The sequence below is a fragment of the Mustela erminea genome, chromosome 5 (genome assembly GCF_009829155.1).
Source record: "Mustela erminea isolate mMusErm1 chromosome 5, mMusErm1.Pri, whole genome shotgun sequence".
Taxonomy (NCBI): domain Eukaryota; kingdom Metazoa; phylum Chordata; class Mammalia; order Carnivora; family Mustelidae; genus Mustela; species Mustela erminea.
This window is the reverse complement of record NC_045618.1, coordinates 113,037,343-114,173,704: the sequence shown is the minus strand read 5'-3', so window position 1 is coordinate 114,173,704 and position 1,136,362 is coordinate 113,037,343. Positions and strand designations below refer to the sequence as shown.

Sequence of the window (1,136,362 nt, the reverse complement as noted above, 5' to 3'; positions counted from 1 at the left end):
TATTTGGAGAAGTCCCTATTTCCAACAGTCTGTCCCACTGCCGGACCAATGCACTAGTTTGTAATTTGGGGGGGAGAAAAAAGTCGCCACAAGCGACAGGGTAACTTGCTTGCTTATGTATGTATATATATGCATTATTTATGTTAAAGAAGCGGCCAAGGAGCCAGAAGGCCAGCGGGACAGCTTGGGCAGCTGCAAAGAGGTCTTCTTACCCTTGTTCTTAAACGACTTGCAGTCCCTCAGCTCACCAGTACAATCCTACGCTCATAGGGGACTGGAACACTCAATTTTGTTTTATTTTATTTTTTTAGATTTTATTTATTTATTTGACAGGGAGAAAGCATGAGCAGAGGGAGGTCTGCTGAGCGGGCAGCCTGATTTAGGGCTCCAAACCAGCACGCCTGAGCCGAAGGCGGGCGCTTACTGGACTGAGCCACCCAAGCGCCCCGGGAACACTCAACTTTTGGTAAAGAAGATTAATATATAGAGACTATTGCAGGGAAGGACTGCTTTCTTCCCTAATCCTACAGGCTTTCTGTCCAGGCCTGAACAGAGGCCAACACCAGCAGGGCCCATTTCTCCCAAAAGATTTTGGAAGACTCACTCTAGGTATTGATGAAGGATCCCCTGGCTCCACCCCAAGTCTGAATTTGAATCGCTGGAGGTGAGGCTGCCAGGTCACCCAGCGAACAAGCTCCCCAGGCAATTCTCATGCAGAAGTTTGAGACCCAGGTACTTTAGAAAGCTGGTCAGGAGGCCAAGGGCCAAAGCTCAACTGGGCTAGTGGGGGTGGGGTGGGGGGCTGAACTTGCAAATGGATTCATAGCTCCTGGGGACTGAGGTAGATCAACCCCAGATAATGGGACACAGGCCTTGGCTATCCCTTCAACACTCAGGAAGATGCCTTTGGGAGCCCAAAGCAGTCGGTTAAGGGTGACTCAATCCTTTATTCGTGTCTTCATCTACCTTGAATAGCTAATCATGTACACACATTTCAAATAATATGGAGGAGCTAATGATGAAAAATGTCTACCTTTATCCTGCCCTTGTCCCCCAGATCACTCCTCCCCAAACACAAAATTTCCTTTCAAGATATTTTATTCATAAAGTATGCATAAATACATATACAGCTGACCCTTGAATAGCATGGATTTGAACAGTGCAGTCCAATTTATACAGAGGTCTTTTTAAAAAAGATTTATTTATTTATTTTAAGTGGGGGAGGGGTAGAGAGGGAGAGTGAGAATCTCCAGCAAACACCCCAGTGAGCGCAGGGCACAACGCAGGCCTGGATCTTATGCCCCTGAGATCATAACCTGAGCCAAAATCAAGAGGCAGATGCTTAACCAACTGAGCGCCTACGTGGATCTTTTAAAATAAATATATATGAATTATTTTTTAAAAATTTTTGGAGATTTGTGATAATTTCAAAAAACCACATACCTAGAAATACAAAAAAAATCAAGAAAAATTCAGTATTATAATACATACACAAACTATGTGCACATCAGTTGTGTTATTGATAAGGTTTCTGGTCAACAGTAGGCTACTAGTTAAGTTTTTGGGGAGTCAAAATTATACTCAGAATTTTGACTACATGGAAGTTGGTGCCTCTCGCCCTGGCATTGTTCAAGGGTCAACTTTAAATATATTCATACATATCTATTTATATCCCCTTTCAACACTAAGGAAGCATCCCTTGCTTTTTTCCTCTTTTTTTTTTCTGAAGATTTTATTTATTTATTTGACAGACTGAGATCACAAGTAGGCAGAGCAGCAGGCAGAGAGAGGAGGAAGCGGGCTCCCCGCTGAGCAGAGAGCCCAATGCAGGGCTTGATCCCAGGACCCTGGGATCATGACCTGAGCTGAAGGCAGAGGCTTTAACCAACTGAGTCACCCGGGTGCCCCTCCTCTTTTTTTTTTTTTTTTGAAGATTTTATTTATTTATTTGACAGACAGAGATCACAAGTAGGCAGAAAGGGAGGCAGAGAGAGAGGAGGAAGCAGGCTCCCTGCTGAGCAGAGAGCCAGATGAAGGGAGCCCCGATGCAGGGGACGGACTCAATGCAGGGGGTCTCCATGTGGGGCTCGATGCTGGGGGACTTGATGCAGGGCTCGATGCAGGGCTCAATCCCAGGGCCCTGGGATCATGACCCGAGCCTAAGACAGAGGCTTTATTTAATCACTGAGCCACCCAGGCGCCCCAGCTTTTCTCCTCCTGAAATTACCATGTGTTGATTCTGTGTGGCATATCAGCACACTTGGAGATGCCTTACTGTTTTTAGGGGTTCCCTAGTGTTCCTCATGATAGATCTTTAGGATGTTTCCAATCTTTGGCTATTACATACCTTGCTGCAGTGACTATCTAGGCACATACTTCTTGGTCCACGTCTATGGCTATCTTTACGGTTTAATAGTTAGGAGTGGAATTGCTGGCTCTGAACACAGTATGAATTTTAAATTTCAATAGATGCAACCAAATCACCCTCAGAGGAGGCTGCACCCACCTACACTTCCATTAGTGTGTTTTGAGGGCCCTCCCACCACACCAATTAAATGATTTATCATCACAAAGTACAAAGCTTTTAGGAAGGGAGGATTAAATGAGTTCACGGGCATAGATGAGTTGAAAACAGTGCTAGCTCACAGAAGGGCTCAAGGAAGTGTTAGCCTCTCTCCCCATGGCAGGCACACCTCCCGGTGACCTCCCTTTGGGCTCAGTCTCAATCCCAGTTCTGTAAACTGGAGCAAGTTCCTTAGCCCCAGGCTCCATTTCCTTTTCTCTAATGCATGAATCACAATGTCTTTCTCTGGAGTTGGTTTGAGGATTAAATCAAATAATAGAGTTACATAAATTTGGGGATCCAGGCATTGGTCATAAAGTGATAGCTATTCTTCTTCCCTCAAACTTCCTCCTCCCCAGCTTTTATTTTGAAAATTCCAAACTGACAGAAGTTGCAAAAAATAGTGCATCGAACACCCGTATACTCTCTGCCTGAGTTTACAGTTGTTAACATGTTGTTACATTTGCTCTCTCTCTTTACACCTATGTGATATCTATTATATTACATTATGTTATATATTCATGTTAACTGTTTGTATTGTGTATTGTGTATGTTTTTATACTTTTACATCTATTTTAACATATTATATATAATATGTGATAATATATCGTTATTTTCCTCAACGGTTTGAGAGTTGGTTGTGCACTTCATGACTTTTGACCCCTGAATTCTTCAGCATGTACCTTCCTAAGAACAACGGTAGTCTCTTAATACCATCATACTTGGGAAACCTATCATTGATACAATATTATCATCTACCATACAGACCATATTAAAATTTCCCTAATTGTCCCAATAATGTCCCTTATAGCTGAGGTTTCTAGATTTTCAACTTTTTTTTTTTAAAGGTTTTATTTATTTATTTGACAGAGAGAGATCACAAGCAGAGAGAGAGGAGGAAGCAGGCTACCCGCTGAGCAGAGAGCCGGACGCAGGGCTCGATCCCAGGACCCTGAGATCATGACCCGAGCGGAAGGCAGCGGCCCAACCCACTGAGCCACCCAGGCACCCCTAGATCTTCAACTTTTATTATTAGTCTCTACCTAATACTCACCAGAGTGAATGGATGCCTAGAGGAAAATGGGCTTATCTCCTCCTCTGTTCCAAGGAGAGAGTGCCTCCTATAACTCTAGAACCTAGTATTTCTCAGGGGCTATAGGTCATCTACAACCATGCTAGTAGGGAAGGTCACAGGCTGGGCCAAGTTTTCCATCTAAAGCTAGGGACTTTCCCATCAGCCTTCTTGGCTGATGTCGCCTCCTCTGCCTGACCCCAGCCACCCCATGCTGATAGCCCAGGAAGGTTCTGCCCACCCCTCGAACAACTCTGGTTGGATTTCTGATCTCATCCACCACTCTCCTTGGTCCCAGTCAGTAGAGGCAGCTGTGTGGCCTTCAGTGAGGGAAACCTGGTTCTTCCATCACCCTAACTGTAGCCCTCCCCATGCCATCCATCCCAGGGATGACCTCGCTATGGACCTCCATCCAGGATGGCCTACCCCTAACTTAACCCTGGAATTAAGGGTTGAGATGATGAGACACTATCTGTTCCCCCACAATCTTTCTGTCTGAAGTCACCTTCTCTGTAGCCCTCCTTAGATCTGAGCCTGAGAAAAACTGGCCATGGACCACATCCAGTCAGTAACATCAGCTGATGCTGATATCCTGCTCTTTTTCCTTCCTTCTCTTTTTCCATTTCACTCATGCATTTGTTCATTCATTCATTTATGATCCCTGACTTATAAGTTGTTCCAGGTACTCTGTTAGACACCCAGCTGTAAGCTTGGAAAAAAAACATCTCCTTGCTTCTGGCCTCAGTTTGCCCTGTGGTAAAGTGTGGAAATTATTTTATCAGCACAGCTACCTTGCAGGTCAGAATATTTGAGAATTTGAGGAAAAGGCAGGATTATGAGAGAGTCACCAAAGCAGAGAGGAACTTTGTAAAACTAAAGCAAGAAAAACCGTCTTGGGCACCATCTTTGTGCTGTCGTGGGAGAGAGGAGAGAGCAGGAAAGCTGGTGGGAGCCTGCTGGGAAGGCTCTGAGCCCCCAGGCTCATTTATGGGTCCGTGCAGAAATGGTTCTCACCACACCTAACCTCATTCCTGTTTGATGTTCACTTACTATTACAGTGGCCTCACAGCAGACAGAGAGAAGAAAGCCACTGTGTGCTCAGAGTCCAAGGCTCAGTTGGGTCACTGAAGCTGAGAGTCTCCTTTTACTTTTACTTTTCGGAGAGGCCTTGGTGGCCACTCACTGTGAACAGGTCTGAACCAATTTGGTCCTTTGGCGCTTATCAGGTTCCTAAACCCACGGCCTGTAGAGATGAGAGAAGAGTATAGACCATTCATCTCCTCCTCCATAACCTCCTACAGGTGAGATAGTAAGAATGGCCAAAATTCTGCCAGCTACACATTTATTAGCAAGCAGGCACAACAATTCCTACAACATGCTTCAAGGGGAGTCAGGGTGTTGGCCTGGTCTGGTCCCTACACATTATTCATGCGAGGGCCTGGATGGTCTTTCCCGCTAACTCCTTTCGAAAACCTCTAGCACACCCCCAGCACATTGAGGCCGCTGGTGTAGGCTTTGATGCCACTTAAGTGCTTATGAAACCACCCTCTAGAGTGCGGGTTCCTGATTAGAATACTACAGATGATAACTAAACCCTTTGGGCGTTATATACACACGGCATGTGTTTGAGACTGAAATGGTTAAAAAATAAATTCCTACAGAGTCGCTATAACAGCGTCCTAGTCTGTGCTTGGTTTCCTGGGCAGTACTGTGGGGAAGAATGGGGGCCACGGAACCGGGAAACATCAGTTCCCATCCCATCTCTACCATGTCTGTGCTAATGTAACCTTGGGGCAAGGGCTTAATTAATTCCCCATCTGTCAAATGAAGATAATAACAAAACTTGCCTCTGACGGTTTTAGAAAGGATTAAATGAGAAAGTGTTGTGTCTGGCAGGTACCAAGTGCTGTATAGATAGTAGCCTTTGTTATTCATTTTTTGGACAAATATTTGCTGGAAGTCTAATGTTTATCAGATACTCTCCCAGGTCCCTAGTATCTTGCACTAGGTCAAGAGGTGGTCTCAAGGAGCTCTCTCTGTTGCAAGATTGCAATAGATAAGAAAGATGTCTTGAGAGATAGTCATGGCTCTAGGAGAACTGGTGAAACGTTGGACAATTCATCTTCCCATGTCCTGGGCATTCTAGGAAACCCAATTCCCAACACCACTTGTATTCTCTGAGTAGAATGCTCCAAAGAAAGCCCTTCTGCTTCACTGAAACCTTCCCAAATCAAGCACCCCTTCTTCTGCTCTCAGGGCCTGGTTCTCAGTTGTTGTTGGAAGGAGACTAAAGAGGAAAAGGGAGGAAGAAGAGACGAAGAAGGGGCCTCAGAATCCCAGGAGCCCAGGGGCCAGTCCTGGTGCAGCCTTCTATCTCAGGAGCCAGGGACAGAGTCTGGCAGCTCTTGGGTTACAGAGAATTCGGGAGACCATTTCTACTGCTGAATCTCTGGGAGCAGCCAGGGTAACCAAGGGTTGGGGCAGAGAAGCTCAGTCATTGTCCAGTTCAGGTGATCCTGGAAGGCAGTGATCAGACATGTAGAGAGATGCAGGGTAGGAAGGAAATGAAATGGTCCAGAGGCAGAATTCTGTGAGTGTGTGTATTGGATTGGGCGGGGAGGGGGGGGGGGGCGGTGTCTCTTGGGCATGGACTCTTCTTTCACTTATTTATTCAGTTATTTAGGAACAAATACTATGGAGTAGTTATCATTTTCTAGGCACTGTGTGAGGAAACAAAGTGTGGCAAGTGTGACCAAGGAACTCAGGACAGAGACTTCAAAACCAGACGTGCCTGCCATTGAATCCTGAGTCTTCCAGGTGGGGAGCTTGGCGAATGACCTATCCAGTCCAGCTGTGGGTCCAGCTGTCCAGCGCCAGACAGAGCCAGGCAGAGAGGGAAGGGAGAGATTTTTCATTTGTAAAATAGGAATGGACGGAAAATGTAAAGGTGGAAATAAAGGGTCTGCACCAGTGTCCGGCATATCATATGCACCTACTAAGTGTTACTAAATGGAAATATAAAGGACTAGCAAGGAGCCCAAAGACTAGAGACTTGGAAGCTAACAAAGAGCAATGGGTGGAAGGAAGGACTAGTCACAAAGGACCCCAATGAGAGGAAAAGCGGTGATTCCCCATCCAACCTTATATCATAAAACCCCGGGGCCACTGATTAAAAATATGGATTGAGATTAGCACATTGAGATCAGCAGGCCCAGGGTCTGTATTTTCATGATTCTTAGACCAACAGGGTGCCTGGTATTGACTGGTTTGTTATGTGTCATATTCCAACAGCCATCATCTTCTCAGAGAGGAACAACAGCTCCAGAGGGGAACACAGGGCAGAACTGATACAATTACAAAATGTATCAATGCAAAATGATCTGTCCAGTGCAGCTGCAAGCTCCCCAAGCAAGAGAGAGCCAGGCAGAGGAGGACTCCGTGGGTTGGGGGTTGGGAGGGGGAAGAGCGGGCTGGAGATCGGAAGAGAAACTGAGAGGGGAGCTGATAGAGCTCAGGGAATGAGAACTGGGTAAATCCAGCCATCAAAGTGGAATTTTTTTTTTTAAAATCATTGTAAAACTTAGAACATCAAGCTTTTTTTTTTTTAATTTTTAAAGATTTTATTTATTTATTTATTTGACACAGAGAGAGAGATCACAAATAGGCAGAGAGGCAAGCAGAGAGTGAGAGGGAAGCAGGCTCCGTGCTGAGCAGACAGCCTGATTCCCCAGGACCCTGAGATCATGAGCTGAGCCGAAGGCAGAGGCTTTAACCTACTGAGCCACCCAGGCGCCCCTAGAACATCAAGCTTTAAACCAACTGTCTTATTTCTCCATCTGCTTTCCTCACAGTTGAAAACAATGGTGGCTCCCATCATGGGGCAGGAGGGACCGGCTTCAGGTCAATGGCAGGTTCTCCAGCAGCATAGGGGGCCCATGAGGGAAGAGACTTTGGGGTTCTAAGAAGCGAAGGGAACTCAGGCTAGTCAGGGAGCTGGTTGTGGCACCTCAGCCCCTTTTCTACCTCTCAGTGTGTGGCAGCTTCAGATATGTGAGTTCTTAAGACTACAGTGTGTCGCTTCTGGGCTTCTACTTCCAGAGTTCAAATCCCAACTCTGCCACTTAGCTCAGTCCTGGCAGATAGCAAGTGCTGAGTAGACACTGGCCTTTATTATTACTTCTTCAGTTGACGACAGATCATGGGAGAGGTCTGGTGGGCTGGGGTTCTGCTTTCATATATTGAGGACGTGCTTGGTGAGTGTCCACTGTGGACTGGGGAGGAAGGGAGGGAGAGCAGCGAGGAACATGTGGCTCAGTCCTGGGCAAACTGGACTGTGGAGGGCCTCTTTGTGCGCCTTGGTCTCCCCTCCTCTGAGTGGCTGCTTCACCTGACCAGGCGGAGATCTACATGCAGGGCGATGGACAGGAGTCCTTTGTTTCAGGGACAGGGGAGCTCCCTTGCAGGGCATGTTCCAGGCTGAGTGGTTCCTGTCAGAGCAAGCCGACAAATGCCCCTGAATTCACAGGGATGGCAGGATGTGAAATACCTGGAAGGAATGAGAAGACCTAACCTTTGCAGCTCTTCCTCCCTCCTTCCCCCAGGGGTTTAGTTATGAAACTGATCGGTCAATTATCTGCTTTGGTCAACCAAAACTTCATATGTCATGCTTATGATCGCTGTGCTCAGATTCAGCGTCTTTACCAATGTCAGGTCTTAGATTTTACGGGAGGCCGTCTTTGCCAGCTCCTTTTTAAGAAGGGGGTTTAATCCCAGCAACATAATCTGTTTTCCTTCTCAAAATCCCCAATGCGACCAGCAGAGAGCCAAAAACAGGGGAGGCTGTCTCTCAGCGCCATCTAGTGGTCAGGACGGCTTGTTTTCGTTCTTCATCTTCTTTTTTAAAAAAATTATTTATTTGAACGAGACAGAGCCAGAGGGGGAAAGAGAATCTCATACAGACTCTGCACTGAGCACGGAACCTATTGTGGGGACAGATCCCACAACGCTGCGATCACCACCTGAGCTGACACCAAGAGTCAGTGGCTCAACCCCAGCACTACCCAGGCGCCCAAGGATGGCTTTTGTTTTCTTTTTCTTTTTCTTTCTTTTTTTTTTTTTATTAAAGAACTTTTTTTTTTTTAAGATTTTATTTATTTATCTGACAGACAGAGATCACAGGTAGGCAGAGAGGCAGGCAGAGAGAGGAAGGAAGCAGGCTCTTTGCTGAGCAGAGAGCCCGATGTGGGGCTCCATCCCAGGACTCTGGGATCATGACCCGAGCAGAAGGCAGAGGTTTTAACCCACTGAGCCACCCAAGCGCCTCTGCCTTGTGTTTTCTTAAAGAACCCAAGCTCCAGCTTTCCTACTCCCAGCTACACCTAGGGCCCCTTCTCTTTCCTTCTGATCTGACCAGTGCATGCTTTGGTCACCTTGAAAGGAGGTGGTTAATGGAGGGCTTTTACTTCTGTCTAAGGTGGAGACTTCAAACCTTAAACCACATACTTTGTTCCTGTTCAATGTTGCATGGTTTCACGGAAGGGGATTGGAAAATTTTCACGGTACTAAAGGTATGAGGTAAACTAGAGAAAGATGTAAAGAACGGTCTCCCTTTCACAGCTCTGAACCACTGGGCGTCAGCAGTTCACAGACCATAGCCTGGCACTTCTTCCAGGCATCTCTCACCTAGGTCATGGCACAAGAGCAGGAACAGAAGTCTTGCTGCTGGTTAAGGCCCATCTTCGCTCTGACACAGGTAAAGTGATGAGACATGGAGCTAGAACCAGACTGCTCACACTCAGAATACCGAAGGAATCCCACAGATTGGGAGATGCGCTCACGTAAAAGTGAGCTTTGGACAATGTCCACAATAGGCAAACTATGGAAAGAACCTAATTCATTCTAGGATAAAGAAGATGTAGTATATATATACAATGGAATACTATGCAGCCATCAAAAGAAATGAAATCTTGCCATTTGCGACGACGTGGATGGAACTAGAGGGTATTATGCTTAGCGAAATAAGTTAATCGGAGAAGGACAACTATCATATGATCTCCCTGATATGAGGAAGTGGAGATGCAACGTGGGCGGTTTGGGGAGTAGGAAAAGAATAAATGAAACAAGATGGGATCGGGAGGGAGACAAACCATAAGAGACTCTTAATCTCACAAAACAAACTGAAGGTTGCCGGGGGAAGGAGGGAGGGAAGACGGTGGTGGGGTTATGGACATTGGGGAGGGTATGTGCTATGGTGAGTGCTGTGAAGTGTGCAAACCTGGCGATTCACAGACCTGTACCCCTGGGGATAAAAATACATTATATGTTTATAAAAAATTTTTTTTAAAATTTTAAAAATGAGCTTTGGAGAGTTCAGAGAGTTGGTATGGACAATGCACCTTTCCAAAATGCAATTTCCACATTTCCAGGTTCTGAATTTCCTGATTCAGGTCCAAAAGAGGGTCTCTTGCCAATTATAGTGTGGGGGCCACCCGAAGGAATGAGGTGGAGCCAACAGGTCTCATACCTAAGAAGGGAGGTTGGTGATGGAGCAGAGCACACAGATTCCTAGGATCAGAAGCAATGGGCATTGCTCTAGGGGTAGCACATGACTGTTGTTCCTTCCAAACACTACATGTTTCTCCACTGGCCACTGGGGAGAATCTCAGATGGCTCTGGAATGGTCTGATCTTGAAAGCAGGAATTTCCCTACAGAGTATAGGGGATTATTCTTACATGGACTCAGGATCTCTCAGGAAAAAATGCTCTTGGGAAGAGCATGGCTCTTTGGGAAGCAAATTTATGTTAAAATAAATCCATTAGAATATTCAGAATAAGAAATTTCCCTAAATATCTTCACCATTCAAACCACTGGAAGATAATGTCCATATGTAGTAGTACACATAAGATTGGAAGCTATTTATAGGTAAGGAGCACTAAAATTTTTCTAGGATCTTTTCCTCTACTCCAAATCCCTGCTTTCCCTGACACAGTTTTATGATTTTTTTTTCTCTTTTTTTAGAGAAGGAGAGAGTGGGGAGGGGCAGAAGGAAAGGGAGAGAGAATCTTTTTTTTTTTTTTTTTTTTAAGGTTTTGTTTATTTATTTGACAGAGAGAGAGATGACAAGCAGGCAGAGAGGCAGGCAGAGAGAGTTGGAGAAGCCTGATGCAGGGCTCGATCCCAGAATCCTGGGATCATGACCTGAGCCGAAGGCAGAGGCTTTAACCCACTGAGCCACCCAGGATCCCCAGGAGAGAGAATCTTGAGCAGACGCCACACCTAGCACAGAGCCTGAGGCAGGCTCAATCTCACTCACAACCCTGAGATCACAACCTGAGCTGAAATCAAGAGTTGGAGGCTTAACCGACTGAGCCACTCAGGTGCCCCAAAAGGTATTCGTATCTAAATGTGAAGTGAAACAACTTCTAGAAAAGTGTATTTAATACAAATTATTTTATGTAACACTGTAGGTATGCAGAACTATGTATATATCCATGTACATAAATATGAATGGAAGATTCCCCCCCCGCAAATATTAACAGTGATTATCTTTGGGTGTAGAAATTTGGTGTAATGCTTTTAGTTCCTGCTTTGTTCTTTTCTATATGATTTTAATGTTCTAACAGAGTATGAATCATTTTTCTAATAAAGCTATTAAAATGTTTTTCAAGTATTGATCTCATCAGTAATGTAGAAAGCTGAGATTCAGGGAAGTTGACAACTAACTCAATATAGCCACAGTCTGCCAGTCAAAGAGCCAGAATTTGCCCTCCTCTCTTCCCATCCCTCAAGTTTAATGCCAACCCCTTTGAGTTGCAGCTTGAACTGATAAAGGTCCTGGGGAGCGATATTGCAAACAGACACCCGAGAGAACTGGGGGTCCGTGTTGAGATCAGAGGGGACTCACATGTTTTTGATGTTGCTCAGATCCCTGCTACCTCTTCAGAGCAATTAAGCTGTGACCACAATAGCGTTACTGGGTTCCTGTTCTGCACTGTGTTCATGTGGTCTGGCAGTTGTCCAGGTCTTGAAGACACAGACACAAGTCTGGGTTCAGAGTTAACTTGGGCCCAGTTCTAATCCAAGCCCACTTACATCTTGCAAGGGAAATGATGTATTCAGCCACGTTCTCCACTTGAGGGAAGAAGGAACATGTGGCTAGTTGGATGGAATCCAGAGGACTGACTTCATGGGGCTCTTGGCGGGAGCAGTATGGTGAATGATCTCAAGGAGGAAGTCCAGAGTCCGTGTTCCTTCCCTCCACCACTTCTCACTTCTCTGCACTCACCCATGTTCATCTACACTCCTTAACAGTAGTCCTGGAGACCCTCACACCCTTCCCTTGACGTTCTTGGATTTCTGGGACATTATCCTACTCCATTCAGCCTGCTTGTCAAGTGGCAGGACTGGGAGTGGGACCCACTGAGCCCAGTGTCTTCCTAGAACGAGAATTTGGATTTAAATAATGAAAGCTCAGAGATAGGCTACTGTAGTAATTTCCCATTATACAAACACTCCAAAGGGCACTTACTGGGTCAAGAGGAGGCCCCGAGCAACTGGTTCCCTTCTCAGCCTGTGCACTCTGAACGCAGACATGCAGTTTCTAACAAAGCACTCAGCAGTGCCGCGTTCCCTTTTGTGTCATCAGAAACCCCACTCTTCTTCCCTCCCTGTCCCCAGACCTTCTATTGTCTTCCCTGAAGGAGGTCACAGCTTTATATACTCAACATAACAACCCACAGATAGGAAAGAAAATCCATCAAAAATCACATTGCTTCCTTCCTAGGTATGTATCTTGCTGGAAGACATAAGAGAAAGCAAACCTTGACCTAAGCTGTGGGCAAAGAGGGGCAGACTCTTTTGACAGAAAATGGTGTATATATTTGCATGTATGCATTAATCTTGAGCCATGGTGGAGAGTTTTCTTCACAGAGTGTGGTAGAGAGAAAACCAGGTCATGGAAACAGCTCTGTGTCATAGAATGCAAATGATCACAGACCTTCCACAACATGGGAGGTACAGAATTTAAAGCTAGGAGCATGGGGGTAATGCTTTGTCGTTATAGACCATTGTATATGGCTCTCATATCCACGTGCGTAAGTCTCCATCTCTTTACTTGTGTGACCCTAGACCTTAGCACAGTGCAAGGTTGTTGAACTGAATAACAAGTTCTTGAAGTCAGGTCAGCCCTCACAACAGCACATTGCTTGGGGAGAGAAGACACTAAATACACACTTATTAATTAGCATCTGAGACTAATAGGATGCCTAATTGAACTAATTCCCTAGACAACTCAGAGTCCCTGGGATCGTTAACCTATCAGGCTTATGCAGCCTTTCCTGAAGATGGCAGAGTTCTCCTAGAAGGGCCAACACAAGGACGGTAAACAGAATCAAAACGGGATTTCTCCTACCCTTGATGATGCGATCTGCACACCCCACTCCCACCCCCACCCTACCTCCAATCTGGGCTGCCACAGAGCCAGCTCCTAAGGCAGAGACCTTTCGCCTCAGATCTACAAGAAGAAAGATCTTCTCACTCTCACCCATCCGAGGGCCAAGAGGGGCCCCGAACTGGGACTTGGATGAGATGCTGTGATAGAAATTCTTAGCCTATTAGTGTTGCCAAGTCCCAAGATACCCCGCTGCAATCGCCTCGTCTGGCCGAAGGTTCTCTTTGAACTGATACAGTGAAGTCGGGACAGGCACACAGTGTCCCCCCAGGCAGAATGGCTTAAATAGCAGCATAAAAGCTTTTAGTTGCAAAGCCTTCTCATAAGCAGGCTCGCCTTAACAATATCCCTTTGTCCCTCCTCAGGCGACTAAGCTCCTTGTATCCTGGCAAAGGAAGGCACGGAGGGGAGGTGACCAGCCTGGAGTTTGGTTTCTAATCTCCAGGGCAGAAATTCTTTCCAATTTGCCCAGCACCTGGGCTGACTGCTAAGTTGGAAATGAGAGCAGCTGGAGAGTGGGGGTGGCTCTCTCCATGATTCCCAAGTTTTATAATAAATTCTATCTCACCCCCCACCACCAAATTTACAACCTTCACTATTAAATCCAACACTTAGAAGTATGAGGCAGCGTCATCTCAAAGTATAATTTTCGTATTTTCACTCTCCTTTCTTTTAGCATTAGCCTCCCTCCCCCCCCAATTTACTGCTAATCTCATGAAACGGCACTCATTTCCAGGGCTGTCTTAGTGCACACACATTAATGTCTTAATGCTTTATGGATGGATTCACATTATCACAGATTGGTGAGTTCTTCATTTTCGGGCTCGAGGTGTTCATGAATACTGCGTGGTCCTTATTTGTTGCATTCTTTTTGACGGCTAAATAGAGAGGACACGACTTTTAAATATCCCCAAAGAAGCAGCACACACATTATTTTGAGACCTATGTTTAAGTTCCTACCCCTTTCCCACATAGACATAAGGCGAGCAAAACTTCTGATAAATCTGCAGTCAACAGGGGTTTAACCCTGTTCCCTGGGGTTTAACCCCTCCTCCCCACTACTGGTACCCCACTTCCCCTTTCAGAGGCATTTTATAAACATTTGAGGACATTCGTAACAACTTTTTGCAGCTCGCCTCCCCTTATCCCAATTCACCTGTTGCCGAGCATAGCTCAGAACTGGAAAAATCCATGAAACATCTGCCTGTTCCTAGCTCCATACCAACCCCAGCACTGGCAGTGATTGTATTCAGCAACCTTGGCCTTCCTGTCCTGGTACTTTTCGGAGCTTTCTGCTGCTTTTTCAGGCTTATGTCTTTCTCTCCCTTCACCTTCTTTCAGAGCTAAGCGCTCTACTAGGGCACTGAATCAGGTGTGAATTCCCCGCACTCTCTGCCCCCCCCCCCCCCCCGCGCCTAGGCATGGACATTTGCTGTATGGGGCTGCATAGCAGTCTTTGGCCTTCTTTGGGAACCACTCTTTGATTTCTCTCTCACTGCATACTTCTTGCTCGTGATGGGGGTGCTGGAAGAGCCTATGTCAGAGGATCCTGCCCACCCTTCCCTGGCCAAGAGGTGGATGCCTGATCCAACTTAGGTAAGTTTCACTCTAACAGGAGCAGAAGTGATAAAAAAAAAGACTGAGGTCCTGGGAGCCTGGGTGGCCCAGTCTCTTAAGCGTTTGCCTTTGGCTCAGGTCATAGGCCCAGCATCCTGGGACGAGTCCTGCGTCGGGCTCCTTGCTCAATGGGGAGCCTGCTTCTCCCTCTCCTTCCTGCTCATGCTCTCTCTTGCTATCTCTGTGTGCGTCTCTCTCACATAATACCTAAAATCTTAAAAAAAGGCAAAAGAGATCCAAGTCCAGTTATTCAACAGCAGAGCCCTGAGAAGACTCTCAACTATTTCCTACTACCCGGGCTCCCAAAGCTGTTCTGGTTCTAGCCTTTTTGAGTCTGTTTTGCCATCATTCCCTTCAAACATGTGAGCCATCTGATCATATCCTTCCAAGAAATTCCTTTCAGACTTAAGATAACTGAAGTCGGTTTCTGTTCCTTGCAACCAGAGAATCCTAAATAATGCCAGTTCACTCTTTAGTCTCTCTATGATCCTTTCCTTCCTATTTCCAGAAAGGACTGTTACAAAGAGACCCCCTCATTTTCAATTTCAAACTCCGGATGGTTGCCTGACCTCCCCTTATACTGCTAAAGCCATGTTCATATTTTCTGAAAGACAAGAACTCTTCTGCCTTTCCACTAAGCAAACCATCCATAAAGGGGTTGCTCTTGTCCACCACAAGCAATTTTCTTGATGATTTACAAGAGAAACAGAAAGACTTTTTTTTTTTTTTTAAGATTTTATTTATTTATTTGACAGACAGAGATCACAAGTAGGCAGAGAGGCAGGCAGAGAGAGAGGGGGGGAAGCAGGCTCCCTATCGATAGAACAGAGAGCCTGATGTGGGGCTTGATCCCAGGACCCCGGGATCATGACCTGAGCCGAAGGCAGAGGCTTTAACCCACTGAGCCACCCAGGCGCCCCAGAAAGATTTCTGTATGCTTGTCAGGATCAGTGGCCTGAGGTTTCTGCTGTTGTCCCTCACCCAGCTCGTTTTCCTGCAAAACTGGTCCATGTTATTCCAATCTCGAGATTGCCTTTGCCTTCAATGCTTCCTCTGTGCCTATCCCACTTATCGCTTTCTTGCCCCAGCATCTGGGATGAACTATGCAAATATACACACCATGCAAGAGGCAATTCTCTCTTGGCCTCCAATTTCCATGCTTTGGTCTCCCTCCCAGGTCCTTCCTGATCTGGCTGTGGGCCAGTCCCCCCACTGAAATCACTCTCTTGAGCCACATCTCTCCTGACTTGTGGTCAGAGGGCAACCCCCAGGGAACAAGTTCTCTCTAACAAGCACATAGAAGTCTTTCTGTTTCTCTTGAAAGTCATCAAGAAAATTACTTGTGGTGGACGAGAGCAACCCCTTTATGGATGGTTTGCTTAGTAGAAGGGCAGAAGAGTGCGTGTCTTTCGGAAAATATGGTTGAGAATCTAACCTATTCAAGGCACTTGAGAGACTACAGAGACACTTGAAAGACTCGCTTTTCCCCTACCTGATGGTAGAAGAGAGATGTGGTGAGAATTACTACTAACTGCCCTATTATAGCAGGGACTTGTCACTATGTATATGTGCCTGACAATATGCTAGATACCTAAAATTATCTTATTTATGCTTATGACAGCCTGGCGGGCTGGGGATTATTGCCATTCAGTTCTGTAGATGAGGATATAGCCTCAGAAAGTTTAAATAAATAGCCTTAAGACATCTGACTAGGATGTGGAGTCTGGACTCAAATCTCCCTTGCTTTGATAAGTCAGGAAGACAAATGAGGGGCTGGCGTCCTTTGGTGTGTGTTTAGTGCAGCAGAGCTTGGTCTGTCCCATGCCTTTCACCTTGAATCTGTACTTGAATCACTAGAATTACTATAACTGTGCCTTCCTTCACGTGGGGTCACCCTCCCCACCCACTCCCACAACACAATGGGTGAAAAGCCAGAGGATCCACCATTGCCATAGATGCTATTTTTAGGTCTGCTTCTGGAACTGACTGCTTTCCCCTGTACATACCTAATCTTATTGGAAATTTGTTGGGTGCAGACAGCCCTAAAGGACCAGGGATGGAGTGTGGGAAGACCTGAGTTTGGCCTGCCTTCTGTCTTTACTAGCAGTATAACCTTGAACAAACCATGCAATCTCTCTAAGACTTGATTTCTTCATTTATAACACGGCGGTTAAAATAGCTGCCTTACCCAAAGAGAAAAAGATATGTTAATTGTAAGACACTTTATGAATTTTTGTTAGGAAGCAATGATTCCTAATTTAGAAACGAGGAAAACCCAGATCGTGCAGTTAAGTCCACGGGAGAGCTGGATACCGTAGAGACCGGCTGATGCCAAGCCTTGTTCCTTGGTTCCTTACCCTTCCTTCTTCTTGATTCTGTAACTGGCGACTTGGTTTCTACACTAAAGATGAAAATATTAATATTATAGATGAAAACATTTTCTATGATCTCAAAGTTTATTTTTTTGTCTCTGGTTTTGAAGGAAATTTAAACATTTTTGTGGGCCCTAAAATATTATGGGCACTAAGCACTGCACATGCTGTCCATTAGGGTAAGTCCCCTGGAATTCAGATCTTCTGCCTCCACAGCCCATTCTGTGTTCTTCTGTGCAATGCTGCCTCCCAGAGCCAGGGACAGAGCCCAGTCAGCTCCCAGCCACAGTCTGAGAAGCCGTGTGGGAGAACTGGGCCTTGGAGACAAGAGGGCACAAGGGAGGTCCCTTTTCAGTAGGTGGGCTTTGCTGCCAGACTAACTGAAGCCCCTTTTTGCTAAGACGACTCTGGGAGGGGACTGTCTCCTCTCTCTCTGATAGTGTCCCAAGGATAGCCCACGAGCCTCACTGTAGCCCTGATCCCTTCTGCCTACTCCCTGCCTTATTTCCAGCAGAAAACATTCTCCTGTTATCGAAGGCCCACTGTGTACTGGGGACTGTACATGGAGTATATCATTGGATCATCACAACGGGCTTATTTTTAAAATTAACATATCATCAGTTGCAGAGGTAAAGATCAGTGATTCATCAGTTGCATATAACACCCAGTGGCCATTACACCATGTGCCCTTCCCAGTGTCCATCACCCATTTACCTCATCCCCTCTCCTCCTTCCCCTCCAGCAGCCCTTGGTTTGTTTCCCAAGATTAAGAATCCCTTATGGTTTTTCTGCCTCTCTGGTTTCATCTTGTTTCATTTTTTCCTCTCTTCCCCTATGATCCTCTGTCTTGTTTCTCAAATTCCTCATATGATAGTTGTCTTTCTCTGACTGACTTATTTCACTTAGCATAATACCCTCTAGTTCCATCTACACTGTTGCAAATGGCAAGATTTCATGTTTTTGATGGCTGTGTAATATTCTATTATATATATATCACATCTTTTTTTCAGATTTTATTTATTTATTTGATGGAGAGACATAGTGAGAAAGGAAACACAAGCAGGGGGAGTGGGACAAGGAGAAGCAGGTTTCCCACTGAGCAGGGAGCTTCATGAGGAACTCGATCCCAGGATGCTGGAATCATGACCTGGGCCGAAAGCAGGGGACTGAGCCACCCAGGCACCCCTATACCACATCTTCTTTATCCACTCATCTGTCGATGGACATATGGGCTCTTTCCATAGTTTGGCTATTGTGGACATTACTGCTATAAACATTGGGTGCAGGTGTCCCTTCAGATCACTACATTTGTAGGTTCTATTTATTTATTTGAGAGATTCCAGTGAGAGAGTTCCCTCTCCCACAGCAGGTGGAGTGGGAGAGGGAGAAGCAGGCTTCCTGCAGAACAGGGAGCTTGATGTGCACTGGATCCCAGGACGTTGGGATCCTGACCTGAGCTGAAGGCAGATGCTTCATGACTGAGCCACCCAGGCATCCTGCTACATTTGTATCTTTGGGGTAAATACCCAGTAGTGCAATTGCTGGGTCGTAGGGCAGCTCTATTTTCAACTTTTTGAGGAACCTCCGTACTGTTTTCCAAAATGGCTGCACCAGCTTGCATTCTCACATCACAACATTCTTATGAAAGAGGAAACTAACTAAGGGGAGCCAAGAGCTCGTGCTACTGGCACCACATGGCTGAGTACTTCCTACACTGGTTTGAGAAATCCAACCTAACTCTTTCTGCCCTCATGGAACCCCAGTGCTTTCTTTCTGGAAAGAATGGCTCAGCCAGCCTAAGAACTAGGTATGGATGGGATGGCCTTAGATCTCTGTCCACATTGCCTATCCCTAGTTGGAAACACCTTGGTTGATCTTTGAATAGCCTGGCTGGGGACAGGAGGTTGATGAAGGACCCATGGCACCATCAAGCAATCAGAAGACATAGGATCAGATTAGGTTCAGGTCGTTGGGAAGCAGCCAGCGTCTCCCCCAGACTTGGGGAGACCAGCTGGATCCTCATGTTCCTTTTCTTTGAAGGAAATTTAAACATTTGGCACTGCTCTGGACTTGTGAGAACTCTTTGTCGCTGTGGCATGTGGGAAAAACAGGTTAGAGGGCTAGGAGAGATCAGGCCTAGGCACACACCTAAGGTGTCTGTGTGTGAATTAGAAAAGGACATCTGCCCCTTCAGAATGGACTGTCTACAAAAAGACAACCCCAGGGGTCATTACCTATAAATTAAACAAACCAAAAAGTCTTTTCCTCTTGCTGTCATACCCAGTGCCAGAATAGAGGCTTGGGCTGGGGACAGGAATTGGATTACATTCCCATTCCCTGCTCAGTCACTCTACAGGATCCTAGGACCTGTCTGACCTACCTGTCTGACATCAGGGCCCTCTCACCCATTTCCCAAGATCTGTATTTCCGAATTTCCAGGTTTTTCAGATGACATTCATTATTTTTCCACCTTCTAAGAGAAGAGATCTAGACTGACCTAAGAACAACGTGTGTTTAATCTTTTCGGTATAAACCAAATGTGGGCCTTCCAGCTTCAGACCCTGCTTTAGGCCAATTCCTTAATTTCCATAGGCCTCAGTTTATCCATCTTGAAAATGGGGATAATAAAAACGACCTTGCAGGACTGATTCAATGAATAGACAGCCCGGAACACAATGCCGGCACGTAGTGGGTCTGCAACACCACGTGGTCCATGGTCCTCAGGTGGGCGAGACCTGCAGGATGCTCACAGCCGGCATTGTTCGCGCAGTCCCCCACAACTCTTACAAGCTGGGAGGTGAGGGGCTCGGGCCGGTCCTCTCCCCCGGGGCTCCTGCGGACACCTCCGTGGCAGGCAGGGAGGCCGGGGCAGGGAGGGCCGAGCAGCTCTGCACTGCAGCCACCTGCGCCACGGCCGGGGCCAAGGATGCGCTCCCAGGCGCCCTGGTGCGGCCGACTCCCGGAGGCGGAAGGCGGCGGGGTCGGCGGGGCAGCGGACGAAGCGGGCGAGCGGGCGAGCAAGGAGTTAAGCGGGCCGAAGGCAGCGCGCCTGTCAGACGCGAGCATGTGCAGTTTGCACAGCATCCGTACTATGGGTGAGTGCCGCCGCCGCCGCCGCCGCCGCCGGGGGCTCGGCTCGGCCCGGGCAGCGGCGGCTGCAGCCCCCCGGACCCCGCGCCGCCGCGGCGGGCGCCGACACACAATGCGGGACTAGGCGCGGCGCGGAAGGGCCGGCGGCGTGGGGGAGGCACGGCAGGCAACTCGACGCGGGGGGAGCCCGGAGCTCCGGGCGTGGGGGCGGGGAGCAGGCGGCGCAGGAGAGCGCCCCGAGTCCCGGCGCGGGAGGAGGAGCGGGAGCCAGCCGGGGAGACGGCGCTCCGGGCCGCACCTGCACCCGGCGGGCGGCCGGCGCGGCCCTGCCCTTGCCCGCTGCCTCGGCTCCGCACCGGTAGGTGCCCCTGATGCCGGCGGAGAGGCCTTTTCGCCGCTCGTGGAGGTGGCCGCGCGGCGCGGGCAGCGCCGAGTGCGGGGGGCCCGGGAATGGTGCGGTGATGGGGAAGACGGGGCGGCCGGGCTGGGGGCGCTGCCCGATCCTTCTTCCTCTTTGCTTTCGGTTTCGAAGCGGCTGCCCGGGTTGGAGCCCGAGCCGCAGATTAGAAGGTGCGCCCGGGCTTGGCTTCCCTGCGGGGGATGGGCGCACAAGGGGGCGTGTTGGGGAAGGGGTGCACGTTGGCAACTTTCCCCGCTTGAGACAAAGGGGTATCGGGGAGGTGCGGCGGGGTGGGAAGGGGCCAGCGGGGATCTCCGGCCGGGAAGGTTGACATGCCCCCCTTCCTCCGGGCGGAGAGCACCTCTGAGGCCGCCTTGGGAGCGCCGAGGGGGGCGCCAGTTTCAGTGGGAGCTAGGGAGCCAGGGCATGGGAGTGAGGAACACCGACCCTTCTGAGTTTGAGGCTGAGGACTTTCCTGTAGGGGATGGAACCGTGCCAAGATGACCCTGCTGCCTTCTCCCCAGGTGCATGGGAAAACTGGGTGATGGTGGACTGAACACCTGGGTGTCCTCCCTTCTCCGAGTCAGTGCCTTGGGGACCCGGCGCAGCCGCCTGGTCGTCAGCTCTCCATTTGCCCTCTCTGTTTCGAGGTTCTCGGTGGGAGAGGCAGGTTTGAGACGGGGACCGTTCGAGCCCTGTTCATGGCAAGGACAGGGAGACATTGGCCTCTTTCCCAGGTATCTTCTTTTCCCTCTTTCAGCGCCAGTCAGAAGCTGACCCCCTTTTCTTCCTTCCTGGGACTTTCTCCAGGGTTTTCTCGGGGGTATGTTTGGTTGCCTCAGGTACTGAGCTTAGGGTGCTGGGTTGTTCTGATGCCACTTCGAACCCTCCCTGGAGAAACGGATCACAACCCCAGAGAGCTGTGCCAGTGTAACCTTGGGGGCTCTGCTCACCAATTCTGTGCTCCCAGCACGGAATAACAAAGGAGCTGTGACTCTGGCCTTTACACTTCGGACCACCTGGTTGTCTCTCTTGGCTCTGACCAGCAAGAAGAGGAAAGATGAGGGATGAATGGCTTGCCTAATGGGGATGGGGTCCAGGTGGCTGGTGTCTCCCTCCCTAAGCCCACTCGCATGTGACCACTGGCTTCCATTCCGTGGCGGGACTGCCCACTGCATTTCTTCCTCTTAGAAAGGACAGCCTCTTGAGAGTTGGGTTTTCCCCTGGTTGCAGAGCAGGACTACATCTGCTCGCCTTGGGAAGACAGAAGCCACTGAGGATGGTGGAGAGCCGGACTGCTGGGTGCCTCTCTTGCCTGGTGCTGTGAATGGGCTAATGATACGAGTGGTTGGGCCAGGAGTAGGCCATGTTGCTCTGGAGACATGGTGGGGGTGAGCTGGGATGAGGTTTGGCCTTCCACTCCAAGGCTTTGTATTTGGGGACAGAGAGGGGTAGCTGGGAGACAACAGGTCCTTGGAGGCCGGATGACAAACTGATGTAAGGTTGACTTTGGCCACTCAAAGGCACTGGATTAAGGGAGGTTCCAGGACCAGTAAGGGGTGGCAGAAGAAAATGGAGTCCCCTGAGTCCTACATGTGCGGCTCTGGAACTTGTGGCTGAAGTCCGGGGCAGGTGTTGGGCTGGAGATCACCCCTACCCGCCTTGTAGGGATCTTTCCTTTCTAAATGGGTGGGGTTGATTTTCTGCTTAGCCCCCCACTGGGTTAATCACAAGCTGTTTACTCAGAACTGAGAGGATATGGAGGCCTGACCCTCCCTCCCCTGGTGGTGAGAGCCGGGCTGTTCTGGACAGTTCCTCAGATGTAGGGACAGTAAGATGGGAAAACCACACTCCCCCGACTGCCTCTCTTAAAGCAACAAGGCATAAAGTTTTACCTTTGTAAAGTGATTTAAGAGCGTTGGGTCCTTGAAAAGTGTTAAAGGAGTTAGGGAAACTTACACTGTGTTTATTTCACTTGTATCAGATTTATATATTGTTTCTAAAGGGAAAGGTGTCATTTTGCAAGAAAGGGCTAAATTACAGCTTTTGTGAGAGGGAAGGCTCAGCACTAGTTTTCAAAGTGTGGTTTTTAATTGGAAGACACTTGCTGAGGCGCACAGGCTGCAAGCGTTTTTCTGTCTGCCTCCGTATTCCCAACATCCTAGGGCTCCTTCCGAGGAAGATTTTCCCCCATAGACAGGGTCCAGCCTGGACACCAGCAACAGTCACCTTCCAAGCTCTGAGAAGGGTCTCTGTTGATGTCGGGGACTCTGATGTTACAAGTTGAGACCTGGGCGGTAAAGCGAAGCCGTTTGGTCTTATCAGAGGCCATATCAGATCTGGCTGTCCTTGAGGGAAAGGAAACCTAACTCCCCTTCCCCTGGCATAGCCTTGCCATTTTCAACTTTTTATCCCTTTACTCTCCCTTTTACCTCCTCCCCTCACCCTTAATTTGTAGACAAGGTGGTTTGGGTTTTTTTTTTTTTTCTCTTTTTTTTTTCTTTTCTTCTTTTATTGCGAGAACATTCCTCTTAAGTTGTGGATAATTTCTGACTTGGCGAACTCTCAGCTTCCTTTGTGGCAACACCCTGGCTAAGGAGGGAATGTCAGAAGGGATGTCGGGAAGAAATACAGCCCTTCTGGCCAGGTCTTCTGTTTGATCTACCAACCCACCTCAGAAGTCAGGGGCTTTGAATTTGAAAAGTGAGGTGTAAACGGATTTCTGGTGAAGGGCTAGGAGGCAGCGCTTTGGCTGTGGGTTCCTTGCAGGGAAACTGAGCCACACTGAGAGTGAGGCCAGTGGCAGTGGCATGCGTGAATGACTGTGGGAGGCAAGTATTCCTTTTCTGTGACTTCACCGTGTTTGAGACAAGTACTAGAGAAGTCCCTAATAAGGCGAGGATGCACCAAGGGAGTTTAGGAACCCGTGTGCTTGGTGTCCGTTGTCCCTGTGTCTCAGACTCTGCACTGTGGGATAGTTCACACTGCTGTGATTTTAGGAAAAGGAAGTGGTTTGCACACCTGCAACTCACATCCCTAGACAGAGCTGCAGCTGAATCAGTCAGGTCTCGTGCCCAGATAAAAAGGAGGGCCTGCTCCCTCGCCTGGGCTCACACCCATCTGGAAGGTGTGGGCCCCCACTCTCCTCCACCCAAGGCTCTCCTCAGTGTTCATTTTAACATCAATCCCCCTATATATAAATTTAGTGGGGTGGAGGTCACAGAGTGGTATTGGTCCCCTGCTCCTTCAAAGGAAGGTTCTGAAAGATAACTTTCTACCCTCCTCTGATGTTGGTGTTTCTTTCTTTGGGGTTGGTCACAGTCCTGTTGGCAATGTGAAGAGTAACCAAAGTCATTGCCAATTTCTGTTTCTGAACGTCCAGCTGCCCATTATCCTCTACTGTGCTGGCTTCCCAACAGAGAGCTTGATATCCCTTCAGGACTCTTGGCCCCAGTGTGACTGGTACTGTAGAAGTTAGGGCCAACAGTCTACACGGATAAGACTTGGGTCTCAGGTTGCTCCTTCCTGCTGCTCCATCCTTTAGAAGCATAACAGTTAAAAAAGAAAGACTTGCATTGTCAAATCCTAACCTCATGTAGGGAGATCTAATAGATGTGTGGGGGGGTGCATAATCTAAGAGCATTTTTCGGCCATTCCTTTCTGCTTCGGAAGCCCTGCCTTCAGAACACACTGGATCAGCCATTTCTGATTGCTTCCGCGGTTGAGCTTGAGTGGTGAATACTTTCTAGCCGGTTCATTCATTCATTCACTGTTTCCTTTCAGTTCTTAAGATGCACCCCATCACATGAGTTTCTGGAATGGTCCGTTTCCGTCAGAAGTGTCACTCACCCGGAGTTTTCATTAAGGCCTTGATACCAGCCCTGAGGATGTAGGGATGCCAGCCAAGAAGGAGACTGAAGAGCCACAAAGAGAGGATTCTTTTCTGGACTTGTGAAGGGTGATTCATGCTTCGAGATAAAATGTGCTTCCTGGGCTCCATGGCTTCAGTGCCTGCACGGGCGGTGGAGGGCCGGGCCCCGGGGGCAGCGAGAAGCCCACCTTAGAGACAATAATCGATGTGCTTTGGAGCGGTGGTGGGGACCTATTTTTAGCCTACTGCCAAACCCTACCTTCTTTTTTATAGCCGTCCTTGGCCACATCCAATTCCAATTTCTAGGTTCCCCCTCCCTCTCATTCCCAATCCCAAAAGCCTTTTGAAAACCGGGAGCAAGGCAGCCAGGGTACTGGTCTTACTTTCAGCTCCTTCTAAAACAAATATGGACGAGAAGTATGGTCAGCACTGGGTAACAGAAGGAGACGCTCCAGATTTTTTTTTTTTTTTTAAGATTTTAAAAGCTCCAGGTTTTTGTTTTGTAACTGTGTTTTTGCCTTCTATAAACAAGGGGATGGCTTTCTTACATGGACCTTAGGAGACTTAAAGCTTCCATAGAACCTGCAGTTTCTAGCACGTGGTGAGTGCTGGTTAAATCATCAGGTGTGGTACCTGGATGTGACCAGATATTCAGATTTTTAGGTCATTGGGCAATGACGCCATTTGTGCAGGAGCCGATAGTTGGCAAAGACTTCCAGAATCAGGAAATCTTGGATTTCCTCCCTTACCGACCTGTGTGAACTTGGACAACCGATTTCAGCCCTCGGAGCCTTAATGTCACAAATGGAGCTTTGGCTGGTTTCAGTGATCATAACAATGATAGTAGTGACAGCCACCATTTATTAAAGACTTACTGTATGCCGGGCATTGGACTAATCACTTGACATACGTTCTCTTTCTCTCACAGCAATGTTGAGGTAGCTACTATTAATTATCCCCATCTCATAGCTGGAAAAACCGAGGCCCTGAAAGATAAAATGATGGCACATGGCACATGACTAGCAAGTGTCCAAACTGGGATTTGAACTGGGATCTGATTCTTTTATGTTCTATAACCTTGGATCAGGGGATGAAACAAGTGTTGAGGAGAAGTTAAACGTGGTGATAGTGTCAGTAAGATAGAAGGAGAGCTGATGTGGACTGCTAAAAGGTGTGGAGCTAGTTAAAAGGAGATGGAAGTACAGATCCTTATTTGAAAAACAACATCCCAGTGAATGTTCGGGAAGGAGAGAGAGGTTGGTACCCTGCACTGAGGAAGGAGACCAGATGGCCTGGGAGTTACTATAAGGGGAACCAGACTCTCTGCTTGGCATAGGAATGTGTCTCATAAACCCCATTTCATTTTGATGCCAAAATTTGTCTCTCGCTGAACAGACTCTGGGCAGCATTTTTCTTTCTGTCACCTACTGCCACGAGTCATAATGGCTTATCTTTGCCGATCCTTAACGCCAGACCTCATCCTCTAACCCAGTTTTGGGACCTTCCCCTGCTCACTGTTAAGAGTCCAGCTGTGGAGACCTGATTCTGACTCTGGGGTCCCAGGTACACTCTGGAAAGGGTAGAAAGCATCGGACTGTCCTGTTCTTCTGAGAAAGTCTTTGTGGCCACAGAGTACTCCCTTCAAAGTGACCGGCTGGTTCACTAAGTTGATTCTTATCATTTTCGTCCTTATTTGTTCCAGGCAAGTTAATGCTAAGGCTTTTCTACCATTTTGAGGTGTTTGTGGAAGAGGAATGGAGGTGAAGGTGGTGGCCTGGGGAGGTAAGCGCACCCCACTCTGAGAGTTAGTGTGATGGTGTGTAATGGAGCCTCATTCTGGAGGGCAGGGGGATTTGGGTTCTCTTGGCTCAGGGACTCTGGCCACATGACATGGGTGCTTTGGCCTTTCATTTCCTTATACGTAAAATGAGAATGCTGCAAAAGAGATTCTGGAGTATTCTGGAATATTCTCCAGCAATAGTGCTGGCTGATCCAATAGAGTCTGGACAGTTTGGTCCTTTCTCAGGGAATAATTCAGCTGAGGTCTAGAATTGGAGGAAGTTAGAGCTGGGAGAACAGAGGTGGGGTTGAAGGAGAAAGAAGCCAAATTAAGGGACAAAATCAGAGGAGGAGCAAGTCCCTTCTTCTGAAGGGGACCTGGGTTAGGTCATTCCTCCTTCGACTGCTGAAGTGGGGCAGCTGGGAGGCCGCATGTTTACCCTGCATTCGCCAGCTCATAAATGGTGAGGAGCATGCCTGTCTCTTGTCTTGAAACCTCAACTTCACACCCCCCCATCTCAGACTGTCCCCAACTGAAGGCAGCAGGGGAGTTGTGTATTGGTGTATGTTTCACATTCTGCACTTGGATTCGGCAGACTCTATGGCATGGTTCAACCCAGGATACCCTCCCCCCTGCCCCACCACAAGGCTCCGGGACCTGGGTGCTTTGACTGATGCTTTCTGGGTGACTCGGTGTTAGTAAGAACATGTCTCTCTGGCTTCTCTCACTTCCCCTGGAAGCTCAGCCTAGGAACTCAGGGAGTCACAGCTCTTCCGTTCCTGGATTTGGGTCTTTTAAATTTCCCTTTGAACAAAGCCATTTGTCCAAGGACCCTTGGATTCTGCTGTCCATTGGTACATGGTCAATTTTCATTTCATCATATTCAAGGTTGAGGAGCAAGTGAATTCCCACTGAACCCACCAAACCAATCTCTTCTTTCCACACCTGCCTTCCTTTTTCTCTTAGTTCCTTATTGCCCTTAATTCCATTATTTGCAGGGGTGGTTACCGTACCACTGCGAATGTGAGAGATGATCTTTGCTGGTACAGGGACAAAACATTTCATTTAAATAGCTAGGTTTCACGAGTTAATGAGTATAAAGAAACAAGATTCATTGGGTTGTACTCAGAAAGTGACTTAATTTTGTCTTCCACTATTCCTTTGTGCTTATTTAGTGGGATTCGCTCTTTCCCTGCCCTGGGATGAAAACTCAGGCCCTATAACAGTTTGGGTCATTCTTAGGCAGTAGACGGTCCTATAGTCACTTTGAGTCACAAAACATAGCCGGAATTCAATACTTAATCTGTCCAGTCCTTTGTGACTGGGCTGGGAGGGATGGGAAATGGCTCACTCGGTCAGCACCGGTGTCTGGTGGCTCCCGGCTTCTAGCTTCCTGGGCCTAGCAGGTATTTTGATGCTGAATCTCTCTTGTGGCCTTGTTCATGGCTTCCTCAGAGACAGCTCCCCACCAGCTGCTGGGATATTCACTTCCGATTGTCTTGAAGAGAGCAAATTATCCTCTATTCTAGATCATTGTTCTTTCATCAGCCCCTAAAACCCAGTGATTTACCTCCAGTCTCTTCCAGCTAAGGTCCTGCAGTCTGTCTGGGTGGCCCTCTTGGACGAGACCTGCTTGGGTCTCAACCCAGCCTTCTGTTGCACATGGCCCCATTAGCCAGAGGACACGGTCATGCATCCTTTGTGCAGTGAACCTGGGAATACAGGAGGACCCCCCCCCCCACACACACACTCCCTGCCAGCTCAGCCGTCCACCTTAGCTCCTCTGACAGCCAATGGCCAGCCTGTGTCTCTCACCTGGAGACCTAGGGTGCCTCGGGTGGTGGTCAGATGCCAGTCCATTGTTTTCCCAGTTGCAGGGTCAGACATCAAGTTTCCCGAGCTGTCCTGTTGAAGCCCCTCTCGTGGGCCTGGGAGTGTCAGACCTGTTATCCTCAGTGCGCTAGTTAGGACTTTTGATTTAACCTCTGGCTATCTGTGTATCAAAACAATAACTCTTACAAGAAGTTCATGACGTCACAGATACGATCAGGATAAGGCTGCAGTACCTATTTAAAAATTTAACTTAAATAAAAAGGTTAACAACGGCTAACACTTAATTGAATGCTCACGATGCCAGGCACTGTCTGCAGTCCCAGAAACATGCTCTTCCACTTAACCCCCATGGGGGAGATGCTTTTGTTTTTTTCCATTCTACAAAGAGAGCAAAGAGAGGTCAAGCGGCTTGTCCAAGGTCACGTCATTGGCATCAGAGCTGGGATTCAGATGGGAAGGATCTGAGCCCTGAGTGTGCTCCTTTAGTCCACTGCACGCTGTCTCTGCCTACAAGGGCGGTGGGCAGCCGTAAGTCATGAGGTAGAAAGCAAATGGTTGGCAAATGCTACCTCAGGGACCTAAGTGTAGGTTCTTTACTCTGGTTTTCAAGCTCTCCACGCATGGCCTTTCTGGCAGCTCCTTCGGTGTCCTTTGCAGGAACCTCAGCCCCTTGCCTGCCACCTCTGCCAGGCATGTGCCCTCCCCTGCCCAGAGAGCCCTCCTCTGCTTTTCTCTCTCCCCAAATCAAAGTCCTTTAAGTCAGACCCATCTTTGCTGCAAAGGTGTATGTAACCAAAAGCACTTCAGCTGGGATCTTTTACTTCTCCTGGAATTTCATTACTATATTGGCAATGATTATGGGCTTTTCTGCAAAGCGCTGTGAAGGGCGGTTAGCAAACCCAGATTCTGATCTCTCTGTGCAGTTAACTGCCTGTTGTTAACTCATGCAAGACCCGAGACCTCGCCGAACGTCGGTTTCAACATTTTTTTCCTCCAGATTTTTATTTAAATTCCAGTTAGTGAACGCAATGTATAATAGTTGCAGGTATAGAATTTAGTGATTCATCACTTACGTAGGAACCCCGTGCTCGTAGGAGTGCCCTCCTTAATCCCCATCACCGTTTCCTCATCCCCCCATCCTCCCCTCCAGTAATGGTCTCAACATTTGTGAAGTGTGAGTGTGGATAAGCTGCCTTCAATCTTCAGTATGCCGTGATTTATGTTTACCTTCTTGTCCCCTCAAACCTCTAAGCTCTTGAGAGGTTGAACTGTGTGTCTTGACTGTCTTCTACCTCCCGTGACTCTGCACAAGGTTTTATGCACAAAATGGACTATTAGTCGGCTGACTGGTGGGAAATGCTGCTCTAGGTCTGCCCTGAGCTTGACCAACTTCTATAATTCACCTACTTCTGGGTGATTGCCAGCAAGGACTTGGCAGTTTTCTTTTCTGCATAAGGTTTGGGTCTAACCTGCTGCTTTTTCTCTTTGAGAGACCTAATGTAATGCCTTAAGGTCCACGTGCCTTGATGGGCAGCATCAAAATCCAAAACATTCTAAAACCAAAAAACTTTCTTTAATTCACGCAGTGGCCATACCTGCTGTAGCCGTGTCTGGTGTGTGGGGTGTGACTATTCACAGGTCTGACTGCAGAAATGTTAGTGTGTTGAAGTGCTTGGCTTAGACCCTGCTGGGGGGATTACATAATCCATGGGATGGATGTATTCTACATCACCTCCTAAAAAAAAAAAAAGCAATCTAAAAAATTCTGAATTCTGAACTTGGGAAAGCGATGGGAGTTCTGGGAGGTGTTTGTCCACAGAGGTGCAGGACGTGTCTAACATCTCTAACAACGTGTCTCATATTGCCCTTGCCAGCTCAACCTCGACCTAATCCCGGCCCTGATTGCAACACAACAGCTCATGCCTTAGTTTACCAATTCGATTTTTTAAAAAAGATTTTATTTATTTATTTGTCAGAGAGAGAGAGCATGCACAAGCAGGCAGAATGGCAGGCAGAGGCAGAGAGATAAGCAGGCTCCCCACCGAGCAAGGCGCCCAATGCAGGACTCGATCCCAGGACCCTAGGATTGTGACCTGAGCCGAAGGCAGCGGCTTAACTGACTGAGCCACTCAGGCGTCCCACCAATTTGATTTTTTAAAAATATTGCATTACAAGATCATATGTCTTGATTTGTGAGTGTTTTGGGGGCCTTCTTAAAGTTTGTGCCTCTCTTGCCTCACCCACTTAACCTAATCCTAGCTCTGCATGACTTCTGAACCTTAGTCTTTCCTCTTCCCACATCCCTATTTCTGGGATGAACTGGTGTGTCCTGAGAGTGGGAGCCGTGTGCTGGGTATTTGCAGTTCAGTTGGTTCTGTGGGGTCCTGTTGGCTCCTTGGATGAATCAGGTCTGCAGAGACACTTGTAAATTGGTTCCTAGAGACACTTCCTACATCTGGATGTTTCCTTGGAGCACAAGTGAGCATGGTTCCTCTACTTCCTTCTAGGATATGATGTGACCTGATGTTTAAAGAAATAAATTAATTTCAAAAATATATATATGCCCACAGATACTCCTGTGAAATAGAAAATTATACAATGTTGGAATCTAAAGTGTTCCGTTGTGTGTGTGTGTGTGTGTGTGTGTGTTTTTAAAGTAATCTCTGTACCTGATGTGGGGCTTGAACTCATGACCCGGAGAGCAGGGGTCATGTGCTCTACCAACGGAGCCAGTCAGGCACCCCTCTATTGTGTTTTATTTATCTTTTTGATGAGGAAACTGAGAGGTGGTGATAGTGTTGCAAATGTCTGTAGAAGAGCCAGGCTCAGACATCTTGTTTCTGGAACTTCCATGGGCACTCCAAGCTGAAAGTCTGTTCCCTTCTTCTCTTTCCAGGCCCTGGTATCCTCAGATGGTGAGGAAGACTCATGAATCAGTTAGCTAGTCCCTCTTGATTGAAAGACACATTTTTTTTTTTTTTTCAGTCCTTAGTCCCTATTTGGCAGTGATGGGTGTACTTACGGGAATTCAGGCTGTCTTTCTCCTACCATTAAATAACCATTCCTCTCAGAATCTGAGCCTGAAGTATTTCTGGCTTGCCTTTTAACCTAGTGGAGGTCCTCTGAGATCACTTCTCTATCCCTATTCCTGTCTGTGCTTCCTCACAATATAGCATTTTCCATAAATATCCATAAGCACCCTCTTACATACTGTTTATTCATCGTCTCATCCATTAAGAAGACATTCCCCAGACCAAGCCTGGCACCAGTTTCTTTGACTTCTTCTAAACACATCTTTGCCTCCAGACGTTGAACCATGTATCATTTCCCTGGCCCCTGTGGATGCCTTGTGGTCTTTCACCTATTGTCCTCAGGCTAGAAGATGCTGAGATATAGTATAATTTAAATTAGTCATGGAGATGAAATTTTCCAAGATGCCCAGTTGAATAATCTTTTTATGCCCCATAGGCTGACCACATCGTCTGTACCCCCATCATTCAGAAGCCTCATGACAATATCTGTTAACAGACCATTAAATTTCTTCCATTTTGAAGAAATGGAAGGAAGAAAGGGTTCCTTTTGAAGCCTCCGTAATTCTGTTCACCCCTTGATTCCTCCTGGCACTGCAGTTTCCCTTGATTCTAGGGACACATGATGTGGAATGGTGGCCCCTTTTTATCTAGCAGATGTTTGTAATAAACAAATTTCCTAAATGATAGGACCTACCTATATACATGTTTAAAAAAATCAATATAATACCCTAACTGTAACATCAAAGAGAAATAAGGGAAAAAGTTAGTTGTAATACAATATCATGTATTCTAGTAGGTAATTGCTTGGGCACGACTACATGGAAAACAGAAGGAAGAAGTCAGATGCTTGAACCTGTACATAGACTCACTGCGAACATAACAGCCACAAATACCCACAGATACAGGTGTGTTGTGTGGGCGACTCGGATACCAGGAGAGGCGCCACTGAGGTTGACGTGATTTTCCCAGATGGTCAGCCACTCTTGGTAAAGTTCCAACAAATAGGAGGTACAGTATTCCCTCAAAAGGCACTGTGATGACATTCCCAGGCAATTCAGTATCTGTTAAAACCATGCAAAAATCCTCTGTATTTATTTCAGAAAGGGAGCTTGGTTCTAGATGCAGATGATTATAAGTGGGCTTTTCACTTCTGTGAATATCCTAGTGGGATGTTCTCAAGTCCTATGGGAGAGTTTGTTTGTGGACCACTGTGGGAATTCCAGGTTCCCACTGCTAAGCACCTGTAAGCACCCCCATCCACCGTGGCCCTGACAGAGGCTCCCTCCAACCCCGGGGAAGCCCTGTGGAGAGCTACCAGTCTGGAAGTCTGGAAGAAGGACCAGGACCAGGAACTGGAGACCTGTGTTCCAGGTCCGGGCTCTAGCACCTCAGGACTTGCATGACCTTAACTCCGGCTGCCTGGCTCTTCTTTCTGTGAACGGGGTTATGATGATGCATGTGTCCTGCTGGCATTTGGGATTGGGGCTCACGGTGCTCCCCTCCACAGCCAGAACATCCCTGTGTACCCCACAATACATTTCCTGTCGACAAGCTTTCCCTTTCTGTGTTTTTTTTCCTTAACATTTCAACCTCCTGAAGTCTCTGTGATCTAGGAAAGAACACCCCCCCCCCGCCCCCCCCCGTCTCTGCTTCTCCAGCAGCTTTTCTGTCTCGGTCCCTTTACAAGCAAACTTCCCCAAAGCGTTATCCTCCAGAATCAGCGGTACTCACTGTCTCTGTCACCTGCTTGTGTGGGCGCCCTTCCTTACTGACTGGCCCCCAGGACCTCAGTGCGGCTAAATCTCTCCAGCCCCTGTCTGACATGCCTCTGCAGCTGACCATGGTCCCCGACAGTCCCCACCCCTGCCTCCCTCATGGGGTCCTTTCCTGGAAGTCGTCCTCCCTCGTTGGCCCTTGCTCAGGCCCCTTCACAGAGCCCCGTCCTTGGCCAGCCTGGATATCACTCCTCCCCAGCAGGCTCGCTCTGTGTTGCTTCAGAGACCAGACCCGCTGCAGCCAGAGTCCGTGGGCCGTTCAGACTGGAGCCTCTGAAAGGCAGTGCGTAGTGGGTTGTCTCTTCCCCTCTTCCTTCAGAGAATAACGCCGCTCTTGCCCAAGTCAAAAGTCTGAGTATCACCCTTGACCCCCGCCCCCTCCCCCCGCAGAAATCCCTGCCAAGTCCTGTCAGTCCTGGGTGCTTTATTTTATTTTTTAAGAGAGCCAGAGTGCGAGGTGGAGTGGAGGGGCAGAGGGGGAAGGAGAGAGAATCTTAAGCAGGCTTCGTGCTCAGCGAGGAGCCCGACATGGGGCTTGATCTCAGGACCCGGAGCTCAGGACCCGAGTTGAAATCTAGAGTTTCACTGACTGAGTCCCCCAGTTGCCTTCAGTTCTACTTTCTTAATAGAAGAGCTCTTCCATCTTCACTGATTTGAGTTGACTGCTTGACTCTTGTCAGCATTCAGGACTGCAGACTCTGCTTACTGTTCAGGCTAGATTAGGATCTTTCGAGGTGGTCAGCACGGATGCACTTATGGTCCCATAAATAATTAAACATAAATTAATATAATTCTAAGTTATAAGATAGAGTCATGTTTCCAGAAATGGCAATATTTATTGGCACACTGAAGCCACAACAGCTTCTTTCTGATGCTCTTTTATTTTTTCTCCTTTTAAATAATTTTTGTTGGTGTCCCATTGTGGCTGGCACCATGAGCACATGTCCAGGTCAGTCGGGCCATCCAGAGCCATAAGAAGCCATAAGAAGCCGTAAGAAGTGGCTTCCTGTGGCCCAAGTGGGGCCTTCACCTCTGTGGTCTTTATGTGTCCCTGGTGGCACAACATAGGTCCTGAGTAATTGTTCATTGAATGTGTGAATGAATGCCTGAATCATGAGATGAACTTGAAAGGGCTCATTTATTTTTTATTTTTTTAAAGATTTTATTTATTTATTTGACAGAGAGAGATCACAAGTAGGCCAGGAGACAGGCAGAGAGAGAGGGGGAAGCAGGCTCCCCGCTGAGCAGAGAGCCTGTCTCGGGCCTTGATCCCAGGATCCTGAGATCATGACCTGAGCTGAAGGCAGAGGCTCAACCACTGTGCCATCCAGGCGCCCTAAAAGGGCTCATTTAAGTGAAGAGCACTGTGAGAGTCAAAGTTACCGTTACCATTTGTTTTCTGGCGTTTGATAGTGGAATTTCCAAGATTTTATAATTGCAGTGTTTTGAAAACAATGAGCCGCACTCTTGTGCTTCGGTTTTCATATCCCAGCCTTCTTAGCCCTGAGTGGTCTGCACACGGAAGATGTGTATAAGGTCATCTGAATTGATATGTGAATTTGTACAGTGTGATAGTTTGCTTGATTCCCCTTAGCCTGCAGGAAAGCTGCTTCTAGAGACTGCGGCACCTGTACGTTGTGACCACACCCAGCTGTGGCAGACAGGACACCTGCGTGTGCGTGTGTGTGTGTGTGTGTGTGTGTGTGTGTGTGGTGGTGGTGGGGGAGGTTTACTGTAGAGTCAGGTGGTGGTGATGGCGCCTATAAAGGCCTAAAGTCAAGCCATATGAATAGGACGAGCCACAGGATTTGAGGGGTGGGGGAGAAGAAATGTCATATAATACCTAGAAGGCTGTGGCTTAACAAATATAACCAGACTCGTTATCGTGGGCTTGTGGATGAAAAAGATGCCCAAACATCTCCAGAAGATATTAGCTTCATGTGATAAGAATGGACCCAAAGGTTGAATCAGTCCTATCCTCTGGTATTAGTAGGGAGGCCTCCTGGAAGATGGGGGATCTTGGGGAGAGGAAGGAGTAAATGGATGGAGAAGTAAGACAAGGGGAGGTTGAAACTGGGAGAGGAAATATGTCCACGCGTGACATTTTGGCGGAGCTAGAGTTTTTGTGTCCTCCCTGGATTCCCCCTCTCTGTGTGTACCACCCATGCCCCACACCCTGTCTGGTGGAAGGGGCCCTTTTGTTGTGGTTTTTCTCCAAAATTTTTTATTTGGAAGTCATTTCTTTCTTTCTTTCTTTCTTTCTTTCTTTCTTTCTTTCTTTCTTTCTTTCTTTCTTTCTTTCTTTTTTTTTTTTTAAGATTTTATTTATTTGGGGGCGGCTGGGTGGCTCAGTGGGTTAAGCCGCTGCCTTCGGCTCAGGTCATGATCTCGGGGTCCCGGGATCGAGTCCCGCATCGGGCTCTCTGCTCAGCAGGGAGCCTGCTTCCTTCTCTCTCTCTCTCTCTGCCTCTCTGCCTACTTGTGATCTCTGTCTGTCAAATAAATAAATAAAATCTTTAAAAAAAATAAAAAAAAGATTTTATTTATTTGACACACAGAGAGAGAAATCACAAGTAGGCGGAGAGGCAGGCAGAGAGAGAGGGGGAAGCAGGCTCCCCGCTGAGCAGACAGCCCGATGCAGGACTCAATCCCGGGACCCCGAGATCCTGACCCGAGCCGAAGGCAGAGGCTCAACCCACTGAGCCACCCAGATGCCCTGGGAGTCACTTCAAATTTAGAGAAAAGCTGTCAGCATAGTACAAAACACCCATATACTCTAACCAGATTCAGTCTTTTTGACCTTTGACCTCCTTTGCTTTATCATTTATGTTCCTTTTCTCTCTCAAGTTTTTTCTGGACTACTTAAGAGAAGGTTGCCTACATCATGGCCCTTTCTTTGTAAACCCTTCAGTGCGAACTTTCTAAGCATAAGAATGCCATTTTATATAACCTTCAGCAAACTGAAGGGTGGGATATGATATTTTATGCGATATTGATAGGATACTTTATGTGATCTGCTGGCAGTATTCCAGTTTTGTCAACTGACTCGATATCGTCCTTTATGGCGCTTCTCCCTCTCCAGTACGAGGTCCAGTCTGCAGCCCCATACTGCATTTAGTTGTCACGTCCCCTTGCCTCTAGAACCATTCCCAAGCCTGTCTTTGTCTTTCAGGACATTGACATTTTCAAAGAATATAGCCTTGTCCTCCCCCTTAAAAAAAAAATAGAATGTTTTTCTCTTTGGATTTTTCTGGTGTTGCCTTATGTTCAGACTCAGGGCTATGTACTCCCGAGGGGGTTATAATGAGTGACACTGCATCCTTTTCAGTGTTTCACGTCCGGGGCACTGGCTGGACATCTGCCCCTTATATGTGATGTTAAGTTTGATCTCTTGGCCAAGGTGTTGTCTAATTCCTTCACTGTGTGTTTACTAATTTTCCCTCGCTACTAAGAAACAATCTGTGGGGAGACAACTGAAGACCATGTAAATATCCTGCTCATCAGCATTTGCCCCTAGATTTACCAATCATACCCTCTGGGTTTACAGGTATTTCTGGATCCTAGGCCAGGGGTAGGAGTTCAAAGCTATCTGGGACCAAAACAGGCGGTCCATTTCAGGAGCTTTACCCAGGTGCTGTGTGGGCCCAGCCCTGTTGAGTAATTTCCAGAATAATTTCCTCTTCTACTCCCACTAGGGAGAGCAGCTCATTTGTCATTTACTCAACTGACATGTAAGCATGTTCTTGCAAAATCTTCTCACCTTTACTCCGGCACAGCAGAGCATAAAAAGAAAGCTCGTGCCCTCTCATTGTCTTTAAGAAGCCTACGGTAGAGTAGGAAGACCAGACTTGGACTCACTGGAAGGTAAAGGGCAGATAACTTGTTCTCAGCACTATGACCCCAATGGGCAGCTCAACCAGACCTGTCCCATGTTCCTGGAGAATCAGGTGCCCTTAGGAGTTTGGGGAAGAGGGATGAGTGGGTTAGGGGGGATGCAGGGACTTTTCTTCAAAGAGGGTAATCTCTGAGTGGGCACTGAAGAACAGGCAAATACAGGTAAACAGAGAGGAGAGATAAGGGCACTCCAGGACGGGGGCTGTGTGCTCAGAGGCAGGGAGATGGGAGCGTGGATGGTGTGACTGGGGAGCAGTAAATTATGGGCTGGCCTGGATAGGGCCAAATGTTGGCACAGCAGGCAAGATTGACTGTGCGACCGAATCTTACTGAGCACCTATCCTGTGCCAGACATTTAAAAAATAACTTTTCCAGTTCTCAAAGTAATAGGCATTTGATAAAGGAAGTTCAGAAAATCAGACCTATATAGGGTGCCTGGGTGGCTCAGTGGGTTAAAGCCTCTGCCTTCGGCTCGGGTCATGATCCCAGGGTCCTGGAATCGAGTCCTGCATTGGGCTCTCTGCTCAGCGGGGAGCCTGCTTCCTCCTCTCTCTCTGCCTGCCTCTCTGCCTACTTGTGATCTCTGTCAAATAAGTAAACAAAAAAAAAAAAAAAGAAAGAAAGAAAAGAAAAACAGATCTATATAAAGAAAAAAATTTAATGAGATTGTTCTTTCATCCAGAGATAACTGGTCAACCATGGTGTATTTCCTTCACTTGTAAGGCCTTTAACATTCTTCTGGTATCAGACTTGTTTTGGTTCATGGATTCAGGAGCTCTTCTTATCCCTTAGGGAATACTAATTGTACCTTTAAAAATGTTTCCTTCTTTTGACTTTATTTTGTTTTCTACCTGTAACTTCTGTTCTCAAATTTGGTGCTTCTTTGGCAGTTTTGGTTTGGTCAAATGTTTAGTGAGTTATGGTTATGTGTTCCTCTCTTGGTATTGTGAGGTTTTTCAGTGCGAACCCCGCTTCTGGGCCAGTCACTGGTTGTGGGCAGGAGGGTGGGATGTGCCTGCTAGGTACTGGTGTCGAGGTGTTCCCCTTGCTTCCCTGCCCCCGTGTCCAGGACACAAATTTGGTGGGAGGGTGGGAGGGGCCCACTTGCCCGGCTACTCCAGATCCAATCACCAGCTGCTCGGGGCTTCTGGTGTTCCCCACCCCTGCTGGTGACCTGGCTCCAAACTTGAAGCCCTCACCGCCGCTCCCCCGACTGAGCACAGAACCCTCAGCCACACCTGTTGGGGTTCAAATCCTAACCCAGCACTTATCAGTACTCTGACTTTGGGAAAGCTAGGTAACTCTGGGTCTTATTTATAACGTGAGGATGATGATCTGTATATCAAAGGTTTTTGTGAGGGTTACATAAGATCATGCATGCAAAGTTCTTAGACTAGTGTCTGTCATAGATATGCCCTGGATGGGTGCCTGTTACTAGGATTATTATTGTGATTACTTGTTTTCATGGTTTTATTTTGGGGGGGGGGGTTGTGGTTTCTCCATCAGTTGATTTCCTTTTACCTTACCATCTTACCATCTTCAGGGAACCCATATCCATTCCTTCTTGTTTTCTGGTGCTGTAATGGATTTATTCTTCCTAGAGAAATGTCTCTTCAGTCATATTCTGGGGCCTTAGGGGAGGGAGGCATAGGCATTTCCTTCAAGGGCTTTTTCTCTGAGTATGTGCGAGTGTGTTATTGTTGTCTGTGATACACATCTGGGGACATCTGGGCCAGGGCAGGACTCACCACCAGGTCGGGTTACCAGATGCTGACTCTGTCCTGGACAGGACTGGGAGGGGATGGCTTCTCTTCTCAGCCTTCCTCAGGCTAGTTTGAGGCTGTCCTAATGAATGTAATGGGTCCTCTGTTTCTTTTGTCAAAAGGAATGTTAATTATTTTCAGCAGTCTAATTACGTGGCTAATGAGAGACTGACTGTGATAACATCCCTTTAATTACTCTTGCCTAAGTGCTGTTTGGAGCCCTATTTTGAACATGTTGCAAGCCTCGGTGCTTTTGCTGTAGATGGAGCTGTCCAGCGAGAGGCTGAGTCAGGGGTCCAGGCTGCTGGGCTTACGCTCATGGTGGAGGTGCCTGGCTGCTGCCACGGGTCCCCAGCCTGGTGTCTGGGGGCCTTTCCTCCGAGCCATCACTTAAATGAAAGGGATATTCGGACTGGATCACATATAGCGCAGACAGAGACCGTCACAGCTCCTTCAGAATACCTCGTTCCCATCTTTCTCCCCAGCATCTCTGCCCTATAGGCTCCTCTTGGCCAGGCCTCCTCACTCATGGAGGACCTGTGCCTTGCCTTTTCCCCTATTCAGCACTTGGATGTTGAGTACCTACTGTATGTTTTATCCAGGACATGGGGATGCAAAGATAAGAAGATCAGGGTTTGTGTAGCTTTCTATAATAACATTTTATCATGTTCCCTCTTTTGCCCAGGAGAAATGCCACATGTCTGGGTTCCTACCCCTACCCCTTTCTCAGATTTGTCCTCTGTAGTGTGGCCTTCCTGTGGTTTTGATGTGATGGCTTTTAGGAACTGGGCCTTCATGGGCAGACCCTTGGCAGCAGCTCTCCCAAGGCCCTGGGTGGACTTGAGCAGGCTGGGAGGGGCAGCTCACGTGAGACTGTCCACCATGAGGACCCACTGTGGGTGTCCCCACCCACATGAGGACAACTGTGGGTGGCCCGCTGCTATGGGTAGGTAAATGAAGTCCCCTAATTTTTTTTTTTTAAGATTTTATTTATTTATTTGACAGAGATCACAAGTAGGCAGAGAGGCAGGCAGAGAGAGAGGAGGAAGCAGGCTCCCCGCTGAGCAGAGAGCCCGTTGCGGGGCTCGATCCCAGGACCCTGGGATCATGACCTGAGCCTAAGGCAGAGGCTTTAACTCACTGAGCCACCCAGGTGCCCCAAGTCCCTTAATTCTTGTCTGCACATTCCCTTCTCTTGTGAGTGGTGTAAGAGAAAAAGTGCTAGTAAAAACCTTGGCCCTCCCATTTTCTAGCTGTTGTTTAACTTCTTTGAGTTTTCCTTGCCTCCTGAGTAAATCTGAGTTAATGTGTGCCTCACAGACTTGTGACGTGAATCGATGGGATGGTCTGTGTAGAAGCTGCCTGGCACACAGGAGGTGCCTAATAAATGGTCTGGACTTCTTTTAAAACTTCAAATAGCACCCCTAGACGGTGTTATAACCAGAGACACAGGGGCTGGCCTCATTCACCAAGAGCCCTCTCCTGGCTCTTGGATGTCAGTCATGTAAGTCGCTGTTCAGACAGCAAACAGAGACTTTCATGGAACAAGGGTTCACAGTCCCCCTGCCCCCTCCATCTCACAGTGTTAACTAGGCCTGAGCCTGAGAAAGAGGGAGGGCAGGGGTGTCCCTTCAGAAAAAACTCAAAATGTGGCTAGTGCAACCGAGGGACAGAATTTTTAATTTTATTCATTTTTCATAAATTAAAATTTATTTAAAAAAATTTTTTTTAAGTGGGCTCCACATGCAGCATGGAGCCAGACGCGGGGCCTGAACACATAACCCTGAGATCAAGACCTGAGCTTAGACCAAGAGTCGGACACTTAACCAACGGAGCTACCAGGCGCCCCTAAAATTAAAATTTAAATAGCTACATGTAGCTAGTGTCTATCAAATTGGACAGTGCTGTTCTGGGGATTGTGGAAAAACAGTCTAGTTGTGTATTACTTGTTCTTGGCTGAGGCCTCCCCTTCTGGCTTCTAGTTTTCTCAGTCCTCTTTCTAGAAGGTAGTGAGAATGTGCTAGGCGGCTGTCAAGGGTCACGTGAATCGAGGAGAAATAACGAAGTCTGGGCAGGACCCAGAAGGGAGATTTGGAGCCTCCAAAGCTATAGACATCCTGCCGAGACGGACACACCTTGCTAGGCCTCTGACCTTTCTTCTTCTGCCCCTCACTGTCTGCAAGGGCAGAGCTGCTGGTTTGCATGGTGGCAAAGGTGAGAAGGTGGTATTCATTGATGTGATTCTCATGTCAAAGAGGTAAGGTCCAGCGCGGAGGGGCGGGGGTCGGAAATCACCTGAGTTAGTTAAGATTTTCTTCATTCCAAATGACAGGATACTTAAGCTAGCTGGAGTTAAAAAGGAACACTGACTTTCTTGTTAAAGTGAGACCGCCTAGAGAAGGCCTAGTGAAGTCACTTCAGTTCTTTTGATGAGCTATGGACAGAAATTCCAAGCCACAGGTCAAAAGATTTCATTTTGCCTTTCTTTGTTCATAAGTGCAGTGCCTAACAACTGACTGGACCTGCAGTTTCCAGCTCTGCCCACAGGGGGAGCCTCCAGTTGTCGTGGCATGTTTCCTCAGCAGCTGGGACTTTGCTCTGGCCCAGCTGGCACCTTAGGGACAACCAGATGACTTTTGCAATCAGGGGCAGGGAACGTTTGACCCCTTAATTACATTAACTTTAGCTGCTCTGGCCTTGCTATTTCTCAGACTTGTTTTTTTGTTTTTTTTTTTATAAAGTAGGCTCCGTACCCAACACGGAGCCCAGTGTGGGGCTTGAACTCACGAGCCTGAGTCAACGTCTGAGCTGAGATCAAGAGTCAGACTGAGCCACCCAGGCACCCCCCAAACTTGTTTTTTGGGGTCTTTTAGGTACTGTTTCCTCTGCCTGGAATGCTTTTCCCAAAGCTCTTTGAAAGGCGTCTTTGCATCTTTCTGATCTATGCCGAAATGCTACCTCCTTAGAGAAGTGTAAGACTTGCTCTCTAGCGTTCAGTGTCTCTGTCCCCACCGGGCCTTTTCCCTTTTTTGTGGCCTGCTGTCAGACATTCCAGTATGCTTTATTGTCTGTCCACCCGAGGGCGGTGGGCTCCCGGGGGCAGGAAAGCTGTCTTGTTCACACTCAGGTCAGTGCCTGGCCTTCAGCAGGTGTTCCATCCACATTTGCTGACCACTGAAACACAACACCTTGAATAAACAAATTAGCCCTGGAGGAGGGCTCTGTTGTTTAGAAACCTCTGGGGTGGCTTGGCTGTAGAGATTTGTGAAAAGCAGGGCACTGGGTGTCGTGCTGTTCAGGGAGCCCAGGTTTATCCTCCAAAAGAGCCGCTGGGGTTTTTTCTGCCCCCGCTGGTAAGGCAACAAAGGGGCAGTGTCTGCATTGCTCCAGAGGTCACCTGTGCAACACCCCAGAGGACGTGGGTGGTAAGAGGGAGAGCCTGGATAAATAAATTCCTGGTCACTGAGTCGGTGAGGCCGTGAGGCTGCTGTCTGTGCCTTCCCAGCTGCCGGGAGGAGCCTTCCTGGTCTCATGTGACCGGGATTTCAGGGCCCCTCAGCTGCTGCCTGATGGGATCTGCCGAGGGGATTATTCAGGGGAGGGGGGCAGCTCTTTACTGTAACATGGGCCTTGCTCTGGGACGGCAGCCAGGCAGCTAATTAGAGAGCCCAGCAGCTGTCCAGCCTTCCAGGCAGCAAGCAGCAGCTACCCAGTGCTGGGGGGTAGGATGGGAGGGAAGGGAAGGGGCATGGGGCCAGAGACCACCCTCCAAGGTGAAGGAGATGGATGGTCTGGGTTTGTTCAGAAGGGGACATTGAGAAAGGTGCATAAGATTGGAGGGGCTGGATGGGAGGAGGCAGGGAGGAGAGGAGGCTACACAGGTAAGACAGAAGACAGAGGGGTGAATTGTCGGCTGGCAGAGAAACCCAGATTTCAGGAAAACAGATAAATGAAGGAGCGTGGACGGACGGGGTCACATGGAGTGTGTGGGCTGTCTGTTCTCCTGTCTCCCCCCTGACCTTCCCTCCGCCAATCAGGGCCAAGGGCCCGGGTGTCCTTGCTTCCCAAGGGGAGCTGAGCAGATGCTGCCTTTGCCCTGGGGGGATTTGGAATTCCCTTTGCATTCGTGCCTTAGCATGGTCTCTCAACTTGGCAAGTTGCCAAATCCAGTTGTGTTCAGGGCTGGTCTTACTATAGGACAAGTTAAGAGCAGTGCTTCCGGGTCTTGTGGCAAGAACCAGGGCACTTTGAATAATTAGAGAGCTCCCCAGTGGGTCCTGGGGGCATTTTCTCTTCATTTCCTGGGCACCTGGGGGTAGGGGAGATTTGGGGAAGAGGGGAGAGAGAAGGGAGAAGGGATGGTGTTTGCGGGCCACTTCCTGGCCCCAGTCTTAGGTTCCAAGCCGTGGAGATTGCACGGAGATTGGGGGTAGGTTTGGTTTATGGGTTCTGGTCAGAGAAGTAGAGCTTCAATCCCGAAAGCCCAGCTTACCCTAAATAGTTATAGGGGAGGGGAGGGAACGATGCAGAGGGAATTTCCTGCCAGCAGCTGCTGGTTAAACCTCTTTGGGAAATGAATGCTATGTGCATGAAAACTGAATGTGCCTTTTGAGAGTACCAGCATTTGTAGAAATAACAGAATAGGCATTGTTTTTCTCTGACCTGAGGTCGAGCCTGGCCGCTTGCCCACATAGGAGCCTGCACTTTCTCCGGGGACACCTGGGACGCTTCCTCGGGCGACGCGTCTTCTGTGGTGCGCAGACCTAAGGCACCCACTCATCTAGCTTCACCTTGCTGTCCAGGCGATGGCTCTTGAAGGTGGGCGAAAGAGAGCAAGTGCCCTCCTTTCTTCCCTCATTGGCAGAGATCCCCCTGTTCCTGGAAGCCAGCATTTATGGTCCTTTGTGGGAGACAGCCCTTTCATGACGGTTGCCTAAAAATTAGGGAAGAATGCGAGATATCCTTGGTTAGTTAATTACACTGGATAATGCCATCACCCAGGAATTTAGCTGGGCCCTTCTCAAGGTGATTTGTCCATCCATCCAAAAGAAATTCCCTGGTCTTGAATTCACCGTGTGGAGGGGCAAACAGACAATAATAACTTTGAGATGGGATAGGATGTTTCAGGGCAAGGATGTTCAAAGTCCTGGGGGAACATCAGTGATGGACTAGTTAGGGGCTTAGGATGGCATCACAAAGGAATGAGGAGGGAGCAGGGTTTCAGAGGACCCCCCCCACCCCGGGGAGCGTTGATGAAGCTGGATAGACAGACTCGGCTGTATGTTTACAAATAAGCAGCTTACAGAACTTTACAGAACGGACTAAGTAGATGCTGGGGAATGAAAGGTGTACACAGGCAGACACATAGTAAGCAGCTTGAAGACACATTGTGTGGGGAGAGGGGGGTCTCTGGAGCCCGAGGACCAGGGTTGAGTCAGAGGTGTAGATTTGGCCTAATCTCTTAATGTCCTGAGAGTCAGTGTTTTCATCTCTAAAGTTGGGGGTGGGGGGTGGGATGATGATTCCTGCCCTCCCTGCAGGAGCCTTGGGAGAATCCTAAGTGATGATATGCATGAAAAAGTGTAAGTTCTGCCCACGTTAATTGCTATAAGGGCTCCTCACACATTCCTGTGCTCCAGAAACTTTGAGCTCAGGCCCTGCAGTCTACAAAGGAGCCTCATGCCATCTGCACCAGGGACCGGCTCTCAGGGGCCAGGGAGCGCCAGAGGGGGCCAGGGACAGCTTGTGCACTTCTCAACAGAGGTGGGACTCCTGTTAGACCATCGTCTCCTTGTCCAGGCCCCACCGACTCTCTGGCGGAAGAACCTGCTGACCAGGAAGCAGGAGGTGTCCAGGGCCAAGGCCGGCCGAGGCAGGGAGCCTGTTCTGACCTCAGCGGCCTCACCAGCCAGCCGTGGGTTCCCAGGGCTGACTGCTGCGACCAATAGGCTCTGCTGCCAGGATGTGGGCTTTGGTTTCTCTTTCTCTTTTGTCTTGTGCTTGCTGATGTGGCCCGCTTAGGGCCCTGGGGAAAGGGAAGTGCCGGTGGGTGGGATTGAACTCCCCAGGCACAGGTCCTGGTGGTGCTGGAGGTAGAGGGGGTGTCGGACATGCCCCATTAAAGCCCCTTCCTTGAGGTAATGGGTATGTGCCAGGCAGACTGGGAGAAGCGGGGAGGATGGACAGGTGGGGCAGGTCGAGGCTCCTGTTTGGGGAGGAGCCAGGGAGGACCTGGGGAGGACTGAGCTCAGCTGCCCCGCTGCACTTCGCTCTCATCCTTCTCTGGTCTCAGTGCGGGGGCAGGGGGGGTGCTTTGGGAGTGTCCACCCTCCAGGGGATCCCTATCCCCACCCCTTCACTTTTCCTCGGCTCCCCTGCTGCTTCTGGGGAGCAGAGGCCCAGTGACCCCAGCTCACCTGGGAGGTGCGGGGAGGGAGGGGGAGGGAGGAAGCTGGCCGCATGCACCAGCTCGGGTGGTGCCCCCTCGGATAACTCTGCTTGGCTGTCCATGGGGTGGGGCGAGGGGGTGTGTTGTGGGGGTGGAGGGCGCCAGTTCCTGGCTGGGTCCTGCTTTAGGGACCTGAGCTCCGTCTTTGGGCTCGTGCACATGGTGCTGCATCCAAGGGGTTTTTCTGAGAAGCTGCAGGACCTTCACATTCAAGTCAGAATCTTGATCAAATGGTCAAATCTCAGGGATATATTAAAAATGTGTCTGTGGCCAGGGGCATCAGAAAGTCAGATTTGTATCGGTTTGTAGTCGGTTATTGATGTTAACAGGAAGGGCTTTAATAAGAATAGTGATAAAATAGAGTGAAATAAATATTGGGGTAGTGGGATTGTGGGGAGAGGGGTCTGGCACACCTTTTGTTGGTGTGCTTGTTTTTCTGTGTAGCTGTGCTCGACTCCCCAAATGCTGTGACAAATGTCCTCCGTTATCGGCCTTCTGGGAGGTTCCTGACCGCCCTTGAGAGCAGATGTGGCCACTGCAGGGCGAAGGTGAGAGTGTAATTTGAAGCTAAATGAGAAAGGCACTGGAGTCTAAAATTATACTCCCTCTCAGATTTACAAATGTGCACACATTTACTTGCAGAGTAAGAAGCCCTAAGTCCCAACCCCACGTGTGAATGGCCTGGGACGCACCCCAAGCTGTCATTGCTGGATTAACCAGACCTGAGCAAACAGGACAGTACAGAGGAGGGAGTAATTTCTAAGAGAGGGGCCCAGGGGCCCTGGTGGGATGACTGCCTGGTGCTGAGCCGGGAGCCTGGGCAATTGTCGTGTTTGCCTTGAGGCTGCCTTTCCTTCTGGCCCAGGGGGCAGTGGAAGGTAATGAACGCCTCCTCTTTTATTCCCAGGGACACATGGAAGCCTCCTGCCGACCAGCCAAGGATCAGCTGAGCCCTGGGGCTGATGCTTGCCGCCACTGCTGAGAATGGCACCAAGGCCCAGCCAGGCACCAGGACAAAGGTTAACCCGGGACACTCCTGGACAGTGACCCTGATGTCTGTTCTGAGCCGTGCACTCAGAGGTCTGATAAGTGAGTAATGTGACAGGCCCCCCAGGGATCCCGGGCCCTCCCTGCCTCAGGCGCACCGACGCAGGTCTGGAGGTTCCAGTTCGGAGCCTGTGTTGTGTCCGAGGGCCCGTCACGGGGGCCATAGTTCCAGGATAGGCGGGGAGGGCCAGGCCCCTTCAGGTCATGCCCTGTGTTGGAGCCGGCTTAGAGCCATGTGGCCTCTGAAATATGTGCCCCACCCAGATGGGCTGAATGAGTGAGGTCAGACACCCAGCGCGGGGGAGATGACATCCTCCCACACTCCCTTTCTTATCTGTAGGCTCCTGGATGCTTTGGGCCTTGGGCTTCACCTCTGTGCCATGAGAACTGTACTTCATCTGGGATTGCAGACTTTGTCCAGAGCCCATGAGCGGTTCACGCAGCCTTGGGGAGAGTATCCAGGGCCCTGGGAGGAGTGGGATTTCTGGTGCCTGAGCTGCTACGGAGGTGGCCACCAGGGGGTCAAGAGGAGCAAGCCTTCTGCTGCTTTTGGCCTGTGGAGGGTCTCCTCCTAAGGCTAGACGTGCTGCGTGTAGAGCGTGGGACCCCCTGACTGTGGAGCTTCACCTGTCCTCTTATGGCCTTTCTTTCCAGACTTGGTCTCTGGCTTTTCCTTGATGGTGCTTTAAAAAATGATGTTTGGCTGCTTTCCCAAGCCCCAGAGGTCTGTCTAGCCTGAAGGCCGTTGTCTGCGTAGGGCAGACAGTCCCCCTCTGGGTCAGCCAGCAGAGAGCTCGCCTGGAAGTCACGGCAGGGAGAGCACCCCCGACGCGACAAGCTGTTTGGGAGCTGCTGGACTGGCCCCCAGGGACCCGGAGCCTTAGATTCCACGCAGGAGCTTGCGGGGAAGGAGAAGGGCGACTAGGTAATTCTCAGCTTTAGCCAGAACTTGCCAGTCGACAGTTGAAAACTTAGGGCTGGCATCTATGTTTCCCTCAGCCTGGGCTTGCAAAACCAGTTTGTGGTTGGAGGGCTTTTCAGGAAGTGGGTCGCTGGGGTGATCTGTAGCCAGGGAGGTGTGCACCTAAACTCGGGGGTGCGGTGGGGGTGCAGAGATGGCCGTGGAGGCCACGGCGGGAACCCGGTGACTCAGATCAGAGACCTACGACCCACATCACGCAGGATTCCCCACCCAGGGCAGTCTCTACCAGTGGCCTTGGGACTGTTGTACCCTCTGGTCGGTGGTCCCACTCCCGAATTACTCATTAGGAAATCTTTTCTTAGGAAATAACCCCAGAGAAGAAAAGGGCTGAATTCTTTTTTAGAAGCATAAAAAAAATGTTTCTTATGGTGTTGTAGTAATAGTGGAAATGGGAAACAATTGTTCTCTCTTTGTTGATCATGTAGGTTAAGGAAGTTAAAGTTTTCCACCTGGTGGAATAGCATACTGCCATTGTACTAACGAGGACACAGGCAATATAACAACTTGGAAAAATTATTATGATATACTAAGTGAAAATGTCAGGTTACAGGAGAAGTACATTAAGGATTAAGGTGATTTGTGAAATAAACACATGAGAAAGATGGCCAGGGAGACATGATGGTGGCTGCTAGTTTGGTGGATTAGGAACTCCTTTTCTTTCTTTCTTTTTTTAAAGGATTTTTAAAATTTATTTGACAGAGAGAGACACAGCGAGAGAGGGAACAAAGCAAGGGGAGTGAGAGAGGGAGAAGCAGGCTTCTGGCTGAGCAGGGAGTCCGAAGCGGGACTTGAACCCAGGACCCTGGGATCATGACCTGAGCCAAAGGCAGCTGCTTAACGGCTGAGCCATCCCCTTTCTTTCCATGATGCGTGGATTTGCTTCTTGTGAAACTGAATGTATTCTGGATGAATATACGACACACATTAACAGTGACTTTCTCTAAGGTGTGGGGGGATGGGGGGCTTTTGCTCTTCAGGTCGATCCTTTCAGTGATGTTTAAATTTTAGGTGTGAGCACATGTTACTTTTATAATCAGGAAAAATAATAAAGATCTTTAAAAATGTTAGAACTGAAATTTTAAAAAGACCGTATTTCCCAAGAAAGAGAAGAGAGAAAGGCTGAGGGAAGCTAGTTGTTTATACTTGCCCTGTGTGGGCCCATTCACCCTCCCATTCATTCATTCACCATGCCCCCGGTGTTAGTAGGTCTCATTGCCAGGCACTGGTCTAGGCACTGGGCACCCAGCACTGAACAAGGCAGAGCCCCGTCCTCCTGGAGCGTTCATTCTTATTGGGGGAGATAGACAGCAAACAAGTAGCAAAATACCAGAAAGCGAAAGTGCTGTGAGGACTGAAACAGGATGATGTCAGTCACAGGGAGGCTATTTTGGACTGGAGACTTGGAGAAGGTCTCAGGGGTGACTGGTTGAGTTGAAATCTGAATAACAATAGAGAGGCAGGCCAGTGAGGTCTGGGAAGAGCCTTGTTGGAAGGGGGCGGGGGCAACACACAGGATGCTCAGCCTGAGCCCCCCCCCCCCAGTGCCCTTCCCTGCCTGAGCCCTGCTGACTCTCTGTGCCAAGCTGACTCTGTTCCCAGGGCCCACCTGCCCCCTGTGCCTGCCAGCTGGGATTTGGTTAGCATCGGAGGCCTTCTAAAATCCTCTCCAGCTTGCTGCTTTGTGTGGAGTGGTCTGCTGCTGCTCCAGGCGCCAGGCTTGGATGGAGAGTGTGATGCTGGTCACTGCTCTTGGCTGGCATTTCTGTGGCAGAGCTGGGCCATCTGAGATTCCCAGCCATGCTGGGGCAGGCTCACAGTCAAGGACACTCTGGGGAATGTGTGTCCTGGTGAAAGGTCTTTGAATGGCACCTGTCTTGAGGTCCTCTGTGGTGGTGGCCGCTGTGGTCCTCTGAGGTCAACTATGACCCTGGAGGACCATCCCCTGGGTCTTGCCGGAACTTGGGCTTAGAACAGAACTTGGCCTCTCAGAATAGGCTGAGAGCCTTCAACAGCTTGGACACCAGTCCTGAGCTTCACTGATGATCTTTCTAGAAGCTTGTGTGTCCTTCTTGCTTCCTGTTGTCTCTCCATACATCATCCTGGCTTTCCCGAAGCAGAAACTCAGAAACTGGTGGTGCCCGCAGAGGTGGCTGTAGTCAGCTTCAAGGGCAGTGTGCTGAGAAGGCTCTGGAGCCAGACTTGCTGGCTTTGGATCCCAGCTCTGCCTTTTAGAGCTGGAATTACTTAGCCTCCCTCTTCCTCAGTTGCCCTAGCTGTAAAATAAGCTTGAGTATTATCTGAGGTAGTACGTAGTAGGTGCTGGGAAGAGAGCCTGATTATTCCTGTGACTTGAGAGGTGGAGGGAGGACTAACTTCGGGGACTTTCCTGGGGGATGGCCATAGCAAGAAAGGGTGGAACTCTATGGCATCGGGGTTACCCAGTGACCCCAAGTATTTAGCTCTCCTTGCTTCCCTTCTGGCCCTGGGTTCCCCCGCCCCTACCCCACCCACAATCTGACAACCACAGAGGAAGCTCAGGACGGCTTCAGAACTTGCACCTTTCTCCCAAATATTAGGACAACTGCCCCCCCCCCCCCTTTGCACTCACTTCCAGCACAGAGCCTGCCAACGGTCTGGACTAAGGGTCTCTGCCACTGCCTTGCCCTCGGGGGCCCCTGAAGCCTCCAAAAACTGAAGCAATTTTGGTGCCTAGAAATGAGGAAGTGAATGAGGTGCAAGAAGGAGGAAGGCCTGCCTAGTCTGGCTGCGTGGAAGGGGAGTCCCAGTTTTCTAGCAAGATGATTCTCTGCACAGAAATTCCCAGAGTCATTTTGTTGTGGCACCTTAGCTTCCTGGGACAAGATGGGAGTTCGGGGTAAAACCAAGGGCGATCATCTCATTTGCTTTTGCCTGCAGCCTGTCTTGGACTTTTATGGCGCTCTCTTCATCCTTCTCCGCTTGCTCTGCTCTCTAAGGAATGGCTCAGTGGGTTCCAGGACTCGGTGAGATACTCTTAGGGAGCAAGAGTCGGTACCCCTCCCCCCCAATCACCTATCACCCGTGCCCTTGGAAGGGCAGTGCCCTGCTCTGACAACTCAACTTTGCGGGCACTCTGTGTTCACAGGCCCTTTTATCAACAAGTATGAGGCCTCTTTACTTGAGTATTGTTCCGCAGCATCCTGCTTGTGAAACCGTCCCCAGCTCTCCAAATTCCTCTCTCTCATTTTCACCCTTGCCCATGCTCTCCTGTTTTCTTCACCTTGAGTTTTCTTTCCCTGACTGTCCTCTGTGTCATGGTCCTCAGGACAGTTGTGTTTGTCACCAGGAGAAAGAGACTGACTTCCAGTGAGCCGCTGGTTCTTCCTGGTGCAGAACTTCACATGGCTTTGATCCCGGTGCGGAGCAAGGAGGTACTGGGAGAATCTGGGGGCAGAGTCCCTGTTCAGGTGTGGGGAGGCATGGCCGGGGCCAGGAGAGCGTGGGGGAGCTTGTCCCAACTCAAGAGTTTAAGCCCTCCCGTAAGTGTTAGGAATGGGTTCAGGGAGTGGAGTTTTGAAAATCCAGCCAAGCCAGTGTGGCCTCTCATGTTAGTGTCTGTGGGGCTGTCCCAGCTGATGACACTGTCTCATGTCCCTCCTTTTCTGTCTTCGCCCCCATCTCCTGGCCCCAGTCAGGACTTCCAGCTTTCCCATTTGTCTCATGCAGAGTTGGCATGTTCTTCTGGCACAACCCCTAGGACGTGGCCTGACCTTGCCTAGGTATGCTTCCCCTCTGCCTACCCCTGTTCTTCCAGTATGGAAGATTCCAGAAATGGGATCCTATCCTTGGGCTCACCTTGTTCTTTCTCCCCCATCTTCTCTTCTATTTAGCAGCTTTCCCTCCACCCTTTAACAGTGGCTCCTTCCATCCTGCTTCTGTTCATAGGGTTTGGAGGTCCAGCTCTTCCAAGTCACCTGCTCCAGGGGTGACTGGAGCCCCTGGGTTGTTGGGAACTCCAGTTTCCTGGGAAACCATCCTCAGCCATGTCTAAAGATGAGACCATGAGGCAAGGAGAGCAGGGTTTTAAAGTCAGCATTAAGGTGGGGCTGACCTGAGGGTCAGTTCTGTCAGGCCACTGTGTAAGTTGAACAGGGAGTCCCTTCCCCTGGATCCTGTGGGCCAGAGGGGCAAGAGGTACGAGTGCAGGTCAGGTGGACAGACCTAATTTCAGAGGAGCCAGAGTTGGGCGGGAGGCAGAGTGGTCTCCGGGCCACCGCAGCACCCCCCTGTCCTGCCTCTGGTCATGGGCACCTCCTCATTCTCAGCCTGGGTCTGTTCTCTCCCACTCTGGGGGGGCTAACAACCTATTGGGGTTTCAGGATAAAAAGAGGGTGTGGGAAGCTCTGCCAGGAACACTGGCCCTTTCGTTCTGCCCTTCTTGTCAAACCTGGACCTCAGAGGGCTAGTTCTGAGACCCCCTTGCCCTTCATGAAACCTCCCAAGCTACACAAAAGCTGGAAGCTCGACTTGCCTCTCCTCAGCTTTGTCTTTGTTCTCCTCTGGGCTCTACATGCGGTTATTGGTTAAGGAGGGTTGCTTGGCTGCTGGGTTGTGCTCTGGTTGGACGTGAAGACCTGACTTGCCCGGTAAGGAAGGCTGCCCAACCACTAGCGAGAGCAGGGGCAGAATGACCCTGCCTCAGGGAGGAGGGGGCGCTGGAAGCAGAAGCTGACCAGGAAGCCTGGCTCTGTGCCAGAAATGGAGCCACCCTCTCTGATCATTTGCTGTCATCTTAGTAGTGTCTGTCCCCTCAGTCACCCTTACAGTAACCCCCAGAAGTAGTTACCCTTATTATTCTCACTTCACCTGTAGGAAAACCGAGGCCCAGAAAAGTCAGGTAACATGCCCTACATCCCACAGGGGAAGGGTACCAGGAAACTGGAAAGGAAAATGCAAGGTGGGGAGACCAGGAAGTTAGGATCTGCAGCCCCTGGACTTAACCATTTCATGCTATTCAAACCCAGGAATCATGGTTTGTGGTTGGTGATGGTTCAGGAGGGTAGGACCTGTATGAACTGTATGGGACATGAGGTTTTCTTAGATTTGTCTGGCGAATTTGTTGAGCATATTTTATATACAAGGCACAAAAATGACTCATACATAGTGCTACAACAAATGTTTTTAAGATAAATTTTTTAAATAAAAGTTTAGACATACTTGTTAGAAAAACATTTTAGGTTACACAGAGAAATTTAAACAAGGAAACAAAAATCACTTGTGATGTCACCATCCAGAGATGATTATGGCTAATTTTTTTGTACATTTGTTTTTTTCCCCCAAGATTTTATTTATTTGACAGAGATCACAAGTAAGTAGAGAAGCAGGCAGAGAGAGAGAGGAGAAGCAGGCTCTCCGCAGAGAGAGAGAAAACTGGGACTCCCCTTCCATGCTCATCTACTAAGAGCATGATCCCAGGACCCTGAGATCATGACCTGAGCCGAAGGCAGAGGCTTAACCCACTGAGCCACCCAGGTGCCCCTTTTTTGTACATTTGTATGTATGTATGCTTTTGCAAAATCAAAATCATATTAATTACTCAGTTTTGAATCCTGCCTTTTTTTCTCTCTTATCATTATATTAATCAGTCACCAAGCGGCCACTAGTGCAAAGCATAGTGCAAACTGTTGTCACAGAAGTGAACTGGGTGCAGAGGTGGACAAACAGGGCAGTCGAGGAGGATTATGGGTCATGAGCCATGGGTTAGGGGTGGCGGCGGCAGTAGCAGTTGGGAAGGGCACCCCAGGTAGCAAGAGCAGTCATGAAGAGATCCAGAAGACAAGATCTGAGGCCATGGTATCTCACGAAGGGCTTTGCCAGCCGTCCCTAGGGGTTCAAACCTTCCCAAGTTGATGGTAAGGACACACTAGTGGGCCTTATGTGGGAAGAAGCATTGGATTTGTGTTTTAGAAAGACTGCTGTTTCTATACGCACTTTCCTAGCTGGGTGAGTGAATTGGAAAGGAAAAGGCAAGCGGGGAGACCAGCTGGCAGATGACTGAGGGCATCCAGGTGAATGACGGTGACAGCTTGGAACAGAGCAACAGCAATGAGAAAGGAGGGTCAAGGGGAAGAGATGATTTCAAACATAGTTAAGTGGTAGAAAGGACAGGAGGTAATGGCCGATTGGGTGGCTTTGCCATGTGAGTTGCTTTGGCCAGTAAGATGTTCCTGGGCATGACTTAAGCAGAGTCTTGAAAAGCATGGTGCAGTAGGGTCTGCTTTTCCATGTGCCTCTGCCCCTGCATGAGAAAGCGTGATGGGGATGAGAGACAGGTAGACCAGAGTCACCCAGCCAAGGATAGGACAGAGCCCCAGACAAGCAGCCATTTCATGATCGAGGCCAGCCAAGATCTGCCAACCCACACACAAGCTGTGATAATAAATGAGAGCTGATTTACAGCACTGAGTTTTAGAATGCTTTGTTATGAAGCATGAACTGATTAAGAAATGTCTTCTTAAGTTGAATGCAGTGTGCCAGGCACTGTTCTAGGCACTGGGTAATGCAGCACTGAACCGGACAGACAAGGTCCTTATTCTCAGGGAGCTCTTGTTGGGGGGTGGGATGCGGCAGAGGAAGCTAGAATGACCTCAGGGTCTCCTGCTGCCAACTGGGTGCAGGGTAAGATCACAGAAGGAAGATGAGCTTTAGGGAAAAGATACTGAGTTTGAGGTGTCTATAGGACGCTTAGGTGAAGGGGTTGAGGTAGGAGTGGGATACATAGGTATAGGACACAGGAGAGATATCTAGATGGGGACTGGAAGTCATCACCATAATAAAACAGGAAGTCATCTGGACCAAAGTGAGATAGTGGAAGTGCTCTGGCAATTCAGGCAAGGAAAAGAGGGCTGTGGGGATGAAGATGATTTTATTCTGAAGGTCATTTGGAAGCTGGATTTGTGGACGGTGAGAGGAAAGGCACAGGAAACATACAGACAGGATCTTACAGAGGCAGGAGGGAAAACCAGGAGAGCAGCCAGTGAGAAGAAGGCTGAAAAAGTGGGCTGGAGTGAGATCCTAGAGAGTCTTAAACATCAAGCCAAGGAAGCTGTGGCGTTTCATTAGGACCGGGGATGGGGCGGGGGGTGCTGGGAACTGAATGCTTTTGAGGAGGGGAGCAGCACTAGGCAGGCATGTCTAGGAGCCGGGCAGTAGTGTGCAGAGGGATGAGTGCTGAAGTAGAAATCGGGAGATGTGGATTCTGGTCTCGGCCTATCCATTCACCGGCCCTGGGGTATGGGACAAACCCACTTCTCTCTCAGCTCCAACTGTCTCTCTGAAAAAATGGGAGTGAAACTACCTGCCCTTCTTCGCATGAATCTTAATTTTGTAATTACCAATGACAAAAAATGGGAACGGAAGTGTCTGGAAGGGCCCAAAGCGATACACCAGGGCGAGTAATCTTGTGACGAGGCCTGCGTTAGCTGGAAGGCGGGGCAGCGATTCCCAGAGAGGGAGGCCGACTGCAGGTGCAGCCTGTTCACCTCTGTCCCCTCACCCACCTTGACAGAGGGGTCAAGCCTGGGGTCCACGGGCAGCTGGCAGAGCTGGGATTTGTGTTTTCATGCCCTGCCTTCCCATTCCTGATGCTGCCCTGATCTCTCCCCATAAACCTACATCATGAAGAGAGGGTCTGCCCCAGAGAGGCCTGTGAACAGAACAGAGGAGTGCAAAAGAGGCACTTCTCTTTCGGGGAGGACACGGGCTAGCAAGGTGGATCGAGAGGGTACACGCCTTCTAACAGGAAACGGGGTAGCATTGGATAAAGGACAAGGAAAAGTAGAGGGGCCTGTGGGCGAGGCCAGCCTTCAGGGACGCTGTCTGGGGCCTTAAAGCCCAGTGGGGCTAGAAGAGAGGAGGAGAAGGGAGGAAGTAGAGAGGAGGACTCTCTCCTCTGTCAGCCACCGGTTTCCTCTCCACATTGAAACTAAACACCCAAACCCACTTAATGGAGCAGTTAAAGACAAATGTGACCACAACGAGCTGCCACTTTATACCCATTAGGATGGCCATCCTCAAAAAACCAGAAAATAACAAGTGCTGGCAAGGGTGTGGGGAAATTGGAAGCCTTGTGCATTGCTGGTGGGAATGTAAAATGGTGCAGCTGCCGTGGAAAACAGCAAGGGTATTCCTCAGAAAATTAATGTGGAATCACCATGTGATCTGGCAATTCTCCTGGATATAAATCCAAAAGAATGGAAATCAGAGACTAGAACAGATATTTGCATACCTATGTTCATAGCAGCAATGTTCACAATAGCCAAAAGGTAGAAACAAACCATTAATGGACAGATGGATAAATCAAATGTGATAGATTGATTGATCGATCACAAAGAATGAATATTATTCAGCCTTGAAAAGTGAAGGATATTCTGACACAGCTACTACATCGATGAACCTTGCCGACACTATGCCCGGTGAAATAAGCCAGTCGCGAAGGGACAAGTACCATGTGATTCCCCTTAAAAGCGGTAACTGGAGTAGTCACATTCATAGAGAAAGAAGGTAGAAGGGTGGTTGCCAGGTGGGGAGTTAGTGTTCTGTGGGTACGGAATTTCAGTTTGGGATGATGAAAAAGTTTTGGAGATGGACAGTGGAGACAGTTGCACAATAGTGGGAATGTACTCAGTGCCACTGAACTATACACTTAAAAATGGCTAACATGGTAAATGTTAGTATATGTTAACACACACACTCCCACCACCCAAGGACAAATGTGAGAGGTTGCTTAGAAAGATCTCAGAAATATGAGTGAGGTGGAGTTGTTTGAGAAGTGGAGGAGGAGATGGTGACCCCAGTGGGTGGGCCTGATGAGAAATCAGCTGGTAGCCTAGAAATGGAGGTGACTGGTGGGTCCGGACAGCCAGCTCTTCCATCTGATCACAGATAATTATATATATAAAAAAAAAGTCTAGGTTGTGTAGGAGACACCTTCCTCCAAGTAGCATTTGAGTAGAGCTGGTCAGAGGAAGCCAGTGGGACTTTTAAGTTTCTTGCCTTCCTTTCTCATGCCCACCTGGCCAAGATCAGGAATAGGGCGTAAAGTAATGACCAGGAAATAGGGTCCGGAGTGGGACTGGTAACCAAAGAGAACAGTAGCAGCGGGTGTGGAACCGCCTGGAGCCTGGTCATAGCGGAGACTCGGGCTGGGCGTGGGTGGCCAGGAGCGGGGGCTCCCTCCCGCCCTCACCTGTCTCCTCTGTGTCGCAGCAGCCAGCCCCACTGGGCGCCATGGCGTCGGCCGAGCCGCTGACGGCGCTGTCCCGCTGGTACCTGTACGCCATCCACGGCTACTTCTGCGAGGTGATGTTCACGGCCGCCTGGGAATTCGTGGTGAACTTTAACTGGAAGTTCCCGGGGGTCACGAGCGTGTGGGCGCTCTTCATCTACGGCACGTCCATCCTCATCGTGGAGCGCATGTACCTGCGCCTGCGGGGCCGCTGCCCGCTGCTGCTGCGCTGCCTCATCTACACGCTCTGGACCTACCTGTGGGAGTTCACCACCGGCCTCATCCTGCGCCAGTTCAACGCCTGCCCCTGGGACTATTCCCAGTTCGACTTTGACTTCATGGGCCTCATCACCCTGGAGTACGCCGTGCCCTGGTTCTGCGGGGCCCTCATCATGGAGCAGTTCATCATCCGCAACACCCTCCGCCTCCGCTTTGACAAGGACGCCGAGCCCGGGGATCCCGGGGGTCCCCTGGCCCTGGCCAACGGCCACGTCAAGACGGACTGAATAGGGGCTGGTGGGCGGGGCCCGGGGCTCTCTCACGGACGCGGGGGACAGAGGTACCGAGCTGGTGGGGCTACATCTTCTGAACAGCACAAGCCCTGGCCCGGGGCTTGCCTCAGCGCGCTAGGGCACACATGACAGCGGCCTCCCTCCAGCACTCTCCGCGGGGGGCGGGGTGAGGTGTGGGGGGCGGGTGTGGAGGGAGCGGAGGGACTCTGGGAAGGGTCTGGGTGTCTGCGCCCAGCTCAGAGGCTGGCGGCCGGAGGCCTGTGGCTAAGCAGCGGCTGGACCCACCCCTGGGTGACTTTGGAAGCAGCAGGCCCTGTCCTGGCTAAGGGGCTCTGAGAACGGGTTAGAAGGTGGAAGGCGAGGCCTGAGGAGGGTTGGGCTACTGCGAGGCCTCCTCCCTCTTACCTGGTTCAGGTGGGCTTTGGCTGGTTCCATTGGCAATATTCAGGTGCTTGCTTGCAACCAATACCTCCCCGGGGGCCTGCTGAGCTGCGGCCTGACGGGAGACTGGGCGGCCAGGAGGCTGCTTGGCAGCAGTGCGGGTGTGCAAGGGCTGGAGGCCTTCCCTTGGCTCCTCTCCCCTCCCCCAGGGCTCCGCCCCTCTCTTGGCCTTCTGGGGGCCCCCCTGGTGCTGGATTCCCACCAACCTTGGGCTTTTGGAGGTTTCAATCCCTGTGTGTTCGGTGGTGTTTCCCCCCATTTCTCTCTTATTTTCAAGGCCTTTACCACTAGCGGCCCCTTTATCCTGTCAGTCACCACACCCACCCCCTTCCCCAACTCCCTGGCCAACACAGCAGCTGCCAGACATACAGCCCTGAGAGCGACCTTTCCTCCATTGTGTCCGCTGCCTGAAGACTGGGAAGTCATCCTTTTACACCGCCCCACCTGTCTGATGGGCTGTGGCAGCGCCCCCTCCCCACAGAGGCCCAGCTGAAATGGAATGATGCCCTCCCCAACACACAGTCAGGCCAAGATGCACCCCCCCTCAGATCCATAATGGGGACCTAGAGACAAATCAGTTTAGGGGAGTTGGGGGGTAGGGGAGAAGGCATTTCTCTTTTCAAGTCAGAGTTGATAGAGCTTTCTAGGGGATGGCAGAGCAGGCATCCAGGGTTGGAGACCCATGCAGGGTGTGTGAGAGAGAAAAAGGAAACAGCCTTTGAGCTTTGGGAGGGTCTTCAGAGCATCCTTAGTGGGAAGGGAACGGCTGGTCCTGCCATAGCCCTAGCCCTGCAGCAAAACCTCCTCAGGGCCACCCCGTCCCACCCCTCCCAGGCAAGACGGACCCTTTGAGCTTACCCCTTAAGCAGTATTGACCCTGCCATGCTCACGGGCGTTGTCATCTTGGTTGTCCCCCTTCCTCTGTGACGGGTCCATTGCTGGCAGTGGACAGGTGAAATCCTCACTCCAGCCCACTTCTGGCTCTGCCCCCCACTCCCTGAGGGGAGAGGCCCATCAGAATGCAGCCTATGCCATGGTACATGGTCTTGTCTTGACCACACGAGGACTCTTAGATAGAAATTAGCCTTTCCCTTTTAACGGATCATTAAAAAATGACAATACCACCTGTGGAGAGAATCTCCTCTTCCGTGCTCTGCTGCTCCACCAAGACTGTGCAGACAGCCCCAGCCAGGGTGTGAGCCAGGCCTGGGGGCCTGAGGGACTGGGTAGGATTGGGAGAAAGGCTGGGAGATTCTGCCTTTGATAGGGTTGTTTTGTGCGGTTGACCCTGTCCAGGACAGGATGAAGGGCATCTCTCAGACTCTGTGTCCTGGCCAGGATCCTCAAATCCAGCGGTGAACATTCTGCAGGGGCCAGACCTACCTTCAATTTTACTGTGACCCCAATTCCAGAGCTCTGGGGCACCCAGGGATTCAGGTTTCCAACTACAGGTGGAAGGGTTTCCAAAAGAAAAGCATCACCTGGATTCCCTGTCCCGTCTGCAGAATTATTTCCTTGGCCCTGTCCCCTAACTCTGTGCTATCTCAGTTTTCTGGACCCCAATACCCTTTCAGGCCCCCAGGTGGGCCCCTATACCGCACCACCCGCCTTTGACCTCCCTTCCCATGACCAAATCTGGGGTTGGCTTGTTGATGTCTGCCAGCACAGGGTCTCAGTGATTCTCAGCCACAGCAAGCCCCTGTATGGCCCATCAGGTGTGGCCACTCCAGATGCCCCATGGGCCACTCCAGATGCCCCATGGACATTTCCTGGCACCATCTTTTCTCTGGGCCCTACAGATTCCCAGGGACAGGAGGTCCTGCGATAAACCCGCCTGGTATGTGCAGAGCACTGTTTTTCTGCTTCATCCAGGTGCCCCATGGCTCTTGCTGTCCCTCATAGGGCATAGAGTCCCCAGGAAAGGGAGGCAACAATCCAGGGCTTGAGCTCAGGGTCGGTAGGCTCAGAATTCACCCGGGGTAGCCCAGACTTCAACTCTTGCTTTCTTGGGTATCTTCAGGGCCCTCATCCCTTAGTGCCCGGGCACCCCAGCTCTGCCAAACAGTGGGGGTGCTGGCAGGAAGAGTCTGCTGACTCTTTGTGACCCTCTGGTGTCCTGGGTCTCTCTCCACTGGACATGGCAGCATTTCTGAGTTACTTAGGATTGTCATATATAAGGCTATTGCCTTAGAGCTGCCCTGCATGGTTGAACTGCTTCTGAGGTCTGCTAGGCACCCTGTCCCTTGTGCCCTGTCCCCTCTGTTGCCAGTAAGTCACAATGGCCTATGCTTATCTACAGCAATAATATATAGGGAGTGCCCATGAAATCCTCTTGTCCTAGTCCCTCACTCTCTGCATGGGTCTCCTCCTTGGGGAGGCAGTACTGAGTAGGTCAGTTCCTGAGAACCTGCATTTATGAAGCTCTGGGCCATGCAGACATCATCATGGGGGGATGGAGAGAGGAGAGATGCCCAGCCCCCAAGCTATGGCTAAGGCAGTGAGGGTACCTTCCACCCTGAGACCACCCCAGACCCGGAGGAGCTACAGGTCCCAGCTCTCCCACTTCAAAGTGGGCAGGACTGTCTCCCAACTGCAGCCCCTCAGGACACTTGACTGGTTTGTGCGCCCATCGCCTGCTCTGTCTCCATCGGTCTCTCTGTCTCTTCCTTTTCACATTTGTGCACATCAAATATACTGGTGTTTGTGTTCCAGGACTGACTCTGATTCGTCTCTGTTTCTTCTATTTTGGAGCCCGTTTTCTAGGGGCAGCTGGAGGCCAAGCCCTTCACACTGTGTCATGCTGCTGTCCTAAACCAAGAGGACTGCTGGGGGGAGCCACCTCGTGGGAAGGGCAAGTGGGACTCCCTGACAGTCCTTTTCACCATCTCTGCTTTGACCCTCCTGGGTAACCAAAATTCTCCCCCTAACCCCCGACTTCTCACCAGTAACATGATCTGGTCCATAATTTTGCTTTGGTCCTAGGCTACAAAGCAGATGGGGAGGCCTGGGCAGTTATCCAAGTTGGCTGCATTGGCTCAGGAGATGAGCTCCTCTAGAAACAGACCAGCCATGACCTGGGGGGGTCTCATGAGTCAGGAGGGGCCAAGGAAGGAGGCTGAGTATACTTCAGAAAGCTGAGCCACCAGAGCCCCCTTACTTTTCATTACATCAAAAGGGATGCTTTGAAGAAACAGAGCTCTGCACTCCTCCCTGGCAACGTTCCCAGAGAGGTGCTTTTGGGGGGAATAATCTCTCTCTACTTTGTGTACCTCTGCTCTGTCTACTGTCCCTTGCCTTCCTCTCCCCCCACCATGCTCCTGCCTACTTTCCTACCTCTAGCAAGAGAACGTAGAGCTCAGAAATTGTTTGGTCAGTTCAACTCAACCCAAATGGCTTGGTCCCCACTGCCACAGCCACTGGCTTTCTGGATGGAGCAGGTAGTGTGCTTTCTGAGTCATTAGGAAGGGCCTCTTCCTTCCCCCACTCACTTGAAGGTATTCATTTCTTTCACTGAATCCTTTTCTCCTTATAAAAACAAGCAAGCATAAAGACCCAACAACCATTTACATGTTACTATAAACAAATATATAAGGCTATTGCCTTAGAGCAGGTTTTTAGAGAAAGAGGCAAGCATGATGGAACAGGGTCTACCTTATGAAGCTCCAGAGAAAAGGCAAGAGGTAGGGCTCAGAACAAGAAGTCTGAGGGAACCTTTCTTAACTGGCCAATGACTTCTGTATTCTACTCAAAGGATGCTTTCCTTTCTTGATACTTTCCTTCACCACCTCTGCTCCACCCTCATTCATTCCAAAGGGACCTTCTGAAGACAATGCCTTGAGGCAAGTGCCCCAAGAAAGCTAATGCCAAGGACCTGGGCTACATTTGCCCAGCCTTCACAAGGGCCTAATATTTAATAACAATATTTAATAACAATGAATGACCATAACCTTGCCTTTCCTTCTGGGGTGCCCATCTCAGAAGGGTAGCTTGGTCCACAGCCCTGGTGCTACTGGGGATGACTGGACAGCCTGTGTATGGTTAGCAGGGAAGTTGGTACAGGGAAAAGGAGCAACTGATTGATGACACTCCAAGTTAGAGGGACTGGTCCCAATAATTTTAACAACAGCTGTGGTACTGACTACTGGGACTGCAACTGGGCACGGCACTGCGTGTGTACGCACGATCTCAAATGTTCTCCCACTTGAGATGGGTACTGTTTTTCACCTTTTCAGCAGAGGAAATCTGGTGGCAACCAGTCCACAACATGGATTTACCACATTTCTCTCCAAATAGCTTTTTCGTTTTCATGTAAGAAGGTGACCCTTTGCGGGGGGATTTGTGAAGAGCCAGGTGTCTCTTTCTACTTTGATGGGATTCTGGACATCATTAGAGTCCAGCCCATCTGAATGCTATTCAGAAAGAAATTAATCTTCAGGAGGAAGAGAGTTGGGGGGTGGGAATTGGGGTTATAAGGAAGGAGGTATAAGGTGTCATCTTAACCAAGACCTAAGAAAAATTGGCAAGGATCCCTCTTACGGAGGGAAGGTTGTAAAATTTTGGCCTCTGGCAGCCCTGGGTTTAGGATTGACGTCTTCTTCCCCTCCCACATATGGCTTTATTTTTGCCCTTGACCTTTTCCCTTTGATTCTGTTTCTTTCTCTTAAGATGAAACCTGAACCCTGAGCTGTTGGCACTCTCAGTGGGTTTGAAATGACCAGATGAAATCTTTCTCCTTCTGAAAACTCAGGGGCCCCGAGAATTGGCCTGTTTCATTCAGATTCTTTTTTTTTTTTTTTAAAGATTTTAATTTATTTATTTGAGAGAGAGAGCATGAGAGGGGGGGAAGTTCAGAGGGAGAAGTAGACTCCCCGTTGAGCAGGGATCCCAGTGTGGGATTCAATTCAGGGACTCCAGGGTCATGACCTGAGCGAAGGCAGTTGTTTAACCAACCGAGCCAACCAGGCGCCCTTCATTCAGATTCTTACGGGACACCTACAGTAGGCCAGGGGTAGTCATGGGGGTGTTTATAGTAAGTGGGGAGAAAGACACTGAATGGGCACTCACAGAGATGGTGACGTCATTGCAGTGTTGCTTAGCCCTCCAGGAGAGAAACTTGTAACGGAGGAAGCTGGTGCTTCTACAGGGATAGGTGCGATTCCCCAGGGAGGAAGGGAGGACACACACACACACACACACACACACACAAACACACACACGTGTGCGCACAGAGCAGACCTTCAGGTCAAGTACTGGTGTTTGCAGAGGTGGGCTGGCTGCTCATGTCTGGAAATGCAGATGTTGACTGTGCCTCGATGGATACAGTGCAGAAGGCGGCCAGTACACGGCGAGTATGTTTAGGAACGCTTAACGAATGAAGCATTGGCCCCATGAAGCCTACCCTAAAGACCAGACTGACCATTCCAGAGCTCCACAGACCCCTTTGGGAAACCCTAAGCTACAAATCCTATTTGAACAATGACCCTTTCTGCCATATCTGTGCTCACCCCCATTGAGCAACTCACTGTCCCCTTTTCCCAAACCCTTAATCTCCACAGAGTGCTGCCAGCTTTTTTCTCAGGTCTTTGGCGCTTGGCAGCGCCAAGTGGAGTTGACCCAACTCCACTGACTTGTCCACTGCTTCATTCGGTTGATTCATTTCTTGGTGTGGCTAAAATGTCCATCCTTTCAGGGCCAAGCACTACAGACGAGGGTCCACTGAAAGGCTGGTCTGGCTCCATGCTTCTGTCACAATCATACCTTCCAGAACAGAAAGGAAGTCTTCTGATTTATGAGGGTCCACCCGTCGGGAAGGGTCCTGAGGCTGAATCTTCTTAGTTGGAGGATGGAGTTGTATTAATTTCCTAGGGCTGCTGTAACAGATTGCCATACAAACAACACATATGTGTTCTCTCACGGTTCAGAAGTCAGAAATCTAAAATTGAGGTGTCAACAGGGTTTTCCCTCTGGAGACTCTAGGGGAGAATCTTTCTTCTCCTCCTCCAGCTTTGGGCACTGTTGGTGCATCTTGGCTTCCCAGCTTTGTGGTGGCCTCACGCCAGCTCCCAGCCAAAGGGGCTGCTCCTCTCCTGTCTGGGTCTTCTCCTTTTCTGCCTCTTCTACAGACGCTTCTCACCAGCTTTCGTGCCCATCTCAGTAATCGAGAGTGATCTTGTCTCAAACCCCTTAGCTCAATTACATCCTCAGGATCCTTTTTCCAACTAAGGGCACGTTCACATGGTTCCAGGGGTTTGGATGTGATTCAATCTTTTTGGGGGGGGTGGGAGGGGCACCATTCAACCTACTATAGGGATTAAGGGGGGCGATGTCCACAGAAGCCCTGGCCTCCTGTACCGATTAAGAGCAAGAAGGAGGACAATGCGGGGTAATCTGGGGGAGAACGCAAGGGTTTAGGTGGAGGACGGAGCTCGTCATCCCAGAACACATCCAGCTGCTGTGGTTTTTCAGTTCCGACGCAGATCTGACCATTTCTCTCCCTACTCCAGACTCTTCAATGATCTGCCATTATCTTTAGTCTCCAGCTCTCTGCCTCCTCCAGGCTTATACAACCCTCTGTGGTTTGGCCTCATTCCTCACCTCCCCCTCAGTCCTGCGCAATCTGGAGAGAACAGCGTGTCATTTTCCCGCAGCAGCCCCTGCTCCTGCCGGGTGCCGCTCTCGCTGGAGCCCTCCCACCGCGAGAGCACGCCCTCCATCCATCCACAGCAGCTCTCTGGGCTTCAGTCCGGCCAGCTCTGGGTCGCAGCGGTCTCCCTGGAAACTCTCCGTGTGACAGCCTGCCCGCGGCCGTGGATGCGGCGGATTTCACGTGTCCATCCATCCTACTGGGCGCCAGGTCCTGCGCTAGGCCCCCCGCGCAGCAGGGAACAAGACAGACTTATTTCTGCCCTCCCTGAGTGATGCCCTCCCCTGCGTTTCGGGGCACCGAGAACCCTGATGGGCTGGCAGAGGGGAGAAGGAATGAACTGGAGTTGGGGGTCCACAGCTGTTTCTATGTCTGATGTAGCAGGAGGTGGGGTGGAGAGCAGCCTCCAGGGAGAAAGGAAGCCAGGTTGAGGCTGGGAATGCAGGGAGGGCAGGGTCCCTGAGGGGGTGTGTTAGCTCCCTGGGGTCGGGGTAGGGAGACCATGGAGTTCACAGGAAGCCAGACTGGGATCATGAAATGTCTTGTGAACCAAGGCAGGGAGAGACAGATGATGGACAAGAAAATAACTGGTTGTAATACACTGAAACAGAGGGGTAGGCAAATGAACAGGCAGCTCCTTTAGACTGGGAGGCCTGAGAGGTCTCGGGGAAGAGAGGACACCTGGCCTGAAATCTGGATGATGAGGAGGGTCAGCCTGTGGAGAACAGGAAGACGTCATGTGGAGGAGACTGCTGGTCTGAAGGGCCAAAGTGGGAATGAGTTCAGATAGTCTGAGGAACAGATAAAAGGCCACTGTGTCTGGGGCTTGGTGAGGAAGGGGTAAGGAGTATAAGACAGGGACGGGGTCAGAGCGTGGAGGCCCCTAGAGGCCTTGTCTCTGGGGAGGGGATGGGGAAGAGACATGGAGAGAGTTCTTAAGGATGGAGAATTGTAGGACATGGCCTAGTCCCCTCCTGGGAACCCCTCATGAGGGACAGGACCAGGCAGGGGAGGACTGCAGGCAGAGCCTGGAGTCCCTCATATCCTTAGCATACGTCCTGTCCTCCTAGAGGCTGGGGCATGGATTAAGTAAAAGGATTAACTGAAAGGTGGGTCTGTTTGGTTTCTGCCAACCCTTCTCGCTACCTCTTACATAAGCCTTTCCTGCCTTGGGGAACAGTGCACAAGGCCAGGTCCTGGCAGGCTCTACAAACTAAACCACGCTCTCTCTCCTCACCATACCCTCGCCTTGCCTTGCCATCTCTGACCTAGAGGCCCTTCTGGAAAATATACCTGGAAGCTCAGGCCGCCATCCTTCCTGCAGACCTTGGAGTCTCCAGGCTCTGGCAGTATCAGGACACCCCCGAATAGGGCAATGGTGGGGAACCCACACAGGTGCAGAATCAGACAGACTTAAGTCGAACTGTGGCTCTGCCACTTACGATCTGTAGGACTTCTGAGGAGAAGCTGAGCCCCTCTGGGATCCAGCTCAGTGGATGTAGTTCAAATTTAGTCAGTTTAGTTTAATTCACTGGGAGTGCATCCCAGCCTCCCCTCTAAGACTGAGTGTACAAGCAAGCATGTTGAAGGCTTGTAGTGACCAGAGAAGGCGTTAGATTCCTGCCCAGGGTGGCAAACATTTTAGATGGAATATTAGGCATCACTGTTATTAAAAGTTTTGTGGGGAGCTGTGGGTGGGCTCCTGGGTAGCTCGGTCATTGGAGCATCTGACTCTTGATTTTGGTTCAGGTCATGATCTCAGAGTAGGAGACAGAACCCCATGGCAGGCTTAGTCGGGAGTCTTCTTGGGATTCTCTCTCTCCCTCTGCCTCTTCCCAGTTTGCAGATGCTGTCTCTCCCTAAAATAAATATATAAACCTTTAAAAAAATAAATAATAATAAAAAAAGATTTCTGGGCATTGCCCCTAGGAGATTTTTCACGGGTCAACTCTGGCCCTCTACCCTGCTAGTCGTAGGGTGACCAGCCATCTTGGTTTGTCTGGGACTAAGGGGTTACCTATATGGGACTGTCTGTGCTCAAACTGGGAAAGGCTGGTGCATATTGGGGCCAGTTGGTAAGCCTAGCTGGTAGGAGTTTAAAACCTCCCACCATTTGGGTTTCTTTTGTTTTCTCAGCATGTTTTTGGCCTTCCCTTCAACCCCTTGAGATGTTTCTCCCAGTGTTCCAGTGAACTCCTTTTCCATTTATGTTAGTCAGATGATTCCATTGCTTGTAACCAACTCCTCCCCTATGCTCTGCACAGCAGTGAGAATCTTCTGCATGTGGACAATCCGATTCCTGCTACACACCTGAATTCTTTTAAACATCTGACTGTCACCTCCCCCTTCCTAAACTTCACGAGATCCTGCTCAGGCCTTGAACTAATACCCCCTGTCTTATTCCCGCCCCACCTCTAGGAGACCTTGCCTCTTATGGTCTTGGCTTGGCAGCCCTGCACCTGTTTTTGAGTCTGAGGTTGACTGCTGAGCCCTGGAGGAAGCTCTGACCTGGGAGCACCCCAACCTAAGCCCTTCTCTCATAAACTCTAAAGCACCCAGAAGTGCAGATCATGACCTCCCACATTTTGTAGATACCCCGGGATTCAGTTCTAATCCAAATGGGATTAATCTGATTTAGGAGCTGTCCTTTACTGCAGTAGGGTCCTTGGGAGTGCTTTAAAGGTAGGCAGTCTGCCAACCACCTCTGGGTGGACAGTCAAGGACATCTAGTGCCTTCTGCCTCTTCGCCTTGTCCACAGGTAGCTCCCAGAGACAGTCTCTCCCAGCCAAGGATCAAAGCAGGAGGTAGAACCTTGTCTGGACCTCTTTGACACCAAAAAAGCAAGCCTCTTCCTTGGATTGCTTTAGAAATGAAAACGCAATGACATGAGGTGTGATTTTGCTGACTTTCACCCCAGAGTCTTAGGCCTGCTGACCAGCAGGACCAGATGGTGCCTTTTGCAGGAATATCTTCTCATTTCCACCTTTGTGTAGGCCCTGGACATCCTAAGAAACAACTTATTTTCTTCCTCTGATGGACCTATCTGTGCATCAGTTATATTTTTCGTATATTCTTCCTTTCTGTGACTCTGTTAAAGGCACTTGGCATCCAATCCTAGCTTACGTTTCATGTCCTTGAGATGACAGCTGACCTTGTTGCACAGAAGGAAGAAGGCGAGGGGAAGGGAGAGGAAGGGAAGGGGGAAGACAGGAAATGGAAGGAGCTCTACGTTCATAGCTCTATTTCGCCACAGCCCCTTTGTCTTCTACATTCTGTGTTGCCCTGATAACGTCCTGATTGTCTGATGAAAGATGCAACATCCCAGGCTTTGAAATCATCAGAACTGATTTCAAATCCCAGGTCCCTGGCTTACGTGGGCATGTTATGTAACTTAAGCCTCAGTTTCTTCATCTAAAAAGGGGGTTAATACTAGTCCAAACCTCCCACGATTGTGGAGATCAGATGAGACAATGTTTGACAAGTTTTGGCATGCACTCAGTGTCCAATATTACAAGAAATATTCTCCTTTGTTATCTCACAAGTCAAAAGCAAGCAGATGTCACTCCAGCAAGCATTTCTGTTGATGTAGTCATGGTGGCCAAAATCATGGGCTTTGAATGTTTCTGATCTGAACTGGCCCACTTATTTCTAATAGGGAGGCAGATTCCTTCTCTCTAGACACACAAGTTTTCTCATCTGTAAAATAGGAATGATAAAACTTATTCTGTAGAATTGTTGTGAAGGTTAAGTTAAATAAAATAATATGTTTAACGTGCTTGGTACGTGCCATGTTTAACGTGCTTGGTACAGGTCCATGATTCCTTATTCAAAACCCATGGGATTTGGCAGAGCTTTTTGGATTTCAGAAAAATAGAAACATTTATATGCTGTATATTTTGTAGCTTCTGGGCCTTACTTCATGAGACAGGGCAAGTATAAAATTCCCAACTGAAGATCAGGATAGTGAACTGTTCAAATCACATTGTTCAGGGATGCCTGAGTGGTTTAGTTGTTAAGCGTCTGCCTTTGGCTCGGGTCATGATCCCGGGGTCCTGGAATCCAGCCCTGCATTAGGCTCCCTGCTCAGTGGGGAGCCTGCTTCTCCCTCTCCCTGCCACTCCCTCTGCTTGTGTTCTCTCTCTCTGTGTCAAATAAATAAATAAAACCTTAAAAAACAAAAAGATCATATCATCCGTAGTTGACAGCATGAGGATCCCTAGGTCGCCTGAGTCCTAGGGACTCTCCCCATTACACGACACAGTGTGACAGACCCAACCCTATTACTGTTCTCTTTCCTTAATGAACTTTAACCGCTCCCCCCAACACAAAGGGCCTACCAAGTAGTCAAGTTTTCTCATCTTTCTAAAGGTATGCATGTATATTTCTCCATTCTTTTCATATTCTGCCTTTTTTGCTTTGGTACCTGGTACACATTTCTCTGTGGGATACCATATCATCACTTTTAAAAGCTCTAGAGTCTTCCAGAATCATAATATAACCCAGGTAGCTTAGCTATTCCCCGTCACTGAGTATTTGCATGTTTCCAGTTTTACGCTGCTCTAAAATAATGCACAGTCACTCTCTTTAAACTTTGCCTTAGGGATGAGCAAGCACTAGGATCTGAAAACATCTGTCCCCTGAGCCCCTGGCTGGCTGGCAGCCTTTGGGAGATTGTATTTCCAGGCACTTTCACTATGTACTTGTTGTTCCCAATCAACTAATCAATTAGGGTTTATTGAGTGCCTGTGTGGGGAACAGGGTGCTCTTTCGTGCTTGGAGGAAGGGCAGAAGCATAAATACAGAAGCATGGGAGTCTCTGAAGTGTGTGGGTATGTGTAACTGAGCAGGTGTTTCAGCTTCAAACCAAGCTGGGTTTGCGTCCGGCCAGTGAGGTCTTCTAAGCAGAACCGGTCAAGATGGACACCAATGTGTGACATCAGTGGTAAAGAGCAAGAACTTTAAATAGATCTCTGATCTATCCTCTCGCCCGTCAAGGGTGTTGGTTCTGTTCAGGAAGAAGGTGTCAAAAATGAAATAGTGGGTAGGGAAAACAAGGTCAGGGGCTCCATGAAGCCTTCCCTAATTCATCAAGTTTTACTTTCAGACTCTTTTTTTTTTTTTTTTTTTAAAGATTTTATTTATTTATTTGAGAGAGAGACAGTGAGAGAGAGCATGAGTGAGGAGAAGGTCAGAGAGAGAAGCAGACTCCCCATGGAGCCGGGAGCCCGATGCGGGACTCGATCCCGGGACTCCAGGATCATGACCTGAGCTGAAAGCAGTCGTCCAACCAACTGAGCCACCCAGGCGCCCCTTACTTTCAGACTCTTAAGGGTGAGGGTGAACCATTAAAAATCAAAATAAAGTACCACTCCCTGACTCCCCTTGGTGGGGCTCAGCAAAGGGGTAAATAAGACCTGGTTGCTGGTTTTTACCTTGCTTCCCCTTAAGCAAATTACTGACCCTCTCTCTGCCTCTCTTGCCCATCCATCCGAAGGGAAGGACAGTGATGCTCTCATGGGACTCACAGGACTGGAACAAGGATTGCTTGAGATCCTGACAAGTGTTTTAGAAAGGACAAAACATTGTCCAAATGATCTGAGGGAGGCTGGGGGCCACATCCCATTCAAGTACCCAGCACAGTGTGGGTCTGGCACATAGTAGGAGCTCAATAAACGTCGGTGGTGTGTACAAGGGAATTGGCAAATGTTACCATGAGCCCTTAAAGGGCAGAGAACCGCACATCACTCTGTCACCTCAGGGCCCAAGGAGGCATCTCCCTCCCCTCCAGCTGCACCCCCATATCCATCCTCCCAAGAGCAGTCCCCATCCTGTCACCTCTGGATCTACCATAAGGAGTCCCACATTCAGGGAAGCCGATTCAAAGCCTCCCACTGGGGGAGCAGAGGCAAGCACTGACCTCAGCCCATCTCCTCAGGTTTCAAGGGCTGCAGGACTCACTGTCACAAGGGACTGGCCAGCTCAGCCCTCATTTCCCGCTCCTGGCTGCTGAGGCAGGGGAATGTCAGGCCATTGTGTCAGCAGCCAACAAAAACCCTCTGGCCAGTGGAGGACACATGGCACCAGACAACAGCTGTGCCCTGATCTACCTCTAGCTGGGGCCTCAGGTGCTCCATCATCTCCTAGCCCAGCCAGCCTGCCCCCTGGACATTTGGCATTGACAGCAGAGACCCTTCCCCTGGCTGGTCTGTGCTAGAGAGCCCGTACAAGGTGACTCAAGCCCAGGCCGCCAGCTGGACTTTCTCAAGGAGTTCTCCTGTATTTCTTTTCCTTTTTTTCCTTTCTAAAACATTTTATTTATTCATTTGACACAGAGAGAGACACAGCTAGAGAGGAAACACAAGCAGGGGGAGTGAGAGAGGGAGAAGCAGGCTTCCCGCCAAGCAAGGGGCCCGATGTGGGGCTCGATTCCAGGACCCGGGGCTCAAGACCTGAGTTGAAGGCAGATGCTCAATGACTGAGCCACCCAGACACCCCATTTCCTATATTTCTTGAGTCAATGCCATCCTTCTCATGGTGATATCCAAGAGGACAGGATGAGCTATGAAGGTCTGTGGCTGTGGGTTGTGACAAGGAGTCACTTTCCAAAGCCTGATTCGTTCATTCCTTCCTTCCTTCCTTCCTCCCTTCTTCCCTCCCTCTATTCCTTTCTTTCTTCCTTCTTTTTTTTTTTTTCTTTTTAAGATTTTGTTTATTTGACAGAGAGAGACACAGCAAGAGAGGGAACACAAGCAGGGGGAGTGGGAGAGGCAGAAGCAGGCTCCCCGCTGAGCAGGGAGCTTGCCACGGGCTCAAACCCCGGACCCTGGGATCACGAGCCACCAAGGGACCCCTCTTCCTTCTTTTTTAAAAGATTTATTTACTCGACAGAGAGAGAGCATAAGCAGGGGGAACAGCAGAGGGAGAGGGAGAAGGAAGCCCCCTGCTGAGCAGGCAGCCTGATGAGGGGCTTGATCCACATCAATCCCAGGTCAGGGATCATGACCTGAGCTGAAGGCAGGCACCTAATAACTGAGCCATCCAGGTATGCCCAAAGCCCGATTTCTGTCCTCATGCCTTTGTCTCTTCACTTGCTTTCCATCCAAATACAAAGTCCAGAGGCAGGGCACGTGGCGAACTCTTTGCTGCTTTCTCATCCCAGTGCTGAGAACAGTGTCTGCCCCCAAACAGGTGCTTCATTAATATTTGTGAGCGGAGGAGTAAACAAGTGAAATTTTTGCAATGTGTACTATAATAAATGAGAGTTATTATAAAGAAGGGATTATTATAACTGACTTTAAAACGAAGTCACAGGGGCGCCTGGGTGGCTCAGTGGGTTAAGCTTCTGCCTTCCGCCCAGGTCATGATCTCAGGGTCCTGGGATCAAGCCCCACATCGGGCTCTCTGCTCGGCAGGGAGCCTGCTTCCTCCTCTCTCTCTGCCTGCCTCTCTGCCTACTTGTGGTCTCTCTCTCTCTCTCTCAAATAAATAAATAAAATAAAATAAAAGAATAAAAAGTTGTAATTTCCATCATCTTTCAGAATTAATATACGTACTGCCCTGCTTTACTCATTGCTTATGTGTTCATGCAGTCATTCAGCTGTTCATTTAACCTTGTGTTTGATCTGCAGCGGCTGGGAACTGAATAGTCATATAAGGTAGTCAGGGCTATAAAATGGGGGTACGAAGTTCTAGGGGTGTCTCTTTTTTTTTTAAATATATATATTTTTTAAAGATTTTATTTTTATTTATTTGACAGAGGGAGATCACAAGTAGACAGAGAGGCAGGCAGAGAGAGAGAGAGAGGGAAGCAGGCCCTCTGCTGAGCAGAGAGCCCGATGCGGGACTCGATCCCAGGACCCCGAGATCATGACCTGAGCCGAAGGCAGCGGCTTAACCCACTGAGCCACCCAGGCGCCCCACTAGGGGTGTCTCTTATGGGGAGATTGGACCTAGCCAGGGAGGTCAGTGGAAGCGACCTGGGGAAATCCCATTTGAACCAAGAGCTAAACAAAGAAAGTCATTAACTGTGAGCCACAGACTACTGTAGGAGGAGGGATGCCGTGTGAAAGGCCCAGTGGTGGCAGGGAATGTGCTGGGAAGTAAGGAGTGAGGGAATAAACTTGGACGTGCTCAGTGGGTGTCCTGGGCCAGGGCGGGGTGTCCTGTAGGAGATGCCCCTCCTCCAGGAGACCATTGCCAACCCTCCAGTCCTAGGTCAGGGCCCACCTTTGGATTCCCATGGGATTCAGGGCTTCCCTCATTGTTGAACTTGTCGAAGTCTACTTTAACAATCTGTTTTCTTCCTTTTTGGCCTCCTCATCTCTGGCTATTCATCTGTTGCCACTAGGACCTAGCACAGTGCCTAGGATGGTGTCCCCATTAGTGTCCGATGAATGGATCATGAACCCATTGGACAGATAGTTGAATTTCTGTGCACTCAGGAAGCTGAGCCCAGTGCTGCAAACAGGAGAGAGGGGACAGTGGAGGAGAAGGGAGCCAGAAGGCTGGGAAAGAGAAAGGTCAGGGGATGTGATGCAGTTAGTGTTACATGAAGGAAAGAAGGATTTAGAACACCAGCCTTAGTAGGAGGGAGGGATGACAGTTTCAAGGAAGATTTATTTACCCAATGCTGAAAAGAAATTTCAACAGGTGAAGTTGCATGAGTTTACATGGATGCCATAGGACATCTGGTACTTAACAGATTCTCATGTATTATGTGCCAACCGCTGTTCTCAGGGTTTTGCAACTATTAAGCCATTTCGATCCTCATAATGATTGCCTGAAGCACTTAACTATGACTATGTCTATTTTATAGGTGGGAAAACTGAGGAGCGAAGAGTGCTCCTCCCCCGCCCCCCGCCCCCAGGCCAAGTAGCCAGGAAGTGACAGAGCCAAGCTCCGAACCCAGGCACTTTGACCTGGAAGCCAGGCTATTATGCCCACCTCGTTCTGCTCTGAAGCCCTTGCTCTGCTGCTGGTATATCTGATGATCTGGTATCTTTTCAAAGATCCTCCTGAGATGGAGGCATGATTCTTTCCCATTTTGCAGAGAAGCAAACTGAGGCTTAACGACACGAATTTACCAAATGTCTGCCAGCGGGTAAGTGGCAGGATCCGTAATGACAGACACCCGTATTGCCTCTTATGCCCTCACTGCTCTCGGCTGAGCTCTACACCAGGCTCATCTTCTGTGGCACTCCCTTGGCAGCTTGGGAGCCTCAGCCAAGGCCTGGCAGATGGCCGTGCCCGTGCACATGGCTGACTCAGCAGCCCCTCCTCTCCTCCCCGACTTCCCATCCTACCACTGAGCCTCTGACCCACCATTGCAGAGACAGGGACATCACCCCAACCTGGCACAGGATTAGGAACAGTTAAATCCATCAGCAACTTTTGGGCAAAAAAAATAGGTGCAGTTGAAATCTATTTATACTACCCCGATGGGCAGGATGGCGTCAGCCAGATCTAGGGAAGGTGGGTAAGGATTCAGCAAGTCAGCGTCCCAGGGCCCTGCAAAGCCAAAGTGAGATATTCCCGGCAGGGCTCGGAGCCTCCAGCAGACTTGCTGTCTCACCAGCTGGCTGCCAGGGTACTCTTCCTACTGCTGCCTACCCCTGCTCTCTTGCTTCATCTCTCAAGGGCTTGCTTTGTTCGGTGGCGGACAGGCTCATGGTGCAACTGAAACCAGGGAAAGGGCAGCTGGGCCCAATCCAGGCTCTTTGACACAGAGTCCTAGGGCCAAGCTGCTGCCCAGGCCCATTATCCTGCAACTTGGGGTTATCTTTCACCTCGGTAACTGGACTCAAAAGACATCTGATGCAGGCTTCACTACTCTATTCCTCTTCCTAAGGTGATATGTCACTGTGACAGTCTGTGCCTCAGTTTCCCCATGTGTGAGAACAGAAACTTCTCAAACTTCTAGCTCAAATGGGCTTGACCAAGTTATGTCCCTGAGATAATTGAAAAGATTTCCTTTTGTGGGCTGAGGGAGGGGCCAGGAGACACTCCATTTTCAGGATCATGCAGATCTCGGTTCAAGCCCTGAATGTGCCTCTTCCTGTCTATACGACCTGTGAGCCCTGGAAATCCAATCCTCAATACAGTCCTCTGAGGTATACGCTATCTCTAGTTACATGTGTTTGTTTGTTTGTTTTTAAGTAGGCAGTACACCCAGCACAGAGCCTAGTGTGGGGCTTGAACTCAGGACCCCGGGATCAGCACCTGAGCTGAGATCAAGAGTCAGATGCTTAACTGACTGAGCCACCCAACCGCCCCTCTAGTTACATCTTATAATTGAGAAACTGGGTGCAGAGAGGTAAGTTAACTTGCCCAAGGTCACAGAGCTGGTAGGTAGCAGAGTCAGGGGGTCTAGCTCTGGTCTGCGCTCACCGCCCTGCTTCCTGTGAGACCTGAAGAGTGCAATTCTGATCCTGGCCCTGCCAGCAGCTTAAATCATATGGTCGCTTGGGCTTCATCCATAAAACGAGGGGAGAAGACCCCTGATTCTACACAGTGTAACACTATCTTAGCTCTAAGTTGTTTCTGAGAGTGTGTCGTCTCTGCCCATCACCCCACAAGCTGCTGGGACCGTTGCGGACAGATCTCGCCTCCTTGCCCCCCTACCAACTGCCATACCCTGCCTCCTAGCCTTGGCTTCAGGATCAGCAGCTGGGGTAGTGAAAAAGCATCCCTCTAGGGTCTCCTGGGTGTCCAGTGGCCCTCTCACAGAGTTCCAGGGTGCTGCGAGAAGGAGGTGGGCTTCTGGACTGTGTGGACCACACTGATAGGTTGTGTCTTCCCCCACATCAAAGTTTGCTTGGCTTCTTAGTCACACTGGTGACCAATTTAAAGTACTTCTGAGAATCTCAGTACTGGAGGGGAATGGGCAGCAAGGACAGAATGCCGTCACGTCCTCTTCAGCAGCTCTGGGCCTGCTGGCTGGTGTGCCCTCGTAATGACCCTTCAGCCTCGCCTAAGGCTCCAGCTAGGGCTAGGAGAGTCTGAGCCCCTCCTGGCTGGCCCAAACAGAAGTTCTTCCTGAAGTTGGGCTGCAGTGTGACTTTTCTGTCATGTCCACCTTCTGGGGCTAAGGGTCCCTCTCATGGGACAGTGTTTTACCAACTTGCAGAGAGTTCTGGTGTCCCTGTTAACTCTTCTCTTTTCGAGATTAAACATCCTCATGTCCTTTCATTCTACCTCTTAGGTCAGAGTTCTTTGAGGCTTTTCCCCTCACCACTCTCCTCCCTTTTCCCAATCTGTCCTAATAGATTTTCCAGGAATCTCAGCTCGGGATCCCTTTCAAAATACTATTCTCAGAGCATAAGACTCCAGTGCCTGGTAGGCGGAGACACTATATATGGTTTATCTTTGCCATTTCTTCTCTCCACGCCCTCCAACTCCCCAGGCTTTCTTCTGGAAACAGCACCCCGGAAAACTCCATTCACAGGGTCCTCGTAGGGCCTGCCACGTTCGGCTATGACTCCGCCCCCAAGGCCAGCTGATTGGCCAAGAGGTTGACACTATATTTAAGCTGCTCCAATCAACTCATTTCTCGGGATCTGGGGATCTGAGTGCCTCTCTGGCGACTAAAACTATGAGATACAAAATTTAGCAGCTATCGGCAGCTACATTATCAGGACGGAGTAGTCTATGCTGCAGAAATGAATCAATCCCGAGATGTTAGTGGCTTAATCCAATGAAAATGTATTTCCTTTCCATGCAAAGTCTAATGGGGGCTGGGTACTTCTCCTGGGAAGCTCTTCTCCAAGTGGTGATTCAGGGATCCAAGATCCTTCTGTCCTGCAGCTCTATCCTTAAAAGTCTTTCACTTCCAGCTGCAAAGATGGGGCTGAAAGGAATAGAGGGATGGGGGACATGGAGAAGTCCTGTCTGCTCTGAATGGCTTCTGCCTGAAAGGGATGCCTATCACTACCGCACCCCTGCCTCCTTCTCCAGTCAGGTTTCAGTCTAAAGTGTCACTTAATTAACTGCAGGGGAGAGGGAGAGGTCATCTTTCTATGTGCTGGGGGAGAAGAGACAAAACCAAGATTGATGAAAACTGTCAAACTTGGGAGAGGACACTTGCTGTCACCATGTTTCTTGGCTGTGTGCAGAAAGCTGGTCTGTACTGAGAGAAGCAGTCACAGGCAGGAGAGGGGAGAGATGGGGAGAAAGTTCCTGATTAGACCGCTCTGGATGGTCATTGCTTTCTCTAAGTTCTTCTTTGCTATGCAAAACACTACCACGGCCTCCCTCTAGGACATTCCTCTTGTGCTGAGCTACTCTTAGATGACTCTTGGTCACATACATCTAAAGGAGACTAGTTATCTAATACATTTCTGTCTTCACATTATAATGCTATTGATGGAGACTAAATGATCACACACTTTCTTTTTTGAATCTTTTCACTAGAGCTGTTATAAATTCAAATCTCCCCATCTGGACTTCCTTGTCTAATTCAAGTGACTTCTGACAGCAATATTTTAGACACTGTGGACCATACAATCCCGGTGCAACTAAGCAATGTTGTAACATCATAATTGTAACGTTGAAAGCAGCCACAGGTAGTAGATAAATAAATGAACGTGGCTGTGTTCTAATAAATCTGATCTTACAAAAATGACTGCAGTTTGGATTTGACACATAGGCCATGGTTTACCAACCCCTGGTCTAGTTGGTCTTTTTAGATCTGAGTTTGGGATTCTCATTTCTCCCTGCTAAACATAATCTTGTTAACTTCAACCCATCTTGCACGTCAGCAGACGTATTTTTGGATCCTGACTCTACCATCACCCTAGCAGCTCTCCCTCCCTGCTCTGTGTCATGTGCATATCAAATGAGCTTTCAGTGTCTTAACGGTTCATCAGACTAGCAGGCCCTTGAAAATGTAATGAGTGGTGACCGTGCTGCTCCTCCTGAGAAAGGTTACACTGGGAAACTGGGACCCAAATGGTAAGATGCTTGACAGCACTCCCTTCTAATCACTCTGTTAACCACCCCTGCTGCCCTGGGGCCAGCACCCTATCTAATTCTCTGATTTCATGGAGGGCATCTGGCTCAGGGTTGGAGTCAGAGTAATTTGGGTCTATTTTCTTTTCTGAAGAATTCCTTTATTCAACACTGATTGAGATTCAATGGGATAAACCCCATGTCTTTTCTTTCCCTGTGTCCTCTTGTAATCTCTGGACATCTTCCATAGGTTAGAGCCATGGAGCCCAATCTTAATGCTAGGGGGAATTTAACAAATCATCAAGTCCAGTACCCTTTGTCTTACAGAAGAGAAAACAGATGAGAAGGCCAAGATGGGAAAACTTGCCCCAAAACAAAGAGGACATCTGTAGGAGAGGCAGTCTGGCACCTGGGGTCCTTCTTCCTCCTTCCACGTCTTTCCAGAAGGAACAGTCTCCAGTGAGCTTCCAGGCCATGAAGCTCCAGGAGCTGTCCTCTGATATCACTCCCGTGGATGGAGAGGATAGAAACTAGGGACCCTGGATACTACAATGCCTCTATCTGGGCCTCCCAGATTGCCATCAGAATAAAAAGAAGATCGAGGGCACCTGGGTGGCTCAGTGGGTTAAAGCCTCTGCCTTCTGCTCGGGTCATGATCCCAGGGTCCTGGGATGGAGCCCCACATTGGGTTCTCTGCTCAGCGGCGAGCCTGCTTCCTCCTCTCTCTCTGCCTGCCTCTCTGCCTACTTGTGGTCTCTGTCTGTCAAATAAATAAATCAAATCTTTTAAAAAAATTTTTAAAAAGAAGATTGAGTTTTTCCTGGGATGTTCTGGTTTGGGGACTGTATCTCTCATCAGCTTGGCTCTAAAAACCAAGAGGACTTTGCATTAGTTGTAAGCAAAGTCAAGTCCCTGAGCTGCTTTGTAAATTGTCTTCCTTAAACCCGGCTGATGATGTTTCCTTATGAGTTGTAATTTCTACATGCATGGCTTTTTTCTGACTCCCATGTGTGTTTTTTTCCCAACACCAAATATGTGTTGTTTTTCCACATCCATTCTCTGATTCTGTGTCACCACCTTCGTGTCTATAATTCAATTCAACTCAATTCAATTCGATTCAATTCCGACACTATCTACCTGGAGTTAGCATCAGATCCCACAAACTAAAGGACTTGGTCCTATAAACTGTCCCTACTTTAAATATCAGCTGCAAGTGGAGTCCCCAGAAGACCCTTGCTTTTGCCTGACCAATTATAAATTCAGAGGTTTCCATGACTCCCCACAAGTTCGATGATTTACTGGACTGACTCATAGAATTAAAAACAGTGCTTGACTTATGACTACCATTTCATTATAAATGATACAACTTGAGACCAGCCAAATGGGAGAGATACACAGAGCAAAGGATGAGGGTGCGGTGGGGGGTGGGGTGGGGGGTGGAGCTTTTGTGCCAATCTGGAAGTTCTCAGAATCTCATCATTCCAGAGTTTTTATAACTCAATCTCCAGTCCCCCTTCTATTCCTAAAAGTTTGGGAGGTGGGGCTGAAAATTCCCACCCTCTAGTCATGGTTTGGTCTTTCGGGCAATCAGCCCCCATCCTGAGGCAAGCTGGAGACTCTGCCCTGAGTCATGTCATCGGCATAAACTCAGGTGTGTTCAGAAGGGTCATGCTGAACAACAACAGGCGTTTCTACCAGTGAATTGCAAAGTTTTTAGGAGCTTTGTGCCAGAAACCCTGGACAAAGTCCCCCAAAATATTTTTTCATTATACCATATTATGCTATATAGTTCATAAACCAGCTGAGATGTTTATAGCTAGAGCCCTAAAAACACTCTGGACACACATTTTATCACAATCACTTAAGAGGCCACCCTCCTCCCACAAAAGACAAGGATACTCCTTGTCTTAGTACCTATTTCCTTCTTTGGGATAAGAGGCTTGATTGGGGCCATGCCATGGTTATACTCCCATTTCTGACTCAACGGGACTCCCTGCCACCCCCAGAACCTGGCCCTCTTCCCCCTTGCCTGGGCCCAGCCATCTGCTTGGACTGTTCTTCTGGCCCTTCTTTCCCTGTCAGATTGCAAGTGAGTAAAATGGTCTTAGGGCACAGAATATTTTGTGGTGGTGGTAGGTCTTCTGTGACAGGGTGTTCCGAATGTACATTTGCTTCCTCCTCTGTGAAGACTTCCCGGTTCAACCAGGCAGAATTAAAATGGACCTGTGCATAGCACTTTGGGCTCTGTGCTCTAACAGCTTGTTTATGAGGCTGTTTGCCTGCAAAGGCTGTGAGCATCCAGGTGTTTATCTCTGCCCTGAGGAGTATCTGACACATAGTGTGGGCTTACTAAATATTTTGTCCTGATCTTTTGGGGAAGAGAAGTCAGCCTAATTAGATAAGAACCAGGACAGGACACAGAGGAAAACTGATGGTGGGGGCAGGGAAGGTGCTCCTTGATAGTTATCTTCTTTTCAGAGGAGAAGCTAGTACTCTCCTCTGCCCCGTTCTGGTTTACTCAGCTTTCTATAGTGGTAGACCCATTTCACCCCTAGAAACACACATAGTTCTATTAATAAATAGAGCTCAAGGACAACAGCTCTTCTTCAAGGTGAGTACAAGGCCACAGAAACACCATCCTGGTCAACCCCCAAACCAATGGGTAGACTTTGGATCTCAGGCCAAAAGACTCCCAGTCCTCATGGGTGGGGCACCGTGGAGTGTTAGCACGGTCACATTATGGCTTTCATGGGACACAGGCACTTGAGCCTTTATGGGCTCATTCCTCCATAAAAATACACTTAAAATTATATTTTATAACTCCATTGGCATAAAGAAATACATAATTTGGCCTTGACTCATTTTGTATATATTCATCGTTATTATATTCATCTCCTGATTTTATTTTATTTTATTTTTTAATTTTATTTATTTATTTTTAAGATTTTATTTATTTATTTGAGAGAGAGACAGTGAGAGAGAGCAGGAGCAAAGAGAAAGTCAGAGGGAGAAGCAGACTCCCCGTGGAGCTGGGAGCCCGATGCAGGACTCGATCCTGGGACTCCGGGATCATAACCTGAGCTGAAGGCAGTCGTCCAACCAACTGAGCCACCCAGGGGTCCCTCATCTCCTGATTTTATTTATTTATTTATTTATTTATTTATTTATTTATTTATTTAAAAGATTTTATTTATTTATTTGTCAGAGAGAAATCACAAGTAGATAGAGAAGCAGGCAGAGAGAGAGAGAGGGAAGCAGGCTCCCTGCCGAGCAGAGAGCCCGATGCGGGACTCGATCCCAGGACCCTGAGATCATGACCTGAGCCGAAGGCAGCGGCTTAACCCACTGAGCCACCCAGGCGCCCTCATCTCCTGATTTTAAAAGAAATTAAAATTAAAACACTTTCATGGGTCCCTACAAGTGTCGTGGGACTGCATTCGTCTGGGTTCTCCAGAGAAAAAGAACCAATAGGAGATATATAGACACATAAAGAGATTTATTATCAGGAATTGGCTCATGCAGTATTGGAGGCCCAGAGGCCCTACAATCTGCAGTCAGCAAGGCAAAGACCCAGGAGAGCCGATGGTCTAAGTTCCAGTCCAAGTGTACTATCAAAGGCAGGAGAAAAATCAATGTGCCAGTTCAAAGAATCAGGCAGAGAGAGCGAATTCTCCCTTACTCTGCCTTTTTGTTCTATTCGCGCTTCCAGCAGATGGTATGTGACCTACGCACATCGGGGAGGACAACCTGCTTTACGCGGATCTATGGATTCAAAAGTTCACCTCTGGGGTGGCTCAGTGGGTTAAGCCTCTGCCTTCCCCTCGGGTCATGATCCCAGGGTCCTGAGATCAAGCCCCGATTGGGCTCTCTGCTCAGCGGGAAGCCTGCTTCCTCCTCTCTCTCTGCCTCCCTCTCGCTTACTTGCGATCTCTGTCTGTCAAATAAATAAATAAATAAAGTATTTATTTAAAAAAAGTTCATCTCATCCAGAAACATCTTCACAGACATTTCCAGGATAATGTTTAACCAAATATCTGGGCACGCAGCAGCCCAGTCATATTGACCCATAAAACTAACCATCACAAGTCCACTCCTCATCAACTTGGCATCTGTGTACATCTCCTTAAACCAAACTTATTCTCCAAATAAAGACAATAAAAAGGCCATAAGTCTGCCTAACATGATACAACAATCTTGCAAACAACCAAAAATGCACTAATTCCTTCCCCAGAAGAGGAGGTAAACTCCCTTAAAGATATTTCTTCTTCTTCCTGATATCCTATAACTTGATTACTATGATGTAAAATCAACAAATCTTAAAAACTATCATATAAAGATAATACATCTTATGTCCTCATTTCTGTAACTGGTCATGTGGTCAGAGCTGGTACTTATAATGATTTCCTTACACTAGCCCTTCTGTATTCCTTTTACTTTCAGCAATCACCTCAGTTAGTCACAGCTCTTCATCTGGTGGGGTGACCCAAACCTTCATTCCTGTAGGGTCTGGGCCTTTAGCAGTCCTGCCTGGATTGGGTTGTTGTAGTTTGTCGCTGACCTTACTCATAAGGCATGGTAATACCAAGGGACTCCCTTAGAGATCTCCTATCTTCCAGACATATTCTTCTTTACCTCCTTTGTGCATTCGCAGCCCAATTTTCCCTTGTTAGTGAAGACCAATCACCCTAGTCGGCACAGTAACTCTCTTCTCTGCCTGTTGATTCGGGGACATGAGGGGTCTGAAAGGGCTGGGCTGTAATCGTAACTTCCAGTTCAATGGAATCATTGTCGTGCCTCCTGGTGAAAACATTCCTCCCTTTGGGACCAAGACCTCTAGGCCAGCAGAGCTTAAGGTCATGGGAACAGGAAGCAAAAATCTGGCTAGTGAGCAACTAGGGGTAACGAGAGGTGCCCCTCCCATTTCCATCTCTTGATTCCTGGACCTATGAATCCTGGCTATGGGGGAAACAGTCCCATATATTAACCCTAATTCAGAGTTGATAGAGCCTTCTGGAAAACTTCACCCCAGCCCTGCAAGGTATCGCCACCTAACTGGCATTATAACTGAGTGTTCATAAGATCATTCCACTGTTCTGTCAAACCACATGCTCCAGTGTGGTGGGGACCATGGTAAGACTAGTGAATTCCAAGAGCACTGACATATTGTGGCCCTTCTTTTGCTGCTCCTTGGTCAGAAGCAACGCTGGGTGGGATACCATGGTGGTTGCGTCAGGCATTCTGTAAGTGCATGGATGGTAGTGTTAGCAGAAGCGTGGCATGACAGACAAGGCAAATCTGGGTCCAGAGTGTCTATTCTAGAAAGAACAAAATGCTTTTTTTTAAAGCCTCTTCCATGACCAAAGGGGTTCTAGGTCATCAACCTACCCCTCACCACCCTGGAGGTGTTGCCCTGTCAGGGGCTGGGGTGTGTCCCTGTTGCCAGCAGTTGAGGCACTCATCAGTGGCCATACCCAGGCTGCTGAGCCCTGGAAAGCCACCATGGCCACTTTGTTCACGAGCCTGTTGGGAGACAGTGGGGTGGCTGCAGAAAGAGGCCAGCTGGTATCCACAGGACATGTCATCCTATCCATTTGAATATTAAAATTCTCCTCCCCTGAGGTCATCCTTCGGTGAGAATTCACACGGGACACAAATATCTTCACGTTTCCCACCGTCCCTCTATTCAGAGAAGTTTATCCACATAATTCTGCCTCAAATTTCCTTGTCACCAATTTTCCAATCATGCTTGTCCCAAATCCCTGACCATCCAGCCAAACCACTGGCCACAGACCATGGATCGATATTTAATCACATGTCTGGTATTTCTCCTTCCAAACAAAGTGAAAACCCAGGGGTGCTGCCCAACTTCTGCCCGCTGGGAGGATTTCCCTTCACCACTGCTTTCAGGGTTGTCCCAGAGAGGGGCTGCAGCACCATGGCCGACCACATCCAGGTAACTGCATATCACGCAGAACCATCTGGAAACCAGGCCTGTGTCTTCTCTTCCTCTGTCCACTGATGGCAGGGAACTCCCTGTGAGGCTATGCGTGTGGACTGGGAGAGAGAGGTCAGGGAACCCGGGCTGGAGGCCATCTGGTTCTGGGTCAGTTCTCTGTGTTATAACTTGCTTCTGCCTTCAGGCCAGGGTCTGTCACCTCAAGCAGGATCCCGTCCATATTATGTCTGTTTGATGATGGAGCACACCAGCAGGGATTGGTGGGTCCTATACCATCTGAGCTCACATTGCCTGGTAACCTGGTGGCCTGTGGCTAAGTGCTTTGTCTCTGCTGAGGCCCAGGAGCAGAAAAAGGGCTGTTTCTCAAAAAGAGAACAGTTAACTTGGGAGGATGGCTCTGGGCTTTGCTGCAAAGTCCTAAAGGCCAAGCGCTGATTCATGTCTAACGGCCTGCCAAGGACTCCAAACAGCATCTTTATCTGCTGCTGACCCTTCAAGCCCCATTCACTCCACTGGCTTGTAGGGCTCTAGTGGCAGAAGAGCTTTTTTGGCGGCCCAGGCCTGTGGCAGAGCCTTCTCTTTTCTGAGCCCACTGAAAACCAGCAGCACTTTGGGTCCCTTCGTAAATGGGCTGGAGTAACACCCTCATGAGTAGCGTGTTGTCTCCAAAACCTAGAGGCCCCCAAAACATTGTGTCTCTTTCTTGGTTGCAGAAGGAGCCAGATGCAAACTATCCATCCCCTTACCAGGGATATCTTGACATGTTCACACCGTGGGACACCAAGAAATTTCACTGAGGGAAAAGGCCCTTGGATTTTTATGGGATTTATTTCCTACCCTCCGACATGCAATGTCTTACCAATAACTCTAGAGCAGTTGCTACTTCTCATTCATGAGGTCAGTCAGCTGCTGTCATTAATGTAATGGATCAGTGTGACATCTTGTGGAAGAATAAAATGACCAAGGTCCCTGTGAACTGAATTATGACATAGGGCTGGAGGACTGCTCTACCTCTGAGGGAAGAGAGTGATGATATATTGCTGACCTTGCCAGCTGAAAGAAGCTGCTCCTGGTGATGTGTACTAAAAGGTGTCAAGGAAAAAGCATTTGCCAGACCAACGGCTGCATGTAAGGTATCAGGGGTACGTTAATTTGGCACAAATTTCTGCAATCCTTCCAGGTCTGTGATAGTGCTTTTGTTTACCTTTTTTTTTTTTCTAGATGGAGGCAGTCCTAGTGGCTTCTGTTGGCCTTTCCTACCATAATAATCCTCACTTCACAGGTCAGAGAACCAATGTGGGGATTGGACCAGCTGCTGAGTATATTTGTTCCAATGATGCATTTTTGAAACTAGGGAGATAACCACAGGATGGGCTTGAGGACTGCAAAGGCCTGAATGTCTGCGTCTCTTCAAAATTCATAGTTGAAATCCTAACCCTTAAGGGTGGAAGTATGACTAGGTGGGGGCTTTGGAAGGGGCTAAGTCATGAGGGTAGAGCCCTCGTGCATAGGAAGGGACTAGGAGTAGTGCTCTTGTGAAAAAGACTCCCCGGGGCACCCTAGCTCCTTCCACCAGGTGAGGATCCAGTGAGAGGTCTGCAGCTCAGAAGAAGGCCCTCACGCAGGCATGCTGGCACCCTGGTCTTGGACTTGCAGCTTTCAGAATTGTAGGCAGCCCATTTTGGTTTACGCAGTCTGTGGCACTTTGCCCCAGCAGCCTGAATGGACTAAGACAGGGACTCACTGGTCCCACTGAGAAATGAATCTGAGTTGAAACTCCACTGTCACCAGACTTCCACAAGCCCCTGCCCTGGAAGACCACAGGCACTTTTGAGTCTCTTGGAATTAATGTCACTTTAAAGTCAATGCCCAGTAGTCCCTGAAGGGTCGAATTACTTCCTTTTTCCCAATGTACAGTTAGAAGTCAAAGTAAGAAGTTAAAGCTTTTTAAAAAGTAAAAAAAGTTTAAGTCAAGTAAAAGGCCATAGGGCCCTTGGGAATGACAAGGCGAGGAGAAGGGTTCTCGGTATAAATTCAAGCAGTGTGTTGCGCTCCTTCCTTAAGGGAACCTGGCTTCTCCTTCATTCATGAGACCCAGAAGTTTCTAAACTGGCTCACCTCTGGGAACTGACTGAGGGCGTGATTCTGCTTTTATGATTTGGGTTGGACTTTTGCTCATTTGACCTAGAATGTGTCTGTTCAAACAGATGGAGTGCGAATTTAGTAGGCTGCTTATCTGTTCCACTTCAAGGAACACCATGATCACCCAGCCAGCCCCACGGATCTGTGGGAGTCAGACTACTCTGACTGCTGATTTGGCTCTCTGCTGCCCTTTACCACAACCATGCCTGCGTGACCTCTGGCAGTTGAAGGCGGACATTTGACCTCTACCATTCCAGGATCCAATTACTCCCACTGCACCTAGTTTTCCTGATTCAGTGACTACGGTCAAGATGATGAGGTCTGGCCTACTGAGAAGAATGATTCCAGAGTTCCTCAAGGATGCCTGGGCTCCCTTCACAAATTGATTTATCACAGCCGTGGTGGAAGGTATGTCTTCTGGACTCTCCCTGTGTGGGTGAGTAAATCCTAAATAACAAATCCACTCTAAAATGCCGATCTCCCCAACCCTTTGACTTTCTTCATCTACATTAAACTCAGACTGGCAAGGCATTTCTTTTAAGTTTTTATAATTTTTTATTTTTTAATGAACATATAATGTATTATTAGCCCCAGGGGTACAGGTCTGTGAATTGCCAGATTTACACACTTCACAGCACTCACCATAGCACATACCTTCCCCAAGTCCATAACCATCCCAACTCTCCCTGCCCCCCTCCCCCCAGCAACCCTCAGTTTGTTTTGTGAGATTAAGAGTCTTTTATGGTTGGGGTGCCTGTGTGGCTCAGTGGGTTAAAGCCTCTGCCTTCGGCTCAGGTCAGAATCCCAGTGTCCTGGGATCGAGCCCCACATCGGGCTGTCTGCTCCGCAGAAAGCCTGCTTCCTCCTCTCTCTCTCTCTGCCTGCCTCTCTACCTACTTGTGATCTCTGTCTGTCAAATAAATAAATAAAATCTTTAAAAAAAAAAAAAAGAGTCTTTTATGGTTTGTCTCCCTTCTGATCCCATCTTGTTTCATTTACTCTTTTCCTACCCCCAAACCCCCTATGTTGCCTCTCAACTTCCTCATATCAGGGAGATCATAATTGTCTTTCTCCGATTGACTTATTTTGCTAAGCATAATGCCCTCTAGTTCCATCCATGTCATTTCAAATGGCAAGATTTCATTTCTTTTGATGGCTGCATAGCATTCCATTATATATATATATATATATATATATATATATATACCACATCTTCTTTATCCATTCATCTGTTGATGGACATCTAGGTTCTTTCCATAGTTTGGCTATTGTGGACATTGCTGGCAAGGCATTTCTAATTCACTTACTGTGGGTCCACCTTTTGGTTCATATTTCAGACAAACTGTTAGAGTCCTTTATGACTCCCTTAGCTGAGACATTAAATGCAGAATTTCTGCTTAGTGAACCCATGTCAATGAATTTGGCCTGATCCACCTTTACATTCTTTCCACCATTATCCTACACTCCCAGGATTCATTCACACATACCTTCCCCAGATTTCTGTCTGCATAAGTTAGAAAACTCAGATAGTTCTTTTGAAGCATAGCACACCTCCTCATGGGTCCCATTTTGTAGCTCCTCTTTAGGGGTCCACTGGGACTTGTGTCTGGCTGTAGGTCAAGAAGCAGAGAGGTGATGGGAGTGGGTCCTGAGGAGAATCAGCATTGTCTTGCATGGCAATGCCTCAGGGGAGGACATTACAGCTTCTTTAGGCCATGCAGGGCTAGTCCCCTCAGATGAGAGGGAAAGGCTACTATTGGAAGTGGGGAGGCTGCTTCCTCTGGCAAAGAAGACTCTTCAGAATGTGGGAGCTCAAGGTCCCTAGTTCATCAAGGTCCTATTACATGTCCCCATTCCAAGTTACAGGATCCTGTGCTTTCTCAATCAATGCCTTCACTTTCACAGTAGACACCTTGTGAGGGTAGGAGTTAAACTTGTGTTGTTAATTCAGCTACAGGCAGGATAACATTCTGTGCCTGATTTTCAGCAGGCTCAGCCCTGCACCTTGAGGAGATAAGGTTCTCTTCAGGGCACGTACAGAAGCTTTTAGGTCATTTGGCAGCATTTGAGCTGGGTCCAACCCCTGAACTCATCCCTTCCTTGCATTTTATCCAGAGATACTAGGAGCAAGCGGCCAACCTCATTATATTCCTTAGTTTTCCAAATGTATGAAAAGGTATGAAAGTATTCATAAACACCGTTACTTGGCTCCTTGCATCTAAGAGGTTGATTAGGAGTATCCAATGGAGCAATTTTGCATATCTCTATTGCCAGATTACTTCACGGACTATCAGTGTTCTTTCTACCAGAAATATAGTCATTAGCATTTTTAAGTCTAATCAGATTAGAAAGCAAATTCCAGACACCCAGAACCAGTTCAGAAAACTCATTCTTAAAATTCTGTCCCCCTAGAACCACCTTCAGGGTTGAAATCTGTGGTGGTTAGATTCTCTGAAGAAATAGAACCAAAAGTATGTGTATACATAGTATCACTCTAGTCCTCACCCAGTGGTCTGAGAATCAGGAGAGCTAATGGTGTAAGCTCCAAGTCCAAGTCTGAGATCAAAGGCAGGAGAAGATCAACATGCCAGCTCAAAGGCAGGCAGAGAGAGCGATTTCTCCCTATTCTGCCTTTCTTGTCCTATTCAGGCCTCCAAAGGACTGGACGAGACCCACCCACACTGGAGAAGGCAATCCGCTCTACTCCATCCACCAATTCAAATTATTATTTATTAATATTTTATTTGTATGTTATTTTATTGACAGAAAGAGCAAGAGAGCACAAGCATGGAGAACAGCAGAGGGAGAGGGAGAAGCAGGCTCTCTCTGCCAAGCAAGGAGCCCGATGTGGGACTCCATCCCAGGACCCTGAGCTGAAGGCAGATGCTTAACCATCTGAGCCCCCCAGGCACCTCTACTGATTCAAAGGTTAATCTCATCTAGAAACACCCCTACAGAGACAAACCAAAAGAGACTCTTAAGCTCTGGAAACAAACTCAGGGTTGCTGGGGGTGAGGGGTGGGGAGATGGGGTGGCTGGGTGATGGACACTGGGGAGGGTATGTACTATGGTGAGAAAAATAAAAATAAATTTAAAAAAGAAAGAAAGAAAGGAACACCCTCATGGAAACACCTAGAAGAATACTGTTTAATCACATATCTGGGCCCTGGGTGAGCTAGCCAAGCTGACACATGAAGTAAACTAAAAAAAAAAAAAAGGCACTTTGTCTCCTGAGTCTGCTGGAGAAGTCAGCCCTGAGCGTTAGGGAGTAGATTACATATGGTCCTTTCCTTGGAGGTATCACTTTATAAAGGGGACCCATAGGAAAGATGGCTCTACTCACACAGTGGTTACTTGGGCTCCTACAAGGGGTCTTGGGCATGGAGGCTGGTGCCCATGTATTTTAATCTCTAGCTGGGAGGAATGGGAAAGGAAGAAAGACTTTTTTTTTTTTTTTTTTAGATTTTATTTATTTATTTGACAGAGATCACAAGTAGGCAGAGAGGCAGGCAGAAAGAGAGATGAGGAAGCAGGCTCCCCGCTGAGCAGAGAGCCTGATGCGGGGCTCGATCCCAGGACCCTGGAATCATGACCTGAGCCAAAGGCAGAGGCTTAACCTACTGAGCCACCCAGGTGCCCCATGACTTTTTATCTATCCCCTGTCATCTTGAAAAAACCATGTCTATCCTTTGCCAAATATGTCTGGCCCGTGCTAATTTTGCTGAGCAGGACTTGGGACAGAGCTGCTTCTTTGGAGCCAGAGGGAAATATTTCAATTTAACTTTTGTTTAAAAAATTTTCACTCAAATTTTGCATTCTCCTCCTTATTATATTACTTTTCTCCTAAATATTTGAGTAGAAGATGATGCTGCATTTTTATCCCGCAGCTCTGTTATTCCTAGGAAAGTGGATTCGAGAGAAAGACCAGTTCCAAGGCTCTTTGTCAGGGACTAACTACAATAGTTAAGATCAATATTCTACTGTCTTTCCTGCCTTCTCTTCCATCTGTCCATTTGCCAATGGAGAAAGTAAGGCCTAGAGAAGGGCGCCCATTTGCTTAGTATGTCAAGGCAGGGGATGCAACAGAATCAGAGCAGCAACAGGGTAAACTGGGACATTTGCTGGGTGTGTCTGCCATGCCCTAGCCTTATCCGGAGGGAGATTTTGCAGCTAAGATGTTTAGTGTAAATCCTACCCACCTATATATTTAAATTACAGACCATAGTCTATGCACCTAAGGCCCATTGCATGTAACTTTACATCCATATCAAGGAAGTTCAGTCTTTGAGAAAATAAACATTGACCCAGCTTCAAACAAGTCAAACCTCCTGTTTATTTTTAGTCCTCTGGATATGTGCAGATCATCCCTAATGCAATGAAGAAAATGCAGATGCATCTCATAATTACTCAGCTAGTAAATCAGGGCTGAAAGGCTGCTGGGGACAGTGTGTTCTGTTGACCTTGGCCAGGGAGGTAGCTCAAAGTTGTCCTTGAAGAACAAGTGAGATGGGTGGGGTGGGGGATGGGTAAGACACTCCTGGTTGGTGTATGCTGAGAGAAGGCTTGAGCGAGGGTACAGGGTGTCAAATAATGGATCTTAAGGGGCTTATGTAGAATGAGGAGTGTGGGATGTGTGTGTGTGTGAGTGTGTTGTGTGTATGTGTGGTGCATGGTGTGCTCTGTGTATGTATATAGGCTGTGGTAAGTGTGTGTGGTATGTGTAATGTGATATGTATTGATGTGATGTATGTTTATATACGGTGTGTATGTATAGTGTGTGTATGTATGGAATGGTATGGGTGGGTATGTGGTATATGTGTGGTGTGGTATGTATGTGGTGTATGTATGTGGAGTATGTGTATGTGTGGTGGGTGTGTAGTGTGTATGTATGAATGTGGTGTTGTATGTGTGGTATATCTGCATGTAGTATGTGTTTGTGTGGTGTATGTATGTGTGTGTTATATGTGCACTGTGTGCATATTGTGCAGTATGTATGTTCTGTGGTGTGTGTATGTGTGGTGTATGTGGTGTCTTGTGTGTTGTATGTTGGTATGTGTGGTATGTGTGGTGTGGGGTGTGCATGTGTGTTGCATGCATGTAGTATGTTATGTGTGGTATATGTGATGTGTGGTATGTGTATACTGTGTGTGGTATATGTTTATGTGGTGTATACGTGGTATGTGTATGTGGTGTGTGTTGTAAGGCATGTGTGGTGTGGTATGGTGTGTGTGTATGTGCACAGTGTGCATGTGGTGTGGTGTTTGTATGTGGGTGTATCTGTGTCGTGTGTGGGTGTGGTATGGTGTGTGTCTATGTGGTGTATGCTTGCATGTGTGTTGTATGTGTGTATTGTGGTTTGGTATGAGTGTGCATGGTGCATGGGAGGTGTGTATGTGTGTGGTGTGATGTGTGTGTAGTATGTATGCGTGTGGCACGTGTGGTATGGTATGTAGGTCCATGTAGTAAGTCTGTGGTGTATGTGCTATATGTTTGTATTTGGGGTGTGTGTATGTGTATGTATGGTGTATGTGGTATGTGTATGGTGTGGTGTGTGTGTGGTGTGCATGTGTGGTTTATATGCATGTAGTATGCATATGTGCACATGTGGTGTATATGTATGTAGTATGTGTAGTGTGTCTGGTGTGTAGATCTGGTGTGTATGGCAAAGGTTTGTATGTGGAATGTGTGTATGTGTGGTGGGTTTATGTGTGTGATGTTTGGTTTTCACATTTTGAATTTCATGGACCAGTTAAAATCATCACAAATAACCATGTCACCCACAACTATCATTACTATTTTATAAAGAATATCCTAACATCGTGGCACCTGGGTGGCTCAGTGGGTTAAAGCCTCTGCCTTCAGCTCAGGTCATGATCTCAGGGTCCTGGGATCGAGCCCCGCATCGGGCTCTCTGCTCAGCAGGGAGCCTGCTTCCTCCTCTCTCTCTCTCTCTCTCTCTGCCTGCCTCTCTGCCTACTTGTGATCTCTCTCTGTCAAATAAATAAATAAATAAAATCTTAAAAAAAATATATCCTAATATCAAAAGTGTAAAAGACAAAATCTCAAAATTGAAAAACAGAATTAAGTTAGATTTAAGAAAGATCCACTGTGTCACTTATATGTTTTCCCCATATTGCCCAAGACTGAAGAAAATGTGTCTGTGGAGGAGGGCTGCTCCCGTGCCTGGAGTCTGGGGACTGTGAAAGGTCACGAAGCCTTGGGTCCATCTCCAGACTCGGATCTGGCAGGCTGGGTCTTGCAGCTCTGCACCTGCCTCCAGAAGGGCCTGTCTGTGACTGGTCAGTGTAGCAGAGACGTTTCCCCCCAAAGTACACCTGCTGAGGAAAACCTGCCACTGCTGCTAAAATAGGACCAAGAGTCTATTCCCGACGCTGTGCTAAACACATTCTTGTTTAGTGTTTACAAAGCTAACTCAAGTTTCACAACAACCTCTTGAGGTAGACAAGACTATCATCTCCCTTTTGCGGATAAGGACACCAGCGGGCGCAGAGACCTAAGGCATGGCCCCAGAAAAACTCAAGGGGAGATGAAGGATAGGACAAAAAAAATCTCTTGGGGCCAGAGCATCCTGTCCTGGGTGCTTGGCCAAGATGGCTTAAGGTGGCCTTGGTGAGATATCTGGGAGGGGGCTTCACAGCTGGGCCAGCAAAGAAGGTGCTAGACTAGAAGCAGAAGACCCCAAATGGCAAACAGACTCTTTGGTTTTCTCTCTCAGCCCTGCCCCATTGACTTCACCGGGCTCAATCTGGTTTTCTCAGCCTGGAAAACTGGGTTACCAGGGCTTACTCGGCCAGCTGGGAAGGAATAGGAGATAATAACTTCCTTAACTTTGGAGTTTGAAAACCTGGTCCTCTTCTCACTCCAAGCTCTTTGTCCCGCTGGCTCCCACGGGTCTTCCCCACATCGGTAAATGGCCCCACCCAGCACAGGCTGCTCTAGCTGGAAGTCGGACCCTCCGCCTGACTCCTCCGAGCCCCCACCCCAGCCCGTCAGCAAGTCCTCTGTCCAGCCTTCCAAACACGTCTCCAAATCCTCACCTCTCTCATTCTCTCTCTCTCTCTCCCCTTCACCATCTCTCTGTCTCTTTCATCCTCTCACTGCTCTTACTCGGGCTCCAAAAAACTGGTCCCAGACCCGCAGCCACAATGCTGCTTGAAAATGTAAGCCACAGAGTCCTCCTTGCTTAAGCCCTTTAATGATTCACCATTCTAGTCAGACAAAAATCAAAATGCCTGAACTTGGCCTGACTGGTATGGTGCCTGCCCACCCCTCCCACCGTCTCAAGTCAAAGGTCATGCCTTCGCTCACTGATCCCCAAGCCCAGTGAGCCTGTAGTTCTAGAACACACCAAGCTCTTTTCCACGGCAGGGCCTTTGCACCTGCGGGTCCCTCAGCCTCCTGCTAGTCCCTGTTTACTGCTTCTTGTCACCTGGACTCAGAGGGGTCTTCCCTGACCATCTTATCTGAAGCAGACTTCTAGCTGATTTTCTATCACAGTACCTGTTTATTTTCTTTGAGCGCTCGGTACGATATGAGTCTATCATTCCATGACTTTGCTTGTTTGTTTTTTGCCTTGGTCCCTGGACTGTAATATCCGGGAGGGCAGGGTCGTGGCCATCTGTTCATGGTTGTAGCTTCCTAGCACAGCATTGGACACACAGTAGGCGCTCAAGAAAAACTTCTGCATCATAGGCAAAAGGTATATTCCACAAGTCACGATAGGTTCCCAGTCCACTGACTCTCCTTGCCCCCACTCCCCACTCTGCCTCTGCTTCTGGTCCTCTGCTCCCTTCCTCCAGAGGGTAGTCACCACACAGGAGGCCCAGGAAGTGCTGAACCTGCTCCCGGCAGGCACTGGTTTCTGACCCTGTGGACAGGTCTCACACAAGGTCTGAAGGTGGCAATGAGATTACAGGGTGGCAGATGGAAATTGGGAGAAGTGACATGTCTGGTGTTCTGAGAGAATGCTTTCCCCAGCCTGGTCTCCCTTAAGGAAAAGGGGCCTCCTCTGCCGGACCATACAAGGCTGCTTAAGACTGGGTATCTCCGGGGACGCCTGGGTGGCTCAGTTGGTTAAGCAGCTGCCTTCGGCTCAGGTCATGATCCCAGCGTCCTGGGATCGAGTCCCATGTCGGGCTCCTTGCTCAGCAGGGAGCCTGCTTCTCCCTCTGCCTCTGCCTGCCACTCCGTCTGCCTGTGCTTACTCTCTCCCCACCTCTCTCTCTGATAAATAAATAAAATCTTAAAAAAAAAAAAAAAAAAAAAAAATACTGGGTATCTCCCAGAGGGAGAAGCTATGAGGCAGCCAGGAGGAGGTGAAATGTGGCATTTCAGGGCCAGTGAGCTGATGGGCTAATTTAAAAGGAAGAGTTTAGACCCTCCCCCAGGCCTGCAGAGCCCTGAGAAGGAAATCTTGGTTGTGTTGTTGCTTGGTGACCCCACTTGCCCCTAGCGAGTCTGTGGTACAGTGTGGACTCTCCCTTCCTGCCCAGATGCCCACTGGCCTGGCATCCTGGGCATTTGCCCAGCCTTCCTGGGGGAGGCTGGCCAGCCCTGACAGGAAGGTAGTATCTTGTGACATCCACAGATCCTGGCAAGGAGCCCCAAGGCTTCGGGCAAGAATGGATCTGTAGGTTCCAGGAAAGAGACGTCTGTGGAAAGTGGAGCGACAGTGGCATTTCTGCACCTCAGGGATCAGACCACAGGCAAGCAGGCCCTCTGGGAGCCAGAGAAGTTCAGAATCGCATTAGCAGCACGCCACAGCCTTCCGACCCACCTCCTCTCCTCCTCCTGAGAAGGAAACACTTAACACTCTCCGTCATGCCGCCGGCTAAGCTCTCCCCTGCTCTCAATTCGGTGCAACAACGTCCTGACGCGAGCACCCCACCCAGCAACCCCAACACGAGACATGACAAGGGATAGAGCGGGGTGATGCTGATGGGATGCCAGGCCTCGGATCAAATCCAAGGCAGAAAAGACCTGTTATCCCCTGGGATCTGGGGGCCCAAGGGAGGAAAAGGGCAGGGGGTGACATCCAGACAGGGACGGCTTGAGGCGGGAACCAGAAAGATCCGGTGTTCCTCTCACTCTTCAAGTGACCCTCCAGGGAGTCCGACAAGTAAATGAAAACTCCTATTGCCACGGCGGAGTTTAAAAGCAAGCTACAGAACAAAATACAACATAGTGAGTTCCGAAGGACTTCATTACTCTGTCCTGTCGTGGCCACTGCTCCGTGGGAATCTCAGACACGTTTGCTGCCCACAGAGTGGGGTCTTCTCTCTGTGGTCATTACTCCCTTTTCGTTTCTCTGTATGTGCAGGGTCTGTGGCTTCGGACTCAGTGTGGTCCTCCAAATGCCCCCTTGCTCTGTGTTTGTTCTGAGTGTGGTAGCTTGCACATACCAGTGCAACTTGGAGTCATCGGGCCTGGGGGTAAAATGCATATTCCTAGGCCCCCTTAGGAGGGGATGATTTACTAGGTCTGAGGTGGGACCCAAGAATCTGTCTTCCTACAAGCATCCCCGGGAATTCTGATGAGAGGGTCCTAGGAACCCTCTTTGAAAAGTACTGATGTCAGGGGTGCCTGGGGGGCTCAGTGGGATCTCAGGGTCCTGGGATCGAGCCCTGCATTGGGAGTCTGCTTCCCCTCTCTCTGTCTGCCTCTCTGCCTACTTGTGATCTCTGTCTGTCAAATAAATAAATAAATAATCTTAAAAATGTCAAAGTCACTGTGCAAGTGGGTTGGTTTCTAATGTTTTTCTATTTAATACTATAAGGAAGACGGTGGAAAGGATTTTCTTTTACATTATTTTCTTGAGACTTTTGCTTATGAGTAGGATTATGGAATCAAAGGACAGGAATGGTGTTGCAGTTTTTGCCAAATTAGTCTCACAGGGAATCTGAATAATTGAACATGAAGTTTTGGCCCTTAAATTGATTTTTATAACAATATCCAAGTTGCTCGAATCGCAAGTTCAAGATTGAGAGTGGGGCTGTGCATTTTTCTAGGAAAGCTTTATGTGTAAACTATCTGCTCACTTCCTTTCACTATTTACCAAAAAGGGAACAGGATACTGGTCTTTTATAGTTATATCAATTCCTTAGCTATTTTGGATAGAAAGCTTTATTTGCCACATACATTTCTCTCTCTTCTGCGGCTTTCATTTTTGTGTTTGCTTTATTACATTCGGTGGCACAAAAGGCTTTTAAAAACACATTTGGATCCATCCGTCCTGTCCCTGCTATCTCTTTCATCAATAGTCAAAATGGTTTCTCCTCCTCACCGTTGAAACACGCTTGCTTTTCCATTTCCTTCTCTGGCTTTTGAGGACCCATTTAAAATGCATTGTAGTGGACGGGGTGAAAAATCTGGATATAAGCTAATTCTGATTCATGCTGGTGTCTCGCCATGTAGAGGATGTTTGTTGAGTAGTGACTTCCTTATGGTATCATATGGATACTTATGCCTTTTACATAAAGTCCTTAAATAACTTTGACCTGTTTTTGCAGTCTATTCCCCTGGTTGGTTTTTCTTGTCTTTAACCTGATAGATTATACTGATGGCTGTCCGGTTATTTTAGCTCCCCTGAAACTTTTTTTTTTTTTTTTTTTTGTATTTTTGCCCATTCATACTCCAGATGAGTTTTACTACTTATTTGTTAAACACTGTAATGCAGCTCATTGTGTCTTTAATTTATATTCTGTTGTAGACTTCACTTAGATTTCATAATCAAGATCAAGGTATAGCTCTTCATTCATTCATATTTTCCTTTATTCTCACTTTAAAATTTTCTTTGAAAAAAAATCATTTATTCCAAGTTAAATGAATTCCCAAACTATTTTTTGTTGTTCTTTTTTTTTCAATGCAGAAAAGGCACAAACCATGTGTGTTAAGGTATGATCAGCTGGTATCTCCTCTTTGTCTACCTTAGGACTTGGTCCCAACTAATTACTTTTGGGGGGGATGGGAAGATTATTCTTGTGACTAAGCCAGTTCTCTCCTTTTTCCTTTCTTCTCTCCACACCATTCCTACTCTCATTCTCATGCTCACTTAAACAGAAGCATTTTGACCCAAGAGCCTTGCAGATGAAATGATAACTCCCTCCTCCAACACCCCCAGCCCAGCCACGCTTGTTCGTGACCTCAGCCAGCAGTGGTCTGGAAGCTGCTCCGAGGATTCGTCCACTTGTCTTTCTCCCCTTTTCCCCTCTCTGTAAGATGGGCAGAATCGCTCTGGCTCCACCTTCCCGTATTAGGACATGGCTGGTTAAGGAGGACTCAGCCTAGTCTAGATGTACTAACTCTGTTGATTGAAAACAACAGGAAGATACAGTGCACTGGGTTGAATAAGCATCCTTTCAAAACTTGTGCCCACCCAGGACCTCAGAATGAGAACTTACTTAGAAATATGGTCTTTGGGGATACAGTTAGTTAAGATGAGGTCAAACCTGGATTAGAGAGAACCCTAAATCCCATGACTGGTGTTTTTATAGAAGGGAGAACAGAGACAAAGCAAACCCACACACACGGGAGAAGGCCATGCTATGAGATAACGGATGGAAATCTGAGCAATGCATCTAGAGACCAAGGATGCCAAGGACACCTGACAACCATCAGAAGCCAGGAGAGACCTGGAACAGATTCTCCCTCAGACTCCAAAAGGAACCGACACTGCCAGCATCTGCATTTCAGACTTCTGCCCTCCAGAACGAAGAGAGTAAGTTTCTGTTGATTTAAGCCACCCAGCTGTGGTACTTTGTCATGGCAGCCCTAGGAAACCAATCCACACAGGACCCTTGCTCTCGCTGGAAAGCATCCCCAATGCTTTTAATTGTAGGATTATCTAAAACACAGAGAAGTATCTTTGTAAACCTGCCCCAAAGCAGAGAATGAACAGTCCATTTTGGAATGTAAATACTTAAATGATGAGATTTTTCCTGTTTTCTCACTGACTACGGTTTCTTTCTGTAGAAGGCAAACTATTTATGACATAGTCCAAGTTCTAAAAACTCAGGACTCCTTTGTCAAGGGAGCTGGCGCGCTGCAATTCGAAGGGTTCGGAAGGTGGGCTCAGACCACCAGGGTCTTAATCTTGGCTCTGCCATATACTAGAAGCAGGGCTCTGAGCAAGTCATAGTCTCTTCAAGCTGGACTCCCAATCTGTAGAAGGAGAAAAGAAAACCTTGTGCCTAACATATTTTAGGAAGCTGTTCCTGGGATCTGATGAGATAATTTCTGGGAAATTATTGCTTAAACAGTAAAGCATTGGGCGGATGTTGCCAATCAATAGTGGTTGCCTGTGAAGGGGGAGGAACAGGGTGGCAGGGTGGGAGGGAAATTTACTTCTCACTGTATCCCCTTTTGTTCCATGTAGTATTGCAAATAATATGTTAAAGAAAATTTCATGTGTAAGGAAGAGGAAGAAGTAAATAAATCTGTGTGTTTGGATCCCGCCTCACCCAAAGCAGACGTCTAGAGCGTGGGCACTGATGACCCATGAGGGGGAGTCTGTCTCCCCCAGGCTTCTAATGTGGGAGCTTCTGGGACACTATCCAGCTCATACCTCCTGAACTATTTTTGCCTTGTTCCTATTAACTCAGAGTTTGCAAACTAGAGTTGGGTGCTCAGGCCTGCCATACATTTCACAGTGTCTGATTTATCTTTCTGAAATCTAGAGGGAATAAGGACCCTCTTGCTATATGGTAGGGCAAGCCATACGTTTATGTGTAAAGACAAAGATGTATTTGGGAAGACATTTCCCCAGAGCATTTTGAGGTCTTCTATCAAGAGGCAGAACAAAAAGTGACAGCTTAGATTGGAGTCCTCAAGGGATCAGAATGGGAAGCTGAGCTTTGTGGGCCACTCAGTGAAGTGCTCGGCCCCAACTCCCCCAGCAGGTGACGAGCAGGCCCTCCAAGGTCTTGAGGTGGCATCTGGGTCTTTTCCCTTGCCATGTCTGACTCCGGCACCAGCCACTCACAGCCAAGACTCTTGTCACCACTGGCCTTCTCCAGCGCTCTATCCCCTCGACACCATCTACACTAACTAGTCAACCAGATACCCCACTTGTTTCTCCTCCCTGTCAACAGAGAAAGCCTTCCCTTCTTCCTTCTCTGGAGTGGAGGGCTGATAGCAAAGCTACCTGAGCCCTTCCACAGGAAGGCTCTGCCCTATAGCCCTCTCCTTCAGAGCACTAGAACATTCCCATCTGGCTATCAGCCATGAACCCGGTACAGGCTTTTGCCAGAACCAGGGCCACCAGGCCAGGAACCTTCCTCACACACAGTGGCTTTCCTCTCCCTGTGCCCTGATTTATTCCCCATAACCTGCTCCAATTCTCACGTAGATGAATCCAAATTGTACACAGGATTCGTATTCTGTTCTGAGTTGGATCCCTGTCATCCGAGGTATGTAGTTTTGTGGTGCACAGGAGGGGATGGACATGTAGGAATGATGTCTGTCCCCATGAGCTGCTGTAGCTGAGCCTTGGCTCCAACCAAGACATCATGCTTGCTCTCCCCTTGCAAGAGTTTCATGAGGATGCTTGTGATTCCTGGACAGAGAGTCATAGCCCAGAGCAGCAACTTTAGAGTCAAAGAGGCCTGAGTTCAATCCCAGACCTGTAGCTTACCAACCATGTGATTTTTTTAAGCAAGTTACTTGTCTCTCAGAATTGGTTTCTTATTCGTAAAGTACAGGACAGAGCTAGGTTACAGGAACGTTGGGTTAAGTGAAATAATGCATATATAGGTCTGCTATGGCATGCTGTAAGCGCTTAATAGACGTCAGATGTTATTGTTCTTATTAACAGAATAATCTGGTTTCTAGTCCCAGCTTCCACCAACTTGAGCTTTGTGAATTTGAGGGAGGTACTTCACCTTGTAGACATGTTTTTACATAAAACGAGAGGGTGAGTCTTGAGCCTTAATATTCCTTTTGGCTCTAGGATTCTATAATCCCTTTGACCCTCAAGGAATAATTCCACTTGCCATGAGAACCAACATTGGGATGATCAGATGAGGCGGCTGCCTATAGGGCAAGATGAGAGAGGCGGCCAAAAGTTCAGCCAGCTTCTGCAAACCAAAGCCTGGCTCTCTCTCTCTCCTCTGGCCTAGATCCCAGGGCAGCAGTGGGAAGGAGCTGTGGGGAGCTTGTCTGTGGAGCAGACTGGTAGGTAACTAATACCGAAGGAAGGAAGGTCAGGCCCTTAGGCCTACCTGAAAACCAGATTCAGAGGTCTGAAGGAAGGGGAAGCACTTAACAGGGCAAGAGTCTGTCCCAGACTGAGTCCCAGTGAGAAAGGAGGCTGTGAGAGGCTGAATATGCAGTTTCCAGAACTCTCTGAAGAGGCGATGTGCTCACTGGTTAAAAACCTAGCTTCAGGGCCAGATTACATTGGCTCTTCCACTTGCTATCTAGCTGTGTGATCTTGGTCAAAGTACTTAACCTCTCTGGGCCTCAGATTCCCCATTTGGGAAACAGGGGTAAGACTCATAGTTCTTTCTACCGGGTTCTTGTGGGGAATAAATGTATATAAGGACTTAGGAAAGTGCCAGGCATATGATAAGTGCCGCATAAGGGCTGACTGTGAATATTTTTATGATATTGGGGAACAGGCTATTTGGGGCTTGTTACACTCAGGGCACCTTTGTGTGTAGGTGGGGGAGGGGCAATCATCCCCATGCTGGTTGTGGAGGTCTGGGGCATGGGTGCAGCTCCTATAAGACACCTTCTGGAGACTCCCCGGAAATAGCGGGATCATTCAAAATGTCTCTTGCACACAACAGTGGTAGAATGTGCCAGAAAAATACAGTGCCTTATCGTTACTATAGCTCCTCCACGCAGGGGCTTAAGGAAACTAAGTTTACACCATCATTGATAGGGTTCAAATCCCCTCAAAGAGGAGTGTCCTCCTCAGCCATGAAGTGCAATTGAGTTTCTCAAATGAGCCAGCATTTTAGCATGATCTGAGGGAATAAGAACAAAAATTGGATGGGGCAGGTCAGTCCTACCACGAGCTGTGTGTGGGTAGGGCCCTGGGTAGCAGACAAGAAGTTCTCAGGGTGCTTTGGGTGTAACGTGAGGATTACAGAGAATAAGGAGGGAAGCACTGGACAAAGGTGGCCTGCTTCAGCTTTGCCTTGGAGCCCCTGGGTCCCTGGGTCTGCAGAATTTGCATGGCCACAGCAGGTGAGGGCTGCCACTCTCGCCCTCCTCCCCTGGTGGACCTTATTTGCCAGGGGTAATGCAACTGGATGGAGCTTGGCTGCCTCCTAGTGGCCATTGGGCAGAAGTTCTCTTAGCAGGGGCAGGCAGGAGGAAGATTTTACAAAAGCATTTGGATAGTGCTTTATAGTTACAAGGCACTGTCACAATCATGAGGCTGTAGCTTTTCTGCTTGAGAATGTCTCCCACATCCCCCATAGTCTTCAGCCACCTCAAGCATATGCACTCCAGCCTCTCCCCAGCCACCTCCAACACCCCACCCTTCAGTTTCCTTGACTCGTCTAATTTCTCCTTTTACGAGAGGGTCTGAGCCCGAAATAAGGGAGGACCAGTGAGCTCCGACTCCTCCAGGGCCTTGGGTCCTTTCTCTAGCCAGAGGACTAGAGCGTGTGGCTTGGAAAATGACAGCCCCTTCCACTGGGCTTGTGTACACTCTCTCATCTTCACACGCCTGGACCCGCCTCGGGCCTAGAGCCGCTCTGAGCGGCATTTGCTCCCCAGCTACAAGCCCAGGAGTCTTTAGACTTTCAGTTCCCCTTAAAACCCGACCAGCTGCCACCACTCCCTTGCCCAAACCAGCACACAAATGGCCCTTTCTCTGCTGCTACGGATACTAGTCCCACTTGGCCATTTGAGAGGCTTACCAACTGTTTCTATAGCGAAGGGGGAAGCAGGTAATGAAACCCCCAACAGGGCAAGTTACAGAGGGTCCTGCACTTCCGAAGGTTGCACAGTCATGGCCCCCCCATCTTTGGTTCCTAACTCTGCTGAGATCATGGGAAACCCCAAGGGGGAGGCTGCCATCCCTTGCCCTCCTCCATAGCTTCGCCCGGATGCTATCAGACCCGACAATAGTCTCCCTTGTGTGGAGAATATCCTAGAGGTTGTTGTTCTGATTGTCTTTCCACAGGAGAAGGTAATCTGAGAGTCATAGTGAGTATTTTGAGTGTTTGATGTGGAGTGTGTTTTGGTTTTTGATCTGTTGAGAAACCACTTAGAGACGGTTTCTTTGGGGCAGCATAAGCCAGCCATTAAAATGGTTTCATGTTTAGGATTAAACTTTGCTTCCCCAGGTAAGACAAAGCAGTTGAGCCTGTTGGGATAATGTCCTTCCTTTCCAAATGGGGCTTGGGGAGAATTAAGGCAAGGAGACGGAGGATGACGTGGAGGGCTGGCCCTTTTCTGATGGACAACAGCTGAGTCAGGACAGTGGGGGACTGACTTCCAGGCACAAAGTGGGATCACAGCAGAGGGCACCTCCTTTCTGATCCAATGGCACCCCAAAAAGCCAACCCAATTCTGTCAGCTTTACCTCTCCTGGAAGCCTCAGCAGGTGCCCTGCTCAGGCAGGTCGTGACCCAAAAAAGAGAGAAATCCTGAGGCTGAGAATAGACATGAAGGAGAAGAGGGAGTTTGGTTCCACTCCCTTCTCTCTTAGCCCAATATTTTAGCTTCTCTCCCCTGCCGGCTATTGGTATTCGATTCCATAGGACCATAATAGGTGAGACTAGAGAGGAGCTAATTAAAAGCCTTTAATTCCTCCAACGACTGCAGAAATCATCAGAAATACCCACCAAGGATTCATTTGCACTTGGATGCTTCTGAGGACAGTGACAGTCACACACTTGCCCTCTCTGGAAGGAAAGAACACCCTGAGAAGGAAACCTTGGGACCTACAAGAAGCTGTGTTGGCAAAAAACCCTGTGCCTACACCCTTCCCTTTTTTTTTTCTTTTTACAGCTCCTTAACAACTGTGCCAATATTTGCCACAACTCGCTCCTTGCTTCTCTCAGATTTACCACTTCCTGTTTCCTGGGCTATGAGCACCGTGAGGTCCACTTTCCCTCCGAGTTCCCCAGTTCTGGCAATGGACGCAGTACCCTGCCCCACCCTACCCCCCTCCCCACCTCCCACTCTTGGCCACCTTCAGGACTCCCCGCTTCTGCAAGCACCATGGCTACCCCAACTGTGTTAGGGGTTGGTGGAGGACATTCTCCAAATAGCCTCTGTTAGCAAAACGTTGGTTGGGGAAGTTACTGGGGAGGGGGACTCCTAGACGAAGAACTAACTGCAAAACCATGCTGTAACTACGACCCTAGAGGCTGCTACAGATGGCCACTTCAATTTTTTAAACTCAATCTTGCAAACAAATACCCTCACAGTCCCTTTTTGTCCCTTTCCTTCCTGCCTGTTTTGAGAGAATGTGATGTTCATTGCGGTGGCAACAGATACGTTGATGGGGACAGGGAAGAAAGATGCAGGAAGCCTGGCTTTTGATGGCAGCATTGAGCCACTGAGTGAACTCTGGGATCACCTACCTCCAGACTTCTGGTAGATAAAAGCATCTCCCTAGGGTGTAAGCCACTGTTGGTGGACTTTTGGGTTACTTCCAGCCCAAAGCATTATAACCGATTTTCTTCCATGTAGGAGTGGAGTTAAGGGTGACTTAGGAAGGGATTCATCACCTCCTGGTGGTCAGTCGGGGCAGACTCAACTTCCCTGTGGAAAGGGGCAGAAAGCTCCATGGTGGATGGACCCACTTCACCTTACTTCATCGATTGGAGTCAGCCCATACTTACGGCGTGGCACCTGTGTGTCAAGCACAATGGGCAGGCGCCATGGCTAACATCAACAAAAGTGCACACAGTCCCAGTTCTCATGAAGCTTAGAATCCAAAGAGGGAATAGGACATTAATCAAATAGTAATCCTAACAAAAACATAATCAGAAGCTGAGCTAAATACTTGGAGAAGAGAAGTGGCTGCAGTGAGAACATGCAACACAGGACATACGATATAAAAACTGGGAGACAGAAAGACAACCTTGAGAACGTGATCTTGAAACTGGGAGCTGGGGGCGCCTTCAACAGGGGGTCGAAGGCAGAAGGGGGAGAAAACATAGAGGTACAAGACCCCAGGATGCAGCCCCCAGGGCCCTGTAGCTGATTGCTACCTTGATTCAAGGACTAAGACAAGGACTTGGTGGGTAGAACAAATGGGCTCCTCAGGAAGTCCGCTTCATTACAGACCCATAAGGAGGGCACAGAGTCATTCCAGAGCCTGGCCCTGACTTGCACCGGTCACCTACACTAGGTCTGCACTCCCTGAGTGCCTCTGAGTGTCTCACTCACAAGTATGGCATTCTCTCAGGCAGCTCCTGGTCATAGAGACATATGCGCTGTTTTCCACTAGGCCTACTTCCCAGAGACCTTGGCATCCTAGGTGACAGACTTCCTAGCCAACCTCACTTCCCAGAGCCAGAAATGTCCTGACCAGGACATGGCCATGAGAAACACCCGGGGCACTGCCAAGCATTTCAGCCCTGGAAATGTGCTGCAGACATGCCCGCCCTTGTTCACTCACACACTCACTCACTCACTCATTTCATTCAGAAGTCGCCAGAGCTCCGCATCTCTAGCCTACTTCTTAGAAGATATTCTATGCTATTCAATAAACCTCTGAAGTTACGAGACCAAAATTTGGAGTCAGCCTGTACAGCTTTGGCAAGTTACTTATGTTTCCTCACCTGCAAATGCAAGGAATAACAGCTCCTACTCGGAAGGCTGCTGGGATTAATGGATGACTTAGCACAGTGCCCCCAATAGGGCAACTCTCACTCTTAGTATTTCTACTAAACTGCTGCGACACACAGGGCTGAGCCCCAACTCCAGGGGCAGCTGGAGGGAGCTACAGAGGAGAGGCCACAGAGGTGGGTCTGAGAGAGGACCAGGATCCTGCTGGAGAGGAAAGTGGGAAGGACTGTTCGGAGCGGACAGTGTTCTTGCTCAGTCCTTGGGGCTACCTGAATGGGCAGACACCCTGAGTCTTACCCATTGGTTCCTTCCTAAGCCACTTATGAGACCCTATGTTGGAGGCGGGGCTGGTAAGAGGGAGAGAGGGAAGGAAGAGGTAGCCATGATTTGCACGACTGAGGTTGCCAAATATTGAATTCTGGACAAACAAGTTATCACTGTAACAATCAGGAAATCGATAACAGAAAAATTGCAGATTTTAAGAATTATTGCCATTATTACTATTTTATTTGTCACTCTGAAGACAAGAAGATTGACAGTGGATTTCTGAGGCTGTTCTGAGAACCGGACCAGCTTCTCACTTCCTATTACAAGATGGGGTAAGCCATGCTGTGCCTTGTCTTTCGAGAGACCCTGGTCTTGTGTTATTGGTAACAAATTACATCAGTCTGTAAGCAATTTATAGAAAACTTCTGGAGATGGGCACCCTGACAGCCATAAGTGGTACTAAGGGAGAAGATGGAGAAACTCCAAGGAGCAGACCAAGAAGCAACTGAAACGGTTTCAGAGGCAATGGCTGAGGGCACCTGTGCTGTTCCCGCATAATTCTAGGCTCTTACCAGTGGGCTCAGAACGCACAGCCCAGAAACTCAACTCGAAATGGAGCCCATGGTTTGGACGGTGTTCATGCAGGGCCAGCCTGCACCCATCCAGTCTCGACACCACCCCCCAGCACTTTTCTTTTTTTAAATTCATCTAGCCAACGTATTGGACATCATTAGCTTCAGATGCAGAGTTCAGTAATTCATCAGTGGCATAGAACGCCCAGTGCTCATCATCCCCTCAGCATTTCTGAGAGTGCAATTTTACTTCCCTGCCATCTACCCCCCCCCCACACACACACACCCCACCAGACAGTTGAGTAGACAGCCCAGAAGGAAGAGCCCTGGCCTAGATGTCTGGAGGCCAGAGTGTGACCTCAACAAGTTGTCCCACGGACCCATCATTTATTCTCTGAGCTCTGTGAAGCTCAGTTTCCTCCCCTGTAAAACGAAGATTGGACTATATAAGGTCCGACAGCCCACGTGTTCAGGGAGAGGAGGTCTGAGGCTGAGCAGTAGTGATCACTAACCTTATCAAGAATTTACCACCCAAGTGATATCTTAGTGCTTTATAGGCTGACCTTTAATCCTCTCTACAGCCCTGTAAGGCTCAGACACAGGGCCCCAAGACTGTTTGAACAGTCTGCTGTTGATGCTTTGAAATTCTTCATTTTTTAAACAAAAGTCTCCCTTGTCATTTATTGGACCCTGTAAACTGTGTAGCCAGTCCTGAGCTCAAGGTCTCCCCTTTACAGAAGCTGAGTAACCCTGGCAGGGCAGAGGCAGCACCTGGGAGCTGGCGAGCAATGCAGAGTCCCAGGCCCAGCACGGCCTTCCAGAGTCAGAGTTGCACTCTAACAAGGTCAGGTGCGGAGTCTGCGGTCTCCATCACAGTCTGTTATTTTCTTCCCTGCTTGCACTTAACTGCAAACGTAGTTAAGTGAATTGAACAGGAAAGAGCTCAATTTCGGATCTTCAAGCGAGAGTTTCACCTTGCTTGTGGAAGGTGGGCTTCAGAGGGCCCCCAAATCTTTGGCCAGCGTGGGCGGGCAACCCCAAAGGCTGTCCGAAGAGCCAGCTAATTCAGAAGTTGCACCGGCTCCGGGTCGGGCCTCCCCCCGGCGCTAGCGTGCAGGCAGGACTCGCTGGAGACGGCGGCGCAAAACTTAAGGAGGCACGCACTTTCAGGCGTGGACGCAGCACCTCCACGACTCCAAGGACCTCCTTAACCGTTGCGTCCTCGGCTCCTGCTCGCCCCGCCTTAGTCTGGCCAGGTGTACTTGGGCCTCTTCCAACAGCCGGCGTCTCGGTGCTGCGCCCGCCCACACTTTCCAGCATTGGGAACGCTTAGAAGCGCCGGGCTCGTGTCCCCCCAAGCTCTGGCTAGAGTACCTCGGTACCGGCAGCTCCCGAAGGGGGAGTGCGTGATGGCTCCGACTGACGGCTCAGCCCTCGCACCATCTCTTAGCATTTTTAACCTCGGGAACCCCGCAGCAACCCCCTACTCCTCACTTGCCCCTAAGTTCACAGCTCTCCCTGTTCGGGCAGGCTTCGCCCTCTTTTAATCTCCCCAGCAGCCGGCTCCACCCAGCAACAGATAGCCTCTCCCCAGGGCGGAGCTGGGTGTGTGGGGGCTGGGGACGTTTTCACGCCCGCCCGCCTGAGTGCAGGTGGCCGACCAGGCTGGAGATTGACTTGCTCCCCGGAATTCCGCTCCAGCCACATCACCTGGGAGAGGAAAGGGATTTTCCGCTCCCCACCCCACCCCCCACTCCCCGCAGCTGGCGGGGAGAGTTCCTCCTTTCTTTCATTCCTTTCTTCTTTCTCCCTCTCTTCCCTCCCTTTCTTTTTATTTATTTGAGAGAGAATGAATGAGCAGGGGTAAGGACAGAGGGAGAAGTTAGTAGACTTCCCGCTGAGCAGGGAGCCTGAGGGACCCTGAGATCGTGACCTGAGCCCAAGTCACAAGCTTCACGGACTGAGGCACCCCAAGAGCAAAGATTTCTCAAATGAGGCTTCTCTGACCCACAAACCGGAACCTTCTGGGGATGCGCATGGTCCCTGCTACTTTTGTATGAAATAGAAGAAGGTGCCTGCTGTGGGCAAAGGCAGTCTTGCTGGGATGTGTCCTGGCAAGTGGACAGAAGCTTATAACGTGAAGAAAAATGCCCCCTCCCTTTGGGGAATGCAGCTCCGAGTTGGGGGCCTGTGTGGGGAGCATGACAGTCGCGCAGGCTCTTGGTTCCGGTGTGCCCTCTTTATGCAGTAGGCAGGCAACCTGCATTGTTAGGGGGCGCTGAGGGGGGGTGGGGCTGGTAAAATCCGTACAGGTGATTCCAATGATTGGCCAGGTGGAGCCTCTGATGCCCCCGAGCAGATACCACCAGATGTGTGTGACACAGTGGCCAGCATGTGGCACCATGGCCACCCCCTTCTTGCTGGGGTTCCTCAGACATTCCCAGGCCAAGTTTCTAGAGTACTCCCCTTTTTCTTTTTTACACAAAATAAGCAAAGAGAGGGGCACCTGGGTGGCTCAGTGGGTTAAGCCTCTGCCTTTGGCTCAGGTCTTGATCTCAGGGTCCTGGGATTGGGCTATGTGCTCAGCAGGAAGCCTGCTTCTCCCCCCCCCCCCCCACCACCAACCCGGGCCTATTTGTGATCTCTGTCAAATAAATAAATAAAATCTTAAAAAGAAAGAAAGAAAGCCTAACCTCCAGGAATAACATTTAAAGAAGGGAGGGGAAGAGGGATGGGGGAGGAGAAGGAGGGGAGGGCCCTTATCTATATCGACCAGGTCCAGTTCTCTCTGCCATAGCAGGCTGAGTCATGGGAGGCATCCTGCCGCCCCCACTCCGGTCCACAGGACAGCTGCCCCAAGCATTTCTCCTTCAAGGCTGCCTTCTAGGGGCTCGGCAGGGTTGAGGGCACTGCTGGGGAAGCAGGGGGTCTGGGCTGTCCCCAGACCAAAGGCTGGCTGAGCACCCTGGAGAGAGAGAGGGACAAGACTCTCAAGGAGTTTCAGCTTCTCCTGTGGAGCAGGGAGGTGGGTTTCTGGGTGTTCATGAGAGGGCACTCCACCCGTCCATGCCAGGGAGGGTTCCAGGCTGGCCAGTGCTGGCATTGCCCTGTATCCTCCTTGAGCTTCTGAGAGGCAGCTGAGGGGGTGAGGTAGGCGCATGAAAGAGCTTTTACTAGTCACACCTGGTAGCAAACAACCCTCCCCCAACCTCAGAGTCTACAACAACAAAGGCCTACTTGGCACTCACTTGGGCTGTAGTTCTCTTCCCAAGTTGTCTGTGTTCCTGGACTCAAGTTGAGGAAGCAGTCCCTATTTGGGCCATGCCGGGCTTGTGGAAAGAGCAAAGGTGTAACCAGGTGATGGTGCTTAAATCTTTAGCTGTTTTATGCAGCCAGTCTTCCACTGGTCAAAGCAAGTCACATGGCCCATCCTGAGTCAAAGGGTCTGGGACATATGCTTCCATCATGGGCAAAAGACAGCGAATAATTGGGAACAAAAATGCAATGTACCTCACTAGGCCCCCTGACTTAGGCCAGGGGGATTCCTTCTCAGGAAGAGAGAATATCCTTGGGTCAAAGGAAACAGTGCAAAGTAGGGAAAGAACAAGGCTTGGAGTCAGATGGGTCTAGATTTTAACCTGGACTGAGACATGTACTAGCTTTGTGATGTTGGCCAAGTTATTTAACTCCTCCGAATCTTCGTTTCCATCTACAGAGTGAGTATAATACCTAACTCACTGGGAATTGTTGAGGATTAGATGAGATGATATACACTACGTCTTTGGCACATAGTAAGAACACAGTAAATATAAACTCCACTATTCTACCCACTACCCAGCTTTGGCATTTTATCCATAACTACGGAGTACTTACTACCAATACTCCTACTGACCTCACAAGGTTGGGATCAAATGGAAACAAGGTAATTTCTTGTGTCCTACTGTGTGCCAGGCACCTTGCTAGACAATTTACTTTCATGATCTCATTTATTTTGCCCAATAACCCTGTGAGGTACGTACTTTATTACCCTGTTTTACAGATGAGGAAAATAAGGATCAGAGAGGATAAGTAACTTGCCAAATTTCCTGCAGTGGCCAAAATAAGACTCGAAGATTCCAGAGCTCACATTTAAAAGCAGTGTTTTTCAAGAGTGGTCCATCTGGTACTGCTCTATGACAAGAATGGAACAGAAATTGAGAGAGTTTGGAAACTTTTATGAGCAGAGCATTGCCACGACATTCAAGTGCACGATCAATGGTCTCATTGAATTATCATTTATCCAAAATAATAAGGGATGTGGTAGAATGTTTACCTATTGGGGTATTTATCATAGCATCATTTATATAGAGAAACAGGATATTCAGCTTAAATGGAAATGATGAAATACATTATGATACAGGTATAATGAAATGTTATCCAACCATTAAAATTGTGTTTTTGAAAAAAATAAAAAATAAAATTATGTTTTTGAATTACTTTTAATGATCTGCTAAGATACTTATTAGCTATGATAAATGACAAAAGACAAAGTTCGAGAATTTTTAAATAATAATATATGTGCATAAGTAAAAATACTTATCTGCCTGGATAATGGGATTTGGTTGGTCTTATCCTTTTTTGGTATTTTCTGAATTTTCTCTAATGAGCACAAAAATTATTTATGGTCAACAAAAAACCATAGAATACATTGTTTAAAGCTTTTTTGGCTTTGAGACAGAACTCTTTCCAGCCTGTGTAGTTACTCCCTGACGGCAGTCCTGCTCTGGGGCAGGACACTGCTGAAGGAAGTGCCCCTGCATTTGCAGAGAGCTAGCCTTGAAGTGCTTGCACTGTTAGCCTGTTTTCTGGTCTTGGTATTGCCACTAACTGGCTGTGAGACCTTGGACAAGTAATTTTATTTCTCTGGCCTTTGGGAGTTCTCATTTATAAAATGAAGTGTCTAGATTGGATGATTTAAGGGTTAGATTCTGATTCTGTGATTCTAATACACTCATTAAGTCAATGCATTCATTGTAAGACTCCATGATTATCTTTCTCCACTGTGTGTTAAACAGTGGATTTTTATTTATAGGTAAACGAATGACTCTCTAGTGGTGGAATTTCACACTGGGCTATATGAATTATCTACAAACACTGACCATATAGCTCCCTACAACTCACACATTCTAGATATTATCTGACCTTCTGAGAGAGTCAGGGATCCTTCCACATTAGTCTAAGCCTTGAGAGAGAGGGGAGTGGTGTCTGCCTGGAAGAGCAAGATAAGCTCTTGTGTTCTGAGCTTCCTTCCCCTTCCTTCTCCCTTTCCTGAGTCTCAGCTATTCACCAGTGTCTGCTTCCTCTGTCTTCATCCTCTTCCCTATGGTTATATCGAGCTTATGTCAGTGTGGTTCCCTGGTGGGCTGGTGGCTTAGCCACTACAGCTGGGTGAGGAAGGAGTATGACTCACGCCCTCCCTGAGTCTAGTGAGTCAGACTTGGGGTGGGCTGCACCAGGGGCTTCCCTAGGACAGGAAGCAGGTTATGTATGCAGGAGATGAACAGAACATACCTGGAGCCAAAGAGGATAAGAATTTCCCATTCTATCCTCTCATGTCTTAGGTTTGAGCCCAGCAAGATTTCAGAGCTCATAGGAGACTTTCCTCTTCATCCCAACTCAAGAACTGAGAAGCAAGTGCATCATGATTAATATCCTAGCTTGTGTGACCTTGGGCAAGTTGTAACTGCTTTTGAGTTTCAGTTTCCTTTGCTGGGGGGAAAAAAAAGGATAATAAACTCATTTAATGGAGCTGCTGTGCATTAAATAAAGCCTAACACCCACTACAGACCTGGCTTCAGAAGGTGAGTCTATGTTCGTTCTGAAATGGTGCGGAAGCCCATTGCTTTTGGACTCATTGGGAGACGTGAAGGCAGTCAGTGAGAAGGCTGAAGTAGGGCTATTTCCAGGGCAGGAGCGCCCGCTGTGGTTTGGGAATTGGCCCCAGGCTAGTTCTGAAATGCAGCCTGGGGTACTTCCTCTTGGCTGAAACTTTTCTTTCCTTCTAGGCTCTGAGGCCTTTCCCCTTCCCGGTGAACAGTCCTAAGAGGGCTCTTCCCACACAGTGCAAACAATGAACAGCCGAATGTGTCCTAAGGATTACTAGACAGAATCAGTATTACTATGTTTCCTCTTGTTTCAGACTCCAATCTCTTCTCATTTAAAATTTTGATATTTTGTTCATCCTGGATTTTTTTTACATTATTTTTGATTTTCAAAAATATTGAGTTAAAATATAATTTATCTAGATTACTGAGTTCCTTGCATTCCCTTAAATTCTGTCCCTAATGACGTAATATCTCCAGCGGTAGCTTTTTTAGGGGGTTGGAGGGTGGGGTGGGAGGGTGTATTTTGGAAGCAATCTGTGCCTGCTTCTTTAAACCTGTGACCTTTTTTGCGGATGGGAATTTTGCTCTATCCCCACCAGAGGCCAGGACGAAGTTCCCACCTAGCCTGGTTCCATCCCGTCTCCCACCGGCATTTCCACTCAGCTCAGGGGTGACTCCGAATTCCTGAAAATCCTCTGTTCCGTTTAATTCCGTAAATATTATTCAAGGGCCAGGCAGGCAGCTGGTTAAGGCTGGGGCCGGCGAATATGGGCGCAGACCCGACAGCGCGAGGCGCCGAGCGCGCTGGGGACACCTGGATGGGGCACCCCGCCTCCCGGAGGCGACCCATCCAGGGCAGGGCGCTAAGAGCCGGCAGACTCTGTGTCCGGAGGCCTCACCGCGGACCCTAGCGCACCTTCGCGGAGGCAACCGCGTCAGAAACCCCAACCTGGAGTGACTTCCTGCCCGGGAGGCCCCGCGGCCTCCGGCTCTGGACGCCCGCCAGGCAGGCGCCGCCCGCGCGGGTTCCGAGGCTCCTCCTGGGCGCAGCGCGCGCGGGAGGCGCGGGAGGCGCGGGAGGCGCGGGGACAGCGCACCTGGAGCGCCCGCAGGCCCGGCTGGCGCGCGCGGCGACATGGAGGACGGGGTGCTCAAGGAAGGCTTCCTCGTCAAGAGGGTGAGCGCGCGGGAGCCTCCCCGGACGCTGGCCCGGCGGTGTGCGGGCGGCTGCTCCCGGAGCCTAGTCCCCTGCCCGCGCCCGACGGCGGGCTGGGCGGGCTGGGCGGGCCGGCGGGGGCGGGGGCCGGGGGCCGTCCGGGGACCGGGGGTGAGGGGCTGGCGGGGGCCGGCTGAGAACGGGGTGGGAGGGCGGCTTCGGCTGGAACAGAGCGGCAGAGGCACAGGCAAGGGGAGAGGCCCGCTTGGCCAGCGGTGTGGGGTGGGGGGCGGCTCCTGGAGCGGACATACTAGTTCAAACAACTTGGGGAGATGGGACGAAGACCGTATTTAAATTTGCCGTATTAACGCGACGACCTAAGTGCGCTCTGGGGCTCGCAGCGCCCATCTCGGCGTCATCTCCCGTTCTCCGCACAGTGAGCCCTGGGCAAGGAGGCAGCCCAGGCTAAGCACTTAGGGTGTTCCTCAGTCCCCGAGGGGTCCACACGTGGAGCACTCCCACTCCCCAAAGGAGAGACAAAGTTCAAGGAGGTGAATTAAGCAGTTTGCTAAGGATCTGGGAGCTCGTGGGTGATGGAGCAGGTGCAAACCCACTAAGATTAGACTCCAGGCCTTGATCTGTCCCCCGCAGGTGGGGGGTGTTGACACTGAATGACAGACCGCTGGCCCCAGGCCCCAGGGCTAGTAACAACCGGGGGCTAGACACAACCTCCATCCTCAGTCCTTGCCCATGGCCCACGTGGCCTTTCCCTCAGCTAACCAGAGTCCAGACAGACACAGAACACACAGATCAAGGTGGGAAATGAACCAAAGAGCAGTAGCAAGAGGAAGTGACATATTTTAAAGTTCTTTGAACATTGATATTGACACTAAGGGTTTATACTAACATAACAGCAGAGCATAAAATCCGGGGTTGAGCCTTTGGGCTCTTCTGCTGAGACTGTAGCTTTGGGAGGGAGATGGATGAAGGGGGCTGAAGGGGCTCCCCCTTGCATGGCCTTCCCCCACCACCAGAGTAGCCCCCAAGCCTCCAGTGGCTTTCAGGTCAGTAGGTAATGTAGTCATGTTGTGTTGCACAGTATTTGATATAAGAGGGCGGGTGTGTTGTTTGCTCGAAACTGTTAGCAGGCGCTGTAACAAGAGGCTGATGTTGGATCAAGGGTCAGGCTGGACACGGTGATTAGAGCAATAGGCTGGTCCTTAGAGAAACAACCCGTGGGAGGGCTTCCACGCCTCCCACTGTCCTGCGGCTCATGATATGGGCAGGGAGGTTGGGAATCGTTATTTGTCCAGACAGCTCGGCCCTTGTTGCTGGGGTTCCCTCACAAGATTCCCACCCCACCCCCCAACTATGCAGACTCAGTGAAGGCGAGAGGGAAGGAAGGACATGAGTTCTCTTTGGTCTGGCCACCCAGTCCTGGCTGAGTGAGTCCAGCGTGCAGGGAAGTGAGGACAGTTAACAGGTCTAGCCCCAAAAGCCCACAGCAGAGCGCTGACTGGCATGGGGAAAGCGCATTCCAACCAAACCCAAAGATGGGAGTATGGAGGCTGGCCCGAGGCCAGGGGAAGCCACACCCTTTCCTGCCAGGTGAGGGACCTGGCCCCTGGCTTCTGCTCAGTTCCCTGTTCCCTCTACCCATCCATCTCAGCTTTCTCTCCCCCTTAACCCCTTTTCTCCTGGGTGGCAACAGCAGCTCTGTGTCTGCTGGAGAAGTTGCCAGGGTATGGCCGTGGGATTTGTAGATTTAGGAGGGTTTACAGTCCTGGGGGGAGGGCAGGGCCTGAGCTGGAAGCCCAGAGTACAGAATAGTCATCCACCCGCGAGGGTGAAGCAGGAGACGGGCAGGGGCAAGATGGATTTGGCTCTTGCTCCAGCCCAGACACGAAAGAAGCAATGCTCCAGGCAAAATGCAGGGTACTCACTTGGCCTGGCTTTAAAGGGGGGTGAGGGGGAAGGAAGCGGGATCAGTACAGGCAAGATTGGTCTTCCTTTAAGAAGACGTTGAAGCCCTTCAGGTGTTGCTGCCTACTCACACCTCCCATGACCCTCTTAGAAAATGACACGGCAATGTTAACACACTTCGGCCTAAAAATCTCCTTTGTTAGACTCTATGCCAAGGAAATACCATTAAAGCTTTTGAACAAAGGGTTATTTTATAGTGAAGAAACTGGAAACTATCTACTGTCCCCACCAATAAATGACTAAGTATATTATGGTTATGCAGATGTTTAAAATACCTATATCATAACCCAAAGAGTAAAAATACACAAGGTATTGGGAAAAAATAGGCACAGAAGAAAAAAATGTAGGAGTTTTGCAGGTTAGAAGTCTGAAATCAAGGTGCTGGCAGGGCCTTCCTTTCTCTGAACCTTTTAGGGGAGAGTCCTCCCTTCCCTTTTTGCTTTGGTATTTACAGGCTGTAAAAGAAAAACCCAGCTTTCCTCTTCTTCTGTAGGGAAAAACTTTGTACCTCCCTATTATTTCTTTATCCTGTGAGTCTCCTTTACTTTTACCCAATGTGTGGAGGTTTCTCCCCACAGCAAGCAATTCTCTGTGACACCAGCTGCATGTCTTACCATTTATCTCAATTCGGACACTTTCGACCTGGAGAAGGCATCACATCCCACAGGTCAAGGGATCAGTTTCCCTGACTTAGGGTCCCACCACCTCCACCCCATCATGCCCATAACTTCAGACACTAGTCACAAGCCTGGGTTATCACTTGTGCTTCTGACCAGTGGACTAGTTGTTTGGATAATTGTTTGGATGTTCCAATGACCCGCTTTTCCATTTCAGTTAATTTGGTACAGTGGCTCACAGAAGTCAGGGAAGCACTTCCATTTGCCAGTTGACTAAAGGCTTTGATAAAGGACACAGATGAGCAGCCAGCTGGGAATCTGTGCAGGGCAAAGAAAGTGGGAAGAGGCGCGGAGCTTCTGTGTCCTCTCAGGGCACGTCAGTCTCAGTACCCGTGTATTCATCAACCTAGACGTTCTCTGAACCCCATACTTTAGAAGTTTATGGAGACATCATCACAGAGGTATGATTGATCATTAACTCCATTTTCAGCCCTTCTCTTCTCTCAGGAGAATTAAGCTTCTAATTGTGGCTTGGGTTTTTTTTTGTTTTGTTTTGTTTTTTAAGATTTTATTTATTTATTTGACAGATCACAAGGCAGAGAGGCAAGCAGAGAGAGAGAGAGAGAGGAAGCAGGCTCCCCGATGAGCAGAGAGCCCTATGCAGGGCTTGATCCCAGGACCCTGAGACCACGACCCGAGCCATAAGGCAGAGGCTTAACCCACTGAGCCACCCAGGCACCCCTGTGGCTTGTTCTTTATCTGACCAGCCTTCATCCAGGAGCTTACCCTGAGTCACCTCATGAGAGCAAAAAATGCTCCCAGCACCTAGGAAATTGCAAGGGCTTCAGGAACTCTGTGCCAGGAATGGGGGGCAGATTATATATATATAATATATGAAATATATGTTAGCCCTCATCTTAAAACAGGCAGTCCATGGCTTTCCCTGGCTTGTGGAAGCACCACTCCAGTCTCTGCCTCCATCATCACATGGCCATCCTCTCCTGGTGAATCTCAGTGTCCAAATTCTCCTTTTCACATAAGGATACCAGTCAGTATTAGGGCCACCCTAAGCTGTTATGACTTCATCTTATCCTGATCACATCTGCAAAGACCGCATTTCCAAACAAGATCACATTCATGGGTACATTCAGGGGTTAAGAATTCAGTTAAACTTTCAGGGGCTCATCATTCAATCCATAACCAGTACCATCTCTGCTTCTTTGGGGTTGTAGGGTCTTGGGCAAGAACTTTCTGAGCCTTGGTTTCCTCGCCATTAAACTTAGGGAGTAGTGTGGTCTTTTTCAAAGGGTCCCTCCAGCTGTAACATTCCATGCCTCTTAAGCCCAGCTGTGCAGTTGCTGTTTCAGCTTAGGGACCCTTCTCCTTCCCTCTGAAGGGGTTCTAGGGACCCTAAACCACTCGTGGTCCAGTGGGCTGGGCCTGGGCCAGCTACTTGTGGATAAGGAGCCTGGAGAATGTGGAAACTGCCCGGGAAGAGGAAGGCCTGGCATATTTTTCAGCTAGACCACTGTGGTTTTGGCCTCTGACCCCTTTTACCTGGTGACTTTGAGCCAGTTCCTTATTTCCTCTGAGCACGGCATGTTTGTCTGTAGACTGGCGACAGTGACATTTTTCTTCCCATCTGGTGGATTGTTACCGCGGCCCCCACCTGAGCTGCCCTGTGACAGTCTGGCTGGCTTCGTTCAGCTGATCTGCCACAGTGTGGTTGGGGAGCTCTTTTAAACACGAGAACACGAGCTTTTTGTTGTCCTTCTAGTTAAAAGTCTTCAAGGATTCCCCTTGGGCCACAGTATAAAGATCCAACTTTACCACATGGAACCTGAAGCCGACGGGACCCACGTCACTTCCCTTGTCCTTTGCCCACAGGCCTCTGAGCCAAAGCCAGACAGAGCTACTTGGAGTTTCCCACAAGTGGAAGTGGCTCGAGCTCTCCCTTCCCTGCCTTCCTGACCTGGCCAACTCCACGCAGCCTTCCAGACTCAGCCCTAGCATTGGCTTCTCAGGGGGCCTGCCTCAGCCCACTCAGCCTCCTTTGAGCTTCTGCCTTCATCGGAGGTGACTCTTGGGGTTTGCATCATGACCTGTTTTACTTACTTCCCCATTGTTCCGTAATCATCACCCCGAAGCTTAACATCTTAAAACAACGAACACTTACTGTCTCACCTGGTTTCTGAGGGGTGGGTATTCAGGAACATCTTAGCTACAAGATTCAAGTCTCTCATGAGGTTCCAGCCAAAATGTTGCCCACTGTGGCAGTCTCCTGAGGGCTTGGCTGACTGGAGGATCCAACGGCACAGTCACTCACATGGCTGCTGGCTGGTGGCCTGGGTTCCTCACCTCCCTGTAGGGGCTGGTCATGAAATGGCAGCTAGCTTTCCCTGGCATACATAGTCAGGGAGAGAGAGTCCCCAAGACTGAAGCTACACGGTCTTTTATATCCTAATGTCAGAACTGACAAATCATCCCTCTGCCATATTCTCTCGGTCACACAGATCAACCCTTGTACAATGTGGGAAGGAACTACATAAGGGTGTGAATATCAGAAGGTGGGGATCCTGGGGGACCCCACCAATTGTCTGTCCTAGAACTTATCCCACTGGCTGGCATCATTGTCTGTCTCCTCCACTGTCTTAGGTCCAAATCTTGTCCATCTTTGTCTCCTTGCTGCCAGCACAGTGCTTGCTGGAGTAATTGTTACTCATTGATTGTTGAATGAAGTGATAAATGAATGAACAAGTTCCCTAGTTATCTCATTAGGACTATCGTCTATTTGAATTTCATTTTCCATTACAAAAATAATATATACTTATTATTTTAAAAAAAAACTAGGAAATTACTCAGGGTTGTAAATTGAAAAATAAGTTTTCATTCTTGTTGCCTTGTACTGAGTCTAAGTCCTTAGAGAAGATAACCATTAACTTTCCTGAGGTATCTCTTCAGAAATTTTCGAAAATAACTACTAGAGTTATTTTTAGATATCATATAAAAAAATATAGGTAAAAGTGCTTTGCCTGTGTTGAAGACCGTGGGCGCTGTGATTCTTGGTAGGCTCAGACTGCTGGGTTTGACCTTGAGGGTTCCTCCAGTGACCTTTCCTGCCATCTGTTAGGATGGAAATCCCTCCTCAACAGCCACAGTGGGCATGATATTGTTACACAGTTAGATTATTTTGCCTTATTTTATTAGAAGTGATGATCCAAAGTGTCTCAATACATAAAACCTCTTCCATATCCTAGATGATTTACTCAGCACACCTCCCCAGAAGTGGAATTATTGGGTCAAAGACTTTGAACGTTTTTTATGAGGGTCACCAGCTGCTTCAGAGTTCCTACCTACACAGTAAATCCTTTTTCATCAGCCTTACTCTGTGGACCTTTCTCCTTTGCTGTCAGGATTCATAGTGGCTCATAAGCACATTCCACTCTCATGAGTTTGAACAGAAGGGTATCTCATGGAGGAATATTAATTATTAAGTAACTCAGGAGTGTTTGGGAAGGCCAGAGAACCTGGCTGGGATGCTACATAGCCAGGGCTGATGTAGTTGGACAAAAATGCCCAACAGCACCACCAGATATTTCTAGGGGAAACGTCACTGCTGACATGATTTGCCGTTTTTCCCTGATAGCTCTGGGGACTGGGTGTCAGAAGACCTTGTTCTTCCAACACTGTTCTTGCCCCAAATTCCCATTTCCCTCTGTTTGGTTGTTGCCAGATATGCGTCAGGTCCGCATGCATGGGAGTGGAAGCTACTTGGTCACCCACCTGTTCCCTGCATGCCAGGAATTCTGGGCAATGTAGCATTTTGTCCAGGAAAGTACAGAATCTCTGTGTTGGTCTGTCCTGTTCAGTATCTGTTGGTGACACTTTTTTCTCTGGTATCTCCAGGCCCCACTTCTCCTCTCCTTGTGGGTTTAGCTTGTTAGAGCTGCTGGACAGGACAGCTTAAACAGATTTGTTTTCTCAGCGTTCTGGAGGCTGGGGTCGAGTCAGGCTGTCAGCAGGTTTGGCTTCTCCTGAGGCCTCTCTCCTCAGCTCGCAGATGGGTGACTTCTTGCTGTAGGCTCCAGTGGTCTTTTTCCTATGTGCGTATGCCTCCCGGATGTCTTTCTGTGTGTCTAACTGTCTTTTTCTTATAAGGACCCCAGTCAGCTTGGGTTAGGGCCCACTTAATGACTGCATTTTAACCTAATCTCCTCTTTTTTTTTTTTTTTTTTAAAGATTTTATTTATTTGTCAGAGAGAGCGAGCGAGAGCGAGCACAGGCAGACAGAGTGGAAGGCAGAGTCAGAGGGAGAAGCAGGCTCCCTGCGGAGCAAGGAGCCCGATGTGGGACTCGATCCCAGGACGCCGGGATCATGACCCGAGCCGAAGGCAGCTGCTTAACCAACTGAGCCACCCAGGCGTCCCCTAATCTCCTCTTTAAAGCCCCATCTCTACATGCAGTCAACACTGGGAGTTAGGGCTTTAATACACAGCATGTGTGTGTATGAGGGCAGACACAACTGAGCCCATAACTATGCCTGTGTTTTAAGGTTTAAGGTGATTTTGCCCTCTTCCCTTCTCCACTTCAACCTGCCCCCCAATCCATGCACTACGGTTGCACTATCCCCATACACAACCTTTTGAGCTAGCCATTTGCTGCTAGTGCCGCTCCGGGAGCCCCTCAGGAGGGAGTCATCGAGAAAAAGGACCCGAGTCTGGGCCACGTGGAGAGCAGTAGAGAACCCCAGCTGTTGAGGGGCCAGAGCCAAATCTTTTTTGTTTCTTTAAACATGTCTGACCATGTCGAGAGCAGCTGCCAGCCGTCATGTTACATGTCAATCCTAAGTACGGGACGGAGTGGAGAGAGCAAAATGTGAAAGGCAACTTGTCTACGAGAGTCGTCTCTTGTGAACAGCCCGATTGCCATGCAGTGTGATAGCACTTAGACCTGTTCATAAACATGTCAAATTAGCATGGCTCGAAGTTTTATTTTGCTGCCACAGTAACTTCTGTTTGGGCACTGCCCAGTGCTTACTCTGTCAACTCCTAGAGCTTTTCATTCCCTAACAAGCACTCAGTGCACACGGAGCAATCATAATACCACAGATATGCGAACTCAAGGAGCCTTTGAAATAAATAAACGCTAGGAAATGTAAGGAAAGGCATGAATTGGGGAAGGGTTCTCTGATTCCGATAAAGCACACCTCTCTTAGAATCCAGTCCTTATTAGGCTCTGCTCTGGGAAATAGTCCAGGAAAGTTGGTTTCATGAGTGTGTACTAAACCCATTCCTTTCTGATTCCTCAGTAGACATTCCCTGATCTGTTGGTCTATTTAAGAAATAAGCTCTTTAGGGGTGCCAGGGTGGCTCACTCATTAAGCATCTGCCTTTGGCTCAGGTCACGATCCCAAGGTCCTGGGATTGAGCCCCATGTTGGGCTCCCTGCTCGGTGGGAGGCCTGCTTCTCCCTCTCACATTCCCCCTGCTTGAGTTCCCTGTCTCGCTGTGTCTCTCTCTGTCAAGTAAATAAATAAAATCATTAAAAAAAAAAAAAAGCCTCTTTAGGGGTGCCCGGGTGGCTCAGGTGCCTGGGTGGCTAAGCATCTGCCTTTGGCTCAGGCATGCTCTGATCTCAGAGTCCTGGGATGGAGTCCCACATCAGGCTCCCTGCTCAGTGGGGAGCCTGCTCCTCCCTTGCATGCGTTCTATCTGTCTCAAAAAAAAAAAAAAAAAAAAAAAAGTAGAAAAATCTAAAAGAAAAAAGAAAAAGAAATAAGCTTTTTGCCTTTACCGATCCTGACTATCCTATGCATTGGCTCTATGGCTCACCTGAGGAAACTGCCCCCGCGCCCTGCCCTGCCTCAAATATCCTGCCTTTTAGGCCTGTCAGACCAGGCTTAGCAAGATTCTTAGGGTCCTTAGCGCTGGTAGACTCTTTGTGGCTTCAACTCTACAAATTGCTTACATCCTTTGACTAGTAATATTCTTTCTACGAATATATCCTAAGGGGGGGAGATCTGAGATGCAGATCAGAATATATGTGCAAGGCTATTCATTGCAGGATTGTTCATAACACTGAGAAAACACAACAACCTCAGCTGCACACAACAGGAGATTGATAAGTAAAGGTTGCATCTACCTAGTGGTTATTAAAAAACTTGTTTTAAAGAAATATATCGGTGTTGAGAAAATGCTCAGCTCGGCGAAGCTCAACAAAACAAAAGCTAGGTAACAAAACTGTATGTACCATGGTCTTGATTTTTTTTAAAACCCAGAAAGTAAAAACTAATAGGAAAAAAGACTATAAGAAAATACAAAGTGTTAGCAATGGCTGTCTTCTAGTGGTAGGACTCACTCTTCTGTGTATTTTGCAGTTTCTTTCAAGGCTTATAATCACAAAAAAGGCCAACTGGGAACTGGAAGGTCAATGCCACGGGTTTTTGTTACATACTCAAAAAAGATGACAAGGAGATCCAGACAGATAATGCTTTTTTCATGAAAATGAAAATAAAAGATATGATTTTGAACCGGATCCTTTGGCTAATAAGGACATTTTTGGGACAATTGGTGAAACTTGGTTGGGGGTTATAGAACTGATGAAAATAACATATTGATGGAAATTCAGAGAAAAGCTGAAGAATAGTATTAAAGAACTTTTTTACAGAATCATTTACGGGTAAATTTTTAACATGATGCTCCATCACTTCCGAATATTTCATTGTGTATCTCCTACAAAACAGGGAAGGGGGAATATTTCCAACATACCCACAATGCAACCATCAATGTCAAGAAATTTCCATCAAATATTTGAGAGAGAGAGAGAGGGAAATAGAGGCAGAGCATGAGTGGGGGCAAGAAGGCAGAGTGAGAGGGAGAAGCAGACTCTCTGCTGAGCAAGGAACCTGACTCAGGACTCGATTCTAGGACCCTGAGATCATGACCTGAGCCAAAGGCAGAGGCTCAACTGACTGAGCCACCCAGGTGCCTCTGAATCGAAATTATTTTAAAATTAAAAATATAAAATGAGTTTTTTGGTTTTGTTTTGTTTTAAAGAGATAATGCTGTCCCCATTTTTGAACAGTTGATTCCATGGCACAGTCGGGCTCCCTGGGTCCTGTGACACTTCTCCCTGAACTCAGCGTTGTCCTCTCAGCCACCTCACCGCAGGGCTCTCCTGTTTGTCCTCAGGGTCACATTGTCCACAACTGGAAGGCGCGGTGGTTCATCCTCCGGCAGAACACGCTGCTGTACTACAAGCTTGAGGGGGGTCGGAAGGTGACCCCTCCCAAGGGTCGGATCCTTTTGGATGGCTGCACCATCACCTGCCCCTGCCTGGAGTATGAGAACCGACCTGTAAGTGAAGCCCCTGCTTCCCGGCTCCCCCTGCCTCGGACCCTCCCACCTGTGGCGTCTTTGGTGAGGGTGGTATGGGCGAAGAGCTGAGTTATCATTGAAAAACCTAAATTCAGGGGCGCCTGGGTGGCTCAGTGGGTTAAGCCTCTGCCTTCGGCTCAGGTCATGATCTCAGGGTCCTGGGATCGAGTCCCGCATTGGGCTCTCTGCTCAGCAGGGAGCCTGCTTCCCTCTCTCTCTCTGCCTGCCTCTCTGCCTACTTGTGATCTCAAATAAATAAATAAAATCTTTAAAAAAAAAAAAAAAAAGAAAAACCTAAATTCAGGTCCGCTACACTGCGTACCAGGTGTGCAACCTTGGGTAAGTAATTGAACCTCTCAGAGCCTTTGTCCCTCATCTATGAAATGGAGTAGAATAATGATGCCTCGCTGTCTCCCATGGTTGTGTTGGGGATCATGAGAGATAGTTGTGTTGAGGATCAAGAGAGAAAGTGCTGGTCTGTCCAAGCACTTTGTTGGCTAGGAGGCACTGCACACCTACTGCTGCCTTGGAATTTAATATGGTGGCTTTCATCCCCTGAGGGGCGTGCATGTTCCAAAAGTCAGGCATAGTTTTAACCTGACCATCAAAAAGGTATCTGAATCAATTTTTTTTGAGAGCTCATTATGTGCCAGGAAATTTGCTTAGAGGAATCAAGGAAGAAAATGGTAAGAGATTTTTTTTTTCCCTTGAGTTATTTATCTTATTATGAAAGCAAGTGGCTAATTGAAAAAACATTCAGAATTCCAAATGTTGGCACAAGCATGGTGAGCTGTAGAGAACACTGTATTCCCGAAGAGGAGGAAGATGTCCTTAGAGGCTGGCTGAGTCAGGTACTGCATTGGGAGGAGTAGAGATTTGGGAAAGATCTGAAAGAGGGGAGAGGCAGACATTCTGAGCAGGTGGAAAGCCTTGAGTAAAAGTGAGGGGAGAGATAGATTTGGAGATAGCAATGGCCCATGAGGCCACAAGGGAATGTTCACCCAGGGAGCAATGGGAAATTGTCTGGGGCCAGATGGACGTGGGGAGCCATCGAAGGTCCTGAGTGAGAGAATAGATGGGTAAAAATGCTCTTAAGAGGACTAAAATGCAGAAGTACGCTCTGTTCCTAGTAAGTTACTAGATCCATAAAGAAGGGATCTTACTTTATCTTCTTCCTTTTTGGCTTTCCTATTTTTTTAAGCGTTCTCTACATGGGGTTTGAACTCACAACCCCTGAGATCAAGAGTTACAGGGGCACCTGGTGGCTCAGTGGGTTAAGCCTCTGCCTTCGGCTCGGGTCGTGGTCTCCGGGTCCTGGGATTGAGCCCCACTTTGGGCTCTCTGCTGAGCAGGGAGCCTGCTTCCCTCCTCTCTCTGCCTGCCTCTCTGCCTACTTGTGATCTCTCTCTCGCTGTCAAATAAATAAAATAAAATCGTAAAAAAAAAGGAAAAAGAGTTACACGCTCCACTGACTGGGCGGGCCAGGCACCCCACCATTTTCTTCTTTCTTGCCATGTTTTACTTCTTTGACTCTTCTAGACCAATTGACAAGCCTTCCAAGTATAAGAAAATATTCATAACAGTGCATTCCGGGTGGTGGGCTTCTTGGTAGTTGTTATGTTAACCGCTGTACTCTTTTGTAGCGTTGAATCTTTCTTAAGAAAACAAAGGGAACTATTAAATAATAAGGCAAAACCACGAGAAAACATGGTGAAGGAAATGTCTTCAGGACATGGTTGACTGGATGTTGAGGGTGAAGGAGAGGGAGGTGTGTGGAGTGTCATTCCACCCTAGGAAGCTACAAAAATGAAACATCCTTCTACAGTTTCCCTCTGCCAGCCTGCAGGGGCTGCTGCTGGAAAGGGAAGACTAGGCTGCCGGAGAAGACCCAGCCTGGGCGGACTGGGGCTGCACCTTCCTCCCTGTGGTGTCAGAAGACCAAACATGATGTCTGGACACATAGCAGGAGATCAGCAAATGTTTGCTGAATTAATGTTTAAGAACAAAGACAAATTTACAGATAAGTGAGATGATTTTAAGAGGGAAAAAAACTTTTCTAAGTCAATTTAAGACTCTAGTTCTCCATAAATTACTCTCCAGAACTTGTAGTTTAACTTGTTGACCCAATGCCCCTTAATAATCTTTAAGGATCGGTAGAGAAAGTGCAGGTTGAATGGACTGGACATAGAAAAAACTTTCAAAAGAGATATGAGTTAAATTTGCTAACTGCAGTTGTGAGCTTCATGTTGATTTCCAGACTGTCAGCTGCCTGGTTCATGGGTCTTTGAGCTGGAAGAGGTCAGGAGGAGCCTGCAGTTTCATTAAGAACAAGTTATAAAGTGTATGCATGTGTATGTCTGTATGTATGTGTATATATATTAAATTAGGGAAGCTATGAAAGAGTATGCCTGGATTTCACATGGAATTTTATAGTCTCTCCTGAAATTCTTCCATTAAAATGTTGACTGCCAGCTGAGATCGTGGAGGTCCAGGGAGCTGGTTGAATCTGTTCTCTCACGATGCCGGTGAGTGAGTCGGTGTTAACTTGGAGGAACAGATTCATGGTGTTCTCGGGGACTGTGAGCCAGCCTTGTCTTATCACCGTTTTTGCTGTTAGTTGACAGGAGGGATGTTAGGTTTGCAAAGCGAAGCAAGTTGGGAACCAGTGCACTGGAAACCAGAATGGGAATGAAAGAATGCATCTGTTTTCCAACAGAAGCCGGAGGCCCTGTCTACTTAGATGACATTTAATAGGGTCAGCATCCATTTTTTGACCACATCCAGCGGTCAGAAAAACCCCTCTGCACATTTAAGGAATGGAGGAGGTGCAGCCCACCTCAGAAGGACTCTGGGCTGACCACACGGAGTGTGAGTCTACGGTGCCGTCAGTGCAACCTCAGGCCGTCAGTCCTGTGCCGCCCTGCACCCCTCAGAACTTTCCCGCAGCAGCTGGTTCTGTTCTGTGGGTCTGTTGACCCGCAGCAGCTGGTTCTGTTCCATGGAAACTGTTGACCACCTGCAGAACATGTAGCAGAGTATGAGCTGGTTAAGAGTTTCAACATACCGTATGAGAAGTATGTGAAAGATTGGGGATGCTTAGACTAGAGAAAAGCGCATGGAAGGGAGCATGAGGAACGGTGCCTCCAAGGTAGGTGTTCATATCCCCATACGGCAGGTGAAGAAAGCAGGGCCCAGTGGGGATCCTCAATGGCCCAAGTGTCCACAGCTAAGGGCAGAGCTGGGATTTGCTATCAGATCGATCTGACGTGAAAGCCAGTGCATTTCCCATTTTGGCCCAGGGGCTGTGGTGGGACATAAGGTTAGTCTGTGTGGTTCTCGAAGGCAGTGTCAGAAGCAGGGAGGCAAAGTGCCCGGAAGTTGTCTCTATGCCAAATAGTCTGTACAGGGGGGAGAGCTTGCCTTAGGAGGCCACGGGCTCCCTGTGGCTTGAGGTGTGTAGGAGGATCTTTGAGGACCACCCCTGGGACATGCCTGGGAGACTGAGCATTCGGCAGCAGCCGGACCTACATGTCCCAGGTTGGCCATGGCCCTGTCATCTTTGCCCACCAGGCTTCTGAGCGCTCACCTGGCTGGCCGTCTCTTCCCACAGCTCCTCATTAAGCTGAAGACGCGAACGTCCACCGAGTACTTCCTGGAGGCCTGTTCCCGAGAAGAGAGGGATGCCTGGGCCTTTGAGATAACGGGGGCTATTCACGCGGGGCAGCCGGGGAAGGTCCAGCAGCTGCACATACTCAAAAACTCCTTCAAGCTGCCGCCTCACATCAGTCTGCAGTGAGTGCCCAGCCCCATGGCCCACGCCCTGCCTGGCTTTGCTGCAGCCTCTAACATCTGTGTGACACAGGGAATGGGCCCCCAACTGCCACACAGGCCTGTCCGATACCAGCTGGTGCTTCGGGGCCTTAGGCCCTAGCTACCTGCCCCGCTCCTCTGACCTGTTGGGGCCCCTGCTGCTTCTGCCCACCTCAGTGTCTTGAGTCCCTCCCTTCAGTTTCAGCCAGGGTGTCCAGGGCCATGTCACAGCCCCTCAGGGACCACCACTCGCCATGTCACCGGGCTTGTTTGCAGCTGAGCAGCAAGAGGGACATGTTCAGGTAGCAGGTGCATTCTTGCTCTCTGAGGTTCCTCATCCAGCTCCTCATTCAGGCAACAGTTATAGAGCGCCAGCTGCATGCCCTATATTGCCCTTGGTGCTCGGGAGATGCAAACGGGAATACATCAGATCTCCTTTCAGGGCTTTCCAACTCCAGGCAGGAATCGTCTCACAGAACAGAAAGCAGGTCGTTGCTGGAGGCAGCGCTCTAAAAAGTAGGGATGTATGAAAGGAGTTCCATGACAGAGACAGTTACCCCCACAGGCAGCACCCCCTAACCTCCCAGATAGCGGAATGGTTACACCTGTCAAAGACACAAGACAAGTCCTTTTCTGGACTCGCAGAGAGCTCCATGCCAGGTGCTGAAGTCTTGATTGTGCAGCAAGGGCGCTGCTAGACCATGAAGAGTGCGGGGCGGGGGTGGGGGGGAGGAGCATCGCAGGCATGAGCAGGTTCGAGTGCTGCATGGCTTTGAGAAGTAGCTGGAGGAGGTCCCACTTTATGCAGTCATAGAGAATCATCGTTGTACACTTTACTACAAAAGTGACCTGTCTCATATAGAAACATTAGAGCATGTAGACAAGCAGAACAAAAGAAACGTCTGAAAATCCTACCTCTAGTTCTGATGCATCACGCGATCCCCCCCTTGCTCTGTGATACGTAGCACGCTGGTTGCCCCTTGTTTTGCTCCCATGGCCCCTCCCCCATGGTGTTGGTGTGATGAGGGGTCCCTCTCCTTGCCTTCCTTCTGGTTAGTCGCATCGTGGACAAGATGCACGACAGCAGCAGTGGAATCCGGCCAAGCCCCAACATGGAGCAGGGAAGCACCTACAAAAAGACCTTCATAGGTGAGCCTCCCCTCTTGGGGGCTGGGCCGGGCGGTGGAAACCGGGAGCCTCGCGATCCGGGATTCAGCCGTGCTAGCTCTCCTGTGTTAAGGCCAGAGCTGCTGGCGGCTAGCTGGCTGGTCTGAGATGGCCACATGTGGTTGTGGCCTTGGGTCTGCTCTTGGGTAGAGCCCAAGGCTGCCCAGGAGGTTAAAGTCAGTGAGGTCACAGCCAAGCATCCCCAGGGAAGCCAGACTGTAGCCTGTCGTCTAACTGGTGCTGCCCTTGCCCCAATGCAGGCTCCTCCCTGGTGGACTGGCTCATTTCCAACAGCTTTTCTGCCAACCGTCTGGAAGCCGTGACCCTGGCCTCCATGCTCATGGAAGAGAACTTCCTGAGGCCGGTAGGTGTCCGAAGCATGGGAGCCATTCGCTCTGGAGACCTGGCCGAGCAGTTCCTGGATGACTCCACAGCCCTGTACACTTTCGTAAGTTAGGGAGGGAGTTCCTCTTGCCACTGGGGCAGAGGAAGGAGGAGGTAACAGAGTGAGCACCGGCGGTCCACAGTCATGGGCGAGAGCCCTAGGGTTTGGGGACCTCTTCGTCTCCGGGTGGAGTGAGGTTTCTGATCGAGGATTTTCCTTTCCCCTGTGGTAGCCCCCAGAGCCTGGAACTGGGACGTTTTTGGTCACGGAGTCCTTGTTCTTTCTTCCCGCTAGGCTGAGAGCTACAAGAAGAAGATAAGCTCCAAGGAAGAAATTAGTCTCAGCACTGTGGAGTTAAGTGGTACAGTGGTAAAACAAGGCTATCTGGCTAAGCAGGTATGCCTGCCTTGGAGAGGGAGGAGATGGGCAGGTGCCCCCCCAGGGTGGGAAGGGCTGAGCGCGCGGAGGACAGCTGCTCATTACCAGCAGAATCTGCTAAAGCGGGAGCCAAAGGCAGCTGCAGGCCGCAAGTCGAGAGGCACAAGAACATGCCCGTTCTCTCTGTCTCTCTCACAAGCGCGCACACACAGAGTCCCAAGGTTCAGGCAAAGCATGCCCAGGAGTCACGATCACAGTCCCGAGAACCAGCGTCTGCCTCCGTACCCACTGCGAGCACTCGGCCGCGGGGGCGTTGCTTGCTGGGCTGGGGTCTGCATCTGCCGGCCTTCAGCTCCCTGACGCTTCCTGGGGTGTCTGCCTCTTTCTCTGTGAGGCTGCACACCTCCCTCATGCACTTTTCCAATAAAAATTAAGTCTTGTCCACCTACTTCAGTAGGTCGAAGATGACATTCTGTCGTGTCACATCAGTGTTTAAAAACTGACCATGGCCACTACTGCCCACCATGTCTGGGGGAGCGTCCCTGTGACGGCACACCTGTGTGCTGGATGCACAGGCCAGCCTTGAACAGAATCACACGTGCCACCACGTGTGAACGGACCTTCTGCACGCTGCTCCTGTTGGTGCACAGCCCACACGCTGTGTGAAACGGCGAGTCTGTCCAATGGACACATGCTGCTCGGTGCCATTCCTGTGTTACTTGGGACACACATTGTCCTTGTCTCCTGCTTCTTGCACATCAGGATCCCCACCTGCTCTTAGATTACTTGCCACGCATGGGACAGCTTCTACCCTGAGGGCCGAGGGCCGTGCTGCCCAGGCCCCATGGGAGTCTAGTGAGGGGAGGGAGCCAGTGCCTGGCCGGCAAGGGGGAGGGGGTGGGAGGGACTCTGGGGGCTCTAGGCTTGGGGGCTGAGGACGCATGATCTTGGGGGTGACGACAAAAGAGCCCTACACATCAATATCTTGTACATTAAGATTTTTAACATACGATTGATCACTTCTTCCTTTTTCCGATGGAGAATGCTAAAGTGGATTTTAGTGTCCATGTGAGCACATATCTCCATGAAGCTGTAGGTTTGCTTCTGACACTTAAAAGCTGGGGCCCTCGGGTTCCAGTTTGCCTGGGAGCTCTTAGTCCAGTGGACACCTGCTGCCTCCCTGTCTTCTTTACACCCTGACTGGGGTCTGGATAGTGCTCCCCTGTCCCTTCAGTGTTGACCCTTTCTGGTTCTGTCCACTAACTGTGACAGTGTTCTTGCTCAAGTGTCTTGGGGCAGGGAGGTCCGGGTCACTGCAATCCTCAGGTCTCCAGCAGACTCCGTCCGGAAAGCAGTCCCTTGTGGCAAGTTGGCTTGGGCAGTAAATGCAAGGAAGTGGGAGGAAGGGTCAGGGCTGTCCCTGATGAGCCTTGAACCCTTTCTTTGCGTTAGGGGCACAAGAGGAAAAACTGGAAGGTGCGGCGCTTTGTCCTGAGGAAGGATCCGGCTTTCCTGCATTACTATGACCCTTCCAAAGTGAGTGCTGCACGTTCACTTAACTACTGTGTGTGAGGCTTCAGACGCTTCTCTTCCGAGCCCAGCGGGAGCCAGCCCACTGACTGTGCCAGTCCCACTGACTGTGCCAGTGTCCCTCCCGCACTTCTGCTGTGCGTGCCATTCCTTCCATGATCCAAGCTGTACTCAGCGGTCTGATCATTTCTTTCTTTCAGCATGCTGTTGCCTGCGCAGAGGGTTATCATTATTTTCAGAGGAAAGCATCTTTTAGTTTCTCTAAAGCTTTTTGTGGGGCTGGGGAAGGTGGGGTGGCCTGTAAAGGAGACTCCTAACTGGTGCTCCCCAGTCTCTTTGCCCCTTTCTGTGAGGAGATCCCATGAATTCTGCCCCTCAAACTTTTGTTCCCACCAATGTAGTGGAAGGTTTCTTTTATTAACATACTGTTTAAACCATACTTTACTAATTTTCTTGTTTTCTTTTTTCTAACCAATCAAAGAATTGCTACTCTTGAGTTTCAGATAATAAGTATTGTTGTATGATGAGTTGATCTAATTCCAGTTAAAAGTAAAGATAAATGGCCTTTGAGCTGGCATGTCCAGCCTTGTCTTGATAAATGTGTGATTTTCATTCAGTTTTTTGAAATACTGAAGAGTGGGCAGTTCCTCCCTCACCAAGCTTGTCAGGAATCCCCGCCCTAAGGGGAGCGCCTGAAAGAGTGAGAAGGAGCCCTCTGGGACCCGGCCAGACGTCAGGGAGGGCTGAGGGCTGGGGTGGAGCGTGACCCTGCCGCTGCTGGCAGTGATGCCAGACTTCCTTATGGTGCATGTAGGTGGCCACGTGATGTCCGTATTCGGTCTCCTCGGTTACAGATGACTCTCACTTTGTTTGCTGGCGTGAGGGTGGTTTCAGGCAAGATGGCAACTCCCTTCTTTCTCCCTTTTGTGCATTCACACTATGCCTCATCAGGAATTCTTTCTGCTGCAGGAGGAGAACCGGCCAGTAGGTGGGTTTTCTCTTCGTGGTTCACTCGTGTCTGCTCTGGAGGATAATGGCGTTCCCACGGGTAAGGCACAAGTCCCTGCAGGCCTGCAGGCCCTGGGGTGCTCCTGGCCCCGCCTAGTGGCGCTCTCCTGATGGACTGAGCGACGGGGGCTGAGTAGGTCTCAGTGAGACGATGAATAGTGTGAGTTTTAGAGCCAATTTCAGAATGAGGGAAAAGGGCATGTGGGGTCTTCTCAGTGTCTCAACAACACAACACAACATAAATAATCCTTCTCTGGTATTCTTTCCCCTCAGTTTCTGTGCTTACTGGCAAATAAGCTTCCATCTAAGAATAGTAGCCTACCCAGTGTTTAAGGGTCAGCACTATAATATCTGTTAGCACATTAACTTCACAATAGCCTGCTAAGAAAGATGGTATTATTCCCATTTTATGGATGTGGAAATTGAGGTTCAAAGAAGCTAAACAAGTTTAATTCCCAAATCTGTGCCTACTTTAAACATAAACATCCTGGATTCTTGGATGTGAATGGAACTGTAGATTGTAGGCAGCAGGTTAAGAGGATGCAGGGGAGGGATGGGGAGTAGAAAGGAGGGAAAAAGGAAAGCGGGCATCTGGTGGGGTTCCCTAACTACGTACATTGGTATTTAGTAAATACTTCATCATGTGTATTTTTGTTTGTGGCTTAGTTGACTTCTAGCTGAAAGCAGACATGGATACTCACTCACTCATTTTTCTTCTGCCTAGGGGTTAAAGGGAATGTCCAGGGGAATCTCTTCAAAGTGATTACCAAGGATGACACGCATTATTATATCCAGGCCAGCAGTAAGGCTGAGCGAGCTGAGTGGATTGAAGCTATCAAAAAGCTAACATGACGATGTGTTCCTAAAGGAACAGGACAGGATTCCTCTCTCCTATCAGATGGTACAGGCAAGATTTCTTGGAGAAGGGGAGAGTGTTAAGACTTTTAGCTTCTTTGTATATTTTGTCCGGCCTTGCAGTGAGACTGGAGTTCCTTCGATCACAATTGGCAGTGGTGCTGTTTCCTTCCCCACCTTCCTGTTAATAGCCTGGAAATGCTAGAACCGCCGTTAGCCGGCAGCATCTTAACTTTCACCCATCCTCACAACTAGCCATTCCTCCCGCACCAAACCAGCTTTCCCGGTTGTAACACTAACTAGCCATATTGTAATACTAAATTAAACACTAGTCTCATGTTGGCTGTCTCTGAAATGCTGCCCAAAACTAACTCCTTCTCTGGAATTAATAAAAACTGGCACGTTTCTAGAATTCCTGTGGAAAGTTTTATAGTTTTCAAAGGTTTTTCAGGCTTGATGCTATACCATTTATTATGCAAGATTATGAAAACATCTCAAGTGATCTTTGTCTCTAAGACTTGCTTCATCTTAAAATCAGAATTTTGAACATTGTTTTGAAGAAAAAGTCTGCCTAAGCATATACACTGCAGAAATCATGGACTCAGTTGGAGAGATTAGTCACACATACAACAAATGGTAAAATTATAGCATTTCTATGAAAAATGGCAATTCAGGAAGAGATGCAGAGCAGGAGCTGCTTAAGGACAGAGAAAGAGGTAAACGGGAAAAGAATTAAGGAACGAAATTTTGGTTTACATTAACTGAGACATATAGGTACCAAGAAGCTTCACCAGTTGGGAGGTTAATCTGAAGTAGTGAAAAGTCTGTATCATACAATATCTTTAAAAACATTTTTATTACTTTAAAGTTTATACAGTAATCTGGCACAAGCTACTGCCAGCATTCTTGCCAAGTACAAGTGCTTAGACTTTCTTTAATGAAGAGATATGTAACTTATATTTAAGGGGAGTAGATATTTCCAAAGTGCTTAAGGAAAAAAATTTTCCTTTTAGATAGCGTTAACTGTCTCCTCTTAATCTTGTCTAGAATACCTGACCCGAATGATCAGGAATTCCAAGCTAATGAGGTTTTATTTTATTCCTTACATTGTAAGAGACTACCTTTTAAAGCACCATTTTCCATTTGGCATTTCATCAAGGTCTAATATCCCTGGAATTAGCTTTTTTTTTTTTTTTTTATTGCTCTCCGAATATCAACAGGTGTTTGTCTAAATTAAACTGCATTTGATTTGATGGCTTGACTCCAAATTGGCACAACTGCACCCTGTTCTGTATAGGGGTATCAGAATCTTCGTGTTGAAAAAGTAGATGGCCATTACCTTGAGGCAACTCTTGCCGAAGTACTAGTACTTGAATTTTTAAAAATCCCCGAACCATTTTAAAGGTTCTTCATACAAAAGTAGCTGTGTCAAGAGTGTTTGAAAGGATGGCAGTTGAGTAGTAACTGTAATGCCTACCTAGCATGTCTCTATAGGTTCTCACTAAATGAGCCTTATCCAGGTACATACTGGTTGTCTTGTTTTGCTACAAAACACAGCAAAAGAAAATGTTCGTATGCTCCCATTTTTTTTTCAGCTACTTTTGACTTTCCATTACAATTAAGTGTGACCCGAACTATTGTGGATTTTCAGGTGTATGAGTTGATAGCCACTTTAACTCATAGGCAGAATGGGAGGTTGAACTTGTCAATTTTTAATGAAAAGTCTTTGAATGGTAATCCAGGATTTAGATAAACTGGTCAATTGTCTTTAATCTGTCCCTCAGGTTATTTGGAGCTGGGTGTGTAGCTTGTCCTCATATTTGAAAGTGGTATTGTCAGGTCAGCAGGTATGTGTGCTTTAAGTTTGATTAGTTCTCTCCTTCATTGGTGTCAGTGAGGTATTAATCTTTTCTCTGGGAAGGGTCATAAATTTTGCAAAACTGTTGTGGAAGTGATCAAAAGGCCTGGATGGCATAAAAATCACTCACTGTGGAGGTCACCAGTATTTCTCAAGGGTTATGCCTTAAAGTGTAAAAAATTCAGTAAACAACATGGAATTTAATTCCTTGCCTACAACAAACATTTAAGGAGCACCTGTTGTTATTTTGAGGCCATTTTTGATGCCACAAGCTTTACAGACTTGTTTTAACTCCTCAAAAAGACCAAAGTAAAAATCATGTGCCAATTTTGAGTATACCTAGATCCTCCTCTAAATATTCCCAGGATGGCATGTACTAGCAATTATGGCTACCTTGTGGCAACAGCCATATGAAGTTTTACTTTTGGATTTAAAAAGCTAAGTAGAGGCTGCTAAATTGAATAGGGACAAGCCAAAAATGGCATAACTGTCTCACCAACACACTTCTATTTTCCAGTCCCTTTAATATTCAATTAAGTCTAGTACTCAATCAATTAAGGTGGGTTAGGTTTAATCTTTTAAGTATTTAAATAGCTATTCTTAGGAATAATCAAAATAAATCTAGTACCTCAAGTTTCCTAAGAGATTAAATCTATAAAACATACCCAAAGTAACTCAAGACTTTCTACACCCTGGCTAATGTAGCTGTAACTTCAAATCGTGTGTTATTTATGAAAATTATTTACCTTATTTATTTACCTTTAGATTCATATATCTTTTAAACAATTAGCTCTTAAACATAAAAATGATGGAAATGTAGAAAAATCACTGTAATTGTGTTTAATCAGATTCCTATTCATTATAAAGAGCTGAAGCTCTAGGTGGCACTAGTGAATATGTTAATGGAAAAGAAATCAAAAGTTGGGCAATGATACTCAAAATGACTAAAGAAGCAGCATCTTTAAAAATAAAACAGAACAAAAAATTTTACCACCCTGAATTACAAACTCAGGGCAAGCAGCTTAGTAGACCAACAAGGACCAGTGTGATAAAATTCTCCCCTCATACCATATATTGTCCCCAGTCTCAAGTTGGTAAAAGGCACACATCCTATGTAATTTTAAAATTCGCATTTTAAGGCTTTTTTCCCCTAAGAGTCAACTTTAACTGTGGTTAAAATTATTTTCTCTACACCCTCCTTTTGAAAGGATCTGCTGTATAGACCCTTTGGTCACCTGCCCTTATATTTCTCATCTAGACTAAAATGAAAGTAATAGAATTAGGGTCTTCGTAATCTAACTGGTGACAAGAAGGAAGAAGCCTATAGTTAAATATCCCAGAAATTTATTTAATTTTTGCTTGATACATTTTATGTAGAAAGGTTGAGGCTATTTGCTTTGGGTGCCCCTGATAAATCTTAGGGAGGCACTGAACTACAAAGGGGTGCCAATCTGGAGACATCAGAAATGGAAACCACAAGCCCAATTTTATGACTGTTAAAGATTTGTCTCTAGTGAAGTTAGGCCCACTCGCTTAAACTGCTGAATGTTGGAGCTTCTGTGTGAAAACAGCTGACTTTTAGGAGGACATGTCATGTTTTGGTCTGTTGGAACATTTAAATACTTGGAAATAAAAAATATTCAGCTTTGAAGTTTTCAATACTGGAAAACTTTCAAGTCTAGGGTTTACAGCCAGGAAGGGCTGCTTTGTGTTCCTTAAAATGGACTGTTTCCCACAAAGTTAATCTTCGGCTTTGGCTTCCATTTCTTCTGCATCATCGTCTCCATCCACTTCTGCGTTCTCTCTTTCGAGCCTCTCAAGCTGCCTTGCAAGTTCAGTCTCATCCGTATCTGTGACCACTTTAGGCTGTGGAAGCAGAGGCATAATTTCAAAGTGAGGCAGTTCAACAGTACACAAATTCCATTTCAACACTATTACTGCCTAGTATTTTAATAACTTTTTTTTTTTAATTTAAAGATTTTATTTATCTATTTGACAGAGATCACAAGTAGGCAGAGAGGCAGGCAGAGAGAGAGGGAGAAAGCAGGCTCCCTGCTGAGCAGAGAGTCTGATGTGGGGCTCGGTCCCATTTAATAACTCTTAAACACTTGTCCTTCTAACAACTCTGCCATATCTGTTCATTTGAGTGCTACTGTTATCAATAAATTCCATTAGATAAGTAATAGGAGAAATGTATAAGAGTAACACAATATAGGAAAAAAATATGTGTGTAGTAAAACAGTAAATTTTTGTTATTTCTATAAACCAAAACTCAAAAAATATGAAAATAATCTCAGTGGCTCTATCATTCAAACCCACAAGATGTCTTGTAAAAATGCATCTTCTGGATTCAAAATAAATTACTATTTCTTTCCAAACAGGTTTCATTTTTGTTGAGATGAGGAAAATACAGACTAATGTTGTTTCTAATCCTGAGATCAAATTTTAAGCCTGCCAATTCAATTCTGACAGTAACTGATCACTCATTTTTGTTAGCTATTTTTTTTCTCTTTGGCAGGGGGATAAACCTAACACCATCAGTGCCGTTAGTCTTGAATAACCACTGCATGACAGTTCTCATTTACTTATAAAAAGCCCTTTTAGGACCCTCTGAGTCAATGATTATTTTAGGCTTAGAATTATAATCTTACACGTATCTTATATTTTGAAAGGCAGTGATTAAAGTATTTTAGAATGCAAATCATTTAGATGATTTAAATTTATCTATCTAAAATTATCTATCTATCTAAAGTAATCTCTAACTCCAACATGGGGTTTGAACTCACAACCCTGAGATCAAGAGCTGCATGCTCTACCGACAGAGCCAGGCAGGTGCCCCTAAATTTCTTATAAATATTTTAAGGAAAAGGCAGACACACTATAGATCTTACCTCCATTTGAACATTGAAGACACCCCTCTTTTCCTCAATCTTTTCTTTAATAACAGCCATAGCTTGATTGAGAACAGAGAGGCCTTCTGTTCTCTCCAGAGTTGTTGTAGTCATCACATATCGAGGAGGAGCTATTAGATTAATCTAAGGAAGAAGACAAAAATTTAATTATGGACATACCGACACAACACAAAAACTATTACGATGTTTACGAACTCTTTAGCACTCTGCTGCCTTAGCAAATCACCCCAAAACTTGATTTCCAATCCTGTAAGTCAGCAATTTGGGGGTGGTCTGTTAAGGTAGCAAAAGCTAATTGGTACAGTGATGAAATCCAGTATCAACAGTCCACTGCAATATCAAATACGTAGAATTATGACTTCCAGGTGTCTTTGGTAGCTAAAATAACTGTAGCCATCATCAGCATAATGGATAATTTGCTTCTAAAACAGACAAAAATTCTTATTTGGTTCTAAACTAAACTGATGGAACAAAATCCAAGAGATTCTGAATAACAACCATCTGGTTAATGATACAACTTAAAAGACTCAGATCAAACTCCTAAAAGATGTGTGTGAATACGAGAGAATATGTTACCCTTTTCAAGGTCCTACGAGCGTGATGGACATAGGAACTCTTTAAGTTTAGCACAGCTGGCCCTCTGGCACCAAACACCAATCAAAATCTTTAGTTACTGTGACATCAGCAGTAGCATCCCTTAGACAACATCACCAAGAACCATTTTTCGTAACACTTGTTATGAAATATGATCATAAAAAGAATCTGATTTGATTTAGGCTGATAGCAGGGAGAGAGAATATGAACTACTCACTTTGATGGGCATGGTTTCTGTAGAACAATTCAAACCTGCTCTCAAGGCTTCCTTTACGGCATCGATGCCTTCATAACCATAACAAGCCACTTCAATATCTGAAATTACAGAAATTCAAAAACTTATACCGAAAGGGCTTAAAAGAAATCCGAGATGTGGCAGACATACTGGTATTCAAATAATTATTAAAGTTTTTATCACCCTTTCACAATTAGATATCTACCCCAACTATTAACTTTCTTAACTATAAATTAGCTGAGTATGCAGTGAAATTCTATCTTCTTTTCCACATTGAGCCCCTGAATGACGGAATTACAAAAAAATAGAAATCTAATAAACATTTTGATTTCTGGCTATGTCTGGGTTAAAATTATGATTCCAACCTCTCCGTGACTCACTTCCTTATCACTGCAAATTGTTTAGAACAGTTTAGAAATTGCACACCACTCTGGCCCAGTGGTCCCACTTTTAGGAGCCTGCCCAATAGAACACTTACACAGATGGGTAAGTGTCTATGTTGTAAGTCTGCTAATTTGTAGTTTTTTTTTTTTTTTTTTTAAAATAGTGAAAAAAATAGTAGAACCGAAATGTTCACCAAGAAAGGACTGGTTTATTGCTTTATGAATATTACCCCTTGTCATTAAAAAGACTGAGAAAAAGTCCCATGTTCTGCATGGAAGAACCACCATGATAAACTTAGAAAAAACTAGCTGAGGAAAATTTTGCGTAGTATGATGTAATCACTGTAAAAGCAAAAAAATTATGTCTGAATGTAAACAGCATATAGTCCTATACAGATGTGCCTAAGAAAAATGTCTGAAAGAATATACCCGAAGCTGTATTAACAGTGGTTAATCCAGAGGCACAAAAGGACAATACCGTACTTTGCCATCTCCTTAAAAAAAAAAAAGGGCTGGGGTGCCTGGGTGGCTCAGTCAGTTAAGAGTCTGCCTTCAGCTCAGGTCATGATCTCAAGGTCCTAGGATTGAGCCTTATGTTAGGCTCTCTGCTCAGCAGAGAGTCTCCTCCCTCTCAAATAAATAAATAAAATCTTAAAAAAAAAGGGACTAACTTAAGGTTAGCTAAATGCATACATGACAGTTTTTACTTGTGTCAACATATACATTTATTTTATGATGGTTCAAAAGAAGCAAAAAAAAATTCTTAAACTTTTCTTGTTACAAGAACAGAAATACTTGCAGATACTAATGCAACAATATATTCTTTGGTAACACCCATTATTTAACAGCTTTTTGGTTCATGCAAAATATTTTAAACATCATTAAAAAAAAAATCACTTACCTGCTCGAATTTTGACAGCTTGTGGTGTCAAACGCCTATTAATATTGTTAATAAGTACTCCCCGTTCATCTTCATTCAGATCTAAACTATCCAAAATAGATGGGTCTCTAATTAAAGCAAAACAAAACACAAACAGACACAAAAACACAAAAGGCCAAGGTTACTGTACAGATAACTGTAACACCAAACACAATACCATTTAATAATGTTTAAGAGCCCAGGCTTTAGGGTCAGAATGGAGTTCAAATCTTAGCTTTACACTTCATTAACTATGTGTTTTGGGGACTTTCCAGACCTCAGTTTCCAAACTATAAAATGAGGATGAAAACTATACATTTCACTGGTTGTGGTACTAAATGAGAATGCAGGCAAAGCACTTGGCACTACTATGACAAAAAGAAAACATCCAGCTAGTATCTGAAGAAAAATTTTAGAGATCTAGTTAAAGCAAGGAATTAAAAAATGTCTCATATACTGGACATCCCACTATAATTACATTTCCACGTACTTAGTCCCTGCTTCAAAGAGCTTGAAAAGAACTAAAACATACAAGCAAATTTAAGATAAAAGTATATCCTTGGATGTCAGGACAGGAAGGTATTACTTTCAGTTAGTGGGCTCAGGAAGGGCTGCTCCGACTGAAGTGGCATTTCATCGGAGTGCCACAAGACTGGCCGGGGTCTCAGTCACCAGCAGGCTTGTGGAACATGAACAAATGAAAAAAATTGAAATAATGACTAAAAGAAGCAAAGACAGCATTGTTTTAAGAAATCTGTACAGTATTAAAACAGAAATGGCCTATCGGGCCTAAAAAGCGGGGTAAGGGAATGAAACGTGAAAAAATTTGGGTGGAGGGAACTTTCACTCAGCTAATACTGCTTACAAAATATAACAAGACAAACCACCAGAAAATAAGCAGAAGAGATGAACAGATGTTTTCACAGAAGAAACAGTAAACCTATGAAAAGCTGTTAACTCCACCACAACCAGTAAAATGCAAACCAAAAACAAGGTACTCTTCTACACCCATCAGTTTGACAAAAGGGAAATAATCTGAGATATACACCAAATGTTGGTGAGGATGAAGAGAAACAAGAATGCTTATATAACTAGTAGAGGAAATACAAATTGTAGAACACCAATCTGGAGAATATTTTGGCAAAACCGAGTAAATTTAAAGATGCATATATTCAATCCTATAACCCAGCAACTCTACTGCTATTTATATACCTTAGAAACTCCCAAATGTACATGGAGACATGTACATGGATATTCATAATAGCATGGTTGAAAAAAAGGGGAAAAAAGTGGGGGGGAGAGGAGGGGAGAATAACCTATTATCTCTTAATAGGGAAACAAATAAAGCATAGTCCTACAATGAAATACACTACATAGAAATTAGTATGAAGTAGGTCCGCATCTATCACTTCGGAGAATCCTGTTCACTAACAGCCTTACAAGTAAAACTGTAAGGTACAGAAAGCTACAACGATGGAGTAAATTCCCTTTTTTTTTAAAGTTTAAATAGAGTAATAAAAAAATGATTCTATATATACTTTGTAGGTACATATATGCAATAAATCTGCAGAAAAGTAAATAATGGTGCATACTAATTGCAGAATAGTAATTACCAATGATAACTAGTTATGATAATAGTTACCAATGATGAGTGAAGGGAATGGGTTGGGAAGGGTAAAACACTATTTCCAACTATCTCAAAAATTTTAGTTCTTAATTAAAAAAAAAAAAAAAGAAGGACATGTAGCAAAGAATTATCATTAGTTAAACGTGGACAGTCACTGCATGGCTGATGAAGCAAAAGAATGTTAAGGGAAAGGGGAAAAATGTAGGGCACTGCTGAGTGGTAATGGAAGGGGAGCTGAAGGTGGAAACGAGGGAGCTGAGCTCGGGATGGAGGAAGACAGCACGCCAACGGACGGAAGGCATGCGGGACTGAAGTCACGGAGGACAGAAATATAAAGCAGTGCTTAATGGTTAACAGCATAAACTCCAGATGGGAGCCAGTGTCTAGGTTTGATTGGGGCTTTTCCATTTGCTAATTTTGTGCATGTGGACAAAATATTTAATCTCTGGCTCAATTTCCTCATCTCTAAGACACGGGTAATAACCGCACTTATACCATGTGCTGCTGTGAGAAATCTGTAAATGTTTGTTCTTATAATTATTATTAGTCTTACATTTCTCACAATGTGGTATGAAAAAAAAGTCATATGGTGGGTGGGGGGGAACTGGAAAGGATTTGGACCCCCAAATGAGCCGGCTTGCTGGAGGCTCTATCAGTCCCAGGTCCACTCGGCCATTCTGAGAGCTGAGGGGACTAATATTCTTCGGCAGCACGAAGGCTGGAAGTAACCTCAGTGTAGTGGAGAGGCTGCGTGGGGAGCATTAACAGTTGGGAAGGAGTAGGATGAGCAGACGGAAAGACAGTTAAGTACAGAGAACTGAAGGAGTCCAGCTATTTTAAAAAGAGAAGACACAGTGCTTCCTGCAAGAGAAAGCAGAGAGAAGGTATACTCTGTTTTTAGTGTGAATGGGAGAAATTGGAGCGTATTTTTATGCTGATGGAGCAAAATCAACAAAAAGAAAGGCTGAAGACACCGAAGAGGGAATGAGGAGGCATGACGGATAAAACCCCAGAGAAGTAGCTGCGCACAGGTGGTAAGATTAGTCTGAGAGCAGTAAGGATACGAAATCAGCATGGTGGGAGGCAGGAGGTAATGACAGATGGGAGAGAAGGCCGCTGAGACAGTGGAGGGAGTCGAGATTTTGGGCAATGGCTTCTATTTTCTTTATAAAACCCGTAGACAGCGAGGGAAAGGGGAGTGGGTATCTGGTAGAGAGTGTGTAAAAGCTCTAAAACAGCCACTCTAAGAACGGGAGGAAGAACTGACAAAGAGCAGAGAGAATGTGAGGCAGCAGTGAAGGCGCAGCTGAGGTTGGAGACGATGACGAATATGCAGTGGCACCGACCTGCAAGACTCTGGTTTTTCCTAGCGGCACCCCGCATTCTACAAGTGCAGAGAAGGCAGGAACATCGATCCAAGGCTGGATGTAACAGAAGGAAAAACAGGGCAAAAGCTCATGATATTGGCAAGAAAGTTGCTGAAATGATGGACCTCGGTATGTCTATGCTGAGTCAGAAAGAGAAGGCAGGAAAGGGTGAAAAAACACGGAGGAAGAAAAAGATTGGAATCAGAGTCTGGCATAAGAATTAACACAGAGCACGACTAACTATGAGGGAGCTGGAAAGACAGGAAACTGTCTGTGGTAAAAGAACAGAATATATGAATTCAAGGTTTTAGAAGAGCACAAATTCTAAGACCCAGGGTGAGCCCATATGGAAACTGGCTAAAGTGGCATGGGCTGAAGGTCTAAGGAACTGAGGTAAAGAAAACAAGGTACAGTTGTAGATGAGACATCTACAGTGACCCTGAAGTTAGCTAGGAAAATAGCAAAACCAGGAGGGGAAAACATGAGACAAAACCATATGGTTCATGAAAACTAAGGTGTACACAATTATATATGCTTGGCTATATAGGACTGGCCCACATTACGGGTCTTTTACATGGAAATATTTTTATCTAAATTTGGAAAGGACGTAATATGTGGGTGTTGTGCTATTACATGTCAGGCTCTCAACTTGTGTGCTAGACCCAGCAGCTGTGATCTCAAGGTAGAACCAGAGCCAAGAAGGTGTTCTTACGAGACTGCATGCTTAAATGCATCATAGGCACCGTATCCAGGTCTCTTGTATTTGTCATCAAAGACCCAGGCAGTCCTCTGGAACAGGCTCTCCAGCTGCTCGTCCTTGGTGTACTCTAACACCTCAGCAACATGACGAAGAATGCTGTAAACCTGGACACAAAATGAAGAGTTCGATAATTCAAAGATAAGAGATCTTAAAAAAAAACCAAAAAAGGTATTTTTACATTTCAGTAGACAGAATATAAAACAAATCTTTGGTTACACTACAGTAATTCCTCAACAACAAAGGGATAACACGCAGTAAGTTTTTTTCATAGAGGAATATTCGCTTTCCTATAACACTTAAGTGGGTTTAACAAGTATAAAAGTAGGACACTAAGTACAAAACTTAGTGTCCTAAGACCTAGATCAAGTTGACTTAGGGACCAATCAACCTCTCTAAATTTGTTTCCTCTTCTGGAAAAGGGAAATACCAGCATCTCTCCTTTTAACTACAGAGAGATCAAACCTATCCCAATTATAACTGGAAAACATTATGCGAATGAATTAAAATGTGTTATATTATACAAAACTTTTGTTATACAAGTATAAGCTATTACTATTACTACTCCACATGAAAGCATGGAACAGGATTGAGATTTAGTACTTTTTTTGCTTTGTTATCATTTAGAAGTCATCCTTCAATGTGCCTATCTCCTACTCACTGCTGCCAAACTCTTTTTCATTTCCTAAAAATGAAAGGGCATAAGAAAGAGAAAGGGGATAAAAAAAGAGGTTTTCACATTACACATGAAAGTTGAGTGAGAAAAGGAACTAACATTGGCTATTTCATTCCATCACCTTATCATCCTGATAAGATCTACTAACATTGCTCATTTTATAATATCTTAAGGGGGCAAAACAAAGTGACAGTTTCCTAGAGCAAAGCTTCTCAAACTTGGTAGGACTTGAGGAACCTGCATTAAGCAGTCAGGAAATGTCAGTGCTACTGGCTACATTCTGAGTGGCAAGGTCCTCAGTTTACTAATAAGGGATTTCACTGATAGTGTTTTCTTTTCTTTTCTTTTCTTTTTTTTTTTTTTAAGATTTTATTTCTTTATTTGACAGACAGAGATCATAAGTAGGTAAAGAGGTAGACAGACAAAGAGGGGGAAGCAGGCTCCCTGCTGAGCAGAGAGCCTGATGCGGGGCCCGATCCCAGGACTCTGGAATCATGACCTGAGCAGAAGGCAGAGGCTTTAACCCACTGAGCCACCCAGGTGCCCCCTGATAGTGTTTTCTGATGTGTAAACCACACTGCAGTAGTAGTAAACACATCAGTAAAACAAAGGGAAAAATTTGGGTAATGATCTTTTGCCTTTTAGATTTTTATTCTTTTAACTAGGGTTAATTAAGATTTCAAAAATATTCTCTTCATTTAAACACTATTTTCCTAGCATTTAATCCTGAAGACAGAAACACACGAGAGATGAAAAAATAAAGAAAACAGACACAATGGAAATACTGCCAAAGATCTAGAGAATGAAGGATAATCTAAATAGGACCAGAGAAGAAAAACTATAGACAATATGAAGAATGAAAAAATAGCTGTTCTTGCTTCATTAATGATTACTGTACAGAAGTAGGAGATTACAGCCAAAATAAGAAAATGAAACAGAAAGAACCCTAATAAACTAGGAGTAAAAAAAAATAGTAACAGGCCCCCCTGCCTTGCTTTCCTGGATTCACATTTTATAAACCCTTGCTTATTCTTAACATACAACAGCTGGTTGTCCCTGTGACTCTTATCCCAGAATGGGGTTTAAAGTCAAGAACTACATGTTATGATTAAGTCAAATCAACTGAAATCACCCATAGTTAATTTAACCTAAAATAACTTAAAACATTATCGTCTGGTATACTCATTTTAGAGTATTAGACGATAAGCAATGCCTTAAGGTAGTACTACCATGAGGTTAAAAACACTGAAGTCATAACTCTTTTGAAACTAAGTTTTCAACTTATCCTATATAACTCCTAATTATAAATGGAATTACAGGTACAGAAAATCCAGTTTTAATTTTCTTCCAAGAATATTATATGCTGATTATTTATTAAATAGTAGACTAATTCCACACAAAAATTAAACTTACAGTTTTGGATTTGGTGAATTTATCTTCACATTTGATTGCTTCCTCTGGAGAAACTCTTCTTTTTGACAAATCAATATATCCTATACAAGAAAATTTTGGAAAAAAGAAAAATCATCTGTGCCCAAGTGCTAGCTTACCACTGTGATACATTTTTACATCAGATTGGTTGGCTGGCATACCTACACTCATTCCCCACTCAAATCAAATCAATTAAAAACTGCATGAGAAGATGAGAGATTTTTGTTTTCAGAAATGCATCTATATCATCATGTAATTGTATATTTTCTATCACTTCATTGAAGGGAACTAACAATTTCAACTACCCAAATGAAAGCTAGTCAAAGGATTCTGCACTTGTCTTTTTGGCATCCATTCATCAAAGGGTCAACTATGTTCGATATATTTTCTGTATTCTCCTTCTGATGCTCCTTCTGCCTCCTGACCAAAACTGGTGCTTCCTCCTCATGGTGGCCCTGTATGGGCATGGTGTGGCCATGGAATCTGCCTCGCCATATTGTCTGTCACCTCCATAAATTTAAATCCCACAAGTACAAAATGATACAAGCATGTAAATGTACTTTAAAGAATTTAGGAGAGAAAAATGGTCTCTTAAACTTCCTTACATATTTCCCAGGTCAGGCATCACACCTCAAGGGCCTGCATAACTTCCTTTACCACTTTTTATAATGCAGATTAAGTAATAAATCCTTTTAGATTCTATTTACCTGAAAATGTCATTTCTGATTTTCACTGTTGAAGATTTTCTTTAAATACTATAGAATTCTGGGATGAAAAATTTTCTCTTTCAGTGCTTTAAAGATGTCATTCAATGCTCAGGCAGCCATTATTTTCAGTAAGAATACCATACTAAGAGTAATTTGTACTACTCTTCCCCTGTGAATCAAGAATCATTTTCCTCTGGCTACTTTCAAGATTTTCTTGATCTCTGTTTTTCAATAATGTGCCTAAATATGGTCTTTTTCTTTTTTTAAAGAGTTTATTTGTGGGGCGCCTGGGTGGCTCAGTGGGTTAAGCCGCTGCCTTCGGCTCAGGTCATGATCTCAGGGTCCTGGGATCGAGTCCCGCATCGGGCTCTCTGCTCAGCAGGGAGCCTGCTTCCCTCTCTCTCTCTCTCTGCCTGCCTCTCCGACTACTTGTGATTTCTCTCTGTCAAATAAATAAATAAAAAATAAAATAAAATAAAAAATAAAGAGTTTATTTGTGAGAGAGAGAGAGCGAGCGAGCGTGCATGCACACAAGCAGGCAGAGTGGCAGGCAGAGAAAGAAGGGGGCTCCCGGCTGAGCAAGGAGCCTGATGTGGGACTCGATCCCAGGACCCCGGGATCATGACCTGAGCCGAGGGCAGTGGCTTAACCGACTGAGCCACCCAGGCGTCCCCTTAGATATGGTCTTATCAATATTTATCCTGCTTGAGGTTTGCTAAGCTTCTCCAGTTTGTCAAATATGGGAAACTTTGGTCAGTATTTCCTCAAATATATTTTCTCCCCTTTCTCTCTTCTCTTGGAATAGAGCTTTTAATATTTGAAAAGTTGCTTTTTTCCTGCTCTGTTCTTCAGACTCATTCTTTTAAATGAACTACCTGCAAGCCTGACTTGAGCTTTCTGTCGTCTTTCGCCTGCTGTTAGCCCATTTGGTGAGACTTTTTGATATTATACTTTTAATTTTAGAATTTATATTTAGTTTTTTTGTGAGAGTTTCTAATGTCTCTACTGAGATTTCATTTTGTTCATTCATTACAAGCTTATTTTCCTAATATCCTTGAGCAGTTGCAAAATCTGCTTTAAAATCCTTATCTGCTAACTCCAATATTAAGGTCACCTCTAGGTCAATCTCCATTGGTTGCTTTTTCTGTTCCGTGTGGGTCATACTTTCCTGTTTCCTCAAATGTTTAGCAATTTTGGACACTGAATGAATATTCACAGAACATGAACATCCTAATAATCAAAGAGACACAGAATATTGGGTTTTGGGTATATGTTTGCAATATATTCCATTTTCAAAACTTACATAAAATATTCCTAAAATCCATTTACCTTTGCCCCTTTTCCATGTTCTTCCAATAATCTGATCACAAATTTAGATTTAAATCAAGAAAAAAGTATCTTTTTTTTTTTTAAAGTAGGGCTCTACACCTAGCATGGAGCCCACGGGGCTTGAACTCACAACCCTGAGAACAAGACCTGAACTGAGATCAAGAGTCAGACTCCTAACTGAGTAACCCAAGCACCCCTCAATAAAAAAGCATCTTACAAATATAGGAACTAATACTCTGGTTTACTTATCTGTCTCTTCTGAGTTTAGCCATAATGAGTCAACTATCAATATTCAGGTAACCTCTGGGGATAAAAGTCAAGCTACCTGATGCAAACTAGCCCTAGGATGTGCTAATTAAACCACTACATACAAGAGGTCTTGCTTAGATGGGTAACTGGCATCCTTCTCTAACAACTTTGTATGTAAAAATAAGTTTAAGTATAAAGGGAGATGTTTTTGTTTTGTTTTTACAGCAGTCAGGAATTTACAAAAAAAAAAAAAAAAGTAAAACCATTTTAAATCTGAAATTTGTATTTTAGATATTTTTATCACTTACCTTTTTCTTTGTCCACTCTTATGACAACCACACATTCATTCCTGCCAATTCTGATCAGTTTGTTTATAGAACGAATACGCCTTCTGGACAACTCACTAAGAAGAATCATGCCTTCAATATTGTTGTATTCCAGCAAGCTGACATAGGCCCCCATTTCAGCAATGGACCTTACATTCACCATCACTACATCTTCCACCTCAGGAAATTTGTGTTGATAAAATCTACAACTTAGACCCGGCATTCTGCATTTTAAACAAAAGAATTAAATGAGTATTCAGTTAAGGTCAAAATAAAGAAATGTCAACCAATTTTCCTATCTTGTCACTGGAAGAAATGATTAGTCTTCTCTTTAAAGTTCTTAAATGGTACCAGAAAACAGACAGATATTCAGGAATCAAGCTTTTTTACTTTGCTCCACATTTTTTTAAGGCCTGGGTGATTCTCTGACATCAGTTTTAGAGGAATCATAAAAAATAATGACCATCTATAAAGTACTTTGAGGCCTAAGGATTAAAGGTACACCTCAAGAGTAAAATACTATTTTAATACAACCACCTTAAGAAATAACAAATGATGGTAAGCATCACTACTACTATAAACTTATCAGTAAAACTAAAGCTACTCATTCTCCGAGTCGGCTAAGACAATATACTACCACCCACTATATAAAGGGAAGAATCTTCTGACTATATGAACCATAGTACTAATCATGTATCAAGTAATATGCTCTATCATTTTAGACAAAATTACAGTATCATATGTTAAGATAAAACCTAAAAATTTACTAATCACAAAAAATATTCAATATAACTAAATGCAACTAAATAAATACTTTTCTTTTATTGAACAGGTATACCCAATCTTGAGAATATCTTTATAGAACTCCATTACAATAAAATTCGAGAGTCTCAAACTCCAAGCATTAAGTATATTTAAAACAATTCCCTTTGATCTACCCAACCTACACTTAGTGCCACTCCTTTTATGACCCACAAGACTGAAATCATACTATGCACAGAAGTATATTTGTAAAAGAAAGCTATAAAACTAATCATAGCTGATGATTTTCACATTTTCTTACTAACCTTAACTAATTTACTATTCTCAAGGTTCAGAAAATAGGTGGGAATAGGACCTAAAGGCCTATGAAAATGTGTGAAAATTTATTTTTTGAGAGAGAGAGAGAGAGAGAGAAAGAAAGACAGTGAGCAAGTACGGCAGACGGAGAATCTTAGGCAGGTTCCACACTTAGCAAGAGCCTGATGTGGGGCTCCATCTCACAATACTGAGATCATGACTGGAGCCTTAAAATCAAGAGCTGGGTGCTTAACTGAGTGAGCCACGAAGGTGCCCCAGTTTTTTTCTGATTAATTAATTGGGAATAAGGCTGCCATTACTTGATCTTAAAGACAGAACATCCACGCACCAGCTCAGAACCCCAGAGTTCTGGGGCAGTGCAGTTGAGAACTGTTAACTGAATCCACAAGTTATCTTCACAGTGGCTTCCCACTGATTTTACATCTTTCTACTACCTACATGGTCCTACATGATCTGGCACTGCCTCTCTCCCTAGTTCTCTCCATTTTATAGTTGAAGAAAGAGAAACCCAGGCCAAGTAACTTGTTCTGTCACATACTGCTAACAAGTGGTAAGTCAGAATCTGAACCTACGAAGCTTGGATCCATAGTCCATGCTCGTATTCACTAGGCTGTATTTTCATTCAATATTACCAACAAATAGATTAGTAAGAAACATCTTTTTTTTTTTTTTTTTTAGTAAGAAACATCTTTTAAAAAAAAAGCTACATTAATATATTTAGTACTAAAGCAGATACCAGAGATCAATGCAAGCTTTTAATACTAATCTATCCTGTTCAACAAAAAGAAAAAAAGCAGCATATTAATAACAGTGGCAGAAATGCATTTCTGTGTAGCTTGACAAAATAGGGATTTAGCAAATAAAGAGAAGTAGATGTTCAATGGCCAGAATTACCCGCCAAGAAACAGCTGAGCTGGTTGTTTCATTCTTCAACAAAGTTGTATTTTTTTTTTTTTTACTTTTCTTTCTTTTGGACAACTGTATGTAAAGCACTAAAGTCTGAGGGCCAGAAGTTTCAAACTGGGTATCAAAATAAATTGTGTCACAGAAATGTGTGAAAACAGTTTTAGAAGATTTAATATGGGCTAACCGTATTCACTTACTTATTCAAATAGTAAAGGTGGTTAATTCTGGAGAAGCTAGACTTAATTTGATGATTAAAGAACACAGGCAATACTGTAAAAGAATCCCAGCAGGAGATATGAATACTACCACCTTAAGAGGTACCATTCTCTTTACTTTATACAGGGTACAAAAAGGACACAGCCAAAGGTATGTTATTTAATGCAGAAAGTAACCAGTAACTACACAATAGTTCTAGACATGGATCCCAGCCCTTGCTCTACTTACTAGCTGTGATTGCTTGGGAAATGCATTCCCATTAAATTGTAGTTTCTAGCCTGTGTCATGGACCTCACAAGTTTGTGGAGTGTTATCAAATGAGACATATATGTAAAAATTTGCGAAGTGTAATTTGCTATACAAATATGACATTAAAAGGCAAAGAGATACTATTCCCATTTGGTAACTTGATTTGTTAAACAGTAATTTGTGCAATATCTATGTACTAAGCACTGCTGACAGAGAAGAGATAAAGACAGCTAGCAAGTAGGGAAGAGGGAGAATTGAATCTTAAGCAGGCTCCTTTCTTACCTAAAGAAGTTAAGTACACAGTGGGAAACAAACTAGTAAGTAAGTAATAGCAGTATAAAGTACTATGAAAGCAGTATAAAGTACTATGAAAGCATTAAAAGGGATTAAAAGGGAACCAAAGAACAGAAATATTAAATGTCTTTCTCAAGGATAAATGCTTAGTAAGTACTAGGACAGGAACTAAAACCAAGTCTTCTGATTTTAAACCCAGAATACCTTTAACCCACAGAGCCTCAGTAGGTCAGAGTACTACAATATGGTATGTGTTCTTCGGTACAAAAGAATTGTCTTTCAAAATATACTCAACTCCAAGCGAATTTCAAAAACCCTGCATTGTCAGTAATTTTGCCCAGTCAAATGGGAGACAGAACTTCTTTCTCACACCAGTGCATGGTCAAGTAACCATAATCCAGGAAGTCCCCACTCCTCTCCACAGTTAAGTGTGTTACGTGACAGAGACAACTCTTGATAATTCTAATTGGCTCTAATGCTTATCGGTAACGATCTCTGAACATTAGTTTGTAGTATAGGAGTGCTACGCAAATAAGCTTTTAAACTATTTCACTGTAGTTTAAATAGAAGCACCAATCTCTACAATTACTGTGTGTTTTTTCAAAATCCTAGGAGAATCATTAACTGGCAATCTGGCGTCAGATCAAGTCAAAATACGCAGTAAAGCTCTATATAATTCACGAACTATCGAAAGACACATAATCACAAGTTTGTTTTTTTTTTTTTCCTTGATAACCTCAACTGCGAGATTTCTCTGTACAACAATGTTTCTTGCCTAATGATAATTAAAGTAGCCAAGTTTGGGGGATAATAGGGGCTTCAGGCCGAATACCATTTTAACTCCCAAATTCCCTTATCTTTCTCTCAGTGGTGCTGAAATATGGAAAACCGATACTAATAATAGTGAACTCTTCAACACTATGTTTTAGTTTCGATGCAAGGGATGACTCATTCTATAAAGATGCACAAGTCAAGCGATACTAATATGAACGCCAACTAGAAAAAAATAAATTACCGGACAAACTACTCTTGGATCTTTTTAACCCAGCTCTTGTCAACACTGCGGCCCACCCCAATGGTCCCTTCAAGTGTCTGGTCTGGTCCCACTGAGAGAGAGTATTTGGTGGGGTGGATGGGGGTGGAGGCATGTAGTGGTAGGATTCTCGGTGGATGGCGGGGGGAAGCCATGTAGTGGTGGGATTCTCAGGCCCAGAAAAAGCAAAGTGCTCAGCGTCCTGGGGCGGGGGTGTCACAGCGTTTTCCCGAGGCCGCCCCCATCTCCAAGTGTCCTCACTTAGAGCATATCGAAAAGGCTGTACGGTCACTTGGCCCACTTTGCTTCACCAGATTCCTCCGCTCGTACAATGACACCGCGTTAACACGGAAGACCCACCCGGCGGCGCCGGGTGGTGTCGGACACTTCCCGCGCAGGAACGGGAAAGGGAGGGGTGTTAGCCCAGGGCCTATCCTCTCTCGACCACCCAAGTCTCTGGACACAACCAAAGTGAGTTCTTGAAGAAACCGATCTGGGGGACTAGTCACCTGAGGTATGTGTCTGAATCCCGCGCCGGGATCCCGTGCCGTGCTCTTTAATAGCAGAGAGCAGACAGTCCTGCCACAGCAGCGGCCGATCCTCCTCAGCGTGCGCTTGGTTCTACCCCACCGCGCATGCGGAACCACCTCGCATCACGCAAGCGCCAACAGAAGAGGTCCCTCTTCCTCACTGACCATAGAGTCTAGGTCCTCCGAAAAAAAAAAAAGAATGAAGACTAAAGGAGGGCCCGAAAAGTACGCTTTCTCGATAGCTATCGTTTTCGTTAAACAAGTTTCAAGGCGCAGGGAAGAGCTAAACTGACTCTTTGTCCTTGAAGAATTAATCCTCTCTCGAAGCTCCAGCCAACCATGAGGTGGCGCTGTGACCAAAGATGGAAAAGTGAAAGAAGAAAAGGCGTGTACTCTTCTCTCTTGTTCTTTCACCCCGCGCGTGCAAAGTCTTGCGCAGCCTCCTGGGAGCTGGAGGGGAAGGGGCTAGAAGGAGAAGCGGAAGTGAGGGGCGGTTCGTTGAGGCGGTCCGAAGCCTTAACATCCGGGCATCGCCTCTGTCTTGTTCTCCCCCACCCTCCCCACGTGCCAACAGGAAGCGGAAGTGAAGAAAGGTATATACGTATCCCAGCTGCCACTTAGCAACGCGAGGAGATCAGGTGACACAACCAGCTGACTCCGGTAGAGGAAGACCCTGTGGCTGGGCCTCTTGCAGCCACGGTTGCCCGGCCGGGGATTCGAGCCTTACTATCATCGTCAGAATGTCGGGCAAAGACCGAATTGAAATCTTTCCCTCGCGCATGTAAGTAAAAGAACGGGTCGGGCAGCGTTCATAGGTTCTTGAACGCCTGTCCCGAGCAGCAGTCCCTGCATACCCTGACCAGCAGCGAGGTTCCTTGTTTGCTGGGCGAATCTTGAGCTCTCCCCCGTTCCTTTTCGTGAGTCTGGGGCGATACTCTTTAATGGCCCCCACCCAGTCCTCTGAGGGAAGCACACTGGACAGAGCGATCCTAATCCGTAGGAACATGCTGCTCGGCCTGCTGGTTTTTTTTTTTTTTTAAAGATTTTATTATTTATTTGACAGATCACAAGTAGGCAGAGAGGCAGGCAGAGAGAGAGGAAGGGAAGCAGGCTCCCTGCTGAGCAGAGAGCCCGATGCTGGCCTCGATCCCAGCACCCCGGGATCATTACCTGAGCCGAAGGCAGAGGCTTAACCCACTGAGCCACCCAGACGCCACGGCCTGCTGGTTTTTACGGAGATCTGCTGACTTTACTCATTAATTGAGGCTTTCATCCCGTTTTCCTTTATTGAGCTGGGCAGTGGGTTTATAGAACTATGAATCATCCCGTTTTGCCTAAGAGAGGCCATGGTTTAATGGAGAGATGGGCCAACTAGCGAGGTTTGATAAATATTTCGAGAAGGGAAGTTTACTGTGGTGAGAAGCACATAGAAGAGGCTTCTAGGCCAAGTTGGGGGTTGAATCGAATTGCCCGAGTGTGGTCGTAAGGTTTGAGCTTGGATGCCCCTTTTCATTTTCTATGATCCCACGAAATGTCACCTGCAGTGGGAAGATATCCCTGAGTTTTCGAGGCACTCCGTTTGCTCCATCACCACTGTGCCTTGTTCAGACAGACCTCTGTTAATACTACCCAGACTGTAAAGTGAATATTGGTTTACATAGCTTTCCCACTGAATTGTGAGCTGTCTCCAGGAGGTGAGAGTGTCTTGAGAATTAATCCGTAGAAGGGCTATAAAAAAAAAGCATAGCGCCCTAAGTGTTGGGCAGTTTTTAATATTAAGATTTTATTAATTTATCTGACACAGAGCACAAGTAGGCCAAGTGGCACGGAGAGGGAGAAGCGGGATCCCAGCTGAGCAGGGAGCTCTATGCTGGGCTAAATCCCAGGACCCAGGGATCATGACCTGAGCTGAAGGCAGGTGCTTAATAGGTTGAGCCATCCAGGTGCCTCTGTTTGGGCCAGTTTTTAAAGAAGGTTTTATAGTTTTCTCAAATTTGCCTAAGAATGTGTCATAGTTAAGATTGTTATTTGGCCTCTCCTCCTCTTCTACTCCCCCCCCCCCCCATTGAGGATTAGAAAATCAGATTTGACTTTGACATTTAGATCTTTTGATTGTGGTCCTATTTCTTTGGAGGTGTTCTTGTTTTTTTCCTTCATCCTGATTTTTTTCTTGGAAAATCTGAGAATGCCTGAAGTAAAGAATTATATTCAAATCCAAGACTTAGCTTTCTGTCTCTTTCAGTTTGGCTATAACTCTTAATGAAATGAAAGGGTTTGGGGGCTTTTTATTTATTTATTTTTGCTTATTTTTTACTTTCACCCATTGATTTTCTAGTAGATGTTTATATTAAGTGGGAAGCAAGTCAGCTGTGGAGAAAGGCACCGTTTGTAAAATAGATAAGGATCAAGCTACCCCCGGGGTAGGGAGATCTGCAGAACTCCCAGAACTTGACCATGAGTCTCATAAATGTCTGCACTGAAAGACCACCAAACTAGAATGGCCAAGGCTGTGTTCTTTGATTGACCCCGGCACCGGTGAAAATACCTGTGGAGAAAGCCAGGTGCTCCAGGAGAATTTGTTCTATCCAATGCCTGATGATAGGCTCCTGACCTCCCTTTCTTAGGGCATTCACTAAAAATGGCTTACAATTATGCATCCTTTCTTTTCCTTTTGAAATATACATCTCTATCCTACAACTTAGAAGTGTCATTCTCAAGGATCTGAAAGCCATTTCTTTGAAATATAGTTATTGGGAAGGATGGATGTTTCCCAGTCTCTGGGAAGATGGAATCCTAACTTCCATGATTGCCAGGTAGCAAGTGTCATTTTCAGTGACCAGCCCTTTTTAATTTTTTACTTCTGTGACTCTTTTTGAGTCCGCTCTTTCTTCTCTCCCTACTGTTCCTTTAAAATGCCCAACCAGGGGCACCAGGGTTGCTCATTTGGTTAAGTGTCTGCCTTACGCTCAGGTCATGATCCCAGGGTCCTGGGATCAAGCCTTCCGTAGGCAATCTCTGCTCAGTGGGCTCTCTCTGCCTGCCACTCTGCCTTCTTGTGCTTGCGCACACATGCATTCTCTCTCCCTCTGTCAAATAAATAAAATCTTAAAAAAAAAAAAAAGTAAAATGTCCAACCACTTCTGCACAAGTCAGAATGGGGCTCAGCTCTTTTTCCTACTGTCATTGGTTACTGCACAAAATCTGTTTTCACCACCTGAATGTCTGGCTGTGTTTATTTTTAATAGTAGTCAGAATGTTAACATTTTGTTTTGTTTTGTTTTTGGTTTGAGACTAAGAAGTGAAAATGGACGTCTTTGGGCTTAGACAAGAAGACTAATAGATTTGTAAAAGTGAAAATTGTTATTTGAGAGCACTTAGCTTGCTGATTGAGAGGAAAATAAGGCACAGGAAGTTAGTGCTTGTGTAAATATTTTCCCCAAGGCTTAGCAGCAGGTATTTTGTCATGTAGTCAGATGTCTTTGATTCAGCCGAAAACAAAGTCATCCTTCTGGCTGAAGGTCGAACATTTTCCCTAATGCTTAGCAACCCTAAAACTTGAAAGGAGTTGTTTCTTTAAGAGCTAGGTTAGAGGGACGCCTGGGTGGCTCAGCTGGTTGGGCGGCTGCCTTCGGCTCAGGTCATGGTCTGGTGTCCTGGGATCGGGTCCCGCATTGGGTTCCTTGCTCAGCCGGGAGCCTGCTTCTCCCTCTGCCTCTGCCTACCACTCTGTCTGCTTGTGCTCACTCTCGCTCCTCTCTCTGACAAATAAATAAATAAAATCTTTAAAAAAAAAAAAAAAAAGAGCTAGGTTAGAAAATACTTCAGTGACTTCTGTGTCAGACAGTTCCACCTTACAGTGTTATCCTGTGAGGTGGGGCTGTCTCCCCCTTATGTAGCAGAGAGAACAAAACAAAGTTTAGACTGAAAGCAAAAGAGGCTTGAGGGATTTGCAGTCAGCAAGAGTCTGTCAAATCCAGGTTCTATGACATACTGGCTGTAAGCCTTTGGGCAAGTCATTCTTCAAGTCTCAAGATTTAAAATGTGTCTATTTCACAGAGGTGCTATTATTAGTTAGGAGGAAATTAAAATTAGCTTGGTAAATTCAATTTTATTTTTTCATTATTTTTTAATTTATTTTTAAAAGATTTTATCTTGATTTCACAGAGAGAGATTACAAGTAGGCAGAGAGGCAGGCAGAGAGAGAGGGAGAGGGGGAAGCAGGCTCCTCGTTGAGCAGGGAGCCCGATGTGGGGCTTGATCCCAGAACCCTGGGATCATGAACTGAGCCGAAGGCAGAGGCTTAACCCACTGAGCCACTCAGGTGCCCCGGTAAATTCAGTTTTATCAATAAGCTCACGTGTTTTGCTATATTGAATCTGCATTACTGGGATTTGACTTAAATTTGATTCAAGTCTTTGAGCTCCAAATTCTGGTCATTAGTGTCAACAAGATAATATGTTAAATGTACACATTGGGGTGGATAGCTCCAGCTAAGGCTGGAAACTGAACCAGCTTCACTTGGTTAGACCTCCAGTGAGGTCATTCAGTGCAAATTCAGCTACTGATAGTAGTTTTCAAACAGAACTGTTCATCTGGTGCTATGTGTAATAGGCAGTGTGACTGGTGGTTGGGATACAGTGGGCCTAGGTTTGAGCCTTAGTTTGAGTGGTGGGCAAGGAACTGGAGTCAGAAATGTGTTTCAGTTGTCGTCCCGTTCCCCACTCCCACCCAGAGTGGGAGGAAGTGTTTCTTTTTTTAAGCTCATTTTCAAGATCGTGTTTAAGGTTTCTTCCAGCTATAGAATTGTCTCAGTAACCTTTCCACTTTGGTAAAAGATTTCAGTAAAATCTAAGAATTTACCCAAAGGTCCATTAATACATGCTATTTTGCAGTTGGTTATAACACCAGTCATATGAAATTATATCCCCTTATACAAATCATCTTAAGTATCTACATTATGCAATCTATTGTTAAATCTTTTACCTACTTTTTAAAAAATTATTAAATGTTATCTGGCATATGGCAGCAAGAATAAAATTGTCAATTTCTGTAATTACTTTCTTGGCTTTGATATTGGGGTTTCTGTTGGGAAAAGACTGGAATAAGAGATAAGACTTCTGTAGTTTGTCACTTTTCAGAAATGGGTGTCATTGGTTCCTTGAGTCATTTGCAAAGTAGTAAAATTATTGGTGGTAGGATTTTGATGAAATGAAAACACTTTAATGCCACACTTTTAATAGAAAAAGTAATTATTCATTGTGGTATATGTTATAAGAGGTCCTTAAGAATATAAATATAGTGGAAAGTAAATCCATTTTTTCCCTTTAGTCCCATTTCCCAAAGGAAACTTACCAGATTCTGTGACTCTTTTCTAAAAGTATTCTCTGTGTCAATATAAGCGTATTTATCCCTTACTTTGCATGTGTAAGAGACTATAATATAGTTTATATTTTTTTAATCTTTTTCTAATGACTGTTTATCATTCCATTTTATGATGAACTGTGATTTATGGAACATTTAGTGTGTTTCCACCCTTTTGCTATTACACACAAGGCTGGAGTAGTCATCCTTAACTTTGCATATACTTTTGTGTACATGTGGGAGTAAGTCTGTAGCATAAATTCTTCACAATGGACTTGTTGGTCCTGAAGGTAAGTGCATTTCAAATTTTGATACTGATTAGTGGACAGATTTTTAAAAAATGCTTACTTAATACACCTGTAATGGAAACAGAGACGTTACTTTAATTTGCAAATCTAATATTTTAGCTATGGTGGCATCATAAAACAGGACTCCTGATAAATTTTATTATGATATAGTAAATAACTTTTCCCAGATATTTGTTAAAGAATGTTTCTGTTTTAAATAAATGAACTTAATATTTCTGGAACAAGTCAGTGATATTGAGAAAAATCATAACTTTCAGCACAGATGCTATATATTCTTAAAATCATGACATCAAAGAGGAAGGCATAATTTTAATACTATATTGGGGAAGTATTTATATGTTTTTTAAACAGTGGGAATAAATATCTTTAATTTTGTTTATATAGGGCACAGACCATCATGAAGGCTCGATTAAAAGGAGCACAGACAGGTCGAAACCTCCTGAAGAAAAAATCTGATGCCTTAACTCTTCGATTTCGACAGATCCTAAAGAAGATAATAGAGGTAGAATGAACTGTGCTTAGAACAGTTATTTATTTTAGAGATATCTAAGAAAATCCACTGTGGCTCTTGGCATTTTAATTTTTGTTTTAATTTTTTTTCTTTCAAAAGTAAAAATATCATTATGACCGTAACAAGTTTCAGATCATTTAATATAAAATATGGACTCATTAGTCTTGCCAGCAAAGCCTCTGCCTGCTCCTGGGACCTCATTTGGCGCATTCTCCCTACCATTTTCCTCCAGGACTTTTCATTAGCTGTTTCTTCTGCTTGAAATGTTCTTTCCCGGGACTTAAGATTGCTCCTCTGGTCATTCTGGTCTCTTCAGAGAGGCCATCCCTGATCACGCAATCTGAAGTGACCATGTATTTACCTCTGTTGCATTTCCTTATTATTATTATTTTTTAAAGATATATGTATTTGAGGGGCGCCTGGGTGGCTCAGTGGGTTAAGCCGCTGCCTTCGGCTCAGGTCATGATCTCAGGGTCCTGGGATCGAGTCCCACATCGGGCTCTCTGCTCGGCGGGGGGCCTGCTTCCCTTCCTCTCTCTCTGTGATCTCTTCCCTTCCTCTCTCCTACTGTGATCTCTCTCTGTCAAATAAATAAATAAAATCTTAAAAAAAAAAAAAAGATATATGTATTTGAGAGCGAGAAAGAGAGCAGGAGCACAGGGAGGGGCAGAGGAAGAGAAAAAGAGAATCTTAAGCAGATTCCATGCTTAGCAGAGCCAGACGTGGGTATCGATCTCACAAGGGCGAGATCATGACCTGAGGTGAAACCAAGAGTCAGATGCCTAACTAGTTGCACCACTCAGGCACCTCACATTTCCTTACTTTTGTCATAGCATGTACTACTGCATATTTCCTTGTTTGGTGGTTGCCCCCACTAGAGAGTGTTAGCTCCGTGAAAGCAGGGACTTAATCCTTCAGTACTTATTTCCTGTGTCTAGAACAGTGCTGGCACATAGTGTGTTTTAATTCAGTACTTTTTAGGTAATTGAAATGCAAATACGGAAATATATCTTAAAAATGAAGATTATTCTCCTCCCTCCCCAACTCCCTTCTCATTTTCCAGAGAAGTTCTCTGTGACACTTTTATTTATGTATTTTTAGTAACAAGCAGCTGTTATGCATTATATAATTCAATTCCTACCTGTTTCCCCTGGCAGAATATGGACAGCTTTTTACATCAATACATAGATCTGCCTTTTTCTTTATAACAGCTGCATGGAACTCCATCGAACAGATATGGAATTTATTTTTCTGTTGATGAATGTTTTACTGTTTAGTGGGGGAGGGTACTCTTCAATCTTTACGTGTATGTGTGAGAGTACTGATAACACGGACTCCATCATTGGCCCTCCATCTTGTTCATGACTGGACTGTGACCTTCCTTTGGGCTGAGTATTGTGGGCTCCATGAAGGTTGATGTTGGCCCTGACCAGCATGCAGGAAGGCTGACTATCCTGTGACCACCCCACTGGGCCCCTTGCTCTGGGAAAGCAGACGGTTATGGGCCCTGCTTGGCAGAGAGCAGCCACTTGGGTGATGTGTCCGCCCCATCCCTCCCTGTCCCTCCCTTTTGATTAGTTATCCTGAGTAGAAAGGTAAAAACGGTCCCACAGGAGGCTCGAAGTATTTTTTTGGTCTCAGGGTGCCTTCTGAGTCCGGAGGATACTTGACTGTCCCTCATGCACCTTCTAAGCACTGGCAAGCCAGCTGGAGATGGTGAAGTGAGTGGTGGGAGTGGGGGGGGGGGGCCTGAGCTGGCAGGGCCAGGCTTGTGAGTGCGGAAATGGGGGGGCGCCCCAGGGGCTGTTAGAAGGTCTGTCTGAGAGCAGGGGGGTAGCCACTGACCAGCAGTTGCTGCATGGCTGGGCCCATGGTCTGCATGGGGAAGCACGGTGGAGGGGAGTCAGAAGTAGGGTGGGAATCTGAGCAGCAGGGATGAGCGCTTTGGTTTAGGAAGGGGGGTGTGTGAGCCGCCTATTCCTCCCCTTGGGATGTTGTGTCTGGAGGAATCCAACAGCAGGAGGGTCCCTTGGGAATTAGGGCCTTGGGAGGCTGGAGAAGGGTGAGTGCTGAAGGGAGTACTGAAGGGAGTACTGTGGTGTCTCAGGAGAGTAGGGACCCAGAGGCGTGGGATCCCTGGGATAGTGACTGATGAGGAGGGGGTGGTGGTGGAGGAGGAGGGGGATTTAAAGGCACATCCTCTGGTTGGAACACAGCTCCAGGCCGCTTGCTTGCCTGAGGATGAGGAAGGAAAAATTCCACCAGTCAGGAAACGACAGTGAGGGAGTGAGTACTCTGCCCCAGACTTAGTAGAGCAGGCCCGCCGCTTTAGGCAGAGCGGCCGACAGGGCTGCAGGGTGGCGGTGGCAGCTTGGGTGTTGCAGTGGTGGGATACTGGGGAAGAGGGTATTTGTTGGAGGTTTGGGATGTCCAAAATGGCCCCAGTCAGCGCTCAGCCTGCCTTGCAACAAGTACATGCCACAGTCTTGGGACAGAATCTCAGGCTCTTGGTTAACTTGATCGGATAAATTTTAGAATTAAGATAACTTGGCCTAAAAGGGGCCTGTTCTTTGATCTCCACGGAAGAACCACTAGAAATTCTGTGTGAACTGGGAGTGAAACCCGACATTTACACTTAGCATTTTAGTGATCTAGACAAAGAATTGCTTTCCTCTGGTATGGAAGGCCTTATATTATTGTCAGCTCCAGGGGCATGGTGTTGGATTTAGTATCTGTCCTTGCCCCTGTGGTTAATTGGCGCATTGCTAAGGTAGCTACTATGGTGGTTGACTTAAGTGAGACCAAAAGAATCTGTCTTAGGGGAAATAGGTTGAAAAATGGGAAAAGCAGAGAATCTTCCCAATGATGAAATGGCAGAAAGGGGGCCCATCAAGGTCTCACAAACTATAATGGCAAGTCCTAATTTTATACAGGATCCTGAAAGAAAATACAGACAACCCAGTTTGGTCTTGCTAAGCATTATGGAAGGCTCGAGAAAGCGAGGTGTTTCGCCGGATCTCCTCTGCTAACAGGAATTTCAGTGGTGTATACCCTATACCTCTAGAGACTAGGGGTTAGGCAACAGTAGGGGGGAACTAGAGGCCCCATGTTGAATTAACCATTTATTGCTCTTGCATTAACACACTTTGCTAACTAATAGACACTGGAGCTGAATGCACACTTTTGGAAACCCTAGAAATTCTGGGGAGAAATAAAGGCTGTTGATGTTTATGTGGGACAAATTATCAAGGTCCTCCAAACGAGTCTGTACCTACAGATTGGCAGGCTTCTTCCCCATTGTTTTCTAGTGTGGCTTTCCCTCGCTTGAGTATCTTAGGCACAGCTCCACAGGTGGATTCAGGTTGCATATCCAAGTAGTGAAACCCGTTGTGGGTCATGCAAAATGGGAACCTGTAGGGCTACCAGTTTCTGAAGAGTCATAAACATAAAACAGTGTGAGCTACTAGGGAAGGATAACGAGGTTACTACCACCATTGAAGAATTAGAAAAGACAGAGGTCATCAGGCCTGCTCAGTGCCCATTCAGTAGTCGGTTTGGCTTATAGTGAAATCTAATGGGACCTGGCAAATAACAGTAGATTATAGGGAACTCAGTAAAATTACTCCCGTCTGTCCATGTTCTTATGGTGCCTAATATAGCCTTATTGTTAGAGGAAATCATGGCATCCATTAAGGTTTATCATCATGTACCAGATTTGTCTAATGCCTTTCCACTATTCATTAGGACATGAATTCTAAGATTAATCTCCTTTCCTGTGGAACAGGAGACAATGGACTTTCTAAGGGTACCTCAGTAGCCCCACAGTTTGTCATAGGTTGGTAGGCAGAGATTTGGAAAAATGGATATTGTCAGAGATGATGGTGCTTTATCATTATATAGGTGTAATGTTAAACTGTGATGATTTACCCTCCCTGTCTCCTTGGGTCTCAGGTCTCAAATGTACAAGACCTCATTATCTCAGGTCTCAAATTTGTAAGAACTGAAACGTTTCAGGTGTAAAGTCTCTGAGAGGTAAATACAGACAGGAATCTAAGGGCTGGGTTAATTGGTAAAGTTCCTGGGCATCATCTGGTCAAGTAAGACAAGTGATGCCAGAGACGGTCATTGTAAAATGCAAGCCTTCCCAATCCCTAAACTGTAGAGGAATTACAGGCTTTTGGTTTATTGGTTTACTGGAGATTTTCTGTTCCCTTTCTAGCAATAGAGCGGATATTAAGACCTTTTAAATGCTTTAGTTAGGAGGGTAAGCTGATGGGATTGGGGTGCAAACCAGTAAGAGGCTATCGTTTTGCAAAGATTTAATTTATTAGAGAGAGTGCACACGCCTGAATGGGGAGAAGAGGAAGAGCAGAGACTGAGAAGGAGACTCCTCACTGAGCAGCAAGCCCGAGGTCATGGCGCACCATCCCAGGACCCTGAGATCACAATCTGAGCCAAAGGCCTATGCTTAACTGACTGAGGTCTCCCAATAAGAGGCTGTCTTCAGGGCAAAAAGGGCAGTACAATGAGTACAGACCTTGGGGGTATTAATGCCAGGTGGGAGTTGTGAATTAGATGTGAATTCATATCTAGAAGGGTTTGGCTGGGGCTTGTGAGATTGACAAAATGGGAAATGGATCTCGTTAGGATTCTGGTCTCATTTATGGAGGAGAACAGAAACCAGGTGTAGTCCCATTGAAGAACAACTATTAGCTATATATCTTGCGCTTCAGCAGAGGGACTGAGTGCTGATTTGCCTATGATGGTATGAACCTTTCTGCCAGTGGGAGAATGAATTAAGGACTTGTTCAGCAAATCTAAGTGTGCCTGTGTTCAGGTAAGCACCTTACAGAAGTAACATGCTTACCTGCGGTGCAGGAGTGCTTTTAATACCAACCTGCTGTCTCATGAGCTATACTCATTTTGAGGGCTGGTCACCTAAGTCAGCCCAACCCAACAGCCCAACTTGCAGAAGTTGCTGACATTATGCACCCCTCTCTGGTGGATGCATAGTATACTGGTGGCAGTTGCAGGGGAAACCTGCCTGTATGGCATTCCTCTGCCATCTGGCTGGATTCTGATACACTTTGAAGAAAGAACTTAAACAAAGTAGTCAGTGGGCAGAATTGAGAGTGGTATGGATTGTGTTGACATATGAGCCAATGCTTATTGATTTGGCTACTGACACCTGGGCAGTGTTGTAAGGGTTGAGAGCATGGATGCTTTGATGGCACAAAGAAGGTTGGGGTATATTAAATAGACCTCTGTGAGGAGTAGAACTGTGGGGGAAGGTATTTGGGAAGTGTGCCCTAAGCCTGATGCAGCTCTCCAAGTAAGGCCTGTTTCCCTGCTTACTCCCCAGCCACACCACCAGGCACTGATGAGGCAAATGCTCTGCCCAGGCACATGTTCTGGTGGAGGAAATGCTGCCTGTCTGATATAGCAGGGTGGGTTCATTGTAGGTCAGTTGTAAATTGGGACAACAACTGATGTCCCAGAACTACTTGGCAAATAGTAAAAAGATTATGTTTGCCTTTAAAATATTTGAGTCCACAGGCTGCTGACAAGGACTGTCCCCATTGCCACCTCAGTTGACGGCCATTGTACCATACGCTGGGGTATGTTGGGCAGATTACAAGCCCTGTTTCTTGCTGGCAGATAGATTACATAGGTCCTTTGCCAGTATTGAAAGGGACAGATATGCACTGATCAGTGTGGACACTTGCACAGGACTTGTACAAACCTTTGCCTGTAAGAGAGCTAATTAGGTTGCAGGTGGAACAGATTAACAACTGGAGAGCTTGTACAAACGCCGACTCCTATAGCGATCAGGGTCATGTTTTACTGGTCATGACATCCAAGAGTGGACAGAAGCCTGGGATATATTGTTGTTTTCCTACCTGCCATATAGTCTCACTGCTGCAGGTCTAACTGGAAGGATGACTGGACTAATAGGAAACACATTAAAGATTTTGTCACCAGATGGCTCCCTCAAAGGTTGGTCTCCAAGACTAACGGGCAATTCAACTTTTTAAAGCTGTGCCCATAGGAGGACAGATTTCTGCATACGAACACCTAAGCAGCAACACCCGTGCAGCTCTGGGGTGCCGGTATTGTTGGGAGGTCTGAGACCTACTGGGGGAAGAGGGACTACTTCTGTGATTGCTATAAGACTTCCCATCTGGTAAGGCTGTAGTTCTTTGGAAATTGACTTGGAATACCTCCTCTGGGTGGCTTGGTGTCCTAATCCACTGGGGTCAAGTCCTCACATCCAGTATAATTTTTTAAAAATTACACAATGTATTATTTGCTTCAGGGATATAGATCTGTGAATCCTCAGTCTTACACAATTCGCAGCATTCACAGTAGCACATACCCTCCCTATGTCCATAACCCAGCCACCCCATCTTCTCCCCACTCCTCCTGTAACCCTCAGTTTCCTGAGATGAAGTCTCTTATGGTTTGTCTCCCTCCCTGGTCCCATCTTGTTTCATTTTTCCCCCCTCCCTTCCCCCGACAACCTTCTGCTCTGCCTCTCAAATTCCTCATATCAGGGAGATGGAATAATTGTCTTTCTCTGATTGACTTATTTTGCTCAGCATAATACCCTCTATTTCCATCCACATCATTGCAAATGGCAAGATTTTGATTTTTTTGATCCTTTGATGGCTGCATAGTATGCCATTGTGTGTGTGTGTGTGTGTGTGTGTGTGTGTACACACATATACATACACTATATCTATCTATCTGTCTATCTATCTATCTATATATCTTCTTTATCCATTCATCTGTTGATGGGCATCTAAGTTCTTTCCATAGTTTGACTGTTGTGGATAATGCTGCTATAAACATTTGTGTGCACGTGCCCCTTCGGATTACTACATTTGTATCTTTAGGATAGATACCTAGTTATGCGATTGCTGGGTCATAGGCTCTGTTTTCAACTTTTTGAGGAACCTCCATACTGTTTTCCAGAGTGGCTACACCAGTTGTATTCCCACCAACAGTGTAGGAGGGTTCCCCTTTCTCTGCATCCTCGCCAACATCTGTCATTTCCTGACTTGTTAATTTAGCCATTCTGACTGGTGTGAGGTGGTATCTCATTGTGGTTTTGATTTGTATTTCCCTGATGCCAAGTGATGTTGAGCTTTTTTTCATGTGTGTGTTGGCCGTTGGATGTCTTCGCAGAAATGTCTGTTCATGTCTTGTGCTCATTTCTTGGTTGGATTATTTGTTCTTTGGTTGTTGAGTTTGAGAAGTTCTTCATAGATTTTGGATGCTAGCACTTATTATATCATTTGCAGGTATCTTCTCCCATTATGCCAGTTGCTTTTGGTTTTGTTGACTGTTTCCTTTGCTTGCAAAAGCTTTTGATCTCGATGAAGTCCGAATAGTTCATTTTTACCCTCGCTTCACTTGCCTTTGGCGATGTTTCTAGGAAGAAGTTGCTGTGGCTGAGGTGGAAGAGGTTGCTGCTGCCTGTGTTCTCCTCAAGGATTTTGATAGATTCCTGTCTCGCTTTGAGGTCTTTTCCATTTGGAGTCTATTTTTGTGTGTGGTGTAAGGGAATGGTCCACTTTCATTCTTTTGCGTGTGGCTGTCCAATTTTCCCAGCACCATTTGTTGAAGATACTGTCTTTTTTCCATTAGACATGCTTTCCTGCTTTGTCGAATATTAGTTGACCAGGTCAACTAATCTTGTTGAGTTGAGGGTCCATTTCTGGGCTCTCTATTCTGTTGCACTGATCTGTGTGTTTCTTTTAGTGCCAGTACCATTGTTTCTTGATGATGACAGCTTTGTATTAGAGCTTGAAGTCTGAAATTGTGATGCCACCAACTTTGGCTTTCTTTTTCAACGTTCCTCTGACTATTTGGGGTCTTTTCTGGTTCTGTATAAATTTTAGGATTATTTGTTCCATTTCTTTGAAAAAAATGGATGGTATTTTGATAGGGATTGCATTAAATGTGTAGATTGCTTTAGCACAGACATTTTCACAATATTTGTTCTTCCAATCCATGAGCATGGAACGTTTTTCCATTTCTTTGTGTCTTCCTCAATTTCTTTCATGAGTACTTTATAGATTTCTGAGTACAGAGATTGCCTCTGGTTAGGTTTATTCCTAGGTATCTTACGGTTTTAGGTGCAATTGTAAATGGGATTGACTCTTTAATTTCTCTTTCTTCTGTCTTGCTATTGGTGTATAGAATACAACTGATTCCTGTGCATTGATTTTATATTCCTGAATGAGTTCTGGAAGTTTTGGAATGGAGTCTTTCGGGTTTTCCACGTAAAGTATAATATCACCTGCAAAAAGTGAGAGTTTGACTTCTTCTTTGCCGAGTTGGATGCCTTTTCTTTCTTTTTGTTGTCTGATTGCTGAGGCTAGGACTTCTAGTACTATGTTGAATAGCAGTGGTGATAGTGGACAGCCCTGCTGTGTTCCTGACCTTAGGGGAAAATCTTTCAGTTTTTCCCCATTGAGATTGATATTCACTGTGGGGTTTTCATAGATGGCTTTTATGATACTGAGGTATGTACCTTCTGTCCCTATACTGTGAAGAGTTTTGGTCGAGAAAGGATGCTGTACTTAGTCAAATGTTTTTTCAGCATCCATGAGAGGATCCTACGGTTCTTGTTCTTTCATTTATTAATGTATTGTATCACATTGATTGATTTGTGGATGTTGAACCAACCTTGCAGCCCAGGAATAAATCCCACTAGCTGAATAATATTCGTGGTGAATAATCCTTTGTACTGTTAGATCCTATTGGTTAGTATTTTGGTGAGAATTTTTGCATCCGTATTCATCAAGGATATTGGTCTGTAATTCTCCTTTTTGTTGGGGTCTTTGTCTGGTATTGGGATCAAGGTAATGCTGGCCTCATAAAATAAGTTTTGAAGTTTTCCTTCTATTTTTTGGAGCAGTTTCAGGAGAATAGATATTAATTTTTCTTTAAATGTTTGGTAGTATTCCCCAGGGAAGCTGTCTGGCCCTGGGCTCTTCTTTGTTGGGAGATTTTGATGACTGCTTCAATCTCCTTACTGGTTATGGGTCTATTCATTTCTTCTGTTTCTTCCTGGTTCAGTTTTGGTAGTTTATATGTCTCTAGGAAGGCATCCATTTCTTCCAGTTTGTCAAATTTGTTGGTGTATAGTTGTTCATAATATGTTCTTATAACTGTATTTCTTTGGTGTTAGTTGTGATCTCTCTTCTTTCATTCATGATTTTACTTATTTTGGTCCTTTCTCTTTCCTTTTGGTAAGACTGGGCAGGGGTTTATCAATCTTACTAATTCTTTCAAGGAACCAGCTCCTAGTTTTGATTTGTTCTGTTGTTCTTTGGGTCTATTTCATTGATTTCTACTCTGATCTTTATTATTTTTCTTCTGCTGGGTTTAGGCTTTCTTTGCTGTTCTTTCTCCAGCTCCTTTAGGTATAGGGTTAGGTTGTGTATTTGAGACCTTTCTTGTTTCTTGAGAAAGGCTTGTATTGCTATATATTTTCCTCTTAGGACTGCCTTTGCTTTGTCCCACAGATTTTGAACCATTGTGTTTTCATTATTTGTTTCCATGAATTTTTTTCAATTCTTCTTTAATTCCTGGTTGACCCATTCATTCTTTAGAAGGATGTTCTTTAGTCTCCATGTATTTGGGTTCTTTCCAGATTTCCTCTTGTGATTGAGTTCTAGCTTCAGAGCATTGTGGTCTGAAAATATGCAGGGAATGATCCCAATCATTTGATACCGGTTGAGACCTGATTTGTGACCCAGGATGTGATCTATTCTGGAGAATGTTCCATGTGCACTAAAGAAGAATATGTATTCTGTTGCTTTCGGATGGAATGTTCTGAATATATCTGTGATGTCCATCTGGTCCAGTGTGTCCTTTAAGGCATTTATTTCCTTGTTGATATTTTGCTTGGATGATCTGTCCATTTAACATTTTGTTAAAGTCCTCTACTATTATTGTATTCTTGTCAATGTGTTTCTTTGATTTTGTTATTAATTGGTTTATATAGTTGGCTGCTCCCATGTTAGGGGCATAGATGTTTAAAATTGTTAGATCTTCTTGTTGGACAGACCCTATGAATATGATATAGTGTCCTTCCTTATCTCTTATTAAAGTCTTTGGCTTAAAATCTAATTGATCTGATATGTAAGGATTGCCACCCCAGCTTTCTTTTGATGTCCATTAGCATGGTAAATTGTTTTCCACCCCCTCACTTTAAATCTGGAGGTGTCATTTGGGTCTAAAATGAGTTTCTTGTAGACAGCATATTGATGGGTTTTGTTTTTTTATCCATTCTGATACCCTGTGTCTTTTGATTGGGGCACTTAGCCCATTTACACTCAGGGTAACTATTGAAAGATAAGAATTTAGTGCCATTGTATTGCCTGTAAGGTGACTGTTACTGTATATTGTCTCTGCTCCTTTTTGGTCTGTTACTTTTAGACTCTGTCTTTGCTTCGAGGACCCCTTTGAGTATTTCCTGTAGGGCTGGTTTGGTGTTTGCAAATTTTTCTAGTTTTTGTTTGTCCTGGAAGCTTATATCTCTCCTATTTTCAGTGACAGTCTAGCTGGATATAGTATTCTTGGCTGCATATTTTTCTCATTTAGTGCTTTGAGTATATCATGCCAGTCCTTTTTGGCCTACCAGGTCTCTGTGAATAGGTCTGATGCCAATGTAATATTTCTACCGTTGTATGTTTATAGACCTCTTGTCCTGAACTGCTTTTAGGATTTTCTCTTTGTCACTGAACCTTGTAAATTTTACTACTAGTTGAGGGGGTGTGGACCCATTTTTATTGATTTTTGAGGGGTGTTCTCTATGCCTGCTGGATTTTGATGCTTGTTCCATTTGTCACATTAGGGAAGTTCTCTGCTATAATTTGCTCCAATACACCTTCTGCCCCCCCTCCCCCTTTCTTCTTCTGGGATCCCACTTATTCTAATATTGTTTCATCTTACGGTATCACTTATCTCTCAGATTCTCCCCTTGTGGTCCAGTAGTTGTTTGTCTCTCTTTTGCTCAACGTCATTCTCCATCATTTCTTTATCACTAATTCTCCCTTCTCCCTCATTTATCCTAGCAGTAAGATCCTCCATTTTTTATTGAACCTCATTAATACTTTTTTAATTTCAACTTGGTTAGATTTTAGTTCTCTTATTTCTCCAGGAAGTGCTTTTATTTCTCCAGAAAGGGATTCTCTAGTATCTTCCATGCTTTTTTTTGAGCCCAGCTAGCACCTTGGTAATTGTCATTCTGAACTCTAGTTCTGATATATTACTAATGTCTGTATTAATTAGGTCCCTAGCCATTGGTACTGCCTTTTGTTCTTTTTTTTCCCCTGAGGTGAGTTTTTCCACCTTGTTATTTTACCAGATAAGAATAGATGAATGAGAGAACAAAATACTAAAAGGGTTGCAATGACCTCAGAAAAATACACACTAACCAAATCAGGAAAGACCCAAAACTGGTGGGAGAAGAAAGAAGGAAAGAGAAGGGGGAAAAAAAAGAGAGAGAGACACACACACACACACATACACGTATGTGTGTATATACATATGTATATACATATACATATACATATATATACATATACATATGTGTGTGTATATATATCCCCTCCCTTTTTAAAAAATACTGGTGAATAGAACAGAGCCACACTCTTGATTTTGGATATATTTTGGTCTGTTAGAAGAAACTGCCTCCCAAAATTTTGAAAGAAAGAAAAACTTACATGTATACAAAAATAAGGGTAAACACGATGAAGAAATGGAATATGACTGTAAAGATGAAAATTTAAAAAGATTCTAAAAAAGGAATTGATAATATAAGAAGTTGGTTAAAAAAAAAAAAAAAGAAGGGGTGCCTGGGTGCCTCAGTGGGTTAAACCTCTGCCTTTGGCTCCAGTTGTAGTCTCAGGGTCCTGGGATCAAGCCCCATATTGGGCTCTCTGCTAGGCGGGGAGCCTGCTTCCCCTTCTCTCTCTGCCTGCCTCTGCCTACTTGCAATCTCTCTCTCTCTGTGTCAAATAAATAAATAAAATCTTAAAAAAAAAAAGAGAGAGAAAAGAATGTGATCAGGCTGAGACTAGAACAAAGCCATGTGCTAGATTTAGGGTATTTTGATCTATTAAAAGTACTGTATCCCAAGATTTTAAAAAAGAAAAACCTACATGTATACAAAAAATAAGGTCAAATACAATGAAGGGGTAGAATATAACAATGAAAATTTTAAAAGATTGTTTTAAAAATGTCTTGATAAGAGAAAATAGTTAAACGTTAAAATAGGAAACAGGCAAAAATTTAAAAAATAGAATAAGAAAAAATAAAATATAAAAAACTTAACTTTGAAAGACTAAAGATTAATCATGGGGAAAAAAGCCATGAATTCTGTGTGCTATATTCCCCTAGCTCTGGAGTTCCTCAGTTCTCATTGATTAGTGAACTTGGTCTTGGCTGGATGTTCTTAGTGATCTTCTGGGTGAGGGGCCTGTTGTACTAATTTTCAAATGTCTCTGCTGCAGGCAGAATCGTATTGCCCTTGCCAGGGCCCAGGCTAAGTAATCTGCTTGGTTTTGCTCTTGGGACCTTTTGTTCCCTGAACACTTTCTGTACCGCTTTGGAGGATGGGAATGAAAATGGCAGCCTCCCAGTCTCTGACCAGGAGGAGCTGAGAGCTCAGGGCCCCCACTCCTCAGTACACCCCCAGAGAAAAGCAGTCAATCCCTCCCTTATCCCTGGTCTCTGACCGCACTCTGTGCTCACCCAGCCTGTGACCCAACGTTTCCATCTCTGGCCACGGCCCCATTTGGAGTCTTTAAACACAGCAGATTCCTGCTGCATGCTCCTGTGCTGCTCCTTCTGGAGGTGTAAGGAGGGGAGTCACCCCAGATCTGCTGCTTGTGGGGTCCCTCCTTGAAGAGCAGGGGCCCGACTGTGCCTTGGATCACGGTTTAAGGTAACCCTGAGCTGAGAGCCCCTCCTTGGCTCCATCTTTGCAGCTGGCTTCCCTGCTCCAATACCTGGGAGCTCTGCCACCCTCAGGCACCCCAGGTCTTTTTGTGACCCCACAGGTCCTGAGACCACACTGTTCCCACAAGGGCTCCACCCCCCCATTTAGCCTCTGGAGTGACATCCCTCAGTGGAGCAGACTTTTGAAAGTTCTGATTATGTGCTCCACTGCTTGCGGGGATCTGCCCCTCCCCACCGCAGTCTCTCTTTCTGTGTATCGCCTTGGATTCACTTCTCTGGACATCCTACCTTCCAGAAAGTGGTTGATTTTCTGTTCCTAGAATTGCTGGTCTTCTTCTCTTTGATCTCTTGAGTTTGTAGGTGTTCAGAATGATAACTAACTAGCTGAACTCATGGGACCTGATGATATTTAAGTCTCCTGCTCTTCTGCCATCTTGCTCCTCCCCCTCACATCCAGTATTCTCAACCCTTCATTATATATTGGGTCAGGGCCCAGCACATGCAAAGAGTTGTATGTTGATTGTTGGCGTAGGATTGTTAGCGAGGTTGCATATGTACAACACGGTCATATCCTCTGATGATATGAAGGAGCAAGATAAATGGTTTCATCTCCTGGGGAAAATACCAAAGTCAGGGAGGATATTAGCTCATGGGGACTAAACCACTACCCTGTTTTTGCTAACTGAAGATTTGCCATATCTATTGCTGGTAAAACATTTCTTACTGCCCATAATCCTGCATTGTTAATGTTTCTGTTGTGTCTGGAAACATCTTGTCATACGCCACACTTAACAGTGAAGTTACAATTGCTCCAACAGGCTGAGTCTGTGCAAAGGTCCTCTTTACAGGGTTGTTAGGGAACCACAGTTCTAAGTATTTTCTCTGGTTTTATAAGTATATTAATATTGTGGTATAGGGCTGCAAGTCACCTCCCAGTACCTGGCTGTATGGTCCTTGTGAAAGAATGGCAGGTAACGATTATACCGGCCATAAAGATGTCAAGGGTAGAGTGTAGGAGTGCTGACAGTACTGACTCCCATTTTAGGTCCTCCATCTTGGTCATGCTGCAGTGACTTCCCTTGGGGTTGTGTGTTCCAGGCCCCTTGGAGGTTAATGTTATCCCTGACTGAAATATGGGGAGGGTTGTTCTCATCTTCCTAAGTGGTGCAGAAAGCATGCCACTCGAGGCAACTAGTAGAGATGGCAGGTGCACAGAGGCTACCACTTTAGGCAGTTACCTTGTGACCACCCCACCAAACCCCCTCGCTCTATAAAAGTGGTTATAGTCCATACTTGGAAGAGAGCAGGGGTGGGGGGAGGTTAGCTATGTAGCTGCCTGGATCGTTTGTTGTCTTCCTTGTCCCTCCCTGTTGGGAAGTTACCTGGAATAAAACTCTGTAAATGGTATGGAGTGTCTTGCATTGTTTTTCTGTCTCAGAGTGCCTTCTCCCTCTAGAGGATACTTTACTGTCCCTCCGCCACCTCACTATGTGTGCTAGCATTTCTGTGGGAAGTCTTAGAATCTTTAGAATCCGTCATTTGCATTTTTTAAAAAATTTATTTGAGAGAACATGAGTGGGAGTAAGGGGTTTGAGGGAGAGAAGCAGATTCCCCACTAAGCAGAGACCTGATGCTGGGCTCGATCCCAGGACCCTGAGATCATGACCTGAGCCAAAGGCAGATGCTAAACCAGCTGAGCCACCCGGGTGCCCCTATTCATTTCAATTTTTCATGGATATTGCCAAATTATTCTCCAAGTTGTTACACAAATTCACATTCCTACCAATGATTAGTGAGACCTGTTCTCTCAGATTCTTCCTAACTGGGTATTAATTTTTTTTATTTGTTGCCAATCTATTGGGCTAAAAGTGGTATCTTTTATTTTTATTCTCTCTCTTTTTTAAAGATTTTATTCATTTATTAGAGAGAGATCACAAGTAGGCAGAGAGGCAGGCAGAGAGAGAGGAGGAAGCAGGTTCCCCGCTGAGCAGAGAGCCTGATGCGGGGCTCGATTCCAGGACCCTGGGATCATGACCCGAGCCGAAGGCAGAGGCTTTAACCCACTGAGCCACCCAGGTGCCCCAATTTTTATTCTTTAAAAAATTTTTTTTATTATTTCAGAGAGTGAGCGAGTGAGCCAAGGGAGGGGTAGAGGGAGAGAGAGAATCTCAAGCAGACTCCATGCTGAGCATGGAGCTTGATGCAGGACTTGATCCCACAACCCTGAGAGCATGACCTGAGCCAAAATCAAGAGTTGTATACTTAACAGACTGAGTCACCCACGTGCCCCTAAAATTAGTATCTTTTAATTTGCACTACTTTTGATTGTAGGTTGAGCATTTTTTCATGTTTACAGATGATTTGATTTTCTTGGTGAATTTCTATTATTTATCTTTCTGTTGAAGTTCTACAAATATTCTGTGTAAAATGCTAATAATATTCTTCTCTAGCCTTTTTAAAAAAATACTTGGTCAAATCTGTTAAGTCTTTTTTTTTTTTTTTAAATACATCTTTTGCTGGGGCGCCTGGGTGGCTCAGTGGGTTAAGCCGCTGCCTTCGGCTCAGGTCATGATCTCAGAGTCCTGGGATCGAGTCCCGCATCGGGCTCTCTGCTCAGCAGGGAGCCTGCTTCCCTCTCTCTCTCTCTCTGCCTGCCTCTCCGACTACTTGTGATTTCTCTCTGTCAAATAAATAAATAAAATCTTAAAAATAAATAAATAAATAAATAAATACAGCTTTTGCATTATAAATAATTCTTAGAAAGGCCTAAAAAAGATTAAGAAAATATTCTATGTTTTATAGTTTTTTTTTTTTTTTTAAACTTTAAGAATTTCTGAAGTGTGTGATGTAAGGAGGTAGGGACAAGCTCGTTTTGTAAGTGGGCGGCCAGGTGCATGGTCTCTTCATGTTACTAAATTTCCATAGAGACCTGTGACTTTTTCTGAACTCTGTTATAGTTCATTGATTTATTTTGTCCCTGTATTGGATGTATTTTCTTATTTTAAATACTTGGCAACTCTGCCCATTTGCCCTTTTTTTCTTTCAAAAAGATTGTTGGATTTTTTTCAAACTTTAAATAGTCCAGGTTTATATTAGAATCACTATGCCATTAAGATTTTCTCTGCACAGGGGCACCTGGGTAGCTCAGCTGGTTGAGTGTCTGCCTTCGGCTCAGATCATGGTCCTGGGGTTGTGGGATTGGGCCCTGCATCGGGCTCCCTGCTTGGCGGGAAGCCTGCTTCTCCCTCTCCCACTCCCCCTGCTTGTGTTCCCTCTGTCAAATAAATAAATCTTTAAAAAAATTTTTTTTTCTGTCAGTGAATTTGAGAGATTAATTTGAGCACATTAATATAGGCCCATTCAGGAATAAGATGGGTCCTTCAGCGAAGATAGTTTTCTATTTCTTGATGTCTTTATTCTGATGTTTTAATTATAGAACACATGGTATTGTACTGTTAGTGACCATAACCAAAACTGTTCAAGCACAATTGGTTATTTTTGTTATCAAGTCAGTATTTTAGACACACACCTGGTATCAAATACTGGTTATTAAAGGAATATGATTTTATTGTTTTTTTTTTTTTAATCCTTGTAAGAAACGTGGTTGAATTATTTCTTGGTTTATGCTTTTCCAGACTAAAATGTTGATGGGTGAGGTGATGAGAGAAGCTGCCTTCTCACTTGCTGAGGCCAAGTTCACAGCAGGGGACTTCAGGTAAGAAGACTTAATGGGGTGTTTTGAAAAATCACAGTGCTTTCATGTTCATAATTTCCCTTAAAAGCTACTCTTAAAAAACATCTAAGCATTAAAGATAAATGATGGTGTTAGAAGTGTTCTTTATTATTACTCTGTGACCCTAACACCAGTGTCTTTATTATCACCCACTTCTGTCTGGTACAGAGTTGTAGGCATAGGATACTTAACATTCTGTAGGCCGTTTTCATTTAACATTGTATCATAAACATCCTTATTTTCACGTAGCTGTATAGCCTTTCTCTAGTTGTGCATAATTTATTAGCTCTTTCTCCTAATGGTGAAATTTCGGGTTGATTTTCAGATTTGGGGAATATTAAAAAAGATGCCATGAACATTTTCATGCATAGATATTTTAGTTTCTGTAGCAATATTTCCTTAGGATAAGTTTGAGAATGGAATTGGTTTAGAGGGCATGAATTCTAAGGCTTTTGTCCTGTCAGCGTATGCTTTATATACGAAGCGTGTAAAATGGTTTAGTTTTTGCTTTCCAAGGTGTGGTTCTCCCCAGATAAGCTTGTGTGATAAACCAGGCAAATGTTCTTTTTCATCCTTTAAATTCACTGCCTTCCTGAGGTCAAATGGCTATCTGGGGACAGAGGTGGAATTCGTTTTCCGGGTTTTTTTATTTTAGTTGTCTTTACCCAGTGGCGCAGTGTCTCCATTCCCGGTCTGTGTTATTCAGGAGCCTTTGCTGGCAGGTCTGACAGCCTCAGGGGCATAGGTCCTCTTGAAGAGATAGATTTTAATTTTTGTCAGTGTTGGTAGAAGAGCCGCTTGCATTGACTTTTCTGGCAGAGGGAGGGACTCAGTAGTATGTAAGTGGTGTGTGAATGCGTTCGAGGGTGGTTATGGTGAAAACAGTTTATTTTAGTAAGAACAGATTGGGGAGTCTGACAAAACCTGATGGGAGTTACGTTCTAGGGTAAGGGGATCGAAGTCCTACTAAGCCAAATCTAGAAGTTTGGATAGCAAACCTAGAAGGAAGTTGTCTCTAAATTACATTACCTGAATAAAAATCCTTAATGTCATACCTATGGCACCACATGCCTAACTGAAAACTCAAGCAATCCGTGTTCTTTCTTGTTTTCTTATGGTCATGTTTTGAGTGTTGTTCATCCTTTGCTCTCTGAGACCCTGCTCTGGTAGCAGTGATTTTTTGCTGGAAAGACAGTTACCAAACATACTTGTGCCATCTCACCCTGTTGAAACTACCTGATGGGTCCCTGTAGTTTTATTTCTTACTCTAAAATCTCAACAATCAAGGCCTTTTCTTTTTCCGCAGCACCACAGTTATCCAGAATGTTAATAAAGCCCAAGTGAAGATCCGAGCTAAGAAAGATAACGTAGCAGGTAATTTTTCAATGCTTTAGAATCCTTCGGAAGAAAAGATGACATTTAAAAAATGAACCTGTTTATACAGCAAGATCTTCATGTCCTAATTAGTCTCTTCTACTTAGAACAAGTTGAATTGCTTTACATGTCAGAATCTTTGTAACTGGCGGTTGCCGGAGGATGGGGGCGGGGGAAATGGGGATAAAGTGAGTTATACACGGTGAATCCATTCTAGAGATTGGCTGTACAATGTAGTGCCTGTAGTTAACAGTGCAGTGTTGTGTATTTAAAAACTTAGGGTAGATCTTGTGTTGAGTATTAACACACACACACATATACACACACACAAACAAACAAGAAAAGGGACACAGATCTTTTGGAAGTGTTAAGTTTATTACCTTGATTGTGGTGATGGTATCATAGGTGTATACATATATCTAATTTCATCAAAATCTGTACATTAACTATGTGCATTTTTTTCCGCATTTTACATATGCCTCAAAACTGAAAGGAAAGAAAACTGTAACAACTTGAGCTCTTATTACTCAGGATAATTTGATTATTAAATAGGAGTGAACACTTAGGGTACCAGTTTCCTAAATTCACTGAAACCAGTTAAGTTCCAGACAGTCTCTTGACTTTTGAGTATTTGCTGAGAAAGAAACACCACAAACAATGGTGATTAAGAAACAGTACTTCAAGGACATGTTTGTGAACCTACATGTTTCTGTGTTTTAACAGGTGTTACTTTGCCAGTGTTTGAACATTACCATGAAGGAACTGATAGTAAGTGTGACACTTCGGTAGTATGTCTCTGGGTTCTCCAGATTCCTCTGAAGAAATGGGTGCTGCAAAATGGGTGCTGGAATAGACTTTCTTAGAGTTTAGTGGTTCCAGTGTTAGCATCCTCATATGGTACACTTGGGGTAGGAGTTAGTTAACAAGTGTTACGGCAGAGAGTCATAAAACATTATAATGTTCTAAAATACTTTATTTCAACCTAGAAATACATAAACATACAGTCATTTGCCATTAAAAAAAATACAAGGCCGTGGCCTTTGAGTATGAATCCGCTAATTAGACTTCTGTGTTGTCTTTCTGCATAAACTACACCCATAATGCATTGTTTTATAATTTCCAGTTTGAGTTTCTTTAAAGTAAAATAAGGTCTCTCTGTAATGCAGTCTGAATGCTAAATCTCCTAGATTTTATAGCTCATTCTCAATTTTTAAAAATTGTTTTAGCATTTCCTAGTTTGGTAGCATTTTTGGGGTAGTAACACATTATTGAGTCTTTCCAGAGTAATCAAGTTCTTTTCATAGAGACAGTTTTTGGCCCTCCTCTCCCACTGGTGCACATAGAGTGTTCAGGGTAGCCCCAGTGAAGAAGTGGAGCGAGCTGGAGTCACCTGTTACCGGCGTGGCACTGTGCTGTGGGTGTGAGGCAGTGGGGCCAGTGTGATAAAGTGGAGGTCGGTTAAAAGCTTCTCCTGTAGTTATATTTAGAATAGTTTCCTTGGGAAGAAAAACCCGTTCACTGTTACTCCTAACTGGAGAGAACAAACTGATGGCTGCGGGGCAAGGGCGGGGTGACTTAGGCGGTGGAGGGTAAGGAGCGCTCTTGTGATAAGCACCAGGCACTGCGCGGAAGTGTCCAATCACTATATTGAACACCTGAAACTAATATTACACTGTATTTTAACTGTATTTTCAATAAAAACGTAAATGCTGAAAATCTCACTTCAGAAAAAACAAACATATTGACTGTTCAGCATGGCCTGGGGAGCGGGTTGGGTACGTCACGTTGCATTAAACGGGGGTCAGTGAATTTGTTTCTCCTTGTGTGGTATTAGTCTGACTTTTTTTTTTTTTAAGATTATTTATTTATTTATTTGAGAGAGAGAGAGAGAAAGAGATCACTAGTAGGCAGAGAGAGGGGAAACAAGCTCCCTGTTGAGCCGAGAGCCTGATGTGGGGCTCGATCACAGGACCCTGAGATATGACCTGAGCCAAAAGTAGAGGCTTAACCTAGTCAGCCACCCAGGCGCCCTAGTCTGACTTCTTTTGGGGAAATTTATGGGGAAGATTACTCCGTAATGACAAATGTTGTCTGACTGGTTCTTTCAGGTTACGAGCTGACTGGTTTAGCCAGAGGTGGGGAACAGTTGGCTAAATTAAAGAGGAATTACGCCAAAGCAGTGGAATTACTGGTGGAACTAGCTTCACTGCAGGTGAGTAGCAAAAGAGCCAGAGCTCTGGGTCTAGTCCGATATCTGAGAGTCCTTTGGGGAGGACTCACGGCTTGAATCAGAGCATCCTGCACTTCGTGCTTTAGGCTGTTTTCATGATTTTATGGGAGACAAGCCCAGAGATGTTTTGATTTCTGAGATGGTGGCTTCCACACCATTGTCCCTGCTGATGACGATCAAAACACATGTGCCTTGGTAGAGCTTCACTCTTTGGTGAGTGAGAACAGCAACAGTCAATACTAGATTTAAATGTAAACACAACGTGGTTGATGCTTGAAAGCTATTTTCCCCTGCTTTGTGGCCACTTAATGTGTGTGTGTGTGTGTGTGTGTGTGTGTGTATAATAGAGCCTGATTCCTTCCCGTTGCCATTTTTATAACTTTAGGCAAATCTGAAGTAAACAGATTGCCTTAAAATTGAATGTTTTAAACAGTTTTAAATGTTTAAAATTGAATGTTTAAAATTTAAAATTTAAGATTTAAATTTTAAAATTGAATGTTTAAAATTTAAATTTTTAAATTTATATTTAATTGTGTAATTGTTAAATTTAAATGTTTAAATTGAATGTTTTAAACAGTAATAGACTGGAAGTAATGTTAACTCTTTGGGAATCGTTGAAAAGTAGTCTTGGTTTCCACATGTTCTCTACAGGTGCAGTCTGCGTAAAGCTAAGTGAACAGGATATGATTAGGAAAATTCATGCTTAAATTGCTAATTTGTCCTCTTATTTTAGACTTCCTTTGTTACTTTGGATGAAGCCATTAAGATCACCAACAGGCGGGTAAATGCCATTGAACATGGTGAGTGTAAGCTGCTGTGAGGCTTTCTTTGTTCGTTTGCTTGTCTGTAGCTCCACATTTGCGTGGGAACCAGGCACTGATCACACGATGACAAGCCCATGCGGCATTCGCAGCAGGCTGGGCTGTGGGGTCAGCACAGGGAGGTGTTAGTTGTAAGTGCTTTAAGAGAGTTGTGTGACTCCTCCCAAATCCATATACATAAGGAAATGCTAAGTTAAAAATTCTGAAGTGTTCATTCATTTCTGGTTATGAATAAAGGATGAAACTATTTTTCAAAAGGCCTAGTGTGTTCTTTAGCTCTTTCCAGTGATTCAGTAATCTTTTTGAACACATTGCATGCTTAACATTAAATCCCTTTCCTGTAGGCCTTATGTCCTGCTCTTCTCCTTGATTCCTAAACATTGTCCCATTTGGTGCATTTATTTCCCACCTCTTTCATCATTCTGTCACAGTGCTTAGTGTCGGCACAATACTTCCATTCAAGAAACTCTGTTTTCATTAAAGAAACATTAAATTTTAAGGTAAGAAAGGAACAGATTTTGAACAGCAAAGAAGTTATTTTGCACTCTTTGTTAAATAAAAGGAAGTCACCTCATTTTTAAAATTTCCACGCACATTTCCTGACCAGTTGCTGGTGCCAGGCCTTGTAAATGGAACCTCAAGCAAAACAGAGCGGATGAGGTGATAGCTTCAGCTCTCAGTGAGTTCACATTTTAGAAGCAGAGGCAAATTCTGTGAAGCACCTTATGACACACCCAAAACTCAACTTAGTTCATGCTCTCTGCTTGATGATCTACTTTTTAAGAGGGATTGCAATTTATATTTAAATTAACATCTGTGGTTCAGTGTTGTATATTCATATAAATTCAGTATATTCAATGTTGTGTATATTGTGGTCCATAGAATTGTGTTGTGTGTATTGTGTATGTTATCTGTCCATAGAAAGGACACTAGCAGGGCATATACCAAAATATAGTCGTTATTTTAGGATGGTTGGATTATACTTAATTTTTTGTTTTTGTTTTCTGCATTAAATGTACATTAATTTTACAATTAGAAAAAGTAACTGTTATACAGATGAACATTGGCAACTTGAAAAAAGGTCTGAAGTTCTCACATGTATTTTTTTTTTACCCCTAGTCATCATTCCCCGGATTGAACGTACCCTTGCTTATATCATCACAGAGCTGGATGAGAGGGAGCGAGAAGAGTTCTATAGGTTTGTTGGAATTGGCAGTTACGGATAATTTCTTGTTTTTCATACTCTAAAGCCTCAAGTTGCTCAGAGACTCTTGGCTTATGTTCTTTAGAATTAACACAGCCTGTATTTCATTCTGATAAATGCGAAGCAAGAGACATAATATTGGCGAAGGTTCTGGAGACTAATCTGTGCCAAGTTTTGCACATATTTAAAATACGGCATCTCCAAGAAGTTAGGCCCTTAGGGTAAACTATTCATAGACTTGATTATTCTTTAAAATGAAATAATAATTTAGATCGGGTGTCTCCCTTATAAAAATAAACTAGAATTAATCAATCAACAAATATGTATTGCATGGTGAACATGTCCCAGGAGAAAGTATAAGGTACTTGGGGGCATGATGTAATAATATAAATCATACCTTTGGAGAATTAGCACAGTACTCAGAGAAATGAGGCATGTACATAAATTGGTTATGAACAATTAGAGTTGGAAGGGATGATGACACTAAACCGGTAGTACAGAGGTCAGTGTGCCAGGTTTAGAGATGGTGGGAGACAGGTGAAGACCTGTATTCAGGGAAGATGTGGCCATCTATGATTTAATATCGTGAGTAGCATCTGTGATTTATAATCTTAATTATGAAAGCTTATTGTGTTCTGTCCTTCAGTGACATTCAGGATTGTGGTGTTCCAAACTGATTTAAAATTTTAATAAATGCCTGAGTGCTCTAAAGGTATTCCATTATCAAGGAATGGATTTCAAGGTTTAGAGTCTGGGATAGGGACTTTAAAAAAAAAAATTTACTGTTAAGAATATCAGTCAGTCTTATGCTCAGATTGGCACATGGGATGATCTTCTAAAAAGAGCTTTCTCTGCAGACACGTAGGACATGTATAGTCTCTCTCCCCCCTCCTCAAAGTCCATTATTAGCTTAAAAATGTGTATATTCTACCTCAAATCTTTATTTTAAAAATGGGTTATACATCACTGCACTTGAAATAAAATTTTGTTCTAGTTTATAGATGTTTATGATCCTTGTTACAAAACTAGCGGAATCAAATCTACTTAGAATTGAAATAGTGTTCAGAAAATTCCCTCCTTTTGTTTTACAGGTTAAAGAAAATACAGGAGAAGAAAAAGATTCTCAAGGAAAAATCGGAGAAAGACTTGGAGCAACGGAGGGCAGCTGGCGAGGTGATGGAGCCTGCTAATCTTTTGGCTGAAGAGAAGGATGAGGATCTTCTGTTTGAATAATCTTTCCTGCTCTGGTTCTTTCATAAGCCCTAACATGGCACCATCTTAAATCACGATGTGTAGGTTTGGTATGTGTGGCTGTTTATTTTTTGGCCTAAGAATTCACTGGTGGTTAAATTTTCCTGGATGTTGGTTTTGGGACTACCTTTGCAAAATCCTAATCAGCAACCATTTATCACTTGAGATTTGTAGAATCTCAAAGGAACCTGTAGAATTTATTCGGCAGAAGCAGTACCCTGTTCCATGTACATCTGTTCAAGTGATCTGCTTACCAAGCATATTAGGAAATTCCCCTTAGGAAATAGCAGTGGCCTCGGGCCAGCTGTTGCTGTAGCAGCCTGCTTCCTTCCTGCTCCGACACTGGGGCACTGTTGTCTGAGAGTGCTGCCGCCGTCCTGTGTAACCCTGGTGCTTCCTCTCAAGCTTTATGAAACCTTCACTATTTTTCCTTGCATGACAGGTCTCTGTCCTATCTGTCATGGGAGTTCTGCCAATTTTAATGTGATTATGGCATAAACAGTAAAATGATATAAAAATGAATTGTTCTTTTTTTTTCCTTAAGGTACTAACAGTATCAGTCATGTTATTAACCTGAGATTGGCACATGGGATTGTCCCCTACCAAGAGCTTTGTCTGCGGACATGTAGGACATGGATAGTCTCTTTTTTCCCCCTTCATAGTATGGAGATGATTGTTGAATTTCGGGGTACTTAAACATGCCAGTGAGTTAAGAGGGGTTATTAATACTTCTTCCTTAACCTAAGAAAAATAATTCTCATCTGAGAGTATGTAATAAGGTAACTTTTATCTTACAAGCAGTAACACTTGCTGTCTCCCATTAAATAGGAAGATGAGGCATTTGAGTGGCCATATCAGGATCTGAGGTTTTTTTGTGCTGTTTGAGCTGGTGAGCCATCCGTGTTTACTCGGGCATTCTTGTACCCAGTGCTGGGCATTTCTGAGGTGATTGGCTATAGGACAGTTTTTGGTGAAATTGGTAACACTTGGCTTATCAGTATTGTATGTTAAGTCAATTGATATTGCAAGCCTAGGCTTTTTAAAGTCCCAAGCAATTTTGCAGACATTTAATACCTGCTACAAAATAATCTTTAGTTATGTGTCAGGCCCTCTTTTAAGTATTTTATTTATATTATCACAACAACCATAAGATGCATGTTATTTTAATCCCACATTTTACGGAAGAAATTTTTAAGGCACAGGGAGCTAGAATAATTGGTTCTAGGTCAAAAAGCTATAAGGTGGTGAATCCAGGATTTAAATCCAGGCAGTCTACCTTCAGTGTTTTTATGTTCTTCTAACCACGCCCCCCCCCTCTTTTTTTTTGCCTCCCCTGTATTTAAAACTTTGGGTAAAGGTAAGATCCCAAGGCCTGTTCTGGAGGAGCTGTGTTTTGGCAAGTCCTGTTTTGAATTGGACATTTTATTCTGTAGGTAACTTAGCAGTGATTGGAAAACCAAGTGAGTTCCTAAGCAATTCAGTGTTAACCTATTTTCAAGGCTTAACATTTAATCCTCCCAACACTGGACTGAAGTGTAAGTACTATTCTCTCCATTTTACAGAAGAGAAAACTGAGGCATTGTCAGGTCAGATAGCAGAGCTAGGATGCAGGCCTTGGTTCTTAAGCAGTATGTACTGCCTCTCTAGGAAGCAAAAAATAGCTCGAAGGGTATGAGAGCCCTGGTTACTTAATGGTTTTTCACTCAGGTAAAGTTTGTCTTCACCTTCACCTGCTGAGGCAGGAGAAGTACCTAGATTTCTCCTGTGGCTTCTTAAAGCTCTTTTGTATTGGCCTTGGCTAAACTCCCTACAAAACTGCAGATGACTTTGTGGTGTTAGCATACTGTTAACTAGAAATCAGAAGAAAACAGTGAACCAGATTTGTTGTGTGGAATGCTGTGATCCATAGGGGAAGGAAATGATCAGGAATAGCCAGAAGGGTAGCAGGTGTGTATGTGTGCCACTTTTTGCTGGTATGATCACCTCCTTTGGGCAATGTAGTGGTGCGGTAGGAAAGTGAATGTTACGTATTTGTCAACTCACATCCTAGTCTTTGTCCCCTCAGATCCTTGGCTACACAGAAGTGGAGTTTGGTCGAGTATTACATATGTTCTTTTTTTCCTTGAAAATGTTTAAGTTCATAGTGTTATCTTTAATAAAACAAGGAACCAGAACCTACATCTGTGCCAATAGGGGGCACTCCCCCACCATGAATAAATTAAAAGGTATTTTATGGTTCACTCAGAGGTTCCAAGTGGACTTATTTCTGGCAAAAACTTGCAAACCGAATGCTTAGGCAAGTTGAAACCTTGAACAGCAGAGGACATAAACACAGGACGTACTCAGTGGTTTTATTTGAAATATAATTTTACTTTGTTTTCACAATACAGTGTGCAGTATGACAACTCAAAATAAGAGTGCAGATACAAGTAAGAGTACAAAGGAGGATTAACAATAGATGTCAGAAAGGTTACCTTTTATTAAGGCTAAATCCCTGGTTTATAGTTTCCATACACATTCACAAAATTACATTCAAATTATTCCTTATCAGTACTTACTCCTTGGGCCATGAGAAAAAGAAAAAAGAAAATCCAGACATTACATTTTTCATGTAAAGCAAATCTGGATTACTCTAAATACTATTCTTTTGCATTTGTTCTGACTTATGAAAACTTAGCAAGGGAAGGTATTTCCTTATTTGAGCTAATGTGCATTTCATGAGCTACTGCGTCATTCCGATAAATGGATGACGCCTCTCCCACATTGGGGTCTCCAGTCAGAGCCACAAAGGACAGGAAATGGAACTGGCCAGAGTGGCTGGATAACTGGGTGTATTAGCAAGGCTTGTTTTCCTTAAGGAAGCCAGCCACTAAGTTTTCACTTTGTTCAGGGATTGTGTTGAATATCAACACATCCTTGTCACTGAGACTGAGAAAAGTTTGGGATATAAAAATTTCTCTGTCTCCCATTGCTGATAAGAACTCTAGGACTTCACTGACTCCCAAATTCTCTTGTCAGCTAAGAGTATTGTATGACATGGCATGTGCCTTGGTAGGGGCTTTGTTTGTGAAAGCACATGGCCCTCATGTGGCTCAACAGTCTGTAGGCTAACTCCGGAACTGGCACAACAGCTGCTTAAAAGGGTCAACCTTTTAGATCTTAGGGCTGAAAACAGTTGTCAGTTATGAAAAGCAGCTCATAAAACTCCACTGTCTACCACTTTCATTCCTTAAGAGAAAGTAAACTGGAAAACTGAAAAGATTAAGTGCTAATATTGTTGGTTTTCTCTGTCCTTAACTGGAGTGTTTCAGATCTGTAAAAAAAAGTATGGCAACTCTTCCCCTGACCCAGGAATGTTACTTTCTTTCTAAGGAACGGTTATCTTGAAAGTATTTCCATATAAAGACACATTGCAGCCAACTTCAAGGCCATGCAAATTTGAACAGAAAAGGCAACATAAACTATCTACATTTGTTCAAGTAAAATTACATAGAAATCAAATATATACACAACAATGAGACAAACTACTCATTAAAAACAATTGTTTACGTTAAATTAAGTGACAACTCCATGTTATTCCAGTGTTTCGCTTTGGGAACAGGAAATGCTGTAGCTAAAGTCATAAAAATAAAATCAAGACATTCACATTTGAGGTTGTTTGACACACATCACACCATCCCTAAAGGCTTGAAAAGACTACAAATTCACTTTCCATACCAATTACAGAAGTTGAATTTTAAAGCTACAGCTATAGAGACAGTATGAAAATCCCATTAGCTTAAACATTTATGATTTAACAAGACATTGCATTCTGGTCGTTAAGAGGCAGAACTTGATAGGATAAAAACTTGCTTCTGTATGCTTAACTCCCCGCCACCACCTATGTTCTTTTCCTATAATGTTCAAATGACTTTCAGGTCATCCTTTCCTTGTGATCTCAAAGTCAGTTGTTATAGTATCTTCCTTTGGGTATAATTTTATTCCAATGCTAAATAAGTTATCAATGACCATTTGTCAACCTATTAAATATTAGTATACAGTACAGCAGCTATATTCATCCCACATTTCATCCCACAATTCCAGTTTATTACTTATATATGGCACAGTCAAGTTATACTGTGCTCATATATAAAAAACGCAAAACTGTCAAATGTGCTATGTCCTCTCATATATGAAAAACGATTTGCATCATGAGGAAAAACTAACCATCAACAGTTTATATGACCATCTGCCATTCATAAAAGTATAACTTACACATTCTATTGTACTGTGCAGATCAGAGAAATGATGCAAGGTTATAGAACCAATCACTTGTGACTATATAAGCAAAAACTTCAGAAAATCGTTAAAAAGATATTTAATTAGATCAGAATCTGTTGAGTGTGCCATGAAATCTGATCCATAGTCTGAGCTAAAAAACTGGTCTTTCTAATGGAATGTTTCAGAATTAAAAGACACACAAATGAATTTAAGCCTAACAGAATAGTTTGAGACCAATGGCACCATTTTAGTAAAGTATTTCTGATGACAAAACAAGCCTTCTAACCAAATACTGTCCTGCCCAGTACACAGAAGCACAGTTGTCCCCCACCTCACCCCATTCCCATGAAGTCCTTTAAGTTAACTGTTAAATAGCATCAATATTTATAACTATGTGAGACATGGACCATTGTATATATACAGACAAATTTTTCATGGAAATAGGACCAGGCAGTAAAGATTTAGTTAGGTGAAAACAGAATTAAAACATTTTTACAGGGACAAAATGGAACTGGTCTATTGAAAGCTTCCATTTAGAATCCTCAAGAGGAGGCAAGAATCTCTGAAGCCATGTCCAGAGAATAAAGACTGCTATGCACAAATTGCCTAAGGGGATTTTCTCACTAGTTTGAGATCAAAGAACAGGTCTACAGCTTATTTGGCCTGCTACTTCAGGGTCTTGCTGAAGTATCAGGGCTCTCTTCCTAGTGGCAGTTTGCCAGGTAAGTCCAGTCATACCACAGAATGGATGTTTCCCTCACCTCAGCCAAGTGGACGGTACCCACTGAGGTTCAGTATCAAGTTTGTTAATTAACCTAAGCAATTCCTGATAGGCTTTATCAAGATCTGAATTCACAATTGCCGTGTCAAAGTAGTGGCCGTTGTTCTGCTCCATTTCTCTAGTCTTCTCAATGATTTCTCTCAACTCTTCAGGCTGTAAAGAGAATACAAAAACAGGTAATTCCATTCCTTAAAAAATACACAATGAGTCACAGGTGACTGAAGAACAAAACATGGCCACCTGTTGCTTACTGTCTATCAAAATATGCCACTTCAGGAGCTCCTCTTCAGCCCTCTCATGGCCTCTGATTTCCTTTGCTTTGGTGTCTTCAGGACCCATATGGAATCATTTGGGACTCAGTACAACCTGTTCATACTGCTACTCAAGTTTGTATTTGTTTTACTCACTAGAGGCTTCAAGAGCAAAGACTGTTAATAAGAATCCCCTACAAGCATTTGTTTTCTAGCATTTTAGGGCATCATCACCTTTTCTTTAAAAAAAACAAAAACAAAAACATCTTTTGTAATACAGAGCAAACCTTTCAGGTTGAAGCAAGGTTGGTAGGACCCAAAATGCCATCTACTCTTGGCTTTATAAAGATTTGCTGTCCTTTTAGATCTATTGCAGAGTTTGGCAGGGTAAATATCATGGGGAAAGAAAAGGACCAATAGAATGGGTTTCTTTCCATGAAAACACTGCCTGTCAACCCAAATTTAATGATCTAATGTTCTGGGGGAGTTACTTGGCTAGCTTCTCTGTTTGCAGTACACAAAGGAGGTCTTTAAAGATGCAAAAAAGTATCCTAAGGAGAGTTTGGGAAATGACACAGAGCAGGCTACTTTAAAACACTGGGTAAAGGAAACAGCTGTTTCACAAAGATGAGCAGGTAGTAAGTTGGGGTATGAAACTTGGGCAGAATCCCCTGATTACCAGGCACATGTGTTCAAGAAAGTAAAACTACCCCCAAAGCACTCATCAATGAAGAGAACTCACTCGTAAGTCCAAATATTTCTGATAAAAAAGACACACCAATATTATATTGGACCCACAATACAAAACAACTTATTCAACTGGTTGATCTTCTGCAACAGTAGGAAGACCTACTAAAAATACAACTAATCCGGCCTGTCCTAAAATCAGTTTCTTGTGTGGCTCTCTTAATTTTCATTCTGGAATGTTGTGCATCTGGCTGTGGTACACAGAATCCTTTGTTTCCTAGGGACTCTACTACACCATTATAAGTAACTAAACACACTGTAACATTCTTACTAAAGCTTAGGGTCTATTCAAATCTCAAGACTACTGACACAACATTCCAGAAAGTCAAAACATAATCTAAACTTTGTGGTGCTAGAGTTGAAATGTAAAGCCCTACATCTCACATAGATTCACATAAAGAAAAAAATCCACCTAGTTTTTCTTTATTAAACTTAAGGCATTTTCTCTTTTGCCAAAATGGCTTATACCATTTATTTTAATTTAGGTTTTAATTTTCTCCTGTTTTTCAAAATATAATTCATGACTAAGATGAAACAAAATGTTTTTGTGGAATAAAAAGGCTGTAAGATACATCACCCTTTATTGGTGTGCATGGAGCATACACCCAGACAGAACCGATGTTGGATCATAAAATAAGGCTGAGACATTTTTGAAAGATTCACATCTTTATATATGTTCTCTGATCACAATGGAATTATAAATCAGTAAAATATTTTTTTAATCTCCAAATATGTAGAAATTAGAAAATTACATACTTCTAAATAACCCATGTGTTCAAGAAGAAAACGACAAAGGGAACAGAAAAAATGTAAAAATTTGTAGAATGCAACTAAGGAAATGCTTAGAGGAAAACTTCTAACTTTGTATTAGAAAAGATGAGGAGTGCCTGGTGGCTCAGTCAGTGAAGAGTCTGCCTTTGGCTCAGGTCATGATCCCAGGGTCCTAGGATTGAGAACCACATCCGGCTCCCTGCTCAGTGGGGAGCCTGCTTCTCCCTCTCCCTTTGCCTGTTGCTCCTCTGCTAGTGATGTCAAATAAATAAAATCTTGGGGTGGGGGGGAAGGAAAGGAAAAAAAAAAAGACTTAAAAATCTAAGTTTTCTTCAGAAACTAGAGCAAATGCAAATTAAAGCCAAAATGTAAGAATAAAATAAGTCAATTAAATAGAAAAGAGTCAAATAGTAAAGAAAATTAAAGATAAAAGGTCTCTGGCTTAATTTTTTTTTTTTTTTAAAGATTTATCTATCTGAAAGAGGGAGAGAGTACCTGTATGATGGGGGGAAGGGCAGAGGGAGAAGGAGAGAGAATATTTCAAGCAGACTCCTGCTGAGTGTGTTGCCTGACACGGGGACTCCATTCCACGACCTGAGATCATGAACTGAGCCAAAACCAAAAGTTGGACACTTAACTGAGTCACCCAGGTACCCCTCCATCCCCAACTTAGTTCCTTTTCTAAAGTGTTTTAGTTACTCCTTTTAATTTCCATATAAATTTTAAAAAATCATCTTTTCAATTTCTATAGAAACACCAGGGATTTTTTTTTTTGGTAGGGACTTTCTTAAATTAGAATTCATTTATAATTCACCTATTTTAAAGTGAATGATTTCAAGTGTTTTTAGTATAGTTACAGAGCTGTGCAATCAATATCACAATTTCAGAATATTTTCATCACCCACACCCTCTCTGCAGCCAAAAACTCCCTATCTATAAGCAGCCACTCCCCATTTTCTCCTAACCCCCAGCCCTAGGCAACCAGTAATCTACTTAGGTCCCTATATATTTGCCTATTCTGGACATCCCATAAAATGGAATCATATGGTCTTTTGTGACTGGGTTTTTTCACTTACAATGTCTGTAACATGTATGAGTACGTCATTCCTTTTTATGATTTTTTTTAAAAAAAGATTTTATTTGACAGAGATCACAAATAGGCAGAGAGGCAGGCAGAAAGAGAGGAGGAAGCAGGATACCTGCTAAGCAGAGAGCCTGATGTGGGGCTTGATCCCAGGACCCTGAGATCATGACCTGAGCTGAAGGCAGAGGCTTAACCCACTGAACCACCCAGGCGCCCCTTTATGACTTAATTTTGAGACTTATAATAAAGCTGCAGTAATCAAGACTGTGATATTAGCATAAATATGGGATCAAGTCCAGAAATAACCCCCACCCTGCTTCCTGTTCATATTTGGGGAGGTCATTTTTTTAAAATGTGCCAATATAATTCAATGGGAAAAAGAAAAGTCTTTTTCAAGAAATGATGCTAGAGCAATGGAACATCTGTATCTGTTAAAAAACAAAACAAAAACACCAAACCAACTACCACCCTTGCTTCACTCTGAAACAAAGATTAGTTTGAGAGATTACAAACCTAAAAGTAAAAGCTAACACAAGAAAGTTTTTAAAAGAAAACATGGGATAAAATCTTTGTAATCTTGGAGCAGGCAAGTTGTTTCAGACAGTACACAAAAATCATTAACCATAAGAAAAGTAAAAAAGTGTGCTTCTTTAAGCACTTTGAGAAAATATTTATATCCAGAATATATACAAGAATTTTTACTACTCCATAAGAAAACTAAAAAAAAAAAGACATTTCACAAAAGAATATGCCTAAATGACTACATGAAAAGATATGACTATCATTTGTCATCAGGCAAATGCAAATGAAAAGCTTGATAACACTTCACACTTGAATGGCAAAAATTGTTAACCAACAAAAGCAAAATCTAATAAGGATGGGGAACAAATGGAATCAACTGATTTAAAACAGTTTGGCAGCTTTATACAGTTAAAATAGACACTTAACCATTTGATCCAGCAATTCAAGAGAAACAAAAACAGATGTCCACCACGAGACTATGGATGTTTACAGCTGCTTTAATCACACTGGCTCAAAATTGGAAGCAACCCAAATTACTTTTTTTTAAAGATTTTTATTTATTTATTTTTAAAATTTATTTATTTGACAGATCACAAGTAGGCAGAGAGGCAGGCAGAGAGAAAGAGGAGGAAGCAGACTCCCTGCTGAGCAGAAAGCCCGATGCGGGGCTCGATTCCAGGACTCTAGGATCATGACCTGAGCTGAAGGTAGAGGCTTTGTGGCTCAGTGGGTTAAAGATTTTATTTATTTATTTATTTATTTATTTGACACAGACACAGTGAGAGAGGGGAATACAAGCAGGGGGAGTGGGAGGGAGATGCAGGCTCCCCACTGATCAGGGACCCTGGATCATGACCTGAGCTGAATGCAGACACTTAACAACTGAGCCATCCAGGTGCCGCATCCCAGATAATTTTTAACTGATAAATTGTGATACATGTATAACTCATGGTCTACCACTCAGCAGTATGAAGGTATGAACTACTACTATTAGATACAACATTGATGAATCTCAAAAACATGCTGGTCAAAAGCCAGATGCAAACAAACTCTTATGGTTCCATTTATATGAACTTCTAGAAGAGACACCATAAATCTATAGTGACAGAAAGCAAATTAGTGGTAGCCTAGGGAAGAATGGAAGGGTATTAAATTCAAAGAACGAGAGAATTTTCTGTGATGAAAATGTTCTAAATCTCAACTGGCATGGCAGTGACATGGTATATGTTTTGCCAAAACTCACTGAATTATACAAATAAGACACATGCATTTTATTGTATATAAAATAATTTCAATGAAGTTAATTTTTAAAAATTAGAGAACTCTCATTAGAAAATCAAGCATACTGTAAAATGCTAAAACATTTTGGTACTGAGTAAGTTCTTCCTTTAAAAAATACGTATAGTTGGTATCTTTCTAGACCTTACTCAATTTGGGACAGCTAATTCAAAATAATGGGATAAATAATCCCGTGAGAACACTACCTGCCTGAGACCACCAACCCAAAGTTACCTAACATGTTTCTGAATGGTATATAGCCCTTGCATGATACTGAATCCTTGGAGAAGAAAAACGACAAAATAAGTGTGCCTAGTAGAAAACAGAAAAATTAGGCTGAACAAATAGGAGGAAGTACACTCCGGTCCATCCTTTTCCTTAAACAACCATGGTATCTCTGGTCTACCAAAGTTTCACAGAGCATTAGTTTCGTTTTCTTCATTGTAATCCCCCTCAAGAACAGCCAGTGATCATGCCTCTTTTTTTTTTTTTTTTTTTTGGTATCCTCCCAAGTGCCAAGAACAGCAGATGCTCTGACTCCACTAATTTATGAGCTTACGACTGTGTTGGAAACATGAAAAAGGGGTGAACACTACGTTAACCGGCGGACCTATTTAGCCTGAACAAGGCAACCAGAATTATGCTCATCACTGAGGATGGGAAAATCCTTGACTGTGAATAGCGTTAAGAAGACACTGAAATGTAAAACCTCCACATACAGATTGAGTAAGAAATATAAGTAGACCGAGAATGGAAAAAGATCTATCTTGGGAAGGAAGAAAGAAGGTTGGTGGCTATGGTGCACAGCCAAGAATCATGGGAAAGGAATGATATGCTTTTAATGACTTTTAAGGATCTTAAGAGTATTATGATGTGTGTTTATGGCTTTCAAAGAGATTTAGAGCAAATGAAATGAGAAGAACTGAGTGATTCCTCCATAAAACAAATATTTAAGAAATCAGCAAAAAACAAGGAAAAGTATTTGTTACTTTGATATAGGAAGTCACTTGACAGTTTTCATTTCACACATTTAAATAAAGTCAATACTTTCAGACTAACACATTAATTATAGTTTTATTAATAATGTTTAGTAAAATGTGAACTACACTCAACCATGTCCAGCATCTAAAATAATTTTTAAAAATTTACCATTTCAGATCATGTGAGAAGACAAAAGGGAGAAGACAAACAGAACATAAATTTCAACCACAGAAAAGCAAGAGCTCCCAACTCTGATGCCCCACATATGCAGAATATCTGCAGAGAAAAGTGGGTAATTCCTAAGAATCTGCAGAGAACTTTTTTCTGGGGTGTAGAGGGCAGGGGGTTACATAATCCCTATTGGAAATAACACAAAACCATGTGAAAAAGATTAAGGATGTTTTAAGGAATGCCAAAGGTAACCATACATTTGGGATGGCTACAGGAAATACGTGGAGAACAACAAGAGAAGGCCCCTGCTTTGGAGAGCTGCCACAGTCCAGCCAGAGGCAACAACAGCAATTTTGGGAAAAGTGATATGGCAGAAAGAATAATCAGTTTGAAAGCTCAAGCTGATGTAGCTTTTAAGCACTGTGACATGTTAGGTCATGACTGTTTCATGTTTACTTTCAATGGAACAGTACAACACTGTAATAACTTTACCTTTGGATTCTTGCCCTCCTTGGCCAATAACGCCCGAAGTCTTTCTTGTGAAGGGGGTGCAATGAAGATAATATATGGTTTCAAGTCTGAATTGCGGAGAGCCTTCAAGGACTATTAAAAAAAAAAGATATTCTGGATATTTACAATAATTTTCATTATTTAACTACTTCCCAATAATATACTTGGAAAAATAATGTCATTTAAAAAAAAAAAAGAACATCAACTATGAGTGAGTTTCCAAACATCTTTTTAACAATTCACAGTATTTCCAGATCCTACCATTCACAGTAAGAATATACTGTGTACCTGGAAAACACACACACACACACACACACACACACACACACACACACACAATCAGCTTGCCCTCTTTATATAATGAAATAAATAAAAATGAATGACACTGAAGGTCTACAACTGTAATGCTAAAATATCTTCTAATAAGATCACTTAAAGACTATAAAAGACCTATATTCAAAATCCATTTTGGAGGAAGCAGAAATAAGCAGTAATATTACCATGTGCCAGGGTCTAAATGCCCACACACATACACAAAAGAAGTTCTAGAAAAGTACACACGAGGAAAAGCAGACTGCTTAATTTAGGAGGCTGGTTTTGACCCTGCCTTTGCCATTGGGTGACTGTGTGTTTCTAAACTTAAGCACTCTACCAAAATAGGGATTACAAAAATACGCCCTTTTCTATCTAAAAACATTAACTAAGACAATGTGCTTAACGGCTCTAATTTCTTTGATAAATATGCTAGCCCAAGTAATATAAGGAATTCTGAAGGCAATTAGTAAAACTATTTATGCTTTTCTTATAGCAAATGTTTATAACTAAAATAGTAGAGACTAAGCTTCTTTGTCCATTAAAAAATGTAGAGGATCAGTGGGGGAAAAAAAATGTATGATACTTTATTTACCTGCGTACGAAGACTTAGAAGACATATTTTGCCAGAGTTGATCACTTGCCGTACTGAATCTATGCTGGTTCCATACAAATTTTTCTCAAATTCACCATGTTCAATGAACTTTCCAGCTGCAATGTCTGCTTCAAATGCTTGCCGTGAAACAAAGTGGTAATCTCTACCAGCTACTTCGTGGTCTCGCCTACTCCGAGTTGTATCTAGGCAAACAAAATCAGGTAAAAATAACAGGCATGGATCAGAGTAAGGCTGGGGGATAATTCTGCTAGTTAGGGAAAATTTCAATTTTGTAATATAGATGAAACATAAAAAGATGAATTGAGGAAATCTTAAGAGCCCATGTGTTTAACACTGATTCATTTTATTTCTAGACTGAGAAATGAATAAAAGTATGGTTTTAGTAACTTAATAATAGTCATATTTAATTGCCTAAACACATTTTATGCTTACACTTTAAATTACTTCTCACATTTAAAACACTGCCACTCATCTTATCCTGGTTTATTTCCATTAAGTTTTTTTTTTTTTTTTTTTTAACCCTCCCCACCCCCCGGGTATTATATAATCTAAACAGAAACTTCTATGTTCAGAGATTAGATCTACATTTTTCTCTTCTGCATCAGTTTAAAAAAACCAGGAACTGATTCCGTATTGAATAGGTCATTTTATAAAGCCCAAATTGAAATTCATTTAGAAAATAATTAGTACCATAGGAAAAACTGAAGTTTCTCAATAATGACTATTTTGAGTTAAAAATTCTCAAAAGAGTTTATTAAACAAAGTTCCTCTTTCCTGGGCAAAATTGTTTTGATGAATTGGATGAAAAATTTCCCTCCAGTCAGGTTCTAAGGTGGTCAACTGAAAAGCAAAGAAAAATGGGAATGCATCCAAACTTACGAGGAACTGCAGATGCAAAGCGGTCTTTTTCTTTGTTCATGAGCCTCTGACGCAATTCATTCTGGCCACAGTTCTGTGGACCAATCAAAATGATAGGTCTTTTCCTATTTGCTGGCTGATGATAAAGTGACATTTCCTCATAAGTTAAGATCTCTTCATTGTCATAATCTTTGGGAAAAAAAAAGTTAAGCCCTTCAGGTAGAATTATTGCCATGTAATAAAGACACAGATCTTCCAAAACAATTGGAAAGAAGCAAAATTTATTATTAAAAACACTTAACTTTTTTAATCAAGAGAAGTAATAACTGGGTAGGATTATATGAATACTTTCCAATGTCAATTATACTTCCCAATACTATGAAAATAAATAAGACAATATATTAATCCTTCTAGAAGCCTTTATTGCTTCTCTTTTTTCATAGTTTTAATACAATAAAACTACTTGTACTGCTGGTACTGTAAAACAGCTGGTTGGAGCCCATATTCTGACAGAGGATGGGGCACCAGGGGATGAACTAATGAGAGTATGGTCTGTCATTTTCATAAAACGGGGATACAAATACTAAGAGGGTTGGTTTAAGGATCAGACACAATATATATGCTAAGCGTAATACCTGGCATGGACAAATATTTAAAATAGTGGCTACATACAAACTAGTGTTATCAGAGAAAGTAGGAACACTCTTCTGTGATTACAACTTGAAAACAGTTTGTGCTATCCAAACTTAGAATACTAATACTAACCTGAGGTCATGATTCAAAAAGAGGTATAAATTGTGATAGGTAGGTAACATTCCTAAAGCCCATAATCCAGATGAAATCAGAACGGTCAAGTAGTAAGAAACAAAGGCAGACAACAAGCAGCCTGTCATCTTCCCACTCATATTACTTCCCCCAACCAGGGAAGAGCATCAGCTGTATAGTCACACTCAGCTGTAAGTTCCAAAGGGCCAGGCAATCATTTTAGTCTTGCCAGTGCTTAGCACAGAGTGCAAAGCAGGAACTCAAACTGTATTTGTCTAAATTCTAACTCTGTATTAGCTTTAAGAGAACTTAAGCAGATCTTTAACATCTGAACCTCAATTTATTAATCCATAATCTCAAGGAATTTATTGTGAAACCTAAACAGATGAAGTCATCTAAAGCATATAGTTCTGCCCCTGGAAAAGAATGGTTATTATAAATGATAGTTATTATTAATAAAAAATATTCATTATGATGACACCATTATGAACGAAAGTGTAATTCCTGCCCCTCCCAAAATGCTCCGTCCTCTGAAAAATCAGAGTTCTTTCTTGTAACATGTTCAATCAGATTGTGGCGGCATTTTTATTTATAAACGCTTTCGTTATACATCTGTAAGCTTCAGATTTGCAGGTTTTCTGTAGAGTAATAGCTGTTAAAGCAGAACCAATGTAGTGTGTTTCAAAGGATGAAGAAACAGATACTAATCACTTATCCAAATACAGAGAAAAGGATTAAAAATTCAATAAATCTTAGCTACACAATGTTTCAGTTAGTATTAATGATGTTTATTTGGAAAAAAAGTAAATTGAACTGCAGATTTAGTTTTAAATGGGGTTTTTCAATAATCTATAACATTTTATTTTCATGTTTAATTTATGCTGCCTGAAAAAAAAAATCTGAAGGTATTGAGAGAATAAGACTTATAAACTGTATGAATGCTGATGATAAAATGACATTTCCTCATAAGTTAAGATCCTTCGCTTATGGAAGTTAAGGAGTCCCTTTGCTTAATTTATTTGGCTTCTTTCTGACAAGAACTGAAGCAGGAGTAGACAATTCTAATGCACTAAAGGATGAACCAAGAAGGTAATGAAAAGCAGTAAAATCAGGCTGAGTTTATAAAAACTGGGTGTGGTGGAAACTGTTGAACTAAGATAGTAGGTACCTAATAGAGAGACAACGTCATCACTGAGGTCCAGCAGACAGCTGTCACTTGGGAATACATGCCTTGTGTTATTAGAGTCTTTGATATGAAGAGACATTACACTTAAACATTTTTTTAATTTTAGTAATAAAACAAAATAACTCTATGTACTTGACTCAGCCAGCAGGGAGCAGGTTCTGTGGAATGGGCTGCCTCAGTGACATGAGTTATTATACACAAAATAATCATTTTTTACTTAAAATACAATTATATTGTTAGATTTTGTTTAGAGGCATCTATTAATTTCACAAAGAATTTAAGTAGGATAAACAGAGGAAACTATTAACACTATAATGTTAAACTGTACTTTAATTATTTTTTTAAGATTTATTTATCAGAGAGAGAGCGAGCACAGGCAGACAGAATGACAGGCAGAGGCAGAGGGAGAAGCAGGTTCCCTGCCGAGCAAGGAGCCCGATGTGGGACTCGATCCCAGGACGCTGGGATCATGACCTGAGCCGAAGGCAGCTGCTTAACCAACTGAGCCACCCAGGCATCCCTAATTTTTATGTCAGTTTTTCTCTAAGTTCAAAATGCTGCATTACTCCTAGGATTCAAAAAAAAAAAAAATTTCTGTGAAATGACCTTCTCAAGCACATCTTACATTAAGAAGCAAAAGAGGATAAGAAATATAACTCTCTGAAAAACAGAAGTTTAATTTATTTCAAGTGTTAGATATGGACCTCTTTCAGATATAAATCCAGCTATATCTAGTAGAACTCACCATCATTTTTGGTGGGGGAGGAACGGGGATGTGGTGGGGGGAGAGAGGGGTAGAGGGTGAGGGAGAGAGAGAATCTTAAGCAGGCTCCACACCCAGTGTAGAACCCAACTCAGGGCTGATCTCACAACCCTGAGATCATGACCTTAGCCAAAATCAAGAGCTGGACGCCCATCTCCCTGATATGAGGAAGTTGAGAGGCAATGTGGGGGGTTTGGGGGGTAGTAAAGAATAAATGAAACAAGATGGGATCGGAAGGGAGACAAACCATAAGACTCTTAATCTCACAAAACAAACTGAGGGTTGCTGGGAGGAGGGGGGTCGGGAGAGGGTGGTGGATTTATGGACACTGGGGAAGGTATGTGCTATGAAGTGTGTAAACTCTGGTGATTCACAGACCTGTACCCCTGGGGCTAATAATACATTTTATGTTAATTAAAAAAAAAAAAGACCCCCAACTGACTGAGCCACCCAGGTGCACCCAAACTCACCATCATTTTTATTGGCATTATATAAAACCTTTTTCCTCTTCTTTTTATTCTTCTTTGCACACCATAGTTTTCCTGTTGAACAATTAAAAGCATAACTGTAAATGTGGTACTTGCTTCCTTGAACAAAGCTACATATTTGAAATCGAAAAACTCAAGTAGCTTTATTTATTTATTTTTTAAGATTTTATTTATTGATCTGACAGAGATCACAAGTAGGCAGAGAGGCAGGCAGAGAGAAAGAGGGAAGCAGGCTCTCTGCTGAGCAGAGAGCCCGATGTGGGACTCGATCCCAGGACCCTGAGACCATGACCTGAGCCAAAGGCAGAGGCTTAACCCACTGAGCCACCTAGGTGCCCCTCAAGTAGTTTTCCATTTAAATTTATAAACACACACTGTTGTACAGAATTATTTTTCAGGGAGTCTCACATTACAGATGATCTTTTTTTTTAATTTCTAAAAAATGTTATTTATTTATTTGAGAGACAGAGTGAGACAAAGAACAAGCGAGCATGAGAGTGGGGAGGGTGAGAGGGAGAAGCAGAGGGAGAAGCAGACTCCCTGCTGAGCAGGAAGCCTGATGCAGGACTTGATCCTGGAACTCCAGGATCATGACCTGAGCCGAAGGCAGTCACTTAACCAAATAAGCCACCCAGACGCCCCTACAGATGATCTTTAGTACTTAAATCCAGTCCTTTCTTTAAAGTTTTAAGATAATTAGCTTTGCCTCTCATATCACTCTTACCATGAACACATATTTTTTGACACTTCTAACTGATATGCAATCTTTAAAAAAGATTTGAGAGAGAGAGAGAAGGAGTGAGCTAGCATGAGCAGGGGGAGGGGCAGGAGAGAGAGAATCCTCAAGCAGACTCCCCAATGAGTGACGAACCCAATGTGGGGCTCCATCCCAGGATCCTGAGATCGTAATTTGAGCTGAAATCAGGAGCTGGCTGCCTAACCGACTAAGCCACCCAGACGCCCCCTGGTATGTAAATTTAAACATAGATCCAGATGGAGACCTAAGAAGCCTTTCATTAATGTCAAATATTAAGTGTCCAACCTGATTTTTCTGGCTCCTTGTCTTCTTCTATGGTTTGCTTCATGGCTTCCCTTTGCTGCTGAAAGCTTTTCCCTTAATAGCAGAAAGAAAAGAGAGTAAAATATAAGACAAAAGAATATAAGTTTTTGTTTTTTAACCCAGGGAAAATACCAGAAGCAACTCTTTGGTTACATTCCCTTTTAAATCTTTCTGCCACCATATGAAAGTATGTCAGCTATGATAATAAGCCTCCAAATGTTTAAAGTATTAGGTTTCAACCTCACTATCAACCAATCCTAGGACAGGTATTACTAGAATATAGACATATCATCTATTAGAAAAGATAAGAAACCAGTGATAGAAAATCTAATAGTTCAATTTTTACAAAGCTTTCACTGTGTACTCACTATGTGGAAAGTACTATGCTAGATCATTTAGAATCATCTCAAATCAAACAAATTAATTCTAGGAGTTAACTTCACAAAATATGTGAGCATTCATTACTTTTTTAAGATAGCACTCAATATATCCCCTTGCATTTATTATTCTCAATCCCTTCTTCTATATATACAGTGTACATGGGTATGTTTTAATGATTTTTTATTTCCACCTTTAAGCTACCACTGATAAAAATAAATAAAAAATATACAATGTTTTTCCTCTTAGAATTAAGATTTTAATATAGGAGGCTTTTGAAGTTTTTGACTTTCATCTTCTTTCAGATATCTACCTTAAAATCAAATGTATTTTTTCGGGAGGATAAAAGTGGTTTTACTTAGAAAATCTGGAATAGAGTTCTACTTCTACAATTTTTATATCCAGTTCTTTTTGTTTCAAGCCAAGGATTCTTTGAAATCAATAAGCAAATTCCATCTATGTTGGGATAATCTGTAGAATTTAGTGCACTTCCTAAGAGCACAGCAAAAACATGAACACAGAGTTTGGCACACATAAGAAGTATTCAAGATAACCAGGTTATCTTATGCTATACAGATCTGCATTCTTAGTAAAAATAAGTAACTATGATTAGAGGGGAAATTTTAAGAGCATTAAAATTTAAAAATAAGTAATAAAAAAATAAGTATCTGATTTTGACATTCAAGAAAAAAAATAAGGAACAAAATAATTTTGATAAGTTACATATCAAAATGTTTAAAAGCATTAGAGTCAGGTACTTCTTTGGAACATTTTTATAGTACATATGTATATAGACTGTTGTAATGGCAGCAGACATTAATGGGAGGTGGACAATATGACCTCTTAAATCTTCTAACACTTAAAACCATCATGAAACTCAAACTAAGGTAGATCTATTTACTTGTCCTATAAAAGACTTACAAATGATATCACCCAAATCTCCTGATGCATCTTTCAGAAATTCAATGTAATCAGTCAATATACTCTAGTTCTAAATATTTATGGGCTAAAGATGGCATGAGAAGATATCAAATTGCTATCTGGCACAAGCACCAAGTAGAACATGATGGCTACTCAATACTCCAGGGTTTCTAGAGGAATGTCCCAGGTTACTGTGAAAAACCAAAGGGTGTAGCATCATCCTTTAAAGTTAACATAAGAAGCCCATTCCTCATTCTCTGAACTGAGTATAGATAAAATTTGTTTTTAGTTTTTAGGTTTTAAAATAGAGCTTTCTGTGAACTTATTAATATATATAAAGACCCAACTGCATGAAAAAGTAATTACATCGTTTTTTAAAAGACATATAAAAGTGAGTTTTTCCCTGAGAAGGCTTGTATTTTAAATGTTCTTTTAAATATGTTCTATCATATTGTCTTTTACCTGGAACAAGCCCAGCTAGAGGCTGATTATCTTCATCCCCTTCCCTGTAGGCTTGCCACCAATTTGGATCTTCTTGACTGATGACATGAAGTATATCCCCTTTTTGAAAAGATAGACCTAATTCTCGACATGGAACATAAGGGTCATCCGAGGGGTCATAATCAAAATGAGCTTTCACATGGATCTAAAAGATAAAAAGGGTAAAATTCAAAACAACAGTAATGATGATATGATAACACAAAATATTCAGCATAAACATTAAAATGTTATAATTTTCCATTAGTGTAAAGCAATTATGAGTTGAAAGCGAGGAGGTTTAGTTAAATAACAGCCGTATTTTCTCAGGCTTCTCTGTTTTCTGCAATTAAGTTCATCTCTCTGTTGACTGAAAACATGTACAAGAGTAAAAAACACACAAACAGAACCATATGAGAGTAAGCAGAGCATCACACTGTTAGCCACTAACAAGCCTGAAGTGCTCAGGGGCCTCAAAGGCTTGAGAGAAGCAGGAGGGAATGTAACCGAAACCCTTCCACTCTTCTTCCCTGACCTTTGAAAACAATGACTCTGCAATAAGGTATGTAATTTCTAAACCACAACCACGTGGAAAGGTAGACTACACCTAACCACATCTGTCACCTTTATAGGAGAGTGTCAGTTTCCCCAGTGCTGTCTTTCCTTCTTGAATACATGGTCAGTGTAACTGTGCCTTTGACTTCTCTGTTCTTTCAAAGGGATGTGTTTAGGTTCATAAACAATCACACCCCAAACTGCAAAAATCATCTCAATCAAATTTATAATAAATTCCTTTTGTGTTCTATTTGTAGGCTTTGAGATTTAACAATGGTACTAGTTATAATTTTTGCTAACAATATATTTTTTCATATCCAAAAATGTGTGAGACTTACAGCATTAAAGGTAGGTAAGAATTCACATGCATCTTCTTGAAAGCTAAGTTACTGCCTGTCTTCCTTGCTCCAAAACACCTCCATAAGATATAACAAAGTCATCTTAATTCTAAGAAGTTATGAAGGAATTAATATTCTTTTCAACTTCTCCATCTGTAATTTTCATCTCACCTGGTTAAGTGGCTTTTCCAAAATCTATAAATAGTCCATTTTCATCTAATGAAATCTAACACCTGTGCACAATGAGTGTTTCTGCCCCATATAGGTTAAACTGCAGCTCAATGAGCCAAGCAACTGATTGACATCCTAAGAATCTTATAATCCAGAGTCCTTTTCTATCCAATTGTTATTTGTCTTTCCTTAACTAAGCCTTTTACCCTTGTCATAGTTGAGGCCACCTATCATAAAGATAATAATGGTCTGCCTCGAAAACTGTTTTATGATAAGACAGTCTATCCTTTAGAGCTCCTAAAACACAAAACTGACTGTTCTCAATCAATGATGATGGAGATGAAATCTGATCACTTTCTAAGTGATAAAGATATATATTATCTCCCTCTACAGTAAGGCATAACCAAGAATTCTCATGGAAGCAGCAGCCTCTTTCAGAAATTATGCTTGTGTGTCATTAGATATTTTTATAATTTCAGAAAAATGTATTACTAAATACTGTAAAGAGGAAATGAAGAAATCGAAGTCCTAATATATACAAATAACAACACTGAGGTAAAGCAATTAAATGATCCAGTTAGGTAGAATTTAGGGGCGCCTGGGTGGCTCAGTCATTAAGCATCTGCCTTCGGCTCTGGTCATGATCCCAGGGTCCTGGGATTGAGCCCCTCATTGGGCTCCCTACTCAGTGAGAAGCCTGCTTCTCCCTCTCCTACTTCCCCTGCTAGTGTTCCCTCTCTCGCTGTCTCTTCAAATAAATAAATAAAATCTTTTAAAAAATGTAGAATTTACACGCTAGTCTGTTTTGGGGGGTTGCTTTTCATGGATGTACTCCATAAGTTCAATAGCACACAAAGATCATTAAGTGTATGGCCAGTGAATTTTCACAAATGAAACATACCTGTTTAACTAGCACCCAAATCAAGAATCAGAATATCACCAACAACCCCAAAAGCCCTGCCTCATGCCCCTGTCAGTCACTAACCACCCTAATGTCCTCCAAGAGTAAACAGCATCCTGATTCCTGGAAGCACAGATTACTTTCCCTGGTATTTTACTTCATACAAATACAATCACACAGTATTCACTCGGGTTAATGATGAAGAGACCTCATTCATTCTGACAGTGTTCTGCTGAATTTCAACTACAGAGTATCCTAATAAGCCTTGTTCTTGATGTGAAAACAGAGTTTTGATTAAAATCTTGAAAACTTTGCCAGGTAAAACCAAAAGTGAACTTTAGAGAGTTCTATGAGGTTAGCAGAGAATCAAAACAGAGTTGAAGACTGGGTTATATATATATATATATATATATACAATTATACAATTATACAATTGTATATATATATATATATATATACAATTTTGTAATCTTGGCATAAGATGTAGTATAATCTAGAAGTACCTAATATGTAGGATTATCAAAAAAACTTCTGCTTATCATCTCTGTCAATCAATGCTTCCAAAATCTGCTTAAATTTGTTGCATTTTAGCCAAAAAGTCTTGGAAATCTAAATATGGAATTACAGGAATTATTTAAGGTAGTGAAGGTATCATTTTTGTTATCAGGCTTTTAGAGATCTGTGAAATCAGACTAACTTGGTCACCTGACTGATGATTTTATCTAGTAACTTTCTGAAAGCAATATCCAGCACATTTTCAAAGTGTTCTGCTGAGATCACCTGCCTAGAATGTTTATCAAAATACTAAATTCTTATGCCACATCTCAAACTTCAGCATTCTGTACTTTAACTAGCTTCCCTGGGTAATCGTTATATACATGCAATTTAAAATGTACCATAAGTGGTGCTTGGGTGCCTCAGTCAGTTGGGTATCTGCCTTTGGCTCGGGTCATGATCCCAAGGTCCTGGAACTGAGCTCCCGCATCAGCCTCCCTGCTCAGCGGGGAGTCTGCTTCTCCCTCTCCCTCTGTCTGCTGATCCCCCTGCTTGAGCTGTCAAATAAAATCTTAAAAAAAAAAAAAAAAGGTGTACCTTAAAACCTTAGGAACTGCTACCCTGAGGGAAACTAGACTGCTGTGGAGGCTGTATCTAGGTTTGTGACTTTTGCCAAAGGTCAACAAAATCAGCCAGAGATGAGTTTCTCTCTCCTCTTGCCTAGGTGTTGCCACCACTTGACTATTCAGATTTGGTTTGGAATGGGGCCTTTCTCTCTCTGTAGACTAAGAACAGTACAGAGGAAAAATGCTTTGCTTATATAACAAGTTTATCTAGTGCTGTTTAAAATGTACCCCCTAAAATTAAGAGCAAGATTTATTTCACATCAGATATGACCCATTTGGCTGAGTTAAAGTCTGAGCAATACCTTTAGCACAAGCACATGCTCTATGTGACTTCTATCCATATATTTTAACTGATCAATTCTAATTAGTGCTAGAAGTTATCTTCATCCATCTTTCTTCTCCAGCTCTGTTAGTGGCTAATTTAGTTTACCATACAAAAGAAAACAGAGCCCCCCTCCTCACTTTTTTAAGTGATGGAGAGAGGGGAGTAGAGAAGGGGAGAGAGAATCTTAAACAGGCTCCACACCCAGCCTGGAGCCCCATGAACCCTTAGGGTCTCCATCTCATGACCCTAAAATCATGGCCTGAGCAGAAATAAACAAATGGAGCCACTGAGGAGCCCCCAATAGAGCCCTTTTTAAAATGGAGAGATGAGGACCCTTATAGAAAACCCCAGGGGCGAACAATACTGTAGTAACAGTACAATGTATCTGACCAAAACAGTGTTTGTTTTCTACATAAAACAAAATCTTCTAAATTTTAAATGATAGGGTTATAGAATTGTTTAAAGACAATTATCTTCTAGCTTAACATTTTTGTCTTTGCCTTTTATTAGTACCCATAAGCTCGTAAGCTATTCACATCTTAAGTCCTAACGATGGGGATATGGTAAGAGATAATGACTCATCAATTTATTTACATCTTTCCTAAGGGAGTCAGTGCTCCAACATAATTTTCCTTTTCAGTTTTTATTTATTTATTTATTATTTTATTACTATCTTATTATAGATTTATTTATTTTGAATTTTAAATTATTGGTGGGGAGAAAAGAATGAGAGTATATTTTCCTTTAGCTTGGCCTAAACTTTACCCCTCATTCACAGTGTAAAATTAAGGGTTGCATCAAGAAAAGCCTTTCCGGTGTCAAGTAACAGTTTTCAAAATCCATCTCCAACCTGAGATTGCACCTCCCAATCCCCACTCAAGAAGGATTATCTTTGGGTGTCTGGGTGGCTCAGCTGGTTAAGTATCTGCCTTCAGCTCAGGTCATGATTCCAGGGTCCTGCGATGGAGCCCTGCATTGGGCTCCTTGCTCAGCAGCAGGAAGTTTGCTTCTGCCACTTGCCCCCCTCCCCTGCTCATGTGCATGCATGCTCTTTCTTTTAAACAGATAAATAAAATCTTTAAAAAAAAAAAAAAAAAAAAAAAAAAGATTGTTTGCTTCCATTTTTTTCACAAGTGAAGTTTGGAGTATCAATGGGACATCCAAAAGATACTTAGTAGAAGGCAGACAGAAATATGAACCTTAGGGTAATAGCAAACTTAATATACAGCAAATGCCCTAACTTGAAAACAGATGTCCATCTAATACACACTGAAATTTTCTGTATTTTGTGTATTTCTAGTATGTATTCATAAAGCCTTACTGTATAATAAAATTCCAGATCCTCTTCCAAATAAAAAGAAAATTAAGATGAAAATTAGATAATACATTTTATACCTTTAACAGAAAAGTGAATACATTTGACAGCAAAGGTTCTCAACTTGTCCTTCCAACCCAGTTCTCTTTACATAAACTATGAATGTGAACATCCTTAAACAATTATTTTTAAATTTTGCAAATACATCAAGTACATATAAACAGACTGCTCCTCTGACCTGCTCTTCCCACAGTAAATACAACTATAGCCCAGATCTCTCCTTAGAATTCCAGACTGACGTATTCTTTTTTTAAAGGTTTATTTATTTTAGAGTGAGAGAGAAAGAGAGTGCATAGGGACAGGCAGAAGGAAAGGGAAAGAGACTCTCAAGCAGACTCGCCACAAGCACAAAGCCCTACACGGAGCTGAGATCATGCCCTGAGCCGAAACCAAGAGCTGGATGCCCAAATGACGGAGACACCCAGGCACTCCAATACAGTCAGTTCTGTGTAGTCAGTATGTCTACCAGAATGCCCCTCAAACCTGGAAAATGGACCTCTTTATTTTTTTCCCCAAATCTGTTTTTCCTTCAGACTTCCCTTTAGTAATAATTAGCACCATTATCTGCCTAGTTAGTTACTCAAGCTTCTTACTTCCTCTTTCCTTTACCCTCCACCTTCATTACAAGGTCCTGCCATCTCTTCTTCTAGAACACAGCTTGATCCATTTTTCCACCAATACTATCATCCTAGTTTAAACCATCATCATACTTTATAATGAATTCAGTTTCCTAAATCTCCTTGCTTCCATTATTGGCTCTACGAATTCAATTTCTACACAGCCAGAAATGTTTTTTTTAAAATACAACTGGATCATGATACTATATTTAATAGCCAAATTCTTGTTCACAGGAGAGACATGGGAAAAGGCACAGAGACTGGGGCTGCCAGAATTCAGAAACAAACTATTTCCTAATTTTTCTTCTTACAAAGAACTTTAACAGGAGGAAGGTTGCAGATGCAACATCAACTTCAGTATGTTCCATAAGGAATAAAGGGAAGATGTGGAATCATGGCCAAAAGATAAAGCATAACTGTGATGAAATATTGAGGGGAAAAAAATGAAACTGTGTCCTCTTTCAAAGTGTTAAGTTTTTGTAAAAGTTAACAATAACAGACGCAATACATCAGCCTTCCATGTAACTCAGCATTTTCAAGTCTATAGTTTAACAGCTTTACTGAGAAATAATTCATACATTATAAACGTCACTATTGTATACAATTAGTTTTTAGTAAATTCGGAATTGTGCAACCATGAACAATTTTACATTTTTATCACCCCAAAAGGAAACCCCATACTCATTAGGAATCACTCCCATGCTCTCTTAACTCCCCTTCCCTCATTAGGAATCACTCCCATGCTCTCTTAACTCCCCTTCCCTACACCTAAACTCCTTTTGGTCTCTTTGGATTTACTTATTCTGGACATTTCATATAAATGAACCAATACATGGCCTTTTGTGACTGGCTTCTTTCACTTAGCCTAATTTTTTCAAGGTTCATGCATGTTGTAGATTATATCAGGACTTTATTTCTTTTGATTGCCAAATAATATTCCTTTCTATGGATATACCACATTTTACTTTCCAATTGTCAGCTAGCAGATATTTAGGCTGTTTCTATTTTCTGGTTAATAATATAATGCTGCTATGCACATTCATGTATGTTTTTTTGTGAGGATGTAAGTTTTCAATTCTCTTGGATGTAGGTTTTCAAATCTCCACCTAGGAGTGGAACTGTTAGGTCCTATAGTAATTAAGTCTGTTACTACAGCTAGTTAAAAAAAGGTTTAACATAAAAGAGCACTACATATTCCAGAGTTAAAGTTGTGCATTTTAAAAGTTTGTTTTTTAAAAAAAGATTTTATTTATTTATTTCACAAACAGAGATCATAAGTAGGCAGAGAGGCAGGCAGAGAGAGGGGGAAGCAGGCTCCCTGCCAAACAGAAAGCCTGATGCAGGGCTCGGTCCCAGGACCCCGGGATCATGACCTGAGCCGAAGGGAGAGGCCTTAACCCGCTGAGCCACCCAGGTACCCCAAAGTTGTGCATACTTTGTAAAAGCACTTTTCCTCCCTACTCTAAGTATGTTTAAGTGAAATAAACAACCTATAATGACAGAAAATTTCTGACAAGTTAGAAGTCATAAGAAATTCTGGAAGAAAAGTATACTCTACTTTTTTACTTTTCAGAGTTCAATAAATTTGAAATATTAATATTTCTTTAAATAGAAACTACTGAATTTACCCTTTAGTTGAATCAAAGAAATAATTACAGTGACATTTCTAGGGGTGCCTGCGTGACTTAGTCAGTGAAGCATCTGCCTTCAGCTCAGGTCATGGCAAGGTCCTGGGATCAAGCCCCATGTTGGGCTCCCTGCTCAGTGGGTAGTCTTTCCTCCACTCCCCCTCCCGCTGCTTGTGCTTTAATAAAAAAAAAAAAAATCTAATAAATAAATAAAAAATAAATAAAGAGACATTTCTAATACTCAAAAGTAAACACTCATGTGTAAGTTTCTGTGTGGATTTAAGTTTTTGATTCCTTGGTATTTACCCAAATCAGATGAAAATATGTCCACACAAAAATACCTGCACAAGGATGTTTATGGCAGCTTTATTGGTAACTACCAAACTTGGAAGCAACAGAGATATTCTTCGGTAGGTAAGTGGATAAATTATTGTATAACCAGATAATGGAATATTATTTGGCGCTTAAAAAGAAAAGAAAAAAAAAGCTACCAAAAGCTAAGGAAAGACATGGAGGAAACATAAATGCTTACCACTCATGAAAAAAGCCAATCTGGAAAGGTTACATACTATATGATTCCAGCTATATGACATTATGGAAAAGGCAAAATTACAGAGATCAGTGGTTGCCATGGGTTAAGGAGGGAAAGGAAGTGATAAATAGGCAGAGCACAGAGGATTTTTAGGGCAAACTATTCTGTATGATACAATGGTGGATACATATAAATTATACATTCATCAAAACCCAAAGGATGTACAATACCAAGAGTGAATCCTAATGAGAAATAATGAAAGCATCGATTCATTGATGTAGCAAATGATACAAGATGCTGATAATGGAGGCAGTTATGCATATGTGGTAACTTTCTGTTCAATTTTGCTGTGAACCTAAAACTACTCTAAAAAATAAAGTTTATTAATTAAACAGTAGACATCAGACAATAAATAATGAACATTAAAAAAAAATCACTTACTACTGTTTCCTTGGCAGGAGGAGGCTTGATCTGTTGACTAGGAATCAGAACAAATGTCAGAGTACCATGCATATCAGACTGTAATAGAAAGATGAGGTTATTTAAAAAATCTATCTTTATAAAAATGTTCTATGATGTTATGATGAATATTCCTTAAACTGAACTATTCTGGATACCCTAGAAGACTTCTTAAAAAGTTGGTAAAGATGAATGCCATTTCATCAGGGAGCATAAATTAGACTTTCCATGGATTCCATTATAGTAGAGCTACCCAGGAATGTGGCATTCTGTAGTTCTGGTCCACTGGAGAAAGCAACGTAAGCCCAGAACTCTTTGGTTTTTGTCTTCCATTTAGTGTAAACTTAGGAAGATTTCACAGTGAAGGTTTGGAAGATACCACAGTGCTGTAACAGTTCTGGGTTATCTACTCTGGCAAACATCAATTTTAATACAGTAGAATTTGAAATAATAATTGTGACCAGGATTAGAAAAGTGATGCAAATACACAAATATACTCTTACTTCCCAGATACCTGGTCTCTGTCACCCGCTGTTTTTTTGACTGAATAGTGTTACTGTCAACTATTATTTCCCACTACACCACTGACTGACTTGTTCAGATACCTCCAGCCTGAATAGTAATCACAACTTCTAGTCCTGACATTGCAGGGAGTAGTGCTCAAGAGAGACAACAGCCAATAAAACGAGGCCTAAAAACAACTACTGACACTGCTTTACCAAAGCAATGAATGAGGATAGGTGAAAGTAAGGATGTTTTCTAGATTCTTCACCAAACATCAGCAGATAGGAGAGATTCTACTGTAACACTGATGCTAAGTAAATGAGACTATGAATCTGGTGTGTGGATATATACAAAGTGATCATAAATTGCCCTCAAAGACTAACTTTAAATGGCTTTCTGATTATATTGGCACTGTCCAACAAAAACTTCTACGATGATGGAAATGTTCTGTATCTTATTATAGAGGGCCTCAGCTACGTACTGCTCCTGAATACCTGAAATGCAGCCAGTAAGAATGGGGAATAGAATGTTATTTAAATCTTAATAACTAGCACATGTAGCTAGTGGCTATTATATTGGACAGTGTACATTAATACCATGCTATTACCTAATATTGTTAAGGAAAGACCAATCAGTTGAAGAAAATGCAAAAAAAAATGAACTTAAAAAATGATGAGGGCATGGACTTTGTTTTGTCACTATTTTCCTAGTGGCTAGCACGTAACAGGTACTCAATAAATACATGTTGAAGAATTAGTTATATTACTGATTTCAGAGGCAAATAAAATATACCTAGAAGTAAGAAAGCTCAAGATAAAAAAATATCAGCGCTAACCACACCAAAATAAAACTCTACTAATAAATATTGTGGGAATAATTATATCATGTGAATTTTAGGCTAGAAATTGTCTAATGTTCTTAATATTTTTTTTAAATATTGCATTTTTAAGTAAATAACAAAAAAACCCAGCTTTTAAGAACCTATCGGTCATTCTTCTGTATCAACTTACCAACAAGTCAAAAACCTCATTGACATCTTTCCCTCGAATTTCAATGCCATTAATTTCCAGAACCTCATCTCCTTCATGTAACAGACCACTCTTCTCTGCAGCACCTCCTTTTACTATCCGACTAATGATGACAGAATCCATTTCATTACGAACTGTAGCACCCTAAAAAAAGCCAGTATCTAATTTTAAAATGTACTTTTTAATTAAACATTTCTTCATTTAAATGTTTCTATTCAACAATATTAGCCTTCATTTATCTTGAGAAAAAAATGAACTTTACACAACTAAACATGATAATTAGCTTTGAAAGTTGACCATTTTCCTCACAAGAGTTTCTGCTTCTGACATGCTGTTTTCATTTGAATTCTAAAATCAAGCAGACTTTTGAAGTATACAACAACAGAAAAATGCACTTACTTAACAATAATGTGAAGACCTAAAATCAAATTTGTTCTATATATGCTGGATGCTATTCAAATAGTTATACTAAGATATAATTAGTGTATACGACATAACTATAAAAGTCCTTTTTAAAAATTCAGAATATGATTAAGGGATGAAAAATCTCATTTATTATTAAATATTAAATATTATAGCAGCACCATTTCAAATTAAAATGTATTATTCACAACTGAAATATACGCACTTAAAAAACTGAAATATGAAACACAGAATAAAGCTTAAAAGTAGACAGAATATGTAAAATTTTTCTCCTAAACTTTTATTTTAAAATTTTGTTATGACTTTCCCAGTTCGTTTTTTTCTGGTGGGGGGAAAACCTAGTTACATAAACTGCCTATAAAATACAGTCCTTATTTTATGTACCAAACTATTCAAGACCTAATTTGAAACATGAAGATTCAAGATTATTTCTCTGAAAATAAAAGAAAGAAAATTAAGGCAACTGCAGCAGACTTGGAAAAGAGATTGAAGAAGTTTTACATATAAAACACTAAAAATGTTAGCTAGCTGAATATAAGAAAAAAATAAAAATAAAAACATTAAACAAAAACAAAAATTTTTTTTAAATTAAACAAATATTAACATTAAGGAATACATCTAAGTATATGTAAACTATATAAGTAACTGTATTTCAAAAGAATTATAGAAGTGCAAAGATCAGAATTTCTAATTACTTTTTTTTTAAAAGTTGGGAGAATAATGAAGCAGATAACTTGTCCCTTCTTTGTTCCTCAATAATTATTTTACAAGCTATTATTTTCATCAAATTATAGGTAAGAAAAGATGAACAAATTTTTCTCAACTGACAAAATAAGGACATAAAAGAACTCCAGGAAATCAACCTCAGAAAAGAAAACCTAGGGGCGCCTGGGTGGCTCAGTCGTTAAGCATCTATCTTTGGCTCAGGTCATGATTCCAGGGTCCTGGGATGGAGCCTGCACCCAGGGCTCCCTGCTCAGCGGGGAATCTGCTTCTCCCTCTCCCACTCACCCTGCTTGTGTTCCCTCTTTCGCGGTATCTCTCTGTCAAATAAATAAATAAAATCTTTTTAAAAAAGAAAAGGAAAGAAAAACTACTAGAAGTGTACAGGGGTCTTCAGCTGTCTGCCATACATGAGATCCCTGTGTAGAAAGGATCTCAGATCAGAGATGTGGAGCACTTACCAGTGGAATATCTCGAGCCTTTTCTATACGAACTATTTTTACAGTTTCTCCTCCATACTGGCCAATGCTTTCATAAACTCTCTCATCTGCAAAGGGTTCTAGCTGCATTTCCTGCTCAGCCACCTTATCATGGGCCAGTAAAAGTGCCTGTTTCAAAGAAATACACAGCATTTGAAGTAGCAGCATGATTTATTTCTGTAGAGAGAATTTAATCTAATTACGCAGACTAATATTCTAAGCTTTAGAAGATTATTTAATTACATTATATGCAATATATGTAATATATATTACATATATATGTAATATATACACATTATATATATTATTATATATACAAAAAATAATTATTTTTATATTCAGATCTGCTTCCAAATTTTCTAATTGAAGTATAGATGCAACCCTGTAGTTCTTATAGCTATTAAAAAAAATGTGTTACATATAACAAGGTAACTCTGGGATGGGTTATGAAAGCCTAAATGCTTATTAAATTTCATAATAACAAAATCAATTTAAAGGCCCAACATGGAAAATACAACCAAAAAAGGGAAGAATTTTTGTACAGAAAACAAAGTTATTTCAAAACTAATGTGATTAATTTTAAATATAAAAGTATATAATCAAAAAATAATGTGTGTGTGTGTATACACATTTATTCCAACACAGTAATTATTTTGCAGTGTGAGTTATAAACCAAACAGGCTGCAGAGGTAATGTCTGAGGTCTCTTCAAGCCCCAGGAGACTTATCAGAGACTTTGACTACTGGAAAAATCACATGTATCATTCTGTTCATGTTCTACCTGAATATGTGGCGCACTCAGCAAAGCAGTTAATTCTTGTCCTTCCTTCTGGTGTACTGCCTTCAAAACAGTTTGTACCTAAGAAACATATGATTATTTTTCCTAGATTATAGGAAGTATCACCAACATCTACACAGGTATATTAAAAAAAGGTACAATTTAAACTTGTAAGAAACTACTTGTAAGAAAGAAAGGCACTACAAAGAACTGTGAGAGAAAAAAGGAATGTATTTCTTCTCACAGTTTTCAACCTTGTTATCATTGTTAACAGGATTCTTTATTTAAAAAACACATTAGACTAGATTTTGGTATTTACAACTATGAATGACTTGCTTCTTGAAAGGTTTTCTAGCATACTACAAAATAGACTAATAATGATTACGTAAGAGAAGAAAAACTATTCTAACAGTTAATGGTTATAGTTTCAAAATCATATATTTAGGGGCACCTAGGTGGCTCAGTGGGTTAAGCTGCTGCCTTCTGCTTGGGTCATGATCTCAGGGATCTGGGATCGAGCCCCATATTGGGCTCTCTGCTCAGCAAGGAGCCTGCTTCCCTCTCTCTCTGCCTGCCTCTCTGCCTACTTGTGATCTGACAAATAAGTAAATAAAATCTTTAAAAAAATAAAATAAAATCATATGTTTATACAATTATATTTTAAAGCCTCACAGACTAACGAGATAACTTACATGAGAGTAATGGAACTACCATGTCACAGGTGCTGGTAATTACATTAAAAAATCTGAGGTTGAGCAATTCTTGTATTCCTAGGATGAATGCCACTTGATTATGATAAATTTCTTTTAGCCTTTATTCCCTTATCTGTAGAATGGCACCTACCATTCAAGGTTCTTAAAAGATTCAGATAATCCATATAAACTGCTTAGCATGGTACCTAGGCACACAATAAATTACTACCTTAATATATTTCTAGATGTGAGTTATTCATAGTTACATTCATTCTAAGATTTCTATGTTAACGTGCCTAAACTGGATCGGCCTCTACTTGTTGAGTGCAGTTATGTACACTGGTTTACAAAACTACTGGTCTGGTTTTAGGATCTAGATTGTACTATCCTAGTACATTGGGTGGGAAATAGTCTGTATTAAAATGGTTTAACACAAGAATTATATGTTCTTTAATGTTTTGATAGAGCTTGTACATAAAATCATCTAGGCATGGTAGAGTTTTTAAGGGTGGATTTCCTAATGTTACTGGAATTTATTCCTTTATAGTAACTTGTCAAAAGTTTCTCTACTTTCTTATACTTTTCAAAAACCCAGCTTCTAAGTTTAAATCTGTTGTTTAAATAATTATTTAAATAATTATTTATATAATATTATTTAAATAATTATTTAAATAATCCATTTAAATAATCCAATTCCTTTCCTCTGCTGTAATTTATTCCCTTTTTAAATTTCTAATTTAGGCTGGATATTCTGTTCACTTAAAATTTTATTTACTTAGTAATTTAGAAGAGTGCTAGCGGGGGAGGGGCCCCGGGGAAGGAGAAAAAGAATCTCAAACAGATGCCGCACTGAGCTTGCAGCCCAATGCAAGGCTCCATCCCATCCAGGTCAGATCATGACCTGAGCCAAAATCAAGAGTTGGATGCTTAACTGAGCCACCCAGGCACCCCCAGTTCATTTATTTTCAATCTTCTTTCTTTTACCACAAATATTTAAAGGTACAAATTTTGCTTTGTGGACTATTCTTCCCCAAATATGATCCTATATATGTTCTCTGTTATCAATACCACTCAATAACCCACCAAAAAGAGTGCTTTGCAATAATTCAGCTAACAAAAACAAAATTATCACCATTTGTTAAAACATATAAATTCATACATAGTGTTTTTTATGTAAATAACTCATGATTAAAACAGTAATTCTCTAATACTTCTTCTGGCTATTTTAAATCATTTTACTAGTAATTCCCCTATCAAACCTAAGAGATGATTATTTGGGGATTACCTCATTTGACCACAAGTGGATCAAAGCAATGACAGTTCCCAAACCAGCCTGTTTCTTGTTTTGGTTCCTAGACAAACATGTTTCTAATTGTAGAGTTCTGTATGTATAAACAGGATAGCTAGCATAGCAATTATTATCTTCTTCAAGAATTCTATTAAAGCTTTACTAATGGACTAGTGCAGTAACCCAAAACTGTGGGCAATTAAATGTTGCTTTTTCAGATAAGGTGTCTTTCTTTTTAAAATATATCAAATCTAGGCTAATTTAAAATGAACTTTATAGGGGTGCCTGCGTGGCTCAGTCAAGTGTCTGCCTTTGGCTCAGGTCATGATCCCAGGGTCCTGGGATCAAGCTCCACATCAGGCTCCACGCTCTGTGAGCCAGAACCTCCTCCTCTCCCTGCAGCAACCCCTGCTGTGCACACGTTCTCTTTGTCAAATTCATAAATAAAATCTTAAATAAAATAAAATAAACTTTATAGTCCCTGATCCTGAACTTTTGATAGCTGGAAAAATTAATTCTGAAAAGAAAATTCTGGATTAAAAATGTACTAAGGGTACACAGTGTGTACCAAATCAACTCGATAATAATTTTGTATATAGACTCTTTTCCTTTTACTTTTAAATCCTTTCCCAAACATCTCTGAGATCTTCCCTTCTATAGAAATGTAGAGCTCCTTTAAGTGTTTATTTCCTTTCCCTATTAGTCCAGATGCTACCTATTTTAGTGTCCTCACATATCATCAACTACTTCTACAAAGGACTAAGGAATTAAAAGGCTATTCTTATATTGTACTGCTTCCTTTCCATTGGCCTATAAAAATGCTCTAATCTCTTATCTTTAAAAAGAAAATACCCAAAACAAACAAACAAACAAAAAACACCTCTTGGGACACCCTGGGGGTTCAATCGGTTAAGTGTCTGCCTTCCGCTCAGGTCTTGATCCTGGGATCCTGGGATTGAGCCCCACATTGGGCTCCCTGCTCAGTGGGGGCCTGCTTCTCCCACTCCTCCCCGCTTGTGCTCTTTGTCACACACACACTCTCTCTCTCAAATAAATTAAATCTTTAGGAAAAAAAAAAGAAAGAAAGAAAGGAAACACTGTCCTGAGCTAATACCCTTTTCCAATTACACTATTTTTCTCTATTTTCTTTCAGACTCAAAATCTTTTTTTCTTTAAGAAAACATTTTACTTAAATTCAATTCATTAACATAGAGTGTATTATTAGTTTCTGGGGTAGAGTTCAGTGATTCATTAGTTGTATATAACACCCAGCGCTCATTACATCACATACCCTCCTTAATGCCCATCACCCAGGTACCCTATTGATAACCCCCACCCCTGTTTTTCATTTTTAAACTAATTTTTTAAATTATAGAAATGGTATATGTTAAATGTGAAAAACTGGAAAATAGTTAATCAAAAAGAAGGAAATAAAAGTCATTATAATAACCCTCAAACCCAGAGAGACTCATTTGGTATATATCCTCCTATACTATCCTTATCTTTGTTTTTACCAAAATTCACAAGATATATATCTGACAAAAGGACCTGTAACTAGAATACAGTAAGAACTCTTACAACTCCATTAAGACCAAGAATCTAACTTTTTAAATGGGAAAAAAATCTGACAAAATGTTACAAAAGAAGATAGGGCAAGAGCCTATGAAAAATGCTCAATATATGTGAGTACAAACTAAAATGATATACCATTACCCATCCACTAGAATGATAAATAGGAAATAACTCAAACATCCATTAATAGGTGAGTGGTTAAACAAACCATGGGATACTTATATAATGGAATACTATTTACTCAGCAAGAAGTTACAAAATCTGATATATGTGACACATGGATGAATTTGAAAAAGTCAGACATAAAAGACTACGTATTATCTTATTGCATTTATCTGAAATGCCCAGAAAAGGCAAATTTGTAAAAACAGAAAACAAATCAGTGAAGGCCGAGGGCCTGGGGAGTGGGAGGGAGGTGGTTATTATTTGTAAAGGGTCACAAGGGAGCTTAGTGGAATCCCGAATGTTTCTATAATCTGGTGACAGATTGATAACACAGGTGTATATGTCAAAACATACTGAACTATTCAATCAATGCACCCATTTTAAGCATATGTAAATTGTATCAATAAAGTTGGTTACCAAAAAAAATATGCCCGTAACCCCAAAACTATGGGAAAATCTGTTTATTCATTACACTTACTTTTAGTGAAAGGTGATCATGCTATTTAAACAATTCTGTAAGTCCTTTGATTTGATATTAATTTTAAAAATATTTTATTTTCCCTTGTCATTAAATACCCTGTTCAATTCTAGAACAGAAATATTAACATTTGAGTCTTGCTGGCTGTCATTTACAGGATCAAGCCCAAGTTCCTTAGCATCATCTGACTTTTGCTTCTTTTCCAGTCCTATCACCTGGCATTCCTCATGCCTTAACCTTTTTGGTCCAGCCAGCCCTAAACTGTTTGTCGTTCTCTGTATGCATCATGCTGTCTTCCTACGATGATTATGAATGCTCCCTATGATGTAGCTCTCCCAGCTGCCCGAACTGTCCTATCCTATTTGCTTAGATAACATGTATACTCAATAAGTTTGAACACATTTAAAATTATTGATGGGATTAGACTGAGCTCATTGAAGATGGAACTTACCATTTTCAGCTTTGTTACTTGGCTATTTGCAGAATGCCTGGCAAACAGCACTCAATGTTTGATGACCTCAATCAGAGAGAGGGCAGGAAGTCATCCTTGATGCCCCCTTTACGTTTATCCTCCATATAGGAACAATATGTCCAATACTATTAGTCTTCTGTATTTCTTCACTTCTTATTCAATTGCTATTCAAAATCTTACATCTGGACAATTACAACAGCCTCCATACTTTATGCCTCCGTTCTTGACCTCACACAACTTATAAATTTCTTGCTTTAGGGGCGCCTGGGTGGCTCAGTGGGTTAAGCCGCTGCCTTCGGCTCAGGTCATGATCTCAGGGTCCTGGGATCAAGTCCCGCATCGGGCTCTCTGCTCGGCAGGGAGCCTGCTTCCCTCTCTCTCTCTCTCTGCCTGCCTCTCCGTCTACTTGTGATCTCTCTCTGTCAAATAAATAAATACAATCTTTAAAAAAAAAAAAAGAGTTTAAAAAAAATTTCTTCCTTTAAACTTTTCTTTATAGTGACTTTTTCTTATTTAATTTGGGAAACACATCAAAATAGAAAATTACCTATCTATCCACCACCTGAAGATAGCTTTCTGAATAATTTATTTCTTCCAACATTTCTGACATGCATGTTTGAATAGGATATGTTTGCATGCGTACAAATTATATCCATATTTTAACAGGCTTCGTATTAAATATCAAATGAACCAAGGTTTTACTACCTCAAATTAATTCAGCCTATTCAAATTAGAAACAACTTCATAGGTTTGCTGTTCTTCCAAAACTTTGTATTTCATTACTTCTTCCTGTTTCACTGCACTAGCTAGTACCTCTAGAGAGTGTTGAATAGTAGAGGTGAGGGTCGTAGACTGTCTTATTCCAGGCTTAAAAAGCAGTAAGTTGGGTATTTCACCATTACACAGGATGCTCCCTGTTGATAACTGATATTATTTTTTTTATTAAGTCAACACAATATACCTGGCTTTCTAAGAATTTTCATCATCAAGGGAAAGGTACTAAATTTTTTTCAGGTATCTTTTCTGCATCATCAAGTTGATCATATGGTTTTCTCCTTTCATCTATTCATATAAATTAATTATTTAAAAATATTTAGCAACACAGATCCATCATAAGTTAAATTTAAACTTATTAATATGGCTTATCCAGCCTTCAGGATATGGACTCTAACTTTTAAGATTATATTCTACCCTTTACTCATTGTTGAAGAAATATGCCAGACTTCCTCAGTCACTATGGTCTTCGAATCCAATGGAATGGGTTTTCCTCTTTCCTAGACTTCCTAATTATCAATCATCCTTCAAGACTCAGCAAATTAAATTTTCTTCTACATTTCTTCCTTTTTCCCATCCTCTCCCCTTAAATCAGGTACACCTATCTCATGCTCTTGGTACCTTACGAACACTGCCATCATAGTACTTCTCATCAGACTGTAATATTTTATTCATTGTTCTTCCTCAGTAAGACTCAACTTTCACTGGTCAATGGACACCTGTGTTGGTCGATGGACACCTGTGTTGACTCCAGTTATTATGTAAATGCTATAACCAGTATTTGTACTTAGTCTTTGTATTGATATGTTTTCATTTCTCTCAGGTACATACCCAAAATGGAACTGCTGGGTCATAACATATAGGTATGTTAAGTTTTAGTTTGCCAAACACTTTCCACAGTGGCAGTACCAATTTATACTCTACCAGTAATGTGTAGGAGTTTCAACTATTCTGTAAGTTCACCAATATTTGATATTGTCAGTCCCTTTTTACAATTTTAGTCATTTCAGTGTCTATGCAGTGGTATTTCATTTTGTTTTAATTTGCATTTCTGTTAGCTAATGATCTGAACACCTTTTCATCCTTATTGGCTATCTGGATTTTCTCTTTTTGTGAGTGTCTCTTTAAGTCCCTTGCCTATTAAAAAAAAACTGAATAGTCTTTTTCTTATTAATTCATAAGAGTTCTTTAAGATTCAAGTTTTTGTTACATATATATGTATTTATATATGTATGCACATGTATATATATCTCAATATCTCAAAAATCAACTAATAAAATAAAATACTATTTTGTAGTCTGCTGGCTTACATTTTTACTGAATAAGCACAAGTTCATTAAATGAAACCCACGTTTTCAACCTTTTCTTGATAAAAGCACTTCAGTGACAAAAAAAACCTTGATTTGTGATTATTTATATTCTAGATTGTCAAAGATTAAATCTGGATCTCAATATAAGAAGTTTTCATAGGCATTATTATCTATTACATAATACCTACTGTTTAATCCCCAAACTATAAAAATACTACTTAAAAAAGCTATAAAAACAAAGAATACTTCCTAATGTTTTAGGATATTCTTTTGCTAAATTTCTAGGTTTGTATTTTTTTGGTCCTGTTTTACTTCAATTTTCATTTAAAAATGATACAACTGACGCATGAGATAATTTCTTCAGTGCATATTAAAATGGCTGGAATTATAAAAGCTAAAGTGTAAACAGTAGGCACTGGGCAGATGAGCAGCCTAGTCTTAAGCCACTCACGAAATATCACCTGACCTCACTTATCAATATTCAGAAATATAAAACGAATTAAATTAGGTGATTGCTAACATTTTTCCAGCTGTAAAATAAAGGCAACGAATCCATTCAAATTTTTAGGATTGTCATCAGATTTAACACTCTGCTAAGATGAAATGAGTTAAAAAAAAAAAAAGGTAAAAAAAAAAAAGATGAAATGAGTATATACTTTTCTTAAGTGTTATGCACTCTTAAGTTAGAGCTGTCACACAGTTGTGCAGACACAGCAACAGGGGAAGTTATTCACATAGCAGCACAATCACATACACTGTGGCCCTGTACAGGTCCGTCAGTTTGTACTCATTTGAGAGCAGTCTCAGCCCAAGGTGACTATCAGCCATATATCTAACCACCATCCAAGCAACACAATTCTTGAGTATTACTGAACATATTTTTAAGGATATGATAGCAAATGTTCAGAAAGTCTCCTCTTTATGGTACTTTTAAAATTGTGAACCTTGTAAATATGTTGGCTATCTTAAAACTAATTTTCAAATTAATTTTTTAAAGTTCTTTTGAAGAAACCTTTTCTTTCTTTCCCAAAGCATTTAACTCTTTAAGCCACTTGTAGTTCTTTGCACTCAACTCCTAAAACTTTTTAAGCTATGTTGCCTCTCTTATCCTTTTTCTTTTCACCCTTTCTGTTGTCTGTGCTACTTTCTTTAATTGGAGCAATTTTTGCCTCTCTTATCTCATTCTCCTTCCCACCCATTGCTCTATTCAACAAAACAAAGGCCCAGTTAGACAAAGACAGGGAAGAAATGATCATAATTAATATGCATCCCTCCCTATCCTACACAATAAAAGTTACCTATATTTGTGAATAAATAAATAAAAGTAATGATTATTTTTATTTCTATAAGGAAAGCCATTTTTGGAAAAAAAAATTTCAACTATGATAAGTAAAACGACAGGAATAATTTTTTGAAAAATTTTGCATATTTAATTTCAATAATGAAAGATGAGCACAAAGAATGGGTTTCAACTAGCTCTTTTAAATTCTAGTGGACAGAAAATTTCCTCTCTAGAATATGTCCTTAGGTCACACTCTCCTACCCTGGGTAACGTCAGACTTCTCTCAGCCACTCTTGCACGTAGGATTTTTGTCCATTGTATGTACCTAAATAAAGAAAATGCATTCTGTGCTCATCTGAAAAAATGCCTCCTAAGATATTTTAAAGGCCTGTAGGTCTCAAAGTCCTACCCTTCCCCAGAGCCCATTTTCTGTCTTGTGTCTGGGTTCAATGAAATAGATTTATTTGGTAGGCTTCCAGAATTTTTAGTTTTTATAATATCAAAGTAACTTAAAATCCTATATGGATAGCATTCCATCCCCAAAAAAACAGGAGATGGCTTATTTATATCTTTTTAAAATCTTCAATTTAAAAGACATTTGCAGAATACATTAGACCTAAATACCAACATCAACGAGCAGCAGAAACTAGAACTTCAAAGTCAGAATGTTAATGAGAGAAACTCTCACCATACATTAAAATTTAATTTTTTGGAATTCTATAGAGTTTGTATACAGGAAAAACTTCAAAATATTTACAAGCAACAAATTTTAGAAGTTATACATTTAGGACACCTGTTTATCATATAGAACTTAATCTCATCAGTACTCATCTCAGTTTATAATGTATAATGCTTAAAATAAAACTATACACTTATAAAAGGACTAAAAAACTTCCCTTTAGTAAGTTAGACAAATATTTACCTTACTATGCAAACATGTGATTTTATATATAGAACAAACACTTCTCATGGAACAAGGCTCTGACTTTGAAGTATATATTTTTTCAGGATAAAATTCATATAGCAATTTCCTAACAAGTTATTAAAATGAGCTCAATAGTAATTAATTCAAACAAGACTTACATTCACATCAGTATTTTCCAATAATACTCCCTTACTATCACTAACAATTAGCTTGTATACTTCCAGCAGATGTTCAGAATACATACCTCTTGTGCAAGATCTTGTGCATTGGAGATAAGAGGAAAAGGAGGACTGGCCTTGTTCATGTGTACTGTAACAGCGTTGTGTATCTTAAATGCATTCTGGAAATCTTTATTTTGTACAAGTTGTAAAAGCAGTGAGATATCCTCCTGGCTCTGAGAATCTACCAAAGTATGTTGGATATGTTTAAGTGAAGAAAACAAGTCTTCCACTTCTAGTAGGAGAAGGAAAAGGTATCCAAAAATTAATTGTTTCTGTCTTAATTCAACACGTGTTTTAAGATAAACTTTCTTGAAGCATCAAGTTTTCAAAAAAAAACCGTTGCATATATTTTTGAGAATTAAATCACTATCGTTTTATGTATTCTTAAGTAAAATTCAAAAAATTATACAAAATAGAGTAACATTTTCCCCAAGCATCTGAAGTATAAAATACATACTCACTATAAAAATGAGGAATACAGAAATAAATTTAAAACCACCAACAGTCCAATCACCTAGAAACAACTTTTTAAAAAAATATCTTTGAGTATTTGCTTTTCTCATTTAACAGTTTATTTTAATAATTTTCCCACGTTGCCAAGTACTCTTTTTAAAACATTATATATAATGTTTTATACTCCGTTGCATGGCTAAACCATATTTTAAATTACCATTACATTAAAGTTGAGCATTCAGGTTACTTCCCTCTAATTTTTTGCTACTATAAATAATAAGCATTTCAATACATAATGATCACAGTTGAATAAAAATTTGAGAGTCTGAAGTTTTCTTAAAATAGCTCCTAGAAATAGAATTTTTAAGTAAGATTCTGACATTTTAAAAACCAAACAGCTTTCCAGAGAAGTTTTACTAATTTACATCCCATTAGCAATATTTTCAACAATATTCAACATTACAGATCTATAAAACAAATTTATTTAATGGAGAGGGTAAGGTTTAGTCATATTTACCAGGCACTTCTTTGTGGTCCATAAAACTCTTGTGAAACTTGTTGAGTCTCCTAAAATTATATTGAAAGCTGTGGGCATGTGTATGTGTGGTACATGCCTGTTAGTTTGCCTATGCAGCACATGCATTTTTCCAGGACAGTGTTATCCCAAAATGCTTAAGAGCCACAAGTTGTTTCTTCTCTGCCCAACAGGTAGATGTGTGCATGTGTGTATACATTTTGTTACATTTGTCAGAAATAGTCTGTCAGTTTTTTCATGTATCTGTTAACTATACTTATGGTAGCTTTTATTATAGAAGTTTTCAACTCTTATATGTTAAGAATGATCCATCTTTCCTGTGTGATTTCTTTCACTGTTTTGGTGCTTATATACTCCTGCTAGGTCATTAAATATTTGCCTACATTTTTTTTTGGCTTCTTACAGCTTCTACTTCATAATTAACTTTAATCCATCTAGAATTTACTTTGGTACAGATTTAAGGGGAAACTTTAACTTCATTTCTTTTCTTCCAAGTGATTAACAATTATTCTAACACCAATTATTGAATAATTCTTAACTGTTCCACCGATTCATGATACCACCAAATTCTTATATATAACAGGGTCTGTTTCTAGTCCATTGGTCTATCAAAACCACAATATCTTATTATAGTAGCATTACAGTCTTTCCTCATATTGGTATGACAAGTACTTGGCTCATTACTCTTTCAAAAATGTCTTGACTATTCAAAATGAGTAACAGAATAATTTTCTCAAGGTACACCCACACTCTCCCATTCCTCCAAAAAGAAAAGTCTATTGAGATTCTGACTGAAATTAAACCTGTATGAGTCTGGGAAAAACTTAAAGTGGGCACTACTGTCTTATACACAGTCATATGGAAAAAACCCTCTCACCTTAAATCTTTTTGTTAGTTTTCTTCATACAGTTTGCAGAAAAGCTACTGATTCTTATACATGTATCTTAAATACTACTACTTTAAATTCTTTCACAGACTTGAATAGTTCTTCAGTTGATTCTTGAGGTTCCTTACCCTTTTCCTCCCAAATCAAAACAGATTTAGCCTCTATAAAATACATAGATATGCTCTTCAGTAATTTAAAAAGCAGCAAATAACTAGGGGGAAAAACTGGAAAGTCGAAACTGTCAATCATGTGACCCAGAGCTAAATAAAACTTGAAAAGTAGCTAGAATTTAACCACAAGCTAAGATAATATCTAGAACACTAGACAGAAAGAATATAGATAGGGAAAACTGGAAGATGTTTGTCAGAGTACAAACTATTGCTTTTAAGGTAGGTTCTGAGGATCTATATGATGACTATATAGTCAATAATACTGCATTGTGTGCCTGAATTTTGCTCAGAGTAGATCTTAAGCATTCCCATATTACACACAAACACAGTAACTGAAGTTATGGTTGTGTTAATTAACTTAGTTGTGCTAGATATCTCACAATGTATACATCAAATCATATTGTACACTTTAAATACATATAAATTTTATTTGTCAAATATGATGTAGTAAACCTGGGAGGAAAAAAAGAATATGGAACATCAGATTCCATCAAATTCAAAGAGGTTAGCACAGAATTACCTAAGTGTATAAAGAATTCCTAAAAGTATAAAGAATTCAATGGGCTTAGAGTATCTTTAGAGCAAAACAGGAAAACATTTAAAAATCTTAAAAGGAAAAAGAACCACAAGACCAACAAAGTAGTTAAGGCAGTAATTGTCTACAATCTTAGGACTTAGACTTCACTGGGTAGATAACGAGATTCCTGTTTAAAATTTCAGTAATCGTTTAAAAGAGCTCAGACTGGTTGTCAGGGCAATGAGAAAAACCAAGGGCTTCAGATCTCACTACTGACTGTAACCAATAAGCAACTTTAGTCAGCCCCAAATATAACTACCTCTCTATTGTCTCTTCAACCCCAAGAACATTGAAACTTTTAAAGGAAAGGAACTTCTGTGTTAATATCTCTGGTACCAAAGTCACCCATAAGGACACTGCGATACTGACATTGTTAAAAAAAAAAAAGCTGTTGTTTTATCTTCCAGCTATAATTACTGGTGTTAATTTGTTATACCATACAGCCTTTCAAGCTTTTTTTTTTTAAAAAAATGCTGATTTAACTACATAGGTTACATAGTAAATGTTTTGCAATCTGTTATTTCCATTTCTTTAGAACAAATACCCAAAATTATGGATCAGATAATAAAAACATTTAAAACTTTGGTACATATTCACAGATTGCCCTCCAGACTGCTACTAACTCATACTCCTACCAGTAATTAACTTGAGCGCCTGCTCCTACAAACAGGCCAAATTAAGGATTATTAATTTTTCCATTGTTTGTGATCTGGTTAGGAAAGAAAATGTTTCTCTGAATAATAGTGAGATTAAATATATTTCCACAAGGTTAGCAGTCATTCGTATTTCTTCTTTCATCTACTTTCTAATTATCTTTTGCCTGTTTTTCTTAGTTTTCTTTCTTTTTTTCTTAATGACTGGAATTATACTGATTATATAAATATCCCTAAAGTGTTATGCAGAACATACTGAATGTAACTACCTTTTCTTGCTTTATCAGAGCAATGATTTTTTATTTTTTAAGTATTTTATTTATTTATTTGACAGAGAAAGAGATCACAAGCAGGCAGAGAGGCAGACAGAAAGAGAGGGAAGCAGGCTCCCCGCTGAGCAGAGAGCCCAATGTGACACTTGATCCCAGGACCCCAGGATCATGACCCGAGCCAAACGAAGGCAGAGGCTTAACCCACTGAGCCACCCAGGTACCCCTGGAGCAATGATTTTTTAATCGAGGATATTTATGAGAATAAGAGAATTGGCAAAGATAAGTCTTGAGTTCTACCTCAAATACAATCAGAATCTCCTGTGTCTTCCTGAATGATATGTCATTAAATATAAATATTATGTATTGATTTTAAGTTTATTATAATGTACCCTTCTGGTTAAGAACCACTAACTTAAAGGCTTTATTACATCAGTTACTATAATATTTTAAGGCATGGTATACTTAAGACGAAGGTAATCAAACCTATTTTCTTCTATACTAAATGACTGCTATATTGAGTTTTTGTGTCTGTTTTTTATAGTTATTCTATTTCCTTGTTGACAAATAGTTTTTGTTGCCCTTTTTTGCTCTGTGGTAAGCACAGCATATAATTCTCATATTTAGAATATTTTAAGTATAAAATAAGATAGTGTAGTCATATGTCATAGAGAAAAACTAGGAAAAAGTAAGAAAGAGTAACTCAAACTAGGAACGACTTAATGAGAGATGCAACTTGAAATCAATGACTTTATTTCAGATCAATTCATAGTTCAGACACTGCTCAGATAGGAAATAGGAAATTTTGTTGTTAGTCCAAAAACGGAGAGTGTAAGGGAATGCAGGTTCCAGAGAAAGATGAAATCTGGCTATTTGTGCATAATGAATTCTAAAGCCACAAAGACCATGGAACAATTTAAAATTCAGGAGGAAAAAAACCCAAACAACTCCAGGCCAAACTGGAAATGTTTTTCACTCAGTAGGTCAGGGAATAAGATCAGATCTACAGGAACAGGAAAGCTGTAATGCATAATAATACAAAAGAGTCCCAAACAGGCTAATGACCGAGTACCTACCTACATAAGTGATGCATTGTGGGAAACCTAAGGACCTTGCCAATGCCAGAAATATAAAAACATTTAACGGGGCTCAACGTTCGAGATCATTAGGTTAACATCAAGACCAATTTAAACATTTAAACATTCTTTCCAACTTTTACATTCTTTTTCACCTCTTTAAGTCCTAGTCACATTTTTGTTGTTTAATTAGTAAAATCTTCCAATGAAATTATCTTTCTTAGGAATTGTCTTTAGACTTATTACATTAATCAATATTATCAGACTGAATTGAGATCACTTGTACTTAAGCTCAGCTTTTAAACACTACCAACCATTTTTGAAAAACTACAAATGTATATTTGGCCCAAATTACATTTTAGTCACTGCCATTACTAAGTAATAAGATATAGAATATCATATTATATGCATATGTGGGATTTTATTTAATCCTCATAACACCCCTGACAAACATTTCCCAATTTAAAAAACAATCTCAAACTCTCCAAACTAGAGACATACGTAATTCAGATCAAATCTCTAGAGAAAATAAAGCCATAAACAAAAAATGGCACCCGGAAGAAGAATCCACTTCTTCAAACTTTTAAGGCAATGATTTTCTGCCACACGAAGGGAATAAAGAAGATAAACTCCTTCCCCCGCCCCACCCCGATTCTAGGACTTGCTTATGTTATTTATCTGTTTTGGAAAAGCTGTCCCGAGATGTCTTTTGCCCAGTATAGCAGCATGTAATGTACCCAGGTCAGTATTCAGAGGAGCTTATTCCTTCTAGCTATCTTACCACATATGTTTAGAAGGAATTTTCTCTAGCTGTTTGTGCATCTTCGTACATATAATGCATATAATCCATGTGTTTTAGTCACCCTGCAAATGCTACTTTTATAATACTATGCAGGAAAGCTGCTTAAAGTACTCTCATCCTTCAGATCCAAATACTTCCATTAAAAATGTTTGGTGAACAAGTAGAAAAGATTAAGTTAGCAGACACTCAGTGAATTTTCAAAACTTCATTAAATACATGTAGATTGACTGGAAGATAAGGACTAAACTATATGTAGTTGAAACAAATGAGTATTTAAAGACAAAACACGAAATACTAAGTGATACAAACCCTCTGATGAAATCAGTGTTTTCTTAAAAGCCTTTTTAAAAAAAGGCTTATCAACTTAAAAGACATTAAAAATGATACTGCCTCTATCCAGTAAGTTTTAAAATTACAAAGAAGCAACAGATACCTACAGCATTAGTCTTAAAATACTGATCATGATAAATGAAATGAGTTCAGTCTTTACTCAGTTCTTTACTAGAAAATTCTCAATGTATTTCTGACAAAGGGTCTTTTCTTTGATATTAAAGTTGATGTCTAATAAAAATTACTGTAACACCGGGCGCCTGGGTGGCTCAGTGGGTTAAGCCGCTGCCTTCAGCTCAGGTCATGATCTCAGGGTCCTGGGATCGAGTCCCGCATCGGGCTCTCTGCTCAGCAGGGAGCCTGCTTCCCTCTCTCTCTCTCTCTGCCTGCCTCTCCATCCACTTGTGATTTCTCTCTGTCAAATAAATAAATAAAATCTTTAAAAAAAAATTTATTTAAAAATTACTGTAACACCAATGCAGGGATTTCTCACTTTGACACACATTCTCATTAACATTGCAAAAAGTTTCATATAAAATTCTTAATTTCAAAGGTCAGAATATTTAGTTGTAGGTTAAAAAACTCTTAGGTCCTATATGGTACATCTTTTTTTTTTTTTAAGATTTTATTTATTTGAAAGAGAGAGAGAGACAGAGAGAGTGAGCTCAAGTGTGAGGAGGCGCAGAGGGAAAGGGACAAGCAGACTCTGCTGAGTGGGGAGCCTGATGTGGAGCTCGAACCCAGAACCCTGAGATCATGACCTGAGCTGAAGTCAGATGCTTAGCCAATTGAGCCACCCAGGCACCCTTATATTGTACATCTTTAAAAGCACTTTACAAATAATCATTATTCAAGAACAGTTATTTTTGTAGACACTTAAAAAAATGTTCCATTGCCTGATGCAGGTTATATTTGTTCACTTAAAACAAATGAAACATTCTGTACAATTCCAGAAGGCATTTTTAAAAATCCAATCAGATACAACTACATCAGTTCTGTCAAATACACACCCTCTTCTGTAATTAACAACGAAGATACACAATAAAGAGAGGACAGAATCCAGAGAATACAGACTCCTTTCCCCACTCCCATAAGCAGAGACACAATAGGGGAAACAAAAGGATAAACATGAGATGGACAGGAAAATAAAAAGATATAAGGAGAATCACAGGGCTAGTGAGAAAGAATGACACAGTGCAGAGAGGGAAGTGGACAAAGAAGGGAGTATTGCAGCAGAGACATAACCATAGTAAGGCAGGAGAGAGGGAGGGCAGAAAAGGGGACACGGCAGAGGAGAAGGCAAAGGCAAGCAAATGTGGCTTTGATGATAAATTCTAGTCAGCTACAGCTTCCCTACAAGAAAGTTCTTTAGCTCTAGTTTAAATTCTTTGTCCCACAGTTAGATCTAGTTCCTCTTTCTTGATACTCAGTAGAAATTATTTTAAGTTCCCATCATCTTCTCTAACATTTCTTATAACACTTAAATTATTTATCTAAATGTATCATATTACCTATTATTATATTATCTGTTACATATTACCTAAAAATTGTATTTGGCATTGGAATACAATTAATCAGATAAATACAAACATGTACATAAATCTACCCCCTGAATCTTCTCCTTTCCCTTTGGTCTTCTCCTGGTAGCCTAAGATCCAAGAATGAAGATTTAAATTAGGCAACAGTAAGCAAAAACCAAGAGTTGCTCTATCTGAAATTCTATCTTTAAATACCCAAGATTCTAGACAGTCATATGGGAGAAATTTTTGGCTTTAAGGTTAAAAAATAAAATTACCAAAGAAGCTAAGGAATCTCCATCTTGAAAGTTCTAAGGAACTTTCAAAGTAGTGGTGATAACCACCTATCTGGATTAACTTTGCTTATTTTAACTTATGCTATCATTTACCCCAATGAAGACAGTTCCTAGAGATCTATTCTAGCGTAAGAATTCTCTATCTCATTGTTCAGATAATACAATTTATTTAACCTATCCTCAGAAATTTCTAGGTTTCAACTAACTTTATAACTTTTTTCCTGAAACTTTTAAATATTTCTCCTTTTCTCCTAAATTAGATAGTCAAACTGAATATTCAGATGAGGACCTTAGTATTTCTGAGTATGAAGACATTGTATCAGTTTCCAGTATATCTATCTGCTGAATCAAAATTAGAACATTCATTCAGGAAAGCTTTGCTTAAACAAAGGTAGACTTTTTCTTTTTTTTTTTTCAAATTTAAGAACAAAAAATTCAGATCTTTGAATTTTGGTCATTAGTGGGCCAAGTCAAAATGATATTTAAAAAAAATATATCAGAAGCTCATGAAAAATCCTGAAAAAACTGGTTACAAATTAAAAACAAATACCAGTTAAGTATATAGGCAAAAACAGTTAAGAGACAAAGCACAGAAAAATCTTACCCCTGAAAATGGTAAGACAATGAAAAACTGTAACTAAAGCCCCAAATCTGGGCTGAGAATACCTGGGTCCTAATTATTGCTCCATCACTTGTTAGTTGCATTATCTGTCACTGGACAACTCACTACAAGTCTCCGGGCCTTTCTATAAAATGAGGTTTGAGTAGTATAGTATTTCTCAAACTTCTGTTGGCAATTCATTAAAAAGTATATGGTGGCTCAATGGGTCAGGCCTCTGCTTTTAGCCCAGGTCATGATCTCAGGGTCCTGGGACTGACTCCTGCATCAGGCTCTCTGCTCAGCAGGGAGCCTGCTTCCACCCCGCCCTCCAACCCCACTGGCCTGCCTCTCTGCCTACTTGTGATCTCTCTGTCAAATAAATAAATAGAACCTTTAAAATAAATAAATAAAAAGTATATATATTTTATTTTAACCCAGCATATACAAACCTATTTGAAATATAAGATTTATAAATACCTATGTGCAATATATTTTAATGTTTTATATTTTATTCTAGCTCTTAACAAGTTACTGATTGGAAGGATGGCTAAAATTAAAAGACATAAAATACAAGTAGAAGCAAGGATGTACAGAAACTGGAATCCTCACACATTGCTGGTAAGAACACAAAACAATACAGATATTCTGGAATCCTCAGTAACTTAAACATAGAATTACCATATGATCAGCAATTCCATTCCTATTATATACCCAAAAGAAATAAAAAATTGGTGTTCAAACAGAAACTTGTATGTGAGTATTCATAACACTATTACAACACGCCAAAAGCTGAAAACAACCCAAATGTTCCATCAGCAGGTGAATGGATAAACAAAATATGGCATGTCCATAAAACAGAGTATTCAGCCATGGAAAGGAATGAAGTACTAGTCTACGCTATAACACAATGAACCCTGAAAATAATATGCTACATAAAAATAAGCCAGTCACAAAAGGTCATGTATTGTATGACTGACTTATAGAAAATGTCCCAAATAAACAAATCTATAAAAAGAAAGTGGACTTGGGTTGTTAGGGAGAGGAGAGACTAAGAAGTGACTGCTAATGGGTAGTTTCTTTTAATGAAAACAATCCGAAATTATACAGTGGTGATGGTTGCCAATCTTACGAATATACTAAAAACTCATGAATTACACAACTTTAAAAGAGTTAATTTTATGGTATATGAATATCTTTTTTTTTTTTTAAAGATTTATTTATTTTAGAGAGAGAGAAAGTGTGCAAGTGAGTGGGTTTAGGGGTAGAGGGAAAGGGAGGAAGGGAGAAAAGCTCAGAGACCAACACAGGGCTCAATCTCATGACCCTGAAATCATGACCTGAGCTGAAACCAAGAGTTGGATGCTTAGCAGCCACCCAGGCCACCATATGAATTATATCTTAATAAATCTGTTATTAAAAAAAAAAAAAAAAATGAGGGCGCCTGGGTGGCTCAGTGGGTTAAGCCGCTTGCCTTCGGCTCAGGTCATGATCTCAGGGTCCTGGGATCGAGTGCCGCATCAGGAATCTCTGCTCAGCAGGGAGCCTGCTTCCCTCTCTCTCTCTGCCTGTCTCTCTACTTGTGATCTCTCTCTGTCAAATAAATAAATAAAATCTTAAAAAAAAAAAAAGAAAATTTACTGGTTAAGATCCACAAATTAACTTCATGGACTAAAAGGTTAGATGATCTCTAATGGCTTCCAGTTCTTACAAAAGTTCAATTTTAGGGTGCCTGGGTAGCTCAGCTGGTTAAGTGTTGCTTGGTTTCTGCTCAGGTCATGACCTCAGGGTTGTGAGATTTGAGGCCACGTTCGGCTCTGCGCTCAGCATGGAATCTGCTTGAGATTCTTTCCCCTCTGCTCCTCCTCCTGCCCCCCATATAAATAAATAAAATAAAAAACAAACTAAATTTTAGTCAAATGTACAGTGTGCCACATACTTATTTACATTTTTTCACTTGGTTCTCAAGAAAATCCAGAAGCTGAGGCTTAGAAAAGTTAAGTAAACTGTCTAAAGTCAATAGCAACTATATGAAAATAAAAAGTATTTAAACTCTACATCTGACTCTAGATATCCCTTTCCAATACTGAATGATGTCCTGCACTTCTGAACATATCATGATATAATGATGCAAGTCTTTGCAAAAGGGCAAAAACTAAAATCAATTATTACTTAATAAGTAGAATGAAGTTTTGATGCAATGAGTCAAAGACTGGTATAGCAGTTAATTATTTCTCAGAATTGTGCACACTTAACAACCAAACATTACACGACTACATATATTATAATTAATTTTCCTAATCATTACTCTAGATTAGCTCTAATTTTAGCAATCTGAACAAATCAGAAAATTTTCAAACAGACCCAACATTTTAAACATTAAATCTAGTACTCATAAGTCTAATTATGCTACTCCCAGGAAAATAAACTTCCTCAAAGTATGACTAAAAGAGCCTGGAAACATCTATAGCAGCTGAGGAAAAATTTAATAATTACTAGCTTTTCAGAAGTAAGCTGAACTCAAGGTTTATTGGCATTGGAACTGTGTTTGTTGACTTTAAATAAATAAACTTTACTGAAAGCCAATCTTTAAAAACGTTTATCACAATTCTAGTATAACCCACGGTTAGTCAGAAGTCAGTAACAGAAAGAAATCTGGAAGATGTATTTTACTTTGTTAACATCAAATACAGGAAAACTATTACTGTCTTTACTGCTGAATATTCAGAGACATGGCAAAAATATGTAGACACTAATCAAGACTGAAACATGCTATTAATTAATATAATGAAGTATTTTACTCACCCTAGTTTTCTGCCCCTTGGGGTACCTTTTATCTTCATATTAATAGCATCCAGTATGAATTAGAAAGCCCCTAATTACAAATTTCAAGGGTCTCTTTATTAACCACAAAACAGCTCATCACTGGTGTGTGTGGGTGGGTGGATATGCCTTTTCTAAGGTCTCTTCATATGTGACAGATGACAATGTTTCCTCCTTTATTCCCTTTAAATATTCTATTCTATTTACTTGTCTGTAACCCTGGACCAAAACTACTTCTATGTGAATAAAAAACAAAAGCAGTAGCACGTGCAATCAAGAGGTATCTGAAAAATGATTCTACTTTACTTCATCCTACTCTAACCTGCTTTGTTATCTTCTCAGAATTTCCCTCACAAAGTAGTTTGTTTTGCTTATGAAAGAGAACAAAGACACTGAGATTTTATTTGAAGCAAAGCCAAGTTTTAAGAACTCATGCCAATTTTAAGGAAAGCTTCCCTAATATATCAAAATTCTTATAATTTATAATATTAATATTATTTATTTGAAATTAAATTCTCAATCACCAGTTTCTAACTTTTAATAAGATTCTAAAATTTTTTTTTTCCTTTTTTTTTTTTTTTATTTCCAGCATAACAGTATTCATTCTAAAATTTTTTTAAAAGATTTTATTACTTGCGAGAGCACGAGTAGGATGAGGGGCAGGGGCAGAAGCAGATTCCTGCTGAGCAAGGAGCCTGATTCGGGGTTTGATCCCAGGACTCTGGGATCATGACCTGAGCCGAAGGCAGATGCTTAACAGACTGAGCCACCCAGGTGCCCCTTTTAGTAAGATTCTGACTGCTTTTAAACAAGCAAGTTCAGTTCATCCTTTCTAAATATTTTCTATCAATTCCATCCCTGCATTTTTATTATTAAACAGTGCCTAGTTTATAAATCCTTTCACTAAAAACAACTACCCAAAGTATCCAACCTTCCAAACACATTTTCAATTCTTAATACAGTATTTTCTCTACTCACAGATAAATGATGATGTATCATTGGAAACTGATGGTTCTCTTTCAAAGAAAGAAATCAGTTGTTGCATCCTTTCCTCATTTAAAACAAAGGTGGCTGGCTGTTTCTGGCTGTGAAAGAGGCTGAGAAGTTGCCTCTGGCATGTGTTTATTAATCAAAATGCTGGCAGGGAGACATAACTTTAAGGGAGTACTTCTGTTGTAGTTTGATGTGTTAGCAAATTGTACAGGGAAAAAATGTTTGGTACAAAGCTATTACGCTTCATTTTAAAATCAAAACTTAAAACTCAGTACATCCAGAAGTGAAGCTTTGACTGGCAATTACTCTGTAACTTTTACTAACTTTTTGTTTCCTAAAATTAACACATTTGTGTTGAGTCTATCAACATTAAATATATAACTTATTTCTCAAAATATTAAGTATCCCCCATTCAAAAATTGAATTACAAACACCTGTTATAATAATAATAATAAAAAAAAGACTTATTTATTTAAGAGAGAGGGAAGATGAGGAGGTGGGGCAGAGTGAAAGGGAGAGAGAATCTCAAGCAGGCTCTGTGCTAGGCGTGGAGCCGGATTCGGAGGGTTGGGGGGGGGGCATTCTATCTCATGACCCTGAGATCATGACCTGAACTGAAACTGAGAGTCAGACACTTAACCAACTGTGCCACCCAGGTGCCCCTGGTACTACATTTTGAACTACTCTAAAACAAAATACGTAAAATAACCTTAAATTCAAGGTATTGCACAAAGGTATTTCTGAAAACCACAGTGGAATGCAAGCTGAAGAAAATACAGCTGTCCTTTAATCTACACTTGCAGGAAAGTTAGATAAGTAACATATAAACAGAAATCAGAAAAAGCAAAAAAATTTGAGAGAAATGTCTCCAATCTTCTGTGCTTAGGCAAGAAAAAGTTTCACTAAAGCAAATCTGGCTTAAGCTGTATTTGTTTCTTTACTGAGGGTACATGAATATTAACTATTAGATGGATTTTTCTGCCTGATCTAAATAAAGCAAATGGACAAATACATTAATCTGAAAGAAATTTAAACAAAAACCAATAAAAAGAAAAAGGAAAAATCAGTCCAGGCTTGGGGGTAAATATATTTTGAAAATATGTATTTTTTCTGTTTTCACTGTAATTATCTTTTTAAAGGAGAGAGAAGTTTATTGAATACACTGCAAGATAGCGGTGGGTAGGACAACAAGAGAGATGCTCTCTCCCTGTTTTCAGTGTAATTATAATACCTGAAGGCATTTACCAGACTTCACTATCACTGAACACATCTGATTTAAAACACAGAGAAGCATACACATTACTTTCTCTCACGAAACGTGGTTCCTTAATAAATTTTAATGAAGACGATGATGGGATGTAGTAGAAACTGCTTCAGACTTAGAACAAAGACTTTGGGAGGAAAATACCATATATACAAATCTAGTATATAAGGTTATTTTGGGAAAACTACAAAAAGGTGTTCCATTCCTACTAGCAAGAGCTCTGATCCAGTGAGTGAAGAGCACGGTGGACATCATTCTTAAACTCTCTGAAGTACACCAACTGCATATCTATATCAAGCAAATTCAAACTTGGCCCTACCACTTATTAGCTTGAAATCTTAAACACTGAGTTAACTCAATTTCAATTTATTTCCAAAATGGAGATTATAGTGTCCTGTTAATAGAATTACTATAGATACCACACAGCATGGTATGAGTACAGAGCTCAATAGACACTTAAATGAATGGCAAAACAACAATGAAAAGTCTCTCCTTCCACAGAAAAGTGGAAGTAGCTCTATTTTCACATCTATAAATAATAAATGCAAAATAGAATACTTAACTTCGGTTAGCCTGGGTTTTTTTTTTTTAAGATTTTATTTATTTATTTGATAGAGATCACAAGCAGGCAGAGAGGCAGGCAGAGAGAGAGGAGGGAACAGGCTCCTCGCTGAGCAGAGAGCCGGATGCGGGGCTCCATTTCAGGACCCTAGGATCATGACCGGAGCCGAAGGCAGAGGCTTTAACTCACTGAGCCACCCAAGGCACCCCCAGTTAGCCTGGTTTTAAGAGAACACAAATTAACATACATCCCTAACACCAGTTCACTGATCAATGTGTGTGTGTGTGTGTGTGTGTGTGTGTGTGTGTGTGTGTGTGTGTGTGTGTGTGTGTATGCACGCATGTGTGCATTTATGTGTAGGAAGGGAAGACAGTAAATTCAATGATAAAATATTCTAAGTCTGGAAACATTATATTTGAATCTCCCTTGCAGGCTCATAATGCATATTAGCACTCTAAAGGGTCTGAAGTCCTGTAGTAAGAGGTTTAACTTATTTAACCCATTGTTCTCAAAATTTATTTGGTCACAGATTTCTTTTTTGTTTATATCTACTAATAACTCATGGCGCTAGGTTTTGTTTTTTTTTTTTTCCCCTACAGAATGGAATTTGGAAGTTTTGAGCCATGTTTTATGTATATGATGCCATAGGACACTCCACTTCTTATTGGCAGTCATTAATTAAAGAAAACCAAAAAGATTATAAGTTACAGACAGTAATTTCATTACAATTTTACGAACTTCAAGGCAATCAGAAATTCAAAATCTGAAACTGCTTTTCAGTAATTTTGATATAAAAGTTTGAGTTTGAAATAAAAGGTGAATTTCAAGGTTATGTTAGCCCACATGAGGAAATTATTAATTCAAAGATTTTATCTAAAATCCATGTTGTAATGAATGAACATTTTAGCCACACGCTTTAGCTCTATGTGACTAAAAGTAAACAATGATGATGACTGGTTATACGGCCTTTGCAAGAAAAGAACTTATCTTGGTCTGAATTCAAACTGCTACTACTTACATTCTATTATACTCTTCTTCCTTCCTGTACACATTCATGTTAAGGCAAGAGAAACAAAAGTAAAGCATTTTCTATTCTACTGCTGTACTTACTTACCTAATATTTTCACAGCATAATGAGGACTTTCTAAGACAATTCCTTCCTCTGTGTCAAATATAGGGTTATCTATTCCAGTCTTTGGAGGAATCTGGGCTAGTTTCTTAAGTCTCATGGAAGAATTAAGGTCAAGTTCTTGTTTTTTCCCTTCTTCTTCACGCCTGCGCCTCATGTCTTCCTGTTGCTGCCGAATGCGCTCCAGCTGTGCACTTCGACGCACTGGCATCATCCTGGCGCCCAAATCTCCGGGGCAGTCAACAGCCATCTCTCGATGCTTCTGAGGTTCCTCTGGTGATGCAAGATCAACATTTTTTACTTCGCTGTCTGATTCCTCAGTAACATGCCCATTCATATGGGATGTTGTCATGGTTATCTACAAAAACCTGTACCACTTTTTATAAATCAATTTCTCCTATAAAGCCAATCTCTTGATTCTGTAGTATAAAATCCATGTTACTTCAAAAAAAACACAAAAAAACAAAAAACTTCTCACATCACATAATAATGCTATGAAATGTATCCATGAAGGAAATCTAAGGGGAAAGATGGGGAAAAAAAGTATAAGAATTAAAATATAAAAGTAGATTTTACATAGCCCACTTCTAATCTATACACAATATAGTATCTTATAAGTGTACAACATTATTTGGCTATATAGATTAAGTACTTTCATTTTATAGATAATGCTGAGAAAATCAAGGTATTAAAAAAAAACAACAACCCTCCCAAGAATTTGAAGCATACTGTTTAATTCTACAGCTGAGAAAAGCCATGTATTGCAAAGTTTAGCCAAGTGGGAAGTAAGAAAGTTTTAGGTACTAGTCTGGTAGAGAATAGGTTGCTTAAGGTATAAAGATGTATATAGTTGTCTCAACACAGTACTTTATACTCAATACAGGAGATATGAAATAGCTTCCTAGTTAACTGCTAAAGAAATGGGCATATAGCAAGCTATGCTGGTGGTTCACTTGAGATTAAGGCAGCATTGTCAGGGACAATTCACTTCTAGGAGTTTATGAGAAGCAGGAGATACCTAATGAAAAAGAAACTAATTAGCAGCAAAAGCATCTATAGGATAAAATCACATTAAGTGAGAAAAAGACTACGTGGGTTTTCAGTCCTTATAACCAGTCCCAATAATAAAAGAATTAAGAATTAATTCTTTACGAGGATTCATTTCAAGAAAATGGTAGTATCTATTACCACTCAAAAAATGTTGAAGTCACAGCAAATAAGAATATATTAGATTTAAAGATCAGAAACTGAATTTTAATTCTGCTGCTGCCACTTGCTCTGGTTTTATGGTTTAAGCCTAGTCAGTTTCTCTCTCTGAACCTCGGATTTCTTTGGAAAACTTATTCATAGGCTTTTTCTGAGTTTTAAGTGAGATATACCATATGCAAATTTTAAAACTAAAAAATGCACACATGCATATTAATTCTTAGCATTAATTTGATTCTATTTTAAAAATCCATTATTAACTTGATTCTCCTATTTTAAAAACCCTTCAACATATTTCATTATTTCTTAAAAGATTTATTTATTTTAGAGAGAAAGCATGCACAAGCAGGGGCAGGTGCAGAGGGAAAGGGGATTCCATGCTGACTGCACAGCCCCACTCAGGGCCATTCCCACGACCCCATACCACGACCCAAGCAGAAATCAAGAGTCGGATGCCCAACAGACTGAGCCACCCAGGCTCCCCACTTTAACATATTTTAGACAAGAAAAATATTTTACTGGATGACACCAGCTTTTCATCAAGCCATTTCTTAGGTATAAGTAGGCAGATTGTTTATATATGTGTAAACCCACACATTAAATCCAATTAGTCGTCTTTGTTCAAGACTTTAAAAATATTTACAATAATAAACCTACTACACCTCCTTGAGTTTAGCATCACTTCAGTAAACAGGTTGGCTGTTTGCATATGCCAACTCAGCATATGCCAACTCAGCAAAAGCTGAGTTTTCAGAGAATATTCCTAAATGCCAGCCAATCTTCTCTCCAACATCTTGTCTCAGACTTCTGAAATCCCACTTAGACTGAGAGGAAAACCACTAGACCAGCAGGCAAGAAAACTGGTACAAGCTACATAAGCCACCAGGCATTACATTCTCACAAGAATTTTTTTTTTTTTAAAGATTTTATTTATTTATCAGAGAGAGAGAGGGGGAGAGAGTGAGCACAGGCAGACAGAGGCAGAGGGAGAAGCAGGCTCCCTGCCAAGCAAGGAGCCCGATGTGGGACTCGATCCCAGGACGCTGGGATCATGACCTGAGCCGAAGGCAGCTGCTTAACCAACTGAGCCACCCAGGCGTCCCACATTCTCACAAGAATTTTGGTAGACTTTTCTGTCTTGTATCCAAATTTTAACCTCTCTATTCGTAACTATGTGATCTACACACAGATAACTTATTTATAACTGGATTGCCTTCTTTTTCAGTAAAATGAGAACTATTAGAATTAAATTAGGCTGTTCTTAAGTTTTATATATTGATTACATGTTATGCAAATTCAGCTTATTTAATGTTCTCATTATAAGTAACCAGAAATGTATGTGGGAGTTACTGTAATCCTATACTTAATTTTGATTTAAAAAATTATTTCCAGAAAATTATAGCTCTCAACTTTTTCCAATTATAATATTTACTGGGGATTAAAAATCATTTAATAATGGCTAATGCACTTCCTACCTTATATGCTAGCCTACAAATTATGATCTGAAATTAAAACTCTCAGCTTAATAGTCACCATAATAGATCATGGAGGGGAGGAATTACAGCTCATGCAAAAGAGGCTGGGCTTGGTGATCTGGGTCAGAGTTCTCATGCTTCTCTTTCAGGACCTAGTCTTTCACTCTCAGAAAAATTTCTGTAACTTGGTATTAAACTGCTTAAAATTCCATTTTGGTCATTGCCCTTGAAGTGTTCACAGTCTACTGGGAGAGACAGCAAAGAAAATGAATGATTATTCTTCCCCAGTTGGTTTCTCCTCGTTAGATTCTGAATTAATTAAAGATAAGAGTCTAGTCTTATTTTTATACCTCCCAGTGCTCAACACAATACGTATCATATAGAGAATGCCCAGTGAATATCTGTTGAACTAAAAATGTCAGAAATTCACAGACCATATAGACTCTGAAACTTAGTATGTGGTAAGAAGTCAGAGCAAACACTCAAAACATAAGGATACATTTCTTTGAACAATATTTCAAAGAACTAAAAATTAGCCAGATAGAAGAGTCTGTTCTAGTCAGAGGGAATCATACGACCAATAAGAATGAAGAGCATGAAAATATGGCACTTTCAGGAAACAGAACAGAATGCAATAAAGCTGAGTGGGACAATGTGAGCATACCATATATGAATAATGAAAAAACTGGAAAGGCAAGCAGGGAGGCAGACTGACAGAGTTGAAGAGCTAAGGACTTAGACTACATGTTGAAAAACATATAGGTTACAGAATTACTTGGTGTCTGCCTTTCATACACCAAAAAGAGGAGAGCTGAGAAAGAGGAAGAAGAGAAGGAAGTAGTAGTAGCAGTAGAAGGAGCAGCACTTACAACTTTAACATTTACTGAGCACTTACGTGCTGGAGAATATTGCAAACACTTCACACAATATTCATGCATTTAATCCCATTATTACTCTAAAAGTAGTTCCAAATATGCCTGTTTTGTAGACGAGGAATGGGGGCTGAAGTAGGTCTTGAAGACAGAACGGAGAAATAAGAGACCATATGAACAAAAGGCAGAAGATAAAAGGTATGGGAAATGTACAAACGAGGCTAGATGAACTAAGGCAGTCAGCTTGTCCCAGAGAATAGTAGCTAGAAAGTCTGACTGGGTCCAACTTATAAAAGGTCTTAAACATAAGTCCCTAATTCTCAAGACACTAAGTCATCAAAGATTTAGAAAAGAAGAAGAAAGAAGAATGAAGGTGTCTGCCGGTCACATGGATAAATGATCTACTTATTAAGCAAGGATCTATCTTATTCATCTCTATAGCCCTGATATCTAGCAAGGGACAAATGCATAGATTAAGTCTATGAGTAAATCGTTCCTATGTTCAATGTATGTAACTGAGCATTTACTCTTGGATAAGTACTAGGTTTTAGAGATGGGATCCCTGCCCATTAGCCTATCAACCAAAATGTCCTACAGGGATCTAGAAATTAACATGTCTAGAGTTAAACTTATTATTTCCCTTTAATCCCCTCATATTCTCCTTAATCCTCTTCCTCCACTTTCAGTTCTAATTAATGCCATTATACCTTCCCTGTTACCCAAGACAGCATAATGTTTCAAAGAACAGGCTCCAGAATCAGAATGCCTAGGACCTAATCCTTGCCTACTCCTTTTAAAAGTCTCAGCTGAAATACATCCTCCCCCAGATTTCCATGACTCCCCAGACTGGTTATGTGACTGCTCTGAAATCCCACAGTCCCTGTCAGATCTCTGATCAAACTAGACTACAGCTATTTGTATCTCTGTCTGTCTGTGCCATCAGACCAGAAGCCCTTAAAGGTCAGGAACCATACTGACTCATCTCTGGATCCATGATACTGTCCAGCAGAGGAACCAAGCAAACAGGGAGGCTTCATAATAGGAAGTGTGACTCCAGGACCACTATCTTTGGGTTACTAGATGGATGGCAAATATCCTTAAAAGATGGAAAACACAGGGGAAGAAGAATTAGATAGAAGAGGACAGAAATTAAAGGGTAATATAGGTTTTGTTTTGGATACAATCCGAAGGTGACTGCCGGTCACATGGATAAATGATCTACCTATTAAGCAAGGATCTATCTTATTCATCTCTATAGTCCTGATATCTAGCAAGGGACAAATGCATAGATTAAGTATATGAGTAAATCGTTTCTATGTTCAATACCTCTAAGGCTTTCATACTGCCTAGAGAACAGAGTTGGGACTCACAAGGTAAATCCAAACTTTCTTTTACTATTTTCCAACACAAACTTTCAAAAGTTTGCTTCCTCAATTATGCCTATTACCTTTCTTCTTCCTGCCCAAGTGCCTTATGAAATAAGAAATATGAACTGCTTCTCTTTTCATCTTCTGACTTCAAGATCTACCACAAGTTCCCATTTCCTTCAAGAAATCTTTCCAAACCACCTCGATTAAATAATGACCTCACAAAAGAACACTCCAAAAGACTTTATAATGGTCACAAGTTAATTCATGAAAGCCATCAAAGATTCAAAAGTCTTTCCAGAATCAAAGAAATATTATGCTATGTCCTACAGTTCCAGCATCCAGCTCATTATAATTCCTAAACAGGCAAACCATGAATATTCTACATCATATATGTAGTCAATACATATCAATAAAATGTGGCAGTCCAAAGGAATTATATTCTTCCTCTCCAAAACACACACACACACACACACACACACACACACACACACGCAAAAGAAAAAGAAAAAGAGAAAAGGAAAAAGAAAAAAAAAGTCTTGTTTGACAATTCAGAAGCTGGGAAATCTAGAGAATTACCTCCTTAAGTGTAAATAAAAGATCATCTTATGCAGATAATAGAGTTAACAGGTTCCTGGTCCTAAGAGTACTCTATTCCTCTCTTCTCAACCTTCTAATTATAAATTGTTTTTAAAATGCCTCAAAAGCCCACATTTCACATCTTCATCAGAGTCCCATGTCATACCCCGAACCAAGAAAAAAATAAAAATATAAAAGAAGTCAAAACTCTTTACAAAGTCGAAAAAAGAAGAAAACAAATTTTTAGGTTGGCAGGCCAAAGCTGTTTCAATGCTAACTTCAAACCAATTGGGGAGAAAGAGCCTTGGTTATGTGAGTTGGCTATAGGAGAAGGGGGTAAAAGGAAGCTAAATAAGCTTCAAATAATTAAAAAAGATTGAGACTGGGTGACCGGAAATAGCCTGAAGGATACAGGCCCACTGAAAATGCCACATGAAGAAATAGAACCATTGTGTGACAGCTGGGAAACATGAAGATGGTAGTCTACACTAGTGTCCAGAACTCGTTTGTTTTTGTTTTGTTTTGTTTTTTTTACAATTCATCTTTCCTCCCCTTCTCCCACAAGCAGTGCCTTTTGACTAGCAGCTGGGAAGTCTCATTTTAAGTGATCAGCATTCCTCTGACATTCTAAGAAGTTGGACTATTTGTTTCCATAGAAACAGCTTTGTCAGCTAACAGAAGATTCAGGCCAAGAATAGTGAAAAGAACTTACGTTATGCAAATTGGAAAGAACTGGTCTACTATCCTCTTAGTTTTTCTTCTCTGGTTTTTCACGGAACTCAGGCTAACTTTCTTACTCTGTAAAACAGAGGAGAGACAAGTATAAAGGTCTGCCGTATTTTTTAGAGGGAAAGAGTGAGAGAAAATGGGTAATTCAGTATGATACCTAACTGCAAATGGCAAGGATTTCTTGGTATGAAGTAGTAAAAATGTTAATCTCCTCCGATATTTATCTATTTATTAAAAATATTTTATTTATTTATTTGACAGAGAAAGAGACCACAAGTAGGCAGAGAGGCAGGCAGAGAGAGAGGAGGAAACAGATTCCTTGCTGAGCAGAGAGCCCAATGCGAGGCTCGATCCCAGCACCCTGAGATCATGACCTGAGCCGGAGGCAAAGGCTTTAACCCACTGAGCCACCCAGGCACCCCAATCTCCTCCAGTATTTAATGGGCTTCAATTAAATTCAGTGTAAGTTACCTGAAATCAGTGAGGAAAAAGAAGCAAGCATAACTGGTAAGAATCTTAGCAGGCTTTTTTTTTTTTTTTAAAGATTTTATTTATTTATTTGAGAGAGAGATGAAGAGAGAACACAAGTAGGGAGAGCTGCAGGCAGAGGCAGAGGTTGAAGCAGGCTGTCCATTGAGCAGGGACCCTGACAAGGGGCTCAATCCCAGGACCCTGGGATCATGACCCAAGCGGAAGGCAGCAGCTTAACCAACTGAGCCACCCAGGTGCCCCTGCAGATTATTTTTAATGATACCTTTGAACTCTAGGTTAAGGTTCAAACAAAAATGCAGTTTATGTATTTTCTTAGTTTTAACTACAACCTCTGGACCAATTTTAAATATTATGAATAGCTTACGATGCTGAGAAAATGAGAAGGATCCAAAAAGATACAAAAGAATTTGACAGGAACCACAGTTAATTCAGAGGGGGAAATTGTGATGCTACACTGGACTAAGGAGAGGATCCTGCTGTCCTAACAGAGCTTACATTCCGTCAGAGTAACATAGTAAAGAACAAACATGATGACTTCAGATAAAGAGCTAGAGAGAAAGGGAAACTATAATAAACAGTGATGTTTGGAAGGGGCAGCATTAGATAAGAAGGCCAGGAAGGCCTATTTTAGGAGGTGATATTTGCATTGAGACCTAAATGACAAAAAAAAAAAAAGAGTCAGCTGTGGGAAGATCCAGAAATTAAGGCTGATGGGACAGAAAGTACATTTCTATACAGATACCACCAGGAATCTCAATTTCAATATATCCCAAACTGACCTCAACTTTCCTACTGTTGTTAATTATACCACTATCTTCAAGATCTTGATCTTTTTTAAGCCATATTATCTAGTACGTTGTTAAAATCTGTGGACTGCACAAAGTTTTTAGAATCTACTTAAGGGTGGCAAAATATGCCACCCCAAAATATCCCACTAGAAGATCACGTTCAGAAAATGAAAACGCATGCTAAAAAAAGGGAGAAATATTTGCAAAATATTTATGACCACTATAAAGACTCTTACAATTCATTAAATCAAAAAATCTAATTTTTTATAACAGGGCAAGAGCTTTGACCAATTTATGAAAGAAGATATACAAGTGACAGAAATGAACACTTGGAAAGATACTCAAATTAATTATTTTTTTAAAAGATTTTATTTATTTGAAAGAGAGAATGAGAGTGCAAGAGCGGGGAGAATGGGCAGAAGAAGAGGGAGAAGCAGATTCCCAACTGAGCAGGGAGCCTGATGTGGGGCTCCATCCCAGGACCGTGGGACCATGACCTGAGCCAAAGGCAGATGCTTAATCAACGAGCCACACCAAGGCATCCCTCAAAAAAATTATTTTTTAAAAGACTAATGTATATTCACATACATTGTGTATTTAAAACAAATCATGTATTCATACCATATAAAAAAACTCTACAAAATGAAAGAATGGCCCATATACCATCTTCTTAAAGAAGAAACTTTAGCTATATCTAAAACTAAGTATGAATTACAACTCAAATACATTTGGGCTAGTCATGTAAAGTATTTAGCTCAAAAGTTATTGCTGACTTTTTATTTTTAAATTCAGTGAGAAAAATGTCCCATTTGCTTATATTAAACACAAAGTTGAAGGTCTTTGCAGATATTCAAGACCACAAATGCACAGCAGGAATTGGTTAAAAGCCAAACAGTATCAAAGATATCAAGTGGTTGGTTACTTGAACTCCCCTTTATCATCTCAACAACTTGGTAATAAAAGATTAAATACGTCCAAAAGGTTAGTCAAGTTTTTGTAAAGGTACCAGGACAAAAGGTAATTTATAACATTTTCAAACTGACCAGAAAAGGATATTTAAATATGTGGTATAAAGTTACTTGTAATATGGCTTTCCAGTACATTGCTACCAATCAGGAATATATATGGCCTAGTTAGAGAATAAGAACAGTCTTGATAATGAACAGAGCCAGTGTAAGAGATAGACGATAAAGTGAGAGTTGACTCTGAATGCTAAGCTAAACTGTTTGAATTTTCTCCTGTAGGCAATGGGAAATTATGGGTTTCTGGGTTTAAAAAAAAGAACCCAAAACTGGCTTTTTAGAAAGTTGTATCTATACTATAACCAGAGTTGACCAGGGGAAAAGTGAGTAGAGCAGCCAGCCAATAGAGATAATGTTTTAATACTTTATGCATTGGGAGGATAAAGGAAGTAGCAGAAAGAACGAAAAAGGGATAACTTCAAATAATGGTTATTACAAAGGATGACTTGACAGGACTAGGAGACCAGTAGCCAAAGAGAATTCTAAAATATTGAGCATGACAACTGAACCTGAGAGAAATTATGGGCCCTTAAAATAGAAGAATTCAGAGAATAAGGTTTTTCTCTTTGGGAGGGAGAAGAGGCGGATGGGGAGAAGTGGAAAGATGATAAAATCCATTTTAAAGGGTAATTTTTAGCAGGCTGTTACTGCGAGACAGGGAAACCAAAGAGAATAGGCTAGAAATAAAAATTAATAAGTAATTTACATATTCATGGCTTACATTTGTAAAGCTTTAAAGTTTCCATAATAAATTCAAGCACATTATCTCATTTGATCTCTCTCCAGATTCCCTGAAAGATAAGTAGGTTGGAAATCTCCATTTTCCAGAAAATACACAGACATTGCAAGATAAGTCACAGAGCTACAATAGAACAGAAACTAAAATCCAGATCAGTGAACCCCTATGTGGATCCACAATACAATGTCAGCTACATTCCTGTAAGCTGAAACCACCCTGACTACACACTTCTTTCAAAAAATCACATAATTACATCATTCTTTTACTTTTAAAATGATTAGAATCCCACTTTTTTCTTCAACTGCTCCATAAAATGAGACAGTAATTAATTAATTTCACTTAGATATTAACAGACTGCAAGTTTACTCTAACATCAGACTACTAGCATACCATCTATTGCTCAAAGTTTCTAAATACTCAGCAGAGGAGAGGCAGTCAAGTGGAGAAATGGCAGAAATGCATGGAAATTCTAATTTGAAAACTGACACTAAGCTACAAACATTTTAGTTTCCTAGTGACATTTAAAAAATGTTATTCTCTACTCTATTGTTCCAATTTCAGTATGTGCTGCCAAACCGAGCCACATGTCCTACCTTGACAAACTGTTTTTAATAATATTTATTTATACCTTGAAAAATGAATAGCATAAAAATAAAACAGACGAGACAGACTAATCTTGTCAGATAAATTAGCTATCCCTCAGGGTCAAATATAAGTACTGCAAATCATAACTGTAATACCCCTAAATATGTTAATAATTAATTATACCAACCCGCATCAATTCTCCCTTCATTATATCTTACATATACCCCTAGCTTCTCATACCACTATCTTAACACCATATTATCTCTCTCATGGGTTTTTCTATGAACTTCAAGTCACCCCAATCTTGGTCTAGATCTAGTTGCCACTCACTTTACACAGATGACCCTTGAAATAACATGGGGGTAAAGAGTTACTACTAACAGCCTACTGTTGACAGGAAGCCTTACTGATAATATAAACAGTTGATAAACACACATTTTGTATCATATACATGTATCATATACTCTGACCTTACAATAAAGTAAGCCAGAGAAAAGAAAATGTTACTAAGAAAATCATAAAGAGAAGAAAATACATTTATAGGACTGTACTGTATTTACTGGGGGGAAAAAATCCCACATATGAGTGGACCCAGGCAGTTCTACCTGTGTTGTCCAAGGGTCAACTGTACTGTTGAATAAATTTTCCTGAAGCACACCTATTACCATGAACGTCTCTTTTCAAACGTTTTTGTTGCCTTTCCCTTTCCTTAAGCTACTGTTTACCATGGGTTTACTATGTACCATTCATCCACTGTGCTAAGTACCTAGTGTGCATTATCTCATTTAACCCTCACAACCATCTCCTTGATGAATTTTCTAATTAGCTTAGTAAAAGACACTAACTTGCCCAATGTCAAAAGCTAAATGTACAGCTGGGCCTCAAACTGAGTTCTGATTGACTGCAGGGTCCTTTAACAACTTCTGGAAAACCCATTTCAAGTTCCATAGCCTGTCATTCAAATGGCTACCCCTGAATTAGTACTAGAATACTTTTCCCTTGTTTCTCCCTCCCTTATCTTCCGAATCAAACTTCTAGCTATTTCTAATACAAGCCCTGCACTTTCCCAAGTCCACAGCTTTGACATACTTGTTATCTTATACCCAGAAAAAAAAATCCTTCCTGTTCAATTCTTTATCTATTAAAATTTCCCTCTACCATTAAGAGTCTTACAAAATCTTCCTTACTCCTGCCGACTCCATCCACAACCTACACTTCTAGGGTACTTAATCTATGTCCCTGCTGTAGCATTTATTTATACATTTCCTTCTTCCCATAAGTTATATTTCCCTTTTTAGTTAAATCACTAATATATCCCCATACATTCTGGTAGAAAAATCAACATACTCTTTACTATACATATTCAAATAAATGAGGTAACGTATCAGTTTCTTCCTTCCTTTCTTTCTTTCTTTTTTTTTTTTTTAAGTTCCATCCTTCTGGAGTCCTCCATTCTCTAGCTCTAAGCTGGATATTTTCTTTGTGCCCAGATTCACTCGTCTTTTTTCCATTTGCTCCAGGCCTAAGAATGTTGACCTCCACAGACTGCATTATTCCTGTTTTCTTATCTTCTAACTTCCAGTGGGCTTGGCTAGGGAGAAGTGACTATTGGGAAGGCAGTGAGAGGACTGGGTTCTTCATCCCCCCAAGCTTCTTCCTGTGATTTGGCAGAGGTTAGGTTCCTCTAAGGCCACAGTTTCCACTAGGTGGCTCCCCTCCTAAGGTAGTAACTGATAAATTCCAGTAACTATCCTCTTCCTTTCCCATTCAGGCCTAGGCTTAGCGGGTATCTGGCTGTTGCTAACCCAGAGATGTTTCTCAGTTCCCTTATCTCAACTCACTCACATCTTTGCAAATAGTCCCTTCATTAAACTCTCTCCTATTGCTCAGGTTGATTTTACCATCTGTTTTCTGCATGGGATCGGTCAAAAACATGCTCCAATCTGAATTGATTCTCTAAATCATCTTCATTCACTCATCTTTACCCTAAGAAATTCTCCTCACCTCTTTCCCCTTCATCTATTCCCTTCTCCTTGAGAGACCTCCAAATGTCCTAAGAAAGTGTACATGGGGGTAAATTTTTTAAGACCTTGATTTACTTGGTACCAGAGCAGATTATTACATCTTTGAGTTCTTCTTTTGCATCCTCACCCTCAACCTTAATTCCTCACAGCTTCTCAGGACTTCTGGGTCTGGCTTTCTGTTGTTCTCCCCAAGAAAATATTTATAGTAAATAAAAGTAGCATAAACATGTAAAAATATTTATCTTGGTATAAGGTTTCTGTGTGTCTGTGTGAGTGATCAATCATGTCCCACGTTGGAGACAACAAAGGAAAACAGGCATTATGTACTGCTGCCTCTATAAACCAGTACAACAATATGAAGAACAATTCTGCAAAGTCTACCAAAAATTTAAAATAAACATTTGATCTATCAGTTTTTTTCCTAGAAATTTATCCTACAAAGTATCTTTGGAACAACGCATGTTAATCTATGTTTTCACCCGCAAATTTAACAAAATCTAAAAGCATATCAAATTTTATCACTCTAATTGAGATGTGCAAATTTATCACTCTAATTGAGATGTGCGTCAGTGTAAAATACACTCTAGATTTCAAAGACTTTATACAGAAAAAAAAGAATGTAACACTACTCATTATTTTTAATGTATGTGGAAATGGTAATATTTTATACATTATGTTAAATAAAATATACCATTAAATAAATATCAACTATTTCTTTTAAAATTTTTAATGTGGCTTGCTAGAGTTGAAGCTCTGTATGAGCTGACATGGAACAAAAGCAAGTGAATAAAGATAGCTTCAGAATGGTGTTTATATATCATATCACTTTTACAAATGCACATAAAGGGTATTTACAAAGTTATTAGCAAAAAATCTAAATATGCACAATACTGTCTTCACTTAATATCTCTGAAAAAGCAAAGATAACAGAACTCTCAGGTTTTGCACTTATGTACTATTTGAGTATTTTATAAAATGTTGACCAAAATAAATGTGTTACTTTTAAAATCTGGAGGAAAAACACAAAGATATTACCTCTTTGAAAGGAAAAAAAGACCACAGAAACTTTAAATTACAGCTACCTTCTATAAAAATTAGCAGCAGCAACAAAGGGCTTTCAAGAGTTCTAGAATCTTTTCACAAAAAGAAGTAACCAAAATATTATCCCTACAGTTCTAAACAAGTTCACAAATAATACAACAATAAAGAATTCCATAAAAAATAATTCTTAAAGCACTTTAGGAATCATTAGGAGCATGACTCTTTCATACTCAAAACTTCCTCTACCACACAACGAATATATTACATCTTTAATTTAAAAATGAGAGGAAACCAGTTTACCATAAGAATAAGAGCAATAATTATATGAAAAATTTCAAAAGGGACTACCTATACTTTAAAATTTAAAAGTCAGGTTCATAATTTTGATAGCATTAATTCTTTCATCATGTTAATAACGCACAATGACAAACTCAAAAAATCCCAATTAACTAGACTCACATGACTATTACTTTGGTTTCTTGATACCTATTTCTATGCCTCTTCCATATAGTTTCTCCATCCCTTCTAATCCTGGGTGTCAATCCTTAGTCAATTACTTTCCCTGAAACATATACCATGACTTTTAGGTCTGTAAAAACACTGTAAGAGATTCCAACTTTTGACCTCAAGTGATTTACAGCTTACTAGAAAAAAAAATATGCTCTAAAGGTCAGCAAATTAGTAGATGATTACCTCTACCTAGATGGCTTATTGGTATGCAATTCAACTGGCCATAAAAAAAAAAAATGAGAGAAGAGTTTGCCTTGTCCTTAAAAAACTGCCTAATAATCATTTCTGAGTTATCTGAACAAGAATATTAAGCAAATTTGATAATAAATATTTGTATCTACTGCTATCTACAAATTAGACTAAAGAACGAACAATGGAGAGTATTTTCAGGACCAGGAGTAGGGTTTTATCATCACAACAGGAAAGAAGAATCTAAAAAAGAAGACTTATGATACAAACGTCACCAAGTTTAGAATCCACTGAACTTTCAATAATGTGCTTTGCTATGGAGGGCATGAATAATGTTCTGACTTTGACCAGATAGTATTAGAAGGCAAGAAAACATAAAGGGAATGTTACACAACAAGAGAAACAAGAACAAAAGGTCAATTTTAAAGATTACTGTACTGCAAATCCTGGAGCTAAAAAGGGTTACTAATGTACACTTTCATTCAATAATATGAGTACCCACTTGGTAAAAAATCTTGGATAGTCACTGATAATAAAAAGATTGCTAAGGCAGAGTTTTTATCCTTAAGAACTTAAAAATCTAGAACGGAAATCAGATAAGCAAATAAACAAGACCCCTATATACTGCAATGCTATTTGATAAGTGCTGTACTCCAACTGCAGAAAATGCTACAAGAACTACCTGCAAAGTAAGTGCATCCTAAGAAAACCTGTATAAATGGGAAAGAATATAAGAGACAGATATGAAAGGCATCCATCACACAACAGGAAAAAATGTAAGCAAAATATTAAGACAAGCACATCAATACTTGCAAAATTAGACAAATGCTTTATTTAAATATAAGACTTTAAATTATGGTAATGAAACTCAATTCTATCAATGCCTATTTAAAAATGTGTAGCAGGGGCGCCTGGGTGGCTCAGTGGGTTAAGCCGCTGCCTTCGGCTCAGGTCATGATCTCAGGGTCCTGGGATCGAGCCCCACATCGGGCTCTCTGCTCAGCAGGGAGCCTGCTTCCCTTCCTCTCTCTCTGCCTGCCTCTCTGCCTACTTGTGATCTCTCGCTGTCAAATAAACAAATAAAATCTTTAAAAAATAAATAAATAAATAAATAAATAAAAATGTGTAGCAAAAATGACCTAGTGAAAAACACTTTAGAATGACTGAGTCAGTAAGAGAAACTGATAAAACCAAGAAAAACTTGGGACACCTAGGTGGTTCAGTCAGTTAAGCACCCATCTTCAGCTCAGATGACGATCCCCAAGTCCAGGATCCAGAGTCCAGCATCAGGCTCCTTGCTCAGCAGGGAGCCTGCTTCTCCCTCCGCCTGCCGCTCCCCCTGCTCGTGCTCTCTCTGACAAATAAATAAAATCATAAAAAAAAAAAAAGTGAAACCTAATCTCACTACATATGTAAGCTGCTTAAGGCAACATTATTTCCCCCACTGACTTTCACTGTTATTTCAGAGATGAAAAGAACTTTATTTCAACACACAGTAACAATTCTTCATCACTGACTCAGTCTATAACGCCTGACTGACACAATTCCTATAAAATTGCTTAATCAGATTATTGATAATCACACAATTTACCCAAAATATACTAAAATATAACTTACTAAAATGCAGTTCACTGCTATTCTATGTGAATGTCACGAACTAGGCTTATATTCCACCTACCTCTTATCTAACATTTATGGAGTGCTTAATATACACCAAGGCACTATGCTAACCTCCCTTCCTTTTTTTTTTTTTTTTTTTTAAAGTAGGCTCCCCACCCAGCATGGAGCCCAACTAGGGGCTTGAACTCAAGACCCTGAGATCGATCAAGACCTGAGCCGAGATCAAGAGTCAGATGCTTATCTAAGTCACCTGTGCTAACCATTCTTGATATGGCATCTCAGTTAATCCTCAAAATAAGGCTCTGAAGGGGATCACAATATGCCACTCCAAAATGTGACACTTTGACATAAAGATTTTCTTGAGCTAAAGGCAATTAAGAAACAGCAGACAGAGGGACGGGGCGGCGGGGGAGGGGGGCAGGAACTCTGGGCTCTCCCCTTATCCAGCTAAAAATTTTGCAGGGCATAAGTTTTCTTTTGCAAAGGTACCAGGAAGAGGACACTTAATCCTGGGAGGTTACTCTCATCAATGGAGAAGGCACCAACTTAAATCTGTACAACAAACCTTACAAAAATAAATTTTATCTTCCATTAGTTTCCCCACATACTTACCTTCCCACAATTTACATCCCCTAAAGGTCTAAATGTCTTTTCCTCTGCCTTGTCACCTCTCCACAATTTATTGCTCAGTCTCACTGCTTCTTTGGGTCAATTCTTTTCTATGAAGGTCTCCAAATGCACAGTTAGTAATAGGTCATTTTTCTTGCTAATCTGTCTTTGTCTCAGTGAACCTAGGAGGATAGAAAAAGTTTTTTTCCACCTCTATATCTTTCTGAATCAGGCACTAATACAATCCCCATTCTGCAAATACAGAGTCAGACTTTGATAAGTTAAGGTGCCCAGAGTCACATTCAAGACAAGAAGGGATTGCCCCATAAATCTGACTCTACAGCCTGAGTACTTAATCCACACAAGGACTATAATTGCACAGTAATGCCTGTCAGTAAAGACCCCAGGAAAAGCAAAAAAAAAAAAGCCATTAGCAAATTTATCCATTAGCATCTATACCTTTATAGAGAAGTCAATCAAGAACCCGTGAAAGTTAGACCCACTCAATTAAACACATTTATGGCTGACATAGGATAAAAGGAATTGTGTTTTGAATCTCAAATTCTATCACATTATAGGGGGTGACGTTTAGAGCAGTCTCTAGTATTAAGCTCACAAGCAAAGCTAAAGTTTAAACAAGTAAATGATAAAAGTGCAAATTGGGACAAGCATCTATTCTGGGTCATTTTAAGCAGTGAGATACTAAGATAAAGACAACACCTCCTATCCTTAAGGAGCGTGCAATTTACAGATTCAAGATTCTTCACTTTAATTCAAGTATGTCTTAAACACTAAATCAGAAGCAGCTTTCCTCCAAAAGTTTTCATTTTACCAAAAAGACACTGTTAAAACAAGCCTTATGATAGGCTAAAATATAGGCAAAGTAGAAAAATCCAAGGGCGCTGGAGTCATATAAACTGAATTCAAATCCTTGCTATCACTTGCAATAAGACTCTGAAACAGTTAATCTCTATGAGCCTGTTTCCTCACTTGTAAAAGGGAGAATATGGATAAAAACCTTACAGTGCTGCAGTTAATATTTAAAATATATACAAAGGACATATACTGTATAACACATTAAGAGACAGAGCAAGGAATACTGTTATAGTAACAGTTACGGGAAAGCAGAAAATACTGTGATTTAGTCAAATCACTTACTACTCTTACCATAAAGTTTAAGTGTAAAAGGAGAAGCTATAAATATGTAAATGGCTAAGATATATATAGCACACTGTCCCTTCAAGATGCCTACAAAGAATTATCAAAATTTCCTTTCATAAATTCATATATTGATTACTTTTAAAGTGAATCATTTTGAAAAACATCTGCAGGTAACTTGTATAATCCTTAGATGAATCACATGTAATCTTAGTTCAAATTCTGAAAATTAATCAGTGTAAGTATCCATATTAACATAAGAATTCCACATGATTATCTCAATACATGTAGAAAATGCATTTGGCAAAATTCAACATCTACTCATGATAAAAATCCTAGGCAATACCTTGGAGGAAACTTCCTTGACCTGATTTAGAGAATCTATGAAATTACCTACAGCTAAGATCACATTTATAATTTTTTAAAAATATATGTTTGTTTTAGAGAAAGCGAGCAAATGAGTGTGGGGGCAGCGGGGGAGAAAGAGAGAATCTCAAGTAGATTACCCACACAGCAGGGACCCCCAAGGCAGGTCTCAATCTCAGGACACTGAGATCATGACCTAAACTGAAATCAAGAGTTGGACGCTTAACTGACTGAGCCACCCAGGTGCCCCAGCTAACATATTTAAAGGTGAGAGACTAAATGTTTTCCCTTTAAGACTGCAAACAAGGCAAAGATGTATCATTTCATTACTCTATTCAAACATCTCACCAGAATGTGAGATGTGCAGTAAGTGCAATAAATCAAGAAAAGAAAAAAGCATATACATTAGAAAGAAACAATTCTTTATTCACAGAGAGGTCTACTTAGAAAATCCTAAGAAATCCACCCCCCCAAAACTCCCTAGAACTAATAAATAAGTTTGGTAAAAACTGAGGATACAAAGTCACTACAAAAGAAATCAACTGTAATTCCATAAACTAGCAGTGATCAATTATAAACTCACTTTTTTAAAAAGATTTTATTTATTTATTTGACAGAGTGCGTGTGCACAAGCAGGAGGAGCAGCAGGCAGACGGAAAGGGAGAAGCAGGCTCCCTGCTCTGTGGGGATACAGGGCTCCATCCCAGTACTTGGGGGATCATGACCTGAGCCAAAGGAAGATGCTTAACCGACTAAGACACCCAGGTGCCCCAAAACCCACTTTTTTTTTTTAAAGACTGCTTATAATAGGACCAAAAAACTGAATTACTTAGGTATAGATTCAATAAAATAGTTGCAGGATCTATATGCTGATAACTATGAAACACTCATGAAAGGAAGCAAAGACCTAAATAAGTGGAGAAAAATACTATTTCATAGACTGGGAAACTCAACTTTGTTAAAATGTCAATTACCCTCAAATTGACCTAATGATTAAACTCAATCCTAATCAAAACCCTAGCAGATTTTTTTGTGGATATCGAGCTAATCCTAACATTTATATGGAAAGGCAAAAGAACTAAAATAGCTACAGTAATTTTTTGAAAAGAATAAAGTTGGAGAAGTCACATTACCTGATTTCCAGACTCTAAAACTACAGCAGTCAAGACACTGATAATGGCAAAAGATAAGGATTTCAACTAAACACAAGAGTCTAGAAACAGACCCAGAAAAATGTAGCAAAATGGTGTTTGATGGGGACACAAAGGCAATGCCATGGAGAAAGGAGAGTCTTTTCAACAAATGGTCATGGAACAACTGGACAAATAAATGAAACTCGACCCAAAATTCTCTTTATATAAAAATTAACTTAAAATGAAACACAGATCTAAATGTAAAATATAAAACTATAATACTTGTAAAAGAAAACATAGGAGAAACCTCTGTAACTTGGATTAGACAAAAACTGCTTATATACAATGTCAAAAGATCCATAAAAAAAATACAGATACTTTGGACTTCATCAAAATCTAAAACCTCTGTACTTCAAAAACCACTGTTAGGGAGGATGTAAAAAGGCAAGCAAGAGACTGGAGAAAATCTTTGTAAATCACCTGGTGGACAAAGGACTAGGAAAAACTCTCAAAACTAGACATTTAGAAAATTCAGTTTTAAAATGGACAAAAGATTTCGCTTCACCAAAGAAGATACACAGATGGCAGATAAGCATATGAAAAGATACTCAACACCATTAGTAATGAGAAAATGCAAATAAAAACCATAGTGAGAAACTGCTACAAACCTATCAAAATGTAAAACAAAAAAAATGACCACACAAAGTGATGAGGATGTAAAGTAACTGCAACATTCTTCATACACTGCTGGTAGGAATACAACAGTTCAGCCTCTTTGGAAAACAGTTTGCTGTTTTAACAAATTACCACAAACTTAGCTATTTAAAAACAACACAAATTTATTATTTTACTCTTTGTACATTAAAAATCTGACCTACGTCTCTCTGGGCTAAAATCATGATGTTAGCAGAGCTGCATTCTCTTTTGGAGGCTCCAAATGTTAATCCACTTCCTAGCCTTTTCCAGCTTCTAGAGACCACCACATGCCTTAGCTTACAGCTCTTCTCCCCATCCTCAAAACCAGGAACTCTTCATCTCTCTGGAGTGGCTTCTGTTGTTAGATCTTTTTTCCCTACTCTACTACTTCTTCTCTCTTTCTCTTTTAAGGACATTGGATTACTACTGTGGGTAAACCAGCATACTCTCCCTATTTTAAAGTCAACTGATTAACTGCCACTTTAATTTGTCTTTGCTATACCCTAGTTTATTCGTAGGTCCAAGGGATTAGGATATTTTTATGGGCCCTTATACTGCCTATCACAGACCATTTTTTAAGTAAACCTACACTTACCATATAACCCAGAAAGGAGGACTTATGTTCACACAAAACCTGTTCCCAGAGATTTATAGCAACAGCAACTTTTTCAGAGTTAATTTTTTTTTTTAATTTAAAAACTAACTCAGCTTTCCTTCAACTGGTGAACAAACTGTGGTACATCCCTACAATGGAATACTACATTCAGCAGTAAAACAGAAGGAACTGCTGATATGCTCACAACATGAATACTCAACTGTATTATGCTAAATGAAAGAAACCAGACTCAAAAGGCTAAATACTGAATGATTCCATTTATAAGATAGTCTAGAAAAGAGAGACTACAGGGAAAGACAGTAGATCACTAATTGCCAAGGATTACAGGTGATGGAGGGAAGGGTTGATTACAGAACAAAGAGCAGCTGCTTAAGGGAATTTTATAGGTGCTGAACCTATACTTGATTTTGGTAGTTATACAGCTCTGCATTTGTCAAAACAATTGTACAACAAAAACTGTACAGAAACAAAACAAAATTTCATTTCATGTAACTTAAAAATAAAGTTAAAATCTTTTTAAAACAAGGAAAATGAAACATTTATCAGATTGGCAGAAATTTGAAAATCTGACCATACCAATCTGACAACTGTAAGTGTGGGCAAAGATGATGTACATACTGTCAGCAAGAACGTAACTTGTTAAACTTTAGAGGATAATTTGGCTGCAGCTAGTAAAGCTGAAAATGCACAACCTATGGCCCAGCAATTCCAATTAGGATAGGTAACCCTCACACATGTGCCAGAGGAGACATGCACAAAGATATTCACTAAACATTGCCTAAAATACTAAAAACCTGAAAACAGCCCTTTCATAGGGGAATGAACTAATGGTTGTCAGTGGTTATTAAAATAAGAGAGAAACAAAAAGAAAGAAAATGAAAAGAATCAATCCTGCTAGATAAATACAGGATTTTGAGAAGAATAATTTATTGGTTTATCTAATAACAGTATACAGTGAAAAGAGCACCGTACTTGGAATCTGGAGACACGTATTTTAGCATTTAGTTCCCACTCTGCCACTAAAAAGCAGTCAAACTATGGGCTACTTAACTCTACAGACCTCACTTCCTTTTCCTGGAAAATGAAGAGGTTAAGCTATACAACACTACGATTACTTCCTAACTCAGGAATCCCATGATTCAATAAATATATAGTCAAATATTATATGTAAAGAACTTATGTTGAGAAATTATTTCTCCCAGACACCCTGCAATCAGAAACTATCAGAGAAATAGAGCATCTTAGTATACCGATACATAAAATGGATCAAATTTCTTGTTATGTTTGTGTTGAACTTTTTAATCAATATCATAAGTCAGAAAGAGCATAAAAACCCCTAAACCCAGCATACCAACTCAGGTCACCTTCAAGTAAAACTCTTCCATTTCAATATTCTTTTTTTTTTTTTTTTTTTGGTCAGAGAGAGAGAACACAGGCAGACAGAGTGGCAGGCAGAGACAGAGGGAGAAGCAGGCTTCCCTCTGAGCAAGGAGCCCGACGCGGGACTCGATTCCAGGACGCCGGGACCATGACCTGAGCCAAAGGCAGCCGCTCAACCAACTGAGCCACCCAGGCGTCCCCCATTTCAATATTCTAAAGCAAGTTAATATTATAATGAGTCCATCTTTACTTGTCAAGTTCAGGTGTGTCTAGTCAAAAGTCATTTAAATACATGGTAAAATCTACCTGGTCCTTCTTAGCAAAGATAACAATGAACTGCTTCTCATATTTTTGCCTGTTTCATCTATAAAGATCTTACATTATAATTTAATAGCTTCAGCCTACTACAATTTAAAGAGCCTTTTAAGACTTCACATGCCATGTCCACAGGGAACTAGTAAAAAACCAGTAGTTCATAATCCAAAAAAGCTTACTTAACAATTTCATTACCACCAATACTTAAACTTCAAAGGCACCAATAACCACATGTCATTTGTTCCTATTGCAGAATTTAATAGGTTATTAACTTCTGGTATAATCCAGAGGCATAATTAGGATACCACCATTAAAGCATGAAATCACTTTTTAAAAAATCAGAAACATTAACACCTTTTACCTTGCCAGGAAAATAAAAATTTCCAAAGTCCCGTTTCACAGGATTTCCAAATCTAAATTCTCACAATTCTAAAGAAGTACGGGACAAAACACACACTGTATGCTACTTCTTAAAACCTCTCAGCTATCAGATTTTAATTTTAGCGCCAACTGCCAAGAAAAGCCTTCCTACCGAAACCTAAATTCGGCACACATTACTGTAAGCCAATCAACTAAACAGAAGGTGAGTTGTTATTATTATTAGGAAGTTACATAATTTGCGCCAAAGATTGTTTTTAAAGCGTCTTCCCTTAAATGAGGATTACAATAATTTACAGGCTTCAAAGTTCACCTTGCAAACTTCAAGTAAATTATCAGAAACCATTAACGAGATTAGGTTTTTCTTTAAAAGTGGACACAAGGAAGTAGGAACTGTTTATTCGTTTAAAGGACGCAATAAGCACCGAATACCAGGAGCTGAGTCAGGCAGAGGAACGCTGACTACATTCCGTCTCCCAAAGGAAAGTGTTCGTCGCACCGATTTCCCCCGCCGGGCCTTAGAGGGAGTCCCGGGAGTTGTGAACCCGGGTGCGGGGGAAGCAGAGGACAAGGAATTCCCTGGCTCGTCCCCCGTAACTCGGGCCCGGCTGGCGGCAGCCCCCGCTAAGGTGGTCCCAACGCCAAGGCAGAGGGAGCGGGCGGGGCCGGGCAGCGTCCCCCGCCGAGGGACAAAGGTTGGGCTCACGCCCTCTGCGACCGGCCGCGGCTCCCGCCGTCCGGGGCAGCCAGCGGAGCAGCCCCCAGTCCCGCTCGGGCCGAGAGAGCGGCGTGTGGGGGAGGGGACGAGCCCCGCCGCCCCTCCCCCCCACGCGCTCCCCGGGACCTGTTGATTAAGATCTCCACACAGACGACGCTGGTCCGCCTCTTACCTCTGCGCCACCGCGGGCCGCCGATCCTCCCGCCCCGGCCGCTCCCACACACTGAACAAACGACAGCTCCCCTGCGGCACTTAAAATACCGGATAAAGAATCCAGAAACTCCCGATTCCCCACCTCACAAGCCTTAGACCCCGCCTCCGCCCCACCGCCAGTCGCCGCCGTCGCCGCCGCCAGCGACTCACTCCACCTCGAGACCGCGCGAGACCGGCCCCCGCGGCCGCCGCGAGACCGCGCACGCGCCCCCGGGACGCTGGCGCAGCGGGCGCGCCTATCCCAGCTCCTTCTGGGCGCGCCCCGCCCGCTGCTAGGCCGAGAGGCTGGCGCGGCTCGCCCAATCCCGCGCCGGCGTGGAGAGAGGGCCCACTCATTGGTCTCCTCCGCAGCCCCCGCGGCGGGTCGCGCGCACTCGCGCACCTCTGAGTGAGGCTGGAACGGCTTCGTGCTCGCCGGCGCAGGGGCTGTGTGCGGACGTGAGGTCTCCCCGAGACGCAGTCGGATGCGGGCTGCTGTCGGGAAAGCCCTTGACCTTCCTCTCCCTCGAGGTCCGTCAGTTCCTGAAGAAAATCTGATTCCCCGTGAGGCAACTTCTGTGTCCTGTGAGGCACGTCACACAATCTAACATTTGTTTAAAAAAGAACCACGACACTCGCTTTCTCTGTCTCTCAAATAAATAAAATCTTTATTAAAAAAAAAAAAAAGAACCACGACGTAATAAAACACCTGGATGTGTATAAGGTCCCCGCAGGATTCTCTGCTACCGCAGAAGACGCCAAAAAGGTAGCAGCTAGGATGGAGTTCTGAAAGCCAGAAAGGAAGGATGCCAAGGGCCGCAGCAGTTTCACAAAACTTAGTGACCTGGGCCAACTGACATGCAGTGCAATGAAAGCCAGATAAAGTCTTCCAGATTTCTTAGGAACTGTTAGCCTCATCCAAAAAGAAAAAAAAAAAAAAAAAAAAAAAAAGAAAAAAAAAAGTAGTGTGTATGTGACCTATTTGCTCTTATGTGCATAAAATAAGTAATAATTCAAGAAGCTTCCTCTAGCTCCTCCACGAGTTTTTCCTTAGTACAGAGTTTCTCAATCTCAGGGCCACCGACATTTGGGCCAGATAATTTGTTGTGGGGGCTGTTCTGTACGTTGTCAGATGTTTAGCAGCATCCCTGGGCTCTACTTGTTGGATGCCAAGAGCACCACTACCCCCATTGGTGACCATCAAAATATCTCTAGACAACGGCAAAGGTCCCCTGGGTGGCAAAAATCACCTTCTATTAAGAACCACTGACCTGGAGCGCCTGGGTGGATCAGTGAGTAAAGCGTTTGCCTATGGCTCAGGTCATGATCCCAGAGTCTTAGGATGGAGTCCCTTATCTGGCTCCCTGCTCAGAGGGAGGCTGTTTCTCCCTCTCCCTCGCTTACTGCTCCCTCTGCTTGTGCTCTTGCTCGCTCACTCTCTCTCTCAAATAAATAAAATCTTGGGCCGGGGGTGGGGGGTGGGGTGAAGAACCACTGACCTACCTGTTCAAAGAAAAGGCCTCTTTAGAAAGATAGTCACTATTTACCAATAAATTCCAATTGCTTGGCCCCAAGCAGTTTTGCAAAAAGCCCCACCCAAATGAACCCTCCAGCTACCTAGACTTGCTTCCCCAGCTGCTTGGACTCCTCTGTCACAGGACCCCACCCTAATAAAATGATGATCACTATCTGTACGAAATGGCAGCTACTGATCTCAAAATATGTGGAAATGCCTTTGTAAAATGTATACAAATACTACTTTTAATTCCTAAAGCTATTTTCATTTTTTTAAGATTTTATTTATTGACAGAGAGAGGAAGATAGCAAGAGAGGGAACACAGCAGGAGGAGTGGGAGAGGGAGAAGCAGGCTCCCCTGAGCAGGGGCTCCATCCCAGGACTCTGAGATCATGACCTGAGTCCAAGGCAGCCACCGAACAACTGAGCCACCCAGGCACCCCGAGGCATTTTCATTTTAAAAGAAGATAGATCCAATGGCAGATAGAAAATCTATTCTCTGCTAAATAGAGACATTCCCCAAATCCTCAAATCATTCAATTTACTGATCTCGGATACAAAAAATGAAAGCTGGAAGAGTGGAAGATACAGAAACTGGAGGCAAGGTGATTAGATTTGAGATAGAGTTTTGAAGATTACTAGTTTTGTGATCTGATGATAACCATGGGATGCATGACAGGTTTCCTGGGCCTAAATTCTCTCATCTGTAATATAATGAGTTAACTACCTCTTGTTGTTGTTGTTATTTGCTAGTAGCCTCTGCATATGGAATCTAACACAGATCATTTAGGGGGGTTAAAAAAATACAATATTCATCCTCAAATAGAATGAAGTGGTATTCTGTGATTTAAAACCTCCAAAGAGAGTTATTCATTCTTGGCACAAGTCAGTTTACCCACTGAGTCACTCTGGCAAATTTGTAACTAAGTATTTTGGGTAAGTAGTAAAAGCCAAACTGTCATGTGTATAGTAGAAAAGTCAAGTGTATAGTAGAGAGCAACCATAGTTAAATATCCTTCTGCCTCCCTCATTTTGGCACCTGCTTAACCCACTCTTTACCAACAATCTCTATTATATGTTTATATAATATAATGTTATATCAATGTTATACCATTTTATTTTATTCAAGGCTTGGGGAAATATATTAACATTTCATTTCAGCCATTTGCAACAGGTCTGAAATCTCAGTTTTCAAGATTCTACCACTCACTATTATATGTAAAATCCTTGACTAAAACTATTGGTTCTATCCCTTTGGTTGTATCACTTCTATGTACTAGTGAAAGCTGAGTTTTCATAACTGAATTAGCAGCCTAATTTCTTATAATTTTATGAACCAGGTGATCAGAAATAATGTAAATTTAAAAAGGGAAGTCTGGTTGGATCAGTCGGAAGACCATGCAACTTTTGATCTCTGGATTGTGAGTTTTAGCTCCAAACTGAGTGTAGAGATTATTTAAAAAAAAAAAAAAGAAAGAAAAAGAAGAAGAATGTAGATTTTTTTAAATATAAGAGAGAGGGAAAGAGAGGCTTTTCTTTTTTTAAAGATTTTATATTTATTATTTGACAGAGAGATGCAGTGAGAGAGGAACACAAACAGGGGGCGTGGGAGAGGGAGAAGCAGGCTTCCCGCTGATCAGAGAGCCCAATGCAGGGCTCAATCCTAGGACCGTGGGATCATGACCGCAGCCAAAGGTAGCGCTTAAATGACTGAGCCATGCAGGCACCCCAAAAGAATGTAAATTAAAAGAATACTCACTGATTCGTATATGAGAAGTTATGAAAAAAACAATTAGGGTCACCTGGGTGGCTCAGTGGGTTAAGCCTCTGCCGTCGGCTCAGGTCATGATCTCAGGGTCCTGGGATAGAGACCTGCATCGGGCTCTCTGCTTAGCATGGAGCCTGCTTCCCCTTCTTCCTGTCTGCCTCTCTGCCTACCCGTGATCTCTCTGTCAAATAAATAAATACAATCTTTAAAAAAAAGCAATTAGGGCGCCTGGGTGGCTCAGTGGGTTAAGCCGCTGCCTTCGGCTCAGGTCATGATCTCAGGGTCCTGGGATCGAGTCCCGCATTGGGCTCTCTGCTCTGCAGGGAGCCTGCTTCCTCCTCTCCCTCTCTCTGCCTTCCTGTCTGCCTGCTTGTGATCTCTGTCTGTCAAATAAATAAATAAAATCTTTAAAAAAAAAAGGCAATTAGTAGGTATATTAATTAACTACATATCTTAAAAAGTGTTAAAAATATTTAAAAAAGAAAACCAACAAATCTTAAACTTCAAATTTCATTGGGTTTAGTTATTATTTTGATGTGTTATACTATTTCCTAACCTTTCCTAAATCTAGCAAAAAAATAATTGTCTCTAAGCTGAAGACATTATGCAGCTGTTACTATGTGGAATGGGAGGTCCCACTGTCTAAGGTTAGCAGCAGTATAATTTCGTACAGGTCAGTATCATTCAACTCAAATAACTTTAATAGTTACCGATTAATTAAAAAAAACGTATACTGAGTATTTCCTATGTGCTAAGCACTGTGCTGTAAGGAATTAAAACATGTGATAGTTCCTAACCTGGAGGAATTTATAGTAAGCTGGAGAAAGGGACAAGACAAGTCCATATAGGTAAAATACAAGGGAAAGTATGGAAAATGAAAATAAAGTACTCTGTGGATTCAAAGGTAAAGTCTTTTACTGGGAGGAGCTTTACTATTTAAAGATGGGAACAGAGAAAGGGACAGGTAATAAGCTATTATGAAAATACACAATAAAAGGAAAACCAAGATCTTGTGCATGGCTTTAAAAAGATGGGCATAAAACATTTTATCGATCTGAATGAGTGAAAGTACACAAAGAAAAGCATGGGATTATTATGGGAACATAAGTAGTCAACAATAACTTCAGGGTAGGATATTCAACATTTAGAATGTTAGTCATTTATCACACTTGCATTGGTACCTTCCTTGGCGGTCCTGGGCTACACTGGGGATGAGTAGACAAATAAAACATGGTCCTGGGGAAATCTGATTCTGAAAAGAGGAGATAGGCAAATTTGGAGCTTGGTAATTTTTAATGAAGGAAAGACCAAAACTGAATGCCAAGATAAGGGAAATCATGTTTGTTCTCCTTGAAAATGGCTGTAAAATTACCCCTATCTTTTCTTCACCAAGCTCCCAATCAAATCCCTGTTTTGTTTGTACAACAAATCTCAGCAGCTGCTTTAATTTGCATTAATATGTGAATACCTATGACTTGGTAGGGGGTGGTATCTGTGCTGAACTCCAGGGTTGAACTTCATTGCCTCTTTTATCCTCCCTTGGACCCACTCTGAGCCTTAACTCCACCACTGCTTCAAAACAGCCTTTGTCAAAGTCACTGATTAGAGCCGCTTTGTTAAATGCAAAGGTCAGTGTTGAGTTTTCTCATCTTCCTTATCTGCCAGCAGCATTTGATGGTATGGGGCATTTTCTCCACTTTGTCCTCTGCGCTCTGGAAACATCATTCAAGCTTCTCTTCCTCCCCACTGGAACCTCCTTTTCATCTCCTTGCTGGTTCTTTATCTCCCTGAATGCTAACAATTCGAGTGACCCAGGACTCTAAACAGTCAATATTTACTTATCTGCCTGGCTTTGAATCCCCTATCATTTGGGGCCATTTGATCAAAAGGAAATCACTTAATTTCTCTGAGCTTCAGTTTCTTCATTTATAAATTAAGGATAATGAAAGTTGCAACCTCCCACAATGGTTGTGAATACTAAATGAATTATATATGCGAAGTGCTTAAAACAGTCCCTTTCAATGTATGCATTAACAATTTGTCCTTATTCTTTTTTAAAGAGATTTATTTATTTGACAGACAGAGAGAGAGCACAAGCAGGGGGAGCAGCAGAGGGAGAGGGTGAAACAGGTCCCCCGCTGAGCAAGGAGCCTGATGTGGAACTTGATCCCAAAACCCTAGGATCATGACCTGAGCTGAAAGCAGAGGCTTAATCATCTGAGCCACCCAGTAGTCCCCCTTATTCATTTTTTTAAAAAAGATTTTTTTTTGTTTATTTGAAAGTGGGGGGGGGGGAAGCAGACCCCCCGCTGAGCAAAGAGCCTGATGCAGAACTTAGACCTGAGCCTAAGGCAGACACCTAACTGCCTGAGCCACCAAGGCACCTGACTTGTCCTTATTTTTATCAGGCTCTTTATCATTCACTCTCTACATGATTTTGTCTCATCTCATGGCTTTAAATCCCATCTATACACTGTCAACTTTAAACTAATCTCTAGCCTGAACTACTGTCTCAAACTCCAGAATCATACAGTTCACTGCTGACCCAACATCTCCATTAGGATTTCTAATGAACATTACAAATTTAACATGTCAGAACTTTTTATTTTTGTCCATTTTTCTTCATTTCAGTATATGGTGATGCTACCTATTTCAGTTGTTCTGGCTTTCCTTCACACAGCCCATCCAATCCACCAGGAATTCCTTTTATTTATACCTTTAAGACATACCCAGAATCTAAACACTTCTCACCAACCCCACTGCTCGCACCCTACTCAAAGACATCACCACCTTTCGTCTGGATTACTGCAATAGGCTCTTTCCCACCCATAAATTTTCTCTTAATACTATAGCCAGAGTGATTCTGCTAAACTAAAAGTGAAATCAAATCACTGTTGTGCTCAATAGTGTATAATCCAACATGATCTCCCTGACCTCACCTTTCTGCTCTTTTCCTTTCTCATTTCAGACCAGCCACCCTGGTGATTGTGCTGCTCTCTACACATTCCCACAGCTCTGCCTTGAAACCTCTGCATTCAGTATTTCTTGTCCCTGAAATATCCAATCTCCACATGCCTACTCTCTCTCACTTTCTTTAGGTCTCATTCCAAATGTTATCAGTGAGCTCCATTATCTCTCATGCCCTACCTCCCAGCACTCCTTACCCTCCTTCCCCAATTTTATTTTTCATTGTAATTATTCACCATCTGACATATATTATCTATCTCCCCAAAGTAGAATGTAAACTCCATGAGGGCAAGGACTTTGCTTATTTTATGCATCACTACTTATTTTTACAATTTCCAAGAATCTAAAACAGTATCTGACATGTAGATGGTACTTGATAAATATTTGTTGAATTAATGACTTAATGAAAGAAACAGACACAAGTAAGTGGAAGTCAAAGAAAAAACTTCAGCTTTGTCAAATGTTTGGCCTGTGACTAGCCTATCTTAGGAATAACTTCTGTCTAAACAGGACTATTTTTGTTCCTAAGAGGTGGTCTGGGTGGGGAAGGAAGAAGAGAGCATGGCAAATGCAAAGAGAAAAGGGAAAAGAAAACTACTTGCTCACTACCTCCTGCCTCCTATGCTTCATGGTTCATTCCAGCCACTGTAATAATCCCTCATTTAATTAATACAGCTGAAAATTAGAAAGCAGAAAGCTCCTTCAAAAGTCAAAATCAGTTGCACTTACATTTTATTCCTGAACTTCCACCATATCTTGTTTCTAACATCTAACAGATTACTATTATATGTGTGACCCTTTAATGGACGTGTTGGTTCAAAGCATACATACCCTTGCCATGGAAGTCAGTCAGGACCAGTTTCCAGTGGAAATTACAGATCAGGTGAAGGAAATAGTTCTAACTAGGAATTTGCAAAGCCTCAGTAGAAACGATATCTGGGACTTACAAAATTTTTCTCATGGGAAAGTCCTCACCTTTAGAAGGTGAAACCAAAATAAAATGAGAGGGTCAGAGGACCTGTTTAAGATGGTGAAACCAATTTATAAAGACCAATCAGAGCAGTGGTTGTATGGGGTGAAGGCAGGCTGGAGGGAATTAATTGCAAAGTGGTACAAGCAAAGTGATTTGCTTAAATGAAATCACATAGGATGTATTTACACCCATTGTGGGACTTGAACTCACAGCCTGGAGATCAAGCATCACATGCTCTGCTGACTGAGCCAGCGAGGTGCCCTCATGTTTTCTTTTTATATCTGACTTATTTCCCTCAGTAGGATGTTTCTAAGAGTCATTCGTGTTGTTGTTGCACTATTTGTTTTTTGTTGTTATTAGGTAGTAGGAATATACTACATGTACACTGTATGGATATACCACAGCTTGTTGAAACATTGACCTGTTGGTGAGCATTCAGGGTGTTTCCAGATGTGGGGCTATTATGAACAAAACTACGGACATTTGTGTACAAGTCTTGTTTTGAACATATGTCTTATGAACACGTTTTAGTTTTTCCTGAGTAAATATCTAAAGTAGAATTGTTTGGTCATATGATATGATGTCTTAACTTTATAAGAAACTTCCTGTTTTCCAAAGTGGTTGTTTAGGGACCATGATGTTTGAGAGATCTAATTGTTCCACATAGTCATCTACACTTGGTGTGGACTGGCACTGCTTCTTGACAGACTCCGTTACTAGGTAATAATAGTCTTAGTTGTGATTTTCTTCAGCACAGAATCAATTTGTTCCAGATAATCTCTCTCAAGGAGACATTTTCTATTATGAGACAGCCATCTCCAAATTAGAAACTGTTGGTTTATATATACCCATAGCTTAAAAATGGCCCTAATGGTGATCCCATAAAGGTTGCGTGGAAAACTCCTATTTTACTCTTGATTGTGGAAATGGGAAAAAAATCCTTTTCATCTTTGGAGCAAAGAAAGGAGGAGGAGGGGTTCCCTGGGAATGTGGGGCAAAGGTAGAGGATTTTCCTGTCCAACAGAAATATGATGTGAGTCACATAAGTAATTTTGTGAGATATTATTTCACAGCTAGCTAAGAAATTACAAGGAAACAGATGAAATTAATTTATAAATTTTAACCTGATCCATCCAAAATATTATAATTTAACACATTATCAATATAATTATTGAGTTATTTTTCTATTTTTTATACCAACTCTGCAATATCTGCTGTATATGTTATACTAAAAGTATATCTCAATTCAGATGCTAAATTTTCAACAGCTGAAGTGAAAAAAAAATGTAGCCTTACCAAAACAACACGTTGATGTTTAATGCAAAAAATATTCAACACTGCTTCAATTTTTAAAGTTAAATTTGAATTAATTAAAATTAAAAGAGATTTAAAATTCAGTTTCTCCATTGAACCAGCCACGTTTCAAGTGCTCAGTGGTGACATATACCCGGTTGCTACCATATGTTTCTAGAGGTTTGCCTGTGGGACAGGAAGGAGAAGATGGAGCTGAAACTTATTCATTGCTGTGACTCAGGTCAGAGTAGAAATACCAGTACTATTTGCTATTAGTGTGAAATTTGAAATAGATATCCATATATCTTTCTTCCCTAGCTGCATTGTTTTGAACAAGTAACTTAACCTCTGTAACTCCACTTTCACCATCTGTCCGTAAAACAGGAAAGTAATAACACCCTTCAGATTGTTGTGAAGCTTGAGAAGGCACACAAAGCACATGGTAGAACGACTGGCAGCTTTTTGAAAAGGAATAAGTGGTGGCTTTTAAAAATCCAAATTATTCTTTGGATGGGGACCATGTATAGTTCTTCTTCTATATTTAAAGGAGTAGAAGTGGGGTGCCTGGGTGGCTCAGTGAGTTAAGCCTCTGCCTTCAGCTCAGGTCATGATCTCAGCGTTCTGGGATCAAACCTTGCATGGGGCTCTCTGCTCAGAGGGGAGCCTGCTTCCCCCTCTCCCTCTGCCTGCCTCTCTGCCTACTTGTGCTCACTCGCTCTCTCTCTCTATCTCTCTCTGTCAAATAAATAAATAAATAAATAAATAAATAAATAAATAAAATCTTCTGAAAAAAAAAGTAGATGTTTTTAAAATCCTGTTTGGAAATGGCATTCACTGATTCAGCAAATTCTATCTCTCAGGTCAGGTGCTCAACACTTAAAACACAAAGAATGAACACAGTCCCGACCTTCAAGAACCTTACAGTGCTTAATGTTAGAAACAACAAGGTGTTGGGTTAAGGTCCAAGTGAGAAAAGGAAAACCAAAGAGAGTAACAAATTTATCCAACAACCCCAAAGAAAAGAAGCCCCACAGATAAAAATTGAGTTTATGAATTGAAAACCTTAATAGTTCTATTTCTCTACCTTCCTTTAAAATTGATATCCACAATTATAATAGCCAAGATTTAAGAAGTTAGATTGGCATGAACTTAAATGCTCAGTGATTGATTAGTAGTAGCCTTTATTTCTGCCACATGGAAAACACTGCTTTTTTTTTTCCTCTTGTGTTGGTTGTTATTTCTTGAGCCATGCTTGTTTTTTAGTTTAGTAGTTTGTATTTATCTAATAAAAAAAAAAATGGAAAAGTCAGTTCAATTCAAAGGTCTAAAAATACAGAATATTTTAAAAGTTATTACTGGTAAGTATAAAACATTAAAAACTACATATGAGTAAAATAAGTGATTGAAATAAGTAAAATTGCATCTTTAATATAGCTTCTCTTCTTATTCTAACAATAAAGATCCTCTGGACGGATAAGATCTCATTTTTGAAATCTAGATAGTGAAGTGATGTTAAAGGAAACTCCTTAATTTCTTAAAATTTTTGTTTTTAACAGCTATTTCTGGAGTGTCTGGGTGGCTCTAACCCCTGTGCTGATACTACCTTTTGATCCTTGGAAGATTCTAGGGCAGAAACTACAGCAGACCCTCAACATCCCATTCCACCTCTATTGTTACTACAATAGAAGTAATAAGATTCCCTGCTCAAAGATTCAATTTGTTGACAACTTTTTGTGCAAGCGTCATATCTGACCTTTATAGCTACAGTGATTTATAATTGTAAAAAACAAAATTACCTTTTTGTTGTCTTACATGTTTTTTTTCCATTGGCCTTTTCTTTTCCTGTTTTACTTTCCTTTCCTCACATCCATTCCCCTGAGAAAAGGGGACACACATAAGGCATGAGATTGAGGGAAGTAGATTGACATAAGAGGAGGGAGTCAGAGGGCAAATGAAAAATAGTGGGGAAATTGGAAAAGAGAGAGGGAAGTGAGGAAGAAAGGAAAAAGCCAGAAGCAGGAGAGAAAAAAAGCACAGAAGGAGAGACAACTTAATTTGGTCTTAAATAAAAAAAAAAATGTCTTTATTCTTTCCAATGGAGCCCATTGTTAGATTTCACAAACAGCTTCCCTTTTGGGGTCCCCCCACCCTTTCTCTTTTTAGACCGTGTTTCATAAACAGAGACTGAACCTGGCTATTTAGGATTTCAAGGAATTTGATTTGCAATAGTTCAGAGAAAAGTGGAAAAGAAAGATGGGTTTGGATGGAGAGCACATGCCCCAGATTTCATAAGCAATTTTCCCCTGTGGTCTTTCTCAGCTCTCTGTCTTTTGTTCAATTGCCTACCATCTTGGGAAAATACCATTGGACCATAGGTAAACCTAAATTTGGGCTTCCCGCAAAGAGATCAGCAGAGCTAAGGTGAGTAATACCTAGATAGGTAAGAAATTAAAAGTCAAGAAAAGGGAGCGGTGGGCCCAGATCCAGAGAGACAGTGTCAGCCTGAACTATGCCTTGTAGCCTTGTCATAAAAAGAGTATGTGCGCAATGCCCCCTGACGAAGCCTTACTCAGAAAGGAGCAAAGTGTCAAACTGCTGAGAGATTTGAGACATGAATAAGAGACCATGGTCCCCAGGCATGGGTGTAAAGGAGTTGGGTGATGGTGAACCTGAATAGGTTAATGGTACCATATTTTTGGTTTTGTTTTGTTTTGTTTAATTGCTACGGGAACTGCCTGGAATAGAAATCAGATTCACCGACTCATTTTTCATCTACATTCAGTCTAAATTCCAAGGACAAGGAAGAAAGATTCTACTAATCTTTGCTCTTCTTGGGGTAGGAAGTGTAAAATGTGAGTAAGTAAGTATGAAAGGGGAAAGAAGTGATTCAGAGGAGTGTGGCAACAGGTAAGGAAATGCTAATCAGAGGGAAAATGGAAAAACTATGTAAGCCTAAGTCAGGAAACATGGGAAGACAGAGAGAGAAGTGGGAAGAATGAGAAAGTATGTGAAAGAAAACAAACGGGGAAAATAATTAATACTTTGTGACAACTGCAAGCTAAATTTGTACATTGTACCACCCTTGTGATTTAACAAGCTGAGAGCGGAAGTTCACTGCATGTCAGCTGTATCTTTGCTTAGCTCCCGATTTCCAGAACCTGATTTCAAGCTGCCTGCTGAATTTACAAAGAGGGGTCACCAGGACCTCACACGTATCAGCTTATGACATCATAGCAGCTGAGAGGGCCTTGGGACAGCTAAACATGCGCATATAGATTCCTCATCTATGTGCATACATATTTGATAGCTGAAGAAGCTTGAGGTCCAGAGACCTCACACCCGTGGAACAGAGGAAGTGCATTTGGAACTCAAACCTGCGACTTTTCATTCTAGATGAAGTATTTAACAGCTGGTTTCTTCATAGTTTCCTTCCAGATTTCCTGGAATTTTCTCAGCATGTATCATGGACTCATCACCTCCTGCTTATGTTGCTTCCCAAACTGTCATCCTCAGGTTTGTTTTGCTTTGTTTGTTGTTTGTTTGTTTTTGTCCCCACAGGTAGTCAGTCAACAAACTTTGCTAACTACATATTCATGTCCTTGTTGCCATCCGACTCCTTTACACCTGGTTCAAGACTTTGGCACCTTTCACCCTGGACGATTCTAAGGACTTCCTATCTGTAGCCTCCTCAGGGTCTCTTAGAGATGGCGGTTAGAGTAATCATTCCAAAATACAGCACGAATTTTGTTAGTTCTGTTTTCCAGTGGCTCCTCCTTCCCTACTGAACTGTACTTTCCAAACTGCCCAGCATGGCTCAAGATTTCCGGAATCTGGCTCCTGCTTTGCTTTCCAGTGGCCTCTCTCACTATTCCTACATGGAATATGCCCAGCATGGTCCTATTCTTTGATTTTGCTCACACTAATATCCAGGATACTCTTATTTCCCTTTCCTAACTCAGAGACTGTCTCCTTCCTTCAGAAATCTTTCATGATTTTCTCTCTTGAGCTAAAACTAGGCACTCCACTTTCTTCTCTTAAAGCACCCATAAGATTCCACTTTATGTTATTTATGCTCATGTCTTGAGGCCTGGCAATGTCCTGTTACCTATTTTTAATCTCTCTACAGAGCCTCAGATATACTAGATGGGCATCAAATTCTTGTTCATTTGAACAAAATTGAGTTTGTGCCAGAAGACAGGTGAAAGAATCAGTCACATATAGAATGAAACTAAATCAGCATTCTACATTAATTTCAAATTCCCAAGGCTTGAACAACTAGTGCTTTGGGATGTATGTTATATGCTATTGTACTAATTACATGCTAACATGCTAATTAACTATTAGTGATAAGGCTGCTGCACGACTAATCCTTGCTTTTAGGAAGCAAGAAGAAAATGCTTGCCTGTTGGACATCTCTGGAATTTCTAATTCTAACAACTGCGATTTCTTTTCGAAATAAAATTTGGAGTAGGAATTGATAGGTGAAAATGCTATATACTGCAAAGGAGACTTTACGTTTTTCTTCTAAACTATTTCCTTACAGTGTTTTTAGGTTCAGTACTGTAGGTTGGACTGTAAAACCACATCTCAGTGAAGTTCACCTGGTACTTTTGGACACTAAAGCCCAGTGGGAAGGCCTACAGATAAAAATCCTACTGATAGAAACACCTATCCTCTAACTGTTTGCTTCTTTTTGGGTTGGACTCTCGCAAATGTGACTAAGAATTCCCTTCCCATGGTCTTGGGTTTTAAAGAAGAAATATTTTTTTCTTTTCATTTAAGTCCAGTGAAATGGGCCTCTCTGTTCCTTCCATGATGTTCTTTGATGCGTATGACTGGAGCTGAGGCCCGCCCCTCCCCAACCCCTGACGTAGACAGTAGTTGAGAGGTGGGTCAGCAGCAAGCAAGAGGACACAATGTCCATTGCTGCCTATGGACAACTCCTGTGTCAAAAACTTGTTAAGAAGTCAAAAGATCCTGAGTCATGAGAATAGGTAAACAAGCAGAGGCCAAAGACACAAGAAAGAAGAAAAGAGGGGCTAGATGAGTTTAGATTTACCAAGAAATTTGGTTGTAGACCACTCCCCTTCCAAATCAGCAAGGACAAAAGGCCCTGTTGTTGGGGTTCTGCCTGCAGAGCTGGTCTGGGAGTGGCTCCTACCCAGTGAGTCGGATTCAGTACTCTGCCCAGACAGACAAAAGTACTGTGATGCCTACTCCTTGAGAGATAGTATGCGGACAAGCTTTGAAGAAGGGTTCCTGCACTGTGGGACTCTCAGAGTGGAGCAAAGGGAATGCACTAAAACATCCAGCCGCATTCCTTCGCTCTTAACTACTCTGTTCCTGCACCCAGAGGTGACTCCTGGATACCAGAGGCCACAAAGAAACGTAGAGGGATTCATTCCATACCTGAGGTGACGGAGTCAGTTCTCATGCTCCTGTAAAAGCAAACAGCACATTTCAAAATTTTGCCAGTGTAACCACAAATATTTAGAAGAGAATGACTAGGTATGAGATAACTGGCCATTCTCTGAATGCTTTGTAGGTAGTAATGAAACATGTTTAGCAAGCCTAAGGTATTACCTAATAACACATTTTAGAGTAAAATATACCTACATTTCTGTTAACATGCCAGCTACCCAACCTGTAAAAGCCATAGAAGTGAATAGTATATAATAACACGATATCTATTTTATTTTCTTTATCACCTGGCACTCCGTGAGGCTGTGGGCATCACCCTCCTACTGCCTCTCCCGTGTCTAAAAACTCATTTGGGGCTGAGACTGAGTTAATTACTGCTAATCAGGGGTTTACGTAGAGTCTCTTGTGGTGGGAATATAGGTTCTCATAGAGACGTGGGCAAGATTCTGGATGCCTGGGGTTAGAAGGTGCCCACCTCTGCTGGCTTCTTCATCATAATCTCTAAGGCCCTGATGCGAGGGTGACAGCATTAGGAAATTTTGCAGGCAAATAGCATGCCCAGCTATTTACTCAAGTAACTGCATTTCTTATAGTTCACTGGATCAAATAAGAGGCTAGCTGTCAGTTTTTCAGATCATTTCACTTTCAGAAATGCCTTTGGATAAAGAAATTTTCTGCATTCCTGATTTTTATAAAGTTAATAATAATAATGAAAATACTTGTTTTCTTAACCTCATTAGCATCTGAAACACAAACTTCAGTCATTTAATTTTCACCAAATCTTTGTTTCTTGGCTACAATTTCAATACATTTTTTGGAAGCATTTCTGTTCGAGTAAAATAAAACACTTGGGAAGAATAATTACCCTCATACAATAGCTTCCCAGATTAATGTATAAAGACATAATTAGGATCCATTTTAAGGGACCTGGCAAGGGCACCTGGATGGCTCAGTGGGTTAAGCCGCTGCCTTCGGCTCAGGTCATGATCTCAGGGTCTTGGGATTGAGCCCCGCATTGGGCTCTCTGCTCAGCGGGGAGCCTGCTTCCTCCTCTCTCTCTGCCTGCCTCTCTGCCTACTTGTGATTTCTCTGTCAAGTAAATAAATAAAATCTTCAAAAAAAAAAAAAAAAAAAAAAGGGACCTGGCAAAGAAATCCAGGTTGAGGTCTACAATGGATCTTTCTGAAATAGAGGTTAAATTAGTAATTTTCTAAGGAGCTGGCAAATAAGTGTTCATGTAGCCATCACCAAATAGGTCTGGTGATTGACATGAAGGTTGAGCTTACCGATAAAAGTTTTTCAGAGACTGGGAAATATTAAGTAAATGTACTTTAAAAAAATAGGTGCAAATTAAAGTGAAGCCTGACATTATCCTCTTTAAAACAAAGGGAAGAGTCGTAGTAGCACTATTGTCAGGGTATGAGAGGGAATATAAATGCTCCATAAAGTAAATCCTTCACTTTTAAAGGACCTAAAGTGATATTATAGATGTCTCTGTAGTCTTTCACTCATCTATACTGAAACTGTTAAATTTACATTGTAAATACTAATAAATCTGAAGATAAAAATATTCAACAAGGTCATCCTTTAATCTTTCTTTTTCATTTTCCCAAAGTATACCATTATAAAACGTCACTGAAATCCATGGTCTTGGAGAAGAGAAATAGAAAGAAATTACTTATCACTTTCACAGGGTATTGTCTTAACCCTACAAACATCCAAGGAATAAACTGAATTCCATTCTGTTCTTAGATATAACATCTTTCATTAATAATAAAGACTCTCAAATTAGGCTCTAGCTAGTAATTATGTTCCAGATGCAAATATGCAATAAAAAAGAATCCATCCTTGATTAAGTTGGGCTTAAGAGGATTGCTTGGAGCCAAAATTTGTTTTTTGCTTTGTTTGTAAATCCTCTTTGTGTTTAGTTACAAATGAGGAAATTGAGGTCTGACAAAAATTAATTTAACTTGCCCCAAAATAGAGGAAGCAGGATTTGAACCCAGGGTTGTCTGAAAGCAAAGCTCATTCTCTAGCTGCTATGTCTTCCAATTAATGCTCTAATTAATGCCTCCTAGCATCAGTTTTGATTTTAAAACATTCATGTAATCATAATAATGGTTATGTACAATAAAAGTTTAATAGAAATGTCTATCAATAGCTACAACATATATTAATTAATCACCAACAATGCCCAAGCACTGTGGTTTCTTATCATCCTTTTGTAGAAATAAAATACCATTGTATATACATTTTTCAGAATTTCACTTTTCTAGCTTGCAGTTCCTTTTTAATCATATAGGTCTTTTACTGAAATTCTCTATTCTTTTCCTAATGGGGATCTGCTGTTTCACTAAATTAACATAATATTTCCTGGTTAGCTCTTCTTCCACCAGTCATGGTTTGGATTGTTTTCAGGTTTTAACTATAAAACATGTGTTCAATTACATTATTTTCCCTTTTGAATTACTTCTTTGACACATGTTCCTTTAAGTCAAGCTGAATAATCATTTGTAGTGTGAATTACCATCACTCTTGAGAAAGTTCCCACCATTTACAGTGACCCACTCAGTGTTACAGTTAACATCTAATTGAAAGCCAACTGGTAATTGCTTAACTTATATTTCTTTAATTATTAGTGAGATTGATTCCTTGTTAAGTGTTTGTCTTCTGGAGGAAATTTTCTACTCATAGCTTTAACCCCTTTGCTAATTGGATCCTTTACAAATTCCCATCAGCTATATCTAGCTCTGGAGGTAAAACCATTATAGATCATCTAGTTACTCTTTCCTTGTTCCACTGTTACGTATTCCTTTACTTAAAATGATTTTTGGGAGATAGATGTTTATAATTGTTAGATAATCAATTGGCCTGGAACTCTATTCCCCAAGAGCTCCACCCTTCTTTCAGACCTCTGCCCTTCCTCAGAGAAGCTGTCCCTGACCACTGAAAGATATCCTTCCTCCTCCTCAAATCCCTGTTTCTAGTCTGTAACTCATTTTTGTTTTTATCACAGTACATTCCAGCTGGCATAATGTATTTTGTTTGTGTGTGATCTATATTCTCCACTAGAATGAAAGAGCCTCTAACTTGTTTTCACAGCTGTACCCCTAGTGCCTAAAACACACAAAGTCCTCAGTTAATATTATTGAATGAATGGATCAAACTGTGCTATCGAAAATATCTTTTGTTACTTCAAAGGGAAAGTGATCTTTCTTCTGCTACCGAAGCAATTCAACCATTCCATTTTCTTTTAGTTTATTTTAGTTTTAAAATATCTGACTCTTTACCCATCTGAAATTATTTTTTGTAGTACAGCATAGATCTTTAACCAACATATTCTAGAGTTTTGCTTTTTCTCATGTTTCTTTCAGACCTCTATCAGTTTGAATCTATTTTACTATCATAATTTCTATATCCTAAACTTTTCACTGGTGGCCATTTAATTATAATATGGCTTAAGGTTTTATACAACCTCTAGACATTTTCCAGCCCCAGTGGTTTCCTTGAGATTCTTACCCCTATTTTTTCCACATACTTTCTATAATTGTATAATTTATCTGAGATATGCTATTTAGATCATTGGTACTGTATTAAATTTATAAATTAATTTATGCCTTGTCATCTCTGTTGTCTTAAATATAGCTGCCCAGATAGAGAGCTTTATTTTCGTTATTGAGGTCATCTTGTGCTTCTACCATTAGAGTTTTATAATTCCATATATACAGGTCTCTTATCACTCTCACTAAATATCTGAATTTTATTGCTTCTTTTGAAAAATACATTCTTTTTCAGTGCATTTTTTTGTTTGTTAATAAAAATCATGAAATGAACAATATTTTGTGAGTTTATCTTATAATCTGTGACCTTCCTAAAACTGTTTACAAACCAAGATATTTGTTGATTCTCAAATTTTCTAAATACAAATTTCCATTTGCAAAGAGTGATTTTTAAAAAAAAATCTCTTATTTATCCATCATATTTCTTTGTTCTATTGCAACTGCTAGACTCCCTTATATTATATCACATAGAAATGTTAATAAGAACATCCTTAATTTGTTCTAAGTTTTAAGTAGCACAATTCTAGAATTTCTTCTTTAAAAACAATTTTGGCTCCAGTTTGGAATAAATATTTTTCACTGTGCTGAAGGAGAACACTTCTGCATTTTGTGGATCTTTATCAAGAATATCAAAGTCTCTCAAATGTATTTAAGTATCTATGATTTTTTTCTGCTTTTCTTTCGAATAATGACTTATACTGACAGTTTCCTTAATTTTATATTAAGGAAATTATATTTCCTTAATTTTATATTAAGTTCGCTACGTTTTGCATACTAAGATTCTATGAATTTACCATATATTGTCTTAAGGAGGATTAATCGAGACTTTTCTTTCTTGTGTTGTCTTTCCGGCTTTATAATCCGGACAAATTATTTGCTTCAAAAAATTAAGAGAATATAACATAATTTTTCTATATTTAAAAGAAAACTTTACATTAAATAGAGGTAATTCTTAGAGTGTCTAAAACACTGTCCAGTAAAAGTCACAGCTGTGTTTTTTTCTTTAATGGGAGCTCTTGGATAAATTTTTTCTGTTCTCAAGTGCCAGTTTTCCTCCTTGCCTTTTTGTTGAAGTCATTTATTTAACTTGGGGTTTCAAAGTTATTGAAGAAAACTTGTATATAATCTTTCTCAGTAACATTTTACTATTGTTCTCATGATGATGACCTTTTACATTTCTAATTTTATTATTCATTTATTTATTTGAGGATTCTATTTACTTATTTGGGAGAGAGAGAAACAGAGCGAGAGAAAGCACGAGCAGGGAGGAGAGGGAGCAGCAGACCCCCGCTGAGCAGGAAGCCCGATGTGGGGCTCGATCCCAGGACCCTGGGATCATGACCTGAGCCGAAGGCAGACACTTAATGAGCCACCCAGGCGTCCCTAATTTTTAAATTTTTTTAAAAGAGTTGTCCAAGTGGTTTGCCTGTTTTGTCATTCTTTTTGAAGAATCAACCAAACTCTGTAGCACTTCAAATTACTTTTAAGCTTTCTCATTTCTTTCTTTTTAAAAAAATTTTTTTCTCCTGTTTGTTCTTTATACTTAAAATGATTTTAGACATAATTCATTACATTCCCTGTTTCATTCTTGCTCAAGTAAACATTTAAATCTCTAGGTGTTTCTGTGGTTTCTTTTCAAGTGTTACATTGAAATGACTGGATTAACTTTTATCTTTATAATATAACAGTTCTCTCACATATTCAGCTTGCACTTGAGTATTAAAATGATGAAAACAGGGGCACCTGGGTGGCTCAGTCGGTTGGGCACCCAATGCTTGATTTCAGCTCTGGTCATGATCTCAAGGTTGTGAGACGGAGGCGTGAGTCAGGCTCTGTGCTCAGCTGGGGGTGGGGGGTGGTGGGGAGGTGGAGGGTGAGGGGGTTCTGCTCCAGGATTCTCTCTTTCTCTCTCCCTCTCCTTTCACCCCTCCCCCACCTGCACTCTCTATTTAAAATATTAAATAAGTAAATCTTTAAAAAGAATAAATAAAATTATGAAAGTATTTTTTTTGATGATGAAGTTATTTGTTGGAAATGTAGAAAAGCATAAGAAATATGTAGAGAATATGGAGAGAAGTATAAAGTAAAAGCAGGAGTGCCCATAGTCACTCTGGGAGAGAGTGCCTTTACTCCAAATGTGGACACTCTGCTTCTATGCTATATTCTTCAACACATGCAGTTGACACCAGAGAGCCTAGAATGTGAACTGAAGGGTGTGAGAAGTTGACAGGAGGATAAAAATTAGGCAAGGTTAAAACCAAATGTGGAGAATGAAGAGACGACTGGGTCATCATTCGATTACATCATAGCTATAGCTGAGAATCTTCAGCAACAAATGCCAGATCGGCAGAGACGTTAGCGCATACACTTACTCATGTTACCTCACATCTTAGCACCCGGGCGTTTCCCCACCTCACATACCTGGATTCTTCAGCCTTGAGAGCTAGGCTTTTAAGTTCAGTTGTCTTTATTTCAGAGGATCTGGTGCTCAGCTGGTTGGATGAACTCGTGTCACTTTCTTCTTGAGTCAAGGTAGTATGAAAACATCGTTCACCTTGGAAAGTCAGCGTTACATTTGAGATGGTGACATGTTTTGAGGGTTCTCTGAACTCGTTCTTAATTTTTGTATCTCGTAGACACCCAGGCTTCAGAGTGTTTCCCATTTTTTCCTTTGAAAATAAATAGCAGCGAATTAGGTAACAGGAGAGCATTGCACAAAAATAGATAATTTATGGAGCAAAAACACCTAATACAGCAATCATTTCATTCTGTATCTACTGGGTGCCCTCAAGTTCACAAGTGCAAGGTTGAGGGAATGAGGCTTGGTGTTGTGTGGAAGCTGATAGTCTGGGACTTGACACCGCAAATTCAGAAGCTCATGTGTTTGGGTACAACCCTGTCAGCTTACCCCAGAGAATTAGTACTTAATTACAGCATTTCCTTTTTCTGAATTGTTGGGGCAAAGAAGGTTGTCTAGAAATACCTTGCCACCTACTCCCCAATCTGATGTTCTCTTAATTTAAGAGTACCAAATAGGTGAGGGGGCGCCTGGGTGGTTCAGTCAGTTAAGTGTCCAGCTTCTGATTTCAGCTCAGGTCAGGATCTCAGAGCCTTGGGATCAAGCCCCGTGTCAGGCTCTGCGCTCGGCTGGGAGTCTGCTTCTCTCCCTCTCCCCCGCTCGCTCTCTGCCCCTCCCCCTGCTTATGCATGCTCTCTCTCTCTTTCAAATAAATAATAAATCTTTTTTTTTTAAAGAGTATCTAATAGGTGACATGAGTCATGTTTTTTGAGGCAAAAGAGTTCATTTTTCAAAAGAGTTAGAACCCACACCTAAAACTAAAACGGTAAAATCTCTCCTGTTCTCCTAGTTTCCTGGGTTCTATCAATGGACCACCTCTCTAGCCACTCACTGCCTTCCTCAGAATCTGTCTTGGGCCTCTGAGCAACGGGTCAGCTGGTCCTAAACACTGTGTCTCTCTACTGTGCCCTCTCACCTCCTCCTTCCTCCCATGGCCACCGCCTCATTTACCACCTCTATTAACTTCCCTGGAAAATAATACAGTACTCTTCTTCCTTCAGGAAAAACTTTTTTTTCCATCAATGAAAGTAACACATATGTGTACACCTTTATTATAGATCATTTAGAAGATCCTCTAAGATATAAAGTGGAAGGGAGAAAACTATTAATTTCTTGGGGCTACTGGCCAGAAATAACTACTCTTATGGCACACTTCATTCAGGCTTTTTGTCCTTTTATTTTGTATGTGTCTGCTTTGTGATAACATTTCAGTTCTATATCCTACATTGTTCATTTGATTTATTAAAAGCATTTTCCTCATGTCATTACAAATTGTGTGAAAAACTGCTTGAATTTTTTTGGATTTAAAGTTATTTTATTGTAGGAAACAGAAAAGCATAAAAAGGAAAAACATTAATTGCCTATAATTCCATGATCTGGAAATAAGCTGCTGTTAATAATATGACTTCTCCCCCCCACATTGCTTATGAGCTTATACATGTATTTTTATGTAATAGGGATCATATTTAATTTTTCACTCAACTTTTTTCAATCATGAAAATTTCTCCAGGTTAAGAAAAATTTTCCCAACAATTTTAATAACTACAGAGTAGTCTTTCACTTAACAAATATGTTCTGACTGTCTATGATCTTGCCAGATACTATGATCGCTCCTAAAAAAGATTAATACAGCACCTGCCCTTCATGGATTTATATCAATTTATTGACTCCGTTGTGGTGGGTGTTTAGGTTCCTTTTAAATTTTCATTATTTCATTTTGACAAACGTGATATACAGTATTATTAACATCTTTATAGCTAAATCCTCACTCTTCATTCTGATTAATTCCTTAAGGAAGATTCCTAGAAATGGAATCACTGGGGCAAAGGGAATAAACTTTTTTAGGCTATTTTTTTTTTAAAGATTTTATTTATTTAGTTGCAGACAGAGATCACAAATAGGTAGAGAGGCAGTCAGAGAGAGAGGATGAAGCAGACCCCCCACCAAGCAGAGAGCCCAAGCGGGCCTCGATCCCACGACCCTGGGATCATGACGTGACCTGAAAGCAGAGGCTTCAACCTACTGAGCCACCCAGGAGCCCCTAGGCTCTTGATTATAATGATTTCAAAAAAGTTTGGGCCAATTCTTATCTCTACCATGAATCTATGTGACTTCCAAGTTGACCACACCTTTACTAACGCTGACTATCTTTATTCATTCAATTAACAGTTTTATAGGCTTTTTTTCTAAGTTTGCATTCCTTTGGTTGCTGGTGAGGTTAAACTTTCTCCAGTGTATTTATTGGCAGTTTTCTTCTTCTGTAAAATGTCTATCCTTGCCCTTTGTGATTTTTCTATGATGGGCCCCATGGAGGATTTCCAGCAGTAGGTCCTCAAACTTAAGCCTTTATCTACAATCCATGCTATCATCAGAGTAATCTTTCTAAAAGCACAGTTCCTTCGCTCCCTCACACAGAGGGTTTTTTGTGGTTAAAGTTTTCCCAGAGAGCAATGTCCATACTTCTTTTTTATTTTATTTAATTAAAAAAAAATTTTTTTTAAATGTCTATACTTCTTGATTTGGCATTCAAGGTTTGCAAACAACTTTCCAATCCTATAACCTAATATTTTCCACATAGAGTATGCTCCAGCCGAACTGAACTACCATTCTTGGATACCGCTGTGTTTTTCCACTTTCTAGCCTTTTCTAAACCCACTCACTTCTTTTGGCACTTTATTTTTCTATTTCCATCCTCACTTTTACCGATTGAAATTTCACCCCATCCTTCAATGTAGTGCATTTATACACATTTGAACCTTAAAATAGCCCTTATGTGACATTAATATCCTTGTTTTGGAGACGAGGAAACTCATGCAGCTCAAACAGCTCCAGTGGTTTGGCCAAACAGTTATGCAGCAGGGCAAGAGTCCAGCCCGGGTCTTCTGACCCTGGTCCCGAAGCTCCCTCCATCTCACCACAGCTTTCTTTCCTTTTTTTAAAGATTTTATTTATTTATTTGACAGACAGAGACCACAAGTAGGCGGAGAGGCAGGCAGAGGGAGAGGGGGAAACAGGCTTCCTGCCAAGCAGAGAGCCCAATGCGGGTCTCGATCCTGGGACCCTGAGATCATGACCAGAGCCGAAGGCAGAGGCTTTAACCCACTGAGCCACCCAGGCGCCCCTCACCATATAAATGTGATGGTAAGGATAGTCCCTGCCTCTTTCAGGATACCCCCTGTAACTCCTTTATACCAGTGCTTAAGGCTAATATCCCATTATTTAAAATTAGGTTACTCAGAGCACATTCCACAGTATTTTGATAAGCAGTATTCAGGAGTTAACCAAGAAGAGTGATGTTGGTTATCACGCTTATTCTTAATTATTAAGGAATGAATGTCTGCTATGTCCCTTACCTTTTCCTCTTGCTTGGCCCTTAGTATGTCATCATTTTCAAACACCACTGTGACCTCCGAGCAGTTTGGGTCGTCACAGAGGTCTGTGACTTCTGTGACTTCTGTGACAATATTTATATCTGGGGCCTCTGTGTCCTCATTTTCTGGAACATCTGTGACGTCGGTGACATCAGTGACGTCTGTGACATCGGTGAAATCTGAGAAATCAGTGCTTTCTACAGCATGTACAGGTTCTGAACACAAGCACAAGGGTGGGCTCTGTAGGGTTGTGCAGGCTGCAATATCCATGATGTCCCCCGAGCCCGTGATGTCGGTGCTATTCGTGATTTCTGAGAGGCTTGAGACTTCTGACAATTTGGAAACTTTGGCTTTTTCCTCATTCAAGAGGGAAATGAGTTCCACCCACTGACAAAAGAGGGTGTCTTGTTTACACGCAGGGGCGCAGAGCTGTAGGTAGTAGGCTCGACCACTCACCAGCTTTACTTTGAGGCGCATGTTCTCAGCATCGTGCACAGAAAGGGTCACAAACTGCAGAGGGAGGAACCTGAAAAGAATCACAAAGGTCATCTGGGAGCCTGACTGGAGACCTACTGAAAGGCCTTTCCTTTTGTGTTGTGTAGCAGTTTGCAGAGTGAGATGAAGGACAGCAGGCTCTTCTCCCAGACAGGCCTGGGCTGGGGCAGGCGTAGGGTTGGGCAGGACCTTCTTGTGGCCACCATGTTCCTGCATCTGGCTTTTAGTTTTGAGCCTCAAAACTTTGATTTTTTAGTACATGGAGCCAGGCTGCTGAGGGCTATCTCACTCAAATTATACTCCTAAGACTCTGACGAACTGGAAAAAAAAAAAAAATCAGAGTATCAACTGTTTATTGTGAGGGGTTTTCCCACTTTGTTAATCCTGCAAAACTGAGAGTATTTGAGTGATTTCTCTAGGTCATATGGCAAGTTAGTGGCTTGAGACAAGACCAGAGTGAATTCTGATGGAAACTGGGATGCTGGGGAAGGAAGAGCATGTTCTAGACAGCCAGTTTCTAATGACTCTTCAGTTAGTTACTTGGGTCTGATTTTAAAAAATTAGCTACCTGTTTGACTGCCAGCTTGTCTGTCCTTCCCAGACTTTAAGGACATGATTCTTTGCCATTTGTAGCAGGATGCAAATGAGATGCTCCCTTGGAGCAAATGTCATTGGTGTTTTTATTTTCAGCTTCTCAGGGGTAAAGCATCTTGTCAGAGATATCCTTAACCTCTTCCCTTTGTAACTCACCTGGTGAGCACCAGGTTCTGCGGTGAAGGAGATGTCAAGAGACTCTGAAACAGGGATTTTGTATTTTTCTGAGCTTCAGGTGTCAGATGTGCCAGAAGCATCACGTTGGGGATCTTGCGGGTTTCACTGGAAGAGCAGATGCCTACAGTCACCCAGTTGGCTCGGTTATGAAGGTAAATGGATTCACCTCTCCTGTTAACCTAGGGTAGACAACAGGAAGAGGAGTTTTCTGCTAAAGTGCATGGCCCTGACAACTGTGCTTACCTGAGCAGTGCAGGAAATAAAGGAGAAATGAACCGTGATGATGCATTTGTTCCATTACTCGCTGATGCGAATTCCAGGAGATTATCACAGTGAATGGACAGACACAGACCCTGGACCATGGGGATTCTATCAGGGAAGGTGAACATTAAACAAGTATGTCACTAATTATTATTGCAGGAGATATTACCAAGTACAAGTTCAGCATGCTGTGCTATGAGGCATATAACAAGAGACTTGATTTAAGAGGGGATACAAATAGTGATGTGCTGGTAAATGTGTAACAAATATCTGTTGGAAGATATACACGTTTATTATATATTTTAATAATAAAAAAGATGAGTAACACACAATTTACAAATAATAATATAACAAAACTTTATTTTAAATTCAGTGTAGTCAATTGATTCTCACAGCAGTCTTCAATGACATTTGTCTGTAACCTAAAGAGCATAAAAACAGTAAAAGGTAGTAATATAATAGGAAAAATAAGTTTTGAGTATATGAGCTTATGTGATTTAATTTTTTTTTAAAGATTTTTATTTATTTATTTGACAGAGATCACAAGTAGGCAGAGAGGCAGGCAGAGAGAAAGGAGGAAGCAGGCTCCCTGCTGAGCAGAGAGCCCGATGTGGGGCTCGATCCCAGGACCCTGGGATCATGACCTGAGCCAAAGGCAGAGGTTTTAACCCACTGAGCCACCCAGGTGCCCCAATGTGATTTAATTTTTAATAATATGTGGGGTGTCTGGTTGGCTCAGTTGTTAAGCGTCTGCCTTTGGCCCAGGTCATGATTCCAGAGTCCTGGATCGAGCCCCACATTGGGCTTCCTGCTTAGTAGGGAGCCTGCTTCTCCCTCTCCCACTCCTCCTGCTTGTGTTCCCTTTCTCACTGTGTCTCTCTCTGTCAAATAAATAAATAAAATCTTTAAAATTTTTTTATAAAGTCTGTGTTTAATGATGGACTCACAAATCTTCTGAACATTTATTTACTAGTCAGCCAGCTCCAGCACACCCCAGACACAGGGTCAGAGAAATCACCCCTGAGGAAGAGACCTCTGGCTGAGACCTGAACAAGGTGGGAGTTAAACTGGCTGGGTGGACAGGAGAGCTTTTCGGGCAGAAGAACAGCAGATGCAAAATCCCAAAGTCCAAGAATCTTGGCCAGTAAAGTCTCTGATAGTTGGAAGAAAAGAAGGCTGGAAAGTGCCAGACAGGGATGTGAAGGAAGCCAGAGAGGGGCAAAACTTGGTGGTTTTCTCAGTTGTACGTTAACTCAAAAACAAAAAAAAATCACTTAAAAAACAAATATATATATATATATATATATATATATATATATATATATATATATATATATATCTCCTCTGAAAGAGATTGTAGCCCACACTAAAGACCTGCTCAGAACCATGCCTGATTAACAGAATCCAGAATCCATCCAGTACTGCCCCTGAGGGATGGTGCTCTGGCCCAAGGGTTAAATACTGATGAACCTTGGTCATTGTGGTTTCATCCTCTTGCCAGTGCTTGCTTTCAACAGGGCCATGTGACCGAGGCCCAGCCAATCAGACACAGTGGGGGGCCTCCTGGTGGCTCCAGGAAAGGTTTCTCAGTCCTCACAAAAAGTTGCTATGAGGAGAGCACCTCTTCTCTTTCTGGCAGCTGTTTGCATGTAATGTCCTGAGGGGAGCTAACTTGTGGGGGGCTAGAGCACAAGAGAGGACCTGGGTCCTCCAGAACTCCCTGCAAGGGAGCCGATGCCCTGTGGCTCTTTTACTTTGAGATAACTGTTGTTCTTTTTTGTTTAAAGTTGGGTCAGGGGCAACTGTCGCAACTTGCTTCCAAAGACATACTAACCATAAAAGGTTGTGTATGTTGAAGGAAATAACTCACCCAATTATGATAAGGGGCATGTCTACCTCCCTCCCTCAGGGTTCGTTAGGACATGCAAAATGTTGTTTGAAAAGCAGGTAGGAAAGAAGTGTGAAAAATTAAGAAGATTATTAGTAGGAAAGAAACATATAGAAGGTAAAATCATCAAAACATTACTTATCACATCTATTCTGGGCATTACTTAAACATTAATGTTCTTTAAACACCTGCCTCTGGTGTTCTGGAGGGTGAAGAGGTCTCCCTAGAACCCAGGCATCAGGGCAAAGAACATGTTTATGGAAGTGTCTGTTGTCTTCCCTATCTCCCCTCTGCAGAATCAGCTGAGGGACTGCTTGAATGGGTGTTTTGTATTAGTCTCGGTCATGGCCTTTCTATGGAGTTTAAGGGTACAGCCTACAACAGTGAACTCATTTCCCCATTTCTTTGTCTGGAGATTTTAATGTTGAATGTCTACGGAAAGCAAAACTGCTCTCAACTGTGTTGAAATGCAGTTTCATTCATGATGTTGGTACATTTCTATGAGAAGAAATCTCTTCTTCCTGACAATTTGACAATTTTTACTTTCAGAGCTAGAGCCAAAATTCATTATAATACTCAGTTGTGTCATAGATGTTATTCTTTAAAATGTCTTCTAGATCTAAGAAAGGAGCTATCTGAATGCTTGCCTGTGTCAGGATGTTCTGAATTCACTGTAATCTCTTCATGACATCTTGGGAAGATTATGATAGAATGACAATTATGGTGGCATTAGAACAGAATTCCTTGGTGAGAGTTTGCTGGGAAAATTTGAAATGAATTTTCCTTTAACATCATAATTATTTTAGGTTGGTTAAAGTCCCAAAATTGTTCCCTTTAATTGTCTCATGCATTCCTTTGTCACATTTAGAATAATTCTCCTCTTAATCTTCTCAATTTCTTTGAGAAAATTAATCACTGAAGTTATTGGAACTTTATTCAGGGCTCAAATATTATTTACCTGGATAAAATTGCTCTCTAATATGGGAGGAGATACAAAAGGGGCATACTCTCCTCCATCCAACATATTTTGAAGATTTCTTGGATCCTGGGAGGTTGGGATAGAGATGGCGTCTCGCTCATTGATCCTTGTGGTGGGGTTCCTCTTGTTCTTCTTCATGGTGCTTACATACAAACGTCAGAGAGTCGAGGGAATGGGAACACAATGAACAGATACAGAGAAAATTTAATATAATAAATTTGCCTTCCTTACTCCTTGAGTCAACAAATTTTATCAACATCTATGATATGCCAGACACTGCATTGGGCATTCGGGATATATCTGAACATGATTGGTAAGATCTTTGTCCCTACACAGTCCGGGGTGTGGGGCTGGTAACCCTAATTAATGAAGGCAATTAGGAAAGGCCTCTTTAGAAGGTCATGAAACATGTGTGCCACATTCCGCAAACCATCATTTTCTGTCTTCATAATTAATGATACTACCACCCTTCCCTTATTATTATTATTATTATTGTTATTATTATTATTTTTGGTAAATAGGGTATCAAACCATACTAAACTGAGAACATGTTTTCCTGACCATTCACCCTTGACTGATGCTTAGCTCTTGGTTGAGAGGTATATAGTGGCCAGTTTCTCTGACTCTCTCCAGAAATTGCTTCAACAAAAAAATAGTGGCGTTGGCATCACTGGATTTTACCTTTTATTGACCAGAAATGACAGAATTCCAAGAAGGGAACAAGGCCTCAGAATGTAATTCTGTTCATATTTTCAAAAGAACTCCTCCTTCCCTCTTCACAAATCCCATGCCAGTTAGAGGAGGGGTCCTTAACTGGCAAGCAGCTGCTCCTGTATTCCACTGCGAATACATAGTTCCACCTCCGTCCCTTCTCAGAGGTTTTTTTCCCTTTTGTTCAAGCTACAGGGTAAGTAGTGGACACGTCTTGTTGCTGTCCCAGCCTGGGCCATAGGAAGCAGAGACCACAGCTACCTGACATCCTATGAGCAATGACTCTTGGCATGGGAATTCCCCATCAGACCTTCTGCTAGCGGCAACTCAATGCCTCCCTTCAGCACAGCTATACATGAACATAGGGAAAGTAAGAAAAATCGGGAAAAGCAAGAAAGTAAAATAGTTCAGTAAAGCTAATTATAAAAAGAATGAGACAAAAAGAAAAAGCATTCAGGAAAAGAGAGAGAGGGAGATAAAAGCACCACCACCACCACCACCTCACACATAGGGGATGGGAAATAAGAATGAAATTTATTTAGGGGCTCCTGGGTGGCTCAGCGGGTTAAAGCCTCTGCCTTCGGCTCAGGTCATGATCCCAGGGCCCTGGGATCAAGCCCCATATCAGGCTCTCTGCTCTGTAGAGAGTCTGCTTCCTCCTCTCTCTCTGCCTGCCTCTCTGCCTACTTGTGATCTCTGTCAAATAAATAAATAAAATATTTTTTTAAATAAAGAATGAAATGTATTTAGTGTTTGATATGTGGCAGGCACCAGACCTTACATGCACTATCTTGTTTAATTCTGAAAATACTATGAAGTAGCACTCTTAAGATGCTCGTTTTATGGGACGCCTGGGTGGCTCATTTGGTTGGACGACTGCCTTTGGCTCAGATCATGATCCTGGAGTCCTGGGATCGAGTCCCACATCGGGCTCCCAGCTCTGTGGGGAGTCTGCTTCTCTCTCTCCCTGTCTCTCTCTCAAATAAATAAATAAAAATCTTTTAAAAAAATGCTCATTTTATACATCACACAGCTGAAGCTTATACAGGGGAAGTAACTTACCCAAGTCCCCAAGCCAGGATTCAAACCTTCACAGTCTGATTAGTCTGACTGATTATGCCTTTGCCCATGGTTCAATATTGTCTTGTGTGCTTAGAAAGATGGATGTGAGAAGTGGCAAGAGTGAGAGGTGCCAGAACAGGTCAGGACAGATGGAAAGGAGGAAAGGGAGGGAGCACCAGAGAATCCAAAAGGTGTCCTCTTTCTTCCTATTCTCTTTTATTCCTGAACAGTTTTGTCCTAGATCTATTAGCTGGGACAAAGAGAGTGAGGAATCTGTACTGGGGAGGGTGGGGAGCCTTAGCTCAGACCCCAAAGGAGGCAAGGAGGCCTCTGTTGTTGGGCAGACGGGAGGTGCAGCATAAGAAATCAGAACCTAGCAGGGTGGGGAGAGTGTCTGACAGGAGAGAGGATGGTAGAAGAGGAGGGTAATTAGTTACATACAGGGGAATTGATCACGTAAAATAGGAAACCATGAGAATCTATACTGATATAAATAAAGGAATAAATTAAAAGCTTGGTGAAGAACGGAGAATTTACATCATTCAAAGCACCTTCCACCAGCATACTTACTAATTTCAAAGCAGGAAAAAGTATAGTGAAGAAGTCACACAGACACCCTCCTTGTGGACCGATGAGTGAACACTATTAATAATGGGACCAATCAAAATGGTGCATCACCTTGTAAGACGCAATGACAAGCACAGAGCATTCTCCTGTGATATCGCTCCCAAAGATGCATGACCTGAATCCAACCATTAGGAAATATCAGGCAGATCCAATTTGAGGGATATTTGACAAAATAACTGGCCTGTGATCTTAAAAAATGTCAATATAATGAAAGTCAAAGAAAGACTAAAAAACCGTTCTAGACTGAAGGAGACTAAAGAGAGGTAGTAATTCACTGCAACTGTGCTTCTGAACTGGATCTGTTAGCTATGCAGTCTATTATGGGGACAAATATTAAGAATCGAATGGGGGTTTCAGGGTTAAATGATGATATTATGCAATGTACATGTTCTCATTTTGATGGTTAAATTTTGGCTACGTAGGAGAATGTCCTTGATTGTAGGAAACAGAAACTCAAGTATTTGGGTGTCATAGGGCATCAAATTGGCAAATTACTCTTAAAAGATTTGGGGGGAAAGTTTTTTGTACTGTACTTGCCATATTTCTATTGTTTGTGATTATTTTAAAGAAATTAATGGAAATAATAATATAAAGAAAGAGGAAGTAAAAGATACGGAGGAGAGGATGGGGGATGTAAAAGGGGGTATGGAAGAGATAAACAAGGTCTGAGGGTAACATGTGAAAAGGCCTGTAGTCACCTCAGGTTTCCGAGAAAAGAGCTTTGCAACAGCAATGGAAGAGTCCTCGTAGGGATTGCATGATAGGAAAAAAAGACAGAAAGCCTTGTTGTCATCTATGTTTTCTCTCCTTCACGACTTACCCAATAGCACAAGGCATCTATTCTATCATCATTTTGTAGACAGACAGTGAAGGTGCCTTAGAGAACCAGAGGACATAGCAAGTGATCAAAGCATCAGATGGTCCTTTGGGGCCTAAATATATAGGGAATCTCCTGGAGCATAACAAGAGAAATCATTAGAAAAGAACATTTTTTGATGAGAGCAAGGTATGCTGGCAGAAGGAGAACAAAGGTCAGCAGCCTTTTGGGTCAGGGTGACAAGCAAAGTCACAGCAATTGTCCGCCCTTCATTTTCCAGGACAGCTGTGATTTCTTACACTTTTGTCCTTCAAAGCTCAGCCTCTCTCATATCAGTTCAAGAGCCTCCTCTGGAGATCTAGAAAACTTGATTACTGTAAGCAGCATCCTTGGTACACTGAGTTCCCAGAAGAGGGGAAGAGGCAAACAAAGCTTGAAAAGTAAGTCAAGATGGAATGGAGAGAGAATGGAGAAAGGGAAGAAGGTGTGACAAGGTAGAGTTTAATCTGGTCTTATCAGTACGCACCAACATATCTCACCTCAACTCAGGGCCAAGCCACAGTCCTCTCTTGGAGACAAAGTTCTTAACTCATTTCAGTTTGGGCTTCCTCCTTTTCATGATGAAGTCTTTTGTGAAGGGAACAAAAGTAGAAAATAAAGTGCATACAAAGGAAAAACAGTGCAAATCCTTAATTTTATTTCATACCTGAGAGGTCTGTGCCTTAGAAAGAATTTTTCTACCTAAGCAGTGTGGGTGAAATGCTCAGAGGGCTGCTGTCCATATTTGAGCTAAGCTGTTGTTAATGATTCTAATCATAGTGTTTTGATGAGTGGAGCCAGACAATCATGAGTTCATAGCTTAGGGTCGGCCTGAAACTGTCAAACAGTGAAATCCTGGGCCCTTATGGCCAAGGAAGACATTTGATAACATGACAAAGAAAGAAATACAGACTCAAATAACTATTGTAAAATGGAGGGTCATAAGAAGCCCAAGTTATCTTCTTCCTGTAAAAAGCCAGTGTAGCCTCTATTACTAACTTTCTAGCTGGTGTTCATAGTTTTATGAATGAAAATACTTACATATGCTTATACTCACTATGTTATCCCTTGTGTAGAGTCCTCCATATTGTGCTTGCTGTCACTATAGACAATACTTTTTCCTCTTCATAAAATTCTGGCTTAAATAATCCCTTCAGGATTACCTGGGCCAGGTGAACTGCAACCAAATCATGATCAGGACTAAAGTGCCATAAGGCCAGTATGGAAACTGGTATAGTGGGAATATAAAGGACTCTGGGGTCAGACACATCTAGGTTCATATTTGGGCTCTGTCACCTACTTTTGAGACCTTGGGCACGTTACTTAACATCTCTGAGCTCAACCTCCTCATCTGTAAAATGAAGATAAAATGACCCAACTCAAAGCAGTGATGTATAGGAAACAGTGAAAACCATGGCTATCCCATGGTGAGCACCTGAATATCTATACTGGTCTACCAACACCTGCCCCTCTATCAAAAAAAAAGGTATAATTTACTCAGCATTTGCTAGGCTGGGTTCCCTCTTGCTCACTTACAGTTTCATACTTCCTGAGTCATTCATTCTAAGAAACATAATTTTCCTCAGCTTAACAACTCTGAAATGGAATGTTCCTTATGATCACTCTCTGATGGTGAGAGGTGGAGGGAACTGCATGGTGGTGGTTATTTGGCTGCGCAGGCACAAACTCAATCATGGTTGTTCCTATTAAATTAAGTACATTGATTGTACTCTACAGGTTGCATTTAACTGCCATTTAAAATGTGTCCTTAAGGGCGCCTGGGTGGCTCAGTTGGTTAAGATACTGCCTTTGGTTCGGGTCATGATCCTGGAATCCCAGGATCGAGTCCCAGGTTGGGCTCCCTGCTTGGCAGGGAGTCTGCTTCTTCAGCTGACCTCTCTCCTCTCATGCTCTCTCTCTCTCTCTCAAATAAATAAAATATTTTAAAAAAATGTGTCCTTAAGTAAAAGAAACACATGGGGACAAATGAAAATGAAAACAACAGCCCAAAATCTTTGAAATGCTGCAAAAGCTGATCTAAGAGGGAAGATCATAGAAATAAAGGTCTACCTCAAGAAGCAAGAAAAATCTGTAATAAACAAACTAACCTTAAACTTACAGGAGCTGGAAAAAAAAAAACAAAACCCCAACCTAAACAAACAAAGCTCAAATCCAGTAGAAGGAAGGAATTAATAAAGATCAGAGCAGAAATAAATGAAATAGAGACTAAAAACCACAGAACAGATCAATGAAGCTGGGAGCTAGTTCTTATCAACAAAACTGATAAAACTTTAGCTAGATTTGTCAAAAAAGAGGAGAAGACTTAAATAAATAAAATCAGGGGCACCTGGGTGGCTCAGTCATTAAGCGTCTGCTTTCAGCTCAGGTCTTGATCCCAGTGTCCTGGGGTCCAGCCCCGCATTGGGCTCACTGCTTGGTGGGAAGCCTGCTTCTCCCTCTCCCACTCCTCCTGCTTATATTCCCTCTCTGACTGTCTCTCTCTCTATCAAATAAATAAATAAAATATTTTTAAAAATAAATAAATAAAGTAAGAAAAGGAGGAAAAAGAACAATGGATATCACAGAAATATGAATGATTGTAAGAGATTATCAAAAATTATATGCCAAAAAATTGGAAAACATAGAAGACACAGTTAAGTTCCTAGAAACATATCACCTTCCAGAACTGAATCAGGATAAATAGAGAATTTGAACAGACCAATTACTAGCAATGACATTGAATCTGTAAAAAAACTCCCAACAAAAAAAGTCTAGGACTAGATGGCTTTACGGGTAAGTTCTATCAAACATTTAAAGGAGAGTTAATACCTGTTCTTCTCAAACGTTTTCAAAAAATAGAAGAGGAAGGAAAACTTCCAAATTCATTTTATGAGGCTGGCATTATCCTGATACCCAAATGAAAGACACTATAAAAAGAATAAAGCTACAATGTCTTTGATGAACACAGATACAAAAATCCTCAATAAAATATAAGCAAACCAAATACAGTAACACATTAAAATTACTTACCATTCATCATGATTAAGTGGGATTTATTCCTGGAATGTAAGAGTGGTTCAATATTAGCAAAACAATCAATGTGATATATCACATTGATAACAGAAGGGATAAAAAATATGATTATTTCAAAAGAAACAGAAAAAGCATTTGACAAAGTACAATATCCATTCATGATAAAAATCCTCAACAAAGTTGATTTAGAGGGAATATGCTTCAACATAATAAAGTCCATGTATGCAAAACCCATAGCTAACATCATCCTTGATGGTGAAAAAAACTAAGAGATTTCCCCCTAAGATTAGGAACAAGACAAGGATGTTACCACATTTGTTACCACTTACCACTTTTGTTCAACATAGTACTGAATCCCTACCCATGCCAGTCAGACAAGAAAAAGAAATAAAAGGCACTCAAATTAGTAAAGAAGAAGTGAAACTTTCACTATTTGCTGATGACATGATACTATAAATAGAAAGCTCTAAAGACTTCACCAAAAAACTATTAGAACTGATCAATGAATTTAGTAAAGTTGCAGGGTAAAAAAATAATATGCAGAAATCTGTTGTATTTCAGTACACTACTAACGAAGTAGCAGAAAGAAATTAAGAAAACAAACAATTTGTAAAGCAAATTGCACCAAAAAGAATACGATATCTAGGAATAAACTTAACCAAGGCAGTGAGAGATTTGAACTCTGAAAACTATAAAACACTGGTGATGAAGCAAAGAGGACACAAACAAATGGAAAGATATTCCATGCTCATAGATTGAAAGAACGAATATTGTTAAATTGTCCACACTGTCCAAAGCAATCTACAGATGCTCAATGCAATCCCTATCAAAATACCAACAAAGTTTTTTCACAGAACTAGAATAAATAATCATAGAATTTGTATGGAACCACAAAAGACCCCAAATAGTCAAAGCAATCTTAAAAAAGAACAAAGCTGTAGGCATCACACCCCAGATGTCAAGATATACTACAAAGCTGTAATAATCAAAACAGTATGGCACAAAACTAGCCACATAGATCAATGGAACAGAATTGATCCCCACACTTTTATGGTCAGTTAATCTACAATATGAGATGGGAAAAAGATAGTCTCTTCAACAAAGGGTGTGGAGAAAACTGGACAGCTACATGCAAAAGAATGAAACTGGACCACATTCTTCTACCATACACAAAAATAAACTCAAAATAGATTAAAGACCTAAATATGAGACTTGGAACTACAAACTTACTTTGAAAATAAGCAGTAATTTCTTTGACATCAGCTGTAGAAATATTTTTTTCTTTTTTTTATTTTTTATTTTTTATTTTTTTATTTTTTAAAGATTTTATTTATTTATTTGACAGACAGAGATCACAAGTAGGCAGAGAGGCAAGCAGAGAGAGAGAGAGAGAGAGAGAGGGAAGCAGGCTTCCTGCGGAGCAGAGAGCCCAATGCAGGGCTCGATCCCAGGACCCTGAGATCATGGCCCGAGCCGAAGGCAGCAGCCCAAACCACTGAGCCACCCAGGCGCCCCGAAATATTTTTTTCTTGATAAGTCTCCTCTGACAGGAGAAACAGACACAAAATTAAACTGTCAGAACTACACTAAAATAAAAAGCTTTGCACAGCAAAGAAAACCAGTAGGAGAACAAGGCAATCTACTGAATGGGAGAATTTATTTGCAAATGGTATATCTGGGAAGAGGTTAATATCTAAGATAAATGAAGAACTTATACAATTCAACATTATACAATTCAACATCAAAAACCCTCAAATAATTGAATTTAAAAAGGTCAAAGGACCTGAATATACATTTTTCCAATGAAGACATTCACATGGCCAACAAACACATGAAAATATGCCCAACCTTACTAGTCATCAGGGAAACACAAATTACATCAGGGAAACAAAAACTACAATGAGATATCACTGTGCACCTATCAAAATGGCTAAACTCAAAGACAAGAAATAACAAATATTGGTGAGAATGTGGAGAAAAAGGAACCCACATGCACTGTTGGCGCGAAGACAAACTGGTGCAGGCACTACGCAAAACAGTATGGAGCTTTTTCAAAAAATTAAAAATATGGGGCACCTGGGTGGCTCAGTTGGTTGAGCTACTGCCTTTGGCTCAAATCATGATCCTGGAGTTCCTGAATCGAGTCCTGCATCAGACTCCCAGCTCCATGGGGAATCTGTTTCTCCCTCTGATCATCTCCCCTCTCATGCTCTCTCTCACTGTCTCTATCTCAAATAACTCAATAAAATCTTATAAAAAAATTAAAAATAGAATTACCATATGATCAGTAATTCTGCTACTGAGTATTTACCCAATGAAAACAAAAACACTAATTCAAAAGGATATATGCACCCCTCTGTTTATTGCAGCATTATTTATAAAAGCCAAGATGTGGGAGGAACCCAAGTGCCCATTGATAGATGAATGAATAAAGTTGTATATATGGGCTCCTGTGTGGTTCAGTCATTTAAGTGGCTGGCTCTTGATGTCAGCTCAGGTCACAATCCCAAGTTGTAGGATTGAGTCCCATGTTGGGCACCACACTCAGCAGGGAGTCTTTCTCCCTCTCCCTCTGGCCTTTCCCCCACTTGAGTGTGCATGCTCTCTCTCTAAAATAAATAAATAAATCTTTAAAAGAAAAGATGTGATATCTAGATATATAAAATGGAATATAACTCAGCTATAAAAAAGAAACAAGATCTTGCCATTTGTAACAACATAGATGGAACTAGAGAGTAAAATGCTAAGTGAAATAAATCACTCAGGGAAAGACAAATACCATATACTCATATGTAAAAGTAAAGAAACAAAACAAAACAAAGAAGCAGACTCTTAAATATGGAGAACAAACTGGTGGTCTCCAGGGGAGAGGTGTTTGTGGGGGATGGGTGGAATAGATAAAGGTAGTTTAGGAGTCTATTTATCTTAATGAGCATTGAGGAATGTATAGAATTGTGGAATCATTCTATTGTACATCTGAAACCAATAGAACATTGATGTTAATTCATACTTAAATAAAAATAAAATGTGTTTCTAATAGTTACCTGAAAACCTTTTGTTGACACCTTCCGGTGTGGTTAAGAAAGCTCCAGTACAAAACTTTCAAAAGGCATGTCAAAGGCTTGGAAGAAGTTCCCAGAGACTGGAGTGGAGCACTGAAATGCACAGAGGATGATAGAGTGGAATATGAGAGACATTGTGGGGAAAACGTCTAAGTAATAAGAAAACATTTAGTTATGTAATTGGCAGCATTTTTGTCCTTCTCAGTGGTCCATAACATAATGGGTATACTAATTGATGGGTCTTGGATTTGAGGAAATGCAGTGGTCAACTCTTGCTCATTCAGAAGTGAGTGATAGTGTATATTTAAAAAAAAAATCACTCTAAGAAAGTGACCACATGTGGTATGCCTGGTGTTCACAAATTCTTGCTACTCTGTGAATGTTCCAAGGACACCAGGACTAGGGAATGCCCCTTCCCAGCACAGTCCTTATGTGGACCCCTTCCATGTGAGAACAGCCTCTCCAGAGAGCAATCAGGGATGACCTCTTGAAGGAGGAAGTTTTACTGTGGGTTTAGGGTCACAGAGAAGGAACAGGAAAAAGCTTCAGTGGGTTTGCAGCCTTATCAGGCCTTGCCCTTCTCATCCCTTTGGAACTCCAGAACAAAGGGGAGGTCAGCTAAGAAGCTAAACATGTAACAGAATCTTTTGTCTTCACTGGTGTGGTGGTTCTTTGTTTCTAAACATTTGTTCTGGAATTATTTTGACACTTTTGAATTCCATGCAGAGATGGTAAGTGCGTGCTGAATTTTAACTAGTTTTATTTTTATTGTAACTGCCATTTGAGATTACTGATCTGTACACCACAAACCCTGCTCCCACCTCCCCAATTAGTCTGGTAATATCCTGAGAGTGCACTGTTCTTGAGACATATGAATTGTGCTTTGAAACCGACTTTGGCTAAACACACACACCACTACACATTTTGTCAAAAGTCCAAAAGCAAAATTATCTCCTGTTTAATTAACTGTTTACTAGGTTTGCTCTCAGTATCTGGAGATAGTATTGAAGTTTTGGTATATATGTGTCTTTCTAGTTTTATAAATTTATATATATTATATTTATATAATACATAAAATATACAGCATTGTATATTATCTATATCTTGGATGTTATATATAATTAGTGTTTTCCTACAACTTTAAATATTTTTAAAAGCAGAAATTACCAATCATGGTGTGAATCTATTTGGGACATCACTATCTCTTCTAAGAGGTACCAAAATTAATTGTGTCCAGTGGCTAAACTGATGCTTGAGAAATGATTTTCTCTTACAAAGCAGTAAGTAATTCATGGTCCTCAACTGACAAGTTCCCCGTGCTCTGCTGGGCTTTCCTGTGGGAAGACCACAGAAGAGCAGCCTGACAGCTCATAGCTCCCCAGTCCTCCTATCCAACCAATCAGCAACCCCTTCTGAGAAATTGTTATTAATTTTGATGATTCAAAAACAGTTCCAATTTGTGTGTCTGGACTTTTACAGATAGTTTTGTTTTCTTAAAAATTTAATCTATGGATCAGTTCTTAATATAACTTTAGGGAGATATAATTTATATATCATCAACCTCACTGATTTAAAGGCTATAATTGGGGGTGCTTGGATGGCTCAGTGGGTTAAGTGTCTGCCTTTGGCTCAGGTCATGATCCCATTATCCTGGGACTGAGCCCTGCCTTGGGCTCTCTGTGGGGAGTCTACTTCTACCTCTCCCTCTCCCTTTATGCTCTCTCTCTCAAATAAATAACTGAAATCTTCAACAACAACAACAAAGAATAAGGCTATATTTGAATGATTTTTAGGGTATTTATACAGTTGTGCAACCACTACCATAATCTAACTTAGAACATTTTCACCATTTCTGTGGATACCTTTTTAATAAGGATAAATGAAGACAATGCGTTAGTGCATTTGTTTCTTTTGCATGACCACTGCTGGATAGAGAATGACATGACCATAGTCATTATGATGAGAGGTCTGCAGATAAATGTTGCGTGTGAAATTTGCCACAATGTTATTCACATTAATAAGCACAACATTTGTAGACTCTACATAAATATATTTTAAAAATAAAGCAAGGCCTGTCTATGCAAATTGTTTGTGAAATTTCCATACTATCTTGCTTTATTAATATTACAAATATATATATAAAACTCATAAATGAAAAGTAATGCAATATGAAACTCATAAATGAAAAAGTAAATTTTGGTATTAAAATAGATTAATCACATTAAAGGGCCAATGAATGTATATGTTATAGAATTACAATAAATATGGTTTGAGTGACTATATGAATTAGAACAGAGGAACAAAGCAGAGTTGCTATAGGCTATCCTGGGAACTTAGCTTCATTTCACAGATACACAGAATCTTTTGTTATAACTTGTTCTACCAGAATTGTGTATTCGTTTTCACAATCACAGTTTATATTTTCCCAATAATTTTTTGCCTTTCACTAGGGCTCACTAAATGTTTTATACTTCTAATTAAGCCAGCAATGTACCAGAGAGCATGTATAAGGTTTTTAACTGTGTTACAGAGCACAGAGGAATCTAATTCTATTTGAGATGGATCCCAGCTTACTAGGTCACTGGCAGATTCTTTACATTCTTTGTTATTTCCTTTAATTAGAACACCCCTCCCCATCCTCTTCTCTCTTTAGCAGCTTTAACTGAATGGAGATTAATTCAGCAGATAGTTTAAAAAAGGTTGCATTTTTTTTCCTGCAGAATTACACTATTATTGTCATTCAAAAAAGCACTGTTAGCTACTTTCAGTAAAGGAAAAGGTAGGGAGAGCCCATATTAAATCTGATTACAGGCCAGAAACGAATGCCTGTAGTTTAATTGGGAAACCAAGCAGAGAGAAGCAATGAGCTGTCTACACTTCAGGGGTGGAACTTCTTCAGCTTTGCTCCAGACTTTCCGTGACATCACCAGACATCCCTATCTGAGTAATTGTTTCAAAATCACGAAGGCCCCATTAGGGCTAAGAATAGTGTGGATATGAAGTATATTCACCAGTGGGCGGTGGTGGGATGTCTTGATTTTCCCAGGACTAAATGTAGTCACTGGGAATTTTTTTTTTAAATTTTTTATTTTTTATAAACATATATTTTTATCCCCAGGGGTACAGGTCTGTGAATCGCCAGGTTTACACACTTCACAGCACTCACCAAAGACGGAATTTTTTTTGAACTGGTGACAGCTTGAGTTTAACGGAAATTGGGATAGGGAGGGTGAAGGAGTCTGGGAGCCAACATGGAAATGTTTTCAGGGACTTTTCTGACTGTTTAATTTGGTGGGGTGTCTATAAACACCCCTTAACTGTTGTCTATAATTATTTGCTATTTACCATTCTCATTTGGCTTTTTCCCACCGATTTTTTATTATCAAGTTTTTTTCAAACCTACAGCAACGTTGAGAGAATTCTGACCACCTACATTCTCTTGTTTTTTTCTTCTGTGTGTTATTTCTTGCCCTTAATTACATAAAAGGTCTTAAATGGCAGTATTTACCCATTACTTGTTAAAACTGTTCTCTGTGGTACTTGTGCTTTGAGATTGGTTCTGCATAGCACTATGAAACATGGCATTTCCTTAGTTTTTCATAAGATTTAAACACACCAATAAACATATTTTTAGGATTGGTCCATCGCAATTTGATGTGGCAGTTCTGGTTGCACTTTAGAGTGCAAACTTTTTGAGAAAGTTTGGCAGTTTGGGACCCATCTTTCTCCATGGGTCCCCACCCCGCTAAACTTTCAGCTTTGAACAGAAAAGCCCTATATTCTGGATCTTCTCTCTCATTTGAATAATTAAAAATGACTGTCTTTCTGTAAGTTCATTCAGTTCTCACTCTTGAGAGAAAATTGGGTTAATGGCTTGGAAAACCAAAATTTAAAAACAATTAGAAAATTTGTTTTCATTTTAACTCAAATTCTCAATGAAATCATTTTCAAGAAAGATGCAGTAACCGGATAGATATAAGTCTCTGAGCTTTTCTGCTTGTTTTGGTTGCAGTGTAAGATATGAAACTAAGAGGAAAAGAGAAAGTTGGAAAGGAAATAGACATTTTTGCCCTTGAATGATTAGAATTCATTCAACTGTTGTCCATTTCCTTCTTCTTCAGGTTCACATTAAAAATCGCAGTAATCACACAGTCACTTACATAGATGTGAGGCTGAAATAGATCTCTGGAGATCTCCTGGATGTCTACTCAGGAGAATAGTCTCCAAACAGCAGGTTTCCAACACTTCTCACATTTCTTTGGCAGAAGGTGTTTATGTCTATTGGGCAGGCAGCTAACCACTTAGTAAAAGAAGTGCAGGAGGTCTGGCTGCTCTGGGCATTGTGCTCCTGCTCCTGCATCACAATGTGCTGACATAGTCTCTGAAGTAAGAGGAGAGTGCTGGGACCCAGCAGCCCTGACCTCAGCCACTGAGATCAAGTGTTGCCCCCATTCATGTGGAGCCTAGGTGGCTCGGGAGTGGTAGTTCTGATCCGGGTCATGGTGTGAGGTTTATAGAGGCTTCTTTGGAGAGAAAAGTCAACTTAGCAGGACAAAGATCTCATACTGAGAAAGTTGAAGACACCTTATATCATTTAGTGCTCAGTTCATAATTTACCAATTTCCTTAGATCCCAATTTTCAGAGACTTAAACATATTTAAGTCACTTTGAGCTTCTATAAAGCAAAGCTTTGAGAGAATGTAGCATTCCTAGAGAGCAGAGGCATCTTCCTGTCTCCAGCATCCAGTGTATTCTGGACATGTGCTGTAGGAGGCACTCAGTCATTATATGTTGGATGAAAAAATGAATATGAAAGAATACATGGACTTCTCTCTAAACATTTCCTCTCTCTCAAGGCTACAGTCATCCCTCTTTCCCTTTCTGCAGCTTCAGTTACCAGTGGTCTGGTCTGGAAGCAGATGATTCTTCATCTGATGATTAGTGTTAGTAGCCTAACACTACGTCACAGTGCCATTACTCTCTTCCCTTCTTATCATGTAGACGTTTTATCATCTCCCATCATCCCAAGAGGGTTGAGTACAGTATAACAAGATATTTTGAGAGAGGCCACATTCATATAACTTTTATTATGTACATTGCTATAGTTCTATTTTAGTATTAGTTGTTAATCTCTTACTGTGCCTAATTGATAAACTTTATCAAAGGTATGTATATATAGGAAAAAATAGAGTTAATATAGGGTGTGGTACTGTCCCTGTTTTCAAGCACCCACTGGGAGTGGTGGGGTGCACCCCCCAAGGATAAGGAGAGACTGCTACATGTGATTAGGTTGCTTGTCTCTGCTTTTCTGCATAGTTAGAAGATTCTCCTCTTCCCTATCAGAACACCCTCTTCATCCTTGTGTTTTAGCCAAGCGTTTCAGAGTCCCACCTACCTACACACCCCCTTGCCTGCTCATGAGGATGGAGGGACACAGGAGGATACTAACTGACCACTCAGGCCTCGGAGCCCACTACCTTAGTGAATTTACTTCATTTGGGTCACCATATTCTAGACTTAAACACTTGCCTTTGACAAGGCCCAGTGAACACTCAGTTTTTCAGAATAAACATGAACCATGCTAGGTTTTGAGAGGTTGACTGTATTCCTATTTCTTCAAGAACTATAACTTAATTTGGGACCAGGTGTTGGTGTCACGGAGGCTATGGCATCCACACTCATAGGATATATAGCAGGCAGAATTGAGGGCTGGATGTATAACTTGAATGTTGAAAGGCACCAGGCTCTAGTGAGAGGTCTCTGCATATAACTGCTGCTTCAGTCTGCAGGCTCAGAGGGTTTCCTGTTATCTTTGCATTAGACACTCCTTTTCCTGTCTTCTATCCCGAATGTCCTCTGTCGCATGCAACATTCTTCCTCTCATCATATGAGCACCATTGACTAGATTTCTAATCATCCATTTCTTCATTCAGCAAATTTATTGCATGATCACCCTTTGCCATGTTTTTGTTCTTGCTTCAAGGGCAGGAAACACTTTTGCATAAATCTTCTCTTCTCTTTTCCATGTTGATATTAATTCTGATGTACCTTGATGAAACTCTTCAGTATTATCTCACTTCCATTTTTTAAGGCTATTGGCATATTAAAAAGCGAAGAAATCACAAAAGAGGGAAATAAAAATCATGGTATATTTTAAATGTAGCCATATAAGCAGACTATTCCAACGAGATGCAGTGATAAGTGGGAGCCAGATGAGGGGGCACTTAGTCCATTTTGGAGATTTGGGGATTGGAAGAGTAAAGGTCCAAGCTAAGTCTTGAAAGATTAGCCATCTTGGGCAAAAGCGTGGAGGCCTAAAATGACGTGGTTTGAAGGGGTAACTGCAAATGGTCCAGTGTTACATAAAGCGGGAGGTGAACAGTGGAGTTGGAGGAGGGAGGGGCTATCGCCGGAGGACTTTGAATGTCCTAACTGGGTGCTCGGCCCTCATCTGCTGCAGCAGTTTTCTAACAGAGTCTTAGCCTGAGAAGATTTGTTATGTGGTCTGATCCCTCTAGCAGCAGTGTGAAGGATGGATTTGGGCAGGGCGGTTCTTGGGGCAGAGGAGTGATCAAGGTAGTAGCAGTGAGAATGGAAAGGAGAGGGTTATTTAGTAACTGTTGGTAGAGTTAACAGAATTTGGTGACTAACTGGATGTGGGGAGTGAGAAGAAAAAATGACTCAGAGGTTTCTGGTTTGGGAAACTGGGTAGACTAGAAAACAAAATGCAGACAGAGGAACAGGTGTAGAAGGCAGAGAGAATGAGTTCCTTGTTCACAAGAATCCTTGTCTAGCATGGTGCCTCGTACTCAATGGGTATTTAGCAAATAGTCGACTTTTTTCTTAAACCTTTAGAGGCTTCCCAATGCTCTTAGCAGATGTGACATAAGGTGTGCCTGTATGTAGTATTACACCCAAGAACCTGCACTTCCGTGAGCATGATCTGGCTTCAGTTCTATCTCAGACTCACCCCCGTCGCTCATCATACTCTGTTTCCTTTCTGATGTTGTATGCTTTAAGCCCTTTCCTCTGTTTGAAATGCTCTTCTTTCAATTCTTAACGTGTGGGGCTTATTTTCATTCTTTAGATCTGAGCTCAGATGTCACCTGTTTAGAGACCCCCTTCCCTGTCACTTGATCAGTGATTGTCTCTCAGCTCGAAATCCACCATTGCATTCTGCATTGTGGAGCTGGGGCTGGAACCCTGCCAGCAGTGTCTTTCACCAGCTGCCTTCCTGTTACGTTCAACAATAGGTTACATTAGACTACAGGGATCTTGGAAAGCAGAGGGAGGGAAGAAGGAACTTGTGCTCCTTCCTGTTCCTTTTGCGTTTCTGTCAGTGTTGCCCTGGCAACAGCAACTGGTTCTAGCCCCCATTTCTTCCCCCTACTCAGAATTAGCAGCTGGGCAGTGCCCTTTCCTTAAAGAGTTGAATCCTAGCTCCAAAGGGTCTGACCTTTGACCTTCTAGATTCGGATTACTCCAACCTCTTCCACTTGCTGCCCAGACCCTGTTGTGATAGTTGCTTCCTGTAGTTATTCCTCTGACATTTTAATGTTTCCTTTGTGCTTTTCCATGTCTCTAACACTTATTTAATTTATTCATAAAGTCTCAGTGTGATTTCTTTTTTACTAATGGCTGCACCCTGATGCAACAACCAAATATGATTTAAGCCTCCATCCAGTTACTCTCTAACATATCATCGGATTTTCCTCATAGACTTTTCATAATCTGTATTTCAAATAATTTTTTCTCTAAATCTACGTCCTCCACTTGGATATCAGAGTCTTTGTTTCATTCCTCACTGTAACCTCAGTGCCCAGCTTGGAGCTTGAATATTGTAGGAACTTAATAAATGCTTGTTCAATAAATTGTTGAGTTATTGCAAAAATACTACTGGAGACATAATAGTAGCTGACCATATAAAATGGCCCAAATTGAGCAATTCTTTAACCTTTTTGCTCTAGGTCAAGTTATTAACATTGTAATAATGTAATTCTCTGTTGTAGAGTACAGCTTAATACTTTTTATAAGCAAGTTAGAATGCAATGCATTATTTAACTGAGATCCATCATAATTGGAATAACAAGGTACATAGTTCATTTGCTTTGAATTCTGTACTTACATAAATATCTATTTTCTATATGTGGGAATAATGAAGACTTACCTTGTTATACAGAGTTTCATGAAGATCGAGAGTTGGTTGTATGTTAGGTCCACAAAGTTTTGTTCATTAGCAAATAATTTTAAAAATGAAAGCCATCCAAAGAATCCACTTGTAACATACAACATCACTTAATAGCATTTACTTGGCACAGTCAATCTGCTTATGTTCTTTTTCTCATTGTGTGATATGGTTTGAAACAACTAAAACAGAACCAAAAATGCAGGTTAAAAAGGAACTGCTTGACTTCCATATAGTTATAAGCAAGAATCTGAAGATATCATCTATAGTCTTTTACTTAAGTATCAAATAAGACAAAGATTGTAATACATCATATATGTGTAATTCTAAAATAACTTAGGTCAAATATATGCAAATAGATTAAATGGCATTGACTTCCACTGTGCCAAGTATAACCATTTCATTGAATCTTAAATTTTAAATTAAATTTCCCTTGTATCTACTTCAAATGTATTCAAATATATATATATTTTATATATATATATATAAAATATTAATATATATAATAGGCCCCCAGCATCCTTAAATCCAGCCCTTCCTTTATCTTCTATCTGGCACCTTACTCTTGCATTTTGAATATGCCCAGTACTGTTTTCCTTCTTTCTCAAAACTCACAAACAGAAGTCTTTCTTCCACCTCATCAGTTTAAGCTACCATCTGGTATCTATATTTTCTCATGTACAACTTCCAGATAATCTATATTCACAGTGACTATTTTGCATCCTGGTTTTTGTCCTCAACCCACTATTGAAATTGCACTCTTGAAGCTCACAAATGTTTGCCTAATTAGCAAATCATTTTGAGCCTTCATGCTTGACATTTTTTTTTTTTCTTCCCAGTTGATTATCCTTCCCTCTTGAAACACTCCTTGGTTTTGGGACATTTAATTCTTGGTTTCTTCTCTTCTACAAACTTCTTTTTCTTTCATTCTATTCATGGTCTTTTTCTTCCAACACTTCAAAATATTAGGTGTTTCCCAAGGCCTTGTCCTCTTCTGTTGATCTTTCCCATCCACCCTTATATTTCAAACACCACGACCATGTAAATGATCCCCAAGGTTATATCCAGCCAGTATCTCTTTTGTGAGCTCCTAACCTATACTTTAAATGCCAACAGGATATGCCTACCCTAGTATTCCTCTGGCGTCTCAAACATAGACTCAAACCTATCATCTCCTCCACAAAATTCATTTTTTTGCTAATGGTTTAATATTTTCTCTGTCAGTTAAGACCAAAGAGTTTGATTCATCTCTTACTTCAATACCTTCCTTTCCAGAATGTGGAATCAGTCATAAAACTCTTTCCATTCTTTATGTCCAGAAGCACATTCATCTGTCATGATCGTCCCACCACCATCACTCACACCACTAATATGAAGGCTGTCCTGTGAAGGCTGTCATCACCGCGCCACCTCCCCACCCTCCAGCTGCAGCACCAGATCACTTCTTAACTCCTGTCTCACTCCAGTTCCCCCTAAGCTAATCTGTCTTCCTCAGTGCTGCCAGACCATTTTCCCTAAAAGACAGTTCTGATCCTAACATTTCCCTGATTAGGAGTCTTGAAACAGTTTGATATCTCTAGAATAAATCTATACTCCTTAACCTGGTATTTAAAACTTCTTAGTTTGGGCCTCAAACCCATAATGTACTTTTTTGTTCTTACAAATATATCAGTTTTCTGTTTCTATAGTGTGATCTGTAAGAGTATGGACTCTGATATCAGCGAACCAAATAAACAAAAATCCTTGGCAGGTGGAGCATACATTCTATGATAAAAATAATTATTATTAATTGTCCATAATCCTCTATTTTTGGAATACCCTTCTTCCTGCATCATCATCATCATCATTAAAATTCTAGCCTTCCTTCAAGATCACCAAAATCCCATCTTGCTCCTTGAAATCTTACCTCGAGGAGGCTCTCACTTGAACCCTCCTAACTCTTTAAATCTGAATTATGGTATTTATCATATTCTATATACTCTACCATGTATTACCAAATATCAAGCATATTAAATATTATGGTTACTTGTACATTTTTGTCATTTCCCTTGATGGAGTATAATGTCAGTTGTTATCCCTATACTTTTTTTAAACAGTGGCAGGTGTACCTTGTACCCAAGCATATAGTAGATGCTTAATACATGTTTCTTCACAGAATGCAAGTAAAGAACATTTTGCATGATCTTTCATTTAACTTCTATTAATTAACTTTAAGTTCTTTAAATGAAAATATAAAATATTTAAAATATAGATAGTTCTATTTTCAACTCTGGAAATTTAAAAATATCAGTATCAAATTTTTCTTGTTTACTATTTGGCTTTATTCATCACTATCATTTGACACCTTGTTTACTAGTAGCCCAATTTTTGTTGTTTGATTTGCTAAGTATACCCTACAGGATATTTATTGTCCCTTGTTACCGCCATTACAAAGTGCCTCTAAGAAATACAAATCAAAACCACAATGAGATACCACCTCACACCAATCAGAATGGCTAAAATTAACAAGTCAGGAAATGACAGATACTGAGGATGCGGAGAAAGGGGAACCCTCCTACACTGTTGGTGGGAATGCAAGCTGGTGCAGCCACTCTGGAAAACAGCATGGAGGTTCCTTAAAAAGTTGAAAATAGAGCTACCCTATGACCCAGCAATGGCACTACTGGGTATTTACCTTAAAGATACAAATGTAGTGATCTGAAGGGGCACGTGCACCCGAATGTTTATAGCAGCAATGTCCACAATAGCCAAACTATGGAAAGAACCTAGATGTCCATCAATAGAAGAATGGATAAAGAAGATGTGGTATATATACACAATGAAATACTATGCAGCCATCAAAAGAAATGAAATCCTGCCTTTTGTAATGACGTGGATGGAACTAGAGGGTATTATGCTTAGTGAAATAAGTCAATCAGAGAAAGACAACTATCATATGATCTCCCTGATATGAGGAAGTGGAGAGGCAACATCGGGGGTTTGAGGGATAGGAAAGGAATAAATGAAACAAGATGGGATTGGGAGGGGGACAAACCATAAGTGACTCTTAATCTCACAAAACAAACTGAGGGTTGCTGGGGGGAAGGGGGTCGGGAGAGGGGTGGAGTTATGGACACTGGGGAGGTTATGTGCTATGGAGTGCTATGAAGTGTGTAAACCTGATGATTCACAGACCTGTACCCCTGGGGATAAAAATACATTATATGTTTATAAAAGAATTAAAAAATTAAATAAAAAAAAAAAGAAAGTGCCTCTAAGTTTTTATTACTGGATCCATGTGGACAGTTTATTTTGTTTGTATATTTTCTATGAGTAGCACAGATTTTTCCCATTTTTCACTTCCTTCCTAACATGATAAAAAAAACTTCTAGATACTCACCAGCAATTCTCTGGTTCATTACTTATTCTTTTTCTCCATTCCAAAGAACTGTAGATGTTTGAAATTTGTTTTTATTGCATCTATGATAAGAAATTAGTTTTTTTCTCTGTATCAAGTTTCTTCCCTCTAAATTTGCTTGTTATTCTCTAGCTATGACTGAAAAGACCAGACCAACTGTAGGTTCTCTCTCATATTTTCTAATTTGTATTTTCGCAATGCTGTAGTAAAATACAGAGATAAATTATATCACATTTTCAACCACCTTTATACCACTTACCCTTGACACATCATCTTAACTATTCCTTTTGTCCAAGCAGAACTGCATTAAAACGGCATGACATCTTCTCTTTTTTTAATAACAAGACCAATACAATAGATTTTTAAATAATGATCAAGGATTTTTTTTATTCATTAAGTTTCAGTATCATTACAGAAAATGTTATGGTACAGAGTTGTTTAACATTATTTTTCTTTGCTCTTGATTTCCACATGAATGCTGGTAACACTAATATCTGTACAAGATCAGTCTTTGATTTTATTTTTTGTTCTGTACAATTTTAAATGTATTGGTTAAAAAGGCTGTCAGCACTTAAGGAAGCAAATTTCCCCCCCAGTTTGTTTATTCAAATAAAAGGTATCCAGTTACTGCCCAAGAGTACTGTGCCTTGAGGCTACTGGGGGGAGGCACCTCCCCATGCTCTGCAGGGGAGGGTTCTCCCTGAGGCAGAACAGGGCCTCCACCCAGTCACTCTTCTGTTGGCACTGTGCACATAAACACGAGATACATGATAAAGAACAAGCAAAAGCTCTCTGAAAAGCGTTATGAAGCATACTAAGAAGGGAAATCCAAGTGTTGCCTACGCTAGTATAAATAAGCAGACAGCCTTGATTAAGAGCATAATTAGTTGTATTTTAAAGATGAGAAAAACACAAGTTCTGCAGGCACCTACTGCTGTCTACTAAAAGCTATCGCTATCAGACCTAGCATTGAACACACAAAGCAATTTGCAGGAAAGGAAAAATTTGCTTTGATATTATCAGAATAGAGTTGTCTGTTAAGATTTATTTTTAGGTGTTTTTTTCTTTAAAAGGTATTTAAATTCTTCTGAAATATAGTTCAAGATGTTGACTATACAGATCAACTTTTATCCAAATCAGAAAAACTAGCTGTGCCGTTGCATATTACAGGATACAGTCAATGATATGTGGACATGCATCAAAGCTTTCTTGCTCTGGTGACCATCATAGCCGTCCAATGACCATGACATCCACCACCTCGCCCTTGTGGAGCTCCACATACTGCTCTGTCTTTGGAGGTAGCATCAACAACCCGTTGGCACTGCGCATGCTCATCAGACGGCTGCTCATCTGATTACCTAGAAAGAAAGATCTCATTACAGCAGCAACATCACAGTGCATACAGTTGGGAGTCCTTGCAGTTCTTTTCAAAATAAACACCAAGGAACAGAAACACAGGTCTTCGAGAGGAAGAGAGAAGATCAGGCTTCCCCTAGGAAGGGGAGCCTTGCTACTGTATCTTACTTCCTTGTCACAAACTTTAAAAATAAACATTAGAAATTACTGCTTCAAAGAACAAAACAGGATTTTATAGCACTATGCAAAATGCCACCGAATTTTTCAGTTCAGGCTAAAATGTTATGTGTGTCTGAAAAGAGAGGTTTTTAAAACTTATTTTTAAAAAGACAATAACCATTTCTTTAGTGTTTACTAAGTGCTGGACAGCACAGCGGGTAGTTTCCTTAACTATCCTATTTCATTTGTATAAAATTCAAAAGGGGTTAGGTAATTTGCCTATGGTCCTACTAACTAGTTGGTGGCCAATTTGAATGCAAGTCTGAAGGAAACACTGCCTATGTATTCACTGCCTATGTTAACTGATATTTGCACTTGATAGGACCTTTGTTTAAAGGGTAATACAGTTTTTCTGGAGACACATCAAAAGTTAGGTAAATATGACTAGAATACTTGAGAATAAAAGTTTAAAGTCTAGAGGAGGTAACTAAAGAACTCTTGAGTTACCAATATTGATTTCTTAGTCCTTAAACTTTACCAATATCTAAGATATAATAGAGGCTACAGAGAATCCCATTATAATTGAGCTTGAATCTCACATTACAGGGTAGCATAATCATAGTACCCTCCTTTTTCTACAACCAAACTTTTATACTCAGGACTTAGAGGTTGAACATATACATAAAAGCCTTCGATAACTCTTGGGAAGCCTGGGTGGCTCAGTCAGTTTACCAGCCGCCTTCGGCTCAGGTCATGATCCCAGGGTCCTGGGATTGAGTACCACATCGGGCTCCCTGCTCAGCGGGGAGCCTACTTCTCTCTCTGCCTCTGCTACTCCCCCTGTTTGTGTGCTCTTTTTCTCTGACAGATAAATAAATTAAATATTTAAAAAAAACTTCCATAATTTTAGAATTATATTTCAAAAGTGTATCTAGAAAATATGGTTCAATGGAATAAGTAAACCTTTATTTAAAAAATTTGTTTTTACTCTTGTTTTCTTCTTACGTTGTGCTGTTTGGGAATAATTTAACTCATCTACTCTTTCAAAAAGGACAATGTATAACAATTACAAAATTAGGTATATCCAAGGAAGAGAGGTTATACATAGTTTTGTGTTTTAACAGGATACATGCATAGAAATACCCACCGGTATGAATGACTAACCTGTACTCTGTGCCCAAGGCAGTGGTTCTTGGTGATGCCAAGTCAGTATACACCGATGGTATTCTGGGCGAGGGTCCAGTTTTACATCACATGATAACTATAGAATACACAATAAATGAAAACAAACTCGATCACCTGATCATCTCTTAAAACTACAGGGTGGTGGGAGTTGTGCAAAGAATAAAGTAGACATGAAAAATATCCTGGCATTCTGCTGTTTCCACCACTGCCACCTTATGTTCCTAATACAGGAAGTCCAGAGGCTGGGTTGCTCTGGTGAAAAAGGCTAAGAAGATGGTATTCATAGTGGGGAAAAGGGCAGATGAAAAAGATAAGGTCTATCTTTGAAGTCTAATTTTATGGGTTGATAGTACAGATTACCTCTGATTTATAAATTGAAAAATCAAAGCAAAAATTTTTTTCAAGCAGATTTTTTTTTAACATTGAAAATAAAATAAATAGAACTAAACAAACAAGTAAGCTCAATATCCATTTATATGTCTGTCAATCTGTCTATCCCTATAATAAATATTTACTGAGACACTTTTTAGCTACCCATTCTTATACCTACCTTTAAAATAAAAGGGCTAATTATCTTTTCTCTTGAATATTTCCCTAGTGTCCCAATATTGAGATACAATTTTGTTTAAAGCAAATAAAAGTAGTCTATTCTAAAAGTTATACTATTTTTGTTTAGCACATCAATGGTACTAAAAGAATTCCTATGAATGAGTCTTTGCTGGGCATCTTTCTTATCTTTCCAATAAGGACAAAATCCTCTCTAACATAGCAACTTCAGTTTATACACAATATGGAATGACTAACTAACCTTTAATCTAGAGCCATGAAAAAAATCTATTTCATTAAATTTACCCTGAAATCTGATCAATTAAATTGATAATGTGTTGGTCCCAGGTGCCTAAGAGGTATCCCCTGAATGAGCTAATACAGTGTATAATTATGGACTATAGTCCATCAAAGATTAGTTCAATGTTAGTGAATATAAGACTTGTTCATTTTCCATTAGCATAATGTTACTCTACCTTAAAATGGTCCAGAAACCCTTTATCCAACTAAAACAGGTATTACTTAGACCAGTGATAAAATATAATTGAAGATCCTAGAAATTTTGATTTAAGTAAGTCTATCTTCAATCCATTCTGTTTACGCTGTTTTTATTTATTATTTATTTATTATTAACATATAATGTATTATTAGCCCCAGGGATACAGGTCTGTGAATTGCCAGGTTTACACACTTCGCAGCACTCACCATAGCACATACCCTTCCCAATGTCCATAACCCAATCACCCTCTCTCTACCTGTTTACACTGTTTTTAAACATTCTAATTATTCACTCTGACAATCCCTGCTTTTCCTCTGAAATCCTGAATAAAATTCAATTTTAAGGTGTTTTTCCTTGATTAAATCATATGCAAAATTCATATGAATAAATCATATGTTCATATAATTTGAGTTTATATGACTAAATTATATATTCATATGAATAAATTCATATCTACTGAGGTGTAACTTGCCATTATTCCTAAATTATTGTGTGCTTATTTTGATGGCAAAAATGTCTCTTTTTCAGTTCCTCTCTGTGTGTATGGGTGTTCTCCAGAATGAAACTACAAGAGCCATTCCCATGGCTGTGTTAATTGCTAAGTGTTTAAGCAGATTTTTTCCCTCAGCAAAGGCACAGACTGGCTCTCGGTAGTTTGGTGGGACAAACACCAGGATGGGATGGTATCTGAAAGCTAGGTTTGACTCCTACTTGTACTCCTAATGGATGTGTTGTATTAGCAAATTATTTTGCTTTCCCGTACCAGTTTGTTCATCTACAAAATGGGATTGTTTGTTTTAAAGGAAGATATTTGTGGTAATTTAAGAAACAAGAATGAATTACAGCAAGAGATGAAACTGACTAGATTTTTATGGTATTTTACTAAAACACAGAATACCTTATTAGCCAATATATTTAGTTGTACTGACATTATAGTTCTGGCATATTATATCACTCAGCTTCAGAAACCATTTACTATGAGTGTCAGTGCTTATAAGAATGATGTACATGAATGAGTAAACACACACTTTTTTTTTGGTAAAAAAATTGATGTTTCACTTCAATGACTTCTTCTATTCATTCAAAATTGAAGTGGGCTGTGGACTCGGACTGTTTCCTCTGTTTCCTTTTGAATATTTTTCTGACATGCAATAGTCACTCAAGAGACAAAACTGTATTATGTGGTTTAGTATTATATGGTGTAAATATTAACATGTAAATATTTATGGGAGAAAATTAGAAAAAAAAAAGTCAACAGAATAAGAAGACAAGCCACAAACTGGGAGAAAATATTTGTAAAAAACATCTAATGGAGGCCTGTTATCCAAAATATACAAAGAATTCTTAAAACTCAATTATAAAACAACTTGATTAAAAAAATGGGCAAGGAGGGGCACCTGGGTTGCTCAGTTGGTTAAGCGACTGCCTTCAGCTCGGGTCATGATCCTGGAGTCCCAGAATCCAGTCCAGTGTCAGGCTCCCTGCTCAGCAACGAGTCTGCTTCTCCCTCTGATCCTCCCCCTTCTCATGATCTTTCTCTGTCATTTTCTCTCTCTCTCTCAAATAAATAAATATTTTCAAAAAGTGGGCATGGGGCACCCAGGTGGCTCTTGATTTCAGCTCAGGTCATGATCTCAGGGTTGTGAGATGGAGCCCTGAATTGCGTTCTATACTCAGCAGGGTGTCTGCTTGAGATTCTCTCTTCCTCTCCCCTCCCTCTGCCCCTGTGTGCACTCTTTCTCAAATAAATAAATAAACAAATACACAAATCTCTAAAAAAATATGGGTGAAAGACCTCAACATAGAGGTTAAAGAACACATACAGATGGCAAGTAAGCATATTAAAAGATATTCAACATCATATGTCATTAGGGAATTGCAAAAAATGAAAACAATGAGATATCATTATACACCTACCAAAGGCTAAAATGCAAAATTCTGGCCACATCAAATCCTGGTGAGAATGTGGAGGAATTGGAACCCTTATTCATTCCTGGTAGGAATGCAAAATGGTATAGCCACTCTGGAAGATTGTTTGGTAGTTTCTTAACAAATTAAACATACTCTTACTATTAAATTTAGCAATTGTGCTCCTTGCTATTTACCCAACTAAATCGAAAATTATGTCCACACAAAAACCTGCACATGGGTTTGTAGCAGCTTTATCCATACTTTCAAAACCTGGAAGTAATCAAGGTGTCCCTCGGCAGGTATATGGATAAATAAATGGTGGTACACCCAGACAATGAATATTATTGAGCACTAGAAAAAATGAGCTATGAATCCATTAAAAGATTTAGAGGAAACATACAGGCATATTGCTAAGTGAAAAGAGTCAGTCTAAAAAGGCCACATAATTTTGGAAAAGACAAAACTATGGAGATAGTAAAAAGATCCAAATTAACATGGAGGAAGGGATGAATAGGCAGGACCTAGAAGGTAATTTTAGGGCAGTGAATCTAATCTGTATGACAGGACAGCGGTAGATACATGTAATTATACATTTGTCAAGACCCTCAGAATACACAACACCAACAGGGAACCCTTGGTAACCTTGTGTGGTAATGATGTTATCAGTGTAGGTTTATCAGTTATAACGAATGTGCCACCTTTGGTGCAGAGGTCAACAGTGGGAGAGGTTATGCATGTGTGAGGACAGGGGATATGTGGGAACTCTCTGCACTTTCCATTTAGTTTTGCAGTGAACCTATATCTAAAAAATAAAATTTATTAACTAAAAAAAAATAATATTTTGTTCTTCCTTTTTGTCCTGCCCATCTTATAGAGAAGTGATCTTACAGAATTCACAGAGTAAATAATTAATTGCAAATACAGTGGAATAATTTTATTCCTAGCTGTTAATATGATATTAAAAGGGCACAAAGATGCTAAGTAATCAACCTTTTTTAGGGACATTGAAAAAGGCTTCACAGGGGATGCGGTATCTGAGTTTTATGACTAAGGCATCTTGATAGCTGAGAAAGGAAATGGTAGTGGTTGGGGAAGAAACTTCTAGGAAGGGGAATAATCACAGGCACAGGCAGGGGATCTCATATCCATTCTGGAAGCAGTAAATGGTTTAATATGGTGAGAGTGCAGGATGAGATGCTAATGAAGCTGGAGGGGAAAAAAGGCCTTGGGATAAAGGGCCTCCTATGTTCACGTGGGGAAGTTTGGATTTAACCCTGGGGTCATGGGAAGATGGAAGCATTTTAGTCAGAGAAGCTTACATGATTAGAGTTAGATTGGAGGTTTAAGAGGAGGCAAGATTAGAAGAAGGGAAATCGTTAAACACGTCAGGGGTTATAATCTAGTAACTGTTGGAGCCAGGTTTATTCAAAGTCAGGTTTATTTGTTTACATAAGTCAAGGGATATGGATGGTGAAGGCAGTTTTAGGAGAATGTTGAAGGTCTGAAAGGCTGTAGAAACGAATGGAAGAAGTTGATCCATAGGATATAAAGGGATCACAAGGGGAATTCGGGTCCCTGATGAGGTTTGTAAATTGGAAGTGATAGTGTGAACAGCTGTAGACTCTTCTCTAGTTGTGGCCTAGAAATAAAAGTGAAGGATAAAGAAGGGAGGATTGATCCAAGTTTGTGGATTTTTAGAGTGGGCTATTGTGGAAGGAAGAGGCAAAAATAAAAAGTTGACTGCCTGACATGCTACACTACAGGATTTAGGTTGGATGAGGAAAGTGACAAAGCCAGAGGGGCTTAAGGACTGATAGAAAAGTGTAGAATTAAAAGGAGTATTTATACCCTTTTATATCTATGGATAGGTAACTTGCTGTTTTTCCTAAATTGTACACCACTTGGTGATTTTGAGATGGAGTACTTCAGGTATTGAAAAAGGATGTATGTGTGAGTTGCTGAAGTGGAAATAAAGGTATTTAGAATTGTGGAAATAAAGCAACTGACAGTAAGAGGGGAGGTACAGAGGTAGACTATGAGACACTTGCCAAAGACCTGAATGTCACTGGAAGGTTTGATGGCAGTGAGCTCCAAAAGATTCAGGGGAATAGTTGGGACTCAGGACTGTATAGATTGGAGAAGAGAGTTTGTGAGAAAACAGATGACGAAAGAGGATTCTCTGTGGGTGGGAGCCCGAAATAACATGCTCAAGGCCCTGGTTGGTCCTGGGGGCCTGGACTTGGCACCAATCTGGTCAAAGCTTCCAAAGTATGGTTATGGCAGCTTTACACTAGCTTTTTAGATAAGTACTATGAAGTTGTGAGGCAATGATTTCATTAGTCTCCCAGAGAGATGCTTACCTATCTTTTTTTAAACCGTAAGCTGTAATATTCTCATAAAACAGGCATCCAATATATCTTTTGATGATCAATGACTGCTCTTGTCACAATAAACAAGCATATTTCTCTCTATAGTTGCAAATACCTTAGTAATTTTCTATTTCTTAAGAGATTTTATTTATTTATTTGACAGAGAAGGGGAGAGAGAGAGAGAGAGCACAAGAAGAGGGAGCAGGAAAGGGAGAAGCAGGGAGACCAATGTGAGATTGATCCCCGGACCCTAAGATCGTGATCTGATCTGAAGGCAGATGCTTAACTGACCCAGTAATTTTCAAACAAAATAAAGATTTTGTTAAAGTTTTTTTGTATTTTACTGTTTATGACAGCAGAGAGAAAGCATTCACCAAGTTCTTACAGCAGGAGGTCAGTAATGTTCAAGAGAAGAGAGTAAGATGGAAAAATTAGAATAGTCCAGTAGAGTTCAACATGCCCATACTCTCCCAGGATATGCTGACCTGGTCCCATGGGAGATGAAAATATTTTCCCTTTCCCTTCTCTTAATCACTACCTGAGGCAGGCTATCAATAGTATAGGAGTTATCTCAGGTATGTTTCTGGAGAAAAAAGTTGACAACAAGGAGAATATAGGGTACTTTGAAGGGATATTAAGGAAATACATTAAGGAAACAAAAGTATATCCTTTTGTAGAAATATTAGGTTACTAATTCAATGAATTAAGATTATGTTTCTTATTGTCTACTGAAAACCAGAAGTATTTTAACTTCAACCATAACTGACCAAGGACATAGGGAAAGTGTTTATTCTAAATTGATGTTTGTTAGAATGCATAAATATAAAAGGGTGACATTTTTTTGTGCTGATCTTTTAAAATAATGCATCATTGCTCTAACCATAGGCCAGCTGCCTCAAATACAGCACTGTGAGTTACTGACACCAGCATTTAACTATTTAACTAGTGAGGTGATTACCTCACTTCCTGAAAGCAGTAAGGATTGGGAGAGGCCGTGATTATGGCAACCATTTTGGAGAACAGTAATAAGTGGTATCTGTATGCTGCGTATTGGCTGGTCAGAATATTGAAACAACAGGTTTTACCATGTTTCAAGAAAGTGAATAAAGTTATGTTCTAAAAGTGGCAGTTCTGGGGCGCCTGGGTGGCTCAGTGGGTTAAGACTGCTTTTGGCTCAGGTCATGATCTCAGGGTCCTGGGATAGAGCCCCACATCGGGCTACCTGCTCTGCAGGGAGCCTGCTTCCCCCCGCCCCCTCTCTGCCTGCCTCTCTGTCTACTTGTGATCTTTCTCTCTCTGTTGAATAAATAAAATCTTTATATATATATATATATATATATATAGAGAGAGAGAGAGAGAGAGAGAGAGAGAGAGGCAGTTCTGTCAGGAAAAGAGTGGGGAGGATTTTCGGAGTTAAAAACAAAAGAAGTCAACAGCCAAACACACTGAGGATCCATTCTGACAGTCCCAGTGACGCTGCTCTGTGGGAGAAAGGAGTTTGACTGATTCTTAGACCAACTGTCAATTCCATGAGGTGACAGGAATGAGCAGCGGTGTGAACAATGTGCCAAGGACACTCTCTTTAGTAATCACTGTTGTCAGTAAGGATAGCTGCCACAATGTCAGTTTTAAAGAAGAGACGGTGAATGTTAAAATGAAAAATAAAGATTCATAAGAATCATAAGAATTTCTCAAAAATGGGAAAGATTCATAAGAACTCTGCAAAGTCAAAGAGAAGTCCTCATTTTCTCTCTTACAACAATGTGGATTTTTCTTATTTCATAAATAGCTAATATGAAAATAGTGAGCAAATTCATATTACTGTTAAGATGTCTAAGCTTTATAACTCTGACCTTCTGATTTGATCAGAATACTTCTTGTTCATTGATAGCTTTTTTCTTCTTTTTCCATTAAATTTAAAATAAGACAACTGCTAGGATTATTGAAACAAAACCCCCAAATAATTTGTTTTCAGAAATATCTCGTTGAACTTTTATTAAACTTTTAAGAAAAGGAGGATATCCCTTCATATACTAGTCTACAAAATCTCAGTATTTAAAAGGTCAATGTTAAGAATATCTGAAGCCTAGATTTTCTTAATGTTTTAACCTGTATATTCTCACACTAATATTTTATTAATATTTCTTCTTCCTCTTCTATGCCTTGTGTTCTTCCTGTTAACTAGTCATAGTTATTCTGTCATATCTGATAACAGTTTAGGTATTTGAAAAAATGAATGTATACATACAAAAGATTAAATTGGGACTCCTTTTTTTACACAATACACAGAAATCAACTCAAAATGGATTAAGGACTTATAGTAAAACCTGAAACTATAAAACCAGAAGAAAATATACAGGAAAAGCTTTTTGATTGATCTTAGCAATGATTTCTAAGATTTGACACCAAAAGCATAAGCAATGAAATAAAAATTAGACAAGTGGAACTACATCAAGCTAGAAAGCTTCTGCACCGCAATGGAAACAATAGTATGAAAAGAGAACCGAGGGAGTAGGAGAAAATATTTAAACCATCCATATGATAAGGTTTCTATCCTCACAATATATAAGAATCTCTTACAATGCAATAGTGAAAAGATAATCTGATTTTAAAATGGGCAAAGAGGGGGCACCTGGGTGGCTCAGTGGGTTAAGCCTCTGCCTTTGCTTGGGTCGTGATCTCAGGGTCCTGGGATCGAGCCCTACATCGGGCTCTTTGCTCAATGGGGAGCCTGCTTCCTCATCTCTCTCTCTGCCTGCCTGCCTCTCTGCCTACTTGTGATCTCTGTCAAGTGAATAAATAAAATCTTGGGGAACAAAAAATGGGCAAAGGGGTTGAATAGACATTTCTCTAAAGAAGATATACAAATGGCCACTAGGTATATGAAAGAGCGCTCAACATAACTGATCTCAGGAAAATGCAGATCAAAATCACAATGAGATACCATCTCACAACTGTTAGGATGGGTATTATAAAAACAACAACACAAAAGGTAAGTATTTCAAGGATGTAGAGAAACTGAAATACTTATATAACGGTAGGAATGTAGAACAATTCAGCCACTAGTGCTTGAGGGAGACAGTATGAGGTTTCCCCTCAAATTAAAAAGGGAACATATGACAGAGCAATTCTATTTCTGGGTATGTATCTTAAAGAACTGAAATCAGGATTTCAAAGCGATAGCGACACTCCCATGTAGCATTATTCACGACAGCCAAAATATGTAAACAACTCAAGTGTTCATTGATAGATGAATGGAGGAGAATGCTATATTAATACAATGGAATATTATTCACAGATTTAAAAAAGAAAGATATCATACCATTTGTGGCAACATGGATAAACCTAGATTACATTATGCTAAGTGAAATAAACCAGTCACAGAAGGATAAATACTGCATGGTTCCACTTACAGGAGGTGCCTATTTAAAATAGTCAGTCATGGAAGCATAGAATAGAATGGTGATTGTCAGAGGCTGAGGGGAGGGGGCAATGGGGAGTTGTTGCTCAATGGGTATAAATTTTCTCTTCTGCAAGGTGAATGAGTTCTAGAGATCCCTTATACAACATAGTACCTATAGTAGACAACATGGTATTCTGCACTTAAAATGTGTTAAAAGGGTAGTTCTCATGTTAAATGTTCATACCACAAATCAAACACATAAAAAACAAAACCACAAAAAAACAAAGGAAAATTGATGGAGGTATTGGGTATGTTTAGTAAGTTGACTGTGGTGATGATATGGACATATGCATACGTCCAATTTCATTAAAATGCTCAATTTTTTGTATATCAGTTGTATCTCAATTAAACTTTTAAAAGATAAATGGCTTGAGGTAGGTTCTATTGCCGAGAAAATTGTTCATTAGTTATACAGAAAGTGTGTTATGTAATCAGTGGATTAGTGTTGGTGGAGAAGGAGACTCTAATTTCTGGGTGACTTTTACTATAAGCATAATTCCTCAGCCTTAATTCTCCTTTTCCACACAATGTGTGTGGGATTTCCTTCCACAGAATTTCCTTCTGATTCACTAGTCTTCTAGTCCATTGATTATCTCTTTCTGGACTATTTAAAATTTATCAGTGAGGTCCCAGAAAAAGCGAGCAGATAAATTGCTGTCCTGGGTGAGTTTGCATAATGGAAAGGGAATTCTTGTCCCTTTTCGGTTTAGTTTTAAGGTAGTGCTAGTCTCATTCTAGTTACTGTTTTATCATTACCTATCCACTTTTGTATGGATTCTAGCTGGAGAAAATGATTCATTCTAGAAGTCGTGGAATAATTTGGGCTGGGAATAAAAGGGACCCTTTCCTATTTTCTATCATGAAGGGGGGAATATAACCACATTTTCCCTCAAAACTAATATAAAATTTTAGATGTTTTGGGCAGTTGGGAAATCATATCCCTAATTGTTATTAGGCTTCAGTTTTGGTTCCTGGTCATTTAGGTAACATTACCCTGGCTTTGATGATGGTGGGCCGAGGATCCAAGATGCCCTGCATCTTTCTCAGTGCAGGCACAACAAAGAGATTGCAGGTGACCACGGCTGACACAGGATTTCCTGAAAGTCAACCAAGCAGTTATTTATAGTATACATACAAATATTTGTCAAATAATTCTGTTTATACCTTCATTCATCATAGTGAGGTGACTAACCACTAGTCTTCCCTCTTCTAAATCCCAAAGGACTCTAGAATAGAGCCACAATCAACCAAATGCCACAGAATGTATAAACATGAAGTCTACCAGTGAAATGCAGAAATTTCTGATTCCCAGAAGCTGTTTACACCATTTATTTCCACTTTTCTGAGAACTACACATTAAAAGCCATTACCAATCTTGATAAATTTTAAAGCAGATTCTACTCGCTGTTTTTTAAGATGTTTTAAAATTGCCATAGTAATACATGCTCAGGACAAAAACATTTAGAAATAGGTTAAGCATAAAGAAATGTATCTATAATCCCCCTCTACCCAGAAATTTCTTTATATTAAAAAAAAAAACTAAATGATTTAAGACACAAAGGACTTGAAGATAAATACTGTTATGGAATGAATTGTGTCCCTACAAATTCGTATGTTGAAGTTTAGCACCCAATATAACTGTATTTGTAGATACTAGGGCCTTTAAAAGGTAATCAAAGTTGAATGAGGTTTAAAGGTGAGGTCCTAGTCCAATGAGACTGGTGTCTGTATAAAAAGAGGAGAAACACCTCGAGTGCACATACACAGAAGAAAAGTCACATAAGGACATGGTGAGAAGGTGTCCATCTGCAAGCCAGGAAGAAAGACTCAACAGAAACCAGCTTTGCTGGCATCTTGGTCTTAGACTTTCAGTCTCCAGAAGTGTGAAAAAATATATTATCTGTTGGTCTGTGATACTCTGTTATGGCAGCCTTAGCAGACTAATAAAAATACCAAATTCTTTTAAAGTTATAATAAAAAACTAGAGTTCCTGGGTGGTACAGTCAGTTAAGCACCTGACTCTTTGTTTTTGGCTTAGGTTGTGATTTTGGGGTTGGGAGTTCGAGCCCCACATCTGGCTGCGTGCTCAGTGTGGAGTCTGCTTGAGACTCTCTCCCTCTGGCCTTGCTGTCCCTTGCTCTTTCTCTCTCTCAAATAAATTAATCTTAAAAAAAAGTTATAAGAAAAAATTGAGGAATTCAGTTATACCTTTTCAAGAAGAAATCTGTGTGTGTCATGCACTTTCAAGGAAGGAAGAGTAGGCTATGAAAAAAATGTGCTGAGAATCACAGATTTAGTTTCTTGTGTGGTACTGTTAACTAAATAAACTGAGCAACACTTTTTTGTTCAGGGAAAGTACCAAACCTTTCAGAACCTAATTTTACTCTTCCACAAAATGAAGTAGATACATAAGTCTTTTAAACTGCTTTAAAAGTTATCAAGATTAATAATGGCTTTGAATATAATCATGGAAAGCAGAAATATAATCATGAATTTTAAAATCCTTTTAAAAGGAACCATTTTACTGGTTCCACAATCTGAACATCTGGGTTATTGCTGCCCTCTTTTGGTTCATTCAGGTTGGGCAGAGAAAATTTCAAATGAAAGTAGTTATTTAATTATCACTTCTTTGGCAAATCAAGTTTAGAAGTAACAGCAAAATAGGCTTCCACTGTAACACTGTTTCTTTGTCTATAGGTCAAATCATATCTTCTGAAGACAGAGTAAGTCTTGTGTAGGCAAAATGAAGTCAGGAAGAGGACCACATTTTTTTTTTTTCAGAGTAAATAAGTATATGTGTATCTATATCTATATCTGTATCTATCTCCTTGGGGCCTTTAATATATATAATATATATATAATATATATAAAATATATATTATATTATAATTATTATATTTTTATATATTATTATAATTATTATACTATATTGTAGATACATTTTTAAGGACTAATTTACTTACATGTCTTCTCTCTTAAAATTTCTTATGGGATAGAAATCTAATCTCTTTTATGCTTATACATAGGAACTTTAAAAATGCTTTCAAAACTCAATACTCAAAAAAAAAGCTTTTCAAATTTTTCTGCCTGCTTTCCTTTCTTTATACTCTATTTTGAATTTAGTTAATATGAAAAGCAGATAAATATCCCAAAGTCACAATATTTGTGCATTTGAAAGGAATAAGCAGGTTATTTTCTGAAGGAATCTGTTCCAAGAAACAGAGAATGGAACACTGCTACAGATCAGAAGATAATTTTACAAGCTGAAAAAATAACAAGGAGGCATACAAAACTTCTAAATTGCTTTAGAATTTATCAAGATTGGTAATGACTTAAAAAGCATGGCTTTAACTGTAAGCCAAAATCAATAAAAATTAAAATTGGAAGTCTTTATAAATGGAAACACTTTGCTTTTTCTACAATTTGAACATATGAGTTTCTGCTCACATGGGAGCAAGCCTGGGGACAGTGATGTGGTCAGACTGATGATGGCTGGGATTTGGCTGAGAAGCACCAGCACTATCAGTCCCTCCTTCCGTGTTGTCTCCTGGCCCCACTCCAAATCGGGAAAGGGCCAAAGGCAGCTTTCTATTTTTTTGCTCTAGTATTTACTTGTATGGTTGATTCAAGGATGTTTGGATCTCTGAACACAATACTGCTACTATGGGAGGTGACTAGACTGCTAACTTTGACGAATTTTCTGTAAGAAAAAGCAGGTACCCCCAGAAGGATCTAGGGACAGCTAACATTTGATTATCATCTTGGGGTTTGGAATATACATTGAGAGATACTATCTAATTTGACCTTTACACCAATCCTACAGAGCAGATTTCAGCCCTGTTTTATAGGTGAAGAAATAGCTTCAAAGAAGTTAAGTGATTTGTCCAAGGTCATACCATAAGTAAAGCTGGGTCTTGAGCCCAGGTCTTTAAGATTCAAAATCAAATGCTCTGAGAGGGATTCAAAAAGATTTTGATCATTTTTCCAGAAAAAGCAAAAGAAACTCTTTTAATTATTCTTACCTGGTAGTGCAAAGATTATTTTTCTTACACCATCAATATCCAAAGTTGCAAATGTTGTTGGCAGGCTAGAGAATAAAAGAGGTTATTTGTTAGTGACTGCTAAGTAATATGATGAGTAAATTAAATACTTTAGTTTTCTTGCTACGTGGCTCTGCATATAGGATATTTATCATATGAAAGTATTTTTTTTTTTCTGTCGACTCTACCCTAAGCCTTTATACCCTGAAGTTTCAAGAGCATTTAAATTAATTTATTTTTAGTATCTTCTGTTTTCAAGTAACCAAACTTCTTGGTTTTCTGCAGCTTACTTTCTTCCCCCTTCCTGTTAGTGCCAGAGAAGTGTATCTCAAATCCCGGAGTTTCTCCACTCCTCTGGCTAATAATGTCTATATTGTTTTTGCTGGAGAATGAAGAACATCATTCTTATTATCAGAAGACTACCTGATAATACATAATACATGTCTAACAGATAAATGCCTGCTGTTCAAGATGATTATTCCTCAACCTTTTAAAACTATACTCAGCAATAAGCATAAAAATTGGCCTCCTATGAAGGTAGTTTTTTGAAATGTCAAAATAAATAAAATATCATGACTAGAACAAAATTAAAGCAACAGTAATTAAAAGTATTTTCAAAATATACTTCCTCAAGATTCTGACACGAATCTTATCTGATATGAATCTCTATCATGGGGGTGTGTGGCAAGGGATGAGTGTGAGTGGCACAGAGTGGGCAGGCAGTCAATAATAGTGCTTTTTTTTTTCTTATTGACTATATTTTATATGATCTTCCAGCTAAAAATTTCATTATATTAATGAAACTTGAGCATTACAGAATCCTTAGGGAATGCTAAAATTTCCATGTAGTTGAAAAATTATCTTTTTAAGTACCTAAATTGTTTTTATTTTTATTATTTTATTTATTTATATATTTATTATTATTATTATATTTATCATTTTATTTTATTATTTTATTATTTTTTCAGCGTAACAGTATTCACCACACCCAGTGCTCCATGCAATCCGTGCCCTCTCCAATACCCACCACCTGGATCCCCCAACCACCCACCGCCGCCCCTTCAAAACCCTCAGATTGTTTTTCAGAGTCCATAGTCTCTCATGGTTCACCTCCCCTTCCAATTTCCCTCAACTCCCTTCTCCTCTCCATCTCCCCTTGGAGATATTTGCAGCTTGGTCTTTCAAATATGGACCACTCATACCTTTTGGAATAATCCGATAAACATTAGCATTTTTTGATGACTTGAAACCATCATTAAGTTAGTTAGTTGTTTGTTTGTTTTGAGAGAGAGAGAGAGAGAGCGTGAGCAGGGTCAGGGGCCGGGGGAGGGACAGAGCGAGAGAGAGAATCTTAAGCAGACTCCACCTTCAGCATGTAAGCCCAAGGTTGGGTACAATCTCACAACCCTCAGATCATGGCCTGGACCTAAATCAAGAGTTGGATGCTTACCTGACTGAACCTCCCAAGAGCTCCCATCATTACTAATTTATTCTTCTCTGCTACACTAAAGTGACGTTGGGTCACAAGAGTGTGTTATGTATTGTTTTTACCTATAAACCATAACTTTACATTACACACTGCACTTCTTGTTTCTTTCCCCCCCCTAGTTTTTTTCTGTGGCTCCCCTTAACGCTAGACTCTGTCATCTGAGCCCTTAAAGCTGACTTTAGGGGGCATCTCGGTGGCTCAGTCATTTAAGCAGCTGATTCTTGATTTTAGCTCAGCCCATGATCTCAGGGTTGTGAGATGGAGCCCCTTGTTGGGCTCTGTACTGGGCATGGAACCTGCTTAAGATTCTCTCTCTCCCTCTCCCTGTGCCCCTCCCCCACACTCCCTCTCTTAAAAAAGAAAAAAAAAAAAGCGGGCTTTAGGTTTGGGAACCAAGAACAGTAGTAATAATTATATTGTCAGAATAATAATAATATGTTACTATTTTTTTATATGTTACTATTTTTAAAGAAACATCTGCATTACATCCATTATTTCATTTTAACTCTCACAACAATCCCATGAGGTGACAATTATCATCCCATTTTATAGATGAGAAAACAGACTCAGAGGGATTAAGAAATTTGGTCCAAATCTCCTAGCCACTAGGTGACGAAACAGAGATTTGAACCAAGATTTCACTAACTTTATGGCTCATAATTAGATAAGGCCCTTAGGAGGTTTGCTGTGAAGTGTTAGTATGTATACTTTGTAACATCTATTTTTGGCTACTCTGAGACCTCTTTTGGTTACTTTCTGATTCTTTGCTGTGTTTCAGAAAAACTAGATTAGATTATCAAATCAATTTATGACTAGGTTATTTGGCCATGACTGTTACTATGTGATGAAAATAATTTCCAAGACACACTCTTGGTAACAGCTATGCTCACTGCAGGTGACCCACAGATATTGTGATTGGTAGTCCTGACTGATAATTCTCCAAATCCAAACTTTTTTTGAGTATCTCTCTGTCTAAAATGAAAGAGGTTAATTACACTCTTAATGCACCATATGTGAGAAGAGTAAAGCTAAATTGTTCTTGAGCTTTTTATATTTCTTCTTGTTCTACTATTAAGGAACAATTACCTTTAAATTCTTCTCATCTTTAGACAGGTATAAATTCTGGCCAAGTAAAGGAAGCCCATTTAAACTTCTAAACCATTTTATTAGAGAAAACTAATACATATAATAACAGTGAGGAGGGAATGCATTACACTTCCCTTCTGCTATATTTAAAGCCAATTTAAATCACCTTTTGCATCTTGGAGACAGGTTCTGTGATTTCTCAAAAGGTACTCATTTAAAAAGATTCTATTACAACAAAATATTTTATCATGCATTGTATCATGAGTGTCCTATTGCTAGACTGTGAAGCTTTTGTTTAAGTTCTGGAAAGCCATTTCCTTGGAACAGAGCACCTATTCAGTTTTCCTCTTGAGATCAGAATGTAATAGCATTTATACAATGACTGAAGTCAAACAGCGTAATGACTTTAAGGGGGGAAAATAAACATTAGGAACTGATGGGCCTTAAGGAGTGGTAAAAAATATACTGAAAATAAAAACAGTACCAAAATTATATATATCACAGATGCTGAGATTAATTTAAATAATAGATATTATAAATAATTCTCTTCTAATTCTCTCTGCCCCCTCGCCCTTCTTTAAAATAAATAAGTAAATAAATCTTAAAAAAAAACAAACCCACCCACAAATAATTCTCCTCTACAGATGAGGGCAACTAATATCAATTTCCTTTTCACTGTAAAAAAGAATAGCCAATTCAATTTTTGAGGTTAGTGAGAAGCACATAGACAGGCTTTTGGGATGTCTCCTCTGCATTCCAATTGAACTAGTACTGCCCATAGTGGCAGAAAATAAAGCCCGTGCACTCACAGTACAGTAATATTTGCTTAAAACAAAATATTCTTTAAGGAAAAAAAAAAAAGATTTATTTGAGAGAGAGAGAGAGAGAGAGTGAGAAGTGGTAGGAGCAGAGAGTCTCAGCAGATTCCCTGCTGAGTGTGGAGCCCAATGTGGGGCTTGATCCCAAGACCCTAAGATCATGACCTGAGCTGAAATCAGCAGTCAGATGCTTCACTGTCTGAACTGCCCAGGTGTTTCAAGACAAAATATGCTTAATGAGAATGGTCCAAATCTAACAGTTTCAATAATAAATGGGCTTTGTTAGAAGTAGTAATATTGGGGCAACTACAGAAATACAATGTCAAGAATTCTAAATTCTATCAAATTGTGCAGAAGACTTTAGGGTTAATCTTAACTTCATACTTAAATGGCAAAATCATGGTGGTAAAGCCTTATCTCTGTCCTAGACCTGATGAAGGTACCCAATAAATCTGGGAGGTTAGGAAGGCTGGCTTGACACTTAAAAAAGTTTTTTGGAATTTACTGATAAATTGCTTACATAACAAATATTAAGTCTTACATCTACTCTCTCTTCAGGTTCACATGAGCACCCATCAGAGTATAGTTCTGACTAAACCATTATTTACTGTTGTCCTTGACAGTACGGAAGTGTGTTTGAATAGTGAATGAAAGATTTATAGAGTAGTAGGGGTCTAAACAGGCAAACTATTGCTTAAAGACATGGCCATACATATTTCAACACCAATGTTTGGCATTATTTGAGGATTTACAACTGATTATAAGACCTCCATCAGTACTTTAGGAGTTGTGCCAGATCTTGGAATGTAGTTATTTTTCTTTCTCCATGGAGGTAGTAAGAAACAATATGAAACACTACTTTTGAAGTATTTTTGCAAAGGAAAAAAAAAAGAGTCTGAATGTAATCAAGCTTTTAGATCTAACTTCTACTCTGTAGAATATACTAGAAAAAGAGAGGAACAAGTTAACCATCACCACAAGGAAGTGATTAGTCAAATCCATTCATAAGGACAAATGATGCAGTTTCTTCAGCAAGTCAATGGCATGACAAAAAAAGGAGGTTGGAGGTAAATGTTACTATGTAATAAAGATTTAACAACAAATACAGTAAATGGACATGACCTAAATTATAATTCAAATAAAACATGTAAGAAGGCATTCTTTTTCTTGACATTTGGGAGAATTTTGAATATGATCAGGGTATCAGATGATAGTAAGTTATTCTTATTTATTTTGTTAGGTGAAAAATACCATTGTGATTACATAAGAGAATGCTGCTGTTATTATTGAGATGTATACCAAAATGGCATTGTAGAATTTGCTTTAAAATAATCCAAAACAAACAAACCTCCCCCCCCCAAAACAAAAACCACTAAACAATCTAGTACCTTGTCCCCTCAAAAAGGTGAGGAAGGGGATTGATAAAACAGTTATGGAAAAATGGTGATAGTTCCTCCTCCATGGAGGTTTCGTCGTACTACCTACTTTTGTGCATTTTGAGAATTTTTTCTTTTTTAAAAGATTTTATTTATCTGATCCAATTTTAGTATACGTGCTGCTAAAGCGAGCACAAGATTTTATTTATACAAGAGAGAGAAAGCACTAGAGGGGCAAGGGTCAGAAAGAAAAGCAGACTCCCTGCTGAGCAGGGAGTTGCAGGATTCTGGGATCATGATCTGAGCTGAAGGGAGACACTTAACTGACTGAGCCACCCAGATGCCACTCAAATTTTTAGAATTTTCATAGTAGAATGTTTTTAAAACGAGAGAAGGAAGCACTATGAAGATAAAGAGAAACAGAAAGAAGGAACTAGACATGGGAACTAAAGAGGTTTGGAAAGTTGCTTTGCTTCATTTATTACAAACCCATGTGATTTATAAGGAAGATGAATTCCCATTTCAGATAGGAGCTAGACTTGGCAAGGAATTCTCATAGTATAATATTTCTTTTATTAGAGCAAATAATCCATAATAGAAAATGTAAGAAGAAAAAAAAAAAAAGAAAATGTAAGAAGAAAGCATTTAAAACTTTGTTAGTTAAAGCAAGCCAAACCAACCCCATATATGAGATAGTAAGATTATTTTCATACCCTGGTTTCATAAAAACCCTGCCAAAATGGATCTGAGCATGAAGATCAATGTCCAGCACCTGCTTGAGATAGTCCTGCAAATACGAAAAACAATCACTTTATTTTCAAACATTCTAATATCAGACTTTCAAAACTTTACATGAAAATAAAATGAATTTGTAAGATTGAAATGAAAAGAAACATTTTAATGAAGCTGATTAACCTAAGGCAAATTCCTTCATTTCTTCATTCCCGTCATTCACTTATTCTTTAATAAATACTTATTGAGTACCTAGTATATGCTGAGTACTAATCTAGGTATAGGGGGAGATAGGCTTGAACAAAGAGAAAATGTCCCTGCTTTCATAAAAAATACATTCTAGTGGAAGTAGTTAGATAATAAACCAAATAACTACATTACTTGATGGGTTATTATTTCTCTTTTAATACAGAATTTTGTTTGAGAAAGGATGTTAACAAATAAGAAGATTAAGAAGTTGTGCTATGTCAAGAGAGACACATTATTCTCCTTTATGGACTTCAAGTAATGTACACATTCCTCAAGGAATCTAAATAAGTCATCTAAAATTAAAAACAAACAAACAAACAGGGAGGGAGTTCTAAACTAGAAAGTCAAGGGAGTTTAATTGTTTTTATCTGCCAACAGAAGTTACAACTAATCCACAGTGGTTTGAAAAAACCTGACCTTTGGAAATGAAAGACAACATTGCCATGCAATTGGTTTTGTAGACATAAAGAAAAAATTGCAGTCCTAAAAATTTCTCAACCCCTAGGTCTATTGCTGAGTTTCCTGTTCATTAATCTAAGAAACCCACTAAAAATTTAAATATTTCACAAGCTTGGGATACTTTATTTTAAAAATCTGTTCCCTTCTATTTCCACAACCTCAGCCAACTTGTATTATTGAATCATCTCACTTGTATTATTGAAATAGGTCTCTCTGCCAATAGTCCTGCCTTCCTCCAATTCATTCCTCCCATACCAGAAAGAGAGATCTCTTGAAAAAAGTCTGATCAAGCCACCATATAATATATCCAAACTTCCTGTTTTCCAGGAAAAAGTCCCATCTTTTGAATATCATATCTATGATTCTCATATTTTCTAGCCCCCTTTTAACAATCATTGCTCTCTCATGAGGCAATCCTCTTCCCATCCACTCCCATTCCTCTTTCTCAATCTCAATCTCTCTCTCTTTCTCCCTCCTCACCCTCCTTTCTCTCTCTCTCTCCATTCTAGCAAGACTATATCACTTTAAGTTTCTAAGACTTTCTTGCCCTCAGTCTTTGAAAATGCTTTCCTTCCTTCTGGAATACTCTTTCTTTCTATGTTCATCTCTCCAACCCTTATCTCAGTCTCAGTCTTTTCTCAGCCTCCCCTTAATTCACAAGACTGGATCATAGATTGCTTATCTTTATTTTGAGGCTATATTAACAGATGTAAATTTAGAGTTATATTTTTCTGATAAATCAATCCATTTAAACATATGAAATGTCCCTCCTAATATCCTGTAATCCTTTTCACCTTAATTTTCTCTGATATCGATAAAGCCACACCAGCTTTCATTGTAACTTTTTTTACTCTTTTATGTTCAGTTCCCCGTGTCTTTCTATTTAAGATGGGTCTTTTATTGCCATTTTTATAATCAAATTTTTACAAAGACAAATTACTGTCTTTTTACAATCCAGATGACAAGTTTTAATTGGAGGACTTAGTCCATTTACACTTAATATAATTTCTACTGTATTTGGGCTTAAAACTATCACCCTACTATTTATTTTCTATTTGTCACTTCTGTTTTTATTTCATTTTTTCTTCTTTTGTGCTTTTTGAATTCATCTTTTTTTGTTATTTTAATTTCTCTTCTATTAGCTTGTTACACATTCATTTATTACTATTTTTAGTGGTTATTTCAGAGATTATAATAGGCATTCTTGACTTATTATAGTTCACCATAATTTGATATTTTTATTACTTCCCATACAATGCATGAACCTTAAATCAGTTAACTCCATTCATTCCTCTCTGTTTTTTGTGGTATAATGTACCATATAGTCTATATACATTTAAAGTATGTGTATATATATTTAACTATTATATATATTTCTATATATGCTATACAGACAAGATACACTCTATATTTATAATTTAATATACAATGTTTATATATAAACATATTTTAACCTCATAAGACATTATTATTTTATACAATCAACACCCATTTACCTTTAACCACATATTAACACTTTCTTTTGGTTTTTAATCCTTTCTGCATTTCTGTACCTCCACAACCTTTTTTTTTTTTTAAAATTTAACTAATTTTAATTTAAAAGTTAAAAATATTATGGTAAAAATGCAAACAGATAGAATGGTATAAAATAAAATTTTAAGCTCATCCTTCTCATCACTGCTAAACTTGTCTATGCATACACAAACATTTTTTTTGAATGCACATGAGAGAATAATTTACAAGCTGTTTTGCAACTTGCTTTTCTACCCAAAGGAATATCTAGGACATTTTATTAGCGAACACCTCCAATTGGAGTCCTAGAGGTCTCCAATTTTGGATAATGTAGCCACCTCCAATGGCTACATTATAATCAAAATACAGTAACTTAACCCATTGGTAGGCTCTGATTACCTATGTTCTGTCTCTCTCTCTTTCTTGTTTAAACAGCCAATATCTTTTTATTTCCTCCACAATCTTTCTGACTAAAAAAATTCCCTTTAGTATAGCTGTGCTCAGTTTTTATTTGGCTGAAAATGTCTTTATTTTATCTTCATTTTTTAAGGTACTTAAAAAAAAAGATTTTACTTATTCATTTGACAGACAGAGATCACAAGTAGGCAGAGAGGCAGGCAGAGAGAGCAGGGGAAGCAGGTTCCCTGCTGAGCAGAAAGCCTGATGAGGGGCTCAATCCCACACCCTGGGACCACGACCTGAGCCAAAGGCATAGGCTTTAACCCACTGAGCCACCCAGGCACCACTAAGGTACTTTTTGTTGTATATACAGTTCTACACCAGCCCTTATTTTCTTTCATCACTCTACCAATGCTATGCCATTGTTTTCCGAGTTTCATCATATCTTATCATTTGTTAGTTTTATTTTTGGTCCTTTGGAGATAATGTATCCTTCTGGCAAGACTTTTTCTTTGTCTTTGGTTTTCAGTGGTTTTGCTATGATTACCTGGGTATGTGTTTATTTGTTTGTTTTTTGTATTTATCCTGCTTTACATTAGCAGACTTCCGTGAATTTCTGGCCTGATGTCTTTCATTGGTTTTGGAAAACTCTGCCAAAAGTTCTTAAATATTTCTTCTGCTCACTCTCTTTCCTATCCTTCTGGACTCTAATTACATGTATGTTAGACCTTTTACCAGAGCCCATATGTCTTTTATGCTTATTTCCATATTTTCCATCCCTTTTCTAAAATTTTGAATATACTGAATGGAGTCTAGCTTCCCAGTGAAATTCTACATTTGTCATTTCTTTTTTCTTAAAAATATTAATTACAGTTTTTAAAATTTCACAGGGGACCAAATAAACATCAGCATTATTTTTACGGCTGTTCTATCTTGTTTTTCTTTCTTAGTTTTTAGTGATTTTGACCTGTCTCTGGCATGTCTGGTGATTTTAAAAACTGAAGCCCAAACATTTAATGTGAAAAAAATTAAAGTGGTTCTAGAAGATGATATATTTTTCTAGAAAGGATTTAATTTCCATTGGCAGTTCGTTAAAGATTGCCTGACCTAATCAGAGATTGAGATAATTTGATGCTCAATTTCAGTCTGTGTGAAGGCTGGTATATTTCCAGTTTGTCCTTATTCCTAGAGCACTCCAAGGTTTAAACTGAGAGCTTGAGATATTTACCAGGTATCCACTCATGCAGGCCCTAAAATTCAAAACTGCTAAAAATTCTGTTTATTTTCTTAACCTCCTAGCTACTCTGCTACGGTTGGCTTTTTGGTCTCTTGTACCATTACACCTCCCCCATTCTCCTGGCTTAGGAATTAGTAAATGCCTTGAGGAAAAATGCGGTGAAGAATTCTAGTGCTCCTTCTCTGTGGTTCACTTCTCAGAGATGTTGGTGCCTTAAATCCTGGCTCTCTTAGTTGTTCTCTTCAGACACCAGCTTTTTATTTTTTCTTCTTTAAAATAAGGAAAAAAAATTATATAGCTTTTACAGTTGCTCTTGGTGGGAGGGTTGGTCCAAATAAATCACTGTATCACAGTAGAAGCAGAACTCTTCAGACCTTATGGGCTTTTATAATACTGTGTCCTTCCGATATCATACACCTAGGTTCTACTGCAATTGTCTGATAAAAGGTATGTATCCTTTATTGGACTACATAGTTTGAAAGAACAGGAAACTTGTATATATAAGAAATCCTTACTGAATAGCACATGCCATTCATTCATTTCTTAGTTCAACAAATATTTTTGAGTCTATCATATATCACAAATTCTATATGTGCTAGAGATTTAATGTTGAACAAGAACAGACATGGTCCCTGACACAAAGATGTTCTGTTGTATTTTAGCAATAAAGACAGCCTAAAATAAGTAAGCCAATAAATAAAATAATTTATAAAGTATGGTACATGCTATGAAGGAAATAAGCAGGTGCTGGGATAGAGAATAGTGGGCAGGGTAGAGAATAAGGAAAGGCCATTTTAAAAGAGGTGGTGAGAATGAGAAGGATTCAGCCATATGAAGTGTGAGGAGATGAGAATTCCAGGCAGAGGAACATACATACCAAAGCTTCTAAAGCAGTAAAGAATGTGTCTAGAAGTGAAAAGACAATGAAAGGTAGTGAATGAGCAGAAAGGCATAAAATGAGGTTGGAGAGACAGAGGCCATACTTGCAGGGCCTTAAAGATTATGACACAGAGTTTGGAAAGCAGATATACTCATTACATATTTGCAAAATGAATGGAAGTATTTTATTTTTCTTGGGAAAAAAACCCCTCTCATTCTTTTTGAACATGAATATTCATGTTTCTTACGACAGAGAGAAAGCCTGTACCAAACATAGCCATAAAGGCTGAGAATCACCACTGTTCTTAAGTTTCTGTTTACCTATAGAAGCAGCAAGGATCTCTGTCTGATATCCTGAAAGCTAGAGTCAGAAAGGAAAAAGAAAAATGAATGGATGAAGAAACAAGGCCTTTTCCTCAATGCAGGTAAGAACAAATAACATTAGACAAATTGTGAAAGACTTTAAAATAGGCAACAAAGATTACTGGATGTCCAGTGTAGCACAACCTTTTGGTTTGTGTATTTTATCATCTTTGAGCTATTTTCTAAAAATTAAGGTGTAGAAATGGAATATTATTCAGTGATAAAAAAGAATGAAACTTTGTTATTTGCAATGACATGGATGAAGCTAGAGAGTTTAATACTAAGCAAAATAAGGCAGTCAGAGAAAGAAAAATACCATACGATTTCATTCATATTGGAATTTAAGAAACAAAACAAATAAGCAAAGGGAAAAAATGAGAGAGAGAGAGAAATCAAGAAACAGACTCTTAACTATAGAGAGCAAATTGATGGTTACCGGAGGGGAGGTTGGTGGGAGGATGGGTGAAATAGGGGATGGAGATTGAGGAGTGTGCTTGTGGTGATGAGCACTGGGTGTTGCATGGAAGTGTTGAATCACTATACTGTACACCTGAAACTAGGATAACATTATATGTTAACTAACTGGAATTAAACTAAAAACTTAAAAAAATTTAAGCTGGGAAAACTGATGGCAAATAAGATTATTATTCAAAGAAATGCAAATTAATTCCGTGAAGATATAATTGATTATCTGTATGTGTGTGTGTTCTTTGAATTCTCCTTTGAACCAGTAGTAACATCTTACTGGTTCCTTCATTAGCTAATGAGTTAAACAAAATCTTGATCTGTGTTTATTTCGTAAGTATATGAAATTCGTTATTTTATCTATAAAACATTACACTTTAATAATTCTGGAGGCTCCACTGAGATGCCCCATGGATTTACCTGATGGAGCCAGGTAAACTTAATTGCTAGAAAAGTGCACTTCACCGGTGGCTTTCACCTGGCCACACTACTTAGGTTCGTGGAGTGAAGGCCAAGCAGCAATAAAACTTGAACTCTGCTAAATTTTGGTTTCTCTAATTTTGTTCCCTTTATTTATTTTGATTCTAGTTTTGTTTCCATGCATGGCGAATAAGGTATTCCCCCTTGTGGCAGCCATGATTGGGAATTTGGTTTTACAGTCTAATGATTCCTACAAGTGGATGATTGAAATCTCAGGTAAGAGAAGACAGAGAATCTGTCTTATCGGTCTTTCTTGTTTATTTGTCTTACTGTCATTTTGAGCCTTAACCAGTTAAGAACTTTATGATCTCTAGGAAGGGAAACAGCTCTTTATTTGTGGACTGGTAAGGTTTTTTTGTTTCTGTATTTATTTGTGACCTGTAGTTGAAGTTGTTGAGATGAAGTTGTATGTTTTTTATGCATCTGTGTCTATGATCCAGAAAGACATTTATCTCATTTTGTGAGTGTGTAATGTTTTCCTCCTTCTGGAAAATATTCATAAATCATATGCTTATGAGACCATCATGCAGAGTGGGTCTTCCTCAGGGTATGCTTTGAATTCAGGGTGCTTCCCTCCTACCATACTCCTTCTATTCCACCCCAGTTCATCTGAGTCTGAATGTGGTGGTGGTGTTGGGAGGGGCCATCCAAGAGCCCCTAATCTCCAACTCTCAGTTTCAGCAGGATCTGGAGGGAAGCACTCCCATTTTAGGGCCACAATAAAGTTTGCTTTGCCAGGGGGAAGAAGAAAACTCTATCGAAATAATTATATTGTCTGTTAAATTAAAGGTACTCTGTTCTAAAAGAGAAATAAAGAACTTCTTAAATAAATAGAATCTTTCTAAAATTATCAGATAATAAGGAAATTTAACTTATATTTTAAATGAGCTACATTAAAAGGTATTCTTATAATTTTAAGTATCAAACATCACCAAGTTAAGATAAATCTTTGATAAATAACTTTAGTCATTGTGAAAACCCAGCCATGTTCTTTTTCTTAATTATCAGTGTTAAGTATAATTAAGCAAATACTTCTTATTTTGATTGGGTTTGTTTTTCTTAAATTTATATAGGTTTATTCATCAAATAAGCTAATGCTTTTCTTACATAGTATTTTAAGAATGTGAAAAATGTAAAATTGGGTACAATATAATTGAATCATTATTCTGACAAACTTTAAATTTCAATAGTAATTATGTTTGTAGTATGTCAGCTTGAAAATAATATTCAGGATCTTTAAGTAACAAAATCTTATTGAACTGATATTAAATTAATTAACAAATAATTATCAGATACCTAGATGACTTTTAAGTAAGAATACTGGATCATTGATAACTAAGCATAATTTTAAGTTAATATACAGATCTTTCTTCACTTATGATGAGGTTACCACCTGACCCATTTTGAGTTGAAAATATCACAAGTTGAAAATGTGTTTAATAAACCGAACCCACCCAATGTCATAGTTAGCCTAGCCTACCTTAATCATGTCCAGAACACACATTACAGAACACTTCTGCAAAGCCTATTTTATAATAAAGTGCTGAATATGTGATGTAATTTGTTGAATACTGTAGTAAGAGTGAAAAAATAGAATTGCTGTATGGTACAGAATGGTTGTAAGTTTATCAGTTGTTTACCCTTATGATTGTGGCTGACTGGGAGCTGCAGCTCGCTGTGGTTGCCCAAAATAATGAGAGATTAATGCCCTGAATATTGCTAGCCTGGGAGAAGATCAAAATTAAAAATTTGAAGTATGGTTTCTACTAATGGGTGTAACTTTTACACCATTGTAAAGTTGAAAATTTGTTAAGTTGAACCACTGTAAGTTGGGGACAATTCATACTTTTATTTTAAAGATTTTTTATTTATTTATTTGACAGACAGAGATCACAAGTAGGCAGAGAGGCAGGCAGAGAGAGAGGAGGAAGCAGGTTCCCTGCTGAGCAGAGAGCCCGATGCGGGGCTCGATCCCAGGACCCTGGGATCATGACCTGAGCTGAAGGCAGAGGCTTTAACCCACTGAGCCACCCAGGCACCCCATACTTTTATTTTAAAGCTAATGTACTTTGCTTCTTATTTTTATATGCTAGAGAGAGGCTTATACCTTTAGGTCATGTTAATTAATATGTTTGTCTTTACTACAATAAGAAAGTACAAAGGGATGCATGTGGCTAGAGTAAATTATATTCTGTGTGATTATGAACTTGGCTAATCTGCTCAAATGCTTATATATGATTTCTCAATTATCTAGTTTTCACTGTGAAATAAAAATTAGTTATTTTTTTGAACATTATAATGAAATATAGGTGTTACATTTTTCTAGGAACAATAATGACAGACAGTTTTTTAAGGAAAGAGTATATATATTTTTAAAGTCCAATCCTGATATTTGTTCTCAGGACACTCCACATGCTCTTAAATTAAAATTATATGGATCCCCAGAGATTTTGTTCATGTGGGTTATATCTAATAGATATATACTGTATTAGAAATTGAAGCTAAAAATTTTTTAAAATTTGTTGTTTCATTTGGAAATAGCAATGACAAGACCATTTCATGTAAATATAAGTAACTTTTTTATGCATTGTTTTTATAATTTTGAAAATTTCTCTAATGTTAGGCTTAAGATAAGTCAGTTGGATCTTTTTATTTGTTTCTGCCTTGGGTCTGATGCGATAGAATACAATGTACAGCCACTGGAAAAACTCATGGCACATTCATGAGAGAAGGAGAATAAAAAAGTCAAATAAAGTCTTAGTTTTATTATGAAAATTGTTTTGACCTTGCAGATACACTTAAAGTGTCTTAGGGACCCTCATGGGTCTGGGGCCCACTCTTTGTTCTGAAGTAAAATGGTGGTTTGTTTCAAAATATAAAATAACATAATAAAAGACAAAACTTTGGAAGAGACTTTGATTTGCCTTGGTTTATAGTACCTGTGCCTAAAATGAAGCTGAGAACTATATTAAAATTTTAGTAAGTTCACTCAGGTTTGATGAGCTTATTTCTATGGTTTACTGATTAATGCTTTGCTCATGAAGCTCTAGATTATTTTTTTATATAATTTCCCTTTTGGGCTTTATATTTATTTTGCCTTTATTTAAAGAAAAAATAAAGAACAAAGTTTCCTCATTGACAAATGAGCTGAGATTATTTATAATTACGTTACTTTCTGTGCTTATTCCCAAATATTTTATTCTTTCTTTGAAAATTAGGTAGCCAGTACTGTTTCTCAGGTACCCATGATTCTACCTTATTCAAGTACCCAATTCTTTTTTGACAACTCTTTTGATTTTGCCTTCTAAAGATCAGACCTAAATTTAGTAAAAAGTAAAAATTTCAGACTATCTTTCACACCTAAAGCTATCTTTGAAATTTCCGAGAAGTTCTCTAGAAAATCACAAAGATTTTTTCTTTCATCTTATAAAAAGAGATGTTAGAAATAATTAGGTTTGTTTGATATATTACCATTGTAAGAGTGTCACATGAGGGCAGTTGTTGTCATATCTGAGAAGAGAGGCTTGGTGTGCCCTGGGTTAGATCCATATGTATAAAATGTTAATATAAATATTTCAGAAATTTTATGCTTTATGGGACATGCCTGGAGATTTGACAATGCTTTTGCTGTCCATAGTATGCCTGCATCCTCAGGGGAAACACATCAAAACTTTTATGACATAGTTACATACTATATCTGAATAGAGAATTCTACTTCTATTTTGATATTATTAGTTACAGTGATAAATTAAATACAGCTATTACGGAGCTGTCACCTTTGGAAATTTCTGTTTTACTCTAATGCTTGCCTGAAGGTTCTGCTAAAAGCTACAGTAAATAGTTTGTGCCTGCAACAAAAATTCAGAGCACTAGGGAAAAGGATTATCATAGGTACTTTGCACTAGTGACACTTCAAAGAACAGTCTTTTGGGTATAGGCACCTGAAATGAGATTGCTTAGATAACTTTTATGTAGTGCCAGCAGACTGTCAGGAATCCCAGGGCTCTTTAGAATAGAAGCAGATGGCTTCATGAAAGCAGACCGCTAACCCAAGATCTAGCAGAACAAGAATGCCATAGAGCCGAATGAAATGATAAGAGAAATTTTATTGTATTTATTTGTTTGGGATATTGTTGGTTAATTTAATATTCTATTGCTTTATGGCTCTAGATTTGCAAAACAAATTCATGGAGGCCTCTATGGTTAATTAATAAATCTGCTATGAAATAATAAGGGCAAGCTCTAAGATAAGCCTTTTTTTGCGATCAATAATGATCTTTGTGATTATTTTGATCATATGAGGTAGGAGAGGAACATTATCAGGAAACATTAAGAGACTTTTAAATAGGCAAAAAAAAAAAAAATTACTGGGGGTCCAATCTAGTGTGTCCTTTTTGGTAATCTCCACCTTTCATTGTCTTTGAACTATTTTACAATTCTGTAGGTTGTGGAAAATTCATAGTCATGCATATAATTCTTTAGTTTTCAGAGCAAAAAGCTGATACTGTTTACTTGAAACTGTCAGTGTTTTATAAAAAATAAGCACTTTGGGGCAGAGGTGGAGGTAGGAAAAGATTTTGAGGGAAGCAACTGTGAAAGGCTATTTCTTCTTGGCTGAGAAGAGGACTGAGGTCTGTGGTCCTATAAGCAGCTGGTGTCCCTTCCCCCTGCCCCAAGGCTCCCAGCTTCCCCATGACCCCGGTGTTGTTAGCAAGGCCTAAAGGAGCAAATACCTGAGATCATAGCACTACAGGGATATTGCAGATGTATTCAGTGCAGACTGGTGACCATCTGTGTCTCCCTGATCCACTGTTAGTCTGTTAAGCCCCTGTCAGTTTCTTGGCATAATCCTTGGAGCAGGTGAGCTCCATAATGGCTTAATAAAATTTCCTGCCAGTTCTGTAGCATAGGTGCTCATAGTAGGATTTAAGTTGAATCAAGTAAATGATATTCTTGCATACCTGAGTTTCTGCAAGTAAGATTCATGTTTGCTACATAATGCTTTTGGCTCTTTCCTTGACCTTCTTATCTTTTCAGTGACTGGTTTTCAGGCTCAGCCCTTGGGCTGGAACAGATGTTCTGTCTCTTAGGCTTTTCTTTCTGCTATTGAAGTACAACTGAATTCTTTTGGCAACTAGAATTTGCAGGTTGGCAGGAGTTTGCTGCATTTATGTTTTATCTCTTTCTTCCTGGTTCCTCTTTCATCATATTCCCACTCAAGAAGGCAAGAACGACAATTATTAGCTCTCATGGATTACTATGGGATGCCTAGTTCCTAAAATCTCCTGCTTAGTATTAAAGGTTTAGTGTAAGTATCTTACCAGACAGATAATAAATAAAACCAATATGCATTACTATATTGCCACTATTTATTTGTGAGCAAATCCCGAAGACAACTACTGACATCTTTGTTAGCATTAATAAAGAAGGTTAAGGCTGAGAAGTGTTCTATCCTGACCATACTTAAGCTACAATTGCCAAGCCTATGTATGTTATAAGCTTGTTGCCTTTTCAGAAGTATTGGAAAAGACAAACTTCAAGTTTGCCAAATAGAATGTATTGTCCCATTAAGTAAGCTCATTAGCAACCAAGATAAATTATACATTAAATACTTCCTGGAAACAACAAAATTAATGTTCCAGTACTCTTAACTTCAGGGTTTGCTCTTGTGTTATTCAGAGCACCACAGGCAGTTTGATGGTAATGAAAACAGACAGGTTGAAAATTATTTCTTATAGCTCTACTATAATGCAGACCTCAGTTCTGGCCTTTGTGATCGCAGAAGAGGTCTGCAGCAATTTGCTCGACCTGGGATTAAGGACTTCCAGGAGACTTTGAGGAAAGACTAAACCAGCAATCTGCCTGCTATAAGGAGAATACTGCCCACACTTCAATACCTTCACTCCTGGATGTAGTCTGAGATGGTAGTCTTGGATTGAGAGTCTCTATTTTTCTTCTATGGTTTTTTGCCACTCAAGGGCTATTTTTTACACACTCTAAAACTAGTTGTGAATGAAAGGTAGGCATTCTCTGTTCATACCACTAACTTCTGCCACACAGGTTATAAATTTAGGCAGTTTTATAGCTAGATAGGGCAGAGACCAAGAACAATAATTACATATAAGATCTAGCTAAAAATGGTGTTCTTGGAAAAATCTGAATTTTAGTAATAACTGCTATTATGACAGTATTTTTATAATTTTTCATTTAAGTCATTAATATGAAAAAAAGAAAAAAATGGAAAGGGATTATAGGCTAGCAAAATATTTTGAGCCAAAACATCAGGTTGGTTATTGTAGTAAAGTATATTTTGCTTTTATAATATTATTCAATGGACCCAATAACCATCATGAACCAACACATTTCATTAAGATATATAAACTCAATGATACTGAAACATTAAAATTGTGATTTTTAAAGGACTAAGCATATATTTTATGCAAATATACTTAATCTTATAAAATCCTATATATACTTATATATGTTTGTATTTTATTTTCATCATTATTATGATTATGATCATTATTATTTGTCAAAGGGGCAATGCAATGCCTAATTCTGTCTTTCTTCCCTGTGAGGAGCTAAGGGTTCTTTTTCAGGTTTGGAATATATGGCAGGGGAGGACAGGATTTTGGGTAAATATCACTTATAAAGGAAGTCCTAATGTTATAGTAAAGGTGAGTAAGCAAAGAAACAAATCTTCAAAGGAACATGAAAATAATTTTGAAAGTTATAGGATTCTTCAAGCTGTTTCTGAGGTAAGCCTTCTGATCTACTTACACTGCATCCCTTTTAGAATGCCCAGAAATTTCTGAAGCCGTATCGATTTTTCAGATTTGTACAGGTCTGGTTACAGATAGCAGATATCCACCAGACTACAGTTAATCAAGGTCATTACCTTAGATAAATTTTCATGAACCCCATATTTTCATACCTTTTCCCCCATGGATACGCCCCCTGATGTGATGATGACATCAGCACGACTGATACCCTCATTCAAGGCATTGAGTAAGTCATCTGGGCTGGAAAAAAATAAAGACAAATAAGTTAACCACAAGAAAAGATTTTAGTATTTAGATATTTAAATGCCAACTTAAAACTAAACCACTTTATTCACTGAGTAGGCATTAATATGAGTATTGCACTATATTCTGCAAGAAGTGGGAAACAAAAAGGTCTCTGCCCAATGGAAACATAACTCTTATTGCAGAGAAAGAACCTTGTAAGTGCGGAAGTAGTGGCTACTGGTACTTTCATAGGGCTTTTTGTTCTAACAAGGCAGCATAATGGGGGGAGATATTGAGGTGCTGGTAGGCTATCTAACCATCCCAGTTTACCTAGGATAATCCAAGATTTAGTACTGAAAGTCACATGTCCTAGGAAATCCCAGGCAGACCAGGATGGTTGGTGACCCTAAGTGCTGGGAGAGGTCACACAAGACTCTTTATAAAGGGAATATGACTTAAGCTAGTTAAGTCTTCAGACTTTCACAGGTGGAAGGAATGAGAAAAGGCCTTGTAAAGAGGATCAGCCTATGATGCAGCCTCAGTGGAGATTAATATGGGGAAAAAGAACTGTCTAGAGTGAAGGACTTAGAATGACTGGGATAGGACATGATTTTGGAAGGCCCTCAAGCTCAAGAATTGGGACTTCATCTAGCCAGACAAGGATGGTGATGGGAGTTCCCTAGAAATATGAAGAGGCAATAGGTGTATACTAGGAAAAAACAAGGAAAGCAGAATCTGTATGAAATATTCTGAGAAGGTAAAAGGACAAGATGAATATTAGGGATTGAAACTAGGCAGATTCCTGAGAGTCAACTGAAAAGATCAGTTTACAGGACCTTTGATTGCACAGGTCAAAGGCCTGGGAAGAAGAGATGAAGCAAAATCAAGTCTATCCTCTGGATGTTAGAAGGGTTACAAAGGCATAAGTTGAGATTGATAAATTGAGGGAAAAAAACCAAAGTGCTAGGAACAGGGCTTAGAGGGGGATAGGAAGGTAAGGGTTAGCTAAAAAGGACTATCTAGTTACTATTTGAATTCCATACAAAGGTACTGGTAATATGCACTTGAATTCCCCTTCAAATGATGGAGTACAGAAAGGGAGTCTTTTGAGGAGTATCTGTCTGGCCTATACCTTTGTTTTCTGAGAACTTTTTATACTGTGGGGAAGGGGAGTAGATCTCTTTCTCCCCCATGAACATCTAACATGCACATCTAAAAAGGGAACAATCCTAGTTTTTGTTTTTCCAGTTCTTTTTTTTTTTTTTAATATTTTATTTATTTATTTGACAGAGATCACAAGTAGACAGAGAGGCAGGCGGAGAGAGAGGAGGAAGCAGGCTCTCTGCAGAGCAAAGGGCCCCATGTAGGGCTTGATCCCAGGACTCGGATCATGCCCTGAGCCGAAGGCAGAGGCTTTAACCCACTGAGCCACCCAGGCGCCCCTATTTTTCCAGTTCTTGAGTTTAGTTCCTCTTGAGGACTATTTTGCTCTTGGGTTCCATGAGATAACCATACATCTTCCCATAAACCCTTCTTTTGCTAAAGCTAGCCTCAGTGTTTTTTTGTTAACTTGAAACCAAATGATGTCTCAAGGAAATAGCATACATTCCCCCAAATCACCCTTGGTAGTGAAGTTTTTTCACATCCCTTTACCTTAATGCACTATTTCATGGGGGAGGGAGGGAGAAAGGAGGAGGAAAAGTGCTTGAAGGAGGAGAAGATGATTAGTAACTAGGACATCATTTCCCTTCTTATCTAGGGTTGACAGAGGTAAGGAGAGGAACTTGAGATTCACCTGACAGGCGGCCTTCAACTTGCTAAGGCTCTTGAAGAGATAAGCTAGTTGGGAAGTGGTGTAGCACAGAGATCAAGAGTATAAACTCTTAAGTCAGACTGCCTGAGTTTAAATCCTGATGCTACTATTTGCTAGATGTAAAATCTTGGACAAATTGCTTAACTTCTCTTTGCCTCAGCTTTCCATCTATTAAGTAGAGATAATACAGGGTTACTATGAGGAGTAAGTGACACAATATACATAAGACAGTTTATGGAATACTACACAGTACAAACTAAGTTTTAAAGAAAGGTTAGTTGTTATTATTGCTGTACTACTGACAGAAGCTTATCATATAAACATACCTAATCTAACATACCATACAAACATATCATATAAAACATGTTATATGTTTATATGATATGTAAACATACCATATGTTTATAAACATATAAACATGTTAGATATGTTTATATGGTATAAAGTTTATATCAACTTTAGCATACTGGATAGTTTTTATTTAGGAAAATATTCATTACTAACACAGAAGAAAATCACAGATGGGGCCTTAGATACATTTAGAACTGTATGTGACAAGTCCAAATGGCTCAAAAGCGGTAGCAAGCTAGGCCTGGTCCCAACCTAAATAGTTTCATTTACTGGTTGATTCTCTTCCTGGATCTGGATAAAATTCTCCTTTCCAAGTACTGGCCTATCTACGAGTATACTGGCGTTTGTTTGGCTCTGAGGAGCAAGCTCCAAAGAAAAAGACACAAACACAGAAGTTTGGAAAATAGCTCATATGGGCTTCAAACTACCAACATAAGGACTCTAAAATCATCTAGTTAATTGCTTATGCAGCCAAAAATGTACTCAGGTATTTGGTAAAGATAGGATCTATGTGTAAAACTTAAAAAACAAACAAACAAACAAAACAAAAACCCTGAAAAAAATCCCTTTCAAAGTTAAACTGGTTGGGCAAACATCTTAGAAGACTTATACTCAATAATATTTAAAGTAGTTTTGAGTTAAGTATTTTGTACAGAATTTTCATCAGTCTTTTTCAATTTATATTAGTGAAAAAGAGCAACTTATTCTGTTGTATTAAAATACTATAAGATATATACATGCTGGGTTTCTGTACACTGCATGTCCAGAGCTTCGGGCCCCTTGCCTTGCTGGATATTATCATCAGGCTGAGGCAAATGTTTGGTCAATGGAGTAAATGGAAAAACACAAACACAGGATAATGTGGAAAGTGGTTCAGGTGAATGGACAGTAAATATTATTAACAAAATATAATTTTGTGTTAGTACAAAGAGACATCAGCTAATTTCACCAGTTTTATAATATATAATTTATAACATGTCAATCTTAGAGGATTATGGGAAAGTCCCTGGAAACAAAGTAGCAGTGACATCTACATCTTCTCAGTATTAATTTTTATAGGTGGCTAAAGGTCCTGGGATCTGCTAGTTAATGATACAAATAAACAAACATTTCAGTGATTTTTTTTTCCCCCTCATTTGTTTTTACATTACCTGGGCAAGATGTTTTTTCCTGTTTTATAAAACTGAAGTGTCATCAGCTCTCTGTATGACTTTTCTAACTTACAGAAATAAACTAAAAGGGATTTCATGCTTTTTAGTATTCAAAGAACATTCTCAGTGTTACTTTCTACTCTGTGTTTGTGTATTCACAAAACACTGATTTTCAAAGTTGGAAAGCTCATGGGGGCTCACTCTGTTCAGTATCACAGCTGAGTGCATTCTTTGGGTCTTACTCTTCTCTATCCCCCTCTGCCCCTCTCTTTGACTCTACTTTCTGTCACATATTTCTGATATCTGGAATCTAGTAAGAGATAATGTCTCAGTAGAGGGTCAGGTACAAATGCAGGCCAACAGTCAGAGGATCTATAACTTCATTTATGTTGCATTATGTTATATAAATAGAGTAATAACTCTATTTATTCCTTCTTTAATAAGTCTGTGAGGTAGATCGAACAGGTAATATCATGCTCATTTTACAGAGAAAGAAAGTAATATTCAGAGCAAAGCAGTGCTTTATTTTTTTAAGTAGGCTCCACACCCAGCAACCTGAGATCAAGACCTGAGCTGAGATCAAGAGTCGGATGTCTAACAGGCTGAGCCACCCAGGTGTTTCGAAGGTAGTGTTCTAAAGGTGAGGTAGAGTAATAAGTGGCAGAGCTAGAACTAGGGCGTCTGGATCCATATTATGTGTTTTTTCCATCCTACTGACTAATCAGAGTGAGTGTCTAGTTTTTTCAGGAATATGACATATCATATGATGAAAATTCTCATGAGAAAGGGCCCTTGTGCAAAAGAATCAAATGGTAAGGCAAAAAGTGATAATCTATCTGTGTTGACTAGGAAAGTGCATGTGTGGACATGTTAGTATAATTCTGGGGAATGAAACAAATGTGATTCTGAATCCTATAATCAGATGGAAACTGAGTAAGATTTTGATTAAACATAACTTTTAGGAGTTGTTTACAAGTCATAACTTTGCTCTCTTTTTATGATTCATATTATATTTTAAATGATAAAAATATTTCCAACATAACATATGACAGCCATGTATCTATCTTTCAGATTTGACATATGCTAATATTTTCCCATATTTACTTCATATTCCCTCTCCCCTCATTTTTTTAAGAAATAAAAAAAAAAGTTTGTTTTCTAAAACCAAGCAATTACTCTGAATAATGATAAAAGGAATAGGTAACAAGGATTATAATTGTGGGTATTATAATAGAATAAGAACTATTCAGGATTTTCTGTTTTGTTAAATAGATCATGGTATATTAATTTTCTCAAAGAAGGGAGAGTAAAACTAAAACATACTCTGATCTTTTATTATATAATATGACATTATGTATCTTACACGTCTCTTAAATGACATCACTTTGTATATATTAGATCATTTGATATATAAGAAATAAAAGTAATGACAATAATATGCACATTTTGAACGAACAATACACTTCCACAGGTATATGTTAATTTCACAACTCTATGTAGTAGGTAGGGCAGAAGAAGGCACTGAGGTTCACAGTGGCAGTGAAAAGTTCAAGATTACCCTTTGTTCACTCTATTCTTTTAAACTATAGAAATATTCACATAATGAAAGATAATTTGTTATATTAGTATGCCTCCAGATATAAGCTATTTATCATTTTTATCCAAATATATAAATCCTATTTGTGGATGCTATATAGAGATGATAAAAGCCTGACAATTTGTACTTTTAAAATTTGAACTATCTTCTCACCAATGCCATTGGAGGGGATGCTGGATTAAGTTGATTACCTTTCCTTGGTATATACCAATAGTTTCCCTTTTCTCAAAGAGTAGCATGTCTTAAAGGGATATTGTATTATCATTTAATTCTTCCTTCATTAATAACTGCAATTTATTTTTTATTTTTATTTATTTTTTTAAATTAAAAGACTTTATTTATTCATTTGGCAGGCAGAGATCACAAGTAGGCAGAAAGGCAGGCAGAGAGAGAGAGAGAGAGAGAGAGGAGAAAGCAGGCTCCCTGCCCAGCAGAGAGCCCGATGCGGGGCTCGATCCCAGGACCTTGGGATATGACCCGAGCTGAAGGCAGAGGCTTTAACCCACTGAGCCACCCAGGCGCCCCAATAACTACAATTTAAATTAGATTTGAATGGCGATTAACATTTCTTTAAAGATATATTGAATACTAGCATTAGTCTTGGTTTACTAGCATTTTCTATCCATTTTCACTTGAATTATTAAGTACCAACCCATTGTTCTCTTAGAGTTCCAATATTATATAAAAGCATTCTACAAGGGAGTTGCTAAAACTTTAAGTACTTAGTGAGAAAATAAAACTGTTAATTGAAGCCCTGAGAGTCACAAAGTCTAGAACCCAGTTTTGTCTCCTGCTGAGATGATTCTGAAAAGCAAATATTCTTTTGGAGTCTCATTATCCTTATTTATAAAATAACATTTGGACCACATTCTTTCCATCTCTAACATTCACTGATTTGAACCACCTGAAGCTGAGTGGAATCCAATTTAAGCACAAATGTATCATTCTTTCTTTCCTTTCTCTTTCTTTTCTTTTTTTTTTGTATTTCAATAGAACACTGGCAGCTTGCTGTTGGTGCCTTGCAATTCATGAGTTGTGATTTCCATGCCTTTTATCACTTGTGATTCTTTTTACTACTACAACTATGTTCACATGAGGGCCATGATACCCTAGCGGCTTCCTGAGGGCTGAGAATAAATAGCATTCTCAGTAGGCAAAGGAAAATACCAGCAATATAAGAAGGCAGCAGCTGGAGGGTAGAAGAATAAGCACCATTTAGGAAGCTTCTACTGAAATAATAAAACTGCTGGGGAAATAAATAATATCAGCAAGAATAACAACAAACAATTAAAGCACTAATGGAAATAGATTTATAATGTTAAAAGGGTGTTCTGGAATGAAAAACTTGATTTTCAAGTTTAAAAATTTAGTAGATGTAGGTGAATATAGTGCCTAATGCAAAATAAATTAGTGGCCTGAAAGGCCAAGTAGTAGAAATATCTGAAAAAAATGGGGGCGCCTGGGTGGCTCAGTCAATTTAGCATCTGACTCCTGATTTCAGCTCAGGTCATGATCTCAGGGTCATGAGATCAAGCCCCCAGTCGGGCTCTGCACTCCTCAGGGAGTCTGCTGGAGATTGTCTCTCTCTCTGCTGCCCCCCTCACCAAAATATTTCAAAGGAATGTACAAAAATGAAGTGATGGAAGTCAATGCAGGAAATAATAAGAAACTTGGGAGACAGGGCAAGAGACTGACATATTACCAATAAGAATTCCACGAAGAAAAAAAGGAACTGATGGAGGGGGAAAATAGAGCAAAATTTCACTTATTTGAAAAGGACTTGGAAAATAAAAAAAAAATTTACTGAGTTCAAGACAAGATTGCCCAAAAACATAAACCAAAGAATGTCTTGGTAAATTTTGTAATTTCAAAGATAAAAAGAAAATCTCACAAGCTGTCAGACAGAAAGACTGGGTTTGTTAACAAAGGAAAAAGAGTATTGGCTTTAGACTTCTTACCTACAATACCCAAACTATAAAATAATAGATTACCATAAAGATTCTCAGAGAAAAAAAGCCTTCACCTTCCAAATACTATATCCAGTCAGACCCATTCAACTATCAGAAGAGAAGACTCATATTTGTGAAAATGCAAAGATTCAGATAATAAGTCAACCAGTAATGTTCTAGAAAAACAACTCTAAACGAAAAAAATGGATCAGATCAGAAATCTTAAGATAGGGAAAGATGAAGAAGAGAGGAAGCACTTTTTTTTTTTTTTTAAAGATTTTATGTACTTATTTGACACACAGAAAGATACATCACAAGTGGACATGGAGGCAGGCAGAGAGGGGGAAGCAGGCTCCCTGCTGAGGCCAGAGCAGAGTTGTCATTCAAGACAATGGCTCTGTCATTCAGAGCCATTCAAGAACAGAATGAGCTGCCTTATAATGCAAGTAAGATATTTCTCATTAAAAGCATCAAACAAAACCTGATGGCTAGTTGTGAGAAATTTCTCTAATACCTGCACTGGGTGTAAGACTTGACTGGCTAACATTGGAAGTTCCTTTCAATTCTAAGAGACTGTGATTCTACAAAAACAGCTGAAATTAATATTTCCTTTCACATATGGACTAAAGCATAGAGGAAACTGACTAAGCACTGAAATATAGTACTCATCTTGCAGATCATACTTTTCTTTCTCTTACTGTCTGCACATTTGGCTATTTGACTTGAGTTAAAAAAAAAAAAAAAGCATTTTTCCCTCCAAAGTTATGATATTCACTTTCAGCTTGGGAGATGGCTACCAATAATAACAACTGTACTCTCCCTGGAATTCTAACTTAATTCTAACTTAACTGAACATCAAAGAAGCTTTGATCAAAGAAGCTTAAATTTAACAGAAAGTACATAAAAGGAAAAGGTAAAGCAAATCTCAAAATAAATCTCAGAGAATGCATGTAGCTTTCTCAATACTTGATGTACTTCAATTTCTGTGAAAGAATACTATGTCTACATTTTTCCAGATTTCAGAGGGCTTTGAGAGCCCACTTTCAGTCCAGACTTTTTGCTTTTTAAAATTTCTATCTGCCTTAAATTACTATAATCCTGACTCCGACATAATTTTTTCTCTTTATCATGAAGTCTAATATAAAATTCAAAACCAAGACAGAGCCTTTATCCAACTTTAGATTTTAAGGATTTCAGACAGAGTATTCAGAATGTAAATGCAGTTTTATTTTAAAATATTTAATATAAACACACAGATGGACAACAGCTGCTAATTAGTTTCCTGTTTCATCTGTTACACCAACTGTGAGTTGTATCATTTTAAAATGAGTGAAGATGACATTGGGAAAGTAAGAAAAACTCTAGGATTTGGATATTAAGGAATAATGCCAGCTGATCACAGCAAGATAACAATGACACCAACAAAACCCCTTCCAAAAAACCCCAGTTCTGGATGTATACTAATCATATACTAATTTCTTCAGAGGTCCAGGATAAATTTCTCAACTACAAATATTTTCTGGGTATCTATTTCATGTATTGATTAAACTCTATACTACATGTAGCCCTCATTTAGTCTTTCTTCAGTCCCACTGGGTGTTTATGCACTATAAAGTCATGTAAAGATAGAAGAGAATATGGTCTCTGCCTTTAAGTGCAGAAAACATATAACAAAAATTTAGGAAAATGAATGAAATAAGCAATGAAATTAATATCACTGATTGAATTCAAATACATTAATTAAAATGAAAATACATGCAAGGTAAAATGGTATAAATGTTGAGTGGGACAGAATGATCAGAATTGGCATGGGATAATTAGGAAAGGCTTTCTGGAAACTATTCTGGAAGAAAATGATTTCTAAAAGTACAATAATACCTGGAGGTCATTTTTAGAAGAACTAGTAATATCAACTGTAGCAGCAACTCTTAAGGATTAAGAAAGGCAATTGTAAAAGCCACCAAAAAAGTCTGTCCCCAAGAGAAGGAAGAATCTCTGGTTGTTAAACACATTTGGTAAATAGAAAGGATATTTCTGGTTAGCCAATAGAAATTGAGAGACCTCACTTAATAAATAAATCTATCTAGAAATCGATCAGAAGATAAATCTATTATGTTGACTCAAAAATCAAAATGTTACATTTTGAGCAAAAATGGTGTTTATTTCATAAGAGAAGAAAGGCAGTTTATAAAGATGACAAGAATTAATTAAATTTGGATCTAAATTCTCCCTGGTAGTTAGAAATTTCTACTTTTAGAAGAGCAGGTAAACACTAAGATGTTAGGATATGTTTGTTCCACAAACTGGAAGACAGAAAGCACTGGGCTTTGCCATTGTGAGGACCTGTGAAGTCTACCTTGATAACTGTGAGGTCTACCTTGATAACACCTTCTAAATACGCCAATTTTATAAGAACCTGGTTTGCTATCTCAGTGCTTGTTCCCTTTCTGTTTCAAGCTTTAATGTGAAGAGGCAGCTTCACAAATTGGCAGCAACAGGCACAGGCAATTCAAATCCAAAACACCAATATGTGACAGAGTCAAGCAAGCCCAGCATGATATGATTAGGGCAGGCTTCTGTGATGGCAATTTTCCAGAAGGGGGAACTCTTCTTAATTATGAGAATTTCTTAGCCCTTCAGGCCTTGCAAGGATAGAAGGTCTAAGTCAGCAGTGGGAAGCTACATTACCAAGCTATTTTAAAGCTGATGTAAAAACAACAACAACAAAACAGCTCAAAGGTTAAAATCAGTTTTAGACATGTTAGAAATTCAATTAATGCTGAACTTTAAGAGATTTTCCCCAAGTGGATTCTGTGTATTTGGATCATGATTACTGCTTATTATATTTAAGAGGTAAATGTATAACATCAGCTATTTAAGCCTGAGGGAGCAGCTCCCCAACTTTTTAAAGTTAGAGGCTTCATAAATCCATTTGGAATGCTACTCCTTTTACCACTTCATATTTCTTTTCCTTCAGAAATATAAAATGAATTATCTCAGCCATAAGACTTTATGTTGTGCCCTTTTTGGGGATGTGTCTCAGGTACTAATGCAATTCTGTTGTCAGTGTCATACTATCTGGTCTATTCCTATGGCTAGGGTTTTTGGACTCACTGTGAAGGGACCCTGTGAGATTCTTTTGGACAGTTGCATAGTTCCTAGGTTCCATGGAAAGAGAGGCTGGTGTAGGAAAAGATGGCAGGTTATCTAAATCTAGTTGAAATCTAGTACTTAGAACTATGCATATAGGGTTACCAAGGTACACCTTCATATCCTAGTCTTCATGGAGCTTATAGGCTGGTGGGAAAGAAAACCACCATGACTTAATATAAACAAATCCTTTTCCACCCTGTTTAAGCCCCCAAAGTAGCAATTTCTCTGAGAAATTTTATCAGGAGGGGCACCTGGGTGGCTCAGTCATTAAGTGTCTGCCTTTGGCTCAGTTCATGATCCCAGGGTCCTGGTATGCAGCCCCACATCAGGCTCCCTGCTCAGTGGGAAGCTTGCTTCTCCCTCTCCTACTCCTCCTGCTTGTGTTCCCTCTCTCGCTGTCTTTCTCTGTCAAATAAGTAAATAAAATCTTAAAAAAAAAAAAAAAGAAATTTTATCAGAAAGTGAGGGAAAGGGAAAAGGAAAAAAAAAAAACAAAGAAGAAAGTTTGTGCCCAAATGATGACTATCTTAACCAAGTCTGGCCACAATTATCGGGGCTGGAACATATCGTACACTCTACTCATTTACCTATCCAAACTTCTTTATTTGTTTTAGACTCTTCCCCACAGTACGAAAACAGTAGCAGCTCTTGCTGCCTAGGAAGACAAAAGGAGGCTAATAGGTTATTTAACCAGCCATGGGGAAAAGAATACCAGGACATCTACTGTCCCATATTCAAGGTAGAAATAGGAGGGAGCTTAGAAGGAGTTTATCCCTGGAAGTTCATACCAATCTGTGTCAATTAGAAATCTCTAGACTTGACTAGTTTCATATTCAGGTCATACTCAGTGTTTCTTCTTTTCCTCTTACTTCCTGGCATTTGTTGACTAGCTACTATGTGCTGACTGTTCTAATTGCTGAGGAAACAGCCATGAACAACGTGTTTTACATGCCTACCAGCAGTTGAGGACAGCAGCTGTTTTATTTATCATTTTACCCCTGCTATCAACATAGCTTTGCATATGTCAGACAATCAACAAATGGTCATAAAATGGATAAAATAAAAATTTAAAGACACTCTCAAATAATTGTGGGTATATGCCAAGATTTAGTTATACAGGTGTTCATCATTTACTTAAAATTGAGAAAGGTTAGGAACAACCTTATGTCTGACAACAAGGGATTATATAAATAAATATTACAGTTTATACTGAGAATGACATATAGGCATTTAAATGATATTGCAGAGGACTATGTGATAATACAGATGGATGTTTATGATGCACTGAGTGGAAAAAAGAGTTAAAATAAGACTATGAGATTTATTTGTTTTCTTAAACTTATACACATATGAACTGTACACACATAGAATTGAAGAATGAAAGAAGAATAATACTGGGTAATGGGATTATGTATTAATTTCCTTTCCTTGCTTTTTTTGGTGAACTGTATTCTCTAAATTTTCTTCAGTGAACATTTATTTGTTCTAAGATTAAAAAGTTACATAAAAGGGCGCCTGGGTGGCTAGTGGGTTAAGCCGGTGCCTTCGGCTCAGGTCATGATCCCAGCGTCCTGGGATCAAGTCCTGCATCGGGCTCTCTGCTCAGCAGGGAGCCTGCTTCCCCCCCCACCCTGCCTGCTTGTGATCTCTCTCTCTGTCAAATAAATAAATAAAATTTTTTAAAAAAAAGTTACATAAAAAATGTACACTAGGACATCTAGAACAACGGTCCAAGAAGTACATAATAGACCTGGATCAGGAATAGAAGATGATCATGTTATTCCCCAACCAAAATCTTTCAGTGTCTTATTACTAATTACTATTCTGTAAACAGTATTAAAAGATACCATGCAGTCAGTACAAAGCTGACAACTTCAGGTAAGTCTTTTTTGCATAGCTGATTTGTAGCCCATAGGGCAAGTTCCCAGAGTCTCTATATTAAATTGGTTGTTTGGAACTTAGAACACATTTCTAAATAAACATCTGTAAGTACAGATAGATGGTGGGTACGATTCTAGGGTCAACAAACCAACCAACCTTAATTTAGTTCATAATGTTACTAGTGTATTGCTGAATTACTCTTTAGTACTAGCCTGAATTATGGAAGCAAAATGGAAGACTGAAGAAAAAATGCTGAAATGTAAAGTATTTGCTTATGACACCTTCCCACCTACCTTTCTTTAGTCTTTTCCTGCTGCCAAATGTACTTCTTGCTAGACCCTCAGTATCTTGCTATGTTAAAGTTCTGATGTGGTCTTGCTTAGTTAGAGTTTACCCTCTGCCAAAGAAATTCAAGTTCTTCTTCTTCTTCTTTTTTTTTTTTTTTAAGATTTTTCTTTATTTCCGAGAGAGAGAGAGAGAGAGAGAGCGAGAGCGCACAAGCACAGAGGGAGAGGGAGAAGCAGACTCCTTGCTGAGCAGGGAGCCCAGCGTGGGGCTCTGTTCAGGCTCTATTCCAAGACCCTGAGATTGACCTGAGCCAAAGCCGACACTTGACTGACTGAGCCACCCAGGTGCCCCTAAAGAACTCCAAGTTCTAAGTGATTTGCTTCTATTCATTCAGGACAGAGGATTTATCCTGATGTTGGATGTCGGGTTTAAACTCATTCACATTAATATGCAAATAACCCTTTCTCAGGTAGGACACTCTTTAACACAATTGGATCTTTAAATATTAGATTATCAGAAAATATAGCAAAGTGAATAGAACACATTTAGCCAGTGTATGGGTTATTTTGGCTTAATAAAACATGTGTCCTAAATAGGCTATATCTGCAAGGTCAGGGAACAAGGAGATTAATGGCACCACTTAAGTGTTCTTGTTCTTCCTGCCTTCTCCCATTTCACTTCTCAAGATGTTTTTTCTCCCTTCTTTTCTCTTAAAGTGGTGACAAAGGAGCTTTATATGTTGAGTAGAGAAAAGGTAAGAATAGGGGTGGCCATTTGTGAATCTAGGTCATTTGTAAATGGAGTAATATAGGCCTGCCTACCAAACTGTCATATATTCACATCGTGTGCACATTCTTTTCCCCTCTTTTCTCTCTCCTTCACCCCCCCCCCACCCTCCTAGAAGATCTATGAACTTGGTATAACAAATTACCCGAAAGTAATAAATGCTGCAAAAGCAGTCCCAGCAGCTCTGGGAAGAAAGGTAAAGGAAGAGATTATAACAGGAAGACCATAATAAATCCTCCTACCATTTCCCCCATTTCTATATCATTTAAAGATTTGGACTCTGCAACTCAAGTCCTTATAATATATTTGTCAATATGTAATTCATAATTTAAATTAAAATTTCCTCTCTGGCATCTGAAATGTTCATAGCTACTGTTTACTAAGGGGTTTTATTCATTATAAATGGTGATAGCCTATTTAGTTTATTAACCTTAATATTAACAAAATGTGGATGTTAACTCCAGTTAAAAGGGTAGGATGGTAGTGCAAGAAGAAAGGATCCTGGAATTAAGATGGGCCTGGGTTGCAATGTTCATAGCAGCAATGGCCACAATCACCAAACTGTGGAAAGAACCAAGATGCCCTTCAATGGATGAATGGATAAAGAAGGTATGGTCCATATATACAATGGAGTATTATGCCTCCACCAGAAAGGATCAATACCCAACTTTTATATCAACATGGATGGGACTGAAGGAGATTATGCTGAGTGAAATAAATCAAGCAGAGAGAGTCAGTTATCATATGGTTTCACTTACTTGTGGAGCATAAGGAATAACACGGAGACACTGGGAGGTGGAGAGGAGGAGATGGGGGAAATAAGAGGGGGAGACAAACCATGAGGGACTGTGGACTCTGACAAACAAACTGAGGGTTTTGGAGGAGAGGGAGGTAGTAGGTATTAAGGAGGCCACATATTGTATGGAGCACTGGGTGTGGTGCATAAATTTTGGAACACTGAAAAAAAAAAAAAAAAAGATGGGCCCGTGTTGAACTCCTTACTCTGCCTTCTATTAGCTGCATGACCCTGAATAGGTTGATTTTCATAAGTATCATTATCTCCAAAATGGGGATTAAAAGAGAGTTATCTGGCTCTGTTGTTTCAAGATGCTTAAGTAAGATACATGTATACACATATAAATATATATGTAGCACTATACTACATTCTTTAATGTATGTATGTATGTATGTATCTATCTATCCATCTATTGATATAATGGGTATTCAATAAAGACTGACATGTTTGCAGTAAGGAGAATGGGGATTGGTGATTGGGAGGAAAGAAAGGAGTGGATCAGAATTGAAAACTTCTTTATTTTTTTTTATTTTTTATTTTTTTTAAAGATTTTATTTATTTATTTGACAGACAGAGATCACAAGTAGGCAGAGACACAGGCAGAGAGAGAGAGAGGAGGAAGCAGGCTCCCTGCTGAGCAGAGAGCCTGATGCGGGACTCGATCCCAGGACCCTGAGATCATGACCTGAGCCGAAGGCAGCGGCTTAACCCACTGAGCCACCCAGGCGCCCCATTGAAAACTTCTTTAATCTTACTAATTAGTCTTACTAATAACTGTCTTATTTATTATCTCTGTAGTACCATAGACTGGTACACTACCTGACAGAGCATAACTGTTTGTAAAAGTTTATTGAATTATTAGAGTTTGCTTATCCATATATGATAAAACCCCAATTCTGCCACAGGTATAGAATATGCATGTTAGAAATATAGCAGAATAGAGGGTGAGTTAGAGGGAATAAGACTTGAGGTATAGAGACAAGTTAAGATGCTAGTCACACATGTCTAGATAAAAAATAAATGGAGCCCTGAACTAAGCCAGGATGGCAGGAATGAAGAGATGGGAATGTAGAGAAGAAATACCAAGGAAGGAAAGTCTATAGGACTTAAATATAGAGTGAGTGGAAGACAGGAGCTGTGACAACTCTTGTTCAGGTTTCTTCTGGCTTGGGTGACTAGCTGGTGGCAGTCACTGAGAAAGCAGAACGAAAGGAGGGGGAACAGCGCAGTAGTGGGGAGGGGCAGTGAGAGAGGTGGGGGATAGTAAACTTAGTTTTGGACAGGGTGAGTCTGCAGTGCCTACTGAACTTAAAAGAAAATGCACCTAGTAAGCAGGTGGGTCTAGGAATGGAGCTCAAGACAGAGAAAAGATCTGGGAGTCATTAGCATAAGGAATTAGGAGGACAGAAAGCCAAGACTGAGCCATGGTGACCCCTAAATTTAGGGACTGAGCAAAGGAAGAGGAGCTACAAAAACCAAGAAAAGATAGACCACAAATGGAACATGAAGAAATGGAAATGGTGTATTGCTAGACAGGGATGTAAAATTGTGGTAGAGAGACCTAACAGCTAGGTTTTGTAGGTATTTTATTTGTGTTTGTAGTCACATATCATTTTGATGAAGCTTTATAATCTAGAAGAAATCAACATTGACACTCTTCTGTTCCATGTAATAGCCTTTACAATGTCTTTTGATTTAATCTTTTTTTAAAGAAAATTCTACTTCTAAATGTGCGTTTAAGCACTGGAACTTTCCAAAACATTCTTATTACTAGTCTATAGTTTCTAGTACATTTCTAGTACATGTAAGTTCAAAAGCAAGACCTGTTTCAGCTTTGTATGTTTAATAGCCTTTGTCTTAAAATCCATAGTAGATGCATGATTAAACTGACAAAATCCTTGTTATTTCCTTTGATCCATGGACCAGCTGCTTGGTATCCTTAGGAGTTTGTTAGAAATGCAGCATCTTGGCCCACCCCACATTTGCTAAATCAGAACCAGCATTTTAAATAAGATCTTCAGTTGATTCTCATAGGTACACAACACACACTTCCTGACTGAATAATTAATAAACAAATTATATTATTCTTATTTCTAGGCCATTTCCAACTTTAGCCCATGTGATACACCTTGTTCAAATTATCTTTCTAAAATAACGGTTATTAAGTCAATTCTATCTTTAAAAGTTTAAAATTAAAGTGAGTTGGGTAGTTCTGCTTGGATTGCAAAGCCTTTCAAAATTTGGCCTTAAATTTCTACCTAATTGGGATGCCTGGGTGGCTTAGTCGGTTAAATATCTGCCTTCAGCTCAGGTCACCATCGGGGGGCCTGGGATTGAGTCCTACATCTGGCTCCTTGATCAGCGGGGAGCCTGCTTTTCCCTCTGCCTGCCACTCCTGTGTTTGTGCGCTCTCTCTCTCTCTCTCTCTCTCTGGCAAATAAATAAATAAAATAAAAAAAATTTCTACCAAATTCACCTCCCTAACCCTTCTACCTGAACCTCCTGTTGTAATCAGTCTGGCCTGACTTGAGTAGCTGTTTTTTTCTACTTCTCTATTTTCTATTCCTCTATTTTTTGTTCATTCCATGTTTCCTACTTGATCAACACACTCTCTTTTTCTAACTAGACAAATTCTATTCATCCTTCATGTTTTAACTAACATTGCACCTTTATAAAACTCTGACCATTCTAGCACATAGTGATGATTCTCTTCTGACATATTTATAGTTATTATCTTGTCTTTATAATGATAGCAAAAAAATTGCAGATTGTTAATTTCAAGACTTAGCTTCCATTTTCACCTCTGCCACTAACTTGTTTAATGCTGGGCAAGTTCACTTAACATCTGTGGGTTTCAAAATTTGTCTTTTTAAAAAAAAACTACAGGAACCACAAGAATATTGTGTCCCATGTGCTGTGAGAAACTGTCTTACAGAATGTATTTTAATATACACAAAATATCTGTAAGTGAATGCTTTAGAATACTGTTGTTAACTCTCAAGTATTTGAAGCACCCTTCTGGTAATCTTCACTATACTCTGTCTTTAAATAAAATGTACATAAGCAAGGGCAAAATTTACCCCGATTTTATCCAAATAAGTTCAGAGTCTTAAATTTTATCTTTAATTTTAACATTTATCATTAATGTTAATCATGGTTGATGATAAGAGCTGAGAAGTAGAATCACAGAATTTAAAAACCAGACACCAATCTGTTTTTAAATACAAGAATAGGGCTCTTACTCCCTATTCTTATCTGTCATAGCTGAGCAGGGGTTCTGGCTTACTGACATTCTTGAGCTATTTCTCTCCCTGCTTTACACAAGGTGTAGTTTCTCCCATGACCCTCTTTCCCTGGAGAGCTTCACAGGCTTCTGTATAACATTTACTTTCATTAGCAAAAGGCTGCGTAGGAACGAGAAGAATGAAGAGGGAGGCAACCTTCACAGAGTATAAACAAGCTGCAGATTAAATGTACCTTGTTTCCTTTGCTAAACTCCCAGCATAGATTTCCATTAGAACAGTTATAAATTCTTTCCACCCACATTCCATCTCTGTATTCTAACCCTTTACTCTGGGCCTCTTCCACACAGCACTGTAAGACTGAGAAAGTCTAGATTTGCATTGTTAAAAACTGTTCTCAGTTTTATGGAAGATATTTCCATCTGAGAAAAGGATATATACTAGAGATTTGCATATTCTCAGAATTGCTTATATCTTGCTTATCATTTTATTGTTCTTTATATGCTGTTTTCAAGGTACATTCTGAAGTTATATGTAATATCAATATTAATTATTAGTAAATGTCTATCAAAAATCAACAGATATTAGCATATCAACATAAGAGGCTTTAAATGTTGTACTGGCAGCATATATAGTATATCAAGTAAGGATTTTTTTTATACAAAAGTACAAAAATAGAAGGAGTGGACTTATAGGAGGAGTGGAATTATAGTCCAGAACAGCTTAAAGTAAAAAAGAAAAACAAACAAACACAAACAACAAGCTCCTTTAACCTTTTAACATTCCTTAGAGCTCATTAATTCACTTGAAGGCAGGGCCAGAACCAGTTGTGGGTGGGAAAAAAAAGTCTACACAATCTGGTAAGTTGTTCTCTATAGAGTTTCAGGACCTGTTCTGTGCTTTTGGGACTCTTGGGTTCCTCTTATCTTCTTTGGGAAGTTAATTTTTTCCTCTTTAAGGGTGTATCTACATCAGGATAACTTTTAGGTTTATATGAAAGTACAGGTTATTGGTTAGGCCCAAATTCAAATAATTACCTCCTACCTTTTTTTCCAGTGGGTTCTTTTTAATGCCTTCCAAGGGCTAGGGAGCCTTGGTCAGGGTGATACTAAGTAGCCTGTGACACTGTCTTCACCAGCGTGGGTCCTAAGTTGGCTGGTTACTTAGCTATGGGCTTCTCTAGAACTAAGCATCCAGGTAAATACAAATGGTGAAGATTTTAAAAACAATGACATTTGAAAGTCTGTCTAACAGCTTCTATTCCAATATCCTCAGAGAAAGAAAAAAAAAAGGAAGAAAGAAGGGAACTTTAAAAAGTAAAAGGACATAAAAGCTACTCCCTTTCATGTTATTGGTAGGATGCTGTGTCCAAGGTTTGAATTATGTTGTGCCCAGGTTAAGCTTAAACTGGGATACAGGTGTAGAGCAAACCTTGTAAATTGATAAGGCAAAGCCTCTTAAATTCCTACCTTGGCCTAGAAAAGAAGGATCCAGACATAATGAGCTTTAATCAGTTATAAGGTGGTGATAAATGAAAGGGGCAATTATGGGGGACAGATACATCATGCTGTCTGTTACTCAGATTTGTCTCCCAGCTCTGTCTCCACCAGGCTGATGTCTGAGTATTAGTAAAAGCAGGCCTGTCTCTTGTGAACTGGAAATCCTAGTGAGAGAGGGCTGAGTAGCAGTCTCACATGGTAGTGGGATGCTCAGAAAGAGCAGACTTGCTCTTGATCACATGCAAAAATCTGTTGGAAGCTCACAGAAATCCTTGAGGAATTTAGCAGAGGGCTGAGTTAATTTAGAATATGGGGCAATATGCTCTTAGAGATAGGTAATTCTAGTCAATGTGCCTCCGTTTGTACTTACAAGTGGGTGAAGGCTAGAGAAACCTGGGTTACATAAGATACAAAAAAATCAATATAAAAGTCCTAGAAAACAATTGTACTTAAACTTCAGAGGAGCAGTTAGTGAGAATTTTAACATCCTTTATCTTCTTACTCATGTCTTTCCTGCTTTTCTTGAAACAAGTGAATGTGAATAGGAATAATACCATCACTATTAATTCCATCAAAATAAAGCCAATGCTATCAAAAAAGATCCTTGGAAACTTAACATACCCATAGGAGAGTAAAAATATCCTATGTAATAGACATTCCAGGATGATGAATGTCCCAAAAGGACATAAACACGGTCATAATTCCTTGGCTTTTGAAGAATGAGATTAGTGAAAATTATGGTATTAAATTTCTGTCTCTTAAGCAACAATCCCACCTAGTTAGTACTCCCAAACTTCAAATATGTACAACAGTAACTTCCAAATAAAACCCAATACTTACTTGTCTCCCACAATTCCCAAGTTGATTGTGGGGTAACCATGTTCCTGAATTGTTGCTAAGAGGGTTGAACGATTGCTGTCTCGAATCTTTCCTGGTAAAAGGTCATCTTCGGGATTTAGCAGCTACAAAGTCAAAAAAACCACCACAAATTATTCTCTTAGGATAATGTTGTCTATGGTTAAAGGAAAAGAAATAGATCTAGTAAGTAGAGTTTACCTTATCTAACACCTACTACAGTATCTGGCACATAGAAGATACATGCCCAAGGGATCTCCGAATAAATATTCAGAGTATAGGAGATTGAAAAAAAATTCTTCCAGAATTAAAAAGCATGCAGAAATTTAAATGGTGACTAAGCATCAGGCAAAATATCACACCTGCTTTGGCTACAGTTTGACAATAGTGCTCTGTAGAGACTGGCCTTCTCAGTGGTTGCTCACCAGGGTAAACCAAATAAAACAACCTCCTTTTTCCCTCCCAATATTATTTTCCAGTTTGTATTTCACTGATAACATCAGAGGTAGAGATTGTGTGACATGATATTCTCAAGTATGACGAGAATGATTGTTAATATTTTGCTTCAAGCTTTTGGATCTCTTCTGAAGTGAGATCAACACTACCAAAGAATTTAAACTTATTTGAAGGAGAGGAAGATAGGTGTCTTGTCTCTTTATTAGCAAATTTAAACAAGTAATACTTAACTAGCCATACACAACTATTCTCTGACTCTGAATTGAGTCATTCTTTAGAGATTTAATATCCAGCATTGTATGTCTATGAAAAAAAATATTAGAAGCTTACTTTATGTTAGATTATTTCAGTGAGGCAGTGTGGTACAGTAGGAAGAGCTTAGGATTCAGACAAGATTGAAATTCAAGTTATCCAAACACATTATGCCTAATGTTCTTGATTATAACATACAATAAAATAACTGCCTTGAGTTGTAGTTGTTAGGATTGATTGAGGTAATGAACACTCAATTAATATGGGTAAATATATAATAAATATGAGTCTCTTCTAAATAGCACATTTTATCCCCATCATTCTCATATATTTCTAGATGCTAGTACAGAAAGAATTAGTCTATAGTGTGAATATAGATTTAGATTAGGTTATAAAACACTGATGAGTAGGGGTCCTTAACACATGCAGACACACCAACATACAACTTTAATTTATACAACAATTTCAAGATGGACTTTGATTTCAGAAATACAAAATGAAAAAAAAGTACATCTTGGAAGTGAGGAAATCTGTACTATTATCTTAGGAGGTTGAAGACAAGCATGCACAGATATTTAGGCTGTTAATATGACCAATTCTCAGGGCTTCATATCTCAGTTTTCCCAAATAATAACCTCTAGCCCCTTCAATCTTCCTTCTGACTCAGTGGTGATACCATGTGGCGGGACCTTTAGTAGCTTTGCAACCAATTGTCCCCTTAAAATAGCTAGGGGTAAAACTCTAATCATCTTATTCAGTGTCACCTGGGAGTCTTCCCTTCAAATACTGCATTAATTTAACTTAATCAGATGCCATGTGACATTGCAACCCACTTTCATCCTTAGTCACTGACAGAGCTTAGAAAATTGCTACTGCAGTGCTAATATAGATTAATTTTCTGATCTTAATTAACACACAGTTATTGAAGTCATTATAATTTTATAAAGGTGAAGGCCTACAGCTCTTTAAATCCATTAATTAGACAAGTTGCTTCAGAAAGAAAACTGTGTGGTTATATAATTTTTTTTTTCACAGAAGGGTACTGACCACCAACAAAATAAAAGTCCTTGTTATTAGAGTGTTTTCTTTGCCATCCACATTCCTTTCTGTTTTTGCTGCAAACAGTTACAGAAATAACAGAACAATTAAAGATTATTGGAGTACTAGTTACTTAACTATAAAATTGACATAATGATATAATGCCTGGTTAAATGAGGGTGCGGGATTTACAGTGTATTTTAAGTATTTTCAAAGAAAACAACTGAATGGAAGTCAAAATCCAAATATAGAATAAATTCATAGTATTTCCTTTTAAAACTTAATCTTGTTTTCTAGTATCCTATACTTCTGGTCATCTTTGAAATGATGCCTGGAACTTGTCACAGTTAAAATACAAAAGAAAGAAAAATACAAAGTAAAAAAAAAAAAAAAAACCAAAACCAAAACACATAACCCATTATCTACATACTTTATTACTTTCTTGTCTACCATATATTAAATTTCAATTTCTTGTTTTTGTTCTTATCAATGGTACCACTGTCTTTCCAGCTTTCACACATAAACCTTTGACTCTTTTATTTCCCTTTATCCACTATCTTCCCAAAGATTACAATCCATAAGAACATCTTAATATAGCTCCTCCTTGAATCTATGTTTTTAGTCACACTCTTACCAAGCCCCCCCATTCAAACATTTGTCTGAATGTTTGCAAATCCTTGTAATTGGTGATCATGCCTATACTACAAGTCTTTCTGAGAAATAAGACAGAAACATCTATTTGCAAAACTGTACCATTATTTGCATAATAGATAAACTGTACCAAACCATGATATGTAACTTAAGTAACCATGTTAAATCGAACTGTTTTAACACAAACTTGTTTAGACTTATATGCTCCAAGACCATGCACAAACTGAGACCATTATAACTCCACATGGACTCATGTGTTCCAAGGACAAGACTGTTTCAGCAACTTACCTATTTTACAAATCTGATCAGTCTCTACCTAGACCTTACTTATTACCTACCTTAACACCCCCCACCCCCGGCCTCATTCTCATGACCAAACTCAGTTCTCAAACTCCTGTAATTGTCCTTCTGTAATTTCCTCCTTCTGGGACACTACTGGGGCTGTGCTACAGTGATAATCTCCCTTGCTCAGAAATGGTGATATACACCACTTTGTATGATCAACAGGTTTCCCTAGTGGTCATTGTATTAAGAACTGTCCCTTCCTTCCTATCTTTCTCCTTCCTTCCTTCCTTCCTTCCTCCCTCCCTTTTTTTTTCAGCAAATAAACTTGTTTAATAAAATCAACATTTTCCAGGGGTCCCTGGGTGGCTCAGCGGGTTAAGCCTCTGCCTTCACTCAGGTCATGATCTCAGGGTCCTGGGATCAAGCCCCACGTCGGGCTCTCTGCTCAGCAGGGAGCCTGCTTCCCCCCTTCTCTCTATGCCTGTCTCTCTGCCTATCTATGATATCTGTCTGTCAAATAAATACATAGAATATTTAAAAAAAAATCAACATTTTCCAAAATAATTTGAACATAGAACCCACTTTTTAAAAAAAATCACCCCTTAGCTTGAAGAATCCGTGTTCTATGGAACAATTTTGAGAAATAGGGATCTAGGGCATTGTTTATCTGATGCATGACTGTCCTATCCAACTCTCTAGCAGGAACTCACTAGTATTAAGACTTTCATAGTCATGTAGATCCTACCAAGACGTAGGCAAGACCACTTTCTACCAGTATTCCCGTATTGGTTATATTGCATTTCAGGGAGGTCTCTTGAGTCCATCAAGAACAATTTGGAATTCTAGTGGTCTTTTTGGAGTACATATGACACGACCACATTTATTCAGCCAAAGGCATGTTGAGAACAAAAGGGAATAAAATAATGAATATTCAATGCCAATTAGCATTTTTATTGTTATGCCAAGCTTCAAAATGAAATTTAAATAAAAATGTAAAAGATTAAAATTTTTTTAAAAAGATTTTATTTACTTATATGATAGACAGAGATCACAAGTGGCAGAGAGGTAGGCATCTGAGAGAGAGAGGAAGGGAAGCAGGTTCCTTCCTGAGCAGAGAGCCCAATGGGGGCTCAATCCCAGGACCCTGGGATCATGAGCCGAAGGCAGAGGCTTTAACCCACTGAGCCACCCAGGTGCCCCCAAAAATTAAAAATATTTTTGTTTGGTGTGCCTGGGTGGCTCAGTGGGTTAAGCCTCTGCCTTTGGCTCGGGTCATGATCTTAGGGTTCTGGGATTGAGCCCCGCATCGGGCTTTCTGCTTAGCAGGGAGCCTGCTTCTCCCTCTCTCTCTGCTTGCCTCTCTGCCTACTTGTGATCTCTGCCAAATTAATAAATAAAATCTTAAAAAAACTTTTTTTTCTTTGTTCAACCCTCCTGAGGAGATTTTCTATCTCCTTTCTAAAAGAGAAATCATTTAGTTTAGATTCAAAGGGGCACGTGTACCCCAATGTTTATAGCAGCAATGTCCATATTAGCCAAACTGTGGAAAGAGCCTAGATGTCCATCAACAGAAGAACGGATAAAGAAGATATGGCATATACATACAATGGAATATTATGCAGCCATCAAAAATGGAAATCTTGCCATTTGCAACAATGTGGATGGAACTAGAGGGTATCATGCTAAGCAAAATATGTCAATCAAAGAAAGACAATTACCACATGTTTTCACTGATATAAGGACTTTGAGAAACAAGACAGAGGATCATAGGGCAAGGGAAGAAAAAATGAAACAAGATGAAACTAGGGAGGGAGACAAACCATAAGAGATTTTTAATCTCAGGAAACAAACTGAGGATTTCTGGAGTGGAGGGAGATGGGAGGGATGGGATGGCTGAGTGATGGACATTGGGGAGGGTATGTGCTATGGTGAGCACTGTGAATTGTGTACGACTGATGAATCACAGACCTGTGCCCCTGAAACAAATAATACATTATATGTTAATTCAAAAAACTATTAAAAAAAAAAAAAAGGAAAGAAACATCCTTCTTTGTTTCTGTTCTTCAGGGATTTAATGCTATGGTCTTGATTGAATTACCAAAGGTTCTAAGATTGGTTATAATGGCTAACTTTCCCTTTTTTATATTAAGAAATGGGTTCGTCTGCATCTAAGACCTTTTCCCTATTTGCAAAGGGAAGAAAATTAGACTTTTATAGTGGTCGATAACTCTTTCCATATCCCTTGCAAGCAACTCCCTTATAAATTCCTACTTTTATCTCTCCCTTTTCTAGAAAACTCAATTCACTAAACTGATCAAAAACCAATTCTTAGTCATTATGGACACACCTTAGAAATACTCAGGTTAAAAAAAAAATAGTCCAGATAAACAGATCTAACACAAAGAGAGGGGAGAAATTATAAGCTCTAATGGAGCATGTTTTTACTCTAAATAGCTTTTGATTAAACTCTGGGAAAAAATTTTTTAATTCAGAGTTAAATTGCCTTGGTTGCTGAGTTGTAAGAAAGAAAAAAGAACATTTAGACCTTTCAAACATAATTTAAGAATTTGGTTTATAACTACAGAGGTTTACAAGTTGCATTTGAAAAAAGTCCACGTTCTATAATGACGACTTTTTGTACAAATTAGACTGATTTAATAATCTCGCTTTAAAAACTGTCCTGACTTTAATAGCATGTAGGAAATTATACTAGAACAATACACTAGTTTAATTTTAATCTTCAAAATTTCCTTTCCTGATTTTGTTACAAGATAGCAAAATTTATGTTCATTTAAATCTGAGAATTGTCCTGACTTTAACAGCACATAAGAATGATACAAGAATAATATTCTAGTTTAATTTTAATTTTCCTCAATTTCCTTTGCTGGTTTTGCTACAAGACAGCAAAACTTCTGTTCATCTAAATCTGAGAATGATGATATGGAATATGTCTGTGAAAAGAGGCTGATGAGGTCCAAGACATGCTACCCCAAAATATGGCAACTGTTATATTGGATGTTTAAAGCTGAAGGAATTTGAGAAATAGCCTGTGTAGGAAGGACTTTCTGGCCTTCCCTTTAAATAGGTCATAAAACCCTCATGTGAGAGGTGCTTTTCCTATGCCTGGAAGAAAGGAGCATTCTGAATGAACAAGCCTGACTATTTCCCTCAGTTTACTACACTTTCCTCATACCCTTTGTCCTATTATCTTTTTCCACAACTTTCCACTCCTCCTCAAACCCAATATAAAAAGGCTCATGTTTAACATTTCTTCAGGTCTTCACTTTCTTATGAAGGCTCTTATGTCACATAAAACTTATATTAAATAAACTTGTATGCCTTTCCTCTTGCTAATCTTGTCTTTTGTTATGGGGTAACAAAATGTAGAACTTGAGACATTAAAAGGGAGGAGGAAAAAATTTACTTTTCCTCCCCTACAAAGTGAATTCCTTTTTTTTTTTTTTTTAAAGATTTATTTATTTATTTGAGAGAGAGAGAGACACTAAGTATGTGCAGGGAAGGGGAGAAGGGGGAGGAGGGTGAGAAGGAGAGTGAGAGAGAGAACCCAAGCAGACAGACTCCCTACTAGCATGGGGGGCAAATGTGGGGTTCAATCTCACTACTCTGAGATCACGACCTGAGCCAAAATCAAGAGTCAGACACTAACTGAGCCACCAGCTGCACCAATAAATAAATCTGTAAAGAAAAATTGTTTTAATATCAGCTCATTCAGAACTGTAATTATATATTCACAGAAAATTATACAAATAGTACAGAGAGGTCCCCTGTACTCTTCACCCATTTTCCCCAATGGTTACATTTTATGTAACTATAGAATAATATTAAAGTCAGGAAAATGACATTGGTATAAGGTATATGTATACTTCTTTGCCACCTTACCACATATGTAGATTTGTGTTAACCTGCCACCTTACATCAAGACACAGAACTCTTTCATTATCTCAAAGATCTATCCCCCATGCTGTCCCATTATAGTCAGTCACATTCTCCCTCCTCTCCATCTCTAAAGGGGAAGCACTAATATATTTCCTGTCTTCATAATTTTGTCATTTCAGGAATGTTATATAAAAGGAATCATACAGTGTGTAACCTTTTAGGATATTTTTCCCCCCACTCAGCATAATACCATTAAGATCCATCCAGGTTGCTGCATATAGCAACAGTTCATGTCTTTCTAATGCTGTCTCCAGTTTTGGGTATTACAAATAAAATAGACCACTTATATTTAATATAATTATTGATATGTTAGGGCTTACAACTGCCATTTTATATATATATATATATTTTTTGTTATTTCTTATTTCTTTTTTTTTCCCCCTTCCTCTGGAGTACTTAAATATTTTTTAGAATTCCACTTTGATTCACCTGTATTATTATTATTACTGTCTTTAAAGCTAGATTTATTTATTTATTTAGTTTGGAGAGACAGAGCATGCACATGTGCAGGTGTGTGAGTGATGGGGGAGGGGCAGAGGTAGAGAGGCATCTTAAAGCAGGCTCCTCACTGACTGTGAGCTGGGCATGGTTCAATACCACGGTTCAAGCCAAAATCAAGAGCCAGCTGCTTAACTGCTGAGCCACTAAGGTGCCCCACACCTGTATTACTTTTGAGTGTATCTCTTGTAGATTTTTTTAGTAGTTGCAAATAAATATGGATGTTCATCATAGCATTGACTATTTCAATGGTGAAAAATGGTAAACAAGCTACTTACTTAATAATAGGAAATTGACTAAATTAATTATGAGACACCCACATAATAGTGTTACTGTCATTGCAAGATATTTGTGATAAGCTGTTCAAGTAAAAAAAAGAACATAATAGGGACACCTGGGTGGCTCAGTTGGTTAAGTGGCTGCCTTCGGCTCAGGTCATGATCCCAGCATCCTGGGATCGAGTCCCACATCGGACTCCTTGTTCGGCAGGGAGCCTGCTTCTCCCTCTGCCTCTAGCCTGCGACTCTGTCTGCCTGTGCTTGTGCTCTCTCCCTCTCTCTCTCTAACAAGTAAATAAAATCTTAAAAAAAAAAAAAAAGAATATAATAGCATTATAGCACTGTCCCATTTTTACAAATATATATTTACATAAGCATAGAAATAAGTCTGAATGACTATGCTCATGGATTGAAAGAATAAATATTGTTAAAATGACTATGCTACCAAGAGCAATCTACACATTCAATGCAATCCCTATCAAAATACCATGGACATTTTTCACAGAGCTGGAACAAATAATCCTAAAATTTGTATGGAGCCAGAAAAGACCCTGAATAGTCAGAGGAATGTTGAAAAAGAAAACCAAAGCTAGTGGCATCAAAATGCCAAATTTCAAACAACATAACATTAAAAAAAAAAAAAAAGAAGCTATAATCATTAAGACAGAATGACATGGGCACAAAAACAGACCCATAGATCAACAGAATAGAATAGAGAACCCAGGATTGGACCCTCAACTCTATGGTCAACTAATCTTTGATAAAACAGGAAAGAATATCCAATGCTGTTTCTTCAGTAAATGGTGTTGGGAAAATTGGATAGCCACATGCAGAAGAATGAAACTGAACCATTTTCTTATACCATACACAAAAATAGACTCAGAGTGGATAAAAGACCTAAATGTGAAACAGGAATCCATCAAATTCTAAGAGGAGAATACTGGCCTTTGACCTCGGCCACAGCAACTTTTTGCTAGACAAGTCTCCAAAGGCAAGGGAAACAAAAGCAAAAATGAACTACTGGGACTTCATCAGGATAAAAAGCTTTTGCATAGCAATGGAAATGGTCAACAAAACTAAAAGGCAACCTATGGAATGGGAGAAGATATTTGCAAATGACATATCTTGGATACAGATCCAAGATCTATAAAGAACTTATCAAACTCAACCCCTCAAAAGACAAAAAATCCAGTCAAGAAATGGGCAGAAGACATGAACAGACATTTCTGAAAGAAGACATCCAAATGGCCAACAGATACAAGAAAAAATGCTGAATATCACTCAGCATCAGGGAAATGCAAATCAAAACCACAATGAGACACCACCTCATACCAGTCAGAATGGCTAAAATTAATGAGTCAGGAGACAACAAATGTTGGCGAGAATGCAGATGAAGGGAACCCTCTTACACTGCTGATGGGAATGCAAACTGGTGCAGCCACTCTGGAAAACAGTATGGAGGTTCCTGAAAAAGTTAAAAATACTCTATGACCCAGCAATTGCACTACTAGGTATTTACCCCAAGGTGACAAATGCAGTGATCTGAAGGGGCACCTGCACCTCAGCGTTTATAGCAGCAATGTCCAATGTCCACAGTAGCCAAACTGTGGAAAAGAGCTGTGATGTCCATTGACGAATGGATAAAGAAAATATTATGTGTGTGTATGTGTATGTATGTGTGTGTGTGTGTATATAAATATATATATGTAAAATCAATATTACTCAGCCATCAGAAAGGATGAATACTTACCATTTACATTGTTGTGGATGAAAGTGGAGGGTATTATGCTGAGCAAAATAAGTCAATCAGAGAAAGACAATTATCATATGGCTTCACTCATATGTGGAGTACAAAAAAAGGTGCAGAGGGCCATACGGTAAGGGAGGGAAAACAGAATAGAAAGAAATCAGAGAGGGACACAAACTATGAGAGACTCAACGATAGGAAACAAACTGAGGGTTTTTGGAGGGAAGGTCGGTGGGGGGGATGGGCATTGTGATATGGAGGTCAGGTGATATGGTGAGTGCTGGATGCTATATACAACTCATGAATCATTGAACTCTACATCTGAATCTAATGATGTACTATATGTGGGCTAATTGAATTTAAATAAAAAAATTAAAAAATAAAAAATGAGACAAAGAAAAAATAAAGACTATATAGAATATATGAATGAACTATCTACTGAGGGAATGTGCTAGGAAACTGACAAGATAGTGACATCAGAATTATTGAGCAACTTTTAAGTACCATGTTGACATTAAATGGCAGAAATTTGTTATGGGCCAGGTAATCACAGTTCTCTGAATTTTCTCAGTAATATTTGTTTGCTTGGGAGCAAAAATGGAGAAAGCAGAAGATCAGTTTATTTATTAGCATAGGAAGCAAAGGAACAGATTAAAGGAGTGAGGCTATCTAAAGAGCAACATTAAAGTGGTAAATCATGGTCTTTAATCTGGATAGGAAGTATGGTATAGCTAGTAGAAAATAACAAAGGTAAAAACTACCTAACCTTAGAGGTTTCAGGGACTGCCACTGTAAAGTAGAGAAATAAAATGTAAGGAAACTCCTGTGGGAAGTATTGTGGCACAGTGAGAGAAAAGTTGTTACAGCCAGAAGACTTAGTAGTGAAATAAGGCTCCATCATTTACACAAAATAGATAACACTGGGAAAACTGTTGTGGTTTTGAGCTTCAATTTTCTCTTACTTGAAATGAAGGATAATTATACTATCCTCATAGTGTTGCCTTAATCATAAAGCACATAGTGGTACTGGTCATAGTAGATACTCAACCTTCTGTTCCTTCTCTTATTAGTGAGGTTAAGTATTACAGTTCTGTAATAGCAGCTGCTTGTGAAAGGCCCCAAACAGTATTATATGGAGTTTTAGAGAGATTTTATATAAATGAAGTTCAAACTTGTTTATATAGGCCTCTGTTTTTGACAGTGGCCAAGAAAATGATAGGAGATGGAAAAAATAAGCAAATACATAGTGGAGATGAATACATTTAATTCTGCATGTGTGTGTGTGCATGTGTGTATGTGATAGAAAGGGAGTATGAGGAATAGAAAGAGGATATTAAATGAATAAATATGAGTTATGGAATATGGTTGAAAGTGAGACAGTACCCCCAAAACTAGAAGACCCAATGCACACTAAAAAAATAATTATTGTTTGGACTTTGAGTAACTGGATAGCAAGCATACTATCTTGACTCCCTGAATTAATGGCAGCTGGTTGACTTATGTCCAGTTTAAAGACCTTTAGGTCACCATCTAAAGTTTCAAGGATTCGGAAAGAGAGGATGTCATCAAGAGTCAAAATAAGAAAATAAAACTGGAAAATATAAAACAAAACAAAACAAAATACCTGGGAAATATAAGTATTGGGGAAAGAAGAGGAAGATCCAGCTGCCTCCTAAGTGTAAAACTTATATACCCTATCTTCTATTTATATGCATTGCCTAGGTGACTTTATCTAGTCTCATGATTTAAAATACTATGTATATGCTAATAATTTCCACATGTATATCTTCAGCTCTAATCTTTCTCCTGTGCTCCACACAATATGTTCAATTGCCTACTCAATATTTCTACTAGGATTTTTAATTAAGTATCTCAAACTTAACATGTCCAAAACAGAAGCCTGATTTCTGCTGCCTAATCTTTCTCACCTAAGTAATAACTATCCCTAGAATTGATCAAGTCAAAATCTTGGAATTCATCTTGACTCCTCACTTTCTTTTATATTCTACTTTGAATTCACTAGCAAACCCCGTTGGCTTTAACTTCAGAATATATCCTGGATCTGATTATTTCTCATCATTTCCACTGCTACTACTCTGGTCCAAATCTCTTGCTGGACATTACATATCTTTCTAACTAGTCTCCCTGCTTTTTCCTTTTTCTCTCCATATATATATATGCCATGACATACTAAAGCCAGAGTAAACATTTAAAAATTTAAGACACGTTATGTTTCATGTTATGCTTCCCTTCCTCAAAACTGACTATTTAGAATAAAATGGTCGTGTTTCTGTTGCCTCCCTAACCTCACATCCTTTTACTTTGCTCCTTTCCCTCTATACTTCAGTTATAAACATCACAAGCATACCCCCGATCTCAGGATTTTTCTGTCTCTGTTGTTCCCTCTGCTTGGAACTCAGTTCCCCTTACATGGCACCACCCTCAATACCTTCAGATTTCCACTCTAAATTTATCTCTTCAGTGAGGCCTGATTACCCTATATAAAAAACTTTATCAGTCAGATCTGGAAAGGAAAGCCAAATCCTCTAGGTATTTCAAATGAAGGGGAGTGGAAGAAAAAAGGACTGAATACAGGGAATTGGTTTCAAATGTTTTAGGAGGGCTGGAAAAACAAAAGGAGAAAAGTGTGTCTCCAAAGATCAGTAACTACAGGAAGTCACCACTGTCCCTAAGGCTGCTGGGATGTTACTGGGGATTGAGGAGCTTATACTTCAGCTAACTTCTTCTTCTAAAATATTTAATTTATTTATTTGACAGAGGGAGAGATACAGTGAGAGAGGGAACACAAGCAGAGGGAGTGGGAGATTTAGAGGGAGAAGCAGGCTTCCTGCTGAGCAGGGACCCTGATGCAGGGCTGGACCCCAGGACCCCAGGATCATGACCTGAGCCAAAGGCAGACGCTTAACGACTGAGTCACCCAGGTGCCCCTACTTCTAATTTATTTCCAACTTTTAATATTGTGTTAATGCATCCCAATGACAAAACCTAGCAGGACCACAGGTGGAAAGAATCCAGGAAATTGGGTTTTCAGCCTTCTAGCTTTATTGTAAAGAGGAGAATATGAAAGGGGTGATGTAGGGTAGGTTTCAACAGGTAATATTTGGCATATACCTCTTCTACTACTAGTCTTTATCATCTTATCCTTAATTTTTCTTCATACCACTTACTGGCATTTTTTGTTTACTATCTCCCCTATCCTGCCTCCATTAGAATATAAATTCTGTAGGAACAGGGAATTTGTTTGTCTCGTTCGCTGCTATATTCTGAGCAGTCAGCACAGTGCCTGGCATCAGTATGGTAGCATACTAAATGGGGAAGGGTGGTGGAAATGGTTTGCCCTGCAGAGCATATTTTATCACTGACTTTTCTTAGAATAGCCAGTGCATGGTGATGATAAAAAGCAGAATGACTTATAGTAAGTTTTACTATTATTTTCTAATTTTCTACACACAGTGGATCCTCTTATGTGAGGATAAAGAGTTACAAAACCCTTTTCCATCTCTAAGGACAAATTTGAGCTTCAGTTCACTTTCTAGCTCTGTTCCCTGGAAATTTGATAAAGACGAAATGTCAGCTTGTTATTAGGCAGCATTTTCCATGGCAAAAATAATCTCTTATTGGTAACCTGCATATGGACTAGAAGGTACTATAAATGAACTATAGGGGCACCTGGGTGGCTTGGTCATTAAGCGTCTGCCTTTGGCTCAGGTCATGATCCCAGGGTTCTGGGATCCAGCCCCATATCAGGGTCCCTGTTCAGTGGGAAGCCTGCTTCTCTCTCTCCCACTCCCTCTGCTTGTGTTCCCTCTCTTGCTCTCTCTCTCTCTGTCAAATAACTAACTAACTAAATAACTAAATAAATAAATAAAATCTTAAAAATAAATACATGAACTATAAATACCTAGTGGGAAGCCATATCTTTGGGCTTTTGTCAATGTGGTGACACTTGTATCTACACATTTCCCTTATAGGGACCTTGGAAGCTGCCTAAGACTATTAGAAAAAATATTAATTCTTATGTAGGACATGCTTCTAAGTTGGTGGTTCCCCTAGTCTCCTAGTATAATTCTTGTTCCCTTGCACCTGAATGTCACTTGAAGAAAAAAGAAAATTACTCTTGGATGGCTGTGTAGACGATTAAGAGGATTAGTTCCACTGAAGATGAAAGTCCAGCCTTGCTGGACACTGAATTTCCAGTTCAAAACCCTTCTAAATAAACTGGTTCACGACAGAGTGTATTCACAACTTATAAAACTCATTTTAGTTAAGATAACCCCTCATGGACATTCCAGCATGTAATAGATGCTTAATAAATATTTATTGAACAAATGCATGAGGTTGGAAATGTATGCCACAATTATGTAATTATTGGATGGTATTACCTAAATGTTAACATACACAGTTTGTTGAAAGAAACAAATGTCTGCATTGACTATTCTGTACTAGTTATAGTTCACAACTGTACCTCCCAATTTTGAAATAATTCCCCCATCCCAAATAAACACATGTAGTCACAAAATACTGGGCAGGTTTTAAAGACAGTATACACAGATATCTTGTATGGCATTCTTTGGGTTGCCTCAGGCCACTGTTCTGCTTACTGATACACCACGCTGGATTCAAAAGTGGACATATATAAAGCCACTCATACCAGGGGAAATCAGTTAGTACTAAAGGGGAGCTTGTGCTGTGACTGACTAAATTATAGACTTGCCACATTAACAGACAAGTGTTAATTTCTTTTGGCCTCTCTGAAATGAAATAATTTTTCCCCATTATTTTCTATCAAAGATCTCAAGCCTTCAAAAGAGATACTATACTTCATTCATTTCTTTTATTCCCAGTTTCCAGTATAATTCCTGGCATAGAGATACCTAATAAACATTGGTTGAACTAAACTATACAATCACAGAGAGTCATAATAACAACTAATCTTGGATGGAACTAGGGAATGAGTGCTGAACTATATGGAACCAGAGATTATGGATTTAGAAACATTATTTTAGATTGTGGATTTAGAGATTTAGAAACATTATTCCCTTGGAAAACCATGGTAAATATAGTGGGCCACAGAAAATAGCATCTGTGAAAGCCCATCAAGGATAATCAAGCCTATGGAGGCAGGGAACTAGGACTACGAATTCTTCCTTAGATTCCATGATGTAAGTATCATCTCTATTCTTATCCCATCACTTTTCTTTACCACTAGCCAACAGTTTTAATACAGAATGTATGATAGCTTTAAAAATATTACCAATGTAGTCTGGAGGATAAGTGAGACTATGGTCCAGCCTTACAAAAACATTAGGAAGAATACAAGAAATACAGCTTAAACAAAGTTGCCTAATAACTAGTTATTCATGAATTTGCTCATTCTCTTTAGCTTTCGCAAACCCCCCATGAACTCACTTAAATGCACAAAGCATACAAATAAATCACAAATAAGAACAGTTCATTAAGTCAACCAGTTTATCAGATATTTCTTTCTGATGCCAAACATAATGTCAGTTAGTCCTAGGGATATTAAAATCTTCACTATGTAGATCAATTGAAAAGAATGTTTTGGGTCAGTCAATAGTTTTAGAGAATGACCAGTGTACCTATACTAAGTCTAGAATACTGATTGATCTCTCCATTAGCAAAACAAATATTCTATTCTTTTCTTTTGCTCTTTCTATTTTTTAAAATTTAATTTAATTTAATTTTTCCAAGAGTCATTGTTTATGCACCATACCCAGTGCTCCATGCAACACTTGCCCTCCTTAATACCCACCACCACGCTCACCCATCCCCCACCCTCTCCCCTCCAAAACTCCAAAATTTGTTTCTCAGGATCCACAGCCTCTCATGCTTCTTCTCCCCTTCCAATTTACCCCAATTTTTTTGCCCTTTCTAAAAGAGCTATAAGGATAACAGAGACCTTTGAAAATGTTCATTTCCAAGACTTGAAGAAATTAAAAATAATGATAACAAATAAATGGTTTATTTTCAGAATAAAATTAGGGATTAAAAGAGAAAAAAAAAAAAGAAATCCTGTTAATCTTTTTAAAAATAGTAAGGTCTAAAGGCCTAAAAAAAAAATCTCAATAGTTTCTGATTCTGCTCTTAGGCTTTGAATTACCAGCAGATCCATTTTTCAAGATTCCCAGTCTGATTAGAACATCTGATTTCTTGTATAAGCAAAACATGGAACAGGAATTTTTCAAATTCAAATTGAAACTCCCCATCCTAAATCAGGGTTGAAATGACATTTGACATATTGAGAAACATGCCACCAGAGATGCCATCCTTGCAGAAAAAGAGAAAAGATTATCAAATTCTTCCTGGTGACTAAGGATCACAAGGAACTTCCAGCAAGATGAAGGGCTAACCATTGTGTCCCAATTCACTGATCCACACAGAGGTGGCCCATCATCTCAGCAGCAGGGTAGGTAGAATTCATTGTCCTAATAGACTGAGCACTCAATTTGCATAGTTGAAATCTATAGTTAGCAGTCAACATTCTTTGTTTATATGTACTGAGTGTGTGGAAAGGTCATTGGTTATAACATTTTGTTCTAATAAATGGAAGGGAAGATTTCTTAATATGTAATTTCTAGTCTTCCTCCTTATCTTCTGTACTTGAACTATCCTGAGGCCAGTATATTTATTTCCCTGTTACATGTATGTGGTAAAAATCTGTAATCCACAATGTTCTATTTATGACACAGAACAGAAGTCAAAAAGACTTTTTACCTGAAAGTTGAATTAGTTACTTACTCCCCCCCAACTTTTTTTTTCTTACCTCATTCCCTGTTGACATGACTGCAACAACTGGAAACTTATTAACTTCAACCTCCGTGACACCTACAGTTGCCAGAAGCCCAATTTCTGAGGGGCCCATATGGGTTCCTTTGGCCAAAACACACTCCCCTCTTTTAATGTCATGGCCGATGGGTCTGAAAGTCAAAGCAGAACCATAAGCAGTATGATAAGAATAGTATCTTCTCAGTTGACGTTAGTGTCAAAGAAGGAGGACACTTCAGAGGAGAAAAGAGTTAAGAGATGAGGCAGGAACAGAATAATAAAATAAAAAGCTTCTAAAAACTCTTTGTTGTTTTAATAAAAAATTTAAATCACAAAATAAAAGAAATAAGATTTCCATTTTTGCTAAGGAATATGTTATTTCACATTTGAAAACTATTTTACAAATTGCTTTATACTAAATTACAGTAAAAAAATACCAACTACAAACTTTCTTTGATATAAGGCAAGAATTTATATGAATATATCTAGTGGCATTAATGATAAGATGTCCATAGCATGTTAGCTTTGGGGTGAGGAGAATAACACTAATGAGGTTACAGTCACAGGGATAATTTCTATTTGGACAATTTAGGCTGGCCCAGGTCTATGGCCACAGAAGTCTACTTGGCTTGGCTTCTTGCCATAGGGATGTGAGAATTGTAGCTTTGTTATAAGGACATTTGAGCAAATGTAGTATTGATGGGATTAGGGCAAACACATCCCAATGTAAGAAAAATAATATAAAGCTTTTGCACTACTTATGGTAAGACAGTAGTCTCATTTTTGTATATAAGGAATAGCAGGTTATTCTACTACTATTGGTAGTCAGTAGAGGAGGGGCTATCAGCTAACTGCATAAAAACTCAAATCTGGGATTATCTGTGTTGATACCAAATTCTGGATTATCTGGGGTGGGGCTAGATTTCTGGATTATCTAAAAGCAGGATTAATTGCAGATTAAGTAGGCTCATGACTTTACTCCTTCTCATGTTGCTTTTGACTATTTTATTTACCTTTACTATGTTTACAAAAAAGTAGGCAGAGTAGACACGAAATGCAGAATTAAGAAAATTCATTTTGCTACTTGTTAAAAGTCCTCAACACTAATGGCTAAATGACTGAGCTGTGGGTTTACAATAGCCATGCTCTCCTGAGTTCATGATCATGTAGAAACAAAAGTTGGCTACACGTTCTATACATTGGGGGAGGAGTCAAGACGGCGGAGAAGTAGCAGGCTGAGACTACTTCAGCTAGCCGAAGGTCAGCTAGATAGCTCATCTAAAGATTGCAAACACCTGCAAATCCATCGGCAGATTGAAGAGAAGAACAGCAATTCTGGAAACAGAAAAACAACCACTTTCTGAAAGGTAGGACTGGCGGAGATGTATATCCAAAGCGACGGGAAGATAGACCCCAGGGGGAGGGGCCGGCTCCCTGCAAGCAGCGGAGCAATGGAGCACAAAATTAGGACTTTTAAAAGTCTGTTCCACCGAGGGACATCGCGCCAGAGGCTAAACCTGGGCGAAGCCCACGCGGGGTCAGCGTGGCCTCAGGTCCCGCAGGGTCACAGAAGGATCGGGGGTGTCTGAGTGTCGCAGAGCTTGCGGGTATTGGAACGGGAAAGCCGGCTACAGAGACAGAGCCGACAGTAAGCTCACAGCTCGGGGTTACCTTGAACCGGTCGCAGGCTCTGTGAATCGGAGCCTGGCCGGAGGTCAGGCAGACGGGAGTAATTGGGCGCTGTTCTCTGAGGGCGCACTGAGGAGTGGGGCCCCCGGGCTCTCGGCTCCTCTGGGCTGGAGACCAGGAGGCCGCCATTTGTATTCCCGTCCTCCGGAACTCTACGGAAAGCGCTTAGGGAACAAAAGCTCCTGAAAGCAAACCCGAGCGGATTACTCAGCCCGGCCCCTGTTAAGGGCGGTGCAATTCCACCTGGGGCAAAGACACTTGAGAATCACTACACCAGGCCCCTCCCCCAGAAGAGCAACAAGAAACCCAGCCAAGACCAAGTTCACGTACCAAGGAGTGCGGTTTCAATACCAAGGAGAGCAGCAAAATTCCAGAGGAGGAGAAAGCAAAGCACGGAACTCACAGCTTTCTCCCTGTGAGTTTTTTTAGTCTTGCAGTTAATTTAATTTTTTTCTTTTTCATTTTTTGTTTTTTTTAATCTCGCCTTCTGGTAAAATTTTTTTTTAACTTTTACCCTTTTCATTTTTAACATTTTTTAACTAGTTTATCTAATATATATATTTTTTCTTTTTTATATTTTTCTTTATTCATTTTCTTTTTTTTTAATTCTTTTTTCTTTTTCTTTTTTTTTCTTTCTTCCTTTTTGAACCTCTTTTTATCCCCTTTCTCCCCCCTCACGATTTGGGATCTCTTCTGATTTGGTTAAAGCATATTTTCCTGGGGTTGTTGCCACCCTTTTAGTATTTTAGTTGCTCCTTCATATACTCTTATCTGGACAAAATGACAAGACGGAAAAATTCAACACAAAAAAAAGAACAAGAGGCAGTACCGAAGGCTAGGGACCTAATCAATACAGACATTGGTAATATGTCAGATCTAGAGTTCAGAATGACAATTCTCAAGGTTCTAGCCGGGCTCGAAAAAGGCATGGAAGATATTAGAGAAACCCTCTCGGGAGATATAAAAGCCCTTTCTGGAGAAATAAAAGAACTAAAATCTAACCAAGTTGAAATAAAAAAAGCTATTAATGAGGTGCAATCAAAAATGGAGGCTCTCACTGCTAGAATAAATGAGGCAGAAGAAAGAATCAGTGATATAGAAGACCAAATGACAGAGAATAAAGAAGCTGAGCAAAAGAGGGACAAACAGCTACTGGACCACGAGGGGAGAATTCAAGAGATAAGTGACACCATAAGATGAAACAACATTAGAATAATTGGGATTCCAGAAGAAGAAGAAAGAGAGAGGGGAGCAGAAGGTATACTGGAGAGAATTATTGGGGAGAATTTCCCCAATATGGCAAAGGGAACGAGCATCAAAATTCAGGAGGTTCAGAGAACGCCCCTCAAAATCAATAAGAATAGGCCCACACCCCGTCACCTAATAGTAAAATTTACAAGTCTCAGTGACAAAGAGAAAATCCTGAAAGCAGCCCGGGAAAAGAAGTCCGTAACACACAATGGTAAAAATATTAGATTGGCAGCTGACTTATCCACAGAGACCTGGCAGGCCAGAAAGAGCTGGCATGATATTTTCAGAGCACTAAACGAGAAAAACATGTAGCCAAGAATACTATATCCAGCTAGGCTATCATTGAAAATAGAAGGAGAGATTAAAAGCTTCCAGGACAAACAAAAACTGAAAGAATTTGCAAACACTAAACCAGCTCTACAGGAAATATTGAAAGGGGTCCTCTAAGCAAAGAGAGAGCCTACAAGTGGTAGATCAGAAAAGAACAGAGACCATATACAGTAACAGTCACCTTACAGGCAATACAATGGCACTAAATTCATATCTCTCAATAGTTACCCTGAATGTTAATGGGCTAAATGCCCCTGTCAAAAGACACAGGGTATCAGAATGGATAAAAAAACAAACCCATCTATATGTTGCCTCCAAGAAACTCATTTTAAGCCCGAAGACACCTCCAGATTTAAAGTGAGGGGGTGGAAAAGAATTTACCATGCTAATGGACATCTGAAGAAAGCAGGAGTGGCAATCCTTATATCAGATCAATTAGATTTTAAGCCAAAGACTATAATAAGAGATTAGAAAGGACACTATATCATACTCAAAGGGTCAGTCCAACAAGAAGATTTAACAATTTTAAATATCTATGCCCCCAACGTGGGAGCAGCCAACTATATAAACCAATTAATAACAAAATCAAAGAAACACATCAACAATAATACAATAATAGTAGGGGACTTTAACACTCCCCTCACTGAAATGGACAGATCATCCAAGCAAAAGATCAGCAAGGAAATAAAGGCCTTAAACGACACACTGGACCAGATGGACATCACGGATATATTCAGAACATTTCATCCCAAAGCAACAGAATACACATTCTTCTCTAGTGCACATGGAACATTCTCCAGAATAGATCACATCCTCGGTCCTAAATCAGGACTCAACCGGTATCAAAAGATTGGGATCATTCCCTGCATATTTTCAGACTACAATGCTCTAAAGCTGGAACTCAACCACAAAAGGAAGTTTGGAAAGAACCCAAATACATGGAGACTAAACAGCATCCTTCTAAAGAATGAATGGGTCAACCGGGAAATTAAAGAGGAATTGAAAAAAATCATGGAAACACATTCTATACATTTTGAATTTACCTGATATCTTGGCCTGGTCGAGCTTGCACCAGAATTCGTACTTCAAGTTCCTCGGTGCCCTATAATAAGAGCATGTCATGTAATTTCGAACAGAATAATCTAACAGAATTTCTGATCAGTACAATTTAGCCACTCTGATGCATTTATCATCAGATAGGTACAGAATATATACAAATACAGAGAAACAGAACCATTTGCTACACATTTTGAACATGATAAATTTCTACCACAGGTACCTGAAAAACTAGGTTTGATGCCAATACATTCATTTATAAATAAATAAAACTTTTTTCATAATTTTCGTGTTTTTAAAAATGTACCAATTCAAATACTGGATCTTACATTGTAGGATAGCACTCTCAAGGGAAAACAAAAGATCTATCTATATGGCTACCCTAATAGATACATCAAATGTGGATGGAGATAACCTGTCTCTTCTGTTCCCATGAATTATGCCAAGTTTCCCAGATATCTGCAGAAATTTCAATGAAGGACTTACAGTTTTCCTGGTAGTAGATTTCTGTAAATTAATGGTGATCATTAATTTTACATTTATGGGCTGTGAATAATATTGTGACACTGGAACTGTGTCTTGTCATCCGGCAGAGTCAGTGTATGCATGTGTTCTGGATTTCAATGCTTTGCTGGCTTCCCTGATGCCCAATAAATCTGTTGGACAGTTTTAACAGCAGGCAGTGTGATATGTGTGCCAAGATTTGAATTTTATAAGCCTTACATGTGGGAAAGTAATTAAAAAGAAAATCCCAGATCAAGAAAAGTGGCTGTCTCTCAGCATGCCAAATTTTACTATATAGCCAGCCAGCCCAGAAGAATATTAGTTATTTTAGCTTCGGCTTTTAAGATACAAAATATCTTAAACTACTTTAAAAAATGAGTTAAGATAACTAATCATTAAAATGTCAGATGAAACTATTCTTTTATTGGTGGCTGACCCTCTGTTTTCCAATAATTGCCACGAGTTTCAGTGAGATGAAGGCCCATTTAGACCAAGAAAATTCCCAGGATCCTTTATTGTAGGCTATAGAGGGGGCACCGACATAAATTTAATTTTTCCAGGGTGTTATTTGCTGGCAAAGATTTTTATGAATTATAGAAAACCAGAGTTGAAGGGCTATTTGGTTCAAATGCTTGGTCTAGTGTAATATTTAAGAACTTGCTCAAGTTTCTTTGTTAATTTATTCTCTGTTAAATTTTCTTTCACATTTTATCAGAAGCTAGTCTTGAATAAATTTCTCAGCTATAAGGTATGTCAACAGTTATTATCTCTGCTGCTCTATTTGAGGTAGTTTCCTTCCTTGTTTGCATGTGAAATTTCGTGGGCCAACTGTGGTTCAAGTTCTATTATAATTATAGTAATGATCATAAAAATATCCCCTGTAAAAAAAGATTTTAAAATATAAGGCAATTCCTATTTACTGGAGACCCATACACTACAATGTAAGATCCTAACATTACCAAACAAACGAACAAATAAAACCCAAAAGCCCAACTGGATTAATCTTATAAACACTGCAGAAAATGGGCATAGTTTATAACCCGGACATAGGAACAGAGCAGTAAAACCTGGTGATGACATACATCATCGGATTCCCTGATTAATTCAGTATCTTCTACTTGTACTACTGCATCAGCACCGCAGGGGATTGGAGCACCTGTTGTAACCCGCATGACTTGTCCTGGCATTACTGTCTGAGTTGGCTGAAAATACAAACATGTAAAAAAGAATTGATTTACTCTGCTGTAGCAAAGGAAAAGTCTGCAGGAGATTTAATATTTTTAGAAACAAACCATAAAAGGAAAATCTTATACTCTTATTCATTTTGGCCCCAAATAATAAAAACTACCCACAAACAGTTGTATTTACACCAAAGAGGCTTTAACTTATTTAAGGTAATGACCACTAGACAGATGTCTTTCTGGGTGCCCTGTTTTCCTTTTGAAGAACTGTGACAATTGTCACTATTGTGTCTCACTCAAATAATGTGAATTTTCTTAATACTTCTATGTAAAGTGATTTGAGTGTCTTTAAGAAAAAAAATGCCATGCAATGTGATTTTATGAAAGACAATTATGAAAAACTAGCACATTGGTCATTTACTTAAGTTTTGATGTTAAAGAAATGTAGTACTTTATTAAGTAAACTTTTTTATTTAATAAAGGCAAGTCAGAAAAATCATTTTAATTATTTCACTTGAAAATCTTTCCAAAACATATGAGTTCACCTTTCAATAATGAAAGTCTAGAAAATGCAATGAAGTAATTAAAAAATGATTCCAGTGTCTGTAATGATTTCTGCTAAACATTATATCCAGATTTTCATTATCTGATCTCTCATACAGATGGTACAGGAGACTGACCCCAGGCCCTGCCCTGCAAACTTCTCTCAGCATAGAGAAAAGCATATTTCTGTAAGATCCATTTGATAGGTTTGATTTGGCCTCATAGGCCAATGATTTAGGTAAGAGTTGGGAAAAGGAATGCTTCAAATTTCTCCTAAAAGTGAATTCTAAGATATCTTCTTAAGTATTTAAAAATCTTAAGTCACAACAATGTGAATCTATTAACATTACTAAACTGTACATTAAAAATGGTTATGATGGTACATTTATTTTATTTTATATATTTTCTACCACATTAAAAAAATTTAGGGAATGGTTAAGGAAAAATACCCCTCTATTAGAAGTATAAAGCAAAACAGGAAATTTGTTTATCAGAGCAGCCTTAAAAATTTTTTCAATAATATTACTGCAAACAATATTACCAATAGCTAAAATTATTAAACCCTTCAATTTATACTAGGTATAGTGTTAAGTGTATTGTTACATTCTAGAATACAAGCCCTTACAAAGATCAGGATTTGTTTTTTTGTTTGCTTCTCCAGATAACATCTTCATTTTCTATTCTGTGCTGTGACCCAGAAGGCTGCTCTCTATGGACTATTTCATCTAGGTTCCCGTTACTCTGGCTTCTGGCTTCTGATTAGGTTCAGCTAATGGGAATGGTCAACAAGAGATTAGAGGTACAAGAAAGGGAAAGGTAGGGTTTTATTCTACTTGCTCTTTCTCTGCTGGGCTGCAGTGTGGTGATGGCTATGTCATCTTTATCACTGAGGGCCACAGCTCCTATTGGGTGGTGTTGTCTCATAGCTATGAATCTCCCCAGGTCCAGGTAACACTCTTTCCCTTTGTCCCATTAGAACTAGAGATAGCTGGTAGTGGAGAGTCATTGTTAGCACCTGGGTGCTTAACATTCCTTAGCTGGTTTCCCTTAACCCTATTTCTTGGGTATAGTCCCCTTAATCACCCCTTTTCCAGAAATATTTATCACTTTATCATACCAAAGCCTAGAACGTGTCTAGCACAAAGTTGGTGATGAATAAATATTTCTAGAATGAACGCATGAACATGTATGATCTCAGAAGCTCACAACTACATGAAGTATTCCATATTTCTTGGCTTAAAACTCCAGTGTTCTCCCTGCCTTTCTCCCATAGTTACTGGCAAAAGAGATTCTTGGGATCAGCTCTCGCATTGAGCTATGGATCTTATATTTCCTTATTTTGCTATCTGAATAAAAGATATTCAGGGTTTTGGAATGGTTGCATTTTTATGTAATTTTTCTACCAAGATGCTGCATAGGATTTCATATGAGAAGTTTAGGGCCCAATGCATTAAAATAAAAAAAAAAATTTCAACTTAGATATTACTCATTGTCTGGGACATCCCTTAATCTACTGTACATGGTCATTTTGCAGTGCAGTGATTTTTGATGAAAAGTGTTCGTTTTGAAATATATATTTATTTTTATTAGAGTTATTAATGCTAAAACTATCTTCAGAGCCTATGCAACAAAGATATTTGATATAGGCCTAAACAGGTCCTCCTTTTGCTGAAAGTGCCTTTTTGGCTAAGGCAGAAAGTGAATCCTAAAGTGAGTTTCAGGGCAGCTGCTTCTTAAGCTGAAGAGTGTTAGGTTGTAGCCCTGCCTCAATTTAGTCAGGTTCAATGGATACTTTGTAAATTTACTCTCAGTTTTATTGTGGTTGTACATGTAATTTTCTCTACTTCTTGGTTTAAACTAACACTTATGAAGTGTTTTTGTATAATCATTAAATAAAAAAGGTGGCTCCTCTCTAAGATTAGTAAATCTAAGTGATAGGTGAAGACTTCCTACCAGCTCACTTATATGAGATCCAATGTAAAAGATATTATTGGATATATAAAGATATTTATAAACCTCAATTGAATGGAATCAGATGAAAAACTCTAGGAATATGTGGAGTAATTCCTTTAGATTAAGAGTAACAATTCTTTATGAGTAACTCATTTTTAAAAATTTCTATTGATATACCTTATAAGTTTTATATAAACTAAAATGGTTAAAATCTTGATTTTTCCTTAACAGAGGTGTTGAGGTTTTTTTTGAGATTTGCTCAGTGACAGCACTTTATAATCATGTAATATTTTCTTTGACAGTGTCCAGTGCTAATCAATAGGACCAAAGTATAAATGATTTAAAGTCAAGTATTTGATACACTAAGAAAGTATTTTGTATATCACTGTCTCAGTGTATGCAATGGCACCTAATTCTCAAGCATATGTACTTCCAAAAAGTGAGCAATCTGGCTAATGTAAGATCTCTGTGATTGCTACAAAGTCTGTATGATACCTTAGTTATAAAGGACATCACAGACAAATCAAGGAGAAACCCCATTTTCTTGTATAGTTTTCATCTTTTTTCCCCATAGACCTTACAAGAAATTAGCAACTTCTAAGTTTCATGACTTTTTTTGTGTTCCTAGTTCTCTAGTACATTCAGAAATCTTAACTAGTAAATAAGGTTTAAGAAGACAAGAAGGCACTTATTAATCTGTTACCTATCTATCTATTTATACTAGGCTTTGACTACCATGAACTATTGGCAGTTCCCTAAACATTCTATGCAATTTTTAAAAACACCTGTGTCTTGATTTCTACTGTTCTCTTGGCCTAGAATGTCATTTTCTCATTTCTGTTTTTGTAAAATCCTCTTAGGTCCAGCTCCAATAGTATTTTCTTAATACTCCTAAGATGAAATGCTCAACCTCCCTATTGTCTTCCACAGTAAATGACTGATAGCATTAGTTTAACATTTAATATATTATACTTAGTTGTTATATTCTGTCACCTCCACTAGATGTAAACTCCTTAAGAGTAGAAATCATATCTTATTCTACTTTATACCCCTAGAACCCAACACAGTGCTTGGTATACACAGTAGGTAAGTTTGATAAATGTTAGATAGACTCAACTGAAGATCAGAGACCTGAATAATTGGTACTTTGTAGCTTTGTAATACAAATGGATGCTTCAGACATCCAACACTGAGTGAAGTATATATTGAGAAGTTGAGTAAATTATGAGGTCATAATACAAGACATTTATAAAAAAGAGACCCAGGCCTAGCTGTTCTTTTAGTGATGAGGATTAAAACCAACCTGTGTATAACATCTAATCACTATAGTGCCAGTTTGGCTTCAGCAATCTATACACAGACCTCTTTGATGCTTGGATGTAGGGATGAGGTAGCTGGGGTCACCACCATGGGCACCATTCTTCTCCTATATACTTACTTAACTTTTCCCTATTTTCAGCACATATGGGAGTACATACTAAGCCAAGGAAGAAAAGGCATGGGACATAGCTTTTGCTCAAACCTCCACATGTATTCATTCATTCATTCATCCATGCATTCATATCCTCCTTTATTTTTATATAATACTTATGAATACTCCATAGTAGCAGAGGATAAAAAGTATCTTGGTCTTCTTCTGGTTCTATTTGATAAGGTAGGAGCTCTTTTAACCAAACTTCAAAATTCACTGGATTAACATACGTTCTCTATTTCCTCTTAAATATAATGATGCATACAGCACTGTTTTATACACACACACACACACACACACACACACACACACACACACATGCATATAGATATATGTACTTAAGTTTGAGGCTGTTGGAATCTTTTTAAAGATTATTATTATTTTTTTTGACTCAAAAGTATCAAATAAGAGACCTTCTACTGTACTTCCATCAGTGCTTCATTTCTTAATAGAAATATATGTATATTCCTGTATGCTGGCTAGCTCCCTAGTGAGAAAAGCTAATCTAAGTGATTAGCTAGAGAGGTTAAATAATTTGCTTCTAATTTTCCCTGTTTGTAATACAGGTTGGAGAAAAGTTTGAGAAGATGACCTAGAAACTATAGGTCTGCTTAGAACATTAATGTTTATATAAGAAAGAATCATCTAATCATAGGACTGGAAAATGCTTGTAGGGAATCTGTGAGACACACCAAAAATACCATGCCATATATTAATAGATGCAGATTTCTTTCAGTTAAAAAATAATTCTTTCAGCTTTCTCATGGGAACCATCCTTTAATCTCTTTGATAACTTGTTTAATCCATCTCTAAAATTTCCATTACAATGATGGTAGAAACTTAGAATTTGATGCTGAAAGTCCATGAAATTGAAATCTTAAGAGTCTTTCAAGCCTGTGAATCTTACCTGCTCACCAGCTTGGGATTCCCCAATGATGAAACGATCTCCTGGGCCATCAGCAGCTGTGAGGCGAACAGAACCAAGAACAAACATCAAAATGGACGTACGGCATGGAATAAGGATCTAGTGTTGGAATTCTAAAATTTGACTCAAATGATCAGATAAAGTTTCAGGAAAATGGAATACTTTTCTGAGCTCCTCAACCAGACAATGGTGTTGTAACTGCTGGTTTGATCTTTGTATCCACCATTCAGAAGTACCAGTAGAAGTGATTTAATCATGCTCTTTCTTGGTGTTACTGGAGATGGTCTTCCTGTTGTGCCACAATTTGATTCTTGTACTTTTAATTCTTTTAAGGATTTATTTATTTAAATAAGAGAGAAAGAGAGAGTGAGCGAGCATGTGTGAATGCAGGGAGAGGTAGAGGATGAGAATTTTCAAGCAGACTCCCTGCTGAATGGGAAGGTTGATCCCATGACCCATGAGATCATGATACATGAGATCACAATCTAAGCTGAAATCAAGGGTCAGAAGCTCAAATGACTGAGCCACCCAGGAACCCCATATATTTGTACTTTTTAAATAGAACTATTTCTTCTAGCCCATCCTCCTAAATAAATACTATCTTTTCTATGGGCGTATATGTGTGATGTATGTGTACACTCTCGTGGATATACCTATATAGATATATTACTATTTATATTCATATTTCTCCATTTTCTATAAATTTCAAACTATTTTCTTATTTATCACCCAATCTGATTTTCATAATAACCCAGTAAAGTAGAAAGAAAATATCTTTTTTTCATTTGACATTTGAAGGAAATGAATCACAGAATGGAGGAACTTAGGTTGACAAGTTCTGATTAGTGGTAGACCTAGGACTAAAATACAGTACCTTAATTCCCAATACAGTATTTTTTTTTAAATAATGGGCCAAAGTGTTATTTCTAAATCATAATATACAGGCAACTCTGCATTACAATTTCCATTGACTATTTATTTTTAAATCAGAAGAAACAGAATTGAGAGGGAAAAACTCAACCAATTTTTTTCTATATACAGTATAGCAATAGCTGCACCAAAAAATATTCCGAGAGAGAAATATATTCAAAAGGGTTTTCTTCATCTATGATGTGGATTTCAGATCCATACTACTGGCAAGGCAGTACCTATCAAATGAGTTTTATGATCATGACCATTACTTCCATGTCATCTGTCTACGGCAAGGATTTGTGGACACATATACAGAAAAGTTAACAGCCTTCTATATGAATATTTTAATTATATTTGCAACCATACTTTAAATAGTAAAAAGTATTTCTTTTAAAAAGGACATATGAAATTTATTTTTAATTTTTATTTATTTTTAAATTTTGTTGAAAGAGTGAGAGAGTGAGCGAGCATGTGCATATGCATGGTTATCAGCAGAGGGAGGAGGTAGGTGGGGAGGAGCAGAGGGAGCAGGACAAGCAGACTCTGTACTGAGCTCCAAGACCAGGGCCGGGTTCAAGTCTTGGATCCTGAGACCATGACCTGAGCCAAAATCAAGAGTTAGATGCTCAACTGACTCAGCAACCCAGGCTCCCCAAAATTCATTTTTTAAAAATGTGACCACAAAGTGGTGTTTTTTTAAAGTCTTATATATAATATTGTTTATAATGAGCCACTTTTTTTGCACAGATGGCTTTGTTTAACCTGATGTAGAAAGGAAAAAAAATTAACACTAAGTCTCTTCTATGTACTAGATGTTGTATCTTGTGCTTCATAGACATTATTTTAGTTGATAAACTCTTAGCTTTCTTGTGTTTTTTGGAATCCTGTTATATTTAAAGTGCTCACTTGAAAAACAAGAATAGTTTTCCTCCAATGTTATTCTTATTAGGATGTTTTTGTGTTTTTAAAACATAAAATTATTTTTTTAAAAGAGCAATTTAAAATAGACATAAAACAGACAGAATCATTGCTTCCACAATTATCAACATTTTATCTATCTTATTTCATCTATCCTTCTGTTTATTTTTATAGTGTCTTAAAGTGAATTTTGATGTTCTTATTGTAGAAAATTAAAAAGTCAATTATATTTCAGAATTCAAACACCAACTATATCTTGTGAATAAAGTAATTTTAAATTATTTTCTCTACTAGAGATATTACCAGCTTGCCACCTCTCATAAGCAACCTAGACATTTCTCTTTTACTTCTTGAATGAGAGGAAATTAGCTGGGTTTTAAAGTAAAACAGAGCTGAATCTGAATCCTGGTTCTGCCTATTAGTAGCCTCAGAACCTTCAGCAAATTATTTTTTTTCATTTTTAAAAAATTTAAATTCAATTTAGTTAACATACACTTATTATTCATTTCAGGGGTAGAATTTAGTGACTCATCAGTTGTATATAACACCTAGTGCTCATTACCTCAAGTACCCTTCTTAATGCCCATTACCTGATTACCTCATCCACCATCCACCATCCACCTCTCCTCCAGCATCCCTTGGTTTGTTTCCTATAGTTTAGAGTCTCTATGGTTTGCCTCCTTCTCTGTTTTCATCATATTTTATTTTCCTTTCCTTCTCCTAAGTTCATCCATTTTTTCTTAAAATCCATATATGAGTGAAATCATATGGTATTTGTCTTTTTCTGACTGATTTATTTCGCTGAGCATTATACTCTCTAGCTCCATCCATGTCCTTGAAAATGGCAAGATTTCATTGGTTTTGGTAGCTGAGTAATTTTCTACAACTTCTTTGTCCATTCATGGATGATGGACATCTGGGCTCTTTCTATATTCTGGCTATTATGGACATTGCTGCTATAAGCATTAGGTTCATGTGCCCCTTTGAATCACTATGTTTCTATCCTTTGGATAAATACCTAGTAGTGCAATTGGTGGGCCATAGGGTGGCTCTATTTTTAACCTTTGAAGAACCTCCATACTGTTTGCCAGAGTGTTTGTACCAGTTTGTATTCCCATCAACAGTGTAAGAGGGTTCCTCCTTTCTCCACATCTTTGCCACCATCTGTTGTTTCCTGACTTGTTAGTTTTAGTGATTCTGACTGGTGTAAAATGGCATCTCATTGTGCTTTTGATTTGTATTTCCCTGATGCTAAGTGATGTTGGTCATTTTTTTAATGTGTCTGTTGGCCATTTGGATGTTTTCTTTGGAGAAATGTCTGTTCATGTCTTCTGCCCATTTCTTGGTTGGATTTTTTTTTTTGGGGGGGGTGTTGAGTTTGGTAAGTTCTTTATAGATCTTGGATACTAGCCCTTTATCTGATATGTCATTTGCAACTATCTTCTCCCATTCCATAGGTTGCTTTTTAGTTTTGTTGAGTGCTTCCTTTTCTGGCAAAAGCTTTTTATCCTGATGAAGTCCCAATAATTCATTTTTGCTTTTGTTTCCCTTGCCTCAGCAAATTATTAAGACTTTCTCTAAACTTCAGTTTTCTTGTTGATAAAAATTGGGATAATACTTTAAAAACAGTATCTTTTAAAGCTTTTTATTCCTCTCATTCATTCACTAAATTTCTATATAGTGTTCTGTGTCCTAGGTGTCATTCTAGGTGCTGAGACAGAGTGCAGTAAAACCAGCAGACGTGGTTTCTATTCTAATGTAGTGCCAACTTGCTGCGATGTTTTTCAAGCTCTGGAGCAAATATGGAGGTGGGTTTTAAAGTAAACTTGTAAAAAGTTTTTGAAATGAGAATGAATAGAAATATATTTTATCACACATGGCCAGATGAATATTGTTTCATGAAACTTATTTTTGTTTATATATGTGTGCATATGCACAATTTTTATATTGTATATGTTACATATGTTATATGTGTGTATAATAGTGTATTTAATGTGTGTCTTGTGGGTGGGGTTAAAGTCACTGATGTAGTGGAAGAGATAGATATTAATCAAATAATCACATTAATGAATATATACATGCAAATAGAGAAAACCATTCTATTGGAAGGAAACATAGTTTTATGAGAGCATACAGTGAAAGTGCCTTCCATACAGTGGAAGGACCCTGTAAGGGTAAGGGAAAGCCATCTTGATAAAAGGATTTCTGGTTTGAATATGAAGGATGAATAAAAGGTAAGTAGGCAGAAGGGATGAGTGAGTGTGTGAGAGAGAAAGAGAGAGGGAGGGAAAGAGAGAGGGAGAGAGGAAGAAAGAGAAATATGAAATGGAAATGCTCCATCTAAAGGTCTTCACCTATGTGCAAAGGCCTCTGGTTCATATCCTCCTTATATCTTATGTCCCAGCCACTCTCAATTTCTAGAACTGGAGCTCTTTGAGAGTACCAAGATGACTCATAATTCAGCTCCATAATATATGCTACTTCCATTGCTTGGAGTGTCCTTTTCTTATCTGTGCCTTCTGACTAAGGTCTTCTTAGCTTTTAAGACTCCGCTCAAGTGTCACCTTTTCTTTGAAGTCTTTTCTGATTCCTTTCCTCAAGAGTTAGCTACTTGCTCTTTTGCTTCTCTGGTGTATTTCCTAAATAACTCTAATTATGGCTTTCTAATTATTTGCAATTATTTGCTTATTTGTCCCAGGAGAATCCATAGCACTTGCTGAACAACAGGTACTCAATAAAATTTCAGTATGTGAAGTATTAGAAATGTTCAATAAATGAATGAGTTCAATAAATAAATGAGGTGTCTACGAATCTATTTAGAAGGATGCATGCATAAATGAATAATTTAATATTTTTCAACACAGAATACTGTATTTTGAATACCTTCCATTTCCTGCTGGTCTATGTATATAGTTTTCAAGTGTGAGTCAGCATTGACCTTCTTTAGAATATTTAGAAAGACTACTCTGGTTAATTTTATATAACTTGGATTATGTTGCTTTCTGTCTGCATAGTACCTAGCTCATCATTGGTTTTCAGTAAATATTTGTTAAAAGAATAATGAAATGAATTTAGCATTTCCATAATACTGGGAAGGTGGGAAGTTTGATAGGTGGGAAGTTTGTAAACTGATTTGTGAGAGAGAAAGAAGAAAGAGGTTAGTATTGTGTTTTCTAAGTTTTCTTGAATAATTTTAAAAAGGTGAATGCTTTTATTTCTTCAGCTAGATTATGAGCTCCTCAGAGATAGGAATCACTCCCTTTATTTCTTTTTTGAAACCCTCTGTTCTTCAACTTTCTTCCTGTCTCCTGTTCCCCCACACATGCAAATACACCTAGACTCAAAATGCCTTATATCAATATTGCACACAAATGCTCCAAATAAATGTCACTGAATAATGAGTGGCTGTAGATCATTTGGGGGCAAGCCTGCTATAATGTCAAGAAGGCCAATATCTGGGGCACCTGGGTGGCTCAGTGGGTTAAAGCCTCTGACTTCAGCTCAGGTCATGATTCCAGGGTCCTGGGATCAAGTCCTGTATTGGGCTCTCTGCTCAGTGGGGAGCCTGCTTCCCTCCTCTCTCTCTGCCTCCCTCTCTGCCTACTTGTGATCTGTCTGTCAAATAAATAAATAAAATCTTAAAAAAAAAAAAAAGGCGGCCAATATCTGAAAAGCCCTTAAATGATTCCAAGAAGCAGGGAAGATGCATTGACTGGAAAGAGAATATGTTCTCACTTACACTATGTTCTTCACCTTGCCCTGAAAATTTCTATCTGGGAAATATGTTTCTATACTGCTAGCTAAAGAAGGCTCAGTCAAACCACATTATAGAAGGCTCCTGGTAGCAAGAGAGAAGTTGTTTTTATCATTTCCTTTATAACAGTATTTCTCAACCCTTAATGTGCATATAAATCAACTGGAGATCTTGTTAAAATACAGATTCTGATCCAGTAGGTCTGGGAGAGAGCTTGAGGTTCTACATTTCTAACAAGCTGATGTTGATGGTGCTGGTTAATGAACTACCCTTTCTAAGGAGCAGAACACTCTAAGATTGTCCATTTTCAAATAGACAAATTCAGACTTAAAGAAAAATGAGTAAAAAATTAGTGAACTACAACAGAAATCCTGATTTTACATTATCACCAAGGCTCATATTTTTTTAAAAAGACAAAAATAATGATGTATCTAACTAGCTGATATTTATTTAAAAATATCTACTAAAGAGACAAGTAAAAGAAAAGTTGCCATTTTCAAGATGAATTCTACAAACTTGGGTGGGAAGGAGCAGAAGTGGAGGTATGCTGCACATGAATCTAAAGCTTGGAAAGAAATAAACTAAGTAAGCCACGGTATATCATTAGAAAACACAGACGGATTCCAGGGATTACTGAAGAGGCTTAGAACCCCCATCCCCCACATTTAGAAATTTCTCTTAATGAGTTTTCTTATCTTCTTTGTAATTGTAGAATTTAAATTGAAGGGAGTGATAAAACCAATATAAGCCAAATTGTATAATGCAGCAAGTGTATTCTATAGCTGATTCATAATGCTTAATGCTAGACCCTGAAGTTTTTCCCACTTCTACCTTCTTCTTCTTCTTCTTCTTTTTTTCTTTTAATGTCCAGGAAACGCTTTAGTCTTCTTCACCTGTTTATTTAAAGATTATATCATTTTTGAATGGATACCATTAGATAACTATTTATTGTGGCAATGTATAGAAATGATCTTCACTGAGCCCTTTGCCATAGAACTATCCTTCATTTTCATTTTCCAGCCATATGGGAACTCCCTCTGAGCCTCTTAAAACACCTTGTAGCTATTATGATTTTCAATAATAAAGAGTTTCAACATTTCTATGGTAGGACTGAATAAACTGGGGCTATAGTGAAAGCATAGCTTTCAGAGGTCCTAGGAAATATCTGTGACAAAACAACCAGGCAAAGGAATTAAGAATTGATTATGGAACCAAACTAAGACTAGATAATAGGCTGACAGGGTAATAGTATTTGTGTGTATACTGAAATTAAGATTATAGAAAGTGTTGGGTCAGGCAAGGACAGGTTATAAGACTAGCACAGCAAGATTAATAATGGCTACAATTATATTGAGGAATTAAAACAGGTGAGTTTGGAATTTTAAATCTGTGGCTTTTTCTTATGGAAAGCAGGAAGTTAAGAGTAGGACAGGTAAGTGAGAAAGGATTTTATATTCTTTACCATCATCTTCCAGGAAAAAAATGCCCATTTATTGGTAATACTGGGGAAAGAGATACTATTTCCTTAAACACAGTTATTTTAAGTTTTTTGGAATTGACCAAAATTAATTAATTCATGTATCTCTCTGCTCACTTGAGTAATATTCCCACATCGTAAGGTCCTCTTCTTTATCCACAGTGAACTATAGTGAAAGACAATAGGTTATCAAATGCAAAACCAGCTGTGGCCTGGGATTTGTGTGGAAGAAATAGAAACCCTAGGACAAGGGTTTTGTCAAAGAACAAAAGCTCTAACTCAGAGGTAATACTGAATTTTAGTATGCAATGTAACCTACTGGAAGGAAGTACAACAAAATGTTAATAGTGGTTAGGGAGTGATATAATGGGTAAGTTTAAAATGTTCTTTTTAATTTTCTGTATTTTTCATAAGTACGTATTTCAATCAGAATGTAAAAAAGAAAAAAATTAAAATTTACTTTAACCCAGTGGCAAGGATTTGTCTTCTATCCTTCCAGAATTGTTACACATGATTCTCAAAATAATTAGTGGCATGTTTAGACTTTTCCCTCTTTCTAAATCATCTCTGTAAAACAAGTTTTGGAGGCATAAGCCTTTTGAATTAGAAAGTTTCAAGAAAGCCGAATCTGGGATGTGAGGTACTTTTGCCCTTATTAACATCTACGAAGAAATTGTGAGATAATAGGCATCCACATTTGTAGGGGAAGTTGGAAATGCATCAAGATGGTTAGCTTAATCAGTGCAAAGGGATATAACTCTTCAAAAATATTAATAAAAATATTGTATTGATCTTAATTAAGGGGTAACATGCTACTTTCATTTTCTATCTTTCAAATTCATTCCATCCTTGGGAGAGGTCAATTGTTAAGACTTGAGTCTGTCACCTTCCCCAGCTGCCAGCACCCAAAATAAATGTCTCCTTATCTCTTAAAAAAAAAAAAAAATCACTCCATCCTGAATGCAGTTTTAGTTTTATTAGGTTACAGGTCTTCCTATTATACTGTCATCACTTGATTTCTGCCTTCTTTAAACTCTATTTTTTCTTTCTTTCTTTTTAAAAAGCCATTCCTATTTCTTATTTGCTCAGTCATTTTTTACTGTCTTGATTTTTCTTCAACCCACATACCTTAAAGCAAGTGATCCTCCAACTGGTTTGGGGTTTTATGCCACATGTTTCTGAAGGATACTGGCTAATGCTTAGTGATCCAGAGCAAGTTAGGAACCTCTTTACACCTACAGGGTTAGCAATGCTCACAGATGCCACTGGTTATTACTGGAAGGCCTACGGCAAAGGCAGAGGAGAAGAAAAAAGGGAGAATAAAGGGAGTGGGGAGAAAGGAATGGGAGTAAAGGAAGGCAGGGGTGGAGAGAAGAAGGTACACGAAGTAGTGGTAGAGAGCCACAACAATAGCCTCAAGGATATTCTTTACCAAACACTGCCTGAGGGTGTTCTAACACGGAAAAGACTGGGACCATGCCTCTCTGTTCACCACTAGTTTTTGCTGACTTAATTATGATGTTGGTATGTATATACAGACACAGCAAATATTCCCACTTTTGAGATTTAATTATATCCACAATGGTTATCTGCTATGTATTATGTCTCTGTTATATATTCTGTATCTTGGAGGTAGCAACACTTCACAGGAAAGAAATACTGTGAACAAGTTACATAATAATCTGCTGAACGTTTTATATTGTGACATGTTAGATGTTTTTAATTGGTGAGTGTATGTGTGTGTGTGTGAAATAGCTGAAAACACCACTGTTTTAAAACAAAAGAATAAATAAGATACCAGATGATAATTTTATATAAAATTTCTTTGGTAGATTCCATGGAAGCAGAAAGGCTCTTTTAAGGCTCATGTAGGCTAGTCACTCTTTTTTGGTAACTAGAAAAGCTAAGACAATAGTTTCTTTTTATTGAGATGCTGCTATCTCATGCAAAAATCACAGGACAACATTCTGTTTGAGAATAATTCTGCCTCAAATAACTTATTTTCTCACTTTCTCCTTTATATTACCAAGAATGTAAAAAGTAGACTTTCTTTTCCTTTTGGTAGTTTACTTGCTAAAGTTGTCTATTTTACTCTGGAATTAAGGACGTTTTTCATTTTATAGTAATTCTATATGGCTACCAATTATAAGTTCAAAACAGAACTCACATTTTAGTTGAAGAACAAGAAACAAGAAGAGCCAATGAGGCTATTGGGAGACTGAAATAATTTTCTTTTTGGACAATATTCATTAAAATAAGTACCCTAGGTAGAATAAATTTGGAAGAAAAAAATCATAAGATCCACCAGGAATTTGTTACTCATGTTTTCAGAAATACTCTAATTTACTGAAATGAAGCTGAATGAGGTGCATCCAAGATAGTATCCCTGAGAAAGAATACACTAGTAGGAATTAATCTCTCCAACATTTTATTTACATAGAACAGGAGAATAGTAATTCAGATAAATGTTAACCTCTTTTTCAGAGATGGTCTAAGGAAATGTGTCTATAATAATCATAGTGATAGTAATAGTTACCATTATCAAACATTTTATAAAACAATTATTGAGTTCTTGTTTTTGCTGCCAGATACTTTACTAAGGCTTTCTAGGGTCTCAGTCAATCCTCACAACAAATTGTTGGGGTAAGTATTGTTGTAATTATCATCATTTTACAAATGAGACAACTGAAGCTCAAAAAGTTTAAGTAATGTATACTTAGTGCTCATAGTTATAAAGATCAAACTGGTACTGGGACCCAGATCACTCCTACTTTGTTTTCAAAGCCCATAACCATAACCATAACATAACCATAACTGTTTGCTTATAGCCTCCAACACAAAAAGATACTGCTAAGAAATAGTGATGGAATATGGAGGAGACTAATGATTATATTTAATTATAAAAATGAAATTATTTTAATGGCTATGTAGAATAAAAGCAACAAATAAGTAAGAGACTCCCTAAAGAACCATTAAAAAGGAACTGGACTTAACAGCTCTGATAAGCTGGGAAATGTTTTTAGATATTTTTTCAATGATATCAGCCCCAAGTTAATAATAATAGTTTCTAAATAATTCCATTGCATTTTCATTTGGGGTTCTTAAATTAGACTTTAAGCAGGTAATTGCTATTTAGTATCTGCTTTTAACCTTTATGCAATCTCAGGGAACTCCACAAAGGTATGAGCTGCTGGTACCATTTGAGGTTTCAGAGCTTTGAAATTCAGCTCTTCCAGGGAATTAGAGGTTTCCCTTGTGCTTGCTTTTTATGTAGCCCTTATTGATGTTGAGTTTAAAACAGAAGAAAAGCCCACCCTAAATGATCCCTCTGTTGGGAATCTGCTCTTCTGTCTTGGATCGCATAGATGTTTTCAACTAGAAAACATGGAAAACTTCCAGACCACGACTGTCTGCTACCTGGTATGTGTAGAGGTCGAAAGAATAAATTATCATACAGTGTTTCTATCAATTTCTACATATTTATTTGTTAACAAACATTTTTCAAGTAACGACAGTACTTTCACTGAAAAGGTTTAGTCCAGATTGTTATCTGTGAATAAAATTATCTTGAAAACCAAGCAGGAAAAAAAGGTATAACTCATTGGGTGCCTAGGCTGAGCCAAAAATCTGAAGGAAAACACACACACACACACACACACACACACACACACACACACACAGTATGAGTGTGATGAACCTCAAAAAATTCCCAAGATATTTACCTCGAACAGCATAGCCATCTTTTACTGATGCTGGAAAGGGGGGTAGGTTGTCTTTTGCATATACATCTTGAGCAAGGACTCGCCCCATTCCATCTGAAAAAAGAGAAAATAAGAAAAACATCGATTCTGAGAGCAATGGGTTAAACAGGCAGTCATGAACAAGGAGGGTAAATGCCTGACTGACAAGGCTAATATATGGGCTCAGTCAGACCTTCTGATTTCTATCCCAAGGAGTTGGAGACAGAAGGAAGAAATGTATCCTTATGTCTGAAATAAAAGGTTAGATTCAGTCAATTAACAGTTATGCTTACAGAGATTATTTGAATATGAGCACACAGTCATCAAAGATGTGTTTAATTTGTTGTGCCCTTAATTCTTTAATAACCCAAATATGACTTTCTTTAAAAAGCCAATTCTTGAACATCTTCATTTTGTTGATCCAGTAATTTCATTTCTAGAAAGCTATCCTAAGAAAACAGATAAAACTTTATGTACATGTTTATTTTAGTTGTTTACATTAGTGGGAAAAGTAAAGAAATAAAAAGATCAATAATACAGAAATTTAAGTAGATAATGATCTATCTTTATGATAAGATATTCTGCAGGTTAAATTAATACATATGAAGAATATTCATTGACCAGGAAAATTCTTATGACACATATTTAAAAAACATACAGAACTGCACATGTAGTATATAATTGTTACTATGTTAACATAGATGTGTACACATCAATAGAAAAAGATGAGAAGGGCATTCATGAAAATATAAAGCATTTGTTATTTTAGTGTGTTACATTTATGTATGCTTTTTATTCTCTTTGGTATACTTTTCTGAAAATTTCCAAGTTTTTATAATGATAAAATATCATTTTATATTAAAAAAGGTTTTTTTTCTTAAGAAAAGTAAAGGGATTTTAGTCTTTGATTTTGGCTTTATTAGCCTAAAAAAATTAGTGATTACAAATAAGCAGAGGGCCAGTTATCTGTCTTGTGAAATGACTATTCAAACTACTCTGGATAATAACTGTTTTCAGCTACAGCTTAGGAGTTAGAACTAGTGTCAACAAGAATAAGAGTTTCAAGAGTCATGACCAATCCCTTAAATCTTTCAGTCAGAATCTGTCTTTATTATATTATTATTATTATTTCAAAGAGGCAAAATAATAATGAATAGGAGATGGAGAAGGAAGAAGAGGGGAAGGAAAAAAAAATTGAGTTCGTCTCCAAAGACATTAAGTAATACAGGATGTGATTTACAGGAGATGTTCATATAATTAGAAAACTCCATTGTTTCCAGAGCTAGATGAGTGTCTTTTTTTGTTTGTTTGTTTTTGTTTTTGGCTTTGTCCTTCTTGCATCTTAAGGCCTCTGATTTCCAGATCCAGGACCTAGAGGTAAGTGTAGAGAGATTTAAAAAAAAAAAAAATTTTTTTTTAAAAGATTTTATTTATTTATTTGAGAGAGAGACAGTGAGAGAGAGCATGAGTGAGGAGAAGGTCAGAGAGAGAAGCAGACTCCCCGTGGAGCTGGGAGCCCGATGCAGGACTCGATCCCGGGACCCCGGGATCATGACCTGAGCTGAAGGCAGTCGTCCAACCAACTGAGCCACCCGGGCATCCCTGTAGAGAGATTTTTAATTTTATACTCTGATCCACAGTGACAGTGATACTCTTTCCTTTTAGGGAGGTGATAGCTGAACTGGAAGGGAGAACTTCTTAGCAGATTCTAGCTTCATATATTCCTAGAAGGTTATAGCTATTCTGGAGCTATCCTGGAGCTATGGACTGATATTTAGTAAGACCAAGGAAGCGGTGAAACCAGAGTCTAGTTTGGATTCCCTTATATAATATTAACTGCCAATGAACCTGAAGCTCTAAGGTAGTCCCTGATGGTGAGCCCCATGGCATTTGCCCAGGATCACAGTAAACCTCCCTAGGTGGCTCCTTGCCTGGAACCAATCTGGCCTGGGGTGGTTCATGAAAATGTAAACTCTACCCTAGCTCAGATCCTAAGAGAATGGCTTTACTGGGATTTTGAGTAGCTCATTAATAGTAATAGTTAATAATCAAAGATAGCACAAGGAAATTAAGAAGTATAAACTTCCAGGTACAAAATAACTGGTTTTCCGGGGTCTTTAGCATAATCATGGGAGCCAATTCCTCACAATAAATCTCGTCATTTTTATATACATATACATATATATATTTACATTATATATATATATATATATATATATATATATATATTCTGTTTCTTTGGAGAACCCTAACTAATACAAATGGAATAGAATAGAGGGTTCAGAAATAAACTTTTGTGTATAATATGGTCAAATGATCTTCAATAAGGGTCAAATATCTTCAGTGGGAATATGACAGTCTTTTCAACAAATGGTGTTGCTATTGGGAAAACTGGATATTCACATGCAAAAGAATGAAGTGGGACCCTTACCTTACACCTTCTGAGTTAATAAAAATTAACTCAAAATGGATTAAAGAATTAAATATAAAATCTAAAACTATAACATTCTTAGAAGAAATGATACAGGAAAACTTTATGACATTGGATGTGGCAATGATTTTTTTTTGTAACAGTGATTAATAGATGAAATATTTTCTTTATTTTTTTGAGTAATTTCTGATTTTATGATAAAATACTTCTCCCAATGATGTATGTGGGCCTCAGTTTTTTTTTTTTTAAGTTTTTATTTCAATTCCAGGTAGTTAACATATAGTGTAATACTAGTTTCAGGTATAAAATATAGTGATTCAATACTTCCATACATCAACAACGCTTATTGCATCAAGGGTACTTCTTAAACTCCCTTCGCCTATTTCACCCATCCCTCCAACCACCTCCTTCTAGTAGCCATCTAGTTTGTTCTCTATAGTCAAGAGTCTGTTTTTTGGTTTTGGTAATGATTTCCTGAGTATGACACCAAAGGCACAGGCAACTAAAGCAAACATAGACAAATAGGACCACATCATACTCAAAAACTTTTATGTATCACTACTGGGTATTTACCCTCAAAATACAAAATCACTAATTGAAAGGGATACGTAATGATACATGGCATTATTTAAAATATCCAAATTATGCAAGCAGCCTGTGTCTACTGACAGATGAATGGATAAAGAAAATATGGTATATATATATATATATATATACACACACACACACACACACACACACACACACACACACACAATGGAATATCATTCAGCCTTGAAAAGAATGAAATCTTCCCATTTTCAACAACATGGATGGAGCTAGAGAGTATAATGCTAAGCAAAATAAGTCAGTCAGAAAAAGATAAGTATCATATGATTTCACTCACATGTGGAATTTAAGAAACAAAACAAACAAAGAGGGAAATACACACCAAGAAATAGACTCTTAACTATAGAGCACAAACTGAAGATTACTAGAGGGGAGGCGGGTGGAGGGATGGGGGAAATAGGTGATGGGAATTAAAGAGTACACTTATCATGATGAGCACTGAGTCAATCAGTATGTTGTACCCTTGAAAAAATACAACACTATAAGTTGTATGTTAACTATACTGGAATTAAATAAAAGACCTAAAAAAAGATTATATAGAAAAAAACACCTGTGCATTAGACAACACAATCAAAGAGTGAAAAGGCAATCTATGGAATGGGAGAATATAGTTGCAAATCATATATCTGATGAATAGTTAATGTCCTGGATATACAAAGAGCTCCTATAGCTCAATAACAAAAAGATCAAATAATTCAATTAAAATTGGGCAAAAAATCTGAACAGATGTTTCTCCAAAAATGATATACAAATAGTCAACAACATATGAAAAGATACTCGACATCATTAATTATTAGGGAAATGCAAATCGAAACCACGAGATACCACCTCATACCTATTAGGATGGTTACTAATAGGTTACTATAAAAAAAACCCAAAAAATCACAAGTGTTGAGGAGAATGTAGAAATTGGAACCCTTGCACACTCTTGGTAGGATTCTAAGATAGTGCAACCACCATGGAAAATCATAAGAAGTTCCCTCAAAAAATTAAAAATAGAAATACCATATGTTCCATCAATTCTGCTTCTGGATTTGTATCCAAAAGAATTGAAAGCAGATCTCAAAGAGATATTTTCACATCCATGTTCATAGTAACACTATTCATAAAAGTCAAGAGGTGGAAGCAGCCCAGATGTTCATCAACAGATCAATGGATAAACAAAATGTGGTGTATGTATTTATATACTGCCACATGATACAACATGCATAGGCCTCGAAGACATTATGCTAAGGACAATGAACCAGCCACAAAAAGACAAATACTGCATAATTCCACTTATACGAGTTATCTAAAGTAGTCAAATTCTTAGCAACCGGAAGCAGAATGGTGGTCACCAGGGGCTGGGATGTCGGGGAAAAGGGGAGTTGTTTAATAGGTGTAGAGTTTCACGTATCGAGTATGAAAAAGTTATGGAGATATGTTTCATGGCAGTGTGAATGTATTTAATGTCACAGAATTATACAATTAATAATAGTTAAGACAGCAAATTTTATGTTAATGTGATTTTGACTGCAATAAAAAAAGGAATGAGGTACTGATACATGCTAAAACATGAATGGATCTTGGAAAATATTATGCTAAGTAGAAGAACCCAGTCACCAAGATCACATATATGATCCCATTATACGGAATGTTCAGAATAGGTAAATCTATAGTAGAAAGTACATTGGTAGCTACTTAGGGCCGGATGGGGGTGATTGGAGGAGATAAGAGAGGCTGACAGCTAGTGAAGATAGGGTTTCTTTTGAGTGATGAAAATGTTCTAAAATTGACTGTGGTGATGGTTGTACAAATCTGTGAATATATTGAAAACCCTTGAATATACACTTTAAGTGGGTGAATTATATAGCATATGTGGTTCTTTCATTATATCTCAAGAAAGAACAAAGACAACAGATTAAAAATGAGAATATTTATCTCATTTCGACATATAACTATATTTAGAAGAACTAAGAAAAGTCATTATTTGGAGCACATATATATCATCTGGTTTTTATTGACCTTCAAATATCATGGAAAGAAATATAAAATATAAAACATTTCATCCAGAAAGAAAGAATTATTTCACATTTAATTAAGTTTATTAATAAAAATTTATTAATATATGTAATTAGCCAGTTTGGCGGTGTACCATGAACTATGGTCCTGCTTTCAGAATCTGAGGAGGTCATGTCTCTTCTGTTCTATCCTTTCCCACACACATTATTCTCTAAGTTTTAAATAATAAAGGATGTATTAAATTTGATGAAGATGATAATAATAAATGCATATTTCTAGATTCTATGGGAAACAAAAATCTTAAATGTAGGGATGAGTATCATTGGGGACCCTTGTCCATATATACAATTATGTGATCTCACGGGGTAATAAGAGGAAAGAAATGGAAAAGACTGGTTGATAATTTATACTGTTTTGTCTCTTATGCTGCAAGAAGACAGTGGCAGAGTGCTTTGTTAAAAGGTGATAGACTTTTCATGATGTCAGCAAGATATCCATCTACAAGTCAGCTTCCACATGATGATAGTCATTAAGTTCTCTACTCTTTGGAGTGTTAGTTTTTTTTATACTGGGATGATTGCCTAAAAATATCTTCATAAGGAGTCTATAGATTCAAATGGATGACAATGGACATATACAGAAGGAAATCAAAAGAGAGAGCAATTTATTAAGTTGAATATGATTGTAAGCATTGAATCCAAATGTAGTCTCTAAATGGTAAAAGTAAAATATTTAATTTGTTTGGTTGGGCATTTATTCTGGTCCAGATAATACATTTTTCTTGTGTCTAAAGTAGGATATTAGGATACTCAAGGGGCTTTTAGATATAAGAGGGAAAAGTCACTTATCAAAATGATTTCACAGTTGTACATTTCCTTGTGTTGTTAGTTCTAAGAAGGCTTTGGAAGAAGTCAAGGGGAAACTCTGAGTTCAGTGATCCAAGAGATTGATTCCTTGTCCTTATTTTGGGTAACCAAGATACTATGAGTTTTGAATTAGGAGTATAGGAAGAATGTGGTAGATAACAGAAGGCTAAAAAGAAAAGATATTATTTAAGGCCTCCTCATATAAAACATGGATTTTAGACAGTTTGCTATTGATTATAAATTCCTCAAAAGTTTACTTAAGTTCATTGTGACAGCATTGATATTGTAACATTTAAAAACTATCATCCCTTCCAATCTATGTGAGAGGCTACTGAAGACTATTTTGATTTAACAGCTACCCACTGTATTCACTGAAACAGTTGAGAAGGCAGGTCAAATAACTATTGGTAGGAACAATAGTAGCTAGGGCCAAGGATTAAGGAAAGATGAATGAAACATATGCAGATTTGGGTTGGTCCTGCACTAAAACAAAACAAAACAAAAAATCTTAAAATGAAATATAGCATATTTACAGAAAACTTCATGATTATGTAAATACATTAAATATTTAACATGGTGGATGCCCTCAAGCCTATCCTAATACAATTTATTCTCCACATCTTAATTGTATATTTGAAAGACTAGACAACATTATGGTTCTCATTTATGCATTACAGTCTTCACTTAATGAAAGTTTCAGATGTATAAATTGAAAAAGAGTGAATGATTGAGAGGTGAGTATCTCTTTGATGAAAACAAGTACATTAATTACTCTCTAGTTACTCCAGAAATCATGGTTATGGAACAGTACAATAAAAATCCCTATGCTTTTAAAATATAGAGCTTGTTCAAAGTGGCATTATGTGGTGTATTTGTATTTTTCCATCTAGGGATGCTCATTACCTGCCAGTGTGATGAGTAAGGGCAAGCATTACATAATGGTTCCTATGTCATAAAATAAAAATAAGCTTTATGCAAAGTTATAGAATTTGGAATAAAGTCTTATAAATACCAGAAACGATTGTCATGATTTAGCAATATAAAAAAGATGGAATGCAATTGGTAATAAACTAATTCTTAAGTTGCATTGTGGTTTCATGATGTCTATTTTTTTACTGACTATCTACAACCTGCATCTGTTACATATATTCATTTCTATATATAATATAGCAAGCTTTAAAAATAATAACTGTGTAACTGTAGAAAGCATTTAACTTAACTAAAATGAAAAATTCTTTAGGGGAAGTAGTTTTAAAAATATATAATACGTTTTTAAGGTCATAGAAAACATTTCAATTAAGTGCTCACTTCTTTTAGTATTTAACGATGGAAACCTTATCTCAGGTCAAATAAATAGGGTGTCATTGATAAGCAGGTAACATTTAAGTCCAAGGGGCCAGGATTTGGTACAAAAAACATATAGACAAAATGTTCTTTCTATAGTTTGAATCATTCAAAGTTTTCTTTATTGGTAATTTCTTAATCACTGTCCTATAAATTGTCAAAAGTTTCACAGGAAAAAAAAATTTTTTAAAAATCTAATTTCCATAATTCTGAACTACATATCCTAGTATCCAAAAAATAATTCCTAACTTTTTCAACATTGGTTCTACATTAGGATATTACAATGGTTATTATGAGAAAGGGAAGAGGTAATATGCAAAAAATATTTTATAAAAAGAAAAAAAATTGGGGCATCTGGGTGGCTCAGTGGGTTAAGCCTCTGCCCAGGTCATGATCTCAGGGTCTTGGGATTGAGTCCCGCATCAGGCTCTCTGCTCAGCAGGGAGCCTGCTTCCTCCTCTCTCTGCCTGCCTCTCTGCCTGCTTATGATCTCTGTCTTTCAAATAAATAAATAAAATCTTAAAAAAAAAAAAGAAAAAAATGATAAAATCAAGCTCTTCCTTAATGCTCATCATGCATTTACTCCATTCCCCTACCCCCTCCCTTCTATAGCCCTCAATTTGTTATATACAACTAATGAATCACTGAACACTTATTCAAAAACTAATGATGTACTATATGTTGGTTAATTGAACTTAAAAAAATAGAAATAAAAAAAATAAAGCTCTACATATTTCTTGCAAGAAAAAATAACCAAAGTACCAATTATGACACTGACTTGAAAAATTACTGGTGGCTTATCTCCATATGGCTAAAATCAAAGTAATGAAATTAGCAAGGCATTATAGTTTCAAGGCTGCAATAGTATCACTGACTCACTCAATGTTGTTTCCAAATGATAACCAAAATAGATGATTTTTTTTCTTTTAGCAAGTTAACCAAGAATATTAGGATTCTGTAGAAAAGGAATTTCTAGAAACAGAAATATAAGATTTTTAACCATTTAAATAAGTTATGTTTTCAGAAAAACTGAATTAAAGTTTTAAAAATTATTACAAATCTATTCTATTCTTATACACATTCAGATATATTACAAAAAGCATGTTGATCTGACTTTTTTCCTATCCTTTGTCTCACAATTAAATGAAAGACTATTTGGTTTTCCCTGGTGCATAGCCCATACTGCTTGGGGTAAGCTAAGATCCTGGCAGGAGAAAAGTCTTTACTTGACAAAACAGTCAAAAAGGCAGCTACTGGGGCGCCTGGGTGGCTTCAGCTCGGGTCATGATCCCAGAGTTCTGGGATCAAGCCCCAGCATTGGGCTCCCTGCTAGGCAGGAAGCCTGCTTCTCCCTTCCCTCTCCTACTCTCCCTGCTTGTTGCTCTCTCTCTGTCTCACTCTCTGTCAAATAAACAAAATCTTAAAAAAAGAAAAAAAAAAAAAGATAACTAAGGCACACTGGATACTCTAATGCAGAAGTTAATCAATTCAAACTTAAAAAAAAAAAAGAAGCTATTATCATGTTTTATTCCTGACAAATCTCTTGCTGGTAATGGCAAATCTTTTATTACCACTTAAGTTTTGTTTTCATTTGTTCTAATTTTCTTCCCCATACTTTGGAAAATCTTTTATATTTACATGAATTTTCATAATTCTACTAATATAACATTAATTAAGAATAGACAGAAATGAGTTATCACTTCTAAAAACCTGACAGCTTTCTTTAAGATTCTGATCACTATAGGAATTATTTTGAGGCTTCCTTTTTAAAATTTTTCTCTTTTTGTTCCATTTTAACTGAAACATTTTCCCATTACCTATATTCTGAATCCAAACTTAATGGTATCAATATAGACTATGGCACTTCAAAACAGATACTGAAAAAAAAATTGCTAAATAAATTATGCAAATAAAGGATGTATATTTAAAATGTGAAAAGATAATGAGGTATCCAAAAAGAATGGAAAACTAAGAATCATATTTAAAGACTGTATCTTGTTTTATCCTCAGATATATTCAATAAAAGCTGTGTAAACTAATTTTAAAATCATATTAAAATTCTTTCTAAGGTTTTTTGGTTAAATATGAGTTATTTTGGGGGTGCCTGGGTCGCTCAGTAGATTGAGCGTCAAGCCCCACATCAGGCTCTCTGCTCAGCAGCAAGTGTCTTCCCCCTCTCCCTCTGTGATCTGTCTCACTCTCACTCTCTCAAATAAATAAAATCTTTCAAAAATAGACAAATAAATATGAGTTATTTTCTATCAAAATTGCTTAAAGTGAGATATAATATGCTTTATTTAAGGAAAGAGGATATATATATATGGAAATATACGATGGTATGCATAGAAGAAAGTATGAAATAGGAAGATTAGTCTACCTGCTGGCAACACAGGAATAATTAGGCCGATGTTATAAGTCTGATTCCTATGTGAGTTAATTTTACTCAATTATGTAATTATAAAAATAACTCTCCCACATAGAAGCTTTGTAAGTATTGTGATAATAGCACACATGTGGTATATCCACAATATTGGGCAAGAGGGAAACATCTAGAGCACATAAACAGAGAATAGACTGGTAATATAATCATAATCTTTGGATATGAAAAATGGCATAATTCTCTAGACATTGTGATTATACACACACACACGTACACATGTACATGCACATAAAAACACATCACAAATATATAGATAGGGATGTTTATATTTGAGGAATGCAGGGAGAAATATGAAAGGAATGATATAATCAGAAGCATAAGATGTATACATTTTAGAAGTGTAATGAAGTTTATGGACTAAATAGAGACTATCTCAAGGGAATTATGAATGAATTCAAATGGCCACACTGATAGAAAAACCTACAGCAAATGCCAGCAGAGACCAATCCCCAGGAGATATCCTAGGTGAAGACCTTACTGGACTGGAGGTAGAAACTGGTAGTAGTTGGATAATGAAAAAAACATGCTTTCACTCGAAATATTTGAATGACTATCTGAATTTTCTGCTTTAATTTTGTAAAGTGCAACCAGAGATAAGCAGAAACACAGTGAAAACTGTTGCTTAGGTAAATTTTCTAATGAGATAGGAAGCAAAGGCCTGGATGACTTGGGTGGGTGGAATGTAAATCTGTTTACAACAAAATGTATAGGGTTCCAGAGATTGTTAACATGGATCAACAAATGCACCTGAGCCAAGGAATTCTAGATTTGACTTTGTAATTTACAAGTGCTTGTCCTAAGGCTACAATCTTAGAATCTCAACATGGAGAAGGAAGGAAAACGAATCAGTTACTAAATTCTAAATATGACAGCTTTGTAAAAACTTGATGATTAATATATACTATTTCTTTTAATAGTACTTCTTAATGACCTTGCTGGGTAGACATTATTTCTATTTTTAATGTATGAGGGAAATGGTATTTGGAAATGTTATGTAGCTTCATAAAAAGTAAAGCAAGGCAAAAAGTATGTCTGATGGCAAAGCTGCTTCCAGTATATCTTACTTCCTTTTTCCTTGTTTTCTAATAGCCTCTGAATTGTCAGAGGAGTTAATGTATTCCTAACATGACTTGTGAACCACTTTGGTGAGAATCTCCTGTGGCTTAGAATCAGGAGCTTCTGCATTTATTCTAGAGGGCAGTGAAATTCTGCTTTAGATTACTGCCTGAAAATAGGGATGGTGCCAGAATATTTTAATCTGCCTTAAAGGAAGTAGCTGGTGCTGTACCAAATGTGAAGTTATAATTTATTCATGTCATGCATTTTATAAGCAAAGAGGATGAATCGCATATGGCAGTCTAACAAATACTATCACCTATTGTTACCTAGGTATGCCTCTTCCAAGAAACCAAAGGAAGGTTATTTAGAGTCAGTGGAGCACTTGCTCCTTAAAGGCCTTGCTTGCAGATCGGAGCTGAAAATAGTACATATGCTAAAGAATAGACCACAGACAAGAGAAAATTCATCTGCAGCCCAAACAGATTAAAACAAACAGTACACATACATGCACATCTAGGCACTTGTTTTAGAATAATTTTCATGCTGATTTGAGATGTAGTGTATTATTGTAGAATGAGCAGCAGACCAGGAGTCAAGAATTCTAGGTTATCTTTGGTTTTAATCATAACCATGTGTCCAGCTTTAAGAACATTATTACACTTCTCTGGTTTAAAATTCCCTCATCTTTAAAATAAGAGAGACTACTTAATTTCCCAATTACCTTCTTTCTGTAATATTCTAAGTATTTCACATATTATACTCTATAATTCCTTCATGGAAAGTTACCCTATGTCTCTGATCTTGACAGCAATCTCTTCCAGCATTTCTGTAAAAGTTTATTCTGTTTTCAGGAATTCTTATTGATTCTTGTCAGATATATATATATATATATATATATATATATATATATATATATATATATATGAGATGTTACAGTTTCAAACTGCTTGATAGATTCAGTGGTTCTAAACATTTCTTACGAAACATGGACTCTCCTTATGGGTTTCTCTAATTGTAGGTGTCCGAGAATTTGTATAGGCAAAATACTTAGGATTTTAGACTACTGTGAAGGATTTTTAGCTTCCCCTTTGCCACTCCCTAAACTCTTTTTATTCATGACTAAAGGATGAAATTCAATATTTAATGGTACATCCAGCAGAAATAAAAATGAACTGTGAACATTCTGGATAGAAGATCAAATCAGCCATAACATTCCCTTAAGGCAAAGCCTAATCCAGAGCAAGAACCTAACTCTCTTCAATTCTGTGAAGACTGAGACAGGGGAGGGAGCTGCAGAAGAAAAGTCTGAAGCTAGCAAGAGGCTGGGTCATGAAGTTTAAGGAAAGAAGCCATCTCCATAACATCAACAATGTGTAAGGTGAAGCAGCAGGTGCTGATGGAGAAACTGCAGCAAGTTATGCAGAAGATCCAGCTAAGATAATTAAGGAAGGTGGTGGCACTAAGCAAGAGGTTTTCAGTGTAGATGAAACAGCCTTTTATTGGAAGGAGATGCCATCTGGAACTTTCATAGGGGGGAGAAGTCAATGCCTGGCTTCAAAGCTTCAAAGGACAGCCTAACTCTCTTGTTAGAGGTTAACACAGGTGGTGGCTTTCAGTGGAAAGCAGTGCTCATTGACATTCTAAAAATCCTAGGTCCCTTGAGAATTATGCTAAATCTACTCTGTCTATGCTCTATAAATCGAACAATAAAGACTGGATGACAGCACATTGGTTTATAACATGGAGTAACATGAGTATTGTAAACCCACTATTATGAGCTACTGAAAAAAAAATGGTGTTTGTGTAGATGTTCTCTAATGTTCATTGAAGTTTGAATATTTTATGATCAGGAAGAAAGTCTTTTATTTGTAAAATCAATCCTTTTGTGTTTATCTGCATAACAAAAACAATTAAGAAACTATATTTTATTCAAATTGCACTAAAACTTCTATGTTGAATTTTTAGAAAAGAAAATGGTTGATTAAAAACTGAAAACACCGGAGGACACTACCTTTCCATTGTCTTTCCACAGGCTGGTCTCTACATGCTATTAACGTAAGAGCTTATGTATATATTCAGGGTACTAAATGAGAAGAACATGCACCCAAGAATACTTTATTCAGCAAAGCTATCATTCAGAATGGATGGAGAGATAAAGAGCTTCCAGGACTGGCAGCAACTAAAAGCATATGTAACCACCAGGCCAGCCCTGCAATAAATACTAAGGGGGGCTCTATAAAAGAAAGACGCCAAGAGTAATATAGCCTAGAAATTTACAGAGACAATCCATAGAAACAGGAACTTTACAGACAAGAGGATGGCAATATATACATGTCTTTGAGTAGTAACTCTCAACATGAATGACCTAAATGCTCCCATGAAATGGCACAGGGTTGCAGATTGGATACAAAGACAGGAGCCATCTACATGCTGTCTAGGAGAGATGAATTTTGAACCTAAATACACTGCTGGACTGAAAGTAAGGGGATGGAGAACCATTTATCATGCCAATGGACCTCAAAAGAAAGCTAGGGTAGCAATTCTTATATCAGAAAATTAGAATTTATATCAAAGACTGTAATAAGCAATCCAGAGGGACACCATATCATACTTAAAGTTTTAACAACAAGAAAATCTAACAATTGTAAATATCTATGTCCCCAACATGGGAGCAGCCAACTACATCAGCCAGTTGTTCACCAAAATAAAGAATCAGATCGACAATAATACTTTAGTTGTAGGAGACCTCAACACTTCACTCTAAGCAGTAGACAGATCATCTAAGCAGAAGATCAACAAGAGCTTTGAATGACACACTGGACTAGAGGGACCACATACATATATACAGAACATTCCACTCTAAAACAACGGAATACACATTCTTCTCAAACACACATGGAGCTTTCTCCAGAATAAACCACACACTGGGTCACAAATCAGGTCTCAACCTATACCAAAAGACTGAGATTATCCCCTGCATATTCTCAGACCACAATCCTTTAAACTGGAACTCAATCACAAGAAAAAATTTGGAAGGAATTCAAACACTTGGAAGCTTCTCATTGAAAATGAGATGGATGAAGCAGAAAAACTAAGGTCATATTGGTTGCTCAGGGATCAATGGGTATATTAATATGGTTTTTACATTTTACATTTAAAAAGAGGTTTTCCACAAAAGAAAACATGGTTACAAGACATATTTATTATCTCTCATTTCTGAAAAAAAGGACAGAAGGCAGACATAGAGATAACTACTTTCCTCACTCAGGACTGATAATCCTTTCTTTCATTTTTAAGATTTATTTTACTTATTTGAAGTCCTTTTTTATAAAAATGATTTATTGATTTATTTGAGAGACAGAGAAGACTGTGGGTAGGGCAGAGGGAGAGAGACTCCTCACTGACCATGGAGCCCTATGTGGGGCTTGACTCCAGGACCCTGAGATCATGACCTTAGCAGAACCAAGAGTCGGACACTTAACTGACTGAGTCACCCACGTGCCCCTATTATATTTATTTGACAGAGAGAGAGAGCATGAGCAGGAGGGGGCATGGATGAGAGAATCTCAAGCAGATTCCTTGCTGAGCATAGAGCCTGAGACAGGGCTTGATCTTATGACCCTGAGATCATGACCTGAGCTGAAACCAAGGACTGAACATCCAACGGACTGCGCCACCCAAGTGCCCCTGATAATCCTTTCTTTAATTTAGAGTATTGGTATTTTGATGGACAAGGTAAACACAGTTGTTTTCCTTCTTCTTTTTTTTTTTTTATGAAGAGGAAGCTTTATAGGTACTTTACTCTCTAATACCATTAAGATTGCTCTTACAATTGAGTAGAAATAAAGCAAAAAGAATTATATAGTAATTATGATAATGGTTAATAACCTTTCTCCTTCAGGAAAACCATGTATTCATATTATTATGAATCTTACTTGGAAAAAAAATGAAAAGAAAAGGCAACGGGCAAATATAATAGTACCTCGGTAGTTGATGATTTCTGTCCCAAGCACCGGAGTCATCTCCAGGACTGTGATGAAGGCCTTGTCCATAGACGTTAGAGGAAAAGGAGACATGCGGTGTCTTCTAGCCACCTTGGTGATGTCAACAGCACTGTGACCTAAACAGGAAGATAATTAACTAAGACTGTGATGCTGAAACAGTGATTACAGAGTGGTAATGTCTAATAAATATCATTAATTCTCATTTTCATATGTCTGTAAATGAATATTATAAGGTAAGAAATTTTCTTTTCCTTCCAAAATACAGCCTGCTTTGGTGGAACATTAAATCAAATCAGCAGTGTTACATTATATGTCAAAACTTGGTGAAATTTAATCATGTTATCAGATAATCCTTTTGGATTATCAGATAATCCATTGTGGCACTGTTCCAATTAATTTTCACAACAACCTTATGGGGAGGAATTATTATTATCCTTATTTACAGATGAGGAAAGAGGTGTTTATATATCTTGGCCTAAATCACAAAGCTAGTAACAGTAGAGACATGACTCAAACTAGGGTAGTGTGACTTCAGAGTTTATGTCCTTAACCACATACTAAACATTGAACATTTAATGAGCTAGCTGGTAAAATGAAATACTCAAACTTGAATTTATTTAGGATTTCATAGGAAATTTTCTTTTTTTTTTTTTAGAAAAGCCACAGGAAAAGATTATTTAGCTACTCACTCCTTATTCACTCTCCTTCACGGCATTAATATTACCCATACACTAAAACTCCTAATTTATATCTCCAATCCCAACCTCTATCTTCAACTCTAGATTTTTACGTCATCTAAACAGGGGCGGACAAGAATGTGCATCTCCAAACTTAGAAATCATCCAACATGCACTTGGATGTGCAATAGGTAATTGAAACTGAACATGTTCAAAATCAAACTCTTGATTCCCCCCACCCTTCTATCTTGCCCTTATGATGTTTTATTCTCTTGCAATTTCTATCTCAGAAAATAGCAACCTGATTCTGGCAGTTATTAATCCAAAATCTTGGAAACATCCTTGATTCTTTTTGTCAGAACCCTATCTAAACTACCTTTGAAATAGCTCTAGAATCTAACCATTACTTACCACCTCCACAATTACTACAGTGGTTGGATCCATGATTTATTTCCTGGGAAACTGAATAGCCTCCTCACTGATCTCCCTGCTACTGTCCTTGTTGCACTATAATTTACTCTCCACAGTAGTTACAGTGATCCTTTTAAATTTTAAACTGGATTGTGCTAATCTTTGCTCATTACTCTCCAATGACTTTCTATCTCACTCAGAATAAAATATTTGCTATGGCATGAAGTCCAACATATTATGGCCCCTACTATCCTCATGATCTATCATTTCCACTCTTGATCATTGTGCTCTAACCACACTGTTTTCTTGCTTGTCCTTGGGCATGCCAAATAATCCCTCTTCAGGGTCTTTGTACTCGGTATTTTGTCCACTTCGACATCTTTCCCCAGATACTATGGTTCCATCAATCCCTCATTTCTTTCAGGTCATTGCTAAAATATCATCTCATCAGAGAGGACTCTGTTAAACATCCTATCTAGATTATTATCCACCATTCTTCTCTATTATTTTTATCCTTTCTCCGTGGATATATAAATACATACACACACATATATGGATATTCATTTCCACATGCTTATAATTTATATTGTACATTTATATTTATAGCCTTCCCCTTTAGAATGTAAGCTCCATTGTCTTTTTTGTTCAATGTTATCTCCAGTATCTAGAACAGTATTTGGCACATAATAAGCAATAAAAATAAATATTTGTTAAATTAATGAATCATTTAATGACAGAAAGGGACTTCTTAGATCACTATATTTTCATGCATAAATAACTTGGCCTTTCTTTTCTTTATAGTCCGGGGTGAACAGAAAAGGAGTAACTGCAAACACAGTTGCTTGGCTATCCTGTCTGCTATTCACAGCTCCATTCTTTCCTAGCTACTCTGCAGTTGAGTGTGGTCATATGATACAGTTCTGGTCAGTAAGATGTTGGAGGAAATCCCTGGGGGGCAGGCCCCTATAGTGAATAAAAAGAAAAAGAGAGAAAGCTTTAAGAGGAGAAAGCTTTTGCCCTTTCTTCTTTCTGCTTGGGACATGGGTAGATACTGGGAGGTGCTGTAGCCATTTTTTAACCAGGAGGGTGGAAACCCACACAGTAAGTATGGAAATCTGAGAAGAAAAAAGAGCCTTAGTCTCTGCTGACAATATTGAGCTGTTGCACAATCCCTGGACTGCCTGTCACCAGGCTTTTGATATGCAAGACAAATAAGTTCCTATTTCTTTAATCCACTTTATCACAATTGTATATATTCCTCAGTAGTCTATAAGTTCCTAGTCATTGCAATTTATTAAGTTTAATATCTCTAACCCAACCCCAGCAGTTGCTTCAGACATATTCACTTAATTAACTTAAAGGTACCACCTCAAAGAGTTTCCATTTAAGGTGAATGATATTGTTATAAGTACTCAAAGAAAAAGACATAAAAAGATGTTATACTTAGGACATTTCCCTCCCATGGGCAATCAGAAAATCACAAAATTTTCAAAGCTTGAAGGGCCTTAGAGATTTAGTGCTAAACATGAACAGTATTTCTATTCAAAATTTAATAAGATGACACTTATAAAGGATTATGTATATCATTCACTTATAATTTGAAACATAAATTTATTTCTTGTTTTCACTGAAGTCCCAACTTTGTCATTAAATATCATGAAGACATATTGTCACAACAAGTGTAACTGGAGAAAATGATGGAGATAGGTGCTTCTGTTCTTTTTTTTTTTTTTTCAGGTTTATTGGTCTCAGATATGATATTTTCTAAAATATGTTTTACTTTCTTTATGGTGCCCAAATTGTGTATAACCTTATAAAAGCTATCCTTTTAAAGTGTTTAATTTCTGAGGAGAAAATTATACTTTTTAACTGAACAGTTTATTTGTTGAATTGCTTTGTAATAAAATTTTCTTATTAGAAAACTAGTTCATCAGTGATACATCTATTCAACAGCTATTTATTGAATGGATTTTATGAGCCAGTTATGGTTAGGGAATTGGGATACAGAGTGAGATACACCCTGCCATGAAGAACATTATAGCTCAGCAGAAAGGAAAGACGGTAAATAAAAAAATAAGAGCAGGTAGGTATTAAACCACCTGATGATAGTTCTCTAACTATAGAGACTGCTGGTTTTCTCTCTCTCTCTCTCTCTTTTTAAAAGATTTTATTTATTTGAGAGAGAGAGAGAGAGAGAGAGAGAGCATGAAAGGGGCAAGGGGCAGAGGGAGAAGCTGGCTCCCTGATGAGCAGAGAGCCTGATGTGGGACTTGATCCTGGGACTCCAGGATCATGACCTGAGCTGAAGGCAGTTGCTTAACCAACTGAGCCACCCAGGTGCCCTGCTGGTTTTCTCTCTAATTGGAAATTACTGTGTGGCTATCTACCAGCCTGGAAAAATCTTTCCCAAAAATCTTTTTTTTTTTTTTTAAAGATTTTATTTATTTATCAGAGAGAGAGAGAGAGGGAGAGAGAGAGCGAGCACAGGCAGACAGAATGGCAGGCAGAGGCAGAGGGAGAAGCAGTCTCCCTGCCGAGCAAGGAGCCCGATGTGGGACTTGATCCCAGGACGCTGGGATCATGACCTGAGCCGAAGGCAGCTGCTTAACCAACTGAGCCACCCAGGTGTCCCCCCCAAAATCTTTAAAAATAATTTTGCACCTTATTTATACATATATTTTAGGGCACCTACCACTTCTATGTTATGTTATAGACATTTAAATATTTATCTTACCTATGTTAGTCAATTGTAAACTCCTTGAAGGTAAACCCTATATCTTACTAAATTTTTGGTTTCCATTTTTTAAAGAAACATGATTTCAACTATTTTCTGATGTTGACAGTAGTTATTTGTAAGAAGCTTCAAAGTGAAAGTTTCAGAAAATTTAAGAATAGTTATCTCTGACTTTTATTTTACAGGTTATAATCCCAAAGCACTTTTATTTGACCTGGGCATTAGAGAACTCATTCAGATGGGAAAAAGAATCAAGAACTGTTTTTCTTCACACCCCAATCCTCTTGTTGATTCCGAACCCACCATAGAAATCTAATGGAGGGATGCCTGGGTGGCTCAGTGGGTTAAGCCGCTGCTTTCGGCTTGGGTCATGATCTCAGGGTCCTAGGATCGAGTCCCGCGTCGGGCTCTCTGCTCAGTGGGGAGCCTGCTTCCCTCTCTCTCTCTGCCTGCCTCTCTGTGTACTAGTGATCTCTCCCTGTCAAATAAATAATTAAAATCTTAAAAAAAAAAAAGAAATCTAATGGAAAAGGAAAAAAAGTATGTACTCTTATGTCTTGAAGGCATGACGGATTATAGCCTAGTAGCCAAATTACTCTGAATGGGCCATAAAATCCAGTTTGATAGAAGTAGAAAGGTAGGAAAGAATACTTTTTTTAAAATAAGAAGGTTGTAATAAAAGGGAGTTCGGTTTTTGGATTAAAAAAATCCAAAAATTGAGAGAAAATTTGGATAGTTTTTCCCTATAAAGCAAAGATGATTTCATGGCCACAGATATATTCTGATGGCTATCTTAAAAACAAATACGAATGGTCACAAAGAGAATCTGTGAGGGTATTAGCTCCATTCAACTCATGTTCACTACAAAACTAACATGTAAAAATATGTGTCCTATATAGAAGATTATAGTGTTCAAGGGAATTTTTACTTTAACTTATAATAGTAAAGTTAGTTGGTAATATATGGCTATCACTGATAATTCGTAGGCAGGGTAGCTACTTTGCCAAAAATAAACTACAAAGTGCTGTAGGATATGGAATTTTTATATGGAAGCAGGGTGGGGATGGTGAAAGCAAGTCTAGACATCCCCTCCACTAGTAGATATCCAAACTGAGCAAAGAAGAACAGGTTTGAATTATTATAACATCTAAATTGATAGCATTCTTCTGCAATGGGTTTAATTTTCTCAAGTAAATTTAAAGGATTAAAGCAATTCTAAATTAGCCACAGATTGGTGACCAGGAGGTTTCTCTAACAAATCCAGGTTTCTGTAAGTAAAACCTAACTTGTCACTTTTATATTTTCTGGTGCATAAGTTTAGATGTGGGGTTGACTATATATGAGCTTGGAATCTTTGCAGGTAAAATACTCAAAATGTTACTGAGGTTTTCTATCATCCATGCAGCAGTTATAATCACTAAAGACTATATAAGAAGTTAGTATAAAAACAGTATGGATTCAATCAGGACTGACATTATGAAAGATATGTTTAAATACTAATGGCAGTATCTGTGATGTATAAGGCCTTCAAAGGGGAACAGAAGGTACAAATGGATTCCTTTCTACTGAGTAGAGTAACTAAGGATCTTTGTCATATAGCAGTAACCTTTTTTAATGTAATGGTCATCGTGAAATGAGATTTATTCCAATGAAATTATTTTTTCCAGTTCAAATGCATCCTTTTCAATCTGATAATTTTTAATATACAATGTTTCATTTTAGCTTGAAAATCCACTCTTTAAATTAGAAGTTAAATAAAGAAAAGATGCTTTCAAATGATAGAATATGATGAAACAAGATCTTTGTGCAGGTTCTTCTTGATTAAATTAAAATCCTCAAGAGGAAACTTTATTCCTCAAAACAACCAAACTGCCTAAAGTGTAAATAATTATAAATTCTTTGGATATACAGAAAATCTCAAGGAAGAGGTTCCTTCTGTCATATTAATAACATTGCCTTTCTTTATCATACTATTTGCAGCTTGGATTCCTTATATTTCTACTTTCTGAATCTTTGAGAGCAGCAAACCACCTAAAATAATGAATAGCTTTCCTAGGAAACCCAGAGAGTGAAAATGATAGTTTGCTTAGGTTAAATAGCTAGGATCTTTGGTAATTCAAAGGATGTGTGGTTCAGATATATAAGTATTTCCTCTTTCATATGTATCTCTTAAACTAAGATAAATCAAGTTCAAAGCCTAAGAAAACACTGGCAATCATAGAGTTTATAGACTTGGGGATGATATGGCAGTTTGTGTATCTGAAAATACTTTCTCATATTGTTTTCAATTTAATAGTCTTAAATGTTTTTCTACTTGTTTATACTAAGATAAAAATGCTATGAGCATTTCTGACAAGACTAAGAAAACATGGCTGAAGGGACTGTGTTATTTTCTAGGGCATTATAAGAAATATTAAAGGAAAGTACTCTTGGGCTTTGTGCATCAAGATTATAATTTTATAATCAAGATTATAAAACAGGGCACTGTCACGAAACATTTGCAGTATAATTTATATTCTTGGTTGGTTCGCTACCCATGGGATAAAATCAAATTCCTTTGAATAGTATATAAAATACTTCTTTGCTTCTTTTTCAGCCTCACTCACTACTCCATTAGAAAATTGATGATACTGTAGATATTAGCATATACCAAACTATTTCATATTTCCCTGCCTTAGCATATGATGTTTGCTTTGCCTAGAGTGACTTTTCTCTTATCTTCTTAAGAAATTATTATTCTTCCTTCACAACTTTCTTTAGTAAGGAAGTAATCAAATAATGATGGAATATGTCAAAAGAATCTTGGAGTCAACTTGAAGAGACTGTTTGGCCTCGGGCAACTTAAGCATCAAAGTAAATTAGGATAGTAGCAGATAATAGAATCCATTTAATAAAAGAAAAGTAAGAATCTATGAATATACACTAATATAAATAAAGAAATAATTACATAAAATTCTTCCTTACAACAGAATGCCAACTGATATATGAAGAAATGTTGGAATTATAAAGTCACCACTTGGCAACTATCATAACAAGAACTGGTTCAGGCAAAAATCATCAATGGATTGTAAAACTAGAAGGTGAAAATCTAAAGAAAAACACATATTTATATAGTTTCACCATATAGCCCCATAAGATTCCTACTAACTACAAAGTAAAGTAGTAATTTTAGAGTGGAGAAACCTGGAAGACAGCATCTTAACCAAGTGACCAAAGTTAATATCACCAGTAATTAATATCACCAGTAATAGGATAAAATGACATCATGAATCTCTTTATACGATGTGTGAAGAATACAGCATCACATGTAAAGTATTTCTAACAAAAATACATAACCTGAATGAAACCGCCAGGAAATATCAGAGAAGTCTAAAACTGAGGAATATTCTATAAAGTAACTGACCTGTGTCTTGAAAAATGTTAAGGTCATGAAAGACCAAAAAAAAAAAAATGAGGAGTTGCTCCAGATAAAGGAGCCTAAAGGCACATGGTTGGTAAAAGTAATGCATGATTCTGGATTGGATCTCAGATCAGAAGGAGAAAATGTTTTTTTCTTTTGCTATCAAGAACATTATTAGAAAAATTGACAAAATGTAATTTGAATAAGATTGTATAACAGTATTATGGCAAGGTTCATTTCCTGATTTTGATAATTGTATCATGGTTATGTAAGAATATTTTTTTCTTTCTTTTCTCCTTTTCTAAAATAAAGGAAATCTACATTGAAGTATTTAGGGGTAAAGAGGCAACATGTCTACAATTTACCCACAAGCAATTCCAGAAAATTTGTGTATTGATATACAGAGAGAAATGATAAAGCAATTGTGGCAAAATGCTAACATTTGAGGGAATCTGATGAAAGATATACAAGAGTTCTTTGTACTATTCTTGCAACTTTTCTGAAGTTTGAAATTATTGCAATAATAATAATAATAAATAATAAAAAAACCCCAAAATTTCTTTCAATAATCTCTCCTTTATGATGCAATATATGCCCATACCTTTTCTTTCTGTTTCCTGCGCTGAGGCACTATTAACTACTCTATCCTAGGATTCTCATTACATACTACGTATCTTACAGCAATAGTACTTATTTATATATGTGTCTATCTTCTTAACTAGATTTTCAGCTCTTTGAGAAAGGAAAAAGTATCTTAACGTCAAAGCCCAAGGATGCTATGCACACAGTGGCCACATAGAAAATTTTTGTTGACTAAGGTCTTAAATACTTGATTTTAACCACTTTAGAATATGCAGCATGACAAAGATGAGCTGAGAGATAAACACTACCTAAAATTTCAAACATTGTTCTGGTCAATAACTTCAATGTTCTTTTTTACTAGAATAGTCCATATTTAAAAATAATTGCAAACATTTATTAACAATAAATTGAAACTAGGTTTTTCTTCTCTTTACCATTTTGTTTAAAAGTGGTAAGAGGGCCAATGCAGTAGGGAAATGTTTGGGAGAAGGGGGTGGGATTATGGACACTGGGGAGGGTATGTGCTTTGGTGAGTGCTGTGAAGTGTGTAAACCTGGTGATTCACAGACCTGTACCCCTGGGGATAAAAACATATGTTTATAAAAAATAAAAAATTAAAAAAAATAATAATAATTTAGCTGTGGTCAAGCAGTGAAGGAAATGAAACATTAGCTTTGGGTTCAATGTATGCACTGCCTTATTTAATAATAAATTACTTAATAATAAATAATTTTAATAAATGATTTAATAAATTATAAATTAAATATAATTATTAAGAAATAAGTTAATAAATCATAAATAATTTAATGAATAATTAACAGAATAATCATAAACAATAAAATAATTAATAAAATAATTTGATTACTATTACTATAAATTATGTAAAATATACTTATTTATTAAATATAAATAATAAATAATTTAACAAATAATTATTTATTAACACTCTAAGTAAGTAACACTGTAAGTAAATCCTTATTGGTTATCTTTAGATCAAGAGGTTTATCTATAGAAAAATTATAAGACCAAAGGAGGAAAAAGTAATTTATTTGCCATGGTCAAGTGTGAACTGTCTTTTATAGCTATCTTCCTTCCACTTTTATTTTCAATTAGTCACATACAAGTGAGCTAAATATATAATATTAAAAGTAAATAGATAAAATTAGCTGAGAGTACAAGGTAAAAAGAGATGAAGTGAAAAATGATATTAGAAGATATAATGATAAAAAAGATTGGCTAAAGCAATACTAAAAAATAAAATTATTATTTTCATTTTTAAATTAATACACAATGTATTATTTGTTTCAGGGGTACAGGTCTGTGATATTATTTCAATTTTTGAGAAAAGATTTTATTTATTTATTTGAGAGAGTGCATGCATGTGCATTGGCAAGAAGAGGGCGGGAAGAGGGAGAGGGACAAGCAGACTCCCTGCTGAGCAGGGAGCCCAATCATGACCTGAAGGCAGATGCCTAACTGATTGAGCCACCCAGGCGCCCTAAGGATAAAATTAGTTTTAAAAAACAGTAAGTAGGAGTCAAGTGCTAACACACCCAACAAAGGCAAGCAAAGTCTTTTGCGTTGAGGTGGCTGTAGATCATCTACAGTAATTTTTCATGACTGTCTTTATAGGACTGGACTTCACTATAGGTGTACCTAAGAATGAACGAAGGACTCTTGAGGAAAGCCTCAATCCTTGATCCTTGGGTTCTTGCCCTTACTAGCAGCACTAGTGCTGCATACAGATTAAAAAGTGTGGGTACTATTTATAGCCACTATGCCAAAAGACCAGCTTTCGACATAATCTTCCTCTTTCAGATACAATTTTTCCCTTTTTCCCCTTTCAACAGCTTTTTTCATCAGATCTTTCTCTTCTTTGCTTACACTATTTACACTAATTACCCTCTGCTTTGCCATCATTCTGGTTCAGGAATACAAACAAATATATTATCTATTCTGAAATCCTTTAGTTCATTCTTGTCCTGCTGTTGATTTCTGGTTTTGTGCCCTTTTTGGGTCTCTGAACTTCAGCTTGCTTTGTTAGGCTGCTAGGACCACCTTTTTAAACTTTACTAGCCAAAAAGCTGAAAATTCTCTTATTCCCCAAAGAGGTTGTCGGGATATAATTTCAGAGGCATTAATATAAATGCATGTATGTATATGTATATATATGTACATATATACATATATGTGTGTGTGTACATATAACACACACACATATAAACTTAAATATATTTTTGTTAGCTTCTATTTGGAATGTCTTCATAAGTGCCACTAGCATTAAAATGCAAAATTAGAATTGTTTTCTTTAGTAGGTCCTTGTTCTAAACATTCTTTAGACAATGGTAGAGAAAAAGTAATTCTTCTTTAGAAATAAGCTATTATATTTCTAAAAGTGGAACCTAACAATATCTTTTAAAACCCTTTCTAAGCATTAACTAACTAGTCTCTATAATATGCCGGGAAAAAGAACCCAGAGAAGTTCAAAGTCATTTTTGTAGTTAGAGGAGTTTTACCAGCTCATAAAAGCTGCATTTGCCTTACTTAATCTTCTCTAGATGGTGTTGTTTTTCATATTATTAGGTATAAGCACATAAGGCTTCAACTCCAGAATGTGTATCCTAGTTATTAGTTTTAATGATAGACTAATAAAAAAGTAAATTTGACTAATATCTTTTCTAAGATGTTAACATTGTTAAACATAATCATTAGGCATGTGGTAGATGTCAATTTGAATACTTGAGAAAGAAAATTGTAGAACAGGTGATCATACAGGCAAATATGAAGGCTGAGTCAGTGTTCTTGGTGAACAGAAATCTAGTTTTTAAGGTATTTTGCACATTAAACAGAACCTAGTTTATTCTATATTTATTGGGCAATTGGTATTCTTCTCATCTTTTTTTTTTAATATTTTATTTGTTTACTTGACAGAGAACTAGAGAGAGAGAACAAGTAAGCAGAGCGGCAGGGAGAGGGGGAGAGAGAGAAGCAGGCTCTCCGCTGAGCAGGGAGCCGGATGCGGGGCTCGATCTCAGAACCCTGGAATCATGACCCGAGCCGAAGGCAGCCGCTTAACCAACTGAGCCACAGAGGCGCCCCTCTTCTCATCTTTTGATAGGCCTAAAAAGTGAGGTTAATTCATAACTAATTCTGCTGATATGAGGGCTATAGTTTTTTAAAAATGTATAAATCACAGTATGACTATAACTGTAGAATTAATATATAATCCAATGTGTATAGTGGAAGAAAATAATTATATATGTTAGTAGCAGTTATCTTTAAGTTGTAGGATAAGACTGACTTTTTTCCTTCCTAATTTCTGTATTATTCAGATTCTTGCAATAATCATACATCACTTAAATTTAATATATTTACATATATACATACATATATACACACATACACATATATGTATATGTGTGTATATATATGCACATATATGCATATGCATATATATATATAAATAAATATAAATGTTTTAAAATTTATCCTAGGGATACAGTTCAATCTAGAGTAATGTGTTAGACTTTTCATGATCTGTCCTTTCTCTCTGACTTCATCCCTCTTTGCTCTTACATATATCCTTATTCCAGCTATAGAAAACTTAATAATTTCCAGTACACAGCATTATTTTTTTCTCACACATCTGTCTTAACTGCTTTTCTACTTCCAGTACAACTAGCAAACACCTGCTTATTTTTAAGACTATGAAGATAAAGTATGAGTCATATCTAATATAGGATCTTGTAATTCATGCTTCCAAAGTTAGAAATTGGTGGTCATTCTTGACTTCCTTACCTTCCCTATCTAGTTCCCAATCCTGCCAATTGTGATTCCTTAATATTAGAAAAAAAATACTGTATTATTTTTCTATTTCTATTGCTCCAGCTTTAATTCAAGCTCTCATCAGATACCTGCTTCTGATCTCACCTGGAATCAATTCATTCTTCACATCACAGTAAATGTTCTTTCAAAATTGTAAATTTGATCTTGTCATTCCACATTCAAATTCCTTTACCGACCTTTACAATAAAATCCAAACCCATTAGCATGGCAATTAGGAGGTTCATATTCAAAAACTATATGGCCAACTGGAGCTCAAAATTCGTTAACTTTTCCAGCCTCTTATTTCCCTTATTCCCTTCCTCCTCCTCAAACTGCACCCCCTCCTCCATCTGTGTGTTACAATGCTTGGTGTATAGTAAGCTCTTCATAAATATTAGATATTTGCATTCAGGGTGCCTGGGTGGCTCACTCAGTTAAGCATCCTATTCTTGATTTTGGCTCAGGTCATGATCTCAGGATTGTAAGAGTGAGCCCTATGTCGTTGGGTTCCATGCTGGGTGTGAAATCTGCTTAAGATTTCCCCTCTCCCTTTCCTTCTTCCTCTCCCCTAAAAAAGTTATATATTTGCATTAATATTATTTTTAATAGAGTTATCATCTGAGATAGATTTAAATCTATGTGGAAAGAACAGTTTGAATAAAGCAGCTGCTTTTTCTCTCCCATATTCCTCCCCACTTTATTCTACCCTGCTATGTGCCCCAAAGGGCTAGCATTTATGGGTAGAACCAATAGAATCCTTATACCTGTGACTTCTGCTTGAGTGCTGTTTGGCAGTGGTTATGTTCATATAATAAAAACAGTTAGCTCTGTGAGTCAGTCCTCTCTAACAGACTTATTTTAGACAATTATTCTCTTCCCTGGATCCTTGAGGCTTAAAGGCAGGAACAGTTTCCTGCTGTTGGGAGCCCCAAAAATTCTTTAACTTATCTTGCTTTTCCTTAACCCTAGCTACTCTGTTGTAACTAGTTCCTTTATTAAATTCTCCATTATCCTGTTTGAATGTGGCATTTGACTCTTGCCAGGACTAAGTGATACAGCCGCCAAGGTGAGACTCGACACAATATGATCAGGAAAGAATGTAGAGATGGATATTGGTAGAGTGCTGGGTTCCTAATTGGGATCAGAGGGAGTTGAGGTTAGAAAAGTAACTAAAACCAGACCATAAAAGCCCTTAAATGCTAGGCTTGGAGACTGCACTTTATTATGTAAGCCAACTGGAAGCCATTTACATAATTTATCATGTAAGCCAACATTTTGAAGTTTTTTAAAAAACTGTGTTATATTAGTAACCATACAGTTCATCATTAGTTTTTGCTGTAGTGTCTCATGATTCATTGTTTGCATGGAACACCCAGTGTTCCATGAAATAAGAGTGACACATACAAAGATTTCTTGCAGACAAGTTTTACCATAGAAAGGCTGAAAAATTAGCTCAACATTACATGTCTAAATAGATAGTTCAAAACAAAAAGACCAGATGTCCAGATTTTCCTGGTGTGCTTTCTCTTGTATCACCCTAGGGGGACTTTCTTTCCTTCAACTTCATTTACTAAAAATAAATTGAATACTCTCCCTATGTAAGATATTTTATTAATCACTAGGAAGTAATGCTGAGGTAGGTAAGATGAGATTCCTATTTCTCAGTCACACAGTGTTTTAAGGAAAAAGTAAAACAAACCTGTAAATGCTTATGTCTTTAAACAATAAAAACCCATTTTTTAATGTTTTAAAACAAAAAACTATGTATGTATGATAATGCAGAAAAGGAAATAACTAATTCTGATGGCACAAATGGTAAAGTTCCACAGGGAGGTGCCAACTGAGCTTTAAACAATAGAAAAAGGGAGGAACATCTGAAACAAAATGAACAAAATAATAGAGATTTGAAAGTACTTTTAGAGAATGAGGAATCACCCAATGAGGCTGGAGGTGGAGAGGATGAACTAAAAGGTATAAGGGTGGTCATTTCAGTTAAGGATAGGATTTGAAGAGGATTAATACTATAGAAAATGAAGAACTATTCAAGATTTTTTTTATACATAAGTGATACAGACTTAAAAATGCAATACTTGACTGATGGTAGGTTGCAAGGAAAATAGGCTGCAGTCTGCAAGTAAGAGAGACTGCAGTCAGGCGGAAGAGTTAGCATGCTACTACAATCTTAAAAGTTAGAGACACAGAAGGTCTTTTTTTTTTAAAAAATATTTTATTTATTTATTTGACAGAGAGAGATCACAAGTAGGCAGAGAGGCAGGCAGAGAGAGAAAGAGGAGGAAGCAGGCTCCCTACTGAGCAGAGAGCCTGATGTGGGACTCGATCCCAGGACCCTGAGATCATGACCTGAGCCGAAGGCAGCGTCTTAACCCACTGAGCCACCCAGGCGCCCGACACAGAAGGTCTTAACTAAAAATAATAGGAACTGGAAAAAGAGTAATTAGAAGAGCCATAATAAATGGTTCTATGACTGACTGTGCTTTGAGAAGGAGAGGCAAATCTGATGAGAGTCAAGTTTAGTTATGAGGGTTAGTGGGAATGACATTAACTAAGATAATAAGTGGACAATTTGGAGGGAAGGGTGGTTAATTTTGTTCTGATGAGGGAAATATCCTAGTACAACACCAGGGGGTTTCCAGTATGTAACAACAAGAGGAGTTTGAAGTTGGGGAGAAAAGAGTTTTTCACCTTGTGTAATTGAAACTCTATACCTATGGAACAGTAATGCCCCATTTCCTCCTACTTCCAGCCCCTGGCAACTACCATTCTGTTTTCTGATTCTATGAGTTTGATTATTTTAGATACCTTAGATAAGTTGAGTTATGTAGTAATTTGCCTTTCATGACAGGCTTATTTCATTTAGCATAACGTCTTAAGTTTTATTCATGTTCTAGCATATGACAGGATTTCCTTCTTTTTTAAAGGCTGAGCTGAGTTAATAGTCCATTATGTATATGTATTCATTCATCTGTTGATGGACATTTAGGCTGCAGAAGCTATTGTGAATAATGCTGCAACGGACATGGATAAGCAAATATCTCTTTGAGATCCTGTTCTTAATTCTTCTGGATATATTCTCAGAAGTAGGACTGCTGGATCATGTTGCAGTTTTATTGTTAATTTTTTGAGGAACTTCCTTAGTTTTCCATAGTAGTTAACACCGTTTTATAATCCCACTAACAGTACACAAGGGTTCCAGTTTCTCCACATCCTTACCAACTCTTTTTTTTCTTAAGTAGTGGCAGTTTTTATTTGCATTTCCCTTATAATTAGTGATATTGAGCATCCATTCACACACGCAGTGGCATTTGTGTATGTCTGGAAAATTGTATATTCAAGTCTTTTGCCCACTTTTTTTTTTTTTAAACAAACATTTTATTTATTCATTTGACAGAGAGAGATCACAAGTACGCAGAGAGGCAGGCAGAGAGAGACGAGGAAGCAGGCTCTCCACAGAGCAGAGAGCTGGATGCGGGGCTCGATCCCAGGACTCTGGGATCATGACCTGAGCCGAAGGCAGAGGTTTTAACCCACAGAGCCACCCAGGCGCCCCGCCCACTTTTAAAAAAAAAAGATTTTTATTTATTTATTTATTTGACAGAAAGAAATCACAAGTAGACAGAGAGGCAGGCAGAGAGAGAGAGAGAGAGAGAGAGAGAGAGAGAAGCAGGCTCCCTGCCGAGCAAAGAGCCCGATGCGGGACTCAATCCCAGGACCCTGAGATCATGACCTGAGCCAAAGGCAGCGGCTCAACCCATTGAGCCACCCAGGCGCCCTTTTGCCCACTTTTTAATTGCTTTTTCTTGTTGAATTGTAGGAATTCCTTCTATATCCCAGAGATTAACTCATTATTTGATATATGGTGTGCAGATACTTTGTTCTATTCTATAGGTTGCTTTTTCATTCTGTTGATTGTGTACTTTGCTATGCAGAGTTTTTAAAATTTAATGTAGTCCCATTTGTCTATATTTGTTTTAGTTGCTGTTTTTGTGTCATATCATTGTCCATTCCAATGTCATGAAGCTTTCCCCTGATGTTTTCTTCTAGTTTTATAGCTTCGGGTCTTATGTTTAGGTCTTTAATCCATTTGAGTTAATTTTGGTATATAGTATAAGATTAAGGGTCCATCTTTAATTTTTTTGCATTTGGATATCCAGTTTTCCCAACACCATTTGTTGAATAGACTATCCTTTCCATATTGTGTAGTTTTGGCAGCCTTGGTGCCAAATATGTGGCAGTTTATGTCTGGGCTTTCTATTCTGTTCCATTTGTCTATATGTTTGCTTTTATGCCAGAACAACATTGTTTTGATTAATGTATCTTTGTAGTATGTTTGAAATCAGGAAATGAGAGGCCTGCAGCTTTGTTTTTTCTCAAGATTATTTTAGCTATTTAAAGTACTTTTTTTTTCACTGAATTTTAAAATGGTTTTTCTATTTCTGAAAAAAATGTCATTGGGATTTTGATAGTGATTGCACTGAATCTTTAGACTGCTTTAGGTAATATGAATATTAACAATATTAAGTCTTCCAATTCATGAACAAGAGGATATTTCTTTCAGCAATATTTTATAGTTGTACAGGTCTTTTACCTCCTTGTTTAATTTATCCCTGAGTATTTTATTTTTTGATACTATTGAAATGGGATTGTTTTCTTAATTCCTTTTGGATTGTTCATGGTTAGTATTTGGAAACACAACTGATTTTGGATTATTGAGTTTGTATTCTGCAACTTTGTTGAATTATTTCATTCTGACAGTGTGTGTATGTGTGTATGTGTGTAATCTTTAGGGTTTTATACATATAAGATTGAGTCATGTGTGAATAAAGATCATTTTACTTCTTCCTTTCTAGTTCAGATGTCTTTTATTTGCTTTTCTTGCCTAAGAGCTCTGACTGGAACTTTCAGTATCATATTGAATAGAAGTGGTGAAAGTGGGTATTCCTGCCTTGTTTGCAAATAAAGGAAAACCTTTCAGTTTTCTACTGTTGTATATAATTTAGCTGTTTACCTTTTTATATATAACTTTTATTATGGTGAGGTAACTCCCTTCTATTCCTATTTGGTGAGTGTTTTTATCAGGAAAGGGCATTGAATTTTGTCAAATGCTTTTTCTCTATCTATTAAGATGATCATGTGGTTTTTGTTCTTTTGTTTTGTTAATGTGGTATATTCTGTTTATTGACTTTTGTATGTTGAACCACCCACCCTTGTATCCCAGGGATAAATCTCACTTGTTCATGGTATATAATCTTTTTCATGTGCTGTTGAATTTCATTTTCTAGTTTTTGCTGAGGATTTTTGCATCTACGTTCATAAGAGATACTGGTCTGTAGTTTTCTCATAATATCATTGTCTGGCTCAGGGTAATGATAGATAGCCTCAGAAAATGAGTTAATAAGTGTTCCCTCTTCTTCAATATTGGGAAGAGTCTGAGAAGAACTGGCTTTAATTCTTCTTTAATTGTTTGGTAGAATTCTACAGTGAAGTCATCTGGTTCTGGGATTCTTGGTGGAAAACTTTTGGTTACTGATTCAATCTCCTTCTAGTTGTTAGGTTTTTTTGGATTTTCTGTTTCTGTATGATTCAGTCTTGGTAGAATATATGTTTCTAGAAGTTTATCCATTTCTTCTAGGCTTTCCAACTTGCTGGAATATAATTATTCAAAGTAGTCTCATAATCTTTTTCTTATTTTTGTGGCATCAGTTGTAATGTATTTTTTTTCATTTCTTATTTTAGTAATTAAGTCTTCTCTTTTATTCTCAGACTAATTAAGGGTTTGTCAAATTATCTAATTAAAAAAATAACAACTCTTTGTTTTGTTGATTTCTATTGTATTTCTATTCTCTATTTCATTTATTTCTGCTCTAATATTTATTATTTTCTTCCTTCTTCTAACTTGAAGATTAGTTCTTTTATTTCTATTGTTCTTTAAAATGTGCAGTTAGATTGTTGATTTCAGATCTTTCTTCTCTTTTAATGTAAGCCATTTACTGTTAAAACTTCCCTGTATTATTGCTTTTGCTGCATTCCATAAGTTTTAGTGTTTTGTTTTGGTTTTCATTAGTGTCAAGATATTTTCTAATTTCCTTGTGATTTCTTCTTTGACTCACTGGTTGGTCAAGAGTGTGTAATTTCCACATACTTGTGATTTTTCTAATTTTTCTATTGTTACTGATTTCTAGTTTCATTGCCTTGTTGTTGGAAAAGATACTTGGTAGATTAAGCTTCCTTAAATTTGTTAAGGCTCTTTTTTGTGTGTGTGTGGTCTAACATTTGATCTATTTTGGAGAATGTTCTGTGAATAGGTATGGAGCAGAATATGTGTTCTGCTGCTGGTGGGTGCAGTGTTCTGTGTATGTCTGTTAGGTCCAATCATATTTATAATGTTGTTCAAGTCCTCTGTTTCCTTACTGATTTTGATTATTCTATCTGTTATTAAAAGTGGTATATTGAATTCACTATTATTGTGTTACTATCTATTTCTTCCATCAATTCTGTCCACGTTTGCTTTGTATTTTTGGGTACTCTGATGTTACGTGCTTATGTATTTATAATTTTTGTATCTTTCATTGTTATGGAATTGACTCTTTTATCATTATATAACACCCTTCTTTGTTTCTTGTAACAGCTGTTTTTAACTTTAAGTCTGTATTGTCTGAAATACATATGGCCACTCTTGTTCTCTTTTGGTTACCATTTACATGGAATAATGTTTTCCATCCTTACACTTTGAGCCTATGTGTGTCTTTTTATCTAAGCTGAATCTCTTATAGATGCATTGATTTTTAAGAAATCCATTCAGCTAGCCACTCTTACGTCTTTTGATGGGGAAATTTTACCCATTTCATTTGAAGTTAGTGCTGATAGGAAAGGACATACTATTACCATCTGAAAAATTATTTTCTGTTTGTCTTATACTTATTTTGGACCTCTTTTCTACTCTTGATGCTTTTCTTTGTGTTTCATTGATTTTGTTTTTGGTATTAACCTTTGATTTCTTTCTCATCTCTTTCCTTGTATATTCTGTAGGTATTTTGCAAGCGCGCGCACGCGCGCGCGTGTGTGTGTGTGTGGTTTCCTTGGAACTTAAACATCTTATAGTTACAACAATCTATTTCATGCTTGTAAGAACTTCAATCATATACAAAACCCTTGTCTTTTACATTTTTCCACTCCCACTTTATATTAACTGATGTCACAACCCACTCCTTACATACCATGTATACATTAACATAGTCTTAAAAGTTATTTTTTATGATTGTATCTTTTAAATTCTATACTAAAATTAAAAGTGCTTTACATGCCACTATACAATATTGTAGAATTCTGTATTTGTCTATATATTTACCTTTGTTGGTGAGTTTTATATTTTATTTTATTAATTTATTTTTTAAAGATTTTATTTTTATTTATTTGACAGAGAGAAATCACAAGTGGGCAGAGAGGCAGGCAGAGAAAGAGAGAGAGGAGGAAGCAGGCTCCCCACTGAGCAGGAAGCCCAACGTGGGGCTCGATCCCAGGACCTTGAGACCATGACCCGAGCTGAAGGCAGAGGCTTAACCCAATGAGCCACCCAGGCTCATTGGGAAAATAGAGGAGTACCTCGGTGGTACTGAGTTTTTATATTTTAAAAACTGAGTTTTATATTTTAATATACATTTGTGTTGCTGTCTGATGTCCTTTTTTTTTTTTTTTTAAAGATTTTATTTATTTGACAGACAGGTATCGCAAGTAGGCAGAGAGGCAGGCAGAAAGAGAGGAGGAAGCGGGCTTCCTACTGAGCAGAGAGCCTGATGCAGGCCCCCATCCCAGGACCCTGAGACCATGACCTGAGCTGAAGGCAGAGGCTTTAACCCACTGAACCTCCCTGGTGCCCCATGATGTCCTTTTGTTTCAATTTGCAGGAATAACTTTAGCATTTCGTGTAAGGTAGGTCTAGTGGTGATAAACTCTTCAGCTTTTGCTTATCTGTGAAAGTCCTTATATCTCTTTCATTTCTGAAGGACAGTTTTGCTAGAAATAGTATTCTTGGTTGACTATCTTTTTCTTCCAGGACTTTGAATTATCATCCTACTTCCTTCTAGTCCATAAGGTTTCTGCTAAGAAAGCCACTGATAATGTGATGAAAGCTTCTTTAAACATAAGTTGCTCTTGCTGCTTTCAAGAGATTATCTATCTTTGACTTTTGACAGTTTGTCATGTGTTTTGGTGTAGGCCTTTTTGGATTCATCCTATTTGGAATATTTTGAGCTTCCTGAATTTTGATGTCCATTTATTTCCTTAAATTTGGGTAGTTTCCAGCTACTATCTCTTTATATAAGTTCTCCCTTTCTCTCTTCTCCTCTGGAACTCTCAGGGTGCATATATTAATTTGCTTAATGCTGTCCTATAAATTCCTTAGGCTCTCTTCACTTGTCTTCATTTGTTTCACTTTGCTCCTCTGACTTGATAATTTCAAATGATCTTTCTTCAAGTTCTTTCTTCTGCTTAATTAAGTCTGCTATTGAATGCTTCTAGTGAATTTTTCAATTCAGTTATTCTCCAGTTCCATAATTTCTGCTTGGTTCTTTTTTAATAGTTTCTGTGTCTTTGTTAATATCTCATTTTGTTCATGAATTGTTCTCCTGCTTTTGCCTAGCTATCTATCTGTATTCTCCTATAGATCATTTAGCTTCAAGAAAATTACTTTGAATTCTTTGTTAGGAAATTCATAGATTTCTGTTTCTTCAGGGTTGGTTTCTAGAGATTTATTTTGTTCATTTTTAAAAAAAATATTTTGTTTATTTGAGAAAGAGAGAGAGACAGAGAGAGAATAAGCAGGGGAAGGGGCAGAAGGAGATGGAGAGGGAGAAGCGGACTTCCCACTGAATGGACAGCCTGACACAGGGCTGGATCGCAGGACCCTGAGATCATGACCTGAGCCATAGTCAGACACTTAACCAGCTGAGCCACCAAGGTACTCCTATTTTGTTCATTTGATTGAGCCATATTTCTTTGTTTCTTCTTGTACGTTGTGATTTTTTTTTTCCTTCTGAGTTTTATGCATTTGGGAAAACAGCCACATCTCCCAGTCTTTATATACTGACTTTGTACAGAGGAAGATTTTCAACAAACAGCCCAGCTAGAGATTCTGAGGGTTTTATAACTTCTCTTGGCTGTGTATGTAATTTTCTAATCAGAGTTTGTTGGGTTCTTTTTCAGGAGTCCATAGTCTCTTGTTTCCTCTTCTATCTTCCTGTAGCACTGCAATCTTTCTGGTGTTGCAGCAGCAAGCCACCTACTCTCCTTTAATATCAATGGCCTCTTGGTATCCAAAGTATGCCAATTCAAGCACCCTAAGTCAAGAGAGACAGAAACCGATCCTTTGGATAGGCTTTCCCCAATCCCTAAACTGAACTGCTGCATATACTTGCTGTGTTCTTTTCTCTTCTACCTAAGGAATAAGTTGGAATTGGTTGCCTTCTTCCCATAACAGTGAGCCATGTCAGCTTCTGTACTATTTCAGACTCTCCAGTGTCACTGCAAGCTGCCACTCCTCTCACTTGCTTTCAGTGGCCCCTAGGCATGCAAACTATGCTGGTTTCATCAGCACTCCAAGTCAGATGAAACAAATCAGTTCCTTGGGCAGCCTTCAAACAACTAAAACATTGGATGCTTATTCTACTCTGATGATCATAGTGAGCTATGCTGACTAAGAAGGTGCAGAGATCATAGGTAAAGTAAAAATATTTCCTTCCCATTTTAATTCACCTTTGCTTGGCTTGTTCTTGGCTTTATATTTGCCTGTAGTTTGCAATTTATTAACTGGTTTGTGGAGTTCTCACAAATATTTTACGCCATATACTGCTGTTAAATTGGTGTCTCTGTGGAGAAAAGAGGGGTGGGACTTCCTATTCCATGATTTATTAACTTAATATTTTTAGCTATACCAGATAAAAATATTGACAATTAAGAGCCTAAAAAGACTGACTAAAAGTAATAAATGAGTCATACTTTTTCATATAAAATAAAAAAGCAAGATCAAATTTAAATTGAAGGTAAATATTGCTTATGAAATTGCTAGGTTTCGTAAACAAAGAAAAATGTTTGAGAACTTGGTAAATAAACTACAAGAAGATATATGAAAAAATCTGATTTATTTAGGAGATTAGATAAGAAAATTCCTAAGTACAGTCCTTATAAATAGTACCTCAATAAATATTTATGGAAGTGAATTGCTAATTATCTTTAGTTATATAAAGAAAAATTGAGTAAGTGATGATAAGCAGTTGTTGTCTGATCCAGTAAGTGCCAAAAAAGAGGGTAAGGGATTAGGTCACAGCCGGAGAGAATTAGGAAAAATTTCCTAAAAATAAGGATTATAAGAAATTAACATACTTCAAGGACTACTTCACAATTCTCTTTAAAATTTCTTCTTATAAAGGAAAAAAATATTCATTTTTTTTGGTGGGGAGTGAGGGGCAGAAGGAGAGGAAGAGAGAAAATCTCAAGCAGACTCCATAGCCAGCACAGAGCCCGAGGTGGGGCTCGATCCCACAACCCTGAGCCAAATCCAGAACTGGTCACTCAACTGACCGAACCACCCAGGCACCCCCCAAACTTCAAGTTTTTGGTGCTAGAAATTTAACTAGAAGACTTATCTATCTAGGATAAATTGAAAAGCATAAGACTAGAACCAGAAATTATGATAATACTTTAGGCAAAATGTTTTGAATCTGGTGACAGTAGTAAAAATGAATGAAGGAATTATAAGGGCCAGAATGAAACATGAAATAATTTAAATAGGAAGAGTAGTTAAGAAAAAATAGTATTGGTAACAAAAAGATTAATGTTTTGCTACTGTTCATTGTTTTCCTTCTCTGTTCCCATTCTCTTTTCTTACTCTGGATGTTCTGTTGTCACTTCCTTGCTCTGCCTGCCCAAGGTTTTCCTTTGACTTATTTACTCACTCACCCATTCCATCCAATTTATTGAGAGAGCCTTGGAAAAGTATGAGTGGATAAGACAGATGAGTTACTGCAGAGAGCTTAGGGTGGAGTGGAGGGAATTAAGTGGAGAAGGCAGAAAAGCACTATACTGTAAATAAGCTAGCATTAGAGTGAGAGAACTACAGAATACTAGAGGAAAACATAAGAGGGACACTTTGCTCAGATTTGGAAGGTGACAGAAAGCCTTTTTCTTAACTGCTTCTTCTGTTTATATTTCCTTAATGTCCTTAAAATTATTAATTTTCCTTAATATGTCCCAAATATTTGTATTGGATTTGTTTACTTGTTTGTTTACTTTAGGAAGAGAGAGAATCATAAAAATCATTAAGTTCAGTTGATTAGTATAAGACTAGCAAACTTTTACACAAAAAGTAGGAAAAGCAAAGTCTTATAGAAAGTTAAGAGCTACAGATAAACTAAATACCTAAAATTTTTCACTTAACAGTTCTGGTGGGTGTCTAGGTGGCTCAGTCAGTTAAACATCTATCTTCAGCTCAGGTCATGAACCCAAGGTCCTGGGATCAAGTCCTACATCTGGCTTCTTGATCAGTGGGGAGCTTGCTTCTCCCTTTGTCTCTCATGAGTAAATAAATAGAATCTTTAAAAAAAAAACAGTTCTGATAAGAATTTTAATGAATATTTATTTCATCTACATCCCACTGAACCCTGTTCTATTACATAATGAGTGTCCCCAATAAAATAGTAATGTTTTCAAGTAAACATGTCCTTAAGATAAAATTATTTTAAAATTAAAAGTTCATTAGAGACCTAGGATAAATGTGCTATGCTTTGAGAACTGGCAAAACAATCTGGAAAAAGAGTGGTTTGAAAAGGAAAGCAATGCTGAGTCAGTTTTGAAATCCAGCCATGGGAAATCTCTTACTTGAATAGTGTCTCAGCTGAATCATTATTCTAGTTTCTTGCTGCTAAAGTAGTAAAATCTCTTAATTCATTCAAAGGAGAAAGTCAATTCTGTTTTTATATAACCCAAAACTTGAAACCTCTATTTTACTTACTATATAATTTGTTCAAATAAGAATCTCCAGAAATCGGCATACAATTTTATGCATAGTTAAATGAAGAAGGATGCCTTCTTTTAGGCACCAAGTTAGGGTGCAAATTATTTTGCATTCTAGGAATATTTCTGCCTAGATAACTACTGTCGGCTATTACACTGAAATGACTTTACTGTTCTATGTCTTTATCAACACGACTTTATTAATTCAGAAAAGTATTGCCTGGGAAGATAAAATTTGCAAAAACTTTTATTATTAATTCTAGGAACTTCCTGAAAGACCCATTAACTCTTAAATAACATAAAAGATGTTATTTTTAAACCCTCACCCTCAAATCCTTGCATTAGAGGTGGCTTGAATGCTGTGTGGTACAGAGGTCTTTCTCAGGGAGTGAGGCATGTTGTGGGCACAGGGCCTGGTATCCACACTTCTCACTGTGGCCTACTGCCGGGCTGGCAAGTGGCCTGGACTGCCTGGCCGTGGGGCCTGGCTAGAGAAGTGGGAGGAAGGGCAGCTGTGAGGTGGGGGGTACCTGGTGTCTGGCACAGCAAATCAGAGTAGTTTCAAGTTTGACACTAATATGCTCGTTTCACTTCTGAAGGAAGAAAATGCAAAAGACATCTGTGTAATAAAAATTCCTTCAGAGATGAAATATACAGATACTGTGTGATTAGTTACTTTGTAAATATCTGGAATCTCTACCAGATACATGGCATAGCCTACTTCATTGTGAAAATGTACAAATACCCAAAATATAAATGTGAGCCTCATATTAACATCTAAAGGAAGACAGACTGGAAGACTTAATATTGTTAAGATGGCAGTACTACTCAAAGCAATCTATAGATTCATGGTTATACCTATCAAAATCCTGATGGCTTTTTTCTTTTCTTTTTTTCCCTCCAGAAATGGAAAAGCCTATTCTCAAATTCATATGGAATGGCCTCTAAGAGTTAAAATAATATTGAAAAAGTACAAAGTTGGAGGACTCTCACTTCCCAATTTCAAAAGTTACTACAAAACTACAGTAATTAAAACAGTACAGTACTAGTGTGAGGACAGAAATATAGATCAATGGAATAGAATTGAGAGTCCAGAAATGAATCATTATAGCTATAGTAAATTTATTTTTGACATGGATGCCAATACCAATCAACGGGGAAGGAATAGTCATTTCAATAAATGGCCCTGGGACAACTGAATAACTACATGTGAAAGAATGAAGCTGGATCTTTACCTCACACTATATACAAAAAATTAACTCAAAATGATTCAATAACCTAAATAGAATGTTTAAAACCATATAACTCTTTTTTTTTTTTTTTTAAGATTTTATTTATTCATTTGACACAGAGAGATCACAAGTAGGCAGAGAGGCAGGCAGAGAGAGAGAGAGGAGGAAGCAGGCTCCCCGCGGAGCAGAGAACCTGATGCGGGACTCGATCCCAGGACCCTGAGATCATGACCTGAGCCGAAGGCAGCGGCTTAACCCACTGAGCCACCCAGGCGCCCTAAAACCATATAACTCTTAAAAGAAAACATAGTAGTAAAGCATCATGACCTTGGATTTGGCAATGATTTCTCAGATAGGATACAAAAAACATAAGCAACAAAAGAAAAGTTAGATAAACTGAACTTAATTAAAATTAAAAACTTTTGTACAAAGGACATTATCAAGAAAGTGAAAAGACAACCTAGACAATGGAAGAAAATATTTGCAAATAATATATCTGATGAGGGTCTAGTACCCAGAATATATGAAGAACTTTTACAATCAATAGCAAAAGACAAACCAACCAATTAGAAATTGGGCAAAGATATACAAATGGCCAAAAAGCATATGAAAAGATGCTCCACATCATTACTCATTAGGGAAATGAAAATCAAAACCACAATGAGATAACACTTCCCTTCTACTTGAATGGTTGTAAGAAAAATTTAAGAAAGTCCTCGTTTGGGCAAAGATGTGGAAAAAGGATGTTTGGATACTGCTGTTGAGAATGTAGAATGGTTTAGCCACTGTGGAAAATAGTTTGGCAGTTCTTTAGAAAGCTGAACATAGAATTACCACATGACCAGCAATTCTATCTTCTAGGTAAATACCCAACAGAACTGAAAACAGGTACTCAAACAAATACATGTAGAGGCATGTTCAAAGCAGCACTATTCACAATAGCCAAAAGGTAAAACATCCAAATGTCCATCAACTGACCAATGCATGAATAAAATGTGGTATAAATACATAATAGAATATTATGCAGCCACAAGAGGAAATTAAGTACTGATACATGTTACAACATGGAGCTAAACAAAAGCAGCAAGACAAAGTCACCACGTATTATATTTATATAGAATTGTGTGATTCCATTTATTTAAAAAATCCCAAATCTTTAGAGAAAGAAAACAGACTGGTAGTTGCTGGAAGCTGGTGGTAGTGGAGAGTGGAGAGTAAGTACTTAATGGGTATGGGATTTCCTTTTGGGGTGCTGAAAATGTTTTGGAACTCAACAGAGGTGGTGGTTGCACAACAATGTAAATGTACTAAATATCACTGAATTATTTACTTTAAAACTGCTTTATTTTGTGTGAACTTCACCTCAGTTAAAAAAGATTGAAAGAAAGGACACTGATGTCTGGCTTTGTGTTTACTGAATTACTGTGTTTACTGAATTATTGTGACTCTGACAGCCACAGTAATTCTTTTATGTTTCAGAAACCAGAGAAACCTATTAATTAGAGAAATTATATACCCTGTATTCCTAAGGACAGTTAGTTTAGATAGCATCTAAAACATTACCTGAAGACTTCATTCTTAGAATAGAAGATGATACATTATATCTGACTCCAGTGGAATTTGAGTAAGAATGAAGTGAAATGTATTGCTTTAGTCATTTTAGATTTGGAATGACTAGTTTCTTTGAAAAATATAGCTCCTTATCTCTGCCTCGTTGTTTACGTTGGTGTTAACACAATCTTTTTATACTTTCTGGGCATGCATTCTGATGCCTGAAGACTGCAGCTAAATGAGCTACCAAAAATCAATGTGTTCAAATAACAATTTGAATTGAATATGTTCAAATAACAATCTTTATTTCTGGGGATCCCTGCAGGGTAGCGCTGGCCCTTTGTTCAACTTGAGCTCTGCTTGGGTTTTAATTGATTTTGCATATATGCAAATGTTATTCTGTAAAATAAGGCCAAAATAACACACACACACACACAGACACACACACACACACCTTGCCTGGCTACGTGCACCAATCCTAAACTATTTATTCATGATTTTACCCAATTCTAATCAAACTGCCATGGTGAAAAACTCAACTTAAACCTAGCTTCCAAATATCATAAACACCTCAATGTTAAATGCACACTGAAATGCTACCAAGATTCTGTTAAGGCAGAACTCTCCCCTACTATGAAAACTTATTTGTGGAGAGTCAGCATTGAACAATCATAGAGGCCGTAGGGAGACCCAGTCAAAACTAACCTTCTCAACAAAGCCCAACCCTTGATTTGATAACAGCAAGTTTCTCTGAGGCCCCTTGAGCCTCCTACTTTGGGGAATGGGAGTGTCCCTAATTACTACAATGAAGTAAGAAAGTCTCATATTAGCTTGAACTCTTGTTTTTTTTTTTTAAGGACCTCTTTGATAATTGGATCAGACATGAAAAAGCTTTTATCCTTGGTGGAAATGTGTCTTATTCCCAACAACACTACTATCTGTCTTGTCTATACTTGTTATTTTGTTTGTTTGTTTTTGTTAAACCTCTGTAAAGGGACAATTCATGTGGAAAAGATGGACATAGACCCCAATGAATCTATTTTGCAAACTGGCCTCAGGAATTGAGAGGGTCAGCTTTCGTCTTAAAGTGGTGTCTTTCTGATAAACTTTGCCCTGGGTCCACATCTGAGAATTTTCCTTCTTCTTGTTTTGTTAGTGAGAGTCTGGCTATTGGAGAAAGCTCTCTTTCAAACCTTTCCATGTTCTGGAATGGTAAATATGTTAGTCTGTAGTGTGATCACCCAGCCATTAGGTTGGGGAGCCTGATGCATGAGGTGCCCAAGCAACACTCTTGGCTGGTCTATTCACAGGTTCTCAAGTTTGTCTTGTCTAAATCTAAATGTGTCCCTCCCAGACCATGTTCCTACTTCTTCCATGTATTTATGCTATAACCCAAATTTGTGCAGTTATACTTAATTTCACCTAGGATAATTTAGAGTTACAGTGGCACTCTGGGGAACTTTCAATCTTAAACAAAATTGTTTGAGAGGCACTATCGAACAAAAATGGAACAAAATTCTAAACATCCAATGGGCTTTATGTTTTGGTTATATGAGGAAATATCCAAAAGAAATTCAGATCCAAAACTGCTTCCAAGGAATTCCTTGGCCAAGGTAAAATAAAGGTGTGAAAAATGTGTAATGCCTCTTTAAATCCTCCCAAACCACATCTTGAATTTAGTGGGTTTTATCCTATCATTTATCTTTCTCCATCTATACTATTCCATTTCCTTCTGCTCCACCTTGCCCTCTGTTTCACTCCTTTTCCCTTTTGGCTGGCCACAAACTTCCAAAGCTCAGTTACCTCTTAAACTTCCTTCAGAACAGAAAAAAGCTCTCTATGGTTGATTTTAAGCTCTGTTCTTCCTCTAAACTGAGAGTATCAATGATTTTCCAAAGCCTAGGAAGGATAGCACTGGGTCTTACATGTAAGTGATGAATCACTAAATTCTACTCCTGAAACCAATAGTACACTTTATCTTAACTAACTAGAATTTAAATAAAAATTTGAAGAGAGAAAGAAACAAACCACTAAGCCTAAAAAGGAGAGAATGGGATTTGCAGAGAAAGAATAATTTTAAGAATATACAATCCAAGGCTTCCATATCTGAAAGTAGCTCATATGCAATAGAAGCTTGAGATGCAAAAAATTCCATGGCAAAGGCAGAAAAGGAAGAACCTGAATCGCATAAGAAATTAGAGGGGTTTTGAAAACCAAAAGAAGTTGGTCAAGGTCTTTTGGAGTTTTCCTGAGAAAACAGATTGGGCTCTGATTTAGTGTTATAGCAAAGAAAGGATGAGGACATTGGAGACTTCCGGGAGTAGCTCTTTAACACCTTTAGACAGCACTCAGGAATAGACCTTAAAGCAGATGTGACTCCTAACGTTCTCCTTGTTTTTTTCTTTTTTCTGTAAGCAGTCTTAAGACACAAATAGAGGATTTTGTATGTAAGCAAAAAACTAATATGGAAAATAATAACATTGCCAGGCTTCTAGCACTTTGCGGAATATTGAGAATTTTACAACAACAACAAGCTCAATAAATTGTTGGCCTTACAGATAAAACAACTAGATGCTCTTATCAGGCTCAGTAAATCCTGAAAGAAGGAGTCCTTTGATAGAGATACTTATAAATACTATATATAAAGACATTGAAAAAACAACTATTTTATCTTAGTCAAGAAACCAAAGGAAAAAAACAAGTGTGTTAATGAAGACGCTCTGAGGGAGAGCATCTTCCTAATTTTTTGTTCTACCCTTTAATTCCCAAAGAGAAATTTCTCTAAATTTTCAAGAACAACCTCACAAGCTTTTTGTTGTTGTTATTGATATCGGCATACAATATCAACCTTAAACTCTACCACTGTTACACAATCTCTCTCTCGCAATAAAAACTACCTATTGGTAAGTATCTCTAATAATCTTCTGATAGGTTCCATTTATAACCATGATCCTTAGGTATTAAAAGAGGAATATTCTTCCCTCCTCTGTGATAACTGCAAACTTGGTAGATGTATATTGTATAAATGAAATTGCTAGATTAAGTATTAATCTAGCAATTAATTAAATATTCTCCTAATGGTCTCTTCCTTGAAATCCCTGAGGACTGCCCTATTTGTAATGAGATTATAGCTAATTTGAATATTGATTTACCAGTACCTTTGTGTTTAGACACAAGTCCAATGGAAAGTCCCAAGGAAATGCCGGAACTTTTTCACTTTGTGGGCAAAAATTCAACTTATAATATAAGGATTACTGGGGCTGAACCCATTAAGATTCAAATCAGCCATCTAAACCTTTACCCCAAAGTACAAAATACTCTCTTAAACCAGAAGCTAAAGAAACACTAAAAGTATTAGGTGAAATGTACTTGTTTTTTTCTTTTTTAGATTTGAAAGAGAGAGAGAGCACACATGCAAGAAAGAGAGTATGAACAGGAGGGGCAGAGGGAGAGGGAGAGAGAACCCCAAGCAGATTCTGCACTAGTGCAGAGCCCAATGCGGGGCAAGATCCCACGATGCTGAGATCAGGAACTGAGCTGAAATCAAGAGTTGAATGCCCAGAAAACTGGGCCACCCAACTACTCCACATTGTACTTATTCTTGTAGCACTTCTATCCTCCCAATCAAAAAGCCTAGTGGGTGGAGATATAGATTTGTTCAGTACATCAGGCCTATAATAGAACAATCATATCCCACTTTCATATAGTACTAATCCCCAAACTTCTTTTACCTTCACTGCCTCTTGAGGCTGCATATTTGGTGGTGTGGATTTATGCTGTATTTTCTTTAATGACCCTTTGGGTGAAAATAGTCAGTATATGCCTTCTCCTAAGAAAACCAACAATATACCTGGACTGTTAAGTTCCAGGGGTTTCCTGAAACACTCTCCTACTGTTCACAAGTCCTCAATTAGGACCTAAAGGACTATATTTCCCCGGGATTCTACTCTTATTCAATATGTGGGTAACTTTTTATGTTCTAAAGACGGAGTGAGCTCTAAGCCTGATTCCATTTGTCTACTTAAACTGTTTTAACTCATAAAGAGAATAAAGTTTCTTAAGTTACACTTTTGTATAGAAGTTCATTACCAAAAATATGTTTTATCTCAAGGAAGTAAATTTCAAAATCTCATAAATATCCTGAGTTTGCCTTTCCTTTTCTGAGGAAGTTTTAGTTGAGACTATTAACTTTATCATAGTGCTATTTTCCCATACCATATGTGATATAAAAATTTATAAGAAATATATATTTGGTCATTCAGATAAAATATATTTCTGAGATATATTTGGTCTTCATCCTCAGTTCCTAAATGTATCTCAGAGCCTTAAGATGAAAAGAGTATCTTATTATTTCTTATTATTAATGATTGGTGACTTTTGGACCCCACCTAAGGGCAGGGGACTGATTTCCAAGAGGATCAACCATGTGATTAGAGGGCTGGAACTTTCAGTCCCACTCCCCAACCTCTGGGGAGGGAGAGGGATTGCAGGTTGAATTAGCCAGTTGCCAATGACTTAGTCAGTCATGACAATGTAACAAAGTCTCTACTAAAAACCCAAGAAGAACTTTTTGGCCCTTCTTTTTTTTTTTTTTTTAAAGATTTTATTTATTTATTTGACAGACAGAGATCACAAGCAGGCAGAGAGGCAGGCAGAGAGGGAGAGAGAGGAGGAAGCAGGCTCTCCGCGGAGCAGACAGCCGGATGCGGGGCTCGATCCCAGGACCCTGGGATCATGACCTGAGCCGAAAGCAGAGGCTTTAACCCACTGAGCCACCCAGGCACCCCTGGCCCTTCTTTTAAGGAGAGCTTCCACACTTGGAGAATCAGGATGCTTCCACATGCTGCTGAGCCAGGCCTCAAGCTCCAGAAGGGCAGAAGGTCCTTTGTTCCAGGGCCTGCCCTATGGTTTCTCTTCATCTGGCTGTTGATTTGTATCCTTTATCACAACTTTTAATAAACTGGCAAATGAAAGTGTTCCCTGAGTTCTGTAAGCCACCTTAGAAAATTAATAGAACCTAAGGAGGAGGTTACTGGAACTTCTAACCAGTAGCTGGTTGGTCAGAGGCACGAATAACAGCTTGGGGCTTGTGACTGGCATCTGAAGTGGACTATGGAAGGCAGTTTTGTAGGACTGAATCCTTAACCTGCGGACTCTGCTGCTATTTCTGAGTATATAGTATCAGAATTGAGTTGACTTCTTGGATATTCTGTTGGTGTCTGAGAATTACTTGGGTGTTGTGTGTGGCGGGACACCCCCATTAAGTTTGAATTGGACTGGGAACCCTAAAAGATCACAGAAAGAATAAACTCAGGTTTATTATCAACAAGTATTGATATCAACAGGTATCAACAGTTTTGATAATTTTTGGAGGAGCAAAAAGAAAGTTACCTCTTACTTAGAAAAACATTACCAAAGTTAACTCCTCCTTGGACAATTCTAGATGAATTCCAAGTTCTGAATTTTAGAAGTTAAGTGTATTCTTCTCTTTTTTTATTAACATATAATGTATTATTTGTTTCAGGGGCACAGGTCTATGATTAATCAGTCTTATACAATTCACAGCCCTCACCATAGCACACACTCTCCCCAGTGTCCATCACCCAGCCACCCCATCCCTTCCACCCCCTTCTTTTCCTTTCTCTAGGATCTACTGATGTTTTGTTTTGACAGATTTCTATATATGCTAAAAAAGAAGTTGATTACAGGTATACCTTGTATTATTGCATTTCACTTTATAAAGCTTTGCAGATATATATTTTTTCTTTTTAACAAATTAAAAGTATATAGCACCTCTGCCTCAAGTGAGTCTATTGGTACCACTTTTTCCAACAGCATTTGCTCAATTCATGTCTCTGTGTTATATTTTGGTAATTATTTCAAACTTTTTCATCATTATTTCATTTGTTATGGCAACCTGTGATCAGTGATTACAACTTGCTGAAAGCTCAGAGGATGGTTAGCAATTTAGCAATAAAGTACTTACTAGACTACAGTATAGTATAAATATAACTTTTGTATGCAATGGGAAACAAAAAATACATTTGATTCTCTTTATTGTGATATTAACTTTATTGTGGTAGTCTGGGACCACATCTACAATATCTCTGAGGCATGTTTGCACAATTTTCTTTACCTAGGCTACAAATTGGAAATGTTTTCCTTGAGAATAGAAATGAAATAGTTTATTTCATTCAGTAAATAAACTAAAAAATGATTAAAGTATAAGGGACAGGACAGGCATACAAGAAGAATTAGTTATAGTTACCTTGCCCAGAGGGAATTCAGAGAACATGTCACAGAGAAGCTTGAACTGAGTCTTAAAGGATAACTAAGAATTTTCTAGCTCAACATCACTCATCATGATGGAAATACAAATCAAAACTACTATTGAGATATCACTTCACACCTGTTGGAATGGCTAAAATGACCAACAAAAGAAACAACAGGGAGGACACGGAGAAAGGGGAACCCTCTTTGACTGTGGGTGGGAGTACAAACTGGTGCAGCCACTCCAGAAAAGAGCATGGAGTTTCCTCAAAAAGTTAAAAATAGAACCACCTTGGGACGCCTGGGTGGCTCAGTTGGTTGGATGACTGCCTTCGGCTCAGGTCATGATCCCGGAGTCCTGGGATCGAGTCCCGCATCGGGCTCCCAGCTGCATGGGGAGTCTGCTTCTCCCTCTGACCTTCTCCTCGCTCATGCTCTCTCTCACTGTCTCTCTCTCTCAAAAAAAAAAAAAAAAAAAATAGAACCACCTTATGACCCAGCAATTACCTTACTAGGTATTTAATCAAAAGATACAAAAATACTGATTCAAAGGGACACATGCTTCCCGATGTTTATAGCAACATTATCTATAATAGCCAAATTATGGAAAGAACCCAAATATCCATTGACTAATGAACGGATAAAGAAGATGTGGTGAACACACATGCACATGTGTGTGCGTACATCCACCCACCCACCCACACACACACACACAGGAATATTATTCAGCCATCAAAAAGAATGAAATCTTGCCTTTGCAATGATATGGATGTAGCTAGAGTATATTATGCTAAGTGAAACAAGTCAGTTAGAGAAAGACAATTATCATATGATCTTACACAGATGATCATAGAGGAAGGAGGGAGACAAACCATAAAAAACTCCTAAGTAGAGAAAGCAAACTGAGGGTTGATGGAGAGCAGTTTGGTGGGGGTACAGCTTAAATGTGTGATGGGTATTAAGGAGGGCACTTGTTGTGAAGAGCACTGGGTGTTATACATAAGTGATGAAGCACTAAATTCTTTTCCTGAAACCAATATGTTTAACTAACTAGAATTTAAATAACTTGAAACAAATATACAGACAAATAAAGACAGTATATGTATATATACGTGTATAAAATAGAGATGCATAGAACAAAAGGTCTGTGGCAACAAAGACCAAATTTATATTTAGTCTCTATATTTCTGTATTATTTGGCTCTTCTACAGGATTTGCTTATGCATCTTAAAACATGTTTGAAAAGAAAAATAAAAACAGTTTTCTAGGAAAACAAGGGGAATGGATGCATAGGGGAAAGGGTCCAAAAGAACAGAGGCAGAACACAGCACTGAGAGAATGAGGAACTGTTAATAGGATCTACAGGACTGCCACATTACTAGTTCATAGCAAAGGAAGAAACTAAGGGTGATTAAGCGACTAAATAAGCAATAAGATATTGAAGTTGAGAAGTTCAGAGGTAGAACAGCTCATGGTGATAAAAGAATCCTGGGTGTGCCTAGGGGCATGTGTATGAATTACTAAAGTGGTGTTGAGATGAAAGATCTTAAACTTATAGAGCGGTTATGATGTTGGATGGGCTCTCTACATGGATCTAAATGACTACATAGATCTAAATGATGAAGTGACTACTTCATCATAAGAAAACATGATCAGGAAAATCTGGACAACTGTAATGTCCATTCAAAGTGGTTAATAGTCTATAAGCCAGTAAGAACATAACTGAAATGAAAGACCATTCTAATAACACAAAGATCCACGATAAAGGTGTAAGAGCATTCAAAGAATCTGTTGTCAGTAAGAAATTATTTTTTTCCTATCATCATAATCACTATCAATGATCCACTATCATCTCAGGATCAAAAACAAATGGAAATCATACAGCAATCATCACAAAATGTCATTTTAAAAGTTCACTCAAGGGTTTCAAGCTAACATAACAGATTCACAACACAGAAATAGGAAAAATTTACAGTAAAGAAAATAAGACACAAATATTTGAAGTTCTCCAATTACTTTTGTGATTGTTAAATAATACAGATATTCTACTGGAAATATAAATCATTCTGTTTACTAGTAAATTCTCAGTGGTGTAAGTATCCAATAGACCCATTTAGTTATGGTCCACCCGTACTTCTCTTGATAAAGATCAGGGAGAAGACAGGATGATATCATTAATTTTAAGTGACAGAAAACAATACTAAATTATTAGCATTTATATATTACTTTTCTCTTAGGATCCTAAAACTTTTAAGGCACAACCTTCAACGTTTTATCATTTCAAGGATACAGGTAAGGAAAAGCTATTTACATTTCCTTTTTATAGGATAGAAAAATGAGTAATACACAAAGTTAGATGACTTCAAGTTAATGTTATCAGTGATCAATCAAAAATATTAAGGTTTCTTTATCCTTGGTTCATGGAGCTATGTTCTAAAACATGCTGCTTAAGAAGGTAGGATCTTTTAAGAATTCATTTACAAAATGATTATGACTCCTCTCAGGAGTCACTTTTTTTTAAGTTAGATTCTTATAGTAGATTTATATAATTATTTTCAGTTAAGTCTATTTTCAAATTATTTTTGGCAGTGGGGCAATTAAAGAGGGTTCCCATTGTAGAATCATTGAGGGACTCATTACTACCCTAATGAGAAGTTCTATCAAAATTCTTTTGTCAGTTTCCAGGAACAACTGGAATGAGGGAAATATTCACTAATATATTGATACTAAAACCAAAGGAGGTGAAAGCCCTAACATTTATATTCTTTTTTTTTTTTTAAGATTTTATTTATTTGACAGACAGAGATCATAAGTGGCCAGAGAGGCAGGCAAAGAGAGAGGGGAGGAAGCAGGCTCCCTACCGAGCAGAGAACCCGATGTGGGGCTTGATCCCAGGACCCTGGGATCATGACCTGAGCTGAAGGCAGAGGCTTTAGCCCACTGAGCCACCCAGGTGCCCCAACATTTATATTCTTTATATAAACTGTCCCCAATTGCTCTTTGTTCTTTCACCAAAATATTTTAGCTCTTTTTCTTGTTGAACTATACATTCTTAATTCAGTAGTCCATCTGAAATGTTGACATACTTACTGGCTCTGAGAATGTTCTCCTTGCTGCTGCACCTGGATTGGACCTGCAGAGAGAGCATAAACTCAGTAATTTAGGGCTCATAACACAGAGAGCCAGATATGTATGCATACTTAATGGGCAAGCTCCTGAGGTTTAGGAGCAAAGGCTTAATATATCTCAGATATCATAACAACTTAGTAAAAATATATTACATTTGTTCCATATTTAAAAAAGTTTTTTTTTCTTACTGTAAAGAAAGAGTAGACTTCTAGAAAAAAATTGGGGTACAACATTAAAAATGGGACAGAAGCAAAACCAAAGGCAATTTTTTACTGATGTGCATCGAAATTAGTGTATGGAAAAAATAAGTTACCACATATTCAGCTATGAATACAGACCCTTAATCTTAAGGCACTATGATAGCTCTTGACTAGACTAATAATGCAGCTCAAATAATAAAGTTATAATAAATACTCCATTGTAGTGATTTTTAATTATATATGCTGATAAGGGGAAAACAGAGAAATCCTCATATACGATATTTATGTGACTCCAATAACCTTTGCTATTTACTGATTAAAATAATAACAAATTAAAATATAACCAACTAAAATAATTGGTTATTAAAATAATTGGTTATAAATAAAATATGGGCTATGAAAGATGACTTTGTTGGAAAATAAAATTGAGTTCATTTATTTACCAGTTCTCAGGTGTTTATCCAGAGTTTATCAACCAGAAACCCTTATGCTTTGTTTATAGTTTAGGTCAAAGCAGAACATTCTTCTAAATGTTATAAGTGTTGAATTCAAGAGCCATGTTGTATGGCACTAACATTTGTTAATATCAGAGGAAATTGTACTTAAACTGCACACCTCTTCTTCCCACTCCACAGCAGCTTGCCCCAAATGGATATATATACACAACAAATTAATTTCTATTGCTTAACACAAGCTACTATTGTAATGAAACAACTTATGAAAGGAATGTTGCAACTTAGGGTGGGTTATGGTTGTCCTTCCCTGAAAAGAACAATTGTTAACGTTTAAAGAAACAAAAACAATTAAAAAATCACAAACATACACACAAGAAACACACACACACACACACACACACACACCAAAAAAAAAAGGGAAAAAAAGGGAAAAATAATTCCAGATGTTAAAGTTCTTCTCTTTTGGCCCAGATTATTTAGTTTTAAATATACTAGAATGAAGAAGCTAATCTGAAAGATAGTATTATATTCTTTCACTCAGAAGTTTTATTGAAAAACAATTCTGGGCCAAATGGGAAAGGAAATTAATGACTATTTGAAACAAAAATACAGGGAGGAAGACACGAGAGTAAGAAAAAGAAAAAGAAGAAAGAGAAGTTTGGGGAAGTAAGTCTAGACAATAGAAAAGAAAGTTTGGGCTTATAGAAGGGGACACTATGAATATACAAAATGTTCTGCTATTTCTTATTGAAAATTCATACTAAGAGGGTAAGGATCACTAATGAACTTGCTGCAAAATAAACAAGCAAGTTTTCATACTATGGAATGAAAATAGGTGTAACTAGACCACTACAGCCTTAAAGGAGAAAAGAAACAAACACTAATAGACAAATTAATAGACAAGCTTAATAAAGAGATAAACTACATTTTAAAAAGTATAAGGAACACAAGAGAAAGCTAACAGAATAAGAAAAATCTGGGAGAGAAGGAAAAAAACGGGGAAAATGCTGAAAGACAAAAACAGAGTTCAAAGAAGTCAAATGGAAGTCAAGAAAGTCTTCAACAAGATGTAGAAACAGAAGGAGCCCAAACCCATAGCGCAAAGCAATGTTTGCGAATGGAAAGCAGCTCCTTTGATCAGTAATAGTTACTCTTAAGTCGTAGCCTCTATTCCTCCAGAGTTCATCTTTAAGCCCTTCCAATCTAGAGTGGAGCTAGTGTGTGGATAGAAACAAGAGATTTATAATGAACAGAGCAGTTCAGATGAGTAGTTCAAATTGTCTCATCAAATGTTTCAACAGATTTATATAACATCTAAATGGAAATGGTGGTGAAAAACTAGCTAGCTTTACCAAAAAAAAAAAAAAGTCAAACCAAACCAAAACAGCAATTTTAAAAACCCTGTCTTAGGTGGCTTAAAAATTTAAAAAAAAAAATTGGTTCATAGCATGAATTTAATAAACCCAAAATCTTGCTTTGTGGCACTTGAGTTTAAAATTATACATTTCATGGTTTTGGAAAATAAATTTGAATGATAAAAAAAATTCAGTTTCCTGAACAAATTGCCAACAGCAGTATAACCGATATTTTCTCCTTTATATTACATTGGCTATTTATTCCAGATTTGAAGGAATCACTTAAATGATTTCATGAACTTCTTTACTTTAGTGACCTTGAGTATATATTAAAAAAACTGAGGAAAATAATTTAAAAATATAATATGCACTTTATAAATATAATATGCATTTAAAATATATATGCACAAGCAGACCCCCTCTCTTATGTACCACGAAACTGGTCTTTATAATATTTACCTAACTTTACAAAATCCCGATATGAAGATTTTACCTAACTCACAATGTAATGGGATTTACTTGAAAGAATAAAGTCAAGAAACAATTACTGTTCTTGTTCTCACACACAGGGACTAGAAAGAAGGTAACAGAGGTCTGTCCCAAGTTTTACAATTTACTGTTTTTTGTTTTTTTAATCTAACCCTCGCTTTTTAATCAATGAAAAAAAAAAAAACACAAAGGGAAGTCTGAAAAACAAAATGAAACTGAGATTTTGGCCTAATACCAAATTTGTCAGGGATTAAAATTGAAAGGTATGGTACTGGATTATCTATTAATTTATTTTATTGGATTATGTTATTTTACTATAGTTAACATCTAACTTTATGGTATTAACAATACCCCTTTCAGCTGGAATTAAACTAAAATCATGTGTAGAAACAGCATTATTATATTACAGTCAATGGAGGAAATGAAAAACACAAGAGACTTACTGAAAACATAGGTATTCATTTACTAATCAAGACTGCTTTCAGACATCAAATAATTCATTTAATTCATTTCAACATGTGTTTACATATGTAATATAATTTTTGCTGAAGATCACATTGTCCAGAAAGAAATCTTAAGCCATGAAACAGAAAACAAAAGAGGGGAAAGCATGTAATAAATGATAAGGAAAAAAGTGAAAATGCTTTAAACAAAGCTGAGAAAATTTTAACAAACAACCACAATCTTTAGATACAGTTAGAGAAGTGACTTACCTTATGCTTAGGTCATAACAAGAATAGCACAGTGTTTAAAGTCAGCTCTTCATTATGGGAGGTACAATTGAAAGCCATAGGTTATAATAACATGAACTGCTACACAGAAATGAAGACTTTTTCAGCCCAACATGAAAAGCTAACTCTTACGGGAGAACATTTCTACTGATGTTTAATGCAGCATGAACAACTGAGGGTGTAAACATCAAAACACATGAATCTCACACCAGTAAGAGAGACAGTCCAATCTCTCAGGAACACAGAATATTTAATCTGTGACTATAATCTGTGACACATAAGGGAAGGCACATCACTCTAACACTGAAAGATGCATGCATAAGGTATAACCATCCACTGACAACTCTCCCCACCCCCTCCCACTTGTACACACACAAACCCATTAAGATACAGGGAAAAAATGTAGTGCCAAGCTGTTATGAAGAAAGCAGGACACACGGAAGCACAGCAGTGGTCATGTGATTTGAGAGGTGTTCTTCCCTTAAACCATCCCATCACCATGCTTATTTTAAAGAAGCCAGGAAAAGACCCCCTTCAATGCTGCAATAGCTACGAGCCCCCAGCTTGAAGCTAATGTGTGGAATTTTGATCACCGTTCCCTGCGATGTCAGGGGCTCTCCAGTGGAAGCCAGATGTTTAACACCAGTTAGTGGGGTACAATGTGTGAATAACAAACATCCTTTCCCTTCTGCCTTTTGCAGAAGTGAGGGAGGAGAGAAACAAATAAAATAAAGCCCATGTTAAGAATAGTTTCATAACAATATAAAGATGTATAAATATTAAAATGGAGATTACATTTAATTACAGGTTAACACAACTCAGGTTTCATAAAAACTGCCTCTATTTTGCTGCTCACCAGGATAATTTGTATTCTTTCTCCTTGCAAATATTAGGAATAAATCTATACAATATGGTTCATACTGAATAATTCTCAGGAATTGGGTCAGATAGGGTCAAACTGGAAGAAAGGAAGTCATCTTTGATGGACATGAAGAAAGCCCTCTCCTATTTTTAGCATGATGGTACTTGTCAGTGTCACATTAGAAATTAAGCTTCTATATATATGCTTACTAATTTGAGAAATTCTATGGCAATAGTTTGGAAAGGAAATTTAATCTTAATGCTACATTTAAAAAAAGAAACAACAAAGAAGACTACCTATTTAGAAATTGTAACTAAGTTTCCTATATACTCTTCTCTACTGTCAATAAAACTTATTTTAACATGAGTTGTTCCAGGTCATTAGAAAAAAGTTTCAAATTTGCTTTCCTATCATTCATGATGGTAGTTGACTTCATCTATTTTATCTTTTGGTTTATGTGTAGAATACAGTTTAGCTAGATTTTTTAATTTTTTTAGAGATTTTTATATTATGATTTTCTCTCCCTCATCCTATTCTTGGTAGGCCAGAATATCTTGACATTTCCCTTAGCATGTCTTTATTATTCTAGACTCTAGGTGCTCCTTTAATCTCAGTTCCTCAAGGGGAAAATAAAGATTGTTAAAGGGCTCGAGGGAGAAAAGACGTGTATCAGAGATTTTAAGCTATAAAGGTAGAAAGAAATGTCAGTTGTGATCATGCTATCACCAGTGGAGGCACTGACAATTGTAAAATAACTGTAATCACACACTCTCATTGTGACTTCATTACTTCATTGTAACTTCCACATTAGCTCAGAATGTAAGCAAATTCTTCTTTTTGACCCGAAGAAAGAAAGAAAATCCATGCATAGTTATCTGGTTTTCAAGACAGATTGACCAAAACTTTTTAGAAATGTCATAGCCATATGGTCATATGTACCGGTAGGAATGCAGGCCACATAATCTAAGGCATGTAGGAAAGTTTGAACTAGCTCCTATGTACCGGTAGGAATGCAGGCCACGTAATCTAAGGCATGTAGGAAAGTCTGAACTAGCTCCTACAGAACTTTCCTTTTACTCTTGAGGAAGCTGTTTTAGACCTTAGACAAGCTGTTTTCATCTGGTATCCTTTGCTTATTTTCTGATTTAAATACTACTTGTCCTTTAAGATCCAGCTTACACCGTACCAGTTGCAAAAACTATTCCCAAAGTTCCTCAATCAGAAATAATTTCTTCTTTCCCTGAACTTGAAATATCTTCATTGAAATACAATTTACCTACTACAAAAGTCACCCATTTTAAGAATATAGTTTGGTGACTTTTAATAAATTCACATGGTTGTACAACCGTCATCACAATCGAGTTCTAGGTTTACTTAAACTCTTAAAACCTCTTATCTGAACTTCTATTATAAGAGTTATCACAGTTACTAATGTTCCAACTGTTGATAAGGGTCTCAAAATATATTATAGGTTCTTGGAGGGAAAGGATCTGACTTTAATTCTCTTTACATTTCCTACTATGTTAAATATAGTTCTTTGTACAGAGTAAACATTTGCTAATTCTGAATGTTTATTTTATAGTAATCATGGCTTTTTTCATCTCAGATTAAAATTTATTTTTTATAGTATAAGTATGATCATAGCCACTCCTGTACTGTCTTAAAAATGATTTTTGCTTATCTGGGTGGGCTAATATTAAGAAATGTAATATTAAAAGCATGTGGATTATAGCTAAGACATAACTGAGCTCCCCACAGAATGATCTTAAGAATATGGAAAATACCTTCCTATTTATATTACTTAAGATTAATCGAATGGTGACATTTGGAATCCAATAAATATTATCCTACAGTATAGATTTCAGGTCAGGTAAAGCAGATTCCTTATTTTCTAAGAGAACAAGATATTTTTTATCTCACATGATCATGTCACTAGGATGATACAGATGATAGAGATTTTTGATGTAGTGTGGCTCTTTTGACTTTAATTTTTCTACCCCATTAAACTTATTTAAGAGTAATTCGTCTCTGAAAGAACAAAATTCTTGGAATACCATTTACTCATCAAAATAAAACTCAAGAGGATAGAGAAAAAGGACCTCATTGGCATTTACTTAGATTACTTGCCTCTTTAGCCTACCCAGAAACAGAAGGAAAGAAAGGTTTGATTTAAACAACAGTAAGCCAACAACTCTACATCTCAGACTTTTAAATTCTATTTCTTTATCTCCTCAATTCTTATGTGAAAAATGAAGAATAGTTTAGAAAAGCTCTTTCCCATAGTTCCATTCATTCATCACCTTATCTGGATAAATTAGGGTACATGTATTTGGCTCATCTGAGCATAATAACAATTCATTTGTGTTTAATCAGATTTATGTTATCACAACACATATTAAACTGAGGAACTCAGAGTTTTGATTTATTAATGACATGAAAGGCAGCATGATAAAAAGAACGTCCTTTGGAGTCCAGTGGTATGGTTTCTGATATTGGTTTATCCTTTTCTTAGCTATGTGACCTTAGATATAACATTTAACATCTTGGAGTTTTAATTTCCTTATCCATAAAATGGGAAAAATTAAGTAGGATACTGTATGTGTAAGTGAAAACTATTAAAAAAGAGCAATACAAATCTAAGTCATTATTATTATCTTTATTTAGATTTTTAGTCACATTTACTTAGGTAGAATCTGAGGTATAATGAGAACAAAGAATTGGCTCCAGATCATGCCATGAGTCAGTGACAAATGACAGACTATAACTGCCAGTTTCTAGACTAAAACTTCAGGAAAAGGCTGAGTTAAAGTCTGAAAGTTATCTCTGTAAGGATTAATCTAACACTGTGTTGTATGATTTTAGTCAAGCTATCTCAATTCTATGGGACTTGATTCCCTCATTTGTAAAATGATACTGTTTCCACGGGCTTCAACTGGAGATGATGGAGCCCTTGAAAGAATTTGTGGATAAAAGTCAGGGGTCCATTTACTGGAATGGAGAAAAAATTAAAAATTTTATATTTGCCAATCTAAGTAATTTTTTATTAGTTTCTCTCATTATGAGCTTAGGTGACAAACCACATTAAAATGACAGAATCTATGTTTCATATTATTATGGATATCTTAAAGTACTCTTAATATTCACCAAGATTTCAAATTATAGTAGTCTAATGACTTGTTGCTAGATTTAGTTATTTAATGCATTTTAAAAGAGGCATTATTATCACACAATTTTTCATAGATACTTTGATAATGATTTGAAATTTAGTTTTCTTTGTAATCCCACATATTTTATTTTATATACTTAAAAATACTTTCCTGAAAAGAAGTCTGTAGGCTTTGCCAGATTCCCAAATGGCTCCATAGGAGAAAAGAGTTTAAAAAACTCTGAAATAGACAATTTCCAAGCTTCCTTTTGTCTCTAGGATTTTGTTGCTCTAAGAAATCTTTCCTACCTCCATCTGCTGCCTTTTATCAAACCATATATAAAAGAAGATCTTTTTTTGAGAAAATTATATAAAATTGGTCATGAAACTAACAAATTGCCCATTTAATAGACCATCTAAGAAACAAAAAAGAAACGATTATCAAAAAGTTGTAAGATCTCAGGCTTATAAAAAAAATTTCTGCTTCACTTGCTCTTTTCCCATTGGTTTAGATATTTAATTAAATGGAATAATCATTAAAATTTGTCACATTTAAAACTCTAACAAAAGTTGAACTTCCATACACACACACACACACACACACACACACACACACACACATTAGTTATATCCATAACTAATGATTTTTTGAACTCTTAGACACGTGTTGATCACAGATAAGAGCAGCAATGCTATTATCTATGCATAACATAAGCCTTTTCAGGTGCACAAACAATATTTATAAGCAGTACAATTTTACAATCTTTTCCAGATAACTATTAGTGGTTTCCCCACTAATACATGAATTATTATTGCCTTAAATTCCACTGAGCTTTCTTAATTTCTAGGCAATTGTGAAAAATTCTTCTTTTCCAGTATTGACTTTCTAACAAAGCTGGAACTATAGCAGGTTACACAGCTGATAAAGTGAATTATAATGAATACTGAAAATCAAAAGCCTATTTGTGCTGCTTTATAGGTAATTTGTTGAGCTCCTCAAAGAGAATGCTATGATATGTAGAACATAAAGAACAAAACTGGTTATCACCATGACTCAAAGGGATACAAATTTGAGTATCAATGGTGAGTATTCTTAATGTATTATCCATAAAGCTTTAATTCTAAATTGAGTCATTCATTTTTTTTTGAAGATTTTATTTATTCATTTGACAGACAGAGATCACAAGAAGGCAGAGAGGCAGGCAGAGCGAGAGGGGAAACAGGCTCCCTGCTGAGCAGAGAGCCTGATGCGGGGCTCGATCCCAGGACCCTGGGATCATGACCTGAGCCGAAGGCAGAGGCTTTAAACCACTGAGCCACCCAGGTGCCCCTACATTGAGTCATTCTTAATGGTTTCTAGAAAATGTGTAAATCCCATGCTGGTCTTCCTTTGGTACCAACATTTAGTTGATGTTTGTTCTGAGAATTTTGATGATGATCATGAATAAATATAAGAAATATATATTACCTAATTATATAAACATAACAAAGCTGAATAAATAGTTTTTGACTGGTAGGGATTTCAGATTATTCTTGACACCATTTCCCAATCTTTAGATGAATATTTAGCTACTTTACAGAGTAATTTATCTTCAGTCTAGAGAAGAGAAAGCAGGGGTTATTACTGGGTTATTCAGTAAACTTATAATGAAACAGCTCTCCTGACTTCCAAATACTTTTCTCTGTACACCAGTAAATGACCCTATCTTTCTAACTTACCAGTGGCAATCACTGCATTCCTAATCTGTCCTTGAATTTTCATTGCCTTTTTGTTCTTGACTATTTCTTTTAGTAATAAGAACCACTTCAACAGGCATATGGAGTGAAGGAAAACTGGTACGAAAGGCAGTTTGGGGAACAGCACTCCAGAGCCAGACTGCCTGGATTTGAATCTTGGCTCTACCATTATTAGCTGTGTAACATCGGGTAAGTTATAATCTCTTTAAGGTATATTTTCTTATGAATAAAATGAGAATAACAGAAATACCTATTTCATAGGGTTGTTAGGAGGAACGTGAGATAATATGTGTGAAATGTTTGATTTAGAAGAGTATCTGGCCCAGAGTGAATGGTATATGAGCATTAGCTATTACTACGTTTGTTGTTACTCTTATTTGGATGATACTCTGGATCTGTAACACAGAATGCTGACTTATTTCTTCTGTAATTTTGACAGCTCTAATAAGTAAGATCAGGTAACATTAGGTAAGCATTTGAATAGAAAGTTAAAAACCCTAAGTTTTATAAACTAGAGCCTAAAAGATGGTTAGAGTCAATAATATAAAACACTGAATTATTGAGCATTTGCAATAAGTATCATTTCCTGATACTTCTGGAAGAAAGTCACATTGGATTTCATTAAACAAGATTTTAAGATACTGAGTTTTTAACTAGATTTAATATTCTTTTTGGTTTTCATTTAAGGGTAGCAGAATATGCTATAGGCAATACAAAGTCTTCCTTTCTTCTCTTCTGGGTTCTTTGGCTGGTCTAATAATTCAACTGGCATAGGACAGATTAACAAGAGAAAAAAAAGTAATTTTGTACATACATACAGGGGCCCCAGAGATATAAGGCTCAATGACCAAAGCATTCAGCTTTTATATCTTTTAGACAAAGAAATAAGAAATAAATCAAACAGAGAAAGTTAATTATCATATGGTTTTACTTATTTGTGGAACATAAGGAATAGCACGGAGGACATTAGGAGAAGGGAAAAATGAAAGGGGAGAAATCAGAATGGGAGATGAACCAGGAGAGACAACGGACTCTGGGAAAAAAAATGAGGGTTTTAGAAGGGGGTGGGGTGGGGGGATAGATGAACCTGGTGATGGGTATTAAGGAGGGCACGGACTGCATGGAGCACTGGGTGTTATATGCAAACAGTGAATCATGGAACACTACATCAAAAACTAATGATGTTAGTATGGTAACTAACATAACACAATAAAAAAATAAATATAAATAAAACTGCCTTATTCATTAAAAAAAAAGAAACAATAAATCTGGGGGAAGAATTGGTAAGACAAAGGTGTGTTGGCTAGAGGGAGTAAATTAGTGAAGAAATAAGGTCTGTGAATGTAGTATTCTTGGAGCTAAAATCTCTGTCTCTGGTAGTATGAATGCCTTTTCCTCTTCTGGCACAGGGAGGGTAGCTTTCACATGGGACACTTATTTCCTGCTTTCTGGGGAGTGTCCTTTTTGAATTGGCTGTTTTCTTTCTCTCTTTTATTTTCTGGTTTCTTTCTTCCCTTTTTTTTAAATGTTACATTAGTCATCATATAGTACATCATTAATTTTTGATGTAGTGTTCCATGATTCACTGTTTGTGTATAATACCCACTGCTTCATGCAATCTGTGCCCTCCTTAATACCCAACACCAGGCTAATCCATCCCACCCACAGCCCTCCCCTCTCAAACTCTCAGTTTGTTTCTCTGAGTCCATAGTCTTTCATGGTTCATCTCCAGCTCTGATCCCCCCTTCATTTTTCCCTTCCTTTTCCTAATGTCCTCCATGCTATTCCTTATTTTCCACAAATAAGTGAAACCATATGATAAATGACCTTCTCTGCTTGACTTATTTCACTTAGCATAAGCTCCTCCAGTGCCATCTATGTTGTTGCAAAAGTTGGGTATTCATTCTTTCTGATGGCTGAGTAATATTCCATTGTATATATGGACTACATCTATCTGTCTGTTGAAGGGCAGCTCAGCTCTATAAAGAACTTCTCAAACTCAACACCCAAAAAACGTATAATCAAGTAAAAAAAAATGGGCAGAAGACATGAACAGACACTTCTCAAAAGACATACAAATGGCTAACAGACACATGAAGAAATGTTCATCATCATTAGCCATCAGTGAATTCAAGTCAAAACCACATTGAGATACCACCTTACACCACTTAGAATGACAAAAATTGACAAGAAATAACAAATGTTGGAGAGGTTGTGGAGAAAGGGGAACCCTCTTACACTGTTGGTAGGAATGCAAATTGGTGCAGCCACTTTGGAAAACAGTGTGGAGTTTCCTCAAAAAATTAAAAATAGAGCTACCCTATGACCCAGCAATTGCACTACTGGGTATTTACCCTAAAGATACAGATGGAGTGAAAAGAAGGAACATCTGTACCCCAATGATCATAGCAGTAATGTCCACAATAGCCAAATTGTGGAACTGTTTCTTAAGAACTTTAACTGAAAATAATCAGTATGTCATATTTTGGGGGTGGCACATAAAGGGAGTACAATAAATCACCCCAAAATATGCCTTTTTAGCATAAAGCTTATTTGAGTTAGTTTGAGAAATAGCAGACATAGAAGTTCTGAAAACAGAGTAGAAGTTACCCTTTGGTAAAGAAAAATTATATTTGTAAAAGAAATCTCCATTAAAAAAAATTATTGAGGAGGGCACGTCATGTGATGAGCACTGCGTGTTATACTTAACTAATGAATCATTGACCACTGCATCAAGGACTAATTATGTACTATACAAGGGCTAACGGAACATAATAAAAAAAAAGTTGCTAATTGCTCAAGAAAAAAAAAAATGAAATCTCCACTTATAAGGGTGTCTCCCTCTCTGTACCTAGAAAAGGATGATCTAAATCACAAGAGAATGTTATCAGTGGAAAAGGCATGGATTAAATCTGTATTACAAACCTCACTCTTCTTTACTATGGTTTTTCTGGTAACCTCCCCATAGCTGGCCTCTCTGCTTCCACTTTATTTTGTCTTTAGCTAAACATGGTATTTAAGCTTGTGGTTCAGGCTAATACATGAAGTATACATGTTAAGAAACTTCTTTTTATTAACTTTTTCTTCATTTTTCTCTTGTTAATCTATCTTTTGTTTGAGAAGTTCTCAGCCAGGAACTCAGAAAAGTAGATGGAAAATTGTTTTCCTTCCTTACACAGTTCTTCCCTATACATTCTTAAATGTCATGTCATATCAATTTTTTATTCGTTAACAAAAAAACAACAACCCCAAACTCCTGTTTCTACTGAGTATAATATACCATGTAAGAGTGTGGCTACATAGTTTTCCTTTCTAAATCAAAGGATGCTATACTGCAGTTTTTATTTTTCCAAATGCCTAGATAGCATTCATAAGGCACACGGAAAATATATAAAGGCAAAGATATTTCTACATTACATTAGTAAAGTAGCAATGATTTAGAAAATGTTTAGGGCATTCCCTCAAGGACTGGAGATAAGAGTTAAATTGTCTAAAGCCTTATATTGCAACTCTATGTGGTATATAGTATGTTAACCAAGCAAGCCTCTTATGGTCTAACCAAGTAAACAGTTTATAGATATAGTTTGATATTATTAGACTCTTCTTTACATTGCGTATGTCCTTTCCACTTTCTCTGAATTCTCAAGTTTTGCATTTCTGGGCTAAATCATATGGAAAAGCAGCAAATCCAATGCCATTAAAATTGAACTTTTAGCTTGTTAAGAAGAGATAACTGTGTTAAAATTTTTTTTTTTTAAATTTTATACACATTTGTAAGGGAGAGAGAGGGCACGAGAGCACATAAACAGGGACACTGGCAGGCAAAGGGAGGAGCAGGCTTCCTGCTGGGTAAGGAACCTGATGAGGGACTTGAGCCCAGGACCCTGGGATCACAACCCCAGCAAAGGCAGATGGTTAACTGACTGAGCCACCTAATCATCTCTAAAGTTAATTTTTTGATAAAAAAGGTAAATTCATGACCTTCGTACAAATACAAAATGAATATAGGTCAAACACGTAGGTAAACCTACGTGTTAATAAGAGGATCAGAAAAATGTTTCACTTGGTTCAAAAAAGAATTAAAAAAAAACTCCACACACAGGGACCATCAGGAATGTTGAAATGAACTTTCAGATTAATTGAACAAAAATCAGTTGCATCTCCAAATAGACACAATATGCATTTCTATGGATTGAGGTCATTTGCATTACTATTCACATACTACAATTTAGTGTTGTACAATAGCTCAGATAATGAAAAGGGAGATGACCCAGAAGGGTGATCTAGACAAGACAGCCAAAAATCATTTGTCTATTCCAAAGTTCTTTCATGATTTTACCTGAGAACTCTATGGCCTGGGAGTACCTATTAATAGAATTTGTCTGTTAATTGAATTCTCATTTATTTTTGAGAGTTTGTCCCCTAGTGCACACCTTTGGTTTCTAAGATTGTATGAAACACCAACGATAGTCACTTTTAAATGGACTGCAGTTTGTATTTTGACTAGAATATTAAAGTAGTTTACCACATTAGAAATGGAATACATTTATATGAAATATTCATTATATCTTTTAAAAATTTGACTTAAAATGTAATTTCTAAGGTTTAATACACAAAAATTTTTTGTAGTTTCTTTTACCCAAATCTAGTGAAAACTCAGTTTGAATATGAACTTTATTTTGTCATGATTCAGTCATGAAAAGTTCCTAAGGGAAAGAGAATAACTTATTAACATCAAAGAAATGCAATACAACGTAAAAATTATATAAGTATATTGACCATGTATTACTATGTAATTAAGCTAAAATACAGTATGTATATTTTCTGAGTGAAGCTCTCTTTTAGATTTTTTTTTAAATAGAAAAAGTAAAATAATTGTGTGTAAGAAAAAGCCAGAAGAAGAGGGATATTCTTTCTTAGAACATTGTTAAATTTAGGTTTACCAGTACTCTGAGTTGCTTCAGCCCACTTTACCTTGTAAAATTTATATTTTCTCTATATACATTACTGGTTCTATTCCCTTATACTAGCATAAGCTCATATTTATATAACTCATTCGCAAGATGGTGAGGATAGGTAAGATAATTTTAGATGTATGCAAATTTTTATTTCAACATAAGCTTGATAGCTGTAGGTCTAAGAACATATGCTAATTTGATATGCTAAAGCTAGAGACTTGTACATGCAATGAATCCTTCTTTAAGCAGACAAAAAACAGCTACATGATCTTGGCTAAATTATTTTAGCTTTTTAAGCATTAGTTTCCACATGTACAAGAATCAGGGTAATGATAACATACATTAACTGAAAAAATACTTCTTGAGCCTATACCCAATGCCAGCCTTAGATCTTGGTACAGGGGTTAAAAACTAAATAAGATTGACAGGGAGCTTGCTACCATGAAGTTTACATTCTAACAGGAGTAGGCAGATAATAAGCACTTAAGCTAATATGTAAATAAGATAGTTTCAGCTAGCAATAAATGTTTATAAAGAAAATACAAGATGGTAATGAGATAAAAAGTGATTAGCAATAGGGTATAATTATTTTAGACAGAGTAGACAAGGAAGACTTCTCTGAATAGGTATCATTTGAGTTAAGACCTGAGACATGTAGAGGAAGATAGATGAGAACTTTCCTGAGGTAATAGCTAGTAGTATGTAAAGGCTCATGCTTTGTTGAGTTTCCATTTTATAGGACTGTTCTGAAAATTAAATAAACTAATGTAGGTAGAACACTTGGTCTATAGCTGACATTTAATGTCTGATGACAATAATAGAGGTGAGAATGATAATAATTAAGAAGAGAATGATAATGGCTATGATGATTACAATACCAACTATCAAAAGTCAAGTATTGCAACTACTTTCCTCAATCCTTAGTTTGGAAACTGTCTGCAACCTCTTTCAGACCAAAGAAGAATGTTGTAATTTGTCAGAAGAGCCAAAAATTGATAATAAAAAGAGACATAGTAGGTGTTCAGACTGAAGTTTCCAGCTAAGTAGGACAGAAAAAATGTGTTTTGAAAATAATGTATTTCGTAAAAATCAGTGAAGGTACCTCTGATAAAAGAGAATACATTTCTGTTTATTGAAGGTTTACTGTAAATTTCTGCATAAAAGTTCTTGTGATACCGTATTGTTATTAATTTGTGATAGCTACTATACTTGCTAGTATTTTCCAGACAGTGAATCTACACTTGATTAGAAGTATTGAGGCATTTTCAAAGTTTATTTTAAAAAAATGTATCACACAGGGAAATTAGTGAAAGCTGAGTAATAAAGAATATCTATGCTGTTAATCATCAATACCCATGTCTAAATCACATTATGCTTCCTTTGGAACAGAACAATGTTATTAATAATGCCAAGGGGCGTTTTGGTTCAGTGTTAGTGCTTTTGTTACTTTTGTATTCCTGTTTTGTTCCTTTTGATTTCCTATGTATTTCTAGTATAAATTATGGTATTATGGTTTGGTTGGGGTCAGTAAGAGCAGTTTTTGAGATATATTGCTTACTTCTGGCTAGTTTATTTTATGGCTGTCTCAACACAATAAACAGGAAAATAATCACATATATTTAGTGTGTGTGTGTGTATACAGAACACACATACACAAGTATACTTAGTATATAAGTAGCTTATAGAGGAGTTCAAACAAATATCTTCAAAGTGTGCCACTTAACGCATGTAGACTATTTTGAGCTGAAGGCAGTCAAGATCCAGCGGGCTCAAGAGAAATGCCTGCTCCTTCCTTAACTACCTAGAAGAATTTAAATTGGGTGTCTTTCCCAGAATGAGAATTTTTTACCACACATAAATTTTATATAAGTGACCTATCTGTACAAGAGGGCAAACACTAAGTATTATGAAACATCTGCTCTTTTTCTTATTTCCCTGTGAATTGCCCTCCTTTCTTTTGAAGCCCAAACCCCCTCCAATTTCTTACCTCAGAATGGCATAAATACCCTAATTTTACCTGTCTTTGAACCTCTCATGTATGAGATTCTCTTATGTACAAAATTAAAATTTTCTCCTGTTAATCTGTCTCATGTCAATTTAATTCTTAGACCAGCCAAAGGAACCCTTGAAAGATAAAGGAAAAATTTCCCTCCTCAACTATATATATATATATATATACATATAGTATCTGTATGTGTGTATTTTATCTCAACTAGCACATACCAAAAATCACTGAAATCATGCCACTAAACAGTGTTACTTTAAAAATAAATATAAGCAGGAACATATCAGATTGTTACAGAAACAAAAGGGATCCTGACAAATATAGCACTATTCAAATACAGAGCTAGTATATGTCATATATAGGCAAAGAATATATTTCTAATTTTCTACCATATAATGTATTATTCTTAAATAATAAAAATTCTATGCAAAGGGAACTTGAACTCTGTCATAATTCCTTAATTATTAAAAACAAGGTCAAAGATCTAAAGAAACTACAATAAAACATGAAGATTCGTTAAATCTAGCCGGTCAGTGTATGGGTGTTTGTTATTCATTCTCTATTATATATTTCATTAAAAAATGAAAACTGTAAAAAAAAAAGATAAAAGGGAACTGATTCACCAAAGGACATTTACATGAAGCTGCCAATACCCATAAACGTTTTCACACAGATTTCTCAAATTTGGAATTTGGGATCATTTGGATAGTCTTCTGCCCTCTTGTCCAAGAATAAACATAACGCCAATGTCTACAAGCCATGTATTTTTCATTGCTTTTTTCATTCACTAAGTGTATATTAATTGAGAATGCTGACAGTTTCATCATTAAACAATTTACTTCCTCTAACTTTCTGAGGGTTGCTTCAGGTAGCTTTGCTGTGCCCTGCATTGCTCGGTTGTTAAATGAGGAATACAATGAAGTCAAAAGCTGCAGAAACTAATTCACCAGAGATTTCCAACTCTTAAATTTCTTATACACTAGCTATTCTTAAAATTTTTTCCATATAGGGAATCCTTTGGTGATAATTATTCTTTCTACGTATGCTTTATTCTTTATTCTCTAAGGAAATTCTACTTTCTTCTCTCTTTTCTTCAATTCACTTTCCTTATTATTTCTATCAAATTTTAACAATTAACATGGGGAAGTTCAAAAGTGATTTTTTTCTCTTTATCTATATTCTTCATGGAAAATGTGAAAAATAAGACAAAAGTTATTGAAAATGAAAGAAAAATAAAAGCTGCTACTGAAAATGGTAGACATTTGATTTAAAAAAGCTTTTAGTATAACACAGACTGACCATTATGTTTTTTGTTAAAATCAGTCTCATTCAATTTTTGATGAATTTATTTTGAACCATCAACACATCCTTCCTCTGGCCTTCCCCTGCATACATATCTGCAATAAGATATTTAGGATTAGTTTATAGTCTATAATGAGAGAACAGCTGTAAAGTTAACCGGCTTTACCAATCTATAACCCTGGATTCGTTAGTATTATCTTTTAACTCAAGGTGAAAAGGGCATGTACACTCTTTTTATAAATAGTCTTTTCACAGAGTCACTGTATAACTTAGAAATTTTATAGGTAGAAATATTATACTTAATTCATTTATCCTAGTTTCATCTAGATTATCTCTCTCATATTCCTGTGAGTTGGGTTGGCTTAGAATTTAGGCACAGTATATGGTTGGGTTACCATAGTCCAACACTAAAGCAGCTATGCTCATCCCATTTTGTTCCATTACAGCAAGCTGAGATACATATATTTATTCTAACAGCAATTATTAAGGATAATACTCTTTCCTCAATGGCTGAGATGGGTTGGGTTATTATTCATTGAAAAGGAAAAGGAAAATAAGAAACAACTAGAGATAAAGAAGACAGGTAGTTTCTGTTAAAATACACACGCATACACTCACATACACATACACACAAGGAAAGGGAAAAGAAGCACAGAAAAAAGTGAAGTGTAGGAAATTGCAGTAAGAAAGTAGTTAAATGTAAATGAGGTATAAATAACAAAATGTGGACTCATAGATATTCTCTTGACATTTCTTTAACTTTCAAAACACATGGCAGACCTTAAAAACACCAGTATCATTCCTGATCTGAAATTGTCTTTTAAAGTCAATAGGCCATAGTCAAAATGCATAGTTTATAAAATTCTAAAAGGTGTGTGTGTGTATGTAAGAGAAAAGACAGAATCACATCATGACTAATCTTAAGAGCAGCAGCAAAATTTCCCTTTGTGGATGGGATGTTTAAAAGGAAGCCAAAGTGTTTCCAAACATAACGTAAAGCAATGACAGCATGACTGTATCTACCAGGATAAATGACTTAGTAAAACAAAGTCCAAGAAAGTAATTCTAGCTGGGGAATGTTTCAGACCAAAGCCTTTGAAATAGAGTTCAATTATTTCTGAAAGTTAGTTAGTTAACTGCAAGTTAACGGTCAATTAATTGCAAGTGAAAGGGTAACAATATAGATGGATTGAAAGAGTGGTCCTTATATGCCCAAGAACACTTTAGAAATGCTACTGTCACTGACATATATTAAGGAGAATGGCTACAGAGACCCTTGCTTTATGGTGGCATGTGAGGTTGAATAAATGAGCCAAGATGATTTTGACTTATCCTTTATCTTTTGAACTGTGTTATATGGCTCTAAAACATATGACCTGGGGAGATTAGAGATAAATTTGCTACGTATAAAGAGAAATGGGCTAATGGAAGCCATTTAGATGCTGCTGAGCTTCCGCTCATACAACACTTTTTGTTTGTTTAAACTTTATTAACCTACATATCAAAGGTTGGAGTAATTGATAGCTGTCTGGTCTGGTTCAATTACTATATTAATTTTCATTGGGAACATCCTGATATAAATTAAGCAAAACTTAATAATTGTTGTCCACAAAAATGACTTAGGAATATAAAAATTAAATGTTCAATTTCAGGACCATTTACTTGTTTCCACCTGTTTGAGATGAAACTGTGCTGTGAAGGTAAAAAAGAAAAAAAAAAACTCCCATTTGGCAAAATAGCATCTAGTTTATCTTCCAGTAACTAAACATGCATATATGAAACAAGATAATGCTTAATGCTACTAATGAAGGATGCTGATCACTTGACCATTAAACCAATGATCCTATTTAAAATATTGAAGGTGACTGACTATAAAGTTTGTTAAAAAAAGTTTAGAATTATCATGGATATGAAGAGGTTAAGTCATGTTTGATATATTTAAGGCTGAATGATGAGGCTGTGAAATCTGAAGGCAAGACAATTAAAATCAGTCTTACTTGGACCCGAAGTACTCAGACACAGCCAAATATTTGAGATTGAAGATTGACTCAGTATTTCCTAATAACAACCTCTTGCAGATTCCAATGGCATCTTTTTTTTCCCTTCTTTCCTACTCTCCCACTCATGTGTATTCTTTGAAGGGATGCATTTCTCCATAACTGAAAAGTACCTGCGACTAATTTAGCAGCATCTGACAGCAGAAGACCATTTTCTGCCTCAGTTCCCACTTTTATTCCGGAGGAACTCCCTTCTCTGTCAAGCACTGAACAGAAGTTCACCATTAATTACTGCAGCTTCAATACTGAATTCAAAGGGCTAGATGGCTATAAGAACTTTTCTTTTAGTGCAAATATACACAGCAGCCTTCTCAAGGAGCCATGCATTAGTTCAAGCCATGCTTCTTAACAAGAACACTTAGGCATGGTAGCCCAAACAGAATTAGATTTAATTGCTGTGTGCTGGGATAATAGCAAATTGCTAAAGAGAAAAAAATAATTAAAAAAGAAGCAGCAAGCTAGTTTTTATGATTCTAGGTAATATTGAGTACAGAATGGCATTGACAAAATTTCAAAAACAGACCCTTCTTTTCTGATCCTAAGGAAGACTTAGAAAAGGAAAATTGCTAATATAGTTGAAAACTATGACTATAAAAGTCCATATGAATCTAAAACCCTTTGGGGTTTCATGGAATATGAAATCTAAAAATATCTTTAAGGTTTTTCTGAATTCACTCTTGTTCTTTAAGTTGCTGCTTGTGCACTGAACTATTTAAGATGGGAAAGTCAGAAAAAATTGCCTATTCTTTAAATACTGAAGCAGAAAAGGGAATGAAAAACCAGGGCTTGTTTCTCTCTCCATCCCTGCCTTTCTTTTTTTTCCCCTCTCCTTCCTCTCGTATTCATTCTTTTTGTTCCCTTAAATTGCAAAACATTTGAATACCAACATACCTACTTTTTCTGCCCTTTCAATTCCAAGGGATATATGCAATATTAGTTTTCCTATGTATAATACACATCCAGCTCTGTGTTATTACAAAATATTTTGTATAATAATCTTACTATTTTTCAGAATTCTTCACTTTCTGTAGTAACAAAAGTCACATGAAAATTAAGTCAAGAGCATTTTAAAAGATAGATTCATAAATGATGCAAGCACATGTATTTCAAAAGCTGTATGTGGCTTCAATTTATCACCCAATGCATTGATACTTACTCCTGGATATAAAATACGTCACTGAACCATGAGACTGGGTTCCCAAAATATTCAAGCTGAAGAGAAGTAAATAAGTATGATAAAATGAGCATACCTATCAAATACTAACGTTATATATATGTAACTATACAAGTTGAACCTTTAAAACCAATGGAAAGAATGATACCATATATTCTCCATTTTTATTTCCAGCTTAGCATTCTGATGATAATGATAGGTACATTTTGTGGAAAAGCCCTCAACACTTCTCTATAAGTCTTAATTCTATAATTTTTGTTAAAATTGAGAATAAAGAGAAAATTCTGTCTTAAAGAGATGCTGTGAAAAGATAAAAGGATATTAAAAAACCTCTTGAATAATAAGCATAGTACACATAGGATTATGAAGACTGTAAATATTTTAGATTAATATCATTTAGAAAATGATAGCTGCAATTGTAAAATTGGGTAGGAAACATTTATTAGATAAACACAAGTAAGTGGCTAAAAATACATGGTAAAGACTATTAGTATGATTAAAATGGATTCCACAGGATTCAAAATATGTCTTATATTCAACTGAATGGACTTTAAAAATATACCAAATAATTTTATATAAACTATATCTCCTTTGGTATGTGTTATTTATTCTAACCTATACTGCTTACTGGAGTCCTTTCTTTCAGGGTCTCCTATACCACTCAAACGTGTATAACATTTAAAGGGTGAATATTTGCTATTTCCTCCCATAAATAATGTTAATAAAGAGTAATGTCACGCTTTGCCTTTAGCTCTCTTTTCCAAAGAGGTCTGTACTTGGTAAATAAATTAACTAAGCCTACTACCAACTTAGAATAACTAATGTAATCTCTGTATAGATAAAAACATGAGGCCATGTTCATGTATCTATTTTTTAAGATTCTATTTATTTGAGAGAGAGGGAGAGTACAAGTAGGGGGGAAAGGCAGAGGGAGGAGAAGCAGACTCCCCACTGAGCAGGGAGCCCAATGAGGGACTTGATCTCAGGACCCTGGGATCACGATCCGAGCCAAAGGCAAACATTGACTGAGCCACCCAGGTGGCCCTCTGACTGAACATTTAAGTAGAAAGCAAAATGCACACAGCATAATCAAGACCCAATTCCTCTAAAATTATACCACTAAGTCTGCCACATTCATGATGAATTAGCTTTCTCATGAATAGACCAAGCAATAAGAATCACCTCTTTTAATTCAGTCATATATTTATTTTACTTTGCTCATCTAGCTCAAAGATCTATATCTTATTTGCAAGATAATAAGGACAAATAAGGCATTTAATAAGTCAGAAATAATAGCATTCACTAGAAAGAGGTGGTAGAAATAATAATACCACACAATAGAAAGCTTATTGAAATTTAACTAGACAGGCATAAACCTCTGATATCAACACCCAACTTATAAATTCATTCAACAAACACTGACTGATGATGCTGTGAAGAAGTCCTTGTCCCAAAATGTCAGTTTCCCTCTCCCTTTACCCTCGCCTAGTAAATGGATATTCTAAGGACGATGCTCCATTTGAGATGTTGGAGGAAAGAAACAGGATAAAGGATTTTGTTGCCATTCAGAATTTGTCAGAATAAAAATGCCTTTCAGTAGACTAGATTCTATTAGAGGCTAAAGTGCATTTTCCTAAGAAATTATATTACAAATAATACACAGATTCCTTTATTAATTCACATATGTCTATTTGGCTCTTGATTCAGTTAAACTATACTGCTATTTCAGTTTAAACACTAGTCTAGAAATCTGGTCACCATTTATACAGTTATTTTCATGGGAAACTGCTTTGCCCCATCTATAAGTTGGTGGGTGTCTGTAGAGTAAAATATAATGGAATTCAAGGACAATAGGATGATGGGATTCAGGATATGCTACCCCAAAATATGGCATCTTAGCATGCTGAATAATTTAAATTAATTCTGAGAAAATGGCAGAAGAGGGTCTCTCTGTCCTTCCCCTGCCCTTTGCCAAAACAGGTCATAAGAATTGCCCTCTCTGTACCCTTAGGAAGGGAGCATCCTTATCTCCAAGATGGAGGACCACTGAGAAAAATCAAAACAAACAGCTCTTTCAAGTTTCCCCCAGTTTACTACCCTTAGCTCATACCTTTCGCCCCATCAGAATTCTCGATGATTATCCTTCCTTCATCAAACTTAGCATAAAAACACTCTCATTTAACTATTTCTTTGTGTCTTCATTTCCTTATGAAGGCTCTATAAATCTTAAACATTATATTAAATTGGTATGCTTCTCTCCTATTAATCTGTCTTTGTCAGTTTAATTTTTAGACACAACCAGGCTCCTACGAGGATGGAGAAACACTTTTTCCTATCCTAAAATAACAATTACAATTAAAAAGTACTATTCTTATGATTCTGGAGAAAAAGACAAGAAAAAATGGAGAAGAGAGTCAACTGGCTGAATGAAAAGAAAGACATATCTCAAAAATAGATGTTCTTATATATCATATTCAATATACTTTGAGAATAGGTAGGAAAAAGAAGCAAGGCAGGAATGGTACAAATGTTGATGTAAATTTAGGTCCAGTTGATAGTGTGCTAATGCCTGATTTTTCAGTCAGGTTGTGACTAATAACCATAATGCAAAACTTATTTTACTGTGTGAAATATGTTGCAGATAACATGTTTCAGTTAGTTCAAACTAAAAATAATTTGACCTTTGGATTTTTGGTATAATAATCAGTTTTGATTATAATAATTCTCATTGCGTACTTATTCACATCTGGCACTGTAGCCATTCAATAGTTAAGGTCCCCTAAAATGGTGGTATCATTCCATTTTACAGGAACATGAAGTGTAGACAAGTTAACTTGCCTAATACTACAAAGCTAGTAAGAGGCAGGACTGGGTTTCAGAGCAAGGGCTGGGATTCAAATGTAGCCCAAACTGCAACTTTTAAGTACTATGCTGAATTGAAGTTTGCTTCAATACCATGAGAAAACCAGTAAAATATTAGTAACTGCCAAAGCATGAACATCTTTAGAATATGGCGAGAACCTGGTTAAACTTCTTAATTTTTTTGGAAAACCCAGGAGTTAAAAAACAAAAAAAACCAAAAAAACAAAAAACCTCTAAAATAAAAACATCCTTCACGTTCTCAGATAAAAAAAAAAAAATCACATGGTATGCATGAGGTTATTTAGAGATTTTAGTATCAGAGAAAAAGGCAGTAAGAATTCCCAAAAGAGGGACTCCTGGGTGGCTCAGTGGGTTAAAAATTCCCAAATGTAGTACTGAACTACATAAAAGCAAAGACAGAATTACTGTGTCTTTAACAACTCTAGGAGAGAATTAAGCCCTAATGCCCTATACATCCACTATATGTAATAAACTAACTTCTCTTCTATGAATCTAGAATGGCAGCACCTCCACAGGAGCTTGAGAAAACAGCCACACAAATCACTTCTTGTTCAGTGGTTTGGATCAGGATTCCTGGTTGAGAGAGGAAGTCTTTTTTTTTTTTTTTTTTTTGGTAGTAGAGGGAATAGAATTGAATTTTATTTATTTTTAAAGTTTTTATTTATTTAAATTTTTATATAAATTTTATTTAAATTCCATTAGTTAATATACAGTTTCAGGTATACAATATACTGATCCAAAATAGCCATACAACACCTGGTGCTCATCACAAGTGAACTCTTTAATTCCCATCACCTATTTCACCTGCCCTCCCAAGCACCTCCCCTCTGGTGACCACGAGTTTGTTCTCTATAGTTAAGAGCCTATTTCTTGGTTTGCTCATCATCCCCATCCCCTTTGTTCATACCCATCCCCTTTGTTCATTTGTTTTGTTTCTTAACTTCCATATATGAGTGAAATCATCTGGTATTTATTTTTCTCTGACTTATTTCACTTAGCATAATACTCTAGCTCTATCCATGTCATTGCACACAGCAAGATTTTTATAGCTGAGTAATATTCCATTATATATATGTATATATGTATGTATGTGTACACACACACACACACACACATCTTCCATATCCATTCATCAGTGGATGCACATCTAGGCTGTTAACATAATTTGGCTACTGTAGATAATGCTGTTATAAACACTGAGGTGCATGTATGCTTTTGAATTAGTACTTTTGTATTCTTTGGGTAAATATCTAGCAGTGTTTTTGAAAGGATGGAAAAAGGTAATCAGAGAAAACTGACAATCCATTTGCTGAAATCTAGGTTGTACAATTTATTATACCCAAATGCATATTTGTGTGAACAAGCAAGGAAAATTTACATTATTGGTAGTCAAGAAGATATTTATCTGAATGTTTAAAAATTAGAGCAGTATTGGTAGTAAACCAAACCTGTCTGAAAAATCTATGGGTATGAACCAAAGGAGGATATGACCATGAGTTATTTTGAACTCATTAAACCTATGTAATCTATTGGAAGCTGTGCAAGCATACATTGGTATTACCTCCCATATAGAAGAGCCAATTGGGTTAAGAAATTAAGAAGAGAAATGGAGACAAATGCTGGTCTGTGGTACATATGGGCACGTGAAGAAAAAGAGTGATGAGCATCAGCCCAGTGAATAGTAAAATTCACTTTTTTTAAAAAAAGATTTTATTTATTTATTTGAGAGACACATATCACAAGTAGGCAGAGAGGCAGGCAGAGAGAGAAGGAGAAGCAGGCTTCCCACTGAGCAGAGAGCCCGATGCGGGGCTCTATCCCAGGACCCTGAGGTGATGACCTGAGCCGAAGGCAGTGGCTTAACCCACTGAGCCATCCAGGTGCCCCGTAAAATTCACTTTGATGTCAATTTCCCTCACCACTGGATAAGAACAATAAAAACAAAAAAGAGCATTGGAAATTTATATATTGATCCTTCTTTTGACTTGCCTGTCAATACTCCCTTTGTGTCTTGGTAACAGATGGAGAAGCTTTAACCAAGGGCTTATGTACAACTTAAATATTACTCAGTAACACTAGATTCTGACTTCAGTTTTGTTTAAAGCTAACTAAGAAATACTTCCTATTGGCTAACAATAAACCTCAGCTTTCTATATTTGTGTACCAATTCTGATTCCCATATGAATTCCTAACTGAATTTATGAGAGCATGATTTTTTACAGACTTTATTTCCCAGTGTTTTTCAAACAGGATGTCAAGGGGACTGACTGGAGTCACAGGGAATAAAGCTGTCCTGCTCTAGGTAAACTTCAGGTTTCAACAACAGGGAGTAAAAGTCAATTCTACAGTTTGAGAACTCTCTTCTCTCCTATAATCGAAGATCAATAAGGATTTAGAGTTGTAGAGATTGGAGTAACTGATACTATTCAGCCCACATTCAAGAAAAATTAAGCTGTTTCCCCTGTTATTTATTTAAAAAATGGAATATCAGAGATACTATAGGAAAAGTCAGGCAGAGTAGAATTAAAATGTTTTAGAAAGTACTGACCTATATTACTATATACTTTCTGGAATTAGAAAAATGCATGTACATCTTATTTGAATATAATGTGATATTTGAAACTGGGTTCTAACTCATGATCTGGTCAATGTGTTTAATAAATGCTACTGTGTGCTAGATGGAGAAAAGAAATAAAACCCAAAATGAGCTAAGCCAGTATCTTTACCTAACCAAATTTCATAATCTAATTAACAGAGTGAATGCTATTATAAATATACCCATTAGGGGATAATGAAATGTCATTCCTTCAATAACTCATTCAACCCACACTTACTGAAACCTACTGTTTGCCTCAAATTGATCTAGCTTCTGACTGACAGGTTTCAAAAAAAAAAATAAAAAAAAGCAAACTCTGGTCTCCAGGAGCTCACAATATAATAGATCAAAACAGTTTAAGTAAACATATAATTACAACACATGATTATAAATGCAGTTACAGAAGTTAGTACAAACTGCTATGGGGATATGCATGAGATGCTCCCAACTCAGATGGGGGCAGGAATTGGGTGAAAATTATCAGGAAAGACTTCTTGGAACGTGGATATATAAGCTGAATTTTAAGGGACAATTATAACTTAGGTGAAGAAAAGGGGAAAAAAATCAGAGAAAAAGGCAAGTGTAATTCACAGATATGAGTGATCGCGGCAACTGGGAAATGGAAAAAAAAAAAGTGTGGGTGAAGCTCATTTTAACCATAATAGGGGGTGATAAGAGGAATAGTCAATGAGGTAACTAAGGGCCAATTCCTAAGGGTTATGGAGAGCCACTGAAAAACTTTAAATGGGGAATGGTGTGTTTGCATTAACATTTTAGCAAGTTAATTCTGGTAAGCAATGAAAAGATAGATTAGAGATAGTCATGGAATAAATGATGAGGGTAGAGAAACTAGTTTGGAGATTAATCCTGTAATTCAGATGAGAAGTCCAATTAAATCATTGAAAGTAGTTCTAGAGAGAAGGGCATAGATTCCAGAGCTACAAAAAGGCTGAATCTATAGGATTTAGGTTATGACTGTTCATAAGGGATATAAGATAACACTCAGATTTCTAGTCTGAGTCATTGCATAGTGTTATATATTGAAATAGAGCATGAAGGAACAAATTTGGGGGCTGAGTTATGTTCAAGGTGCTTATAACTTTGGAGAGAGATGTGAGCTGTAGCTGGTTGATGCCAAGGTAGATACCAAACAGTGACATTGATATGTGACAGTAATATACATGAAGTTCCTAGAGTTATCCTTAATAATTCTATATAAATCTCTCTCTATATCTATATAAATATAAGTAGTAATGATGATGAATAGTGATGATCATAATTATAACAATGGTTGATTTTTTTTTTAAAGATTTTATTTATTTATTTGACAGAGAGAAATCACAAGTAGATGGAGAGGCAGGCAGAGAGAGAGAGAGGGAAGCGGGCTCCCTGCCGAGCAGAGAGCCTGATGCGGGACTCGATCCCAGGACCCTGAGATCATGACCTGAGCCGAAGGCAGCGGCTTAACCCACTGAGCCACCCAGGCGCCCACAATGGTTGATTTTATGAAGTTTTTTTTTTTTTGTGATAAAAATGTATATCTATGCTTTCTAATACAGTAGCCACTAGCCACATTGACTACTGAGAATTTGAAGTGTGGCTTCTGCAAATAAGGAACTAAATTTTAAATTAATTTAAATTTAAAGCCACGTGTGGCTACCAGCTATTGTGCTGGACAATGCAGATACATAGTGAGAAATGAAATGAGAATCTGAGAGTGCATCAAATTGATTATCAACATGTAAGGAATGGCAGTAAAGTAGTCAAATAGGCAGGAGGAAAAGCAGTATAGCAAAATGATTAGCAGTAAGTAGGAGTTTTCTGGAGGAAGGTAGAGTGGAGCTATGAAATGTAGGAGGGCATTTCAGAATGACAAAGTAGCACAAATAATGGCCAAGAAGAAAGAAGAAATAGAGTATAACAAGAAGGGCCCCCTTGACTGGTTGGTAGGTACATTACGGGGAAAAACTCCCAACTGTCTTATATGACAGGGACTGAGGGGGTTCCTGGAGTACAGAACTTCTAATTTTAAACCAGAAGTGGTACTCTCAGTGCTAAAATCAGTAAAAGTCCTGGGCAAACTGGGAGGAGTTGGTCACTGGAAAATAATGTTAGATAATTAGCGGCTGTATAAAGTATAAAGTATAAAGGATGTTGGGAGAGAGGCAGAAAGACACTTACTCTTGATACAACAGCTCAGAGGGAGGCTATTATAGCTTTTTTGATTAGATAACTGATGGGAATTAAAGTAGTGCTTGGGAAGATTAGTTTGACTCAAGAAGAAAGAAGGACTAACAAAGAGAATCCAATTGTTTAGCTACTGTAATAATCCAAGTGTGAGGTGATTAGAGCTTAAGGAATCAAGAAGAGCAATAAATTAATGCTTACCAGGTCCCAGGGAGTCTACTAGATTTTCATAATTACAATTCTCCCTGAAACTCAGATGTAGAAATGTTACAAATTTTAGAAAAGTTGACTAATGATTTAAGTATTCACCTACCATTTCCTAAATATTTTTTGAGTGCCTACTATTGGCTTGCCAAGTTCACTGTTTTATGAAAGCTGAGATTTGAAGGTAGATCTGGCTACAAGTTCTTTATAGGTATTAGAAGAATTAAAAGGAGGGTTGATTCTCTTTTCCTATTCTTTCTTGAAGATACGCATAGCCTCCATCTTGGTCTTACGATACTTAAAAAACTTACTAACCTCGTTATTCACGCATTATTTCCTCATCTTAAACTGTAAAATTCTCATGCCTTATTTTCACTGATGACCTCTTCTATATTTCAAATGATCACTGTTAGATGAGGCAGTGTATGAGGATAAGTAGAAATTCACTAGTGTCAACTACAATAGTTGTAAAAAGTCTTTATAGCATGGAAATTTAAAAATGTATGCTCAAGTAGACAGAAGTACCTATCATTTAAAAAAAAAAAGTCAATCAATTCTTTTATTTTCTAAGAAGGTTTTGATTAGATAGATTTATCAAATATTCCCGTCAAATATGCTTTCCCATTATCTTTATGGCTGGTCACTTATTTGGATGCCAGAGGAAAGTATGTACTTATTTTCTTATTTATTTATTTATTTGTTTGTTTGTTTGTTAGGGGAGGGGCAGAGGAAGAGGGAGGATAGAGAGAATCTTAAGCAGGCTCCATGCCCAGTGCCGAACCTGACATGGGGCTTGATCTCACAACCCTGAGATTATGACCTGAGCCAAAATCAAGAGTCAGATGTTCAACCAATTGAACCACCCAGGCACACCCTGCCCCCACCAATTTTCTAATTTGGATCCAAACAATTTATATACTCTAATTACTTTTTAAAAAATTCTTAAACCATCTTTATTTTCTTTTTAAGTTTTTCAGTGTTCCAAGATTCATTGTCTATGCACCACACCCAGTGATCCATGCAATAGGTGCCCTCCTTAATACCCACTACCAGGTTCACCTAACCCCACCCCACCTACCCCCTTGCTCCAAAACCCTGTTTGTTTCTCAAAATCCACAGTCTCTCATGGTTCATCTCCCCCTCCAATTTCCCCCAATTCACTTTTCCTTTCCTTCTCCTAATGTTCTCCATGTTATTCCTTATGCTCCACAAGTAAGTGAAACCATATGATAATTGACTCTCTCTGCTTGACTTATTTTACTCAGCATAATCTTCTCCAGTCCCATCCATGTTGATACAAAAGTTGGGTATTCATCCTTTCTGATAGAAGCATAATATTCCATTGTATATAGGAACATATCTTTTATCAATTTGTCTGTTGAAGGGCATCTTGGCTCTTTCCACAAGTTTGGCGATTGTGGCCATTGCTGCTCTGAACACTGGGGTAGAGATGGCCCTTCTTTTCACTACATCTGTATCTTAGGGGTAAATACCCAGTAGTCTATCGCAGGGTCATAGGGTAGCTCTGTTTTCAATTTCTTAAGGAATCTCCACGCTGTTTTCCAAAGTGGCTGTACCAACTTGCATTCCCACCAACAGTGTAAGAGGGTTCCCCTTTCTCCACATCCTCTCCAACACTTGTTGTTTACTGTCTTGTTATATTTGGCCATTCTAACTGCTGTAAGGTGGTATCTCAAAGTGTTTTTTATTTCAATTTCACTGATGGCTAATGATGATGAACATTTTTTCATGTGTCTGTTAGCCATTTGTATGTCTTCTTTGGAGAAGTGTTTGTTCATGTCTTCTGCCCATTTTATGACATGATTATCTGTTTTTTGAGCATTGAGTTTGAGTAGTTCTTTATAGATCTTGGATATCAGCCCTTTGTCTGTAGTGTCATTTGTGAGTTCTTCTCCCATTCTTGGATTACCTTTTTGTTTTGTTGACTGTATCCTTTGCTGTGCAGAAGCGTTTTATCTTGATGAAGTCCCAAAAGTTCATTTTTGCTTTTTTTTCCTTTGCCTTTGGAGACATGTCTTGAAAGAGGTTGCTGCCTATGTTCTTCTTTAAGATTCTGATAGATTCCTGCCTCACATTGAGGTCTTTTAACCATTTTGCATTTATCTTTGTGTATGGTGTAAGAGAATGGTCAAGTTTCATTCTTCTACACATAGCTGTCCAATTTTCCCAGCACGATTTATTGAAGAGACCGTCTTTTTTCCATTGTATATTTTTCTTGCTTGTCGAGGATTATTTATCATAGAGTTGTGGGTCCATATTTTGGCTCTCTACTCTGTTCCACTGGTCTGTGTGTCTGTTTTTTTGCCAGTATCATGCGTCTTGGTATCTGATTCCACCAGTTGCACCTTAAAATCTTTTGCTCTTTTTGAGTGCTTTTAACCAGACACCAAGTTAATGCTGGTCCCCAACCACAGGGCACTTCCATATTGGGGTATTACTTTCCAATGGGTTGCTTCTGGTGGCTCCTTCCCCCTTCTGTTTATCCTCTGATATCAGTCCAAGCGTTCCCACTCTGCTTACCTTTCCACTGATGTCTTCTGCCCCTGGAGAGATCCAGAGGTATATAGTCTTATATTTCAGGCTGATTTCCTGTGTGTTCAGAGTGTTCTGGTAGATATTTAGCTTACTTTAGGGGACCAGTTGAAACAGGGTTTCCTACTTCTCTGCCATCTTGCCCCTCTCTCCACTCTGATTACTTTTTAAAAATTCAAAAGTGAGGTAGGAGTTATGAAACTTTGGTGAGCAGAAGTTGTAGTGTATTAAAAGATTTCAATTCTAACAGATTTCTTCACATTATCTCCAAATTCCCAAGTATTATATACAAACAGAATGAAAATAGTAAACATAAGAGTGACAGGAAAGAGTGGGACACCACAGAAAACTACATTGAAATAAATAATAAATTGATTATTAATAGTTTTTCTAAGTGAGATTTTATGAAGTAGAAAATCTGAGGTGATCATTTCACAGTGTAGAATCTTTATTTTATTTTATTAGTTTCTTCCAATGGAGAAGTTTATAGTCCTGTTGATGGTTCAAGAATGTCTCCCCCCCGCTTTTTAAGGAGGAAATGTTGCAGTATTTAAAATCCAGTTTTCTTCCTTCCCTTCCGGCTTTCCCTCCACCCTTGACTATGTAGATATGCTATCTGCAATTCAACTGAAGTTTACATTTGCAGAAGGCCCAAACTTTCAGTCAGCCAAGGTTTGTTTAGATCAGAAATAGTGTTTTAAAAGTGTGCTGGCTTCAAAGGGCAACTGTTTTGCATGCTACAACTTAAAAATGCCAGTGTTTCTTTAGGTACCTAAAAGTTTTAAAGCATTAAAATAAAAATAAAATTGGGGCACCTGGGTGACTCAGTAAAGCATCTGCCTTTGGCTCAGGTCATGATCCCAGGGTCTTGGGATAAAGTCCTTCAAGAGGATCTCCACTCAGTAGGGAGCCTGGTTTTCCCTCTTCCTCTGTCCCTCCCCCCTGCTTGTTCTCGCTCTCTCTCTCTCTCTCTCTCAAAATAAATAAATAAATAAAATCTTAAAAAAATTAAATCAAATCTTGGTATGTGTCCACACAATAGTAAAAATCAATTTACCTTCAAAATTTTAAATTATCTAAATCAGCCTTGCTAATGAGAAATCTAAGACATTAAAGATAGGGTTTTAAAGTCTTCAATTTTTTTTTTACTGTTACAAATCATAAAAGATTTATATCTAGTATATATTTCAGCTTTTTAAATAAGTCAAAGAGCACTATCTCTACAAGGGGATCATACTAATTCTGGCTTTTGTCTAAACTAAGTGAATTCTGAAGCAATTTTTTCAAACGATATTAAAAAATGAACACTGGTGGAACAATGCTGGAGCAAAACTGAGATTAGTTGGGAATTTGAAAGGTGATTTCTTTCTTTTTATTTGAGGGGATGAACAATCATGTAGAACCTGTGACATTGACCTCATTACATTCATGGTATTCTAAGCATTCTAAATGTGAAGCCAGGTCCAAAGGTCAAGACACAGCCAGCAGATTATAATTACATTTAAAGAAGAAATAGTAGGTATTCAATATATACTTATTGAATGACCAAATATAAGAAAAATAAGAATAATAGATTATAAGAGGAAGGTCTTTGTAGTATTTCCTGCATTAAAGCTTTGTATCTTATAGGTACATCTAAATCCTCTCATAAGATAAAACCAAAAACTATATCATCAGCCTGAACCAGGTAAATATATACTGTGAAAATACAAGGCTATTATTGCATGCCATGCAGAGCTGACGGCTTTTAATAACTCCTGAACAGCAGAAAGCATGGGTATTTAAGAAAAAAACAATTTTCTGACACTCATTTGGAAACTTTATGATGTAAGGCAAGATATCTAACCTCTCTGAGATCAGTTTCCTGGTTTATAAAATCAGGATGACCCTAATATCTTCTCTAAACAGCTTGTGTGAAGACTAACTGAAATAAGATCAATGAGATGTCAAACACAGAGCCTGTCATATAGTAAAAGAAGTAATTTTTACAAAGGGGCAATCAACTACATGGAGTAATATTTGCTGAGTAGTATCAGTCAGGTAAGGTTAGAAATTATCTTGTTCTTGAATAACTCACGGTTAGACTCATTTTTGAACATGGCTTATTTTTTGGTCTTATGAATGATACAGAAGAAAGTGACATGAAATTGATAAAGCCAGTGTGCTACATTGGATTCCGGAGAATTATTCCTTTAGTACTAAGGTCAGTGAAGATGGTATAAATGTTAGGGAAGAAGAGATTGAATCATGGAAAGTTTGGCTACCTCCACTGATGCTATAAAATAAAAAATACAGCTAACCAACAATCCCATCAAGAGGCTTCCATATGAAAAATTGAAATATCAGGACATTTATTGAAATTCTAATTATTAAGACTCATAGTCTAAAATTTTACAAAACAATTGTTCACCAATTTAAGATGAAGTAGAAAAAATTATGGAAAGTTATTCTGCCTGAAGTGTTATCATGAATATTAGATTCCCTAAGCCATTCTTCATGGTCTTATTGGTCTTTATAGCATCATAAATTAAACATAAATACCACTTATGAAGTCCACAGAGATGTGTCATTGGGAATATAAAAACCCTACCACAAATGACAAAAAGAGAAACACATTTTATGACAAATAAATAAAGCTAAAGTGTCACAATGAAAAGTAACAAATCCAGATAAAGCCAGAGTTCATTTAAGAGCTGAATGCTATGGAGCAAATGCTACAGCATACACAATCCCATCCCCCCAGAAGCCAGTTCCACATTCCAACCTGAGAACCCTCCTGCATACATGCTGTCACAGAGAAAGTAATACCCTGATGGATGCTGTAGACTGTGATTGAAGATGATGCCAATGGTAGACTTCTTATACACTCTCATGGAAAATGGAGAATTGCCTGGATGAAGTGTCAGAAAGAAATGGGTTATATATTTTTTACACTGGGAATCATAATTCTGGGGAATTAAGAAAAGACCTATGGAAAATGTGGTGATGAGATGATATTAACCTTGTCTCTTAAATGTCTGCTGATATCACAAGTCATTTATTTGCTTTTCATTACTTTCTTTTCCCTACAGATATGTATTTCAAGAAGAAATTAATTCTCTACAAAATCAAGTTTAAGAGAAAAAAATCTAAAACAGCTGTAACTTGCAAAGGAAAAAATTAAAGAAGATGGTTGTAAAACTCTTTATTCAATTCATTCAACCTTGTGAAGCCAGTGGTTTGATCAAGCTATTCCTTCTAAAGTCAAAAGATGTTGTTATCCTGTCTGTGGTTCTGCATATACTACCTGGTACTTTAGATAGTGCCATGACATTTTTGAGATATTTCTGCAATCAGAATGAAGTTAACAATACTAAATATGTGTAGAAATATATTTTGTCTGGAAAAAATTAGAATCTTAAAATTCACAGGATATTACTTTTATTTATAGCCGTATTTTGAGGCACAAATACTCTTTTCTCTTAGTTACTCAACAGTGCCCCCCTGCTTTGGAAAGTAGATTTAAAGTATATTCAAAATCTGTTAATATTTCAATGAATCTGTTTCACAAAAACAGAAACAGATATGATATGGTTTTACACAGTAAGAATAAGAAATTAGGCCCTTAAAAAGGCAAAAAACATAGTTCAAATGTCATATAAAATAGTTTGTCAAAAGAACATGAATCTCATTAGTGATTATAAAATTAATCTTCCAGACTACAAGAACCTTATACAAATACGAGTATCACTTAAGAAAACTATTTTCCCAAGTGACCTAATCAGTTTTCTAAAAAGGAATGAGTCTTCCCTTTTACATAAAAACAGGGGAATCATATTAACTTTTCATTTAATAGCCAATTTGGGATGCTGTATCTATAGTTAATGGGACAAGACTGTCATTAATTCATTGTGCATCTTCAGCTACCAGAGAGACCTATACAGGCCTCTAAACCAGAATCTTTGTCTTTAGCCAATATTTAATGACAAATTACCTGGCTCAAAGGAATTTTTATGGAATTAAAGTGGTGGTAACAATCAAGTTGGCTATTTAGACTTTAACCATTTCAACATGATACAGTGACTACCCTCTCCCTCCAAAGTTACTCAGAAAACAGTACAGTATAAAAACATAGAAAATTCCTTCCGAAACTGCTAACTTTCCCCCTTTGGTACCCTTATCCCTTTCAGCCAAGTGCAAAGTGCAAGGCAAAATAAATTAAGGCAAAAGGAAAATAAAATAAGAAAAATGGTGAGGGCGAGCATGTTGTTGACCATGTAAGATAACACGTGCAAATTATACCTCAGATACACTATAGGTAGATGAGCACGAGGGAAGCCGAGCCTGGTTTTGCAGTGGGGAAAAGAAAACACTGTTAAAGAGGAAATGATAGCATAGTAAGGGTCTCAGAAGATTAGATTGCTCCATCACCAACACATTTGCCAGATAACAAGACAGCCTTATAAGCAGACACCTGAGTTTGGAAATCTCAAGGTTCAAGATATTGGAGAACCTTGTGATTAAAAAAGAATACCGAGCTAAAAAAAAAAAAAAAAAAAATCCATGAGAGAGATGACTTCCTCTGATCAGATCTGGTATGATCTTGCTGAGGAGATGCTCATTTTTCTCCTGTAGTATTACACTGATCTTCATTGGTTTAGGACCACTAGAAAACTACATGTGAGGTTATTTATAAGATGAGAACTCTACTGTACATCTTCATCTTGCTTTTTAAAGAGGGCACCAAAGCCAGCTCAGTGTTCTGATTCTGATGTCCTGTTCCTATTACTCCATTCACAGTACTACTGAATCTTCATATGTGTGTGTGTGTGTATACACATACATATACATACTCATATATGCACATGTATGTATATATGATACATTAATGTATATATCAATAAAAACACCATAAGAGGCAAAAATTGAAACACAAAACTCTTGTCCAAGTCTATCTTCTATCAGAATGCTTTACTGATTTTTTTAAAACAGCTGTTTTATACTCAAAAAATGTTTAATCTTCATGCTTTGAATTGATAATTTTCTCTCCTATTATTACTTTATAGATTGTCACACTGCCATGTTCAATTCTCTGGCCTCTTCTTTCATTAGGTTGTTAATAATACCAGGTGAGTTAAATTTTTAAGTATGCATTCTCTACTTACAAATTCTTTATGAAGTTACAAAATGCAAAGGTAGGGTGGGGGAAATGAAGATATAGAAAATGGCACAGTGGAGGAATCAGAAATGCCCTTATTATCTGATTTGTTCAATTGTATTTCTACCACTGAGCACAGCAAACTGTTGTAGGTGCTCAGTAAGTGTTTAATGAATAAATGAATATACAAACTCTTTTTCTTCTATATTTAAAACACTGAACTGTGTGAAATAATGTTGAGAAGGTTTTATATTTACTATCACAAAGATCTGTGATAAAATGTTACCACTGCTACTTAAAAGGTTACTTTGAGGTACTTCCTAAAATATGGTAAATTCTATACATATAAGAAATTAAATTTTTTTTCCAACTATATACACATCTAATTTTCTTCAGCAAGGTGTTAATTCTAAGAAAACGTTGCTATGCACGTTTGTTCTGTCTCTGTATATCCATAAAACTGAAAAACTTTATCTTTCCAAACAGTTTGAGTCTTATCTTTTTTCCCTCATCACTTCTCCATTTCCTGTTATTAGGGAAATTTACTTGCCAAGGAGATCTTTTATTAGTACCTTATTTTGTATTAAAGTCAATTCTGACAATGGCAATTCTTCAATAAGCATTAAACATCTCACAGTGTGTGTCATTCCCACTTCTGTGATGTCTTAGCTACTAAAGGAGATTTTATAAGTATTAGATGAGATTTTTTTTCTGTTCTAAAAACAGATAGATTTTTGTTATTCGGTAGAAGTGAAATCTCAGAATTGTATTAACTTGCAAGTTAAGCAAATTCTAACAAAGTGAAAGGTAGCAAAATTGGCCTGTTTTCCAAACAGATAATACTAAAGTTGATTTACTGTCATCTTCATCATTACTGTAGTCTGGTCATATTTATGATACATCATCTACCAAGACACTCAGGATGATACATAATTATTGTAAATTGAAGAGTAAACAAATGCATATTATTAATATGGGCAAGTGCCAAAACATCACACAAGGAAGACTTATTAGGAAGCTCAAATAATCTATAAAAGACTCTAAAAATTGCCTGAGAAAGTAGAGTATATAGACAAACTGATGTTTACTCATTTAAAAACTACTGAATGCTTATTTGCTGTTCTTCCTTACTTTAGTCAGGGTTGACTGATTCAATGCAGATGCCTTCTAGATATTCAAGTGCTGTTAAGATAAGACATATTGGTTGATCCTGTCAGGGTGTCTTTGCCAGTTGTACAAAATTTCCTGTAGACAGAATGATTTCTTGGTGCAGTTACGTATGAAAAGATGGTCTTATCTTTAATAAGATATATTGAAGCAATAAACAGAAAAATGTGGTGTGCAGCAAATATACTCTTAAAATACATATTTTAAAAGTTTGAGAGAACAAGATTGGAATTTATCTTTTTACCCTAAATCTCTGTAGGGGTGCTCCTCAACAAAGAGTAATTTATAATCTATAGTTTATCTATATGACAGTTCTATATTTGAGGGGTTTAATGTTAATCCCATGGTGAGTTTACTTTGTGTGTGTGTGTGTATGATAAAACAATGGCAAACAGATGACTAAAAATGTAAAGATAGAAGATTTCAGGGTATTAACTCTTTTAGACATAAGCTTCCAGGCAGAATAATCTGAAACCATCCCCCTAAAATCAGCAGCTTTCTTTTCCTCAAGCTCTAAAATGAAGATAATTTTACAGAGTCTCTATTGTAATCACTTCTCTGTTACTGTCATTTTGACACACTAGCTTGTTACAGCAGGTCTCAGCAAACTTTTCTGTAAACAGTCAGATAGTAAACATTTCTGGCTTTGCGTGCCATATGGTCTTTACTGTGACTGCTCATCTTTACTTTCGTAGCACAAAAGCAACCATAGATTATATGCAAATGAATGAATGTGGCTGTGTTTCAATAAAACTTTATTTTTGGACACTGAAATTTGAATTTCATGTGCTTTTTACATGCTGTGAAATGACATTCTTTTGGTCACTCCCATCATTTAAAAATGCAAAAATCATTCCTAGCTTGTGGCCCACAAAAGAGAAACAGGATTTGGCCCAGGAGATTTAGTTTGCTGAACCCGGAGTTATAGCATTAATTTGATGAATATAAAAAAGCAAAAAAAAGCCCCAAAACACTTCATCAGAAATATAAGAACAGTTGTTCAGAACTAAGACTGCAATGAAAATGCTGATCTTAAAAAAATCTATAAAATCACAACTATCTAATCCATTATTTATATTGATCTTATTTCATATTAGTCTTATTTCAGCATTCAGAAAATTGTTAAACATTTAAAAATCATTCTTTAAAACACATGACTTTCTGACTTGACTCAGATATTTTTCTTAAACTTATTTAAAACATATTTTAAGTGATAACTCTTCCCTTAATTTTTTCTACTTCAAATAAACATCCTTTTATTTTATGTTATCATAGCAAGTACTTAAAACTATCACATTCCTTTTACTTCATTATCTAATTCCTAGTTTGCTTATGTGTCAATAGTCTGTTTTCATAAGTCATCTTCCCTTTTATTCTTTGTCAAAGCCTTTAAAAAATTAACATATTTGGTTACCCAAAATCTATTTGTATATGTTTACAGCTGAATAGAAATTTACTATCACACTACATAGACTAAATGAAAACATAAAATTTGTAGCTTTGTGGCATTTTTACTCCTCTCCTTTCTTTTCTTTTTACTTGTCTTTATTTCATGAGCGTTTATGTTCTTTTTCTCTGAATATTTCAACACTCAAACTTTCCAGGACCCCATCACTCTTTAATTAGCTTCAACTTTGTAAACTTACCTTGATTTATATTATCTAAATAAGGTATTACTTTGTAATATGCTTTTCAATTCAAATGTTTACGTTTTTCAATCTTAAGCCTAACTTTTAATATTCTTCTGACTAGATTCATGTATTTGAGTATTTTTTCTTTTTCTCAATTTAAATTCAATTGGCCAACATATAGTACATCATTAATTTCAGATGTAGAGTTCAGTAATTCATCAGTTGCATATAACACCCAGTGCTCATTACATCACCTGTCCTCCTTAATGGCCGTCACCCAGTTACCTCATCCCCCCACCCGCCTCTCCTCCAGCAACCCTAATTTTGTTTCCCACAATTAAGAGTCTGCCATGGTTTGTCTCCCTCTATGATTTCTTCCCATTCAGTTTTCCCTCCCTCCTCCTATGATCCTCTGCGCTATTTCTTACATTCTAAATATGAGTGAAACCATATGATAATTGTTATTCTTATTGACTTATTTCACTCAGCATAATACCTTCCAGTTCCATCCAGGTCGATGTAAAGGGTAAGATTTTATTCTATTTGATGGCTGAGTAATATTCCATTGTGGAAATGTTTTTTTTAAAAAAATCTATCTCACACCTTCTTAAATGTAAAGATATTTTTTTTCTTTATGTGGTGTTATTTTCTAGTCATTATTCTCAACACATTATCAGTCCAAGGATTTGTAGTAACTTTTGAAGTCATTAAATTAGGCAAACTCTGCTTATAAGATAATAATTTGTAAAGGCACAAGATGACAGTTTTGTTTTTAAAATTACTAAAAACTCATTTGGGGTTCAGAATACTTCTGCTTTGTACCATGTATAGAAAATGATGATATATTCTTAATTTATAATTCAAGAATCTGACATATCCTACTTTTTGCTATAAAAGTGCCAATATAGGATGAAGTCTATTTTCATATGAAAAATAGTTTATTATTATTCCAAAAGTTATATCTTAGAATATTCTACTTTATATCACTGATTATCATTAATAATTAAGGATGCAGGATTCTTTTCTCTCTAAAGAGTAATATATCATATAGATTATACCCATTGAAGTATTAATGATTTAATTAAATCCTTATCCCAGACATTTGAATGATGTCTCATTTTCTAACTATTAAATAAAACACTTAAGTGCAAACATGGTTTTTAATATTTCATCTTATTGAACTATTTAGAAATGTTTCAATGAATTAAAAGACATTCACATACTTACTCTTGTATACAGATGCCTACAATAAATTTTTCATTTATATGCCAATTCATCTCATTTTAGAAACAAAATCTGTTTATATAGCTTATGGAACTGAGAATAACTTTATTCTGCTTCTAAGCAAAAACTGTTAAAATGAAAGGGTTATTTTAAGGCATTCTGGGATAATGGGAATTAAAAGGAAAGGGAGAAACTGAACACTCAGATAAATATTTGATATGCATCTCCTTTAAGCTGAACTCTCTACCAAAGATACAATTTGCCTTTTGATAGTTTTCCTCCCCATACATTTCTAGTTAAAGGGAATCTTAGAATGATTTATCTAATATTCAATCTTTTTAGAAAAAAAGATAATCAGAACAAAGTGTGACCCAACAAATGAAACAAAAGATGAAGACATTGGGCTTACTACTTATTACATATTGTACCATGCAGTACAGGTGTTAAAAAAAGAAATTGAAAAGTGGCATGTATATAATTTAATCTTTGAAGCACAAAACTTTTAATCCTAATCTAACATAAATCCCTTCCATATAGACCATAAGAAGTCTTAACTTTCTAGTTTTGGTTTGATAGGGAAAATAAAACCACCATCACTTCTCATGGTTGGTTACAGAGAGTAGGACATGAAATACATTTACTAATATTGTCAGAATCTCTTTAGGGCTTTCTAGAATAATATTCAGGTATGTTTTAGACTGATTTAATCATAAAATTCATATAATCTTCTTTTTAAGATAGTGGAATAATTCTGGGAGTGATTATGGTTGATTTTTGAAATTCTGTAAGAATATTCAGAGAAAAGAAGGACCGGGTCACAAGAAAACAGAAAAGCAAGACACTTGCATTAACTGCAATCAGAATTTAATGATTAATACTATAAAAACAGCTTTAGACTTGAGTAATCAGAAGTTTAATATGGAGATATAAGTAACTATGTACGGTACATAATTAAAAACAAGCTGAGAAGCCAGAGAATTAATGTATTACTATTATTGTTTATTCTACTCTTTAAAACAAAACTATTATAGCAATATGAATTAAAGGTATGGCAATAATCTTGGGAGAAGTAAATCCAGGCTAGGATTGATAGAAACTTTTAAAAAGCCCCAAGAATGCGTTGTCAGAGCTAAACAGAGTGAGAAATTATTTACTGTAATAACTTTGCTTTTCTTCTGCAATATTTATACCATTTACCATTTTAGAGATTTTATTTCCATTTCTCTTGAAAAGATATATTCAGGAGAAGGACGAACTATTCTGAGTCTGAGCTCTATAGGTCACAAAAAATATAATTGTTAGTATTGCCTATCTGACACATGTACAGTATTGAGTGGCTATAAGGTATTGTTCTCCTTCAAAGTGTTGTCTTGGGTAAATTAGCCTTTATCTCAAGTATTTATACGATGTTATATGACTTTGAAGATACTTACTGCCTAATTTTTTTAAACAAAAGAATCTTATAGCTATTCCCAAAGAGTTTGATTTAAGAAAAGTCTATTAACTCAGAAAAATGTGTCTATTTGCTAGATTATCTATGATGATACTCTAACACTGATCATTTTCCTTGACAAATGCAAGTGAATCATCAAGGCTCTATCACTTGGATCCAGCCAATAATTTATAGTCTTGCTGACAAATCCAACAAGGGGTAGAAGACACGGTCAAGTGAAGTCTCATGAAAACATTCTCAGAAAATTCAACAATTGTGTAAGAAACACAGATTTTGAAAAGAAAATTTTTATTTTGTACTGGAGCCATAAAGTTATTAAATCAACTGCAATACTAGTGTGGCTTAAGTGTCCTCTTTCCTGCCAATTTAATCTTTATTTCATAAATGTAAGCATGAAGCTACAGCTAGGAAAGAAAGAGAGGGGGAAAAGAGACAGAAAGTAAAAAAGATGGAGATGAGAGGACAAACCAATCAGATTTGGAATTACCAGTCAGCAGAAGTTTAGGGAAAAAAAAAAAATCACCGAGTGAAATCGTACATTTACTCTGAGAGAGTATCCTTTCACATTGCCTTCTAGGTGATCTCTGAGCTCCTCCAGCTTTCGATGGAGCTACATGTAAACATCAGAAAATGAATTGAAAAAGCAACTTGTTCTCTTTTCCATTTTCTTTTTTCCTTTTAAAAATAAGATCATAGCATTATACATTTCTCACTGCCTTTTGCAAACATTTCAAAACATCAAAGATCTTTGTGTAACACAAGAATACATGCTCAATAAACCTGAGACTAGGAAGCCAACTTTTATTTTAATTATAGCATCTTTTCTCCCCAAGTGTTGGAGAAAATAAATACTATAACTATCTTTATAATCTCCTAGAGATTCACTTTAAAATTTTCTATTTGGTACATTATGGAGTAAAAATATTTAGAAATTATGAGATTTGCTTTACCCAAACACACTTTTTGATTTAAAGCTGAAACCATATTAAACTGATTGAACCCTAACATGTATCTTTCTTTGATCTTATACATATACGTGTGTGTGTGTGTGTGTGTGTATATATATATATATATATACATACATATATGTATATATATACTTAAAAATAATAAACATACAATTTTAAGTTAAAGCTCTATACAGCCAAAAGCTGAACTTAGAGATAATTAAACACATGCGCACTTGCATACACAATCGTTTATAGCAGATGGTGCTGTACTTATGGATGCCATTTTATCTTTATTTCACTATCAATAATTTCTAAAAAGTTATCTCACACTTCACTTTTTCATTTGAATCTGGCTCATAATCCATACTCCAAACAATAATGGACTTATGTTCCCTTAAAGACAAAGGTAAAATATGATACCTCACAAGTAGACAGTGAGGAATGCGACAGATGTCACTGGGATACATGAACTTATATTTTTCTGACTGAATCATTTTAACTTGCCTTGATTTTGAAAGAGGCATATAATCAACACTTCCCATCCCCTCTCATTATTCTTAGTGAAAAAACATTAAAAACAAAACAAAACAAAAATGCTACCCAGTATACAGCAGTGTTAGAGAACAGAGAAGATGGCTTGTCTGGAATAAAGGACACAAACATACAGACACACCTTCATCCATGTGCACTCATGTGCGTGCACACACACAAATAAATAACAACAACAAAAAAGTAAAATTAAGAAGGCAGAAGAGGCAAGGAGAGGAAGGAGTGCAAAAATTAGTGCAGCATAAATTGTTAAATGGAAATAAATAGGAGGTGTATAAAATTTTGAATTGACTTAATAATAGCCCTCAAGGTAGTTAATGAATTTTGGGATATCCCAATGCAGTAAACTGTCATTTTGATTAACAGTTACTATTGCTGTCAGGACAAATGGGATTGAGATACAAGTAGTAGTTAATCTGGGGGGAAATTCTTCAGCATATTTTTAAAATTCAGCAAATTTTTTAACTTGCATTTATGGTGGCAGCTTAAAAGTGACCAATGGTTATATCTCTGTTTCTAAAGGGTGATGACTGGCTTACCTTTTCATAGTCATTGAATGTTAAGAGTATCGAGTTCCCAAGATATATTGGCCAAATAGATATTTAACAACTAGCAAATGGGACCATCATATTAGAAATCCTTAAGTTGTGTATTAGCAGATGACATACACAAATGGGCAAACATTTTGATATATGTTGGTTTCTATTGACTGTTATATCAATTTTTTAACTTAAAAAAAAAAACAAATCAAAGGAGATTAAAAGTTCAAATACTATTAGCTATATGTGAGCCCATTATACCAGCATCATATAAAATTCTTTTTCTAATTCTTAAGATTTTATATATGTATACACACACATCTATATGTGTATATATGTATATAAAATACATGTTACTAACTCATTGTAATTATTTTTTCTGCAGTGAACTACAAATGGTAATGACACTAACATAACATTTAGTTACTTTTTATAAAAAAAGCAAAAAGGGGAGATAATATTCTGAAAATAAATATTAGTTCTCTGTGTAACGGGAACTTAACACATAGTCAGTGACATCAGTCAGAGGAACGGTTTACTCTAGAACCCCAAATTATAGGCACCTGTAGTGAGACAATTGCCCTTTCTTTTATTTGTGGTGCCATTCAAAGCTAGTTATTTGGCATCTTGCCTTCAGCTGGTTGCTCTATGTGTAGCTGAAACAAACAACAACAAAAAAATATGACCCAACAGCCAATAAAAATATTAAAATAAAAAAAATGGGATGGTGAAAAATGGAAAAAGCCCCCTTCCTCCCACCACCCTCCAAAAAGGAAGAAGTGTAGGCTATAGACGAAATCTTGCCAAAAAATGTTAGAAACATATTTACTTTGAGGGATCCAACTCTACTAGCAACTCCTTTGCTTTCATCCGGCCGTCTAATTTGCTACAATGAGGGAAGATGGGTAAAAAAGACAGAATAAAGAAAAAGTGAACTTAAAAATTTTTCTATACATTAGTAAGTAAAACATGCAAAAACATCATTTGACTCTTTGAAGAATCTCTTAGGAAGCCAAGGAGTTAACTAACCCAGAGGATATATGACATGCTCTGCAAATAGGCTGGTCACTAGAATTGTCTTTATTATAGCATTATTCCTGAGATTAGGAAATGGGGACTTACTTTTGGTTATCTTGGGAACTTCTGATGTAGCAGTATCTGGAATATTGTTACATTTGCGTTTGGTTTACAAAGAACAAAGAATTACAAATATATCTATGCAGAGAACATTGTCTCTTTAAGTGTTATAGTGTCTATTCTGTTGTAATATCAGAAAACATCAATGATATGACTAAAACATGAGTGTTCTCTTAGAGAAAAGATCAGTTTTAACAAGCATCATTCTTGAAAGGTGACAGAATGAAGCTCCTCTGCTTGTTGACCCAAGCACTGAGGTTGTTCAGCTGTCACTGAGATTCCCAATTAAACAATCGTGCTGCCCAACCAGAAAATTTTAATGCCAGACCAATGTTAAATACATTCACTCCCTCAAAACTTTCTTTTATTTCAGTTGAATTTTCCTCTTGGGTAAGATAGGAGAAAGTAATAGTGGAACTACTATTTTAAAAACTGGTTTGACATCACTATGTAAAAGAGAAACGGAAGATTCTCAACACAAAGTGTTTTTATTAGATGAGTTACAAATTAGAATATTTTTCTTTTTTTTTCTTTTTTATAGAGCTATAATAAGAACTAATACTTGGTTAGAGAGGAAGATAAACAAAAAAGTTAGGGAAGAAGAATGAGGAAGCTTCAGACCAAGCACTTTTATACCATGGGTCCTACACATGAAAAATGATGGTTTCCATTCAGACCAACATAGGTCAAGTTACCTGTGATGTTCTGGTGTTTTTTTTTTTTTTTTTTTTTTAAAGACAGTAGAGGAAGCATCAATGTGATAATGTGATGCCAGGTTCCAAGTGTTAAAATCCTCAGGGCAAATAAGAAACCTGACCATGCTACAAAATTACATTTCCTAGAGACAGGGTATAGATTGTCTTAGCCCTTTTAGGATCTCTCTGATAGCATATGGAGATTGCTTAGGAATAATACTGAGAAAACTGAATTTTTATTTTGAAAAAAAAAAAAAAAGCATCATGGTATAAAAGAATTATGTCAACTTTTGGTTTTACTTGATAAAGTTTTTATTAATTCTTCAGCACTAGCTAAATGTTATACCCAAGAGATAATCACCAATTCTTATTCTTCTTAGTCAATACTTTTTAGTCTAATACTAATTAGAATAGCAACACTATAAGAGAGGGCTTCTGAATGGGCAGTGAACTTACAATATCTACTCTTTCTCTTGTGCTATTTTCTTTGATCTTAGAGAACATCTTTATATCAAAACAATTTCCCATTTTAAGTGGAGACTCACAATATCTTGATTATAAAGATAAAGTAGGTAATTTCCTATTAAAAATATAGTCTAATGCCTCATGCTCTTTTCTGAGAACTTTTAGAAACTGAAGATTTTCAGAATTGTTAACAAGTGAACACCATTTTCTACATTGTCTTTTATTTCCAGAAGAGTTAAAATTACACGAATTCCAGCAACATGAGGTATCTTCTTCAAGGTTATTTGTTAATGACAAATCTAGGAAAAACATCCACAGTTTCTGACTTCCAGTTTATAGTTGTATTCCCTCTAGAGACCTGGAAATAAATGGGCTGGAAAAAAATTGATGCTTATAAGATGTATATGTATATGTGTCTCTGTCTTGTGTGTTTATCTGTCTCTCCATCCATGGAAGATATTTAATGTTATTTTATTTATTTATGGGAAAATTTTTTCCCTGAACCATTTCAGTTCCAAATGCAAGTGCAAATACAGAAACTTAATGAGTTGTTAGAGTCACCCATTAACTCTAAATGTGAAAAATAGACTATAATACCAATTTATTTTTATTTTTATTATTTTTTAAAATAATACCAACTTAAACAAAGATGTTGGGAACAGAAAGCTCATCTGTCCAATGCTTGACATCAATTTTCTGTATATAAATCTGACTTTGTAAATTTAAAACTGTCATAAGAAACAACTTTAGAAAACCATGTAGTTGTTATCAAAGCCAGAAGTGGCTGTATTTCAACTGTTACGTGATTTTTTTGTGGTCCCTGAACCAGGTTTAATAGCTAATACTGAAAAACTTCAGAAAGAATTCAAAAAAGATTTGTCTCATAAATTAAATATGAAAACCAGAGAAAAGTAACTTCAGTAGATTTTAGTTTAATACTCTCATTTATTCTAGTCAACCCTTAATCATCAAATATGATGAAGTAATATAAATAAAAGAAATTCATAGCTAACCCAAATGCCTGATTATTTTTCTTTGATAAGAAGTTAAAAGTAATCACAAAAGATTAGCATTTGGGTTAGATAAATTACTTTACTCTTCATGATAATTATTATATCCTACATCATTAGCTAATTTTATCCATATTTGTCTATGAGGTTAAACATTTTGCATCAGTAACTAAGAGACGCCTTTATCACATATAGGATTATTGCAATATAAATGAAGTTTGAGAATTGGATGTAAAGAATTGTAGGGGTTATGACTGGTTGAGATTATTAGTTTATGAAGTTTGAAAATTAAAACAAAACAAAAACAAAAATGTTATCATTAATGTTTTTCTACTCTGAAGAAAACATTTTATAGGTATTTCATTGTGATTTCAAAAGGCATAAGTCAGAGGGTCAAAAAAATTTCAATTTTTATTCAGCCTCTCAGCTATAATATATCTATTAAAAATAATCTGAAAATATTGCAAAGTATCACCTCTTTTGCAGCCTCCTGGAAATCTTTCGTCAGAGATTAATTACAGAGGAATCTATCCTCAAGGATTAATTACCAGGATGTAGCCTATAAAGCAGTGAAATGACTCTGCTATATTTATTTACCTTTTTCATAAGAGCTTGAATTCTAGAAATATCCTGCAACAAAAGAAACTGCCTGGATGCTAATACAATATGGGTTGGTCATTATTTTTTATTTAGAACAATTCTCCAAATCCAAACTCACTATATAATCATTTCCACTGTTAACAAGGTAGAAAATTATCCCATCTCAAAAAAAAAAAAAAAGAAAAGAAAAGAAAAAAAAAGAAAACTCTTCCATCTCACCCTCACTTCCCCTGCCAATAAATAGTTTAAATGTTTTATCTGTATTAAAGGAAATGTAGATTTTGGAGTAGAAATCCAACTTTATATTAATTTTCAAAATAAAATATAAAAGTTGAAAGAAATTTTAGGCTTGTAAAAGCGACATTAAGTTAGGTTCCTACACCACTGGGTGTATGTATTCACACTTCTCTTTAGTTATTATAGATTTATCAAAAAATCTGAGAAGAGATGGTATATTTTCTGTATTTGAACTTAGGTCTAGACAGGTTCAGGGGCTTTCTAGAGACATGTCAATAAAAAAATGCTCTGTACTATTAAATTTTCACTCAGGTCTTTTCATTAAACTTTAGGCTCTCATTTATGGAATGGCTAAGGTAGATTTCCTCTTTCTCTCATAATATATTTTATATTCATTTGAATTAAAATGGCACAGATTAAGCAAACATTTTTCCTTGCTTTTTTTTGCCTTAGTAACTGAATTACTTTATTTTTAGAATTACCTATAATTTATATTCAGAACTACCCTGGCAGACAAATATTTCTAACCCTATTTTATTATGCTACTTTTTTTTTTTTTTAAAGATTTTATTTATTTATTTGACAGACAGAGATCACAAGTAGGCAGAGAGGCAGGCAGAGAGAGAGGGGGAAGCAGGCTCCCTGCTGAGCAGAGAGCCCGATACAGGGCTCGATTACAGAACCCGGGGATCATGACCTGAGCAGAAGGCAGAGGCTTTAACCCACTGAGCCACCCAGGCACCCCTATGCTACTGTTTTCTTAAGTATGGGTATCAATGAGAGGAAATAAAACTTTTTTCTTAGAAATTGTTTATCTTTTAACCAATACCACTCAATATATATTGGTATAACTATGGATTGCTTCTTATAGTTATGATTTGGAGGAGATTTTTAAAAATCTCCTTTGAAAATTAAAATGTTGCAAAACAAAAAATTTTATCACTAGTAATTTTTCTACCCTGAAGAAAACATTTTGTAAGTATTTCATTGTGATTTCAAAAGAGGGTCAAAAACATTTCAACTTTCTATTCAGCCTGTCAGCTAGAATATATTTAACAGAATAGAATATATTTAACAAAATAATTATTAAAAACCATCTGAAAATATTGCAGTGTATCACCTCAGAGCTCAAAAATTAAACATACTCTTGAAAATAAATACTTTTGGGATCTGGTTAATATTTTAATTAACTATACTTCATCTCTTTCAATAAAACTGTTGCTTCATCATAAAACAACTGTTTCATTTGTGACTTATTAAGGCAAAGTAAAAAAGAAGGAAGAAATGAAAGGAAGGTGACAATTATATGTCAAGTAAAAATAAATAATGCATTTCTGGAGAAAAGCAATATGATTATAAACTAAACCAACAAAAGAATAGAGAAGACCAAGGAAAGAGTTGCAAAGGTTAACAAGGAAAAGAGAAGTCAAAATCAGAATCTTGTTAGCACGTCACAGATCCACCAACCTACCTCTTCCTGACAAAAAATTTTTATCCTTAGGAAATCCTTCCTATTTAAGGATCTTATTTCTCATGATATACTAACATATGAAATTATTTATTTATAGTTTATTATGGATTTAATTTTGATCTTTAAGTTTCTATAATAGCTTTGATTCCAAAACAATCTATACAAAATTAGACTTTTCAGCAAGTTATTTCCTGCCAGAGTTTACATAATGCAATCCATGTTCTTTTCTTTTCAAATTTCTTATCTCTCTGAAAGAAATTATGAAGCCCATCAATGGTGTGGTATAAAAGTTATTAAGCACTTTGAAATAACTTAAAGTAGTACAGTGTACGTTACTAAGAATTATTTATTATTTGTATGAAACAGAAAACATTTTATTTTAAAACTTCCACTGAAATGTGATATAATTTTCTACCCAGCAAGATTGAGAATTGAATGGTTTAGCCTAGATATTAAAATGCTCCTGTATAAATATAGTTATAAAAACAAATAAATAGTTGGCTTTATGAAGATCTGTTATAAATCTGAAAAGCAGGCATTATCTGTCATTATCAGACCCTATTTGAATAACAAAAATTTTTATTTTTCTGGTTTAAAAAATAATATAGATTACAAAATAATTTGCAATTCTATCTCTATGCACTATTGTTTACCTATTTTTTTCTAACCACATATTTTATTTTGAGCTTTCCCCCCATGTCATTAAGTACTCCAAAAGATATGATTTTTTTGGGGTTATATAAATAATTCAAATATGCATGTGTAAATTATTTAACCATAGACATTAAGGTTGGTTCTAATTTTTTATGAATTTGAAAAATGGTATAATAAATAATCTTATATATAAGTCTTTAATGGCTTCTTTGATAGTTTCTACTGGATATATTTATGGCAACTGTGATTGATTAAAATATAAGAAAAATTTTAAGGATATATTATATCCTTACATATATGTTCACTTGAAAGGTCACACAGACTTATATTCCTTCCTATTAGTGTCAATAGGAATAATCAGGTCACTGCTCATTATAGTATGGATGATTATAATTTAAAAATGGTTTTTATTGGGGGTGCCTGGGTGGCTCAGTGGGTTAAAGCCTCTGCTTTCGGCTCAGGTCATGATCCCAGGGTTCTGGGATCAAGCCCCGCGTCGGGCTCTCTGGTCAGGAGGGAGCCTGCTTTCCTTCCTCTCTCTCTGCCTACCTCTCTGCCTACTTGTGATCTCTGTCTGTCAAGTAAATTAAAAAAAAAAAAAAAAAAAGGTTTTTATTGGACTGCAAAATTTGTATTGTTTTAAATTTAAAATAGATTTCTAGTGACAGGATGCATGTTTTTTGATAATTTCTTTGCTGAATTTCTTTCTTTTTATAAAATGGCTGTTCTTGCTCTTTAGTTATTTTATTTCATTTTTCCCTATGAGCTTAGAAGAGCTCTTTGGATTATAACACTTTATCTGATAGATTTATTGCAATTTTTTTTTTCTCATATCAACTCCTCTCTAAGGTCTTTGAGAGCAGGGCTAAGAAGTCTATCTACTGCTGTATTCCCAATTACCCAGCATAGTACTTGAGATAATAGTCCCTAAAAAAATATTCATTGAATTATATTTCTGAATTAATGTATTGTTTTGTTTTTAATGAAAGGAAAAAGTAGGGACAGCAGGTGATGCTGAAATTTTGGGCAAGAAAATACATGACCAGTTTTAGGATATATACTATTTTACAATAAAGATCTAGAGATTATGTTAGTTTGAGATATGCTCAGTTGAACTCATGTATTGAACTACGTGAGACACAGCAGTTAATTCCATGGATTTGAATCATGGCTCTATCTAATCAACTCCAAAATTAGCTGCAAAAATAATGATGGCCCTTTGTTCAGCTGCTTTTTGCACAAAACACACCTCCCAAAGCATTAAAAATACATTTATACAAAGCAAAGCTATTAAGCGGAACTGAAAAGTGGTATTCATAATTTCACTATTCCTTGTATTTCTACAGTTCTTACTTTCCTCTCTTCCTATAACTTGAATACAACTCCAGTGGATACCTAGAGAAACCAGTATTCCATTTAAAAGAGATGAGCTTGATATGAATGAGAAAGATCTTAAATGAGGTTAGAATGTTTTCAGGTGATGATCTCTACCTCTATGTAGTAGCATGGAATGCAAAAGCTGGGATGAATGGCCTTAATTATTTTATATTAATTAGATACTAATATAATATTAGAGAGAAGGGCTAACTAGAGTGATAATATTTATTCAAGTCAGTGGAGAAACTTATTTCAAAGGAATGATATTATAGGCCTACAAGGGAATTTAGAGGCTGATTAATTTAATACCAGGGTGCTACAGAAATAGAAACTGAAGTCTATTAGCTCTCAAAATTTGTAAGTGGCTGTCTGGGGCTGATACTCAATATTTCGTATCTCATAATGCAATACTTCTACATACTCAATGTTGTTACTTTTTCAAACAACTTTGGATCCATAATTTTTAAATGTCTGCTAGTAAATCAGTCAAATACAAATGCTAAACTTGCTTCTTCCATAATATCACTAAACTGAATTAACAGATATGCAAAAATAATCTGTTTTTGGTATTCATATAAATTATAGGAATCAAGGGCCTAAAAGTACTGCATGTACTCTCAGAGGTAGAATTAATACAAGCTGTTAAGTTTAATGTAAAGAAGACTAAAACACTTAACCTCTGGAAGATTATTACACCTTTGTTTTTAAATCTGGGAAATAGGAAATGCCTGAGATATCCAAATAGGGGCTGGCAAAAATACTAGGCTACAACCAAAGAGCAGAATGCCAAACAATAAGTAATAATAACGTTGCAGAAGACAATTTTTAAAAATGTAAAGAAGTTCATGACATAGGAAGATGTTCATATCACTAAATGAATAAAGTAGATTAAAATATTATATAGTTTAAGAATAACAGCTAACATTTATTGAGCACTTCCTGTATTTCAAACACTGTGATAAGTTATTTGCTTTTTTAAAATTTAAGCTTTAAAACATTCTGTGAGGCAAACAGTATTATTTTTCATTTAGATTAGATAAATAAGATTATAGAGGTAAAGTAACTTTCTAAAAGCCACACATCTAGAAAGTGATAAAGCTGATATTCCTCACCAGGTTTGTCAGACTCTAGAACCTGAGCTCTTAATTACTGTCTTCCCATTATTATCCATTTATATAAAATATTTAAATTTATAGAAAAAAAATAACAGATTAATACAAAGCAAAATTTAGATGTTGCTATTTATTAAGGGTAGGCATACAGGAACTCTTTTTTTTCTTTTTCTTTTTTTGCTGTAAAATAAGTATATATATTACTTTTTTAAAATAAAAAAACACCATGCTACTTACAGACTATCTAAGCTATAAAACTATTAACTCTAAAGCTAATAATTTCTGGTTAGCTATATCTTTTCAGGCTAATCAAAATTCAGGCTAATCAAAATTCATTTGCAAGTTCAGATTCCAGGATAGCAATTTTCCATTTCACAGTTAAGTTATACTCAGCTTCAATGATGAACATAATTCTGTGAACATTCAATAATTAGAAAAGAATCAGGGGAATTCCATTTTCAATTTCCATAATATATAAAGGCAGAGGGGATACCTAATCAGATAAATGAAGAAACAGAAATTAATGTATAATCCTGCATATTTAGCAGAATGTTGCAGAATAACCATTTAAAATAATTTGTAAATTCAAAATTAATAGCTAAAGTATACTGTATTTATCTAATACCAGTTTTTCAAAGTATGAAATGCTTTATCATACTGGGTAATACCTTTCTCATTAGAAAAGGATATAAGAGAACCATCCTTTATTTGAAGCCTCAAAAATCTGTTTTGCTATCAAGCCAGAGTAAATAACAAAACATACATGTTACAGAGGAGAAAGTAAGCAATAATGAACGAGTGAAAATCAGTTATAACTATAGCAGCCAGGCATTTAATGAAAATAAAGAAAAGAGCTTGGTGGGTATACAGAATGCTAGGTGAGTATTTATATGTGTCAGTATTAGCCCAATAATGTCAATCTGATTATTTTAGAAAAAGCTAAAAATTTATATTTTTATTTAAATATCTCACCAAGTTTAAGTGTTTCAAGCTAATTAAAAAAAAACAATTATATCCCTAATAAAATGATCTTCCAACAACTATGCTATGACTTAAGAGAGGGCTCTCTGTAGATTTATTAGGAGACAACATCCTGGGTAAAAATCAGTTGGTACCCAAATATAGAAGTAGCATCACATTAGAAATGAGTAGAGTTTGTCAGAAACTACAAGTTCTGGCTATGTGTCTTCAAAAGACTTAAAGTCTTCTTTCATTTTGAATCAGGGAGGAGAAACTCTTCCCTGCCCTAGAACTAATATGGATCACAGAGTTGGGGTGAGTCATTTGTAATGCTTAAGCATGGTACTGGTGGTCATTTACATAAAGGATATAATCTCTGGACTGAGAATACCAACATAACACTGTCTCAGTGGAAGATAAGATTCAGCATACATATTCTGACCTAGGATATTTTCAAGAAACATAAGCCACTTATTTTGTTGAACTAGTGATAATTTAAGTATGGTCCATGGACCCACGAAGGTCCGAGACCTTTTCAGGAGCCCAGAGGCCAGATTATTTTTTTATTTTTATTTTTATCTTTTTAAGATTTTATTTATTTATTTGACAGAGAGAGACACTTCGAGAGAGGAAACATAAGCAGGGGAAGTGGAAGAGGGAGAAGCAGGCTTCCCGCTGAGCAGGGAGCCTGAGGCAGGGCTTGAACCCAGGATCCTGGGATAAGGATCTGAGCCCAAGGCAGACACCTAACGACTGAGCCACCCAGGCGCCCCAAGGCCAGATTATTTTAACAATAGTACTAAGACATTATTTTCCTTTTTCAGCATATTGACATTTGCACTGATGGCACAAAATCAAAACAGTGGATCCAAACAGTATGAATAGTCATATTATTCACTACTATGTACTAATAGTTAAAACAACAACAACAACAACCCAAAACTAACAGTTTCAAAAAAGAAAAGGTAGTTTCACTTAACATTGTCTTTAATGAAACAGTGAATACTAATTTAATTAAAACTTGTCCCTTTAGTGTGACAAAATGGGAAGTATGAATAAAATACTTCTATTGCATACCAAAGGATGATGGTTTTCTCAAGGAAAAGCACTTCTGCAGTTGAGGTATAAACAAAACTAACCAGGTTTTGCACAGCATTATTTTCACTTAAATGAATGAAGAATGACAGACAAACTATGATTATTCAGACTTAGATGTTTGGTAGATATTTTCTCAAAAGTGAATGAAATGAACCTGCCATTTTAAGGAAAACAGGATCTATCGCCTTTTTTTTTTTTGCCAAGCATAAAATTCTAGCTTTAAAGCAAAAATGAGAATTGGGGAAAACACGTATCACCATGAGTTTGAGAGCTTCCAATGCTTTTTCAATCAGCGTGGTAGTTATATCAAAGAAGATAATTTTTTGGTATAATATAATGAAATATGTCAACATTTGGAAGAACTTATACTTTCTAAGTGACAACAAATATATTCCAAAACCATGCCTGGTTATAAGATTCATTCAAAGTTCAAAATGGACCAAGAAATTTTAATATATCAGAGTGTAATATAGTCTGTGAGAGCATTTTAGATTTCATACTTCAACTAACCTTTAATAAACTATCAATTGTAAATTTTTGGTGTAGTGTCAAAAGAATATCCATGACTATATGAAAATGCTAGTCCTTTTTCTTCTAACTACATAACTGTGTGAAGCGGAATTTGTTTTTTTGTTTTTCCATATTCTTCAACCAAAACATATCACAACAGACCAAAGTACAGAAACAGATGTGAGAATCCAGTTGTATTCTATTAAACCAGACATTAAAACATATTTGGGAAATATAAAATAATGCCATCCTTTTCCAACTTTTGTTTTGGAAAATATTATTTTCATTACAGTGTTGTTTATGTTAGCATATAAAGGCTTTATTACTCTTATTCTGAAGCAAATAACATTAAAAATTTTTTCAGTTTTAATTTCTGGTACAGGAAATATTGCTAGGCGTGACCCACAGAAGTTATTAAGAGTCTTAATTTTCAAGTGGTCCTGAGACCATTAAATTTGAGAATTGCCAAATTTGACCCATAATGTTGAGACTATTATTGTTCAGTACTCCCCAGATGGGGCAACTAACTTTGCACAAAAGTAAACTTACATTTTTATGTCCAGAGAATGTACTACTGATATCACTAATTCTGTGCTTTCCAAGCATTTTGGCACTTGTGGATTCTGCATATACAACCCATAAATTTCTATGTTATTAATAGTTGAACAGATTTTGATATACCAATGTTGATATAATTTCAGACAAAAGCAAAAGAAACATATTTAAAGTAATCTTACTGATTTTGTTTAGGCTCTTCAAAATAGTAGAAAATAATCTGCAGGGTCCAGTTAGTGTTTAACTCTTTATTCAATTTAAATTCCTCTGCTCAAAGGAAAATAATAGAAACCTAGAGTGAAGTCACAATTCTGCATTTTGTTTGAATTAAGATTAGACATTAGTGTATCAACATACCCTTCATTATTAAGTTATTTCAATATATATAGTTTTTAGTAATATCATAACCTTTAGTTTTAGATAGATAGGATTTATATTTTCTTCCTAAGAAGAAAAAAAATAACTTGTTGGTTAGTTTGGGTACAAAATTCTATTTTAATCTTTAAGGTACACAGAATATGTGACTGTAGATTACATTTATTTTTAAAGCCAAACCAGATGCTTAATGAATAAAAAGATAATTAAATCGGTCTTTAAAAATTATTCCTTATTTTAACAACATCTACTGGGAATAGTGCATTGATTGAAAAGTTTGGATTTTTTTTTCCTTTTGCTCTGGTTTTTTCCTTTTGCTCTGGTCATTATTCTCTACCCCATGCCTCTTGATTTCAAATAGAGATGCTACTGCCTTTTATAACTGAAAAATCAGCATTTATTTAAGTTGTGAGTCATGTTTACTTTATAAGAGAATTTATCTGTTATAGAATTATTCTTTTAGCAAACAATTTTTGGGAGATTATCACTATGTTAGAATGTGAGTCTTCTAGATATTGCCCACTATTATTTAAAAGGAATCTACATACTCTGACTTTCTTGGATAAGCCACTTTTTACTTAGGCCAATAAAAGATTAAAATTAAAATTAAAATCTGTTCTTAAAAAATATTCACAGTTTCATAAAGCAAGTGGAGTGAAAATCATCTGTAATTTCAATCAGATTTTATTTAAAAAAACTGGTATAAAAGAGAAATGACTTTTCCCTCACATATAATAAAATAATATATCATCATTTCAGCACAACAAATAAATATTGTTGGAGATGATACCATTTAATAAAGAATTGTTTAGAAAAGTTGGTTGTCTTCATTAGATTGCATATTAAAAAGGAAATCCAAATGGTATATTTTATAGATCCTGTTCCCACCATAGCTGGTAATCTTAAACAGTAAAAGGACAATCTATGATATTATATTATAGTAAACATATAAAATGTGATGTTGAATATTATAAACAAAATAATGTTTAATATTATAGTCGTTGACTTAAAAAACCAGATGCACAAAGGTAAATGAATAAGAAATCTTTTAGCTTAAATACAGCCCAGTTGATAAAAAGCTACAGAGGGAAGGTGCTTCTGGTGATTATTTCCAGAGTATTCTGTACTCTTGGTGATAAATTATGGCATTTATACGTCATTATAATTTGTAGCTGCCTATTTTGTCTGTTTGTAATAGAAAGAACAATGTCTACTGCTCACCACTGCTTTCCCAGCACTGGCAGAGAGAGGCAAGGACTGCCTTTCTTTATAATCATGAAGTTCAGAAAATTTGAGCAACTTCCTTAAGTTAGTGTGGTTATTAAGCAGAGAAGCCAACATCTGAATCCATGTCTCCTATTATCAAGTGTTCTTTCTACTGATGATCATTCAAAACCATATTGTATTTCCGTTGTAAAGAAAATATATTTGCATATATATTTCTTCACATGATAAACTGCATGTCTAATCTGAAATGTAGAAGAGGATTTCTATGGGGTTTATTAGGTACTAAATTATAAATATCAGCACCAAGATGCAGTAACAGTAACAATGTCAAACTCGTTAGTGTTACAATTTTATGCTGGATATAATCCTGGAATGTCTCATATGTATCTCAGATTGAATACATTCAAAACCATAATGTATTAGCTCCTTTCTCTTACCCTCAAAATGAGTTTCTTCTCGTATTATTCCTTAATATAGTTAATAACATCACCCTTTACCCATATCTCAAATTAGAAGCCTGGCATTTAGACTTTCCTGCCCTAAATTTTTATGCTACAAAATAAACAATTCACCTAGAATAGATTTAAGTGCTAAAACCTATGGTCCTTGCAATCTGATGCAGTAGGCAAAGGCAAAAAAAAAAATATTAAAATAAAAGTGAAGTAATATCTGAAGTTGGATTATGAAGTCACTGGATTAGGCTTTCATGTAGTAATGAAATTTTAGTCTGAGAGTTCTTGACTGGTGATAATTGGCTGGTGACAACTGTGTTTAAAGTGGTCATTACTAAAAAAATGATACAAAAATAAAGCGGTCATTATTGCTGAATATAATTATCAAAACTTCCACCCAACACAAATCTTTTATTTTGCTTTTATTCATCCTTCATATCCCAGGTGAAGTGTTCTCTGATAATCCTATCTAAGTAATGTTTTCCTCCTATTTTCTATCAGTATAACTTTTTCATTTCTGCTTAGCATAAATTTCAATTTAAAACTGTTATGGTGAAATTATAATTATTAGAATGATTTGTTTACCTACCTATTTATTTTAATAAACCATCAACTATACTGTAAACTCCAAGGTCAGAGATTATATCTGTCACTGTTATAGAAACACATATTATAGTATCTAGTTTAGATTTAATTAAGCAGTCTTATAATTTGAGACTTTCAATAGATTAATTTGACTTTCTTCACTTCCTCTAAAAAAAAATCGATATTCAAACTAGTTTTTTATTATATTAGTATTCTGGTTCAGCCTTGGAAGTTTAATTTTAAAAGTACACTGAAGTGCTAATTTTATATTTTAGGTATATATTCTAGGTAAAAATTATCTAGAAGGAAAAGAACCTTATTCCTAGGTAAAAATACAGAAAAAAAATCCTAGAAAAAAAAAGATACCAAAATACACTGCTTTATTTGAATTCATTGTTATTTTGAACATCTAAGTGATAACTAAGGAAAAAATATTAAGACAAGCTATTTGTTCTCTTTAAGTTTTGTAATGAGCAAATTAACTTAATAGATGTTAATATTTTTATTTTTATGATTTCACTTTAGTAAATTTGGAATGCCAAGTTATTTTAGGATAGCATTTAGTATTTCTTTTATAATTGTGATATAATTACAAAGTTTTAAAAAGGCTCAAGAACTACTATGTTTAATTAAATTTAGCATAGATATTTATGTTCATGGTATATTATTAAGGAAAAGAATACTGCATCTTGAATAGTCCCATTTTCCCAACATTTAGATCTTAATATTTGGTGAATGACTAAACATTTATAGTGGACTAAACGTTTAGCTTTATTTTCCAGACTTCAGAAATGAGTATGGCTTGTTCAGTTGGGATTTAATGTAAACAATAAATTCTTTTGTTTTAAAAATTCAAAAGACATGAATAAGATTCTTCTAACCAATTCAAGTCTTAGAACTCCATGTTTTCATTCAGTTGAAGATGCACCTGAATGGCATTAACATATATTTTATGTCTAGAATGTTCTTATAGTTTTTCTTCATTGAAGACTTAGAACCATAATTCTTTAAACTATAAAATCATATTGGTTATATTTGACACAAATCTAAAAGCGATGATATACAACAGTAACACTGTGAGGACTCTGCTGAGAAGGTTGTACTATGGTATGCAAAAGCAACTGCACTACATATATGAAGAACTGCTTGAGATTACTTTTAAGTAAAGTCCATTTATAACATTCTTAAAACTCATGAAAAAGTTGGATTTAACGAAGACAGTTATGTAAGTTGTAAATCTGATGACAGAGAAGAAGCCACAGTTTGAAAAGTTACCTATAGATCCCTTGAATAAATTTAGTGTACAGCTGATATCTAATACCATATCTTGTTAAATAAGAAGGAATGTCACTGTTAATCTTTTCATGTTAATACTGGATCCATCATATAGAAAACTTGAAAGCACAAATGACTAACTTAACCAGGAAAGGGACATTACAAAAGAAAGAAGTTACAGCTACAATTATATCTGCTACTTAATTTATCATACGTCAAGATGTGAGGCAGCAAATAAATGTCTAATCCTCTTTAACTCCCACACATGATTCAGTACTTGAGAAAAATTATAAGAAATAAATACTAAAAAATTTCCTTCCTCCCCCAAAGGTTGGCATTAAAACTTTCCTTCTAATCAATTTAGATTTGTTTCCAAATATTAGGCAGCAACATTCCAAGTTGATTATGTTTGAAAAAATTTGGAATGATACTAGAGCAGGGAGCTACCCCAGCCTGGACAAGCTAAAAAAAAAAAAAAAAAAAAAAAAAAAAATTTCTTTTGGTGACATTTTTTTATTTTGTTAATCTTACTTTTTATCAGCCAGAAATGCATTCATCCTTTGCATAAACAAATAACTTCACATCTATACTGATGAGTATGCTAAAAAATAACAAGTCTAAAACAAAGAAACAGGAGCTACAGAAAATACCTGTAGCTGTGATGTAGGAGTAGACATTTTACATGAAATTTCTATTGTCTTACTGTTGGCCTAATTTGAGAATCTGTGAAACGGTAAGTGGTAATTATCTTATAGTCCGTTCATTTTCTCATTGCATTATCTTGCATGCAATCCAACCTTGACAAGTAGAGGGAAATATTGGTTAAACTTCCCAAACTCGTATAGTAGGACAAGTTTAAGGTGCCAAGGAACTGTACCTACTTTTGGTGTTGGGCAGGAAGCTGTAGAAAGGCGAGATGTAGCCTGAGCACGAGGCGATTCTGAAGGAGTAGTGCTGAGGGAAGCAGTGTCTCGTGGGAGCACCTGAACGCCACGAGATATGATGGAGTCTGGAATCTGAACAAGAAAAACAAGGACAGTTTAATGTTCTGAAAATATCAACAATATTAAAATCTTCTTTCTTTCTTTCTTTCTTTCTTTCTTTCTTTCTTTCTTTATTTTTGGGGGGCATTCTTTGCTGAGTAGCTCTCATATATTTGGTCTCACTCACTGTTAAGTATAAATGCATCCAACAATTTGGGATAGGAGAGAAAACTTCAGTTTTAAAATACTTTCTCTTGCCAAATAATATTTCATGACACTTTTTTATGAGAGGCAGTCTAGCATTGTAGTTAAGGAGTTAAGTGCTGGGGCACCTGTGTGGCTCAGTGGATTAAAGCCTCTGCCTTCCACTCAGGTCATGATCCCAGGGTCCTGGAATCGAGCCCCGCATTGGGCTCTCTGCTTAGCAGGGAGCCTGCTTCCCCCCCTCTCTCTGCCTACTTGTGATCTCTGTCTGTCAAATAAATAAATAAAATCTTAAAAAAAAAAAAAAAAAAGCGAAGTATTCAGCATTCATGTACTGGCTCTGCCATTTAATACTTATTTAAATCCAAGATTCATTGTTTATGTATAACACCCAGAGCTCCATGCAATACATGACCTCCTTAATACCCACCACCAGGCTCACCCCCCCAGCCCCCTCTAAAACCCTCAGTTTGTTTCTTGGAGTCCACAGTCTCTCATGGTTCATCTCCCCCTCTAACTCACTTTTCCTTTCCTTCAAAAACTAATGATGTATTTTAGGGTGACTAACATAACACAGTAAAAAAGAGAAAAATTTAATTTCTAGATATTTTCCATTTTCCTTTCAGATTCTCCACTCTTCATCCTCTTGACTCTAAGTTGACCTGTACAGATAGAATCAACAGGCTACTCTGTGCTCTCTAGTTTCTAGTTGGGCTCAACCAGTGCCAGGAAACTGAAAGGTTAGAAGAGAGTAGGGTCTGATCTTTATTCTCCTGGCTCCTTCTCTACCAGGTTACCACAGGTTGGCTAAGTCACAGCTCCCGGTCAGGTTGGCTCAGTCAGAGCCCCTGGTCACCTGATGGGCTTGCAGCTCTTTTCTGGATTTCAGTAGCAGTTCCCTCCCTTTGCCCCATTAGGACTAGGGATATTGATGGTTCCCAGTATTACTAGTCCCACGGCACTGCATTGTGTCTTGCTGTTTTCTCTAAAATCTGCCCAAACCTTTGTAGACACTTTAGTTCCTTATTAAAACTCTTCTTAATTATCCATTTAACTATGCTATGACTTCTTTGAGGACACTGATGGTTCTGCTTTTTAAATCACCATTTCCTTTACCTAAAAAAAAAAATTAAGATAACAATAGCATCTACCTCACTGGATTACTGTTGAGGATTAAATAAGATAATGCATATAAACTATCTAGCACTACAAAGTATTAAATACTCAATAAATATTGACTATTACTACTGATACCTATCAACATGGTAAAAATCGACATAATTGACTATCACTATTCTAAAAATATATGAACATAAGGACTAATAATGTGATTATTAATTTTAAAAATTATTATTTATGTTGATTATAAAATTATTATTTCAGGCTATGTATAATTTAGTCCTTGTTCTGGGCTAATACTAATGGGTTTAGGTTTTCTAATCTCAAAATGAGAATCTGACCACTTTTAAGTTTTGAACACAGAGGGGACACATACAGGTGGGATAAAAAGATAAACAATTAAAATTCAACTGTAAATATCACTTACTATGTGAAAACAAGGAAGCAGCAACCAGACTTTATGACTAGAATGGTGCTCTTGGTCTCAGGTATCATCTGTTTTCTCACAAATTTTCATAGAAGCTCTTTTATTTTGTTTCCATACCAATATCCTCATTATCAATGGTATTGTTACCATTTTATGGCCTAACAATTTATGTAACTTATAAATAGTATTACCATACTTAGGGTGAATAGCAGTGGGAATTCTGAGAAGAAAAACTGCTCACCCGCTAGCACATTTGAGTACTGAATTGAGATAAATCATGTAAAGAAATGGAGGTAGATAGTCTAATTTAAAAGAGCCACATGTTGCCATTAATGACTAGTTAAAAAAAAAAAAAAGGCCATGTATTGGGAAAAAAAAGTCAAAGAAAGCTCCTATTATACTTCACATGACACCATGCCCCTCTAGTTCATAGCAATTTCCACAGTTATACTACATTTATACGTGTGATAGTTTGATCAACATCTATCTCCCATACTAGAATGCTGTCATGATGAAACCATACTTTTGCTAGTATTTTATGTCCAATACCCAAGAAAGCACACGCACAAAGTAGTATGTATGTATGATATATAGATTTTCAGACTTGCAAACATGTACATATACTACCCATCTTTCTCTCTGTGTATGAATGTAAACAGGAGAGCAGGATATTTCAGGGGAAAGATAAGCTTAAATTTGAAGTACATTCTTTGAGGCTAATAGTCTGGAGATACCCAATGAGCAATTAGAAATATGAGCCTGGAGCACAGGAAAAATTTATGGATTGGATATATACTTTGGGAATTAGCAATGGAAGTGAATGTTTCAGTCATGCATGTGTCTCAGATCATTCAAGAACAGTATGTATAGGAACAAAAGATGATGGTTGATAATTCTAGGTGAGCTCCATATTACAGGCTTAAAAGAAGAAAAAATTAAGGGGAAAAACAATCTGTAAATGAAAAAACAGTACATCCTATTTTTGCTATGTTGAACAATCAGGATTTAAATCTATCACACTGGATCAATTATTAAATAGCATATCTTTTCACTTTCAAAAGTACTTCACTTTGGAAGATAAATTATTTAGTTTTCATATATTTAAGAAACTGTTAGACACAAAAGAGGAAAATCAAGACAGAGTGAACATAAGGGAAGGGAAAAGAGAAGAAACTTTCAAGGAGATGTTATAAAATATCAACTATGGAAAGAGGATAAGTAGGGTGAGACTTGAAAAAAAGGCATTGAGAACTGAAAAGACTCCACCAAAAAACCTGCTAGAATTCAGTAAAGTTGCAGGAAAAAAATGAATGTACAGAAATCTGTTGCATTTCTACACACCAAAAAGAAGCAGCAGAAAGAGAAATGAAGGACTCAATCCCATTTGTAATTGTACCCAAAACAATAAGATACCTAGTATTAAGATGAACCAAAGAAATGAAAGACATGTACTCTGAAAACTATAAAACACTGGTGAAGAAAACTGAAGATAACACAAACAAATGGAAAAACATTCCCTGCTCATGGACTGGAAGAACAAATACTACTAACATGTCTACACAATCCAAAGCAATCTACACATCCAATGCAATCCCTATCAAATTACTAACAATATTTTTCACAGAGCTACAACAATGAATCCTAAAATCTGGGGCACCTGGGTGGCTCAGAGGGTTAAGCATCTACCTTTGGCTCAGGTCATGGTCCCAGGGTCCTCAGATTGAGCCCCATATCGGGCTCTCTGCTCAGTGAGGAGCCTGTTTCTCTCTCTCTCTCTGCCTATTTGTGATTTCTTTCTGTCAAATAAATAAATAAATGAAATCTTAAAAAAATCCTAAAATTTATATGGAACCATAAAAGACCCCAAATAGCCAAAGCAACCTAGAAAAGGCAAAGCAAAGCTGGAGGCCACACAATTCAAGACTTCAAGTTATATCACAAAGTTATAGTGACCAAAACTGTATGGTATTGGCAAAGAAATAGATACATAGATAAAAGGAACAGAATAGAAAACCCAGAAATGAATTCATATCTATATGGTCAATTACTCTTCAACAAAGCAGGAAAGACTATCCAATGGGAAAAAGAGAGCCTCTTCAACAAATAGTGTTGGGAAAGCTGGAGAGCAACATGAAAAACAATGAAGCATAAACAATGAATTCTAGAACACTGAAAATAAATAAAAATAAATAAATAAACAAAAATTAAAAAAAAAAAAGAAAAACAATGAAACTGTACCACTTTCTTACTCCATACAAAAAAATAAACTTAAAATGGATTAAAGACCTAAATGTGAGACCTGAAACCATAAAAATCCTGGAAGAGAACACAGGCAGTAACCGTTTTCACATCAGCGGTAGCAACTTCTTTCTAGATATGACTCCAAAGCAAGGGAAATAAAAGCAAAAATAAACCACTGGGACCTCATTAAAAAAAAAAAAGTTTCTGAATAGTGAAGGAAACAACAAACCAAAATGGCAACCTACAGAATGCAGATGTTTGCAAATGACATATCTGACAAAGGGTTAGTATCCAAAAACTATAAAGAATGTATAAAACTCAACACCCCAAGAACAAATAATGCAATTAAAAATGGGCAAAGACATGAATAGACATTTTTCCAAAGAAGATATACAGATGGACAACAGACACATGAAAAGATACTCAACTTCTCTTCATCAGGGAAATGCAAATCAAAACCACAATGAGATATCACCTCACACCTCTCAGAAGAGCTAAAATCATCAAAAAGAAACAACAGGTGTTGGCGAGGATGTAGAGGGATGGAAATCCTCTTACACTGTCAGTGAGAATGAAAATTGGTACAGCGATTCTGGGAAATGGTATGGTGGTCCCTCAAAAAGTTAAAAATAGAACTACTCTACAATATAGCAATTGCAGTACTAGGTATTTAGCCAAAGAATACAAAAATACTAAAAGGCTTACATGCACCCTGATGTTTATAACAGCATTATCTACAACAGTCTAATTATAGAAGTAGTCCAATGTCCATCAATTGATGAACGGATAAAAAAGGTGTGGTACACACACACACAATGGAATATTACTTAGCCATAAAAAAGAATGAAATCTTGCCATTTGCAATGATGTGGATGAAGACAGATAGTATTATGCTAAGTGAAATAAGTCAGAGAAAGACAAATACCATACGACTTCACTCATATGTGAAATTTAAGAAACAAATCAAATGAGCAAAGGGGAAAAAAAAGAGATGGAGGCTAACCATGAAACAGACTCTTAATTATAGAGAACATACTGATGGTTAACAGATGGAGGTTAAGTGGGCAGACGGATGGGTAAAATATCTGATGGGGATTAAGTAGTGTACTTGCTGTGATGAGCACTGGATATTGTATGGAACTACTGAATTACTATATTGTACATCTCAAACTAATATTACACTGCATGTTAATCAACTGGAATTTAAATAAAAATCTTCAAAAAAGCCATTTGATCTGGCAATTAAAGAAGTTACTAGTAGAGTAAAAAGGGCAGAAGTGAGTTGAGGAAGTGAGTGGGATGATAAAGCAGGGTAATTAGTAAGAAAAGAAGGGAGACATTCACTATTTTTCCTTCCTTTGGCCCTTGAAGTGAAGACCTATTAATGAGAAAAATGGGGAAATATAAGTGGGAAAAAGAAGTTTAGGAGAGTTATCAATATTGGATATATGCATTGGTGAATAAACAGGGAGGATAACTAAAGATTAGGGGAAAGAATTATCAACAATGTGGATCTAGTTAATATTGGCAACCATAAATTTGCAACTTCATTAAGTAGCCTAGGAATAAAAATTTTCCACCTTTTCAAAAAATAAACTTACACAAAAGATGAAGACTTAGAAATTCTTTGCAAATATATGGTTGTGAAAGCTGCTGAAATAGAGGAGATCCTAAAGATACATATAGATAAAATTTAACAAGCCATAAAAAGGGAAAAAGAACAAGATGGAGGTAGTTAATAGTTGTCTGAGAGACAGCTATTTCATTATTTGATGAAGATAGATACCTGATGACAAAAGGTAAAAAAAGAAAAAATTGGAGGTAAGGAAATGGAGGCAGTGAAAATGGATTACTCAGCTGATGGGCATTTGTACTGTTTCTATTTTCTGGGGATACTATAAACAATGTTACTATGGACATTCTAGTATTATCATGTGTCCTACATGTATTAATTTTAGGATATATATATATTTATTTATTCAGGAACAGAATTGCAGGTTATTGTGTAGCCATACCCTTTTACAGATTTCCAAATTGGTTACGCCAATTTATATGTCTGTCAAAAGAAAATGGTGATAGTTCTTCTTACTCTAAAACACATCTCTATCTAGTATTGTCAATATAAGCAATTTTTTAAATGTCTGATAGTAGTAATTTGTTTTAATGTTCCTTTCCCCAACTGCTAAAGAGAAAAAGCATATTTTATATGTTTATCAGGCATTTAGATGTTCTTTTTTTTTTTTTTTTTAATAAAGTCCCTGTTTAAATCTTTTTGGCCAAATTTTCCCTTATTGGGTTGTCCTCTTTTTACTGAATTGTTATTTTTTAGAACATATTCTGGATATCTAGTTCTTTATCAGTTTTTTTTTTTTTTAAAGATTTTATTTATTTATTTGACAGAGAGAAATCACAAGTAGATGGAGAGGCAGGCAGAGAGAGAGAGAGGGAAGCAGGCTCTCTGCTGAGCAGTGAGCCCGATGCGGGACTCGATCCCAGGACTCTGAGATCATGACCTGAGCCGAAGGCAGCGGCTTAACCCACTGAGCCACCCAGGCGCCCATCTTTATCAGTTTTATATGGTGAAAACATCTATTCCTCTTCTGTAGCTTTTTGTCTTACTTAATCATGTCTTATGGCTAAAAGAACATTTTAATTTAGTTAAATCTATCAATATTTTCCTTTATAGTTAGTGGGTTTTGTATCTTAAGAGGAATCCAATGGAAATGGCACAGAAAGAATTGCCAAAAGTCGATCACTCCAAGAAAGAGGTAACTAAACTAGCAAAAATGGTCAGAGTCAACTTTACCAGAAATCTATAAACCAAAAATTTATAGCAACCAGGTGAATGCTTAATCAAGAACAAACAAACAAAAAACAAAAAAACAAAAACAAAAGCAAACAAAAAAACCCAACCCAAAATAACTATTCCTCCACCAAACAACTCAGTGGCACACTTGAAGACACAGCCCACATTCCTGATAAGCATTCTTAGTACTGGAGGAAGAACAAACCTTATTCTCAAGAATTGCAGTTCTTTGTTTCAATATGTTCAGTGGCTTAATGAAGGACACATAGGGTTTGCTTTTATTTCCCCTAACCTGGAACTTTCCTTGGGCTTCTGCAGCTAACCAGAAGGTGGTATTATTCTAAAATATAAAGGCAAATATATTAGCTACTGCTCTCTGGGCATGGGATGACAGTTGGGATAAAGAGTAGATTTACTTGGAAACTTGGAAGGAAAGGATATGTAATAAAATGCTTTCAGGCATAGGGACTTTGAAAAGTATATTCCTGGGAATCTAAAGGTTCATGTTTATGCTCAGGGTTAGCCACATCCTCAGAAGACTTTACCTAATCTTTCAACTCTTGCTGAACTTCAGAGTCTGCAAAAGCAGGAAGTGAAGGCTAAGAGCTGTAAACTGGCTCAGTGTCAAAGGTATGCCCTGATACATACAAAGAGTCCAAGTACAAAGAATAAGAGATGTTCTTTTTCTGTACACTTGTACAGAAAATGTACATTATTTTCCTCATTAAGGAAATCTCTGTTGAATCACTAGCTGACCACATAGCTAATGGAACAGAGACTTCAGTAACCAATAATTAATAACAGCCTTGACAACAAAAGTTAACCAACAAATCAAAAACAGTAATTATGACAAAGAGCAAAATAAATCACCCCAGGGAGGGGGAAGAATCTAAGTTCCAGAGTTTCCCCTTATAATATTCAATATGTCCAGTTTGCAACAAAAATTATAAGCTACGCAAAGAAGTAAGAAAGTGTGGCCCATATATAGAAAAAAAAAAGAGCTATAAATAGAAACTATTTCTGAGAAAGCTCAGACACTAGGCTGACTACTGAAAATCTTTAAATCAACTATTTATTTTTTCAAGATTATTTTAGCTACTTGGGGTCTTTTGTGGGTCCCTATAAATTTTAGGATTGTTTACCCAAGGATACAAAAATACTGATTTGAAGGGACAGATGCACCCCAATAGCAGCCTTATCAACAAGAGCCAAATTATGGAAAGAGTTCAAATGTCCATCAGTGGATGAAAGGATAAAGATGTGGTACATATACAATGGAATACTACTCAGAAATCTGAAAGAAAGAAATCTTGCCATTTGCAACAATGTGGATGGAGCTACAGTATACTGTGCTAAGCAAAATAGGTCAATGAGAAAAAGAGAAATACCATAGGATTTTACTCATATGTAGAATTTAAGAAACAAAACAGATGAACATAAGGGAAGGTAAAAGAAAGGGAAATAAATAAAAAGAGACTCTTAACTATAGAGATCCATCTGAGGGTTGATGGAAGGAGATGGGTAGAGGATGGGCTTAATGGGTGATGGGTATTAAGGAGGGCACTTGTTGTGATGAGCACTGGGTATTATATGTAAGTGATAAATTACCAAATTTTACTCCTGAAATCAATATTAATTTATATGTTAATTAGAATTTAAACAAAAACTTAAAATGAAAAAAAAAATCAACTATTTAAAATATTTTGAAAGAGCCAAAGAAAATGATGGACAAAGAACTAAACAAAGCACGAGAAAGATGTCTCACCAATGAGGAACAGCATAAAGAGATAGAAATAATAAAAAGGAAACAAATGGAAATTCTAAAGTTGAAAAGAATAGCTGACTCTTGAACAATGCAGGGGTTAAGGATGCCAACCCTCTGTGCAGTCAAAAAATCTGTGTATAACTTTTGACTCCCTAAAATGTAACTACTAATAACCTACTGTTGATTGGAAGCTTTACCAATAAGCAGTCGACTGACATATATTTCATATATGTATTAGATATTGTATTCTTACAATAAAGTAAGCTAAAGAGAAAATGTTATTAAGAAAATCATAGGAAAAAGAAGCTAAAAAAAGGAAATCATAAGTAAACTACATTTACAGTACTATACTATGTCTATTGAAAAAAATGCACATATAAGTGGACCCACACAGTTCAAACCTGTGTTGTTTGAGGTTAAACCATAAAACTAAAATAAAAAATTCTCTAGATGGATTCAGCAGCAGATTTGAACAAGCAGAAGAAAGGATTAGTGACTTAAAGATATATCAATTGATAATAACCAATCTGAGCAGAAAAAAAAAAAGAATGAAGAAAAATGAGAACTTCAGAAAACTATGGGAGGACACTAATATATGCACCAAATTATCCATAATGGGAGTCCCAAAAGGAGAGGAGAGACAGAGTTAGAGAAAATATTGACTGAAAATTTTCCAGATATGATGAAAGACATAAATCTACATGTCCAAGAAGTTCAACAGTTCCAAGTTAAAGATCTAAAAGATCTAAAAGATCTTTAGTTAAGTTAAAGATCTAAACCAAGACACACTATAAAAAACTGTTGAAAGACAAAGAATTCTAAAAGCAGCAAGAGAGAAGCAACCTATATGAGAGAGCCTCAATAAGATTAACAGCTGATTTTTCAGCAGAAACAATAGATGCCAATAGGTAGCAAAATAACCTGTTCAAAATGCTGGAAGAAAATGATCTGTCAACCAGAAATTTTGTATCTGGCAAAACCATGATTCAAAAATGAAAAGGAAATAAAAGTATTTTCAGATAAACAAAAGTTAAAAGTTCAATACTAACAGACCTTCCTGCCCTAGACAAAATGTTAAGAATCCTTCAGGATGAAATGAAAGGACACTACACGGTAATTTGGAATTCACATGAAGAAATAACACTGGTGCTCAAAATAGATAGATATAAAAGTCATGAGCCCAGGGTCCTGGGATCGAGTCCCGCATCGGGCTCTCTGCTCAGCAGGGAGCCTGCTTCCTTCTCTCTCTCTCTCTGCCTGCCTCTCAGTGTACTTGTAATTTCTCTCTGTCAAATAAATAAATAAAATCTTTAAAAAAAAAAAGTAATATATATTTTGGCTTGTAAATCAATACAGTTTAAAAAGAAAACTATATAAAATAATAATTATAAATCTGTATTGGTAAGCACACAAAGTATAAATATGTATTTTGTGAAAATAACAACATAGGTGAGTGATATTAGGCAAAGATTTTGCATAATATTTAAACTAATTTGGTATTAATCAAACTAGATTGTTACAAAGTAAGATGTTAATTTTAATCCCCAGAGCAACCACTAAAAAGATAACTAAAAGAAATTTGCCAAAAGAAATGAGGGAAAAATGAAAATGATACACTAGAAAACATCTATTAATAAAAATTGAAGGAAGCAATGGAGAAAATGGGATATACAGAAAATAATAAACTGGAAAAACAAAACATTACCTTTTTAGTAATTACAATAAATGTAACTGATTTAAACTACCCAATTAAAAGGTAGAGACTAGCAGAATGGATTAAAAAAAAAAAACATGATCTAAGTATACACTTTAGATCCAAAGACAAACAGGTCGAAGGTGAAAGAAGGAAAGATTTTTTTCTATGCAAAAAGTAATTAAGAGAGCTAGAATGGCTCTAATAATATAGACAAAATGGACATTAAGACCAAAACTGTTGCAAGAGACAAAGAGAAAAGGTAATGATAAAAAGGTCAATCCACCGGAAAATATAAGAATCATAAACATACACACACCTAATAAAAGCCCCAGAATATATGAAGCAAAACTAACAGTACTGGAGAAAAAGTCCAATGATAATAGTGAAGGAGACATCAATGTTCCACTTTCAATAATGGTCAGAACAACTAGTAAGATCAACAAATAAAACAAATTTGAACAACAGTATAAATCAACAATCATAGAGAAAATCTACCCAGTAACAGTAAAACACACATATTTCTCAAGTGAATAGGGAACATTTTCCAGGATAGACTAATTGTTAAGCCACAAAATATGTCTTACTAAAATACTAAAATCATACAATGTATCTTCTCTGACCATAATGAATGTGGGAAACAATATAGAGAGAAATTCACGAATTTACAAATATGTGGAAACTAAACACATTCTTAACTGATGAGTCAAGGAAGAAATTCGAAATGAAATTACAATATTTTGACATGAATGAAAATGAAAACAAAAACACAATATATCCAAACTTACAGGTCAGTAACAATAGCGTTCAAAGGGAAATTTGTAACTACAAACACGTACTTTAAAAAAGAAGATTTCAAATCAATATGTTAACCTTCTACGTTAAAGAACTAAAAAAATTAAGAACTAAATAAAGAACTAAAAAAAAAAAAAAACAACCCCAAAACCAAAAAACGAAAACAAAAACTAAACTAAACCTAAAGCAAAGAGAAGGAAAGAACTAATAAAAAGTATAACAAAGATAAAATAGAGAACAGAAAGACACTGAAAGAATCAACAAAACCAAAGTTGGTTCTCTGGAAAGAGCAATAGAATTAACAAAACTTTTACCCAGACTGACTGAGTATAAAGAAAGAAAACTCATATTTCTAAAATCAGGAATAAAAGTGGGCATATTACTATTGATGTCACAGAAATAAAAATTATAATATTATAAAAAGCTGTATGCCAAAAATTAGATAACCCAGATAAACCCAGAAATTATGAAAATTGATACAAGAAATAGAAAATCTGGAATAAACATGTAACAAATATCAATTAATAATAATAATAAAAAAACTTTCAACAAGGAAAAACTCAGGACCAGATGGTCTTACTAAAGAATTCTATCAAATGTTTCAAATAAAGAATTAACACAAATCCTTTATAAACTCCTCCACAAAACTGAAGAGGGGAACATTTCTTAACTCATTTTATGGGGTATTACTGTAATACCAAAGACAAATAAACACATCATGGGAAAAGAGTATTATAGATCAATATTCTTTATGAGTATAGATACAAAGATCTTAAATAAAATACTGGAAACTGAATCCATATTAAAATGATTACATACCATGACCAAGTGGGATTTATTCCAAGAGTAAGTATGTTTTAACATAAGAAATACAATCAGTATAATCAGAAATCAGTACATTAACAGAATGAAAAAAAAATCCCCATGATCATCTCATTTGTTGTAGAAAAAGCATTTGACAAAGTTGAACACCCTTTCATGATAAAAACACAAAGAAATCCACAAATAAATGGAAGGCAACTTCCCAATCTGATACAGGACATCTAAGAAAAATGCATAGTTAACACCCTACTTTTAATGATAAGAGACAAGAAACTCCTCCCTAAGATCAGGATCAAGGATGTCTTCTTTCACTTCTTTTCAACATTGTATTTCAAGTTCTAGCCAGGGAAATTAGAGAAGGAAAAGAAATAAAAGGCATCCAAATTGGAAAGGAAGAAATAAAACTATCTCTTCATGGATGACACGATGTTATATATATAACATCCAATAATTCACAGAAAGATTAGAACTAAATTCAGGAAATAAATTCAGGAAAGTAGTAAGATATACAAGCTCACAAAAATTAGTTGTATGTTTATACACTAACACTGAAAAATTCAAAAAGAAAATCAACAAAGCAACCTCATTTAGAATAGCATGAAAGAGAATAAAACATTAAGGAATACATTTAACCAATAATGTGAAAACTACACCGAAAATTAGAAAACTTAAGAATACACATACACAAAAAAAACCAACCCAAAAAACAAAATGGGAAAGATGTATATTGTTAAGATGGCAATATTACCCAAATAGATCCACAGATTCAAAGCAAACCCTACAAAATACCAACAGAATTTTTTGCTAAAATAGAAAAACCCATCCTAAAATTCATATGGAATCCCAAGGAGTCCCTATAGCCAAAACAATCTTGAAAAATAAGTTGGAAGATTGAAACTTTCTAATTTCAAAACTTACTTAAATGCTACAAAGGCAATCAAATCAGTGTAATACTGGCATAAGGATAAACAAAAAAATCAGTGCAATAGAAGTGAGAGTCCAGAAATAAACCCTTTACATTGATTAATTGATTTTTGACAGAGGTGCTAAGACCATTAATGGGAAAGAACAGGCTTTTCAATAAACTGTGTCAGAACAACTGGATATCCACACTCAAAAAAATGAAGTTGGATCCCTATATGACACCATATATAAGAATTATTCAAAATGAACCAAAGACCTAAATATATGAGCTAAAGTGATAAAATACTTAGAAGAAAATGGGAAAATATTCATTATTTTTGGTAATAGATTCTTAGATATGATACCAAGAGTACAAGGAACAAGAGAAAATTTATACAAATAAGATTTCATCAAAATTGAAAACTTTGGGTGACTGGGTGGCTCAGTTGGTTAAGCAACCCACTCTTGATTTCAGCTCAGGTCATGATTGCAGGGTGGTGAGATCAAGCCCCACATCAGGCTTTGCTCAGCATGGAGTCCCTTTGAGATTGTTTCTCCCTCCCTCTCTGCTCCTCCCCACTCTTGCATTGTCTCTCTCAATAAATAAGCAATAAAATCTAAAAAAAAAAATTTAAAACTTCAGTGCATCAAGGAACATTATCAAAAAAAGTAGAAAAGACAGGCTACAGAGTGGGGAAAAAATATACCCAAATCATGTATCTGATAGTGGTTTAGTACCCAGAATATATAAAGAACATTTACAACTCAACAACAAAAAACAAATAATCCATTTTAAATTGGCCTTATTCTTTAAAAGAGGCAAAGACTTGAATAGACATTTCTTTTAAAAAGATGTACAAAAGGGCAATGAGCAGCAATAAAAGATGTTCATCATAATTAGATATTAGAGAAATGTACATCAAAACCACAATGAGATACCACTTCACACCCACTCAATGACTATAGTTTCATTTTTTAAAAAAAATTATTTGTCAAAGAGAGAAGGAGAGAGAGCAAGCAGCAGGCAGAGGGAAAACCAGGCTCCCAATGAGCAAGGAGACTGACAAGGGATTCAAGATCCCAGGACCCTACGATCACTATGTGAGCTGAGGCAGACACTTAACTGACTGAGACACCGAAGCATCCCTTATTGTGTTTTGTTTTGTTTTAAGGAAAATATCAAATATTGAGTATGTAGAGAAACTGGAACCTCATATATTGCTGTTGGGTATGTAAAATGATACATTTCAGCAGAAAACAGTTTTGTTGGTTCTTCAAAAAGTTAAACAGAATTATCATATGATTCAACAATCCTATTCTTAGGTGTATATCCAAGAGAATGGAAAAATAGTATTCAATCCAAAACTTGTATACAGATGTTCATACCAGCATTATTTTAATTACCAAAGAGTGGAACCACTCCCAGTGTCTGTCAGTTGATCAATGGCTAAACAACATGTGGTGTACCTACACAATGAATATTGTGCAGGCATAAAAAGTAGTTCTGATATATGTGACAACACAGATGAACCTTGAAAGCATGATCTTAAGCAAAAGCACCTAGGCATAAAAAGCCACATATTGTATGATTCCATTTGTATGTAATATCCGGAGTAGTCAAATCCATACAGACAGAAAGCAAATTAGTGGTTGCCAGAAGGTGGGGAAAGGGATTATTGGGGCATGACTGACTCATCGGTATGGTGTTTTTTAGTGGATGGGGAAGTGATAACATATTCTGGAATCAGGTAGAGGTGATGGTTGCCCGACACTGTGAGTGTATCAAAAGCCACTGAACTGTATTCTTTAAAATGGCTATAATGGTGAATTTTATGTTATGTGAATTTTACTTCAATTAAGTTTTAAAAGGAATCCTTCCTTAACCCAACATAATGAAAATGTTCGCCTACATCATTCTATAAAAAACTTTACGGTTTTTGCTTTTCTTATTTAGGTCTCCATTAAACTTAGAATTGATTTTTGTACACTCCATGACACAGAAAAAACAGCTCTTTTTTTTTTAAAGTACAGATAGCCTACTGTCCCAAAATCATTTATTGAAAAAAAGAATTTTTCAACTAGTATGTAGTACAAACTCTCATATACCAAGTGTCCACATGTGTGTTGCTATTTTTTGGGCTTATATTCTGTTCTACTGGTGTGTTAATTATTGCACCAATAATGCAGTACCTTAATTATGTCCTTCTAAGACGTGATATTTATAGAACAGGTCTTTTCACCTTTTTTTTCCCCTTATTCAAGCACATCTTGGTTATTTTTGGGCCTTTGCATATCAATTCTATATAAATTTTATAAGCAGCTTGTCAAGTTTCTCTCTTCTTTTCTTAATTAAACACTTGTGCACACATACACCACTTACAAACTGTTAGGATTTCATTTACTGTGTTTGTATAGAAAAGTATGAAAAGTTTTGATACCCCTCTGATTAAAAAGTTATTTCTGGGGCAGTGTGAAAGCAAATGAGAAAAAATGAGAAGGTGATTCATATGGGTATTCATCTTTTCTGTTTCATTTTTTTAATTTCTTTTTTCACATTTATTTTTTAATATGGAGAATGTATCCATGTACTACTTGTAAAACCATAAGCATTTTTAAAAAGATTTATTTATTTGAAAGAGAGAGCAAGACAGAGAAAGAGAGAGCATGTGAGTGGGGGGAGGGGCAGAAACTTCCCACTGAGCATGGAGGTGGAAGGGGAGCTTAATCCTATGACCCATGAGATCATGATCTGGGATGAAATCACGAGTTGGATGCTTAACCGACAGAACCACCCAGGCACCCCAATACAATTACAAACATTGTTAGTAATAAAAACCATAAGAGGGATTGTTTCAAAATTAAGAAGTGGTCTATGCACTCAACAATTAGGGAGAAATAAAAGAATGAACACTCTGTCTTGTACACATTTGATACTGAAAAGTTATTTCCTTAATAATAAGAAGTAGAAGCAAACACTAACTTTAAAGAATTATAATTTCCCTTTGAGATAGAAGAAATGGAATAAAAAATTAACTCAGAAAAATAGTAAGAAAGGACAGATATTTACCCTTGATGTTCCTTATGCTAATAAAACAAAAAGCAAGAGAAGAGAATAAGGAAAAGGAGGAAGTAAAAAAAGGTAAAGAACTGAAAATTGCAACTTGTCAATGTTTACAAAGAAGCCAATAAAGAGATGAATCCAAGCCTTGCCAAGTAGTGATGATCCCCCTAGAATAAGCAGAATTTGTAGTGGGTTATGTCAGCACCAATGAGAAGAAATGCCAAATCACTTCCAAATAACATTCCTATTCTAGAGAACTAGTAAATTCTCTTACTGTTTTATGCAACTGATAGTATGGAGAAAACAATCTGTCCCAGTTAATATCAAACCTGCAATGCAATTTCAACTGTTAATTATTAAACAACAGAATTTTCCCCATTTAGGCAAACTGTAATGAGAATGCATACATTTTTAAGGAACTGTGCTAATTCTTTCAATCTATGTTGCTTTTCTGCCCTAAAGCTTATTTTACGGTAGAGAGAATACTTCTAAAAGAAGCAATAGATTCCTCACATCAGGGAGACCATATGATAATAGTCTTTCTCTGACCAACTTATTTCGCTCACCATAATTTGAGAGGCAAAGTGGGAGGGTATGGGGGGTAGGGAAGGAATAAATGAAATAAGATGGGATTGGGAGGGAGACAAACCATAAGACAACTCTTAATCTCACAAAACAAACTAAGGGTTGCCTAGGGGAGGTGGGGTATGGAGAGGGTGGTTGAGTTATAGGTATTGGGGAGGGTATGTGCTATGGTTGAGTGCTGTGAAGTGTGTAAGCCTGACGATTCACGGACCCGTACTCCTAGGGCAAATAATACATTATATGTTAATTAAAAAAATGAAAGAAGAAATAGAGAGTTATAAGATCAAAATTAGAATACATAACCAAACTACCTCTTCTTTTTTATTTATTTAATTTTATTTATATATATTTTTATTAACATATAATGTATTATTTGTTTCAGGGGTACAGGTCTGTGATTCATCAGTTTTACACAATTCACGGCACTCAACATAGCACATACCCTCTGCAACGTCCATCACCCGGCCACCCCACCTCTTCCACTTCCCTCCCCTCCGGCAACCCTCAGTCTGTATCCTGAGATTAAAAGTCTATTACAGTTTTTCTCCCTCTCTGGTTTCATCTTGTTTCATTTTTCCTCCCTTCCTTTACGATCTTCTGTCTTGTTTCTCAAATTCCTCATATCAGTGAGATCATATGATAATTGTCTTTCTCTGACTGACTTATTTTGCTTAGCATAATACCCTTTAGTTCCATCCACCTCATTGCAAATGGCAAGATTTCGTTTCTTTGAAGGCTGCATAATATTCCATTGGAATAATATTCCATAATTTTCCATTCTATAATATTCCATTGGAAAAAAAATATATATATACACATATGTGTGTGTATATATATATATATATATATATATACACATATATATGCCACTTCTTCTTTATCCATTTTTCTGCTGATGGACTTCTAGCCCCTTTCCATAGTTTGGCTATTATGGACATTGCTGCTATAAACATTCAGATGCATGTGCCCCATTTGTATCTTTAGGGTAAATACCCAGTAGTGTGATTGTTGGGTCAAAGGGTAGCTCTATTCTTTAACTTCTTGAGGAACCTCCATACTGTTTTCCAGAGTGGCTACATCAGTTTGCATTCCCAAAAACAATAGGAGGTTCCCCTTTCTCTGTATCCTCACCAACACCTGTCATTTCCTGACTTGTTTATTTTAACCATCCTGATTTAACCATCCAGACCATCACTCTACCTGTGAGGCAGAATCTCACTGTGGTCTTCGTTTGTATTTCCCTGATGCTGAGTGATATGGAGCACTTTTTCATGTGTCTGTTGGCCATTTGGATGTCTTCTTTGCAGAAATGTCTGTTCATGTCCTCTGCCCATTTCTTGATTGGATTATTTGTTCTTTGGGTATTGAGTTTGAGATGTTCTTTATAGATTTGGGATACTAGCCCTTTATCTGATATGTCATTTGCAAATATCTTCTCCCATTCTATCAGTTGTCTTTTGGTTTTGTTGACTGTTTCCTTTGCTGTGCAAAAGATTTTGGTCTTGACAAAGTCCCAATTGTTCATTTTTACCCTTGCTTCCCTTGCCTTTGGCGATGTTTCTAGAAAGAAGTTGCTGCAGCTGAGGTCAAAGAGGTTGCTGCCTGTGTTCTTAAGGATTTTGATGGATTCCTCTATCACATTGAGGTCTTTCATCCATTTGGAGTCTGTTTTTGTGTGTGGTGTAAGGAAATGGTCCAGTTTCATTTTTCTGCATGTGGCCGTCCAATTTTTCCCAACACCAATTGTTGAAGAGACTGTCTTTTTTCCCATTGGATATTCTTTCCTGCTTTGTTGAAGACTAACTGACCAGATCAACTAGTCTTGTTTAACTGACCAAGTCAACTAATCTTGTGGAATTGAGGGTCCATTGCTGGGCTCTCTATTCTCTTCCATTGATCTATGTGTCTGTTTTTGTGTCAGTATCATACTCTCTTGATGATTACAGGTTTGTGATAGAGCTTGAAGTCCGGAAATGTGATGTAGCCAGCTTTGGTTTTCTTGTTCAACATTCCTCTGGCTATTCGGGGTCTTTTCTGGTTTCATATAAATTGTAGGATTATTTGTTCCATTTCTTTGAAAAAGTTATGGTATTTTGATATGGAATGCATTAAATGTGTAGACTGTTCTAGATAACATAGACATTTTCACAATATTTGTTCTCCAATCCATGATCATGGAGCCTTTTTCCCATTTCTTTGTGTCTTCCTCAATTTCTTTCATGTGTATTCTATAGTTTTCTGAGAATAGATTCTTTGAGCCTTTGGTTAGATTTATTCCTAGGTATCTTATGGTTTTGAGTGCAATTGTAAATGGGGTTGACTCCTTAATTTCTCTTTCTTCTGTCTCGTTGTTGGTGTATAGAAATTCAACTGACTTCTGTGCATTAGTTTTATATCCTGAGAGTTTACTGAATTCCTATATGGGTTCTAGCAGTTTTGGAGTGGACTCTTTTGGGTTTCCACGTGAAGTATCATATCATCTGCAAAGAGTGAGAGTTTGACTTCTTCTTTGCCAGTTTGAATGATTTTCTTTTTGTTGTCTGACTCCTGAGGCATCCTAGGACATCTAGTACTATCCTGAATAGCAGTGGTGAAGGTGGACAGCCCTGCCATGTTCCTGACCTTAAGGGAAAAGCTCTAAGTTTTTCCACATTGAGAATGATATTCGCTATGGGTTTTTCATAGATGGCTTTGATGATATTGATATGTACCCTCTCCATCCCTACACTTTGAAGAGTTTTGACCAAGAAAGTATGTTGTACTTAGTCAAATGCTTCCTCTGCATCTACTGAGAGTATCATATGGTTCTTATTCTTTCTTTTATTAATGTATTGTATCACACTGACTGATTTGTGATTGTTGAACCAACCTTGCGGCCCAGGAATAAATCCCACTTGGTGAGTAATATTCGTGGTGAATAACCCTTTGAATGTACTGTTGGATCCTACTGGTTAGTATTTTGGTAAGAATTTTTCCATTAGTATTCATCAGGGATATTGGTCTGTAATTCTCCTTTTTGATGGGGTCTTTGTCTGGTTTGGGGATCAAGGCAATGCTGGCCTCATAAAATGAGTTTGGAAATTTTCCTTCCATTTCTATTTTTGGAACAGCTTCAGGAGAATGGGTATTAAATCTTCCTTGTTTAGTAGAATTTTCCTGGGAAGCTGTCTGGCCCTGGGCTCTTGTTTTTGGGAGGTTTTTGATGACTGCTTCAATCTCCTTACTGGTTATGGGTCTATTCCGGTTTTCTGTTTCTTCCTGGTTCAGTCTGGGTAGTTTATACATCTCTAGGAATGCATCCATTTCTTCCAGATTGTCAAATTTGCTGGTGTATATTTGCTCATAATATGTTCTTATAATTGTATTTCCTTGGTGTTGGTTGTGATCTCTCCTCTGTCATTTATGATTTTATTAATTTGGGTAATTTCACTTTTCTTTTTGGTAAGTCTGGCCCGGGGTTTATCAATGTTATTAATTCTTTCAAAGAACCAGCTCCTAGTTTCATTGATCTGTTCTATTGTTCTTCTGGTTTCTATTTCATTGATTTCTACTCTGACCTTTATTATTTTTCTTCTCCTGCTGGGTTTACACTTTCTTTGCTGTTCTTCAGCTCCTTTAGGTGTAGGGTTAGACTGTGTATTTGAGAACTTTCTTGCTTCTTAAGAAAGGCTTGCACCGCTATATACTTTTCTCTCAGAACTGCCTTTGCTGTGTCCCAAAGCTTTTGAACAGCTGTGTTTTCATTTTCATTTGTTTCCATGAATTTTATTAATTCTTTAATTTCCTGGTTGACCCATTTATTCTTTAGTAGGATGCTCTTTAGCCTCCATGTATTTGAGTTCTTTCCAACTTTCCTCTTATGGTTGAGTTCTAGTTTCAAAGCATTGTGGTCTGAAAATATGCAGGGAATGCTCCCAATCTTTTGGTACCATTTGAGACCTGATTTGTGATCTAGGATGTGATCTATTCTGGAGAATGTTCCATGTGCACTAGAGAAGAATGTGTATTCTCTTCCTTTGGGATGGAATGTTCTGAATGTATCTGTGATGTCCATCTGGTCCAGCATGACATTTAAAGACTTTATTTCCTTGTTGATTTTTTTGCTTAGATGATCTGTCCATTTCAGTGAGGGGGTGTTAAAGTCCCCTACTATTATTGCATTATTGTTGATATATTTGTTTGAATTTGTTATTATTTGGCTTATATAATTGGTTGATCCCATGTTAGAGACATGCATATTTAAAACTGTTATCTTCTTGGACAGATCCTTTAAGTATGATATAGTGTCCTTCATCATCTCTTATTATAGTTTTTGGCTTAAAATCTCATTTATCTGATGCAAGGATTGCTACCCCAGCTTTCTCACTTTACATCTGGAGTTGTCTGTGTGTCTAAATGTGTTTCTTGCAGACAGAATGTTCATGGGTCTTGTTTTTTCAGCCATTCTGACACCCTGTGTCTTTTGATTGGGGCATTTAGCCCATTTACATTCAGGGTAACTGATAGATATGAATTTAGAGCCATTGTATTGCCTATAAGGTGACTGTTACTGTGTATTGTCTCTGTTCCTTTCTGGTCTGTTACTTTTAGGCTCTCTCTTTGCTTAGAGGACCCCTGTAAAAATTTCCTCTGGGATTGCTTGGTGTTTGCAAATACTTTTAGTTTTATTTGAACTGGAAGTTTTTATTTCTACTTCTATTTTCAGTGACAGCCTAGCTAGATATAGTATTTCTCATTTAGTACTCTGAATATATCACGCCAGTCCTTTCTGGCCTGCCAGGTCTCTGTGCTTAGGTCTGTTGCTAATCTAATATTTCTACCATTGTATGTTACAGACCTCTTGTCCCGAGCTGCTATCCGGATTTTCTCCTTGCCTGCAAGACTTGTAAATTTTACTATTAGATGATGGGGTATTGACCTATTTTTATTGATTTTGAGGGGTGTTCTCTGTGCCTCCTAGATTTTGATGGATGTTTCCTTCCCCAAATTAGGGGAGGTCTCTGCCATAATTTGCTCCAATATACTTTCTGCCCCTCTCTCTCCTTCTTCTTCTGGCATCCCAATTAGAAACTCTAATATTGTTTCATCTTACGGTACCACTTATCTCTTGAATTCAACTCTTGTGATCCAGTAGTTACCTTTTTTTCAGCTTCCTTATTCTCTATCATTTGGTCTTCAATATCACTAGTTCTCTCTTCTGCCTCATTTATCCTAGTACAAAGAGCCTCCATTTTTTATTGCACCTCATTAACAGCTTTTTAAATTTCAACTTGGTTAGGTTTTAGTTTTTTTATTTCTCCAGAATGGGATTCTCTAGTATCTTCTATGCTTTTTTCCAAGCCCAGGTAGTATCTTTATAATTGTCATTCTGAACTCTAGTTCTGACATCTTACTAATGTCTGTATTGATTAGGGCCCTAGCAGTCAGTACTTGATTTTGGGTGTATTTTGGTCTGTTAGAAGAAACTGCCTCCCAAAATTTTAAAGAAAGAAGGAAAACACACACACACACACACACACACACACTAAGGGTAAATATGATGAAGGAATAGAGTTTGACTCTAAAAGTGAAAATTTAAAAAAATGATTTAAAAAAAGGTACTGATAAGATGTTGGTTAAAATAGGAAAGGGGAAAGATTAAAAAAATAGCAAAAGAAAAACCTAAGAAAATTTTAAACATTTTACTTTGAAAGACTGAAGAATCATAGGAAAAAAGCCATGAGCTCTATGTGCTGTATTCCCCTAGCAGTGGGATTTTGCGGTTCTGATTAGTAAATTTGGTCTTGGGTGGATGTTCTTGCTGATCCTCTGGGGGAGGGGCCTGTTGCAGTGATTCTCAAATGTCTTTGCCCAGGGTGGAATTGCACCACCCTTGCCAGGGGCCGGGCTAAGTAATCTGCTTGGGTTTGCTCTGGATGGCTTTTGTTCCCTGAAAGCTTTTCATACAGCTTTGGAGGACAAGAATAAAAATGGTGTCCTCCCAATCTCTGGCCTCAGAGTAGCTGGGAGCTCAGGGGCCCCCACCTCAGTGTGACCTCAGCAAAAAGCAGTCAATCACTCCTGTCTCCCTGGTCTCTGGCCTCACTCTGAGCTCACCCAGACTGTGACCAAGCATTTCTATCTCTGGCACATGACCCCATCTGGAGTCTCCAATCCCAGCAGATTCCTGTAGTGTGCTTCCACGCTGCTCCTCCCAGTGGAGGAAGGGGAGCATTCTCCCTGGATCTGTCACTCGTGTAGTCCCTGCTTGAAGAGTGGTGGTCCAACTGTACTTTGGATGATGGATTATGGCAACCCTGAGTTGAGAATCCACTTCTCAGCTCCATCTTTGCAGCAGCTTTCCTGCTCTGCTACATGGGAGCTCTGCCACACGCAGGCACCTCTAGTCTTTCTGTGTCCCTGAGGGTCATGAGACTGCACTGTCCCAGGGAGGAGTCCATCTGCTTAGCCACTGGAGTGATGTCCCTCCATAAAGCAGACTTCTAAATATTCTGATTTTGTGTTCTGCTGCTCTATCACTTGGCAGTAGTCGGCTGATGGAGGCTCCCTCCCCCTGTAGTCTATCTTCCTGTACATTGCCTCAGATTTACCTCTCTGCATGTCCTACTGGAAAGTGGTCACTTTTCTGTTCATAGAATTGCTGCTATTCTTTTCTTTGGTACCCTGTTGAGTTTTTAGGTGTTCAGAATTGTTTGATAACTATCTAGCTGAATTCCTGGGACCAGATGAAGTTTAGGTCTCCTAGTCCTCTGGCATCTTGCTCCTCCTATCACTTCTCTTTTAGAATTCTCTGGTCCTTTATTTATTTAGATTTTGTTTATTTATTTATTTGACAGAAAGATAGAAAGCACAAATAGGCAGAGTGGCAGGCAGAGGGAGAGGGAGAAGCAGGCTCTCCACTGAGCAGGGAGCCCAATGTGGGGGTCAACCCCAGGACCCTGGGATCATTACCTGAGCTGAAGGCAGCCACTTAACTGACTGAGCCATGCAGGCATCCTGAACTCTCTAGTCTTTTAAAACACCAGAAAGAATAGCAATAAAATAAATACATAAGTTTGTGTTTTGATGCCAAGGAAATTCGTAAGTGAGCATATACTTACCCCTTTGAATCATTTTAACCACTTAAAATTTTTGTATTGAAAAAATGTTTAAATTTATAGAAAACTTGGAAGACTAATAGACAATTTCTATGGCACTTGGATTTAATTTTGGGTAGATAGTGAGCAAATGCATGAATAACTGGAGCTAGTTTCTCAAAGCAGACATGTATGGAGGTGTATGGCTACCACAGCAACAATTTGTCAGTCTTGATGGTAATGCTTTTAGAGTCATTGTCCAGCTTGTTGGTTAGCTCCATCATAGATATAAAGACCTTTAAGATGAGTTGTATTTTCTAAAAATCTATCTAGATATCCAAGTTTGCAATATAAGTTCTGAACTGATAAAAGTAGATTAAAAATATGAATACTTAAAAGGATTTTTCAGAAAACATATATCATGTATCTTTCTAGAGTTTCTGAATACATCCTTTAGTGGCTTTGATTGTTATAAAAATTTTACTAAAGACTGTAACTGTCAAACTAATGTATCTTGAGTTCAGTAAGGTATTTGACAAGTCATTGATAAAACTCCTGTGGACAAGATAGAGTTGGTTCTGAGGGGCTAGAAGAGAAATACATGTTAGCTGGTTAAGCAATCATAACCAGTAGGATTTCTGGTATTGTGTGAAGTGTGCTATCCTAAAAAAAAGTTATATCAGTGACTTCAATTAAAGCATGATTAACATTTATTCAGGTAACTGGGCTAGAAAAGGCAAGTAATGTACTAAATGGTGGATACCAATTTAAAATAAGATCTCTTTGGCTACACTGATGAGGTAAATGTAGCAAAATGAAATTTAACAAGAATAAATGTGAACTGGGGCACCTGGGTTGCTCAGCTGGTTAAGCATCTGCTTTTGGCTCAGGTCATAATCCTGAGATCAAGCACCATGTTGGGCTTCCTGCTCAGCGGGGGGGTCTGCTTTTCCTACTTCCTCTACTCTTCTCTACTCAGGTACTCTCTCTCTGTTTTTCTCTTTCTCCCTCAAATAAATAACATCTTTAAAAAAAAAAAAAGAAAAATAAATGTGAACTGTTGGTGGTAATGCAAACTGGGTGCAGCCACTCTAGAAAACAATATGGAGTTTTCTCAAAAAGTTAAAAATAGAACTACCCTACAATCCGCAATTGCTCTACTAGGTATTTACCCAAAGGATATAAAAATACTGATTCAAAGTGACACATACACCCCAATGTTTATAGCAGCATTATCAATGACAGCCAAATTATGCAAAGAGCCCCAGTGTCTATCTGCTGATTAATGGATAAAGAAGATGTGAAATATATATACAATGGAATATTACTCAGCCATGAGAAAGAATGAAATATATCATTTGCAAAGACGGAGATGGAGCTAAAGTGAATAACGCTAAGTGAAACAAGTCAGAGACAAATACCATATGATTTCACTCATATGTGGAATATAAGAAACAAAACAGATGAACACAGAGGAAGGGGAAGCAAAAAAGAGATGAAGGCAAACCATAAGGACTTTTGACTAAGGAGAATAAACTGAGAGTTGCTGGAAGTGAAGTAGTCAGGGGATGGGCTAACTGGGTGATGGGAATTAAAGAGGGCACTTGTGATGAGCACTGGGTGTTTTATGTAAGTGATGAATCACTAAATTCTACTGAAAACAATATTACAGTATATGTTAACTAACAAGAATTTAAATAAAAACTTGAAATAAAAAATAAAAAATACACATGATAAATACCAAAAGAAGGAATGTGAAGACCTAAATCTAGATGAAAATTAATGATAAAAAATCCACAGCAATTTACGATTAATATTTATAAAGAAAAGCCATACTTTATAATTTTGTCTAGACAGTAAAGATGAGGTATAACTATAACAGATATTTTTGAAATGTAAAAATTTATTATTTTTTAGAGATTTTATTTATTCACTTGACAGTGAGAGAGATCACAAGTAGGCTAGGAGGCAGGCAGAGAGAGAGGAGGAAGCAGGCTCTCCGTGGAGCAGAGAGCCCGATGTAGGGCTCGATCCCAGGACCCTGGGATCATGACCTGAGCTGAAGGCAGAGCCTTTAGCCCACTGAGCCACCCAGGTGCCCCTCAAATGTAAAAATTTAAATATTCATGACTTTGTTTCTTTACAAGGACTATTTATACTTATTAAAATTATTCCCTTATTGTTTAAAATTATTCAGAATTTTTGTTGTCCTCAATGGTATTAATAAGAATCCTTATTAAAATTTGTTTTGCTATATATACTTGCCTTCCAGGAAAATAAAAGGTATAATCTTGCCTATACCTGCATTTTGGTATTAATTTCTAATGGTTTATATAAACCACTTAGAATAGTACCTGCTACATAGTTAGCACTCAAAAATTATCTCATCATTATTATTATAGTCACATAATCTATTGGCTTACTAGAGGGAAAGAATATGCTGATTGTGCTGGTTGTTTCATGGAAGAGACCATATACATCATAGGCATTACTAAATATATCTTTTTTTATGTCTGTCTTGTAAACTTAGTTAATGGACATCTATTCTTTATAGACAGATGATATATTATAATTTTTCATGGAACATATTTAACAAATATCTTATGAGTGTATAATATGTGCCAAGCTGTGCTAGATGTTGGGTAGATTGATATATAAACTAAGAGATCTGATCCTTGTCCTCATGGACCTTACAATCCATACATATAAATATTAAACCCATGAATAAGTATATAATTATAAATTGTGATAGGTGCTAAAAAGGAAAAGAACGAGATGCTATAAGAGAGAGCAACTGCAAACATAATTTAGGCTAAAGGAAGAAGATCAGAGGTCTTTCTATAAAAAAGAGATACACTGGGACAGAAAGCATAGATAGAAGTCAGTTAGGCAAAGAATAGGGTTAAGAATATTTCAGTGGGGACAGCACATTACCCAAGGCAAGAAAAAGCTTGATGAAGCTTGGTAAGCAATGAGGAAAGGGAGAGGAATGGTTAGACAAGGGCCTAGTAAAGTTGGGGGGAGCCACATCATGTAGAATCTAGCAGAACATGTCAAGGAGTTTTAGTTGTATTTTAAATGTAGCAAGAATCATTGAAAGTTTCAAGTAGAAAAGTGACATGATTTACTTTATGTTCTAAAAAGCTGACTCTGGCTTTGAAAAGAGTAAACTGAAGAGAGGCTAAAGTGGAACTGATGAGACTAACCACTGAAATAACGGAGATGAAAGATGATGGTGGATTAGACTAGGTTGTTTCCTGGGAATTTATCATGCCGAGTAATTTCAAAATAGCCACTGATAAATCTCACAGGACTTCTTAAAATAAAATCTGTAATAATCAGACTAGTTTTTTGGTTTTTTTTTTTAATCTCATGAGACTACCAACACTTATAAAACTAGTTCATTTAAGATTTTTTTTTTTTTTTTTGTATTACACAGTGAGTTCCTCAAAGGCAGGGCCTAAATCATGTATGATCATTTAAAAACTCATGGCATTTAGCAGAGTGACATACAAATGTATATATATATGTATATATCTATATATATCAAAACAAATATTTGGTGAATGAATGTAATACAAAATGAAAGCAAAGATAAATATAGATTGGATTTATGAAAAGCTTTAGGGAGAAGGCTGATCTTTAGCTAGCACAAGAATTTTTTTTAATTTTAAAATTTTTTATCCTTTAAAGCCTTTATTTAAATTCTAGTTAGCTAACATACAGTGTAATATTCGTCTCAGGTATACAAGACAGTGATTCAACACTTCCATACCATACCTGGTGCTCCTCTTGATAAGTGCATTCCTTAATCCCCATCACCTATTTTACCCATCCCCAACCCACCTCCCCTTTGGTAACCATTAGTTTATTCTTTATAGTTAAGAATCTGTTTCTTGATTTGCATCTCTCTCTCTCTTTTTTCTCTCCTTAGCTCATTTGTTTTGTTTCTTAAATTCCACACATGAGTGAATCATATTGTATTTGTCTTTCTCTGACTTATTGTGCTTAGCATAATACTCTCTAGCTCGATCCATATCATTGCAAGAGCAAGATTTCTTTTTTAATGGGTAAGTAATGTATTTCTTTATCCATTAATTGATGGACACTCAGGCTGTTTCCATAGTTTGGTTATTGTAGATAATGCTGCTATAAACATTGGGGTGCATGTATCATTTAAATCAATATTTTTGTATTTTTTGGATTATAGGGTAGTAAAGCAACTGCTGGATTGTAGGGTAGCTCTATTTTTTAAATTCTTGAGGAACCTCCATACTGTTTTCCAGAGTGGCTGCTCCAGTTTGCATTCCCACCAACAGTGCAAGAAGGTTCCCTTTTCTCCATGTCCTTGCCAACACTTGTTGTTTCTTGTGGCATAAGAATTAATCTAAGGAACAGGCCTTACAACTGAACTCAACAGTTGTATGTATGAGCCTTTAGAGAGGAGAACCAGCATTAATCCCATTTCCAAAGGAGGTCACCACCTACAAAATGTAATAATATAGGGTGCCTAAAAGCTGAATAAGAAGAAGAAAGGAAGAAAGAAGAAAGGAAGGATTGTTCAACTGGGCAAAGGAAAGAGGAGGTGTGAAGGAGGAATTATATTAGTAACATCTGAAAGCTGAGTTAGGATCAGTGAGGTGATCAACCACCTAAAATAACAAATATTTACTTTTTTTTTTTTTAAAGATTTTTATATATTTATTTGACACAGAGAGAGATCACAACTAGGCAGAGAGAGAGGAGGAAGCAGGCTCCCCGCTGAGCAGACAGCCCCGATGCAGCGCTCGATCCCAGAAACCTGGGATCATGACCTGAGCCGAAGTCAGAGGCTTAACCCACTGAGCCACCCAGGTGCCCCCAAATATTTACTTTTATTCAGGTACTGCATTAAGTACTTTTACATTCCTTTTTCTATTTGAATATTCATAACTTAACCATTAAGTAATAATAAGATTAATATTTGTAAATTCATTTCTATATTCTTTTTTTTTTCCATTTCTACATTCTTAATTCTTATATATTTGTATTTATATATTTGTATTTCCTGTGAAGCAGTTGTAGTATCTTTCTGGTACCCTCAATAATTCATGTAAGACATAATACCTTGGATACGTATTCATTTAGTATTTGTAATAAAGTTACGATTTTACTTACAAAAAATTATTAATGGTTTTAGAGATCATTCATCCACTGAGATGCCCAATGAATTCAATTAATAGGACCAGGAAAAAGGAGCATACTTTTAAGCACTTGCTTCAGCCCACAGTTATCTTTGTGTTGCAACCACAGGTAAATCCCAAATGCCAACAAAACTCTTTTTTTCCTTTGCTGATTTGCTTTGTTTCCAATTCCACATGTGAATAAAATAAGATGGTAATTGTCTAACTTATTTTGCTTAGCATTATGCTCTCTAGCTCCATTCATGTCATTTAAGTGGCAAGATTTCATTCTTCTTTATGGCTGAATAATACTCCATTTTACATGCATATCACATCTTTTTTTCCCGTTCATCAGTTCATGGACATCTGGGCTGCTTCCATAATTTGGCTGTTCTAAATAATGCTGCTTTAAACATAGGGGTGCATGACTCCCTTTGAATCAGTGTTTTGTATTTTGGGGGTAAATACCCAGTAGCACAATTCTTGGTTTGTAGGGTAATTCTAATTAAGTTTTTCAGAAAACTCCATACTGTTTTCCAGAGTGGCTGTACTAGTTTGCATTTCTACCAATAGTGCATGAGGGTTCCTCTTTCTCTACTTCCTTGCCAACACTTGTTTCCTGTGTTATTGATTTTAGTCATACTGATAGGTGTGAGGTGAGATCTCATTGCAGTTTTGACTTGCACTCCCTGGATGAGAAGTGATGTTGATCATCTTTTCATGTGTCTGTTGGACATCTGGATGTCTTCTTTATAGAAACGTTTGTTCAAGCCTTCTATTCCTTTTTTAATTGGATCTCCCTAAGGATTTTAAGCCAAATTTCACTTTATTACTCCCTTTTTTGCCTCTCATTTTATTTATTTATTTTTTTAAAGATTTGATTTATTAGAGAGAGAGCATTGAGAGAGAAAACGAAAAGGAGTAGGGACAGAGGGAGAGGAGAAGCAGACCTCCAGCCGAGTAGAGAGCCTGATGCGGCTTGATCCTAGGATCCTGGGATCATGATCAGAACCAAGAACAGAAGCTTAACCAACTGCCTAACTGCCTCTCACTTTATAACCATATTAGGGACTGAGATAGATTTTTGGCATCCATCATCTAAATTATTACTGTTTAGTCAGTTATGCTTATCAGTTTGATCTTTTCTAGCCTGGAACTTTTTACAAACTATCATTCAGCCAGTGACTAAAACAAGTGATATGTATTTTTACAAGTTTTTATTAGAAGATGCGTTGTATGAATCTTCTCAGAATCTCAGATTCTGTATGTATCTCAGAAGTTGTATGAAGACTCAGCTCTCTAAATGGTTTTAATGAGAACATAATGAAGGACAAGAAAGTAAGATGAAAAATCATGAGGCATAAAGCAAGGTTAACAGAAATTAAATATTAGTTTGACCAATTTGTTTGTATTTTAGGAATCTTAATGATATTAGACTATTTCAGGTATAGGAGAAACTCTATTAAATTCCTTGACAGAATAGGCTCAGTGGCACTTACTCTTTAGAAAAAAAGCATGCTGAAGATCTTTCAGAATAAAACACATCTTCCATAGTATGTTATAGCCTATCCTCCAAGGAAACGAGGTAGGCTGTATGCTTGCAAAACCATGAGTGCAAAAGCCTCTTGTCTTACCCGTTCGTCTGTACTGCCTGTTGCATGATGGGAATAAGTGATGAGACCAGGAATGGGCTGCTCACCGTGTGCCATGATAACAGCTGGACTGGTGTAGAATGGATGCTTCTAATGCACAACACATAACAACTATGAATACAGTGACAGGAAGACATGAAACTATACAAGCAAAATGACTAGAAAGGAAAAGGGTGAAAACAAACAAAACAATGAAATGCCAAAATTTTTCAAATGTAGTATGACAATATCAGCTTAGATTTCAAATATTGTAAGCTTTTTCTTAAGATTGAAATTGATGGTACTTTTTACTTTTAATTAACAGTAAAAGAGAAGATATAATGATTTAAAAATGTATGTATTTAACCAATCAGTTCCATAAAAACAAAATGAAATGAAACAAAACAAAAATCACATACAATTAAAACATTTACTTGCCTTAAGTAAACATTTAATGGACCAGCTGAGCAGATCTGGAGACGAAATCATTTGGTCTTCAGTGAAAGAATTACCTATTGGTTGTCTAAAAGGACACCTTAAAAAAATCTCTATGATCCTTTCTAATCTATGTGTTGCCAAAATTTCTCTCAAGTTATCCTCACAGCCAAAATATCTGGGTGATAACCTAAAACTTTAGGAATTCCTTCATTAGGTTTTCAATCTTGTGTTCTCAATGAATGATCATTATTCCCAGCAATGATACGTTATTTTCCGAAGATTTTTAAGTATACTGAGTAGATTATACTAGGTATGAATAATAATGTAAGTGAATAAAGTGACTAAATTTATGCAAGTACTGTATTGTACTCTATTTACTACCAAAATTGCCTAAAGAGAATTTGTAATACTTTGGTACTATTCTAATAATATTTATTACTTTACTGAATAAAAAATGTGAATACATTATATCTATTTCCTCTTTATACCACTAGGGTGATTTGGGTCAAGTAAAATTTAAAGAAATGTTAACTGCTGAAAAACCCGTCTTAAAAAAATACTACTCTTTCTCAACTAATTTTTTGAATCATCTAAGGTCTCTTACCTTCAGTTTGCAGCTCCTTTATGAATTTGTGAATATTTGATGTTTTAAATATATGAACGTTGTATATTTAATATGACCACAAAAATGACATTTCCAAAGAGTTCTTAAATGTCACATTTTACCTATTTGCCTATTACTTCCATAAGTAACAGCAATATCTATAATGTCTTATAACCGAGAACAAACTTCAATGCTTTCAAGGACTCTACATTATGGCGGGCACATAGCTATGAGTGTCATGAATATTCCTGATTCTTTTCTAAGGATGCCCTGAAGAGGAACTGAACTCAAGAAAAAAACTGGATGGAAAGAGGGATGAAATCAGTACATTTATCTGTGGTTCCTTTAGATCTTTGGGTCTCTGTCAGCAGGCTTACCTTGGCAGCAATGGCTGCTGCAGTTATATGTGATGAAGAACTATCTTCTGTTGAAGCAACACCACTGTCTTTCTTCTCTTCTTCCTCTTCCTCACATTGAACCCCTTTGTCTTCTGTCTGTTTATGTGGGCTAGTTGTGGGAGGAGGGGACAGAGGAGGTGGTGGGGAAGGTAAATCTTCAAGTTCATCATGCACTTCCTTTACTTTTACAATGGCATCACGTAAAAGGTCAATGGCATGAGGTAGAGCTGGCAGTATAAACTGAAAGCATTCCTGTATGCAAGAGGAAGAAAAAAAATGAAGATAAAGCATGTTTATAGGCAGATAAAATGGTAACAGTCAACTTACTTGTGATTTGGGATCGATATTTCTTTCCATCTATCTTAAGAATGAATAATATTGAAAATATTATCTTTACAATGTGAAATATGAAGTAAACATGGTACATAGTATTCTCTGTAAGCTGTAGAACTAGAGTACTATATAAGCATATAGTATATTTTTCTTAAAGTAAAATTTCTATACAACTTCAGGTTTTAATACATTATGGGAAAGGCGGGAAACAGTTTCACCTTTCTAGTTAGAGCAGAATACTAGAATTAACAAACCAATTGAGGATTGACTTATTTTATTCAGAGAGCTAAAGTTCTGACTATTACCATAAAATATAGCTAGGCAACATTGTGTAATATACAAAAAATGTTTGTATAGAGCACTACATAAAAATTAACATAGTTTCCTACTCAAGTGTCCACTATAACCTATAATGTATCACCAAAAGAGAATAGGTGAGAACTTTAAAATCAGAACATAGGGCCAGAGATGTTTGTGGAATGTGTTCAAGCACAGGTCTTTCTTTTTAACATTTAAAGTAACTTACCTTAAAATTCAAGATGTAAAGAAATATCTTAAAATTTACAGAGGTTTATGGAAATTCCTGTAAGGGTACCTGATCTTTTGACTTCTCTTTATATGGCTCAATCATTTTAGTAATAAAAATTATATAGCAAAGAATTTAATCTTGACCAACAAGAACTCTGGCCTTTACTTTCAGCTTTTGGGAGGTGAACTCTAGTTCCTGGTCTTGCCTAAAAGGAGTGTCTTTGTTTGCCTGAGATTTGGCCACTGGACAATCTAACAATGTGGATTATTATGAGGACTTTGGGAAACAAGATATTAGTTTTGCCTGTGGAAGAAACTGGGGACTAAAGGCCTAAGTTTCCCCTCTGGGAAGGATTAGACTAAAGGTCAACCATATGGGTAATATGTGATCAAGTCCCAATAAGAACACTGGACATCAAAGGCAAAGGTGAGTGTGTCTAGTTAGTGATATTCTGTATTATCTATTTTATGGCCAAGAAGAGGTAATGCTGTCCCTGGCTCCATGGGAGATGATGATTAGAAGTTCCTCATTTAGTACCTCTCAGGATTTGCCCTATGTGCTTCTTCTCGTGGCTGGTTTCAGTCTGTATTCTTTCCCTGCAATACACCACAACAGTAAGTACAACAGTTTTCAGTGAGTTCTGTGGGTCCTTCTTGTTAATTATTAAAATTGAGGGTGGTTTTAGAAACCCTCTAAATTGTAAGTTGGTGTCCAGAGTGAAGGAAGTCTTGTGGAGTGCTCCAACTTTATAGTTGGCTAACTTTTACAGTTGGCCCAAAATCCTTACAGTTGGTGTTAGAAGTGTGACTCACTAGAAAGATCCTGACTCATGTGATCATGAAACATCATTTGGGCAGAGAAAGGAAGACAGGAAGAGCCTGGATAAACACAGGGTCACCCACAGAATGCAACTGCAGCTGTGCTGTGATTAGTTATTGGTGATAGAAGTTAGCAATGGAATTTTGAAATGATAGATCAAATGTCAGTGGATGCATAAAGAAAAAAGGTAAATTTATAATCTCATAGTTATTGTTATTTGCACTAGCTAAAACAAAAGGAAGAATTTTGGGGTGAATCCTGATGTTGTGCCAAGCTTAGATTTTGGCTGATCTAACATATAGCTGCTGGTCCCTGAGCTGCTTCCAAAAAAAATGTTATGCGGAAATGATTAATACTGAATAAAGTTAGACCTATTCCTAAGAGAATGGAATAAAGAAATGAGAGATTCAAGAGACCTGTCCTATAAAGGTAGAAATATTTAAATAATAATTAAGAAATGAATGAATAAAGTGGGCATTGCTGGGGGCAAAAGAAAGGTGTTAAGCAGCATTATGGGTTGAGCAGACAGATGGGAGCACTGGTCTCCCAACATTGAAGGGTCCTAAACAATCTCTATTTACCCTAGTTTGAAGGAATTTTAAAAGCTGGAAGGCAAAGATGACTAAAAGAAACCTCATCTTGAATCACCTTAAGTGATGGTCCCATAATCTAATCAAGATAAGGCCTGACAAAAGAGTGTAAAACCCTTGGTACAAACCCTGCCTAGAAATCCAAGGCCATATGCACATAAATAGATAAAATGGTCAGGGAATGGAGAAGATACTTTTCTGGGATTTCTCAACATGGGATCCATCATGTAAATACCTGTTGAAGTTCTAATGGGAGGTACAGTTAGATTGAAAGGGTACAGGGATGAAACAGTTGATGTTATTATAGTGAAAATTGGGATGAAAAGTAGAATGTCTGGACAGTGAACTTCATATGAAGTGGTAAGTCTCCTTTACCTGATTGTATTATGGGGATGGATATTGTGTTTGACTAGACAATTCTTCCTTTACCTCATACTGTAAAATAGAAAGCATATAAACCCACTCTTCCACTAGTATACATAATACATGTTAAGTGGGAATAAATAATATTGCCTGAGTCTACACAGATCATTAATTTGGTGTACAAAAGACCTGTGTGGAGTGCAAACTGGGTTCATGGAAGAAATCTGTGAGTGCCACCTAGCAACAACTGCTGGGACTTTGGGCCAGAAAATTTCCATTTGAGAGAAAATTACTAGCTTGCTATTGGACTTTAATTGGGACTACCCTTATGACTGAAGAACATAAAATAATCTTGAAAACTGAAATATCCATAATGTCTTGGGAATATCAGAGAAATGCTCTAATGGGGAAGGCAATGCCCAAGAGAATTCCATAATAAAATGGAAATGGTGCATATAGGATCATGCTACCAGGAGAATACAAGGAGGTACTCACGAGCAGGTAGCCTCTTTTCACCTAGGGCCGACTTCGGAACCACCTGAGGAGCTGCTGGATCCTATGGCCACTTGGGCCACTTGGGCGGTGCCCTATAAACAGCTTTCTATTGATCAACAAAGAGCTGCTTGGTTTATGGATGGCAATTCCAAGATGAAGGGACAGCATCCTGTTTGGAAGGCCGCCACTCTGATTGAAGAAGGTAAAAACAAATCAGCTCGATAGGCTGAACTGCATGATGTTTGCCCCTATGTTTGCGTTTTTACCAACTCATAGTAAGTGTTCAGTGGCCTGGTCATATGGTCAGGCAGAAGGGCAATGGAAAATTGGTCTACCAAATGGATGCTTGTATGGGGCATAGCCTACGGAAGTCACTCTGGGAATGTAAAGGGTATGTTTAAGTAGGATACATCAAGGCCCATCAGAAGAACCCCCTTTCGGAAATGGAAGGTAATTGGAACTGGTGAGCAGATATCCCAGTATGAATGCTTGACATGGCACCTGGGCCCATGAGATGAGTGGGCAATGGGGGGCTGCAACAATGCAGATATGGGCTAAATTGATATATTCTTCTTGCACCCACTGAGGCACTAAATGCCAATAAGAACTGTTCTATCTGCTAACAAAAAAGGCAGACAGCAGAAGGTTATGCAGCATATTCCATAGGGGAAAGTCCTGCACATAGCTAGCAAGTTGGACTGATGCTGCTAGTCCCTTGAGGCTACAAATGAATCCTAACAGGAATAGACATTTACTTTGGACTGGGCTTTGCTTACTCAATGGTAGATGCAAATACTCAGTATACTATAAAAGGACTAGAACAGAAAATATCGTACCAATGACTGCAGAGTCACATTCCTTTAGACCAAAGTACACACTTTCATATTCAGAGCAATGATTTGATAGAAAATTGGAATGGACTATGGAAACGTTTGTTGTCTAAAAACAGAGGAGCATGGCTTATATGCTTTCATTAGTGACCATTAGTGTGTGGTCACATTCAACAAGAAGGAGGCTGAGGGAGGGTCCCCACTAAATATAGTCATCTACCTTTCTAGGGAAGAGGGGGCTGGGACACAATGCTGGTATGACTATACTTTTTCTTTAGGACTATACTTTTTCTTTTATCATATCACACCAACTTTCTTTTTTTTCTACCTGACGTTATAGTACCAAGGATCAAGGCTGCAACTGTGCATCCCAGAGCAGGATGATTCTTTAGCAGAAACTATTAAATATACCTTTAAACTTTACATCAGAGTTCCTAGGGCCTGATGGCGTAGATTATGCCTGATTCCATCTGGCCAAATTGGGATTGACAGTGAATGCAGTTTTATCACCTGGTGTTTGAGACTGCTCACTAGCAACCCTATCTTGTATGAATGGAAAAGGACTAAGCAGGTGGCACTTGTTAAACAAGTATTACTGGTGGCAATCCAGACCAGCACAGTGGCCAAATCAACTGTCTCATTAAAAGATTTTCAAAGGAAAAGTCTGAGTATAAATGGAAGGAAGAAGGAATGGTAACTGGAGGTAAAGGAATGAATAAATGGGTTATGTAACGAGGGAGATCAACTATATTGGTGTCTCAAAATCCTTAGAACAAGAGAGGATATTGTTTCTTAGCTCAGTTGTAACAGATGCCAGAAAGGTTAAAGTCATATGTTGGTGAGACTATTCCTACTTTGGGAACCTGACAAGCCCATAAGCCTGAATAGCATACCTCTGGGAGACATTTTGATCACATGATATAATGATAGAGTAGGCTAACTGTTAATGTCTATGTAGGACTCTAATAGTGTGCCAGTTACCTTTTCACTCATATTTCAGGTTATATCCACAATTCTACTGTGAAATGTTACAATATTGTCATTGCTAGTAAGATTATAATACTGATATTGATGATCATATATATTGGGAAATTGAGTGAAATCCTCCTCAAAATGTAATACCAATGGAAAATGGCCTAAACAAGACAGCTAATGTCTGTGGTAAATAGTTCTGTGGAATTGTATCATAGGATAAAAATAGTAGATTAAGGAAAAAATTAGTATATTAGTATAAAAATATGAAATATGTATAATGGTTTTAAAGGATAAATTACCTATTTCTCAAATTTATCCCTATCCCACACTGAATCCTCTAAATCTTAGATATATTCACGCTGATACTGGTGTTATATCTGTAATATAAATGCTGTAGTAAATATAGATGCCCAGCCAGACAAATACAATCATTTTTTCTATAAGAGATCTTTGGCCAAAGCCAGGAGATAACTTATGTAATGAAAAATTAACTTTACCCCAGAGAGTTTGGCCTTTGCTTTCATTTACTGGATGTGATAGGAATGTCTTTGTTGCCTGGCAACTTGGTCTATCAGACAGTGTAACAATGTGATTTATGATGAGGGCATTGGGCATTTTGGTGTCTGTTTTGCTTCTGGAAAGTGTTGGGGACTAGGAAAGAGCCTAACCTTTGGACAGGGTTAGAGACTAAAGGCCAGCCTTATGGGCAGCATGTGATGAGCCCCAGCAAAAACTCTAAACACTGAAGGATTGGAGCTTTACTGATTGGCAATACTCCCTGAACTGTTATACACTGATGCCAAGAGAGTAATGCATTTACCTCTCTTCCAATCTTGGTTAACTTTAATCTGTATCCATTCTGTGTCATAAAGCATAACTGTCAGCTTAATATCCTTTGGTGAGTTCCGTGAGTCTTTCCGGTGAATTACTGAAACTGAGGGTGGTTTTTGGGAATGCACTAAATTGCAACTGGTGTCAGACACTAGTGAGGGCAGTCTCATGGAGTCCTCTAATATTTTGGTTGACTAACTCTCATAGTTGGTAAAACTTTACACCAAATCATATAAATCTCAAGTTTGCTTACCTGAGATCCTTTCTTGCTACCTGGCAGGTTAATTATGAGAGTTTTCCCTCTGATTCCACATACAGGCCTGAAAGGAAAGAGAATGGATGAATACTAAATTGCAATGAATGGTTGGTTTAAATACACTCAACAACAAAGATCAATCATTGTACTTACATGCGAACAACTGTTTTAGAATAAAATTGTTACAACTAGGGGAGGGGGGCAGGGGGTTGGGTTAGCCTGGTGGCGGGTATTAAGGAGGGCAGGTATAGCATGGAGCACTGGCTGTGGTGCATAAACAATGAATCTTGGGACAGTGAAAAAATAAAATAAAATTAAAAAAAAATTGTTACAACTAGAGATTCACCAATTGCTATACAAATTGGGCATTCTGGCTGAGGTTTTTACAATAATGGTTGGTGTGTTAGATTGGAAAAATGTACTGAACATGAAATAAGAATAAATAAGCCAATTTAAAAAAATAATGGCCAAAACATCTTCTTTCTCAAATTTAGCTTCTTCATATCTCATATAGTTCTAAGATTTCAATGAGATAAATGTATTAAAAATGTCTAGCATAGTCACATTTATGTTCAAAAGTCTAACACAAAAAGCAATCAAGAGTTGAGTGAGACTTACATTTGAGCTCTTGCTTCTCAGAAAAAGATGTAAATTTAAAAGTATAATAAAGTTTCTCACAAATGAATGGCGGTGGGAAGAGTTTGGAGAGCTTAGCTGCTGAAAGAGCCATTGAAGAACATGGACAAGTAAAAGAAGAAAGGTCTTTCAGGGATCACTGAAAATTTCCAAGCTACTTTTAAACCAAGTGGTTAAATAAGAAACATAAAACAGTAGAAAAGCACTGGATGAACAGGAGTCAAGAGCTGAAGGCGTAGATTTCGTATAAGAGTTGGAATCATACTCTACCAATAATTGGCTATGTTCTTTTACCTGGTAACATCTCATTTTCATCATCTGAAAACAAAGAGATTAGTCTATTTCTAAAATTTTCAACTAAGATTTTAAAAGTCGTGTAAGAACCTTTTCCCAAAACTTTTTCCTAGGAATGATTTTATTCTTTAACTACTTTAACTTTCTGAAATAACATAAAATTGTCATATTTTATTGTTTTTTTCTTGTGTTCTATTCACAAAGAGTCAATAGCTATTTATTTTAAAATTTCCATATTCTTTTTAATAGAGAAACAATTGAAAAATAATATTGTATTAGTTTTAGTGTACAAAAATGATGTAGTATGTGAATATATTGTGAAAGGATTACCATAATAAGTTTAGTTAACATTCATCACTACACAGTGACTAATTTTTTTTCTTGTGAGAACTCCTGCAATCTACTTTCTTAGAAACTTTCAATATACAATACAGCAGTATAATACATAACCTACTTATTCATTCCTTTACCTCCTTACTATTAATTATTGTCAACATGCTGACATTATATCCCTAAGATTTATTTAACTTGTAAGTGGAAGTTTGTGTTTTTGACCACCATCTCCCATTTCACCTACTCTGCAATGCCTGCCACTAATCTATTTTCTGTATTTATGAGTTTGGTTATTTTTAGATTCCACACAGATGTGAGATAATAAAGTATTTGACCTTCTCTGTCTGCTTTATTTCATTTAACATAATATACTCAGGTCCCATATATGTTTGGTGCAAGCAGCAGGATTTCCTTCATTTTTATGGTTCAGTAATATTCCATTGCACATACATACCATAGTTTCTTTATCCATTCATAGAGAGACATACGTTGTTCCATGTGTTGGTTATTATAAATAATGCCACAATGAACACAGGGGTACTCATATACTTTCAAGACAGTGATTTCATTTCTTCTGGACAGATGCACAGATGGAAATGCTGGATCATATGGTAGTTCTATTTTTAATTTTTTGAGCAACTCCCATACTCTTTTCCATGGTGACTTAACCGATTTACATTCCCTAACAGTACACAAGGGTTCCCTTTTCTATGTATCTTCTTGTTATCTCATCTTTTTGATAATAGTCATTCTAACAGATGTAAAGTGGTACCCCATTGCAGTTTTGATTTCCATTTACCTGATGACTAGTGATATTTAGCATCTTTTCACATACCTGTTGGCCATTTTGATGCCTTACTTGGAAAAATCTCTATTCAGATATTTTGTCTATTTTTTAATTGGATTTTTTTTTTCTACTGAGTGGTAGGGGTTCTTCATGTATTTTGGATATTAACTTATCAGATATATAATTTGTGAGTATTTTCTTCCATTTCATAGGTTGCCTTTTCATTTTGTTGATGGCTTCCTTTGTTGCACAGGTTTTCAGATTGACATAGTCCCATTTATCTTTGTTTTTGGAGCCAAATGCAGAAAAGCGCTACCAGTACTGATGTCTACAAGCTTATCCACTATGTTTTATTCTAAACGCTTTATGGGTCCAGGTCTTACATTATGTTATAACGTAAGATAATTATATTACAACTCAATCTATATTGAGTTGGTTTTTATGTATGGTTTAAGGTAGTGGTCCTATTTCATACTTTTTCATGTAACTGTCTAGTTTCCCCGGCATTTATTGAAGACACTATCCTTTCCCCATTATATCTTCTTGGCTCCTTTATCATGAATTAATTGACCATGCATATACATATGCATGGGTTTACTTATGGGTACTCTATTTTGTTCCACTGATCTGTGTGTCTGTTTATATGCCAATACCATATTGCTTTGATTATTATACCCTTTTAATATAGTTTGATCAGGAAGTGTGATGCCTCTAGATTTGTTCATCCTTCTCAAAATGCTTTGAATATGTGGGGTCTTCTGTGTTTCTATTAGGAATGATTGATCTATTTCCATAAAAAAATGCCACTGGAATTTTGATAGGAATTGCACTGAATATGCAGATTGCTTTGGGAAATATGGACACTTTAATAATATTAATTATTTCAATCCATGACCATGAAATATCTTCCTATTTATTTGTGTCTTTAATTTTTTTCATCAATGTCTTGCAGTTTTCAGTGGATAGGATTTTCACTTCCTTGGTTAATTTTATTCTTTGGTATTTTTTGATGCAATTATAAATGGGATTATTTTCCTAATTTCTCTGATAGTTCATAATTGGTGTATAGAAATGCAACTAATTTTTATTTATTTATTTTTTTAAAAGATTTTATTTATTTATTTGACAGAGAGAAATCACAAGTAGATGGAGAGGCAGGCAGAGAGAGAGAGAGAGGGAAGCAGGCTCCCTGCTGAGCAGAGAGCCCGATGCGGGACTCGATCCCAAGACCCTGAGATCATGACCTGAGCCGAAGGCAGTGGCTTAACCCACTGAGCCACCCAGGCGCCCCAATGCAACTGATTTTTAAATACTGATTTGTATCCTATAACTTTACTAATTTCTTAGTTCTAACATTTCTTTTGATGAAGTCTTTAGGATTTACTATATATAATAGCATGATATCTGCAAATAGGCAGTTTTATTTCTTTTCTGATTTGGGTGACTTTTATTTATTTATTTTTTCTTACCTAATTGCTCTGGTTAGGACCTCTAGTACTATCTTGAGTAAAAGTGGTGAGAGTAGGCTTCCTTGTTTTGTTCCTGATCTTAGATGGCTTTCAGTTTTTCACCATTGAGTATGATGTTAGCTGTGGGTTTGTGATATATTATTATATTTAGGTACATTCCTTCTATATCCATGTTGTTGAGAATTTTCATAATGAATGGATGTTAAATTTTGTCAAATGCTTTTTCTGCATCTGTTGAGAGGATTATATAATAATTTTTATCATTTTGTTAATGTTTATCACATCAATTGATCTGTGAATTTTTTAAAAAGATTATTTATTTATTTAGTTATTTGACACAGAGAGAGAGAGAGATCACAAGTAGACGGGCAGGCAGAAAGAGAGGGGGAAGCAGGCCCCCTGCTGAGCCCAGAGCCTGATGTGGGGCTCTATTCCAGGACCCCGAGACCATGACCTGAGCCTAAGGCAGAGGCTTTAACTCACTGAGCCATGCAGGCACCCTGATCTGTAGTTGTTAAACCATCATTGCACCCTGGAAAAAAATCCCACTTCATCATGGTCCTTTTAATGTACTGTTGTACTCGGTTTGCTAATATTTCATTGATGGTTCTTCCATCAGTATTAGGGATACTGACTTGTATTTTTCTTTTCTTCTCTGGTTTTGGTATCAGGGTAATACTGTTCTTATAAAATGAGTTTGGAAGTGTTCCCTCCTCTTCTGTTTTTTGAAAGAGTCTGAGAAGGATTGGCATTAATTCTTCTTTAATTGTTTCATAAAATTCAATAGTGAAGTCATATGGTCATTGACTTGCTGAGAGGTTACAAATTATTGATTCAGTTTCCCTATTAGTAATTGGTTTGCTCAGATTTTCTATTTCAAGATAAAGTCATGGTAGGTTGTATGTTTCTAGAAATTTATCCATGTCTGGTAGGTTGTCCAATTTGTTGGCACACAATTGATCACAATAGTCTCTTATGACTTTTGTATTTCTGTAGCATCAGTTCTGTTTCCTCTTGTACAAATGATTTTATTTAGCCGAGTGCTCTTTTCATTTTTTTTTGGTGAATCTATTTTTTAAAATCTTCTCAAAGTATCAGTTCTTAATATCTTTGTTTTTTTCTGTTGTATTTTTAATCTCTTTTTCCTTTATTTTTTCTCTGTTCTTTACCTTCTTCCTTCTAATAACTATGGGTTTAATGTTCATTTTAGTTCCTTGAGGTATAAAGTTTAGTTACGGCCTAAAGTTGTAGGCATTTAATGCTATGAACATCCCTCTTAGATTGCTTTTGCTTCATCTCATAAGTTTTAGTATGCTATATTTCCATTTTCATTTCTCCCATGATATTTCTTGATTATGATTTTGATTTCTTCTTTTACCCAATGGTTTTTCAGCAGCATGTTGTTGACTTTCCATATATTCATAATTTTTCCAGTTTTCTTCTTATAATTGATTTCTAGTTTCATACCTTTATGGATAGAAAAGATGCTTGATAGGATTCAATCTAGTTAAATTTATTAAAATTTGTGCTGTGGGCTAATATATGATCTATCATGATAGGTCAAGATATTTATCATGGAGAATGCACTAAGTGTGTTTGAGAAGAATGTGTATTCTGCAGCTTTTGAAAGGAAGGTTCTATAAGTGTCTTCTAAGTCCATTTGGTGTAAAGTATCATTTAAGTTCAATGTTTCCTTACTGATTTTCTGTTTGGATGACCTATTCACTGATGAAAGTGGGGTAGTGAAGTGAAGTCTCCCATTATTATTTTATTTCTATCCTTCCCTTCAGATATGTTAATATTTGCTTTATATATTTATCTGCTCCTATGTTTAGTGCATAAGTATTAACAAATGTTATATCCTCTTGTTGGATTAACCCCTTTATTATGATACAATGATCTTCTTTTGTCTCTTATTACAACCCTCTTATTGAAATCTATTTTGTCTGATATAAGCATAGTTAACCCAACTTTCATTTTATGGAAAATATTTTTTCCCTTCCTTCATTTTCAATCTGTGTCCTTATATCTGAAGTGTGGGGTCTTGTTTTTATTACTCCATTCAGCCACCCTGTTTTGATTGGAAGAATTTAGTCCATTTATATTTAAAGAAATTATTAAGAAGAGTAGACTTACTATAATTTTGTAAATTTTTTTTCTGGCTGTTTTATAATACCTTTGTTTTTTCTCTTGCTCCCTTCCTTTGTGATTTGATGGCTTTCTGTAGTGGTGTGTATGCATTCCTTTCTCTTTATCTTTTGTGTGCCTTCTATAGGTTTTTGCTTTGGGGTTACCACAAGAGTTACATAAAACAAAACTATAACAGCTGATTTTAAGTTGACAACAACTTAAGTTTGAACACATTCTAAAGTTCTATATTTTTACCCCTTCCACCATCTTGTGTTTTTGGTGGTGCAATTTATATCTCTTTAAGTTGCTTATCAATTAACAAGTTACTACACTCTGTTATTTTTAATACTTTTGTCATTTAACCTGCACATTAGATATAAAAGGGATCAACCCATGATTACAACATTAGGCTTTTTAATTTCAATCATATATTCACTTTCACAAGTGAGATTCACACTTTCATTTGTTTTCCTGTTATCACCCTTTTGTTCCAGCTGAAAGAAGTCCCTTTAACATTTCTTATAAGGCCAGTCTAGTAGTGCTGAACTCTTTAGCTTTTGCTTATATAGAAAACTCTTTCTCCCTCCAATTCTGAAGAAAAACTTTCTTGGATAAAGGAGTCTTGTTTGGCAGAGTTTTTTTGTTTTGTTTTGTTTTGTTTTTCTTTTAGCACTTGGATATTTTGTGTCTCCCCTTTTAGGCCTGCAAAGTTTCTGCTGAAAAATCTACTTGTATCTTATAAGGTTCCCTGTATATACAAAGTTTTTTTTTCACTTGTTATTTTTAACTTTTGACAATTTAATTATAATGTGCCTTTGAGTAGGTCTCTAAATTCATTTAATTTGGAACTCTTGGGTCTAGATGTCTATTTCCTTCCTCAGGTTAGGGACATTTTCAGCCATTATTCTTCAAATAAGTCTTCTGCTGTTTCTTCTCCATTTTCTCCTTTTGGGATTCTTACATTATGAATATTAGTCTGATTGATACTGTCCCATAAGTCTCAAACTATCTTCAACTTTTATTTCTTTCCTGACTAAATAAATTCCAATTGTCCTGTCTTCAAGTGTGCTGGTTCTTTCTTCTGCTTCATCTAGTATTGTTAAATCCCATTACTGATTGCTTTGGTTCAGTTATGTATTCTTCAGCTATGTGATTTCTGTGTGGTAGTTTCTTATATTCTTTGTTGTTTCTTATATTCTTACTTTGTTTGGACATTGTTCTCCTGACCTTGCTGATCATCTTTATAACCATGATTTTGATCTATTTTATCAGGTAAATCAGTTTATTCTCCCTAGTTAAGAGTCCTTATGATTTGTCTCCATCTCATTAATTTCTGTTGGATGTCAATATATTTATAATTTATCAAGTTATAAATGGAACTTGGAATTTAATTTTCAAGAATGTAACTCTATTTCCCAAGAATGTTCCAAGTGCTAATACCCTCCACCACAAGAGTATTGGCAAATACAAATTCAGTTAATTTTATTCTAACTTTTTTGAAAACAAGCCCAACCTATTATGTCTTTAAAAACACTTCATCTGCTCTATGGTCACACCCTAAATAGTAGTGCTAATAAAAGTATGCATATAAACTTCAATCAGTATTGTATGTGTATACATAATAGTTATATCTAGGTTATTATTTTTCTCTCTGTGTTATGTGTGTATGTGATAGAATTAAAAGCTGTATTATACACATAAGAAATAATAACTGTTATTTTTGATTAACCTATTTGGACTTTTATTTTGCCAAAAAAATTAGATTGGGCTTTTAAATTGGCCCCATAAGTTTTTTTGAATGTTTAAAAATTAATTTTGAGATAGAGTTTTTCATCTATATATATGTCCAGTGTCATGACAAAAAGAAAATACTTTACATAACTCCTTTGTTTAATACAGTAATTTTATAAACACTATCTCATTTAATAATTTTTTTTTAGATTTTTAAATTTATTTGACACACAGAGAGAGATCACAAATAGGCAGAGAAGTAGGCAGAGAGAGAGGGGTAAGCAGGCTCCCCGCTGAGCAGAGAGCCCAATGCGGGACTTGATCCCAGGACCCTGAGATCATGACCTGAGCCAAAGGCAGAGGCTTAACCCACTGAGCCACCCAGGCGCCCCTTTAATAATTTTCAAAAATACGAGTATTACAGTCTTAGTATATTTCAGTATTCATTACACAACTAAGGACTTGCACTAAATATTCTGGGATAAATGCATCTCACTTCCTTAGGGAGATTACAAATGTAATACAAAACATTGAAGCATATAAACAAATAACCATAAGATAGTAGGTGATAGCACAAATTGGCTCAAAGTACCATAAGTATGAAAGAAAAGAAGTAGCTTTTAGGTGAGGGTATGAGGTAAGTGTTCCTGGGAGATGTAGCATTGAAGTGATTTTATAAAGGAAAATATTTGAACAAGTAGGACAAAATGGGGGTAGGGCAAGAAAAAGAGGATAGTTTAGATGGAGAAGAAATACAAGGCAAAGCACAGAGACACAAAAGAACCAAGTTCATTTTGGTTATATTAAGTCTTTCATCTAGTGAGAGCATAGTGTACTTAGAAGAGTAATGTGAGGTAAGAGATACTAGTGGAAAGATGTGGCAGTTTGATAAATTAGTAATTTCCAAAGTGTAGTCTCTGCACTAGCAATATATGCATCATTTGGTAATTTCTTAGACATGTAAATCCTCTCATACTACTCCTTCCCTCTCCTCACTATATCAGAAACTATGGGGATGAGATACAGCACTCATGAAGCTCTCTAGTTGATTCTGCTCCAATGCTTAAACACTACTGTGATAGTGTGCTTGAATTTTGGTACTACTCTTTACTATTAATGTAATACTGGCTTAGATACTGAGTCTAATTCCTAGTTTTCAAAACGTAAGTTATTTTAAGGATTAATATAATTCTTGAAATGTGTTATACAATGCCTAGAACAAACTGGATAATTAATAAACACCAGGCCTATTTTCACTTAAAAAGTAACTTGGAGTTAGATAATTAAGGTCATAAATTCACTGTAAAGCTCTAGACCTTTTTTTAAAGTTGTTAATTTCAATTCCAGTGTAGTTAACGTACAGTGTTATATTAGTTTCATGTGTACAATACAATGATTCAACAAGTCTATTCATTTCTCAGTGCTCATCATGATAAGCATAATCTTAAATCACCTTCACCTATTGCATCCATCTTCCCACCCACCTCCTGTCTGCCAACCATCAATTTATTCTCTTTATTTAAGAGTCTATTTTAATTTTTCTTTTTTGCTTGTTTTGTTTCATAAAGTCCACATACGACTGAAATCATATGGTATTTGTCTTTCTCTGAGATATTTCACTTAGGATTATACGCACTAGATCCACTCACGTTGTTTCAAATGATATGATTTCATTTTTTTTCTTTTTTTAAGATTTCTTTTTATGGCTCTAGTATTCCACTATACACACATACCATGTCTACTTTATTCATTCATCTAAGGCTGGACACTTGCATTACAGTTTTAAATTATAAATGATGCTGCAGTAAACATAGGGGTACATATATCTCTTTGAATTAGTGTTTTCATTTTCTCTGGGCAAATACCCAGTACTGAAAATTAATGGGTCATATGATAATTCTATTTTTAAGTTTTTGAGGAACTTCCATATTCTTTTCCATATTGGTTGCACCAGCTTCCATTCCTACCAACAGTGCACAAGGGTACATTTTTCTCTACATCCTCACCAACATTTGTTAATTCTTTTGTTTTTGATTTTAGCCATTCTGAGAGTAGTGAGGTGGTATCCCATTGTGGTTTTGATTTGCATTTCCCTGATCACGTTGATGAGTATCCTTTTGTGTGTCTGTTGTCAATCTGTTTGTTTTCTTTGAAAAAATGTTCACGTCCTCTGTCCATTTTTAATTGAATTAGTAGGGCTTTTTTTTTTTTTTCTTGGTGTTCAACTGTATAACTTCTTTATATATTTTGGATACTAACCTTTATCAGATATGTAATTTGCAAATATCTTCTTGCATTCAGTAGGTTGTCCTTCAGTTTTGTTAATGTTTTCCAAAAGATTTTTATTTTGGTGTAGTCCCCAACAGTTTAATTTTGCTTTTGTCTCCCTTGTCAAAAGAGACATATCTAGAAAAATGTTTCTACAGCTGATATCAAAGAGATTACTGCCTATGTTTTCATCTAGGAATGTTATGGTTTCAGGTCTGACATGAGGCCTTTAATCTATTTTGTTTATTCTTTTGGATCATGTAAGAAATTGGTCCAGTTTCATTCTCTTCCATGTAGCTATTCAGTTCCCCAAACACCATTTAGTGAAGAAAACATCCTGTACCCATTGTATATTCTTGCCTCCTTTGTCACACACTAATTGACCATAAAAGCATGGGTTTATTTCTGGGCTCTCTGTTCTGTTCCATTGATCTGTGTGTCTATTTTTGTTCCGGTACCATACTGTTTTGATTGCTAGAGTCTATAGTATATTTTGAAATCTGGGATTGTTTTGTTCTTTCTCAGGATGGCTTTGGCTATTCAGGGTCTTTTGTGATTTTATACAGATTACATGATTATTTGTTCCAGTTTTGTGAAAAAATGTTGCTAGTACTTTAATGGGATTGCATTAAATTTGAGATTGTGTTGGGTAGTATACACATTTAAATGCTATTGGTTCTTCCAACCCACAAGAGGGAAATATGTTGTCATCTTCAATTTCTTTCATCAACGTTTTACAGTTTACCAAGTACAAGGTCTTTCAACTCTTTGGTTAGGTTTATTTTTAGGTATTTTACTCTTTTTGGTGCAGTTGTAAATAGAACTGTTCTCTTAATTTCTTTCTGCTACTTCATTGTTAGTGTATAGAAATCCAACAGTGTTTTGTATATAAATGTTGCATCATGCATCTCTATTGAATTCATTCATCAGTTCCAGCAAGTTTTTGTTTTTGATGGAGTCTTTAGGATTTTCTATGTAAAATATCATGACATCTGCAAATAGTGAAAGTTTTATTTTTTTCCTTACCAGTTCGGATGTATTTCATTTTCTCTCTCTCTGTCTCTCTGTGCGCGCGCGCGCGCGTGTGTGTGTGTGTGTGTGTGTGTGTGTGTAATTGCTATGGCTAGGACTTCCAATACTAGGTTGATTAAAAGTGTTAAGAGTGGACATGCTTGTCTTGGTCCTGATCTTAGAAGAAAAGCTCTCAGTTTTTCACCATCGAGTATGATTTTATCTGTGGGTTTTCATATATCATCTTTATCATTTTGAGGTAAGTTCCCTCTAACTATACTTGAAAGTTTTTCCATGAATAGATGTTGTACTTTGTCAAACACTTTTTCTACACCTTTTGAGATGATTATATGGTTTTTATCCTTTCTACCCTAATGTGACGTATCATGTAGATTGATTTGAGAATACTGAATCACTCTTGTATACTGGAATAAATCCCACTTTATTATGGCAAATGATTTTTTAAAATTGTTGGGTTTGGTTTCCTAATATTTTGGTAAGGATTTTTGCCTCTTTGTTCACCAGAGATACTGGCCTGTAGTTTTCCTTTCCTTTTCCTTGTCTGGTTTTGGTATTAGGGTGATGCTTGCATTATAGAATAAATTTAGAAGTTTCCTTCCTCTAAGTTTTGGAATAGTTTGAGAAGAGTAGATATTAACTCTTCTTTAAGTGTTTGGAAGAATTCGCCTGGGAAGCTGTCTAGTCCTGGACTTTTGTTTGTTGGGAGTTTTTTGATTACTGATTCAATTTCACTGCTAGTACTTTGTCTGTTTAAATTTTGTACTTCCTGATTCAATTTTGGGAAATTACATGTTTCTAGGAATTTATCAGTTTCTTCAGGGTTATCCAATTTGCTGGCAAATGCTTTTTCCTTATTATCCTTTGTGTTTCTGTGGTATTGCTTTGCTATTTCTCCTCTTTCATTTCTAATTTTATTTATTTGAGTCCTCTCTCTCTTTCTCATTTGAGCAGTCTGGCTAAAGTTTATTGATTTTGTTGATTTTTTCCAAAAGAACCAGTTCCTGGTTTTATTCAACTGTTTTATTGTGTTTTTGTTGTTTGTTTGTTTTGTTTCTATTTCTTTTACTTCTGTTCTAATCTTTTAAATTTTTATTTATTTTAAAATCTCTTTTCAGTGTTCCAGAATTCACTGTTTATGCACCACACCCAGTGCTCCATGCAATATGTGACCTCCACAATATCCACCACCAGGCTCACCCAACCTCCTACCCCCCTCCAAAACCCTCAGTTAGTTCCTCAGAGTCCACAGTCTCTCATGCTCTAATCTTTATTATTTCACAGCCCTGAGAGCATAACCTGAGCCAAAACCAAGAGTTGGATGCTTAACGAACTGCTACCCAGGAGCTCCTATACTACATCTTCTTTATTCATTCATTTGATGGACATCTAGGTTCTTCTTATATTTTGCGTATTGTGGACATTGCTGCTATAAACAGTGGGGTGCATGTGCAACTTCAAATCACTATTTCACTATCCTTTGGATAAATACCTCATGGTGCAATTGTTGGGTCACAGGGTAGCTCTATTTTAAACTTTCTAAGGAACCTCCATGCTGTCTTCCAAAGTGGCTGCACCAGTTTGCATTCCATCAACAGTGTAAGAGGGTTCCTCTTTCTCCACATCCTCACCAACATCTGTTGTTTCCTGAGTTGGTAATTTTATTTTATTTTATTTTATTTTATTTTATTTATTTATTTTTTTTTTTTATTAAAGATTTTGTTTATTTATTTGACAGAGAGAAATCACAAGTAGATGGAGAGGCAGGCAGAGAGAGAGAGAGAGAGGGAAGCCGGCTCCCCGCTGAGCAGAGAGCCCGATGCGGGACTCGATCCCAGGACCCTGAGATCATGACCTGAGCCGAAGGCAGCGGCTTAACCCACTGAGCCACCCAGGCGCCCCTCCTGAGTTGGTAATTTTAGCTATTCTGATTAGTGTGAGGTGGTATCTCATTATGGTTTTGATTTGTATTTCCCTGATGATGAGTGATGTTCAGCATTTTTTCATGTGTCAGTTAGCCATTTCGATGTCTTCTTTGCAGAAATGTCTGTTCATGTCTTTGTCCATTTCTTGACTGGAGTTTTTGTTTTTTGGGTGTTGAGTTTGAGAAGTTCTTTATAGATTTTGGATACTAGCCCTTTATTGGATTTGTTATTTGCAAATATTTTCTGCCATTCTGTAAGTTGCCTTTATTGTATTGATTGTTTCCTTTTCTGTGCACAAGCTTTTTATCCTGATGAAGTCCCAATAGTTCCTTTTTGCTTTTGCTCCCCTTGCCTTTGGAGATGTACGTAGTAAGAAATGCTGTGGCCAAGTTCAAGAGCTGCCTGTGTTCTCCTCTAGGGTTTTGATAGATTCTTGTTTCATATTTAGGTCTCTCATCCATTTTGAATTTATTTTTTAATACAGTGTAAGAAAGTGGTCCAGTTTCATTCTTCTATATGTGGCTGTCTAGTTTTCCAAATACCATCTGTTGAAGAGACTGTCTTCTTTTTCCATTGGATATTCTCTCCTAATTTAAGATTAGTTGACCATAGATTTGAGCATCCATTTCTGGGTTCTCTATTCTATTCCATTGATCTATGTGTCTATGTTTGTGCAAATACCATACTGTCTTGATGATTACAGCTTTGTAATACTGCTTGAAGTCTGGAATTGAAATGCCTCCAATTTCGGTTTTCTTTTTCAACATTATTATGGCTATTTGGAATGTTTTCTGGTGCCATACAAATTTTAGAATTGTTTGTTCCAGTTCTGTGAAAAATGCTGGTGTTATTTTGATAGGGACTGCAAAGTATTGCATTCGGTATTGTTGTAATCTTACTTCTTAGAATAGCTTTTGCTGCATCCTAAAGATATTGTGTTTTCATTTTCATTTGTCTCTATATATTTTCTGATTTTGTCTGATTTCTTAGTTGATGCATTCATTGTTTAATAGCATGCTATTTGGGGCACCTAGGTGGCTCAGTGGGTTAAAGCCTCTGCCTTCAGCTCAGGTCATGATCCCAGGTCCTGGGATTGAGCCTTGCATCGGGTGCTCTGCTCAGCAGGAAGCGTGCTTACCTTCCTCTCTCTCTCTGCCTGCCTCTCTGCCAACTTGTGATCTCAATCAAATAAATAAAACCTTTAAAAAAATAGCATGCTATTTAACCTCCACGTGTTCTTTCCAATTTTTTTCTTGTGATAGATTTCTAGTTTCCTATTATTGTGGTCAGATAAGATACATGGTATTTTTTTTTTTTTTTTGAGACCTGTTCGGTGGCCTAATATGTGATCTATTCTGGACAATGTTCCATGTGCACCTGAAAAGAATGTGTATTCTTCTGTTTTCTGGATGGGAAGTTTTGAATACATCTGTTATATCCATCTGGTCTACTGTGTCATTCAAAACCACCATTTCCTTGTTGATTTTTCTGTCTAGATGATTTATTCATAAATGTAAGTAGGGTGTTAAAATCCCACAGTATTATTGTATTATCAATTTCTTATGTCTATTTATAGTTGCTTTATGTATTTAGGTGTTTCCACATTGGGTGCATAATTATTTACAATTCTTGTATCTTGTTGGATTGTTCACTTTGTGATTACGTAGTGTCCTTTGACCCCTATTACAGTCTTTGTTTTAAAGTGTATTTTGGGAGGAGTCTAGATGGCAGAGGAGTGGCAGGCTGAGATGACATCAGGTAGCAGAAGTTCAGCTAGATAGTTACCAGACCATTCTGAACACCTACAAATCCAACAGGAGATCAAAGAGAAGAAGAGCAGCAATTCTAGAAACAGAAAATTGACCACTTTCTGAAAGGTAGGGCCTGTGGAGAAGTGAATCTTAAGCAACAGGAAGATAGGCCATGGGGGGAGGGGCTGGGTCCCAATAAGCGGTGGAGCAACGGAGCACAAAATCAGAACTTTTAGAGGTCTGCTCCGCTGAGGGACATTGCTCTAGAGGCTAAGCGGGGGTGGGGCCCTTGTGGGGACAGTGTGGTCTCAGGTCCCTCAGGGTTACAGAAGGATCGGGGGTGTCTGAGTGTAACAGAGCTCACAGGTATTAGAGAGGGGAAGCTGGCTACAGAGACGGAGCAGAGGAGTGAGTTCAGCTTGGTGTTACCTTAAACTGTGATCTGTGGCACAGTCAGACCATTGCTCTTTGAGCAGGGAACCCACAAGTGTCAGATCCAGGGAGACCCCCTGGAAGAGCGGCAAGGATCTATTGGGCTTGGAGACTCCAAACAGGGCTATGTGCTAGAGACAGAAACGCTTTGTCACAGACTGGGTGAGCTTGGAGTGCAGCTGGAGACTAGGGAGACAAGAGTGACTGAGTGCTTTTCTCCAAGGGCACACTGAGGAGTGGGGCCCCAAGCTCTTGGCTCCTCTGGGCCAGAGATCGGGAGGCCGCCATTTTCATTCCTGTCCTCCAGAGCTCTATGGAAAGTGTTCAGGGAACAAAAGCTCCAGAGAGTGAACTGAGTCAGATTACCTAGCTCAATCCCTGGCAAGGGCAGTGCAAAGACACTTGAGAATCACTACAACAGGCCCCTCCCCCAGAAGATCAGCGAGAAATCCAGCTGATCAAGGAGAACAGTGAAATTCCAGAGGAGGGGAAAGAAAAGCATGGAATTCATGGCTTTCTCCCCATGATTCTTTAGTCTTGAGAAGTTAATTAAATTTTTTAAATTTTATTTTTTTCTTATTCTCATATTTTTAAACTTTTACTCTTTGCTCTTTTAACGTTTTCTAACTAGTTTATCTTAACAATACCTTTCTTTAAAAAAATCTTTTTGAACCTTTATTACTATAGTCATATTTTATCCTTCATTGTATCTAACATTATCTTTTGTGGTTTTTTCCTTCTAAAAAATTTTGGGATACAATTTCTTCTAAGAGATCAAAATATACACTAAATCTAGCACAGAGTTTGTGCTAGTCTCCAGCCTGAGCAAATTCTCCCCTTTCTTTTCCTAACCAACTTATCTTATTAACACCCTTTTCAGAATTTTAAAAAAATTTTTTATCTTTACAGTCATATTCCATCCCTTCATCATGTTTACGCTTATGTGTGTGTGTGTGTGTGTGTGCGCGCATATATGTATTTCTTTCTTTGAAATTTTGGGAAGTAGTTTCTTCTAAGAGACCAAAATACTCCCCAAATAAAGTGGTTGTCTCCCTTCTATTCACCAATCTAATATACATATTTTCTTTTTACTTTTTCTTTTTAAAAATTTTTTTGAACTTCTTTTTGCCACCTTTCTTCTCCCCACAATTTGGGGACTCTTCTGATTTGGTTACCGCACATTTTTCTGAGGTCTTTGCCACCCTTCTAGTATTTTATTTTCTTTTCATATATTCTTATCTGGATAAAATGACAAGGCAGAAAAACTCACCACAAAAAAAGAACAAGAGGCAGTACCGAAGGCTAGGGAGCTAATCAATATGGACGTTGATAATATGTCAGATCTAGAGTTCAGAATGATGATTCTCAAGGTTCTAGCTGGGCTCAAAAAAGGGATAGAAGATATTAGAGAAACGCTGTCTGGATAAATAAAAGCCCCTTCTGGAGAAATAAAAGAACTAAAATCTAATCAAGCTATTAAGGTTGATCAATCTTAATCTTAATCTTAATTTAATCAAACTATTAAGGTGCAATAAAAAATGGAGGCTCTTACTGCTAGGATAAATGAGGCAGAAGAGAGAATTAGTGATATAGAAAACCAAATGGCAGAGAATAAAGAAACTGAGCAAAAGAGAGATAAACAACTAATAGACCACGAGGGGAGAATTCAAGGGGTAAGTGATACCATAAGATGAAACAATATTAGAACTGGGATTCCAGAAGAAGAGAGAGGGGGGCAGAAGGTATGTTGAAGCAAATTATTGTACAGAATTTCCCTAAAATGGTAAAGGGAACAAGCACCAAAATCCAGGAGGCTCAGAACCACCCCCCCCCCAAAATCAATAAGAAGAGGTCCACACCCTGTCATCTAATAGGAAAACTTACAAGTCTTAGTGATAAAGAGAAAATCCCAAAAGCAGCCCGGAACAAGAAGTCTGTAACATACAATGCTAAGAATATTAGATTGGTAGCAGACTTATCCACAGAGACCTGGTAGGCCAGAAAGAACTGGCATGATATATTCAGAGCACTAAATGAGAAAAACATGCAGCCAAGAATACTATATCCAGCTAGGCTATTATTGAAAATAGAAGGAGAGACAAAGAGCTTCCAGGACAAAGAAAAACTAAAAGAGTTTATAAACACCAAACCAACTCTATAGGAAATATTGAAAAAGGTCCTCTAAGCAAAGAGAGAGACTAAAAGTAGTAGACTAGAAAGGAACAGAGACAATATACAGTAACAGTCACCTTACAGGCAATACAGTGGCACTACATTCATATATCTCAATAGTTACCCTGAATGTAAATGGGCTAAAATGCCCGAATCAAAAGACACAGGGTATCAGAATGGATTAAACAAACAAACAAACAAAGAAACAAACCCCATCAATATGCTGTCTACGAGAAACTCATTTTAGACCCAAAGATACCTCCAGATGTAAAGTGAGGGGGTGGAAAACAATTTACCATGCTAATGGACTTCAAAAGAAAGCTGGGGTGGCAATCCTTATATCAGATCAATTAGATTTTAAGCCAAAGACTATAATAAGAGAAGATGAAGGACACTATAACATACTCAGAGTGTCTGTCCAACAAGAAGATCTAACAATTTTAAATATCTACATCTCTAACATGGGAGCAGCCAATAACATAAACCAATTAATAACAAAATCAAAGAAACACATTGATAATAATAAAATAATAGCAGGGGACTTTAATACTCCTCTCACTTAAATGGACAGATCATCCAAGCAAAAGATCAAAGGAAATAAGGGCCTTAAATGACACACTGGACCAGATGGACATCACAGATATATTCAGAACATTCATTCCATCCCAAAGGAAGAGAATACATATTCTTCTCTAGTTCACATGGAATATTCTCCAGAGCACATCACATTCTGGGTCACAAATCAGGTCTCAACCAATACCAAAAGCTTGGGATCATTCCCTTCATATTTTCAGACCACAATGCTCTGAAGCCAGAACTCAATCATAAGAGGAGAGTTGGAAAGAACCCAAATACATGGAGGCTAAAGAGCATCCTACTAAAGAATGAATAGGTCAACCAGGAAATTAAAGAATTGACAAAAATTATGGAAACAAATGATAATGAAAATACAACTGTTCAAAATCTGTGGGACACAGCAAAGGCAGTCCTGAGCAGAAAATATATAGTGATACAAGCCTTTCTCAAGAAACAAGAAAGGTCTCAAATACACAACCGAATCCTACACCTAAAGGAGCTGGAGAAAGAACAGCAAAGAAAGCTTATATCCAGCAGGAGAAGAGAAATAATAAAGATCAGAGCAGAAATCAGTGAAATAGAAACAAACAAACAGACAAACAAAAAAACAATAGAACAAATCAGTGAAATTAGGAGCTGGTTCTTTGAAAGAATTAATAACATTGATAAACCCCTGGCCAGACTTATCAAAAAGAAAAGAGAAAGGACCCAAATAAATAAAATCATGAGTGACAGAGGAGAGATCACAACCAACACCAAAGAAATACAAATAATTATAAGAACATATTATTAGCAATTATATACCAGCAAATTTGATAATTTGATAATTTGAAAGAAATGGATGCATTCCTAGAGACATAAACTACCACAACTGAACCAGGAAAAAATAGAAAACCTGAACAAACACATAACCAGTAAGGAGATTCAAGCAGTCATCAAAAATCTCCTAACAAACAAGAGCCCAGGCTTCCTAGGGGAATTCTACCAAGCATTTGAAGAATAATTAATTCCTATTCTCCTGAAACTGTTCCAAAAAATAGAAATGGAAGGAAAACTTCCAAATTCATTTATGAGGCCAGCATTGCCTTGATCCCAAAACCAGACAAAGACCCCATTGAAAAAGAGAATTACAGACCAATATCTTTGATGAACACAGATGTAAAAATTCTCACTAAAATACTAACCAATAGGATCCAACAGTACATTAAAAGGATTTTCACCATGACCAAGTGGGATTTATTCCAGGGCTGCAAGGTTGGTTCAACATCCACAAATCAATCAATGTGATACAATACATTAATAAAAGAAAGAACAAGAACCATATGATACTCTCAATAGATGCTGAAAAAGCATTTGACAAAGTAGAGCATCCTTTCTTGATCAAAACTCTTTAAAGTGTAGGGATAGAGGGTACATACTCAATATCATCAAAGCCATCTATGAAAAACCCACCACGAATGTCATTTTCAATGGAGAAAAACTGAGAGCTTTTCCGCTAAGGTCAGGAACACAGCAGGGATGTCCATTATCACCACTGCTATTCATCACAGTACTAGAAGTCCTAGCCTCAGCTATCAGACAACAAAAAGAAATTAAAGGCATCCAAATTGGCAAGGAAGAAGTTAAACTATTACTCTCTGCAAATGGTATGATACTTTATGTAGAAAACCCAAAAACATGGCAGGGCTGTCCACCTTCACCACTGCTATTCAGGATAGTACTAGATGTCCTAGGATGCCTCAAAGAAGAAGTCAAACTGGCAAAGAAGAAGTCAAACTCTCACTCTTTGCAGATGATATGATACTTCACGTGGAAACCCAAAAGAGTCCACTCCTAAACTGCTAGAACCCATATAGGAATTCAGTAAACTCTCAGGATATAAAACTAATGCACAGAAGTCAGCTGAATTTTTATACACCAACAGAGACAGAAGAAAGAGAAATTAAGGAGTCAACCCCATTTACAATTGCACTCAAAACCATAAGATACCTAGGAATAAATCTAACCAAAGGCTCAAAGAATCTGTTTTCAGAAAACTATAGAATACACATGAAAGAAATTGAGGAAGACACAAAGAAATGGAAAAAGGGTTCCATGCTCATGGATTGGAGAACAAATATTGTGAAAATGTCTATGTTATCTAGAGCAGTCTACACATTTAATGCATTCCATATCAAAATACCATAACTTTTTCAAAGAAATGGAACAAATAATCCTACAATTTATATGGAACCAGAAAAGACCCCGAAGAGCCAGAGGAATGTTGAACAAGAAAACCAAAGCTGGCGGCATCACAATTCCGGACTTCAATCTCTATCACAAACCTGTAATCATCAAGAGAGTATGATCCTGACACAAAAACAGACACATAGATCAATGGAAGAGATAGAGAATCTCCACAAGATTAGTTGACTTGGTCAACTAAACAAGACTAGTTGATCTGGTCAGTTAATCTTCAACAAAGCAGGAAAGAATATCCAATGGGAAAAAAGACAGTCTCTTCAACAATTGGTGTTGGAAAAACTGGACGGCCACATGCAGAAAAATGAAACTGGACCATTTCCTTATACCACACACAAAAACAGACTCCAAATGGATGAAAGACCTCAATGTGAGACAGGAATCCATCAAAATCCTTAAGAACACAGGCAGCAACCTCTTTGACCTCAGCTGCAGCAACTTCTTTCTAGAAACATTGCCAAAGGCAAGGGAAGCAAGGGTAAAAATGAACAATTGGGACTTTGTCAAGACCAAAATCTTTTGCACAGCAAGGGAAACAGTCAACAAAACCAAAAGACAACTGATAGAATGGGAGAAGATATTTGCAAATGACATATCAGATAAAGGGCTAGTATCCCAAATCTATAAAGAACATCTCAAACTCAATACCCAAAGAACAAATAATCCAATCAAGAAATGGGCAGAGGACATGAACAGACATTTCTGCAAAGAAGACATCCAAATGGCCAACAGACACATGAAAAAGTGCTCCATATCACTTGGCATCAGGGAAATACAAATCAAAACCACAATGAGATACCACCTCACGACAGCCAGAATGGATAAAATTAACAAGTCATAAAACCACAGATGCTGGCGAGGATGCAGAGGAACAGGAATCTTCCTACGCTGTTGCAAGCTAGTGCAGCCACTTTGGAAAGCAGCATGGAGGTTCCTCAAAAAGTTGAAAATACGGGCGCCTGGGTGGCCCAGTGGGTTGGGCCTCTGCCTTCGGCTCAGGTCATGATCTCAGGGTCCTGGGATCGAGCCCCACATCGGGCTCTCTGCTCAGTAGGGAGCCTGCTTTCTCCTCTCTCTGCCTGCCTCTCCACCTACTTGTGATCTCTCTCTGTCAAATAAATGAATAAAATCTTTAAAAAAAAAAAAAGTTGAAAATACAGGCATCCTATGACCCAGCAATCACACTACTGGGTATTTACCCTTAAAATACAAATGTAGTGATCCAAAGGCATACGTGTACCCGAATGTTTATAGCAGCGGTGTCCACAATAGCCAAACTATGGAAAGAACCTAGACGTCCATCAATGGATGAATGGATAAAGAAGTTGTGATATATATATATAGATGTAGATATATATCTACATCTATATATATGGGACTTCTATGCAGCCATCAAAGCAAAGAAATCTTGCCATTTGTGATGATGTGGATGGAACTAGAGGGTATTATACTGAGTCAAATAAATCAATCAGAGAAAGACAATCATCATTATGATCTCCTTGATATGAGGATATTGAGAGGCAAAGTAGGGGGTGTGTGGGGTTTCAGGGGTAGGGAAGGAAAAAATGAAACAAGATGGGATCAGAGGGAGACAAACTGTAAGAGACTCTTAATCTCAAAAAACAAACTGAAGGTTGCCGGGGGAAAGAGGGTAGGGAGAGGGTGACTGGGTTATGGACACTGGGGAAGGTATGTGCTATGGTGAGTGCTGTGAAGTGTGTAAACCTGGTGATTCACAGACCTGTACCCCTGGGGCTAATAATACATCATATGTTAATAAAAAATAAAAAATTTTTTTAAAAGTGTATTTTATATGACATAAGTATTGCTACCTCAGCTTTCTTTTCATTTCCATTTGCATGATAAATGTTTTTCCAACGCTTCACTTTCAATCTGCATGGGCTTTAGGTCCAAAATGAGAGTCTCTTATAGGCAGTATATAAACGGGTCTACCTTTTTATCCATTCAACCACCCTGTTCTTTTGATTGAAGCATTCAGTCCATTTACACAATATAATTATTCATAGGTATGTACTTATTCCCATTTTGTCACTTGATTGTCAAGATAAACCTAAAGGGAATGATATAATATATAAAGACTAAAGAGGGGTGCCTGGGTGGCTCAGTGGGTTAAAGCCTCTGCCTTCGGCTCAGGTCATGATCCCAGGGTATTGGGATGGAGCCCTGCATCTGGCTCTCTGCTCAGCAGGGAGCTTGCTTCTCTGACTCACTCTCTCTGCCTGCCTCTGGGCCTACTTGTGATCTCTGTCTGTCAAATAAATAAATAAAAATCTTTAAAAAAAAAGAACAAAGAAAATCTGATAATAGAAAACACTAAACACAAGTTGAAGATTTTTGCGTTATGTTCTTTGATGTATCTGTTTCAGTGCCTTATATAATGCCTTGTTTTTTCTAGAGATATCCTACTTTCTTTTCTACCATTTTTTCCTCTATTTTTGCTTTGGGGGAAAACAGGGGGATGAGAACGGACTTTTTCTTTTCCCATTATTGATGTGGAAAAGAGATCAAAATGACTTGTAAGTAACTTAACATCTAATATTTAACTAGTGCTTGTTATCTGTCATATAATTTACTGGTAATTTTCTATTACACTCAGAACACCCATGAGGTAGTTATTATGTATTACCTTCCAGCTTTTTATAGGTAAACATAAATTTCTGATACCTCTGACAGATACTACTTACCCTTTCGTTCTAATTTTTAAATAATTCTACATCTGGTATAGAAGATAAAATTATTATTTTTCTCAACACTAGAGCTGGATAGCAACACATTGTTCAACCAAAGGTTGAGATACATCTGCCTGAGCTCATACTTATAAAATGAACACCGCATGAAAAAACAGAAATAAGAAAAGGGTTTTTGTTTATTTCCTTTGAAAGATTATTCTGTTTTATCTTCTTCAAGCATATCAAATAAGAAAAGGCATGAACAGCCAGATATATTCAATATTAAATGATAATACAAAAGTAATTTTTTAAAATAAGGAATATATTTAAAAATCAGGTCACCTCAGCTAGCACACTAGACTCATTAACAGACTGAGCTGTCATTAACTTCTATAAATATCATCTAGTGTAGAGCTACCAAGGAGAAAAAGAAAGACAATAAACAAGAATAAAAATCTTGAACCTATTTTCAAGTTAATTGTGGAATAATTTGTTATTTTTATTACTTAAAACACCTTCCAAAATACATAAAGTATGGGTACCAGAATGAATCCATTTATTCATTCAGCAAGTATTGTTTGAGTACTTAGCACAGGCAAGGCAGTGTTAGGCCATAGGTCACAAGACTAAGTAAATAGTCTTACCCTAGGGGAGTTTACAGATTTAAAGAAAAATATCAGTAAGTGTTAAGATTATTAAATAAGTGCTATGGGTACGTGAAATGCTATGTGAGTGACAGGAAGAGTGTTTCAGTCTTAGGTGAGGGAGGGTAATAGTGATTAGGGATGAAAGAAGGAAAAATCCAAGGTGGTACCTAAAAAACAGGTGTTACAGACGCAGACTGGGAAGAACATTTCAGGCAGAGGAAGTGGTATGTAAGAAGGACAAAAAGCTAGAAAGAGAACCTGATGTGTGTAGTAACAATGAGAATGGATGGGTGGAATGGAGTAAATAACTGGGAGTCCCCAGAAAATTCATATGTCAAAATCCTAACCCCAGTGTGATGGTATAAGGAGATGGGGCCCCTGGGATGTGCTTATTAGGTCATGAGGGTAGAGCTCTCATAAATGGAATTATTGTCTTTATAAAAGGGACTCTATAGAGCTCTTGACCCATCATCACGTAAGGCTGAAAAAAAAAGGTCAGAATTCTACATCCTAGAAGAGGCTCTCACCGTAACCTAACCATGCTGGCACTCTACTCTCAAACTTCCAGAATTTGAGAATTGTGTGAAGTAAGTTTCTGTTTGTTTAGAAGCCACCCCGCCTATGGTAATTTGTTATAGTAGCTCAAGTCAAAACAGTGGGAAATGCTGTTAAGAAGGCAGTTAGCAGAAATAATTTATATAGGTCCTGGAGAATAATCTTAAAGAATTCAGTTTGTATTCATAGGAAAATGACATTTCACTGAAGTTTTGAAAAGAGGAATAATATGCTGTTATTTTTGTTTCAAAAACATATCTCTGGACTGTGATGTGAAAAACTTTTTGGACAGATGGAAAACAGGAAGCAAAGAAACCAGTTAAGAGAATGTTGGAATAACAGATGTGAATTCAGATGGTTGCAATAGTGAAATGGACAGGTTAGAGTTCTTTGAGTATATTCTGACTTACAGAGAATGTAACAGCAACTTTTATATTCTAAAACATATTTTTCAAAATTTAAATACATAAAGAATAGTTTTTTAAATGGGATATTTCAGTGAAAACTGGTCCTAATCAAGATTTATACTAGAATTTCAATATATTGTGTTAAACTTAAAGGCAGAGATATTTAAAGAATATTTAAATATATTCTTATTTCCATTAAAAATAAATTTTTATTAAGTATTAAATAAATAAAAATTTATATTGCTGGCATAAAATGTAGACAGTAAGAACCCACCTACGTATCTATAATCCAGATAACAGATAATAGAGATGTAGATATGTATATGTAGCTATGTATCTTATATCATCAAAGACTACTTATATCTTCAAAAACTACTGTGTGCCTTGTCTTGATCTCAAGCCTCTTGTTTGCAAAAAACTCTTTTCCTGAATCTTAAAACCATTTCCTTACTTATTTTTATAATTACCTTATTGAGATAGAACCTATATACTCTACAACATATCCATTTAAACTGTAAAATTAAAAAATTTTAAAGTATATTCACAGATTTGTATGACCACCATCATGATCAACTTTAGAACATTTTTATCAGCCTGCCCAAAAAATCTTATGCCCATCAGCAGTCCACATTTTCTTTCAATCCCAGCTCGATACAACCAACAATCTACTTTTGTCTCTTTGAGTTTGCATATTCTGAAATTTCATGTGGAATCACATAACATGTGGTCCTTTGTGACTGTCTTCTTTTACTTAGCATAATGTTTATAGGATTCATCCATGTTGCAGCACACATCAGTCACTCATTTACTTAAAAAAATACTTTTGCACATATGTTTATCTAAATATATTGTTCTATCCAGTTTAGCATGTTTTTGAAATTCATACAAATGGAATCATGTATATATATTCTTATATAACTTGGTTTTCTCATTCAACATTGTGTTTGTGGCATTTATCCATGTTGATGTACATAGCTATGGTTCATTTTTACTGATGTGCCATATTTTATTGTATAATTATACCACAATTTATCTATCTATTCTGTTTATGGGCATTTTTTTTGCTTCCATTTGTTGCTATTACAAAAAATGCAGCTATTATAAAAAACATTCTTTTACATTTCTCTTTGTATGTATATGCAAGGTTTTCTATAAGCCAATGTTCTTTAACTTGCAGGTCAAAGCCAATTAAAAGGAGGGTAACTGACTTAAATAGTCATAAGTAGCATGCCAAAATACCCAAAAAGGAACAGAAACTACCAGAATGCCTTCCTTATTGCTAGGATTATTGTTTCCTAAACATTTTGTGATTTCTATAAACATATATATGCATGTCTGTGTATACATATATATGTATATATACATAACCAAATAGAGACAGACACACACACGTGTGGGATTACAATGTGAAGTATATTTCTTACTGTGGCTCATGGTCAAAAAGCATAAGATACCTTTCAAGGGTATATTACTAGATGTGGTTTATAAGTCATAGTAATAAGCAGAAGTGTATTATTACTATATAAAAACAAATCATTCTCCACACTCCCACCAGCAGGACTGCTGCCCATCCTGACAAGGCTTGATGTTGACAGGTTGTTTTGGGGTTTTTTTGGTCTTTTTTTTAATGTTGTTTGAAAGACTAGATGATAGACAAGTAATAAAGCAACTACAGTAAAATGTTAATGGCAGAATTTAGGTAGAATCTATAAAGGGTAATCACTAAAATTCTTTCAATGTGGCATGTAAAAAGGTCAAGGTAAAGTTGCCTCAACTTCTAACAGTTTTTTACAAAGCAATACCAGACTGGACTATCCTTCTATTCGAACTACAGTTTAGGCTGATCTTATCCTATAAACAGCTCTGATAAAACCACTTCCCTTAAGAAATGTCCATAGGGTTACTAGAAAATTACATACTTCACCTTGGCCAGTCTGAACAAGGATATTCTACTGATCTTCTTCAAATTTCCTAGTCACTATCTTTACCCTGTTTTCCCACTTTTACAAAATTGGGAAGCTTTTGTGGGAAACAGAAAACAAGATAGTTCTCCCACTATTACAAATGGGATAGTTTTCCCACTATTACAAATGTATAAGCACCTTACTTTTTATTTATATATTGGCCTATTATTTTTGCTCTGTAACTTATGCATCTTTATTTGTTTCTACAGGGTGTTCAAGACTTATAAACTTCGGAGGGCAGGGGTAGACCCTCCAGCCTCTAGTAGAAGGTTATGATCATTTATACACTTAATAAATCCATTTTTATGTAACAAGGGAAGTTCAGAAAATTGAGCTAAATTTATATAATCTCCACGTCAGAAAATAAAAAATAAACACAAAATAAACCTTGCAAAATTTGACTCTCTTTAAAAAAATATATTTTGGATTTATAGGATAGCAATTGATATATATAGCTCGATCTTTTATCTAACAAACTAGATGAACTCTTCCATTGGTTCTAAATGACTACTGATTTTTCTAAAGTTTCTATATAATCATGAAGCTCTGTTTTGACCTTTCAATGCCTATTCTATTTAGTTCTTCTACTTTGTACAATTTTGAACAGAAGTAGCTATAGTAGGACTCTGTCTTATTCCTAACTTCAAAGAAAAGACTAATAGCATCTATTAACTGTATTTGCTTGATAGGTAAAGGAAGTTCCCTTCTAATCCTAGCTTGCTAAGAGATATTATTCATAAATGGGTGTTGAATTTTGTTAAATGGTTTTTATAAGACTATATTATTTTTCCCCTTTAATTTGTTAATGTGATGATTCGTGTTAACCCGTTATCTAATGCTGAATCATCTTTGTATCCTTGAAATAAATCAATGTTGGTCTTGATGTATTGTTCTTTATATATTGCTGGATTTGTTGTGTTAGTATTTTATTTTTGAAGTTTTTTTAATCTATATTCACCATGATATTAGTCTGTATTTTTCATTTTTTCAACTACCGTTTTCTGGTTTTGGTAACAAGATTATTGTAGTTTCATAACATGAATTAGGAAACATTTACATTTCTACTATCCTCAGGAAGAGCTTATATAAGATTAGTTATTTGTTCTATAGAATATGGCTCTAAAATATAAAAGTTGTATAGAATATGGCTCTAAAATGAACTGTTTTTAAAAATATAATTTGTTTTTTTGAACATTACATTTACTGAGAAACTGAGAAGATTAAAAATATAGAGTTCACATATACCCTGCACCAGTTTCCCCTATATTTAGCATCTTACATTAGCATGGTATATTTTGTTAGAATTAATGCAACAATATTGATATATTATCATTAACTAAAGTCCATACATTATTTATATTTTCTAATGCCTTTTTCTGTTACAGGATCCCATCCAGATTGCCTAATTATTACACTTAGTTTTCAAGTCTTGTTACGCTCCTCTTGGCTGTGACAGTTTCCCAGACTTCCTTTGGACTTAATGAACTTGACAATTTTCAGGAGTACTGGTTAGGTATTTTGTAGGGTACCCATTACTAGAGTATGTCTGATATTTTTCTCATAAAACTAGAGTTGTGGGATTTGGGGAGGAAGACCACAGAAATAAAGCGCTATTTTCATCACATCATATCAAAGGTATAAAATCATATTATGATACATGAATGTTACTGACTTTGATCACTTTGTCAGATTTCTCTGCAGTAAAGTTACTCTTTTTCATCCCTTTCCATATATACTCTTAGTCACTGCATGCAGCCCAAACCAAGGAGTGAGGAGTAGTGTGCCCCCTCCTTGAGGGTAGAGCATCTACATAAATAATTTGGAAATCTTCTACATGAAAGATTTGTTTCTTTTCTGTCACTATTAATTTATTCAATCATTTATTTATATTAGATGGACTCATGGATATTTATATCCTGGGTTACAATAAAGTACTACTGCATTTTGTTGCTCAAACTGTTCCATCTTTTATCATTGGGAGCTTTGTCAGTTGGCTCCTGTGTTTCTTTTTTTTTTCTTTTTTTTACATTTTTTTTAAAATTAATTTTTTAATTTTTTATAAACATATATTTTTATCCCCAGGGGTACAGGTCTGTGAATCGCCAGGTTTACACACTTCACAGCACTCACCAAAGCACATACCCTCCCCAATGTCCATAACCCCACCCCCCTTCTCCCAACCCCCCTCCCCCCAGCAACCCTCAGTTTGTTTTGTGAGATTAAGAGTCACTTATGGTTCTTCTTTGACATACACCCATCAATGTAGTTTTTTGTTTGCTTTTTTGAGCATTTTCTTACTTTTGAACATTAAAGACACTCAAGACTTATATATGTCTTGCCCCACTGGAATAGCCATTTGTCTGAAGAGAATTCCTTTTACTGGTCAATGGTATTAAAAAACTAAGATCTGAGCATTAGGTGTGCTTGTTGTTACTGAGGCATTATTTCTTTTGGACCTTTCTACCAAAAGAGGAAAGAAATATATGTGTGTATGCTAACCTGTATAGATACACATATCTACAAATATTTCTATCTATAACTATTTGTATGGTTAATACTAAATTAATATTAACCTAAATATGGTTAAAATTAAATATAATCTTAAACTTAACTTGAATCCATAGTGATGTCTCCAACTCTGAACCCATGGATCATTCTAGGCTCCTCTAGAGAAATGTGTGATTTCTATACTAATGAGAAACATGACTCCCAATTTACTTAATCATTCAAACATACATAGCCAACATATAGAGAGAATTGTTAACCAGAATTGTTAACCCATATTTCCCAGGGATATAACTAACACCTAGAATAAAGTCCTTATATACAGTTCCTTTATCTTTAGTCTTACAAATACCATGTATATCCAAAGTTACAGCAGACCCCCACCCATTATCCATGTTTTCACTTTCTCCAGTTTGTTAACCATGATCAACTGCAGTCTGGAAAGAGATGATCCTTTCATATCACTGGAAAGTCAATATCACTGAAAGGTCAATAGGAGCCCAACACTATGTCACACTGCCTATGTAATTAATCTCATTTCATCACATTACATAGGCATTTTATCTTACACATCATCATCATCATCATCATCATAAAGATGAGGAGAATATAGTAAGATACCTTGAGAGTGAGACCACATTTACATAACTTTAACTACAGTGTATTGTTATAATTGTTTTACTTTATTATTAGTTATTGTTATTAATCTACTGTGCCTAATTTATAAATTAAACTTTATGATATTTATCTATGTATAGGAAAAAAACATAGCATATACAGAGTCTGGCACTATCTGTGGTTTTAGGCCTCCACTAGGGGTCATGGAATGAATGTATCCCTTGTGGATAAAGGGCGACTACTGTATTTACGTCGGTATCTTTTCCCTCGAGCCCCTTCCATGAGATTGTTTCTTATATCTGCAATACATTTAGATGCTCTTGTTGGAGTCTGCATTATTTTCTAGGATCTGCCAACTGCTTAAATGTTGTTTTAAAAAAATTTTGCATATGTTAAGCATTCTTTGTGATGTAAAGTTCTTTGAGTTTTGACAAATGCATAATGTCAGGTTTCCGTATTTCCCGCCCTACAGTATCATAGAAGATATGTTACAGCCCCCCAAATCTATTCTGATTCATCCATTCATCTATGTTCCTCTTCCCACAAATTTCTGGCAGTCACTGATCATTTTACTATCTATACTGTTTAACTTTTTTTAAAATGTCACAAAATTGGAATCATATGGTATGTACCTTTTCAAACTGGCTTTTACTTAGCAATATGCATTTAGGATCCTGTGTGTTATTTTGTGACTTGATAGCTCATTTCCTTTTATCATTGAATATATAATATATACATATTATATATATAATACAAATCCATTATGTGCATGCAACAAAATTTACTTATCCATTTACCTGCTGAAATACATCTTGGTTGATTCTAGCTTTTGGCAATGATTTTCTGAACATTCAGGTGTGGATTTTTATGTGGGCATAAGTTTTCAAATTAACTGGGTAAATATCTAGAAGTTCTTTGTTTATTTTGGATATGAGTTCTTTTTTAGATATTGTGATAGAAGAACTAGATGAAAAAAATCAATAAGGATATGGAAAAACTCAAAGACACATCAATTATCAGGATCTAATTGACACAGAATGTTGCACCTGACTGAACAATCTACATTCTTCTCCAGTGCACTCACCAAGAGAGATCATACCTGAGACCATAAAAATAAACCTCAAGAAGTTTAAAATAATTGAAATCATGCACTGCATTTGATGTCCACAATAGAAGCAAATGAAATCAATAACAGAAAGCTAACAGTAAATTCCCATACACTTTGAACTACTTATAAACTACTTCAAGTTTATAAATTTCTAGATAACCAAAGGAACAAATAAGTTTCAAAAGAAATGAAAAAAAAAATACGGCAATGATTGCAAATGAAAAGACAATATATCAGATTTTGTGCAGTGTGCCTAAGACAGTGCTTGTAATATATTACAAAGGAGGTAAATCTCAAATCAACAACATAAGCTTCTGCCTTAAGGACTGTAAAGAGCAAAATAAACTCAAAATAAAGAATGAAATCATAAGGAGCAGAGATCAATGAAATTTGCAAATGGAAAAATAATGAAAACCAATGAAACAAAATCTCATTCTTTGAAAATATCAATAATACTGAAATATCTTAAGCCAGATGGAAAAAGAAAAGAAGAGAAATTACCAATAAAGGAATGAAATAGTAATATTAATATAGACAGTTAAGACAAAAACATAATAATCAGAAGATACTAGGAAAAGTCCATACACATAAATTAGATAACTTAGATGAAATGGATGAATTCCTTAAAAAGCACAAAATGTTACAGTTAATCAAATATAAAACAGATAGTTTGTAAAGCTTTATAATTTTTATGGAAATTGAATCTACAGTGCAAAAACTCTAGAAAACAAATCTCTAGGTCATATGGTTTCACTAGTAAGTTTTACAAAATATTTAAAGAGAAATTAATATAAATCCTACATAAACTCTTCCAGAGAATAGAAAAGGCAACACTTTTTCTTGGGAGATTGTGTATCTTTTTTTAAATTAAATTAAATTTTTTTTCGGTGTTCCAAAATTCATTGTTTAAGCACCACACCTAGTGCTCCATGCAATATGTGCCCTCCTTAATACCCACCACCAGGCAAACCCAACCCCCACCCATCCAAAACCCTCAGTTTGTTTCTCAGAGTCTCTCTTGGTTTGAATACCCCTCTGATTTTCCCCAATTCACTTCTCCTCTCTATCTCCCAATGTCCTCTCTATTATTTCATATGCTCCAAAAGTAAATGAAATCATATGATAACTGACTCTATCTGCATGGCTTATTTCACTCAGTATAATCTCCTCCAGTCCCATCCATGTTGATACAAAAGTTGGGTATTCATCCTTTCTGGTGGAGGCATAATACTCCATTGTATATATATGGACCATATTGAGACACCACCTTATACCACTTAGAATGGCCAAAATCAACAAGACAGTAAACAACAAGTGTTGGAGAGGATGTGGAGAAAGGGGAACCCTCTTACACTGTTGGTGGGAAGGCAAGTTGGTATAGCCACTTTGAAAACAGTGTGGAGATTCCTTAAGAAATTAAAAATAGAGCTACCCTATGACCCTGCAATTGCACTACTGGGTATTTACCCCAAAGATAAAGATGTAGTGAAAAGAAAGGCCATCTGTACCCCAGTGTTCATAGCAGCAATAGCCACCATTGCCAAACCAAGATGCCCTTCAACAGATGAATGGATAAAGAAGAAAAGGAAAAAAAAAAAAAAAAAAAAAGAAGAAGAAAAGGAAAGGGTGGGGCTATGGACATTGGGGAGAGTATGTGCTTTGGTGAGTGCTGTGAAGTGTGTAAACCTGGCGATTCACAGACCTGTACCCCTGGGGATAAAAATATATGTTTATAAAAAATAAAAAATTAAAAAAAAAGAGGAAAAGGAAATACTTTATATTACCTTTTTTATGAAGCTAATGTTACCTTGACAGTAAAAACATATAAAAAAATCCTGTAAAACAATTTCTCTTATGAATATAGATATGAAAATTCTTACCAAAATGTTACCAAACAGATTTCAGCAATATACAAAAAGAATTAAAAGGGAAAAAAAAAAGAATGATATGACACAACCCAGAGGAGTTTATTTTAAGAATGCAAGACTGTATGTAAAAAAGTCAATCAACAAAATCAATCACACTGACAGGCTAGGAAAAAAGAAGATCACATAATTATACAAATTTATGCAAAATGTATATCAGTATCCATCCATCATAAAATGTCTCAGAAAAACTTGGAAAAGAAACAGAGCAGAAACTCTCTCAAACTTAAAAGCTTTTTCAGAAAGCCCATAAATGATACTATACTAATTGATGAAAGACTGAAAGCTTTTCCCATAAGATCAGGAAAAAGGCAGGAATGTCCATCTCATCATGGCTCCAGAACACAGTGGTGGAAGTTCTAGTTAGAACAACCGGCAAGAAAAAAAAATCAAGTCACGCCAGTTGGGAAGGAAGAAATTGCCCCTATTTGTAGATAACATAAATGTACTGAAAATACGAAAGACTCTTTTAAAAAAAAAAGGCAACAGAAAATACCCTCCTAAAACTAATCGTACTAGTCTGTAATCTATGTTGTAGTACATAAGATCAATAAACAAATTATACTACTACAAAGAACAAATTGGTGGTTGCCAGAGGGGAGAGGTGGGTGAAGTTATGGAATGAATAAGTCCTAGGGATGAAAGGTACAGCATAGGGAATACATAATATATGGTAACAGATTGTAGCTACATTTGTGGTGAGCATAGCATAATATATAAAGTTGTCAAATCATCATGTTGTATACCTAAAAGTGAGGTGCTATTATGTGTTGACTATATTTTAATTAAAAAAATTAAATACCATTTACAGACTTGTGATGTCTAGTACTGTATGTTAGAAGCTTAGGAGTTGCCACTCCATCATAAAGACAAGTAAAAGGCTGAATGGACTGAAAAATGAATCCTTTCTAGATCTGTAAGAGATGGAAGATACAGGTCAAACTACTGTCTCCAAGACTGGAGAGACCAATAGGCAAAACAGAAAGTTCTGGCTTATCAAAGCAGAGACTCACAAGGAAAAGAGCTACAGGAAACAGTGCTGAGGTGGGAAAACCTGAATTGTAATTGATGAATAGTTGGATGCTTGGTACGGACAAGTGGATGTTAAAAATTCCAGGAGGACCCAGTCATAGGGGACCCTCCAAAATACTGTGAGATTTATTTCCAAGAGTATAACCAGGTTCCTACGGAAGATAATGAAAAAAAGTCCTCGTGCTTCCAGCAAAGGGAGAGGAAAGGAACCATTTTGAAATACTGTTAGTACTGTGTTCTTCTTAATAAGGCCTGACTTCAGGGATAACTAGTTAATCAGAGCATAATCCATTGGGATATTATCAGAGCCTAATTGACCTGGAAAAAGCAACATACCCAACTTCTGCTCACTCTAGTCATGCTGTCCCACCTAAGGTTGGGGGTGTGGTGAGAAAGAAATGAGAAACATTTGCAAGGTGCAAAATCCAGAGGCACAAATTCACTAAAGGACTGATACCTAATTTGTAGGACTATAAAACACTTCCCACCCCCCAAATATCATCACCATATTACTAAAGGACATTTAAAACATTTCCTTTTTTTGTAGAGAAAGAGGAACCTCTTGCACTGTTGGTTGGAATGCAAATTGGTACAGCCACTGTGGAAAACGAGATGGAAGTTCTTCAAAAAGATGTAAATAGAGGATACATGCACCCTGATGTTTATAGCAGCATTACCTACAACATCCAAATTCTGGAAACAGTCCAAATGTCCATCAACTGATAAATGGATTAAGATGTGGTATAGACACACACACACACACACACACACACACACACACACACGTATTACCCATAAAAAAACAATGAAAACTTGCCATCTGCAATGATCTAGATGAAACTAAGGAGTATTATGCTAAGTGAAAATGAAGTAAGTCAGTCAGAGGAGGACAAATACCATTATGATTTCACTCAAATGTAGAATTTAGGAAACAAATGAGTATAGAGGGAAAAAAGAGAGGCAAACCAAGAAACAGACTCTCAACTTTAGAGAACAAACTGATGGTTACCAGAGGGGAGGTGAGAGGAGGGATGGATAAAATAGGTGATGGGGATTAAGGAGAACACCTCTGATGAGCACTGGGTGTTATACGTAACTGTTGAGTCACTAAATTGTTTACCTGAAACTAATATTACATTGTATATTAGCTATCTGGAATTTAAATAAAAATATAAAAAAATCTAAAAAGAAACCTAGTTCCTTTCATCTAATACACAATGTATGGATATCAAGAATAAAAAATTATAAGGCAAAAACACAATTTTAAAAGACAAAGCAAACATCATAACCAGACATGGCAGTGATTTTGGAATTATCAGATCAGAACTTAAAACTATGATTAATATGTTAAGGGTTGTAATGGATAAAGCAGATAGAATGCAGGAACAGTTGGGTGATGTAAGCAGAAAGAATCCAATGAAAGAACTAAAAAGAAATGCTAGGCATGAAAAAACATTGATCAGTAATGAAGAATACCCTTGGTGGGCACCATTAGTAGACTAGACACAGCTGAGCAAAGAATTTCTGAGTTAGAGGATATATCAAATAAAACCCTTTAAAACTGCAAAGAAAAGGGTGCCTGGGTGGCTCAGTGGGTTAAGCCACTGCCTTCGGCTCAGGTCATGATCTCAGGGTCCTGGGATCGAGTCCCACATCGGGCTCTCTGCTTGGCAGGGAGTCTGCTTCCTCCTCTCTCTCTCTCTGCCTGCCTCTCTGCCTACTTGTGATCTCTCTCTGTCAAATAAATAAATAAAATCTTAAAAAAAAAAACCTGCAAAGTAAAAAGAACAAAGACTGAAAACAAAATAAGATATCCAGGGACTGCGGTGCAACTACAGAAGGTATAACATATGTGTAATGGGAATAACAGAAGAGAGAAAATAACAGAAGAAATACTTGAAAAAACAGTGTTTGAGAATTTCTCCAAATTAATGTCAGACACCAAACCATAGATTCAGGAAGCTCAGAGAACCTGAAGTAGCATAAATGCAAAAATGAAAAACAAAAGAACCCTAAACTACACTTACACATATAATTTCAAACTACAGAAAATTAAAGAAAAAGAATCCTGAAAAGTGTCAGAGAAAAAAGTATAACAAAACCCTTCCCTAAGGAGAAACAATTATACCTGACTTTGTCTCAGAAGCCATGCAAGCAGGAAGAAAGTAGAAGGAAATACTTAATTGTTGCAAGAAAAGAACAACCAACTCAGAATTCTGTACTGTGAAATCATCCTTAAAAGTGCAGGAGAAATAAAGGCTTCACAAATAAAAATTGAGGTTATTTGTTGCCAGTAGATCTGCCTTGCAAAAAATGTTACAAGAAGTTCTTTAGAGAAAAGGGAAATAATGTAGGTCCTTACATAGAGCATAAAAGATGGAATAAGTGAAAGTAAAATAAAAACTTATTTTTCTTATTCATAGCTGATCTAACATATGTTTGTTCAAAATTATAATATATTCAGTTATATATAAAAATATAATATATTCAGTTATATATGCTTATGTATATATCTTATGTGTATATATATATGCTTATATATAAGTGAAATGAGTGACAGCAATAATACAAAGGCTGGGAGGAAGGAATTAGCATAATTTTATTATAAGGTATTCACACTATTTGTGAAACAGTATAATGTCATTTGAAAGTGAACTTGGGTTAATTGTGAATGTATACTGTAAACTCTAGGAAAAACACAAAAATAGTAAAATAAGAAGTATAGTCAATATGCTAAGAAAGGAGAAAAAAATTGAATCAGATATAAGGCTGAATTAAACAAAAGCAGAAAAAGCAAAAGATAAAAATAGGAATGAAGAACAGGAAAAATTGGAAAAATATTCAATATGGTAGTCATTAATCCAGCTCTATTAATAATCACTATGAATGTCAATGGTCTAAATGCACCAATTAAAAGATGGAGATTGTTGAAGATGGTGGAGAAGTAGCAGGCTGAGACTACTTCAGCTAGCAGGAGATCAGCTAGATAGCTTATGCACATCCATCGGCAGATCGAAGAGAAGAACAGCAATTCTGGAAACAGAAAAACAACCACTTTCTGAAAGGTAGGACTGGCGGAGAAGTGAACCCAAAGCGACAGGAAGATAGACCCCGGGGGGAGGGGCCGGCTCCCGGCAAGCAGCGCAGCAACGGAGCACAAAATCAGGACTTTTAAAAGTCTGTTCCACTGAGGGACATCACTCCAGAGGTTAAACCGGGCGAAGCCCACGTGGAGTCAGCGTGGCCTCAGGTCCCTCAGGGTCACAGAAGGATCGGGGGTGTCTGAGTGTCGCAGAGCTTGCGGGTATTGGAACGGGAAAACTGGCTACAGTGACAGAGCCGACAGTAAGCTCACAGCTCGGGGTTACCTTGAACTGGCCACAGGCTCGGTGAGCTTGGAGTGGGCCGGAGGTCAGGCAGACGGGAGTAACTGGGCGCTGTTCTGTGAGGACACACTGAGGAGTGGGGCCCCAGGCTCTCAGTACCTCCAGGCCGGAGACCAGGAGGCCGCCATTTGTATTCCTGTCCTCCGGAACTCGAGGGAAAGCGCTCAGGGAACAAAAGCTCCTGAAAGCAAACCCGAGCCGATTACTCAGCCCCTGGTAAGGGCGGTGCAATTCCGCCTGGGGCAAAGACACTTGAGAATCACTACACCAGGCCCCTCCACCAGAAGATCAACAAGAAATCCAGCCAAGACCAAGTTCACCTACCAAGGAGTGCGGTTTCAATACCAAGGAGAGCAGCAGAATTCCAAGTTGGAGAAAAGAAAGCACGGAACTCATGGCTTTCTCCCTGTGATTTTTTTAGTCTTGCAGTTAATTTAATTTTTTTCTTTTTCATTTCCTTTCTCTTCTTTTGCTAATTTTTTTTTTAACTTTTACCCTTTTCTTTTTTTTAAACGTTTTTTTAACTAGTTTATCTAATATATATATTTTTTCTCTTTTATATTTTTCTTTATTCATTTTCTTTTTTTTATTCTTTTCTTTTCTTTTCTTTTTTCTTTTTTTTCTTTCTTTCTTTTTGAAACTCTTTTTATCCCCTTTCTCCCCCCTCACGAGTTGGGATCTCTTCTGATTTGGTTAAAGCATATTTTCCTGGGGTTGTTGCCACCCTTTTAGTATTTTACTTGCTCCTTCATATACTCTTATCTGGACAAAATGACAAGGTGGAAAAATTCACCACAAAAAAAAGAACAAGAGGCAGTACCGAAGCCTAGAGACCTAATCAATACAGACATTGGTAATATGTCAGATCTAGAGTTCAGAATGACAATTCTCAAGGTTCTAGCCGGGCTCGAAAAAGGCATGGAAGATATTAGAGAAACCCTCTCGGGAGATATAAAAGCCCTTTCTGGAGAAATAAAAGAACTAAAATCTAACCAAGTTGAAATCAAAAAAGCTATTAATGAGGTGCAATCAAAAATGGAGGCTCTCACTGCTAGGATAAATGAGGCAGAAGAAAGAATTAGTGATATAGAAGACCAAATGACAGAGAATAAAGATGCTGAGCAAAAGAGGGACAAACAGCTACTGGACCACGAGGGGAGAATTCGAGAGATAAGTGACACCATAAGACAAAACAACATTAGAATAATTGGGATTCCAGAAGAAGAAGAAAGAGAGAGGGGAGCAGAAGGTATACTGGAGAGAATTATTAGGGAGAATTTCCCCAATATGGCAAAGGGAACGAGCATCAAAATTCAGGAGGTTCAGAGAACGCCCCTCAAAATCAATAAGAATAGGCCCACACCCCGTCACCTAATAGTAAAATTTACAAGTCTCAGTGACAAAGAGAAAATCCTGAAAGCAGCCCGGGAAAAGAAGTTGTAACATACAATGGTAAAAATATTAGATTGGCAGCTGACTTATCCACAGAGACCTGGCAGGCCAGAAAGAGCTGGCATGATATTTTCAGAGCACTAAACGAGAAAAACATGCAGCCAAGAATACTATATCCAGCTAGGCTATCGTTGAAAATAGAAGGAGAGATTAAAAGCTTCCAGGACAAACAAAAACTGAAAGAATTTGCAAACACCAAATCAGCTCTACAGGAAATATTGAAAGGGGTCCTCTAAGCAAAGAGAGAGCCTACAAGTGGTAGATCAGAAAGGAACAAAGACCATATACAGTAACAGTCACCTTACAGGCAATACAATGGCACTAAATTCATATCTCTCAATAGTTACCCTGAATGTTAATGGGCTAAATGCCCCTGTCAAAAGACACAGGGTATCAGAATGGATAAAAAAACAAAACCCATCTATATGTTGCCTCCAAGAAACTCATTTTAAGCCCGAAGACACCTCCAGATTTAAAGTGAGGGGGTGGAAAAGAATTTACCATGCTAATGGACACCAGAAGAAAGCAGGAGTGGCAATCCTTATATCAGATCAATTAGATTTTAAGCCAAAGACTATAATAAGAGATGAGGAAGGACACTATATCATACTCAAAGGGTCTGTCCAACAAGAAGATCTAACAATTTTAAATATCTATGCCCCCAAAGGGGGAGCAGCCAACTATATAAACCAATTAATAACAAAGTCAAAGAAACACATCAACAATAATACAATAATAGTAGGGGACTTTAACACTCTCCTCACTGAAATGGACAGATCATCCAAGCAAAAGATCAGCAAGGAAATAAAGGCCTTAAATGACACACGAGACCAGATGGACATCACGGATATATTCAGAACTTTTCATCCCAAAGCAACAGAATACACATTCTTCTCTAGTGCACATGGAACATTCTCCAGAATAGATCACATCCTCAGTCCTAAATCAGGACTCAACCGGTATCGAAAGATTGGGATCATTCCCTGCATATTTTTAGACCACAATGCTCTGAAGCTAGAACTCAAACACAAGAGGAAGTTTGAAAAGAACCCAAATACATGGAGACTAAACAGCATCCTTCTAAAGAATGAATGGGTCAACCGGGAAATTAAAGAAGAATTGAAAAAAATCATGGAAACAAATGATAATGAAAATACAACGGTTCAAAATCTGTGGGACACAACAAAGGCAGCCCTGAGAGGAAAATATATAGCGGTACAAGCCTTTCTCAAGAAACAAGAAAGGTCTCAGGTACACAACCTAACCCTACAAACTCTTCAAAGTGTAGGGATAGAGGGCACATACTTCAATATCATCAAAGCCATCTATGAAAAACCCACCGCAAATATCATTCTCAATGGAGAAAAACTGAAAGCTTTTCCGCTAACGTCAGGAACACGGCAGGGATGTCCATTATCACCACTGCTATTCAACATAGTACTAGAAGTCCTAGCCTCAGCAATCAGACAACAAAAGGAAATTAAAGGCATCCAAATCAGCAAAGAAGAAGTCAAATTATCACTCTTCGCAGATGATATGATATTATATGTGGAAAACCCAAAAGACTCCACTCCAAAACTGCTAGAACTTGTACAGGAATTCAGTAAAGTGTCAGGATATAAAATCAATGCACAGAAATCAGTTGCATTTCTCTATACCAACAAGACAGAAGAAAGAGAAATTAAGGAGTCAATCCCATTTAATTGCACCCCAAACCATAAGATACCTAGAAATAAACCTAACCAAAGAGGCACAGAATCTATACTCAGAAAACTATAAAGTACTCATGAAAGAAATTGAGGAAGACACAAAGAAATGGAAAAATGTTCCATGCTCCTGGATTGGAAGAATAAATATTGTGAAAATGTCTATGCTACCTAAAGCAATCTACACATTTAATGCAATTCCTATCAAAGTACCATCCATCTTTTTCAAAGAAATGGAACAAATAATTCTAAAATTTATACGGAACCAGAAAAGACCTTGAATAGCCATAGGGATATTGAAAAAGAAAGCCAAAGTTGGTGGCATCACAATTCCGGACTTCAAGCTCTATTACAAAGCTGTCGTCATCAAGACAGCATGGTACTGGCACAAAAACAGACACATAGATCAATGGAACAGAATAGAGAGCCCAGAAATAGACCCTCAACTATATGGACAACTAATCTTTGACAAAGCAGGAAAGAATGTCCAATGGAAAAAAGACAGCCTCTTCAATAAATGGTGTTGGGAAAATTGGACAGCCACATGCAGAAAAATGAAATTGGACCATTTCCTTACACCACACATGAAAATAGACTCAAAATGGATGAAGGACCTCAATGTGAGAAAGGAATCCATCAAAATCCTTGAGGAGAACACAGGCAGCAACCTCTTCGACCTTAGCTGCAGCAACATCTTCCTAGGAACATCACCAAAGGCAAGGGAAGCAAGGGCAAAAATGAACTATTGGGATTTCATCAAGATCAAAAGCTTTTGCACGGCAAAGGAAACAGTTAACAAAATCAAAAGACAACTGACAGAATGGGAGAAGATATTTGCAAACTACATATCAGATAAAGGACTAGTGTCCAAAATCTATAAAGAACTTAGCAAACTCAACACCCAAAGAACAAATAATCCAATCAAGAAATGGGCAGAGGACATGAACAGACATTTCTGCAAAGAAGACATCCAGATGGCCAACAGACACATGAAAAAGTGCTCCATATCACTCGGCATCAGGGAAATACAAATCAAAACCACAATGAGATATCACCTCACACCAGTCAGAATGGCTAAAATCAGCAAGTCAGGAAATGACAGATGCTGGCGAGGATGTGGAGAAAGGGGAACCCTCCTACACTGTTGGTGGGAATGCAAGCTGGTGCAACCACTCTGGAAAACAGCATGGAGGTTCCTCAGAATGTTGAAAATAGAACTGCCCTATGACCCAGCAACTGCACTACTGGGTATTTACCCTAAAGATACAAACGTGGTGATCCAAAGGGGCACGTGCACCTGAATGTTTATAGCAGCAATGTCCACAATAGCCAAACTATGGAAAGAACCTAGATGTCCATCAACAGATGAATGGATCAAGAAGATGTGGTATATATACACAATGGAATACTATGCAGCCATCAAAAGAAATGAAATCTTGCCATTTGCGACAAGATGGATGGAACTAGAACGTATCATGCTTAGCGAAATAAGTCAGGCAGAGAAAGACAACTAACATATGATCTCCCTGATATGAGGAAGTGGTGATGCAACATGGGGGCTTAAGTGGGTAGGAGAAGAATCAATGAAACAAGATGGGATTGGGAGGGAGACAAACCATAAGTGACTCTTAATCTCACAAAACAAACTGAGGGCTGCTGGGGGGAGGGGTTTAAGAGAAGGGGGGTGGGGTTATGGACATTGTGGAGGGTATGTGCTTTGGTGAGTGCTGTGAAGTATGTAAACCTGGCGATTCACAGACTTGTACCCCTGGGGATAAAAATATATGTTTATAAAAAATAAAAAATTAAAAATTAAAAATAAATAAAATAAAAGACAGAGATTGTTAAGATTCCCAACTATATATTGTCTAGAAGAGACCTACTGTAAAACATAAAGGTACATATAGGTTAAATGTAAATGGATATAGAAAAACATTCCATGCTAACATTCATCAAAAAAAGGAGGAGTAACTATATTAGTTTCAGGCAGTTATTTATGCTAAAGAAAGATATTTATAAGGATAAAGGGTCGATTCCCCAAGAGTACTAAATGATCTTTTTTTTTTTTTTTTTTTTTTTTTTTTAATCAGAGAGAGAGAGAGAGCAAGCACAGGCAGACAGAATGGCAGGCAGAGGCAGAGGGAGAAGCAGGCTCCCTGACGAGCAAGGAGCCCGATGTGGGACTCGATCCCAGGACGCTGGGATCATGACCTGAGCCGAAGGCAGCTGCTTAACCAACTGAGCCACCCAGGCGTCCCAGTACTAAATGATCTTAATGTGCATGCACCTAACAACACAGTGTCAAACTTTGTGAGGTAAAAACTAAAAACTGCAAAGAGAAATAAGTCCACTATCGTACTTAAAGACTACAATACCACCTTGTCAGAAATGGATAGGTACATGAGTATCTGAGCAGAAAATGAGTAAGGACAAACTTGAACTCAACAACTGCAAATTGGGTATAACTGACATCTATAAGCTACTTCATCCAATAATGATGGGGTATACCTTCTTCTAAAGCTCATGTGAAACTTTCACCAAGGTAGACTTTATGGGTCATAACACACACCTTAACAAATTTAAAAGGATAGAAATCCTACAGTGTCTACTTTCAGACCAGAATGGAATTAAACTAAAATTCAGTAACAGAGAAATGACTGGAAAATCCCAGAATATGTAGAGAATGAAAAGCATGTTTTTTAAATAACACTTGGGTCAAAGAAGAAATATCCAGAGAAATTTTGAAATATTTTGAAGTAAGTAAAAATGAAAGGGGATAGAGGAATTGTCAAACAGGTGGAGGGGATTAAGAAGTACAAATTTCTAGTTATCACACAAATAAGACAAAGGAATCAAAATTTTAAGAAATAGTAGGGAGAGGGAGTAAGGAGAAGAGGGAGAGATAGAAGGAGAGAGAGAAACTAAACTTTGAAATGTAGATAAAGCAGCGCTTACAGGGAAATTTAGACCATCTAATACAAATATTACAAAAATAAAGATCTTAAGTCAATCATCTGAATTTCTACCTTAAGAAAACAGAAAAATAAAAATAAAATAAATTCTAAATAAGCAGAATTGAAATAAGAAATAACAACGAGGGAAGAATAAATGAAATGGAAAATTGGCAATTAATAGAGAAAATCTATAAAACCAAAACAAGGTCTTTGATATTATAAATAAAACTGATAAGCCTCTAGCCAGGCTAAGTAAAAAAGAGAATATACAAATTACTAATATTAGAAATAAAAGAGGACATCACTACAGTTTCTATGCAAATTAAAAAAGACAAGAATACTTTGAACAACTCCATACCTGTAAATTGGATAACCTAGATGAAATGGATCATTATTTTAAAAATCCAATCTGCCAAAACTCACATAAGAAGAAATAGACAATCTAGATAGGCCTATTAACTTCTATTAAGGAAATTAAGCCAAAGATTAATAATCTTCCAAACAGGAAGCACCAGACTTGGATGTATCCATAGTGGATTCTACCAAACATTTAAGGAAGAAATTGCCTCAATTCTCTATAATCTCTTAAAGAAGATGCAGAGGAAATACTTCTAAACTCATTCTATTAGGCTGGTATTACCCTAAGGCCAAACAAAGCAAAGACAATGGAAGAAAAAACCACAAAACTACACACCAATGTCTGCAAAAATCCTCAACAAAATATTAGCATAATGAATCCAATAAAAAAAAATTATACCCTGTGACCAAGTAGGATTAATTCTGGATATGCATGGCAGGTTCAACATTTCAAAATCAACTAATATTTTTCATCACAGGCAAAGAAAGAAAAGTCACATGATTCATATCAATAGGTGCAGTTTTACAAAATCCTAGACCCATTTGTGGTCACTAGAAATAGTGTGGACACAAGGGAAATGTCCTTAACGTGATTAAAAAAAAAACCTATAAAAACCTACAGGTAACATATTACTTAATGGTGAGAAACTCAAAGCTTTCTTAGTAAGATTATGTATGGTATCCCCTCTCACCACTCCTTTTCAACACTGTACTGGAAATTTTAGCTAATGCAATAGGACAAGAAAAGGAAATAAAAGGTATACAAACTGGGAGGAAAAAAACAAACTGCCTTTGTTTATAGATGACATGGGTCAACTATGTAAAAAAAATCGAAATAATCATCAATAAAAAAACCTTCTGGAACTAATAAGTGATTTTAGCAGGGTTGCAGAATACAAAGTTAATATACAAAAGCCAATCATTTTCCTATACACCAGCAAGAAACAACTGAAACTTGAAATTAAAAGATGATACTAGTTACATTAGTAGTCCTCAAATGAAAAACATATAATCTAAAAGAAATCTGTATAATAGCTATATAAGGAAAACTATCACTCAGTGAATTCAACAAAGAACTAAATAAAGTTCCTATCCCATGTTCATGAATAAGAAGACTGAATATTGTCAGAATGTCAGTTCTTCTCAGCTTGATCTGTAGATTCCACGGCATTTTGAACAAAAATTCTAGCAAATTATTTAATGGATATCTATAGACTGATTCTGAAGTTTCTATGAAGAGGCAACAGATTCAAAAGAGTCAACACAACACTGAAACAGAATGAAGTTAGAGGACTTATAGTTAACAGACTCCAATTCTTAATATAAAGTTATAGTAATCAATATAGTGTAGTATTGGTGAAAAAACGGCAAATAAATGAATGGAAGAGAATAGAGAGCCCAGAAATGTAGACACACTTAAATAGAGTCAACTGATTTTTTTTTGACAAAGGAGCAGAAGCAATATAATAGCGCAAAAACAGTCTTTTCAACAAATGGTTACTGGAACAACTGGACATCTACATGCAATAAAATGAAATCTAGATACAGACTTTATATCCTTCTCAAAAGTTAACACAAAATGCATCATAGAAAAAATGAAAAACATCTGTAGTCTCTCATTTCTTATGATACCTTGAGTTTTGTCACTTTTTTGGGGGGGGGTATCTTATAACTTCCTTAGAATTTTCTCTCTGAGAAATCTGTCAGGTCTAATTTGAAGCAGAATCCCTTGAGAAATGACTTACTTCTGTCAATTGCTTAGGACATTTTCAACCCAAAGCTATTTGGGTTGAATTTTCCCTTGTTTGATACTTTTCATACTGCACAAGTAGTCACAACATGAGCCATCACAAGGTTATGATATAGAAGGGACAACAGCTGGACTTAATTCCCTTCCAAAGCTTTCAAGGCCGAGGAGACACTTGAAGGATCATTCTTAAAAAATACATGGAGTTGGTTGATCCTGTGCTCTAGATGTTATGATCTGTAAATGAATCAAAACTGCATAGAATTGCTATGCTCTGTGCAAGGATCTGAAGATATCCTAAGGAATTTGAAACATGTTATTCAGGTTGTGTATTATATGACTCATGATGAATGGGTCTCAACTATGATAAAACTCTTACGGGGCTTATAATATATAGCAAACTATACTCGCTGGGTGAGGAAAAGTGTCAGCTTCTCTGCCTGAAGGTGGTCATTCACCCCAAGTCTGTATCACTTGTCTTTTGTAACCTGGTGTACTTCCTCTGATTTTGAATCTGGATGTTGTACCTGAAGTTTTGTAGAACTGACCCAAGAAAATGTACATGCTGTGTATGTTGTATTTCCTATCCTAAAGTATTTTTTAAAAAAATTTTGATAAAATACACACACCATAAAATGTATCACTTTAGTTAATTTTAAGTGCATAGTTCATTGGCTTAATGATATTAAAGTTATTGTACAACCGTCATCACTGTCCATCTCCAGAACTTTTTTGTCATGCTATACTGATACTCTGTGCCCATTAAACAATAACTTCCTGTTCTACCCTTCCAGCCCCTGGTAACCATGTTCTACTTTCTATGTATTTGGCTATTCTAGATACCTCATGAGTGTGGTATGAGTGAAATGAGAATTTGTCCTTTTTATGTCTGGCTTATTTCACTCAGCATGTGTCCAAGATTCATCCATTTTGTGTCATATATTAGCAGCTCATTCGTTTTTAAGGCTAATATTCCATTGTATGTGTATAACACATTTTGCTTAACCATTCATCTGTCAATGGACTTTAAGTAGCTTCCACGTTTTTGCTATTGTGAATAACGCCACTATGAACACTGGTATATAAGGATCTTTTGGTTCAAGTCTCTGCTTTCAGTTGCTTTGGGTGTATATCAAGAAGTAGAATTACTTCACCATATGGTAATTCTTTTTGAAAAACTGCAATAATGCTTTGAACAATGGCTATATCATTTTACTTTCTCACCAATGGCTATATCATTTTACTTTCTTACTCAGCAATGTACAAGTGTTCCAATTTTTCCACAATCTTACCAACACTTGTTTGTTTATAATAGCTATCCTCATGGGTGTGAGATAGTATCTCATTGTGGTTTTGATTAACATATCTCCAATGATTAGTGTTGTTGAACACCTTTACATGTGCTTATTGGCCACTTGTATATCTTTTTTTGAGAAATATTTATTCATTTTTAAATAGGTTTTTTTTGTGTGTGGGAGTTCTTTATATATTTTGGATATTAAATCCTTATCAGATATATGATTTGTAAATGCTTTCTCCCATTTTGCCATTTTACTTTGTTGATAGTGTCCTCTGAGGCACAAAGGTTTTAATGCTGATAAAGTCCAATTAAAAGCCTCTTTTTTGTTGTTGCTAGTAATGCTGGTGTCATATTCTAGAAAACCAGTGCCAATTCTAATGTCATGAAGCTTTTCCTAATGTTTTTTTGTCTATGAGTTTTATAATTTTAGTTCTTACATTTAGGTCTTTGATACATTTTGAGTTGATTTTAGTATATTTTGTTAGGTAAGGGGGAAACTCCATTCTTTTGCCAATGGATATCCAGTTCTCCCAGTATCATTTGTTGAAGACTGTCTTTATCCTTACTGAGTTGTCTTGGTACCCTTCTCAAAAATCATTTGACCTTATAGGAAAAAGTTTATTTCTGGCCTCTCTATTCTATTCCATTGGCCTATAAATCTGACTTAATGCTTGTACAACTTTTTTGATTATTGTAACCTTACAGTCAGTTTGGTATCAGGGAGCAGGAGTCTTCCTGCTTTGTTGTTTTTTCCAAGGTTATTTTGTCTCTTTGGGGCCCCTAGAGAGTCCATATAAATTTTAGGATGGATTTTTCTATTTCTGCAAAAAAGTTATGTTGCTGTATTTTGATAGGGATTGAATTAAATCTGCAAATTGCTTTGGATAGTATTGACATCTTAACAATATTGTTTTCCAAACCATAAACAAGGAACTTACGTCCATTCATTTAAATCTTCCTTAATTTGTTAGCAAAATTTTAGTTTTCAGTGTACACAGCTCTCACGTCCTTGATTAAGTTAATTATTAAGTATTTTATTCTTTCTGATGCAATTTTAAGTTGAATTGCTTTCAGAATTTCCTTTTTGCATCTTTCATTGTTATAAATGGGAACAAAACTGATTTTTGTATATTGATTAAATATCTTTAACTCTGCTGAATATATGTATTGGTTCTAATTCGGTGTGTGTATATGAGAGAGAGAGAGAGAAAGAGAGAGAGAGAGTGTGTATGTGTGTGTGTAGAATTGTTAGGTTTTCTACAAATAAGATAAAGACAAACAGATAAATTTACTTCTCCCTTCCCAATTTAGACCTTTTACTTCTTTTTCCTGCCTAATGTTTTGGCTATAATTTCTAATAGTATGTTTAATGAAAGTAGCAAAAGTGTGCATCCTGCTCTTATTCTTACTTTGGAGCAAAAGTATTGTCTCTCACCATTATGATCTTAACTGTATGTTTTTAAATATAAGACTTAATTATGTTAAGGCAGTTTTCTTCTATTCCCAGTTTACTGAGTTTCATTAATATGAAAACATGCTGAATTTTTGTCAAATGCTCTTTCTGTATGTGGTATATTTCATTGATTGCTTTTCATATGTTGAAACCATCTTTGCATTCTAGTGATATATTTCACTTGCTCATGGTATATATTCCTTTTAATAAACTGCTCAATTTGTTTTGCTAGCATTTTGTTGAAGATTTTTACATCAACGTTCATAAAGGATACTTGTCTATAGTTTTCTTGTAGTTCTTTGTTGGGCGTTGGTATCAAGGCAATGCTGATCCCATAGAATTAGTTAGGAAGTATTTCCTTTTTTTTCCATTTTTTGGAAGAGTCTGAGAAGTTGACTGTTTTCCTTTAAATGTGCGGTATAGTTCTCCAGTGAAGCCATCTAGTACAGTCATTTTATTTGTAGGTTAAGTTTTTGATTACTGAATCAATCTTATTATTCATTACAGATCTATATGGATTTTCTATTTTTTTCTGATTCTATCTGAGTAGGTTTTGTGTTTGTAGGAATTTTTCCATTTTATCTAGGGTATCCAATTTATTGACATACAGTTGTTCATGGTACTCTCTTATAGTCCTTTTTATCTCTATGGAGTTGGCAGTAATGTCCTCATTTTTTATTCTGAGTTTAGTAATTTGAGTCCATCTCCTTTTTTTCTTGGTCAATATAGCTAAAAATTTCAGTTTTGTTGATCTTTTCAAAGACTCAATATTTAAACTGATTTTTCTTTATTATTTTTCCATTTCTATTTTATTTATTTCTGCCTTAATCTTTATTATTTTCTTCCATCTGCTAGCTTTGGATTTAATTTGTTTTTTGGTCAAGTTCCTTAAATTTTAATGTTATGTAGTTGTTTCCGAGATCCTTTTTTTTTTTTTTTTTAAAGCTTTCATTTATTTGTCAGAGAGAGAGCGAGCAAGTGAGCACAAGCAAGGGGGAGTGACAGGCAGAGTGAGAAGCAGGCTCCCCACTGAGCAAAGAGCCCAGTGCGGGACTCAATCCCAGGACTCTGGGATCATGACCTGCCCCAGAGGCAGATGCTTAACCAACTGAGCCACCCAAGCATCTCATGAGATTTTTTTTTTTTTTGAGATTTTTTTTTTTTTAATGTAAAAAAGAAGAGTTTTCTTTCTTAACCCATTTACAGCTATAACCTTCCCTGTTAGCATTGCTTTCTGTGAATCACTTAAATTTGGTAGGAGACACAAAGCCAGAAGACAGTGGAAAAATATTTTTTAAAGTGCTGAAAGAAAATGACAGCCAATCTAGAATTCTGTATCTAGTGAAAATATCCTTCAGAAATGAAGGTAAAATAGGTAAAGGTAAAAGATATTTCCAGAAGAAGGAAAGTTATTAGAAGGTTATGTCAGCAGACTTGCTCTCAGCCAATAACAACACAACAGTGATCAACACTTAAATAAGACTTATAAATTAGTTGTTGTTCTAAGCAATGTATATGAATTCACCTAAACAAAAAATGTTAGTACTATTAACATCCTCATATGTAGATGAGGGAAAAATCCTTCAAAAATGTTAAGTAGCCAGTAAATAGTAGAGCCAGAATGGAACCCAAGCAGTCTGGCTTCAGAGAAGATGGTCTTAACTATTACTTGATACTATCTTATAACTGACTTGCACAAAAAAACTGGAGGATATTTCATCACAAAGATGAAAACCATTTTAAACAGATTTAGTAATAAAAAAATATTTTTATTTAATGCTACTCTCTAGAGATAAAAATAGGAAGGCAAGGTAACAATTTTGATATATTGCTTTGAAAAAAATTCTATAGAATTAGGATGAAACACTGATTTATCAACAGTAATTATAACAATAAACATTTTTTGAGTTCTTACTACGTGTAAGTTGTTTTGGAATCTGAGGATATAAAAATGAATAAGAGAAAAGTTCCTGTTCTTAGGGATTTCATACAAATTAGGCGATAAAAATAAGTACATAATTACAAATACAGCATGTGCTATAATAGAAGCATGTACAAAGCCCAAAGTACATACAAGGAGAAAATGCTGTAGAAAGGAGGCATCGATATAATCATGGCTGTTTTAAAACGGTAATTTTTAAAAAGACCTAGAAAATGTTCACAAAAAAATGAACATTTGGGAAAATATTCAATTTCTTATGCATAACTCACATAGACTACTCTCTCTGTTTTAAATTTGTAAATAAACTCTGAGTTTAGTCAGCAATGAACAGAAAAAAAAAAGCCAAAAGAACCTGTTACCATGTTGTATATTTACTTTAATTTTCAAAGCCTTCAGCATAAAGATGATGGACTTATTCCAAAGTACTTAGAATCAACTCCTGCTGATTAATTTTCCATTCACTCAGCAGTCCAGTCCTCAGCCATTATGTGGATTCAGAAGGGAGAAGAGGAATTAATCCAGGAAAATCTTTCAAGAAAACAAAAAGTGCTATTTCTATACAGGATCAAGAAAGCTCTAAAGAGTTACTTTAACAGCTGCAAAGAATGATTTCTCCAGCTAAACTGTGGGATTCTTAAGGTGAGGACCATGTCTTAATTTTCTTTCTATCCTTAGTATCCCTGATGGTTAATATGGGGGCCTAGCAAACAGAGTATTATTACGTTTGCTGAATTAGATTTTTATTACAAAAAGAGATGAAGTTCAATTTTTTCTTCATTATATATCCTTGCATGCCAAGAAAGAGTTCTTTTATGTTCAAAGGCACTACTTAATTCCATAGGGAAAAGGGATCAAATGTGACCCTTGATCTCAGAAATATAGGTAATATAAGTATAGTTTTAAAAAGAGAAGCATGGGGCATCTGATAGAGCAGTCAACTCTCACTTTTGGCTCAGATGTGATCTCAGGGTCATGAGATCAAGCCCCACGTTGGGCTCTGTGCTCAGCATGGAGTCTGCTTGTGTCTCTCTCTCCTTCTTTCTGTGCCCTTCCCCACTATACTCTGAAAAAAAAAATAAAATCTTACAAAAAAAAGAAAAAAGAAAAGAAAAGAACAGCATGAAAGAATCAATGTAAGTTCCTTAAAGATCAGCATGGACTTTTAAATTTAAAATTTCTACATGCTATTGTAATTCTTTTTTGCTTTTACTTAAATTAAATGTTATAGTACCTGTAACAGCAAAAAGAATATAGTAACTAATGACCAATTCACATTTTCCTGTAGTTGTGCTTCAAGTGTCTGCTATTAATGGGATATAAACCCTGTCTAAATAACAGAAAAGGCATTTTGATTCATATATTATGTGTTATTAGATATACTTAGTTTTGTATTCATATTGCACATAGGATGAATAAATGGTTATACATAATGATTATGAAACCATGCAATTATAAAGTTGCTATGTATTTTTAGCTTGCTCTGAGATCAACTGCCTATTATTCAATGGTCATTAAATCAACAAATTCTCACTGAGTTGATAGGTCAGTCTTTAATTTAAATGATGTATGTTGTCATTATTAAAGGAGATTTTAATCTAACAGTTAGTAAAACAATAACGTCACACAGGGAATGGATGTTAATATCTATGTCAATAAAGGTATAATGTTAAATATACTAACATAATATACTACCAATATATTATTAATGCAGTTTCTTTTTATGACCATACATGAATATGCCTATTTACAAATTGCTAACATGAGAATAACTTACTGAAAAAAACCCTCTACTGTTTTATTAAATTAGTATTTGATGACAATTAATGAATGTTAACTGATGATTATAAATAATCACACACAAAAATAATTTTACATCTTAGTAAACTGAACTCTTTGGGTTAGGACTGATACCTTTTAGCAAATTATAGTATTTTCTAAAAGTTTAAGCATAATATTTAAAAAAAAAAACTTGAAGGAAAATGGTCAAGATTTACCTACATAGGATACTAGGACTCTTAACTCTGGGGAAAAAAAGGGAGCAAATTTAAGTGTTATTGACTGAAATTTCTTACATTTATCAGTCTATTGTAGTGATTAGTGGTATGGAATTAATTTTCTTTGCAACATGTTAATGACTTTCTTACCTAGAGAGCATGCCCAGAGGTGTAACATTAAGTGATCCCATCAGCATTGCCAGGGCCATCCCTGGCGCTTCCCGTTCTATTACTTCTTTTGTGGCCTGAAATTAAAGATTAAATAGCAGACTGAGTGAAAGTAGCCAAAAAGAAGGAAGGCAGAGTAGTAAAATTAACCAAAATAATTATAAATCGTGCTTCCTATAGACCATACTTTGTAGTTCTCCAAACATTGTTTTTAAGGTATCAAGACTCAGTTCTTTGGGACCAGTGAATAAAAGCTGAGAACCAGCATATCCAGGGAACTTTATATATTAGCAGACCCTTCTTATCTCTTATAACTCGGAGGTTTTGATGTAAGTCTCATCTAATAACCTAAATTTTAAGATGTAGCCTTAGATTGCTATAATAGCTCAACTGATTTTCATAGGGCAAGAAATAGGGTACTTTTTGACCATTACCTATGAAATAATTACTCCCTAAAACCTGAGATCATTTTGTGTCTCTCCCATCTCTATGATTTTATGATATAATCATTAAAGTGAACTCAGGAAGTCACCATGTCAACTTTCTCATGTATTGGGTAGAAGAAAACTCAAGTTACCATCTTCTATATTTTCAATACAAATTACATATCTTGTTATATTAAAAGAGAATCAATGAAGTGATAGGCTTTCATTATAAGTTTCATTATAAGTTTTAAGATAGGGCGTTCTCAAGACAAGTGTGGTTAAACCTGAAAGAAGAGAATCAATTTAATTTTCTAAAGGTCAATCAAAATAGGTATATATTTATATTGTGATGGTAAAGATATGCTTTAGGCTAAAAGTTATGCGTGAAAATACATGATCAAATCCATTCCTAATTCTCTATTACTATAGATGTTAACATGTTACAATAATTGGGAGCAATATAGGAAGAAAGCTCGCAAAATAAACTATTCCAGTAAGTAAGAAGAAAGACAAATGAAATAAAAGGCAAATTATGGAGGAATATAGAGAAAGGTTGATTTTTTAAGTATTTTATTAGAAGTAGTAGGACAGTATTAAATAAGATTGTAGTCTGGGCAAAATTTAGGTTAAGGACTTGGCAAAGTAAAACGCATCAAGTATGTGTTAGATCCTGGTCAATCTTATAAATTTTTAAGATGCATATAAATTAGTTATTGATACCTTATAATTATATAGAATAAAGAATTACCAGAATTAATGTGATCTATTGGTCCACTGAATCCCAGCATATTGCAGAATTTAACAATGGCAGAAATTCTAAAGAAATACTAACACAGGGCGGGGAGGAATAGGGTGGCTGGGTGATGGATCTTGGGGAGGGTATGTGCTATAGGGAGTGCTGGGAATTGTGTAAGACTGAGGATTCACAGACCTGTAACCCTGCAGCAAGTAATACATTATATGTTAATAAAAAAAATTAAAAAAAGGAAATTTTAACACTACCATTATGATTTTCAATAAAACCTGCCTTAAAAATAGAAAGTTTTTAAATTCTCTAAGAGATTCTTAAATTCCTAAGTTTGGGAGTTAATTCCTTTCATTTAAATATATAGCTAAGAAATGACAAGCTAGCATTATACAGAATCTATTGTTTTCCAAATTAAAATTATCTGGTATGATTTTGAGGTCTCCTGAAAAGAAACACTATTTCTTTATTACAAACTGCTTTATTGATGTTTATAAATTTTTTAAGAGACTGTAAAATCTTAGCATCTAAAAAAATCAAGCCTGTAATATTGCTGAGAACAATCTTAAAAGAATTCTTTCAATAGGGCTTGAAAAAGTCACATAAACAATATTCAACATTTAGTGAATTTGGGATCACGTAAAGATGATGTACTCCAACGTGTATCAGCACACTTTATTTAAGGGCAAATGAAAAAAATATAAAAATAGCTGAGAAGTTTTTCACTTAAATAGATACTTCAAATAACAACATTTAACCATCCATACAACAAATATTTATTAAGCATCTCTTATGTACTAGGTATTATTCTAGGCATTGATGTTACAGTCGTGATAAAACACTTCTAAGAGTGTGTAAATTCAGTGTCATCTACTACATGAAAAAACTGATTGACAAATTAAATATGAGAATTACCTACAAGAGATGCAATTCACTAATTTCTATAGATTCTCTAAAAGACATCATCAGATTTGGTCGGGCCACAGTGGTCTACCTAGAATGCCTTTTCTCACTTTCCAAAGAATTGTTTTATTGTATGCAAGTGGATCCAATAAAACGGTTCAGTGAAACTCGCATTTGTATCGGGAAGTGTTTGAGACCATTATATACCACATTTCTCTGTGATCCTCTTTAGGAAGAGCCATTTGAGAAACTTCTTTAAGTGTCATACCTAGGAATTGGTACTGCTCTGTGCCACCACTTTTTTTTTTTTTTTTTTTTTTTGTCTTTCTAGAAAATTGTAATGCTTGTGAATCAAGTTACCCGTGAAAACAGAGACAAATCTAAGGACACTTTCTAGTACAGAATACAGCTTAATTTCATCTTATTTTTCCTTGCCTTATTTCCCCACATTTATTTTATTAAAAGTTCTGTTGTATTTTGCATATTTGGGCAAACCATCCTAAATATTTTTCAGAGTATTAATAACTGTATGGATGATGGGAGGATGGATGAAAAAATATTCTTTACACAGAAATCTTCATCTTTTTCTAAACATAATTTAGGGATTACAATTAATAATGGTGAACCTTCTAGATAATTTGGGCCTATAGACACAAATTTTCTTTATTTGAGAACATAAAAGGAAAGTATGTACTGTGGTGATGCCATTAAAAGGCACCAGTGTCTACAGTGGTGAGTGCTGAAATTGTTAAGACTCTTTGTAGGACTAGACACAAATCAACCTCTTTGATAAGGTATTCTAAATAATGCATGAAATGATCTTTTTTTTTACATCTACATCTACATCAAAAATAGCATTTCCATAAAACATCAGAACCCTCCTATTTCCTTTTTAATTTTCTTGTCCTCTAAAGCTGTTTGGTGTAACAGAAAGATCACCATCTGTGAAGTCAGACAATGCCAGCACACAGTTAAGCTTCACGAGAACAAGAGCTGGATGGGTTGCAGCACCTAGCACAGTGACCAACATACAATATGTATACTCAATACATATTTGTTGAATAAAAGGATGAATAAATGAGCCAATATAGGTTTGAAACCCAGTTCTATTATTCAGTTTCTCTGTGAATTAGGACAAAATATTTAACCTCCTGGGGCTTCAGTGTACTTATGAATAAAATGGAGATAATAAAACCTACCTACATTTTATGAGAATTAAATCACCTAGCATAGAATAGGCATTCAATATATGTCAATTCTCTTTATGCCTCTTCTTTCCAAGTCTCCTTATATCCTTGCAGTTTTGATTATACCAGTTAGAGAACAGGAACAATACAAAAATCCAGAAACCAAACCTAGAAAACAGTGGTTGAGAAGCAAACATGAGGGGAAAGAGAACGGAGAACAAGAATCTAAATGTAAGCACACTGGCAAGGGGGAATAGGGAGTAGAATACTGAAATACTGGATCTAAGGCAATAAGCAACCAAATGAAATGCTGGAATTGGAAGATGGACAGGAGGGGAAGAGCTGGGTAAAAACGTCTATAAGCTATAAATGAAAAGGTACAACTAGAAGGCAAAAAGCAAGGGAATAAAACTCAATTTAAAATAAAATGAGGGGTGCCTGGGTGGCTCAGTGGGTTAAAGCCTCTGCCTTCGGCTCAGGTCATGGTCCCAGGGTCCTGGGATCAAGCCCCGCATTGGGCTCTCTGCTCAGCAGAGACTGCTTCCTCCTCTCTCTCTCTCTCTCTGCCTGCCTCCCTGCCTACTTGTAATCTCTGTCTGTCAAGTAAATAAATAAAATCTTAAAAAAACTAAACTAAACTAAAATAAAATGAGAAAACACTATCAAAATTCCTAGAAAATAGAAATAGTAGAATGGTTTTAATAAATGTAATTTTATCTGTACCTGTTAATGAACAGATGACATGTATTCATTATCAGTAGGGTATGTATAATCAATGGCAAAAAAGAATGCCATTAAAAGTCTGAATTTTTTTTTTGAAATTTTTTCTTAATTAGCTTAAAATTGTTTCTAACTTTCTTATACATTATTTATTTATCAAATTCTTTTTTTCCTTGAGGAATAGCAGAAGTTGATATTCCTACTTCATATATAACCTTTTCTGAACCACTGGAGTTCAAAATAATAAGGTTTAATTGGATTTAGAACATTTCATCTTTAACTTATAAATACTTTCTAAACTAGGAAAGTTATAAAATACTTTCTAAACTATGAAACCGCCTATGGAAAATCACTTAATGTGATCTTTTTCTTTTATCAATGACACTTTCCAGGTAACATTAAAGTCCAAAAGTGACTCGAAGACTGTTCAAATTGCAAAAAAAGCATGTCATAAACAATGATTTTATAGCCCAGAGAACCTGTCAATGAAATTTAGATCCATTTTAATTTCATAAGAAAAGAATCTTAAAAAATGTTATTGCTAACAGGCAATGATATTTAAATGTGTACAGGACACATATTAGCTAAATGTAAATGTGAGAAATTCCTTATACTCATGGTGACTTGAAAAACCACTTAGTATAGCACTTTTATTTATTTTTCTAGACATATTTTTGTCAACAGAGTATAATCTATATATTAATACTTAAATGCTTGTTACTTGACTATATAAATTTAATAAAATGTCCTAACAATTACTGCACTGCCTTCTACCGATTAAATAATCTTAAACTTTGAAATGCCATCTAATAATGTTACTAATAATGTTATTCATAATGTTATTCTATCAAGGTAGTATATGGTGAGAGAAGTGGTTCTCAGTGTTGAGCATGCATCAGAATCTCCTAAAAGCCTTGTTAAACACTGACTGCTGGGTCCCACCCAGAGATCAGAGATTTTGATCAGAAAGTGGTTGGGGCCTCAAAATGTACATTTCTTATTTATTTATTTATTTATTTATTTATTTATTTATTTATTTATTTTTATTTCCAGCATAACAGTATTCATTATTTTTGCATCACACCCCGTGCTCCATGCAATCCGTGCCCTCTATAATACCCACCACCTGGTACCCCAACCACCCACCCCCCGTCCCTTCAAAACCCTCAGATTGTTTTTCAGAGTCCATAGTCTCTCATGGTTCACCTCCGCTTCCAATTTCCCCCAACTCCCTTCTCCACTCTAAGTCCCCATGTCCTCCATGCTATTTGTTATGCTCCACAAATAAGTGAAACCATATGATAATTGACTCTCTCTGCTTACTTATTTCACTCAGCATAATCTCTTCCAGTCCCGTCCATGTTGCTACACAAGTTGGGTATTCATCCTTTCTGATGGAGGCATAATACTCTATCCCCAGGGGTACAGGTCTGTGAATCACCAGGTTTACACACTTCACAGCACTTACCAAAGCACATACCCTCCCCAATGTCCATAATCCCACCCACTTCTCCCAAATCCCCTCCCCCCAGCAACCCTCAGTTTGTTTTGTGAGATTGAAAGTCACTTATGGTTTGTCTCCCTCCCAATCCCATCTTGTTTAAAATGTACATTTCTAACAAGTTTCCAGGTTGTGCTTGTAATGCTGGTCAAAGGACCACACTTTGAAAAGAACATTGCAGATGGAAGGAATGCCACTTATCTAATCTTCATGATTACCTTATATTCAGCTTTGTAAAGTAGACTGAAATATCTGTGAAGAGTCTTGTGTGTGTGTGTGTGTGTGTGTGTGTGTAGTATTTAGTAGAGTAAATATAGACTTACTGAGGAGGTAAATTAGATAAAAAATAGGCAGTTTAATGACAGCCTTAAATTTTCCTTAATTTATCGATTAAAGGGCAAACACATTAATTTTATTTTACACTTTAAAGAAGAGTTATAATAAACTAACCATTCAGAGCTTGCCTCTATAATTATCCTTTGGTACAAAGAAGCTACCTTAAATAAATTTCTTTTCTCAGGACTACACATGATGGATAAAACTTGTACATGACTAACTCCTAGAGATATTCAAGGAGCATCAGCTATACATCTACTCCTTTTTTCTCTCATTTAAGAAACAGAGCAGGGGAGCCTGGGTGGTGGTTAAGCCTCTGCCTTCAGCTCAGGTCATGATCTCAGGGTCCTGGGACCCTGCATGGGGCTCTCTGCTCAGCAGAGAGCCTGTTTCCCCCTCTCTCTTTGCCTGTCTCACTGCCTACTTGTGATCTCTGTCAAATAAATAAATAAAATCTTAAAAAAAAAGAAAAAGTAACAAAGCAGAATGGAAGAGTCACATTATTCTAAGGGCAGCCTTGAATTTATTCTAATTAATTAAAATAGTCATTTACGTATTTTGTTAATTTTAAATTAGTTGGAAACACCTTTCAACCAATCATAACACATCGGTGTATCATAACATGTGACTAAGTGATTAAAGGTTACTGTTAAACAGGAGAAGTTGCAACCAGGGAATGAAGGTAGTTATCTCAGTTTTACTTGGAAGATATGATCTTATTTATTTATTTATTTACCTCAGTTTTTAGCCTTCTTAACTATTTACATCTTCTTCCACTCCTGGACATAGAAAACTTCAAAATGGAGATAATCCCATTTTGTTTTTCAGTTAAAGTTACAGAGTGTTTAAATAAAATCTTGGTATGATGACAGATCAAAAGAGACAGTTTAATTGTACAGAGGAAACATGAAAGAAAGAGTAAAAATTTAAGTACTGCATCAATGTCATCTTCCATTCTGTTCAATGAACATATACTTTGTAGTGAGCATGAGATGCCAAGATTACCACAGTTGAAAATCAGTTCCCCATTAAGTGTCATAGAGTTAGCATATCACCATACTAAGTAAGGTTCTAATGTTTAAAGATAAGCATTTCTTGTATAGTATGGCCCATAAAGCTAGCCAACCAATTTATCTAGCTCAACCAAAGGATTTATTTATCTTTTAAAATTATTTTTTAAAAAATTTTAATTATTAGAAAGAAAGAGAGTGAGAAAGAGAGAGCACATGAGAGAGAGCAAGAGTGAGAGCAAGAGGGGTAGAGAGAGCAAGGAGAGAGAGCAGGGGCAGAAGGAGAGGAAGATAATCAAATTATCAAAAAAAAATCACGGAATTCAGATGAGAAAATTATTTGTATAACAGATTTTCATGAGAAAATTATTTGTATAACATATTCATGAGAATACTTATCTTCATATTCCACGTGTATAAATAGCAGTACTTTACATCTCATTGTAGGAAAGGTGAAAGAATAGTGATATTTCTATGGATTATTAGTATTTTTTATATGTGGAATATACATTTACTCATTTTTGGCATTATGTGAAATACAATAAAGATTATCAAATTAATGTTTGATAAAGGAAGAAAAATAACTCACTGTGTAGAAAAAAAAGTTGTAAAGTTTAATGTGTTGGTTCATATATCTTTTATTTTTATTTTTTTTAAGATTTTATTTATTTATTTGAAAGAAAGAGAGAGATACCATGGGGGTGGGGGGGGGGAGGAGAAGCAGACTCCCTGCTGAGCAGGGAGCCTGATGTGGGGCTCAAATCCAGGACCCTGGGATCATGAACTGAGCCAAAGGCAGGCACTTAACCAAGCACTCCTTCATATGTCTTTTAATCTATTTAGGAAAAAATCTTACTCATTTATGCTCCTCAGAAGAGATCTATAGATACAGGAAAATACCCCATTTCTCAAATCTGAAGAAAGATGAAGTTGAAAGATGATACAATTTGAAATTATACTAAAAGGGGACTGTCTGGTTAGTCAGCTGATGAGAACATTACCCAGTCTCTATTCCCACTAATCCAGAGTTTTTAGAAATTTTTTTTCAATGTAGTTAGTAGTGTATAATATAAACAGAGAAATAACAGCTGCCTTAAAAAAAAAAATCTATACTTTGAATTTCTACTTTACTAATGATGACACATAAGTACTTGGTATACCTAAACCAATGCGAATTTTAGTATTCATATAACAACATAACTAACTGTGCTTAAACATACTAATTGAGAATAAAAGCTCCTACTTTAGGCTTATATGTAGTACTTGCAAATGGCTCACTGCCAGCTGATTTTCAAAAGCCTAAAACTTTGCTCTTTTGCCCTAAAATGTAATAATTCTCACTGTGGCCTCTTTATATAGTATCTACATTAAGCACATGTAATTATTACGTTTAAAGTTCTCATTCTGCAAAACGATTCTCACCAAAATAGGCACATGTGATAAAGTGAGGGGAATAAGAAATAGGTAAAGTAAAGGAAGTAAGATGAGTGGAAGACCTGCTGAGAGAGGAAAAAAGCAGAAATGGCTCCTTTCTATTTTAATTATCATTATAAAGTGTTGTATTTTGTCATCTTATACCACCCTCAGTTTTAAAATTAGAAGCCAACTGGGAAAGGAGAAAATGAGTAAGTCCTTCCTAAAAAGAAAGAAATCCAATATTTCTGTTGTTCTGAGATAAATTTAACTAAGTTCCATTAGTAAAGATGAGAGAAAAATGTATACACTTAAGTATTTAGAGCTTATGGCATGCTGTAGCTTGAATTAAACAAGTTGCTCTACAGTTTTGCTCATCTAAAGATTGATCATAAAGCTACTAATGATGAGGGAACAGAAGGCTGGCTGAGGACAAAGCTAAAGGTTGACACCCTGCAACTTGCCCCCACCCCCACTCCTTGGGTGGGAAGTATGTGACATTCTTTAGGGATCTCCCAACTATCTTAATGTTAATAACTTGCTAAGAAGGGGAAAGGGCCTTGACAATGGCAAGGCATCTGGTATCCAGTATGTTGTAGGTCCTCTTTAGCATATGAAAGTTCTTTTGAAATCTCCCTTTTTCCTTACCTCTCTCAACCCCATCTTACATAACCTGCGACCCCTCACAAGTTCAGGGCAGCTCTTTCTGACCATGGGTTCTGTCCCCATGCTTTCATAAACTACCACTTTGCACCAAATGTATCTCAAGAGTTCCTTCTTGGTCAAGGGCTCCGGACTCTACCCCACTGAACCTTACCTAATTCTAAAACTCAGTTTATAATCAGGCTTTTTACTTACCATCTATAACCTAAGACTCCTTCATTGCTCACATATTAAATGAATATCAGCTTGTGTTTTTCTGCCTCTGGGAATTCATCTCTCACTTTTCAGTTCATAAAAAAAGGTTAATGATATTTGTTACTCTTCTTACAAAACTAAAGTGTTAAAACTATAAAACATTTTTAGCTAATTGAAAGGATATCACAATATAACGCTGGTATGATAACTGATATACTAGATTAAGTTTAGAATGCTCTGACAAAGGCTCTTATTTCTCTTACTACACTGAAGAGCTAAACACGAGTAATATTTTTTTAACTACATAATTCAATAATTATAAGTTTTTATTTATGGTGCCTTTCTTATAAAACACCTACTGATATCTTCTATTTAAATTGTTAACATATTCCTGCATTACATAATACAGAGGAGTTTTATTACTTCTCTTTTTATAAGTTCTATGACTAATTCAATGCCACAGGGTAAATCAACAGAAAACTCCAGAAAGGATCTCAGACCTATAGACTCTGATCTGAACTTAATCCATTAATCTATTATTATATGCTTTCAGTTTATAAGCCATTGCACCCTTTGGACACAGGAATGATCTTTTTTCCTTCTGCTTAAATGCAATAAAACATATAAAATACTTAGTATTATTCCAATACATATCAAATACTTAAGAAACGTTAGGTACTATTATTTATAATAAAACATAAATCTAAAGTTACCTATGTTGTAGAAATTGTTATCACCAAAGCAATGGTGAAAACTTAATAGTTCTATAAGAAAGAGTGCAGAATAGAAGCTATCAAAGGAGTATATCTCCTCTGATTTTGAAAGTGTATGGATTACCAGAAGATGTCTGAAAAATGCAACATGCCAGCAACTATCTTAAAAACTTAGTGAAGAATTATCAATAGTAGCAGTTTTGAAGACACTGACTACCAGGAAGATAGCCTTGAACATTACCATACCTCTGAAGGAAACTGGGAAAAGAATGTGAGAAGATAGAAAATATCTTTTGAATGAAAAAGAGCTAATAGTACCTCTTGATTTATGCTTTTGTCTCAGTCCAACAGAAAAGAACAATGCAGGGGTATCTATCTGGGTGTCACAATCAGCTAAGTGTCTGGCTCTTGATTTCAGCTCAGGATACAATCTCAGGGTTGTGGGATCAAGCCCCACCTTGAACTCTGTGTTCAGCACATTGTCTGCTTGTCCCTTTCTCTCTGCTCCCCTCCCCTGACTCTCTTAAATAAATAAACAAAATCTTGAAAGAAAACAGCAATGTGATTATGTACCTAAGCAAAGATGAAAAAAATGTGTCCATAACTTTATATTAATTTTTATATTTCCCTAACATTCATACACTAAAAATTAAAGCTATAAAAACAACAGCTGTTAGGATGGGAATAAGACTCAGGTAGTGAAAAATAAGGTAACATAAAGAGGCAATGCTCCACTCAATTCAAGTTAACAGTCCTTTTTTCATATTAAACACAGGGGTCTTAACATACTCATTTTCCATCAGCTATTATTATACTTCATAGTAGAAAAATTTAGTTTTTAAGAGCCTCCACATATACAAGAATGAATTTAAAAAATTCAGTTGAGTTACAACCTGGAAGAAATAAAAAAGGAAGAAGATATTATTTATTAAATAAAATTGCCATATATTAGATGAAGGAATTCTTTACCTTTATTTTATTGAAAGAAAAATCTCTTAATAAGAAACTTAAAAATAACCAGAGGCCTAATTTTTAAACACTTTTCTAAAAAGAAGTGCAGCTATCCTTTGCCCCTGAAAAAGGTATAACCACAGAAATGTAAAAATAAAATCATAAATATAAAAAATCTTAGAAAATTAAGTAACAGTTTTCACATATACTCTAATTTGAAAAACATGTATAAAAGAACTATTTTATTCTATGAGGTTCTTCCAAGGAATCATTATTTTTATAGACTTGTGCACATACACACGTACATACACACACTTTTTTTTTTTTTTTTTTTTTGGTGTGGAATTTGGGGTTAATATCTCCAAATCAGGATCTGTAATTTAAACTTTGAGGATTGCCAACTCTTTCAGAACATTTATATTATAGTACTTAAAATAAGGTACTTAGCTATCCAAATGAAGCCTATGTTGCCTAAAGACTGAGATTTAAGAAAAGTCAAAATAGAGTTCATCACTGAAGAAAAAAAATTACACTGCATAAAATGAGGCTAATGCACACATTTCATAGGGTTGGGACTGAATTCTCCAAGTCTGGTCTATGGGAAACTGAACAGTTGACTTTATTAGGGCAGACGTTAGGAATGAGAGGAAGTTGGTTGTATCTACTGGCATTAAACAAATCCCGTCATCTAGTCAGAATGGGTAGAAATGATTATGCTTATTAAGATATATACCAACATACACACACAGCCATGAGGTTTTTCATTTATAACCTTTCCTCTTTCAATGTTACCTTGGTGCCCATTTTAGCCCAATGATATGCTCTAGAAATTGTACCCCTAAATTCACAAGAATCAACCAACAAAGGATATTAAAAAAATCAGGTTCTGTTTATTTTTTAATTTAGGTTTTTAAAACAAACCTGAAAAATTTGGTAACCAAGCAATATTATTTTATATTAAGATAATTATGAACATGTTAACTCGGGCCCTCTCTTCACATAAAAAAATTAAGTACCCAAGGGCAGAGGACACCCAATGAAGCAACATTAAGTGGGGCAGATGGAAACTCATTTTTCTCAGAACCACAATAGGAAGGATAGACTTTTATACCTATCAGAATTTGCCTCTAGGGAAAGTACAGAAAACAAAGAAATAGGTGGAGATATGGGGAATGGCAAGACTAGATTCTGTCATATCCTGGTTTCCCAGTTGGTTTGTTTTTTTTCCTTAATGCAAATTGCCCAGAAGCTATGATTTTTAAAATTAATTTAATTATTTTTAAATTAAATTTAATTAAATTTAATTAATTTTTAATTAATTTTTTAAATTTTTAAATTTTTTAATTTTCTCTGAATAATTTCCAGATACTACCACTTCATCAAATTCTCTATCTTTTTAAAGTTTTTTTATATTATAAAATGATGGGTCAATGTAAGGAATATTTTACTCCTTGACCTTCCTGAGCTGTCTCTGATCAGCAGCAATGACCAGAAGATATCAAAGGAACATTAATTGTTTAAACTTGGAAGGAATCAGAAAAAAAGAATAAAATTATGACATAGTACTCATTTCCCTCAGCTCAAAATAAATCTTGCCTAAATCAATCAGGGCAAATGTAGGTCTAAAAGTTAGTTATAAAAATGGAGATTAAATCTGAGTTGTTCTTGTGTAATTCAGAGAGGTAGGTCAGGAAACTAAGTAAAGTAGTAAAAGAAATCAAAACATTAGTCTGTGAAAAGTGGTTAAGATTATTAAAGCAGGGGACAAATGATAAGGGTCATTACCAAACTGAGAAGCAAGCTTGGAATTACTTAAGTGCTACCTCAGAGCAATATGAGCCATTATAATGTTTTGAGTCTAATATGACATATTTAGGCATAAATCTTTAAAGATAAAAGGACACTGCTTTTGTTAAACAACAGATAACTTGTAACCTAAGACTCAAAAATGAGTGAGTTTTCAATCCTGACATTTTTTTCTTTCAAGACCTTATTTAAATTTGAATTAGTTCACATACAGTGTAGTATTAGTTTTAGTGATAGAATTTAGTGATTCAGCAGTTGCATATAACATCCAGTATTCATTATATCAAGTGCCATCCTTAATGCCCACACCCAATTGCCCCATCCTACCACCCATCTCCCCTCCAGTAGCCTTCAATTTATTCCCTATATTTGAGCTCTTATGCTTTGCCTCCCACTCTATCCTTATATTATTTTTCTTTCCCTTTCCCTATTCATCGGTTTTATTTCTCTAATTCTACATATGACTGAAATCAGATGGTATTTGTCTTTCTGTCTTTTTGCTTAGTGTAATACACTCTGGTTGCTTCCACTTCATTGCAAATGGCAAAATTTCACCTTTTTTTTTTTTTAAATTTCATTGATTTTGATTGCTGAGTAATATTCCATTGTATAGATACACCACATCTTCTTTATCCACTCATCAGTTAATGGACATCTGGGCTCTTTCCATGTTTTGGCTATTGTTTTCAGTCCTAACATATTAAGATCACTGTACAGGTTGGTTTCAAGATTTTCCAGTTTTTTAATTAAATGGAATTATAAAATTATTATGCTAGAGGCAAAATTATTATGTGGGAGGAGCAAAACTTTTATTATATTATCTTATATTAAGAATACTATTTTTAGGGCGCCTGGGTGGCTCAGTGGGTTAAGCCGCTGCCTTTGGCTCAGGTCATGATCTCAGGGTCCTGGGATCGAGTCCCGCATCGGGCTCTCTGCTCAGCAGGGAGCCTGCTTCCTCCTCTCTCTCTCTCTGCCTGCCTCTCTGCCTACTTGTGATGTCTCTCTGTCAAATAAATAAATAAAATCTTAAAAAAAAAAAAAAGAATACTATTTTTATTATGTAATAAAAGATTTTTTTACTTCATTTATTTTTTATTTATTTTTTAAATTTAAGTAGGTTCCAAGCCGAGTGTGGAGCCAAACATGAGACCCAAACTCACAACTGTAAGATCAAGACCTGAGCTGAAATCAAGAGTCTGACACTTAATCAAGTGAGACACTCACTGCTCCTGTGATAAACAAGATTTTAAAAAGTTGTTCCCTAAAACATAGAAGTGAAAAGGCATGGAGTAGAAAAAAATGACAATACTGAATGCATGAGGAAGAGAAAATAAAACAATGCTTATTTAATTCAGTTTTGAAATACGCTATCTTCATCAAGAAAACACTTTAAAAAAAAAAAAAGAAAGAAAGAAAAAAAAAGAAAACACTTTAGAACTTTTAATATAAAATCACAAATTGAATAGGTACATGGCATCCTATGATTTGATATATTGTTTTCCTAGTAAATATGATCAGTTTCTATCCAAAATTTTAGAACAAATTTTTGTATTACATTACGAATCTCAAAGTAGACACTTCACATATTTACAACACGAAATGAAAACCTGTACAAAATTATTTGATATAAATTTTTCAATATTTAGAAGATATTCTTTTCCTATCTGTTTTATTCCAATGTTGTTTAAAAGTCTACTGTCATTCCTTTGTAAGTGATCTATCCTTTTTCTCTGGCTTTAAGCATCTCTTTTATTTCGGTTTTGAAGTGAAGTTTCACTTTAATGTATTCAGGCATCAATTTATTTTATTTATCCTTCTCAATTTATACTATACCTCCAGGACAGATGGTTTCCTGTTTTTTCAGCAGTCTGGTAAATTTACAGCCATCCCCTCTGTAATCATTGCCTTTCCTCTATTCTCTTCTTTTGCAGCTTTGATGTAATATAGTGTGGACCTTCTCATTTCTTTCTTTATACCTTATGTCTGTCTCTCCCGCACTTATATAAAATCATCTATCTATGTAATTATTCTAATATAAAGTGATTTTCTCAGAACTATGTTTTGGTATGCTAATTCTTCTGCTGGTCTAATCTGCTGTTTCCTCTGTTTACAGATTTAAAAATTTTAGTTTATATTTTCTCATTTCTAGGAGTCCTATTTTCTCCCAAATTGCTCATTCAAAAATAATGGTCTCTTGCAATGTTTTCACCTTTGAATGTCTTTGTTGTTTGGAAGACTGCACCACAAGTAGCTTAAGCATACATCCTGGCTTGTCAGGCACAATTTGATAAACTTCTCTTGTGCCTGCATCCTGTCTGGTTTAGCATTAGTCCTAAACGAAAGTTCCCTGGTACGAAAAATAATGATAATGGTCACCCATTTCTGGGCTTTGCTATATTTTGTATTTGACAGCCCTACTAGTTGTCATTTTTCAGTCCCCCTATTGATTAATGGTTTTGCTAATATTATTACTTGATTTTAATCTGTTGGGGTAGAGTTTACTTAAACTAGGGAAAATAATTTCATTTGGTGAAAATTTATTTCTGCTTCTACCTTTAACAAGACGGTACCTTTAAGCACTGACTGGTTCCACTTCAGCCTCCCACAGCGGTCTCACAGACTTAGAGAATCCCAGGCTGAATTTCACATATTGCTGTTTGTCCAAGCTTAAATATCTCACCAATAGTGCAGCTACAGCCATCAGGGTATCTCCTCTGTGTCCAAAGTCCTGGTTTCCTATAGTTCTGGCTCCTGTTCCCTACTACTTTGACCTCCAACTCATGGTATTTTGGGAGGGAAAGTAAATCTAAAGACAGTGTATATGTCCTTTTACATGTCCTTTTACAATGGCATGCCTCACAGGTTATTTGCTCTTAAAGTGGATCAAGTTTTTCTACAGTGGGAAGGTTTTCCAAAGTACTAGAACAATAATTATTCCAGGCTGTACCCTCTTCGTAAACGGTTTTATTCCCTATTAAATTAATGTCTTTAATAACATTACACTGAAATTTTCAATAAATTGCAGATTGCCCTACAGAAAAATGGTACCAGTTTATACTCTGAACAATGGTCTTTTCACCCAAACCTTGCCACTACCAGACAATCTCTGTTTTAAATAGCTATTTTACTGATTTGTACAAAGCAATACAATATTTCTGAATTGTACATTTCTTACCAATTATAGAGCACATAGTTAAAAGCAATTTGCTTCTTGCCCACTGCAAACTGTCTGATTATATCTTTTGCCTAGTATTCTATATTGGTGTCCATGTTCTTCCTGTTGAATTATTAAGAAATTTCTACAAATTAAAAATATTAAAACTTTGGCAGTTGAATCTCTTGCAAATATTACCTTTTAACATTTAACATTTGTAACAATTTTTGCTTAATTGGCATTTCCAGTAAGAGGTTTCCAATGCTTAATGATAGGACTATCTATCAATATTTTTATATTTTCTTTTTTATGTCTCACTTAAAAAGGTTTCTCTTACCTAAAGATCATTAAAATAACTTAATTTTAAAATCATAAACATAGTTTTTAATGTTTAAATCTATACTCATTCGTAGTTTAATTTTAAGTTGCACGATCAATCTCCACCAAAATGGATAGCCAATTTTCTCAACATCTTTTATTGACTGACCCTTCCTTCCTTTAATTTCTTAAAATGTCACATTTATAATATGTTAAATTCCAATTTTATACATAGTTATGTTAATGAAATATCATTTGGTGTCATTTATCTCTGACTTTATCTCTGACCAAGTATTTTAATTACTGTGCTTTATATTATGTTTTTACACCTGATTAAGGCCCTCTCATTGTTTTACTTAAAGAAATCACTAAATGTTTCCATAATTTGTTCTTTTAAAATTTTGTTTTATCACATTCATCAATCAAGTTAAGGTAAATTGACGGTTTCACAAAAATGTTTGCATTTAAGAATACAGCATAATTTCCTAATCATTAAAGCGGTATTTTGTGTCTTTTAATAAAGTTTTCTTTATTCAGGTCTGGCAAATTTCTTTAGTTTATTCTTGGGTATTATAAAATTTACTTTTTTCTGCTACTGCAAATGAGATATTAAAAAAAAGATTTTATTTATTTATTTTAACAGAGGGGGAGAGAGAGAGACAGAGAGAGTGCCTGCGCACAAGCAGGGGGAGGGGCAGAGGGAGAAGCAGGCTCCCCACTGAGCAGGGAGCCTCACAGTGGGGCTTGATCCCACAACTCAGGAATCACGACCTGAGCCAAAGGCAGACGGTTAATGAATGAGCCACTCAGGTGCTCCACAAATAAGATCTTTTTGTGTTACTTTTTTTAGAGAGAGAGCACAGAAGCTGGTGTTTGAGAGGGAGAGGGACAGACGAAGAGGGAGAGAGAGAATCTTAAGCAGGCTCCACACACAGCGTAGAGCCTGACACTGGACCCAATCTCATCATCCTGAGATCATGACTGGAGCTGAAATCAAGAGTCACATCCTTAAGCAACTGAGCAACCCAGGAGTGCTCCCTACTGTTACTTTTTTTTTTTTTTAAAGATTTTATTTATTTATTTGACAGAGAGAGATCACAAAGAGGCAGAGAGGCAGGCAGAGAGAGAGAGGAGGAAGCAGGCTCCCCGTTGAGCAGAGAGCCCGATGTGGGGCTCGATCCCAGGACCCTGAGATCATGACCTGAGCCGAAGGCAGCGGCTTAACCCACTGAGCCACCCAGGCGCCCCACTGTTACTTTTTCTAATGGTTGTTTCTAACTGAAGTAATATAGGTATATAGATTTTTATAAGGTAAATTATTCTTTATTTAGCCACCATGTTGAACTCTTCTTGATTCTAATACTTTTTCAATGGATTCTTTTGGGCTTTCTAGGTGAATAATCATATCTATAAAGGGTTTATAACTTAAAAAAAATCACGTTAGAGATGTTCATCTTCATAAACACTGAGTGCTCTGTTATCAAAAGCTAATTGCACTCATTTTCTGGGTCACAAAGAGCCAACTCTCTTAACCACTGTCTCAGCAATAAGTACATCTCCGAAGTGATGCTGTTGCTTGGTGACTATGGGGAACTTTCTGACTCACTGTGTTTATTCTCCTAGGGATACATGCATAAACAAAAGTAAAATGCAGTCATCTTCCGACCTAGCAATAACAATTGGGAACTCTGTTAACTCTACCTCAGACAGTTTCTTTCTTATTCATATGGATACAATATTTTAACTCCTTTCTTTCTTCCCTCTCTCAATTCCTGCTTTTCGGTGTATACACCAACACACACACTTCTTGTCTCATTTTATTTCTTGAGCCAAAAACCACTTTACTCATGACTAAATGAGTAAATGAGTTAAAAAAAAAAATAAAACCCACTGTACTCATGACTAATTTAGTGAAAGATAAAGTGAATATATGAAACAAAAAAGTCACAAATTTCAAATTAAAATGAAAACAAATAAAAAGCCAGTATCATTAGTCTAGACTTGTGCTACACTGTAGCCAATATTCTTACAGACTCTCCATGAAGATTTTCATCAGTTTATTAATTTTCAACTAATGATATATGTTTTTCTACAATTTCAAACAGTATAAATTTGGATATTATTTTGAATTCAGTTTTAATTGCTAACACTGAATTCTACTATTTTTCTTTACTGTATACATTTTGTATTTCAGTAACACACATAGGCTTTTGAAGGTTGGCTTAGAAAACTATACCATGCAAATTTCATACCCAGTTAGTCAAAAAGTGCACTTAATTTTAGCCTCAGAAAGTCATGTTTCTTTCTGCCTTTGTCTGCCAATAGGTACTCAGCATCTTTTGTTTGAATATTTCAATAGCCTCCTGATTAATGTTAAGAGCCAAGTTTATTCCCATTCAACCCATCCTCTATTTTGCTGCCAAAATGGTCTCATTACATTCGTTGCTATTTAACATCTTTCAAAAAAGTCTTTATTTTTTACTAGAAAAAACCCAAACGCCTTTTATATGACATGGAGTGTCCATCATTTGGCCTTACCTACCTCCAGGCTCTCTCTTGCCAGTTTCCCTTCAAAACCTGTTTTGCAGCCAAACTGATCTATCGGCAGACTTAGGATTTCAGCAATTGTTTCTTTAATACATATTGGCACATTCATACAATGGATTACTGTGTGCAGTGATAATGAACAAAGAACTACATGCAACAAATCAATTTTAGAAACATAATGTTGAGCAAAAGAATCCAGACACAACAGATTACACAGTGTAAGATTCATTTGTATAAAGTTTACTAAAAACAAAAGTAATCAATGATGCTGAAAGTCAAAACTGTAAGACTTTTGAGGGTTGGGCTATTACTGAAAGGGACACAAAGGGGGCATAATCTGGGATGCTGATAATCTGGTTTCTTGATCTGCATGCTGATCACACATGTATGTTCATTTTTTGAAAATCCACTAAGTTGTAACTATGCTATTTGTGTGCTTTTTGTAAACTTAAAGTAAAAGGTAAATAATAATAATAAGAACAACAATAATAACAGTTCCAATATCACTTCTTTGAAAATTTCCCTAACTCCCCAGGTGGACTTTATTCTGGTCCTAATATATTACATACACACCATTACTATACTGATGATCATGTTACAGTTTATTTACCAAATTCTTTCCATTTCCTATCCATAATGTAACTTCCCTGAGTGCTATGATCATAACTTTCTATCCATGTGTCCCCAGCCCCAAACACTGTGCCTGGCAGTAAGTAAGTACTCAATAATACTACGTAAATGAGGATTTCTCAATTTCTGCACTATTATAATTTGGGCCAGAAAATTCTCTGTTGTAAGCAATGTTTAGTGCATTGCAGGATGTTTACCAGCATCCCTGGCCTCTATTCATCTAATGTCAGTAGTATCCCTTCAGTTCTGACAACCAAAATGTCACTAGGCTTTGCCAAATGTTTCTCAGGGTCCAAAAAAATCCCCAGGTTGAGACTCACTTATATAAATAAAAGTTTCTGTGGAAAAATTCAAGCCAGGTCTTAAACAATTCACTTACTAAAAAACTTGGGGCATGAAGTGATTTGCATGTTAGCAGCAAGTTAAAAAAAAAAAAAAAGCTGTTTTGAACAATGGAGGGGAATTATGCTCTACCTACCTGAAAAAGTGTATGAAATGCCTTAAGCACGTAGGTAATCAAATGGTAATTCACATTAATTGTACGCTAGAATATTCTTTCTTTTGGAATGCCCATTAAGAAAAATGAGTTTGCCAAGGAAAAAAAATTGTATAAATAGAAGTATTTGTTCTTTTTTTTAAAGTAACTACTACAGTAGCTATGTATTTTCAAAGTCCTAATCATAAATTTTTGCAAGATTTATAGCTATGAATGGACAATTAATTCTAGAATATTAAGGTTCCATAATTTTCTGTACATAAAGTATTTAACATGAACATTCCATAAAGAAAGAGTAGTTAGAAAATAAACTATTGTGCATCGGCTACGGAAAAAAAGAAAACTTCTCAAAGGGCATAACTAGCTTGTTAGAAAATAGTATGTTTGTACTTTATTAACTGCATGCCTTTGTTTTTGGGCTTGACCTCTGCTGTAAGAGGGTAAGTAAGGAAATAATTGAGTATTATTATGTGAATGGAGTTTGAGAAAAGAGAAAAGTTTGACAATTTATATAAAAAGAATGTCTATGATAGGAAATAAGAAAAAGCCTAAATGGTTAAGATAGGGAACTTAAATTAATCATAACTTGTTTACACTCTGTAGTGATTGACAATCCTCCCCTTTTTGGTAGAAATGTTATTAATGGAAAAAAGCTTAATTTATATAAAAAGGAGAGTGGTTAAAAAGCAAGGGTTGTGCAGTCAAGACCACCTACCTAGTTGAAATCCAAATTCTGTTACCTTCTACTAGCTTTGGGATCCAGGTTATTTCATGATTTAATCTTTCTAAAACTAATTTTATTAAGTGGTACTCATGTAGCTTTGTTATGATTAAATAAGATATTATATAAAGTATATAAAGTGCTTATCACAATGTTTGGCACACAGTAACTGTAAATTTTAGTAGATATGGTAACACAGTTGGGATGATGTTATTAAGAAACCCAAGATATAAACCTGTATCTATGATGGGTACCTAGTGTGAAGACTAATCACTTTGTCCTAGGCAATAATTAGGTGCCAAGATTATTCATGATTTTTATTTACTTCATTTTGCTTCCTATGTTTCCAAATTCTTTTTTTGGAAAAAACAGGATAATCAGAAATCTATACTCAGGAAAAAACAGGTATTGTTTCTTTTAATGTTATTAATAATAGCCAAGATAAATACTTGAAAATCTCCACCTTTTCTTTTTCATAAATGACCATATACTTTTCTTATCTTTAATCTCATCTTTAATACTTTAAATATTGTGTCACAATAAAAAGGTCACCATTTAATGCTCTTATTGAATATTCACCACATGCAAAATACTATGTTATATTGTGTTCCTAATATTCTAACACTAACTGGGAGTTATGGAAATTTGAAGACAAATTTTCTCGTTAATAAAATAGGAGCTCTCTGCAGATGGTCTTAAGTTTTATTTTTTACTTTAATTTATATTTTTAATGATTTTACTTATTTATTTGACACAGAGAAATAGAGCAAGCAAGGGGAGTTGTAGGCAGAGAGGGAGAAGCAGGCTTCCCACTGAGCAAAGAACCTGATGTGAGGCTAGAGACCCTGGGATCATGACTTGAGCTGAAGGCAGACGCTAACTGACTGAGCAACCAGGGGCCCCTTAAGTTTTATTTTTAGTAGCTAACCATAATGAGAAGATATCCTAAAAGGCATTTTATCTTTACCTCCTCACAAGATCAATCTTAATTTTGGCCAGAAGGCATTGGGTTGAGAATGAGAAAAAATAAATTTAACTTCTGAGAGATTTTTTTCTTTCAGAATATTTGCTTAAGATATCTACATTGGGATTATTACCTTAAACTCCAAAGTAAATGCATATTTACTACTATAGTATGGCTAGGGACAAACCAAAGAAATATTGATTCCTGAACATCTAAGATGTTTTAATACTGCTGACATGAATAGAACATAATCTCTATTTCTTCATAAAGATGAAATATTCTAAGAAATCTAAAATGTGTTCAGAGATAAACACAACATGTTTGGGATGGCTTGTATTTTGTAAACTTTCAAATATCTAACTAGTGAACTACTCAAGTACTAATTTTGATATCCATGAAATTAAATATTATTAAATATACACAAGGGATCTTTGTATCAAATAGTTGCCATAGATGAGGCAATGAACTTCTCTCAATGATCTTTCTCACTCCACTGGATCTCTGTGCCAAAGGTGTAATGCATTAATTTTTGCTAGCAACATTGAAATATTTGAAGGTGGGACAGCAAAGAGAAGAGAAAGACATTAGGGGATGTAGAGACTATTAGTGTCTGCTGTTGTCACCATCTATATTCAAAATCAAAGGAGTAAAACTACCTCCCTAAAATGTTTATGTAAGGAAGCTATATCTTCCTCTGCAAGATCCTGAATACGTCCCCCTGTTTTCAGGAAAGAATGACAACTTGTTTGTTAGGTGTAGTTGCCTACAAAGAATTTCCTGATATTAAGGAAATTTAGGGGATTTTCTTGTTATTAAGTGTAAAAAAGATTTGAGTCCTAATAAGGGCGTGATAGGGAAACTGCCTTTTCAAGTTAACTTTCACAAAAAAACCCCCACATTATATAACTATTTTCAGTTTAGCTTTCCTTCAAATAAAAACAGGATCACAAGAAAAAGAAAAGTATATTTATTACTAATAAAAATGAGTTTAATAAAACGTTATTTACATTTTTCTTTATCCCAGATCTTACACCTTACCTTAAAATTTCTGTGTAATCTTTAGTTTGCACAAAAATGTTTTCCAGAATAAATACAAGTGAAACAACATCTTTTAAAGTTATTTACTTTCTTAAGTAAACAAGTTAAATCTAGATATAATTTCTATTTTGGTGCTTCTCTCCTGACATGAGAACTTTGATCTTCCTTCAGCTATGCTGATAAAATAAATAATTTTAGTAGGACATCAGGAGATGGGAGGAAAAAATAGGTTAGTAAAACTTAAGTATAGCACTTTAAAGAGATTCCTTTAAAGCAATCATTGTGAATTAGTGAGCAATGTGAATGAAGCCTACTGCTCTCAAGCTTGATGGTACCCATCAATAAATTCCTAACTCAGATGACTAATTAATTGACTTCCTAATAAAAACCAATGAATATGACTGAATCTTCTAACACCAGGAATTCCAGCAAGTTTTAGTTGGCAGTGAGAATAAATTAAATTCCCAAACATTTTCAATATTGGTATATAGTTACATACCCAAGAGAAGAATACCCCATTTTGTTTGCAATAACATTCAAGAACAACCTCCTGAACATTAGTTATCAATTTTTCTCTGGGCATTCTCTATTCTTTTACTATAAAATTAATAACATAGGGTTTAGATAATGCTATTTATTAACAACTACCAATGAAATCACTAATTGTTACTGAATGCTCCAGGTTTTAAAATTAGAGACTTTTACTGGCATTAGACTATTACCAGAATCCTTCAGTTGTAATGAGGCATTAATTATAGAAGACATTCTTATTTCTGAATTACTGAAGCTTAGAAGTGAAAGGATTTCCTTATATAAAATTACTCTGCCTTCAACATTTTCTCTGAAGGACCAGAAGAAAATAACAAAATTTTGAAATATAAGAAACACTTTTTTTTTTGGTTAAATGTCTTTTTCCCTCTTTTGTAATGTAAGCTCCTTGAGAATATACCCTTATCTTTGTGTTACATACTCCTAATAGATTACATAGCACAGACAAGCCTTTTTAAAATAGGTTCTGAGAGAATTATTGGAAGTAATGAATTCACTTCTCTCCTATGCATATGAAAGAGTACTAGTTTATGTATCTCTTTTGGGAGAATTGAAAGTTCCTCAAATCATTTGCTTTTAATAGCTTAGATGAGAAACCATGGCTGAAAAAAGCTAGACAAAGTATGTATAATCACCAAAAAATTGTTAACATGTGAAAACATTATCACATAATGGATTGAAAGTCTTCTTTCCTAAATCATTTTTATTGCATATTTAACTACTTCAGTTTTAAAGTCCTTGAAGACAAGGATCAGTTCGTAACTCTTACAAGTTCTAGGACACTATGACATAGAGTTCAATTTAACTCACATTGTATTTTACCAGTGGATTAAACACACACACTTGCATACACACATTACCTAAACCATATCTCCATCCTGTTGAATCAGAATCTCGGGAGGGTTGGTCAAAGGAATCTTTCTAGCAAAACCTCTATAGGTAGAAAACTGGGTATCCAGAATTGAGTACCAGTGAATTTAAAATTAATTCCTCTTCCTGTATTTGGTTCCTCTAAATATAACCTAGCTGCCTCATGTCAATCCCATTATCTTCATTTAAAACTTGCCTTCCAAATGCTTACTTCTTTAAAAGAGCATTATTCCATCTCAAAAAAGGCCATCATCTGTCCTTAAGTTGGTTTATTTTTTTAATTCAATGTCCTTCAGAATCATTTTGCTGTTCCGCAAATATCAGTTATCTGCCCAGTTTCATTCTCCCTTTCATTCTTAAAATATAAGGTCTTCCAAATCTCACTTGGTCCTCTGTGTCTTCCTAAAAGTTTATAGTTTCTTCTGCTCCTAATACACTAGCTTGGACTTAACCATCTTTCATATTACTTTTAGGGGAACATATTACAGTTCCCCTGAGGTCTTTAGTGTCCTCTTAGACAAGAGGACACTAAAGCTATGGAGTTTACTTCGAGGTAAATACCCAAAGAATGGAAAGAAAAACAGATGCTTGCACATCACTGCTAATGGCAGTATTATTCATAATAGCCAAAATATGGAAACAACTTAAGTGTTGTCTATCAACAGAGAAATGGATAAATGAATTGTAGTATATACATAAATGGAATATTACTCTTTAAAAGGATGGGAATTCTGATACATGCTTCTATATGATGAAACTTGAAAATACTATGTTAAGTGAATTAGTCAAACACACAAGGACAAAAATTATATGATTCTACTTATATGGGGCAAATCCTAGAATATGCAAATTCTGAGACAGCTACTAAAACAGAGTTTGCCTGGGAGGTGGGGAAAGAGGTTTGGGGAATTACTATTTAATGGGTACAGAGTTTCTGTTTTGCACGATATAAAAGTTCTGGAAACACATAGTGGTAATGGTTGTATGTACCGATGCCACTGAATTGTACACCTAAAAGAGTTGAAACAGTAAGTTTTATGTCATGTGCATTTTGCCACAATAAAAAAATTAAAAGTTACTGAATTTATTTTCTTGACTTTCCTACACTAGCTTTTTTTCTCATACTAATTTTACCTTTATTGTTAAAGGAAAAGGAAAAAAAAAATGTCCATACTCTTTTTCTATACTCCCTAAATTTATCACTCTCTTTTTAGCTTCTTCCCTTTCCTTTCCCATTTCATTTTTCATAAAAGTAAAATAAAATTTAATATGGATACTCAGAATTTTCCACACTTCAAGCACAATGATGTTGTGGATACATACACACAAAGTACACTTCACAACTACACACAAGGAACACCTCAAATCTACACACACACACACACACACCCCACACCCCACTTTCAATCTCCTTAGACTCTTGAAATTGTTCGCAAAATTCTTCTCCACTTCTTGTTTGATCTTGTTTCTCATTTAAATATAAGTAAATAAGACATCAAGCTTCAAGCAAATAATTTTGTATTTCAAGTTCTTTTTAAATGTCAAGCACTTAGCAAATAATGGGAAAATGTCAATTTAAAGTTTACCTACACACAAGAAAATATAGTCTAAAAGGAGGGAAAGGTAAATACATCAAAAGGATATCTAAAGAACTGATATTACATAAATTATGGGGCGGCTGAGAAATGATATTCTCAAAGGAAAAATGGAGCAGGGTGGAAAGCTACTTTAAACTAACCACAAAGAACTATAACTAAATTTATTATTTTTGGAGATGTTACTTTAAATTTTAAGAAATTCTTCCAGTCTTATTAAAAATGATAAAATTAATAGGAATAACTCATCCTCATGAAGCCCTGGAACATGGAAAATAAACCAGGAAATAAATTTAATATATGGAAAATCACTGAAAGATCCTGTATACAAGAAAATAAAGTACATAATATATGATGTGAAAGGTCAACTGAAGCAAAGATGATACACTATTTGAAAAAAATCTATTGCTAAATAAAGGGAAGAATGTGGAATTGTATAAAAAAGGAGAAAGGATGGGTGATAGTTGAAAAGTCAGTTTAGGAGTAAACTGTACTGGACTGTTAAAAAGTGAAGCATTTTCCTATTTCTAAGATATGTTTGGACAATATGTAGGCAACATTTTTCTTGGAAATAAAATCTGATCAAGGTTACAAGACAACAGAGGAATAACGCCAGTGATTTACCAGATGCAGAAAAGTATAAAGGAGGCAATATGAGCTGATCAGCAAGTTGCAAGGCTGAGTACAGAGGAGATGAATGCAATGTCTCAGGTTAATTAATGGAGCAGCCATGTGCAGCAAATAGGTAAAGGAGACAGTAGTCAAGCAAACTTAGTTAGCAGTCCAACTTAGTGGCATAAGACAAGTGGAGATAGGTAGCAGAAGTGCTAAACAATATGAACCTACTTAAAATATTACAGGCATAGATTGGACAGGGCAAGATCAAGCAGGCAGATGGCATAGCACTTGGAAGGCCATGATACAGAATGGTAGGAGAGCAGATAAACAGTGCTGGGTAGTCTAAAGCTAAAGTAGCAGATGGATATGGCAGTATCAAGCCATTTGCTGATAGACAAAGTACCAGTAAGTGAAGAATGCAAATCATTCAGCAGATGCGTAAAGTGGGGCAAAAAGTAGAGGCAAAAATCAAAGGCAGTCAAAGCAGTAAGACAGAACAACAGAGAAGCAATGACAGATCATCAGAAGCGGTTGTGTAGGGTAGGGAAGAGCTGTTAGCTGGGGAACAAAAACACCATTCAGGAAAAGATGAAATCGAGAATAAAGCAGTCTCCTGAATTGGGTTTCTTCCATCTAGGAAACAGTCATCAATAAACTGCATATGAGAATCCACAAGAGAATAGCACACAAATGGAAATAGCAGATGAATCTGAACTCTATTGCCCAGGGATACAGAATGATCCTAGAACATAGATACATAACAATCCACAAGAAAATTAAATGGATGGGAAAAATGGGTCCAAGCATTCTTTATGATGATAAAAAAAAAACAAAACCAAAACACTAAAAATTATTAATCTGGAAATGATTGGCTGGGATTGAAGTCTTCGCTTACCCCTTTCTGGAGCCCACAAAATGGGAATGTTGGGAATTTCTGCAGCAGAAAAACAGAAGAGAAAAGGGATTTCTGACTCCCAGTTTGAGGAAAGCAGGTCAAATTTAGGGCTGTATGAACTGGTTCAGGGAAATAAGAACCAGCCTGAACCTTCCCCATTCCTCAGAATCAAGCAATTTTTAAGGTTTGGGAAAGGTTTAGGAAGCCCTCACCCCGTCATTTCCCACAGCCTCCCCTTTCACACTTACCTCCAGTGCAAACGTTTCCAGCAAGGAGGTACTTGGGAAAACTCACTCCCATGTTTATACCATGGCAAAATTTGAGGATGGCCAACTAATAGTACTTCCTGTGTAGGTCAGGTTTCTGATTCAGTGGGATCCCTGCTATTTGTGAGTGAGCAGAGGGGATAAGTTACTAGAAACTACCTACCTCTTTGAAAGTGGATGAGGAAAAAAAGCAAGGGCAGTAATACCAATAAATAAGTAATACTACTAGTAAATACCTTGGTGATCTCATCAATTGTCATGGATTTTAATTCCATGAAGATGCTGATGACTTTTAAAAAAGTACCTCCAGCTTAGACTTCTCTTCTGAACTCCAAATGCATGTGTTTAATTGCCAATTTAACACCTCCATTTGGATATCTAAAAGCAGTTCATTTCTATGACCAAATTAAAACTGATGTTTCTCGTCAAACCTCCCCTTCCCACAGTCTTTTCCAGTAAATGACAACTCCATCTTTCCAAATGCCCAAGTCAAAACCCTGGGTCTTATACTTGACTTTTCTCTTGCTCTTATTTCATCTCTTACCTCTATCTTCAAAATATATAAATAGTATATTTCTCAGTACCTTCACCTCTATCATTGGTCTAAGTCACTATTATTTTTCACCTGGATTATTTCAATAGCTTTCTAAATTGTTTCCCTATTAAGATATAAGTCAAATCATGTAGTGCCTCTATTCAAAACTCTCCATTATACTAAGGGTGGCATACAGGTTTTACATGATCCATTGCTTGTTCCATCTCCTTTATGTCTTTGCTCAAATGTCATCTTATTAATAAAGCCTTCTTTAATGGCCTTTTAAAAATTACAACTCTGCTTTCTGCCTACACTATCTATTCACTCTCCCTGGTTTATTTTTATCCACAGTACTTATCACCATCTCTAATACTATACATTTTACTTGTTTACTTATATTTTTGTCATCCACTAGAATGTAAATTTCATAAAGGCAGGGACTTTTGACTTCTTTGTTTATTGCTATATCCACAGCATCTTGAACAATGCCTGGCATATATACAGTAGGCATTCAAGATATATTTGAATCTATTAAGTGTTAATTTCTTGTGGTGCATCACCTTTCTCTCTCTTAAATTCTCAGAGCATTCTTCTAAAAGCCCACATATTATGAGCCTTTGATTAACAGAGGAGATACTAGTACACTATACGGTAGGAATATTCTAAAATAGGCTTTGGCAAATCACAGCCAAGGGAACAATTCCTGCCTGCTGCCTGTTTTTTGCATTGTCTTCAATCTAAGAGTGATCTTTAAATTTGTAATGATTGGAAAAAACCAAAATACGATAGTATGTCATGACATGTGGAAATTAAATGAAATCCAATTTCAGTATCCATATATACATTTTTATTGGGGCACAGTGAGGTTCATTCATTTATATCATCTTATGGTGGCTTTCGTGCCACAGGGCTGGCAGAGTTGAATGCTTATGATAGAGAGTACAGAACCCACAAAGTCTGAAGTATTTATTGCCTGGACCTGAAAAGAATAAGTTTGCTGACTCCTGTCCAAAGATATTTTATACTTAGAAGGCAAAGAGTAATAACTAAAGTTTGAGCAATGCTAAACTAGAGCATCATTGTTAATACCATTGCTGCTTCTGCCTAAGACACCTAGGTGGGAAGACGCATTTATACTAGGATTTGCTTTTAGTATCTATAAAAGTAGCCTTCTCATTCCTCTAAATGTTATCTTATACTGGTGGTGATATTCATTAATCTATTGACCCTATAAAAGTAGCCTCATCTTAATGATAGGATATAGCATAGGTAAAGGTAAGTCTTAAAAATGGCAAAAGGAAGGGAATGAGAAAGTAAATAAGGCCCACAAACAGAGTTCATATCAAACTAATACCCTATTTAACATATCCTGTTTAACAGGAGTGGGAAACTGGTATGATGTGAATCTCTTTTGAACTTCATCAATGGGGTTATACTAAGCTGACCTCATTATAATGTGGTCTCCTAAACAACTATAGTCTTGAATCACCACAAGCAAGAGACACATTATAAAAAGACTATTATATTTATACAATATTCAAAACTAACAGTTATTTTCTCATTGGTTCAAATGCCCATGTTTTATAGAAAAGTATTTTAAAAACTTGCAAAACCCTATTCAAAATCACCTCATAATCACCTGACTTATTTTCTTACATAAAGTTTCACCTTAAGGATTAAGACATACAAGTATATCATATACAACAATCAAACTTATGGAAAGAGGTGGAGAAGGTAAGGGGGAATCACTTAAATCATCTCAATGACACCCAGAACTATAATGCTATCTTTAATCTTCATAAAGAAATATGATTTATGTCCTCTTATATCAATTCGTCCTTACAGAACAATCAACTCCTTTCCCACAGCTATACCATTGTATACTTCAGGTTCCATCCTACTGGATTTTTTTCCCTAGAGAAAATTCTTTCAATATTTGTTCAACCATTATCTACTCATTTTTAAGCTAAAGCTCTATTTATATTGTAGGTAATAATAGCAAATATTTATGTAGCAAGTATATACTTTTTAGTTTTACTTATGTTAATTCACATAGTTTAACTACCCTAATGAGGTAAGTACTCTTACTCTTTCTATTTTACACATAGTAAAACTGAGGTACAGCAAGTTAAGTAAGTTGTATAAGGTTACTAGTAAAAGGAAGATCTAGGATTCAAATCCAAGTAGTCTGTACTCTTAAAGACTGTGTTATGCTGCCTCACAAATAGTTTACTTCTCTAGTAAGAGTTCTAAATAGATATGGAATTTAGCATAATAAGTGTATTTGTAATTATTTGTATGTTTACTGATGATGATCATCTTAAGGGCCCCTAAAAGGTCAGTACATATTCTGATGCAGAGTAGGCATACAATTAAGAAACATACTTAAGGGAATGAAGACAGTATTTTATATATGGGTTCTTCATGTATGAAATTTTTGGTTTTGCCTTATGCTCAAAATTTTAAAATTCTGACCTGAAGGAACAATGTACCTTTATTCTTACTACATGTAATAGGAGCCTTTCAACATAATAGTTTTAAATTCAATGTCACTTATTGCCCTAATTACTTTATCTAAATTATTGAATTTTGTATCTTTACCTTTCCCCTGGTACAGTAATACCAAGGAGCCTTTCTTTTTAATGCATAAGTAAAACAGAGATTGAATATCATGGGAACACATTTTGTGTTTAATGGAAAAAAAATGCATGCAAAAAAATACAAAAGTAACTGGACATAAGGGGTAAATGCAGTATTTATCTTCAAATATTAGGAGAACTATCATGTAAAAAAGAAATCTACATTCTTTTGTACAGTGCACAGAAAAATTAGAACCATGGGGTAGAAATGATAAGGTGCCAGGTTTCAGTTTGATATGTCTGGACTTTCAAACAACAGAGTTGCAAAAGCAACAAACTTCCAGATGGAAGATGTAGCAATTGAGATGTTCAGACAAAGGTTGGGAATGATGAAAAGGGTATGCTAGGACTTTGAACATAATGGCCTTTGAATTCTCTTCAAACTCTGAGATACTGTGATTTCTCTATTTTTTTACATAGTTTGTAATTTTATATAAAACACTAAGTTAATTTGAGACACATCACTGACAAAATCTATGATGAGAAAAATGTTTCCAAACAACAAATCAAAAAACTAGAACTTGATGCTTCACAGCAGTTTCAGTTTTATCTGCAAATAATGGTGTGGATATTCATTAGATCTGTAGATTAAATCAGGACTTAAAAACACAAGAAAACAAAAAATATTTTTAAAAAATCTTCAAAAAAGATGAAGTTAGCCCTACTGAAGAATATGCTAATGTGTATTTAAATAAATGACATCTCAAAAAGTATCTGCTTTTAAAGAGCCTTGATGGCGTGATTTTACTGTGTGTACTGGTTTATAGTAGACTTAGACTTAAGAATTCTGTCTTCTAAGGAGTCTCAGAATTAGGACAGTTGCTTTTTTTTTTTTTTTTAAATCTCTACAGATGGTGCTACTCTAGATGTTCTAAGAAAGAGATTAAAATAAGAGGTCTAGTTTATCCATCTTTCTATGTAAAATGAATCCTCTGCTCTAGCCAGGATTCTAGCCAGGAGGATTTTCTTAATTTTATCTTTCTCTGTAGGCTGATCATACATTTCTCCTTCTTTCTTATTCCCAGTAGTAATGTCCTTCCTCTTCTCTCCTAATCTGAATCCTATCTCTCTTCTTCAATTCTGACTTTACTACTACCTGCCCCAATTTTTTGCTGATTACTTTTTAAGTACTGATTAATTGTAACTAAAATTAATTTTAGCTTTCTCTTAATCTTTCTCCTTAAAGAAATCTTTTGGCTGCACATTTCTGATATTGGGTTTATACTGTCTTGATTTGTCAGGTGACTGTTTTAGGAGTACATGTACTTCATAGTACTCACTCAGTGAAGCCCAAGATGCTTGACAAATACATGTTAAACTGAACAAAAACTATAATTGATGTTTTTAGCAATCTGATAGCTCATAAATGTGCCTATACTCTAAGACATATGCTGTTTTTTAATGGATATGCAAAATAATTACAAACCCCAGCTATAAAGTGGAATGTTTTGGAAAAGCTACCCTGAATATCATATATCTCAGCTGATTCAAGCCATATTCCAAGAACTTTAAACAACAGAGGAATTAGAGACTTAAAATACATAGGTTCAGGTAAGATATCAAGAGTTACTTAATGTAACTGCACTAATAAGCCTCATTCTTCATATCCTATACAGTATAGAAACTCTTAATCTTTTTCCTTTGCCCCAAGCCTGAAAGTAGCAGTAGGGAAATGTTGACTCACATCTTTATTTTTTAGATTATCCACAACACATGTCAGTAGCTAACTAAGGATATCAGAAGTACAAGGGTTAATAGCTGAACTATTTGGGGCTGCCACATCTAATTAGAGGTAATAGGTAATATTAATTAAATGAGGAAGGAAAGGGTAAAGAAAAAAAAATGAACATTTACCAAACATCTACAAAGGTGCCAGGCATTATACCAGATTGCTTTGTATGCATTATTGTCACTTACTCACTCACTTAGTTAGGATAACCTTGGGCAAGTCAATTAATTCATCTGTGTCTCAGTTTCTCCATCTTTAAAATAGATATAAAATTGTACTTGCCTCATATGGTTGAAGAGTTAAATAGAAGCATACATCTGAAGACTAAATGAATTAACATATGCTTAAAATAGCTGCTGACACATAGTAAAGTGCTATATATAAGTGTTATTATTACTGGCTAACCTTATAATCTCAATTACTAGAAACAATAGCCCTGAGAGGTAGGCATTAGTTAATTTAGCAAATGAGAAATATGAAGTTGGAATAGGTTAATTTGCCTTAATTTCATACTTAGTGGTAGAGTTGAGATTCAAATTCATGTCTGACTCTATATTGTTAGTGTTTCCACTATATCATATTGCATCCCACCATGTTTAGACAAAGGTAAGACATAGTAACAAAGTTCTTATGTTCAGGACTATTTCATAAAAATTAAAGTAAGAGCTTAAAATGGCATAAAGTGTAATCTTATTTGACCAGAGAATAGTGATGTATTTTATTCAATCTAGTTTAAAATACTTCAATTACAAGGGTTTCTGATATCCTGGTTTTATCAATTTCATATTGCTGAGTTATCTTATTAATACAGAACAGTTTTAAGGTACTCAAAATCCTAGTTCAATATGGTCATTATTTAGTTCTAGCATGTATAACAGGTATTAGTAAAAAAAAAAAAAATTCCTAGCACTATAAAATAAATATTTATAGAGTTCTAGAATATTAGTATATGATATTTTCCCAGGGAAATAAAGTTTCCTGAAGAATATTATATATACCTGAAAACAACTACATAATTTAAAAGTCTTACGTTAGTGACTAAATTTTCTTTCAAAAACAGAAATTGTTACATATGATGTTTTTCTATGCTTCTGCTGTAATATAGAATTTTTCTAATTGTCAAAATGTCCAATGTTAACTTTTAGGTGAAGCTATTAAATGTTCTCACTGATTTTCACAAGTCACAAATTGAGAATCATTAAGTATAGTCAGTAACTCAGGTCAAGGATGTCTCCTACATTTTACTTATATAGTATTCTTACTTTTGAAGCATTAGAATTTTGAAAGAAAAATGGCTAAAAATGACTGCATAAAATGATCCCTGGCTTACAGTACACTCACACCTAAAATAATGAAATGTGTAAATTGTGAAACATTGATTATAAAACAAATTTCACAAAATAAACAATTTTTCTTTGATTTGATATTTTTGTGGAAAATATTTATAAAATGGTTTAAATAGTAATCTGTTCCAAAGAAATGTAAATATTATGGGCTATAAACAGAATATGTCTTCCAGAATTCATAATCCTAGAAATCCATCCTTTGTACCAAATTTTGAGTATTCTATCCCTTTTAGCATTGGTCATTTTGTTAGATGCCTCTCAGTTCCATAATGAACCTACTTCTGTGGCTACAACAGCAGAGTTAAATAGTGGCAACTAAAACTTTATAACCTGCAAAGCAGAAAGTATTTAACATCTGACCTTTTGCAGAAAAAGTTTGTTGACTGTTGGTCTGTTGAATGATAATGACATCTTTACTCACATTTTTTTTAAACTCACATTTTTTATGGGCTTTTTAAAAATTGACATTTACTTTTTTTTTTCTTTAGTAATCTGAAATGATGTTGGGTTTCATTTTTCAAATGCTTAATTTTAAAAGGAGCAAAGACAAAACACTTTTCTGCCATAATGAATTGTATTGTCACGTTGTCTCCATAGACAATACAGCATAACAAAAGTAAAAGATATTTTATTCTAAATTATATATAAAATTTTGAACTTCCAAAATTCATCAAACTAATGGATTTGTGATGCATTAAGTAAAATCTCACTCTTAAAAAAATTTTAAACTATTGTTCTTAGATAATTTCTAACAAAAGTGTCCAGATATAATTGGTCAGAATTAAATAATCAAAAGGAGAAATAGCAAAAATTTTAGAAAAATGTAGATTTTGATATAAAAAATATTCATGTAAAAGGAAAAGTTTTGGTTGCAACTCTTTAACTCTGCTGTTGTAGCCACAAGTATTACATACATGAATGACTGTAGCTGTGTTCCAATAAAACTTCATTTAGGGAGACTGAAATTTAAACTTCAAACAATTTTTATGTGCCACAAAGTATTATTCTCCTTTTGATTTTTTTTCAGCCACTTAAAAAAATACAAAATCCATTCTTAGCTCATAAGCTACATCAACACCAAAACCAACAAAAAGACAGGCTGGATTTGGTCTATAGGACTTTTACCAACTCCCAAAACAAATTAAGAGTTTCTTGAGAATAGAGACAATGTCTTATTAATTTTTTAAAACTCCAGTACCCAGTATGGCATTGGATACATATCAAGGATTAAAAATAAAAAGCTTGATGAATGAATGAATGGATGAGAATTAAGATGTATGCTGGGCTTCTATTTAACTCTTTAATTTATGATCAAGATAAAATACTAGTACCCAACCCTTTATTCTGATGTAGCATAAAAATCTAAAAATGCTTAGTTATTTTTACCTTATTAATATAAAATAGTTTAATATTTTCAAATTTACCATAACATATTATAAAACATTTCTTTGTAATGATATATACATTTTTTAAAGATTCTTGATCTTTTAGTCTCTTCTAGAATTTATGTCTAAAGGGTTTTCACTTCATCTCACTTATAAGTCCCTAATTTTACTTTTTAAGAATAATAAGATTCTTGATGTAACAAGACCTATTTTGGACATATATTGTTTTTAACTAATAATGAGATACAAAGAGGTAATACTTTATATAGCAATGAATTCTTATATTCTATAGAATTTTACAATTACTAGCATTTCACCAATGCCAAGAGATTATTCAACCTTTGTCTGGTAACAGAAACTAAAATCTACTCTCAAAAAAAAAAAAAATTATTTATTCATTTTAAGTTAATCTCTATGCCCAATGAGGGGCTCAAACTCATGACCTGCTGATCAAGAGTCAAACAAATGCTACTCCAACTAAGCCAGCCAGGAGCCCTGAAAATAAAATCTATTTTTTTCTATACCCTTATTTATTTACTTTTCATTAAATTTAAATCCTTGAGGGGTACAGCATCACATGGATTCTGTGCCCAATGGCTTTAGCAGGAAGGTTGCTTCGGAATTTGGCAGAAACCATGTCTCTGTTCCCATGAGCACAGGTTACTTTTCCCCATTTTACTCTGGTTTGTTTGGTTTGCCATTAGGAATCACTGTGTTGTTCTTTGCTTTGTACACATAAGCACATCTCTTGCCTAGATAGAATTCTGTTTCAAATCGAGTATATACACCTTAGATTTTAAGAAGAGCTGTGTACTCCCTCTGGTTACGAAGACCCCGCTAATAGTCAGCAAAATGGCCTTGGACCACAGCCTTCCAGACATTATTTGGCATTTTAGGAGTCCCATTCCCAGCCAGCCTCCACAGGCCCCAGATGGTGGAGAAAGAATAAAATCTATTCTTTAAAAAATAAAGATTTTTATGTTAAAATGAACTCTAAAATAAGTTTTGCGAGTTTTTCATTTTAGAGGCAGGGAGCAGGCCAGAAAGCATGCAAATATCAGATGAACCATATTCTATGATACAGGGCCCCAAAACAGAAACAATTTCATAATTTAGGGAGATTGATTCCAATTGCCTTATTTCTATTAAAAAGAAAAAAAGGAGAAAAGATACTTTACTGATTTTGCTATTCCATTTTCCTTTTTAGTAGACCTAGAAAGAAACCCAAGTTTATTAAACTTTTCATTTTCTCTAGGGTTCATACCCACCGACAATAAGTTTAGATTGCTTTATTTCATTTATTCTATTTGTTTCCCCCATTTCTTCCTAACAACACACACATTCCACAGACAATTGTCCCTTGTATTTGTAGATTAGACTATTCACTGTCAATTACTGACTGTAAAATATTTATACCTTAGTGGAGAAGTTTTTTATTATTTTACCTTAATATTTAATATGTGTTTTCTATAACTTGAATACTTAAAAATTTTTGTAAATCTAAGTTATCTATAGTTAAATGTAGTCTAAAAATGGTTTCTTCTCTTTTTAGGCACAATTACCTAAGACAAACTAGTTAAAGACAAATAACTGTATTATCACAGAACCCAAATTGTATTTCTGGGTTCCTAGCAGGCATCCAGTGTTCTAATTTGGATATTAGAAGAATGCCAAGCATGTAAATGTATAGTGAAGATAGGAAATCAGTAGAATTATTTTTGGTTGGACTTACATTGCTTTTATGTTTGTTTATTTTTCAAATGCTTAACAGTTCTATGGACTTCCACTGTAGATAGTCACACCCTATGTATTTACATATAAAATATGAAATAAAGGAAACCCATTAAAAATCAAGATATTTACAATTGGTAAGTCACCCATTCTGAAAAAAGAAAGATTAAGAAAAACCTATTTATGTATATTTTAAACTTATTTAAAGAAAACACTCAAATACAACTCTACGTAGGTAGTTGCTATAGGCATTTTAAATGTAAGAATTTAAGAGCACCTCTAAGGTTTTAAGGTAACTGAGACTTCATTCATTTAAGAATAAAGGGATTCTTAATTTCTGATATAATGAAACATACATGGTCAGGGAAAGAGACTCTTATCAACTAACAGTACTTAAAAAAAAGTGGATGGGATAAACACATATTAGAATGGTAGAAATTTAAGACCTCTGATTTACAATAAGATGAAAAAAGATAAAATATGAAACTTACTACATCAAAATTTAAAAATAACAAGATCATAAAGATTTCATGGATATACTTTAAATCTATGATAAGACTGTTTTTCTCTATTTGGTAGTTACGTATCAAAAAAAAAAAAAACAAAAACAAACAAACAAAAAAAAACAAAACCCAACTAACCAAATTGTTCACTTAGTATTTATGTAGCAACTAATAAAAAAAATTAACCCTTACTAAGTTAACCCTTGCATATAGCATTTACTAACATGCCAGAAATAGTTCTCATTGAATCCCACAGCTACCCTTGTACATAGGCGCTTTTGTTTGCCTCATTTCATAGGAAACTGAGGCACACAGGAGTTCAATAGTTAGTCTATGGTCACCCTGTTAATAAGTAGCAGAACCAAAATTCAAAGGTTTATATTTTCAGTCTAGCATTTTGATAATAACTTGACACACCACAGAATACAAAATACTTAACTCTGTGTGGGAATTATTCTCCCCCAATTAAAATAATGTTATCTGGTTATAAATAAATTCCATAGCAACTTACTTTCTGATATAAAAAGAAATGATACAATATTATTAAATCATCACAGAAGAAATAGGGAATATAAAGTCAAGGTCATTTACTTCAAATACTTAGCAGAACGACCAGACTCCAAAAATTCTTCACATATGTAAGCAATTTTCTTACAAACAAAACACAAACACACCTCTACATGAGATGGCTTCCTTCCAATTGTACTTTTTAAGTTAGTCTCAAAGTCTAAAAGAAATGTAAAAATTGGCCAAAGGACCATTTCCCCTTAACACCCAGAAGCTTATTATGTAAGAATGACTTCTTTTTTAGTCATGGAAACACTACAACTCTATTCTGATTGCTTTAAAAACAAACCACGTTATAAATCTAATCATAAAAATATCCCAAAATATTCTGTCACAATTTTTACATAGAAGAACAGAAAGTATTTTACAATTTGTGAAAAAAATTTCCATTTTCATATACTAGATCTGTGGTTTTTAAAGTTTGAAAGTATGGTCGATGGGCCAAAAACATCTGAATCACCTGGGGCCTTGTTTGAAATACAAATGCTCAGGACCCACTGCAGATTTACTGAATCAGAAACTCTGTGGGTATGTCCAATGATCTGTTTTAACAAGCCCTTAGTTTGATTGTGGTGCAGGCCAAAGTTTGAAAACTACTATGATAGCGTAAGATGGAGAGTAAATACTTAATAGATGCAGAGCAGAAATGTCTTGTATTAATCAAACAGTAGATAAAATCATGTATTGGTTTGAAAATAGAAGGACATTTTAACATTAAGTTGAAATTCAGCCAGCAAACACTTTTTTGGGAGGTAAAGGAAACAATATTACAAGTGGTAAGATAAGTCTGCATATGATTCTGAGGTTTATGGCTTCCTTCAAAAAAAAAAAAAAAAAAAAAAAGACTCTTTTCCCTGTATCACTGATCACTGCCTACTCTTCATTCTCTCCCTAACTTTTCTCCTCATGCAAAGGCTTAAGGTAAGATTCTTGTGGCATAAAGCCTACATATTAATTCTGCTTTTTGGCTTATTAAATTTTGCATTTAAATTCACATTAGAATTACAAACTATGGAATCCGTTCTCTTCAAAAGTACTATAAATATGGTATATATATTCTCTTGTAATTTCCTGTGCTTTAAGACCAATGACAAGGGTATCTCAAGAACAGAGAAATCAGATAATTTTGAATTACATTAACAAAGTACATCAGACCAGAAGCAAAGCTAAGAGTTAAAGTTCTGCTATCACCTCCTTTGGCAACACACCTGAAGTTCAACTTCTATCACAGACCACTAAACAAAAGCAAAATTATCTTCTGGACTAGTTCAATCTTCCTCATTTTATATCATGTTTGTATAAATCCAAAGAAAAAAAGTCAAAAAACATTTTTTATATAACAATTCTTCCACAGCAAAGCTTTTACATTCTTAGAACCACAAGTCTCTTGTTCTGCCTTGCAAAATTAAAAATAATATAAAACAGTGAAAAAGATGAATGATAATATGAATAGCCTACTTCTTGAATATGAGAAAAGCACATACTATCTCACCTCTGGAGTGACATCTCGTGGTGCAAACCCTGTTCCTCCAGTTGTTAATATCAAGTTAAGTTCCTTTTCATCACACCAATCTATCAGGGTCTCCTGCAACAAAATGGTAACACTGTCACAGGCAGAAGAACTTATTAGCCCACTTAAGACATCCACATACCAAATACCTCATATATAGTGAGGAAATGCAGATTCATCTCAGCAATCAAGAAGAAAATTTTGAAGCTCAATTCATGGACCAGATTTGTTATTGATTGAAACACACTGCAGTTTGGGGTATTTATGCAGTATAAAAAATGAGGAAGAAAACATCAAATTCTTAAAAATAAATGAAACACAGGAAGTACTATAAATTAAGAGCTTATAAAAAAGTCTAATATTGGATATTTAATAAAATCTAAGAGGGAAAAGCAGGGCATTCCAACAAAGATTATAAATTGTCTTTATTTTTTTTATTTCTCCATTTTTCTCTATTCAAGTCCATCTAGACCTGATATAGTCTGGGCTTACTTTACTTCTCTTTCTACATCTCTGCAGTGGTTTCTGAAATAAGTTCAGAAGTAGTCTGAAGACTACTATTCAGAAATAGTCTGAAGACTAGATATGGTTCAATTAGGGTTTTTTTTTAATTATATAATAATCAGACATTTGATGGTATAAAGAGGATAGGTTATACAGTAGTGCTAATATTGTTAACTTTCATAGCAGAAGTTTGACCAACTCCAAAGTTTAAAAAGATAGTAAAAAATATGACTAATGGGGTGCCTGGGTGCCTCAGTCATTAAGCGTCTGCCATCTACTCAGGTCATGATCCTGGGGTCCTGGGATTGAGCCCTACATCAGGCTCCTTGCTCAGCGAGGAGCCTGCTTCTCCCTCTCCCACCCCCCCCTTCTTATGTTCCCTCTCTTGCTGTGTCTCTCTCTGTCAAATAAATAAATAAAATCATTTTTAAAAATGACTAACGTATTAATAATTTTCCTTATTTTTAAACTTGAGAGAGATCTGTTTAGCACATATCTTATAATATGATCTCACATTCGCTTTTTTTTTTTTAAGATTTTTATTTATTTATTTGACAGACAGAGATCCCAAGTAAGCAGAGAGACAGGCAGAGAGAGAGAGGGGGGAAGCAGTCTCCCTACAGAGCAGGGAGACCGCTCGATCCCAGGACCCCAAGACCATGACCTGAGCCGAAGGCAAAGGCTTAACCCACTGAGCCACCCAGGTGCCCCCACTTTCTTTTTTTTCTATTTAAATGAAATAAAATGCTTCTGCATTAGCTTGAGAGTACTATTTCAGTTTTGTATAGCTATTTCTTTCACTTAGTTAAGCATTCATACATTCTTCTATCTGTAACATAAAGAATAGAAAGATGACACGTTTTATAACTTATAATGGTTATTTCTGGATAATTAGATTTGTAGTACATTTTAATTCCTTTCACATTTTTCAAATTCTTTAAAAATTGCAAGTATTATTGAAAAAATAAAGGGATTTTACAAATCAAATTTTCTGGTATTTGTTCTTTGTTTTGATAACATTAGTGTCTTATTTCCCCCTCATTTTCAGGCAGCTCAGAAGCAAATTTTATATTCAACAACTAAGTATATTCTACTGTAGTAGGTTAAATACAGCCACATATTCTTTATAAATCCTCCTGTCAAAAGGTGGAGTCTATTTTCATCAATTCCATATCTGGGACAGAATTGTAACTCTGATGAGGGCAAAAATCATGGTGTATGAGTTCTAAAGCCACGTTCTCAAAAGGTCTCACATTTTCTTCTATCACTCTCTTGGTAAACTTCTATTATCATGAAAGGAAATCCAGTCTAAATAACGGAATGAAGAGAACATGTAGAGAGAAAGCTCAGTGAAACAGATAGCATCAAGGCCCCAGACATCTGTATGATGCTATCTTGGATTTTCCAGCCTTAGTTGCAAATTATTTCAGCCAAATTAATGACACCAAGTAAAACCAGAAGAAAATACACCTAGGTAAGCCCAGCAAACCCAAAGATTTGTGAGAAATAATAAATCGTTGCTGTCACTAAGTCTTAAGGTGGTTTTAATGAAATGATACAGTACAAATACAATTACTTTCCTAGTTAGTATCTTTGAATCGTCTTCTTTTTCAGGCTATTTTCAATTTATATTTTATTGTATTTTATTAGATGTAAGTCTACATATCCTTCACAAAAATCTTCAAAATAGTTTTGAAAGTAAACTTAATGTGAATTAGGTTTAAATAAATTACCATGAAGTCTTGATTTTAATCTTTCAGTTTAAGAAACATACCAATGCCTAAAACAGTATGGAGGTTCCTCAGAAAGTTGAAAATAGAGCTATCCTATGACCCAGCAATTGCACTATTGGGTATTAACCCCAAAGATACAAATATAGTGATCCGAAGAGGTACCTGAACCCCAATGTTTATAGCAGCAATGTCCACAACAGCTAAACTATGCAAAGAGCCTAGATGTCCATTGAAGAGGAATAAAGAAGATGTGGGATATATATACAATGGAATACTACTCAGGCATAAAAAAATGAAATCTTGCCATTTGCAATGACATGGATGGAACTAGAGGGTGTTATGCTATGTGAAATAAGTCAAATCAGGAAGACAATTATATGGTCTCATTCATATGTGGAATTTAAGAAACAAAACAGAGGATTATAGGGGAAGGGAGGGAAAAATAAAACAAGACAAAATCAGAGAGGGAGACAAACCATAAGAGACTCTCAATCATAGGAAACAAACTAAGGGTTGATGGAGGGGGTGTGGGGTAACTGGGTGTTGGACATTAAGGAAGGCATGTGATATAATGAGCACTGGGTATTATATAAAACTGATTAATCACTAACCTTTACCTATTAAACTAATACACTATATGTTAGGAAAGTGAATTTAAATTTTTTAAAAAAACAAAACAACCATACCAATGACTAGTATGTGTCAGGAAATGTGGGAATGAAAAAAAATGCAATGACAAATATACTTTATGTCAATGAGCTCAGAAGTATGAATAAATTAATTTGGTACCTCAATATATCATGGTTAGTGCTATGGAAGTGCTATGAAAGAAGTGTGACCATCTTAAGAAAATTGTTTTGCATATATCATATGTCTTTATGAATATTTAACATTTTTCTTACATTGACCAGAATGAAAACCATCACTACAGAGATCTTTAGCAATATTTTTTCTCTTGCAGAAGACTATAGACCCCAAAAAGATAAAAATGGGACAGTAACAGAGCTAAGAGGAAGTAAATTTAGACAAGCCAACATTCTATATATCTACTTAGAGTCTCATACTCATCTATTGCAATAGATTTTTTTTCCTTCCTTTACATTTATTGATGGAAACATGAATCACTGAATTAAGCAGACCTCAGCAATATAAAATCACTTGAGAAATGTCACATTTTTCTTTGTTTTTTTAGTCTTTGGCTTAAAATCTAATTGATCTGATATAAGGATTGCCACTCCTGCTTTCTTCTGATGTCCATTAGCATGGTAAATTCTTTTCCTCCCCCTCACTTTAAATCTGGAGGTGTCTTCAGGCTTAAAATGAGTTTCTTGGAGGCAACATATAGATGGGTTTTGTTTTTTTATCCATTCTGATACCCTGTGTCTTTTGACAGGGGCATTTAGCCCATTAACATTCAGGGTAACTATTGAGAGATATGAATTTAGTGCCATTGTATTGCCTGTAAGGTGACTGTTACTGTATATGGTCTCTGTTCCTTTCTGATCTACCACTTGTAGGCTCTCTCTTTGCTTAGAGGACCCCTTTCAATATTTCCTGTAGAGCTGGTTTGGTGTTTGCAAATTCTTTCAGTTTTTGTTTGTCCTGGAAGCTTTTAATCTCTCCTTCTATTTTCAACGATAGCCTAGCTGGATATAGTATTCTTGGCTGCATGTTTTTCTCGTTTAGTGCTCTGAAAATATCATGCCAGCTCTTTCTGGCCTGCCAGGTCTCTGTGGATAAGTCAGCTGCCAATCTAATATTTTTACCATTGTATGTTACAACTTCTTTTCCCGGGCTGCTTTCAGGATTTTCTCTTTGTCACTGAGACTTGTAAATTTTACTATTAGGTGACGGGGTGTGGGCCTATTCTTATTGATTTTGAGGGGCGTTCTCTGAACCTCCTGAATTTTGATGCTCGTTCCCTTTGCCATATTGGGGAAATTCTCCCCAATAATTCTCTCCAGTATACCTTCTGCTCCCCTCTCTCTTTCTTCTTCTTCTGGAATCCCAATTATTCTAATGTTGTTTCGTCTTATGGTGTCACTTATCTCTCGAATTCTCCCCTCGTGGTCCAGTAGCTGTTTGTCCCTCTTTTGCTCAGCTTCTTTATGCTCTGTCATTTGGTCTTCTATATCACTAATTCTTTCTTCTGCCTCATTTATCCTAGCAGTGAGAGCCTCCATTTTTGATTGCACCTCATTAATAGCTTTTTTGATTTCAACTTGTTAGATTTTAGTTCTTTTATTTCTCCAGAAAGGGCTTTTATATCTCTCGAGAGGGTTTCTCTAATATCTTCCATGCCTTTTTCGAGCCCGGCTAGAACCTTGAGAATTGTCATTCTGAACTCTATATCTGACATATTACCAATGTCTGTATTGATTAGGTCCCTAACCTTCGGTACTGCCTCTTGTTCTTTTTTTTGTGTTGAATTTTTCCGTCTTGTCATTTTGTCCAGATAAGAGTATATGAAGGAGCAAGTAAAATACTAAAAGGGTGGCAACAACCCCAGGAAAATATGCTTTAACCAAATTAGAAGAGATCCCAAATCGTGAGGGGGGAGAAAGGGGATAAAAAGAGGTTCAAAAAAGGAAGAAAGAAAGAAAAAAAAGAAAAAAAAAAGAAAACAAATAAGAAAAATATAAAAAAGAAAAAATATATATATTAGATAAACTAGTTAAAAAACGTAAAAAAAGAAAAAGGTAAAAGTTAAAAAAAATTTAACCAGAAGTTGAGAAAAAAAACAAAAAATGAAAAAGAAAAAAATTAAATTAACTGCAAGACTAAAAAAAATCACAGGGAAAAAGCCATGAGTTCCGTGCTTTGCTTTCTCCTCCTCTGGAATTCTGCTGCTCTCCTTGGTATTGAAACCGCACTCCTTGGTAGGTGACCTTGGTCTCGGCTGGATTTCTTGTTGATCTTCTGGGGGAGGGGCCTGGTGTAGTGATTCTCAAGTGTCTTTGCCCCAGGCGGAATTGCACCGCCCTTATCAGGGGCCGGGCTGAGTAATCTGGTCGGGTTTGCTTTCAGGAGCTTTTGTTCCCTGAGCGCTTTCCGTAGAGTTCCGGAGGACGGGGAATACAAATGGCAGCCTCCTGGTCTCCGGCCTGGAGGAGCCGAGAGCCCAGGGCCCCACTCCTCAGTGCGCCCTCAGAGAACAGCGCCCAATTACTCCCGTCTGCCTGACCTCCGGCCGCGCTCCGAGCTCACCGAGCCTGCGACCGGTTCAAGGTAACACCGAGCTGTGAGCTTACTGTCGGCTCTGTCTCTGTAGCTGGCTTTCCCGTTCCAATACCCGCAAGCTCTGCGACACTCAGACACCCCCGATCCTTCTGTGACCCTGCGGGACCTGAGGCCACGCTGACCCCTCGTGGGCTTCGCCCCGGTTTAGCCTCTGGAGCTATGTCCCTCAGCGGAACAGACTTTTAAAAGTCCTGATTTTGTGCGCCGTTGCTCCGCCGCTTGCCGGGAGCCGGCCCCTCCCCCCGGGGTCTATCTTCCCGTCGCTTTGGATTCACTTCTCCACCGGTCCTACCTTTCAGAAAGTGGTTGTTTTTCTGTTTCCAGAATTGCTGTTCTTCTCTTCGATCTGCCGATGGATTTGCAGGTGTTTGCAATCTTTAGATAAGCTATCTAGCTGATCTCCAGCTAGCTGAAGTAGTCTCAGCCTGCTACTTCTCTGCCATCTTGACTCCTCCGCTTTCTTTGTTTTTTTTTTTTTTTTTTTTTTTAAAGATTTTATTTATTTATTTGACAGAGAGAAATTACAAGTACACTGAGAGGCAGGCAGAGAGAGAGAGAGAAGGAAGCAGGCTCCCCGCTAAGCAGAGAGCCCGATGCGGGACTGATATCGTCCCCCTCTCAGCGGGAGCCTGCTTCCCCTTCTCTCTCTGCCTGCCTTTCTGCCTACTTGTGATCTCTCTCTGTCAAAAAGAAAAAAAAGAGAGAGAGAGAGAGAGAAGGAGAGAGAGAGAGAGTCTGATGTAACCACCTAAGAAATTCCTATCTATACCTAATGAGATACAGCATTAGGACACTTTATTTATTAAAGTCTCCTCTGACTCCCCCAGGCGATTTGTTCCCTGTGTGTAATAGCAGTCATTCCTTTGGGATAGCACTTTTCATATTTTACCAAACTTTTCTTGTTTACATGTCTCTATCTCTGTAAGAGTAATCTCCAAAATTCTGATTGTACATCTGTATTAGTAAAGCAATTTCTGAATGTTATCAGACATTTCTATCAGTAAAGCAAATTCTGAATATTATGCTAAAACACATTTATCATGTCACACAAGAAATTTTAAAAGATGAGAAAAAGATAACGTAATACTTAAAATAGCTTTGATTTTAGTAATTGTGCAAAAATATTTTTCTCACCAATAATCAATGCACATAATATGATTGAATATGCATTATTTTAGAAAATCTTGGTTTGACATTTTCTGATACAGGAATTAAAAAGTAAAATAAAAAATAAATACACTGTGGGGCACCTGGGTGGCTCAGTGGGTTAAAGCCTCTGCCTTCGGCTCAGGTCATGATCCCAGGGTCCTGGGATTGGGCCCCACATCTGGCTCTCTGCTTAGCAGGGAGCCTGCTTCCTCCTCTCTCTGACTGCCTCTCTGCCTACTTGTAATCTCTGTCTGTCAAATAAATAAATAAATAAATAAAATCTTTAAAATAAATAAATAAATACACTGAAATGAAAGAAATAGATTAGCTATACTTACAAAACCACTTACACAGCATTCATTTTTCAATCTCATCTACCAAATATTCAAATGATGTTTTGAAATGGGGTTAGTAAACTTCTACTTTTTATGATATTAATTAGTTGTTCTTATAAATCAGATCACTTTAAAATTAGAATTCTAAAAATATATTTCTTTAAAACCTTCCCCCCAAAACCTACTTTTCTCCACTGGAAAAAACACCAACACATTTCCTAAATATTTGTAAATGTAGTTGAAGCTTACACGAAGTCCTTCAAAAAACAAATGCAAACACTCAAAAAGATCCTAGCTAATAGAGTCCAACACCACATTAAAAAGATTATCCGGGGCGTCTGGGTGGCTCAGTGGTTAAGCCACTGCCTTCGGCTCGGGTCATGATCTTGGGGTCCTGGGATCGAGTCCCGCATCGGGCTCTCTGCTCAGCGGGGAGCCTGCTTCCTCCTCTCTCTCTCTCTCTGCCTGCCTCTCTGCCTACTTCTGATTTCTCTCTGTCAAATAAATAAATAAAATCTTTAAAAAAAAAAAAAAGATTATCCACCATGAACAGATGGGATTAATCTATGGGATGCAAGGTGGTTCAGCATTTGCAAATCAATCAATGTGATAGAACAAATCAATTAAAGAAGAGAGAAGAACCACAAAGTCCTCTCAATTGATGCAGAAAAGGCATTTGACAACATACAGCATCCATTCCTGATCAAAACTCTTCAAAGTATAGGGATAGAGGGAACATTCCTCAACTTCAAAAAATCTATCTATGAAATTGATAGATTTCTATCTATGAAAAACCCATAGCAAGTATCATTCTCAATGGGGAAAAGCTGACAGCCTTCCCTTTGAGATCAGGAACACGACAAGGATGCCCACTCTCCCCACCATTGTTCAACATAGTGCTAGAAGTCCTAGCAACAGCAATCAGAAAACAAAAAGAAATAAAAGGTATTCAAACTGGCAAAGAAGAAGTCAAACTCCCTCTCTTCGCAGATGACTTGACACTTTATATGGAAAACCCAAAAGACTCCACCCCCAAACTACTAGAACTCATACAGCAATTCAGTAATATGGCAGGATACAAAATCAATGTACAGAAATCAGTTGCTTTCTTATACACTAAAAATGAAAAAATAGAAAAGGAAATTAGAGAATTGATTCCATTTATAGCACCAAGAACCAAAAGATACCTGGGAATAAACCTAACCAAAGAGGTAAGGAATCTGTACTCAAGGAACTACATAACACTCACAAAAGAAATTGAAGAAGACACAAAAAGATGGAAAAGCATTCCATGCTCATGGATCAGAAGAATAAACATTGTTAAAATGTCTATACTGCCCAGAGCCATCTATACTTTCAATGCCATCCCGAGCAAAATTCCACTGGCATTTTTCAAAGCATTAGAATAGACAATCCTAAAATGTATATGGAACCAGAAGAGACCCCGAATTGCTAAGGAGATATTGAAAAAGAAAAACAAAACTGGAAGCATCATGTTGCCTGATTTCAAGCTTTACTACAAAGCTATGATCACCAAGACAGCATGGCACTGGCACAAAAACAGACACATAGACCAGTGGAACAGAGTAGAGAGCCCAGATATGGACCCACAACTCTATGGTCATAAATAATCTTTGACAAAGCAGGAAAAAATATCCAGCGGAAAAAAGAGTCTCTTCAATAAATGGTGCTGGGAAAACTGGACAGCTATATATAGAAGAATGAAACTTCACCATTCTCTTACACCATACACAAAAATAAACTTGAAATGGATAACAGACCTCAATGTGAGGCAGGAATCTATCAAAACCTAGAGGAGAACATAGGCAGTAACCTCTTCAACATCAACTACAGCAACTTCTTTCAAGACAAGTCTCCAAAGGCAAAGGAAACAAAAGTGAAAATAAACTTTTGGGATTTAACCAAGATCAAAATCTTCTGCACAGCAAAGGAAACAGTCAGCAAAACAAAGAGGCAACCCATGGAATAGGAGAAGATGTTTGCAAATGACCCTACAGACGAAGGGCTGATATCCAAAATCTATAAAGAACTCCTCAAACTCAACACACATAAAATAGATAATCACATCAAAAAATGGTCAGAAGACATGACCATTCTTCTTCTCCAAAGAAGATATACAAATGTCTACCAGACACATGAAAAAATATTCATCATCATTAGCCAACAGGGAGATTCAAATCGAAACCACACTGAGATACCAACTTACACCAGTTAGAATGGCCTAAATTAATAAGACAGGACACGACAAGTGTTGGAGAGGATGTGGAGAAAGGGGAACCCTCTTATACTGTTGGTGGGAATGGAAGTTGGTGGGAATGGAAGCAGCAACTTTGGAAAACAGTGTGGCGATTCCTTAAGAAATTAAAAATAGAGCTACCCTATGACCCTGCAATTGCACTATTGCGTATTTACCCAAAAGGTAAAGATGTAGTGAAAAGAAGAGCCATCTGTATTCCAGTGTTCATAACAGCAACGGCCATAGTTGCCAAAGTGTGGAAAGAACCAAGATGCCCTTCAACTGAATAATGGATAAAGAAGATATGGTCCATATATACAATGGAGTATTATGCCTCCATCAGAAAGGACGAATACCCAACTTTTGTATGAACATGGATGGGACTGGAAGAGATTATGCTGGTTGAAAGAAGTTAAGCACAGAGAGTTAATTATCATATGGTTTCACTTACTGGTGGAGCCTAAGGAATAAGACAGAAGACATTGGGAGATGGAGAGGAGGAGTGAGTTGGGGGAAATCGGAGGGGGAGACAAACCATGAGAGACTGTGGATTCTGTGAAACAGACTGATGGGTTTGGGGTGGGTGGTGTGAGCCTGGTGGTGGGTATTATGGAGGGCGTATTGCATGGAGCATTGGGTACCGTGCATAAACAATGAATTTTGGAACACTGAAAAAAAAATTAAACTAAATTAAAAAAAAATCAATTGTTTTTCAAAGAAATGGAATAAATAACCGTAAAATTTATATGGGATCAGAAAAGACCCCAAATAAGCAGAGGAATGCTGAAAAAGAAAACCAAAGCTGGCAGCATCACAATTCCAGACTTCAAGCTCTATCACAAAGCTGTAACCATCAACACAGTATGGTACCAGCACAAAAACAGACCCATAGATCAAAGTAACAGAATAGAGAGCCCAGAAATAGACCCTCAACTCTATGGTCAACTAATCTTCGACAAAGCAGGAAAGAATGTCCAATGGAAAAAAGACAGTCTCTTCAACAAATGGTGTTGGGAAAACTGTACAGCCACATGGAAAAGAATGAAACTGGACCACTTCCTTACACCACACACAAAACCAGACTCCAGATGGATGAAAGACCTCAATGTGAGACAGGAATCCATCAAAATCCTTGAGAAGAACACAGGCATCAACCTCTTCGACCTCAGCTGCAGCAACTTCTTCCTAGAAACATCGCTGAAGGCAAGGGAAGCAGGGGCAAAAATGAACTATTGGGACTTCATCACAATCAAAAGCTTTTGCACAGCAAATGAAACAGGCAACATAATCAAAAGACAACTGACAGAATGGGAGAAGATATATGCAAATGACATATCAGAAAAAGGGCTAGTACTTAAAATCTATAAAGAACATCTCAAACTCAACACCCATAGAACAACTAATCCAATCAAGAAATGGGCATAAGACATGAACAGACATTTCTGCAAAGAGGACAACCAAATGGCCAACAGACACATGAAAAAGTGTTCAACATCACTCGACATCAGGGAAATACAAATCAAGACCACAGTGAGATACCACCTCACACCAGTCAGAATGGCTAAAATGACCAAGTCAGGAAATGACATATGTTGGTGAGGATGTGGAGAAAGAGGAACCTTCCTACACTGCTGGTGGGAATGCAAGCTGGTGCAGCCACTATGGAAAACAGTAAGGAGGTTCCTCAAAAAGTTGAAATTAGAGCTACCCTACAACCCAGCAATTGCACTGCTGGGTATTTACCCTAAAGATACAAATGTAGTGATCCGAAGGGGCACATGCACACAAATGTTTATAGCAGTAATGTTCACAATAGCCAAAGTATGGAAAGAATCTAGATGTCCATCAACAGATGAGTGGATAAAGAAGTGGTGTGTATATATATACAATGGAATACTATGCAGCCATAAAAATAACCCCTAAATCTTGTCATTATAATGACATGATGGAACTAGAGGGTATTATGCTAAGTGAAATAAGTCAATCTGAGAAAGACAATTATCATATGATCTCTCTGACAGGAGGAATTTGAGAGGCAGGATAGGGGGGTCAAGGGAGGAAGGGAGGGGAAAGAAATGAAACAAGATGGGACCAGGGAGGAGACAAACCATAAGAGATTCTTAATCTCAGGAAACAAACTGAGAGTTGCTGTGGGGAGGGAAGGGGAGGTCTACGGTGGTTGGGTTTTTGACATTGGGGAGGGTATGTGCTATGGTGAGTGCTGTGAATTGGGTAAGACTGATGAATCACAGACCTGTACCCCTGAAGCAAATAACACATTATACGCTAATAAATTAAAAAATTAAAAATAAAAAAAAGTATAAAGTAAATGTGAACATGAAAAGCATCTACTGTAATTCTGGATACAGAATAAAAACTTAAAAAATAGATCCCTGTTTGTATGCACATGTGCGCATCCCCACACATTATGAAACTTCTTAAGGAAGCAAGGATACTTTGTCAAACCACATTACTTATTACAAGCTTCTGTATATACCAATGTGAGAATGTGATGTGACAATACATCTTCATATTGAAATTATATAACAGGCAGAAAATAGAAGAATTCCTGTCACAATTATATCACCTTCTCTCAAACATCAGTGATATACCTTTGACAAAGTTTTGTATATGATGTGGATTTTCCTTTGAACATTTTATTCCTGGCTGAGTACAGCTAGACAAAAAATTAGGCATGGATAACATATATTACATAATTACTTTAATTCTAGTTAAAAATCTTAACAAAAATTATCTGGAACAGTTTTATTCATTGATATTTCACACTATGTAGAATATAACAGGTCTGATTTATAGTAACTCTTACAGTAATAACTGTTACTGTGGTTTTGTTTTCCATTACAATAGGAGCAATGAAAAGACTCTTTAAGATGTTACAATATAATCTAAATGTCTATTAGTGAAAATAGCAGAGGAAATTGATTTTAGTAAGGTTAAAGAAAGTATACTATTGTGGTATAATGTTAGCCAATACTTCTGTATAAAAATTTAGCCAATACTTCTATACCTCCTTCAAATTCATTTTGATAAGGAAAAGAAATCCTCTGAAATAAATCTGGAAATGTCTTTCCTTCAAAATTTTTAGAAGCTTCCCTCCCTAAGACATTCATATCATTTTAAAAATTATTATTTTTATTATGTTATGTTGGTCATCATACAGTACGTCACTAGTTTTTGATGCAGTGTTCCAAGATTCATTGTTTACATGTAACACCCAGTGCTCCATACAATATGTGCTCTCCTTAATACCCTCACTGGGCCATTCAAATCATTTATAATGTGACTCCAACACAAATTTCCAGACTCATGCTCTGCAATTATTAATAATGCTTGGACTTATACTCCTCAAAGAATTGTTTATTAATGTTTAGTGTCATTTTTTACATTTTTTTTGGAGTCTTTTCCATCATATTCTCCATGAAGAATTCCTTGACCCCCTAGCCAGAGTTAGTCACTATCTCCTCTGTATCTGAAAAAATTTTATACATATATTTAATTTAAAAATCACATTTTTAAAAAAATTTTTATTTATTTATTTGACAGACATCACAAGTAGGCAGAGAGGCAGGCAGAGAGAGAAGAGGAAGCAGGCTCCCTGCTGAGCAGAGAGCCCGATGCGGGGCTCGATCCCAGGACCCCGGGACGACGACCCGAGCCAAAAGCAGAGGCTTTAACCCACTGAGCCACCCAGGTGCCCCTAAAAATCACATTTTATAATAAAATAAAACTGTCTCTTCTATTAGACAATGAACATTTTCAGGTTCATTCATTTAATCAACAAATACTTACTTAACAACTATATTGAAAATTGACAAAATGACCTATTTTAAAATTAAATTATTTCTATTCATCAAAGACACCTTTAAGAAAGTAAACAGGGAAGAAACAGAGTGGGACAATAAATGTGCAATACATATATCAAACAAAGGATGCATATCTAGAACATTTAGAGAACACTTATTAATAAACAAGAAAAATCTTTTAAAAGTGAAAGACAGGTACAGTCACTTCACAAAAGAGGATATCCAAATGGCAATATATAACAATATCATTGGTCATTGGGAAAACAGAAATTAAAAAAGACTGACAGTACTAAATATTAGTGAGACTATGAAGCAAATTGGAGTTCTCAAAAAATGATGATGAGACTGTAAATATATACATCTACCTGCCGAATCTAATAAAATTATTTATTGCCATACTCTATGAACTAGTATTTCTGGGTAATATCTAGTCTGCTAAATGTGTATCTAATGTCTATGCATACCTGTTTGCACCAAAAGACATGTTCAAGATCATATCTTATGGCATTATTCATAATAGCTCCAAAATGGGAACAAACCAAATGTACTTTAACAAAACAATAACTACACTTTGTGATAATCAAAATTCATACCCTTAATCTAATTTTAATTTACAACTCATATAGAATATTATACTTCAATAAAAAGTTTAATTTATGAAATAGAACACAAATGAAAGCTATGAAACTGGGTGACATAACCAAGATCTTAAATATACAAAAAGAACAAATGTTAAATACATTATTATTATTGAATAAATAAATGGGTGAAAGAGAGATTTAAGGAAATTTAGGAACAGCATTCCAGATTAAGAGAAGGGAATATCACAGATTGCCAACAGACACTGAAAAGATGTTCAATATCACTCATCATGGAAATACAAATCAAAACTACACTGGGATATTACCTCACACCTGTCAGAATGGTTAAATTAACAGAGGAAATAATAGGTATTGGTGAGAATGTGGAGAAAAGGGAGACCTCTTATACTGTTGGGAATGGAAACTGGTGCAGCCACTCTGGAAAATAGTATGGATGTTCCTCAAAAAGTTAAAAATGGAACTACCCTATGATCCAGAAATTGCACTCCTAGGTAGTTACCCAAAGAATACAAAAATATTAATTTGAAGGGATACATGCACCCTGATGTTTATAGCAGCATTAACAATAGCCAAATTATGGAAAGAGACCAAATGCCCATTGACTGATGACTGGATAAGGAAGATGTAGAGTGTGTGTGTGTATACACACACCCATATATATATATCTATGTATATGTGCATACGTGTGGGGAAAAAGAGGAAAACCAAGAAACAGATCTTAACTATAGAGAACAAACTAATGGTTATCAGAGGGGATGTCAGTGGGGATTGGTTAAATAGGTGATGGCAATTAAGGAGGGCATTTGTGATGAACACCATATCCAGGCCCTGTAGCTAAGTACTGAATCACTGAATTCTATACTTAAAATGAATATCACAGGGGTGCCTGGGTGGCTCAGTGGGTTAAAGCTCGGCCTTTGGCTCAGGTCATGATCTCAGGGTCCTGGGATTGAGCCCAGTATGGCATTGGGCTCGCTGCTCAGCAGGGAGCCTGCTTCCCCTGCCCTTCTACCTGCCTCTCTGCCTACTTGTGATCTATCTCTCTGTCAAATAAATAAATAAAATCTTAAAAAAAATTAATATTACACTGTATGTTAACCAACTAGAATTTAAAAACTTGGGGGAAATAAAGACGGGGGGTTATCAGAAAGTAAGATATTGAAGTATATGCTAGTAAGTGGGATTGCAGTATTCATGTAGAAAGACTAGGTGAATAATATCTTATATGTATGCTACCACAACTCTTAAGATCATAAAAGAATCTAGATTCTGAGAATGAATCTGGTTCCACCACTAGTTGCTGTGTGATATTTTGCATACCTCTTAAACTGCCTCATTTTTCTCAATTATGAACAGGGACAAAAATAATAATACCTACCTCATTTTTTAATAAAAATTAAAACATGTTAGCCTTTCTACAGCACTTACAACAGTGCTTGACAATGAAACATTAAGCAAACCATCATTCTGGCAAAAGGATTTTACTTTATAATTTCATTTTACTAAAGCTTAATCAACAAATATGCTACTAGATGTGATAAAAGTGTTTCATAAATAAAGAATTTATACACAAAACAAACAGTTTGTCTATATTCTGGTAATAATTAATTTAAAAAATATAAAAAAGGAATTCTGCTTTTGGGCAGAATACAGTAGGTCACAGCAGGTCAACACCCATATAGTAACAAGTAACCAAAATCAGATAATTACAAAAATCTTACTTCTAAAGACATAAGAGAACTACAGAAGCAATAAATTAGAGTAAAATTCCAGAAATGGGAAAACATTTCTGAGTTAAACTAACACTGTCTAGTTTTTCACATCTACCCACCAACCCATCCTTACTGAGGTTATTTGATGATTTGGGTCAAAGGGCTGACCATCAGCTTTTCTAGGAGAAGAGTCTCTACTGGCAGGAAAATAAACCAGAAAGCTTTTAGGCATGTAGGAATTAGAAATGTGAATACACTTGAACACATGGATGTTTTTCTCCTTAGAACAACTAGACTTTGGTGCTATACATAAGGCTTTAAAATGAGACAAGACAGTGTAAAATCTTTTGCATTGCTCAAGCACTTAAAAAAAACAAAGACCTGCTAGGAAAGTTAAGCCTGACCATAGAACAATGCTAGTTTTCCCTTCAAGATACTTGCCAGTTTTTGAGGCTTAAATTGGTTAGGCTGCAGGCAAGTGAGCTAGGCTTGACCCTATGACTATCAGAGCTAAATCTCCTAGTGTCATTCAGGAATAAAGGGATATAAACACACTATTCTCAACCGAGCTCTAACCCAGATCAGTTCCTGACTGCACTGGTGTGATCAGTTTCTCATACTTTCTGCCTATCAGTAGAAAGGGACAAAAGGGAGACATTCTATGATGAGTGATAAATTATCTACAAACAATATGGTTCCTTAACATATATAATAAATTTATAAAAATTATTTGGCATGCAAGAAAATAGAACCCAATATTAAGATGAAAAAAAGAAAAAAAAAAAAGATGAAAAAAAGAGATAAAAAAACCCCACAACAGATGCATGCGGAGTTTGTGGACAGGAACTTTAAAGTAAACCATAATTAATATATTCAAGAAAATAGAATATGTTTCTTTAAAAAAAAATAGATGAAATGATGGAAAATTTCAACAGAAAATTAGAATCTAGAAAAAAATTAAATGGATGCATTAGCACATAAAATTACAATACCCTGGAACTCGGATCTAAATGGGTAAGTTTATCAGGATTAAAGAATGTAAACATAGGTCAAAAGGAAAAATGCTGTAGAATGCAAGAATATTAAAGACAAATGTAGAGAAAGTAGAAAGAATGAAGAAAAAAAAAGTATGTGTGAGACATACTTTCAAAAGGTCTAATATCTGTATAATTCAACCCCAGAAAGAAAAGATAAAATGGGAAGAAGCAATAGTCAAAAGCAATGTTTAAAAATCTCCCTAAGTTATTATGAGAAATGGCAAAAGTAATGAATAGTATTTAAAAAGGTAACAGTTACACGTTGTAATGCACCCTGGGATAAATCAATCATACACACACACACACACACACACACACACACAATCCCAGCAAAAAATCCCCCCAAAACCCCCACAGTGAACCCACTCAAACTATATATAACTAACAAATGAATAAAAGTAAAAGCTAAATAATAAAAGCTATCATATCAATCAAAAGGAAGATAAAAAAGGAGAGGAAACACAAACTAATGAGCCAAATAGGAAATAAACAGTAAGAACTATATTAATAATTATAATAAATGTAATGGCCTACATGCTGTAAGTGAAAAACAAGTGTTCAGGGAGAAAGTACAAAGATGCTTATAAGAGACATTTATATTTTAAATATAATAATAAGAAAAGACAAAAGTATATGACAGAAAAAGAAATGTTATGCAAACATCAACCAAAGTAAAATAGTTGTAGCAATATTATATCAAGCCAAGTAGACTATAAGGCAAGAAATGTTAGATGAAGAATATATTGCATTGATAAAAGATTCAATTCAATAAGCAGATATAAAAATATTTATAAACAAACAATAACATAGCTACAAAAAATATAAGGAAGAATTTGACAGAATTAAAAGGAGAAACAGACAAATCTCTCTCATAGTTATTTATATACAACACTAAATCCAAACTGCAGAAGGTATAGACTTTTTCAAGTGCAAATATAAAATTACCAAAATAGACAATGCACTGGACCAAAAAGTTGCTACTCAAGGGTCTTGCTTCTACCCAGCCTAAAAGTAGTTGATAAATGAGATTCTTCCTCTTGGAACACTGAGAGATCTTGAAAGATCCTTATAAACAAGGACATATCAAAAATAAATCAGCATATTTAGACAATCACAAAGGTTCAAGAGATAACCAAGAACAAGTGCAAGGGAGAATGAAAAGGTTCATCACCATGTACATAAGACAACGCCTTCAAGACTGAGAGGAGGTAGCTATTTTGCCTAATACATAGAATCAAACAGAGTTAAGCAAAATGAAGAAAAAGGAAAATATCTTCCAATTGTGAAAACAAGATAAAACTCAAAGAAGGCCATAATGTTATAGAGATAAATTATCTGATAAAGAAATCAAAATAATGGTCATAAAGGTACTCACTAAACTCTCAGGAAAAGAATAGAAGGACAGAGTGAAAACTTTAACAAAGATACAGAAAATATAAGAAAGTGTCAAACAGAAGACACAGAACTAAAAAAATATAGTAACTGAATTGAAAAATACACTACAGGAGTTCAACAGTTAACTACTGAAATGAAGAATGGATCAGTGAGCTGTAAAACAAAGCATTAACACCCAGACATGGCAGCAAATAGAAAAAGGACTTTTATAAAACGAAGATAACTTAAGAGACTGATAGAACAACATTAAGTGAAATAACATTTGTGAAGAAGAGAGAGAGAGAGAGAAAGGGACAGAAAAGAAATAGAAAAGAAATAGTTGCTGTAACTTCTCTAACATGGGGAAGGAAATAGACATTTATGTCCAGGAAGCAAAGAGAATTTACAAAAAAAAAAAAAAAAAAAAAAAAAAGGACTCAAGGAGATCCACACCAAGACATATTCTAATTAAAATATAAAAGTTAAAAGATAAAGAGAGAATCTCTAAGGTGGCAAGAGAAAAGCAACTTGTTAAATACAAGGGAAACCTAATAAAGCTATCAGCAGATTTCTCAGGCAAAACTTTGAGGTCAGAAGAAAGTGACGTGACATAATTTGAAGTCCTAAAAGGAGAAATTCAAACTAAGAAATCCCTACCTGACAAGATTATCATTCAGAATTGAAGGAGAGATAAGAATTCTTCAGAGAAGCAAAAGCTTAAGGTGTTCATCACCAATAAACTGGCCTTATAAGAAAGGTTTAAGGGAATTTTTTAAATAGCAAAGAAACGGCACTAAATAATAGTAAGAAAATATATGAAAGTAAAAATCTCACCAGAAAAGATACCTATATATAAAGATAGTAGAAATCACTTATGAATCTACTATAAAGGGTAAAAAGAAAAGTAACATAATTAAACTAAAAGAGTTAAGGCACACATACAATAAAAAGAGGTAAAATAGGTCAAATGTGTCTTTAAAAACATTAAACTTTGGGCACCTGGATGGTTTAGTTGGTTAAGCATCTGCCTTTAGTTCAGGTCATGACCCCAGGGGCCTGGAATCAAGGCCCACATCTGGCTCCCTACTCAGCTGGAAGCCTGCTTCTCCCTCTCCCTCTGCCATTCCCCTGGCTTGTGCTGTCTGGCCTCTCTATCTCTGTCAAATTTAAAAAAAAAAAAAAAATCTTAAAAATAAGTAAAAAAAAATGAAAATATAAAACTTCAGGAGAAGTTGTAAAAATATACTGAATAGAATTCTATACTTAGAATGTTAAATGTGAACCTCACGGTAACCACAAAGCAAAAACTTATAGTAAATATACAAAAGATAATATAAAATAATCTAAAAAAAAACTAGAGAAAGACAACATACCACAAGAGACAAGAAACAGAGAACTACAAAAACAGGCAGAAAACAATGAACAAAATGGCAGTAAGTATACACCAATCAATAATTACTTTAAATGTAAATGGACTAAATGCTCCAATCAAAAGATGCGATGTGACTGAAAGAAAAGAAAAGAAAACAAAACAAAACAGACAAAACAAGATTCATCTACATGCTCTCTACAAGACACTCACTTTGGAAGTTAGGACATATACTGACTGAATATGAAGGGATATAAAAAGATATTCATGCCAACGCAAATAGTATAGCTATACTCATATCAGACAAAACAGATTTTAAAACAAATACTGTAATAAAAGACAAAGAAGGGCATTACATAATGATAAAACAGTAGGAAGATATAACATTTATAAATATATAAGTACCCAACATAGGAGCACTACAATAGTACAGCTATTATTAGCAGACCTAAAGGGTAAAATTGACAGCATATAATAATAAGAGGGGACTTTTAACACCCTACTTACATCAAAAGATAAATTATCCAGACAGAAAATTATAAGGGAGCATCAGCCTTGAACAACACATTAGATCAGATGGACTTAATATTTATGTATAGAACTCTCTATCCAAAAGCAGCAAGTAACACATTCTTCTCAAGCGCACATACAACATTCTCCAGGACACTCCACATGTTAGGCCATAAGACAAGTCTCAAGAAATTCAAGAGGACTGAAATCATATAAAGTATCTTTTCTTACCACAATGATGTGAACTAGAAATCAATTTTAAGATGGAAACTGGAAAAAATTACAAAAACATGGAGATTAAACAACGTATTACTGAACAACCACTGGGTCATCAAAGAAACAAAAACAAGAGAAACAGTAACAACAAAAAAACTAACCACAAGAAAAATGAAAACAAAAAAAGGAAATACCAAAATCTACTGCATGCAGCAAAAGCAGTTCTAAGTAAGACATTCATAGCAAAACAAACCTACCTGAGGAAACAAGAAAAATCTCAATCTAAATTTACACATAAAGGAACCAGAAAAAGAAGAATAAATCAAGCCCAAGAGTAGTATAAGGAAGGATATAATAACTAACAGAATGAGATAAATGAAATAAAGACTAAAAAGACAAAAGGAAAGATCAATGAAACTAAGAGTTGGTTTTTTTGGGGAAAAAAAAAACCCCTGACAAAAATTTAGCTCAATACTCCCAGGAAAAAAAGAGAATGGGCTCAAATAAACCAGAAATGAAGAAGAGAAGTTACAACTTATACCACAGAACTACAGAGGATCGTAAGAGATTACTATGAACAATTACATACCAACAAATTGGACAACCTAGAAAAAAAACGATACATTCCTAGATATATACTATCTTACAGGTGTGAATCAGGAAGAAGTAGATTACATAAATAAAGTGATCACAAGTAAAGAGATTTAATCAGTAATCAAAAAATCCCCAAAGTAAAAGTCAAGATCCCATGTCTTCACTGGTAAATTCTATCAAACATTCAAAAATGATTTAATGCCTCTCCTTCTTAAACTTCTCCAAAAAGTTGAATAGGAAGAAGTGCTTTCAAACTCATTTTACAAGACCAGCATTACCCTGACATCAAAACCAGGTAAGGACACTGCAAAAAATAAAAATTATAATCCAATGTTCTTGATAGAGACAGAAAAATCTTGACCAAAATATTAGCAAACTGAACAGGAATACATTAAAAATATCATACACCATGATCAAAGTGGAGATATATTCCAGGGATACAAGAATGGTTCCACATTCACAAATTAATCAACATTACACCCATTAACAAAATGAAAGGAAAAAAATCACATAATCATCTCAGTAGATGCACAAAAAGCACCTGACAAAATGTAACCTCCACTTATAATAAAAGCCCTCAGAAAGTGGATATAGAGGGAATGTATCTCAACATAATAAAGGGCATATAAGTCACACCCATAGCAAATATCATACTCAACAGTGAAAAGCTCAAACCTCCCCCCCCCCAAGATTATTTATTTATTTATTTGACAGAAAGACACAGAGGGAAGTGGGGGGGCAGGGAGCAATAGCAGGGGGAGTGGGAGAGGGAGAAGCAGGCTTCCCACCGAGCAGGGAGCCCGATGTGGGCATTGATCCCTGGACCCTGGGATCACGACCTGAGCTGAAGGCAGATGCTTTTAAAGACTGAGCCACCCTGGTACCCAAGTTCAAAGTTGTTTTTTTTTTTTATCTAAGATCAAGAATAAGACAAGATGTCAACACTCACTAGTTTTATTCGAAATAGTATTAAAAGCCTTAGCCACAGCAATTAGGTAAGAAAAGAAATAAAAGTTACCCAAATTGAAAAGGAAGAAGCAGAACTACCACTATTTGCAAATGACATACTCTATATAGAAACCCTAATACTGCACCAAAAAATTATCAGAATAAAGTAATTCAGTAAAGTATCAGGATATGAAATTATTATGCAAAAATCTGTTAAATTTCTATACACTAATATTAAATTACCAGAAAAAGAAATCAATAAAAAATCCCCTTTACAATTGCAGTCAAAAGAATAAAATACCTTGGAATAAATTTAACCAAAGAGGTGAAAGACCTTTCAACTAAAAAATATAAGAAGCTGATGAATGAAATTGAAGAAGACACAAAAATGGAAAATTCATTCTAGGCTCATGGACTGGAAGAACAAATATTATTAAAATGTCTGTACTAACCAAAGCAATTTACGCATTTTAATGCAATCCCTATCAAAATAACACCATCATTTTTCACAGAGTTAGAACAAACAATCCTAAAAGTTGTATGGAACCACAAAAGACCCCAAATAGCCAGAGCAATCTTGGAAAAGAAAAAGCTAGAAGCATCACAATTCCAGGCTTCGAGTTAAATCCCCAAGCTATGGTGATAAGACAGTATGGTACTGGCATAAAAACAAACACACAGATTGATGGAACAGAATAGAAGATCCAGAAATGAACCCACCACTATATGGTCAACTAATCTTCAACAAAGCAGGTAAGACTCTCCAAAGGAAAAAAGATTCTCTTCAGCAAACGCTGTTGGGAAAACTGGACAACATGCAAAAGAAAGAAACTGGACTACTTTCTTATACCATATACAAAAATAAATTCAAAATGGATGAAAGGCCTATATGTGAGACAGGAATCCATCAAAATCCTAGAGGAGAACATAGTAGTATTCTCTTTCACATCAACTGTAGGAACTTCTTACAAGATATGTCTCCTGAGGCAAGGGAAACCAAAGCCAAAATAAACCACTGGAACTTCATCAAGATAAAAAGCTTCTGCACAGTAAAGGAAACAATCACCAACAACTTAAAGACAACCTATGGAATTGCAGAAGATACCAGCAAATGACATATCTGATATGTATCTGATATATATTTAGATATAGTATCTAAAATCAATAAAGAACTTGTCAAACTCAACACCCAAAAAACAAACAATCCAGTTAAGAAAAGGGTAGAAGACATGAATAGAGATTTTTCTAAAGACATCCAGATGGCTAACAGACACATGAAAAGATGCTCAACATCACTCATCGTCAGGGAAATACAAATCAAAACTAAATGAGATACCATCTCATACCAGTCAGAGTGGCTAAAATAGAGTTAATTTTTGTATAAGGTGTGAGATTTAGGTTGTTTCTTTTTTTTCTTTTTGGTTATGGATATCCAATTGTTCCAACATTATTTGTTGAAAAGGTAATTCATTGAATTGCTTTTGCAGCTTTATTTAAAAATCTATTAAACCTATCTATGGGGATGCCTGAGTTGCTTAAGCATCTGCCTTCAGCAAGGGTCATGATCCCAGGGTCCTGGGATAGAGTTCCACATTGGGCTCCTTGTTCAGTAGAAAGCCCGCTTCTCCCTCTGCCTGCCACTCCCCCTGCTTCTGCACACTCTCTCTCTAATAAATAAATAAAACCTTAAAAATAAAGAACATATCTGTGTAAGTCTTTTTTGTTTTTTTAAAGATTTTATTCACTTATTTTACAGACAGAGATCACAAGTAGGCAGAGATGCAGGCAGAGAGAGAGGAGGAAGCAGGCTTCCTGCTGAGCAGAGAGCCAGATGCGGGGCTTGATCCCAGGACCCTGGGATCATGACCGGAGCTGAAGGCAGAGGCTTTAACCCACTGAGCCACCCAGGCGCCCCCATATCTGTGTAAGTCTTATGGGTTGTTTATTCTGTTTCATGTGTCTTTCTGCCAATACTACACTATCTTGATTACTGTAGATCTCATCACTGGAAAGAGTGCTTCCACTCTGTTCTTTTTCAAAATTGTATTACCTGTTATAGGACCTAAGCTTTTCCATATAATTTAAGAATAAATTATATAATTGTATGTCTACAAAAAAAACTTGTTGGGTTTTTGATACGAATCACATAAACCTATATATGAACAGGGGAAGAACTGACATCTTTAGTATGTTCAATCTCTCAGTTCATGAACATAGCTTGTTTGTCCATTTCTTTAGGTGTCCCTTTATTTCTTTAGCATTTTGTAGTTTTCAGCATACAGATTTAACATAGGTATATTCTTAAATGTATATCTAAGTATTCAACTTTCTTGGAGTGATGGTAAATAGTACTGTTTTAAATTTCAGTTTCTAACTGTTGTCAGCATATAAAAATGCAATTGGTGTTTTTGTGTGTGCCTGTTGATCTACATTCCCCAAATTAACTCACTTGACTTATTAGTTGTAGGAATTTTTCTATAGATACTTTTTCTATGTAGACAATGATACAGTTTGCAAGTAGGGGGTTTTGTTTCTTAATTGCCAAACTCTGTGCCTTTTAATACTTTTCTTGCCTTATACTTATACTACTTAGAACTTCTAGTACTCAGTTGGGAAAAAGTAGTGAGAGTAGACAACCTTGTTTTGCTCCTGATCTTAGGAGGAGAGCATTCATTTATTTTTTTCACCATTAAGTATGTTTTTAGCAGTAAGTTTTTGTACATGTTCTTTATCAAGTTCAGGAAGTTTCCTTCTATTCCTGGTTTGCAGAAATTTTTTTTTCTTTTAATCATGAATGGATTTTAGATTTTGTCAAACACTTTTTCTGCATCAATTGATATAATCATAAAAACTTTCTTCTTTAACTTACTGATATAACGAATTAGACTGATTGCTCTTCCTAAGTTGGAAAAGTTTTACATACCTCAAATAAATCCCATTTGGTGGTGGTACATAATTTTTTTATACCTTGTTGGATTACATTTGGTAATATCTGTAGATTTGAGTTTATGATAAATACTGGTCTGCAGTTTTCATTTTTTGTACTATGTTTTTCTAATTCTGCTAGCAGAGTAATACTAGCATCATAAAATAAGGTGGTATTATTTCCTGGCCTACTACTTTCTGGAAAAGACTGACTAAAATTGATGGTAATTCTTCTTCAGTGTTTGGCAAAGCTCTATAGTAAACCATCTGGGCCTGCAGATTTGTTTTTTAGGAGATATTTCATTATGCTTTGCCTACTCGGTCTTGGTTAATTTTGGTAGTTTGTGGGTTTTGAGGCAGTGGTCCATTTCTGCTAAGTTGTCCAATTTATGAAGTTTTTCATAGTATTTTCAAAATTATCCATTTAATTGATGGAAGATTTGTAGCAACAGACTTTGTTCAATCTGGGTATCAATAATTTTATCTTTTCCCCTTTATCTTCATTAGTCTCAATTTTATTGAGTTTTCAAGAGTCAGTTTTTTATTCTGTTGATCTTCTTCCCCTTTGTTTTACCATTTTCAATTTCACTGATACCAATTCTTGAGTATTACCTGTCTTCTTGCTTTGACAATATTTGGCTCATCTTTTCTAGTTTCTTGAGAAAGAATTATGGATTACTGACTTGAGAACTCTCCTCTTTTCTAAAAATTAATATTTTCATAGTATATCTTTTTACTTTCAATCTACATATGTCTTGGTGATCAGAGCTTTGTAGTAAAGCTTGAAATCAGGTAACATGATGCCCCCAATTTTGTTTTTGAAATGAGTTTCTTGATAATGATATACACGGGATCATCTCTAAGAACTCATTATGTCAGTTTTTGTCTTTTCACTTGTAAATTTAAATTATATATATTTAAGGTAATTATTGACATCTTAGCAATTAAACATGCCATTTTATTATTTGTCTTCTGTTTCTGTCTTGTTTCTCGTTCCTAATCAGGGGTTACTCGAACAAACTTTAGGATTCCATCTTAATTTGCAGTGTTTTTGAGTATATTGTTTTGTATGTTGCTTTTAGTGGTTACTTTGAGTGGATGCTTTCTATATTATAATTACAAATATAACATTGCAGTCTACTGATATTACTGATTTTTTAACAGATATCCCTCTGTTATAGTATAGTATGAAGGCAATATAAATATTGTTAACCTTCTTCCTGGGTCCCACTGACACCACTCTGGCAAAATTGAGGCACTCATTCATACTGCTTCATTAAAGACAGTAGGGCAGAAATTTAGGTCCTCTCTTAGCCCTGCTAAGACCTTTCTGGCAAAAAGTGGGGCACCACCTTGCTCCACATTATCGATAGTAGGGGTAGAAGTTCATCTCCCTGCTGGGCCCTGCTTACACCAAGAGAGGAAGTAGAAGGTTAACGCTTACTGAGAATGGAATATCAGTTATTCCCATCTCATTCAGTCTTACTGATGCAGACAGGGATGGAATCACATCTCCCTTATAGGCCTCAGTGACACAGGAAAAGGAAGGTAAAGGAGAGTTGTGAGCAGCTTCACCCTGCATTGTCTCTTTAGTTTTACTGCTGCTGGGTGGGGGTAGAGACTCAGCTCATCACTGGACTCCACAATTATTATTATAATTAATATTAATTATAATTATTTATATAATATAATATAATATACTAATTTTAACAATTATCTTGCTACAGGAAGCAGAACACACCCTGTTTTCCCTGAGCTAATTTTAGATCAACTATAGGCCATTAGGCCCTATCTACAGTATCTTAGCAGGGAAATCAGAGCACTGCCTATTTGTGGGAGTATGGGAGACTGAACAGCTTCCTGCTCAGTTCTGCCAATAAACACTACCAGAAGAGGGATTCAAAGCTTTGCCATCTGCCTCTGTGGTAGCAGGAATGAGGTGGAAGATTAGCTTTCTATTTGGCTCTGCTAAAACTGTGGGGCTGCTAAGTAGTTTCCCCATTGTTATTGGGCTGGAGTAAGGTGAGTATTGCCAAACACTTTTGTTCTGTTAGTCTGTCCTTGTCCTGCGTCCTATGGCTTCAAGGACAGGCTTTCTTAGGTGTTTTTCTGTTTTATTTTGTTTTGTTTTGTCTGTGCCTGTTGGTGTTTCCAGATTGGGGTTTCATCAGTGTCCTTTGAGATTAAATAGGAGACAAAAAGGAAACCCAGTTAACTCATTGCTGTGTCATTCTTCAAGTTCTAAAATCCTTAGAAAGTCTGATTTCTTTTTCCTACCATCAGAGTCTTTCTATACTTGTTTATTTTGTAATGTCCAGGAATTCTGAGTTATCAAAGAAAATATTGGGAAAGAATAGAACTACTGTATCTTAGCTAGAACCACAAGTTTCTTCAGTAGGAATATATTTTTTTTTATTAAAGTATTTTTTTTTTGAGACTTTATTTATTTATTTGACAGAGAGAAATCAGAAGTAGGCAGAGAGCCAGGCAGAGAGAAAGGGGGAAGCAGGCTTCCATTGAGCGGAGAGCCCAATGTGGGGCTTGATCTCAAGACCCTGAGATCATGACCTGAGCCGAAGACAGAGGCTTAAACCACTGAGCCACCCAGGTGCTCCTTCAGTAGGAATATTTTTGAAACTTGATAAACTGGAGCAATTAATACATGAGCCAATAGTATTAAAAAAACCCCACAAACCTTGCCTATTATGTTAAGAAAAGCATTATAACCAAAACAGTATGGTGCTAGCAATGGAATAAATAGATCGATGAAATGAAAGTTCAGGAAAAGACAGACTTATGTATGTGTATGTGTGTATTCAGGCATATGAAAATTTAGTGTGTGATAAATGAGGCATTTCAAACCAGTGGGGTACAAATTGCTTTTTTCAATAAATTGGGCTGGGAAAATAAAGATATCTTTGAAAAATATTTTGTAATTTTAGTCATCCCATATATAAAAACAAGTTTATCCCAATATAAATTATAGATAAATAATTAATATTTAAATATTTCTATTTTAAATAAATACACCCAAGGTGATAGTTACCTGCCATAACGATGAGGAAAACAATTTGATTTCATATAGGAAAGTTGAAAATACACATTACTTAAAACTCAGGAATTCCTTTTCTCAGTATGGACCTCAAAGAAACTCTTAAATAGGATGTTTTATAAGATTTTATACCATCATTTTTCATAATAGCTTCAAATGGAACTAAGGTAAAAGTCCATCAAGAGTAGGATGTCAGGTTGAGTTCTAGCTTTAGAGCATTGTGGTCTGAAAATATGCAGGGAATGATCCCAATCTTTTGATACCGGTTGAGTCCTGATTTAGGACCGAGGATGTGATCTATTCTGGAGAATGTTCCATGTGCACTAGAGAAGAATGTGTATTCTGTTGCTTTGGGATGAAATATTCTGAATATATCTGTGATGTCCATCTGGTCCAGTGGTGCCTGGGTGGCTCAGTGGGTTAAAGCCTCTGCCTTTCGCTCAGGTCATGATCCCAGGGTCCTGGAATGGAGCCCCACATCGAGCTCTCTGCTTAGCAGGGAGCCTGCTTCTCCCCGCCCTCTGCCTGCCTCTCTGCCTACTTGTTATCTCTGTCTGCCAAATAAATAAATAAAATCTTTAAAAAAAAAAAAAAAAAGAGTAGGATGTCAGGGCGCCTGGGTGGCTCAGTGGGTTAAGCCTCTGCCTTCGGCTCAGGTCATGATCTCAGGGTCCTGGGATCAAGTCCCGCATCAGGCTCTCTGCTTGGCAGGGAGCCTGCTTCCTCCTCTCTCTCTCTGCCTGCCTCTCTGCCTACTTGTGATCTCTCTCTGTCAAATAAATATATAAAATCTTAAAAAAAAAAAAAAAAAAAGAATAGGATGTCTCATTAATTTGTGGCACAATGGAGTATTTTATAGCAAAAAACAAAAACAAAACAAAAAAAGGACAAAACAACCTCCCCCAAAATCTTAGCTATAGATAATGCATATGAATATGATATAGATAATGATTATGAATAAATCCCACAGTGCTGAACCAAAGAACTAAGGCACAAGAAAATGTATACATTGTGAATCAATTCATATAAAATTCAAAGAGAAATACAAATTTTAATAGTAAGGGATGTGTATAAAAACTAAATAAAATGAATGTGAAATAATAAAAACTCAGGATATTGGGTGGAACAGATGGTCACGATTGGGCCAGGAATGCATTTGCACTTTATCCCTTAAACTTTTGGCCAAGCATCCACTATGTGGTGATTTATTATAATCAATCTGTAAATGCTTAATTCAAACCATGTATGAACTAAATAATAATTTCTGGTGCTGGAAATATTGTGAAGATAACCATACTTTGTAAAAATTGAATTATATTCTATTAATCATATTTTATTTTTTATTTTTTTAATCATATTTTAATAATAAAAATAAACATGCATATTTATTTATACATGGTATATTGTAGATATATTTCAAATTTAAACTCCATTGCACTATTCAGATAATTTTAAATTACTCAGTTGTTTACCAACTAAAGTGAACATTATAAGCAGATGTTTCACATATCCTCCAATCAAAACAAAAAGATTATATCTGATTTCAGTTGAAAATGCTAATGGTGCCATCAAATAAATGTTGATGAGATATTTTATTTTCTCCCAATGCTTTGAAAAAAGAATCAATTTCATATTTTTTCCCCAGGCTTCAAACTCTCTAAAACTATTTTAGATATAATACCGGTAATTAATTTTAAAAAATCATATAGTAATGTCATCCATGAGTCATGTTTTTTTGAAGGAATCTACTGAGGAATAACTTTTATAATTCTAGAATTATAAAAAACACAATGAAAAATTACTTATTTAGAGAAAAGTCACGACAAAAAATAAACAGTGTTTCTTCTAATTAATTAAATTAATAAAAAATATATGAATCATTTGGTTCTTGGATAGGTCAACAGTTTTGGTCTACTTTTATTATTTAATATAGCTTTTTTAGGTGATTCCATTAACTAGCATGGCCTCAGGTAGTTTTTGGATAAGGACAAATTCCAACATCAATTGAAAGATAAAATTATCTTTCTTCTGAGGTTCTAGATGTTTTAACCAATGACTTAATGGGTATTTGGTTATCTGAGAGGGACCTCAACTAAGTTCAAAGCGTACCCTCTTTACTCTCAAACTTATTCCTTCTCTTATATCTCCTCTTTAAGTTAATAGCAACACAAGCTGGACTGGACCTAAGGTTTCTCTAAACCAAAGTATTATATGAATTTATATCAAGTTGGAATGGGTCTTTTGACACTCCTGGTTTATTTTTTTCCTGCTAGAATATAATTATTGGATTAATTTTTGATTGGCTATATAGGACACCAGGCATATTGAAACTAATAGTGTATTACCTAATAAAGACAAATGATATTAACTTATTTGAAAATAATGTTAGCAAATGAAATTATTGACTAAAATTTGAATTTATTGAACTTGATTTTGGAAAGGCTGATTAAATCAGCTTGATGATTTATTTGGATCTTTAAATGTCGTTGTTAACAATTCAACTCAGTATTGTTATCCTTAACTATTGCTTTCCAGTTGTTAAATTTTATTTATGTAATAGATAATATGTTCAGTTCTTATTAGATTGTAAATTGCTCTTGGGGAAGGGCCACATGTTATGCCAGAAGACTAACAGTCCATAGGACTGAATAAAATGTTAAAAACAGAAAAATGCAGACTATGTAATTTTCAAAGAGTAAAGTCAAGTTTTCATTTAATGTATAAATTTTAAATTGCCAATTTGCAATTGCAAATACTGTGTTTTCAGTGGAACCAGAAAATATTTTCTAGAAGACTGGTATTTATAATTAGTGAAAGCTTACAGGGAAAATAAATTAAAACAAGATAGAAAGATAATCCATTATGCACACTAATGCCTATATATAATGTTTCTCATGTAGATTTTCAATGAATTTCACATGAAATGTTCCTTTTTGATCTTCCAAAAAATTTTCAAAGAAATGCACTGACAAGAGTAATTGAAATCTGATGAGAATTATTTTATGTTTTTTAACTCAAATAGGATAACTGTGACTTAAATGAAATCCCAACACACCCAAAGATTAAAAAGTGTAAAGAAAAAATGCTTCTCCCACCTACCCGGCGAGATACTAAGTCTTCTAAGAGATAAAAAAATGGCATACTATACCTTGATTTCTTCTATTTCATCTGGTACTATCTTGTATGCTGATATAGTCCCACCCAACCTGAAATTAGGAAAAAAAAATATTCTCAAAACCGTGGTGGTGTATATTTATGGAGTATTTCTGCCATTAGCATCAGAATGCCACCAATAATTGCCCATTGCCCACCCCAATGACCATAGAGTAAAAACAACATTTTCATGCTTAAGTTTACCATATATTACTTAAAAAGAGGTGGATAATGAATGACTACCAAAAGAGGAAACATTAAGTTATATTTCTAACTACAAACTTCTCTTATATCATTTTATTATTAAAAAGCACTTTTAGGGGCGCCTGGGTGGCTCAGTTGGTTGAGCAACTGCCTTCGGCTCAGGTCACGGTCCTGGAGTCCCGGGATCGAGTCCCGTATTGGGCTCCCAGCTCCATGCGGAGTCTGCTTCTCCCTCTGACCTTCTCGCCTCTCATGTTCTCTCTCACTGTCTCTCTCTCAAATAAATAAATAAAATCTTTAAAAAAATAAAATAAAATAAAAAGCACTTTTAATAATGCTTTTACTATTATACCACTTTTTTTTTTTTTTTATTTTGTTAGAGAGAGAGATACAGAGCGCAAGCACAGGCAGACAGAGTGGCAGGCTAGAGGCAGAGGGAGAAGCAGGCTCCCTGCGGAGCAAGGAGCCCGATGTGGGACTCGATCCCAGAACGCTGGGATCATGACCTGAGCCGAAGGCAGCTGCTTAACCAACTGAGCCACCCAGGCGTCCCTATTACACCACTTTTACTGATGGATTCTGTCACAAGTAAGATGCAGCAAGAATTAATAACAGACATGGTATTTGCCTTCTTGGTTTGCTTGTAAAAGAATTTACTTTTTAGAGTAGTTTTGAATTTACAGAAAAATTGAGTACACAGTAAAGAGATCTATTTCCTGGATGCTCAACTAGTCTTCCTTCCAGATATTATTAACATCTTCTATCAGTGTTGTACATGAGCATGAGTCACAATTGATGAACTAAAAATGATTTTGTTTCTCTTCAAAAATAATTAAAACAAGCAGTTGAAGAGATATGTGCGTGTCCAGCATTGTCCAAGGAAGAGATGAGTGTTTAAGGGTTACAACTTAATCCCTAAAATATGATGCTGCCTTAAGGCAGTGAGGTCATTACTGCCATGGTCACTTGTTTGAACTTTTTTTTTTTTTAAGAAAATAGCTAAAAATTATGTAACACTTACTATTTTCCAGACATGTCATATATTATCTAATTTAATTCTTAAAAACTGTTGCCATTGTAAAAATTGGGATTTGATACACAGAGTGATTCAGTAATTTTCACAAATAATTGAAGGAAGGAACTGAAATGCACATTAAATGCAAAATATATACCAGATTAAAAGTACTTAGTGTAAAAAAGGCTAATTTAAAAGTACCAAACACATTCTAAAATAATATGGTGGACATACTGAGTCAAATTATATTTTTAAAATTAACTTCATGTTTCTTTTAGTTTTTAAAATGTGACTACAAATAAATTTTAAATCAAACAGCTTGCATTTGTGACTAGTATCATGTATCTATCAGATAGGTACTCCAAGCTCTTAAACACCAAGATTACCTACCTACCATTACTTAAATATAGTGCTTAAAAAGGAAATTTCTGACCACTTACTTGGCATTATAAATACTTCAATATCAGAAAAGAGAGTATTTGTCTAAGACAGTGGAGTAGTAGAAGACCTTAGTTTAGTCTGGCCCTAGGAATGCACATAGATAGCTATCACATCATCCTGAACACCTGCAAACTCAATCAGAGATCTAAAAATAGATATTAAAAATAGAAAAGTGTCCACGTTCTGCAAGGTAGGAGGTACAGAGAAGTGAATTCAAGGAGACTTATGGTAAGATAAACTGAGGGCTACCCTCCTTCTGGAGGGAGCCTCCAGAAGCTGGCACCGTAAGTGATATAGCAGCAGAATGCAAAATCAGAACTTTCAGAAGTCTGCTCTGTTGAGGGATCTCCCTGCCTGAAAAGCACTAGCTGGCAAAATAGGGTGAAATCCGAGGTAGGATAGTGTGGTCTCAGGATCCTTGGGGTCACAGGAAGACAGTGGGGAGGAGGTGGTGCTTGGGTATGGAAGAGTTACCAGACATTGGAGCAAGGGAGCCGGGTACACTCAGTGAGCCCAGGAGTGGACTCTCAGCTCAAGAGTGCCATATACCACAAACCATGGCAGAACCAGTGAGACATCCTACCCTGTAAGGAGCACACCACAGGAGTCTGCTGGGTTTGGAGACTCCAAACAGGGTCACATAACTGAGACAGAAATGGTTGGTCATAGCCTGGGTGAGCACAGAATGCAGATGGAGTCCAGGAAGACAAGAGTGATTGACTGCATTTAACCCAGGGTTCACTGAGAAGTGGTGCCCAGAGCTCTCCGCTCTGGAACTAGAGATTGGGAGGCCACCATTGTCATTCTCATTCTCCAAACTGTGCTGGAAAGCCTTCATTGAACAAAAGCCACAAAAAGCAATCTGGAGCAGATTACTTAGCCTGGCCTCCCGTAAGGATGGTACAATTCCGCCCCGGGGTGTGGGGGGGCACCAGAGGATCACCACAACAGGAACCTCCCTCAGAAGATCAGCAGGAAGATCCAGCCAAAACCAAGTTTACCCATAATTTAGAACTGCAAAACTCCAGTGCTAGGGGAATTTTTCATACAGAATTCATTATTGGTTTTTTTTTCTCACCATGGTTCTTTGGTCTTCCAATTTTAATTTTTTCTTCTCTTTATTTATTGCTGGGCTGCAAAGTTGGTTCAAAATCCACGAATCAATCAATGTGATATACTACATAATTAAAAGAAAGGACAAGAACCATAGGATCCTCTCAATAGATGCAGAAAAATCATTTGACAAAGTGCAACAAACTTTCCTGATTAAAACTCTTTACAAGGTACAGATAAAGGGAATATACCTCAATAGTATAAAAGCTATATATGAAAAGCCAACAGTGAATATCATTCTCAATTGGGAAAAACAGAACTTTACCCTAAGGTCAGGAACACAGGGATGTCCACTCTCACCACTGTTGTTCAACATAGCAATGGAAGTCCTAGCCTCAGCAATCATACAACAAAAAGAAATAAAAAGCATCCAAATCAACAAAGAAGTCAAACACTGATTCTCTGTAGATGACACGATACTCTGTGTGGAAAACCCAAAAGACTCCACCCCCAAATTCCTAGAACTCATACAGGAATTCAGCAGCATGGCAGAATATAAAATCAATGCACAGGAATCAGTTGTATTCTATACACTAACAATGAGACATAAGAAAGAGAAATTAAGGAGTTGATCCCATTTACACTTGCACCAAAAACCGTGAGATACCTAGGAACAAACCTAACCAAAGAGGCAAAGGATCTATACTCAGAAAACTATTTCTTTCCTGGAGTTGAGGAAGACACAGAGAAATGCAAAAATGTTCCATGCTCCTGGATCGGAAGAACAAATATCTTTAAAATGTCTATGCTACCTACCTATACACTCAATGCAATCCCTATCAAAACACCATCAGCTTTTCTCACAGAGCTGGAACAAATAATTCTGAAATTTGCATGGAACCAGAAAAGACCCCAAATAGCAAAGGAATGTTGAAAAAGAAAAGTTCCAAAGCTGGAGGCATTACAATACTGTACTTCATATGGTCACCTCAAAAGTTACTGAAAAATAAGCTGTTGAAACCAAGTATCTCATCCTAGATTTTAAAATAAAACAAACTGCTTGTTAACTTAAAAGAAAGAAAGAAAGAAAAAAGAGTATAACAAATAAGGCACTTACATATTCTAGACACTTTGGGATATTTCTTGTCTTAAATATAAATTGATAAATGACATTCTGGTTTCCATTATAAAACAACCTAATTCAGCCAAATGAAGTTTATTAAAAACTGCACATTTAAACTCTTTAATATTATTATTTATTCTTGCTAATGGAAATAGTGTTCAAACTTGATTTGAGAATTACTTCCTAGATTGAAAGAGCTGTGTTTGAATGATGAAAACACTAGTGGTATTTAACTTAATTCATATTATACAACATATACAAATGATATAGTAAGTTAAGACCATAGTAAGATAAACAGCAAGAGGGCTAGATGTTACTAAAATGAAAAACTACATAACTATCTGTAAGAGGTTTCAAGTAGGCATTTTCACTTTTAATTATTAAATTTTTAAATTAAAAGCTGATATTGTTGGGATATAAATAAGGAAATTAGAGCAAAAAACTATTGAAAACTCAATGACTTCAATTTCCCATCTTGCAAATCAAATGAGTTAGTCATTTTATTCTTTGAGTTTATGTTATGTAATAGATATAAACCAGGGAATAAGAATACAAAGAAATCATAGTCTTAAATAGAAGCAGACTGAGTAAACAAATACCTGTAATATAATGCATTAAGGTATCACATTAGAAATGGGCAGAAGTTGAAAGTTTGAAATTATTTCATAATAAAGAGTATTTGAAAATTATCTATCATTATAAAATAAACTAGTAATAGGACAGTCTATAACAACTGTTAAATAAGTGGCATGGTAGAGTATAGAAATATTCTATATTTGTTAGTACAGTAATGATTCAAAGATGCAATTGTGATAATGTTTGACTTATGGAAGAAAAAATAAAAACAAAGTTGCTATGATAAACTTCAATTCTTTTTTTTTTTTCCTTAAGATTTTATTTATTTATTTGAGAGAGAGGGAGAGTGATAGAGAATGAGAGGGGAGAAGGTCAGAGGGAGAAGCAGACTCCCCATGGAGCTGGAAGCCCGATGTGGGACTCGATCCAGGGACTCCGGGATTATGGCCTGAGCTGAAGGCAGTCGCTTAACCAATTGAGCCACCCAGGCGGCCCCTAAACTTCAAATCTATTACAATAAAAAATTCATTTTCTCTTGACTAATGCTGACTACTAGTGCCTGAAATATTGCCTTTCCTGAAATCCGAGCTGAGGGAAGGTAGGCTTCCAGATTAGTATTCTTACGTCAACTTCAAGTCAATCATAATGGTTTTAACTGTTAAAAAGGCAGGTAAAGGGAGGAGGAATTAAGATGGTGGAGGAGGAGTGCCTGGGTGGCTCAGTTAAGGGTCTCTTTTCAGCTCAGGTCACGATTCTGGGTCCTGGGATCACGCCTGGTGCTACATCAGGCTCCCTGTTCAGTGGGGAGCCTGCTTCTCCTTCTCCCTCTGTCCTTCCCCTTCACTTGAGCTCTCTCTCTCTGTCATTCACATTCACTATCTGTGTCTCTCTCTCTCAAATAAAGTTAAAAAAAAAAAAAAAAAACGTGGTGGAAGAGGGAGACTCTAAACTTGTCCCTTAAATACAACTACACAGTTACCAACTCATTCTGAACACCCGAGAAATCAACCGATCAATCGCGTATGAGAAAGCAACTGCTACAAGTCTACAAGTAGAAAGGTGACCTCTGTTTGGGAGGTAGGAGGTAAGAACACCTAGATCCAGTGTGATACAGCTAGGGTAAAGTAGCAAGATGGAAATCTGCTTAAGGAGGATCCCGCAAAGTACTACAAGTAGTAGAGTGCAAAATCAGAACTTGTAGAAGTCTGCTACAGTTGGGGACATGCCTGGCTTAAAGATGCTGAGGTGGCAAAATTCCAGGTACGAGGGCATGATCTCAGGATCCCCTGGGTTGAAGGAATGTGTGGCGCCTAAGTGTGGCACTGTTCCCAGGCAAAAGAGTATGGAAGTAGTCTGAGAATGGTGAGTTTATGTGCCAGCTTTCTGCTCTGTGTTGCCATAAACCATGAACTGCTGTGTAATTGTGCAATCACTCTCCTGGGGTGTAGTGGGCAAAAAGAACAAGCCTGGCAAGACCCTCCTTGGGAGGAATGGTGGGATCCCACCTCAAAAGCCCTTAAAATTTGTTGGAATTTTGAAACTTAGATGCATGCCTGAGATAAAAGGCTCAGACACAGGCAGGGTGAACATAGAGTTCTGATAGAAACTGGGGAGGCAAGAGTGATTGGATTTCTGTGAGGACTCACTGAAGAGTGGGTGACAGAAATTATCATCTCCAGGGCTAGACAGCAGGGGACTGCCATACTCAACCTGCTGATCAGAGCTGAAAGCCTTCACAGAGTAAAACACTACCACCTAGTGGAGTTCAGAGCTGCCTACACAAAGCCCTACACCCTGGAGGCACATTTCCACAAAATCAGGTCCACCTGATCATCAGCACAACGGGCCCTTCCTCTAGAAGACCAGCACAAACAACCCAATCGCACCAATTAACTGATCACAGAGAACTTTAGCTCTAGGGAAAAATGATATCCAGTATTCACTGTTTCTTTATTCTTACTCTTCTATTTTTTTGTTATTTTCTTATTTTTTCAATTTTTAATTCTAATTTTTATTTGTATATATAGGTAATACATATGTGTTCTTTTTCAGTCGCCTTTCAACATATTTCATATAGATATATGTATTTTTTTCTACCTTATTTTGGGGATCTAGTTTCTTTTAATAAGCAGATGAAAACACACCCAGGATGTAGTTTTGTTTTGTTGTTGTTGTTTTTTCTTTCTTTTCTTTTCTGGACAAAAATCTTGAGCTTGGGAGAAATTCACCCCAAAAGAAAGAACAGAAGGTGGAACTTACAATCAGGGATTTAATCAATATTGATATAAGTAAGATGTCTGAACTAGAATTTAAAACAACGATTCTAAAGATACTAACTGGCCTGGGAAAAAAACCATAGAAGACACTATAGCATCCCTTATCATAGAGATAAAAGAACTAAACTCCACAGTTAGGCTGAGATTAAAAAAAAAAAAAATGCTATAACTGAGATATAGTCCTGGGTGGAGACCATATAAATGAAGGTGAATGAAGGAGAAAAGCAAATCAGTCAGTGATAAAGAAGATAAAATTTGGGGGGCGCCTGGGTGGCTCAGTGGTTAAGCCTCTGCTTTCAGCTCAGGTCATGATCTCAGGGTCCTGGGATCAAGTCCCATGTCAGGCTCTCTGCTCAGCGGAGAACCTGCTTCCTCCTCTCTCTCTCTCTGCCTACTTGTGATCTCTGTCAAATAAATAAATAAAATCTTCTTAAAAAAAAAAGAAGATAAAATTTTGGAAAATAATAATGCTGAAGAGGGAAAGAAAACTATTAGATAACAAAGGCAGATTTAGGGGACTCAACAAAACCATAAAGCAAAATAATATCCATACCATAGAAGTTCCAGAAAAAGAGCAGGAAAAGGGGTCAGAAGGTATATTTGCACAAATTATGGCTCTTTCCCTAATCTGAGGGAAGAAACAGGCATTCAAGGCCAAAAGGCACAGAGAACTCCCCTCAAAACCAACAAAAAATTAGGGGACTAGCCGTTAAGTGTCTTCCTTTGGCTCAGTTCTTGAATCCAGGGTCCTGGGCTCGAACCCCACATAGGGCTCCCTGTTCAGTGGGAAGCCTGCTTCTCCCTCTCCCACTCCCCCTGCTTGTGTTCTAAATGGCAAGGTTTCATTCATTTTGATGGCTAATATTCCAGTGTGTGTTTGTATGTGCGTGTAACACATCTTTATCCATTGATCTGTTGGTGGACATCTGGGCTCTTTCCATGTTTTGGCTATTATGGACATTGCTGCTATAAACACTGAGGTGCAGGTGTGCCTTTCTTTGGATCACTATTTTTGCATCCTCTGGATAAATATCTACCATGGCAACTGCTGGGTTGTACCGCAGTTCTATTTTTAAATTTTTGAGAAACCTCCGTACTGTTTTCCAGAGTAGCTGCACCAATTTGCATTCCCACCAATAGTGTAAGAGGGTTTCCCTTTTTCTGCATCCTCCTCAACATCTGTTGTTAACTGAATTGTTAATTTTATCCATTCTGACTGGTGTGAGTTGGTATCTCATTGTGGTTTTGATTTGTATTTCCCTGATGACAAGTGATGTTGAGCATTTTTTCATGTGTCTACCAGCCATTTGTATGTCTTCTTTGGAGAAATATTTGCTCATGTCTTCTGCCCATTTCTTGACTGGATTATTTGTCCTCTGGATGTTCAGTGTGAAAATTTCTTTATAGATTTGGATACTAGCCCTTTATCTGTTATGTCATTTGCAAATATCTGCCATTCTGGATGCTGCCTTTTAGTTGTGTTGTTTCCTTTGCTGTGCAAACCCTTTTTATTCTGATGAAGCCCCAATAGTTCATTTTTGCTCATGTTTCCCTTGCCTCAGCGAATTATTAAGACTTTCCATAAACATGTTTTCTTGTTGACAGAAATTGGGATAGTACTTAAAAAAAAATCTTTTAAAGCTTTTTATTCCTTTCACTCAGTAAATTTTTATACATTGTTCTATGTCCTAAATGTCATATTAAGTGCTGGGACAGAGTGGAATAAAATCAGCAGACATGGTTTCTATTCTAATACAGAGCCAATTTGCTGCAATGTTTTTCAAATTCTGGACCAAATATGGAGGTGGCCTATAAACTTGTTAAGAATTATTAAAATAAGAAATGCCTAGCAAGAAGTTTCTCTGGCCAAGGTAGTAGAGATTACTGCTTGTGTTCTCCTCTAGGATTTTGATGGATTCCTGTCTCATATTTAGGTCTTTCATCCATTTTGAATTTATTTTTTATGTGATGTAAAAAAGTGGTCCAGTTTCCTTCTTCTGCATGCATGTGGCTGTCCAGGTTTTCCAAAAGTGTTTGTTGAAGAGACTTTTTTTCCCCCTATTATCGGCTATTCTTTCCTGCTTTATTGCAGATTAGTTGGTGATAGGGTCAAGGGTCCATTTCTGGGCTCTCTATTCTGTTCCACAACCTGTGTGTGCCTGTTTTTGTGCCAATACCAGATTGTCTTGATGACTACGGCTTTGTAAAAGAGCTTGAAGTCCGGAATTGTGATGCTTCTGGGTTTTGTTTTCTTTTTCAATTCCTTTGGCTATCTGGGGTCTTTTCTGGTTCCATACAAATTTCAGGATTATTTCCTCCAACTCTGTAAAAAATGCTGGTGTTATTTTGATACGGACTGCACTGACTGTGTAGATTGTTTTGGGTAGTATAGACATTCTAACAATATTTGTTCTCCCAGTCCATGAGCATGGAATGTTTTTCCATTTCTTTGTGTCTTCCTCAATTTCTTTCATAGTGTTCTATAGTTTTCAGACTACTGATCTTTTAACTCTGGTTAGGTTTATTCTGGTTAGGCTAGGTATCTTATAGTTTTGGGTGCAATTGTAAATGGGATTGACTCCTTAATTTCTCTTTCTTCTGTTTCATTGTTGGTATATACAAATGCAAGAGACTTCTGTGCATTGATTTTATATCCTGCAACTTTGCTGAATTCTTGATCAGTTCTAGCAATTTTTTGCTGGAGTTGTTTGGGTTTTCTATATAGAATATTAGGTCATCTGTGAAGAGTGAAAGTTTGAATTCTTTGTCGATTCTGGATGCCTTTTATTTCCTCTTCTTGTCTGATTGCTGAGGCTAGGACTTCCAGTACTTCATTGAACAAATAGTGAGAGTGGACAAACCTGTCATGTTCCTGACCTTAGGGAAAAAGCTCTCGGTTTTTCCCCATTGAAGACGATATTAGTTGTGGGTCTTTCATCTATGGCTTTTATCATGTTGAGGTATATTCGTTCTAATCCCTACTTGGTTGAGGGCTGTTATCAAGAAAAGATGCTGTATTCTGACAAATGCTTTTCCTGCATCTACTGAGAGTATCATATGGTTCTTGCCCTTTCTTTTATTAAGGTGGTATGTCAAGCTGACTGATTTGCAGATGTTGAATCACCCCTGCAGCCCAGAAATAAATCACTCTCGGTCATGGTGAATAATCCTTTTAATGTAATGTTAGACCCTATTAGTATCTTGGCGAGGATTTTTACATCCAGGTTCATCAGGGATATTAGTCTGTAATTCTTTTTGTGGGGTTTTGGTTTGGGGATCAAGGTAATGCTGGCCTCACAGAATGAGTTCAGAAGCTTTCCTTCCATTTCTATTTTTTTGAAACCACTTCAGAGGAACAGGCATTAAATTCTTTAAATGTGTGGTAGAATTGCGCTGGGAGGTCATCTAGACTCTGCTTTGTTGGGAGATTTTCAATTACCACTTCAATTTCTTTGCCGATTATGGGTCTGTTCAGGTTTTCTTTTTCTACCTGTTTCAGTTTTGGTAGTTCACATGTTTCTAAGAATGCATCCATTTCTTCCAGATTGCCTAATCTGTTGGCATATAATTGCTCATAATATTCTCTTATATTTCTTTGTATTTCTTTGGTGTTGGTTGTGATCCTTCCTTTTTCATTAATGATTTTATTTATTTGGGTCCTTTTACTTTCCTTTTTTTTTTTTTTTTTGATAAGTCTGGCTAGACGTTTGTTGATCCTATTATTTCAAAGAACCTGGTTTCACTGATCTCTTCTACAGTTTGTTTGATTTTATATCATTGATTTCTACTTTAATTTTTATTATTTCTCTTTTCCTGCTGGGTTTTGGCTTTATTCGATGTTCTTTCTTCAGGTCCTTTAGGTGTAAGGTTAGGTTGTATATTTGAGACTTTTCTTGTTTCTTGAGGAAGGCCTATTATGTTATATACTTCCCTTCTAGGTCCACCTTTGCTGCATTCCGAAGGTTTTGGACTATCATGTTTTCATTTTCATTTGCTTCCATGTATTTTTTAAATTCTTCTTTAGTTTCCTGGTTGACCCATTCATTCTTTAATAGGATGCTCTTTAACTTCCATATATTTGTGGTCCTTCCAAATTTCTTCTTGTAGCTGACATCAACTTTTATAACACTGTGGCCTAAAAATATGCATGGTATGATCTCAATCTTTTTTGTGCTTGCTGAGGTCTAATTTGTAACCCTGTACGTGATCTATTCTGGAGGATATTACATGTGCACTCAAAAATAATGTGTGTTCTGCTGCTTTAGGATAAAATGTTCTGTGTATTTCTCTTAATTCAATCTGGTTTAGTGTGTCATTTCAAGCCCTTCTTTCCTTGTTGATCTTCTCCTTAGATGATCTTTCCATTGCTCTGAGTGGGGTATTAAAGTCCTCTACTATTATTGCATCATTATCAATGAGATAAAGTCTGTTATTAATTAATTTATATATTTGGCTGCTCCCAAGGTAGGGACATAAATATTTACAATTGTTTGATATTCTTATTGGGTAGACCTCTTTATTATGATATATTGTCCATCTTCATCTCTTATTACAGTCTTTGTTTTAAAATCTAGTTTGACTCTGATGAGCACTGGGGGTTATATGCAACTGATGAATTATTGAACACTACATCTGAAACTAATGATGTATTATGTTGGCTAATTGAATTTAAATTTTAAGAATCTAGTATGTCACATAGAAGGATGGCTGCTCCAGCTTTCTTTTGATGTCCATTAGCATGACAAATGGTTATCCACCCCCTCACTTTCAATCTGGAGGTGTCTTTGGGTGTAAAATGAGTCTCTCATACTATGTAAAATGAGTATGCTTGAAAGCAGCATATCAATGGGTCTTCTTTTTGTATCCATTCTGATAAGCTGTGTCTTTTGACTGGATCAGTTAGTTCATTTACATTCAGAGTAATTGTTGAAAGATATGAATTTAGTGCCATTGAATTAACTGTAAAGTCACTGTTGCTGTAGATAGTCCCTATTCCTTTCTGGTCTTTGTTATTTAAAGTCCCCTTTAATACTTCTTGCAGGGCTGGCTTAAGTGTTTAAAAATTCCTTTAATTTTGTTTCTCCTAGAAACTTATAAGCACTCCTTTTTTTCTGAACAATAGCCTTGCTGGATCAAGTATTCTTGGCAGCATATTTTTCTCATTTAGCATGTTGAATATATCACGCCAGTCCCTTCTGGCTGCCAGGTCTCTTTGGACAGGTCTGCTGCCAGCCTCATGTGTCTACCATTGTAGGTTTAACACCTTTTCTCCTGACCTCCTTTCAGAATTCTTTTTATCTTTGTATTTTGCAAGTTTCACTATGATATGTTATGGTGTTGACCTGTTTTTGTTGGTTTTGCGGGGGGTTTTCTGTGCCTCTTGGACTTGAGTGCCTGTTTCTTTCCCCAGAATGGGGAAAGAGCCATAATTTGTGCAAATATACCTTCTGCACCCTTCAGCTGCTCTTCCTCTGGAACTCCTATGATACAGATATTATTTTGCTTTATGATTTCACTGAGTTCCCTAAGTCTGCCTTTTTTATCCAAAAGTTTTCTTTCCCTCTTCTTTTCAGTTTTATTTTCCAAAATTTTACTTTCTATATCACCTAACTTTTCTGCTTCTTCAATCCTCATAGTAATGATATCCTGTTTTGCAAGTCAGTTATACCGTTTTTCATTTTAGCCTGACTAGTTCTTAGGACTTTTATAAGGGTATCCCTGGTGTCTTCTGTGATTTTTTTAAAGCCAGGTAGTAGTCTTTGTTGGGCTGGCAGAAAGAAAGGGCTACTTAAGATGGCCAAAGTCCCCGCCACAAAACCTGAGCTCCGACAGTAGAACAAAGACCCAAGCAGGATTCTGAAAACCCTCCTACCCCAGGCTCCCGTGGGCCAATGGGACCCTGACAAGCAGGAATCTGAGACCCCCGCCCAGGGCTCCAGTGGACCAATGGGACCCCGACGAGCAGACAAAATATCCAAATAAGGGAAACTTGCCAAAGGACTCCTGAACTCCCCTCGAGGCCCCTTAAAAGCCCCCTTCCCCTGCCTTGGGCGCAACTTCCACCACTCTGCTTTCCAGAGTCACGGAATATCACCCAAGGGTACCCACCTCCTCCCCGTGCAACTTTCCTGGCTCCCCTTCTCCTGAGCCCTGAAACTTCCGTGGAGAGTGTTTTTAATAAATCTTGCCTAGCACCCACTTTGCCTGGTGTTGTGTTTATCTCACCGGAAAAACTTTACAGTCTTATTACTGTTGATCTAAATTTTTTTTAAGCTATATTGCTTATATTGGCTTTAAGAAAGTCCCTGTCTGTGATATCTTCCTGACCTTTCCTTTGGGGAGAAATTCTCCATCCTGTCATCTTGGCTATGTTTCTATATTTTGTGTTTTGAAAAGCTGTTATGTTTCTTCCACCTCAGAATAATACTACATTAAAAAGAGTCACACACTGTTCAGGGCCTACCACTTCAGGAAGTGTTTCTGGTGTATGCTCTGTGCACACTGCTGTTGCAATTTGGTTGCTCTTTCCCACTGGTTAGTGCTCTGCAGGGTTCCTCCTTGCTTCCAGTGGGGAGTGCTTTGACTCTTATCTAGTGTACTATACTTTGTTTGTTGAAAAATGCCCAGAAAAAAAAAAAAGAATAATTAAAAAAAAGAACCAAAACAAAAAATCCTGCTCCAAAAGGAAGAGAAAAAAGAACCCAAAAAGCCAAACAGACAATAAAACAAAACTATGAGCCTGATACCAAAGAAAGAAAAAAAAATGTGATGGGTGGGGGAGGAGGAATTAAAAGACAAAGAAATCTGAGCCAAAAAAGAGAGTGGGAGAGAGAAAGAAAAGGAAATAAAAACAACTAACAAAAACTGTAAGCCTGATTCTAAAGGAGAGAGGGTGAGAAGAAGAAAGAAAAAAGAAGAAAAAAATACGCCCTGGTCCTATTTCTACCAGAACTGAAGGGATGATTTGAAGTACAGAATAATCAGTAGAGTTGCCGCATGGGGCACACTGACTGTTTTGCTTTTCTGGGGGGATGTTACCTTTGTTGGCTCAGGGTCAAACCCACGCCAGTAAACAAAACAAAACAAACAAAACAGAACAAAACAAAACAAAACAACAAAAACAAAAATATGCCAAGCACAGGGTTGGGGGAGGGCAATGTAAGTGGCTTCCACCCCCACTGGAGGATGCTCTGTTCCTCTTTGATGGTGTCAACATGGAGTGCAAATGGTGACACCCCACTCTCTCCTCCCTGGACAGGGGATAGCCCACTACTGGCTGTTCAGAAAGCACTCAAAGAAATATGAGGGCATTCAGTGCACCTTGCACCCAGCTCTCTTGCATTTATCTCTGGTCCAGCTGGGATTCGAACCTCCAAATCTTAAAGGAGATGACAACACTTTGATATGCTCCCTCCTCTGGGTTACTGGCTTGCTGTACTCTAACCAATGCCCATTATCCCACAAATATCATATCCCACCTATTGTGCAGACTCAAGGCTAAGCAACCATGACAAAACAGCAACCAGGTTATCCCCCACTCTGTGCATCCTTAGTCCTTTGCCAATGAAAGGCCATGTGTTGGCATCAGCAGGGTCTTTTGAACGTGGAAATGGAATATAGCACATCCTTTTAAAAAATTATTATTACGTTAGTCACCATATAACACATCATTAGTTTTTTTTTTTAAGATTTTATTTATTTATTTGACAGAGAGAAATCACAAGCAGGCAGAGGCAAGCAGAGAGAGGAGGAAGCAGGCTCCCTGCTGAGCTTAGAGCCCGATGGGGGGCTCGATACCAGGACTCTGGGATCATGACCTGAGCTGAAGACAGAGGCTTAACCCACTAAGCCATCCAGGTGCCCCACATCATTAGTTTTTAATGTAATATTCCATGATTAATTGCTTGTGTATAATAACCAGTGCTCCACGCAATATGAGCCCTCCTTAATACTGACACTGGGCCAATTGATCCATTCAGCACCCTCCCATCTTAAAACCTCAATTTGTATCTCAAAGTCCATACCCTCTAATGGTTTGTCTGCCCCTCTGATTTCAACCCCCTTCATTTTCGCCTTCCTATTCCTAATGACCCCCATGCCATTCCCTACAAAGTGAAATCCTGAGATAATTGTATTTCTCTTCTTGACTTATTTGACTTAGCATAATCCCCTCCAGTTCCATGTCAATGTAAAAGGTGGGTATTCATCTTTTCTGATGGCTAGGTAATATTGCATTTTATATATGGACCATGTCTTCTTTATTCATTAGTCTGCTGAAGGGCATCTCAGCTCTATCCACATTTTAGTTATTGTGGACATGGCTGCTATGATCAGTGGCGTGCATATGACCCTTCATTTTTACTATATCTGTATCTTTGGGTTAAACACACAGTAGTGCAATTCAAGAGTCATAGGGTAGCCCTATTTTTAATTTTGGGAGAAATTTTAATTTTTTTCCACACTGTTTTCCAAAGTGGCTGCACCAACTTACCTTCCCACCAACAGTGTAGGACGGTTCCCCTTTCTCCACATCCTCTCCAACACATGCTGTTTCTTGCCTTGCCAATTTTTGCCATTCTAACTGGTGTAATGTGGTATCTCAATGTGGTTTTGATTTGAATCTCCCTGATGGCTAATGAGGATGAACATTTTTTCATGTGTCTATTGGGCATTTATATGTCTTCCTTGGAGAAGTGTCTGTTCATGTCTTCTGCCCATTCTTTGACTTGATTATTTGTTTTTAGGTTGTTGCATTTGAGAAATTCTTTATAGATCTTGGATATCAGCCCTTTTTCTGTAGTGTCATTTGCAAATATCTTCTCCCATTCTGTGGGTTGCCTCTTTGTCTTGTTGACTGTTTCCTTTGCTGTGCAGAAGCTTTTAAACTTGACGAAGCCCCAAAAGTTCATTTTTGCTTTTGTTTCCCTTGCCTTTACAGACATGTCTTGAAAGAAGTTGCTGTGGCTGATGTCAAAGAGGTTATTGCCTATGTTCTCCTCTAGGATTTTGATGGGTTCCCATCTCACATTGAGGTCTTTCATCCATTTAGGGTATATCTTGTGTATGGTGTAAGAGAATGGTTGAGTTCATTCTTCTGTATATAGCAATCCAGTTTTCCCAGTAGCATTTATAGAAGAGACTGTCTTTTTTGCATTGGATATTTTTTCCTGCTTCATCGAAGATTATTTGGCCGTAGAGTTGTGGGTCCATATCTGGGCTCTCCATTCTGTTCTATTGGTCTATGTGTCTGTTTTTGTGCTGGTACCTTGCTGTCTTGGTGATCATAGCTTCGTAATATAGCTTGAAATGAGGCAATATGGTGCTCCCAGCCTTTCTTTTTCTTTTTCAACATTTCCTTGGCAATTTGGGGTCTTTTCTGCTTCCACACAAGTTTTAGGATGGTCTGTTCCAGCACTTTGAAAAATGCCTTTGGTATTTTGATGGGGATGACGTTCAAAGTATAGATTGCTCTGGGCAGCGTAGACATTTTAACAAGGTTATTTTTTCCGATCCATGAGCATGGAATGTTTTTCCATTTCATTGTGTCTTCTTCAGTTTCTTTCTTGAGTGTTCTGTAGTTCCTAGAGCATAGATCCTTTACCTCTTTGGTTAGATTTATTCAAAGGCATCCTATGTTTTTTGGTGGTATTGTAAATGGAATCAATTCTCCAATTTCTCTTTCTACAGTTTAATTGTTAGTGAGTAAGAAAGCAACTGATTTCTGTGCACTGATTTTGTATCCTGACACATTACTGAACTGCTGCATGAGTTCCACTAATTTGGGGGGTGGAGTCTTGTGGGTTTTCAACATAAAGTATCATGCCATCTTGCGAGGAGAGAGAGTTTGACTTCTTCTTTGCCAGTTTGAATAACTTTTATTTCTTTTTGTTGTCTGATTGCTGTTGTTAGGACTTCTAGCACTATGTTGAAAAACAGTAGTGGGAGTGGGCATCCTTGTCATGTTCCTGATCCTAAGGGAAAGGTTCTTAGCCTTCTCCCATTGAGAATGATATTCGCTGTGGGCTTTTCATAGATGGATTTTATGAAATCGAGGACAGTTCTATCTCTGTACTCTCAAGAGTTTTAATCAGGAAAGGATGCTGTATTTTGTCAGATGCTTTTTCTGTATCAGTTGAGAGGATCATATGGTTCCTGCCTCTCCTCTTATTAATGTGTTCTATCACACTGATTGATTTGTGAATGTTGAACCACCCTTGCAACCCAGGGATAAATCCTACCTGGTCATGGTGGATAATTTTTTCAATGTACTGTTGGGTCCTATTAGCTAGGATCTTGTTGAGAATTTTGGCATCCGTATTCAACAGAGTTATTGGTCTCAAATTCTCCTATTTGAGAATTTGGTTGGTTTGGGGATCAAGGGAATGCTGGCCTCATAGAATGAGCCTGGAAGTTTTCCTTCTGTTCCTATTTTTTTTGAAACAGCTTCAGGAGAATAGGTATTCTTTCTTCTTTGAATATTTGGTAGCATTCCCCAAGGAATCCATCAGGTCCTGGACTCTTGTTTTTGATCATTGTTTCAATCTCATTACTAGGTATTGGTCTATTCAGGTTGTCAGTTTCTTCCTGTTTCAGTCTTGGAAATTTACAGGTTTCCAGGAATTCATCCATTTCTTCCAGGTTGCTTAACTTACTGGCATATAGCTGTTGATGACGATTTCTGATGATTGTTTCTATTTCCCTGGTGTTAGTCGTGATCTCTCCCTTTTCATTCATAATTTTATTAGTTTGGGTCCTTTCTCTTTTCCTCTGAATAAGTCTGGCCAGTGGTTTATCCATCTTACTATTTCGTTCAAAGAACAAGCTTCTAGTTTCGTTGATCTGCTCTACTGTATTTCTGGTTTCTAACTCATTGATCCCTGCTCTAATCCTAATTATTTCCCTTCTTGTCTGTGGGTTAGGCTTAATATGTTGTCGATCCTCCAGTTCTTTAAGGTGTAAAGAGAGTTTGTGTATTCGGGATTTTTCTGTTTCTTTTTTCTTTTTTCTTTCTTTTTTTTTTTTTTTTTTTAGGCTGGAAAGGCTATGTATTTCCCCCTTAGGACTGCTTTGCCATATCCCATAGGGTTTGGACCGATGTGTTTTCGTTCTCATTGGATTCCACAAATTGTTTAAGTTCTTTTTTGATTTCCTGGTTGACCCAAACATTCTTGAGCAGGATGGTCTTTAGCTTCCAAGTGTTTGGATTTCTTCCAAACCTTTTCTTGTGATTGAGTTCCAATTTCAAAGCATTGTGGTCTGAGAATAGGCAGGGAATCATCTCGGTCGTTTGGTATCAGGTGAGACCTGACTTGTGACCCAGTATGTGGTCTCTTCTGGAGAAAGCTCCATATGAGCTCGAGAAAAATGAGTTTTCTGTGGTTTTAAGGCGGACTGTTCTGGATATAACAACGAGGTCCATCTGGTCCAATGTGTCATTCCAAGCTCTTGTTTCTTTGTTGATTTTCCACTTAGATGATCTGTATATTGCTGAGAGTGGAGTGTTAAGGTTCCCTATAATTACCGTATTCTTATCAATATGTCTCTTTATTTTGATTAATAGTTGGGTTATATAGTTGGCTGCTCCCATGTTGGGGACATAGATATTTACAATCGTCAGATCTTCTTGTTGGATAGAACCTTCAGACATTTCTGAAACGAAGACATCCAGATGGCCAACAGACACATGAAAAAGTGCTCCACATCACTCAGCATTAGGGAAATACAAATCAAAAACCACAATGAGATACCACCTCACAACACTCAGAATGGCTAAAATTAACAAGTCAGGAAACGACAGTTGCTGGCGAGGATGCGGAGAAGGGGGAACCCTCCTACACTGTTGGTGGGAATGCAAGCTGGTGTAACCCCTCTGGAAAACAGCATGGAGGTTCCTCAAAAAGTTGAAGATAGAGCTACCCTATGACCCAGCAATTGCGCTACTGGGTATTTGCCCTAAAGATACAAACGTAGTGATCCGAAGGGGCACGTGCACCCGAATGTTTATAGCAGCGATGTCCACAATAGCCAAACTATGGAAAGAACCTAGATGTCCATCAACAGATGAATGGATAAAGAAGATGTGGTATACATATACAATGGAATACATGCAGCCATCAAAAGAAATGAAATCTTGCCATTTGCCACGACATGGATGGAACTAGAGGGTATTATGCTTAGCGAAATAAGTCAATCGAAGAAAGACAACTATCATATGATCTCCCTGATATGAGGAAGTGGAGATGCAACGTGGGGGGTTTGGGGGGTAGGAAAAGAATAAATGAAACAAGATGGGATCAGGAGGAGACAAACCATAAGACAGTCTTAATCTCACAAAAAACCCTGAGGGTTGCCGGGGTGGGGAGGGGGGTAAGGAGAGGGTGGTGGGGTTATGGACATTGGGGACGGTATGTGCTATGGTGAGTGCTGTGAGGTGTGTAAACCTGGCGATTCACAGACCTTTACCAATGGGGCTAATAATACATTATATGTTTATTAAAAATTTTTAAAAATTATTTTAAAAAAAGAATGATACAGTGTCCTTCTGTATCTCTGACTGCAGTCTTTAGCTTAAAATCTAATTTGTCTGAGATGAGAGTTGCTACCCCACCTATCTTTAGGGTCCATTGGCATGAAAGATGGTTCTCCATCCCTTCACTTCCAGGCTGGATGTATCTTTAGGTTCAAAATGAGTCTCTTTATAGACAGCGTATGGATGTGTCCTGTCTTTTTATCCAATCTGTAGCCCTGTGCTGTTTTATACAAGTGTTCAGGCCATTCATGTTGAGAGTGATTTTTTTTTTTTTTAAGGCTTTATTTGAGAGAGACAGACAGAGAGAGAGGGGGAACATAGCAGGGAGAGTAGGAGAGAGAGAGGCAGGCTCCCCGATGAGCAGGGATCCCGATGTGGGGCTCGATCTGAGGACCCTGGGATCTTGACCTGAGCCAAAGGCAGACATTTAGTGACTGAGACACCCAGGCACCCCTAGAGTGCTTATAGAAAGATATGATTTTATCATCATCATGTTGCCGTGACAGCTGTGTTTCTATAGATTGTCTCTGTAAGTTTCTGCTCTATATCACTCTTGGGGTCTCTTTCCGTTTATAGAACCCCCCCTTATTATGTCTTGCAGGGCTGGCTTGGTGGTCACATATTCTTTCATTTTCTGCCACTCCTGGAAGCTCTTTATCTTTCATCCATACAGAATGGCAGCCTTCCTGGATAGAGTATCCTTGGCTGCATGTTCTTCTCATTTCGTACCCTGAATATGTCTTGCCAGTCTTTTCTGGCTTGCCATGTCTCTGTGGACAGGTCTGACATTATTCTCCTTTTCCTCCCTCTGTACTTAAGAAAGCTCTTCCCCCTTGCTGCTTTCAAAATTGTTTCCTTGGATCTAAGATTTGTGAATTGTACTATTAAATGTCATGGCGTTGGTTTGTTCTCATTGATCTTGGGAGGAGTTCCTCTGCCTCTACGACAGGACTGTTTGTTTCCTTAACCAGATTAGGGATGTTTTTAGCTAGGATTTACTCAACTGTATCTTCTGCTCCCCCCCCCCCCCTCTCTCTCTCCACCCCTCAGGAATCCCAGTCATTCTGACACTGGAACGTTTCATGGCATCATTTATTTCTCTAATTCTGTTTTTATGGAGTTTAAGCTGTTTGTTCCAGGCTTCCTCCTGATATGCCCACAGAATCACGGCTCCCTGTTTCATAACAAATTTGTATCTTTTCCATCAGTTTGTCTTCTAGATCACCAATTCAGTCTTCTGCCTCATTTACCTTAGCTGTTAGAGTTATCTAGATTAGACTGGATCTCATCGATAGTGCTTTTTTCAGTTCTGCCAGATTACCTCTCACTTCTTCCCTTTTCGTATATATGTTTCCGTTTATGGTTTCCTCCAGCCCAGCTATTGTTTGCATATCTGTTACCCTGAAGTCTATTTCTGACATCCTGCTTATATCCCTATTTATTAGTTCTGTGGCAGATGTCACAGTCTCTGAATTTTCCTCTGTTGGGGGTCCTCCTCCTATCATTCTGGTGAGAGACGGCTGGGGGAATGTCCGCAGTCCAAAGTATAGATCATAACCTAAGCATGATGTACATGTGTTATAGGAACCTTAGGGCTGTCAGTCTCTTGTTCTTCCAATCTGTCTTCTGGGGAAGGGGCCTGCTGCACTGTTACTGAGGCAAACCTGTTTGGACAGAATTGCCCTGCCCTCTATGAGGGTGGATGGGCTCAGTGAAAACTGTTTTGGGGGGGGCTTTTTTTCTCTGGCGACTTTCCTTGGCAGCTTTCTCCATCTCTTTCGAGAGTCAGAGCAGAAGTGACTATATCCAAACCTCTGTCTCAGAACAGAGATCGCAGTCTGCTCTCCACTGAGCACTCCAGGCCACACTATTTCCATTTCTGTCTGTGCTACTAAAAACTGTAGCATCCTGGGTTGTGCACCCTGTAGCTGCACTCCCAGCCCTCACTTCTAGGATCAGGCACCTCTCTGCCCTTAGTGCTTCTAAAACAGCCAGTTTACACGCATGCCCCTACAGTTCCAGGTTTTAGTCTGGGGGGCTATCCTAAAGTCCTTTTCCTGCCACTTCCTGTCTGTGAGTGTGTGCCCAGTCCCCAGCATGGGAGTATTTTACACTCCAGGGACACAGAATCCTGGATGTACCCTGGTTCACACCTCAAAACCAACCACCAAGATACTCTTTTTGTAGAGATCCAGATATATCTTACATCTTACCATCAAAATCGTCTGGTAGATATCCAGCTCAGTTCAGCAGACTGGCTTAAATAGGGTCCCCTACTCTTCCACCATCTTTTCTCTTCTAAAATTAGGTTGCGTACTTTAAACTTACATGTTATATGTCAATTCCAACCCAATCAATCAACAAAAATAAATGAAAAGGAAGGAGGTACTGACACACTAGAACATGGGTGAACCTTGAAAACTTTAAGCCATGGAAGAGGATCCAGATGCAAAATACCTCCTACTATGAGATTCATTCATAGGGATTCCCAAGAAAGTAAAACCTAAGATACCCTAATTAGATTTCCTGAGGCTGGAGGTAGAAATGGGCTTTGGCAACTTCTTTAAAGTTAAATTTAATTCTTGTTCACAAAAAACTTGTATATGAGTGTTGGTAACAGTTTTATCCATAATCTTTTTAAACAAGAAATATTTCACATAAATACATCGGTTCAGATTTTCGTTTTAAAAACCTCTAAACCCCCAAGCCCTAAAATATCTGGCAACATAGGTCCCATCTTACAACAGAGCAACACGAGCATGATTATGAATAGTAACTTCTCTATGTTTAGGGCATGCCAGAGTTCTGCCCTTGCCTCTTACAGTCAATGCATTGCCATCTAGCCCATTTCACTTTTGTATGTCATTTGCCTGGTCTTTTATGGAAGAACTATCAAAAATTTGTGTGTCTCCTACCACAGTGTAGAATTTATTTCTGGACAGTGGCTGTGTCATTGTGGACTACAGTTTTCAGTTACCTGGATCCAGATGTGGCCATATGACTAGTTCTTACTAACTGAATGTCATCAGACAGATCTTTCTGGTTTTTAGGCTAGGGAAACAAAGGTCTCCAAGGTCTTTCATTTGGAAACAGAGGTCTCCCAAGTTCTTAAGGGATGATGAAGCCAAAAAGATGTAGAAGAAAGATCTGCCCCAGGCATAAAGAACTATTCACAATGGACTATTATATAAAAAGTAAATAAAACTTCTCTTAGGTTAAATCACTGAAATTCTGGGTTTGTTTGAATAGTACCTAATTTAACTAGATGCATGTGGTTATTCAAATTCATTAAAATAATTTGCTTCTCAGTTATATTAATCCATTTAAGTGCTCAACAGCCAAATAAAGTTAATGCCAACAGTACTGCACATTAAAGATGGAATACTCCCATCTTTATGGAAACTTACATTGCACAGAGCCACTCTAATATACTTCTATAGGCAACTGAGTTTGTGACTACTGATTTAGTATCTGAAGGAAAAAAAGAAACACTTACTTGTCAATTGAATGTAATTATTCAGGATTTCAATGAAAGTGTTATTATCATTAAACGGTAGTTACAGGTTAAGAAATATTTTGACAAATATCATCTAATTTGGATCTCCAAAACCAACTTTTTTAGATTGGCAAGCATAAATTTCATCTCTTTCATTCATTGGAGCATTTTCCATCAGTAGGGCTCATTGTACAGGTAAAATTTAATATAATATATACTGAACATAAAAATATCAAAGAAAATATTACTGAGACAAACAGAATATCAAACAAATAAGGGTAGAAAAGATAGTATCTTTGTGGGTGCCTGGGTGGCTCAGTGGGTTAAGCTGCTGCTTTCAGCTCAGGTCATGATCTCAGGGTTCTAGGATCAAGTCCCGCATCGGGCTCTCTGCTCAGCAGGGAGCCTGCTTCCTCCTCTCTCTCTCTCTGTCTGCCTCTCTGCCTACTTGTGATCTCTCTCTGTCAAATAAATAAATAAAATCTTAAAAAAAAAAGATAGTATCTTTGTAACTATTCTTATTTGTTCCCATTTTAATAAATACTAATTATTTTCATAATTTCTTGTTATAAAAAATTTCAGAGTAGAAATAAAATTTTAAGATTCCCTTTTAGATCAATTTTGGCATCTTAAAATCAAGATATACTGTGGTTTTTTAAGGGAAAATGCATTTTTATCAGCAATCATTTTCAATGGGTAAATAAATGGGTGTTGATTTTCTCATAAAAGTTAAACTATTTGATTTCCAGATAACTAAAAATTGCAAGTTTATTAGGCTTTGAAATTCTCAAATAATGTCATTGTTTGGCCTTTCATGTCAAAAGCACCTTGGAGTTCTAATGCTTTCTGAATGTTTGTTTCTATATGAAGCTTGGCCTTGGACAAGCCTTGGCCCCTCAGCCCACCTAAGTATTCTTTAAGCTTTACCAAACTTAGCCCCTAACTAAACCTTTCTCTGTATAGCTATGCATCACACATTCTTTCTTAGAAGGAACAGAGTCTTCTACATGTCAGCAGGCTCTCTGGCACCACCCTGGGCACCAAGGAACCAGACCCTCTTGCACACACACTCCCCTTCACACCTCCTACTCCCCACTGCTTGGACACCAAAGAACCAGACCCCTTGCTCAACCTTCAAGCAACATAATAATGTCTGTAGCCTGATCTTCAGTCTGCACGAGATCAAGAAATGTTACAGACCATACACTACCTTAATTAATTAACCGCCCTAAGTGCCTTTAAAAATCTCTGAGCCAGGCAGAATCCTCCTAATTGACTTTTGTACAAGAGTCTGCCTTCTGTTCCAGGTGGTCAGCTTCCTGAGTAAAGCTCAAATTCCTTTCCAAACAGAACTAGTCTCTCAAGTACTTGCCTTTAGTATTGGCAGCTAAACATGGGTTTGGGTAATGTGTTCACAATCTTACTCAAAGAAGTTACAGCCCATTTCTCCTTGTTCTCTCTTCCCTCATTATTGTGATTAACTAAATGGCTGGTCAATATCAATACATACAAACACTGTTAAGGCATTTATCATTATAACACTTTAATACTTAGAATCATCAGGGATATTGCAATTAAGTGAAATAAATCTTGTTTCCTACAGAGAATCTTACCTGAGGTTAAAAGACAAAGATAATAAAAACTCTAAAAGGGGAATCCTGATGTGTCACTGACTCATAGTATAACTGATACAGACTGGTGACTTTGCCTTCCTAATTAGTGATTTTTTAAAATTGTGAATACTTGTACTTTTCAGCAGTCCCATACTTTCAAATGTGGCACATTTGGCTTATCTTCTATAAATTCTTGCTTTAAAAAAATTATACAATATGATTAAGATTAATGACATGAGACAGCAAGAAGCTGATGATTTCCAATGGAGTTAGTTGTTACAGGCTTAGTAAGAAAAAGGTGACAAATTGCCACACAGAAATTGATGCATTAAAAAATATATTATCTTATGCCAGTCACAAAATTTATACAGCCTACTTTAACCATATGTTCCTTCTATATTTTACTATAGTACTCGATTTTTTCTGCTGGTAATTCAGTATCATTTTCCTTCTAGTTGTTTTCCTACAAATTACTCATTTGAGATTGGAGGAAGCCATAATCATCCCTACACAATTCTTTAAGTTCCTTCAACTTCTTTAATCTCTAAAGGTTAGCAGTAAAATTAAGGCCTAGCAAAGGTCTTATTTGACCTTTATTCCTCTAGACTTTCCACAAGTTTTATATACTGCTAATTCCCTATAGTAAATCCTTTTTAAATACCTTTAAAAAGCTAAACTGATTCCTACCTTCCTGACTGAACCCTGATTAATAAAGTGAACTAATTAAAAGTTAGAAAAACTAGCACCAAGATAAACTTCTCCAAAGTACAAAAGGGAAAGAAACAGACCATTAAAAAAAAAAAGAAAGAAAAGAAAATTATACAAAGCAAAAAGGAAAATTAATGTGGAAAAAGAAAAATAAACTTCTATAGTTAAAACTGTAAGAAACCTCAGTTAATTATTAAGATTATTTCAAAAACACTATTTAAAAAAGGACAGTGTTAAAGTATCTGGTCCCAAACATTTAAATTATATATCTTATAAATTATATAAGATAGCAGATAAACTTTTACAATAGCAATGGATTTCCCACCCCAATTAATTGAAAGCCTTATGTTTTCTCTAGTCTTTATTGAAACAAAAACCTATGAGGAAATAATTAAATAATATTACCTCTCATGTCTAATCTTTTCTGTTACTGCTTTAAGGAAGAATTATGGTAATCACCTGCTACAATTGCAAAAATAAACCTGCAGCAGCTCCACAATGTGCAGCTGTTCTTTGGAAAAGAAAATGCAGATGTTGTCAACTGACAGCATTCCTGCAATATAAACATTCTCCTCTTAACTATCTTAGTCTATTTAGAAATCTTTTTATTTCCTAATAATAGATACAAAAAAATTCAAAAGCTACCAGCTTTTAGGTGTGATCCATTTTATATACAGAGTTATCCATTTCCTGCTGTTAAAACTAAAACTCAGTATAATTTTCTCCAGGCCCATCCATGTTGATGCTGAGTGAAGTCAAGCAGAAAAAGTCAATTATCATATGGTTTCCTACTTGTGGAACATAAGGAATAATATAGAGGACATTAGGAGGAAAAGTGAATTGGGGGAAATCGGAGGGGGAGATAAACCACAAGAGACTGTGGACTCAGAAATAAACTGAGGGTTTTAGAGGGGAGGGAGGTGGGGGGTTGGGTGAGCCTGGTGGTGCGTATTAAGGCAGGTACATATTGCATGGAGCACTGGGTGTCTTACATGAAAAATGAATCTTGGAATACTGCATCAAAAACTAATGATGTATTTTATGGAGACTAACACAATAAAAATAAATTCAAACAAAGAACTGTAATAAACATCTACTTCAAGATACTTATATATAATTCATTCCTGAAGGCTTAGTTTTAAAGGAATTTTCTGTGCACATGGTATTGTACTCATTTAATTGCCTAGCAAGTGAAACTATAGAATGGTCATTTGTTAGATGAAAGAAATAAACAATAGTTTTTAATTTAGAAATATACAATGGCAAAATATAAGGATTAAAAGAGTAAGAAATGGAAATTAGCAATATTCAGGGTAATCTGTGGGATACAAATTGATGGGTTTTGGCTCCAAGAAGCTTATAATCTTGATGAAAAGCCAAATATATATGAATAAATATATGCACAAAATGTGTATATATATATATATATACATGCATAGCATATACATCATATAATATAGATATGTATATTACATACTATATAAATATATAAAATATGTTCACAATATATTATGCATTTTATATATCATTCCTCCTATTTTCTCATACATATCTTATATGATATATATAAAAATATATAACTCATATGATACATATGTGGGAAAATACAAGGAAAACCATTTAACTATAAAATGTGTGAAAAAGAAATTACATGCATACTCCCTGTGCATAATCATATTTCTTAAAAGTTTTCTTCCATTCTCAACAAGGGTCTTGTATGTATGTCATTTAACTGCAATCTCTCTTTCCCTCTAAAACTCACTCAAAACTCTCCTCTTTCCTTAACCTTTCTTTCCCCTTTCAATTCCTCTTTCTCTGGTCATTTCTTTATTATATGAAGCAATCTAGTAGATACACTTTAGCTTCTCCAACGTGCCTAACACATACCCAGCCAAAGAGTTGAAAGACAAAAAGGGTATAAAAATATAATATGTTTATGTCCCTATCACAAATGAGTAGAAAAAGACATAAAAGATAATTCTAAAGGGAAGGAAAGTATGAATGAAAGCAAAGAATGTAGAAATTAGAATTTACATATAGAAGACAGAAGGCAGCAAAATAAGGAAAACTTTGCCGAAATGTAGTAGAAAATAAATATATGTAAATAAGGATGTGTTAAATTATGGAAGCACTGGAATACATTATGGACACTTGACTAAGATTAAAACAATTTTTGTAAGAACAGAATGCAAAATGATTTAATGAGTGACAAAGAAAAGTAAAAATGATAGTGAGATATAAAAAAAAATAGGTGGTAAAGGACTGTACAACGGTAGTAGAAACCAACAAAAATAAAAAAAACTTAAAAAATATAAATGCAAAAAATCCTCAACAAAATGCTGGCATATTAAAAATATCTCACATCATGATTATGTGGGATATATCCTTGGGATGCAAGAACAGTACAACATAACAAAATCGATTAATATAATATGTCACATTAAAAGAATGAAGGATAAAAACTACACGGTCATGTCAATATATGCAGAAAAAATTATTTGACAAAATTCAACACCTTCTCTTGTTAAAAACACTCAATAAACTAGGTATAAAAAATGTAATGCAATGTAATAAAAGCCATATTATGAAAAGCCCACAAATAACATCATACTCAAGAGTGAAAACCTGAAAGCTTTTCCTTCAATATCAGGAACAAAACAAAGATACCCACCCTTGAATTTCTAATTCAACTTAGCACTGAAAGGCTTAGCTAGAGCAATTAGGCAAGAAATAGAAATAAGAGGCATCCAAATTGGAAAGAAAGAAGTAACACTGTTTACAGATGACATAATCTTATACATAGAAAATCCTAAAGAACACTCACACACACACACACACACACACACACACACACACGTTAGAACTAATTAAGAGTTCAGAAAAGTTGCAGAATATTAAATCAATAAACAAAACTTTCTATATACTAACAAATTATCTTTAAAAATTTTTAAAACAATCCCATTTACAAAAGTATCAAATAAACTGAGAAAGCAACTGACTTATGCACTGAACCTACAAAACATTATTGAAAGAAAATATAAAAGAGGGACACCTGGGTTGTTCAGTCAGTTAAGCATCTGCCTGTAGCTCAGGTCATCATCCCAGGGACCTGGGATTGAGTCCTTATTGGGGTTCCTGGCTCAGAGGGAAGCCTGCTTCTCCCTCTGCCTGCTGCTCCCCCTGCTAGTGTTCTCTCATAAACAAATAAAATCTTAAACAAAAATTAAAAGATACAAACCACCACATGATCAAGTTTTAGAAAAATTAATATTTTTAAGTATCTATACTACCCCAAATTGTCTACAAACTCAATGAAGTTCCTATTAAAATCGCAAAGGCATTTTTTTAAAACAAGAAATAGAAAAAAACAAACCTAAAATTCATGTGGAACCATGAATGACCTTGAATAACCAAAGCTGCCTCAGGAAAGAACAAAGATGGAGGTATCACACTTCTAATTTTCAATTATACTACAAAGTTACAGTATCAAAGCAGCATAGTACTGGCATAAAATACACATAAAGATCAATGGAAGAAAATAGAAACTCCAGAAATAAATCAATGTATGGTCAATGATCTATTCTATTTCAAAACAGAAACTCCAGAAATAAATCATTGTACAGTCAATGATCTTTGACAACATAAAATGGATAAAAGACAGACTCTTCACAAATGATGCTCAGAAAGCTGGATATTCACATGCAAAAAAGTGAAATTGGACCCCTGCCTTATGCCATATATAAAAGACAAGTCAGGATGGATTAAAGACTTAAATGTAAGCCCTGAAACTGTAAAACTCCTAGAAGAAAACATAAGGGGTAATGGCTTCTTGATATTGATCTTGGCAATGATTTCTTAGATTTGACACAAAAGCATAGGCAACAAAACATAAAAACAGACAAGTGGGACTACATCAAACTGAAAAAGAGTAAAAGAAACAATCAACAGACTGAAAAGCCATCCTATAAAATGGAAGAAAATATTTGTAAACATCTATCTCATAAGAGGTTAATATTAAAATTATTTAAGAATCTCTAACTCAATAGCAAAATAATGATGATGATAATAATAATCTCATTTAAAAATAGCCAAATAACTGCATATTTTCCAAAAAGAAATTACAATTGGTCTCTGGGTATATGAAACATCACTCATCATCATTAATGACACTCAACATCACTAACCAACAAAAAATTAGGTATCATTCCAAACCTGTTTAGAGGACTATTGTCAAATACAGAAAAAATAAAAAATAAGAGATAGCAAAGTTGTCTATCATGTGGAGAAAAAAAGAGCCCTTATACATGTTGGTAGGAATATAGAACAATGCAGCCACTTTGGAAAACAGTATGGAGATTCTTAAAATATTAAAAATAGAACTACAATGATTCAGCATCCCATTCCTGGGTATGTATCCTAAAAACCTGAAGTCAGGATCTTGAAGAGATTATCTGCAACATTTTCATTGAGGAATCAATTATTCACAATACGGAAATAACCCAAATATCTACTAACACATGAATACACATATAATACATATATATATATAATATATGTGATACATATATAATGTGCTATATATGTATATAATATATACTATGTATTACAGTAAAATATAACCTTACCAGGTTATATATGTATTATATATTATATACATACAATAGAATATTACTTAGATTTAAAAATGAAGGAATTTTAAAAAACAAGCAAACATAAAGCGGAAACAGATCCATAAATACAGAGAACAAAATGGTGGTTGCTAGATGGGTAAAAGAGAATGGGAGATCCAGGCTACCAGTGACCAGGTCAGGGTAATAAAAAAACAAAACAAAACAAACAAAAAACCCCACAGCATATGGAATATAGTCAATAATATAACACTGTTGTATGCTGACATGGTAGCTACAATCATGAGCATAACATAATGTATAGACTTGTTGAATCATTATGTTGTACACCTGAAACTAATGTAACATTGTGTGTCAACTACACTTTAAAAATTAATTAAAAAAAAAAAAAAAGGAATTCCTGTCATCTGAAACAACATGGATGAACCTAGTGGACATTATACCAAGTGAAATAAGCCAGTACAAAAAGACAAGTACTGCATGATTCCACTTACATAACATATATAAAACAGTAAGTGTCATAGAAGCAGAATATAGAATGATGGTTGCCAGGGTCTAAGGCAAAGGAAAAATGAGAAATTGTTTCTTAATGGCTATAAGGTTTCTGTCCTACAGCATTAATAAGTTCTACAAAGCTACTATACAACAGTATAGCAATAGTTAACTACATGGAAAATATACTTCCTATTATGTGTTATTACTGAACAACAATAACAACACAAGGAAATTTTTAAATGTGATGGATACATTTTAGTACATTGAGTATAGTGACGGAATCATGGGTATATGCAAAAGTTCAGATTCATCAAGATGTACACATTTAAATGTATCAATTATAACTCAAGAAAGCTAAAAAAATTCTACAACTTAGTTCATTTCTGATATAAACTGTAATACAATTAATAACTAATAATAATGCCTCAAGCATTTAAAGGAATCACATACTTATTTTTTTGCTATTTTTTTATTATGTTATGTTAGTCACCATAAAGTACATCATTAGTTTTTGATTAAAGGAATCACATACCTAAGGATAAATAAAGAATTTAGTTCACAAGTAGAACGAAAATAACAGAAATCTTAAAAAAAAAAAAAAAAAAAAAAGGTGGTGGTATCACCAGCAGAGTGACATAGCTCATTTCTGAGTTTGCTTCTCCTCACATGAACAACTAACATCTGTTAAAGAACAAGATACCAAAGACAGAATACAGAACATGAGGGTAAGGATAAAGCACCCCTATACCAAGAGACCAAGAAAGACTGCATTAGAAAGGTAAGAGAAGCAGCTATACTTGTCCACACTGCCCTCCTACATGTGAGCAAAGCAACACATGGAGGTCTCCCTGAGTCTCTAGTTCCCCCAGTGAGAAAAGAGAAGCCTGAGGTGTTGCTCTGTGGCAGCCCCACCCTGATATTTCTGCATGGGGATATCAAGAAAACCTGTGGTACCAAGCCACTGGGAATCTGACTGTGACAGAGAAGTGGGGAGGGGTATACAAGAACCAGCATGTGGATCTTGGCAGACTGAATTCATACCTACTGTGCCTAAGTAGTAATCCCAACCAGCAGTTTTGCTCATCTGCAAAACCAAGAAGCTGGAGGTACACTATAACCAGGGAACTCGGTGTGGTACTCAGACCCTCAAATGAGGAGTTTGGCTGGTGTTAGAGCCCAGTTTGCTCATGATTACAAAAGGTGCTGCACAGCCACACACACTATGCAGAACTGCCTTCCAGCCCCATCTGACCAGAAGAGTTGTGACTACTACTGGAAGGTAGTGTAGACTAACACTGCTTGAGCTGAGAGTTGAGTAGGCAGAGCAGATTGCTCCCAGAGTAAAATCAGTTTTGGGCACGGGTGCCTCCCATGCTACTCACAGGCAGATTCATTCATAACCAAGACTGAGGATAGGTCTCAGCCACTCCCAACCAGAGAGCCTGTTTCAAAAATTGAAACTAGCCTGGAGCAACTCCTCCTACTCATGTTCAGGCAAGGAGGCTTAGATATAGCTCCCCGGTGGAAAGCGTCTTCCAGCCCCATCTGACCAGAAGGGCTGGTGAAAAAACCTGAAAGCTGAGTGACCCAGCAGTGCTCAAACCAACAGAAGTGCAGACAGAGTTGATAGTTTGTAGAGCAAAGTCAGTGGTCTTCTTTGACCAGGGAATTCTGGTGCAGATGGCCTTGAGTTAAGACAACAGAAATTCATCTTTATTAGAGCTTACTTCTCCCATTGGTGCCAGATTAAAAAATCTATTTCCTAGCCTGGCTTGTTGCTAAATACAACGTTCAGCCTGTCTGACCAAAGAACATAAGCAAAGCACAAGGGAAGCTGTGTAACACATTCAAAAGGCCTGTAAAACTTTAACTGAGAGAAAAAGCCATAGCTTTCCATGTCTGGAGGCTAAAATTGGTAGTGCCACACACCCACCCCCCTTACCAGGAAATTCAGTGTACACTAAGGCCTGATTTGGGCTCCCCAAAATGAGCTGTATAAGGCTTGGGCACTAGCCTGCTGGTCCGCCAGATCATGGCATCTAATTCATAATCCAATATACTAATGAATATGATACTCAGTTGCCATAACCTAGAAATCCTGACCAAAGAATTCAGGCAATGGTGAACTACATCCTCCATCCTCATTTGGGTAAGAAGCCAAGCCAATAGTCCTTTCCCAATATTTTTTAGACAATAGCAGAGCCTCAGACCCATCCACATCCTCAAGCTCAAGTATTCATCTTGCACAAATATAAACCATAATAGCAGGCCTAACTCCCAAAGATGTAAGCAGTAAACATACCCAGAAACCAAAACTGAGCTGACCAGTGAACTGTCTTTTGCCAAAGCAAAAACTGTAGAGTCTAGAAGAGGAGCCCCATTAGTCAAATCTGCAGACAACAATGTATAGAATTAAGGCTCAGGAAAAACCAAGAAATCAGTAAAGGAAACTAATAAAGCTCCAATAAATGACCCTAAGAAATAGAGATCTATGAACCCTGAGACAAAGAATTCAGAATAATCTTCTCACAAAGGTTATTTCTTTTTAAATAAAATAGACAATTAATTTGGGAACACAATAGATGAACAAAATGAGAAATATGACATAAGCTAACAAAAAGAAATACTAAAGTTGACAAAACACTAAATGAACTGAAGAATTCAACAGAGAAAGTATCAAAAATAGATTAGACTTTTGGAGAAAAGAAGAAAGAATAAGCAATGTGGAGGACAGGACATAGGAAATCACCAAGTTAAATGAGTAAAAAGAAAAAAAAAAGACAAGGAGTGAAGGAATCCCATTGAAATAATGGGATATAATGAAAAGAAAAAATATTTGCATTATGGGAATTCCAGAAAAAGACAATGACAAAGGGACAGGATGCATATTTAAAGAAATATTGATGAAAAACTTCCAAAAACTTGGAGAGAAATACACATACAGGTTCATGAGATTAGAGGATCCCAAATGGGTTGAATCCAAATAGGGCAACAATGAGACACATTATAATCAAATTGTGTAAAGTCAAAGACCAAAAATAGATTTTTAAGAGCAGCAAGGAAAATAAGAGAAGTTACATACAGTGGGACTGTCAAAAACTATCAGTGAATTTCTCAACAAAAACTTTGCAAGCCAGGACAGAATGAAATGACATGTTCAAAATATTGAAAGAAAGTAACTATCAACCAAGAATTACATACCCAGCAAAGCTGTCCTTCAGAAACAAAAAAAGGATAAAGACTTTCAAACAAACAGGAGCTGAGGGAGTTAATTAGACTTGACTCAATAAACTTGACTCAAAAGAAATACTCAAGGGAGCTCTTTGAGTGGAAGTGAAAGAACTATACTTAACATTATAAAAACAGCAAGGTAGTGTAAATCTCATGAGGAATGGTAAATATATAGTCATGGATTCTATAAAATGATAATAACAGTGTTGAATAACTCATCTATAACTCTAGTTTAAAAGTAAATATAAAAATGACCATTAATACAATAACCTGTTATTAGTTATAAAATGCACATATACACACACAAATAAATTGTAATAGTAATAATTTAAAATATGAGAGAGAGAAGAGGTAAAAGTGTAGTGTAGAAATTCTATTGACGCTAAGTAGTTATAAGTTTAAAATAGAGTGTTACAAGTTATCTTATTTAGGCTTCATGGTCCCAAGATATAATACTGTAGTGATTACATAAAAGATTGTAATAAAGAAGTAAAAAATAGTGAATACCAAAAGATATGAAAACATAAAAAGAGACAGTAAGAAAGAAACAAGGAGCAAAATCATCTACCAAACAACTGGAAAATAGTGTTTTGGTTTTTTTTTGAAAATAGTTTTAAAAATGGCAATAGTAAGTCCTTACCAATAAGTGATTTTTTTTTAATTTTTATTTTTAATTGAAGTATAGTTTACATACATATATATATTAATTTCAGGTATATAACATAGTAATTTGATAATTATATGCATTACAAAATGTTAACACAAGTCTATAAATCATCTGAAGCCATAGAAAGTTATTATAATAAAATTGATTATATTTGCTATGTTGCAAATTTCATCCGCATGACTTATTTATTGGATAACTGGAAATCTGTACCTTTTAAACCCCTTTCCCTGTCTACTGGTCCTCCCAGCCCCCTCACTTGTCAACACCAATTTGTTCTCTGTATTATGATTCCATTTCAGTTTTCTTGTTTGAATGTTTTCATTTTTTCACATTCCAGATAGAAGTAAAATCATGGTATCTTTCTCTTATTTACTTCACTTAGTATTATTCTAGATCCCAATGTTGTCACAGATGCCAGATGTCCATTTTTTATGGTTGAGTAATAAAATACTCCATTGTAAATGTAAGCCACAAATTTTTTATCTGCTAATTTGGACACACAGGTTGCTTCCACATTTTGGCTATTATAAATAATGCTGCAATAAAAATTGAGGAGTGCATATAGCTTTCTGAATTAATGTTTCATTTGTTTAGGATAAATAACCAACAGTGAAATTACTGAAATAGCATGATATATCTGTTTTTAGTTTCTTGAGGAGCCTGCACATACTGTTTTCCATAGTGGCTGCACCTAGTTACATTCCCATCAATAGTGCAGCAACTGTCCCATGTTCTCTATACCCTCACCAACAATTATCATTTTTTGTCTTCTTTAATACTACCCATTCTGACTGGTATGGGGTGCTATCTCATTGTGTTTTTGATTTGCACTTCCCTGATGATTAGTGATGTTGAGCTATTTTTTTGTGTTTATTGACCAACTGTATGTCTTCTTTGCAAAATATGTCTATTTAGGTCCTCTGCCCATTTTTGAATTGGATTGGTTGGTTTCTTAGTGTTGCGTTGTATGACTTCTTCATGTATTTTAGATATTAACTGATAACCAAATAGATCATTCGCAAATATCTTCTCCCATTCACTAGGTTACCTTTTTGTTTCACTGATGGTTTCTTTTACTGTACAAACACTTTTTGGCTTGATGTAGACCCATTGTTTTTTTTTTTAATTTTTTATTTTTTTATTAACATATAATGTATTATTAGCCCCAGGGGTACAGGTCTGTGGATCGCCAGATTTACACACTTCATAGCACATACCCTCCCCAATGTCCATACCCCCACCATCCTCTCCCTACCACCCTCCCCCTGGCAACCCTCAGTTTGTTTTGTGAGATTAAGAGTCTCTTATGGTTTGTCTCCCTCCCAATCCCCTGTTGTTTCATTCATTCTTTTTCTACCCCCAAACACCCCATGTTGCCTCTCAACTTCCTCATATCAGGGAGATCATATGATAATTGTCTTTCTCTGCCAATGGCTTATTTTTGATTCTGTATTCCTGGCCTGCAGATACACATCCAGGAAAAAAAAAAATGGCTAAGGTGGATGAACAAGAGATTTTTGTGTTTTCTTTGAGTTTTATGGTTTTAAGTCTCAACTTCGGGCCTTTGGGCAATTTTCTTAATAGTAACTTCTCTTAAGATTTTCTATTTCTACCAACAGTGTAAGAGGATTCCCCTTTCTTACACTGTTGGTGGGAATGCAAGTTGGTGCAGCCTCTTTGGAGAACAGTGTGGAGATTCCTCAAGAAATTAAAAATAGAACTTCCCTATGTCCCTGCAATTGCACTCCTGGGTATTTACCCCAAAGATACAGATGTAGTGAAAAGAAGGGCCATCTGTACCCCAATGTTTATAGCAGCAATGGCCATGGTCGCCAAACTGTGGAAAGAACCAAGATGCCCTTCAACGGATGAATGGATAAGGAAGATGTGGTCCATATACACTATGGAGTATTATGCCTCCATCAGAAAGGATGAATACCCAACTTTTGTAGCAACATGGACGGGACTGGAAGAGATTATGCTGAGTGAAATAAGTCAAGCAGAGAGAGTCAATTATCATATGGTTTCACTCATTTGTGGAGCATAACGAATAGCATGGAGGACATGGGGAGTTAGAGAGGAGAAGGGAGTTGGAGGAAATTGGAAGGGGAGGTGAACTATGAGAGACTACGGACTCTGAAAAACAATCTGAGGGGTTTGAAGTGGTGGGGGGGTGGGAGGTTGGGGTACCAGGTGGTGGGTATTATAGAGGGCACAGATTGCATGGAGCACTGGGTCTGGTGAAAAAATAATGAATACTGTTATGCTGAAAATAAATAAAAAATAAATTTAAAAAATTAAAAAAAAAAAGATTTTCTATTTCTTCCTGATTCAGTCTGGGAAGATTGTATATTTCTTAGAATTTACCCATTTCTTCTAGATTATCTGATTTACTTACATATAATTTTTAGAGTAGTCTTTTATAATACTTTGTATTACTCTGGTCTTGGATGTAACTATTCCTCTCTTTCATTTCTGATATAACTGAGTTCTCTATTTTTCTTAATTAGTCTGGCTAGAGGCTTATCAATTTTATTTATCTTTTCAAATAATTGGCTCTTGGTTTCATTGATCTTATCTGTTGTACTACTCTCTATTTCTGCTCTAATATTTATTATTTCCTTCCTTCCTATCCTTCCTTCTACTAAATTTTGGTTTTGTTCTTCTATTTCTAGTTCCTTTAGGTCTAAGACTAGATTATTAATTTGAAAAGTTTTCTTATTTCTTGCTATAAGCCTATAGCGCCACAAACTTCCCTTTAAGAACTGCATTTGCTGCAATCCAAAGATTTTGAACTATTGTGTTTCCACTGTCATTTGCCTCTGGGTATTTTCAACTTTCCTCTTTGATTTCTTTGTTGACCCACTAGCTGTTTACTAGCATGTTGTTAGCTTCCATTAGTAGGTGTTGTTCCAGTTTTGTCCCTTGCACTTAATTTTTAGTTTCATAGTGTTGTTATGGTTAGAAAAGATGCTTCATATGATTTCAATCTTCTCAACTTTGTGAGACATTTTTACAATCTGATATTTGATCTATCCAAGAAAATGTTTATATGCACTTGATAAGCATATATATGCTGCCGTTGCGGGGTGGAATATTCTGTATATGTCTGTTATGTCCATGTGGTCTAAAGAGCCTTTCAAAGACACTATTTACTTATTATCTGTCTGGATAATCTACCCACTGATGTTAAGTGGGATGGTTAAAGTGTCCTACTACTATTGTATTACTGTCAATTTCTTCCTTAATATGTGTTAATATTCACTTTATATATTCAAGTGCAGCTATGTTGGATGCATCAATTATAACAATTTTTATATCCTCTTGTTGGATATTATGCATTGCCTTTTTTGTCTTTTATTACAGTTTTTGTTTTAAAATAATTTTTGTCTGTGTAAGTATTTCTATCCTAGTTTTGTTTTCACTTCCATTTTCATTGAATATCTTTTTCCTTCCCTTGATATTCCAGTTGGTACTTGTCTTCAGGTCTGAAGATGAGTATTTTGCAGGCAGCATATACATGCATCTCATTTTTTTTAACAATTCAGTCACAATTTGTCTTTATTTTTTTTCAGACTTTTAAGGTTTTATGTAAATTCTAGTTATAATTTAACATAAAGTTTTACGTTCATTTCAAGTGTAGAATCCAGTAATTCATCACTTACATACAACACCAGTGCTTATCACAAGTGCTCTCCTTAATACCCATCACACATTTAACCAATCCCCCTGCCCACCTTCCCTCCAGTAACCTATATTTTGTTCTCTACAGTTAAGAATCTGTATCCTGGTTTGCCTCTCTCCTTTTTAAAAAATCCTATATCCATGTTTTGTTTCTTAAAGATGGGATCAGACAAACCATAAGAGACTTTTAATCTCAGGGAACAAATGAGGGTTGCTGGGGTATGGAAGGGTAGGGATAGTGTGGCTGGGCTATGGACATTGGGGAGGGTATGTGCTATGGTGAGTGCTGTGAAATGTGTAAGCCTGATGGTTCACAGACCTGTACCCTTGGGGCAAATAATACATTATATGTTAATTAAAAAAATTTTCATTTGAGTAAAACCATATAGTATTTTTCTTTCTCTAACTGATTTAGTTCACTTAGCATAATACATTCTAGCTCCATTGACATCACTGAAAATGATCACTTAAAAAGACTTCATTCTTTTTAAAACCTATCATTCTTTTCTACAAATACATATATACATGTGTGTATGTGTGTGTGTGTGTGCCTGTACAGAGAGAAAAAGAAGAAGTGGTATATTAGTCGATGTCCTTCATCAGTTGATGGACATTTGGGCTCATTCCATAATATGGCTATTGTTGAAAATGCTGCTATAAACATCGGGGTGGATGGATCACTTTAAATCAGTATTTTTTATCCTTTGGGTAAATACCTAGTAGTGCAATTGATGGATTGTAATTTTGTGAGGTACCTCCACATGTTTTCCAGGCTACATCAGTTTGCATTCCTAACAAAACTGCAGGAGGCTTCCCCTTCATATTCTCACCAACACCTATTGTTTCCTATTTTAATTTTAGCCATTCTGACAGATATAAGGTGATATCCTATTTTAGTTTTGATTTCCATTTCCCTGATGATGAGTGATGTCAAGTATTTTTTTCATGTGTGTTAGCCATCTATACATCTTCTTTGGAAAAATGTCTATTCATATCTTCTGCCCATCTCTTAACTGGATTATTTGTTTTTCAGGTATTGAATTTTATAAGTTCTTTATATATTTTGGATACTAACCCTTTAACAGATATATCATTCACAAATATCTTCTCCTATTCAGTAGGTTACCTATTAGTTTTATTGTTTCCTTTGCTGTGCTGAAGCTTTTTTATCTTGATGAAGTCCTAACAGTTTATTTTTGCTTTTATTTCACTTGCCTTAGGAGACATATCTAGAAAAAACTGCTATGGCTGATATCAAAGAGATGACTGCATTCTCTTCTAGGATTTTATGTCTTCAAGTCTCATATTTACATCTTTTATACATTTTGAACTTAATTTTGTGTATAGTGTAAGAAAATAGTCCAGTTTCATTCTTTTCCACGTTGTTGTCCAGTTTAACCAATGTCACTTGTTGAAGAGACTGTCTTCTTCCCATTGGATATTCCTTCCTGCTTTGTCAAAGATTAGTTGATCATATACTTGTGGGGGTTCATTTCAGGGTCTCCTATTCTGTTCTACTGGTCTATGTGTATGTTTTTGTACCAATACCATACTGTCTTGAACACTACAACTTTGAAATATAACTTGAAATCTGGAACTGTGCTGCTTCCAGGTTTACATTTCTTTTTCAAGGTTGTTTTGGCTTTTATGATTCCATATATATTTTAGAATTGTTTGTCCTATGTCTGTGAAAAATGCCAGTGGTATCTTGATAGGGATTGGATTAAATGTACAGATTGTTCTGGGAAATATAGGCATTTTAATAATATTTGTTCTTTCAACCCATGAACATGGAATACTTTTCTCTTTCTTGGTGTCATCTTCAAATTCTTTCATCAGTGTTTTATAGTTTTCAGAGTACAGATCTTTTGGCTCTTTGGTCAGGTTTATCCCTAAATATCTAGTTGTTTTTGTTAGAATTGTAAATGGGATGGATTCCTTGATATTGTTTTTTTTCCTGCAGCTTCATTATTGGTGAAGAGAAATGCAACAGATTTCTGTATGTATCTTGCAAATTTACTGAATTTATCAGTTCTAGAAAAATTCTCGTGGAATATTTTGGGCTTTCTATATATAGTATTATGTCATTTGCAAATAGTGAAAGTTTTACTTCTCCCTTGCCAATCAGGAAAACTTTTATTTCTTTTTGTTTTCTGATTCTAGTAGTATGTTAAATAACAGGGGTGGGAGTGGAATCCTATTCTTATTCCTGACCATAGCAGAAAAACTCTTAGATTTTCCCCCACTGAAGATGATATTAATGGTGGGTTTTCATAGATAGTCTTTATGATGTTGAGATATGCACCCTCGATCCCTACTTTGTTGACAGTTTTCATCCATGAATGGATGTTATACCTTTTCAAATCCTTTTTCTGCTTCTATTGAGAGGATCATATTGTTGTTATCCTTTATTAATATATGAATCATGACCAATTTGCAAATACTGAATCACTCTTGCAGCCCATGAATGAATGCCACTTGATCATGGTGAATGATTCTTTTAATGTACTGATGGATTCAATTTGCTAATATTTTGTTGAGTATGCTTGCATCCATGTTTATCAGGGATACTAGACTGTAGTTCTCTTTTTTAGTGGAGTCTTTGTCTGGATTTGTAATCAGGATAATACTGGCCTCATAAAATGAGTTTGGAAGTTTTCCTTCCATTTCTATCTTTTGGGATAGTTTGAAAAAAAGAGGTATTAACTCTTTTTTAAATGTTTGATAGAAGTCCCCTGTGAAGCCATTACGCCCAGGACTTTTGCTTGTTGGGAGATTTTTTATTACGACTTCAATTTCTTTGCTGCTTATGGGTCTCTTCAAGTTTTCTATTTATTCCTGTTTCCATTTTGGTATTTTATGTTTCTAGGAATTCATTCATTTCTTCCAAACTGCCCAATTTCTTGGCATACAATTTTTCATAATATTCTCTTATATTTCTGTAGTGTTGGATGTTATTTCTCCTAATTCATGACTTTATTTGGATCATTTCTCTTTTTTCTTTTTGATAATTCTGGATAGGGTTTTGTCAATTTATTAATTTTTTTCAAAAAACCAGTTCCTTGCTTCATCGAATTGTTTTGGGGTTTGTTTCTACATCATTTATTTCTGTTCTAATCTTTATCATTTCCCTTCTTTTGCTGGCGTTAGTTTTTCCTCTTCTTTTCTAGCTTCATCAGTTGTAAGGTTAGGTTGTTTATTTGCTATATACTTCCCTCTTATGACCACTTTTGCTGCATCCCAAAGGTTTTGGGCCATTATGTTTCCATTTTCATTTTTTTCTATGTATTTTTTTTTTTAATTTCTTCTTTAATTTCCTGGTTGACCCTTTCATTCTTTTGTAACATGAAAATGTCAGTTACGTCCATCTGGTCCCATATGTCATTTAAAGCCATTGTTTCCTTGTTGATTTCTTCCATAGATGAGCTATCCATTGATGTACATGGAGTGTTTAAAGTTCCCTACTATTATTGTATTATTATCAATGAGTTCCTTTATGTTTGTTACTAATTGTTTTATATATTTGGGTGCTCCCACGTTGGGGACATAAACATTTATAATATTAGATCTCCTTTTGGTTAGTCTCCTTTATTATCATATAGTGCCCTATTTCATCTCCTGTTAAAGTCTTTGGTTTAAAATCTAGTTTGTCTGATATAATCAATGGGTACTCTGAAACTCCTCTCTCTCTCTCTTTCTCTCTCTCTCTCTCCCTCTCTCTCTTTTTTTTTTTTTTTTTTTTTTGCCTGATAAATGTTTCTCCATCCCCTCACTTTCATTCCTCAGGTGTTTTTAGGCCTAAAATTAGTCTCCTGTAGGCAGTATATAGATGAGTCTTGCTTTTTTGTCCATTCTGATGCCTTAAGTCTTTTGATTAGAGCATTTAGTCAATTTATATTCAAAGTAATTATCAATAGATATGTGATTAATGCCATTTTATTACTTGTTTTGCTGTTGTTTCTTGAGGTTTTTGTTCCTTTCTAGTCTTTGTAACTTTTGGTCTTTCCTTCCCACTTAAAAGAGTGGTCTTTAACATTTCTTGCAGGGCTGGTGTAGTGGTTATGAATTCCTTAGCTTTTATTAGTCCGGGAAATTCTCACTCCCATCCTAAATGATAGCATTGCTGAAGGGAGTATTCTTGGCTGCAGATTTTCCCATTCAGCATGTTGAATATATCATGCCACTCTCTTCCAGTTTGCCAAGTTTCTGTGGATAGATCTGCTGCTAACCTTACTGATCTTCCCTTGGAAGTTAGGGACTTCTTTTGTCCTGCTGCTTTTAGGACTTTTTCTTTATCACTGTATTTTGCAAATTTAATTACAATATATCTTGGTGTTGGCCTGCTGCTGTTGATTTTGATGGAACTTCTCTCTGCCTCCTTGATTTGGAGGTCTGTTTTCTTCCCCAGATTATGGACATTTCCAGCTATAATTTCCTCAAATGAAACATCTGCACTATTTTTCTCTTCTTCTTCCTCTGGGACTCCTATAGTATAAATGTTATTATGTCTGCTGTGTCCCTGAGTTTCCTAAATCTGCTTTTGTGATGCAAAATTTTTCTTTCTCTCTTTCGTTCAGCTCCATTACTTTCCACACTTCTATCTTCTGTACACCCTTGGGGTCATTACATCCAGTTGGTTTCATATCTCAGTTATTGTATTATTCCTTTCAGCCCGATTTTTTTAAGCACTTTTATCTCTGCAGTAAGGATCTCCCTGATGTCTTCCACACTTTTCTCAAGCCCAGCTAGTATCCTTATATTGCTTTAAATTCTGTATCAGGCATATTACTTATATCTGTTTCAATTAGATCCCTGAAGTTGATTTTTTCTTATTCTTTCTTTAGTAATGAATTCCTCCATCTTGGCACTTTGTCTATGTCTCTGTCTTTTTCTCTGTGTTTGGAAAACCTGCTCTATTTCCTGCTCCTAAGAGTAAAGACTTTACGAAGAAGAGGTCATAGAGACCCCAGGGCCTGGCGCTTCAGGAAGTGTCTCTGCTATATGCTGTGTGTAGTCTGCTGGTGTATGGCCACTTTCTTTTTCAGGTTAGTCATCTGCAGAGTTTCTCCTTGCCTATAGTGGGGAGTATATGGACCTCGACCAGTGTGTGGTGGCCAGGTGCGCCCTGGTCTGCTTGCTAAAAGAGACCTAATGCTATTTCCACTATAACGGAAGCTATTCAGAACTCTATGATTAGTAGATGCAGTATGTAAGATTTGTACTGGTCTTCAGGGGGGAGGAGTTCGTGGTGTTTAGGCATACTTGGCCCAAAAAAGCAATACCAACACAGGGCAGGGTGGCTGGACTTGCGGTAAGCAGGTTAGGAAGCCAGTGTTGGTGCTGTGCTGTTTACTGAATTTGGTTATGCTGAGGGGTGGGGTGGGAAATGGTGCCAGGCTGCTCCTTCCCTCTATTCTCAGGGAAGCACACTCAGAGGAGTGAATTATTTCACCTCATGTGTCACAGACGTTTATCAGATCACTAATTTCACACTGTGTATCTGTGGGTTGCTTTCCTGCCTGGAGTAGCACAGTGTACCTTGGGCTCCAACCCTAGCCAGGCCTGCTTATTTTTCAAATTCCAAACTTCAGGGACCTGTTGTGGTGGGACTTACGCTGGTTATCTGGAAAAGGATCTCACCAAACTGGGACTGATGCAAGTTTGACCCAGAAGAGGCAATCATACCAGAAAATGGGGGTGTGGGATTTGGAACCATCAGGCTAAACAGCCAAGGTCCCAGTTTGCTGCCCTAAGCAGAAGTCTCTGCACCTATGCTGAGGGGCAAGGAAGGAAAATGATGCCTGCTGGCTCTTTTGTCCCCAGAGTGTCAATGCCACCTCTCATAAAGGCACTCCAAAGTGTATGAACAGTCTCTCCCAGGGTCTCGTAAGTGATCCTCAGATCATGCAGTCTGCCCCAGTGCTTCCAAAAACAGAGCAGTGTCCTTGGGTCTCCATCTCAGCCACACCCATGGAACTCGAATTCCAGGACTTGCGCCCTGTTAGTTGAAAAACTTTATGGAATTCAGCCCTTCTCATTTTCCCAGAAAATGGCTTTGGGGAAATATTCTCCTAATGCATATCCCTGAGCACTCCATGCTTTTCTTCACCTTTCTCCAAGTCCAGGGCTCTCTTTCCTCTGCAGCACTCATGATCCATTTCTTGCCTGAACCATGTCTCCGCATTTCTACCTTCCTTAAGTAGCTACTTCTCTCCTTCTCGTTAGGCAGTTTGTTTTATCAGCACTCACTTGGTTTCTTAAGTATTCATAATGATTGGATAGTTATTTGTCCTAGCTGTATTCAAAGGATGAGGCAAGGCTAGGGACCTCCTACTATGTCACCATCTTAGCTTCCTCTCTCCAAGTCATATTACGCCTGTTGCCTTAACCATTCAGTCCATTTATATTTAATTACTAATAGTTATGTACTTACTGTTATTTTAAAATTGTTTTAGTAATTCTCTTTTCATTTCTTTTTCTTTTATTCTCACTCTTGTGATTTGATGACTTTATTTAATGCTAAGCTTAGATTTCTTTCTCTTTTAATGTATATATTAAATGTATGTAATTTTGGTTTGTGGTTACCATAAAGTTTATATGCAACATCCTATATATAGAGAACTCTATATGAAATTGATGTTCACTTAAGTTTGAACAAATTCTGAAAGCATTACATTGTTACCTGCCTCCACATATTATGTATATGACATCACATTTTACCTATTTTGTGTCTCTTAACTAATCTTTGTAAACATAATCGATTTTACTACTTTTGTCTTTTAACTTTCATTAGTCTTATAAATGATTGATCTATATTTATTATGTTTTCTTTTACCAGTACAATGTCTTCGTTTCATTATTTTCTTACTTTTAGTTATGGTTTTTTCTTTTCTACTTGAAGATGTCCCTTTTACATTTCTTATAATGCTGGTTTAGAGGAGATTAGCTCCTTTCAATTTTTTGTGTGTGGGTAACTCATCATTTTTCTTTTTTTACATTTAAATTCAATTAGCCAACATATACTGCATCACTAGTTTTTGATGTAGTGTTCAATGGCTCATTACTTGCATATAACACCCAGTGCTCATCACATCCTCTTTAATGCTCATCACCCATTACCCTCTCCCCCCACACACCTCCCTTTCCACAATCCCCAGTTTGTTTCCTGGAGTATCTCATGATTTGTCTCCCTATCTGATTTCTCCCAATTAAGTTTTCCCTTCCCTATGATGCCCTGCACTGTTCCACTATATGGTAATTGTCTTTCTCTGATTGTCTTATTTCACAAAGCATAACACCTTCCAGTTCCATCCATGTTGATGCAAATGGTAGTTATTCGTCCTTTCTCATGGCTAAGTAATATTCCATTGCATATATAAATCACATTCCTTTATCCAACATCTGTTGAAGGACATCTCAGCTCTTTCCACAGTTTGGCTATTGTGGACATTGCTGCTATGAACAATGGCTTCCATGTGCCCCTTCTTTTCACTACATCTGTATCTTTGGGGTAAATCCAGTAGTGTAATTGCTGGGTCATAGGGTAATTCTTTTTTAATTTCTTGAGGAACCTCCATACTGTTTTCCAGAGTGGCTGTACCAGCCTGCATTTCCACTAACAGTGTAAGGGGTTCCCCTTTCTCCACGTCCTCTCCAACATTTGTTGTTCCCTGTCTTTTTAATTTTTGCCATTCTAACTAGTGTAAGGTGGTTATCTCATTGTGGTTCTGATTTATATTTCCCTGGTGGTAAGTGATGTGGAGTATTTTTCATGTGTCTTTTGGTCATGCATGTGTCTTCTTTGGAGAAGTGTCTCTTCATGTCTCATGCCCATTTCTTGAGTGGATGAGTTTTATAAGTTCTTTACAGACCTTGGATACTAGCCCTTTATCTGTTATGTCATTTGAAAATACCTTCTCCCATTCCATAGGTTGCCTTTTAGTTTTGTTGACTGTTTCCTTTGCTGTGCAGAAGCTTTTTGTTTTGATGAAGTGCCAATAGTTCATTTTTGCTTTTGTTTCTCTTGCAAAGAGTTGCTGTGCCCGATGTCAAAGAGGTTGCTGCCTGTGTTCTCCTCTAGGATTTTGATAGATTCCTGTATCATCTTTCATCCATTTGAGTTTATCTTTGTGTATTGTGTAAGAGAATGGTCTAGTTTCATTCTTTTGCATGTGGCTATCCAATCTTCCCAGCAGCATTTATTGAACAGATTGTCTTTTTTTCCACTGGATATTCTTTCCTGCTTTGTTGAAGATTAGTTGACCATAGAGTTGGGAGAGGAGTTTCCTTATGTATGGAGGGGGAACATCAGAATAACATCAGACCTGTCCTCAGACAACTGGCAGGCCAGAAAGGGCTGGCAGCATATATTCAGGATACCAAATGAGAAGAACATGCAGCCAAGAATACTTTATCCAGCAGGGCTGTTGTCCAGAATAGAAGGAGAGATAAAGAGCTTCCAGGACAAACAGAAACTGAAAGAATATGTGATCACCAAGCCAGCCCTGCAAGAAATAGTAAAGGGGATACTGTAAACACGGAGAGACCCTAAGAGTAACATAGACCAGAAAGAAACAGAGACAATCTACAGAAACAAGGACTTTACAGATAAGACAATGGCACTAAATTTGTATCTTCCAATAGTTACTCTCAATGTGAATGGGCTAAATGATCCAACCAAAGACACAGGGTACCAGATTGGATAAAAACAAAACAATACAAAAGAAAACAAAACAAACAAGAACCATCCATATGCTCCCTATAAGACACTCATTTTAGACCTAAAAACATTTCCAGACTGAAGGTGATGAGGTGGAACACAATTTACCACACTAATGGACCTCAAAAGAAAGCTGGGGTAGTAATCCTCATATCAGACAAGTAAGATTTTAAACCAAAGACTGTAATAAGAGATGTAGAGGAACACTATGTCATACTTAACAGGGTCTATCCAACAAGAAGATCTAACAGCTATAAATATTTATGCCCCATACATGGGAGCAGCCAATTATATAAATGCATTAATAACCAAAGTAAAGAAACATATTGATAATAATACATTAATAGTGGGGACTTCAACACCCACTCACAGCAATGAGGATGTATGCAGAAGATCACCAAAGATACAAGGGCTTTGAAAGACACACTGGACCAGATGGACTTCACAGATACATATGGAACATTCCATCCTAATACAACAGAATATTCATTCTTCTCGAGTGTATACAGGACTTTCTCCAGAATAGATCACATACAGGGTCACAAATCAGGTTTCAACTGATACCAAAAGACTGAGATTATTGCCTGCATATTTTCAGACCAAATGCTTTGAAACTGGAACTCAATCACAAGAGGAAAATTGGAAAGAACTCAAAAACTTGGAGGTTAAAGAGCATCCTGCTAAGGAATGAATGAGTCAACAAGGAAATTAAAGAAGTACTTAAAAAAATTCATGGGAACGAATGAGAATGAAAACACATCAGTTCAAAACCTCTGGGATACAGCAAAGGCAGTCTTAAGAGGAAAGTACATAGCAATAAGAGCCTCTCTCAAAAAATTAGAAAAATCCCAAATACACACGCTAACCTTACGCCTGAAGAAGTAATAATGCCTAAATCCAGGAGAAGATAAATAATAAAGATTAGAGCAGAAATCAATGAAACAGAAATCAGAAGTTTTAAAACAGATCAATGAAACTAGAAGCTAGTTTTTTAAAAGAATTAACAAGATTGAAAACCTTTGGCCAGATATATTCATCTTTCCTTACATTCTGAATGGTAACCTAGCCAGGTAGAGTATTCTTGGTTGCAGATTTTTTTTCCTTATAGGACTTTGGATATATCAGTATTCTCTGCTGGTCTGCAAAGTTTCTGCTGAATTTATCTGACAGCCATATGTGGTTTCATTTGTATAACCTTGCTGTTTTTTAAGATTCTTTCTCTTTGACTTTTGATATTTTAATTAGTATGTGTCTTGGTGTGAACTTCCATGGATCTGGATGCCAGTTTTCTTCCCCAGATTAGGGAAGTTTTCAGCTATTATTTCTTCAAATGCATTTTTCATTCCTTTCTCTTTCTTTCGTTCTTCTGGGACCCCTATAATGTGTTATTAAGCTTGATTCTTTTTCAGAATTCCTTAACATAGCCTCAGGTAAAAAATAAAAACAAAAGAAAACAAATACCTTGTTTTCTTTTGCTGTTTAGCTTGGCTGCCTTTGCTACCCTGTCTTTCGCATTGCTGATCCATTCTTCTGAAACTTCTAATCTGCTGTTGTTCCTTAATGTGTATTTCTATTGCAGTTATTGTATTCTTCAATGATGGTTATTCTTTGTATTTTCCATCTCTTTGTTAAAATTCTGAGCTCATCCACTCTTCTCTATTGTCTTGGTGAGTATCTTTATGACCATCACTTTGAACTCTTTCTTAGATCAGGCATATTGCTTTTATCTATTGCATTTGGTTCTTTTTTCTGAGGTTTCATCTTGTTTTGTTTGGAACTTATTTTTCTGTGCTTCATTTTGTCTTACTCCCTGTGCTTGTTTCTATATATTAGATAGGTAAACTACATCTCCAGATCTTAAAGGTAGTGTCTTTATTTAGAAGTCATTCTGTGGTGCCCAATAGCAGGATAACCACTGGTCACCAAAACCAGGCACTCTAGGCATGTCCTCTATATGGGGTACACATGCCCTTCTGTTCTGACTGGGTTATGACTTTTGAGGATATGATGATGGACAGGGCGAGCTCCTAAAAGCGTCTAGCTGAGAGGACCAATTAAAGATGTTGCAGGCAGGTTGGTGGGTATACCTGGCTGAGAGATCCAATTATAGCTGTTGTGGGCCTTCTGGCAGGTGGGGTTTCCTTCTAGCATAGTTGGCTGAGAGGCCTGGCTATAGTTGTGGGCAATCCTGTGGGTGGGACTGGCTACTCCATTCCTGTGGCAGGAGTCACTTTGGAGGGGACACCAGTCTTGGTGGGGGCTGCCTGACAGGTGAGGCAAAACAGTAGTTGCTTTTTGGGGGTACACTGTTCTGAGGTTGAGTATGGTGGGAGCTGATTTGGAGGGGTATCTGCCAGGATGAGAGGGTTGAGTGCCATGGGTCTGCAAGTGAACACTAATGCACATGAACAGTGCTGCCAAGGTAAATGGAGACATCAAAACTGGCTCCTGGGACTCAGGTAGCTAGGTTAAAAGAAAGCAGGGAAAATGGCACCTCCTATCACTTTGATTCTTGAAGGAAGCTCCTACCCCTCTAACACATACACTAAAATTAATTAATCAGTCTTCTTCATGTATAACTAAGGTGTTTTCCAGATGCTGCCTCTGTGCTGAGTCTGAGACTGAATGATAGAGCACACTAGATCTTTAAGGGCAGAGACTCAGTTTCCAAAGCCCTCTGGCTCTCCTGGAGTTAAGCTCCACTGATTCTCAAAGCAACCAATGTTAAACCCTACTCATTCCAAACAGACATTCTAAAGACTCATCTTTCCGGCATAGGTCCCTACAGCCAGGCATGCCCGATGTGAGGACTGATCCCTTCACTTCATAGTGATAATTTCCACACCTGTAATATCCTTTTGCAGGTCACCATGACTAAGGCTTGATTCCCAACTGCATCGCTTGCACTTCCTAGCCTTACATTTTTTCTTTTCTTCTTCCTTTTTTTGCACTTCCTATTCTTTTTTTTTTAAGATTATTTTATTTATTTATTTGACAGATAGAGTCCACAAGTAGGCAGAGAGGCAGGCAGAGACAGAGAGAGGAGGAAGCAGGCTCCCTGCTGAGCAGAGCACCTGAACATGGGGCTGGATCCCAGGACCCTGGAATCATGACCTGAGCCGAAGGCAGAGGCTTTAACCCACTGAGCCACCCAGGCGCCCCGCACTTCCTATTCTTGATGTGGCCTTTATGTCTTTAGTGCTTGAAGATTTGTTTTGTCAGTCTTGAGGTTTTGCAGAGTGGGGAACACTATACATAGTTGTGTAGTCTTGATATGTCAAGAGAGGTGAGCTAAGGATTCTCTTACTCCACCATCTTTGTGAGATCCACTATCAGTATTTCTTGAAACACAATGGATTAAACTTTCCATTCAAAACATATAGGATGGCTGAATGGATTTAAAAAGCCCAAGGTCCAACAATATGCTCTCTACTAGAGACTCACTTTAACCATAAAGACTCACAGGGAGGCAGAGGGACTGAAAGTTCAAAGATGGGAAAAAAAAATTTTTAAGCAATTGATAACAACAATCACAAAACCCAGAGGTCATAATGCTTAGATAAAATAGACTTTAAACTAAAAAATTATAAAAATAAAAAGAAGCAAAGGTCATTTTATAATGATAAAGAGGTCAGTACATCAAGAAGCTAGAACTAAATATTTATATGCCCAACATTAGAGAACCTAAAAACATACAGCAAAAACTAGCAGAGTTAAAAGAAGAAATAAAAAGTAATACAATAATAGTTTGGGACTTAAAACCCATGCCAAACAATGGAGAGATTATACAGAAAGAGAATAAATAATCAGCAGCAGATTTGAACAACACTATAGACCAAACAGACCTAATGTAAAGAGAACGTTCCATCTAACAACTGCAGAAAACACATTTTTTTCACGTACACATAGAACATTTTCTAAGCTATACCAAATGTGAGGTCACAAAACTAAGTCATAACAAATTTTTAAAAGGTTGGTATCATACCAAATATAGTTGTTTTTTGTTTTTGTTTTTTTTTTTTTACTAGACATGTATTTTTTATTTGAATTAAAGTAGCTTTTTAAATTTTTTTAGTAGGAATTATATCATACAGGAAGTGCATATAACAGGTATGTAAAATTTTTTTTTTTTCCAGCATAACAGTATTCATTATTTTTGCACCACACCCCGTGCTCCATGCAATCCGTGCCCTCTATAATACCCACCACCTGGTACCCCAACCTCCCACCCCCCGTCCCTTCAAAACCCTCAGATTGTTTTTCAGAGTCCATAGTCTCTCATGGTTCACCTCCCCTTCCAATTTCCCCCAACTCCCTTCTCCACTCTAAGTCCCCATGTCCTCCATGCTATTTGTTATGCTCCACAAATAAGTGAAACCATATGATAATTGACTCTCTCTGCTTGACTTATTTCACTCAGCATAATCTCTTCCAGTCCCGTCCATGTTGCTACAAAAGTTGGGTATTCATCCTTTCTGATGGAGGCATAATACTCTATCCCCAGGGGTACAGGTCTGTGAATCACCAGGTTTACACACTTCACAGCACTCACCAAAGCACATACCCTCCCCAATGTCCATAATCCCACCCCCTTCTCCCATATAGTTGGTTTTTTTAAAAATTATTTATTTACTTGAAAGAGAGAGAGAGTGCAAGGGGGGAAGGGACCGAAGGAGAGAATATCCAAGCAGAGTCCCACTGAGTGCTGAGCCCAACCCAGGGCTCGATCTCACAAGCCATGAGTCCAAGACAAAAGCCAAATCCAAGAATCATATGCTTAGCCAACTGAGCCACCCAGGCATCCCCACCCCCCAGTACAGTTTTTGATAACAATAGCATGAAACTGGAAATGTAAGAACAGGAGGGCTGGAAAATTCATGAACATATGGAAATTAAACAACACACTCCTGGACAACCAATCAATAAAAGATGAAATTAAAGTGAAAGTAAAATAGATTCTTGAGATAAACAAAAATGAAAACATACAGAATTTATGGAATCCAGCAAATGCAATTCAAAAAGGAAGTTCATCTCAGAGATCAGAGCAGAAATAAATGAGCTAGGGAATAGAAGAACAATAAAAAAGATTAACGAAATTAAGAGTTGGTTGAAAATGTTAAATTGGCCAACCCTCATCTAGAATAACCAAAGAAATAGGAAAGGACCCAAATCAACAAATATAAAGGGAAAAAGATATTACAACTGATAACAAAAAAATTTAAAGGATCATAAGAGGTGACTATGAAGAACTATATGTAAACAAATTGGACAACCTAGAAGAAATGGAAAAATTCTTAAAAACATACAATTTAGTAAGACTGAAAGTGGAAGAGATAGGAAATCTGAATAGATTAATTTTAACATTAAATTAATTTTAACATCAGCATTATCTTGATATCAAAAACAAAAGGATACTAATTAAAAAGAAAACTATAAGTTAATATCCTTGAAAAACAGAGATACAAGATCCTTAATAAAACTCTAACAAACTGAAAAGAACAGCACATTAAAGGATCAGTCACCATGATCAACTAGGATTTATCCTTGTGTTGCAAAGATGTTCAACCCATGCAAATCAATCAATGTGATGTATCATATCAGTAAAATAATCATATGATCATCTCAATAAGCACAAAAAAACATTAGGCAAAAATTCTACATCCATCTGTGATTAAGTTCATAAGAAATTAGGCATATCTAAACATTAGGCATATCTCAACAAAATAAAGGCCCATATATGACAAGCCCACAGCAAACATCATAGTCAATGGTGAAAGGATGAAAGGTTTTCCTCCAAGATCAGGAACAAGACAAAGGTGTTTACTGTTCACCATCCTTATTCAATACAGTACTGGAAGTCCTAGCTGAAAAAGAGTCACTCACAAAAAAAGTAATACAAGGTATCAGAACTGGAAAAGAAGAGGTAACATTGCCTGTATTTGCAGATTACATGATTTTATATACAGAAAATCCCAAAGACTTAACTAGAAAGCTATTAGGTGTAATCAGTGAATTCAGTAAACTTGCAGGAAACAAAATTAAGATACACAAAGTAGTAGCGCTTTTATATACTAATGAAATTTCTGAAAAAGATGTCACAATAGCACAAAAATAATAATAAATTTTAGTAAGGCAGTGAAAGATGTATATGTTGAAAACTACAAGACATTGATGAAAGAATCAAAGAAGATACAAATAAGTGGAAAGGCATCCCATGTCCAGGATTGGAAAAATTAATATTGTTCAAATGTCAATACCACCAAAAGCCATCTATAGATTTAATGTAATCCCATCAAGATTCCAAGAGCATTTACTAAAGGGGAAAAAATACATCCCTAAAATTTATAAGGAACCACAAAAGACTCCCAATGGCTAAGGAATCCTGTGAAAGAAGAATCCAGCAGGAGGTAGCACACGTCCTGATTTTATATTATACTACACAAAGCTATACTGGCATGAAAACAGGCAAATAGACCAACAACACTGAGAACCCAGAAATAAACCCAAACATATCTAGTTAACTAATATTTGACTAGGGAACCAAGAATACTCAATGGAAAAAGATATTCTCATTAATAAATGGTGCTGCATCTCTGAATATTCACATGTTAAAAGAAGGAAATGACCCATATCTTACACATTCACAAAATCAACCTAAAATTGATTAAAGACTTAAATGTAAGCCCTGAATCCATAACAAAAGCTCCTTGATGGGCATTCCATAAGGACTTTTTTTTTAATGTGACACTTAAAGAACAAGCAGCACAATAAAAAATTAACAAGTAGGACTACATCTAATTAAAAAGCTTCTGCACACAAAAGAAAACTTTAACAAAGAGAAAATATAATCTACAGATTAGGAAAAACTATTTGCAAACCATATACCTGATAAAGGGTTAGTATCCAAAACATAAAAAGAATGCTCACAACTCCACAGCAAACAAACAAACAAAAAACCCACCACAAATAACCCCCCACAAATAAAAATGGGCAAAGAACATGAATAGGTATTTCTCAAAGAAGATTTACCCCAAAGATACAGATGTAGTGAAAAGAATGGCCATCTGTACCCCAATGTTCACAGCAGCAATGGCCACAGTCGCCAAACTGTAGAAAGAACCAAGATGGCCTTCAACAGACGAATGGATAAAGAAGATATGGTCCATATATACAATGGAGTATTATGCCTCCATCAGAAAGGATGAATACCCAACTTTTATATCAACATGGACAGGTATGGAAGAGATTATGCTGACTGAAATAAGTCAAGCAGAGAGTCAATTATCATATGGTTTCAGTTAATTGTGGAGCATCAGTGAAATAAGTCAAGCAGATAGAGTCAATTATCATATGGTTTCACTTACTTGAGGAGCATAATACGGAAGACATTGCGAAATGGAGAGGTGAAGTGAGTTGGGGAAAATTGGAGGGGGAGACAAACCATGAGAGACCGTGGACTCTGAGAAACAAACTGAGGGTTTTGGGGGGTGGTGAACCTGGTGGTGGGTATTATGGAGGGTGCACATTGCATGGAGCACTGAGTGGGGTGCATAAACAGTGAATTTTGGAACACTGAAAAAAATTAAATTTAAAAAATCCATTAAGAGTATATTAAAATGTTACAAAATTAAAAAAAAAAAAAGATATACCGGCAAACGCCAGTAGGTACATAGAAAGACGCTCAACATCAATAGTAAATACATGAATACAAATTAAAACTACAATGAGATACTGTCTCACATCTGTTAGAATGGCTATCACTAAAAAAACCAGAGATAATGCTGTGAAAATGGAGTAAAGGGAATCCTTGCACACTGTTGGTAAGATGGTAAACTGGTACAGCCACTATGGAAAACAGTATAGAGGATCCTCAAATAACTAAAAAGAGAACTATTATATAGTCCAACAAATCCACTTCCAGGAATATATCCAAAGGTAATAAAAAAGCACTAAATCAAAAAGATATCTTCACCCCATGTTCATAGCAGCATTATTTAAAAGAACCAAAACACAAAAACAACCTAACTGCCCACTGATGGATAGTTAAAGAAGTTGTGGGGAACATATACAATGGAGCATTTTTTCAGCCATTAAAAAAAAAAAAAAAAAGGGAAATCCTACCATTTTCTACAACATGGATGGACCTCAAGGGCATTATGCTAAATAAAGTAAGTTAGACAGAAAAAGACAAATACTGTGTGATCTCATTTATATGTGGAAATCTAAAAACAAAAAAGCAAATGTAAATGCAAAAAAAAACAACAACAAAAAAACCCACAACAAAACAAAACAAAACAAAAACACACAGGAAAAGAGATCTATATAACTTACAGTTACCAGAGGCGGGAAGTAGAAGGAGAGGGTAATGGAAACAAAGTGGTCAAAGGTGCAAACTTCCAGTTATAAAATAAATAAATGGGTACTAAGAATGTAATGTACAACATGATGACTATAACACTGCTATATGATATATAGAAAAGTTAAGAAAAATTAAATCCTAAGAGTTCTCATCACAAGGAGAACAATGTTTCCCCATTACTCTGATCTTTTCTTTTTATTGTATTTATATGAAAAGATGAATGCTATAGCTGAAACTTTTCTACTCATTTCACAATATATGCAAGTCAAACCAGCATTCTGTATGTCTTAAACATACACAATGATATATGTCAATTATTTCCTTTTTTTAAAAAAAAGATTTTATTTATTTATTTGACAGACAGAGATCACAAGTAGGCAGAGAGGCAGGCACGGGGTGGGGGGGAGCGCAGGCTCCCTGCTGAGCAGAGAGCCAGATGTGGGGCTCAATCCCAGGACCCTGGGATCATGACTTGAGCCGAAGGCAGAGGCTTTAACCCACTGAGCAACCCAGGTGCCCCCATGTCAATTATTTCTTAATAAAACTGGGAGGAAGGTGAAGAAACGGACATATATTAAACATGTTATATTATTATGAAGTGGACTAAAAGAGATCTGGGAACAACATCATGAATATCAAATTGATAATAACAAATCAGAAAAACAGAACTCTCAAACAGGTGAAATGGTTTAAGAAGTACAAACTTCCATTTATAAAATAAACAAGTTATAGAAATGAGAAGTATAGCAAAAGGGAAGATAGTCAATAATACTATAATAATGTTATATGGGGACAGATAGAAACTAACTTGTGGCAAGCAGTAAGTATAGAATTGTTGAATCACTTGTTGTATACCTGAAACAAATATAACTTTATATGTCAACTACAATAATAAAAATAAAACTGAGCAAATTCAACTTAAAACCATAAAAATCATAAATTTAACCTGATTTCAGTTTTCTTTCATCATGTAGAAAAATTAACTTGTTTTTTAAGGAAACATTTTTTATTTTTTGTAATAATATATTCCTATGGTAAAAAATTCCAAAGTTAGGAAAGGTATAGTGAAAATTCATTCTCCTTCCCCTGATAATACTAATGTTTCACACATGTCCCTCTCTGCATAAAAAAGCAACTGTATATATAAGTACACTCACATATACATATATACATCTTTTTATGTAAGTATACTCACTTCTGTATACTTTATTAGTCATTACAAGGTATACATATTCTTCCAAAGATGATCTTATATAATCAATATATCTAGTTCTTAGAGATTCTTTCAATTCAAATAAAATACACCGCTAAATTTTACTTTTTCATATCATATCCCTTTTGCCAAATTCTCCACAACATCACACACAATCACTCAACTAATTTATCTTAGTCCTACTTCATTTTTATCTCCTTTCACCCCATGTATTACTGCTGATTGCACTGGTTTTAAAGAAATAATAAAAAATTTATTATTATGAACACACAGATTTGTAGGAGAAGCAAGAAAATGATAAATTTAGGTAATTCAAAGGTGTTACTTTTTCATTAATTGCAGTATATTTCTATTCCTGCTTTGCAGAATTAATTTAGAAATACTGCTGCTCTGGGACACCTGGGTGGCTCAGTGGGTTAAAGCCTCTGCCATTGGCTCAGGTCATGATCCTGAGGTCCTGGGATCAAGCCCCACATTGGGCTCTCTGCTCAGCAGGGAGCCTGCTTCCCTTTCTCTCTCTCTGCCTGCCTCGTTGCCTGTCAAATAAATAAATAAATAAATAAAATCTTTTTAAAAAAAACAAAAACAAACAACAACAACAAAAAATACTGCTGTTCTGTTTTCTTTTTATGTGATTCAGATTTAAATGAACACAACCTATGGGGCACCTGAGTGGCTCAGTGGGTTAAGCCTCTGCTTTCAGATCAGGTCATGATCTCAGGGTCCTGGGATCGAGCCCCACATCGGGCTCTCTGCTCAGCCAGGAGCCTGGTTCCCTGCTCTCTCTCTCTGCCTACGCATGATCTCTGTCAAATAAATAAAATCTTAAAAAAAAAAAAAAATGAACACAACCTATATTTATGGAATTTTACGTTCATTATCAGAGATGACTACCTTTCTCAGCACATGCAAAATAATCAGAAGTATTCATTTACTTATTTGTATATCCTGATGATAATTACATGTATTAATTTTGCAACCATCCCTTAGTGAAGAACTGGGTATATGATAAAAGTTAATATAAGAGTCTAAGACATAGTAAAACAAATGGTTCAAGCCCAGGATCTGTCACTTGCAAATCTATGTGTCCTTACAGAAAATAATTTATTCTATCTAAACTCCACATTGATTGCTTATAAAACAGAAATAATACCATTATCTACCTCAAAGGATTCCTATGACAACAAATAATAAAAATGTGTGAAGGCATTTTGCAAACTTTAAATAAACCCTAAATAACTGTGAGCTGCTAAACATTTCCACGTCAATAAGAAATGAACATTCATATTACATACACACTAAATCCACAAGCTCTCTATAAGTATTTTTAAGTTACTTTGTAAGTTAAACATTCAAAATCATGAATATACTTTATGAGCAACTATTACTATAAGCCAGACAATGTGCTGTGACTGAGGATAAGAGGAGAAAATTAGACAATCTTTGTGCTCATACAATTTATGATAAAGGGAGGGGGATATTAGGCAAATAATTGTATAATTGATAATTAATAATAATTGTGGTAAATTGGTAGAGAAACTCTTGAAGGTCAAGACCTGAGGTAAGCTCTAGCATGTATTACTCTGTGCTTCTCTCGCTCATTTACCAGCCCAGATATTTTTTGGTGCCATTCTAGAAGGCTCCCTTTTATTCTTTTCCTTTTACCTGTGTTAGAGCCTAAAAGTATTTGAGTTAGTACCTTTATAACCCTGACTCACACTTAAAATATAAGGAAGAAAAGCATGTGATTTTTGTTGTTGTTGTTCATTTTTTGTTTTCAGAGAGAGCACAGGTACAAGTGGTGATGGGGAGTGGCAGAAGGAAAGGGAAAGAGAGACTCTTATGTAGACTCCATGCTGGGCATGAAGATACTGAGATCCATGATCCTGAGAGATCATGACCTGAGACAAAATCAAGAGTCGGATGTTTAACCAACTGAGCCACCCAGGTGCACCAGAAGAAAAGCATGTTACTTTGGGTAGAGATCATTTTATATCACTATATTGGTTGATAATGTTCATGGGTTATAGAAATACTTTATAAAAATATATGTGACTAAAAAATATGTGTGTGTGTGTGTGTGTGTGTGTGTGACTAAATGGTACAAGATGCAAGATTTCACAGAATCGTAAGTCATATAGAAAGAGATCTGAAAGGATCATCAGAAAATAACAGTAGACAAATAGCTCTATAAAGTCTACTACTCAAAGAGCAAAGAACACATGAGAATTTTGCCAGTAACTGGAGGGCACCTTAAAGAGCTTCTTAGAAAAATGTCTACTATTCCGGAGCCACTTGCTCACTGTTATAAGGCTTCAAGCACTGAGACATGCACTGAGACATGCTTGAAAAGTTGCCCAGAGCCAGATCAGTGTTGAAAGCTTAGATCAGCAGCAAATTTCATTTAAATCCCATGTTATGCAGTTATACTGTGACAGATTAATATTAAGCGAATGTAGTCAGTAATACCAAGCTAATCACTACATTTAATCCCTACTAGGAAATATCATTGAGATTTTAAAATTATCCTACTTGCATGAAACTCTCCCTGATATTCTATACCTTTATAACTTCATATTCTTAGAAATTGAGGTCACAAAGCAACAGCATTAAGTTTTGCACAAAATCAGAGATGATTTCTAATTTCCATTAAAGTTGAAAGACTCCAAAATTACCAACTACATATTTTTACTTGAGCTATAGTAACAAACCTGTTATGTAAGTATAGGCGTTCTTCATACAGCACTGTAGATCAATATACTGCCAAATACAGTGAAATATTTCCTTATATTCACTCTTAATGTATTTTAAATGCTTCCCCCCAAAATGTAAGAAAACAAATATAAAAGCACCCACTTAGGTTTTATAGTTTATTTTTAGTAAAGGGTACAATGCCACAGCTACACCTGAGACATAATGAAAATTTCTCTAAATATGGGAGCCATCAAAGGTAAAAAATGTATTTTAGTTTTTTTATATGAAGGAAATAAGTTAGTATAATTTTTTATGGGAACAAAGTGAGATTCAGTAAAACAAAATAACTGTGCTCATTTAGTTCTTTAAAAATTTTATGGGTTAGTAGTAGAAAATAAGATCTTATTTATATTATTATATTATATTATTTATATTACTTTAAAAAAACATAAAATTTAAGACCATATTTTAAAAGACCTATCTCACATATTCTTGTGTTAAGTTATACATACTAGTCAATGCAGAGAGAAGTGCTTTTAGCACAATTTTAAGTTATCAGTTTTAAATTAATCCCTTACTAATATCACATTCTGTATCTTATAGAACAGTCTGAGAAATTCCAGTGAAAACTATCAACCATATATTATACTAAACATATTTAGAATTCTCATCACCATCTCATTCTATGTTAAACAATAAGTTAGAAAAGGCAGACCAGTCAATTTCCTAAAAACTATACCTTATAGTATAGTTATATCTTATATCTATACTTATATCTGATGCTTTTATCTTAGCATCAGACTATCTTAAAGGTTTCAATTGTGCTTGTATTAATTAAAGGTATGAAATAGATTTCATATTCAAATTCAGTACGGGCAGAAGAGTTTAACAAAGGTATAAACTAGGGGCGCCTGGGTGGCTCAGTGGGTTAAAGCTTCTGCCTTCGGCTCAGGTCATGATCCCAGGGTCCTGGGATTAAGCCCCACATCGGGCTCTCTGCTCAGCAAGGAGCCTGCTTCCTCCTCTCTCTCTCTCTCTCTGCCTGCCTCTCTGCCTACTTGTGATCTCTAGCTGTCAAATAAATAAATAAATAAATAAATAAATAAATAAAAATCTTTAAAAAAAAAAAAAGGTGTAAACTAGGCTTAGGGAAACCACCAAGGGATAGGATATTACCACGCAGCTAGCAATGATGGTGAACCATTACACTCAGGACTAAAGAGGTAAGGGGAAGAAGCAGTAATGACAGTGCAGCTGTATAGATATAGGGAAGGGTTTCCACAAAGAAGCCCCTGCAAATCTGGCATGGAGTAAGCTACAAGAAAGAGATTTTTAATTTTAGACTAAGACCCCATTCCTAGTTCTCAGCTACCAACTACCAACCAAATGCTCTCATTTTCCAAAAGAAAGACAAAAGTTTCACCTTAATAATGGAAGCTACAGTTGTAATTCATCTGTTCCATAAATATATTTTACAAATATATTCCATGAATTTTCTTTTTTTAAAGATTTTATTTATTTATTTGAGAGAGACAGAGCACAAGGGTTGGGGAAGGGTAAAGGGAGAGGGAGAAGCAGATTCTTCCCTGAGCAGGAAGCACGATGCAGGACCCCATCCCAGGACCCCAAGATCATGACCTGAACCAAAGACAGATGTTTAACCCACTAAGCCATCCAGGGGCCCCTCCATGAATTTTCTTCAATTCACTTACTCCTAAAAATAGAAATAGATTAGACTAAGAAAATTATTCTAGATCAAGAGAAAAGGGGAAAAAAGGAAGTCAAACTGTCATGAATATATGAGTTACAAGTAAGAGGAAAAACAACTCTGGTTATAAATGATGCTATTATTCTGGCCATACATTTTAAAACTACAGTTTACTGATTACTATCTTTTATATATAGTTATTAACATTCTCTATTATGACATTAAAGTTTCTAAGAGCACAAGATAAACATTTAGTATAATTAAATTGCTATTAGTTTTCCCTCATAAATTTCTGGTGAGAATGTAAAATGATGCAGTTACTTTGGAAAACAGTTACACAGTTTCTCAAAAATGTTAAACATGCAGGTACCATGACCCAGCAACTCTCCTCCTAGATATTTACCTAAGAGAAATGAAAACCTATGTCTCCATAATTAGCAGCATTAATAACAGCCCAAAGTGAAAATAACCCAAACTTCCATTAACTGATGAAATGGATAAACACTGCATATTCATATAATAGAATACCTAAGTATTCAGAAGTAAAAAGAACCTAAGTATTGATACATGCTACAACACAGATTACCTTCAAAACACACTAAGTGAAAAAAAATTACACATACACACAAAATCACATGTTGTATAGTTTCACTATATAAAAAGTCTAGAATAGGCAAATATCTAGACATAAGAAGTAGATTTGTGGTTACCTAGAGTGGGACTGGGGAGGTAAAGAAAGAAGTAGCTGGTAATGGGCACAAAGATTTCTTTTGTGATGAAAGGAATGCTCAACATTAGATTGTGGTGACTTGCAAAAGTCTGTAAAAAAAAAAAAATACTGAAAACCAGTTAATTCTGTAGTTAAAATGGTTCAATTTTATGTAAGGTATATTTTGATAACATTTTTAAAAAATACTATTTTTTTTCCCTTTCTAGCTGTGTGACTACTTCTGCTAAAATACCTAATAAATAAAACCAATAATGCAATATAGTCTGTTTTCCTGTTGGACCAATAGATAGATAGAGATCTTTTGTTTCTGTATCATTTAATGATACGAGAAAAGAATAGAAGTTGCTTTGAAATATATTTTCAGTACAACAAATATTTGTATCAGCTATTGCTGGCACCCTAAAACTCAGAGACTTCAAATAAGCATAAATTATTGTTTCTCCTAAATCTGTGGTCTGGCTGAATAATATCTTTTATAGCCTGGGCTCAACTGGATTTACTCATGAAAACGTGGCTAAATGGCTTGTTATCTGTCTAATCCGGATGGGCCTTGGCTGAGGGATGGCTGTCCTTAAGGTGTCTCTTGTTCTTGAGACCAATAAACTGTCACACTATGTTCTCAAGGCATGGTGGATGTTTAAGAGAGAGAGCAGACACATGGGGTCCCATTGAACTGGTAACAGAATGTTAGCTGGTCGAATCCAAAGTTATTAGGCAAGGAATTGTGAGCGAGGCAGACCTCCTTACCTTATACCTTTGGATCTGACCACATAATTTCCTGTTGGAATTAATGAAAACTAAGGAGTTTAAGTGCAATTAAAGACATAAAAAAGAAAAACAGAATAATTTTTTAAAAAAAGCAGAAGGAGATAATAATATAAAAAAGCAGAAATTAGTAAAATTCTTCAAGATGAGGGGTAGACTGGTCAAGCATATGAGATTGAGTCAACTGATTAGTGTCTACAGTATACTTCCTAAAAAATGCTTGGGATAATATTATGGCCCTCAAAGAAGGAGAAACTAGCTCTTTCAGCTATGACTCTTTGGCAAAAGTATGTGACTGTGGTGCTTACTAATTTGCAACTTCAAACAATTTATCTGGGTGAAATATATAGCACACTATAAGTATTATATTCAAAACTGCAGCCATAATAAGTGATATACACAATGGGTATGTCTGAGAGATACATAGAAATATCATTTTCACTAAATCTGGACTTGCTCCTCTGAGTCAAAGCTGGCCAGTAAAATGTCAAGGTACCCTTCTAACTTTCTGGCATACTGACCTCAACTTTCTGGCTATTATTTAACCATGTATCTCCTTATTTGTTATTACACAGAAAATGGATGATGGCAGAAGTAAAAAAAAGTACTACTTCTACAACTGAGACTGGCAACCAATCTCCTTCAACAATAAGATTTCAAATAGAAAAGATGACATCTTATTTGGCTAAGATCAAGTGTAGTATATGTGATTCATTCTTAAAGGATTCAATTAATTCATTAAACAGATGCTAAATGCCTCTTAGGTACCAAGCATTAATATTGGGTGGTGGGGATATAAAACAAAACACCAAAAAAATAAAAATAAAACAAGACACCACAAATTTCATAGAATCAGAATGATACAAAACAAGTTTTCAGAGTATAACATTACTAAATAGAAGTCAATAATAATATGATAAACACAAAAGTCACATATGTTTGGAAATTTAGAAACATTCTTCTAAAAAATCTCGAGTCAACAAAAACAAAAAGTAAACAATAATGAAAAGGCTGAATATCAAATTTTGTAAGCTGAAATTTATGATTATAAAACTATGTATTTGAAAAGAGAATAGATGAATATTAAGAAACTTAATGTGCAATTTAAGATATAAAAAAGAATACAAAAATTGAAAGAAGAGAAAAAATATAAAAGCATAATTTAATAAATTAAAAAATATATAATGTAAAAGGGTCAGTAAAGTCAAAAAGTTTGCTCTTCCAAAGACTAATAGACAAACTCTGATGAGATAACACTCCCTCCCCACAAACCTTTGAAAACACACAAATAAAAAGTATTAGTAATAAAAAAGAAACGGAACTGCCAATCCAGACAGACTTCAAAAGATAAGAGACTAGTACGAACAATTTTAGTATAATGAATTTGAACACTGACCAAGTGAGCACATTCCAATAACAATATAATCTTTTAAAACAGACTCAAGATGAGAGAGTGCATAGTAGTAACACCATTAAAACTTGAATCATTAGTTAAAAATTCCCAAAGCAGGGGCGCCTGGGTGGCTCAGTGGGTTAAGCCGCTGCCTTCGGCTCAGGTCATGATCTCAGGGTCCTGGGATCGAGTCCCGCATCGGGCTCTCTGCTCGGCAGGGAGCCCGCTTCCCTCTCTCTCTCTCTGCCTGCCTCTCCATCTACTTGTGATTTCTCTCTGTCAAATAAATAAATAAAATCTTTAAAAAAAAAAATTCCCAAAGCATTAGGCCCAATTTTCACAGAATAAATATTTGTAATCTTATACAAATCTACAACATGAAAAACAAGGAAGGAAATAAAACAGTCCCAAATTCACTCAATTGTTCCAGTGAAAACTTGATATAAGAAGTGGCGGGGGGGTGGGAGGTTGGGGTACCAGGTGGTGGGTATTATAGAGGGCACGGATTGCATGAAGCACTGGGTGTGGTGAAAAAATAATGAATACTGTTTTTCTGAAAATAAATAAATTGAAAAAATTAAAAAAAAAACAGGCAAAAGAAGTATACAAAGATGAATTATAGGCCAATATCACTCCTAAAGAGATGGAAACATTCAAAACGAAGTAAAAGCAAGCCAGCAAATACAGAATCATAGAAAAGATAATATCTCTGTCGACTTGGAGTTCTAGAAAGAGAAGAGAAATATATAGTAAGTGAAAACAACCCAACAAAAGAAAAAAATTTCCAAAAGCTGAAAGATAAATCTTTTGATTGAAATGGCTTATCAAGGACCAAGCAGGATGAATGAAAAAAGAGCCATATTTAGACATATTATTATATGCAATCCCATAAAATTTCAGAAAAGAAGAGATCTCTCAAGGGTTCCTGGGTGGCCCAGATGGTTTAGCATCCAACTCCTGATCTCAGCTCAGGTCTTGAACTCAGGTTCTTAAGTTTAAGCCCCATGCTGGGCATAGAGCCTACCTTAAAAAAAAAAAAAAAAACACCAAAACTCTCAGAGTTAGAAAAATAAATGTTCAAAAGGAAAAAAGAAAAGAAAAGAAAAGAAATCCATGAATAATAGATCACATTGGAGAATTGTTTTAGAGTTTTAAGGGCAATTGATCTTGAATCTGGAATTCTATAACCAACCATAATATCAGTAAGAATAGGGAAAATAAAATATTTTTCTTTTTTTCTTAAGATTTTATTTATTTGTCAGCGAGAGAGTGCACAAGCAGGAGAAGTAAATATGAGAATAACTAAAATCAGAAACAGTTGAAAATGTCTCTAGGGAACTGGTAAAGGACAAGATATGGAAAGAGTATTACCTCCTTTTATTTTTTTTCTATCTAAATTATTTTACCACATGGCAAAGAAAACATTTCTTAGTTGATAAATTTTATAAATCTGTCACTAGATGGCAGTCTCAGCAGAAATCTAGACATGCAGGTGACAAATAACAACACCATCATGTCTCACACTTGAACATGTGAATTCTTATGGGGTAGAACTGGTGTGGGAGCTGAAATACTGAATTACCTAAAATGTCCTTGGCAATGCCAAAGCCACTAGACCAAGGACTACAGCTTGAAAAGACAACAGAAATCAGCTTTACTTTTTTTTTTATAAACTCATTCATGATTACAATTTGAGATTCAACATGAAATTAAGAAAAACAGGGGCGCCTGGGTGGCTCAGTGGGTTAAGCCGCTGCCTTCGGCTCAGGTCATGATCTCAGGGTCCTGGGATCGAGTCCCGCATCGGGCTCTCTGCTCAGCGGGGAGCCTGCTTCCTCCTCTCTGCCTACTTGTGATCTCTCTCTGTCGAATAAATAAATAAAATCTTTAAAAAAAAAAAAAGAAAAGAAAAGAAAAGAAAAACACACTACTTTTCTTATAGGGAAGGAAAAATGAAACAAGATGGGATCGGGAGGGAGGCAAACCATAAGAGACTCTTAATCTCAGAAAACAAACTGAGGGTTGCTGGAGGGTAGGAATAGGGTGGTTGGGTTATGGACATTAGGGAGTGTATGTGCTATGGTGAGTGCTATGAAATGTGTAAGCCTGATGATTCACAGACCTGTACTCCTGGGGCAAATAATATATTATATGTTAATAAAAATAATTTTAAAAAGTAAAACTGCACTGAAAACATATAAAGATATAAAGAATATAGTTGGTAAAAATAGTAAGATCACTTTTAAAAAACTTAAGTTGTGTCTGTATCCGAGTAAAAAGCAACTCATATATGAATTCATCTGAATTTGTGACAAATCAGGGGTGCCTGGGTAGCTCAGTCATTGAGTGTCTGCCTTCAGCTCAGGTCATGTTCCCAGACTCCTAGGATAGAGCCCTACATTAGGCTCTCTGCTAAGTGGGAAGCCTGCTTCTCCCTATCCCACTTCTTGCTTGTGTTCCCTCTCTCGCTGTGTGTCTCTCTGTCAAATAAATAAATAAAATCTTAAAAAAATAAATAAATTTGTGACAAATCAGTAAACCCCAATGAACAGACATAATAATGGCACCAATATTAAATTTAACAAATACTAGGGTGCCTGTGTGTTTCAGTCATTAAGCATCTGACTTCATCTCCGGTCATCATTCCAGAGTCCTGGATCAAGCTCTGCATCACACTCCCTACTCAGTGAGGACCCTGCTTCTTCCTCTCCCTCTACCAGCCACTCCCAATGCTTGTCTCCCTCTCTCACTCTGTCGAATAAATAATATCTTTTTTAAAAATGACACAAGGGGCACCTGGGTGACTCAGCAGGTTAAGGCCTCTGCCTTCGGCTCAGATCATGATCCCAGCGTCCAGGGATAGAGCCCTGCATCTGGCTCTCTGCTCAGCAGGGAGCCTGCTTCCTCCTCTCTCTCACTTTCTCTCTCTCTCTGCCCGCCTCTCTGCCTACTTGTAATCTCTGTCAAATAAACTATAAAAAAAAAAAATTAGGAAAAAAAATTAGACAAATAATATTTTTTAAAACCCCACAGAACTGCTGAACCATACATTTTTAAAAAACCAATTATTTATGCATGTTATTAAAATCAGAAGAATTATTCAAGTGTTAAGTAATCCTGTAAGAGTTTAATTTGACACTATCACAAATGTTTGGTAATGCTCTAAGATCCAACTAGTTTGTAATGATTTTGCAATTATACTCACAGAAACAGGATAAAAGGCATATTTAAGTTCAGTAGCTCTTCAGAATTTCTTAGCAGTCTCCTAAAATTGATACTGATCTTCCCATTAATCTCATTAATATATGCTAACCTCTCCCAATGACATAAAAATTTTCGATTTAGACTTCAATTATATACATTAGTTATAAATAAATGTGTTGTTTTCATTATTCAAATGAAAAAAAGAATAAAGAATAAGAACTGCATAAGAAACTGAGAGCCTCTAATACCCCAGTCAATGTTTGTAAGCTGTAGACCAGTGTAGTCCAATAGGAATCTATGCTGGCCACACTGTAATTTTAGTTTCTAGAAGCCACGTTGGGGGGAAAAAGAAAAAAATGTAAAAAGAAAAGTAAAAAGTAATTTCACTATATTTTACTTGATTCCATATAACAAAATATTATTCAACAAGTAATCAATTAAGTAATTATTAATGAGATATTTTACATCCATCGAAGTCTTCAAAATCTGATGTATATTTTACACTTACATCCCAGTCTCGACTAGACAACCTGCCAAGTGCTCAATAGCGACAATTACCATACTGAACAGTATATCTAGATCAGTGGTCTTCAAATATTTTTGACTGAGCATCCCATCTGTAAAAATTTTGGGCATTTTCCTGTATGTATTTATATATAACCTACAGCTGAACCTTAAATAACTCAGGGGTTGGAGTGCTGACCTGCACTGTCTGACACAGTCAAAAAACCATGTATAACTTTTAATTCCCCAAAAACTTAACTACTGATAGCCTACTCTTGACCAGAAGATTTACTGATAACATAAACTGTCAATTAACACGTATTTTCTACACTATATGTATCACATACTGCATTCATGCAATAAAGTACCCTAGAGAAAAGAAAATGTTATAAAGAAAAACATAAGGAAGAGAAAATACATTTACAGTACTGTTCTATCTTTATCAATACTGTAAGTTTACAACTGCTTGAAAGAAGAATTATCTGTCAGTACCTACACTAATATTATTTGATTCAAAAAAATGAAGATGTTATCTACATTACACTAAACATCAAAAATGAAAACATAATTTGATAAAGAAAATCCTATTTACTTACAGGTATAATGTTTCATGCACAGAAAACAAAGAAGCAGTAATATGACTGCTTTGTGTTAGCCTAGTGTAATCAGTAAGAATGGCTATAAAATTTTTATGGCACACAGTATTAGTCATATTTTTAACACAATACTGGAAACTTGTTACTTTAAAAAAAAAAACAACACTTACCTATGATGATAGGCTGACACAGTTTCTCCAATTAATGTGAGAGAGCATACGAAATGGTAATGTAATTCTTTGAAAGTAAACTTATAAAAAAGTAAAAGACTTAAAACATTACAATTTTATACTGTATTAAAAATCACTACCTTCACGCATATATAAGGATGGGTTACCCAATTTCATACAAGATTTACACACAATATTCTACATGATAAATACTTAGGTGATGATGATGATAATGATGATAGAAAAACATCTCATACCATTCTTGCTGTACACTCATCAGATAATCGCATAAAGACAATTGCATACACAACAGATAAGTTCTTAAACTGTACAACATGATGAGAGGGGGCCAAGATCGTGGAGGAGTAGGGGACTCTATTTCAACCGGTCCCTTGAATTGAGCTGGATATCTACAAGACCATTCTGAATACTAAAGAAATGAGCCTGAGATGTAAGAAGATCTATCAGGATATACCAACAGAATATGTCTGCTGACTGCTTTCAATGTTATGAAACAGGGAGCCATGATTCTGTGGGCAGACACTGAAAGATAAATGGAAGGGACAGGGAGTGGTCTTATGGGCTGGCACTGGGAAGGGGAAATAACAAAAGAGAACAAAAGCATCCTGCCCTGGGGAACAGGCACAGATTCACAGACTAGGAGCGGCAGGGAAAGGACTAGGGCACTTCCCAAGACTAAAACCTGGAACTGCGTGGGCACGTGTGCAAACGAGGGGCAGGGGGTGGTGGTATGAGAAGCTCAAAGGGCAGAGAGGTGCCTGATCCTGGAGGTGAGGGCTGGGAGTGCAGCTATGGGGTGCACAACCCAGGATGCTACAGTTTTTAGTAGCACAGACAGAAATGGAAATAGTGTGGCCTGGAGTGCTCAGTGGAGAGCAGACTGCGATCTCTGTTCTGAGACAGAGGTTTGGATATAGTCACTTCTGCTCTGACTCTCGAAAGAGATGGAGAAAGCTGCCAAGGAAAGTCGCCAGAGAAAAAAAGCCCCCCCCAAAACAGTTTTCACTGAGCCCATCCACCCTCATAGAGGGCAGGGCAATTCTGCCCAAACAGGTTTGCCTCAGTAACAGTGCAGCAGGCCCCTTCCCCAGAAGACAGATTGGAAGAACAAGAGACTGACAGCCCTAAGGTTCCTATAACACATGTACATCATGCTTAGGTTATGATCTATACTTTGGACTGCGGACATTCCCCCAGCCGTCTCTCACCAGAATGATAGGAGGAGGACCCCCAACAGAGGAAAATTCAGAGACTGTGACATCTGCCACAGAACTAATAAATAGGGATATAAGCAGGATGTCAGAAATAGACTTCAGGGTAACAGATATGCAAACAATAGCTGGGCTGGAGGAAACCATAAACGGAAACATATATACGAAAAGGGAAGAAGTGAGAGGTAATCTGGCAGAACTGAAAAAAGCACTATCGATGAGATCCAGTCTAATCTAGATAACTCTAACAGCTAAGGTAAATGAGGCAGAAGACTGAATTGGTGATCTAGAAGACAAACTGATGGAAAAGATACAAATTTGTTATGAAACAGGGAGCCGTGATTCTGTGGGCATATCAGGAGGAGGCCTGGAACAAACAGCTTAAACTCCATAAAAACAGAATTAGAGAAATAAATGATGCCATGAAACGTTCCAGTGTCAGAATGACTGGGATTCCTGAGGGGTGGAGAGAGAGGGGGGGGGGAGCAGAAGATACAGTTGAGTAAATCCTAGCTAAAAACATCCCTAATCTGGTTAAGGAAACAAACAGTCCTGTCGTAGAGGCAGAGGAACTCCTCCCAAGATCAATGAGAACAAACCAACGCCATGACATTTAATAGTACAATTCACAAATCTTAGATCCAAGGAAACAATTTTGAAAGCAGCAAGGGGGAAGAGCTTTCTTAAGTACAGAGGGAGGAAAAGGAGAATAATGTCAGATCTGTCCATAGAGACATGGCAAGCCAGAAAAGACTGGCAAGACATATTCAGGGTACGAAATGAGAAGAACATGCAGCCAAGGATACTCTATCCAGGAAGGCTGCCATTCTGTATGGATGAAAGATAAAGAGCTTCCAGGAGTGGCAGAAAATGAAAGAATATGTGACCACCAAGCCAGCCCTGCAAGACATAATAAGGGGGGGTTCTATAAACGGAAAGAGACCCCAAGAGTGATATAGAGCAGAAACTTACAGAGACAATCTATAGAAACACAGCTGTCACGGCAACATGATGATGATAAAATCATATCTTTCTATAAGCACTCTAGGGGTGCCTGGGTGTCTCAGTCACTAAATGTCTGCCTTTGGCTCAGGTCAAGATCCCAGGGTCCTCAGATCGAGCCCCACATCGGGATCCCTGCTCATCGGGGAGCCTGCCTCTCTCTCTCCTACTCTCCCTGCTATGTTCCCCCTCTCTCTCTGTCTGTCTCTCTCAAATAAAGCCTTAAAAAAAAAAAAAATCACTCTCAACATGAATGGCCTGAACACTTGTATAAAACAGCACAGGGCTACAGATTGGATAAAAAGACAGGACACATCCATACGCTGTCTATAAAGAGACTCATTTTGAACCTAAAGATACATCCAGCCTGGAAGTGAAGGGATGGAGAACCATCTTTCATGCCAATGGACCCTAAAGATAGGTGGGGTAGCAACTCTCATCTCAGACAAATTAGATTTTAAGCTAAAGACTGCAGTCAGAGATACAGAAGGACACTGTATCATTCTTTTTTTAAAATAATTTTTAAAAATTTTTAATAAACATATAATGTATTATTAGCCCCATTGGTAAAGGTCTGTGAATCGCCAGGTTTACACACCTCACAGCACTCACCATAGCACATACCGTCCCCAATGTCCATAACCCCACCACCCTCTCCTTACCCCCCTCCCCACCCCGGCAACCCTCAGGGTTTTTTGTGAGATTAAGACTGTCTTATGGTTTGTCTCCTCATGATCCCATCTTGTTTCATTTATTCTTTTCCTACCCCCCAAACCCCCCACGTTGCATCTCCACTTCCTCATATCAGGGAGATCATATGATAGTTGTCTTTCTTCGATTGACTTATTTCGCTAAGCATAATACCCTCTAGTTCCATCCATGTCGTGGCAAATGGCAAGATTTCATTTCTTTTGATGGCTGCATGTATTCCATTGTATATGTATACCACATCTTCTTTATCCATTCATCTGTTGATGGACATCTAGGTTCTTTCCATAGTTTGGCTATTGTGGACATCGCTGCTATAAACATTCGGGTGCACGTGCCCCTTCGGATCACTACGTTTGTATCTTTAGGGCAAATACCCAGTAGCGCAATTGCTGGGTCATAGGGTAGCTCTATCTTCAACTTTTTGAGGAACCTCCATGCTGTTTTCCAGAGGGGTTACACCAGCTTGCATTCCCACCAACAGTGTAGGAGGGTTCCCCCTTCTCCGCATCCTCGCCAGCAACTGTCGTTTCCTGACTTGTTAATTTTAGCCATTCTGAGTGTTGTGAGGTGGTATCTCATTGTGGTTTTTGATTTGTATTTCCCTAATGCTGAGTGATGTGGAGCACTTTTTCATGTGTCTGTTGGCCATCTGGATGTCTTCGTTTCAGAAATGTCTGAAGGTTCTATCCAACAAGAAGATCTGACGATTGTAAATATCTATGTCCCCAACATGGGAGCAGCCAACTATATAACCCAACTATTAATCAAAATAAAGAGACATATTGATAAGAATACGGTAATTATAGGGAACCTTAACACTCCACTCTCAGCAATATACAGATCATCTAAGTGGAAAATCAACAAAGAAACAAGAGCTTGGAATGACACATTGGACCAGATGGACCTCGTTGTTATATCCAGAACAGTCCGCCTTAAAACCACAGAAAACTCATTTTTCTCGAGCTCATATGGAGCTTTCTCCAGAAGAGACCACATACTGGGTCACAAGTCAGGTCTCACCTGATACCAAACGACCGAGATGATTCCCTGCCTATTCTCAGACCACAATGCTTTGAAATTGGAACTCAATCACAAGAAAAGGTTTGGAAGAAATCCAAACACTTGGAAGCTAAAGACCATCCTGCTCAAGAATGTTTGGGTCAACCAGGAAATCAAAAAAGAACTTAAACAATTTGTGGAATCCAATGAGAACGAAAACACATCGGTCCAAACCCTATGGGATATGGCAAAGCAGTCCTAAGGGGGAAATACATAGCCTTTCCAGCCTCAAAAAAAAAAAAAAAAAAGAAAGAAAAAAGAAAAAAGAAACAGAAAAATCCCGAATACACAAACTCTCTTTACACCTTAAAGAACTGGAGGATCGACAACATATTAAGCCTAACCCACAGACAAGAAGGGAAATAATTAGGATTAGAGCAGGGATCAATGAGTTAGAAACCAGAAATACAGTAGAGCAGATCAACGAAACTAGAAGCTTGTTCTTTGAACGAAATAGTAAGATGGATAAACCACTGGCCAGACTTATTCAGAGGAAAAGAGAAAGGACCCAAACTAATAAAATTATGAATGAAAAGGGAGAGATCACGACTAACACCAGGGAAATAGAAACAATCATCAGAAATCGTCATCAACAGCTATATGCCAGTAAGTTAAGCAACCTGGAAGAAATGGATGAATTCCTGGAAACCTGTAAATTTCCAAGACTGAAACAGGAAGAAACTGACAACCTGAATAGACCAATACCTAGTAATGAGATTGAAACAATGATCAAAAACAAGAGTCCAGGACCTGATGGATTCCTTGGGGAATGCTACCAAATATTCAAAGAAGAAAGAATACCTATTCTCCTGAAGCTGTTTCAAAAAAAATAGGAACAGAAGGAAAACTTCCAGGCTCATTCTATGAGGCCAGCATTCCCTTGATCCCCAAACCAACCAAATTCTCAAATAGGAGAATTTGAGACCAATAACTCTGTTGAATACGGATGCCAAAATTCTCAACAAGATCCTAGCTAATAGGACCCAACAGTACATTGAAAAAATTATCCACCATGACCAGGTAGGATTTATCCCTGGGTTGCAAGGGTGGTTCAACATTCACAAATCAATCAGTGTGATAGAACACATTAATAAGAGGAGAGGCAGGAACCATATGATCCTCTCAACTGATACAGAAAAAGCATCTGACAAAATACAGCATCCTTTCCTGATTAAAACTCTTGAGAGTACAGAGATAGAACTGTCCTCGATTTCATAAAATCCATCTATGAAAAGCCCACAGCGAATATCATTCTCAATGGGAGAAGGCTAAGAACCTTTCCCTTAGGATCAGGAACATGACAAGGATGCCCACTCCCACTACTGTTTTTCAACATAGTGCTAGAAGTCCTAACAACAGCAATCAGACAACAAAAAGAAATAAAAGTTATTCAAACTGGCAAAGAAGAAGTCAAACTCTCTCTCCTCGCAAGATGGCATGATACTTTATGTTGAAAACCCACAAGACTCCACCCCCCAAATTAGTGGAACTCATGCAGCAGTTCAGTAATGTGTCAGGATACAAAATCAGTGCACAGAAATCAGTTGCTTTCTTACTCACTAACAATTAAACTGTAGAAAGAGAAATTGGAGAATTGATTCCATTTACAATACCACCAAAAAACATAGGATGCCTTTGAATAAATCTAACCAAAGAGGTAAAGGATCTATGCTCTAGGAACTACAGAACACTCAAGAAAGAAACTGAAGAAGACACAATGAGATGGAAAAATATTCCATGCTCATGGATCGGAAAAAATAAACCTTGTTAAAATGTCTACGCTGCCCAGAGCAATCTATACTTTGAACGTCATCCCCATCAAAATACCAAAGGCATTTTTCAAAGTGCTGGAACAGACCATCCTAAAACTTGTGTGGAAGCAGAAAAGACCCCAAATTGCCAAGGAAATGTTGAAAAAGAAAAAGAAAGGCTGGGAGCACCATGTTGCCTCATTTCAAGCTATATTACGAAGCTATGATCACCAAGACAGCAAGGTACCAGCACAAAAACAGACACATAGACCAATAGAACAGAATGGAGAGCCCAGATATGGACCCACAACTCTACGGCCAAATAATCTTTGATGAAGCAGGAAAAAATATCCAATGCAAAAAAGACAGTCTCTTCTATAAATGCTACTGGGAAAACTGGATTGCTATATACAGAAGAATGAACTCAACCATTCTCTTACACCATACACAAGATATACCCTAAATGGATGAAAGACCTCAATGTGAGACGGGAACCCATCAAAATCCTAGAGGAGAACATAGGCAATAACCTCTTTGACATAAGCCACAGCAACTTCTTTCAAGACATGTCTGTAAAGGCAAGGGAAACAAAAGCAAAAATGAACTTTTGGGGCTTCGTCAAGTTTAAAAGCTTCTGCACAGCAAAGGAAACAGTCAACAAGACAAAGAGGCAACCCACAGAATGGGAGAAGATATTTGCAAATGACACTACAGAAAAAGGGCTGATATCCAAGATCTATAAAGAATTTCTCAAATGCAACACCCAAAAAACAAATAATCAAGTCAAAAAATGGGCAGAAGACATATAAATGCCCAATAGACACATGAAAAAATGTTCATCCTCATTAGCCATCAGGGAGATTCAAATCAAAACCACATTGAGATACCACATTACACCAGTTAGAATGGCAAAAATTGGCAAGGCAAGAAACAGCATGTGTTGGAGAGGATGTGGAGAAAGGGGAACCGTCCTACACTGTTGGTGGGAAGGTAAGTTGGTGCAGCCACTTTGGAAAACAGTGTGGAAAAAAATTAAAATTTCTCCCAAAATTAAAAATAGGGCTACCCTATGACCCCGCAATTGCACTACTGTGTATTTACCCCAAATACAAATGTAGTGGAAAAAAAGGGCCATATGCACGCCACTGATCATAGCAGCCAAGTTCATAATAGCTAAAATGTGGACAGAGCCAAGATGCCCTTCATCAGATGAATGGATAAAGAAGATGTGGTCCATACAGAAAATGCAGTATTGCCCAACCATTAGAAAGGATGAATACCCAGCTTTTGCATCAACATGAGACTGAAGGAGATTATGCTTAGTGAAATAAGTCAAGCAGAGAAAATCAATTATCATATGGTTTCACTTACTTGTGGAGCATAAGGAATAGCATGGAGGACTTTAGCAGAAAGAAAGCAAAAGTGAAGAGGGTAAATCGGAGGGATAGAGGAACCATGAGAGACTATACACTCAACGAAACAAAGTAAGGGTTTCAGAGGGGAGGGGAATGGGGGGATGGGTTGGTCTGCTGGTGGGTATTAAGGAGGGCACATGTTGCATGGAGCTCTGGGTATTATATGCAAACAAGCGATCTTGGAACATGACATCAAAACAAAACAAAAATAAAACCAAAAACAAAAAAGTATACAACATGATGATTATTTACTATCCATTAAGTGGAAGTTGTTCATCATAAAGGTCTTCACACTTGGCTTCATGTTGAATAGGATGAGGAGAGGGAGAAAGATGAGGGATTGTCCATGTTGTCTCAGGAAATGCAGAGTTGGAAGTAATGGAAGAGGTGGAAGAGGCAGACACATTCAGTACAACTCTGACATTATAATTTCTGTCTTTTTTGCTTTTACAGCTCCAAAAATGTTACTATACAATACCGATCCTTCTGATCTTTCCTCCACATTTGCTTTAGTTTCAGTGCTTATATGAAGGTCCATGTCCTTAATGGATTCAAAAGTAATCTTAAATAACCAGAATCTTCCTGCCAGATTGTTTAACGTCAGTTTGTTTTCTGGCACTTCTCCTCTGTCTTGTTCCTCATCATCTGGCACTGGTTTGGAAGCACTCATCTTCATCAAGTCATCTTTTGTTAATTCCTCTGGTGTGATGTCTATTACCTCTTGGGTTTCTCTAAGATCTACATCTTGAATCGCTTTACCTCTGGCCTTTTTTACCATACCCACAATCTCTTTCATGATTTCCTTGACTGGTTCTATCATAAATCCTCTGATGTTATGTGCAACATGTGGACGATTTTTTTTCAAGAGTAATTTATGGTTTCAGGCTTAATGGCTTTCATGGATTTCTCTATACCAATAATGACATCTTCAATGGTATACTTCTTCCAGTCTTTCAAGATGTTCTATCAGAGTTCCTTCCATGATGCTGATAATCCTTTAGATAAAATATTATGTATAATGGGCTTTAAAGGTCATTATGATCTCCTCATCTTGAGGCTAAATTAGAGATGTCATGTTCAGGGGCAAATAGACTACTTTAACACCTTCAGTAGATGAATTCATGTGCTCCTGAGTGGCCGGGGCATTGCTTAATTCTGAAAATACTTTAAAAGGTAGTCCCCTACTGATAAGGTATTTCCTGACATCAGGGACAAAGCACTGATGGAACCAATCCAGAATAAGAGTTATTATCCAGGCCTTCTTGGTGTATAACAAAAAGACTGGCAGCTGGTGTTTATCTTTTTCTTCAAGGCTTAGGGGTTGGCAGCTTTATAGATAAGGGCAGTCCTAATCACAAAATGAATTGCATTTGGACGGAACGGTAGAATTAGCCCTATCTTACCCTGCCTTAAATCCTGGTGCCCACTTCTCTTCCTTGCTAATAAATGTCCTTTGCGACATCTTTTTCCAGAATAGTGCACTTTTGTCTTCATTAAAAGCCTGTTCAGACAGATATCATTTCTCCTCAAATGATTTCCTTAATGGTATATGGGAACTTGTCTGATGCCTCTTAGTTGGAAGAAGCTGCTTCTCCTGTTATCTTCACATTTCTAAGGCCAAACCTCTTTCTAAAATTATCAAACCATCGTTTGCTGATATTAAATTCTCTAGCTTTAGATCCTTCATCTTCCCTTTAAGTTGTCATATAATGACTTTGCTTTTTCTCGAATCATATTAGTCTTTAAATATGTCTTTATTATAGCAATCCTAAAACCACATAAAAGCTGTACTTTCAATATGAAATAAAAAGGTATGTCACAAAGAGCACAAGACTTTCATGCATGGTGGCAGAGATGCACTGACAGCTTCACTAATTTTTTTTAACCTATTTTTATAATGGTTCTTATGCTGGATTATCTTGAAATGGCAGGGAACCATGGCTACAGACCTCAATCTACACTACATATCAAGCAATTTGTCTTGTAGTGTCTTGCAATGTCATGATGTTTCTGTATCTTGGGAAAATTTGCAGAATCACTAGTGGCATTTTGTATGGGTCCTAGGTGTTAACTCAAGTTTGATGATATTGTACTAAACACAATTAAAAATGTGAACCAGGGCACCTGTGTGGCTCAGTCGTTAAGTGTCTGCCTTTGGCTCAGGTCATGATACCAGGGTTCTGGGATCAAGCCCCTCATTGGGCTCCCTGCTTGGTGGGAAGCCTGCTTCTCCCTCTCCCACTCCCTCTGCTTGTGTTACCTCTGTTGCTGTGTCTCTGTCAAATACATAAAATCATTAAAAATAAAAAAATGTGAACCGAGAGACCAAGTTTTACTGTGGTAAGCAATTTATTGGAGATAAACTGCTCTCCAGATGATCAGCAACACATGGTGTTTTATGGACACTCACAATATTTGAGGTCACTGAAATAGCAATGAGGTGGTGATGAAATTATTATAGCAGTACAGTATGTACTACAGTTATTTGCAATTATGATTTAATACTGCAATTAACATCTGTCTACAGTCTATTAAGTATTTCTGTGTATAAGTTTGATAAGTTTTTTAATAGATTTGTGTATATTTTATGGTAGTAAATGATAAATATACATATTTTATGCACTCATGAAACACCTAACTTTTTCTTAAAATTCTTCAATATTTCTAGACTACACAGTTTTTAACTTTTTCCAATTGTCACAAATCTCAAAAAAAAAAAAAAGTCCAATATACTCATTGAAAAAAAGCTGTATGTAAGTGAACACACACAGTTCAAACTCCTATTGTTCAAGGGACAACTGTATATGCATATACTATTATCATCAGATAATATTTCAGGATATGAAATGTAATTAAGGTAAGATATTCTACATTAAATGGGAATCTGAAGCACATGAAAGCTTCTTAAAAGCTAGATTCCTGAATTCCATTCCTGGAGATTCCGATTCAATATGATTCAATAAGATGAAGGCCAGAAATAAGCATTTTAAACAAACTTTCTAGATAATTCTGATGTGGGTGTATAAGACCATAGTTGCAAAAACACTGCTACATACCTTATTTCTCAAATTGTGATCCATAAACACTCACAAACTTGCAAACAAATGGAAGTGCCCTAATCTTTCCTCTAAGCAGAGTTCATTTCTAGCATAGGGGAAGAAAAAAAAAACCAAACAAGATAAAAAGAAAACAAGGATAGGTGTTATAAAACAAATCAACTATAGAATTATGCTTCTTTTAGCGGTCTTCAGAAGTACACTACGAAAATGTGAGTGCCACAAAGTTTTCAATATCAACTTACAGTTCTGCTGTTTTTTAAATTCACAACTTCTAGAAAAAAAAAATACTATGAGTACAAATTAGTACAAATGACCTTGATACCAAAGTAACACATAAGGAATTCTGATCCAAATCCAACTAACTTAGAAAATCAGACAAGTGATAGCCCAGAAGTATAAAAATTTTATTTTTAGGACAACTGTTTCTGCTTGCCTGGCTTGCTGGAATCTAAACCAAAGCTACCTTGCACCATTAGCAGTAATAGTATCATGGGGACGGTAAGTCAGAGGATCAAAATGATGAAGTCTTAGAACATGTTCAGTTCATCTCAAATTCATTCAATTGTGCATTTAATCATCAGATTTTTTACATAGATGAAATATAAATAGATAAAATTTAGAATTTTACTGAGATATGTTAAACTTCAATTTATTTTGTTCCTGCTATTGAAATATAGTATACATTAACATTATTATTTAAAAAGTATACATTGACAGGGTGTATTACCCTCTTAAAAAAAAAAAACAGACACTGAAACCATCTTCTCCACCTCTCCCAAATTAATATATTTTCCTTATTTTTTGTACCAATAAAACTATGGCCACCACTTTTGTGCTAGCCCTTTCTATATCTGCAAATGCAAAAAATAGAGCTACTATGTCTGATTTTACTGTCAGAATAGTGTCAAAACCAACCCCAGCCAAGGAATCCCTTTTGAAAAAACTCAAAACCTTTAAGTATACTGAATATGTTTGGGTTATTTTATTTAGATTTAATGAAGAAAAATGATTTCTGAAGTAATCTAGTTTAATTCTCTATTTTAAAATAAAAAACATAAGTACCCTGCCCAAGGTCATCCCAGATAACACTGCATCCAGGCATAGAAGTCATATCTCTTGGCTTCTATTCCAGTATTCCACTTCAACATGGTGCTTTTGTCATCTGGTTAGATAAAAATGCAAAATAGATATCAAATTCAAGAAATAATACTGAGGGGGGGCGCCTGTGTGGCTCAGTGGGTTAAAGCCTCTGCCTTCAGCTCAGGTCATGATCCCAGGGTCCTGAGATCGAGCCTCACATTGGGCTCTCTGCTCAGCAGGGAGCCTGCTTCCTCCTCTCTCTCTCTGCCTGCCTCTCTGCTTACTTGTGATGTCTGTCAAATAAATAAATAAATAAATAAATGAAATCTTTAAAAAAAAAAAAAAAAGAAAGAATACTGGGCATATTTTTAACCTACTATTAACAATCTATAACAGAATTAACAAAGTAATTGGATTAAATGTTAATGATCACTAATATCATAGAAAGTAATTGCCAAATTTTGGCTCCAAAGAGATACTGGTATACAGTGAAAAGGCAGGCACACAGACTCAGGACACATAAACAAAGGGGGAAAAAAGAGAAAAATAGCAGGACTGATATCAAAAAGTGTCACACTTGTTTAATATTCAAAATCTTTTCTGATGATGCTTTATACAGCAATGAAGCAGAAGTCATGAGAAAATACAGAATTGAATATTAGTTTCATTGACTATAAATGCTATTTCAACATGGGAGTGTTGATTGATTAATCAATAAAATTAGTTAAAGTGAGGAATCATAAAAACAATACATTAGAAAATTTATTTTACCTTAAGACATATAAATGAGTATCTATTCACCAATCTTTTGATATGGAACTAAGGCTTTTCTCTGAGTTTGGGTCTTCTGACTGGAGCTATCATCAGGTTTCTTTCATTAGCACACCACTACAGATAACTAAATAGCTATCTATAAGTTCTTAAGAAATAATCGTTAGAAGAGATTTTGCCCCATATATAATCAAGTCATACCTAATTTAAAAACAATTTTTAGTGACTCAACTTTATAATCTTTCTGAAATTTAGTCTCTCTATATAAATGAATTTGTCACTCTTCAAGAATTTTTAACATTTAATTCTGTAATTAAAATAAAAAGCTCTATTGGCAAAACTGACTTTGAATATATACAATTGATTCTTGTAAGTATAAATGTCAATGACTGGGAACAGAGTACTAGAGTACTAGAGTACTAGAGTACTAGAGAGTAACCTAGTACTCCAGAGGCAGAGGTTTAGTATACAGTTGATCTTTGAACAACATTGAGGGTTTTTATAGTGCAATATTGTAAATGTATTTTCTCTTCCTTATTTCCTCCCCCCCCCATTTGTATATTTTATTTCTATAAGACAGCAAGGGATGAGGGGGGCATCAAGCCACCAGAGATACTAAGGGATCTTCCTCTGGCAGGAAGTACAGGCTGGTTTCCAGGCAAATCTTCATGGCTGCCAAGTGAAAGATTTTAGGAGATGGTGTTAGTGGGCTTGGGTGGGGAGGTACACTTGTAGAGCTAGAGGTAGTAGGGCATGTCCTTCTCTATTACCAGGGGCTCTTTCATGAGACCACACTGCTTAACCAGAGAGCTACTCTTATCAATGAAGAACTTGGTGGCATTTCCCAAGATTCTTCTCCCTTGGGCTAGACTTTCATCCACTTGCACAGCAGGTGGTCATTGTCTCCATTCTCACAGATGTTGTACATATAAAGTTTGAAGTTATACCCACAGCAAATTCATAGTCTCTGCAGTAATCCCTGGTTTTTGCCCCCTCAACTACTTGCAAGGAAAGGCCAGGGTCCATAAATATCACTTAGAATACAGGGCATGCAGGTCAACTAAATGAGTATAGTTTACATCTCTTTGCCTCATTTTGAGGCCACATTGATGATACATACAAAGTCCCAGTGCTTGTCCAGGTTAATTATGCTGTCCTTAAGGTCCCTGACAACTCATGCATGGAATGAGCATAGTGCCAGACTTCCCAGGATGTGCACACAATACCAGCTAGGCTGGTGATGGGTAGGGCCTTACACAGCAGCATGGGCTTCGTTTCTTACTAACATTTTTTGTAGCTTACTTCATTGTGAGAATAAGTATATAACACATATAACATACAAAATATGTATTAGTTAACTATTTATGTTATCATTAAGACTTCCGGTCAACAGTAGGCTATTAGTACATTTGGGGGGAGTCAAAAGTTATATGCAGATTTTCAACTACATGGGGTCAATGCTCCTAACTCCTATGTTGTTCAAGGGTCTACTATATTAGGGACAAATGTCAGTGTGTTTTACAGAAAGCAACTGAGAAGATAGGGTTAGTTAATTAGTTAAGGGTATGCTAGTTAATTGGTTAAGGGTAAGTCAGTTAAATGTGAATGAATTATATGTTGTATTCTTTAAATTTTGGCATTTATCTTATTTCATCCATTTTATTATCATGTCTTTCTACCACATAAAATTTTTAAGATCAGGAATGATTTTTTCCTTACTCCAAAGCCTATAAGCCTGGTTACAGGAGGCACTTTACTTAATGCTTTTTCAACTGTGAAAGAAGTGAGATCCCTCAATAACTCATCAAATTGTCTAAATGTCTCATAAATTTTCCTTTAAAAAAGGGCGATAAGAATATCCATATCTTGTTATATGAAATACAGGTGTCCTGATAGAGAGAAATTCCTGAAGTCAGAAATATTGGGGACTACATTCTGAGTAGTGGATACGTTGAAGTACAGTGAAGATATGATACCGAGAAAAATGGTCCTTAGAAAAGATGGCAACTATGGCACGGCACGACAAATGTTCTTAGTCAAGGTCACCAAATTCCAAACTCCTCATTTCACTTAAGTTTTACCATATTAGAATTTAAAAATTCATCAGTAATATATTACATCTGACAGATCTAAAATAATCTTTAGAGCTAAATGATAGTTTACTTCAAGTTTGATATCTGGTTTATCAATTCTATATCTAAAGTACTAATTTAGGAAAAAAGATGATGATTAATGTGGCCTCTTAGGAACTGGATACAAAACTACATAGGGAAAAAGAGTGTAATGTATATACTAATATAAGATATTTATTTACTGATAGAAGATAATTTTAAAGGATTATGGACTTCTGTTTTCCAGGATGGTAGTTAAAATGCTTGGAAGTTGTTCATCTAATGTTAAAATTTTAATTCACTACCCTCAGTAAATAATGTGGTATTTAAAGTCTTAAAAGAAAAAAACTGATGGCTTCATTTATGAAAATATGAATTATCTCCCTTTAACCTGTTAGTCTGATTACTTGTGTAATTTCTCTTATTATTTTAAATGCATTCTAAAAAACCCTTTAGAAATTTCATATATAAATGCATTAATGTACACTTATTATTAACACAGTCCCAAATTCTTAAAAGTTCTATCTTAAAGAATAAATGAAAAAATATTAAAAGAAAACAAATATGAGTTCCCTTTGCACATCTGAACATAGTATTTTTTAAAATGTACTATAAATGCCTGTCTCATATATGTTAACCTCTTCTAGAGAAGAAGCTCTACCTTATCTTATTTATTATCATATTTCCAGTTCCAGGTCAAGAGTGGGTATCCATTAAATTTCCATAGAATGAATAAATTAATGAATTAATATTTCATTTGGGATCAATTTCTTCTTGATGTTCTAATTATACCTTCTACAAACTTTATCTCACACCAAAGGTACAAATAACAATGACCAAAAAAAAACCACCTTGATGTTTAAATGTGTATTTTCCACATTTTAGAAGTTATGTACCGATGGCGGAGCTATCGCAGCCTCAATACTGCTTAAAAATTCAATTAGTGATTCTGGTTCCAGTGGGATGGAATAAAGACCAGCTTCAGAGAGTAGTTTCAAGACGTCAGTGTAGGAAAATCCTGAATTTACTTCCTTCCACTAGACACATCAAATATATAGTTATATGGATCAATTCCCTCTCAAAATGTCCTGAAAAATAGCTGAAGGGCTCCTCTACAATCTAGGATAAGGGACCACATTGAGACCACTAGGAGAGGCAGAGATGTGGTCTTGCATGCCTCATACTCCCCCACTTACAAGCAGTGACCCACAATTGGGAGACATCTCAATAGTATAGAATCTGCCCTCCTAAAAGAAAAATTTGTACCCCACATTAGGAAATCCAGTCCTCAAGATCTATTCCAGAGTGATAAGTCCCCAAAACATCTGACTCCGAAAACCAACAGGGCTTATACCCAGGAAGACCCAAAAGACTGTAGAGAATAGAAAGTCCACTCTTGAAGTGCTTATGCACAGACTCACCCTTGGACCCAACACAAAAGCAGCAGTTTGAAAAGCACCTAGATCATATGTGAAGGAGACTCATGAATAATCTTCAAACATTTGCCAAAGATGCAGGCAAGAGTCTAGTAGGACTTCTTCTGTGGAAGAAGGCATTGACAAGTGTCATTTTTGGATGCTTATCTCACCTTGCTAGCACAGATGCTGGTGGGTGCCATTTTTGTGCTTACTCTACCTTGCTAGTACAGACAGGCTTGCCTTATATCCATGTTCTCCTGCAGTGCCACTGAAGCTGGCAGGAGTGTACAGTCTACAAAGGGGATGCCTCTTGAACACACCTGGCTATGGTAGCCAAGGGCGCCTGTGTTGCTGGGTCCCACAGAAATGAAATAATTGGAGAGACAGTTATTAGTAGGCTACCAATCCCAAGGCATGGCATAGCCAGCAGACTGAAACTCATCCTCAGTCTTTCTGTGAAAAATGCCTAATTATTCTAGAACTTCAGCCTTATGGTTTACCATACATCTAGAGGCTATGCTTCAGGTTTACCACACATCTAGAGGCTATGGAGGAGCTCTCAGGGAACATAAGCTGGAGGATGTCAAAGTTTGTACTCTCCCATGGCAATATTATAGCTTACCACATCTCCTAAAAAGAAGCTACACACTTATCTTGAGCCCTATTTTTTGTGACTGTCACCAAGAAGACAACTCCAAATCACCTTGTCCAGAGATCAGCAGGGGTTATGACTGCAGTCTACCATGACTGCATGTATTTCTTTCTTTAAAAGCTGCTACCTTAAAATCAGCCTGAAACTGGTGCTGACTGAGATCCTTCCCTTTGGAACACTGACCGGACTTGGCACAATCTTAACAACTGAGACCTATCAAGAATAAATCAGGCAGCTTACACAATCGCAAAGTTTGAAATACAACCAAAACTAGGGGAAGGTTGAACTATAAAGTTCATCACCTATACAAGGAGATTCCTTCAAAACTGAGAGAAGTAGCTATTTTGTCTAATACATGGAAATAAATACAAAAGAAAAGCAAAATGAGGAAACAGAGGGGTATGCTCCAACTGAAGGAATAAGATAACCACCCCTTGCAAAAAAATCTTAATGAATCAGAGATAAGTAATTTATTTACATGATAAGGTATTCAAAATTATAGTCATAAAGATCCTCAGTGAGCTTGGGGGAAAATGAATGAACACAGTGAAAATATCAACAAAGAGATGGGAAACAGGAAAATAACAAACAGAAGTTACAGAACAGAAAGGTAAAATAACTGAACTGAAAAATAACTACAAAGATTCAAAAATAGATTGATGAAAGGCACAAAAACTTATCCAAAAAATAATTGTTGAAAAGCTCCCCAACCTGACAAAGGAATGAGACAACTAGACTCAGGAAGCACAGAGAGTTCCAAATAAAATGAACTGAAAGAGATTCACAGCAAGACATGTTATAATTAAAATGTCAAAAACCAAAGATAAAGTCCACTCTCACCATCGTTATTTAACATAGTAGTGGAAGTCCTAGTCACAGCCGACAGCAAAAAAGAAATAAAAGGCATCCAAATTGGCAAGGAAGAAGTCAAACCTTCAATATTTGCAGATGACATGACAGTATATATAGATAACCCAAAAGAATCAACCGAAAAAACTGTTATAACCGATAAATGAATTCAGTAGAGTCACAAGATACAAATCAGCATACATAAATCTGTTGCATTTTTATATACCAATAATGCAGCAGCAGAAAGAGAAATGAAGGAATCAATTCCATTTACAATTGCATCAAAAATAATAAGATTCCTAGGAATAAACCTAACCAAAGAGGTGAAAGACCTATACTTTGAAATATATAAAATACTGAATGAAATATATATATAAATATACAAAATACTGAAAGGAAAGAAACTCAGGAAGACAGAAATGGAAAAACATTCCATGTTCATGGATTGGACAAACAAATATTGTTAAAATGTCTATACTACCCAAAGTAATCTATACATTCAATGCAATCCCTATCAAAATAACACCACCAGCATTTTCCAGAGATGGAGCAAACAATTCTGAAATCAGTATGTACCCAGAAAAGACTCTGAATAGACAAAGGAATGTTGAAAAAAAAAAAAAAACAGGCAGCAATTTCTTGGACATTGGCTACAGCAACTTCTTGCTAGATATGTCTCCATAAGCAAGGGAAACAAAAGTAAGAATGAACTATTGGTACTTCATCTGGATAAAAAGCTTTTGTACAGCAAAGGAAACAATCAACACAACTAAAGGCAACCTATGGAATGGCAGAAGATATCTGCAAATAATATATCAGATAAAGGGCTAGTATCCAAAATCTATAAAGAATTTATCAAACTCAATACACCCAAAACAAAAAATCTAGTCAAGAAATGGGCAGAAGACCTGAACAGACACTTAACCTAAGGCATTTGGACATGTACCATAGGGACGAAGCTCCTTTACCTAAAAGATTTTATACAAATGTCAAGTATGACTTGGTATCAAAATCCCTCCTAAGGAAGTCTTTCTAAAAAGTTGTTGATTGCTATATCAAATCTCCAAATAGAATCTTCAACTAAAACATGGCTCAAATATATGACTGCTTTTCTAGATGGAACCAATCTACACACCCTAATCTAGAGGGCCAGAGGTTTTGCGAATTTGTCTATAATAAAACTTGAAAATGTTTTGTCAACTACAATTTCAAATGTTGGAGCATTCTGAAATTTTAGTCAATTAATCAATATATAAGAACTGACTGTATGTCTGGCATTAGTCCATATTTCCTGTATAAGAAAATTTATGAACATTCTTTCAAGGTATAAAAAAAATTACAAAGTGTATTAGATAATTGTTTACTCTAAGCACTGGATTTATAAGTAGATAGTTGTACACATAGTGTGATTAATGGCTACTATGAAGATTTCACAAGCATGCACGTGCACACAAACACACCCCTCCCCACCAAAAACAGTATGACTTCATTTCTTGTTTAATCTACAGATAGTATCAGAAGAACACATTTCATACCACCAGTCACTTAAATCTTTAGTGAATTGGCTGATTAGACCCTCTTTTCCTGAGAAAAGATTTAATTAGAGACAGAGGGAGAGATGATGAAGGCAATAAGGATAGGAGGGAATAGATATGGAAAAGAAAGTAAAAAATAATAAAATTAAACATTGTGTAAAACAATAACTCAGAGTAGGCCTTCATTAGATTCTTAGTTTACTGGAAACAAATTTATAATCAAGTTACATATTGATAGCTACGGAACAGATATAGCTGCATCCAATATCATCAACCTATTATAATTGTAAGTCATGTTTTTATTGAGATAGCTGAAAGATGAATAAGGAGAAAGCTTAGAACCTTTTAGAAGAAAGGACAAGAAACAGTAGTGTAAATAACAGGCAGAATTCCAAGAGTAAGAATAAAGTATAGCTGTTTCATATATAGTAACAATATGGCTCAAGTTTATTCTTTACTAATAACAATTTATTTATTGACTTGGCAAACATTAAATTCTAAAATTTACAAGAAAAATACAAACAGAAAAAGGAGTCAAGACTTTGTTAGCTATTTTTAATTAAAAAGCTTTTATATAGAAGGGTGAGTAAGCTCTCCTGGATGCCCTGTGAAAGGGAATTAGAAACAGCAACAAGACAAATTTGGGCTCAATATAAGAGACGTTATTGAATACACTAGAGTCATTTTTTTCAAAAGAGTAAAGAAATGCAATATATTATCTTGAAAAGCAATGAATTTTGTCTTTCTAAGCGTTTGCTTGGGAACAGAACACTGCCAGTGTTTAAATTGATAGTGGACTTGCTAGGACTTTGAAGGGAAATAGAGATTAAAAATCAACCAGAAGTATAAACTAGAGCAATAAAAAACAAAAAACAAAAACAAAAACAAAAACCCAAACAAACAAAAATGTTCTCTACATAAGAGGAATTTGTCCATGGCCCCACAGATCAAGAGAGAAAGGCAAGTTCTCCCACTGTGTTCACAAGAAGCAAACAACTGAAGCAATGCATGGGTCCCTGTATCAGTCAGAATACTTGCTTGTGAACAAAACTAAAGAAATAGAAGATTAGGAAAAACAAATAAAGGCCAGAAAATCAAGCTTAGAATATACAAGGAAACAAAATCAACTCCAAAAGGAGCAGGAAAAATAACCATGTTTTAGGGGAACAGCATGGCTTGAATTATATCACATGTATCTCCACCCTCAGGCCATGGTGATTGATCTCTTATCATTACTTCCTAAAATGAATCAGAACACTAAAAAGTATAACACACACACACACACACACACACACACACACACACACTAAATTCCTACAATAACTATTATATAGACTCAAGGGCATATTCAATTCTGTCTAAAAGAGATAGAATCCACAATGCAATGGCCTTCAAAACAAACTGCACAGATTTGTCTAGTGTTTCCACTAATTCTCATTTATGCTACTTCATTTCCTTGTGCCTTTCCTATTCATTGGAAAATAATTTGTGGTATCTAGTATACTCATCAGAGAATTTATATTTCTATTCTTTCCGGTGCTCAGAAGCACTTTTAGTCATGGTCTACTTTTTAAAAATTCACACATTTAAAATTTTTGTACAAGTGATACTTGAATTTGAATTATAAATTTATTCTGAAATCAGTGTATAGCTACTTCTCGGAGAATTTTCTCTAACCCCTGTTTCGTGCAAGTCTAATACTTTTTTCTTCCCAATTTATAGTCCTCTGTGAATGGGAGGGAGTGAGTAGTATATTGTGTGAGCAATAGGCAGAGGGAGTTCAAGGATGACTAAGCCCTCTCTAAATGTTTAACAGTTTAATAGAATGCCATCCAAAAAGGAAATATAAAGTAAGTATTCATTAAAACATGTACTCTAACTGAAAACATTAAGTAATTTCCTGGAGTTACAAAGATAATATTAAAATCATTTCATTAGGAGGGGCACTTAGGTGGCTCAGTGGGTTAAGCAACTGCCTTAAGCTTAGGTCATGATCTCAGGGTCCTGGGATGGAGCCCCACATGGATTCCTGGTGGAGCAAGGAGGCAGCTTCTCCTTCTCCCTCTGCCTGCCATTCCTCCTGCTTGGGCTCGCTCTCTGTCAAATAAATAAATAAAATCTTTTAAAATTTTTTTTAAAAAATTAAAAATTTTAAAAAATGATTTCATTAGGAGAAGATAGGGAACAAACTTTCCTCAACATTTCTAACAGAAGATTCTTATTAAGTCAAGGTAATGATCTTAAACATAAATCTACCTAACAGAGCCCTAAACTTAAGGAGCCAAATACATTTATTGTGGGAATAAATATATCAACTAGAGCTTTTATTTATGTTTCTTTAGTAAGATTAATAATTATTTTTAAGGGGCGCCTGGGTGGCTCAGTGGGTTAAGCCACTGCCTTCGGCTCAGGTCATGATCTCAGGGTCCTGGGATCGAGTCCCGCATCGGGCTCTCTGCTCAGCGGGGAGCCTGCTTCCTCCTCTCTCTCTCTCTGCCTGCCTCTCTGCCTACTTGTGATCTCTCTCTGTCAAATAAATTAATAAAATCTTTAAAAAAAAATAATTATTTTTAATAAAATAGTTTCAGCCAGATAATAGAGGGTCTTTTCTATAAGAGGGTTTAAAACTCTATTCCATTTTTTCTTTTTTATTAGTGAGGACAATGGCATGTTTTGCAAGTAAGCTTTCTATATCAATCTATTTCTATTCAAAAACAGACATGCTATACAAAAATCAAGAGTCAACACTGCAAAGGTTTTCAAGTATTTCCATTTTTCAGATTTTAGTCTGAAATACTTATGGGTATTTAGCAGAGCAGATGGCTCAAAAGGCTAAATATTTGTAGCTTAGCACTTTAAATAGAAACTATACCCTTTATAATAGAATAACTATAATAAAATGACTTCTCCGACAACAGACTGTTCTTATGTAACTATTTTGGGGTAGGAAGAAAATCTCTTTTATTTTAACAGTTTAAAATAAAACAGAAAGTTTCAAATTAACAGTGCTTTAATTTCTAACTTGAATTTTATGCTACTCTTTTGGGATAAAATTCAAGAATGAATATAAAATAGCTAACAACTGTCTTCCTCTCACCACTACTATGTCAGTATAACTTTTCAGACAAATTTCACCATTTTAAATATTCCTTGGAAAATCAGGAATTACTTGGCCATGGCCAGAGCATACAGTTCTAATTCCATCTCTGCATAAAGTAATAGCAAATTCACATAAAGAGTTCTAAAGTTTGTAACATGTTTCTGACTCCCATTAGCACAGATCCCAGAAAATCTAATGAGTTGTCTTTTTATTCAATGACAGATCAAGATATTCACTTAATGCCCCACCAAGGATAGTCTATCTAATTATATTGAATAAAAATATGTTTTCAAAAACTTATTTAAACATATGGCTGGGATAGTTGGAAACTAAAGAATTTTTAAAGAATACAAGAAAAAAGGAGGCAGAAATCCAGAGAGTTAAGAGTTCTAGGGCTAGTATTTGCTGAACCCTGATGGCATCTGCTGGTGTGAGTGTAGCCTACAGTTAGGCATTCAGAGTCCTTTTTTTTTTTTTTTTTTTTTAAAGATTTTATTTATCTACTTGAAAGAGAAAAAGAGAGCGGAAGAGCATAAGCAGGGGAAGCAGAAGGAGAGGGAGAAGCAAGCTCCCTGAAGAGCAGGGAGACTGACACAGGGCCTCGATCCCAGAATGTAGGGATCATGACCTGAGTATAAGGCAGATACTTAACTAACAGAGCCACCCAGACACCCCCAAAAGTCCCATTTTTAAGGGTCCAGAATTTAGAGTTCAACCTGGATGTGAAGTCCTATTATTTAAAATCCATGTACAAGAACAAAAAACATAAACTATGAAAAATAAACAAAATCCAAACGGAGGTGACAGAAATGCATGCCTATCTGCCTGAAATCAGGGTGGAACAGAAAGATATAAAAAGAGAAAAAAAGACTGTCCTGAGAATAAGCACAAAACAATACTTATGCAAGTTTATAGCCTAAATTCATACCACTCAAAAATTTGCTGGTTTCAGATTGATACTACCTCCACCTGCATCGTCAAATCATATTTCTTACAAAGGAATGAATTTCAAACATTCAAAAGTCACCAAAACAAACAAAAAACTACCACAAAAAGTACATGTAGAAAAATCAAACTATAGATTCTGACCTGAAATTACTATAAATATTAGAATTATTAGGTAAAGAACCTTAATATACTTAATAGGCCCAGAGAAAGTACTAATATAAGAACGCTGTCCAGGCATCTAAAGGAGCAAGAAAAAGAACAACAAACAAAACTTGAGGCCAACAGAAGAAGGGAAATACTAAAAATTAGAGCGTAAAAAAACAATATTAAAATTTAAAAAAAAAAACACCTGTAGAATAGATAAACGAAAATGAGAGCCTGTTCTTTGAAAGAATAAAATTGATAAATTCACAGCCAGACTAATCAAAATGAAAACAGAAAGGACCCAAATAAATAAAATCAAGAGTGAAAGAGGAGAGATCACAAGCAACACCACAGAAATACAAATAACTATAAGAGAACATTATAAAAATTATATGCCCATAAACTGAGCAGTCAGGAAGAAATGGCCAAATTCCTAGAAACACATACACTACCAAAGCTGAAACAGGAAGAAACAGAGAATCTGATTAGACCCATATTTAATAAGGAACTGAATCAGTAATCAAAATCTCCCAACAAACAGAAGTCCAGGATCACATGGCTTCACAGTGGAATTCTATCAGACATTTAAAGAAGAGTTAATACCTAATCGTCTTAAATTGTTCCAAAAAATGGAAGACAGGTCTTAAGAAATGACACAGAATGCAGCAAAAAAGAGTAAAAAATAGAGAAATTTTAAAACAAAGGTAAAGAAATATGGAGACTCATTGAGATAATTCTAATACTAGAAAAGTTCCAGAAGAGATAATAAAGAACAAATATTCAAAGTCCTTTTATGAGATCCTGGAATGTCTTTATGGTCTGGAAGCGCAAAGGCAGGAATATATTCAAAATGAAAAATTCATAATGATAAACTAACTCTGTAGTACTTGATATCTAGGAACTACTAAATTGTAGATGACCAAACTTAACTATGTGTCCACTAATGCAATCTTCACTGACTGTCTACTATGGAAATAAGGTTACCAAATACACTAACAAGTCTAATAATTCATCACATGGTGCAAAAAAGCCAGCATGTACAATAGGGACTAAGAGTTAACATAAAAATCAAACCTTTAGGGTTTACTTACAATCCCCACATCTACAACACAGAAATCTTTGTTCCTTTGATCCTCCACCCATTTACCTTGCATAAGTTGAAAATAATACCTTGAAATATCACCTCAGGAAGCCTTCATTACAGGGTTCCCATAAACAGGAAAATCACTTGTCTTCTACAATGAAAACTGTGCAAGCTCTGGAACTGGATTTAAATGCTAGTTTCACCCACTGAGATGTGTAGCCTTGAGCAAAATACTTAATTTCTTTGACCTCTGGTTCCTTGCCTATTAAGTGGGAGCATCATTCAACTCAGGATTGCTGTTAAGTATTAAATGATATTAAAAAATAATGTGTATAACATAATAAGCACCCAGAAAATATTCTCATTCTTTATGCTTCTATAGTACTCTATACATCAGTTACAAACAGAATGTTACCTAGAGTGACTGCCAAAGACAAGATCTCCAGGAAAATGTCATAAAAAATGACTAAAATCATAGTTGAAGCAATAAAAAAAATCTAATACTGGCTACATGAGACAGTCCCAAACGTTCTCATTTCAGGATGCTCTTAGTGTATGTAATTTTTAATGGCCATTCCCAAGTCAAAAGAACTACAGTTCTCTTTCTTAAATAGTCAGTTGTAAACTATATATATATATATATATATATATATATATATATATATATATATATTTTATGTCCTAAAATTTAGTAGCTATTTTTTTAAATCACAAAAATTAAAAGAAAAATAAAATTTTATTTTTATTATTAAATAACCACAATTACTTACTAATGGATGGGTATATCTGTTGAGCCCTGCACATACTCTAAATCTTTGGAATCATTTTTTTTTTTTAGATTTCATTTTTTTATTTGAGAGAGAGAGAGAGAAAGAGAGCCCATGCACACACAAGGTGAGGGAAAGGCAGAGGGAGAGGGACAAGCAGACTCTTCTGAGCAGGGAGCTTAAAGTAGACTCGACCCTAGGATCCTGAGATCATGCCCTGAGCCAAAGTCAGACACTTGAGCCACCCCAGGCGACCCAACCTTGGAATCATTATTTTAGTGCATGTTAATCAATACTACTGAGTACAACTTAGCTATAATGCATCTATTTCCATGGATCAAAAACTATTCCTGAAACTAGTTTTTTAAAAAACTTAGACTATTTTAAATTACTTTTCTACTGTCATTTAAGTTTTGTGGTCTTTCATATCTTCCAAATAAGCCTTGGCAACTAACTTTTTTGTCTACCCACACATCATCCTCCCCCAATATTTTCCTTTAAAAACAATACCAGAATTTCTACTTCTAAGATAAAATAGTAACAAAGACTGGATTTTCCCTATTGCCTAAAACAACTAAAAAATTCAGGCAAAATATACAAAACCATGGTTTTCAAAGAATGAAACTCAGGTTTCATTTCAATGGATGGTGAAGCCAGAGAGATGGAAAACAGATGAGCCTTCTGGTTATCCCCATTTTAAATCCCTGAGAGAATTTCCAGGTTCCTAGAATAGGAGAAGATACCAAAGTTGAACCCAGCAGACTCTGCATTGAGGAGACTGAGTACAAGGGAATCACATTCAGGCACAAGCCCAAATCTTATTAAGTCCTTCTTACCACAGCACCCCAGTTCCTCTGGTATACATCCTTCCTTGTTGCAGCAATCAATACGCTTATCAATATGACATGAAGTTAAGGTTTTTAAAATTAACTTAACCAGGAGTGATACAGTGTATGACACTCTTGGTGACTGCCAGCTACTGGACTTTCATAAATCAATAAGCTGACAAAAAATTCAAAAGGTTTTCACTGCTTTTACAATCTTGGTAAGAGATAAGACCAAATTACTATATATATATATATATATATATATATATATATATATATATATATATATATATATATATATATATATATCTCCCCATAAGAATCTCTTGTTCCATACCAAGAAAAAGGTAATTGTCATTTTTCTTTCTGAGAAACTACTGACTATTAGTGCCCGCAAAAGACCTAAGTTTTATTTTCCATACATCCCATCTTCTTTACCATTGCTAAATTGATCTTAAATGCAAATTTAATCATATTATACCCCTACTCAAATTCTCATATAAGGTTAACATAAAATAAAACACAAAGATTATAGATGTTGTGTTTGATAACTATTGACAATTATACATACTTGTGAAACTACACCCAAACAAAATATGATATTCCCATCAACCTAGAAAGTGTCAACATGACCTTTTTAAATAAACTCTCTCTCTTAGAGAACTATTTTCAGATTTCTATCACCATAAATTAGATTACATAATCTTTTATTCATAACCTTTGTATTACATAATTTACTCAACTTGTTTTTTGGTTTTTAGATGAGATTGCAACTTTCTATATGTAAACCAGATATTTGTACATATTTTTTCACAGATCGATCAGTAAATTGTTTATAGTGGTTTGTAAGCAAGTCAGGATTTTTCGCTCAGCTATATGTATGTATATTTTTATTTTTTTATTATTATGTTCAGTTAGCCAACATATAGTACATCATTAGTTTTTGATGTAGGTTCAACAATACATTAATTGCATATAACACCCAATGCTCACAAGGATTTTCTGATAACAACTACTAAGTTTTATGAAATATCTGACTTCATAAGAGGAAATATGCTATATAAATGCAAACAAGAACATAAAGTCATTATCTCATCAAACAGCACTTCGTGACATTTCATTCTCAAGGCAATAAAAATTAAGAGATTCCACAGTATCTTTGGAAAAGATTGCCCAGTAAGTGTCATTAGGTATAGAAAAATATAAAAAGGGATTAATTACTGGGTTGATTTGCTCATCACTAATAGTTAAAAAAAATATGCTAGATCTTCATCAAAACTCAATTTATAACACCATCATCTTCTAGTTAGAATTTGCTGTGAATTTAATTAAATTCTGCCCTTTATAAATTTCAAAATTATTCTGACTTCTGCTATTATGCTGCTACTGACAGCCGCCTGAGAGCTTGGAGTGTTAATTACTCCAAATTTTTCTGGCATAAAGCTAAAAAGAAAGCACTGTAATACATGTTTAAGAATAGTGTTATTTTTATTGATTTAACAGACGGTAATAAGGCATATTTGATTTGTCTTCCAAAGAAGTGTTTGCTTTGTGGCACTACTTGATAATTTACACTCTAATTTTAAAAAAGTTTAGCCATAGCTGTTACTTGTAAGTCTTTCAGTTGAAGTAGCTGATTTAGAGCTGATGACGAGATTAATAATTAAGATGCTAAGGACCAGATTTATCAACATGGCACATTGTAAATGTTAAGGTAAAGTGAAAATTGTAATACTAAGTTGTCAGAAGACTTTACTGACCTATTAAGTGCCACGTATGAATTATATGACCATCCTGTGATTCTATGCTAAACGTTAAAAACTGAAATATTTTCTCCTAAAAAACCTAAGTAAAATTATAGTCTAATGTAAAAAAAACCTTATTCTGTACTTACAAAAGAGTGTAGAGATGGAATAATTAAAACACTCTGAAAATCACACTGAAAATCATTATTTACAAGGATCAACTACCACAATATGAGGCACACTATTTTCTAACGAATGCAAAGATGAGAGAGGGAAATAAGAACTAAATAAAGACCCAACTAGTCAACACCCAAGAAAGTACCTACATACACCTTAAATTTGACAGTTTAACAACATTTAAGCTTACCAAGTATCTTAGCCAGCTTATGTTGCCATAATAAAGTACCATAGATTTGGTGACTGAAACAACAGAAACTAATTTTTTCACACTTCTAGAGACAAAAAAATCTGAAATCAGGGTACCAGCATAGTTGGGTTCTGGCGAGAGTGCGCTCTCTCGTTCTCTCTCTCTCTCTCTCTTTTTTTTTTTTGTAGTTTTTTTCAGTGTTGCAAGACTCATTGTTTATGCACTACACCCAGTGCTCCATGCAATATGTGCCCTCCTTAATACCCAGCACCAGGTAAACCCAACCCCACACCTGTCTAAAACCCCCAGTTTGTTTCTCCGAGTCCACAGTCTCTCATGGTTTGTCTCCCCCTCCGATTTTCCCCAATTCACTTCTCCTCTCCATCTCCCAATATCCTCTGTGTGATTCCTTATGCTCCACAAGTAAGTGAAACCATGTAATAACTGACTCTCTCTGCTTGACTTCACTCAGCATAATCTCTTCCAGTCCTGTCCATATTAATACAAAAGTTAGGTATTCATCCTTTCTGATGGAAGCATAATACTCCATAGTATATATGGACCATATCTTCTTTACACATTACTCTGTTGAAGGGCATCTTGGTTCTTTCCACACTTTGGTGACTATGGCCATTGCTGCTATGAACAATGGAATACAGATGGCTCTTCTTTTCACTACATCTTTACCTTTTGGGTAAATACGCAATAGTGCAATTGCAGGGTCATAGGGTACCTCTATTTTTAATTTCTTAAGGAATGCCCACACTGTTTTCCAAAGTGGCTGCACCAACTTCCATTCCCACCATGACTTTAAGAGGGTTCCCCTTTCTCCACATCCTCTCCAACACTTGTTGTTTCCTGTCTTGTTGATTTGGGCAATTCCAACTGGTATAAGGTGGTATCTCAAGGTGGTTTTGATTTGAATCTCCCTTGTGACTAATGATGATAAACATGTTTTCATGTGTCTGTTGGCCATTTTTATGTCTTCCTTGGAAAAGTTGTCTATTCAAGTCTTCTGACCATTTTTTGACATGATTATCTATTTTGTGTGTGTTGAGTTTGAGGGTTTCTTTTTTTTTTTTTTTAAAGATTTTATTCATTTATTTGACAGAGAGAGAAAGATCACAAGTAGGCAGAGAGGTAGGCAGAGAGGGGAAGCGGGGAAAGCAGGCTCCCCGCTGAGCAGGGAGCCCGATGCAGGGCTCAATCCCAGGACCCTGAGATCATAACCTGGGTTGAAGGCAGAGGCTTAATCCACTGAGCCACCCAGACACCCCTATGTGGGTTAAGCCTCTGCACCGAGTTTGAGGGTTTCTTTATAGATCTTAGATATCAGCCCTTTTGTCTGTAGATGTTTGCAAACATCTTCTCCCATTCCCTGGGTTGCCTCTTTCTATTGACTGTTTCTTTGGCTACACAGAAGCTTTTGATCTTGATCAAGTCCTATAAGTTCATTTTTCCTTTTGTTTCCTTTGCCTTTGGAAACATGTCTTGAAAGAAGTTGCTGTGGCCGATGTTGAAGAGGTTACTGCCTATGCTCTCTTCTAGGATTTTGATAGATTCCTGCCTCACATTGAGGTCTTTTATCCATTTCCAGTTTATCTTTGTGTATGGTATAAGAGGATGGTTGAGTTTCATTCTTCTATACATAGCTGTCCAATTTTCTCAGTACCATTTATTGAAGAGACTGTCTTTTTTCCGCTGGATAATTTTTCCTGCTTTGTCGAAGATTATTTGACCGTAGAGTTGTGGGTCCATATCTGGCTCTCTACTCTGTTCTATTGGTCCATGTGTCTGTCTGTTTTTTTTTTTTTTTAAGATTTTATTTATTTATTTGACAGACAGAGATCACAAGTAGGCAGAGAGGCAGGCAGAGAGAGAGAGGAGGAAGCAGGCTTCCAGCTGAGCAGAGAGCCCAATGCGGGGCTTGATCCCAGGACCCTGAGATCATGACCTGAGCTGAAGGCAGAGGCTTTAACCCACTGAGCCACCCAGACACCCCTATGTGTCTGTTTTTGTGCCAGTACTATGCTGTCTTGGTGATCACAGCTTTGTAGTAAAGCTTGAAATCAGGCAACATGATGTCCCTAGTTTCATTTTTCTTTTTCAACATCTCCATAGCAATTTGGGGTCCTTCTGGTTCCATACAGATTTCAGGATTGTTTGTTCCAGAAAGTTCTCTCCTTGTCTTGCCTGGCCACCTTCTTGCTGTGTCTTCACTTGGTAGCACTCTGATCTCAGACTTTCAGTTTTAATGCAGAAGCATGCACTAGGTTAAACCAATCATCACATTCCAACCTCTTGCCAAACTGAGTGATCGTCTTAGGTATGTTACCTAAGTCAGCCAAAACAGAGTAAATCTATGGTCTTTCATGGGGAATTCAGAGATATAAAAGGTTTTTTCTTGATCTCATTAACTTGAAATTGCTTTCTACTCTGTCAGCTTGAAAGAGGGCACAGTTGAGAGAAGTACAAGAAGTAAACAATACACTAATCAATCAAAACAAAAAACACAGTTTGAACTCTGATTAAACCATACTTAAAGCCTAACTACCTATAGATGTGTCAAATTTTGTAAACCAATATATTCATTTTATCATTTAAGCCCATTTGAGTTATATTTTATTGTTCTCTAGATGCTAAGACCCCTAGAAAATTAACTTTCTCTTAGAATAATAATTTTAGAAAAACCTAAGATTCAAACTGTCGCACAGAAGAGTAAACAAAAGCAACCTGGCTGATAGAAAACAAAAGCAGAGGCACCTGGTGCCTCAGTGGGTTAAAGCCTCTGCCTTCTGCTCAGGTCATGATCCCAGGGTCCTGGGATCAAGCCCCGCATCAGCATCAGGCTCTCTGCTCAGTGGGGAGCCTGCTTCCTCCTCTCTCTCTCTCTGCCTGCCTGTCTGCCTACTTGTGATCTCTGTCAAATAAATAATTTTTTTTAATCTCAAAAAAGAAAAAAAACAAAAGCATTATTTTATCATGCCATACCCTATTTTCTGATTTACCATTTGCCACAAAAACTATCATTTAATTAATTGATTATTTACTGAACAACACCAGCTAAGGATGGAGATATATATATATATATATATATATATATATATATATAGTCATATCCTTACTTAATGCCTGTCAGCTTTCTTTTCATATGCCAGCAGACAAATACAAACCACTTATTAGCCCTTACTGCAACATTCTAGAATTGCATTGATAATTAATTCATTTCCCTTGTCTTTGAGAGTTAGAAGGGTTCCTGATGCCAGGGCTCTACTCAACAAACTACAGAGAACCCAACTCCTCTGAATTTGTGGGAGAGTGTTTTATAATAAAATTTATAAAGTTTTGTTTTGTTTCATTTTATCTTAGGAGTTGATCTACAACACATAGAAAGCTAAGACAAAAAGTATAATTTATTGAATTTAATCTATATATTGTCCAAATATTTTGCAATGAATTCATATGAATACTTTCCCCCATCTTAATTGATCCTAAGTCAACTATTTTAAACTGAAACATACTCTTTTCATTCTTTGTTCATTTGCCTACTTATATTTTTATATAATTACAAAAGTAGTATGCATATAAATTGTGTTTATTTTTTATGTATTTCTTCCTATGATACTGTAGTATTCATAAATATAAATTCTAATGGTTATGTAATGATCCACTTAACAGATAAACAGTAATTTAGATGGTGTTCTACATTTACATATTGTCATATTTGATATCAAAATTGTAGAAATAAAAGATAAATTTATGGAAATTTTTGGATTATTTCCTTAGGAAAAATACAAAAACAAATTTTTTAAAATGATTTCTTCATTTATTTGACAGAGGGAAGATATAAAGAGAGAGCATGAGTTGGAGGGGGAGACGGAGAGGTAGGGAAAAGCTCAAGCAGACTCTGTCCTGAGCACAGAGCTGGATGCAGGCCTCCATCACAGAACCCTGAGATCATGACCTAAGCTAAAATAAGAGTCAGATGTTTAACCAACTGCACCACTCAGGCACTGAAAATTAAATTACTGAACCAAATCATAAAATAATTTTATATACTTGATGCCAAATTTCCTTATAAATTTGTATGATTTACATGGCAACTAGTAATATCCAATGCATCAATTTTTATCACAATACTGCAACTGTTAACATTTTCTGAAACTCAAGAATAATTGCTGAAAATATATCCTATAATAGTATTACCATAGTGTTTCTTAAGAAATGCAAAGTTGGGGGGGTTACCCATTCTATTTTTTTTTAAAGATTTTATTTGTTTATTTGACAGAGAGACATAGAGAGAGAGGGAACACAAGCAGGGGGAAAGGGAGAGTTGGAGAAGCAGGCGTCCCGGAAAGTAGGGAGCCCTATGTGGAGCTGGATCCCAGGACCCTGGGATCATGATCTGAGCCGAAGGCAGACACTTAATGACTAAGCCACCCAGGTACCCTGGGTTTTGCCCATTCTAATAAATCAGAATCTCTCAGCTATGACCTAATTATATATAACTTAATAAAGTCTTAACATTTGTATAATAAAATTGCCTAATAAAGTTGGAGAAGTATTTTAGTAAAGTATGATTACTGCCTTCTCAGAATATATAAATAATTCAAGTTATAGAATCTATTCTAAAAACTTTTACTTGTGTTATCTCATTTAGGCATACTATCCTATGTAGTAGGTAAGATTATTATCTCAGTTTTACAGATATGGAAGCTAAGTCTCAGTGGTTAAGAAGCACAGCTAAGTGAAAAATATACTATTTCAATCCAGGTCATCAAGCTCTTAACTATTATATTATACTGCCTCTCTTATGTCAATTATTTTCCCAGTTACTACTCCACCATATATCATTCATCCCCTTAACAGATGTTTTACCAGTAGGCAAGGAAGGAGATCTGATTAAATTGGGTACAGAAAATATAAAGCAGTATAAAATAAAGAGAGAGAATAAAACTGTAGGGAGTATAAAATAGATTACAAAATACAAGGAGAAATAATATTTGTCAAGAACCTCAAAAAATATACATATACTATTTTTATATTCACATATGTGTAAAAAAGATATATCATGACATAGTAAACTAGCAGCTTCTGAAAGGTGATGTTGCACAGACTAAGATTAGCTCCAGTGTAACATTAACTCATATAACACAAAAAATGTTTTGGAAAATAGACTTCCAAGATTGTGAATAGTGAACACATTATGGGATTTATAAACAAAGAAGAGCAAGTTAGTATATGATGACTAGTATCTACAAGGCATTTATTTGTATTTGTAGAGGCAATCGTAGTATTTCAACAAGTTGATATAAAGATATCAATGAATTTTTGGAATATGAATAACTTGGAACCAATGGTGACTTACAAGAGTAATCTGTAAAGTATACATAATAGCATTAATACTCTCTGTGCTTTTCTGCAACCAGTCCATTTCACATACACTACTGTCAGTGAATCATCCTTATAATGACAAGTATAAACATGCATTTTCTGCTCAAAATTTCTCCTCCCCCCTGCATTCAAGTCCTTCCTCTAAGTTTCTCATTCCTTTCATAATGCTTTGAACATTCATTACTCCCCAAACAATTATTATTCTTTTTTTTTTTATAACCATAACTGCGCACCTGTAATGCAGTTATCTCTGGATATTGATGAATCAAATACTCTCTCCTAAATGAAACCTCTGGCAAAAAAGGAGATTCGCCCTTTTTAAAATACTCTATACTGTGGGGCCTGGGTGGCTCAGTTGGTTAAGCGTCGGTCTTTGATAAAGGACAAACTATATTCTAACATGGCTCAGCAAACCAGCAAGGGAATTCCAGTCCCTGTCTCAAAGCCCTCTGGATTCTTCTTTCCTATCCTGTTGTCCAGTGCACCAAAAGTACCAAGTATGTGGAAGGAGAAGGGTATAAATTACCCTCCCCGCTTGTGCTTGGAGCTCAGACCTTTGGAGAACAGTCTCCTCTAAGCCCACCGGTGTTAAGGTGTTAAGTTAACCTCTGATCCTCCAAAGTCTCTGAGTGCTATTTGGTTCTTCCATCAGGATCCAGTCCAGGTTCTGTAACCTTCAGCTCAGGTCATGATCTCAGGGTCTTGGGATTGGATGGTGTAGTGCTCCCTGCTCAATGGGGTGTGTGCTTCTTCCTGGCCTCTGCCCCTCCCCACTGCTCCTGCTCTCTCTCAAATAAACAAAATCTACCAAAAACAAAAACAAAAACAAAACAACAACAACAACAACAAAAACCCTATGCTCTTTTTTTTGAAGATTTTATTTATTTGTTAGACAGAGAGAGCACAAGCAGGGGGAACAGTGGGCAGAGGGTGAAGTAGGCTCCCTGTTGAGCAAAGAGCCTGATGTGCCACTCCGTCTCAGGACTCTGGGATCATGACTTGAGCCAAAGACAAACACTTAACCCACTAAGAGATCCAGGCATCCCTCTATACTTGTTTTTGATATGTAAGTAGGAGAGCCAAAACTTTAAAAATTAGGTATTCTTACTTAATTAGGAAAATTACTAAGTATGAGAGACTGTCAAGCAATGAAGAAACATACTGAACATAACTGATGAGGTTCCTCTCCTCAGAGTGCTTTCAATCCCATAAAAAGTTCAATCCTGTTTTATATTATTATCTTCTTTTATATTTTAAAGAATCATTTTTAGAAAAGCGTGCTAATTTTTCATTAATCTAAATCTGTAGGAATACTTTTCAGACCAAAAGGCCATGACAAGAATTTTATTGATACAATCAGGCGTTATAAATTATCTTCCTATACAAATTAATTGAGAAAGAAGCATTTTAAATGATATGGAAAACAAAGGCAAAGGAAATGTAAATAAAATTAAATTTCCTGGGGGTGCCTGGGTGGCTCAGTGGGTTAAAGCCTCTGCCTTAGGCTCAAGTCAGGATCTCAGGGTTTTGGGATTTGCATTGGCTCTCTGCTCAGCGGGGAGGCTGCTCTCCCCCCCACCCCCCACCCCCGCCTCTCTGCCTACTTGTGATCGGTTTGTCAAATAAATAAATAAAATCTTTAAAAATAATTAAATTTCCTTATAACTTGCAGCCCATTAACAAATACTTGAGACAGGCAAAGTAGGACCTTCCTCCAGGAACTGCCAACTGTTTTAATGTTAATGTCTTGCTAGAGGAAAAAACAACCTTAACCTGACAATAGCTAGGCTTCCAGGATCCTATAAACCTTTAACATATGAAAATTCTTTTGGAGCTTCCTTGGTCTCTACCCTGACAAACTTAAAATTATATAATCAAATGCTCCTCACAATCCCAGCGCAGCTTTTTTACCCATGGGTCCTGTGCCCAAGCTTTAATATAATCACCTTCTTTGCACCAAAAGTGTTTCAAGTGTTCTTTCTTGACCATTCACTCCCAGAATCACCAAATGACATCATTTTGGTACCCAACATGGGGCCCAAGTCTTCTCTTCCCCACTCTGAACCTTCTGCAAACTCAGTGTGTCCTTCCTCTTTTCTTCCTTTACTTTCATTTCAGGGGCTTTTTGGGAAGCACAGTCTTACTGAACACTTCCATGTCAATTACTCAGACCGCAATCCTCTAGTCCATGGCTTCTCTATAGGGATAAACTAATAGCCTGCCTTTTGGCTGGAAGCTATTACTATGGCCGGAAGGGCAAAAAGACTCAGAAACTTGATGTCCTCTCTTTATTCCTATTTTTTTTTAAGATTTTTATTTATTTGACAGACAGATCACAAGTAGGCAGAGAGAGAGAGAGAAGGAGGAGACAGGCTCCCTGCTGAGCAAAGAGCCCGATGTGAGGCTTGATCCCAGAACCCTGGGATCATGACCCGAGCTGAAGGCAGAGGCTTTAACCACTGAGCCACCCAGGCGCCCCCTATTTTTTTTTTTTAAGATTTTATTTATTTATTTGAAAGGGAGTGGGCAAAAGAAAACAAGCACAATTGGGGTGGTGGAGCACAGGCAGAGGGAGAGGCAGACTCCCCACTGAGCAGGGAGCCTGACAGGGCTGGATCATGGTACTGTGGGATCATGACCTGAGTGGAAGGCAGATGCTTAACCAATTGAGCAATCCAGGCACCCCCTCTTTATTCCTATCCCTATTCCTATATAAAGTTGTCACTCGTGGGCACAGGACACCCACCTAAGTCACTAGCACAGCTGCCAATCTCAAGACTCCCATGTGAGGTTTTCTCCTCATTGGTCTAATGTGATCCCCTCCACATCTCTGGAAGAGCCACTTCTGGCCAAAAGAACTCCACTGGGAGCCTGTCAAAACCAGTATAAAATTGAATTAAAATCCAGCCAGGGACATTTCCTAGAGAAATCAGCTCTAAGGACTACATGTGTTGGAATATCACTTTGACCATGATGGATTTCTACCTTTACTATTTCTTTCAATATTCCCTACTAACAAATTAAAAATTCAGTAATTTCCCTTCGTAAAACTAACCTAGTGTTTTCCATGAGTTAAAAATGGTGGCTTCTTCACAGCATGGCGTGGAAAGGCAAAGCATGACACAGTGTTTTGGTACATTCAACAGCACTGATTTGTAGCCTAGGATTCAAGGAGGAAGTAGGGAGATACTAGCATCCTCTCCCACAGGGAAGGGTGGTGATCACAGCAATTTTTTTCAAGGGATGCCTGAAGTTCCTTTGACACCAGGAACCTCTAACATATACTGCATGGAACACCACCTGGGAGATTTGAGGGGGAAAAAACTGATCTTCTTTTGTAATACTGCATGGCCTCAGTACTCCTTAGGAGATGAGGGAAAATGGCCCAATAATGGGACATTAAACTTTAATATGATCTATCAGTTAGATTTCTTCAGCAGAAAAACAGGGCAAATGGACAGATACACCCTATGTCCCGGTCTTCGTGTCTCTGTGTCAGGACCCCAACCTAACAGCTTCATGCAGAATGCCTTTGGCCACTAACCAATCTAAGAAACTCCCTGCTGAGATACTGGATGATTGTCTAAACAGGGCTCCTCTGAATAAACCCAGGTTGCTAGAGGAAACACAGGTCATTCCTGATGAACGGAACACTTACTCTTTCTCACTGCTTCTCCTAATGGACCCAGGTTACTCTAGCTGTATGTGGGGGCTTGTCCCTCATTCATTTCTTGGGTTAATGGCTATGATCATTGGAGTCAATTATCTCTGGTTAATCTAACTTGGGAAAAGGACTTTAAGGAATATTCCTAAGAAGCTGCTTGGAAACTCCTTTTGTTTTGGGAAAGTTCTCTCTCTTCTTTGGCCCAAGATGGACTGCCTATTTCAACTTGTTGGTGGAAAGAAAATCTGTCTTATTTGCCCAAGCTGATGAGCTTTAGGACTGGCAGTCCTCTTTGTCTGCCCTCCGGGCTTTTATTGGCCTCCAGCCCTCCTGTGGGTGCCTCACCTTTTCTACTCCCCCCCCCCATCCTGTTTCTGCAACACTTGGGTGCAGCCTGGCTCCTATTCCAACCTCCATTTCTGAGGCACCATTGGCTCCTCCTCCTCCCCTCCTCTCAAGTAGTAAAAAGCACCCCCCTTGGACTTATGCCACCCACTTGAGATTTTCTCACCAGTGCCCCAGGAAAAAACTGACAATGGAAAACAAACTGACATTTAAGTAGAACCAGCCTTCTGGAATATAATTCATATTCAAGCTAATTTAATTTGTTAGATTAATTAAGATAGGTACATCTTTAAAGTTATCAACATTAAATTTGAAACTTATGCTACCTAGGTTTACTAAGGGTCAAATAAACTCACAGTTTCTGTTGCAATTTGTTAGCCAAAAGATGACTTAAAATGATGGTTAATTTTATCTGTCTCAAATTTTTCAACAGTAGTTATTAAGATGGCTTTCAAAGTCTATAACCTGAAACTTTAAAGTTTTTCTCTGATAATATATTGGATTGAGCTCACTGGACATCTGAGACTTTTCCAAATGAGATAAAATGCTAAAGCACTGATCAATGAATGTAGATTTCTGCTTTTAGATTCTTATTGCAGAGAACCTAAAGATACTCGGATATGTTGGCAAACACATTTTGTGCTTTATTAAAAGATTGTACTATAGAAAAACGTTTTAAAATTATGAAATGTATGCATAAATTTGCTATCTAAAGAATTCTGGTTTAACAGACAGTTCAAAATTGGTTACTACCTAGTGTTGGGCCATCGGGATTGAGAAACCCAGGGGAGACAATAAAATGGCAGCTGATCCTCCATCTTGCCGCCTTCACCCCGAGACCTCCCTCGGGACTTTCCTCCACAAGCGGTTCCTGCATTCAGGGACCGCCCAAGGACACGTCATCTTGGGGAAAACAGAACCTATGCAGGAAACAGAAACTGGACTAAACCAAAGACCCCATATAATGCCATGTATGGCCCTCACCCCGACCCCACACCATATAAGACCACATATGACCCTCACCCCATGTATACCACCCCACCCTCACCCTATAAAAACTCGTCCATTATCTCTCTGGGCGCAACGTCCCTGGCCTCTGCGACACTGCCTTGCGAGCCACAGAACCTTGGCCAAGGGTGCTTCCATTAAAGCTTAAAGCTTAAATCTTGCCTTGAACCTACTTGCCTGGCTTCTCACCTTCACTTTCTCACCGTGGACTCAAACCTGACACCTGGTTTTCACTGGTGACAAAGGTTTCTAAGAGTTAAAATTCTTCTGCTAACTCTTACTAAGACTGATGGAAATATGGAAAGCAACTTGGTATGTAGAAATGCTATAGAAGGTTTATAAAGGGAAATGTTTGGAAAGGAACTTTATAGTGGTCAGGACTAAAGTTGAAATGAATGCATTTTAAAAGTACATTGGTATAAGATTGAAATTCTGGTTTTCTCTCTGTCAAAAACACAAAGTTTTCTTGGATTGTTGGTCTGATCTAGATAAGAAAATGTGAACAAGTGTTTTTTTCTCTATTGTCTGCCTGGAAAACTAAAGTTTTTTACATTTTGTCTTTATCAGGTCTTTAAGACAGTTAAAAGTATCTCAATATTAAAAGGGCAAAGTTTTGCTAACAATTATATAAACCTACATATTTGCCTTTGGAATCTCTTATTGCCAACTTGGTTAAATAAATAAGTTTTAAGTTTTGTAATGATCTGTAATACTATTCAGGCATGTGCTTTAAACTTTCTGGCATTTTAAACAAACTTCCCTGGGATTTTATTATAAATGAAGTCTTTTTGAGTAATTAGGCCTTTATATTTGGTATGTTAAGTTGCTCTGGAAGCACTGTTAAACAAATAATAAGCATTTTTTTTCAAGATTGTATTTATTTATTTGACAGACAGAGATCACAAGTAGGCAGAGAGGCAGGCAGAGAGAGAGAGGAAGGGAAGCAGTCTCCCCGCTGAGCAGAGAGCCCGATGCAGGGATTGATTCCAGGACCCCGGGATCATGATCTGAGCCAAGGCAGAGGCTTTAACCCACCCCCAAGCAGTCCCCCGCTGAGCAGAGAGCCCGATGCAGGGATTGATTCCAGGACCCCGGGATCATGATCTGAGCCAAGGCAAAGGCTTTAACCCACTTTAACCCACTTTAACGCCCCAATAATAAGCATTTTATGTTTGTGTAACTGCCATAACTATTCTAGAAATTATATGCAATTCCTAAACTTTTAATATATTTTGGTATGAGGCAATCACTTTCACTGTTTATTGAAGTGTTAGGTGTCACAGAAATAACTGGATTTCCTTGCCAGCTATATATTACGTACTCTTATCAGATCTTTAACCATGTCCATTTTTTAATCTTTTGTCATTTGTAGTTATTGTACTTATTCTCTTCCAAAACATGTTTCATCTTCAAGGAGATTCATAAAAAGCACTTTGACAAATACAGGTTTTTGATATCTTTAAAATCATAAAACTAAAACTGATAAAAATTTCCAGAACTAATTAAAAGTTGCATTCAAACTGAAGAAGAATTAGTAACATGGAACTAAATGAACTGAGGAAGCTGATTATAGCTTTTGTGACCCATGCTTGAAACATTGCTAGTTCTCGAATATTTTCTCTTCCAGATTAAGGAAACTTCCTTGTAAGATATGCATGACTTACAGAGATATGTGAAGATATTCCATTGTGAACAGTTTGAAGCATTTAACTTTTCTCTCTACCCTAACCCTCTGCAAGTCAGAAACTCTCAGTGAGTATTCTAACTTTCATGGTAATCAGTTATTTGCATAAGTTCAATAAGAATCTATTCCTGTAACAGGAAACCACTGGAAATACTGGGTATTCTACCAAGGCTTTGAATGGAACGTCATATCTGAGAGACATGCATAGACTCAGATATGACCATACAGCATTAAGGAACCAAGGTTGACTTTATGAAGCATGAAGTCAATAGAACTCATTGGAAATGCTGGCCTGATACTTTGCTTACAGAGTTCCCAGTAGCCTTACCAGGCAAGTAAGGAATGTCACTTTCTACCAGATGCAGGAACCTCAGGTTATTTGGGGGACATCCAGAAGAGAAATTCATCCAAATCTACAGGTATTACAGACATATCTGCTGGCAACTATTTGGCTTGGCTTCTGGCCTGGAGAGGCTACTAAAAGTTCAACTGAGATTCCTTAAAAGTTCCAGCAAAGCAGATTTTAAAAGATCTACATGATCAATCACTATTCTCGGTGAGTTTATGTAAATAATTAATCCAAGCTTTTTTAAATTGGACTTGTTTTTCAAATGAATAGTATTGATTTGGCTATCTATGATAAAAATGAGGGTGATTATAGAGAGAAAATGTTTCAATAACCCATCTTTGTAGAAATTAGATTTTAAGCACTTAAGACACAAGACAACTGGGGCACCTGGGTGGTTCAGCGGGTTGGGCCTCTGCCTTCGGCTCAGGTCATGATCTCGGGGTTTGGGGATCGAGCCCCGCATCAGGCCCTCTGCTTGGCAGGGAGCCTGCTTCTTCTCTCTCTCTGCTTGTCTCTCTGCCTACTTGTGAGCTCTGTCAAATAAATAAATAAAATCTTAAAAAAAAAAAAAAAAAGACACAAGACACTGAGTTTGTAATGTGCTCCAACCATTAACTTATATTTTTCATTTCCATAAAGGTGCCCCTTATTAATTACCTGAGTACCTGCTAAACAAAAAGGGTATATGATAGTTAACACCACTTGCCACACAATTAAGGCTTTAAATGACTGTCAAATGGTATTAGATATTTTAACTGCTGTACAAGGAGGAACTTGTGCTATCATAAAAATAGAATGTTGTATATACATTGTAGCTATTGCAAAAATGTAACAGGACTGCTAAAAGATATAAATATTTAAATTGGCACTTTAAATTTAATCTCTCTCTTTCCTTTAGTGACTGGTTAAACTAGACTGGAAGAAGATTTTGGTCAGCTATCAAAGGCCTTTTTTATTGGGCTTCTTTTTCTCATAATAATAGCCTTATTTTGTTGTTTCTGGTGTCTCCCTGGCTGGTGCCAAGACTACTTCGCTGCCAACAGATGATCCTTTCTACTCGAGAAAGTTCATTTTTGTTGTCTATCTTGGATTCAGCTGCCCCTGCCTTTAGTAATTGCTATATATAATTTCCTCCAACTGACCAATGTTGACCTACAGGTAAGAACATCTCTACTCATTTCTTCCGGAAGAAGTTACAGAAGACCTTCCACCCTCAACAACCTTAAAAATTAAAAGGTCAAAATTTTTCAGGGGGAATGATGTGGAAAACAAATGCAAAAGGAAACGTAAATAAAATTAAAATTTCCTTATAACTTGCAGGCCACTGATAATTACTTGAGACAAGCAGAGTATGACATTTCTCCAGGAATTCCCGACTATCTTAATGTTAATGCCTTGCTAGAGGAAAAAACAACCCAGCTTGGCAATTGCTAAGCTTCCAGGGTTCTGTTAAGTCTTCTATAACATATAAAAATCCTTTTGGAGACTTTGTCTCTACCCTCCCAACTTAAAAGTATATAATCAACTGCTCCTCATAATCCCAGTGCAGCTCTTTCTACCCACAGGTCATATTCTCATGCTTTAATATAACTACCTTTTTTGCACCAAAAATGTCTCAAGAACTCTTTCTTGGCAGTTTGCTCCTGGACCCCCTATCAAATCATATCATTAAAGTGATAATCTCATGACATTCTGTATTCTGTTCCCTTTAATATGTTTGGATCCATTTTATAAATTATTTTATATATGGATCTCTATGTCTAAGGAATGAATAAAAAAGTCCTTCACATGTTTAGCTTTCACTAATTTAAAATCATTAGGAAGGTTTTCTCAATATTAAGTATTGGTGATAGGGACTTTTCTACTATATTCTACTAGAAGAAAACCAGGTTGACTATATATGTAAGTTTATACTAAGAACAGCACCATACTGTTATGTGAAAGTACGTCTGTAGGCCTACTTACTTAACATTTAAAATATAAAACGATAACACTTTGATTTCCTCTAATAAAGAAGAGCAGGCAAATCCAAGAAAATCTGGCAGTCTCTCAGACTCCGTTAAAAGGATCCATAATATAACACTGGCAATAAAATTATTTTGAGCTAAAGGCATTTGAGTTCCTCAAATTACTTCCCTACCATAAAGTATAACCTTCCAAAAGAACTCAATTGTCATAAATCCACTCCTAGGAAAGAACTCTAATTTTCTCAGAGGAAAAGTAAACAGCACACAAACACAGACATTGTCATAAAATGATCATATCTCCAATATGTTCTCCAATATGATGAATGTAAGGGCCCTTCATCTTTTCAAAGTCATTTGTTATCCCATAAGTAACCTTTCCCCTCCCCTTTTAAAAAGTGATTTATTTCCCCTAAATGTTCTTCTTCTTCTCCTTAGTATATAAGGCCCAAATTCTAACACCTGGTTTGAGTCACACTTCTGTGTGAACTCCAGTATATATATATATATATGTAATTAAGTCTGTTTTTTTCTTTTCTCTTGCTAATCTGTCTTTGTCAGTTTAATTCACAGACAACCAAGAATTATTAAATTAAGAGGCTAGGGAAAAATTTTTTCTTTCACAAGACAGTAAATTACAGCTATAGATTTAAATCTCGTTATTTTCTTATCATGCTTTGTTGCATATTAAAAATATTAAATATATAAAATCCTCATTTCTTCTAAAGGGAATTATTTTGTCTTGTAAATAAATGCCCAAGAAAAGGTTGAGAGTTCTGCCTGAATATGTCTCAGTTCTTATTAAGTCCAGGCAGGAGGTGTTATACTGATAACAGAATTTTCAGATATATAACCAAGTAACACTTCACCTACTATATGCCCTCTCAAAATATTTCTAAAACTTCAACCCAGAGACTGAACAACTCTGCAGGCTTTACTTTCCTTTTTCTCTCTTTCTATTATTCCCCATTATCAGAAGGCAAAGAAGGAAGGTGAAAAGATAAGTAAGAAGGGCAGTCTGTTGGGCTGTTTTCTAAAGAAAGCTATAAAGCTTTGAGATGCTTCTAAAAAAACTAAAAAAGAAACAAAAGAAGCCTTTCAAGAACTATTTTACAAATCAACCTAAGTGACTTACAATATTAAGCACTTCTAAATCTAAATCATCTAAATTTGAGTGCATGTTTTCCAAAATCAGATGAAACTCTTTCATCAAAGTGATGTGGGAAACAAAAGCAGAAGAAAAGTTTTTAAATTTCCTTACTACCTAAAGCCCACTGACAAGTCCTTGAAACAGAAAGAGTGACATTCCTCTAGGGACTCAACTGCCTCAATGCTGACACTTTGCTAAGGGCAAAAGGCAATCCTAGCCCTCGCCTGAACCCTCCCCCCACCATCCTGTTAAATCTACTAACATATAAAAATTCCTTTGGGAACTTTCTCTATCTCTAAGTCCCCCAAGATACATGTTGGCAATCATCCCCAAGCATATGGTCCACCAATATACATCTGAAGAGTTTCATGACTAAGGTTTTATTAGACGGTACTATATGACCTTTTCCCAACAATAGCTAGCCCCCTAAGGTTCTGGAAACCTTGCTTCCAAAATTTCTTAGAGACTTACACTATCATTAACCTCCTCCCAACTTGAAAGTGTATAAAGGGGCCACTCCTCATGACCCCTTTGCAGCTCTTCCTGCCCGTGGGTCCTGTCCTGTGCTTTAATAAAATCACCTTTTACAGTACAAAGACATCTCAAGAATTCTTTTGACATGCGTCAGCTTCGAACCCTAATGTCTTTCCTACATCAAAAGTACTCAATAAATAGAGCACCAAAACTTCAGTTTTGAAACTTTTTAGTGAATTGCAACCACTGAAAACAAAGATGTAGAGGAAGATGATTAAATTCACCCTTCCAAACGCAAAGGAGGAACTGGATAACTTGAAGAACAGAAGCTCACACCAGATACAAATGTTTTCTGAAACTGTATACTTGAGCTTCATAATACCTTAAATTGTGAGAACAGTGTTTCTGGAGGAGCTCCCATTTTCAAATGAAATTACTATATGAATATTTAGTACATAACTAAATAAAATTGAGAAGGCCTACAATTTTGCAACATCTTACTATGATGAAACATTCCCAAGAATCATAGACACAAGTTATCTTTAAAAATTTTAACCTAAAAATATTTGTCAAAACAAGAAATTCTGAATGGAACAAAAAGACATCACCTATGGAAGAAGATACTAGGCAATTTAGTTTTTAAAATAAGACAATTTTAAAATTACACTTGTCAATGATACAATATTATAGATTGATATGGTAAAAAACTGCTTGAAACATGTAAATACATACAAAAAGTTATTATTCTGCTTTTGTTGCTTCTTACTATGTTATGATAATAAAAAATGTTTTTTTAAGATTTTATTTATTTGACAGAGAGAGACACAATGAGAGAGGGAACACAAGCAGAGAGTGCGGGAGAGGGAGAAGCAGGTTTCCCAGCGAGCAGGGAGCCCAATGCAGGGCTCAATCCCAAGACCCTGGGATCATGACGTGAGCTGAAGGCAGAGGCTTAAGTACTGAGGCACCCAGGTGCCCCTATAGTATAAATAAAAATTTTAACTGTGACATTAAAGTACATGCATTTTTGGGGGGGTTTTGTTGTATTTTTTAGGAGATGGTTTTATTTTTGAAAATATTATTTTGAAAATAGTTTTCAAGTAAACTGGTTTTATGAGTAAACCAATTAAGTACAATTTGTTGGTCAATAAATATTTCAAAACATATAATTTTTTAAATGTCCCTTTTCTCTCAAACATAATAATGTTAGAAATAACAAATTATCTCTGTAGCCTACTTATAAACTGCCTGACACTTATTTGACTGCAGTTCACTAATCACTGGACAGAGAGAAAGTAAAAAATTACACTGTAGGATATTGTGGTAAACAGAGCAAACAAAAGTGGCCTAAAAGTCAGGTAAATGTTGTATTTCAAAAATCAACATTATGACTCTTCTAAGCCAAACTACAGGAAACACTAAAATTCTGGCAAAGAATATTACATACTATCAAAAAATTTAAATAGAAATATCTGAGAGGGGCACCTGAGTGGCTCAGTGGGTTAAGCCTCTGCCTTCGGCTTGGGTCATGGTCTCAGGGTACTGGGATCGAGCCCCAAGTTGGGCTCTCTGCTTCCCTTCCTCTCTCTCTGCCTGCCTCTCTGCCTACTTGTGATCTCTGTCTGTCAAATAAATAAATAAAATCTTTAAAAAAAAAAAAAACAAAAAGAAATATCTGAGAAACAATAAAGATCTTTGAGTGGACACTTGTTTTATTCTAGGACAAATAATCAAATGCAAGGATAACAGGATAGCTGCAAATTTTTTTAAAGATAAAAAATACATATAAATCAGATTATAATGGAGGAATGCAAATCAAAACAAGATCAAGCATGCCTATAGTACTATCAGATTTTTTTCCCTAAATCAAAATAACAAATACACTGCTTTCATTGAATTGTAGTTGTAAAATTATTTTAATCCTCACTATGGAAAGACTAGTATTTTATGGCAAAAAAATGAAAATATTAGTTGAATTTACATTAGCTAAGTGTAAGTTCTATCTTTGAAAGTTTACAGTTGCATTCAACTAAACCACCTCATTGTCTCCTCTCCTTCCCTACAAAAGATAAATAGGATATTATGCAATTTTCCATTTCAGTGATAGCAAGAATTATCAGAATTTCTTTCAGAGGGAATACTCTATTTAGCTATAGATTCAGTATGTCCATAGGGGAGGTGAGATGAGAAGGCTCGGCTCCTATGTCATCATCTTGAACTGAACTTCAGAAACTTAAGGTACAAATTATTTTATCAAGAGCCAGACCTTATGGTGCTAAATCCCAATATATTTGTTCAAGATGGACACACAGGAGTCTCCTGATCTCACCACTTCCAATGGGCACACTGAATCAACAAGTACAAACAGAACAACCTTTCTGAAAGAAATCTAAAACCTAGCTAAGCAAATAGTACACATTAGGCAACAAGAAAATAATTATACCACCCATATCAAAATGGGACTCAGCATACGCACAACTGCTGGAAGCCAATAAAAATATAGATGGCACCTTGGACAATCACAGAGGTTTGAGAGAAAACAAAGAGCTTGAGTTGGTCTGATTAATAAGGTACATTTCCTACAGAGGGCCGCTTTGTAAAATTGGAAGAGGTTGCTACTTATTCTAATAAATCAAAACCAATACAGAGAGTCAAGAAAAATGAAGGAACACAAAAATATGTTCTAAACAAAAAAACAATATCAAACTCTACAAACAGACAATAAAATGAAGGTAAATTATTACCTATTATTATGTTAGGTAAATTACCTAACAAAGATTTCAAAATAATGTTATAAAAATGCTATCCAAGGTTAAAAGAACAATACACAAAGTGAGAATGTCAATAAAGAGAAAATATTAGAAAATACCAAATCAAGAACTGACCTGGAAAATTCAATGGAAGGATTCAAAACCAGGTTAGATTAAGTGGGAAAAAAAAAAATCAAATTTGAAATCAGGGCAATGCAATTCATTCCATCAAAGTAGAAAAAGAATGTAAAATGAAAAAGAGTGAAGATAACTCTTAAGAGACTTATGGGACACCAGAGCTGACATGGTAGATGTCTCAGAAGGAGAAAAAAGAAAGGGTCTTCCCAACCCGAGCAAAGAAAAAGACATCCAGATCCAAGAAACCTGGGGGGGGGGGGTGGGGGGTGGGGGAGCCTAAAGAATTCCATATAAGATGATTCCAAAAAGATCAACACAGAGACACATTATAATTAACTATTAACAGTTAAAGAAAAGGAGACCAATGAAGCCCTAAGTTAGGCAGAATGAAGAAAATAACAAAATTAGAATAGAAATAAATCAAATAGAGACTTAAAAAAAAAAAAGATCAAAGAAAGTAAGAACTTGGTGTTTGAAAAGATAAACAAAATTGACAAGAGTTTAGTTAGACTCACCAAAAAAGTGGGGTAGGACTCAAAAAAAATTAAAAATGAAAAGTGTTAAAACTGACACCACAGAAAAACAAAGGATCATAACAGACTACTATGAATAATTAGATGACAACAAATTAGACAAACTAGAAAAAATGGATTAATTCCTAGAAACACAACCTACCAAGACTAAATCTTGAGGAAATACAAAACTGAAAAGAACAATTATTAGTAAGGAGATTCGGTCAGTAATCAAAATCATTCCCAAGAACAAAAATCCAGGACAATATGGCTTCACTGACAAATTCTACCTAAAATTCCAAGAACAACTGATACCGATCCTTCCATATTCTTCCAAAACACAGAAGAGAACCGAATACTTCTAAACTCATTTTATGGGGCCAACATTACCCTAATAACAAAACTAGACAAGAATGTCACAAGAAAAGAACAGGCTAAATCTCTGATTAACATAGATGCAAAAGTCCTTCAATAAAATATTACTAAATCAAATGCAGTAATACATTAGAAAGATCCTAGACCATGATCAAATGGGGACTGACTCCAAGGATGCAAGGTGGTTCAAAATCTACAAATCAGTCAATGTGATATACCACATTAACAAAATGAAGGATAAAAGTCGTATGATCATCTCATGAATGCATAAAGGATACATACACACAGACAAACACACATACACACACACACTGGAAATTACTCAGCCATCAAAAAGAATGAAATCTTGCTGCTTGCAATAAAATGAATGGAACTAGAGTATATTATGCTAAGCATAAGTCAGAGAAAGACAAATGCCATGTGATTTTACTCACTTGTGGGATTTAAGAAACAAAATAGATCAACACAGAGGAAAAGAAGGAAAAATAAAATAAAGAGATAGAGCGAGGCAAGTCATATGAAACTCTTCACTGTAAGGAACAAACAGGATTGTTTGTAGGGGAGGTAGGTAGGGTGATGGGGTAAATGGACAATGGGCATTAAGGAAGGCACGTTGTAATGAGCACTGGGTGTATTATGCAAGTGATAAAACACTAAATTCTACCCCTGGAACTAATACTGTACTATATGTTAACTAACTTGAATTTAATAAAATTTCGAAAGAAAAAAAATCATATGATCATCTCAATAGATGAAGAAAAAGCATTTGACAAAATTCAACCTCCACTTATGATAAAAACTCTCAACAAACCAGATATAGAGGGAATGAACCTCAATATAATAAAGCCCATATATAACAAATCTACACCTAGTGTGGAACTCAATATGAAAAGCTAACAGCTTTTCTTCTGGAAAAGAAACAAGACAAACATGCCACACTCACCACATTTAATCAACATAGTATTGGAAATCCTAGCCAGACAAATTGGAGAAGGAAAAGGAATAAAAAAAAATCCAAATTAGAAAGGAAGAAGTAAAACTGTCACTATCTGCAGATGACATATTCAATATAGAAAACAAAACAAAACAAAACAAACCTTAAAACAAATTCAGCAAAGTTACAGTATAAAAAATTCAATATATAAAATATGTTGTATCTCTATACAATAATTACAAGTTATCAGAAAGAGGAATTAAGAAAGCAATCCTATCTACAACTGCATCACAAAGAATAAAATACTTAGGGAAAACGTTAACCAAGGAGATAAAAGAACTTTATACTGAAAACCATGACATTAATGAAAGAAACTGAAGACAAAAATAAATGGAAAGATAATCCATGCTCATGGTTTGAAAGAATATATGTTGTTACTCTGTCCATACTGAGCAAAGCATGTATAGATACCTTGCAATCCATATCAAAATTCTAATGGCATTTTTCACAAAAACAGAATAAACAGCCCTGAAATTTGTATGGGACCACAAAACACCTTGAAGAGCTAAAACAATATTGAAAAAGAAGAACAGGGGCACCTGGGTGGCTCATTGGGTTAAGCCTCTGCCTTCGGCTCAGGTCATGATCTCAGGGTCCTGGGATGGAGCCCCACATCGAGCTCTCTACTCAAGAGGGAGCCTGCTTCCCTCTCTCTGCCTGCCACTCTGACTATTTGTGATCTCTCTCTCTCTGTCAAATTAAAAAAAAAAAAAAGAAAGAAAGAAAGAAAGAAAAAGAAGAACAAAGCTGGAGGTATTATGGTCCCCCATTTCAAACTATACTAAAAAGCTATAATAATTAAAGTAGTACAAAAACAGACACACAAATCAATAGAACAGAACATGGTCCAGAAATCAATGCATGCATATATGGCCAATTAATTTACAACACAGAGTACAGGAATATACAATCAAGAAAGGACAGTCTCTTTAATAAATGGTGTTGGGAAAACATAACATGTTCATAAGAATGAAACTATATCTCTAACTCACATATACACAAAAATTAACTCAAAATGGACTAAAGACTTGACCATAAGAGCTGAAACCATACAACTCCTAGAAGAAAAGAAAGCAGGTGGTAAACTCCTTAATATCAGTCACAACAATGATTTTTTTATTTTATATCAAAAGCACAGGCAACAAAAGCAAAAATAAAACAGTGGAACTATAGCAAACTGAAGAGCTTTTGCACAGCAAATGTAACCATGAACAAAAGAAAAAGGTAACTTAGGAAATGGGAAAAAATATTTGCAAACCGTATATCTGACAAAGAGTTAATATCCAAAATATGTAAAGAACTCATACATCCCGAGAGTGGAAAAAAAATCCAATTAATACATCAGCAAGGGAACTGAGTAGACACTTTTCCAAAGAAGACATGGAAATGGCCAAATGGTACATGAAAATGTGCTCAACATCACTAAATATTAGGGAAATGCAAATCACAACCATAATGAGAAATCATCTCATACTTGTTAGCATGTCTGCCATCAAAAAGATAACAGGTAACAACTGCTGGTAATGAGCTAGAGAAAAGGAAACCCAGTGCACTCTTGGTAGGAATGTAAATTAGTGCAGCCACTATGGAGAACAGTACAGAAGTTGTTCAAAATATTAAAAACAGAACTATGATGTTGTCTAGCAATGCTAATTCTGGGTATTTATGCAAAGGAAATAAAATCATTACATTGAAGAGAATCTGCACCCCCAATTTCAGTGCAGCAATATTGACAATAGCCAACACATGGAAACAATCTACAGATTTACCAAAGAATAAAAGGATAACGAGATGTTTGTATATATATATATACAAGATGGAATTTTATATAGCCAGATAAAAGAATGGCATCCTGCCATTTGCAACAACATGGTGAACCTTGAGGCGGAAATAGTAAGTGAAATAAATCAGACAGAAAAGTACAAATACTCTATGATTCCATCTACATGTGGAATTTTAAAAAAATGAACTCACAGAAACAAAGAAACTGTGAGTTGCTAGCAATCGGGGCTGATGAGATGGGGGACATGCATGAAGGTATAAGGTAGAAACTTAGACTAAGAGGTGCCTATGTGGCTCAGTTGGTTAAGCATCTGCCTTTGGCTCAGGTAGTGAGACCAGGACCCTGGCATTAAGCCCTACATTGGTCTCCCTGCTCAGTGGGGAGCCTGCTTCTCCCTCTCCCTCTGCCCCCAACTCGTGGTTGCTCTCTCTCTCTTAAATAAAATCTTTAAAAATATAAGAAACTTACACTGATAAGGTAAGTGCTTAGGAAATAATATACAGCATGGTACTTAGAGTTAACAATACTGTTTTGTATATTTGAATGCTGCTAAGAAAGAACAGTTCATGCAGTCTCACAAGGAAAAACTCTGTAACTATATGAGGTGATGGATGTTAACTAAACTTATTGTGGTAACAATTTGGCAATATATACATATATCAAATCACTATACTATATACCCTGAACTAATACAGTTATATGCTGATTATGTATCAATAAAACTGGGAAAAAATTAAAGTTAAGGGAGGTGTGAAGATACTTTCTGACCAAATAAAGATATAGAGATTATAATATTGGAACCAAATTAAAACTCCAGATCTGAAAGGTATAAAACTGACATGAAAATTCACTAGAGGAATGCAATATTAAATATGAACTGTCAGAAGAAAGAATTGATGAATCTGGAGATAGATAAATGGACACTATGGAAACCAAAGAACAGAGAAGGAAAAAAAGAAAAAAAGAAAAACATGAACAGGGGCTCAGGGAAATAGGAGACACAACTAAAAGATACCAGCATGCATAATGAGAATATCAGAAGAGAAAAAGTGAAAGGAGCAGACAAATATTACAAGAAAAAAATGGTTGAAACTTCCAAAATTTGATGTAAAACATTATGCATCTAAAAACCTCAACTAACACTAGTTAAGATAAACATAAAGAGATGCACATGTGGACACATCAACAACACTGAAAATGTGAAATCTCTAACTGAGAGCAATTAGAGAAAACAGAGTCATCACATACACTGGAACACTAGTAAGATAAACAATGGCATTCTCATCAGAAACAAGGAAAGCTAGAACACAGTAAAAATGGATAATATATTTAGACTACAGAAAGAAAAAGGCAACCTGTCAAACAAGACCTCAGACCAATGAAGTAATATTTTTTTTTCTAAATGAAGGCAAAATAAAAACATTCACAAATAAGGAAAAATTGGCAGAATTTATTTCGAGCTGAACCCCCTCATAAGAAATACTTTTTAAAAAGCTTTCAGGACTGAAAGCAAATGACACCAAATTATAATCAAAATACACACACACACACACACACACACACCATGAAGTGCAAAGGTTATTAAGTATGCAACTATAAAAAAAAAAATAATTGCAATACCCAACTTTTGTAGCAACATGGACGGGACTGGAAGAGATTATGCTGAGTGAAATAAGTCAAGCAGAGAGAGTCAATTATCATATGGTTTCACTTATTTGTGGAGCATAACAAATAGCATGGAGGACATGGGGACTTAGAGTGGAGAAGGGAGTTGGGGGAAATTGGAAGGGGAGGTGAACCATGAGAGACTATGGACTCTGAAAAACAATCTGAGGGTTTTGAAGGGACGGGGGGTGGGAGGTTGGGGTACCAGGTGGTGGGTATTATAGAGGGCACGGATTGCATGGAGCACGGGGTGTGGTGCAAAAATAATGAATACTGTTATGCTGGAAATAAAAAAAAATAAATTATAAAAAAAAATAATAATTGCATATTTCTCCTTTTTTTCTTAATTGATTTAAAAAGCAACTGCATAAAATAGTATATATGTAATTATATTCTTGGGCCTGTAACACACAGAAACAAAATATAATTGACAGAACAGCACAAAAGGCTTGGGAAGGAGAATGCTGTACTGAGTTAGGAAATGACACTAGATGGTAACTCGAACCACAAGAATATAAAGAATCAAATGGTAAATAAAAATACTAATATAAAAAACACTATTACACACACACACACTCACACACTTTCTTCTCCTAGTTTCTTGAAAAGACATAAAATTATATAACCTAATAATAATAACAATGTTTGAATAGTCGACCTTTAAACACTATGTGTTTGAACTATTCAGGTCCACTTATAAGCAGGCTTTTTATATTACAGTATCGTAAATGTATTTTCACTTCTTGATCTTCTTGATGATTTTCTTAGTATTTACTTCATTTTCCCTAGCTTACTTTTCTGTAAGAATATGGTATATATAATACTTATAACATACAAAAGTATATGCTAATTGACTGCTTATATTATCAGTAAGGCTTCTGGTCAACAGAAAAACCAGTAAACTGATTAAATCAGTAAACTGTTTTTGGGGAGTCACAGCAGATTTTTGACTACTAACACTCATGGTTTCAAAGGTCACCTATATCGTTGGGATGGTACAACATATATAGAGGAAATATGTGTAATAACTGTAGAAGGGAGAAGAGAATTACATAGGAATATTTTCATATCTCACTGAAACTGTTATTATAAATATATAGAATCTAATAAGATATTTGACAAAAGCTCTAGAGTAACTACTAAGAAAATATTTTTAAAATACAGTGAAAATGTTAAAGGAATTATAATGTTATACTATTGGAAAATTGAATGTCCATATATACAAAAGAATGAGTTGTGTCCTTACATTACACAAATATTAGTAAAAATTGGATCAAAGACCTAAATGTATGACCTAAAAGTATAAAATTCCTAGAAGGAAACGTAGGCAAAAGCTTCATGACATTGCATTTGTCAATGATTTCTTGGGTATGACCCCAAAGATAGAGGCAGCAAAAGAAAAGAGACAAATTGGACTTTGTTAAAATTAAAACAAACAAACAAACAAAAAAACTCTATATCAAACCATGATGTCAACAGAATCTAAAGGCAACCAAGAATGGAAAAAAATATTTACAAATCATATATCTAATAAGGGATGAATATCCAGGATACACAGAGAATGTTTAAACTTCAACAACAAAGAAACAAACAACCCAATTTAAAAACAGGCAAAGTGCTTGAACAGACCTTTCTTCAAAGAAGATATACAAATGACCAATAAGCACAAGAAAAGATGGTCAACATCATAAATCATTTGGGAAACGCAAATCAAATAAATGAGATACCACCTCGCAGCCATTAAGATGACTTCAATTTTAAAAAAAAGGAAAATAATAAGTGTGGAGAGAATATGGAGAAATTAGAACCTGTATGCACTATTTGTGCAAATTTTAAAGGATACAGCCATTGTGGAAAATAATATGGCAGTTCTTTAAAAAGGTTAAAAGTGGAATTACCAAAGAATCATCCATTTTCATTTCTGGGAATATATCCAAAAGAATTAAAAGCAGGATTTGAAGAAGTATTTGTATAGCAAAATTCATAGCAGCATTATTCATATTAATTAAAATGTGGAAGGAACCTAAGTATCTACTGACAGATGAATCAATAAATGTGGTATATGTATTCAGTGGAACCCAAAAAGAAAGAAACTTTGACATACACTGCAACACGAATGAACTCTCATATGCTGTGTGAAATAGGCCAGTCACAAAAGAACAAATATTGTATGATCCTATTTATAGGAAGTTTCTGAAGTAGTCAGCTTCTTAAAGACAGAAAGTAGAATACTGGTGGCCAACAGCAATTTCCTGAGAATTAGAGGGAGCCAAAAAATGGGAGTTAGTGTTTAACGAGTGGGGTTTCATTTAGGAGAGGAAAACATTCTGGAGATAGATATCAACCAAACAACGTGAATGTACTTAATATTTTTGGAAAGTACACCTAAAAATTGTTAAGATGGAAAATTTTATGAGCATTTTGCCACTTTAAAAAAACTGGGGAATAAAAAGGAGTCAACCATTTCAGAGAATACCTTGTTATTTCCTTAAAATGCTAAACATGAAGTTACTATATGAACTAGCAATTCCATTCCTTGCTATATATCAAAGAGAAAAGAAAACGTATTTCCCTACAAAAACTTTACATGAATGTTTATAACAGTATTATTCATAACAACAAAAAGTGGGACAGTCCAAAAGCCTATAAACTGATAAATGGATAAATAAAATATGACATATCCAAAATGGCCACGGTGGAAAACAGTATGTAGATTCCTCAAAAAATTAAAAATAGAGCTACCCTATGACCCAGCAATTGCACTACTGGGTATTTACCCCAAAGATACAGATGTACTAAAACGAAGGGCCATATGCACCACAATGTTCGAAGCAGCGATGTTCACAATAGCCAAAATGTGTGAAGAGTCAAGATGCCCTTCAATAGAAGAATGAATAAAGATGTGGTCCACATACACAATGCAATATTACTCAGCCACCAGAAAGGATGAATACCCATCTTTTGCATCAACATGACTGGGACTGTAGAAGATTATGCTAAGTGAAATAAGTCAAACAGAGAAAGTCAATTATCATATGGTTTCACTTGTATGTAGAACATAAGGAACAGCACAGAGGACATTAGAAGAAAGAAGGGAAAAATGAAGGGGGAGAAATCGGTGTGGGAGACAAGCCATGAGAGACCATGGACTCTGGGAAACAAACTGAGGGTTTCAGAAGGGTAGGGGGGGTGGGAGAATGGGAGAGCCTGATGATGGGTATTAAGGAGGACACAAATTGTACGGAGCACTGGGAGTTATATGCAAACAATGAATCATGGAACACTACATCAAAAACTAACGATGAAAAAAAAAAAACTAACGATGTACTGTATGGTGACTGACCTGACACAATAAACAAACAAACAAACAAACAAATAAATAAATATTTGTTTGTTTGGCATATCCAAAGGAATATTCTCACAATAAAAATAATGAAGTACTAACACATATTATAAGATGAATGAATTTTTAAATTACTATGCTCAATGAAAGACGCCATTCACAAAAGGACACATTTATTCACTCTGCAAAAATCCAAAACAGGCAATTAACAAAGACAATAAGTACATTAATGATTGTCTAGGAAGGATGGGAGGGTTCTGAAACAATGAATTCTGGAACACTGAAAAGAAATTAAAAAAAAAAAAATTGATGGTTATAATGACTGCACAACTCTGAGAATATACTAAAAACCACTGAAGTTATAATTTTTTTATAAGATTTTATTTACTTATTTGACAGAGAGAGACACAGCGAGAGAGGGAACACAAGCAAGAGAAGTGGGAGAGGGAGAAGCAGGCTTCCCACAGGACAGGGATCCTGATGCGGGGCTCGATCCCAGGACCCTGGGATGACCTGAGCTGAAGGCAGACGCTTAATGACTAGGCCACTCAGGCACCCCTGAATTTATTATTTAAATCAGTGAATTGTATGGTATATGATTTACACCTTTAGTAAAGAATAAGCTATTTAAAATAAAAAAGATCCCTAGGAAAGGGAAGTCATGTATCTAATTAGGCTTCCTACTTACCCCACCCACCCACCTCCCAAAAATTGAAAGTATATTCACAAAGAATTAGAGGACATATAACAAAACATAATTTTAACAAGTCTAAATGCCCTCAGTGACAGCCAGGTCAAATCTAAAACACTGTGTTCAGTTCTTGCCTTTACACTCAAAATATAGCTTATTCTGGGTGGTTTTCTCAAATCCAATTATCTTGACTAAGTCACTGATCTGAATAAACCAATGAAATAACTAAATTAAAAAGTTATAAATAACATATACAAAAAATTATCTAATTTTACCCTTTGGGGAATATGATATACATTATACCAGGATACATAATTGAGTTTTGACCTACATGTTTTTAGCAATATCTGATATTCTCCCAAGCCACTGGGCTCTATAGAATCTTCCTGGAAGCAAAATGAGAAAGTGGAATTTCATTAAATATGCTATTAGTTATTTATAGAAAAGGAAGCCATAAGATAGAACTTTACAAGGAGAAAAGAAAACTACCACCTTCTTAGCTTACTTTTTAAATTATTGTTTAAGTAACAAGTTATATGAAAGTTTTTGTCAAAATAAACTGTTCAGAAATACATTTGAAAAATTTGTCAGGGATCTTACTTTCATCAGGAAAACATGGAATTTTTTCTTCACTGTATCTGTTCTCAGTATTCTGAGCATCAAGTACTTATAAACCCAAACCATGAGGATTGGTGAGGTTATCACTTCCTTTTGCTCCTGGAGTTAGGTCTCAATATCTCATACACACGGACAAAGACACTAAGCCTTGAGAACCAGTGTTGATCAAAATTTAAATAGAGCCATCAGGTCACTAGAGAGTACATTTTTGTACTGAACATCAACAAAGGGCTGAATATTAGAATCAGAACTACCTGGATAATGGAAAAAATGTAGGTTTTCCCATTGTATATTGCCTATATAGACCACACACACACAACGGTAATATAGTGTAAAAGCCACAATAGATGTTTAGATAACACATAGGAGGACCATACAGGAGATCATAAAGAGTAGCAAGGAGGGGGCACCTGGGTGGCTCAGTTGTTAAGCGTCTGCCTTTTAGCTCAGGTCATGATCCCAGGATCCTGGGATTGAGCCCCACATCGGGCTCCCTGCTCCTTGGGAGGCCTGCTTCTCCTTCTCCCACTCTCCCTACTTGTAGTTGCTCTCTTGCTATCTCTCTTTCTCTCTGTGTCAAACAAATAAATAAAATCTTTAAAAAAAACAAAAGGGTAGCAGGGAGGAAAAACACTAGCTCAATCAGCTCAACCAAACTTCACACTTAAATGCATTACCTAAAAAAAAAATTGGGCTTTCTTTAAACTTAACTTTCATTTAGTTTCTCTCAGAAGGGAAAAAAAAATTAAGGTACTTACAGTTTACTATACTGTTTAGGTAGTAGAAAAAGCAGCAAGGACTGGTCTACTTGAAATTACAGCCCCAAAGTCTAGATTTTCCCAGCTGTGTAGAGGTAATTTAATTCTCTGTAATCTCTCAAAGAAAAGTATTTAATAATTTTTAAACTCTCAGAATATCGCTGAAAGAAACAACCAGTTTGTCCTACCTTTCCTTTTGTCATCTTCTTCCTAATTTGGGTTGTGCCACAAGCAGGTGTTTCTTAAGAAGCTCATTAGAGAAGCATACTTATGCAAACTTTTTATTAGCAAACCTCTTTACCTGCCTATTTGGTTATCTTCCCATCCCACAGCCAGAAATCTTCCACTGAAAAACCCATAGAAGAGTTCATAAAATGGACTCAACTGCCATTATTCCACTGGGGTTATTGCTTTATAGGTGTTAAATCTCACAGTCTTTTAGTTTCTGTGGTCTCACTCTTCAGAAACCAACATAAACCAAAACAAAGAAAAACAAAAACTGAGGAGAAAAAGACAGATAGATGACAGATAAAACCTTATTGTGAGAGAACAATTAAAGATCAAAACTCATATACCTACAGATCATACAGAAAAAAAATTTCCAAACATTTTGAAGTCAGTGCCAAGAGGCAGTCATATTTCTTTCCCTAAATATTCCCCAGTCATTTTTTAAAATTTTATTTATGTATTTGACAGAAAAAGAGAGAGAGAGAGAGAGCATGCACATGCAGGGGGAGTGGCAGGCAGACTGAGAGGGAGAAGCAGGCTTGCCAGTGAGCAGGGAACCCAATGGGGGGCTTGATCGCAGGACCCTGATATCATGACCTGAGCCAAAGGCAGCCTCTTAACCAACTGAGCCACCCAGGTGCCCCAGTCATATTTTTGACAAACATAGGAAACAAATTAAATCAAATGCCAAGTCAAGTCATTGTGCTATACACCTTAAAATTATATAATGCTATATGGCAATTATATCTCAATAAAATAGAGAAAAAAAATAAAATAAAGCCAAGAAAGTCAAAACTAAGGCTGGAAGTGGAAAGAGCACAATGCTTCATTGTCAGGTAGCCCATCACTATGCAGTTTTATGAGCTGAGATAAATCACAACTCAAATGAGCTTTGAAATAACTAATATTTAATAAGTTTATTATTAAACTTATTAAATAAGACTTGATGTAGGAAAGAAAATTCCAAAAACAGTGTGGCAAACAGACACTAAGCTGATCTCCAATGATCCCCTCCCCTTGAGTGTGGGTAGAACCTGTGACTTCCTTCTAACTAAAAGAACAGAGCAAACCTGACACTGTATCACTCCAATGACCAGAATATTCCAACCCAAAGCAAAATAATGCACATTCCTCTCAAGTGCACATGGAGCATTCTCCAGTACAGGTCCCACACTGAGTCACAAATCAGGTCTCAACTGGTACCAAAAGACATATTCTCAGACCATAATGCTTTGAAACTTGAATTCAATCACGAGAGGAAATTTGGAAGGAAAGCAAATACGTGGAGGCTGAAAAGCACCCTACTAAAGAATGAAAGGATCAACCGGGAAACTAAAGAAGAATTTAAAAATTCATGGAAATAAATGAAAATGAAAACACAACTGTTCAAAATCTTTGGGATGCTGCAAAGACAGTCCTAAGAGGGAAGTGTATAGCACTACAAGCCTTTCTCAAGAAACAAGACTTCAAATACACAACCTAAAGAAACTGGAGAAAGAAGAGCAAATAAAGCTTAAGCCCAGCAGGGGAAGAGAAATAATAAAGACCAGATCAGAAATCAATGAGATAGAAACCAGAAAAAGAGTAGAACAAATCAACGAAACCAGGAGCTGTTCTTCAAAAGAATTAATAAGATTGATAAAACACCTGGCCAGACTTATCAAAGAGAAAAGAAAAAGGACCCAAATAAATAAAATCATGACTGAAAGAGGAGAGATCACAACCAATACTGAAGAAATACAATTGTAAGAACATATTATGTGCAACTATATGCCAACAAATGGGCAATCTGGAAGAAATGGATGCATTCCTAGAGACGTATAAACTACCAAAACAAAACCAGTAAAAAAATAGAAAAACTGAACTGACTTAAATTAAAGGAGCAATCAAAAAATCTCCCAACAAGCAAGAGCCCAGAGCCAGATGGCTTACTGGGGGGAATTCTACTAAACATCTAAAGAAGAATTAATAGCCATTCTTCTGAAGGTGTTTCAAAAAACTGAAATGGAAGGAAAACTTCTAAACTCTTTCCGTAAGGCCAGCATTACCTTGATCCCCAAACCAGACAAAGACCCCACCAAAAAGGAAAGTTAAAGACCAATATTCCTGATGAACATGTATGCAAAAATTCAGTGTAAAATACTAGTCAATAAGATCCAACAGTACATTAAAAGGATTATTCACCACGACCAAGTGAGGGATTTATCCTGGGCTGCAAGGTTGGTTCAATATCCATAAATCAATGTGATATACTACCTAAATAAAAGAAAGGACAAGAACGGTATAATCCTCTCAACAGATGCAGAAAAAGCATTTAACAAAGTACAGTATATTTTCTTGATTACAAGTCTTCACAGTGTGGGGATAGAGGGCACATCCCTTAATATAAAAGCCATCTATGAAAAGCCCACAGGAAATATCATTCTCAGTGGGGGAAAACTGAAAGCTCTTCTCCTAAGGTTAGGAACACAGCAGGGATATCTACCATCACCATTGCTGTCCAACATAGTACTAGTAGTCGTAGCCTCAGGAATCAGACAACAAAAAGAAATAAAAGGCATCCAAATCAGTAAAGAAGTCAAACTCTCACTCTTTGAAGATAATATGATACTTTACATGAAAAACCCAAAAGACTCCAGTCCATCCCAAAATTGATAGAACTCATACAGGAATTCAGCAACATGGCAGAATATAAAATCAATGCACAGAAATCAGTTACATTTCTATACACTAACAACAGACAGAAGAGAAGTTGAGTCGATCCCATCTATAACTGTACCCAAAAATCAAAAGATAGCTAGGAATAAATCTAACCAAAGAGGCAAAGGATATATACTCAGAAAACTATAGAATACTCATGAAAGAAATTGATGAAGACACAAAGAAATGGAAAAATGTTCCATGCTCTTGAACTGGAAGGACAAATATTGTGAAAATGTCTATGCTAACCAGAGAAATCTACACATTCAATGCCATCCCTATCAAAATATTATCAAGTTTTTTCACAGAACTAGAACAAATAATTGTACAATTTGTATGGAACCAGAAAAGATCTCAAATAGCCAAAAGAATGTTGAAAAAGAAAGCCAAAGCTGGTGGCATCAAAATTCCAGACTTCAAGCTCTATTACAAAGCTGTAATCATCAAGACAGTATGGTACTAACACAAAAACGGACCCCTAGATCAATGGAACAGAATAGAGAGCCCAGAAATGGACCCTCAACTCTATGGTGAACTAATCTTCGACAAAGCAGGAAAGAATATCCAGTGGAAAAAAGACAGTTTCTTCAATAAATCGTGTAGGGAGAATTGGACAGCCACATGCATTAGAATGAAACCAGACCACTTTCTTATTACACCATCCACAAAACTAGAGACAAAATGGATGAAGGACCTAAATGTGACAAAAGAATCCATCAAAATCCTTGAGGAGAACATGGGCAGCAACTTCTTTGACCTCTGCTGCAGCAATTTCATGTCTACAAAGGCAAGGGAAACAAAGGCAAATATGAACTATTGGAACTTCATCAAGATAAAAAGCTGTTGCACAGCAAAAGAACAGCCAACAAAATCAAAAGACAACAAACAGAATGGGAGAAGATATTTGCAAACGACGTGTCAGATAGAGGGCTTGTATCTAAGATCTATACAGAACTTAACAAACAACACCCAAAGAACAAATAATCTAATCAAGAAATAGGCAGAAGTTATGAACAGACCTTTCTCCAAAGTAGGGATCCAAATGGCCAACAGACACATGAAAAAAATGCTCAACATCACTCAGCATCAGGGAAATGCAAATCAAAACCACAATGAGATACCACCTCAACACCTGTCAGGATGGTAAAAATTAACAAGTCAGGAAATGACAGATGTTGGCGAGGATGTGGAGAAAGGGGAATGTTCTTACACTGTTGGTGGGAATGCAAATTACTGCAGCTACTCTGGAAAACAGTATGGAGGTTGCTCAAAAAAGTTGAAAATGTAACTACTCTATGACCCAGCAATTGCATTTCCAGGTATTTACACCAAAGATACAAATAGCAATCCAAAGGGGTATCTGCACCCCAGTGTTTACAGCAACAAAATCCACAATAGCCAAACTATGGAAAGAGCCCAGATGTCCAGCAACAGAATGAACATCTTCTTTACCTAAACAAGTTGTGGTATATATTTACAATGGAATATTATGCAGACATCAAAAAATGGAATATTTCCATTTGCAACACTGTGGGTGGAACTAGAGGGTATTATGCTAAGTAAAATAAGTCAATCAGAGAAAGACAATTATCACATGCTCTCAGCAATATGTGGAATTTAAGAAACAAGGCAGAGGATCACAGGGGAAGAGAGGGGAAAATGAAGCAAGATGAAACCAGAGAAGGAGATAAACCAGAAGAGATTCTTATTCTTAAAAACAAACTGAGGGTTTCTAAAGGGGATGAGGGTAGAGGTAACTTGCTGATGGACATTGGGGAGGGTATGTGTTAAAATCTGGGTATTATATAAGACAGATGAATCACAGATCTGTACCCCTGAAACAAATAATACATTATATGTAGAAAATAATACATTATAAGTAGGAAGAAAGAAAGAAAGAAAGAAAGAAAGAAAGAAAGAAAGAAAGAGAAAGAAAGGAAGGAAGGAAGGAAGAAAAAAGAGAAAGAAGGAAAGAAAGAAAAAATTACTACAAATATACTACCAAATTCCAATCAAGAGCCTTTGGGCAGGCAAGCAAACGTTCGATTTGGAAAAATTAACAACTTTTGACAATGTACATTCTTTTTTAAATTAACAACTGAAAATCAGTATACAGTAGACCTCTCTTAGTTTAACCAATCTTTTTTTCTGAGACAACCTTCTCTCTCATTTAATTAGAGTATCCTACCATTCTAGTAACAGGTATCTGTCCCATGACTAATCAACCAAGATAGACTGCTACAGTGACTGCCTGATGTCACATGACAACATTAACCAGATCAACAAAATCAGAATTCTTCCATGGAATTTTACATTTCAGAACTGGAAGTGAAGAGAGATCATGCAGTTAGAAGAAAGGAAACTAGAGTAAGTTAGAGACATCTCCCTGGTTTCATGGAGAAACTTATTCTCACTTATTCATAAGTGAGAATAAAGCCAATAAAGACCAAAAGATATGATGGCAGAGGGTGACAAACAAATGCAATTGCACAAACTCCTTAAGTCTATTATTTGGGGTTTCCATACTTGACCGGGGTTTTAAGCTCTCCTGATTCCATGATAAGTGCATAGTTACATAAGTCTATCAAGTCCAATTTTATTTTTTAAGTTAGTTTGACTCAGGTTTCTGTAAATTAGATAATCCACTAAATAAAATAATACATTACTTATTTAATTTAAAAATTCTAATACTGGGGACACCTGGGTGGTATCGTCAGTTAAGCGTCCAACTCTTGATTTCAGCTCGGGTCATGATCTCAGAGTTAGGAGATGGAGACCCACATGAGATGCCATGTTCAATGTGGCATCTGTTTGAAATTCTCTCTCACTCTCCATCTGCCCCTTCTCTTGCTCATTCTCTCACCCTCTAAAAATAAATTCTTTTTAAAAATTTCCAATACTGTATGCCTCAGATCTCCAACTCAGATATAAGAATAATACCTGTTAAACCTAATTCTGAAGAACTTAATACAAGCATCTAGTAATTTTTTTTGATTGATAAATTCTAAAATGAATAAACTCACAAAAAAATTAAACATACATTCTCAGGAATGTTTGGAATGAAAGAAATGAGGGAAAGTCTTCTAAAAGCAAAGTTAAAATCCGAAGTCTCTGGATTTGCAGTTCTGACATAGAACATAGTACTATAATATTATTCTTCAAGACTAGATTAAGCTCTATTGTCCCAATATATAACTTACAGACTAATAAATACATAATCCAAAAAAGAAACTCATTAAAAATGATAATAACTTATATTTAGAGATAAATTACAAAGATAATTTTGGTAGCTGTCTTAGATTTAGCAGAACTATTGGAAGCAGAGCAAAATGAATGATCAATAACATTTAAACAGCTGCCATTAAATGCATTATCACATCAAATGAATTTATCTTTAGAGAAACAAATGATAACAATATAAAAATTCTTGTATTTTGTTTAATAAACATTAAAGGACTCAGAGATACTGTAAAAATGAAATTTAATAAATAGACATAAAAAACATTAACTAAATTTAAGTACCTGAACATGCGGTATCAGAATATACAGCTTCACGGAAAATAACCACTTCAAAAACCACTGTTTATCCTCTGCTGACTGGCATTTTTAAGAAATTCAGTTCACCATAGCAACCTGTCTTAACACTAGCAGATAAGTACAGGCTAAATTTAGATATGATTGCTTTCCAGACAGCAATCCTGTCTTTGGTTCACATTTAATGCCATGATCCAGAGGACCAAAATATCACTCAATCAGAATGTAGTGTGAAGTCAAGTATATTCAGTGGGATAGAGCTATGTTTCAGAACCATGAAAAGAAGTTTCCACCAAAAAAGGTAAGATTTGTAAAGAAGTACATTAAAGTACATAAAACTTCCATGTTTAAGGAATTTACATTACAATCAGATATAACTATTCTATTCAATTTTATCTATGAAATCCTGTGATTAAGTTCTAATCATCAATAATATCAAAATACATTTCAACTAGCACGCTGTTATTATTATGCTGCATTTCCAATGTGGCATTACCTAACTAAAAAAGTAATTTCTTTTACACAAAAACAATTCTTTACAGATGAGGTATAACAAGAATTGTAGTAATACATGGCAAGTAATACAATTCAATATAAGGAAAATGAATTGATTAAAATGCTATTGTAACAAAATTACTATGGACAAATTTATGGTTCATAATATTCATAATAATAATGAAAGGAAATAACAGTTTTGTACAGTTTACGGCATAATATGCCAAAGTTCATAACAGACATTTTTCTGTAATCTCTAGATGACTTCCAATGAAATCATTAAAAAGACAAAATGTAAAGAAGTAAGTGAAGTTCAATTAGAAATACCAAGAACGGGGCGCCTGGGTGGCTCAGTGGCTTGGGCCTCTGCCTTCGGCTCGGGTCATGATCTCAGAATCCTGGGATCGAGTCCTGCGTCAGGCTCTCTGCTCAGAGGGGAGCGTGCTTCCTTCTCTCTCTCTCTGCCTGCCTCTCTGCCTACTTGTGATCTCTCTCTCTGTCAAATAAATACATTAAAAAAAAAAAAAGAAATACCAAGAACATATCACAGAACACCCATTAGAATGTCCTATCAACAACAACAAAAACACAAACAAACAGGAAATAATGAGAATTGGTGAGGAAGTCGAGAAATTGGAAACTTGTGCACTATTGGAGGGAATATAAAATGATGCAGTCAATATGGGGAAAAAAGTATGGCAGTTCTTCAAAAATTAAAATTGAGTTACCATATGATGTAGAAACTCTGCTCCTGTGTATACAACCAAAAGAACAGAAAGCAGAGTCTCAAAGAGATAATTGTACATTCATGTATTAGCAGTATTATTCACAATAGACAAAAGCTAGAAGCAATGCTGTGTCCACTGATGGATGAACAGATAAACAAAACGTGTTATACATATATCCAACAGAGTATTAGTGAGCCTTAAAAAAGGAATTCTTATACATGCTACAAAATGGGAGAACTTCCATGGGACTATTATGATAAGTAAAATAAACCAACCACAAAAACAAATACTGTATGATTCTACTTATGTGAAATTTCCACAGAAGTCAAAATCAGAGACACAGAAAGCATGATAGTAGTTGCCAAAGACTAGAAGATGGATGGGGAGTTACTGCACTGCAGTTCTGTAAGATGAAAAATTTCTAGGGATCGACTGCATAACAGTCTGTGCACACTTCACATTACTGAATCGTACAATTAAAATTGGTTGAGATGGTGAATTTTATGTTATTTTTATTTTATGACAATTAAAAGAAATACTGAGAAAACAGACAAGAAAAAGTATTTCTTGATCCAAACATAATTTATCTAGGAGTCAGAATTAAGATCCATTTGATCATCCTTTTTTATAAATCTTAAGAGGTTATAAATTGGTAATATATTTTCAAAATCTGGATATCACTGAAACAATTTAAAATACACTGAATAACATAAAGGGGGGGGAGAAGAATTACATATTTGCCAGGTTGTACAAAATTCTCGAAGAATATAAACTTTCCCTGTTTGACTACAAAGAAAATTACTAGTATCCTGCATTATAAATTACATTTCTAGTGTCAATAATTCTGCTATGAATTAAACTACTCTTCCTATATCTGACTTATATAACACATATCTATGATGGTCCTAAACTTTTTTTTTTAAGATTTTATTTATTTATCTGACAGAGATCACAAGTAGGCAGAAAGGCAGGCAGAGAGAGAGGAAGGGAAGCAGGCTCCCTGCTGAGCAGAAAGCCTGATGTGAGGCTCTATCCCAGGACCCTGGGATCATGACTTGAGCTGAAGGCAGAGGCTTTAACCCACTGAGCCACGCAGACGTCCTAAGGATTTCTGCAAATTAAACAAGACACACCCACCTATACCATGCATATCATCGCCATCAATACAGTGAATAGTACAAACAGGTGTTCAATTCTGTAAGCCCTTTTCATTCTTTAGTTATTTTTCCTCTTTTGATACTTAAACAGCTTTAATAATTTCTATAAATGTTTCTGAGTTCAAACAACTATTTCCGTTAAATGGTATATAAGGAAGTAGTAAGAAACCGAAAGTATAAATATGTAATATGTTTTGCTTTTCATCTTCAGCATACAGTCAATGGGGATTTAAAAGTATTTTTGAGAATTACCTCTACGAAGAACACAACTAAATATAACTTAAAGAACGTTATATACAGTAATTCATTTGCACATAAGTCAACTCTAGCATAAATAACGAGAAGCAGCATAAATGATTTTTGGAATTTAAATAGCATGCATCCCTTAACTTAAAAAAGAGAAAAAAATTTATGTTATCATGCTAGAGAATAACTTCCTATATGTATAAAAAGTATATATCACATTGGATATGTTTTTAATATGGTGAAACATCAAGCTAAATTTGACAATGCTTTTCAATTTGCCATTGAAAAACCACAAGTAAAACAAGAGATCTTACAACACAACAGAACATATTATACACACAGCAGAAGAAATCAGTCTTAAAATACTTAAAATCATAAACACAAGATGAACTTTTAAAACAGATAAAATTGTTCATTTTGAAATTTAACGCTCATGCAAATTACTAATTCAAACAAATCCTTAGACACATTCATCAGCAAGAAATGAATGTCAAAATCCTCTACTTGGTCTTACACTTAACACCTGTAGGAGTGCTACAGAAAAAATTATTCTTAAAATAACTACCAAAGAAGAGAGCTTCTCAGGTACCCCCTTTACCTCAATCTTCCCACAAGTCACATGCTGCTCTCATTATTAAAACAACTCAAAATTTAGTAGAAAGGCCAGAACGTCTTTCTTAGGGATTCACAACTTTCTCATCTTTTTCTCTCATGGCATCCGTCCTTCATGTTCTTATAACATAGGTCACTCCGTTCATTCAAACCCTGTAATTAGTTTTACCATACAATGGAAGCAAAATCTTGGGGACTGTAGTATACACAGTCTAGATAAATGAGGGCCTATCACATTATTCTATTAGCCTGACACAGATTTAAAAGTATCAATTACACTTTTTGTTCTGCCTTTTCATTCTCCTCTGAGGCAATTAACCCTTAAAACTTCATTCACTTATAGACACACACTCACACAGACACACATACCACATTTGACTTCATTTTGTTTTTTTTTTTTACTTTGCCCACATAGTATATATACTACTCGGAGTGTCAATACTGACCAGATAGCCTGGCCTCTCTTCAGCTTATTTTTCCCTTCTCTCTTTATCCTGATTCCTTTTGAATAGCCTTAGCGATTGTAATACTTAATTTTTCTTTACACATCAACTCCTTTCAGAATTAGCAGCTCAGGAATCTGGAGTATTTATCAAATGCCAGTTATTTCTTTAAGCAGCAGATTTTTTTTACTGTAAAGACATTATTATTTCTGACATATTTTCAACTCAATGTTGCAACACAAACAATTCAGCTCCATATAGACCCATGAAGAATACATGAATCAATGAACAAATAGTAAAGATTTTTGTCAGGAGTTTGGAACAGAAGAGAGGTAAATGACTTTAAGAAAAAAATCCATACCCATGAGGTATATACTAAATGAATATTGTTATAGAATAATAACTCAGAATAAAACATTTCCCTTCATAACAACAGAAAAAAATACATTAATTTCTACATTAGGCATTTCCTTCCTTTAAGAATTTTGCTAAGGAAGAAATACATTGCTAAAATATGTATTAGAGTCATTAATAGCACATTTTGACAACTCAATAAAAAAAGTTCTTTCAAAGTGGTAAAGGCAAAAACAAATTCTCACTAAATTCTTACATTCAAGACTAATGCCAAGTTAAGAGAATGATGCTAAAGTAAGATATCTGGTATTCCAAAACAGAGACTCGGAATTTTCTCCAACCCATACAGTAGTAATCTCACGGAAGTTTTCTTTCAAATGCTAAGATTAAATTTAAAATTTACTGCTAGGTTGCATAATGAATATTATTCTACATTCTCGGAAAAAGTACCAAATTCTCTCAAAACACTATAACTCATTGTTATAATCAATTATTCAAGTACAATTCTCCATAGCTTTTATATCATTAATGTCCAGATGAGCACATTTTTTCCACAAAGACTACATAATACAGATAAATAATACTGTTGGGCCAAAAATATACCTTCAAATCATACAATAATGGAATAACATATTATTCATTCAAATGGATGAAATCTTTCAAAAACAATTATACAGTTTCCTCCTATATCTATAAGAGAAACAGAATTCTTCATGCAAATAAATGTTATTTGACATTAATTTAATGGGAACATTTACATCAAGTTAAAAAACAGTTCTATTATTGATTAAATATTTATAGGACTGAAAGGACAACTGTCGATTTTCAGTAGAATAAAGATCACAGAGAAAGAATATTGACATTCCTTTAGAGTGAGGAAAAGAGAAACAGATTAATAAAAAAAATTGGGAAAACTGAGTTTACAAGTTCATTTCTAAATTCATTATATTAGAAACTTTAAGATTCAGTTATTTTCAAGATTCTGTATCTTGTGACTACATTTTTTTTAAATGACTGGGGAATTCATTAAAGAATCAATATCCTTCAGATTCAACACATCCTTGTGTTTTATTCCTTGTAAAATACTCAATAAATTACTAGTAAAATGTGTGGGAGTATACATTATATATGATGTGAAAGACTGATTTCCTGTTATATTTTACTGAATGTATTACATACCTCCTTAAGAAAGCACCTGCCAGCACTCCATTTTCTTTTTTCTGCTGCCTAAAGCTTAACTATTCTTGATTTTTTTTTTAAATCAAAGTGATATTACCATGAGGGTATGTTCATATAGAAGATAGGATGCATAATTTATAGTAAATATTAAATTATAAAAAATTAATTCATAAAATAAAAATAGAAAGTGACATTAAGAATATGAAAAATTAAGTCCTATGAAACTTTTCAAAAATTTTTGCTTATAAAACTATCTAATGTAAAATATCAAATGTATTCTAAATATTCAAGTATATTATAATTATTTTATATTTATAATTATACTTATAAATATTATAAGTTATCAAAAAGCCTAAAATTGACATGAACAAATTTAATTGAACCTTTCCCAGCAAATGAATTACTCATCACCTTCTCTACCCAGTATCTACTGCCACACTGGCAAGAAATCATCAGCCATTAGTAAAGACTCCTTGAAAGTTGATCATTAGTCATAATGCTATCTCTTTTTCTAATATCTCTTCATAATGCTATCTCTTCTTCTAATATCTCTTCTATTTCTAAAAATAAACTATTCTATACCTTCATTTCTACTGAAACTGTTGAATGTCCTTCATTATACATAACACAAATTGTTAGAAAAGAAAAACTTACTCAATGTTAAATTAGTTCTCAGTTACACATCTTTTGAGTCACACTTATCAAAACTATGCTTAGTACTGAAAACCATATACTCACAAAGAAGGATCTTGTACGAGATCTTTGAGATTTATCCCACTGCGATCTTCTGCAAGATTCCTGAAGCAACTATCACTCACTAAACATGAAAGAGAAAAAGAAAAATTAATTTTTGCTTGCATTTTATTTCAGTTACTACCAACAAAATGGAATTTTAAATTAAAACTGGATCTCTGGATAGGATTTTTCCAAAGATCAATGTTAATTTCTGGGCCTAACAGATTTAGCAACAAATATTAATATTCAATAACAAGCCAATAATCTAAGTATACCACCTTTATATAAATGCAACATATAAAAGAGTAAACACAGGGACGCCTGAGTAGCTCAGTTGGTTAAGCAGCTGCCTTCGGCTCAGGTCATGGTCCCAGCGTCCTGGGATTGAGTCCCACATCGGGCTCCTTGCTCAGCAGGGAGCCTGCTTCTCCCTCTGCCTCTGCCTGCCATTCTGTCTGCCTGTGCTCGCTCTCTCCCATCTCTCTCTCTGATAAATAAATAAAATCTTTAAAAAAATAAAAAAATAAAAGAGTAAACACATGGGTCTAAATTCTGTTTTTACTTTTATAAGATTAAACTACCAGCACATAGTGGCAAGTCATTACTAGAAACAAAAAAGGACAAGTTGACCCCCCCAAATTATTATTTTTTTAAAAGATTTTATTTATTTATTTGACAGACAGAGATCTCAAGTAGGCAGAGAGGCAGGCAGAGAGAGAGGAGGAGGCAGGCTCCCTGCTGAGCAGTGAGCCCAATGTGGGGCTCGATCCCAGGACCCTGAGACCATGACCTGAGCCAAAGGCAGAGGCTTTAACCCACTGAGCCACCCAGGTGCCCCTCAAATTATATTTTAAAAGATATTAGATAGCAATGTGACTTAATAAGAATAAACTAGGAGAAAGTGCTATCTGTTCTTAGGTAAGCTGAGCCTCCTATTGTTTTCATTTCTGGGAGAATTTGCCACTTCAAGCTATGAGTCAGAAAGAAGGACACTACTAGAGAAAAGAAAAACCAGCATAGTTCTTGATGGTTCACAGGCTGGCATGACATACTGAAATCCTATGGAACTCTAAGAAATTCTATGAAATCCTATGAAAGCCTTTTTTTTTTTTTTTTTTTTTTTTTGGTGGAACATCTGCTGAGGGCTAGAACAGCACAAAAGAGTTTGGAATGAGAAAGAAAAAATAGGCAGAGGGCAAATAATGTTTTCTATAGAGCTATGGTGATTAGAAGTCAAAGTCACACGACAACAGGCAGAGCCTACCACTTTCAGTGTATAATTTCAGGAGATCATCCCTAAAAAAAATCCGCTCTCAACCAAAAGCAAATGGAGGCAGGAGGGGTGAATAAAAGGGGGCAAAACTAAAAAGGTATAGAAAAACTTCTCACAATTTCACAGTACCTAAAAACAAAGTCACATCAGAAGTATCCGCAACACAAGTTTTACCCATAAAGACATTTAAGACCAGATGTAGACTAAGGATATCTAAAGCTTTCACTCTAACTACCTAGTTCAATTTGAAATTGAATTAAAGAGTTGGCACTTAACATTATTTATATCAATTTCTTTGATCCTACAATAAATAGTATTTGGTATATGACAAAAATTACTACAAAGTATAGAAAAGGACCCAAAATGTAACCAATAAGCAAGAGAATAATTCCATATATATATATATATATATATGTGTGTGTGTGTGTGTGTATATATACCACATACATACACATACATCCATATATGTACACACACATGTATATATATGCATAGATAGGTACTGACCCACAGATGATACAGAATCAGAAGACAAGAATTTTATGAAAATTTAAACTTTCAAAAAATTTATTTAACATAAGTTGAAGATACAGAAAAATGTTCACAGTAGATGAAAGAAAGGAAATTTCAGCAAAGAATTAAAAGCTATGAAAAATAATCAAATAGTAATTTTAGAATTGAAAAAATAGTATCTGAAATTAAGAAATCAGTGGATCAGTTTTGGAGCTGACTAAACACAAAAACACAGGATTTGTGATCTTGAAGAGATCAACAGAAAACATCCAAACTGAAGCAAAGAGGAAAAAAAAATAAGTGAAAAGAACAGAGCAAAAGAAACATGGGAATCAAACTGCTCAATGTAACTGTAGTTGAGGAGAGAATGGGGCAAAAGCAGTATTTTCAGAACACCTGAGAATATTCCAAAACTGATTCATTGAACTAATTCACTGACTCAGGGAGTATAACCAACCCCACACCAGAAAAAGTAAAATAAAACAACATGAGCGGCCAAAGCGCTGAAAATAAAAGATGGTAAGAAAATGGTAAAGATGGTAAGAAAATGGTAATAAAAAGATGGTAAGAAAATCTTAAAAACAACCAGAAAGAGAAAAAGGACACATCACTGTCAAAGGAAAAACAGTAAAACTGACAGCTGAGTATGCGACATAAACAATGGAATCCAGAAATCATGGAAAGCTTTGATTAATATGCTAAGGGAAAACTGGAAATCCTGAAGTCTAGACCTTGATAAAATATCACCCCAAATTAAATACAAAATAAAAACTTTACTTAAATGGTATTTTTGTATTTATTACTATTAATATTAAATGATGAGCTATTTTCTATTTCAATTTAACAATTTTATTCTATGTATCTTAAAGAGTCATTTCCAACCTGCATATAGAACAAGAAGAATATGACATTCACCTTATTCCTTTCAAAGATCCACTACCTAGTATTTTTTTCTCACTACCTAGTATTTAATTTGGATTTTGTATTCCCTTTTTAAATAGAGTCCCTCAAAATTAAAAAAAAAAAAATTATAAATCTGGATCTCTCTCCGAAATAAACAATAATACATATAAACAATGATGCTATAAAAACATTTGAAGTTGAAAAAATTGGATTCCTTTTTATTAATTCCCAAGAGATACGTCCCATGTTTCACTATTTTTGCAATGAATGGAATAATTTTGATTAATATATAATTTTCATTCCATATTTAGCAGGCACTCATCTCAACCTGTTGATTTAAGACAAATTTCCTGCTTTTTATAATTTTAATACAAATTCTCTTTATTACACCACTTTCTGAGTCAGGCCAAAAAGAAAAAACTAAAATGTTGGCACACTGTAAGAAAAGTTGGTTTCCTGCTGAGCTTAACTAAAACTGAAGCTGTAATATATCATAAAATTTGTTCTCAAAAGTTTCTTGCCCACTTTGGCAAATATGAGATCTTAGTTATAAACTTCAAGAGCCTCAAAGTTTTGCAGGCTTAATTAAAATGGAATAAACCTTTGTTCCTTTAAAGGCTTGCTAGTCAGCTATCTGTGAAATGAGTTTTGCCAAAGAAGGCACTTTTCTAAAATTCATGTTCTATCCAACTTCTAAGTTAAAAACAAAGCAAGAAATTGAAATAGTCTCAACAAAAATTCTAAAACTTTAGCTAATAATATATGTTACAGTTAAAGCTTTTTTTCCAACACAAAGAAGTTTTCATTTTGAATTATAAATAAGAATATGGCAATTTTTAATAAGTAAACATAATCTTTTTTTGTATGTAAACATATTAAAATCAATCCGTTTGGGTCACGATATTTTACTGTTTTTTACACCACCACCACCACCCCAAGTGTATGATGACTACAGGAACTACGATGTTCTTCACTCCACTAATAAAAAGTTGTAAACATGTCGTCACAAAAATCAAACAAAATGGGAGAAAGTACAATGGAAATAGAAATTACAATAGAAATTATGGTATTAACATGAAAATTATAAATCTTTACTTCAGTCTATTTTATATTGATATAATTAAGTTGAAAGAACACAGAGGAAAATTATAAATATTAGTAAGCTGAACTCTTTACCAGAGCTCCTATACAACCAAATGCATTTTTTCCTGTAAATATTCATCATTTGGATCTATAACCAAAACAATAATTGAAACTCATTATATGTTAAGCATCTTTATTTATTTTCTCACTTAATCTTATCATCCAATGATGATAGGATAGGTTTATCCTTATCCTATCCCAATCATTATCCAATGATAAGTCTATCTGTGTCACCATTTTACAGATAAAGATTCTAAAGCATGGGGAGATTAACATCTTTCTATGGATCATATAGCTAATAAAAAGCAATACTGGGAAAATCTAGAAGCTGTAACTCCAGGGGTTGTACTCTTAACCACTATACTATATAGACCATAGTTCTTGGCAATCACTCATATATTCTGAATTCTCCTACATTTCCATAACTTCAAATCACATAAAAGTTATACAATTAAAATTCATTAAAACAGTAAAATCCAACTCAAAACATTATTAAAGAATTACAGTTTTTAAAGTGGAATTAAACACTGAAGATCTTCTAGTTAAGTGGTTAGTTATATTTCAGAGCAATGACATTCCTTTCCCCCTTTCACCTAAAGAGTTGTTTTTATTCATTTATATATTAGATTGCTTTAAAACTATATTTGCAAAAATTTACCAAAGAAATTCTTACAGAAGCTGAAACACACAGACATTCACACACCTCAGAACAGTATTAATTCCACTCATCATTAAGTTATAGACAAGAATCCCATTTCACCTATGGTCAGCATCTGAACTCATTATATACTTACAAATATTTGTAAAATGGGTTCATAAAGGGTTCTTAGCTAATCATAAACACCTTTTTTCGGTATATATTCGTCCTTTTTTCTGATCCTCAATCAAAGTAATTGCTGACATTCATTATGTGCTAACAATTTATGTTCATTGTCCCACTTACATGCATTATGTATAATCAATATGATTTTTATTAAATTCTTTATACTGTATATTCTAAGTCCTACTATTATGGATTATTCAATCTGATTATTTGGAAAATAAAGTACGAAAGAACCAGCCATCTCTTTCATTTAGGATGACATTTACATTCTTTTTAAAGATTTTATTTATTTGACAAGAGAGATCACAAGTAGACAGAGAGGCAGTGGGGGTGGGGGGGAAGAGGCAGAGAGAGAGGGGGAAGCAGGCTCCATGCTAAGCAGACAGCCCAACATGGGGCTTGATCCCAAGAACCTGAGATCACGACCTGAGCCGAAGACAGAGGCTTAACCCAGTGAGCCCCCTTTGTGCCCCAGGATGACATTTATATTCTATCTTGCTCTGGTCAGGAAGGATTTTCCTGTAACAAAAGAATTGCTAGCCTCAAAAATTCATGTTTAAAATATACCAGGGTAGGAATTTAGTATTTAACTGATTCTATTATCCATATTTATGAACATGAGAATAAGGCACCATTTGAAAATTGCCAGGATGACAATAAAAATAGATCCAATTTAAAATTCATTCATCCAGTAGTTTCAAAACATCCAGTGAAATAAAATCCCCAAAAAATGATCCTGTGAAATCAATAGATAATTAAAATAAAATATGTTTATATAATCTAGACATTCCAATTATTTTGTTTAATTAGACTTAACAATAAAACATCACAGAAAAAGAGAAAACTACTAATATAAGTGTTTCAAAAAATACATACTTGAATATCAAAAGGTTAAGACATACTTCTTAGAAACATTACAAATTTCTCTTAAAAATCTCCCCTTCTAGGGACACCTGGGTGGCTCAGTTGGTTGGACGACTGCCTTCGGCTCAGGTCATGATCCCAAAGTCCCGAGATTGAGTCCTGCATTGGGCTCCCAGCTCCACGGGGAGTCTGCTTCTCTCTCTGATCTTCTCCTCACTCATGCTCTCTCTCACTGTCTCTCTCTCAAATAAATAAATAAAATCTTTAAAAAAAAAAAAATCTCCTCTTCTATGATCACATTGTGAGAGTTAAATGTTTAATGGAAAAATGTTAATATGCCATGATTTTAAAATATCACCAAAATAAACCGAGCATGTTACTCGTTTTATTCTAAACATATATAACTTAATAGCTGACATAAAAATTAGACTGATTCTATAATTCTTAGTCACATTTTTAAGATAAATCTCTGTATTTTCTTTTCTGTTATTTAGATAAAATTCACATAACACAAATTCACCATTTTTTATCTGTATCAAAATTAGTCATTTCAAAGTGTACAGATCATTAACATTCGGTACATTCACAATGTTGTATGATCACTACCTTTAATTCTACGACATTTTCATCATCCCAAGAGAAAACCTGCTATTCATTAAACCGCAAGTCCCCATCTCCCCCTTCCCCTAATCCCTGGCAACCATGAATCTGTTTTCTATCTCTGTGGATTACTTAACCAGGATATTTCATACAAATGCAAGTATACAATATGTAATTTTTTGTGTTTGAATGCTTTCACTTTGCATAATATTTTCAAGTATCGTCCATGTTGTAGCATATATCAGTATTTCATTCCTCAGATGGCCGAAAAATATTCCGTTGTATGTAAGTCTGACTTTTGTCTATCCATTCACCCTTTGTTGGCCTTTTGGGTTGTTTCCATCTTTTGGCTATTGCAAATACTGCTGAACGAGCATGTGTGTACAAGTATTAGTTTGAGTACTTGTTTTCAATTCTTTGTGGGTATATAACAAGAAATAGAGATTGCTGGATCATATGGTAATTCCATGTTTAATTTTTGAGGAACTGAAAAATTGTTTTCCAAAGCAGCTACACTATTTAACATTCCACCAGTAATACAAGAAAGTTCCATTTGCCAAATCCACAGTCATTACTTTCTTTTTAACTCATAACAGTGGGGTGCAAAGTATTATCTCATTGTGGCTTTGAATACATTTTCCTAATGATAAATGGTGTCAAACATCTTTCTGTATGCTGTTGGCCATTTGTGTATTTTCTTTGGAGAAATGTCTATTCACGCCTTTTGCACACTTTTTTTTTTTTAAGGATTTTATTTATTTATTTGACAGAGAGAGAAATCACAAGCAGGCAGAGAGGCAGGCAGAGAGAGAGGAGGAAGCAGGCTCCCCGCTGAGCAGAGAACCCGATGCAGGACTCGATCCCAGGACCCTGGGATCATGACCTGAGCTGAAGGCAGCGGCTCAACCCACTGAGATTGGGTTATTGATGTTTCCATTATTGAGTTATAAGCCATATTTACATATTCCAGCTACCAGACCCTTATCAGACATATGATTTGCAAGTATTTTATTCCATTCTGTGAGTTGTCATTGTGTCATCTTGATGGTGTCTGTTAATGTACTAAGTTTTTAATTTTGATAAATTTTAATTTTTCTATTCTTTCTTTTGGTGTCACAGCTAAGAAATCATTACTAAATCCAAGGCCAGCAGAAATTTCCCCTATGCATTCTGGTAAGAATTTTATAGTTATAACATTTTAGATCCTTCATCGACTCTGAGATAATGTTTGAACATGCTGTGAGGGTAAAAGTCTGACCAAATTCTTCTACATGTATTTATTAAGTTGCTACAGCACCATTTGTGAAGAGGCATTCTTTCCCTACTAAATGATGCTGGCACTCTTCTGAAAAATCAATTACCTATAACACATATGGGCTTATTTCTAGACTCAATTCTATTCCATTGATCTATATGCTTGCTCTTATGCTAATTATCACACTGTTTTAATTACTGTTACTTTGTAGAAAGTTACTAAATGGGGAACTGTGAGTCTCCCAACTTTTTCTTTCTTAAGGTATTTTTCGCTACTCAGCATTCCTTGAAATTCTATATGACTACTAGGATTCTGATCCATATTTTATACAAAATTTTGGTCCCCATTTTAAGCAGACACATTTTATTTTCATTTTGTAAAATATTTTATTATTTATTTGTTAGAAAGAGAGAGAGCCACAGGGACAGGAAAAAGCACACACCCTGCACCCCACTTGAGCAAGGAGCCTGATGTGGGACTTGATCCCAGGATCATAATTTGAGCTGAAGGCAGATGCTTAACTGACTGAGACACCCAGGCATGCCTAAGCAGATTTATTTTTAAATAATTTTAGCATAATCAATTATCTGTCATCAGGTCCTACTTTATATTTTCTTTCAAGCCTAATGCCTACAATTTTCAACCTGCTAAAAGAAAAGTTCCCAGAATTCCTCTGGGGGAAAAAAAGTAAATTAAGCACAAAGAACTATTACTGAGCAAACTGAATGAGGTAAATGAACAACAAATAAAGGTAAAGAGTAGTGTTTGAAATTTGCAAATTTTCTTAACATGTTCAACCCAAAATTGAAAGCCAAAATAATGCATATTTACAAAACATACTATTTTAACACATTCATTTCACAATTATCAGCGTTGCTTTAATTTTAAATAATTTCAAGTTTTGGAACTTCATGTCAAAAAGTAACATATTTCCATTCTGGAAAAAAAATTAAAACAAGAGAAAAAATCTCCTTTCCCAATAAATTTACAACAGATATATGTTCTGAGTTCAAAGTACAGATTTAACATCACTTTTTTAATCTGATGCAAGTGCAAAGAAAATTTTTATATTTCAAAATCCATGTAACTCTGCAACTGAGGATCTTCCAGCTAGTCTTTATTGGAAGTGATTATTCTGCAAATAATAACATACTAAAAAGCAAAAACAAAAACAAAAACAAAAAAAACCCCAAAACCTAACAGAATTTTAAAAACATATTCAAAATAATTAATATGCTCAATTAAAATTATACACTCATGAATTCATTATTTACCAATAGCCACCTGTGTGAAAGACATTTTAAAAAGATTAACTACTCATGTAAATCAACATAAACAGATGAACATTTTCAATAGATATTAATAATAGGGAAGAGTGACTATAAACTCCAATTATCCCCCATTTCTTTATTCAAACTGGTAAATATGTATTACAATATTGCACTCAATTATTTGGAAGTAATAAATTTAAAAATCATGGAAATCTGTTGTCTTTTTTATTATAGTAGTACATTCATAATATCCTCAATTTTACCTCTTGGCCTGCAAAACCTAGAATATTTACTATTTGGCCTTTTGTGGAAAAACATTAGTGACCCCTGGAATACAACAAAGAATTACCATGCAATACAGAGAGCTAGTGGATGTTGTAATTCCTTGTATGTGAATTTGTGTAACATATGCCCATGACTTTATATAGATGGTGCTAAATGACCGATGCACTTCAATATTCCCTTATATCTCTGGACAAAGTTCATATCACAATTCAAGTTATTGGAAAAACTTCCAAATAGCCTCATCCCTGTTCCCAGGTTCTCCTACCAATTTAAGAAAATGAAAAATCAGTGAAGATTCAATGTGAAGCTAGAACTGCCATGCCAACCGAGCGGTACCATTGAAGTCAAATTTCAAGAAGCAAAGAAAAGCCTAACTGAGAACTTGGCTTCTACCTCAACTGGGCAGAAAAGATGTCTGGATGAGCCAATAAGATTCACAGATCATCCCATAATATCCAAAATGTCCAGGTTTCAGTCAAAAATCAATTGTCATAACAAAAAAGATGATCCCAAACTAAATGTAAAAGACAACTGACTGGTGCCAAGACCAAAATGGCAGAGATGTTAGAATTATCTGACAAAATTTTTTAAAACCAGAGAAAAATAAACTAGAAAACAAAACAAAACAAAGGCTCAAGTAACCATAGGACAGTAACAAAAACCCTGACTTTCTCATCAACTGAGTGTCAAAGGGGAAGAAAGTGCAGGCCTGAAAAGGAATTTGAAAAAAGTGTTCGAAAACATCCCAAATTTTGCAAAAGAAAACAAAGATACAGATTCATGGAACTGAGAAAAACTACAACAGGACAGACTTAATAAAATTTATACCAAAAGAAATCAAATTCAAACTTCTAAAAACTAAAGAAAAAGAAAAAATCTTGGGAACAGTAAGAGAGAAACTACACATTACTAACAGGAGAAAAACAATTCAAATGACAGCAATTTCTCATCAAAAACCAGCTAGGACAGAAAGATCACTTTTTCAAATGATCAAATAAAAGAACTGTGAACTCATATGTTATGACCAGGGAAATATACTTCAGAGATGGAGATATTATGACACTGTCAAGTAAAAGAATATTAAGAAAATCTGTCACCAGAACACCTACCTAAAAAGGGCCCGGTCTGAGGAAAGAACAATTAAATCACGAACCACTAACAAGACCACCAAAGGAAAGAGAAAGAAGACAAAAAATCACCAATATCAGAAATGCAACAGTAGCTATGTATCACTACAGACTATAAAATTCAAAACAGTAATAAAAGAGTATTACAAAAACCTCTAAAGGAATTGAGTTTGGAAACAAAAGAAATGGCTCAATTCCTCAAAAAACACAGACTACCACAGTTGACCCAATATGAAAAAGATAATATGACTAGCCCTACAACTATTAGGAAATTAAATTTGTAACTTCAAAACTGCCCAAAAAAGAAATCAGCAGCCTCGGATGTATCACTAGAAAACAAAACCAAAAATCTAAAGAAGAATGAATACCAATTCACACCATATTACTCAAAAAGTAAGAAAAGGAAATACTTCCAAATTGATTTTATGAACCTACTACTACCTTGATGTAGGAACCAGATAAAGATAGCACCAAACATCAAAACAACAAAAAAGTCCTACAAACAAGTATTTCATATGTAAATATAGACTCAAAAGATCCTTATCAATATGTTGGCAAATAGAATTCACCAACATAAAAAAAAATTCTACTTCATGACTGAAAGGTGCTCATTCCAGACATGCAAGGGTGAATCAGTATTTGAAAAACTACCAGTGTAATCCCCACAAGTTTAGGTTTGAAAAGCAGAGGGTCCAAACTTCATGAGTGCTAACAACCAAACAAGTCTTAAAGCCTAGAACAATAAAAATCCGCAAACTCCACTCTGAGAGGCCATAGAAAGGCATAGGAAGCTGAGCACCTGCCCTTAAAGAGAGAGCACGCAAACAGCCTATGAAGATACAGGTTAAAACAGCAGATTCAAAGGTGCCTCAAGCTTATAGAAAGGAGAATTAGTAATTTCAGAGTAGGCTGAGGAACTTCTGTAAGAACTAAGTAGCTGGCATGTACCATTTCATACCTGGCTTCCTATCAAACACACACAGCCACCTGCAGAAACCAACCAATGAGATCTAAGTTGCTTACACCATGCCCCACCGAACCCCCATACCCCCCCCCCCAGCAGCCAGAATACCCTGAGTCCCAGTGGGCAGAATCTCTACCCCAGAAGACCTAAACAAAACATGCCAGCCATGTGTCTCCTGACTTCTCATGGAACACATGTGCACACTGTTAAAACTGAACGCCACCCCCAAAAAAGGGGCTTTACTGAGCCAATCTGGTCTCCACGTATCTAATTATTCCTATAGAGAAGGATGGGTCCCCTCAGCTTACAGTAACAGAACCCCACTCAAGCTCTGTGGCACCTACCACAGGACAGGGCTACACATCATCTTGTCCATGCCCACCAATTATTTTATTTTTTTAAGATTTTACTTTTTTAACTGACAGAGAGATAGAGAGAAAGCACAAGTAGACAGAGTGGCAGGCAGAGGTGGAGAGAAGCAGGCTCTCCAATAAGATGCCAATGCGGGGCTTGATCCCAGGAACTGGGAACCATGAACCATGCCAAAGGCATCTATGGGACCAACTGAGCTACCCACGTGCCCCCAACACACTATTTTAAAGAACATGAGAGTGCATAACTTTCCTAGAACACCTACACAGACAAACAGTTAGATAAAATGAGGAGACAGAGGAATATATCCCAAATGAAAGAACGGGACCACTCTACTACAAGAAATGTAAAAGAAACAGCTTTAAGTAATGTCTGGTAGAGAATTTAAAGTAATGATCAGGGGCGCCTGGGTGGCTCAGTGGGTTAGAGCCTCTGCCTTTGGCTCATGTCACGATCTCAGGGTCCTGAGATCAAGCCCCACATTGGGCTCTCTGATCAGCAGGGAGCCTGCTTCCTCCTCTCTCTCTGCCTGCTTCTCTGTAATCTCCATCTGTCAAATAAATAAATAAAATCTTAAAAAAAATAATGATCATAAAGTTATTCACTGGATTTGAGAGAAGAGTGGTGTACATCAGTGAGGTCCTTAACAAAGATAAAAAGGAACCAATCAGATACAGAACACAATAAAGGAAACTAAGAATACACTGAATGGAAAAAATAGCAGGCTGGAAGAAGCAGAAGAATGAATTAAGGAACTAGAAGACAGAGTATTAGAAAATAATTAAGCTGACCAAGTGAGGGAGAAAAATAAACAAGACAGAATAGGCTTAGGGAACTCAGTAACTCCATCAAATGTACTAACATTCACTTTACAGGGATCCCAGAAGAAGAAGAGAGAAAAGGGGGCAGAACATTTACTTGAAAAGAATGACAGCTGAACTTCCCTAATCTGGAGAAGGAAACAGATATCCAAATGCAAGAAGCCCAGAGATCCCCCCGCAAAATCAACCCAAGGAGGTCCACACCAAGACACACAGTAATCAGAATGGTAAAAGTAGTGCTAAAGAAAGAATTTTTACATCAGTAAGACAAAAGACAGTTACATGTAAGGGAAACCCCATAAGGCTAACAGCAGACTTTTTTTTATTATTAAATTTACTTTTTTTTTTAAATAAACATATAATGTATTTTTATCCCCAGGGGTACAGGTCTGTGAATCGCCAGGTTTATACATTTCACAGCACTCATCATAGCACATACCCTCCCCAATGTCCATATTCCCACCACCCTCTCCCATCCCCCTTCCCCCAGCAACCCTTAGTCTGTTTTTTGAGATTGAGTCTTTTATGGTTTGTCTCCCTCCCAATCCCACCTTCTTTCATTTTTTCTTTTCCTACCCCCCAACACCCCCACATTGCATCTCCACTTCCTCATATCAGGGAGATCATATGATAGTTGTTTTTCTCCGACTGACTTATTTCGCTAAGCATAATACCCTCTAGTTCCATCCACGTCGTCGCAAATGGCAAGATTTCATTTCTTTTGATGGCTGCATGTATTCCATTGTGTATATATACACCAAATCTTCTTTATCCATTCATCTGATGATGGACATCTAGGTTCTTTCCATAGTTTGGCTATTGTGGACATTGCTGCTATAAACATTCGGGTGCACATGCCCCTTTGGAGCACCACGTTTTTATCCTTAGGATATATACCCAGCAGTGCAATTGCTGGGTCATACAGTACCTCTATTTTCAGTTTTTTGAGGAACCTCCACACTGTTTTCCAGAGTGGTTGCCGCAGCTTGCATTCCCACCAACAGTGTAGGAGAATTCCCCCTCTCTCCGCATCCTCACCAGCATCTGTCATTTCTTGACTTGTTAATTTTAGCCATTCTGACTGGTGTGAGGTGGTATCTCATTGTGGTTTTGATTTGTATTTCCCTGATGCCAGGTGATGTGGACCATTTTTTCATGTGTCTGTTGGCCATCTGGATGTCTTCTTTGCAGAAATGTCTGTTCATGTCCTCTGCCCATTTCTTGATTGGATTATTTGTTCTTTGAGTGTTGAGTTTATTAAGCTCTTTATAGATTTTGGTTACTAGCCCTTTATCTTATATGGCATTTGCAAAGATCTTCTCCCATTCTGTCAGTTGTCTTTTGGTTTTGTTAACTGTTTCCTTTGCTGTGCAAAAGGTTTTGATCTTGATGAAATCCCAATAGTTCATTTTTACCCTTACTTCTGTTGTCTTTGGCAATGTTCCTAGAAGTTGCTGCGGTTGAGGTCGAAGAGGTTGCTGCCTGTGTTCTCCTCAAGGATTTTGATGGATTCCTTTCTCACATTGAGGTCCTTCATCCATTTTGAGTCTATTTTCATGTGTGGTGTAAGGAAATACTCCAATTTCATTTTTCTACATGTGGCTGTACAATTTTCCCAGCACCATTTGTTGAAGACGCTGTCTTTTTACCATTGGACATTCCATCCTGCTTTGCTGAAGATTAGTTGACCACAGAGTTGAGGGTCTATTTCTGGGCTCTCTATTCTGTTCCATTGATCTGTGTGTCTGTTTTTGTGCCAGTACCATATTGTCTTGATGATGAGAGCTTTATAATAGAGCTTGAAGTCGGAATTGTGATGCCACCAACTTTGTCTTTCTTTTTCAATATTAATTTGGCTATTTGAGGTCTTTTCTGGTTCCATATAAATTTTAAGATTGTTTGTTCTATTTCTTTGAAAAAAATGTATGGGATTTTGATAGGAATTGCATTAAATGTGTAGATTGCTTTAGGTAGCATAGACATTTTCACCGTATTTGTTCTTCCAATCCATGAGGACAGAACGTTTTTCCATTTCTTTGTGTCTTCCTCAGTTTCTCTCATGAGTACTTTATAGTTTTCTGAGTATAGATTCTTTGCCTCTTTGGTTAGGTTTATTCCTAGGTATCTTATAGTTTTGGGTGCAATTGTAAATGGGACTGACACCTTAATTTCTCTTTCTTCTGTCTTGTTATTAGTGTAAAGAAATGTAACTGATTTCTGTGCATTGACTTTATATCCTGACACTTTACTGAATTCCTGTACAAGTTCTAGCAGTTTTGGAGTGGAGCCTTTTGGGTTTTCCACATATAGTATCATATCATCTGCAAAGAATGATAGTTTGACTTCTTCTTTGCCAATTTGGATTCCTTTAATTTCTTTTTGTTGTCTGATTGCTGAGGCTAGGACTTCTAGTACTATGTTGAACAGCAGTGGTGATAACGGACATCCTTGCCGTGTTCCTAACCTTAACGGAAAAGCTTTCAGTTTTTCTCCATTGAGAATGATATTTGCAGTGGGTTTTTCATAGATGGCTTTGATAATATTGAAGTATGTGCCCTCGATCCCTACACTCTGAAGGGTTTTAATCAGGAAGGGATGCTGCACTTTGTCAAATGCTTTTTCAGCATCTATTGAGAGTATCATATGGTTCTTGTTCTTTCTTTTATTAATGTATTGTATCACACTGATTGATTTGCAGATGTTGGACCAACCATGTAGCCCTGGAATAAATCCCACTTGGTCGTGGTGAATAATCCTTTTAATGTACTGTTGGATCCTATTGGCCAGTATTTTGGTGAGAATTTTCGCATCTGTGTTCATCAAGGATATTGGTCTGTAATTCTCTTTTTTGATGGGAACCTTGTCTGGTTTTGGGATCAAGGTGATGCTGGCCTCATAAAATGAGTTTGGAAGTTTTCCTTCCATTTCTATTTTTTGGAACAGTTTCAGGAGAATAGGAATTAGTTCTTCTTTAAATGTTTGGTAGAATTCCCCTGCGAAGCCATCTGGCCCTGGGCTTTTGTTTGTTTGGAGATTTTTGATGACTGCATCAATCTCCTTACTGGTTATGGGTCTGTTCAGGCTTTCTATTTCTTCCTGGTTCAGTTGTGGTAGTTTATATGTCTCTAGAAATGTATCCATTTCTTCCAGATTGTCGAATTTGTTGGCATAGAGTTGCTCACAGTATGTTCTCGTAATTGTTTGTTTTTCTTTGGTGTTCGTTGTGATCTCTCCTCTTTCATTCATGATTTTATTTATTTGGGTCCTTTCTCTTTTCTTTTTGATAAGTCTGGCCAGGGGTTTCTCAATCTTATTAATTCTTTCAAAGAACCAGCTCCTAGTTTCATTGATTTGTCCTATTGTTTTTTTAGTTTCTATTTCATTGATTTCTGCTCTGATCTTCCCAAAATATGTAAAAAAGTTTTGTCAACATCAAAAAACCAAGTAATTCAATTTAAAAAAATGGACAGAAGGCTTGAGCAGTCACTTTTCCAACGAAGACATCCAGATGGTCAAGAGACATATGAAAAGATGCTGGGCATCACTCATCGTCAGGACAATGTAATTTAGAATGATATGTCATCTCTACTTGACACAACGGCTAAAATAAAAAACACAAGAAACAAGTGTTGAAGATGATGTTTAAAAAAAAAGAAGAAGAAGAAGGAACCCTGTTGCACTGTTGGTGAGAATGCAAACTGGTACAGTCACTGTGGAAATTAGTAGGGGGTTCCTCAAAAAGTTACAAACATAACTACCCTATGATCCAGCAATCACACTACTAGGTATTTACCCCCCAAATACAAAAACACTAATTCAAATCAATACCTGCACCCCTATGTTTATAGCTGCATTATTTATAATAGCCAAATTATGGAAGCAAACCAACTGTATATCAATAAATGAATGAATAAAGTAGATATGGGACAGACACAAAGACAGACATACACACACACAGTGAAATATTATTCAACAATAAGAAAAAGTGAGTCTTGCCATTTTCAACATAATGGATGGAGCTAGAGAATATAATGCTAAGTGAAATAAATCAGTCAGAGAAAGACAAATACCATACGATTTCCCTTATATGTTTAAGAAACAAAACAAATGAGCAAAGGCAAAAAGAGAGAGAGAAATCAAAAAACTGACTGTTAGCTATAGAGATCAAATTGATGGTTACCAGAGGGGAGATGGATAGGGGGATGGGTGAAATATATGATGGGGATTTAGGAGTGCACTTATGATGAGCTGTTTGATGTATGGAATTGCTGAATCACTATATTGCACACCTGAAACTAATATAACACTGTATGTTAACTATATTGGAATAAAAATAAAAATAATAAAGAAGTACCAATCTGGAAAGAGATTGAGATGTTATTTTTATTTACTATAGGCAGTTAAGAAACCCAGATAAATGAAATGAGACAAGTATCTTTTAGGTTACAATTATTATTATGATTCATTTCAACTGTCATTTCTATTTACTTTTTCATAAATCTAGTCTTTAAGTATCATTTTCTTCATTTAATGCTTGCTTCCAAAATATTTTTATGAACTTCCTTAATATTCAAAAATTTCCAAGGAACAAATTAAGAATTCGGTATCAACTTCATCAGGTACAGATATAATACTAGATAGAGGTATAGAAGAGAGACCATGAGTTACTTTTCTTTTAATCTTACAATAAGGAAAAGATAAATAAAGAAAGACTTTCAAAAATGAAATAAGTAAACTAAACATTCACACGGCTTACTGAAATTTTTAAATTAGCATTTTAAATATGTAATTATAAAAATGTTCACTTAAGAATTAATCACTTATTTTAGGATATTATTAGACATTCAAAAATTTGAAAAACTTATAAAAACCTCAGATTTGGTTATTTAGTAAGTGAATTTCAATTTATGTGATCTTATCTGTCTTTTCCTCACATAGTGTGATAAAGAACAGATTCTGAGGTTAAAGTGGATTTGATCCTAGGCATCCATTTAAGGGACATTAAATTCCTTGAACATTTCAGGCTTAAAATGAAGCTAGTAAAAGCACTTTTTTCAGAACTGTGGCATTAAATAAGTCAATACCTCTAAAATAAACAGAATAACGCCTATAAATGGATGCAGTATTATTTCTATTACTATAATTACTACTATTATTTTTGCTTTGGCTTAGTAATAAAATCGTGTAAAAGGATGAAACCAAAAGTGAAATATTCTCAATGGTGGGTGGCACAGTTAAAGGTTTATCTAATTATAAGCACTCAGAAAAGATATCAATATAGGCAGAGAACAAAATTAGTCTTAGAAAGTATCATGAATATCTAAAAAGTATACATCACTCAATTACACTGTAATTTAGATAGACAAATTTAAGAAGGATGGTATCTGCATTATGCAGATTTTTTATTTTAGAACCTTAACATATATTTGTAATTATTTCTTCCCGAACTCAGAAATTTAATCTAAGGTTTACTGGGTATTTTAGAGAACTAAACACAAATCTAAGTAATTAAACACAGAAATCCAAATTTCAACAAATAGGCAGCTTTAGAGATAAACTCTAATGAATATATGAGTAAAAAAACCTGATTAATTAAAAGAACCAATTTAAAATCCCAGTACAAATAAGCCACTGCTTATGAATAAACATCAGTTGGTCATCACTGATCGTGCATGTACCTACTTATGCCCTTGCCTCGCAAAGGTAGAAGGCTCTGATAAATGTGTAAGTAATCAGTACCATTAAATGATAAAAATGAAAGAGGAAATAAACCATGTTTATTACATACATAGGAAAAGAAGAAAAAAAGTCAAGACTACTTCTTTTAATATAAACATAGATAGGCTTTGGAAGTAGTGTATAAATCTTTATTTTTCTAAAATGCAAAACTCCCTTCATGCTTTCTTCCAGTCACTACTCCATCCACAACAGTAAGACTTATCTGACTTCTAAAACTATACATTAGTTTTGCCTGTTTCTGAACATTACCAATTACACCATAGGCATTCTTTTTGTAGCTGATGTTTTTGCTCAGTGTTATGCTTAAGAGAATCACCTGTGTTTTTTCAATTTAATTTTATGTTGTTCATTCTTATTGTTGTATAGTATTGCATGGCATAAAAATACAATGATTTGACTTCTTTAATGAGCTCAATGCCTTTTATTTCTTTTTGTTGTCTGACTGCTGAAGCTAGGACTTCTAGTAATATATTGAACAATAGTGGTGAGAGTAGATAGCCCTATCATATTTCTGACATGAAGGGAAAAGCTCTCAGTTTTTCCTAGCTGAGAATGATATTGACCATGCCCTTTTTGTATATTTTTATGATTTTGAGGTATGTCCCATCTATCCTTACACTGTGGGAAGTTTTAATCAAGAAAGGATACTTTATTTTGTAAGTGATTTTTCTGCATCTACTGAGAGGAGCATATGGTTCTTGTCCTTTGTTTTATTAATAAGGTATATCACATCAATTGATTTGCAGATGTTGAATCTATCTTGCAGCCCAGGAATAAATCCCACTTGGTCATGCTGAATAACCCTTTTAATTACTGTTGGAACCTACTGGATAGTATCTTGGTGAGAATTTTTACACCCATCTTCATTAGGGATATTAGTCTGTAATCCTCCTTTCTGGTGGGGTCTTTGTCTGGTTTGGGGATCAAAGTAATGCTGTCCTCACAGAATGAGTTTAAAAGCTTTCCTTCTATTTTGACTTTTTAAAACAGCTTCAGAAAACTAGGTATTAATTCTTCTTTAAATGGTTGGTAGAATTTACTTGGGAGACAATCTAGTCCCAAATGCTTATTTTGGGGGAGATTTTTGATTACCGCTTCAATTTCCTTGCTGCTTAAAGGTCTCTTCCGGTTTTCTATTTCTTCCTATTTCAGTTTCAGTTTTTTATATGTTTCTATGAATGCACCCATTTTTTCCAGATTGCCTACTTTGTTGGCATATATTTGCTCATAATGTGTCCTTATCATTGTATTTCCTTGGTGTTGGTTGTGATCTCACCTCTTTCATTTATGATTCTATTTGGGGCCAGGGGAGCTTTCTCTTCTCTTTTTGATAAGTCTGGCCAGGGGTTTATCAATCTTTCAGAGAAACAGCTCTTAGTTTTGTTAATCTGTTCTACTGGTCTGTTGGTTTCAATGTAATTGATTTTTGCACTAATCTTAATTCTCTTCTCCTGCTGGATTTGGGCTTTATTTGCTGTTCTTTCTTCAGCTCCTTTAGGTGTAAGGTTAGGTTATATATTTGAGATTTTTTTTTTTTCTTGAGAAAGGTTTGTATTGCTATATACTTTCCTCTTAGGACCACCTTTGCTGCATCATAAAGGCTTTGAACAGTTATGTTTTTATTTTCATTTGTTTCCATGAATTCTTCGAATTCTTCCTTAATTTCCTGGTTGACCCATGCATTCCTTAGTAGGATGCTTGTTAACCTCCAGGTTTCTGTGATCCTTCCAAATTTCCTCTGTGATTGATGTCAAGTTTTAAAGCACTGTGATCTGAAAATATGCAGGAAATGATCCCAATCTTTTGGTACTGATTGAGACCCGATTTGTAATTCCGGATGTGATCTATTTTGGTGAACGTTCCATGTGCACTCAAGGAGAATATGTATTCTGTTGCTTTAGAATGGAATGCTGTGAATATATCTGTGAAGTTCATCTGCTCCAGTGTGTCAAAGTTCTTGGTTTCCTTGTTCATACTCTGCTTAGATGATCTGGCCATTGCTGTGAGTAGGGTGTTAATGTCCCCTACTATTATTGTATTATCAATGAGTTTCTTTAATTTTGTTATTAATTGGTTTACATAATTAGCTGCTCTCAAGTTAGTGGCATAACAACATAGAGTTGTTAGATCTTCTTAGACATTTTAATTATGATATAGTGTCCTTCTTCATCTCTTATTACAGTCTTTGGTTTAAAATCTAGTTTGTCTGATATAATACTACCCCAGCATTCTTTTGATGGCCATTAGCTTGATAAATCATTCTCCACCCCCTCACTTTCAATCTGGAGGTGTCTTTGGGTTTAAAATGAGAAGCCAAACTCCCACTCTTTGTAGACGACATGATACTCTATGTGGAAAACCCAAAAGACCCCAGCCCATACTTACTGGAACTCAATACAAGAATTTAGCAGCATGGCAGGATATAAAATCAATGCACAGAAATTAGTTGCATTTCTATACACTAACAATGAGACACACGAAGTTAAGGAATCAGTCTCATTTACAATCGCACCCAAAACCATAAGATACCTAGAAATAAACCTAACTAAAGAGGTAAAGAACCTGTACTCTGAAAACTATAGAGGACTCATGAAAGAAACTTAGGAAGACACAAAGAATTGGAAAACATTCCATGTTCATGGATTGGAAGAAAAAATATTTTTTAAAATGTCTATCCTACCTGGAGCAATCTACACATTCAGTGTAATCCCTTTCAAAATACCATCAACATCATTCACAGAAGTGGAAAAATAATCTTAAAATTTGTATGGAAACAGAAAAGACCCTGAATAGCTAAAGGAATGTTGAAAAAGAAAAAGAAAGGTGGTGGCATGACAATCCTGGACTTCAAGCTATATTACCAACTGTAATCACTATAACACCATGGTCCTGGCACAAAGACAGTCGGAGAGATCAACTGAATAGAGAACCCAGAAATGGACGCTCAACTCTATGGCCAACTAATATTTGACAAAGCAGGAAAGAATGTCCAATGGAAAAAAAGGGTCTCTTCCACAAATGCTGTTTGGAAAATTGGACAGCCACATGCAGAAGAATGAAACTGGACCACTTTCTGATTGTACCATACACAAAAATAGAGTCAAAGTGGATGAAGGACCTAAATGTGAGACAGGAATCCATCAAAATCTTAAAGAACACAGGCAGCAACGTCTTCAACCTCAGCCACAGCAACTTCTTCCTAAAAACACAGCCAAAGGCAAGGGAAGCAAGGGTAAAAGTGAGCTACTGGGATTTCATCAAGATAAAAAGCTTCTTTAAAACAAAAGGGACAGTTGACAAAACCAAAAGACAACCTACAGAATGGGAGAAGATATTTGCAAATGACATATCAGATAAAGTGCTCGTATCCAAAATCCATAAAGAACTTATCAAACTCAACATTCAAAGAACAAAACATCCAGTCAAGAAATAGGCAGAAGTCATAAATACACATTTCTCCAGAGAAGACATCTAAAGGGCCAAAAGACACATGAAAAAATGCACATCACTTGGCATCAGGGAAATACAAATTAAAACCACAATTGAGATACCATCACATACAGTCAGAATGGCTAAAATCAACAGTCAGGAAACAACCAATGTTAGCTGGTTGCAGAGAGAGGGGAACCCTCTCACCCTGTTGGTGGGAATGTGAGTTAGACAGCCACTCTAGAAAACAGTATGGAGGTTTCTCAAAAAATTAAACGTAGAGCTTCCCTATCACTTAGCAATTGCTCTACACAGTGATCTCAGGGGGCACTTGCACCCCAATGTTTATGACAGCAATGTCCACCACAGCCAAACTGTGGAAAGAGCACAGATGTTCATCGATAGATGAATGGATAAAGAAGATGTGGTGTGTGTGTGTGTGTGTGTGTGTGTGTATTACTTAGCCATCAAAAAATGAAATCTTACCATTTGCAACAATGTGGATGGAACTAGAGGGTATTAAGCTAAGCGAAATAAGTCAGTCAGAGAAAGACATTTATGATGTGATTTCACTCATATACGAAATTTAAGAAACAGAACAGAGGATCACAGGGGAAGGGAAGGAAAAATAGAATAAGATGAAATCAGAAAGGGAAACAGACCAGAAGAGACTCTTTAACTATAGAAAACTCTTTAACTATAGAAAACAAACTGCAGCCTGCTGGAGGGGTGGGAGTGGAGAGATGGGGTAGGACAACTGATATAATTTAGTCTTGATATAATAAGTCGGGTGTGGTGTGCAACTGATGAATCACTGAACTGTACCTCTGAAACTACTAATACACTATATCTGGGTGAACCAAATTTAAATAAATAAAAAATATAAAATTAAAAACAAAATTTAAGAAATACAATTATTTATCTATTTTATTATATGTAAACATTTGAGTTGTTTCCAGTATAGGCTATTACAAATAGAATTGCTATAAATATTCCAGCACACTTCTTTTGGTGAAATAAGCAAATATTTGTTACACAAACATCTATCAGTGAAATTCCTGGGTCATAGGAAATATGTAACTCTGCTTTAGTAGGCACTGTTCAGCTTTCAAAAGCGGTAGTACCAATTTGTGTATGACTTATACGATTGTATAGCTTACTCACTAACTCTTGCAAATGTCACCTTTTCATCCAGAGACTCTGGTGAAGTGTGAAGATATTTTGTGGTGGTTTTAACTTGCATTTTTCTAATGACTACTGATATTGAGCACCTTTTCATGTTAATATTTTCCATATACTGTTTGTGAAATCTCTTTTTAGTTCTAATAATCATTTTTTAAATTGGGTTGCTAGAAATGAGTCTTTTGTTGGATATATACAGTACAAACATCTTCTTTCATTCTGTATCTTTGAGTATCTTTCCTAAAGTTTTTACTTTTAATGTGATCCAATTTATCAGTTTTCCTGTACACTATTTAAGAAATCCTTATCTATGCCAAGATCATAAAGATATTCTTTCATGGTTTTATGTAAAAGCTTTATTGTTTTCTTTCACAGTTGGATCTATGGAGGTATCTGAAATGAATTTTTGTGTGTGATGTGAATTAGAGGTCTATGATCCTCCTTCCCATAAGAACATCCCCCCTCACCAAATCCTTTCTCCCACTTTGTTATAAATTGGATGATAGTATTTGTGTAAACCTTTTCATGGTTGTAATCATTTTCTGCTGTGGTATAACAAATTACACAATTACACAATTTAAACTTAGCAGCTTAAAACAGCATCACAACTCAGACTGGAGTTGCATTGTCTGTTGTTGTTTTGTTTTGGTTTGGTTTGGTTTTTTGCTCCAGCTTTCACAAAACCAAAATTAAAGGGTCTGTCAGCTTGGCTGTCATTAGGAGTTTCTGGAAAGACTCCATTTCAAAGCTCACTCAAGTTCAGAGAATACAGGTCCCTAGGGTCAAGACCAACGTTCTGTGTTCTTGCTGGCTGTCAGCTGGGTACTGCTCTAAGCAACTAAATGGTTTTCCAGCCTTTGTACACACCTAAATAATAGTACCATCAATAATAGTGCATAGAATCCTTCTAACACTTGAAATCTCTCCGAATCCTCCTGCTGCTGCATATCTCTTCTGCTTCCAGTCAAGAGGAAACTTTCTGCTTTTGAGGGCTCATACAATTAGACTGGAAACATACAGATAACCAGGATCTTCTATCTTCACAGCCCTAACCTTAATTACATTTCCAAAGTTCCTTTTGTTATGTAATGTGATGTATTACAGGTTCCAGAGATTAGGGTTGGACATGTTTGAAGGCCATGGCTCTCTCTATTATAATGGATACTCTATTCTGTTCCATTGGTTTATCCTTTCACAATACTACTGCCTTAATAACGCCAGTGTTATAGAAAGTCTGAATATCTGGTACTAAGTCTTACATTGACTTTGTTACTCCTTAGGAATCCTTTGACTATCCTTAGTCCTCTGAATTTTGAAATAAATTTTAGACTAGAACATCAATTTTCAAAAAAAAAAATAAATAAAACCTACTTGACATTTTAACTGGAATTACACTAATCTTTATAGCTGTAAATCTATATGACCCATATGGTCAGTTTTGGTTAATGTTTTAGATGAATTTCAAAAGAATGCATATTCATTTTCCAGTGACATATTCCAGAATTGTTAACCAGGTCAGGTTACTCTATCTCCTCATTTTTTTTGGCCATCAAATTCTTCCAGTACAACTGGTGAGTTATCCAGTTCTCCTTTTATTTCCTCCATCAGTTTTTGCTTTATTTACTTTAAAACTAACTCACTATGTACACAATGATTTAGGATTCTGATAACTTACTGATACACTGACCCTTTTATTATTATAAACATTCATCTTGTCTATCTACTCTTGGTTTTAAAGTCTACTTTGTTTGACATTAGTATGGCTTATCTCTTTCTATCCTTTTGTGCCAACTTCTCTTGCTCTTTATATTTAAGATGTAGTTCTTGAATGCAGCATAAAACTGTGTCTGGTTTTGTTTTACAGTCTGGTAAAGTTAGTGTTCAATTCTAATGTTAGTCTATTTATATTTGATGTAATTGCCAAAGTGATTAGGACAAAACAAAGGTAGACTGAGCTTTACCTTAGATGCAACTGAGAAATGGAATATGCTCCTGAGGTCAACTAAGCTGCAGAATGGTGATGTCTCTATTTTACCCTATTTTGTTGTTATAGGCAAAGAATGCTAATTTGCCTCCTGCTACTCCATTCAATTCAGAAGAAAACGCTCAACATTTAGTTTTTTACATCACTGAATATTACCTGAAAACGTATATTAAATACAAAATGTCACACAAAGTCAAATGTAGTCACTGAATAATCTTTGCTCCACACATAGTTTCTAGCAGTACTGCTGACATTTTACAGCACAATATTAAGATAGTCGTATACTTTAAAAATTCTAAAGGTTGGGGCGCCTGGGTGGCTCAGTGGGTTAAGCCGCTGCCTTCGGCTCAGGTCATGATCTCAGGGTCCTGGGATCGAGTCCCGCATCGGGCTCTCTGCTCAGCGGGGAGCCTGCTTCCCTCTCTCTCTGCCTGCCTCTCCGACTACTTGTGATTTCTCTCTGTCAAATAAATAAATAAAATCTTTAAAAAAAAAAAAAAAATTCTAAAGGTAAAAAAAAATTTTTCTAAAATAACTAACTTTATATTAAGTTTTAATGTGATCTAGAAAAACACTGCAGATGTCTTAAAACAATTTCTTGTCCAAAAAAGATTATCACACATATTACCTAGGACTAAGCAAAATAATAAAATCTATTCCACCTAGGTATTTTTTATTACCAATACCTTAGTCCAATCCATGTTATCCCTAATACCTCATTAAAACCCTGTATTTAACCTTTTCTTCTAAAAGGCCATAACTTATACTCCAATAGTCTCTGAGTCGTCCTTCTAAAAACAAATACATAAAATTTCCCCAGTATATAAAATTGCCCAATAGTTTTAGGTAAAATCCAATCTTTTGATGTCATATGAAGCTTTTTATAATGTATTCTCATCATTCTAACATCATCTTGATAAAATATTTATATTCCAATATATAAATTTAAAAATAAGTTGATATGTATAATATATTAATATGTAATGCATATATACAGAGAGAGGGAGAATATATATTTCCAGTTATTCTTTTGCCTTTCCTTCCATTTCTAAAATTCAATATATTCTTCAAGGTCTACCTTAACCTTCAGTATGCCAGTAAAAGTAATCATCGCCATTTATCAACTAGGCCAAATAAGCAATGTAATTTTAAAAATACTTTGTCATCTCATGAATAATTTACAGAAATAAAAATAAAGAGATAGTGACATTTATTAGAATTGGAGGTTTTATAATTGCCAATATTCTTCTCTTAACTGCAAACCAACTTCTCACCAACTGTCATATAGGACTTGTAATATTACTGTTTTGTAAATTTTGATTCCAGATGTCAAATACATTCCAAATTCAATCTGACTTATTATTTCTGGTTCTTCTTGCACGTGCATTGTCAAAATGCAACACTTGAGGAATTATTTAAAACCTTAGATTGTTCATTGTTTTGTTCGAAGAGAAAAATGACCGTTCTAGTTAGGCTGAGTGCCAGCACCATTGACCAGCTAGCATCTGGCAGCTACTGCTGAGCCTCCTGCTGTGTGAGAAGCAAACCCGTCTTAGCGGCTCATTGTAGGTAGCCAGTCTCAGTACTGGCCCTGCAAGACTGAAACTGAGCTGGGCTAGTAAGCCAGCAGCAGGAACAAACCCACTTATAGCAGCTCACTGCAGACAACCAGGCAGAGAGCCAGTCCACCACCAGCATACCCACAGAAGCTGCCACTGGCTCTCACAGACAACCACAGGGAAAGCAAACCCTGCCCACTGGTGCGTCTATAGCAGTTGCATTTCAGGCATAATAGGACTGCACATAAACCTCACACAGGAGACACCCCTGGATCACCTGCTTCTGAGGATCGGGGGTCCTGTGTTAACAGGGCACCACAAAACCCTTTCTACACAAGACCACTACTTTCAAGACCAGAAGACATACAGCAGACGTATCTAATACATAGAAACAGATATTTAGACAAAAGGAGGAGACAGAGATATATGTGCCAAATAAAAGTATTAAGACCAAAATCACAGAAAAGCTAAGTAAAATGAAGGCAAGAATTATGCTTGATAAAGAATTCAAAATGACAATCATAAATATACTCACTGAACTTGAGAGAAGAATAGATGAAGTTCAGTGAGAACTTCAACAAAGAGATAGAAATTATAAATAACATAGAGCTGAAGACTGCAGTAACTAAAAAGAAAAATATACTTCAGGGAATCAACAGCAGATTACAGGATGTAGCAGAACAGATCAACTATCTGGAAGACAGGATAATGAAAACCACCATCCAAGTTGAAAAACAGAAAGAAACTTTTAAATAAAGAGAATAGGTTAAGGGGCATCAAGGCCAACATCAAGCACACTAAACTTCACATTATAGGAGTCTCAGAAGAAGAGAGACAAAAGTGGGCAGGAAATTTATTTGAAGATATAATCATTGAAAAAATCCCTAACTGTAGGCAGCCACGGACCCAGCTAGAGGCCAGGGATCAAACCAGGCTCTGACTCGTGCCTCCTGAATATCAGTTGACTTGTGCTTGAGAAAGAGCCTGAGCTATGGACCCTAAGACTTGCTGACGTGGCTGTCTACACATTTTAGAGGCAAAACTGGGTTGCGCATTTAACTTTTACAAGATTATCCTGTACTTGCACAGATTATGAATTGCACCATTGTAAGCTCGTGAATTGCTAGTTAAAGATTAGCTAAGTAGACAAAAGTTACTGGTGTCAGAAGATCCGCTACCAGCGCTTGGGAAATGGGTTTCGTAAAAGCTTAGGGGGTTTCATGTGAATGTTACGTGTGTATGAACAATCAACCAAGAATAGATACTCCCTTATAATTGTTTCTGTTAACTATATAATGCCTCACAGCCTTAAATAAAATTGGCAATGTTGGACAACCTCCTCAGTGCTCCTCCTGCCCCCATCTCTTTGTCTCTAAATTTCTTTTCACCATCCTCTTACCCTCATGTTCCTGGTCGATTTGTTCGCGCCGGACGCGACACCTAACCTGAGGAAAGAAACAAACACCCAGTTCTCAGAAGTAGAGAGTTCCAAACAAGATGAACTCAAAGAGCCTACATCAAGGCACTTAGTAATTAAATATCAAAAATTAGGGGCGCCTGGTTGGCTCAGTGGGTTAAAGCCTCTGCCTTCAGCTCAGGTCATGATCCCAGGGTCCTGGGATGGAGCTCCACATCTGGCTCTCTGCTCAGTGGGGAACCTGCTTCCTCTTCCCTCTCTGCCTGCCTCTCTGCCTACTTGTGATCTCTGTCAAATAAATTTTTAAAAAAAGTTTAAATATCAAAAATTAAAGATTAACAGACAATCTTAAAAGTAGCAGGAGAGAAGTAGACAGTTACATATGAAAGACCTCAGAAAATTATCAGCTGATATTTTTAGTAGAAATTTTGTAGGGTAGAAGAGAATGGCAGGATATATTCAAAGTACTGAGGAAAAAACCTACAGACAAGAACATGCCACACAGCAAGGTTATCATTCAGTATTGAAGAACAGAGTTTCCCAGACAAATAAAAGTTAAAGGAGTTCATCACCATTAAACCAGCCTCGGAAGAAACGTTATAGGGAACTCACTAAGGGGAAAGAAAAAAAAAAAAAGTAAAGAAAAAAAATCATGAAAGGAAAGATTTTTATTTGTACAAAGTAAACATACACTAAACAGTGTAAGATTAATCACTTACAAAGCTAGTAAGGAGGTTAAATCACAATAGTAATAAAATCAATTACAGATATAAAAATTAGCCAAGGAATACACAAAAGTGTACAATATGACATCATATACATAAAATGTGAAGGACGAAATAAAATGCAATGCTTTTATAATGTGTTCAAACTTTTGAGACCATCCACTCAAATACAGATTGTTAAAGACATACATAAATATCCAGATGGAACTACTGGATCAGATGATAGTTCTCAATTTTTGAGCAACTGCTGTATTTTTTTTCATAGTGGCTGAATCAATTTACATTACCCTCAAGAATACACAAAAGTTCCCTTTTCTGTATATCTTCTTGTTATGTCATCTTTTTGATACTAGCCATTCTGACTGCTATGGGGTAGTATCTCATTGTGGTTTTGATTTACAATTCCCAGATGATAACTGATGTTCAGCATTTTTTATGTGTTTGTTAGCCCTCTGTATGTCTTCTTCAGAAAAATGTCTATTCTGACCTCTACCCATTTTTTAGTCAAAATTTTTGGTGTTTTGGTGTTGAGTTATATGACTTCTTTATATATTTTATATATTAACCCTTACTGGATATATCATTTGCAAATATCTTCTCCAATTCACAAGGTTGCTTTTTTGTTTCATTGATTATTTCCTTTACTGTACAAAATCTTTTTGGTTCTTTTATGGTTCCAATGGTTTATTTTTGCTTTTGTTTTCCTGGCCTGCAGAGACACATCCAATGTCCAAAACATTGCTGCCCATGTTTTCTTTTAGAATTTTACTGTCTCAGGTCTTACACAAATTCAGATCTTTGTCTCAAATTCATTTGGTATACAGTATAAGAAAGTGGTCCAGTTTCTTTCTTTTGCACGTAGCTGCCCAACTTTCCCAGCATTTATTGGAAATACTGTTTTCTTCCCATAGTATTTTCTTTCCTCCTTTGTTATAGATTGATTGACTATATAATTGTGAGTATATTTCTGAGTTCTTAATTCTATTCCATTGATTTGTGTATATGTTTTTGTGTCAGTACTATATGGGTTTGATATATAGCTTTGAAGTATAGTTTGAAATCTGGGATTGTGGCATCTCCGGTTTTGTTTTTCTTTCTCAAGACTGCTATAGCTATTCAAATCTTTTGTGGTTCCCTAAAAATTTTAGTATTTATTTATTCTAGTTCTATGAAAAACACTGTTGGTATTTTGGTAGGGATTGCACTGAATCTGTAAGTTGCTTTGTGTACTACAGACACTTTCATAATATTAATTCTTCTAATCCATGAGCATGGTATATCTTTCCATTTATCTGTGTAGTCTTTGGTTTCTTTCATCAATGTCCTATAGCAATCACACTATAGGTATTTTCCTCTTTGGTTAAATTTTTTAGGTGCTTTATTCTTTTTAATGACAACTGTAAAAGGAATGTTTTCTTAATTTACCTGTCTGCTATTTTGTTATTACTATATGGAAATGCAACAGGTTTCTGTTTATGGAATCTGTGTTCCACAACATTACTGAATTCATAAATTAATTTAATAGTTTTTTGGTAGAGACTTCAGAGTTTTCTGCATATAGTCCTCTGCAGACAGTGACCATTTTAATTCTTCCTTATCAATTTGGATGCTTTTTTTTTTCTTTTTCTTGTCTGATTCCTATGGCTAGAAATTCCAGAACTGTATGGATAGTGGTGAGAGTGTCTTGTCTTGTTCCTGATCTTAGGTAAAATCCTCACAGCTTTTCACCATTGAGTATGACGTTAGCTGTGGGTCTGCCATATGTGGCCTTCTTATGTTGTGATATATTCCCTCTAAACTCACTTTTTTAAAAGTTTTTATCATGAATGGTTGTTAAATTTTGTCAAATGCTTTTTCTGCATCTAATGAGATAAGTAATGGTTTTTGGGTTTCTTCTTCCTAATGAGATGTATCACACTGATTGACAGCATTTATTGGACCACCTTTGCATCCTTGAAATAAATCCTGCTGACCATGGTGAATGTTTGTTTGTTTTTAAATATTCTTCTGTTTTTCACATTGCTTATGTTTCTTCCAAGGTCATTTTTATTTGTTGCTTTCTCTTGCTTGGTTCTTTAATTCATTGGATATTTATGTTAAGATTTTGGCCCTTAGAGGATAAAATGTCATCTGACTTAGCAGGTTATACATGGCTATGCATTAATGTTATTCCACTGCATTTAGGATAAAGTACAAAATCCTTGCCATTAGGTAATTCAGATTTTAAAATTCTAAGTTATAATCTTTCTGCCTTAATATAGCAAACAAGAAACATTAATAGATTTGGTGAATTCTTTTTCTTAAGATAATCAGATTACAATTTTATCTCATCTGAAAATACAATACAAGTTATTATAGGTAATAACCACCTGTAAGATACAGATTAGCAATGAGATAAAAGATAACTAAATTTTAATTGTTATACTAAATCCAACCTCTACTAGAGACTTTCTCATTATTCTTCAAGTTTAAAGAAGTTGAATTACTTTCTTTATAAGACAGTACTATAGGTACTATAGTACTATAGGTAATGAGAAAGTTTTAATTCAAGAAACACCTGAAAGGATATCATGTTTAAGGCATTTTCCTAAGTTTTAGAAATACGGTACATCTGGTGAGCCAAATGTAAATATGTATAATATAATGCAATGGGTAGAATAACAGAAGCATGTATAAAACATGAGAACACTGGTTAAGTGTGGAGTTAATTTTGCTTATAGCTTTCTGAGAAAAATCATAGAAAGTTAGTAGCCTTAATCCTTAGTATAAATCCATTGTACTATAATTATTTTTCCTCTTCTAAAAGATCTTCTACAAAGTAGAGACTAAGTTGCTTTAAAAAAAAATCATTTTAAGGGGCACCTGGGTGGCTCAGTGGGTTAATCCTCTGCCTTCGGCTCAGGTCATGATCTCCGCGTCCTGGGATTGAGCCCCACATAGAGCTCTCTGCACAGCAGGGAGTCTGCTTCCCCCTCTCTCATTGCCTGTCTCTCTGCCTACTTGTGATCTCTCTGTTACATGAAGAAATAAAAAATCTTTTAAAAAATCATTTTAATTTTGTGATTACCACATAAATATATTGGACTCCTTTATAAATCTCAGGTGTATATTGGTTTCATGGTATTCTTATTTTTCCCCTATTTTATAATTTCATCACTCTCATCAATAATCTCCAACTATCCCTAAAAAATTAAAATATAAAATGAAGACAAAAGGAATTACCCAAAAAGGTGATGTAATAGTTAAATAAACAATCACTATTGCACCATCCTTTACTTTTCTTATCAAGTTACCCAAAGTATTGCATCATTTTTCTAAAAAATATAAAAGGCTCACCACTTTTGTATTTTGGTGGTAAACACCTAGTAGTGCAATTGCTGGGTCATAGGGTAGCTTTATTTTTAACTTCTTGAGGAACATCCATACCGTTTTCCAGAGTGAATATACCAGCTTGCATTCCCACCAACAGCCTAAAAGGGTTCCCCTTTCTCCACATCCTCATTAACATGTGCTGTTTCCTGTCTTGTTAATTTTAGCCACTCTGACTGGTGTAAAATAGTATCTCATTGTGGTTTTAATTTGTATTCCCCTGATGCCCAGTGATGTGGAGCATTTATTCATGTGTCTGTTGGTCATTTGGATGTCTTCTTTGCAGAAATGTCTGTTCATGTCCTTTGCCCATTTCTTGACTGGATTCTTCGTTCTTTGGGTGTTGAGTTTGTTAAGTTCTTTATAGATCTTGGATATGCTCTTTATCTGACATGTCATTTGCAAATATCACCTCTCTTTCTATGGGTTGCCTTTTAGCTTTGTTGACTATCTCCTTTCATAGCAACAATGTCCACAATAGCTAAATTGTGGAAAAAGCCAAGATGTCCATCAATAGATGAATGGATAAAGAAGATATGGTATATAAATATACAATGGAATATTACTCAGCCATCAGAAGGGATGAATACTTACCATTTACTTTGACGTAGATGGAACTGAAGAGTATTTTGCTGAGCAAAATTCGTCAGTGAGAAAAAGACAATTATCCTATAGCTTCACTCATATGTGAAATATAAGAAGCAGTGCAGAGCACCAGTGGGGGAAGGAAGTAAAAGTGAATAGGAAGTCATCAAAGAAGAAAAACCATGAGAGACACTTAAGTACAGGAAACAAACTGAGGGTTGTTGGAGGGGAGGATGGTGAGGGGATGGGGTAATTGGGTAATGGGTATTAAAGAGGGCACATGATGTGATGAGCACTGGGTGTTATATGCAACTGATAAATCACTGAACACTACATCCAAAACTAATGATGTACTCTAAGTTGGCTAACAGAATTTAAATTTTTAAAAGGTATAAAAGGCCAGAAACCCCATATTTGTGGTCGCTTTTACCTTTCACTAAACACCGTTGATAATTCAGAGCTTTTTATTCTCTTCCCATAATTGTAAAGATATAAAAATGAACAAAGACTTACACAATATCTAGCCAAGTCAGAAAATGAATGCATAGAAACAGCAGTTTAGACCAATGTTGATGCTAAAACTGATCTTACAAGTAAATTCTGACAATCTTCAGATCACACACTATCTTAAATGAGTATTCTCAAGAATAATTGAGAAAACAATGAATCTCTGAGAAAAGGCAGATGATATCTTTACCCAATTAGTCATTCAACAGGTAGGGCTTTATCACAATGTTTTAGAACAAAAATTTGAGCCATCTCATTTTGCTAAAAGCATATGTGATATTTTCCTGCATCTTTTATAATTTTGTGCTAAAATTTATTTGATGTGATTTATAAGTGGAAAAACTGAAAGTACACACAGGTGATTGGAAGGAAATAGGTAGTGTAGAAATGAAGATAATTCATTGCTCAATATAAGTGGTGCTCTAAATCTAAAAATGAAAATGTTTTTGCTGTTATGGAGAAAGAAGACATTTTTAAAAACTATTGCATTTTATTCTACTTTTTAATTGAGGCATAGTATTATAGATGTATTAGTTTCGGGTATACAGTATAGCAATTCAACAATTATATACATTACAAAATGCTCATCATGATTACTGTAGTTACCATATGTCACCACACAAGGCTATTACAATATTATTGACTAATTCTTTATGCTGTACTTTCATACCATAACATTTATTTCATAATGACATGTGTACTTCTCAATCTCCTTCATCTATTTTGCCTGTCTCTCCACTCATCCTTCCCTCTGGCAAACTACTAGGTTGTTCTCTATATTTATGAGCCTCTTTTTCTTCTTTTGTTTTTTCATTTTTTAGATTCCACATAAAAGTGAAATCACATGGTATTGGTTTTTTACTTATTTCCCTTAGCATAATACCCTCTAGATCCATCCATGTTGCTACAAATAGCAAGATTCTGTTTTTATGGCTAAGTAATATTCCATTATGCATATATACCACATCTTCCTTATTCATTTATCTATCAAAGAATACTTAGGTTGATTCCATATCATGACTATTGTAAATAATACTGCAATAAAGATAGTGATGCATATATCTTTATGAATTAGTGTTTTCATTTTCCTTGGGTAAATACTCAAAAAGTGAATTTGCTGGATTATATGGTATTTCACTTTTTAGTTTTTTGAGGAACCTGCATGTTGCTTTCCATGGCAGCTGCACCAAGTTACATTCCTAAGAACAGTGCACAAAGCTTTTTTCATAATCTTCTTTCTGTGTTTCTCAGAAGAGACCTGCTGATCAGATTTTCTGACTCACCAGCAGTTAAAATAGGCTCAAAGGAAAAAATATCTACAGAAGTCAGCTCATTTCTCTAAGGTTCTCTTCTCTCTAGTATTATAGCTTCTCTGGCCTTTGCTTTAGTGGTGTGACTGCCTTTAGCAGGTGATTCTTGAATTTTATCTTGCTTTTCTCGTGGTTCTCAGGAGAATCACTGATTGACTGTTGGTTACTCCATATTACTCAAAAGTAGAAATAAATGGGTAATCATGTAAAGACATTTTAAATGGCAGTTAAACTGAAAATGTGTGGTATCAATAATGCATATAACTCAACTGAAGTTGAGAGGATACTAAAAGCTATCACCAAATTTGTATATACACAGAGAATGTTAACTATGTCATAATAGTTGTTTCAACAACGTTTAAGATGCAATTCAATTTCAGAGTGTATTGAAATCAGTGTTAAAACTAATACTAATTTATAAACTTAGCTTAATTTATAGTTCTAAACAATACGTGCCTTAATTACCTTTAAAAATTTGTACTTTTCATGTGTAACCAAAGGAGGGTCAGAGTTTCTTTATGAGAACTTGCTAATGATCCTAGAATGTATCTTTTGAAATAATTTTGAGATTGATAGTAGAAGGTTACTCCAAATGTAAGATTATTACATGTCTAGGTGTATCAGACATGTTTTCTTAGATATCTTACTTACTTGAGGACTCAGTAGATACTTTTTTTCTTTATTTCAAGCAGGTCAGAGAAGAAACTTCTTCATTAATCAAAAGTAGCAAAATTTTCAAGATTAACACCATAAATAAGCTTTATTGTAAATCTAACATGAAGCAGAGGATCAAGTTTGTCATTATTTATTCATAGTTTAATAAATTTGGAATTCAAAGGTTTTATGTATAATGTTTGATATCCATGTTGGGTAATAATGGTAATAGCTTAGCATGAATTTTAAAAATATTCCAAGAAAGACTGCACATGAATATCACATAATTATCAAAGTTCTGATTAGATGTACTGTCTAGGGAACTATTAATATGCTCACATTCCATACAAAGTCAAATTTTTGTGCCTCTGAATTTCTTCCTGTAGTATCAAACAACTTGGGAATGTGTTCTCTGATTTCCATTCTATAGTACCTGGTACTCTATTAAAATGTTGCCACACCTTACCAGCAATGGCTACAATGCATTTTTAAGTAACAAAATGTGTATTTTCTTTTACTTTTGAATATTTGTGATAAATCTTTCCATTTAATACTTAATATCAATGCAGCTCCTTAATATCAATGCAGCTCCATTTAATACTTAATATCAATGCAGCTCCTTTCCATTTAATACTTAATATCAAAGAGAAAACACAAGAAAAAAATATTTTTAATAGTCATTTCTTCTATATGATTTTAAATAATTATTGTTCCATCTCTACTTCCCTGATTTTCCCTAGCTACAAAGTTTGGATCACAAAAGGTATTATAATAAAAGAAATTTGAATGCATAATCTAGTCCTCTGGAACTAGGATAACATCAGGAACAATAATAACAATAATGCAAATAAAAACTAATATTTATTGAGTAATTCCTATGTATCTCACACCAAGGCACTTTTATGCTTTACATCATTTAAAAGCCATTCCTAAGGACTTCTTTCTCTACCTAAATTATAGTCATAAGAGGATGTCACTCTCATCTTAAAAATAAGTACATGCTGGGGCACGTGGGTGGCTCAGTGGGTTAAAGCCTCTGCCTTCGGCTCAGGTCATGATCCCAGGGTCCTGGGATGGAGCCCCGCGTTGGACTCTGCTTGGCGGAGAGCCTGCTTCCTCCTCTCTCTCTCTCTGCCTGCCTCTCTGCCTACTTGTGATCTCTGTCTATCAAATAAATAAAATAAAATCTTTAAAAAAATAAAAAAATAAGTACATGCTAAATAAATAACAGTAATAAAAACATTATTTTTAAAAAACTATTACTGAACTAAAAAACAAAGGAACCTAAATGAACTAAAATCCAGAAAATGGAAGAAGACAACTACTTTCATCCTTGGTAGAGCATTATACCAGGAGGAAATCACCAAAAATAGGGATTAGGAGGATCAGAAACATTTTAATGCACATTTAAAGATAAGGGTGGGCTAGGATGGTGGTTAAAATCTCTAAAACCTTAGCCACAAAGAGAGTCTGTACTTGCCTGCCAACTTTCCCCCTTATGGCAAACCTGACACACTGAGGGTATAAACAACCAAACGAGCCAGGAGAAGAAAGCAGCATCATGCACAGGTAGGGTCAGGGCAAAACCCCATATTTTCAAAGTACATCTACATAATCTTCTATCCCATTAGGCCTTATCACTATCAGCAAGGAAGAAGTCAAGAGATGATCCCTTTCTGAGGATAACCAAAGTTAGTGTCAAAGTGCCTAACCAAGGTATATGCAACAGAACAGCTAAGACAGAGTCAGAAATCTTTCTGAACTGATGTTGGAGGAGGCCAGTCCACAGTTCAAGGCCAATTCAGATACCTGTGGATGGCATAAAACATAGAACTTCATCAAATAGTTTGACTATTGGCCTACAGAGTTTGGCCTTCATCACAAAAAGAACACTATTGTCAGATCGTAAATAGACTGGATGGCCAAAAACATGACACCATTGTTTTAAGGTACACACTAGTATGGCCAGTCAGTGATGATCTGACTGGACAACACTATCATTAACTGAAAAAACTTACAGGAAGTACAAGAGTAGAACTAAGATGGAGTCAAAGGTCCTTCCATGAAAATAAAGGGACAACCTCTGTTAGGAGTAACAAGTTTGGCAAGCAGTGACAGCTTCTGCATCATAAACATATAGTACTATATTTCTGGCTTAGTCTATAATGGTAGAAAGACTGCCAAACCCAGTACCACAACAATGGATCTAAGTGGCCATGGGGGTGCTCTGCGCAGTGTGGTTGTGATCAGCAGTTTGATTCCAGTTAATCCCATCAAGAAATAGCCTCTTACTGTAAGCATTAACATGAGTGACCAAGATGTTCCAACTGGCGGCTATGATTTGCTTCCTCAGCTTCTGGCCCAAATAAAGAATGTGCCTTTAATCTGCTATTCGGCAATCTTACACAAGTGAGGTCTTTGACAATAGCCCAATACTCCAGAAAAATATAACATACCTGATCCTTTTTAGTATTGTAAGGCAGGTTTGGCCTTTCTTGTAAAGGGCAAACAAATATTTAAAGCTCTGCAAGCCACACACAGCCTCTAGCATATATTCTTTTTATTCCCAATGCTTTATTTTTTTTTTTTAAGTAATCTTTACACCCAACGTGGAGTTGAACTCATGACCCCGAGACCAAAGTCACACACTCTATCAACTGAGCCAGCTAGGCACACTCTCAGTGCTTTAAAGAAATGCAAAAATCATTTCCAGGTCAAAAGTAGTACAAACATAGGCTGCAACCAGATTTGGCATATAGGCTGACATTTGTCAACCCCTGGTCTAAGGCAGAGAACAGCTATTCAGCCTGGGAGTGAATCAACTCAACAATCAGTCCTCCGGAGTTGTCCTTTTGGAGCTGGAGGGAAGCTACCACCCTGTGAACACTTAACTGAACCATCAGTAAACCAGGCCTAAACATTTAAGGTAAACTGTACATATAATCAGTCCAAGGGCTTTATGCACAAGGTCAATTTAACATTATTTCCCCCCTGCAAATTTTGTTTAAATCAGTTGAATTCAGGTACTTCTCCTGCTAAGAGAACAAGACCAAGATATGTAACGGGCATCATCAGGGACTATAGCAAGAGCGACAAATGATTTAATATTCCCAAGGTAGAATCACAGAGGGAAAGACGCAGCATGAGAGGAGAAAGACAGTAAGGACAGTAGGTTTTTTCTTTCCTTTGGCTGGTCACTTGAGGGATGGGCCAAGACCCCAGGGTTACTTCCTCTCTCATGTAGCTTCTGATATTTGGGAAGCACGCAGTTCAGGGAACCTACACTGCAGCTTTTCCCTACAATCTTTGGGAATTTTACCAACTCCCACACCCAACTTTCCCTCTTCACATGGGACCAGGAAAGATGGTGAATTGAGCTCCTTGTATCCAACAGAGTCATAAAAGTTTGAGATTTGCTTCTCCTTCAAAGATACCAAAGACACTTATTTTTCTCTTGAAGCAACTGAGGTAAAAACACATGGGGAAAGATGAGAGGATACAGAATGAGAAAGTGGCACATGCCAATAAACATGGCTTTGTATTTTCTTTCAGTATTGAGCAGCAAATCCCAGAGTTCAACCAAAGCAACTTCTAATGTTGGTTCACCCAAAGGTTTATATCCTCACTGCTGAACCAATTTATTTCAGCTTAGGGAACCCTTTGACTCAGCATTCAAGCAATACTGTATTTTGACTAGGGCCAAGAATTTGCTACTGCCATGTCAGGATAACCTTCCCTTTTTCTCCCTCACACAGTAGAGAGAACAATCAAAATATCATTTGGGCAGCTTGTTTCAATCCTCAAACACACTGCTTAACCTCTAAACATTCATCAGGTGGCGGAACAGTAAGGTAATTCTTCCCCATCTACCCTCATGCTCAACACTTGGGTGAAAGCAATGGCTATTGGTCTTAATAAATCTCACATTTCCTAACCGAGCCCACAGGGACCATTGTCCTACTTCCATAAAATCATGCCTCTGTCAGCACCCCATTCTCTCATCAAAACTACATAAAAGTGGGTGCCTGGGTGGCTCGGTCATTAAGTGTCTGCCTTTGGCTCAGGTCATGACCCCAGGGTCCTGGGATGGAGCCCCGCATCAGGGTCCCTGCTCTGCAAGAAGCCTGCTTCTCCCTCTCCCATTCCCCCTGCTTGTATTCCTCTCTCGTTATCTCTGTCAAATAAATAAATAAAATCTTTGGGGCGTCTGAGTGGCTCACAGTCATTAAGTATCCACCTTTGGCTTAGGTCATAATCCCAGCATCCTGGGATCGAGCCCCACATCTGGCTCTCTGCTCGTGCTCCTCTCGCTGTCTCTTTCTCTCTCTCCCTCTCTCTGTGTCAAACAAATAAACAAATAAATAATCTTTAAAAAAAACTACATAAAAGCTACCAGGACTAATCAGGTTACTGAATCAAGGTCAATATACAAAAATCAATTGTATTTCTATATACTAGCAATAAAAAACTGGAAAAATTAAACGGAATTTTATTAAGTGCCAATTACAATAATATCCAAAATATGGAAATGCTTAGGGATAAATCTGACAATAAATGTGAAAGACTTATATACTGAAATTATAAAACATCACTGAGAAAAATTAAAGATCTAAATAATCAAGGACATATGCCTTGTTTGTGGGTAAAAAGATTCAGTTGTTAACATGCCAATTATATCAAAATTATTCTATATTGAATCAATATAATTCCAGTCAAAAATCCAAGCATTTTTTATAGAATTTGATAAATTACCTTTATTTTTAAAATTTTTTTAAAAGACTTTATTTATTTACTTGAGAGAGAAATAAAGAGAGAGAGAGCACGTGGGAGGAGAGAGTCAGAGGAAGAAGCAGACTTCCTGCTGAGCAAGGAGTGAATTTCATCATAATATACTTCTGTTTTAAAAATAATACAGAGGTACAGAGAGCTGAAAATTAATACAGTCCCAAGTATTCTTCAACTAGCCTCCCCAATGGTGATATGTTATATAGTACAATATCAAAGCCAGGAACATTAATACATTACTGATAACGTCTACAAATGTTCAGTTTTCAACAATTTTTTACATGTGTTCATTTGTGTATATAGTTACATGCAATTTCATAGCACATATAAATTTGTCTAATCACTACTGAAAAATATACAACAGAACCATAAAAACTATAAAACTGCCTCACATCACATCTCTGTATTAAAACCTGTATCTCCACATGATGCCTGTACCTATTCTTGTGACAAAAACTAATCTATTCATCTCTGTAGTTTAGGTTTTTTTTTTTATTAGAATGTTATGTAAGGGTAATCATATAATATATAACCTCTTGACACTGACTTTCTCTACTAAGCCTAACATCCTTCAGGTCCCTCAGGTTGTTGCATGTTGCAACAGTTCATCCCTTTTTATTCCATTATTTGGAAGTACCAGAGTTTGTTCGACCATTAAAACAATGGGGGACATTTGGGTTGTTTCCTGGAATTAGACTATTATGAATAAAGTTCCTATGAATATTTATATATAGGTTTCTATGTGAACATAAGTTATCATTTCTCTGGGATACATGCCCAAGAGTGTAACTGGTAGACCATACAGGAAATACATTTTCAATTTTATAAGAAACTTACAGACTATGCTCCAGAGTGGCTGTACCATTTGACATTCTCATCAGCAAGTTATGGAGAGAACAAGTTACATCCTTGCCAAAATAAGGTATTATCATTATTTTTTAAATTTTAGTTTCCCTAACAGTTAATGATGTGAAACATTTTATTATGTGCCTATTTGCTATCCAATTCTCTTTGGTAGAACATCTGTTCATGTATTTTGTCCATTCTATAATTGGATTGTGCATTAGTTTTCTAGGGCTGTCATAACAAAAAGCACAGACAAGGTGCCTTAAACAATAGAACCATATTTTTTCTCTATTCTGAGTTTAGATATCCAAGATCAATGTGTATCAGCAGGTATGGTTTCTTCTGAGGTCTCTGTCTGGCATTCAGATGGCTGCCTTCCTGCTGTGCCCTCACATGGTCATCCCTCCACCTGTGTATCAGTATACTAATCTCTACTTTTTATAAAGACAACAGTCATATTGGAATATGACCTCATTTTTACCTTAATTACCTCTTTAAATGCCCCATCTCCAAATACTGTTAGGCCTTCAACACAGAAAGTCGGAAGGGGATACAATTAAGCCCAAACAGATTAATTTTTTTAAAGTTGAGTTTTAAGAGTTCTTTATATATTGTAGATGCAAGGCCTTTGTCAGATAGGAGGTTTGCAGATATTTTCTCCAGTCTATAGCTTATATTTTCATCCTCTTAACAGGGTCATTTACAACAGTTTTTGGTTTTGATGAGGTCTAATTTGTGTATTTTTCTCTTATAGCTTGTACTTATGGTATGATGTCTCAGACTTCTTCATTGACTCCGAGATACCAAAGATGTTTTCAAATGTTTCCTTTTAAAAGTTATGTTATTAAACATAATTTAAAATTTCTGGTCTTCATAAGGTACTGTTAAAAAAAAAGTCATAAACTTTGAGTAAATATTTGCAAAGTATATATCTGACTTGCATTTATCTATGTTCAAATCTCAATAAAAAGGAAAAACTCAAAATAATGAACAAAAGATTTGAACAGACACTTCACAAAAGAAGACAGATACGTGGTAAAATAAATAAATAATAAAGCCCAAAAAATCCCACTTAAAAAATCCTCAACATTAGTATTATTAGCAACTAGGGAAATACAAATTAAAACCAGATACAGGGACGCCTGGGTGGCTCAGTGGGTTAAAGCCTCTGCCTTCGGCTCAAGTCATGATCTCAGGATCCTGGGATCGAGCCCTGCATCGGGCTCTCTGCTCGGCAGGGAGCCTGCTTCCCTTCCTCTCTCTCTGCCTGCCTCTCTGCCTGCTTGTGATCTCTGTCTGTCAAATAAATAAATAAAATCTTTAAAAAAAAATAAAATAGGGCGCCTGGGTGGCTCAGTGGGTTAAGCCCTGGTCATGATCTCAGGGTCCCGGGATAGAGTCCCACATCGGGCTCTCTGCTCAGCGGGGAGCCTGCTTACTCCTCTCTCTCTGCCTACTTGTGATCTCTCTCTGTCAAATAAATAAATAAAATCTTTAAAATAAAAAAAAAATTAAAAAAAAAATAAAATAAATAAAATAAAACCAGATACAGCTAGATACCTATCAAAATATCTAAAATTAAAAAGACTGGTCATAAAAAGTATAGGTGCGAATGTGAAGGAACTGGGGGTGGAATTAATACACTGCTGGTGCAAACAACTACACTGGTAAACAATTTGTTACTTTCTTAAAAAGTGAAACTTAGAGGCGCCTGGGTGGCTCAGTGGGTAAAAGCCTCTGCCTTCGGCTGAGGTCATGATCTTGGGGATCCTGGGATCCAGCCCCCCATCGGGCTCTCTGGTTAGCCGGGAGCCTGCTTCCTCCTCCTCCTCTCTCTCTGCCTGCCTCTCTGCCTGCTTGTGATTTCTGTCAAATAAATAAATAAATAATATTTTTTTAAAAAGTGAAACTTATACCTACTATCTAGCATTCCAACCCTATAAATTTACCCAAATGAATAAAATATATCCATACAAAGATTTATAGATGTATATTTATAGTAGCTTTATTTATAATAGCCTAAAATTAGACACAACCAAATGTCTATGAATACATAAATGGATAAACATATTCCAATACATCTATACAAAGGAATATGAGTAGGCAATAAAAAGGAATATTGGTATGATCAACTTCAAAATAACTGTGCTGAATGAAAGGACCCTATAGGAACCATGACCATATACTACATGATCCCATTTCTGTTAAGTTCTAGGAAAAGGAAACTAATCATTGTGAAAGAAAACAGCTCAGAGATAGATGGGGGTAGAGGGAAAGCAGAAGAAAATAATTACAAAGGGGCACATGGAAACTTTTTGTAAATTCTTGGAGATTTGTAATGGACAGATTTGCCATCCTGATTGAGGTGACAGCTTCATATTTATTAAATATGTATTTATTAAATATATGTATCAAAATGTATAAAGTCATGCATTTTAAATGTACAGTTTACTATATACCAGTTATGCCTCAATAAAGCTATTTTAAAATAAATGGAGGGGTAACTGGCTGGCTTAGTCAGCTCAATGTCTGACTCTTGATTTCAGCTCAAGTCATGATCTCAGGTTCATGAGATCAAGCTCTGAATCTGACTCTGCTGCTTGAGATTCTCTCTCTCTCTCTCTTCTTCTCCTCCCTCTTGTGTTATAAAAAAATAAATAAATAAATCTATCTGTTAAAATAGTAAATAAATAAATTTAGGTGGAATCAACATCTAAATTAGAAGAACATATCAAGCTAGGGAAAAAACAGCAAGATGCAACTCTGTGCTATTTATTTAAAAAATACAATTCTTGGGCGCCTGTGTGGCTCAGTGGGTTAAGCTGCTGCCTTCGGCTCAGGTCATGATCTCAGGGTCCTGGGATCGAGTCCCGCATGGGGCTCTCTGCTCAGCAGGGAGCCTGCTTCCTCCTCTCTCTCTCTCTGCCTGCCTCTCCAACTGCTTGTGATCTCTCTCTGTCAAATAAATAAAATCTTTAAAAAAAAAAAAAAAAAAAAAAAAAAAAAAAAAAAAAAATAAAAAATACAATTCTTAAGAGAGATAAAAACAGGTAAAAAATGTTAAAACTAGAAAAAATATGGAAAGATTAAAAGGGACAAAGGGAGTTCTTGCTAAATAGGTATAGTTTTCATTTTACAAGGTAAAAATAGTTTCGTAGTATGTAGTATCAAACAAAAAATGTTTAAAGACAAAGAAGATTAAAAGGGATTTTCTTAATGGTTATAAAGATCAATTTGTCTATTTAACAATTACAACAAATCTCCAAAATATATGGATAGAAAATAGACAGAGCTAAAAGAATTTATTAATCCACAATCATTAGATACATCAGATACTTTAATGCCTTCTTCTCAGGAATGGAACAAGTAAAAAATTATTAATCAGTAATTATATAGAAGATTTGAACATTATCAACAAGTTTTTTTTTGTTTTTTGTTTTTTGTTTTTAAGATTTATTCACTTGAGAGAAAGAGCAAGTAGAGGGGCAGAGGGAGAGAGAGAGTCTCCAGCAGACTCTTCACCTAGTGCACAGTCTGACTCAGGGTTCAGTCTCTTGACCCTGAGATCAAGATAGGAGCCAAAATCAAGAGCCAGATGTTCACAAACTGAGCCACCCAGCCACTATAAACTAATAGTTTATATCAAACTATTACCAAATAGTTTGATATAAAACATTAACGATAGCCAAAGTAATCTTGAAAAAGAATAACAAAGCTGGAGATATCATAATCCCAGTTCAAGATACATGACAAAGCTGTACTAAGCAAAACGGTATGGTGCTAACACAAAACCAGATACATAAATCAATGGAACAGAATAGAGAGTACAGAAATGAACCTACATTTACATGATCAATTAATCTACAACAAAGTAGGTAAGAATATATAATGGGGAAAGGAGAGTCACTTTAATAAATGGTGCTGGGGAAACTGGACAGCTACATGCAAAAGAATGAAACCAGACCACTTTCTTGTATCATACAAAAAAATAAACTCAAAATGGATTAAAGATCTAAATGTGATACCTGAGACCATCAAACTCCTACAAGAAAACAAAATAAACATAAGAAAACATAAGAAAGAAAGAAAACATAAATATGAGAAAACATAAGCAATAATCGCTTGGCCATTAGCCTTAGTGATATATTCATGGATATGTCTCTGCAGGCAAGGGAAACAAGCAAAAATAAACTTTGGGGACTATACTGAAATAAAAAGCTTTTGCACACCAAAGGAAACAATCAATAAAACGAAAATGCAACCTACTAAATGGGAAAAGATATTGCAAATAATATACCTAATAAAGAGCTAATATCTAAAATATATAAAGAACTGATACAACTCAATATGAAAAAACAAACAAACAAACAAACAAATAATTCAATTGAAAATGAGTGGAGGACCTGAGAGACATTTTTCCAAAGAAAACATATAGACATCCAACAGACAAATTAAACGATGCTCAAACCACTAATCATCAAGGAAATGTAAAATAAAATGTAAAATAAGAAACACAGTGAAATACCACCTCTGTCATAATGGCTAAAATTCAAAACACAAAAAATAACAAGTATTAGCAAGGATGTGGAGAAAAACGTACCTCTGTACCTTGTTGGTGGGAATGCAAATTAGTGTAACCACTGTGGAAAACAGTATGGAGGTTCCTCAAAAAATTCAAAATAGAATTTCCGTATGATCCACCAATTTCACTACTGGATATTTATCCAAAAAAAAACCCAAAAAACAAAAAGCAAGCAAACAAACAAAAAAAACCCCACTAATTCAAAAAGATATATGCCTATGTTTACCGCAATATTATTTACAACAGACAACATATGGAAGCAAATCAAGTGTCCAGCGACTGATGAAAAGAAAGAAGATACGGTTAAAATAACACAGACACATTAGAATATTACCTGGCCATAAGAAAGAATGAGATCTTACTACATGCAACAACATGGATGGATGTAGAGGGTATAATGCTAAGTGAAATAAGTCAGAGAAAGACATACCAATGATTTCACTCATATGAAATTTAAGAAACAAATGAAGAAAGAAAACAGACAAAAACAACAGACTCAAATATAGAGAACAAACTGGTGGTTGCCAGAGGGTAGGTGGGTTGAAGAGTGAGTGAACTAGATAAAGAAACTTAAGAGTACACTTATTTTGATTAACACTGAGTAATGTATAGAATTGTTGAATCATTATATTATACGCCTGAAATCTAAAAAGGAAAAAAAAAATTTACAGAACATAACACACACAAAAAAGCAGATATTCAAGGGTACATGGACATTTGCCAAACAGATCTTATGCTGAAATAGAGAATAAATTCCAGTAATTTCTAAAAGACTGCAATTATAGAAAGAGAACATAATTTGTATGTAAGAAAACCTCAAGAACATTACATTTCAAAAATCAATAAAATTAACTAGAAAATTCCCCAAATAGTTGAAATGTAGTAATGTATTTCTAAATAAACATATCCCATAGAAGAAATCACAAGAGAAAACAAAAGATACTTAAATAAAATGCAACACATCAAAAACTTCAAGAAACAGATAAAGCATTTTGCAGGCAAACTTACAGTTTTAAAAGCCCATATTGTAAAAAAAGAAAGTTTAAGATCAAAGATCTAAGTTTCTTCCTTAAGAATCTGGGTGGAGGTGGAGGGAGGAGCAAACTAATCCCAAAGTAAATTAAGAAAAAAAGAAATGAGGGGCACCTGGGTGGCTCAGTGGGTTAAGCCGCTGCCTTCGGCTCAGGTCATGATCTCAGGGTCCTGGGATCGAGTCCCGCATCGGGCTCTCTGCTCAGCAGGGAGCCTGCTTCCTCCTCTCTCTCTCTCTGCCTGCCTCTCCATCTACTTGTGATCTCTCTCTGTCAAATAAATAAATAAAATCTTTAAAAAAAAAAAAAGAAGAAATGATAAAAGAACAGAAATCACTGAAATAAAAAAACAGACAAACAATAGAAAGAAATCACATCAATAACTGAGTCTATGAAAACCTTAATAAAGTTGATAAACTTTTGATGGCTGCATAGTATTCCATTGTGTATATATACCAGACCTGTACCCCTGGGGATAGAGTATTATGCCTCCATCAGAAAGGATGAATACCCAACTTTTGTAGCAACATGGACGGGACTGGAAGAGATTATGCTGAGTGAAATAAGTCAAGCAGAGAGAGTCAATTATCATATGGTTTCACTTATTTGTGGAGCATAACAAATAGCATGGAGGACATGGGGACTTAGAGTGGAGAAGGGAGTTGGGGGAAATTGGAAGGGGAGGTGAACCATGAGAGACTATGGACTCTGAAAAACAATCTGAGGGTTTTGAAGGGACGGGGGGTGGGAGGTTGGGGTACCAGGTGGTGGGTATTATAGAGGGCACGGATTGCATGGAGCACGGGGTGTGGTGCAAAAATAATGAATACTGTTATGCTGGAAATAAAAAATAAATAAATAAATAAATAAAAAAATAAAGTAACACACAAAAAAAAAAAGTTGATAAACTTGTGGCAAGACTGAGAAAAAAACAACACACATGACCAATGTCAAAATTAAAAGATCTGATATACATCACAAAAGATTATAGAAACATTAAAAGTATATGGGAATATTATGACCTATTGCTTGCTATTTCAAAATTTAGATGAAATGGATAATTCCTTGAAAAACTACAAATTACCAAAATTTACACAAGAAGAAACATAAAATTAGAATGATGCTCTCCCTAATCAAGAAATCTCCAATTCCAGATTCCAGTGATGATTTTATTATAAATTCTATCAGATATCTAACTTCCTAATTTATTTTGTGAGGGCGCATAATCCTGACACTAAAATAATCAAGGATATTACAAGAAAACAAAACTAGAAACACAGACCAGGACATGTCATGAGGAGAGATGCAAAACTTCTTTGAAAAAAACAGAAAATGGAATATAGAAATATATTTAAAGGCTAATATGTCATACCAAGCTGGGTTTATCCCACAAATGCAAAACTGGATTAACATTTTAAAACCTCTGGAGCGCCTGGGTGGCTCAGTGGGTTAAAGCCTCTGCCTTAGTTAGGTTCAGGTCATGATCCCAGGGTCCTGGGATTGAGCCCCACATCGGGCTCTCTCTGCTCTGTGGGGAGTCTGCTTCTTCCTCTCTCTCTCTCTGCCTGCCTCTCTGCCTACTTGTGATCTCTGTCAAATAAGTAAATAAAATCCTAAATAAATAAATAAATAAAACCTCTACAGACCAAAGAATAAAACTATATAGCCTTCCCAATAGATACTGAAAAAGCCTTTCAAAAAGTTCAACATGAATTCATGATTTAAAAAAATGAACAATCTGAGGGTTTTGAAGGGACGGGGGGTGGGTGGTTGGGGTACCAGGTGGTGGGTATTATAGAGGGCACGGATTGCATGGAGCACGGGGTGTGGTGCAAAAATAATGAATACTAAAAAAAAAAAAAAAAAAAAAAAAATAATGAATACTGTTATGCTGGAAATAAAAAAAAAAAAGAAAAGAAAAAAAATAAATAAAATGGTAAAACTAAAAAAAAAAAATAAAAAAATAAAAAAATGAACTCTCATTAAACTGAAGATACAAGTAAACTTCCTCAATCTAGTATAGCACATCTAGTAAAAATCAATAAATAAAACAAAATATTTAAAATGCTTATAATAATGAAGTACCAGAGGCATTCCCTCTAGTAACTGGCAACAAAGTAAGGATATTCACTCTGACCACCTGTATTCAATATTGTACTGATGATCCTAGCCACTGCAACAACACAAGAAAAACAAGAGTAATAAAGAGCAGAAAAGAAGAAATAACACTAGTCTTAAACAAACTCTTCCAGAAAAAAAAGTGAAGCCTTCTAATACAACCTTGATAACAACATCAAACAAAAAAAGAAAAATTGTAAGACAATCTCTCTCATATCCACAAAATGTAAACTTAGTATTAACAAATTAAATCCAGTTACTACAAAATACATTTCAGCCAAGTTTATTAGAATATAAGGTTATATATATATATATACACACATATATATGTATGTATATGTATACATATATATGTGTGTATATATATATTATATATAAAATATTTTAAAAGCCAGTGGATATAATTTACTGCATTATCATTTTCTCTTTTAAAGGAGAAAAATATATGATTACCTCATATTTGTAAAAAAAAAATTAATAAAATTCAACATCCATTCATGTTAACTTCTCTCTCCATTCATGTCAACTAGTAATAGAGGAAACTTCCTTATTTGGTATCTACAACAGATATCTACAAAAACCCTAAGGCAAGCATTATAGCTAATGGTGAAATGTATAAAACTTACCCTTTCAAATTGCAAATGAGACAAAAATATCCACAGTTACCGCTTCTATACAAAAATGAACTGGTGGCACTAGACAGTACAGTAAGAAAAAAATGCAAAGAATGCACAAACTGTGAGAATTTAAAAATTAATTTATGGAGGGAAAACTGAAGGGGTAATCATCAGAGAGGGAGAAAAACCATGAGATTCTTAGCTACAGGAAACAAACTGAAGGGGTTGCTGAAGGAAGGATGGAGTAACTGCATGAAGGGCATTAAAGAGGGCACATGATGTGATGAGCACTTGGGATTATACACAACTGATAAATTACTGAACACTACATCTGAAACTAATGATGTACTAAATGTTGGCTAATTGAATTTAAAATTTAAAAAATAAATAAAAAATGAATTCAGCAAAATTAAAGTGTATAAGGTTAACATAAAAAATTAAGAGCAACAAGCAATTAGAAATGAAGCTTTTTAAAATGATACCACTTACAAAAGCATCAAAAGATATCACATAACCAGGAATATGTCCAACAAAAGATATGCAAAATCTCCACACAGAAAAGTGTGTACTTTTATTCAGAAATTTTAAATGCCTAAGTACATAGAAGGAAACATCAAATCTATGAATTGGGAAGTTTAATATTTAAAGCTATATCTTCATTCATTTACATTTTAATTGAAGATGGTAAAAAAAAATTAATGATATACAGTAGGTTTTAATGTGGGATTCAGATGGCAATACTATGTTGTATGGTAGTCAAGATCATCTAGGCTTTGGAGTCAGTGAAGCCTAGGTTTGAAATCTCGTTCTATTACTTCCTACTCATTTGATCTGGATGAAGTTACTTAACCCCAAACAAGCTTGATTTCCAAATTTAATTGTTTTGTGGGAAACCCAATTAATTAGTCATGAAAAGTTCATTTACTACTATGTTATTTTATTGTCAAGGTCTCAAAACTTATACGTGGAAAAGCTGAGCTTTGATTCTAGGCATTTGTAAACAAACAGTGAATTTGTACTCTCAAAAATAGCAGACTAGCAAAAACAAGGGTGAATTATCAAAAAGCTTTCAGTTGAGAGATGGAGGAAAGATAAAACAGGAACAAATAATTATAGCAAGTAAATATCAAAAGAGCAACACAGGGATTAAAATTACATAATGATAATACTAGATATTTCTGAATATATGAAACAATTGAAACTTTTATGCATTGCTGTTGAGAATTAAAAATCATACAACTACTTTGAGAAAAGGTTTGGCAGTGACTTATAAAGTTAAAGATACTATTTGACCCTTATTCTGCTTATATTTATCTGACCAATGAAAACATACAATTTTCATTATTCAAAGAACTCATGCTTGTGAATTTGTCTACTCACTAAAATTCATTTGCAACCCTATAATCAATATCAACAATGCTTTCACAATAATTTGTGGACATGAAAGGAATAAAGAAAAATTTGAGTTGTCTGATATTCTCATCTGAAGTTGAATGACACTGAAGTTGAATAATACTTCTTCACCTTGTTTTAACTTTCATACTGTAAGTGAATATCCTGTTTGTAGTCTCTTTAGTGACATGCTTTTTGTGTTACTGTGCTTTTGTTGGGGATATTGCTCTTTAGAATGGCCCCCTAGCACTGTACTGAAATGCTATCAAGTATTATGAATTCAAGAAGCCCATAATCTGGATTAAGGAAAAATGTGAATTTTAGATAAATTTCATTTATACATGAGTTGTGGTGCTGTTGGACATGAATTCAGTGGTTAATAAATTAACCAGAAACACACATGAAATAACTTTATTGATCAGCTGACAAAAACACTGTAATCAGAGGCTCACAGGAACCTAATCTTACTATTTCCTTTAGAAAAAATGGCTCAGTATTAGCTAACTCAATGTTCACAGTGACTTTATAGAACATAAATACTACAAATGATGAGAATCAACTGTATCCACAAAAAGACATATGCAAATATCCATAGCAGTTGTACTAATAATAGGCAAAAACTTTGAAAATAACCCAAATGTTCATTAACTAAATAGATAAATTGAGAAGTCATACAAAGCAACAGTAGTCAGAAATAAAATGGGAATAAAAAGCAATAAGAAATGATAAGTATCGGAAACATTATGCTGAGCAAATGTAGCCTTACACAAAGAGCATAATCCCATTTACATAGGAAGACTATAATGAAAGATATAACAAATATATAGTGAAAAATTAAATAATGCTTGCCCCAGAATAGGAAGACTGACTGGAAAGGCACATGAAAAACATTCTAGAGACAAAAACATTCTTTATTATGAAAGTGGAGGTAGTTTCATGTGTATACTTAATTGTCAAATACTATACAGCTAACACTTATGAATTTTAACGTATATAAATTTTACCTAAAAGAATTAACAGTAACTGAGTGGAAATTGGACACGGAAGGAGATATAAGTGAAACAAGAATGTCATAATAACTGCTATATCAAGGTGACAGTACATGGGGGTTTATCATACTGTTTATATATTCCTTAAATTTTCCAAAATGAAAAGTAAAAATAATAATAATAATAAGAGGAGTAGCAAATATGTAGAGAACTATAAGAGAGAAAATGAGCTTCATAAAAAAGAAACAAGAGTGCCTGGGTTGCTCAGTTGGTTAAGTGTCTGCCTTCAGCTCAGGTCATGATCCCAGGGTCCTGGGATGGAATCCTGCATTGGGCTCCCTGCTCAGCGGGAAGTCTGCTTCTCCCTCTCCCATTGCCCTCCCCACTGCTCATGTTTCCTCTCACTATCTCTCCCCACCCCCGTATAAATAGAACCTTGAAGGAAGTAAGTAAAAAAGGAAGGACGGAAGGGTAGGTGGGTTAAAGTAAAACTTGGTTTGAAGGCCTTCATGGCTAAGTCATTAGACCTGAGAATATTTGGTAGATTTTGAACATGAGGTAAGGAAAGACCACTACAGAAAAAGAAAACAGTGTAAACAAAATCATAAAAGAACTATTGATGTTGGGTTATTTAGGGAACATTTTGACTTAACTACAAGGTCAAGAAATGAATAATGGGAATTTTAAAATGAAAAAGAATGGGAGAAAAACCTGAAAAAGTAGATGGAAAGTGAAATCACCAAAAACAAGCCTGGAATGTTAGGCCAAAGAAACACACTTGGCAATAGGGAATCATTTTGCACATTGGTATTTGGCAATGACAGATCAGAGCTTAGCTACAGAGACTTTAATCTGACAGTAAGGGTAGTATGGAAGCATTACAATGTTCCTATAAAAGATAATAATGCTTTAACAGAACAATGACAGAGATATTAGGGAGCCAAAGGCACAGGCATTTTAATTGGTAATTGATGACTAAGATTTTCAAGAGAGCAGTTATCAAGTTATACAGCTCTGAATAGTTTTAAGCACTAAGATTCTTTTCCATAGCATGATATAAAACTTGAGAGCACTAATCTACTGAAAACAGAATATGTTAAAGTCTGATGCCAATTTCCTCAAGATGTGTTAATTTACAACTAGAAGGATCAATCCAATAATGCTGGAATTTCAGTTTATATGTTGTTTTAAAAATAACCTTGTTATGGAGCTACATAAAAGCTACATAAAAGCATAAGCAAGGATTCCATATTTGCCACAAAGTATTCACAACGAGTATAATTTCTATGCTCCATTGCCCTTAAAGAAATACTATTAAAACTAAATTTTATATTTAAAATAGAGTCTAAAAAATTTTATGAAAGGTATGGTTTAATGAGATGTAGCTGAAAAAGATGATGATGAATGTATTACAAAAGTATTATATGAGGGGGTAAAAAGTCTCTATTTTAGCAATTCTTTTTTTTAAGGATTTATTTATTTTAGAGAGAGCGCATGCAAGCAGAGGGAGGGGCAGTGGAGAAGAAGACAGAAAGTCTCAAGCAGATTCCCCACTGAGCATGGAGCCTGATCTGAGGCTCCATCTCACAATCCTGAGATCATGACCTGAGCCTAAATCAAGCGTTGGATGCTTAACCAACTGAGCCACCCAGGCACCCCTATATTTTAGCAATTATTTTTTTTTTTAGATTTTATTTATTTATTTGACAGAGAGAGAGAGATCACAAGTAGGCAGAGAGGCAGGCAGAGAGAGAGGCGGAAGCAGGCTCCCTGCTGCACAGAGAGCCCGATGCAGGGCTCTATCCCAGGACCCTGAGATCATGACCTAAACTGAAGAGGGTTAACCCACTGAGTCACCCAGATGCCCCTATATTTTAGCAATTCTTAATAATTACTTGATTTTTTTTTTTTACTATCACAGAACACCTACTTTTAGCAGTCATATTGTAGAAATCCCAATTACTATCAGCTAGTTTTTCTCCTTCTTCACCAATAAGAAATCATGCATTTTCAATAAAGCACTGTCATGTTCCTCTTCCAGTTAAAGGTGCTTTTGCCTTATTCCCTGATATTACAAAAGCAGAAGAAAATAAAGAGAGAGTAATTAAAAAATAAAGAATAAATTTGGAGTATAATGAAATAATAAAATAAAGTACCTAGATATAGCAGAGAAATGCATGAAGGAAAGTAAGGAAGAAAAAGAGTTATAGATAAATAAGACAAAAGAAGTATAAGAAAAATTAGGTCAATAAAAATTCCTAAAAACCTTCATCTTGAATTGGAATTAGGATGAATCTGAGATTTAAGTTTTCTGTTCAAAAAAAAAAAAAGAAAAAGAAAAACATGTGTTTCCTACTACCATTCAATGAAAGAGCTTAAAAACAATAACAAGATAGCAATGAACACCCCTAGCAGATTAAACTCCTTAATACCACCTTTAACTAAAACAAGTTTCTTCCAGGTAAGGAAAGAAAATTCACAAAAGTAACCAAAGATATATAATACTTGAGAGTAAGGAAACTATTAAAGATCTATACCTCAAAAGCATTTTAAACTCAGTGTATACGAAACTACAGTAATGGCGTTCCCTCTTAAACTGTTACAGTGTTTAAAGATTACATAAACTACAGGATTAAATGAGATGACCACTGAGTTTTTTCCATTTCCTTATTTTACTTTTTGGCTTTTACAGACGGAGGTGATACATTTTTTTTTTTTAATAAAGATTTTTATTTATTTATTTATTTGACAGGCAGAGATTACAAGTAGGCAGAGAGAGAGAGGAGGAAGCAGGCTCTCGGCCAAGCAGAGAGCCGGAAGCGGGGCTCGATCCCAGGAGCCGAAGGCAGAGGCTTTAACCCACTGAGCCACCCAGGCGCCCGGAGGTGATACATTTTTAACCAATGTATCCTTTGGTTAAAAAGAACATCCAAAGCAAGACTGTTGGGTTCACTAAACAGATAACCATGAGCAAGTTAATTAACGTCTTTCTCAGTGTATCAGTATTCATATACATAAAGAAGGCAGTTGCGAGGATTAAACAAGACAATACAAACAAATTATTCAGTTTAGGGCTTGTCACAATAATGAAAGACACAAAGAGTGAAAAAGAAATAACACTCAAAACAAAATAAAACTATATGGCTAAGTGTTTCCGCAAAAGATCAAGGATTTGAATCCACAGAAATAAGAAACAAATGAAAATAAACATAAATCCATACTACATATAATATAATCCATGTATATGATATTGAAATTGTAGTACAAAAAAACCAAAGAGGTGTTAAAAAACCCAAGTAAAAGGACAGATCACTTACAAAGAAGTGGTAATTAGATTGATAGATGACTTCTTTACAGCTAAAAGATAATATAACTTCAAAATGCTGAAAGAAAACAACTACTAACCTAAATGGTAATGGTATACCTTGAGGAAAGGGGAAAATTACTGCCTAAGAACAAACCAAAACAAAGACATTTTCAGATAAATAATAAATGAGTTTCTGAAGCTTTCCAGAATAATTTCTTAATGAAGCATGCCAAAGATGAGGGAATATTTCCTCAAAAGCTGTAAGAAGTGGGTGAAAATGGTGATCAAAAAACTTCGTTAACATACGGGTAAAGGTAAACACAGTATAAAACAACAATTATAATGTCTAGTTTAAGGTATATATAAAATAAATTAAAAACTGAACAAAAATAGAGAGTGCAAGTCCAGGATAATGTTGGCTCACAAAGGTTCAAAAAAAATCTTTTGAATGAAAGAATGAAATACTATAGAAAAATGAAGCTGAAAAGGATAAAGAAATGTAGCCAAAATCAAATGTACTGTAATAGGCCACATTAATAATAAAAAGAGATATCATTACAATAATAAAAAAGCATCTGACCAAATCTAATACTCTTTCCTGATAAATTCAACAAACTAAGAATATAAAGTAATTTACATAATACAAAAAGTGACCTTTATGAAAAATACAGTTACAACATTCTCAATGATAAAAGAATTAAAGCTTTCCCAGTAAGATCAAAAACAAGAAAAAGAATGACCACCTATTATTAAACATTGTACTAGAAGTTTTAGCAAGAGCAACTAGGTGAAAAAGAAAAGGCATCCCTACTTGAAAGAAAAAATTACTATTAACTATATTTGCAGAAACATGATCATATACATGGAAAATACAAAGGAATCTACAATAAAGGTTTTAGAAAAAATTCATCAAGGTTACAGGATACGCGTCCGATACACAAAAACCTATCGCATTTCTATGCACTAGCAATGAATAATCCAAAAATAAGATTTAATAAGCAATTCTACTAATAGCATCAAAAAATATTTTGGGAATTTTCTCTAAGACTTGTGCACTCAAAACTATAAATCATTTCAAATGGAACTGAATAAGATGTAAATACATGGAAAGTCATTGCATGACCAGGGATTGGAAGACTCCCTATTGTTAAAATAGTAATATAATCCAAATGTTCTAGGGATTCAATGCAATCTCTATCAAAAATCCCAAAGGCCTTCTTTGCAGAAATGTAAAAGCTGATCCCAAAATTCATATGCAATTGCAAAAGACCCTAAATAGTTAAAACGATCTTTAAAAAGATGAACAAAGTTGAAAGTCTCATACTTTCTGATTTCAAACTTACTAGAAAGCTGTTGTATGTTAGGGGTGCCTGGATGGCTCAGTTAGTTAAGCATCTGCCTTCAGTTCAAGTCATGATCCCAGGGTCCTGGGATTGAGCCCTATACTGGGCTCCCCGCTCAGCAGGGAACCTGCTTCTCCTTTACCTGCTTCCCCTGCTTGTGCTTGGGTGCACTCTCTCTCTCTTTCAAATAAATAAATAAATCTAAAAAAAAAAAAAAAAAAGATTGTTATATGATAAGAATAAACATAATGATCTATTCAAATAGAAAATCTACTAACCACAAAACCAACAGATACACTAAAGAGACACGTATTGTATTATTTCTTTTATATGCAATGTCCAGAATAGTCAAATCAATAGAGAGGTTAATGGTTGCCAGGGAGTAAGGGGAAGGGGAAACTAGAATTGACTGCTACTGAGTATAATATTTCTTTATGGGGTAATAAAAATGATCTAGAGGCAGAAAGTAGTAATTATTCCACAACTTTGTCAATATACTAAATATCATTGTTTTGTATACTTTAAAAATAAATGAACAAAAACAAGCCAATAGAAAAGTTATCTTCCTATTTATTCAAATAGAAAATCCATTAACCACAAAATCAAAAGATATACTAAAAAGACATTTGTTACCATGTCATCAAATTACTTTTATCGTAGTGATCAAATTTTTTTGTTACTTTGCAGCAAAAAATGGCATCTCACTCAATGAATATACTAATAAGAGGTTTTATTCTTCAATTATAACATTACCAGTATCTTTTATTAGCCCCACTTTATAGTTTTCTGCTATTCCAATATCAAACACACAGAAATACACAGATGGCTGAAGAGATACAGAATATAAGATGCAGAAATGAATTAATATAATATCTAAATTTTATTTGGTTTCAGAATGATTTGATGTTACTCTCCTATATAATATGGCTTAAATGGTGTTAAATGAAAATTGTTTGCTTTTGATTACTGGTTTTTTTGCTGTGAAAATTTTTTACATTTTCTTAAAAAATCCAAGCAAATTTTATAAAACTGGAAAAAATAAATCTGATAGCCAATATTGCTAAACATACATTCATTACAATAATACCTCCCAAATCCTCATTTATAGTACTTCTATCATTTCTTTTTTTTTTTTTTTTATCATTTCTTTATTAAGAGAAAAAAAAAAACGGGATTTCTAGTTTTGGGGCACAGTGTCCCACACTCTTCTCTCCATGCTCCTCTATGCAAAGAACAACTAAAAAACATGGAAATAATGTACCAGACAGTCAAAGGAGAATTCTGAAAGATGAGGAAAAGGAAGGCAGTTGGCAAGGGTCCCCAGAATTTGAATAACAACATAGCAGTTCAGTGTTACCCTATTTAACCACACAACTAAAGAAAAGGCACCCCATAGGAGAAGAATAAATGAAACAAGATGGGATTGGGAAGGAGACAAACCATAAGTGACTCTTAATCTCACAAAACAAACTGAGGGTTGCTGGGGGGACGGGGGTTGGGAGAAGGGAGGTGGGGTTATGGACATTGGGGAGGGTATGTGCTATGATGAGTGCTGTGAAGTGTGTAAAACTGGCGATTCACAGACCTGTACCCCTGGGGATAAAAATATATTATATGTTTATAAAAAATTAAAAATTAAAAAAAAAAAAAAAAGAAAAGGAACCCCAGGCTTGATGTCATCTGAACACACACTTAAGGGCAAAAATGTAGCCCAGGAAGATTGAGGAACCACTTCTACCCTATATTAATAGCACAAACTGAGATGGTAGGGGAGTCCTGCCAGCAACAGGAGGCCAAGGCCATTCCCACAGGGATGGCATCTCCTATCATCTTACATAGCAGAACCAGACCAGAGACATTCACTTCACACCCGACGATGTCACCATTAAGAACCTAACAGGATTCCGAGCACCATCACAGTGTGACCGCTTGCTAAAATAAAAGATTTAAATATAAACAATAACGATGTCCACTATTTACAGGTTACAACCAAGAAAATGCTGCACATACCAAGATGAAGGAAAATCAAAGCTAACGAAAAAAGAAAACCCACAAATAACAAAAATTAGATGTTAGAATAAACTGACAAAGATTTTAAAGCAGCCAAGGTGGGGGACCTGGGTGGCATAGTCAGTTAAGCATCCAACTCTTGGTTTCAATTCAGGTCATGATCTCAGGGTTGTGAGATCAAGCCCCATATTGGACAGAATAAACTTTTTTTTTTTTCCAAATTCCCTAGGAACAATCAAGATAGACCATATTCTGGACCACACACCAAACCCCACAAATTAAAAGAACTGAAATCACACAGAGTATGTTCTCTAACTATAATTGAGTCATACTACAAATCAATAATATGGAACAAAAAAATCTCTTGGAAATTAAATAAGATACTCCTAAACAACCCAAGGGTCAAAGAAGTCTCGATAGAACTAAAAAAAATACTCAGAACTAAATGAAAATACAACGTATCAAGTTATGGACATAGTTATAACCTAGCACAAAAAAAATTTATAACACAAACTGTTTATATCAGAAAAAAAGACAGGTCTCAGATTCAATAACCCAAGTTCCTATTACTTCAAAAAACTATAAAAAAGAGCAAAATGTACCCAAAGTAAACAAAAGGAAGAAAATTATAAAACCAAAAATTAATTAAACTAAAACTTGGAAAACAATAGAGAAAATCAATGAAACAAAGAGCTGGTTCTTTGAAAAGGCTAATAAAATTAACAAACCTGTAGTAAAACTAACAATGAAACAGAGAAAATGCAAATCATTAAAATGAGGAAAGACACAGGGAATTAGCAGTACAGATCATGTAGCCATTAAAAAGGTAATAAAGGAATACTACAAAGAACTTTACACTCATAAATTTAATGAATTAGAAGAAATAGATCAATTCCTCCAAAATTGCCAACTACCAAAGCTCAATCAAAATAAGATAATTCTAAATATCTGAGCAGTCCTATAATATTAAAGAAACCAAATTCAAAAATGTTTAAAGTCCATCCCCACACCCTCTGCCAATCTCTAGGTCTAGATGTTCTCGCCGGAGAATTCTACCAAATATTTAAAGAAAAATTTTATACAAAATCTCTTCTAGGACATAGAAGAGAAGGAAACACTTCCTAATTCATTTTACAAAGCCAGTATTATCCAGAACACAACTCGACACAGACAATTCTAAGAAAACTATACACCAACATCTCATGAACACAGACACAAAAAATTCTTCAGTAAATATTAACAAATTAAATAACAATGTATAAAAAGAAATTATACACCAAGACCAAATGACATATATTCTAAGCATGCAGGCCGTTCAGTATTCAAAAGACAATGTAATGCACTATATTAACAGAAAAAAACTGACATAATTGTTCAAGTGACAGAAGAAAAAAGTCACAGAAAGCATCTTTATTCTAGGAAAGGACATTTATAAAGTGGCTCTTTGGCTAGTAAGATAGTTATCTAAGAAATTTTTATTATAAATTTTTATTTTTACTCACATAATAACAGGTTTTACACATTCAAAACTTGATGTCTTCTATGACCCAAACAGTGGAAAAATCAGATATTCTACTTAATTGAATAATTTCTTTTTTTTTAATTTTTTTTATTTGACATAGAGAGAGGGATCACAAGTAGGCAGAGGGGCAGACAGAGAGAGAGGGGGTAAAGCAGGCTTCCCGCTGAGCAGAGAGCCCGATGAGGGGCTCGATCCCAGGACCCTGAGATCTTGACCTGAGCCGAAGGCAGAGGCTGAACCCGCTGAGCCACCCAGGCGCCCCTTAATTGAATAATTTTATTGCTATTTACATTCATTTATATTTAACATTTCTTTCCTGTCACACCTAAATAAATAACATGATGATCTAAGATTGAGAAACTTAGTATTTTTTTTTTTTGGTATAAGAAACATAAAGTACACATCAGAGCCAGATTACAAAACTTCCACAACTTGATACAAATCTTCCAATAACAGAGCATCTTCTTTTTGTAGTCCTATATTGATGCTGCTGTTGGCTATGAAACTTACCAACAAAGGTAAACTGAATCACTTAGTATTACAGTAGCAGATAAAACTTTGTTTTCATAGTTCGTGTTTGCTTTCTTTGTGGCAACGATTAAAGTATATGAGAAAATACATCTCAACACATCATTATAAATGGTCACTTAAACAGCAGGCATTCCATCTATATGTGACAGCAGATTAGAATAGAGCCCTTCGTATCAACTGGTATTTTTTTTTTAAGATTTTATTTATTTATTTGACAAACAGAGATCACAAGTAGGCACAGAGGCAGGCAGAAAGAGAGGGGGAGGCAGGCTTCCTGCTGAGCAGTGAGTCCGATGATGTGGGGCTCCATCCCAGGACCCTGGGATCATGACCTGAGCCGAAGGCAGAGGCTTTAACCCACTGAGACACCCAGGTGCCCACCAACTGGTATTTTATTACCAGAACTGCATTAGGCCATTTACCATAATCAGCACCCTTCTCTTACAAAATTATTTACCACATATAGATTCCTTTTTCCAAGGTGGTCAGATTTTCTAACGTCACTTTAGAAACCGCTGTAAAGACACTATCATATAATTTGTGATCACTTTCACTCTCAAGTCTACTTTTTAAGTCTAGAAACACACTGAACAAGCAACTGAACAAGTAGCCATGTTGTCATATTTGGAAAAATAAAACCTGCTGTCTTTGGCTAAAATATAATACATAGTGATTTCATTCACTGGATAGCATGCTATGTTCCTTTCAACAAAAGTATGGAGATTTCTTCTATCTAACATCATACACAAAAAAAATTTGAGATAAATAGGCATAAAAGCTTTTATAAGAAAACATATATGTCTTGCAGATAATATTTCTTGCATAGGTCATAAAAAGCAATAAGCAAAAGAGAAATGGTTAGACTTAATCAAAACTAAAAACTTCAGTTTATCAAAAGACACAATTAAAAAAATGAATTAGCAAGGCAGACACTGTGAGAAAAGATTTGCAAACTGTATCAGCAAAGGATTTATATCCCAGCATATATACAGAACTCCTACAACTCAGCTATAAACAAACAGCTCAATTTAGTTTAAATGACCAAATATTTACTCATTTCATTAAGTTTTTTTTATTTTTACTGAGATATAATTAACACACAACATTGTATAAGTTTAAGGTGTACAGCATGTTGATTAGATGCACCTAAATATTACAACACGAATACCACCTAGTGTTACCTAACACCGCCAACATATCACATAATTATTTCTTTTTTTAACGGTGAGAACAATTAAGATCTAATTTCTGCAACTTTGAAATTTATGATACAGTACTGTTGACTATAATCACTATGCTATGCATTAGACGCCAGGACTTATTTATCTGCTAGTTGAAAGTTTTTACGCTTAAACAACATCTCCCCCATTACCTTATCTCTGCCTCTGGTAATCATTCTACTCTCTGTTTCAATGAGTTCAGCTTTCTTAGCTTCCACATGTAAGTGATATCATGCCATTCTTTTCTTTCTCCATCTGGCTTACTGCACTTGGCATAATGCCCTCAAGGTCCATCCATGGTATCAGAAATAGCAAGATTACCTTTTTTCTCATGTTTAAAAAATATTCCTGTGTGTGTGTGTGTGTGTGTGTGTGTGTGTGTGTGTGTAAGAGAAAGACAGAGAGGTATCCTTTTTATCTATTCATCTACTTATGGACACTTAGGTTGTTTCCATATCTTAGCTATTGTGAATAATGCTGTACTAAACATGGGAGTGCAGGTATCTCTTTAACACCCTTTTTTCATTTGGCAGGAGGGATATATACTCAGAAGTGAGATTACTGGATCATATAGCAGTTCTATTTTTAATTTTGGGGGCAAGCTCCATACTGTTTTTCAAAGTGGCTGAACCAGTTAACTTTCTCGCCAACAGTGACCTTTTCTTCACATCCTGGTGAACACTCATCTCAACTACTTAATGACAGCCTTTCTATCAGATAGGAGGTGTTATCTTGTTGTGATTTTGATTTGCTTTTCCTTGATCATTAGTGATACACCACCTTTTCATATACCTGTTGGCCATTTGGATGTTGTCTTTGGAGAAATATCTGTTCAGTTTCTCTGCCCATTTTTAAATCAGATAGTATTTTTGTTATTAAATTATGTGGGTTTTTCACAGATTTTGGATATTAAGTCCTTATTTGATAAATGGTTTGCAAATATTTTACCCCATTCTGTACTTGGACTTTTCATTTTGTTGACTATTTTGCTATGCAAAAACTTTTGAGTATGATGTAGTGCCACTTGTTTCTTGTTTTGTTAAAATTTGAAATTTGGGTAACTTCTCCAAAAAAACCCTTATCAAAATAAATGCCAAAGAGCTTCTTCTCTATGCTTTCTTTTTTTTTTTTTTTAAGATTTTATTTATTTATTTGACAGAGGGAGAGAGATCACAAGTAGGCAGAGCAGCAGGCAGAGACAGGAGGGGAAGCCGACTCCCTGCTAAGCAGAGAGCCCTATACAGGGCTCGATCCCAGGACCCTGAGATCATGACCTGAGCTGAACACAGAGGCTTACTGAGCCACCCAGGAGCCCCTCTATTCTTTCTTCTAGAAGTTTCACAGTACACCAGGTCTCATGTTTAAGTCTTTAATCCACTACAAGTTAATTTTTGTAAGTGGTGTAAGACAGGGGTCCAGTTTTATTTTTCTGCATGTGGTAACTCAGTTTTCCCAACATCATTTGTTAAAGAAACTATCCTTCCCAGTGAGGGTTCTTGGCTCCCCTGTGAAATATCAGTTGACTATATATGTGAACAGTTAGTTCTGGGCTCTGTATTCTATCCCCTTAGTTTATATATCTATTTTTATGTCAGGACCACATATAATTACTATAACTTTGTAATATAGTTTGAAATCAGAAAATGAAATGCCTTTAGCTTTCTCTTCTTTCTCAGAATTGGTTTGGCCATCTGGAGTCCTCTGTGGTTCTATATAAATTTTAGGATATTTTTTTTCTATTTCTGTGAAAAATGCCATTGGAATTTGGATAGGGAATACACTGAATCTATGCTTTGGGTAGTATGGACATTTTAACAATATTATTCTGATCCATGAACACGAGATATTCTTCCATTTGTGTCTTCAATTTCTTTCATCTAAGTCTTGTACTTTTCATTGTATGGATCTTTCACTTTCTTGGTTAAATTTATACCTATGTATTTTATTGTTTTTGATGCTGTCATCAATGGAATAGGCTTCTTTATTTCCTTTTTAGGAATCTTTTGTTTGCGTATAGAAATGCCTCTTTTTTTTTTTTTTTTTTTTTTTAGTTTTTTTAACATTTATTTTATTTGAGAGAGAGAGTAAGCAAGAGAGAAAGCACACAAGTAGGGGCAGAAGAAGGAGAAGCAGGCTTCCCACTGAGCAGGGAGTCCTACGTGGGCCTCTATCCCAGGACCCTGAGCAAAAGACAGATGCTTAATCAACTGAACCACCCAGGTGCCCCATGCCTCTAATTTCTTTATGTTGATTTCATATCCTGAAACATTACTGAATTTGTTGATTATTTTCAACAGCTTTTTGGTTAAGGATTTTCTCTATATAAGATCATATTACCTGAAATTACTACTTTAATTCTTCCTTTCTGATCTGGTATGTTTTTGCCTAAATGATCTAGGTACAACACAGTACTACACTAAGAGTGATGAGAGTGGGCACCCGTGTTTTGTTCCTAATCTTAGAGGAAAAGCTCTCCATCTTTCATGGTTGAGTATGATGGTTAGCTGTGGGTTTGCTATATATTGGCCTTTATTATGTTGAGGTGCATTGCTTCTATACCCAATTTATTGAGGGGTTTTAATAGTGAAAAGATGTTGAACTTTGTCAAATAGTTTTTCTGCATTTGCTGAAATCATATGATTTTTATCTTTCTTTTTTAAATTTTAGTCTTTCATTCTATTAATGTGGTCTACCGCTTTTATTGATTTGCATATGTTAAACCATTTTTTTCATCTTTTAAATTTTAGTCTTTTATTCTATTAATGTGGTCTACTGCTTTTATTGATTTGCATATGTTAAACCATTTTTTTCATCTTAGGGATAAATCTCCGTTGGTCACAGTGTATAATCCTTTTAATGTGTTACTGAATCCAGCTTGCAGTATTTTGAAAATTATTAAGCAGAATAAAAAATAAATGACTAGTAAACAGATGAAAAGCTACTCAAATTTCATTAGTCATAAGAACAATGCAAGTTAAAATTACAATGAATTCCTACTATACACCCACTACTGCAGTGAAAACTATAAAAACTGACATTCTGAAATGTTGGCAAGATTATAAAGTAAACATAAACCTTTATACATCATTGGTGGGAATGATACAATCATTATGTTCCAGGAATTCCACTTCTAACTACCCAAAAGAAATGAAAAATTATCTTCACAAAAAGAACTGTACAAGAAAGTTCTTATAACTATAATCTGGAAACATAGCAGGCATCCACTAATAGAACAGAAAAACCAATATCTCATACAATGGAATCCTAATATTCCGGAATAAAAAGAACCAAAATTACTGATATATACAACAAGATGGATGAATCTCAAAACATTAGGCTGAGTGAGAGAAGCTTTGTGAGACTATTTTGCATGATTCCATGTTAATTAAATTCTAGTACAAAGCTAATCTACAGTAGAAAGAATAGTGGTTGCCTTTTCAATGTAGCAGTTAGTGTTGAGTGGGAAGGAGCATGAATAAACTTCTTGACATGGTAAAATGGCATGTAAAATGGCATGATCTGTCTTAGGCTGGACAATATAACAAAAATACGACAGACTGGGTGACTTATAAAAAGCAGAAATTTATTATTCACAATTCTAGAGGCTGGGAAATCCAAGATGAAGGCACTACCAGATTTGGTGTCTGGCAAAACCCACTTCCTAGCTCACAGTGTGCCATTTTCTTGCTGTGTCCTCACGTGGAGGAAGGCACAAAAGAGCTCTATGAAATCTGATTAGGGCACAAATCCCAATCATGAGGGCCCTGCCCTCATGACCTAATCACCTCCCGAAGATCCCACCTCCAAATACCATCACATTAAGGATTAGGTTTCAACATAGAGTTTTGGGGGAACACATTCAATCTATAGCAATATGAATTTTAATTACACAGATACAAGTATTTGTCAAAACTCAGGAAATGTAGACTTTTTATTTTACTGTATGTAAATTTTACATCAAAAAGAAAAAAGAGCCTGTAAGTCAATACCAAACTCTAGCTATTAATAGGCATGCTGAAGTATTTGGGGAAAAGTGTACCAATTTCTGAAATTTACTCCGTACCAAAAATACAATGGATTAACAGATAGAATGTGGGTTTTTAGATAATATATGATATGATATATATAATATATCATGATATATGATGAAGCAAGAATAGTAAAATATTAATGGTATAATCTAGGTGGTTGCTATGTGGATAGTCAATGCAAAATTATATCACCTTTGCTATGTCAGAACATTTTTATATAAAAATGCTGGGGGGAAATTATAGGAATTTCCACTTATTTTTTCCCTAATATTTACCAAATGAAGTGGTTCTTTCTTTATAAACAAAAGAACATGAATGACTACAATTAAGCAATTGGCCATAAATCCAAAATATGATTAGAATACAAAGTCCCCCAAGTACTGCTATTTCCAAAATCTCACACTGAATGTTTATTAAAAGTTTGTCAATACAGGGGCACCTGGGTGGCTCAGTGGGTTAAGCCTCTGCCTTCGGCTCAGGTCATGATCTCAGGGTCCTGGGATCGAGCCCTGCATCAGGCTCTCTGCTTGGCAGGGAGCCTGCTTCCCCTTCTCTCTGTCTTCCTGCCTCTCTCTGCCTACTTGTGATCTATCTCTCTCTCTCTCTCTCTCTCTCTCTCTCTCTCTCTCTCTCGCAAATAAATAAATAAATAAAATCTTAAAAAAAAAACAAGTTTGTCAATATATTCCTTACTAATAGTATACAAGTACATCAACCAATTGCTTAGCATCTTTTTTCAGTCTTAGGTCATCAGACATATTCTGGTGGTTTTATAACGTCCACTTGGATAAGCCAGAACCATGTTCCTCAGAATCCCCTTCTCTGATTAGGCCCAGGCTAATCCACAGAAATGTACATAAGGCTTGGAAGGTGGAAGTGAAGCAGCAACCGTGAGTTTGTGAAGATCATCATGGTTACACGTTGTGAAACACAGAAGAGGCAACAACCTTCCACAGACTTATCCCCTAGCTATTCCTCCTAATCCCACTACAATGATTTGAAATGCCTGGCTTCCCATACTCCCTAGTAAGCTCCAGAGAGCCAACCCACAATAGTGCATCTGCAGAAGTGATTAGTGACTTTTCTCTGCACTTCCAACTCCTCCTTTGGGTCTCTTACTTCCCAGTTGCTCCCATACCGTACAAGGTTTTATAGGGCCATAATAAATCCTTGATTTCATTAACACTCATAGTGGTTCCACTTCCTTGACTGAACTCTGTTAACACAAGCATACTTCACTTATCCCATTACCTATGTTTCCAACAGTTAGAAATAAATTAAAATTTTGCAAGTCCTTTTTAATTTTTTTTTAAGATTTGTGTTTATTTGACAGACAGAGATCACAAGTAGGCAGAAAGGCAGGCAGATAGAGGGGGAAGCAGGCTTCCTGCCAAGCAAAGAGCCTGATGTGGGGCTCATCTCAGGACACTGGGATCATGACCAGAGCCGAAGGCAGAGGCTTTAACCCACTGAGCTACCCAGGCACCCCTTTCATTTTTGTTTTATAAAGGGTTATGAAACCCTTCTCTAAGGGAAGCATAATTCTTTTGTATAGGAAATGTTCAGGTTTACCTATTTTATAATAAATGTGAATTTCTCTTTTTCAAGAGGGAAATAGTATGGTATAATGGAGGGAGAACTGAACTCGGTTATTCTAAGATATTAATCATGGCTCAGTCAGTTAATAACTAAGAAACCTTAGTCAATTTACTAAACCTCTCTGCAACCTATTTTCCTATCTTGAAAATCTGTATAATGATACCAGCGATATGTACATAAGTAGAGCTTCAGGATAGCAATCTGCCTGCAAGAGTAGAAGTCTAAAAGACTTAAATTTCCACGGCAAGCATACTATATACAACCTAAGTTTATTTGGAGGACTGGTGGCAGTGGAAATTATTGTTGGAAATAACAGAAAGAGCTAAAATAACCTCATGTCAATCTCTTAGTGTTCTCAACAGAATATATTGATGAAATTATGACTAATATATTATCTTATTTTAAAGATGTATTTATTAGGGAGAGAGAGAGTGTGCATATGCAAGGTGGGGGAGGGGCACAGGAAGAGGGAGAGAGAGAAAACTCTCCTCAAATAGACTCTCTGCTCAGAGGGGATCCTGATGCGGGGCTCAATCCCAGAACCTTGATATCATGACCTGAGCCAAAATCAAGAGTTAGATGCTTAAACAACTGAGCCACCCCAGAGCCCCAACACTTAACACATTCTTAACAAATGCTAGTTATCATCTTTCTCTTCTGTTAAACTCCTTAATGAGATACTGTTTTAAAATCCCTGTTTTCTAAAAATGAATTCTAACCATTTAAATAATTTATAATTTGAAATAACATTGTTAGATTTCATTGTTCTTCAGTTATGCTAATCCTGAGACATGAATCATCACATTTCCCTTTTCTCAAACCAATTCCTATGCCTTCTAATATACTTTCATCTTTGTTCTGATGAACAACTGAACATTCAAGTGAAATAAAGAAGTGCTTCTCAAAGTTTCATTTCCATGCAGTCACCCAGGACTCTGATTCAGTAGGTCTAGGGTTGAGGTATGAGACTACATTTCTAACGAATTCTCAGATGATGCTGTTAATAGTGCACAGACCAAACATAAAGTAGCAAATGACTAAAATAGGGTATATACTAGGTTATTACAAAATTAGAGTTGAAGGCACCTTACAAAATTTATAATCCATCCAAAACCAAATATATCCTTCTGCTTTATTTTGGGATTTTACTTATTTACTTGAAAGAGGGAGAGAGTAAAAGAGTATAGCAGGGGGAGCTGCAGACAGAGGGAGAGGAAGCCTGATGTGGGGCTCGATTCTAGAACCCTGAGATCACCTCCAAAGCTGAACGGAGACACTAACTGACTGAGCCACCCAGGAAATCCTATCCTTCTGCCTTAAAAATGAGGATGGTAAAACAGAATTTAAGGGTCTTGGACAAGGTCACTATATTAGATAGTAGTAGAGCAAGAGAAAATTCAACTTTTATTAACTATAGATTCTATACATTTTCCATCACACCAGTGCTTCTCATACTTTATGTGTGTATAATTACAGAGCATCCTCATGTAAATCAATATAGAGAACCTAGAAATCCCTAGAAGGTGCCATGATACAATTGTTCCTTTTTCAAGTATCCCAGAGTATTATTTTCCTTTTAAAGATTTATTTATTTATTATTTGACAAAAAGAGGGAGAGAGAGAGAGAGCACATGCACTTGTGAGCAGAAAAGGGAAAGGGAGAATCTCAAGAAGACTCCCAGCTAAACATGGAGCCCAACTCACGCCTTGATCCCATAACCCCAGGATCATGACCCAAGCCAAAATCAAGAGTCAGACACCCAACAGACTAAGCCACCCAAGTGCACCATCAAGTAACCCAGAGTATTATTAAATTACAGCAAGATTTGCCAATCAAAGTCTAAACAAATCTGTATATCTACACCAAGGAGAAATGAATAATAAATACAAATCTTGCTCTGGTATTCAGAAATTCTGTTCCTTGTTTTTTGACCAATCTCATTCTACGATATTTGACAGAGAGACTTGTCCATATTACCAAAGAAACTAAGAGAAAAAACTAGTGGGATTTGGCCTGTCTCCACAGGTCTAGTAAGATTTCACTATGCACAGAAGTATGACTAAATTTCACCATAGGACTTACAATATCTGTCCCAGTAAAGGTTACATACAATTCTTCTGTACTTCCCTAATCACAAAAGGAACAATATCGTGTCCAGAACCAACACCCTTTGAACAAGGGAACAGTCTCATTTTCAGACTGAGGAATGAATGTAGAACATGAACATGTTGTTAAAACACTGCTTTAATAAAGAATAAAGATTGACTAGTATTTTTGACCCATCTCTCCTGAAATTTCTATTTTATTGAAAATAAATATAAATTAAAACAGTCCCTGCAAGAGAAGGAAGACATCACTAACTTTGGCAATTCTTAAAACAGTATATCAGCTTTCCAATGTTAGCATTTTTAATCAACTCACTTTTTAAACAAAAACTTCCACATAAAACTTTTGTCATTACCACAATGAGAAAAAAGTATGACTAGCAAAAAAGAAAAAAATGACAGTAAATACATTATTTCATTAAATTCTACTAGAGAATGTTGCCCATAGAAAGTTCTGAGCCTGAGCCCCTCTTTGTTGAAAAGAAAGAATAATAAGTGCTCAAGGAGTTAAAAGCTTATGTTTATAGAAACAAGGAAAACAAATGAAACATAATTAAAAAAAGGAAAAACATTTTACCAGATATTAGATGTCCCTTAAAGCTTTGTCCATAACATCTCTAACATCACAGCAAGTATCTGAATGTGACACACTTTGAAAAACACTACCTCACCATGTTGGTATGTATGCAGTATGTGTGTGTGTGTGTGATCTCTACAACCTGCACAGGGCTCAAACTCATTATCTCAAGATCAAGATTCCCACAATCCACTGAGCCAGCCAAGTGCCCCACCATGTTGTTTCTTAACTGAAATTTTTTAGTAATCCCCACAATAGCTTAAAATTCTATTAACAGAAAATGAATCTTATATTTAATACTCAAGAGCACCTAGTCCTATAACTGGTATACATTAGGCAGGCATTCATGACACGTTTAAATAAATTGAAAAAACAATGTAATTAAACCAGGCAGTTTATTTAGAATTGTTGTATTCTTAGAGCGGAAGACCCAAGAGAGCACCTACTACTTTAGTATACTCATTTAAGGATATGCACATTAAGGACTAAAGACATTAAGCAATTAGCCTAATATTCAGACTTGTTTTTAGGGACACTGAGATGTCTTAGTTCTGAATCTGAGAGCTCTATGAAGGCAGATATTAAAGGAATTGCTTAAGGCAAATGAAACCTGATGACATTTTATTTAAGATCAGAAGTGTATTAGATTGGAAGGGAGAAAAAGGAAAGGGATATATATATTCAGAGATATAAAGTGCCCCAAAATGTTCCACAGGAAGTAGAAGGAGAAATCAAACTAGCAAAGATACCCAGCCAGAACTCTACCTACATTTTTAAGATTCTACAGGGGAAAGGGTAAAAAAAGTCAGAGGATCTTCTTAGGAAGATGGCTGTGTCTGCAATCTCCCTTAGTGAGAATTTTCTAAACTTATCACTACAAGAATCATCCCAAGCCTGGAATTTCAAACATTTCTGACTCTAACGGTTTCCTCCCAACTCTCCACTTTCACAAATGAACTCACTAGAAGCACCTGTCCAAGACTGTAAGAAGAATGGCAATACAAATGCAAAACACAAGTAACAATTGACCTAAAAATTTTGTCTGCAAATCCCTTACCTAATAAAATTTAAGGCTTCTGCCCACTGAAAAAAGATTTAAATCTGAGGACTAAAGTAGAGGAAGCTTCCACAGCAAATGAGCTTTAAATAATGAACTGGTAACATTACTATGTACGAAAAATAAAAAGTTATTTAGTTTGCAAATAATGTTAAGTTTTTGTTAATTTAATAAGAATTTTTATCCTTTTATCAGTTTTGTAAAATATAACACAATTTGGGGGCACCTGCGTGACTCATTCAGTTGAGTGACTGACTACTGGTTTCAGCTCAGGTCAAAGAATTGAAGTACAGGGATTGAGCCCCATGTCAGGTTCTGTTCACAGTGGGAAGTCTGCTTCTCTCCCTCTCCCTCTGCTTGTCACTCCACACACATGCAGGCACTCTTTCTCTAAAAGTAAATAAATCTTCAAAAAAATAAACCACAACTTAAAAAATCTACATTATCCACTTTAATTTACTGAATTTTTATTAAAATCAAATATTTTATGCAAATGGCTTGATTTTCTTACTGCTGGTTGGTTTTTGTTTTACTTCCAGTGTAGTTAACAGAGATTGGTTTCAGGTGTACAATACGGCAATTCAGCAGTTCCATATATTACATAGTACTTATCAAAATAAGTGTACACTGAATGCCCCTCACCTATTTCAGCCATCCCCTACCCAATACATCTCTGGTAACCATCAGTTTCTTCTCCATAGTTAACTGTTCAGGGGTTTGTCTCTTAATTTTTCTTGGATCACTGTTTTGTTTCTTAAATTCTACATGTCACTGAATTAAGATGGAACTCAGCTTACATTGATTGGCTTACAATTATACTCTCTAGATCTATCAAAGCTGTTGCAAGTGGAAATATTTCATTCTCTCAATTGGGTGAAATTATATATATACACATATATATACACACATATATATGTATATATATATGTGTGTATATATATGTGTATATATATGTGTGTATATATATATATATATGCATGCCACATTTTCTTTATCTACTCATCTACTGATGGACACTTGGGCGGCTTTCATAGCTATGACATGTAAAAAATACTACATAGGGGTACACAATAAAACATAGGGGTACATCTTTCAAATTACTGTTTTCATATTCTTTGGGCAAATATCCACTACTGTGAATGCTAGATCGTAGGGTACACATACTTGAAATTTTTTGAGGAGCCTCTATACTATCTTCTACAGTAGCTCTACCAATTTGCACTCCCACCAATAGAACACTAGGATTCGTTTTTCTCCACATTCTCACCAAAATTTATTGTTTCTTGAGATTTTAATTATACTACTATGACAAGTGTGAAGTGATATTGTGATTTCCATTTACATTTCCCTCAAGATGAGTAGTAAGTCACGTTGAGCTTTTTCTCATATGTCCGTTGTCCCACTGGGTGCTTTCTTTGGAGAAATGACTGCTCATGCCTTCTGTCTACTTTTTTTTTAATTGAATTATTTGGTTTTCTGATGTTGACAAAACTTTTTTACATATTTTGGGTGATAACCCTTTGTCAGCTATGTCTTTGAAAATATCTTCTCCCAGTCAGTAGGGCACCTATTAGTTTGTTGGTTGTTTCCTTTGCTGTGTAAAAGGCTTTTATTTTTATGTACTCCCAAAGGTTTATTTTTATTCTTGTTTCCCTTGCCTCAGGACACCTATCTAGAAAGATGATACTACAGCGAATGTCAGAAATTATTGCCGTCCTCCCTTCTAGGGTTCTTATGGTTTCAACTCTCACATTTAGGTCTTTAAACATTTTTAAATTTATTTTTGTATATGGAATAAAAGTGGTGAGTCTTAACAACTCAAACTACTGACAAGACTGTCTTCCTCACACTGCATTTTGTAGCTAGTTTCATCAAAGATTAATTGGTAATATAACTGTAGCTTTATATACAGGTCTTCTATTCCATTAAATTGATCTGTGTGTCTATTTTTGTGCCCACACCACACTATTCTGATTATTACAGCTTCATAGTATAACCTTAAGTCTAGAATCTTGATAGCTCCAGTTTTTCTTTCTTTTTCAAGATTATCATAGCTATCTGGGGTCTTTCATGGTTCCAGATAAATTTTAGAATTGCTCTAGTTCTGTGAATAATGCTGCTGGCATTTTAATAGGGATTGCATTAAATGTATAGATTGCTTTGTGTGTTACAGACATTCGAACAAAATATTAATTCTCCCAACCCATGAGCATGGAATGTCTTTCCATTTTTTTGTGTCATCTTCGATTGCTTCCATCAATGTTTTGTTACACTTTTCAGAATACAGGTCTTTCACCTCTTTGGTTAGGTTTGTTCCTAGGTATCTTATTATTTTTGGTGCAATTGTAAATGGGATTGATTGCTTAATTTCTCTTTCTGAGGCTTCATTATCAGTGTGTAGAAATACAACAGATTTCTGTATGTTGATTTTGTATCCCGGGACTGTACTGAATTCATGTATTGATTTTAGTAGTATTCTTGTGAAGTCCAAGGGGTTTTCTATATATAGTTTCATGTCATCTGCAAATAGTGAAAAGCTTTACTTCTTCCTTACCAGTTTGGATACCTTTTATTTCTTCATGTTGTCAGACAGCTGTGGCCAGGACTTCCATACTGTGTTGAATAAACATCCTTGTCTTATTCCTGACCTTAGGGGAAAAGGCCTCCATTTTTTCCCACTGAGTATGATGCTAACTGTGGGGGTTTCATATTAGGCCTTTATTATGTTGAGGTATGTTCCCTCTAAACTTACTTTGTTGAGGGTTTTTATCATGACTGGATATTGTACTTTGTCAGATGCTTTCTCTGCATCTACTGAAATGATCATATGGTTTTAATTCTTTCTCTTACTGAAGTGATGTATCAATTCATTTGTGAATATTGAACCACCCTTCCATCCCGGAAATAAATCCCATTTGATTGTGATGGATGATTTTTTTTTTAATGGATTGTTGCATTCAGTTCACTAATATTTTGTTGAGGATTTCTGCATCTATGTTCATCAGAGATATTGGCCTATGGTTCTCTTTTTTGTTTGTGATATCTTTATCTGGTTTTGGTATCAGAGTAACCCTGGCCTCACAGAATGAATTCGGAAGTTTTCTTCATCTTCTGTTTTTTGAAGAAGTTTGAAAAGAACAGGTATTAACTCTTCTTTAAAGGTTTTGTAGCATTGGCCTGTGAAGCCATCTGGTCCTGGACTTTTGTTTGAGAGTTTTTTGACTACTGATTCAATTCAATACTGCTAATCAGCCTGTTCAAATTTTCCATTTCTTCCTGCTCCAATTTTGGTAGGCCATATGTTTCTAGGAATTTATCCCTTTCTTCTAGGTTGCGCAATTTATTAACATACAGTTTTTCATAATATTCTTCTACAATCTTTTGTTTATCTGTGGTGTCAGTCATTAATTGCTCCTCTTTCACTTGTGATTTTGTTTATTTGAGTCCTCTCTCTCTGTCTCTCTCTTTTTTCTTGATGAATCTGGCTTGAGGTTTACCAATTTTGTTGATGTTTTCAAAGAACTAGCTTCGGGTATCATGATCTGTTCTATTGGGTTTTTTTTTTTTTTAGTTTCAATAGCATTCATTTCTGCCCTTATCTTTATTATTTCCTTCCTTCTATTGGTTTGGGGTTTTGTTTGTTCTTCTTTTTCTAGCTCCTTTAGGTGCTAGGTTAAGTTGTTTACTTGAGATTTTTCTTGTTTCCTGAAGTAAGCCTGTATTGCTATAAACCTCCCTCTCACAACTGCTTTGGCTGCATCTCAAAGGTTTTAGGTCATTGTGTTTTTGTTTTTGTTTGTTTCTGTGTACTCTCTGATTTCCTCTTTAATTTCTTGGTTGACCCGTTTATTGTTTAGTAGCGTGGTATTTAACCTCCATGTATTTGTGCTCTTTCCAGAGTTTTTCTTGTGGATTTCTAGTTTCATAGAATAGTAGTCAGAAAATATGCAAGGTATGACTTCAGTCTTTTCAAATTTGTTGAAGATTGTTTTGTGGCCTAAGATGTGATCTGTTTTGGAGAATGTTTCATGTGCACATGAATAGAAAGCGTATTCTGTTTTTAGGATGGAATGTTCCGAATATATCTGTTAAATCCATCTCGTCCAGGGTGTCATTCAAAGCCACTATATCCCTATTGGTTTTCTCTTCCGACGATCTGTCCACGGATGTAAGTGGGTTGTTATAGTCCCCTACTATTATTGTATTACTATCAATTAATTTGTTGTTTTGTTATTAACTGTTTTATATATGTGGGCGTTCCCATTTTGGGTGCAGAAATGTTTCCAGTTGTTATATCTTCTTGTTGGACTGCCCCCTTTATTATTATATAGTTCCTTCTTTGTCTCTTGTTACAGTGTTTGTTTTAAAGTCCATTTTGTCCCATATAAGAACTGCTACCTTGGCTTTCTTTTCACATCCATTTGTGTGATAAATGTTTCTCCATCCCCTCACTTTCAACCTGCAGGAGTCTTTAGGTCTGAAGTGAATCCCTTGTAGGCAGCATCTAGATGGATCGTGGGTTTTTGGTTTTGGTTTTGTTTTTTGAATACGTTCCACCATCCTATGTCTTTTGATTGGAATGATTAGTCCATTTACATTTAAAGTAATTATTGACAAGTATGTGTTTATTGCCATTTGTTACTTGTTTCTTTGTGGTTTTGTTTGGGTTTTTCTTTTTCTTTTTTTTTTTTTCAATAGGGTTTTTTTTTTTTTTCCCCTCTGATTCTTTCTTCTCTTTTGTGATTTACTGGTTTGCCTTAGTGATATACTTGGATTCCTTTCTCTTCATGCTTTTCATACCCATTAGTATCATTTGATTTGTAGTTACCATTAGGTTTGTATACACCATCTTCTGCATATGGCAGTCTATATTAAGTTGATTGTCATTTAAATTCAAACTCTTTCTTTACTCCTCTCCCCTGCAACGTTTTAGGTGTATGGTGTCATATTTTACATCCTTTTGGGGGAGGAGGGTAGGGGAGAAATCCCTTGACCAGTCTTATACGGAAATACATATTCTTACTGCTTTTATGTTTTTGTTTTATTTTTTTCTTTTTCATTTTCATACTTTCACTGATGGTCTTCCCTTTCCACTGACAATCCCCTTTAATTTTTTTTGTAGGGATGGCTTAGTGGTCATGAACACCTTTAAATTTTGTTTGTCTGAGAAACTCTTTTTCCCTTCCTTTATTCTGAATGACAGCCTTTCTGGATAGAATATTCTTGGCGGTAGATTTTTCCCTTTCATCGGTCTGAATATACCATGCAATCCCCTTCTGGCTTAAAAAGTTTCTGCTGAAAAATCTGCTGTTAGCCTTATGGGGTTTCCCTTACATGTAACTGTCTTCTTTTGTCTTACTGATGTAAAAATTCTTTCTTTAGCACTACTTTTACCATTCTGATTACTGTGTGTCTTGGCGTGGACCTCCTTGGGTTGATTTTGCTGGGGGATCTCTGTGCTTCTTGCATTTGGATATGTTTCCTTCTCCATATTAGGGAAGTTCAGCTATCATTCTTTTCAAGTAAGTGTTCTGCCCCCTTTTCTCTCTTCTTCTTCTTATGGGATCCCTGTAAAGTGAATGTTAGTATATTTGATGGAGTTACTGAGTTCCCTAAGCCTATTCTGTCTTGTTTATTTTTCTCCCTCACTTGTTCAGCTTAATTATTTTCTAATACTCTGTCTTCCAGTTCCTTAATTCATTCTTCTGCTTCTTCCAGCCTGCTATTTTTTCCATTCAGTATATTCTTAGTTTCCTTTATTGTGTTCTGCATCTGATTGGTTCTTTTTTATCTTTGTTAAGGACCTCACTGATGTACACCACTCTTCTCTCAAGTCCAGTGAGTATCTTTATGATCATTACTTTAAATTTTCTACCAGACATATTACTTATAGCTGTTTCTTTTACATTTCGTGTTGTAGACTGGTCCCATTCTTTCTTTTGGGTTATATTCCTCAGTCTCCTCATTTTGTCTCTGTGTCTGCTTCTGTTTTTCCAGGAGGTCAGTTACTTCTCCTCATATTAAAAGAAATGGCTTAATGAAGAAGTCCTACAGTGCCCTGCAATGTTCCTTTTTCACCAAAACCTGATGGTTCAGGAATGTCCTATGTGTGTTGTGTGTACTCAGTGGTCATGTCCTGGACACATCCTGTTTCAATCCAGTCATCTCTGGAGGGTCTCTTTGCCTGAACCTGGCAGTGTTGCTCCTGGCCAGAGTGGGGCACCATTTAACAAGATGCATGCTGGCTGGCTTGCAAAATGAGACTTAGAACCAACGATGTAGGATGAGGGCTGCATTGGTGTGTCAGGCAATTTTAATGAGGTGCACCTCATGTTTTTACAGGGCCCAGAACCACAATCACTGCCTCTAGGACTGAGGCCACACAAAATGTTAAGGGTTGCAAGATCAATGTTTTCAGGATTTGCACTGATTTTCTCACGGGGGGACACACAGCACCAGGACCAAGGCAAAGTTGACTCTGAAGGGCGAATTCCCCATAGTGCTGCAGGGAAGGGGGAGGGTGCTTGGGGTCACCAATGTAGTGAATGCCAGTGTTCTGCTGGCTCCCACAGTTAGACCTGTGTTTATACTGATGGTCAGGGAAGGGAGATGGTGCCTGTCCGCAACTTTGCTCCTGGAGGAGTCTCCCTCTGGGATACGCACTGTTATCTCTACATAACACTCCCTCCCACTCATGTGCCCCTGGTGTTCTTCAAACTGCTGTTTCTATACATAACCCTACATCTTCGTCACTGTGCTGTCTCTTTTGGGCAGGGACTCAGCTTCCTAAAGCTTAAGTTTTTAAAAACAAGAGTGGAATAGGATTTTATTTAAGTTTACTTAAGTTACTTAAGTTTTACGTAAGCTGTAAAAATAAGAGTAGAATAAGATTTTTATATTAAGGTTTTTTCAGAGTGTATTAAAAAACAGGCCAGATTCAGAACCATTTCAGGGACATGGAGAACTAGGAGTCAATAACACCCTCAAGCATATCTTTGCCTTTCCAGCTCTCTGGGTTCTGCTATCTGAGTGGGATCTCTTTCTCTCCAGCTAAACATAAGCTATTGGACTAAAAGGTGTGGAAAATGGAAGGGGGTCATGACCTTTGACAGTCTGCAACTCCTATTTTACTACAGCCCTGGAATGGGGCATAATGATTGGCTACATCTGTGTTAAGTCTCTATCTGAGTAACCAAAGATAGACGATTATGCTTGGTATACCCATCAAAAACGTAACTGTGTATGTGTTGAGGAAAAAGAGGTCTGTTAACAGAAATGGTAAAAGTATGCTGGAAAAAGGAAAATAATATGTATAATTACTATTTTAATTCAATTTTTAAAAGATTGTTACAGTTTCCCCTCAGAGTTTTGTATAACTTGTTCCCTAGGCTACCAACAGATTTACTGTTGCATAGGAACAAGTTTGGTTAGTTCCTGAGTACCCTTTTCAACAGTCAAGGGGTATGACTATGAGCAGAGGTGTTTAAACAGAGGCCAGCACTCAGTAATAATAAATTAAGAATAACAAATACAAATATGTATTATATACTATTTCATGTTGCTCAAAATGATTTGAATTTAGATACAATATACAGCACAACATATTTTCAAAATGTTTTTGCTTTTTGAATTTAAATTAAATGAATTAACAAATTATGTGTTTTTTGTTTCAGGTGTACAAGTCAGTGATTCATCAGTCATATATGATACCCAGTGCTAATTGCAACACATACCCTCCCCACTGTCCATGACCCAGTTACCCCATCCCTCCACCCCCCTCCCATTTCCTATGATTAAGAGTCTCTTATGGTTTGGCTCCCTCTCTGGTTTTGTCTTGTTTCATTTTTCCTTTCTTCACCTATGATCCCTGCCTTGTATCTTAAATTCCACATATCAGTGAGATCATATGATAATGGACCTTCTCTGATTGACTTCTTATCTCTTATTTATTTCTTATTTTGCTGCGAAAAGGCTTTTTATCCTGATGAAGTCCCAATCATTCATTTTTGCCTCTGTTTCCCCTGCCTTTGGAGACATGTCTAGCCAGAAGTTGCTGAGACCAAGGTCAAAGGGTTGCTGCCTGTGTTCTCCTCTAGAATTTTGATGGATTCCTATCTCACATTTAGGTTTTTCAACCATTTTGAGCCTATTTTTATATATGGTGTCAGGAATGTCCAGTTTCACTCTTCTGCATGTGGCTGCCCACTGCCCGATTTTCCCCACACCATTTGTTGAAAAGATTATCTTTTTTCCATTAGATACTCTTTCCTGGGTTCTCTATTCTGTTCCACTGATCAGTGGGTCTGTTTTTGTGCCAGTACCATACTGTCTTGATGATTACAGCTTTGTAATAGATCTTAAAGTCCCGGATTGTGATACCACCAGCTTTGCTTTTCTTTTTCAACATTCCTTTGACTATTTGGGGTCTTTTCTGATTCCATACAAATTGTTCCATTATTTGTTCCAGTTCTGTGAAAAACCTTGATGGCATTTTGATAGGGATTGCATTGAATGTGTAGATTGCTCTAGGTACCATAAAATTTTTAAAAATATTTGTTTTTCCAATTCATGAGCATGGAACAGTTTTCCATTTTTTTTGTGTCTTCCCCAATTTCTTTCGTGAGTGTTCTACAGTTTTCTGAGTACAGATCCTTTGCCTCTTTGGCTAGGTTTATTCCTAGGTATCTTATGGTTTTGGGTGTAACTGTTAGTGGGATCAACTCCTTAATTTCTCTTTTTTCTCTCTCATCGTTAGCAGAAATGCAACTCATCTCTGTGCACTGATTTTACATCTTGCCACTTTATTGAATTCCTGAATGAGTTCTAGTGATTTTGGGATGGAGCCTTTTGGGTTTTCCACATAGAATATTATGTCATCTGCAAAGAGTGGGAGTTTAACTTCTTCCTTGCCAATTTGGATGTCTTTTATTTCTTTTTGTTGTCTGATTGCTGAGGCTAGGACTTCTAGCCTTCACCACCTCTAGCCTTTACCACTAGCCTTCACCACTGAACCACAGTGGTGATAGTGGATATCCCTGCTCTGTTTCTGACCTTAGGAGAAAAGCTCTCAGTTTTTCTCCATTAAGAAAGATATTTCTTGTGGGCTTTTCATAGATGGCTTTTATATTGAGCTATGTGCCCTCTATCCCAACACTGTGAAGAGTTTCAATAAAGAAAACATGCCATACTTTGTCAAATGCTTTTTCAGCATCTACTGAGAGGCGCATACAGTTCTTGTCCTTTTATTTATGTACTGTATCTCACTGATTGATTTCCAGATATTGAGCAAACCTTGCAGCCCAAGAATAAATCTGCCTTGGTCGTGGTAAATAACCTTTTTAACGTCCTGTTAGAACCTACTGGCTCATATCTTGGTGAGAATTTTTGCATCCATGTTCATCAGGGATACTGGTCTGTAATTCTTCTTGGTGGGGTCTTTGGTTTGGGGATCAAGGTAATGTTGGCCTCATAGAAAGACTTTGGAAGTTTTCCTCCCATTTCAATTTTCTGAAACACCTTCAGAAGAATAGATATTAATTTTTCTTTAAATGTTTGGTAGAGGTCCCCTGGGAAGCCACCTGGGATTTTGCTTTTTGGGAGTTTTTTTATTAATGCTTCAATTTCCTTACTGGTTATGAGTCAGTTCAGGTTTTCTATTTCTTCCTGGTTCCATTTTGGTAGTTTATAAGTCTCTAGGGATGCATCCATTTCTTCCAGATTACCTCATTTGTTGGCATATAGTTGCACATACTATGTCCTTATAGTTGTTTTTATTTCTTCGGTGCTGGTTTTGATCTGTCGTCTTTCATTCATGAATTTATTTGTTTGGGTCCTTTCTCTTTTCTCTTTGATTAGTCTGGCCAGGTGTTTATCTATTTATTAATTCTTTCAAAGAAAGGGCACCCAATTTCATTGATCTGTTCTACTGTTCTTTCAGTTTCCATTTCATTGATTTCTACTCTTATCTTTATTAGTTTCTCTTCTCCTGCTGGGCTTAGGTTTTATTTGCTCTTCTTCCTCCAGCTCCCTTAGGTACAGGGTTAGGTTGCATATTTGAGCATTTTCTTGTTTCTTGAGAAGGTGTCTTTGGATCTAAAATGAGTTTCTTGTAGCCAACCTATTGATGGGTCTTCTTGTTGTTGTTGTTTTAATCCATTCTGATACCCTGTGTCTTTTGATTAGGGCATTTAGCCCATTTACTTTCAGGGTAATTATTGAGAGATATGAATTTAGTGCCATTGTATTGCCTGTAAGGTGACTATTACTGTATAGTGTCTCTGTTCATTTCTGGTCTACTACTTTTAGGCTCTCTCTTTGCTTAGAGGACCCCTTTCAATATTTCCTGTAGAGCTAGTTTGGTGTTTGCAGATGCTTTTAGTTTTTGTTTGTCCTGGAATCTTTTCATCTCTCCTTCTATTTTCAATGACAGCCTAGCTGGACATAGTATTCTTGGCTGCATATTTTTCTCATTTCATGCTCTGAATATATCATGCTAGTTCTTTCTGGCCTGCCAGGTCTCTGTGGATAAGTCTGCTGCCACTCTAATATTTCTAACTTTGTAGGTTCCAGATCTTTTGTCCTGAGCTGCTTTCAGGATTTTCTTTGTCTCTGAGATTTGTTAAGTTTCACTATTATATGTCGGGGTGTTGATCTATTTTTATTGACTCTGTGGGGGAATTCTTTCTGAATTTTTGAATTCTTTCTGAATTCTGTCTGAATTTTGATGCCTGTTTCTTTCCCCAGATTAGGGAAGTTTTCTGCTATAATTTGCGCCAATATACTTTCTGCCTCTCTCTCTCTCTTTCCTCTTCTTTTGGTTTGCTTTATGTTTTTGCTTTATGGTATCTAATATTCTAATATTGTTTTGCTTTACGGTATCACTTATCTCTCAAATTCTCCCCTTGTGATCCAGTAGTTGTTTGTATCTTTCTCCATTTCTTTATTCTCCATCATTTGTTCCTCTATATCACTAATTCTCTCTTCTGCCTCATTTATCCTAGCAGTTAGAGTCTCCATTTTTTATTGCATCTCGTTAATAGCATTTTTTATTTTGACTTGGTTAGATTTTAGTTGTTTTATTTCTCCAGAAAAGGATTCTCTAGTGTCTTCTACGCTTTTTTCAAATCCAGCTAGCATCTTTACATCATTACTCTGAACTCTAGTTCCAACATCTTATTTATATACATACTCACTAGGTCCCTGGCAGTCAGTCCTGCCTCTTGATCCCTTTTTTGAGGTGAGTTTTCCATCTTGTCATTCTTACAGAAAGTGGTTGCTTTTGTATTCATAGAGTTTCAATTATTTTTTTTCTTAGCTCTCCAATTGAGTTCACAGGTGTTCAGAATGATTTAATAGCTATCAAGCTGAATTCCTGGGATCAGACAAAATTAAGGTCTCCTATGCCTCCACTATCTCGGATTCTCTGTTTTTATATTCTTGAAAACAGATATTTCCTAGAATATCTTTTCAAGCCCAAACATAGCCATATTTTTATAAACATGCTATAAGATTATTTATTGATAGGAAGTCAAAATAATTTTCAAAATTCACTAAATTATATCACTGAGTCAAAAAGATAAGAATGCATCTCATTAGTAACAAAATTTTTTTAACTTAGGAAGCAGGAAAGATACAGCATGAAATGAGGAATATTAAAGTAGGAAAGCATCATATAATGATATCCTGTAAGTACTGTAAGTGGGCTTTGATAGCGGTCAATTAGTTAAATGTGTTTGAAAGATAATGTATCTAAAGTTCAAACTCAATTGCTTTTCCAGCCAAGGAATTTTTTAGAATCAAAGCACCTGTTTATTCATAATATTTCATTAATATTTCTTTAGAGACTAAATAAACAATTAGATTTAAAAATAAATTAAAAATAACTTTATAAGCACTATTTCCCCCTTTTTTTCCCTTGGAAATAATAATTGTTATAATATCATGTTGGTGACTCAGTAGACACCATTGTTATCATTAAATCAAAATGAAACATATTCTGACTTGAAACATCATTGCAAGAAACAGAGCAAATAAGCTTCACCAAGAACACTAATGAGCCTTTACCAGAAATATAAAACAATATCCTGAGTATTTCTATTAATTAACACATTGAACCAATCAAATCTTAAATATGGTAAATAATTATTAACAGAACATGTCTTTCTTTCCCCCTGCAACTTAACTAGAATTCTATAAATTTTGTTTTGGAAATATTAATGAATTATCTCATAACACCTCTACCAAAAAATTAATTGGTTTTCTTCCACCTAATAAAAATGTGAAATAATAATACTTTCTTTTAACAGTGCCTGTTAAAAATAAGAGAATATTAGAGAAGATGTTTTCAAAATACTAATTAGACTGTCATTCAGTTTCGAATGTAAAGTTATAAATATCTTCTCTCAAACATCACTTAATACACTCTTCATTTACAGAATGGCGTAGCTGTCTACCTTTTGGAGCTACCCACCCTAACCTAAGCTCCTTATTGGCAGGGAGTACATCTTAACACTTTTTTATAGATCTCTCAGTGCTTAGTACATGAACATACCTATAATGACCCTTTAAAATCACCTATGTAAAAAATGCACAAAATAAAGTCAATCATGAAACAACATTCAGCAATAAAATGTATTCAATAATTATTTACTGAATGGGGTATACAGTGTACAAAAGCAACAGAAGTGACAACAATATAAACTATTACCCACACTGATAATATAACCTGGAAATTTTATACCTGAGTTCTGAAGTAATGAAGTTATTATTCCCATAATCACATAAATGAAATAATCCACATACTTAAATTGGGCTGTATTAATGGCCCTAGGATATCTTCATTTGGTCATTCAGCAAGTGTCTTCTGAGCACCTGCAATGTACTATATGACTTCACAGTCCAAGATAAAAACAAATCCCTGGAGATTTTAACAGGAATCAAGATAATTCTCTTACATCTCCTAGATCTATCAGCTCTGCATCCCACATCTCTCTCATTTCCCTGATCCATTTCTGGACAAAATAATCAGGTCCCTGGAAGATTCCAGATGAAAGGAATTCAGTATTAAATAGACTTACCTACTTTTCCATGAGTGCTTAGCAATAGTCACCCTTCCAGACCAAGTAGTCTCAAAGATCCACTGTTGCCAATGCTATGTTACCATCCCAAGTACCCAGGGCTCCTAAACAAATCTAAAGATCAGCTACCACAATACCTTTAGGCTCTAATGTAGCTCTGGAGTCTCACCTAGTTTGTTCAAGATTCTAAGGTTGGATTTTACTTTGGTACCTGCATCTCAATTTTCTTAACAGTTCTTTATCTTGGGGTCTGAAGCCATGTTTCAGGCCTCTGCTGAATAGCAAAATTTGGCTCCAAGATATCATGTCCCTTCATCATAATAACCTACCCTGAATTTCCTGATATGCCCTGCCTGATTTTTGCTAGCTCCATTTAAAAACTTAGTATCAACAACATTGTAAAGACAACTAGAGCGTCGTACCTTTTGCTTACTCTTTTACCTATTCAGTTTAATTTCCAAAGTCAGCATCTATAGCCAAATCTATGCTACAAGGTTCCAAAGAGACTAAGTCTCTATTAAGTCCCAGACTTAACAACTTGAGTCAACAGCTGTGTTGCCTAGAGAAACCTTGTCATTTGCCCTGAAATGTGATATGCTCTGTTTTATGCCATGAAATACTTTTTTTAAGATTTTATTTGTCAGAAAAAGAAAGAGACAGATGAGCACACAAGCAGGGGAAGCAGCAAGCAGAGGGAGAAGCAGGTTCCCTGCTGAGCAAGGAGCCTGATGTGAGACTCAATCCCAGGACCCTGGGGTCATGACCTGAGCCGAAGTTAAACACTTAACTGACTGAGCTACCCAGGCTTCCCAATGCTACAAAACATTTAGGAGTCTATAGCACTCTTAAGCCTCTAAAACTCAAAATATCTCCAGTTCAGAAGATAAACCAACAAACAAAAATTAACTAATTACCTCCCACTTCTAGGCCTTATTATCAAAGATCTTACAGATCATGAAGAAAAAATTCCTTCCCTCAAGGACTTCAGTCTAGTAGAGTTAAGCTAATAGTCAGAACAGTTTAAGAACACATATAACCTAGAATGGGAAAAAAGGAGACCAAAGAAATTTTCACTTGTCTACTGTGTATCAAAGACACCAGTCAATAAAATTGCTTAGAATCTTTATTCCTTCATGAAACAGCCTACCTATCTTCTAAAGTCTGCTGCAGAATTAAGAAAATACTGAAGATACAAGGATTTATATCTCTAGTATGCTTACCTATTTCCATTTAATCAGATAGGAATTAAATTCTTTCAAGACTTTTCTAAATCTGACATTACCTCAGCTTCATTTTCTTAGTATTTCCCTACCTACTTTAAGTCTCAGATTATTTCTTTAGCAGTGTGGTAAAATGTTAAAGATAAAATTAAAAATACAAAAATATGTTACTATCTATTAGTTCACACAGGAAAGCAGGGGTTTAGAGTTAAATTTTTCAGTTCAAGGGTTACTTGAGTTTTGTATTTTTATATATGATACCTTTTGTTACTTCTTTTATTGACTTTGAAAATTTAGGATAGTAGTAAGTTTGACTACAATAGTGATAACTATTAATATTTTATAATATCTTTTTACATTATTAGCATAATCCTAACAATCATATATGATTCAACAAGTCTCTTATCAAATTATATGAAAGTAAACCAAGGCTCAAAATGCCTAATCTTTCCAAAGAGTTAAAATGAATAACCTCTAAAGCCTTTCTGAGTCCTAACACTTTATGACTATAATGTTTGCCTTAAGCCCTTGCTTAGCCTTTGCCACTCAGTACTAAAACTGGCATTATCAGTGCTAACTATGTGCTATTTTTCTTGCATTGGAAATACTCACTTTGTGGCATTTAGCTTAAATTAATTTGTATCTGGTTTGAGAGGGTGAAGATGAAATTGATCAGAAAAGAGTACAAAAACACTGTCTTCTGTTCCTTCTATTAAAACAAAACAAGGGTGCCTGGGTGGCTCAGTGGGTTAAGCCGGTGCCTTGGGTTGGGGTCATGATCTCAGGGTCCTGGGATAGAGTCCCGCATCAGGCTCTCTGCTCAGCAGGGAGCCTGCTTCCTCCTCTCTCTCTCTCTCTGCCTACTTGTGATCTCTGTCAAATAAATAAATAAAATGTTTAAAAAACAACAACAACAAAAAAAAAAACAAAGTCCAAGGTCATATACTTCAAAAGAACAAAGTCTAGTTCTCTACAATTAAACACCAATAAATTATAGATAAGACCATAGCAGTGTTACAATAGCAAAGCAAACTTTCCCATATGCTTTGAAACGTAAGACTTAAGACTGTTAACCTATTTGTCATAAGGTTATTTAATAGCTCATCTTAGTGTTCTGTCCCTCTCAGAACACTACACAGTTTAGGACCAAGTCATATCTTAGAAGTTATATAATTATAACTGTAAAAATTAAGAGAAACATTTCTTCATTCCTAATCATCTTTCTATTACCAAGTGAATGAGAGAAAACAAACTGTTAGGCCCTCTTGTTCACATCTCAAAAACTTAGACAAAATTATTCTCTATCTTTAAAATATTTTAGTACTCTCGTTTTATATTAGGAAATAATACTTCTACTTTATTCTTGGTCAGATGATATCTATCCATTTCCTATGACCCATGAGTTATCATACACTTTTTGCTGACTTCAAAACTTCAATATTTTTAACTATAAGTTTTTAAAGAAATTAATTCACATTTGGATAGCCCTATATCATTTGCAAATTTTTCCATATATGCTACCAAATCACCAAATTCAAAATAATCCTGGAAATCTTAAAGTTCTTAATTTTCTTGGTAAGGAAATTGAGGCTGAAAGAAGATAACTCTTGTCTGAAGGCATCTGAATCCTGAAGTTAAATCCAGGTAATTCATACCAATTCCAATGCTCTTCCCACCATACCACAGCAATCAGATAAACAGGACATTGTTATAAGAAAAACATTGTTATAAAAAAAAAAACAAAGAATAAACCCCAAAGAATAAACCCTAAAGAATGCGAAGACTCCTTGTGCCACAATGTAACAATTTGCCCTTGTGAAACCAAGTGAGATTACCAAATCATAACCCTTACTCCTAAACAAGGTGTAAAAAGTCACTGTACCCTTTTCCCATAAAATGGACTACATTTTCTTCTCTGAGAGAAAATGAATAACTTATGCAAATTCCCTGTTTAAAGATCTCTTGCCATTCTTCATGTTTGATATGTTTGTCTCCACAAACACAGTTAAGGACAAACCTGTCCCCTAGCTTTCCAAGCAAGGAAGAAAAAAAAAAAAAAAAAGGTGACACTAAACCTCACAATTTCTGCCATAGGGAAAGTAATATGAAGGGTATAAAGGGTCAGAACGCTTCCTCTTTTTAACAGTCATTTGCTGGTATCTATAGATGCCTGAACAGAGTTAGGAGGTAAATTTCTATTGCCCAACCTACAATTTTTGAGCTAACTAGGCTAGTTCTGAGTACGAGGACTTTTTAAACGACTGAAGATTCCTACCTTTAGGCGGAGGTATAGAAAAGTATAGGTACGGTTTGTATTCCATTGGTCAAGAAATAAAGGTTGGGAGAAATCCTTTTGAAAGGTTTCTGTTTCCTAGTACACTGAAATTTTCATCTCACTGTGATCGAAAGAATCAGAGCACATCTAGTCCCGACAAAAGCAGTACCAGCATCCCTAAAGGATGTCAGTCCCTAGAACAAATATGATTCAACATTAACCCACAGAATAAAAAGTTAATAGGCCAGGAAATAATTTGGTAGTCCAAATATAACTTGGAATAAAATTGCTAATTAAAAGTGGTTTAAATACAGCATCCAAAACAAGTTCCTTAGAGGTTTTACAAATTAAAATTCTGATGGACTATGAACAAAGAAGATTGAAAATTTTTTTTTAAAGATTTTATTTATTTATTTGACAGAGAAAGAGATCACAAGTAGGCAGAGAGGCAGGCAGAGAGAGAGGAGGAAGCAGGCTCCCTGCTGAGCAGAGAGTCTGATGTGGGGCTCGATCCCAGGACCCTGAGATCATGACCTGAGCCAAAGACAGAGGCTTAACCCACTAAGCCACCCAGGCGCCCCGAAATTTCTATTTTAAATTAGTAAAGAAACACACCTAAAAGTATAAGCTTCTGGCCTCATATTCAAATTCATCATTTTTTCTAGTTCTTTTATTGACATTAAGATATTTATCCATTTTCAAAGTCACCTAAGAAACAGATCATTTTCATCTCTTGTTTCACCTCTTCAAACATTGTAGAACTAAACAACCATTTGTCTTCACCTTTCTAAGCAATCAAGTTCAGTCACTTTTGTATAGATTAGCTATGAATGACTTCATAGGTTTCTTAGGATTTGGTTTCTACTCATCTCAGAACACCGTACTAAAACTTATATTCCAAGTACACTTTTTATATTATTTGTCATTTTTGGTCAGTTTTAATGTCTTGTTTGTTTCCTCAACACAGGAACTATTCCCACTTTCTGAACTCTGACCCTAATACAGTCCCTTTCTTATTTTCCTCTAACAAATCTGATCATTCGTTTCACTCTTATTTTCTTAGCTTTCCTTCCTTAAGTTCTCTTATGTAGATATATTCTAAGTTGCCATTCTAAGTAACTGCTTTTCTCTCCATTAACCCCTCAGGATAATGGGTTGTACATGCTAACATGCATTCATTTAACTTCCTAAATTAGAAATTATCCGACTTCTATAGAGAAACAACTCAGTTCATTTAAGTTGTTTTGCCTAACAATTTGGATGGTTTGTAATTGATTTGTAATTTAATGTTTAATTAAAATGCTAAAATACTAGGCTATCCCAATTGTACAACTTTTTACTTCATTGACATTCTTTACAATAAAATGTAAGAACATACCTTTATGGTATCATGCTAGGCACTAAGGATATAGCAACTGAGAAAATAGCCTGATGCCTATAATTTAACCACTACCAATGAATCCATCTACTTAAAGTTAGAAGTTCAACTCTCAGAAAAAAGGAAAGGAAAATATATAGGAATTAGGATTTTGCAATAAAGATGAAGCAATTTATCACTTAAGCACTTTCTTGCTTTTTATTTTAAAACAAGCTTGAAAATCATGTTTATCACTACAACAATGCCAAGTTTTCTCAACATAGTGAAGAAAGAAAGAGAGAGGAAGGAAGGAAAGAAGAAAGAAAGAAAGAGAGAGAGAGAGACAGAAAGAAAACATATGGAAATACTAAAGATCAAAACCACAGGAATCCCCAATCTAATTTCAGCAGTCAGCAAACTAGGGCCTCACAAACTGGTCATCTCTTTTAATAGTTTTACTGGAACATGGCCACACCAATTTCTTTATGTATTTTTTATGCCTACTTTTGAGATATGATGGCAGAGTTGTGTACTAGCAACAGAGCCTGTATTGTCCACAAGTCTAAAATATGTACCATGTGGCCCTGTAAGAAAAAATTTGCCAACCCCTACCGTAACTGATTGGGTATCTACTCTCAAAACCAAATAATGAATTTTAAAAATAGCTAAATTTTAATATACTTGAAAAATTCAATAATTTTATATAACAGCTTAAGACACAAAGACATGCTTATACTATTTAATTACTATATGTTTATAGCACTTAATTACTAGTATTTATCCCCACTAGGAAACTGCTGCCTCAATCTAGATTTTTCATATGTAAAATGGTGATGATAACAATAATTATTAGTTATTATCAATCATTGCAATAAAATGTGGTTTTCAGAACAATTAAACAAGGATTAAATAAGATGTAAGGAGTTAAGATTTTAAGAGTTTATTATGACTGGCACATAAAATTTACTCAACAGAAAAAGTAAATAACAGAACTTCTACTTCTAGCTATGGCAGAATAACTGGTATCTGATTACCTCCTTCACCATATACAACTATGAAACTAAAGCAACAGATAAAAGAGTATCTGTTTTCAGACACTAAACATAAGAGGCAGCCCAAGATTGAGGTCCCTAAGAAAAGGAAAATACATAGTAAGCCCCACAACAGCCAAGGCTTTCTGCCCAGAAACATGTTCCAAACTACCCTATAGGGAGGTAAAGCCCAAGCAGAGCACAGTGGCCTCAATGAGCTCAAGATGCAGATATACAGAGATTAGGGACACTAATGTGGATGGAATTTGCAGGGCCATTTACCAAAAAGTAGATAGTTTTACATAAAATGAATTCCAGAATCTGCAATAAGGTCTACAGTTTTGGCAAATTTGGCAGGCACAGGGTGAGATTCTATGAGATCTGGCACACTATAGTACTAGGAAGCTTGGGTTAAACTGTTATTTCAGAAAACACAGTGCTGTACTATTTAGGGGTCCTAACCATTCAGAGTAGAGCAAACTCACTCAATGCTCCAGGCATTCAAATAAGTTCCCAGAAAGGCTACTATTTAGTAGATTTACTCTAGACTTGTGTAACAAAATTACAAAAAGATCAAGCTGACAAAAAGACATCCATTATACAATACAATATGCAATAAATATTATACAATATATAATTGTACAATAAAAATTACCTGGAAATTCAAAGGCATAAGAAAACATGACTCAAAAGAATAGAAAAACAAGGAGCACCTCGATGGATGGCTCAGTCAGTTAAGCAGCTGTCTTCGGCTCAAGTCAAGATCCCAGGGTCCTGGGATCAAGCCCTGCATTGGGCTCCCTACTGAGCAGAGAGCCTGCTTCTCCCTCTCCCTCTGCCTGCTTGTGTTCTGTCTCTATCAAATAAATAAATAAAATCTTAAAAAAAAAAAAAAACAGAAAAACTGAATACAGAAGGGAGTACATAAAAACTTCAAATCAGCTATTATAAATATATTTAAGACTTAAAGGGAAGGGGCACCCAGGTGCCCTGCCTTCAGCTCAGGTCATGATCCCAGAGTCCCGGGATCAAGCCCCACATCAGGTTCCCTGCTCAGCAAGGAGTCTGCTTCTCCTTCTTCCACTCCCCCTGCTCTTGCTCTCCAAAAAATAGGACAATGAATTAACAGAGAACAGCAACATAAAACAATAAGAGTATTTTTTAAAAAGCAGAAGGATTTCCAGTTTAAGATGGAAGGTATAAAGATCTGAAAGAGTGACAGTTCCACTAATACAAGAAGGAAAAAAAAAAAAACCTGTTAAGCACCAAATTACTGACTCCTCCTGAGCCCACCAGGGAACTAAGGCCATAGGTCAAACAAAAATATGAAAAAAGACACCTAGGGAGAGAAACAGGACCTGAGCTTTTCCTAACCTGGAACAGATGCCACTGAACACCATATAACCCACCAAGAAGATTAAACTAGAATTTACAAATGAACTACTAAAGGCTGACTGGGGGTTATCAAGAGAGTGTGAAATCATGGGGACCACAAAAGTGAGTGGGGGAAGGTTGCACACTGCAACATCATGATTATAATAAGAAATATATATTTGTTCTTCCCCTTTCCTGGCAGAGCTCCTAAAACCTTGTAAATGATGAGAGGGATAAAGGTGTCTTCTGTTATTCATAACAAATACCTTTCAACCACACCTGAATTTATGTTAACGTGGTGACTACTAGAAATCCTGATAACCCAAGGATGGGTATTGCTTGCCAGGAAAACCAACCAAGTGATTAGACGTTTGGAATTTTCAGCCCCAAACCTCTCACTTACACATTGGTGAACATGTGAAAATGCTGAGAAGGCAGCACTTGGAGAGAACATGGAAACCCCACGGCTCTTTCCACATAACTTGGTCTTTGTAAATCTTCCATCTGAACTATATCCTTTTAGAGTAAACCAGTAATCTAGTAAGTAAACTATCCTCCTAAGCTCCGTGAGCTGCTCTAGCAAACTAATTGAACCCAAAGACGAAGAATTGAGAATCTCTGATTTCTGGGGTTTTGGTCAGAAACATAGGTAACAACCAGGGCTTGCAAATGGCACCTGAAGTGGAAAGGGAACAGTCTTAAAGGACTAAATCCCTAACTGGTGGGATCTGATGCTAACTCCAGGTAAATAATGTCAGAATTGAGTTAAATTGCAGGACATCCCGCTGACATCACAGAACTATTTGGTGTGTGAAAAATCCACAGATAAGGTATCAGAAGTGTTCTGAAGTTAAGTGTTCTGAGTGCAGGTACAGTGTTGAAAGTAGAGGACACATACAGAAGTGCGCTTTTCCTTTACACACACCTTCTTGCCGACTCTTCCTCCTGGAACCCCACTAGGAACAGAAAAGCTGAGGGAGAATTCTAAGCAAACCACGCCCTTGCTGGCTAAGAAAGAACAGTAAACAGTGCTGAAACTCTATCCAGAACCATCATCTAGCTTACCTCCCTTACAAAATAAAACTTTAATCTGCAAACCTGTACTTGAGGGCACTAGTACATTCAGCCTAGGTGAGAAACTTCGACCAGAATCATTTAGTTATCATCCTGACGCAAAATCTTTAATACGTAGGAAGAGGTACATCAAAACTTCATGGAAACTCACTGCAGCTGTGAAAGGGAAACACAGGGCCAGGGTTGGGGGGTAGGAAGGGACTGCTCTACCCTCGGAAGAAAAGTAGGAATTCACACTGGTCTCAACATTACAACCGAAAGAGGGACAGGTACTCGAGAGGGCCATAACCCCAATATCCAGGTTCAAAACACTTACCTAAAATAGAGACTTGATAATAACATGATTCGATAGTAAGAAAGTATAGGCATACTTACATGAACTCATATATAAATACATATACACATACCACCAAACACATATATGTACACAAAAATCTTATTGTTCCTATCTCACATTAGTCTAAACCCCCCTGAGTCCTTAATTTCCTCATTAGGTCACACATATTGTAGTTGGCAAAGAGACTTTTTTTCAAAATTTTTTATTATTTAAGTATAGTTGAAATACAATGCTGTATTAGTTTCAAATACACAAAATAATGATTCCGTATTTCTATACATTATGCAATGCTCAACAAAATAAACATAGTTACCATCTGTCACCATGACATTATTAAAATATTACTGACTATATTCCCTATGCTTTAATTTTCATCTCATCAATTTATTTCTTAACTAGAAATTCATACCCCATAATCCTCTTCACCTATTCTGCTCATCCCCCCCCCACCCCACTGCCTCTGGCAACCACCAATTTGTTCTCTGTATTTAATGGTCTATTTCTGTTTTTTGTTTGTTTCTTATTTGTTTTTCAGATTCCACAAATAAGTAAAACTGTACAATTTTTCTTTCTCTTATTTCACTTAGCCTATACCCATGAGGTCCATGTTGTCACAAATGGTAAGATCTCATTCTTTTTTATGGCTGAGTAATACTCCATCATCTGTGTGTCATATGTCTTCTGTATCCATTCATCTAGTAATAGACACTTAAGCTGTTTCCATATCCAAGCTATGTGACTTTTAGAATTAGTCTTTTCATTTACTTTGAGAAACACCCAGAACTTGAATCACTGGACCATATGGTATTTCCATTTTTAATTTCTTGAGGAACCTCCATACTGTTTTCTATACCGGCTACACCAATTTACATTCCCAAAAACAGTGCACAAGAGTTCCCTTTTCTTCTCCACACCCTCACCAACACTTATTTCTTGGTTTTCTGCAATTAGACATTCTGACTGGTATGAGGTGATATTTCATTGTGGGTTTGATCTGCATTTCCCTGATGATTACTGATGTTGAATATCTTTTCATATGTCTGCTGGCCATTTGTATGTCTTCTTTGGAAAAAATGTCAATTCAGGTCTTCTGCCCGTTTTTTAATTGAATTGCTGTGTTTGGGTTTTCTTTGGGAGGGGGTAAATTGTAGGACTTCTTTATGTATCTTGCACATTAATGCCTTATTGGATATATCATTTGCAAACATCCTCTCCCATTCTGTAGGTTTCCTTTTTATTTTGCTGATGGTTTTCATCGCTGCGCAAAAGTATTCTATTTTGGTGTAGTCCCAAAAGTTTTTTTTTTTTTTTTGCTTGTTTCACTTGCCTGAAAATACCTATCCATAAATATGTTGCTAAGGCCAATGTCCAAGAGGTCAATGCCTACATTTTCTTTTAGGAGTATGAAGGTCTCAGGTTTTACATGTAGGTCTTTAATCCATTTTGAGTTTATTTTTGTGTATGGTACAAGAAAGCAGTCCAGTTTCATTCTTTTGCACATAATTGCCCAGTTTTCCTAGCACCATTTATTGAAAAAATGTCTTTTCCCCATTGTATATCCTTGCCTCCTCTGCCATAGTTTAATTGACCACATAAGCATGAATATATATCTGGGCTCTCAATTCTATCCCATTAATCTAAGTATCTATTTTTGTGTCAGTACTATTATTATTTTGCTTACTATAGCTTTGTAGTATAACTTGAAATCACAGATTGTGATAACTCCTGATTTTTTTTTTCCCCCTCAAGGCTATTTAAAGTCCTTGTTGGTTCCATAAAAAATTTTTAGCATTGTTTCTTCAGTTCTGTGAAAAATTCTGTTGGTATTTTGATAGCAACTGCATCAAATAGGTATATTATTTTGGATAGTTTGGACATTTTGACAGTATTACGTGTTTCAATCCATGAGCATGGTATATCTATTTTTTATGTCATCTTCAATTTCTTTCATCAATGTTCAGTTTTTACTTTACAATCTTTCATGTCCTTGGTTAAATTTATGCCGAGGTACTTTATTCTTTTTGGTGCAAATATAAATGGGATTATTTTCTTAATTTCTTTCTCCTACTTTGTTATTTGTTCATAGAAATGCAACAGATTCCTAAGAAAGAAAGAAAGAAAGAAAGAAAGAAAGAAAGAAAGAAAGAAAGAGCAAGCAGGCAGGCAGGGAACACATTTCTGTGCATACCACAACTTCATTAAATTCAGTTATTGTTCTAATAGTTTCTTGCTGGAGTCTTTTGGGTTTTCTATATATACTTATCATCTCATCAGCAAATGGTGGCAGTTTTACTTACTCCTTTCCAGTTTAGACCGCTTTTTATTTTTGTCTGATTGCTATGTCTAGGACTTCCAGCACTATGTTGAGTAATAGCAGTAAGAGTGGACATCCTTATATTATTCCTGATCTAAAGGAAAATCTTTCAACTTTTCACCACTGAGTATGATGGTAGCTGTGGGTTTGTCATATAAGGCCTTTATTACATAGAGCTATGTTCCCTCTAAACACACTTTGTTGAGAGTTTTTATCGTGAATGAATGTTAAATTGTGTCAAATATTTTTTCTGTATCTATTGAGATGATCATATAGTTTTTACCTTCATTTTGGGTTTTTGGGGGGGGGGGGTTTTGTTGTTGTTTTTTAAAGATTTTATTTATTTATTTGACAGACAGAGATCACAAGTAGGCAGAGAGGCAGGCAGAGAGAGAGGAGGGAGCAGGCTCCCTGGTGAGTAGAGAGCCCAATGCAGGGCTTGACCCCAGGATCCTGGGATCATGATCTGAGCCGAAGGCAGAGGCTTTAACCCACTGAGCCGCCCAGGCGCCCCTACCTTCATTTTGTTAATGGGAACTATCACACTGAGTGACTCGTGGATACTGAACCATCTTGGCTGGAATAAATCCTACTTCATCAGGGTGAATGATTCTTTTAACGTATGGTTGAATTTGGCTTGCTAGTATTTTAAGTTCTTTTGCATCTATGCTCATCAGAAATATTAGCCTATAGTTTTCTTAGTGTCTTTGTCTGGTTTTGGTATGAGGACTATGCTAGTGTCATAGAGGGAACTTGGAAGAACAGGTATTAACACTTTTTAATGTTTGGCAGAATTCAACTGTATAGCCATCTGGTCCTAGACTATGTTCATTGGGAATTTTTTGATTACTGATTCAATTCTGTAACTAGTAATAGGTCTGCTCAAATTTTTTATTTCTTCCTCATTCAGTTTTAGAAAACTACACATTTCTAGGAATTTAACCACTATGCCAATTTGTTGGCATATACTTTTTCATAGTAATTTCTTAAACTCCTTGGTATAACTGTGGTATGGGTTGTTACTTCTCTTTCATTTCTGGTTTCATTTGAGTCCTTTCTCTTTTCCTTAATGAGTCTGTCTAAAGACTCTGTTTATCTATTTTGTTTATTTTTTCAAATAACCAGCTCTTAGTTTCATTTATCTGTTCTATTTGTTTTTAGTCTCGATTTTATTTATCTTCACTCTGATCTTTATTATTCCTTTCCTTCTACTAACTTCTGGCTTTGTTCTTCTTTTTCTAGTTCCTTTAGGTGTAAGGTTAGATTGTTTCAGATTTTTCTTGTTTCTTGAAGCAAAGAAGATTCTGATTTAGAACTTGCACCCTCTTGGGGCGCCTGGGTGGCTCAGTCGGTTAAGCATCTGCCTTCAGCTTAGGTCATGATCCCAGGGGTCCTGGGATCAAGCCCCACATTGGGCTCCCTGCTCAGTGGAGAGTCTATTTCTCCCTCCCTCTGCTCATGTATGTCTCTTTTTCTTGCTTTCAAATAAAATCTTAAAAAGAAAAAAAAGGAAGAACTTGCACCCTCTCAATTTCTAAGTTCTAAACCATATTTATATATAGAAAGAGGTATATTTAAGTATAACTCAAAATTATTTTGCCCTGGGGGGAGGCAGGGAACAGGATCATATAATGCCATCAAATATTTTAGAAGCCGGCTGGATTTCAGATATAAACTAGGAATTCAACTTCCTATTTAAAAAGCAAAACAAAACACAACTAATGCCACAGGAATCTTCCCAAGGTCATACAACTAAATAATGACAAAGTCAGAAATGAAACCCAAGTTTATTCAGTTTTTTAGTTGATGAATACAAAACCCAAACTTGCTAGCTCATTAGAAAAAAAAACTTTTTTAAGTTTAGGATCAAAGGGAAAAACAAAAAAGCTAGTAGTATTTAAGTTCTAGTCCCTGACAATAAATTAACATTAGTTTCCTATACCCTACGAAGCAGAAATTCCTTCCTAACTTTAAATATAGTAAACTTGAATTATGTGTCACTTTAAACATATTAATAGTCACTACTACCATAACCACAACATTGATTTTTTTTGTATGGAGACAAACCAGAATTTCAGAAAATAAAAGAAATTTGACAAGCAGTATTCAAGCTAAATAACCTTAGAAAGCATATTTATATCTCTATATTTATGTTTATATATAAAGTACATCAAGCAAGGCCTAAGAGATCTATGTAAGTTATAAATCACTAAATCCTACACCTGAAACCAATATTACCCTCTACGTTAACTAGAGTTTGAATAAAAACTTGGAACAAACAACAAAAAAAATCCGTGCCAAAGAATAAGAAGTAGTTTTCCAAATTTGTGACTCACACTATGCAACCAACTTATTCAAAATTAACAGTTGTGTAACCACACAAAATTATCTGGATTCTATAATCATTAGGTTTATTTTGTTCATGAACAAGGGAAGGTTTTCACCTAAAGTTACTTAATTTTGAAAGGTCAAACACCAGCATTATATCTCTTGTTAAGTTGCTTCTAAGAAGTGACTTTTATTATAAACTGGCATATCTAAGTTAAACACAGTAAGAAAGAGCACGACAAAATATATACGTATCATATACCAGTTTAGCAGATTTCTTTTGTCAAGAAACCAAATTCACTAAGAAAACTGTCAAGTCCAAGTAAAACCGAACTATGATGTGACCTATGATGTTCAAAGTACTACTCTATTCCAAATGATGCCCACTGTCATCAAAGGAAGGACTCTCAGTTCGCAGTTAGGTAATTTGCCTAAAACAGTTACATCTTTCATTATGAAAGAGAAGTGTAATCAACAAGTACACAAGAGCCATAAAAGATCAGTAAATGGAATGGATGATGCATTTATTTATTTATTTATTTATTTATTTATTTATTTATTGAAGATTTTATTTATTTATTTATTTGACAGAGAGAGAGAGAGAGAGATCGCAAGTAGGCAGGCAGAGAGAGAGGGGGAAGCAGGCTCCTTGCTGAGCAGAGAACCCGATGCAAGCTCAATCCTAGGACCCTGAGATTATGACCTGAGCCGAAAAGCAGAGGTCCAACACAATGAGCCACCCACATTCCCAGACAATGTATTTATCATAAAAAAACTAAACTCTTTAAACTGTGACTGCTGCAATAAACTGCGTTTTTATGAATGGGCATGGATGTTGGCATATAGTAACCCTCTCCTTGTGGTAATTCATTTTAAAACCTAATTCTCCCTTATATTCCTCCTCATTTTACAGAAAAATCATCCAACACAAAAACTAACTAAAATTAGCAAATTTTACTGACTACACCAAATTTTGCTACAAAATTTGAGGAAAAGATTTAACTTACATGCCAAAGAATAAGATTTTCTAATAATTTAAATTGTTTTTTTTTAAGATTTTATTTATTTATTTGACAGAGAGAGAGGCAGGCAGAGAGAGAGAGAGAGAGGGAAGCAGGCTCCCTGCTGAGCAGAGAGCCCGATATGGGACTCGATCCCAGGACCCTGAGATCATGACCTGAGCCGAAGGCAGCGGCTTAACCCGCTGAGCCACCCAGGCGCCCCAATAATTTAAATTGTTAAAAAAATTCTTGGCTTACAATTATATTAGCACTTGTAAAGAATTAATTTATAATTATCAATCTAGATTTAACTGTAGCATACTAAAAACAAAATAAAATGCCTTTTTTTTTTTTTTTTTGTATCCTTACTTGTACCGAGAAGAATTTAAAAGACAAGTGTATACAAATTGGGATAGAGAGCCATAAATTAAACATGAACTCTGAAATACAAAAAAACAACAGTAAGCCCAAAGCAGAACCTGAAATTAGGCTAAAAATATACCATTAGTGTAAATCCATTTGTGTATGTTTTAATAAATGTATGCATGAGAAGACATACAAAAATAAATCCAGCTACCAGTATATGTATAAAATGTTTTTTTAAAAAATCATACTAGAAATTTAATGATTATCTTTAATGAAAAGGACAAGAGCCTGAGATTAAGAAATATCTTTCATTTTGGGGCGCCTGGCTGGCTTCGTCGTTAAGTGTCTGCTTTCAGCTCAGGTCATGATCCCACAGTACTGGGATCAAGGCCCACAATGGGCTCCCTGCTCGGCAGGAAGCCTGTTTCTCCCTCTCCCACTACCTCTGCTTGTGTTCTTGCTCTTGCTATCCTCTCCGTCAAATAAATAAAACAAAATCTTAAAAAGAAATCTTTCATTTTAAACACTTCTACGCTATTCTGATCATTATATATCCTGTAATTCTTCAAATACTAATAAGTCATAAATAAAGTACTAAGTAGACTATAAGATGTGTGATATTTTTATAGGAAATGAAGTACAGCAGTGAGCAGAAAGGATAAATTGCTATTTACCATATTAAAATGTTGAATCTGAGATCAAAAGAAGTCACCCTAAGTAAAATACTACTAATTCTAAATTCCTCCTACTCCTTACTTTCAATCATTGGTTACCTTTAGGATTTAAAAAAAGCCACATACAGAGTCTTAAGCCCTACATAAATGAAATAAAAGGGGAGGACTATTAGTGGTGCCCAAGATAAATTTTTTTTAAATGAATTTAAGTCATTCTCAGTACATTTAGACAAGTAAATGAATGTACTAAGTTTTTCTATAAAGCTAACTTTATTGAATATAGAGGACATTTTATTCTGTGATTTTTGTCCTTCCTACTTTTTGATATTCAAATGTTCTTTTTTAAAATTATTATTTTTAGAGAGAAAGAGAGAGAAGAGGAGAGGAGCAGAGGGAGCGGGAGAACATCTTAAGCAGGCTACATACCAAGCATGGAGCCCCTTAGGGGCTCGTCTCACAACCCTGACATCATGAGCCAAAATCAAGAGTCACACACTTAACCAATTGAGCCACTAAGAAACCCCAGATGTTCTTTTATGATACAATGGTGATAGCTGATAACACTGGGGTTTTTTTAGCTTAGAAAAATAAAAAGTTGGCACCTGTTTGTTCTTTTTCTAATATATTTTACTAGTCCATGAAATCCAAAAATTTAGGAACTATTATGGTAAATACTAAGGATAGTTATTTTTGAGCCCAAAGTAAGGTTTAAATCTCCTTGTAATTAGTAAGTAATCAGATTTATATAGAGATAACTATTTATTTCCCTGGAGGTATAAAGTTGAATAGTAACTTCAGAAATCGTTGGGAAATCATTAAGAATAATTGTTCATGACCTCTGAAAACTTCAAATAGAAGATGAAATTATTTTATTCATCAAGTACCTACTGTGTATCTACAATGACATTAATGTAAAACATTAAGATAATAAAAACTTGCTATGGTCTCATTTAAACTCTGAATAGCAAAACCAAGGGTTTATCAGTGGACAAGAAAATGACACTATAAATTACCACCATTTGATATCAGAAAGAGTCATATACAAGCCCAGTGAACAGAAATGCAAGCAGTCAAGCAAAATTACCAAGATGAGATGGCAAAAGAAATAAAAAACTAGCCATAAGGTCTACGTTTCAGAAGCAAAAGTCCTTTCTCTACAAAGAGAGAGTGATGAATTACACAGGTTACCTATTACTGAAACAAAAGTACTACAGAAACTATTTTGATCATCAGAGTCAGAAACAAATAAATATTGAAACCGAAAAACATAAATAAGAATATAACAACTAGGTTCATTACTAGCTTAGGATTGCTTAACATTTCCTTTAAACCAGAAAGAGGGGAGTCCTACTCAAAGGTCAGGCTGAACTTTCAAATGAGCATTAAAAAGTGTCAGATGAAAAATTTAGAGAGCTAAAAGAAAAAGAGGCAAAGTCATTTAAAAGAAATCTACTATTAGAAATAATAGAGAAAGAACTCTATTTCTCTATAAAAATGAAACCAAAAATAAAGAATTAGGTACATATATAATAAACCCACTATGTTGCAAACCCTATACATTTAGTATGAGGTTTAAAGTACATCTTAATTCACTAAGTCCAAAATTAGCCATGCTGGATGTTACACCCTATATTATTCTTTACAATTATATTTCTAGCAATCAAGAAACTAAGTTCATGAGTCTTATAATTAAATAATTGTTATTCATAGATCTAACGCTTTGCATACTATTTGAAAAAAAATTCTTCATGGATTATATATTTAAATCAATAAAAGCTCTTAAGAAAAAAAAATTTTTTATCTGTGCTTCCCTACTAAAAGCTGCCAAAATCCTTATCCCCAGAACTTATCTTACGTGGCAAAAAGGAGCTTGCAAATGTAATTAAGATTATGGACCATGAGATAGATTATCCTGGTTTAACCGGGTTGGCCCAATACAATCATTTGACTCCTTAAAAGAACCCTTCTCAGGTGTTTTGAAAGAAAGAGAACAGGACAGATGGCAGTGTAAGAAGGACTAGACCCAGTATCGTTGGTTTTTAAGATGAAAAAAGGCAGCCATGAGCCTAAGAAAGTAGGTAGTCAGCCACTAGAACCTGGAAAAGAGCAAGGGATCATCAGATTCTCCCCTACAGCCTCTGGAAAGAATGCAGCTCTGCTGACACCTCAATTTTAACTCAGTGATTCCATGTTGAACCTCTGACCTACAGAACTATAAGATAACAAATTTATATTGCTTAAGCAAGCTGGTTTGTGGTAATTGATTACAGAAACAGAAAACTAATGCAGTATATATTCTGTAAGTAACTTTATGTTTATAAATACAGATACTAATTTCAATTTACTCAGCCCAAGTTTAAAAACAATATACAAACACACACAAAAGAAATAATACACCAACATACATACAGAGGAAAACACTCAACTAAAAATAAGATAACCTATATTCCAGTTTCAGTCTGACAACTAAGTATCTGTGTGACTTTGAGTAAACTAGTTCTTCACCATTTGGACACCAATTTCCCCATCCATAAAATGAAATCTAATAAAGCAATGATTATGAAATAAATCAAAACAGCAATTATAGTCAATACTATCTTGGATTCAAGAAGCCTCAGAATTAAACAGAATATATATATAGCTACTAATTCAAGATTATATTAATGAGACTTGCATTACATTTTTAAGTCCGTAACAATGAATTCTATATTAAATGATATGAGCAATTGAAAGAAAAGTGACATAATGTGTAACAAAGCCTTCAAAAAGAAGAACCACATTTCAAGGCTGAAAAAACAAGAAAGATTTCTTGAAAGAAGTGTATGATATAAGAATATATGGGTCTGATAAGTTTCATTATCTAAAGCACACAGTAAAATCAGATTGTTTTTCACCCTGACACCTTTTCTCTCATTGTTCAAATTACCGAACTGCACAAAAAAATTATCTTTGATCTTCAGAGACTGATCTTCATATTTTCTTCACTCTGTTTCAGTACTTTTTGTACAATAACAAGGTATTTATGTCATCTCTTAAAATAAATTCTGAGCATACATACTATCAAAATGATACAGTTCCTCACAAAGCTGTAAACCGTCACTCTTATACAGTAATGCTAATACATCATGATAAAGATTACCAAAACTCAACTGGAAACCTATCCCACTTTAGTTTGAGAGATTTCATTTAAGGGGGAAAGTGTCACTTTTTCAGAGTTGTAAAGAGATAATATTTCTATTATGAAACTTTTGAATAATATTTCAAATGAATTACTAAACTATGCCTAAAATAATGAGTATCTACTAATGACTATCAAATGTTTCTGGCAGATAGTAATTAGTGCCACTTATTAAAAATTCCAGCCAGATCAAAGAAACATTTTCACACCACAATAAGAATCAAGGGCAAGAGAAAATTCCAAATCAAAATTTGGAATTCCACAACTATTAGATATATTAATAACTCAAATAACTAAAAAATAACTCTGTTTTAAGAGATTTAAGCCATACATAATTCTGAAGTAGCACATGCTTTTAAAAGTCAAGATTTTGTTTTAAATTAACATATAATGTATTGTTTGTTTCAGGGGTACAGGTCTATGAATCCTCAGTCTTACACAATTCACGGCACTCATCATAGCACATACCCTACCCAATGTCCATAACCAGCCACCTATCCCTCCTGTACCCCAAAGCCACTAGCAACCCTCAGTTTGCTTCCTGAGATGAAGAGTCCCTGGTCCCATCTTGTTTCATTTTTTCCCTCCCTACCCCCCACAACCACCTGCCCTGCCTCTCAAAGTCCTCATATCAGAGAGATCATATGATAATTGTCTTTCTCTCACTTTTCGCTTAGCATAATAGCCTCTAGTTCCAGCCACCTCATTGCAAATGGCAGGATTTCGGGTCATTTTGATGGCTGCGTAGTATTCCCTTGTATGTATATGTATGTATACATACATATATGTATATATACATGCATATACCACATATATATACATACACATATATACATATACCACATTTTGGCTTTTTTTAAGATTTTATTTATTTATTTGACAGAAAGAGATCACAAGTTGGCAGAGAGGCAGGCAGAGAGAGAGAGATGAGGAAGCAGGCTCCCCGCCGAGCAGAGAGCCTGATGCGGGGCTCGATCCCAGGACCCTGGGATCATGACCCGAGCTGAAGGCAAAGGCCTTAACCCACTGAGCCACCCAGGCACCCCTACCACATCTTCTTTATCTATTCATCTATTGATGGACATCTAGGGTCTTTCCATAGTTGGTCTATTGTGGACATTGCTGCAATAAACATTTGGGTGCAAGTGTCCCTTCAGATCACTACATTTGTATCTTTCGGGTAAATACCCAGTAGTGTTGATTGCTGAGTCATAAGGTAGCTCTATTTTCAACTTTTTGAGGAACCTCCATACTGTTCTCCAGAGTGGCTGCACCAGCTTGCATTCCCACCAACAGTGTAGGAGGGTTCCCTTCTCCACATCCTCACCAACACGCACCATTTCCTGATTTCTTAATTTTAGCCATTCTGACTGGTGTGAGGTGGTATCTCACTGTGGTTTTGATTTGTATTTTCCTGATGTCAAGTGATGTGGAGCACTTTTTCATGTGCCTGTTGGTCATTTGGATGTCTTCTTTGCAGAAATGTCCGTTCATGTCTTCTGCCCATTTCTTGATTGGATTATTTGTTCCTTGGGTGTTGAGCCTGAGAAGTTCTTTATAGATTTGGGATACTAGCCCTTTATATGATATATCATTTGCATATATCTTTATATGATATATCATTTGCATATATCTTCTCCCATTCTGTCTGTCTGTTGTCTTTTGTTTTCGTTTACTGTTTCCTTTGCTGTGCAAAAGTCTTTTATCTTTATGAAGTCCTAATAGTTCATTTTTGCCCTTGCTTCCCTTGCCTTTGGTGATGTTTCTAGGAAGAAGTTGCTGTGGCTGAGGTCAAAGAGGTTGCTGCCTGTGTTCTGAAGGATTCCAGTGGATTCCTGTCTCACTTTGAGGTCTTTCATCCATTTGAGTCTGTTTTTGTGTGTGGTATAAGGAAGTGGTCCAGTTTCATTTTTCTGCATGTCGCTGTCCAATTTTCACAACACCATTTGTTGAAGAGACTGTCTTTTTTTCCATTGGACATTCTTTCTTGCTTTGTCGAAGATTGGTTGACCATAGAGTTAAGGGTCCATTTCTGGGCTCTCTATTCTGTTCCATTGATCTATGTTTCTGTTTTTGTGTCAATACCATACTGTCTTGATGATGACAGCTTTGTGATAGAGCTTGAAGTCTGGAATTGTGATGCCACCAACTTTGGTTTTCTTTCTCAACATTCCTCTGACTATTTGGGGTCTTTTCTGGTTCCATATAAATTTTAGGATTATTTGTTCCATTTCTTTGAAAAAAATGGATGGTATTTTGACAGGGACTGCATTAAATGTGTAGATTGCTTTAGGTAGCATAGACATTTTCACCATATTTATTCTTCCAATCCATGAGGACAGAACACTTTTCCATTTCTCTGTATCTTCCTCAGTTTCTTTCATGAGTACTTTATACTTTTCTGAGTATAAATTCTTTGCCTCTTTGGTTAGGTTTATTACTAGGTATCTTAGGGTTTTGGGTGCAATTGTAAATGGGACTGACACCTTAATTTCTCTTTCTTCTGTCTTGTTATTAGTGTAAAGAAATGCAACTGATTTCTGTGCATTTACTTTTTAAACTATTTTTATTAACATATAATTATATTAACATATAATTTTATTAACATATAATATGTATTATTTGCCCCATAGGTACAGGTCTGTGAATCATCTGGCTTACACATATCACAGCAGTCACCATGTGCATTGATTTTCTATCCTGACAAAAAGGCAAGATAATTTTTGATGACAGCTTTATTTATACATTTAACTTACAGAATCCAGTGGATTCAGAAGAGAACATATAATCTGACAGGGAGACTTCAACTACCTTACTTTTTTTTCTTTTTATCAAATTTTTATTTAAATTCTAGTTAGTTAATATACAGTACAATATTGGCTTCAGGAGTAAAATTTAATGACTCATCACCTATATACAACATCCAGTGCTCATCAAAACAAGTGCCCTCTGTAATCCCCATCATCCATTTGGCCCATCCCCCACCAACCTCCCTCCATCAGCCCTCAGTTTATTCTGTCTTTAAGGATCTCTTATGTTTTGTTTCCCTCTCTCTCTTCCCTCCCGTCCCATAAGTTCATCCATTCTGTTTCTTAAATTCCACATATGAGTGAAATCATATTTGTTTTTCTCTGACTGACTTATTTCACTTAGCAAGATATATTCTAGTTCCATCCATGTTATTGTGAATGGCAAGATTTCATTCTTTTTGATGGCTGAGTAATATTCTATTGTGTGTATATTCCACATCTTCTTTATTCACTCATCAGTTGATGGACATTTGGGCTATCTCCATAGTTTGGCTATTACTGATAATAATAGGTATTTGCTAGTTGCTCAACTACCTTTCTTGTAATTTAGTACTTTGGTCTTATTCATGAGAAAATATGGAAATTCTGAGAACAAAATATATACTACCTTCAAACACTGTAGTATGTTCTACCTTGTGATTTAACATTAAAAAAAAGTATCTTCTTTCCCCTAGAATATTTCCCTTAGAAATTCTCATAATTCTGCCAATACAACTGAAGACAATTTTCTAAAGTTATAATTTATATAAGCAGCTATTCTATTTATAAGTTCCAAACATCTAAGTCATTGTTCACTTAAGCTAGTGTTGACTTGCCTTTTATTTTAAAGTGGTAATTATAAGTTACTTTGTATTAAGCCATCATTTTATCATTATATTCTTGACAAAGCTTGGGAAAACATTTTAATATCTTAGTGCTCATTAAACATTATCAATTTGTTTTTTTAATTATAACATGTAACAAATGCTGAAGTAGAAGTCTTTGTATATACTACACCCAAAGATGCTATTATAATTGCCATGAAAGAACATCAATTTAAAAAGGCAATGAAATAAAACATATGTCTGTAAATGAAATAAATGAAATAAATAAATATGTCTGTAAATGAAATAAAACATATGTCTGTAAATCTTCAATGAATTCAGGGGCACCTGGGTGGTTCAGTCAATTAGGCATCCCCCTTTGGTTCAAGTCATGATCTCAGGGTCCTGGGATCAAGCCCTTATCAGGCTCCCTACTCAGCGGAGAGCCCGCTTCTTCCACTCCCTTGACCGCTGCTTGTGCTCACTCTCTCTCAAATAAATAAAAAAAAATTTTTTTAAAATCTTCAATGAATTCAACATTCAATGTTCAATATTTAAAACAGACTTTTAAAATTAATTTTTAAATGAAGGAATTTATAATTCAGAGCAAAAAGTTAGGCTTAAACTAATCTCTCAAAATCAGCTGATGTGAATATAAACTAGTTTCATTTCATTTTCTAGATCAGAATACATATTTAAGAAGGAATATCTAGTGGGATTATTTAGATATTTATAATTATGTCCTTCCATTTCCATTGTTTTTTGCAACCCTACACATAAAAATTCTGACTTCAAAAAATATTCTGCTCTGAACTTCCTATCAAGATGGCATAGTGAGTTTATTATATTTAGACTCACCCCATCACAACTCCAAACACATGGTAATAAGAAAGGAGAAAAGAAGAAAATTGCTGGAACTCTGGAGGGGTAGCAGGGATGGGGGTGGATTTAGCTGGCCTTTAAAAAAGAATATATATACAACCACTCAATTTAAAAATGGGCAAAAGACTTGAACAGGCAATTCACCAAACAGAATATATGGATGGCAAATAAGCACATACAAATATGTTTAACACCATTAGCCAACAGAGAAATGCAAATCACAATAGATATCAGTAAACACTTATAAGAATGACTATAATAAAAATATTAACAATAACAAGGGCTAATGAAGATGAAGAGCAATTAGAATTCTTATACATTACTGGGGGATGCAAAATGGCACCACCACACAGGAAAAAAGTTTGGCACTTTCTTAATGTTAAACATAAATTGGGACGCCTGGGTGGTTCAGTTGATTAAGCAGCTGCCTTCGGCTCAGGTCATGATCCCAGCATCCTGGGTTCGAGTCCCACATCGGGCTCCTTGCTCGGCAGGGAGCCTGCTTCTCCCTCTGTCTCTGCCTGCCATTCTGTCTGCCTGTGCTCGCTCTCACTCCCTCTCTCTCTCTGACAAATAAATAAAATCTTTAAAAAAAAAAAAAAAGTTAAACATAAATTTACCATAGTACCCAGCAGTCCCACTCCTAGGTATTTACCCTAGAAAAAAAAAAAAACACATGTTCACTCAAAAATCTATGTATGGATGTTCATAGCAGCTCTGTTCAAAAACTCAAAAAGAAAAAAGAAAAAAAAAAAACCCACAATACCCAAATGTCCTTCAACTGATGAATGGATGAACAAACTGGGATACATTTGTTTATTCTCATAAAAAGGAATGAACTATTGATACATGCAACAACTTGGATGAATCTCAAAAACATTATGCAGAATAAGAGAAACTGTTCTCACAAAAGGCTAAATAATGTATGATTCCACTGCTATGACATTCTTGAAAAGATAAAACTACAATGACAAAGAACAGAATAGAGGTGCCAGAGGTTATAGTTGGGGAGGGTATGACTAAAATGAAATAGCATTTAAGTGGTTTTGGTTTGATGGGACTGTTTTCTTACTATGGTCACGGTGACATGTGTTAAAATTCACAAAGCTGCACCGAAAAAAGGTGATGGGGGGTGGGGAATGGATGAAGGGGAAATAGGTAAAGGGGATTAAACATAGTTATCCTGATGAGCATGGAATATATGGAATTGTTGAATCAATATATTGTACATGTGAAAGTAATAAAACACTGTATATTAAGTACACTGGAATTAAAATTTAAAAAAACAAAAAAATTAAGGATTAAATTAAATATATATCTACATAAATATTTTTAATAATTACTTAAATAGTCTTCAAATATTTATATATATTTATTCTCCACACTCTTATCCTGTAGTCCAGAGATAAAAATGTAAAGTGATAAGCAAAGCTAAAGCTACAAACATATTGAATTCCTTTGTACAGAAAAAGCAACAGCAGAATATTAGTTCCTATAGGGTAATAGCAACTAAAGTTCACTAGCTCTAGACTTACTGCTTGAATTAACACCTTATACCATTAGTGCACTGCCACAACTCTAACCTCTGGAAAGAAAGCTGCAGGGGGCAGGGGGATAAAACTACTGTCAAACTATTACTGGGACTAAGGCTTTAAAGGAATCACAGAGAAGGAGCCCCAAAACCTGCAAAGATATTCCCTCAAGTTGCTGACTTCTCCTAAACTGCACTTAAACAAGGCAAAACTCTAAGAATGCCAGAAGAAAACTGCGGCTGGGAAGCTAAAGATCTGAGCTGAGATTTCAGTAGCCCCATACCTGAGAAGATTGTCACTTAAAGCCTGTCCATTTAAAAGGACCTTGATAAAATACCCAGGCCTTTAACCTGAGACTTAAGAATGGCCTGAGTTAGGACTGTAGGCCCCAGCATTCAGTAAGAATAAAAATGAAATCAAACCCTACAAAGCCTAAAACTAATCCTTCAACAAGACACAAAAGATGATTTACAAGACAGGCAAAAGTATTTGACATCAAAATGTCATCCCCGTTTCCTTAAGAATGAACCTTCAAATATTTATGTTCCTACTGTATGGATTTAAAACCGCTAATTCGGGGCACCTGAGTGGCTCAGATGATTATGAGTCTGCCTTCAGCTAAGGTCATGATCTCCAGGTCCTGGGATCAAACCTCACATTAAGCCCCCAGCTCGGTGGGGAGTCTGCTTCTCCCTCTCCCCCTCTGCTTGTGCACTCTTGCCCTCATTCTTTCTCTCTCTCTAATGAATAAATTAAATCTTCAAAAAGAAAAAAACAGCTAATAAAGTTGAAGCCAGTTTATGTCTCACAGTACTTCAGTATTCATACAGCTGTTGCTCCTATCTCCCTACTAACAAGCTACTTTACCTTCCATCATTTCTCTTTCCTGCTTTCTATGAATTCAGCTGGTAAAAGATTCAACCTAATGAAATCTCATTAGTTCAGCTGTTTTGCTAAATCACTCATTTTCCTAATTCCAATCAGATTAGATGAAATCATTTTTATACACAAAAAGATAAAAAGACTGCTAGTCACTCTATTTATTGGGGTTCTCTCAAACCAGGTTCTCCCTCTTAAATCCAAATGGTTATGGTTGGAAAGAGTAGTATCAAGAGATACAAAATGCACACCTGCCTGGATATACTTCTTCTTCAGAGGCCAATAATACAGAAGCCATATCCCTTAAAAAGATGTGTGGGTGGAAAGGTAATTAACCACTCTAGACTCTAGAAAAGGCCAACAGAGTCTCAAACATAAAATACGTACTCTGCAACCTCCTTTTAAATCATTCAATACATACTATCAACTATATATGAATATTATTATACCAAATGGTAAATAATTGTATAAAAGTAGGTCCCCAGGGCGCCTGGGTGGCTCAGTGGATTAAAGCCTCTGCCTTCGGCTCAGGTCATGATTCCCAGGGTCCTGGGATCGAGCCCCGCATCGGGCTCTCTGCTCCACGGGGAGCCTGCTTCCCCCTCTCTCTCTGCCTGCCTCTCTGCCCACTTGTGATTTCTGTCTGTCAAATAAATAAATAAAATCTTTAAAAGTAGGTCCCCATACTCAAGCATGCAATCTAGTTGAATAATATTCATATACATGAAATATTTAAATAACAATATAAGTTAGAATGTGATTAAATGCCAAAATGAATGGAAACTACTCAAAGTGAGGGTGGGAAAAAAAGGTTTTATAATAATTTTAGATACTCATCACAAAATAATGCTTCAGTAATTACCTGTTCACACTTCATTCACAGCACTCACCATAGCACATATCCTCCCCAATGTCTATAACCCCACCACCCTCTCCTTCCCCCCTCCCTCCCCTCCCCCTGCAACCCTCAGTTTGTTTTGTGAGATTAAGAGTCTCTTATGGTTTGTCTCCCTCCTGATCCCATCTTGTTTCATTTATTCTTTTCCTACCCCAAACCCCCAACCTTGCATCTCCCCTTCCTAATATCAGGGAGATCATATGATAGTTGTCTATCTCTGATTGACTTATTTCACTAAGCATAATACCCTCTAGTTCCATCCACATCGTCACAAATACCAAACCCTATTTTTGAGGATAACAACTATTTCAGATGATTTTGTGTGAACTTATTCTTAAATTTTATTATGATAATGTAGGTGGTAGTACAGTAAGTATAAAAATCGAATCCATCTCTCTATGTACTCTTTCAAAAGAATGATTCTTTTTAAAAATAGGATGCATTCATTTGCTTGTTCAATAAATATTTATTAAAACATCTGCAGTATGCCAGACACTGTGATAGATGCTAGGGAGACAGCTAGATAAACAACATAGACATCTGTAAAATAGCCCCTTCATTCCCCTATTGATAAACATTTATGAATATTATAGCAATTTAGGGAAGAGGATGAAAATTATTACTTGATAATATTATAGAACTTAAATAATTTAAATAAATGTGCATAAAATGTGCATATATGTATATTTGATATAATATACCATATGTGTAATATTCCATTCTATGTAATCTACCATATGGTCACAATCTGCTACAGAGATTTTATTTTGTGACATAATAAACAAACATTTGTAATATACATAGAAGTAAAATATATAATGAAACTTATCCAAAAGGGGGGCAAGAAAATGGAATTACACTGCTGAAAAGGTCTCACACTGGAAGCTGGAATCAGGAAACAGGGTGGGTCAGGTGGAAAATGAGACATCAACAGAGAGATGCAGGAAAAGTGAAATGTGAGGTAACTTTCTGAGGAAATGGAAATATTACAATCTTCCTTGTGTTGGTAGTTATATGGAAAGATATAAGGAAAGTAAATGAATTTTCAGACATACTTGGAAGTCAAGCATTAATGAGTTAATAGATGTTGAGAAGAATGAATGGAAGATATCTAAGATGACTTCCAAGTTTTCTGGATTATAGGGGTCTCAGTCCCCCCTAACCACACTGGAAGCTACAGGTAAAGACGATGTCAAAGATAAAGGCCATGAGTTCTGTTTTAATCATGTGCCTAGAGGATGACCAAATGGAACAGAGAACAAGGAATAGAACGTAAGAATTTGGAGAGACAAACTTTCTAGCTCAAGACTCAGACACAAGAAGCAAGAACATAATAGTGGTACTTAAAGTGATAAGTGTACAAACAGTTACCCAAAATGATATCTAGGGTAAGATGGACTAGGGACCAGGGAAAGAGCTCTAATAAATGCAATTATTTAACAAAAAGGAAGAAAAACACCTTAAAAATGAGAAGTAGCCATAAAGATAGGTGATAAACAAGAAAAGAGTAGTGTCCCTGAAAGAAAGGATAACTGAGTTTTAAGGAAGAATTGGCCAATCTGCAGATCAAACTCTGTGGAAACTTTAAATCAAGATAAGTAGATGAATGTGAAAGGACAAAAAGGAAATCTCTAGGTCCAAGAAGCAAAAATGAAACTCAAACCCATTGTAGTAATAAGCAGGACTCACAGTCAGTAGCCCCTGTAGGTATAAATCCCATATATACATCTTAAGAACTACAGTTTTAATGCCTACTCCCAAAGGATGGGCAGTTGGAGCATTTTTGGCATTAGCCTTCCTGCGCAAAGCCAAATTTCATAAAGCTATTCCTCTCACAAGGAACCAGAAAAACATTGCTTATTGGCCCTCAGACAGGACATGGAAGCTGGTGGCTCACCTGTGGTTAGAAGAAAGACAAACTTAAAATTAGAGATGGAATATGGAATCAGGGACAATTCTGACAAGACAGTAAAAACTTGAGTAAGGATATCTGTTATTTTTTGCTGTATAACAAAATACTCAAACTTGGTGGCTTAAAAAATAACTATTTAATTTATAATTTTGTGGATCAACCAGAAAGTTACCGCAAAACTTACAAGATAAGTGACCTAGCTCAGTTAATTTCTGCGGGGCTTGCTTACACATTAATTAGTATGTCAGGTGGCACCTAGAGGATGGCCTTACTGACATATCTCAGTGGATACACTGTCCACTTGGTGCAACAGGGTACTGACTACACCATGTATGTATCTAAACATGCTGGAAACTAATTCAGGCTTCTATAGAGCAGGAGTGAGAAAGCTCCAAAAAACAAGAGGAAGCTACAAGACCTCTTCAGATCTAGTTCAGGCTTTGTAAAATAGCCCCTAGCCAATTCAACCAGTCAAAGCAAATAACAAGGCTAGCCCCAATTCAAGGGGTGAGACGAACAGCCCTACCTCACAATGGGAGGAAAATCAAAAAATTGTGCCCATGTTTGCAATATACCACAATATGTTTAACAAAGAAAAGTGACAGCTTACTAACAATGAAACCAAAGAGTTGATGGCCCTTGGAACATGTGAAGCTGACAGGATGCAGAGAACTATAAAATAAATACCAAATAACCACCACAGAACCTTAGAATCTGAGACGTGATCAGAATTTCTTTAAAAGAAAATAAGGGTCTGGAAATGGCATATTATGTATCCTTACTACAATCACCATGAAAAAGCCTAAATGGAGTTGCCTAAAATGCCACTGGGAAAAAAAAGGGGGGGGGGGTGCTGTTTGTCTCAGTTGGTTAAGCGGCTGCCCTTGGCTTAGTCATGATCTCAGAGTCCTGGGACTGAGTCCCTTATCAGGTTCCCTGCTTATTGGGGAGCCTGCTCCTTCTTCTTCTTCTGCTCCTGCGCCTTCTCCTTCTCCACTCTCTGTACTTGTGCCCTCTCTCACTTTCTGTCAAACAAATAAAATCTTAAGAAAAAAAATAATAAAACAAAAACAAAAAAAAACCTGGCTTTTTTTAAAACCTAAGTTAATATAATTCAAGGTTTTCACAAAATGCTACCAAAGTTGACAGGATGACTTATTAATATTAGCATGCTTAGAAATATCTTATCTTAGCATTATTTTACATGATAAATTTTTAAATGTTTCTTGCCCCCTAATTCAAATTGATAACACTTGTTTTAAAAACATTTTTCCCAAATTTTATTTAAATTCTACTTAGTTAACATATAGTGCAATATTGGTTTCCAAAGCAGAACTTAGTGATTTATCACTTACATATAACACCAGTGCTCAAAGCAAGTGCCCTCCTCAACACCCATCAGTCATTTAGCCCCTCCTCTGCCCACTTTCCCTCCAACAACCCCAGTTTGTTCTCTATAATTAACAGTCTCATGTTTGCTTTCTTCTTTTTTTTCCCTTCTCTTATGTTCATCTGTTTTGTTTCTTAAATTCCACATATGAGGGAAATCATAGGTATTTGTCTTCCTCTGACTGACTTATTTCACTTAGCATAATACCCTCTGGTTCCATCCACATGGTTGCAAATGGCAAGATTTCATTCTTTTTTATGGCTGAGTAGTAGTCCATTGTATATACACACCATATCTTTACCAATTCATCAGTCAATGGGCATTTGGGCTTTTGCCATAATTTGGTCACTGTAGATAATTCTTCTATCAACATCAATAATAACTGTTTTAGAAAGGTGAATAACTTCAACAGGTTCACCAGAAAAGAAGACACTTCAATGTCATCTTTCAATTACACCAAAGCATTTAAAATTGATATCACTTGATCATAAATAAGCCAAAAATCAGTCACAGCTTTATATTAGGTAAATGCAGTAATTTACAAACTAGATACCTGAATAATTCAGCATTCTTTTGAAAAGTGCAAACAAGGGCTCACTTTACTAATTCTATTAAGTAGATTATCACTGAATGTGAAATCTTTTTTAAATTCCCTTACTCAAAAACACTACTTTCATTCAAATAGCTAATTAGGTTAACTTTAAGTAATTTATCTCATTGAAATAAAGTTGTAGGATAATACAACTGGATAAAACAGACTATTCAGGTCAAAATTCTAGCTCTACCAGTAAGCTATGTGATTTAGACCTATCACTCTAATTCTCTGTGCGTTAGTGAATTCACATGTAACACTGGGATAATAGGCCATACTATCTCATCAGGTTATTAACTTCAACTGAGCTAATATATATGTAAAGTGCTCAGTACAGAGCCTGACATATAATGAGCATGATATAAGTGTTAACGATGATTATTAGAAGCTTTCTCGTGTTCTATAGAAAAGTCCTGGATGATGGCTTAAAATCTAGTTCTTTCACTTATTACATCTCTGAACAATTTACTTGACTTCTCTGAGCCACCTCCACTCCCTTACCTATAAAATGGTGGACCTAAGGTGGTCTCTTTCAGTCTGAAAATCTCTGATCATGTTGTAACATTAAGGAGAAAATTCACAGCTACTTCAGTCACTTCTCTCTTCTCATTAAATTAGGTGCTCATATCATCTCTTTCCTCTGCTCATTCTGAAATTATTTCTTTCACCCTTACTTAACTTTTCATTTTTTTTATTCATTTTAATATTTAATTAATTTTCTTCAGATTCACCAGTTCCACTTTCTTATTTACATCTGCTGATTATTTTCCTAGGGGATTGATAGAATTGTATTCTTACTTGTCTCTACTCAGACGACTTCCTATAATTCCATTCTAGTCAACGTCTGTCACACTGATGGAATAAGAACACGAACAGCACAACATTTTTATAGCATTTCTACATTCATTCTTCTATTTAAGTTTCATAAGCATATGCCCAGACAAGAATGTAATTTCGCAAGGCCAGGACAAAACCCTAGGATAAATACCCCGGACTATTGTTTTTATGTTATGCCTCACAGTTTCCTTGTCTTACTAGAATGAAGTTAGTTATTAAGAAGACCTAATTTTGAGCACTAACTCTGATACTTACTGTTTGACCTGTACAGGATATACTACCACTCTGAACCTCAGTTTCCACATTTAAAATCCTGGGATAACAAAAGTTTTTGTAAGAATAAAACAACAAAAAAATATGCTTTATAAAATAAGGGGCGATGCTTGTTGCCAAAACCTGTCTATATCTGATTCATTGTATAAAGTATATTTTCTACCCTTGGCCAATGCAGCATGACACTATATCCATTTTTATTCACTGTTCTAAATTAACCCCCTAGTTCTAGACTGTTTTGCTTCTTCTGATCCACAGAAGAGAACTTCTATCTGGAAAAATAAATTCCACTGAAGAGAGCTAATATGGTCACCCCAAAATTCGTTGAGCATCAACTACATGCCAGGAACTGTGAACCAGAAAATAATATATGGAGAAAAGGAAAAGAAGAGACTTCCTAAAATCATTAAAAGTAGCAGTCTGATAAACTTTCACCCACCTACAACAAGCTGAGTGACCTTTTTCCTCCTTTCTTTCTGTTCTTTTAATTCTAACTCCTTCTCCTTCCTCGGTCAGATAGGGGGAGAGAACATAAAGAAGAATGAGGAAAGGCTGGGCTCAGTTACGAAGGCAGACCAGGGAAAATGAAATAAACACAGATCTCCTAACAGTTCTACAAGTCCTACATAAAGCATTTTAGCTTATGCTAAAGAAACAGGAGAAGAAAAACAATAAAATTACTAAGCATGTACAACTTGCCCATTATTATTAGAGGTTCAAGTACACTGTCACATTTAATATCTACACAATCTTGAGGGGTAGACATTCTTATTTCACTCAGTAAATATTTACTGGGTACCTATTATGTGTTGGGCACTGTTTTGGTTACTAGGAATATATCAGTAAACAGAACAAACAGATTAAGATCCCTGCCATGGTGAAGCTTATTCTAACAAAGGGTAAAGCTAATAAGCAATTAACTCAATATGTGAATTTTAAGATATGTTAAATGGTAAAAATGGAAAAAATAGAGCAGGTAAGAAAAAAATAGAGCAGGTAAGGGGAATTAGGAGTATATAAGGGAGGGGTATGTGAAAAGGAGAGGAGGTTGAGAAGGTGACATTTAAGGAAGGGTTGTGAGGTTCCTGGGAACAAATACAGAATTCTGAGCAGGAAAGTGAAATATTTTACTTCCTTCTTTTGAAGGGATCACTTGGCTACTATGTTGAGAAAAGACTGTAAGAAGGAGTGTAAGAGGGCAATTGAAAGACAGGTTACGGGGCGCCGGGGTGGCTTAGTGGGTTAAAGCCTCTGCCTTCAGCTCAGGTCATGATCCCAGGGTCCTGGGACTGAGCCCCGCATCAGGCTCTCTGCTCAGTGGGGAGCCTACTTCCTCCTCTCTGTCTGCCTCTCTGGCTACTTGTGATCTGTCTGTCAAATAAATAAATAAAAATCTTAAAAAAAAAAAAAAGAAAGAAAGAAAGAAAGACAGGTTACAAGGTTGCTGTAGCAATCTAACTGAGAGATGTTAGTGGTTTGGACTAGGATAATAGCAATGGAAGTAGTAAGAAATTGACATATTTTAAATATATTTTCATATTGTAAAAGTTAGTCTTGACAAGTTTTTTATTATAAACTGGTTGTGGGAGTAAGAAAGAGGAGAATCAAGCATTGTTCCCCTGGAAAAATAAAATAGACAACTACTGATCTGAAAAAGACTGTGTCAAGATCAAATTTTGAGCAAGAAATCAATAATTTGGATAGCAACATATTAATGATACGTTAATTAGACATCCAAATGGTAATACACACACACACACACACACACACACACACACACACACACACATACATACTTGACAGGTATAGATAGATACAGCATATGGGTGTGAAATTCAAGAGAAGGGTCTTAAGTGGAGATATAAATATAAATGTGGAACTGTCCAGATACAGTTGGTATTTAGAACTATGGTCAAAGCGGAGTGAGTGTTGATAGAGAAGAGAACCAAAGACAGATACCCAACTTAAGAGAATGAAAAGAGAAGAAGGACAGTGATACAGGAAAAAAGACCTTTTTTTTTTTTTTTTAAGATTTTATTTATTTATTTGACAGAGAGAAATCACAAGTAGGCAGAGAGGCAGGCAGAGAGAGAGAGAGAGGAGGAAGCAGGCTCCCTGCTGAGCAGAGAGCCCGATGCGGGACTCGATCCCAGGACCCTGAGATCATGACCCGAGCCGAAGGCAGCGGCTTAACCACTGAGCCACCCAGGCGCCCGAAAAAAGACCTTTTAAAGTATAATTTCCTAGAAGCAAAGTGAAGAAGGGATATGTAAGAGAGAATAATTAACTTTTACCAAATGTTGCTACTAAGTCAAGGGAGATGAGTATTGAGAACCTGAAATTTTAACAATATGAAAATCATTGGTAACCTTATTGAGAGTAGTTTCAATCCAATGATAGGGGTACCTGGGTGGCTCAGTGGGTTAAAGCCTCTGCCTTCAGCTCAGGTCATGATCCCAGGGTCCTGGGATCGAGCCCCCCATAGGGCTCTCTGCTCAGCGGGGAGCCTGCTTCCTCCTCTCTCTCTCTGCCTGCCTCTCCGCCTACTTGTAAAATCTCTCTCTGTCAAATAAATAAATAAAGTCTTTAAAAAAAAAAGTGTAACTGTACTGGATTTAAAAGGAAATAGAAAAACTGGAAATGGATACAGTGAGCATAGACAACTCCTTCAAATAATCTATTGTAAATGGGGAATAAATACGTGTCACCTGGTAAGGGAAGTAGAGCCAAGTAAAAGATGCTGTAAAGATAGAAAAAGCAGTAAGTTTTGTCTTCTTACAGCAGTGATGCAGTACAGAGAAAACTTTATGACATACTGAGAGTGTAGAATTGATGGAGTAGCATTTTTAAGAATGCATAAAGAAATAATGCACAATAATGAACTAGTTTTGGAAAAAGTATTAGGTGAGAACACAGAGTATAGGAAATGGAGATGTTGGTAGGTGGGTAGATGTGATAAAAGGAGTCTATGCAAGCTCTCTTCTGATTGCTTCAATTTTTTTCAGTGACAAAATAAGCAAAATCATCAGCTGAGGACAAGATTGGGGATAAGATACTATTGGTAGGTCTGATGACAGAAAACATGAAATAAGCCCTCTAAGAGCATTAAAAAAAAAAAAAATGACCTAGGAAAATAGAGTATGAGTGCCAGATAATATGAAGGACTCACTTGATGTTTGTGACCATGAATTTAAAGTAAAACTAGTCAGCATGATTTTGCATTTTCCTCTAGACATACAGGTCCACACATACAGATTGGATTTAAAAGAAGACTAGATATAACCTGAGTTGCACTTCTTCCAAGAATGACCAAGTTAGAGCGAGACAACAAAGTTAAAGGTATATGCCAGGGAGATGAGGATGCATGCTACAGATAATGAAGGATGATTAAATTTAAGTTGGATAAAGGTAATTGATGACCGTAGGAACAGAGGGAAAATTAAAAGGTAAGATCAATAAATCAATTATTATTTCTGTTTTTATAAAAAGAACTTAAGTTGGCCAAATCACACAGCATTTTAGTCACACACCTAGAACAGAATCTGAACGCAGATGTGCTTCATTCAAGTCACTCTTTCCATGGTACCAAGAACACCAACCTGTCTTGTAAATTTAATTTTCATTGGCATGCCAAACTCCACTAAGTTGGACCTTACCCAAAATTGGACCATTTTTCCCAGACCTCTTTCACCTCCTGTTCCATGGCCCAAATGCTAAGAGTCTTGCAGTGTCCAAGCTCACAAATGAGTCTATCCCTCCCCAAGTCATAAAAAGTTACTTTCAATTTTCCCTATCTACAGACCCCCTTCATGAAAATCTGAAGCACTAAGAATTGCTCTCAATATAAAAATATCTTTAAATGACTAAATAAACTTAACCTTCTTCATGGGTATTCTAACAAGATGTCTGCTCAACCCACACTTTAAACTTCGCTATGAAATATATTATGTAGAAATTGGTAAGCTGGATCAAGAACTTTTTGTTGGCTTTTATTATTTCTAGCACTTTCCCTTAAAAATATATACCCTTTACAAAATCCCACAATTCTAATGTTTATCTTCTCTGAGAGAATGAGAAAGTGACTATACTCCATGCATGAATCAGACTCAAACTTTTGTTAAACACGTTTTACATTTAGAAATTGAAATAATGTAAACGGAAGTAAATTGAAAGTAATAAGGAGAGTAAATTGAAAATAAATTATAATAAGTCTGGGACTACCAAGCAAAGGAAGAACTAAATGTAACCAGTTTGAGGACTCCTCTGTTATTATGAACAAATGGTTAAAGACAAAATCTTATTTATAATTTATGTCAAGTCTATTCTTTTCAAAGAACCATTGAGTTAGCATAATAAAAAGTTTTCAATCCTGAATATACACCAAAGGATCATCACAAAGGACTTTAGAAGGTAGAAGGTAGGATTCCACTATATATACAACTCTGTATTTATTTTCAGTTCACATGTGTGGTAAATTTTATTACAATTTGTAACTATTCATTCCACCTTCCTTCAAAAAGATAATCATCTCCACCCGTTCCTAGTAAACTACAGTACTCTTGTAGGGGTAAACATCTCTTCCCACTGACTTTGGCTTTGGTCATAGATTTGCTTTGGCCAATGACATATAAACAAACATCCAAGCAGAAGTTTTAAGAGCCACTGTGTATTTCTGCCAAATCTCTTTCTTTCTCCCCTGTTATAAGGACAGCATGTCCCAAACAGAAGTTGTTCACCAGCCTGGATCTCAGATTAGAAGATACATGGAGCAAGAGAAAAGCCACTGCCAGCCTTCAGCTAACATGAACCAAGGGCAAAAAAGAAACCTTTGCTGTTGTTAGTCAATGAAATACTGAAGTAATCTGTTACAGAGCATAACTCAGCAGAAGTAATACAGCCTGTATTACTTTTATAATCAGAAAAAAACAGACTTCACTGCTTCAATCTTTAAGACATCAGTTTTGATAGCACAATAACAACAACAATAACAAAAAGAATGAACTGCGACCATATTTTAAGACATCAGAGAGCTTATAAAGTAAGAAGTAGATAAACTAAAATTCCAAAAAGAGAAGAGCCCTTCGTAGGTGAGTTGACAACCACTCACTCCTTCTTTCCCAGGAGTATTTAAACATCCTGGGCATACATTGAGGATCGAGATCAGCCTCGGCAGAAGAACTGGTAAAAACTGAAAGCAACAGAGCTTTTAAGTGTGGTTAACTAAAAGAAAGTACCAAATGCAAGGCTGAAAGAGACATTTGCTGAATTCTATGATGATGCAGGGAGCTGGGAGAATGAGCTAGAATGGCAGAGTGAAATCTCCCTCAGTCTCATGATACATAGCAGAAAACTTGCTAAAAAGGGGGAAATAACCACAAGCAATGCATGACAGGTTTCCAACATTTGCCTGAATCTGAAGTAATGTGGAGTAAGACATCAAAGAACCAACTTCAAAACCTCCAAAGAACAGAACTGAATCTCCTGTAGACTTTCAGGACTGTGAAACAACTGAGAGTCTCTCAGTCAAAAAAAGAGTAGCTAAAGATTGACAAATGAGAAATGACTAAATCTTACTAAAACTGCAATCCAGACTGACCCTAATTAAATTCAGTTCAATTCTTCATTAAATTGTGGTGTCAGCACCTCACACAATTGGCCTAACAGTTGAGAAGAAAAACCATCTCTGGAGGAAGATACCCTTTTTAGCCTCCACATAGTCAAGTTAGACAATGTTTAATATATAATTTTTTTAAATGATTGTTTATTAATATAATCACTCTTCATCACTTTTCATCAATTCATGGTATATTTTTTCCTTAACAACGTATGTGGAGAGACAAGAAAATATGACCTAAAATCAAGACAAAAAGCAGAAAATAAAGGCAGTCAGAGATAATGCGGATAGTGGGGTAAGCTTTTTAAAAAAGCAGTTCATGAAAACAAAGAAAAAAGCAGACAAAATATATGAAGGTATGGACATAGTCAACAAAAATGGAAATCTATTAAAAAAAAAAAATCAGGGCGCCTGGGTGGCTCAGTGGGTTAAGCCGCTGCCTTCGGCTCGGGTCGTGATCTCGGGGTCCTGGAATCGAGTCCCGCATCGGGCTCTCTGCTCGGCGGGGAGCCTGCTTCCTTCTCTCTCTCTCTCTGCCTGCCTCTCAGTGTACTTGTGATTTCTCTCTGTCAAATAAATAAATAAAATCTTTAAAAAAAAAAAAAAATCACACAAGGCTGCCTGGGTGGCTCAGTTGGTTAAGCATCTCCCTTTGGCTCAGGTCATGATCCAGGGAGTCTGCCTCTTCTCCCTTGGTCCCCACATGCGCTTGCTCTGCCTCTCGCAAATAAATAAATAAAATCTAAAAGAAAGGAAGAAACAAACACACACACAAACAGACAAAAAGAGAGAAAAAGAAAAGAATCACACAAGGGCTCCTGGGTGGCTCAGTCCATTAAGCATCCAACTCTTGATCTCAGTTCAGGTCTTGATCTCAGGGTCATGAATTCAAGCTGCACACTGGGCTCCACACTGGGCATGGACTCTACTTTGAAGGAGGGGGGCATTTGGGTGGCTCATTCTGTTAAGCCTCCAACTCTTGATTTTGGCTTAGGTCATGATTTTGGGGTCCTAAGATCGAGCCCCACATCAGACTCCATTCTGATGGAGTCTGATGCTCGCTCGCTCTCTCAGCCCTTCCCTCCACTCCTGCAGGCACTTTCTATCTCAAATAAATAAATCTTAAAAAAAAAAAAAAGGAAAGAAATACATAGACTCCCTAGAACTGAAAAAATGAGACAACTGAAATTATATTCACTGGATGGATTTATCTGGACACAGCAAATGAAAGAACTAGTAAGCTTAAAAAACAAGTCAGTAGAGGGGGGGTGGCTGAGTCAGTTAAGCGTCTGACTTCAGCTCAAATCATGATCTCAGGATCCTGAGATCATGCCTGGCTTCAGGCTCCACACTCAGCATGGAGTCTGCTTGTCCCTCTTCCTCCCCCTCTGCCCTTCCCCAAACAAAAAAGTCAATAGAAACACCCAACTACAGAAAGAAAAGAGTAGAGAGAATGAGCACAAGAGACATATGGCATCTAATGATGACAAAACAAGGTTGATGAGAGAGGAGAGAGATTAAGGTGGAAACAATACTTTAAATATTTAAAATTTTTCCTGAACTGGTGAAAATCACCCACTAGTAAACCCAAAATGAGATAAAGTCAAACAAAATCATGCTTAGACATCACACAATCTATTATAAGCTAGAAAAAAAAAAAATTTAAAACCAGTCAAGAAATACATACGACCTTTAAAGAAGCAACAGTAAGACTGATGGCTGACTTTTCAACAGAAATTACGGTAGCCAGAAAGGGAATATTTGTAGTGTTGAAAGAATAAAGGTGCCAACCTAGAATTCTGTATGAGGAAATTTTTTCCTCAAACAGAAGTCAAAAGAGAGACATTCACAGACAAAAGCTAAGAAAATGTGCCTTTAGCAGATCAGCACTACATGAAATATTAACAGAATTTCCTCAAGCAAAAGAAAAATTATTCCAGATGGTAGCAAAGAACTGTAAAAATGAATGAAGGGCACTGGGGGGAGGGGGATATATATATATATATATATATATATATATATATACTCTTTCTAGTGCCCTTCATTCATCCAACCAAAATCCAACTATATATTTAGATTTCGGTTGGATTTCGGTTACTAGTTTACTATACACACACACACACACACACACACACACGCGCGCGCGCGCACACACACAAGAATATTGATTGCTTAAAAAATGTCAATGCAGGGGTGCCTGGGTGGCTCAGTGGGTTAAGCTGCTACCTTTGGCTCAGGTCATGATCTCAGGGTCCTGGGATAGAGTCCCACATCGGGCTCTCTGCTCAGTGGGGAGCCCGCTTCCCTCTCTCTCTCTCTCTCTGCCTGCCTCTCTGCCTAACTGTGATCTCTCTCTGTCAAATGAATAAATAAAATCTTTTAAAAAAAAAAGTCCATGCAGTTTAAAACAAACGTTTTAAAACAAAACAGCTTTAAAACACTTTAAAACAAATGTTCAAATAATATATATGAAAAAACAGCACTTAGTAAATGAAGTTAAACTATGTTAGGTTTTCCATTGTTTGATAAGCAGTAAAAATATTAAGATACTAATAAAGGTATTTATTAAAATCTCTATAATAACTAAAAAATCATAATTATAGAAAGTCTAACCAAAAAGCTAATTAGTAAAAATTAAATTTAGAAAATTGACAAGTCAAATTAGGAAAGGAAGAATTTTTTAAAAATGAGGACTATATGGGACAGAAAGAAAATAAATGGAGAAATGACAGATTTCTACCCAACCATATTAGTAATTACATTAAGTGTAAACAGAATAAACATTCCAGAAACACAAAGATTGTCCAACTGGATCAAACAGGACCCAATAATATGCTATTTTCAAAAGACATATCTCAAATGTAAGAATACAGATAGGTTGAGATAAAAGGAAAAAAATAAACCACAGAAATACTGATGGAAAGGAAGGTTGAGTGATTATATTAATAGAAGTTCAAAGTAGACCTCAAGGCAAGAAATACTAGAAATAAAGAAGACATTTCAAAATGACATAATGGTTTAATCATAAATTATAATAATCCTAAAGTTTTATGTAACTAAAGGAGCTCCAGAATACATAAAGAAAAAGTTGAAAGAACTAAAAAGAAAAAAGCCACAAATCTATAGTTGTTGGTGGTGATTTTAAGATTCTCTTTTGTCATAACTGATAAAACCAGGGGGGGTCATTAAAATATTTGAACACAATTAACCAATTTGACCTTGGTGACATACAACACTAGTACCAACAAACTTTACAATAAAAATTCTTCTCTAGTACACATGAAATACACCAATCTAACACAAACTCCTTCAGCGAATTAAAAAGAGAGACAAAGAACACTTCCCAAAAGTTTTTATGAGACCAGTAAACCTTGATACCAAAACCTAACAAAAATTTTACAAGAAAGGAAAATTATAAGTTCATATTTCTCATCAGTAGATGTAAAAATCCTAAACAAAATATTAACAAATTAAATCCAATGGTATAATATATCATGACAAAGTTGGTTTTATCTAGGACTGAAAGGATAATTTAACAGTGAAATCAATCAGTGGAATACATTATATAACATAATTAAAAACACAAACCAGATTATCTTAATAAATATTTGATAATATTAAATATTATCAAACTATCATTTGATAATATTTAATAGCCATTAATGACTTAGAAAACTAGAAATAGATGGGAACTTCCTTAATCTGATAAAGGTAGCTACAAAAACCTATAACTCACATAATAATTGATGGTGAAATACTAAATATTTTCTTCCCTAAGTTAAGGATAAGACTACCACTCTTGGGGCACCTGGGTGGCTCAGTGGGTTAAGCCTCTACCTTCGGCTCAAGTCATGGTCTCAGGGTCCTGGGATCAAGCCCCACATCGGGCTCTCTGCTCAGCAGGAAGCCTGCTTCCCCCGCTCTCTGCCTACCTTTCTGCCTACTTGTGATCCCTCTCTTTCTCTCAAATAAATAAATAAAATCTTAAAAAAAAAAAAAAAAAAAAAGACTACCACTCTTTCCACTAACACTGTTCTAGAAGTCTTGGTCACTGTCACAAAGAACAACAAAGATGGGGTGCAAGTAAATGGATAGATATACATGTTAACAGAATGGAAGATTCTATATTGGGATGCCTAGATGGCTTAGTAGGTTAAGCATCTCCTTTCAGCTCAGGTCATGATCCCAGGGTCCTGGAATGGAGTATCACATGAGGCCTCTTGCTCGGGGGGGAGCCTGCCTCCCTCCTTGCCTGCCGCTGCCCCTGCTTGTACTCGCCCTCACTTTCTCTTCTGACAAATAAATAACATCTTTAAAAAAAAAAAAAAAAAAAAAGACTCCATATTAAGATACCGATTCTCTCCAAATTGAAGTACAGCGTCAAGGAAATCCCAATGATTATACCAATAGATTTTTATGTGGTAATCTGATTCCAAATGCATTTAACTGGGTCTTGATTTCCTTACTTAGTAGAGTGGGTTTGTACAGATAATCCTTAAAGTTTTTTCTACATCTAAAAATCTGAGACTTTGAGACAAATTGGTTAAGTAAAAAATCTAAGTTTTAAATTTCAAACTACCCCACAGTCACCTAAGGCTTCCATGTAAAAAAACCAAGCTGGTTCTTGTAATTCTAACAGAAGAAGGCTGAAATCAGATAAATCATGCTGCTGTTAATCCTGAATTTCCTATACCTAAATTTAAGCTCATCTACGTTAGCCAAGACATTCTAGTGCCACCCCTTTAGCAGCGAAGAAAACCTGACAGCCAGATTACTTTCCCTTGCTTTTCCCAGGATGGGTTATTCATTCTTCCAGGCCCTGCTAAAACACTACCTTTAACTTTTTTAAAAGATTTTATTTATTTATTTGACAGAGAGAGAGAGAGAGAGCACAAGTAGGGTGAGTAGCAGAGGGAGAGGGAGAAGCAGACTCCCCACTGAGCAGGGAGCCCGATGCAGGGCTCCATCCCATGACCCTGGGATCACAACCTGAGCTGAAAGCAGATGCTTCATGACTGAGCCACCCAGGCTCCCCAACACTATCTTCTTTAAAGTATCATCTCTCCTACAGCCATTCAGTCTAAATTAATTGTCCTTCCTCCATGCACCCACAGTATGTTACTTGTATTTCTATTATAGCTCTTATATCATTCTGTCTTATAAGTATTTGTTTTCACATACCTAAGTGGACCCTTTCCAGAGGAAAGCTATACTCATTCAGCCAGCCAAATCAGCCATATCAACCCTGGAAATCAATGAGTAACAGCACAGTAAGATCACTTTCACATGTAATTCTATGTTAATGGTGGTAAGGTGAAATAGTAAATCGTAAATGCTGCTGTCCCCTACTCAAAGCAAAGAGATTACTAAGAATACATAAGCTACTGAACTAATCCCAGTCCTTATTTCAGCCTATTCTCTAACAATTAAATAGCTGAAGGCAAACAGCTGAAGAAAGAAGTAAATTAGCGCTGTAATGGGGAAAAAAATAATTTATGAAATTAACTTATTTTATCTCAATAAACAGATGGTTAGGGAGGACACAAGTAAACTACTTTGGGATTATATATTCAAAATCCCTTTTCTGTTAACTGGCCCTGCACCTGTCCACATGGTTGATATAGCATAATCTCTATCCTTTAACCACAAATGACTGATCCAGGACAAGATTGTTCCTCAAAAATTTTAGAAATACAACTGTGAAAATAAGTCACTCCTTCTCTGGATGGCTGAAATGGGAAGATACAAGTAACATAAAAAAACTATTGATGGTACTGTTCTTTCCATGGTGAAAGAGGCAGAAAATATGGTAAAAGAAAATAAATAATGTGGTAAAAGAAAATAAAGCTTACTTACAGAATGAAGAAAGATGAGAAACAGTCCTGAGGACCTTCAAACCCTAGATCCAATATTCCTAAGGCTTCATCCTGTATTTACGTTTTGTGAGATAGGTACCCCATTATTTTATAATAAATTTCCCCTTTACTAAAGCTAGCTCACTTTGAATTGTCACTTGCAACCAAAACAGTTCTGTGATAGACTGTTACTTTGATAACCCCCAACTAACCATGCTTCCTAGTATTCCTGATCTCCTCCCACGAGAACTCTGGGCTAGGCCTGTGGTTACTTTGACCAATAAAATAATGGTTGAAATTGAAGCTATGCCAGTTTCAGGCCTATACCTTAATTGGCCTGGCAGCTTCTGCTTCCTCCCTCTCATAATGCTTGCTCTTGGAATACTTCTTGGAGACCAGCCATCACACCATGAGGCTAATGAATCAGCCATGTGGATAAATCCACATGTACAACTGGCCGTGGACAACAGTCGCATTTAAGCTTCCAGGTGACTGCAGTCATAACAGAACCCCAACTAATGCCTACAGCAGAACCACAGAGTTAATTCGTAGAAATGTGAGAGACATTAAACTGTAGTTTTAAGCCACTAAATTTTGCATGGTTTATAAATGCAAATTTTAACTCATACAAAAGTTCAATTCACATGCAAGTAACTTGGAATTATACTTTCCTAACCCAAACTACATCTTGGTGCATGGACTGGCCAACTTTGGCTCATAATCCGTTTTTATAAATAAATGCTCGTGCATTTACATATTGTCTACTCTGCTACTGAATAGCTGTGATAGAAATCACAAGGCCCCAAAAGCTTAAAATATTTACTATCTGGCCCTTTACAGAAAAAAATTTGGTAAACCTAGCATATAGTACTTGGCAAGGGCTTTTAATATATAAATGACTAAAAATGTAAACCTACTCTACAACCAACTCCTCATACTCAAAGGGTAGATGACACTATAAATATTTAGTAGTTTTAGCCTCACATGATGTAAAGCAGATCTCATGCTTGCCACAAGCTGAATGTTTGTCTTCTACTAAAATTCATTATGTTAAAACCTATCCCCACAGTGGGCTGGTGTTTGGAGGTGGAGCCTTTGGGAGATGATTAGGTCATGAGGATGGAATTAGTACCCTTATACCCTTATAAAAGAGACCTAGAGACTTCCCATTTCTGCCACTTTAGAAGATAGAAGAGGGTGCCTGGGTAGCTCAGTGGGTTAAGCTGCTGCCTTTGGCTCAGGTCATGATCTCAGGGTCCTGGGATTGAGTCCCACATCAAGCTCTCTGCTCAGCAGGGAGCCTGCTTCCCTCTCTCTCTCTGCCTGCCTCTCTGCCTACTTGTGATCTCTCTCGGTGTCAAATAAATATATAAAATCTTAAAAAAACAAAAAAAAAGAAGAAGAAGAAGAAGAAGAAGATAGTTGTCTGTCAACCAGGAAGTGGACCCTCACTGAACATCAGATCTGCTGGTAACTTGATCTTGGACTTACCAACATCTAGAACCATAAAAAATAAATTTCTGTTTTTTATAGGCTACCTAGTCTATAGTACTTTGTTACATTAACCCAAAAGGACTAAGACAATATTGATCTGGGTTGTATTGTTTATTAACAAGTAAGGCTATAGTCATACTACTATATTAATCATGGACAGGAAAACAAGAGTAATAAAATCAGATCCACAATTACTTCCCTGCTTATAAGTGTTCTTTCCTACTATAGGAGCTGGGGGTGGGGGAGGAGGGGTGTATCCATTTCAAGTTTCTCATATATTAGATATGACCCACTTCTGAATTGCATTAAGAATCAGAAAGGAGGGACGCCTGGGTGGCTCAGTTGGTTAAGCTGCTGCTCAGTTGGTTAAGCAGCTGCCTTGGCTCAGGCTCATGATCCCAGCGTCCTGGGATCGAGTCCCACATCAGGCTCCTTGCTCGGCAGGGAGTCTGCTTCTCCCTCTGCCTCTGCCTGCCATTCCGTCTGCCTGTGTTCACGCTCTCTCTCTCTCTGACAAATAAATTTTAAAAATCTTTAAAAAAAAAAAAAAAGAATCAGAAAGGAATGAATGTTTAAGATGCATAGTTGACAGTTTTGTTTTTACCTAACAATACTTCACAGACCCATCTGCAGAAGAAGCCAAGTCCAATATTAACCTAAGTCAATGATTCTCAAACTTTCCTGCCAAAAATTATCTTTGGCAATGCTCTAAATTCTATAGATTTTCTTTTGGCATCTGTTATTTCATAAAGTACTTCTACCTTTTTACATTCAATATTCCTTTGCCTTATAACCCAACTCATTGTACTTCAATCTAAGCATAATAAGGCCTAAGCCTTAGATCTTTATCCCTGGGGTTCACTATTTTCCTCATCTACCAGTTAAAAATCTCTCTTCTACAAATCAACAATTATCTGTGCAGTTTTATTTTGCTCCCACTTTACCACCCTGTATCGCTGCACCATTGTACATTTAAAACATTTCCACTTTCTTTTACTATAGAACTCGATAACAACACCACACAGGCGTATAGAGAGGCAGTTTTCTTCATAGATCTTAACATGCCTTAGAGAGTATCAGAAACCGTTGCCCATATATACTTCAGTTTCAACCTATACCTCAAAAATATCAAATTTTTGTCATTAGTTACTACACTACAAATACCATCTTCTGACTTTAACAGCCCAAAACTCAAGTTAAAAATAAGAATTTACGGGTGCCTGGGTGGCTCAGTGGGTTAAAGCCTCTGCCTTCAGCTCAGGTCATGATCCCAGGGTTCTGGGATCGAGCCCCACATCGGGCTCTCTGCTCAGCAGGGAGCCTGCTTCCTTTCCTCTCTCTCTGCCTGCCTCTCGGCCTACTTGTGATCTCTGTCTGTCAAATAAATAAATAAAATCTTTAAAAAAAAAAAATAAGAATTTAGATCAAGGTGAACCCCTGGACAATACTAATCTTTAAACAAGCTCATTAAATTAAATTGCATTAAAATAGTGGAAAAATGGCATGAAGATAAACTGGCTAGATCAGATAGCTAAAAGCTGTACTGGTGGGGGTGGCTGGCTGGCCCAGTCAGTAGATCATGTGACTCTCGATCTCGGGATCATGAATTTAAGCCCTACATCACATGTAGGGCTTACTTTAAAAAAATAATAATAAAATAAACACTGTATTGGCTGATTTCTACTACCATGTTTATAAAGGTAATTATTTTCAAATGTATTATAATACACAACAACAAACATTTAATGAGTACTTATCATGTGGGCATATTCATTAAACTTTTACAGTTTAAGCAGCATTGGTATTATTTGCCATTTTACAGATGAGAAAAACATAGCTTAGAGAAGTTAAGTAACTCTAAAATTTTAACTTCATTTAACTTTAGTATAAACCCAGGTAGTCTAATCCAGAGCCTACCTACTAGTCCAAGTATCTGTGTAAATCTAAAACAATATTGTTCATTAAAAGTATATGTCTGGGACCTAAGTGGCTCAGTCAGTTAAGCATTCAACTCTTGATTTCAGCTCAGGTCACCATCTCAGGGTTGTGGGATGGAGTCCCACATTGGGCTCTGCACTCAGTGGGGAGTCATTCTGAGATTCTTTCCCTTTGCCCCTCCCCACTACTCACCTGCACCCCTCACATACCACCCCCGCCCCCCTAGCAGACCCGCACTCTAAAATAAAGATAAATAAATCTTTTTTTTTTTAAGTATAGGTCTTATTTTTACAATAGCTTTACTTTAAATATGTAAGCAAAATATTCACAACTTTTGGGGGGAGTATTATCATCTTTGCTTTCCAGATCTCTGGTAAATCTCTATTAATTAAAAAAGAAAAATGTAATATTTCAATACCTCTAAATCACTAGTATCCTTCTAAGCTTCATTTTGTGAACCAGTTATTACACTTACATACATCTAATTTTTATTCTAAACTTTAAGCATTTTGCAACTTGAACTCTGTGGCATGTACTATTGAAGGAAATAAAATTACACGTGTTATGCAGTGGAAGTAACGGACACTTATTTCCATTTATACTTGGCATGAATGTCAGTGTCTTTTTCTAGCAATTTTTCCTATTTGAAGTAAGAAAGGCATTTCAGATCAATAACAGTGCTGTCAGTAACAGATTGCAGATAACATGAATACAAGCAATAAGAGAATGGTAAACATGAAGTATATTCTGAGTTTGGGATTAATAAGATTTTAGAGCTGAAGGAGATTTTAGAGAGCAACTCTTAGACTTTACATTTCACAGATAAGGATACCAAACTCCTACTGGAAAAATCCAAAACAGAACTTGATCCTGTATTCTTTCCCATGTACTAATTACAGAACCAAGACTGGTCTGTCTATCGCTTCTTGGCCTTTTGACTAAGATCAAGTGAAGACTGGTCTGTCTAGTTTAGGCTATTACAGATTTTCTGAATAAGAGAATACATTCAGCCAGTATATTAATATGGGGGGAAAATGGGAGGGGGGGGGAAATACACACACACATACACACTCTCACACACATATAGACACGATATATATATATACACAAATCTAAAATAAAAGAATTAATTTTCCCAATATAAATTATTTAGGTAACCAATACTTCTACCGAAAAAAGCTAAAAGAATAAATAATAAGGGTCTTACATAGACTTCCAGCAGACCATTTGCAGGGGAAAAACCACTATTTCCCAAAGAAGTGAATTCTGGTGTGCCTTGAAAAAATGTTCCATTCTCAAAGTTTCAGAAACACTAGACTAAATAAAGTTCACCAGGATCCACAACTGTAATATTACTCACATCTTTAATATATTAATATGTTTTAATATACTAATATTTTTAATATCTCCAAAAGAAGGGATAAGTTATATAGCACTTCCCAAATTAACTTGAAAACAAAAACCTCGGGCGCCTGGGTGGCTCAGTGGGTTAAGCCACTGCCTTCGGCTCAGGTCACGATCTCAGGGTCCTGGGATCGAGTCCCGCATTGGGCTCTCTGCTCAGCAGGGAGCCTGCTTCCTCCTCTCTCTCTCTGCCTACTTGTGATCTCTCTCTGTCAAATAAATAAATAAATAATCTTAAAAAAAAAAAAAAAAGAAAGAAAGAAAGAAAAGAAAAACCTCTTCACACCATACCTATTATAACATCTCCCAGAGAAATGCTGCTAGAACAAAATTTAGAAAACAAATAGTAAAATCTAACTCTATTACATGTACACTACTGTTCTAAAATGTCCTTAGATAAGCATTTATATACACAGCATGAAAAAGTTGAACTCAGTTAATTAACATATCAATTAGTCACTATTGATATTAGGGGACCCTGAATTTAACCCACTATTTCTCACACCTTAACTTGCTCCAGTTCAAGTTTATAACTATCTGCCAGAGAACCATTTTCACTGAACAAACAGGAGAAAAAGGAAAAGGGGCAGATATAATAAACTACATTCTTAGGAAAAAGAAAAAAAGAAAGCAAAAAGGCGTAAGACTTCAGGGAACTCCTACAAGAAGAATTTTCTGCCCAAGCACACTTTTCCCTTCCTAATAGCAGAACCTCCACTTCTTTGGAAGGTTTCCCTTTCCCCTTTCTACGAGGTTCTGGTGAGGCTGCCTGTTTAGTGTCCCACTCCTAGGATAGACATATGATACAGACCTGGCTAACAGACCTGGCCCAAATTCTCCTAGTTATAATGATTGACTCATGGATGGACATGTGGGCCAAGTCAGGTAAAAGAGCATCTACATGAAGGAAATCAGCTTGCACCATGCTCAGAAAAACAAAGCACTGAAATGGAGAATAAGGATTCATGATTAAGGGGTGCCTGGGTGGCTCCCTCAGTTAAGCATCTGCCTTCAGCTCAGGTCATGATCCCAGAGCCCCGGGATCAAACCCCACATGGGGCTCCCTGCCCAGCAGGGAGCCTATTCTCCCTCTCCCTCTTCCCCTCCCCACTCTCACTATCTCTCTTTCTCTCAAATAAATAAATAAAATCTTTAAAAGGAAAAAAAGAATTCATGAGTACATTAATTCCCTAAAGGGAGTTCCTCCTCTATACTCCATGCCTATGTAAATTAATAACTTCCCGTTTTAATGTAAGCTAATTTTGAGCTCTGTATCTGTCATTTGCAATAAAAAGGTCCTAATCCACATATGTAATTCAAGAAAGCGATCTTAAAAGAACTTGAAAAGATTAAAAAAAAAAAAAAAATGGGTGCCTAGATGGCTCAGTCATTAAGCGTCTAGCCTTAGACTCGATCCTGGGATCCAGCCCCTCATCTGGCTCCCTGCTCTGCGGGAAGCCTGCTTCTCCCTCTCCCACTCCCTCTGCTTGTGTTCCCTCTCTCACTGTGTCTCTCTTTGTCAAATAAATAAAATCTTTAAAAAAAATTAAAAAATTAAAAAACAAAAAAGGGGGTAATATTAATTACAATTAGTACATTCTTTTTGGAAGGTAAGTTTGTAATTTCCATCAAAATTTTAAAATTCATATACCATTGACCTAAAAATTATAGTAACTGATCTCACATTTAAAAACAGATCACAAATATACAAAGATAAAATGTATAATGTTAACTGTCTACAACATCTGTCACAGAACACATGAGAAATCTAGAGGGTTGATGATTAAATACCACATATCTTATGATGCAATATGATAGACCCATTAAAAGGAAAAAATGTATATGAACTTATTGCTACATGCTAAGGAGTATAACATAGTGATTAAGAGCTTATACTCTAGGAAGAGACTACATGGGTTTAATTTGCAGCTCGGACTTTAACTTTGCCTCTTAACCCAGTAATTTGGGCAAATTACTTATCTCTCTGCTATAATTTCCTCAACTGTAACACTGTGATACCATCATAAAGATTAAATGAATTAATAGGTTCTATAACAGGCTCAGAAAAATATTTCACATTTGGTAAGCTCTGAACAAAGTTAACTATTATTTTCACTAATCCGAAAAGATGTCCAAGACATGTTAGAAAGGAAGGGAGGTGCAAAATACTATGAATAAGCAAAGGTTACAAATTCAAAGGACTATAGATCTAGGCAGAAAATATAAATAGGTTAAATGGGAATTGTGAGAAACTGGAGAATACATGTCCTATTTCCAAGGACAACCACTCTAACCAACTATTGTCATGTGAGAAAGAGGCTACAATGTTGCTGAATTTTAAAAAGTTAAAAATACAGGTTTATACGAAATATACCTCTTTTAAATGTTAGAAACATACTTTTTTAAAAAGATTTGTTATTTATTTTAGAACAAGAAACAGCGAACATGCAAGTGGGGGCAGAAGGAGAGGGAGAGAATCTTCAAGTAGACTCCCCATTGAGCATGGAGCCTGTAATGGGGCTGGATTTCACAATCCATGAGATTATGACCAGAGCCAAAGAGTCAGATGTTCAAACAACTGAGCAACCCAGGTGCCCCAGAAAAATACTTTTTGTAAAAACACAGCAGGGGTCTAATGAAACATGTACTGGTCAGTTATAGCCATTGGTATGCCAATTTGCAGACTCTGATGTAATAAATATGTGCTTGTATATAGAATAAACAAAAATAAACAATCTTAAAAGTGATTAACACTAGAGAGAGACTGGGAAAGTAGAGAGATAGGGCTTAATTCACACTTTACCTTTCCATACTGTTACATACCTTACAACACAAATACACTCCACAAGTCTGTAAACTCATTTAAAACATTGTAAGAATTTAGAAGATGTCCCACTTGCGACTAAATTGAAATCCAGTTACTATTGTGGGGATATTAATTTTATCAAAGCATAATTTTTTTAATTTGCATTAGAATCAAAATTCACTATTGACTCGTTGAAGTGGAAGCAGAATAGGGATCACATTTTTAAAATGTTTCACCTTTTTTTTTTTTAAGATTTTATTTATTTATTTGTCAGAGAGAGTGAGTGAGCATATAGCAGGGGGAGCAGCAGCCAGAGAGAGAAACAGGCTCCCTGTTGAATAAGGAGCCCGATGTACAACTCAATCCCAGGACCCTGGGATAATGCTCTGAGCAAAATGCTAAGTTAATTCCAAGTATACTTTTTTTTTAATGTTTGTAAAATAACAAGAAAAGAACCTAACAGTACATTTCTATTTAGCACTCAGACTGTACTTGGTCTCTTCCTTTCACAAGTTTTTGCATTTTTATTAGCATTTTCAGTATCAGGCAGACACAATTAGCCATGATCCTGTAATCTCCAAGTACAAAGAAACAAGTAAATTTCTTTTGGTCTTATAGTAATACCATTCATCCTCTGATGCCCTCAACCCAAAAGTGAAAACAATTATTCTTTAGACCTGCAAGTCTAACTAGATGTCCTATCATATATAATTCTTAGCAAGGTTGTTTAGGTGCTTCCCAAGGGTATAGTAGGTTAGAAACTAGAAGATGAAGGGCAACTTATAACAGTTATAAGAATTAAATAACATGTGTCAAATGCTTAGCACAAAGAGAACATATGTATACCATGTATTATAGGCCTGATAAATGTTACCTATATTTACTTAAACCCAAGTGAAAAAAAATAATTAAATTATGTTCAGTATATTCTTACAAAACAGGAAATATATAATGGTTTAAAATTTTGAGCCAAAAATGGCTTGACATGAACATAATTTTGGCATTTATGCTTCTACATCAAAAACAAAATACAGTAGCACTTTTGCAACATAAATGAAGCATGAATTTGTTAATGTCCAACTTGACTAAACAAGGTCTTCCTACTAATGCTAAAATAAGCTACAAGAGGACAAGGACTATATCTTACTCACCGCTGAATCCCTTACTTTAGCACAGAGCCTGGCACATAGTAGGTGTTGAATACTGAATACATTATTTCCTTTGTTCTTCACATTACCCCTATTAGATAAGCATAATTACCCCCATTCAAAGCAAAGGAAACAAGTAAAATGTAATTAAGTGTCTTGAAAGTGACTGAGGTGACTCAGTCAGTTAAGCAACCAACTCTTGATCTCAGTACAGGTCTCAATCAGTTGTGAGTTCAAGCCCTGCACTGGACTCTATGCTGGGCATGGAGCCTACTTCAAAAAGAAAAAGGAAGCAGGGGCACCTGGATGGCTCAGGTGGTTAAGCACCTGCTTTCTACTCAGGTCATGATTCCCAGGTCCTGGGATGGAGCCCCACATCCAGTTCCCAACTCAGCAGGGAGTCTGGTTCTCCCTCTCTGCCTCTCCCCCTGCTTGTGCTTTCTCTCTTTCAAATGAATAAATAAAATCTTTTTTTTTAAAGGGGAGGGAGAAGGAGGAAGGGAGGAGGGAGGAGGGGGAGGAGAAAGGAGAGAAGGGGTAGAAGAGATAAAACTTTTGATTCCTATTTTATGCTATTGTGCTATTTTGACTATCAGAACTAACCTTCAAAATAACATTTTCAGAATTTATTCAACCTATAAGTTTTTCATTTGTTAAGATGACATTTTTAAAAATTACTATAAAATCACTCTAAAATAATCCTCATACAGACTTGCCCATCAACTAAGAAACAATATGTCAAATCTGATAGCATGCCAATGTTTCAAATACACATTATTAGTATCTTCCTCTTACAATTTATAGAAAAATACTAACCCCCTGAACTGTCTTCTTAGTAATAACAGTGCATATCTGATTTACCTAAATGTTTCTGGGTAGCTAATTCTTAAGCCACTATATAAATGTCACACCACCCAATTTTTTATTAGACATCTTCTATGCAATTACGTTATTAAGAGGTGCTATGACAAAATGGCACAGAAGAAGTAAAGCATACAATCAACTGTTTCAAGAACTTTAAAATCTACTTTACCTAAGATGTTTATACATGAAGCTGTTAGCAAACTACATCAAAGCAACATATGATGAGGAAAGGAGTAAAGATTATTGAATATATTATCCAAGTTAGACATAAAGAGTAGACATTTTCACATACATTATCTCAGTTCTTACAACTCTGTGAAGTAAGTATTGCCATCTTCATTTTGGAGACGGAAACTGAAATTCAGAGAGATTAAATGACTTCCCAAAATAAAGAGCAAATCTGGGTCTGAAATCCAAGTCTCTTCAACTCAAAAGGCCTTTTTCTTTTTTTTTTCTTTTTTGTCTTTTAACTACACCTTGCAGCTTTCCACATATACATGATTATAGGGTTTAGATAACATTTTTTTAAAAAGATTTTATTTATTTACTTGACAGACAGAGATCACAAGTAGGCAGAGAAGGGAGGGGAGCAGGCTCCCTACTGAGCAGAGGGCCTGATGCGGGGCTCAATCCCAGGACCCTAAGACCACGACTCGCAGGCAGAGGCTTAACCCACTGAGCCACCCAGGTGCCCCCAGGGTATAGACAACATTTATAAATACTGCAGGAAAACAAAGAAAGACATCATTGTACAGGATAATTCCTAGGATTTTGTTGAGGAAGGGAGGCTTGAGCTGAGTCTGAAATTAAGTGTAGAAGTGAAACTACTGATAATAAAAAGAAGATTATTAAGGCCACAAAAATTTCTAAATTTCTAAAAAAAAAAATTTAATATTGTTCCTTCAGTTATACTGACAGGACTTAATCTCTAAAATTTTTATCTTTTCTTCCATTCTTATTCTATTGCTTTTTTTCCTCTATAATCTACCTCTTCCATAATGATCTCATTAAAAGTATTAACTAAGTCTAATATCCTATATTTCTCTTTCCAGCTGTTCAAGTTGCTAAAGGATAGAAACATACTGCCATGAGAACTTAAAGCAATCTTAGAGAATGACTCCTTTTGGTTAGTGGTAAGAAAAGCTAAGAGAGAGATTTAAGTAATATTAAGACTTTACTGGCCAAACTAGCGTTAGAAAGTGAGTCTTCTAAGTGTTCTTCCCATGAACCAGTGTTCCTTAAATTTTTGGTGCCAAAGTACCAATAACAGAGAAGATTGATGAGGTCTGGAGTTATATAATGGGTTCACTTGAAATTTCTTTGAAGTTTCTAATTTTATCTTAACAGTTCACATGAATTCCACATCCTGTCCTAATTTACTCATACTTATCTTAATATTAAGGTGATTTAAATTACATACTCTCAAAACTGACCCTTCAAGAATTATTACGTTGGTCCCCCATAGCTTAGATTCTAAGGCTTAGAATCCTTGAAAAGTATCCCTTGACACAATGTCATGCACCCAACAGGAGAAGCAGGACACAAATTGTTGTATTGCTCCTTTTTACCACAGCTCATTTCTTTGCTCCTTTATTTTTCAAATTAGGAAATTTTTTTAAAGCATAGTAAGTTTTATTCCATTCTTTCAAAATGCATACTTACTGGTAAAACTATAAAAATTGTTGGGGTTGTTTATTTTCATTATAAAATTTTCAAGAAATTCTACTTAATTGAAATTAATTAGTTAAATACAAATTCACTTAGGAATACATTAGACAACCTGGATAGACTTCTACATGAAGTTACTTTACCAGACTTTTGCTTTTGGGCTGGTTACTCAAATATTAAGATTCCATGCTGTCCATATTAACTACAGTCCCAATTACTTTTGAGCAGGTTAAATAATCTTTTCTTCAACCTCGGTATTTATCATCTCTGCCCAGATGTGAAAGAGAAAATCCCCTGTGGTTTTATTAATTTCTTTTTTAGGATCTCTCTCTCTCTCTCTCTTTTTTTTAAGAGCTTAAATTCCAAATGTTTTCTTGTTCTTCAATCCTATTTACAGGAACAAAGTATAGGTTTTACCTATTTTACTTACTGTTTCCAAAAGCACCCTATTCACCTTAAATGGGAATCTATCACCAATAAAAATAAAAATAGATTCTTATTCATCATTTCCCCTCAGCAACAAACTGCTGATTCTCCACTATACACCTCAGTTACTGTCAAACAGTCATATGTGGTTTTAATATAGTTAAAACTCTTAATATGTAACAACATACGTACTAATAATTTAGAAGTCTTTAGCCAGTGATGATAGTAGTATATACATTAGTAATTAACTTAACATGTTATTTCCTACTTTAGCTAAACATTTAATTCTCTAATACATTGGTTCCAACCAAAAATTCAGGAAGGAATGACCTAGTTTGAAACACAGCATTCTTTTTAACAATGATCATACAGATCAATATTGGTATGTTTGCCAAAACACAGAATTCCATTTGGTAGGATTCAGATTTGGTTTGCAATACTAATTTGCCTACTTAACGACAACACCTATTCTCAAACCAGGTATATAAGTACATCTTTATCACTAAATAGGCTTTTCAGAAAACATATGAAAACTTACTATGTACAAGGATAAGCTTCAGGAATGAAATAAAAATAAATGCTTGAACAACTCTAGACTTAATTGATTATAATCTCCTTGGCTAAGGGTTTTTTTTTTTTTAATATTTTGAATAACTATTTATGAATGACTAAAATACTCCCTATAAGCAACAAATATTTTGATGCTCTATTTTATAGTCTTTTATCTCTCTTATCCGGTCTTATATTTGTTCTAATATCTTTTGTTGATTACAATCTAAAGCTTAGTGCAATAAAAATGTATACTACTGGAGCAAAAAAATGACTTCAAAATGTTCTTTCTTAAAAATTTGTATCTTTTTATCATCCATACTACTGTTAGTGAAAATTTAAGTAATGGATTATCATCTTTAGCTAAGTGCTAAATACGCTAGTACTGGACATTAGCAATAGCTAATACAATATTAAATAGCCAATGGAGTATCACCTATCTCATTCTACATTATATAAATGCACATATTCATTATTTTCCTGATGTTTCTGTGGAGCTCTTACAATGGTAGAATTATGGTGCTCTCCTGATAAACAGTTCTCATTAGAAAAAGTAGATGAAAAGTGACACATTAAAATATGATTCTGCTATGTAATTGTTAAGACTGGCAATAAGTATAATTACTACTAATGTTATTGGGGGGGGCAGGAATCTTACATTTGCCCTACATCTTGTTTCTAGCTTCAGAGCAGCAAATATCTCTTTATTTGCCTCATGCATCATCACATTATGTTTAGTCTCTGTTATAAATAGCAAGAGAAGTAGAAAACATTAAAAAACACATATACTAAAAACTAGATCTCATGTCACCAAAGATCATATAATACTCATTTCTAGCAATCAACATAAGACAGTTATTAATAAAGGTATTGTTCTTACAGATAGCAATAACTGTCAACCTAAAATGTTTCCATGATAACCAATTTTTATATATATAAACAATCCCACTTTCCTGATGAAAAATAATTTGTATAACTAAAATAGCCATGTCACACTAATTATTATAATCTAATTTCCTAGTCCAAAATGATTCAAGAATCATCAAGCAAAAAAGAAATATCATTGCTAAATACTGTCCTACCACTGTTTCAAAATTCTAATATTATTTGAGGAGAAGTTTCAACAGACTGCGTACATTTATTTGTAAAATTCATAGCTGAGATGAAGACTAAAAAAATCTAAAGGATCAATAGTTTCAAAATATAAATATTATCTCTCAACAGATAATTTTTTAAAATGTCACAAAGAAAGTCAATTGAAGGCTTGGAGAAATGGCAATACAATTTCACCAAAATACAAACACATTGCAAAATGTGCGCGAGGTGGGGCACCTGGGTGGCTCAGTCATTAAGCAGCTGCCTTCAGCTCAGGTCCTGATTCCAGGGAATAGAGCCCAGCATCTTGCTCCCTGTTCATTAGGAAACCAGCTTCTCCCTCTCCCACTCCCCCTGTTTGTATTCCCTCTGCCACTGTCTCTCTCTGTTAAATAAATAAATAAAACCTTTTTTTTTTTAAGTGTGCATGGGTAGACAACACTTTTAACCACCTTTGTAAAATAGATAAAATACTTAGAATCACTATTACGACCTTTAAGAAAGCCACAAACTGCAACTCATTAAATCACAGTTTTAAGTGTGGCCTCTTAATTCAATTTTCTTAAGTATGAAATCATAGTACTTCAGTTCAATTTAAAAAAACTTCACACAGTAAAACTAAAAAAACCTAAAGTTCTAAAAGACACAAAATACACAATATAACCTCATTTTTGTATTTTTTTTCTTGCACAAAATCACATGGAATGTCAAGACCATAAGTTGTCTATAATAAAATCCTCTCATTGCAGACTGAGGGCTGGTGCTCCTTCCTTTGATTCTTCTGTTTCCAGGCTCCACCACAGAAAAGACAATAACTTTTCAAGTAAAAACATCAGTTATTTCTGACTTCAAATATCCATTTTATCAGCACATCCAATTGTCCTCTATTATCACTTCTCCCAAATCCATCAACTTCCTTTTTGTTCCTTCACTTACACCCTTATCTTGACCCGGAGACCTTTCCCCCTAAACTACTGTACCTCATTTTCATGAGACAGCTTCTCCAGATTACCTTTAATTCACTGCCAAAGTTATCTTCTCTCCTTGACATTTTGCCTATGCCACCCACCCTATTCCACCTAAGCTTTTCAAGGTCCTTTGAGTACATTTTTATTCTGCTCAAGAGCCTCATCCTCACAAACATATTCATTTATAAGGTTGCCACTGACTTTCAACTCCCCTTTAAAAATGCCAGTTTCTTCTTATCTTTGGTAAATTAACCAATTCTTCCTTCAGGTAGTAGTTATATTTGCTCCTAATGCACTCTGAAATGGAATTCCTTTTACATTTTGCCCCAAACACACATGTAATTTATTTAAACAATTGTAACACAGTAATTACATACATTGTTTCTTAGTTGTTTGCATATCAATGTTAGCCCTATTGTACTGCAGGGATATAGATAAGGGCTGTATCTTTCAAAGTATTCTATATAAGCATCTACTGTGTTACTTGACCCAGGGCAAGATGATTCACTATATAAAACTCTTAGGGAAAGCTTAAATGAGCAAAAGAAAATATGATTCTTCTTTAACCTCTGTGGTTTAACTTTAAAACAGCTTTGACCTTTCATTTCCATGGACAGCTGAAATACTTTGATTTCTATAAAGCTTCACTATTACTTACTCTATTAATTTTCAAAACCGGCTGGAATTTAAAATGCAAGTTGAAGGTTGATATAGGCTATACATTTTTACATTCCCACGATTAGATTCTTTGAAAATCAGCAATGTCAACTCTAAGAATTCTAATACAACTGAATCTTCACACAAGGCAACAGTTTCAGCACCAAAAGAAGAGAACAGCGTATCACTTGATGTTGGGGGAGGGGGATTTCCCTTTCCCTGCAACTGGTTTTAGACTAGTTTCTCTATCCAGAGGCTTCTGGTTAGAAAAATTCAAAATTAACAACTGGAAAGCATACCAGGGCAAAGCAACCCTTTTACTTAAAAGAGAAGAAGGGGTGCCATGGGTACACCTTTTCATAAAACTCAGCAGCCAAAATTAAGCTTAGCACTCAGTATCTACAGAGATTTTTTTCTACCTAATAAAAGCAAGTCTCATTCAATTTAGACCCTTCCCGAGCACCGTCTCAACCTGTCAGAATTTGACAAGAGAAAAAAAAAAATTAAGAAGTGACGGGCGGGGGACGAGGGAGACACAAGGATTCCCGTCTACATCTCTTCTTTTTCCGAAATCACATCAGTGTGTCTTGAATTTCCTTCACTCCAAACTAAGCCCTTAGATTCCAAATATAGTTCCTTAACCCCCACCTCGCCACTGAATTACACATAAACCTTGCCAATTACAGAACCACAGCAGAAACCCCCACAAATTGGCTTGCTGTTCATCTCGGAAGTCATGCCCTGCAGCAACTGCCTATCGCCGAACTGAGGTATTAACCCAAATACAACGCAACGGAATCAGACATGCAGGGCACACACAGCTCCTGCGAGTGAGGGAAACGAGACCCAGGAAAAGTGCGCTCCTCACAAGCCTTGGGACCGTCGCGGGGGGTGGGTTCCAGAAGGGAGGAGAACAGAGTAGCCCAAGTCGGGGAATCCTACCCTCTCAAGTAAAAAGCCCCAGCCGCAGGGTGCAGCCCGTCCCTCTAAGAAAGGGAAGAGGCGGGCAGAGGGCCCTTAGCTCCGAGAGGCGGAACGCAGACACTTTCCGAGGTCTGGGTGCAAGCGATCCCCCAACCTCTCGAAAGAGACAAGGGGTGTCCCACGGGTGACTGAGGGGATGCCCCGCTGGCCAGGGGCAGCCTAAAGCAGAGCGGAGTTTCGCCTGATATTCACCCGTGTCGTGTCCGGCGGGTGCCCAGGGCAAGCAAAGCTAGAGCGGCTCGGGGCCGCTGGGATAGGGGGAGGGGAAGGAGGGAGTGGAAATGGGAATCCCCCCTCTCCGAGACGAGCATTAGCGGAGGAAGCGCGCCGGCCAGTCAGAGCGGCGTGCTTCTCTCTGCGGAGCCGGGATCCCGCCGCCTGCACCGGCAGCAAGGAGCCCCGCAGCGCCCGCTGCACCGGCCCCTCGGTCCCCCGGGGCCAGGGACTTCGGCTGCGAAGGCACTGGGGCCTGACATCCCACGGGCCGGCTCCAGCTCCCGGAGGGGGCCCGCAGGAACACCCCAACCTCTGTCAGCTCTCCGCGGTTGTAAAACGCCCCCCCGTCCCCCTCCTCAGCCTTCCCTCCTCCCGAGGCCGCAGAGAAGAGTCACCACAGGCGACATGCCTGAGACTAGTCGGGGACAGCGGCCGCGGCGGTCCCGCACCTCCCTCCCGGGTTACCTGTGAGCACTCCGACACGGATTTGATGGTCGTGGTTAGTGAGGATCATTCCCTCGGTCGCCATGTTTCCCAGCGCAGTCACCGCACTGACAGGAGCCGGGAGAAGCCGGAGCCCGGAGCGCGCGGGCCGGGAGCGCGCTCGCCTCGGAGAGCGCGAGAGCGAGAGCGCCCGGGGAGCTCGCGAGGAGCGGAGAAGGAGGGGGAGGCGGCCAGGCTCTCCGCGGCCTGCGCGGGGTAGAGGCCGGGCCGGGAGGTGCGCGGAGTCCGCTGAGTGGGGGGGCGGAGTCGGGGCGCGCGACCCCGAGTCCAGATCGGGAGGCGGCTAGCTGCGGGCGGGGACCCGCGGTGGCCGCAGAGGGAGAGAGCGCGCGTAGGCGTCCGAGTGAGGCCGTTGAGACCCAGACCCGCTAGATAGCAGGAGAGTGAAGGGAAAGGAGTGCACACGCTCGGACGGTTTGCGGGGGCGGACTCGGGACAGGGGCGGAGCCACACCGCGAGGCGTGGAACTCGTGGAGAGTGAGGGGAGGTGTGAGAGCCCGGCTGCGGAGTACTGGGAGCGGGAAGGAGGCAGCCCAGCCCGAAAAGGACAGGGGAACGCTCTTGGGCGCGCGAGTAGCGCCGGATTGGCTGGAGAACGCGGAACGGGTGCGCGCGAGACACGAACGCAGCCTCGACCGAGCCCCAGACAGAAGCAATCCCCTGCCGAGCCGGCGCCTCGTCGTTAGCGCCGCGGGCCAGCTCTCGGAGCCGCCGAGCGGCTCTCCCGAGGGGACGAGAGTAGGACTCCGCTAGCTGGGCCTCTCTTCCAAGCGCTGGGGCGCGGCCAGCCCGACCCTCTGAAAACACCAGGGCACCTGGAAGTGGCTTAGAAAGCTCCATGGTACACAGTGGCCGCTGAGTCCGCTGTGGATGAAGGAGGAGTTATCCTGTCCCGCCTCACCTTCTCGCTTGCTTCCTTAGTCTGCTCGCACTGCCGGAGGATATCCGCTTCTCCTGTGCTTTAGGATCCCATCTCCAAGTCGAAACCCACGAGACGGTCCTCACAAGCGAAGCAGAGCCTCTTGAATGGGGATACCTGGCTTTTCCCCCTCCCGCTGCCCCCTGGTTTCGTGGCCTTACGCTTCATCACCACGGTCTCTGCTTTTAGATCAAAAGCACCAATCTTAGAGAACGAGAAGAACGTGTTCCTTTCCCCTGAACCACGATCGCAAAATTGGAAGTAGAACTCAGGCCGTGACAAATGACAGATCTGAGTATTTGTGGGATGTGAAATCACCATGAAAATAACTTCTGTTGCCACTTATTTTCACGTATCTTTCAAAAATTGTGTTCTTAATCACCTGTGGCTATTTCACATCGGTTCCTTAGTTCCTATCTTCCTAGCCCTTTCAACTTATGAATTTAAAAATAACGCACATATTTTTTTTTCAATTATGTTCTCAGTCATGGTAAAAATCTGGGAAGCGTGAGAATGAAAAGCAAAGTGTCAAAAATGTATACTCATCGTTTGTACACAATTAAAATCTCAACTAATTTGGTGGTGATGTTTTTTGTTGTGCCATTGGAACATGGACTTGTCCTCTAACTTAAAATTCATATTGTTCCGTCTTTTAAATAATGGGAATACAAAGGAGATGATGGGTGAAATTAAGGTGGGATTTAAAAAGTAGTAAAATTTCTTTTGAGTATGTGTATTGCCAGTATTTTTAACAGATTAAAAATTGAAGCCAGATCATAAAGCCATTTCCTTTAATAATCTATCACCACAGAGCCTGGTGACCAACAGATTCTTAACCAGTTTCATATGAGAGAGATAATGAAATGTGAAAGTATGTCCAAGAAAATGGTTTATCTCAGACTAAAGATGAAGAGCAAATAGTTGATGACATTGCTACCTTTCCAATCTATCTTATTACCTACAACACCCTCAAATTTGAAATGATTTTAAAATGTCTTGAATTTTTAGAGAGAAATTCTAAACCTGGCTACTAATAGGTTCTATAACCTTAAACTAAGTTGGGGTTTTTTAAGGTTGCAGACTATATAAGCACCCTTTAAGTGGTTGTATCAATAAACACCCTCTCAGAATATTCTATAATTATTCATGGAAAGAAACCGATATTTTTGTTCCACAATAAATAACAGAAAACAAGAGACTTCAGACAAACCATGAGACTCTTAACTATAGGAAACAGAGGGTTGCTGGCGGGGGGAGGTCGCTGGGAGGATGGGGTAACTGGGTGATGGGCTTTAAGGAGGTCACTTGAGGTAATGAGCATGGGGTGTTAACCTCTGAACCTAATAATACACTATAGTTAATTAAATTGAGCTTAAATTTTTTAAAAGGTAGAAAAAATGAAATAAAACAAGGGAATTTCTTTTCTTTTTTCTTTTTCTTTTTTTTTTTAGATTTTATTTATTTGACAGACGAGATCACAAGTAGGCAGAGAGGCAGGCAGAGAGAGAGAGAGGGAAGCAGGCTCCCCGCTGAGCAGAAAGCCAATGCAATGCGGTGGGATGGGGGAGCTCAATCCAGGACCCTGGGATCATGACCTGAGCTGAAGATAGAGACTTTAACCCACTGAGCCACCCAGGAACCCCAAGGAAATTTCTATATAAAAGTGAAATTTAATCTATATAATGGTGAAATTTAATTGGGAAAGGTGAGAATTAACCTTAAAGCATATGGAGGTTTGTTTGCTAAAACTACTAAAATTGCTGAAAAAAGTAATATTAATAGAACTGAGCTGAACAACTACGAATATGTGCTTGTTTTTCAACAATTTTGCTCAAGTATATTCATCTCTGCTGAATTTAGCAATCTGTAATAAAATTTGCACCTTACTGTCTAACGTGACTTTTCTTTTACTGCTGGTTATTGAATATTGCAGTATACACATATTTTTTTACTCCTGTCTTATAGTATGACATTTCTTCAAAATTCATCCTGGAATCAAGCATTAAAAGAGGAAAATTTTCAAACCAAGGTAAGAAGAGAGTAGCATTCCTGAATATTGACAAATGTCTCAGGACTATACTGAGGGAAAGGGGAAAACAAGAAATGAAAAAGAGTTTGTGCATAAAGAATTAGCAGTGCCCAAGGATTCACTTTCTCTAAAGGTTTTAATGAAAACTATAGGAGTTTACATTAACTAAAAATTAACACAAGAGATAGGTAAACATCTGGCTTTCATAGTGACTTTCATTATGAAGATGAAAGTTTATCAGTAGAAATTAATTATGGTAAAGGCTGAATTTTTTCTATTAAGAGTGTGTTTACACTTAGCCCACCTAGTACTTTAGTGTTCCTGTGACTAATCACAATTTCAGTATCCAGTAAAAACTTACCGGTTTTTCTGGGGTCAGACTCTCCTCATTGACATTAGACGTGAACAAGAACAAATTTGGCAAAAAATTATTCTTCCTCTAAAGCTTATTCCATTCTTGCCTCTTTCCTGATAAGCTAACAGCGACATTTAAAACTGACTCAATTAAAAATGGGTGCGGGACGCCTGGGTGGCTCAGTTGGTTAAGCAGCTGCCTTCGGCTCAGGTCATGATCCCAGCGTCCTGGGATCGAGTTCCGCATCGGCTTCTTGCCTGGCAGGGAGCCTGCTTCTCCCTCTGCCTCTGTCTGCCTGTGCTTGCTCTCTCTCTCTCTGATAAATAAATAAAATCTTTAAAAAATAAAAAATAAAAATAAATAAAAATGGGTGCAACACTTTGAATATATTTAATGCTACTGAATGGTTAAAATTATAAATTTTGTTCTGTGTACTCAGCACAACAAAAATGGGTGCAAGGTGAAATTCTGGTTGATTTTAACCTATTATTTTCTTCGAAGGAAGCTTGATTATAGTCAAGATGAACTTTAGATTGGCTGAGTTAGACAATGTATTAGTTCCTAGGGCTGCCATGACTATCACTGGCTACCTTAAAACAACAGAAATTTATTCTCTCAAAGTTCTGGAGCCCAGAAATCTAAAAAGAAGCTGTCAGCAAAGCCATGCTCTCTCTGAAGGATGTAAGGAAAAATTCTTCTCTGCCTCTTTCTAGCTTCTAGTAGTTTCCAGCAATCCTTATCATTAGGTGGGTTGTAGCTGCATGGCTTCAATCTTTGCCTCCCTCATCACATGGCCTTCTTGTCTATGTGTATTTTCACTTGGACTTCTTGTAAGAATATCAGTCATTCAATTTAGGTCCCACTATAATCCAGTATGATCCCTATTTAACAAATTATATCTACAAAGACCCTATTTCCAAATAGGTTACATTCTGAGATTCTTGGTGGGTGTGAAATTTGGGGGTTGGGGGACACTATTCAAGCCAGTACAAGCAACGACAAAGGTTCAAAGAATGACAAAGTTTCCTTAAAAGCTGGGATTTAGAAATTAGACACATGCTTAGAGGAAAACACACTCTACAGTAGAGAATACTGGGGAAATTTTTAACATTTGAACTAAATGGCCTAATGCTTTTCCCCACAAGAGCAGTTTTCTAAATTAGAATTTTTCAAAGTCTAGTAAGATCAATTTATACATTCTTACTAATGAAACTGACATTTTGCTGTTAGTTTTGATGCCTTTGTTGTCTTTTAGTGAAGCTCAGCCTCCACAGACGTCCATGGAATTTGGTCGCACTTATTTGAGAATAATTAGGACAGTGTTTTCCAATGTCTGCCATGTTTATAAAAATAAATTTGAACTTTTCTTGGGCTTTTGATATTTCTGCTGCCCAAATTTCTGCTTGAATAATTTTGTGCCCTGGTCCTTTTTATTTTTCTCACCCTTACTCTCTTTCTCTGAGGTCCCCAGCTGGAAAACCAGATGTATGAGAACATTTTGGTTACAAGTGACTAACCCTAGCTTAAGTCAAAAGGCTACATAGCTATGAATTCCAGACATGTATATAGCTTCAGGGTTGGCTAAATTCAGGATCTAAAACCATGTCATCACAATCTTTCAGCTATGCTTTCTCCTTTGTTGACATAATTTTCATATTGATTCTCCCTACCTGGTGGCAAAGTTGGTAGTGTCTTCTCTAAGCAATAGTTTAGATCAGTAGTTTTCAAGTTTGTCTGGGGATACCTGGAGACCCCAAGACCCTTTCTTGAGGGTCTTCAAGGTCAGAAATATTTTCATACTAATACTAAGGCATTGTGTTTCCACTCTCATTTTCTTATTAGATATGGTGGAATTTTTCCAGAGGCTAAATTATATATAATGATAACATCACTCTGACAGCTAATAAAATGTGTTTATATATTTTTATATTTAAAAAAAAGTTTAGGGGTGCCTGGGTGGCTCCGTTGTTTTAGCATCCAACTCTTAATTCATCTCAGTCATGATAACAGGGTTGTGAAATCAAGCACCATGTCAGGCTTTGCATTGAGCATGGAGCCTGCCTAAATTCTTTTTCTCCCTCTCCCTTTCCCCCCACCCACCACTCTCTTTCTCTCTTGCTTAAAAAAAAAAAAAAAAAGGTTTTCATATGCTAAATATTGATAGATAAAACCTACTTAAAAGTTCTTTGGAGTCCTCAATAATTTTTAAGGATGTAAAGCGTTCCTGAGACCAAAATGTTGAGAACCATAGAACTAAGTCATGTCCCCACTTATTTACTAAGGCAAGTTAACCTGATTGGTTAGGCCTCAGTCATGCACTTGTCCAGAGCATGAGTATCAGCTGAGCCTTACCAAATGGCTAAGACCAAGGGAGGATGGATCTAGGTAGTGCCTTGATAGATTAGCATTTAGTACTTCAACTCTTCTTAAATCTTTTTTTTTTTTTTTAAGATTTTATTTATTTAGGGGCTCCTACTTCGGCTTGGGCCCTGATCTCAGGGTCCTGGAATCGAGCCCCACATCGGGCTCTCTGCTTGGCAGGGGGCCTGCTTCCTCCCCTCTCTCTCTCTCTCTCTGTCTGCCTCTCTGCCTACTTGTGATCTCTGTCTGTCAAATAAATAAGTGAAATCTTAAAAAAAAAAAAAAAGATTTTATTTATTTATTTGACAGACAGAGATCACAACGAGGCTGAGAGGCAGGCAGAGAGAGAGGAGGAAGCAGGCTCCCTGCAGATCAGAGAGCCGGATGCGGGGCTCAATTCCAGGACCCTGAGATCATGACCTGAGCCAAAGGCAGAGGCTTTAAACCACTGAGCCACCCAGGCACCCCAGTACTTCAACTCTTCTTACAGACTGCTACCTCCACCATTACTACATATTTTATTCTTTTTTCGAGGTCTGTAATTTAGACCTTTAATACCACCGACATTGTCTTCTGTTAATATTCAGACAATAGAGAAGCACTCCCCAGTGTGTCATGACAATTTACACAAGATCCACTTATATGTCTGCTTATCTGACAAAAGAGGGAAGCAAGGAGGGAAAAGTTTTGCTTTCTAAAGAAAGCACTTGTTTTCCTCCCTCCTTAATTCAAAGAAAGCATAGACCATAGGGGAGAAAGACAGTAATTAATAGAAGAGGAAGGAATTATCAGGTAAGGAAAAAGGAGAGTAAGATGTATTAAATGGAAAAGTAGAGTTAAGTACCCAGAAGTTCTTTGATTTTTTTAAAGGGCTCTGTCTACAAGGCCTTCAGGTTTTAGGAGTCAGTGTACACAAGTCAAGAAAATATAGTCCCAAAGTGCCGTGGTAGCTCAGTCCATTAAGCATCTTCCTTTGGCTCAGGTTATGTGGTCCTGGGATCAAACTCATCGGGGGTCTGCTTCTCACTCTCCCTCTGCCCCTCCCTGCTGCTTGTGTGCACTCCCTTTCTCTCAAATAAAATTAAATTAAAAAGATATTCCTGGGTGCCTGGGTGGCTCAGTGGGGTAAGCCTCTGCCTTCAGCTTAGGTCATCATCCTAGGGTCCAGGGATCAAGCCCCACATCAGGCTCTCTGCTCAGCAGGGAGCCTGCTTCGTCTCTCTCTCTCTCTCTCTGCCTGCCTCTCTGCCTACTTGTGATCTCTTTCTGTCAAATAAAAAAATTATTAAAAAGATATTCTTAACTTTGAAAACTGACATGGACTGAGTTTAAGTTTTGAACTTCTAAAAAAAAATCAAAAACATCATCATTTTCCTAAATTATTTTTTTTTCAAGTGAAGAACTAAAAACAGAATTTATTGAGGGCAAGAGGATGAAAGCTATATAAAAGTCAAAAGCTTATCTGACTTTTCTTTCTCTGCTTCTCAAATGAGGGTTGGATTTTATTGTACATTTTCTGAGAGTCCTGATCTGCTCATGGAATCCTTTATACAGGGGGAAGCTGTGGGACAGATTCTTTAAGAGACCCTTCAGGAGAACTCTCATTGGGCGGAAGTGTTGCTCAATGTTGCCTACTTCTTTCCCTTCTGCTTCATGTATATTACAAAATAGTCATTGCATGCAATGATGAGCCCTGCAATTAGCAGGAAGCAGCTCTGGGAACCCACTTTGCCATCTAGGCACTGGTCAAGGTCTTTCATTATTTTGTCCACAGCCAGAGGGTCTTTTTGATTTTCCAAATATCCAGGAGCCCCTTTTCCATGAGTACCCCCAGGTCTTCCTTTGTTAAGTAGCCTTTATCCCTAGCAGTTGTGGAACCTATGAAATGTGAACAGCATGGTTTCCATGGCGAGTTCCATTTGAGATGGCATTTTGGTGAGGTCTGCTGAACCTTTGCCCAAGGCGTGGCAGGGACAATTGGCGCACTGGGACACACGGCCAGTGAGTAGAGAGACACAGGCTCTCTCAGTGGAGCTGTCTGTAGTACAGGGCAGGGGTGGGGGACCTAACATTATTATTATTTGGTTTCCTTGTAACAAAACATAGCTGAAGGCCCAGCTACCCTAGGAAAATATATTTGTCTCCATAAAAGCAATATATGAAAATAAAATTATTTTAAAAAAGGAAAGAAAATTATTTTATTAGCCTAAATAACCTCATTTTGTCCTAGGTTGACCAATAATTGGAAGAGACATGGTTTATAAGAATATTTATACAGTGTTTTAGCTTAAATTGAATCTTAAATAAAGGCTTGAAGTGTTAGGAAGCATAAATGAATATGTGAAGGAAACAAAGATGATGGATTTTCAGGACCACTCATTTTACCATGGGATAATTACATTTCATGTTTATCTGTCTGTGTAGCTCCTGCTGTGGGATTGATTGGTTGTAGAACAAGTATCCCTTTCCAACGTGACCTTGTTCTCTTCACATTTCCCAATATCTGATGATTAAATACAGAACATATGATGCAATAGGGACTTTGAATTGTGAGCAATGCAGGCTTCTCTTTAGGTGCCAAAGGGGCTGTTAGAAATTTGCCATGGCATGTGACAGACTGCAGAAGCCTCTGCCGATAAAGAAGACATCATCTGAAGTGCCCACAGTTCACATAAGCAACACTGAAACTAGATTTTCTGCCTGGATCTAAAAGCATAAGGCAACATTCTTGCATCTTGTCACTTGTCCCTTTGGTGATTGCAATTTTAGACTAAAGATGAGAGTATCAATCAGGCTGTTGTTGGCCTTATCTCATTTAGGAAAGAAGTATAACAAGCATCACTAATCACTTTGTGGTCATGACAAAAAGATAACTTTTAGAGAAGAAATGCTGGCAAATATTCCCTGAATAGCTCGGAAGTCAAGGTAAAATAAATAAGAGTAGCTACAAAAATAGTACTACCAAACATTATGGCTTGTAAATGTATTGTTCGTGGGACAAAGTTTTCCTCAGTTGAAGTGAAAACTGAAGAGTATCTCCCAACTACAGTCAAGGATCAGAGGTTTTATTCTCAGAGAAACATAATTGGAATATTATGAGTGTATATAAAACTGTAATAATGTTTCAATTCCACCAATACTTTGTGATTGCTAATTCAGCTTCTCTAATAACTTGATTCTGAAATGGGAATGGCCTACATATAGACATATTCCAACCACCTTGGAAGGAATAGCCATTTGTGTAATTTAAATTAATTTGATTTATCAGTGAATCTCTTGGGAGTTTCTGACCTGTTAGGTAAGTTGACCAAATAAATTTGTACGCACAAAGTTGAGATCCATATCCTGGATTTATCAAAATGCAGATACCCACAAATAACCAGCCAAATGATAACTTTGCACTGGCATGTAAGTGCAAGTCAGAGTCCAAAGTGAAGTCTTACAGACAAAGTAAGATAAAAGGCTATGATATTTCCATTTTGTGTTTTGAAGAGACTGAAAGATTTGGAGCATTGGAGGGAAAGATGATAAGCCTGATAGTTAACATAGAATTTCAATACTTTGGAGATGGCAAGTGATTCTTTTTCTAAGAAGTTATAAATCTCCCCTACAACTAGTTTATTTATGCCTTCCTTAATGAAGAAAATAGGAGGGGAAAGTTCAGATACTCACCTAAACTTATTGAATGTCAAACAAACAACACACATCTGATTTTAAAACATTTGAATGGTGCTCTTTTAATCTAATTTTAAAATTGGGAATCTAAGGCCCTGAAATTAAATGACTTACTTAAGTAGTCAGTGTACAGTCAGATTTTATTTATATTCTTGACTTTGGTTCTCATTGTTCTGTCTAATCCAAATGACTAGGAAAGTCCCTCAGGACTGTTGAAGTGTACAAGGACTAAGTAAGTACAGAGGTGACTTTCTTGAAATAGAACGTGGATTACATACTCAGGTAGCTCAGTTGGGAGGATATGAAACTAATCATGTCAGGGCTGCAGAACCTGTTATTCTTGTGGTCTAGAAAGGAGAGATACAAATTAGATTGAAATATGAACTGGTAGTAAGAATACCCAGGCTCGATTAACTGTGGGACTTTGGACACCCTTTCAACGTATCTGAATTCCAGTTTCCTCTTCTGTAAAATGAAAAGAAAGTCATACTTAAAGTTCCTTCTAATACCCAAATTCTGTGATTTCATGTAAACCTTTTCAAGTCCAAATTACATTTTAAACACAACTTTATGGATTTAAATTAACCTTGGGGGAAAGAAAACTTTTAATTGGTTGGCTTACTTTGCTCCTTACTAGAACGTACAAGGAATTTCTACAAACTAGGAAATGTTTTGTAACAAATCAACTTTTCCCATATTGACATTTAAATTAACCTTGGGGGAAAGAAAACTTTTAATTGGTTGGCTTACTTTGCTCCTTACTAGAACGTACAAGGAATTTCTACAAACTAGGAAATGTTTTGTAACAAATCAACTTTTCCCATATTGACATGATATAGGAAATTAGTGACAACTTAGAGTAAAGAAAAGATCTGAAGATCTCAGGGACTACAGTATGATTCAAACTGACATAAAACAAGGTATTAAGGGAGCCTGAGACTTTGCAATTAACTGTCTGAGGACTTATGCAATATCTGAGTCTCTATCTAACCCCAGGTACTACACTAGGTGGTCAAAATGAAAAGATGAACAAGACATAGTACTGGGCCTCAAAAAATTCACAATCTGGTGAAAGAGAGAGCTCAGTAAACAAATAAGAAATTGCAATATAATTCATTAAGTGTTACGATAAAGGAAAGAGAGCCGGGAACAGTGATTCTCCAACCTGGCTGTGCATAAGAATTTCTGAAGGAGCTTTTTAAAAATACGGATGCTCTTCACTATCCTTAAGAGATGATTTAAATGATATAAGGGAGGGGCCCAGTGAATTGGTATCTTCAAAAGCTCCCAGGGAGATCCTAGTATAAGAGTTTGGAAGGAGAACCACTGGGATAGGAGAAGGACTCAAACTCAGCCCTAAGGACAAATGATAATGTGCAAACACACAAAGAGAAGAATCAACTTTGTGTAGAGGCATGGAGATAACAGACCTCATGGTACATGAGGGGAGTTATAAATAGGTCTGTTGAGCTGAATATAGTATACATCAGCAAAGGGAGATACAGTGAAAGAGGAGCCTGGGGATGTAGGCAGGAGGCAGATCATTATATGGTCTGTGAAGGCGCTGGACTTTATACTAAAGTCAATGGAAAACCAGGATGGAAGAAGCATGATCTCATTCCTTTTTTGGAAAACACCACTTCAGGTGCCATGGAAGATGGGTTAGAGGAACTGGAAGTGGGGAAAGCAATTAAAAGGCTGTGGTCATCTAAGCAGGAAAGAGGACCTGAACTAAAGCAGTGGTGGGTGGAATATAGGAAGGTAGAAGTTATTCAAGGAAAATGTAAGTAGGAGAGAGAATCATCAGGGCAGTTGGACATGGTAGGTGAGAGAGTAAGAGAAATGTATGACACATAATTTTCCTTATTTGTACCTATTTTTACTTATATGCTTGTGATGGATCTGCCCAGAATGAAACATTTTAGAGGTGGAGAGGAACAGCGTTTTATGTACTTGTTAACAATATACAGTATGGTTTGAATCAGGTCATTTCAAAATTAAGAGCTATCAAAATAATCAGAGACTGTTTTACAATCCCTAAACGACTAAATTCCTGACATACTTACAGTCAAGCATCTAACCTGCATTTCCACCCAGTTTGGTGGAGACATAGTAAACAACAGTAAAGCAAAGGTTTGAGAGATTTTAATTAACACAAATGGTTGTGCCTAGACTTTATATCTGCCCAAAGCAAATGGAGTGAAAGCCTTCTAATCCTTCAGAGCTTCATCTGGCAGTGACCTCAGATACAAGAGCCTCCCTCCTACATCGTCAAACTGACTTCCTCTAGTTCCTTGTTGTTCTGTGGAGGTCTTTGATCCCAGAATTCTCTACAACATAGAGGAGGAAAAAAGAACAAAAAACAAAAAACAGCTAAAACATCAAGTGCCCTGGCATTCACTATGCAAATCTCCTAAAAATACTAAATTAGAATGTGCTTTAAAAAATAAATTCCAGAAGTGCTTGGATGGCTCAGTTGGTTAAGCATCTGCCTTTGGCTCAGGTCATGATCCCAGGGTCCTGGAATGAAGTCCTGAATTGGGCTCCTTGCTCAGTGGGAAGCCTGCTTCTCTCCCCCCCGCCCCCCACCTCATGCTCTCTCTCTCTCTCTCCCTCCTTCTCAAATAAATAAATAAAATCTTTAAATAAAATAAAATAAAATAAAATAAATTCCAGGGCCACCTGGGTGGCTCAGTTGGCTGAGCAGCTGATTCGATTTTGGATCAGGTCATGATCTCACGTCATGGGATCCAGTCCCATGTAGGGTTCCACACTCAGTGAGGAGTCTGTTTGGCTTTCTCTCTCTCCCTGTCCTTCTGGCCCTGCCCCCCTCTCTTTCTCTGAAATAAATGAAAACATCTTTAAATAAATAAATAATTCCAAAAATCTATACCCACTATCTATGCAAGCCTTTAAAATAATTTTGAAAATGAAAGTAATTCTTACCACATTAGATTCATTTTTGCTGGTACTTGTTCTGCCCATAGTTGTAGTGCTTATAGTATCTGGTGGGAAACATTAGGAAAATGAGAGCTTTCTTTGAGAAAAAACAAAATGAAACAAAACCCGGTTTATTTTGAGTTGCAAGGCTACTAACATTCATCACACATTACATACAATATCATTGCATTACTGTAGGAATGGCTCTGGCATTAGCATTAATGTGGATTTTCTAAATATTGTTTTAGAATATAACTTCAAACATTATTTTTAAAGTTGGAATGGCAAACCTATTTCAGCTAAGGGCTCATGTCTCTCAGGCAGAAGAAAATCATTTGAGGACTGTATGCAAGTAGAAACAATTTTGTTTGAGAACCTACAAAACTGTACTTTTAATACAACTTTTAAATGAAAAAAAGGGATGATAAATCATATTCATATATCCACACCCTTAGATAACCCAGACACATTTTCCATAAAAATGGTTCACTGTAGATAGTGGAGAATAACAACAACAAAAAAAGATAAAGGTGGGCATGGGGACAAAAAAGAGAAGGCAGGGAGAATGACAGGCATAGGCTGAGTAGAGAAGAAGGAGGGAGCCAATAAAAAGAGGAAAAACGAAGAATTGGAGGATGTTAAACAGGCTCTGTAGTGAGTCTGTCCTAAGTTAGGACTGCCAGGATACCAGTTAAGTTTGGGTTTCAATAAAAAAACAAATAATTTCAATAAAAATCATGAAATGTTCGGGAAATACTTAGACTAAAAAGTTAACTATCTGCAATTCAAATTGAACTGAACATCCTCTTTCTGTTTGCTATATATATGGCAACCCTATCCTAATAATCCTGTTGAACTTCCTGTGTGTAATATAAAAAAGTTTGGAAGCTATTGTCCTTCATTGAAATAATCATAATATTAATAAAGGTACAATTTATTTTTTTCAGCCCTCAGAATTTATATTTAGGAAAGAAGAATTTTATTCTCCTCCTGGACTTCTGTGGGGTTTTATTTATTTTTTTAAAGGTTTTATTTATTTATTTGGCTCAGACAGGGAGAGAGAGTGAGAGAGAGCACAAGCAGGAGGAGCTGCAGGCGGAGAGAGAAGCAGGCTCCTCACTGAGCAAGGTGCCTGATATGGAACTGGATCCCAGGACCCTGGGGTTATAACCTGAGCCGAATGCTTAATCAACTGAGCCACCCAGGTGTCCCTCTGTGGGGTTTTATAGGACTAAAAAACAAAAACAAAAACAACTTAGTTTAGAAATTAACTTCATAATCTACTATTAGTTACTAAAGTAACTACTACATAGTACTACTATAACATAAACCTAACTTTGACATTCAAAAGGTTCAAGTTGTTTCAAAGCTTTAAAAAGCCTGTATTTGAGAATGTTACTATTTATCAAGAACCCAGATTCAAGCTAACCGTGGGTTTCCACCCCTGCCTTTCAGCCTTTTAACTTAACACTATTATTTTCCTTTCAGCAGCACATACTGGAGTATATTTCAGCCATCAGGAAGAGTCATACTAAAGTGAAGTAAAGGTTAAAGCCAGGAAGAATGACTTGCTTTGGGAACGGAGGGAGTTAGAGAATAAATAAGGTCTCAAGAGTATTCATTTCCCACCTCAGTGGGATTTCATCTGAATTTATAAGTGTAGCAAAATATTCACATCCAACCTTCAGCTTCTCAAAAGAGCTCAAGAAAATGCCAAGAGTACGAGTTTGGTAGGGGGAGGGGGGAGGAGAAAAAAGAAGTGTCAGAATCAAATGTCTTATCGTCAGTTACATTATTACCGAAGATAAATTTCTTCTTTAAACTACCAGCAGGCATGAGGGAAATTCAGCTAAATTTAAAGATTACTTCTTGCCTGTACTACGATAGGTGGATGCCAAAGGCCACGAACTGTTCTCTTGACTCTACAGAAGCCAGGGAAAGGCTGTTACACAGCTTGGGTCAAATTGTAATTTTACACTGCTGGGAAAATAAAGCCCTTCAAATGTGACTCGTCCCCAGAAGGCACTCACTCGGTATAAAATGTTCTTCTCTTCTACAAGCCTAGGTGAGGCAGTATGCCAAATAGATTGCACTGGAAATGGTAATGCTATAACCAGGGCCTCAAGAGAATTTGCAAGTAGGGATTGTTTAAAGTGTATCAAAGTAATAGTAACACAGAATTCTGTTTTGCCAATCAAATAGCTCACACCACTGCAACACAGCCAACCAGCACACAGGACAGCTGATGCGGGAGGAGGAATTCTTGTCCAAGAGCAGTGAGAGAAACTTTTCCTTTACTTGGAAAGGTCCAGAACAGAAGGGCCTGTACCCGGATTTGCTGGGAGGTATGTACCAAACGACATTTTACCCTTTAAGACAGGTTTGTGAAATTCAATTCTATTGAGACAAGAGGAAAATGAACCATATGTAGGAACATTGTTATGTACTTAAACTTCAAAAAATCACCACCTTGTGTAATTGCTCAACTCATTTTATAATTCAGTGTCCCGATTACCTGATTTATCTGTGGTTGAAAGAAATAGTATTAGACAGAGATTGTGAAGGAAGCAGACAGTGAATGTTTTTGGAAACGAGGAAACCATAGTTCAAGCAGCAGAGTAACATGAAGGATTGTAGAGCAGAATACTGAGTTTAGTAAGGTCTAACCATGGCTGCCAGTAATACACCTCAGAGCAACAGAGCATGGCAGAAAACATTAATAATTTCTTTTTCATTTGATATATAAATGTAGCACATTTTGTCCTGCGGGAACAGAAGACCTGTCTCTCCCACAGTGTATCAGGGTTCCTAAATCACTATTTGTGGACTAGAAGCCTAGATGTGATTGGTGCCACCTAATGGGATAAATGCAGAATTGCAAACTGTCAACCCATGTTGAACTGTTTTATTACTGACCAAATTACCCATAGGGAGTATGAGTCTTCATTGGGAGGATAATACATTAAACAGTGATAAGTTTGGATTTAAATCATAGCCGTTAGAGGTGGAAAAGTCACGAGACATCCCATACTTTAACTAGGAGATGAGCTTGGATACAGAATCAGAAGCCTGCCGGCTCTAGTTTCTTGTTTTATGAGACCTACCCCATAGAGTCATCATTAGTGAACACAGTGAACATTACACAAAACCACATGCTTTCAACATGCTCTATAATATGTTTTGATTATTTTAGACAAAGGAAAAAACTGAAACTAAATGACTTCCACGGGTTATTTAAATATTCAGCTTCAAAAATAAGACCTGCAACTCATATATCTGACTCTAGATCAAGTGTTTTTTCCATTAAAATACTGTTTCCAAAAATTTGATGTCAAGATGATTTTTTTCTTTGAATGGCAACTGAGATAAATTTAGAAGGTGATAGAACACAGCATTAAACACTCTGTAAATCACAGTGAGAAAATTAGTCCCTTTTCAACTCTTTAAATTTGATGGCCTCAAGGAGAAAGTTTCAGTTTGTTGCTGGTTTTCTTTAAAACTCTCTACATCTTGCTAATCTCACTTCCTAATAAAGATAAAACAGACCTCAGGCTTTAGCGTCTGGTTGGAACATTAAAATTTTGTTTTTCTGTATCTTTACTAAGTTTACTTTCAGTTTTGGAAAGCTTTTATCAGTTTTTCATTGAAAATAGTAATATTAATTTATGTTCCAGGAATGCATTTAAGAAATTAAAGAAGTCAGTCTAAACAGAATATATTGAAAACAACAAACCAAGTGACACAGAAGTTGGGAAACATGAGCACAATTAAATCGCCTCCCTATCATATCACTGCTGGTAATGATGTCTTAACACAATTAGTTTAAAAATCCCTCTATGAAAAAAACTAATGCTTTTGTTTTCTTTTCAAGTCAAATAAATAGGTCAACATAACCAAAATCTAAGACTCAGATTTCAGATCCATTGAGGCTCAAATAAACACAAAGATTTTATATATGCGTGTGCTAGAAAATGAAACTGGCCTATAATCTGTGTTCAGTAAAGGCACAATCAATAAAGCACAAGAACAATGGGTAACACATGCTTGTGGCTACTTTCATTGGTGGTAACTGGAATTTTAGTGCCCTATCTCTTAATTCTCCAGAAGCACAAGAGGAGAGAAGAGAAAAGTGAGGAATGATCTGTGGGCTGTCCTAGTCCAAATTTCAAAGATCCAATGTTCTGCAAACAAGAGAAAAATAGAAATCTTCTAAGGTGATTGAATCGAATGGAACCCTTCACTACTTATTAATCTTGGCTCGATTTGAATCTGGAGCTAAAAGATTTTTAACTCCTTACTCTAAGATCCCTCGGGATGACCTTCAGCTCATTTTAAACAAAGTAAAACAGGGATCTGTCATGCTTGTACCCTCTTCTCCTCTAGCTTTTTAATTTATACCTGAATAACTTACTGCTTCTGATTGCATTCTAGGTTCTTATTTGAGAAGAAAACCTCAAGCTTCTCACTGTCCAATTCTTATCAAAACAACAGGTAAAAGAAAAAAATTTAAATATAATATAAGCGCCTGACTGGCTTAAACCATAAAGCCTGTGACTCTTGGGGTGGTGAGTTCGAGCCCCATACTGAGTGTAGAGATTACTTGAAAATAAAATCTTTAAAAAAAAAAAAGAAGAAAAATATATAAGAACACTGGCTAAAGGATGAGTAGTCGATCCAACCTAGATTTTGTAAATTTTATATATGAGTCAAGTCAGACTGACAGTACTATGTACCTGGACCAAATCATCTTGAACTGACCCACTGCTTTTTAAAATTTTCAAATTAATATTTTTATTAGATTGTGCCAACAAAAAGATAAGAAGCAGCCTAGAAAATTTAGATTCTGAATTCATTTTAGAAATATTATTGAGAACAGTAGCTACTATAACACATACAGAATGTCTTGTCTCCATGGAGAAGAAATTTCTCTCTGGTCTCAAAACTAGTAAAAGCTATATTTCTTGAGCAATTGGTTTATTATTATTTTGTGGACACTGTGAATCCATGTTTCTTTTTCTGGGAAATCCAGAACCAAGTTTGAAGCCCGCTTCTAGTAACTATATAGTACTTTCATTATACATATTCATGTATTTACTTGGGCTCAACTTATTTTCCCTTTTTCTTGATTTACTCCTCTATTTATTTAAATCTTATGTGCTGTGTGTGATTTTATCAGTTGTTCAAGCCCTTCATGGTATAAGATTGAGTAAAAATTAGAAATATAGAGGGGCACCTGGGTGGCTCAGGTGGTTGTGTCTGCCCTTGGCTCAAGTCATTCCCCGGTCCTAGGATGGAGACCTCCATCATGCTCCCTGGTCAGTGGGGAGACTGTTTCTCCCCATTCCCCACCCCTCCCTTCAACTCCTGCTTTCTCAAGCTCTCACTCTCTTTCTCAAATCAATACATTTTTAAAAAGAAATGCAAGATATACATACTTACACTGTTACTGATAAAATATTGTTATCCCCTAACGATGATTTCTCATTGCATGTGTTTTCTTTAAATACAGAGTTCAGATTCATAGATCCCTGAAAATTTAAGAAGTCTTTCTTCTGCCCCCTCAGAAGCCATTCCTTTATTTTTTTTTTATAGTAAACTATACAATTTCCTCTAATGATGCCATAAATTCTTTGGAGGGAAACGCTGATAATCTCAGAAGAATATTTGGATTAGTGAAACTCACAACCACTGTCAGAAGTCTATCTCTTTGGCTTTCTGTTCTGAAGTAGCAGAGTCTACTCCAACAAGATTCATGAGACCAAACTACAGTAATTCCTAAGAAAAGGGTACAAGTGGGGAGGAAACTAATATATTTTCAGGTACCAACTTTGTACTAACTACGTATACTAAGTACATAATATGTAACTTAGTCTTTACAAAAGAAAATTTCATTTCCTCCAGAGGAATCCTTTCTTTACCAGAGCTTCTGAGTAATAATGATAGTGATAAAATTTATGAGATCACTACTAACATTTAACTTATGGGGTGCCAGGCATTGTGCTGTTCACTTCGTAAGTAATAGAATGTTCACTGTAAAATAAAGGCTCAAACTGTGTGCCTATGATACTCCACCTACCTCGGGACCCAGGAAGATTAAAATATGCTTGCTTTGGTTCCAAATACTGCTGTAAGTATAGGGATAATTTCAAGTCATTGGCCTTCTGGTAGTTCTTCAAGGCTTCAATTCTCAGCTCAATCACTTTGCCATTGAAGTCATTCTACAAGGCAACATTTTCAAAACTACTCATATAATACTGGCCTCTCTAAAGCACCTGTATCCTGACCCTTTTTACTCAGAAGTTTAAAATCATCCCATCATGTTCAATCTTTAAAGTTGGGCAGAAAGTATTTGTGATTGCCCCCAATTTCAAACAGAACAAAATCAAGACTGTATGGGAAAAATGTATTTAAGTTATTCAAGGTGAAGCTGGAGACAGGTTTCTGCAGTTACCTCCCCATGAAATGTTTTCTTTAAGCAGGATAATTGGTCATCCGGATGAGAGACTTGGGGTGAATATTATGAAACTAAAAGACCTTATATTGTCTGAATGAAATTGTATCCCATGTCAAACTTAGGAAGATCTTCGTACCTGAAGGATGTTGGCTTGTTCCTGGTACCTGACCCATTCCATTTTCCTCTGTTGCTTTTCCTGGTGGAAGAAAGAGCCTCTGGGTGACAAAGTAAATTGAGATCAGAAATCATTGTTCTCAATATGCTGCAAAGACGTTATAGCAAAGTACAATATCATTAAATTCACTAATAAATTGGCGTCAACTTTTTGGTCCTTTTAGTAGGGCCCTACCTGTATAATCCGTGCTCTAAAAGCTAAAAGCTAAATGAATAGAATACTTATTTATGGATAAGTGTGTTGTGGGAAGATTAAATATAAGCATAATATTTCTAAATAAATGTTCAAAAACAAATCAGCTATTACTTTGAGATTACATAGTTATTGTGGAGTTGTCATTGTTCATATAGTTTCTCCTACTTTGCCTTCACTAACATAATTTCCCAGAAACTTGCAATGTGACTCTGACTCAAATATAATATCCCAAGGGAATCAGATCTCCTATAAAATTTTTATCAGTTCAAAAGCACCTGCTTCTTCCTCTCCCTCTTCCCCTGTCTGTGTTCCCACTCTTGCTGGCTCTCTATCAAATAAATAAGTAAATAAAATACTTTTTTTTTTTTAAAGAAGCACATTGCAGTTTAGACAGATTACTGCTACATTAAAAATTTTAATCCATCAGTTCTAAAAGCTACTACCATTCAGAAAGATCACACTACCTTCCTTTTCTCCTTCACTTTCTCTGCACATGATGTCTCCAGTTCATTTTTGGTCTTCCTAGATGATGAGGGGGTTTTAGGAACCTGGGATAGAAGAAAAGAGCTAAAGGAATAGAAGTTCCCAGAAAAGAAATGCAATGTCTTAGCAGACAGTAAATCCAACTTAACCTAAAGACCCAAATCCTCACTATCTGCCTACCCAAATTAGCCTTCATTGTCAACAGGCTGTTTCCAGCAATGTGGAATCAACAACCTTGAAATTCTAAGTACTATGTTGTCCACTTGCCTTCCCATCATGCAAGTCTGCTTTGTTTTTTATCTGCGATGCTTTTTGTTGACCACCGAGTTCTTCTGTGTCGAATGTCTGTAGAGAGACATTATGGCAAAGCTTTAAATTAGTGGGAATTAGTGACGGAAGTGGAAAACCATCACAAGTTAAGGCTTTAGTTTCTGTCAGTCAGCAACCTGTAAGGGTTTGACATGAAAAATGGACTATGAAATGGGGTTCAGAATGGAGTAAGACCTTCCATTTGGTCTCGAGTATACCTTATAATAATAAGACCTATTAACTGTACCCTTGTTATATGTCATCACTACTGTAAGCTACTTACACATTACTTATTTACAACACTCCATTATAAACTTTCTCATTTAATCCTCATAAGACTATTTTTATTTCCATTTTATAAATGAGAAAAGAGATTCGGAGAGGCTAAGTCATTTGTTTAGAGGAGTACAGAGCTGGAATTTGAACCAGATCTTGCGGACTCCAAAGCCTATATTCTTAACCACTGGGCTCTCTCTCCATTTCTCGTTATCTAAAATTATGAGTAGGGAACATCAATCACAAGCTAATGTGTGTGGACATCACTTATAAAAAATCTTTGGGGAACTTTGGAGAAGCTGGATTTTGGGAGAGGAATTGTGCTGGCACATTTCCTATCACAAGGACTCAAATCAAGAACCAAAACTGATAATTCATAGAACTGATTTGTAGCTGCCTCTGAGAAGTAGGAGCAGATCTCAGGTCAGGATGCAAAGCTGGATGGTATCCTGATTATTTGTGGTAAGGTCAGATGAAAAAAACAGAGATCGCATCACATGCTGTTTATATCACAAGACACAATCTGTTTTTCTAGTTTTATAGTCTATGAAAAAGTACACGGATCTCAAGGAGTTAGTCCACAAAGGGATTTCCACCCCCATATGGTTTCCCAGCAAAAGGCCCTACTATTGTATTTTAAACAGTGAAGTGATTGTTGCAAAATCATAGGAGAATTAGAATTATATATTCATACATTCATTCATTCAACTTACATTTATTGATTGTCTACTATATTCCAAGCATTGTGCTACATAATAGGGATTCAGAGATGAACAAAGAAATCAAGAAACTGGAGGAGGTTGTAGTCCAGAGAGGGCCAGGGAGACAAGAAACAAGTAAAATAACAATTATAAAAATAAAAATAATGAGCTTAATTATAAAGAGTGCTGTGGAGGACATAAACAGAATTCTATAATAGAAAGTAGGGGAGGGGTGCCCTGTTTTACATGGACTAAAGAAGGAGGGCCTCCCTGAGGAGGTGATATTTAAGGAGACCTGAAGGATGAGAGTGAGCCAACCAAAAGAAAATAGTATTACAGGCAGAGTAAAAGCTTTGAGATAAAAAAAAGTCTTGGCATGTTTGAGAATCCACAAGGAGGCCAGTGTGGTGGTTGCAGAGAAAGTAGGGGGAGGACTTCTTTGAGAGAACAGAGGTAGGCAACAGCCATATTTTGCCACAATAAGGAGTAGATTTAAATGGTTTCCCTAAGGAAAGTGAAATGACTTGATTGTTTCAAAATATCACTTTGGCAAAGGATGGATTGGAATGAGGTATGGGTGGAAGCAGGGACATGACAAAATGAGAATGGGGACATGAGGAAAGGGAAGTTCTTTGCTTTAGGGTCTGTAAGACAATACTATCAAGAGATCCTTAGAGGCACACCTTGTTCCATAGCATCTCCATTTCCTTCCGAAGCATCTTGTTTTTCCTTTCCTGTTGGGGGGGGGACGACAAACCAAACAAACAGAAATGTGTTTGTCCAGTCACTAAAGTGAAGTTGGAAGAAATATTAAGTAATGAGGGGAAAGGGATGGGTATGCAGGGATATAGCAAACCATAGAGGAAGGCAATAAATAGGTCTAGCCCCAAATCCAGGAATGTGAGAGGTGAATTTGATGAGATGACAGTACAAAAAATAATAACAATTTTGAATAATAACTATAATTATGGTATTTGTAATATGTTACCAACATAAATGAGTTCTTCACACAACACTTAAGATGTTCTGATCATATGGCAATTTTTCTGGTGCATAGACCACTAATTTCTAATTTTTAAGATCATTTACCTTGTTGGTTTTTTAAAAATCTTATGAGTCTCCCAGAGAAAACTATTTCTTTTATTTTACTTTGGTATTTTCTATTCTTTATGAAATATTAAGGGTTAATATGCTTGTATTACTAACCTTTAGATGAAAAGTTTTTAAAAGTCAAAGAAATAACATTTTTGCTAGTTAGTCCTGAGTCTGCCCAACATTCATCTGACTCCTTTTAGGTCGAGGAGCTATGAGTATCAGACCTTAGGTGCTAGAGATGAGCTCTCCTCTCTTCCTTCCACATCTGATGATAGCAACTGAATGGAGCTTTGTACAGGAGACCATTTCTTAGAATGCCTACCAACCTCTTACCAGATTCTGCTTCATCTCCTCTGCTTCCTTAATGAGCTCCATGACTGAGGATTCCTCACTCCCCTTCCCTGCCATGATCTGCCTCATAATCTGCAGACTTGAAAGAAGAGAAAGACATCACAAAACATAATACTTCCTAAAGAGTAATATTAATATTCTGGTAAGCAGTCAGAAAATAGACTACCATGGGAATGAGATGGGTGCTAAAATCACAGGAGTTAATGGAATTCCTTCTGGACGTAGAAGGTCTCTATAGGATGATCTCATCCCCCACCAACATTTGCCTCAGCTCTGTGCTTTATAATGAGTTCTGTGCTCAGTAATGCTCAAAACTTAGGTCTCCAGCTGCCAGTGAGTCTCTTCCTCACCCCTTCAGAAAAATGTTTTTGTAAATGGCTTTTGAAGTAGAAAGGATGATTTTGCCCCTGTGAAGAATGAGGTCAAAGAATCTGTTGTCTTCAGCCTAAATTCCAGAATTATGCCTTACCCCATCTCTGTTTGTATTTCTCATATAAAGACATTTGAATTAGTTGGGGAAACCCCTTATATCCTTATGGTAGCTCCCAACATACAGTCCAAGCCATCAAGAAATTTCTAACAAAATCTAAATCAATACCAAGTAAGTCAAAGACTCTCTATTCTTTAAAGGAGTTAAATTTATATTTACGTTCATTATACTTTTTCCTCCTTAATTATAAGCAGAGATGTGAACCTTTGTGTTCTCTAGCCCTAAGAGAAGTTTGTTTCTGCACTGCAAGCAGCTGATGCTTGACCACAATGTTCTGTCTGGCCTTTGTTCTCCAAAAGTCTGAGCTCCCTGGGATGCCTACACTACAGGTAGAGAATGAAGGTAGACCCATTAAGGTTAGATTATCTGAGACTAGAAAGGAGACAGAGTTGGTGGGTCCCAAGAACAGTGAGTGCTCAGATAAGAGTTGAGATTTCATCTACCTAGTATATTTAGAGAAGCCAGACTCTAAATCCAGAGGACTCCTAGGCCCAGAAGATTTCTCCATTTTACTCCTTGACAAGGGAAGAACAGAGACATCTATCCTAAAGTGACGCCACAACCATGAATAAGGAGCTATCAGTGTAACCAAGACAGACTGAAATACTAAAGGCTCTTCTCTGTTTCTTGGATGGGCATCCTAGGGAAGAAGAGTAGTAACTGTAACCTCTTGAGATGAGGATTGAATCATATTTAATTTTACTAACAGAAAACAAAGGATTACTTGCCACTGACTTTGTGGTTATAAATTCTTTATTTACATAGCTAAATATCTAAATCTTTTTTTAAAATGTAAATAATCATTGTTAATCCTCTGGATTAAAGTCCTCCAGCCTTTTTTCCTCTAAGAAACCCTGAGTAGAAGACCTTTACCTTCTTTGTTTTTCCTCCAAGTTAGACATCAACTTCTGGCATAAGAGATTGTTCTTATCTTCAAGAGGTTTTAGCATCTCTAGCAGTTCCTGCTTCCTTAGCTTTAGGTCCTCATTCAGTTCCTTCAAGTAGTTCTCATCTATTTTGGAACATCTGTGGGAAGAATAATATCTGCCTTTAGCCCAAGTTAGTAACAGAGACCCTCCTTTTCCCTCTGGATAGTTACCACTTGGCATCTTCTGTCCATGACTCACCTTGGTTTTGAAGACAAGTAAGATCCTGAAGGGTTTGAACCACTTGTCATTTTGAAGGGAAACTTCTACTCTAAGAATAGAGAGGTCTTCTTGGAAACATGTGCCTTATTGTTCCATTCAGTTAAGTCATCATCTTTCTGCTGCTGTTCTTGAATCTCCTATTGCATTGGACTGATTTTAGTTACAGCTTGAGTCACAATGGCACTAAGACCACAGAATCACCAGGACTTTTAAGTGTCTCCAACATCACTGACAGCTTGTTGAATGAAAATACTATTAGATACATCTGACCAATTCTTGCCTTAGCTTTAACCAATGCCCAGTATTTTATTCTGAAGTCTCTGAAGGGGATAGAATCAGAACATATCTATATTATGGAATTCCTAGAAATTTGTGGCCAGTCAAAATTAACTCATGAACACCATCTTCCATGGCAGTTAACCTGCATGAAATGTCTACTACCAGTAGGTCACAGTACCAGATTCTGAGAGTAAGAAAAAGATAAATACAAAGCATCAACCTTCTGAGGGTCTTAGAAGAAGGAGAGAAAATCTCTAAGAGACATTTTTGAAAAATAGAGGCCAAACAGACAAATTTAAGGTATGGGTATAATGTTGAGTAATATATGAGTCAATTGCCATTATATTCTTATCTTTAAAACTTGATGTATTACAATGACAAGGAAGAATAATATTCGACACATAGCAAGAGGATATAATTTGCGAAAAATCCATACTGCCAAGTATGTCCTTCCACAGCTATAGTTTTTCCCGAGAGTCTGATTCTACACTTACCTTCAGATTCTGATTCTGCCCCCATTTTTCTCTCTTTGTCAGAACTACATTTCTCCTAGACCCTAAGACCTTCTGTCTTTATCTATGTAATTCAGTGAGCAGAAAATAACTCAAAGAGTCACATATTTGTTTCTTCATGCCCTTTAAAAACAGGTGTAGGGCAATATTTTCTGTGCAGTTCTCATATGAATTAAGTCATGTCAATTTCAAGTATTAACTGAGCATTTCTGGGCATCTTCTAGAAACATCCTCCAAAGAAACCTAACCTCGTCATGTTTGGGGAAACCTTAAAGGCTGACTATTGTAGTGGAAATAACACAAGATTTATTTTGTCAGATCTTGGTTTGAATCTTGGCTTCCATGTGAGAAGTGAGCTGACTGTGAACAAGTTACCAAATTCTTTGAGTCTTAAGTGCCACTTTTGCAAAAATTAGAATGGTAAATAAAAAGATCTGAATGAGAAGTAAATGTAATATTATTGAAGATCCTGTCTCATGTCAGGTGTTCACTTTTTAGTGTGGTTTTGTTGGTTTGGTTTTGGGGATTGTATAATGCACTAAATAATACAAAATATAAAAGAGCTGATTTATATAAGGCCAATGAAGCTTAAACTTCAGAGCCCTTCATCTTTATAGGCCTCTCTCAAAGGCCTATAAAATACCTTATTTTATATCCATAATTTTGTATTTTTATTTAGAAAGACAGAATTCCCCAAATTATACACTCCTCATGGTCCCCCAAAAAACTGGATCTGCCCCTGGTTGGATCTGATAACATATTTCCCATAAGTATCTTCTATAGGAAAACTTCTCTTTAGTCAGTCTCAACAAATACTTTTTCTAAGGCAAATATGTGTCACTTGTAAGTTATGTATGATAGCTCATGTAACGTGACATTAAATTAGAAAAGTCATGTCAGCTAAAGCACAATGTAATTAACACTGATTGTCCTAGGAGTTCCTATGAAGTTTGGATTGAACAAGGGTGAGCAAACTCCACAGTTAGAAGAAGGAACTAAGTAGACTAATTATTATTAGTTTTTTAGACTGTAGAAATGGGTGGTAGCAAATAGTAGAGAACAAAAATGGCAGTGATACTAAAGCATGGCCTCTTTAAATTTCAGTCTTGAAATTTGGTTGGCAGAATGATGTTAGAATTTTAAAACAGTGAACGCACAGCATCCTAACTCACCTTCCTTTGTGTCCTTGCTTGCAAATGATCGTACAGGGAAGAACATTTGCTATTCTGATGTGCTCTTCTCTGTAGCCAATCAGCACCCTTCATTCCCCAACATTCCAATGCCTGTTTCTTCAACTTGGATAAAGAAGACCATTTGTCTTGTAATAATGTATATAGGCTTTATAATAAAGAACTTAAAAGTAAAAACTAGTATTAAATAGGGATAATTGATAGACTACATTATCTCTGGGACACAGGTAGGGAGGGTGAAGGTAGGTATAGGTGACCATTAGAAGTGGAAAGGAGGGGGTCACCTGCGTGACTCAGTCAGTCAAATGTCTACCTTAAGCTCAGGTCATGATCCCAGGGTTCTGGGATTGAGCTCCACATCGGGTCTGCCACTCTGCCTATTTGTGCACACAATCTCTCTGTCAAATAAATAAATAAAATCTTTATTTAAAAAAAAAAAGGTGGAAAGGAGGGAAGTTAAACACTGATTTTTCCTGCAGTAGAAAGTTAGGTCATATGTTGATTTCAGGAGGCATGGTGGAAAACTTGAGAAGAGCAATGACTTGAGGTTTGGAACAGCACCTGAGCAGTGAAAAAGGAAGCCAACCAGGCAAGAGTAAAAGGCTCGCCAAGTAGTGCTAAAGGTCAAGGTGAGTTTGGGAGTTGCAGATTTGTCATGGCATGAATCAGCAATTATACAATTTCTCCAGCAGTACTTGGCAAGCCAGAAGCAATAGTAGGGAGAACAGATGGTTGTTTGACTCTGAGCTGTGACTTGGCAGAATGGATAAGCAGAAGTTCAAGGAGTAAGGGGGCTGAGCATGCTGGTAAGAGGATCCATCAAGGAGAGGGTAGATCATGGTGTTCCGGCTCTTCAGGGAGGAAAATGAAGAGCTGGTGGCTAAGAGGGGGAACCAGGAAGGGGTTGAATTTAAGGAGTCTAAGGTATAAGAACAGGAGGTTATGGTCAGTGAACATACTTCTTATGAAATAACTTGTGGAAACTCACCAATGTTTAGATAAATTGTAGTAGCAAAACATAAATTTTTTTCTGAAGTAAACATTGTTTCTTTGTACTGCATAATATCCACTGAAGTTCATATGGTACCTCAAAATAGCCCTTATAACAAGCTATTCACAATGACCTCATCCAACATTGTAGCATTTGATTTTAGTATCTGTTAAGAAAAAGTGAGATTGCTCTATAATTAGAGAACTCGGAGCAGTAACATTTTAGTGTTTTACCAGTAAAAAAATAAGATTAATCTAATTAAGCCAGGTATCCAAGAGTGGAGGCAATTATTTTCATATTAAGAGAAAAAGGGGGAGGGGGATAAAGAAGCTTTCCTATCCAGTTTGGGTTGTGGCAACAAAATTACAGAATTCCTCAGGGAGGAAACAGGAGGACCTGCTGGTCCTTTCTGACCCAGAGCCAGCTCAACCCTTCAAGATATTATAAGAATTCCATTAACTAAAATAAGGAGAGAAATGCTAGCAAAATTATAAGCAAAATTGTAGGCTTTTAAAGATCACCCACATCTCCCTGTGCTGGCTGTTATTGTCTGTTTTACTTCTCTATAGCTGTCCCAAGCTAAGATGCTCTACATTTGGAGTGAATCCTGGTAGTTAGGAAGATGGAGATACATTTCAGGTCTCTTGAATTCCTTGTGTTATTGTTGAGATCTTCTTGAAAGTGGTGCATTCTCTTAGTGGGTCCAGATACTTAGTACAATGGTCTTCAGACTGAGGTACGTGAAATTTCACAAAGGCATTTCAAGAAATGAGGAAACAAGGGTGGTTTTCAGTGAGTCTTTTGCTGGATCCTCAATTTCCACAAGTACTCTTTACTGAAATGGATCTGCCTGTAAATGCCTCTTGGCCACTTTCCCCATCTCCTTTTGCTTAATCACATTTTCCCCTCTTGTTAAAATGGAATACCTTTCAACCATCTGAAATCTTACTTGGGTGACTTGAAGTAAGAGAAACAATCTTACTTCAGTGATTTGTTCTGGGGATGCGTTTTTAAAACCTCAGGGTTTTTGAACTAACCACATTAAACTAGGGCATTAAACTAACCACAATTCCAAAATCCTGGTGTTGGGTTAAAGGGAGAGAATGATTGTTAATGACTGGACTGCAAATTATTTTGCAGGTCAGGTGGTTTCCAATTCTTTGCTTTCAACAAAATTGAAGGATGCCCTAATCAAATTGTCAGCTTAAATTTATTACAAATGAGATTTGATGATAAATTACTATATGGGTTTGGCTTTATAATTCAGAAAGAGTTCAAAAATTTCAGTGATACTACTGTAACAGAACACTTTCCATTCCTATCTACTTTTTTGTGTAAACAAATTTTCTCAGTGAGTATTGAATGTAAAGCAAATAATATAAATAAAATTGATTCTGAAACCTGTATTATTCTAGTGGTAAGTAATAGTCACCTATAAATATGTGAATTAAATGGGGGGAGGAGACAGTCTACCCATCAATTAATATGAGCATTTCCAAAATAATTGGTTATACTTAAAATTTTTCATGAAAATTTTTTTTCTTAGTTGTGTACTAATAATTATAATCCCAATGCAATTCTGAAAAATCTTAAGGTTACAAGAAGTAAAAAATAAAATTTCAGTGTTACATATTTTGCAGAGAGGTATGATAAGGTGATAAAAAAAAGAAGTCTTTAGGGGCACCTGGGTGGCTCAGTTGGTTGAGCCCCCAGCCTTCAGCTCAGGTCATGATCCCAGCATCCTGGAATGGAGTCCCACTCTTGCTATCACTCTCTCTCTCAAATAAATAAATAAAAATCCTAAAACAAAGAAGTCTTCCAAGCATAAAATACATTACATTTGAATAAAATTCTGTGGGGGAAGTGTGGTGGAAACATGCATTGAAGGAAAAAAAATATAAAAATTTTGACGGCTAACGAAGGGCTTAGTCATGGTTTTAGATATTATTGAATATGAGTTTTTAAGATTAACTGCATACATTTTAAAGTGATATAAAAGATTTATTTGAAAATTTCAATATTACAATATCCAGAAATTACATTTTATTGTAACTGCCTAAACTTACAATAACAAATTTTAGATGTCAACCTAAAAACACACGAAATCATACAAAATACGTAAAAATTCTTTAATAACCTACAAGCAAAAAAAAAAATAATAAAGTGTAAAGACCAGTGCTCGAGGGCAGTGGTTCTAGGGTCTGATGTATTTAAGAATCCTGGAAAACTTATAAAATCTACAGATTTCCAGACTCATCCCCAAAGACTGCTACTCTGTAGATCTGCAGGACGTGTGGTTTTGATAAGCATTCCCTGGTTTTGCTGATGTGTGGTCTTTGGCTTGGCCTTTGAGAAATATCACTTCAAGATTTCTTCTCAGATCACAGTGCATCAGCAGAAAGCTGCTTACTTGAGTCGGTTTTTTTCTGGGCCATCTGTAGAACTGTCTCCTCTGAGTCATATTTTGTGTCACACCTTCACCTTTCACTTGGAATGCCCGGAGAAAATGTTATGAAGGCTTCCTGCATTTGTAAAGAGTATTATCCAAGACATCATTCCATCACCGACTCTCCCCGGCCACCACCCCTGCCCACAGGTTACCACAAATCATAAATTTCTTTCAGAATTCGGTACTAAAGAAAGTGTTGCTTCTGCGGGAAAATACTGGCATGTATTTTTTCTCAGAGCTATATCAGTAAACTAGTTCTGTTTTTCTTTTCTTCTGGTTTGCTAAGAATCTCAGAGATACTTTTGTGACTTTGGACATGGGTTCTAATCTTTGCTTATGACCTTTTAACCTAATTAATATTTTTCTTGGTCCCGATTTTTTAAATAAGTTTTCCTTATGTTTTAATAAATCCCTTCCGATCCTTCCTAGAGAAATCTAAATAAGTAAACAAATGAGCAAAATTATTCTGTTTGTATATATGTTTTAAATATATGGATAAGGGTGCCTGGGTGGGCTCAGTGGGTTAAAGCCTCTGGCTTTGGCTCAGGTCTGATCTCAGGGTCCTGGGATCAAGCCCCGCATCAGGCTCTCTGCTCAGCAGGGAGCCTGTTTCCTCCTCTCTCTCTGCCTGCCTCTCTGCCTACTTGTGATCTGTCTGTCAAATAACTAAATAAATAAAATCTTTAATAAACAAACAAACAAACAAACAAACAAATAAATAAATGGATAAAATAGATTGGAACCAAAAATGTTTTCTAGTTTTATTTATCTTTGTATGTATTTGCGTATGTGGATACATCTGTAAAGGATGTTTGCTTGTGGATATAGAGAATGGATTGATGGAATTTACTGTTACATTTTGGGTGTACTCAGTTGTAAAGCATATTGGGATTTCAGGTGCACAGCTGGGTAAATGGAAGGTAGGACAGACTAGATGGATTTGAGGGGCTGGTAGGGTGCCTAGGCTTCAGTTCCATGAGGGTACATTGCAAATAGAAGTAGAATCTCTTGAAATGGAACAACTTAACCAGTCAATAAGGAGGTACAAGGTCCACAGAATTATCCTCAAAGAGGTCCAGACCCTGTGGATTGGTGATTATAAGATGTCAGTAGTCTTCCAAAAACACCTTAAATTTTTTGACTGTCCTTACAAATAAAGTTTTGTAGATGGCATAAATTAGAAATATGTATTCAAGAATCATTTATTTGTCTTATATTTTAAAAGTCCTATTATATGTCCGGCCTCAGGGTTACAGAGTCAAAGGAGACAAGATAACATCCTTGCTCTTTGGACTTTCCAGGTATAGAGCAGAATCTTGTAAGAGCTGTTATGGGTTGCCATCTGTAAATGAGAAAAAATGTCCATCTTGGCAATAAGACCCCTCAGATACAAGCCTTGGCAGGGAACTGGGATGAAAGTCCTTATCAGGGTATACCTGCACAACTACATGCAGAGTAGATGCCTTAAATGAAAGAAGCTGGCAGGGTATGGGTGCTGAGAGTAAATGTAAAGTTCATTGCATGGTAGGGATTATACAGGGATAAAGGGGACCAGAGACCAGGTCTATAGTGATATGGGGATGGAGGTTCACTCAGCTCCCGCTGAAAATTCAAACCCATTCCTGCCAATTTTTTTCTTTCCTTTCATTTTCTTTTCTTTTCTTTTATTATTTGAGGCAGAGAGAGCATGAGCTGAGGGAGAGGCAGAAGCCAACCGCACGGAGCAGGGAGCTGAACGTGGGCCTCCATCTAGGGCTGGATCCCAGGACCCTGGGATCATGACCTGAGCCGAAGGCAGAGGCTTTAACCCACTGGGCCACCCAGATGCCCCCATTCCTGCCAATTCTTAATGACTTTCAAGAGAAAGTAGAAATCTGGGTTTTTATGTGACCTCTTGACTTTTAAATGCTATGCAGATGAAGTGATACATTCGTGGACTTCATTTGACTTGCAGACTACCATTCTGGAATCTGAACTCAAGATAAATCAATCCATTTTTTTCTGGACTAAGATTTTTTCCCCCTGCATTTAAACAATCATTTTTAAAGAGGTATTTAAATATAGATAATTCAAGCAGTGCTTTTCTTAAATTATATGAAATGTCAATTTGACCTAATTCCTTAATTTGATAGATTTAGATTCAGTATGTCAGAGTCAAGGGACAGAGGTAACACTTTTCAAAGTAATATGAAAGCCAAAACCCCCAAATAGCAGATAATTTTTGACATCTATTGTTTAGCATTATGGGAGATATAAAAAAGCATCACAAAGATAAAATGTAAAATTCATAAAGGGTTAGGAAGCATATAATGCATCTCAAATTAGACAGTCTAGTCATATTGCATAGCCAGAATCAGAAGGAGGCTGAGTAGTCTAAAATGAGTAGAGAAAGCTCTAATCCTGGTTTAGCTATTCATATAGGCTCATTTGCTACCTCAGCTAAAAAACCTGAACAACTTAAGGTGTTCCTCTATTGTATTATTTAAAATTTAATGGTAATTATGTATAATTATAGGCACTACAAAATAAAAATAAATACCAAATTAGTTACCCCTGTCAGCTATGATGGTTCTATGATCAAATACTAAAAATAAAAAATGGCATTTGTCATATTATTAAGCTTTACTTCTGCATAGCAGCATTTTCCTGCTTTTTAAAAATTTGCATTTGCCAATAAATAATGAGAGGAGTATAAGTGATAATTAGGATAATATTAAAGAAGTAAAATTTGTATAAGAATTGTATTTTTTAAAGACTATGTGCTCCTGGGTGACAAAGTTGGAAATATTCTGGCTTTATAAGCTGCTCTTTTCCACACATAAAAAATTTCTTTCAGAGACTTGTTTAATATACCACATCAGACTCTCTTTCCAGTTACCTCGATACATGTATTATAAACTTAATCCATACACCAAGCATTTATTAATAAATAAATGAAGCATATTACATAGTAACATATCATGATAATCAAAGCCCTGAATTAGATGTTGACTCTAAACTTTTTAATATATTAAAGACTGCTTACTACTGTGTCCAAATGATCACAAAGCTTGATTTAAGAGGTCATGTTAATTAAAATTTCCTTGGAAGTTAAGTTGTGATGTAAGGGCCTATTTAGCCAGAGGGATTCTGTCTTGGGTTAAACAGTGATTTTGTTGTTTATGCAGTAAAACTTAAACTGACCCTGTCCCCCTTCTCCTCAGGGAACTTACTTAAAAACAAGTCCCGGAAACCAGTCCAAGTAACAAAGCCCAAATACAAGGGTGGGTCAGGCCAGGTGGAGATATCCAATCAGTGGGGGCGCATACTGTCTCCCTAGCTACCAAGGAGTATGGGCCCCGCCCTTGGGGTGCCGTTTGGGTGCCAATTCTGACCAAGGTGATAGGCTAGTTTAAATATCTACTAGGGTAAATTGTAGTTCAATTGGTAACTTATTGTGACCTAGCACGACTGTGCAGCTTTCTCTGTGTGTTACAATTTCATTGGCCACCTGTGTGTGGCCAGACCCAACCACATGGCCTTTGCCCTTAAAAGCTAGTCTGTAAAGCAGAGAAAGGTCATCCTCTCTGTAAGAGGCGTGGCCCCAAACATTCAGTTTGATTCTCGATGCTTGGCGTGAAATAAAGCTTTGCTTGACCTTCGCTTTGTATCAGTCTCGCTTCTTTAATCACGGACCTGTTATTGGGGGACCTTTCAATGATATGGATCGACATCTAAAAATTATACTGTCCTAGGAACACAAGTTTGAAAAGGTTAAACATATTAATGGACTTAAGTGTATAGAAGACTTCTGAGAGATCATCTATAAAGCCACTCTCAGGTATGTGATCAAGGGAAAAGAGGGACAGACAGATATGTTCTTTTCTCTTGCCATTGAACAGATTCAATACTTAGCATATCGAAATGAAATTGATAGTTGAAAGCATCAGCATTTTTCAGCTTGACACCTTTTCATATGTAGCAGACCCTGTTGTCATTTGCCTTTATCAGTGCTATTTTCCCTTTCTGCTCTATGTCCAGTCCCAGGGTTGGGATCACAATTGCTCTGAACCAGTCCTGAGGATTCAGATCCTCTTTGCCAGTGAGAGGTCTGAGTATGGACACGTGACTCAGTTCCAACGTGTGCCTCAGTTCCGGCTAGTGAAACTGCTGGGGTTTCCGTGCCGAATGTTCCTTCTCTAATTAGAGACACCTGTCCCCCCACCCCCAAACACACACACAAAAAGCCTATTTACACTCTACCTTTTCCTTCCTACTTTAGGACAGAAAACTTGGAGGTCCTGCAGCCATTTTACAATGAGGAAAGCCAAGAGAATAATAAAGAAAGGAGCCCAGCATTCTGATGGGGTAGAACTGCTGAAATGACTTTTGAACCACTTACATCTAGACTTTCTGTCTTGTGAAAAAGTTAAAAGCAATTATGGTTTAAAGCGCCAACAGCTAGATTTTCTTTTACTTGCAGTGCAAAGGATTCTACCTGGGATAGCGTAAAAAGGCAGGGCTAGTGGTGTTCTAGTTTAGCTCACACAAGCTTGTGAGGCCATTGTGCCTGTCTCTCCCCAGCCCTACTCTCAGTGATTTGGAGTTGGTAGCTTTAAATTACCTACAGTGGGGGGCACCTGGGTGCCTCAGTGGGTTAAAGCCTCCGCCTTCTGCTAGGGTCATGGTCCCAGGGTCCTGGGATCAAGCCCCGCATTGGGCTCTTGGCTCAGGAGGGAGCCTGCTCCCCCGCCCCTTCTCTGCCTGCCTCTCTGCCTATCAAATAAATAAAATCTTTACAAAAAAAAAAAAAATACCCATGGTGGGAGTGTTTATACTAAGGAACTAGGCCAATGATATTTATCAGGGCTTTTTTTTTTTTTTTTTTTCCATAGAGAGCTGGTTGTTAAATGTTTACCAGCAGCACAACACTGGGTGACTTACTTGAATTCTACAGGTAATATAGTAACAACCACCATGCTATTTATCATCGTTCTTTTTATATTTTTAATATTTTAAATAAGACTTTATTTTTAAGCCATCTCTACACCCAAGGTGGGGCTCGAATATACAACCCTCAGATCAAGAGCGGCTCTCTCCCTCCACTGAGCCAGCCAGGTGCCCTACTTATCATCTTTTAAAGTGCATTTTTAATAGAAAATGAGTAATAGGTTATATCAAGATATTTCTAAGTTGTGGAATTTTAGAGCAGGAAGGGATTTTAACAAGTTTAAGAAGAGTAAAATTAAATCTCAAGTGATTTTAAAACTAACCTAACATTACATAACTGATTAATAACAGAGTCAAGCCCACGCTTTGACTCTTTATTCCCATCTTAGTAATCTTTCCAGTACACCATAGAGACATTATATTATTTATAATATAATAATAATAATAAAAATAATTCTTTGCCTATAAACATCTAGCATCAAATAAAAATATTAAGCTAGTGAGATATTCAATTTCTCTAAAAATAGACCAACCCAGTTTTGATTATGCATATAAAAAGCCATGTTTAACTATATATTCGAAATTTCAGACTATTGGGCAAAGATGCAGACCTTGAAGAAGGCTGACATATGGAAGCTGTTAGCATGAGATTAAAAGCTGCCAACAACCTTCAATCATTACTCCCAGTAAGTCCTGACAAGTAATGGGATGATCCGCTGGGTTGGGCTCCCCGGGCACAACCAGGTACACTCTCAGAGAGGGAGCTGCTGCCACATGCATTCTCCAGAGGCCGAAGAGGACTGTCAGCTGAAGCCTGAGCTCCTTTGCTGGACTGAAGATAGGCGGACAATCTTGAAAGATAGAAACTACATCGTAGAATGAAGTGAATTCACAGAAGATCTGGAATGCTCAATGGGGCAATGGAATGCCAGATTCTGACAACTTCTTTTTGAAATAGCTGACCAAATTAGCCAGCAAAGATTAGATATTGAAAATACTTACTACTGGTTAGAGTACTTGTGGGAGCTTCACAGCACTGGTATGCTTGAAAGCTGGTACATTTTGGAAAAGCAATTAGGCAATATGCTGCATCTCAATAACTGCAAAGATAAAGATTTTGCATGATTTTGATAAATGTTGATTATGTGCTGATACATACGGGGAATTCATTATATTAGTCTATTTTGGGATATAGTTGGAATTTTTAATAAAATCTCAGGAAATGTTTAAAGGATTTGGCTCAGGAATTCTAATTTTAAACGATCTATTTTAGGGAAATATCATAGATAAAAGATTAATGACTATTAATCTATTAACAGTATTAATATTTTATTAATACTATAAAGTATTGAAAAATTGGAAACAATCTAGTTGCTAACAACAGGGGAATGGGTGAATAAATTATGATATATCTATCTACACAGTAAAATGCAAAGGAGCCATTAAAATCACGTTTTGAAATATATTTAACAAAAAGAAAATACTCAACATACAATATCAAATAAAACAATAGAGAGCAGTACAGTTTGTATGTATGTGTGTGTGTTGAGAAGACTAAAGAAGATGCACTAAAATCAAGGTGATCTTAGTGATTATATTTTTCCTCTATTTTTCTGGATTTTCTAAAATTTCTCTAATAAGCATATAGAAACTTTCAAAATTCAAGACTTTTTTCTTATAAAAATCAATACATGTTAACTTAATAGAAAGTATGGAGAAAAAAAAATACTGAAACACTTTTATTTAGAAGAAAATACTATAAAAATGGAAAACAGAACAAACAAAAATCCTTCAAGTCACTTGGAGATAATTCTGACAACAAAGGATATCTGTCTGAATCAGCAGTGAAGTCGAGAAGGGAAAACTGTCCCCAAACCATACATGTTCTGAGTAAGCACAATGACTGCTAATGCCATCGGGGAGGTGGGGGAGAAGAGATTGAGGCCTCGGGCTGGATGTTGGAGATTTGGAGAAGTTGGTCTGGTCGTTACGGGTGAGTTTTTTCAGGAGCTGCTACATCTGTGTGAGGCTGGGAGAGACAGCAAGAGGAAAAGGACTTAAAAGATTATTGCTCTGCATTTAGAGGGCACTCTTTACTTCGGGGTGCATATTTCTCAAGCAAGAAGTGAAGAGAGTATTGTTCTAATAATTACTTTGCGTTGTGATTTCCCAATTGTGTGTTCCTTAATAGGAAAACAAGTTGAGAATGAGCCAACTGAGGCCCAACACAATTTATTTCAGTTATACCATCACTCTCAAGTTCAAGACCTTGGTTGTCCCAGATACACAACCACATGGCTCTAGAAATCTGACCTGAAAACCCTAGCTGAAACAGTGTTTAGCAACTTATTTTCTTCTTGCAATACACAGGCAAGTTGACATTCCCCTCTAATTCTTTCTTTCCAAGTTAAAAAAAAGCAATGCTAGTGAGTATAATGTTATCATAAAGAAATCCTCAACTGTATTGTGATCTATATTTGAAAATACTGATTAATTCACAAACGATGGCTTTAACAGGGTCTCCCCAGGGCAAGGAGGGTAGCCACCAGGCCTCATACTTGGAGGCAGGGCTGCGTACATATTGCACCTATTTTATTTACGGAATGTAATTAAAATCACTTTCAGAATTTCTGCCTTTAATGATATCCCAAGAAGCTTATAAAACTTGCTGACTGTGCAGCCTTCTTTCAAGTGAGATTAGCTTGGGCAGGCTGGACAGGTTGGGTTGCAGAGGTCCTACACCCATCTGGGAGAGGACTTGTTCTCTGACCTTTCTCAGACTCAAATTACTAATAATCTCACTTACAAAAAGCCTACACTATCTTTCATCTTAAATAAGCCCTTTTACATTAAAACCTTGGGTCAGAGGAAACGAAGAATGATAGCTGGTGATATTTAGTCACTAACCAATTATTCATTTAACATATACTGTATACAGGCACTGTTCTAGGCTCTAGAGAATCAGCAGTGAATGAAGACAAGATTGATCCCTACTTTCATGAGGCTGCCATTCTAGTGGGTGGAGATATCAGAAGGGAAACAAAACTGGAAGCATTGCTAGTTCATTTGGGCCCTCATTCAATTCATTTATTTAGCTAACATGTACCAAAAATACCAAACATGCACCAGGCATTCTAGATGGTTTCATATAAATCTCTCATTTAATTTTTGCATTAACTCTGCACAAAAGTATATTACTATCTCCTTTTTTCAGATGCATAAATAACATAGCTCATTGTAATAGTAAAAGAGAGGAAGCAATCAATATGTGCAGTATAGGAGACTTGCTAAGTAAATTATAGCAAGCTGTGCGATGAAATTCTATATTATATAGCTGGGTTTTTTTTAATGCAGCTATTATAAAGATCTCCATGTGCTGATATGGAAAGCTGCCCAAAATAAGTATCAACTTAAAAAAAAAGAAGCAAAATGCAGAACAAGATTTAAAATCAGCTCTTGTTTATGTTTCCTTTTAAAAAAAGATATTCATACCCCTATGTTTGTATATGAAAAGTATATGAGAGACTACATAAATAATTCAATAGTGATTCTAGGGAAGGGAACTGGTGATTTAAGATGAGAGGAATACTTACTTCTAATTGTATATCCTTCCTTCTCCAAGTCTGAAGTATTAGCCAGATGCATTAATTATTTTTTTCAGTTAAAACTGTTAATGTTTCTCAGAAGAATGTTGATTGACCTTCTGAAAGCTTCAGGGATATGATTGGCTTGTTTAAGGTCATGGGAATTTAGTTTCTAGGTCTTTAATTTAGGAAAGAAGATAGGTAAATGTCATGTAAAGGGAAAATATATTAACTTGTATGCTTTCAGGTAAATGTGTGTGGTTGTGCCTGTGCATGCTGAAAGGCTGGTGAGGTCCTCGACAGAAATCGAGCGGCCCAAGGTAACAATTAGAAAAGATTTAAGAAAAAAAGAAAAAGTAGTTTCAAAAGGGCACTAATGTTTCAGTCTTTGTATTCGTAGTAGCAGCTATAGTGCTTGGCAATGTGAGATAATGTTTATTAAAGCATGTGAGATTATTTGAGGATATTAGGAGTGAGAATAAAATGCAGGTGATTTGAAATTAAAGCAGTTTCTAGGGTTTATGGTTTGATCATCTCGGCTAGATGAAGATGCAAGGGAAAATGTGGTTCAGAATATAAATTACTTAGTTCCTTCTTATCCCCAGTAGAAGGCATATCCCCCAAGTTTGCTGATTTGGAAAATCCTTATTTTTTGCAAGGACTGAATTCCCTTGCTTGTTATTTATCAGCATTCTGCTGACAAGTCTTGTTCCTTCTCTGTCCTTAGTTCCTTTTTTGTTTTCTTGTTAAAAGATCTATTAAAAAAAACAAAAAACCCCAAACAGTTCAGTAGCCCTACTGTTTCAAAATCTCATTTCATCTCATTTGTCATTTATTAATGGGCCTATTTTCTCTCCAGTGTTTCTTATCCCCTAGATATATTTGAGGAAATTCTTTTTTAAATCCCTGGGGCTATTATTACATCACTAGTTCTTTTTACTGCCTTTTTAAAAATCAGACTCAGACTTTAATCACTCTATATATTACTCCCCTCTTCCCACTTTCCTGTTTCAATGTACTTTTTTTTTCTCTTCTAAATCTAGTACTCTGAAAAAATCCCTAGTGAGTCCAAGCTGGATGTATTTTTGTTTTGAGAAATTTATCAGATGAATTATAATTTATTACTGCTTGCGTCTAGCTTATTTAAGGATAGCTTAGTCTTTTTTTAGCTAACAATTTCCCTTTATCTTCTATCATTAGGATACACAAAAATGCAGCTCATTTCGTGGTTATTTAATATTTTCCCCTAATTTTGACTTGCTATTGGTTTCTTAACTTTTAAAAATAGTTTTATTAAGAACTCATTTTTAATAAATTCTGCCTTCCTAAACTGTCTTTTCGCTGAATCCAATTCTAAGAGCCATTTTAATGTTCTTTTGCATTTCATTATTCACTTGATGACATTGAATAGCAGACTCAAGGAAAGGAAAAACCCTTTGCTATCAGAAGGACAGGTGGAAAGAACAAACATTGGGTTCAGAGTTAGGAATCATGGTCAGGATTTTTCTCTTTCAATCTTTTCTTTCTTTCCTTCCTTCCTTCTTTTTTCCTTTGGTCCAGACTTTGCCTATCTCACTTTCCCCATCTAGAATCAATCATCTCCCCTCTCTTCTTATCTAATATTGAAAAAGATGCATAAGAAATTTTGCAAAACACTATGAATGCCTGTGAAAAAGGGCATTATGTAAATGTCCAGTATTATTATGCTGGAATTTTGCCATTATGCTGTTTGCAAAAGAATAAGATTTAGAATAAAATTATCTCCTTTCAACCTCTAGTTGAAGGAGGTTCAGTTACCAAAATACCAGAAGAATAGTTTCTATATGGTAGGCTTGTAGCAAAGATCCAGAGCACTAGATTTATGCCTTTTTCTTAATGATGACTACTGTCATTATGTTCACTGTCTTGGGACAGTTATAGAAATGGAGACTTGAGGGCAGGACATGCTGGCTTTGCTTATTGTGCTTAGAGGAGGGGAAAAGGCAACAAAGGAGTGAGTCCGGGCTGCAGTCCAAATGATCCAAACAGCTCAGTTTACATGTGAGAGGGAGAAAAGAAAAGATGTTGCATAATGTGAATGAAATTTGTATAAATATTGACACTGTGTATATAGGGTCTAAGGGTCAGTACTTCCTTCAGAGACACGAAAAGGTACTAGGCTGTACTAGACATTCCTCCTCCAAGATGTAAAGGAGGTAACATCCTACACTGAGCAACTGAGGGGCACACACACACAAGCTCCTCAACCTCTAAAGAGCGCTTGCTGCCTGGATGCCATGTCTGAAATCTCTGCCATGAGACCTACTCCATTTGCAGTCAACTATTCTATTCAGAGCCCTTGTATATAAGACGAGGTGCTTGTCAGAGCCACTAGGAGCTAACTTGCCATAAGTATGCAAAAGATTGATTTTCAAATCTTCATAGAAAAGATGACTTTTGGATGGGACGTCTTACAGAATGAGTAGGGGCTCCCAAACTCAAATGCCCTGGGCAGCTAACGTAAGTATGTGAAGAAGGCTAGGGAAGTGCTAAGCTGCTTGTGTTGCTGGCTAAGAAGAATATGGGCTTAGTATCTATGATAGGCCCAATGAAATAACCTAACAAAACATATCCAGGGCCCCAGAGAAATCCTAGGCTGCCGATTTGAGACCCCAATTTGTCTAGGTGGAGGAAAAATAGTGAAAGAGTAATATGAAAAAAAAAATCACCAAGACATGCATGTTATCTAAGAACTCTACTGGTATTGATTAATTTATCGCAGGAATGGATAATATTTTAGAAGCGAATGTATGAGAAATGGCCTTTCTTCTTTAGAAAAGGTAAAACTGGTGGAGCAAGCTCTGGTAGCCTACAGTGAGCAAAGGACATTTTAACAGTTCAACGGTTCAGAGACAGTTCCCATAAATATTTCACTATGTATGCTAGCACATTCTTCTTTAAAATGCAGGTGTCAATCAGAACATTTTAGATCAGATTACCTCATAGAACCTAGCTGAGATGAACCCCCAAAACAGAATAGGAAATTACATGGGGGGGGGGAATTTAGAATTTGAGGCTTAGGTAGAAGTCAAAATAGTAGGTGGTGGTGGGGAGGTGCTCTGGCAGGCTGAAAGCAGTTGAGGAACCCTGCAGGTACCAGGGGTGGGGACTGCAGGAGAGGGAGGAGGAAAGCTTTGCCTACTGTGCAATTTTGCCTAGGGCAGCTAATTGCTTGTGCCCAGGAAATTGCCTCTGGAAGCCTTGGGCAATATGCAGTAGGTTTTCCCTGATGCCTAGTTTATCAGGTTAAGTTGAAATTTGGTAGAGAGGAGAAGAGGGGAATGATGAGCTGAAGGAAACCTCAGAGGTCACCAACTTAAAAAAAAAAAGTATCTGTAATGACAAAAGAGGCAACTCAAACTCCAGAAATAGTGCCTTCGCCTAAAGTAACCCACCGCAAGTGGCAATAGCTTTGGGTACTAAAAGGGAAAGTGGGAAGGGGACTTCACTTTATAATTTTTTCTAGGATTGATTCCAGTATGAAGAATATAGAAAGTTAGGCAAGGGATCTAACATTCACTAACTCCCTATTATGTGCTCATGCTTTGTACCGGACTCATTATAACATTGCTTAATTTTCATTGCAACTGTGGAACAAGTTATCACTGTTGTATAATATGGGATTAACAAATTCTGAGATTGACAAATAGTCTCATGGCTGCTCAACAGGTAAAAGGTAGAGTTAGAATTTGAATTCAGGTGTATCTACGTAGGCCATACTACCTCTTCCCCGCAGACATCCATTACGTGTCGGCTGTACGCCCAATACCAGGCAAGAGGCTCTAGGGTTGTAAATAAGGAACAGATTAGGGATCTACACCCAGAGCTGCTCTTCTCCTTGTCTGTCAGAGGTGATATTCTAAGGAAGACACCCCTGAATTAATTGATTGGTCACTCTAGCTTTCTATTTCATGTCCCAATCTATAAAGAAGTAGAGATCACTCACAGTCACATAGACTGGAGGATATTCTCAGTGTTCATGAAACTTAAAAAAAAAAAATAAGGTGAAGTGCCACACATGGCCAAAATCCTTTTATTAATCTTTATAGCCTTGCATGACATACAGAACAATGTTCCCAAACTGTCTTGAGATATTAATAGGTTCAGCAAAAACAAAACAAAACCCCCAAACCTGGTGCTAGCAATATTTCTTCAAAAATGCATTTAAAAATATATGTAAGAAAATACTCAGCATGCTTCTGCTATTCTTATTGTGCAAAATATATCTATAAGAAATGGTGGGCAAGCAGTACCTGGGTGGCTCGGTTGGTTAAGCATCTGTCTTTGGCTCAGGTCATGATCCCAGGGTCCTAGAACCAAGTCCTGCATTTGGTTCCTTGCTCAGTGGAGGGGGGTGGGCTGCCTCTCTCTCTCTCTCTCAGTCTCTCTCCCTCTGCCCCTCCCCCCACTTGTGCACACTCTCTCTCTTTTCAAATAAATAATTAAAATCTTAAAAAAAAAGAAAAGAAAAAAATGGTGGGCAATCCTAAAAGCAAAGGAGGTTGCCTATGTCACCTGAAGGGTAACTGACTACTGCTCAATTGGTTAGTTAATGCAGAATCAGATTTGACCATTGTACCAATGTAATCTAAACATTCATGCATGTTGAGTCTTCCATGATCTTCCACCTATATTATGCATATAGGTATGGATGAAATTTTGCTTCTGTCCAACAGCACTTACATTTTCTTTGAGACCCTGTTTTACTGCCTACTTTGATCCAGATGCCTGTTACATTTGTGAGTTTGTGGTGACTTTTCATCATCACATTATGAGATCAATCATGTTTGGGAAATTCTGATCGGGTACTTGCTGCCAAGTCAGTACCATGTTCTGATTCCCAGGTTTCCCGAAGGGTACACTGGTCTTCTTTTTTTTTTTTTAAGATTTTACTTATTTGACAGACAGAGATCACAAGTAGGCAGAGAGGCAGGCAGAGAGAGAGAGAGGAGGAAGCAGGCTCCCTGCTGAGCCGAGAGCCCGATGTGGGGCTCGATCCCAGGACTCTGGGATCATGACCTGAGCTGAAGGCAGAGGCTTAACCCACTGAGCCACCCAGGCGCCCCTACACTGGTCTTCTTGATTCGGTTTCCTACTTTTTGAATTTTACTACTTCCTTAGATAGATTTACAATGTCCAATGCGCATGGATCTACAGCATTAAGTGCACATAGACTTAACACTTTCCTTACACATATGATGACAAAAAGCCGTATTACCAGAATGGTTAAAATAGCAAATTTTATGTTTTATGTATTTCACTATAATTAAAAACAAAATATAACAGAAGTGATGATGGTATACAAGTAAGAACATAAACTCAGCATTGCAAATAATAATATTTCTGGTGTTGTAATTTTATGTAAAATAATAAATAATATTATTTTACTTGTGTTGTAAGGGCCTATTTACCAAAGCGGCCCCACCTCGGTTGAACAGCCATTTTGTTGTATATGCAGTAAAACTTAAACTGACCCTGCCCACCCCCTCCCCCAGGGAACTTACTTAAAAACAAGTCCAGGAAACCAGACCCAGGTAACAAAGCCCAAATACAAGGGCAGGTCAGGTCAGGTGGAGATAACAGCCCGAATGCAGGGATGAGTTGGGCCAGGTAGAGACATCCAATCAGTAAAGTGCGTGTACTGTCTCCCTGGCTACCAAGGAGCGTGGGCCCCTGCCATTTGGGCACCAATTCTGACCAAGGTGATAGGTTAGTTTAAATAGCTACTATGGGGTGAATTATAATTCAATTGGTCACTTATGTGTGATCTAGCATGGGTGTGCAGCTTTCTCTGTGTGTTACAATCTCATTAGCCACCTGTGTGTGGCCAGGCCCACCCACATGGCCCTTGCCCTTTAAACGTTAGGCGGTAAGGCGCTGGGGGTGGGGGGTGTCACCTCTTTGTAAGAGATGGCCCTGATTGGTCAGTTTGATTCTCGATGCTTGGCGCAAAATAAAGCTTTGCTTGACCTTTGCTTTGTATCAGTCCCGCTCCTTTGACCATGGACCCAACAGTGTGAGAAAAAAACATACATAGGAGTTAAATTCCCTAAAATCTAAATAAGAAATATATTCAGGAGAATATTCACATAGAATTAAGTAAAAAGCTGGACCACAATTTCCAAATTGTTCATTGGCGTGTTCTCAGGACTTGGGATAGTGCCTGGCACTTAGTATGTTTTTGTTGAATGGATAAAAAGATCATTTCAGCTCTGGACCACTTTCCATAGTTGTCCGTTTAACCTGTTTACTTTCTAGAGCAAATTACATAATTTATACTTAATGTTTCTGTGTTCCCAGTTCCCTTAGAACATAAACTGAACCAGTGTGATTATAAAACTTGGTAAATTGCAGATTAAAAACAAAACAACAACATATAAAAACCTGTTGTTGTAGCAAATAAATCTGGGTAAAAACAATTGTTTGAAAATAGTTTTAGAGTTTTTTTTTTTAAGATTTTATTTATTTATTTGACAGAGAGAATTCACAAGTAGTCGGAGAGGCAGGCAGAGAGAGAGAGAGGAGGAAGCAGGCTCCCTGCTGAGCAGAGAGCCCCATGCGGGACTCGATCCCAGGACCTTGAGATCATGACCTGAGCCGAAGGCAGCGGCTTAACCCACTGAGCCACCCAGGCACCCTAGAGTTTTTATTTAAAAAATAATTTATAGGGGTGTGTGGGTGCCTCGGTCTGTTAAGCATCTGCCTTCGACTCAGGTCATGATCCCAGGGTCCTGGTGATGAAGTTCTAGAATATAGGTGAGGTTCGGTGGGGTGAGGTCTGGAGCCGATGACCAAGAAAGAACTCTTGAGACTTCTTTGATGCAAAATGGTGGTTTATTAAATCACAGGGACAGGACCCGTGGCAGGCAGAGATGCTGCTGCCCTGGGTTGTGAGGGATGGCAGGTTATGTACCCTGTGGTTGGGAGAAGGTAAGGGAAAAGAGGGGTTTCAACGGAGCTTTCATATGCTAAAGAGGGCCTACAAGGTGCCGGGATACCAGAGGCCTTGCGGCTTGATCAATGTTGTCTTTTGGCAAGCCATTAACATCAAGATAGTTGGGAGATTCCTCGTGGGATGTCACATTTCTGCTATCAAGCGTCTTGGTTAGTGAGATTTAGGTTCAGAGGAGATTTAACTTTATTTACATTTCCTTCCCCCTCAGCCCCCTTCAGTTTTGTTTATGGAGGGGAGGGTGACATTAAGGCATGAGGAGTTATTTGCCTCTGGAAATTGTGCTATTGTTAAGTTAACTTCTTTGTTTGTAGATCTCTAGGACACTTGTAAACCAAGGGAGACTCCTATCTTGCAGGATTGTGATCTCTGCAAGTTAACTATTTGTTTCTCATTTATGGCAGTCAGGGGTGCCTGAGGAATGTCACATATATTACCAAGGGGAGGGGAGCGGGTGGAGAGGGGGTGCAAGGTGCCATCTTTTACTTTGTCCTCAGCCAGCCTCCTGCTCCCTCATCACTGGGATTGAACCCTGCATCAGGCTGCCTTTCCCTTTCCCACTTCCCCTGCTTTTGTTCTGTCTCTCACTGTGTCTCTCTCTGCCAAGTAAGTATATAAAATCTTAAAAAAAATAAAAACAAATTACAATAAAAATTTATATACCTTTATCACCATGTGAAATGGTTATTCTTTCATGGTCAACATTGGCAATTCCATATAATTTGATCTTTTTTATAAACTTGATCTTAGTAATTTATAAATTACTGGCTAGTTTATGTCTGCTGTTTCAAGTGATAGAAACATTGAGGGTTGGAGAAAATGTCTTTAATATTCATGAAAGGGCTCTTCTTTCCTTCCAAATGCCAGGGAGTAAAAAGTGATCTCAAATTAGAACAAATATTATAGCATTTTCATTAACATATGTGAAACTGACACTTTTACTACTAACTTTTATGGTTAATCACAAATCTCCAACCAGAGACTGTGGAATGACCATCTGAATGTATTCTAAAAAGATTTAATGACCTTAAATATTGATTACTTTAACACATAGCAGTCCCTTCACATTTCCAAAGTTGAAATAAGTACTCGTGATTATTATGGTTAAAAAAGGCTGAGAAAGTTATGTATTTCATAATAAAGAATATCATAATAAAGTAGACATATAATTTGTTTTCAAAAATACTGCCAATAATGATAAAAGGCAGGAAAATTAATTTTGATTATTATTTAAACAATTTTAAATCCCTAAGTGATCATAATGACTTGAATGGCCTAGGTCAGGTCTAGGACTATGGCCCCAGAGCCACAGTGGTGACCATGGGCAAAGTCCGACACAGAAAATATAACAATTCTTTGTTTCTGTCATCATCCCCAGGACAGACCCCTTTAAAAGGGTTAAAACCTTTCAAACTGAGAAGTACTAAGGGGAGAAGGAGACAGATGCAGATTGATATTACCACCTTCCAGGTGTAAATCAATGTGTCTCCTTTCTTCTCCTACTCTCCAGGTGGCCAGAGAAGGGTTAGGCTGAGTTTACATGAGAATGGCTGGTTATCTAGACTAGCTTGTAGACCATCCCAGTGTTCGGGGGAGGAGTGAATGTGTGACGAGTTCCAATCTTGGTGACTGCAAACCTTTCCAGACATTGTCCCTGCTTATATTTATTTATACATTAGAAACAATGGTACCAGATAGCACATGCTGCCTTGTATCCTGCTTTTAAAACATTAAAAGGGACATATATTATGAACTCCGTTCCTGTCATTCATTATTTTTATACAACATTCTTTTTAGAGTTGCTTCAAGTTTTATTGTGTGTGTGTGGTGTTCCACAATTTATCCAAACAACCCTTTGTTTTTGTTCACTGAGTTTTTCTGAATCCATTTCTTCACTATTATGAACAGCGGAGCTGCTAAATCTGAGCATACAGTCTTAATTCTTTGTTAGGGAAAACTGACTAAATTTTAGAAGCGGGATTTCCTCGTTGACAATAAGGATTTTGAATAATTTCCCAGAGGCAACATTTAGCTCACCAGAGCAGAGACAAAGGAAGAGAGAAGAGGCAGGCAGTAGGGTGAACCCTCTTCATACTGGGGGAGCTTCTGAACAGAGTCTATCTAGCTGAGCTAGTTCAGAAATACAGAACCCAGATTTGCCACCTCACCCTGAGACAATTCTTTCAAACTCAAGGCAGAAAGACAGGGTGAGGAGATCGAAAATGGCTGACACTTTTTGAGTATTTATTCTGTGCCAGGCAGTGCTATAATCATTTTCTGTGTATTATCTCGCTCTAGTCCTACCATAACTCAGAGAGTTATGGTAAAGAATGAAGACAAGAGAAGTTAAATAACTTTCCCAGGGCCTTATATCTAATACGTGGCAGAGCACAGAGCCATGTGTGCTTTTAACAACTGTGCATTGTTGCCTCCTGTCCCAGTACCCTGGCTGCTTAGGCAGGTAAGCTAGGAATGTCCCCACATAAAAGTCCACAGTGCACACTATATCCTTCTAAAATCTCCTACTTTTCCCTTTTTCAGAAGCATGAATTCTCCACCAATGCCATATTGTCTCTTGGTAGTAAATACAATGACTATAGCTTTAAATATTTTAGTATTTGTCACTAGTCATGGGAAAGTCATTTAAAAATTGATCTATTAATTATAAGATACTACATCAATTATAGCTGGAGTTTAATTACTAAATTCTGATAGTTGGTATAAATAAGCAATTCTTTTTATATGGTTGTACTCGATCAAGATATTGTAGAATTCTAATTGGATCTATTCTTTTTTTTTTTTTTTTTTGGAAGAAGAGTGAGAGAAGGGACAGAGAGAGAGGGAGAGAGAATCTTAAGTCGGATTCACACCTAGTGCAGAGTCCAACCTGGGGCTCTATCTCACAACTCTGAGATCATGACCTGAGCTGAAATCAAGAGTCAGACCCATCCAGGCACCCTGGATGTATATTCTTTATATTCCAGTTATGTTGAAAGTCAATCAGGGATACATAGACATAACAAAGCAGACTACAGTCATGTCCTTTCCAGGAAGTAATGCCACTTTTGATTTCCACATATTACCTATTTTATTCTAAACAAATACCTGACAATGTCTAAGTCAACATATTCTGAATAAAACATGGACTCGCATAGTACTGTCACCTCCTTTAAAATGGCTGAAGGTATGTACGCATTGATATTAAAGAGTTACTCAGCACACACGAGTGATTAATGGGAAATCATGTTTATATTCAGGTACAATTATCAACTGGAACAGAAGAAGTTCCCCTTCCCCCCCATTGTTGCTGCTTCCTCCCTCTTTCTTGAAGGTTCTCAGGTCCTTTTAAGCACTATTGAGTAGTATAGCACAGTGGTTAAATATAGGGATTCTGGAGTCAGAATACCCAGTTTCCAATCCTAGCTTTGCTATTTACTAGCTGTGTGACCTGGGAAAACTTCCTTAGCTTCTCTGTGCCTTAGTTACTTCACCTGAGTCTTCAAAGCTACATCTCCAGATTGAGGGCTCCTCAGAATTGCAGTTTTAAATGTGTAATTGCCCAGCTGCTCTCTCAGCACAGCTGTCTAAAAATTATCTCAAACTTAACATCACCAGAGAGAACCTGCTTCATTCCTACTCCGCCCTGGCATGTAAATGGGAACACCATTCACTCTTGGCTCAAAACTAAAATCTAAGAGTTTCCTTGATTCTTCTTTCCCCCTCATTTCCATACCTAATGAATCAACTCCATCCCCTTTACCTCCAAGACCTATCTTAATGCTTCCCACTTCTTCCATTTCCACCAGCACTGCCTTATCCAGGCTCCTGTTATCTTACATCTGGACTCCTGTAATTGTTTCTTGACTGGTGTTTAGTCTTCTACTCTTCTCTAAAATCCAATGTCCTTATAGCCAGAATGATTTTTTTTTTAAGTCATAAATCAGTCTTTCCCTTACTCCAAATCCCCCAGCAGCATCTCATCACATTTAGAATAAAAGCCTAACTCCTTGGGGCGCCTGGGTGGCTCAGTGGGTTAAGCCGTTGCCTTCGGCTCAGGTCATGATCTCAGGGTCCTGGGATCGAGTCCCGCATCGGGCTCTCTGCTCAGCAGGGAGCCTGCTTCCCTTCCTCTCTCTCTGCCTGCCTCTACATCTACTTGTGATTTCTCTCTGTCAAATAAATAAATAAAATCTTAAAAATAAAATAAAAATAAAATAATAAAAAAAAAAAAACCTAACTCCTTAATTCAGCTTTCAAAGGCTTAACAAAATCAGTACTGTAATGGGTTAAAGAGTGTCCTCCCCAAAATTCATGTGTACCTGGAACCTCAGAATGTGACCTTATTTGGAACTAGGGTTTTGCAAATGAAATTCACTTAAGATGAGTTCATATTGGATTAGGGTGCGCCCTAAATCTAAAGGCTGGTGTCCTTACAAGAAGAAGAGAGGACACAGAGAGACTGAGGAGATACAGAGAAGAAGGCCATGTGAGGACGAAAGCAGAGACTGGAGCAGTACTCTGCAAGACAAGGAGCACTGAGAATTGCTGAGAGGCATCAGAAGCTAGGAAGAGGCAAGGAAAGATTCTCCTCTAGAGCCTAGAGTCTTTGGAGGAAGAAGGTCCTGCTCACACCTTGATTTCAGACTTCTGGCCTCTGGAGCTGTGTGAGAATATAATTTACATTATTTTAAGCCATCAAGTTTGTAGTGTTTTATGGCAGCTTTAGGAAACTAATACAGGTGCATTTATAACACTCTGGCTTCAACTCCATTGCCCGCCCCTAACTCTCTCCCCTCCAGTCACACTGGTCTCCCTCTGAACATCAAGCCTGTTCCCACCTCAGGGCTTTTCACTAGCTGTTCTTACGTAAGAATGCTGATCCTTGATCTTTGCTTGGATCCTTATTATTCAGACCTCAGCTATAATGTCACCCTGTTAGAGATTCCTACTTCAGCCATCTGTTCTAAAGTAGCCTCCCAAACTCTCTGTATCACATCACCCTATTTTAATTTTATTTTTTGCTATTGATACAATTTGCTGTTTCTTAATCATGTATGTATTTATGGCATCTGTCACAGGCACACGCACATTCACACATCTCACACTCAAATTCCCTAAACTGCACTGTCTAGCAGGGTAGCAACTAGCTACATGTGACTATTTAAGTATAAGTTTAAACTAATTAAAATTAATAGTTTCTAAATGAAGATAGGCATATTTCAAGTTCTCAAAAACCACTGGAGCTAATGGCTACCATATTGGACAGCATCGATTTAGAATATTTCTATCACTGCAGATAGTTCTACTATGCAGTACTGCCCCAGAATATAATGAGCTCAAGGAGAAGAGGAATCTTATATCCCCAATACTTTGAATTTGTGTGGGACATAATAGATAACAAATAAATATTTCTTGAATGAATAATGAATGAACTTTCAAAACCAAAACATTGCTGAGGTTTGACATGAATGAGCTTTGTAAAAGTGAAGGACAGCATCTCTGTCAGTGGGAACCAATATGGCTTTCAAGGGAAAGATTACTTCTGTTCTCTTTGCCTTTCCACTTGGGCAGTTTCTACAAACACATCTGCCATTGATTATTCTTTTTGTTTGTTTTGTTTGTATACTCAAAAACAGATCTGCTTGTAAAGAAGATTTCAACAAATTCTCTCGTTTTGACCAGTGGCTTATTTGGTTTACAAATAAAACCTCCTAGTAGGGGTCTGTTGAGAAGTAGAGGGAAGACAGAAGGGTATGGACTGGATATTATCTTCTGTGCAGTATCGTATTTGCTCTGGATGTCTAAAAAGACAGTGTTATCAATCCCACATCTTTAGTAATCATTTCTCAATGCTTTGATTAATGTGGGTGTAAAATGTGTCTGATGTAGCAGCGTGTGTCTGAAACATTCCGAGACAAGAAGAATCAAAAAGTATTTTAATTTTAAAATGAATTTTAAATAGGCTAAAGGAACGAGTTTATTTAATGTAACAGGTGAGATACTATATTTCTGCATTAGAAGAAAAAGCATGGAAATATATCTTTGTCAGACTTGTGGGACAACCAGAACGAGTATGTTTTCAAACCATTAAATCCTTAGCTATAAGTGTCCTGTTCTATTTTCAGCTCATCACAATGAGGTTAAAATTAAAATTTGTGAGTGTTCGGATACTGTGCCAAACATATAAAAAAAAAAAAAATCAGGGGCACCTGGGTGGATCAGGTAAAGTGTCCCACTCTTGATTTCAGCTCAGGTCATGATCTCAGGGTTGTGGGACTGAGACCCACATCAGGCTCTGTGCTCAGTGCAGAGTCTGCATGAGATTCTCTCTCTCTGCCTCTACCCCTACCCCTGCTCATGCTCTCCCTCTCCCCCCATTTCTAAAAATTAAATAAGTAAATAAGTGCAAGCTTAAAAAAAAAAAAAATCAGTGTCAGTATTCTACTCCATTTCATTCCTCTATTTAGTACTCAAATATATGTCACAGCTCCTATAAGGAAGCTCAGTGATTAGCTAATGGAGAATTATTATTTCAGGTCACTTGTGATTGAAAAGCTAGGGACTGACACATCATCTGGAGACCAGTTCAGAATGGGTGAACTTGAATAATATTTATTAAAACATAGCAAATTCCTATTACAAAATTGACCACAGAGTGGGGTTAGGGCACTGTGGAAATGAAGGAATCATAACTTGGTCTGAAACAGTGTACAGACAACTCCTTGCACTATTACCTAATTGGAATGTACTCTTTCCAAATCATAAACTTTATAGCTTTAGAATCATTGTGGATGTTTTTACATGCAATTGAAATGGAGGAAAACACAGGAAACTATATAGGACTTCTTTGCTGTAAAACAGAATAAAGAGGGTGTCTGTGCGTGCGTGCGTGCGTGCGTGTGTGTGTGTTTAAGAAAGAGGGCAGGGAGAAGGAAGGAGGAGAATGATTAGAAATGATGAGTATGTCTGATTTCAGAATTCAAGAAAGTAGAATCATGAAAGGGTTCAGAAAGCTCCATCCAGATTCTAGACAAGACGATCTTCTCTAACTCTCCAGCACAGTGCGATTTCCCTGCATCCCTCCCTCGTGTTGGCAGGCCCGAGCCCAGGCCTGAGACTGATAAAGCACTTCTGGTAGAGGTGCGGTCACTTCCTTCCTACTGGGGCTCTGGGGAGAGGTGAGAACAGAGCGTGAGAGCCGCAGCACAACCGTTCCTGGAACCTTGATGGATAGAGCCCTGGTTAAAGTGACCCAACTTCACATCTGCCAGTGTAGGAAAGTAGGAAGTCTTCAGGTTGTGGGCAAAAACGGAGAAAAAAGTGGTGCTGTTTGGGGCTTTCCCCTGCAGTCCACCTTCTAGAAAGTCTCCTCTATTAGAGACGATCTTTCTTCAGGGAAGGTCCATATCTTCCCTTGTTTTGTGTGTTTGTCTGCCATGAGTGGGAAGAGAGGAGAAGATAACGAGGAGAGAAGGAATGGGGGAGGATTAAAAGGGCGGGCCAAAATGCGGCAGTTCGGGACATTTGTGAGGATTCCAGAGAGACTTAGAAATCAAGACCCCCATGCTCCTGCTTATAAAAAGGTATCTAGTTAATATATATTTAGATAGCTGATATAGATATATATAGAGAGAGGGACAGACAGACAGATAGACATGTACATACACACATACATACACACACAGGCCTGAAGCATAACTTATATAAATATACTCTCTGTAAAAATAAAATGTCAGGGCGCCTCGGTGGCTCAGGAGGTTGAGCGTCTGACTTTTGATTTCAGCTCAGGGGGTGATCTCAGGGTGGTTAGCCTGTGTCAGGCTCTAGGGGTTGGGGGAGGGGTTGAGGAGGCTGCTTGGGATTCTCTCTCTCCCTCTGCACGCCCCGCCCCAAAAAAAGAGAAGGAAAGGAAAGGGGGAAAAAAATGGGAAAAAAAAAAAAAAAAAAAGAGATGTCAGCCCTTCCTGTGGGTGAAGCCAAAAGAACTCTCTTCTTTTTGCCTTTGAACAGTTGCACTGGGTCTAGATAAAAGAGGACAGGTTTCTGGCAGAGGAATGGGGTTGTGGGATGGAGAAATAGAGAGAAGGGAAACAGAGGAGGAAAGAGAGAGGCAAAAGCTTCTGCCAGGGTACTATCTAGGGTCTACTTAGGTGCACAATGAATGGCAGAACCAAGCGTGTGTCTTTTACGGGCCTCACGACTCTTCTCCTAGACTTGAAAATAGGTTTAGTCCTGAGTTGAGACCATGGCCCCATAGCACCCACTTTATCTCTACTTTTCTTCTTTCCATTTACTGCTTCTTCCTTCTTTCCCAGCTTTCTCCAGCTGGTATGAAGAGAAGGAAGTTGTTATGGCAGCTCTCATTTTGATTCTTTCTGTCTTTGGTCTCCAACTTCTAATCCCAGGCAACGCTTTGAGGACCCCGCAGGACTCGTGGCCTTACTTCACCTCCACTAGGCACTCACTGTGCTCAGAAATTGAAGGAAGGAAAAGGATTAATGGCATTATTTTGCTGACATTGTTTTAACTCAACCCTGAACCGAAAGGTAAGATTGGAAGACAGTGGAGAAATAAAGGTTAGGCAAATAAACAACTGTTCCCTTTTTGAGAAAATCTCTGCATGACAAATCTCAAATTGGACAAAGTAGGATTAACGCTTTATATTTCATAAGCCATCTGTCACTGAAGGTTCACTAAATCAAATGGCAGATCTAAAATCTCTAAGGGATGTGTTATAGTACAAATGATAAGAGAAAAATCTGTGATCTGGGTGTTGCAGAAATCAGAAATATGGGGTCAGAAGGAGCCAATCACCTGATGGTCCAGTTGCTGCACCCTAAAATCTAAAATCAAACTGATATGCCGCCCTCAGACCAATCTCTCTTGAACCTCTTTTACCATGTGAGTTCCCTGCTCTGGAAATTTCATCCTTTCCCTATTTCAAATATTTTCTTTCTTCTTATACACTTTTTCCTAAATTGACGTTCCTGCACATTTTAAATGAGGCTTTTAAAGTCTGATGCTAGCTTCCTATTGTCCGTCTATCAGCCCTCTGTTTTGGTAAAAGCATATGTCCATAAATGCACCATGATCAGCTTGTTCTGCCCCTTGTTTCCTTTGGGCTTGATCCTTTCCCCTGGAATGTGCTGCTTTATACCCAAGTCCATTTGCTCCAAAACAGTTCAACACCTTGGCTCAGTTCAAATCCTCTAACTTCAATGAAGTTATCCCTGAATGTAGCCTAACTGATATCTCTCTAATCCAACATTCTATAGCTTTTAAAAGACTGCACAGTCTAGCTTTTGATTCAATAGACTTGCTCACTTTTAAATAACATGGCATGCAAAAGAACCTTGCAGTCTAAAGAACGTAACAGTGTCTGGCAGATAGTAGTCACCCAATAAATATTAATTAATTAATTAATTTCCTTCCTCATTGCTATTGCATATTAATTGTTTTCTACCCAACAGGGCTGACAGCTAATAAAGAAAATAATAATTTTATTCCCTCTTCCATGTGTCCCCCATAGGGCCTGACACCCTAGAGAGCACTCAGGAGATAATCAATAGATACTTACTGACTGAATAATTGATCGACTAATGCACTTTGCATTTGGATTCTAAGTACAGAAGCCCTTGAGGACTTCTTGGTTTTCCTCCAAATGATCTGAAATTGACCTCTACTGCTCCTCTTTTATAAAGGAGAAATTTTAAATACAGAGAGAATTTAAGTACTCCCAAAGTCAAACAGGACATTAGTGATAGCTACAAGCTAGATATAGAGGATAATCATCCTGACTGCCAGACCCCTGAATTTATAGTCATTGAATTGTGGTTTTTTTCTGACACAGGTAGCTTTTGTCCAATTATTAATCTCTGTTGTATAAACTATAGCATGTTGCTGTATGACTCTGCTTCTCTTTCTTTATTATTTGCTTATTTTTGAGTGACTCTAACTGGTAAAAATGTATCTAATTATCTACCATGATAGTTGCTTAAAATTTTTATTTTATTGAGGTATAATTGACATATAACATGATCTTTGTTTCAGGTACAGAACATAATGATCTGATATTTGTATATATTGCAAAATGATTACCACAATAAGTATAACTGTACCTTAACCATCCATCACCGTACATGGTGATAATTTTTTTTCATGTGATAAGAACTTTTAAGATCTACACTAATGATTGCTTTTTGTTTCTTTTTGGACTTTTAAGTCAGAAATTGTGTCTTATATGCCCTTACTTTTTTTTTTTTTTTTTTTTTTTTTTGGTGCTTAGCACAGTACTGGACACTTAATAGATGTTTAGTAACTATCTGTTGAACGGATGAATATTATCAGATAAAATTATCTTTTTTGAGTACCGCACAATTAACATGCATAAATCTTCTTTATAGCATTGAGGGGAGTTAAATTTAAAAACAGCCTTATTTTATTCATAGCGATCTATTCTTAATTATAATTCCTTTGCCTAGTTATTGACCGTTAGGGATTATATAAGAAATTGAACCCACCATAGCATGATCCTTGGCTTGATTCCTAAACTGTAAACTAATCTCGGCTTTAATCTTCAATCTACACATAAGACTATAACACTTACACATTTAAGGAAAGAAAATAACTTCTTCCAAGAGAAATAGAGGTAATTTAAGGAGACAGAATTATTGGCCCCAAGTTAGCAAAAAGCATTTTATCCCTGACTCATCTGTGCCGTATGGATTTCATAACTGATGATTAGCTTCTCTTAATCAGTTGAACATCCATTTAAGGGACAAATTGATTAGCTTCTTGCATAATTAACAGAACACTAAGTACCATCACTTTGAGTTGAAAAATTATTTTGATTAACAGTAAATATGCAGTTTAACATTAAGACATTAAATGGTGTTATCTCAAATCATTAATCTGTTATTTTCAAAATTAAGGAGGTGTTTGCAGCTAACTCAGTGACTAATGTTTGCAAGTCCCAAAGCATTTTTACTTTTCTGGCTGGCATTGAATTTAATATATCTTTTTCATAGAGAATTAGAGTATAAAATAATGTATAAATAATATTAGTTCGTGCTCAAACTCTCAATCTGTACTCTCTACTTAGTGAAATGCCAAACACAGTCCTGAGGCATAGAACAAGAAAAATAATTAAATATTAAACTTTTACAAGTCATTTCAAAAAGAATCAGTGAAGAATTAAGAAAGGGTTGGCAAAGAATGTTGAAATGGAGAGAAAGGTTATTAAGAGTGTCAGGATCCATACAGGACAAGATTCATGAGCTGCTAGAAATAACAGAGCTCAACACCGTGGAATTATGAAAGAGTGTAAGGGAATAAAACAGTAGAGAAATGAAAATGAGAAAGGCTCTGCCTGCTGAAGTCAGGTTAGAGATAATTCAAGTGGGGAAGAGTAGCCGAGAAATGAATTTTACAATCCACAGGGGGTCAGCAAAGTTGTTTAAAGATGTGCTATGTCAGTAGTCCACAGAAAGCTGTGTTAAATTACACAAACACATAATTAAAGCTAAACATTCAGCATGTTAAGGCTGCACCACCCTGAGCCAGATGGTAGTTGATTCTGACTACACCTTGGGCGCTGAGGACCTAATTAGTCTTTTCAAGAAAGTGTGCAGGTGTCAGTCAGCTCTGGAGTAAGTGCTGAGCAGGACAGGCTAATGGAGATGCTGGGATATTTGAAATTGATGAGGCCTGAGGCAAGTTTCAAATACTATTTGCAGAAGTTTAGGAATTCGGTGGATATGCAAGGATTGGTTAGGGCTTTTCTCAATGTCTACATGTACTAAATGTTCATCTTTTTTCCTTTATTTTTAAAAAAGATTTTATTTATTTGAAAGACAGAGAGCAGGGACAGAGGGAGAGGGAAAAGCAGATCCCCTACTGAGCAGGGAGCACAATGCAGTGCTGATCCCAGTCCTGGGGTCAAGATCTGAGCCAAAGGCAGATGCTTAACCAACTGAGCCACCCATAAATGTTCAACTTTTAAATTCATCTCAAATCACTAGGCACTGTAAGGATTAGTTTAAAAGAGGATTGTTTTGTAGACTTGAAGCAATAGGATACTCAACAACTAATCAAAAGTCATCGCTTATTTTAATATTACTGTTCTATCAATTCAATAAGGAATGTTAATCTGTGACAATGCGTTACCTGAATGGAAGCAGAGACCACATAATTGCTGAGAAACAGTAAAATAACACAAACTCCATTAGATCAACTTCTAACATTAGTGTTCATAAATGCTTGGCTAGCAAGTTGAAAATACAGATCTCCAGGATTGTCCTTGATGATTCTGATTCAGTAAGTTTGGGGGTGTGACCTGAGATTCTGCAGTTTTAACAAACATCAAAAGAAGGTCCATGGACTATCCATTGAGAATCACACACAAGCCAAGTGTTCCTTGAAGGTAAGGATGACTCTTTATTTTTTATAATTGCTTTAGGACCTGATATGATCATGCTTGACAATTGTTAATGATCATTTGTTGAGTGAATAAATTCCTTGCTGTACTTTTACATCTCATGATTTTGTCTCATGACAATTTATTCTCCCTTAATATCATAGTATTTTCAGGATCTACAGTGTTTGCCTAGAAGTTCTACATTTAAACTCTTTATCTTAAACAACAGAATCATGTTTCATAGTTGGGATTAGTGTGCATTCGTTTATTCTATATTCACAAAATATTCCCTGAGCTCACACTATATGACAGGGACCATTCTAAACAATTGAGACCTATCTGTGAAATGGACAAAGATCTCTCCCTCATGGAGCTTATATTCTAGAAGTACATATGTATCCTACTTCTAACACTGAGGTTTTAAAATTATTTTCTGGGAATATAATTATGTGTTGTAAGTTCTTCACACCAAAGAGTTTCTTATATAGAGTCTTGAATTAAGTAAAAAATTCATTTTGGCAACTTCCAAAGCTCACTGAGGAGAAGAAAGATTGGTTTAAAGCACCAGGGAGTTTTATTTTTGCACATAAATATTTATGTGTGTAAAGGGGCGTGTGGTTAATTATAAGTGACAGGAGGAGAATGACAGATGCTTAGATCCTCTGTCCCCACGGAGAGACAGACCTTGCTTGTTGGAGTGTAGTGGCACATCGTGTGGTCTGTGTACTGAATCACTGATTTAAATATTGCAGCAGCTGGAGTGCAAAGTATATCAGCAAATACTACAGGAGGAGGAGCATGTGTGTCCTGAATACAAAGTAAGAATGGACTAGGTTTGCACAGTCACATTGAGCAAGGCTGCAGAGGGCCTTTTCCTTTTTATATTTTAGTTTCAAAGGAGAGCTGGAGAAGGGTAACTGGACAGTCCAGGGGACACGGGCAGGTAAAGAAGTAGAGGGCTTGGTGGGCCTTCCTAAATCTAAATTTCTATTCCTGAAAGAGAGAGAGGGATTCTCATTCTGCCAGGGAGAATCTATTCAGAGAATTCATCTCCATAATGAAAGCACTAAACCCAACAAGTATAGTCCCTATTTCAGTGCTCATGGGGAAAATGAGAAGGAGGAACTAGTTTTCCTTTGCAGCTTTCATTTTAGTGCCTCTACTTTGGGTCTAATATGAAGTTCAGCATCCATTTCTCAATTTTCCTTTAATAAATAATATTTATAAATACAGACTACACCCTACCTTAACTGGTATTTTTCTAATTTACAGATTAGAATTTGAGGTGTAGAGAGTGTAAATGATGTTACACAAGATCGCTCACTTAGTAAGTAGCAGAATGATGACTCAATCCAGGTCTCTTATTACGAAATCTGTGTCTACCATCACACTGCTTCTTATTAATCTTATTTGTGGTGATTGTTGTCTCTCTCTTCCCATTTAAAATTCCCCAAGTTAGAACTGACAGGAAAGCTGGGGGAGTGAGGTGTTGTGGGTGGGAGGTGAAGAAAACGGTTAACACTGATGGATAGAACTTCTCTACTTACAGATAATGTGTTGAAAAGAAGTAGGAAAAAAATAAAGAGCAGTTTTAGAAGTATGAATTCAAACAGTAAATGAGCAGATACATTTCATACTTGAAAAACTGAAATAGCTAAAAATGTTAACTCCTTTTCTCAATATTCTAAATATCTACGCTATTGCCTATACTGGTTTCACATCATCTGGTAAACTTGGGAAAGACAACTTGCCTCAAAGTATCCCCCCAAAATTCTGATCATCGCAAAAACAGCCACCTCAATCTCAACCCGAAAATGTCAATGACGGTCATCAGAAATTATGGCCATGGTTATTTAATATGCCAGTTCCTTGTGAGTCTGAGTCACAGCCCACCATCCACGTTGACGCCAGTGAGCTTTGTAGTGTTCGTGTGGAAACAGCAGGGAACAGTGAGCTGGAATCCATTCTGCCTCATGCCTCATCAACCAGATGGTTGGCTGTATCAAAGCCAGTAATGCTGATGTCAGAGGCGAGAGAACACAGCTGGATTTTCAGGTTCAAGGGGAAAGAGGGAATCTATAATGCTAAAAGTTTGGGAGGAAATTGCCTTTGGACTAGTGGATAGAGCCAACTAGAAGTGATGGAGAGTTTTTAATGTTAAGGCCTGCAGCAACATTTCTGTGTAATTGCTTTTTGGGCCGTGGTAGGATTTGAATCCTTTTTATCTCACACCTGCTAACAGACCTAGTGGTGCCAGTCGGCTAGTTATTGTGCACTGGATCCAGAAGAGATTTTAGCACTGACACAGACTCCTACCAACTCCTATACCTTATTATTCCTGGGATGTCTGGTGACTAGCTTGAAACCAAAAAGTGCAAGGATGGAAAATATCTCAGAAGACCAGCTCCTGGGAACTTGTTGATAAAGACTTAACTTTTACAAATAAATCAGTATAATTTTGTGCCTTGTCTAGGATATGAAAAAGGTGACACATGCTTTGTTTTCTGGTATGGTAACAAGAGTTAGCAGGAAAACTAACTGCAGTCTCATGGGGCAGAGGAGAGATAGGTCTCTTGCCCTACCGGGCCTTACACAATATAGGAAACTTGGATAAAGGGCCTCTGTCTTTATTTTATTATATTGCTACTAGGATGTTCATTCTCCAAGCCAGTCTGGTCCATTTGAATATGAATATTCCATTGCACCAAACTTGGTCATGGTTCAAAAGGCCATGGTACTGGCATCCTCATGTTGTCACATCATGGGCCATCCATGTTGACCACTGATGGGCCACTGTATGACAGTGAGGTCCAAATCTTCTATCTAAACCTGAAACACACAATGTTTCCCTTTCTTTTCCCCAAATTCCCCCTCTACAGTAATCCTTCTCTTTCACCAGAGTTCAGGCCATTAATCCCTATTTTCCAAGCACTGGCTTTCTCCTAAACAAAGATCTAGGCTTGAGATTGGAGGTGTGAGTGGGGAGTTACTTTCAGGGTCTCTTCTGAAACATAAGGAAGCTACTAAAATAATTCACACAGAACAAGGGATGTTGATCACAGGGATGTGGTTATTCTTCTTGGAAGGGAGATAGGATGAAGAAAATTTCACTTGTATTCTATGTATTCTCCTACTTCAGCAAGTACAAGGTAACATTAATGTCTCAATGAATCATCCTGCCACAGACGAGTAGGTGACTTGTAGGTTACTGGGGTTCAGTGAAGACTTGTGGGATATGAACACACTATCTATGATTGAATCAAGTTTGGGAGTGTAGGACCAGGGAATGACTGAGCAATGATTTGCAGATGAATGCTTGATCCAGGAAGATTTGTGTAATTCTTCACTGGGACAATAATCATGGCATTTGGTGTCAGGAGAGCAACATACCCAGGGAGAGATAGTTAGTCTTAAATGCACAGGAACAATAAATAATATTTCTATTGTCAGGAGTGCCCACATATGTGTGCATAAAATGCTTAACCAGTAACATTTCTGTGATGCTGGAAACAAAACAAAACAAAAAAACTCAGTTTCTCTCACAGTTGCTACAGCATGGAGGTGCTGTGGATTTTAAACTACAGGAATTAACCTATGTAAATGACTTCTGGGTAGCAGGAAAGATTTTTTTTCAAAAAGCACTCAGCCCAGAAGTTGCTCTTTTCTTGCCAACATTCTGGGTGATTTATACAACTGTTCTCACTGAAGAGTGCAGAGGGAAGGAATTTTGCACCAGAATGTAATTGTGGGATTGGAGACAAGAGATGTCCCCTGAAGTTGTAATGATTGTACAGAAGCAGAGTGAAAAGATCAGTTGAGCTAAGACAAGTATATTTTTTAAAGCTGTAACAGTAAACTGATGAGATAGAGTTAGTTAACACCTCAGCTACCTAGTTCTTATTACTATCTATTATTTATAAATAACAATCACTATAAGCCTGCTGAGTTTATATTAAAATAAAATTTAAAAAATAGTGCACATGTACTAAACAGTTACAGTTTTGCTCAGCACCTAAGCTAGATTGCAAAATTGTCCATGAGTTTGTCTCTTGTCTGTATCCACACCTCTGATGATGCCTTCCTACACTGACTCTGGATTAGGGCCTATGGTTTATATTAGTAAATGGGAAAAATAGGAAATGTGACCAAAGGAGAGACTTGGAAAGTGCTGGAGTGATGAAATGTGCAGGGTTGCTACTCTTAGAACCCTGAACAGTCATGTGAACAAGGCCTGGCTACCATTTCGGAAGAGAAGGGACATATGGTCCACTGACCCCCATCATTGGAGCCAACAATGAGCTGAACCCGAGAGGAGCCCAGACAAAATTGTTACCTACCAAATTGTGAGCTAAATAAATTGTTTTCTTGTTTTAAGCCACGAAATTTTAGAGTATTTTGTTATGCAATTTGATATATAACAATAGATAATGTCTACAGTGACTTTCACACATAAGGCTCACTTAATGTTCACCCAAACCCCATGAAATAAGGTAATATTATCACTTTCCTATCACAAAGAGGGAAGCAGAGGCAAAGAGGGGAATAAGTACACAAACCAGTCTCCTACGGCTTGTAGATGACAGTGCAGAGATTGAAGCAAACTGCTTCCATTGTCCATGCACTCAACTCCAAAGCATTGAGATGCCGCTATTTCTGCTTCTGTACCTTCGCTTGCTAACCCATGAGGAGATGGAAAAATACCAGCAGACTTTCTATAGACACTCTGTAACCACACATCCCCCTCCCAGAATTGGACCTGACAGAATGGCTGCTCCCGGGCCCCCCATTCGGCTCTGGGCCAAGAGATAACAGCCATCTGACACCAGAGAAACCCCCACCCAGAATTGGACGTAACAGAATGACTGCTCTGGGCGGAGAGATAACAACCATCTGGTGACCCGCGGCTTGACAAGAAGACCCCGGTCAATCTTGGGGTGACACATACCCTAGCGCCGCCAACTCAGCAGTTTGAAGAATGACCCTTTGTTTGAAGAGCCCTTTGCCCTAACCAATAATCCATTCCCAGCCTTTTCCCGCTCTGTAGTGCGCCAGTCATATTACAGAGTTCCTTTTTGATTTTCCCGCGGTTTGTGGCGATTTGTTACAAGATACCATGATGTATGCTAAGTCCCTGCCTCCCCAAAAATAGTGTATAAAAAGTGTTGTGATCCTGAGCTCGGGGCCTCTTAGCGTCACCGGCAACGAGTGCGCGGAGTCCGGGTTCGAACTCGTAATAAACGACCCTTGCTGTTTGGCTTTGACTCTGGACTCTGGTGGTCGTCCTTGGGGGCGGGTCTCAAAATTTGGGCACAACAGCATGATCAAACATTAGCTTACGTCTTAGCTAATCGTTTATTAAACTAACAAAATGAAACACCTGTTTTCAAAAAGCAGTTCGATTATTTTTAATTAATCCTTTCATTCGTCTCTAAAATGTCTCACATTAAGAACTCTTCAGGGAACTTATGACTATGATGGAATAACAAGGACCATATTCACCCACCTTCTTTAATCAACTATAAAACTGGGCAAAATAGACGAATCAATGGGATTCAGACAATTCAAACAACAGCGCAGGACAATGATTCCTGAGATGCAGGAAACCAATGAGGTGAGCCCTACAGTCATAATGGCTTTTTATCTAGAGAGTTTCCAGATGGCAGTGTAAGAAAAGGGACCCCCGGACAGAGACTGGCGATCAGGCTGAGTTGAGGAGAATTTGAAATTTAAGAGGACCTAGGTGGATAGAATTTTCAGAGAAATTTAAGGGCCAGGTGTGAGTTTCAAAGATAGAGAGATCTTTGTATATCTGTAGTCTTCAGTCTTTGGGTAAGTAATTATGTCTGCTTATGCATGTGAGAAAATTGCCTGAGGTCATGGAAAGAACCCTGGAAAGTTGGTAGATTTCACAGGGCTGGGAATTGTTGGTGTTCTCGCTAGCTGGCCAAATTAACATGATTAAACAATGCCCTGAATCTATACTAACAAAGCTTTAAGAGCAAACTTTGAGGTGATTAAACTTATTATAAGCAATTTAACTGTCCCAGAACAAAATTTAGCAGTAGTTAAAGGAATTCTACAAAATCTAGTACCTGATAGTGCACAGATCAAAATGTCTCACATCCAACAAAAATTAGCAAGCATCCAAAGAAACAAGAAAATATCATCCACAATTAGGAGAAAGATCAATAGAAACTCATCTAGAAATGACAGACATGATGGAATTATCTGAGAATGACCTTAAAAAACCCATCTTCATATGTTTGAGAAAGGGGAAGAAAGCATAAAAATTATGAAGAGAGGGGGGCGCCTGGGTGGCTCAGTGGTTTAAGCCTCTGCCTTCAGCTCAGGTCATGATCTCAGGGTCCTGGGATCGAGCCCCACATCGGGCTCTCTGCTCAGTGGGGAGCCTGCTTCCCCCCTCTCTCTGCCTGCCTCTCTGCCTACTTGTGATCTCTCTCTGTCTATCAAATAAATAAATAAAAATCTTTAAAAAAATTATGAAGAGAGAAGGAAAGATATAACATCCTTGTTGAATTTCTAAAAATAAAAAAATACAGTTATCAGAAGTAAAAACTACATTGAATGGAATTAATGGTTAATTACAACTCTGCAGAAAAGAAAAAAGATCAATGAATTTAACAAAACCACAGTACAAACTATCTAAAATGAAACAGAGAGAAAAAAAGGAATGAGTAAATCACTGCTTTGTAGGACACTATCAAATAGTCTAATGTACATGTAACAGGAGCCCCAAAAGGAAAAAACAAGGAGAGACAGTAAAAAAAAAAATTTCCAAATGTGATGAACACTATAAGCCCACAGATCTAGAAAGTTCAATGTACCTCAAATAGAAGAAACAGAAGAAAACCTACACAAGACGTAGCGCAACTAAATTGCTGAAATGCGGTGATGAAGACAAAAATCTTATAGCAGCTAGAGATAAAAGACATAGTATATAAAGAGAGATAAAGAGAGAAGGGATGATAGACATCTTTTTAAAAGCCAGGAAAGTCAGAAGACAATGGACTAATGTCTTTTTGGTATGGAAAAGAAAAAAATAATCTAACTAAGGATTTCATAACTAGCAAAAATATTTTTTAAAAGAAAAGACATATTCATAAAACAGAAAAACAAAAGCAGAACAAAGTTATCATCAGCAGCCTATACTGCAAGAAATGTAAAAGGAAACTCTTCAAACAGAAGGAAAATGAAACTAGATGGGAATTTGGATCTACAGAGAGGGATGAGAAGAACTAGAAATGGCAAGTATAGGAGCAGATATAAAAAACTTGTCATTAAAAAATAAAAAAGATGATTATTTAAAAATAACTGTATTTTGAGATTAATAACATATGCAGAAATAAGCTATAGCAGCATAGCACAATGGATAGAAGGGGAGAAATTGAAGCATTATTGTGGTAAGATTCTCACAATATACACGAAGTGGTATAATATATGAAACTAGATTATGGTAAGTTGCATAAACATGTTTTAAATCTGAGAATAAAATGTTCAGGCTTTGGCCATGGTGAAAAGTAGCCACCAGAAGTGCCTTTAAAACTCTGTGATTGGGGCGCCTGGATGGCTCAGTGGGTTGGGTCTCTACCGTTGGCTCAGGTCTTGATCTCAGAGTCCTAAGATTGGGCCCCACATTGGGCTCTCTGCTCAGCAGGGAGCCTGCTTCCCTCTCTCTCTGCCTGCCTCCTGCCTACTTGTGATCTCTGTCTGTCAAATAAATAAATAAATTTTAAAAAATTAAAAATAAAATAAAACTCTGTGATCAACAACAGATAACTCACCTTAGTGAAGGTGCTTTTGCCAGTTAACAAATCAGCGTCAGCCCTTCACTACAGAAGTGAATCAATCCAGAACACACTCGCTTACATAAACAGGCCACTGAGTGCCAACCAATCAACAGTAACTTCACCTGGGTCCTCACAGTTTCACTTGCACCTCTCAAAGTCCATCAATTCCTGAATTTCACATTTCCTGAAACTAAATACAGAATCAGTAATCTGCTCTGCTCTAGAATACTGTAGTCAGCAAAGCTCTGCCTTTCTATTGCCTTTTTATTTTGGTGTTAAGTGGTGGTTGACTAAGAGAACAGAGGCAAAAGAAATGTAGATAAAATTAAATTTCCTTACAACTTGTAGCCCATTGATAAATACCTGAGACAAGCAGAGCCTGACATTCCTCAAGGAACTTTTAACTGCCTTAATGTTAATGTTTTGCTAGAGGTAGATAACAAACTCAGCTTGACAATAGCCAGACCACGACCCCCCCTCCAATCCCCCAGGATTTTGTAAGTCTTCCTTAACATATGAAAAACCCTGTAGAAACTTCCTTTATCTCTAACCCACCAACGTAAAAGTGTATCATTCCTCACAATCCCAGTACAGCTCTCTCCGCCCAGTTGTCCTGTCCCTGTGCTTTAATAAAGACACCTTCTAGCACCAAAAACATCTTAAGAATTCTTTCTTGACCAGCCTACATCACATCAGTAGTCTTCTCCTCCCTTGACAAACCCCAGAGAAATGTGCAAAACAAAGAAGTTCAGCTAATAAGCCAAAAGTGAAGATAAAAATGGAATCATAAAATGTATTCAATTATTCCAAAAGAAGACAGGAGAAGAGAAAAAAAACCTGATGGAACAAACAGAAAACAAATAGCAATATTTGTTTTCTACCATATCGATTCAATGGTAGATATCTACCATTCTAGATGATAGATATCGATATCTACCATATCGATATGGAAGATATAAAGCCAACCACATCAAAAATCACATGAAATGTAAAAAGTAAGCAATTCAACTAAAAGGCAGGGATCATTAAAAATCAAGTGCCAATTTTATGTTGTCTATAAGAAACCCACTTTAATATACAGATAAATTAAAAATGAAAGGGTACATAAAGATGTACCATGTAAATGCTAATTTAAAGAAAGCCAGAGTGATTATATTAATATCAGATAAAGTAAATTTCAGAACAAGGGATATTGCCATGTGATGTGGAGAACAAAAGCAAAAAGAAATGTAGATAAAATTAATTTCTTTATAACCTGTAGCACGATGACAAACACTTGAGGTAGGGAGAGTATGAATCCTCCTGGAACTCCCAGTTGTTTTTCTTTTTATCTGTTTCTTTTTAAAAAATTTTATTAACATATAATGTATTATTTGTTTCAGGGGTATAGATCTGTGAATCCTCAGTCTTCCACAATTCACGGCACTCACCATAGCACATACCCTCTCCAATGTCCATAACCCAGCCACCCTATCCTCTTCCCCCTCCTCCTGCAACCCTCTGTTTGTTTCCTGAGTTGAAGAGTCTCTTACAGTTTGTCTCCCTCCCTGGTCCCATCTTGTTTCATTTTTCCCCCTCCCTTTCCCCCACAACCCTCTGCCTTGCCTCTCAAATTCCTCATATCAGAGAGATCATATGATAATTGTCTTTCTCCGATTGACATATTTTGCTTAGCATAATACCCTCAAGTTCCATCCATATCATTGCAAATGGCAAGATTTCATTTTTTTGATGGCTTCTAAGTATTCAATTGTTTATATATACCACATCTTCTTTATCCATTAATCTATTAATGGACATCTAGGACATCTAGGACATCCTCAGATCACTACATTTATATCTTTAGGGTAAATACCCAGTAGTGCAATTGCTGGGTCGCAGGGTAGCTGTGTATTCAACTTTTTGAGGAACCTCCACACTGTTTTACAGAGTGGCTGCACCAGCTTGCATTCCCACCAACAGTGTAGGAGGGTTCCCCTTTCTCTACATCTTCGCCAACACCTGTTGTTTCCTGACTTGGTAATTTTAGCCATTCTGACTGGTGTGAGGTGGTATCTCACTGTGGTTTTGATTTGTATTTCCCTGATGCCAAGTAATGTGGAGCACTTTTTCGTGTGTCTGTTGGCCATTTTTATGTCTTCTTTGAAGAAATGACTGTTCATGTCTTCTGCCCATTTCTTGATTGGATTATTTGTTCTTTGGGTGTTGAGTTTGACAAGTTCTTTATAGATTTGGATACTAGCCCTTTGTATAATATGTCATTTGCATATATCTTCTCCCATTCTGTCTGTTGTCTTTTGCTTTTGTTTATTGTTTCCTTTGCTGTGCAAAAGTCTTTTATCTTGATGAAGTCCTAATAGTTCATTTTGCCCTTGCTTCCCTTGCCTTTGGTGATGTTTCTAGGAAGAAGTTGCTGTGGATGAGGTCAAAGAGGTTGCTGCCTGTGTTCTCAAGGATTTTGATGGATTCCTGTCTCACTTTGAGGTCTTTCATCCATTTTGAGTCTGTTTTGTGTGTGGTATAAAGAAGTGGTCCGGTTTCATTCTTTTGCATGTGGCTGTCCAATTTTCCCAATACCATTTGTTGAAGAGGCTGTCTTTTTTCCATTGGGCATTCTTTCCTGCTTTGTCAAAGATTAGTTGATCATAGAGTTGAGGGTCCATTTCTGGGCTCTCTATTCTGTTCCATTGATCTATGTGTCAGTTTTTGTGCCGGTGCCATACTGTTTTGATGATGACAGCTTTGTGATAGAGCTTGAAGTCTGGAATTGTGATGCCACCAACTTTGGTTTTCTTTTTCAACATTCCTCTGGCTATTCAGGGTCTTTTCTGGTTCCATATACATTTTAGGATTATTTGTTTCTTTGAAAAAAATGGATGGTATTTTGACAGGGATTGCATTTTAATGTGAGATTGTTTTAGGTAGAATAGACATTTTCATAATATTTGTTCTTCCAACCCATGAGGACAGAACATTTCTCCATTTCTTTGTGTCTTCCTCAATTTCTTTCATGAGTACTTTATAGTTTTCTGAGTACAGATTCTTTGTCTCTGTGGTTAGGTCTATTCCTAGGTATCTTATGGTTTTGGGTGCAGTTGTAAATGGGATCAACTCCTTAATTTCTCTTTCTTCTGTCTTGCTATTGTATAGAAGTGCCACTGATTTCTGTAAATTGGTTTGATATCCTGACACTTTACTGAATTTCTGTATGAGTTCTAGCAGTTTTGGAGTGGAGTATTTTGAGTTTCCACATCAAGTATTATATCATCTACAAAGAATGAGAGTTTGACTTCTTTGCTGATTCGGATGCCTTTTATTTCTTTTTTGTCTGATTGCTGAGGCTATGACTTCTAGTACTATGTTGAATAGCAGTGGTATTGATAGTGGGCAGCCCTGCCATGTTCCTGAACTTAGGGGAAAAGCTCTCAATTTTTCCCCATTGAGAATGATATTCACTGTGGATTTTTCATAGATGGCTTTGATGATATTGAGATATGTACCTTCTATGCTTACTCTGATGAAGAATTTTGATCCAGAAAATATACTGTACTTTGTCAAATGCTTTTTCAACATCTATTGAGAGTATCATATGGTTCTTGTTCTTTCTTTTATTAATGTATTGTATCACAATGATTCATTTGCGGATGTTGAACCAGCCTTGCAGTTGTGGGATAAATCCTACTTGGTCGTGGTGAATAATCCTTTCAATGTACTATTGGATTCTATTTGCTAGTATTTTGGTGAGAATTTTCGCATCTGTGTTCATCAAGGATATTGGTCTGTAATTCTCTTTTTTTGATGGGATCTTTGTCTGGTTTTAGGATCAGGGTAATGCTGGCCTCATAAAATGAGTCTGGAAGTTTTCCTTCCATTTCTATGTTTTTGGAACAGTTTCAGGAGGATAGGTATTAATTCTTATTTAAATGTTTGGTAGAATTCCCCTGGGAAGCCATCTGGCCCCAGGCTCTTGTTTATTGGGAGATTTTTGATGACTAATTCAATCTCCTTACTAGTTATGGGTCTGTTCAGGTTTTCTATTTCTTCCTGGTTCAGTTGTGGTAGTTTGTATGTCTCTAGGAATACAACCATTTCTTCCAGATTGTCAAACTTGCTGGTGTATAGTTGCTCATAATATGTTCTTATAATTGTATTTCTTTGGTGTTGGTTGTGATCTCTCCTCTTTCATTCATGATTTAATTAATTTGGGTCCTTTCTCTTTTCTTTTTGATAAGTCTGGGTAGGGGTTTATCAATCTTATTAATTCTTTCAAAGAACAAGCTCCTAGTTTCATTGATTTGTTCTACTATTCTTTTGGTTTCTGTTTCATTGATTTCTGCTCTGATCTTTATTATTTCTCTTCTCTTGCTTGGTTTAGGCTTTTTTTTTTTTTTTTTTTTTTCTGTTCTTTATCCAGCTCCTTTAGGTGCAGGGTTAGGTTGTATACTTGAGATCTTTATTGTTTCTTGAGGAAGGTTTTTGTTGCTATATATTTTCCTCTCAGGACCACCTTTGCTGTGTCCCAAAGCTTTTGAACAGTTATGTTTTCATTTTAATTTGCTTCCATGAAGTTTTTAAATTCTTCTTTAATTTCCTGGTTGACCCATTCATTCTTTAGTAGGATGCTCTTTAGCCTCCATGTATTTGAGTTCTTTCAAACTTTCTTCTTGTGGTTGATTTCTAGTTTCAAAGCATTGTGGTCTGAAAATATGCAGGTAATGATCTCAAGCTTTTGGTATTGGTTGAGACCTAATTTATGACCCAGGATGGGATCTATTCTGGAGAATGTTCCATGTACACTATAGAAGAATGTGTATTCTGTTGCTTTGGAATCGAATGTTCTGAATATATTTGTGATGTCCATCTGGTTCAGTGTGTCATTTAAAGCCTTTTTTTTTGTCGATTTTTTATTTAGATGATCTGTCCATTTTTGTGAGGGGGGTGTTAAAGTTTCCTACTCTTATTGTATTATCGTCAATATGTTTCTTTGATTTTGTTATTAATTGGCTTATATAATTGGCTGCTCTCATGTTAGAGATGTAGATATTTAAAATGGTTAGATCTTCTTGTTGGACATACACTTTAAGTATGATATAGTGTCCTTCCTCATCTCTTATATAGTCTTTGACTTAAAATCTAATTTATCTGATATAAGGATTGTCACCCCAGCTTTCTTTTGATGTCCACCAACATGGTAAATTGTTTCCATCCCCTCACTTTACATCTGGAGGTGTCTTTGGGTCTAAAATGAGTTTCTTGCAGACAGCATATCAATGGTTCTTGGGTGTTTTTTTTTTTTTTTTTAAATCCATTCTGATAACCTGTGTCTTGTGATTGGAGCATTTAGCCCATTTACATTCAGGGGAACCATTGAAATATATGAATTTAGTGCCATTGTATTGCCTGTAATGTGACTGTTACTGTATATTGTCTCTGTTCCTTTCTGTTCTGTTACTTTTGGGCTCTCTTTGTTTAGAGGACTCCTTTCAATGTTTCCTGTAGGGCTAGTTTGGTGTTTGCAAACTCTTTTAGTTTTTGTTTGTCCTGGAAGTTTTTATCTCTCCTTCTATTTTAAATGACAGCCTAGTTGGATATAGTATTCTTGGCTGCATATTTTTCTCATTTAGTGCTCTGAATATATCATGCCAGTCCTTACTGTCCTACCAGGTCCCTGTGGATAGGTCTTCTGCCAACTTAATATTTCTACCATTGTATGTAACAGACCTCTTGTCCTGAGCTGCTTTCAGGATTTTCTTTTTGTCACTGAGACTTGCAAGTTTTACCATTAGATGACAGGGTGTGGACCTATTTTTATTGATTTTGAGGGGGATTCTCTGTGCCTCCTGGATTTTTATGTTTATTCCCTTTGCCAAATTAGAGAAATTCTCTGCTATAATTTTCTTCAATATATCTTCTGCCCCTCTTTCTCTTTCTTCTTCTTCTGGGATCCCAATTATTCTAATATTTTTTCATCTTATGGTATCACTTATTTCTCAAATTCTCCCTTCGAGGTCCAGTAGTTGTTTATCTCTCTTTTTCTCAGCTTCTTTATTCTATCATTTGGTCTTCTATATCACGAATTCCCTCTTCTGCCTCATTTATCCTAGCAGTAAGAACCTCCATTTTTTATTGCACCTCATTAATAACTTTTTTGATTTCAGCTTGGACAGATTTTAGTTCTTTTATTTCTCCATAAGGGAATTCTCTAGTATCTTTCATGCTTTTTTTGAGCACTTGATAATCGCCATTCTGAACTCCAGTTCTTACGTCTTACTAAAGTCCATATTGATTAAGTCCCTAGTCATTGTTACTGCCTCTTGTTCTTTTTTTTTTTTTTTTGAGGTGAGTTTTTCCACCTTGCATTTTATCCAGATAACAATAGATGAATGAGAGAACAAAATACCAAAACTGTAGCAATGATCACAGAAAAATATACACTAACCATATTGGAAGAGACCCAAAACCAGGAGGGAGAAGAAAGGAGAAAAAGAAAGAAAAAAAAATGGGATGATGAATAGAACAGACACTTGTGAATAGAACACAGACTTGATTTGGGGTGTATTTTGGTCTGATAGAATAAAGTGCCTCCCAAAATTTCAAAGAAAGGGAAACATATATATATATATACAGAAATAAGGGAAGCAGGATGAAGGGATGGAATACGACTGTAAAGATGAAAATTTAAAAAGGTTCTAAAAAAGTAATCGATAAGATAAGAAGCTGGTTGGAAAAAAAAAAAAAGAGGAAAGAATGTGATCAGGCTGGATATTAGAACAATGAAATGTGCTAGATTTAGGGTATATTTTGACCTGTGAGAATAATCTGTATCCTAAAATTTTAAAGAAAGAAAACCTGTAAGTATACAAAAAATAATGTTAAATACAATGAAGGGATAGAATTTGACTGTAACAATGAAAATTTAAAAAAATTTCTAAAAGGTATTGATAAGATAAAATAGTTAAAAAAGGTTAAAATCGGAATGAGGAAAAATTTAAAAAATAGAATAACAAGAAAATTTAAAAACAACTTTGAAAAACTAAAGATCATGGGGGAAAAAGCCATGAAATCTATGTGTTGCTTTCCCCTTGCTCTGGAGTTCTGCAGTTCTCATTGATCTGTAAACTTGATCTTGGCTGGATGTTATTGCTGATTTTCTGGGGGAGGAGCCTGTTTCACTAATTCTCAAATGTCTTTGCCCAAAGCAGAATTGCACCACCCTTGCCAGGGGCCAGGCTAAGTAATCTGCTCAGGTTCCCTCTTGGGAGCTTTTGTTCTCTAAATGCTTTCTGTAGAGCTCTGGAGGAGGAGAATGAAAATGGTAGTCTCCCAGTCCGGTCCCAGAGGAGCTGAGAGCCCAGGACCCCACTCCTCAGTGCTCCCTCAGAGAAGACCAGTCAGTCCCTCCCATCTCCCTGGTCTCTGGTCGCACTCCTTGGTCACCCGGCCTGTGACCCAGCATTTCTATTTCTGGCACACAGCCCTGTTTGGAGTCTCCAAACCCAGTTGATTCTTGCTATAAGCTCCTGTGCCACTTCTCCTGGAGGAAGAAGTATGGGGGTCACCCCGGATCTGCCAATTGTGGCATCCCTGCTCAAAAAGCAGTGGCCCGATTGTGTCTCGAAATATGGATTAAGGTAACCCCGAGCTGAGAGCTCACTTTTGGCTTTGGCTTTGCAGCAGGCTTCCCAGCTCCAATACCTGGGAGCTCTGCCACACTCAGGCACTCCTGGTCTTTTTGTGACCCCACAGGTCCTGAGACCACATTGTCTCAGAGAGGGCTCCACCCCCACTTAGCTTCTGGAGCGACATCCCTCAGTGGACCAGACTTCTAAAGTTCCAATTTTGTGTTCCTCTACTCTACCACTTTGCTGGGAGTCCCCCTGCCCCCAACCCTGCTACCATCTGTCCTCCCGTATATCACGTCAGATTCACTTCTCTGCATGTCCTAACTGACAGTAAGTGGTCGCTTTTCTGTTCCTAGAATTGCTGCTACTCTTCTCTTCGAAGTCCTGTTGAGTTTGTAGGTGTTCAGAATGGTTTGATAACTAGCCAGCTGAACCCCTGGTACTGGGTGATACTCAGGTCTCCTGCTCCTCTGCCATCTTGCTCCTCTCCTTTCTCCATGAACTCCCAATCTTAGTGTTAATGCCTTGATAGAAGGAAAACCAACCTTAGCTTGACAATAGCCAGGCCTCCAGGATCCTGTAAATCTTCTTTAGCATATGAAAATCCTTTGAGAAACTTCCTTTTCCTTTACCTTCCCCAATTCCAAAGTATATAATCCATTGCTCCTCGCAATCCAAGGGAAGCTCTTTTTGTGCACAGGTCCTGGTCCATGCTATACTAAAAACACATTTCTGCACAGAAGACATCTCAAAAATTTTTTCTTGGCTATTAGCTCATGGATCCAAATTTCAAACCACATCACCATGGATAATGAAAAATGGATCAATTTATCAAGAGAAAGTATTTTCTAGGAGCATCTGAGTTAATGCCCCACTCAATTTTGGCTCAGGACATGATCTCAGGGTTGTGAGACTGGGCTCTGGGCTTAGCAGGGAGTCTGCTTAAGATTCCTTCTCCCTCTCCTTTTCTCTCTGCCCTTTCTCTCTCTCAAGTCCTGGGGATGACTTATATTTCTGAAGATTGGTGTTCTTAAGTATATAGTATGTCCTTATTAGTTTGCGTTGAAAATTGCCTCTCTGGTATTTAAACACTAAACTCACCCACTTGTGTCTAATGTGCTTATTTTAACTGAGATTATAGGAGAGATCTTTGACTCTATTTTGAAAATGCTTACCCTGTGACTAGAGACCTGTGTATAGAACAGGAGTTTTGTATAAAGTAAAAAAGGAAGGTGTGGGGGCAGCTGGGTAACTCAGTCATTTAAGCATCTGCCTTTGGCTCAGGTCATGATCCTAGGGTCCTGGGATCAAGTTCTGCATCAGGTTCGCTGCTCAGCAGGTGTCTGCCTCTCCCTCTGCCTCTATGCCTCAACCCTGCTTGTGCTCCCTCTCTCTCATGTTCTCTCTCTCAAATAAATAAATAAAATATTAAAAAAAAAAGAAAGATGTATTTCACATATCATCAGGGATAATTCTGGATTTAGCACAACCAGATTGTTTAATGGTCTGTTAAGACCTTAGCCATAAACTTCAAATACTTTGCCTAAATTTTCCTTATTCACTTTTTTCAGTCTTTAGACATAATTTTTGGGGTATTTATTTATTGTAATAAAATATATGTACTGTAAAGTCTACAATTTCAACCATTTAAAAATGTATAAAGCAGTGGCATTAATTATATTCACAATGTTGTGCAACCATCATTATTATTTATTTCCAAACTTTCTTATCACCCCAATCAGAAACTCTGTGATCATTAAGCAATAATTCCTCATTTCCCCTCCCTGCAAACCCTGGTTACTTCCAAACTAATTTTTGTTTCCATGAATTGCTTTTTCTGAATATTTCATACCCGTGGAATCATACAATATTTATCCTTTTTTCTCTGGCTTATTTCTCTTAGCATCATGGCCTCAGGGTTTATCTATGTTGTAACATGTATCAGAATTTCATTCCTTTTAAAAAAACTATTTATTATTTTCATAGAGAGAGAGTGGAGTGGGGGATGAAGGAGAGGGAGAGAGGCTCTCAAGCAGACTTTACACACTCAGGTGGCTCAGCTTATGATCTCACAATCCTGAGATCATAAGCTGAGCCAAAACCAAGAGTTGAACACTCAATCAACTCTGCCATTCAGGTGTGCCAGAACTTAATTCCTTTTCAGGCTAAATAATACTTCATGGTATGTTTATAACCTGTCTCATTTATTCATCTCTTGAATTGTGAATAATACTATAAAGAATACCAGTATACGAGTATTTGTTTGAGTCCCTACAGATGTGGTTTGAAGTGGTGGTGTTCAGAGCCAACAGCCAAGAAAGAGTTCTTGGGATGTCTTTGGTTCAAAAAGGTGTTTTTTTTTTAATTAGTTTTTAAATTTTTTTATAAACACATAATGTATTATTAGCCCCAGGGGTACAGGTCTGTGAATCACCAGGTTTACACACTTCCCAGCACATACCATCCCCAATGTCCATAACCCCACCACCCTCTCCCAACCCCCCTCCACCCACAACCCTCAGTTTGTTTTGTGAGATCAAGAATCTCTTATGGTTTGTCTCCCTCCCGATCCCATCATGTTTCCTCTATTCCTTTCCTACCTCCAAACCCCATGTTGCATCTCCACTTCCTCATATCAGGGAGATGATATGATAGTTGTCTTTCTCCAATTGACTAATTTTGTTAAGCATAATACCCTCTTAGTTCCATCCACAGTGTTGTAAATGACAAGATTTCATTTCCTTTGATGGCTGCATAGTATTCCATTGTATATATATATACCACATCTTCTTTATCCATTCATCTGTTGATGGACATCTAGGTTCTTTCATAGTTTGGCTATTGTGGACATTGCTGCTATAAACATTTGGGTGCACGTGCCCCTTTGGATTACTACGTTTGTATCTTTAGGGTAAATACCCAGTAGTGCAATTGCTGGGTCATAGGGTAGCTCTATATTCAACTTTTTGAGGAACCTCCATGCTGTTTTTCAGAGTGGTTGCACCAGCTTGCATTCCCACCAACAGTGTAGGAGGGTTCCCCTTTCTTCACATCCTCTCCAGCATTTGTCATTTCCTGACTTGTTAATTTTAGCCATTCTGACTGGTGTGAGGTGATATCTCATTGTGGTTTTGATTTGTATTTCCCTGATGCCAGGTGATGTGGACCATTTTTTCATGTGTCTGTTGGCCATCTGGATGTCTTCTTTACGGAAATGTCTGCTCATGTCCTCTGCCCATTTCTTGATTGGATTATTTGTTCTTTGGGTGTTGAGTTTGAGAAGTTCTTCATAGATTTGGGATACTAGCCCCTTATCTCTTATGTCGTTTGCAAATATCTTCTCCCATTCTGTCAGTTGTCTTTTGGTTTTGTTAACTGTTTCCTTTGATGTGCAAAAGCTTTTGATCTTGATGAAGTCCCAATAGTTCATTTTTGCCCTTGTTTCCCTTGCCTTTGGCAATGTTCCTAGGAATAAGTTGCTGCAATGGAGGGCGAAGAGGTTGTTGCCTGTATTCTCCTCAAGGATTTTGATGGATTCCTTTCTCACATTGTGGCCCTTCATCCATTTTGTGTCTATTTTCATGTGTGGTGTAAGGAAATAGTCCAGTTTCATTCTTTTGCATGTGGCTGTCCAATTTTCCCAACACCATTTGTTGAAGAGGCTGTCTTTTTTCCATTGGGCATTCTTTGCTGCTTTTTGTCAAAGATTAGTTGACCATAGAGTTGAGGGTCTGTTTCTGGGCTCTCTATTCTGTTCCATTGATCTATGTGTCTGTTTTTGTGCCGGTACATACTGTCTTGATGATGACAGCTTTGTAATAAAGCTTGAAGTCTGGAATCGTGATGCCACCAACTTTGGCTTCCTTTTTCAATATTCCTTTGGATATTTGAGGTCTTTTCTGGTTCCATATAATTTTAGAATTATTTGTTCCATTTCTTTGAAAAAAAAATGGATGGTATTTTGATAGGGATTGCATTAAATGTGTAGATTGCTTTAGGTAGCATAGACATTTTCACTGTATTTGTTCTTCCAATCCATGAGGACAGAACGTTTTTTCATTTCTTTGTGTCTTCCTCAATTTCTTTCATGAGTACTTTATAGTTTTCTGAGTATAGATTCTTTGCCTCTTTGGTTAGGTTTATTTCTAGGTATCTTATGGTTTTGGGTGCAATTGTAAATTGGATTGACTCCTTAATTTCTCTTTCTTCTGTCTTGTTGTTGGTGTAAAGAAATGCAACTGATTTCTGTGCATTGATTTTATATCCTGACACTTTACTGAATTTCTGTACAAGTTCTAGCAGTTTTGGAGTGGAGTCTTCTGGGTTTTTCACATATAGTATCATATTGTCTGCAAAGAGCGATAGTTTGACTTCTTCTTTGCTGATTTGGATGCCTTTAATTTCTTTTTGTTGTCTGATTACTGACACTAGGACTTCTAGTACTATGTTGAATAGCAGTGATAATAATGGATATCCCTGCTGTGTTCCTGACCTTAGCAGAAAAACTCTCAGTTTTTCTCCATTGAGAATGATATTTGCAGTGGGTTTTTCATAGATGGCTTTGATAATATTGAGGTATGTGCCCTCTATCCCTACACTTTGAAGAGTTTTGATCAGGAAGGGATTCTGTACTTTGTCAAATGCTTTTTCAGCATCTATTGAGAGTATCATATGGTTCTTGTTCTTTCTTTTATTAATTTATTGTGTCACATTGATTGATTTGTGGACATTGAGCCAACCTTGCAGCCCTGGAATAAATCTCACTTGGTCGTGGTGAATAATCCTTTTAATGTACTGTTGGATCCTATTGACTAGTAATTTGGTGAGAATTTTCACATCTGTGTTCATCAAAGATATTGGTCTGTAATTCTCTTTTTTGATGGGATCCTTGTCAGGTTTTGGGATCAAGGTGATACTGGCCTCATAAAATGAGTTTGGAAGTTTTCCTTCCATTTCTATGTTTTTGGAACAGTTTCAGGAGAATAGGAATTAATTCTTCTTTAAACGTTTGGTAGAATTCCCCTGGGAAGCTGTCTGGCCCTGGGTTTTTGTTTGGAGATTTTTGTTGACTGTTTCAATCTCCTTACTCGTTATGGGTCTGTTCAGGTTTTGTATTTCTTCCTGGTTCAGTTGTGGTAGTTTCTATGTCTCTAGGAATGCATCCATTTCTTCTAGATTGTCAAATTTGTTGGTGTAGAGTTGCACATAGTATGTTCTTATAATTGTTTGTATTTCTTTGGTGTTGGCTGTGATCTCTCCTTTTTCATTCATGATTTTATTTATTTGGGTCCTTTCTCTTTTCTTTTTGATAAGTCTGGCCAGATGTTTATCTTATTAAATCAAGAAGGTGTTTTTACTATAGCACAGGGACAGGACCTGTGAGCATAAAGAGCTGCATTATAAGTGTGAGGAGTGAATGCTTATATAAGATTTTCTATCCTATGGAGGGGAGGGTGATGTTAGGGCTCCAGGATATGGAGTCTATAGGTTTCTGGAAGTTTGGCTGCTGATAAGACTGCTTTTTCTTGTAAATCATTAAGATGGCTGCAACCTGATAGAGACTCATGTCCTGACATGACTGTGGTCTCTATACGTTAACCATTTTTTCTGCATTTCCTTGGTTTTAGGGCAGCCTGGAGTGACTGAGGAGTGTCACACATATCCCAGCTAGGGATGAGGGAGTGGTTTGCAGGCTGTTTGCTTGTGCTTTACCCTTGGCTTGCCTTCTGTTCCCTCATCACCTACTTTCAATTCCTTTAGGTACCTACCTAGGAGTAGGATTGCTGGATCATATGGTAACAGGATGATTTTTTAAAACAATGCACAGCCAGTATGGAAGAATTAAAATATATAGATAAGCCTGAAGAAAGAAGCAAAATCTGCCCATTGGTACCCAAATTGTTTGTCCAATCTTGTTCTGTGTTTCTTACTGGCATAGCATAATGTTTTTAAATATGCACTGGGTCCATGTGGTGCCTGGAAGTATTCTAGAATTTCTCTTTAGGCTTCATTCTTTAGCTACATGCTCAAAATGAGATGGCTACTTTTCTGAGCAGGAAAGAAGTAGAAAGAAAACATGGCTAATAACTCCAGAGTAGGGTGAACAGCTCCTGGTTTGCCCAGGACTTTGCAGTATTAGCACTAAACATCCCACATTCTGAGAAATCCTTCATTCCCAGGTAAAGCGGGATAGTTAGTCACCCTGCTTCAGTCTGCCAACAACCTATAGTCTTTTACACTAAGACATTTTTGTTGTTGTTGTTGTTAAGCATAGTAATTAGAAAACCATGCTGGGTCTCAGTTTCCTCATTTATAAAAATGGATATAATATGTTCTATAAATGCTACATAGGTACTTTGGGGAAAATAATATATAGAAGATCTCTGGAAAAAACTTAGTGAAATGTCTATTGACAGCGGTGTTATTGCCATAGAAGGGTGTGTATGTGAAATCTAACAAAATATCATTTTTTACCAAAAATTTTAATAGTTTCTTTTCTAATCAAATTTTTCTTTTCATGCAGCCGATAATTAGGCAAACTTACTGATTTAATTTTGCTTCCTTTTTTTTACCTTTATGGAGTCAACTGACTAAAACCTGGTTTGCAAGAAGAATTGCAAAGCAGGAACGTATTTCACAGGAATCTAATCAGTTGATTGGGAAAGGGTTGCCTTAGGCAAGGTACTGTGCTGAGCTCCCTGTAGGGAAAGAGCTGGTGATGGTGAATCTCGGGATTTCCAGATATGATCCTGGATTACAGTATTTACAGGTCACTGTAAGGGAATGACACAATGTGTGTCTATTATATAACACAGCCAGCCAGGTCTGTGGCATGTACCCTGTAATCAAATGAATGAATATTTCTGCAGTGAAATATGTAAGAACTATAAATAGCTTTCCAGCCATTCAGGTCAGGTTTGCAGACAAATGAATAATGAAAAAACTTTCAGTTTTAAGAGCACTTTATATTTTGCAATTGTAGGTGAGACTGTATAGTTTCCAGTGAATCATGTTAGTTTCTTTTGGGTTGAAGTCATAAAATATTAAAAAATAAGACAGAATTCAGAGGTTATGCTGTCTAACCATATCTACCAGTTAGGAAATAATAACAATATTAAATGAGCACTTGAAACGCTAGCCCTGCTTTATCTCCTTTAATCTTGATGGCCATCAAATTAATAATTGTCAGCTCTAGCCTCCACTAAACGACGAGGCCCTGATAATTCCTGTGCAAATCAAGCAAGGTTGATTAATAAATGACACAGAAGGAAATCAACATGGTGGCAAAGACAGACATCTAAATATTTAGGGTTTCCACCAAAAGGTCATACTGATGGACAGTGGATGACTGCTTAATATGAATGACCTAGTACTAAAACAATATTGATCAATTCATGAAAGTAGTTCTTCCTGACTACTTTATTTAACAATAATTTTCCAGCTTGACTTTTTCTTAGCATCCTCTTTTATGTTCTATTAGATACTCTGGTTATAATACTAGCTAGCCTTTATTAAGTGCCTACTATGTATCGGGAACATTATCATTTCTAAGCTTTATAACACTCAAAGTGGATATTATTACCATTATTAACAGATAAAGATGCAGAGGTTCTGAGACACTAAATACCTTGCCCAAGACTTCACAGAAGAGACATTTCTGTGATTTTAATTTGGGCTTGTTTTTCCTTTATGGTACAATCTTAAGATTCCCCTTTAAGACAAATGTTCTACAGAAATCTCAACATAAACCTCGATAAATTGGAAACATATTTATGTTATAAAGTAATACTCACTTTACAAATACATTTTCTTAAAAAGCAGGATTTCTTTAAATTACAATTTCTTTGGCACATTTTCTCTGTTGGTCATTTGTTACTTGATGGAGACTCTGAGGGACCACAGCCAAATGCTGATCAATCAGAAATAAGGATAAAGGATTTCTTGAATAATCAAATAAATCACTGGAGAAGTACAGCTAAACACATTTCATTTTCCACAAATATGTGTATCTTAGAAGTGAATTGAGTTAGATTGGAAAGATCTCCTTGCCTAGGAAATTAGGAGACATATTTTAGAAGCCATGCATTGAAAAGAACTCTGTCAGGTGTCGTGAGGAGAGTCAATGAACTGAACTGAAAAGTGGAGACAAGATTTTTATTAATGAATTTGGCAGATAGGTAAATAGATTATGCTAAATGCTATAAATCAAGAAAAGCTGCTAAAACCCTCCCAAAATGTTGCCACAGTTATTTTTACTTGATCAGGCTCTTCAAACTTGAAGATTCAAGAGGTACATTGATTAGAACTGAGGAGGGGAAGGTGACTTAACATCACAGAACAATAATAACGGATTAGTGGAGATGTGGTAGAGTCCCTAACAAACATATTTTGAGTAAATAAAAATTAGCTTTCTTGTGGAGGATTCTTCAGAATGAGCAGGTGGCAAGAAGAGATGAAAATGACATGAAGGGAAATTAAAAAATAAGCTTCTGCTTTAGTAAACCTGTAATTAGGTTAGAAGATAATATGCAGGATTAAGTAAGGCCCAACCGCTGAACATTAGACTGACTCAGGAAGGTAATTCTTCCAAAATACTCCATTTAAAATAATTCCCAGCCTTACTTCTTTGCCTTCATCAATCTCTCGTTTTCTGTTGTGTCATTGCTTTTCAAATCTAAGTGTTTGGTTTTACCACCTTATTCATCATATTCGTCTTTCTTCTTTTTTACAGACTTTTTTATGTCTTGATTGCTCTATACCTACAAGATACTGAAGTATGTTCTCTTCATAATAATAACAGAAACAATAACAGCATCAGCCATTTGTGGGCTTCTTTTTTTGCTAGAGAGTGTACTGAGTTCTCCACATGAGTTAGTCTCATTTAATCCTCCAGCAAGGAGAAACTGGAGGTTTAGAGAGATTGGTGATTTGATTGAATTAGTAAAGCCAAAAATTGAACATAAGGGTCGCTTGACTTCAGAGTCTTTGCTCCTCACCATTGCATTGCTTTAACCTCCCTGCCTGGTATGACATCCTTGGTGATGGTAGGGCAGTAGTTCTGAGCCCACAGTCCGATGACCACTGATTTGTGGAGGGGAGGGCTCTCCAAGGGACTTCAGGCTCTGTCATCTGATAATTAATTTGGACTCTATCTAGTTGTACATAACTCTTTAGTTCCTGATTATTCTTACAAGACCTTTGGAGGAAGAATAGACTGCTATCATTTTATTGTATTTTTATCATTGTTTATTTATGAGAAAGAGAGAGAGTGAATAAGCACAGGCAGGGGGGTGAGGGGCAGAGGGAGAGGAAGAAGCAGATTTCCCGCTAAGCACAAAGCCGAATGTGGGGCTCGGACCCCAAACCCCGGGATCATGACCCAAGCCACAGACAGATGCTTAACCGACTGAGCCACCCAGGTGCCCTGACCACTATAACCTTAAATCTTAGTGTTAGGTGAAGAAAGAGAACCCATTAAAGATTAAATGACTTGGAGTGCCTGGCTGGCTTAGTTGGTGGAGCATGTGACTCTTGATCTCGGGGTCATGAGTTCAAGCCCCACGTTGGGCATAGAACTTATATATTTTTTTTTTTTAAAGATTTTATTTATTTATTTGACAGAGAGAGATCACAAGTAGGCAGAGAGGCAGACAGAGAGAGAGAGAGGAGGAAGCAGGCTCCCTGCTGAGCAGAGAGCCCGATGCGGGACTCGATCTCAGGACCCTGAGATCATGACCTGAGCCGAAGGCAGCGGCTTAACCCACTGAGCCACCCAGGCGCCCCGGGCATAGAACTTATATTAAAAAAAAAAATTAAATGACTTGCGAATGGATTTTGAAGGTATTGACCTCCTCTGAATTGGGCTCTTGGGAAAGAGAAAAACAAATCAGATAGAGCTAATTGCCCTTACCCTGAGTTAAAGTTCTTGGTACCAATTCCCACAATGGTTTGTTTCTCCACTACTAATCTGCCCCAGTGGAAGTGTGTTATCCAGATCTATCTTGGTGTACCTTGGGACTGCCTCTGGAAGGTTACTGCATAAACTTATATGCAGTAAATTGAGCTCCATGTTTCTATAATGGATCGAAAGAAAAGCAACAAAACAAACAACTCATTATGTTAAATCCAATTTTAATTCTCCTTAAAAAAATTAAGCAACTGGCATGATATTTTGGCAGCTTTTTGATGGTGCCCACATTTGATTTGATGAGATTCATGCTCCTATTTGAGTTGTGTCCAAAAGAGGGCAGACAGATGGAAGGCTTTTACAAAGGGAAAAAAAATCCTGGTTAGTGTAAGCCTGGAATTCCTAATTTGCTTTTAATTTTTTTCTTTTAAAAAGCAATAAATAGGTCTTAACAGATGGGCTAACACTTGAGTTAGAATCATCCTTTGAAAAATTACAAGCAATGAATGCCTTTTACAGATGTAGAGAGTTCAAACACATGCAAATCATAGCAAACTACACAGGGTGAAACTAGAGAAACAGGAACTTTCTGAGAAAGGAGGTTTAGAGCAATAAATACATACTTAGCTATAAAACAATTTGTTGTGGCCTTCCAGCATAGCTTTTCAAACTGTGAGTCATGACCTATTAATAGGTCATGAAATCTTTTAATGGGTTGTGATCAGAATTTGAAACAAAAGGTGGTGGTGATGGTGGGGACACAAAAGGAAATACTCAAAGTGCACCACGTATGGTAAAAATAAAGGATGTTTCATGATGGTGTGTTTCCATTACACACTGTTTACTGGGTCATGATATATTTCTAGCTATAGGTAATGGCTAAAGAAATTTTTTTTAAGTTGCTGTCTAGCAGATAGATGACTAATGCAACTATATCACAATATCACTCCATCCATGAATAACCAAGCTTTGTAATGTATTATGTACTGTAATGTATTATGTAGTGTTGAGACTTGAGTTGTGCTTCTGAGTATGCCAAGTATATGCAAGGAAATCCTAGTTGGCTTGAGGAGAGTTGGCCAGGGGTGGCCTGTGAAAATGACCTACCTGCCAGATATGTCTGGCAAGGATGCCTGGGCAAACTTAGAAAGCTTGTGCTTGTTGGCATGAGGGGAGCACCTAGACAATGGGTGATCAATTGCCTTTCTTTGGTGGACCCAAAGCAGAGAGATGCCACTTTCAGATCCAAGAGAGTGGCCTGATTAAGTGTGTGATAAGAAGCAAGAGACACAGAAGCTCAGCACAGAGGAGAACAAAAAAGTGATAGTTTCCCTGTAAATTTTTTAAATGAAAATGAGTAATAATGGTAGTCTAACATTTATTGAGCACTTACTATATGCTACTACTGTGTTAAATGTTTTCCATGAATTATCTAGTAATAATCTTAGGAAATAAGCACTTATATCACCATACTACAGATGAAGAAATATATGCACAGAGATGTAGGGAAATTTGTCCAAAGTTCCATATTTATTTGTGGTGAAACCAGAAGTTGAATATAGTTTTGCCACAAAAGCCTGAGCTTTTCCTAGTTCTATATATAGCCTCAGTTGCCCTGATTTACAGCATTCATGGCCTGGGCTTAAAGGTGTTTTCTTTTACCAGAAGCAAGGGCTTAGCTCTATGAATTATCCTTGCCTGAGTCCCTTTTTTGGGCCACTCTCTGCATCTAGTGCATTGGCTTTCTGCTCAAAATATGGGATATGCCATGACTATTCACCTCTCTCCATTTCCACTGCTTTCACCCTAATCCAAGCCATATCATCTCCCATTGTAGGCTAGAATATTCTCCTAACTGGTCTCCCAACTGTCATTCATGTTGCCATTCTATCCATTCCACATAGGACAGCTAGAAGAATCTTTTAAAAACATAAAAATAAATACCATCGCTCCTTTGCCTGAAACCTGCCACTGGTTTTCCTTTGAAAGACTTTCCCTGACTACTTCTCCAGTCTCATCTCCTATTGTCCTTCCTTAACTCTGACTTGGCTCAACCTCAGGTTTTATATCTGCTCTTCTCTGCCTGGAAAGTGCTTTGCCCAGATCTCAGCAAGACTGATTCCTTTCCTTCAGATATTATGTAGATGAGGGTGTCTTCTCTGACCTCTTTACCTCATAGTGCTGAATAACTGTTCAGATCCCCTATATCAGTTGCCTTAGATTTACTTTCTCTGTAGCACTGTCTGAAGGTATCTTGTGTATTTGTTCATTATCTGTTTCCCCATCTAGGCACCAAAGCACAGGGACTTAGACTGTGTTATCTTTGACTGTATCTCTAGCATTTAGAACAAGACCAGCCTGGCCATAGCAGGATCTCAAAAATATCTCTGAATGTGTAAATGAGTGGTTGGATGGATGGATGGATGGATGGGTGGATGGATGGATGGATGAATGAATGAATTTGCTCCAGGATTTTACAAAGACCCACATTCTAAGGGCTTCAAAATTCGACAAACTGAACAGAGTGAAGTTAGAATGTTCACCTGGTCTTGCCAGTTGGATGTGGCATTTTGAAGCCAAAGGGTCGGGGTATGGCTTCCTCAATTTCTGCCATGTTTGGCTCTCCTTCCCCACAAGATCATCAATCATCCTAATAGACTGAAAGTCTTGTAATGTGGTATCAGAAAACTGGAGTTCTGTTATCTTCGAGTCTTGATTTCTTTATCTGTAAAATAAAGACAAGAATAAATCTAGCTAGCATGGATGTTTTGAAGATTCACCAGGTATGAAAAACAAATTTATTCCCTATTGTATTTACCAGTCTTTTAAGGTACTTTGGAAAAATGAGGAGTGAACGTGGTCGTGTTTTGTTAATCCCAAACTCAGGAATGTGCCCACCATCTGGGCTTCATCCTCAAGGTATCATTTCCCTTTTCCTCTACATCCAATTATCTATCATTTTCTATCAATTTTTCCTCTTTTCTGTAAAGTGAGGATACCCTCACTTCACCCCTTTACCATTTGAGGTCTGATACAGGGGCCTATCATTTGATTAGATGAATTGACATGTCTGGAGCTTAGAAATTGGAAAAAAAAAAAAAGTTAGTTTCCTTTTTTTCCTGAGGAAAATTCATTTGTACCTGTCCCCAGGGTTCCCTGCTTTTCAATGCCACGCAAGGCTCTCCTGTGCTATGAAGACTGGGTGCTTTCTTGGGCTTGACAGCCCTCCATTGTTTGGATGCAGAGCAAAATAAATCCTCTTACAGTTTTCCCTTTGCATTCCTCAAGTGATTCAATCAGTTACTGAAGCGGGGTATGATTCCACCTGAGTATCTCTGTGATTCTGCTCTCCTCCTAACCTCTAACTGGCTGATGTGACCCCATGCTTTTAACAAACCCATCTCACACACTTGGAGCCTACCATCATGGTTTTATCTTGGAAGACACTTATTTGTTCGTTTGCATGCCCTTGTACTTTTGTTAGTAATAACTTTGTTTTATGATTTTTCAATAAATTTCATTTCCCCATTCTTTCTTCCCTCCCCATTTAATGATTTTTCAGCGGGACTACTACAATGGGCACTAAGTGGTTTCCCTACTTTTAATCTCACATCATCCATTCCAACTTGCTGCCATTGCTTTTATCCCATCCCCTTGGGCCCACCTCCCAATTTTCACAGTGACAAATAGGTCATCTGGCAAACACCTTGAAGCAGAGCCATAGAGCTGGTAAAGTGTGGTTTCTACCTTTATTATCTATCTCAGAGGAGCTACTGTAAGTGTGCTAACTGTGGACCAAATAAGAGCGTATGGCCCCAGCAGACCAATTCCAGCCTTGAATGTGTACTAGAATGCTGGTTAACCTGGGAAGTTCCCATTCCGTCTCTGAGCCTTCATGTGCTCGTCTGAAACAATGAAAATATAATGATTAAAATTTCCCTTGTATTTGCCATGTGTCAGGCATTGCTTTATGTGTTTTATGTGGATCATCTATCCTTCCAATAACCTTTTCAGGTAAATACCACTACTACTGCTTGCATGTTACAGATAAGAGACATGAGAGCTTAAGGAATTGGTCGAAGTCTAGAAATTGTTGGGACTCTGATTCAAACTCAGGTCATGGCTCCACAGTTTGTGCTCGGATGCTGTAAAAAGAAAGAATTAAATTAAAGGGGTTTCCAGGGTCTCTCTAGCTTTAAAAACACCCTAAGTTCATATGTCAGAAAGGGCTGCTCGTTCCCCCAACAAACACAAAGGGCAGGAACGGTGCTATGTTAAGGTGTGACACTGAAGCCAGTCCAGTTCATCCTCAGGCAGGGAACATTGTCTAAATATAGAACTTCCCTTAACATTGGAAGGTCTGACTAAACTGGGTTAGTCGCTGGGCAAGGTGCTAGAGGCAGAGAAGGCTGAAAGGTGTGCCAGCTGCGGCAATAGTGCTGGGTAACAATGTAGGGCAAGATTTCTCCCTGAGCTCTGCCCTCCTTGCATCATTGCTTTCATTGTATGTCCTTTGGTGGGATTATATAATGCTGATTAAGGTAGATTACTTTATGACTCAATCTGCCTCTCAGATAAACCAGGGCATTTTGCCAAACCCCTTCCCACCAGGATGGTAATTTCATGCCTTTAAGGTTGATTCTCTGTGTTTGTTTGTCAGTTGCAAGAGAAACTCTGGCATTCATCTGATCCACACACAGCTGGACTGTCTTTGGGTATGCCTACCTTCCAATGATGTTAACTTCCTTTCTGGCATGTTCTTTGAAACATGTTTCTAGGCCCTTTAAATACTGTTGTGGGTTAAAAGGCATTCCCCAAAAAGGTGTTCAAATTTTAACCTCCTATACCTGGGTAAGTAAGTGGCCTTACTTGGAAATGTAATTTGGCTTACATTGGCAGATGTAGTCAAGTCATGAGGGGGTCCTGCTGGATAAAGGTGGGCCCTAGTCCAATGACTGGTGTCCTCATGATAAGAGGGAATTTGAATACAAATACATAGAGAATTAAGGAGAAAGTCATATGATGATAGGGGAATAGATCGGAGTGATGCTTCTATAAGCCAAGGAAAGCCAAAGACTGCAGGCAAATGTGCTGGTAAGAGTCAAGGAAAGATTCTTTCCTAATGTCTTCAGAGGGAGCATTACTTGCTGACACCTTGATTTCAGATCTGTAGCCTCCAGCATGTGAGAGGATACATTTCTGTTGTTGTAAGCCCCTGAATTTGTGATAGTCATGGCAGCCCTAGGAAAAGAATGCAGATACTTCTCTATATATTTGGCTAAAGATGTTGAAGGCTTTTATAAATATAATTCCATTAATTCCCACAACATAAATTGAATTGTCTGGAAGGAAGAATACTGTGAACACGGATCAAGAACACAGGCCAAAAGACCTGAGATACAGCTCTAGCTCTGCTTCTAACTAGCTCTGATTTGGGAGCAAATCACTGAACTTTTATACAATTTTTTAATTAAAAAATGGGACTATTATAAAATATACTGCCTTGTCTGCTTCATTAAGTTGTTATGAAGGTTAATACATTTACATAGCACTAGAATATTTACGAAGCACATCCAGGTAAAAACATTATCTTACTTGTTCTTCCCAATCACCCTACAAGGTGGATAGGTTTTTGATCTCATGTTGCCAGTCAATGCAAAATTTAGGGAGGATGTTTACTTGCTAATGGCATCACAGCTGTTAAACACTAGTGGCAAGATTTTTTGTTCCTCACTCTCTATGTGCTTAGAAAAACACGTGGTTCATAGTGAATGATCAATATGCATTTGTTGAATGAATAAAGGAATGAATAAACCTTTGTTTTCTCACACTTAAACACGTAGTTCTTTCAGAACACTTCAGCTGAGAGCAGGCTAATCTATTAAACTATACCGTATACAGTTCCATTCTTTCACTTATGGATGCAAGAATACATGTAGGCAAGAGGTGGAGGTAGTGACAATGGTCAGATTGGGGCAAGAGGTGGAGGTAGTGATAATGGTCAGATCAGAAAAAATTTTTAGGGTAGAAATGACAGGATTTGTAGTTGATTGGTTGTGAGGTGTGGGAAAAAATGAGGTGTCAAGAATGACTCCAAGGTTTTTTATACGAGCACTTGGAAGAATGGACTTAAGAGTTAGTAAGATGGTGAATTCTGTGGGAGAGCAGGTTTGGGGCAAGAATAGAGATACCAGTTTAGTTTGGGACATTTTAGCATGAGGTTCATTGCAAACTTCTAAATAGAGATATCATGTACACAAATGGACATATGAGTCTGACGTTGACAGAAGAGGCCCACCAGTGAGGTAAGAGGAAAACAAAAAGGGAGTGGTGGTATAGAAGCTGAAGGAAGATGCTATTTCAAGAACATTTCAAAACCTATTAGACAGAAAAGAGAGGGAAAATTGGTAAAGCAATGAACTCAATTCACATACGGCTGACTGATTGAGTTAGGTGAAACAAAGTTGTTTTCATCTAATATGATAATTTATTTATTTATTTATTTATTTAAAAGATTTTATTTATTTATTTGATAGAGAGAGATCACAAGTAGATGGAGAGGCAGGCAGAGAGAGAGAGAGAGGGAAGCAGGCTCCCTGCCGAACAGAGAGCCCAATGCGGGACTCGATCCCAGGACCCTGAGATCATGACCTGAGCCGAAGGCAGTGGCCTAACCCACTGAGCCACCCAGGCGCCCTCTAATATGATAATTTAGAAGCAATTAATAGGTAGCCCTGACAAAACAGTTTAGGTGTAGGTGGAACCTGATCCTTACTGTGAGTAGATTCAGGAGAACATGGTAGGAGAGGAAGTGGAGACAGAAAATACAGACCTGTTGGGAAAGTTTTGCTGGAAAGAGAACAGAAAAATTGTGTGGTAGCTGGAGAGCAATTTGATGTCATGGGAGAGAGAGGTTGGTTTGCTTGCTTGCTTGCAAAGGGGGAAAATATTGGTATATGTTAATGGTAAGGTCCTATAGAAAGGAGCACTTGATTATACAGAGGAGAGAAAGGAGCATTGCTGAGGTGATGTCCTTGAGTCAGTGGGAGAGATGAGATGCAATGAACAAGGGAGGGGTTAACTTGAAAAAGGATCGTGGAGTAGATTCATTGTCACAGGAGGGAAGGAGGGGTATATGAGCACACATGCTGGTATTTGTTTGTTCTACAAGGGAGAGCATGTGGAAGTTTTCTCTGAATGCTTCTCTTTTCTCGGCAAAGTAGGAAGCAAGACCATCAGCTAAGAGTGAGGGGGAAGAGCTAGAATTATGAAGAGGTGTGACATCCTAGGAGAGTGGGAGAGTGAATGGACTAAGGAAATGTAGTGGTAGGATTTCCAGGGAGCATTGCATAAAAATGAAAGGGATTCATTTGATGAATAGAAACCCAGGGTTGGAAGTTTACACATTTGTTGGCAGCCCATCCCTGAAAGCTATGCGGTAGGCCCTGGGGTACATAGAGGAATTCTGACCTCCAGGAATTTAAAATCAAGTGTAAGTGATAAAAAACACTTGGAAGATTTAAATAGTAATTCAAGACAATAGAAGAGATATATGTGACAAGTAAACTTGTTAAATTGCTGAGTATGTTTAAGGAGTTCAGAGGAAGGAGAGAGGTGATCTAGAAGCCATATGACGGTTGAGTTTAGTGAAACAGATAAATTCAGAGAGGGGCAAGTGAAGATAAAGGAAATAATAAGGACAAAGACTAAAGCCTAGATAGAATGTGGCAGAGAAATATCATCACCAAGTAGAGTTGCCAGATAAAATACAGGATGCACAGTTAGATTTGAATTTCAGATAAACAACAAAGAACATTTCAGTATAAATATGCCCATGCATATTTATCTGAGATCAGAGTTAACTGAATGTCCTGTAGTTTTATTTGCTAAATCTGGCAACCCTATCACCAAGGTTAGAGGAAACCAAAAGAATGTTAATTGAACTAAGAGGAGATAACTAGATGGAACTTAAAGATGGAATGTAAAAGGTGTTGGGTGATGGCAGATGCTTCAACAAAAGTATGGAAATGAGATTTTTGTCATTAGGGTGTCCTTGGTGGCGTTTGACACAGCAGTGAAGGCAGAGGCCCAACACAATAGATAAGCACTGCTCAGGAGAGAGGCTTGAAAATAAGAAAGGAAAGAAATACACAATGCAAGGTCAAATAAGGAGATGAACCTCAGGCCCCTGACTAATAATCACTAGGATGCTATCTGCATGTAGATTATGTGTGAGCACCCAAGACCCTGTCTTTAAGACCCTCTGTATGTGCCAGAGATTGGCTGCCCAGAGAGATCACAGTTTGGTTGGCTTAATACTCTAGAGGACAGTCATCCTGTGCTGGAGATCAGAACAAGGCAAGAGGACATATCGTCGTTTGTAAACTATGAGAGGGAAAAAAGAAGATGGAAATGCTACTGCCAGCAAAATGCTCCTTTTAATTCAATAGTAGACTAAATTCGGATACTCCATGAGGAAATCAGATTGTGAACTTCAGATTATAAATTGCTTAATAGAACACACTCTCTGCCTAGGAGACCCGATACTAGATTTGATTTTATTATGACCGGGGAGAAGAAAGTCTCAAAGACATTCCACAAGATCCAAACACTGATGTGCAAAAAACGATGGCATGACTGTTCCTGCCTAGCCACCAGAGGTAGGAGCTTGGTTGTTGAGGACGGCAGTCCAAAGGCTGTGGACTATCAACAGTTAGGGCACGAGAATGACTATGACGTATGCTTCTCCAGCCACATTTTAATCTTAAGTGCCTCAAGGTTCTATCATATCATTATAGAATATTTATTGCTGAAATGTCTGCCTCCAGGAAGAAAAGGTGGCAACTTTTGGAAGGGGTTTTTAAATATGAGGGTTAACAGAGTGACCTTTGACAGTAACTGCTAATGGATTAGGGTCAGGGACAGCTCAGTGCTCACAGGCCTTAAAAATATTATCAACTATCTTTCTCCTGAATGGTGTGTTCATCTTGCCAGTTCCTAGAGTTAATTAGATTGTTAACTCTGTCTATTTATAGCAGCAAACCCTTCACTGGCATGTACCAAATGCTGATTATTAATCAGGGGCCTCTACCGACTCAGGGTGGAACAAAATGTAATTATTCAAATGAGATTTAGACCAAGGTCCAATGACCTCACTGGCAACATCCTGATTTTGCAAGCACCAGTTTCTGTAGGCTATGTCTCTGGAAGATGCAGAGATTCCAATCTTCAGGAGCCTTAGGGTTAATAGTGATGCTGAATTTAGGCACCTCCCAGCATCCTTAAAAGGACTACGTTATCTGCTATATTTGTACCTATGCACCTGCCAGCTCATGACTCAAAATCAACCTTACCCAGTAAATCATTATCCAAAGTAGTTCTGGATGTAGAATTTTAATGGCAAATCAATGAAAGTTAATTTTCATGGATGCTATTAGGGAAGGTGCTCACCAAGCCTGTCTCCTATCATATATCACATTATTTTATACTTTGGGAAAAAAGCTAAATTCTTATGTAGGTGATTAAAAAAAAAAAAAAAAAGGACTGACGTTGGAATGGCTCAACCGTCTCTACTATATTTGACAGAGTGTCTTTCCTAACATTTACCATGTAGGCCTTTAGTGGGAAATAAGATTACCCTCAGGATAAACAGGTGAGGGAAGAGGACATACATGAGAAGAGCTCTCTGGGCGGCTAGCCTTTACGTGGCTTCGGCTTCCTTCAGGCCCTGACTGAGGAGTCATGTGACCCAGCCTGTGCTATGCCCTCTGTGCCCTCTGTCCCTTGGGCTAGACATTTGTGACTCTAACTTTCTGCCATGTTTGGACCTCATGGCTTTTCCAGTGAAAGCGTGCCAACCAAGTAAAAATGAATTTTTATTTTCTTCAGTAAAATTAGGGATTTGGTACTTAAGGATAGTTCCGTTCTCATGCGATGCCCTAAGAAACCTGGGAAGTGCTTTTAACTTTCTGGTGCAGTGTTGAGGGCCAGTTTTATTTTAGTATAGTACTTTTTAAAAAGTTGACATATACCTCATATAATGTAGGATGCATCATTTTACAGTGTACACTTCAGTGGTTTTTAGGATATTCATTAGGTTGTACAACCATCACTACTAATTCCAGAACATTTCTGTCCCCTTCAGAAGAAACCTCATGCCTATTGGCAGCTAGTCCCAAACGTCCCCTCCCTCCATTTCTTAGTAACCACAAATCTACTTTCTGTCTCCATGGATTTGCCTATTCTGCTCATCTCATGTAAATGCGATCCTACACTATACGGCCTTTCGTGTCTGCTTCTTTCACTCAGCGTAATGCTTTCAAATTTCATCCATGTTGCAGGGTGTCAAAGTATTTCATTATTTTTTACAGCTACATAATGTTCTAGTTTATGGACATACTACATTTTGTTTAGCCATCTGTCTGCTGACGGACATTTGGGTTGTTTCTACTTTTTGGTTATTATCAATACTGCTGCTCCAAACATTTGTGAGCAAGTTTTAGTGGAAACGTATGTTTTCAGTTCTCTTGAATATGTACCTACGAGTAGAATTGCTGGGTCCTACAGAAATTCCATGTTGAACGTTTTGAGGAAGTGCCATACTGTTTTCCACAGTGACTGCATCATTGTGCATTCCTACCAGCAGTGTGTGATGAAGACCAATGCCTCTCAGTTTCAAATTTCTGGGAGAAGAGCCTGGTTACTCCATTTCTACTTCAGGGCGGGTTTCCTTTGGGGCAGATTTCTACTCTGCTCAGTATGGCTTGGGATAAGGCGGGCAGTGGAATGGGAGTAGATGGTCACATGGCACAGCCATGAAGAAGCTCACTGTGGGATGGTTCTCAGAAAAGAAGGGGCGGGCTGGTACTTTTGATACTTCTCCTTTCCTATCTACTCCCCACCTCAACCCCAGCATACCACCATCATCCTGAATCATGGAAGTGGGCAGTTGATGAGAATTTGGTTTTTTTTAGATTATTTATTTGACAGAGATCACAAGTAGGTGGAGAGGCAGGCAGAGAGAGAGAGGAAGGGAAGCAGGCTCCCTGCTGAGCAGAGAGCCCGATGTGGGGGCTCAATCTCAGGACACTGGGATCATGACCTGAGCCAAAGGCAGAGGCTTAACCCACTGAGCCACCCAGGTGCCCCAATATGTTGTTTTTTTAAATGGAACTGAGCCTTGAACTTTTCTCTAAGACACCACACAAAACTCTTCCAGTAGCTAGTGAAAGGTGACATGTTCACTTAGAATAGGTATTTCTTACATCAAGTCTGTGAGGCAAACGAAAACGCTAACCCAGTATGGAGCTGTTAACCGACGAGTGCAACTTCATGAAGTGAGTTAGGAACCATCCTGGAACTAGCACTTGGAACCTTGGTGCTGCTGATTGGACTCCCAGGCCACTTGTGGGTTGAAACCATAATTATTGTCCTTCCTTGTTATTTTGGGACCCAAATTCCCATTCTTTATTCATGCCTTTGGGGAATTTGTAGACAAAATCTCACTTACACTTTCCAAAATGAGTTGCTTTATAAAAATCCGAGAATGCAGTCAAGCCCATCTGTTTCCTCTCCTACATTAACTTATTTGTTACAGTAAAACCCCAGAGAGATGCAGTTATAGGAAAGGAAACTGATTATGAGGAAAAGATTTTAGGGTCATTGAGATTTATTCCCCTTATATGCATTGTCTGCGTAACATGTGCAATAGCCTGAGATCACCTTGGCATAAGGCATGGCTCACGTTTGAGCAGCTAATCGTGCAAGCTGCACATGAGGGGAATAGTAAGCAAAGGATTCCCACCACAGAAGGTTTAACAACCAGGAGCTTAAGATATTGCAATGGAAATGAGGCTGGTCGTGCAGCATTTTAACTGAGTGTTACTCTGGATCTTGTCTCCTAGTATTAAGACTCTCAAAAATTATTGATTTGCATCCAAATGGGGAGACAGATTTAACATTTGCCTTGTTTTCTGTGAAAGTCAAAATAAATGTACACCATTGGGGCACCTGGGTGGTTCAGTGGGTTAAGCCTCTGCCTTCTCCTCAGGTCATGGTCTCAAGGTTCTGGGATCGAGCCACGCATCAGGCTCTCTGCTTAGCAGGAAGCCTGCTTCCCCCTCTCTCTGCCCCCTCTCTACCTACTTGTGATCTCTCTCTCTCTCTCTCTCTCTGTCAAATACATAAATAAAATCTTTAAAAAAAAATAAATGTACACCATCAAACCTGAACTTGAGTTAGACTGTGTGTGTGTGTGTGTGTGTGTGTGTGTGTGTGTGACATGGAGATATTAAATAATAGGTGTAGAAATCTGAACGTGGAAGGTAAGTAATACTAGCTAGCAAGATTTTCACACAATTTTTATTTACTCCATATTATTTATAATAATTTACAATCATTTTTCATTTTATTTGTGGGGCTAAGGGGACAGGGGTCTTCATTTCTCTTTCCTAGATAAGGCTCTATCTGAAAGGTGGGGTTACGTAGCTGAGTCCCCATAGCATAGCAGTACAAATGTTATGTGAACCTGCTTCCCAGCTCACAGACGGTGGGCAGGGTTGCTTCTCCACCACTCCTGCCTCTAAGAGGACCCCCAGACACAGGAGGTGACATTGATGGATGGTCCCCACCTGGCTTTTTATTGAAGCCCCATATTATACACAGAATGGGTGAGATAGTTGATGCCAGAGTCAGGATGGACAGCTAACAGGTCAATAGAAACTCAACCACAAATTGCTGCTATAGCAGCTTATTATAGCTTTTGGCTTTGATGTACAGCTACAGCACTTTGTAATTCAGCAAATGTGATGCTGCGGGACTGCTCCATTAGGTGTAGCTCTAACTGGAAATCAGGTGATCTGGAGCCCAGTTCCAGCTGGAGCTCTGCGACCTTGGGAGGATTTCTCAAGGCTTCTGAGACTGTTTTTCTCATCTGGCAGGGCAGTGGAAGAGGTGTGAAGGCTTTCCTAAACAGGATCAACTAGGATAATGCACGTGAAAGCGTTTTGAAATGAAAAGAAAAAGTATTGTTAATAAACAAAGTTGGGCAGGTGGGAACTCCCCTAGGGGCAGGTTGGAATAGGTGGGTAAAGAGAACTAATGTTCTCTGGAAGCAGGTATCACCTATTTTTGTCTCGTGTAACCCCACTGAGGTAGGCATCATTCCCATTTTGCAGATGAGCTGACCGAGGCCCAGAGATGATAGGTGACTTGCTCAGAGCTGCTCAGTTGATTGGTACTCAGCAGAGGCAAGGCTGGAAGGAGCGTGTCGGATTTCAGAGCTGTGTCTGAGGTCATGATCCCTGCCTTGCTGCTCCAGCCAGCACTTCAGCACTCCCTGCCTTCTGCCATTTCCTGATCACATGACCCTGGGCACGTTAATCCCTTTGAGCCTGGTCCCTCCTCTCTAAAAACAGAATGAAGGCCACTCACCTTGCACGCTCGCGTGAACATTAAATAAAATGAGTCTGCCTCGTGAGGTGTGGGCACAGAGAAGATGCTTCTTCTCTCCATCTCCAGTCATCCCCCTCACCCCAGCTGCCCACTCTACAGAGCTCCCAAAGTTCAACTTGTGCCTCGGGGTGTCCCTTCTCCCTTCATCAGGAAGAATGAGAAAATGTCACTGCCTATTATCTTTCCATTTTTACTGATTTTGGAAAATTTTTGAGAAACACCCTTAGATATTTTCTAAGCTAGGCACAGAAGCCTGTTCTCTGGGGGGAAACTACTCTTTAGTTGAGGATGGAGTGTGCCTTGAGCTGTTGCTCTCGGTAAGCTATCAGGGCAGAGATTTTCGACATCGTTGGCCATTTTGTCTGTATTTTCATAATAGCCAAAAGCCACAGTACCACTATTCTTCCTAATGCCCATTACTAATCTCATTTAATATTTATCAATAAATGAATGTTGATAAACTTGTGAGATAACATTATTCCACTTTAAGACAGTAACTTAAGATAGCACATCTCTCAGTCTCCTTCTTTCCACTCAATTTCTTTTGAAATGACCAAAGAAATATTAGAAAACACCCATAGCAGAGCTGGAAAGCAGAAAATGAAACAATCTGAGGCCAGAAACTTTAAGAAAATTTTATAAGATACAGTTTATATAAAACTAGATTTAGAGTTTTACTCTTATTTTTTTAAATTGCTTTTAAAAGCTTTGATGGGAGTTGAGTTATAGCTCTCAAAATGATATGTTCAGGGGCGCCTGGAGGGCTCAGTTGTTAAGCATCTGCCTTCAGCCCAGGTCATGATCCCGGGGTCCTGGGATCAAGCCCCACATCGGGCTCCCTGCTCAGCGGGAAACCGCCTTCTCCCTCTCCCACTCCCCCTGCTTGTGTTTCCTCTCTTGCTGTGTGTGTCTCTCTCTCTGTCAAATAAATAAATAAAATCTTTTAAAAAATGTTATGTTTAGTTCCTAACCCCCAGAACCTACAAATGTGGCCGTATTGGAAAAGAGGGTCTTTGTAGATGTGGGCAAACTAAGATGAAGTCTCAGTGGAGTAGGCGGCCTCTGATCTAGTGACTGGTGCGTCTATAAGAAGAGGGATATTTGAAACAGAATATACAGGAAAGAAGGTCATGAAGTGCTGGAGGTGGAGATTGGAGTGGTGCAGTTGTGAGCCAAGGAATGCCAAGGATTGCTGGCAATTGTCAGAAGCTAAAGAAAGACAAGGAAGAATCCTTCCATAGAGCCTTCAGAGGGGGCATGATCCTGTCCAAACCTTAATTTTGGACTTCTAGCCTCCAGAACTGTGAGAGAATGAATGTCTATTATTTTAAGTCACCCAGTTTGTGACAATTTGTTACAACAGCCCTAGGAAGTGACTACAAGCTTGATCAAAAACTTTAAAAATGGATTTAAGGAAGTACTGACCCAGATGTGATTTAACACATACGAAGGAAAGATTCACCTGGAAAGTATACGGCTAGGTTCCCTCAAAAGAGTCCCAGATAATCCCCAAGCTCAGACCTACAGGTCCTCAAGAAAATGTGAGTTATCCCTGAACTGTACAAATGACTTTGGGAGGTTGGATCTTGACTCTACCCTTGCTATGATCTGCCACAGCAAGTAAAATGAACGCATCATCAGACCAGAGTTGTACTGAGGAAAATGTGCCAGTCAGAGAAGGGGCAGGCTTGGGGGACCACACCAAATGCAGAAAAGCATCTACTAAGCACACAAATTTTCTTGCATATGCTCTTTCCTAACTTCTGGGTACAACTTAGACAGCCAATCTTGCAAAAATAAAGCAACAAAAATATTTAAATTTCCCTTCCTCCTTTGTCTGAAACTGAACAGTTTGAAGAGATTGGTACAGCATCTGATAAGCCATTTTTCAAATCCCTAGACAGGAAAAGTTAGATATTCATTTGTTAAATTCAAATTTTTTAAAATTTATTTTTTATTTATTTTCAGCATAAGAGTATTCATTAATTTTGCACCACACCCAGTGCTCCATGCAATCCGTGCCCTCTATAATACCCACCACCTGGTACCCCAACCTCCCACCCCCCTTAAATTCAAATTTTTGTTGAACACTTACTATGTGACAGACATTATGCTAGGATGAGGGTTTCATTCAGGTGTTCGCATCATACACAAAGATCTGGAGGCAAGACAGAAGAGAACCTGCTGCAGTCAAGGACCTGCAAGAATGAGAAAATAGGGAAAAACTCCTGGGTCTGAGAAATTATTCAACAATTATTCAAAGTATTCAAACAAGGGAGGACAGTCAGAGCAATCAGGGGAAATCACTCCTCTGAATGGACTTGTTCCAAGAAAGCAGAAAAAGAAAAAACTTAGGTGAGTCACCAGTTCCTTTGACTATCTCAGTACAAGTTTATGAAAACTGAACAAGCTGAGGTTACAAAGTATTGCCATATGATCAGAAATATAATCCTTAAATTAAAATTTTAAATAAAGGCAGCATAGAGAAAATTGAATTCTGCAGTAGATTAAATTGGTGAATTAAATGATTAGGTTGAGAAATTCTCCTAGAATGAAGAGGAAAGTACACACATTTGATGATAAATTGTGTAAAAGAAGGATGTACAGGAGATAAATCCAAAAACCCCGAATAGGTATAATAAAAATACCAAAAAGAGAGAAATTACAGAAATGGTAACAATAAGGAAATAGTAGGAGAAAATGCTTAACTTAAAGAAACATTTGAGTTTTAGATGGAAAGAACTTAGCAGGAATCAGGTAAAATTAGTGCACAGACGCCTAAACTAGAACTCAAGGCAGGTTCCTTCCTGCACTCAGAAAAAACAACAAACAAGCTAAACAAATGATCTAGAAGGGGGGAAAGGGGGGAAAATACTACTTTTCCATCATACTATATGCTGGAAGACAGGGAATAATATATATATACTTTTGAAGGGAAAGATTATTGTCCAAAAATTTCTTATTTGGTTTATGTGTGAAGACAATAGAAAAATCTATTCTCAGACATTCAAGAACTCATAACATATTCCTCTTTGTGAGAAAAATTCCTTGAAGGAGTCCTGTAGCAATTCAAGAAAAAAAAAATCAAAATAAGCAATTCAAATTGGAGGAAGCCAGAGCATCCCAGAACTTCCAGTAAAATTTAGGGTTAGTGTATAAATAACTGCTCTTAACATATGAAATTTAGCAAAGATATTAAAAATCATAGTAATCTGGGTCTAAAAAGATGGCTTATTTAGATAAAAACTTGGGAGTGTGAGGGAAGAAGGAAGAAATAAATAGAAGCTCTGTGAGTATATGAATTTTGTCTGATTTGTTTACTATTCTACCCGCAGGCTTAGAATAGTGCCTGGCATATTGTAGGTGCTTAACAAATGAATGAAAAGTCTGTGAAATGTCTATAATCAGTTAGAATTTGTAACTCCCATGCATCAAAAATAAAAAGACAATTGGAGAGAAAGATGAAACAAAATCAGAACGTATGGCAATTTGAAGGAAATAAGAGCCAAATGCCCTTCCCCAAAAGATGCGCCATCTAACAAGTAATCAAGAAAATTACAAATTAAAATAGCAAGACATACCAAATCCCATCCATCAATCTAATTGCCAAAGATAAGACCAATATGTCTGACAATACCAAGTGTTGGTGACCATATGGGGAAACAGGAACTCTCTTAGTCAGTTGGTGGGACTTGAAATTAGTGGTAATACTTTGGAGAGTTTGGAATATCAAGCAAAGTTAAAGATGTGCATACCCTATGGTTCAGCAACTCCACTACTAGGTACGTACCCTAAAGAAGCTCTTGTAAATGTGCCCCAGGAACTTCTCAAGGGTGTTCATGAGGTATTGCTTAGAATAGTGAAAAGTTGGAAACAAATGTCCATCAAAAAGGAATAGATAAATATACTGTGATTAATTCATTCACTTCAATAATACACATCAGATAAAATTCGTGAACTACATTTGTATTTTAACTAGATATCAAAAACTTAAAGTTTCTGAAAGAGCAAATTCCAGAATGGTATGTATAACATGCTAGCATTTGTGTATATTTAACAAGCACTCAAAGCTACACCCACATTACTACGAATTGTGTATGCCTACATACACAGTAAAAAGCAAGAACTAAGTGGAAACATGCCAAATTCTCAAGTGTTTACCTCTGGGGAAGAGGAGCAGGAGAGTTTTGAGATTATGGACTGGAATAAATGACTTCAATTTTATAATGTTTTTACTTCTCTTATTTGAAAAAATCTGTAGCAAAGTGACAGAATGTTAACATTTGTTAATTCTGAATAGTGGATACATGGGTGTTTGTTATATTATTCATGTACTTTATTTTTAAAACCTTTCACACTCCCCCAAAAGTGTAATAAATATCTGACCTCATGTCCTTACAGCAAAGATTCCATCAGAAGACTGAGGAGTTTCTAGTGGGGGAGAGGGTGCATCCATGTAACTTCTATAATGATTCAAAAAGCAAAAAAAAAAAAGCTGTACATGTGAGCTGTGTATGTGCATTGTTTTTTTGGAAAGGATGTGACTCTATCTCTTACAAAGGTATTTGGAAATGTATGGCAGGAGACCTTGATTTGCACAAGAATTTGAAAAGTGCTACTGGCATTTAGCACCTGGGGCCAAGGATGCTAATATTTTGCAATTTGCAGGTCTACACCCACACAAAAAGAACTGGCTGGCCCCAAATGTCAATTACATCCTTTGGGGAAATGTTCAGTTAGAAACTGCATCCTACTGAGAATAACAGATAATCTACCTTTTTTTTTTCTCTTTCGTAACAGGAAGTCTAGAGGTTGCTGATATAGGTCCAGTTGTCCAAGGGTGTCGTGGCTCAGTGTACTCTTTCTATTTGTCTTTTCCTGATAGTTTCGTTATGGCTGCAAAAGCTCCAGGCATCAGATCCACTCTCCAGGCAGGAATTAAGAAGGGCTAGAAAAGGAAAGGGCAATCCCTGTACTAAGTACCAAATATAGATATTTGGCAAACAACGCCTTCCTCTAAATCTTCAGTTTATTTCTATTTATGTCTCATGGTACCGCATGGGCTTGCTTGGTGCAAGAGAGCTTAGTGTTTGGTTTTGCAGTCTTTGTACCAGAGGAAGGTAAGGACAAAGGGGTTTGGAATGGGTGATAAGGAAGTCAACCCACAGTACTGGCTGTAAAAATGAATAGGTTAAATTTCATATTAAAATGTAAAAAAATGGAAATATCAAGTCTCTTTCAAGAAAATATAAACCACCTAAATATTTACCAGAGAGGAAACTTGATGCAAAAACTGGTTACAGAGGAGATGGAAGAGTAAAGTTAAACAGGGAACAGTGTGGCAGCCCAGAGATTAGCAACCTCAGGAAGCTGCTCTCCACTTCTGGGAGAAAGACAAAAGGGAGAAGGCCGATTTCCTGGCGTCACGTAGCAGAAGCTAGAAGCAGGACAGTCCCATTCGGCAAGGCTGGAGCCAGAGAGGAGCTATAGCTATTGCAGAAAACAACACATGAGAGGCAGAGGGAGAGGAATTCCCTGACGTACCTCTTTTTCCCATGGGTTTCTACTGTTGACCAAACCCAGCTGGGAGCCAGCTGACAATCTGTAGGGGCCCCACTGTGAGGAAGAGCTGAGTAAGAGAAAGAGAAATAAATCAGAGGGAAAACGGGTCCAGGGCCAAACACACAGAATCAAAATACAAGACATTCTTCTATGTTAAAGTCAAGGAAGGTATAGACAGTAAAAGTAAATCAGGGCTGACAACATTAATATCAGATGTTGGAGAATTCAAGGCTCAGGCTTTAAATGAGATGAAGGATCTTTCTTTCTTTCTTTCTTTCTTTCTTTCTTTCTTTCTTTCTTTCTTTCTTTCCTTCTCTTTCTGTTGCTCACAGGTGCAGCCCATAACAAACATGAAAGAATCTTTGAAACTTTAAGTGCTAAACAGCATGGCATCAGGTGTATTTATCAAACCTCTTAGAAATATAACAAGAGCCACAATCGTAGAGGGGGTTGTTAGTCCCTGTGATAGATGAAGCAGGCAAAAGTAAATAAGCACATTCCATAAGACTTCATATTAAGACACATGGCAGCAGCCAAACCTGAAATCAGAGATATTTGCAGCTCTAAGTGCTTTTGTTAATAAACAAGAAAAAGGAAAATAAATGGATTCAATTATGGCTTCAACTCAAGAGAACACAAAAAAACAAATATAACTGTAGGAAAGCGAGAGAAAGGAATCAATAAAAACAAAAACCAGAAATCAATACATTTAAAAGAAAAGTGGAATCAATAGAACCTATTTCAAAAAGATCAATAAAAGAGACAAACACTCAGACCTAATACACAAAATAGTGAGAAAAGGCCCAAATACCTGGCATTAAGAATAAGATGGTTAAAACAATCCCAGATACAGAGATTAAACACACTAAGAACCACACTATATATGACTTAATCCTAACACATTTGGCAGTCTCAATGATAGGAATGCACAAACATTACAAAACTGAAAGAGGTCTTATTATGGTTTATGAAGCCCTTCAGTTAGGCTCAGTCATGGAAAGAGTAGTCTTCCATATGACATCTATCACGACGGAATGATGAACTGTCTTCCCTATTAGACCGTAAGCTTCCGGAGGTCACGGACCACCTCTTATTTGACTATGCTTCTTCTGTATGTAGCTAAAGGATACCCTGCAGATGCTCAGAGATGTTCGTTGAAAACGTTTCTTTCCTTCCTGCTCTTCCTTCCCTCCCTCTTTTCTTTCCTTCTTCAACACCTCATACAATAATCAAGATGCAAGATCCATTTAGCTTAGAAAAAAGAGCACCATATTTATGTCATTCTTTGGGTCCTTTTGATGGTCTAGCCCCTATAGACACTATGCCCTGTGAAGGAGGTGTGCACAGGCAGACTCCTGTGTGGGGTCCACAGAGGGTTCCTCTGCAAGCAGCTGGGCTTATCAGGAGCTGCCCAGAGCTGGTGACTCAGAGAAGGGCCCAGCAGGCCCTGGCTGTTGCTAGGAAACCACAGTTCCCTGGTGGAACCCAGCACAACACTTGCAGGTTGTCCCTGATAACTTAGAGGAAACAAAAGGCTGTCAGGAAAGGTAGAAGGAAAAGCAAAAAAAAAAATAAAAATGAAGAAAGCAATCTTCCTTGCCTAGCCCTAGTGACATGTATCTATGGGGATCAGAGACAAAAATAGTCAAAAGAGAGGTTGGCATCATTAACAGATACTGTTTTTGCTCTTGCTACTTTTGACGTCGCAATGTGCTGCAAGAACACGGCCAAAAAAACGTCTGTTTTGTAGACAGCTTCAGAGTTTTCTGGAACTTTGGCCATGGAAGCGTCTGGGGAAGTGATGAAGGGGACTCCTTCTTCGTCCCTGTCTGGACCCTGATGGGGACCTCTTCAGCTGCCTGGTCAGTCTGCTTTTGCAACTGAATGCTTCCCTTGGCCTCCAGGGTAGCTTTGCCCAACTGTAAGTCAGTGTTGCCCAGGGACACCCAGAGAGGAAACAGAAAGAGAGTACTAGAATGCTATAGCAGTCGTTCTCACACTGTCAGAATTACCTGGAGGGTTTCCTAAACACAGATTGCTGGACCCTACTCCCAGACTTTCTGTTTCAGGAGGCCTGAGTGGGGGATGTCAGTGTGCAATTCTACGAAGTTTCTAGATGATGCTCATGCTGCGGGTCTAGAGACCACTTTGCGAAGCTCTGCCCTAGACTATTAAATCTCACATGGTATTGTCAATTCACTTAACTGATGAAGAAACGGAGGTTCAAGGAAGTGCATTGGGATGGTCCAAGGTCACTTAGCTGCTGCCGGTGGGTTCAAACCCTGGCTTCCTGAATCAAATGCCAGTGCTTTCTCCACTACAAAATGCTCTCCAGGCAGTGTGCCTCTTTAAAAATTCTCCCAAAGACTCCAGATGGCCACCAACAGGGGTGGTCCTATCAAACGAATGCCAAGTTGCTAAATCCAACCCTGATAGCGACAGCTTTGAATATGAAGCCAGAGACGGTTTGCAAAAGCCTTTGTGTTCTTCGCAGCGTTGTCTCTCATCTTTCTAAATACTGCAGATAGAAAAGGAAGCATGGTGAGGAGCAGACACAGCTATGCAGGGCTCCGATATGTGTCCAAAGAGGCACACCTCCAGGGCCACGCCGCCGAACTGGCACTGCTGCTGGGAAGCCCCATCGTCTCCAGACTCAGACATTGGCTTTGGTACCCTTGCCTGCCCCCTCCTCCCCGTGCCTGCCCCCCTGGGCCTCAGTGCGTGCAGAGGTGACTTCAGAGATATATCTGAAACTTAAAAAATACACATTCTTTCTGCTTTTGCTCGAATGTTGTCTTCATCATTCACTGAGGCTCATTGTAAGCTGCAGGATACACAAAGAAAAAAAAATCAAGCAAACAATATGTATTAATAAGGCCTGGCTAAAGCATAAGTAGGGTGAGTATAGAGTTTGCCTTCGGTTTCTCTGGTCTGCTTTGTGATGCTCTGATGACTCTCTAAAGCCCCAACTCTTCCCTGCCCTTCTTGATTTCTATACAACCTTTAATTCTCTACTTTACTTTTTCTTTACCTTCTGCTAAACTCTGTTAAGGTGTGAGATGAAAGAGATTTACAAAGTTATTGCTCAAAGGTCTTTCAATTTAATAAAGGATGTTTGTAAAATAAACACCCTCCAGTGCTTGAAAAAATGAAGCTTTAATGGTGAAATCTGAGGGGAAGTCGGGGGTTGAGGGTGGGTCACTACGAACCAGGACCTTACCCAGAATTCTTCATATCATACAACATAGGTGGCCACTAATTTGTCTCCTGCTAAGGCTAAGACTTACCTTGTGAATTGTTGACAATCCCAGCAAAGGTTCATGCCTTGTATTTGCAGTTCTGCTCTTGTTACAAGAACTTTGTGTCCACTGGATGGCATAGAGCTGGTGAACAAATTCTTGTTTCTACAGCTTAATGATGCTAAGAAAAAAAAATGAAGTGGAGAGCTCCTCCTACTTGCCAGGATTTGAGCTTTGTTCATACGGTCTCTACCTCATGGGGTGAACTATGTTTGTGACTGCTACTGAGTGAATGCAGAAAGAGAAGGCATGTTACTTGTGTAGAGCGCTATATACTGTTCAACGTGCTTCATGCCCAGTCTTCCCTTTTCCTCACTTCTTGATCTTGTAGGAATGATCATTCCCATTTTACTTTTGAGGGAAGAGGTTTGAATATATCAGCTAGGGAGTAGCAGAGCTAGAACTTGAATCTAAACCTTTGAGTTCTGATTCTAAACAGACCGTATGTCATCCCCAAACAGTAAATCAGAGATGCATCATAGAAGAGATGGAGGGAGCAGAGAGGCCCTTGAAGGACTTACTACAGTTAGGAAGTGACTCTGGCCAACATATGAGGGTGTTGAAAAGGGGAACATTATGGTGTCAGCCTTCCTTCCGGTGATCCCAGCGTATGTCGTGATTTATGTGTCTTAAGTCAGGAGTAGTGGGAGCTGACAACAACATAAGTGTGGCTATGACTTTCAAGAAGGCAGGAGAGGAAGAAAATGTGGGTTGTGCTGGCAGAGAGGAAAGATGGTGCTAAAAATAGAGCAGGGGGTTCTCCCAGCTACCTCTGAGATTCTGCTCACGCAGTCAAAACAGGTCCTGAGAAGGTGAGGAGGCTCCTTCAACATCACATTTCAGTTGGGAATGCAAAATGACCGTGGCCAAGTGGAAAAGCTTATGCTGACTGAGGTCCCTTAGGAATTCTCTCTATGCTGTCTGCCCACTTCATGTTGTGCACAAGTGCTACACAGTGTTGTATTTCATTAGTATTGTTCTGGTACAGAGTGCTTGTCTTATATTTCAGATGCTCCCAGGGATGCTGGGAGAAGGAATTATGCTAACCAGCAGTATTCCATACACTTAATCACTCCTGGGAAATTAATATAGCGGAAGTGTTGACTAAGGGGTTAAGAGATGAAGGAGGGCATTTCAGGTGTGTGGATTAGAGGATTAGCAGGCACAAAGGTACCAAGATGGGAAGGAGCTTAATCTGTGGGGAAGAATAAAAGCCCCTGCCTTGTCAACGTGGAGAATCTGAGAATAAGAAGTAAGGTCGGACAGATAACTTCAGGCTGGATTAGAAGGCTTGGTGCATTACACGGCAGAGGGTTTGCCTTGATAATGAGCATCACGAGGGTTTGAAGAAAGTATCATTTTAAGATTATTCCAGCTATGCACAGGATGGTTTGGAGTGGAAGAGCTTGTGGGCAGGAGAAAGGATGTAAGGCTACTAGAGTGATTTTTTTAAAAGGAGGTAATATAGGGCTGACCTTGCATGGAAATGAAGAGAAGGGGCAGATACGAAAGACACTAAGATGAGTCCTTTTTACTTGCCAATGAGAAAGTCAATTGTTTGCTGAACACAGTGTTCCCACTGGGATCTTATGGGCAAGAAGTGGGTTTCCTGCTATTCTCTTAACCTCACATCCTTGCGGCTTGTTTTCCCAATGTGGTCTCCTGTTGTCTTGATGGAGCCGTGGAGCTCTGCTCCTTAAAACTGTGCAGCACATTACAAGTATCACTCATTTTAAGTAACTGATTTTAGCGCATTTCGAACCTGCCAAGTTGATAAATTAGGCACTGTACTATTTTATACAATCTGGAGTCTCAGATTTAGGGAATGTTGAGAATTAGCAAATCTTGTGGCAAATGGCAGCACCTGCTGGCAAATATGATATTACAGGCTAACTCTAGTAGACGACGTAATGGCCCAGGACAGGATGCACGAAGAGAATGAAGCTGCTAGAGATGGAAGGGTTGAGGCGGGAAATGCATAAGCTTGGGAGAAATTAATATATTTCAGGGATATACAAGGAAAGCCATAAATGACAGCGAGATAACCCCGAAGTGGGAGGAAGCGATCAGAGCATGTTTCAAGGACTAATATGTGTCTATCACTAGTGCAGTGCTAGGACAATATAAATGTGACGGTATCACACAAGGCTTCTGACCTCATAGGCAAGTCTACATTTCGAATGAGAAATTCTAAAGCTCTAAATGCTGCAAAAAATTATTTTAGGATAATATGGTAACCAGCACCCAAGAGTCTGAACTTCAACAACAATTATTTTGTATGTAATGTGTTTGAGAATTATTTTCTTAGGAGTTGTTCTCACTGTGAAAATAATTGTTAATATATTAGGAATTGATGTGTGTATGAAGAGGTGGGATATGGCTTCACTTTATAGCCCTTGTTACTAGAATTCATACATTCTATGAAGTCCGATTTTTCAGACTCATACACGAAGATGATGACAAAAGTCTTTATAAGGTCTGGTCATAGATTTTCAGGGAGACTGGTGTGTAAGAAAATTTATTTACCTCCCATGTTTTATTTGCAGAAGTAATTTAAGACTACTTTAAGCAAACTGCAAAGAACTAACTCTTCCCTTAAAGAATCTGGATGGGAAGATAGGAGAGGTGTAAAAATTAATGAATAATAAGAGATTATCTATCAGAAGGTAGTAAAGAGCATATTTCTGGAACTTGAGTGCTGGATTAACATCCTGACCGTGCAGTTCCTTAGCTTGGCTTCTTGGGTAAGTTGCATAAGCTCTCAGTATCTGATTTGTAAAACAGGATAACAAAAATACCTGCCTCATAGGGTTTTTGTGAGCTTAAAATAGCTTAATATATGTAAAGCACTATACAGAGCCTGGCATTACTAAGCACTATATGTGTTAGCTACTTTTATTTTGGAAAGTGGTAAATGAGTGACATACTCAGTAATCTCTGCAGGAGTTAGCTATAAATCCTTTTGGGAAATAGTGATAAAAATAAAGAAATAGTGTTGAAAAGAAAAAAAAAAACACAGAAGGATGAACTGGGGAGACCTCCTGGGAGGGTGGTGGTAGTTCATGTAACCTGAGTTTTTTAAAAGAAATAGGATTTATATGAGAGAAGACAGAATGGCCAGAATAATAGTGCATGTCGTCTGTTACAGGGATGAGAAGAGAGGCTGGTCTGATCGAAGCAGTGTGGACACGGAGGGAAGTACTTGAAGCCCTCTGCTGGAATGATCGTGGAGCTTAGTATTCAAGGCTGAGAAGTCAGAACTTTACTCTCAAGACTTGGGAGACACAGATGAGGTTTGCTTGGGGGAACATGGCCTATTAGGAAAATTAATCTGTGCTGGAAGGGTGAAGGATGATACAAGGCCATGAGTCTGGTCAGGAGTTGTAGGGGATGAGAATAATTTTCCCTCTACCTTTTCGAGTTCTAGCTGAGATGCCTTCAGATTGACAAGAGAAAAACAGATAGCTTATTAACATGTATACCTCATGTGTACATGAGAGATACCCAAGAAAACTGAGTAACTCTCTGAGGTAGCTTAGAATTCAGGATTACACACCATCTTAGTAGGGAAGGGCATTGGGGAGGAGTGGGTTATGTAGGTCTCTTATGGGAGAGTAAAGGGAGATGAATGGGCCCTTAGAAGAATAGATGGGAGGTATGATGGTTTGTGACAAAATTTGTCCAGGTGTGGTGTTGACCTCTAGTCTCATTTGCTATGACCAAAGTCCATCTTCCCTGGTGGCTGAAGCTCTTGGGGAGGGGAATGATGATAAGTGAGTTCCTTTTGGAAGATGACAGGAGTTCAGAGTAAGTCTCTCTTTGCATTTGATGGTTTTCAAATGCCTACAGCTCAAAATAAGCAACATACCAAAGTGGAAGATTTGGGCTGGCATTTTCTGCTACCCTTCAGGATCAAGGCCATGTGGGACCAGAAGTGCAACAATGAGAGTTTGGACAAGGAGAAAGGCAGGTGGAAGGATGATGAGATGGACCTCACTAAGGAAGACCTGATGACATTGAAGGTAGGGGCCAAGGGAGGGGCTGGAGGAGAGCCTACTGTATGAAGCCAGAGACACAGGGATAGTTGAGGTATCAAGTTCTCTTAGAAGGAGGCTGGGGGTGCTGTACATGATGTTCTAGACATGGTGAGATTGAGGTGGCAGGAAACAATGAGTACTCATAATAATGTCTGTGGCAGTTTCTCATGACAAATATCCTTAGCCGTTCTAGGTTAGAAGGTTTCTCTGAGTGTGGAGATACAACCCCAGACAGAAATCCAAATAATTTTCTCAACTTTTCGTTTGTAGTACATGTAATGTCTTTATAGGACTCGTGATTTCACTGCTCTTAGGCTGAATCTGGGTAGCATTTGTTCGTAAAGTTTTCATCATTATTAACACTAACTGTGTCCCATGCACCCTGGATAGTTCACATTCTGCCTCTTGTGCTGACTTTCTGCCTGAGGACCCCATGTCTCTCCTCCTAATTTAGTATTAATATTAATGATGACCACTAGAGCAGAAAATCAGATCAGCAGGCAGAGTCAGATCTGCTCCTTTAGGAGCTCCCAGTTTACCCAAATGTGAAGGTCTGGGGGCGCTTCTGTCCTCCAGGTGAAGTCTGGTAAGTGATGAGAAGAGCCCCTTTCCTTGAGTGAAAGGCCGATGGCATTAAGGATGGTTCACTCTTTGCAACTCATTTAGCAGCACACTAAGCAGCGGTTCATTAAGCTGCAAGCATCTGCATAGTGAAACCGGAGGCTTTTGAGGGCACTGGGCTGAGAGGGTGGCTTCACTGTTTAACTTCCGAGCCTAGGACATTTAGTGCTCTGTAGGAAGAACAGACAGAGTAGCAAGTGCAGTGAAACTGAACGTGGCCAGATTTGCCCTAACACTGAATTAATGCTCTAGGCTCTGAGATTCAGAAATAGTAACAACATTACACATAAAACAAGATGGGGTGAATTTTGCAGGGGATCATTTGTTTTCCCATTTCAAGGCTTGAATGGTCAGATGTAATAGGGAGAGGAAGAAAAGTAAAAATAAAACTTGTAATCTATAGCTTGGTCCAGCTGCCAAATTGTGCTTAGGTGTATTTTGATACACTTTAAGTTTTAACCCCAATTTTCTTTTTTCTCTATGGCCTTGTGGATGGGTTCAAAATTATCTTAAGGTTATGAGATTTCTCCTGTGTGTAATCTGCTCTCTAGTTCTCCTTCCAGTTGGAAGACAGCAATGCCCCCAGTGGCAGTGAACACAAATAGTTCAATATGCTTTGAGTCATCGTTTCCATTTTTATAACTTTCGCTTGTTTTATAGTCTAATTTTAGGCCTGACTTATTTTTTCCTCTTAGTGCTATATTAATAAAATTCACAATGCCTCGAGTGTAGCAAAGAGTCAAATGTTCACTGAATGACTGTTTCATAATCATAGTGTGCACGGAAGAGCTTGGCAAACCCTGCCTTGATGACGCTATTGCGCAAACAGTGTAGACATAAAAGGAAGGCACAGCTGGATTCCAATTCTAGGTCACTATAGGCAGGTTAGTTGAACTATCTGTATTCTAGTTTCCTCATCTGCTAAATGGGAATGAATGACCTTCACAGACTCACTGTGAAGAATGAAGAGGTAGCATATAAAACGTGCCTGGCAGAATACCGAGCATAAAAACGAGCCCTTATAAAGTATTTACCAAAGAAGTTACTAAGTCCAATGTAAAATTTCGTAAGACAAGGACAGCTTCCCAGATGCAGTGAAGTTTCCAAGGTGTCATGTGAATGACCTAACATCCATCAGGGTTGTTATAATCCTCTCTTTCTATACACATTTTTAAATTGCCAGGTTTGTGCTGGAAGGCAACTTAGGTATCTCCTAAAATGATTTTAAAATTCTCCTAAAGGTACGTTGAAAGGAATTTACTTTCTGCTTTTAATAATGTCAACCAAGAACAAAAATGAATCCTTCATTTTAAGGCATCCTTCAGATGGCTTAAAATGATGAATAAACAACAATTAAAAAAAAAAACCTGTGAAGTGAGCTGTATAAAAACTTTGTCTCTCAGAGTTTGCAGACAATATTTTGGTATCATGGCCTGAAGATTGGACCACTGCCTCCCTGGGAGCCACCAGGGATATTCATGTTCTCCTGGATTCCTCAGACCCTTTGTAGACACCTCCACCCATCATGAAGAAAGACCATGTCATGGACCTATTTTTGCTTTAAGTCTTGATTAATTTTTCTTCACATTATAGTAAAGTAGAATTATTTCTGGGAAAGAAGTGGAGTCTTGTGCTATTAGACAATTTGGCCTTTCCTATCAATTATCCATAACTCAAGAAATCAGAAGAGAGACAGACTCGGAATTAATGAACAAACCACTCAATAAATCAGGTAAAAATGGAAGCCCACAGGTTCTTGATTAAATGTTCTCTAAACCTGATGTTAGTGGTAGAAACTGAGCCTGTGGTCTTCAGGGAGACTGAGTCAATGGTCTTCAGAGCCAGAAGGTGCATCCAAAATGCTATCACTTACTCCCCTCCCCCCATTTTTTCCAAGCTGTGGCTTACTTCTCAGTCTACCCCTTTCTTGGCCCCTAAATCTTAATTTACTTCCTATTGCCTCTCAGAGAGAGGAATTTACTATTTCACAACATTAAACATACACACCGAAAGCTGCCTTATTAGGTAACCATCCTAAGTTTTTGGACAAATTACCTTCCTTGTAGCAGGCACCTGGAATGTCTGTGTTCTAGCTGCAACTCAGAGCTCCTAGAGAGGATCACGAGAGGGGATCTGATTCAATTGTGACTTTACTCACATATGACAATGGGGAGCCCCTGCAGATGGCAGCAGCACTTCAAATTTCGCTGGCCAGGACGGGCCTGTGTTTCACACAACCAGAAACCAAAATATGCTGGCAGAGTTCTTACTGTGGTCCTCGTGCTCCCACCATTTCCAGCCAGATTCCAACATTACCTCTTCGAGTCCTGCTCAGAGTAGAGCATGGAAGTGAAGCCCAAGAAATGTCTGTCTATAATCCCCTTTATCAAAGAAGAAAGTAATGTAAAACCTTTTCAACACCCCCAGTCCCTCCATTTCCCTCTCAAACGTGGGTTCTCTCTCCAACGTGAGTGTGAAACTGAAGGAAAAGAAATGGAGGTTATAGTTTAGACACTGATTTTTTTTTTTAAAAGGATATTCCTCTCTGCTGGCTAGTTAGACTATTAGACAAGGAATGAGTGAACTGTTCCTTTTGCTTTCTATTGCTAGAAAGGCCCGTTAAAGAAAATTAATGTTTATTCTGTAATTTCTGAGAACTATGTGCAAAGCCTATACATAAAAGGTGTCCATAAATATGAATCTGAGTCTTTCACAGCTGATTTGAAAAACCATGTCGTTTATATAATTGCCTTTGTGGAGTTGAAAATATAAAACATGTCTAGGCTGATCATTGCATTTACATTTATAATTATTTCTAACTTAGATTTTTAAATTGCAGAGGCAATACAACCTTATATAAGAGGTCCAACAATTTAGAAATAGATATAGAAAAATTTAATAACCCCCCTCTGCCCTATTCTACTTCCTGAGGTAACTGCTAAATATGTTCATAAAAATACTCACCAAAAAGGTAGGACCTTATCATACACATTACTACAACTTCCTCTGGATCACTAAATAGTTTGAAGTCTTATATAATAGCTGTACGGTATTCCACAGAATAGTTGTGACACAGTTTGTTCAACCATAGCTCCCGTGATGGACATTTGTAGTATCTCCAGTTTTGTCATCACCACAAACAATACTGAAATTTCATGTACAACTTATATACCAGTGTGTTTTTCTTTTTCTGTAGGCCAGAGTCCTCAAAGTTATAGAGAAAGAGTTTTGTATGCTGCAAATTTTTAGTGAATACTGCCACATTGCCTTCTAAGAAGGGTATGACAATATTTGGTTGTTCGTTTGCCTACCCCCTTGCCAGCACTTGATGTTACCAATTTTTAAATTTTTGTTTGCCAGTCTTCTGGATAGAAAATGATATCTCTCTTGACTTTGCATTTCCCTGGCAAGATTGTGCGGCATAATGTCTAAAAGCATGGACCTAGAGTCCTACTATCTGGCTGTGGTGTGTATTATCTGTGTGAGTCTAGCAAGTTACATAACTTCTTTGTGACTCAGTTTCATTGTTCCCACTCAAAATAGGAAAAATAATAGTACCTGCCAAAAAAGATTTTTATTGGGATTAACTGAGTTAATATTTGTAAAAATTTTATAATGGTGCCTGATGCTTAGAGCAGTGCCTGACACATCATAAACACTATGTGAGTTAAATGTTGGTGATATTGAACATCCTTTTATATTTCATTAACTATTTACATCTGCTAAATATGAGTGTCAGAATGTTTAATTTTTAGTGTAAAAAAGCGGATGGATTTTTTTTTTCACTTTTGAAATGAGACTACTCCCATGGAAAAGCATAGCAATCCCCACAGCACCTCCCTTCTCCAAGAAATACTCCACTGCTTGGAAATGTCAGATGCCAGATGCTAAGAAGAATTTTGCTGGAATGTTTGTTTGTTTAGAGAGTGAGTGAGCAGGAGGTGGGGTAAGGGGGTAGAGGGAGAGGGAGAGAGAGAATCTTAAGCAGACTCCATGCTAAGTGCAGAGCCCAGCATGGGGGCTCGATCCCATGACCCTGAGATCATGACCTGAGCGGAAATCAAGGGTTGGATGCTTAACTGACTGAGCCGCCAGGTGCCCCTGGAATGTTTGAATTAGAAGGAAAATAGAAAAGTTTTGAAAAATAGACAAAAAGGTTTCTAAATACAAGAACATTCCAGGATCAACCCCTCCTAAAATAAAAGGTAATTTAAACTTTTCTTTTCTAAAAGGTGGAACCTCAGAGTACTTGCATAGAGATGTAAATCCATTAGGGCTTTTTAGAGATAGAGTGACAGAGGAGAGAGAGAGAGAAAGGCAGCTGGAAAGCAACTTAATTGCCAAGGGTACAATTTTACAAATGAAGAATTGTCATTTGATATCTTGGATTTCAGAATAGCTCAGCCCTTCTTGTTGAGATTACTAACCACATAGCTCTTTTCTCAATTGGTTATTTTTCACTTGGACTTGTCCTCTACAGGGAATCTTGTATTATTTATCAGTCATATAAATGTAAAACCATCCCGCATCAGGCTTGCTTAAATGTCAGAGACACTTATTTCTTGTCTTCTTCCTCTCAGTTTCCTCTAGCAACACGCTCTTTTTAAGTTTTTTTTTTCTACATTATCAGTGTGATGGAAAGATGTTCTCTCATCAGGCCTTAGTTTTAGCCTGTTTTGCTTAAATTCATCTGAACAGTTTTATCCACTTCAGAATTATTGGAGGGTGGGAGGGAGGGCCATCAAGGTGGCAAGAGGGAGGAAAAAGGAAGGAGACTTTCTGAACCACATTCATTGGCATTTGGGCACTCTTCCTCGGCTATATCAAACTGACTTTTATGGAACCTTAGAGACGATGGCAACCAGTAAGAATGTCTATGGAAAATGCCCCTTCACAATCTCGACTTTAAATTTCCTGATATCCTACTGCCATTTTCTATTTTTCCAGCTCATTCCCTCCAGTCCTTGGACTCCAGTAGCGGTCCTACCTCACCTCCAGTCCACTGACCCCATCACCTTTGCACTGATCATTACCTCCCATCATGCCTTCACTCATGCCTTAATTCCCTGTGTACATCTTCAGTTCCCCCGCCCCTTTCTGTGTCCCTCACCCTACTCTGGATTAATTACCACAAACGTCAAGTGGATTGTGTGGCCAGCCAATCTTGCAGCATTTCCCTGAATTCATTTCCTCTCTCCTAGACCATCATCTCATCCCTCTCCTCTCCCCTCCACCCTCAACGCCCCTCCCTACACCTCGCTCTCAGCTCATGACCTGATTTCTTATTTCACTGAGAGGATACAAGTAGCCAGAGGAGAAATTCCACATGCTCTGACCAACCAAACTCATAACCTTAGCTGACTCTGTGCCCACAAACCAACTTTTAACTGTTCTCTCAGTGGGCAAATTACCTTGTACCCCTTTGCGCAGCCGTGGCATGTGGGTGTGAGAGTCCTCACATGCCCCGCCCTAGCTCACTCAAGGATGGCACTTCTGCAATTTCATATTCTCTCTTGCGCGATCAGTCTCCTCCTCCTTGCTTAATCATTACCGTCTGCACACAAGGGTGCAATATTTCATCTTAAAAAAATTTTAATATAGGTGTTAATCAAAAGCTTTGTAAAGAAATTGCTCTCTGGTCATTTTAATAAGGGAAAACATTATGTGAAAAGGTACAAAACACGAAGCTGGCTCCTTTCCCTTAGTGAAGCATAAAACATTTTTTTCAAAGCCCCCAAATTAGTGACACAGTAAATAGACATTCTCTAAAGTACATGAAAGCAAACCTGTAAATTGTCACATTTAAAACTGGAAAGACTCTAATATAGAGCAAAAATAGGATTTACTATCAGGTTTTTATGGAGAAATTAATGAAATGAACGTTTATGGACCACAAACTCCTAGTAAACTTAGCAAGTCCTATAACTTTGATACAGGTAATGTTAAAATTAGTTTAAAAGTGGTATGGCTTAGACTTTCCCACTCCCAAGAAAGTACTAGGGAGATAATATACCATTCATAAATATGGCACTGTTTAGGGCATTAATAAATTGTGCACATATTGCATAAGGAAGCTGGATTTTGTTTCTCCAAATGGTGGAATTGTATTTCTCAGCACTGAAAGGACTTCTCACCTGTGAGTGTACAGGGGCAGGTGTATGGTGCCAGATTGGCTCTGTCAGCCCAGGTCGGTAGATTCATTGGTGCCTCTCATCTCACACTGCTGGAGTTTCTGGTCCCGTGATTCCTGGAGGCACCTGGCTGACCTGTAAATGGCTACCTGCCCTGCTACTGACTATCTTCTGTCGGACTTCTGGTTTCCCCCAGGTGCACCTTCATTTGGGTCACATTCTCTGCCCCTGTCACTGAATACTCCAAGGACATGCCTGCCATTTTGTGCTGGCTCTCTGAAGCCCTAAGCAGCCTGAGCTGTAGAAATAGTTGCAATTTCAGTTCCATAATGCCTGTTTCTATCCAGAAATGAGATCTCTGATTGCTGAGAATAAGACAAACCATTGTTTCAGATTTCAGATTTTCCAGAAGTCATAGGTAGTAGCACTCTTGGTGCGCAGCCACATAGGGAGGGTTCACTCAAAACCCCCAGGGCAAAGGATTGACATGTGGAAGTATTTCCCACCCCAGAGATAGTAGTATTTTGCGGTGATCAAGTCAAACTTAGTGTCTGAGCACTAAGCACTGAGCACACCTTGGATATTCCTGGTCTGGGACCCACTGTGGCTCTTCCATACCAACCAGGGTGCCCAATTTCTGTGCCTGCATTCCAGGCAAGTACCAGCTTCTCAGTGTTAAGTGGATGGGCATTGTTAAAAAACAAAATTCAGGGGCACCTGGGTGACTCAGTGGGTATAAAGCCTCTGCTCTTGGCTTAGGTCACGGTCCCAGGGTCCTGGAATGGAGCCCTGCATTGAGGTCTCTGCTCAGCAGGGAGCCTGCTTCCCCCTCTCTCTCTGCCTGTCTCTCTGCCTACTTGTGATCTCTGTCAAATAAATAAATAAAATCTTTAAAAACAAAAACAAAAACAAAAACAAAAAAACCTCCGAAAAACAAAATTCAGGGGGTGCCTGGGTGGCTAGTGGGTTAAGCATCTGACTCTTGATTTCAGCTCAGGTCTTGATCTCAGTGCTGTGAGTTCAAGGCTCCCCGTCCCCCCCCCCCACCCCCACCGTGTTGAGCTCCACACCAGACGTGGAGCCTGCTTTAGAAACAAAACAAAATGCAAAAAAAACCCCAAAACTCAATTGCATAAATTTGAGGATCTCATTGGTTTAGTAAATGATTCACGAAGGGGGCAACACCCCATTTAACAAATAGAGGGGATCTTGGAGGAGTTGTACAGAATGGAAGGTTTTTATAAGAAGGATGGTGGGGCAAGGAAGTTAGGGGCAAAAGGAAAGTGTTGTTTCAGGCAAGATCACCTTCCCACAGAAGGAAGGGCAAAGGGTCTTATTATTATGAGATTTCCTTATCCTTCCTTGTGGGGGTGGGGGATGGAGAAGGCCCATGTGACAGATTACCTCATTGGAATTTATCAGAGAATTCCTGATTGGCACATTAAGACTTAGATTTCTGGGCACAGGTAGAAGCTTCAGTTAGGTACCATGCCCTGGTTTGGGGACAGCCTGGCCCAAGTAATGCCACTCTGGGCCTGTGGTTTTCTTTTTAACTCCATTCTAAGGACAGGATGCCACTTCACTCACCTGTCATGCTGCCGACCACTATCTTATCTATAAAAAATACCTCCTTGGACCCCAAATTACCCTCTGGTTGTTACCCATTTATATAATCCCCAGTACAGTAAAACTCAAAGTAATTGTGTATGTTCTTGTTCTCACTAGTTTATCTTCTACCTTAATGACTCCCAAATTTCCATCACTAGCCCAAATCTTTCTCCTGAACTTTTCACAGATGGTAAAACTGAACCTTGCATATTTAAGATTTATGTATTTATTTTAGAGAGAAAAAGAGAGCACAGTCATGTGCCAATGGAGAGAGAGGGAGAGGGAATCTTTTTTTTTTTTTTTTAATTTTGTTTATTTATTTGACAGACAGAGATCCCAAGTAGGCAGAGAGAGAGGAGGAAGCAGGCTACCTGCTGAGCAGAGAGCCCAATGCAGGGCTAGATCCCAGGACTCTGGGACTATGACCTAAGTGGAAGGCAGAGGCTTAACTCACTGAGCCACCCAGGTGCCCCGGGGAGAGAATCTTAAGCAGACTCCTCACTGAATGTGAGTCCTACATGAGGCTTGATCTCACCACCCTGAGATGATGACTTGAGCCAAAATTAAGAGTGGGACACTTAACTGACTGGACCACCCAGGTGTCCACCATATTGTATAATTAATAGCCCCAACATGTCCATTTAGATTTCTAACAGGTGGGTCAAACTTGCCATGTCCAAAACAAATCTTGATTCTCTTTCCTCCCATCAAATTTACTCCTTTTGTAGACTTCCTCCTCTCATGCAATGGTCTCACCATCTTCCAGTTGATGTACTTATCTTAGACCCCCTTTTCTCACTTGCTGCACACCTGGTCCCTTAGCAACCCCCAGATTGTAATCAGAATTCTCACTTCTGCCACCTGCACGCTACCATGCAGATCCCAGCAGCCTCCTAATTGTTCTCCCTGCTTCTACCTCTACTCCCCTCCCACAATATACATGCCACAGAGAAATCTGTTAAAAATACAAACCAGATCATATCACTCCTCTACCTTAAAACCTCTAATGTCTTCCCTTTTCTGAGTAGAATGCAACATCCTTACCACGGCCCGCAAACTGCATACCACCCGTCCCTCTGCACCTCTGCTATCTCAAGGGTCATCACCAGCGCCCTTGCTCCTATAATAAAACAACAGGAGCTTGCCCCTCGGTGAGTCAGAAACCGCACCAGCTGGAATAGTCGCACAAAGAAAACTTTATTTGCAGCAAATGGGGACATCATGAGGAATGGCTTCCAAAGCCATGACTCCACTGAGGAAAGGTTGACGGGTTCCCTATATTTAGGGTTAAGGTGAATAGGGAAGCCTCATATGTAGAGGAGGGCAAAAAGTCACGCACTCGCCTTAGGGAAGTGTGGATACCCACATTGTATGTTATGCAAATGAGGCTTGTGCTCATCCAGGGGCGGAGATTTTAGGATGGTAATGAGGTGAAGGTAGTTGTCCGTCATTCTAGAGGGCGCCCCCCATGGCCCTTCTGCGCAGGCGCGAGTCAGGGGTTAAGCTCAAAGTGGTCGGTGCGGCTGGCGGGCTGGACGTCTTGTCAGCTCAGCTGCTTTCGCTGAAGGGGCTGTTCTGCTCTCCGTTTGCCTGAGTTAAGAGGTAAACTGGAAAGAAGAGCTTAAGGAAAAATGTGGAAGGAAGGTCGGTGAGTAAAAGCAAGTGGGCAGTACAGCACCCGCTAGCCTCTGGGGTTTCCTCCCTGTTCCCTCTGGCCGGGGTACACTGCCCCGGGGGTATCTCACTGACTGGCTGCCTCCGCGTGTTCCAGCCTCAGAAGCAGTGTCACCTAATGAGAAAGGCATGACAACTATTCTGTTGGAAACCTTCTCCCTCCGTTGTGCTCTTGAAGGGCCCAGGGCAGCCTGCCCCCAAATGTGCCAGTTTGGTGTATTGGTTATTTTAGGTAAAAGTTACTTAAGAGACAGCCTGTGCAAGGACACTCAGACCCTCTTGTGTCCTCCTGAAAGCAGGGACTGCATCTCCCCTGGGAAAGACAGCCTCTGTACCAGCAGTTAGACACATTATCCCCAGAGAGGGGAAATTTAGAGTCCAGAAGACTGTGTAAACAATCCTTGTTGCTTTTTACTAATATACTGCTCCAGCCCAAATTCTGTTGAGAATTCCTTACTCACTGAAGCTTCCAAAGTTAAGTTTTTGTTCTGTTGTTGTTGTTCTGTCCGTTCCTCACAGATTGCCGTCTCTGCCCAAAGAGTATAAAAACTGCCCACTTTGGTTATTTCTTTAGGTTTCAATTTCATTACTGGACCTCGGTGGGCCCATAATAAAACTTTGGCTTTTTCTCCTGTTGATCTGTTTTATGTAAATTTAATTCTTAGTCCAGCTGGATTACCTTGAGGGTAGAGAAGAATTTTTCCTTCCCTTTTCTCTGCTCCGTAAGCTTATTTTATTTTCCTTCATACTACTTGGCACTACCCCTGACATATGTGTTTATTGTCTGTTTCCACCCTCTCCCACAACTGGAATGTAAACTCCATGAGAGCAGGGCCTTGATTTTGTCACTGCGGGGATAGTGCCAGTGATTGTAATTGCCATCACTATCCGTTGAACAAATGATTGAGTCAATTAATGAATAAAAGAGAAGAGCTTTATATGGAGGTTGTGATGAAAGAAACTTATCTTTCTTTTTGTTCTGTAGTTTAATCCCACTTATAAGTTAGGCATCTTTTTCTTGGTCCAGCTTTTCAGCTCTGTAAAATGTGTGTGTGGGAATAGCTATTCCTTCCCCTGACAAATCACTAAAAACCTTCTACTTCTTCTTCATCTTCTTCTTCTTCTTCTGCTTCTGCTTCTTTTTTTTATATGGATTCGAACAGAAGGGAGGGAGGCATCTTTCACTAAAGTAATTTAAAAGATCAAGGACTGGGAAGCTTGAAACCAAAATTAAATGCAAAAAGTTGAGTATTTGCCCTCATAGCCTTTTCAGAAAGTATACATGCCCCTGGAATGATACGTTGTCTTAGAATATAGGTATTACTTTAGAGTTTACAAAGAGCTTTGCTTTCCTGTCATCATCGCAGTTTCATAATGGGAAACTGAACCTCCAAGGGATTACAAGGTAAATTCCACGTGGAGCTGCCACGTGAGTCTGTGTTATCAGCTTCAGCTCAGCTCAACAGAACAAAGAGATGGGTCCTTGGAAACTGGTCTTATCAGAATCACTTAAGTGACTGTGAGTTGAGAAACGTGTCTTTCACGTAAAAATTATGGCTAGAACTCAGGAAAGTGACACTGTCTAAAAAAAAAATTGAGATTTTCGTAGAAAGATTGACAGAACCAATTCAAAGACACTTTTATCTTGGCTTCCATTTGCTTAGCTCTATCTATTAACCTGGCGTCTTCTTTATATTTTCTTCCATATTTTTTGTTCAAGAGTGAACTTTTTTTTATGGATTTCTCAATCATTAGTAGATTTTGAGACCTTAGAAGCCTGTGGTCCAGAATGTGCTTATCTTAGTCCTTTTTGGCTGCTGTAACAAAATGCCATAGAGTGAGTGGCTTATAAACAACAAACATTTATTTCTTACAGCTTTGGAGGCTGGGAAGTCCAAGATCAAGATCAAGTCCCGTAGATTCAGTGTCTAGTGAGGGCTGACTTCTTGGTGCTGTGTCCTCATATGGTAGAAAGGACAAGGGAGTTCTCTGCGAGCCTGTTTTATAAGGGCACTAATCCCATTCCGGAGGGCCCCACCCTCATGACCTAATCACTTCCCAAAAGCCCCCACTTCCAAACACCATCACATTAGGTTCAACACATGAACTTGGGAGGGATACAGACATTCAGTATGTAGCAATACTTACATTATTTTTTTAAAGATGTACTTGCTGTTAAGTCAGAAAATAAAAAAAAATATTACACTGAGGTACTCTGTGGATCCTGGAGGGTCCCAAGATCTTATTGTCAAGTGTATTTATTTACTACTTCCTCTCATGGTAGAACATAATTTAGTCTATACGAGAGGTTACTGGTTTGCAGCCCTTGTTAAATTTTTTGTAAGTGGAAAAAGGCTAACACTTTGCAAGATGAGATCGTCTCCAATCTTTGCCATTAAAAAACAAGTCACCCTAAAGTCAGTTTTCAAACTGGACTTGCCATGTTTACTATTCCTGACTGCTCTCATCCTTCTGGCTCCTTCTAAGAGCATAAGCAGCGAATATGATGTGAGCACCCCCTGAAATAGCCTGGTCAGAAATTTAAGGTGAAGTGGGAATCCAGGTTGTAAGACAATTTCTCTGCTGTCAACTACTTCTCCCCCCTCCTACATGACTTTAAATTTTGACCTGCAGGAAATGTTGGGGAGAAATGGACCTGTTTAAGGCTTTTCAGGGAAGGAAAAAGCCTTGATGGGGATGGTGGAGATCCAACAACTAAGTAAACAGCAGGGTTTGGCTATAGAAGAACTGAACAGATGTTTCTGCCAAGGCAGAGGGCATGGGTAGGATGTCTATGCAGAATCCTATAATGGATGGAGCTAAAGCAGAAGTGTTTCCAGGACCTGTTGGAGCTCCAAGGTGTTTTCTTTCTGGGAGGGTATTCAGGCAGGATGTGGACAAGAGACTTTGCTTTAGTTCTCTTACTGATCGTAACAATCCTACTCCTCCATTGCCCAACAAAATTTCACTTGAATCTCTGTCTGTTCTAGGGACTCTTGTGAGTGAGTACTGGTAGCCAGAGGAATTGATTCGGTGTCCTATGAGTGACTGGTAAATGGACAGAATTGAGGGAGTGCTTGCACTAGAGGGTGTGGTGACTATCATCCAATCTGTAGTGTATAATGAGGGTCAGAGAATTGTTGGGAGCACAGGGTGTCCAGAGAACATCCTGCTTGTCCAGAGCCCAGAGAGAGGCAGAGTTGTTGTTGTTGGTTTTTTTTAAACCCAAACTGTAATAGGACATCAGCAAGGTGGTTCAAAATTTGCCCTTAACAGTGAAAAATATCTTAGACTTGTATAAAACTTACTATATTCTAGGTACTATTCCACACATTTTCCATATATTCACTTATTCAGTCTTTAGGACAGTCTATGGGGAGGCAATTTTATCGTGCCTGTTTTACAGAGGAGGAAGCTGAGGCGCAGAGAGGTTCAGTCACTTACCCCAAGGTCACATACAGATATGGGCAAAGGTGAGATTGAACCCAGGTAGTCAGATTCCAGAGTCTGTGGCCTTTTTAGCACATGACAGGGCTTACTGCCCATGTTTCAGGAGCGGCTGGTTGACCAGACAACTATTCAAGTTCTCAAAGTCACTGACTGGAGCTAGGTAACAAAGACTGGGGGTGGTGGCAGTGGTGCATAGTGGTGAGACAGCAGACTGAGTTAAGGAAACAAATGCTTGGAGGTAATGGTAGAGGATGTTGGACCAGAAGGGAAGGCATCTGAATGGGGTGAAGGTACTCTGCATGCTACTTATGGGCTCTCTGTGCAGATACACATGGGAATAACATGAAGAAATCACAGTTAGCTGTTTGTAGTTTATTGTCTGGTTTTCTTTAGGCCCAGAGTTCATGAGTTAGTGCTCATTTTTACGGTTGCTGTGGAATTTCAGATAGGAGATCTTTAATGGGTTACAATCTGAGTTCAAAATGATCACATTTTGTACCTAGTTAAAATCACTGTAGGTTATTTTATGTTCTGATTTTGAAAAGGAACCAGATGTTTTCAGCGTCCTTTGCCTGAGAAGAGAACAAGTTAGTTCCAGGTCATTTTCAGTTAGATTTTATGACATTAGGTATCTTTCTGCCATTTGTTGAGTTTCTAAGATAAAAAAATGGGATAAATGATTGAGATCCTGTCATTCCAACAAAATAACGTGTGTTATATGGTCAGCTTACATCCAGTCAGAAGCTTAGATCAGACCACCAGCCATGGTGTAACTCTTAACATTTTCAAAACCAGTTTAGGATTAGCCAAAGCTAATTGTCTGTGTGATTGAAACTAAGGACCAGACATGAAGCTTGGTGCTTCTTGATGGAAATGACAATTGCCTCCTCCTCCTCATCCTCCTCCTTCTCCTCTTTCTGTTCATCATCCACCCCAGCAAACATTTGTATAGTGCTTTATAGCTGACAAATCATGGCACATGATGTTGAATTTGCTTTGCATTTTCTTCCCTGTTTTCTACTTTCCATCAGAGGCTAATATGAAATTATCGAAAGTTGAAATTGTTCCTTTGTCTTTTAAAACAGTGACAGGACCATATACAGTTACCAACTCTTAACTTCTCTAAAATAATTAAACAATGGTTAAAAATGTGACAGCATTAATTAGGTCACTAAGATTTGGGTGTGGTATTTAATTATTAAAACAAATAAAGAACAAAACCAGGCTTTGTAAGACTCAGAGATAGGATAATTCCAAGTAAGTCGTCTTTTTATATTATTTTATATCAGAAAATTTGTCTTAGAAGTACCCAGAGCTGATTGCAATAGTGAATAAAGAGAAAGATACCAGGAATTGAATACTAAATTACTACAAATTTGGCCTCAAATTTTGGAATAAAGTACGTAGGCGATTAACAACTGGGATTGGGAATATGCTGGGTATATATGTTATTTTCAGGCTTAAGGGTATATACTCGGATATTGTTTCTTGATTTGATATGCTGGGCAGATACCTTGGCCTCTGTGGTCTCATGTGCAAACTAGCATTCTCTGACCTGACTTCCAAAGGAAGGTTACTGCTGAGGGCCAGCTTTACAGGAATGCTTATGAAAAACAGCCAAGAGCACAGTGCTGTGTAAATGCTAACCACGAATGATAATGATACAGAGTGGGAGGAAAGGTATGTTGCTTCCTTTGCCCCTTCTGCTGTGTAGAGTTTGACCTTCAGGGAAGTCATTGTGTTTGTGGGTGTGTGGGCAGGTATGCATGCATTTGAGTGATCATAGAATATAGATTTTATAATTTTTAAGAGGTGTTTTTAAGAGTTTTTAGATGTCAAGTCAGTAACATTCAAATTTGTAAAATGAAGGCATTTTTCTGCACCAACTTTTTTCTCCTGTGTCTGAACTTGGATATATAGATAGATGAAAACAGTTTTTCTTGTCATTAACCAACTTTAAAGGCAACTTCAGTTTAATAGGCTGTAGCTGAGTGCTCCCAGCCCAGCCAGCCTCTCTCTGCTTGAGCGCAGGCAAGAGTAATTCACTCTCAGTGGGAAGCAGAAAGGGCATGTACTGTTTTCCTAAGAAACCAAAGTAAAAGCTGTGTGTCTGACAGACAGTGACATCCCCCACCCCATGGCTGTGTAGCAAGTCTGTTGAGAACCTCTCCCACTGTTGTCACTGAAGTGTGTGGATTTATTTCCTGGAGAGACTACTCCAGGAAACTGGGGTATCACTGCCGCCCCCCCCCCCCACCCCGTAAGCTCTTATCCTAATTTCTTTGCTTTCAGCTGTTACTTCCGGGAAAAGGGTCAGAAACCACAAGGAAGAGCAAGGCTACTTGTAGCCAAGCCCCTAATGTTGTAGGAGCTGAGGATCCAGTTTCCTCATGACAAGACTTCATTCGAGAGAACACAGTTCTCACCTGAAACCTTAATTGGACTCTCTGATTTTTGGTTCTCCCAAATTCTGCAACATTTGGTCTTGTTCTATGAAAAACAGAGAAGTAGAGAAGCATCCCATTTCTCAAATGCTTTTAAAATTAAGACAAGACTTGTCTGGCAAAGGCATCATGACACTTGGCAATGTCCAAAACTGATTTCTATTTTTCTGTTCTTATTGGAAAATACATCTGGGTTCATAACCTTGAGTCTATAAAAGTCATTATCTGTTGCCTCACAATCTTTTAGGGAGAAACATTTCTTCTGTTGTTCATTTCCACTTTGTACTTGGCCTTGGAGATGATGGAGAAAGCCATGCATGAACTTTAATGGCAATACTGAGTCGACTGTGAGTCTGTATCCAACCCCATCCTTCAGAGCATGCATTCTGCTTTGCAGGAAAATGCAGTGGGAAGTTTGTCTGCCAGTCCTGGTTTTGTCCTTCCTCATGAATAGATGTTACCTCTGGCATTGCCTTTCTGCCTGTTTTATCATCTGTCACCAGGGCAAACTGTCTGTTTACACCCAGCATTCAAAAGTAGCTAAAACAAAGTGCAATCCTTCCATTTCTTGGAGTCCCCACTGCAGGCAAGGCAGTCATTTGGATACAGAGCTCGCCATTCTCCCACAGTGTGGTGGGGAAAGCGAGAAAACACGTGGACTCTGAAAAACAAACTGAGGGTTTTGGAGGGGAGGGCATTGGGGGACAGGTGAGCCTGGTGGTGGGTATTAAGGAGGGCACGTATTGCATGGAGCACTGGGTGAGGTTCATAAACAATGAATTTTGGAACACACAAAAAATTAAATTAAATTAAAAATAAAATACAATAGTCCCATATAACCCCCTCCCCCACAAACCCCAAAACTTCTGTAAATACACATGTGCGTACTTGTTCCCGAGGGCCTTTGTGTCTTCTCTCATTGATATCTCAGTGGTTTATCTCTTCTGAATGTAAGCCCACAGAACAGAGTTTGGATCTAGTTGCTGTGGCATTCATGGTGTTACCTTTCACAAATAGTAGGAACTATAAATCTGTTTTTGGTGTTAGTAAGAGTCTTTCTGGGAAAAGAAGGAATAAGGAGGTAGAGATTTCTCTTGAGTCTCAAAAGGCCATAAAGCCCTCAGAGACCTTGATCTTGCTGGCATTTATCTTTTTCTCCCCTCCCCATTTTGGGTATTATTTGATTTACACCAATACGCAGGACTGAAGACTATCTCCCGGGTGTGGATAGAAGACATGGTTTCCAGCACAGACTGCATTGAGTTCCAGCTTTGATGAATAGATCTTTGATGAGTCCTTTGATCTCGCTCGATTTTTAGGGATCTGTTTGCAGACAACTGACAACGAGCACAGTCAGCAGAAACAGCTTTCAGACTTCATTTCTCTCCCATCCAGGGAAGCCATCAACCATGCCCTTTTATCTCTCCCACTAAAGCCAGATTGTGTCTGTGGTATGAACTTGCTGAGCTGGTAGTAGGGCTCTAAACTTCCTCACTTTCTGCAGTTGTACTCAAGTGAAGCAGCTCTTGCTGGACTTTTGATGAAATTGGACTGAAATGAGACCCAAATCCAATAACTCCTTAGAGGGCTGTGGTGCCTGGGGAAGTGTGTAAGGGGAGGAGTGGGCAGAGTTTCTAGCAAAGCCTGGCTCTTATTCCCACCCACGTCTATGTCTTTCCTAGGTTAACGCATCCGGGTGCTGAGCACAACCGAGACTTGGAGGGTGACATGAACAACTAGGACACTGGCCTGCCAGGCTGTGGACGCGCAGATAGGATTAACAGCCAAAAAAGAGAAGTAACTAACTCTGAGGGTAGGGAAATAAGGGCTGTCCTGAGGTTCAGAAATTAAGCCTATCTGCATGGAAATCATTTCTGGGTTAAATTGAAAAGGAAAATGAGCACAGATTTGGATATATTTGGGTATAGTATAAACTTCTTACTCAGAATAGTCTTTTCTGAACATCTTACTCATGCTGCTAAGTCATAGGACTTAATGATGGTGGGGGAGTTGAGTTAGCAGGACATTTCCTAGAAAAGGAGCACACGAGATCATACGCTTTCAAATAAGGTGGGCTTTTTTTTTTTTTTTTTAAAGAGTACATTGGGGATGATTTTTGTTATAGGTGTCAGAAGAAAGGTAACATTTTAGCAGCCCAGAGCACTAGATGACCATCTAAATGATACAGGGAATTTGTACCGAAGGTTTGGAGAGAAATGAGTTTGCTCTGGAAAGGGTGGCCAGGGAAAGCTTTAAGGAAAAGGTAATGATGATAGCTATCAGATGCTTACTATGGACATTTCTTTCTACATCAAGTGTTTCATGGACTTCTTGAAAGAGAGATATGCTTACCTCCATTTTACAGATCATGAAACAGAGCATCAGAGAGGCAAAGTAATTTGTCTGAAGTTTTCCAGTTCATCACTGGTCGAGCAGGAGTCTGGACTGGGGCAGTTTGATCCTTTCCTTTATGCCTCGTTGCCTTCACTTGAGCCAGACCTGAAAGGTGGATGCCTTTTGATTGTAAGGTAGTGCAGCTTAGGACCAGCATCAGACCTAAGGGAGGAGAGTGGCCAGGGTGAGAGAAAGATGAGGGAACACCGTTCCTTGCCCTGCATGTTGTCTGTGGTAATGGAGAGTGGAAAGGAGACAAGCTTAATGTAGTGTCCAGCCTAGAGTCATGAACCCTGGTCTCCTGACACCAAATAAACTGTTCTTTTCATGACGTTTTAATATATTTTATTCCATAGTTGGACTAAAAGCTAGTAGGTTTTAAAATGCAAAAGCATACCACCTTGTGCATGAATTAATTTGTTAATATATTAAAGAAGCATGGAGGAGGACAGTTTGGAAGCCCAGGACACTATGTCCTTGAGGAAAAGGTAGGGAGAGACTGAAGAAAGCACTGTCTGCTCCCTGATTTTACTCCAGGGTAGGGTGTGTGTGTGTGTGTTTGAATCTGTTACTGTGCATTGGGGTACAACCAGAGGCTCCAGGAGATACTTCCTGTCCTGTTTGGCTATGGGCCCACCATTCTCCAAGGGCAGAACTAATTGTTTCAACTTTTTATCTTGTCACTGGCAAGGCTTACAATTATTTTCAATTGCCCTACTCCTACGCAGCTCATATCCCACTCTGTTTCTCTCTTTGGGGGCACCAGGCTGGCTAAACCAGGTTCTAGATGGAACCCACCATTGCAGAAAATACTTGAGATGACCCTGGCTAAGGTGAAATTTTGTCCAGGCTTGATACCTATCAGTCCTGTTCTGAAGATCAGATTTACGAGTCTTTCTCATTCCTGAACACTTGCTTGCATTGGTTTCCTTTCAACTCTGAATAACCAGTAGCTCTCACAAACTTTCCAGGTAGCTCCTGGAAAAGCATCTGTCTTCTTAGTCTTGTTGCAAAACTCCTGGTCTGGGACCCTTCAGTGGACATCCACTGTTTCTGCCTGTTCTGAATCCTTTCTTCTACTGGTAATAACGACTCCTCCCATGCTACAAGCAACTCTTGCTGTCACTTCCAAATAAAAGAGGTTCTCTGGGGAAGTCTGGGTGCCTCAGATGGTTAAAGCCTCTGCCTTCGGCTCAGGTCATGATCTCAAAGTCCTGGATTGAGCCTGGAATGGAGCTCCTAGCTCAGCAGGGATCCTGTTTCTCCCTCTCCCTCTGCTTCTCCCCGTGCTCATGCTCTCTATCTCTGTAACTCTCTGTCTCAGATGAATAAATAAAATCTTAAAAAAAAATAAGTTATCTCTTAGCATGAGTGCATGGGTGCACTTGTATGTGTGTGCACATAGCACATGAAAAGATAGGCCAATCAGATTCTTCGGAAATTTAAATTTTAAACAGATTGACCGAAGAATGGAAAGTGATTGAAGGAGGGACATCAGGTGACTGTCCCTTACTCTTGCTATTAAGGTTGTCCCAGCTGCTCTTATTTCTGACTGTTCTAAGGTCTAAAGTTCAGCTTTTCTTTAATTTTAGTGAATTTGCCTATGTGCTTCTCCAAATTTCTTTTTTATTGTTCAAATTAGCTCAAGTTATTTTGTTTCTGGAACCAAAGAACTTTCATCAGTATAGATCCTTGGGGCTCCTGGGTGGCTCAGTTGATTCAGCATCTGACTCTTGATTTTGGCTCATGTCATGATCTCAGGGTTGTGAGATTGAGCCCCACATGGGGCTCCAGGCTGGGTGTGGAACCTGCTTAAGATTCTTTCTCTCCCTCTCTCTCTGCCCCTCCCCCTCTTTCTCTTTATCTCTCTCTCAAAGAAAGTACAGATTCTTACTTACATGAAATTACAACTACCAAGAGCAGGGTCATGGTCAGTGAGGTGATAAAGTCTTTCCTGTTTGAGTCCTAAGACTGCTCACTGATTGATTAATTTCATGTTGCCATGAAATTGTTCCTTCTGTGCTCACTTGAACCTGGAGTGATAGTCTTTCCGATGTTCTGCCTTCTGGTTACTTTACATAGGGCTGGTCTTCTTTGGACATTCCCTTTCCAGGACAGCTTCCTTAAGTTGCCTCTTGTCTACTATCTGCTTTGGCACTGAAAAGTTTATACTTTCCATCTCTGGTAGTTTCTCTACAAGTCTCCTTGTTTCTCTACAAATTCCATGGGGTTCCCACACAGGGTTCCATTCTTCTTTGCTGGAGACTCACTGTTTCAGCAACTTCTCCCTCCCCGGTCCATAGTCTCCAGGTTATGAGGTGAGTTTGGGATGCTGGACAGACCTGACTTAGCATCTCATTCCTATTACTTAATGTGTGACTTTACTTAATCTCTCTGAGCCTCTTTTTTTTTTTTTAAATTTATTTTTAATTTTTTTAATAAATGCTTTTCATGAGACTGCTGCCCATGTATTGGTATTGGTATGTATTGAAAACAGAAGTTTCTGGGCAAAAAAGTGTGGATAACTTAGTGCAAATTGTTAGTCTCTTGGGAGAAATGACTCTGCATAGGCTCTTGGGGTAATAAATTTACTGGTGTCATTTTAGATAGGAAATGTCACAAATAAAGAAACACAGGCCCATAGAAGTTCAGTCACTTGACCAAAGACAGCTAATTAGTTACATATCTGAAATTCATCCCTTCTAATTCTCTGTGAAAAGTACTATCCATGCTAACAGTTGTCCCAGATGCTTTGCCTGCATGTTTTTTGGTTTTTGTTTTTGTTTATCCATTAACTCTGGTGCCAAGTTCACTAAAGAGATGATTCCACCTTAGATGGGAATGATAGTAAAGGCCTGCCCCCAGAGCTGCATGAGAAATAGGACAGGTCCTTATTTGGTTTGGTTTACTGAATCAAGAAAGTACAAGCTCTGTAGCTCAGAGTAGCTCAGACTCCGGGCTCTCTCCAGTGATTTTTCAGGGCAACCCTGGTGTTCAGGCTTTCATATCCAGCCAGCAGGGATGGTGTATGGGGTTGGCCCATGTCTCAGCAGGGAATGGACACCCACCAGGGGGATCTTGTCACGCCTGCCCTGCACCCTCAATTCAGCTGAGAGGTACACATCACCTCAAAAGAGCTGAGCTGCTCTGCCAGCTCCTTATCGCTTACTAGTCCAGGCAGGCATCCCGCGGGCTGGGGGAGGACTACTGAGTTACATCAGACATAAATGAATCAATACAAACTAATTCCTTCACAAAAGAAAACCTAATTAGTCACACTGCTGTCCAAATCAACTGCTTCTCTCTTTCAGCAGCTGACACATTCCAATTCCTGCATACAACTTCATTCTAATTCCCATTAATGAAAAATACATATCTATTTTGTTATTGCCAAGTTTAAGCCTTGCCAAATTTTTTTTTTTTTTTTTAATACAACCAATCATGGAATCTTCACTGTGGTCTTAGAGGGATTTTCACAGTTTAGGGAAAAATCAGGCTTCACGTTAGGAAATAGAATAAGTTTCACAGCAGGTGATGATCTCATCAGAGGTGAGTTCTCACTTGGCTGCCTTTGTAAGAGGGAGTTGCAGACCTGGAGGGTGACCCCACAGCACCCCCTGGAAGATGCTGCAGCCCAATTCCAGCCTTTAGGAAGAATGAGCATTTCCCACAGGACTTTCCTACCGAGAGATGCTTTGTATCCCTGCAGGAGCCCCAAAGAAATCAAAGGCCACTTGTTAAGGGAAACTCGATTTTTCATTCACTCATCATACGTCATTCTTCCCAGTGACCTTGGCAGCCAAAGAGACTGCTGCCTTCTAGGGCCAATGTAGAGCATCCATTACCACACTGACAAGTCAGATTCTGTGAGTGCAGATGAGCTGTTGAGGTGGAAACGTGGATAATTAGTTGATTGTGAGTAGGTGAGTTTAGAGTCAGACTGCCTGGCTTCAAATACTGGCCCTGCCACTCCCTAGCTGTTTGACCTAGGACAAGCTCCAAGTTTGCTTACCTGCAGAAATGGGGCTGCTACTGTATTTTCTTAGATTTAGGATGCCACCATTCTTTTATGTACAAGAAGAAAAGTTGCTGCTAATCAAACTGTGACACAGCAGTGATTGCAAAATTCACCCATTTTATTTTATTTGGTATTTATTTATTCATTCATTTATTTGAGAGAGAGAAAGCATGCCCCGGCGGCAGGGCAGAGAGAGAGGGAAAAGATCTCAAGCAGACTCCCTGCTGAACACAGAGCCAATGCGGCTCTATCCCTGGACTCTGAGATCAAGAGTCAGATGCTAAACTGACTGAGTCACCGAGCTGCCCCCATATTTACCCATTTTAGAGATGTTAAAATGTAAAAAAAAAAAAAAAGAAAGAAAGAAAAAGGAAAAAAAAAGAGATATTACAGTTGAGGAAATAGGATAGCACTTACTTCATGGTACTGATGTGGGGGCTGGGACAAGTCAAATAAATGCTGAGCATTTTGTCTATCGTGCAGTAAGCCCTAATAAATGATTACTGCTGTTTTACTACCAGAGGGTAGGAGTTTGGGTAATTTCAGCAAATCATTTAACCCTCTGTGCTTTATTCTCTTCATCTTTAAAATGAATAAGTACCTATATGATCCTCCCACCCAGAATTAGAAGCATAAACTAATTAAAAAACATTTTTCGGGCCTTAGCAGCTCTAAATAGGAAACACTATCAACTCCTTCTGCCGTTCATCTTCTGTAAACTGATAAGGAAATATATTCTGTTTTTTTTTATGTTTGTGTTAATTCAGTTGGAGTTGCAAGGCCAATTTAAACTTTCAACTTGGAGTATTTATATTTCTATTGTAATTGAATGAAAAAGAACTTTATATTTTTTCTTTGTCCTACTCAATATGACTCCTATTTTTCATAGATTGTTCTATTTTATACCACGAAGGTAAAAGTTACCTTAATATAATATCTCTGTGCTGGATATATGTAAATAAATAATACCTGGTTGCAAAAGTTTTCATATTTCTGAACTCCCACAGATTTTAGAAGAGTGGTAGAATTGACTTTAGTTATATTGGCAGGGTGAGAAAGGATTATTGTCAATAATCACTAAACACAAAGGATATTTGTTTTGAAATATTATTCAAATACTAGTCACATAGAGCCTTACTGTTGGGTTGCACTTGGAATAGCAAGGAGGTAGACCAGTAGGGTCAGCTGTTGTGTGAGAGAAGTTCAATATAATTCAGCTTTCAGTTTCTGGATCTTAGTATGAAGCAGCATGGTGTTAGATCCTAGAGATGCAAAGTAATATAAGACAAAATTCTTGCCTTCCCAGAATTTATAGTTTGATAAGAAATGACAACAGAGAGTGATAAATACTATAAAAATGACATGGGAGTACCAAGGAAGCAGTGACTGACTCTGCCTGGCTAAACAAAGGAAGGCTTTAAAGGTTGTATAGGAGTTTACAAAATGGAAACGTTGGGAAAGAGTACTGCCTGCCAAGAGAACCATGTTTGCAAAAGCTATGAGTTTGAAGAAGCATGGCTTTTGTGTAGCTTTAGCACGACTACATTGCAATGAATGGTGTGTGTGTGTGTATGTGTGTGTATATGTATGGGGTGGGGCCAGTTGTGGTGGTGAGCTACTGGCAAAGAAAGTTGAGATAAGATGGCAAAGGTCTTTAAGTGGCTACATGAAGCAGTATCCTATAGGCCAAAGTTATAGGTTCAAGAAGGGTTTGGTGGTAGACTCAGTGGACTGTAATGACACATTGGCTATAGAGTGCCGAGCATCATTGAGGAACTAGGAATGATTTCAGGTGTCCAACTTGGACTTCTGTGGTCAGAGGGGTGGCATTCACTGAAAAAGAACATAGGAGGGGCAGCTACCATGAGAACAAGGCACACGGCTGAGACTTAGAAGACCTGCAATTTGGTGGGAGCGTTTCAAAGACTACCTTGAAGAGAATTAGATCAGGCTAGCGTATTGCATAACACAGTCCTCCCCTCCATACCTCATGTTCCTCATGTTTATGGAAGGAAGATGGAGAAATAGACCAAGAGGACCTAGGAGTCAGGGTACATGAGTTCAATTCCTGACTGATGGTTGCTAGTTCTGTGATTTGGGGGTGGCTCCCTAACCTGTGTTTCCTTATGTGGAAAATGAGGAGTAATAATAACAGCTCTATCTGACACATAGTAAGCCCTTGATAAATGTTCCTTGTTGCCTTTCTTGTTCTTTTCTTGTTCTTACTACTTTTACTATCTCTATTATAAAATTTTGGGTTTCCAAATGGATTCTATGGCACTTTTGGTGAGAGGAATGTTATTAATAGATACATTTGTCCTTTAATTCCAGGCAGCATAGCATAGTGGTAAAGAACATGAACTCAGAACCAGAGTATTTATTTATTTTATTATTAAAAATATTTTATTGATTTATTTGCCAGAGAGAGAGCCCAAGCAGGGGGAGCAGCAGGCAGAGGCTCCTGCTGAGCAAGGAGCCTGATGGGAGACCTGATCCCAGGACCCCAGGATCATGATCTGAGCCAAAGGCAGGCACTTAACCAGTTGAGCCACCCAGGGGCCCCAGAACTGGGGCATTTAAAGCTGAGTCTGCATCTGCCAGCCACTAGCTGGGTGACCCTGGGCAAGTTACTAACCTTTATGAGCCTTGCTTTACTCATCTGTAAAGCAAAGGTAAGGAGAGCAGCTACCTCATGGATTGTGAAGATTCAATGGGCTAGTACACGGAAAGGGCTTTGATGAGTACCTGGCACATATTAATGCTTACATAATTGTTTGTTGTTATTATTATAATCATTTTAATTTTTAAATCGTCAACTGTTTGGGATCGGAGTCCTCCAGGGGAAAAGTAGCTGCTTTTCCAGGTAAGGGATTTTATTCAGATGACAGGGCGGTCCCCGGAGAGACAGTCCTGTGTTTAGTCAGGTTATCCTTGACGTGTCCTGTAGGCCAGTGAAGCCGTGGGCCACGGCTAGCCTCTGAAATGGCTCCTCTGAATTAAATGGGATGTCTTTCTCCTCCAGATTCTGTGTGGGAGGCGTATGCATTTGGTTTGGTAATGAGTTTGCTTTTTGAGCCAAAGAAGGGAACAGAATAAAAGAAGAGAGAAGGCGTGAGAGGCAATCATAGAAACCTGGAGGCTCAGATCCTCCCAAATGGAAAAGGAGCCTGCGTTTCTGCAGAAACAAGAGGGAAACAACTCACAATCTCAAAGCTCATTATGATTTAACTTTGAGATAGCACGGAATGACAGTAATGGGACTCCCGCAGCCTGTTTTAACTATAGGCAGGACAAAGGACTAGAAATGGAGTGTATTGGTAGGAGCAGAAAGATAACCTCCTTGCTTCCAGGCTGTGCATACATTAGTGCAGGCGTGTTCTGTTAAAAGCTACTAAATCTCTCTAAAGTGGGCATTTCCCTTCCTATGGCAAATGATTGAAAAATCTTTGTTGTGTATTTACTTGAACAAATTTCTCAGAACCTTTTAAGATGCTCTCTCTGTTGTTAGAAGGCTGCATACTCATGACGGATCGTGTCAACAGATAGGAGATAGTGATGAATTAGAGGGCACATTGCCTGGCATAGCTGAAAGGAGTAAAGTTTGAATTCATCTGTTTTTTTTTTTTTTTTTTTCCTTCTGCAAAGGAGCACTTCTCTTTGTATTAGAGTAGAATATTGAAAAGAGAGAATCTGAGTGCCCTATTTTCCCACTGACTGATACTGTCATTTCCTTTGCTTTTTCACGTGTCTGTTATTACCATGATCATCACTAATATCATCTTTGTTCAACTTTTCCCATCTAAGAAGTGAAAATTGTCCTTGGGGTCACAGTGTAGGACAGAGTCTGGATGGAAGAGCTGGACATGGGTGTTTGTCTCGATTAATTGCATAAATTGGGAACTTTGTAACTTGATCTTGAGTATTAGAGGAAGTCAGTATCCATAATTATTTGACTTAAATCTTTTAATATACATCGGGTTGTAATATACATACAGGGGTTTTGAAGACTTGCAGTGGATCTGAGGAATTTTTTAAAGTTTCAAGCCAACTGAATAGAGTCACTAAAATGTGCTTCCAGAAGGTATCAAGGGGTAATTGCACAAGGGCACAGCAGAACTTCGCGTCTGTAAATGTCATTCAGTCATATTTGTTGAATTCAAATGAGGATATATAGCCCTCCTGAAAATGCAAAAGAAAGAAGAAGATGCTTTCCCCCCACTTGGGGCACTCACTCTGTGTTTCGGCATCATGGCTTTATATATACAATAAGCAGAAGATGGTATAAATCAAGTGGGCAGCGTCGATGCTGCTCGCTGCTGCTTGCTGCCTCTTCATGGTCTTGGGCAAGTCACGTAAATCCTTACAGGCTGAAGTTTCTTCATGTGAAAAATGAGCAGGTTAGAAAAGATACTTTTTATATCCTTTCCAGCTCTAAGAGTGTATGGTTTCGAGTGAGTGCAAATTAACATGGTGTGAACAAAATGCTTTGTTCACTTACTCAGCAGTACTAAGAGCATCCTAGAAGCTAAGTACTCTAATAGAGCTGTGGATGCAAAAGATAGGAACATTTGGTCCTGCTTTCAAGAGGCTCACAAACTCGCAGTTACAATGCACTAAGCTCAGTGTGCCCTGCCTCTCCCTACCCCACTCCCAGACTAAACTGGTGGGGATCTGGAAGAGAGCAGGGTTAGCCCCAAGGTTGGATGGGGCAGCTAAAACAGAAGTCAGAGGTTATCAGGTAGAGAGGAGGGGAGGATAGCCTCTGGCAAAAGGAGTAGCACTGACAAGGCATCCACCCTGTGCTGAAGGGTTAACTCAAACATGGACGATCAATAGTGAAAAGTAATGGAGAACAGAGGAACTATCTGAGACTTGATTGTGAAGAACCTTGAAAGCATTGCTGAGATCTTTTGACTTATCCCAAAGGCTTTGGGGAACCAGGAAAAATAGGATATGTGATCAGATTTCTTTCAGAAAGTTCACTTAGGTGGCACTTTAGAGTCTGAATAGAGGGAGGATGGAAGGAAGGGGAAGTTCTTAGGAGATTATTTTGATGGTCCTCGGGAAAAGTGATGAGAGCCACATCTGGAGCTGTGACAGTGGGAATAAGGAGGGAGGGACACATCTGAAAGATGGCTTAGAGGCTGAATCAATAGAATTGTTCATTTACTCAACAGCTTTTTTTTTTTAAGATTTTATTTATTTATTTGACAGACAGAGATCACAAGTAGGCAGAGAGGTAGGCAGAGAGAGGAGGGGGAAGCAGGCTCCCTGCTGAGCAGAGAGCCCAATGCGGGACTTGATCCCAGGACCCTGGGATCATGACCTGAGCTGAAGGCAGAGGCTTTAACCCACTGAGGCACCCAGGTGCCCCTCAACAACTATTTATTTGTGCCTGCTATGTGTCAGTCAGTAAGAACCATGAAGAGAATATAAGCACTGTGGAAATGCTGATGGTGGAGTAGTCAGAGTGGGATGGAGGGGGGTGGTACTAGTTTAGGTGGGCTTCATGGAAGAGGCGAGGTCTGATATAGGTTTCCAAGAAAGGAAAAGAGACATGAATTTATAGAAAGGGGTGGGGAATATTTTAAAGTCTGGCCAAGAGCTTCTGAGAAGGCCTTTGAGATGACCAGCAGGTCTGCTTGGTTAGCAAAGAGAGTCTTCTATGAATGTGGGAAAAAGATGGGGAGATAGGAGGCATATGGGTGAGAAGACTGAGCAGAAGAAACATCTAAATTTGATGTGCTCCACACAGAAATGCTGTGGGTTTTTAGAGGAGTTATGTGACATAATAGAAAAAGAGATTGAGTCAATGCTTGTAGACCTGGGTTAAGCCACTATTCGTAGGGTCAACGTTCTAGTCAATGAATGTCTCCAAAGCTCTTATTTGTGCAGTTAGAATGGGAGAAAAAAGGTGTTTAGATGGAAACCCAGCTAAGAGACAATGATGTTAGTCAATCAAAAATGCACATAAAGTATAAACCATAGACCAGACATTCTGTAGACACTAGGGAACATGAGGAAAAAGAAATGGCAGGGAAGTGGACTACCTAGCCAACTGGGCACTTGGAAGCAAGAGTATTGTTCAGAAAAAGCTGGATATTTGCCTTTACTTCCTGCCCTCCCATCTCACCTCCCTCTACCTCTGGGTGTGGCCTTGCTGATGCTGATGCTGATGCTGAGTCTGACTCAAGAACCAAAGGGATGAGGGGTACCCAGAAATATTGCCTATCAAAGGCATGAACTGTTTGCATACATTCTTGAATAGTGATGCAAGTCCCAGGTATGAAGAGATTAGGTTTTGGCAGCCTCAGCACCCAGCCCCTCAGGTGCTCTAGGCACCATAGGAAACTGACAACAGTGGCTTCCTCTGCTTCTACTCTGGGTCACTTGCCCTGAAGTTCCTGCTGGCATTCTTTCATTTTTTTTTTTTCTGACTTTTTGTGGATAATACCATTAATTATATAATTATTTGTCTTTATAAAATAGTTTTCCTTTTTAAAAAGTTTTATTTATTTGTTTTAGGCAGAGAGAGAGAGTGCATGTGTGCAAGCAGGAGGAGGGGCAGAGGGAGAGGCGGAGAGAATCTCAAGCAGACTCCCTGCTAAGCGCAGAAGAGCCCATTGCACGGCTCCATCTCAGGCTCTCACAACCCTGAGATTGCGACCTGAGCCAGACTCAAGAGTTGGATGCTTAACTGACTGAGACACCCAGGCACCCTTATTTTCCCATTTTTAAAGTTTGTGTGAAGCACAACTCATGGATTATGTTTTAAGGGATCAATACTACTTAAATCCTTGATAGCAAGTGGTTTAATTTTTTCTTCTTTTTTTAAAAAGTAGACTCCATGCCCAGTGTGGAGCCCAATATGAGGCTCAAACTCACAACCCTGAGACTTGGGCTGAGATCATGTGTCAGACGCTTAACCGACTGAGGACCCAGGCTCCTTGCCAGTGGTTTAATATTCTTGTTTATCACCTTTTACATATCTTTTATTGTGAGTTTCATAGCATTTCCTTAAAGTTCTCATGACTAATGAATTATTTATTTGTTAATCTGTTAAGATACAGTGTTAGCTTATGTATTTGAAAGGAATTTACATGATAGTAATACAGTTTAAGAATAACACTAGTTGAACAACAGTGGCAAGAATGGACATCCTTGTCGTGTTCCTGATCTCAAAGGGAGGGCTGTCTGTTTTTTCCCCATTGAGGATGATATTTGTTGTGAGTTTTTCATATGTAGAATTTATGAAGTTGAGGAATGTTCCCTCTATCCCTATACTTTGAATTGTTTTAATCATGATCAGATGCTGTATCTTGTCAAATGCTTTTTCTGCATCAATTGAGAGGACCATGCAGTTCTTCTCTCTTCTCTTCTTGATTTGTTCTATCACATTGTACTAGAAGTCCTAGCAACAGCAATCAGAAAACAAAAAAGAAATAAAAGGTATTCAAATTGGCAAAGAAGAAGTCAAACTCTATCTCTTTGCAGATGACATGATCCTTTATATGGAAAACCCCAAAGACTCCACCCTCAAACTACTAGAACTCATACAGCAATTCAATAATGTGGCCGGATACAAAATCAGTGTACAGAAATCAGTTGCTTTCTTATACACTAACAATGAAAAAATAGAAAGGGATATTAGAGAATCGATTCCATTTACTACAGCACCAAGAACCATAAAATACCTGGGAATAAACCTAACCAAAGAGGTAAAGGATCTGTACTCAAGGAACTATAGAACACTCATGAAAGAAATTGAAGAAGACACAAAAAGATGGAAGAGTATTCCATGCTCATGGATCAACAGAATGAAATTGTTAAAATGTCTATACTGCCTAGAGCCATCTATACTTTCAATGTCACCCTGATCAAAATTTCACCAGCATTTTTCAAAGAGCTGGAACAAACAATCCTAAAATTTGTGTGGAACCAGAAGAAACCCTGAATTCCTAAGGAAATGTTGAAGAAACAAAACAAAACTGGGGTTATCATGTTGCCTGATTTCAAGCTTTACTACAAAGCTGTGATCACCAAGACAGCATGGTACTGGCACAAAAACAGACACATAGACCAGTGGAACAGAGTAGAGAGCCCAGATATGGACCCGCAACTCTATGGTCAAATAATCTTCAACCAAGCAGGAAAAAATATACAGTGGAAAAAGTCTCTTCAGTAACTGGTGCTGGGAAAATTGGACAGCTATGTGTAGAAGAATGAAGCGCGACCATTCTCTTATACCATACACAAAGATAAACTCGAAATGGTTAAAAGACCTCAATGTGAAGCAGGAATCTATCAAAATCCTAGAGGAGAACATAGGCAGTAACCTATTTGACATCGGCCTTAGCAACGTCTTTCAAAATATGTCTCCAAAGGCAAAGGACACAAAAGCAAAAATGAACTTTTAGGACTTCATCAAGATCAAAAGCTTCTGCACAGCAAAGGAAACAGTCAACAAAACCAAGAGGCAACCCATGGAATGGGAGAAAATATTTGCAAATGACACTACAGACAAAGGGCTGATATCTAAGATCAATAACGAACTCCTCAAACTCAACACACACAAAACAGATAATCACGTCAAAAAATGGGCAGAAGACATGAACAGACACTTCTCCAAAGAAGACATACAAATGGCTAACAGACACATGAAAAAATGTTCATCATCATTAGCCATCAGGAAGATTCAAATCAAAACCATACTGAGATACCACTTGACACCAGTTAGAATGGCCAAAAGCAACAAGACAGTAAACAACAAGTGTTGGAGAGAATGTGGAGAGAGGGGAACCCTTTCACACTGTTGGTGGGAATGCAAATTGGTGCAGCCACTTTGGAAAACAGTGTAGAGATTCCTTAAGAAATTAAAAATAGAGCTACCCTATGACCCTGCAATTGCACTACTGGGTATTTATCCCTAAGATACAGATGTAGTGCAAAGAAGGGCCATCTGTACCCCAATGTTCATAGCAGCAATGGCTACAGCTGGCAAACTGTGGAAAGAACCAAGATGCACTTCAACAGACGAATGGATAAAGAAGATGTGGTCCATATATACAATGGGGGTATTATGCCTCCATCAGAAAAGATGAATATCTAACTTTTGTATCAACATGGATAGGACTGGAGGAGATTATGTTGAGTGAAATAAGTCAAGCAGAAAGAGCCAATTATCATATGGTTTCACTTACTTGTGGAACATAAGGAATAACATGGAGGACATTGGGAGATGGAGAGGAAGCAAAGAGAGTCTTCTATGAATGTGGGAAAAAGATGGGGAGATAGGAGGCATATGGGTGAGAAGACTGAGCAGAAGAAACATCTATATTTGATGTTTCAAATCAAATTTGATTTGGATTTGGGGGAAATCGGAGGGGGAGACAAACCATGATAGACTGTGGACTTGAGAAACAAACAGGGTTTTGGAGGGGAGGGGTTGGGTTGGATGAGCCTGGTGGTGGGTATTATGGAGGGCACGTATTGCATGGAGCACTGGGTGTCATGCATAAATAATGAATTTTGGAACACTGAAGAAAATAAAATTAAATAAAAAAAAACACTAGTTATGATAATAATATAGTGATATGAAGCTGACCTCTTTCTAAAGTCTCCACTTTTACTCTTTTTTTTTTTTTTAAAGATTTTATTTATTTAACAGACAGAGATCACAAGTAGGCAGAGAGACAGGCAGAGAGAGAGAGGAGGAAGCAGGCTCCCCGCGGAGCAGATAGTCCGATGCGGGACTCGATTCCAGGACCCTGGGATCATGACCTGAGCCGAAGGCAGAGGCTTTAACCCACTGAGCCACCCAGGCGCCCCTCTACTCTTACTCTTAACACTGGTAAATGAAATTGGCAATTGAACCTGACAACAATTGGTCTTGGCAGAGAAAGTCTCTTGAGAATTTCTCACTGTGATTTTAGTTGCCGGAACTGAGTGAAAGAGTGACTCTCTAACTCTAGTAGGTATGTAATATTAAGACCACTTACCCTTAGACTTTCATTTTAGTGCTTTAAAGCTTCCAGTGTTCTTGGCCAAATATATCAAGCACATAACCTTACAGATTAAGTGGACATGATTTCTAACTGCCAATTTAAAACTCACTGAATGATTCATCAGACTGTGCCTTCACTGGATTTACAGTCTAATAGGAAGGCAGACAAATAAATATATTATGATATCATAAGTGGTCTTTATTTCTGCAGAGTGGTAGGGTAGTGCTAGGAACATGAAACAAAACAGTTGGCTCTATTGAGTTTGGCTAATCTGTTAGGATCCTAATTTTAGGATCTTAACAGTTTCTTTCTGTTTCCTCTTAAAACTTTGTGTTTACTCCTCAAAAGTGGAGGTACACTGGTCACACAGGAGACAGTATTCTCCCAGGGGGCTGGATTTGAGATAAGAGAGGTGTGATTTTTCTTGCCTTCTCCAAAAGTAACCCTGGATTTTCCTGCCTAGAGTTTCACTGCCTTATCTGCTTATTGTTTTCTCATCTTTCTCTGTCCTGGCCCTTCTCAGCTGCTGGTCTGAGGAAAGTGATCAGTGAAAATAACCTTTCTCTGTCTTCTGTCGATACTCGCCCAGAAGTCAAGTGCCAAGCTAGAGGCTGAAACCTTGGCTCTGTCATTAGTCAGATAGAAAACTAAAGCAAGTCATTTATTCTTTTGGGTGTAATTGCTCACCAGTTAAAAAGGGACTATCTGCCCTTCTTCCTCAAAAGGCTAATATGAAGATAAAATATTGCTTGAGAAGACATTTTTGCAAAAATAGAGAATCACTAAATACAATAAACTTCTTAATTATTAATTTTCTGTGGCTTTTTCTAGCCTCCAGTGTCTACTAGCCATTTTTAGTTTCATCAACTGCTTTAAAGCATTTTCCTTAAATTTTTTCAATTTCAGTCACACTTCTGGTAGGCGACTGTAATTCATGTTCTTGCTGAGGGACACCTGAAGTTAGCTTTCACTCCTAACCAGCTATCCAAAGCCAGATTTATATTTCTTTAAAAAAAAAAAAAAAAGGGAAATGAAAGCCTCAAAGAAAGGTTGTCTGGCAACCAGATAAAAGAAGGAATTTCTTTCAGACTTTCCAAGAAGACAGAATGGGAGTCTTGAAATATAAATTACTTTTTAATGGTGTCTTGAAAAGGTGTTATTCTCGACCATCTGCCTCTCCTACCCCCTTCCTGAATATGGCCTATACACGCCATGAAACCATTGTGTATCTTAAATTGAATAAGAGTGGAGATATTTTAGGAGATGGAAGGAACCTTAGAAATTTCTTGGTTTATCCATCTATTTTCTGAAGTGGGGAAGTGGGATTTAGAACTGATAAAAGATTTCCCCTTGATCTGTAGCTTTTCAGTGCCGAGACCAAACCCGGGTTCCTCACTCTCAGTCCAGGGTCCTCACCCCTGGCCAGAGGTGAGATATGAGCCCAAATAACTACATTTGAGGCACACTAAGTATAGTACTAAGTTTCAGTACCCCCATCTCCACCCCCCGTGGAAAGGGTAGCAGAAGAGTCAAAGATCCCGGGCCAGGTGGACATCACTGTCTTTGGACTGAAGAACAAAAATGATGCTTGAGATGTTTACTTTGGAGGTAAAACATCTGCTGTGTTGAATTTAAACTTCCTCAAAAGCTAATATGAAGATAAAAGAGGCAGTTTGTTGCTGTCCTTTCTTTTCTGCAGTGATTCTAATCTTTATGCTCTGCTTTAGGCCCTCCTTCATGATCTGCCCCATTGGAAAGCTTGGTGGCCTCCTTGAAGTGTCAGGTTATAGAGAATGAGAATCCCAGGAGGAGGGAGAACGACCTTCTGGTCAAATCCTCTGACCACGAGCTGCCCATGACTAGCTGCCTTGGTGCTAACACTAATCACCCTCACCTGGGTTCTATAGGCCAATGCCTGGGGCTTAGAAGGAGTTGTTTCACATGATTCCCCCCCAACCTTCCTCTTCTCATAGAAATGAATTTCTGATAAGTTCAGAGGGAGTAGAGTCCCCCTGGGGAGCTTGGGCCTGCCTCCACCTTTGCCTTTGCCTCTCTGTCCCAGACCTGGGTGAGATACTGACTCTGAAATTTAGTATGTGGTGTCTACCTGGAGCACGTCTCTAACTAGCCACAGTTTGTGACTGAACACACAGGTCTAGGACATAGGCTGGGCATGGCTGGAGCAGAGCCGGGGGTCCTCTGCAATGCTACGTCCTGAACAGCGTGGGTCAGGGTCCCCGACCTCAGGAGGGGAGGGCTGGGTGGCCAGAAGTGAAGAAAATCTTTTCTGACTAGATTTAACCCAGAACAGACCCTCTCCATGAACCAGTGATCTGAGCTCATAGTATCAGAGCCTGGCAGCCATTCCTCTTGTCCAGTAGCTCTTCTGCTTCAGAGTGAATCAGCATCAAGTCCTTTGCAGGACAAGACCCACCATGTGATAGCTTGTCTTGCTGCCTTCTCTCTTCTCCAGTGGACCTTGGTGGCCAGCGGGGTCTTCCCTGAAGCCTGGAGGGTTTCATCTCTGCAGTGGATTTTCAGGGAATTTTTTATAGTTAGTTATACAACTTCTAGGTAGAGCGCGGCAGTGATTCCCAAGCCGGGGGAATTGAAGTGTTAGGAAGTTCTATGTGTGGGGGACTTGGGGCGCACAGAACCATGGAGTCCTAAAGCTGGCAGAGGTATCAGGATTCCCTGTGTCTCTGGAGGTGGGTTTGGGTGTGAGACCCTTTGGGGTCTAGCTGCAGTGCAGGACCAAGGGGCAGGTGAAGACTTGGGAGAGGAAAATATATTTGTTCCAGGAGATGGAGCAAGGTGAAGAAGGGAAGAAGGCTGGAGAAGAGAGGGCAGTTCTTTGTGGCCCTGACAGGTGACGTGACTTGGCTAAGGACATGAGTGGTTCTCTTTTCTGTGCCGCTAGTCAGGCAGGTCTGCTTTCCAGAGCAGCTGGTCTGAGGAGGTGAAGAGAACTAATCTTCATTAAATGAGTCGGAATGAAGCCAGATGTTTGCAGCTGGAGTTGGGCTGTGTGGCTCCTGCCGCCTGCTGCTGCCAATTTGTTCCCAGGTCTACCATCTGACCTTTTGCCTACAAAATGAAGCAGTGAAACACTCTTGCCCACAAAGCAAGAGAAAGCGTTCTCCCCCGGTTCTGTCATGCGAGTAGCATATCTGGTGACTCTCTGGTGACCAGTTGAGAACTAGGTAGAGGAGTCCGCAGGGCTCATTCCAGTCCCGGGAGGATGGGGCTCAGATGCCAGGGCGTCACGGCCTTCATAGTCTTCCTCATCTGAATCGAACAGAGGACCCTGTCACAGCCAGGGCAGCAAGATCCCACAGGGGGAAGGGTGGACTTTCAAGGCAGGGAGACATCTGGAGTGTGGAGACTCCTGAGGCCCGTGGACAGGCTGGGTCCAGAAGAGAGCCAGCGAGAGCCAGTCATGTACTCAGGACACTTTCTGGAATCGAGAGTTGGGAATGAAGAAAATGGAGGAGACGGCAGAGAGGGCACACACTCTTATTTTAGGACGTGCTGCAGATGTGGCAGGAGAAAAGAGCTCCTCCACACCCGCCCTCTTTCTCAGTGACACTGACTTGTCTCCACACCTCCGACCACGGTTCTCACTTGCTGTCCTCCAAGGCTGTCTTCTGCTTATGCTGTGTGTCCCTTCAGCCCACACGATATGAAATAGGGTGGGTCTCTCAGCAAATTCGTGTTCAGACCTTGGTTTACATCATGGTCAAAAAGGAATAATCCAAGTTGGGCAAGCATTTATCCTAGGTGGGTCTTCCCTGAGATGAGGATTTGGGGACCAGGAATGTATTTGGGAAGTGATGCCAGGAAATGCCCTTCGAGGAAGGGGGAAGGGAGACAGCCAAGCAAAGGGCTGTTCTAGACAACGGGAGTTTATGCCCCTGGGGAGCTCTACAGGCAGCACGGACCCTTCCAGTTGGAGAGAGGGAGCAGGGTGTTTATTTACCACATTTCATCAGTCATCATTGGAGGCTGCTTTTCTAGCATTTCATCCTGCAATGCACATGATATGCAATTTGTGCTTTTTTGGAGTAAATTCAATCTAGCAGTTAAATGAGAGCCACTCACCAGCTCCCTGTGGTGGGTCTCTGTGTTTTTTGTTGCCTTTGTCACAGAGGTTTTCCCGGCTTCCTCTCAGGTACAATGTACAGCTGCGGTATCGGGCAGTCTTACCACCTGCTGGGCTGACAGCTCTGCTTCCCTACCCCTACCGCACCCCCCACCCCCGCAAAAGAGCAATCAGCCTCTGACATATACGAGAAAACAACAGCCTCCCACAGAGCTCCATAACCAACTCCCTGACTGGATGTCTTAATAGAAACTGTCAAGAGAGAATGACAGGTTCAGGAGCTCCACATTATGCTTGCTGCTGCCAAGCTGCTCAGCTCACTTCAGGTATTAACTAGTTGAGAGTGAATTGGCTTCCGACAAGTTTCTTCCTCTCTGAGTTTGGGATAAATCCTACCTGCTTTCTAGTTGACCATTCGAAATGCTGGCACAGGTACCTGGACCACCCCTTGGGAGGCCTGCAGCCCCCCTTCTGAGACCACTGTCTGAGATGAACAGGAAAGCGAATCACGAGAAGCACCCTGGGAAGGCTGCATGCCCGACAGAGCCATCATTTGAACTCCCCAGCCTCTGTCCTGCTCCTTGTTTTTTGGGATCTATGGTCTCCCAGGATGATTGGAGAGGGACGCCTGGCTGGTCTTAAATATCTCTTCTGGTGCCACTGTCGTGTAGGACCCACCAACTGGTAACTGACCCTGCTCCCTCATAGGTCTGATTCTCTGGCAGACTTGGTGGCCAGTGGGGTCCCTCCCAGAGACTTGAGGGTCTTGCCTCTGTAAAGGAGAGATAATGGGTTTTCTGGGGATTATTTGCAAATTCTGATTCAATGATTTATTTACTTATTTGAGAGAGAGAGAGAGAGAGAGAGAAGGAGCATGAGCAACGGGGGCAGAAGGAGACAGAGAGAGGCTCTCAAGCAGATTCCATGCTAAGCATGGAGCCCATTTCAGGGCTTGATCTCACGACCCTGAGATCACTACCTGAGTTGAAACCAAGGGTCAGATGCTCAACTTACTGCACCACCCAGGCCCCCAATTCTGCTATATTTAAAGACAAAATTGTGAGAAAACATTTTCTAAATTACAGGTCAAGCATCTTCAAGGTCAGTACTCTCCATTAGTTTTCCCATTTCTTGATGCAAGTGAGCTAGTTTTGGGGGTTAAAAATTCAATATGTGTAACTCAAGTGCATGAAAGTAGAACTTTATTTCTCTTTAACTGATCTTAATGCTTGTTATGGGTTGAATTTTGTTCCCCCAGAAAGATATGTTGGAGTTCTAACTCCCAGTACCTCAGAAGATGATCTTAACTTGGAGATGGAGTCTTTATGGTGGTAATCAAGTTCAAGTGAGTTCATTAGGAGCAGCCCTAATCAAATATGAGTGTCCTTACACCAAAGGGAAATTTGGACACAAACACGTACACAGGGCATGTGAAGATAGAGGCAGAGCTCAAAGTGATGCCTCCATAAGCCAAGGAAGGCCAAAGATTGCCAGCAAACCACCAAAAGATAGGAGGAGGCGTGGAGTGGTTATTCTCTGGGCCCTCAGAAGAAGCAATCATGACAACACCTTGGTCTTGGACTTTGAGATTCAAGAATTGAATGAGAATTGTCAGAATAAATTTCTGTTGCTTAAGCCACCCAGTTTGTGGTGCTTCGTTATGACAGCTCTAGCAAATTCACACAACATTCAGATCTTTTTCAGTGGTGGTGGTAAACTTGATCTTGCCAATTCAAAGCAAATTTGGGAGATTTCAGCTGAACACAGTTTCTTTTGAATGAAGATACAAGAAATTCAGATTTTCTTCTCCCTTCTTGCCTTTCTGTCTAGGCTATGGCCCTAGGTAGAAGTTTCTGCCTACTTTGGATTTTGCTGAGATGTCTCTGTTTGCTGTATTGGTTTTAAATGCTCTGAGTCTATGGCTGACATGTCTGGTCTTCACATTCCTTCTGGTATCAGGTCATTGGATCCAACCAGTTAACTCAACTTCAATAGCTTCATCTTAACTGATGGCTTAGTCAGTTCTGCCAGCTCATCTTCAGCCTTGTCTACACCTGTCTGAACATAATGGGGGTGAGGTGGGGTCAGGCAGGAATGGAAGAACCTTTTAGATGTCCTGAGCCCATCCCTGGGGCCACCGGCTACTGGGGCAGAGAGGTGGTGCTCCCAGGACATACCTCTGCCATCTCAGACTTATCCTAACACCATTTTGCCTCTCATCTAGCTGTCCATGTATCAGGGGACCTTTTGTGAGGCCAAGCGGTGTGAGTTCTGTAGCATTACTCAGCAACTGGAAACTGGAAACATTCTGAAAGCCCATCAGTGGGAAGAGGATTAATAAATGAAGCAGGATGCAAATTACAGAATACTCTGCTGCTCTTAAAAAGTGCGAGGGAGCTCTCTTTACCCTGACATGGGAAGATCTCTAAGACATTGTCTTCTAGAACAGTACATATGTCGCAATTCCATTTCTGTGGGAAGAAAACTAGGTATGTGTTTATAGAGGCAAGTGCACAGAAAATCCTAGAGAGAAACATATCTAAGAATTAAAAGTATTACCAACAGAGCTGCAGAAATTGGGAGAGGAGCAGGTATATGAAAGGAGATGTCACTTTCTCTTTCTTTTTAAAAAATTTAATTCATTAGCATATAACGTATTATTGGTTTCAGAGGTACAGGTCTATGATTCATCAGTCTTATATAAGACCCAGTACTCATCACATCAATGCCCTTCTTGATGTCCATTACCCAGTTATCCTGTCCCTCCCTTCTCCTCCCCTTCAGCAGCCCTCAGTTTGCCTATGATTAAGAGTCTCTTATGGTTTATCTCCCTCTCTGAATTCATCTTGTTTCAATTTTTCTTCTCTTCTCCTGTGGTCCTGTTTTGTTTCTTAAATTCCACATATCAGTGAGATCATATGATAATTGTCTTTCTCTGATTGATTTATCAACAGACAATACCCTCTAGGTCCATCCACAGTGTTGCAAATGGCAAGATTTCATTTTTATGGCTGCATAATATTCCATTGTGTTTATATATACCACATTGTCTTTATCCATTCATCTGTCAATGGACAACTGGGCTCTTTCTGTTGTCTGGCTATTGTGGACATTGCTGCTGTAAATGTTGGGGTTCAGGTGCCCCTTCAGATTACTTCATTTGTATCTTTGGGGTGAAAATACAATAGTGCAATTGCTGAGTCATAGGGTAGCTCTATTTTTAACTTTGTGAGGAACCTCCATACTGTGTTCCAGAGTGGCTGTACCAACTTGCATTCCTACTAATACTGTAGGAGGGTTCCCTTCTCTCCAAGGCCTTGCCAACATTTATTGTTTCCTGACCCATCCGTTAATTTTAGCTGTTCTGACTGGTGTGAGGTGGTATCTTTCTGTGGTTTTGATTTGTATTCCCCTGATACTGAGTGATGTTGTGCATTTTTTCATGTGTCTGTTGGCTATTTGGTTGTCTTCTTTGCAGAAATGTCTGTTCATGTCTTCTGCCCATTTCTTGATTGGATTATTTGTTCTTTGGGTATTGAGTTTGATAAATTCTTTATAGATTTTGGATATGAGCGCTTTACTTGGCATGTCATTTGCAAATATCTTTCCCCATTCTGTCAGTTGTCTTTTGGTTTTGTTGACTGTTTCTTTTGCTGTGCAAGAGCTCTTATATCTTGGTGAAGTCCTAATAGTTCATTTTTGCCTTTGTTTCCCTTGTTCTTGGAGTCATGTCTAGCCAGAAGTTGCTGCGGCTGAGGTCAAAGAGGTTGCTGCCTGTGTTCTCCTCTAGGATTTTGATGGATTCCTGTATCACATTTAGGTCTTTCACCCATTTTGAGTCTATTTTTGGGTGTGGTATAAGGAAGTGGTCCAGTTTTATTCTTCTGTATGTGGCTGTCCAATTTTCCCAACACCATTTATTGAAGAGAATGTCTTCTTTCCATTGGATGTCCTTTCCTGCTTTGTCGAAGATTAGTTGACCATAGAGTTGAGGGTCCATTGCTGGGTTCTCTATTCTGTTTCATTATCTATAGCTCTGTTTTTGTGCCAGCACCATACTGTCTTGATGATTACAGCTTTGTAATAGATCTTGAAGTCTGGAATTGTGATGCCACCGTTTTTGGTTTTCTTTTTCAATATTCCTTTGGCTATTCTGGTCTTTATTGGTCTCATACAAATTTCAGGATTATTTGTTCCAGTTCTGTGAAAAAAATTGATGCTATTTTGATAGGGATGGCACTGAATGTGGTGATTGCTCTAACTGGCATTGACATTTTAACAATATTTGTTTTTCCAGTCCATGAGCATGGAACATTTTTCCATTTCTTTGTGTCTTCCTCAATTTCTTTCATGAATGTACTATAGTTTTCTGAGTACAGATCTTTGCTTTTTTGGTTAGATTCCCAGATATCTTATGGTTTTGTAAAGGGGATGAACTCCTTAATTTCTCTTTCTTCTGTCTTATTGTTAATGTATGGAAATGCAACTGATGTCTGTGCATTGATTTTTATATCCTGCCACTTTGCTGAATTCCTGTATGAATTCTACCAATTTTGGGGTGGAGTCTTTTGAGTTTCCCACATAGAATATCATGTCAAGGAGATGTCACTTTTTCCTCAAAGTCTTTTTGTATGATATAAAATATTAACAGGACTGTATTAATGAATTATGAAATTTTGACAAGTAAAAAGATAAACCAACCCCCCACCCCCAAATAGTATGAATCATACAGAGAATGGCCTGCCTACCTCTTTTCTTGGTGCCTGTACTGTCATCTCTTTATTAAATCCAGAAAGGATCAGGCATACTTGTTGGCTTTAACCGAATCCTCTCTTTCACTCAGATGTCGTTAGAGCAAAACTTTAATGAATAAATAAAGGACCAGAAAATACAGCTCCCGATTGCCCTCCGGGCCACAACCTATGCTGTCATGGAGGCCTTTGGCAATCTAAAAGGAATAAAGTTGAATCAAGTAACAAGGGGAGATCAATATCTTATTCATGTTAAACCTGCCCCGATGCCCTCTATTACGTGACTCACCACACAGAGAATCGATCTGTTTCTCTTCGGGAGGAATATGGGGGCCTCTAAAATTTTCATTTATTTATATTAATTTTTAAGAAGACCACTTCACAAAGCAATCTCTCCTCTCTCTATAAAAACTGGTAGATGAACAGCAGAGTTTCAGAGCCCTGCATGTCTGACTCAGCTCCAGCCCTGCATGCTAAGTAAACATTCTTGGAGGAATAGTTCTTGGGTCAGGACAAGGATAATAATGGTCATTAATAACCATCACTCATTACATGGTTCTTCTTCCCCTGAGCTCTTCTAACCTACTGTTTATAAATGCTCTTTAATGTGCCAAGTGCACTGGCCCTCCCGGAGGCAGACACGCACTCGGAGGGAGGGGAAGGCCTGCTGTCATTAGGAGCCCTGGCCTGTGCAGTGCGCTTAGATCACTTCTCCCACCTCTGGGGCATGGGGTTAATGGTCACCGTGCAAGACTGCTTGGGACGGAGAGCGGTGCAATCTAATTACTGGTGCTTGTGGATGGACCCATGTGTGTATCTTTATGAACAGGATGAGCTCAAGTAATCTCCAAGTCTGCATGCTAAATACTTTCTGGAAGCTATTGTTATTTTTAAGGCCCTAAGGAAATTATGTCTTTATTGTGAGTCTAAAATGTCCTCTATTAACTGTCTCTGCTGCCCTTACCTGATTCTTCTTGCTCTGAAATCATCCCGATCTGGCTGCAGCTAAATTACCTCCTCATTTTGTCCAAGACAACCTAGATTATTTCTGTTTGTGTAACCACTGTCCCCAGTGTAGATCCCTGTCCTCATTTGTTCTCTGCCTTCTTCCCTCCCCAGCAGCCCTCCCCGCAGTTGGTAGATTCCCCATGGGTACAAGTGATAATTCTCTCTTTCCAAACAAGTTGGAACAGATTTCCTGTTTTCTGCTCTTTGATGATGTGCCTGGCACCTTAAAATGCAAATTCTTGCACCTTTATTTTCTCATCTTTGAGTAGGTTACAGAGTCAGTAAAAGTCAGAAGGAACAATTAGGATTGATGGTGAATGTTATAATTATGACCGGAACTTGAAACAGTATTTGCAAGCTATTGTTAATATGATTTTTCATTCTGAGTTGTGTCTGTGTGTTCCAGTAACGTATATCCACATTTATTTTGTCACTGGGTACCTTCTTTACTCCCTGGGACCCTGGGGAACAACGTTGCTCTATTAACACACAGGTGGATATTCTGCCCATATAAGCATCCTCTTGTCATGAATCTTTCAGGTAGACATTTTTTTCCATAAAGGCAGGAGCTAAAATGCAAAAGTACAGCACCTGACACACGATTAGTGAATTACTCTTCTTAAACCAAATGAATGCCCAAACAAATCAGCTCCCTAAAGTGAAGTGAGAGCTCCTCAAGCTGTGCCTGGGAATATTAATAAATGGAAGTGACGCTTCTGCCCACGGCTTGTCATTCCAGTGTCCCCCAGCCCTGCAGGGAGCCGAGATGGGAAGTGTTGGAGATCCTTTAGGAGGTGGAAGCCTGCCATCTAGTGGCTACTCTGTAGAGTTACACAGCATTTAGTGATGTTCAAGAATGGCAACTGTTGGAATTCACTCAAGGTGTTACTGGCACACACTCACGAGTGCCATCTGAACAGGTACCAAGAACTCTAAAGTCTGAAAATGACCTCTTGTCTTGAGGAAGCAAGTGAGAAGATGGAAGCTGGAGAGGAAGATTCACTGTGCTGTCAGGTTCCTCCCTTAGAACCTATAATGCTGAAAAGTGGTACCATCTGGGATGCCGGTGACTGCAGCCACCTCCAGTTTCAGACAAATGGGTAATGTCTTAAAGCTTCCTTCTGATGAGCAGAAAAACTCCAGGCTTGCTAGCTAAGTGGCGTTTGCGGGCACACCTGGAAAGATCATAGCAGGTGGTGCGGGAGAGCCCACAATTCAAGGGGCTAATCCAGCCATGGGTGCTCAACAAATGAAAAGTAATGATGCCTGCTGGTGGTTGGAGGGTTTCCCTTCCACCTGGACAAATGGGGATGGAAAAAAATGAGAGCATCTTCAAGCTGCTCCTTGTGGCTTTTGCTTTTTTAAGATTAGAGAACATCTGGAGGGGTCGCTTTTTAAAAACTATTGGTTGGGTTCCAGTGACTTTTCTACATCCTGCTCCTGCCTTCTACAGGTTGTTCGAGTTGGGACAGGACAGGGAAGATTGTTGCTATGGGAAAGGCAGTCTATCTGGAGGTCAGAGCATGGAAAGGAGGGGGAAATTGGGCTAAATCCAGATCCCAAGGTCACGGAAGAAGTAACAGCAAGATTGAAGGGTCCGGTGACTTTGGTGTATTCAGACACAGCTGTATAATTCTTTTCAGTGTTCCCATCTATGGTTGAAAATGAAGGGAATGATCAACTTTGCCAACTGACTGTCTTCCAAGGATGCTAATGTGGTGGGACAACACTTAAGGATGTTCGTGTAGCAGGGTAGATAGATATACTTTATTTAAAGAGGTGTGTGGATAGATTAAATAAATTTCTTTTTTCCTTTCCTTTCTCTTTCTCTCTCTCTCTCTCTCTCTGTCTCTTTCTCTCTTTCTTTTAGTGCTATCTGATTCAGTCAAGTTGGGAACAGAAAATCACCTTGAAGTAAATGTTCCCTGCTCTACAAAGAACACTTGAGTACGTTCCCTTGGTTATGTAAATGTCAGATGAGTAGGCCTCCTGTCCCCAGGGAAAGGAGTAACAAGACATCCTGTGCTTTGTGCGGCTTAGAAAAGGTTGCTTCACATCTGTGGGAGGGATGCTGGTACAGAGCAGCAGGGAGGGCTGTGGGTTGGATGCAGTCATGTGGTCAAGTAAGATGAAAATTAATTAAATGCCCCTTGGATTTAGTTGCTCACTCCCTGTTTTAAAAACACTTGTCTTACCTTGACTTTTGTGCCCAGACACTCCTGCTTCTTCCCTTGCTTCGTGGGCTGCGTTTCCTTTCCCTCCTTTGCAAGGTCACGCTCCTCCACCATCTGTTGGCCTTCCTCAAGGGCCTGGTCCTGCTAAAGCATCATTTTCAAAAAGGCAAAATCCAGGACTCTCACACAAATGTGAGAGAACACATCAGAGGTTTTATGTAATCATTAATTAATGAAGAAACCGCTAAGGTGTTAAAATCAGGTCAAGGGAGAATTTGAAGACCACATGCATATATATTCAGGAATGCTAAAACAAATCTGCTCATAGATGCAAGATGGTTAATATCGTGTAGAACAATAAAGTATAATGCGTGGGGTCATCTTCCTACAGGGTGAAAGTCAATTGTATCTCTATTGGGACAAAATTCCTCACAGGGCTATGGACAACAATCGTTTGCATACTATTAATGAAGATTAACTTCTACCCCTAAGAGAGTTGTAAAGAACCCTGGCCAGTAGGAAGGCAATCAAAGATGCATAGCTCTACAGAATAGGATAATCCCTTCAGGGGCCACTGGACAATGTGCTGAGCCCAGTCAGCTCTGTTTTCCATTCCACAGTTTTGCTGGTTTTCGCTGATCATCCTGAGCCCGCTATCCATTCTGTCCTCTCTCTGGACCATCTCGCTGGGGCCATAGCTTCAACTTCATTCACCAACCATTGACTTTCAAGTTTATACCTTTGGCTGAATTCCCTCAGCTCCAAAACTAACAATTCCCCTCAGATGTTTTTGAGAAGGCATCTTGCTCAAGGTCACTTCGCTTGTTAAGAAAAGAGCTGAGATTTGAATTCGGGGCCATCTGATTTCAGAACTGGTGGGTAGTCTCCTCTGCAGAGGAGACTGGAGACAGGGACCCCACCATTTCGGGCTGAGCTGCAGAGAAGGGTCTATGCTCGTGGTGGTCCATGGCGAGTGTTGCTGCTCACTGGTGATGAGGCAGGAGATGATACCCCTTTTCTCCTAATGGACTTGCAGAGACTGGGCGATGCTGGTGTTTTGCCTGTGCAGTGGCTACCTCCTACTTTGTCCTTATGTGGGAAGAGGTCTTCAGTGTGGGCCTTGGGAGGGAGTAGATTAGGGATGGAGTTTTCCCATGGGATGCTTCCTAGGACTTCTGGGGGCATTTTCTATCCCTGCCCCACTGGCCACAGCCCTCTCCCTTTGACACCCCCTTCTCCAGTGTCCACGTGGCTCTCCAGGAAGAATGAAGTCTCAAGCCCCATGGGGCCCTGACTGCTCTCATAAGCTTAACAGCGAATTTTGACCTATGTAGGTGCTTATTCCATTGTGGAAAACAAATTCTAGTGTAAAGAGAACACAAACTAGAGCGTTAAGGAACAGAACTGGGGAGAACACTGATTTTCTCGCATTTGCTCAATTTACCAACCAGGTAACAGAAATGGACTCTGCCACAGTCTTATCAAGGGACCTGTGTGGCCCAGACCCTCCACGAACCCACAGCCCCAGCACAGGCCCCCAGAAGGTGGTGGGGGTATGGGTGGCAGTTGGGAAGGGCCTCCTCGGCCAGTTAATTTTTCTTCCAGATCTCCCTGCTTGCCCAACCCAGCTGGGCTGCTTCTCAGGCTGCAGGTTTGCTCTTAGCTTGCTAATGTTCCTCCTAGTCTTATGAGACTGAAGCCTTTTCTGCAGCCAGAGAATCCTACATACCTCCTTTGAACTCCTGCCACTCTGAAAAGCAAAAAACATCTGCCCACAGCACATCATTTTGGAAATCTCTTTTCCCTTTCTTTTCAATCAGAACTGTCTGAAACCACTTTCTAGATTAGATGAAATTGCTATTTGGTGCAGTACTTCAAACATGAATGTCTTATAAACCACTTTTAATTATCTTGAATTAAAAAAAAAAGGATACTCTTTTCTTTTTCTTTTTTTTAGGGTCTTTCTCTAGGAATGAGGGGATTTCCTCTTCTACCACTGTTTTCCTCCCTTTTCAAGGTCACTTTCTCTTGGTTGTGTTTGGTGAAAAGGAGGATTTTGAAAAACATTAAATTGAGGCATAATTCACATATCATATAATTCATGCTTTTAAAGTTGTACAATTCAGTGGTTTTTAGTATATTCACAAAGTTGTGTAACCATCACTATAATCTAATTCTGGAACATTTTAATTATTCTAAAAAAGAAACTTCATATCCATTAGCAGTTATTCCTCATTACCCACTCTCCCCAGCCCCTGGCAACCACCATTCTACTTTCTATCTCTTTGGGTTTGCTTATTCTGGATATTTCACAAAGATGGAATCTCACAATATGTGAACTTTTGTGTCTGGCTTCTTTAACTCAGCAAAATGTTTTTAAGGTTCATCCATATTGTAGCATATATCAGTACTTCATTCCTTCTATATTTTTTTCCCTTAAGATTTATTTATTTATTTTAGAGAGAGAGAGAGATGAGGGAGGGGCAGGGGATGGACAGGGAGAGAGAGAATCTCAAGCAGACTCCCTGCTGAGCACGGGACTGACACTGGGCTCAATCCCATGACCTGAGCCAAAACCAAGAGTTGGACGCTTAACTGACTAAGCCACCCAGGTCCCCCTTATTGTGTTCCTTCTTATTGATGGATACTATTCCATTGTTTGAATATATTACATTTTGCTTATCCATTAGCTGATAGATATTTGGGTTATTTCTACTTTTTGGATGGAAAGTTATGAACATTCGTGTACAAGTTTTGTTGTAGACATATGATTTCAATTCTCTTGGCTATCTATCTAGGAATGTAATTGCAAGATAACATTGTACCTTTTGTTTAACTTTTGAGGGAACTGTCAAACTGTTTTCTAACACTTATAATATGTGAAGGTTCCAATTTCTCTACATTTGCCCCAGCACTCATTACTGTTCATCTTTTTCATTATTACTGGCCTAGTAGGTGTGAATTATATCACTGTGGTTTTGATTTTTATTTCCCTAATGACCAGTGATGTTGGGCATCTTTTCATGGCCCAGTTGGTCATTTGTGTAACTTCTTTGAAGAAATGTCTACATTCTTTAACCATTTTCCAACTGCATTGGCTCTTTGTTGCTGTGTTATAAGAGTTCTTTATTTATGCTTTATACAATATCCTTGTTAGAGACATGATTGGCAAAACTTTTCTCCCATTCTGTGGGTTTGTCTTTCACTTTCTTGATGCTATCCTTTGAAGCTCATAAGTTTTTATTTTTCATGAAATTTATTTTTTCTTTTGTTGCTTGCTCTTTTGGTTTCATGTCTTAGAAACAATTGCCTTATCCCAAATCATGAATTTGTATATCTATGTTTTCTTTAAAGAGCTTTTTAGTTTTGGCTATTCCATTTGGGTCTTTTGTCCATTTTGAGTTAATTTTTGTGTATGGTGTAAGATGTGATCCAAATTCATTCTTTTGCATGTCTTAGTATCACTTGCTAAATGAGTATTCTTCCCCAGTGAATTCTCTCCCCTATTGAAAATCAATTGACCATAGGTATATGAGTTTATTTTTGGTTTCTCAATTCTATTCTATTGCTCTATATGTGTCTACTTATGTTAGCAGCCCACTGTCTTGATTACTGTAGCTTTGTATTGAGTTTTGAAATGGTAGTACTGGTCCCCTCCAACTTTGTTATTTTTCAAAATTGTTTTGGTTCTTGTGGGTCTCCAGCACTTCTAAATGAATTTAGGATCAGCTTGTCGATTCCTATGAAAAAGGCAGCAGAGTTTTTTTTTTGTTTTTTGTTTTTTTTTAAATAGGGGTTGCATTGAATCTCCAGACCAATTTGGGGCAAATTGTCATGTTAACAGTATTAAGTCTCCTCATCCAAGCACATAGGATATCTTTCCATTTAAGTCATTACTTTTTTCATAATGACATGTTGTTTTTTAGTGTAGCGGTCTTACACTTTTTTTCTTTTGTTAAATTCATTCCTAAATATTTTATTTATTTTTATTTTATTTATTTATGATGTTACTGAAAATGGAATCATTTCCTTAATTTCATCTTGGATTGTTCATTGCTAGTGTATAGAAATACAATTGATTTTTTAAAGATTCATTTATTTTAGAGTGAAAGAGAGTGAGTGTGCCCGTGAGCATGAGGAAGGGCAGAGGGAGAGAGAAACCTCAGCAGACTCTGTACTGAGCACAGAGCCCAATGTGGGGCTCCATCTCACAAGCCTGAGATCGTGACCTGAGCCGATACCAAGAGTTGGATGTGTAACCCACTCTACCACGAAGAGGCTCCAATACAACTGATTTTTATATATTGATCTTATATCTTGCAACTTTGTAGAACTGCTTTATTAGTTCAGATAGTTTTATTGTGAATTCCTTGGGATTTTTTATATACAGGATCATAACATTGAGGAAAAGGGATAGATTTGCTTCTTCCTTTCCAATCATAATAGGGCCTTTCATTAGGAGGTGATTTTTATAACCAGTCTTGCTCCCACAATGGCCTGTCCCCTGCTTCACTGCTCCTGTCTCCTCTGGAACTGCCGGCTCCTCCTAGGATCACACAGCACACAGGAAAACAATATATATATATATATTTTTAAGATTTTATCTGTCTATCTATCTATCTAGCTATCTATCTCTCTAAGAGAGGGAGAGTACATGCAAGATATGCAAGAGTGGATGGAGGGGCAAAGGGAGAGGGAGAGAGAGAATCTCAAGCAGACTCTGCCCTCAGTGTTGAGCACAGAACCCAATGTTGGGCTTGATCCTACGACCCTGAGATCATGACCTGAGCCAAAATCAATCAAAATCAGTTGAATGCTTAACCAACTAAGCCACACAGGTGCCCAAGCACAGAAAACAACTTAATCATGTTATCAGGCATCACAGTCTTAAAGGCCATTGATCATCTCCATACAGGGGATTTCTCCCTGGCCAATTTTCTCTTCCTCTGGCCCCATGGTGTGGACATCTTTTGGTGCCTCTTTCTCTCTTCAGGTGGCCTTTATATTTCTTCCATTTTTCAATCATCACAAGCTTCTTACCTTCTCTCTTCTTATCTTCTTTCTAAAATTTTCTTCACTTTATTATGTAGAGGAGTTCAACTCTCCTTGTTGCCACATACTACTCTCCATCTGTGCTCTCGGGCTTTTTACAATAACTATAAAAAAATTAAAAAATAAACCAAAACAAAATCCCAAATAAAAGTGCTCTGTTAAGATACAGCAAAGTATTTTTTCCTAAAGAATTGTCTCCCCTGAAGAGGAATTTTGCTCTCCGGAAGTCAGAAATAGCTGCCATCAGTTTGGCTAAAAGATGATAGTTCCTCTCCTCCCACAACAGGAGAGTTAAAATCACTTTTTTTTTTTTTCTTTTTTGAGAGGCTCTCGTCTGATAAGAGAATCATTCTCTGAGAAATAGGGCATCCCCAGATGGCTGGGAGTCTGAAGGTGCCGGTGTCTACCTATCTTCCCCCAAAGTGAAGCAGTTGATGCTGGGGAATGAGTATGAATCTACACACCATAACTCAGATCCTCCACCTGTTATGTGTCTGGGGGAATTCAGGGATGTTCCACGTGCAAGCAGTGTTTTCTCTCAGGTCACAGGAAGGGAAGACAAAAGCCGGTACTGACAAGGTGGTAAGAGTTTGGATTCTGGAGACAGACTGTGAGGGTTCAAATCCCAGCTTTACTACTTAATAAATATGTGACCTTGGGCAAATGACTAAACCTTTGCTATAGTCCTACCTTATGTTTATTCCTTTATTCATGCCTGAGTTTTTTTCTTAATCTTTAAAATGAGGAATAATAGCACCTTACTCATAGGATTATTATGAGGATTAAATGAGTTAACATAGGTAAAGCCCTTAACACAGTTCTTGGCACGTAACTAAGAAAGTATTAAAAAAAACAACAGTTGCCACCAAAAATAACACCCCAAAGTATCTGAGGGCTATCCTGCCAGACTCTGAGTTTCTGCATAGGTCTAGACTGTGTTCTGTTTATGGAATCAGTGCTGTCTTATCAGCATCACTGCCTGGTGCATAGCAAGGACTCTCATCACATGTCTATTGCTCAAAGGGATGAATGAACTTTTTAGATCCACTCAGAGGGTGATTCCTTATCAGGGTATAAGTCAAGAGGGGAAATTATCACATACCTTTGAGCATCCTTGGGGGAACTGTTCTCAAAGTCACTGGGGAGTGGGTGGATGAAATGTCACAGAGAGTTAAATTTTGGAAGCTAAAGAAGATGCTGTAATTTAGAAAGAATAATGCAGAGAGAAGAAAAGTGAGGCATCAAGTAAGGTAAGAATAAAGCTCATCATTTGGAAGGAAGGAGATTCTGTCACAGTTGATCAAAAAACCCTAGTGGAACAGAGATTGGCAATTTCTTTCTGTAAAGTTTCAGATAGTAAATGTTTTAGGTTTTGTGGATCATGCAGCCTCCGTTGCAACTACTTAATTCTCATGTTGAAGAGTGAAGCAGACTGAGACAATATGTAAACACATGGGCTGGCTGTGTTTCAATAAAACTTTATTTATAAAAACAGGAGGTGGGCTGGATTGGCCTGCTGGCTGTGGTTTAACAATTTCTGCACTAGAACAATATCAGGAACAGATGAGGGAATATCAATGGGACTGTGACAGCTGGAGAAGCAGCTTGCATAGAATCCTTTTTGGGAGAAGACAGTGGCTTCCCTAATATCTTGAAGAAGCCTGCTATGTACCCCCAGCCTGCTATGTGTAGCATTTAATACAACTACTTCAGTCTCAAACGTGGCAAATGTGGAGACGAGCAGACAAAAAGACATACAACAATAGAACTTTTTTCCCTCATAACTTTTTTGATAAGAAAGACTGACACTTCAATTGAGTTGAAGCTCAATTATTTATAGTAAAAGTTAGGACAGATAATCCAAGGTAGAGACTCCTTAAATTATTTCTGTTTATCTGCAGAATGGATTTTTCTATCTATACTAAAGAAGAGACTTACGATTTGGGAATTGACAGAATCTCAAGCACAATAATGAAACCAAACCCTGAAAACATCGTCTCTAGATTTGTCACTTACCCACCCCCTCCCAGCCGCCGGCCTGCTTTTCCATGCTGCAGAGATGCTTAAATCCCTCCTCAGGCAGGATGAGATGAAGGTGCTCCGTCTATGGCCTGGAAATACAGCCTGTCCTGGACCACAGGCCCGCTCAAGGATACACATGCCCTATAAACCAAACTGGAAACCACCTCCTTGTTCCCCAATGAGGTTTTCATTCTATTTGACTGATACTTCCCTTTGGGAAAGAATGGAGGAGGAAGGAATAGACTCTTACAGAGGCAAGCTCTTTCTTCTTCAACACACCATTCCATGGAATGGCCCTATGGCACTTTGAATGAGGTAGCTGAGAATATTTGGTTTTCCCTCTTCTAGTCAGTTCTGGTATGTTAATTTCCTAACCACTGGAACCTTCCATATGGTGGCTAAGTTTGCTGGGTCAGAGAAAAAATAGACCTTCAGCCTGTTGCGTAATTATCTCAGGAAATATAAAGGCAATAAATGAATGATTGCCTCTTTTTAAATTAATACATTAAAGCAGAGATGTGAATTGGCACTTTAATGATCTAGTGGCAGCAAATTAGATAATAATGTGATTGCAAAATGACAATTATGTTTGGCACTTAATGGATATCACCTTTCAGTAGCTCTTTTCAATATTTTGTTGGGGACCCTCATTACCAATGAGAAGCAGGATCATTCTAAGGCTGAATGGGAGTTATGGGGAAGAGTTAAGTTAATTACTTAACAAAACAAGTGGCTGATCTTTATATTCTTGATCGATGAGTCTTTGGGGTTTAATAACGGCAGTAACATACTATGCCTTTTTCCCTGAATGATGCCCAAACGATGTATAAACTTTTTGTAATGTAATTACTACCCATAAATCACTTCATTTCTGAAATATGGTGGCTTCTGATGGGTTGAGATTGGTTTTTCACAGTCTCATTAGTTTAAGAAGAAAAGGGAGGAAAAATCTTGCCGAAAGGCAGGGAAGGATAGAAACATGTTACATGCTAACTGGCTAAGCTAGAAACAATAATGACATCGTACATTGACCAGATATTTGCTAAGCATTTCTATATACACAGCTAAATTTAGTCCTAAAAACTCTGGGTTTTGGTAGCAGTAGGTTTATATGAATTATTCTAGAAAACGTCTCAAAACATAAATCTAGTGGTTCATCTCAACCAGGTGAAATTTCTGTAGCTTTTGTATATTTGATGGGGCACTTGACTCATTTTTAATAGATTAAGGAATGTTAATATGCAATATATCAGCAAGTATTCTTATAATGTTTTGATTAAATAGTTATAACTATCGACAGGTAAACTTATGTTGAAACTGGTAATTGCAAGATTACCTTATCTGTTGCTAACTTGAAGCTCTATATTTTGTCTGTATTGGATTTCACTATATGCCTCCTGTTCTCTCCTGAAACTGAATAATGAGATTAAGCCTCTCTCAGTAATGAGAGTAGACACTGTATTGACTGATTTCTAACTGCTCAGCTCTATCTTTGATTTTTTTTTTTTTTGTATAAAACCTAAAGTCTCTAAACAGTTCTTTCTGAATTTTAATAGCACCAGAAACTGTATTATAAAGCAACTGAGAATGTTGGCAGAGCGAGAGCTGAAATTGAGGCCACCCGGCAGGATCCTCACATCTTTATTTGAAAAGGCCATTTTACAGGGCCAGAGAAATGGCTAAGAGACAGCCACTAGGTAGAAACCCGGGGACACTTATGTCTGGAATTCCATTTCCAAACACCCAGAGTCAATGCATAAAATCAGTCCTTTGTGTTTTCAAGTTCTTGGTTGCAGGGTGAATATTTATGACTCCAGGGCATAGACAGCACTTATTCCTTTAGTCATTTGCACATTCTACAATTATTTATTAAGTATCTGTGATGTTCCAGGCACCATGCTAGCTACTGGGTATACAGAAGTGAACAAAGCAGCTATGGTCTTTGCCTTCGTGGGGAATATAACAGAGGGAAGAAGACCATCCTCTATCATTCTGCCTATAAGCAAACTTGAATTCAGATGGATTTGGTGGCTTCCTCTCTGTCTTCTCTTTCTTTCTGTGTCTTCCCTTCCCCTTCCTTTCCCCCCCATCTCCTCCCCCTCCTCCCTTTCTTACTATCTCTTAACCTATGGGATTCCAAAAACCTCTCAATGTAGTACAGATTTGGTGTCACTCAGTTTATTATATAGTTAATTTGGTCATATGGGATAACGAAGTCCTGGGACGAGCTATGTTGCTATGTGATAGAGAGAGAGAGAGAGGTTTTAGGTTTCCTGGGAGTATTAGCATCCCCAGGTAGAACGCTCTTATTTAAGAATATTGTTTTGCTAGTTCCCCTTCTCCTTTTCTTCATCTATTTTTAATAAAGGAGGAGTAGAAAGAAAGGCCAATATCCATTCCACTTAATATCACTTACTGAACTCCTACTCTGTGCCAGGTACTTTCTGCAGATAATATCTAATTTCTCACAAGAAACTTTTGAGGAGGCAGTCTTATCAGTGGATGGGTGAGTTGCAGCTCTGTGATATTTGGTAACTTGCCTAGGGTCATACCGTTTGTAGGTGAAGGAGCTGGAGTTTGAGCTCACCACCAGCAAAGCCCTTGTTGCCCTTACTGGTAATCCTTAAGTGACCTTGGGTCCAGCTTGATAATTATTTAAGCTTTGTTTTCTTTAAGTGAGAATTTAGACAGTGGATACTTCTCCTTCTCTCCTATCTGAGTTGACTGCCTTTTTGTATCAGATTATCAGCTGGTGATTTTGATTTTGGTTTATTCCTGGAAAGAACTTGTTCTAATCATAGTACCAAATCTGGCCATGTCTTTCAACCTATGAAGAAAAATGAAGATTTTATTTCTTTCTGGGATAAGGGAGTTGACCCCATCATTTAAGTTTATTAGGAATGTAGGACCTCTACAGACTGTATTTTCACATAGCATTAGCAACCGCCTTTTTGCAGTTAGAAAAAATGAGATACAAAGTCATACCCAAATTAATTTTGTATCACTCTGGAGTTAGAGGCGGGTTGCAAGACCAATAAAGGTTGTTTTGCTGCAGTTATCGCATAAAGATGATAATTTTTTTAAAGATGATAATATTTTTAACAGAAAGATTTTGTTATGCTGCTGCCTTTTGAAATTTTACCATCATTTAGCTTTTCTAGAAAGTGGTCATAGGGCATTTGTAAATAAATATTACCAGCTGCGCAATTTATTTTATTTTAGGAATGTTATTTGCTTACCACAAAAATGAAGGTTTTAACTTGACTTTGAAGTCTGCTCAGCCAGAAAACTGAATCTGGAGCTGAATAAAATCTTTTAACTCTTAATATGTTGCTTTTGGTTGCTTTTATGCCTGTTTTCAGTAACTTCCCATAAGATCCATGTGTAGCAAACCTTAATGACAGTAGATAAGGGTTTGTAGGAGCTTGAATTAATTGCACGGGTCTAAGTGAGAGACAGTGCTCATTTGCTTCAAGGTTCATCTAAAGCTCAAGGTTATATGCCTGGAACTGCTTACAGTCACAATTGCTAACAGTGGTGGCTCAAAATGTGCATGCTGGAAGTAATCTACTGAAACAGCTGCTCACACTTTTAATATATTTGGAGTATATGAGGTCTTCATTCATTAATTTGTTCTCTCAACAAGGATTTATTGAATGTTTAGTATGCACCAGGCACTAGGACAAATGGAGATTAAACCGAAGAGAATGAAAAGTCATGATTTTTGCCTTTGTGGAACTTAAAGTGAAGAAGACAGAAGTTTGAAAAGTGAAAGTATAAGATAATATAGATTTGCAAATTCTGATAAGAATCCTGAAGGAAATGTATATGGTTCTGAAAAAGGGAAGGATAGGGCAGCCAGAATGGGTTCTGGGCAGAGATATCATTTAAGCTGAATCCCGTGGATTGAGTGAGAGTTGGCCAATGAGCAGTGGGAGAAGAACATTGTACATGGTGCTGGGGAGAGCACTAGCTTGGCAAATTCAAAGAAGCAAAGAAGTCATTGTGATGTCCTTCGTGAGGGGAAAATGGCTTCAGGATGAGGGATGGAGACATGTGCAACCTGTTAGGAATTTGGGACTTTTTCCCAAGGACACTGGGGAGTTGTTGAACGGTCAGTGATATAATCTGAATGAGGTTTTCAGATTAGCACTGTGTCTGCTAAGTGCATTTGGAGAATGCTTTGGAGGGGGTAAGAATAGAAATAGGGAGACCAATTATAAGTCTGTGGTAGTAATGCAGGTGAGAGACGGCAGGAACCGAGAGGTAATTAAAGAGATGAAAAAAAGGGGATGAAATCTGGAAATATTTGGAAGTAGAATCAATAGATTGACAATGGATTGGGTGTGAGGCTGGTTGGAGACAGAGAACCTGAACTCTGATAAACTCTCAGATATTCAGGTGTAGCATTTGCATGAATAAAGGTGTCATTTTACTGAAATGGGAAAGATTGGAAGAGGAGTGGATTTGGAATAGATAATTAAGAACTTCAGTTTTATTTTAGGTTTTTTTATAGGCACCCTTTGTCAGATGAAGGGTGTTTCTTTCTATTTCCAGTTTGCTACAAGTTGTTTTTTTTAAAAAAAAATGTGTGTTCAATATTATGAATTCCTTTTCTGTGTTTATTAAAACGATCAAGATTTAATTCATCTCCTTTATTTTGTTAATGTAGCAGGTTACATTGAATGAGTTTTGATTGTTAAGCCAAATTTGCATTTTTGAAATGACTCTAGTTTGGTTGTGATGTGTAATTTTTTTTACATTGCTAGGTTGGATTTGCTAGAATTTGTTTAGAATTAAAAAAAAAATCAATGTGATAAAAGAGATGGGCCTCCAATGTTCCTTTCTTACAATGTCCTTATAATTCCAGTTTTTGTAATACGATTATGATGTTCTTAAAAAAATAAGTTGAAGAGATCTTTCCTTTTGTTTTCTCTGGAAGAATATATGGGAATATTTGCAGTATTTTTTTTTTTGAAATATTTTCTAGAATTCAGTGAAACCATCTATGCCTATAGTTTTCTTTGTGGAAAAGTTTTTAAATAGTTAATTAATTTTAAAATTAATTTTAATTTTGCTAAATTGTATGTGTGTTTATAGATTATTTCTAACTCATTTAAATTTAATTTTTAAAAAAATAATATCTTTTTGCTATCTCTTCAATGTTTGTGGGATATATAGGGATATCCTTTTTTTTTGTTCATTCCTGACATTTATTATTTGTACCTTTTTTGAGTTTATCTTTTAAACAAAACTACTATTTTCTTTAATTATCCCTTTATCATATATGTTTTCTTTTCCATCAGTGTATGTTCCTATCTTTATTATTTCCTTCTTTCTTGTTTCTTTGAGCTGAATTTTCTGTTCTTTTTCTAACTTCTTAAAGTGGATACTTAGTGCATTGATTTTCAACCTCCTTCTTTTCTTTCCTTTTTTCTTTCTTTGTAAGATTTTTAAAAGTAATTTCTATAGCCAATGTGGGACTCGAGCTTACAACCCTGAGATCAAGAGTCACGTGTTCCACTACCTCAGCTAGCCAGATGCTAGCTGCTAGCTGCTAGCTAGCCAGATGCCTTCCTTCTTTTCTATTGTATGCCTTTAAAGTTATATATTTTATATAAGCATGGTTTGAATATGTATTTTTTAAACTATTGGCATAATATTGGTTATATAATTTCCTTTGTGATTTTTCCCCCCTTTGGACTGTAGGTATTTAGCAGTTTACTTCTTAATTTTCTTGACATGGACATTCTAGTTGTTCAGCTTTATTTCTATCCCCCCTCCTTTTTTTTTGTTTTTTAAAGATTTTATTTATTTATTTGACAGAGAGAGACACAGTGAGAGAGGAAACACAAGCAGGGGGAATGGGAGAGGGAAAAGCAGGCTTCCCACTGAGCAGGGACCCTGATGCAGGGCTCCATCCCAGGATCCTGAGATCATGACCTGAGCCAAAGGCAGACACACTTAATGACTGTGCCACCTAGGCGCCCCTGTTCAGCTCAATTTCATTAAAATTAAATTTCATAAAATTAAAGAACATACTCTGATATGATTTTGATTTTTTTTTGAAATATGTTCAGATTTGCCTTATGGTTCTGAATGTGGCAGTTTTGGTAAATGTCTTATGTGGTTTTTTTGGTTTTATTTTGTTAATTAGCATACAGGGCAATATTGGTTTCTGGAATAGAATTCAGTGGTTCATCACTTACCTACAGCACAGAGTGCTCATCACAAGTGCCCTCCTTGATACCTGTCATCCATCTGGCCCATCCCCCATCCACCTCCCTCCATCAACCCTCAGTTGGTTGAGCAGAGAGCCCGATGTGGGACTCAATCCCAGGACCCTGAGATCATGACCTGAGCAGAGAGCCCGATGTGGGACTCAATCCCAGGACCCTGAGATCATGACCTGAGCCGAAGGCAGCAGCTTAAACCACCGAGCCACCCAGGTGCCCCTACCCTATTCTTTATCCACTCGTCAGTCGATGGACATTTGGGCTCCCTCCATAGTTTGGTCGTTGTTGATAATGCTGATATAAACGTCAGGGTGCATGTACCCCTTTGCATCTGTATTTTTGTATCCTTAGGGTAAATATCTAATAATGCAGTTGCTGAATTGTGTCCTGTGTGTTCTTGAAAAGAATGTGTGTTCTGTAGTCACTAAGTTCAGTGTTCTACGTGTATGTCCGTCAGGAAAAGTTTGTTATATTTGTGTTGTTTAGATCATCTGTATCCTTACTGATTCTTATTTATTATTTTAGCTGTGAGACATGTGAGTTAAAATCTTCCACTATAGGGGTGCCTGGGTGGCTCAGTGGGTTAAGCCGCTGCCTTCGGCTCAGGTCATGATCTCAGGGTCCTGGGATCGAGTCCCGCATCGGGCTCTCTGCTCGGCAGGGAGCCTGCTTCCCTCTCTCTCTCTCTCTCTCTCTGCCTGCCTCTCCATCTACTGTCAAATAAATAAATAAAATCTTTAAAAAAAAAATCTTCCACTATAATTGTAGATTTGACTATTTTTCTTTCTTTCTTTCTTTCTTTCTTTCTTTCTTTCTTTCTTTCTTTCTTTTTTTTTTATTTTCTGAAGCTGTGTGGCAAGGTGCACGCAGCAAATGTGGGATTGTTGTATCTTTCTGGTGTACTGCATTTTTATTGTGCAATGATCTTCTTTAACTCTGATAACATTTCTTGTTCCAAAGTCTTTCTTACCCTTAGCAGTATAGCTACCATTGGTTTCTTTTGGTTCATGGTTTCATGGTATATCTTTTTTCTTATCATTTTACTTTTAACCTTTCTGTATTATATTCAGATTATTTCTTTAAGCAGTATATAGTTTTTTTTTCAAAATCCATCCTGATGGTCTTTATCTTTTTAAATTTTATTTGGGAGAGAGAGAGTGTGAACATGGGTGGAGGGAGAGGCAGAAGGAGAGGGACAAGCAGACTCCCTGCTGAGCAGGGATCTCAATACAGGGCTCAATTCCAGAATCATGAGCTGAGCCAAAGTCAGATACTTAACTGACTGAGCCACCTAGGCACCCTGTCAGTTTTTGTCTTTTAATTGAAACACTTAGTCCATTTACATGGAAGGTAATTAGTGAAAAATCTGGGCCTGTATCTACCATTTTACTATTGCTTTTTATTTGTTCCATTTTTTTTAATCTCTTCTTTTTTGGGGGATTACTTCCTATTATCTCAAGTTAAAGATTATTTTAAAGATTATTTTACCCTTTTTATATTGGTTATCGTAGAGATTATATTACACATCCTTGACTTTTTAAAGTTTAATATTAATTAATACTTTGTCCTTATACCGAATAATGTGAAATTCTTAAGACTACTGAGAATCAATATGGTTTGGGATCAGCAGTGGTATGTGATCTATGATGGTTAACTTCTTGTGTCAACCTGCCTAGGCCACAGTATTTGGTCAAACCTAGTCTAAATGTTTCTGTAAAGAAATTTTTTTAGATGAGATTAACAGTACACATTTGTAAAGTCTTTTTTTTTTTTTTAAATTCAGTAGACTTTGGGGTGCCAGGGTGACTCAGTAGTTAAGCAACTGCCTTCAGCTCATGATCCTGGGATCCTGGGATCCAGCCCTGTATAGGCTCCCTACTCAGCAGGGAGTCTGCTTCTCCTTCTCCCTCTCCCCATCTCCTTTCTTATGCTTTCTCTCTCTCTGAAATAAATAAATAAAATCTTTAAAAAAAATAAAAGTCAGTAGACTTTGAATAAAGCAGATTATCTTCCACAACATAGGTGGTACTTACCCAATCAGTTAAACCTTTAAAAAAAAAAAAAAGACTGGCATCCTCTGAGGAAGAAGGAATTCTACCTCCACACTGCCTTTGAACTCAAACTGCAACATCAACTGTTCCCTGGATCTTTAGCAGCCTGCTGTGCAGATTTTGGACTTGCCAGCCCCCACAACCACGTGGGCCAATTCCTTAAAATAAACTTCTCTCTCTCTCTCTCACACACACACGCACACACACACTCTCTCTCTCTTTCTCTCTCTCTCTCTCTCACACACACACACACATATATACATACCCTATTTTCTGTTTCTCTGGAGAACTCTGGAAACCTGAGGAATACAGAGTCCCAAATGAAACCCTGGGGAGTTTACAAGGGTTTTTTTCCTTGGCAGGGCCCAAACTCTCATTTTTGTGTCCTTGACTTATGAGTTGGTCAGAAGCTTTACTCAGTTTCTCTGCCTCTTGGCCTTCTCTATGTGACTTTGAAGACCTCCCTTAGGGAAGAAGCAGTCCCCAAAACTAGGCTTGTTTCTCTGGGTTTCTTTCTTTTGTTAGGTCTTCACCTGGTAATTTTCACTGCCATGTGCATTTTCTGGTGCCCTCAAACATGTGTAGTAGAATGGCTTCCCCAGATTTTCTAGGTGTTCTCAGTGGAGGGTTGGTCAGTGTGATTTATCTGGTCCACTCTTACCAGCAGGGCTTCTCCTGGCATTGGTGGTTGTCTGTCCTTCTAGATCAAAATCTGTGCAGCAAGTGTCAGGCCCTTTTTGAATTAAGACTTCGATTCTGCTTTTGTTAATTTTGAGGCGCTTTTGAGACATCCATAGTAAAATAACAGGAAAGTGGTTGGTTAACAAATTCAGAAGTCAGGAAGAGGGATCTCTGAGGAGAAACATTTTTGTATAGGTGGTTTGCATACAGGACTAAAGATGATGACAGGAGTGAGGAGGCACTTAGGAGAGAGTGTAGATTGAGAAAAGAATAAAGAATAGGGCCTGGGAATGCACTTTGGGGAACTCCAATGTTTGGCAGTGACAGGAGGAGGTATGAGGGAAGCACTAGGAAGAGGTTGTCAGAGGGATGGGAGAAAACCACGAGAGTGTCGTGTCATCGAGGAAGGGAAAAGATTTAAAGAGGTGAGAATGATTTATCTGATGAAAAGTCTGATAAAATAAGGCCTAAAACTTATCTTACTCAGATAACTTTCAGTCCTTATTTTGAACCTTGCATGTACAGCGGAGACACTTGATAGACGCCCGCACTGGCGAAGCAGTGTGGGTGGACAGCCCCACGCAGGACTGTGGGAGGCCCGCCCAGCAGCCCTCACCCCAGTGGCTTTCAGTCTCTAATCTGATAATGAGCTCCACGCTATCTCAACTTGAAAGACTTATTTGAAACCTGGGCTCTGTCCTTTTGGCAAATAACTTGGGTAACACCTGTCAAGAGGAAAGAAGGATAGTAGTGTTCCTATTTCTTCCCAATACTTACCAGCTCTTCAGGGAGCAAACCTGTTATTTCTTGTTCTAAACCAAGACACAGCTGCACCTCCTGAGGTGAGCTTTCATTGCTCGCCCCCACAGAAATCCTCTAACATTGGCTGTCTCACCAGAACCAGGAGGCCCAGGACATGCTGATTTCTCATCCTAGAGATGCATGCTTTCTCACAGCAAGCCTTTTCTATTCTGAGCTCTCAGTGTAGCTTTCTTTAGTCTTTGGTCCAGAGGAAAATTTAGGCTAAAGGAGAACTTGTTACTTCTATATGCCAGTATTTCGGGGAAAATCCAGTTTCAGGGACTGGGAAAAATGGCGGTAACAGAGTGCATGTAATTCACGATAATCTCCTTACTTTTCTAGAAAACATTAAAGCCTGGTTGTTTCCCTTTGGAAACATGTGTTTGCATATTTATGGTGAGTTTGACTACTCAACACACAGGCAGTAACCAGACTAGTGAAAGGGGGCGTTCCTAGCGAGGAAAACAGTCACCCCAAAGCCCATTCCTCATGTGGGGCAAATGTGGAGTAAAATACAGGCCCTTGCTCTGAGCCTAGTAATTTGGAACCGTGTGCAAAATGAATTTGGTTATTTCTTTAATTTGTCTGATTCACACCTGATGAGGCAATCAGAGCCTCTGAGTGAGGCATGAAATTATATAGCAAAATGGTTCACTCAAAAGGGAGAATGCTTCAGAGAGAAGCCGTTCTGCCGCTTTGGGGAAAAGCTGTTTGGACACAGTTTAAAGCCTCATTAAATGTGGTTTTTAATCAATGCAATCCTGGCCAAGTTTAACCCTATTCACTTGGTGGATCTTGATGGTTATTAAAGAGTATCTACATCATATATGATAATATCCTTACGAGTGAGATTAAGTAATTTGTTGCATGACTGGTGAGATGACACAACCCAAAATGTTTTAATTCTATGCAGTTGAGTCACTGAGTCTTTCTGATGTTGAGCCCTAAATGCAGTGTGGGAACGACGGGGTACTTGCCCTGCCTGCATCACAAGATTGTAAAGATCAAACAGAATGATATATGGGAAGCTGTAGAGAAAGATGGGGCTTTGTTTACTGTAATGTAATCACCTCCTCTTCAGAAATTGCGACTGTGGTTTTACCTCTTGTCAATCACTAAGTGTTGGAAACTTTCTGTATCACAGCACTTTTCCAGTGTATCAGCCTCCAGTGCTCACAAACCTTTAGGAGACTTTAAAAAAGCAAAAAGAAAAGTAGAAAAGGCTACTATAAGCATAGAGGAAAGTAACCAAGAACTTAATCTGAAAAGGTTATAGACAGTGCCTTGTGATTAGTCATTTTATCAGCTTAAAAGGAAAAGTGAATTTTTATTGGCTGATGATGGTTATAATAGATAATTCTGTCAGCACCAAAGCCATTAAGCATACCAAAAGAGAGCAGGATAAGGTTGGTGTATTGTAGGGTTCTCCAGAGAAATAAAATCAGCTGGATATGTACATATATATCCTCATAGCTATCTATCTATCTATCTATCTGTCTGTCTCTTTGTTTTTAAAGATTCATTAATTTATTTTAGAGAGAGGGAGAGAGCACACAAGCAGGGGAAAGGGCATAGAGAGGAAGAGAATCTCAAGCAGACTCCCTGCTGAGAGCAGAGCCTGTTGCAGGGGCTCGATCTCACACCCCGAGATTAGGGCTGAAATCCAGAGCTGGCTGCTTAACTGAGTGAGCCACTGAGAGGCTCCATTTATCATAAGAAATTGGCTTACCTGATTACAGAGGTGAGAGGTCCCATGATCCGCCAACTGTAAGCTGAGAAACCAAGAAAGCTGCTGGTGTGATTCAATCCAGGCCCAGAGCCCTGAGAACCAGGGAAGCCAGTGGTAGGAGTCTTGGGGTCAGGCCTGAGAGCCGTGAGTACACATGTCCAAGGGCAGCTCAACCAGAGAGCGAGTCATTCTTCCTCTGTCCTTTGGTTCTACTCAGGCCCTCCATGATGCCCACCTGCACTGATGGGACAAGCTACTCTTTCAGTTTACCTATCCAAATGCGACTCTCTTCCAGAAACACTCTTGTAGACACACCCAGAAATAATGTTTTACTAGCTGTCTGGGCATCCCTTAGAACCAGTCAAGTTGACACAGAAAATTAACCATCGCAACTGGAGAAGAGACAAGAGAGAAAAAAAGAAAAAGAAAGAGCAGGTGTATCAAGAGTGAGTAGCATAAAGCAGCAACAATGACGAAAAGTGATAATGAAGGCAATAATAAGAAACCCTGGATCGGTGGAGAAAGAAATTTTATTTTTTATTTTATTTTATTTTTTAAAAGGCTTTATTAATTTGAGAGAGAGAACACAAGCAGGGGAGTGGCAGGCAGAAGAAGAGTGAGAAGTAGGCTTCCTGGCGAGCAGGGACCCTGGTGCAGGGCTCCATCCCAGGACCCCGGGATCATGACCTGAGTGGAAGGCAGGTGCTTAACTGACTGAGCCACCCAGGTGCCCTGAGAAGGAAATTTTAAAGTTTTTAAGTTTGGAAGGGCTAGACACCATTTAGTCCAGGCATGGCATATCCATAGGCATGAGGGGCAAATTCCCTGTCTTATTTATGCCTGCAGCAGACATTGCTGGTTATTCGTTGTACACTTTCTACTCAGTCAGGGTATCTGAGTGAAAAGGCAAAAAGTGATTCTCAAAGCTGAAGTACCTCCTCTGTGAGATCATAAAGAGTTTCACCTAGAGTCATTGGAACAGTGTGCAAAAGGGATGGCTCTAACTTGCTAAATTACCTGGTTCTCATGGGATAAGACCAATAGAGCCTTGGGTCTTAGGATTAGGGCCCACTATAATGAGTTCATTTTAACTCGATCATCTACAAATACTATTTCCAAATGCAGTCACATTCTAGTGCTTGGAGCTTCAATATGTTAATGGGGGGGGGGCATGACTTAGCCCACCATGGTGAGGTTCAGCTTTCCCTAAGTGTTAGGCGTCTGGCTATGGGAACAGCTAGAATCTAGTCAAATGACTTTCTTAATAAAGCCATGATTAACCTTAGGACCCATTTATCAAGAAGCTGCAAATAATAGACCATGTGGCTGAATTCATAGACCATTATAAATTCTATGTTTATTGTATAATAAGGATGTTCAAGGTGGATATTACTATGGTTAAGAAGAAGAGGGAGGGGCGCCTGGTTGGCTCAGCGCGTTAAGCCTCTGCCTTCGGCTGGTGTCATGATCTCAGGGTCCTGGAATCGAGCCCCGAATCAGGCTTTCTGCTCAGCAGGGAGCCTGCTTCTCCCTCTCCCTCTGCCTGCCTCTTTGCCTGGTTGTGATCTCTCTCTCTCTCTGTCAAATAAATAAGTAAAATATTTAAAAAAAAAAAAAAGAAGAAGAAGAGGAAGAAGAGGGAATGGCCAGGCAGAGGTGACACCCTGTAAGCAGAGTATAATTCCTATGAAACTTGAGAGAATGATTCCTTTGAAATAATTCCTTTGAAATAATTCCTATGAAAGAGTGAAGTTTTGCTATTCTGCTGCTAGTTATGGGAATGGTCCAAGAACAACTAGAGCTTGGGCAGCTGGCTGATATCCTTAGACGTCTCCTCTATACAAAAAGAGCTAAAGATAAATATATGAACAGGGAGATGAGGAAACCACCATGTTCTCTGCCACTGGATAGAGTACACAGGCACTTGAGATGGGCAAAGCTCTCCACTGCTTGAGAGCCCTGCTACCCAAGAGAAATACTGGAATTTGTCTTTGGTGCTGATTCTGTCCTTCCCATCTTTCCCTTCCAGTTACCCCATTGTATGGTGGCATCCTTTCCATCTCCCTCAAACAGCCGGGACTATGTTCTCTGTCCTTCTTTGTCCTGTTGAAAACTGTTTTTAATCTAAAATAGATTAATTCACATTTAGGTGTGAATGACTGATAAGGGTTTAAAGTGGCTCTGTCTTGAGTGATTTGTAAGTGACTGTCTAGGCCTTAAATTAGAGGAGCAAAGCTACAAGGCTAGACACATGAATCATCCCGTTCTAAACAACACCTCCTTTATTAGCTAATCAGTCCCTAAACTAAAATGCCACTGTGTTCATTTATCCCCTACGATTGTCAGTGATCTAGGAATTTGCTGATTACATTAACAATTTTTCTTTAATTCCAGGAAGATGCAAAATAGAAAGTTATGAAGATATGAACCTAGGATTGATTGGTTGCCATGCTTATTAAATCACCCACCTCTGCCCGGGCAATCTAATCTGGTTTATCCAGGATTGGTTAGTGCAAGCTTGCCCTTCAGCTCTTACCAGAGCCTCCTCCCTTTAGCTGGCTTAGAAGTATAAATCCAGTCCTGGTGGTTCTTTGGTAGTCAGAAAGGAACTGTTCTTTCTACCATGATCTTGATGCTGCCAAATAGGGCAGAATCACTAAGAGAAGGACTTCATTTCTTTCAGGAACGAAACTCACTGTCTTCCTTCTTTATCTGTGCTCAGAAACACTCAGTCTATTATCTAACTCAGTCAAAGAGAGAGGGTATAGATATCTTGGTCCAGGGGAGGTATGTGTGTAGACACAGGTGTAGGTATAGGCATAGGCTTAGGTATTGGGGCAGGTATAGATAAAGGAGTTGGCAGAATCTGTGGGAGGTGAGGATTGCCCAGGACTGCATGTTTCTTGGATCCAGACTTAATTCCTGACTGTCCCTCAGTAGCTCTGGAGCATGGTTTTTGGTCAGCCACGACACGTGGTTGTCAGCTGCCGTGGAGTCTCCCTGGCAGAGAGCCAACACCCTCACCTGTCAAGAGAGTTCACAGTACCCTCCAAAAGACAGGTGGGATTTCTCCCAGGGGGTTAACACAAAAACAGAAAATCATAGCTCTTGCTCTATCTCTTATTCCAACAATTGACCTAATAACTGTATAGGACGTAGTAGCAAGTGGTGGAGACAGGCGAAAGGACCAGCAGATAATAAATAATTCAGTGAGAAATCACCAAGTTCATGTGATTGGAGAGTTTTTTGATAAGTAGAACATGTTTCCAAACACTCATTACATTCTATTATTATCGCAAAGCTAATTTATTCTGGTTTAAAAAGTTATTTTCTGTGAAAAGAATGGCTGGGGGAACTGAAAGTTCTGGGTAGACCAATCCCATAGTTACCTTTAAATAACTTACATTAAAATGCATTTTTAAGTTAATTGTCAGCTCATTGAGTTTCTTTGGTCTTGGGATCCAACAGGTGCCATTATATACTTGAAGGCTTTATTCTTGCAGAAAATGGAAGGATGAAGATTCAAGTCTGTGTTCTCAGCAGACACCCCAAAGCATGATATTCCTGTTTGGTTGGGTGAATTTTTCCAGGGGTGTGATGAAGTTGACTGATGGCCTGCTTAGCTATCTGTCTGCCTGCCCACCCACATGTTTTTCTTTCCTCTAGTTTATAATTATGTTTATTTGATATACATACAAAAAAATTAGGTACTCTAGAAGAAAAAAAGAAGCTACACCTCAAAAACTAAAACTTGGGGCCCCTGTGTGGCTCAGTGGGTTAAGCCTCTACCTTCGGCTCAGGTCATGATCCCAGGGGCCTGGGATCGAGCGGCGCATGGGGCTCTCTGCTCAGCAGGGAGCCTGCTTCCCTTCCTCTCTCTCTCTGCCTGCCTCTCTGCCTACTTGTGATCTCTGTCAAATACATAAATAAAATCTTAAAAACAAAACAAAACAAAACAAAACAAAACTAAAACCTCAAACAGTACCAAGAAACCCCTTTAAAATGTCTCTTTTCCCACAATTTCTTAGTTCTGTACCCTACAGGCAGCCACCATTAACCGTTTCTTACATGTTTTTCCAAAGATCTACTAAGTAAATTTTAATATAAATGTATTTGTTTCTCTCCTTCACATATATAATCATACTATACCTGTGGTACTGTGTCTTGCTTTTATCATTAAGTAATATTTCTCAGTTGTTATACTTTTTAAAAAAAATTATTTGAGAGAGTGAATACATGGGGGGGGGGGCAGAGGCAGTGGGAGAGAGAATCCAAGCAGACTTCATGTTGAGCAGGGTGCCCCACACAGGGCTCAATCTTATGCTGAGAGCGTGACCTGAGCCGAAACCAAAAGCCCAACCAACTGTGCCACCGAGGTGCCCCTCTCAGTTATTACTTGTCCTTCCTCTCTATCTGTCTGTCTATCTATCATTGGCCAAATTCTTTGTAATGTCTGCATAGCATCCCGTTTTATGAATGTACCCTAATTTACTTAGTCACTTGTCTATTGATGGTTGGATTGTTTTGTCTTTAGCTGAAATGATTTCTAAGGTGGAGGGGGGAACCCTGGGCTTTGTTTTGGTAGCAGGACTCTTCTAGATTGTTGGGACAGTTGAGGGGCATTTGTGGAGGCTGGGTGGAAAAAGGAGAAGGGTTACCTCAGAGGACAGATGTCTAGTAGGGGACTGGGTGAAGTCTTGCTATGTGGGATGAGGTTTGATTCTGTCCTCTACCTCCCCAGGAAATCCCATTTAGCAAACAGTATTGTATTCCTCTGACGTGCTAGGCACTGTGGTAGATTCTGTCTCCTGAGCACGGCAGTAAACAAAAGCCAGTCTCTGCTATCATGGGGTTTACATTCAGTGAAGGGAAATAAAAGTAAAAGTAAATAAACATGTAACTTTTCTTTTTTAAAAAAATATTTTTGTGGGGTGCCTGGGTGGCTCAGTGGGTTAAAGCCTCTGCCTTCGGCTCAGGTCGTGATCTCAGGGTCCTGGGATCGAGCCTCGCATCAGGCTCTCTGCTCAGCAGGGAGCCTGCTTCCCCCTCTCTCTCTGCCTGCCTCTCTGCCTACTTGTGATCTCTGTCTGTCAAATAAATAAATAAAATCTTTAATAATAATCTTTAAATAAATAAATAAAAATATTTAAATAAATAAATAAAATCTTTAAAAATCTATATTTTTGTGTTTGGTGGGGAGAGTGCAGCTGTGAGGGGAGGAGGAGCAGAAGGAGAGAATCCTCAGGCAGACTCCCCTCTGAGCAGCAGAGAGCTTGATCTCTCGACCCATAAGATCATGACCTAAGCCAAAACCAAGAGTCTGATGCTTAACTGACTGAGCCACCCAGGTGTCCCAAACATGTGACTTTTCTAAAGACAAATTATGTAGGAGCTGGAGAGTGACATTAAGGGTGTTGCAGTTGTCTCCCCTGGAGGCAATGGTGTGGGATGCCTCAGGCAAGATGGGTTCATGGTGGGCTGAACAGAGACTGCTGGCTGGTGCAACCCCATCTGGGTTGCCAGGAATGCCTGGGGGTCCCCCTCCCCTTGCATCCACATTCCCACACAGGCCAGCCTCCAACAGGGCGGGGTGGCAGCTGCCGCCTCTGCAGCCATCTCCTTTCCAGGTCTGTGGTAGAATTTCGGGAGAGGGAGATGGGAGGAGAGGAAAATCATAGAGGAACGTGTTGGTGGCCCAGGGAAAGATGCGGATATTCTATCATCCGATTAATTCAACATCGCTGAATCACCGAAGGGCATCTCATCATTCACTGTCTGGCAGGGGGCAGGGAAAATTATTCATTATTCAACATGAGCTGAAATGAAAACGCCACACTTTGTAAAACATGCAAGGTTACCTACTATGGTAACTGCTCCCAGAGTTTTAATGTGTCTGCAGCACGGCTAATTAACTTGCTCCGAGCTTCGTTGGAATTCCTATTTGAGATGATTGTCTTGGTTACTGAATGTACCACGGAGAGCAGGAATGTCAAGAAAGCCATTGGGGGCTCTAGCAAACAGCCCTTCTGCAGAGTTCTCTCAGCCACCAGCGGAAAGGACCGTCCCGTGACCCTGTCTGGTCCGTCTCAGACTCATGGGCTGTGCAGGTTCTCCAGAAGTCGCCTAGCCCATTGTGTTCTGTGTGTTGTGGCTTAGCGTCCAGGCCCTGAAGTCCGACCAGTCTGGGATTTCACATTTGCTGGTAGCCATTAACTGCGAACCTTGGGTGTTGAACGGCTCTGTCTCCTCATCTGTGAAGTCAGGCTACTTCAGGTCCATGCTTTGGAGAGATACTATATAAAACTTACAGTAGATGTGTTTGTAGAGCACCTAGGCTGTCTTCAGTTCTCACTAAATCGTTTTCTCCTCATCTCCTCCTCCTCATTCTTCCTCATTACCACCACCACCATATTTTTTTCCTTTCTGCCTTTGTGTCTCATTGGTGTGCTGGGATTGGGGGTGTTCTGTCCAAACTGGGCAAACTGTAAGGGCAATGTTGGCACAGACAAAACCCTTTTTTAAAGCCTCAAGGAGTGAAAAATTGGGTGACCTGAGGTCTGGTAGGTCCAGTCTTTGCCGCCACCACATTATTTTGGTCAATCCCTTCTTCTCTTTGGGGTCTGTCCTCCTCTTTGGCAGGACTAATCTCTCATGTCCCATCTTGCTCAGAGGAGAGTGGTGTCTAAAGGAGCACACCTAGGTAAGTTGGGGTGTGTTTGGCAGTAAGTAGCTAAGTAACCAAGTAACAGAGGCTTAAACAAATGCCTTAGACTTAAGAAAATTTCTTAACAAGTTTTAGCAAACCAAATACAGCAATGCATAGTTAGATTATATATTATAACCAAGCTGAATTAGCTTTCTCTCTTTATCCCCTGAATATAGTTCATTTTAATGATTGACTTAACATGTATGTAGTTTCTTCCTCAACAACATTCAACCATTTCTTGAGAATATTGGTGGCATCTTATATGACTTTGTACCTCCCAGAGTTTCTAGGTTAGTATTTTGCCAAGTAAGTATTTGTTGATTTAAACAAAAAAAAAATTAGAATAAATGCAAAATCCTGGATAATCATCATAATACCCAGTACGTTACCACCAGGTATGTCTTAACTCTATCAACAACTTTGTAAATTAGTAGATTGCTAAGACTTCTTTTTTTAGCTAAGTGGTTTACATATATAATTCCTTGAGAGCTCTTAACACATCACAAGAATATTATTAAACAACAATTAACCTTGTGAACAAAAGAGAAGTCATGAACATTATTTATTACTTTGCCAGTCTTAATAAAGACCTAATGTGCTAATAGCTTCTCATGGAGACAGCTGCCATCAGTTAAGTAAAAACATCATTAAGTTGCAATCACAAGTATCAATAGAGGCAGAAACTACTAGTTTTCTGGTTGCTGGCAGGCATTTACTGGTTTATGGGTATGCATTCCAATAGCTTTCTGTTGTATTGTGTTATTTTATGACTGCCTATTAAATACACCCACATCTATACACATTTCCTGAATGTTAAGTGGAGAGACATTTTAAGAGCATCACACCCAACATTTTTCAAACTGTGTCCCAAAGATCCCTTAAGAGTTTCTGGAAAACTCTTAAGGGACTTTCTGGGTGTTGTCAGGTCAGGAAGAATATATAGTTCAATGGGAAAAGCAGAGCAATTTTGTAAGGGTATCTTGATACAAGATTCATCTTGGCTCAGTCATTTTGATGTAGATCTTGTGTCATGGCATGGCTATACAAAATGACCCTGTAAAACCATAAAATCATTGGTTGCTATCATCAGTGATGTGAGCAATATCTACCCTTGATTTTTATTCCACCCCAACCCCTACTCCTGTTACGGTGGTTTTCATTTCCCACTTTATTCACTGACCTATTGTTTGAATTTTTATGCATATTTATTATTTTTACTCAGAAAAATATTAAAGATATTTCTTAGAAGTCTGATTAAACTGGGAAAGGTTCTGAGGACCACGAGGCTTATCTCCACAAACCAGCATTACGTGGGAATATTATGAAATGAAAATGTGTATTACCAAAAGTTCTGAGAGAACTGGTAGAAATATAATTGGCAATTTCCTGTACAGTCTGGAGCTGAGAATAAAGGGCTAAATATCTGTACACAAAGTGTCTTTAACTCTGATGGAAGAATGGATTTAAGACATGGACCAGCCAAGGTGTAAGACATCCTCAGAGAGTTCCTGAGCCTCACCTCCTCTCTGAACCTCCTCCACCCCCACTTATCCTTCAGTTTGATCCTATCTCTGCTTCTCTGCCCTGGAATGGTGTTGGCAGTGTGGTAAAGCTCAGGTAGAGTATGGGCTTTTTAATTTTTCACATTCTTGATGTATTAGTTTCCTGGCTGCTGTAACACATCTCCACACACTTGGCAGCTTAAAATAACAGAAATTTATTCTCTCATAGTTCTGAAGACCATAAATCCCAAGTCAAGTGTCAGCAGGGCCATGCTTCCCCTGGGGGCTCTAGGGGAGTATCTTTCCCCGAATCTTTCCTTTCCAGAAGGTGGATTCAGGTTTTTTTTGGTGTGTGGCTGCAGAGCTCCAGTCTCTGCCCCTGTTTTCATTTGGCCTTTTCCTGTGTGTGTGTGTGTGTTTGTTTGTTTGTTTCTTTCTTTCTTTCTTATCTTATTTATTTGAGAGAGAAAGAGAGAGAGAGAGAGAGAGAGAGAGCGAGCATGAGCCGGAGGAGGGGCAGAGGGAGAGAGAGAAGCAGACTCCCCACTGAGTAGGGAGCCTGTCCCAGGGCTCCATCCCAGGGCCACAGGATCAGGACCTGAGACACTTAACCAACTGAGTGACCCAGGTGCCCTGTGTGTCTTCTGTTTCTTATAAGGACACTTGTCATTGGATTTAGGGCCCACTCAGATAATCCAGAATCACCTCCTCATCTCAAAGCCCTTAACTTAACTATATTTGCAAAGATCCTTTTCCCAAATAAGGTAACATTCAGTCTTTTACCATATAAGTTAATGTTCACAAGTTCTGGGGATTAGGATGTGGATATATCTTTTTGATGTGGATATATCTACTATATTCGGTAATTTAAAAAGAAAATGGGCAATTTTTTTTTAGAAGCTGGAAGTTTAATTGATTGTGTTTTCTCCTGAGTCAAAACGTTCCTTGGTCAAAACATATGCTGGTAGCCCAGTGTCACTTCCCTGTCTTGTGAGCTCACCTCTAGGTCAGCTGGAGCCACTTACGTTCTTTTGGCCCTTTCACATGAGCTTTGACTAAACTTACATGGCTAAACTTAAGTTTGGAAACCCCTACTTCTTGTCTTACAACTTCACTTTTCTGTGAGGAAATGAAGACCCATAGGTTGCCAAGCACACTGCTTTTGAGTCCTACGGGCTGCACATTCAGTCCCACCTTTGCCAATCGCCAGTTCTGGGACTGTTGTTGTATTACCTGCTTCATGACTCTTTAATTGCTTCATGGGTAAAGAGATGATAGTAATACTTCTTCTGCCTCTAACTTGTTAGAATTGGTATGAGTATAAAAATGAGCTTTGAAAATAGGTATGAAGCTCTGTTTTTGATGTTATGATGATTTTCCAAAATACATTTGAAATTGGCCCTGAAATGTGTTTATGTCTCTACATTAAAAGTGAACAGGCAAATGGGTTATTATGAACTCTGAGCTAGAAAGGACTTACTCTGCTAGCATGACCTGCAGCTCTCTCTGGGGCTACTGAGAACACATACAAGGATTATAATTTAAAGGCAGCTCTGAATAATAGGACCAGTGTAGAGCAGAGTTGGCAAATTCACAAGCTTAGGCTGGGCAGGTAATGTATTCAGATAAAGGAGGGGAGAGTAAGAAAAATAAGACATGTAATGGAAAATGGTTGTGGGGCAGTGACAGGGAGTAGTGGGGACTGCAGTGACCTGGGGTCTGTGGAGCAGCATTTGGTTCAGTCTAAGGGAAATTGCTACTCTTTGGTTGCTTGCCAATTGTTGCCATTGAGATGCAAGTCTGGTAAGTTAGATCTTCCCAAGGAAGAAATCTGGAGTTTTACATGAAATATTCCTGTATCATTAGGTGGTTAGGCTGGCCTCTGCTGTGACAACACACAGCCCCCACATTCCTGTGGCTTAACAAAAGTTTATTTCTCCTACATGTGAAGTCCTCCGGGAGTCTGGGAGTCAGCGATCCAAGCTCTGCTGTCTTAAGACCAGGTTTCCATGTTTCTAGTGGGTTGAATTCATCATATTGTATTATGGGTTGAACTGTGTCCCTCTAAAAAGATATGTTGGAGGTTTAACCCCTAATACCTGAGAATGTAACCTTACTTAGGGATAGGGTCTTTACAGAAGTATTCATGTTGAAGTGAGGTCATCATGTAAGCCCTAATGCCTTATGGCTGGTATTCTTCTAAAAAGGAGAAATTTTGGACTGAAGGACATGGACACAGGGAGAATGCCATGTGATGATATGGAGTTATACTGCCTTAAGGCAAAGCACTGGCAGAGGCAAGGACAGAGCCTGGAACAGATCCTTCCCTAGGACCTTCAGAGATAGCATGGTCTGGCCAATCCCTTGATCTCAAGCTTCTAGAGCTCCAGAATTCCTCCCCCACCTTAAGATTTCATTTATTTATTTGGCAGAGACAGAGCAAGTGAGCACAAGAAGGCAGAGAGTCAGAGGAAGAAGGAGAAGCAGGTATCCCACTGAGCGGGGAGCCTGATATAGGGCTCGATTCCAGGACCCTGAGATCAGGAGCTGAGCGGAAGGCAGGCACTTCCACTCAGACTGAGCCATCTGGGTGCCCCTAGTCCTCCAGAATTCTGAGGCAATAAATTCTGTTGTTTAACCCGATCAGTTTGTGATACTTTGTAACAGCAACCCTAGGAAGCTAGTACACACACACACACACACACACACACACACACACACACAGGAGCTTCTCTTGCCTCAGCCTTGAAGATACATGTCCTTTGTGTTCACAGTCCATGGGCCAGAGGCAGCCACGTAGCCCCACTGACTACAAAGGCTGGGAAGTATACTCAGAAGATAAATGGATGTTGGTGAGTGCCAGTAATACCTATACTCTACTTCTGATTTTAGGTCTTAGTATCTAATACAGTTTGAAAAAAAGGAAAGCAAGACTGAGGAAGCATACACTGAATGTGCCAAACAAACCATCCTTTGGACTTGGTATCACGAGTGGGGTCCTGAGGATAAGCACATGGGCAGTGCTGGTCCATTCGTGGGGTAGGATTTGTGCTTCTGATGGAGTGCTCATGGGCAAGGACAAGCACAGTTGGTACATGGAGACTTTGACATCAAGTGCAGGTCTGAGCTTGGAAAAAGGATTCCAGAACATGAAATAGAGCAACATGGGGGGTTTGGAAACCAGAGAATGCAAAGTTTTAGATGGAGCTGATCTCTTTTCTATCCTATGGTCCCCTGACCTTTTTCTTCCCCTCACACATATTCCACTCTCCCCAAGAATCAGATCAGTCCTACCTGGTTCATCTACATTATAGGTAAAGTTGGTTTTTGGAGATAACCCTGGGAAGCTGCCCAGCATCTGTGGCATTTTCTGTGGAAACATTGTAATCTAAATTTCAAACAATCAGCTTAGAAAATAATTTTTACAAAACAGCTCAGGGGTGAATGTGGGACTCTGTGTGTGTGTGTGTGTGTGTGTGTGTGTGTGTGTGTGTCCCTGCATGTATGCATTTACAACCTTAATTTATATTCAACCTAGCAACAGCATTTTAAAATTATTTGTGTGCAGTATACTTTACTCATGTGCATATAATTTAAAAATAATATATCTAAATGCTTTCAACTGAATTTCTCTCAGAATATATATCATATTAACTTGGCTTATAGATTGGACTCAAAATTATTCTTAAAGAACATGCTTGGTTGGTTTCACTGGAGCCAATTTTTTTTTTTGAATATTCTAAAAAGCAGGAGAAGGAAATAAGACAAATTGTACTGTTCATGTTCTGTGGCACAAGCTAGAGAAATATAATTGGGCTTCAGGCCAAATTCTGAAGGCAATCGGAGCTGCTTATGTCAATTGGGCATAATTATTCCTCAGCTCCTGTTGACAGAAAGAAAAATTGATAGTGATCTGCTTCTCAATGCTGGGGATTCAGAGAGAATATCTGGGCTCCAGTAATGGCAGATGGGTGCGTGTAGAAGGCACGGAGCTGTCATTTGTGGGGAGCAGGGAATCCTCCAGTTTGCAGGAGTCCTTATAAATCAGCTGCCTTGGGCCATCTGTTCTATGGCTGAAGGCAGCACTAGGCACTCAGTAAATGTTTGTAGAGTGAATAATGAATCTTTCCCAGAGACCTTCCTGTAAGTGTGTGTCTGCCTTTTCTTCATGGTCCGTTCTCTGGTGACCATCCATGGGAAGGTGCAAGGTCTGTGCTGCACAGGCTTAAGGCCACACTCCTAGATTTTTATTCAGGAAATGTTTATTGCAACTGTTAGGCACTAGGGGCTGTGTTAAGTCCCAGAGGGCTGGTTGATGAGAGTCCAACTGGAAAAATGTGTTTGTCCTGAAAAAGGAGAGCTTGATGTCTGAATAAAGGCTCCAGTAAAGCAGAAGTGGTAACGCGAAGACCTGGGAGGGAGAAGGAGCCTCAGCCTGCTGATTTCTTTCGACTTCAGGGACCTAATCTGTCCATGAGAGAGGTTCTTAATGCCCGGTGCGTTTCTTCCATCTGGACCCTGCATTGTACTCCCTGCTTCCTTGGAATCCTTATGCTATCATTTTCCTATGCTCAGTTATATTTTCCCAATAAATGTGCTCAAGTCTTTTACGTGAACAACAGCAGACCCTTAATTGGCTTCTAAGTTCCCCTTTAGTTTCCATTCTTTCCTTGTCATTTCCTTTACGCAGCAAATCGAGAGGGTTCGTTTACTCAGGTCACCCCTTCCTTGTGACCACCCCCCCCCCCCCCGCCCCCGCACCAACCGTCGAGCGGGGCTCCTGCCTCTCCTGCTGTGCTGGAACTGTCCCCATGAGGGTCACTCGTATCTGCCTGCTGCATTCATGTTTAAGGCCACACTGTTAATATTTGGGTGGCATTTGACCCTGAAACTCTCCTTCCTGTCTTCCGTGACCTCATATGCTCTTGATCTTTCAGTTAACTTCCCTGGTTCTTTTCTCTCAGGCATCTTCACAAGCAACTCTTATTCCATCCGCTCTTTAAATGATTTCTTTCTGAGGTTTAGATTTTGGCCACCTCTTCTTTCCACTCTCCTTACTTTTAACCAGGTGATTTCATCCACTCTCATGTCCTTACTCAGCCATTATCCATGCCAGCCATTCCCAAATCTGTTATTTCCAGCCTAGATTCCTTTCCTGAGCCAGACCTCATACCTACTCCATGTTTGATTTCTCCACTGATATGTCCTCCAGGAACCTCCAAGCCAACAGTGAAGAGGGGAGCTCTTCACTTACCCCCCACATACTGCTTTCACCCCACCTCGGCGCATGATCATTCCGTACTCAGTTACCTAAGTCATTCCACAGTTAGCTAGGTGCTGTGTCTCGTCAATCCTGCCAACTTGGTTTTCCAGGGACTTCCCCTTTCCTTCATTCCTACTCCCACTAACTCAGGGCAGGCCTCACCATTTTTTTTTTTTTTTTCACCATTTTCACCCTACCACTTTTAGTTTTCACGTCTCTGGCTGGCATGCCACCAAGCTTGCCCACTGTTGCGTGTGTCTACTCCTCCCCCCCCCCCCCCCCCCCCCCCCCAGTTCATATGTTGAAGCCCTAACTCCCAGTGTGACTTGTTTGGAGATGAGGTCTTTAAGGGAATAATGAAGGTTAAATGGAGTCATAAGGGTAGGACCCTGACTTAATGTGGCTGCATGAAAAGAAGGTGACAGCAGGGATGTATATGACACAGAGAAAACACCACGTGAGGACACAATGAGAAGGTGGCCCTCTAGAAGCCAAGGAGAAAGGCCTCAGGATCATCGCACCTTGACCTTGGACTTATGGCCCCCAGAACTGTGAGAAAATAAATTTCTGTTGTTTAAGCCACCCAGTCACTTGTATTTGGTTAGGGCAGCTCTGCCTGACTAATATACACCCTTAAATAGGTTCTTCCAATATCATATTTGATCATATCACTGTGTGCCGTCTGGCTAAATGACAGAATGTTCCAAGCTCTCTCTCTCTTCCTTTGAAAATGTTCTTTGCTTGGGTAAGTTGCTCTGCATTGTCCAGACCATCCCCTTCCCTGTTAACTTCAGTTTATCTTTTGTGACCTGACTCTTGCCTGCCTTGACCATGCGGTGATGTCCCAGAGCTTCCATAGACCTCAGCTGTTCCCCTTCCCAGATGGTGAGCTTTTGAAGGCTAGGACTGAGGTCTTATTCATCTTACAATTTTTAACAATTTTTAACAATTTTTAACTCTGCCTGCTTTTAACTATTTTTAACTATTTTAAACTATTTTTAACTCTGTGTGCTTAGGATACAGTAGGTATCAAAAATGACTTTGGGTGAATGAGCGAAGAGTAAAACTATTTATTTTCAGGGATACAAAAGAAAATTTGACAAATCATTGTGTTACCAGAGTGATAAAAAGACAATCAGGGAGTAGCCTTTTTTTTGGTCCACTTTACATTATGATCTATTGGACTTACACATGCTGGTGGCCCAAAGTCCAAGAACAACATTATCCTTAATGTCATCATTGTAATAACAGAACAAGTTTTCATTTATTGTGTCCATACTGTATACCTGAAGTGTGCCATGGATTACTAAAGTGTTCTGAGCCCCATTCTAATGTGTATGTGCAAGCTCTTTCCCTAACACCAGTAATTCTCGAATACAAGCTAGACATCCTACAAAATCAATTCCAACACTAGCTACCCAGAGATAGTATCAGATTCCATAGGTTAAGAGCTCAGTCTCATAAGATTGCCCCATCCCACTGCATATGCTAACCACAAGTAGTATGTCCCCACTAGTAGGGTGGCAAAGCATCCATCTGTCCAACTTGGCTACAAATTGGAGGTTCCAGCAAGCCTCTCCCTTGGGTTTAATTTGCTAGAGCAAATTCTGAGCTTACAGAACTCAGGGAAACACTTATACTTCCTTATACATGTATTAAAGGATGTGATAAAAGATACAGATGAATAGCCAGATGAAGAGATACAGAAGGTGAGGTTGTGGGAAGGGGTCCCAAGCCTAGGAGCTTCTATCCCCATGGAGTTGGGATGCATCACTATCCTGGTACATGGATGTGTTCACCCACCTAGATGCTCCCCCAAACCCATGCTACTGGGAATTTTATGGACGCTTCCTCATGTAGCCATGTTCAATGATTAACTCTACTTCCAGTCCCTCTCCCATCTCTGGAAAGCGAGGAGTGGAGCTAAACGTCATGCTTCTAGTCATGGCTGTTCTTTCTGGTGACCAACTGCCTTTGGGGAGCCACCCAGGAGGCCACTCAGAGATGCCTCATTAGAACAAGAGATACTCTGGTAGTCCTTCTTTTTTTTTTTTTTTAAAGATTTTATTTATTTATTTATTTGACAGGCAGAGATCACAAGGAGGCAGAGAGGCAGGCAGAGAGAGGGAAAGAGGGAAGCAGGCTCCCTGCTGAGCAGAGAACCCGACACGGGACTTGATCCCAGGACCCTGAGATCATGACCCGAGCTGAAGGCAGCGGCTTAACCCACTGAGCCACCCAGGCGCCCTGATACTCTGGTAGTCTTATCCCATAGGAAATTTCAGAACCATTTTAGGAGCTCTGTGCCAGGAACTTGGAGCAGAGAATATAGATATTTTCTATTATCTCACAGTTGTATGTAAAATCTTTCATTTAACCCTCACGACCTCTCCCACAAAGTAACTGTTTATTATTAATGACATTTTACAGATGAAGAAACTGAGGCCTA

General features: G+C 38.0%; 8 protein-coding genes, 8 long non-coding RNA genes and 2 pseudogenes across 47 annotated transcripts; 9 read left to right on the top strand and 9 right to left on the bottom strand.

Annotated features, from left to right (window-relative positions):
- Positions 1–44,283: 44,283 nt before the first annotated feature.
- On the top strand, positions 44,284–59,917 carry TMEM229B (transmembrane protein 229B). Of its 7 annotated transcripts, none has more exons than XR_004286050.1 (4): positions 44,284–44,648; positions 45,867–46,048; positions 46,661–46,931; positions 47,688–47,722. XR_004286050.1 is itself a non-coding variant. In XM_032344555.1 (4 exons), exons 3-4 carry the CDS (start codon positions 50,369–50,371, stop codon positions 56,757–56,759), a joined length of 555 nt encoding a protein of 184 aa, XP_032200446.1. In that variant the 5' UTR covers positions 44,490–44,648; positions 45,867–46,048; positions 50,293–50,368; the 3' UTR covers positions 56,760–59,917. The 7 variants fall into 7 exon arrangements, 6 of the variants coding, with proteins under 6 accessions (XP_032200446.1, XP_032200450.1, XP_032200449.1 ...); XM_032344555.1 differs by lacking the exons at positions 46,661–46,931; positions 47,688–47,722 and adding exons at positions 50,293–50,398; positions 56,235–59,917 and having other exon boundaries at positions 44,490–44,648; XM_032344559.1 differs by lacking the exon at positions 47,688–47,722 and adding an exon at positions 56,238–59,917 and having other exon boundaries at positions 44,490–44,648.
- Positions 59,918–76,662: 16,745 nt separating this feature from the next.
- LOC116590038 lies at positions 76,663–77,164 on the top strand. The gene is made up of 2 exons (XR_004285505.1): positions 76,663–76,798; positions 77,123–77,164. It is a non-coding gene; the product is annotated as an uncharacterized LOC116590038 (long non-coding RNA).
- Positions 77,165–111,211: 34,047 nt separating this feature from the next.
- PLEK2 (pleckstrin 2) lies at positions 111,212–131,050 on the top strand. 2 transcript variants are annotated; one of them, XM_032344552.1, is made up of 9 exons: positions 111,212–111,550; positions 121,320–121,484; positions 125,116–125,297; positions 126,373–126,464; positions 126,743–126,930; positions 127,162–127,263; positions 128,698–128,781; positions 129,745–129,823; positions 130,508–131,050. In XM_032344552.1, exons 1-9 carry the CDS (start codon positions 111,509–111,511, stop codon positions 130,633–130,635), a joined length of 1,062 nt encoding a protein of 353 aa, XP_032200443.1. In that variant the 5' UTR covers positions 111,212–111,508; the 3' UTR covers positions 130,636–131,050. The 2 variants fall into 2 exon arrangements, with proteins under 2 accessions (XP_032200443.1, XP_032200442.1); XM_032344551.1 differs by lacking the exon at positions 111,212–111,550 and adding an exon at positions 112,912–113,137.
- A 728-nt stretch (positions 131,051–131,778) lies between these two features.
- On the bottom strand, positions 131,779–150,478 carry EIF2S1 (eukaryotic translation initiation factor 2 subunit alpha). Its single transcript, XM_032344553.1, has 8 exons — positions 150,296–150,478; positions 145,991–146,232; positions 143,380–143,459; positions 141,246–141,397; positions 137,522–137,628; positions 136,220–136,317; positions 135,388–135,531; positions 131,779–134,362 (listed from the first exon to the last, which is right to left on the bottom strand). Exons 2-8 carry the CDS (start codon positions 146,229–146,231, stop codon positions 134,237–134,239), a joined length of 948 nt encoding a protein of 315 aa, XP_032200444.1. The 5' UTR covers position 146,232; positions 150,296–150,478; the 3' UTR covers positions 131,779–134,236.
- A 440-nt stretch (positions 150,479–150,918) lies between these two features.
- ATP6V1D (ATPase H+ transporting V1 subunit D) lies at positions 150,919–182,265 on the top strand. Its single transcript, XM_032344554.1, has 9 exons — positions 150,919–151,097; positions 156,370–156,487; positions 173,110–173,189; positions 174,514–174,581; positions 175,305–175,349; positions 176,690–176,793; positions 177,545–177,611; positions 178,752–178,830; positions 179,928–182,265. The coding sequence occupies exons 1-9, from the start codon at positions 151,057–151,059 to the stop codon at positions 180,067–180,069; spliced, it is 744 nt and encodes a 247-aa protein (XP_032200445.1). The 5' UTR covers positions 150,919–151,056; the 3' UTR covers positions 180,070–182,265.
- A 161-nt stretch (positions 182,266–182,426) lies between these two features.
- Positions 182,427–258,351, bottom strand: MPP5 (membrane palmitoylated protein 5). Of its 5 annotated transcripts, none has more exons than XM_032344546.1 (15): positions 258,115–258,350; positions 241,547–241,632; positions 235,321–235,853; positions 220,426–220,634; positions 211,227–211,304; positions 210,429–210,575; positions 208,804–208,965; positions 207,272–207,349; positions 199,253–199,436; positions 197,474–197,545; positions 196,414–196,485; positions 193,251–193,418; positions 192,351–192,553; positions 191,426–191,536; positions 182,427–185,281 (listed from the first exon to the last, which is right to left on the bottom strand). In XM_032344546.1, exons 3-15 carry the CDS (start codon positions 235,685–235,687, stop codon positions 185,105–185,107), a joined length of 2,028 nt encoding a protein of 675 aa, XP_032200437.1. In that variant the 5' UTR covers positions 235,688–235,853; positions 241,547–241,632; positions 258,115–258,350; the 3' UTR covers positions 182,427–185,104. The 5 variants fall into 5 exon arrangements, with proteins under 5 accessions (XP_032200437.1, XP_032200439.1, XP_032200438.1 ...); XM_032344548.1 differs by having other exon boundaries at positions 235,321–235,608; XM_032344547.1 differs by lacking the exon at positions 241,547–241,632.
- LOC116591555 lies at positions 189,329–191,551 on the top strand. The gene is made up of 2 exons (XR_004286049.1): positions 189,329–190,567; positions 190,939–191,551. It is a non-coding gene; the product is annotated as an uncharacterized LOC116591555 (long non-coding RNA).
- Positions 258,352–268,475: 10,124 nt separating the features above from the next.
- FAM71D (family with sequence similarity 71 member D) lies at positions 268,476–299,991 on the bottom strand. Of its 2 annotated transcripts, none has more exons than XM_032344545.1 (8): positions 299,487–299,989; positions 289,732–289,819; positions 285,955–286,117; positions 282,827–283,026; positions 281,564–282,107; positions 278,054–278,301; positions 272,061–272,089; positions 268,476–268,526 (listed from the first exon to the last, which is right to left on the bottom strand). In XM_032344545.1, the coding sequence occupies exons 3-8, from the start codon at positions 286,111–286,113 to the stop codon at positions 268,513–268,515; spliced, it is 1,194 nt and encodes a 397-aa protein (XP_032200436.1). In that variant the 5' UTR covers positions 286,114–286,117; positions 289,732–289,819; positions 299,487–299,989; the 3' UTR covers positions 268,476–268,512. The 2 variants fall into 2 exon arrangements, with proteins under 2 accessions (XP_032200436.1, XP_032200435.1); XM_032344544.1 differs by having other exon boundaries at positions 268,502–269,603; positions 299,487–299,991.
- Positions 299,992–307,267: 7,276 nt separating this feature from the next.
- GPHN (gephyrin) lies at positions 307,268–948,560 on the bottom strand. 13 transcript variants are annotated; one of them, XM_032344531.1, is made up of 26 exons: positions 948,470–948,560; positions 805,572–805,650; positions 668,073–668,130; positions 637,526–637,618; positions 625,333–625,371; positions 598,349–598,443; positions 546,680–546,746; positions 540,641–540,913; positions 539,225–539,332; positions 508,830–508,964; positions 492,983–493,039; positions 450,417–450,479; positions 448,572–448,614; positions 412,754–412,891; positions 398,004–398,096; positions 387,203–387,258; positions 382,230–382,349; positions 380,631–380,689; positions 376,316–376,469; positions 360,334–360,455; positions 340,915–341,002; positions 327,919–327,992; positions 322,419–322,483; positions 319,390–319,493; positions 309,588–309,684; positions 307,268–308,266 (listed from the first exon to the last, which is right to left on the bottom strand). In XM_032344531.1, the coding sequence occupies exons 1-26, from the start codon at positions 948,531–948,533 to the stop codon at positions 308,133–308,135; spliced, it is 2,478 nt and encodes an 825-aa protein (XP_032200422.1). In that variant the 5' UTR covers positions 948,534–948,560; the 3' UTR covers positions 307,268–308,132. The 13 variants fall into 13 exon arrangements, with proteins under 13 accessions (XP_032200422.1, XP_032200433.1, XP_032200434.1 ...); XM_032344533.1 differs by lacking the exon at positions 450,417–450,479 and having other exon boundaries at positions 308,133–308,266; XM_032344534.1 differs by lacking the exon at positions 539,225–539,332 and having other exon boundaries at positions 308,133–308,266.
- LOC116591546 lies at positions 433,552–484,042 on the top strand. 2 transcript variants are annotated; one of them, XR_004286045.1, is made up of 3 exons: positions 433,552–434,136; positions 457,640–457,773; positions 482,575–484,042. It is a non-coding gene; the product is annotated as an uncharacterized LOC116591546 (long non-coding RNA). The 2 variants fall into 2 exon arrangements; XR_004286046.1 differs by lacking the exon at positions 433,552–434,136 and adding an exon at positions 456,833–456,930.
- On the bottom strand, positions 633,767–634,414 carry LOC116591545 (annotated as a pseudogene).
- Positions 825,142–845,835, top strand: LOC116591547. The gene is made up of 3 exons (XR_004286047.1): positions 825,142–825,152; positions 829,997–830,000; positions 845,723–845,835. It is a non-coding gene; the product is annotated as an uncharacterized LOC116591547 (long non-coding RNA).
- LOC116591548 lies at positions 865,166–871,028 on the bottom strand. Its single transcript, XR_004286048.1, has 2 exons — positions 870,998–871,028; positions 865,166–865,248 (listed from the first exon to the last, which is right to left on the bottom strand). It is a non-coding gene; the product is annotated as an uncharacterized LOC116591548 (long non-coding RNA).
- Positions 948,561–955,803: 7,243 nt separating the features above from the next.
- Positions 955,804–956,103, bottom strand: LOC116590024 (annotated as a pseudogene).
- Positions 956,104–957,978: 1,875 nt separating this feature from the next.
- Positions 957,979–974,526, bottom strand: CCDC196 (coiled-coil domain containing 196). Of its 7 annotated transcripts, none has more exons than XM_032344527.1 (11): positions 974,428–974,526; positions 972,444–972,699; positions 972,190–972,342; positions 970,809–970,905; positions 970,064–970,114; positions 968,362–968,439; positions 968,076–968,159; positions 967,378–967,437; positions 966,864–967,005; positions 960,794–960,852; positions 957,979–958,194 (listed from the first exon to the last, which is right to left on the bottom strand). In XM_032344527.1, the coding sequence occupies exons 2-11, from the start codon at positions 972,491–972,493 to the stop codon at positions 958,159–958,161; spliced, it is 810 nt and encodes a 269-aa protein (XP_032200418.1). In that variant the 5' UTR covers positions 972,494–972,699; positions 974,428–974,526; the 3' UTR covers positions 957,979–958,158. The 7 variants fall into 7 exon arrangements, with proteins under 7 accessions (XP_032200418.1, XP_032200415.1, XP_032200419.1 ...); XM_032344524.1 differs by lacking the exon at positions 957,979–958,194 and adding an exon at positions 959,977–960,177 and having other exon boundaries at positions 974,428–974,524; XM_032344528.1 differs by lacking the exons at positions 957,979–958,194; positions 966,864–967,005 and adding an exon at positions 959,977–960,177 and having other exon boundaries at positions 967,378–967,456.
- On the top strand, positions 962,970–966,554 carry LOC116591541. Its single transcript, XR_004286043.1, has 4 exons — positions 962,970–963,132; positions 964,462–964,584; positions 965,219–965,278; positions 966,424–966,554. It is a non-coding gene; the product is annotated as an uncharacterized LOC116591541 (long non-coding RNA).
- A 282-nt stretch (positions 974,527–974,808) lies between the features above and the next one.
- Positions 974,809–981,004, bottom strand: LOC116591542. The gene is made up of 3 exons (XR_004286044.1): positions 980,914–981,004; positions 975,434–975,602; positions 974,809–974,843 (listed from the first exon to the last, which is right to left on the bottom strand). It is a non-coding gene; the product is annotated as an uncharacterized LOC116591542 (long non-coding RNA).
- An 88,395-nt stretch (positions 981,005–1,069,399) lies between these two features.
- LOC116590023 lies at positions 1,069,400–1,131,499 on the top strand. Its single transcript, XR_004285493.1, has 4 exons — positions 1,069,400–1,069,481; positions 1,070,313–1,070,384; positions 1,075,102–1,075,232; positions 1,131,425–1,131,499. It is a non-coding gene; the product is annotated as an uncharacterized LOC116590023 (long non-coding RNA).
- Positions 1,131,500–1,136,362: the final 4,863 nt, after the last annotated feature.

What these genes read in the sequence shown, in the direction of transcription:
- MPP5 (XM_032344546.1), bottom strand. Translation starts at nt 235,687, where the DNA reads ATGACAACATCCCATATGAATGGGCATGTTACTGAGGAATCAGACAGC. An exon ending in AGGCTCGAGATATTCCACTG is followed by an intron (nt 208,966 to 210,428) that starts GTAAGTGCTCCA and finishes GGCTTTTTTTAG; the next exon opens with GGTGCTACAGTTCGTAATGA. An exon ending in CTCCTGCCAAGGAAACAGTA is followed by an intron (nt 199,437 to 207,271) that starts GTAAGTGATTTT and finishes TTTATCTTTTAG; the next exon opens with ATCCATGTGAAAGCTCATTT.
- FAM71D (XM_032344544.1), bottom strand. Translation starts at nt 286,113, where the DNA reads ATGAAGAAGAACAAGAGGAACCCCACCACAAGGATCAATGAGCGAGAC. An exon ending in CAGAACCTGGTGCTCACCAG is followed by an intron (nt 282,108 to 282,826) that starts GTGAGTTACAAA and finishes GATTCTTTTCAG; the next exon opens with GTTCCTCCCTCTGCAGTTTG. An exon ending in GGGCCAAGCAAGAGGAAAAG is followed by an intron (nt 278,302 to 281,563) that starts GTAAGGGACATA and finishes TTATTTTCAAAG; the next exon opens with GAAAAAATGGGAAACACTCT.
- GPHN (XM_032344531.1), bottom strand. Translation starts at nt 948,533, where the DNA reads ATGGCGACCGAGGGAATGATCCTCACTAACCACGACCATCAAATCCGT. An exon ending in CTCGTACAAGATCCTTCTTT is followed by an intron (nt 668,131 to 805,571) that starts GTGAGTATATGG and finishes TCCTAATTTCAG; the next exon opens with GTTGGGTGGGACTATATCAG. An exon ending in GCCTTGGGCACAGAGTACAG is followed by an intron (nt 308,267 to 309,587) that starts GTTAGTCATTCA and finishes CTTTCTTTCTAG; the next exon opens with GTAATCAGATGAGCAGCCGT.
- ATP6V1D (XM_032344554.1), top strand. Translation starts at nt 151,057, where the DNA reads ATGTCGGGCAAAGACCGAATTGAAATCTTTCCCTCGCGCAT. An exon ending in TTCACAGCAGGGGACTTCAG is followed by an intron (nt 173,190 to 174,513) that starts GTAAGAAGACTT and finishes CTTTTTCCGCAG; the next exon opens with CACCACAGTTATCCAGAATG. An exon ending in GAGCGAGAAGAGTTCTATAG is followed by an intron (nt 178,831 to 179,927) that starts GTTTGTTGGAAT and finishes TTTGTTTTACAG; the next exon opens with GTTAAAGAAAATACAGGAGA.
- TMEM229B (XM_032344560.1), top strand. Translation starts at nt 50,282, where the DNA reads ATGGTCCTCAGGACAGTTGTGTTTGTCACCAGGAGAAAGAGACTGACT. An exon ending in TCCCGGTGCGGAGCAAGGAG is followed by an intron (nt 50,399 to 56,234) that starts GTACTGGGAGAA and finishes TCTGTGTCGCAG; the next exon opens with CAGCCAGCCCCACTGGGCGC.
- CCDC196 (XM_032344524.1), bottom strand. Translation starts at nt 972,493, where the DNA reads ATGACAAGTGGTTCAAACCCTTCAGGATCTTACTTGTCTTCAAAACCA. An exon ending in TACTTGTCTTCAAAACCAAG is followed by an intron (nt 972,343 to 972,443) that starts GTGAGTCATGGA and finishes TTCTTCCCACAG; the next exon opens with ATGTTCCAAAATAGATGAGA. An exon ending in TGGAGATGCTATGGAACAAG is followed by an intron (nt 968,440 to 970,063) that starts GTGTGCCTCTAA and finishes GTCTCTCTACAG; the next exon opens with ACATTCGACACAGAAGAACT.
- EIF2S1 (XM_032344553.1), bottom strand. Translation starts at nt 146,231, where the DNA reads ATGCCGGGTCTAAGTTGTAGATTTTATCAACACAAATTTCCTGAGGTG. An exon ending in AAGAGTGGACAAAGAAAAAG is followed by an intron (nt 143,460 to 145,990) that starts GTAAGTGATAAA and finishes TTTCTTGTATAG; the next exon opens with GATATATTGATTTGTCAAAA. An exon ending in CAGAAACCATGCCCATCAAA is followed by an intron (nt 135,532 to 136,219) that starts GTGAGTAGTTCA and finishes CTTCTTCCTTAG; the next exon opens with ATTAATCTAATAGCTCCTCC.
- PLEK2 (XM_032344551.1), top strand. Translation starts at nt 113,051, where the DNA reads ATGGGGAAAGCGCATTCCAACCAAACCCAAAGATGGGAGTATGGAGGC. An exon ending in GCCACACCCTTTCCTGCCAG is followed by an intron (nt 113,138 to 121,319) that starts GTGAGGGACCTG and finishes GTTTGTCCTCAG; the next exon opens with GGTCACATTGTCCACAACTG. An exon ending in CTACAAAAAGACCTTCATAG is followed by an intron (nt 126,465 to 126,742) that starts GTGAGCCTCCCC and finishes GCCCCAATGCAG; the next exon opens with GCTCCTCCCTGGTGGACTGG.